Source organism: Delphinus delphis, chromosome 2 (assembly GCF_949987515.2).
Source record: "Delphinus delphis chromosome 2, mDelDel1.2, whole genome shotgun sequence".
Lineage (NCBI taxonomy): Eukaryota > Metazoa > Chordata > Mammalia > Artiodactyla > Delphinidae > Delphinus > Delphinus delphis.
In genome coordinates this window covers 26,947,553-28,100,985 of record NC_082684.1, presented here as the reverse complement: position 1 = coordinate 28,100,985, position 1,153,433 = coordinate 26,947,553, and the positions used below count along the sequence as shown (strand labels likewise).

Genomic DNA, 1,153,433 nt, shown 5'->3' with positions numbered 1-1,153,433 from the left:
ATATTTTGTTTTATATTCTTCTAGATTTGTTTTCTATGCACGCATATCTTACCTCTTATAAAAATGGCATCGTATTGTTTGTAGCACGCTATTCTTCATTTTATCATATTTTGGTAATGTCTTTTCATATTAGTAGTAAAAATTCTACAGCCTTGCTGCTTGAAGTGTGGTCCAGGCACCAGCAACATCAGCTTCCCCTGGGAGCTTGATGGAAATGCAGAATTTCAGCTATCACCCCAGACCTGTAGAATCAAAATATTCATTTTAACAAGATCCCAGGGATATTCTTGTGCACATTAAAGTTTGAGAGTGCTGTAATGTGGCGTCATTTTTAATGGTTGTACTCCCAGGGAAGACTTATCACTGCGTGATTAAATTTTTCTTTTCAAATCTACCTATAATTGGGCATTTAGGCAATGTCTAATGTTTTCTCCATTATTAACAGCGCTACAAGGAGCATGCTCGCATCCCTTAAATTCCTAGGATTTCTGCGTCAAAGCCTTCTGATGCTTATTGTCGAGTTCCAGTAAAGCTGTCCCGTTCCTCCCTGCAATGTCCAAGATGATGAGATCCCTACACCTTGGCAGTCCTCAGTATCATCATTCTTTTACACCTTTGCCATCAGATCTGGGAAGGTCATGTCTCAGGTTTGTTCTGGATACATTTCCTTGGTTACTGGGCAGTCGAGTGAGTTCTCCAAGTGAGTATTAGCTGTTTGCATTTGTTCTGGCTGAGTGTCTGCTGGGGTTTTTTATACGTCAAGCCCACCGAGATAGTGAGAGATGTTGCCAGTAAGGGCTTCAGGGACGGTGGCCCCAATCCAGTCCTGGTGTAAAGTCCTGTGCGGACACTCCTGTTGCTGCTGCTAGAGGGCACAGTGGGCTAGGGCCAAACTCAGACCCCGCCTGGCTCTCTTGTGGGCCCCAGCCTCATGCTGTGTCCAGACCCCAGAGCAAATGCCCAGCCAAGCCCCTGCCTCCTGGCCCGCTGCGGGCTGGGGACTGGCTGCCACCCAGGATGATGTTCTCAGGCCTGGCTGGGCACCCCACAGTTCCCCAGGCAGGCAGGCCTGCCAGGTGTGCTGGGGGGAGCCAGCGAACAAGACAATTCAGGGAAGTGACCCTGCCGCGTTGCTGAGCGCCTGCCCCAGCAAGCATTGTGAGCCGCCCTCTGGCCACCCTTGCTGAAGCTGCTGACGGGGGCAGCAGGAAATGGCGCTTACTCAGCCCCGGCTGCACGTTTGCTGCCTCCCTCCGCCCAGCCTTCCTCCCAGGCACAGCCTGCCCAGCCAGCAGCTGGGGGAAGCAGGGCGTGGGGAGGAAACTGGAGGGACCCCCCCCCCCCGTCCCCCACCACCCCCAGGCGGAGCACCTGCGCTCTGCCGGCCCTGCCACCTGTTGCCTGGCTGGGCATGAGGCCTGCCTGGGGGCCTCTGTGGCCAGTCAGGCTCGGGGCTGGGACATGGGGTGGGCCCTGGCCCCGGGGGCAGGCAAGCTTAGAGTGCCTTCAAGGACCCCGCCTTGACATCTACTCACTCACTCCCCACAGCCACTGGGATGCATGTATTATTATTTCCCTCTAACAAACAAGGAAATCAGGCTCAGAAAATGAGAGTAATAATAGCCTAACCTAGAGATCGCTTGTTCGGTGCCAGAAACTCTGAACACTTTGCAAATGTTAACTCATTCAATTCTCTCGAGAATCATGGCTACAACAGCAGACCCATTTTCACTGAGGAAACCGAGGCGTGGGGAGGTGAAGGCACTTGCTCTAGGTCACATAGCCTGTGAGTGCCGGATCCAAGCATCTCACTCCAAAGCGCACACCCTTCCCCACCCTAACCACCTGCCCACAAGGTGACCCACCGAGCTCCAGACCTGGCGGTCAGTAGCAGTGGGGAAGCTGGGAGGGGCCAGCCCTTAATTAGATTGTTTCAGCACTGGCCCCGCCCACACACAGGAGCACCCACCACGACCCTCATGTGGGCTGCTCAGTGGGAGTCACCTGACCCTGGGCCTCTGTCTCGCCATCCTCTTCTGTGTCTGCTTCTGTCACCAGATGTCCTCGGGGACCGTCTCAGTGGCTGTGTCCTCTGGCTGTCTCTATCCTGCTTCTTGACCCTGACTCTGCATCCATCTGGCTCCTCTCTCTGCAAAAGGGGCCGAGAGGGAATATGCATGGAATGTGGCAGACCAGTTGTGGCACCAGATGCCATGGGCATCAGAAAAGCGTCTCCTGGCTGGGAGCTGAATGGATGGAGGATAAAGCAGAGGGAAGGGAGCGAAGAGCCTGCTCAGGGGCTGGGGACCCACGGGGCAGGTGTCTGGAGGATGAGAGGTGCCGGCTCCCCAGAACTAAGGAGGGTGCAGCAGCCCTGCACCGCACATGCCCAAGCTCCTTTCACCTTCAGCAGGGGTGGTGGTGGCCCTAGGCTGTCCCGAGGGCTGCAGCAGCTGTTGCTGCTGATGCTGTCTGTTGGCTGAGGGTGGGGGTGGGAGATACGGGGGGCCCGGAGGAAGGAGGGAGTTGTTCTCAGAGTGAGGGTCTCTGCATAAGCCTGTTGACAAGCTTTCAAATCTGCAAGATGGGACTTTGGGTTCTCAACCAGATTCACTTCTGTCCCAAGTGGGGCTTAAAGCCAGACCTCCAGGCCTTTGGCAATCAGGGTGGGGTCCAACCACCCACTGTTATGGTAACCTGTATCACTTAGGACTTCACAGAAAGGCCTAAAGCCTGCAGCCCCCGGGGGCCAGCGGCTCAGAATTACATGGCAATGGGCAAGCCCATGGGTGTGCCAGGGAGAACCCTACGGGGTAGGGCCCAGAAAGGGTTTGGCCCTGCAGCTTCCTTCCAGCCCTTGCCTCTTCCCAGCAGTGTCTCCTGGATCTGGCCTAAGTTGGACTTCAGCCAAGCTGGCTGGCCTCCAGGTGGATTTGGGTCAGACAGCTGGGATGTGGTGTTTCCCGCTCTGAAGAGATGGAGGCTGGAAATGGGGCCATGGTGGCTTTGGAGCCTGGAATGCTGAGCCTCTCAGCCACAGATCTCAGCAGGATGGTGGGGTCACCAGTGGGTGGAGGTTGGTTAGAATGTCTTTAGTGAGGTTTCCAAGGGAGGGGATGTGTCAAAGGATCAGAGCCAGGTGCTCCCCATAACTCCATCCGTTCTTTATCCGGGTGACCCTGAGACATGAGTGGTCCCTTGGGAAGGCCAGCCAGCTGGCCCTGAAGGCTCCTCCTGTGTCCTCAACCCATGGCTCTCCCTCATTCAGGAGAATACTTCCTTTCCTCTCTGAGGTCGGGTCAACCTGCCCCAGGGTAGCATCAGGCACTGTTCACTGGCCTCATTTTGCATGTCCCGGTAGACTTGGTCATAGCTGCCTGGACTCCTGATTCCAGCATAGATGGGATAGCTCAGTTCCTCAAGACAATCTGTGCTTGGCTTTATGGGGTGCATGTGAATAAGAGCACAGCCCTTCCCCCGCCCCCAGCTGCCAGCTTGGAGGCCCATGTCAGACATGAGGCTGTCCTGCTCCTTCCCCTTGGTACCCGGCAGAATCGCTCATTTCCCCACTCTGGGCTCCCATAGCACAAAGCACTGACTGCATGAAGCTACCTAAGGAGCCCTTTCATCTTGACACTCTCCAGCTCAAACATTTGCCATGGCTCCCTGCTGCAAAAAGCCTTTTGCACTTTTTGGCTGCATCATCCCCTAGGATGAACCCTCCAGAGAACCCTTCCCTCCAATCAAGCCATCCCCAAGCCTTGCCCCAAACTTGGCCTGAAACTCCCCCTTCTCTACTCCCCTGCTCAGGCCAGACCCTCTTCCTGGAACACAGCTCCATGCCTATCTACTGAAATTCTACCCACTCTGCAAGGCCTGGGGTCTCCTGGTGCCCTGGGAGGCTGATGGCTCCCAAACGGACATGAGAGAAACTTCCCTTGGGGCCCCAGGTTTCCTCTTCCACCCCCTCCCGTGCTCTCCAGAGCCAATGGCTTTTGAACAACTTCCATCATATACTCCATAATGTAAATCAAGCAGCAGTTGAACCTTCCATTAATGTCCCATGTGAGTACACATGAAATGTGTCATTGTATGCAGATGAATATATGTACGTTCAGGGGAAGATATAAGGCAGCATATGTGCGTGGGGAGCTGTGTGGGTTTGGAAGTGTGTGGGAATGAATGTGCCTCTGCTTGTGTGAAAGTGGGTGTGTACAGGTGTGTGAATGTGTGTGCACATGAGCCTGTGCAGGAGACCCTGTGCTCGTGTGCCAAAGCATGTGCTTTGTGGGTGTGTGTGTGTACAAGGCATGTGCTCACATCTGCAGGAGAATCTGTCTGTGCATGCAGGTGTCCGTGTCCTGGTGTGCTTCCTTCTGCCCTGCCCACGGGTACTGGGGAAGGCCAAGGCCAGGCAGTGTGCCTTCCATGCGCCACCCACCCCCAACTTCCAGGGGCATGAGGAGGGGGCTGCACACTGCATCCTGACTTTTGACAGAGATAAATGAAGCATTCCTGTGCGGTTGCCCAGCCATAGCAATGAGCAGCTGTGAGAGGCAGGGGTCTGGCCCCATGGTGATCTGGCCCCTGGCCTCCAGCCCTCAGGACCCCTTGTCCCCCACATAGCCAGTAACCAGGACTAGGAGGGCTCAGGAAGGGTCCAGCAAGAGGTAATGGCTCTGTTCTTGTCCCAGGCAATGGGAACCCTCCCTGGGCCTGTGAGAAGTGGCATATATTGGATGCTGGAGGTGGGGACAGTGACAGGGCCAGAGTACCTGGAGAATGCCAGGGCTATGTTCCTCTTTCCTCTGGGGAGTGAACTTTAGAGGAACAACGCAACAGGTTAATAATGCTGAGGGAGCGTCCATCTGTGTGAACCCACTTTAGGTGGAACGAGAAGCTACAGGTTTAAAATGCAGCAAGGAAGCTTAGCCTAGACCCAAAGAAAGAGCATCCTTCATTGACCAAGGCCAAAAAAATCTACGTCCGCAAAGATCCCCCAAACAGGATCCAGATCCATCCATGGGGTGGTGGGGGGGATCGGAGGCAGGAGACTGGCTGGGTGTCCTCTGCAGCTCTGAGGGGGCCCAGAGGGGAGTTTGGGGAGAGGATAAGCCAGGCGCACTTCTGGACACTGCCCCTAAGATCTCTCCCCTCCTCTTCTCCCGCCAAAACCTTCTTATCCTCCACTTCCTGTTGCCCTCCTCTCACCTCCCAGTGGCTGCCCCAGCCTTGCCCCCAAAGTGGCTTCCTCACTCCCTCCCTGCTGCTCCAGAATTCGGGAAAGAAGCCACAGATTCTCCCAGCAGACCACCCCCAAAGGCCCAGCCCAGTCCCGCCTGCCTGGTCCCTGGAGTGTAGCCCTGGGCCTCCACCCACAGGAACAGTGTTTAGAGGCCCAAACTGGGAGGGGTGCCTCGGGAAGTCAGGGCGCTCTGGGAGGGCAGGGAGAGGGCAGGCCTCGGTGGGCACAGGCTCCCACCAGGGTGGTCCTGAGGGAGCCAAAGCCAACTGAACGTGAGGGCGTGCCCTGGGCCACCACCTCTGTGCTGGGTCCCCCTCCTCTGAGGGGCTTTGGGGCCCCTGCCTTGCCTTTCCTGGTGGCTTCCTCTTGCTCCTGAGGGAGTGGCTGTGGGAGAGGACACGCAGAGGTGCTGGGGAGGGTGTGGAAGGAGGGTGAGTGCCCGCTACACCCTGGGCTCCCCCCTCCTCCTTCTGGAGCCCCCATGCCTTCCCTGGGAGGTCTGACCCAGGCGAGCTCAGGGATGTGGGGAGGAGGTCATTCATCATCGTTATTTATTATTTCTTATGTAACGGGTGTTATGAAACATGGGACCTTGTACCAGGCACGACTGGGAATGTGTGAAAGATGGTCCCTACCAATAAGAGCTCCCCATGGGAATGAACAGGTGGGCCAGGAGCCATCAAGCCGGCTCCTACAGACCAGCCTGGAACGAGGGGCAGAGGCTGGGCTGGGCTCGGCAGGAGGTGGTCAGCCTGCCGTGATTGCCTGCTACCTCTGGGAGCCTCGAGGTAGGAAGGGAGCTGGGTGTGGGGCCCCCTGCGCCACAGCAGGCTCGGATCAGCTCTGGCTCCAGGGTGGCCTGGGTCACAGCTGGAGTTGTCACAATATTGACCCAGGAGGAGATAACATCCAAAGGGCTTGGAGTCCCAGTCGGATAAGGAGGGGGATGTCACCGGAAAAGATCCCTGGCCCCCAGGGGGATCAAACTAAATGGGGCTTTAATAGGTCTCTTCCAGCTCAGATTTCATGGGTAATTGGAAGCAGGTCTTGAGTTGAGCAGAGTGGGCTGGCCTAGTGGCCTGCCGGGCGGGTGCCGCCTCCATGTCACCCCACACATCCCACTGAGGCCTCATTAGGGGCTTCTGGACTCCGTTTACTCTGCTTTGGAAGTGCTGCTGTTTTAACCCCTTCAGGAAAAGAAGGTGGATAAGTGGGGAGTCTGAGTTGGCTTGGCGGGGGTGGGGGTAGGAGAAGCATGTCCTGAGCCAGACATGCACCGGGCCTTCATCCATCATTCATTCATTCAACAAACGTACATTAACATTTAAAGCTGGCAATAGCCCTTTAAGTTAGAACCCTTACATTTTTTAATTACAAAAGAGGTACATACGTGGGGACTTCCCTGGCAGTCCAGTGGTTAAGACTCCGCGCTTCCACTGCAGGGGCCACAGGTTCGATCCCTGGTTGGAGAACTAAGATCCCACATGCCATGCGGCATGGCCAAAAAAAAAAGAGGTACATACTTGTTAAAATAAAATTCAAGTAATATCAAGGTATATTAAGTAAAAATTGCACTCACTGCTCTGTCCCTCCCTTAACTCCCACACTCCTGGATAACCTCTGCCTACAATTTCTTGGATGTCCTTCCAGACCTTTTCAATGCATTCTGTGCTACATCCTGCTGTTTTCATTCAACAATGCATCGTCAATATCCCTCTAAGGCAGTAAATAGAGTGTGGATATTCCTCACTCCCATTTTAAAGATGAGAAAACTGAGGTTCAGAACAGTTTAATGGCTGTCCCAGGCTGCACAGCCAGGCCTTACTCTCATCTTGCCACAGCTTCCAGCCCCTTCACTGCAGAGAATGGATATGATGGAGCAGAGACTGGAAAACCCCTGAGGAAGGGCTGAGGTGGGAGAAAGGGGCTGGGGTGGGAGAAAGGGGCTGGAGAATGAGAAGGAAGCAGCAGGCTAGGGAGGGGTACGGGGTCAGTGCTGTGGTGCCTCTCCTCTAGTGTCCCCCAGGAGCCCATGCTGTACCCATGCTCAGGGTCTTGGGGTGCTGGAGGCCTGGGCTGGGCAGGGCTGGTCACCTGGCAGAGAAGGGGTTTTCAAACCAAACCTAGCAAGAGGGAAGGAAGGATTGTATTTCAGCCCCCAATGTGCCTGGGGCACATACATTCCTAGGCTTGAAGGGATACTTCTCACCTGACACCATTGGTGGGTGCTGGCCACTGCCCCTGCCCACCAGTGCTGACCTGATGGGCCTCCCTCTAGGGGTCCAGCTACCTGGCCTCCAACATATCCTCCTGTGGAGAGGGCGCTGCCCCTTATCCCAGCCAAGGCCCTGAGCAGCCAGGACCAGCTCCTACTCACAGATGGCTTGGGGCACCCCTCAGGGAGGGGACTGACGGGACAGGCAGGTGGGAGGCCAGCCTGGCCTGTGCCTCAGGCTGAAGTTGTAAATAAGACAGGCTCTGAAAAGGTCATGACCCAGAGGCCTCCACACCAGACACCTAGCTTTCCTCCTCCTTGCCTGGGACCTCCAAGGGAGGGAACACAGAGGATGTAGAGGAAAGAAAATATCAAGTGTTCCTCCAGGGCAGCACACATACTCTCCCCCAGCCGTATGCATGGACGCACACACACACTAATGCAAAAAGGAGAACTTGGCCAAAGTGTAGCACAACTGCCCATCAGAGATGGCTTAAGGAATGCTGCCTGTAGAAGCAGGGGCAGGGCCGCCGGCCCAAGAGCTCTCTATTCCTCAGACTGTCTGGAAAAATGCTCCCACAAGGACCACCCAGACCTTGAAGGGGATCACAGAGATTCTCCCACAAGGCACTCAGACCAACTGGGGAAGAGGACACCGATTCACTCACTTTGCCAATATCCTTGGCTAACTTACTCTGTGCCAGGCACTATGCTGGGCCTGGGAGTACAGAATGCACCTGCAAGGCTCGACCGGTACCAGGCACCAGTGGGCATATGGGGATGAGGGGCCCTTCCAGCAAGAGATGAGCAGGTCTCTCCACATGGGGTTGGCTGGGCAGTCACTGAGGGGCTGCAGAAGACTCTTTGGCCAAGCTGAGGCCACACCTAGGATGCGGACCCTCGCCCTGGACCCTGCCCCAGCTGGTGCCTGAATAAAAAGAGCTCCGGAAGACCCGAGTCTCCTCCCTGCCCACAACCCACCCACCCCCACAGTTCTGGCCCTGGCTGGGGCCCCAGAAAGAAAATCACCGAGGAGGATTGAATGTCAATTCACAAACTAATCCGATCAGTGCAAACAGCTATAGCACATGCTGTTCCCTGCGCCGTGGCCCCCTCCCCTGCTCCGCAGACCCTGGCGGCTGCTGGCTGACAGGCCCGGCCCCTGCCTGGCTGCGAGGCCAATTACAGCAGCCTTAATCACCATGGTGGCGGCGCGCTAACAACTGTCTGCCCGTCAGACTCCTTCCCAGGGTGTTGGGGGGGGGGGGGGTGACCCCTCACAGCTCTCCTCGAAGGAGCAGGAGTGTGAAACTGGATCCCAACAACAAGCCGGTGGCCGCCGTCCAGGGTAACGCCTGACTCCTCTCGCTGCTTGCTGGTCTCCTGTGTGTTTGCCTGGCTCCTCCTGGCCCCGGGGTGGAGGGCCCACCAGGACAGGCCTGGAGACTGTGCGTCCCCTGAGCACTAACGCCATCGCTCCCTCCCAGTCCCAGTGGTGCTGGGGAGGCAGGCGCTCCCGGCCAACCAGCGCAAATTAGGTGCCTGGACATTGAGGTCTGCTTGGCATTTCCTGTGTTGGCTTTGGCTGGTGAGGCCAGGCCAGTGGGCCGCCCTCTTGACCTGAGCCGAGTCAAATAGGCATGTCCAGAACTCTAGAGCCTACTGACTTCTGCTCTGCGCCCCACAGGGAATCCTGTTCCGGAAAAAAAGATCACCCCTCCCCGCCTGGGTTCCCACTGAGCTGCCTTCCCTTGCCTTGTAGGGTGCTGTGACCGCCCGAGGCCTGGCCGGCCCCCAACCGGCCTCATCTCACTCATGTTCCTCAGGCTGAGGGATGGAGCCCAGGGAATTGGTGGATCTCTGAGCCTTCCAGTGACTCCTGGATGTGGTGAGGCCCCTCTGCCTGCAGGCCAAGGTTGGGGTTCAGTGGGGGGCTCTGAGCACCTCAGATCCCTTGCTCCCATCTGGCTGTGGAATAATTAATTTTCTTAGCTCAAGGCTTGTCCTTTGACTGGACTACAAGGAGCCTTAGGCAAGGAGCCTGCTCTGGGTGTCAGCACCCAGGTTCCAGCTTGAGAACCCACAGGAGCTCCCTTGTCCAACCCCGGAAGGGCCAGCTTCACCTGCAGGCTTCAGCATTGCTGGCTCCGGTTCCTCAGCCCATGTTTTCTTTGGCTTTGGGTCTCTGGGACACCAGATTGTCCAAAACAAGATGACTTCGTGATACTCATTTTCCCAAACAAAAGAGGCTGCAACACAATCAGGTTCTTTGTGTGCAGTGCGGTCCCCAGCTGCTCCCTCTCCAGTTGCCCCCATCCCTGCCCCACCCAGGTTCCCTTGGGGCATAGAGCACTCCCCATTCCCAGTGGCCAGGGGTCTTTGGTCTAGGATTGGACCAGGCTGGGCAGAGAGGGCAGACCCAAATCCCACCCCCATAGACCATCACTGGTCCACAGCCCTTCCCCCTCTCTTCCTTTGGGTGCCAGCAGAGCCCCTGTGAGAAGAAGCAGGAAATGGGAATAGTCTAGAGCAGCGGTCCCCAACCTTTTTGGCACCAGGGACCAGTTTCATGGAAGGCAATTTTTCTATGGACTGGTGGCAGGTTGGTGGGGTTGGTTCAGGCGGTAATGTGAGCGGTGGGGAACAGCAGATGCAGTTTCCCTCGTTCACTGCTCACCTCCTGCTGTGCGGCCTGGTTCCTAACAGGCCGTGGACCGGTACCAGTCCATGGCCCGGGGGTTGGGGACCCCTGGTCTAGAGCACAGGGTCTAGAGTTAGACACCTGAGTACAAATCCCAGCTGTACTACACACTAGCTGTGTGCCCTGAACAAGGTACCAAATGACTGTGGAACTCACTTGCCTTGTCAGTAAAATGGAGACAATAGAGGTACCTATTGCCTAGGGTTTGTGAGAGGAGTCATTGGGCCTAGCCTATAGTAATCCCTCAAAAAACGGCTATCCTTTTGCGTGGGATTGGCTGAGCAGTCACTAAGGGGTCTGCCAAGTGGTCCTGGGCCAAACTTAGGCCACATCTAGGATGGAGACCCTGAACCCCTACCCCACAGATGCTTCCTTGTTCCCAGGCCAGCTCTGCCCTGCAGTCTCTCTGAGTAGGCTCCAGACCTAGGCTGGCTCTCTCCTGAGCCACTCTACTGCATGGCCATCAACGACTTGGCACCTCAACTGGACAGACGAGCCCGGGGGCACTCACAGATTGTTGGGTACATGAATCCCTGCTGGTGGAGGCCTCCGTCTTTCTCTAGGGAAAGAGAAGTCATGGACAAGCAGCCTTGGCTCCTCAGGGCCAGGCGCATGAGTGCTCAGAAATGCGCTGAACGTGTGGTGAAGGAAGGAAAAGGCTCTGGATTTCCTACACTGCTCATGGGACACAAAATAGAATGGTTGCCAGGGGCTGGGGGGAGTGGACAGTTGCTGTCTAATGGTGCAGAGCTTCAATGTGAGAAGATAAAACGTTCTGGAGATGGTGATGGTTGCACAAGAATATGAATATAGGGATTTCCTTGGTGGCGCAGTGGTTGAGAATCTGCTGCCAATGCAGGGGACATGGATTCAGGCCCTGGTCCAGGAAGATCCCACATGCTGCAGAGCAACTAAGCCCATGCGCCACAACTACTGAGCCCATGTGCCACAACTACTGAGCCTGTGTGCCACAACTACTGAAGCCCGCGTACCTAGAGCCTGTGCTCCACAACAAGAGAAGCCACCGCAATGAGAAACCCGCGCACTGCAATGAAGAGTAGCCCCCGCTCGCCGCAACTGGAGAAAGCCCACACGCAACAAATGCAGACAAAAATAAATAATGCAGCCAAAAATAAATAAATAAATAATTTTATAAATAATTTTTAAAAAGAATATGAATATACATTTAAAAACAAACTTTATTTTAAAAAATGGTTAAAATGGTGAATTTTATGTTATGTATATTTTACCACAATTTAAAAGAAAAAAGAGGTCATAGAAAATACATCAAAATGTTCTTAATGAATATTTTTGAGTGAAGGGATTACGGGTTGATCTTTATTCTTTTTAGTTTCCGACATTTTGCCCCTAGTAAATGAGATTTTTTGTTTGTTTGTTGTTTGTTTTAAGGAAGCTTGCTTCAGCATCTGCCAGATGTGTGCGGGGGTGGGGTGGGGGGGAGGCTCGGTCCAGCTGCAGTTGGAAAAAATGAGGGGAGAAGCACAGCCTGCTGGGCGAGGGCTGGCTCAGAGAAGGCCCAGGGTCTCCCCTAAGCTCTCGCTCCCCCCTGGCTGGCCTCTTTCTCTGCCTTCCCTTCACACTCTGCGCCTTGCCCAGGGGCCTCTCTGTAGGAACAGTACAGTTGCTAGCCTGAAGGGGCTGTCCCAGCCATAGTGGGAATGCGGGCTCGGGGCTTTCTCAGATGGTCGGTACCCGAGAAGCCTTCCCAGCTGCTGCTCCGCCCCAGCCCAGCTGCAAAAACAACAGCCCATACCCAAAGCCCTGTTATTGCAGCCCAGAGTGTTGCTTCAGTGTGCAGCAGCAGGAGTAGGGATGGGGCCAGTCAGCCCTAAAGAGACCTAGGGAGATGGGAGGTTCTCCTCCTGCTCCGCTGCAGGAAACCTGGCCCCAAGGTGTAGGGGGAAAGGGCTTTGGGAGGCCTGGGGGCTGAGAGCCAACTCTGCCAGTGGCTTCCCTGGCTCCCTGGGGGCTGTGGGGGGTGGTGGTGGAGGGGGGCAGGAAGTCAAGCCACTTGGGAACCCGCTGAGCCAAGCCGTGGGCAGGAGGCGGCACCACCGTGGCTCCCAGGCAGGCCAGGGCCAAGGCTTTCCCACGGGGTGCGCCTGGCCACTGGGCTCCAAGGATGCATCCACCCCAGGCTAGGCCTGTGAGCCCTGGGAGGTTTCCACTCAGGTTTCCCTTCAGGGGGTAGGGTTTGGCAGGGAGATTCCCTTACCCACCCCCCAGCGCCCTCAGTTGTGTGCAGGGCATCCTAGCAAGGCTAGGGCACAGCTCTCAGAGGACTGCCACTCAGCTTTCTCAGCATCAGCTCCAGTCTCATCCTTTGGCTCCTTATTCATGTGACAGGGTAGGGACACAGAGCTTTATATCCCCAAGATCCTGAAGACCTCAGGGACTGGTGGGAGTCTGGCCCATTTGACCCCTCAAGACCATTCCTCCCACTACAACATGAAGGATATAGACGTTGTGGAGTTAGGAGGCACTGTGGAAGTCACTGGAGAAGACCAACCTGGGTTAGAACCTAAGCTCTGTCTCACTGGCTATATGCCTGGGCATGGCATTTAACCTCTCTGAGCCTTGGTGCCCTCCAGTGTAAAATGAAGAAGTTAACATTTACCTTGGAGAGACTTGGACGGTTTCGATGTAATTAATACATAGCCTCTGGCACAACGCAGGTGCTTAGTAAGTGGAGGACACTGTGATTCTTATTACTCAAGCCCTAAGAAGTGAAATTAGCTGATATTAGAAAGAACTTTCTGGGACTTCCTTGGCGGTCCAGTGGTTAAGAATCCGCCTTCCAATGCAGGGGATGCGGGTTCGATCCCTGGTCAAGGAGCTAAGATCCCACATGCTGCGGGGCAACTAAGCCTGCGTGCCACAACTACTGAGCCCACGTGCCTCAACTAGAAAGCCCACGTGCCACAAACAACAGAGCCCGTGTGCCACAACTAGAGAGAAGTCAGCATGCCACATGAAGATCCCGCGTGCTGCAACTACAACCCAATGCAGCCAAAAATAAATAAATAAATATTTTTAAAACAATAATTAAAAAAAGAAGAAAGAACCTTCTGATCTCAGTACTCAGTTCAGTTCTCCCCATCTGCCGCATTCTGCACAATGTAGACAGCACGCTTGAGAAGCCTCCTTGCCTCTCCTTTTTCCACTCTGGTCAGGAACCAGTTAATCAACCTACCCTCTGCAGTTAGACAATCACTGTCTGTTGTTAAGGATGTTCCTGGCCACAGGCCTCAAACCAGGGATAGAAACTATTCCAGGGAAAGAAGGAGGGGAGCCAGATGGGAGACGGTGGGCCTTGGGTCCCTGCAAGCCACCAGCAGCCTCTGCCCGTAGGTTAGTTGCTAAGTGTCACTTATGCCCCAAAAGTGGTAGGAAGTGCTAGCACCCAGGACCCAGGCTTCCTGACTGGGCTGCCCCATCATGCAAGGTCTGTAGCTGTTCTGAAATACTCTCAGGTAGTTACACTAACTGATTCATTCTTGAAGAGAGGAGTTATAGAAATAAAAGCTAGCATTATTTTTGTCTGGACTATCTGGTCTTCAAAATTCTAAGTACACCAGAATCACCTTTTATTAGAGATTTAAAAAATTCTCTTGATTATGGGTATGGGTATCCAGACCTACTGCTTTAAAGATCAATAGTAGTACAATGTCTCTGAATCTTTAAGATCACTACCCTTTATCAAACGTCACTGTTATTATCATCTCCACTGACAGATAACATCACTCAGTTTCAGAGGGGCAGACCTAAGATTTCAACTGCGATTTACATGACTTCCAAGCCCAAGCATTTAAACATTTAACATTCCATTACACTGCTACCATAGCTAAGAGGATAACTGTGGGCCTTGGTCTCCACATTTTTTCCCCCAGAATCACAGACTATTTGATTCTGTCTACCTATGTGCTTGGTACAATTCTCACTTAGGATGGACCTGTCAATTGTGGAATAACTGATCTCTTGACCAGAGCCAGCCCACTTCATAGGGGTCTTTAGAGACCAAAAGAGATAAGGAATATGAATATCTTTAACTAAAAGGCAAGATCCTCTAACTGTAAGGGATGCTGCTGCTTATTGAGTCTCCCCTGCTACAGGGGCTATTTTCCAATATGCAATGTGGTGCTTATATTTATTTATACGCTTGATAAATATTTGTTGCCTATTGAATATGTTGTTCTATGAAGAGCATCTGTTAATACAGTCTTAATAACAATAGTGGTCGTAGTTTCTTCCAATCACACTCTCTGGGACTACCACTGTGTCTGTCAGTAGAATTTCCCTCCAAATTCCTAGCAACGAACCACATTTAAGTGCCAGGGAATCTCAAGAACAAAGCCAGTTTCCAAAAAATATAAATCCACATTTAGACCAAGACTAGCTTCTAGTCTAGCAGAATCAATCAAATAATAATAAACTCCTACCTTAGCTGAGAATAGGGTTGGGTCCCTTGGAGGACAAAAGAGAAACATAGTCAAGGCTCTAGCAACTCAACAATTTAAGCCAAAGGGGAATATGTTGAGAAGTCCAAGGGTGGCTCCACCTTCAGGCTCCATTTGCTCTTTCCCCTCTCGCTCTAGGACTTGGCTCTGCTTACTTCTGCTTCTCCTGGAGCAGTTGCCTGACTTTCTCCTTCAGACAAGCTTTTCTCCATGACGCAGGAAAGCTGGCCATTGATAGTCCAAGCCAACTTCCCTAGAGCAGATTTAGAGGAGAGAAACCTGCTGTCTTCCAGGTCTGTATAGCAAATCACAGGGAAGAACTGAATGGCTTTGCAAAACCAGCCATCATGGAAGTGGGTGACTGACTAGACCTGGGTGGTGTGCCATCCCTGCGGTGAGGGGCCATGCTGGGCACCAGGAGACCCTGGGATTGACAGTTTCACCTGAATGACATGGGATGAGGAGGGGCAGTTCCCAAAGGAAAGGGGGTGCAGGGCAGACAAAAACAACAGGTGTCCACTACAATAGCACTTGTTCTCAGGTTGCGTAGAGACATGACTTATCCACCAAAACAATCAGAGAAGGATAAAAACAGTAGTGCATTCACATGCCCAAGCCTTGAGTCAAAGCCCTTCAGGAAAAGGAAGTGATCTGATGGCCTAAAGGAGATTCTTTAGAACAGGAGAAAGACACAAATATTTTGGTCAGCTTCCCTCCCCCTACTTGAGAATTATCATCATAATCACCTTATTCTCCAAATTAAGTTTGGAAACTGCGATTTGATAATTATGCAGACAATTAGCCAGAATGTTTGAGATTGGGATCCTTTGGGAAAACCTGGAAGATTTGGTCAACATAATCTTACTCATTGAGAGAACGGGCCTGATGAAGGATTTTTTTCTTTGACTTACAAATAACTTTTCTTTCTGATTATAAATGGGTGTGTTTATTGCAGAAATTTTGGAAAATACAGAACAGTACACAAATGAAAATAAAAACCACTCTTGCATTTGTTAGGACTGGGTGTGACGGCAAGTGAGAGGAACCCCAAGATAACAATGGCTTAAACAGGAGTGAAGTTTATTTTGCTCAAAGCTACACGAAGTCCAAAAGTCCAGGCTGGCATGGGAGTTCTCACGGAGGCCTCAGGATGCCCAGGCTCCTTCCAGCTCACTACTCTGCCTTCCCTGCAGTGAGGCCTGCATCCTCATAATCTAAGCTAGCAGAGCAGAAAGGAAGCAAGAAGAGAAAAGGATAAAGAGGCCAAGGACCCATGACGGCTATCTCCTAGGGAAGGTTCTCATAAGTAGCAACACAACACGTCCATACCATCCCATTGGTAAGAATGTAGTCACATGGCCACATCTACCTGCTGGGAAGACTGGGAAATGTAGTCTTTTTTCTGGGTGGCTATTTGCCCAGGTAAAACCCTATTATCATAGAACAATGGCTTTTGAGGCAACTAGGGGTCTCTGATAAACCTGTAACCATTAACACCCAGAGATAACCACTGTTAACATCTTGGTATACGTCATTTATACACACATACACCTGCACATAGAAATACAGATATAGGTATATGTAGACATATAGATAATGATATTTGATGTATATGTGTGTGTGTGTGTATAGGTGTGTGTGTGTGTAAGTATATATGTGTGTGTATTTTTATAATTTATATGAATAACATATAAATATTTTAAATGAAATTGAGATACTACCAATTATACTATTTTCTCATCCTTTTTTGAAAAATTGCAGACCTTAAATAAATTCTCTTTTATTATCTATTTTAGCACTGAGTCATTTAATAATTACAGTTAGAGTAATGTAATACTTTATGATTTTCTTTTAAATACATGTTTTTCCTTTATAAATCCTGGTTCATGAAGTTTTATTTATTTTGAAATCACTATAGATGCACAGGAGGTTGAAAGCAAGGTACACCAAGGCCCATGCATTCTTCCCCTGCCTCCTCCAATGGTAACATCTTATACAGCAGTGGTACAGTATCAAAGCCAAGATATTGACACTGGTACAGTCCATAGAACTTAGATTTCACTAGTTATACATGGACTCATGTGTAGCCTTACATAACCATCACCACAATCAAGAAACTCAGTTCTACTATCCTTTGTGTCATGCCTTCAGAGCCACACCCATCCCATCCCCCCACTCATCCCTAACTCTTGGCAACCATGAATCCATTCTTTATCTCCATAATTATGTTTTATCATTAATGTTACACAAATGGAATTAGGTAGTATGTATACTTTTGAGATTGGTTTTCACTCAGTGTAATTGTCTAGAGGTTCATCTAAGTTGTTGCATACACCAATAGTTCCTTTTTACTGCTGAGCTGTATTCCACGGTATGCATGTACTGCAGTTTGTTTAAACATTAACCAATCGGAGAACATTTATTTGGGTAGTTTTCAGTTCGGGGCTATCATGAATAAAGCTGCTATGAACATTCATGTACAACTTCCTATTTGGACATAAGTGCTCATTTCTCTGGGATAAATGACCAACAGTGTAATTGCTGGGTTGCATTATAAGTCCATTTTCAGTTTTGAAAGGAACTGCCAAACTATTTTCCAGAGTGATTGAAACTTAACAGTATGTTGTCAACAATTCTCCTTATCATTAAGCACTTCCTATGTCATTAAATATTCTTCTAAAACATGATATTCCATTGCATGGCCATACTATAATTTCCAAACAATTTCCTAATTTTGAATTTTAGGAATATTCTTATTTTTGTGTTATAAATAATACAGTGAAAAATATTGTGGATAAATCTTTGTGCCTATTTCTGATTATTTTCTTAGGATATATTTTTAGACATAAATATGCTGGTTTAAAGGGTATGAAAAAAAATTTTTAAGTCTTTTGCTTTTTTTTTTTTTAATTGTCCTATTAAAGGTTTCAATTTACAATCCCACAGCAACATATGAGAATTGGGCAAAGTTTCTAAAAATACTAATATTTCAACATAAACTGCAGTCAAACAGTTGGTATCCTTAATATATAAATATATCTTATAAGTCAACTAGAAAAAATAAATACCCAAAATCAAGATGCTTTGGGCTGCAAATGACAGAAAATTCCAATTAAAATTATATAAGCAATAGAGAAATTTATCACTTCATATAATAAGAAGTCTAAAGGTAGGGCAACTTCTGAATTTGTCGATTTCACACAACTTTAAGAAAAAGGCACCACGATATATAGACTAATGAATGGTGCAGGCTCTGAAGCTAGATTGTTGGGTTTACATCCCAACCCTTCCATTTACTGAGTGTGTGACACTGAGCAAGTTACTTATCTTATTTATGCCTTAGGTTCCTCTTTTGAAAATGGTTATATTAATAGTATCTGTCTCAAAGGATTGTTTTAAGGATGAAGAGTTAATATATGTAAACTATCCATTAAGTATTGACATTATCAAGAGTCTAGGTTCTTTCTGTTTTTCTGTGCTGAAATCCTCAGAATGTTAACATTATCCTCAGTCTTAAGACCTCATGGTCACAAGATAGCTGCATTAACTCTAGGAATCTCATCCAAGAAGTCCAGAAATAGAAGAGATTACGTAGTCTGTTTCTCTCTTAAGAACAGGGAAATCTTTCCAGGAAGTCCCAAACAGATTTTCCTTACATCTCACTAACTAGAAAGTGTGTTATTCTACACCAATCTGTAAAAAAAAAAAAGTAGAATGGAATTACTATGATTGGCTTAGACCAATCAGGATTTATTCATAAGCTAAAACCACCTTCCCTGTGGGTAGAAACAAAACAAAATCAGTTATTTTTAACAAGGAAGAGAAAAATGGATATTGAATGAACAATCAGAATGTCTGCTATACATCATATTAGAAAAATGGGCAAACCACATGCACCAGTAATTCATAAGAGAAGCAATGCAAATGGTAAATAAACATGAAAAAGGCTCATCTTGATTAATGAGCAAAGGAATGAAAATTAAAAGGAGTTTCTGTATTTTCTCTACCAATTTGGCAATGATGAAAAAGAATGATAATCATCTACAGTAGTGACAAATATATAAGATGCCTAGGAATAAATTTTATACACAAGATGTGCAAGATCTAAATGGAGAAAATTTTAAAATTTTACTGGACAACATTAAAGAAGACCTAAATAAGAAGAGATATACACCACGTTCATGGATAGTAAGACTCAGTATCTTAAAGATGTCAATTGTCCTCAAATTGATATAGAGGTTTAAAGCAATGTCAGTCAAAATCTCAATACAGTGTTTTGGGGTTTTTTTTGAGAAATAGACAATTTATTTCTAAAATATATATGAAAGAGCAAAGGCCCAAAACTAGTCAGGACACTCTTAAAGAAAGGAATATGGTAAGGGAGTTTTTCTTACCAGAGAGCAAGACTTTAAAAAAAATAAGACAGTAATAATTAAGATAATGTAATACTGCCTCAGGGATAAGCAAATTTAGCAATGGAACAAAATACAGGGCCCCAAAACAGACTCACACAATATACAAACTTCACATAGTACAATGGTAGCACTGAAAATCACTGAAGAAAGAATGGAAAAAGAAAATAAAATTGGATCCCAGCTCTTACCCTACATAGAAAGTAATTCAAAATTATGTGTAAAGGCAATTTTTAAAATACAGGAGATTATCTTTATGCCTTCAGATTAGGGAAGGATTTTCTAAATAAAACACAAAAAGCATTAACTATAAAAGACAAGATTGATACATTTAATCACATTAAAATCAAGAACTCTGTTCAAAGACATCTCAAAGTGAGTAAAAAGACAAGCCATAAACTAAGAAAAAAATTAGTATTCAGAATATACAAGGAACGCCTACAAATCTATTAGAAAAAGATTTTTTTTTAACCAAAAGCAAGTAGGTAAAAGACACAAGTAGATATTTCACAAATCAGAAAAAACACACGGCCAATAAACATATGGAAAAAGAAAAAAAAGAACAACCTCATTAGTAATCAGGAAAACAAATTAAGATTCCAATGATATATCCTTTTATATCCACCTGATTCCATCCCCACCCCCCAAAATAGTTGATAATACCAAGTGTTGGTAAGCTAGAACTCTTTAAGCCCTACTGGAGGGAGCATAAATTGATTTAACCACTTTGGAATACTAGCACTATTTGTAAAGTTGAATGTTCACATAGCCTATGACCCAGCTGTTCCACTTGTAGGTATGCCAAGATATACAAAAGAATATTTATAGTTTATATTCTCTCACCCCCCAAAAAGATTGGAAACAACCCAAATATCTGTTGAAGGAAAATGAATACATAAATTGTGGTATAGTCACATGATGGAACATTACACAGCAGTGCAAACAAGAGAACTACAGATACATATAACAAGATGGATGAATTTTAGCAACGTCATGCTAAGTAAAAACAGCAACTTGTAGAAGATTACATTATAATACCATTTGTAAAAAAACTCCAAAACAAGCAAGATTAATCACTATGTTGTTTAGGAATTGTAAATATAAATTATTTTTTCATAAAGCAAAGGAATATCAATCAAAATTTAGTTTAGTGGTTATCCTTGGGTGTGGTAGAAGGCAGGGAAATGGGTTAGGAAAAGAGTACACACATTGATGTGATGGTACTGGCAGTATTCTAGGTGTTTTTTTAAAAATATCACAAATTATTTATGTTTTAAAATTGTGGTAAAATACACATAACATAAAATTTACCATTTTAACCCTTAAGTGTGCAGTTCAGTGGTATTAAATGCACTTACATTGTTGTACAATATAAATGCACATCCATCATCAACCATCCATTTCTAGAATTCCCTTCATCTTGTACAACTGAAACTCTGAACATTAAACAATAAACCCTCCCTTGAGCCTCTGACCACCACCATTCTACTTTCTGTGTCTATGAATTTGAGATTTTTAGTTTTCAAGTTGACAGATGGGCCCATGGGTGTTCATTTTGTTGTCAAGTTTCATAACTTGCATATACATACGCACATATTCTTTTGTATGTATAAAATAGTATGTACCTTATTTTTTAACGGCTTTATACCTGGAAAAATGATGACAATATCCAAAACTGGCCAGAACATAAGTGCCAGCAAGCATGTAAACTCATAGAATTTTTTGGACATTTTAAACTTAACACACAGTAAAATTGACAAATATTTTATGGCTTTTGGGAGCTACTATGTTTTCAATCTTGGTTTCTGATTATTCATCAGTAGTATACAGAAATATGATAAATTTTTGTGTGTTGACCTTGTATCCTTGCTAAATTCATGTATTAGTTCTAGGAGGCTTTTTCTTATTATTGTTGATTCTTTGGGAATTTCTATGTAGACAATGATGTTTTCTGTTAATAGCGACAGTTTTCTTTCTTTCCAGTCTGTATGTTTTTAAAATTTCTTTTTCTTGCCGTATTGCACTGGCTAGATCTTTGAGTATAATATTAAATAGGAGTAGTGAGAGTGGACATCCTTGCCTTGTTCCTGATCTTAGAGAGAAAGCAGTCTTTCACCATAAAGTATGACGTTAGGTATAGGATTTTGTAGATGTCCCTTGTCATGCTGAAGAATTTCCTTTCTATTGCTAGTTGTCTGAGAGGTTTTGTGGGTTTTTTTTTATATTCAATGGCTGTTGATTTTTGTCAAATGCTTCTTGCATCAATTGATATGATCCTGTGGTTTTACTTTTCAGAATATTAATATGGTTTCTCAAATTGATTTTTGAATATTAAAACAGATTTGCATTCCAGGTTTAAATTCTACTTGATAATTATGCATTAATCTTTTATGTATTGATGGATTTGGTTTGCTAATAATTTGTTGCAGATCTTTGTATCTGCATTCATGAGGGACACTAGTCTGCAATTTTCTTTTCTTGTACTATCTTTGTCTGATTTTCGTATTGATATATTTTTTTGGAGGGCAATTTGTCAACTGTAACAGCAGTCTTAGAAATGTGTGTGCCCAAGGACTTCACTTCTAAGAATTTATCTTAAGGAAATAATTAGAGATTCTCATTACACACAGACTTTGGGTTCAGACACACCTGGATTTAAATATAAACGCATCCCCTTACTAACTGCTTAAGTTCTGTGCTCTGTTTCCTGATCTGTAAAATGAGGATAAGAGGACCTACCTCACAGAGATGCATTAGATGAGACAATTCACACACAGTACCCAACACCTAGTAAGCTTTAGGTAAATGGTAGCTCTTGGTGTTATGTTATACTCTCTAGTCTCTGTAGTCCAGATGGAAGGATATCATCTTTGCTCCCATATTAACTCCCACTTTGAATCTCCTTATTGGTGGGTATTCGATCTCCTCATCCCCGATTCCTCTGTCTTATATTATGCGTGCTAGACGTTTAAAAGGAAAGGGCAAAGGCAAACAAACAAACAATATATATATTGTCCCTGCCGTCAGGGAGCTCAATCTATTAGAAAGACAGAGGCGCAAACGAACCAGTAACACGCAGTGTAACAGCATTATAATGGGGCGTCGGCCCATGGGGTAGCTGACCCTGGACGCACACTCTGAGCGTCTGTATCTGGAGGCTGGGCCGTCACCGGAGCTGAGGAACCGGGAAAGAGGGCGGCAACTTCTCCAGCGTAGCCTCCGGTAGTGGTGGGGGGCGTTCAGACTGGCTGTTTCCACAACTGGTCTAGCCACCCTCTTGAGGCCTCACTTGCAAGGTCTTCAGCGTTTGAGGAGGCAAGAAAGGTCACTTCCGGTCCTCCAACCTCGGAGGCGCGCGGACGCTCGGCCGTAACTGAACAACTCGAGCTCCAAGTCTCTGATTGGCTCTGGCAGGTGGGGGGGCGGGATGTGGCAGCGAGGGGCGTGGCCCTGCCGTCTCCCAAACTGGAGTCTTCCTCGCAGAGCGGAAGCCGACCTCTCCTGCCCCGGAAGTGCAAGTCTGGAGGTCGTGCAGGTGTGGATTCCGCCAGCGAGGCGGGTTTTTTCGAGATGCCGGGGTCTGAGGCCAAGGGCTCGGAGTTGTCCGAGAGGATCGAGAGTTTCGTAGAGGCACTGAAGCGGGGCGGCGGGCGGCACAGCTCCGAGGACATGGCCCGGGAGACCCTGGGGCTGCTGCGCCGGATCATCACGGACCACCGCTGGAGCAATGCAGGTGAGGCAGGCCTAGCTCCATCGCCTCCCTCGCCACTTTCCGTTTCCTATCCCCGGGCGGAAAGTCGCCCAGGCCCCACCGCGCCCTTGCCGCGCTTACCCTCTGTCTTTGGACGACAGGGGAGCTGATGGAATTGATCCGCAGAGAAGGCCGGAGAATGACGGCCGCTCAACCGTCAGAGACCACTGTGGGCAACATGGTGCGGAGAGTGCTCAGGATCATCCGGGAGGAGTATGGCAGGTCAGGCCCACGTCCTGGGCCGGGGGTTGGACCCAGTGACGCTTTTTACATGGAGCCTTTATTGGAGCTGAGCAGCTGTTGTTACCTTAATGACCACATCTCTTCCCCACCTCCCTCTTTGGGTCTTGTTGCCTCCATAGACTCCACGGACGCAGCGACGAGAGCGATCAGCAGGAGTCCCTGCACAAACTCTTGACATCCGGGGGCTCGAGCGAGGATTTCCGCTCCCATTATGCTCAACTCCAGTCCAACATCATTGAAGCAATTAATGAGCTGCTTGTGGAACTGGGTGAGTCCTGATCCCTAGGTGGACAGGACAGGTGGCAGGCAGATGAGGGAACAGAAGACCCTGGAAGTTGTCATCAGCAGAGATGGGAGATTACCAGTCCTCTGGTGCTCGGAAGTTTGCCCTCATCCTGATTAGGAAGGGTTGGAATAGGTGGCAGACTAAGATAACCCTCTTTACATTTCCTTACAGACTAACCCCTTATCGACTGCAGATCTGCTGTGGCGGAGACTATTTGGGAAGAGCTTTATTTTTATTTTAAAGAAGATGAACCCCCGAAAACCACAGTTGATAGACCCTCCTTCACTAAACTTCCTCTTGAATTTTTATACAGACACACATACACATATACATACACATACACATACACATAGGCCACCTTCACCCACTTGTCTGTGTGACTCAGGAGAACTGTAGATACTTATTGCAATCAGCGTTCCCAGGGGAGGAAGAAGCCGAGTCTGTCTGTGCACTGAGCTGCTGCTTCCAAATCCACCCCCCCCACCCCACCCCCAGTTTTTCTGCCGTGGCCTCCCTGTCAGTTGGAGGTGTTGTGGCCACCTTTTGGAGGAGGAGTTCTTTGGAGGGAAGCTCTGTTTACCCCACGCTCAGCACTTTAGAATTTCCCAAATTGGACCATTTCTTGCCTAAATTCATTGTCTTCAAAGTCAATTGTAAAGAGCTGGTGTTGGGACCCGGCAGGGGCACAGGGAGTAAGTTGATGAATAGGGGTGCTGCTGGGCAAGAGGGTAGGCTGAGAACTTGGGAGATGGAAGATCGTGGAGAAGCAGGGCTTTTAAGGAAAGGTGACATTCCACATTAAGTCCATTGACCACGTGTTACCAGGGTCTGCTAGGTGGGCAGTCTAGAGAAGGGTGCACATCCCTTTCTGTTTTCTGTACTGTCTGTCTGTGTTGTAGCATAGCAGTGTCATATTTTTCTTGAAAAACTGGCTTCTTGCAGAAGGGACAACGGAGAACATCGCAGCCCAGGCTCTGGAGCACATCCACTCCAATGAGGTGATCATGACCATTGGCTTCTCCCGAACAGTGGAGGCCTTCCTCAAAGAGGCTGCCCGAAAGAGGAAATTCCATGTCATCGTGGCAGAGTGTGCACCTTTCTGTCAGGTACGGGGACTGCTGGAGTTGCTAAGAAAAATTTAAAATAAGGAGAGAATAAAGGAGGGGTAGGTGGGCTCCATGCCATCTTTGAATTGATAAGCAAGGCACAGTGAGAAGACAAAGTAAAACACTAAGGGAATTTTCAAGTTCATCCTGTTAACATTCTTAAACATTGGTTTAGGAAAGTTGGGTGACATATTTTTCATACCATATAAAGAAAGAAACCTTTGTTTTTAACCTTCAAGACCCAGTTTAGATATCATCTCCTCTGGGAAACTGTTTTTCACGGCTGTTCTTCTCCCCCTTCTCCCCAACCCTTCCAATAGTAAATGAATCAATTCTAGCTCTATACTACTTCCTACTTCAGTACCTCTATTATTATATCTATTACTGCATGTTAGAGGTTTTTTTAATATATATATATATATTAAAAGTTTTATATATATATATGCCTCTCCTAAAAACTCCTTGAGAGAGTCAGTGGTATTCACTTCTGTAAAATAAAGGCTCAATAAATGTTTTCATAGAACTGGGTAAAAAAAGAAAAAAAAAATAAGAAAGTTGGGTGAGCTGCTAGGCCCAAGAAAAAAATAAATATTGGTTGTTTTAGGAATCAAAATAGGGTAAATTACCTTGAGGATGACTGATGCTTGGTCTAACCTCACTCAATCTTTAGGTAAATAATAGGTCTCCAAAAAAGGAAGTATGTAAGGATGCAAGGAGGTTGTAAAATAATGAGCTAGGATCTGTCTTGTCAGCTCTGCTGCATTATGCAAGCAAGTCATATTTCCAGTTTTGTGGCTGTCCTAGTGCTGCTGGGGAGTAATAAACATTTATTAGAGTCCCCTGGGCTTCCTCCTGCTTCCCAGAGAATACCTACCAGATGAGTTAGTTATCTGTTGGAAATTGCGCGTTGGATATACCCAGTATCACAGAATCCCCAGAGCTCTTTCATTCTCTCTCACTCTTCCTCCCAGCATCAGCCTTTCTCTCCTATTGCAGGGTCATGAGATGGCAGTCAATTTGTCCAAAACAGGTATTGAGACGACTGTCATGACGGATGCTGCCATTTTTGCTGTTATGTCAAGAGTCAACAAGGTGGGTGTTTTTGGGTTATAGTGTGTCGAATTCATGAAGATTATACTTCTAAAATGTTGGTTCTCCACCCCCACCCCACCCCCAATATCCATGAGAAGGGAGGAAAGTTTCTAGCACCTTTTAAAAATATATACATGGGCCTTTTTAATCTATTAACTGATTTTGTTTCCCCCTTTATCTGAATCATTATTCCTCACTTGGAGGAGCCTCATTTTGGTTAAAACATTGAAAAGAATTAAGTGGGACTAAGGTAAGTGTGTCAGCTGCTAGGGATCTGGTAAAGGGCTGCTCATTTCTGCTCAGAGAGCTTGGCGGTGGTAGATGGTGGAAGAAAGGCTCCCTGCTTCTCAGGAGGTATGAAAGATAGATTTCCAGGAAAGACAGGGCTAAGAACAGTGGATATTGCAGTTTCCTGTCCTGTACTATGTTCATTCTTCCCTTGCGAACCCACTTTTATGCTAGAACTTGTGGTCTGAGCCTAGACTCCCTTTCCCTTGGGTGTACCAGCATGTGACCCCCCAGTACACCAAGACTGAGGCTGAGCATTCCGGCTCTTGTGCCCAATGGCCTGTTTAGGGCTCTATTCCTAGGATGGCTAACATTTTCTTTCCTGTCCCAAAGGTGATCATTGGCACAAAGACCATCCTGGCCAACGGTGCCCTGAGAGCTGTGACAGGAACTCATACTCTAGCACTGGCAGCAAAACACCATTCCACCCCACTCATCGTCTGTGCACCTATGTTCAAGCTTTCCCCACAGGTATGTCTGTCTGTCTCCATCTGCTCTCTTGTCTGTCTCTAGCCAACAGAAGGAAGTCAAGGTGTAGGTCTGAACTGTGGGCCTTCAACCTTCTCACTCTGGGGCTTCTCTTTGTCTGCATTTACTCAATGGATTAGACCCAGTGGAGGCTGGAAAAAGCCACAGAAGTCTTGATCCAGGAAAAGCCATTGATAGTTACAACCTATCAGCTTCAGGAAGTCAAAATTGTAAGGTCAGGACAATACGCAGTTGGGGAAGGCCCTTTGTTTTCATTGCCACCACTCGCTGACACCATTTCTGAAAATGCCAAGTAAGTTGAAACTAGAAACATAGAATTGGCTTTATTTGTTCCAGGGACTGTCCTCTGTAGCCTGAATACAAGAAGTTACTAAGTGAAGAGCAGTTTCACCAGTGATAGAAACTACTTGCTTTGAACATATCAGCCTATCTATAGGTGTCTACTTTTTTAAAAATTGAGGTGAAATTCACATAACATACAATTAACCATTTAAAGTTGTATAGTTCAGTGGCACTTACCACATTCACAGCATTGTGCAACTACCACTCTCTAGTTTCAAAACTTTTTCATCATCCCAGAAAAACACTCTGTACCTATTGAGTAATCACTCCCTATTCCTCCTTCTCCCCATCTCCTAGTAATTGCTAATCTGCTTTCTGTCTCTATGGATTTGCTTATTTTTGATATTTCACATAAAAGGAGTCATACAACATGGACCCTTTTGTTTCTGATTTCTTTCACTTAGCATAATGTTTTGGGGCTTCATCCGAGTTGTAGCACAGTACTTTGTTCCTTTTTGTGGCCGAATAGTATTCCATTGCATGGATATACCACAATTTAATTATCCATTCATCTGTTGATAAGCATCTGAGTTATTTCTACCTTTTGGCTTTTGTGAATAATGCTGCTGTAAGCCTTTGTAATCAAATGTCTGTGGATGTATGTTTTTTATTTCTCTTGGGCGCATACCTAAAAGTGGAAGTGTCAGATGAGCTGACACTCTTTTTTTTCTTTTTCCCTAATTCTTTTCCAGTTCCCCAATGAAGAAGATTCATTTCACAAGTTTGTGGCTCCTGAAGAAGTCCTGCCTTTCACAGAAGGTACAGAAGTTGCTTGAATGTATGCGGCACACGCGCTTGTATGTTTTGGGTTTTTGTGTATGTGTGTTTTGGGTTTTTGTGTATGTGTGTTTCGGTCTTTGGTTTTGGTTTTGGTGGCCAATGGGATTGAATGCCGTCAGGTTGTGGTTTTTTTTATCATACTTCTTGTGGGGACTGTTCTCTTTAGCAGCTTAGAGTGCTTGGGGTCCTGATCTAGTCGATGTTCATTTTCTTCTAAAACTAATATATTTTAGCTGCGTTATTGGGGCCATGGCGGGTTGGATCACCCAGCACTGACTGGGTTTGGCCTTGAAAGTTCTTTGAGACACAGGCGACAACCCAATGAGAAAATGTTCTTGTTTTCGGCTGCTGCAGGGAGTCATTCTGGTAACGTGACTGCCAAAGAAAGCAGGCTCTGAAATGTTACTTCTGAAACTCGCCTGTAGCCTGGACACCTTTGTGTGTTGGGGTCCATTTCTCTCACATATTCTGAAGGCAGCTTTGCTCAGTGAGCCTGCTGCCTCGTCAACAGTTCGCGTGGGCTTTAACACCCTCCTGGAGCAAAGCATAGTACTCGGGGTGCTGATTCTTCTTGGAAATTGAATAACTTCACCATTTATCCAAACATTCATTCTTTCAAGAAATATTTATGACTATTGAGTACCCACTGTGTATCCAACACTATTTCAGGCACTAGGGATATAACAGTGAATAACATAGATAGGCCCTGCTCCCCCAGAGTTTACGTTATGTTGCAAAAGACAGACAAGAATATGTCAGGTCATGGGATGTTTTAGGAAGAAAACAAATACGAAGGATGAGATGGAAAGTGACGAGGGGACTACCTTAGTCCGGGGAAGGGACTTAATGAGATGGCATTTCAGCTGAGTCCTGAAGGAATACAGCCTGCTATGTGAAGATGAAGGAAAGAGTTTTCCAGGTGTTGGTGCAAAGGGCCTGGTTTAGGTACATGCTTAGCCAGTTGGAAGAACATGGCCATGTGGCTAGAGAGTAATGAGCAAGAGAGAGAGTAATATGAACTATAATTAGTGTAGTGTGGTGGCGAGGGGCCAGATCTTGAAGGTTGCAATCCCAAATTTGAATATTATTCTAAGGGTTATCTATGGAAAGGCATTAGACAGTTATAAGCATAGGCTGTATCATGATCTGAAGTCATCTCTTCTGGTTTGTATGTTGCTGCAGTTTCCCTTCCTTGGGGTGGCGAGTGTACTTGCATTACTGAGCCTAGAATCTATAAGATACTTAATTATTAGAACAGGAGCCTTGGTTTTATCTTTTGCTCATGTGATTACCTTTCAGGGGACATCTTGGAGAAAGTCAGTGTTCATTGCCCTGTGTTTGACTACGTTCCCCCAGAGCTCATTACCCTCTTTATCTCCAACATTGGTGGGAATGCACCTTCCTACATCTACCGCCTGATGAGTGAGCTCTACCATCCTGATGATCATGTCCTATGACCACCACTCGTCCTAAGCAGAAGCTGCTTAGGCAAACACAGAATGGAGTGGAGACTTCAGTGCCACGGCTGAAACACATCTTCCTTGTAATGGGGGAGTGATCTGGAGTCAAGCTGAGAAAACTTGATACTGATACTGTTCCCCACCGTTTCAGTCATCCTATAACCAGGATGCAATCCAGGATGATTTTTTGCCTTTCAGGTCTCAACAGAGCAGCAGGGCTTGACCTATTGATTTTGGAGCCTCTTAGTGACTTGGGGCGTCTGTTTCAGGAACTTAAACTTTCTGGTTCAGTGGTGTGTTAAACACAACACTGCAGACCTTGCTGGGCTACAGGTTTTTGCTCAGAAATGACTACCACGCCTTTTCTGAGGCTGTGCCAATAAAGGCTGCTCGAAGGTTCCTGAGGTGGTTTATTTACTGTCCTGCTCTGACTGAAGCGCCTGCAACAGCAGCAGCAGAGCCCTTTGGTGTTTTCATAGAGGGCAATGATCAGAGGTAACAGCCTAAAACAGAAATGCAGATGAAAGTGTTTATGATTCCTTTATAATTGACTGGAATTCATCCCAAACAACTTGTTAATAATCCAAGACAGTGGTTCCAAAATCACTGATCATCAGAATCATCTGGGAGTTTGAGAAAATATACAGTCCCAGACCTACTGCATCTGATCTCTGGGATGGCACATGGGAATCTGCTTAGAGTGCCCCAGAAAAGGACGCCCTCATGTACTGTTAATAGGACTGTAAATTGGTACAACCTTTTCCAGGGCAATTTTGAGTCTTCTAGAATTATTTTTACAAGCACACAAAGACACAGACAAGAATGTCCATTGTAGCAGCTGTAATGTCACAGCCTAAGTGTCCAGCAATATAGCATTTTGTATTCTGTTAGTTAAAAACAAGACAGGTTTTAAAATAAGTATGATGTACCGTGGAACATTATGTATACACTGCAACAGAGGTTTCTAAGGGTGGCTTGAGATCAGCGTCTGGATTAGACATTTTAGATGGTTCATCTAGTATTTAATTTGAATTATTTACCAGTATTTTAAAATCTGGAGGTTACACATTAAACAAATTCAGATTTCTTGCTACTCCTGAAGATTTGGCAACTCTGGGCCCACATTACCAAATGGCAGCATTTGGCTATAGTTGGGTAGCTTCTAATTCCATTAAATGGAGAACCCCCAGTTTTCTGCTGTTCCAAGCCATGTCCACTAAACTCATTTATGTTGTCTGCCGAACCCTCGTAGGCATCTGAGTGGTGACCCTTGTGTTAATGAATGGGATAGATTTGTAAGCAAGTCTGTTTTATATTCTGTATAAAACCAAAATCAAGCTGGGAAAACAAGCTGCAGAGCAATCTACATGATATGACCCTAACTAACTTCCTTAAAACAAAATATATGCATGCATAGGATAAAAGTCTGGAAGAATAACACCAAACGGTGGCAAGAAGGAGGACAGCTTCAAATTTTATTTAGTGTGTTTGTATATTGTTTCTATTTTTTATGTGTACTGCTTTAGTAATTATGATTTCAAAAAGTCTCCCCAGGTTATCCAGATGATCTGGATGCCATGTTTGGGAAGTTTGGTCCAAAACAGGGGTCCAAGGTCCACTGAGTGTGCAGGGGGAACCCCCTGGGATGCTTGTCACAAAGCCAGCCTCCTGCCTCTCGCAGCAGTGTCTATGAGGTACGGGAGGAAGTTCTAGGAATCTGCATGTTTAACAAGCAACCCAAGGGATTTTAACAGGGCATTTGATAACCTTGTTTTGATAAACACTGGCCAGAGGTAGACGATGAGGGAAAGGGCTCTACTCTCTGTTAGCTACTTGACATGAGCAGATCTTTTCCTTAGGATTCTTATCTTCCCTGAGACAGGGAAAAAGCAAGACTGAAGAGGGTCAGTCTAAAGGACTGACCTAAAAGCTCTCTGACACAGAAGAGCCTGGCTCACTTAGGTCTCTGTCAGTTATTTCTTAAAGCATCTAAGACCCCACGCTTTCTCAGTGAAGTGGCTTATAGCTACCAATTTCGAGCAATTGTCTCCTCTGAAGGCACCAGTTCTTGACGGCAGCTCACTTGGGTACGACCATGTGCTCTGGGGTAAGAGCAGCAGTGAGTCAAGGAACTTAAATCTGTTTCTGGCTCCAAAAGTGCTTTACGATACTTGTCCTTTGTGCATCTTGGTCCCTGGGTCTAAAATTAGCACCAACATCCTGCCCAGGCAGAACTGAGATGGACGAAGTTTACCAGGGTAGAGGCTGTCTCTTTGGTCAACACTTACAGTGCCTAGAACAGAACTGCACAAATGTGTACTCTTTAGAACCTCAGTCAAGTAAATCCCACAAAGCTGTTTATATGCCTGGTTTTTCTATTTCTCTCTCTCCCTTTTCCCAGTTGAGGAAGAGTAAATATTGGAAAGGGAGAACCTGATCTGAACAGGGAGAAGCTAAGGTGTTTGTGTCAGCTTCCTACCTTATCAGCCTTTGTTTGGGCTTGCCTCTCACCCCTGCTTTTGGAGCAGAATCCAGAAGCTCATTTAAAAACTGTTGTAGCTTGGAAAATTAATAGAGGATTACATGGACGTGGAAGTCTTCCTGAATAGGCTTAATAAACCAAGTTAGATCACTTACTCAATACAGTTGTAAAGACGCTTTTTCCCATGGTTTATGTCTTCCAATTTGGACGGAGGGCAGGAAAGGCACAATTCCTGGAACTCAAATAAGGAATAGAAATTCCCAACATAGCCTCTTAAGAGAAGTCTCTGAAAAATACTCTACCAAGAAAAACTGAAGTGTAAAGTGATACCTCAAAGAAAAAAATGCCGGTACTCGTAAGATCATAAGTTTCACAGATATGCTTCAAAGCCATTTCTCAAAGTAATCTGTTGCAGCAGTCTTTGGGTTTATGAAGGCTGCCAGGCTCACAGTTCCACCATTGAGCTCCATGACTCTGTAATACCACATATGTAGAACTCAGTACATCAGAATGCTTTGCCATAAAGATAGTACCAGATGGTGATGTAATTATTGTAAAGGCCTACACTATCCACCTGTCCTTGCAAAAACTCCCTCTGCAGATATGCATCTAGTTGACACAAAGGAGCTATTTTGAAATGTGGTTTGGAAATGTTTTTTAATCTCTGCTTTGGATTATCCTTTCATTCACCAAACAGTTGTTCCAGGATGTTGTGCAATGGCTAAGCGATTACAACCAATAAAGAGCTATAGTCTAAGCTTTCAGTCTTCACAACACACAGCAGAGGGCTGCCTTCAAGCCTAACCACACTTGAAACGACGATCGCCTAATGTTTAAATTAAATGTTGTGCTGACGAGAAGGGGCCTTTCAGTAGTGTTTTTGCAGGCATGTTAGTTACATTTATTTATTTTATAAATTTATTTATTTATTATTTATTTTTGGCTGTAGGTCTTCGTTGCTGTGTGCAGGCTTTCTCTAGTTGTGGTGAGCGGGGGCTACTCTTCGTTGTGGTGCACGGGCTTCTCATTGTCGTGACTTCTCTTGTTGTGGAGCACAGGATCTAGGCGCGCAGGCTCAGTAGTTGTGGCACACGGGCTTAGTTGCTCCGCGTCATGTGGGATCTTCCTGGACCAGGGCTCAAACCCATGTCCCCTGCATTGGCAGGCAGATTCTTAACCACTGCACCACCAGGGAAGTCCCTACTTACATTTAGAATTAAGACCTGCCTAGAGAAGAAGGAAGCTACTTAAAAACTTGACAAGATTCCAAAGATTCATAATTTATATGTAAAATTCTGCAGTTAACTACTATAAAAGAGAGGTCATGAAATACTTAAGTAATGATAAACTAATAGCAGTAGCTAACTCCAGACTACCATTTTTTTTCTTTTTTGATCGATTGGATGCTCCTTAGAGCAAGTTGTTTAGTCAGGCAAGTTGTACAGGGAAAGTCTGGCCAAATCCAGCTTCTTCACACCGCTACTTGAGTCATGCTAGCTTGCTGGTTCGATAGATGGAGACACTCAGATGTAAGACACTCAGATTCCCACAGGCTTTGATCAGGTTGCCTGAACTTTATCAGATGTTTCTGGATAAGATTGAGTACTCTGTGACAAATGGGCATGGGATGAAAGTGATTCAAGGTCTTGAAAAATCCTAAACCATAAGATAACTTCTTTTTTCTTTATCTCTTCCACAATTTCTGCCTCAATACATTTAGAAGGGACTCACTAAATGTTACTGAATGATAAATAAATGAATAAATGGAGAGAGAGAAGGAAGGAAGTGTTTATTTCGTGCAGATTATCCAGATTTTTGGTTTCCCAGACTTTCTTTTCCTCTCTTCTGAGCCCACCTTTTTGCCATCTCACTGTTGATGAGCAACTTCAGCTGAGAAGGGGTGAAAATTGGCACGATATACAGTGGCAAACATACCAGTCAGTTCTCATTGTTAGCCTGCTTTTGTGAAGGGTTTCGATGGAAGGAGGTGCACTTCAGTGGAAAACAGGTAGGGAGAGTCTAGTTCCTTGTGCCAGAAACTGCTCTTCCCTTCCTTCAGATACGCTGGTACCGGCCCCCACCTGAAGCTCGGGCTGAGCCTGGTTGTCAGTGCTGTCTAGGAACTGATGGGCTGCATCTGTTCTTACTTGGCATGGCTTCCTCAGCCCCCTGCACATTTCTAGAACTTGGCCTTGGGCCCCTTCCTGCTCTGACCTGTTATGGTTGCCTTGTTCTTTTTATGATCTGTTAGGCTCAGATCCCAGCTGTTCATTTGTGTCTGACCTTTTGCCTTGCTCTGACGTCTGATTGCTAGACCCTCTCCGTTCTCAACTACTCATGGAGTTCCAGATCCCCAGCTGGGTTCTGGACTTTGCCCTAGCCCCCTCCCCAGACTCTCCTTTTCCTTCTAGCCTACATTCTAAGCTTTGCCTTAAGCTTTTTTGATACTAGCTCCTATTGCCATCTATATAGCCTTAATTCTGACGGTAGAATTGTTAATTTCCATTTATTTCAATAATAAAGACATAGCTGTAACTCAGGGTGATCCCTACACTTAGAGGAAGTTACCTAGTCTATCATTAGTTTCCTTGTCTCTGTCTCTGACTGAAGCTAAGCTTCTTGAAGGTATGCACCTTTATTTCTCAATACAATTCTGATGAGCGTTACTGACAAAGGAACTCGTTAAGAATGGCTTCGTTACACATCTCATCTCTCAAGTTAACAAAGCCTCCGCTAACCAGAATCAAGTACAGTTAAACCACTAGGTTTACAAACTGATAAATCCCTAATAAATTAAAAAGATATAGGGCAGTGTGGGTAATGATGGGAATGTGTGCAGTGTGAAGTCCTACAGACCTGGGCTGGAATTCTCCCTCTCAGCAAACCGGTTAACATCTCTGAGGTTTAGTAGTCTCACGGCAAGAGAGAGATACTAGTTTCCTAAGAGGACCGTTGTAAGGATTAGAGATCATGTATACAAAGCATTTGGTACATAGTGAGCCCTCAGTAAATGGAAGCTAGTATCAGGACTTCCCTGGCGGTCCAGTGGTTAAGAATCCACCTTCCAATGCAGGGGACGCAGGTTCGATCCCTGGTCAGGAAACTAAGATCCCATATGCCGCGGGGCAACAGAGCCCGTGTGCTGTGACCACTGAGCCTGCACGTTCTGGAGCCCACATACCACAACTAGAGGAGCCCGTGACAAAGAGCCCGTGTGCCACAACCGGGACCCGACACAGCCAAATAAATAAATAAACATTAAAAATAAAATAAAATAACATCTTAAAAAAAAAAATGGTAGCTAGTATTCTTGTTCTTGGAGCCAGAAAACTTGGATACCACTCTCAGCTTTACTTATTAGCTATGTGATCTTAGAGAATATTTTTCAAACTTACTTTCCCACTTTGTAAAATGGGGAGAATAGTACCACCTTACCTCATGGGTTGCCAAGAAATTCAAATAAGTTATGCAAATATTATTTGTAAACCTTAAAACACCATATAGGTGTTAATGATTACCGTCATGTGTTTGAAGATTAAATGTATCTCTGCTCTTATGGCACCTGAGTTAAAAAACAAAACAGAATGAAACAGAACCCTGACAGGCAATAAAAGCAATGTTAGATATTTTTGGCTAATTGGTTGGTTTTATGCTGATACATGCTACTGAGTTCATAAATTATTAAGATAGGATAATTATCTCTTGCATTGCTAGAGTCAGGCTGGGCAGGATGATTGGTTACATGATTTTTGGAGAACTTTTTCTAGTCCTCTGCTCTTCCCAAGAACACAGGGGTTTGAGATTATTAGCAAGACCCTGTGAAATCACACCCCATCACCCTAAATATAAGAGGTATCGTAACGCTTTTTTTAAATCGTACAGATTGGTCTGACCTAAAAAGATTTTTGAAACTCCTGGGACAGCTGACCTCCATGTAGCTCTGGAGAGGGGAGACAGAGGTCCAGAGGCCACGGCACCCCACCGGGCCTGGAGGCTGAGCCCCTGAAAATACCCTCCTTTCTAAGGCTAGCCCTCCCAGTCTATGAAACCACTTATACGTATTTAGAAGAATAAAGGCCAGTGGTGCCTATTCTTCAGGGTTCCAATTACGTAATTCTACAAGGATCTACGAGGATCCCCTTGAAAACCAGTGAAGGCTTTCCCTAAACCTTCTGTGAATGCACTACTTCATCACTCCCGTAAGATTCACTGCAGGGCTGCCGGCAAACGAATTTTCTCCCGTAAGCACAAATTTGTTTCCTGTATTAAAAAACGAAGAAAATCATTCCATTTGCTACAAAGACCAGTGCGAGCAGGCTGGTCAGGAAATACAAAAGTAGATATTCTCATTGCAACATCTTTCTCATTGTATGGCATCCCAGATGCAAAAAACATTACCAGCTGTTTTTTTGCTTTTTTTTTTCTTTTATAGGACTTTAGTCTTTTGAGTCTTAGTAACCAGAAATCAAGTCATCTAAAAAGGTAGGGGGAGTACGGATTAAGAGTGGCATAACAAGCATCTGCAGAAAGATCAGTCCCGGTCCCAAATGAAGTTATGAGGCCATTAGTTAGGCATACTGTAATGCAACCAAGATACAATTGGAAAGGGACCAAAGTAACATTTATCTCCTGAAAAAGTGTAGAGAATACATCTGGCTAGGTTGAAAGAATAAATGCTGCATTTTTGATATGAAGATTGCTTTCACATAGATACTTAAGTACAAAAAAATGTTTTCTAAAACAAGTTCATAGTACTTTCACCATTTTACTGGTTTGGGATATGAACAATATCAGTCTCTGAAAGGAGGTTTATTTATTTTTTTGTCTTACATTCTTTTATTTTTTACATATATGCAAATATGTTTTATGTACAATAATTGGTTCTACCAAATCATTAGACCAAGACATTCTATTGGTAGTCTTCCCCAAAATAGATTCAGGTGAAATCAGATATTCGTGCACTTCGTGGACTACCAGAACTTGAGGCTTCATTATTGATTTCAGTTTTGAGATCATATACATAATTCAAAATATACATGAACTGGGTTAAGGTGATAAATGTGGGCTGAAAGAAACCACAGGATTCAGAACAATTAAACTGTGTATTTTGCTGGCATTTGAGCCACACTGTGAACAGCACATGTGTGTATCCCATAGCTCTTTTACTGTGGGAGAGGGGAAGCAAACAGCTGATACGACCTGGCAGAGGCTTCTTCACCAAGGGCTCCTTTCTTCTCCGCCTCTGCCCCCTTGGGTTCTTGTTTCCCTGTGTCATCCGCCAGGGCGGCCTGGGCTGCACCTTCGGCCAGCAGGGAACAGTGCAGCCACAGGAGGAAGGAGAGTTCCTTGGCTATGCCCGTGTTTTGTTTTTTTAAAAAATTAATTTATCTTATTTATTTTTGGCTGCGTTGGGTCTTCGCTGCTGCGCGCGGGCTTTCTCTAGTTGCGGCGAGCGGGGGCTACTCTTCGTTGCGGTGCCTGGGCTTCTCATTGCGGTGGCTTCTCTTGTTGCAGAGCACAGGCTCTAGGCGTACAGGCTTCAGTAGTTGTGGCTCGCTGGCTCTAGAGCGCAGACTCAGTAGTTGGGGCGCATGGGCTTAGTTGCTCCGCGGCATGTGGGATCTTCCTGGACCCGGGCTCGAACCCGTGTCCCCTGCATTGGCAGGTGGATTCTCAACCACTGCGCCACCAGGCAAGTACCTATGTCCGTGTTTTTTTTCCTTTTTAAAGGACTTTTGCCTTTTTTAAATTTATTTATTTATTTATATTTTTTTATTTATTTATGGCTGTGTTGGCTCTTCGTTTCTGTGCGAGGGCTTTCTCCAGTTGCGGCAAGTGGGGGCCACTCCTCATTCAGGTGCACGGGCCTCTCACTATCGCGGCCTCTCTTGCTGCGGAGCACAGGCTCCAGACGCGCAGGCTCAGTAATTATGGCTCACGGGGCTAGTTGCTCCGCGGTATGTGGGATCTTCCCAGACCAGGGCTCGAACCCGTGTCCCCTGCATTGGCAAGCAGACTCCTAACCACTGCGCCACCAGGGAAGCCCTATGTCCGTGTTTTGATGGTCAAGTCTTCCTCTGCCGGTTCCCTTTTACCCACGGGGTGGCTCACCGGCTGGAGGCAATCGGAGCCACAGCCAAATCTTAAACCTGGCGCTCGTCCCCTTTTCATCCACTTGAATCTGGAATTTCATTACGTCGCCATGTGTACAGCCCCCACAAATCCAGTCCCAACATGTTTAGATGTCTTGTCAAGGGACCCGTTTCTAGAATTTTCATATGATCAACAAGCTCGTGACAGAGCGGGGCTGGAGCTGACAGCTCCTCACGTGGGCAGGCGGAGGCTCCGGAGCTGCGTGCCACCTGGGGCGCCAGCTCCAGCCACCGCCCCTTGTGGGCTTGCACCTGCCTGAAGGGTTTTTTTGTTTTGTTTTGAACATCTTTATTGGAGTATAATTGCTTTACAATGGTGTGTTAGTTTCTGCTTTATAACAAAGTGAATCAGTTATACATATACATATGTTCTCAGATCTCTTCCCTCTTGTGTCTCCCTCCCTCCCACCCTCCCTATCCCACCCCTCTAGGTGGTCACAAACCACCTAGCTGATCTCCCTGTGCTATGCGGCTGCTTCCCACTATCTATCTATTTTACGTTTGGTAGTGGATGTATGTCCATGCCACTCTCTCACTTTGTCACAGCTTACCCTTCCCCCTCCCTGTGTCCTCAAGTCCATTCTCTAGTAGGTCTGTGTCTTTATTCCTGTCTTACCCCTAGGTTCTTCATGACCTTTTTTTTTTTTTTCTTAGATTCCATATATATGTGTTAGCATACGGTATTTGTTTTTCTCTGACTTACTTCACTCTGTATGACAGACTCTAGGTCCATCCACCTCACTACAAATAACTCAATTTCGTTTCTTTTTATGGCTGAGTAATATTCCATTGTATATATGTGCCACATCTTCTTTATCCATTCATCTGTTGATGGACACTTAGGTTGCTTCCATGTCCTGGCTATTGTAAATAGAGCTGCAGTGAACATTTTGGTACATGACTCTTTTTGAATTATGGTTTGCTCAGGGTATATGCCTAGTAGTGGGATTGCTGGGTCGTATGGTAGTTGTATTTGTAGTATTTTAAGGAACCTCCATACTGTTCTCCATAGTGGCTGAACCAATTCACATTCCCACCAACAGTGCAAGAGTGTTCCCTTTTCTCCACACCCTCTCCAGCATTTATTGTTTCTAGATTTTTTGATGATGGCCATTCTGACTGGTGTGAGATGATATCTCATTGTAGTTTTGATTTGCATTTCTCTAATGATTAATGATGTTGAGCATACTTTCATGTGTTTGTTGGCAATCTGTATATCTTCTTTGGAGAAATGTCTATTTAGGTCTTCTGCCCATTTTTGGATTGGGTTTTTTTTTGTTATTGAGCTGCATGAGCTGCTTGTAAATTTTGGAGATTAATCCTTTGTCAGTTGCTTCATTTGAAAATATTTTCTTCCACTCTGAGGGTTGTCTTTTGGTCTTGTTTATGGCTTCCTTTGCTGTGCAAAAGCTTTTAAGTTTCATTAGGTCCCATTTGTTTATTTTTGTTTTTATTTCCATTTCTCTAGGAGGTGGGTCAAATAGGATCTTGCTGTGATTTATGTCATAGAGTGTTCTGCCTATGTTTTCCTCTAAGAGTTTGATAGTTTCTGGCCTTACATTTAGGTCTTTAATCCATTTTGAGCTTATTTTTGTGTATGGTGTTACGGAGTGTTCTAATCTCATACTTTTACATGTACCTGCCCAGTTTTCCCAGCACCACTTATTGAAGAGGCTGTCTTTTCTCCACTGTATATTCTTGCCTCCTTTATCAAAGATAAGGTGACCATATGTGTGTGGGTTTATCTCTGGGCTTTCTATCCTGTTCCATTGATCTATATTTCTGTTTTTGTGCCAGTACCATACTGTCTTGATTACTGTAGCTTTGTAGTATAGTCTGAAGTCAGGGAGCCTGATTCCTCCAGCTCCATTTTTCGTTCTCAAGATTGCTTTGGCTATTCGGGGTCTTTTGTGTTTCCATACAAATTGTGAAATTTTTTGTTCTAGTTCTGTGAAAAATGCCAGTGGTAGTTTGACAGGGATTGCACTGAATCTGCAGATTGCTTTCCAAAGCTGAAGGGTTTTAAGGAGGCAATAAAACAAAGAACGAGGAGCAGTGCTTTATAGTTGCTCTATTCCGTCCTGGTCCTTGCTTCTCTTTGTCAGCCGTTATTCTCCTTAAAATAATCCAACTATAGGCCTGGTGGAAGACTACCCAGCACGTTTTTAATGAGCATGGAGAAACTCTTTAAGGCTGAGATACAGAATGTAAAGCAGCAGCAGAGGGAAGTGGAGGAGGCTGGGGGGGAAGGAGGGGCTGTGGGAGCAGGCTGTGGGAGGTCTAGGGAAGGCAGGCTTGACCCCTGGGAGTTCAGCATCAGGTAGATCACATCAGTGCAAACTATGAGGCTGGAAAAAAATTGCAAAACAAAACCAAAAAACCCCATCCCATCCCGCCAAAATCCCACAAACAACCAGACAATCAAACAATTAATCACTAGATTTTATCCCCAAATAAATTACAAAAAGTAGACATTATAGGGCAACCTCCAGTGTCCATGGATGCCAATGAATGAACTGTCTTTAGGCTTGAATTCCATCTGGCTACTTAACTGGAGGGATCATCTGCTCAGGGAAGGTGGAGATGCTGATTGGTTCCCTGGGCCCATTCAGTCAAGACCTTGCCAGTGCCTGCTGCTCACAGTCTCTGCCCAGAGGCCTACAGTCAGCATCTCTTTGGTTCCTTAGAGACAATAATTCTGTTCTCATGGCAGCTCACAAGGAGGCGCAGATGCCTGCAGGCTTTGCCCTGTATCACATCCTTCTGCTTTTCCAAAGAGATGCCAGGCCTGAGCCATTCTGCGAAGTTTAGCAAGATTGGGTTTAATCTATGGGAAGAAAGAGAATAACTCCAGTTAGCAGTATGAAAAGCCAAGGAACATATAAGTATTTCCTAATTATGGCTACTCAAATCAGTTTTGATTTCTAATTTCTGGATTGGGAAAGGATTATAGATTTCCTTAGGATAAATGGGACTTAAAACTCAGTCTAGAGGCACATCTGTTCGGGAATGGAGACAAAACTTTTTTCATTTTTTTCACTGTCATATGAAACAAAAAGTTCTTAATGGAGTAAAATGTACTAGATGAGTCAGAAAACATTATCACCTGAAAACTCCATGCAATAAAAGACTTCATAGCCCTTGACAGGAAAGGTAAGCAAAATAAAAGATTGTGGAAAGTGGCAACGTAGACATTCCTATGATGCTCTCACGTTCTGTTTCATTTAAGATTATAACAAGGACAGAAAATGCTCTTTAGTTTAAACCACTCGGTGCCTTTATTGCATTATCCACATCATTGTTCCTGGACTGCTGAGCAATCAGGGCCAAAGCATAATGTGAAATGTCCTAAGCTTGGTTTCCTGCCTGAAGGTCCTCAAATTGTTATTCTAGAGATCCCTGGAGATGGCTACCATTTCCAGTAAGTACTATCAAGCAACTGGCTGTTTCGGCTGCATTTGCCAGCAGTGAATTTGCTGTGTTTCTACCAACCTTCTGTGGCCCCAGAGAGAACTTCTGCATCTTATCAAACCTAGAGCCCGTAGGCAACAAATGTTCAGGATACATCAGTCTGTACATGTGGTAAACTTATAAAATACAAAGGCATCATATGTATAATGAGATAGTTCAGCCTAAACTCCATTTTGAATTTGAGCTAGAAGATGAAATGGTGAGACTTCCAAGAAAACTTCCAATGCATATTTTTCAAAACTCTCATAATTGGGAAAGGATTAAGACAGATTACATTTGGTTAATAGGAGCTAGTCTCCTGTTAGTCATTGCTCCACCTGTTTGTCCTGCTCCAAGTGGTCAATGTCAGCTAATGGCAGCATGGAGGGCCTGCCATGAGCACACTGGAAAGGCAGCTGGCACCAGGACAGAGCTTCAATAAGGCGACAGCTCTCCTCTAGGCTCAGGTCGTCATTAAACTTAATGGCCCCTAAACAAAAGACAGAAACAAGAGGGTATGGTGTGTACGGTGGGAAACCGGTGCTGGCCCTGGGGTCAGAGCCAAATATCTGGGAAGAGCAACGTGGTTCTGAGGCTCCTTTCATGTGACTTTAATACTGCTTGAAATTGGCTTCAGGACAGACCTGCGCTCAGCTTTTCCTTATGGAGTCACTGTCTGTCTAATCCCTGTAGCAGGCATCCCTTAACTTGTTAGGATTTTGCCTGCAGAGTTTTTTCAAAGAGGCAAGAGCAATATTTTTGCCTACGTCTTAGGTTTGTGAAATCAAGGTCATCTTTCATCCAGAGCCAATCTATCACCAAGATCTCTAATTGTTTCCCTACAGTGTCCATTTTATTTGCTGCTTTTTTCTATTCCTAGCATAATCTTCTTACTCTAAACTCTCATATTGTCAGAATCTGCCTTTATGCATACATTAATTCACTCAGTCAACAAATATTTATTAAGTATACACTCTGTGTTGGAGGTGTGCCAGGCAGTGAATGAGACGGATGCCCTGCACCCCCATGATGCTTACAATCTAATAGGTGAGACAAGCATTAAACAGTTACGCAATAGTTTAAATTATAAGTACTATAAAATATAGAATATCGAAGAATATATAACCGGAAGACCAAACCCAGTTTAGGAGGCTCAGGGAAGGCTTTCCTGACAAAATGATATTTAATCTGAGATCTTAGGTTAAGAAAAACATGGCTAATTGAAGAATGAGCAGAAGGGCATTTCAGACAGAGGAGAAAGGCAAGCGCAGAATTTAGCACACAAGACCAAGACCAAGGAAGCAGGCTGGAATGTGAAGGGCAAGGTGGAGAGGGATGTGAGAAGAAACTGGAGAGGCAGGCAGAGGCTGGACCATGAAGACCCCTGCAGGCCATGGTAAAGAATAAAATGTTCATCCTATGAGCAATGGGTAGTCATTGTCAGGCTTTTGGTAGAAGAATGACATGCTCAGAGGAATGTTTCAAAAAGATTCCTCTGGGTGTTGAGGGAAGGATGGCTTGAAGGGGAGCCAGAATAGATGTGAGGAGACTAAGTCAGAGGACTCAACAGTGGCAAGAACTAGAGAGGCGGCAGTAGAAACCGATCACATCGGAGACATTTAAGATACATTTTGAAGGCACAGATCATGAAATTGGGGATGGGGTAATATGAGGAGTAAAGATAGGATAAAGGGGGGGAAGGAGTTTGTGATATTCACAGGAGACAAACTAATGAGCGACTGAGGTTACAAAGCCAGAAAAGACAGGAAGTGAAGAGAGGAGAAGGTTGATGGGGAGAGATCAAATGGAGGGAGGGTGTCTGGAGTGGACACCCCACCATGGTCAAATGATAGTTGCAGGGGATTCTGTGGCTGTCATGATCCCTAAAGTAAGTTCCTCCAATACCGTTTTCTATATTTTATCATATTGCGCTACTCAAGAACCCTCAATGATTCTTGCCCTCTGTATAAAGTCTGAAGGTTTTGCTGTGACCTTCTAGGTTTCTGTGCTTCCTCACCAGCTTAATTTCCTGATATTCTTTGCTGCTCCTCATATAACTAATTTGTTTCTGCCTCTGGATCTCTGCACAGGCTATTTCCTCCCCTGTAGTAATCTCTCCCTTCCTCTGAATCCATGTCCCACAGCTCATTCAAAACTTGACTCAAAAATGCAGTTACTGCTCCACTCATATCAGTCAGTCTGCATTATGGTCCAATATATATGGTGGTATTTTGCTTTGTAAAAGTAATTTTTAGTGTACTGTTTCCTGATCCAAACTGAACCCTCCAAGAGGCAGGTGATAATCGTGTCTTCTACTTCTTTCATAACTGCTGAACCCTGCCAGCGCGCAGCACGCAAAGGCACTCAATAGCTAGTGTGTCGAGAGTCTTACCATGGCAGGCTTGGGATGCCAACACCTTCTGGACAGTCAGTGGCAAAGTCCCTTGGATGCCTCCTGTGGTCTGGAGTAGCTAATGCATAAACACATCCTTTATTAATGGAAAAGCAAATGGGACAATGGAGCTTTCTGTGTGTGAAACCCCAAAATAAGAGAAAAGCTTACCTCCAATTGTTCTTGAATAAATTCCTACGAGGAGAAAAAGGAAAACAGGCATTAATCGATTGCTATGTTATAATAGCCCTTTGATGATTTACAAAATATTCCAATTTTCTTCTTTAAAATATGCCTCTTGAAGAAAAGAATTCCAGCAATATAGCACCTAGATGCAAATAATTTACTTGTTGTAAGGCACTTTGAATACGAAATACCAAGACAACTGAAAGAACTCTTACTGAATGGAGAATGTATTTAGCTACTGAAGCTTTCTCCAGAGATAGCTCATCAACTCATGAGGTTATATAACTGGTAGCCTAATGACTCAACTGAATAGCAGGGAGGTTTCTCACTAAGAGGCTCTCTGTTTGCATTTATAATCTTAGCTAGAACATGTTTAATACTGCACATAAACAGAATAAATACACGACAATCATCAATACAACTATGCACTCAGTATAACACTTGTTTAAATATCATAAAAATAAGTAGTCACTTAGTTCCCACAGGCATTTTTTTGTGTGTGACAATTCCCTTCAGGTCAAAAAGCTTGCTCTCTGAGGCATTTTGTTGAGAAATTTCTCCTCCTTTGCATATCTCTGTCCCTGGGGTAGCCTTTTCAATAGCAACATCCCTGCAGATGTTAATATTTACAAAAGGACTAAAGAAATTTAAAGCAGACACTATTTCGTGCTACTAATTTGTTTACCCTCTGGAGGTTAAAAACTGTTTTGAGATATGGCATATTTAATAATTTCTTTATAAGAAAACACAGGATTTCTTTACTCCTAGAAATGGCTATGTATAAATTAGCTTCCTGGGAATACCCTCGTGGTCCAGTGGTTAGGACTCAGAGCTTTCACTGCTGGGACCTGGGTTCAATCCCTGGTTGGGGAACTAAGATCCCACAAGCCAAGCGGTGCGGCAAAAAAAAAAAAAAAAAATTAGCTTCCTAAGATTACAACATGATAGACTTCTTTTTAAACCAGACTCAGAAAGTTCTCTTCCCGAAAACTTAGGAAAAACACTCTTTGATATAAACCACAGCAAGATCTCTTTTGACCCACCTCCTAGAGTAATGAAAATAAAAACAAAAATAAACAAATGAGACCTAATTAAACTTAAAAGCTTTTGTACAGCAAAGGAAACCATAAACAAGACGAAAAGACAACCCTCAGAATGGGAGAAAATATTTGCAAATGAAGCAACACACAAAGGATTAATCTCCAAAATATACAGACAGCTCATGGAGCTCAATATCAAAAAAACAAACAACCCAATCCAAAAATGGGCAGAAGACCTAAATAGACATGTCACCACAGAAGACATACAGATGGCCAAGAGGCACATGAAAAGCTGCTCAACATCACTAATCATTAGAGAAATGTAAATCAAAACTACAATGAGGGACTTGCCCAGTGACGCAGTAGTTAAGAATCCACCTGCCAATGCAAGGGACACGGGTTGGAGCCCTGGTCCGGGAAGATCCCACATGCCATGGAGCAACTAAGCCCACAATGGAGCAATGTGCCACAACTACTGAGCCTGCACTCTAGAGCCCACAAGCCACAACTACTGAGGCCTGCATGCCTAGAGCCCGTGCTCCACAACTAGAGAAGCCGCTGCAATGAGAAGCCTGCGCACTGCAATGAAGAGTATCCCCTGCTCGCTGCAATTAGAGAAGGCCTGCACGCAGCAACAAAGACCCAACGCAGCCAAAAATTAATAAATAAAAGTAAATTTAAAAAACTACAATGAGGGCTTCCCTGGTGGCGCAGTGGTTAAGAGTCCGCCTGCCAATGAAGGGGACACAGGTTTGTGCCCCGGTCCAGGAAGATCCCATATGCCGCGGAGCGGCTGGGCCCGTGAGCCATGGCCGCTGAGCCTGCGCGTCCGGAGCCTGTGCTCCGCAACGGGAGAGGCCACAACAGTGAGAGGCCCGCGTACCACAAACAAACAAACAAACAAACAAACAAAAACTACAATGAGGTATCACTTCACACCAGTCAGAATGGCCATCATCAAAAAATCTACAAACAATAAATTCTGGAGAGGGTGTGGAGAAAAGGGAACCCTCTTGCACTGTTGGTGAGAATGTAAATTGATACAGCCACTATAGAGAACAGTATGGAGGTTCCTTAAAAAACTAAAAATAGAATCACCATATGACCCAGCAATCCCATTGCTGGGCATATACCCTGAGAAGCATAATTCAAAATGGGCAGGGTGGGATAGGGAGGGTGGGAGGGAGGCTCAAGAGGGAGGAGATATGGGGATATATGTATACATATAGCTGATTCACTTTGTTATTCAGCTGAAACTAACACAACATTGTAAAGCTATTATACTCCAATGAAGATGTTTAAAAAAAAAAAAGACACATGTACCCCGAAGTTCACTGCAGCACTATTTACCGTAGCCAGGACATGGAAACAACCGAAATGTCCAACAACAGATGAATGGATAAGGAAGATGTGGTATATATATACAATGGAATATTACTCAGCCATAGAAAGGAACGAAATTGGGTCATTTGTAGAGATGTGGATGGACCTAAAGTCTGTCATACAGAGTGAAGTAATCCAGAAAGAGAAAAACAAATATTGTATATTAACACATATATGTGGAATCTAGAAAAAAAAAATGGTACAGATGAATCTATCTGCAGGGCAGGAATCGAGACACAGATGTAGAGAACGGACATATGGACATGGGGGGGTGGGAAGGGGAGGGTGGGACAAATTGGGGGATTAGGATTGACATATATACACTGCCATGCGTAAAACAGATAGCTAGTGGGAACATGCTATAGAGCACAGGAAGCTCAGCTTGGTGCTCTGTGATGGCCTAGATGGCAGAGGGAGGTGGGAGGGAGGTCCAAGAGGGAGGGCATATAGGTATACATATAGCTGATTCATTTCATTGTACAGCAGAATACAACATTGTAAAGCAGTTATGCTCCAATTAAAAAAATAAAAATAAAAAGAATTTAAAAGTTTAAAACTTCAAAACAAAAAAGAAAATTCTCTTCCCTGCCTCATTTACAGACTAGTCCACCATACTTATAAATGAGCACAGTTACCAAGAGCTAGTTGGTAGATACTATGTATTTTTTAAAAGCCACATATTTTCCCAAACAAACCTAAATAGAAAGATGTCTCATAGTACCTGGCCCACTAACAAAGTTTAGTGTGGATACAGATCAAACCTAACTTCTTTGCTCTTCTCTCTTGTGCTTATGTATCTGGGACTTGTAAAACATCAGTCTGTAAGCGTGGAGAAGGGGAAACGGATCTTATTCTCTATTCATTTCACATTTCAAATGCTCGATTTCAAATTGAACACTAATGCTAGATAATTTAATATTTAAAAGGCTCATGCATTAGGCTAGAGGATAGAACTTTACAGAAAGATGTCTTAGTGATCTTTCAACTGCTAGATCCAAGTAACTACCGCTTTTTCAAGATACCAGAACTGTTCCAGCTTCTTTCAGAATCAACAAAATCTCTCCTGATCAGCCTGAATTAACATAATCAAGACTTGCTGAAACCATAAGCCTTGTTTCAGTTTGAGGTAAACTTCTTGCCAGTACTCTTTGAAGTCACTTTAGGAAAAGTTTTCATTATAATTTTCTCGTTAAATACTTAAGGATTGAATTACTATAAAAGATTCTAACAGATCCTATCTCTTGGATTTAAGACAATTTGGAGGAGGAGCCTTGGAGAAAGTAAGCTCTGTTGGGAGAAAAGAGCGCTGCTGAAAGCCAAGCAGAGGTGGTCTGATCAAAGGGCAATTCTGGGAAGGGTAAAGTCAAGATGATCCCAAAGCTGGCATGTTAGCTGCCTCTTCCTCTCAAATGTCTTCTCACACTTAGACTACAAACATGCTCAAGTCTCTCCCATCTGAAAAGAAACAAAAACCTTTCCTCCACCTGTGTCCTGCCCCACACTTCCTGACACCCTTAACCTTTAGCTGTCGCCCCCATCTCTTTGGTATGTAGCCGAAGTCCTGGAAAGAGAGGGCTCCTTAGCTCCCCTTTCTCCCTTCCCTCACTCCTGACCCCCTGCCCAACCCTAGGAACAGATTCCACAAGGCAGGCAGTGTCCCCTGACAGCCAAATCCAACTCCTCAGGCTTTACTCTCCGGCCACTGTTGACCATTCCCTTCTTGCTTAAAACTTCCCTTGGCTGTGGCAATATTACTTTTCCCTGGTTTTCCTCCTCCTTCTCTGACCAAATATTTTCAATCATCCTTTACAGTCTCTTCTTTTCAGCAGTAGCTTTCTGGACCTTTGCCAAAACATATACACCCTGAATGCTGGTGTTCCACAGCCTCCATGCTTGGCTCTCTTTTTTTCTTCATATTCTCCCTGAACAATTGCACGTCTGTTAGACCCTTCTCCAGATTCTGATATTATCAAAATATATACAATTGACCCTTGAACAACACAGGAGTTAGGGGCACCAACCCTCTGTGCGGCAGAAAATCCTTGTATAACCTTACAGTTGGCCCTCCGTAGACGCGGTTCCACATCTGGGAATTCAACCAACTGCAGATCCTGTAGTAGTGTAGTGTGTGTTTTTTGAAAAAAATTCGAGTATAAGTGGACCCGCACAGTTGAAACCCATGTTGTTCAAGGGCCAACTGTATACTGTTAACCCCCAAATAGATACTACAGCCCTGACTTCTTTCCCAAGTGCTAGATCTCAAAGTCTGTCCATCCACTGGACATCTCCATTTGAAGGCACATTCAGTGTGTCTAAACTAAGGCTCAGAATCTAACTCCCTAGCCAGGTGTACTTCTCCTCCTCTGTTTCCTTTTTCTGTCAACGGCACCATCCCTCTAGTCATCTGAGTGAGAACCCTCAGAATCATTACTTATCTTCTCTCCTTTATCTCCTTTATATTCTCTTGCTCATCAGGTCCTCTTGATTCTACCTTTCAAATATGTCCCTCCTCTCCATTCCCATTGCTACTGAATTAGTCAAATCTTCATACTGTCTTACTTGCACCAGTGCACTAGCCTCTCAACTGCTCTCTACCTCAAATCTTTCCTATATCCATGTATCCCACACTTTATCCACTAAATCTATCTTCTACTTTTTATTTTTAAGTATTACTAAAGTAATTCAGATTTCTGGAAAAAATGATAGACTGAGTTGATGTGGATTTTCCTGTGCTCCAAACAGAAAGAGCTAAAGAAGGAGTTAAGAAACCACAATGAATAAAAAAGGACACCATGAAAAACGAACAGATAGATCTGAGAAAGAGCCAAATAAAACTTCTGGAAAAAAATAACAGTCATTGAAATAAACAACCCAGTGGACAAGTTAAACACCTAATTAAACAGTAGATGAAGAGTGAACTTAGTTTACTGGAAGATAAATGAGGAAATTTCCCAGAATACATCACAGAGAGATAAAACCATGGGAAATATGAAAGAGAAGGCAAAAGACATGGAGAATAGAATGATAAGGTCCAATAGACATCTGATAGCATTTCTAGGAGGCAAGAGAGAGAAAGGGGGAAGAAGCAATGTTTGAAGTGATAATAACTATATTTTCCAAATTGAATATGTAAGATGAATCTCAAGAAGGAAATCAAAATAAATCCACACAAAGATATATCATAGGGAAATGGCAGAACACCAAAGAGAGAAATCTTAAAAGCAGCCAGAGACAAAATCAGGCTACCTACAAAGCAATGATAATAAAATTGACAGTGGACTTCAGTAGCAAAAATAGAATGTCAGAAGTAATAGAATATTTTTGAAATGTTTGAGGAATAAATAAGAAAATGGAATTCTACTTTTAGCTAGAGAAGCATGCAAATGTGAAGGTGGAATAAAGATGTTTTCAAAGATATTTTATTCTTGGACTCTTAACAAAAGAACTTTTAAGAGATTTACTTCAGTGAAAAGAAAAATGAACACAAAGAATAAATAGGATGCAAGAAGCAATAGTGAACAAAGAATGGAAAACATTTTGGTTAAGCTAAATAAACATTTACTATAAAATTAAGGTCTACCAGGGGAATTAAAGACAAGGTGGAATTAAAACAGGCAACAAAATGGAAGATGGGAGAAAAGTGGTACAAGAGAAAGGGTGGTAAGGTTTGTGTACGGTTTATGAAGAGAACAGAAGAACAAATTACCTTTAAACTGTGTCATATATGCAAGCTAAAATTCCCCTTCTAAGCCAGTAGAGGGGAAAAAAAGAGAAATAAAGAAAACTCTAATAGAAAACAGGAAAGGAGGAAAGAAAAGACAACAAATACAAAATAAATTGTTTTAAAAAAACGAAACACGTCAGTAAAGTATTTAAAATGCAGTGCTAAAGTGTAATTTGCTCTTCTTCATTGGCTGCCTACAGGATGAAATGCAAACTATTCATCTGAATATGGTAAATCCCTTTATGAGTTGGCCTTGACAACCTATCTAGCCTCATCTAGGCCCACCACTACCTTGTGTGTATCTTAATTCGAGCCATGTGTACTGGTAGTTCCCTAAGCACGGGATCTGCTTCAAGTCTCTGATATCTGTTATTCTGTCTAGAATGACCTTATCCCCTCTTCTGTACTTGGCAGGCTCCTACTGTTCTACAAGACTTTTCCTGAAACAAACAAACAAAAAAACAAATGCTTTTCTGTGATAGTTTCCTTGACCTCCACCCTCCTGGGCACAGTAAATATTCTGTATTTCCATAGCACTTTTGAACATACCTCTGCTGGCCAAATTTCATTATAGTATAATTGTTTAAATGTCCTTCTCCCTCACCTTGAGCTAATTCATCTTTGAATCTCTGGCACCTGGCACCCAGCAGGTTATTTCATAAATGCTTCTTGAATAAAAGATGAATATAGAGAATTTCTGAACAAAGTAGGAGGTTATTAGCACTCAGCAGTTTTCTCGGCTTTTGCAGCTGTGTCTTACCTCCACAATGCTCTTGGTCACAGTAGATCTCCCTCTTCGAAGTTCACTGGCTTCTCTTTCCACAAAACAGAGTGGTACTTTTCCTACAAGGACCAGAGAATCACTAGTGTCTGGAAATATAATTTCAAGGCCCAGATCTTCCAGATTTTTGTGGTAACACCTAAAGAGAGAACCTCAAATGTAAAAGAATTACTTCATTCACATTTCAGTATCAGTTCCAAATGCCTGATAGTTTCTCAAAAGCTGCCAAAAGCTTTAAAACGTACAATATTTTTCTCACACTCATGGTTGTTTATTTAGATTTTATTATCAAATTTCCTTTTTGAATTACAGTAACCTTCATTTTTTTTTCCTCTTTTCCGTTGAGAGAATCAATTTGTTTCTATGTCTTGTTCCTAAATGTTTTATTCTTCACTGAGGAATTGCTAACTTCTCCTTGCTGGCACTTAAAGAAGTTTGGCACAAATAAAAGGGTTAAGAATGTTTTGAATCAGCATTAAAAGCAGGGAGAAATTAACAGTGGGAGGAACTGAGAAGTCCTAATTAACGGAATGTAAATAAATGGATCTGCCTCTAATATAAATTATACCCCAGGGAAAAAGATTTATTGGCAGTGGCATATTCCCAAACTTTAAATAAATTTAGAGACAATTCTCTCTTTTTTATTTCCAATAATTTGTGCCACCCCGAAGTAGGAAAATGTCCTATCTTGTGACTCATTGTATGATTTGCCCCCTCCTTGTGGCCTGGTGTTTTACTTTCTTCCCAGTATGATTATGGTAACAAAAACTAAGAATCTAGAATGTACCAAGGCAAAGCAGAATGGAAGCAATTACTGCAGTAACTTCACTTTCAGAAACAGCACAGCATAAATATTGACCGTTCCAAGAAATGGTGAGAGTACTCTAAGCCAACTGCTGGAAAAAATTATCAGGGAAACTCTATCCTATACTCAATAGCTGTGATATAGTGGAAAGAACAGCATTTGGAGTCAGACGACCTGCATCTGAGCGCCTGCTCCACCACTTAAAACTTGTTATGACCTTGAACAAGTCATGTAACCTCTCTTGGTCTCAGTGCCTCAACTGAGATAAGCAACAATAGTTATGCTTATACCCTGGCCAGAGAATGTACATTAGCAACATCACAACCTCATGGTGGTACTAACGATAAGAGTCTCCTTTGTTCCTCTGTCACTGTTATCTCTAGTGGAGGACTTATAGTGGAAGACAGTAATTTTTTTCGACCAGAACCTTGTGGCTGTTGCTTCTCATAGGAACCTATTGAGAGAAAGATGAATGGGTTAAGAGCAGGAAGTGAAGTCTTCCAGATTCAGATAAAAATGAAGACACAGTCATGGAATTATTATAATGCTTAGCAGCATGTTCAGTGTTCAGTTTTAGGCTCTGAATTTCCATTATTAAAGTCAAACTAGTAAATATCTAGTTTGTTTATTCATTTTAGCAGTATTTTCTTAAATAAGAAATATAAGACTTAATCTTACATTCAAATGAACAATGCGATGTTCCTGTAGATAGTCAACAAATGTGGTTTCAGTAACAGAGGCTGACTAATATGGATTACTGGGGAGATAAAAGGGGTTTACTTCACAACCCGGTGGCTCAAGAAGGCTCCCTCATTCTTCCAGAGGATTTCCCAGGCTCTGAAGAGAATCAGTCAGTACTATTCTCAAATGGTCCAGGGCCTAGAGCAAGAAAGTTTTTCTAACACTTTTTATTGTATCTTTCCCAACTCTTAGGTCTTCATTTTATAAGGAAAAGTGAACATGGAAGTAACATCACTGCCATTCTAGTCCATGAAATACCTCCCTAGGTCCTCAACTAACTCTACAACATTTGGGTTTTTTATTACTTGACCACAGGAGTAAAGATTTTTCTGGTATTTTACACCTTGGGGAACAGACTGCCTCATATGAGAAAAATGGGTAGCAAAGATTAAAAAGCACATATTGACTTTGGAAGAATCCATAACAAATCAGTGATACAGGTTGCCTCTGGGGAGAGAAACTAGGTTGGATGAAGGGCAAGGGTAGAAAAGAGACCTTATTTTATTCCCTTTTGTACCTTTCAGACTTGAGCCTATTGGATTATACTACCTATTCAAAAACAAATTAAATTTTAAAATAAAAACAATATATTGGGCCTTCTGAGCTGCTTGGTAGTCTCTGCCTGATGAACTGTGAAGGTAAACCAAGATCACACGGGCATGTGGAGGGGCGTATCTTTGTGCTGAAAGTTTGTAATAAAGTAGCCTAATCTTTAGGGTTGATGATAAGGATGCAGCAAATATGCCTTTGACCATGTGTTAAGACCCACATGTTTGAATTAGTAACGTGAACTACTACCTTCTTTCAATTATAAAAGAAGCCATACCTGCAGGCTTCAGCTTCATTTTTTCTTTACAGTTTTTTTTTTTTCAGCTTCATTTTTTAAAACGTACAATTCATCTTTTTTCACAACAGTCACAGTTAGAAAAACTCTTTCAGGTACATTAACTCTGCTGGGGAGTCCCGAATCTTTCCTAGTCCTCAGCAGATCCTTACCAATGGTCAGCTGCTCCAGTCGGATGCGCTCATGGGCAGCATGCTGGTCCACCAAGACTAGCAGGTTTCCACCTAGAAGACCAGCAAGCACCACCGGCTTTCAAATTCTCAGGTCAAGATTAAAATAATCATGTTGCGTTGAGGGAGAAAAAGCTTAATTCAAACTATTTAACAACGTGAGCATAAGAGAAGCATACAAACTGAGCAATAACAACTGTATCTTTTATTTCCTACAAAGTTAAAGTTATGGGAAAAACGAAAACAAATGTATCCGTGATGAAAAACTCTTTAGTTCATTAGTATTCCATTTCTAAAACATGGTGAAAGCCCTACATTCTTAATGTTTAAATACTGATTTTGCTTTATTAATTCAAATTTGATACAATGAAGGATCATTAAACCACACATTTTATAGTCAGCTGACCTTGATTCGCAAGCTGCCCCAGAACCCATGAAGCATTCTACTACACTTCAGATCACAGGTCAGCAAGATTTTTCTGTGAAATGCCACACAGTAAATATTTTAGGCTTTTGGGACACATGGTTTCTGTCACAACTACTCAAATATTCATTCTGAACCAAAGCCGCCATAGACATGTGAATATTGTAGCTGTGTTCCAATAAACTTTTTACAGACACTGAAATATTAATTTCATATAATTTTAATGTGTCGAAAAATATAACTCTTCCTTTGCTCTTTTTTTACTATTTAAAAGTGTAATATACCTGAAACTAATGTAACACGGTAAATTAACTACACGTCAATTAAAAAAAAAAAAGTAAAAACCATTCTTATCTCCCTGGCTGTACAAAAACAGGTTATGGCTGGATCCGGCCCCCAGGCCACAGTTTGCCTAGCTCTAGACTCAGGCTTTGCAAACTTTGAACAGCAGACAAATCACCTGGGGATCTTATTAAGATGCAGATTCTGATTCAGTAGGTTAGGGGTGGGACACAAGATTGTGCAAGTCTAACAAACTCCCAGGTGATGTTATTTACAGACCTTGATTTTGAGTAGCAAGGCTTTACACTCTCAGGTGCAAGAGAGAAGCACAATGTCCTGACCCCAAAGCCAAACCTACAGGGAAATAAATCCCTTTCTCACTGACAGGAGGACTGATTCTCTATTACATTAGTACATCTTTTTAGCTTGTAATTTTATTACTTTTGGCCAAAGGGTTGAGGTTTATTGTTACTGATTATATTGAAATAAAAGTTCTCTTGAATTTGATCAAACTAGATAATGCCTGTTTTTCCTATTTCTACTAAAGATTAAAAAAATTGTTTGTATGACACCATCAAATTCATGGCGTAAGAGCTACTGACTTGAAAAATAAAAAGATTATGATTTTTCTGACAGCATGTTCAACCACAGAACAGGCCCCAAAATGTTGAATTTTAAACTCCTTTGAGGATAGGAGGAGTTGCAGCTGGTTGTGATGAATACTGAACATCCTGTATTGGGCAGAACAATGGAATAAATAATAAATTATGAGGGAGTAACCTCAAACTCAAAACCTGAGCCAATGTGAATCACCAAGAGTCAGGGACCCTACGAAATCAATCCTGCACCTGACTCTGGAGGAATGATTTATAGTCTACAAAATGTTCACGGTATTTTCCATTCATTGAATGAAGCAGAATATATGAAGGTAATTTACTCATGTCAGAGCTGTATTTTTGATATTCCAAAATAACAGAATAGAATCTTCATCAGGGCAAGAATTTTTGTCTGTTATATTCCTGGCATGTATAATAGCACTAGGCACATAACAGGCACTCAGTAAATATTTACAGAATAAATGAATGAATCCTTATTCTTTAGAGGATCATAACTGAACAACTGTATTTTATTATAGGTGGAAACATGCAATAAAAAATGCCATTATAGGGCATTAATTTCACAATAATGTAAAACAACAGTATATTTATCCATTAAAAATATATGCAAATATTAAAATAAAAGTAACTCAATTATAGGAATAGGTTGCTTTTGGTATTTGTGAGCAACAATAAAAATACTTACATTTTGATTTCAAAAAATTCTTTATATAAAAGTACTCCTTGATGGCAGCCAACCAATACCGTAACAATCCAGAATCTCAAGAGAAATTTAACTGTCTGGAGATTTTGTGGCTACACCGTCTCAGGTGCCATTAGTAGAGATTTTGGTGTTAAACAACAAAGAATTCCAGGTAATCAAAACTTTAGGGGCTTCCCTGGTGGCGCTAGTGGTTGAGAATCTGCCTGCCAATGTAGGGGACACGGGTTCGAGCCCGGGTCTGGGAAGAATTCCACATGCCGCGGAGCAACTGGGCCCGTGAGCCACAACTACTGAGCCTGCGCGTCTGGATCCTGTGCTCTGCCACAAAAGAGGCCATGACAGTGAGAGGCCCGCGCACCGCGATGAAGAGTGGCCCCCGCTCGCCGCAACTACAGAAAGCTCTCGCACAGTAAACGAAGACCCAACACAGCCAAAAATAAATAATTAATTTAAAAAAAAAAAACTTTAGAAAACAATCTACTCACTTTCTAGAAGTAGTAAGACTACTAGAATTTGACCTTCACTAATTCTATATTTATGATAATTATGACAAAACTTTTGGTTACTTTACCTTTGATCTGTGGTGACATTTACTAAATAAATTTATACTGTAAACAAGATAAAAAAGAATATTTTGAAGTACAAAGAGAATGAACTGCTTTCAAACTTTAGAAGCTCTCGCCTGCAGGTCTACCCATCGGGAGCCACCTCCTCCAGTGGTGCTCAGGACTCAGCCACTCAGGCCTTTTCCAGAGCCTGACAGGATCAAGCATTCCTTGTAAATGGCTCGAGAGTCTCCCAGTTAAGAAAAAAGCCTTGCACCCTCACTCTCCTTAGTCCCTCTTCCATGTCACAGATTTTGGAGTCTCTCCTGTCCTATGTCTTCTCTGAAACAGCTCTCATCTGAAGTCCCTGACCTCCACTGTCTGGAAACCTAACAGATAATTTTGGTCCTCATCTTAACCTCTCGGCAGCACTTAGTACAAAGTCTTGGCTTTGCAACACAACCTTTGCTTGTTTTCTTCCTATTTCTGTTGTTTCATAACCTCTCTTGCTGGTTCACCCTTTTCTACCCAGCTATTAAATGGCGGAATTACTCTAGATTCAGAATCTCTCTTCCCCTCCTCACTCTTCATTCTTCTTCTAGGTGATAAAATTTATACACATGACTTCAGTGACTGACTTTATGCTGACAGCTCAGATTTAGATCTCCATGTCAGAATGCTTCTCGCATCCTAGACCTGTAATATTCCTGACACATTCTTGAACATTTCAAAGGGATTTCAGACTGAACTCATGATTTTCACCCTTCTTGCCTGCTTCTTCTCCAACCTCGTCGTCCTGCAACATCATCCACTCAGTTACATAGGTCAGAAAACCAGGAGTCATCTTTGATATACCTTCCCCATATCCAATCCATCACCAAGTCCTGCTGACTTTATCTCCTAAATATCTTTCTCTCTAGGTCACCCTGATCCCAGCTAACCATCATTTCTTAGATATTGCAACAATGTCCTAACAGTCTCTCTGCAGTTACTGGGACTCCATCTCGACACGCGCTCCAGGCTCCACACTGCAGCCAGAGCAGTATTTTCAAAATGCAAATGTGATGTGACATGTGCCGCTGTAAAAACAAACAATAAAAAAGAAAACAAAAAGCCTTCAATTGTTTCCAATTGGTGTTGGGAGGAAGACGAAGCTTGTAACTGGTCTTTAAGATCTGGCTGCAACCTACTTGTCTAGCCTGTCTCCTGCTCTCACACAAGGAAGCGCTTGCCCTGCTTCCTATCACTGAAGGAGAGGAAAGCACAAATTGCATATTATTCCCTCTGCCCAGAATACTCCTCCCTCCTTTCCTTACCTAAACTTATACTTCAGATCTCACTTTACCCACAAAACCTTCCCTGACCTCCCTACTAAATCAAATCTCCCAATACAGATTCTTACAGCATCTTGTTTCTCTCCTCCATAACACTAGAGTTAAAATTTTAATTGTTTGTGTAACTATCTGTTTCTCTTGCATGAATATTTTCTCCCACCATTGTATCCCTAGCACAGTTCCTGGCATGCAATAGGCACTCAATCAATATTTGTTGAATGAGTTAATGTTATTATTTACAAATTCTTGTTGTTTTATTAAAGCAGGTCACCAAGAGATTATATGTAACTCTTGATAAATCTATCAGAGTTCATCATATAAACTTTCTATTATTATAAAGGGAACACATTAAAACATTATTAAAAAGTCGAAGACTATAAAATATTTTAAAGAGTAAAAGATGAAATTTCCCCTCTGCCCATTTCCATTCGCACTCCCAAGGTAACCACTCTTCATAGTTTAACATGTATATACATGTCTATGTATATAAAACTAAATGGACTTTAAAACTGTTGTTTCATAATATTAATTTAGGTTGGTTTTTCCTAATCTGTCCAAATCATTGAAACTGTGTCGTATATAAAAAAAGTAACCTTAAAAGGAGGCTGTCAGAAGACCAGCTGGGGCTTCCCTGGTGGTGCAGTGGTTAAGAATCTGCCTGCCAATGCAAGGAACACAGGTTCGAGCCTTGGCCTGGGAAGATCCCACATGCTGTGGAGCAACTAAGCCCGTGCACCACAACTACTGAGCCTGCGCTCAAGAGACCGCAAGCCACAACTACTGAAGCCTGCGCGCCTAGAGCCCCTGCTCCACAACAAGAGAAGCCACCGCAATGAGAAGCCCACGCACCACAACGAAGAGTAGCCCCTGCTCACCACAACTACAGAAAGCCTGCGCATAGCAACGAAGACCCAACGCAGCCAAAAATAAAAACAAACAAACAAATAAATTAATTAATTAAAAAAAAAAAAGAAGACCAGCTGGTTACTGAGGCTAAACCTCATTCTTACCTGCCTTGCCATTCTCTTCAGTCCTAGTGCTCATTACACAGGCAATAAACTTGTTATCCACTTGCTGGAGAACCTGCCATACATTCAAATAAGTGGTACAATACTAAATAAAGATTAACAAAGGCTTATCTGCATAGAGAGAGACAAAACTGTACTTAATTTAAAGTTGTTTGCATTATAACATTCATATCTAAGACTGAGGACAGGTGCTGATGAACCTGAGGGAGTCATTAGGAAGGAAAAAAGAATAGGCAAGTAGAGTGATCAGAAGACAAAAGGAGAGACTACAAGGAAACAGACTGAGGCATCTAAGAGGATTAATGCTAATAAAACTTTCAAGTAGATTTGAAATGTTCCCAACAGAATGACTCTTATTAACAGGTGATATGACTAGAGATTTATTAATACGACCAGAGATTGCTAACAAATAGGTCTGAAAAAAAATTGGAAAATGTATGCAAAAGCAAGGAAACCCATCTTGTAGGAGCTAGTCCATTAAAGCAGTAAGTTAAAAGCCACCGGTGGCTTCAGACCTTGGTGGCTCTGCTCTGCCTAGATCGGTCTAACCTCCTGATTTGTTTCCATACTGAAAATAAGGAGATGAAGACAGCCTGAGTGGCGTAGAGATAGGGCAAACTAGAAAAGCAGATGAGAAAAGGGGTCCCTTCTGTTAATGGAACTCCTCAATCTGGGGTCTCCTAAGCCATATCATTTGTAGCCTCATACAATAGAGGGTCATTTAAAAAGGGGTATTGTTGCACAGTTAAGGACAATTTCTCTACATTACTTGGTTGATTTACAAATACAAATTATTGTCAATATAGAAAGTCAATATATAATCCTTGAAACTGTGAGCCTGAATCCATAATTCATCCCTCCAAACCTGCTCACACTACAAAGGACACTTTTTTCTTTGTAATTATAATTAATCCTTCGCTTTTTCTTCTGATGATAAAAGTTTCAGTAAGATTAAAAAGAACACATGTGCCTTGACCAGGATGGTCTATATCATCCAATAAATCCAATTTCACAAGAGTTAGTCTAGCTTAGGTCTTATATATATATATACATATTTTAATGAGATTTTACAGTCAATCTTTTACCTGCATGGAGTGAATCATTTCTTTGGTGAAACGATAAGGATACAAGATGTTGTGAATTTTAACTGCTAGGCTCTCAGCCTGGCCGCTGCTAACGTCAACAGCAACCTAGAAAGACCCAGATCAAATGTCATTTACACTGTAATCTTTTATGTCTGCAGAACTGTTTTACCCAAGATCTCAAAGTGCCTTACAAACATTCATTTTCACAGAACCTATTAGAGGTGGGTTGAATTCAGGGAACTTATAAAAATTCAAAAGGCTTTATGAACTATTACTCTTAAATAATAATTTTTGTTTATACAGAAAATTACGGACAAACACCAATACTTTCAGAATAACAATTTGCCTGCGCTCATGAGCAAGTCCTTAAAGACATCTTAACTGATGAATCAGTAACAAATGCTCATATACTCTACACCTGTATCACAACACACAAAGCGCATTGTGTGATAACCCACTGAGGAGAGGATGCATACTCAGGTCCAGTGGTGAACTGTTCCTCTAGCAGAAGATCCACTGCTTTATCTAATGATAACAGTTTTTATTACCACCACCCTAAATACTTGGCCAAAGCTGAAAGTCAGGGTTTCTGAGAGTGGTAAACACACTCACTATTCACAAAGTGGTTACACGTGTATAATCCAAAATGTCCGAGCTTCCAAACTGCTATGAATTCTGATTCCTCCTCTCTACAGTAAATATTAATTTCCAAAAAAATTATTTGGAAACATGCTCACTTGCCATTCATAATTACAAATGAATATAGTCATTCGTGTCCATACCCAATTTAAATGAAATTCAAATTTTCAAATAACAAGCAAAGAAAAATTGCTGCAGACCTACCTCTGGATAACGGGCAAATACTGGGTTGTCCCATTCTGAGAACAAAGACTGAAGCGATTCGGGACCAACAGCACCGTCCCCAGTAGCTACAGCAAAAGGGGACAAGTAAAGTTGGCATCAAGAGCCTCAGGGAAGTGGGTGAATGGTGAATGGTGTCTCATGCTTGGTGTGGTGCAGCCTCAAGACCAAAGATCAGACACAATGTTCCCACATACTGCAAATGTGCAGCGTTTGCTGTATCTCTAAATTGTTTTGATCTGTTACTTTTTAAACTAAACTTGATGACTGTATCTTCTGGCACTATAGCTTTTTCTCCAAACTATTTGCACCAGATATTTCAGAATACAAGTCCAGAAGAAAAACCAGTTCAAATTAGTAGCCTCACTTCTTTTAGGTAAAAATATACCTTATCTATTTTTAGAAATGAAGAAAAGAAAAATGATAAATGTCTGTAGCGTTTTTTGCAGATAAGAATTTTGCTTATATAAAACTAATGCAATATGGACTCAGCTCCAATCTTTACAAATAAGAAACATTTTCTCAATCACAAGGCACCACAGACTGCATGATCACACAGTATTGACCTCGTCTGGAAAAGTAATTTCTGATCTAAATGCATGCACTGAATTACTTAGTTCTGCTGTTAAACAGGACCGTGGGGAATTCCTGGTTCCAGGAAGGCACAGCTGGCACTGATCAAGCTCAATAACACAACCCTGCTTTGTTTTCTTTAAGCTAGGTGGCACAGTATGTACTAGGTGTTCTGGCAATCTCTGTTAATGCCCCTACCTCTGTTATTCTGTCTCATCACAGTCCTCTCTTCCCGGGCTCTAGGAAGGAAAGGAAGAACAAGGTCGCTTCTAAAAGGATGACACCTGTACTGAGATCCTAAATATAAAAAAGAAAAACCTAGACATTTGAACTCAAAAAATAAACTATTAAAAAATTAAGTTACATAAAATCTCTTTCTGCACAAACTGAATTAAGACATAAGGCAGACTACTAAACAACAGATTGAGTCAGAAGTTCTTTAATGAAATTATTCTGCTAACTTAGGAATCTGCATTAATGCTTAGTCCTATTAGCCATCTATATCAGACAGAATGAGGAAGAATAGATCCCCAATTTTCATGCCTCTCATTCCCAATATATGTGTCTCTCTATATGTGTGTGTGCCCAGTATGTGTCTAACATTTATCTCATCATATTATAATTGTTTAGATGGCTGTCCTCCCTAATAGACTGTGGACTCTTGAAAGCAAAGCCAGTTAATCTGCAATGTGGCAGCTCCAAACACAGTGTGAATGACCAGCAAATGAGTGAATAAGTGAATAGATGAATGAATGAAAGGTTCACAACTTAAATTCCAAAGTCCAGTAAGATCTGGCCCAAATTCTACCCTCCTCTCTGAAGGATGATAAGATTTGAGTTTTAGGAACAATGCTGAATTTGACAGTTTTAAACAGGGGCAAAACATGATGAAACTATTATTTCAAAAAGATAAACGTGTTGGACAAAAACTGGAGAGAGATAAATTCAGAATGATAAAAGTAAAGTGTGAGGTGAAATAAGGTTGTGTCACTATTAACAGAAAGGACAGCGTTAAAGACATTTTAAAGAAAAAAACTACCAGGGCTTGGAGACTTGACACTATTCCTTAAAATTACCTTTATAGATCCTCTCTTCTGTCCAGTTAAATTTACCTCTTAACAGTTCATCTCATGTGATGTTTTATGGGTGGTTCAACAAGTCCTACTGTTCTGCTACGCACCAGCCATTTCCAGCCATTTCCTCCCTGTGAATGGAGCGTGCTCGGAAGCCATCTTTTCTTCAAACTAGTTTCTAGACCCTATAACTACTTAATTTCTCATTATGAATCTGACTTAACATGACTCTCAAAAGTTCACCACAAGACTTGCTAACGCAGGCGTTGAGCAGGTTGAAGTGTTTTACACATCTAGATTTGTTTAACAGGAGCAGATGTTTAGGTTGAGCATGGCAGCCAACATTGCCCCCCTTTGTTTTAGCAACAACCATGTCAGTTTAATGTGATCCAGTTATTTTTTGTCACCACATCAGAAGCAGTTGCATTTCAGGAAGATGAGGTGCCAGTGCCTTAGATTTACCTCCGATAAGCATTCACTATAAATCAGGACACAAAACTACATACGTTGAAAAACACGTGTGTCTTTACGAGCCGCCTGCTAGTCTCAGGAGCAGTACTGAAGAAAAGGGTTTTCTTCTATTTAATATTTTGAAAGTTACTACAGTGATTATTTTTTTCACAAGGAAAAAAACTGGAAACCATTGAAAAATAAAAGCCTTATTTAACCTTAAATAAATCAGAGCCTCCTGTCAGAGATATTTATCCTAGGGAGAAATTATAAGTTAATTTGCAATTACCTTCATACTATTTACATTCTTTTGCAACATTCAAGACTTTTAATACAGATGAACATTTAGTGTTTATCATCCTGATGCAAAACCAAGATTATTGCCAGATGGAAATCAGTTTTACCATCTCCCAGCATCTGGCTCTCAACACGCTGCCAAAACAATGTCACTTTTAATGCTGCCTGAGACCTGGGAACTCAGAGTCCTAGCCTAGGCTCCAATGTGGCCTTGTGGTCTGATCTAAAAGCCACATTATTGTCTTTCTGAATAACAGCCACTTATACAGATCAAGATTATTAGCATATGTATTATAATAAAGTACATTTGAAATGTATGATTATAAAAATACATACTTAAACTATATTCCCCAAAATTTATGGTCAAGTTTTTTTCTTTAAAAAAAAAAAAAGTTTATAAATATACTACTGTACTGAGCCATAGATTTTCCTGGGAAACCTAGGATGATTACAGGATCATTCTGGCCCTTTACCTGGGAGCTGCAGAGAGCAACTTCCAGAAAAATACCACGCTGGCATTGCAGGTGCCTTTAAAGACAAATTTCTTAGAGAGTTGTGTGTTTGGGAGAGAGGGGAAAGTGGGGTAGGGAAACACTGTAGATCTTCTCAACTATCAATAGCACCATTTTCATTAAAAACTGTCTCACCCTCTTGCACATACCTACACCCATAGACACGTATACATACACTTCCATTCTGTATCATTCTTTCACTGTATTTTTATGTTTACATAATAATAGACCTGGAGACTTTTCACATACATTTTATAATTAAGCTTCAAAATATTCTATCTGCTGAGATAATCTCTTTGAACATGATTATCTTACTCCTCAGCCATTATTCCCACCTTCCAAAGCATTCATGCCAGTGAACACCATATACTTACCATTCTCAAGTAGAACATCCACAGCCATAGTTGTCAGGTCTTTAGTACAAGCAGCCCGAACGTCCTCAGTGGGAGCGGTGAATGTGCTAAGTCCTGTTAGCTTGTTGACGTAAACCATTCTTCCCAGGGCTACGTCAAAATGCTGCTGCCAATCCAAAGGACATGTGTTGGACTCTTCATTTTCAGAACAAGTTCTTGCTATAGATTCCTCACTCTGACAACAAGTTCCATTTTGGCCAGCTGTGGAATCTTCTCCGTGACGCACTAACATTCTACTCGGAGAGTTAGGACTTCCAATCTGTTGTTCTGAAGCTATAAGAACATCTGAATCCTTACCGATAACTGTAGAATGATCATAGGGCAGTACTAAAGGAGTTTCTGACATCACAGCGTTCTCTGTTGTATTGCGGTTAGCATGTGTTTCACTGTCTTTATTGAAGGGATTACCCTGTGTGACAGAGTCCGACACTGGGATGTCGCCACTTTCTGTTTTTTTATGCTCATTTTTAAATAACTTACAAGAATCTAGGGTTAACCCACTGGACAAGTCACTGTCTTTCCTACTGGAATCTGATTGTGAAAGTTCATTAAAATGACTCGTCATCTCCATTGTTTGGGTCTCTCTTTCGGAGCCTTTCAATCTGGATAATTTAAAGGCTAGTGATTCAGGTGACTTCTCAACATCCAAAGGCTTTCTGTTAAAATGAGATAACTCCTGTAGAGGTATAGGGCTTTCTCTTAAGCAAGGCATCTGTTCTTCCAAACAACTGTCTTCCTTGGAGAATGGTAACTTTTCTGAATAAAACATGTGACTTACTGGTTGACAACTACTATTTGAATCATCATGTTTCATAGTAGTGATTTTACAAATACCGGAGTTGTCTAAGTGGTTTTGGTCTTTCCACAGAATGTCAGGTTCAACCTGAGGACTGAGATCGGTAGTGATTTCTGAAGTGATACTTTCCTCCACTTCTGTATTCGGAGGATTTTTAACCTTCCCATATTGCCTCTTAAACTTCTCTAAAGATCCTAGTTGTGAACTTAAGCTTAGCTTCTTATGAGCTATGGGTTTGGCAGAACAAATCAACTTACCTGTGTTCTTACTACCATTTGAACCATGTCTACCCCAAGTGAAAGAGGATGTGTCAGGTGGTAAGCAACCTGTGTACGATTTTTTACTACTTTCCTGAAAAATAGCAAAATTTTTATAAGTTTCTATAGGTTTGTTCTCTAGCCCATAACTTATATTTGTTCTGCACAATCTTTTGTTGGGCAGTTGAGCAAATTCTTTACTTAAAGTGGTGGTTAAATCTTTGGTGTTTGGAGTCTCAAATGAATGGCATGTTCTGTTTCCAAATGTTTCTTTGGCACTCACAAAACCAGGTTGAACATAATTGTTACATAAATGTTCTGTTTCAGTTGATTTAGTTTGCTCATTTTGTACCACATGAGTTATGAAGCCAGTGGAACATAATTTAACTTGCCCATAACTAAAAACATTTATTCTTCCACAATTACTAGGTTCTTCTTTTCTTTTCTCTTCTCTCTGAGCACCATGTGCTCCCGAGAATGTTGTCTCAACAGGCAGAGGTTGGCATCCCATTTCAGTAGCATCTTTAAATCTCTCTGGTTGATTCTGAATTCTATTATTTTTCAGGATGTTGGCAGCCATGCCATTAGCAGTAGTACTTACTTTCTGTATTTCTAGACCTTCTCCACTCCCCTCAAAGTGATAAAGTGTCTGAAAAGGGCTTGCAGACATTTCTGAACTGGCTCCACATGGATTTTCTGAAGAGTTAAGTTCCAAGCAAGACTTTTTATGTTTCTCATTTGCTCCTGATCCTGATGCTTCAGCTGTCTCTTGTTCTAAGATCCTTGACTCTGAGCAAGCGCTATCTTCGTTTTGTAAAGATGACTCCATTTTACTATGGGCTGGCCCATCGGATTTGTAAGTATACAAAAATGAATCATTTGTCTTTTTTCTGATAGCTTCCGAATCCCTAGAATTCTGTGTGCTTATGTTTTCTACAGGAGCTTTTCTTTTCACAGCTTTTGATTGCAAATTAAACATTTCACAGGAATCCAAAATATTATTACATGCTTCTTGGAAATTGACCTGGTCACACTTCTCATCAGAGGACACTTGCTTCTGAAGAGTGGCACTAAATAAACTAAACTCATTTTCTTCACTAAATTCCTTAAGGTCTTCACTTGATAATTCCACAAATAATTTTTCTTTCTTTAAAAACATTTTTACTCCTTCCTGAATACAAACCAAAACAGTATCCCAGTTCTGAAACTCAATCAGAGTTTTTGCTGGCTCCAGGCACACGTCATACTCACAGAAGTGGCACTGCATGTTGATTACATATATACCATGGAGTTCTGGGCTAGACCGAGGCCGAGGACTTGAATTCGTTTGCCTACTGGCAGAGCCGTTCTTTGGCTTGCATATAATGCTTTCTTTCCTTAATAAAAAGTCAATGAGTTTATGCAACTTTGTCCTTAAAACTAGCCTCTTGTTCACAAACAAAAACTGCATATTCTTATTATAATGTGCTTCAGAGCTGATATAGCCACTAAGCTCAAACTCCTTATATTTAAAATCTATTTCTCTTAACTTTTGGGACTTACCCAGTCCATAGATTTGACAAAATCGGGAACATATGTCTTTGGTTTTAGGGAGCTGAAGAACCATGGAACCAGAAACATCATTTCTCAAAGAGAAAGAAATGGAAGGGTGCATGAGTGAGAGAGCTTCTATCCTCTGCCTAACCTTCTCAAACTCCAGTCTAGGATCCATGCATTTCCTCCTTACAGGTAACTGATAAAATAGGTTATATACGGTGACTGTTGTCCCAGCACTTGGTCGAGTCAAGTCAGCTTCACAAGCTTTCAGGACTTTTCCATTCTGAAACAGCTTCACAAAAGTTTTCATTGACTTGTTTTTCTTGGATGAAATTTCCACAGCACTGGCCATGTCAGCTATACTGGCCAAGGCCTCCCCTCGGAAACCATAAAACCTCGGGTTCTCCAAGTCCTGTACAGAGTCGCATTTACTAGTGAAATAACGATTTCCCACCTTGTCTACATCATCACTCCCCATCCCAAATCCATTGTCTATCACCTGAACTTGGAAGGTTTCCATGTTTACCCTGACAGCCACACATTTTGCCTCAGCATCAATACTATTGAGGGCAAGCTCCTCAACACACTGGCCTAAGGAGCATATAGCCAAACCAGAACGCAACCTGGCTTGTACTTCAACTGACAAGCACTTGATCATGGCAGGTAGAAAGCTGGTGAGAAAGCCAGGCACTGGTTCCCTTTTCTGACTGGAAATAATTGCCTATGGGAGGAAAAACAAAACAAAACACACACACACACATTTAAAGCTTCGGAGTTACACGGCATCAACCATTTCTCTCAAGCTTTATAAAGAAATATTTGAGGTAAATGAAATCTCTTACTAAACCACATTGTAAAACAAAACAAAACAAATTATAGCTCTGATCTCTAGGCAGATCACACAGCTCTTGTTTGGTGCAGTGATTTTAACATCCAAGACAGCATTCATAATTTCATAATTTTTATTGCTCCTCTCTAAATCCCATATGCCCTAAAGTGAAATCATAATCACACTTGAAGTTGACCTGCAAAGACATGTTCAAAATGCTAATCACTTCACCAAAAACAGATGCCTAAATTACGCTAAGAAACATTAGCTAGAAATTATTCATGAAAAAAAAAGTCCAAGCTAGTTTCACAACATTTATACATTACACAATAACCATGACTTTTAGAAAAAACTTATAATGAAGTGTTAAGACACTGTAATAACTAGGGTGAAGGAACAAAAGGAAATAAAATCAAATTATGTCAAGAAGAGATTAAGATTAATAATAATTATTATTATTATTGGCTAAATGTAGTTATCTCAGGGGAAACAGACTAAGAATGGGAAAGGATAGGACAGGAAAATTCCTTGTCATTGTAAGCCGTTCTGTATTTGATTTTTAAATCTTGTTCATGTATTACTTTGATAAGTTTTCAGAAGGCCCTTACTATTATTTTGTATTTTGGTCTTTACAGATGGCTTCAAACTACCTTGGCAATAATCATGATGGCAAGGGGCTGTTTAAACTTGATTTTAAGTTTTCTGACAGGTAAAAAAAATAAGATTATAGTGCAATTAAAGGTCCCCTCCCTTCACAGCTGAGAGCAGCATGGGGGGGACCTCTCGCAAGTGGTAGGGCTAGTTTTTCAAACCCGGTAAAATCAGAGCGATAATTGCAGATCTGACGATTTCTAACATCATGAACTTTGCAGCTGGCAAAAAATGAGAGGTAAACGTTTAATACGTATTCCGACTGCTACCCAACTCAACGATTTCCTGATTATATCCCAGTCCTTTCAGGGCTCCTGGGACAAACGGGACGACTCCATCCGGGTTCCGAGCTAATAAGAAAGCTTCGGGGAGCAGGGCGGAGGCCGCCTACCCCGCCAGACCCAAGCTCCACCCCCATCCCCTCCCCCAGCTGGCAACCAGAAACCCCAGCCGGCAACCAGAAACCCCAGCCTGCCCAGGCTCGGGCGCCCCGCTGAAGGCAGACCAGGGGGCCTCCCGGAGCCCCTGCGCAGCTGGCCCGTAAAGTTGGCCCGCAGCGGTCGCCAGGGCCCTTCTAGTGGTAGAAGAGCTCCCGGAATCATCCTTTCGTCGCGTGCTTTTCCCCAAGTCACCTCGTATCGCGCCTCAACAACTCCCTGACACCAACCGCCTCGGACGCCGGACGCGCGCACGTTGGCTCGCAAGGCTCGTGCACGCGAGGCTCACGCACGCGCGATCCCGCGAGCATGCGCTTCTCAGCTGCCCCGCCGAGAATACCCTCTAGTCCCTGACACCCCAATGCGCATGCGCACCAGGTGTTCCCGGCTTCGGTACTCATGTGTCCCAAGGTCTCTTCTCCCTAGTACCCCGAATTCTCAATCCTTTTCCCGTTTTAGCATGGCGTGAAAAGCTGTTTCTAGCAATTTTTACTTGTTTTTTCTTCTTTCCCCTTCTCTCATCTCTCCTTTGCACGTACGACCATTTAATTCAATATATATTTTATTTGCTTATCGTCTATCTTCTCTCACTAGAATGTAAGCTATATGAAGGTATGGATTTTGTCTATTTTTGTTTGCTGCTGTATCCCCATGGCAAGAACAGTGCCTGGCTTATGTTAGGTACTCAGTTAATTAATAAATCCAAAGCCTTCCATCTAGAGATCTATAGTATTATTTCAGAGCTGGAAAAGACCAAGAAACTATATAGCTCTATTCTTAATTTACAGATGAAGACAACAAGACTCCCTTCATTGACTTTTTTGGTATCTTCCCAATACTACCGCAGCTTTCTTTTCTAATGGAATGAGAGTGGAACTCTAAGGGCATTGTGAGAATAGGTGTTATGGGACTCGTTAACCAACCTACAGTTTTTGCTTTGTCCTGTTTTCATTGAAACCTTGTATTTTAAAAAACTGCAATTTATGATAAACTTGTCAAACTCAATTAGCATTTGATATATACTTTTTTTTTTTTTTTTTTTTTTTGCTGTACGCGGGCCTCTCACTGCTGTGGCCTCTCCCGTTGCGGAGCACAGGCTCCGGACGCACAGGTTCAGCAGCCATGGCTCACGGGCCCAGCCGCCCCGCGGCACATGGGATCCTCCTGGACCGGGGCACGAACCCGTGTCCCCTGCATCGGCAGGTGGACTCTCAATCACTGCGCTACCAGGGTAGCCCTGATATACTTTTTTTAATGGCTGACTAAACCAAATCAGGAGATATCTAAGTCTGATGAAGCAAAATGCTTATTGCTTGTATTAGTTTGCTAAGGCTGCCATATCAAAGTACCAAACTGGGTGGCTTAAACAACAGAAATTTATTTTGTCACAGTTCTGGAGGCTAGAAATCTGAGATCAAAGTGTTGAAATGATGATTTCTTCTAGGACCTCTTTCCTTGGCTGGTAAAATTGCTGTCTTCTCCCTCTGTCTTCACATGTTCTTTCCTCTGTGCACACAGGGCTGTGTCCAAATTTCCTCTTCTTATAAGAACACTGGGGCATACTGGATTAGGGCCCACCCTAATGACCTCATTTAACCTTAATTACCTCTATAAAAGCCCGGCCTCCAAGTGTAGTGCCATACTGAGGTATCCAGAGTTAGGACTCAACATATGAATTTGGGGGGGGGATAATTTAGCCCATAATATCAATTTATGTGAATTCCTTACGCAGAGGACAGGGATGACAGCAGAAACTCCAGAAAATGAAAAACAATTGGTCCAAAATATCATTTGAACAGCTAACAAACTGAACTTGTGGTATTTGTTCTTATTAGGTACAATTTCCTGAAGAAAAGTTCATGGAAACTATTAAAAAGAAATGATTAAAAGTAACTGCTTTTTCTTTCAGACTTCTTTAAATTACCTCAAAATTCTCTTCCCAAAGATGTTTATTAAGTAAATACCTCTCATTTTGCCCAAAATGAAGTTTACCAAAAAGAAAATAAGTATCCTACACAGAAGGTTCTGTGTTTTTATTGATTAGAATTGTGTACAGTTGTAATCCTTCCATCATACACATAATATACAGTAACTATCAAATATCTGATACTAAAATAACTTACTTACAAATTCTAATATTGAACACAGAATAATTCTATCCCTATTAAAAATAAAAAAACAAAACCACTGAGTATCTTGGAAAATTTAAATTCAGACCGTTATTTCACAATTTGGAAATCTGAGTAATCCAACTTTAAGATGACTTTCTCATTGTTGAAGCTTGCTCTATCAATGTGCGATTTGGGACTTCCTCTTGTCTCAAGCCATTTCTGCATATGACGTACTTTGGAGGTGGGACCTTGCAATTGTCCTTGCACTGTGCCCTGGTCAGTGTTCTGGACCCAGCCTACTAATCCGAGCTTTTTACCCTCAGCCTAAGGGAAAGAAAAAGACAAGAGAGAGAAATCCAGTGAGATTGAACAAAACAAAATTAGACTACAATCTCTTGCCAGAATCTTGGCCTAGAATCAAGCCACTGAAACTAATTTGATATTGTCCAGAACAGTCAAAACAGAACTACAGCAAGGAGAATCTCATTGCTGATCTTAACATGCAGTGTTGACCACTTGACTCCATTTCCTTCTTCCACCCTATAAAACCAGGCACCAGGATTTTTCACTATGTCGTCAATTTGGTTAAGTACTAAAGATTTAAGACCAAATCAGATGTTTTCAAAATGATTCCCTAAGGATGACTGTTGTTAGGATACTGGAGTATATCTTGTTCATTTTCCGTCTCCTAATCAAGAATCTACTGGGTATATTAAATAGAAAAAGCATGAAGCTATTTGATCCTTCTTTTTTTCTTTAACCAAGACCACACCTAAACAAATCCAGATGATTAAGTGTCCAATATCTCTTTAAAGATCATTAGAGAGTATTTTACAATTTCCTGGGCAAGGCAATCCACTGTTCTCACTGTAAAGAAACTGTCTAACCCAAGGTCTTTATGTTGCACCCAAAGCCCACTTTCTCTCATCCTCCTAGAGAAGGAAAAAGCAGCTGGTGATCAGCCTCTAAACACCAAAGTTTCATGAGGCTACATTAACTATTGTTTTCACTTGACTTTCTTCTGTCTAAATAATCACAATGTCTTTAATGTTCATAAGCATAAGCTTATGAAAATCATCTAATCACTGTAGTTGCTCTTTTCTTAGACTTTCCAATGCTCTTTCCTTTAAATCACTAACTGTGGAATGACTGAAAATTGGGGAAAGGTAGCAATGTTTTAGAGGCAATTTTATTTTTGTAAAGTTTCCAATTAAGGATATTATAAAAGTTATTGACTGTTACATTCTATCTAAATAGAAGGGGTTAGATTACAAAAGAAAACGGGAGTTAACTTGATTGCATGTCCAAATGCCAGACGAGTGACCTAGTAAATATGGGAAATTGCTGGAGTTGGCCAAAGGAAATGTTATGCATAGCAAAACTATGTTTGATGAGGAACTGAAGTATTCATCAAATCAGTTACGTTCAAAGCAAAGACATGTTTGCATAATGAACAAGAGACTTTGGTCAAATAAATAACAGTTTAAAGGATACAGAGGAAATTAAGGAATGAAGAAAAATAAGAGATACCTACAGCATGATTGAGTGTTGTAGATTGTGGCATTAAAAAAGAATGCAGAGAATGGATCTGAATAAGACTCCACATCCAGCTGACTTTGTGTAACAACTGCACTCTTCTACTTCTTTTAACCTAGGGGAATGGGCTATCCCTAGTTCTTAGTTACCTTATATGGTAATTAGCTATAGGAATGATTGTGTTGAGTTTTGAGCAGGAGGTTATAACAGTACTGCTCAAAACTAATTTATTTAAGTTTTAAATTGCAATATGATTTATCTGAACTCTGAGAGTGAACAAAACACTCCCAACTTTGACTGGTGTTGAGAATGGGGATTTCCTATGGGTTTTATTTGTGCACTCGCTTCTGTTCTTATTTTATATATATACACACACACATTTATATGTATATTTTATATATATACACACACACACATTTATATGTATATTTTATATATATATACACACACATTTATATGTATATTTTATATATATACACACACATTTATATGTATATTTTATATATATATACACACATTTATATGTATATTTTATATATATATACACACATTTATATGTATATTTTATATATATATACACACATTTATATGTATATTTATTTATTTGGTTGCACCAGGTCTTGGTTGCGGCAGGTGGGCTCCTTAGTTGCAGCTCACCAGCTCCTTAGTTGTGGCATGCGAACTCTTAGTTGTAGCATTAATGTGGGATCTAGTTTCCCGACCAGGGATCGAACCCAGGACCCTTGTATTGGGAGCACGGAGTCTTATCCACTGTGCCATCAGGGAAGTCCCTGTTTTTATTTTTAAATGATAACATAATGTTGCTGAGTCATGTTCAGTTTTGAATATATATCTAAACAAGTAAGCAGTGTTTTCTCCTACGAAAATTCCAAAAAGCTAATTCTCCCTCATAATAATATTTCTGCTTGGATGGTCATCTGGAAATATTTTTTTGTTTTTTTTTTGCAGTACGCGGGCCTCTCACTGTTGGGGCCTCTCCCGCTGCGGAGCACAGGCTCTGGATGCGCAGGCCCAGCGGCCATGGCTCACGAGCCCAGCCGCTTCGCGGCATGTGGGATCTTCCCGGACCGGGGCACGAACCCGTGTCCCCTGCATCGGCAGGCGGACTCTCAACCACTGCGCCACCAGAGAAGCCCCTGGAAACATTTTAACGAATATAATCACCAACTCTAGTCTCAATCTAAAAAGAAAGTACCCTCAAACCAATAACCTAGACTTCCACCTTAGGAAACTAGAAAGAGAAGAGCAAACTGAATCCAAAACAAGCACAAAAAAGGAAATAATAAGGATTAGAGCAGGAGTTAATAGATACAGGAAAAAGAAAAAAAGAAAGGAAGGAAGGAAGGAAAGCAGGAAGAAAGAAAAAATAAATGAAACCAAAAGTTGATCCTTTAAAAAGACCAACAAAGTTGTCAAACCTTAAGCTAGCCCGATCAATAAAAAAAAAGAAAGAAGGCTCAAAGTACTAAAATCAGAAATGAAAGAGGGGACATTACCACCAACCTTACAAAAAAAAAAAAAGGATAATAAGGGAATAATATGAACAGTTGTATTCTAACAAATTAGATATGTTAGATTAAAAGAGCAGATGCCTAGAAAGACTCAAAAACTACAGAAACTGAATTAAGAAGAAATAGAAAATCTGAATAGACCTATAACAAGAGATTGAATTAGTAATTAAAAACTGCCCATGATATGTCAATGGACATTTAGGTTGGTTCCATGTCCTGGCTATTGTAAATAGTGCTGCAATGAACACTGTGGTGCACGTCTCTTATTGAATTATGGTTTTCTCAGGGTATATGCCCAGTAGTGGGATTGCTGGGTCATATGGTAGTTCTATTATTAGTTTTTTAAAGAACCTCCATACTGTTTTCCATAGATGTGGCACATATATACAATAGAATATTACTCAGTCATAAAAAGAAATGAAATTGAGTTATTTGTAGTGAGGTGGATGGACCTAGAGTCTGTCATACAGAGTGAAGTAAATCAGAATGAGAAAAACAAATACTGTATGCTAAAAAAAAAAATGGTACTGATGAACTTAGTTGCAGGGCAGGAATAAAGAGGTAGACATAGAGAATGAACTTGATGACATGGGGTGGGAGGGCAAAGCTGGGGTTAAGTGAGAGTAGCATCGACGTACATACACTACAGAATGTTAAATAGTTGGCTGGTGGGAAGCAGCAGCATAGCACAGGGAGATCAGCTCAGTGCTTTGCGATGACTTAGAGGGTTGGGATAGTGAGGATGGGAGGGAGACTCAAGAGGGAGGGGATGTGGGGACGTGTGTATGGGTGTGGCTGATTCACTTTGTTGTGCAAATGAAACTAACATGGTATTGTGAAGCAATTATACTCCAATAAAGATGTATTAAAGGGCTTCCCTAGTAGCGCAGTGGTTAAGAATCCGCCTGCCAATGCAGGGGACACGGGTTCGAGCCCTGGTCTGGGAAGATCCCACATGCTGCAGAGCCTGTGCGCCACAACTACTGAAGTCCACGTGCCACAACTACTGAGCCTGTGCTCTAGAGCCCGCGAGCCACAACTATTGAAGCCCGTGCACCTAGAGCCCATGCTCCGCAACAAGAAAAGCCACCGCAATGAGAAGCCCGCGCACCACAACAAAGAATAGCCCCTGCTCACCACAACTAGAGAAAGCCCACGTGCAGCAACTAAGACCCAAAGCAGCCAAAAATAAATAAATAAATTTATATTTTAAAAAAGTGGGCAAAGGATTTGGAGACATTTCTCCAAAGAAGAAATATCTTCTTCCATGTGCCAATAAGCACATGAAAAGATGTTCAACATCATTAATCATTAGAAGGCAAACAAAACCACAATGAGGGTATACACATACACCAGAATATTACACAGCCTTAATTAAAAAGGAAGGAAATTTGAACAGATGCTACAACATGGATGACACTTAAGGATGTTATGCTAGTGAAATAAGCAAGTCAGGAAAAAAACCAAATACTATATGATTCTACTTATATGAGTTACCTAGAGTAGTCAAATTCATACAGACAGAAAGTAGAACTGTAACTGCCAGGGGCTAGGGAAAGGGAATCAGGAGTTATTGTTTAATGAGTACAGAGTTTCAGCTTTGCAAGATGAAAAGAGTTCTGTGGATGGATGATGGTGATGGTACCATACCAATATGAATGTACTTAAGGTCACTGAACTGTATACTCAAAAGGGTTAAAATGGCAAATTTTACATTATGTGTATTTTACCACAATTAAAAAAAATGTGTTCTATAGTTTCCAAATATTTGGGAATTTTCCAGTTTTCTGTTATTGATGGCAGTTTAGTTTCATTATGGTCATAGGGGAACATGCTTTATATGACGTAAATCCTTTTAAATTCATTGATACCTCAAAACAAAACAACAAAAAACCACAATGAGATACCACTTCACACTCACCTGTATGGCTATAATAAAGAAGACGGACAATAACAACTGTTGACAATTGGGAGAAATTGGAATTCTCATGCATTGATAGTGGGACTGTAAAATGGTGCGGCTGCTTTGGAAAACTGCTTTGGCAGTTCCTCAAAAAGTTATACATGGAGTTATCATGTGACCCAGCAATCTACTCCTAGGTATATATACCCAAGGGAACTGAAAATAATGTTTACATAAAAACAGGTACATAAATGTTCACAGTATCATTATTTATAACAGATAAAAAGTAGAAACAACCTAAATGCCCATGAATTGATGATTGGATATATACAATGTGTTATATCCATACAGTGGAATATTTTTTTAAACAATTATTTTATTATTTATTTATTTGGCCACACTGCAAGGCTTGTGGGATCTTAGTTCCCCAACCAGGGATTGAACCCAGGCCTTGGCAGTGAATGTGCCGAGTCCTAACCACTGGACTGCCAGGGAATTCCCCATACAATGGAATATTACCCAGCCATAAAAAGAAATGAAGTACTGATATAAGCTACAACATGGATAAATCTTGAAAACATGTCAAGTGAAAGAAGCCAAACACAAAAGGCCACATATTATATGATTCCATTTACATTAAATGTCCAGAACAGGCAAATGCATAGAGATAGAAATGAGGTTAGTGGTTGCCAGGGGCTGGGGGATGAAGAGTGAGTGCTAATGGGTGTGGGGTTTCTTTTTGGGGTGATAAAATGTTCTGGAATTAGTGTACATCTTTATGAATACTAAAAAACCACTGTATTATACACTTTTAAAAAAATAAATTTATTATTTATTTAATTGTTATTCTTTTTTGGCCACGTTGGGTCTTCGGTGCTGCGTGTGGGCTTTCTCTAGTTGCAGCGAGCAGGGGCTACTCTTCGTTGCGGTGGGCAGGCTTCTCCTGTTGTGGAGCATGGGCTCTAGGCACGAGGGCTTTGGTAGTTGTGGCTCGCAGGCTTTAGAGCACAGCCTCAGTAGTTGCAGCGCACGGGCTTAGTTGCTCTGCGGCATGTGGGATCTTCCCGGACCAGGGCTCGAACCTGTGTCCCCTGCATTGGCAGGCGATTCTTAACCACTGCACCACCAGGGAAGACCTGTATTATACACTTTAAAAGGGTGATTTTTAAAAAATATTTATTTATTTATTTAATTTATTTATTTAGTTTTGGCTACGTTGGGTCTTAGTTGCCTTAAGCGGGATCTTCGTTGCAGTGCAGGGGCTCTTCGTTGCGGTGCGCGGGCTTCTCTCTAGTTGTGGCGTGAGGGCTCTAGAGCACGTGGGCTCTGTAGTTGTGGTGCATGGGCTCAGTAGTTGCGGTGAGTGGGCTTAGTTGCCCCGCGGCATGTGGGATCTTAGTTCCCCGACCAGGGATTGAACCCATTTCTCCTGCATTGGAAGGTGGATTCTTAACCACTGGACCACCAGGGAAGTCCCAAAAGGGTGAATTTTATTCTAACTTTAAAAAAAAATCCCTTCAAGTATTAGCACTCATTCTAGGAGTGATGGAGTTAAATTAAGAGGCTAGATGATATCAACACATAAAAAGACTGTAGCAAAACAAAATAATTGTTAAAATGAACATATATAATAAAATGATTATAAGTAGTCAAGAATAAACTACAAGTCTAATTAAGGGGAAAAAAGGATGACATTTTCCTTGCAGTTTTCCAAATCAATATTTGTTTTTCTGCATTCTTTTATTCTCTCTTTAAATTGAGGGGTGGGAGGCGCAGTAGAGAAAGATGGAGTATACTGCCATCTGGTCCTTTTCGCTCAACAACTTTAACTAATCTTTGAGGCTGCCACCTCCATTTACTAAATCACAGGAACTTACCATATGTAATTAGTAGCAAAGCTAATTGGAACATAGCTCTTGCTATGACTTTCAGTAATTCTTTTTTTCCAATAGGCACTTCATATATGAGCATGAAACAGGAGGAAATGATTTGCAAGTAATTGGAAAAAGAGGTAGTGATATTTAACATTCATATTTCAAAGATTCACGTTTGAATTTTAAGTACCACAGTCCCCGGAATGTGACACTTGGCAAGTTCTGCAGTCTTAACTCAGTATCTTTGGGGTTGGAGATACATTGGGAAGGCAATAGCCTGATACCCCTCTATAGAAGACAGAAGGCAAACTGAGATTGCATCTGTGTGTGCCCATTGAGGGAGGATTAGTGATATTAAGACAGAGGCTGTCAATAGTTTGTTCATCCCCTCAACTACTCCCTAATATCAAATTGGAATACCAGGCTCCATGTTCAAGGTTACCGTTACTTACCCTGGAATGGATAAAGTATTTTCATTAGAAAAGCTTCACCTGGAAAAGGTAATTGTTCTTTAAAAGCTAAAATGACCGGAAAGGAATTACATAGGGGAATGGGAGAGGTTGAAAAAGGAAAGAGGTCTGAAGAAAATGCAGCAGCTGCAGAGGAAGCAATTAAATGTCACAAGGTCACTTAAATGCCATCTCTTTGATCAATGTTAACTTTCCTACAAGAATTGTGACTTGGTTTGATGATGCCACAACAGGGAGAACTGGGGAAGCCCTCTATTCCCCTTTGGAAAAGAGAAGCTCACCCATATGTGTCTAGGTACTCAAGTACCACTGTTAGAAAAGACCAATAATAACAGTAGACAAATTTTCCATTTGCATTGTGTTTTACCCACCGCAAAGCATTTTCATACCCATTCTTTTACAAACCACCTCTTTGCCATCCAGCTACCAAACAGAAAGGTTCTCCAATGCATATTTTTCAGGAACATGTCTCTTGTTCCCATGCTCATACCCTAGGTATGTCCCCAAAGCCTGTAAGCCACATACCTGAGTGTACTTGCGGAAAAACACACCTTGCACTTTCCCAAAAACTTCATAATCCACTGATATCAGGGTGTCCCCTTCTGCCATACTCACGCTCAGACCTGTCAGAGACCATGAAAGCAGAAAAATAAAGGACTCATTATCCTAAACCCAGGCCCCCAATCCTGAGGCAGAAAGGGTCACACACACACCTCTCCATCGTTAACCACTGTGACCTCTCCCTGACCTTAAGGTGCCAGTACTTCGGAGTAAGTAAGCTGTCACGTGTAAGCGCGGGTGTGTGAAGTTAACAGGAAGACACCCGGGCAAGGGAGCCCACAGAGGCCTCTTTTGGGGCAATTACCTGCTTATCCAGTTACCTCCCTACACCCATCCCCGGTCCCGCTCCCTCTCCATCCTTCCCTCTTCCCACGCGAACCTGGCTTCCGCGCCCCCACCAGAATGTCCTATTAATATTTTAGGGCTAATCGAACTGATGAGCACGCCCCGGAGCCCTGCCCCAGGCTCACTCTCCTCGTCCTCCTCTCCGGCGGACTACCCGGGAGACCAGCAGGCCAACTGTTTCCCCGGTTGCGTAACCGCCGCGCCCGGTAGCTTAGAACGCGGCTCCTCCTTCGCTGTCTCCCAGGCCCATCACCTGCGCCGGCCAATCACGCACGGCGCGCTCGGCCCAGAGCCCGCCTAGAGGGTGGGATTTCGGGACGCCAGTGTCTAGTAGCCCCAGAGCCTCCGATTGGCGGGGGGGCGGGATCTGTCCAGGGTCTCGGCTAGGATTCTGCACACCGAGCCCTCACCCCAACTGTCACTAAGCGCACGCCTTTTTTCATTTTCTAGCGGGGACAAAGACGAAGAAACACTTGAGATAAATCCAATCATTCTGTAAATATTTACTGAGAGCCTCTGTGTGCCAGGCACATTTCTAGGTGGTTGACATACGTTAATGAACAAAAAGGATCCCTGGACCGGAGGAGATTAAATTCTGGAGGCAGATGATAAACACTAAACATCATAAACAAACAGACAAACAAATTAAATAGAAGACATACAACTTTTCTGCCCTTTTTCTCAGTTCTCCTCTAATTCTGAGTCATGCCTAAGTCTGGAATTGGTAGCAGCAGAGATAAGTGTATAGGAGGTCCCAGTGGAGGTTATTTCTCCCTCTGTGATTCTGGAAGCGGCTCACCAGAGTCTACCTTACTAAGAAAACTACAAACAATGCTTATCTAAAGCAATCAATCCATCAATCACAAGCACAAGCAAAATAACCCATAATCACAACTGAATCAGTCAATCTAAGCCAAGTGACCAAGTTGCATGAATTTCTTTTGGGAGAAGGGAATTGTCAAGGGGAGTTGTGGGTAATGATTGTTAAAAACAGGGTCACCTTGGGCTTCCCTGGTGGCGCAGTGGTTGAGGGTCCGCCTGCCGATGCAGGGGACACGGGTTCGTGCCCTGATCCGGGAAGATCCCACATGCCGCGGAGCGGCTGGGCCCGTGAGTCATGGCCGCTGATCCTGCGCGTCCGGAGCCTGTGCTCCGCAACGGGAGAGGCCACAACAGTGAGAGGCCCGCGTACCGCAACAACAACAACAACAACAAAAATAGGGTCACCTTATAGATAACTAATGAGAACATACTGTATAGCACAGGGAACTCTACTTAATGCACTGTGGTGACCTAAATGGGAAGGAAATCCAAAAAAGAGGGGACATATGTATATGTATAGCTGATTCATTTTTCTGTACAGTAGAAACTAACACAACACTGTAAAGCAACTATACTCCAATAAAAATTAATTAAAAAAAAAAGTAGGGTCACCTTGAAGGCATTTGAATACAGATACCCTTAAGATTAAGAATGTGTATGAAGGAAAACTGTGGTGTTTATTGTTGCTCTTTGGAGTGCTTGTGTACCTTACATCCCTTCATAACATAAGATTCCATTGGTGAATATGCCAGGTTGGCAGGCTTGGCAAGGTGAGATGGATTTGCAATGGGAGCCATGGAGATTCATTATTCCATTAGCTGCCCACGACAAAGTGAGGATCCAGATCCTGGAGAATCATACAACCTCAGTGCTGGCGTTGGGGTGGGAGTGGGGTGGGAAGCTGAACTGAATTGTTACGCTTGGTAATATTTGAAAATAATGCTGAACAGAGTAACTGGCTTATATTATTTAAAATTTATTTTTTAAAAACTAGTTTCTCTGTAGAATTAACCTATTGAGTATCTACTGTGTATATACACTGCAGGATATACAAAGATGGATGGTATATAATCTTTGCCCTCAAAGAGTTTTTTATTTAGTGTAAGGGACAAATACGCGTGCAAATGATGACAATACAATGCACAACATGCTAATTCAATTCCACAAGCATCCACTGAGAGCTCGTCATGAGACAGCCCTGTGCTAGAACAAGGACAGAAAATATTATGAGAACACAAAGGAGCAAAGAGAGTCATTCTGGCTGGGAAGAGTGGGAAAGCATTCTTGGAGGAACCAGCATATTACCCAAGGTTACACAACCACAAACAGTAAGTGATGGAGCTGGGATCTAGTTCCAAGCAGTCTGAGTACAGAACCTACTCCCATGAATGCTATGCTCCACCACCTCCCAGTACGTGGAGCTTGGAGTAAGGCCACTGAGGTAAGAAAGTGCAAGTAGTCAGGTGTGGCTGGACCAGGGTTTCTCAACCCTGGCTGCACATTAGGACCTTGGGGAAAGCTTTGTAAAATCCTGATACCCAGGCCTCACTCCCAGAAATTGCTTTCTAGGTAGTCCTAAAGCACAGCCAAGGTTCAGATGCCCTGGACTAGCCTCTGGGGAGGCAAGACTGGAAAGGTAGGCTGGACCTAATCTGGCAAGCTGAAGTTCCATGCTAAGTTTCATATTTCAACTTTATCCTATAGGTAAAGAAGCAGCCACTGGGTAGGAGAATTATGGGGTCAGAAGTATTCAGGATAATTATTCTGGCAGCAGCCAGAAGGATAGGTTTGGGGAGCAGATGAATAGCAGTTAGGAGAGTGGTGTCATCCCAGTGAGAAGTGAGGGAGGAACTCACCTAGGGTTGTAGAAACGTAAAGGAGGGGACATATATAAGAGACATCACAGGGTAACTTCAACAGAACCTGCTGACCAGTTAGAGAGAGGGGGTGACAAAGTGGGAGGAGTAGAAGATGACTGATGCTTTCAGCATGAGAGGAAACACTGGAGAAGTAGATTGGGGAATGCGGAGGTGATCACAACTTCGTTTTCTGTCATATTGAGTTTGTGGTTCCTGAGGAACATTCACGTGCAAGTGCTACATGGGAATTTGGAAATTTGAGTCCGTAATTAAGGAGAGAGAACTAAGCTAGATACCATTTAAACATAGGTGAGACCTGAAATTTCAGCATTTGGCTGAAATCATTAAGGAAGAGAATGTCTGAAACTACATTTATATGAGAAATACGAGGGCCTTGGAGAACACCTACATTTGAGGGGAAGGTGAGGAAAAGACATAAATGCAAGGACATGAAAGAAGAAACCAAGAAGGCACACAGGAGCAAGTGAGAAGAGTTCCAACGGAGAGAAAAATCAATGTCAAATGAGTAGGCTGAAGAAATAGCAGCTTTTGTCTTTAGGGTCATTGGAAGGTCACTGGTAGCCTAGCAGTTAAATAAAGCGGACAGAGGGGAACCAGACCACAATGGACTGGACAATGAGGGGGAGTTGAGGAAGTGGGGGCAGGAAATGTAGAGTTTTCTATTAAGAAGTGGAGAAGAGGAGAAAGGAATGGGACCCTAAGGGGAAAGATGTGGCCAAGGGAAATGAGGCTTTTTGTGCAGGGCAAAGTTAAGCATATTCTAAAACCACAGAAGCATGTGTGGATAGATACAACTTGAAGTTAACAAGATGCAGGGGTAAAGTGAGTCAATTCCTGGACGGTACTGAAAGGGACTAAGTCAAGAGAACTCAAGGAAAGACAAAGATTCTTCTTCCTCATAAACAAGAGGGAAAGAAGTCAAGATGGAGGGAGGCACCCTGGGAAATTCTGCCAGGCTGGAGGGGAGCTTCTGGAGTTGATGACAGGCAAGCCCCATGCTGAGATAACTGGGACCTTGAGAAGAGTGGGAAATGTCTGAAAATGCATACAGAGAAGGCAGTGGAGAGTCAACTAGGAAAGAAAACAAGGCATAAAAGGACTGCCTTGGAGCACCACCAAGGCATTTCTTTATAACATGTAAAAGCTGTATTATGACATGTTGAAGTATTAACACCGACCACTGCTGTCTATATTATTTTCCATGTGCATGAATCTTTTAAGTAGTTACAGGGAAAAAAGTAAGCTGCCTGTTCCAAACAGCTTACACAAATGAACTGAAGTATGAAGACAAATAAACTCTCTTCTGATGTTAGCAAGTTATGGAGTATCTTTAGTGTTGAAACCAGGTTATACTGAGCATTTTCGATCTGGTAGTTAACTTTATTATCATTACACTTGTCTGAGTCACTCCTGGGCCCTAAGAAGAGAGGGCCAGAGTTACCACGTGAGAGTAAAACATTATATCAAAATAATTAGATTGGCTACAAAAATTTCCCCCCTTCTGCGTAGCAAAACCTAGCCGACTTGCTAAAATTTGACGCAAGCTCCAAACTATTTGCGAGGAAAAGCATGGAGAGATAGTATACAGCCGTACCTGGGGCCCGTACAAGGCAGCCGAACGTGCTAAGAAAGGCTATCAGCAGGCCCACTCCCGCTAAGGGGGCAGACACCGGAATCCGGCGGCAGAATGACTTGAGGGCACATCTAGGCGCTCCGTCTTTTGCCAGAGAAGGGCACACCCCAGGATCTGAGACCATCGCTCTGAGAAAAATCCAAGCTCTTTGATGGAGCCCCAGAAAAGCCTCACCCACCCCATTCCCCCGTCCCCTAAGGGCAGAGCTGGAAGGAGCTGCAGAGTTGGCGGGACACCGGGTCAGGCGACACCCTGGTCGACCGCGCCCGCGTCCGGGGCGGCGCCCGGTGGTGTGCGGACTGCGCTTGCGCACGCCTCACCCACCCACCCACCGCGGAATTCGCGGCGAGGTGGGGCTGGGCGCCCACGCTCTCCCGTCTCCAGGCAACGGGAAAAACAGAGGCCAGCTGAGAGCGCCTGCGCGGCCGTCGGTGGAGGGAGGGTTCGTGGTCGGGAAAACTAAGTCCTGGGGTTTCCCCTGAGCAACAGCTGTCCCCGAGAGCCTCAGGTACGCGGAAGGGTGGGGAGACATGGGGTCAGCACCTTGACCTCCCAAGCGCCCGACAGATTGTAGAGCGAGGGCTTGTCCCCAAAGCGGAGTCTCCAGTAGAGGCTTCCTGGTTGAGCCCTCCAGGTCAGAATGCGACTTAGGCGTTACGGATCTAAAACCCGCGGCGGCCAGATCAGGTGGTCCCCGCCTCTCAGATTACAGACCTGCCGTCTGTGCCGCGGGAACTCCTTGGGTGAGGGTTTGCCAGTCAGGCACCTGCTGCAGGCCCTGAGCTGCAGCAGCTGTGCTCTTTGGGGTCAAGCATTGTTTCAGCAGGAGGGAAGCCCCGAGAGCTCTTTGTGCCAGTCACTTAGCAATTGGCCGCAGTTTTCTCACCTATAAAATGATGGGGCTAGACTTGGAGTCCTAAGGTCCCTAAATTCGAGTCCTGTAACTCTGAGAGAACCCCTCAGTTTACAGATGAAGAAACTGGAGCCAGCGAGGGGAAGCTGCTTGTCCTGTGTCACAGGCCTAAAAACTGACTTTCAATCCAATAGCTCTTTCCACCTGCTACAGAGTATGCTGTGTATGGCAGAGGCTGGTACTGATACAAAGGAAAGCCAGGTGACAGGAACACCTGTATCACATTCCTTTTTCTATCCTCAGGACCTAATAAGCACCCGCAAGACATAATAAGTGTTCACCAAATGCTTATTGAATGAAAGCTCTGGCAGACCCAGCACCACTGTCCCTAAGAAGTCTAAGGGAAAATGTGGGTAGGACAAATGTAGAAACAGTTTACTTTAGCAGCCGACATGAACCTCAGACAAACTCCTCACATACATCTGGTTTAAATCTCCCCTAGGCTTTCAGTCCACGCCCTGAATGGCTGGTCTCCAGTTGTCACTGCCTCTGCCTGTGGGCATTATGCTCCCACAGAATAAAACGGAAGCTCCAGAGCTCCACTCAGCTAAGCAAGACCCCTCTGAAAAAGGTGACTCTTCCCAGCGGTCCTCTATGGGGCACCCGAGGAACAATGTCCAGCAGAAGCTTTTGAGCAACCAAGAGCAGACGCTGGATAATCTCTACACTCACCCCAAATGGAACACCTGCACGAAAGCCCAGAGCTACTCTTATCCCTGCTGTGCTGGAATCAGCCAGCAAGACTCAAGAAGCAATCCCCAGGGCCAAGCAAAGTGTTTGTTTTACTCACCAGGCCCTCAATCCCAGTATCCCAAAGCAAATAACCAGGAATTCATCCCCTTTTCAAAGAAGCGAGTTGGGGTGGACCGGGCATACCCACTGAAACCTGTGTTTCACCGGAAGCCCCATAGTACAGGTGAGGCTGGCACTGATGGGGACCAGAATGTCTCTCCAAGACCCCCTGAGCCAAGAAAGTTTTCATACAATAGCTTTGGTTCAAGGAACTGGGTGAATTCATCTGTGGTTGGTACAGTTGCTGCCAGTCAGGAGGACAGGGTCATGGCAAACCCCAACAGGACGGAGTGGATGCAGATCCAAAGACTAGAGGCTGCAGGGGAGAGTTTAGAGGAGGAAATCCGCAGAAAAGAGGCTCTTCTGAGGGAAAAGCTGAAGAAGACAGAGGAGGAACTCAGAAGGATCCAGAAGGAAAAAGAACAGGCTGAGGAAAATGAAAAAAGAGAGCTGCAGAGAATGGTACTCCCCGGGAGGAGAGTTAAAGGCAATACCACATACAAACCTATCTTCTCCCCAGAATTCATGTCTGAGGAAGTCTTCAGTAGAGACACAGGAGAGGATGAAACTTGGGGACGGTCTCAAGAAAGATCTAGTCCATTCCAGTTCTCTGATTATGGAGTTCAGAAGCTCAAAAGGGAAAGACTGGTGGCAAGCAATAACAACATCCGAGACCGAGTCTCAGGGCGATCGAAGGAGACGTTTTCTCAAGCTTCAGAAGCGCCGCTCAGTGCTTTGCGGAGGTCCACCAGCAATTCTAGCTCGTCTAGGGCACCACACTCCTCGGGCTCCGGCTGTTCCACTGAAGAGCCAGAACGGGGTGAGTGCAGCCACTGTGGCCGAAAGTTCCTCTTGCTCAGGCTGGAGAGACACTCCAACGTCTGCCGCAGGATGCAGAGTTCCAAGAGGAAAGTGTTTGATTCCTCCAGGGCCCGTGCCAAGGGCACAGAACTAGAGCAGTACTTGAACTGGAAGGAACCAGCCCCAGTCAAGGTAACAAGGGCCTTATGGATTTGCCTTGAGTGGGGATCATTTTAAGGCCTGTTATATACTCATCCATTTTCTTTAAAAAAAATTTCATGTGTCATATGGGGAGAAAGTGAGAATTAACGTTTGATTTATTGATTACTACTGTGTGCCAGTCACAGTGATGGGAGCTTTTCATATGATCCTCACCACAACCCTGTGAAGATTTCATTATCTTTTATCAGTTCAAAAATCAAGTGTCAGAGAGGTTAACTTGCTTGAGATCACAAACAGTCTTAAATGACAGTCAGCATATAAATCTGGGTCAGAATGACTCCAAAAATCTAGACTTAAAAAATATATGTCCTTGGGCTTCCCTGGTGGTGCAGTGGTTGACAGTCCGCCTGCCGATGCAGGGGACACGGGTTCGTGCCCCGGTCCGGGAAGATCCCACATGCCGCGGAGCGGCTGAGCCCGTGGGCCATGGCCGCTGAGCCTGCGCGTTCGGGGCCTGTGCTTCGCGGCGGGAGAGGCCACAGCAGTGAGAGGCCCGCGCACCGCAAAAAAAAGAAAAAGAAAAAAAAATATGTGTGTGTGTGTGTGTGTGTGTGTCCTTTTGATTATAAAAGTAATGAACACTTACTTCAGAAAATTTAAGAGAATGAAAAATATAAAGAAAAATATTATGAAGCATTTCACTACCCTGAGAGAATTCTTCGCTCTCTGCAATATATTCTGCCCCCTCCCAAGATTAGGACTTGCTACCACTCCTATAAGCTGTATCTATTTTTTCAAGATTGGCTAATTTTGATATACCTTCTTAGTAAATACATGAAACACAATTGTTTGGAATTCTTTTTCTCCCCATTTAGAGAGTAAACACCTTAAGGTTAGAAGACTTTATTTTATTTTTTTAATAATTTTTATTGGGGTGTAGTTGATTGACAATGTTGTGTTAGTTTCAGGTGTACAGCAAAGTGAATCAGTTATATGTATATATATATATCTCCACTCTTTTTTAGATTCTTTTCCCATATAGGTCATCACAGAATATTGAGTAGAGTTCCCTGTGCTATACAGTAGGTCCTTGTTAGTTATCTATTTTATTTTTTAATTTTTATTTATTTATTTATTTATTTATTTTTTGCGGTACACGGGCCTCCCACTGCCGCGGCCCCTCCCGCCACGGAGCACAGGCTCCGGACGCACAAGCCCAGCGGCCACGACCCACGGGCCCAGCCGTTCCGCGGCACGCGGGACCCTCTTGGATCGGGGCACGAACCCGCACCCCCAGCATCGGCAGGCGGACCTCCAACCACTGCGCCACCAGGGAAGACCTATTTTTATTTTTTAAAACTTATTTTTGGCTGTGTTGGGTCCTCATTGCTGCGCACGGGCTTTCTCTAGTTGCGGCGAGCAGGGGCTACTCTTCTTGCGGTGTGCAGGCTTCTCATTGCAGTGGCTTCTCTTGTTGTGGAGCACAAGCTCTAGGCACGCGGGCTTCAGTAGTTGTGGCACGTGGGCTCAGTAGTTGTGGCTCGTGGGCTCTAGAGCACAGGCTCAGTAGTTGTGGTGCATGGGCTTAGCTGCTCCGTGGCATGTGGGATCTTCCTGGAGCAGGACCCAAACCCGTGTCCCCTGCATTGGCAGGAGGATTCTTAACCACTGCGCCACCAGGGAAGTCCAGTTATCTATTTTATATACAGTAGTGTATATATCTCAATCCCAATCTCCCGATTTATTCCCCCCCAGCACTCCCTCCTGGCAACCACAAGTCGGTTCCCTATGTCTGTGACTCTATTTCTGTTCTGGAAACAAGCTCATTTGTACCTTTTTTTTTTTTTGGTTTAACCATATACCATTCTAAGTGCTCTAGATTACATATACTATCTCACATAATTTCCCAACAATACTACTACTATCCCATTTTAGATATGAGGCAAGAAGTTAAGTAACATGCCCAAGATGACACACACACACATATATATATATATTTTTTTCTATGTCATAATATTGACATTCAGTCCAGTAATCTTCCACTGCAACAGCTCCTTTACTTTGCAGTGAAAATTGATTTGTATATTTTTTGCCTCTGAGTCCTTGTGGAATTTTTTTTTTAAATTCAAACAGAAAGTCACTAAAATTATAATCATCCTCATCAGTTCACTCTGTCCCATGTAATTAATTTTTTTATCCTGATCTTTTGTTAGCACTTTTATGAATTCATCAGTTTTCCATTAGAGTTCTGAAAATGCTTATCCATTCAGTTCAGCAGAATAGTCAGTTACCAGAAGCCTGTACTTGTCAGAGTCTTTTCCATGAATTCCTTGAAGATGAAACCCTTTTATAGGAACATTTTTGCAAAAGCATCAGAGTACACCCAGAACTCTCTGTAAATGACCAAAGACTTAAAAATGACCACGGTTAAAGATTTGATGAAAGTTCATAATAATGCAGTTGACAAGGAAATTTAGTTATTTCTGAGATATACATTTTAAAGTAATAACTAGAATTATGACTTATAACATTATACCAGAACATATAAGATTTTTAGAAATTTCATGTAATGTCTGAAACATTTATATTAACATATTTCCATACAAATAACCCAAAGAAAGTTTAGTATTAGTTGTTTTTTTGGTTTGTTTGGTTTTTTATACTGCAGGTTCTTATTAGTCATCAGTTTTATACACATCAGTGTATACATGTCAATCCCAATCGCCCAATTCAGCTTCCACATATAAGTGATATCATATGATATTTGTCTTTCTCCGTCTGACTTACTTCACTCAGTATGACAATCTCCAGGTCCATCCATGTTGCTGCAAATGGCATTATTTCATTCTTTTTTTTTATAGCTGAGTAATATTCCATTGTGTATATGTACCACATCTTCTTTATCCACTCCTCTGCTGATGTACATTTAGGTTGCTTCCATGTCTTGGCTACTGTAAATAGTGCTGCTATGGACATTGGGGTGCATGTATCTTTTTGAATTATGGTTTTCTCCAGATATATGCTCAGAAGTGGGATTGCTGGATTAGAGGACTTCGTCTTTGGTGAACATTCCTAGCTGCAGAAAAATGTTGTAAAAAGTGACTTTGAGACACTTCCATACATTTGGGGGAACTTCATAGGCACATTTGGATAGTCAGATCTGGAGAAGATTGTCTGGTGAAGCTTCTACCACCTTGTCAAGGTTATAACACTGGGGTTGTAAATGAGTGTTTCTCAAAGTGTGGCATGCTGACATGCATTTTTTATTTCAGTAATTGTAATGCGTATTAGAAAAGTAAAACATAGTAAGCCCTTGATTTCTAGGAATCATGAATTTAAAGAAAAATAGTAAGAGGGATTAAGTGAAAGTGGTATGCAAATGATCAAAATGTGCGAAAGCCTAGACCACATGATCTCAAAGCCCGTCCAGCTCTGAGTCTCGTAAACTGTGAGAGTGTTACTCTATTTTCATTTCCTTCCAACCCTCCCACTGCCACGCTAACACCTCTTGTCCGTTAGCACTTTACAGTTTATGTGTGTATTTGCGGGGCTTTTAAAAACTCACGTTTATGTGGTGGCTGTTAAGAGAAGTCTTTTGCAGTCTTAATTATTTCTTTCAATACGATATGGGAGATCACTACAAGAAAGTCCTTTCCATGTTTAGCGACGATCTCCCTGAAATCGGGTTTCCAACGAGAAGTCAACATTTTGCCCTTGCAGATAATGATATGATCATCAGTTCCTGTTCTATCCTGTTTTTTTTCTGGTCAACCCACTAATCCACTTGGGTATTCTCTGTCCCACTATAGTGGTTTATTTCTGGCCAGAACCTAAAAGAATCTTGTGTTTCTTAAATTCCCAAATACAGTAGCAATAAAGCAAAAAAAAAAAAAAAAAAAAAAAAAGGGTTTCTGAGATCAGATGCCCTAGCTTTGTGGAAACTAGTTTGAGGAAATATGTTGCATTGAGGACATCAAGGCAGAAAGGATCTGGATTGAGATGGACTCCTCTCCTTGGACCGTCCCAAGTTTTATTCCAAAGCTTTGTGCCTTTGTAAGCTGAGTGGTTTGTGTCTCTCTGTTATTCCTTCAGTGTACTTGCAAGAACAGGTGATTTTTCTTTTATCCTTTAATATTCACATAACTTCCAGCAGACTCATACTCTTGTCTCTCTACTAGACCTTATGTATTTGAGCATAGAGACTATATCTTTGTGCTTTGTGATTAATAAGTGTTAATTGAATAAACTTCAGTACAATGAAGAATCAAAGTATAAGTATCATATAGTTGAGGAACTTTCCCCTAATTCAATTCTAAAGGTTCCTAAATACCATCTCTAACACTCTGATTCTCTTGCCTTGTCTGTTTCAGTAAGATTTTCCTGATGGATCCTTCCTTTTCCTTTGATAACATCTCTTCCTATATTCATCACCAAGCAGCTACTTGCTTTTCTTTTTTCTTCTTTTTAAAATTAATATTCTTTTCATTTGAGTAGTATTTGAATACATTTGAAAAATCATGCAGTACTGAGTGACCTATAATGCAGATCAACAGTATTTTGCCTCATCCCTCTCTGGCCCCTCATCTGGCTCCCACAGGCAGTTCTGATAGATGGCTCTTCTGGTATGCATTTCCATATTTCTAAATAATATACTTATTTGCTTGATTTATCAATTTTGCACATTATCTGTTGACCTCTTATGGACACTCTGGGTTCTTATCCCCTCTCCTCCCACTTTTCTCCTTCCCTTATCCTTCCATTGTAGTGATATCACAGTTTGGGGTTAAACCAGTAGTCAGCTGTTTATGTGATAATAACCATATAAATTTTGTTCACTGCTGAGTGGACAGATTCTGCCCCTGCCCACATTCACCCAGAGTTAATAACTGACCCATGTTTTAATTTGCTTGGTTTCCTACATACCTAATTGTATTTTTTTTCCCCTGAATGATCTGCCCAGTATCAGACACCTGTTAATGTTTTTCTATCAGTTTGACTTTTTTTTCTTCTGGAACCTCCATCCCACCATTCTTTTTCTTCCTGCTCCAGTCCAGACTGGTTCTTCTCCAGGCCTGGTGCAGACCTGTTGTTTGGAACTTCTCTCTGCTTCTCTCCTGTTTCCAGCACCCTGTGTCTTCCTTTTTCTTGCTTTACTCCTTGCTTTGCTGAAGCTTTATTAAGAAAGGTGCACAGGAGGCATATTTTTTGTCTTGGGATGAATTAAAATATCGATATAATAGCTTTATTTTTGATTGATGAATCGGCCAGGTAGAGAATTCTAGCTGGAAAATTATTTTCTGTTAGAACTTTTATGGCATTTTCCCACTAGCTTTTAGCATCCAATGTTACTGTTGAGAAATCTGATACCATTTTGATTTCTGCTCCATTATATGAAACCTATAGATTTTTTTTTTTCTTAAAACTTATAGGGTTCTCTCTTTATTCTACAATGATTGTGTTGGATAGTGGGTAGGCCATTTCAATCTCAAGGGTAGTGATATTTATTTCTAAGAATGTTTATTGTCTTCTTTAATAATTTCCTCCTTGTGCTTTCTGTTTTTGGAACTCCTATTAGTCAGTGTTGGACTTTCTAGATTGACTTCCTAATTTTCTGATCTTTTCTACTTTCCATCTTGATCCTTTTTCCCATTCTGCGTAACTTTTCTGACATTATTTTACAACAGTTCTATTTTTAGCTATTGCAGTATTAATTTATAATAGTTCTTTCTGGTTCTCTCATTCCTTTTTCATAGTATATATATTCTTGTTTCGTAGATAAAATCTCTTCTAACACTACTTTGATATTATGATTTTTTGTAAAAAAATTTCTTCTGCTACCTGCTTTGTTGCTACTTCCTGAGCGTGTATGCATGTGTGTTCCTGTACTTGTTTGGTCTCTTCCTTGTTAGAGCTTTACTGACTGTCCGTTCATATTTAAGCTTAAGTGGGGCTTGTTGACTGAGGGCTTTCATATTAGGGTTGTCAAACAGTGAGCCTTTTAATTGGGGTCCCTCAGAATCAGCATCTCAACTTTTCTCTCAACTGCTTGGTGCATCCAGAGAACTCCTGCCTCCTATGAGGGTGCCTGTGTCTGGTACTCTGGGAGCTGAGTGGGGGAAGGAAGCTGACAGTTAATTCCACAATACATTGCGTACACTTGCCCTTAATCTCCATTTTCAGCCCCTAGATTAACCCTGCTCTCCACTGTGCCTGGATGTCCTGAGTCTGAAACCTGTCTGGTTCAATTTCTCCAGAGAGGGTGCTGGAAGTGTTGGACACTTGGATGTGCAAGGTGGAGAGGAGCCCTGGGAGCCAACCTGTTCACCTCCCCCTTCCCACTACCTGTATTTCCAAGCACTGAGCCTCCCAGGGGTTCTGCTGGGAAATAGGCTTGCCTCTCAGTACTATCGGCCTTTGCAGGCCCTTAGTTTAAGTCAGCGGTCCCAGACTTTTTGGCACCAGGGGCCGGTTTTGTGGAAGGCAGTTTTTCCATGGGTGGGGTGGGGAGGGGGATAGTTCAGGCGGTGATGCGAGCAATGGGGGAGCAGCAGATGCAGCTTCGCTCGCTGCTTGCCCGCCGCTCACCTCCTGCTGTGCGGCCTGGTTCCTAACAGTCGGTGGACCAGAACCAGTCCGCAGCCCCGGGGGCGCTGGGGGCCCCTGGTTTAAGTGCCTCCACTCTGGCAAGTCAGTTATCATTGTCGCTTCTTTCCTGTTCTCTTTGACCTTAATTTCCTTACTGTTATTCTAACGGAGACTCAGGAAGGGGATGAGATAGACACCAAGTTAAATGATCAGTCTTCCTTCAACTTACAGGCTGAACCTCCTTGGAAGAGCAACTGGAAACAGAAGCACGAATCTTTCATCCGTACCCTCCGTCAGGCTCGAGAGGTCCAGCAGATAATTGCCAAAGGTGGAAACCCCTCTGACCTGCCTCCCATCCTGCCTGCAGAAAATCCAGACTATATTCAGTGTCCTCACTGTAGCCGCCACTTTGCTCCCAAGGTGGCAGAGTGGCACATTCCTAAGTGTAAGACCATCAAGAACCGCCCTCCACCTCCAAGGAAGCACTGCAGTTGAGCAGACAACAGTGGAAACTTCCTTGATAGTCCAGAAGGCTCCGCTTCTCTTCAGCAGTAAATGGGAGTAGAATAATTTGATGCAGAGCAGAAAGAACTAAAACTTTTACATCTCCCAGGTCTGCCTGCAGAGCTGAAATCGGTGAAGAGAGAGAGACCCATTGCTGAGCAGCAGGAGGCAACAGGAAGCCTCAGCTTCCCACTAAATCACCGCCTGCGGCTGGTGCGCCTCATGTTATTGCCCTAAGAACTGATGGGTGAGGGCACGTAAGAGTAGCGAGGAGGCTACATTAAAGCTCTCTTCTTGCAAGCCTGATTGTGGTTTGTGCTAGTTAAGTGCCTGCATTTGCTGTGCCTTCTTGCCACTGCCTCTGCATGTATGTCTATGGCTTCTGTTAACTCCTCTTGTTCTTGCAAGAAGTTGGCTCGTTGGTATCAGAGGATCATGGTATCTTATAAAAAATACAGTTTTGCCGTAAGACAAATGACCTCCCTGACACGTGGTCCTGGCCAAAAGTCAATACAAGCATGGAAGGTTCAGGCGCCAGTATGTCCTAAAGCCTCCCCACGTTGTACTGTGTAATAAAGGGAACCTCATCTTTATGTACAATACTTTACAGGGTAGGGATGGGGAAAAGCACACTATGTCTCTGCAGTTGTTCCTTCCTAATGGATTTCATATGTCAGAAAAAAAAAAAAGGAAGGAAGGAACTTTAGTTTCAGCTATTGCTAGCACTCTGCTTTCAAATCAGGTTGGTTTAATGACTTTTAAAATGAAGCAGCAAAATATACCATCAAAGCAACCTGGGACATTCTGGTGTCACATGTCCCTGCTGATCACATCACAGTAAACTTCTATTCTAGAAAGTAAACTTTGAAGGAAAAGATAGCAGATCTAAAATCTTCTCTGGGCAGAATCATGCCTACTGCAAGTAACCTTCATAATTAGGCCTTCAATAAATGGGTTTGAGGAATTTAAAATTAAACAAATAATAAAATGAGTGAGTCTTAGACTTGTCAAATGGGAGAAGTGATAAGGTAATGTCTGGTGGGGGAGAAGCTATCAGTTCAGGTAGGATGAAGCTAACACAACAGATCTGAAATACTAGTAAGATTACTGTCCTGAGAGTATCACTCAAATTGTTAGTTTAAAACACTGGATAAGCTGTGACAAAGTGAGAGAGTGGCATGGACATATATACACTACCAAACGTAAAATAGATAGCTAGTGGGAAGCAGCCGCATGGCACAGGGAGATCAGCTCGGTGGTTTGTGACCACCTAGAGGGGTGGGATAGGGAGGGTGGGAGGGAGGGAGACGCAAGAAGGAGGAGATCTAGGGACATATGTATAACTGATTCACTTTGTTATAAAGCAGAAACTAACACACCATTGTTAAGCAATTATACTCCAATTAAGATGTTAAAACAGAAAAAACAAACAAACAAAAAAAACACTGGAGAAAAATCAACTCACCTGACCTGGGCAAAGGGGACTGCGCAGACCACAAAACCACATTTACTAAACTACAGACGGCCACTCACTCTTGTTCCATTTCCTCTGCAGCTTCTGCTGAGTGGCTGGGCTAACAGATCAGACCAATTTGATATGCAAGTTTAAGGCTTTAGCTGTGAAGCTGCTAGACGCTAGGCTAAAAAAATGATGTTTTAAAAAACTGCATGTATTGCTTTATGCTCTTCATAACTGTTACAAAGAAAGAGAGGTATCACATAATAGGGCTTTTTGGCTGGTCAGGCAAAGAAAACTCACAGAGAGACACTGGATATTTAACCCAATATATACATTCTCCAGTCAAGTTTAATGAGGTACCCACTTTAAGTTTCACACTTGATGGTAAAAGCAGTAGGTGACTAGAATAAGTGGTGGCCAAGGTCACACAGTGGTAGCCTGTGGACTGCTTTGCCCCACAGGTATGTTTTATTTGACTGACATAGTATTAAAAATATAATCTGACATTAAAAAATTGGGATATGGAGCATCTTTTGAGAAACTGGAAGTTCTGGAAACCCTGGGCCTGCACCCTGTATAGCACCAACTGAGTGGGATTTAGAATCAGTTGCTCCTTCCAGACGGGGTGGAGCACGATCACCACAGCCCCGCCTGGCGTGCTTCACTTATTTGCCTTGTCTGCCTGGCCTGGAACCCCTGGATGACATTATAAAGGTCACAGACCAGGGGCCTCCAGGGAGAACAAATGTTGTGTGTGTGGGGAGTGCTTTCTTATGCTGCTAGAGGAACAAAGAATAGTCAATGCCATAGTGTTCCCTTCGATCTCAACATGTTTAGGCCTTTGATTATATCAGGAATATCTATTAGCCTTTTAAATTTAGCTTGATCGGATCTTTGGGAAGAAGAACCTTTTTCTATCTACATCTCTTCCTAGATAGCAGAGGATGACAGAGGATAAAGAAATGCTGCTTGTTAATGTCCGTGTTTTATACTACTTTATCCAAGAAACTTTAGTGCAAGTAGATGTTATAAATTTTAAAGCTCAAAAGGTTAAGCAATGAGAAAAAATCTTACCGTGAAACTCACTTCGTTAAAAAGTATATGCAGTGTATTGAATGCAGCACAGCACCTTTGGCCAACGTTTGCTTTAGGTCATCAGTTTGTCACTTTTCACAACTACACAGGAGGCAGCAGAGATGTGATATAGTGTTTTTCTCCCTAATGTTCGTAATTCTGTGAGGTTTAGTGCTCAGCATGTTTATTTCCATAGTTAATCACTGAAGCAATAAATGATTTTTTTGCTTTGTGGCAGGAAGGAACTTGTTTCGTAGTCCTGACTACAGCCCACTCTGCCCTGACACTATCATGAATAATATTTCTTTGGGGGCCCAAGGATGCTCATTTGAAATAATTCATTTACAATACATCCTTGCACCAGAGTTGTTCTATCATGAATGTTTCCAAATCTACGGCAAAATCAAATGAAATGTGAGTTAAGGCTGCTCTTCTCTAAACTTTAGCGAACTGTTCAGCCAAGAGAAGTCACAACGTGGCTGTGCCAGGGAGACCAAATACACTTCAGCCTTTGTGCGGGAAAACAGTTTTACAAACATAAACTGGCAGTACCTTGAAAAAGCCCACTGTGGAGATAAGTACAAGACATGACCCTTCCTCTTTTAATGGCTCATCTTTTTCTCCTTCTGCATTTTAAGCACTGTATTTTAGAAGTTTTGGGGGAAAAAAAGTTGTAGCAGCAAAAATGATTCTATTACTAAGAAAAAGAAACTGGCAAGAAGCAAAGATTATTTCTGTGCAAAAGTCCCTTGCATTGTTTCTGTTACAAGACCATTTATTTCTTTATTTATATAAAGACTCACTGAATCAAAAATTCACGAAGGCCTAGAGTCTGTGTGTTTTATCCCCAGTGACTAAGGTCGATGCGTAGGCTCACTGAGGCATAGCACTGATTAAGAGTTTAAATGTTTATTTAAAACAGAAATGTCAAACCACTCCACCCTCAACCTTTCAAACATCTGGCTAACAATAAGCTAATTCTTCAGCAACAATGTCAGCGCAGAGGAGTAACTCAGGTTATACTATAACTCAAAAGCAATACTACTGGAAAACTTAAAACACCTAGCACTACATAAAGAAGAAAAGTAGGTTGCAATTTAAGAGAATCAGCTACAGAAAACCATTCAAAGGCATTTCTGCTGCCTCACCTTTTACTTTTTATCTGATGCATGGCTACCACCTTTGAACTGGTTTCTGTTTGCGTAGCTTTTTGGTGGGAAAAATCATATGGCTATCCCAGGCACAATTTGGCAAAGTGCAAATTGTCTCGAAGGCACAGAACTTAGATTCTCAGCCAGATTAACAGCAAACCCAGACTTCCCAAGGGAACGTGCTAGAGAAAACGACCCCAGCGTTCCACTGCTAGAGTGACTTCCCCTCCGGACCAAGAGCCCAGCTCTCACCCTCCTTTCAGTGCTCACTTTCATCCCATAGTCTCAGCAACATGCCCATGTTCCTCGGTTCCATGGCAGAAGCAATACTCATGATTAACACCCAAAATGACCCTGCCTCTCAGGCCTGCTGAGGTGGTGAGCATGAGGGATACAGGAACGTGAAAGGCCAGTCAGTCCTTAAAAAAAAAAAAATCAAAGTTGCATTTACATGATGAATCAAAACCCATTGTTAGGGTTTGTTGCAAACCCCAAGTCCCCAGAACTTGTAACTTTAACCCAGGGTTGGCCCCTTCCCTTATTTTAAGAAAAGGCTTCAGTGATTACATTAGTACCATTGTACTAGGCTTCCCAGAATTGAGAAAACAATGGGAATATTAAACCAAAGAAGATCCCATTGAATAGAGTTGCCCATCCCCAGCTGAGGGGTTTTCCCAGAGCAGCAGCCTTTACACCACCAGTTTTAGGGAAATGGCATAATTTCCATTGCACAGGTCCTTCCAAAATATTAAACAGATATCAAACATTCATTTTTTGGTTGGGGAAAAATGAAACAAAAATTAATTTAGCTCTTTCTAGGGAGGTAGGATATGAGACTCATCAAGGCAGCTCCTGTGACTCAAAATACTAAAGGCTAGGTGGAAACACAACGCTCACATCCTTAAGTAAAACCATCAAACGTTTCTAGGACACTTTCTCTCTCCGGGAAAGCTAGCTTGCTCCTGTCTACAAGGACATGAAGACACGGGGATCAGAAGGGAGCTGTCAGCCAAATTCCTCTCACTTGGCAGGCTCCTCCTGTTCTGCTAGGCTGCAGGGACTACCTGGTCTGGGGGCTGGCTTTGGGCCACTCAAGTAGGAAAGATGATACAGATTCACTGACATGGCTTCATAAAACACCAAAAGGGGAAACACACTGACTAGACATACAGAAAGGGAGCGGTTGGAGCTGCTGATGTCAAGATCAGAACCCTAAGAGCCATGAAGGCAGAGGCACAAGAAGTCTTCTCAGGGGCAGAAGACTCAGTCACTCTAGGCCCTCTCGAAGACACCGAGTAGAGGCAGCTGAAGGAGGGCCTCCCCTCACAGTTTCCTCTGAAGTCCATTCTTACTGCCCCACAGACTCAATTCTCTACGAGATGCCTCATCTCTCAGAGGAATCTTCCAAAGCTAGGAAATCCCACCCTGCGTTGGCCACAGCCTCACACTCCTGCTGTGTGACGAGGAGGGACCTACCCTTCTTTCTCTACTCCTCACTGAAGAAGTCTCACTCAACCCTCAGAGGAAAAGCAACCTAAGCCCACTGCTCCTCCTCAAGCATTTAGCTGCACAAAATAATTGAACTTTCTGAAAACAAGCTGGAGATTGACTCCACCAGACATACTTTCCTGGACTAAGGCTCCTGAGAGGGCTTAGAACACTTCACCACTCTCCAGATGACCCTGGATGGGCCACACCTGGTTCCAGCCCACTCCAGCTTTACACTTTAACCTCCTCCACCCAGAGGTGCAATGCCTGGTGTTGAATTCCCAAGGCAGCTTCCAATTAATGGTGAAAATGGTAAGTGGGATGTAAGCTGCTACCAGCAAAATTAAGGTGAGCATTGTGTCTCCTCTTCAAAGGTGGGATCACCAGATGAGGTACAGAGCTGCTGTTGCTATGGCAGTCACTGAGGACAAAGCCAGGGCCATGGGGCCCTTCCATTCTCCAACACAAAACCACTCCTAGATCCTATCTAATAGGCAATGCTACTCTCCAAGTGTACATGGAAAGTGCTTCAGAGCCTCCGCCTCGCGCTCCTTGTCTGCAAGTGAACGAAGCCAGGAAAGCGCTCTCTGCGTTCAGTAAGTGTGCTGTGAAGGTCTTTGGATTCCAGTTTCCTGGAGGCTATACAGGCTCAGGAGACTAGAGGCTGGGTCTACAGGAGTCTGTTCCCAGGAGGCACCAGGAATCTGAATCTAAATCAGGCTTTGGATCCATTTCCATCTCTTCCTTTGCTGTCTGAGTTCCTTTGGAATGCATCCCCACCTGTCCAGATAAAACACAGTTCCAGGTTAACAACATTGCCACCTAGTTACAGCATTTCAGGACTAGATTTTCAATGCCCACCTCTAAGAATGTGTAGCCATGGTTTTGTGAGAAGCTCATACTACTACCTTAATAATAGGACCTTAGATAAAGTCCACACCTGTACATTTGTTGCAGGTAGGGTGACCAAGTGTCGTGGTTTGCCCAGGACCGCAGGATTTTCTGGGATGCAGAACTCTTCAGTTTTAAAACTCAAACAGCCCTAGGCAAAACAATCCTCCTCCCTCCTACAGCTGCCTATCACTCCATGCTTACTTCAAGTGTGTATATTACTTTCCAAATTACGTTCCAAAGTACATAGACATTATTTCATCTAATTCTCAAAACAACCATACAACAACTATTTTCTTCTTTCAGGTGAGAACCAGGGCTCAGAGAAACAAAGTAATTTGTCCAAACACATAAACCTGGTAAATGGCAAAGCCAAGGTTGACAGTATTTCCCTAACCTAGTTCACTCTATATAGAGCAATACTATGGCCCTTTAAGAACGACTCAGGGGCTTCCCTGGTGGCGCAGTGGTTGAGAGTCTGCCTGCCGATGCAGGGGACACGGGTTCGTGCCCCAGTCTGGGAAGATCCCACATGCCGCGGAGTGGCTAGGCCCGTGAGCCATGGCCGCTGAGCCTGCGCGTCCGGAGCCTGTGCTCCACAAAAGGAGAGGCCACAACAGTGAGAGGCCTGCGAACCCCCAAAAAAAAACAACAAAAAAACGACGCAAGCAGCATCACCGGTGAAGTATTTTTACCCAAAATGTTTTAACTTGAACCTAATCAAGCCTTAAGTCTAAATTCCAGTTTACAGAAATGACAGGGTGACAAAAGAATAAGATAAGCAATGTCTCAGGAAAATAAGGCAAATCCAGAATGTAGGACATTCTGTTAAACAACTGACCCTGTTTCTTCAACAAACCAATGCCATGGAAATTTTTTTTAAAAACGGGAGTAGATGACAACAAAAATAATCGCACAAGACTTCTAAGAAATGATAAAACTTTATGTAAGAACATAAAGGAAGACTTGAATAAATAACTATTCAAGGCTGGGAAGACTCAGCATTACAGACAAGTCAACTCTACTCAAATAAAGATATAATTCAAAGCAAATCTAATAAATTCCAATATAAATACCAAAGGGAGTTTTGAGAAACTTCACTTTTGAGGAATTCTAAGATTCATACAGAAGAAGCAATGTGCAAAAATAGCCAATGTAACCCCAGAAAAGAACAAAAAGGAGCACAGGACTTTCCTTACTGGGAATCAAGGCATTCAAAACTCTAGTATTTTAAATAGGACTAATTAAATAGCTCAAGGCAACAGAAAAGAGATCCTAAAAATGAACCCGTGTGTATGTGGATATTTACAATATATTAAATGTGATCTTTCAAATCAGTGAGGGAAGTATGGATCACTGAACAAAACAATTTAAAAATGTTAAAAAAAAAAGGGGGGTAGAAGTGGTGATGGAATTGTTCTAGATTAAAAGAAATGAGAAACATAATAGTGTAAAAGGGGGTTCTTGACTGGTTTCTGGTCTAATAAAAACAGTTATAAAGGACATTTTTATGGGAAAACTGGGAAAATTTGAGTATCAACTGGGTACTAGATGAGAATTGAGAATACTAGTGTTATTTTTGTTAAGTGTGATAATAGTACTGTGGTTCTCCAGAAGAATGACGTCTTTATTTTTAGATATGTGTAATAAAGTATTTAGGAAGGCTATGTCATGACTTTCATAATTTACTTGAAAATGGTTTAGCAAAAAAAGAAAAAGGAAAAAATATACATGCACATACACACACTCATACTTCAAATACACAGATAAATACCTACACATATTTTAAACATACACAGACACAAACACATTTGAAATAATTACAGCAACATGTTAACAACGGTTGAACCTAGATGGTGGATGTATGGGTGTCCACTGAACCGTAATGTTTAAAGTTTTTCATAATAAGTAGAAGAAAAAGCAAAGGTAACAAATATACAATGGAAGTTAGGTGATGAAATGATTTAATCCAGGTGCCTGAAGAAGGACCAAGCATCTGGGATTAATTACAAACATTACATCATCAAAAGGTAAGTACTTGCAAAGAAGTAAGCCTATTTCAGGCACTGGTGTTTTGTTTCTGTGATTCTTCAAAACAGAATTAAAAATTCAATTATCCTTTTAATGCTCTCACCTGCTGCCCTCCTTCTAATTTCTTGTTCAGCTTCTGTAGCTGCGTAAAAATCTGAAGGTTTTCTTGCTGTAACTTCTGTTGTTCAGCTAGACACTTCAACACCAGACCCTGCAATCTCTCAACCTCCACCTGCAGAGTGCTGCAGGCACAGGTAGGAGTCAAGGGTGTTCCCTTCCCAGCGCATGTTCCTGCGGGATTCAGCCGAGGTGGCTAGAGAGACAGGAGAAAAGGGTCATAGGAGGTTCTGCCCGGATGCTACAGCTCCCCAATCCAAATGTCCTCTAAGTGCTACCAGATTTTACTTTTAAAGTAACAATATAAAACACATATACACAAAGTAAATGGAAGAGAAACTGAAAACTGCTGGGATTACAATAGAACCTGGCTCTAACATAACAGAGCAAGAGAACTCTCAGTGCCTCAGTCTGCATTATGGTAAGGTAAAAGAATAATCATCTATTTTGGAGAACTTTGTGAAAAAATTTAAAGTCATTGATATCTTCCTATTTAAAATGCTGAAGTGAGAGAATGCACAATTTGGTTTGGAACAAGTTTTTTTCTTTTTTTTTTTTTTTTTGCACGCCAGCTTTCTCTAGTTGTGGCAAGCAGGGGCTACCCTTCGTTGTGGTGCGCGGGCTTCTCATTGCGGTGGCTTCTCTTGTTGCGGAGCATGGGCTCTAGACGTGCGGGCTTCAGTAGTTGTGGCACACAGGCTCAGCAGTTGTGGCTTGTGGGCTCTAGAGCGCAGGCTCAGTAGTTGTGGCGCACTCTACTCTATGTGCTCCACGGCATGTGGGATCTTCCCAGATGGAACAAGTCTTTCTGATCACAGTGAGGGTACCATGATTCAAAGGGTCAATATTCATGAAATGTAGTGGATTACACTTTAGAAGAGATTTAAGAGGTGTTCAGTAAATAGGATCGCCAAAACAATTCAAGACAGCTAACTGACAGAGGAATTAAAATGTTTACCTTGAAGTTTCAAAGGCTTTATTTCCTCTTCTGGGAAGCTTTTCAATTATCCTAGCCTGGATTTTCCTCCCTTCTTCTACTGTACTTTGTTTATAGGAAGGGTCAACAAATGATAGCCCATGGGCCAAATCCAGCCTACTGCTTGTTTTTATAAATAAAGTTTTATTGGAACATAAGCATGCCCATTCATTATGCATTATTTTTGGCTGCTTCTGTGTTATGATATCAGTATTGAATGGTTGCAAGAGACTGTATGGTCCGCATAGCCTAAAATAATTACTATGTAGCCCTTTAGAAAAAGTTTGATGATCCCTGGTTTACAGTTTTATTGAGATATTTACCACAATTTGATTTCTACCAAAATTAGGTATACATGCATTGCTCCCCCAGTAGACTACAAGTATTATTTCTTACTTACATTTAGAACCTCCAACCTACCCTAGCAGTGTCATGAAAAGTTGGATTTGAATTTTGGAATTTCAGTTTTGGTACTTCTGAGGCAGAGAGAAAAGAAAGACAATCATCTGGTATAGAAAGATGGGGGCCTATCAGAAATGTGAAAGGGTAGATACTTTTCCACAGAAATCAGTTTCGCCTTGCATACAGGCTTTAAGCACTACTGAACAGACAGTATGAGTTGATGCTGGGCAGCTGGGAAACCAATGAAGCTACAGGGGAAGACAGTGAGGCCAGGAGAAGTGGGCAGAGCTTACAGCCACTGTTTACCTAGTTGTGATTTAAAGGCAAAAGCTCAGTTACCCAGGCTCCTTCTGGGGGCTTGTGTTCCAAAGGAGCTTCAGAGCCCACCTTGAGTCCTTGTAGCTCTTCGTAGGGCAGAGTATCTTTCTCAGATTCTGAAAAAGCTGCACTTAGGGGTGATGGGCTGTCAGGCATAGGGATGAATTCTGCATTTTCCAGCTCCTATGTATAAAAGAAAGAATCTCATCAGTTCTGTTTGAGCCATTTACTTTCGACCAAATTCCCTTCTTGCTATAGCTTTCACTCTGTCGTGACATCAGCACCCTCTAGTGGAGCAGGACAGTTGTGGTTACAACATAGCTCGCCCTACCTGTCAACATCCTGCCATTCCTTCCTCTGAGGAGTGAACAGTGAAGCAAATTCAAACTCAAATCCAAGAACATTTTGGAGTGTCTGACATGTTTCTCTAACACACTCAGTCTACACAGCCTATTCAGTAAGTTGGGAAGCTCTAAGGTAATGGCAGTGAGGCCAACTGCCAGGTTGCTACAGGCTGACCTAAAGCTTTAGATAGAACTGTGTGCTGCTTCCTCCATTCGTATTCCTATGTAGCTATCAAGTTTAATCTTATTATAGAGGGAGCTTTAAATCTACACGTTCTCTCTTTGGTTGGGGGCGGGTACAAAATTTAAAATTTCTCTAACTATAAATGTTGACTGTAGAAAATGTGAAAATACAGATGGGCAAAAGGAGATGATAAAAATCACCAGTAATTCCATCACTCATAGATAACCACTGTTAAGCATTTCTCTACCATAAGGCATTCCAATTGCCCCAATATTCTACTTCTACGAACCACAGTACAAAATCTAGAAGCTTAACCTTTGCATGCATGCATTACAAAAACTGCCTTCAAGGAAGGCTGCATTAATTTCCATTCATTTAAGTAATACAGGTATGAGCGCATCTTATACCTTTTCTTGTCAGGAAGAAAAAGGATTAGAGATTTGGTGATTTCAGTTCAGGTAGAAATCAGAAACCTAGATGCCTGCTGCAAAACGCTTGGATAGGACATGGGAAACAGATCCTTTCTAGTCCCTACAGAGGTACCTCTACCAAAGGAATTACCTTTCGAAGCCAGCCAGGACAGGAGCTGCTGGCCCCACTACTGATCCTCACGGCCTCCGTGGGACTGACTAAACCTTCCATTCCTCGGTCTGCTTCCATTGTTCCTCGGAAGCCTCCACTTGGATCAGGAGTTTCAGATTCCTGCTGACTGTCCTCCTCTTCTCCCCTACCGCCACCGCTGCCACCTCCTGGGCTAGAGCTCTGAACCACTGACAGATACACAGCACAGAAATAGAAAGCTTTGCTATGCAGCAAGATTTACCATCTGATAGCCCCACCGACCCCCGGAGAGGTTCCTAGAGTTGCGTGAAGCAGAACAGCAACAGTGTAAATCAGATACTTGGGACTAAATTTTTAGTTTTTATACAAGGTATTGTGTATCAGTATCTTTATAGCAATATTCACTTCTACTTTCCAAACTTGCTTATCCTTATGTCCACAGCAGATTATCAATGTTCTACCGCATTACTGAATACTCACCCCAACCACAGCATCCAGGCCTTAACAGATATACCCAGACTCCAGCATCCTTCATAGAGGTTCACCTTATATACAAAGCTTTTTCACATTTGAGCCAAACACCTCTTAAAGTTGCCAGATAAACTCACCATTAACTCCCTTTCTGGGGAAACCCCTGAATGGAGAAGTCCTCAACCATTAAGTTCATTAAATTCTTTAATGACTATTCGTAAGAATTTTAAAAATATGATGGCTGGTTCTTTAAATATCATGCAGCATATTCCAAGTTACATTTAATGAAGATGAGCTGATGTACAGTCAGGAAATGACACTGAGCTTTAATATGAGCCAAAGAAAAATATAACTAAGAAAGTAATTTGCCAAAGCTAAAAGAAAAAAAAATTGCATGGTATATTCTAAAGTTAAGTGTAAAAGCTTATTTACGATCACCAGCTAACCTGGCTTGAGGACTGACTATGCCACACTGTGATCCTACCAAAGCCGCAAGAACTGTAGATGCCAAAATAACCTCTTAAGCTTGCTTTTTTGTTTTAAATGGCTTTTAAAAATTATGTTACATTTGACATACACATTAAGACTATTTTTAACATATGTGTAAGTTTTGATGCCTAACAAAATAACCATACATGCATCTACTACATGAAAGTACAATTAGTTTCCAATCCGGTAGCCATTAGCCAAATATGGTTATTTAAATTTAAACAGAATGAAAAATTCAGTTCCTCAGTCGCAAGAGCCATTTTCAACTGCTCAACAGCCACATGTGGCTGGTGGCTATTACACTGGACAGCACAGACATAGAACATTTCCATTATCGCAGAAAGAGCTATGGGACAGGGCTGAACAAGAATAATACCTGTTTTGCTCCATCTGCCTTGTGAATTCCTTCCTTCTCTGGCCTCCTACCTATATATAACTACTCTGATTAATTTTGTATTTTTCATTTCTTCTTGCAAAAAAAAAAACTTTATCACATACTTAGGTATCCTTAAGCAATATATTATTTATTTTGCTTGTTTTTGAACTTTATAAAAAGGCATGTAGTCTGCTGCAACTTGCTTTTTACATTTCACATTATGGAAATATTTGTAGATGTTGTTCATTTTAACACATATAATATTCCATTGGATGGTTATAACATAGTCAACCAACAAATATTTACTGAGCATTTACCATTTGCCAGGCATTCTTCTAGGCAATGTGGATAAAATTATTGAATAAAAAAGACAAAAATCGTTGCCCTTACAGAGTTTCTATTTTCCAGACAATGGACATGTGCTTTTAATCTTAAGGTTTTCCTTTAAATACTGTTCTAGTAAAACAGAGCTCTAATATAACAGCTGTGCTTAGCAAAAAGGTATTTTATCATTTGTGACAGATATTAATATGCACAAACAGATGCTGAGCAATGGATTACTAAAGGAAACTAATAAAAGGTATGATGTGTGTTTGTGTAAACTAGAGCTCAATAAGTCTAGATCAGATTTTCAACTGTCTTTTTGGAGGATTAGTCTGCTTTCATTCTGGGTCTTCATCTGTTTTGATTGCACAAAACATCAGAATCCAGTTCTGAGACATCAAAGACTACAGGTACCCTAGCAAATGGAAAACCAGAAGGAACACAGATTCAATTTCCTAGCATGGCCCCAAATAAGAGAACCATGAAGAAAGCAGCCAAAGGAAAAGTATTAGAGAGGTTTGGGCTGATTTTCCCAACTACATTGAAAGTTCAGCCAACTTTTAATTCTAAGGGCTTATTCTGAAGGACTACTTCTGTAGACTGGAATACCCCTGGGAACACTATGGAAGTAAAGGGTAGATTGAACCCATAGCCCCTAGCATTGAAAGGAAAGGAACAGTACGTAAGTCACAATACAATGTTGGGCAAGCCACGTAATTACTCCCACATGTGTGGTGGCAAAGATGTACTCTCCCTCTGACCGCAATGTAGAAGTCATAACTTATTGTGAAATCTACCAAACTATGACCTTCCCTCTTGATCACTGTATTCCTCATTTTCCAGAGATATTTCCTATTTCCTTTTTTGGGAGACTGCACGGAATTCAACCCAAAGACTCACACCTCAGAAAACCACTGGTATCTGAGATACTGCTACTTACCAGTTCCGATGGATAAACCACTGCTATTCGAACGGATGGTCTTAGAATTCAATACTTTCTCTGAGGAAAAATATTCAGTAGGTAAGCATTGTTTACAGCCAGAGACAGGAAAAGTGACAGCCTAGGATAGGGAGTTAATCTAGGAGATAACTGCTATCTCTCATACCAGATAAAAATATTATAAGCCAAGCACCAATAGCTACTCTATATTCAACTATGTAGCAATTCTCCACCTTAACTATTCTTTGGAATCACCTGGGAAGCTTTAGAAAGTAGCAATGCCTAGGTCCCACCCCAGAGGTTCTGATTTAATTGGTCAGGACAATGGGATTTCTAAAAACTCCTCAAGGGATTCTAACGCACAGCCAAGGTTGTGAACCACTGACCTAAAGAATGAACTTGTAAACCTTCACACAGACCTTTATAATTTGTTCATAACAAAGGAATCTTTATGCAGGAGGCAGTTATGATTTAGTTTCTTTTTAAAGGTGTACTGTATGTTTCTCACAAAAGCATGAGCACAGATAAACTAATTAGTGGACTACTAGAAGTAAATTCTACCGCGAGGGGGTCAGAGCCCTTATGTTATCATAAGACAGCACACAATGTTCTATTCCTACCACTAGATATGGTATCACTGACAATTATTAAGACTTACACGAGTAGCTTCTTTTCTTCAGGACACTTCTGTTTGCCAGAATGTGACCATTAGTAACTTAGGTGTGGGTCTATCCTCTGTCAAAGCCATCCTAACCAACACATATGGAACCCTTACCAACAATGAGAATGGTGTGCCAGCCTCGGCAAGATAAGTCTGGGACGTGATGCAGAGATCCAAAGATAGGCCGAGGCCATGAAGTGCAGATATCAGAGCCATGCGGTCTCTCTGTGGGGGTCATTGCCAGGCGACCATTACCACCATTGCCCCAGGCAAAAATGTGATTATCTAGACAAAAAAAATTAAACAGCAGACAATTGAACAGAACACTGGCTTCCCAACTCTTTTGGGTTTCCCATCTTTATGCCCTAGAGCTAAAAAGATTTTCCACCATGTACAAAACAAGGGAAAGCTATTTATTCCCCTATATAAAGCCTAAACAACTCCTGATGCCACCCATGTAAAAATGACCACCGCTCCTACATACTGCCATCCATTCATTCACTCATTCAACATTTTTGGTCATTCATTCGAATAATTATTGGGCATCTACTTCATGACAGGCACTGCTTGAGGTGCTAGGAAGAGAGCAGAGAACAAAACAAAGTTGCTGCCCTTGTGGAACTGACATTCTAGTGGGAAGAGACTGATAAATAAATTACTTCAGGTAGCATTAAGTGCTAAGAAGGAAGATAAACAATAAAGAAAACTGGAAATAAACAGTAATAGTAGGGTATCATTACTTTAGACAGGGTAGTCAGAGAAGTACTTGTTGATACTTGAGCAGAGACCTGATTGAAGTGGGAGAGAACCAGGTGGATATCTAGGGGAAGAGCTTTCCAGGCAGAGGGAATAGCAAAGTGCAAAGTATGTATCACAAACACAACACAGAAGTCCTCTGCAGCTGGAGCAAAGTAAAGGAGGGGACGGTGGCCACAGAAGAGGTCAGGAGGTGACTGGAGTCTGGGTCATGCAGGCCATTCCAATGACTTTGGTTTTTACTGTTTGAGATAGGAAACTAGTAGAGATTCTGAACAGTAGGTATTTAAAAGGATCCCTTAGGCTACCATGAGGAGAACTGACTGCAGGGGCCCAAGGATGGAAGCAGGGAGATCAGTTGTAATAGTGAAGATGGTAAAAAGTGGTTGGATGTATTCTGAGGATAATCTATAGAATTTGTGAATGGATGGGACGTGGGGTGTAGGATAGAGCTGCCATTTTCTGAAACAGGAAGGCTGCAGGAGGAACAGGTTTGAAAAGAAGATCGGAAATTTGATTTTGAATACAGTAAGTTTGTTTGAGATGCCCATTACCTCTTATCCAAATCAGGGCATTTTTTAATGAAAAGGGGGTGCTATTAATGATTAAGCCCGGACAGTAGGCATGAATCAGGACCAACCTGGGAAGACCGGGCTATAAAGCCACTTTATCTTTAGACATCCAAATCAAGGGACTGTTGAATCAGTGAGTCTAGAAGTCAGGTACAGTAATTAAAGCTATCAGTGCACAGGGAAGATTTAAGGTAATAAGCTCAATTAGATAATAAAGGGAGAGGGACTTCCCTGGTGGCACAGTGGATAAGACTCTGCGCTCCGAATGCAGGGGGCCCGGGTTTTATCGCTGGTCAGGGAACTAGATCCCACATGCATGCCACAACTAAGAGTTCACATGCTGCAACCAAGGAGCCCGGGAACTGCAACTAAGGAGCCCACCTGCCACAACTAAGACCTGGTGCAACCAAATAAATGAATAAATAAATATTAAAAAAAAAAAAAAAAGGGAGAGGATTGTGCCCTGGACACTCCAGGCTTTAGACCTGGATACTACAATCATGGCACTGAACCTACCTGACTGCACTAATCTGTCTATATGTATGTCTCCCCTACCCTACTAGACTGTGAGTTCCCTGAGGACAGGGGCTTTCTGAAACTTTTTTTTTTTTTGCCGTACGCGGGCCTCTCACTGCTGTGGCCTCTCCTGTTGCGGAGCACAGGCTCCGGACGCGCAGGCTCAGCAGCCATGGCTCACGGGCCTAGCCGCTCCGCGGCATGTGGGATCCTCCCAGACTGGGGCACGAACCCGTGTCCCCTGCATCGGCAGGCGGACTCTCAACCACTGCGCCACCAGGGAAGCCCCGTCACTTTTTTTTTTAATTGAAGTATAGTTGATTTATAATATTATATTAGTTTAGGTATACAACATAGTGATTCAATATTTTTATAGATTATATTCCATTTCAAGTTATTATAAAATAATGGCTATATTTTCCTGTGCTGTTCAATATATTCTTGGTGCTTATTTATGGTATACATAGTAGTTTGTATCTTTTAACCCCATATCCCTATCTTGCCCCTCCCCACTTCTCCTTCCCCACTGGTAACTACTAGTTTGTTCTCACTCTCTCTGTAAGTCTGTTTTTGTTTTGTCATTCTCATCCATTTGTTTTATTTTTTAGATTCCACATATAAGTGATAACATAGAGTATTTGCCATCCTCTGACTTATTTCACTAAACATAATACCCTCTAGGTCCATACACATTGTTGCAAATGGCAGAATTTCATTCTTTTTAATGGCTGGGTAATATCCCATTTACTGTATATATGTACCACATCTTCTTTATCCAGTCATCTGTTGATGGACACTTAGGTTGCTTCCATGTCTTGGCTATTGTAAATAGTGCTGCTATGAATACTGGGGTGCATGTATCTTTTCGAATTACTGTTTTCCTTTTCTTCGAATATATGCCCAGGAGTAGAATTGCTGGATCATACAATGGTTCTATTTTTACTGAGACTCACTTCTATAGTCCCAGAGCCTAAAGGAGGACCTAGAGCATAGTAGACACTCAGTTTATGTCTGCTATGTGAATGAGGTGATCAAGTACAGTTCAAAGGAGTAGAGGAACATTTATCAACAGGTAATATGCCCAGACACAGAGTCTAATTCTATACTCGTCATTCTGAAGTTTAACTTGAGAAGTACACAGATACTGAAGAAACATTACCTCTCTGAGGACCTGTCAGAAAGTGCTACTGAACTTGCTATACTATTTTTAATCCTCAGTGACATCCTGATTCTGTCTTTCTAGGTACCATTTCCATTTATCTAGCCTGAACTAACCAGTCTGTTCCCTAAAACCACTTGTTTTGGGACAAGCAGGGAAGGTTAATGTGCTACTCTGAAGGCTGGTTCACTTAATTAAATATGGTAAGAGATCACTTATCTGACACTATTGCTGGACCTCTCTTGTGTAAGTAACAGACACAGACTGAAAGAAAACAAAGGCGTCCCAGAGCATGAGCAATAACAAAAAAAGCCAAAATGAGTCAAAAGGTAAGAAGATGAAATATGTTTTTTTGTTGTTCACAAAGTCACAAGAAAGAAGTGGCTACAAAAATCAAGAGAGTTTAGAAGGTGATACAGGAAGACAGAAAAAAGAAAAAAAGAAAGCATAAGAAAGAGGAAAGGGAGTGAAGGCTAGCAGAAGCTGCGATAAAGAAGAGAAGTGATAGGAGCAGGATGCTGAGGAGAAGAAATAGCTGAGAGGAAAGAGAGAAGAAAATTCCATTAGACCAATTCAGAAAGTTGAGAAACACTGGTATATAGCCCTTCAAGCCTTAGCAGTCCCTAAAGACATCACTGCAGTGCAGCTGACCCCAACCAAGGAACAAGGTTAAATTATGTTGTTCTCCTCTCTAGCCACCCAACATTTATTGGAACCAACATGGTACTGGGCAAGGTATATATATAAGTATTTAATAATTCTTAAAACATTGTACCAAAAAAGTTAAAGTAAAAAAAGTAGGGATTTAAGAGTACTAACTTGCCATTTTCTAGAAATCTGACCTTTTTACAGCAATCACTATGTTGGACACATGAAAAGTTAATGAAGCTCCATAGGCATAAAAACTGGCCACCAATTTAACACAGATAAAAAAGTAAACATATGATCCAGCTACACAAATAACCAGTCCACCTCTTTTGCAAGCAAAAATTAAAATATAGCCATCTATCCAGAAAGCCTGAAATAACATGTACAGACTCACCATCAGTGGCAGCAATGGTAAACTCATCACCGCAGGAGACTCTGATCACTTGCTTTCCACCTAGGGGGCCCCCCAACAGGTTGATTCCTAGACGCTTCTTATAATTTCCAACACCCAGCTGTCCACACTTGTTGCAGCCAAAGGTCAGCAGCCGGCCTCGCTCTGAGACAGAAGCAAAAATAAATAACCAGGTACAAATGGGTCATGAAACAGAGGGAAAATGCAGACAATGCAGAGTCCCATAGACTAGCTTCTGGTTGTTAGAGTATACAAATATAAAGCTAGCTACACAATCCTGGACCTAGGGCAGCTAGGGCATCTAGAACTATGACCAATTAGACCCAGGAAGTGATTCAATATTATATATTTTATTTTAAATGTGGAAAATGGGTACTATTTAACTTAGAAAACTTATAGATGGTGCTAAATACAAATAGCAGTTGCCAGAAATTATAGGTGTGGTATTCTCATTAAGGAACGTATTGATTATATACTTATAATGATTACCAACAAAACATTTATTTGACTGCCCAATTGGTTAATGAGATAATACTGGATGATGGGGGAAATCAGGAGAATGTGTACATATAGTTAAGAAGCACTACTACTTGATAGAATAAAAGAGCCTGAAATACTAAGGCCTGTGTACACAGTCGTACATCAACTCACCATCAATAGCAGCAGTGTGAGTCTTGCCTGGGGCAATTGTACGGATCTTATAAAAGGACAACTGTTTGGCCAAGGTAAAGGAGGTTGTGTAGGGGACTTCGTGGTATGCCTGAAACAAGGTAGAACACAAAGCAAAGACTCATGAAGTAAAAAATGGAGGGGAAACAGGCTGAAAATGTTGTCGTGGTGATCAAAAGGCCTTTCAAGCGAATCATGTTATTAAGAAGGTGCCAGGTAGCTTTTCATCTCCAATAGAATAAAAGAAGAAATAAGCTCAATATGTAATCAGAGAATTTAGTATGAGACAGGACTTTCTGACCACAAAAGTTTTAAGATTCCTAAATTAGGGTATGCACAACATGAACTCTCCATCCCAGAAGGCATCTATATAAGGATAGAATCATTGACTTTTGTCTTGGTTATACACTCTACATACCTAACAAAAGCAGGGGAAGGAATTAAAATCCTGAAGACTCTGTCCAGCCCGTCAGTTTACTGTGATCTAATTTTACCTACAATATTCTCAACTTGTTAAAAACCACGTTCCTTTTTTTTTTGTTTTTTTTTGCGGTACGCGGGCCTCTCACTGTTGTGGCCTCTCCCATTGCGGAGCAAAGGCTCCGGACGCACAGGCTCAATGGCCATGGCTCACAGACCCAGCCGCTCCGCGGCATGTGGGATTTTCCCGGACCAGGGCACGAACCCGTGTCCCCTGCATTGGCAGGCGGACTCTCAACCACTGCGCCACCAGGGAAGCCCTTGTTTTGTTTTGTTTTGTTTTTTCCCCTTTAGATTAGCATAAAAATAAATCTTCCCATGTAAGCTTAAAATTTCACAACAAACACAATGTTGTAACAAAACCCAAATCAAGTAATGGTAATTCTGAATATGCCTTTTCAAAGCACATGGACATCCTCCCCAGACCTGCTCCAAATTTGCACTCTCCCATTTCACAATCACTACTTTAGAGATTGCTTAAAAATTAATTCTTTTTTTTTTTTGGCGGGGGGGGGGGGGGGTTGGTTCGCGGGCCTCTCACTGTTGTGGCCTCTCCCGTTGCAGAGCACAGCCTCCGGACGCGCAGGCTCAGCGGCCATGGCTCACAGGCCCAGCTGCTCCGCGGCATGTGGGATCTTCCCGGACTGGGGCATGAACCCGTGTCCCCTGCATCGGCAGGCGGATTCTCAACCACTGCGCCACCAGGGAAGCCCTTAAAAATTAATTCTTACCTTTTCCATTGAGACAGCAAACTTGTCTCAATATGACTCTTTAGAAAATGACAAAAACTCATCATACTAACACAAAGAGGGGACTAGTACTTAATATCAGTGGCGAATTTATGACATTCTTGAAGGAGGGGAATGGTAATTACATTTAATAAGCCTGTATAGGATCAGTGATTTGAGAGTAATCATAAAAACTCCCTAGAGAGGTGATACATGGAAAAATGTTTCTTTTCATAATGTTAATTTTCTTGTATCTACTTCAGTGATAAGGTAGAATTTGAATTCCGTCACTGATTGTTTGTAATCAATTTATTTATTGAGGTATAACATACTATACAATATTGTACAGCTTGATACATTTTTCTAAAGGTATATAAATGTAAAACTACCATCCAGATCAAGATATGGACCATTTCCATCACCCTAGGATCCCTCCTACTCTTTCTGTTAACACCTATGCCCCTCTTCCCAGAAGCAACCACTGTTTTGACTTTTGCCATCATAAGTTAATTTTGCCTGTTCTTAAACTTCACATAATGGGCATCATATAGTATGTACACTTTTGTGGCTGGCTACTTTACTGGACATAATGTCTGTGAGATCGTCACTTTATTCTTAAGTCAAATTCCACAGTCACAAGCCAATAATAGCATTTCCAAAGAAATTCCAACCTAGAGAAGTTCTGATGATGTACTTAGGATACCAAACGGGGTACTCACTTCATGATTGATGATTCCGGACATGCACTGATTCAGACCCAGTTTGTTGAACTCATTGAGTCCACAGGCCAGCACTTTGCCTGACTGGGTCAGCAGAAATGTCCCATCACAGCCACATTGAACTGCAACAATAATCAAGGCCTTGGGAACATCCACCTGCAAGAAAAAAAAAAATCAGAAAATCTCCCAAACATAACTTGTATTAGGGAAAAACCCTCAAATTCTTTCAAAAATGATGCTCTGCATTTAGCAGAATGACTACAGGGAAATAAAGGTTGCTCTGTTTTCTTCAGATTTGCCCAGAAGCTTAGAGGCTACTGTTTTCAACAAGGAGCTCAAGTTTTATAATAAAGTAAAAGAAGGCAATTCCAGGTCAGCTAAAAGTTTTAGCAATAGGTCCTACTTAGGAAGACTTCTCAGAAAACACTGGGAAAAGAGAAGCTTCGATCTATTACTGATTTAGTCCTCTGAGATGCAGCGATCCCATGATAGTTATAGAAGAAACTCAGTAGCCCTGTGGGGTGCCAGTCTGGTCATATAATAAGTGAGGTGACCAAGGATTGAGGCAGCAGCCAAGACTTCTGAAGGCTCACATCCCTCTGCAGCTAACTAGACAGGGCTGAAGAATGGTGGGGGGACATGATGGATGTCTGTGAAACCTGAAAACTCAAACCTCAAACCTTCTCCTATAGTCTTTTCAGAAGAAGAGGAATAACTGTGAATCCTATTGATTGAGAATGGTCCCACAGATATATGTTAATTTTTAAAATGTAAATAAACATTGTTAATAGTGAACAGTGGGTGAGCCTGTGTCCTAGGGTGCATGTGACCGTGCTCTCTCTGCTTGTTTCAGCTCCCATGCCAGCTCTCACAGTGCCAGCTCTTGCAGTACTGAGAGGAATTAGATATTACATTTCATACAATATGACCCCTAAATACAAACAACTACTTCATTTGGTATCCAACTGTGGAAAGGGGAAGGGAAATGGCTGTGCTGGGTTAAGGGATACTCTATTGCTTTCCAATATTTCCCATCCAGGGTGTGTTTAGCTTGATGTGACTTTTCCGCTATACATTCTGATTTTAGTGCTCATCCCCAAGCAAGATGTGACTCCAGAGTGTCCACAGTGGCTGCATCTTCTTTCACAACTTTTTATGATTTAGTCAGATGACAAGACCACATAGTGCTAAATTAGGAATCCCGGATTGTCAGTCTCCCAGATAGGAAATATTTCAGGGATAAACACCTTGATATGAGGAGTCAGGTAAAGAGGACATATTACTGGAGTCTGTGTGACCTAGATAGGCTCTAGGAAGAAGTTGCCTCTGATTTTACCTTTTGTGGTGTATAATAATCCTCTTCTGAATCCAAACCCAGCCTTCCTGAGACACACATAAGAAAGAAAATCATTAAAATGAGGGCTTCCAGGGACTTCCCTGGTGGTGCAGTGGATAAGACTCCGTGCTCCCAGGGGGCCCGGGTTGGATCCCTGGTCAGGGAACTAGATCCTATGTGCATGCTGCAACTTAGAGTTCACATGCTACAACTATGGAGCTGGCGAGCTGCAACTAAGGAGCCCGCGAGCCGCAACTAAGGAGCCCACGTGCTGCAGCTAAGGAGCCGGCAAGTGGCAACTAAGGAGCCCACCCGCTGCAACTAAGACCCGGTGCAACCAAATAAATAAATAAATAAAAAAGAAAGAAATCAAATCAAATCAAATCTACTGTACCCCTCAACTTAAAAAAATAAAATAAAATAAAATGAGTGCTTCCTTCCCAACGAAAATAGTCTATAAGATTCTCTTTTACTGGACTTCCCTGGTGGCACAGTGGTTAAGAATCTGCCTGCCAATGCAAGGGACATGGGTTCGAGCCCTGGTCTGGGAAGATCCCACATGCCATGGAGCAACTAAGCCCGTGCGCCACAACTACTGAGCCTGCACTCTAGAGCCCGCGAGCCACAACTACTGAGCCCGCGTGCCACAACTACTGAAGCCCACACACCTAGAGCCCATGTTCCGCAATAAGAGAAGCCACTGTAATCAGAAGCTCACGCACCGCAACAAAGAGTAGCCCCCGCTCGCCACAACTAGAAAAAGCCCGCGCGCAGCAACAAAGACCCAACGCAGCCAAAAAAAAAAAGATTCTCTTTTACTGAATTAACACTTCTCAAATAGAGGCTGCATGATGTGTTTAGAGGCACACAAGCAAGAGGTCAGGCTGTCTGCCTGGGAATAAGTGGACAGAGTCAAGGCTACACCTACCGTATTCACCACAGCCCCAAGAGTAGACTTCTTTGCTTCGTGTCAAAACCACCACATGATTATCTCCACAGGAGACCTGCTCCACTGGATTGTTCAGGAAGAAGTCCAGCTGCATGGGTTCTAATAGTTCAGGGCCTGCAATCTTGTCCATGCCCATGCAGCCATAATAGTCAGATCCAAACGCATAGAGCTGACCTTCATCTGTGAAAGGAAGGAAAGCAGAACCCATCAAAGGAATGACTTATTTTGTCTCATCAGAAAGCTGGCCAGGGCTGGAATGAGGATGACCTCAGCCAATGAGCTCACATGGGATGATTATATCAGAGAAATCTGACAGACTGTCTATCAAGCCTAGAGTTGTTGGTATTTAGGGGGTCATGTGTACTGTTACAGTAACAGTTAAAAAAAGAATGGTGGGATGATATATTAAAGAGGCTTAAAATTTTACCGGGGCCATCTCTATTTTACACATCATAAAGTGAGTAATGGCAAGACCCAAACTAAATTTGAGCTCCTAATTCCTGACTCAGCGTTATCTACACCTGACTAGGTAGTGAGGTTATTTCTGCTCCCCCCACAACTGGGACATACGATATATTTCTCCTAATCCTACCTCTTCTCTGTTATCCACCTGCCTTCTCCTTGCTCATCACTACTCTAATGCTATAGCAAGTTGGGCATGTTGTTATTAATGTGTATAATATTTGCTCACTGTCTTTGGTTCTTTGGATACTGTCTTTCGTTGTAAAATCCCAACTAAAACTGCATAGAATTAACTAAAATACCCCACATTAAATGCACCTGGGTGCTTTCTGCTGCTGGCTTACCTGTTACACAGACAGTGAAATCATCGCCACATGACACCTGACGGATAGCTTTGCCTTGCAACTTTTCCACGTGCTTTGGCTGTCGGTAGGAGGCTTTGTCTCCATGGCCCAGCTGACCATGGAGTTTAGTACCCCCTTGCATGTTCTGTGAAATAAATAGGTCTTGTGAAGTTTTAAACTTTTCACGCCAAATCTTTAATCTAATCTGTAGTATCACTTATTAAGAAAAACAGTAGGAAAAAAATCAGTTGGAAATATAGAAACGGGAAAAAAAAAAGGTAAGAGGATTAAACCTTTTAATGGTAGATAGTAAAAAACTCCTGCCAACAGATAAAGATTTTTAAAGTATCCAGACTGATATCCATCAGGCCTTAAAAGGACCCATTCTCAATTTTGTCTTTCTTCTTCAAGTCGAAGGTGAACTGTCTATTTAATTATGGGTGATGATGAAAAAATTCTTTACGTAGTCTAATTTGATTGTTTTTTTTACAGGAGTACAGCCTCTTGGAAATCCTTATAAAAGTTTTACAAATTTTGGTCACAGTTTCCCTGAAATACGTAACAGTCATAAGGAATCTGGTAACGTCAAAGACGCTGCTATAAAGCACTGAGAATAGTCCTACATGACTTTTCAACAGTTCTAAAGATATAAGTAATTCTTCCCATCCAATAACTCAACTGTAAGTCCTTACACAAATGTTTTTTAAGGCACTAATTTCAATCCACCTCTGGCAGCCCCCCAGAAGCTAGTTCTTTAAGTGAGAGGATTTTAGGAAATAACAGCAAGTTAAAACTCTATAACAGAGGCCAAATCACTCATTCTTTCTCTCTATCAATCAATAGTTGAGTGTCTACTCTGTTACACACTGGGGATAAAGCCTGTCCTCATGGAGAAGTTATCTGAAACTACTGGAAAAAATGAGCTTCCTCAGGAAGGAGGAAGAGTGGGAAGAACCGAGAACCTAAGATAAGACAAGGTCAGGTAAAGAAAAAGCGGCCTGAAGTGAGCCTGAGAAGGCACAGCAGAAGAGACAGGAGCAAAGTCAAGAGAACAGGCTCTTGCGGAAGCCAAGGGAAGACCAGGCTTCAAGGAGGGAGTGACCAACTATGTCAAATACTACAGGAGATCAAGCAAGGACTCAAGTGTACCTATCTGTTTTATTTTCACAATTTATAGGTCATTTTGTCAAGAGTAGTTTCAATTGAGTGGAGGGATGGAAGCTGCACTGCAGGTGAATGAGGAATGAGTGGGAGATAAGAAAAGAGACAGCAAATATTGGCAGTTTGTTCGAGGTGAGAGAGAGGATAGAATCTAGAGGGGAACAAAGGAAAATTCTACTCAAGATATTCCATCTTCAATCACTGATGGAAGTCTTAGAATTTTCCTGACATGGTACACTGCTTCATTTGTTTACAAAGCTATTTCACAGGTATGAGTTGCTCTGAAATGCATGGTAATAGAACAGAGTAATTAAGTGACCTTCTGAAATCACCCAGTGGTAAATGAGAATGCAATCTCCTGAGTCCAAGCCTTTTAATTCTTTCTCTCTTTCTTTCTCTCTCTTTTATTCATTCATTCAAAAAACATTTATAAGCGACCTAACATGTACCAGGCATTGGGGATACATCAGTGAACTAAGCAGACAAAATCCCTACTCTCAAAAGAGCTTACATTCCATCATCCCATGCTGCCACTTCTGCAGCACATGTTCAACCAACAAAATTCTTAGACAGCCTGGGCCCAGTAAACAATGAGGCGCACGTCACTGTTCTAAAGTACGTAGCTTTCACTTACCACCCAGGTGTATAGTTCCTTCTCCACTGTGACCACAGCAAAGTGGGTATTCCCTGCACACACCTGCCGGGCACTACAGCCACTCTTGATGACATCCAGTTTCTGGGGAGTGGATTTCCCACCACCCCAAACATAGACTTCACTGGTTCGAGATGTTACCACAGCAATGGGTGCTTCAGTCACAGTGCTTGACCTGATGACAACCCCCAGAACAAAGGAACATTTAACATAAAAATTATATCAAAGAAAAATGCTTCCAGTCTTTTCCCTGAGAACTGCCAAGTATGGTATGAGAAAGTATGTTCTTTCTCGACGACTTATTTCAACCCTGTAACATAGCAGGCTTTGCAATTCCTGCCTTAAGGCTTCATCACAGCTCAGCCAGATCAGATAGCAGTCTGATCCATAACACCTACACTTTTCAACTTTTCAACATTCATCATGATAATGATGTCCACTTTAGCATGACGGTAAAATTATAGCTTTCCTTTTCTCTGAAATGACTATTTGACATTTAAGCAGATGTTGGCTTCTGAAAGGATGCCAAAGGCTTCTTACTGGGATCAAACAATGTCCAGACCCAAGAAAGAAAGACCCCCTGGTGGTAATTTAAGATATATTACTTTTCAAGAGTCTCTTGAGCATTACCTTGGTCTCTTTGTAGGTGCATTAAGCAGTGTGACTTTTTCCTCCATCTCTCTACCAAAAGAAAAGCAAAGATACATGAGAGAAATAATAGGTTCCTATATTGCACTAGTGTCTCTTTAAAACCTTTCACAGACTTAATCTTCTATAAACCATATGCCTCCCACAATGTTACAATACTTTTAAGAAAGTACTTCGATACAACTGAAACAGTTCTATAGGCCTAGCATTAGACAATTCATTAAATACAAGGGGGACAGCAGTCTGGGGCCATTTGCCTTCTGTCTCTGAGGAATGCTCCAGGCTGGACCAGAGAACCTTGAGAACCTCTGATGCTCGTTTTTGGAACCTGCTGACATCTTCCTTTAGTCTGCCCACTGACTCCCTAAACTCAACATCTCTAAAGCTCAGCTCATTGTCTTTCTCCAATACAGCTTTTCTTTCTGACTCTCCTAATTCTATAACTGGCATCCTCTATTCTCCCAGTGAACTAGGTTTAAAACTTCAGTGATTTTGGACTCAGATGTCGTCCTTTCTTCAATATTCAAGTTTTATAGATTCTACTTATACAATGCCCTTTCACTCACGTCTCCTTCCCAGTCTCACCACCTTGGTTCTGGGCAGCTTTACTTCCCAACTGGGCTGTGGTAGCACCTAATTGGTCTCACCACAGTTTCAATCCACTTTAATCAGTCCTATACTGATTTAACACTGATATTATTACTGCTAAATAACTCTTCCTAAGGCGCATCTCTCACCACATGAACTGCCCTCTCATAAATAACCAACACTTCCGTACTATTCCTTGAATAAAGCACAGATTCCTTCATCTGGCATTTAACATTCTCTGCCTACCTTTCCAGCCTTCCTTCCCTGTATCCACTCCCATGTGCTAACTCAGGGTTCTCATTCTGCCTAAATCAATTATAGCTGAAGACCTGGGGTGGTGCTTAAGAACAAGCATTTTCTTTAAAGTTCCTGAGGTGTTGCTATTGAGAACGCCAGGTCTAGAACCTCTAGCCAAACAGGACTTAGTGCTTCCTGAATAATTCCACAATTCCCTGTGTCTGTACTTTATCTCGAAAGCTCTTTGTCTTCTGTTTTTCCATCAAAGAACAAAGTTCTAACAAAGTACTACATGTAAATCTCCAACTCTCTCAATAAAAATTGCATTATCAATGGAAATATTTAAATAAGAGATTTAAACAGTGAATATATTGTTGGAAAATAAGCCAGATAAAGAATTAGAATATGCTTAACCAGCCCTAAAGGGTGATATTGCCTGAATACGAAAAGAACATAAATGGAAGGTTACAGTGCTGCATCTGGAGTATTATACATAATTCTATGCACTAAAACACTGGCTGGAGATCAACTGGAGAACCAGAAAAAGATTAATTTAATACAACAGAATAAAGGTTACTGACCAAACAGCAGAGATTATGGAATTAGGTATCACTTAATGCATCTAAGGGCAACACTTGAAAAAGAGCACAGTACATGTTTGAATATTGGGAAGATTCAAAAACAAACTGGTAGAGGAGGAAGAAGGGTTGTTAGGCAAAAATAGTATAACAGAAAAAAAAATAGTATAACAGGATGAAATAGAGACTAGAGCATTTAACAAGGATGAAGAACACCTCTTCCTCTGAGTTAGGGTTTGAAGCCTCCTACAAAAAATGAGGGATAAAGGACCTTCTTCCTACCTCTAGAGATCTTTAACACTAAATAAACCTCAGGAAATAACCTGTCAGGAATCAATCAACCTCGACTACAGGAAATGGGCAAAAGGTATCTGAAGAGGACCCCTCCAATTGCAATCTACCATCTAAACAAATGCACTAAAAAGCAAAGACCTGGTCCAAACCCATACTACTATCCAACAATTGTTGAGCACCTTGTGCCAGGCCCTGAGCTTTATATGTTGAGCACTTTATATGCATTACCTCCTTTAATCCTCACCCTACCTCACTTTATAGAGAAAACGAAGGGACAGAGATGTTAAATAACTTGACAAAGATAATGACACAACTCAGATACAAACATAAGGATGTCTGAGTCCGGAGCCCTCCTCTCTTAATTACTACACTCTAGTGCCCAAACTCTAGATTAGAACTCACAGAAGATGGGGAGGAGTGAAGGGCTCCAGGGTCTCATCAGTATTAACTTAGAACAAAGTAGCACAGGTTAAGGAGCTGAAAGTCAGGAACTACATCAAGCAATGAAAGCAGAGCTGTTGGAAGAAAATAGCAGCAGAGTGGCAAAGTCAGGAAACACCACCCTCTCTTTGTAGTACTCTAGTCAGGCTTCTAATAGTCAGCCATCTACAGAAAGAAAATGAAGCAACTTCTTTGCTCTTTACCTTCTGCGTTTCCTGAGAAGGGGGCGATCCAGAAGTTCATCTGCAGTGGGTCTCTGCTCAGGATCCTAAAAAGTATCAATGGGTTAGTTTTAACTTAAAGGGAATGCGCAAGGGACTTCCTGGTGGTCCAGTGTGTAAGACTCCATGCTCCCAATACAGGGGACTGGGTTTGATCCCTGGTTGGGGAACTAGATCCTGCATGCATACTGCAACTAAGAAGTGTGCATGCCACAACTAAGAATACATGTGCCCCAACTAAGAAGCCCATATGCCGCAATGAAGATCCTGTACGTCACAACGAAGACCTGGTGCAGCCAAAATAAATATTTAAATAAGTAAATGGAATGGGCAAAATGGGATTTAAAGACGCATTTTACTTCCTCTCAGAAGCCTGGAGGTTTGTTATTCAAAGATCACTATATACCATCCTTCTGTTTCAAAAAACCTATTTCTTATGTCACATTCTATGCTTCATGCTCACTATCATCAACACTTATATGTGAATGAGAATGTACCTTCCTCACTTGTTTTAACTGTCAGGGCAGTGGTTCTCAAATTTCAGTATATATAGTACATAAGAATCTCCTGGAGTGCCTGTTACAAATAAAGATTTCTGGGCTTTATCCACAGAGATTCTGATCCAGTCAGTCTGGGGTGGGGCCCAGGAATCTTCATTTTCTTCTTGTAAAACTCCCCCATCCCCTGGCGATTTTAACGCCTGTGGTTCCTGGACCACCTTTGAATAATACTGACCTAGAGCTGCACTGCAAGGCAACTGTGACATTTAGAACTGTAAACATTCTGCACATTAGGAATTCTAAATTACCTCTATTATTTTATGAAATCAATTTAAAAAAATTAATCTTGATCATAAAAAATGGAGCACAATTTAGATGGTAAATTCATTTCGCAAATTAGTAAAGGAAGAATTTGTTGGCTGAAGCACACAACTATCATGAATTGCCAATGCCTATTCTCCCGGATACAGCCCCAAATACATCCTACCCTGGGGAAGTGGATGTGGTTTTGTGCAGGTTCATCTATGCCATACTCCAAACACTGAGGCTGGAAGGGAAAGCACTGAACTGAAATCAATATGTTAAGTCACACTTACCTGGTCAAGGCATGCATGGACCATTTGGATCAGTTCCAAAGAGTACTGGTTAGAATCAACTTCCATGGCCCGGATTCCTTGTACAATCTTCACACACAAGTTGAGTGGGTTCTATGAGAAAATGATTATTGTATTGTCCTTGGTTATATAAAGATGACATTATAATCTACTAGCAGGGGCTTTGAGATGCCTGTGACTATCATATAAAGAAATGGCAATAGTTCTGAATTAGGTCTGACTTCTTTTTACAACCGTTGGTATATATCAGCAAGAAATGGTTAGGGGGGCTTCCCTGGTGGCGCAGTGGTTGAGAGTCTGCCTGCTGATGCAGGGGACACGGATTCGTGCCCCGGTCCGGGAAGATCCCACATGCCGTGGAGCGGCTAGGCCTGTGAGCCACGGCCGCTGAGCCTATGTGTCCGGAGCCTGTGCTCCACAATGGGAGAGGCCACAACAGTGAGAGGCCCGTGTACCACAAAAAAAAAAAAAAAAAAAAAAAAGAAATGGTTAGGGATGCATTACTGCTGTCAGAGAATGAAGCCAACTGGCCAACATGGAGCCAATAGAATAATATGCGACCAACAGAATAATACTCAGAGTATATTATAATCTGACCCTTCAACTGAATCCTAAGAAAAAGGAAAGCAAGGTTAGCTATGCTCCTTGGCTTTAAGTATGTCCTTTGCCAACTAATTTGCCTCCTAATTTATATATCCGAATAATGGTTATACAGGTGATACTCCGCTGTAACAGACAAGGCAATGAATAATAAGTTCATAATGATAAGAAATTATTATAACAGTGCCACCACCACCTTTACTGAGACCAATAGAAACATAAGTTGCACATATAATGTTTTTTAACCCTTGCAAACACCATGCAAGGTTATCATTACCAATTCAGAGACGTAAAGTAACTTGCCCAAGACTACACGGATAGTAAAAATGGAGCCATAATTTCAACCAAAGTCTATCTGACTCCAAAACTCATTTTCTTTCCACTATGTTATTTAAGAAAACTAGACGATAGATCAGAATAAACTTCAGCACTTAGAAAAATAAACAGGTCTCATAAAAGGCCAAAGAATTCTGCATTATCTTATATTTGCATTTTCATATACATTAGCAGAGCATCTCTATGAGAGGAATATGTATTTTTTCCCTTGTTATAGCTAATGAAATAGAAGATTAAAGACATGAAGTGATTTGCCTAAGTTCTCACATCTGGTTTGTAGAGGATATTGGATGTGAATCCACTTCTGCTACTCAAATTGTGACCCATGGACTAGTAGCATCGGCATCATCTGGGAGTTTGTCAGAAATGCAGAATATCAGGCCTAGCTCCAGACACACTAAAATAGAGTCTGCATTTTAACAAGATGCCCAGGTGATTTCCTATGTATATTAAAGTTTGGCAAGCACTGCTTTATACTGGGCTTTACTTAAGAGGAAAAGAAAAGAGACTTAAAGGGATTTGTTGTTTATAAAACAGTAGCAATCTTTAGTAAGAGTCAGGGTGTAATTTTTCATAAAAAAGATCAAAACACTTTAATGAGTATTATATAACTTGCCTTAGCTTTTATAAAATGATGTAGCTGAAGCATAAGAGATGAAATAGCTTATCTAAATTGCTGCATTACACAGTCGATCCTAGAGCCAGTTTTAAAATTATAGTCAATGGATTCAAGGACCGTGCTCAAACTACTTGATTATGATTATTTCAGTGGGGAATTCAAGTTGGAAATAAATCTTGTCTATAGAATTTTAGTAATACACTACTAAGCCAGTGCCTGAATACTGGTTATTTTTCCTACAGCTGATTTCTGTTCAAGAAATCAGAAGCTCAGGGATAAAGCTGATTCTCTCAACCAAGCTGTACCATTTGCAAGGACAATGCAGGGATAATACATCAACTTACTGTAGCATCAAACGTTCTCTTTAGCGTAAGCAGTTCAAAAATGACACAGCCCACTGCCCAGATATCAGACTTGAAATTGTATTTAACTCCTTGGCAGAGCTCTGGAGACATGTAATATGGAGTTCCCACAAGCTGAACAACAAAGAAAGCAATCAAAGAATAACTTCTTTTCTGAGGTAACTATATTAATATTTCAACAACTAAATTAAATTTCCTAGAACTAGTGATAACAATTACAAAACATTCATCAGCATATCCCAAAATGGTTTTTATGAGATGATGCCACTATGAAGAGAAATCTTATTCATATCTGATCTCTTGGGCCAATTATAAAGGGACAATCTCTGTGGTAAAGACCTATGGTAATTTGGGAGACAGAAAAGCTCTGTGATTCCTGGATCACAGAGGATTTAGGCATTCAAGACCCACTTAAGACTTCACAGACTTTATAAAAAGCATACTTGGTAAAAGTTCACTAATGGAAAAAAAAAAACTGGTAGTGAAGAGATGGTAATTGAATAAACAGGTTAAAAGTTCTAACTGAAACGCATAGTAGTGAAACTTTGTAAATGACTCAATTTAACATTTGTAATACTAACACAGCTAGTGAATTTCTTCCAAATTTAAAAAGACCTTCTGAGTTCAAGAATGTGTTGGAAGGAAAAAAAATGCCCTGAATGGAGGTCATGCCTCTCCCAAGATGAGAGACAATGAGTACCCTGGAAATTCTAATAAAACTGACAGCCATCTTTCATCAGCAAGGCAAAGCAGTTTTTCAGATGGCTTACATATCGTTTCTTCTTTGCATTTAACTGGGTTAAAAAAGTTAAATCTTGGTTTTATCGGATTACTCTTGATGAGAAAAACCCATGCAACAACATGACTACTTCCTCAGAAACTCAATACGGCACCGTCATACAAGCAAACTGAGTGCCTGAAGCCGACTCCCAACCTTGGCTATCAGTATCCTTGGATATTTCTAGATTGCTTGTAGGCACATCTCAACATTATCAAAAATAATCATCAGGACAAAATTAATTTTATTAGTTTACATTTTCAAGTTCTTTTAAAGACAAAGCATTGTGAAACTAGAAGAGTAAAAATTGGGTTTTATAAGTCCTAAAAGGATCAGATTACTGTCTTTAAAGATCAGCTTATGTCTACTCTTTACAAATGGTCTTTCATAGGATCAGGTGAGAAGGGAGCTCTGCGGTTCAGACTGTGTATCATATTAAAGATGAGATTGGGGCTTCCCTGGTGGCGCAGTGGTTGAGAGTCCGCCTGCCAATGCAGGGTACATGGGTTCGTGCCCCGGTCCGGGAGGATCCCACGTGCCGCGGAGCGGCTGTGCCCGTGGGCCATGGCCACTGAGCCTGCGCGTCCGGAGCCTGTGCTCCGCAACAGGAGAGGCCACAACAGTGAGAGGCCCGCATACCGCAAAAAGAAGAGTGACAAGTACTAGTAGCAGCACCAGCAATGGCAGCATCGCTCAAGGCAACAATAATAAAATTCTAGGTTTGCAAATATTTAAAAAAAAAAAAAAAAAAAAGATGCGATTGTTCTTTGGGCATCAGCCTTTATTTGTAATATAGGGTTTCTGAACCAGAAAAAACTCAAAGGAAACACAGAGATGTCTAACACCCTAAGAACAAACATTAAATGAGAGATAAAGTGAAATCTACTAAAGATCCTAGGCTGGAAAAAATGGTAAAGTATTTTATTGCTTTTAGAAAAGTCTCTAGTCAGTGTTGGAAAGGCCAATGATGTCAGAGCTGTTATGTGGACAATGGCTCTTGAAAAAACACCTGAGCATGTAAATGACTGTTAGTGGGTCCAGGAAAAAGACTCCTGAAGACTTGCTTTAGAAGTATGGAGAACTTGTAAAAATATTGAGAAAAGTGTGCAAAATTTAGGGGTACAGTTATATCTCACAGTGCAGGAAAGGAAAAGAAAAAAACTACGTTGGGAGGAATTCCCTGGTGGTCCAGTGGTTAGGACTTTGCTTAAGATCCCACATGCTGCATAGCGCCACCAAAAAACAAAACAAAACCAACCAAGTCAAGGATAACACATACTTACCGTCTCAGCCATGGAATACTCAGAATTAAGTTTCTTTGCTAGGCCATAATCTCCAAGTTTTATCAGGTTTGCTTTGGTCAGAAAAATATTTAATGTCTTTATATCTCTGAAAAAAAAAGATGCTGTATATTAAACCCATATACTCAACTATTTTATCTCATCCCCCTTCCCGCCCCAAATTATTACAAAATAAAAAGAGTGTGTTACCACTGCTCAGGTTGTTACGGGATCCCAAAGAGTGGTCATCACTTTCTCATACATTTTAACACTGAGAAGGGGACTTGGGGGAGTGGAGGCAGAGAATTAACTTCATCCTCCGTGGTTTTGCAGCACAGGCATGTCCCCCAGAACACTGAAGTCGTTAGGAAAAGTTGAGAGGGTCAGACCAAAAAAAAAAAAAAATGGTGCCCTAGGTAATCATAATTCCTATAAGGTGTACTGCCTCTTCAATTAACCCTTGTGCCTTGAAATAAGTGATTATCAAGGCAATTTTAACACTTGGTTGGTGCCAAAGTTTCAAATTTGTTAAGGCAAGAGAACAGAAGAGACAGCACATTCCAGCAGCAAAATGATTAGGCTATGCAGATCACCTAAATAAAATCACTATCTTTCTAAAGATGAATTGACCATAAGTAACACAAATAAACTGTGTCTAGTTCATACTCTGGCTTCCTTTACTGAAAGATGTGAAAAAAACAGAACAATATTCTTTGTAATTGTCGAAAAGAAAGTAACAATACACAACTGTAGCCACTCGACAGCTATCAAGAAATATATGGTAACTGAATGGACAAATCAATAAAAAGGGAAATGCTAGTGTATTAACATTAATCTCTAACAATGGTCCATGACTCACTTAAGGAGGGTATAATGACGTGGAAATGCTCTTATAATGGTTTTCTCCTATAGCTAAAAGTGAATAGAAAGCTGTTTCCCCTGGCCAAAGCTATGGTAAAACTGCATAATTAATTGTACAAAGTGAATAAGCTTTTTACTTAAATCATTTATTTATTTATTTATTTATTTATTTTTGGCTGTGTTGTGTCTTTGTTGCTGCACGCGAGCTTTCTCTAGTTGTGGTGAGCGGGGGCTACTCTTCGTTGTGGTATGCGGGCTTCTCACTGCGGTGGCTTCTCTTGTTGCGAAGCACGGGCTCTAGGCGCGTGGGTTTCAGTAGCTGTGGCACGTGGGCTCAGCAGTTGTGGCTCACGGGCTCTAGAGCGCAGGCTCAGTAGTTGTGGCACACGGGCTTAGTTGCTCCGTGGCATGTGGGATCTTCCCAGACCATGGTTTGAACCCGTGTCCCCAGCATTGGCAGGCGGATTCTTAACTGCTGAGCCACCAGGGAAGCCCTTTTTACTTAAATTAAAAGACTTAATTATAAAATTAAAAACAATTGCCCATTTTATTGCTCAGAGAAAACATTTACTATGAGTTCCAACCAATCTAATACCACTTTTATTGTGGCTTTCTAGGCTTTACTGATGAATTAATGAACTCACCTCTAAAATACTTCTTAAAGAGATGACTGAGCAGTACTTAGCTACTGAGGAGATTCTTCCTAGATCACAGTTTAACTTTAGGAAGTGAAGATAACGCCCCTCATTACTCACTGTTTCCTTCCTAAATTATATCAACGGAAAAGCCTTGACTGCTTAATCAAGAAAATAATAGTGCTGATGGGAGGTACCCAAGGTGAGGGTTGTACTGGTGGAAAGGAATACATCCCACATTCTTTCACTCATTACCTATGAAGGATTCCAGCTTTATGGATACAGCTCACTGCTGAAACAATCTGAAATAGGTACCATACCACCATCTGCAGAGAAAAAATAAATTATACTTGGACTGGAAACAAACCAAAAAAAACCATATAAATAAACACACACACTCGAACACACAAAACAAAGGAAGCTGCAACCAGAGGTTATGATTCAACATGACTTGACATTTCTTGCTTGTAGGTTGAGTAGGCAAAGAAAAGTGGTAGGGGTTTAAAAAAAAAAAAAAAAAGCAGATCATTATAAAATAGTTCCAATATTGTTATATAGTATGATGAAGCAGACTTGTGGAAAGAAATCCAGGAAGAATGCAAAGGTATAGAAAACTGGGCATACCAGTATGCAGTAACAGAACCAGGAAAGAAAGCTCATAGAGAATCATGATGTGGAGGTAAACCATTTAGGAAGCAGCTATAGTCAGCTTCCTTGTTAGAGGTTTCCTTTCTCATGAATATCAATCAGAGCCTGGAAGGAGTCTGAATAAAAGGAAAAAAAAACACTCTTCATTGTTGTAAGAGTAAATACAGAACTAGAATGCAAGAATCACAACATTACAATTCTAGCTTCCTTCCACAGAAATATGAATTACCTCTTCCTCAAACAACTTGTCCTTCTGACGAAGGATTTTGTCATACAGGTTCCCTCCTGCAATAAAACAAGAAACAGGTTTGAATTGCTTAATAGAGATCAACGCTCCTAGGGTTTTAACAGGTGGCACAGTAAGTGAAGGATTCCGCTTCCTCTTAAAAGATACCCCTTCTTCCTTCTCAGCTCTTGGGTACATGGCTACAAAACTCTTCCTATCTGTCAAGGACTATATCTGAAATATTCTTCAGAGATTCCCCTCCCTAACAGAAGAGACTCAATATGAAAATGGGAAGTACAGCATTTTTAGAAAAGATGAGAGTAAAGACACTTTCTATAGTGCCCTAATTTATAAAATTACTTTGAAAGTCTTCAAAATCAGATGATTTTCTTTTCCGAAACTGCTTTTAAAGGAATCTGCAATATTTTGGTAACAACTCTCTCAGTGTGACTATTAGAACATTTGGGTTACAGCTGTGATGTGATGTTTTGTATATACAGGTGTATATCATCAACTTCTTTTTCTTTCCACTTCACGCTGAAAAAGTTTCCCAAAATTTAGGGGAGACTCTAGATTGTTTCCAATCATTACTCCCTTTACTAACTCCTTCCTGCAGAGTAAGTCTGAATTTGCTTCTCCCTTTCATTATCAAGTAATACAGACTGCAAATGATGATGGTTCATTTTATTTCCTACCTGCAGCTGTAACTTACACTGTAGTCCTGGTTAAGTTTCACAACTTTTTTCCCCTTGCAATTTAAACTCAGAGTTTCAATAAATACACCATTCATTCTAGTTCCTCCTAACCACAAAGGAAGTTAGCTACTTGAGGCTTCTGCTACTTCAAAAATTTCTAATATAATCTCATACATTTAGGGTTGAACACAGGAACAATCATGGTACACAAGAATCTAGTAAGAAAGTTAGAAGTCTAGGAGCTTTCTCTTAAGAGATTTAAGTGAAGAACATGCTGGGACCTCTTTAGCATGCAGCTCAAGAAAGGGCTTTGGGGGTTCTCTTACGTAATAAGGATAATAGCTTGTACAGTATTTATCAAAAATTTGCTACATATCAAGTACTATGCTAGGAGCTTTACATATTCATTTCATACAACAACCCTAGGAGGTAACTATTGCTTATCATCAAGCTCACTTAAGATAAGGAGGCTGGGGCACAGAGAGGTTAAGTTGCTAATGCAAGATACAGAGCTAAAAAGTAGTGAAGCTTAGGATATGGGCTCAGGGTCTATTTTCTTAACAAACAGGCTATACTGCTATTTTACAAGCAAAAGTGTTCAAAGAAATCATTTTCATTTTCAGTCAGCTATGATCTTTGGACCACTTTTCAATAGGATGGCTTTAGTTGAAGTCAATATAAATAAATATTACCTATAAGATTTCATTATATATCAAGCCATTTCATTATATATTATATCAAGTGTCAAACCATGCTATGTCTCTAATGCTTGACTAATGTCATTTCATAAGGAAAAAACCTTGAAAAATGAATGTAAAATTCAACTGAACAAGTAATTTGAAGATGGAATTATCATCACAAAGGAGAATCTGAGTATGCAGGGTAAAAATCCCTCCCCTCATTTTGTAGATCATTTCAAAACTCTCCAGGGCCTGAACTATTTCTCTTAAACTCTAGAAATCCATTTAAAGTTCTTACTCTTTGTATGTGTATCTTCTTTTTCTCTCCCCCTTAAGGTAAGTATAAGCACAGGAATGTCTCACTGGAGGAAGTCCCACTGAATTCTACCTTACCATTACAATATTCCAGCTCAATCAGCAGGGTGGTGTTGTCCATGAAGTGATTGTAGTAGGCAATAATGTTGTCATGCTGCAGCAGCGCCAGAATAACAATCTCATTCAAGGCATCACGACGTTCCTTCTCAGACAGTCGGGTCAAATCAACTTCCTTCCACACGACCAATGAGTCATCCTGTAACACAGTAATACAGCTATCATGCTTTCCTCGCGCCTGGCAGAGAATGAATCCACACCCGGATCTGTACGCCTAGAAAGAAAACTTCCTAGACTGACTCCTTTTTTTCCTTTAAACATGAACAGACTTTAAAGGTTCTGCATATAACCAAGCATCATAATTTACTGCAGGCCTGGGAAAGCATTAAGATGCTGTTACAGGGCTTCCCTGGTGGCGCAGTGGTTGAGAGTCCGCCTGCTGACGCAGGGGACACGGGTTCGTGCCCTGGTCCGGGAAGATCCCACATGCCGCGGAGCGGCTGTGCCCGTGGGCCATGGCCGCTGAGCCTGTGCGTCCAGAGCCTGTGCTCCGCAGCAAGGGAGGCCACAACAGTGAGAGGCCCGCGTACCGCAAAAAAAAAAAAAAAAAAAAAAAAAAAGATTCTGTTACATTGTTTCTACACTTAATTTACATGATGTCAATTCCAGGTAAAAAATATGGGATGGGTAGGTCTCAAAGATTCTATTGAGGGACATTATGAAAGACTGCTAGTCATGATGAGGATTGTATTGGAGAAGTAGAGAACTGGAAAATGGTTACCTATGGCTGACCACAGTTTCTTGTAAAATAGAAATGTTAAAATTGCCTCTAATTTTATAAATTTAGATTTCTCTCTAGTGATTTTCATTTATCCTTTCTGGATAAGAATAAGCCAGGTCTAAGGGCTCTGAGTTCACTTTCCTCACCCTGTCCCATTCTGCAGCTCTCTTTCTACTGTCACTTTTATGTTATCATGTTTTCCTCTTTTCATGAAGACTTACCTGTGGCTCCCAATATTCACTCCGTTTTATAACATCTCTAATTCCTTACAGATACTGCTCCCCAGCCCAGGAGCATCCCCACCTAAATAACCCTCCCTATCCTTTAGAATGGCTTCGTTAGGCCTTTGAAACTTTGAGGGAAGATCAATGAACCTCCCACTGTGCATTTCCTTAACTTTCAGAGCTCATACACTAAAATATTTGTCCATTCTTTTCCCCTTATGTACACATACAACTTAAACGCTATTTGTTACTTACAAGACTAACATGTCTTCCCAATGAAATATACGCTTCTTGAGAGAAAGGGCTGCTTCTAAATAAACCCTTGTAAATTCACAGATGTAATAAACATTTGGTGTTATGGATAATACTGTGCAATTTTAGGGAAAGTGCAATCAAACTTAAAACAACCTTGGTAATCAAGTTCAACATGATAATAATGGAAAGGCATGGACAAGGAGATGTGAAACTCCATTCTAGCCCAGGATTTGCTTCTAATTTAAGTGGGCAAGTCCTTAAAATATACTATCTTAGTTTCTTTAACTATAAAATAGGAATGCCAAAGCTCATCTCCTCATTCTCATATTTTGAGTACAAATAAGAAAACAGAATACCAACAGTAACTCTAACCTTATACATTAATCTTGCAACCACCTCTCTCCTCCTCCATCTTTTAGCCTTAAAAGTACCTTGGAACACACACCAGAACTGCAGACAGATAGATCACTGATAGATCAATCGCCTTCAGCAACCCCAGCAAGTTCTCATGGATGCTTACCTATTCTAAAACTAGAGTTTTAAGACTTTAGTGATCAAACCCTGTTTATGATTAGTTTTTGCAAGTAGACTCCTCAGTATAGGGTTTTAATCAGTATACATTCTGAACTTGAGGGTCAGTAATCCACAAATCTCTTCAAAGGATTTGTATGTGTGCAGTAGTGGACTGGGGGGAGGGTATGTTTACATTAGATTCTCAAAGGAGTCCTGTCCCTCCCAAGGTTAAGAACTAATGGCTTAGAATATACCAAAAATAAAAAAGTATTTCCCACGCATAAACGCTGCTGGATAATCACTGAAGAAACTAACACGCTACAATCTTCCCCATGATCTTCAAGAAAAATCTCCAACTGCGTGTTCATATCTGAACATAAAGATACGGCAAAGGCAGAGGAGCTGCCACGGATGTAGGAATTTTGAAGCTATCCCCTCCTCTCCACCTCGACCTTGGAGAGCTGTACAGCACAATAGGAAGGAAGTTTTGACAATACCTCACATTCATAAACTACTTTAATTTACAGTTTGCAAAGTACCTTTGTTCGATTCACAAAATAACCTTAAAAAGTAAATACTACGTTTAAGGTACGTAGCTATCACTAACTCCAATTTACAGATGGGGAAACTAAGGCTCAGAGAAGGTTCAATGACTTGTTCAGTTGCCTGATTTAAACAAAAACGACCAGTCAGTAAAACCAGTGCTCTAACCAACTCCTAGTGCAGGAGAGTTGAAGGAGTGATGAAGACCCCGAGACAGATACCCTGCGGGGCCCTAACACTAAGCGAGGACGACGAGCAGGGAGAGCAGGGCCGCGCAGGCGGGGCGGGGGCGGCCGGAGCCGGGGGCCGCTACCTCGGTGCGGCGGTACAGCGTGGCCTCCCCGAAGGCGCCGCGGCCCAGGATGCGGATGGGGATGTAGTGCAGCTCCTCCTGCTCCGCCGCGCCGCCGCCGGCTCGGGGCCCCGGACCAGCGCTGGGCCCTGGGCCCGAGTCCCCGCCACCCCCGGACTCGCTCCCAAAGTCCGAGTTGAGGGAATCGCAGTGTCGCTCGTATTCGCCCAGCACCGACATGGCGGCGGCCGCGGGACCCGCCTGCGTGTCCCGGGCGGCGCTGCGCCTCTCCCGCTTCAGACGCCAGCCCGCGGCCCCGTCAGCCCAGCCACCCCGCCACCCAACGAAGCTCCATGGCGGGTCCTTCCCCCTTGACCCGGAAGCAGTTCTGGGTGCTTCCGGCCCGGCGGGGTTTCCTCCGCTTTCTCTGGTCGCTCGTTTAGCCTAGCGGCGAGGCTGCATTTCCTCCAGGCGGTCCGGGAAGTCGAGGCCTCGGGCGGCGCCTGGTGGAGACCGCGTGGAGTCCAGTGGCTCTGGCGGGGGCAAGGGCGTCATCGACGGGTCTGCAGACCCCTCCCCTGATTGCTGGCCAGGTCCCCAGACAGTTTTTTTTAAAAATAGATCTTTATTGGAGTGTAACTGCTTCACAATACTGCGCTAGCCTCTGTCGCACAACAAAGTGAATCAGCCACATACATCCCCATGTCCCCTCTTGATCCTCCCTCCCACTCTCTCTATCCCACCCCTCTAGATCGTCGCAAAGCACCCAGCTGATCTCCCTGTGCTATGCAGCTGCTTACCACTAGCTAGCTATTTTACATTTGGTTGCGTATATATGTCCATGCTACTTACCCTCCTCCTACGTCCTCAAGTCCATTCTCTATGTCTACGTCTTTATTCCTGCCCTGCCACTAGTTTCATCAGTACCATTTTTTTTTTTTTTTAGATTCCATATATATGCATTAGCATACGGTATTTGTTTTTCTCTTTCTGACTTCACTCTGTATGACAGACTCTAGGCTCAGACAGTCTCGATGTCCAGAGGTCATCCAGTCTCACATGGGCGCCAGGCCTATCTCAAGGGCAGTGACTGGGGAAACAGTCCCTTCCAACATCGCACAGCGCTCTTTGTTTAGTAAGCAATTTATACCTTTCCCCCTCAATTTATACCTTTTTCCCCCCCAGCGGAAATACTTACCTCCTGTCATCTCAGTCAGTGTGCCCAGTTGTTTCTTCCAGACCTACCCAGGACTACGCTGGGTCCCTCCATCTTCCACATAACTTCAAGAATATTTTAAGTCAAATTTCCTGACACTCTCTTTCCAGATTTCACATTCTCCTTCTACGTGTCTTTCCAAATCTTTGACCAACTGACCTCGTGCAACATTCTTTGCGCACTGCCAGATACTGTATCTGGAGGTGGGGAATCTGCAAAGGGTGCTCCCCGCCCTAAAGTCACTAAAAAAATTGCAGTGCAGTGAAAAAACATGTTCCATCAGTTATGTGACCTTGGGCAACTTTACATCTCCAAGGTTCCTTTTTTTTTTTTTTTTTTTTTACAGTACGCGGGCCTCTCACTGTTGCGGCCTCTCCGGAAGCGCAGGCTCAGCGGCCATGGTTCACGGGCCCAGCCGCTCCGCTGCATGTGGGATCCTCGCGGACCGGGGCACGAACCCTAGTCCCCTGCATCGTCAGGCGGACTCTCAACCACTGCGCCACCAGGGAGGCCCCAAGGTTACTTTTTAATCGTAAAATTGTGGGAATATGTCTTACAGAGATAACAACTAACATTTATTGTTATATTCCTGGCACTATGCTAAAGGTTTTCTTGGGACTTCCCTGGTGGTCCAGTGGGTAAGACACCCCACTCGCAATGTAGGGGGCTTGGGTTCAACCCCTGGTGGGGGAACTAGATGCCACATGCAGGCTGCAACTGAGAAGCCCACGTGCTGCCACTAAAAAAGATCCGGCATGCCACAACTAAAACACGCTGCAACAAAGATCCCACGTGCTGCAACTAAGACCCGGACCCAGCCTAAATAAATAAATATTTTTAAAAAATTAAAGGTTTTCTTTCTATGTATAATCCCGTTTAATCCTCATAGTATTCCCATTCTACAAAAGGAACTGAGAGAGAAGGTTTAAGTAACCTGCTCTGTGTTACATAGGTAGTGAGGGGAGCTGGGAGTCAAAGCCAGCAACATGGCTCCAGATGTCTTTCAGAGAGCAGGATGTTTGAGGGCTAAGAGAAGGCAATGTGGCTGGAGGCCATGGCATATGTGGGGTAGAAGCAGAAGACAAGGCCTCAAATGTTTATTTAGAGAATTTGGCTTTTCCTGTGGGCAATGGAAAATATTGGAGATTTTTAAGCAGGGGAGTATATGATTTGTGTGACTATATGTCCTGATTTGCTGGGGGATGTGATGTCCCTATTTATACCTCCCCCCCCCCCGCATAATTAGTAAGTCTTCTTTTGCTCATGTGCCCAGCACAGACAAAAACCAATATGATCACCTTACATAGACCAAAGCTATACTTTACAAAGAACTCTGATGACAATATGGAAGACAAAGACTGGAGGCTGGGAGACAAGCGCTGAGGTACTATCACTGTGAGTGGAAAAGGGACCCAGATTTAAGAAATCCATCTGAGGAACATTTAGAACTTTGTGCTCAGTTAGGATATGGTTGGTGAGGCAAATCTGAGTCCAGGAGACTCACATCTAGGTTTGTTTTTAGGTAGTGACAGCAAATACAGGAGGAAGAGAATTGGTAGAATGGGGTGAAGGGTATGAGAGCTAATGAGCTCACATTCCTCTGACCTTTCTAGAATTCATCAATGTTCCTTTTTTTTTTTTTTTTTTTGGTACGCGGGCCTCTCACTGTTGTGGCCTCTCCTGTTGCGGAGCACAGGCTCCGGACGCGCAGGCTCAGTGGCCATGGCTCACGGGCCCAGCCACTCCACGGCATGTGGGATCTTCCCGGACCAGGGCACGAACCCGTGTCCCCTGCATCTGCAGGCAGACTCTCAACCACTGCGCCACCAGGGAAGCCCCATCAATGTTCCTTTTAAAGTATGATATGCTACACTCTGCATAACCTTCCACACTGGGTCTGAATAGGAGGGTACAAGGGACTTCTGTCTTCCTTGATCTGGATCCATTTTTTCTATTATTGTACCAGACTTCATGATGATCTACTTACGCTGTGCTTGTATTTAACCAAACCTCTCTTTTTCACAGCCAATGTGATGCAAAGTAACACAGCTCTCCCACCAGATCACATCACCCCTTATTTTCTTCACAATGTTTATCTATAAAATTGATGTCTTGCTTGTTTACTTTATTGATTATCACCATTCATTGGAATATAAGCTCCATGAGAGCCTGGATTTTGCCCTCTTGTTCACAACTATGTATCATCAGTGCCTAGAAAAGTGCTTGATATTATAGGCCTAAAAATTATTTGTTGAAAGAATATCAGGTCGTTATTATTTCATACATATGTAACAGTTTTTAAACCAAAATGCAAGACTGACTGACTGATAACCCCTGTTAAATTTTTTGTTGGTTTCATTCCGGGGTTCTTAGATTGTACAGATAGTTTTAAACTTTCAATTCATTCATCCAACAAACACTGAGTACCAACTTGTGTCAGGTGCTGGGTTACAAGAGAACAAAATAAACATGGTTCCTACTCTTCCTGGAGCTTACAATCCATATAACAGACAAATAAACAGGCAATTACAACCGTATATAAGTGCTATTAAAAGGAAAGTACAATCTTCTAGAAAGGTATTTAGGAGGGGCACCCTTCCAAGCCAAACTAGCTGGGTTAGTGAAGGCTTCCTGGAGGAATATCCAAAATGTTAAGTCAGTGGTGGCTAAAGAAAGTACGGAGATCATGCTGGAGAGAGGACATTCCATCTACCTCCTCCTATTAATTAGAAGGCACTTTGAGTGAGGATAGGTATTGCTTCTTATTTATCTGGGTCTACTCCAGAGTTTAGTTCAGTACATTAAATAGAATAGATGATCAATAAGTGATTTTTGAGTTGAATGGAAAAAACAATTACTTATAGCTAGATGTGCTGACTTTCATTCAGAGGAGCTGAGTAGCTTTCAGCCAAAGCTTAAAAATTCACTTTTCTGGCATCTTTGCAATATGGAACTAGACAGTTTTCTATAACTTAGTTAGCCTGATATTATGTTCTAGTTAATAACGCATAGATAAAAAGCTTAGCAATTATCCTGTTCCATCTTAGAGAATACAAAACAGAAACTCAAGTTCAGCACTTCATTGTACTAGATAAAAATGAAACTAAATATCTGACTTTGGAATATTCTTAAGTCCAGAAATACCCACCATTTTAAAGGTATAACTGATTTCAAAGTGCTTCTGGTAAAAAACAGTATTTCCATTTTATATTTTAACAAGTGAATAGTTAGGATGCTATACAGCAGAAGTTCTCACTTGTGAATGGATGATTCCCAGGGGCCATAGAGTTACTGGTAATATTAAAGAAACTACCAAAGTACTTAGCAAAGTCTATAGTTTCACTGTCCAATGTGGTAGCCACTAGCTACACGAAACTACTGAGCGCTTGAATTGTGGCTAGTCTGAAGTAAGACGTGTTGTAGCCGTAAAATGCACACCAGACTTTATATGGAACAAAGAATGTTAGATATCTCAGTCATTTTTACATTTTTATATTGAATTTTATGTTGACATTCTATTTTGGATATATTAGACTTAATGTATTGTTAAAATTAATTTCACAATATTTACAATAACCAGGACATGGAAGCAACCTAAATGTCCATTAACAGATAAATGGATGAAGATGTGGTACATATATACAATGGAATATTACTCAGCCATCAAAAAGAACGAAATAATGCCATTTGCAGTGACATGGATGTACCTAGAGATTGTCGTACTTTTAAAAATATTTATTTATTTATGCATGCATGCATGCGTGCCAGGTCTTAGTTGCGGCATGCAGGCTTCTTAGTTGCAGCATGTGGACTCTTAGTTGCAGCATGTATGTGGGATCTAGTTCCCTGCCAGGGATTGAACCCAGGCCCCCTGCATTGGGAGCACAGAGTCTTACCCACTGGACCACCAGGGAAGTCCTGAAATTGTCATACTGAGTGAAGTAAGTCAGAGAAAGATAAATATCATATGATATTGCTTATATGTGGAATCTAAAAAAAAAAAAAAGGTACAAATGAACTTATTTACACAACGCAAACAGAGTCACAGATGTAGAAAACAAACTTATGGTTACCAAGGGGGAAAGGGATAAATTGGGAGATTGGGATTGACATGCATGCACTACTATATATAAAATATCAATATATAACTAATGAGAACCTACTGTGTAGCACAGGGAACTCTACTCAATACTCTGTAATGACCTATATGGGAATAGAAGCTAAAAAAGAATGGATATATGTATGGGTATAACTGATTCACTTTGTTGTACAGCAGAAAAATACAACATTGTAAATCAACTATACTCCAATAAAAATTATTTAAAAAATAAAATAAATTTCAACTTTTTTTTTTACTTTTTAAATGTGGTACTAGAAAAATTCATATTATTCGTGGGGCTCATGCTATATGAGATATCATTGTAGCAGACTGAATAGCTAATAATTTGTAGAACATGTACAGCTATTCAACATATATACTGTTGAGACAATTAAATTTAAATTCACTTACACATTTTGCTGAATTCATTATTTATGTTCTATAAAATATCAGTAAGAAGACATTTTTGATTTTAAAGTATTTACACTTAAACATTGGGAACCACTACTTTATAAACTACACATTCACTGACATAATTTATTAACTGTTTTTTGGGAGAATGGAGGTAGAGGGTAAATAAGAGGCCAGCTAGTCAATGTGTAAAGCACTTCAGGTTGACTCTTAAAAAGAATCTTTATGGGGCTTCCCTGGTGGCGCAGTGGTTAAGAACCTGCCTGCCAATGCAGGGCACACGGGTTCGAGCCCTGGTCCGGGAAGATCCCACATGCCACGGAGCAACTAAGCCTGTGTGCCACAACTACTGAGCCTGCGCTCTAGAGCCCGCAAGCCACAACTACTGAGCCTGTGTGCCACAACTACTGAAGCCCACGTGCCTAGAGCCTGTGCTCCGCAACAAGAGAAGCCACCACAATGAGAAGCCCGCGCAAAGCAACCAAGAGTAGCTCCCTCTCGCCACAACTAGAGAAAGCCCGCGCGCAGCAACGAAGACCCAACGCAGCCAAAAATAAAAATTAAATTAAAAATTTAAAAAAAGGGCTTCCCTGGTGGCGCAGTGGTTGAGAGTCTGCTTGCCGATGCAGGGACATGGGTTCGTGTCCCGGTCCGGGAGGATCCCACATGCCGTGGAGCAGCTGGGCCCGTGAGCCATGGCTGTTGAGCCTGCGTGTCCGGAGCCTGTGCTCCGCAACAGGAGAGGCCACAACAGTGAGAGGCCCGCGTATCGCAAAAAAGACAAAAAAACAAAACAAAACAAAAAAACCCAAAAAAACCAAAACTACAACAACAAAAAAAATTTTTTTAAAAAAGAAGCTTTATGGAAAAGATTCAACTGCAAGTAAAAGGAACGGAGAAAATGGCCTTTACCTGCTGGAGTGGGGTTTTGCATAGATGTGATGGGTCAAAAAAGCAAGTCCTGGGGGGGTTCTAAATTGGGAGGGGTATTCTAAAGAATGGAGGGAAAGGGAGAAGACCCTCTGTAGGAATAATTCCAGTAGCAGTTTCTAAAACAGAGAAGCTACAGAGAATTCCTGGCTTACAGAACCCTATTTGGTCTTTCTGAACATGTATAATTATTATTACTTTAATATACATATTATATACAGTTTATACATTTATATATAAAGTATAATAAACTTTTACTAGCTCACATAAACTTTAACCATCTGGAGTAAATTATAAACATTTTTTCTCTAATTCGTCACATATAATTTGCCATACTTTAATACTGAGGAATATGGAGGAATTATTGCCAATCCAGACAAAGAGATACTCGAGTAACAGAAAAATACACCTAAAATAGTTTCTGCTAGCCTTTATTTGAGAAAATTTACACAAAAATCCCCAATCCAACACTTACAAGTGAATCTGTATAAATCCATGAATCCCACATGCCTCTTTCCATTAAACAAACATAAAAACAGCTTATGACAGGGGTTTATGACAATGGTATAACAAAGCTTACTTAAAACTATCACTTTCATCAATAATTTACAGGCTTTGTTGAATAACAGGTTCAAAAATGGAGGAAAGCAGATAACATCTTCGTTTTTAAAGCTGATTTGCTCTTGCACTAGTCTTTTATCAAAGGCAAATAATTTTACTTTTTAGATAAAATCAAACTGTGATATCAATGAACTTTAAACCAAAAGCACAAATTCTAAGTTTGTAGTCTTGGCATGAGTAAAAGGAAAGGACAGGAAAGAATTTCAGTTTCACAAAGTCACATGTGGGAACAAAACATCAGCCAAATAAAGTATTTTCCTCTCCTATCTTCTTCTTTGACATTTTGTCAGAACAGAAGACTACAACCAACTGAGTAGCTTTCATTGTTTCTAAAAAGGGAAAAGGCACCAGTCAGAAATATGAAAGTTTCTTGTTAGGCTAATGGTACAGAACAGTATTTCACCTTTAAATGTCTAAGGATGGATCTTAACTCACAAATTTGGTTATTCTCTTCCCTGCTTGGATGTATCCTCTGTTGTTTAGTATATGTAATACCACAGATAGACTTTCTCAACATCTGCTGCCCTTATGGTGAGATTTGGCTGCCAGGTTCTCAGAAACAGTATCTATCAATTCTTAACAGCAGATGGCAATGTTGCACAAATTAATGACAGAACTACTTTTATGCCACACCAGAGGAATGCACAGAGGGAGTCAAAAGAGGGGGGAAAAAAGGCTTTTGGGTTCACAATAGCTGGAACATTTACAGAACAGCCTGGGAGTTTAACAACATAACTCACTCCCTCTTTCCCCTTTGTACTTTATCCAGGTCATGACAGCACTGTTCTCTGTTAATTCCAACATGCTGCTTCTTAACTGCAAGCTGCAGAGCCCTAAGTCCTGTAATGCTTGTCATTGCGATGGGACAAGCCCTGTAACAGTCAGCAGGGTTAAAAAAAAGAGATTACAGAAAGGACAAACTCCCACCCACTTTATTGGGAGAAGTGGGGAAAATATCAAGTGATGTTATTTTTTCACTGTTGTTTATGAACATGATCATTCGTGTCCACTCTTTCTCTTATTTACCTTAGTATTGGCCTTTGGGCACCTCATATTCCCAAAGTGATTATTGGATTTGCTTTTATAACATATATTTTCAGGTATTTACTCGATTCATGATCCTTCCAGATGTGTTACCTTTTAATACTTCATATATCTTAATTGTCTAGATGGAATACATAAGAACAGAAATTAAATCAGTGACTTGCCATGTAAGAAGACTTCGTAAATTTTACTTATATTTTCCTTTGTATAAGTTATGTTAAAAATTTAAGCAACCACATAACTGACAAAGGACTTGATCTAGGATATATAAGGACTCCTCAAACTCAATAGTATAAGTCAACTATACTTCAATTAAAAAAAAACCTCAGTAGTAAAAAGAACACACAATCTAATCATAAAATGGGCAAAGGAACAGATATTTCACCAGGAAGAAATACAGATGGCAAATAAACACATGAAAGGATGTTCAACACCATTTACTAATAGGAAAATGCAAATTAAAACCACAATGAATATCATTACACACACGTCTCAGAATGACTAAAAAAATTTAAAAAAAATAGCAAATACTGGTGAGGATGTGGAGAAACTGGATTGGTCATACATTGCTAATGGGAACGTAAAATGACACAGTCATTCTGAAAAAAGCAGGACAGTTTCTTACAAAAATAAACATGTGTTTACCAGATAACCCAGCAATTGCTCTTTTGGGCACTTATCCCAGAGAAATGAAAATTTATGTTCACATAAAAACATGTACATGAATGTTCACAGCAGCTTTATTAGTAATGGCCCAAAACTGAAAACAACAGTGATGTCCTTCAGATGCTGGTTAAACTGTGGTACATCCACACCATGAAATGCTAATGAGCAATAAAGAGGAACAAACTAGTGATATATGCAACAACCTGGATGGATTTCAAGGGCACTATGTTGAGTGAAAAAAGTCAATCTCAAAAGGTTATATACTATGTGATTCCATTTATATAACATTCTTAAAATTACAAAATTAGAGAGATGGAGAACAGATTAGTGGTGCCAGAGGTTGGGGCTTGGGGTTAAGGAAGGAGGTGACTGTGGCTATAAAAGGGTACCCCAAGGGATCCATGTGATGAAACGGTTGTGCATCTTGTGGTGGTGGTCACACATCCATACATGTGATAAAACTGCATAGAACCGAACACACATAAATACACAAAAACAAAGAAGTTCAAGCGGCTGAGCACAAATATTTTAATTCTCTAAAATGAAATTTTCTTTAAGAGTAATCTACAGTTCAAAGCTCATTTCTATGAGGTGTCACATCCATTACACTTTTAAGAGACATAAAATTGTGAAAGGGTATCACCAGAAGCTATCTAAACATTTCAGCTAAGGGTCAAGAGAAAGTTAATGGTATTGTCACACAGAAATCCAAAGAGGACAATCAGAATGAAACAAGTTCAACATGGTCATACAAATGTTGGTAAAAGAACTAGAGTGGAAGCCCAAGCTGGTGAGCAAGTGGGAGAAGGAAAGAAAACATGGTTCAAACAGATCATACGAGGAAACCCAGTACAAATGCTGGCTTTGGCATTATCTAGGTAACCCCTATTTTTTGTCATAGGTGACTCTAATAATAGTCTTATTGTTGCAAAACCAGTCCAAGTCCTACCAAGTTAAAAAGAAGTCCCTCTTTGACTTATTGGGTGTAGGTGGTAACCCACGTCCTCCCACACCAAAAGACATCAGTTCTAGCAAGAAAGCTCCAACGTGCCTTGATGGTGTTGCTGGTAGGATGTCTTAGGCCACGCACATCCCAGCGATGTTCTGCTGGCTAAGATACAAGGTGGGAGGAGACTGGGCTTTATTACTCAATCAACTTCTTGGCCTTGAAGAAGCGACGCAGGTAGAAGACCTGCCAGGTGGCTAGACCAATGAGGCAGAACATTGAAAAGATGCTGAAGTACAGGACCCGAGTGTTTGTGGACTCTAAAAAAAAAAAGCAAAAGCAGTGTAAATGTAATGAAGTGAGGCTCAGCAGGCTAAATGGCCAGGGGGAAAAGGCAATTAATTAGCTTCACTCTGCCCCTAGGCCTTACAGGAGGATCTCAGATAAGTTTTTTTCTTAAATTTTCATTATCCTATACATAAATGTTAAAAATTACAAAGATTAGTACTATTAGTTTGATACACTATGAGCTGACTGAGAATATGGTCAACTGCTTATCACAGAAAAAACTGCTATTCCCTTGAAAATCTAACAAGGCTCATTTACCTGTAGAGCAACAACACGGAAGTAAGCAATTATCCTTCCACACAACCCCCTTTGGCAAATCTGAGAAAAAGGCACACCAGAATTTAAAGTTTGGGGATCTATCTCCTTTACGGTGCACGTACTGAGAAACAAGAGCTTCCCTCCCCTCACCATTGGTATCACGCATCTCTTCCTCTCGCTTCTTCATATAGGCAAAATCATTAACAATAGATTCTGAAAGGTCTTCTAGGCGTCGTAGCTCTACCTCCAAAGGTTTGAGCTTCTCAACTTTTGCAATCTGGAAAAGAAAGGAATTATGAACACACTCCCTGAAAAAACTGCTACAGTCAAGAACACAACATAACAGAGGAGTCTTTTTAAAAGTTTCGCCAAACTTAAAATTTCTTCTGTCATTATTCTAACACATTTTAAAATTTGGGCTTCTTCCCTTCCCTACTGTCTATATGTTTCCATCTCAAACTGTTTTCATACTTTAATTTTGATTAAAACCTCCTTAGTAGTACTATAATATGGTAGCCTATAAAATAAGATATATTATTTTTCCAAGATTTCTGACTTTAATAATGCATTTTACTTTGCCTTTCCACTTTTGTCTAAGAAATAAGCAATATTATTAGCATAAGTGTGAGCGTCATAGTATTAGTCAAATGTGGTTTTGAGAAGAAAACACACCAAATTCCCAATAGGGAATGCACAGGAATGAGAGAGTACATATAACTATAACATTAAGATAATAACTCAAACTGCAAAATTAGAGAATTCTGGTTTGCTCATTTAAATCCCACAATACTTTAAGGTTTGTAACAGAGCTCTAGAACCCAGATGAATCCTAGCTCTGCTTAAAAAAAAAAAAAAAAAATCCACTGAGTGTTTTTTTGTTTTTGTTTTTTAACATCTTTATTGGAGTATAATTGCTTTACAGTGTTGTGTTAGTTTCTGCTGTATAACAAAGTGAATCAGCTATATGTATACATATGTCCCCATGTGTTTTGTTTTTAATTACACAGCCAGTTATCAAAATAAATCTCCAAGGACATCACTGTGTGCTAAGGAATGAAGGGTATGAGAAATAAACTGTCTTCCTTTTTCACCCCAGACCACTGTGAAACCTCCAAGAGTATCTAGTAACTAAAGGCATATATGATCAGAGAAAGGATTTCATATTCTATTTGTTTTTTCTTTATCAATCTTAGATTATGATTTGTATTAAAATGGGGATATAACACCAGAGCATTTCAGATCTTAAAATTCATATACCAGTTGCTCTTACATTTTTTCCACAGAGAACTCTTCAAAAAATATTTCTACATCTGCTTCTTTACTCCCTATACATTCTCTATACAACTCCCCACTTTTTCTTCTCTTCTGTTCAATTCACCTTCCTTGTTATTTTCCTCTGTTAAATGTTAATAGCAGTTAATGTGGGATGAATGGGAATAGTTTGAGGGTGTTCTTGTGTTCTCTTCACTAAACTATATTCTTCATTGAACCTGTGAAGAACAAGACACAGTTATTTAAAATAAAAGAAAACTAAAAACTGCTGTTAAGATAGGGATATAAAAATTGAGTTTATATTTAAGGTACCTAATTTATTAATTTTAAAAAATTTATCTATTTTTGGCTGCACTGGGTCTTCATTGCTGTGCACAGGCTTTCTCTAGTTGCGGCGAGCAGGGGCTACCCTTCATTGCGGTGTGCGTGCTTCTCATTACGGTCGATTCTCTTGTTGCAGAGCACGGGCTCTAGGCACGTGGGCTTCAGTAGTTGTGGCACGAAGGCTCAGTAGCTGTGGCTCGTGGGCTCTAGAGCTCAGGCTCAGTAGCTGTGGCGCACAGGCTTAGTTGCTCCGTGGCATGTGGGATCTTCCCAGGCCAGGGCACGAACCTGTGTCCCCTGCATTGGCAGGAGGATTCTTAATCACTGCGCCACCAAGGAAGTCCTAAGGTACCTAAAATATAGTGATGGATTTGTAATGATCCACCTAAGTTTTCTTTCACTGGATGCACATTTTCTTACAATTGTAAAATGTTGGATACAGTTAATAGCTTGACTGACAGCTAGCTACAGAACAGAATAAAGCTAACTGGGTATAAGATTTACAATGGTTAGTTAATACACTGAGCTAACACTCTTAGCTGAATACCCAAACACCAGGTTTTGCCATTAACCTACCATATATATCTGTTAATTGATTTCATATAGAGGTGCAGAGCAAAGAAATCCCCCCAGGAAAAAGATACAAGACATATATAATAAGCTGAACCTTTGGCTGTTTAACATTTTCCCTCCTGGTATATGCTTTCCCCTCCAAAGCTTCTTGAATGAGATAGTATGAAGGCAACAGCATGATACCTCTTTAGAGATAAGTGCTTTAAGGCTCCTTAAATAGAAACTTATAAAAGGAACTGCAAGTGAAACTATGGCTGTACCTCTCTCTGCCAGCTGAAAATAATATTCTTAAAAATTACTTTGAAGACTACTTCTAACTCCCCACCCTTTTTTTGGTTAAATGACAATAGCCCAAAGGCCTAAAACCCCAAAAAGGAGGATGGAATGAAAATAAATTTGGTACTGAGAATAGCCTTTGTAGAATATAGTCCCCCAAACCTGTCCCAATCCTTTTCCTTTCTGGTGTTTCATTTATTTTTTAGCTATACAAGAAACATATAAATATGTCCCCTTACTAAAGAATTTAAATTATTCAGAAGCAAAGGAAACAAAAACAAAAGGCCCATCTTCACAGCTCCTCGATCCCCACATCCACACATTCCTTCCCAGAGGTGGTTATGAACTTGGTGTATATCTTTCTAGACCTTGTCAGAAGATAACACACTATTTACGCCTTTGTATATATATAAATGTACGTAAGAAAATATAATTAAAAACATACTTATAAATGCGATCATAATGTATATGTTGTTCTAAGGCTTCCTTCTTTTCATTTAATAAAATCTTTCCAAAAACTTCAGTGCTGGGCTTCCCTGGTGGTGCAGTGGTTGAGAGTCTGCCTGCCAATGCAGGGGACCCAGGTTTGTGCCCCGGTCCGGGAAGATCCCACATGCCGCGGAGCGGCTGGGCCCGTGAGCCATGGCCGCTGAGCCTGCGCGTCCGGAGCCTGTGCTCCGCAACACGAGAGGCCACAACAGTGAGAGGCCCGCTTACCGCAAAAACTTCAGTGCTTGTAGATTCACCTCATACTTACTTCTTAACTGCTACATAGTACTCCATATGGCATATGGGCCACTGTTTACTTAATCATTCAATTTCCTAACCCCTTTTCTAGTATAGGACCTACTGTAGACTCTATACTTCTATTCATAACATATCATCCAAGTCAATTTCATTTTCTCAATGAAATCCCTACTCAATCCTGCCCTTAATTCAGTAAATTATTTGCAGACTTCCTGAGTGGGATGAAGGTCTCTTTCTCTAAAAAACATCTCTGCCTGATAACTACCTTTATTCTTGATATTAGTTTAAAATCCAGCGAACGTAAAGAATTGCCAAAAGACTAAAACAATATTGAAAACCAACTTGCTATTTCAACCATCTAACATATCATGGATACTCAGTGGAAATAACAAAAATAATGAATATATTTCTACATTTAATCTAAACCTAGAAATCAAAACAAATGTAAAAAGGTTTTTCTGTTTTGTTTTTTAACATGTTAATACCCTAACAGTGTTTTTTTGAGGGCTTATTATGTGCAAGGCACCAAGATAAATTATGATCTCTGCTCCTAAGAAGCTCACAGTCTCGTGGAGAGGCTCACCTAAAAAGCTACAACCATAATATAAAGCACTATGTATTAACTTCTACAACAAAGGTACACATTGAAAGTGGAATGCAAAGAAAGTAGCACGAACTTAATTACAATTGGAAGAATAAAGGAAAGCTTAACAGGAAGTGGGGGAGTTGGGTCATACAAGGTGTACAGGATTTTAAGAGATGGGAGAGACAGATATTTAAGGCTGAGGGGAATCTGCAAACCAAAACATGTAGGGAAGAAAGTGCAGGCCCTGCTTAGGAGGCCATGAGCAGCCATAAAGTAGGTAGATGTGCGTGTGTGTGCGCGCATGCGAGCTTGTGGGTGGGTGATGGGTAACAGCAAATATAAGCCTCGAAAGTTAGGCTGGGGCTTCCCTGGTGGCGCAGTGGTTGGGGGGTCTGCCTGCCGATGCAGGGGACGCGGGATCGTGCCCCGGTCTGGGAGGATCCCACATGCCGCGGAGCGGCTGGGTCCATGAGCCATGGCTGCTGAGCCTGCGTGTCCGGAGCCTGTGCTCCGCAGCGGGAGAGGCCACAGCAGTTAGAGGCCCGCGTACCACAAAAAAAAAAAAGTTAGGCTGGAGCTAAATTGAGGATGAGGATGAAGAAGGTAATATAATGAATTAGACCTATTACTATATACCCAGAATGTGATCCGTATTTTATATCTTATACTCTCACTTAATCCTAATAACATAATCCTATATATGGTGAATATTATTATTCCTAAATTTCTCAGATGAGGAAATTAAGGCTCAGAGTGTTAAATAACTTGCCCAAGGTCTCAGAGCTTGGTTGAGCTAGAATTGCAATCCAAGTCTGAGTTTATATTTTATTCTGTAGGAACAAAAAATTTGGTGAAGAAAACCAGATGACTAGACTAAGTTTTATCTGGATCAAAAGTGAAGTGAATGTGCTATAGTAGGCCACAAGGATCTGGGTAAGTTGTCCAGTTTATCAGTCAAGCTTCATAGGTTTCATACTGCATTACTCTAATTTTTATAACTAATAGAATAAAATTTTAAAACAAATTATCCTAAGTATTTTAAAGTAGACCCTCTTCGCTTGCCCAGGACTAAGCATTCAAAGAGTATCATCAAGGGACTTCTCTGGTGGTCCAGTGGTTAAGAATGCGCCTTCCAATGCAGGGGACGCGGGTTCGATCCCTGGTCAGGGAGCTAAGATCCCATACACTGCGGGGCAACTAAGCCCGTGCACCACAACTACTGAGCCTGTGTGCCACAACTAGAGAGCCCACGCGCTGCAACTACCGAGCCCACGCACTCTGGAGCCTGCACACAACTAGAGAGAAGCCTGAGCGTCACAACGAAGATCCCACATGCTGCGACTAAGACCCAATGCAGCCAAATAAATAATAATAATAAGAGTATCATCAAGACTTTATATCAGTCAGTACAAAAAGCTAATAAGAAAACCTCTATCAATATCCCCACTGACTGTTGTTCTGCTATTCAAAACATCTGATTCAATGTTCAAAGTGTCTGTAAGAATGTGAAATTACACATCTCACGAAGGCAGGCCATTATTCTGGTCTGCTTTTCTCTTCCAAGGCTGGAAGGATGATGTGTGTTTTGCCAACAGTCTGATAAAAGCAAACCCTATTTGACAATGTGTACCATAGGTTCTCCACTAGGAGGTAGCATTCCCCTTGTAGGCTGCATTTAACCATTAAATAATCAAAAATATCAGAGCTACCAGAGACATCATTTTACAAATGAGGAAACTCATGATTCCATAAAGTTATTCAGTCCTTTGAGGGGAAGACCAAGACTAGCAGTACCATGGTCTCTTGACTCCCTACCCACGGTCACCAAAGCATTTAGCATCAAAACTGAAAGCTCTGCTGTAAAATGTAAGCAGAAATGAATCCCTGACTTCCAAAAGCGTACACACTCAGTGTGTCCAAATCGTACCTATCTTTCCAGCCTTAACCATGAAGCCTCCTTTAACCACTACTGTTAACACTGATTCCCTCTTTCCTAATGCCCTACAACACTCAGACTTTGTGTCACACAATTAACACTCAATCATATACTGTCATATTCACATTGTTTTTGCTTTTTATCCTTTTCCCCCACACTAGTTTGGATCTTGAACTCAACAGAATCAGAATGATATATACCTTGTGTAGTCCCACATGCCTGATACATGGTACACACTTATAGCTAACCCATTAGGTCCATTCTAAGCCTTCTTTAAGGAGCCAACATTCTCATAGCAGCTATGTGCTGCTGGTCCCCTGAAGCACACACTCCCTGTATGTTAAGAGCACTCTGCATTTACTTTCACTCAGCATTCATCTTCACCAGGCACACTGCCTAGGAAAAAGTTCTCTCTACCACAATATCTATCACTCTTCATCTGTAATGGTAGGTATTGCTTGGAAAAGCTTTCCCTGTGTATCTATGACACCTCCAAAATAACCGTAAAATTACTCTTCTTAAACCATATCTAAATCTTCCATTCCTCTAATGATGATCTGAATCTAAAGAGTTCAGAGTTCTATGTAATTGTACCAAGGAAAGGTATTAAATCTGAAAGACTGCTTCTTAAAACACACATGTGAAACCAGCCTCTAGAGAATCACTAGATTCTTTCCCTTGGTGGAACACTGAGAAACTCAAGAGAGAAGCTTCTTGAGGAGAGCCAGATTCAGACAAATGACTGTTATCTCCACATCCCACTCCACAGCCCCTGCAAATTTTAGAAGCATAGCAATAAAAGTGGAGACCATCCAGTCTAACACAATCAAGATAATGAAGACAGTTGTACACCCAAAGGCAAGTCTACTTATACATGGGGGCATGTGAATCACAGGCTTCTTCAACAAAGGTCAAAAGGTCAACAATGTGCAAAATAAGTCCCGCTAATACTGCCAACCTTAGGGTTAAATGAATGAAATTTAGAAAGATCCTATTTACTCGGTCATAGCCATTTGGCAGTTTCTAGAAGGGGTAGGAGAAGGGAACTAAAATCTACTGAACTGATCACCTATGTGTCAGGTGCCTTACCCATGTTATTTCATTTAACTTATGTCAAGAAACGGATTTTGGATCAAGTATATAAAACCAGAGTTCCTCCTTCATGAGGGCATGCAGAGAAACAGAACCTTTGGAAAGCCTTCAGCTGTTGCTCCAACAAGTGCAACTGTGTTTTTGGTGTATTTGTTGGTAGCAAATGGCATACTAATAGACCCCTAGGCAAAACATGACTTTAGTTGAGTTGAAAATGTGGACATCCAAGCAAGAGGGGACATACACAGCCCAAGAGTTAAGAGGATATGTCAGACAGCTCGTTCTTGGTGGGATAATTGCCTTCATTCCCACAACTGTAAGATTAGACAGTAAGTCCCTCCAAACCGCTGTTCTAGTTCACAGACCACAAACTAAAAAGAAATGGCTCAATTCACATACTGATTCTACAAAAATGCCACCCTCTGAGGGGCAAATGCCACCCTCTGATAGGGGTGAGAGGTCCTTAAAATACAATGGAGGGAATCAAAAGTGCTTTATTTCTGAGGAAATACACACTTCTTTCTCTTTAAAGAATTCAAACTACAAGCCTATGCTTCTTTACAAAATGGCAACCATTCTGCCTTCAAATAATGTCACCTTACATTTGTATCGTGTTTACATAGCAATTCACATGCATTAACTAATCCTCCATAACAATTTAGTAGGTAGTGTGGTACTCTGTCCAGCTATTTAGACAGCGATTACTACTGAATCTTACAGGACCACATGGGATTTCAGAATTATGAAGTCCCCAAATGTGAGGGAGAGCTGTGATGTGAAAACAACATTAAAAGAAATGTGCCACCTTCCTGAATCTAAATACTGATGCTGAAGGGCCGCAATCCTCTGGAGATAAAGTCTCTCCCTTGTCTCAAGGGCCTGAAATTAAATGCCTCAAAACCTCTACATAGGCTCAGTGCTCTCTGGTAATTAACCACTCAACAAGTGCTTCTATTATCCATGTTCTTGTCACAGGCATTAGCCCAGAGACAACTAATAGCTATTTCTGAGCAAGGTTTAAGGCAGTCTAGCCACAGACTGAGAAAAGGGCTAGTCTTTGGCCTGTGTAATAACCACTTGTCCTCCTCTGTCTCAGTCTGATCTGCTTTTTGTGGGGTGGGGGAGTGGGGAGGTAGACCACCGAAGAAAGCAGTGGGAGGAGTTTCTTGGTTAAGAAAGAGAATTTAGAGTTGTGTTGTAACCATGTGCGTAAAGAAAGGCTTAGGACGTGCCAGACTTCCGAAGCAGGAAGCAGGCAAAGGAAGCACTGTGGTTTCCTTTCTGCTAGGGATTCCCCTCTTGGGTTAAGTAAAAGGTCAGGAAAGATAAAGGCCCTTTCCCAGTGTCAACAAAGTCCAAGGATGATGGAAATTCCAGGAGGTATGGGGATTCTAAAATGCCACGTGGGGGGGGGGGTGGAGTCAAGACGGCAGTGTGGGAAGACGTGGAGTCTGCGTCTCCCCAAAATTAGGGTGCCTGCAAGATGCTGGTGGGGGACCTCCACGCCCAAGGTGATGGGAGGAAACCACAAGCGAACTGGTAGGATGTGGGGGGACTGAGAGGGGAGGAGAAGTGGAGGCCAGATAGGACCAGTGCTCCTGAGGGGTGGCTGAGGGGGGAGGGTTTCCCACGCCTGGAGGGACCTTTGGGGGCTCGGATCAGTGGGGAGCATGCTATCCCCTGACCAATAGGCAGAAGTCTGCCTGGCTCTCGGGCTGGGTCCTACCCCCTCAGAGGCCCCCTCGGGGCTGCGAGGGTCCTGGGGGTATAGGAGGGAAGCCAGGGAGATCAGGAGAGGCAGGTGGGAGGGGGCCCTCTGGGATGGCCCTGCCCACTTGAGCCCGGAGACCTGCTGAGCTCCCAGGTGGGGTCCCCCACCCTCTGAGCCCCTTCTGTTCCTTGAGCCTAAGTGCCCCACCCCCCACCCCAGGGCCTTTTCCAGCCCTAAGCATAAGTCCTAAGCATAGGTCCCACCCACCACCCAAACCCCATCCCTGCTTAGGTCCCACCCTCCACAGCCAAGGCCTTTTCCACCTTTCTTTTTTTTTTCCTCTCCTCCTTTCTTACTACTGTGGTTCTGTTTTACCTTCTGGTTGTTTCAAATATATTTTAATTTTTATATTCTTTCTAACATATCTGCTAGTTTCCTAGTCTAATTTTATTTTTTTCTTTGTCATCGTTCTCCCCCCCTCCCCTTTTTTTTGCCACTCCGCGTGGCTTGCAGGATCTTGGTTCACGAGCCAGGGGTCAGGCCAAAGCTCGTGTGGTGGGAACTCTGAGTCCAAACCACCAGACTAACAGAGAACCTCAGACCCCAGGGAATATTCATCGGAGTGAGGTCTCCCAGAGGTCCTCATCTCAGCACCAAGACCCAACTTTACCCAACAGTGTACAAAGTCCAGTGCTGAAAGCCTCAAAAAAAAAAAAAAAAAAAGAAGGAAACAGCAAAAAAATGTCACAGATGAATGATCAAGGTAGAAGCCTAAAAGATCAAATAAATGAAGAGGAAACAGGCAATCTACCTGAAAAAAACTTCAGAGTTAATTATAGTAAAGATGATCCAGAATCTTGGAAATAGGATGGAAGCACGGATTGAGAAAATACAAGAAATGTTTAACAAAGACCTAGAAGAACTAAAGAACAAACAGAGAAGAACAACACAATAACTGAAATGAAAAATACAGTAGAAGGAATCAATAACTGAGACAGAAGAACGAATAAGTGAGCTGGAAAACATAATCGTGGAAATAACTGCCGAGGGGCAGAATAAAGAAAAAAGAATGAAAAGAACTGAAGACAATCTCACAGACCTCTGGGACAACACTAAACGCACCAACATTTGAATTATAGGGGTCCCAGAAGAAGAGAAAAAGAATGGGTCTGAGAAAATATCTGAAGAGATTATAGTGGAAAACTTCCCTAACATGGGAAAGGAAACAGCCACCAAGTCCAAGAAGCACAGAGAGTCCCATCCAGGATAAACCCCAGGAGAAACAGACAAAGACACATATTAATCAAGCTAACAAAAATTAAATTCAAAGAAAAAATATTAAAAGCAGTGAGGGAAAAACAAAAAATAACATACAAAGGACACCCCATAAGGTTATCAGCTGACTTTTCAGCAGAAACTCTGCAGGCCAGAAGGGAGTGGCAGGATATACTTAAAGTGATGAAAGAGAAAAACCTACAACCAAGGTTACTCTATCCAGCAAGGATCTCATTCAGATTCTACAGAGAAATCAAAAGCTTTTCAGACAAGCAAAAGCTAAGAGAATTCAGCATCACCAAACCAGCTTTACAACAAATGCTAAAGAAACTTCTCTAGGTGGGAAACACAGAGAAGAAAAAGACCCACAAAAACAAACCAAACAAACCCAAAACAATTAGGAAAATGGTAATAGAAATATACATATCAATAATAACCTTGAATGTAAAATGGATTAAATGCCTCAACCAAAAGACACAGACTGACCAAATAGATACAAAAACAAGACCCATATATATGCTGTCTACAAGAGACTCACTTCAGACCTACGGACACATACAGACTGAAAATGAAGGGGTGGAAAAAGCTATTCCATGGAAATCTAAAGAAAGCTGGAGTAGCAATACTCTATCAGATAAAATAGACTTTAAAATAAAGACTGTTACAAGAGATAACGAAGGACACTACATAATGACCAAGGGATCAATCCAAGAAGAAGATATAACAATTATAAATGTTTATGCACCCAACATAGGAGCACCTCAATATATAAGGCAAATGCTAACAACCATGAAAGGGGAAACTGACAGTAACACAATGATAGCAGGGGACTTTAACACCCCTCTTATACCAATGGACAGATCATCCAAACAGAAAATAAATAAGGAAACACAAGCTTTAAATGACACAACAGACCAGATACATTTAATTGATATTCATAGAACATTCCACCCAAAAGTGGCAGAATACACTTTCTTCTCAAGTGCACACAGAATATTCTCCAGGACAGATCACATCTTGGGTCACAAATCAAGCCTCGGAAAATTTAAGAAAACTGAAATCGTATCAAGCATCTTTTCTGACCACAATGCCATGAGACTGGAAATCAATTACAGGAAAAAAACTGTAAAAAACACAAATACAGGGACTTCCTGGTGGCGCAGTGGTTAAGAATCCACCCGCCAATGCAGGGGACATGGGTTCAAGCCCTGGTCCAGGAAGATCCCACATGCCGTGGAGCAATTAAGCCCGTGTGCCACAACTACTGAGCCTGTGCTCTAGAGTCCGCGAGCCACAACTACTGAGCCCTCATGCCGCAACTACTGAAGCCTGCCTGTGCTCTGCAACAAGAGAAGCCACCACAATGAGAAGCCCGCACACCGCAACGAAGAGTAGCCCCTGCTCGCTGCAACGAGAGAAAGCCTGCACGCAGCAACAAAGACCCAATGCAGCCAAAAAAAACCCCAAAAAACCCACAAATACATGGAGGCTAAACAGTGCACTACTAAATAACCAAGATATCACAGAAGAAATCAAAAAATACATAGAAACAAATGACAATGAAAACACGACAACCCAAAACCTATGGGATGCAGCAAAAGCAGTTCTAAGAGGGAAGTTTATAGCAATTCAATCTCACCTCAAGAAACAAGAGAAATTGCAAATAAACAATCTAACCCTACACCTAAAGCAACTAGAGAAAGAAGAACAAAGAAAACCCGAAGTCAGTAGAAGGAAAGAAATCATAAAAATCAGAGCAGAAATAAATGAAATAGAAATAAAGAAAACAATAGCAAAGTTCAATAAAACTAAAAGCTGGTTCTTTGAGAAGATAAGCAAAGTTGATAAACCGTTAGCCAGACTCATCAAGAAAAAAAGGGAGAGGACGCAAATCAATAAAATTAGAAATGAAAAAGGAGAAATCACAACCAACACCGCAGAAATACAAAGGATTATAAGAGACTACTACAAACAACAATATGCCAATAAAATGGACAACCACGAAGAAATGGACAAATTCTTGGAAAGGTGCAATTTTCCAAGACTGAACCAGAAAGAATTAGAAAATATAAATAGACCTATCACAAGCAATGAAATTGAAACTGTAATTTTTTTTGTTGTTGTTTATTTATTTATTTTTTCTTATTAGTCATCCATTTTATACACATCAGTGTATACATGTCAATCCCAATCTCCCAATTGAAACTGTAATTTAAAATCTTCCAACAAACAAAATTCCAGGACCAGATAGCTTCACAGGCAAATCCTACCAAACATTTAGAGAAAAGCTAACACCGATCCTTCTCAAACTCTTCCAAAAAATTGCAGAGGGAGGAACACTCCCAAATCCATTCTATGAAGCCACCATCACCCTGATACCAAAACCAGAAAAAGATACCACAAAAAAAGAAAATTGGAGACCAATATCACTGATGAACAGAGATGCAAAGTTCCTGAACAAAATACGAGCAAACAGAATCCAACAACATATCAAAAGGATCATACACCATGATCAAGTGGGATTTATCCCAGGGATGCAAAGATTCTTCAATATACACAAATCAGTGTGATACACCACATTAACAAACTGAGGAATAAAAACTATATGATCATCTCAATAGATGCAGAAAAAGCTTTTGACAAAATTAAACACCCATTTATGATAAAAACTCTCCAGAAAATGGGCATAGAGGGAACCTACCCCAACACAATAAAGGCCTTATATGACAAACCCACAGCAAACATCATACTCAATGGTGAAAAACTGAAAGCATTTCCACTAAGATCAGGAACAAGACAAGGGTGTCCACTCTAGCCACTCTTATTCAACATAGTTTTGGAAATCCTAGCCACAGCAATCATAGAAGAAAAAGAAATAAAAGGAATACAGATTGGAAAAGAAGAAGTAAAACTGTCACTATTTGCAGATGACATGGTACTATACGTAGAACATCCTAAAGATACCACCAGAAAACTACTAGAACTAATCAATGAATTTGGTAAGGTTGCAGGATACAAAACTAATGCACAGAAATCTCTTGCATTCCTATACACTAACAACAAAAAATCAGAAAGGGAAATTAAGGAAACAATCCCATTTACCATCACAACAAAAAGAGTAAAATACCTAGGAATAAACCTATCTAAGGAGGTGAAAGACGTGTACTCAGAAAACTATAAAACACTGATGAAAGCAATCAAAGATGACATAAACAGATGGAGAGATATACAATGTTCCTGGATTGGAAGACTCAGTATTGTGGAAATGACTATACTACTCAAAGCAACCTACAGATTCAATACAATCCTTATCAAATTACCAATGGCATTCTTCACAGAATTAGAAAAAAAATTTTACAATTCATATGGAAACACACAAGACCCCAAACAGCTAAAGCAATCTTGAGAAAGAAAAACAGAGCTGGAGGAATCAGGCTCCCCAACTTCAAACTATACTACAAAGCTACAGTATTCAGGACAGTATGAACCGGTTTTCAGGGCAGAAATAGAGACACAGATATAGAGAACAAACGTATGGACAACAAGTGGGGAAAGTGGCGGGGGTGGTGGTGTGATGAATTGGGAGATTGGGATTGACATATATACACTAATATGTATAAAATGGATAACAAATAAGAACCTGCTGTATAAAAAAATAAATTAAAAAAAAAAAGACAGTATGGTACTGGCACGAAAACAGAAATATAGATCAATGGTACAAGATACAAAGCCCAGAGATAAACCCACGAACATATGGCCACCTAATTTACAACAAAGGAGGCAAGAACATACAAAAGAGAAAAGACAGCCTCTTCGATAACTGGTGCTGGGAAAACTGGACAGCTACATGTAAAAGAATGAATTTAGAACACTACCTAACACCATACACAAAAATAATCTCAAAATGGATTAAAGACCTAAAAGTAAGACCAGACACTATAAAACTCTTAAGAGGAAAACATAGGAAGAACACTCTTTGACATAAACCATAGCAAGGTCTTTTTTTGACCCACCTCCTAGAGTAATGCAAATAAAAACAAAAATAAACAAATGGGACCTAATGAAACTCAAAAGCTTTTGCACAGCAAAGGAAACATAAACAAAACGAAAAGACAACCCTCAGAATGGCAGAAAATATGTGCAAATGAAACAACGGACAAAGGATTAATCTCCAAAATATACAAACAGCTCATGGAGCTCAATATCAAAAAAACAAACAATCCAATTAAAAAATGGGTGGAAGGGGGCTTCCCTGGTGGCGCAGTGGTTGAGAATCTGCCTGCCAATGCAGGGGACACGGGTTCGAGCCCTGGTCTGGGAAGATCCCACATGCCGCGGAGCAACTAGGCCCGTGAGCCACAATTACTGAGCCTGCGCATCTGGAGCCTGTGCTCCGCAACAAGAGAGGCCGCGACAGTGAGAGGCCCGCACACCGTGATGAGGAGTGGTCCCCACTCGCCGCAACTAGAGAAAGCCCACACATCAAAACGAAGACCCAACACGGCCAAAAGTAACTAAATAAAATAACTAAATAAATTTTAAAAAAATGGGTGGAAGGGGCTTCCCTGGTGGTGCAGTGGTTGAGAATCTGCCTGCCAATGCAGGGGACACAGGTTCAAGCCCTGGTCTGGGAAGATTCCGCATGCCGCAGAGCAACTGGGCCCATGAGCCACAATTACTGAGCCTGCGTGTCTGGAGCCTGTGCTCCGCAACAAGAAAGGCCGTGATAGTGAGAGGCCCGCACACCGCGATGAAGAGTGGCCCCCGCTTGCCATAACTAGAGAAAGCCCTCACACAGAAACGAAGACCCAACACAGCCATAAATAAATAAATAAATAAATTTAAATCATATGGGCTTCTAAGACCTCTGCTTAAAAAAAAAAAAAAAAAAAGAAAGAAAAATAAATGGGTGGAAGACCTAAATAGACATTTCACCAAAGAAGACATACAGATGGCCAAGAGGCATATGAAAAGATGCTCAACATCACTATTAGAGAAATGCAAATCAAAACTACAATGGGGTATCACCTCACAACAGTCAGAATGGCCAGCACCAAAAAATCTACAAACAATAAATGCTGGAAAGGGTGTGGTAAAAAGGGAACCCTCCTGCACTGTTGGTGGGAATGTAAATTGATACAACCACTATGGCGAACAGTATGGAGGTTTTTTAAAAAACTAAAAATAGAACTACCATATGACCCAGCAATCCCACTACTGGGCATATACTAAGAAAAACATAATTCAAAAAAAGACATGTACCACAATGTTCGTTGCAGCTCTATTTACAATAGCCAGGACACGGAAGCAATCTAAATGTCCATCAACAGATGAATGGGTAAAGAAGATGTGACACATATACAATGGAATATTACTCAGCCATAAAAAGGAACGAAATTGAGTTATTTGTAGTGAGGTGGATGGACCTAGAGTCTGTCATACAGAGTGAAGTAAGTCAGAAAGAGAAAAACAAATACCGTATGCTAACGCATATAGATGGAATCCAAAAAAAAAGTGGTACTAATGAACCTAGTGGCAGGGCAGGAATAAAGACGTAGACATAGAGAATGGACTTGAGGACACGGGGTGGAGGGGGAAGCTGGGGCGAAGTGAGAGTAGCATCAACATATATACACCACCGAATGTAAAATAGCTAGTGGGAAGCAGTTGCATAGCACAGGAGATCAGCTCGGTGCTTTGTGATGACCTAGAGGGGTGGGATAGGGAGGGTGGGAGGGAGGCTCAAGAGGGTGGGGACGTGGGGATGTATGCATGCACGTGGCTGATTCACTTTGTTGTGTGACAGAGGCTAGCGCAGTATTGTGGAGCAGCTATACTCCAATAAAGATATATTAAAAAAATAATAAAAAAGTAAAATGCCATACGATAGTGACGTCCACATCATTCTATATGTGAACTCACAATACCATCTGTTTTAGAGAAAAACAATCTATGTCTAATATGCAATCTGAGGTTGAGAATATAGCAGCAGTACTCAAAAACTGAAAATCATTTTACCTATTCTTCTACCTCAAGATAATACAACATTTTTCTTAGTGTTTTATACCGTACAGTGCTTTAACTTACATGATCTTATTTAGATATAATTAGGATTCTCGGATTTTTCAGTTTACTCTTAAGTTCATCAAACAAAGAAGCTCTTGCTTTATTTCTTTTACCTAAACTAGCCTGGAGACAGAAACAAGCAAATCAAAGTCTCCACTAGGAATTGTCTTCCATTCACAACTGCATCACTTGCTCCTGTTTATTCCCTACCAATAACTCAGTCTAGTTTTGTTCAGTTGAACACACACATGAACTAGGAAAAAAAGGGGAAAGACCTGGAGAGCTGCAATCATTGTAGTACTACTTCCTGTCGTAGAACCAGCCAGTCGCTTCCAATCTTCCATTTTAGGATATTTCCCTTCCAAGTTCTGACCAAAGATAGAATAACTTCTCCTGTTCCAACATTCCTAGAAAATTCTCTTAAATCACTTAAAACAACTTTCCTTTGTTTATTCAGTTTACATTCTTCAAAAGCCATTTACATTTCCTGTACCCCGCCTCTTCTTCATGCCTTCAGGTACTGCTGTAAAAAGACTGATCTCGGTACAAACACTCTTATCTTTCTGTAAAGATCAATCCTCCAGTCTTAAATAGTTCTTGTGGTTTTTCAAAGGTGCTCTTCATTTGAAGAACCATTTTGTGCTGCCCCCAGAGTCTCTCACAATAATTGAGATTAAAAGGGCTTGGTCTCCCTTCCCCTAATTCTATGCACACTTCCACCTCCCTACCACCCAAATAAATGCCTATTTTTATTCTCTACAATACTTCCTGTCAGCAAAACTGCTAGTCTCTTGCAGTTTTTTCTTCCATCTTGCTCTCTCTTTGAAATTATTTTAACTAAAAGCTACTTTTGATTATTGTGTTTCTCAAAGACAGCACAACTGTTCAAGTCTAAAACAGCACTGAATCTATGCCCTAGCTATATACATAGCTGTCAGTCGGGGAATAAAAGCCATAGGAATTTTTCTAAAAATCACTTTTCTTAACCTTGAACATTAACATAAATGAATTCCAGCTTTTAAAAATTATAAATATATATCTGGTTTCAGACGTCTCAAGAGCACTAATGGCATATGCTTGGGTCTTACCACACCAACATTTCTATGGGACAGTTGGTCCAGTCATTTGGCTGACAGCACAGCCAGAATTATTATTCAAGGCTGTTAACATAACTTTTTATATCAAGCTGGTTATCACATGACTGCTGAGAAAACCACAGCCTCCCGGGCAAAGCACAGCCTGTTGGCCTGACTAGGTCACAGAAACCTCACAGAACAGCAAGCTACTGCCTCTACTGGCTGTTACAGCAGGACATACCTCTTCGTAATTTTTCGCCTCCACTCCATGCTTCATGTCTAGGATCACGAGTTGGTCAGGTATCCGCCCTGTTCCTGAGAAAGAAATCAAAGGATTCATTGTGCGGAATGTTTAAAATTCCGGGAAATCACCCACCCACCCTCCCTCTCCCTAAGCCCTACCCTCTCAATAGAGGGAAACAGCGGCAACTCCTCCCCCTACTCAGCTGCAGAAAATTCCTGGCTCTGGCTAAAAATCACAAGCATTCCAGACAAAGCCTCTATCTGTGTGGGGTGCCAGAAAGTGACAAGAACATGCTGCTGGCAAACATCTCTGAGGGAGCAGGACACAAGATACTGCAGCTGGTACTACAGAGGAACAGAACAGGGGAAGAGAAAACACACAGGCTCACTGGATTAGGAAATGAAAGTCACAACAGCAGACAATTGAGTGGCATATAGACCAATAGGTAGAGGGCACCAACTTAGGCTGAAAAGGAACATTTCCACATCTGAAAAGGCTGACCTGTGAAATTCTGAGAGAAGGATTACTCGGTATACGCTAAGCTTGAATTTACTTAATACAAATATGAGTACTGAAAAGTACACAGGATTTGTCTACTATTCCACTTATTTCAAACATTTTGGTCAATGTAAGGCCATTTCAATAGGTAAATAAAGTGTTATGGGACTATTCCCACAAAGCCTTTAGAAGAGCCCAAGAAGAAACTTAACAGTAAGAGTAAAATTCTCAGGGATACTTCTTACAAACAGAAAAGTCTATTTGGGATAGTAGGACCAACAGAGCAATGTTCATATTAGAAAATATAATCTGATTCAGCTTGATCAAAAGGAATTCTACTCAGGCTTCCCTGGTGGCGCAGTGGTTGAGAGTCCACTGCCCCGGTATGGGAAGATCCCACATGCCGAGGAGCGGCTGGGCCTGTGAGCCATGGCCGCTAAGCCTGCGCATCCGGAGACCGTGCTCCGCAATGGGAGAGGCCACAACAGTGAGAGGCCTGCGTACCGCAAAAAAAAAAAAAAAAAAAAAAAAGGAATTAATTCTATTCTTACATCATCAAGTAGGAGAAAGGGAAAGATTCAAAAGAGGCCCAGAAAACTGCTCAGTCTCAATCTCCTGGAATTCACCTGATTACTTGTATAATTAAAAACTGCCTGCATGAAATTAGGAGTTTTGGGAAATATTGCCAGTTAAGCATCGTGGTTCCTGAGACCATAAGCCATAGAGAATGGTACTGTACCCTGAGAAACACTGGAGATTTTCTGAAACGTCAATTCAAAAACTACTCATTGAGAACTCACAAGGCGCTAGAACAGAGATTGCAATCTCTGCCTTCAAATAATTCTATGGGCATCTAAGACATAAATATGCATACCAGCTACAGTAAAAATGCAAAGCATATAAAACTTTAAAGAAAAAACAAAAATGGTTCAGACAATCCCAGCTATGGAGCAAAGGTTAGAAGAGGGAAGAGATTAGTTGTGGACAGACTTCACTTGAGAGGTAGCACCTGACGGCAGACAAAGTATCTGGACATAAGGGAACACATGAACAAAGACAGCTATTGAAAGGATTGTGGCATGTTTAAAAGACAGTAAAGAAGTTCTTTTGGATAGACTAGAAAGATCAATTTGAAAGCTTATAAGACTGAATAGGTAGGATCAAGAAACTAAGCCAAGGACTTCCCTGGTGGCGCAGTGGTTAAGAATCCGCCTGCCAATGCAGGGGACACCGGTTCGAGCCCTGGTCCGGGAAGTTCCCACATGCCGCAGAGCAACTAAGCCCGTGCGCCCCGACTACTGAAGCCCGCGTACCTAGAGCCCGTGCTCTGCAGCAAAGAGAAGCCCCCGCAATGAGAAGTCTGCACATGCAATAAAGGGTAGCCCCCGCCTGCTGCAACTAGAGAAAGCCCGCATGCAGCAATGGAAACCCAACGCAGCCAAAAATAAATAAATACATTTATTTAAAAAAGAAAAAAAAGAAAAAGAAAGAAACTAAGCCAAGTCACAGATACCTTCTGAGCATTAAACCAATTAGGTTTCCAAAAAAGAAAGCAAAACAAAAAGTGACACCCAGTAAGGTATCTTCTCCCAAATCTAATGTGCAATCCTGATCACAGCACTGCCCGTAAGAGATTCAATGCAAATATTTGCTTCTCCTTCCTCACTTAAAAAGTTGTGAAATCCAAGCAGCTCACAGCTCCGCCTGGTTGGAATGATCAAGATATTCTCTTCCTAACAGACTCTTCTCGCTATCTCTGTTTGCCACAGCACAGCTTTAGCATTATTCAAACACGAATGAAACCACAAAACCACAGACCATCTGAGTCCAGACCATACAATTTCTTGCACAGAACAGCCAGCCCATCCCCTTAATTGACATCATGGCCATAAAGGGTCTCCTTCGTAAAAACACCCTTTGAAATTTCTCTCTGCCTGACAAATAGACAGTCTTTTAAAGGTGCTCCAAAGACTATAAGGTATCAGGTCTCCACATCAGAATAAACAGCTGAATAAACACAAATGAAACTAGAAATTGAGCGCTGGCTATAACGTGTGTGTGTACACATACATTTATACATATATACACACACATTTTTGTACTAGTTCCTAGGCATTTACATGCACGGCATCAGCATATCAGAAATTCAGAACAAAGGATAATCTCTGCCTTCAAAGAGTTCAAAATTGGGAATGTAAGATATATACACGAGACACTTAAACAACACAAGGCTGTGTGTGTGAGATATATATATATTCAAATACTTAAATAAACAATCCAATCAGTAAGTGATGCACTATTCAGAGGAAGCCACACTGACCTCCTTGCTGTTTCTGAGACATGCTCAACATCTTAAGGTGTTTGCTTTCTCTCCAAAGCCCTCTACCATCTGACTTCTTTTTTTTTTTATAAATAAATAAATGTATGGCTGCATTGGGCCTTCGTTGCTGCACGCGGGCTTTTCTCTAGTTGCGGCAAGTGGGGGCTACTCTTTGTTGTGGTGCGCAAGGCTTCTCTTATTGCGGAGCATGGGCTCTAGGCGCACAGGCTTCAGAAGTTGTGGCTCGCGGGCTCTAGAGCACAGGTTCAGTAGTTGTGGCGCGCAGGCTTAGTTGCTCCGCGGCATGTGGGAGCTTCTTGGACCAGGGCTCGAACCTGTGTCTCCCGCATTGGCAGATGGATTCTCAACCACTGCGCCACCAGGGAAGCCCCCATTTGACTTATATTTGTCTATTGTCTGCTTGCTCCAATGAAAATGTAAGCTCCACTGAGAACAGAGACTTCCGTTTTATTCACTGCTATATCCCCAACACCTAGAACAGTGATGGATGAATCAATCAATTGACTGGGATATCAAGCAGACTAGAACGGCTGAGGGATGCATTCTAAAAGAACTAAAGGTAGGGACTTCCCTTTGGTCCAGTGGGTAAGACTCCACACTCCCAATGCAGGGGGCCCGGGTTCGATCCCTGGTAGGGGAACTAGGTCCCACATGCATGCCGCACCTAAGAGTCCACATGCTGCAACTAAGAAGTCTGCATGCCACAACTAAACACGCCCCAACAAAGATCCCACGTGGGGCAACTAAGACTTGGCACAGCCGAAACAAACAAATAAATAAATATTAAAAAAGAGAAACAAAAAACCCCCAAAACTAAAGGTAAACCTATGTTCATATGGGAAGAGAGCATTCCAACAAATGAATAAATGTGACATGTTTAGAAGGCAGAGCAAACCAGAATGACTGGGGCCTGATGGGCAGAGGAAGATAAGGTTGGATGGAGCAAGAGTATAAAGACTATTAAAAGCCATGATGCCTAAAATCCCTTCTAGCTTGAAAATTTCATGATTCTGTGTTTCATTCTATAGAACAGGAATATTACTACCACTACAAAGAAGGGAAAGCTTTTGAAAAAGGACTGACATAATGAAAGATGTGTTTTAGGAGATAAATCTGGTGGCAGTATTTGGATATATTAAAAGCAGGGATATCAGTTAGAAGGCTAATGACAAGATCCATGATTTGAAAGATTAGAGTTCAGATCTGTGTGGTGGCAGATACAGGAGGTATTTTGAAAGAAGTATCAGCATAACTTGATGACAGACTGGAAAAGACAAAAGTATGTAATTTCAAATATGTGCGCCCAAGTAACTGGAAGGATGGTGTTAATACTGATGAGTGAGGGGAACTAATTTGAAAGAGTAGGTCATGAATACAGTCTTAGATGTCTGAGTTTTGAGGTAAGAATAGCACAACCATGTGGAAATGTCTAGAATACTGTTGAGACATCCTGGAACTGGCAGGGGTGGGAGCAGGGAGAAGGGTATCAGTCATGAAATCACTATTACAGTCTTTTAATTTTCTATTCTTAATCTATTATTCCATTTACTTCAGGCAAACTCCCTTAGCTTTTAGGCTAAACTGACCCACTTTAGATCAGGGGTCAATTTCTGGTTAACTGTTAAAAGCAGCTGGTTCTTTTGCTATTCCTGGGAATATGTTGGAGGTGTTGGCAAAGGTGCTTGCTTTTCTTCTAGGATCGTATGTTCTGAACATTCTATAAATGTAAAATTGCCAGGAGTCCTTTTGCTACCATACGGAGAAAGCCTGAGAATAAAGTCAAATGGAAGCAAAAAGAGGAAGCACTAAAAACAATGTAAGGTTCCAATGATACCGTTAAAACCCCAAGATACAGCCCTGCCTGAAGTCAGTACCACACTGTAGACCTCCCTGTTCAGAGAGTCACATAGTCTTTCTCTTCTTCCTCTTTAAGCCAGTTTGAGTTATGTTTTTGTGTCCTGCAGCCCCAAAGGGTCCCAAGTAATATAACAGGTATAAATGCATACAGCTTTTAGAGTCTGGTGTCCTTGAAGCTGAAGAATAGGGAGTGAAAAAGTCCCCAACCACTGAGCACAGAAGCCATCAGGTAATCAATCAGCCTAAAAGTTACTAAGGACTCTTGGCCTTGAGATGCACAGAAGAAGCCACAGCAAGTTATCAGGACTAGGAAATAGCAAGTGCCCTGGAGATCGAAACTGCTTCTGACGATACATTATTTGTCAGACAGACCCTACTTCTAATCCCAAAGAAAACATGTCACTAGCATATAAATGCACTATTTTCTAGCATCTATACCAAATTCAACTCTATCATTCAAGACAAGTATATCACAGGATTCAAGAAATGCCTTCTCCTGCACATGAAGAACTCTACCAATTCGCCAACTTTCACTTATATGTGTGTGCACTCCAGCAAATGTAGTTTTCATTTCCTCTTCTTGCCCAGACCAAGAGAGAAAGTTCATGCTCTAACTTGCTTAGAAGATGATGCTTAATTCAGGGAAAATACTCTGATTTACTTACCCTTGCTCTCAAAACACACTTCGAACATGTCATAATCTTCAGTGGTAAAGGCAAATTTCCCCTTGGATGCATCCTCCTTGGAGTACAGAATATGGCCAGCAGAATCTGTAATCTAAAAGTAAAAAGTACGTAAGAACAGGCAGCAAATAATACTTGGGAAGAGAACTTATAGAAATTGGAGAAATGGAAAGAAACACTGTCTATAAAAGACAGTCTAGGGCTTCCCTGGTGGCGCAATGGTTAAGAATCCGCCTGGCAATGCAGGGGACACAGGTTCGAGCCCTGGTCTGGGAAGATCCCACATGCCGCAGAGCAACTAAGCTCGTGCGCCACAACTACTGAGCCTGCGCTCTAGAGCCCGCGAGCCACACTACTGAAGTCCGCGCGCCTAGAGCTCGTGCTCTGCAACAAGAGAAACCACGACAATGAGAAGCCCACGCATCACAAAGAAGAGTAGCCCCCGCTTGCCGCAACTAGAGAAAGCCCGTGCACAGCAAAGAAGACCCAATGCAGCCAAATAAATAACATAAATAAATTTATCAAAAAAAAAAGACAGTCTGTTATGATCACTATGGTCCAACCATTCCCAAAGACAGGAATTGGATTTAGAAGGTGAAACCCAAATACAGCAAATTTCACACAGTTGATAATAGTTGATATAAAGTGGGTTTATTAGCAAAAGTTCACTTTATAGAATGCAGATCAGTATCGTTTCCTAGAAACGGAAAATGGAAGTGGATAATTACTGAAAGAATATACAAAAAGGAGAAAGATACATAAGAACACATTTCCTGTTTAAAACAAATCTTGACACACGGTTGGGGGGAGGGGTGGAGAGTGGAAATGGAGCACCTGACACAAGGAGTGAAGGAAAAGAAGGCATGCCCGGAGGAAAAATCTGGCAGAGCTATTCCTGCAGATTTTATGTGGATTATGTTAATGGCTACAAGGGGTGGGGGAAGGCAGGGGGATAAACAAGAAGTTACTCCTAAAAAAGACATCTTTGGCTTCCACAAATGATAATTCCTGTCTTCCAGGTTGTTGCCTCTAGTTTTCCAAACTTAAACCGCTCCATTCCTACAGAATGAATGGCCTGTAAGCACAGACGAAGCGGCATATATTGGTAAGTGAACGGTCGCATATAAAGCAAGGGCTTGACACAGTAATATGACAGACCGGGTCTCAGGCTTCTTTTCTAGAGCACATGGTTGTCTTGGCAGAAGGCACATTTCATGACCTAAGACAGGAAGCTACTTGAAATGTAGAACACAAAAATAGTGGATTAATTATATTAAACTGGACGTTCTAATGCTGTTTGTAAAACAAGATTCAATTATAGATGAGATTTTAAATATAAAAATTGAATAGTATACATATAAACCTATATATTTAAAGTACTTTAATAACACTAGTTATTTCTGAGCAGTGAGATTTCTTTATAATTTTTTTTTCTACAAAGGCATGTATCACTTATGGTCAGAAATAAAGTTATTTCAGTTTTGTGAAGAAAAACATAACGAAAGAATAGTTACCACTGATAGACAAACTTGAAATGATGGGTTAATAAAAAAGGTTTTATGGCACATCTAAATTCCCTAAGAGTAACAGCAGTAATATTAACCAAGTATCTTCTGCCATGAATGATGCTGATCATTCATTAATTTGTCAAACATTTAAGATGCCTGGATCTGCACTGGTCACTGGAGAAATAGGATGTGGAAGATGGTTCCCATCTTCGAAGGGCTTAAGAGTATAAATAGGAGAAGAATAAGAAATGAGACAACTTCGCTGCAGTGTGGAGAGTGCGTCTGTGCCATGGGATTATGGAGGGTCACAGAGTGTATCGTGGAGGAGGTGACACAGGAGCTGAGTCATGAAGGATGAGTTGCAATCAAGGGAAGAATAGGAGTAAAGACATTCAGGGTAAAAGAGACAGCAAGTATGAAGGCTTAGGTCCAGAAAAACAAAACAGAACAAAAACATGGTATCATCGTAACACTAATAGCTAATATTTATTAAACACTTACTAAATGCTGAGCACTGTGCCAAGGCCTTTATATGCATTTTTTACTTGATCTTCACTATAACCCTACAGGTAAGAAGTATTTTTTCTCCCATGTTCCACAGGAGGAAACTGAGGCACAGAGAGGTTAAGTGGCTGGAGAGATACTAGCCAGATCATGTAGAACTACAACATCATGCTAAGGAGTTTATTGCGCACAAAGTGGAAAAGGCAATGAAGAATTTGAAACCAGAGTGATGCGATTCAACTTGCAGTTTAGAAAGATAAATCTGATAACACTGTGAAGACAGACTCAAGAGGGACAATACTAGAGATAAGAAGATGTGTTAGGACACTAACCCAGTACTCCAGGTTAGAGATGATGAAGGCTTTGTGCATGGAGAGAAGGGGCCACATCTGAGGAATTTTAAAAATGGAGAAAAAAAATAAATTAAAATAAATAAATAAATAAATAAAATAAAAACGGAGAGCCCAGGGACTTCCCTGGTGGTCCAGTGGGTAAGACTCTGCGCCCCTAATGCAGGGGGCCCGGGTTTGATCCCTGGTCAGGGAACTAGATCCCGTATGCATACCGCAACGAAGATCCCGCATGCCTCAACTAAGACCTGGCGCAAGCTAAATAACTAAATAAATACTTAAAAACAAACAAACAAAAAAACCGGAGAGCCCACAGGACAAGACCAAAAAGTGAATGCCCACAAAGACCAAGCAAGCAGCATACACTGAGTCTAACGGGCCAGCACAAGTCCACGGGGTGTGGTGAACAATGTGGCAGACAGGAGACAGGCCGGTCTCAAGGGAGAAACCAATTACTACCATGGCATCCAGCTTTTCAGACAATCTAATTCTCCAAAAGAACCTAAACATTTTAACTGTTATTTGAAATCTCCTAGTTTTTAAATCCTCACAACCAATCCCAACATTTGAAAAACTATCTCAAGGCCAAACAAAAAATGTCTATAGGGGCTTCCCTGGTGGCGCAGTGGTTGAGAGTCCGCCTGCTAATGCAGGGGACACGGGTTCGTGCCCCAGTCTGGGAGGATCCCACATGCTGCAGAGCGGCTGGGCCCGTGAGCCATGGCCGCTGAGCCTGAGCGTCCGGAGCCTGTGCTCTGCAACGGGAGAGGCCACAGCAGTGAGAGGCCTGCGTACTGCAAAAAAAAAATGTCTATAGAAACAACTTCTGGGCCACCGATATCTGACCTCTGCATAGGACGGGAAGAAAGCTGGCTAAAATCACACAAAAGAACTGTTGGGCACCACTGAGGTGAGAGCTGAGATCAGGGACCATGGATTTCTAGTGGCCGCACCTAGCAGCCAGGATGCAGGAGCAAAGAAAAGTATTATATGATTTAGGTCTGGGGTCTACAACTGAGTGGTTTGGAAGGATACGGGGATTAAGGAATTATGTTATAAACTTTACCTACATAGTCTTTAATCCTCACAACAATCCCAGAGAGGCCAGTCTTATTATTCCCATTTTACTGAGGCAGAAACTTAGTAACTTGTTCATTATCACAGAGCTAATAAATTGTGTAGGTAGATTTGAAGACAGGGTCTAAAACCTATGCTCTTTCCACATTCCATGTTATAGCCCCACAGCAGGAATGGCTGAAGGAAGTGGAATGCACAGAAGCCAAGAAAGACTAACAGAATCTGATGGATTCTTTGGGTTGGTGCAAGTCAGAGAGTCTGAGAGTCCCCTTGAGTGGGACTTGGCACTGTTCAGTCTGCATTCTCCACCTTAGAGGGATTAGCAGGCAGCCACAAGGTAGAGGCCTTGAAGTCAGCAATAAATAAACAATCTGCATGGGAATATTTAGCCCTGAAAATTCCTAAAGGCCTCTTGTTCATGTGATACTTTTCCTGAATTATCAACTAAAAGAAAAAGCCAAACAAAGGACAATTCAACTTAATCAGACTTACAAGACTTGGCATAAATTTGCCCAACCAGGTTATTTCCTAGAAGAATAGCTTATGATCTCTTTGCATTCTCCTAAGATTTTTTTTTTAATACCTGTGCCCTAGAATACTTTTATTTATTTATTTATTTTAAATTTATTTATTTATTTTTATATTTTTTTATTTTTTGGCTGTGTTGGGTCTTCGTTTCTGTGTGAGGGCTTTCTCTAGTTGTGGCAAGCGGGGGCCACTCTTCATCACGGTGCGCGGGCCTCTCACTATGGTGGCCTCTCTTGTTGCGGAGCACAGGCTCCAGACGCGCAGGCTCAGTGGTTGTGGCTCATGGGCCTAGTTGCTCCGCGGCATGTGGGATCTTCCCAGACCAGGGCTCGAACCTGTGTCCCCTGCATTGGCAGGCAGATTCTCAACCACTGAGCCACCAGGGAAGCCCCTCTCCTAAGATTTTAAAAGGGTTCTTCAAAAAAATTATTTAAGGACAGGAGCCTCTTTAGATGACAAAGGATCCTAGGTACAGGTGAGAAAACTCTTACTAAGCAGTGGCAAAAATCCTTCATTGAGTACTTTGCAAAATGAATTAAGAAGTCTGCCATGTTTTTCTGAAAGACTCGAATACAATCCACACTTCCAACTGGTTCTCGGAAGGAGTAAAAATTGTTTAAATTGTCTTCTTCTACACTGTACTGAGGAACTATAGTCATGGTAGAACCACTTGCATTGCTGGTTCTTTCTATGACATCTGAAAATGTATTAAAGACGCAAATATTTTACAAGAGGCTGAAGGCAAAACACCCATCACCGCCTATACCATTTATCAGCATGAAATTTACCTCCTGGAAATAGTGTGTGATAATGATCACATTTCCATCAGTGTCTCCACATTTCTATACTCCCTATGACCTTCAGATGACACAACTATATAAGGGTATCTATCCAGATATCTGGAAATCCAGACAGGCAACTTGACAATTTAACCTTCATGTTAGGCTCTTATAGACAGTTGGGGATTCTAACAGATCCCAGAATTTTTCTGAAAATCAGTAGGTTTCCCACGTAGTTCATAACTTTGCAGTTATTAAGCAGCCAAGCCACTGACCTTAAAAAAGAAAGAAAAGGGCTTCCCTGGTGGCGCAGTGGTTGAGAGTCCGCCTGCCGATGCAGGGGACACGGGTTCTTGCTTCGCAACAGGAGAGGCCACAACAGTGAGAGGCCCGCGTACCGCAAAAAAAAAAAAAAAAAACTGGGCAAATCTCAGTGACTAGCCAGAGCCGGCAAAGTCTAATAGGCCAAAATAATGGTTTTAAATTTCTTTAATTAAAATGTTCTGATTACAGATCACTTTAAAAGATCATCTGGTTTCTCAAAAATTAAAGAGATTTTATTTTTTCTTCTTAAATTCTACTAGAGAACCACCTTGGTAATATGATAACTGCCACTTTCACCTACTATAACAGCAAACCCTTAAAGGATTCCCCCTTAACAATAAAAACATAAAACTTACTGTAAAGTTCTTAACAAAAGGTAATATCAAGGCATAAAATTTGCCCATATGACATCAAGGAATGGGAAGTAATAAAGATTTCTTTCTAGATAACACCTTCTGAAGAAAAGCAAACCAAAGTTCACAACTTACAAAGTAGGGAAGAAAGGGTTAATTGTATGTATATGCACAGTAGCTGATGTCAAGAATATGTGAATACTCACATCAAAACCATCAAATAAGTGAGAATACAGGTCCACTGGGAAAACAAGACTTATTTAGAATTGGATTTTCTTGGACGATTCTAGGCAGTGGCCAGAGAAAACAGGTTCTTGAGCAGTTCTTCTGCTCCTGAAGCCTGCCCCCCTTCCTTGACCACACATTCAAGGTAATACCCTGCCTACTTCAAAAGGATCTTTAAGTAGCTTAGGCCCAAACACTAGGCAAATAAAGCAATTAGGAATTAAGGAATACAGTTCACCTGGAGGAAGAAACTAATAGGCACTATCAAGAACCTGAACTAAGCAAATGGTATGTGCATAATAAATTTGGCTCTCAGTTTTCTGGAAGCCGAGACTAAGAGAGAAACAAGTTGGGTTACACATCATTTGTTTCCTGATGAAAGCTCACAAATTTATCTTCAGAGATAATTTTCCTGGAACTAAACAAGAACAGTTTATCAGGAAGGTTCTTGTGAAAGGACTGTGACCAATATTAGACTCTCCACTTTCAACCACAGCCTTGCTAAAGATAGAAATACAATTCACATGGATGCTTTTAGTGACCCTCCATAACAATCTGCCTGACCTAATAACGCAGAGGTGGGACCTGAAGGAACTGGATGAACACTCGCGAACCGCGGGCCTCTGCTCTTTAGCACCACTTCTCTCCCCATCCTAGCTCCTCTTGCTGCTCAGGGAATTCTCAGCCTTACTCTAAAGTTGCAAGAAGGCTGGGACTACTTTTGGCCACTTGCTGCTACCACAAGTGTGTTTGAAAAAAAAAAAAAAGTGTCAGGAAAAGATACCTTAAAAATAATACTACCCATCCAGATATTGGTTTCTAATACCATTCTCCAATAAAAGGGAACCAGGGCTCCTTGGAGAAATGGCTGACCCCAGGACTGGGACAAGAAATACACAAGATGAGCCTGGGGCATCTTGTAGTGCCAGAAAGTAAAGAAGCGCTGGAAAACAAAACAAGACAAAAAACAACAGGGGTTTGTCAAAGGGACACAGGAGCCAAATGAAAGAGCTCCCAACAGCCAAAGCTGTAACAATTTGAGCAACAAAATAAAGCAGTATTGGATTGTAATTCAATATATAAATACCCAGGAATCCATAATGATATAAATGATTAAACAAGCAAACAAACAAACAAGCTGGGAGAGAAGAAGAAAATCTCCCATGCAGAATACTCACAGATAACTTATGAAATTTTAGAAAAAGCACCCTCAAGGAGGTCAAGCATACTCCCCACTCAAGTGTGGGCTGCACATAGTGACTTCCTTCCAAAGAGCACAGCATAGAAAGGGGGGGGAGGGTAACTTTACAGTGGACAAACCTGACAAACACTACCTCTGCCAGATGATCAAGGTCAATATAACAGTGATAATTCATGCTGACAATATGCTCCCTTGGCATGATATGATGAAAATGACCCTTTACCTTTGTGGTCTTCCTCCCCAAAACCCTTAATTCCAGTTTCATCATGAGGAAAACATCAGACGAATCCCAATACAGGGGTATCCTACAAAATACTTGACCAGTACTCCTCAAAACTCAAACGGCTGTCAAAAACAAGGAATATCTGAGAAACTGTCATAATCTAGAGGAGCCCAAAGAAATACGACTAAATGTAATATATCCAGGATGGGATCCTGGGACAGGAAAAAAGGACATTAGGTAAAAACTAAGGGAATCTGAATAAAGTATAGACTTTAGTTAATAATAATGTATAAATACTTGTTCATTGTGACAGACAAAATGTATCACACTAACATAAGATATTAACAATAGGGGAAACTGGCTGTGGGGTATATGGGAACTGTATTATCTTCACTGTTCTTCTGTAAATCTAAAACTGTTCTAAGATAAAAAGCTTATGTAAAAAAATACTATTCAGAAAGATAAAGTCAAACACATACATATACATACACACACACACACACGCACACGCACACACACACATATACACATACACCTCCAGATTCTCAAGAAATTTATAATCAAAGCCAAGCAAGTAAATAAACATTTTCATATACTTTTTATGTTGTAAATACAAATAGTTAATTTGGACAAGTCTATACCTACCCTTATAAAATGACATATGATCTACGGGGGAGGTGGCAAGTCTGTGTATTTCTAATGTCACAGGTCACACATTGCTTTCATTTGCTGAATCAGCTCCATATCCCACCAGTCCAAGAATATGTTAAAAACCAAAAGCGAAATCCACGTCTTTCTGGGTGTGCTACCATAGCAGCAGAGGTCAATCAGCTTGCAGCTTTAGTGAAACTCTGAAGATGTAATTTCCTTCACACAGGCTCCTACACTCTGTCTTCCTCAGGTTTATGACCAATCTGGGGTATAATACTGAGTATACAATGTGCACATATTATTTTAAGGCTAACCATAAACCTTGTAACTCCTGAATGACTAACTCAGGAATTCAGAAACAGCCAAGTCCCTTGGAGAAGCCCTATACATTGAACAAAAATGAACCAAAACAGAAACACCTACCCTTTTCTCCTTTTGAGAGATAGTACAGCATAGTAGTCAGGCTGAAGGTTCTAGAGTCAGGCCTCAGGTTGGTGTTCAAATCACAGCTGGGCCACTTACTAGCTGTAAGGCCTTGGATATGTTCCTTAACCTCTCTGTGCCTCATATGTAAAATAAGAACAAGAGTATGTACTTTACAAGGTTATTGTGAAAATTAAATTTAATAAAGGTAAAGTGCCTAGAACAGTGTTTGGCAGCTGGCAAGCACTCAATAAGTGTAATTATTAGCATTGTTGTTGTTACTGTGAGCATTTTTGCTATTATGGTAACTGCTTGTCAGTGATAACTCAGAACTCCACAAACAATTAGGTCACTAACCATACTTTCAATCTAAAAGTGCTAATAGATGGCAAACTAGATAAAGTAGTCTGCATCGACTAAACCCAGGGGTGACTAGGGCCTAAATGGTTGGAGACAGGAAAAGACAGACAGGTAAACCTTAAGGAAGCAGCAGTAAGATTTAGAAACTGAAGAAATGCAAAATGCCTAACAAAGCAGGTATTCAATGAATCATTTTAGCTGCTAACAGGGGATAGAAAGAAATACCAGATGACTTCAGCAATTCCTGCAAGTGTTTTACCCAATAAGTAATAAACTACATGAAGGACCCAATAACATTAAGTGTGGGGAGAGGAGAAGAGAGGACTGTGGGTGCATATATAATGATCAGGGGTTGTGGGTCTATATGCTTCATTTGGTAATAGTTCACGGTGAATCTTAAACTGTGGGGTCCAATCAGAAAGAACACCAAATCACTGAAGATGCTGTAGTTTTACACTAGAAAAATAGCATCAGAAATACTTGCAAGAGACTACCACAAGTACTACACACTAAGAACATGGACGACTCTGTCAGCCCAGAAGCTATATTTAATGGGCAGAAAACAAATTTACTCTGATCTTTCAAACAAGAGCAAGCACCAAGTCTACCAACAGCACCCCTGAAATCAAAGGATCACATCTAGATTTTACCCAGAACAAAGTCAAACTTAGAAAGGCCATAAGCAGCATTTAGCAACACTAAATTCTTTCAAATTTCCAACACAATTCAGCAATGGCAGAGCACAGCACAGAAGTAGTTTAAGAAGGCTTACAGAAGTACTGAAAACTAGACATGGAAGATTTCCAGGTACTGGTATGATAAAGGATAGATGCTCTCCTCCTGCTTCTATTAGCATTTACGACATTAACTCAACATAGGCAATACGTCATACTTGACTGGGGGGTGGGAACTGGGGGGTTGCGGGGGTGGGCGGGGGGAGAGAGCTGGAGAAAGAGAGGGAGGAAGGGAGGGGAATGAGAAGGAAAGACCAGTTGCTGCCCTAACAATACTGTTGCGGGGGTGAAGCCAGATCAAATGTTTTTTTTCATACTGTTCCAAAGTTATTTACGGTAAAACCTCCAGCGTGACCCTTTCAGGCACAAACAAAGCCTTGTTCTTTCTTAACAACTAGTCCCTTGATTTCCCACACGTTGTGTTGAACAATGAGGTTGGGGGCACAGAATAAAGCAGATGACATCAATCTCCCTCAAGTCGGAGGCTTGTTTCAGAGCCCGAATTCTGGTCTGTGGCCAGCTGGCTGATTTCACAGAGGGCTCTACTGTCCAGGATGCCAGGCTGCATATGCATTTGGGGGCCATGGCTCAGGATCAACCACCAGTTAGCAATTCACACAAGAAACAACACAGAAGTCACTGCACCTCACTAGATTACCTTTATAAATCTGTTCCCTTTTCCTAGAAACTAGGCTCAGTCTTCAGAAGTCATCATAAAGATATGTATAGCAATTTCAAATTCTAAGCAGCCCCCTTCTCTAGACCAGTTGAAAAGAGAGAAGGCTGGGGACAACTGTTGAACAAGAGAAATTTAAATGAAGTAACAGAGGCAGGTTCAGTCATTTGCCAGTTTGCCAGTGGCCAGGGGCGTGGGCTGCGCCATGGGCTCCAGTTCCCTCCCCTTTTCCCTCTAAGGATCCATAAGGAGACTGTCTATGCATGGCCCTACGGCCAGCAGATAGCTCAGTCTGGCCTCAGAAAGTCCTCCGGAAGGAGCCTGTAACCCCATCTGCACTTGTCCTCATGAGCCGCTCCAACGCCCAGCCCACAGGTGCCCCTGTCCAGAAGGTGGTGGAGAACAGCAGCGGGACCCCACGCTTCTCAATGCGTTCCTTCCCAATTGACGACTTTGAGACTGGGAGTCCTCTGGGCAAAGGCAAGTTTGGAAATGTGTACTGGGCTTGGGAGAAGAAAAGCCATTTCATCGTGGCGCTCCAAGTCCTCTTCAAGTCTCAGGTACAGAAGGAGGGTGTGGAGCACCAGCTACGCAGGGAGACTGAAATCCAGGCCCAACTGCAGCACCCCAACATCTTGCGTCTCTACAGCTACTTCTATGACTGGCAAGGATCTCCTTGATTCTGGAGTATGCCCTCCCGGTGGGAGCTCTACAAGAACATGCAGAAGAGCTGCACTTTTTTTTTTTTCTTTTGCGGTATGCGGGCCTCTCACTGTTGTGGCCTCTCCCGTTGCGGAGCATAGGCTCCGGACGCGCAGGCTCAGCGGCCATGGCTCACGAGCCCAGCCGCTCCGCGGCATGTGGGATCCTCCCGGACCGGGGCACGAACCCGCGTCTCCTGCATTGGCAGGACTCCCAACCACTGCACCACCAGGGAAGCCCCCAGAGCTGCACTTTTGAGCAGTGTACAGCCACGACCATGGAGGAGCTGGCAGATGCTCTGATATACTGCCACAGGGAGAAGGTGATTCACAGAGACATAAAGCCACAGAGTCTGCTCTTGGGGCTCCATGGAGAGCCGAAGGTTGCCGACTTCGGCTGGTCTGTGCACGCCCCCTCCCTAAGGAGGAAGACAATGTGTGGCACTCTGGACTACATGCCCCCAGAGATGACTGAGGGGCGCATGCACAATGAAAAGGTGGATCTGTGGTGCATCAGAGTGTTCTGCTATGAGCTGCTGGTGGGAAACCCCCCCTTCGAGAGTGCTTCCCACAACGAGATGCATCGGTGCATCGTCAAGGTGGACCTGAGGTTCCCCCCTTCCATGCCTGCAGGAGCCCAGGAGCTCATCTACAAGCTGCTCAAGCATAAACCCTCAGAACGCCGACCGCTGGCCCAGGCCTCAGCCCACCTTTGGGTCCGGGCCCACTCTCGGAGGGTGCTGTTTCCCTCTGCCCTTCAGTCTGTCCCGTGAATTGTCCCTGTCATTTTCTCAGTTGTGTCTGTATGTCTGCATATGTGTAGTTAGGAGGAGGGGATCCTGGCCTGTTCCCACATCTATCTTCTACCTCCTCTTTATTTAATAAACGCTGAAGCTTTTTGTACTAAATAAATAAATAAAGTAACATATTGTTTAACTTTTATGGAGAAGGAAACACAGTCAGGTTTTAATTTAAAGCTAGAAATCTGTATATAATACAAAAATAAACTAGATTTTAATATTATTAAATTTTAATGTACCAATTAGCCTTCTGTACTAAACCATCTATTTATTGACCTGTTTCTAACCCACTGGACAACAGTCACATCAAATGTAAATTTGAAAAAGACATATTTTTCCTAACAGAAAAAGATCAGCCCTCAGTACAGACAACAGTAATCATGAGCTGAAGTGTAACTGTTCCAAATAAAATCAATTAAAGCTATAGCATAGGGACTTCCCTGGTGGTGCAGTGGTTAAGAATCCACCTGCCAATACAGGGGACATGGGTTCAATCCCTGGTCCGGGAATATCCCACATGCCACAGAACAACAAAGCCTGTGCACCACAACTACTGAACCTGCGCTCTAGAGCCCACAGGCCATAACTACTGAGCCCGTGTGCCACAACTACTGAAGCCCACGTGCCTAGAGGCCGTGCTCCACAACAAGAGAAGCTACCACAATGAGAAGCCCGCTCGCCGCAACTAAAGAAAGCCCGCGTGCAGCAACAAAGACCCAGTGCAGCCAAAAATAAGTAAATAAATTTATATTTAATAAAAAGCTATAGCATACACACACACAAACACTCTTTTCATACAGCTTTTAGTGTGAAAAAATGTTATAAGCCAATGGTTTCCCAACTGCCAAGATCCTTCTTGATAATTTTTATGCTTAAATTGTGATAAGTGTACGACTCAAGGCTGAACTCTCCAAATGATCTTGTTTGGCTTTCTCATCTGTAAGCTAGCTGGGAAACACAGGGACCATAACTGAGTGTAATATCCAAATAAAAGATAATCTCATTTAGCAAAATGAATTACTAATAGCAACAGCACTCTTGAAGAATGACAATGAAAATAAACCTTAGACCAATAAGATTATTTGGAAGAGGTTAAAAAAAGTATAAGTGATCTAAATTACCAGTAGGCTTTTCTTTCCTTTCCAGTGATGATTATGACATCTCCTCACAATTGCTTTCTCTCTTTCTGTATTTCCAAAACATAAATCACCCTTAGGCAATAACTAACTCATCTCATCCCCTAAAATTAATTCATCCTCCAATTTTCACCATTAACAAGCATTCTAAATAATAAATGGTACTGGAATCTATTAAATTATTATGGTATCATCTAGTCTTTATGAAAATGTGGTTTTCAATTCACAGATTCTGAGTCCCTACAACGGGCTTTTATTATGGACCTGAAGTAATGAGGAAACTACATTCACTATGAATGATGAGTTGGTACTTCCTGCTTCAATTCTGTGCAGCAGTCTTTAAATCTGAAACTATTTAGCCTGGTTTAGCCTCATTTTATGAAATGAGTAGGGAAGGGATAACCTCAATTGGAAATCTTAACACAAAACACATCCCAACATGGGCCTGAAGGAGAAATCTTTGCGGAAAGAGTCCCACCCATCATTTCAATCCATTTCTCTCTCTATTCAGAAAGGCCTTCGCTGGCCACTCAAATACTTTACCCCATTAATCACGCCTTACCACCTACTGCTTGATTTTTCATTATAGTACTTATCACTACCTGACATTGTGTGTATTTTTTTTAACTTGTATTTTGTCTTTGTTCTCCACTAGAGCTCAAGGACCTTGTCTGCAATTCATTGCTATAACCCCAGCTATGTATGGCATATACTAAGTATTAAATAAATATTTATTGAATGAATGCGAGAATCACAAAAACTCAGAATTCCTCTCATTAAAATATTCTTTATCTGGTCACTGCAATGACATAGGGTGGGGGAGTCAGATAAGCAATTCAATTTTCATTCACTAGACAGGAAAGAAGAGTACCAACATCTATGGCCCACCACAATGGGCCCTGAACAATTAAAGAAACCACCTCCATTAGCCCTTCTAACAATTCTATGAAGTCTATCATCCCCATCTTACATATAAGAGACCCAAAGAGAAAGGTTAAGTAATTCCCCTAAGACCATACACCCTTTAAATGGTGGAGCTGATGGGATCTGAACCCAAATCTGTCTGACTCCAGATGCAGGCTCAATAAGACTAAGATATTTAACTCAGTTGTACAACAATGCCTACGTAGTATATTAAACCGAAGACACAAAGATGAATAAGACAGCAAGGAGTTCACAAAGTAAGCTGTGACAAACAGGATGTAATAGAAGCACACAAGAGGGGTGTACAGGCAAAGACTGGTCCAGGTTAAGAGAACACTGTGTTCAAAGAACTGCAAGGTATTCAGAACAGCTAGAGGCAGGAGGAGAGAGGTGAAGAGGAAGGAAGAGGTAAAGATCAGAGATGAGGCTAGGACAGTGTCAATTCATTTGTTCATTCATTCCTTAAGTTGAAGTCCTACTATGTACCAGGCACTGTATTAGACACAGGCATTTCAGTGATGACTGAGACACAGCCTCTGCTCAAGGAGCTTAAAGTCTACCTGAGGAGATGGGTAAATACAAAACTACAACACAGTGTGATACATGATAACACTGATGTATTCACTGGACATTAAGGTGCTCCTTGATAGGAAGATGATGAACGAGACAGGTCTATCAAGGCACTACACTCACAAAGATCCTTCTAAGAGAGACTGCCTCAATTAGAGCAATAACTAAATGCCAAGCCCAGTTGGCCAAGTTTTGCACTTCAGAAAGTGTCCAGTTCTCCAAACCTCAACCCAAACCACAGCTGCTTAAACCAGGGGTGGATATATGACCAAAGAGAAGATAAGCAACAGGCTGTTCAGAGACTTAGGTATAAAAAAGGAGCTGAACCAATGAGATCCTTGCACTCTGGAGTCACAACTCAGAAGCTGAAATGATGCATAGAGAGAATCCTTGAGGCAGAGTCTGGGCCACGAGTGGTCAAAATTTAAGACAAAGCAGAACTAAGTGGACAGAGGCTATGAAAAAGTTGCAAACTATGCTAAGGAGTGGGATCAAACCACAGATAGGTCTGTGGCCTGCACAATATATTAAACTGTTAAAAATGACACCCAACTTAACGGTCTCTAAAATACCATTTCTCACAAAAAGGGACCACAATTTCTTGGAGGAATAGCTGCATCCAGGTCAGGGGTTTGACATACAAAAGATGAGCCTTCGGCACCTAGTTGTTCCACACAACAGGGCAGCTATCAAAGTCTAATAGGATTGTGTTAAAAGGATACAGGAGCCGAAGAGACAAGTGAGCATAGAGAACGAATGCAAATGACTAAAACAATGACTCCAAAAATTGAAATAAACAACAATAAAAAATGATCTCAGTATAATACTTAAAACAACCTTCTTCAGACTACACTGGAAATGACACGGGCAACTTCCTTACTCTGAAAACTGTCAATAAGAAGGAATAAACTCTGCACTTACCCCGACTTTCCTTCCTGAATTATAAATTTTAGGGTAACCAAATGGCCTCAAGTGATGAATTCTTTAATAATTCCAGCTAATAAATATGAAAGGAACAACAATTAGAAAATCATCATTTCACAACCTTAATGAAACAAGTAATTTACATAAGTCATCAATGGCTTCCTAAGTGAAAGATTAATTGGAAGTTTTACATTGGAGGCTTCGGGCTGTTACCATCTTGGTAGGCAGGATAATGTCCCCACCCCCCAAGCGATGTCCATAGCCTAATTTCCAGACCTGTGAATATGTTACCCTACGTGGCAAAAGGGGTTTTGCAGATGTGGATTAAATTAAGGGTCATTATAAGGGAAAGAGGGAAGCAGCAGAGTCAGAGTAGATGAGATGATGGAAGCTGAGGAGGGAGACAGGTTTGGGTGGGAGAAAGGAAGAGAAAGTTTTGGAGATACTATGCTGCTGGCTTTCAAGACGGAGGAAGGGGTCACCAGCCAAAGAATGCAGGTGGTCTCTAGAAGTTGGAAAAGGCAAGTAAATGGATTCTCCCCTAGAACCTTCAGAAGGAACACAGTCCTGCTGACACCTTGATTTTAGGACTTCTGACCTCTAGAACTGTAAGATAAATGTGTGTTGTGAGCCACTAAGTTCATGGTAATTTGTTATAGCAGCAGTTGGACACTAATACACCCAACTGAACCCACTGATCTATCTTCGCAGCACTAAGGGGCACAAAAAGTACTGTGTGCTCTGCCGTGATGCCACATGAGGTACACAATACCACCCTTAAAGTAACCTCACCAAAAGATAAACCTGAATCTAGTTACATCTTTACAGCTGATTCCTTTTACAAGAAATATGGGGGAAAGAACTCGTTAAATGACACCTCAAGGAAGCAGAGACAAATCCAAAATGTAGGACGTGATTTAAGGACCTCTGACTCCAACAATTTCAAGCATATAAAAAAGGCGGGGGCGGGGAGGGAGAGTGGACTGCTATAGATTAAAGAGACTTGAGTGATACAACAAATTAATTTTAAATAGATACTTTTGAGACAAGTGGAGAAATTTGAATATGAATTGGGTATTATTAGATGGTATTATGGAATTATTGTTACCTTTGCGAGGTATATTATAGTCACATAACATTGTGATTAAGTTCATAATTTTTAAGAGATTCATCCTGAAGTATGAAGGACTGAAATACCAGATATCTAGGATTTACTTTAAAACAGTTCAGCATAAAATGAGAAGGGAGAAATAGTTAAGATGAAACAAGTGTGACAAAAACCTGATAACTGTTGAATCTGGGTAATGTGTACACACTGGACTGACTGCACTCTTCTCTATAAAACTGAAAATAAACAAATGCCAAAATTGATTTGAATTAGTTGGTGACATTTTAAAATCAGGAGCTTTCACATAAAAATCTGGATTTCTGACTTCATTTGAAAAATCAGATGTGGCAACAGGCCCTCATCAAGAGATGAGTACTGGCTACTTCAAACTGACACTTTCCACTACTCCCAATTATCTCCCATTTAACATCACCACTGTTTTTCTTATAGCTGGCCCAATTCATTCATTTACATCACCTACTTGGCGTTTAGGTTAAGGACCCCAGGAGTAGTCCGATTAAGCTGGCTAGTGGCAAGAGAACAGAGCAGACATGGGGAGAGCAACTGTGTGATGGTAAAATGCTAGTGCGTAGATGCAGAGTCCTGCTGTCAAGGTCCCTTCAGCAGCCTTGGATACAGATGTAATTCCCATAAGACTATGCTACACTATATGGTTTCTGTATTCAGTGCTTACTAGAAGCAAGTATGCCTGACATTCTGAAAAATACAAACATGAAAATAATTCCTGCCCTCAGGATACTAACAGTCTAATGAGGAAGACAAGATATAAATATGAGGAAGACAAGATATAAATATAAGTAATTACAATATAAGATGAAAATAAGTGAGTTTAGGGTACCGTTCAGGGAGGTTCATATGTAAAATGCAAAGTGAGGAGTGACAAAGCATACAAAGCTTCAGGAACAGGTCATGAAGAACGCTACAGAGTACGCTGGGAAATTTACATTTTACCAGATGAAGAATAGTCAGCCACGGGAGGGTTTTAAAACATAAGTACAAATCAGAGGGGGCAACACTAAAGATGAGAGTAAACTCTCATTGCTCAAATTCTCTGATTCTATGCACTACACATCCTTTGAAGAGCCAGAAGCACGACCCCCAAAATGTTGTATCTAAGCATATAAAATTATGCCATCATCTCTTTCTTGGCCAAAGGTGTTTGGTATCTGAAGAGAATAGCAAAAGGCTGGCTCATGGTGCAACAGCACTGAAAATAGTTTATATCTCTCAAATAAAGTTTATATAAACTGCATCTGTTACCACTACTGGGTTCCAATACCTTAAAAATAAACTATGGTCTTATTATACCTGAAGCTCTATTAAAATGTAAAAATGTTTCTTCCTGTTTAGTTCAAGACCCATTCTGTTAAAAACAAAAACCACGTGCTTATAGTGAATGAATAAAATTACCTAAAATACAATCGAATCTTGACACATATCAAATTATATTAACGTTTCAAAGATCAGGCCCGGTCATCCTAAATGTAATATGGGACCAAACGGCACTATAGTAGTAGTTGTCACCATCCAAGAGTATCACTGAAATTTACTGAAAACTTGGCCAAGTCCAGACTCTGGGGTACCAAAAAGGAAAGGACTAGAGACTGAAACCGTTTTGTGACCAGTAATCGACTTTAATCAATCACAGGAATTACAAATAAAAAACAAAAAGAGAATAAGATTGCAGCACTTTTCTGTCACCTTACTTAACTCCCAAACTAAGAATCAATTCCAGCTCTGACACCAATATGTTCTATTACCTCTATGAGCCTCAGTCTCCTCGTGTGTAAAATGAGGCTAACAGTATCTACTTCGTAGGGTAGTGTATGAACTAAATGGTAATATGTGTACAGTCGCACAGGACCTGACACACAGCTGATGCTCAAGAAATAACAGCTTTTTGTTATTCACAGTAAGCTTCAGTGCTTCCGTCGTTTTCCTGCAGGCATCCATGTGTCTTAAGATGCCGGTCCCTACACATAATCAGCATCCAAAGACTTCTTTGGAGACCCTAGTTACAGTTCAAGGTACCTAAGACCAAAACAGGTATAGGACCGTGACAAGGACCCAAAGTCAAGGCCGTCGCCGCTCAGCTGTCACCACATCCGCCAAGGCCGGGCGGCCCTTCAATGGGCTCCCAGCTTTGGCGCCCAGCCCCGCCCCGCGACAGCCAACAAGCGGGGTGAGGGGGCGGTCTCGACAGCTCGCCCTTTAGCGCTCCGGGAGGCCAGACCGCGCTCCGGGAGGCCAGACCGCCCTCCAGGCCTCCGCCCGCCGGACTCTCGGGTCCTCAGCTACCTCGCTGACGCTTTCAGTCTTCTCTCCCCGCCCCACCCAGTACCTCACCTTAAGATGGGTGCGTAGGCCGCCGGCGCCCCCAGACTGGTCGGTGATCTCGTACGCGCCCGTCACCAGCAGGTCCTTGTGGATCTCTTCGCGGAGGCACTTGCGGGAGTTAACAGGCAGATGGAAGGAGATGGCGAGGACCGAGGTGGGGCCAAGCAGGAGTAAAAGCAGCAACGCTAACGGGCAAGGGCCACGCTGGGCCTGTGGGCCAGAGAAACCAGACATCGTGCCGGAGACTGTTCACCACCCTGGGCCTCTATCGCGCCGGAACCGGGAGGGATCACGTAGCTCACCTCTGACCTTCTAACGCCGTCGGCGCCATTTTGGAGGCTGGCAAATAGATGAAAAATGTATAGTGAATCTTTTTAAAGGGAAGAAGGCGTATGATACCACGTAATGCCTTCAAATTAAACTGGTTAAATGAGGTTTTCTAGAAGCTTCCGGAAAAAGTTTCATTTTTTTAAGCTCTGTGACCGCCCAGTCGACCATAGCAAGTACGGGCAGCCCAGGAAGCAATTCTCCTCGAACATCCGGAAGTAGCGCCCGCGAGTTTTAAGGTCGGTGATACCATAGCAACCAAGCCCCAATAGGAAACAGCCACAAAGCCCATCGCTGGGCCCGCCCACCAACCTCCCAGGCGCACCGGACGTGGGGCAGAGGGTGCGTTGTCCCAGCGCTTTGGTGACATCTGGGACATTGAGCACTTGAGAGGAAGACTTCGAGAGGCTGAGAAAAGATTCTAATTTGGCTATTAGGCGAGCGGGGGCCAGAACCTCAGAGAAGGGGTAGAGGTCACCTGGTGAATGTGAGCTGGAGGTGTCCAGTTCATGCTCCTGAGCCGGGTGTTTGGGCTGGAATAACTGATTTCTTTTCTTTTTTTTAAAATAAATTTATTTATTTATTTTTGGCTGTGTTGGGTCGTCGTTTCTGTGCGAGGGCTTTCTCTAGTTGCGGCGAGCGGGGGCCACTCTTCATCGCGGTGCGCGGGCCTTTCACTGTCGCGGCCTCTCTTGTTGCGGAGCACAGGCTCCAGACGCGCAGGCTCAGTAGTTGTGGCTCACGGGCCCAGTTGCTCCGCGGCATGTGGGATCTTCCCAGACCAGGGCTCGAACCAGACCAGGGTTCCCTGCATTGGCAGGCAGGTTCTCAACCACTGCGCCACCAGGGAAGCCCCCCTGGAATAACAGATTTCTGAATATGCATCTTAGTTAGCAAACATTGAGCACCTACTCTGCTAGGTACTATTCAAGCTAAATTTGGATTCTGTATTTAAATTGAATAAAACCTTGTTTTAGCCCACTGTGGGAGATGAACCTAATGCAGTTTACCAGATAAACGTTATGCAGGGAAAGCAAGTATTGGTGTGTTTTAAATGTTTAAATTACTTTAGGGATCAAATTGGCTAGTCTATAGTAAGAAAATTTACATGGTAATCATTCATGCTTTCATTTAACACATATTTACTGACTACCTACTGTGTGCCAGACACTATAGCATGCATGCATACTGACATGTTTATTGATTTAACAAACCATTATGGGGATGCTGTCAAATATTCAGGGCTGAAGAAAATAGGAAGATAAAAAAGGAGTACTCCACAGCCTATGTTTAGAATTATCTACTTCGATTCATGTTTATTGAGCATCTACAGAAATACCCAGAAGATGGACTGTCTGTTCTTAGTAAATGAAATAATTGTTCTGTATTTATAACTTCTTTCAGTCTTTTCCTGGAACTGAAGTCCCACAAACAAAACAAGAACAAACATAAAGGAGCTGTAAAGCATTTTAAAATTTGACAAATGTCATATAATAATTACCTTATGAGGTGTCTACTTAGGAACATTTAGTTTGATTATTTTATCCCTGATCTAAGATATGATTGTTCATCTACTCACTACATCCTGATAAGCTGCACTGGCCTTTTCCCTGCCAGTGCAGGGAATCAGAACCAAGCCGTTATCTAATTCATTGTTTACTCTCAGTCCTGAGGCTCTGCTGACCATCAGCAAGAGATCTGCAACCCATAAAATACCTGTGTGTGTGTTTTCTTTAAATTTCTTACATTTAAATAATAGCTTATATGTTTTAAAATATTTTCACAAATACTAATGATCTCATTTGGCATTTTCAAAACCCATGGGACATAGGCTGGGGAAATCTGTTGATTTTACAGATGAGGAAACTGAGGTTCTGAGAGGCCAGAGAACTTTTGTACCCAAAGTCCCATAGTTTAAAAGTGACAGAGTCAGTCTGAGGGCCTGAACCATCTTCAGAAAGGTGCTATTACATATTATTTTACAGGTGAAGAAACTGAGACTTAGGGAAATTGAGTTACTTTCCGCAGTCACAGCTCTTAAGTCCTTTCCTGTTCTATATTCTCGCTTATCCTGGCCCCCAGCTCTTTCCTGTCCCCCATTCCCTCCTTTATATTTTTCTCCTTCATACTCATCACTATCTAGTTTCTGCATACATTTTACTTATTTATCACACTTATTGATCTGTCTCCCTAACTAGGATATCTGTTTTGTCAGGGGCAGGAATTTTTGTCTATTCTATTCATTGCTTTATTTCCTGAATCTAAAATAGTGCCTGGCACTTAGAAGGCACAATAAATAATGGTTCAATGAATGTAAGATTAATTCCTTAGCTCCTAGCAGAAGGTCTAACAGCAAATTTCTTCCATTATTCCTTAGCTGTTTTCAAACAAATTTATTTAATCCATAATGTATCCAAAATGTAGGTACTAATTCAGTTTCACAAACAATGAGCATATTTTTTTAAATAAATTTTTTTACTTTTATTTTCTTACTTTTGGCTGCGTAGAGTCTTCATTGCTGCGTGCGGGCTTTCTCGAGTTGCGGCGAGTGGAGGCTACTCTTCGTTGCCATGCACGGGCTTCTTGTTGCGGTGGCTTCTCTTTGTTATGGAGCAAGGGCTGTAGGCACACACGCTTCAGTAGTTGCAGCATGTGGGCTCAGTAGTTGTGGCTCGTGGGCTCTAGAGTGCAGGCTCAGTAGTTGTGGCACACGGGCTTAGTTGTGGGATCTTCCCGGACTAGGGCTAGAACCCGTGTCCCCTGCATTGGCAGGCAGATTCTTAACCACTGCGCCACCAGGAAAGTCCTCATATCTTTTTTTTTAATTGAAAAAAATGTGATCTTGTTTCCATATAAGGACAGAGGAAAAAAAATCTACCCTCTGTGCTGTGTAACTAGAGGGCAGAGTAGATATTCCTAGGAAACTAGAATTTTTGAACTCTGCAACAGCGTTAAACAAGGTACCATTTTACATCTGTTTGGGGAAAAGGCCTCATTCTGAATTGGAGAGCAAATGGAAAGTGTCCCTCAACTAGAGAAACTGTTTTTTCCTGGCCTAACAGTCCTCTGCCATCCCATCATCCTGAAACTTCCCCAGCCAGTCTCACCTAAGATTCCTGAACCGCCACCCCCCCACCCCCCAGACTGTGGAGGTGAAGAGATGTCACTAGGACACACCCTCCACCCAGTCTATCCTTAAGCCACAAGTTTCGCAAACTTTTGTTTGTATGAGAGGGAGTTTGTTTAAAACACACCTCACTCCAGACAGTGAATCAGAAGCGCTTATTAAAAATCTGCATTTGTAATAACCTTGCTGGGCAATTCTGTGGTTGGAAGTCCCTGGAAGAGCTGTGGCCCTTTGATGCCTCCTTTAACCAGCCTAATCCTCTGGTGTGGCTTGAGGATCCCCAGCTCCAACGCAAAAGCTGTCAAGGATTCCTAACTCCAGTGCCCCCGTCCATTCGTTGGTACAGTCCCACTCACAGGGTGTATTTAAATAGCTAAAACAAGATGCATTCTGTGAAGAGGCAAAAGACCCTTTTGGAAAACAATTTGTCATGTGTCATACTCTTTGACCCAGAGAGTGATTCCAAGGACCTTTTCTATGGGTCCTCTAAGTTCTAGAGTCCCCCAGGAGCTGGTTCTGGAACCTCTGCACTGCACTCTGTGTGATCTCTTCCAGTCCATGACTTTAAATGCATCCATAGACCGATAACTCCCAAATGTGAATATCCAGCCCTGACCTCTCCCCTAAACTCCAGAGTCTATATCAGGCTCCCTACTTGACATCTCCACTTGAATGACTAATAGGCAACTCATACTTAACTCTTGATATCCCCTCTCCCCCTATTCCCAAATCTGCTGCTTCCCCATCTTAGTAAATGACACCACTTTCTACTTCTTCACTGAGGCCATCCTTGTTTCCTCTTTCTCTTAACCCTACCCCACACAGAGCAGTTCATCAGCAAGTCCTACCAGTTCTGTGTCCTAAATATATGCTGATCAGTTTCTACTTCTCTCTAAGCTAGGGGTCGGCATACTACTGCCCAGCTGGTCAGGCCTAATCCAGCAGGCAACCTCCTGTTTTTGTATCACCCAAGAGCCAAGAATGGTTTCTACATTTGCAGAGGGTTGTTAAAAAAGAAGGAGGAGGGGCTTCCCTGGTGGCGCAGTGGTTGAGGGTCCACCTGCTGATGCAGGGGACACAGGTTCGTGTCCCGGTCCGGGAAGATCCCGCATGCCGCGGAGCGGCTGGGCCCGTGAGTCATGGCCACTGAGCCTGCGCGTCTGGAGCTTGTGCTCCGCAACGGGAGAGGCCACAACAGTGAGAGGCCCGCGTACCGCAAAAAAAAAAAAAAAGGAGGAGGATCAGGAGAGTGAGGAAGAGAAACAGAATGTGTGCAAGAGAGCTTAACATATGTACCATCTGACCCTTTACAGAAACGTTTCTTCTCTCACCTAGATAAGACAACAGCCTCCCTACTTACTGTTGTCTCTGTTTCCATTCTTGCACCACTATAATCATGTTCCTTAATACACCTCAAGTGATTTTCTTTAAAAAATATAAATCAGGCCAATCAGAATAAAGCTCAAATACCTTTCCACAGCCCCAAAGCCACTGCAGTCGTGCTCCTGCCTACCTCTCTAATCTCATCTTACCCAGTGATCACTTCTTCCTACCACCCACCCATTCACTCTCCTACAGTCACCTGGCCTTCCAAACAATGTAAGCTCCTACCTGCATTGGGCCTTTGCACTTAATGCCTACCTGGAACTCTCTTCTCCACATCTTGTCCCATGGATTCTGGGCTCTGCAAACTGCTTCTGCTGTTCAGGTCCCAATTCCAATGTCACCTCCCACCTTACATAAGTAACCCTGTCCCCAGGTTACTTTCTATCACATGATCTGGTGTTATTATCTATATAGCACTTGTGACTATTTGAGAGTATCTTGTCCTTCCTTTCTTTTTCTCTCTTTCTCTCTCTCTTTCTTTCTTTCTTTCTTTCTTTCTCTCTCTCTCTTTCTTTTCTTTCTTTCTTTCTTTCCTCCTTTCTTCCTTTCTTTCTTTCTTTCTTTTTCGTTTATTATCACCCAACCCGAATGGAACTTAAGCTCTAAGAGAGCAAGGTCTTTGCTTTGTTCCCTGAGGCCAGGCACAATGTCCTGTACACACTGGGTGATCAACAAATATTTGCTGAAGGAAATACTGCAACATAATATAAAGCACTTAGCACATTGACATAGAGCAGTTGCTCCATAAATGCTAGTTCCTCTATCTAGTACTTTAATTGTCATTTTTTCATCTGGAGAAGCTGAGGTCCAAAGCTGTTTAGTGACTTGCTTCAAGCCATATGATGAGTCAGTGTTAGAGCTGAGAATAGAAATGAGAGCTCCTAACTGCAGACCGGTTTTCAGACATAATTACATTTGATAAAACATGATCTTTGTTATTTAGTTCCCACTCTACTAAGAAGTTTTAGATTCTTCTGGGTTCTCTTTTTCTACCCTCACTTATATTCAAAATACAACTTTTGTGGGGTTTAAGTAAACTTAAGTCTTTCAGAAAATCCATAAAGATGTTAATAGTTAATGCAAAACTTGTAGCATCAATTAGCGTCTCCCCTCAATTCACTTTGCTTGAAAAAACAAGATTTATCTTCCTCTCCAGATTCTCATGATGCTGAATTTTTATCTTCCTAGTAGGAAGCATGACCTCCTCACCAGCCCTCCATCACAATTAATGCCCTTCATCAGTGTTGTCTCTAGAACATTGTCGAGTTAAACTATCAGGACCCAGCCTTTAAGTTACAGCCTGTAAATCCTTATTGCCAGGATCAAAGTTCTTCTAGTGATATATATGAGCTGAGAACATTAAGTCTGGATTTAACAAAAAATTACGAGGAAGAATTTTAGAAATGATGTAAGCAAAAGATAAAAAATATGTCCCCAAAGAAGAAGTTCCAGAAAACATAAGAACCATGACATGAACTGTCACCACTACCCACATGTCTTGAGAGCAAACCAAAGCTGAAAAGAGCAGGAATAGAAGGTAGGTGTCACCTCTGCGCCATCAGCACTGTTTGCTTATGGAGAACACCAGCCCCAGAGCCCAGGGCAGAGAGATGAAGTCCTGGAGGCCGGGAAGGCAGAATCCCAAGACAGGAATGAGATGAAAAGAAATCCACTGGACCAGTTGGAGTGGAAGAACCTAGGGACAAAAAAAGAAGAGCTGTGAAGATGAGACTCTAGTGGGGGAAGGAGGTAGGTTCAGGGAGATAAGATGGGAACTGCAGGGACCCCATGTTTACCTTATGTCTGTAGCCACTTATGCTTCTGAGAAGAAATAAAAGTATTGAGAAGGAAAGAAAGAAATGGGGAAATTGCTCAGTGCTTTGTGGAAGTAGCCTCAGAGTTGAGGCTCTCCAAAGGAGGATTAATAGAGAGCCAAATGGCATCTACCCCCAAACCCCTGGAAACAGCCATGCCTGAAGCCTGTACACATGCAGATCCTAAGAGCACTTGGGATTACTTCAAAACTGTTTTGAGACCTTAAAGCCTGGTAACCTAGAGCAGAGGATTACACCATTTTTGGCCTTCACTCCTGGTTCTAAGGAAATTTTGTTTTCTCTCCAGTGCATTTTCCTTGATAGGCTACTAAGTGGTCAGCATCTGGTGTCTACCATCACCAGCTGTCTCTGAAATCCACCAAAACTCTTTCTCCCTCCACAAAATCTCCATCTTGTGAGCGATTACAGACCATATAGATGGGGAAAGACCACCAGCTGTGGGCATCTTGATAATGCCCACATGCCTTTCCCTCTATTATTTACTTGAATCACCTTTGCACACTGAAATCACCTGGCAGCTTTTTAAAGACTGCCAGTGCCTAGGACCCACCTAGGACCCAATGCAGACCACTGAAAACAGAATATCTGGGTCTTGTCCAGGGCAATAGCGTATTTCAGTGGTTCCCTAACTTTGCTGCATACTGGACCCATCTGGGGATCTTTAATAAACACTGATGTCTGGCTACTTCCACTACACCCCCCCAGACATTCTGATGTAAATGGTATGGGTGCAACCTGGGCATTTGGATTTTTTTAAACTTCTCTGTGATCCAACATGCATCCGGAGTTGAAAACTTATGCTCCACCTAACCCGTGGCCATTCCTATTTCAATACCTAACCTTTCCACGCCTTCCAAGCAGCGTGCGCTCAATAAATGTTTCTCAGTCTGACTTACATCCCTGTTTCTCCTGCTCAAGCACTGCTGCCCTTTCTCCTGGAACACGACACGAAATTAGACCTCTGGTAAGGAGAGTATCTGGAACACCAGCTTGGGGACAAGGTTCATTCCTGGGCCAGCCACGTTCTGCCAGCTCAAGTGTTAGCAAAGAGGGAGGAATGGGAAGCCAGGGCTTCAGATGAGGAGGAAGCTCTCTCCGCAGGCACATGAGGGAGGCTCTTATTTTTTCTTTCTTGCACAAAATCATTGCGGCATGTGGGCAAAGGAAGTATTAATAACCTTTCTAAAGAGGTACTTCTCCAAGATTTGGTGTTTCACAGACCACAGCCAGTGCTGTCAGTTCTACAGATGGCCAACTTCTGCAATTTCAGATAGCGGCTTCTGAAGATAGCTCAGCTTGCATCCCTAAAGCAGAAGACCCGGCAGTGTGGAAGGGAACCATCAGAGTCTCTAAGCCAGAGGTCAAAAGCCACTACCTACATGTTGGTCAGGGGCAAAGAGACTGACCACCAAGCAAAATCATTAGAGAGAATCGACTCTTTTGGAGTGAAATTAAAGAAACAACATTCCAGCATTACGATAACCAGGGCTTCCTGGCAAGCCCACACTGAGAGCCATGAACTGGGCTTCCCACGGGAGGTGTGTGCTCTAGATAGGGGTCCTGGCTCTGCCCTGCCACCCACTCACTGGGCGACCTGGGGCTAGAAATTACACCGTCTAGGTGTTGACTTCATCCTTTGTAAAATGTGAAGCCAGAGACTGAGAACAGAGCCTTTCTTTGACTTCTTACAAGCATGCGTCCAAAACGTAGTGGAGAACTCGCAGGCTCGCAAAGGTGAAGCCACCACGTCACTCGCTGCACTGTCTATGCGCTCCCCTCCCGCCTCTAGACCACCTGCATCAGAATCACCTACGGAGTCTCCCTTGCCCCAGCCCTACCACTCTCACTGCTGCCAGAGTCAGGTTTTCTGGGCATGGCGCCCCGGTGTGCACAATTTAGATCACCTCCCTGGGAGATTCTGACGCAGTAGAGGTTTGAGAAGCCCCATGCCTTGCTGTGTACTCCATGACCAGTTGTCTGCTGTATCTCTAGAAGTCTTACATTTATTTAAGCAGATGAGAGGCAGGATGTAAGTGTGTGGTCCTGGAATCAGAATTCCCGAGTTGTTACCCATTAACTGTGTGACTTCAGTCTAATTACCCAAACTCTCTGTGCTTCTGCTTCCTCATGTAAATGAGGAAAATTATAGTGTCTATCTCCTAAGCCTGTGATGAGGATTAAATGAAATAAAATATTTACAGCATTGAGAATAGTTTCTGGCACATAGTATGCACTCAGTAAATTTAAGTTGTCCTGAAACAGAATAGGCTGGCAGTGGCTTACTTTTTCACTGTACTCCTAGATCCCTCCCTCCCAGGAACATACCTCACCATCACCGACTACTGCTAACATTTATTGAATCTTTTTCTTTTCTGGGCACAGTGCTAAACTCAGTACATATCTCATTTTACCCCCTCAACAATGGTATAAGGCAGATGGTACTATTATCTCCCATTTTATGGATAAGGAAACTGAGGGTCAGGCGGGTTACGTAACTTGCCCAAACTCCCACAGTCAGTGAACGGTGAGGCCAGGATGTGCAGCATCCGCCCGGGTCCCCACTCCCTCTGCTCCCCTGCACCTCTACTTTTGTGGTCCCCCCGAAGGCACACCCTGTGCCCTCATCAGGCCCAGCTATCTCTCGGAACCAGCTCCCCATATCAAGCTCCACCTTCTTTGATCCCTCCAAACCATGGTTTTCCATGCTTTGCCTCCTTGGTCTGGGGTCCTCCAAGAAAATATCTTCTCCTCAGAGGTGTTGGATCAAACCATATTTCTCCTGCATCTTCCTGGGGAGTACCTTCAAAGCATTATATCTGCCCCCAGCAGCTCCCAAACCCAAATCCCTTGCCTCACACACAGCCACTCCCTCAACCCCCAGGTGGCCCTGGTGTCCACTGAGAGCATGCCTCCCTCTTCCCTCCCTGTCTCTGTAGCCCCTTTAGGTGGTGGAAACCTGTAGGCCTGGATGCCAGGGAAGCAAAGCCAGTCAACCTTTGGGATGCTGCTCCCGTCCTCCACTAAATCCTAGGTCTCTGGCCTCCCCCCCAGTACTCCCTTCAGCCGCTGTCAGGGAGGCGCCTCTCGCCAGGCTCCACTCTGCTGCCCACCCGCCCACTTCTTGTCCCTGGCCCAGGGCCTGGGGCTACCATCAGGCACACAGGCCTTATCACTACGCAAACACTTCCTCTTTCCCCCAATGCTGTTTCTCACACAATAGGTAATCAGGGTAAACTTCCTCTGACAATTTACTGAGCAAACACTCACTACGCCCCTGCTCTATGCTAAGGCTTGTGGGGAACCCCAACCTGGTCTCCACCTTGAAGAGCTGTGAATCTGGTCAAGATGAAGCACACACAGGAGCATCAGGTGCCCTGATGCTTTGTGGCCCGGCACACCTGGATTCTGATCCCTTTTCTGCTCTTTACTAGCTGTCCTTACGTACCTTGGAGTGAGCTACTTACCCTTTGTGATCCTGAGTTTTCTTAGCTGTGAAATGGGAATAATGCTGCCTAGGCTGGCTGTGGGAATTAACTAAGATAAAAAGGCCTGGCAGAGCCCCTGAGATAATGACGTTAGCTCCTGAGTTCTTGCGGGAGGTGACAAGGCTCTGCCAGGAGCTGGAGGAGGCTTCCTTCAGGTGGGAGAGGATCGTGGTTATAGGAATGGCTTCCTCCAGGGACTGAGTTCTGCGGTGAAAGCAAAACAGCATAAAGAATGGCTTCTTTCTCTAGTCCCTGCTCTTTTGAGGTCTAGGAATAGGTGTGGTGCTACCTTTCAGGTTTCATTTGAGTGGTCCTGGTATACAGATCAGCCAATCAGTTAGTCAACAAGAACTCAATAGTAACTCAGATGTTGGGGAACACAGATGGAGTATAGAACATCCTCCCTCAGTTTAACATGAGTTGATGGCAGTGGTTGGTCATAACATGTCCATATGCAACGACAAGAGAACATTACAGGGGTTTCCCTGGTGGCGCAGTGGTTAAAATCTGCCTGCCAATGCAGGGAACACGGGTTCGAGCCCTTGTCCTGGAAGATCCCACAGGCTGTGGAGCGACTAAGCCTGTGTGCCGCAACTACTGAGCCTGCAAGCCACAACTACTGAGCCTGTGCTCTAGAGCCCGAGAGCCACAACTACTGAGACCGCATGCCACAACTACTGAGGCCCACGCGCCTAGAGCCCGTGCTCCACAACAAGAGAAGCCACCGTAATGAGAAGACCGCGCGCGACAACAAAGAGTAGCCTCTGCTCGCCGCAACTAGAGAAAGCCAGCACGCAGCAACGAAGACCCAACGCAGCCAAAAATAAATAAATTCAATAAATAAATTAGGAAAAAAAAAGAAAGAGAACATTACAGGATAAGCTGATTTCCTAGGTAAGTGCTAATACTGTGGGCAGAACCTTTAAAGGAGAGATCATTGGAGGCCTGGAGCAGCTGGGAAATTTCCCACGGCTGAGGAGTCAGCATGCAAAATCATAGCAATGCTGGTAAAGCGATGGGCTACATGTCAAAACAGGAGTGAAAGCAGTTCCCTCCCTAAGCCCTTGCATCAAAACACGCAAGCAAAATGGACAAATTGTCAACCTCCATGTTTGGGTTTTTTCTGAATACTTTAGGGCTTCTTCGTGCTCTGGAAATATGGTCGAGGAAGAGGAAAGAGGGGCCTGAAGAGGCTGGGCACTGGTAGAGGGCACCCAGGGGGCAGAGGCCCCAGAGTGATGGGCAATAGGTAGCAGGAATTGGAGAGCTGGCTCCTGGCCTCAAATGGGGTGACCTGGGGAAAAGGTGATGCTGATTATCCGTCTACCGAAGGAAGATTCTAGAGAAGGACACCAAGAGGGAGCATGGTACAGTGGCAGATGAAGGCTGAGCCCTGGGCACTGATCTGCCGTGTGACCTTGGCCAAGTTACTTTACCTCTTTGAACCTCAGTTGCCTAATTTCTCAATGAGAAGAACAGCATCTGTTCCATGGAGCTTTTGTGAGGACTGTAAATTATAGAACACAAAGCCTGCCAGAATGCAGTTGATCAAGTTCCCTTCCCCCTTCTCCAGCTTTTAGGAATGCCCCAGAAATAAAAAACTAACTATATTTAGTGTCTGCTCCCTCCCCCACCCACCCGTAGTTAAGTTAGAATTAAGCTACTTATGCTAAAGCCCTTTCCAGTTCTCAGATTCTCTGGTAGGACGTGTGGACTGGGTGGGAGAGGACAGTCATCAGTTCACCTCCCGGTCACGTGTTCGCCACTGCTGCCACAAAGCTGGGCTCTGAGCAGCCTACACAGTATCCCTGGGTGCAAGAGCCTGTTAGATGGGGCCCCTGAAGGGGTGGGAAGGGAGGGTGCCCAGAAGCCTGACAACTCCTTCTTTCCTATCCAAGGTTTCCGTACTTCCTTCACTCCCCTATGCCAAAATTTGCCTTGGGTGTTGGTGGGTGTGGCGTGCAACAATGGGGGTGAAGGTGGGGGTTGGGTAGAAGAAAGAGAGTTGCTGACTGGCCCCCCAAGAGTGGGTGTACAGGGAAGCTACCCAGGGGCTGATTTTTAGCCCGCTCTGAAAAAGAACATCATAGTAATGGGATGTCCAACACTGGAAAGGTGTCTCAGGGAGCAGAGAGAGCTTGGGCCCTGGAGAGTTCACCCAGCCACAATGATTCTCAACTCTGAATATATCCCGGGGAGTTTTGTTAAAAAAAAATATATATATATATTCCATTAACCTGGCCCCATCTTTGAGATTCTGATTCTCTTGGCCTGTAGTGGTGGCTGTGGATCCTTGAAATTTTGTTAGTAATGCCCCCAGCTGATTGTGCAGGTGGGGATGAGGACCTGTGTTCCCCAGGCTGGTGAGCCCCCCAGTCATTCCTGCATATGCATCTCTGGGCCAGAGCTCCTCTGCCCTCCTTTCTAACTCTGGGAGTCCACGTGTCCGGGGTGATGTGTTGTAGTCACGTGGACTTGCTTCCATCCTGGCCTCTTGTAATCCACTGAGACACAGCAGCCAGAGTGATACTTTTTAAACATAAAATCGGATCCTATTCCTTTCCCACTTCAACATCTCTGCCCTCTGCCTGGGGTGCTCTTCCCTGGTCTGGTTGCAGGTTGGCTCCTCCTTGCCCTCTGGATCTCACAGGCCCCCTCTTCAGAGAAGTCTTCCCTCACCTGCCCAGTCCACGTGGCACTCCTCCGCCACACCTACGCCTCCCTGTCACATCACTCCCCTCCTAGAAAGTAGGACCCATGAGAAAAGGGAACTTGTCTAACTGGTTTAATCACAGTGCCTGGCGCAAATGGATTCTCAATAACTATTTGTTGAACAAATGAATGAATATGTAGATAGAATATGTTTATATATTAAAATCACTTGTTTTTATGTACATATACCAGTATATAATGTGATTAGAGGTCCAGAGTGGAAATTAACAGATGTTACTAGGGAAGAGGGCGTTGGAGGAGAAGGGAAAGGAACACTTATGGAGCACAGACTCAGAACCAGGCACTAGGCTTGGCTTTTCATACGTTTGATCCTCATAGCAAAATTCCAATAATCCACAGGCACCACAGACCAAAGGAATCAGAATCTTGGAGATGGGGGACAGTGTTATTGTCCCCATTCCACAGATAAAGAAACTGAGACTTAGGGAGGGAAAATAACTTGGTTGAAGTTAAACTACTAACAAGTGCCAGAGTAGGATATAAACCCCAGTTTACTGGACTCCAAGGTTGTCTTGTTCATTGCATCATTCTTGAAGGAGAAATTACCTTAATCATTACCTCTCTCCACTATCAGGGAATATAAAATCTCTGGTGAATGTGGCCCCAGATAGCAATGGCTAGTTGGTGACTGGAGCTAATAATGTTAGCAGAGGGACCAGGACAGGTAAGGAAGGGAAAGAGAATTTGCTGACAGTCTTGCCACCAGTTAAGTTATTTTTTGTTAAGATCAGTTAAGAATTTTTTGTTTAAAAAAAAATTATAGACATCTTGATTTAAGTTCCCAGAACTGAGCACTTATGAGTAAGATTTCGTGGGTCATCAGGATGTCTTGATGGTACAAATAACCTTTCTGAATACCCAAAGGCATAACTCAGAGGATTATAATATATAAATCCAGGAGCATTTGGCCTCATTGAGCATCAGTTGGGCCCTCTATCTTAAACTTCCAAAGCTAATTCCTAGCCAAAGGAATAGGATATGTCCTTTAGTATATACTTTAAAAAATATCCCCAGAACTTGATTGATACCCAGATTCTCTGTAATCTTAGTGTCTGGGAAGTATTTCTGCTCTGAGCCACAGGATGCCTTTTCTTACTTTTAAATGTCAGAGCTAGTTCTCAATTAAATCTGATCGAAATACGTCAAGCCATCTGGCATAGGACACAAATGAGTTAGACCTCGTTCTTGCCCATAAAATGCCAACAGTCACATAGCTAGCTCCCAGGGGATTGTTACACAGGGGCTTAAGCTTAGTTAGGGAAGGGCCATTACGTGAGATATAAACACAATGTGGAGAATCTGTAACACAGGATGAGAAGTTAATCTGCTTCATTCTGTAGATGATGGGGAGCTGTATCATTTAGGGCTCTTTAGCTTCAGAAGACTCTGTGTTAGCTGAAATGAAAAAGAGGACAATCTGTTGGAAGGACATGGGCGAGTTTACAGAATTGAAGGAAGAGCTGACCAAGCGAGAGGGGATCTCCAGAGGATGAATCTATGACTCAACTTCAAACCTCTCATCCCTGAATCCCCACTCAAAGTTTAAATTCCCAGGACAGAGTCTGATTGGCTTAGCTTGGGTCATGTGCTTACCGCAGAGGCTTTGGGACTGACTGTCCTACAGAATCCTGCAGAACAGGGAAAGGGAGAGATGGAAGAGATGCCAAAGGAAGAGATGCCAGCTTGACAGACCAGACAAGACATGTAGGCTCCAGTAGCCATTGAGTGCTTCTGAGCACAGAAATAATGTGATTAGCTTAGATTGCATGTCACTAGGTGTTTGAATCAATAGTTTTGTTTGATCCTTATAACAAACCAGTAACGTGGGCACATTTATTAACCCCTGTTTTTAAGGATGAGGAAAAGTGCAGTTTTGAGAGGTTACATGATGACTTTTCCCAAGAAGGAAAGCTCTTTTTGGACACTAAATCCTATTTCTCTTTACTGTATGATTTTGCTGTCCTTTGGAGTCATTGGTTTGGCTCTAAAGTGTTTTAAGATAAGAGAGGGGCAGGGAATGTGTTAGCGAGCTTTCAGTGTCAACCAACATGGAAGAAATGAACCAGGTTGGGCCCATGGGGAATGGAAGGAAGCAACGAGACACGAGTCACAAGGTCTCAAAAAGTAGTTTGAAAAGTTGACTGAACATCAGAACTGTCAGGGCAGCTTGTTAAAAACACCAATCCCGAGAGTCCATCTCTGACCTGAACCAGAATGCTCTCTGGGTGGTGACTGGGAATCTACAATCTTAAAGCACCCACCTATCCTATGGTGGTTATCATTTTGCCATATATAAGTATATAAATGAACATGTTGCACACCTTCAACGTACACAATGTTATATGTCAATTATATCTCAATAAAGCTGGAAAAAATATTTGAAACACTCATCCATCCCCCATTTAGGTGATCATTCTGTAGCCAGCTGCACACTGGTCTATAGACCAGCATTTAGAAATCACTGACCTATTAGACCCTTTTTTCTAAATGTCCTCTAATCCAGTTTCTTGTCTTATCTCTCTGCTGGTGCAGTTAAGCTTTATCAAGGTATAGCTTTTGAGTAGTTGCAATTTGTACTCATTACATTTAGCGTCATACATATCTGCAGTATCTGAGGTTTGAGGGATGAAAACAAGGACAGAGAAGTAGGGTGGCTCCTGGATGTCCCCTTATTTTGTTAGTGTGTCTGGGGTTTGTGGCTTTTGACAGGGGCTCTCGGGAGATGACTTTGCCAGCTTTCCCTTTGAGAATAATCCTGGGTTCTTACCCTCTCTCTCACTGTAGTAAGTCTCCATAACAAACACACCCAAGTCTGGTATTTCTGAACTTATGGCTCTGTGCTGAATACACGCTGTTCCTGGAGCCAGGCTCATTCTGCAATCTCTCCTCCCCACCCCACCCTTTGGTTCCACTGATGGGCTGATCCAGCCTTGACGTGTGATAACCCTAAGGTTCTGGGTGTTCTCTCTGTGACGTTCCAGAGGAATATAGACTTTCCATCATATCTGGAGTGAAAGAGAATGGTGATCTTTGGGATGGGGCCTGGTATAGGTTGGAGCACAGGATTTATGGTCTCAAGTTACTTACCCTCATTCATACGGTGAGGGGACTCAAGAATGAGCTACTAGGAAAGGGTTTTCCAAACCTCAGTCGCTTGAATACCATCTCCGTGGTTTTTGCCAAATCTGTGTGCCATCTATCTATTTTTCCTTCCTGTTTTTCATTAAATTAATTAATATATTTTGCTGGAGTGCTCACAATCCACTCTCACCTTCCGATAAGCAAGATATTCATGAAGTCAGTGATTCATGAAATCAGATTTGATATGCTACCTGTCCATTTTCTTCTAGAACATTTAAAAATAAATATGCATCCATTAAAACTGTGTAAAGTTCACTCATGTACTATCTAAAATCCTCCCATAGAGGGAGGTCTACGTATCATCAGAGGTATATGCATCACACCTTGGGAACGTTATCCTAGAAAAGCCCATATGCTAAGAGACATGTCGTTCCAGACCCCTCAATTCAACACAGTTTGGACGTCAACCCTAAGAATATTTTTTGAGTCTATTTAGTGAAAAACTATGCTTTTATATCCTCTTGCTGCAGAAGTTAAGGTTCAGAGCAAGAAACAGAAGCCACTCAAGGAATTTTAAACCAGAAGAAAATTAATAATTTTATAATTTTCTGAAGGGTTGGAGGACTGAGCTCCCTCTTGGAATGAAAACCAGAGCACTGCAGAACTGACCTGCTGGGGGAACCATGACTCCTCCGTAACCAGAAGGCTACTAATGAGACTGCTCGATTTAAGATACCATCATGGCTGTAATCCAGGGATCAGGTACCATCTCTGCCACCTCTGCCCCAAGTTCCACTTGACACTCATGGATCTGGAAATTGAACACTGGACTGATGCTGCTGTAGATGTCTACATGGCTTTGACATTGCTCTTCAGCAGACATAGCCAAAGCATCAGAAAGGTGCCCCCTTCCTCTCTTCTGCCATTTACATCTCTCATGAGTGCATCTAATGGATGGAGCCTAATGTGCATCAACCAGAACCCTAGCCACGAGGGATTCGGAGAAACAAAGTTTATAGCTCTCTCACTTTTAAGAAGACTCAGTAAAAAGTGAAACTGGATGCTGAAAGCCAATTAATCTCACCTAATACATTACCTGTCAGTGGCAGCTCTGCTGCTGATTCCCAGTGAACTAAGGAATCACTAAGCCCAAGGAAAAAAACCAAGATCAATGCAGGTTGTTAACAAACAGTTGCTCTTTTGTGAATTGGAGGGGTGTGTGTGTGTGTGTGTGTGTGTGTGTGTGTGTGTGTGTGTGTAAAGGCGGGGTTTGTGTAATCTGAAAGTATACATTTGCAAACGTACTGGCTAAGTCAATAAAAAGTGACCTTGGTAGCACAAACTGACATGCCATGCCGAAAACCTCAATGGCTACTCACCGCCTGTGGAAGGGAAGTCCCGTAATTGCCTCCTGTTCTATGCCTTTTATCAGTTGGCCTTGACACCCAGCATGTTCTGTGACAGGACACTACTCTAGTCGAAAAGGTCTGGTAATTGACAACAAGCCCCAAACCGTCCTCCTCCCTGCCTTTCCTGTCGATAGGGCTCTGCTTGGAAAGCAGTTTCTTCTTCTTCTCTACTTACCTGAATCTTAATCTTCCTTCAAGGTCCAGTTCTGTGCTTCCTCGCTTTCTAAAACAGGCTTTGCTCTCTCACTCTCTGCTCCTTCTTTAGTAAAAACGATTCCCCTCAGTTGGGACCTGATTTCCACCCTCCTAGGCTCCCTTTCCAGTCTTCCGCTCCCTGTAACCCACTAGGGGAAGTGCTGCAACCCTGTGCTCTCCCTATACTTGGCAAATCCACCCACAGCATGTGAAATCACCTCCCCCTTCACTGCCCTGCAAAGAGAAAGACTTGGGAGGAGGGTGGTCTTGACTTAAGGACTGAATCTGGTAGATCCTTACAAGTGGTGACATCAAAGCTTTAGCCAAATCATCAGCTGTGCAAAAGAAAACCTGGAGCTGTTGAAAATGGAATTGTTCTGCATATGATAAAGGGAGACATGGGGTTGGCTTCTGAGAGGCAGGAAGAGGTAAAGTAGTGCAGGATGGGAAGCTGGAGAGAGGAGAGAGAGCCAGTCATCATGAAGGGCCTCTAAGGAAAGAAATGCTTAGTGCTCTTGGGGGGATGATAGGGTGCATGTCTCAAACCTTGGTAAGGTCTGCTGCTCCCACCAAGGCCACAGTGAGTGTCTTTTTGGGCCAAGACTGAAGTAGGACTGAGCTCCAGATCTGGGCTGTCATGGAACAGAACAGAGACCCTTCACAGGGATGGCAAGAAGATTCACAGACTGACTTAGTTCAGGGGAAGGGGGAGCTTGGCCCCAGAAGTAACCATGACAACCAGAATCCTTCAAGAGATCAGATAAACCATGGGGTTTATGTGTGTGCAACCGCTGACTGTGTGCAATCAGAATGGTGCAAGGGCACACCTCCCGGGAGCTCATCAGAAGGCAGACTCCACTTCCACCCTCACCATAGGCCTCATGTGGAACCTAGACCTGCCAGTTAGGATTCCAAAACTCCATCTGATTCCTAGCTCCTAACTGGATGCATTCCATCTGATTCCTAGCTCCTGCAGTAGTCAGAATTTCTAAAATGGCCCCTGACCCCACCTCCACCCCACACAGACAGCCTAATCTCTGCCTATGATGAGACATGACTCCTGTGATTATGGCATGTTATATGGCACAGTTGACCTTAAGACAGGGAGATTCTCCAGGTGGGCCTGATCTAATCACATGGTCTCTTAGGAGCAGAGAGTTTTCTTGGCTGGCAGCAGAAGAGGATGTTGGAAATTCAGGGCATGAGGGAGATTTGATACACTGTTGATGGCGTTGAAGATATAAGAGGCCACTTGGGTGGTGTCTAGGAGCAGAGAGTGGTCGACCCTGGCTGGCAGCCAGCAGGGAAACTGGAACCTCAGTTCCACAGCCACAAGGAACTGGATTTTGCCAATACCTGGATGAATTTGGAAGTGGGTTCCTCCCCAGGGCCTCCAGATAAGAGCCCAGCTTGGTTGATACCTTAACCTCAGCCTTGCGAGGACTTAAGCAGAGAGCCCAACCAAGCCTGCTGGGCTTCTGACCTACAGAACTGTCAGCTAATACACGGGTTTCATTTGGAGCCACTAAGTTTGTGGTGATTTGTTATGCAGCGGCAAAAAATGAACACACTTCCTGTCCCTTGCCTAATGTTGACCTCGGCGTCACCTTCTGGCCCTATGGGACTCAGGCATCCTTTTATTACAGGATGATTTAGTTGGGACCCCTTTTCTTACCCACTCCATATTTGTCACACTCTACTGACCCTATGTGAACGCAGGTCTAGCCTCCCTTGGACTGTTCCATCTGGGGGATCCTTGAGCTGTACCTGCAAGGCCTCTGGTGTACTGTGCACCTTTTCCCTCCAGTTGTTTAAGTAATTGCAACATTTAACTGACTTGGACTAGAGTCCCATATCTAATGAGACCATGATATTTATTACCTATATGCCCAACACCTAGCACAGTGCCTAGCACATAGCTGGTGCTCAATAATATTGTTGATGATGCTGGTGGATACAGAGAGAAGGAAATCTCTGGATCTTCCCCATCATACATTCCCAGTGTTGGCATTTGGTGCTCCAGCCATGTTGCGCTATGTGCAGTTCCCAGGAAACACCATGGTCTCCCTTGCCCCTGAGTTCCTCCACCCCTAACCTGATTTTCCTCTGCCCTAACCCCCTGTACCTTCCTCCCTCTTTCAACTGGCTAAATCTTCTTATTATTCAGCTCTCAGCTTAAATATGACATTGTAATTGTCATTTGGCTTGTCTTAAATCCCTGCTAGCTGGTTGTATGTTCTATGACGGTGAGATATGCTTCCCTTTTTCTTTTGTGACTCCAGCACATTTATAGGATAGGTTCTCAATAAACATTTGCAGAATAGCCATGCTTCTTCATCACCTGGGAATCCTGTTACAGTGCAGATTCTGATTCTTATATCTGGGTGGGGCCTGAGATGCTGTATTTCTAACAAACTCCAAGTGACGCTGATGCTGCTGGTCCGTGAACCACACTTTGAGTAGCAAGGTAATAGATAGGGTAGAGACTCCCACCATTACCCCATTGCGGCAAAAAGTTTGCATTTGAGAGAAGCTGAACAAGGTTTAGGGTGCAAATAATGGCCACAGGACAAAATTTTCCCTGTCACTGCTAAGCCGGCTGACTCATTGACAGAGATGGAGCCAATAACCTTGGCCTTATTAACAACTGAGCTAACTGCCACAGACCAATAAATAACAACATTTGGCTGATTTGCATTTCAAAATTGTTTCCTTCCCTTATTCACACTCTGCAGCAGGTGCTAATGAACCATGAAATGTCTGAAGCATTGGCAGCAAGGAAGAAAAGAGGAAGAGTTGACCCATGCCTAACAAATAATGATCCTTAAAAAACAAGAGCTACAAAATGCAATGTGGTATTCTGGATTGGATCCTGGAACAGAAGCGAGATATTAGCAGAAAAACTGGTGAAATCAGAATAAAGTAGGGAGTTTAGTTAATAGTAATGTACCAATGTTAGTTTCTTAGTTCTGACAAATGTACTGTTAGGAGAAACTGGGCAAGGGATATATAGAAACTCTCTGTATTATCTATGCAACTTTCCTGTAAATCAAAAATTAGTCAAAAATAACGTCTCGCGCGGGGCAGGTGTTGACAGACGGTCTCTGGCTGGATTTTGGCGGCCGGGACTGCGGAAGAGGCTCCTGAGGGCAGCCGTGATGCCCAGCCCACAGTGGATGCCTTTGGTGCTTCATGAAGAATGTTTCTAGATATATCACAGACATTAAGCCTTTGCCACCCAACATAAAAGATAGACTGTTCAAAATAATGAGCGTGCAGGGGCAGATGACAGATTCAAATATCAGTGAGATTTTACATCCTGAGTCCAAACTCTAGATCTACAAAGCTGTGATATTTCAGATACTGCTCTCCTGCACCTATGTAACTGCAGAAAACTGAAGAAATTAAATTTAAATTCCTCAAAAGAAAACAGAATTTCCATAACTTCAAAAGGAATAAAAGCTGTGGCTTCACCTTGTTCTTACCTGCACGAAGCTTCTTTGAAAAGATGCTTCAGTCTCACTGATGAAGGAGTCCTTGCTCTTGCACTCAATTGCCGGCTGCTAAAGTTAGGGACTTCCCCTCGTGGCGCAGCGGTTAAGAATCTGCCTGCCAATACAGGGGACACGGGTTCGAGCCCTGGTCCGGGGAGATCCCACATGGTGCAGAGCAACCAAGCCCGTGCGCAGCAACTACTGAGCCCGCGTGCTGCAACTACTGAAGCCTGCATGTCTGAACCCATGCTCCGCAACAAGAGACGCCACTGCAATGAGAAGCCCGCGCACCGCAATGAAGAGTAGCCCCCGCTCTCAGCAACTAGAGAAAGCCTGCACAGAGCAACGAAGACCCAACGCAGCCAAAAATAAGTAAACGAAATTAAAAAAAAAAAAAGATCATTGACTTAGGTGGCTGCTTAGATATTATTGATGTGTACTTGCAGACATTAGGAGAAAGCTGCCCATTTTTGCAGAGTTGATTTTTCAGCTACTCAGGTATCTCACAGTGGTGTGGTTGTGCTTGTTAGTGGACCTTGTGCCAAGAAACTAGAGGAAACTCATATGGGGTATTGTGTGAATGTGACTGATAAGGCTGTAGAAGCTGTCCTTACCTGCTGTCCTCAGATATGTATATTACTCTTCCATGGATGCCCCCTGATAACAGACCATTCAGGAGAAGTCTTGGAGCAATTAGTAGGTCCAAACAAACTAAAGCAAGTGATGTGGACTGTATATTGATGCTTATTGAAGCTTATCAAAACTATGATCTTCATACTACTTTCCCAGGAAACAATGATGTAGAGATTGGCTTTCCAATAATATGATTTATGCTTTGAAGTTAACCAGACTCTTAAACATTTTCATAGTGCTATTATTTCTAAGTTTGTTTGAGGAGTGGTTGTTCTTGAAATGGCAATCCTAGCATGCCCTCTGATGTATCTGGGGAAGATAATGTGTTTGTTTCTTAAATAACAAAGTTTTAAATTCCCTGTTTTCCCTGGAAATGTCCTTCTCCTACCTAGATATTTGAACTGCTGTAAGAGAAATTTACCAATATGGATAAACATTAGGAGAATTCTAAGTAAATGTATTTCTAAAAGAAAAAAAAAGAAAAAAAAATTAGTCAAAAATAAAAAGTTTATTAAAAGAATCAAGAGCTAGACTGTATTGGTTTTCTTTACTTTGCATAATGGTATTATAAGTTTCTGAAAATGTAAAACAATTGTCATTGACTTAACAATAAAAAATTGGAAATGTGTGTTCATGGGAAAAAATCTCCAACTAAAACTCAGTGGCAATCAAAGAAAGAGTTAGAGGATGGCTGGTCCCAACGGCACACCTGCAAGGTAGCATACCAGTGATACCTGCACTCCAAATTGCTTTGCCGTATGTCATGACTCCAAGATATTCTGACTGCTATTTGCTCCTGATTCCTACCTTCATTTATTCAGCATATCAGGAGTTTCTTCCATTCCTGAGAAGCTCTTGATTCTCAGGATTCAGGGTATCTTTGTTTGTTTGTGTAACACTATTACCTTAAAGACTTGATCATGGTATCACATTTTGCCTCAACTGTGTTTGCTTATATACCAGAGATTCTAAGCCTGGTGAGGCCATAGACTTGAACTGATCCATCATTGCATGTCCAGCACATGACTCTTAACTGGGCAAATAATGATTTATTGGATGGATGAATAAAGGAGATGCTTCAGCACTTGAAGTGAATTCTTGCCTGAAAAACACAAGTTTTCCAATGATATTTCATTATGTAAATATATCCCTTTGATGGAACTTGATGAAACTTGCAAGGCCTTCAGGTCTTGTAAAGAAACATCATCAGGCCTTTTTCCAACTCTGGCGAATTCATGGAAAGTCAAGAAGATCCTATTAACTCTTATGGAAACTATGGCTTTAACTAGAACAGTGTAGAACGAGTGTGCTCTGGTCTCAAGGGGCTGCTCCCTGGGATCTGCACTGAGGCCCAGGGCCTGAGCTGGCCACAGAGGTATGGTCAGATGCTGTGCTGTCAAAGGTTTATGTATGCATTGCTTTGTCTGTCCTGCAGTACCTGCTTCCCTAACTAAGCTGCTCAGCTCCCACTCCAATGTGCTAGGAAAGGAACTCACAACTTGTCTGTCTCCCTGGTAGGCCTGTGGCCCCTGCCAGTCCAATCAGAGACTTCACTGTGGTTTTTACAGCTTGAAGCTGGAGAAGTGGCCTTTGCCTTTTAGAGCATGGAATTGGGAGGAGGTGATGCAAGGGCAGGTGTCAGCTTCCTTCCCTGTCACATGGAGAAAATCTACAGAAGGATAGAGGGGCCTCAGTCAAGATACAGAAATGCAAAGAGAAAAAGAAACCTAATATCCATGGTTAAGGGTCTGGTTCCAACTGCGCTTTAGGCCACCTCATTCCCTTAACTTCCCAGTTATGAGAGCCAACAAATGCCCTTTCTCCTTAGGCTGATTTGGGTTTTTGTCAGTTGCCATGGAGAGTTCTATAATCCTGGAGAAAAATGTGCAATTTCCTTCCCACACTTAATGGGGACTAGTACCAGCTCAGCCAGGGAGACAGCTCTGTGGGCCTCTGCTTGGACAGAGTGCCGTGGCAGAGGAGGCCAGTTGCCCTCCTCAAACTCAGGCTCTCCCTTCCCTTGCAGACACTGTCACTGGGGGATTGGCACCTCACACCCAGACTATACTTCCCATCTCCTCCTACGTTTAGGTGGGAACGCATGGTAAGCTCTCACCAAGGGAATGTGAGTGGAAGTGACATGTGTCAATTCCAGGCTGGAAGGCAGTGAAGAAGCAGGGGTTCCTCACCATTCTCTCCTTTTTGTTGCTCATTAGCTGGATAAAGAGGGTTCTGAGACCTTCAAGGATAGCAGAGCCACAGTTGGAATGAGGCTTGGTCCTGCCTTAAGGCCAGGAAAATTCCCCTTTGACTGTTATGTGAGTGAGAAATAAACTTTTATGGTGTAAACCACTGAAACGTTGGGGATTTGTTTGATGCAGCAGCTAGCACCACTCTAATACATTTCCAAGAGCTGGCACTGGGTTTAGTTGAAGATTTTGTAAGTACAAAGAGTCACAAGCAAAGCGTAAGAGTGAGAGGCCCAGAGCTGAAACAAGAGCTGAATTCTATGGTCAAGTCCAAGGGATGATTTCAAGGATGGAAACAGAAGACAAAGTCGGATGGTCAGCCACCAGGTTGGCCCTGAAAGAAGTAGTGAGTGGGGAATTGGAGCAGGGACAGATACGAGGTGAGAGCCAACCAAGCGGGATGCCTCTGGCTTGGTTTTTGTGGCTGCCAGCAGCGTGGAACATGGGTGGGTCTTCCTGGTGTAGAGGGCCAGGGGCAGGGTGGACAGGAAGCACAGGTAGCCTGAGGGAATGGTGCCAGGTGTCAAACCAGAGGGATGAGTAGAATCCACAAACAGGAAGTCAGTCATCACATCAGAACCTTCAAGTCCTGGGAACATGTCGGGATGTAGAACAGGAAGCAGCTCAAGGTAAATGGTTTAGAACTAATGACAGAGCTATTTTGGAAGCCTCATTCTCTGTGGAGTCTTGGGATGGGCCTGGTAGGTAAAGGAAGGGGAGGTAGCAGGCCAGGTGGGGATGGGGCCAAAGGATGAGCACACACCCTGTCCAAAGGGGGCAGCTGTTGCTCAGCTCCTGCACATCATTGCAATGTGGACGTACAACCCAGTGTCTTCAGATCCTCCAATTTTTCAAGAAAAGCAGGAAATCCGGATTTTTTTTTTCTTTTTGGTGGGGCAGGGGGGAGTGAAATCTCCTGATTTTTAAATGCCGGCAACTAATTCAAAAATTTGAAAAACAGCCCGTAGGCCAAAGAAAACACATTCACAGTCTGAACTGGCTCACAGGCTGCCAGCTTTGGGCCTCCGGCTTAAAGGAAATGGGCAGAAACAAAAACATGTAAAAAACAAAACCAGAAAACATGAAAATCATTCATAGTTTCCCCTGATTTCCAAACACCACAAGATACTACTAGAAGAAGAGCTTTGAGACAGCCACTCACAAAACCACAATATGTTTGGTCTTCAGAAAAGCTATGGGCTTCTGGAAAGCTATGGGCTTCTGCCAGAGAAGTACCTTGTAGTTCCCCAAATCTGTTGCAGTTTTCTCAAAATTCGACCTATAGATTTGATGGAGTGAGCTAATTTTCTTTCATCTTTCTCTCAGGCACACCAGGTTTTCTTTTGTTGTTTGTTTGTTTGTTTTGGTATATCAGTTTTTAAGTTTGCTTTCTTTTCTGAAAGGCCATCTACTCTATCTGGACAGCTGTGTTTCCAGTAAGAGCAATTACCTGAGTGAAGGCAATTTAGAGAAACAGTACGGGAGCCAAATAAGTGTTTGGCTAACGAAATTTTATGATAGGAAATGCTTCCAGGCCAAAAACCTCAAAAAGTGATCAAAGGTTTTCAAAGACTGGATCCAACTAGTTCAGTTTATTAACCTTGGCCTGTGTCCAAGCCAGGGTTTTTAGAGGATGCTCAGAGGATGTGGCAAATACAGAATCTGATTTTTTTAAGATATGGTCTCTTAGGGGGTATGTGTCTACATGACTGACTGCTGAACTCTTCATTTTTGATGCCCCAACTTAGTATCTAGCTTAAAGCTTTGCACATCCCAACTGTCATATTTGCCCAGGACTGAGATGTTTCCTGGGATGTAGAACTTTCAGTACTAAAACTGGGACAGATTTGGGCGAACTAGGACAGCTGGTCACCCTACACCCCAAGGTCCTTTTCTCAGGGTTCATGCTGTGAAGTCTTGACAACTTTTGACTGTCCCTTAAAAAAATAATAAAAAACAAAAAACCAACTACAACAGTGCTGCACTCTCCTGGTTTTCTTCCTATTTCTCTAATTGCTCTTACTCAACTTCTTTGCTGCCTTCACTTCCTCCCCTTCCCCCTCAACTATGAATTGCACCTCAAGGTCTAGCCCTTAGGCTTCTGTTCTATTTTCTGCCCATGAGTCTCAGTGGACTCATCTTTACGTGGAAGATTTCCACATATAGATCTTGAGCTCATAGTCCTACTTGAGATCCAACCCTCCAGCTCCAACAATTTCACGAACAGTTTCCATTGGGACGTCCTTGATCATCTTCCAGCCCCATCCAGCTTGCACTCACTCACCTAGTATCCTCTTCTATTAGAAGCAACAGCGTCCTTGTCCTTTGCTGGGTGATGGGTACATTGTTATTTTCATGTGCTGTATATGTCTGAAACTGTCCACAATAAATTGTTTTTAACAATTAAAAAAAAAAAAAGAAGAAGCAGCAGCAACAGGAGAGTGCAGCACTGATGTAGTTGGTTTTTTGTTTTTTATTGTTTTTTTAAGGGACAGTCAAAAGGTGTCAAAACTTCTTTTCAAGCCTTCAGTCTCAAATCCTAAAGATGATAATCCCAAATTAGCATGCATGCACTGTATTATGTATCCACAGCAGATACTATACGGCCAGGCACGTTGGAGGGACTCAGTAAATGCTTGGTAAACCAAATCAGATCTTGGGAAAGGAGTCCAAGGAGGAGGACATGTCATAGCATCCTACCAGAGGCTCAAGATATCTAAGGAAGTACCCAAGATTTCCAGGGAGAAGCCAAGCAAAGATCTGGCAGATGTGGTCCCTGCAGACGTAGTAAAGTCAAATCTTCGCTGAGGCAACTTCAACGACAGACATTTGACCACCTATTAATTGAGCTAACTCAAGTGTTATTAAATTTCTAGTTCACTTTGTATTATGTTGATATATTTTTCAGGGGCATTCAAAGATATTTCCAAGGTTCCAGACAATGATAAATGTTAACATGACACATATAGATTCTATTCCTTTGCTTTACTTGCTGGGTTCCTGACAAAGAAGTCTGCCTTTAATTACCAAATGCTCAGAACCAGAGGAAGCTAGTGGCCAGAATCTAGGTCTTTCTCCTTCGTCCTCTGCTCTTTCCCACATTCTTTTTTCTTCTTAAAAAAAAAAAAAGTATTTATAAGGTAATAATTTATTTTTTGTTATAATTTCATGTTTTCTGATAATCTTTTTTTTTTTGGTGGTACGTGGGCCTCTCACTGCTGTGGCCTCTCCCGTTGTGGAGCACAGGCTCCAGACGCGCAGGCTCAGCAGCCATGGCTCACGGGCCCAGCCGCTCCGTAGCATGTGGGATCTTCCCGGACCGGGGCACGAACCCGTGTCCCCTGCATCGGCAGGCGGACTCTCAACCACTGCGCCACCAGGGAAGCCCTGATAATCTTTTTTATTGAAATATAGTTGATTTACAATAATGTGTTAATTTCTGCTGTACAGTAAAGTGATTCTGTTATACATACATATGCATATATATATATATATATATATTCTTTTTTTAATATTCTTTTCCATTCTGGTTTATCACAGGGTATTGAATATAGTTCCCTGTGTTATATAGTAGGACCTTGTTGTTTATCCATTCTGTATACAATAGTTTGCATCTACTAACCCCAAGCTCCCAGTTTATCCCTCCCCCACCTCTTCTCCCCTTGGCAACCGCAAGTCTGTTCTTTATGTCTGTGAGTCTGTTTCTGTTTTGTAGATAAGCTCATTTGTGTTATATTTTTAGGTTTCACATATAAGTGATATCATATGGTATTTGTCTTTCTCCTCCTGACTTACTTCACTGAGTATGATAATCTCTAGGTTCATCCATGTTGCTGCAAATGGCATTATTTCATTCTTTTTTATGGCTGAGTAGTATGCTGTTCTATATATGTACAACATCTTCTTTATCCATTCAAGACAATCATTTATTTAAAACATACTTTTGAAATAGAGCTATACCATATTTTGAAGGGGGCCAACAGCTTGGAAACATTGCTCTTATCTTTAGGAAAATCCTTCTCCCAGTGGGTCTGTGTTTGCCCCAAGTCCGGGGATTCCCCAGAGTCCTTTTTCTTTGCATCTATAACTCAGATAACAACCCTCAGACTCAAATTTCCCAAGGTTGGCACTATTGACATTTGGGGCTGGATAATTCTCTGATGGGGGAGAGTGCTATTCTATACATTCTGAGATTCTCAGCAACATCCCAGGCCTCTACCCTCCACATGTCAGCAACACACACACACACACACACACACACACACACACACACACACACACACGCACCTTCCAGTTGTGACAACCAAAATTGTCACCAGACATTGCCAATATCTCCTGGGGGCAAGCTGCTCATGGTTGAGGATCCCTTTCCTTGATTCTTTTACTCAGAAATGAAAGCAGGGCCTGTTAGCCTGCAGCCCTGCAACTCTCTTTCCCTTCTGGCCAGGTCCCAGCCAGCTGTGTTCCCAGAGCTGGGAGGAGTGGATTTTCTGCAGGCAAGGTTCAAGGCTAGACTTGACAGGCCTATCAATCTAGGAGGCTCTAATTGGACTCATTATCTGAGCAAATTCTCCTTTGTAAGATCACCACACTCCAAGTGCCTCTAGAATAATTTGCCTTTCCTTAGGGGGATGGGATGGAGTGGGGTGCTGGAGAAGGGCTGGGCTCTGAGATGCCATCAGAATGGGTGGCCTGAGTCAGTGGAGCTGCTCTGGGCCTCGGGGATTTCCAGGGGGAACTGTGTGGACAGAATTCCCCTTGGATGATGGTCTAGACAGGGCTCACGCGTCCCTCTGCTCACCAGGAGCTTCTGCTTCCCCTTTAGGAAGAGGAAACACACTGGCTGTTTATTTTGGGACTAAGGATCTGTTGTGAATAAGTCCCAGGATGGGCAGCAGGACAAGTCTCCCCTCACGTGGGGCATCTCAGGAAATAGCCTTGTCACAGCGCTCCAGGGGGACCATTGATCAACTAGGAAAATAAAGGAAGGACAATGCCTGAAATTAAATCCAGTAAATAAGAAAAAGTAATTTAAAAACCGATTAGAATTCTTGCTAATTTTCCCCATCCTAAAACCAATCTATTTTTATTAAAAAAAAAAAAAAATCCCACAGCCATTGACAGCCATTATTGAAGTAACTTCCATGAGCAAATTTTTTTTAAATAAATTTATTTATCTATTTTTGGCTGCTTTGAGTCTTTGTTGCTGCGTGGGCTTTCTCTAGTTGCAGCGAGCGGGGGCTACTCTGGGTTGTGGTGCGTGGGCTTCAGTAGTTGTGGCTCGCGGGCTCTAGAGCGCAGGCTCAGTAGTTGTGGTGCACGGCCTTAGTTGCTCCGTGGCATGTGGGATCTTCCTGGACCAGGGCTCGAACCTGTGTCCCCTGCATTGGCAGGCGGATTCTCAACGTCACCAGGGAAGCCCCTTCCATGAGCAAATTAACATAAAGGGCTGGGCTCATATTATACATACTATTACCTAATTTTTTCCCACTGAAAAATATGTCTTCTAAACACTATTTCATGTTAATAATTATGTATGTTCTTTTTCATTTTTTAAAGACTAAAAAATTCATTTCTATGGTACAAATATGCCATAACTATTTTAAGTAAAATCTATACCTAAACATTTTAGTTGTTCACGTTTTTGCCATTATAAAGTATGCCTGAAACAAAAGTATTTGTCCATTCTTATGCTTTTCCCAACTGCCTTGTGTAAAACTTTTTTTTTTTTTAAATTTTTTGGCCGTGCCACGTGGCATGTGGGATCTTAATTCCCCGACTAGGGATCGAATAAGCACCGAGCCTTACCCGCTGGACCGCCAGGGAAGTCCCTGCCTTTTGTAAAACTTTTAATTCATTTTCTTTCTTCTTTTTTCCACCTTCCTTCTCTCTTTCCTGCACCCTCCTCCACCCACATGAATGTTGACAGCATGGTATATATATTCTACACCTTTCTCTATCCCCAAGCAATGATGTACAGTCTACATACACAGAGAAGGATGATTCATTTGGCCACTTGTTTATGAGTAATCGAATGCTGCTCCGTATTCTTAGTGACTTGGTTTCTCTCTCTCTTTTTTTTTTTTTGCGGTACGCAGGCCTCTCACTGCTGTGGCCTCTCCCGTTGCGGAGCACAGGCTCCGGATGCGCATGCCCAGCGGCCATGGCCCACGGGCCCAGCCGCTCTGCGGCACGTGGGATCTTCCCGGACTGGAGCACGAACCCGTGTCCCCTGCATCGGCAGGCGGACTCCCAACCACTGCGCCACCAGGGAAGCCCAGTGACTTGGTTTCTCTCTTGATGAGAAACCCTCTATCTCTACCCACAGGTTGTTTCCCAGATGCGAGCACCCAGGGTTTCAGGAGATCTGAAAAATGTCTCTTTCCGTGTCTTCCACTGCTACTTGGAGGCCTTGGATAGAAGCCATTATCTCCTCAGACTTATAGTTTCCCTGCCTATGAGATGGGAGCTGCTACTGCCCCATTTACTTCACAGGATTACTCTGAGCAAAACTTTTGAGTGTATAAAATAAGCCTTTACTTGTTAGCCGTTGGTGGTCAAGACACACTGTGTGCTTCATTTGCTAATTTTGAAACATTCCTTATCCTTTGCTGCCTCTGTGCCTTTGCTTATGCCATTCACCTTGCCTGGAATATCCTACCACCTGCTCCCCTTATCCCAGTCTGACCCACCCCTTAAGGCCCAGTTCAAACCCCATTTCTTGCATTGCCTCTGATGGGAGGCAAGTCATCTCATCCTCCTCAGGACCCTTTATTTTCCTCATTACTCACTCATTTCCTTGGAGTATTCTGCTTTAAGGGTTTTTTTTTTTTAACATCTTTATTGGAGTATAATTGCTTTACAATGGTGTGTTAGTTTCTGCTTTATAACAAAGTGAATCAGCTATACATATGCATATATCCCCATATGCCCTCTTTCTTGCGTTTCCCTCTCACCTTCCCTATCCCACCCCTCTAGGTGGTCACAAAGTGCTTTAAGTTTTTAAAATCTGACTTTAAAAGCTCCTGAGGACAGGAATTGTATCTTATATGTCTGCTATTATCATAGGGTCCAGCAATCATACCCATTATGCACTCAAATATTTGTCAAACAAAAGAATGAATGCATCGAATGAGTGAGTGAATGAATGTTCTCTGTCACTCCTGCACAAACAGTCCCCTTGGCCATGGTTTCAGGAACAGACTAGAATCGTGAAAGATATTTTAGAGATTCTTTATAATATTTTGCCCTTGTTGGAAAACGCTGCATGGTGGAAAATACAAAAATGCACAAAGATAAAAATCACTCATAGTTTAGCCACCCAGAGAAAATTCATCTTTAATATTTTAATGTATATCTTTTTAGTCTTTCTATGCATATACATACTTATAAAATATGACATATATGCATTTATGTATATATACTCCCACACACACATATATATATAACTTAAAAAAAAATTAGCATTTGTGTTCTGTGGGGGAGGAGGAGATGGGAGGAGCGGCTCTTGGACGCCCTGGGCACTACTCAAAGGTTCTGGTTATGGGAGGTCCAGAAGTATTTCCAGTAAAGACAAGTTGAGGCAAGTTCCTGGGGCCCTTTGTGCTCACTGAGTCATTGATGGGTGGGGAGGGACCCTGAGCAAAGAACTGTGAGTGCCTGGGGTCCTGCGACGCTGGGTCCAACGTAGGACAGAGGAACAGAGCCCACAGTCGCCCCCTCTTACTCCTCTCTCTCATTCTTACCCCTCTAGGGGGAAGCCCAGGTCCCCCAGGACTTCTGGGTCTCACTCATCCGGAGAAAACCTTAGCCCTGGGGTGACAATTTCCCTGCTATCTGCCCCAGCCCTTCCTACCGGAAGCACAAAAAGTACAGGAATTACCCAAGAAATGAGTGGGTGAATGGGTTCTCCCTGGGAATTGGGACACTCCCAGGGGAGGGAGGGATGTACACCCACTCCCCAGGAGGGAGCCTCAGACAGACTGGCTGGTGGGTTGGATGTGTCATTGGTGAGGCAGTAGATAGAACTCTCATTCACTGTGCCTTGACTCTGTGCCAGACACTGCTGGCCCTTCACACACTTTCTCATTTACCCTTCAAAACAAACCCTCAGGATTGTACCATCATGCCCGTAGGACAGAAGAGGAAACTGAGGCTGATGCTGCAGGCTCTAAAGCAAAACTGTGTGAGCAAAGCTGACTCCACCTGTTGTCACGTATGAGCGCACTGCTATTCACCCCCTGGAACTCCCTGACCACCTCTCCCCTGCCACGGCCTCCCTCATTCAGTAAGAGCGACCTTTCTTCTCCCAGGAGTGTCCCTGACGCCCTCAACTCCACCTCCAGGCTTTCAGCAAGGCCTGTGGACTCTGGCTCCAAAGCATCTCCCGTGTCTTCCACATCCTTCCGTCTTCACTGCTCCCCAAACACCCCCATGCTCTCCTAAACGATTGCAGTAACCCTGCTGCCTGCAGGTTTATTCTCCACACCACGGCCCAAACTATCTTTTAACCAGATCATATCACCCTGCTTAAAAGCCTCTAATAGACTCCCAACAAGCCTTCAACAAAGTCCAAACTCCTTGCCTTGGCTTATAAAGCCCGACAGGATGTAGCCTGCTTGCTCCTGCCACGCTGCCCATCTCCCTGTTCCTCCAGCAACCTAGCCGGCTCCCTTTTCAGGGACACTACGGTTGTTTCTGTTCACATCTGGACCTCTGGACTCTTTCTCCCCTCAGCTGCCCATGTGACTGGTTCCTCCCTGTCACGCAAGACTCAGCTTAAAGGTCACTTCCTCTGGAGAGGTTCTCCCCAACCACCTGTTCTAAGTAGCCATTTAATCATTTGCTGTCACATCATTCTGTGTTAATGATGTGCATAGTACTTACCGCTCTGGGGTCCTTTAAAAATTTCATTCATTCATTCATTCCCTGTGTCCTCCCAATTAGAATCTATCCCCAGTGCCAACAGTGCCTGACATATAGTGGTTGCTCAATTAGTCTTTGTTCAATAAATTTGTGAACGAATGAATGACATTTTCCTCTAATTAATTAATGAAATGAACATTTATCATCTGTTAGGGGTCAGATGTTTAGCTAAGGGCGATGTGAAAAGTAAAGATGAACAAAGGACTTCCCCGGTGGCGTGGCGCAGTGCTTAAGAATCCACCTGCCAATGCAGGGGACATGGGTTCGAGCCCTGGTCTGGGAAGATCCCACATGCCGCGGAGCAACGAAGCCCGTGCGCCACAACTACTGATCCTGCACTCTAGAGCCCGCGAGCCACAACTACTGAGCCCATGCGCCGCAACTACTGAAGCCTGCGCACCTGGAGCCCGTGCTCTGCAACAAGGCAAGCCTCCGCAATGAGAAGTCCGCGCACTGCCACAAAGAGTAGTGCCCCGCACATAGCAACAAAGACCCAACACAGCCAAAAAAAAAAAAAAAAAAAATTACAATAAAAGTAAAGATGAACAAGACACATCAACCCTCAAGAAGTGTTTGATTTATGATGCTTGTCTGAGATGTACCTTCAAATAATCTAGGGTGGGGAAAAGAGGGAGAACAAATGAAACAAAGCTGGCCTAATGTTGTTGACTGCTGAGGCAGCATGATGGGAAAAGGGTGGTTATTATATTATCCTCTTGACTTTTGTTTATCTTTGAAGATGTCCAAAATAAGAAGGGTTTGGTTTGGTTTGGTTTTTTCAAGAAACTATGATCAAGATGGGAGAAGTGTACACAAATAACTACTTTGCTGAGAATTGGATACATGAGGGAGTTTGTCAGTGGATGAACACTTATTACATTGACCAAGCATCTGGTGTGTGCCAGGCCCCGTGCTAAGTGCCAGGGATATAATGATAAATGAGGCACGTGGGGCCTGCTTTCATGCAGCACACAGTCTAGCCTACAGACATGGGGACAGGAGCTGCATAAAAGGACAAACACAGTATGCGGGGAGAGTGTGTAACGGGGAACACTCACTTGGGGTTCAGGAAATTGAGGGCAGGGACAGCCTCTCAGGCAGAGGGAACAGTTTACACGATGGCTCAGCAGTGTGAGAGAGCGTGGCTCATCCCAGGAACCAGGGAAGGCCAGCATTCTAGAGCAGACAGAACACAGAGGCAAGTGGAAAGAAAGAAGGCTGGACCAGTGAGCAGGGACAGACCCACAGGGATATGAGGGTCCTATTGAACATTTGGGACTTTCTCCTCTACCACTGAAGGAGCATGCGGGAAGGTTTCTTGAAGTAGGCGACTTATGAACTAGGCTTTGAAGCCTGCGAACAATTGCGACAGGCAAAGGTAGACCCAAAAGGCATTCCTGGTGAAGGTAACAGAGTGAACTCTGATCCAGAGGGAAAGAGTTCAAGGTCCTGAGGAAATAGTGGGTAGCCTGGCATGGGAGGGGCACGGTGCATGCAGGGGTGTAGAGGGCAATAAGCCTAGGCAGGAAGGTCAGAGACAAGTGCCAGACATGGTAGGCAAAGGAGTTTGGACTTTATTCCTTAGACAATGGGGAGCTGCGGAAGAGTTTTTTGATTATCAGATGGATATGATCAGAGCTGCCCTTGGGAAGGATGGATTTGACAGGGAAAGCAGGCGAGAGATTATGGATGTGATAGGCAATGTGGGTCCAGCTTTAACACTCAACAATTTATTGAGCACGTACTACGTGCCAGTCATCAAACTGAAAGCTGGAGATGCAAAAAGGACAAAAGGATTGCCTCTGTCCTGCCCCACCGAGTTCATAGATGGGTAAAGGGACAATGATAATACATAGTGACACAGTGACCTGACCAGTCTGTAAAGGAACCCTTAAGAAAGGGGGGCACTGAACTCTGCCTGAAGTGGGGGCAGAACCACATGAAGCCTCTCTGAGTCTTTCTAGAGGGATGAGTTACTGGAAAAGTGTGGAAAGCAGCGTTTCAGGCAGGAGGGGCAGCACAGCGTGAGCTTTAAGAGCAGAATGCCTGCAGACTTGGGCTGAGGACGGGGAGGCTGGTGCTGGGTCTAGAGAGAAGACCAGGGAGACGAGAGGGAGACAGGGTGAGGGCTTTGCATATCAAACTAGTTTGTTTCTTATCATTACGATAATGGAAATTGATTATCCCATATTCTTCCCTTTGTTCCCACAGCCCTGGGGGTGGGCGGTAACTCCTCCCTAGAGTTGCTGCCTCAGTGATACCTTGACCTTCTCTCTGTCTTTTCAGTTGACAACTTTAGACTTAGTGAACAATTGATCTGAAATTAATCTTAAATCTTAAATGGGCTCTGTTAGATCAGTTCCCTGGCTGGACCCTGACTGATAGAGAGGGCTTGAGGGATTTTTAAGAAGAGATTTACATTTTAGAAAGATCTCTCTAGGGGCAATTACGGAGAATGAAGACTGAAGGCAGGGGGCCCTATCAGGCAACTGCTGCAGTACTGCAGGGGAGGTAGGCTGCTGAATGCAGACGGACTGGATGAGATCACGCAAGGAGCATGTGGAGGAGGATGAGAGAAGAACGCTGAGGGGGGAACCCCTGGAATCCCAGCACTTAAGAGATGAACTGAGGAAGAGGAACCCACAGAAAATCCTGAAGAGAAGGCTGGGAACCACAAAGATAGTGGAGGGAGGACCAGGCGGGGCATTCGTAAGGAGGACGGAGCCTCGGCACCCTAAGGAAGTAGGCTTGGCAAGGGGGGTGTGTTATAGGCACACAGATACATATGCATTTTTAAAGTAATTGCTTCCCATACATTTGGAATATTAAGCAGAAAGTTTTTCACATCAACCCTGAGGCCACTGGTAACCTGGGTAACCTGGCCCAACCCTTCACCATTGTCCATGTGCACAGAGCTTTCAACATTGTACCTGTTTCTCAATGTACCTGCCTTTGTCGTTTTAACTGTTATTTGTTTTTTGCTGCTTTTATGTTTGTCATTTTTTATTTCAATTTCACTTATTGCTAATCAGCCTACAAAATATACATATAAATATGATTATTTACTCTGATTCTTATTTCCACTTATTAAATGGACTTTGAGAGAATAAATATATCTTCACCCACCCACAGAGACAAACATCTGCCAATAGTTAATCAAAACTTGCTATCGTCCATAAACATCAATTGCATTTCTATATACTAACAACAAACATATGGAAACTGAAATTAAAGACATAAGACCATTTACAATCACTCTAAAGAAATGAAATGATTAGGTATAAGCTTAACAAAACATATACAGAATCTGTATGCTGAAAAATACAAAATGCTGATGAAAGAAATCAAAGAAGACCTAAATAAATGTAGAGACTGTTGTGTTTTGGATTGTAAGACTCAATAAAGACGTCAATTCTCCCCAAACTCATCTATGGGTTTACTGTAATTCCTATCAAAATCCCAGCAATGCTTTTTTGTAGACAGAAACAAACTTATTCTAAAATTTATGTAAAGGCAAGAGTTCTAGAATGGCTAAAACAACCTTTTTTAAGGAAATGTGTTAAGTGGGAGGAATCACCCCTACCTGATACTAAGGCTTAATATATAGATGTAGTAATCAAGACAGTGTGGTATTGATGAAGGGATAGAGGCATAAATCAATAGGATAGAAGAGAGATTCCCTAAAATAGAGCCACCCTTTTATTATGCAAAAGTTTCCTTTATTCTTGTGTCAAAATATAGCATTTTTGTCCTTGTCACTTTTTTAAGTCTACCCTACCCCCTTTTAGATGTTATAAATATGCTGTTCTATTTTCTTCTAGATTTTGTTGATATTTTTATTTTCATATTTAATTCTAACCCACCCAGAATTTTTTTGTAGGGTCTGGTGTGAGATACAAATCCAAGTTAATTCTAATAGTTTTCCCTATTCCTATTTTCACAGTGTTTCAAATCACTTTCTAGAATTTTTCCTATTCAGTTGCGTCAGGAGAAGCCACCTGGCAGGAAGGAGCCAGGTGGAGCTGACAGTCTTATAGTCAATAACCGGTGATAAGGCCGAATGTGTGGCAATATCAAATAATCAAGAACCAGCGTCATCCCAGCTAGCAGGTAGGGGTCAGCTGTCTTCAGCCAGGAAACAAGGAAGGGGTGGAGGGGTGTCGCAGATGCCTGGGAGGGGAAGTGGGAGGGAGCGCACATTTATGGATGGGGCAGGCTCTGTGCTAGGCTCTTTGTATGTTATCTCAATTAACCCTTCCAGAGCCCTACCCCTTTCAAAGATAAGGAAGCTGAGGCTCAGAGAGGTTGAATAATGTGCCCAGGGTCACATAATAACTGGGTGATCTAAGATTTGAACCCAGAAGGCCAAAGCCTGTGCTGTTTCAAATGAGCCTTTGATCTCCAACTAAATCTATTCCTCTGGTGACCCGAAGGGCCACGTTCTTTCCTATTGGGGCCACTGATACAAACCTTCCCGTTGCAGCTTGAGCTGAATGATGGCTCAGCGCCCGATCAGTGGCCTGAGGTCGGTGTTCTACATGAGTGGTTCACTGCTGGTGCTTGCTTCCAAACCAGACTTCCTGTTTCATCATTCACACCTATTGTCTCACTCCTGGGTTTCTTGCCAAATGCCTTCCTTGCCGCTCCCAGTTTGAGGGTGAGGTGACTGGGGAACAGGCTGTCGTGAGGAGCCTGTCAGACCTACTTACCTTCCAGAGACCTGCTGAGCAACCAGTGGCTCTGGGGGCAGGCCTTCCACCCAACTTTTTAGACCCTGAAAGATGCCCTTTGAGCTTGATTACCAATCAAATCATGATAATAGCTAAAGGGCACTGGGTGGCTTTCTATGTGCCGAGATGTGAGCTGTGTGCCTTACATGCATTGTTTCATATAATCCTTAAAACAACCCCATGAGGTAAATATGATTATTACATCCTTTTGCACACAAGGGAGCAGGCTCAGAGAAAGGTGTGTACACCCAGTAAGCATCAGGAATGTCTGAATAAAAGGCACAGAGAGGTGCCTGACCCGTCACCCTCACTTCCTCTTCTGTCCCTGCCCCCAAGGCCTCTGGCTTAGATTCCCTCATCCGTGAGAAATCTCTCTTCCTTTTTTTCTAAGGCCAAGGAATGCTGACCAGCGGTGCACAATGGCGGCAAAGGAAATGTGTGCCTTGGGTGTACCCAGAGTCCCATTCAGGAGCTCTTACTCCATAAATCTTTTTACACAGAGAGAAATAAAAAGCTCTGTGCCCTGCTACAGGTATTTTATGTACCGGTGGAGCCAATAAAGAGGGGGTACGTGTGCATGCAGGTCTAGGTCTGTGCATGCACACACACATGTATATGAGGGTGGGGTAGCATTTAGGCAAACCAACCTCATAGAACTGTCCCATGTTTCTTTGGTCATATGTGGCTTCAGTGACTGCATTTTCTAAACCAAAAGTCAGAACGTATGGACCGGCTGGTATAATCGTCTCTGAGGGGAAAACACGCAACAATGAAACTGGTACCATCCGCATGATATATATAGGCTGTTGGCTAACAGTTCAGCAGAGATGCTCTGGTGTGTCTGGGGGATGTCCTAGAGGCCTCTGGGAGAGACAAGGTTTGAATAAGGGTTGAGACCTGGATATATGTAAGTAGAGGCTCTCTAGCAGCTCACAGTGCCCTAAGGGTCAGCATTATTATATGTGATTTTAAAGACGTTGTTATGGAGCATCTGATATTCCCAGAACATTCAAGAGAAACATTATAGTCTAAAGCTGGAGGGGAGATCTAAAACAATATCTTGTTTTAGGGGTATTATGGGATGCATTCCATTAATAATTGCATCTATTTATATACATACAAAATGTCATGGAGAATTGAGCCAGCCCTGCCCACAATGAGGTAAAAAAGATTACCTCTACTTAAAATGGCCAGTGAGTGGAGATAAAAGTGATCTTCGTTTTTGCATGACATGAATTCAACAAACGTATTACTTCCTACTATCACTACCTATTGGCTTCCAGATACTGGGTGTCAGGCAGGTATTTTATACCAAAGAAACATGGGACAGTTCTATGAGGTTGGTTTGCCTAAATGCTACCCCACCCTCATATACAGGTGTGTGTGCATGCACAGGTACTGGGACTAGGATTGCAATGACAATGGGATGGCAGATGTGCAGGGGATTGTTATGATATGGTATGAGGAGGGTTATGATACTGGCGAGTATAATATGCTGTGGAGTCTGGAGGGCGATTAATTAGTTCATGGGTGGGGGCTGATATTAGTTTTCTATCGTCACATAACAAATTATCACCAACTTAGTGGCTTAAAACAACAAATATTTATTACCTCACAGTTTCTGTGCACCTGTAGTCCTGGCATGGCTTAGCTGGGTTCTCTGCTCAGGCTCTCATCAGGCTGTAATCAAGGTGTCTTTTGGGCTGCATTCCTTCCTGGAGCTTGCATCCTCTTCTATGCACACTTGCTTGTTGGTAGAATTTAGTTCCTGTGCCTGTGTGATTGAAGTCCCTGTTTTCTTTGTAGCTGTCATTGAGGACCATTCTCAGCAACAAGAGGCTGCCCTTAAGTCCTTGTCAAATGGCTCCTTCCACAGGTTTTCTCACAACGTGGCAGCTTACTTCTTCAAGGTCAGCAGGAGAATCTCTCTGATTTCAGGGAGGGTCCCAATCCCTCTTTTGAAGGACTCACCTGATTAGGTCACCTACCCAGGATATTCTCTATTTTGATTAACTCAGAATCAACTGATTAGGGACCTTAATGACATCTGCAAAATCCCTTTGGTTGTAATCAAGGAGGTGATATTACATCATCTTTATAGATCCTACCCACACTGAAGGGTATACCAAGGTATACAAGGCATGTACGCCACAGGGTGGGAATCTTGGGGGTTATCTCAGAATTCTGCCTACCAAAGGTGGGGGAGGGGGAAGGAAGAGGGAAGTGCCAGGATAGGTAACCTTAGAGCTGAGTGTTGAAGAATGAATCTGAGTGCTCTAGGCTGCCAGGGTAGGGAGGGAAGCAGGAAGGGTGGAAAGGGCATTATGGAAAGACAGAAGACCACAGCCTTGAAGAAACCTGTTCAGTGGCAATGGAATTGTTCAGTGGGGCCATAGATTGGGGGGTGTGTGTTGGGGATTGAGAAAAGGTAGACAGAATATTAAGTCATGAAGACCCTGTTCTTTCAATGAGTTCTTGGCCTCAATTCCTGGTGACTGTACAGGGTAGGCAAGAGACAAAACCGTCAAACAACGAAAATTTCACTTTGAAGCTCCCTCCACTTGCATTTCTCCATCTCCACCATCCCATCTCCTTTAGCAAAGTCCTTTCCCCAGAGGTCTCTCTCCAGGGATTCCTGATCTCTTCCATCAGTGCACCACAGTTCTGTTTGTCTAAAAAGATGGATATGCACACTCTTCCAGACCCTTATGTCCAGGCTTCCAAGCGGGAACAGCTTCTTGCTTACTGAGTCAGCTTCTGTATGCTCCTTTTCTGTGGGTGGAGAGGCCAAACAGTGGGCAGACTGGGGAGGTCTAGAAGAAGTCAGAGATGCTAGTCAATCTACACCAAAATAAAGAGTTAAGAGAGAAGAAGCTGGGAGAGGGTGAGAAATATTCATGAGGGCTTGGTGTCTGGAAGTTTTAGGGGGTTCAGAGCAGCCATAACATTTAAGAAGGAGAAGAAAGTTTCAGAAGGGTGGCTATGTTTACTGATCAGATCCTTCTTCTTCTTTTTTTTTTTTGTCTTCTCAGTATTTAAATAAAATGGGAATTAATTTTAAAAATAGTTTTTAATTAGTTTAGATTATTTCTCCTGTGTATGTAGGTGTGGTTTTGTTTTGTTTTGGAAGATGATACTGTGCAGAGCCTGGGCCACATGGGAGCTCAGGATTTATTTGGGTTACCTTAAAAGGAAAGGGATCTGGGAATTCCATGCTTCCACTGCAGGGGGCACTGGTTTAATCCCTGGCAGGGGAGCTAAGATCCCACAAGCCGTACTGTGCAGCCAAAAAACAGGAAAGGAAAGGGATTTGATAAATCATTGATACCTCCTTGTGAAATAGTTTAATATGTTACCACTCTGTGAAGTATTTACTTGAAAGAGAACTCCAAGGACAGAAAACTATCCCACCACCACCCCTAGGAAATGAATGTGTACTAGTAGAATTTCAGAGGTAATGGTATAGGATGATGACTCTTTCTTCAAAAAAATACACCCAGTTTCATGTTGTCTCATCTGTACTATCCATGTAATTTCTCTGGTCTCTGGTTCTTGGGGTCAGCTGTGTTTCCTCCCTTGGAGTTTATGTCTGGTACTCAGTGATCAAGACAACAAACTTATAACTATGTGCTGGTGTTGTTGTTGTTGAAATGAATCTTTTGCCCTGCCTTCCCTCAAGCAAAAAAGAAAACGAAATGACCCAGTCTTAGCTGGGCAGCATTTCTGCCCACTACAACTGTGAGCAGGGATCATGGCTTCCATACGAGGTCAAGGCCCCGAGGTCTACAGAATGGTCAACTGGATCTACCCAGCCTTGTCCCTCCTTTGATTTCTTGGTACAACCTTTTAATATCCAGGTGTGTGTGTTTGATTGGGCTTAAATAAACACAGTGGGATTTGGTTTTGGTTTTTGTTTGTTTTGAAGAGTGGGGTTCTAAGCGGGGGTGGGGGGTGGGGGGAGCATTCCAGTCAACCTTGACCCCATATAGGCCAGAGAGAAGTGGTATGGAAGGAAGTGAAGAGGAACTGGGAGGTAAAATGGGGTCTAGTGTGGGAACTGACTTCCTCCGGAAAAGCCTGGAACATCCTTCTCAAAGCCCAGTACAGCCAAGCTCCTTGCACTAGCTCTCGGCCACTCCTTTGAAATGCTCTCCTTAGAGCAGGGCTCCACGCGGTGCACACCTACAACCCATGCACAGGAACACACACACACACACACACACACACCTTTGTCTGGTGATAGACTGGGCCCAAAGAATCTGGCAGTCTGCGTGGCCGATGGCAGAGTGTTGAGCCTGTTCCCACTGTCTCCCTGGAGTCCCAGCGCAGACGCAGGTGCGCGTCAGTGCCTGCTCTAATTTTATCCCTGGTTGATGGAGGAGACTAACTGAGCAGCAGGGAGGCTGCTATTTTGGGTCTCTCCGTGGCTCTGGGTTATATAAAGCCCATTGCTGTGACCTGCATTGCTTTGTGGCTGTGCCTCACTCTGTGCGTTCTGTCACAATATGTCATCAGTTCAGACATTCACACACACCCCCCAGAGCTCTTGGGGAATGAGAAGGGAGGTGTGTGCTGGGGGAGTGTGTGTGTGTGTGTGTGTGTGTGTGCACGCTCCTGCCAGCTCACTGGGGGAGGAGGCCTGCTTATACGCCCGGGAGGGGGGATTGTACATGAAGGAGGGTTGTTTTCGAAGGAAACGGAAAGATCTCTCTGATGGAGGAACGTGAGTGTGCTGTGCTTTGGGCTTTAGGACGGAACGTGTTTGTGAGATGATGTTGTGGGTCTGCTGTTGGCATGGGGATAAGAATAACTTCTATTTCAGTAACTCTTTTCATTTTGAAGGAACCCGAGAGTTTCATAAATTATACACAAACGGTTTTGCCTCTGAATGGCAGGGATTTTTTCCCCTCTGGAATTAGGAGCAAGCAGCTCGATGAACAAACGTGAGAGCCCGAGTTTAGGGATGGGTTGATGGCAGAGGATGGCATTTCCTGCATCACTGGGTACAAATCTTACTGGGAAAATTTTCCTTGTAGATCAAAAAACCCTTATAGTGCCAGTCCCGGGACTACTGTGTAAATTAGGTGCTGGCTAATTGAGTCATGTATGATATCTAATTTATCTTTGTCTCCCTCGGTATTGAATCTTAATAAATATTTTTAAATATGTAAATTTTGATGGATGAACATACTACAGCTCATTAGTCTATGGATATGAAAGAACCAGTTTTCCCAAAATAAAATTATCCACCCAGAACAAGCCTAACAGAGCCTGATGAGCTTGTCACACAGGTATTTGTCCTGTCCCTCAATAAAGCAGGGGAAAGGAGATGTATTTTACTTGGTGAACTGCGTGTCTCCCATATATAATCTCAGGGTATATTCTGGTTGACATGATGGAGCCCAAAAGGCATCCAATTCCCGGGGGAGTGAAGATTTGACATGGATACAGCTTGGCTCTTGGAGCCCAACAGAATGTGAGGTCTCAGGCTGGCGCTCGTGTTTCTGATTTGGGTTCTTCCATCACCGGCAGCTACCACAGCAGATGGGGCTCCCATTACTAGTAATTTGATTGCGACACTGTTTCTTAGCTGCTCTTTGAAAGGCATTGAAGACCCTTCTCTTCCACCGGTCAAGGCCCTTCTAAGGGATTTTAGAGAGAAGAACTCGGGAGCTCTCCTTGAAGAAAACCAGAAGAATCTAGAAGCCTGCTAACATGGGCTGAAGAGAACCGGCACCTCAGAGCCTTCCAGAGAAGGGAAGCAGGAAAGGGAACCCAACCAGAATCAAAGACTGGGCTTGTAGGGGCCGGATAGGGAAATGAAGCTAGGAATGGGGAAGGTATAAATGAATCACTGTGTGTTTAGTTTATTCATAATTGACTTAAGCAGAATCTCGACACTCATGCCCCTCCTCCCACCCCTGGCTGTGAGTACGAGCTCACTGCTCTGGCTCCTTGGTGGTCTCCTCGATGACCTCCAACTCCCCCTACCCGCCCCCCACGCCCCCCGCAACTGGTGTCAAAGTGACCTTTCTAAAACACAAATCTGGTCACCCAACTGCATAAACTTCTTCAAAGACTCTTTATTTCTCTCTCCAGAGAAAACCCAAATGCATGAGCACACCAACCTGGGGCCTGGTTATCTCTCTGGCTTAGGTCACATAGCAAGGCTCTCAACCCTCCCCAAAGTGGTCCTCCTCCCACCCGCCTCATTCCACTCCCTGACCCCTAAACCTTACCGAAACACTTCTAATCCCCTGAATGTGCTAAACCCTCTTGCCTTCTATGTGTTAGCGTGGACTGTTCCATCTACCTGGAATGCCCTTCCAGTCATTTTTTTCCCCCTGAGCTTCCCTCAGGCCTCAACTCAAGCATCAACTTCTCCAGGAAGTTGTGTTAACCCCTCCATCCCTGGATCAGTTTCCTCTCCTCTGGCATTTTGCTCACCTCTACCCTGGCACTTACATGCTCTGCAGTCTGTCTTGCCTAGACTGTGGGTTTCTAGAGCACAAAGACTCTGCAGCTCCTGACCTGGCCTGCTGCTTGGTCTTCAACAGTGTTTGTTGAATGAACTACTGAATTTGAGCAGAAGCCACACTTCAGAATTAAAAGTTCCTCAAACATCATGAGAGACAAAGTTGGTGGGAAATGCCGATGAAGTTGAAGAGGAAAGGCCAGGTCCTGGGAAATCTGACCATGAACAATACCAGTGAGCCCGCGATTGTCTCTGAAGCCTAAGACAGAGGACTGCCCTGCCCCACTGCTGTGTCAGGCAGGTGGGACTGTTGCTAGGGGTAGAACAGTTAGTGTGATGCCGGTACCCCCATGATGATCGGCCATCACTGATCAGCATCTCTCCCACGGTCTACACAGGCTCTGCTTTTTCTGCCATGCATCTGTGGGGTGGGGGGAGGGGACTTGCATATGGACCTCGGTGACTCTCATGGAGGAACCCAGGCCTCCAGCCACACCCTCCCCGTGGACACACCAAGAACCATCGAGGCAGCTGTGATTCCACCACAACCACCGGAACCTCACGGCTCCATCCCACTGGACTGGGTGCTCCTTTTGCTATGTCACACCCTGGAGAGGCTGGTCTGGGGCATAGGAGAGAAGCCAGCATGCTGAGCACCTCGCACTTGACCAAATTAGATTATGAGAAAGTGGAGACAAGTTTGGAGGTGGCCGCATACTATAGATCAGATCTCAAATGCACTGAGACAGGCTCTTTGATTAAATCCCTGATTCAGCCTTCACGTAGGAAGTACTTTTTTAGAAGATGGTTAGGGCTTCCCTGGTGGCGCAGTGGTTGAGAGTCCGCCTGCCGATGCAGGGGACACGGGTTTGTGCCCCGGTCCGGGAAGATCTCACATGCCGCACAGCGGCTGGGCCCGTGAGCCATGGCCGCTGAGCCTGCGTGTCCGGAGCCCGTGCTCTGCAACGGTAATCACCACTTAGTTCATCTGTTTCAATATTCCCATTTTCATTTATTGGGCTTTATTAGAGTCTACATTTTCTACACTCTCAAGGCATCACTACCCCAAATATTTCCGTTTAACACTGAATTGGAAGCTGCCTACTGATCTTCCAAAGACAATTCTGTATGTGTGTGCACACGCGTTCTCCTGAGTCCTTTGTCCCTGTTCTCAGAATTGCCTCATGATAATAGAATAATAATGATGTGGACCCAGGAAGAAACTGGCGATGGGGAAGGTAGGAACATAACCTGCATTTTCTCGGAAACTTTCAGAATTTTAAACAGTGCCTTTTTTTAGGCTGATGAATCCTGCCAGACAGTCACCCTGCTGTGACAGAGAAGGAGTGGAGAGAGCCTGGGTGAATGGGAGCCGGGGGAGTAGAGAGGAAAGGAGGGTGGCTGTGAGCATGCTCACAAGTTTAGAACAGCTGTGGAGGTTAGAGTAGCTCCCCCTGAATGAGATGACGCTGGGCCACTAAGGAGAAAGGAAAAGAAAGAAGATTCTGCTGCTGATGACGGTGACAAGGAGAAGAGGTACTTGGTTTACACAGTGGGTGGGTATTAAAGGATTATGTATATTAAGCACTATTCCCATCACCCAGAAAGGCCTGTACTTTAACTGCCAAGAAACCAGTAATGAATGGAACACCTTCCAGGGATGAGAACAAATTAAAACAATGTATTCTGTGCTCAATATGTAAGATATTTAGAAATCGGTAGCACATTTGGCCTCATGGGGCATTTTCAGGGAGAAATTGTAGAGAATCTCATGTTTGTCATTTCTCTCTCTCTTTCTTTCTTTCTTTCTTTACCACACAGCTTGCAGGATCTTAGTTCCCTGACCAGGGATTGAACCTGAGCCCTCAGCAGTGAGAGTGCTGAGTCCTAACCACTGGACCTCCAGGGAATTCCCTCTCATTTATTTTAGTTTCTATTTAAAAGTCACATAACAAGACTCTCCTTAGTGAAGATATTAGTTAATGTTTATTGAGTGCCAGCTGCATGCTTGTTGCTCTGCGTCCATCAACTCAGGTAATCTTCACAACTTTATGAGCTGGGTACTCTTTTTTAAAAAATTTATTTATTTTTTATACAGCAGGTTATTATTAGTTATCTATTTTACACATATTAGTGTACGTATGTAAATCCCAATCTCTGGTTCATCCCACCACCACCACCACTCCGCTTTCCTCCCTTGGTGTCCATACGTTTGTTCTCTACATCTGTGTGTCTCTATTTCTGCCCTGCAAACAGGTCATCTGTACCATTTTTCTAGATTCCACATATATGCGTTAATATACGAGATTTGTTTTTCTCTTTCTGACTTACTTCACTCTGTATGACAGTCTCTAGGTCCATCCACGTCTCTACAAATGACCCAATTTTGTTCCTTTTATGGCTGAGTAATATTCCATTGTATATATGTACCACATCTTCTTTATCCATTTGTCTGTCGATGGGCATTTAGGTTGCTTCCATGACCTGGCTATTGTAAACAGTGCTGCAATGAACATGGGGTGCATGTGTCTTTTTGAATTATGGTTTTCTCTGGGTATATGCCCAGTAGTGGGATAGCTGGATCATATGGTAATTCTATTTTTAGTTTTTTAAACTAAAATGTAAGTTTAAACTCCATACTGTTCTCCATAGTGGCTGTATCAATTTACATTCCCACCAACAGTGCAAGAGGGTTCCCTTTTCTCTGCACCCTCTCCAGCATTTGTTGTCTGTAGATTTTCTGATGATGCCCATTCTAACTGGTGTGAGGTGATACCTCATTGTAGTTTTGATTTGCATTTCTCTAATAATTAGTGATGTTGAGCAGCTTTTCATGTGCCTCTTGGCCATCTGTATGTCTTCTTTGGAGAAATGTCTATTTAGGTCTTCTGCCCATTTTTTAATTGGGTTGTTTGTTTTTTTAATATTGAGCTACATGAGCTGTTTATATATTTTGGAGATTAATCCTTTGTCCATTGATTCGTTCGCAAATACTTTCTCCCATTCTGAGGGTTGTCTTTTCGTCTTGTTTATAGTTTCCTTTGCTGTGCAAAAGCTTTTAAGTTTCATTAGGTCCCATTTGTTTATTTTTGGTTTTTATTTTCATTACTCTAGGAGGTGGGTCAAAAAAGATCTTGCAGTGATTTATGTCAAAGAGTGTTCTTCCTATGTTTTCCTCGAAGAGTTTTATAGTGTCCGGTCTTACATTTAGGTCTTTAATCCATTTTGAGTTTATTTTTGTGTATGGTGTTAGGGAGTGTTCTAATTTCATTCTTTTACATGTAGCTGTCCAGTTTTCCCGGCACCACTTATTGGAGACACTGTCCTTTCTCCATTGTATATCCTTGCATCATTTGTCATAGATTAGTCGACCATAGGTGTGTGGGTTTATCTCTGGGCTTTCTATCCTGTTCCATTGATCTATAGCTCTGTTTTTGTGCCAGTACCATATTGTCTTGAGTACTGTACCTTTGTAGTATAGTCTGAAGTCAGGGAGTCTGATTCATCCAGAGCTGGGTATTCTTAATATTCCCATTCTACAGATGGGGAAATAAAGCCACAGAGATTAAGTAACATGCCCAAGACCACAAAGCTAGTCAATAGAAGAGCTAAGATGTGGACTTAGGCAGTCTGACTCCAGATCCCAAACTTATAACTGCTTTTTTTTTTTGAATTTAATTTATTTTTTTATACAGCAGGTTCTTATTAGTCATCCATTTTATACACATCAGTGTATACATGTCAATACCAATCTCCCAATTCATCACACCACCACCCCCGCCCCCCACTGCTTTCCCCCCTTGGTGTCCATACGTTTGTTCTCTACACCTGTGTCTCAATTTCTGCCCTGCAATATAACTGCTCTTCTATACCATATTTGTAATAGCTCATGTGCCCTTTTAAAGCTGTTGATGGTATGCAAGGTGTGTGTTTTACCTCCGTGCAAAAGAATGTGGGAAACGGTGTGGAAATCTTGTATAGACGACAGCATGACATCATTATTAATAAATGCTTATGGAACTAGGTCAGTCACGTCACCTTCAGGGCTTAGCAGCAACTCCACAGAGGACTCAAAGTGAGTCTTATTTCTAGATGCCCTGCCCCAAAACATTCAACAAGTGATCCCTTTATCTATTCACTTAATAAAATTTTATTTAGCACACTGTACTAGGCTCTGGAAATAAAACTGGGACTAAGACACAGTCCTTGCCCTCAAGGAGCATGTAACACGTGGACATCTCTCAACCAATGGCCAATAGGTTAGAAGTGCAACAATATCCTAAGGGCTGATCCTGTTGTCCATTTGTTACTTGCCTCAGATGTGTGGATAATCCTTGTTTGCTGGAGGCCTTAGGGTCAGCTCAACCACCAGCCAAGTGGGCTGTCATCCCTGGAAGTCACTTGTGTCCAGAAATGTTTCCCTAGCCTTCTGCCAAGAACTTGAAGTTCCCATTAGGGAACTGACATGGAATGATGTCAAAGATGGTAGTCAACTATTTGTAATGAGGTGGATAGACCTAGAGTCGGTCATACAGAGTGAAGTAAGTCAGAAAGAAAAAGACAAATACCGTATGCTAACACATATATATGGAATTTAAGAAGAAAAAAAAAAGTCACGAAGAACCTAGGGGTAAGACAGGAATAAAGACACAGACTTACTGGAGAACGGACTTGAGGATATGGGGAGGGGGAAGGGTGAGCTGTGACAGGACGAGAGAGAGTCATGGACATATACACACTAACAAACGTAAGGTAGATAGCTAGTGGGAAGCAGCCGCATGGCACAGGGATATCGGCTCGGTGCTTTATGACCGCCTGGAGGGGTGGGATAGGGAGGGTGGGAGGGAGGGAGATGCAAGAGGGAAGAGATATGGGAACATATGTATAACTGATTCACTTTGTTATAAAGCAGAAAATAACACACCCTTGTAAAGCAATTATACCCCAATATAGTGTTAAAAAATGTTAAAAAAAAAAAGATGGTAGTCAAGACAGATGACTGCGAAGCAGAATGTGTGACATTGTGAATGCATTGTTTAAATAAAATATATAGAATAAATATATAGAAAGGTTTAGGACTAGTTTCTAGGGAGCAGCTCATGGAACTGAAAAGTCCAGAGGAGTCTGTGTCAGGCAAGGCTTCATCTAGGAGCTCTAGGACTCATCTGTGGAGTGAGAGGTAGAGACAACTCCATTTAAAGCACAGGGATTGCGAGCAGGGAGGTGTGATTCCCTGGAGGAAAATGAGAGTTCAGCTGCCAGGAGAAGCAGGAATGAGTGTTGGGAGGCAAAACAAGAGGTCCACCACATGAACCTAGGAAGATGTATAGTTCAGAGGAAGATCTGATGGGGCCATATCACCTCAACTGATTTGTTGCCTTGAGAGTTTCCTTGTCAGTACCTCTCACATCCAGACCTACCTTGGAGTGGAGCAAAGAAATGACACACTTGTCTTCTGCTCAGGCAGATGATGAACAACTGTCTAGATCTGGGGTAGCCAGCACTAGTGACCTGGAAATTAGGAGCCTCGGGCAGGGAGGAATAGGTAGAAGTGAAGGCTTGAATATATGGAAGGCCAAACTCAAGGTGTCAGGAGCCTATGAGACCTTCTCCTCAGAGCGCCAGCTTTTCGACTGCCTTTCAGATACACAGGATGCAAGCCTGGAATCTCAAATGCCCCCGGGGCAGGCAGGTAAAACAAACCAGTGTGGTGGGCTACTGCACGGAACCAACGACACGTGCACCCCGAAGGGGGCAGCTGTCACCACTATCACCATTTTTCCCCCGAGGGAAGCTGTAAACCCAGACTGGACATGCATGTGCAACACGTGAGAACTATTTCTAAACACTGGCAAGGAATCACATTTAAAAATACATTATGTGGGCTGGAACAGAAAAACATGTCCATAGGTCAGAATCTGCCTGTGGACCCCCAATTTGTGACATCTGATAGAGCCATAGTGTCATGAGCGAATGAAAATCCCTTCTCTGTTTGTGCAATATTGAATCTGTGTGTCAACCTATGTCCAAGTCAACAAATGCCCAGTGACAGCCCACTGCCCACAGTTCAGCCCTTTCATCTGCACTATCTCACTAAAATCTGAAAAACACGGTGTCAGCCACGAAAGGAGAGGGAACATCACTGTGAGAACTGTACTTTCATTTCCTGGCGGGGGTGTGGTTACATTCACAACTTCAACGTGATACTAACGGTCGGAGGGTTTTACATTCGATTTCCTGTTTCCTTTTCTTAATAAAGGAAAAGCGGCCCCCGCAGCAACGGTAGGCTGAGTTCCATAGGAAGACACCATGGGGGTTCCGACTTGGCCACAAGCAAAAACAAAACGTAACCCCCGAAACCCGGTAAATAACAATATGCAGGAGAGCTGTGGGTCGTACGGTTGCGTAGGATTGTTTTGATCACCTGCAGCAACTTTGCGTCTCACGCTCATAAGACCAGTGACCAAAGTCCTCTATGTTCGAGTTATGGAAACATTTCAAAAGGTTTAGAAAATAATTAATGGTGATAATGATAATGATAGTAGCTATGGTGTGCCAACGACTGTGAGAGTTTCCTTGCATGTCTCTAATGTCATATAAACTCTCCAAGAATTATCCCCATTTTACAGACAAGAAAAGTTGGAGGAGGCTTGGAGGAGTTAAGATAATTTGCCCAAGTCACTCATAAGTGATGCAGCTGGAGTTTCATTCTTTCTTTCATTCCTTGAATATTTATTGGTCACCTATTTAGTGAGCCAGGCACTGCAAAAATATTTATGGCTGAAAGCATCTAAGCTCAAAATGATTCTCACCTGCAGAAAAGGACCTCTGTGTAGAGGCCACATTTGGAATATTGATCTTGATCTTTCTTTCATTTGTTCAGACACTTTGTGAGTATCTACTGTGTCCAGAGTTCTAGGCTGAGTGCTGGGGGAATACACTGACCTTGACTTTTGGAAGCTTGTAGTTTAGTTGGGGAGACAGAGCCTAGGCAAGAAAACCTTTGAATAATAATATAATGCATAATGAAGTGCCAAAGGAGATGGTCCAGATGAAAAAACTCAGAGGGATGAAAGACTCCTTCGGGCTGGGATGGTTGGGGCAGTGGAACAGAGGAGACGGTCTTTGAGGGATGGATAGAGTGGAGACGGACGCAGTACACACAGGCGTGCGGTAGAAAAGGGCAAGGCACAGCATAAGCAAAGGAGGAAAGATATGGTGAGGCTGCACCCTTTGGTGTGTAAGTGCTCAGTTTGGGCAGTCACGTGATGTGGTCTTGGGTGTGAAATCCGGAATTGACACCTTTCTACTTGTGTGATCCTGGATCAATTCCTTTACTTGTATTGAGCTTCAGTTTCCTAACCTGTGAAGTGGGCATCGTGAATGAAGGAGGCAGGTTAAGCAGTGCCTAGCACCTGGCGAGCCCTCAGGGGCAGCTACTACTATGAATATGGTCTCTTGGTGGGGGTACCTTGCGGCCGTTCCATCTGAAGAGTGGAGAGAGATGTGTGGCCAACCCGAAACCATAACGTAAGAGCCGAAAAGAGGACTGGAAAGTCTACAGCCATGAACTGAAAGCAGCATGCCTCAGCCCTAGAATCGGATAACACAACTAAACCGCAAATGTGCTGCTCCGGGCTTTGAACTTCTACAGCAGGGCGAGACCCACTGTAACTTACTCTGTGATGGAGTCAAACCACATTTTTTTTTTTTTCTTTTTCTCATCAGATTTCACAGGAAATACACTCCTTTATTCAGATTTGAGATAAGGTACCCCTCCACCGTAACTCTCCTTTGGGGTATTAACTCACCCATTAAGTGGCTCACTTTCTATCCTGGGCCCATATCATCATCAGCTTATATTTAATAGGCACGTGGGTTTGTATTGCCCTTATGTTAGAAGTTAAATCTATTAAGACATGGTTTGTAGTCAGACTGAGATAATAATCTAAGAAAAGGAAGGTGAGAGTCTCCTGGGGACACAGCCAAGGGGGGAGGGTTAGATTTAAAAAAAAGTTATTCTTCCATCAGTAATCGCCCACATTGCTGTTGCTCAACAATTATTTTAGGCTTCATGACTTTCAGCCTCACCCCTGTGCCCAACAGGGAGAATCTCTACCGAGGTGTTGGCAACAATTTCTCAGCAGCTGTTACAAATTAATAGCTTTGGCTGACTTCCCAAGTTGACCCATTAAAATTCTCAAGAAAATTGGCTTTAAGGAATTTCCCAAAGACCCCTGACCTAGTCTAAAGGGCCTTTTTCCTCATTCTAAGAGTACTCATTCCTGGATCTCTTCAGGAAGGGTAGGAGGGGTATAAACAATAGCTTAGTGAGTGTTAGTTTAGTCAGTTTTCAACAAATACGTATCCAGAGAAAGAAGGATGCAAAGAAATAATAAACTATCACAACAGTAATAATGCCTAACATTTAGTGAGCATTTGCCACACACTTTTATTATCTCAGTGTCCTCCCAACCACACTATAAGGAAGGTACTATTGTTATGCCCATTTTACAGATAAGGAAACTGAGGCACAGAAAAATTAAGTATTTTGGAAGATAAATACTTTGCAAATGAGTGGCAGAACTAGGATTAGAACCCAGGGAATCTGGCTCCAGGGCTGGTGTTTTTAAACGTTTCCAAGGTGTGTGTGTTTTATTGGGAAGAGGTGGAGGAAGAGGAAGCGCTATAAAAATGTCGGGAATAGAAGGGTGCCTTAGGGGTTTGGGCTTTGGCTTTGGCCTGGTATGATGCTGTCCCACTCACTGAACAGATGGACAAGGGCATATTCAGACAAATACCCAGAAATATGACATAGTTTTGTACCTAGTCTCTTCCCCTATCCTTTTCTGCTCTTGTAGGGTCAGCCAGTTTCCAGCCCAGTTTTAGACTTTTAGCATGGGACCTAGTTAGCCTAAGGGAATTACTGGAGCCATCCCTGGCTCATGGAGCTCCAGAGAGGTTAGTGAGAGCCTAGGGGCTGGAATCAGATGACCCTTCTTGAGGTGTGGACCTAGTAGTCCCGAGGATCCCCAGGTAAACCGGACTTTGGGGCTTTGAACCCCCCAGTCCAATATGGAAATGTCTCAGAACTTCACCCTGGTCCCATGTCTCCACTGGCTCTGAAGGAAGGACCTCCATTTTGCTTTGGGTAATTAAGAGTACAGTCTCAGAAGTCAGCCAGCCCGGGTTTGAATTTCACTCACCACCTCTGCAGACTTGGGGAAGTTAACTTCTCTGTGCCTACATTCTTTCATCTGTCAAGTGGGGATAATAATAGAACCTACTTCATAGGGTTGTTACAAGGATTAAATAAATGAATCCGTACCAGCCACATAAGGCATGCTAAGCACTCCATAAATGTGGGCAGTGGTAATAAGCTACACCTTGTCTCCATTTAAGAAGTAATTCTAACTGTCTCAAGCTCACAGTGTACATTATCACACCCTGCAGGGAGCGGCCTGGTGAACAAAGCCTGTGGCCTTGCCAGGCCCTGCAGCCATGTGCTTGGGGCTCTCTTGAAGAGGAAATGGTTTCATCACCCGCTGTCTAGGCCAGGGCCACTTTCTTCAGGGAAGGGCTCTGTGGCCTTGTCTGCTGGACAAGGTTGGTGCTTGGTTACGCCCAGCACCCTAGCCTGGCTCTGCCACGCCCCCCAGCCTGCGGAGAGGCACGCACCACCTGCCCAGTAGAATGCTCCTTCATGCCAGGCTCTCTGGGGCAGGTGAGCCTCCTATGGAAGCTAGCGCGCTTCTGGAGGTCCTTCTATGGACCTGGCTGGATGACCATGACTGTCACCTTCACTTAGGAAATGCCTGCATTCAACAAAAGGCTATCCAAGGGTCCAGGGCAAGGGCAGTTTCTAGACTTGGTAGAAAGGCCCTTTTCAAGTTGACTTGGGAACCTCGAAAGTAAAGTGTGGAGATGACAGGGTGGGAACTGGGAACTATGTCTGTGCCTGTTCCCCATGGCATCTCTAGCCACTGCCATGGTGTTGGTTCTCTAGGAATGGCACTACCACACAGTGGTTAAGCACATCGGTTCTGGAGCCAGACTACCTGTGGTGGAATCCTGGCACTGTCTTATTAGCTGGGTGACCTCTGGCAATTTCCTTAACCTCTCTGTGCTTCTGTTTCTCATATGTAGAAAAGGATACTAATACTCACCTCCTCACCTCTTTAGGTTGTTTTGAAGCTTACATGAGTTTTCATAAAAATGCTTAGAACGGTGCCTGGCATGTAGTAGCATAAGTGTTAGCTGTTATTTCCCACATGCTGAAGATTTTAGTTCTAGATAGAGGCTCAGATAAGTAACAGGGCAAATCCAGAGTTCTAGACTAAGTCTATTTGTCTTGAAGTCCACTCTCTTTGAATGCTACCCCCGTGTAAGAGAAGAATCCCTACTTTGGATGCTCTAAGAAAGTCCAGATTTCAACTTCAGGAACATGAGTACCCCAAAGTAGAACACAATTGTCAGACCTTGGATTTTTGTTTTATATCCAGAAGTTAAAGTGCCTATGGGTTGTAGGGACTTCGGGTAATCCAGCCCAAAGGACCATGATCAACCATCCCCTGGTCCCGGATCCCGGGGCGATGGAAGTCTGGTAAGTCTGCCCTTTGACCTGAATCTGGGTGATGTTAGTAATACAGGAATAGGTGAAATGCCAGCCACACTTGGCTGGCCCATAAAAAGGAAATACTTCCCACACCTTGCTTTTGCACACCGAAGGCCTCCAGGTAAAGGCATCCCCACTACAAGCCTCTGGCTTTAATGTCTGGGTGTGGCTGCAGGAACCACCCAGTACAAACTAGAGTGAACCTGCTGCCTTTTCCCTTCCCAGCTGCCAAGTCAAACAGAACACAGAGAACACAAATAGCATCGTCACAATAAACCAGTTGTTGGAGGGAGACACAGAAGAACCCACTCCTGGCACTGCCACCCCCTTCGGGGGCCCAGACACGAGGTGCTCCAAGAGCTGAAGAAGGTGTGGCCCATGGGCATTCCTGTCCAGCAAGAAACCCTCTGGCTTATGTGATCCCTCCGGGAGCTGCTTGCCAAGATGGGAGGGAGGAGGGTCTCCCCCAAGCCCTAGACCAGGAAATGACCTTCCCACCCACTCGACCTGACAAATGCCAAGGAGGGAGCTCTACAGACACTTTGAAATCCTAAAGGCATCTGAGGTTTGGAGGAATTCGTGCTGGACATGCTTCTTTGAAGGGTCAGGAATGGGGGAGGAGAGAGGGGAAGAAGGAGGGGCCAGGCCTAAGTGACAGCTTCAGATAAATCTGGGCAGAGCTCTCCAGGTGCTGGTGAACTCAGGTGGTGCCCTCCCTAACCTGGGGCTGGTCAGAGTCTCCCAGAACTTGCCCAAATCTTTCTGCTGTGTGTGCTCTGGGGCATGTCTCTCTTTGCCTCTTGGATTTTGAGCCAATGAGGAAACATAGGTAAAAAATATTGCAAAATATTTTACAGAAATAAATTTTGTGGGAATTCCCTGGTGGCGCAGTGGTTAAGAATCTGCCTGTCAATGCAAGGGACACGAGTTCAAGCCCTGATCCGGGAAGTTTCCACATGCCGTGGAGCAACTAAGCCTGTGCGCCACAACTACTGAGCCTATGCTCTAGAGCCTGTGAGCCACAACTACTGAGGCCCGCGCACCTAGAGTCCATGCTCTGCAACAAGAGAAGCCACCACAATGAGAAGCCCACGCACCGCAACGAAGAGTAGCCCCCGCTCACTGCAACTAGAGAAGGCCCGCGTGCAGCAATGAAGACCCAACACAGCCAAAAATAAATAAAATAAAATATTTATTTAAAATAAATAAATAAATAAATACATTTTGTGAAAAGGGGCTAGAGCCTCCCCGTGGAAAGGTAAACTTGTGAAGTGACCCAGGTGGAGGTTTTCTGTGCATTTCACCTCATCTCATTGGGATGTAGGAAGAGCAGATACTCTGAAAAAGGACACCTGAGTTGGAAACCTGGTTCTGTACCACGTCCTTTGGCAAGTTGCTTAACTGCTTGAGCCTCAGTTCCTTGGGTTGTCAAAATGGGCACAAGAAGACCTAGTTCAGAGATGTTGGGAGGATAAAATGAGATCACATATATGAAAGCAGAGAACATTCTATATAGTTTGGCACATCAAAGGACTAGATCAATCTTGCCTTCAGTTATTTTCTTCCTTCACTTCACACTCTCTGTCAGTGGCTTGCTAGGCTCTTATTTATTTATTTATTTAAAAAATATTTATTTATTTGGCTGCATTGGATCTTAGTTGCAGCACACAGGATCTTCCTTGAGGCATGTGGGATTCTTCGCTGCGGCGAGCAGGCTTCTCTCTAGTTGTGGTGCGCAGGCTCCATAGCGTGCAGGCTCAGTAGTTGTGGCGCACGTCCCAGGGCATGTGGGATCTTAGTTCCCTGACTGGGGACCAAATCTGCATCCCCTGCATTGGAAGGCGGATTCTTAACCACTGGACTACCAGGGAAGTCCCACTTGCTGGGTTCTCGATTGGCCTGCAGAACTGGAAAAGAGATCTAGAGATAGAATCTTACAGTAAACAAAACTGTCTTATTCTAACTTAACTCTGAGTTTAAAGTAAGGAAGATAAGAAGGACTGCTACTCCACTTTCTTTCTAGAGGGTAAGGTAGGTTATTTATACGTCTGGGTGTAAATCATATCAATGCTTTACTTTCCCATCTGAAACAAAACACAAACCACTTCACTCCCACTCCCAAACTGATTCAATCTAATCTACTCTCAAGTCGGGCCTTCCCATTAACCTAACTTGAGGTTTCTCCCTTTACCATATGCTTTATGCTCTAGGTGGAGTATTGCAGGGAGGTAGAGGGGAGTATAACTGATACTCGCAAAGGGGTCTAGTTTGGCCATCGGTTGACAGAAAAAAGTAGAAACTATCATTACTTCCCTGAAAATGTCAGAATTAGTAAATTGCCGCCTTGCCCACAGTCCTGTGACAAGTGGAATCTGCATAATGCTTGAATATGTGTCATGGATCTCAACTATTATCTGGGGATTTTTTTTTAAAGTGCAGGTGATAGCTTTGTTCAGTTCACTATGCCCTTTCTCCTGTGTTTAGCCTACATCTGCAAAAGGCTGCAGTCTTTTTTTTTAAATTTTCTCTCATTTTATTTATTTATTTATTTTTAACATCTTTATTGGGGTATAATTGCTTTACAATGGTGTGTTAGTGTCTGCTTTATAACATGCAGTCTTTCATTAAGTAAGGACCAGACAGGAAAAACATTATGGTGGAGATGGGTGGGTGGGACAAGGGTTTGGGGAGTGCTGGTCAACTGGGTACACAGCTGGGGAGAGGCAACAGACCGCTAAGGGAGTTGAGGGAGAACTGTTTAGAGAAGGGTGTCAGGGAAGTGAGTAATAGGTAGGTCAGAGGATGGAGCAAAGGAATGTTGAAAGGGAACAGATATGCTCTGTGGGAAGGTAGTAAGTATCTGAATGGGAGCACAGGGAGGGCTAGCATGGAGTAACAGGGAGGGAATCCTGAGGTGCTGATTTGTCAGAGATGGAAAACGGGGTTGGATGTGTGTTGGTGGAGGAATGGAGGAATCCCAGAACAACTCCAGACACCATTCATTTTAATGAAATCCTTCTTCTTTCTGCTTCTGCCATCAGAAATAGATGCTATGTGCTCACCACCATGGCTTATTTTTAATTCCAGCAACTCATATCCTTTTTGCTTTCCTTCAAAAATAAAAGACATAGTTTAAATTCAGCTAAGCTTGAAGATTATGATATTTGGAGAAAATTCAAAGTCTTGGACCCTTCAGCTGTGCCATATCATTCAAAGTTTACTTTCTGTTCCGGGTGGTTGCCTTCACATGGTCATCTCAACCCTTCACTCCTCTGTTAGTTGATCTGGTTTTGCTTACCATTTGTTGCTGCAACATTCCTGTAACTGTTTCCAGAATTGTGTGAAGAATAAGGAGGCTGGCAGGCTATTTCTCACACTCAGCTATCTTGTCAGCTATAGTCAAGACAAAATTAAGCAATGTAGAAATCAAAGCTTCACTTCCTATTGACCTAGGTTTTTCAGGCCTTCCCATTTTTCAGTATCACAGTCCTCAGGGGCTTCTAAATTTTCTGTCCCTTTGAGAAGAACTCTTCTTGAACAGGTCCCCCTCCCTCAAGTTCTTCAACGAAGCTCTAAGGAATGAAGGTCTAAAGTACTGCTGCTTTTAAACTATAAGAGATAAATCCAAACTTCTTTATGATTCCGCTTGATTCGGGGGCTTACTCCAAGAGTGGGGAAGTTTTCTACACTGGGTTTTGTTCCTGTCTCCTGGGCAAGGCAGTTTGGTCAGTGGTTGTTCTGTGGGCTGCCGTCTGGAGGAGACGGCGGTTTCGGAGGTCACCCTGACAATTATGGCCAACTAAGGGTGGAGGGAGTGGTCTGGGTTTGGCCCTCAGTCTGGAGTCCCAGGCGGCACAGAGAGATCTTGGCTCAGGACCTGGGGCTGAGGCGTGTTGGGACAGCCTAGGGGGTATCCTGGCTTTCCAGGGTCTGGGGAACCCTCTCTGGCCCGGGGGCGGGAGACGCTGTTCCAGAATCGGTTCTGGCTCCACTGCCGCCTCAGCGCTTTCTAATTCCAGCTCCAAACAACAACAGCCGCGGCTGCAGCCACAGCAACAGGCCCCGCCCACCAGGCCTGGCTCCCGGCATGGAGCACGTGACGGCGACGCCGGCGTCGCTCCCTCTGCCCCTGGCGCTGCGGGAGGGCGGGGAGACTTGGGCGGGGGGTGGATGACGTTTACTCAGTCGTCTCCATGGATATAATGCATAGACGTCAACGTCGCCCAGTGTTTAGTGTGTAATGTTCCTCCGTCTCCATGGGAACGTCAGGCGGCCAAACACCGGCCCCAGCAACAGGCTTCCGATTGGCCAGGAACTTCTAAAGGCGGAGCTTCATCTCCCGCTTCAGTTCTGCTGTGTTGCTGTTTTGGTTGTTGTCTCCCACTTGTTTATTTCTCTAACAGATCCTGGAGTCTGAGGTCTGGATCTGTCGCCGAGTATGGGATCCAGGAGAAAACGTGCTCAACGTGCAGCTTGCGCCTACCGATTACAACCCAACAGATGACATAGTTCCCTTATGACCAAGTCCCTTCTGGGAGTCCCGGCCCTCAGGCCCAGCATCAGTCACAGCACAATACTTGGCGTTTCACCCTCTGATCCCCCCGCCCCCCCCCCCCTCCAACCAGCATCACATCTGAGGCTATTTACCCTTTCAGCCTCATGCCAGAGTCTGTGTTGCCTTCACACTTACATTTGTTTATGCTCGCAAATCCAGACGGGGGGCGGCTTTCATAAATAATACCAGGATTCAGTGCTACTCCCTGCAGGATTTGGCTACATTTTCCCGTCTGGTCTTAATTCTGTTGAATGACATCATTTATCCGTATTCCCACCCATATACGCCCAGATTTCCTGCAGCCTGAGCAGTTTGTGGGCTAGTTGAATATTATGCTTTTCTCTCTGCCCATTTTAATTCAAAACAGGGGGCCATTTGACTTCTCCAAAAGAGATAGAAGTAAATCGAGGACAGAGATGGGGGAGTGGGTGGGGGAGAATTCTGGTCTTAAAACCCCCGATTTCTTGATGTATATTACCAGTATACTGATGAAGTTAAACATTCTGAGGCGCAAATGTCTCCAGAAACAGTTTTAACCTACCCTGGGCTCCCATCAGCGAAACCAAGTTAACATCTGACAAGAGATAGTGATCTAGCCTCAGGGTTTTCAGTCAAGCTGTGCCTAAAAGAATTCCTTAAAATCTTAAGTTATGGTGTCAAATATAATAAATCTTTACCAGCTCATGCGCATACAAGTCTGAGATGTTTCATAAAAGGTTTAGATGACCCGATAATATGTTTTCAAAACCCAGAAAGAGAGAGAGAGATGCTGGTGCAAACCTCAAGTTAAAAACAAGAAAGTAAAATTATTTTTGTAGATTGGAATCGATAAGGAGTAAGGAGGGTATCTATTCTCTTTTCTAATCTTAACCTACTACCTCCTTTTCCCCTTTATCTACTCTGGTGAATAGCCTTGCTAACTGTCCTCCCCCTACCCCTAGGCCAGCCTCATAGCCTATAATTTCCTTCAGAGATGAGAGTGAAATTAAGTGAAATCGGGAGCATGCTTAATGCAAATAGGACCAAAGGGCACAGCCCTTTATCATAATGAACTTCATTCTGATTAAGTCACAGGGACTGCAAGTGCTTACTATTTACCCAGTAAATATATTAAATTGCCAGGCAAGTCTCCTTCATGTCCTGACACTCCCAGGGAATATTTGAAAATCTGATATAAGATCATTTTTAAACGATCAAACAACCCTTTCTAATTCTATCATCTCTCTTCACGTTTCCAGGAATACAGAGTGTCTTGGTCTCTGAGAGCCAATATATCTGGGTATATTCCTACGAAAAGAGGAATAATGAGGCACTCTTTGCATTGTACATTGAAAATGACCTGAAAAGCTGGAAGAGTTGGCTGAGGACATTTTCTCAGTGTGGATGAGGAAGAGGGGAGGAAGACGGAAGATGACAGTCTCCAAGTGCCTAACTTTGACTCTAACACAGAAACTGGATTTTATGATTCTGTCCAAGGGTATCGGTTATAACCTTAGAGCTTCCATGTCTTTTTCCATCTCCCAGACTTGGCTCTTTTTTTCTTAGTTCTTTTTTTTTTTGTTCTTTGGACCATGACCCAAACATGGTCGTGGGCCATGGTGTGCGGCCCACGGAGTGTTTAACCCAGGAAATACCAAATAGATTATAGTTTTGATGGTGCTGAAAGCAGCAGTTTGTTTCATATGTGCTTACGTGCACACACACATGCACAGACCCTTTCTGCCCAGTGGTTTGGCTGAGCTGCTCCATTTAGCTGACCAAGTTCAACTTAAGGACTGTGATGTCCTACTATGCTACTGATTTCTTCAAACCACAAGACAATTAATCTCCCCAGCCTACTTCCTCGTCTATAAAATGCGGTCTGGAGAACTCATTGACCCCACATGCTTGCTTTGACCTAAGAGCATTGCAATGATATAGTGATTATTAGTTGGTACTGTGGAAATACCAAATGGTATATAAATACTTGATTACTATTAATGGGTACGATTTCCCCCAATACCTCCTGCTTTAGTGCTGAGTGGAGCCTCCGCCCACCAGGTTTCCACAGCAAAGAGGCCTTGGCCCAGGCCAGGAGGTATAGGAGCAATGACCTGCATTGTCTTCCAAGGCCCAAGTGCACACTGGGCCTCTTGCACACCCCAGCCATGACTGAACTCCAGCCACGACAGAATTCAGCTCTGCAGTTCATATTCCTCAAGTCTGGCTTTCCTCAGTTGTAAAAATTAAGACATTTCTATCTGCCCTGCTTACCTCTTAGGACTGTTATGAGGCTCACTCTAGGTAATTCTATTTTTTTTTTTTTTTTTCGGTACGCGGGCCTCTCACTGTTGTGGCCTCTCCCGTTGCGGAGCACAGGCTCCGGATGCGCAGGCTCAACGGCCATGGCTCACGGGCCCAGCCGCTCAGCGGCACGAACCCGTGTCCCCTGCATCGGCAGGCGGACTCTCAACCACTGCGCCACCAGGGAAGCCCTCTAGGTAATTCTTGTAAAAGGGCTTTGAAAACTGTAAAGCAGAAGGCATTTTCAAGTTTAAAAATGTCTTGTAAGATGAGTGACCTGTAAATGGATCAGTGTCAAGGTGGGCTTGAGGGGTGTAATTCACAGACAGGCCAGATGAATCCCCACCTGTGTGATTAGATACATCCTATATCAAGGCATACTCCCTTACTGTCCCTAAAACTATCCATTTCCAGCGATTTATGCTTTTGGAGTAAGCATTTGCCTCTCTCTTCAGGTCTTAGTTTTGGAATACAGATTCTTTTATGAGTAGTAAGCTCCTAAAGTTGAACATAAGTGAAGTTATCAGATGGTACCACACAGGAGCACTGCGCTCTTGGGTGAGTCTGAGAAACAGGATGCTGGGAGCCTAGAGAAGACTATTCATCCTGTTCAAAGCCAGCTGTCACAGTTGTGCCGGTTGCTGATAGAGGATCCTCAGAGCCCACCCAGCGGACCTATAGCTCTACTCACACAGGCGTGGGAGATTTTTCTCCCCATCCTCACCCGAAACCTCGGAGGACACTACTGTACAGTAACCCAGGGCTTCCCACACTGTTGGATGTCAAGGGCCAGCAAAGTTTTTAAAAAGTTGGTGAACTGACATATGTTGCCAACTTTTTTTTTTTTTTTTTTGCAGTAAGCAGGCCTCTCACTGTTGCGGCCTCTCCCGTTGCGGAGCACAGGCTCCGGACGCACAGGCCCAGCGGCCATGGCTCACGGGCCCAGCCGCTCCGCGGCATGTGGGATCTTCCCGGACCGGGACGTGAACCCATGTCCCCTGCATCGGCAGGCGGACTCTCAACCACTGCGCCACCAGGGAAGCCCGGTTGCCAACTTTTAATTTTACCAAATGATAACAATTACCACGTATTATCACCATCGTTTCATAAATGAGAGGGCATTTTAATACTCAAAAAGTCGAAAGGACATAGACTGAAGGACTGAATATATGTAGCTTTATGAAAACTCCTTGCTTTGTCTTTATTTCTCCTATCTTCCTTTCACAGTTCTATTCATTCTTCATTCTCCATAGGGTGGTATTGATAGTGGTGAAGAGCAGACAGAGAAACCAAGGAGAGGTAAAAATCTGATTCAAGAACCATTTGAGTTTCCCAATCAAACTGACTACTTCTTCTTTTTCTTTTTTATCATTTAGTTATCTATTTATTTGGTTGCACCGGGTCTTAGTTGTGGCAGGTGGGCTCCTTAGTTGTGGCAAGGGAACTCTTAGTTGCAGTATGCATGTGGGATCTAGTTCCCTGACCAGGGGTCGAACCCATGCCCCCAGCATTGGGAGTGTGGAGTCTTATCCACTGTGCCTCCAGGGAAGTCCCTAACTGACTACTTCTTGCATTATGCACCTTTGGGTCACCAGTTTCTTTGGTAAAGGAGAGTAAAATAATCTCACCAGATGGGTTCCTGGTAGTGGGAATATAACATATTGAGTAATTCCCTTGGAATTACTTCCACTCTGGGACAGGTCAGTTTGTTTCTAGTTGGTCTGTTCCTTGCTTGGACCATGCCCCACCCACCCAAATACTTCTGGTTTTACTCGGGGAGGTGAGATTAGTGACTGTCTTATACCTGATTCAGCCAGATCAGATGGAGCCGAATGGTGGAGACTGGCAAAGTTCCCAGAGGAGTGAACAAGCCTGCCTTCCAACTGGTGTCACAAGCAGGTGCAGGAAACACTGGCAGAGCCAGTTTAACCAGCATCTTGGGCAAGATTTGGCCAGTACTTTTTTCCTGTTTCTAATTTCCTCTGGCAGAAGTGGGAACTCTCTGTGTTCTGTGGTTGCATGTTAATCTAATACAACCAACACACTATCTTTTTTTTTTTTTGGCTGCGTTGGGTCTTCGTTGCTGCTCACGGGCTTTTCTCTAGTTGCAGCGAGCAGAGGCTACTCTTTGTTGCAGTGCGTACACTTCTCATTGCGGTGGCTTCTCTTGTTGTGGAGCACGGGCTGTAGGCGTGCCGGCTTCAGTAGTTGTGGTTCACGGGCTCTAGAGCACAGGCTCAGTAGTTGTGGCTCACGGGCTTAGTTGCTCCATGGCATGCGGGATCTTCCTGGACCCGGGCCCGAACCTGCGTCCCCTGAATTGGCAGGCGGATTCTTAACCACTGCACCACCAGGGAAGTCCCCCAACACTATCTATGTATCTATGTATCTATGTATCTATCTATGTATCTATGTATCTATCTATCTATGAATGATGTATAATATATATATTTCCCTCAAAAGCCCAATGTGAATAGAAGCTGAGACTATAATTTAATTCTAAGCAATTTAAGCATAATTAAGGCACCTGAGACTGAGTTTCTCTCTCATCAGCCACCAGAGAGTAGACACCTAGGGAAATAAATGCACTTATTCAGGTCCCAAGACACTACTTACTACACTGGGGAGAAAATTTAGTCCAATTATTATCTATTGCAGATTAGAAAATTATAAGATCATTTTTTAAACAATTATTGAACCTAGTCAACCAAAATGGCATAATATACCTATATTATTGAATTTTGGTGACTATTAAATAACATAATATCTCTAAAGCACTGAACATAATTCTTGAGCAAGCACTCGGTAAGTATTAGCTATTGTTATCTCCATGCATTCAAGAAGTACTTTTTGAGCAGCCTTTATTCTGTCAGATGCTGTGTTAGGGGTTAGAGAGTCAATGATGAGTAAACAGGCAAGATTTCTGTCTTCCTCGAATGGGGAGCTAGACACCAAACAGTCAATCAACAGTTAACAGCTACCAGGACTTTGCTAGATGCTTGAGGGTCCATCAGTGAAGAAAACAAAAATCCTTATCCTTGTGGAACTTAACTGTTTTTTTTTTAAATTAATTTTTTGGCTGCACCACACAGTATGCGGGATCTTAGTTCCCTGACCAGAGATCGAACCTGTGCCCCCTGCAGTGGAAGCATGGAGTCTTAACCACTGGACCGCCAGGGAAGTTCCGGAACTTATTTTTTAGATATTAGCCCAATTGCTTTCTTTTTATTTTATTTTATTTTATTTATTTATTATTTTTGGCTGCGTTGGGTCTTCGTTGGTGCGGGCAGGCTTTCTCTAGTTGTGGTGAGCGGGGGCTACTCTTTGTTGCGGTACATGGTCTTCTCATTGCGATGGTTTCTCCTGTTGTGGAGCACGGGCTCTAGGCGCACGGGCTTCAGTAGTTGTGGCGCACGGGCTTAGTTGCTCTGCGGCATGTGGGATCTTCCCAGACCAGGGCTCGAACCCATGTCCCCTGCATCGGCAGGCGGATTTTTAACTACTGCGCCACCAGGCAAGTCCCCCAATTGCTTTCTAAATAAGTATATATTATTACAAATGGTGTTTAGTGCTATACATGCAAAGCCTAGGGTGGAATGAGGGCTTCTGAAGGGTTCCTAGTTCAGTCTGGATGCTCAAAGAAATTCTCTATGAGGTTATGACATTTTAAATTTGAGATCTGGATAAGAGTAGATCCAGTTGAGGAGCAGAGTGGGAGATGGGGGCAGAGAACATATGTATAATACTAGTAACTCATATTTAATTCATGCTTTCCATGTTATGATGCCTTTTCCCAAATGTTCTAGAGGCTGAGACTGCCAAAATCGGGAGACAGTCCCTGCATCAGAAGTTTGCTTCCAGATTGAATTTAGCTCTCAATTTCAGAATGCACAGCAGCAGCTGCCTATAGTTTGCTCCTTCCCGGGAATCACTGACAGTTGACAGTCACTGCCTCAGCCTCCCTTGGTCTCATTGCCTGGAACAATTAGTACCAACTACAACAGGAATGACCTCTGAGAACTGAACTCCGCTTCTTTGACTTGCTGTAATGATAGTCACCCTAGTGCCCCCAGGAATGTGTCAGCATACGTTTGCTGCTGGATTTAAATAATCAAGCTTGGGCTGAATAATCAATCTCTGAGGGTTGAGCTACTCTCTTCCCCTGACACACGCGTAATCCTTTAGCTCACTTTTCTCTTTGCTACTGAATTTTCTCCCATTTAAGTTTTAACGCTCTTCTTCTGTCATTCCCATTAGCAGGTTTTCACAGTCTGGTTCGTATTCCAGCTCTGAAATAGTTCACATAGTTCTGTGCAGACATAATATTTATGGGAACTGAAGATGGGTGGATTCTGATAATGGCTTGTGGGACAGTCTCCAGTGCAGTGAAAATAACAAAGAATTCAAGAAACTAATACTATGAGAGTTTAGTCCCCTATAAACTTCCCAAATGTATTTGCTTAAACCCTGTGTAAGTATTAGCAGAATACAAGGAAATGTCACCCTGCGTGAGAAAGCTTGGTTTGTTCAGTGTTCTGTTTTACAGCACAAATTCTAAGCTGGACTCTGTTTATTGTCAATAGCTCTCTAACAAAGAGCAAAATGGAATGCGCCCGTTTTTAAATTCCTGTAAAAAAGGGCCCTGGAAGACCTCAAAGCCTGACTGAGGGTAATTTACATCACTATTTTTCAGTGCTTTCATTGAAGACTCTCTAAGTTATTGAAAGACAGCTTACCAACCATTGATTTTCGTGTGTAGCCATCTATAGGAAGGATCCATATGGGTTGTTATTGTGTGAGAATGGAATAGAACCATCCATGTCCTGTTTGAAGGATAGCGACAGCTAGGGAGGAAACTAAACTGGGAATAGCTGGGACATTTCCAAATTTGGTAGCACTGATCCCAAAGTTGGTGTTTATGGTCTGGGGGAGGGAGAGATGGTTTTTGGTAACTAGGGCTTGAAATGCACCTTACAAAGACAGAGGGTTGCTGGGCTCAGTGATATTTCTCAATACTTTACCTTGGGAAGCATTTCCTCTACTCAGAATGCTCTGCTCCCTGTCCTTCTGTGGCTGGTTCCTTCTTGCCATTCACTTCTCATGACAAATGTCACCTTCTTCCACCTAATCCAAAGGAGCAACACAGTCACTCACAACATATCCCTCCATTTTAATTACCTGCCCAGCACTTTACTTTTATCTGACATTTGTTTATTTGTTATTTGTTTTTTACATTACTAGACTGTGAGCTTCATGTCAGTAGGAAGCTTGTCTGTTTACTATGGATTCCACTGACTGGCACATAGTAGGTGTTCAATAAAGGTACTGAAATGAAGAATAAGGAATAGGATAATTGCCTCTGTACAATCTGAGTGATGAAAGGATTAACTTTGTAGAGGCCATACCCTAGTATCTGCAGGTAACTGTTTTTTCTTATGCAAGATAATAATAATTTGAGGTCTGTGAAACCCCTTTCTTTCCTGGACTGAATTCTGAAACCAATGGAAAAATGAAAAGCAGGATAGAGATATCTGATAAGAATATTAGTAAGTTAATCTCAAACCAGATGTGTGAAATTAACACCTCAGGGCTGCTGTTACGTAAAAATACAATCTAGGGAAGATCCCACATGCCGCGGAGCAACTAGGCCTGTGAGCCACAACTACTGAGCCTGAGCGTCTGGAGCCTGTGCTCTGCAACAAGAGAGGCCGCGATAGTGAGAGGCCCGCGCGTGGCCATGAAGAGTGGCCCCCACTTGCCGCAACTAGAGAAAGCCCTCACACAGAAATGAAGACCCAACACAGCCAAAAATGAATAAATAATAAATATTTAAAAAAATATAAAATCACTTAATTTGAAACTCTTCCTTTTTCTCTATTATTATCATTATTGTTATTATTACTATTATCATATATCTTTTTATGTGTGTCTCTGGTGCTTTTAGCATATGGGCCAGAAATGGATAAGAGATGCGGAAATATTAACTGTTCGTGGCTTGGAGCTATAGTTCTGTGGGCTTGTGGATTGGGGGGGCCAATGAATGGAGTGCTATTTGCATCAGGCTTTCTTCATTTCCCCAGCCTATTCACAACCCCTTGCTTCTCTCTTTTCCAGGTTCCAAAGCTCAGGCAGACACCAGCTGGATGAAGCCCTGGGTTCAAATAAACTTGACTTGGATGATGAAGTATTAATAGCAAATGAAGTCCCAAATCCTCACCTACTATGAAGTTTCCCATTCCTGGCAAACAGACTAGTGGAAAGCAAAGATTTCTCACCCACAGACACACCTCTGGGCAGGAGACCCTTGATTTATTCCAAACCACTTGATTAATCTGGAGAAAGAAAGAGACTGGTTCTGTCAAAGATTCAAATTAAGAATCCCATCCCTTGGTGCAAAGCATTCTGCACAGATCAGGAGCACATGGTGCTCTGTTTATAACTGCAGAGATCAGCTCCAGCCCAGACAGGGCTGATGCAGGTGCTGCATCCAGGCCTCAGGTGATCCTGTGTTATGTGATACTCTAGTCCTGTCCAGTGTATGCCAAACAATCAGCGAATACTGACCTGGTGGCAGCCACATTCTCAGCCACGGCCGGATTGCCCAAGAAGCCAAGGAAGCCTGTGCTGGGGTGGGGGCAGGGGTGGGGGGTGGAGAAAGATTCAAAGAAGAATTAGGAAAACTGTATTCATCGTTCTATGTATTGCGTGCTTGCTATTGTGCCAGGCACTGTTCCAGGCACTGGGGAGCCGGCAATTTTTCCATCCCTCATGTTGCGGCATGTGAAATCTTTAGCTGCAGCATGCGGGATCTCTTAGTTGCGGCATGCAAACTCTTAGTTGAGCCATGAGAACTCTTAGTTGCGCCATGTGGGATCTAGTTCCCTGACCAGGGATCGAACCCTGGCCCCTTGCATTGGGAGCGCGGAGTCTTAGACACTGGACCACCAGGGAAGTCCCAATATTGTTTTTATTTTGAATTACTTGGCAGGTTATCATAATCATTTTAGTATTGGTGCCATGAAAGTTTTATTATGGCCCTATTCCCAGTGCTTTTTTTTTTTTTTGGCTGCGTTGGGTCTTTGCCGCCGTGCGCGGGCTTTTCTCTAGTTGCAGCAAGCGGGGGCCACTCTTCGCTGCAGCGTGCAGGATTCTCATTGGGTGGCCTCTCTTGTTGCAGAGCACAGGCTCTAGGTGCGCGGCCTTCAGTAGTTGTGGCACTCGGGTTCAGTTGCTCCGCGGCATGTGGGATCTTCCTGGATCAGGGCTCGAAACCGTGTCCCCTGCATTGGCAGGCGGACCCCCAACCACTGTGCCACCAGGGAAGCCCCTCCCGGTGCTTTTAAACTAAAAAATTGGTTATGTTTTTTTACCTCTATGCCCAAATATTTTCTAAAAAGTTGCTTGTGGTATTAGGCTGAGTTTGTGGAAAAGAAAGGATTTAGGGGGATAACCCATCCCAGATGAAATTTCTTTTTGTGCTGATCACTGTTTCTGGGCGGGATGGTTGTGGATTTAAAAATATAGCACCCATACCCTCTTGAATGGCAGCTAGTGGAAGCATTAATACGCAGATATGATGGGTCCATACAGTTCTAAGGATGGGTATACCCCTTGGGTTTATAAGCATCTAAATTATTATGCCTGGTAAAGAAGGTGCTGATCAGGATTTTGGTTCCCCTCACCTGAGAAAGATACAGGTAAGAAGTCACCCATCAAGCCCCTTTATCCAAAAAGAGAATCCATGCTGCCTTCTCAGCCACATGAACAATAGATGATGAGTTTCTGTTTAATGTTCCTGCATTCCACAAACATTTATCGAGTACCTACCAGTGTCAACAAGCTAGGTCCTGAGGATAGATACCTATTGAATAAGACAGATAAGGTCCCTGCTTTGGTGGAGCTTGTGGCTTAGGAGAGGAAGACAGACAATGAAAAAGTACATAAATAAAAAAACAAGGTAACCTAGTGATAAGTCCTTGATAGAAAATAAAACCAAGTAATGTGACAGAAAGTGACTGAGGTACAAGGAGGAGGGATGCAACATTGGATGGGGGACAGGCTTCCTGGAGAATGTGAAACTGGAGCAGATATTGATCATGAGGATAAGTCAACGTGTCCAGATCAGGGGGAAAGAGGGAACAGTGAATACAGAGGCTCAGCTCCTGAACCAGACTGGCATATTTGAGGAATAGAAAGAAGGTCAATGTGGCTGGAGAGGAGTGAAGGAGGGAAAGTTGTTCAAGATGAGGTTGGAGGGTGAGGCCAGGGCTGGGTCACACAGATGTGGTAGACCTCTGTAAGGAGTATAGATTTTTTCCTAAGTGTAATTCTGTATATTGACCACTAAACAGGTTTGGAGAGATTTATGATTTAGTGTTTAGTGTTAAGATTTAATTCAGAGCCCCACTAAGTGGGAGAGGAGATTTTCAGTGTATGATCTGTCCTTATCTGAATTGATTACCTCACAAACTCGGGTGGGTCAGTCTAAAGGTGGAATTCTTCAGTTGAGTCAATTTGGGGATTTTCACAAGGGATCTGTAACTCATTGACACTCCAGTGGAGAAACATCAGAACTCAGTGGAGAAAATCAGAACTCAGCTGGGAGCTGCAACCAGAATTTTCTCACAGAATACAAATCAGATACTAAACTGAGACACAGAGTGTCCACATCTGAGGATGAAACTATGATCTGTAGATCAGAAGGCAGCATAATCTGAATTCCTACATACTGGTCAGCTGATCAGGATTCTCCTGGTTTGGGAAAGGGGATTTATTTTTTTGCATTACAATTATTAACTCTCTTTTAAAGAGCTTTCTTGCTGTTCTTGTTGAGTAAGGTGGTGGATAAAATGGTGTAAACAATGCTTGAGATGTCTTAACATCCTGAAGCTCATCACGTGCCAGCCCATTTGAGCCATCCCCAGCCTTGCCGTGAGATTTCCCCATTGGATGGGAGCTCTGTAGTTGAGGTTTATTAGTCAGGGTGTGTTGTTGTCCTATAGGTTTAGTGACGTAGATGGGATTCCTTTGGAATTCTAGCAGCTAAATCCACCAGAGCCAAAGAAGGTCAGCTCAGGACATCTGGGGAGCTGACAGCCTGGACAAGACTTGCTTGTCTGAGGATAGGGAACACTTGTTTCTGCAGCGAGGTTTGGCATTACTGACCGAATTGGGGGGGGGGGGGTCCGAAGCTGCTGGTGTGGTGAAAGATGCCATGAGCTTGGGCTGAAATACATCCTTCTTAGGCACCATAGCTGTTCCCCAGTTTCCTCAGCTCCAGAGGGAATGTGTCCCAGGGACCACACAGACCACCCATTTGTTTAAATGCTTATATTAGCAGAAGGATGGGGATCCCATTGAATCATTACCTCCTGTCAAAAAGCCAAGAGTTATTCAGAATGAAAACAATTTTTCCCAAAGAGGCGAAATCTCTCTTACTAATTAGTGGTGGTGATGGCGGTGTGTGTGTGTGTGTGTGTGTGTGTGTGTGTCTGGTGATGGTGGTGGTAGTTCTGTGCCTCCCACTGTTTTAAAATAGGGACAGTCTTTGCTCACTGTCTGAGCCGTGGGGTGAGTAACCTTGACCCCTAAGCCCCTTCACTGGATTCATGCGAGTGTGTGAGTCCTGAGGGAAGTGTGGAATACTTCTCTCCCTTGGGTCTAGACATTTAGAATGAATAAATTAGAGGGTGGTGGCAACACGGTCATTGTCATTACAGACAACGTGGCATTTATGTATGGGCACCAGCTGTCTTTCTCATGGGGCTCAATTACAAGAGTAAGTTCGATCTTTCATCATGAACCACTGGAGTGTTCTTTACTGACAGAGGCTGCACCAGCTGAAAATAGCCCAAACATCTTGTTATTTTCTCTTTCCCAATCTTTGCATATTCACGCCCAAGAATAAAAGACTCAGCCTGTTCAGCCTTTTCAAAGAGTTAAAGAACATTCTCTATTTGACTTCTTAGTACCCAGAAAGGACAATAATATATACTTGCCTTGCTTGGCTGAGGGCATTCATTCATTCATTCATCTGTTCAATACATGTTTATTAAACACCTACTGGGCCAGGCATTGGGCTACGTGCTAAGTGAATATTTGCATAGGAAAAAGATAAAGGCCAAAATTATGTAGATGTTAAAACAAGTCTTAGAAGCGACTTCCCCAAGTCCCTGAAGGAGTTGAATCTGCTATGCGCATCTTTCTGACTTTTGGTCCCGTGCTCTGACCACAACCCTTCGCCACTAGACCACACTTCTCCAAATAAACAACTACTTCTGCATGCTGGGGACGGGTTGTGTACGGCAGCATTTACGTAGGCAGCGTAGACAGTAGCCTTTCACTTAATGTTGCAATAACACCAGGCTAAACAATGTGCACTGACCTCCAGAGTTACTGAACAAAAGCTTGCTGTGGGTCAGGTCTCTTAACTCAAATGCCAGAGAAGTGCAAAATATGAAAAGTCTTCATCTGATAAGAAACAACTGCTGGGAAAGAATGAATCTGTGTTTAATCTGGGTTAAAATCGGATGTGGGAGTCTACCCTCCTGTTCACTTTTGGATCCTCAGATAGGGGGAACTCAGCACATAGATAATCACAAACTATGTAAGTTTTGGTTTTCCACGCTCAGGCTTGTCCAGAACGTGGAATCCCTGCCCTGTTGGAAGGCAGCACTGTGCTCACAGAGGCACACACACATTTGTCTTAAAGTTACCCTGACCTTGGCAGATGGCAAAGATAATTTCACAGGTTGGGTCAGATTTCCTTTTTTTTTTTATTATTATATTTTAAAATTTTATTTATATATTTATTTATTTATTTTGGGCTGTGTTGGGTCTTTGTTGCCGCACGCGAGCTTTCTCTAGTTGTCGCGAACGGGGGTTACTCTTCATTGCGGTGCGCGGGCTTCTCATTGCAGTGGCTTCTCTTGTTGCGGAGCACAGGCTCTAGGCGTGCGGGCTTTAGTAGTTGTGGCACGAGGGCTCAGCAGTTGTGGCGCATGGGCTTTGTTGCTCCGTGGCATGTGGGATCTTCCGGGAGCAGAGCTTGAACCCGTGTCCCCTGCATTGGCAGGCAGATTCTTAACCACTGTGCCACCAGGGAAGTCCAGATTTCCCTTTATTTTAAGGCTACATCACTTGAGCTCCATATTAAAAATGTGATTTGGCAGTCCTGAAATGGATACCATGAGTATATTGAGATATGAGAGTATGTTGGAATGATTGCAGGTTCAGATATTAGCGGGGCAGGAGAGGAATTCTGAGATTATATCATCTGATACTACTGCTTCGGGTTGAGCACTTGCTTCCTAGATGATGCTCTGGCCCCTTTTGATCTTTATCATGTCATTTCCCAGAGGACTGTGGATCCAGATCCTGTCTCTGTATTGCAGTCATTTCCTCTGATACCTGTCCCCAAATCCTCTTCTGTGCTCAATAGCACCCTGTTATTAGCCCCGTCAAACCACTTACTGCTGTCCTGCAATTCTCTGATGACTTGTCAGTCCAGGAGGCTGGAATCTGTCTGACAGTAGGGACAGGTCCACCCTGTTCATTACAGTGAGTGCCAGCCCCCAGCAAGTACCAGGCCATAGGAGGCTCTCAATAAGTAAATTCTTCGTTAAATAAATAAAAGAACGTGTGATTCTGTCCTTTTCAGAGGATGGATTTATTAAGTCTCCAACTCTCTAGTCATAATGTTGCCAGGAAGGAAAGAGTTAAGCTATGTGGAGGAGACAGGTTTATCCAAAGACCTTTTTCCTTTTTCATTGGCAAGGGCAGGATAAATGATATATGAGATAAATCCTGGATATAAAATCTTGACACATCCTTTGTCTGTTGGCCTGAGCTGCTTCAAGACTCTGAAGGGGAAGTAAATGAAATCATTCTAGGTTTTCTCTTAAGTGGCCTGAGATCCAGTTATGAATGGAAGGCAAGGCCAGACCCAGGAATTCAAAGCTTGACCTACTTTGCCCAAAGCTAATAAGAAGAAGAGAGATGGATTTGCCTTCTTAACTTTTTTTTTTTTTTTTTTAAAGAATCAAGTACAGTGAAGTAGCCTGACAGACAACAGAACTAGGTGAATGGAAGGCAGCAGAATTGCTTTAGGATTCAGAGCAGCTCCCAGAAGTCTGTGTTTACGTATTATGTGTTTTTCCTTTTTTCTCCCCTTTTTCAAGTGAGAAAAAGAAAAAAAAAAAACCGCCTAAATTCCCACCAACATAAACCAGTGACATACAATGATGAAACTCTGTTTTCACCTCTGCTTGTGACAGGGAATGCAAAAATAGCAAGTGGCCCAGTTCCACGAATCCCCGCCTCCCTGCCCTCCCAGCTCTCGCCGGGTTCGCATCTCTAAGAATGGAGGTTAGCGCCCAGCCGCGCGCAAGCCGCACTCAGCCCCCGGACTGGGCAGATGAGGTCAGGCGGCGGGAGTGGCTGCTGCCGGGCCGCGGAGGCCGAGGCCCCCGTGGAGCGAGGAGGGAGGGCGGCCTCGCCAGGCCGACGGCGCGCCCGGCCGCTCGGCGTCGCCTGGAGACTGCCCTGGCGGCGCAGTGTTGCTGTAAACAGCTGCTTCCCTGTTTCTATCTATAGCAGGATCGCCTGGCTCTCGGGTGCGGCGGCGGGAGGCAGGTCGGCGGTCCCGCTCCCCGCGCGTCCCGAAGGATCCGCCCGCAGCCCTAATCCCGCCTCGCCCCTCTCCAGGTGACCACCGTGACCCCCGGGCCCGAAGAGTGGGGGAAGGGACACAGGGACCTGTGTCTCTACGGGGACTTGTGGCTTCGCGTCCCGGAGGTGGCCGGCGCGCTGGGACCGACCCGGGGCAGTTTGACCTCGGCTGTCCTTTGCATCCGAGCAGGAGGCTGGGGGCTTCTGGGGGGCGCAGCGCACTATAGAGCACCTTGCTGCCCCAAAGCCCTGTTTTCCAGGCCACCGAGCGGTGCCTGAGGCCCCAGACGCCGAGGATTCCGGCCTGGGCGCTGCTGGGCACGGTCCTTCCAAGCGCCCCCGGTCCTCCCCCCTCCAAGTCCGTGCTGGAAAATCACTGGCTGCGGGCTCCCAATCACCAGCTTCCTGGGGCACCGAACCACCCCCACCTCCCCAGCACGGACTTGCGCTCCCCCAAGAGCTCACTCCATCCGGTACCCAGAACTGATGACCTTGTCCACATAACACCCCCAGGCCCCGGGCCCAAGCTCAGAACCAGGCAAACGAACCCTCCAGACACCCTTGCATGGAGGTTCTGCAGAATGTTTATTGGCTAGTTTCTCAGGGGTTTGACAGTAACACTAACATGTCATATATGGCCAAGAAAAAAAAATGCGCCTTTTTCCTTAAAAACAAAAAAATTAGACTGAAAATTCCCAGCATCGTAGGTAAAGTAGGTTATCGTATTCTCTTATTTTGGATCCCCCGACTTTCTGCTTCCAAACGCAGTTAACAATCCTAGTAGTGCTGGAGTCCGGGGGCTTGAAGCGAGGGGCTGAGGGTCTGCTCCCACAGTTTGCCCTAAATTAGGGCTAGAATGGGGAATGGGGGTGGAGGCGCATTCCTTCGGGGGCCGAGGCTTAAGCCCTCGGGGCTGTGTACCTGTTTCGCCTATACCAGAGCCTCAGAATGTGCCCCGCTTTCCGTAGAGGGGTAGAAGGGCGCCCCCACCCCGGGAACAAGGGTCCGCATTGAACCAGGTGCGAATGTTCCCTCGCCTTCTCCTCCTTTCCCTCCTCCCCTCCCCCTGGCCGCGGCCCCCGCCTCCCCCCGCGCTGCACCCTCGGTGTTGGCTGCAGCCCGCGAGCAGTTCCCGTCAATCCCTCCCTCCCCTTCACACAGGATGTCCATATTAGGACATCTGCGTCAGCAGGTTTCCACGGCCGTTCCCTGCAGTCGTGGGGGGAGCCATCCCCGAAGTCCCTCATCTCTGGGACTCCAAGCCACCCCAAGACCCAGATTGCGAAACGCTCACAAGATAAAGAAACACGACAAGACGGGAGGCAGGGATCTGCGAGGGCGGCGGAGACGGCAAGGAGACCGAAGATGTGGCCAGGCCCGCGCGACACCCCTCGAGAGCCACAATGGTTGCGCCCCGTGACGTGTAGGGCTCATTCACAAAAGGGTTATAAAAGCGGTGGCTGCGGCGCCTACTACTCCCAACCGCATCGGCAGCGAGCAGCTAAGAAGCTGAGACTGAGCTGGCGGCGGCGCAGCGAGCGAGCAGCAACAGCGCTCCTACCTAGCTCTGCCGCACAGCTCCTACCTACCTGCCTCCTTCCCTCAGCCCCTCGCCCGGCTTTGACTACCCGCGATCATGATGTTCTCTGGCTTCAACGCCGACTACGAGGCGTCATCCTCCCGCTGCAGCAGCGCCTCCCCGGCCGGGGACAGCCTCTCCTACTACCACTCACCGGCCGACTCCTTCTCCAGTATGGGCTCTCCCGTCAATGCGCAGGTGAGGCTGGCTTCGCGCTGCCGCGGGGCCCGGGACTCAGGGCTCGGGGCTCGGGGTCACCGGGGAGGAGAAACCGGGGAGGGACGGCTCAGGAAGACGAATCGAGGAGCCCTTTCGCCGGCGGGGAGGGAGGCTTGCCCCGGCCAGAGCAGCCCTACCTCCGGATTCCCGAACTTGTTCGGAGCGCACGGAAGCTTGTCATAATAAGAATTGGTTCTCCTTTCCCGCGGCAGGCTCATTCTGAGCTGCCCCCGGCCCGCCCTCCCTGACTGATCTCTGACATTAGCTGGGACAAAAGTGTCCCAAGCAAAGACTCGCCAACTAGAGTCCGGCGCCTCTGGGGAGGCGGCAAAAAGCGGCAATCTCCCCTCCCCTCGCAGCCTGGAGCAAGGAGGAGGGGTGGGGTGAAGCAGGCGGGTGTGTAAGGCAGTTTCATTGATAAAAAGCGAGTTCATTCAGGAGACTCCGGAGCGGCGCCTGCGTCAGCGCAGACGTCAGAGATATTTATAACAAACCCCCTTTCAAGAGAGTGATGCTGAAGGGATAACGGGAACGCAGCAGCAGGATGGAGGAAAAAGGCACTGCGCTGCGGAATTCTTGGGAAGAAAGGGGGAAACCTTTCATCCAGGATGAGGGGCATGTAAAAAGACCTGAGCAGTCCATGGCAGAACGGTTTCTCCTCCCTCTCTCCCTGCTGCATGCGGCACTGGGAACTCTGCTCACCCCACCTGCGTCCAGAATCTGCTCACTCACGTCAGCTTTCTCCTTCTGTTTCATTCTAGGACTTCTGCACCGATCTGGCCGTCTCCAGTGCCAACTTCATCCCAACAGTGACCGCCATCTCGACCAGCCCGGACCTGCAGTGGCTAGTGCAGCCCACCCTGGTCTCCTCCGTGGCCCCATCCCAGACCAGAGCCCCCCACCCCTATGGAGTCCCCACCCCCTCGGCTGGGGCTTACTCCAGGGCTGGAGTCATGAAGACCATGACCGGAGGCAGAGCTCAGAGCATTGGCAGGAGGGGCAAGGTGGAACAGGTGAGTTCTCAGCACCTTCCCTGGGGTGGGCGTAGCATGGCTTCAGCACTGGTGGAGGTGGGGAGCCCAGCGGACAGGTGAAGCCACTGATGGAAATGACTAGATATCCCGAACAGGGAGCCCTGGCTCCAAGCCCTTTCCATCCCAAGTTAGGCTCTGATAGTCCCACTCTAAGAAATACCCTAATGTGTAGTTTCTTCCCTAATAGGTTCCTGTCTCATGTTTTCAGTCTGGGCTCTTCTTTGGCTCTTGCTGAGGTTCTTATTTTAATGCAAGTCACACCCAGCTTGCAACTGCAGGTTAGAAATGGCTTCATAGAAGAGGTGTTAGGAGCTGGGAAGCTGCAGGAGCCAGTGTCACTGGGGTGGGTGAATGGAGCTGATGGCAGACACTGATACTGAATGCTGTTCTTCCCCCCCCCCCCCCCCCACCACCCAGTTGTCCCCAGAAGAAGAGGAGAAAAGGAGAATCCGAAGGGAAAGGAATAAGATGGCTGCAGCCAAATGCCGGAACCGGAGGAGGGAGCTGACTGACACACTCCAAGCGGTAGGTAGATCCCATGGCTCATTTCTTTTTAAAACTTAAGGGGAAAGTTGGAGATTGGACATAAGGGAGCAGCGTCCTTGAGTAAGATCGTGTCTTATGCTTTGCTTTGTCCTCTCTATCCAGGAAACAGACCAACTAGAAGATGAGAAGTCTGCTTTGCAGACTGAGATTGCCAACCTGCTAAAGGAGAAGGAAAAACTAGAGTTCATCCTGGCAGCTCACCGACCTGCCTGCAAGATCCCTGATGACATGGGCTTCCCAGAAGAAATGTCTGTGGCTTCCCTTGATCTGAGCGGGGGCCTGCCTGAAGCCGCCAACCCCGAATCTGAGGAGGCCTTCACCCTACCCCTCCTTAATGACCCTGAGCCCAAGCCCTCAGTGGAGCCCGTCAAGAGCATCAGCAGCATGGAGCTGAAGGCTGAGCCCTTTGATGACTTCCTGTTCCCAGCATCGTCCAGGCCCAGCGGCTCTGAGACCGCCCGCTCTGTGCCAGACATGGACCTGTCTGGTTCCTTCTATGCAGCAGACTGGGAGCCCCTGCACGGTGGCTCCCTGGGGATGGGGCCCATGGCCACAGAGCTGGAACCCCTGTGCACCCCGGTGGTCACCTGTACACCCAGCTGCACTACTTACACGTCTTCCTTTGTCTTCACCTACCCTGAGGCTGACTCCTTCCCCAGCTGTGCGGCTGCCCACCGCAAGGGCAGCAGCAGCAACGAGCCCTCCTCTGACTCGCTCAGCTCACCCACGCTGCTGGCCCTGTGAGCAGGCAGAGAGGGGAGGCAGCAGGCACGCACGTGCCACTGCCCGAGTCGGTGCATTACAGAGAGGAGGAACACGTCTTCCCTCGAGGGTTCCCATAGACCTAGGGAGGACCTTATCTGTGCGTGAAACACACCAGGCTGTGGGCCTCAAGGACTTGACAGCATCCATGTGTGGACTCAAGTCCTTACCTCTTCCGGAGATGTAGCAAAACGCATGGAGTGTGTATTGTTCCCAGTGACACATCTGAGAGCTGGTAGTTAGTAGCATGTTGAGCCAGGCCTGGGTCTGTGTCTCTTTTCTCTTTCTCTTTAGTCTTCTCATAGCATTAACTAATCTATTGGGGTTTGTTTTGGAATTAACCTGGTGCTGGATATTTTCAAATTGTATCTAGTGCAGCTGATTTTAACAATAACTACTGTGTTCCTGGCAATTGTGTGTTCTGATTAGCAATGACCAATATTAAACTAAGAAAAGATATGACTTTATTTTCTGGTAGATAGAAATAAATAGCTATATCCATGTACTGTAGTTTTTCTTCAACATCAATGTTCATTGTAACGTTACTGATCATGCATTGTTGAGGTGGTCTGAATGTTCTGACATTAACAGTTTTCCATGAAAACGTTTTATTGTGTTTTTAATTTATTTATTAAGATGGATTCTCAGATATTTATATTTTTATTTTATTTTTTTCTACCTTGAAGTCTTTTGACATGTGGAAAGTGAATCTGAATGAAAAATTTAAGCATTGTTTGCTTATTGTTCAAAGACATTGTCAATAAAAGCATTTAAGTTGAATGCGACCAACCTCGTGCTCTTTTCATTCTGGAAGTTTTGTAAGATTCCGGAAGGTATCATTGGAGACCAGTTTGTCAAGAAGGGTAGCTCCTGGAGGGGACACACCCCTCTGTTTGATCCCTTATCAAAAAGAGAGAAACTCTGGAGCTGATGTTGGAAAATTGTACAAACGCGTGTCTTCACCTTGCAGTGCTGAGTCTCCCCTTAGAGATTCTCGGAATGGGAAACTGCTTTGTAACAGCTTTTGTGAGAACACGTCTTCCTTTTTCTGTTTTAAAAGTCAAAGAGGGGCATGTTTAAGTCTAGTTGTGCTAATACTAAATGTCTTGGTCTTCTAGGAATCCTTTTAGCAAACAATTAAGTTTTGCACAAACCACTTTAACTTTTTGCCACAAAATCATGTGAAGGTTACTCCCTCCTTAAAGGAGAGCAAATTGAACGGTTAGAATGATGACTTTCTCAATATTCCACTATTGGGACTGGAATCTTAACTTCATTCATTACCCTATCCATCAGGCTGAACTGCCTCTTAACACTTGGTTTAAAAGAAAAAAAAGTTTTCAGACTTCCCTGGCAGTCCAGTGGTTAAGACTCTGCCCTTCCAATGCAGGGGACGGGGGTTTGATCCCTGGTCCGGAAACTAAGATCCCACATGCCTCGTGGTGTGGCCAAAAAAAGAAAATGAAAAAGTTTTCACCTGGTTAGGAAAAAAAATAAACACACAACTTTTCAGTCCTTAACTCTTCAGTCCTTAACTCAAACAGACATACATTTAGTTGTATTCTTTTTATTCTCAGAAAGAAAGGAGGGGGGTTCTCATCCCTATCCATTTGTAATACATGCATTGTAATTTCTGAAGTTTCTTTAACATATGCCTGACATTCACTGGGGAAGAAAAAGCTGGCTCTGAGAATTCGAGGGATCTCAAACAGTACAAACAATGGTCGATCATTCGGTAAATAAAAATAACATGATAGCTCGAGAAGGAGAAGTCAACATGACTGAATACGCTTTAACTTAGAAACTTTATCACCTTAATGAAGAACATGACCTTTGTCTGGGACACCTCTGGTGATGGGGTGCTTCCATGCACAGGTACCAACCACAGAGAGAGGAGGTGGCGTCCTTCCTCTACTGCTCTCTGCTATCATGTGGGCACCAAGCTCGGAAGCTAGAGCCCAGGTTTGCACCCGTGCCAGGTGGAAGAGGAGCTTCAGGGCCAGCCTTCTAATGCTTTGGTGATAGTAAAAATCACTGGGTGGTTATGGGATGTCATACTCAGCCAAGTTGAAAGTTTTAATTTAAAATGACAGTTCCACTGAGGGTGGTGTTCACACCTATGATCTCCCAGCTCCTCACATAATACCTGACATTTGAAAGCAACTTGCTTTAGGCTCTTAAGAGCACTGACCTCTCACACATCACTTGCATATTATTTTTGCCTGTCGGGCAATCATGAAAATGGCCTTAGACTCCCTGTTTGCTGTCCAGAGGGTAAATTTTCTGTAGTCTTTAGATAGGACCTAAACTGGATACAGAATTACTGTAACTAACACCTAGATCTGAAGTAACAAGAAGATATCTGAAGGAAACCAGCTGGATCCCCTACATGTACAGTAATAACAACACGTGGAAGCAGATTTCTCAGATGGGGAAGGGAAGCTAAACCTCTAGCCCTGGACACTGAACTCCTGGAGACCTGACTAATGGCTTCCGTCAGCCCCGTGCTGATTAGAGAGAGAGGCTTGCTTTTCACTTGACAGCCCTGACCTCTGCCTGCACGCAGACCCTTCTTCTAGCTCACCATAGCCCAGCTGAGACCAGGCTGCTCCATCAGCAAGCCTGCATTAAAGGCCCAGGAGAGGGCCTCGCACACAGAGAATCTCTTTAACAGGCTTCTCAGAGGACCTATAGGGTCCGCCATTGGGTTGACATCCCACCAAGCTCTCTGCCCACCATTCTCATGGGATCAAGAGAAGAAAGGAATTCCCTCTCTTTCTAGCTAAAGGGGCTCCTTCCAAATCCTCTTTTCCTGGCTCAGGATTCAACAATTCCCATGCATGATGAACATTGGGAATGTCAACTTTTTTTTGGGAAAGACTATCACTACCCACATGATATGGCCTTACACTGGTCTCAACAAAATGACTATCTCAGGGCACCATCGTTCACTGATACAAAAGATACTCATATAATAGCAAGAGATGGAAATAAGGATGCAAGGGGGTCATTTCTTTATGGGGAGAATGTCTAATTTGTTCATTAATGGATCCCCAGACCTGGCTTAGTGCCTGGCACATAGTACAGGGTTAACAAATATTTGCTGGGTGGATAAATGAATAAATTCTGCACTATTTCCACAAGCAGAAATATATTCCACACATACTCTCTCAATTCTCCTATTCCTGCCCCTGTTATGATATTAAGCAATGGGGATTTCATATCTTTTATGTCTGGCTTCAAACATAAACCCCAGTTCCATCTTTGGCTCCTCGAATTCCTCCGCTGCCTCCCTGGATTACTTCTGCCAATTCAACTTCAAAGTGAATGCACTGCCTTTGTGCTTCCAGCTCCAAATTAATTTTAGATGGAAAAAGGGTAGAAGAAAAGAGAATTATCTTTATATAATAGTGGATTGTAGACTCTGCATCATCTTTGCACATCCCTGCATCTTGTGTAATTCTCAAAATTAAAGGGTAGCATTTAACAATTTGTTCTAATAACAGTAATTTTGTATCAACAGCAACTTCCCATGCATGAAAGAAAGTAAATCAATTATGCTCTCTTTAATTAATGGACAAAGTAGAGACAGAGGCAAAGTAAAAGTTTTCAGATTACTCTAAGGAAATCAGCTGAAGTTTTTATGTTTTTCAAGTAAAAAAAAAATCAAAAACAAAAATTCAGTCTTTCAGCTGTGTGTAAGACTTCCTCCAAACACAGAATAATCATATTCCTCACAAAATAAATGAGATATGAGCATCACTTGAATGCTGAATCTCAGAGCATTGTAAGCTGTGCTGTTTTGCTATAAATATTAAAGAGCTCACTCTTGACTCCTCTCCACCACCATCTCCTGTCCTTCCGTGGACACCACTCTGCTCACTGACCTTCCTTCCGTGCCTGACACATAGCATGCCTGTCCCTGCTGCAGGACCTTTGCACTTGCTGTCCCTCTGCCTGGGCTTCTTTTCCCAGGCTGGCTCCTTCCTGTTGGTCAGGACTCAGCTCAAAGAACATCCCCTCCAAGAAGCCTTCCCAGGTCATTCTATCACTCTCTGCAACACCTTATTTATGTTTCCTTTACCTTTTTAACAAATTTCTACCCTTCACCACTGCCTGTAAGTTCCATGTGAGCAGGGACCTTTTCTGTCTTGATCATCTCTCTAGCCCCAAGGACTACTAGGGACCCAAATGCTTGTTAAATGAATGGAGATGGGTGAATGAATGAAGGTGGATTAAACTGACAAAAACATCTAATGGGAGATAACTAGAACTTAACAGTGAAGATGAGCTGTGTTCTTCATAGATTTCTTCCTGAGTGAAAGAGCAAGGCTTCTTGTTTTTTAAAAAAGTTCTTGTCAAGATTTCTACAATATTAAGGCGACGAACTAGCTGGCTTGGGAAGGAATTTTGAGGGGTACCCCAAAATACAAGTATGCTGCAGGTCAGTGACACTTCTAGACTAATTACAAATTGAGAAATTTATTTCAATACCAAATGAAGAGTAGGTGCATATGTAAATTTAAGTATCATCATCTTCCAGGAAACAAACAAAACAATGTTTTTCAATCTCATTGATATAAAATAAAATTTTCAGACTATCCCACAAATGCATTTGCGTTTTGGATCCTTGCACTTGGTGTGCTAAATTATAAAACTTACAATTTATTCTGCATGAGAAGAGAAGAATAGGGTTAGCGGCTATCACGATCATTACCAATATCAATATCATTATCACAATCATCATTTACAAGAATATGCCCAGACCTGGGCAAAAGCAGATGGGAATAAAGTGTACTGCCTCCAGATGAACGAGTTCAAAGTCCCTGAAGGGTGCTGGCGTAATAGAGGTCCACTTTGCACTCAGGTGAATGCAACAGAAGCACAAACTGGCTTAGCTGTAACGCAATTCATTTCAATGGCTCCACACACCGATCCACGGGCTGATCTAAGCTGCCTTTCCTTTGCTCTTCTCGAGCACTGTTCAACTGCCCAAGAGAACGAAGATCAGAAAGGGCTCTGGCTGTTGTCCCAAGGAGGCTGCCTGTCCTGATGCATCGGATCTTCTTAACTAATAAACTGTTTTAACTTTCAGCTCAAACTGACATGGTGCTGAGGTTTGGTTCATTCAGTTGATGAGAATAAGAACCCGGAGGGGTTTGAGCATCAGCTACGTTAGAAGCAGCTACATGTAGGAAGGGGACGCTGCTGAAGCAAGTGGAGCAAAATGTAGCACCTCCAACATGAGGGTAAATGGCGCAGGCCCCAGTTGCTCCCATGTTCACTTCGGGGAGCAATTTGTGGTCAGAGCTACAGAAACAGTGATTCATTTTCAGGCTTTTTAGTCAATCATGAGACTGTCATTGCAGCTAAATTTATCAAAGAAAAATGATAAATTAATCTGGATTCGAGGAATTGGATCCAATAGAGCAGAGTGGTTCAGAGCATGGACTCAGCTTTGAATTCTGGCTCCTTGACCTTGGGCAGTTTACCTCTCCTCTCTGCACCTTAGTTTCCTCACCTGTGAAAGGGAGATAATAATTGTATCCACCTCTGGGGTTGTTGTGAGCATTAAATAAGTTAGTCTCTATGGAGCTCATTACAGTGCCTGGGCACACAGGAGTATTATAGAAGGGTGAGCTATTATTTATTGCTTTATAATTTAGGGAGATGGGGGTCAAGGGAGAAAATATATATCCTCTGGAGCAAGCATGGACTTCATCTCATTCAATAAAAAGTTTCCAGGGGGCTTCCCTGATGGACCAGTGGTTAAGAATCTGCCTGCCAAAGCAGGGGACACGGGTTCGAGCCCTGGTCCGGGAAGATTCCACATGCCGTGGAGCAACTAAGCCCGTGCACCACAACTACTGAGCCTACGCTCTAGATCCCGCGTGCCACAACTACTCAGCCTGCATACTGCAACTACTGAAGCCCATGCGCCTAGAGCCTGTGCTCCGCAACAAGAGAAGCCACCACAATGAGAAGCCTGCACACCACAATGTAGAGTAGCCCTCCCGTTCGCCGCAACTAGAGAAAGCCCACGCGCAGCAATGAGGACCCAGCACAGCCAAAAAAAAAAAAACAAAAACAACTTTCCAGGGAATTCCCTGGTGGTCCAGTGGTAAGACTCCATGCTCCCAGTTCAGGGGGCCTGGGCTCGATCCCTGATCTGGGAACTAGATCTCACATGCGTGCCGCAACCAAGAAGTCTGAATGCCTCAACAAAGGTCCCGCGTGCTGCAACTAAGACTCGTCACAGCCACAATAAACAATAAACAAATAAATGTTAACCAAAAAAAGTTTCTGTATCAGGTGCTGGATTCAGATGCAAAGAAGGCACAGGCTGGAGTTCCTGGCCTGGAAAGGGAGAAAGACACATAAACGTATTACACACACTGTAGCAATGAAAATTGACAAGAGATGTGCAGGGGTTATGAGAAGGAGGGAGTGATGAACTCTACCTGAGGGAGTCTCTGGGAAGGTGACCGCTGAGCTGGGCTTCAAAGATGGATGGAATTTGCTAGATGAGCAAGCGGCAGAGGGAGGATTCCAGGAGGCAGAGGGATATACGCTGTAAAGGCACAGACCCAGAAGACAACACAGTTAGTTTTGCCGGACTATAAAATGCAGGGCTGGGGGAAGAGTGGGTGGGAGATGTAAACTATAGAGCATCGTATAAGTACAGTTGATTTCATTTACATCAATATTGCCACATCAAAGTGGAGCGGGCTGGAGACAGGCCAACAAGAGGTAACTGTGGCCAGGCCACGAAAAGCCTGGTATTTACTTAGTTCAGTTGTGTGTAGGTTGAACCCAGACAGTGGTGGTGGGAACAGGGAGGGAACAAGAGGTAATTAGCAGGTAGGACTGTTGGGACTTGGTGACTGAGTGGATGTGGGAGGTGAGGGAGAGGGAGGAATCCAAGCTCACTTCCAGCTGTACCAGGCTTGACCCACAAGGAGGCTTGTGGGTCCCCCAGTGACTTTGTGACTCTAGGAAGAAGAGCAGGTTTGGGGGATAAGAAGGTAAGTCCTGTGTTGGACACATTGAGCTCAAGATACCTGTGGAAAAATGGGGTGGGGAGGGGATGTAGGTGGTTGGAATTACATGGTAGATGTTCTATAATGTCAATTATAGAGCTTGTCTGGAGGCATGTGGTTGGGATAGAACCTAGGATATAGTATTGATAATGGTCAGCATTTCACATGTGCTTGCTACGTTCCAGGCTGTGCCATGTACTTTACAGGCAACACTAAGTCGGAGACCAGATTTGCTTTGCTAATCATTTTGCCTCTAGCAACTAGCACATAATGGGCACACAGTAATTGTTTTGTTGAACGGATACTCTCATTTAGTCCTCACCACAAACCTATGAGGCAGATACAATTAGGATCCTCATTTTACCAATAGGAAGATGATCTAGGAAAAGTTGAGTTAACCGAGGTCACACAACTGCTAAGTAGCAGATCTGAGATTTGAAATCAGCTCTTTGTGACTCTAAAGTCCAAAGTGCTTAACTGCTTTGCTAGAATGTTAAATCTGCCCCTAAATATGTACTTCTTATGACCTAGGGTGACACTCTAACCCCTCTGAGACTGTTTCCGCTTCCAAATCAGGAGTGGGTTTCAAAAATCTCAAACCACCCCTACAGCTTCCAAACATTGATGACATCAGATGACGACTGTGGCAATGCATTGAAGAGGCCCACACCACATCATTTAGGGTAGAAGGTCTGAGCAGCATATGCAGTGCTACAGTGGGACACCAAGCAAGTGCTAGGTACAGGCAAAGAGGGTGGATTAGTGTTCTGCTTCTGTATAACAAATCACAACAAATCAAGCAGCTTAAAACAACACGTATTCATTATCTCACAGTCTCTGTGGGTCAGGAGTCCAGGCACAGCCTAGTTCAGTCCTCTGTTCAAGGTCTCACAAGGTTGCAATCAAGGTGTCAGACAAGCTCACTCTCAGCTGGATGCTTGAATGGGAAACAATCTGCTTCTGAGCTCATCCGGGTTGTTGGCCGGAGGCCACCCTCAGGTCCTAGAGGCTGCTCATAGCTCCTTGTCCTGAGAGCTTCCTCAACATGGCTGCTCACTTCCTCAAGCCCAGCAGGAAAACCTACTAGTGTGTGCTAGCAAGATGGAGATATATATATATATATATATATATATATATATATATATGTACATACCACGACATAATCTAGGGGTGACATCCCATTACCTTTTCCACATATTCTGTTGCTTAGAAGCAAGCCTCAGGTTCTACCTCAAGGGGAGGGAATCACACAAATTCCCAACATGGACACCAGCAGGCAGGAATTACTGGGGATCACACTAGGGTCTGTCAACCACAAAACACACACAATGTGTGTCATCCACATTACCTGCTGAGAATTTAAAAGTAATAATAAAACCAGTTCAACTTGGTCTGCTTTTTAATTAACACCATGAACTGGCAATTCTAGACATCATCAGTGACAAAATACTCTTTCCTGAAAAAATCTTTTGTTGTTTTAAGTTCTAAACAGTTGCTGGGATTACTGTTTTCTTTTTTAAATACATTTATTTATTTTTGGCTGCGTTGGGTAGGCTTTCTCTAGTTGCGGAGGGTGGGAACTACTCTTCGTTGCAGTGCACGGGCTTCTCAGTGCGGTGGGTTCTCTTGTGGAGCACGGGCTCTAGGCACGCGGGCTTCAGTAGTTGTCACACATGGGCTCAGTAGCTGTGGCTCACAGGCTCTAGAGTGCAGGCTCAGTAGTTGTGGTGCACAGGCTTAGTTGCTCCATGGCATGTGGGAATCTTCCTGGAGCAGGACTCAAACCCGTGTCCCCTGCATTGGCAGGCAGATTCTTAACCACTGCGCCACCAGGGAAGTCTGGAAAATTATTTTAAAATTATTTATTTTAAAACTAAAAAACGAATAAAGAAAAAACCCATTACATCATCAGTAGTATAATTTAGTAGTTGACTAAACTACTAACCCACTGTTGTGTTGCTTAGGAATAAAAATTAACAGCTGGGCTTCCCTGGTGGTGCAGTGGTTGAGAGTCCGCCTGCCAATGCAGGGGACGCGGGTTCGTGCCCCGATCTGGGAGGATCCCACGTGCCGCGGAGCGGCTGGGCCCGTGAGCCATGGCTGCTGGGCCTGTGCGTCCGGAGCCTGTGCTCCGCAACGGGAGAGGCCACAACAGTGAGAGGCCCGCGTACCGCAAAAAAAAAAAAAAAAAAAAAATTAACAGCTAGCACTAATTGAGGTTCACAATGCGCTAGACACTGTTCCAAACACACACACACACACACACACACACACACACATTTATATTAACTCATGAATCCAGGTAAGTCCTGCTATTACCCTTATTTTATAGATAATATAGTCCGGGGGCACAGAAGATTGTGATCTGCTCAAGATCAGCCAACTAGAGTGGCGGAGCTGGAATTTGAGTCCGGGTAGTGCGGTCCCAATGTGTGAATTCTTAGACACTAGTAAGGAAAAACAAAGAAACACCAATATCCCCAACAATCTTGCAGGCCGTGGAAGCCCTTCAAAAAGGACAGGAAGGCTTCTTTCCATCCAGGAGGGCTTCTTTCTGTTCCTGACCTGCCCCTGCTGGATCCTGGGCTGAGGGAGAGCCGGCTTCCCAAGGACCTGTCAGAGGGGGTGCTCTCTCGGCGTCCCTTCTCTGCCCTCGGAGCACCCTCGCCGCGCCCCTGCCTTCCTCTGCCAAGCCCAGGTCTCTCCCGGCCCTTCCCAGCTTCCGGCCCTTTGCTTCAGGCCAGGTCGCTGGGTCGGGCCGCGCCAGGAGCTCGCAATTCCTCTATTTACTGTTTGGTTTCTATGGTGAGACGCAGGTGCCGTCAGCGCCTCCCGTCATCGGCCCCGCAGCTCGGCCCCCACCCGGCGCCGTGACGTCTGCCCGCTGCTTCCGCTCTGCCCATATTTGGCTCAGCCACGGCGCCGCCCGTCTGGACTAGGCTGGGAGCCGGACTCCCACCTTCCCCCGCCCTCTGTCCCCGGCCACGCCCCCGTGGGGCTGCTGCGGGCCGCTCGGTTCCACGCGACCCCAGACCCATCCCCGACACCCGAGCGGAGGCGAGGGGCAGGGGCGATAGGGACCCCGAGGGAAGGCGTGGATGACTGATGGATGAACTCTGGGGTCCCAAACATTTGTCTCGTTGAGGCTGTAGCCAAGATTTGGGCTGTTTCGTTTGTTTGGGGTGGGAGAGCTGGGATCACGATTTTCTCACTCTGTGCCCGAAATCATGGAAACAGCCATCCTTCGCCTCACTATTTTACATTTTATAGGCTTGAACTTAAAATTCTCGTCCATGGCGCAGTGAAAAGCTTTGAAGGCCGAGGTTCTGGGATCAGCGTTGCCCCTTGGGGGATAAGTGACCTTGGGAAGGTCACTTCCCTTTACCTAGCCTCGTAAAATGAACTTCGGGGGTGGGGCTCTGTGTCGTCAGGCTTGTGAGGGGAGATCGTCCATCACCTTTTAGTTACAGGCGTTGGCGGGGGGGAGCGGCGCATTACATAATTGGAATATCAGTGAAGTTCTTTGAGGACCCCTACAATTCTGACCTCCATAGTAACTGGATTTGTGCGTCTCTTTGCGCCTTGCTCGTATTAGGCGCTTAATTAACTGTTGCTAACTGATTATTGAGTGAATCCCAGGCAAATTACTTTCGGATTTCACCTTCATAAATCCAGACCCCCGCAATTCCTCTTACAGGCGGAACCAGGAATATTGCGGCGATGGTTAATAATCGCGCAGTAGGGTTGCTGATGTAAAGCGATTTGCAGATGTAAAGGGCAATAAACATTCCTGGGAGGAATCCAGCGAGATTCCAGAAGTCTCGGAGGGAGCCGTGGGTGTGCGCCGCCCGGCCATGAGGGCGGGGGTGGGGCGGGCAGTGCCGCAGTGGCTACTGCCGGGGAGCCGACTGCAGGGGTGGGGTCGACTCTTGAGGCTGCTTGGTCGCGGCTACCGCCCTCCACCCTCAACCCGCACCCATTCCCCAGTTCCTCTGGCCAAAGGAGTGTGTGTTTTTCAGAATTTCAGAGCTAGAACGCACATCAGGTACGATTGCTCTAATTCAGCCTTTCAATTTTACAAATGGGGGAAGGAAGGCTCAGGTTCACTCCGGCAAGTTGCACAGCTAGTCAGAGACAGATAAAAGCCAACATGTCTGGCTTCAAACTGGTGTCCCTTCCACCTCCCCTCTAGCCTCCTCAGCTCTTGTGGCTTCAGGTTGCCTGGCTCAGATGGTGGAATGTACAGTAAAGCTAAATATTGACTTCAGGGCTCCTCTAAAGGGTGCCAGTGGCATGCCTACTGCCCCATACAGCCCACAGCATGACACCAGGGCCTGGGGTGATGGCCAGGAGGGTCGTACTCCCCAAACCACAAGAGTTCCTCATTCCAGTGGCTGGAATGGCTACCCTTGTCCAGAGAGCCCGAATTGGCTGTCTTGAAACCAGTCTTAAACTAGCAGTTGATTATTTTTCATAGTTACCCAAGCCTCCCATTAACTTTTCTCAGTCAAGACAACAGCAGAAGGCATGGGTAGCCTGAACCCATGGAGACCCCTTTTCTGCTCATTGGAAGGTCTTTTCATGGTACAAAGAGGTTAGATCCTGTGAGGGAATGCTTCTTTAATGTCTCTCTCTCTCTTCCCTTTCTGTTTACCCAACTTCCTCTTACATTCTATATTCTATTTCCTCCCTGACTGTAGGCAGCTAAGACTGAGAAGACTGGTGCCCACCGCTGGCCGAGGGCCGTTCCAACCTGCTGATTTGAGGAGGAGTCTGGGATCCTTCACCTTTCTCGCTGGATCGATTGTACTTGGAGCTCTAGCGACAGAAGTAGCAGCTCTGCCGCCTGGTGGACATATGAGGCAGAGCACCCTTCTTCAATTCCAGAAGCAGCATCACGGCTAGGGGAAGAGATTTTCTTTGTTCACTGATGGAAATAGCAAAACTTGGCAGAAAAAATAATCCCAGTTTTTTCTCTCTTTAGTTTATTTCTGAGGATCTGAGTGATTTGGATGCAGAAAACACTTCTGTTGTTTCTCTCGCCCGGACTGCTTTTTTTCCTTCTGCCAAGTTTTGTTATCTCCATCAGAGTGAACAAGGTTTCCTTGCCCCTTCTCTCAAACCCTATTTCAAATTCCATCTCCTTCATAACAACTTTTCTGACTCCTCTCCTGTATATCTTATGAAATACAGCTGTGCACAGACCCAGCACACAGAGCACAGCTTACATGCTGTCTTTTTTTTAAAAAATTTATTTATTTTTGGCTGTGTCGGGTCTTTGTTGCTGTGCGCGGGCTTTCTCTAATTGCGGCGAGCGTGGGCTGCTCTTCATTGTGGAGCACGGGCTTCTCATTGCGGTGGCTTCTCTTGTTGCAGCACGGGCTCTAGGCACATGGGCTTCAGTAGTTGTGGCACGTGGGCTCAGTAGTTGTGGCTCACGGGCTCTAGTGCGCAGGCTCAGTAGTTGTGGTGCACGGGCTTAGTTGCTCCGCGGCATGTGGTATCTTCCCGGACCAGGGCTCGAACCCGTGTCCCCTGCATTGGCAGGCAGATTCTTAACCACTGCACCACCAGGGAAGTCCTACATGCTGTCTTTACTGTTGTTTTCTTGAGAGTTGAGGCCAGGTCCTGGGTGTCTTTTGTGTTCATAGATGCCCAGCACAGGGCTGGGGACAAAACCTGCTCTCAAGCCCTTGCTGATTAATTGATTAATTAATTGATTAATTTCTCCAAAAGCAACTCCAAGCCTTTGCTTTGATAAACCTTCCTCTCAGTTCTTTGGAAATCTAGATAATGATCTAATCAAAGACAGCCTTGCACAAGAAATAGTTTCACAAAGCAGTTTCACAAGAGAACATCACCACCACCCAGAGAGGGATGAGGAAGTGTGGACTCTCCCTGAAGATGAGGAGGGTGGTGACATAGGAAAGTCGGAGGACAAAGAACTAGGAGAGGGGAGGCCTCTGCTCCTGGGATCGGAGAGGCAGCACACCGTCTAGAGCTGGGTTTCTGTCCAGACCCCACCACTTGCTGTGTGGCCTTAGGCAAGTTTACTCTGTTCTCTGTGCCTCAGTTTTCTCATCTGTAAAAAGAACTACTCACCTCCTAGTGATATGAGGAGGATAAATTGAGCTGATATATGCAAAGTGCAAGAACAGTGCCTGGCACATAGTAAGTGAAATATAGCCGTTTGTTGATCTGTTTTCCAACGTAGCTGTTTTATAAATGGAATGGGGGAAGGTTATAAAATCTCTTTGCTCCCTTCTGCACCGACCTTCCTGGGCAGTGCATGAGCTATGTGGTCATGCAGGTCTGGGTGGATTCCTGTCTCTGTTACTAGTTGTGTGACCTTGGGCAGATCACTCTACTTCTTGGAGCCTCAGTTTTCTCATCTGTGAAGTGAAGATAATTGTGTCTCCTTCCAAAGACTGCGGGTACATTACATGATTATAAAAAGCCTGGCATATCAGGAGTTTAATAAACAGAAACTATAATAATATTGTTATAATATAATAATAATAATATGTATTATATAATATAGTTATTATTATCTATGAGAGGAGCCACATCTAAAGGAGAAGAGAGTCTCCGAAATCTTTGAGGTTTCAAGAAAGATTGAACGTTCTGAGTAGCAATGAGACCAGCTCAACTCCTGCAGCTTGGGGTTGGGAGGGTAGGCCCTGGGTCTGGGCCATGACTGGATATCACAACATCTGAAGAAACCAGGAATGGTTTGGCTTGTGTATCAGCTCTAGGGACATTTCCTGCCTGAGGACTGCGCTGAGGGTGTGGACCTAGTCGGGTCAGGTGCCAGCAGCGGGGGACCCATCCTTCCCACGAGGTGGGACTTTAGTAAAAGAGGGCGTGGGCAGGGTGGGCCTTGGAAACCTGTTGTTGAGTGAGTGTGTGTGTGTGTGAGAGAGAGAGAGAGAGAGAGAGAGAGAGAGAGAGAGAGGAATGGCCCAGAGACATCCTTCCCTGGAACTGGCCTCCCAGGCCTGGCACAGCCGCCCTCATGGCAGAACTTGCCTGCACAGCTCCTCAAAGCTGCCATTCCCATTTCTAGCCCTGACCCAGGACATCCCAGAGTGATTGCCCCTAATTATCCAAGGGATGTGGGGAAGGAGGGTTGTCATAGTCTTACAGCCAATGTAACCTTAATTCCCTTCAGCTGCATGGATGGAAAAGTACTAAACGGCACATACAAATCGTGCAGTCCTTTGGGTTCTTTTAGAAGGGCAAAGGAGGGTTGCAAAATCCAACAATGATAGAGTGTCGCAACCCCAAATATGTTGGGAATCACTCTTATGGCTCTCACCCTTGAAGGCTCTCGTCCCCTGTGACCCACAAGGAGTTGTGCGCCCTGACAGGCTGGGGTCTACACTAAGTAAGTTGTCGTTCTGGGATCCCAGACGGTCTTAGGAGCTCTTTGGGGATCACAGAGGAATCTGTGAGCCTCATTCCAAACTCATGTTTCCAGTCGTGGCAACGGGGGGCGAGGAGCACCCAACGACTAGTACCTGGAGCAGAGCTGAAACGTGGCGTGTGAAGAGTCACGAAGGTGCTAATGTTGGTTGTCTCTGGGGAGAAAGGAATGTGTTTTTTGTTTTCTTCTCTTTGCTTGTTTGTACTCTCTGATTTTTCGTTTTTGGCGAGCACACAGATTGCTTTTGTAATAAAAATGTTTTTTAAATGTTCCCAGCAGAACAGTATGTTTGTTTTTTTAATAGGTAACGATAATAAATGGAAAGGCTCAGAACTCAGACACCTCCTGATTTTTTTCTTCCACCCCTCCTTTCCAAAAGAAATAGATGCTCCTGGTGAAACCTTTGAAAATTCAGATAATCAAAATAAAGAAAATAAAAATCACCTGTAATCCCATTACAGAGGTAATCACTGCCAAAGGCGGGCCTCTCACTGTTGTGGCCTCTCCCGTTGCGGAGCACAGGCTCCCGACGCGCAGGCTCAGCGGCCATGGCTCATGGGCTCAGCCGCTCCGCGGCATGTGGGATCTTCCCGGACCGGGGCATGAACCCGTGTCCCCTGCATCGGCAGGCGGACTCTCAACCACTGCGCCACCAGGGAAGCCCTGCCAAAAGTTTTGATTCTCCCTTTCCAATACACACTTTAGTTTTATACTTTTTAATTTATACATTGTAGTTTTCATGAACATAACACCAGGCCAGAATACTGTTTTATAATCTTGTTTTTCTATACCATAGATCATGAACACAGACAATTTTTTTTTCTACGTGATCACTTTAATAGCTAGTCACATAGAATTCTAAACATCCAACAATTTAACCAATCCTGTATTCTTGGACCTTTGTTTCTAAATTTTTTGCTATTATAGACAAGGATGTAAATATCTTTGTGGTTAAATTTTTGTGCACATCTGAGATTTGTTCGTTCGAGTTGGGCCCAGGGGGTACTCCTTTTTAAGGCTTTTGAAACATAGCTGTGCAGTCAGTACACTGTTACATAGGACAAGTGGGAAGGGAGTATTGGCTCAACCAGTTTCTAGCTGTGCAATCTTGAGGAAATGACTTACCCTCTCTGCACTTCAATTTCCTCAAATGTAAAACTGGAATGGTGGTAGCTATGGAATGAGATTGTTGTGAGGATTGAATGAAAAAAAGAGTGTCACGTGGTGCCTGGCACAGCACAGGATGAGCCCTCAATAAATGGTGATTTTTTCTGATTTATGGATTGTTTTTTCTTCAGGGGAAGAAGTTGTCTTGAGGTTGAGGTCTGGTTGCCTGGGAAAGTGGCGGGGAGAACTCGAGCAGGTGTACATGGTGAAGGGGGAAGATGCTGGGGAGTGGAAGGCAGAAGAGGACAAGTGATAGAGAAGAAGCTGATGGGGGTAGGCTGAGGAAAGTTTAGCAGAGAGGAGTGTGGGTGTGGGGGACAATGGGAACCCAACGGACACGGGTGAGATGTCCACATGGGCCATTTGGAGCAGGGACCCTCGGAAACAGAGCCAGGTGCCAGTCCCTGTGTGGCCACCTCTATAAGATCTGAGATGGAGCCTGTGTCCTTTGGTCCTGGCCCCACGAGGCTGCTTTCTGCCTTCCTCTCAGTCCCATGTTGCATTACTCCAGGGCAGTCTTCTTTCAGTGCCTTGAGTGTGCCATGTTCCTCCTTGTTGGGTGAACTTTGTGCGTTCTGTTTCCCCTGCCAGGAATGCCCACTCTTGCTGGCTAATTCTTAGCACCCTTCAGATCTCAAGCTTAAAGCTCACTTCCTCACAGAGGCTTTCCCTGGCCATTTGGTATGAACCAGCCCCCTTGCTCCCGTTATTCTCTCATGGCCCTCTGTGCCCTCATAGCAATGCCAAAGTTTGGTGTCTTCACTGGGCTGAAAGCTCCATGAGGGCACGAAGAGGGTCTGTTTTTTGCTCACTCTTGTACCCCTGATGCCCAGCACATAGTAGACACTCAACAAACAGTTATTGAAAGGGAAGAAGAATAAGACAGTTCATCTGTGACCTGTAAAATGCTTTTACATCCCCTCCTGTGGCTTCAATCCCATCCTAATTGATGCTGGCTGGTTGGCTGAAGGAACAGGAGACTTGAGGGCTGCGAGGAATGCCTTAGCCAGCTGCTCTCCCATCCTTCTCTCCCTTGAGGAAGCAGGCTTCCCTTTCTAAGACTAGAAACTTTAAACCAGTGCTTCTCAAACTTAAAGGTGTATATAAATTACCTGGGGATCTTCTCAACATGCAAATTCTGATTCTGGGTGTCTAGGGTCCACCTCAGGGTCAGGTCCAAGACTCTGCATCTCTAACAAGCTCCCGGGTCAAACCCATGTTGGTCCCAGGACCTCTGAGCAGCAAGGCTTTCAGTCTACAGCCTCTTTCTGTTTAACACACCACCGATTCCCACGCCTAAGTTTGAGTCGCTGCGCCCTCTGCCGGCCACTGAGGGGCATGGCAATCATTGACCAAGTATTAGATAAAGACTGCACGCATGAATTTTAAAACTCATGCAAAATTCTTGGGGAACAAGATCTTCTCCTAAAAGCAGATGGGCACACAGATTCCAATAGCATTAGGAAAATGTACTCTTTTTTTTAAACATCTTTATTGGAGTATAATTGCTTTACAGTGTTGTGTTAGTTTCTGCCATATAACAAAATGAATCAGCTACACGTATACATATATCCCCATATCCCCTCCCTCTTGCGTCTCCCTCCCACCCTCACTATCCCACCCCTCTAGGTGGTCACAAAGCACCGAGCTGATCTCCCTGTGCTATGTGGCTGCTTCCCACTAGCTATCTATTTTACATTTGGTAGTGTATATATGTCCATGCCACTCTCACTTTGTCCCAGTTTACCCTTCCCCCTCCCCGTGTCCTCAAGTCCATTCTCTACGTCTGTGTCTTTAAGGAAAATGTACTCATAAGAATACACTCTGGGGCTTCCCTGGTGGCGCAGTGGTTGAGAGTCCGCCTGCTGATGCAGGGGACACGGGTTCGTGCTCGGGTCCGGGAAGATCCCACATGCCGCGGAGTGGCTGGGCCCGTGAGCCATGGCCGCTGAGCCTGCGCGTCCGGAGCCTGTGCTCCGCGACGGGAGAGGCCACAACAGTGAGAGGCCCGTGTACCGCAAAAAAAAAAAAAAAAAAAAAGAATACACTCTGTAGGGACTTCCCTGGCGATCTAGTGGTTAAGACTCTGTGCTTCCACTTCAGGGGGCCTGGGTTCGATGCATGTCGCAGGGCCAAAAAAAGAATACACTCTGTAAAGGATCCCAGCCATGCTGAGGCAAAGAAACTCCCGGAACTGAAGGATGTTAAGACTGGGGGAGCCCACCTCTGCAGCGATTTTCTTCTTTTGCCACTGTTGGCTTTTCCCACTCTTGTTTTTTTTTCTTCATCAGGGCTGCATTATGACTTTCGTGGGCCCTGGGCACTTTGAAGTCCCCTTTCTCTATAAAAATTAATTAAAATTTTCATTTTATGACTGCATTGTTATAAAGATGAATAGTCGGAGGAAGATGAATATATAATATATTGTCCTTTTGGAAATAAAAGTTAATTTTTTTCTTCTGATTTTTAGACGAAATTAAAACATTTTCGTGGGTTTCTAAAAATAGCATGGGTCCCTAGCCCAGTCCTCTTGTATCCGCCCTGTTCTCCACGAGGTGGCAGAGAGCGCATTCTTAATGCTATCTGAATCTGTGTACCCACCTGCTTTTAGTGGAAGATCTCGTTCCCCAAGAATTTTGTGTGTTTTAAAATTCTTGTATGCTGTCTCTCTACATACGCCCAAGACTGTACTAGATGCTTTGAGGGCCACTGTGCTGTTCAAGTAGGTGACCAGATTGAACATGTTAAATGACTTAGACATATAATATGTGGAGTGTTTACAATGTGCTAAGCGCCTTAAACATATCTCTCAAGTTTCAGAACAGCTACTATCCACGTTGTACCCAGGAGAGCACCAGAGTTGAGAAGGTGACATCATTTTCTCACATTCCAGGTGAGTAGTTGGCAGATCTGGGATTTGAACCCCAGGTCTGTCTGACCCTCTCCACAGGCTGTGACAGGATATCCAGTGAGGTGCCTGCTTGGATGTATATTCCCAAATGTATGTTATACTATCAGGGCCACCAGGGGACAAGATGTCAGGGAGGGCTGGAGAGTCTTAGGGAGGAGGGAGACTGAAGGTCGGCTTTGGAGCAACAGTCATTGCAGAGATGAAATGTCAGCGAAAGGCATGTGAGGTCACAGAGGTGTGGAGGTGGGCCCCTGGTTCAGGGGGGGCCATGAGGAGACTTCCCAAGTGGGAGGGAACTCGAGGTTAGGAAGCAGAGGGCGATGAGGCAGGGTGTGGCTATAGGGGGTGAGGAATTTGGGCCCAGTCTAACGTTCAGTGGGAGGCTCTTTGTTCCCTTGAGTCCTAAAATTTAGTCCTGAATTATCAATAACCTAGCAAAGTTTTATCCATCCTCCCTGTCTCAGTTCCTCATCTGTCAAATGGGAGTTATGAAGCTTGCCCTACCCTCTGAGATGTCAGGAAGTTCAAATGACTGTCAGCCCCACAAGGATGGGGAGCCTGTGTCTGATTCAGGCTGTATCCCCCGGAGCCTGGGTGCTCAGCACACATCTGGTGAAGGAATGGGCATGATATCCCACAAATCCCTTGAAAAGCAGTGACAGGAGACAGCGTGGCTGGAGAAAGCGCCCGGAGCCAGAACAGGGCGTGCTTCTGTGAAACAAAGTTTGATATAAGAAACCACCAGAATCTTTCTGCAGGATTGTGGATTGAGAATTTGCAACCCTAGCCTTTGCTTTTAGCTTTAGGATGTAGGAGGTCAAGTCATTCCATTCTAAATTCTTTTTTTTTTTTTTTTTTTTTTTTTTGCGGTACGCGGGCCTCTCACTGTTGTGGCCTCTCCCATGGCGGAGTACAGGCTCCGGACGCGCAGGCTCAGCGGCCATGGCTCACAGGCCCAGCCGCTCCGCGGCATGTGGGATCTTCCCGGACCGGGGCACGAACCCGTGTCCCCTGCATCGTCAGGCGGACTCTCAACCACTGCGCCACTGGGGAAGCCCCATTCTAAATTCTTACATCTAAACCTACCTTAACTCTAGTATCCTAACTAGGAAAAAAGGCTAAAATGTAGTTTGTCTTCTCTATTTCATGTTCTCCTAACACTTTAGGCACTTAGTACAGATGTAATTTCTTTTTTGTGGGGGGGAGCTTAAAACAGCAACCAATCTATTATATCTCATTATTTCCTGGGTCAGGAATTAAGACAGGAATTGGCTGGGAAATTCTTCTGCTCAATATGGCAAAGACTGATGTCCTCCGTGGTATTCAGCTGGGGGAGGGGCTGGTCTGGAGGGTCTGAGATGGCTTCACTCACATGACCAGATGCCATTTAACATTTTGTGTGATTATTTGATTAATAACTGTCTCCCTCACTAGTCCAGAAGCTACCAAAGGACCGGAACTGTGTTTGTTTTTGTCTATCATTTTATCCCTGGTGGCTAGCACAGGACCTGGCCCACTGAGGCTTAGTAAATAGTATTTGTTAAATGAATCAATGATGCAATTCTTTTTTTTTTTTGGCGTGCTGCACGGCTTGCGGTCCCCGACCAGGGATCCAACCTGGGGCCCTGGCAGTGAGAGCGCCAAATCCTAACCACTGGACTGTCAGGGAATTCCCAATGATGTAATTCTTATAACAAGTGTCAGGATCCTCAGAAAAAAGGCATAGGTAGGAGTTAATGATGATGATGATAGTAGGTCAGTAAGTGCCAGGACTGAGCTAAATACTGTGCAACCTGGCGGGATGGCATTATTTATTTACCCCCATTTTACAGATGAGGAGCTGAGGCAGCCCTGATATGGCTTCAAAGGGCAATGCAAGAGGAGCCCCTTTTATGTCCCAAATCAGAGGATCTGGGGTAAACTCAGGAGGCCTGGAGGCCAAGCAAGTTATTTAAATGAGTCATTTGAGAGATAAAGACCTGATGAAATGACAAAAGGCTGGAAGGTATGTTTTCAAATTAGTCACAAACAATGTTCCAGAGTCCCGCTTCTCCATTATCCAAATAAACCATCCCCAACGATGAGGTGGAGATTCACAGATTCACTCTGTCACCACATTCACTTATCCTGTTCCTCAAAATCCACATAATTGTTTCTTCTTCATCCTGGGTTTATTTATTTTTGACGCTTCTGCACAGCTGGACTGTTCTGCCAACGTGTTGTAATGCTTCCTTCGTTTCATCAAACAACAGGCTGGCCTGTCGTCATGAGAGTAGCATCCCAAAGCCAACGTGGGTTAGTAATAGTGCCCTTGATGGAAGTTGCCTGCGGGGTCAGAGTATTAGCAGATTATCTGATACCCAGGCTTCTTGTGGGCTCTGCCTTGCATGAAGGGCTCTTCTAGATCGTGTTACTGTGATAGGGGAATACCCAGGGTACCAGGAAATTCCTGCCTGGGCAGGGAGCTGACTTCCCGGCACCCCAGGGATTCCAAGCCCAGCCGCCTGCAGCCAATCAACAACGGAGCTGCCTCACACTGACAAGCAAAACGAAGCCCAACAAAAGCAGCTGGAACCCAAACAAACAGACTTGGGTGAGGTTGGGAGGGGGCTCAGGCCTGGCGTCATCCAGGCTCTGGGCCAGGCCGTTGTCTTGGCGACGGCCAGCCGGTTTACCAGTGGGCAGCGGAGCCAGTTCTCTGAGAGGGAAGCCCGAAGAGGGGGCTGCGGTGCCTGGGCGGGGTGCGGTTGGGGGGTGGGGAGCTTCTCCAAGTAATAGAAACTCACAGAGAAGGCACTGGGCATTTCCAGAGAGTGGTTTCTTCTCTCAGGAGCCAGGCAGGCTGCCTGGGGGTCAGTGGGCTCAGAGAGGCTGGCCAGCCTGAGAGGGAGGGAAGTGGTCACTGAACTAGCAAAGACGCCTCTGGAAAGGCTGGAAGGTGGATTTACAGCTGTCTTAGCTTTCTGGGCAAAGCATGAATTGAAGTGGATCACAGAGTTCTATAAAACAAAACCCAGAAACAATACATACACACAGCAGCCAGTGGAGGAGAGGCCTTTGGGAACCTCAGAGGTGGCACATGAAAATGTTTTATGTCCTTCTCCAGGAGCTTTTTTTCTTTCCATTTTCTTTTTCTTTTCTTTCTTTCTTTTTTTTTTTTTTTCTGATGACCACAATTCAAGGCATTATCTGGAGGAATGAACAGCATTCAATGAAAACAAAACGTTAGAAAACCTCTGTTTTGCAGGGTAGGGCCTAAAAGGTGTTCATGTCCGTGACAGCAGGTTACTTTAGGGTAAATAAGAGACTCCCTTTCTGGCTAAAGTGAGACATTAGTCAAAATAAATGCAATGGAGGAAAGAATCTTGGTACCTTCCTCCAGAAATCTTGCTGCAAAAGTACTTGTCAATACTGTATGCTTCCTTCCACATGAGGTTTCTAGGCCAGTCATTTCATAGAGACAGAGAGTAGAATGGTGGTAGCCAGGGGCTGGGGGAGGGGAGGACGGGGAGTTACTGTTTAATGAGGATGGAGTTGCAGTTTGCGAAGATGAAAAGAGCTCTGGAGATGGGTGGTGGCTGGCGTTTGCCCAATGATGTGCATATACTTAATGCCATGGAACTGTGCACTTAAAAATGGTTAAAACGGTAAATTCTGTTATGCACATTTGCCTATATACATATACATATATATATATTAAAGTGTCTGTCACTTAAAGACTGTCTTCTAGTTGTACCAGGAGACAGTGGTGTTTGCTTGGAGGCTGACCCCCAAGGCGTGTTGGCTCAGCTGTCTGAGCCTCTGCTGTGTCATCCATTAAGGAAGGATGCCGGTAAGGAAGAATGGACATGAGGGCATTTAGTGAACAGAAATACACCACAAGAACGTGAAATGTGATTAAGATATTATTTCAAAATTCATTTTTAATGTATCTAAATGCCAGGGGGCAAGTTGAAAGGGGAAGGGGGGAGCTTTGAGGAAACCAAGGAAAAGATTATATTTGGCAGTTGTAGGAATTGGAAAAAGCCCAAATATTTTATGAGAGTAGAAGAGAATTTTGGGCTCATTCTCAGAGGCCAGAAGGTATGACCAACTTGGGCTGTCACAGCGATTTAAAATACTTCTCTCTTTTGCTCTGCCTAAATTGAGAAACCATTTAAGCCCACCCATCAGGAGGAAATGAAATGAAATGAAACAATGTCAAAACATCACCTCTCAAATTTCATGAAGGGAAATGGTACAGTTACAACACAATGCTGGGTCAAAGTTTATGGGATCTCGAACACAAATGCATAGTGGAACTCAGGTTACCATCAGAGAGTCCCATTAACTGTCAACAATCTATTCAAATCAATTTTTTTCTCCCCATTTTAAAGATATACACCATTCAGGGACTTCCTGATGGCGTAGTGGTTAAGACTCCATGCTCCCAGTGCAGGGGACCCAGGTTCGATCCCTGGTCAGGGAACTAGATCCCACATGCATGCCGCAACTAAGAGTTTGCATGCCTCAACTAAGGAGCCGGTGATGCGCAACTAAGGAACATGCCTGCTGCAACTAAGGCCCAGTGCAACCAAATAAATAAATATTTTATAGAAAAAGATATACTCCATTCACCACCACCACCACTTATGCAACATATGTTCCATTAGCATAAGTTAGCACGTGCCAAAGCACTAACCTAAATGTGGTGCATTTCTTATCTTTTCACTCCTTAGAAGAACCACGCAAGGCGAATCGTTTTTATAGATAACAAACTGAAGCTTGTGTTTGAAACTTGTTCTTTCAAGTTTCAAGAGGTGGAGCTGGGATTTGAACCCAGGGAGATTGGCTTCAAATTCTATGATCTTTTATTCTTTTCTTAATTGGTGCCCCCAGATCACCATGTGAGAATTGATAGAATTAGTCTCCTCATTCTGTGGAGAGTCTGTGGACAATGTGAACACATGTGGCTGAGACAATCAGTGCTCCTTAATTAAACGTTAGCTGAGGTAAGCCGCCATTGCTGGCCTTGTGGTGTATGTGCGATTTCTATCAATTTAATAATAATTATTAAGAATTGAAAAGATTGCTGAAAAAATCTTATGTTTCACGTTTGTGAAATGTGAATGGGCAAAATGGTTTCATTGATATTTTTTCCTCTAAAACTGTGGACTGCCTACAGATGACCAGTATCTATGGATCAGATGTTCTCCAGGGCATGAGGAGGGTCTGATTTCTTTGAGGTAGTATAGCATTTCCCCTCTTTTCTTTCTCCAACTGCCTTCCTGGGGTCTGTTGCTTTGAAGTTGAGGAGAGCAGAAGGAGGTCTTTGGTAATGCCACTCAAGGTGGAGGAGGACTCTGAGCCTGTTACTATAGCAACACAAAGGAGAGAGTTATCCATCCACCCCTCTAACAAATGTTTATTGAGCACCTGTTATGTGGCAGGCACTGTTTTAGGCATCAAAAACTCAATGATGAGTGAGATAAAATAGTTCCTCTTGTGGAGCATCTATTCCAGTGGAGAAAACAGACATCAAACAAATAAACATAAAAACAATACAAGTCCAGATAGAGATAAGGCTATGAAGAAAATAAAGCAGGAAAAGAGGAAAGAGAGTGACTGGAGTGGAAGTGGAGGCATCTTTTAGACAGTGTGGCCATAGAGAGGGTCATCTGAGGCTCTGCAAAGAGGTTAATCTAATTGCACAAAGAATCTGATTCTCTTATACATACTCCATCCCAAGCCCAGACCCCACTCTCAGTAGGACCACTTTCTTCTTGTTCACCTTCTCCCACAGAATCTGAGGGGGACCCATTTTCCTAAACCCTCAGCAGCAGAATGGAGGTGGATCATGGACATTTTAGGAAGGGGATAAGGAGAAGGTGAAGCCAGACCGTGGGGAGGGAAGGAAAAGGTTCAAGGGCTTGGAGACCCAAGGGATGAAAAGTGTAGTGAGTGTTCATTGATTACCTACTCAATATCCATTCCTCTTCTCCCCACTTCCAAACAGCACCCAGACTCTCCTCCTGGGTTTGGATGAGATGTCAAGGGGGAGTCCTGACTGTTTGAAGCCAATCAGGAGAATATCAATCCGTTTTCCTCCGTGATTGGCTCAGATGGAAGTGTGATGCTTGAGTCTTCTGATGCATATGGAAGTGAAATTCTCTCCTCTCTTGGGGTAGACACGGATACAGGTGTAGGTCCATCTTGTGACCTTGATGGAAGCCATCCTGAGGACAAAGCCACCACATGGAAGAGGGCAGAGAGCAGAGAAGTGGAGCCAGACTCCCAGTTGCTTTTGAAATCCCTAGCACTGGATTTTTCCCTTTGTGAACCAATTCATTCATTCAAAACATCCTATATGCTTGTTACTTGCTAGACACTTTTCCACATGCTTGAGAAAAATTCCTGTCCAGTTTTCTTTGGCTTTCCTTTTACTAGCATGGGAGGAGTGATGGGCAGATGATCATCAGAGTCAGACTGCTTGGGTTTAAATCCTGGCTCCACCACTCCCTGGCTGTGTGACGTCAGGCAAGTTATTTAACCTCTCTGTGCGTCAGTTAACACATGCAAAAGGAGATAATTCTAGTGTCTGCCTCGTAAGATTGTTGTGAGGATTAAATGAGATAAGGTAAAGGGTGTAGGACAGTACCTAGTCTGTGACATGCCGCCCCAATCACACCTTGGGAATAGTGGACTTATTTCTCCAGCTACTGGGGATGCTCAGCTGCAGGCCTTTACAACGATTGCCGCAGTTGAAGGTGATCACGTTACTCAAGGCCATGGCCTCTTCAGGAGAACAGTTTACATCCAGTGATTGGTCTATGGGGAGCTATAAAGGCCTGGACCCCCTGCCTCCTCTCAGGACCACTCTGAAAGGCCACCCCAGTTCTAGAGCTCTCAAGGGTTGACGGAGGCTCTTGTTGGGCTTCCATCTCAGCTCTCTTTCTCCCTCTGCCCAGTCCTGCTTCTTTTCCCTCCCTTTCTGCAGGTGTGGATCCAAACAGCACATCCTGCATGCTGGTCTCAGAGTCTGCTTCCCGGTACCCCACCTATGACTCAGTAAATTTTAGCTGCCATCGTCATCATCCAAAAGCATCCTGGGTGAGAGAGAAAATAAGAGAAAGGGTGCAAAGGGGAGGGGTTTCCCTACTAACTGGGAGAGGTCACGTATATGGTTTTAAAGTTTCTTGGGGGCAGGATTTTGTTTTCTCGAATCTGGAGAGGTATCAGGACCCTGGTGTTCACAGTCTGAATCTGGGAAATAAAACCCGGGATTTAGCTCTAAATCCTTGTCCGAGCTTTGCTAGAGGAGGAAGCCTGCTTCTGTCCTCTGGCTTTTTAAGTTAAGTGATGGTGATGCAGGAAAGCAGGCTGGCTGTGCTCTTTTTTTTTTTTTTTTTAACATCTTTATTGGGGTATAATTACTTTACAATGGTGTGTTAGTTTCTGCTTTATAACAAAGTGAATCAGTTATACATATACATATGTTCCCATATCTCTTCCCTCTTGCATCTCCCTCCCTCCCACCCTCCCTGTGCTCTTTTTTTTTCTTTTTGAAATTAATTTTTATTTAAAAAAATTACACAACACATTGTTATGGAAAATACAGATATTTTCTAAAGATGGTCTAAGTGTATTCCAACATTTTTTTTTTAACATCTTTATTGGGGTATAATTGCTTTACAATGGTGTGTTAGTTTCTGCTTTATAACAAAGTGAATCAGTTATACATATACATATGTTCCCATATCTCTTCCCTCTTGCGTCTCCCTCCCTCCCACCCTCCCTGTGCTCTTTTTTAAATGTCAATAGATTCAGTTGAACCCCACAAGCATCATTGGAGGGCCTGCCATGGGCAAGCACTGTGTTTGTGCTTGTGCATGTGCATGTGAGGACGGGGCTGGGGAGAGGGAGAGAGAGAGAGAGAGAGAGAGAGCGTGAAATACAGAGATAAGAAAGATAGACTCCCTACCATTTGCAGGGGAGATAAGCCATGTTCCCAAATAACATATTGCATAGCACGATGGTGTGTGCATCAAATTTAGAACCAGACGGACCAGTGCTCAAATCCTGAGTTGAATCCTAGTTCTGTTACTGAAGAATGTAGTTTTATATCAGGGGTGGCACAAAGAGTGACGGGGACCAATGCATAGGAGACAGTAATTCCGGAAAAGGGCACTGTCTTGTGTTCACTGTGTAATTTAAGAATATTCAACTCTGCTATAGAAAACAAGAGAAGTTATGTACAGAAGGAAGTCGCTTATCAGCTATTTTAGACACAGATAGATTAAACAGAATGTGTGTGTGCTGAAAATAGATAAAATGATGAAAGAAATGAGAATGTAACTTACCGGCAGAGGACTACAAAGACCAAGTAAACCTCAAGTATTTACGAGGCTTGGATCGTGTCTTCTCCAGGTGGAAGCAATGTCACTCCCGAGATGGCCGCCCAATGGCGACACTCATTATGTCCAAGAAACATAGATGAAATCCATAACTGCTCGGCAGATTAACTGGGGTGCTGCAGTATGACCTGGGTACCTGCCCCTGAATCTTCCTGACAGGGACAGTTTGTGCCTTGGCCCCAGGCGCCACCTTCCAGCTGACCCCCTTAGCTTGGCTTCACCTCTGAGCCCTGTTGCCACACCGTTAGGAGGGAAGGCTGCTGTGGCAGAGGGAGAATGAGATATGTGAATGTGTGTAAACCAGGATTCAGGTAGGTGACCCTTCTACCTGCTTGCACTTCCCTTAAGTGCGTTTGCCTGTTTCTTGCTTCTCACCGTGTTTTAAATTGATTAAATAAATTGTGTGATTCAAGTATTGTAATTTGGCCTGCCAGCCTTTCTGCTCTGTGACCTCTGGGATAGCCTGCCTGGAGGTATAATTGGATGATACCGTTGCTTCAACGTAGCTTCCCAGATGACAGGGGAACGTTAGGTGAGGCTTCCTGGAAGCCAAGCCCGAGCAAGGGATTCTTGTGGGACTGATTTTCGAGGGAGTTCTCTCCAGAGAAAAAGTGTGTGACAAAGTGAGGAAAACAGGATAGGAGCTGGGAAGAGGCCACACAAATATGAGGTTCTGCTGAAGTGTAACCTCAGCCCGGCCCCGTGCAGAGCTCTGGAGTGTAGATGGTGCTGCAGACTTGGCCTCCCTGAAGGCAAGAGGGCCAGTCTTTCGTACCTTGTACTTGGGGATGATGTACCAGCTTAGAAAAGGGGGTCTGGGGGGGGGTACCAGCAGCATCTGCTACAAGTGATCAGCCCAGGTAAGTCGTAGGGTCAAGGGAGGGAAGACAGAACTTAGTAGGTTGGGAAAGTAGTGGGAACAGGGATTAGAAAGACAAGGTACAGTATGACTTGGTGGGGTCTGGAAGCCAGAGAGAGAAGTTAAGACCTGATTCCACAGGTAGGGAGCTATAGGGAGCCACGTGTGTGCTCTTGGGCACGTGTGTGTTTTGGAGAAGAGCTTCGGAGGAGCCATGTGGCGGTGGCATGTGTTAGGCAAAGAGAGCAGCTGGGCCTGGCTGGGCAGTAGTACAGGTAGCTTAGAGCATCTTCCTCCTCTGTGGCCTTTGGGTAGCTCTATACACTCAGAAGGTTACTTCCCAGGGTCTAGTACGCAGTCATCTCCCTGGCCTCCATCTTACAGAGTCTCTGTTCTCTTAAGAATCAGCCTTGTCTGGAAGGAAAAGGGACTGGTGCAATATGCCCAAGAGGTAAGCCTCCCTAAGCCAGGTGTGGGGGGGGCAAGGATGGGGAGAGCTACATTGCTGAAGGCTGTCCCTCAGAGAAGGACACCTCAGAAAAAACTCAGCAGCACATCCAGGCTGGCTGCAGAGCGCTGACTAATGCCGGAGTTGTTATGCGAGTTGCCAGCTCGCTCCAAGTGGGGTTACCTGATCTCTAAGTAATATAGAGTTGTTAAGCCTTTGGCTTTTATCCGAATCACTGTGGCCACCTGGTCAGTGGCAGACTGAAGATTCTTGGCCTGAGACCAAGCCACCCTCCATGAAATGATCCTTCCTCTGTGCAGAGGTTTTGACTGTCTATCAAAGCCTTAAGAACAGTGGTTCTTAAACTCCAGCATGAGAAACACTCCCTGGAGTGCTTTCTAAAAGCTCAGATGTCCGGGCCCCACTTGCAGAGATTTGGACTCTGTATGTCTGGGATGGGGGTGAGGGATTTGCATTTTAAATAATTACCCTGGTGACCGGGAACAGATGGTCCAAGCAACATAATTGGGGATAGGGAAGAAGACCCAGCATTTATTTACTTAGGAAAGCCAACAGCCCTGTGAAGTAGGTAATATTATTTTCATTATTCTCAATTTACAGATGGATAAACTTAGGTTCAAAGGGTTTCACTAAACTGCTCAAGGACTCAAATAGTAAATGACAAATCTAGGATTCTGACCCACTGAACTGTGCTGCTATGTGAGATCAAGAAAAAGACCAGTAGATCTAGCTGACTGCACACATAGGTAGGCTTGTGTCCTGACACTCTCCAATATAAGCCCACTATAGTCAGGCCAATGGTATCAGCCAGGAACAAGCTGGGTTATGCCGCAATAACAAGTGAGCCACCAAGTTCATTTCTTGCTCACATTACATGGCCATTCAGACCAGCAGGGGGGTCTGTTCATTAAGGTAACTCAGGGATCCAGGCTGGTGGAAGCTCTGGCTTGACATGTGCTTCTGCTAATACAGAGGTAAGGAGAGGGGACACTGGTTCTTGAGCCATGCATTTCTGTCTGGAAATGACGTGGGTGTCACATCTACTCAAATTTCGATGGCCAAGTAAGTCCCTGAGCCATGCCTGAGTTCATCAGGGTGTAAAAATGTAAACAAGAGGGTAGTTCACCAGGCCAACTGCTCATCAGATCCTGATATGCCTCCTTTCTCATGTCTATGCTGTTGCTTCTGTCTGAACCGGCCTGGCCCTGAATGTCGGCCAGCCTAACTGGACCCGGGTATCTAATTCTAGACTCACCTGCCACCAGCTCTGGGCAGCCTTTCCCAACCTACCCAGGCTGGTTTGTGTTCTCCGGTGTCCAGGCCCTCAGAGGGCCCTGGGCTGATCCCCATTAGGGCACATGTCATGTTGCATTGCAGCTGTTACTCATTTGTCCCCCATCCCGCTGGGTTGAGGGCTCCAGGGAGATGCGGGTGTGTAGCAGTGACAGGCCTTGCCGCTCTAGCCCCTGGAAGGCAGGAGGTCAGAGTGATGAAGAGCTGGGTTCTGGCCTTGTGGGAGCTATCCTCCTTTCCCCACAGGAACAGGATTTCAAGGAGCCTTAGAAAATGGGGAAGAGGAAGGCAAGAAATCTATGACTTCAGGATGAAACAGCTGCAGATGAGGAAGAAGACCCCCTGCAGAGGGAGTGGGCTTTTTCCAAGGCTTCACTGCCCATCATGGAAAGACTCGTCTCAAACCCAGGTTAGTCACTGCCTGGAGCTGGCTGTGTCACCACAGGGTGAACTTCAAGTCTAAGCGGAGGGCATGCTGCAGCTGGGGGAAAATCCTTGCTGTCCTAGCTCTGGGGTCCCTGATGCCCATTAAAGGCCATTGTTAGCAAAGGGCCAGGTGTTAGTGGTTTCCTCGGAGAGAGCTGCCTGAGTCCTGTCACGTCACAGCCTCTGGGGCCTGGGGAAGGCTATTTGGGGTCAAGAACAGGAATCAATGCCCGTCTAGCAGGGGCATTGACATGACTCTGATGCGGGACTCTGCAAGGTCTGGGTCACCTCTTGGGCGCTCACACCTGGAGTAAACACAGAAGAGAGGCAAAGACCGGGACTGTGCATGGGAGTAAAGCACGTGGCCTTGAGCTATACAAGGCAGGGTCCATCGCTGCCATCCTGACCTCAGAGACCCTCTTCCTCCCACTTCCCACCTCACACTTTGGGCTCTGGGGGATGAACCATTTTTCAGTTCTCAGGGTACCTCACGCTCTCTCACTTCTGGGCCTATGTGTGCTTTAACCCCGACACAAATCTCAGCCTCTTCACTTATTTTTCCATAAGAAGTTAAACTTTCAAGTGTTTTGTCTCTTTGTGGTGTGACTTTCCCTGAAGTTTGAGGGAGGGGACTCTTCTAGGGCGGGTCCCGTTGCACAGTGTCCAGCTAACCCCTTCCTTCCCACCAGGGAAGTCCCTATATATATTCTTTTCAAGATTCTTTGCCATTATAGGTTATTACAAAGTATTGAGTATGATTCCCTGTGCTATACAGTAGGACCTTGTTGTTTATCTGTTTTTATTTATAGTAGTGTGCACATGTTCATCTCAAATTCCTTGGACTTCCCTGGTGACGCAGTGGTTAGGAATCCACCTGCCAATGCAGGGGACACAGGTTTGAGCCCTGGTCCGGGAAGATCCCACATGCCGCGGAGCAACTAAGCCCGTGTGCCACAACTACTGAGCCTGGGCTCTAGAGCCAGCGAGCCACAACTACTGAGCCCGCACACGTAGAGCCCATGCTCCGCAACAAATAGAAGCCACGGCAATGAGAAGCCCGAGCTCGGCAATGAAGAGTAGCCCCCACTTGCTGCAACTAGAGAAAGCCCATGAACAGCAATGAAGACCCAATGCAGACAAAAATAAATAAAATTAATTAATTAATTTAAAAGTAAATTAATTAATTAATTAAAAACCCCTCAAATTCCTAATTTATTCCCCACCCCTGCTATCCCCCTTGGTAACCAAAAGTTTGTTTTCTATGTCTGTGAATCTATTTCTGTTTTGTAAATAAGTTCATTTGTATCCTTTTTTTAGACTCCACGTATAAGTGATATCATATGATATTTGTCCTTGTCTGACTTACTTCACTTAATATGATAATCTTTAGGTCCATCCATGTTGCTGCAAATGGCATGATTTCATTCTTTTTTATGGCTGAGTAATATTCCATCACATATATGTATATCACATCATCTTTATCCATTTATATGTCTTGGCTTTTGTAAATAGTGTTGCTATGAACATTGGGGTGCATGTATCTTTTAAAATTAGAGTTTTCTCCAGATATATGCCCAGGAGTGAGATGGCAGGATCATATGGTATGTATATCTTTTCTTATTCATGGGATTAGCTCCCCAGCCAAATGGGAAGTGTCACCTCTTCTCCAGAGGAGTAGGAAACTCCGTAACCATTGCCAGGCCACATACACAAGTGTACCACTGGGCAAGTGGCAATGGGGAAGCTCTGATCCAGGCTGCCTCCAAGGCCAAGGGCACAGGTTCGTCAGTCACACTCAGCCTGCAGGGCTTCTGTCTGGCCTGCAGATGCCTTTCTTTTATTTAAAAAATACAGCCAACATTCAGAAACTGACACATTTCACAAAACAGCTCAGCAGATCTGGCCACAGTGGGACTGTGTTCCAGCACAGCACAGTCCCCGAGCTGAGAAGCTGCCCTGTGTTAGCTCAGCTCTCCGATTTGCCATGGTCCTCACCATTCCTGCAATATTTGCTTTGGTGTCATCCAAAATAGAGCACACACATGGTAGCTTTTCTCCTTACTGTAGCTGTGGGATTAGAGCAAAGCTCTCAACTTCCCTGAGACCCCTGTATCTGCAAGATGGAGTTCCCCATTGCTCCCCTGAGTCTGGGGTGAGGATTGGATGAGAAAGTCCTTGGGAAGCAGAAGGTACTCTGCTCCCTCCCCCATGTGCTGCTCTTCTACTTCCTCTCCCCTTCCCCCGGCTTCCCAGACCCCACTGTCAGCTTCCCAGACCCCACTGCTTCCCTCTATGGAAGCTCCTCTCTGCTCTCGAAAGGGCTCAGGTGGCTCCTTGCTTGGCAGCTGGATCTGCCTTCCTAGGATGGGAGGGCTGGAGGAAACTACTCGCTGCTGCTGTACCTGCATCAGTATGAGGTCTCTAGCCAGGAAGGATGCGTATGTCACGGGGAAGGGGTGACTGGGGTGGAGGGGGGCTCTGATAGCTGGGCTTGGCCTCAGAACAACTAAAAATAAGGTTTGAAAAGTAGCCAACCACCTCCCTCAGGTGACCACCAGATGGGTGATTACCACTGAAAAGTCTTTCCCTTATAATCCTGAGGTCCTTGTTCGAGAACGAAGTGTGACAGCCACTGCAGAAGTCAGCAGGGTTTGCTCAGCGCTGCTGAGAAATAGCTACTTCTTCCCTCCTGACGCTATTAAGCTAGCGGACCTTTTGTGTTTTTTGTTTTTTGCGGTACGAGGGCCTCTCCCGCTGCGGAGCACAGGCTCCGGACGCGCAGGCTCAGCGGCCATGGCTCATGGGCCCAGCCGCTCTGCGGCATGTGGGATCCTCCTGGACCGGGGCACGAACCCGTGTCCCCTCCATCAGCAGGCGGACTCTCAACCACTGCGCCACCAGGGAAGCCTCATCTAGAGGACCTTTTAAAAGGTTTTAAACTTTTATTATTTCTTGAAATAAAGTATCCTCCCATTCCAAAATGAATTGGGCTTCAAATGCATTTCCCCAAATTTTCTTTGTTTTGATTACAAAAGTAATCCGTTCATGTTCATTTACAGAAAAATTTGGGAAATGTATAAAGACACAGAAGGAAATTAAAACCTCTCATCATCACTTGTTAATATTTTGGGTTATGTCATTCCACATTTTTTTCTTTGTACTCCCAATCGTATATATGTATACCCATATATGTATTTTCCACATGTACATGTTGGGTCTCATTTTACATACTATTTTATAATGCACAGCATAAGTCCTGGCAAAGATTAGGCAATAAATATCACCAAGGCTAATAAATATCACTTATGGAGTGCTTACAATATGCCAGGCATGATGTTAGGTGTTTTATATGCATTATCTCACTTAGTCCTAATAACGATGCTATGATACAGGAACTTACTCATGTCTTACAGATGGGAAACTCAGAGAGGCTCAGAGAGGCCCAGAGAGGTTACGTCACTTGCTACAAATGTAGTCAATGAGATGGACAAATACCGTTTCTGGTATTTTGGTATGAACAAAATACACACTTGCTGGTTTAAAACTTTTTAAAAAATGATTTAAGCAGTGCCTTACCACCTACTCAGGTGAGAATTTTTACTGAGAAAGATGTGAAAACGTGTTCTGGTCTTGGAGGCAGGAAGTCTGGCTCTGCAACTGACTAGTTGTATGATCTGGAGTAAGTAACTTAACCTCCCCGTCCCTCAGTTTCCTGGTCTACAAAATGGGATTTGTGTGGGGAGAAGGGTTAGTACTGTGTCTGGCATAACAGAGTGTTTGATATGATTGACAAATGTTGATGACAGTTGGAAAAACATCAAGAAATCAAAGGTACATAACATGAAGCTTGCTGTAAAAGGCTCACCCATGACATTTCGGGGCGATGTCAGCCAGTGAGGGGCTGATGAGGACTGTGATCTTGGCTGGTGGTGAGTGTGTCCCCACTCCCTGCCCCGAGGCCATGTTCACCTTCTAGGAAGGACTTCTGAGCTGCAGCAGTAAAACTACTTATCAATTTGTCTTTCAGAAACAGGTAATATCTCAATATGCCCAATTCCTAAAATAGCACACTTGCATCTCTAAACTTTTTGTGGTTTAAATAAAAGTCAATGGCTGGGGAAAATGAAAAAGCACAGGATACCTGAATTTGAATAAATTTGAATTGTATTGCAATTAAGGGTCTCCCAATTTCCCTCCTTCTTTGTGGCTGTTTAACTTCTCTGAGCCTCAGTTTTTCCAAGTGTCAGTACTACCTCCCTCTTCAAGATAGTGTGGGGCAGGGCTTCCCTGGTGGCGCAGTGGTTGAGGGTCTGCCTGCTAGTGCAAGGGACACGGGTTCGTGCCCTGGTCCGGGAGGATCCCACATGCCGTGGAGCGGCTGGGCCCATGAGCCATGGCTGCTGAGCCTGCGCGTCCGGAGCCTATGCTCCACAACGGGAGAGGCCACAACAATGAGAGGCCCGCGTACCGCAAAAAAAAAAAAAAAAAAAAAAAAAAAAAGATAGTGTGGGGCAAAAAGCAATGTGTATGAAGGTTTTAGCTCAGGGTCTTTGTCATAATAAATAATACCCTTTATGAGGCTGTATGTATGAGGTGGTCTAGAACACAGGCTTTGAGGTTAGATCTGGGTTAGAACCCTAGTTCTGCCTTTCACAAGCTCTGTCACCTTGGACAAGTTATTTTGCCTCTCTGAGCCTACCTCACGGGGTTTGTATGGCCTGAGCACTTATGTATGTAATACCTGACCCGGAGTAGGCATCCAACACCAGCTACTATGATGAGGTCCTCCTTGCTGTCTCCTGGTCACTCTTTGCCTTTTTGATTCTTGTAAAGCCTGAACTGCATGACATAGCCCTTGATTATACACTGCCTGGTATTGTCCTCTTGTTTTTTTTTCATGCGCTTTAACCCTGGCCCTTTTCACGAGGCTCAGACCCTTGAAGGTGCCATTTGGAACCTAGACTTCTTTAGTATTCCTTCCAGGGACTCACATATGTGCGGGCTCAATAAATCTTTGCTGCCTTGAGTTGCATCTGATGGATGGCTCTTTCCCTGTTGATTTCTCAAGGTTTCTCCCACACTGAGCTAAAACCCTTGGGGAAAATTGCAGCAGCCTGCTGGAGTCCCCAGTGCCCTGAGCTCTTGGCTCTGCTGAAAATGACAAATGGAGAAGCTGCAGGGCCTGAGTGCCACTGCAGGCATCTGACAGCGAAGGAGAGGGGCCGCTTAGCCTCCCTCCCTGACCCTCCCGGCCACCTGACTCAGCAGCAGTGCCTGTGGCTTAGTGGCACAACTGTGGCCTTAAATGGCACTAGGGCTTAAGATGCTTCCCTTATTTACATAGCTGCTGTTTTAATGACTAGAGTAGGTCCTTCTGTGGTCCCAGCAGGTAATGGGAAGGAAAAGTTAAACAGACATGAAAAAAGTGAGGGAGGAGTAGAATGAGGACCCGGCTGTAGATTTTCAACATTTGTATTTCGTTTCCCCAACTGAGTATAAGTCATTAAAGAGGGGAACATCCCACCCTCACAATTCCTCAATTATTTCTAATAGTTTTACCACTAGAAGAGGGACCAAAGACTCACTAAAGTAAAATAATTGACATTTGGTGTCAGGGCAGAGCTGAGGGGTGAGTATGCTAATTTGCATATCTACAACTCTTTGTGAGTGTAGTTTCATCATTCAAGTCTGTTTATGAGTATTGGGCTACTTTGTAGAACAAATAACTTGTCTGATTTTAGGGATTGTAAGGTCATTCGTTCATTCATTTAACAAATATTTATTGAGCTAGGGGCTAGGTTCTGTGAATGCAGAGATTATTCATTGGGCAAATATTTGCTAAATCCCCTGCACCCGTCTGGGGATGGAGCCGTGAAGGAGATAGGCATGGGCCCTAGCTTTGCAGACCCAGTGGGGAATAAGTGGCAAATGAGTGGCCAGTATAATATACAGTGCAAAGCGCTAAGAGGGATTTCACAGGGTGCTGAGGAAGTTCTCAGTAAGAATCCCAGACCTAGACTTGGGGGTTCAGGAGAAAGTGACAGCTAAGCTAAGCCTGATAGAAAACAGGAGTCGGCCAGGTGTGGAGGTGGGCGTAGAGAGGCAGGAGGGAAAATCGTTACAGGCAGAGGAGAGGCCAAGTGCAAAGGAACTGGAGGAGATAGGCTAGGTTATGCTGCAGTTAAAAAAAAACAAAAGCCTCAGCCTCTAAGTAGCTTAACACAAGGAAAGTTTCTTTCTCACTCAAGAGAAGCCTGATGTGAGATCGGGGCAACTGTCTTCCATGGGGTGACTCAGTGATCCAGGATGCTTCCGTCTCAAGACTCCACCATTTCAACATATGGCTGAGGAAGAAGAGAGAGAGAGAGAGAGAGATGAGCTGGATATTCAATGCTTTAGTCTGGGAGTAACCACATGACTTCTGCTCACAACCCATTGGCCAGAACTGGTCACATGGCTCCATCTAATTGCTGCAGGATAAGAAATGTAGGTGAGCATATTTAACATTTGGTGAATGACACTGTCTGTGCCGTACAGAGAGTGTAAGTCGCACACTGGGAAACAGCTAGTCATTCCGAATGGCTGGAGCTTATCGTGTTTGTGTGTATTGGGGGTTGGTGGGCAGGGCTGGGGAGAGAAATTGTAAATAGTGAGATAAGCTGAGGCCAGTCACAAAGGGCCTTACAATCCATTTTAATGTTGAGGAATTTGGACTTTATGGAGACACGGTAGAATTTTATTAGGATAATACTGGCATTCCAGAAAGTTCATCTTAGAAAGATCAGGCTTTCTTATAGAGACTGAGAGGGAGGCGGCAAGATTGGGGAACAGTTAAGAAGTTTTTGCCGTTGATCGGGTGAGAGATGATGGTGCTTGAACAGGAAGGATGAGATGTGAGGATGAGAGAGGTTGGTGCATTCTCAAGGGAGAATCTGGCTGGTGGTGTTAACTGGGGAGTCATGAAGGTATAGAGGGTATTTGAAATCAAGACTATGGAAAGTTGAATTAAAACAAAATCCCTGCTCTTGAGTAGCTAAAAGTCTAGTGTGGGGTGGGAGCCAGGCATAAAAACAAATATTAGAATTCAAGGTGAATGGTAGAACACTGAGGAATGTACAAGGCTTAGTGATGGCACAAAGCCTGCAGGATCAGAGAAAGCTTGACAGCAGAGGGCAAGACTGAGCGAGAGTTAGGTAGGTGGGTCAGGGAAGGGCAGTCCCTGTGGAAGGAACAGCATGTGCAAAGGCCTGGAGATGTAAACGCAGCCTCGCCCAGCCAAGGCAAGTCTTGGTTCTGGAGCATTTCAAGTGTGCTCATCTAAGAGGAGAGGCCGCAGCTGCACTGGAGGCCTTGAGGAAACACCTGTCTATCAACATCTCAGCAGCGCAGCCTAAGTAGGAGAGCAGGTTTACATGATTGAAGAATTCAGGAAAAGGTGGCATCTTTAAAAAATTTTTAAACATTTAATTTTATCATGAAAGTCTTCAAACATAAAAAAGTAGAGAAAATAATACAGTGAACCCACATGTATTCATCACCCAGTTTCAGTAATTCTTAACATTCTGCCAGTCTTTGTTCATTTACTTATTTCCCTCTCTCTTGATTACTAGAGTATTACTTTCAGCTTTCTACTATGAAGAAAGATAGTGGAGAAGAGTATAATGAACCCTCATGTACCCATTACCTAACCCCAGGAAACATCAACCCAAGGCCATGCCCCCATCTGATTACTCCCCTAGCATCATGTCATTTCACCTGTAAATACTTAAAAGAATATATCTCTAATAAGGACTTAAAAATATAACTGCAGTATCATCATCACTCCTAACAAACTGAAAACTACTTCATAAGGTAGCATTTAAAAAACTTTGGGGAGGTGTTTGGTAAAGCCAGAAAATCCTGTGACTGTGCGTAAATGTGGGTGCTCAGGTTGGTATAAATCTGATTCCTTCAACCAGGTCACACCGGCCAAGCCAGGATCAGATTGGGGGTGGGTGTGGGGGAGAAGGAGTTGGAGTGAATTTAGGGAAAGGTAGGGTTGTGGGTAGGAGGCTAGTTCAGAGGTCAGCAGCCTATGGGGCAGGAGAAGCTCTGAGCACACCCAGGGAGCCCCCTCAACCCTACTGGGTGGCCTTGGCAGGCAGGAGGCTTCCATCCAAGGGAGAGAAATTCGGAGAAGAAGGGATGGAGCAGGAAACAGAGAGAAGGGGGTGGGAAGAGAGAGAGGGGCTGATACAGAGAAAGAAAAAGAGGAAGGGGAGAGCAAAACTAAATAATGACGGAACGCCCACAGCATGCCAGGGGTCGGGGTCCTACCTCTGCCCCCCTCCCGGCTTCCAGGAGAGAGGCTCCCCCAAACCTGCCTGGTCTCTTGCTCATCCCTTTAGTGAGTTACTGTATCTGTGGTGGGAGGTTCGGAGCAGGTATGTACGTATCTATTAGCAAAGAGTGTTCTGTGTCTTTGGCAGAAGAGGGGAAGGGCTCCACCAGCACCAGCGGGGCAACCTGCATCAGGGCCTTGGCAGAGCCGAGGAGGTGCTGTCCGCAGGATGGCATCCGCCAGAGCAGGGAGAAGGAAGGCAGCAAAAACGAAGGGGTTGAGCCTCCCATCAGAGAGAGACCTCGAGGGTGCTGTTGAAATCCTTCCCCTGGGCTCCGCTGAGTGTGGAGAGCAGCACACTTGGTTTTGACCTTGAGCGCTCCTTCTAGGCAAAAGCAGCGCAGGGTGTGGGGAGGGTGACCTGGGTAAATAGGAGGGTCTTGGGTTTGGGTAAATCCGCTGGGAGAGTCTCTGGACCTTCTCCCTCAACGCCCACCCGTGGTCCGGGCGTGGGTCAGGGGGTGGCCCCGGCTGCCGCTGTGGCTTGTGCGGTCTGGTCTGCTGTCTCCCAGATGGAATCGCTGAGGGTGATGCCACTGGGAGAGAGACGAACTTCGAGGCCAGAGTGTGCCCTCCTTGAGAACTTTGGGGGAAAGGGCGATGGGGGCTGTGCCAGCCGGTACCCTGGCTGCCCCAGGACTCCAAGCACCCCACTGCCCCCAGTTCCTGATGAAGTCCTGGGCCCGCGCCTCCCGGAGCTTTCTAGTTCCATCTCAGTCAGGTGCTCATTTTCCAAACCTGGCGGAAGTGCCCCCAGGAGCGCAGAGACAGCGGTTCCTTAATGGCCAGTCGGCCGGTTGGCGCCACCCTGAGCGTACTTTTGCAGAGCGCTTCCTTCTGGGACGTCTGGGATGGATTGCCAGAGGCCCCTGGTCCGGTGAGGAGCCTGACCCAGGGAAATCTCTTTCTGTCCTTTCATTCTAGGCAAGTTACAGGCTGGAGGTGAATTGCGTTGATTAGAAACGGCACAATGGGCTGGTGGCCACATGAGGCCCAGGGGATGAAATCACCAGTGGTGTAACTAAACTTCCCAGATAGCAATGTTGGTGAACACATAGCAAAAGGAAGTAGACTAAATCAATCCGATCTGGGGACTTGTCTTCATCTGTAAATAGTAATAATTAGCACATTGAATTCTTATTATGTGCTGGGCACTGTTCTGCTAAGCATTGTTCTAATGCATCTCGTGCCTGTTTTAAACACGCATTATCTAATTGCATAACATTATTCCTGATTTTACAGATAAAGAATCTGAGCCACTAAGAGATGACATCACTTGGCCAAGGTCACACAACTTCTGGGGTCAGTGCTCTGTTTCGCCTTTGTGAAGAAGTGGGAACATGCATTGCACTTTTCTGAAGGAAAAACAAGCTGATGTCAGGAATTCTTTCAAGAAAGCAAATTTCAGGGCCGTTGCTGAGATCACCACCCATTCAGCAAATGTCCCAAACGCTGAATGGTCTTCTGTGTCAAAGCACTTGGCATAACTGCTGTTCACCATGATGACCTGCAACCACCCAAGAAAGGTTAATTTGTGGTCTCCAGATCTGTTTAATAAGGTGGGGGAGCAAGTAACAAGCTTTGAAAAGGTCTCCATCAAAACCAAATTAACAAAGTTAAACACCTATAGGAATTAACCCCCCTCTTTGAAAATCTTGGCTACTCTGGTAACTCATTCTAGAGGATGCTTAGTTTTAAACATTGTCCCCTCTGGAGGAGCTCTGCTCTGATGTCACCAGTGTTGCTGTTGCATCTGCGTAACAGGAACAAACAGTGTCTCTCCACTATTTCCCTGACAAGGACTTCCGGAAGATGGCGGGACCACGTGGTGAAGTTCTTTTTCTTCCACCCATCTCAGTCTGAAATTCCCCCACAGCTCGGAGCCCTCTGATGCAGCCGGCTGTTTCCCCAGCAGTTGCTCTGGCATCTTGCCCCCTTTACACAAAGCAATCACTGTTGCAGAAAATGAGGGTCCTGTGACCATTTGGCACCATCCACTGCCTGGCATTTGTGTGGGAGAAGGAACTTTTTCTCCCTGACAATAGATTCTGATCACAAACCAGGCCCGTTTCAGAGAAACAGCTTCCACAGAATGACTTTGCCTAGAGGTAAAGAACTGAGTGGTAGAACAGAAATGATTCCTGCGGGAGCCTGTTCACGTCACTGAGACATGAGTGAGGGCTGGGAAGGCCCCATGCAGCTTTCCACCTCCCACCCTGACGGCTGTCAACTCTCGCTCAAGGTGTTCTCCCTTAACTCTGGTCCTCTCCTAGAATTTGTTTCAGACAATGGCATATCTGGTCCCTGGCCACTGTGATGGGCATCCTGTAGTTAGTGGTCTAGGATTCCAGCCTTACCTCTGAACGCAGGTGTAACGATCCTTTCTTACAGGTAGCATTTCCCCGGGTTACTTTACTAAGAAATTAACATTAGTATAATACCATTAACTAAACTACAGATTTTCTTTGGATTTCCCCAGTTTTCCCACTAATGTCTTTTTTCTGTTCCAGGATACCAGATTTCATTTAGTTGTCAAGTCTCTTCTGATCTGTGAAAGTTTCTCAGTTGTTCCTTATTTTTCATGACCTTGACGCTTTCAGGTGTTTTACTGAATGTCCCTCAATTTGGATTTATCTGAGTTTTTCTCAGGATTAGACCAGGGTTATGGATTTTCTGGAAGAATACCACAGAGGTGAACTGCCCTTGCTTTTCACACCATATCAGATGGTACATGACACCAACATGACTAATCAGTGGTGAGGTTAACCTTGATCACATGGGGAAGGTGGCTTTGTCAGTTTTCTCCACTGTAAAGTTACTGTTTATCCCTTTCTAGACTCTACTTATTGGAAGTGAATCACCATGTCCAGCCCACTTGCAAAGGGAGGGATATGAAGCTCCACTCCTTTGAGGAGGAAGAATCCACATATAAAGAAGATTTGTCTCTTCTCCATGACTTGGTTATTCAATTATTTATTTACATCAGCACGGACTCATGGAATTTACTTTATTCTTGGAGTTATAACCAATACTTTCTCAAATTGTTGCAGCTTTGGTCATTGGGAATTTTCAGGTTGGCTCCTGTGTCCTTTTGATGTATCCCGCATTCTTTTCCCTTTCTTTACTTTCTGGTACTATAAGATGCTCCAGCCTCACCATGTATTTTCCCTGCTCCAGCCCTACAATCAGTTCTTTCTCTGAGGAGTCCTTTACTGGAGAATGGATTTAGAAACCAAGTTCTGAGCTCCTGGTGTGCTTTTTGCTACTGGGGTGTCACTGCTTCTACACCCTCTCTGTGGACAGAGTTAGGAAATATATATATGTATACTTACCCATGTATATGCACATATCTGTATTTATTTCAGTATCTATCTGCATATATATGTAAATAAAAATGACTTCATACTGATATCTCCAACTCTGATCCAGCACTGCAGGATTCCTTCTAGCATTCCCTCTCTCTTCATTGTCACTTCTTTCTCTGACAGTAAGAAACCTGGCTCCCATTGTCTGTATATTATACAGTTATTTGTTCAACCCTATTGTACATGTAGTTTCAGAATTGCTAACCCATATCTCTATGAAAAACAAAATTTTGACTAGAATACTGTGTTTTTGTAGAGTTCTTTTTGTCTTTAGCTCAGTCAAAACATCATTTTCCAAAGTTACTGAGGTCAGTTCTTTTTTTCCTTTCTTGATCCCATCTTAATATTCTCAAAGCATTTCCACATCTGGCTTCACCTTTGATCGTATCATTACTGTTGTGTGAGAGAGGACAAAACCATGACACGTGGAGGTTGGATTGGTTGCCTATGGTCACGTGATCAGTTGGGTCCATGATTAGAACTTGGTACTTTGGGCTATGCTGGACCACACTACTTTCCCTGGAGCTGCTGTTTGCAGGGTGGGCCTGGGCCACAAAGACAGCTGTTACATGGGATGTCTGGTCAAATGAGAAGGTCAAGTATAGCTGAGCCACTTGTCCTTTTGTTGATCAGGCAGAGTTGTCAGGTGTCAGGGGAAAGGAAGCTTAGAGATCTCATGACTCCAACTACTTCCCTGACAGATGGGGAAACTGAGACCTAGAGGGGTGATGTGACTTGTCCGAGATGAACCTGCTGGTGAGAGACATAAGCGGGAACAGGAGCCAAGACTCTGCATTGCCATATCTGTGCTTTTCTCATCACTCTGTGAGAAGAGGTTTTCAGAAAAAAGCCCTTTGAAATTGTTTAAACAGCATTGGGAGAATTCACCACTGTTTCCTGAATAGAGAGGTAGATCCAGGAAGATTCCTTCATACCTTGTACCTCCAGAAATAGGGGGAGGGTTGCTTAAAAAATGACTGGAGGATCTGGAAATTTGATCCTTACATGTCACACAGTAGTGACTACATCTAAAAGTGGCAATTTGAGGGATCTTGTAAATTCCAGAGCTACCATTTTTTATTAGAGTCATATCCTCTCTTAATTGTCATCTGCCTAGTATCTAAAATGCTGAGGAGAGTAGTGTCTGTCCTGCCCATGTCATGAGTTATTTTAAGGTTCCCTACCTAACTGGAAGGAAGGAATCAACCCTTTTTCTTTTCTTTACTGACTGCTGATTTCTTAGTCTCCAGCACAGTACATGGAACACAGTAGGAATTCAATAAATATTTATTAAATGAGTGAATGATCATACGCAATGCTTCAGGTAAAATACCTTGTTATCTCTAAAGCACTATACATACGTGAGGGAATGTTAATGGCATTAACTAACGCTCTGACCTTGGGGAAGTTGCTCAACCTCTCTGGACATCAGGGTCCCCATTTGCAATACAAGATGCTCCAGGCTCATCTTGTATTTTGAATTAAACTAGATGATCTCTAAGGTCCCTTTCAGATCTGTAATTCTGTAATTTCTGTGTTCACTGTTATTATGAAGAGTATCGTGAGATCTCCAGATTGCTTTGGGATACCAAAGTATCACATACTGTCACGGGCTACAGCAAGGATGACAAGTTGATTTCTTTTCTTGTGTGAATCCCATTCGATTGGTAGTGGCTGCCTGGAATGCAATGTTGAGAAAGGCTCTGAAGGTCCGTGATATAGCATTATAATGATTGATTAGTGATGTCTGTCATGGGCACAGAATATAAAGCAGTAGCAAGCATGTCAAATATCTGCCATCTCCAATCTGATGTTCAAAACAACTGCCCTGGAGTTTCTGGGAGAAATGTTATTTTTCTTTGATTTTGCATGATAACGGAGAGACCACTTGGGTGAAGCCAGGGTTTCCTAGAGGTAAACCCAGAGCTCTACAGACTTATAGTAAATCACCCTTCTGCCTTTCATTGCTTTTCCTTTTTATTTATTAGGCAAATAAAGAAAATTGTCATGGTTGACTAATTCATTGTTGAGAAGTGAAATACAGACTCAAGAGTCTCTACCACCCTGAGACTCAGACAGCTGTATGGTCTCTGTTCTTAAGGAAAATGAGAACGTAGAATGACATAAAAATTCTACACATAAACATAAACCCATTCACCCAGTATGTATGCGTTGAACACCTACAATGTGCCAGACAGGCCCAGGTAATGCATTGTGCTGAAAACACAGATGATTTCTCCAGGGATAAGGCATTTCCCCCTTCTCTTATTTCCTTAAGAGTGGTGGCCAAACCATTGACTGGTCACTATGTGTGGGTCCATGAGTTTTCTGAATGTAACTCTTATTTCCCCCAGTCTACCCTAGTGATGAGGAAATAAGTTTTGGGTCTGACTCCCAGAATTCCTGAAGGAAATATACAAATAAGGCCCCTTAACTCTCCCATTGCACACGGGGGACCCTAGCCAGCCAAGGAGGGACCTTCACAGCCCTCAGGTACCATTCTGTTGCTCAATGTGCTTTTGAAATGCAAGGATGCTGTGAACTTGAGGATGTTCCCGCTCTTCCCTGCCTACATGGAAGTGTGGAGAGGCCTCTGCATCTTGGCTTGGGGGTCATGTGTATTGATCTCCACCTGTCATCATTTCATGGCTGTGCAAACATGCGTCACATGGAGGAGCGACATGGCAATCCCTTGCCTATCTTCTCCCTCCAGGGTGGTCCGGGTTTGCTGTGGCAACATCGGCTTCTAGTTACCCTCCCTCAAGTTTCATCTTTCTCTACTGTCTGAGCGGTTCCTGAAAAGGCTGCATTAACTGAGTGAGTGATTACTTCAAGACTTGAAATAGCTTTTTTCCTGTCCCAGATATGACACAGTCACTTCCTCAGTAGAGCCATCACTCCAAGAGGAACAGGATGTCCTTGTAACGGAGCCAAGAGGGTCACATGATCAGACAGTCGGGGGCCTCCTGGGACCTTGTTTCCCCTTAAGCTGCTGGTCAGGACTTGTCCACAAAAGCCTCTCTGCGACAGACCCTGGCAAGCCATCCTGAACCTATCCTCTTATAGGGTTTCAGTCCAGAGCATTTCTCTAGGGAATAAGTGTTTGATGAACGAACACTAGAAGGGTGATAGGGAAGAATTCCTGTGGGGTGTCTTTGGTGGCCACGTGGAAATAAAGCCAGAATGCATGCGTTTCTTCACTAGAAGAATTGGGGAATCCCAATTGCCTGGTATCCTCGTCCCCCATGGCACCCTTCAAGGAGACCATAAAGTTTGGACAGGCAGCCGAACTTGCTGATTGGGGAATTCTTGTCTTAGTCTGGAGCCGGCTGGAGTAGAGAGTGGGAAGCAGAGGGAGGAAAGGGTTACATTAGAATTCAGGATCAGGCAGAAGAGAAAAAGCATTTATGAAGGTTGACCCCCAACCCTAAACCCAGATCCAGACTCCAGACCTTGCAGACACATGGTCAAGTTTTATTGGGAAGTCACCAGCCACTCCAGGGGAAAATATGATTTAGGCAGCTGTGCAGGAGCAGGGGTGGGGGAGCTGAGAAAGGTCTTCAAGCGGCCCAAAAAGGGGAAAATTAGCTGAGTCAGAAGCCAACAAGAGGAACCTGAACTAGAGGAACTTGGTCTGTAGGGTCAGAGGCAGCCTCACGCTGGGAGAGAGACTTGGGATTTTGCTTTTATTTTTTTTAAATCTTGAATTTCTGGTGCCATAAAAATCTTTATGAGACACAAAGTGATTTCATATTTATTTAGTGAAACCTTCTAATCAACTAAAAGTCACCTTTGGGGTGAATGGGAAAGTCCCCAGTCAGACCAGGAAGAAGTTCCAGAATGCCAGGAACCTGAGCAGATTTTCCAGGGCCACCTGGTCTTGCTGCTAAACCCCACCTCTTCCCTCCAAGAGTGAAATAGTAGATAAATCCAAAAGCTCCAGCGCTTTGGACCTCTAGAAGAACTGAGGCTGGCCATCAGCCAGGAGAGGTCACATAACTTTGACTATTGCCTGGGACATGGGGAAAGCCACTGGGTCACACAACAGACATCAGTATTGCACTGGTCAGAGCACACAGTTGCAGACAACAGAGTTCACTCTAGCTGGTTTAAGCAGGAAGGAGTTTATCAGGGGACATTGGGAAGCTCGTAGAATTGTCAGAAGGGCTGGAGGAGCAGGTTTTAAGCCGAACCTCTAGGAACAGTGCCTGGAACCACCCTGCAGGATTGGGTTGATAGAGAGCGGCTGCCACTGCCAACCACGGACCCATGCTTGCCTCTGCTGCAGGCAGGGCGCAGCCACTGCAGCTCCACTCCCAGAAACCTCCCAGAAGGATGCCCACACCCCTCCTGTTTCCTCAGCTGACTTCCAAATCAAAGTCTCTTGTGGGTGCATCTAAGTGACAAAATCTAAGCCACATGTCTGTACCCAGGAAGGTGAGAAATGTCTATACACACACACACACTCAACGTAAATATCTTTAAAATGTGGAGAGATTACGCAAAGACTCGAGAAGTTGGGAAGGGCAGATATCTGCTACCAGGGGTCTGTGAGCTGCAGCCTGGGATGCTCAGGAAAAGGTCGTGCTCCGTGTGTGGGTGAAGTGATAGATTCCTTGGTCGGTCTCCCTCAGCAGCATTCCGCTCAGTTGGTCTTAGGCAAAACAGAGAAGCTGTGCTTGCCTTCTAAGCTCTTCACATGACCAACCCAAACTGTCATCCATTTATTTAGCTTTAAGACACTTTCAAAAAGAGATTTGAGTCAACCTGGGTGTTGTTTTGCATAAGCAATGTAGTCCATTATAGGCATTGTGCAAGACACAGTTACACACGACTTCTAGTCTTGATGGGGAGTCAGGAAAACATACTCGCACCAACAGTACAGAAATAACCACGTTATGAGAAGCATCGCGTGAAGGGTGCAGAGCTGTGGGCTGGTCAGTATGGCTTTTTGGAGGAGACAGGATTGGAGCTGCTCCTTGAACAATGGGTAGGATTTAGATAGGCAGTCCTGGAGGATGGGAATGAGGTGAGTGATGCTTGGAGTGGGTGGGGCGTGTGTATACAAAGGAGATCCAGTGAGTTACAAGTCTGGAAGCAGTGCAGGGTAGGAGTAGAACTGTAAAAGATAACAATAGATACTTGAATTGGGACCGTGTTTTGGAGAATCTTGATTGCCCTGTGTATTAGTCAGAACTATTTTAGTTTTAATCGATAGAAATACAACTCAAGTTACAACTTAAGAAAAAAGGGAATTTATTGTTCCATCTAATTAAAAAGTCCAAGGGCATGAGTTTGAGACCCGGCTAGATCCAGGTATTCAGATGATCTCATCAGGACTCAGCATCTCTCAGCTCTGGGTTAGTCTGTGTCAGTTTCATTTTCCAGCAGGCTTTCTCCTTGTGGTGGTCCCTGGCAACCCCAGGCTTACATCATCTCAGTTTAGAAATCTCTTGCTCAGTATTTCTAGCAGAATTCTCAGGTCTGAGGTTTATTGATTGGCTCAGCCTGGGTCATGAGCAATCACTCCCTATCCCTACCAGAACTATAACCTTGACCAAGGGAATGAGGGGTCTCTCACTGACCAGATCTGGGACATGGCCCAAGAGGGCAAGTTCACCTTCACCCCAACCACATGGAGGGATGGTCACTTTAGCAGATGCTATAGGTTCCTCATCCTTTTTCCCTTGGTCCTTTCCCATTTCAGTGAATGCTGGCTCAATTTCCAATTGTTAACATCTGCCTCTCTTTACCTGAGGCCTTTCTCGGACCACCAGAGACCACTTGCACACATTCAAGACAGGCCAGAGAGCCAGGGAATTAACATCTCCTAGGAGCAGTCCTCAACGAATGGCTGATGGGATTGGTGTATAAATGCCACATTAGTATTTAAATTATATTTAATAGTAAAATAATAATTCAGGGACTTCCTTGGTGATGCAGTGGTTAAGAACCTGCCTGCCAATGTGGGAGACACGTTTCGAGCCCTGGTCCAGGAAGATCCCACATGGCGCGGAACAACTAAGCCTGTGCGCCACAACTACTGAGCCTGCGCTCTAGAATCCGTGAGCCACAACTACTGAGCCAGTGCACTACAACTACTGAAGCCTGCGTGCCTAGAGCCCATGCTCCGCAACAAAAGAAGCCACGGCAATGAGAAGCCCGCACACCGCAACGAAGAGTAGCCCCTGCTCGCCATGACTAGAGAAAGCCCACGTGCAACAATGAAGACCCAACGCGGCCAAAAATAAATAAATTTAAAAATAATAAATAAAATAAAATAATAATTCACACTAATAGAGGCATGCTAATTTTAAGGAGGAAGAAACCTGTAGGGCCTCTAATTCACATTTTCTGAGACCCAATTCAGTGGGAAAGCACATCTCTCCACCCCACACAAGTCCAGGCCTGATGTGCATTGGTTTCTATGGGGCCCCATCTGTCTTTAGACCAATTGCTGTGGTGCGGAGAATGGAGTGTGCCGACTGGGTGGGAAGCCAGGTCCCATCCTCCATCTGAGGCTCTGGCGCTGAGAGTGGGGGAGCAGGTTCTCCAGGGGAAATCAGGGAACCATTCCTGAAACTAGCACGAATAGAAGCTAGGTGGCAAAAACAGTAGATTCCTGAGACTCAGTGCTCTTCCAGAAGTACGAGTATCTCCGTCAGGTTCTCCAATATGTTTTCCTGTTCCTCTAGTACAAGAACGTACTATCAGTGGCCTTCGGTTCTCAGCTCCTTGGGTAGGGGTACAGCCACCTCGGCACCAGAGAGGTGAAGACGTCAAGAGTCTGGTACACAGTGAGATAAAGGACGCAGCCTGGGGTCTGTGAGAAACATTTTTGAGACAATTACGTGTGCCAGGCTCTGTGCTAAGTGCTTTCCCGGCTTATCACATTTTATCATCCTCACGGCCAACCCAAGGTAGGTGCCATTACTAATCTCTCCATGGCAGAAGAGGAAACAGAGGCTCACGGAGGTGATGTAACTTTCCCACACAAGGACACATGGCAGAAAGTGCCAGACCAAGAGCTCGATCTGAATGGTTTGGTGTTTAGACTTCCCGAAGCTGATCATCCCGGGGAAACTGAAGCAGCACCTGGGCGACCCTGGCTGTTGGCGGCAGGAGCCACCCCTCCCCGCCAACCCATCGGGGATGGTGATGCTGTTTTTTAAATTAATTAATTAATTTATGGCTGCGTTGGGTTTTCGTTGCTGGCTGTGGGCCTTCTCTAGTTGCGGCGAGCGGGGCTACTCTTTGTTGCGGTGCGTGGGCTTCTCACTGCGGTGGCTTCTCTTGTTGCCGAGCACCGGCTCTAGGAGCACGGACTCAGTAGTTGTGGCTCACGGGCTCTAGAGAGCAGGCTCGGTAGTTGTGGCGCACGGGCTTAGTTGTTCCGCAGCGTGCGGGATCTCCCCGGACCAGGGCTCGAACCCGTGTCCCCTGCATCGGCAGGTGGATTCTTAATCACTGAGCCACCAGGGAAGTCTCGGTGATGCTGGTTTGAAGTGCTGGAGACAATGTTTAATAGGCAGCTCTTCTGGACAATGGCTCCTTTGCAACAGCTGAGGGAAGGGCTTCTGGAAAGATCATTCAAACTATACCAAGCTCTCTTTAAGGAGGAAGGATGGATAATGACAGCCCACCTCCTCTTCCCCTCCCCATCACACCCCACTTTGCGTTAAGGCACAGCCACACGTCGTAGTGAACGTCCTCCTCTAGACTCAGCTCCCTCACCTCTGGGAGTGCTGGTGGCTCTTGTTCTGTGGTCTCCTTCAGGGAGGCCGTACCTGACACTCCAGTCTGGATGGAGGCCTCCCACCCCCTCACCCTACTTTATTTTTTTCATGATACATTGTTCAAGTATTGTCTGCCTCCCTCAGTGGAATGGAAGCTCCGGAGGAAGAGGATTTTATTTTGTTCAGAGTTGTCTCCCTAGTGCCTAGAACAGTACTTGGCACAGAGTAACTGTTAATAAATATTTGTTGAATGCATGCCTGTTTCCCCGGCACCGTGCTAAGTGCCGCCCATGCATTATCTCACTGAATCCTCAAAGGCCCATGAAGTTGCCCGTGCTGGGCTCGAGAACCAATTTCAGCAGATAGAGAAGTAGATATGTCCCCCCACGCCCCTGCCTGCATTCTCCTGCCAGGACCTGGTGTCAGGAGCCCTCAGGATAGACCAATCAGACTTAACCAGCGTCTGGGGGGTTTCCACCCTGGCTGCTATTAATAGCACCATCTGATCCCAGCACCTTCACACCTCCCTTGGTGTGAAAGTCTTTGGGGGTATAGGACAATCTCAGGTCCCAGAACCTTCTTTCCAGAAATTAGCAACAAACCAAAGAGGAGAGAGCTGTCCATGGAAGAGCTGGAGGGATTTGCTGCCTGTGGACCCTGGGGAGGAAAGATCTCAAGGCAGTGGGGGTGGGGAGTGGGCTTGGAGTGGGAATAGAAGAGGCTTCCTTGGCCTCCTCTCTCCTCCACTCTTGCTGCTACCCCACCACCACCTCAGGAGCAGCGGGAACGAGGGCTTTGGCCTGGTCAGAGTTGCCCCACAGAGGGCCCAGCCCTCAGCTAACCAGGGGCTCCTTTCCAAGGCTGGGCCTTTTGAGACAAACAACAACTTTCACCATGTCACACCCCAAGAGCTAATAGCCTCCCCGTGTATGTAATGTATTTAAAGCTGGGGAGGCAAACAGCAGCCTAGGGTGGCTCACAAGCTTCCCGGGGTGCATGCTTGTGGTTCTGGAAAGGCTACAACATTGACCTGACCTGCAAAGTGGCCCCTTTCCACATCCTCCATCTTGACTGTAGTCGTCTTTTCTCTGGCCAGACCCTCCATTCACTATTTATTTATTTATTTATTTATTTATTTATTTATTTTTTGCGGCAACGCGGGCCTCTCACTGTTGTGGCCTCTCCCGTTGCGGAGCACAGGCTCCAGACGCGCAGGCTCAGCAGCCATGGCTCACAGGCCCAGCCGCTCCGCGTCATGTGGGATCTTCCCGGACCGGGGCACGAACCCGCGTCCCCTGCATCGGCAGGCGGACTCTCAACCACTGCGCCACCAGGGAAGCCCCATTCACTATTAAAAAAAATAATAAACTTCCTCTCACTCAAAGGCTACCTGCTTTTCGGTTAATTGACAAGTATACAACAAATATTTATGGAAGGCTTCCTGGATGCCAAGCCACACCCACAACAGTGAGCAAGACAGACAAAACCCTGGCCTGCTTGGGCCTTCCAATCCAGTGGCAGAATAATGAATTCAGTCCACAATGCAGGCCTAGTTCTGGGTTCTTAGCGTGCCCTGGTTTAGCCTCCAGATGCGTGCGGCAGAAGCACATCCCTAACTGGTTAGAACTATTAAAGTGTGAGGAGCCCTGCCACACACAGCATTTCACCCGCTCTCCTCTCTTCCCCTTTAGTCTTGGAGGTTGCATTTCTGTGCTAGGAATATCAGCACTTAGGAGGGGCTTTTTCTGAGTGTTGTGTGGCCAAGACTGCAGCCGGTGAACATTCTCAGGGGCCGCCCAGCGCTGGAGGCTCCAGGGGATTGGAAGCCAGAGGAAGAATCCAATCTTATCCTCGATCCAGGCTTGCTGCCTGGGCCTCCAGGGGTCTGAGCTGGCAGGTGAGAAAAGGGAAAATCATCAGCCTCGGGAAACAGCCCCACTCCTCCTGCAGTGGGCGAGCAGCACGCTGTGATTTGCTGTGTGGTTTGGACCCGCTCGCCAAGTTTTCTGTCTTTTGTTACAATACTATCAGCTGTTCCCTCACGGTTTCAGGGTATGAACATCGCTCTGTTTATACTCGGCAGCACAAAGGTCTGTGAGTTTTTGTACACAGGAGGCCACCAAATGTCTGGAGAAGGAGGAGGGAGGCGAGAGTGTACAGACATTTGCCAAAGTGACAATGAGATTCAGTTCTTACCTAGGGGGTTGGTCAGAGGTTCCCAGCTTTGGCACTGGTGCCAAAGGGCCTGTGTGGACACGACAGCAGCCTGAAGTGGCTTGGGGCTGGTCAAAGGGAAAAGTCCTGGACATTCAGCTTGGAAGTTCTCTTTGATGTGACTCTGGCCTAACCCTGCTCTTTCACAGCATAGCAGACCGAGATTCAGACACATGAGATGACTTACCCAGGGTCACACAGTCAGTAGAAGAGTTGGTTTGGAGTTGAGGATGCCTGTCTTTTAATCCACCGCTCTTTCACCCCCATTTTATACTAAACCCATCAATAGTAATTTAATTTCATACAGACACATGTCTATGTTTTCATGAGCAAAAGTATGAGCAATATATTTTTTTGGTAAGAGGTTTAAATATTCTTAATAGCCTGCAAGGAAAAGAATACAGCTCTTCCCAATGTCTGTATCACTTTCTCGGAGAGACAATGCAAGCCCATGCTCCCAAGTACAAGTCTTAATATAATAAACCTGAACCTGTGGTAATTGTCAGTGCTTTAATGCCTGATCCAACCCTCACACCTCAGAAATCTTTGTGCGGTATGTGTGGATACCTGCGTGGGTGCGTTGTGTGGACATGTGTACACACTATCAAAGGATTTTTGTTGTAATTGCTTTTGTCGCACTGATATCTCAAATGAATTTCTGGAAGAATTCATTGCTTCCAGAAGTGACCGCTTCTGGAAGAGTCTGTCCTTCTTTAGATATTCAGGCATGATTCATCGCTAGTGCTGGCCAGAGTTCCTAATTTGTGCTTTTCGTGTGTGTAGGTGACATTGGATAGGAAGTACCCAACTTGCTATACCAGAAGTTCAATTATAAAGTGGTGATGGGAACAGGGAATACATTTCCCCAAAAAACCCATGTCATGTATGGCTATGTGGTTTAGTTAATCCTTGAAACTTATTTAACTACATATATATTTGAAATATTGCCTGTTTTGAATTAGTACAAGTATGAAACACTGCTTTTTCACCAACTGTGCTTAAATAGAAGAGCTATAAAACCAAATAAGAATTCATTTTTAATTATCATGAATGTTGGTGGTGAGGGTGAGCAGTTTTATTAGAAGTGCAGGTAGATGAAGGCTTTGTGAGAACTGTGGATGGGACCTTTAGATATTCTAAGGGGTTGGGGTGTTGATGGTTCTGGTATTTGAGTATGGTTAATTTGACTTTTACACTTGTGGCTTTCTCTTTCTTCTGTAAGGCATTCTTCTTCTTTTTTTTTTTTTTTTTTTTTTTGCGGTACGCGGGCCTCTCACTGTTGTGGCCTCTCCTGCTGTGGAGCACAGGCTCTGGACGCGCAGGCTCAGCGGCCACGCCTCACAGGTCCAGCCGCTCCGCGGCATGAGGGATCTTCCCGGACCGGGGCACGAACCCGCGTCCCCTGCATCGGCAGGCGGACTCCCAACCACTGCGCCACCAGGGAAGCCCCTGTAAGGCATTATTATTAGCCACACTGTTTAAGTTGATCAGATGTGATTAGGGCTTGGGCTTTTGTTGACAAATGGAATAAAGTGGAGAAAGAGGGAAACATTGTGCCTCCTGAGATCACTAGGTAGGAGTTGGAAGAAAGTGGACAAATAAACTTCCTGTGTACGTCAGCAGCAACGCCCGCTGTGTGTGGGTCCCCTGGCACTGAATTGCTTTTTGGTGGGGGGAAGGGGAAGGAGCAGAAGAGAACTGGTGCACAGCGCACCTACACGGCTCAACCCTCATGGTCAGTGGTGATTCCTGATAGCCCAGAGCCCTGTACTCTCCCTGTGTCTGATGTGAGTGAGTCACTCCAAATCAGAATGTCAGCACCATTCCAGAAGCCCAGACCCATGCAATCCCATGAAAGGAATATCTTGTTAGCCAGCAGGAGTTATCTGCTTTCACTGATGTCCTCCTGAAACCTGGACCCAACCAGGACAACTCCATAGACATGAATTCTGGAATCCCTCAGGATATCTGGTCAACCCCATATGTTTGGGGAGTGGGAAGAAGATAGGGTGGGCAGAGGGACTGGAGAGCACCCCAAAGAGAAGGTATGGGGTCTGGGGCAAAAGAGGGGGGCATGAGCTCTACTTGTCTAAAAGCAGTAATGCATGAGAAAGCTATCCTGAGATGGGCCCAATTAGACCTTGAATGGTTAGTAAAGGGGGCAAAAGAGAGAACGTGACATTGTAACTTTTCCCTGTAAGAGGAGAAAGGGTTGGTGGGGATGAGGTGTGGTCACTTCCCTGCACTATCCAGCAGGGACATTGACCCTACCCCTGACTTGGCTCAAGTTAAAGCAAATAGAGTGATGTTTAACTAGCATCACAAGTGCTGGTTAGGGGCAAAACATCCATAAACTCGTGCATACAATGCTTACAAATGCTTGGTTTAGAGAAATAAAATTTGATGAGGATGGTCTGAAGGTTATACAGTTTATGTATTCTTTCAGTTCTTAAAATCTCTCTTTGAGGGCTTCCCTGGTGGCGCAGTGGTTGAGAGTCCGCCTGCCAATGCAGAGGACACGGGTTCGTGCCCCGGTCCGGGAAGATCCCACATGCCGCGGAGTGGCTGGGCCCGTGAGCCATGGCCGCTGAGCCTGTGCGTCCGGAGCCTGTGCTCCGCAACGGGAGAGGCCACAACGGTGAGAGGCCCGTGTATCGCAAAAAAAAAAAAAAAAAAAAAAAAAAATCTCTCTTTGAATCACACCAGCTGTGGATCTGAACCATGTGCTTTCGGTCTCCAGTGGAAATGCTTTTTAACAAACTCAGATTTCTGAAGAAGTCATCAGCCTACATCGAGAGGTTGTAAGAGAAGGACTTATGGAACTCCTTGTCATATCTGTGGTAAGAATGTTTTCTTTATGAGGAGCCATGGAAGAAATTTCTCTTAGTTTTTCATTCCAGGAATAGTTGTTTTTCCCCTAAACACCTGGCTTTTATTTTATGGACACTATAGATCATATAACTGACCATGTCTCCCCCTTTTTCTGCTTATATTCAATTTTTTTTTTTTTTTGGCTGCCTTGAATCATCCTTGCTGCACATGGGCTTTCTTTAGCTGTGGCAAGCGGTGGCTTCTCTTGTCGCGGAGCAGGGGCTCTGGGCATGCGGGCTTCAGTAGTTGCAGCATGTGGGCTTCAGTAGTTGCAGCATGAGGGCTCAGTAGTTGCAGCTCACGGGCTTAGTTGCTTCGCGGCATGTGGGATCTTCCTGGAACAGGGATTGAACCCATGTCCCCTGCATTGGCAGGCGGATTCTTAACCACTGCGCCACTGGAGAAGTCCCTGCTTATATTCAAATTTGAAGCAATCTTGAGCCAGCGTACAGATCCTCATAACCTGCAGAACTGAATTTCACCCTTAGCATGTTCATCTTCTGTTTTTTTTCTTGTTTTCCCCTTTAAAATCTTTCTTGTATATCTATTGTTTTGCTTTATTATATTGCATGTAATTTTAAAAAGTCATCTTAAATTATTCTGAGAGCAAGTTGCTTAAATAAATACAAAGGTGGTGAAGGGGTGCTAGCTCACGCGAGTCCATTTGCTGACTGTGGTTGGGTGGCTTGAACAACAGGCTATTCATAAGTACAGGAAATTTGCAAGACTGATGTTAGAAACTGGAAGTACCTGCACTATTTATAGTTGCATTTTTAAACAAATTCTTGAATCTGAGCAGTGAATATGTGCTATTCTAACTGAAAAGGTAATTATCAAATTTCTTAGTAGTCACTTGGCCATGGGGTAGAAGTAACTCGACTCTCCGCCCAGGGGAGATTTCTGGTAATTTCTTTCATCTAAGCAGCACTATTTTCTTTTTAAGGTTAATTCCATTCAAAGATCAAAGTCCAAATACTTAATCAAAACCACTGATTTTGCAAATGCACAGCCCATCTTGGACTAGATTTGCAACCACCAAATACTGAAGAAAGCAAAGCAAAATGGAAGCAGGCCCTTACAAAATACATAGTGTGTTGAACTTTTTTTTTTTTTTTGCTAGGTATCACTAAACACTGAACCCTGCTGCTCTTCAAACTCTCTCTTTTCCTTTTTTTTAGGAATAAAAAAAGACCTTGATACCCCATCCTTTGAGTTACAGCTATTAGGACAATGGAGAGACGGACGAGAGTAGGAGCGGGATGTAGTATTAGGAGGCGTTTGATGGCGGCAAGTCTAGTCCACTTAGGTTTTGTACTGGATGGGCCCATTGCCAGTTTCATTGAGAAGACATGTGCAGATGAGGGCTTCTGTCACTGAAAAGGGGTCGCAGTTGGCAGAGGAGTGATGGTATTCCCAGTAACCCTTCTTCTGGCCGACAGTCCTGGGAATGTGGATGCTAGCTCCAGGGTTGGCCACGCCGGCAGAAAAGTCATTGAAGTTGGAGGTTTCGTGGAGTCGAGTTAGGTGCCGGGCATTGTCCAGGTCCCCCTTGGGATCGTAGGCTCAGATGCAGGTACTGCTTGCTCAGTTTCTCAATGGCCTCCTCAAGGTGTTTCAGACCATTGTCCTCTCTCATGGCCTTGGTGATGAAGTTAGTGTGGCAGCCTGCACCATTCCATGTGCCAGGAATGGGCTTAGGATCAAAGGTTGCTGTCATTCCAAAGTCTTCAAATACATGCCACAAGATGAAACGGGCCACCCAGAAATGATGTCTCATATCCATTCCTTCACAGGGTCCTATCTGGAATTCCCACCAGGCAGGAATGACCTCGGCATTCCGTCCCTGAAATCTTAACACAAGTGTACGAGCAGGCCTGGTGGTAAACCTGCACAATATCCCTGCCACAGGCTTTGTCTTCTCCCACACCACAGTCATATGGACATTGGGGCCCAGGGAAGTGGCTGGAAGGCCAACCAAAGGGGTGTTCGTCTGTGCTCATGAGAATATATTCCTGCTCCATTCCAGACCGGGGGTGCTGGTTGCTCACCATGTCTGTGACCCATTTACAGGTGTGCCTTCAATTGGTCTCTGTGGGCTTTCGGTTGTATTTGAAGACTTCACAGAACACCAGCTTGGGGTCCTTGCAGAAAAGGTCCTGAAACATGGCAGCAAGGGTGAGATACTTGTCACTGTTGGAGCTTCAGACTGAAAAGTACTAGAACCATCAAAATGCCACTCAGGCAACTCATCTAACACCGTCAATCCAGGTACGCATAGCTTGGGCTTCCTCACCCTGAGACAGGGACATGCCCACCTGCTGGATGCCTTCTTTCAAGTGGGAACTCGCGGAAGTGGCCGTGGTAGGAGGTATCCTGGGTGGCAGGGTAGGCAGGCGGTGAGAATGAGGTGCAGGAGGAGAGGCAAGGAGGCCGGGGATGCTGTGCAGACGCTCTGCTCTTCTCCCATCCTCAGCTCTGCCAAAATGATCGCTTCCTTCTCATCTAGAAATGGTTTGAATGGGGCAATGGGAGGGTGTCTATTTCCTAAATCCCCTCTCAGTCTAAGTGTTCCTTCTGTTTCTCTCTGGGTCACCTAGTCTCAAGAGGAAATGGTGATGAGCTTACCTGTTTCCAGATGGCACAAGCATTGGGTACCATCTGGACCCAATTGTACATGGTATCCTTTGTACCACAGTGATGATGGCTCAGCGTCAGGGGGAGGGGGAGACAGAGCAGAGGCATGATTTATGGATGTGATTCAGTCTTCTTGGGCCTGCTTCCCTACAGGACTAACCAGAGGCCAAATTGGGAAGAAGGAAAAGATTCATCCCGGTTCCTTTGGCCCCTTTTCCATTGGGAGTGATTCTGACTCTCACCTGCTTAGAACTGAGGATGCCAAGGAGCTTTCTGGTACAAATATTAACAGTGTGGAAAACTGGCCCTGAGTACAAACAGGAGTTTGAAAAGGAAAGAATCAAGCCCACTGTATTCTTAAAGAAAAGACTTTGAAAAAAAATCATAACTTGTAGATTTCAAAAGACTATCTTCTTTCCAGTTTTCCGTTTAGAAAATATGGATATAATAAATACACATTTGTACACACTTGCCTTGAGGAAAGCGCCTCAGAAACGCATAGTGGTTATCCTGAATGGTAAGATTCCAGGAGATTGTTTTTATCTTGTTTGGATCTATGGTCTGATTTCCCCACAGTGAATGTGAATGGCAATGTTGTTGGATGCTAAGTGAAGGTCAGGTTCTAAAGTCATATGTAAAGAAGAAAATCATGTCCCCTAAAATTACCCCTTGAAGACTACTTCCCTACTAGAATGGGATATATGTGGCTTTGTGTATCACAAAGTAGTTGCCTTGAATTTAGGGGCCAAGATATATGAAAAGATACACATGTTCATACATCAGAATCCACTCAAGGTGCTGAAAAGGTGCTAAGCTTTGTGGGAACTGAAACCAGCTGCTGAGGGAGTATCTGTCATCTTGCTCTGCATTCCCTGGAGCCTCTACTCACTGAGTGGAATGGCCTGAGGAAGATCTTTACTCTGCAGATTGCTTTCTCTCTGTTTCTCTCACTGTTTCTTTCTCTCTCCTCCCCAGATGTGGTGAGGGGGCTTGTCTTAGAGCTGGGTTTGCAAGGCAAGCCATTATATTCACTTAGATTGCATATTCTAGATCAATAAAATTAGCATTTTATTCTAAGGTGGATTCATTAATTAATTGAATTGAATTTATTGAATTCTAAGGTGAATTTATTCCCACTTCACGTAAAGTTAAGAAAGCTTTGTGTACGGTATGGGGTGGTTGGAATGGAGGAGGTCTAGGTATAAAAGCAGGAACTTTGAGGAGACCAGGAAGGGCCTGCCCACTTTTGCTTGGAAATCCAGCCTGGAAGCTCTTAGCTGCCGCAGCAAGTTGTTGGTGAAGGTGGCTCTTAACTCTGGGTCACTTTCCTATTTGGGGTGGTGGGCAGGAGGAGAGATAGGTTGGAGGGATGGAATAGAATCTTTTTTTTTTTTTTTTTTTTTTGCGGTACCCGGGCCTCTCACTGTTGTGGCCTCTCCCGTTGCGGAGCACAGGCTCCGGACGCGCAGGCTCAGCGGCCATGGCTCACGGGCCCAGCCGTTCCGCGGCATGTGGGATCTTCCCGGACCAGGGCATGAACCCGTGTCCCCTGCATCAGCAGGCGGACTCTCAACCACTGCGCCACCAGGGAAGCCCTAGAATCATTTTTATATGTCCTTCTCCCTCACTTTCTCATTCACAGATAGAAACAGGTCCCCACAAGACTGGTATGCCCCTGGGAGATGTCTGGGGTCCCTGGCAAGGGAACATTCGCCCAACACTTACTTATTGAGCACCTATTATATGTGAAGCACTGGGATAAGTATTGAGTCTTCTTGGGGGCAGCCTGTATACCCTCCTTCCTCCCTGCCATGGGGGCAGGAAGAAAGTGAAAGAGAAGACACAACTATGGCTGCTCCATGTCCTCTCATTCGGTGATTTGTCCAGCCCTGTGGATCCAGTGGAGCAGGACAGTGGGGTTAAGACCTGGGTTTTAGAATCAGACAGGCCTGGGTTCAAATCCCACTTCTGGCACTTGTGAGCTACATGACCTTGGACAAGTTATTTGGCTTTTCTAAGTCTCAAGCAAGTTATTAAGTCATTCTGTAAATGGAAAAGATACTTACTGAGCACCTACTATGTGCAAGGTACTGGGGATAAGTACTAAGCAACGTTCTCTGCCCAAGAGCCTTACAACCTGTGGGAAAGACTGACGTTCATATTTGTAAGTACGAACTGTGGTAAGTTCTCCCAAGGGAAAAGGAAGAACCTTTTGAGACTGGATAGCTGAAGCCCTCATTTGGGTCGTTTCAGGGGAGGGCTTTAAGAGAAAGGCTCTCTGAAGAGCTGCTTTAAGTCGAGAACTGTGGGATGAGAAGGTGCCAGAGTACGAGTGTGAGAGAGAGAATTCCAGCAGAGAGCAAAGCATTTGTTCCACCTTCAGCCAGTGAGATCCACCCGCCAATCCCCTTAGAGCAGAGGAAGCCCTTCTTAGCTAAAAATAAACTTGCTGAGTCTCAGAAAATCCTGTCACTGCCCAGATCCCCCCAGAGAGACGATTCTGTGGCTCTAACCCCCCCCAGCCGCACCCCGCAGGATGTGTGGGGCTGGTGGTCTTCGAACTGCAGCCCACAACTTTCCCGGCTAATTGTGCCTCGCTGAGAGTGTGTCTCCAGCAAGGCTGGGCTCCCGAGCTGGGCGCCCGCCAGTCAGTCTGGCCAGGGAAGGAACTATTTTGGGAATTTTTATGATGGAGCAATATTTTTTTGGTAAACAAATGGAAAGCTGTTACACAGGGACGGTCACCCTGTAGCTTGAGGTTCACCTTTCTCCATGTGGAGCTGTCACAGAGGCAGCACTGTCCAGTGCGGAGAATGTCCCCAGGGCTACCCACCTTCATTGCACACCTCATCATTTCTCTTAGATTAAACAGCTTCGGAAATTGAGGAGGCTGCTCCCTCCCCCTGCCCTATCTTGGATTCTTTGAGAACAAAGGCTCTGGTGTGGTCTCAGGTAGTGGGGCCTGGCCAGCCTGATTAACCCCTTAGGGCTTGGAGATGGCCTGTTAGCTTTGGAAGGGACCTGCCATCCCCCTCAAGTGGTGAAGGAACCAAGGCCCAGAGAAGGGAAACTGCTTTCCCAAGGTCACAGAGCTCATCCACTGCAAATGAGGTTGGAGTCCCAGTGCTCTTCTCTTCCTTTAGGAGCAATAAGCCAGACCCGAGGTCAATAAAAGGAAAGGGTAGATCCCAAGTTTGGTGTTTTGCAGAGAGCCTACAAAACTATACACACATCGCAAGTCATGAATGTACTAAGTTCCTAAGCACTGACCCCACCCTCAGTGTCTCCCGGGAGAGGATTCTCCTTATATCTGAGGACCAGTCCTTCATCCCAGTTCTGACCTCATCTGGCCTGGCCTCTTCAGGCACTTGCCTCTGATTGGCTGCTTGGTGGCTGGGACTTCTTTACCCAAGGTCCCTCCCCTTGTTGCTGGGAGACTATCCTTGCCCAAACGTCATTTCTCCAGCGGCTCCATCAACTCTTGTTCTGCCCCAGTGGCTCCCGAGCATCCAAGCTGCCTGGGCCCCATTTTCTCAGACTGAGCTATGGCCATTTTTTAATGTCAGGGCCCCCCAGTGAAAACAGGATCAATGCATTGCCTTCCCCCTACTGACGGAGCTAGGAGGCCACTATATTGTTATGGTGATAATAGCTGCCTCTTACTGAGCCTCCGCCAGGCCCTATTAGATATCTTTTCATTTCATACTCACAACAGCCATGCATGGTATGGGTTATTCGTCCCACTTTACAGAGGAAAATGCTGAGGGCCACAGAAGCCCAAGATCACACGACTGATGAGTAAGTAACGGAGCCGAGATTCACTCCAGGGCTGTCTGGCTCTAATCCCTCAGCTCTCCCCACCAGGCAGCCTCCAGGTATGAGACAAAGAGGGTCTGGCCAGGATGGTGGCAGAACTATGTAGCGGAAAGGACTCTGTTTACAAGCTCCAATAGATCAAAGGCTGGAGTTGAAAGCAATGGACAAATAGAACATATCACCTAAGTTTTGAGTCTTGAATTGGTCAGGAGCCTTCCATTTTTAGTTGATAGAAACCCAACTCAATCAGCTTATATACAAGACGGCTTACCTACATTTGAGTGCCTGGGAAATCCGGGATTACATCTGGCTTTATGAACAGCTTGATCCATGAAAGTCTTTCTCTGCTTGGCTTATTCTTCAGACAAGCTTTCTCCACACGATGGTATCAGGCGTTGCTGGAACCCCAGCATCAGATCCTCTCAGCAGAAAGGGACCGTTTCTTTCACAGCTTTGGTGGGAAAATCCCAGAAGGACTCCTACTGACTGGCTTGGGTCATATGCCCATTCTCTGAGCCAATCACTGTAGCCAGGGGGATGGAGGAAGCATGTGCTCCTCAGGGAAACCAGCTGAGCTTCGGTGTCTGATGAAGGGGAGAATATGTTTGGGGAGACAGAAACAACAGATAAGCTTAGGCCACGGGACTGGGAGAATGTTGGCACCCCTGACAATCAGAGGGAAAAATCAGGAGGAAGGGTTACTTGGGAATAATAATACTAATTACAACAACAGTAATAAGTAACATTTATTACAGCTTACAAAGCCCTTTCACATACCTTATTTAGTCCTCATCTAACCCAGAAAGGAAGGCAGAACAGGTGTTGTTACTGACCTCATTTTACAGATGAGGGGACAGGTTTGGAGAGGATAAGGGATGTGCCCTTGGCTGGCAGGCGGCAGGTCTGGAACTCTGATGGTGGACTCTCACTCAGGTTCTCTGAATCCCAGTTCAGGAGGGGAGACAGGCTGAGTGTGGAGTGCCTGGTGTCCTGAAGGCCTCTGCTGCTCTCAAGGTGACAAGCACACCTGACCATGTCACTTTGGGGTCATTTACTTAGTGTGAGCCCTTGCTAGGTGTTACATGCCCTGTGGGCAGGGATCATATCTGTCTAGTTCACTGCTCCACCTTAGTGCCGAGCTCTGTGCTTGGCCCCCAAGAGGCACTGAATATAAAGTGATCCAGTAGAGCTCTGTTGATGACCTGAGTCTCCCTGGGAATGGAGGATGGGACCAGCGACCCAGGCTAAGGACTGAGCCTTGGGGAGTGAGCATGGGGAAAGAAAAGTAATGGGAGCCTGAAGTGCAGCGTGGTTGGTCCCAGCCCCAGACAACCTTCACCAAATGCACCACAAGCCTCGCATCTGCTGGGCAGACCAAACTGGACATATGGGAGCTACAGACTCTGAAAATCCCATTGGTACAACAGGACTGGGTTGGCAACCATGTGAGTTGTGTCTTCTGGGACCTGTCTTTGCTGTGCCTGATTGCACTTCTCTTTAAGTTCAAGTTAAGTCAATCAAACTCCATTTATTGAGCACCAACTATAAGCCAGGCATTGTGCCTATATTGGGCACCAGGTGTATGGTGATAAATATGACACAATTTTAAGGGTCATTTGAAGGGCCACTCATTTGTTTAACCCTCACTATTTCCCAGATACTGTGTTAAGCACTGGGTGTACAAGATTTGGTGAAAGTCTTATTCTAGACAGGGTGGAGTGACACATTTATGCCCAACTGATTACAGTACAAGCAATGTGATAAGTGATGTGATCTGCATATAAAAAAGTGCTTTGGGATTATAGAGATAAAAGTGACTCATTTTTGTTTGAGAGATTCAGGAACTCTTGCTGAGGAGATGCTTTCTGAGCTAGACTAGCAGAGCAAAGGAAAAAGGTAAGTGCAGGGTGTACTTAGAGGAGGAATGGTGAGCTGCTTAGAGTGGGGAGACTCAGTGCTCAGGGGAGGTGGCGGGAAATGGAAGGTGGGAAGAAGGCGAAGCTTGAGGACTGGTTCAGGGATTTCCACTTTATCCTTAGATGCCCTGGCCCCTTGGCAGGGAAACCCTTGCCTGGTATCTGTCTATGTTTTGCCATTCAGTCATCTATTGGTTTCATACTTTGTTCTCTGGTCAGCATGTCCTATTTATGTTTGTTGCCTCTTAAAATGTGAGCTACTAGTGGGCAAAGCCAGTTTCCATGCATTTTTTAAAAAAATTTATTTATTTAATTTATTTATTTTGGTTGCATTGGATCTTCTTTGCTGTGCGCGAGCTTTCTCTAGTTGTGGCAAGCAGGGGCTACTCTTCGTTGCGGTGAGCAGGCTTCTCATTGCGGTGGCTCTCTTGCTGCGGAGCACGGGCTCTAGGCGCGCAGGCTTCAGTAGTTGTGGTGTGTGGGCTCAGTAGTTGTGGCTCGCGGGCTCTAGAGCACAGGCTCAGTAGTTGTGGTGCACGGGCCTAGTTGCTCTGTGGCATGTGGGATCTTCCCGGACCAGGGCTCGAACCCGTGTCCCCTGCATTGGCAGGCGGATTCTTAACCACTGCGCCACCAGGGAAGCCCCATGCATATTTTTGCGTGTGTGCTGAGCCCAGTATAGTATGGATCATAACCAGATCCTCTGGCCAAGAGAGGCTGGCCATGAGCTCTACTGAGTGACTAGGGAGCAAACTCAGAGCTGCTGAGACTGAGCTCCCCCCGAGCTTCCCTCATCTACCACCTTTGGGGTCACCCATAATGTACATGCTGGAGTGCACTGATTGTCCACTGATATCCGATCCCTTTTGTTTGATAATAGAACTGAGTTTGAACCAGACACACGCCACCCAGCCTCCCTGGCTACTTGGTATGTCCATACACCTGTGTTGCAGCCACTGGGGTGTGAGTAGGAGTGAGTTGGCCATAAAAGGAATGCATGATCCTAAAAGGAATTCATTAGCACAGTGAGATCGGCTCTGTGCTTTGTGACCACCCAGAGGGGTGGGATAGGGAGGGTGGGAGGGAGATGCAAGAGGGAAGAGATATGGGGATATATGTATACATACAGCTGATTCACTTTGTTATACAGCAGAAACTAACACAACATTGTAAAGCAATTATACTCCAATAAAGATGCTTAAAAAAATGTTTAACATTTTCAAATGTCACAAGAGAACCTGGAACTGTAATAGCAAGCATTGCACATTTGGGATTTAATTTTGTAGTTCTTTGTAACATTAACCTTGTTAATCTTTGGTATTAATCTCCTTTTTATTCGTTTGATTTGCTTTGGGTAAAACTTTAAAAAATCCTTTATTTTACATAAAATCTATAGTTTATATTTGAAACACAGAATTTCAACTTTGGTTTCCCAGTTGTATATGTATATCAGATCACTGCAGTTTTCAAGCCTGTATTGTACATAGAATAAATTTATCTAAAATAAACTTATTGGATAAAGCCAAAAGATATATATATATATATATATATACACAATAGAAAACTAGAATTTACTAATTGGAATTTATTTTGCTGTGAATGACTAATGAACATATAATAAAATTAACTGTAAACTAATAAGCTTACACTATTTATTTATTTTTAATAAATTTATTTATTTTATTATTTATTTATAGTTTTTTGGCTGTGTTAGGTCTTTGTTGCGGTCCGTGGGCTTTCTCTAGTTGAGGCGATCACGGGCTACTCTTCTTTATGGTGCGCGGGCTTCTCACTGCGATGGCTTCTCTTGTTGCAGAGCACAGGCTCTAGGCGCGTGGGCTTCAGTAGTTGTAGCATGCGGGCTCAGTAGTTGTGGCTTGTGGGCTCTAGAGCACAGGCTCAGTAGTTGTGACACACGGGCTTAGTTACTCCACGGCATGTGGGATCTTCCCGGACCAGGGCTCGAACCTGTGTCCCTTGCATTGGCAGGCGGATTCTTAACCACTGCGCCACCAGGGAAGCCCCAAGATTACACTATTTAAGAACATGTTCCTTATATTAAAAAATCAGAAATAAGGAATAAATTAATTAATACAAACTTTAAACATTTATCTCTAAAAATAAGAGCAATCATTTCATCGACTAAAAGTAAAAAGTAGGATCACCACATTACGTTACTGGAAACAAAGTTGGCTATCAGACATCATTATTCTTTAATTACATGATTCTTTAAAAAATTATTAGGGCTTCCTGGTGGCGCAGTGTTTGAGAGTCCACCTGCCGATGCAGGGGACATGGGTTCGTGCCCCGGTCCGGGAAGATCCCACATGCCACGGAGCAGCTGGGCCCGTAAGCCATGGCCGCTGAGCCTGCACATCCGGAGCCTATGCTCCACAATGGGAGAGGCCACAAAAGTGAGAGGCCTGCATACCGCAAAAAAAAAAAAAAAAAAAAATTGAGTTATTTGAATTCTTTCAGATTGTATGCATAAAGTACGACTTTATTAATATCTAATATAATACTATTTAAAAGTTACAGAACTGAAAAATCCCATTTCTTCAGCAAATAATTTGCAAGGAAAAATAGAGAATAGAGAAACTATACATTTTAAAAAACTGAAGAAACATCAACTAAATGCTAGGCTTTATTGGATTCATATTCAAACAAAACAACTGTTAAAACATTTTTGTGAGACAATCAGAAAAAATGAACAGTGACTATATTAAGCTATTATTTACCTAATTTTAGGTGTGGTAATGGCATTGCTGTTATATTTCTAAAAAGTTGTTACATTTTAGATTTTCATAATAAAATATTTATCAATGAAATTTAAAAAAATAAAATGAATGCATGACCACTCCCCTGCCCTTTCCCCCTTCCTACATCAGGCGGTGAGGATACCTGGAGAAGCCATCTTGGACTCAGCAATGGGAGCTGTGTGTTGAGGAGGGCAGCGTCACCTAATGGCCTGGACCACCTGTCTGTGTACTGGGCATTTTTAAGTGTCTTTGTTATGGCAGCTTAGTCTATACCTAGATATGCTTAGTAGAGGGAACCTTGGACAACCAGTTCTTCATTTCGTGGTCTTACACAGGTCACCTTATCTTTCTAGGGCTCAGTTGCCACATCTGTCAGATGGGAATATTAAGAACTCTTTCCTTGCTCCATGGCAAGCATCTAAGAGCTGCAGATGTGGCTATGATTTGAAAACCGCAGGAGCAAGGCTAGGGTGCGTGGGGAGCAATGTCGGGGTGAGTGAGTGATGGTCTCTGATCATGGTTTATCACTCAGTCATTTCCTCTTAAGGAGTTTTGGAGAGACTCAGTTAAACCATTGGTCTAGCTAAGCAGAGCCGAGGAGGACCCTGTGGGAGCTCACCATCTGCCCAGAATAATTCTCCCCCAAATTTAAAGTGCTCAGAAAACACAAAGTTTGTCTTGGCCATAGTGGGCCAGACCTAAGGAAGTGATCTGGGGCGAAAAGCTTTCACACAATTGTAAGTAATGGGACGTGTTGAACCCAGTTGAACCTCATTAAAATGCCAGGGCGGGTTGAGTGTTTATGTTTCATGCTCATGATGTTTGAATGTTTAAATTCACATGAAAACCGTAAGCACTGAGATGAAATAACTGGCAGGGCCTGGGCCACTATTTCAGGACGAAGGGTACTTGATGGCGACAGCGGTGTTGACAGAACACACTGCCTCTGAAGTACATGGAGGGCCCCAGCTCAGATGGGCCCAGGGCTCCCCACTCTGCTAACCTACCCATTAACATGATTTGCTTTTCCTCGTGTAACCCACTGCCAGGCACTGGTGCTTGTTCCCCACACCCAGGTTGACTTATGATAAATGAAGGACAGAGTCTGTGTGATTTGGGAGAGGCCAGCAGAGAGCAGAGTGTAAGGGTTTGTTGGGGAAATTGATTGAAAAAAGAAGGCTGTCTAGGAGAGAGACATAAGACAATGTGTTTGAAGAACTGGAAACAAATTCCTTAAATACCTCACAGTAAGAGGATAGTAAGACAGATTATGGCCTAATCATGCATTCTGTTCATTAAAAAAATGTATGAATTGTCTACTCTGCACCAGGGACCTGTGTTATTAGATTCTGGGACAAAAATCCCTGGCCTCATTTTACGCAGCTATTTAAACTGATAGTTATGAAGCTTAGGTAACACCATGAAAAATGCTTATGATATAAATTTAGCAAAAGATGCAAGTGTCCAAATTTATGCACAGTGTGATGACCACTAGATTAAAAAAAAATAAAGATGGATGTAGAGGAGAATGAAGTGAGAGAAAATATGGCAAGGAAGTAATGACTGAGTTGGGGGGCACGTGGAGTTATGGCCAACCTGCCTTTATTTTCCTAACTTCCTGTACAGTAGTTGTAGTCCATTAGTAAATTTAAAAAAAAAGTTTTTTAAAAAATAAGGGACATCATCTGACCAAGCGATCCTCCCACATTAACCACTGGTCCAGCCATCCTTCAAGGAGTACTTCACACTGGACCAGCCGGTCTTCCCGTGCCAACCGACTGCTGACCTTCTCCAGGTGTCAGGCTCTGCTCCTCGGATTCTGAATCATAGATGTGAAGGTTTGGGAGGGGCCCGGATATGCAAAAGTGCACTCCTCTTCTCAGTGATGGCAAATTCAGCAGTTCTCCAGTAGAAATGGAGAGGACCCCAATCCAGCACAATGCGGGGGCTGGTATTTCCCCCACTCTCATGGCCCGGGCACCAGTCCACTTAGGCCATGAGATGAAGGACTTGGCCAGCTTCCCACCTTGGGAATGGATGGGCCAGGTACCGCCTGCCAAGCCACAGCCAGACACTCACAGCTGTGCCTGTGCCTCCGGAGAAAGCGAAGGTTCTGTGTGCTCACTCAGAATAGGCCTGCCTGGGGCATGACTCTGGGATGTAGTGTGGAATCAGACAACCCAAAATTTTATTTTAAATTTGCAAGTATTTAATCGAAGAACTACATGCACATGGTTAGGAAAATAAAATAGTACAGAAGGCTTATATTTAAAGCAGACCTCCGTTGCACTGCTCCTTGGAATCAGTCTTGTCTCCCAGAGGCAACAGCTTCTAACTGTTGCCGTTCTTGGTTCTGCCAGTTTCTTTCTGAGTAATATAATATACTAATCCTGCTGTGTCCTGGTGGTTCCTTAGGGAACTTTATCTATTGTCTCCCTGCTTGAAGAAAGCAGGATTTAGTTCATCTGTACGTTTGGGTAGACGCAGAAAAGAGCCATCCAGGCGCTCCCTTCAAAAACCAACGTGCAGACCAGCCGTGTGAATAGTGGTCAGCAGACAGCCACCAGCTGCCAGCCCCTTTAGGGTCAGCCTCAGAGGTAACACAGCGCCCTTGCCCAGGCCATGCCCTTTCTGGGGCAGCCTGCATCCAGTGCATCACATGAGGGAATAAGGTCAGGCCATTCCGCTCAATGCAGGACTCAAATGGTGAACGCTCGCTTCGGTGTTCCTGGCCGGTGGCAGGAGGCTTTGTAGAGTCTGCATCGTAGTTTGACTTGTCCCTCTGTCCAAACTGCTTCCTTCCCATTTGGTTAGCAGACATTCTGTCCACACCAAAATGTCTTTCATATTTGATCCTGTCTAAAACATCCACGGAGACATTTGGTCCATGCCATAAAGTCCTTGAAATTTGGTCCTGTCAAAAGCCCTGTGACATGGACCATTCATGGATTATTCATGGATTATTTTGGCTAGGACCAAATTTCAAGGACCTTTTGTCATGGACCAAATGTCTGTAGACCAAATATCCAATGGACGTTTTGGAGAAGACCAAAGTCCTGCAAGGTCCCACTCTTCACAGGTGCCAATCCTAATAAACATCGTGTGCCCCTAACTAGCTCAATGTCTGCTTCCAGGGACCCAATCCTGTAACAATTGTCCTTGTCCCTCTCCCAGTTTTTCAGAGGATATCAATTTGTATATACATTGGCAATTTAGCAGGAACTATATTTCCCAAAATTCCCTCCCCATCATGGTTCCAAGTTAGGGTTAGCCATGAAGGACGTTTGTGCAAAATTTGGAAGATGAAAGTGAGGCCACAGCCTTTTTTACTCTCTAAAGGTCGGCACAGGGCCAGGTGCCATTGCAGCTCACATCTGTCACTGACAAGTGGCTCACCTTGTTGGCCTGCTGCCTGAGGTTCCTCCACTCCTTCCAACTTTCCTTCAGCTCTTCTGTGTCCTGGGCTGGACACATGTGCAGCTCCATGGTGAAAGTCACTCACATCATGGTGATTGGAGGTGGAGACAGATACAGGTTTCAGGTTGTCCGTGTGGGTTCCAGGTTGTCCTTCCTCTTCCTTGCTCGCATCTTTTCTTCTCCACTGCTGGTCCCGCTGACCACAGGTCCAACACCAGACACAGAGGCAGTAGGCTTACATAGATGATTTAATCAGGTCCCATGACTGTGTACTCCCCATAACAGTTCCTTTTTTCTTGAATTCTAACTGATACAGTCACTATATCTAGTTCCTCTATTGGTAACTTTGTTTCATTAGCTCTCAATTGTATTTGACACCTTACCCTGTAAGGTAGGATATTAGCATCACCATCCTAGTCTTCCCCTCTCACCTCTTCTATCAGCTATTTTAAAATTTCTACATTGTTAAGTGTGGTAACATTATATCCTGTCCTAAAATCATAGTGACCTTTTCCCTTTTTTGTTCACGGTCCGTTCTAAAAGTGGAAGACCAATAAACAGCAACTGGAATAGTGTATTTTGTGTGGGTAAATGGGCGCAGGGCCTGGTGACGGTCAATGATCACATTTCTTTTCCTGTATATCCGAAGGCATACACCAGTGCCACTCCAAGGACAATATTCTTAGCCCCAGGATCCAATAGATTTTCTTACTTTATGTGCCACCATTTGCTCAAATGCATCTTACCTCTTATGTTGTCTCATTTTTGGACCATAACTTTCTTGTTCAGTGGTTTGTTTTTCCCTGAGTTTTTGATTGCTTCCTTTTTTCTCTTTGGGCAGAGAAAGCTAGGTCTTTGCCATCATGTCTCAATTTTATCATCTAGGTTTTTCCTTATTTTATGTGTGTCTTGGATGCATTATGTTCTTCTAGAAGTCTTTCTCCTTGGGACTCACTGACATTTTATTGGACACCATTTTCTTTTGAGGCTTGCTAAACAGCTGACTTCTGGGTTAATCCCATCATTTCTTGTATTCTCACATTACCCTTTTATTGCCCTGATGTTCACTCCACTTTTCCTGGAGTACATTCTCATTTAGTTTATTCATAAAGCATATACAAGAAGGAAATATCAAGGATAGTTGACCCTTGAACAACGTGGGGAATAGGGGCACCAACTTTCCCTGTGGTTATAAAGCTTCCGTTATAGTCAGCCCCCCCACATCCAGATTCAACCAACAATTGGGTAGTACTGTAGTATGTATTCAGTGAAAGAAATCTGCACGTAAGTGGACCTGCACAGTTAGAATCTGTGTTGCTCAAGGGTCAACTGTACCTATGTGAGGATTTAGCTGTGTGACTTGGACAAGTTTCTAACGTCTTTGTACTTCAATTTCCTCAACTACAACATGAGGATTATGTCATGTACCTCATGAGATCACTGTGGGCTTATATGTGATAACATTTGTAGAATGCCTGATCCTTGGTGCTGAGCAACTTTTGGTTTATTTCCTTAATTAAGCCACTTTTTGGCTAAGATCTTAAAATGCTCCCACTGCCTATGGAATATAGTCCAAATTTTTTAGCATGGCCCAAGGCCCTCCTTCCATAATTGGATCCTAATTGACCTTTTCAAACTTATTTCTTATTACTCCCTTCATGTACCTTGTGCCCTGCCGAACTCTTCTCCCAGCACCTGTGTCTTCCAGCCATCAAACCTTGACCCTCTGTGTTCCCTCTGCCTGAAAAGCCTTTCCTATAATGTCTGTTTGTCCAAACCCATTTCCCTTCTCAAGTGCCCTCTCCACCATACATCCTCCCCTGATCTCCAGCTATAAGCAATCCAGCAGTCTCTGGCTTTTATCCCTTTCTACTGGATATTAGAGTTGTTTTGGCCACACACTTGGCTGGCTGCCTGTGGACAGACCAAACCCTTTTAATACTTCTATGCAGCTGGGGCAACCACAGCAGTGAATGACCCTCTTTTTGCAGGCTGGGCAGGATCCAGGCTGCCTTAGGCAACATTTTCAGAGAGCCAAGAAACTACTGCTTCTTTCCTCTCTCCTGCCAGTGCAGCTTTCCTCCCCCATGAACAGCCCCTCCCCACCTATACCCCATGGAAGGGCCAACTTTAGTTTTGGGAAACCACCTATTTGGTGAGGTCTTATGGCCCCTGGGAAAGTAGTCTGCCACCAAATATCTCTTCCATTGGGATTTAACTCCACCAAATAAGTGGTTTCCCTAAAAGTAAAGGGCTTGGGTCAAAGAGGATCCACAGAGTAGTGGGGTACCAGAGATGGATTTTTCTCAATTTCACAGGTTAGGTCTTAGGTATGATGGAGCCCAACTGGTCACCAGGTGAGGCAGGAGGTTGGGGAGAGGGTAGAAGGGAAGGTGATGCAACCTACGAATACAGGGTTTTCCCCATCCCATTCATGCGCCATACTCTCTCCTGACCTAGGTGAGACCCTGGACAGCTCCTTGTAATATTACCTTTGAGGGAACCACAGAGAAAGGGAAATCCCTTAACTCACCCAGCCATTTCTTCTGGGTGCGATCCCCAGCCATTTTTGTTCATTTTCAGGATAGACATGGGAAAAGAAGCGTGGCCCAAGCTGGTCCTCATCTCAGGCCCTTCTCTTCAGAGCCAGGCCCGACCCACTCCCTATGACTTCGATCAATGTAGAGGGCATCCAGCACTGGAGGTGCAGAAGCTTGGAGTTGTGTGTTTCTGAGCAGACTTTGCAGCCTATTAAGTTTTGAATTCCATCTGGTGGTCACATCCTGGATTGGCTGCCCCATGGCAGACAAAGCTCCTTTTGTAACCAGTGGGACCAAGGGAAGGGGGAAGCTGAGTTCTTAACGTGGCCAACCAACTTCCAGTTTATACCAATAAATTTCTCCTTGGACCTTTCCAGTACAAAGCCTTGCTAATATGGAGCTGTGGGGCTGCGGGAACTGGCTGAGGCCTGGCAGTGTCCACAGACCCAGTTCTCCTTGCCCTTGGCCAGATCCAGCTCTGTGGCAATCTAGGGCTCAGGCAACAGAGTCTTGGGATCCCAGGCATCTAATTAGGTTTTTGTGTTATGTGCCCTATCCAGGAGGAAGGCTGTCCAGGGAGGCCACCCACACCTGAATCAAAGAACACAGTTTCTTGTTGCTGGAAGGGTCCTCAGAGAAAGCAAGTCTAACCCTGCTTCTTTTTCACAGGGAATGGGGTGTGTGGATATTGGACCTCTGTTATCTACAGAGACAGTGACTAGGCTGGGGCTAGACTGCGGGTCTCCCTACTCCACATCAAGAGATCCTTTTGCGTACACCATGCATGACTTTTCTTCTGGAAATGTGTATGCTTCAACAAAAAGACAAAGGGAACAGGCCAATGAGGTCTAAAGAACCAACTGATGATGATCGGGGTTAAAGCAAAGTGATTGGCCTATAGGCCAGGGCTGCCCTGGTTCTCCCCTACATCACGCTATAGACCACAATCTGCTGTAAGACCCAAGGGAGCTGTAATTCCAGTAGGAGTCCAAAGGCCTGAGAACCAGGGCAGCCGATGTTGTAAATCCCAGTCCAAGGGCAGGAGGAGACCATATCAAGAGGTGTGTACCAGCTCAAACAGGCAGGTGGGAAGGGAAAGGGACAAATTGATCTTTCTTCCACCTTCTGTTCTATGCAAGCCTTCAGTGGATTGGGTGAGGTCTACCCACACCAGGGACAGCAATCTACTTTAGGGAGTTCACTGATTCAAATGTTAATCTCATGTGGAAATGCCTTCACAGACACACCCAGAAATAATGGTTAACCAGCTCTCTGGCTAGTCAAGTTGACACATAAAATCAACTATCACAATGTTCTTGCTTTTCGCCAGTGTCATAAGTTTGCTTTTGTTTTTTGTTTATAAAACCTGGCTCTCAAATTTGAAAAGGAGTCAACTACAGCTCCTTATTTCCTTTGTACCTTCCATACATACCTAGGGCTTCCCAGTGATGCAAAGACTACTTGGGTGGGAGCCAAACCTTGGAGCTCATTTATGATACAATTACAGACAATTACCCACTGGAAAGTTAAACCCCAGCTAGTTGTTCTGTTACTATGACAGCAAACGGGGGCTAAATTGATAAATAATTTCAGGGACTTATGCATATTGGGGGAGGCAATAGAGTCAAGTCATTTAGAAGATAGTCTGTGGAGCCAGATATAGACCTGGGTTCAAATCTCAGCTCTGCCATGATTTACTGACTTTGTGACCTGTGGACAGTTACTTAACCAACTTTTGCACCAGTTTCCCCATACGTCAAATGGGGATAATACTAGGGTTGTTTAGAAGGATTATGTGAATTCATCCATGTGAAGTACTTAGAACAATGTCTGTTACATAGTAAGTGCCCAATATATGTTAGCTGTTATTATTATTGGAGGAGTGAGTGAAAATAATAAACATTTGTTGAGTGTTTGGGTGAGGTATCGTGGATGCCAGGAGCTTTGGGAGATAGGAGGGTTAATAAGAAGAATAAGAGGTGGGCCCAGCTCTTGAGGTGCTTTCAGTCAACAAGAAAGTGAAGATACTAACATGTCAAACAGAAGGAATGCCATGCAAGTGAGACCAATAGTAACAACTGATTTTTGAGAAAGGCGATTGGATTTCAGAAGGGAAAGAACAGAAATCAGGCCAGAACCTGACCATTCTGAGATCTCAGAGATGGGAAAATTACCTTGAGTAATTTGGGGGCGGTTGGAAAGTGAAAGTTTTTTCCAGTTAGAGGCCTGGGGTATGTGTGTCTGTGTGTGTGTGTATACCCCTTTACAAAAAGAAAGGCCATTTTTTTTTTTTAAAGAAAAGAGAGAAAGGAACATTTCCAACACCCCCCTGTAACCTCATTCCACTAGGCCACTTCAAGAATTCATTAGCACATTGGCTATGGCACTTTTGTTTCAGCTACCCCAGCTCCCAGGATACCTGGGGGAATTCTGAGAGGCTAGTTTTGCCTCTCAGAGAGAGAAGGAACCAAGCAGAGATTTCCAGGTCAGAGCAGATTTGGACACCTATCCCTAAGGGAATGGACTGGGCACCCAACCTCCTGATACCAGAAGGAATACGGTCCAGGGGCCATTCACATGGAGCCTGATTTATGTATAAATTTCTATACTATGGTTGTTTTCTTAAGTAATAACTAAGGAAAGGAAGGGAGGACTTCAACCTGATTTAGAATCTCTTTATTCAGTTACTTTTTAGCCTTTGTAACCTCAGCTATTTTGAACCCCAGAGGGATAAGTTGTTCTAAAGGGTTAAAACTTGGGTGCCCAAACTTAAGTCATTTTGATGGGCTTTAAAAATGTATGCATGCTTCTTTGCTTTGTTTAGTAGAGTATTTGGAACATGATTTAGCCTTTTCTACCAGAGTACTCTGTCACCCTTATGATCTTGTGTATTGGATAACTTGACCCACACGAAGTAGGCCCAGATTACTATGTATTTTGAACTTTATATAATTTTATTGAAAAAAAAAGCTCCAATAGACTTCTGGAATTAGCATGTAAAAAGCTTACAAGTTGTCATTCCTGTCTTTACAAGAAAAAGTGATTCAAACTGAAAATCAATGACTTTTCTTGAATTCTTCACAGAATTAGGGTTGCAGGGCAAATCATCACCCTGAAATCTGTAGAGACATGTGAATACGGAGGAACACAGCTGTGATCAGCTTACCTGGAGCAGATGTTGCTAGAGCCATAAACTGGTGAGAACACTTAAGTGATAATTTGACAAATTGCTAGAGATTGAATGTGGACTATCATGAGAGTGAGAAATTCTTGGGGGCCACAGACTTAGGGACCCCCACACTCTTGTGGGTTTTACCTCCAGGAACTGCCAGATTCTCACAGTGAAGAGCCCCTTGTGACTCTGACAGGGAGAGAGGAAAAGTAATCATTCAGAGCATTCTCTATAACAAAGGACTACTCTCCTGGGGAAAATACTTTGCCAGAGCCTTAGCCTACCTGGAGGAAGTGTGTTTACCCAGCTCCAGCCCCCTTTAGCCTTCCTGTCTCACCTAAAGGGAAGGAGAAAGCTAAGAAACATTTGTGAAGGTCACAGCCCAGAGGCACAGATCCACTAAAAGACTGAGTTTAAATCATAGGATTATATAACACTTCCTCTCCTCACACTTTGCCAACACATCAACAGGGCTCCTGTGTGATGTTAGTGAATTACAGCCGAATGAACTGTAAGGTGACGACTCCGTTTAAGGAGGCGTTCTTAGGGAAGCCCAAAGACAATGGAAGAGACAAAAACAAGGACACTAGAGAAATCTGAAGCCTCTGGCACCTACAGTTACAGCCCAACATTAAACACAGCCCAACTCTTAGCCAGATTAACATAAAGATTTTTCACTCAGTTCCTATTACTGTGTATATCATGCGTAGCTTTCAACAAAAAATTACAAGGCATGCTAAAAGACGGTAAAAAACAGACGTAAAAAAACAAAGAAGGCTTCCCTGGTGGCGCAGTGGTTGAGAGTCCGCCTGCCGATGCAGGGGACGTGGGTTCATGCCCTGGTCTGGGAGGATCCCACATGCCGCGGAGCGTCTGGGCCCGTGAGCCATGGCCGCTGAGCCTGTGCGTCCGGAGCCTGTGCTCCGCAACGGGAGAGACCACAGCAGTGAGAGGCCTGCGTACCACAAAAAAACAAAAAACAAAAAACAAAAAAACAAAGAAAGCATCAGAGCTAGACTTAGATATGACACAGATTCTGAAATTATCAGACAGGGAATTTAAGATAACTAACATGTTAGGGGCTCTAATGGAAAAATTAGACAACATGCAATAACTGATGGATAATATAAGCAGAGATTTGGGAACTCTTAGAAAGAATCAAAAGGAAATTCTAGAAATTAAAAAAAAAAACAACATTGCAAAAGAATGAAGAATGCTTCTGATGGACTCATCAGCAGACTGATGATGACTGATCGAGGAAAGTATCAGTGAGCTTGAAGATACGTCAGTAGAAATTTCCCAGACTGAAATAGTCAAATACTTAGAGTCAAGAGTGGAATGGTGGTTGCTACTGCCTGGGAGGAGGGAGAAATGAGGAGTTACTGATCAGAGAGCAAAAAGTTTCAGTCAAGCAAGATGAACTAGCTCTGGAGATCTGCTGCACAACATTGTACTTTTAGTCAACGGTAATATTTTGTACACTTAAAGCAAAACAAAATAAAGAAATTTCCCAAACTGAAATGCAAAGAGAGAGAAAAAAGGAAAAAAACAAACAGAACATCCATGAATTAGTGGAACAATTTCAAAAGGTATAACATACATATAATTGGCATGCCAGAAGGAAAAGAAAGAGAGAACAGGGCAGAAGAAATATTTTAAGTAATAGTGGCCAAGACTTTTCCAAAATTAATGACAGTCTTCAAACTGCAGATCAAAGGAGCTCAGAGAACACCAAGCAGGATAAACACTAAACATATCTACACTTAGGCAAATCGGTATTCAAACTGGGGAAAATCAAAGACACAGAGAAAATCTTGAAAGAAGCTGGAGGTGATACACACTTTACCTACAGAGGAACAAGGATAATAATTATAGAATAGTTCTTGTCAGAAACAATGCAAGCAAGAAAAGAGTGGAAAGAAATATTTAGAGTATCAGAAACCACCCCCCACCACCACCAATTTAGAATTCTATATCCAGTGAAATTATCCTTCAAAAATGAAAAAGAAAGCCTTTTTTTTGACAAACAAAAACTGAGGGAAAATACTTCCAGTGGATCAATCCTGCAAGAAATCTTAAAAGTTTTTCAGGGGAGAAGGGAAATGTTGTATGATCAGATGTACATAAAGAAAGGAAGAGCACCAGAGAAGGAATCAATGGATGTAAAATAAAATTTTATTTTTCTTATTATTCATTGATATAAAATATAACTGGATGGCTCTGGCACATGGATAAGTGAAATGAATGACAACAATGTTATAAGGGATGGAAGGAGATATTGGAAATATTTGTTGTAAGGATCCTGTACTATATGTGAAGTACTATAGTGTTATTTAAAGGTGGAGTTAAATTAGTTGTAATTGTATGTTGTAAACTCTAGGGCAACCACTAAAAAATTTTAAAAGAAGTGTGATTGATATACTAAGAGAAGACATAAAATGGAATCATATAAAATGTTCGGCTAAACATTCAGTGAAGGCAGAAAAAAAGGGGAAAGAAAAAGAAAGATCAAGTGTAACAAGTAGAAAACAGTTACAAGCATGGTAGATTTAATCCAACTATATCAATAATCACTTTAAATGTAAATGCTATAAATATATAAATTAAAAGATAGAGGTTGTCAGAGTGGATAAAAAAACACAAAAATAAAACAAGACCCACTATCTGTTGTTTATAAACAACTGATCTTAAGCATCATGACTCAGATAAGTTAAAAGTAAAGGGATGGGGCTTCCTTGGTGGCACAGTGGTTGAGAGTCCACCTGCCAATGCAGGGGACACGGGTTCGAGCCCTGGTCTGGGATGATCCCGCATGCCGCGGAGCGGCTAAGTCCGTGAGCCACAATTACTGAGCCTGCGCGTCTGGAGCCTGTGCTCCGCAACAAGAGAGGCCTCGATAGTGAGAGGCCCATGCACTGCGATGAAGAGTGGCCCCCGCTTGCTGCAACTAGAGAAAGCTCTCGCGCAGAAACGAAGACCCAACACAGCCATAAATAAAAATGAATAAATAAATAAAATTTTAAAAAAAGTAAAGGGATGGAGAAAGATATACCATGTTAACATGAATCAAAGAAAGCTGGAATAGCTACATTAATTTCAGTCAAAGCTGATCAGAACAAAAAAAAATCAGGAATAAAGAGATGAACTGATTAAGGAGTCAATTGTCTGAGAAGACATAACAATCCTTTGTGTGCACCTAAAAACAGAGCATCAAAATACATATTGCAAAACTGATAGACCTTCAAGGAGAAACAGATGAATCCACTATTATAGTTGGAGACTTTAGCACTTTTCTTTCAGTAACTGATAGATCAAGCAGGGAGAATACCAGTAAGGATATAGCTTACCTGAATAGCACTACCAACCAACTTGATTTAGTCAACATTTATGAAATACTCAATCCTCAACAACAGAATACACGTTCTTCTCAAGATGACATGGAACATTCTCCAAGACAGACCACATTCTGACCTATAAAACACACCTAATACATTTAACAGAATAAAAATCATACAAAATATGTTCTCAGATCACAGTGGAATTAAAGTAGAAATCAACAGAATGATAGCTGGAAAATCCACATTTGGAGATTACACAACACACTTCTAAATAGCACATAGGCCAAAGAAGTCTCAAGAGAAACTCGAAAGTATTTGAAAATGGAAATACTACTTATTAAAATGTGTGTGGTCAGTGAAAGTAGTGCTTAGAGGGTAATTTATAGCATTAAATGCATATATTAGACAAGAAGACATATCTAAAATCATTGATCTAAGTTTTCATTTTAGGAAACTAGAGTAAGAAGAGCAAATTAAGCGTAAAGCAAGTAGCAGAAAAAATAATAGAAGAAATCAAGGAAATTGAAAAACAGGAAAACAATAGAGAAAAATCAATGAAACCAAAAACTAGTTCCTTGATATTATAAAATTGATAAAACTCTAGCCAGGTTAAACAAGAAAAAAATAGAGAAAACACAAATGATTTAGAAACAAAAGAGGTGTCATCTCTACTGAGCCCATGGACATTAAAGGGATGATAATGAACACTATGAACAACTCTATGCTCACAAATCTGATAACTTTGATAAAATGGATCAATTCCTTGAAAGACACAAACTATCAAAACCCACACAAGGAAAAATAGTTTGAATAGGTATATCTATTAAAGAAGGAAGCACTAGGTTCAGATGATTTCACTGGTGAACTCTACCAAACATTCAAGGAAGAAATGATACTGCTCTCTACAACCTCTTCCAGAAAATGCAGGCAGAGAGAACATTTCCTAACTCATTCTATGAGGCCAGCATTACCCTAATGCCAAAATGAGAAAAGACATTACAAGAAAGGACAATGCAAGACTATTATCTTTCATGTACATAAATGTAAATATAAAAATCCTCAACAAAATATTAGTAAATCAAATCCAACAATGTATAAAAATAATTATACAGCATGAGCAAGTAAGACTTATTCCAGGTTTGTAAGGCTGATTCAACATTCCAAAGTCAATCCATTTAATCCATCACATCCATAGGCTAAAGAAGAAAAATGATACCATTATATCTACTGATACAGAAAAAGCATTTGACAAAATCCAACATCCATACATGATAAAAACTCTCAGCAAACTAGGAATAGAGGGAAACTTCCTCAACTTAATAAAGAACGTCTACAAAAAGCCTACAACTAACATACTTAATGGCGAGAAATTGGATGCTTTTCTCTTAAAAGCAGGAACAAGGCAAGGATACCCCCTATCACCACTCTTATTAATATTGTACTGGGAGTCCTAGCTAGCACAGTAAGATAAGAAAAGAAAAGAAAATTTATACAGACTAGGAAGGAAAAAATAAAAGTTTATTCACAGATGACAAGATTGCCTATGTAGAAAAACTAAAAAAATTGACAAAAAAATCCCACAAGAACTCCTGGAACTACTTAGCAAGTACAGCAAGATTGTGGGCTACAAGGTTGATATACAAAAGTCAATTGCTTTCCTACATACCAGCAAAGAACAATGGAAATTTTAAAAATGTATCATTTACAATAGCATGGAAAAAATGAAATACTTAGGTATAAATCTAACAAAATATGTTCAGGATCTATATGTGGAAACTACAAAACTTTGATGAAAGAAATCAAAGATCTAAATAAATGGAGAAATATTCTATGTTCATGAATTGGAAGACTCAGTATTGTTAAGATGTCAATTATTCCTAACTTGATCTATAGATTTGATATAATCCCAATCAAAATCCCAGAATGATTTTGTAGATATCAATAAGTTCTAAAGTTTATATGTAAAGACAAAAGACCTAGAATGGTCAACACAAAAACTGAAGAAGAACAAAATTGGAGAGCTCACACCACCTATTTCAAGACTTCCAGTAATCAAGACTGTGTCATATTGGTCAAAGAACAGACACATAGCTCAATGGAACAAAATAGAGATCCCAGAAATAGAATCAGATAAATATAGTTACATTATCTTTGGCAAAGGAGCAAAGGCAGTTCAGTGGAGAAAAGGTAGTCTTTCAACAAATGGTGCTGGAGCAATTGGATGTCTACATGCAAAAAGAGAATCTAGACACAGACTGTACACCTTTCACAAAAATTAGTTCAAAATGGATCATAGACCTAAATACGAAATGTAAAACCATAAAACCTCTAGAAGAAAACAGGAGAAAATCTAGGTGACATTGAATTTGATGATAAGAAAACAACCAACAACCAGATTCTCAGGATTTTGGAGACAGAGAGACGGCCAATTGGTTTTACTTGGTCCCTTGAATGGAGGAGATAGGAAGGGATGTGTGTGTGTGTGTGTGTGTGTGTGTGTGTGTGTGTGTGTGTGTCTTTCTGTCTGTCTATTGGGGCTGGGAGGGCAGAGAAACAAAGTAGGTTGGTTTGCAGAGAGAGGAGATGAAACAAAAGCTCAGAGAGAAGTGCAGGTGAAATATGCAAGGAAAGACACTGCCTGTGGTTCCTGGTGACTTTCTAGTCCTTTGGTTTCTATCCACTGAGAAGACTTCCTATGGCTTCCATGGATACTCCAGGATTCTTCTAGGAAGATTTCTTATCACCTATGCAAGTTCAAGGTGTTTTCTATTGACTAAGACTCCTGTTAATAGGGTAATAGGGCCCTACATGAAAATCTTCACGTAGACTTGTACCTCAACCTCCTCTGTCTCCCTCAAATCAATAGACACTTAGATATATACATTGTATTTCCCCTCAGGTCCAAATACAAAATCCCTTTCTGAAGCTTTCCAAGAAGGCTTAGCATGGCTGAAATTTCATTCTCTGCCGCTGATAAAAGTGGTCCATATATGTGTGACTGGCCTGATACCACAGCCTGGATTCCAGAGCTGTACCTTTTAAACTTCCTGATCACCTCCCGTTTTCTCTTCTCATTTTTTCTAAGTTTAGCTCTGCTCTGTGCCAAGCTTTGCAGCTATTCTTGCTACAGATAAAGTAGTTTAGTAAATAGGGTGAGGGGTTTCAGTGAGCAAAAGACAGACAGAAAGAGCCAGAGGCAAAGTTAGAGTTTGGGCCTTGGTGAGTAAGCCTGGGCCCACTTTCTGATCCTCTCTCAGCTTTACATGGTTCAGTAGTTTGATATTATCAGTTCAGACAAAGATGACAAGGCCCAGTGAAGCACTGTCCAGTAGAAATACGATATGAGCCATAATGTAATTAAAAATTTCTAGTGGTAATCTTTTATTTATTTAAATTTTATTGTAGTATAGTTGATTTACAATGTTGTGTTAATTTCTGCTGTACAGCAAAGTGATTCAGTTATACCTATATATATATATATATATATGTTCTTTTTCATATTCTTTTCCATTATATCACAGGATATTGAATATAGTTCCCTGTGCTATACAGTAGGACCTTATTGTTTATCCATCCTATGTATAATAGTTTGCATCTGCTAATCCCAAACTCCCAATCCTTCCCTCCCCCATCCCACCACCCCTTGGCAACCACTAGTGGTAATATTTTAAAAAGCAAAAAGAATAATAGGTTAACCCAATATATCTAAAATGTTATCATTTCAATATGTACTCAATATAAAAATCATTCATGAGATACTTTACATTCATCTTTTGGAGTACAAAATCAAAATTCGGTATGGATTTCTCAGTTTGTACCAGTCACATTTCAAGTGCCCAGTAGTCACATGTATGGAACAGTACAGTTGTTAGGCTAGAATTAGGTTTGCCTGCTAGTGTCAAAAGTGGCTTAAACGAGAAAGAAGTACATTTTCTCTTATGTAAATGTTCAGGTAGGCATTGAGGGCTATCTTAGATGGCACTGTGGTAATATTCAACCCAGGCTCCTTCTATCTTGTTGCTTCTGTCCTCTACATTGTTGCTCCACCCTGCATTGACTTCCTTTCCAAATTCCTCAACAGTCCAATATGACTGCTTCAGCTCCAGCCAGTGCATCCACATTCCAGCCAGCAGAAAGGGGAAAAGGAAGGAGAAGGAAACATTACCCTCTTGTACTGGTACTTCCAAGAAGTTACACATTACTTTGACTTACATGCCATTGTCCAGAATTTAGTCACATGGCCCTACCTAGCTGCAAGGGAAGCTGAGAAATGTAGTCTATGTTTTAGGTGACCATGTGACTATCTAAAATTTGGGGAGTTCTGTGACTGAGGAAGAGAAAGAGAAGAGATATCGGGAATCAACTGGTAGTGTTGGTCTCAAACCAATCCACACTAAAGCAATGTAGATCAGAATGATAAACCAGAAAGCCAGTTTATGAGAATATTATGAGATTGTAATTGCCAACAGGGTGGGTGTGCATGGGTCTGCTCTTGCAGTCTCTTCCCAGTAGGATAATCTAAATGGTTGGAAGATTAATGGATCAGACTATGATGGCCTGAGAGACCCCTTTCCATTTAAGGGTATACTGACCTGCCAAGTGAACTAAATCATTCCTGCCAACCTGTGAGGAAGCTCCCTCTCTGGGATGATGCTAGAGACACTTGGACAAACTCCTGCCCTTCATTGTTCCTTTATCTGAACTTCCTGGGGGCTTCATCCTTCCCTCATCCTAGTTTTGCACGTTACAAACTCTGCTTACATTAGTTACATTTTAGACTTTGGGAGGAGATTTTGAATAAACACTGGCTCCTTGCTATAGGCTCTGGAAATACTGTTGTCTCATCAGCAACATTCATTCACTGGACAAGCATGTATTGAGCACTTACTGTGTGCCAGGTATTGCATTATGCTGAGAGTGAATAAGAACCTACTTTCTGTCCTTGTGGTGATCACAATATCTAAAGAATAGGGAAGGTGGGGCTGGCTTCCCTGGTGGCACACTGGTTGAGAGTCCGCCTGCTGACGCAGGGGACATGCGTTCATGCCCCGGTCCGGGAAGATCCCACATGCCGCGGAGCGGCTGGGCCCGTGAGCCATGGCCGCTGAGCCTGCGTGTCCGGAGCCTGTGCTCCGCAACAGGAGAGGCCACAACAGTGAGAGGCCCACGTACCGCAAAAAAAAAAAAAAGAATAGGTGTACACTGAGTACCAGGAGTGAAAAGGCATCTGTGCTACTGTGATTTATAATATGCAAAATCTATATTTGATCTTTGTCCATTTCTGGCACAGAGCTCCTAAAACCCTTGTAATTTCCTAAGTGATGAGAACAACAAAGTTGTTTTTGTTATGTTAATGGGGTGACTTTTGGACAAACCTAAGGATGGGGGCTGGTTGCCAGGAGAATCAACCTTGTGACTGGAGGGTTAGAACTTTCCATCCCACTCCCTGAGCTCCAGGGAAAGGAGAGGGGCTAGAGGTTGAATCAATCACCAATGGCCAATGATTTAATCAACTATGCCTATAAAATGCAGCTTCCGTAAACACCCAAAAGGACGGGGTTTGGAGAGCTTCCAGGTGGGTGAACACATAGAGATATGTGGAGAATGGTGCCCCTGGGGAGGGCATGGAAGTTCTGTGCTCCTTCCCACATACCTTGCCCTATGCATTTCTTCCATCTGGCTGTTCCTTAGTTACATCCTTCTATAAAAAATCAGTAATCTAGCGAGTAAGTGGTTTCCTGAGTTCTGTGAGCCACTCTGGCAAATTAATGAAACTTGAGGAGCGGGTCATGGGAACCTCCAATCTATAGGCAGTCAATCCGAAGCACATGCAACTATCTGGTCTTGGGATTGGCCTCTGGAGCAGAGGGCAGTCTTGTGGGATTGAGTTCTTAGCCTGTGGAATCTCATGCTATCTCCAGGTAGATAGTGTCAGAATTGAGCTGAATTGTAGGACACCCAACTGGTTATTGTTTGTGTGGGAGCCCACCCCTGTCCCAGCATGCCGCCCTCCCAGACACACACATTGGAATTGGTTGCAGAAAATGCAGCATCCCGGGTGGAAGGGATGGACAGCAGGTGCAAAGGTTTAGAGACATCAAAGCACATGACAGGTTTGGGAATAGGAAGTAGCTGGGTGGGGCTTGAGGGGAGGAGGTGCTGGTAGGGGGCTGCAGTGGACACTGTGGTGGCCTCCTTAACATCCATTCCCTTTTGGTAACTACCCCATTTTCCTTTGGGTATCCACCCTCCCTCCACTTCCCATGTACTCTGGAGGAAGTTGACTCCACCCCAGCCCTAGGGGTGGGGGCAAATAGCCCCAGTATAGACTCATCAGCAAAATCCCTTCTTGCCTGAGAATGAACAAGTGACCCAGTTCTGACCAAAAAGATTGGAGAAGACTTTGCTGGCAGCTTCAGGAAAAGACACTCTCTGTCTTTCTCTTTCTACATGGCATGGAGTGTGGGTGTGAGGCCAGGAATTACTGCAGCCATTTTGTCACAAGAAGAAGAAGGCTGCCCGAGGTTAAATACAGCACCATGGATGGCAGGGAGGACATCCAGAAAGAAGCAGGGGTGTTGACGGCATATTGAGAAGTTAAGTCAAACCTACCCTGAAGCCCACTCTACCCTTAGGTCTTAGGCAGGTTTGGGCCACAGTGTGAGGGACCTTGGTGTTGAGCCTTTATTCTGGGGGCAGAGGGAAACAGTGGAAGGTTTTCAAGCAGGGGAGTGAGCTGATTGGACCTGAGCTGCAGGAAGCTGCCTCAGGGAGCTGAGTGCAATGAGAACCTGAGCCAAGACAGGAGAAGGGGACAGTGTGAGGGGCACTCAGGTGACTGAAGCAGACTGACTGGATAAGAGGGTGTGAGGACAAGGGTGTGTTTGGGGAAGATTCTAAAACTCTTAGCCTGAATACACGAATGGAGAAGCTCTCTTTCTTCCTCCTTCTACCTCCATCACTGTACCCCCATGAAATCATTTCCACTGCCAGACTCTTTATTCTCCTTTTTTGTGTATTCATCCGTCTGATTACAGTTCCTCATGGGCATGCCTGGTCCTCTAGAGCAGGGACCGTGCTTCCTCATCTTCACATCCCCAGGGACCAGCCTGACACATGGTTGGCACTTGATCAACCCTGAATTGGACTGAGTTGATAGCGTACCGGTTCTTGCTGCGCTAGGCGTTAGCTGCACCCTCCTCCCGCCCCCAGGGCTTAGTCATCTCTTTCGTAAGTAGCCTCCAAAAGCTGCAGCCACGATACCCAGCTTCCTTGTTGCTGGCGGGTGTCGGCAGCCTGAGTGCCAGAATGCTGGGAAGCCAGCCGCTGGGAAGAGCTAGGGTGGTGAGAGGGAGAGAGTAATCAGGACTTACACACATTCATGCCAGGCGTGTGTGCTCCCCAGGAGATCTGTAACAACACCTCCTCTCCAGGAAGTAGAAACCAGCCCTCCTTCCTTTCTTTTTTCTCACCTGTCATGTCCTGTGGCCAGAAATACATTCATTGGCTTTCCATGCTTCTAAAATAAATCAGTTTCGGAACCACACCCTTCCAAGCTACCCCAGGTTTGCTCTCTGAGAGAGTTAACCTTCCCATCCCTCCAAGCATAATATGCTGGGGTTCCACTTCATAAAAATATTAACCCTTTAGCTCCTTTCAGAAGAGGGATCTTGGTTTTCCTGAATGTCTGCTCCCCGCTATTTCCCCCTCAGCTAATAGTTCATCCCATAGGATATTGACTGTATTTTGGGACAGTCACAGGCTGTGGGGCATTGAGGAGAATTACATTAACCTTTTGCCAACTTTGCAGGGCACCCTTCCTTATTCCTTTTATGTCAACCTCCGATGGGTTTTTGAGACACCCCTTGTTCTTCCAACCCCAATGTTTTCCTCATCACCTCTCCAAGATTTCAAGCTTTCCCCCTGGTCTGTGTCGCCATGGAAATTCCCAGCCCCCTGCTAGGCTGTGCTTCTCAAGGGCTCTGAGATTCAGCTCTCATCTGCCCCAGTGTTATGTTGTTTTCCCTGTCATGATGGCAGGGATTAATATGTGCCAGGGAAGGAGGGCGGAGGGAAGAAAGTGAGCAGGGAAAAGCAGGACGACGATGGGAGAGAGCCGGATGGGAGGGTGTCTGAGGAGGAAACAGAGAAATAGGCTGAGTGCATCAAGGACGGAAAAGGGATTTCTGTTTTGTTTTGTTCTATTTTGGGTTTGGTTTTTTAGTTTGGGTTTGTTTCTGGAGGTGAGGAGACATATATTTACTGCTGAATCCTGCCCCCAATACAGTCACAGCAAAAGAAATCCTCTCCCGTAGTCAATAATCCAGAGACAAGTTCCAGACCCCAGATCTAGTAGGAAAAACTCTCAAAAGAGCTTCCAGTTATTCTCAATGCACTGAGACAGGCCTGCTGGGTCAGTGTGACAATGTGACCCAGTGCCACCCCGAGACTTAGGTAATCAGGCCCTGACCTTTGGAGATCCCTGCCCTGGCATCCCTGCATGCCTGGGGTGAGAAGTCCTCAGGACCAAGGGAGAAGCCCAATCAGAGCCTACACCCATGCCCACGCTTACCCTTGTCTAGACCTTGTTCCTAGTATCCAGGACCCCAGATTCTCTGCCCAAATGGTCCAAGCCTGCTTCCAGGGCCCATGAAGGCCTGTTTTCCTGGTCCAGGGTGCCCAGTGCAGCCAGTGGCCAAAGGGTAGCTGCTTGCAGCACAGGCAGTGGACAGAATGTGGAGGTACATGCTGGCATTAGGGACATGCAGGTGGGCAAGATCCCCCGCTCAGGGTCAGAACAAAAGGGGGACAGGCCCTGATCTGGGACTGCCTGGCCCTGTGCTTCCACACTGTGGTCCGAGGAGCCTGAGAATTCTAAATTCAAGCTTGGCCTTCCACGAATGTTAGGAAGGTATGTTTGTGAAGGTAGGAGGAGAAGACATATTTTATTTAACAAGTTGTTAGCTTGACTAATAGTTTTTAAATATTTAGATACATGGTATGTGGGTCTTTATTTGAATTTTGCCCTGGTCCCCCAAACCTACAAAACAACAAAGATTTGCCTGTTGTGGATGCCTCTATTTTCAGCTGTACCTCTGAATCTCTTCTTCTCCATGTCCCGGGTCTCCTCTGGTAAATGCCTTTGTTCAAAAGCTCCGTACTATGAGGATCAGTTAATAAAGCTTGCCTTAGTTATAGTGAGGGCAGCAGTAATGGAATAGTGGCTATCTTGTTTTCTCTGTTGACTCTTTTTTGTTTATTCTTTTTTTTTAAACATAATGTACTCTTTTTTTTTTAAATTAATTTTCTTTTTTTAATTTTTGCCTGTGTTGGGTCTTCGTTGCTGGGCTTTCTCTAGTTGCGGCGAGCGGGGGCTACTGTTCATTGCGGTGCGCGAGCTTCTCATTGCAGTGGCTTCTCTTGTTGTGGAGCACAGGCTTTAGGTGCATGGGCTTCAGTAGTCGTGGCACGCAAGCTCAGTAGTTGTGGCTAGTGGGCTCTAGAGCACAGGCTCAGTAGTTGTGGCGTGTGGGCTTAGTTGCTCTGTGGCATGTGGGATCTTCCCAGACCAGGGATCGAACCCGTGTCCCCTGCATTGGCAGGCGGATTCTCAACCACTGCACCACCAGGGAAGCCCTCTCTGTTTTTCCTTTTTGGTTACCTAGATTCAGAACCCCCTTTCTGAATTTGGGAAGTACCCCATCCTGTACACACACACTTTTATGAGCCTTGGTAGCGAAGAGCGCTCACATTCCTGTATGGAAGACAAAAATGCTAGGAACTTGCTATGGCAGACACACCAGTCATCTCTCCTGATATCTATTCTCTCCATCTTTAGTAAGAGAACCCCCGATTTTTAGCTGGGCACATGGCTACCTGCATCGAAGACTACATTTCCTAGACCCTTTTATGTCTGATTTGGCCAAATGATCAAGTTTCAACCATTGAGCTATGAGTAATGTTTATGAGTTTTGGGAAGTGGTAGTAAAGGAAGAGGTCATCCTTTTTTGCCCCTTTCTCTTTCCTGATGGCTGGGATGTGGACTTGATGGCAGCCACTCAAGCAGCCATATTGGTCCATAAGGCAGCACACAAAGGCAGAGTTGAAGGAGCTTCAGAGCACCTTGCATGCACTCTTTGCCTTAAACTTTTTTTACCCAGGGAGAAATAAATTTCTATTTTGTTTGTGGTTTATTTAAAACTACAAGTATTTTGAGTTTTCTGTTAATGTGGTGTGGAACCCAAGCCTGAATAATTCATTTGTCTTCCCAACCTCTCTTGCAGCTAGGGTGCAGCACGTGACCAGACTCTACCAAGGCAGGCTCTTTGGTCAAGGCAGCCTCAGCAGTGAGCTTGAATTCGTGCAGTAGTGGTTGCACCTAGTGTACAGTGCTGGGGATGGGGGCAAAGCAGGATGAAATGCCCAGTGCTTGGTGGTGGTAGCAGGTCCTCACCTCACTAGGCCAGTTTTGTCTCATGATTTTGGGTACAATTTTTGGCTGCATGGTCTCAAACTTAGTCTGCCAGCCCACCTGACGATTCTGTAAGTTATTCAATAACCTGTCAATAAATCCTCTCTCTGCTCACATCTGCCAGTGTTGGTCAATAACCCACAGTAAAAATACTTTTTAACAATAAGAGTTCACCAAGATGGTTGGTTTTTGCCTTCAAATGAGTTTAACTCAGACTCATTATGAGGCACGAATCCCATCTAATAAAAGTCAGAACTTTCCAATACCCTTGTTTCTAAAGATGCTTCTGGGGGGGCGGGTTGAATGAGGCTCTTTGGAATATTTGGTGTCTCTTGTTACAGGGATACATACCATCTGCTAGTCGAAGCTATGGTATTTTGGGAGGATTCCAGCAACCAAAATTAAATAGGAATTTAATTACATTTAATACAAAATTAAATTATACTCAAAGAGCAGCAGTACTTCACTTATTCAGAGGTGATTTACAAAGCAACCTCAGTTATTTGGAACACTGTCAGAAACCAGAGAAGAAGCAAAACTAAACAAAACCCCAAAATGGGTAAGGAAACAACCAACCACCCTCAAAACAAAATAAAACAAAAAAGACCATTCACAGCCAGAATGAATGTCATAGGATTCACGCTCTGCAGTTTATGTATTTGCTCATAGGCAAGGCATTCAGACCCTTCTCCGGGGTCCATTTACTCTTTGTGCAGATACAATTCAAGGGAAAATTTGGGTAAAGAATTTCCCATTCCACAGCAGATCTGAAAAAGCACCTTAAAAATGGAGGGGTGAAGGCTAGTGGAGACTTGACACTCTGATAGGAATGACAAGGTGGTCGTTAGTTTGTGTTAAAGGCAGAGACAAACCTAAAATCAAAAGTAGGCAGGAGAGCACAGTATGGCCTCTGAGACCATTTAGAGTAATAGGAACAGCACCATGTTACAGTCCAGCCCAAGAATGGAGTGTGGGAGCATAGTGGGTGCTATGGTCTGAATGTTGGTGTCCCCTCAAAATTCATATGCTAAACATTAACCCCCAAGGTGATGGCATTAGGAGGCGGGGGCTTTGGGAGGTGATTAGGTCATGAGAGCAGAGCCCTCAAGAATGAGATTAGTACCCTTACGAGAGAGGCTCCAGAGAGATCCCTGACCCTTTCACCATGTGAGGCTATGATGAGGAATCTGCAACCCGGAAGAGGCCCCTCACCTGACCATGTTGGTACCCTGATCTTAGACTTCCGGCCTCCAGAACTGAGAGGTAACTTTCTGTTGTTTATAAACCATTCAGTCTGCGGCATTTTGTTACGGCAGCCTGAATGGACTAACACAGCGCAATTCATGAAAACTCTGGGCATCGTGGAGAGTCAGGGAAAATTACAAAGTGGGCCAGTATCCAGTTTTGGTGAACATGTGGAACAACAGGGATTCCCCCACTGCTGGTCAGAGAATGACCGCTTAGGAAACTGGTTTGGTAGCACCTTGCAAAGCCAAGCACATACAGAATCCTTGACTCAGCAGTTCCCCTCCTGAGTAGGTCTAGAGAGAACCCTGGCACATGGTCGTGGCAGACTCATGCCAAAAAGTTCATGGCAGCACCGTTTGTAATAGTATTCAAAATACCTCAGATGCCCATCAAACAGCAGAGTGAGTAAATGCATTGTGACATCATCTGAGATGGAATCTTATACAGCAGAGAAAATGAACAAACTGCAGATGGCAATATGGATGAATCTAAAAAACACAATGTTCAACAAGAGAACTAGTCACAACATAATACATAAGTAGAATTCAATTAATATGAAATTCAAGAACAGACAAAACTAATTATATTGTTTGGGGTTACATCCATATGTGGTAAAACAATAAAGAAAAGCAAGGACATGATTAACACATACCTTGGTGTAGTGGTTACCTCTGATGGGGAAAGAGGGAGCTCCTAAGGTACTGTAGTGTACATTAAGTCCCCTACATACAAACAAGTTCCGTTCCGCGCGTGTTCATAAGTCCCGTTTGTTCATAAGTCCAATAATATTAGCCTAGGTACCCAACTAACACAATCTGCTGTATAGTACCATACTATAATAGGTTTATAATACTTTTTATAATACTTTTCACACAGATAATATATGAAAAAACAAACTCAAAAAATAAAGAAAACATTTTTAGTCTTATAGTACAGTACCTTGAAAAGTACAGTAGTACAGTACAACGGCTGGCATACAGGGGGCTGGCATCGAGTCAACAGGCAAAAAAAGTTACTGACTGGAGGAGGGAGACGAGGTGGGAGATGGTAGAGCTGAAGGATCGTCAGCAATAGGAGACAGAGGACAAGCTGCAATTTCACTCAGGCCTGACTCTGACGGCAGAGGTTCTGGTTCCTTGCTGGATTCAATTCTATCTACCCTCTTGAAAAAATGACCTAGTGATGGCTGGGTAGTAGCTCTTTTTTTCTCATCATAGATGACTTGGTAGAACTGGATTGCATTCTGCATGGCTGCTGCAACCTTCGTGCACCATTCTAAGTTTGGGTCCTGTGCCTCAAAAACTGCCTCCTCAAATAAAGAAAATCCCCTTGCCATTTCCTGTGTCGTGAATCTCTTCAGTTCTTCAGTTACTTCTTCTTCCTCTTGTTCTTCTTCGTCCTTTCTCTGGGCCTCCAACTCCAACAGGTCTTCATTAGTAAGCTCCATGTTCGCATCTTTGAAAGTTCGCAACTTGAAGATTCTGATAAAAGGAATATTTATAAATGGACTATTTCCTGCCATATCAATAAACAAAGGACTTCACAGTCATCCATGATTGCAACCCTCCAACGTGAGCCGGTGAGCCCTGAGGAAACTCAGGGCTGAAAAGAATACCTGCTGTCTAGCAGCCATCAGACTGCAGCCACTCCCTGCAAAGAGCCCTGAGGAAACAGGATGTGAAAACACAGGATACTGGCCCCACATAGCTGAGGTGCATATCAAAGGAATGATTTCAGAGAGCCCAGACTCTTGCATCTTCCCATGCATAGAAAAGTGCTAAATTCCTTAACTTGAGATATCTGGTTTTCTTTAATTAACAATAATCTTTTGATGTCCCCCCCCACTACCTTCCCTTGGTTGCAAAACTCTTCTATATCCTGACTCTTCCACCCCCTCCATCCCCCACCCCCACCCCCGCCTCCCCTCCTTGGAGCAGTTTCTGAGAGTTATCTGAAACACTGTCTCCCAGGCTGCAGTCCTCATTTTGTCCCAAATAAAACTTAACTCCCAACTCTCATGTTGTACATTTTTAAAAGTCAGCGTTTCGCATGTAGGGGACTTACTGTATTCTTTTTCTTATCGTGGTGGGTCTATCGGTATTCACTTGATTTATATTCTTTAAACTGTACATGTGTGCTTTATACATGTGTGATATATTTCACCAACTTTTTAAAAAAAGAAGTTAAAAAAAACCCCAAGAGTCAGGTTCTGTCCGATTTACTCTGTTGAAGAAGGCAAGATAGCATTTAAGAACATTAGAAACATTTCCACCAAGAACTATTAAAAGAAAAACAGTTTGGGGCCCTTGGAAGGCTACGTTTCAGTGATCTGGAAAGTTCATTTATGCGTGAAGCTCATCAGCTTCTTTTCCATACAATGAGATACTTCAGTAATGACCTGGAGTCCCATCTCTTTTCAAATGACTTTCTGATTTCGTATTGGCTGAGAAAGAAAAGAGAGCGCAGCCTTAGTGGGAGCTCTTTAGTGGCACAGAAGCCCTTCACCAACCTGCTCTAAGGCTGCATTTTGGCCTCCTTCCCTCTGGCTGCTTCCCCATGGCATCACCTGGGAGCCTGTTACAAATGCAGAATCTCAGGCCCCACCCCAGACCTACAGAATCAGAATCTGCATGTGAACAAGATCCTCAGGGGCTCCAAATGCACACTGAAGTATGAGAAGCACTGCTCAGGTCAAGACCATGACCAGGGACCAGATACTCAGCTCTTTATAATTTTAGGAAAAACTGCTCTTTGAACAGTCTCAACATGGACACTTCTTGTACTGAATTCCATGCTGCAGTAAATAGTGTTCAGAAAAATTCAAATTCATTCATTCATTCCATTAATATTAGGATGAATTGTATGAAATTGTCATTCAAAAATGGTTGACTATTGTCAGTTTGATACAGTCTAGCTCTTAATATTTACTGAGCTACTATTATGTGCCAGGCACAATGTTAGGTATTGGGGAAATAGCTTCTGGCAAAACTAGCTTTGGTCACTGCCCTCACAGGGCTTACAGTCCACTGGGAGAGGTGGTCTTTAATGAAAAAAAAAAATCCACACGAATAGATGCAAAATCACAATCACCTTGTAATAGTTACACGGTGGAGGCCCCTCACACACGCACTGTCATGAGTTGATGTATTTCAGGGAGGGGGTCAGTCAGAAGAGGCCTCCCTGAGGAAATGTGGTCAGAAGTGAAATCTGAAGCAGGTGAGTGAGGAGCGCGCAGACTCAGGGAAGAGAATTCCGGGCAGAAGTCACAGCAGGTGCGAAGGCCTTCTGTAAACGATTCAGTGGAAGGCAGAGAGCCCACCCTGATGGCAGGACCCAGCCAGCCAGGTCTGGGGTCTCTGTAAATAAATGATCTTGCCAGCAAGGTAGACACATTTGTCCACAGCAGCTCCCCAGGCTTTCTGCTTCTCCTGCAGCCTCTGTGTTTAAAGAAGCTTCCAGGGCTTTCTCTCCCCGGGGGTGGGGGGTGGGGGTGGGACTGGTAGACCACGCTTTAATGGTCTTGCTAGTCAAATTTACTCACTCACATTTGTGTGGCCTGCTTTTGATCCTTCTTGTTTGAATAAACTTTGGTGGCTTCGGGGAACTTCTTTTAGTTCCCTGAAGGCCAGTGATGCTCTGTCTTGCTGCTAGGACTTTGCACATGCTGTTCCCTCTGCCTGGAACACTGCATGGGCAGCCGGCCTGCCTCCCTCCACTCCAAATACCGGCTTCACTCCCACTCACTGTCAGTACCCATCCCGGAAGTCTTTTTTACCCCCTCCCCCCACAAACCTGATGCTGCTCCCACAACCCCCTGCACCTAGACGTGTCAAGGGCTGATTGCCCACAGCACCAAGTCTGATATGACTCACCAGTGCTCTCCAGCACCCAGCTCAGGGCATAGTAGGTGCTCAGTATTCACTTGTTGAATGAATAAATGGAAACATCGTATTTAACCTGATGTACAGCTGTGGCCCACACTGTGGGTTGGCTTCCTCAACTGCCATTTCTCCATTTCTTTCTTTCTTCCTTGCCTGCCTCTACTCTCTATAGAGGCTGGTTTGCTTTCCCAGCCTCCTAGTACATAGAAGTGACCATGGGACACAGTCATGCCAATAAGATATCTGCTGGGGATTTCTGGGAAATTTTTTCCTTGTTTATAAAAGGAACACACAGCTGGTGCTGTCTCCTTCTTCCTGCCTGGAGCTGAGCTGTGATGCTTGGAGCTGCAGTAGCCATGTTTTAACCATGAAGGAAAGGCCAATAGAACCAAAGACACAATAGTCTGGAAGTTGCTGAGCCACAGAACCAGAACAGTGGCTACTTGTCTCTGGATGTCTCCTTATATGAGGAAAATGAATGCCCGTTTAGACCATTGTTAGATGGATTTTCTGTTATTTGCAGCTTATAGCATGCCTGATAAAATGTGTCTTGATGACTGCCACCAGGGATGTAGGGAGAAGGAGAAAACAGTAGGGAGAGTGTACTCTTTAGCTTGTCAAAGAAGGAAGTTAGGGCTTCCCTGGTGGCTCAGTGGTTGAGAGTCTGCCTGCTGATGCAGGGGACACGGGTTCGTGCCCCGGTCCGGGAAGATCCCACATGCCACGGAGCGGCTGGGCCCGTAAGCCATGGCCGCTGAGCCTGCGCGTCCGGAGCCTGTGCTCCGCAACGGGAGAGGCCACAACAGTGAGAGGCTCGCGTACCATGAAAAAAAAAAAAAAAAAGAAGGAAGTTAACATTTGTTGAGTGCCGATCTGTCCCTGGTTATTACACTAGTTGCTTCATATATATGACATTTAACCTCACAGTTCATCCAAGTAGAAGTATCCTGTCATTACACAGATGAGGCAACAAAGGCCCAAGACCTACATGAATCCCCTCGGTTGGCAGTGGTAGAGCTGGGGTAGCGCCAGGGTCTCTCTGCTCCATCCCACTGCTGCCCTGAAGGGGAGAGTGGTAGCCTTAGCAAAGTCAGCCAAGTGTTATGGGAGTGAGAGCACCTGGGGGCTTGTCTCAAATCCAGACCTCCCCCCAGTCGACTAGGATTCTTCTAGCTCAACATCCTTTGTGTCTAGTAGCTACACTAGCTTTATAAATGCCAATCCATTTATCATAGAGATAGTCACACATCACTAATTTTAAAACGGCCACTGCCATTGCCAGAAACTTCCTGCAGAGAAACAAGTCCTTTGACTTCAGCTCAAGCATGTTACTCAGCAGGGCTTGTGTCTTGGAGGTCCCCAGTGCCTGGGCAGGTGGTCCTTACTGCTTCCCTTTCTCTGTCCCCCGAAGCACCTCCTCTCTCTCTTCCCTACTCGAAGGGCCTCGTAATTTCATGCTATGTCAGTCTCTACTCCTGAGAAAAACAAACGAACTTACAAACATATTGTATCGAAGTGTTGGCTATTTAACTTGCTCCTTCTTTCAGGCCCCTCTTCCCCTCCATTGTCTAGCCTTGGTAGCTGGACATAGTGCTACTAATAAACACCCCAGCCCAGGCCCACACTGTCAGAACCGATCCTGGTCTTTGGCTGGGTTGCACAACAGTCTCCTTGTCTGGCCCTACTTCGGAACTTGAGACATTGTGCCAGGCTCTGTGCTAACAGCCATATGACTTAAGCATTATGACCCCACTTTACAGACATGGGAACTGAGGCTCCTACCCAAGGTCATACAGGGAGGACTCAAATCCAAACCTGTTGGACAATAAAACCTAACTGTAAGACTTCCCTCGTGGCGCAGTGGTTTAGAATCCACCTGCCAATGCAGGGGACACGGGTTCGAGCCCTGGTCTGGGAAGATCCCATATGCCACGTAGCAACTAAGCCAGTGCACCACAGCTACTGAGCCAGCGCGCTGGAGCCCGTGAGCCACAACTACTGAGCCCGCGGTGAGACAACTACTGAAGCTCGGGCACCTAGAGCCCGTGCTCCGCAACAAGGGGAGCCACCGCTATGAGAAGCCCGCGCACCGCAACGAAGAGTAGCCCCTGCTCGCCGCAACTAGAGAAAGCCCGTGCACAGCAACGAAGACCCAGCGCAGCCAAAAATAAATAAATGAATTAAAACAAAAACAAAAAACAACTGACTGTAGTCTTCTTGGTAAGGGTGTTTCTCACCTGGTCCCTCAGCCATCTCCTTCCTGCTTCCTACTCCCCGCTACCATTCCCAGGGAGCCTGAAGATTCCTCATTAATAGATTTATTCCTTGATGCTGAAAGCATCTTGATTTTCAAGAGTCTCCATTAAAATGCAGAAGCCCCTGGGAAGTAAAGTACCCTAAACCTTTATTTTACAGCACTGGAGTAGGGAGAATTTCACGTACAGGTCCTGTGGGAGGACAACTAAGGGAGGGCCTGGGGACGGGAAGGAGAATGAACGTGTCTAATTGGCTCAGAGCCCCTTTCCCCTGGGGCCTTGATGAACCTAAGGTTAGCTTCCTACCCGAGTCCCAGGGGCCCCAAGGCTGATCATTTCCAGTGAGCTACTTAGGGAGGCCAATTATGCTGAATGCCTTCACCTCCTTCTCATATTCTACTGTGGCTTCTAGAAGCCCTGAGCTCGGAGTGCTGCGTTGAGAGGTGGAGCTGAAGGGCCCCACACTCTCTCCTAACTACGGGACCCAACGTCTGTGGCTCAGAGAGCCGGGGTCCCTGCAAGGTGGGTATGAGCATGTGGTGTGTGCACATGCATGTGGGGAGGGCTTCAAATGCTACTAGCCCCCCTGGCCCCTGGGTTGTCGTGGCAACCTTTCCTTGAACCAATCTCACGTTGGTCTGGGTGTTTCTGAAGGCAAGCCTTCCTGGCTGACAGTGCTGATTCAGGCTGGGCTGAGCGCCCCTCCAGATGAAGGGACCATTGCATTTCTGCTTTGACACCTCAGGCTTCCAGGACTGAACCTCGAGAATCAATATTTTTATTTCTGGCTCAGCGCGGAAAGTCTCTTTGCTGACCTACAGGAATAAACCTACCCCTCGGCATTCTGTGTCAGGGCCTGAAGACAGATGACAAATGTCCCCTGAACTCAGAACGTCCCCTGGACTCCCCTTCACTGTCTCCCTCCCCTCGCTGCTTTGGTACTGGATCCACTGCTTTCTTTTCCTGCATATTTTCAGAAAATAAGAGGCAGGTTATCCTAGTGAGGACTGAGGAAGAGTTCATCAACATGCCAGACATGGCGGTCATACTTGACACGCCTCATTTACCCTCACTCCGGTCACAGAAGGTGCAGACGAGGACTCGTTTTACGCGTGAGGGCACTGATGTTCAAGGAGAGTTAGCAGCTTGCCTGGGGTCATGGAGCCAGGCTGTAATAGAGCCTGGATGGGAGCCCAGTTTGTCTGATTGTGAAGCCGGTGCTAGAACCGCTAGCACACTGCCTCTCAGTCTCAGTCCTGAGAGCACTGTCTTTGGTGAGTTGCATAAAATTAGCTGCAAGGCATATAAATGCGGCCCAGGATAGAGGTTTCTCCCTGTCACTGCCACTGGAAACCAACGTGTCTAAGTGTAAAAGGACCCTTCCCGGGATTTAATGATCTGGAAGAAGTATCAACGTGTCTCCTAAATAAAAAGTTCGCATTTTGTTTAAAATAGCAACACAGTGATTTCCAAGCTTTTTAGACTTGCAGCGCTCTGTTGCTTTTGGTTGTTTGTTTTATTATTTTAAAATTTTTTAAATTTTATTTTTATCTTCCTGCAAAAAGCCCTCCTAGAATATCAAATCTGGGAGCTCTGCGGGTTTTTTCTTCATTGGCATCACTCACAAGATGCAAAAAGAATGGAAAAACTACCCACATTTTCCTTCTGGTAGAGGGAAGGGAAAAGACATGAGAAGTTCATGCAACGTGCATGCAGCTAGAGGAAGAGGAAAACCCAAATGAGCCTTGCATCTTACCGGGGGTTACATCTACTGCCTCAGTGCAGAGTGCCTACCCCAGAGTGAGGCCGGCGCCCCCCGTTCCCCCCCCCCCCCGCCACCAGAGCCCCAGGACGACGCCACTGTCCCCACAGCCACTGCTGCCGCCCGTTTTATTATTGTAAATATCACTTATGTAAAAGGGCATTTATCTGTGATATGAGATTCAACTTTAAAATGTTTGCTTTGAAGTCTTCATTGAACCCCCTTAAGACAACTGGAGAGGCCTAAAGATGTTACCTAAAGTAAGTGGAGCAGGTTACCCGACATGTCCACTTCGTGAACATTCATCGAGCTGTACACTTGAGATCTGTGTGCTTTTTTGTTTGTATGCTATAGTTCAATAAAAAAAAATTCCCTTAAGTATCAGAATAATAAAAGAGTGAGGGCTCTGTCTGAATGGTGTGCAAATGAGAACAAGTGTGTGGGCGCCCGTGATCTCTGCTTTTTGGTGGAGCTGACGGGCTCTGATTTGGGGCCTCGCATATAGCTCTCAGGGCCTCTACATGGGCTGCCTCACCGTCACACCCTTGTGAAGAGCTTTCTCTTAGCAGCCTCCTGGAGATCCCGTGTCCCTGCCTTTCAGCTTCCAGGGGTTCAAAACATAGGGTTTGCACAGGGTCGACTATAAAGAGCCCAGTGCCTGTGTGCATGCACCCACACGTGCAGGACACAGGTTGGCCAACAGCTCTGACAGCAATTAGGTGGTTTTTATTTGCATGGTGGCTCCAGCACATACTAGCTGTGTGACCCTGGGTGAGTTTCCTAACCTTTCTGAACCATAGTTTCTTCAGTTGCAGATGGAAGAGGATAATACTGCCCACATCATAGGATTGCATAAGGAAGGATTAACTAGGATGCTGCATGTGAAGGGCTTAGCCCAGGACCTGGTATACAGTAAACACTACAACCACGTACGGAATGTCTGGGGATGAAGCTCAGGCATCCAGTTTTTAACACGCCCCGTAGGTGATGCTGATGTACAGCCAAGGTTAAGAATTATACTCTGACCTGGCTTCTGCCCCCATCCTGCTGCACCATGGAATATCTAAAACGTTAATTATCTTCACTCCCTGTTTCACAGATTAGAGCAGAGGGCAGAGGGGCCTGCCCTTTGGAAAGGGTGCATAGACGCCAGAGGAAAATCATTTCTTCCTCTCTCCCACAGACATTCACTGAATGTGTGCCAGTTGAGGTGTGAGGGAAAGACAGACAGATGGCCAGGTGTGACTCCTGTCCTTAGGGAGCCACCTGCTCACAGAGGAAATTGCCTGATGACACGCACTGTGATGAAGAGGCACTGAACTCTTGGGCTCTGGTTCCGGTTTTGCCCCATCTGAGTGTCTCTGGGCCTTATTTTTCACATCTGTAAAGTGAGGGGGATGGACAGGGTGATTGCTGAGGTCTTTCCATCCCTGACATTCTATGAATCCATAATTTTATCCTTAAAAATGCTGTACTGTAAAACTCAACAATAAGAAAACAAACAACCTAATTGAAAGATGGGCAAAAGCTCTGAACAGACACTTCACTAAAGAAGGTATACAACAATTAAAATAACGAGATACCACTACACACCTCTTAGAATGGGCGAAATCCAAAACGCTGACGACACCAAATGCTGGTGAGGATGTGGAGCAGCAGAAATGCTCATTCATTGCCGGTGGGAACCAAAATGGGACAGTTACTTTGGAAGAGACTTTGTATATGGTTAAGAGCATGTACTTTTGAGCCAGACTGTCGGCGTGTGAGTCCTAGCTCTGGCCCCTAACTAGCTGTGATCTACAGCAAATGAGCTAAACATTCTGCGCCTTCATTTCCTCATCTGTAAAATGGGTATAATAATATGCCTGCTTCATGGTCTTCTGTGAGGATTAAAGGAATTAATAATCTAAAGCATTTAGCACAGTGGTTGGCATATAGTAAGTACTCAGTCAGTACTAGCTGCTATTAAAAATGTGAACCTCTGTAAGAGCTGATTCCATTCCATCAGCTGTTGCCACCATTTGGCCATAGCAATCCCTTGCACTCAGGAGACACAATCAAATGCCTGGCAGAATGGAACTTCTCTCCACTGTACGTTGGGGTAGAAGATCTTTTTCAGAGCTAGAGCTTTCAAGCCCACGCATGCTCTGAGGCCCAGAGAAGATGCCTCTTAATGGGACCATGTCAATGGATCAGGCAGGGAAAACAGCCATGTACCAACATTTCATTTGCCTGAGTGACCTGGCAGATTCCCCCCATCCCCATTCTTTCCTTCACCAACCAAACACTCTTCTGTTTCTGATGTCACTCTGGGGAAGAAACCTCAACGATTAACAAAGATTTGTGTTTAAGTTTGAGGTGATCTTATCTTTGAGCACAGCAAACACCCTTGAGCATCATGATATCTGAGAGATTAGTTGAGAACCATTGACAAACTCGGACATTTTGTCGCATACTTATAATGCATTTAATGTTTATTGGACATTCTCCCCAATAGTTCTAATGGCATAATTGTATTTGGAATTTACACATATGCATTTCAACACAATTAGTTTGCGCTGCCATTTAGGATTTTTTTTTTTTTTTTTTTTTTTTTTTTTTGCGGTACGCGGGCCTCTCACTGTTGTGGCCTCTCCCGTTGCGGAGCACAGGCTCCGGACGCGCAGGCTCAGCGGCCATGGCTCACGGGCCCAGCCGCTCCGCGGCATGTGGGATCTTCCCGGACCGGGGCACGAACCCGTGTCCCCTGCATCAGCAGGCGGACTCTCAACCACTGAGTCACCAGTGAAGCCCAGGATTTCTTTTTTTTTTTTTTAAAGGGTCTAAGAACCTTAAATGATATATATTGCTTTCAGATAAAGAATGAGCCAGGTATTAATGTACTTAAGAACAGGTACTATAGTTGACCTTGGCCAAAAAGGGTCACTTGGCCACGGCCTGTACAGACCAAGAAGTGACTGCCCCTAACAGGCAACTCCAGACACTTTCCCTTCCATAGAAAATACGTTTGCATCACCACTTCACTGATAATGATAACTGCGATAGAGGACACTCTACCTCAGGGGATGTTAAAGTCTGCCAAGGGCTTGCATGAACGTTAAATTACCTTGTTTAACCCTCACAACAGTCTTGGTAGAGGAATCTGAGGCTCTCAGAAACCAAGGTGGGAACCCAAGGTTTTTCAGTTGGTAAGAGGCACAATTTGGACCCAGCTCTTTGGCTTCAAAGCCACGCTCGATCCCTTAAGTTTTAACACTTCCCCCCTTCGCTGGCTGTAACTGGTGGCTGGACTTGTGCATCTAACAGCCCACCTCTGCCTTCCCGGCTGGCAAAGCTTCAATTTATTTAGTTCCCTTATCCACACCGCCTCCAAGTGATGAGGCCAGTCACCATCAACCCAGCACCCTGGCCAGGGATTGGTCTAGTGTTGAGCATGTGACTAAATCTGGCCAATGAGTTGCGAGGGGATGTCTAAGGAAGGGGTTTTTCTGACCTTAAGAATTGAGCGCGGAAGAAACTATCTTCTTCCGCTGATGGGCAGAGCTCTGTCTTTCCACGGTTTTATTTTGATTCCTGTTTTACTGATCATGATCTCTTTTAAAGAGCACCTGGCTAACTTCCTTGGACTTGGCCTGTGGGCCTTGGCTCATCTCTGATGACAGCGAGACTGGGTCTGCGGTTTGATGGTGCTGTGCTGCAGTTCCGCACTGGCCCAAGGCAGGGAGCCTACCCCAGGGAGAGGGTGCAGCTGTCCCCTGTCGGATGAGCCTGAGTGGCTGGCCCAGTGGGAGCATTTGTGGACTCAGGCCCCCCAGTTGCTCTCAGAGGAGGCTGGCAGCCAAGCCCCCGACCACACATGCGCTTTACTCCAGTGCTTCGGGAACAGCGCGGGGGAGGGGTGACGGGCAATGATGACTCCTTAAACGAGTTTTCTCTGTGAGACCATGATTCCTAAGCACTGTGGCTTGGACAAGCCCTTTCTTCTTTGAGAGACCAAGTCCCAAGTGAGAAACCAAGAACCAGAAACGAAGTTTTTACACATGGACATTAACTCCTTAGTTTCTAGTGCCTTGGCCAGCTGCCCGAATGGGTTTAGTAAATCTTAATTGGATGGGGAACATTAACAGCACAGAATGAGTACATGGCATTTCTATTTTCGGAGTGCGTCTTCTGTTGCTTCCTTTATTCTTCTGTCAACCCAGTGGACAAGGGAAGGAAGGAATTACCAAGCAGTCACATGACACTGGGAAATGCCCTTATGTGTACCTACCCAACTATACCCAAGCTCTGGGTGAGGTGCCTCACGCGTGGTCTTGCTTAGTTCTCACGGGGACCCTATTCAGCAGGAAGTCCTACCTTCACTTTACCTCAGAGAATAACGAACCTCAGAGAAGAGCATAAATCCTGGGGCTGGGATTTGAATCTAGCTCCTGCCACCCATGTCACATGATATTTCTGGGTGCCCATTTCCTTAGATAGGAGATAAAAGTGTTGTAATACGGACTCTCTAAGGTCAGGTTTAGTTCAAACTCTATGATTCTATGAATATTATCCTCTGCCTTTGAAAAATGGAAACAAAGCATAGAAATTATCTTTTTCGGGGCCACATAAGAAGCTGGAGGTAGGTGAGCCTGCGCAAAACAAGGTCTCTGGGCTCCCTTCTCGTTGCTCGAGGAACAGACAGTGGGAGTGGCTCCCCATCTTAGGGAGCTGAGATCAACCTACCCCACATCCATCTGGCTTCACTGCCCTTGTCTGTCTAGCTTCCAGGCAGTCTTCATTGCTGTCAGTATCTCATCTCTTTAAAAAAGGTCCAGCCTCTCCTCCCAGGCAAGCAGCGGCCTGAGCCTCTGACCTGGGCTGGGGTCAGACCAAACGTGGACACCTTTGTCCGGGAAGATTCAAACTATAGCATCCAAGAGCTCCCTTGCTGAGCCCTTACTTGTGCTAAGCACTGTTCCAAGTGCTTTATAGGCAGTACCTCTTTGTATATTTATATATTTAAATCTTTATTATATCCCTATGGGTTGGGTATTACACACACACCCCCCCACACACACACCCCGTTTTAATGATGATGAAATTGAGCACAGATCCATTCATTAACTTGCCCAAGGCCACACAGTTAGTATGTATCAGAGATGGGGACAGTCTGGTTCCAGAGTCCATGCTCTTTGCCACTATGGTCTACTGCCCTGCACGATGCATTAACCTCAGACCAGGTAACTAGATGAAAACCTTGTATATGGATGGCCATGGGTGACAACCTGAGACCCCAAGATCATGAAGAAGTCTGGGAGAGTTAGGGCTAGGCAATGGAGCCTCAGGAGACCCCCTGGAGCACTGAAATTTTGACGTATGGGAGGAGGGAACAAGTTTCTATAGGACACCTGCTCCTGTGCTTGAGAGGAACAGGCCTGGAGCACCAAGCTGATTTGGATAAGAGTCCCTGACAAGTAGAGAAAGTTGATTCTGATGGTTTTTCTACCTATCTCGTAACACTCCCTAATTCTCCTTTGCACAGTTGTAATTATTTAGTTAATTAGCTAATTATTCTCTCACCAAAGAATTGGGCCAGCCTCTTTCAGGATTGTATTGCCGCAGCTCTGCACATATAATCAAATATTTGTTGAGTAAATGAATGAATGAAGAAATGAATGAAAATCCGGCCCTGTGATCTAAAGTATACTTTTAGTCAGAGCTCTTGGGAAGGTTCTTGAAGGGGAGGGCCCAAAAATAACAAGTTGGCATTTGAGGAAGTATTTGAAAGGAAAGGCAGGCTTTAAATGGGAGGAAGGAGAGGATTAGGGAGGTGTATTTAAGAGATAGGGAAACACTGGCAGGAGACAAGGGTAGGGAAATGTGGGCGTAAGACCTGAAAGGGAGTCTGTGAGCTTGGCCAGGGCTACCAAAGACGCCTTGTCCATAGGCCTCCCTCTGCAGGACGCGCAGCCTCCCTCACAGCCTCGTCCTGAGGCCAGCCTCCAGATGTCTCCCTGTAACAGCAGTGAGTTCTAATTGTAAACGTTTTATCTTCATTGCCCCAGGACAGCAGATCCCCCCAGGTTCCAAGTGTGGGGAACTTTTATGCTTCTTGGGCTGAGTTTCTGTTAGCCTGGCCTGGGGACAGGTACAAAGCTGGGAGCTCTTTGGAAGGCACCCTTGGGCCAACTTAGGGCGCTGTGCTTAGGAAAGCAGGTGTCCAAACCTGGCCTGGATTGCCTGGAGCTGGAAGAGCTTTTCTAGAAGTGAAAATACCACCCCTGCCCCCGACACTGGGGCTCACACAACAGCCCAGTCATAGGACCCCCTTAGCTCCTTCCCACACCTCTCTCTACCACACCACCAAAATTATTGAGTGTAAGAGGAAATGCCACCTCCCGCAGAAAACCTAGGGGACTTTTTTTTTCCCTTCAATAAACATTTGCTGAAATAACTTTTTATTGGTGGTTGTTTTAAAACACAGAGCATAAAAAGAGTCCTGAGAATTATTCCCATCATAACTTTTGTTCAGCTAGATCTGTGTCATCAATGTGGGCCTCAATTTCCTCATCTATAAAATATGGCGTCCCTTCCTCACTTCAATATCCTGCAAGTGTGTGCTGTACAAGGAGTGACTGATCATTGCATTCTGCTCAGCATCTGTTTGATGAATATTCTTTAAGTGTCAGGAGCGCAGACTGCTTTTGACATTATTGGGGATACCAAAGAAATGATTTTCTGGCCCTTGCCCATCATTTATTTAAGTATCCATTAAATGTCAACTATAAAGTCAATATACGGTAGGTGCTATAGGAGTTTTAAAAATGTAAGATGTTGTCTCTACATCTAAGGTAAACTCAAGCACATTGGAATGACACTACATGTATGAAATAAAGAGAAGATTTTAAAATAGCATATGATTACTGTTAGATGGGCAGGGATGTGCTACTTAAGGTTGGAAGAGGGAGAAATCACTCTGGGTTTGACAGATCTGAGAAGGCTACCTAGCAGTAGGGCTTGGGTTGGCTAAAACTTAATGTTGATGGTGATGATTGTGGTGATGATGGTGATGAGGAATACAGCCAAATTTACTGAACTCTTAGCATGTGGCAGGTATTGATAGGGTGCTTTATAAGTATCACATTTAATCCTCATATCAACACGCTAATGTAGGCACCATTATTGTCCCCATTTAGCAGTTGGGGAAACCGAGGTCCAAACATTTTATCTGGGAATCCGACCAATACCATCGTAACACCTTCTAGGTTTGGGGGGACAGGGATTAAGAAGAAAGGAAAGAGTGGAGAAGGGTCCTCAATCCCTCTAGAAGCAGCATTCTGTGGGTGCTAAGTGGAAACATCTTCATAGCATAATGTCTACATTTTCGGATTAAACTCCCTCTTTTAAGAATCACTTGAGGGGCTTCCCTGGTGGCACAGTGGTTGAGAGTCCGCCTGCCGATGAAGGGGACACGGGTTCGTGCCCCGGTCCGGGAAGATCCCACGTGCCGCAGAGCGGCTGGGCCCGTGAGCCATGGCCGCTGAGCCTGCGCGTCCGGAGCCTGTGCTCCACAACAGGAGAGACCACAGCAGTGAGAGGCCCGCGTACAGCAAAAAAAAAAAAAAAGAATGACTTGAGACCTCTTGAATATACATCCCTATGTTTATAATGTACTTTCTAGATCTGAACGAATACAGTGGACTCATCTCAGATTTTCTCTGTGTTACATTTGACCATACAACAACCCATTTTGGCTTCCATGGCAGTGGGGAAGCCCACTCATGTGTTAAGGGGGAGGGAAGCTGAGGGACGCTGAGGTTCTGTGCTTCTGTCTGTGCCTTCCTTTCTGCTATCTTCTGGGATACTCTTTGTCTGCTAAATTCTTTGCCTCCTCTTATATCCCCAGTTTGTTAATTATCAGCGTCTCCTAAGACTGAGTCCTAGGCCAGCTTCTGTTTACTCATTCATTAACTCAAAATTTGTTCATCACCTATTATTTGAAATTTAATATATCTAAAGATCATCTTTAATCTAAAGGAGTTTGGTGATTCTACCTACAATCCTGGTGTCAACTTCAGGGAGCACCTATATATATGGATGACTTACGCAATGACATCCCCACATGGACCTTTCATCTTCTCCCAGGTGTTTTCAAGACATGTTTTGAAACATAATATTCTGGGAGCAGAATGAATCAGCATCTCCCTAGATCACTCAAGTCCTCATTTCCCCATGTTAATGAATATCATCTGTCTTCCTGGCCCTCTACTCTATCATCTTTATGGGCACAGATGATATCTTCTTTTTGCTTTGCCCCCTCAAATAAGGTGGCATATAGCAAACATTCAAACAAGGTTGTCTGACTAAATTATTTAAATGACTAACCAAACCCTGAACTGTAAGAGAGCAGCTCAGTGTAGTTCTGTATTCAGTCTCAGGTGGTTGAGTGGCATTTGATGGGTGGGGCAAGAATACTAAGCAGATAAAATTCTACAGTGTCATTTCAGCAACCTTTTATAAGCTTGACTTTGGGCCATTTTATTCATGATTTTTTCAACCTTCTTTGGTGGTTAAGAGGCAGAAAACCCTCAAACTACCTTAGTAAGAAAGAGAAAGTGGATGTATTGACTCCATCACCATGAAGTCCAAAGACCAATTCAGCATGTTCTCATGGCATGTTAGGTTCAGGAACTCAAATGATGATCTCATGGTTTTTCTGTCTTTATGTGTCTTGGCTCTCTTTTCCTCTGTGTGTTGATCCCATTCTCAGTCAGGCTTTTGTCACATGATAAGAAAAATGGCCACCAATGGCCACAAACTACATCCTTACACTGATGTTTAAAGGAAAGAAGCTCCCCTCTTCCTTAACATTCACATATCAAGTCTCAGGGAAGACTATGATTGGCTCTGTTTGGGTCATGTGCCCATCCCTGAACCAATCACTGTAGCTTTGGAAATGGTCTGTTTTAATTGGCCAGCTGAGGCCACACACCCGCACTTGGGTGGGGATGATGAGGTGCCAGGATTGACATCCTTCCAGGGCCTCAGGGAGAGAAGTGGTTTTCCAAAGAAAGGAATGCTGAGGAGAGCAACATACCTCCACTACACCCCTCCTCTCCTAACCCCACCTGGCCCAGAATTTTAACTAGTGAATTGTGTTAGGAGATTAAGGAGAAGATGCTGGGCTTTCCCCAGAGATGGCTGTATTTCCATGGGTGCTGATTTATTATTAAAACTTTAGACATGTTGCCCGTTGTTTTATAAAAGTCTCATTGGTGGTTATTGGAAGAGAAGCAGTTCTGTTCCCCACTCAAATTTTCTTCTCAAATACTTCAGTCATGAATATATATATATACATATATATGGGAAATTTTAAAAACTTTAAAACAGACCTCCCACAAAATTACTACCATGTATCTTCTCCTCCTACCCTAAGGGAGAGAGTGGAAGTCTCATCTCTCCTGGTCTCTTCTGGTAGGTATTTGATTGAGTGAGGGAAGAGTAGGAGGAAGAAACGATCATACACAGGTCTCCATAATTTGCAGACTATATAACAGCTAGTCTCAACTTCTTGTTTGATTTTGTGGTACCATCCTGCCCTTCACCTAAGAATTCTCTGTGGCATTTTTTTTTTTTAATTAGCAAATTTTAAAAACCCTGTTTTTGAAAAATTTGTGATAACCCCATGGATCACCGGGGACACTGAAAGACTGATATTGAGATTGGCTTTGTTTATAACAGAAGCTGCAAAATCAAATGCCCCCAGAGGCTAGGCAGGCCATGTAAATGCCCTGGCAGGCTGGGTGGAAACTGTGTCAGACTGGGGTGTTTAAGTCCCATGCAAGGCGGCAGCTTCAAGTGGGCTACAGCCCATTGTTGCCATTAGGGAGTGCATGATGTGGCAAATATTAACTGTTCACTAATATGTAGTTCCCTTCTCCTCCTGGTACATAGGAGGACTGAACGTCCCTGCCTCTTTGAAATTAAGGGAAATGGCCATGTGACTTGTTTTGGCCAATGAGATGTAAGCTAAAGTGTTAAATGTTACTCCAGGAGGAAATATTTAACTGCTGGTGCCTGGCCCTCTCTACCTCTCTCTCTTTCCATGCCATCCTGACCAGGGATACACTTGCTGCTATGGAGGTACCATACTGAGCCAACACCTGCAGGACAGCTGCCTTGAACAGTCACCTCAACCCACAGTTGTCTTGTGAGGGTGAGAAATAAACCCTTATCGTGTTAAGCCACTGAGTTTTGGAGGATGTCTGCTACTGCAGCATAACCTGTCCTAAACTGACTTTTTTTTTCTTTTTTTCTTCTGGAGGAAGAATCTAGTCCTTTCGATTTTGTTTTTTCAGGAAATAACTTTTTAATTTTATATTGGAGTATAGTTGATTAACAATGTTGTGTTCATTTCAGGTGTACAGCAAAGTGATTCAGTTATACATATACATGTATCTATTCTTTTTCAAATTCTTTTCCCATTTCGGTTGTTATATAATATTGAGCAGAATTCCCTGTGCTATACAGTAGGCTCTTGTTGGTTATCCATTGTAAATATAGCAGTGTGTGCATGTCAATCCCTAACTCCCTAACTGTCCCTTCCCCCCCACACCCATAGCCATAAATTCATTCTGTAAGTCTGTGGGTCTGTTTCTTAAACTGACTATTATATGTTACCTGACTGATTTTTTTCAAGAGAATAGAAATCTAGATTTTTGTGTGTAATCTTCAAGTTAAAAAAAAAAAAAAGAATTTGGCCATCAAAGCCAAGTTCAGCCTGGCAGCTGCTAGCTTGCAATTTTGGGTCTACACAGTTTGAGTAGAGAATGGAACAATTAACAAATGATTTTTCTATTGTGCAACAATTCTGTCTGAACTCCTACAGTGCTTATAGTTGGTGTCACTTAGTAGCTTTTAGTTACTCTTGGTCTAGCTGTTTATTAGTGTTCAAGTTATTCTTCCTAACTAGATGGGAAATGGGGACAGGTGAGGAATCATGTCTTAAAGTTTGTGTATCTCACAGGCACAAAATATAGTTTCCATAAATCCTAGCATAAAGACTAGTCAATTGGTTGTTTACTCAGAAATACCACTTCCTCCATTGATACTGGAGAAACAGGTGTGGGGAAATAATTATTTTACCTTGCTGGTTCACTTTTTCCTGTTTGCAAAGAGGTTGGGATTCATCAATGTCCATTAAGCTTTAAAAGGCAATATCTAAATAAGTCAGAGACACAAAACCCAGTGTATTAATCAGGCCTTTTCTAGTTGCAAGTAATAGGAAACCTAAATTCAAACTGCCTTAGGTAAGATATAATTTCTGTAATATAGAAATTATATTATATTATATAAATTATAATATAGTTTCCTATAACTAAAAACTCCAGAGGTAGGGATGATGTCAGGCATGTCTGGATTCAGGAACGCAGACAACGACATCTGAACTTGATCTGTCTTCCCCTCTGTTGCTGGGCTATACTCTTCTCTACTCTTCTTTGCATTAGCTTCACTCTCAGTAGACCCTTTCCGCGTGGTAGCTTCAGGCATTTTCAGGTCCAGCTTCTGTCCGCTTCTCTTCCTAGCAGATCCACAAAACTCCTGGTGTCATCAGACTCACTTGGACATATGGCAATCTCTGAGGCAGCCCATTGGCCAGGGCTGGATGTATTAATTGGGACTTCTTTAGTTGCAAGCAATAGGAAACCTAAATTTAAACTGCCTTAGGCTGGGTCACTCATCCATCTCTAAGAGCCAGTGGTAGATCAGCTCCAACCAGCAAGGCAGGGAGAAGCAGACCAATGTCAACATAAATGGGCCAATTTATGGTCTCTCTCTCCAGCCACTTCCAGGGGCAATAACTACGTAGAGAGGCCTAGTAGGGGGCAATGTGGCTGTAGGTCTTGAAGCTGTGTTTACATAGCATTTTATATAAAGTTAAAAAGCATCCGTATCAAATAATGGAGGAGACCTAACGGATATTATAGGGAGATTGAAGGGGCTAAAGACCTCCAGGTTACCCCTCGGTGCACCCCCTGTAGTATATTTAATTTGTGAGTGAAGCAAAGGCCCAGTCAGCCTGCCGGTGGCCTAACCACGTCCAAAGGCAGCCCTGGAAAGGATTGCTCTAACCACGCACACTAATTATCCGTCCCTACACATAGACCAGTGTAGTTTTTCCAAAGTTCCAGACGAAGACGCAAAGTAACATTGCCCCCATTCAGTGTTTTCTTCCATATAAACGTCCAAACCTCAGGCTCATGGGGGAAACACTGTAAGGCGGTTTCACAGTACCCAGGTTTGATGTTTCTGCCGTAGTAGAGGTGTAGTTGGCCTTTCTGGGGCTGAGAGTCATGTTCTTCCACAAGACTGTCAAATTACTACTCATTTCCTACTGTACCTTCTCTTAGGACCTCACTCTCTTTTTATTTGCTAACTTCAATGCTTCACGGGAGAGAGCTGACAGTGAAGGTGAAAATGGTCAGTCGATGTCATTGGGACCTGCTCTGTCTTTCCCTCCATAAGACCAGTCCTCTGATGCAGAAAGATTTCCCTGCACTGGGAATAAGAAAAGGAGCTCACTGTCCTCAAATTGAAGAGACCTGCTCACTGGGCTCTGCTCACTTGCTTCCATCGGTCTCAAGGCTGGTTGTTTCTTTCTCTCTGAGCATCTGCACTCCAAGAAGGCATGAACTTTTTCTTTCACTTCCTTTCTTCTATGGGTGATGATCTGACATCACTCTGAGAAGGAGGCTGAAGGTCACTGAATATAAACACTGTCACTCCTCGCTGGCTGAGGCAGAAAGGCAGGGGGTTGGCTGAGCAACCAGGGGGTCTGGAGGAAGGAGATGCAAACCAGAATGCCAAGGTCTCAGGTGCCACACGTGTGCTTGAGGGCTCGGTGTCTCTGTGCCTTTACATACTGAAGGCACCGTGGAGGACGCATTTCCTCTGGAGTCACCCTTAACCATCTGCCACTCTTAGGAGGATGAAAGGTAGGAGTTCAGTTGGCAATGGAAGTTGTAAAGGGAAAGAAGGCCATTCGGGGTGGGCTGAGGGCGGCGGGTGCTCACACGGGTGTCCGCCCGCGCGTCCGTGAGCGGAAAGGAGAAGCCTGCTGGAGTGTGATAAAAAGCCCAGGGGTCAAACTGTGCAAGCCATGGGGAAAGGGAAAGGGGTGGGGGGCTCAGGCTGCAGTCCAAGGAGGGCAGGTCTCTTGCAGTGAACCACCCCAGGGCTGAAGGGCGGCTGTGGTGGCCAGGTGGGCTAGTAGGCGAGGGTAGAGGCACCCAAACGCCTTGATCCTCTGCCCATCCTTCTGCCCAGAAAAACGAAACAGGCTTGCGAGATCACTTCCTCACTCAGTGCTTAAGTGTCCAAGGATGAAAATGTGTTCAAATCCTCTCTCTCTCTCTCTCTCTCTCTCTCTCGGTTTGGGAAAAAAGAGCTAAGGACTGAGGAAGATGGTTCAACACAGGCTACGTCTGCTTCCAGGGCCTTTTGACTTGTCCGGCCGCCACCTTCTCATTGCTTTCGGCCCGAGCTGTGTCTCGGGGTGGAAGCCGGGCGGCTGTGCGCTGGGGATGCTCTTACATAACCGCCCGCCGCGTCCTGCTTCCTCGCGCGCTCCTGCACCGCCGGCTGGGAGAGCCGGGGGCCGCGATGGAGTCAGGGCCGCTGCTGCGGGGCCGGGGCCGTCCCCGCGGGGAGCGGACCGCGAGGAGCCGCGGGAGGAGGGCGCGAAATGCGGCGGGGGAGGTGAAGGTCAGTGGGTGTAAAACGCCGGATCCACACCCCCCTCCTCCCCTGTCCCCTCCTTCCCTTCCTCTCCGTCCCCCTCTGACGTCTGGAGCTGGCAGCTCGGCCGGTTCCGCATTCCCGACCCCTCCCCGCCGCCCAGGGGCCGCTATATAGCCGGGGCTGATGCAACCCGTCCCGCCGCCCGCCACAGCCTGCGGGAGGGACGCTCGGCGGCCGCGACGGGGGGGCGCTGGCGGCGGCGGACGCTGCAGCGGCGGCGGGGCTGGCGCCGCGGCGGCTCCCGGGCCGGGACGGGCCTGGGCACCGGGCGGAGCTCCGCGGCCGGGCGGCAGCGGCGCTGAGCGGGCACGGCGCCTGCAGCCGGGTCCCGGTCCCGGGGGCGCAGCCTCCGCCCTCGGCTTCTGCTCGGTGGGTGCGAGGGCACGCGCTGGGGGCGCCGGGCCGGGCTGGGTGGGGCGCGCTGGCCGCGGGCACCTGGGACTGCCGCCCCCGCGCGGGCGGAGAGCGCCGGGCCCCGAAACCCGAGCCCCGCGGGGAGGCTCCCGCAGCTCCGGGACTCCGCGCTGCCCCGGAGGGGGACGCTGCAGTCCGGCCCCTCCCGCCAAGGGTCCGCGAGCCGGTGGCTTCCCTTTGGTTCCCACCCTGGGACGGGAGGCTCCGTCCGCTCCCGGGGCAGCCGAGGCTCGCTCTCCGTCTCCCTCCCGTGCTCTCCTCCCCCGTCCGTTTGCAGGGAGGTGCTCTCCTTGCGCCGCGGGGAAGGCGGGTGAGTGGGGGAGAAAACTGCCCGGGGAGATGAGCCGCGGGGTGGAGATGGAGGGTGAAAGGCCAGGGAAGTGCAGGGTGCTGGTGGTGGAGGGATGACAGGGACCTGCTGGCAAGTCTTGCCCGCCCCAACCCCGTCGCAGGGAGGAAGCACGGCCCCCTGAGGACCTGGAGGAAGGCACTGAGAAGGGCTGGGGCTCTCCATACAATAAAGAGGGCTTCTCTCAGGGCCATTGCTCCGGGATTCCCCTTCTGGGAGGGGGTCTCGGGGTGGCTGGGTCCCCTTTGGTCTCCCCCAGCTCTCAAGCCAGGTTACATAAGGAGGCCAGCCGGCTCCTCTAGGTAACGAGCCCAGACGGCTGTCTTCTGCCGCCCCCCAACCAAAAGGAGCCTGAGCGTCTGTGGACCCCTGACCCTGCGGTTGCAGACCCGGTTTTGCCTGGGTCAGTGGTGGGGTAGGGGGGACAGGGAGGCCTCCGCACCTCTGCAGGGATGGATGGGCCATCCCTGCGGTTGGAGATGGAGAGGCTGGTAAAAGAGGAGCTCAACTGACCCCTCGGGTCAGCTCCCGTAGCAAAATTGCCTGACCCTTGCATTGGGCCTCTCCCCCCCCACCTCCCCCCGATCCAGGGCATTGGGCTGTGGCCTGACCACATGTGCTCAGGGCAGCTGGGCTCAGGTCTGCCTCTCTAAAAAGGGCTTGCAGACTGTGTGGGTGTGTGTTCCCAGGTTCAAATCTTCGTGGACTCCTCAGGGTCTTAGTTTGAGGAACTGTGAGAAACTGAAGCTTTGAACCATGCTTGGGTGCCTGCTTGTCCTTTAAGGCCTTGCAGTGAACTGTGTTCACATGTTATCTCCCTTCCCCCCAACCTCCCTTCCCTGAGGGTTTTTTAAAACACCTCCCACTGTTTTCATCTTTCCAGCCAATCTGGCTGCAGTTTGGATGGACGCCTTATCTTCCGTTGCAGGTTTCTAGGGGAGAGTTTAACTAGGTATCAGGTGTGAGCAGGGCTCTGATTTTATATAAACCTGACGACCAGGGAAGAGAAGCAAGATCTATTCTCGTGCCTCTGGCTGGTTAAGGTTTTGCCTTGTTTAAAACAGGGAGGACGGATTTCTCAAAGACTCTACTGTTTCCCTTCTACTTTGGCTTTGGTTCAGAGTTGCAGGCAGCTCCAGAATTTTCCTGAAGAGCTGGGCGCTGTGAGATCTGAAGGGCAGCTGGAAGGCATGGATGTGGAGGCTTCTGACTTTTCTCCTGGGTGGGCTGCAGCCACCTCCAAGGAGATGTGTTGATAACTGGTAACAGTGTCCCCTAAGGAGGAATCTGGACAAGGATCTCTCCACTCACTCGCCACCTGGCTTTTGCAGCTACCACCTGTTTGCAGGATGTGTGGGCATCTTTTCCAACCTGCAGAAAACTCGGCAGAAGGCTGAGAAGGGCTAGGCTCTCCAGGCCTTGTTTGTCATGGGGCTGCTGGTGTTGCGACTGTCCCTCGCACAAGTGTCTCTGTTTCCAGCTCTGTTCTGGAAGAAAGGGGCCAGTGCAGACTCTAGGTTGGCCTGCTCTGTATTCATTCAACCCCAGCTCAACTTGAGCGATCAGAGCCAGGGCTGAGGGCAAGCTACATTCTTTTCTGCTTTTCTGCTGCAGGATGCAGTTTGCTTTTTTTCCATGTGAATGAATTATGTTGGAAACCGAAATGGGAGGAAGGGAAAAATAGAGTGAGTGTATATGGGTATGTGTGTGTGCATACCCTATATAGGCAGGGGGAGAGCAGCGGGCACATTATTTTTCCATTTTCCTTTAATTAAGGCTCTGTGGAGGTGTGTTTGAAAACAGAGGGTCTCCTATGCCTTTGAGGAGGGTGAGAACACTGTTTTGGCTGCGTCCTGGGCCATATGCAGTGTATGGTGGCCAATGAAACTGGGCCTGGCTCAATCTGTTGCTTGTCTTGGCAGTCGGTTCTGTGGCTTGTGTTACCAGCTCTGGAACTTACAGGCTGCCAAGCTCCGTGTGCCTGTGTGTGTGTGCACATACGTGTGTGTGCACGCTTGCTCTTGTGCGTGGGTGTATGGTTTGGCCTCCCAAAGCTTAGCGGAGACAAACGCGTTAGCGACCCCCGGTTGGAATTTTCAGCCTGTGTTTCTTTACACTAATCGCTGCGGGGGGCCCGGCCAGAGCCCACCATTCTGGGTTTTTTTCAGTCTGTTTTCTTGCTGCAGCCTTTGGGATTCCATTTGTGGAGCTCCATTTCCAAAGCTTTAACTGGCCAATGGCGTATTTTTTAAAAAGGGCCAAAGGATCGGTCACATTCTGTGTGTGTGTCTGTATTATGTATGATGCTATGAACTCCTGGCACCAAGGAACAGAGATGGGGTGAGGTGGGAAGAGAGTCTAGAAGTCTGGCCTGCCGGCAGTTCTTTCCCAGCGTATTCTCGCTGCTCAGGATAAGGATCCTGGCAGAAATGACTTACTGTGTTTTTATTGAGCACCTACATTAGGCAGGGGAGAACGCTGTGTTTACAGGCAGGGCTTGTCAAAAGCATTTCCCTGGTCTCCAGGAAAGAACATTTCTTGGGGAGAGGTTCCAGTTTCTTCTATGGCTGGGATGGCTATGCAGGGATCAGGTTGTGTCATGGCTTCTCCTGACACCCACCACATCGCATTCTCTTATGAAGATCTGAGGAGTGACTCCTTCTAAGCAGTGCAGGGTTACAGTGGATTGAAGGACACAGGAGATGCTGGCGCTCTGCTTCTGGAGGCGGGCGTGGAAACCCAGCCAGCTGGGAGTGCCCTGTTGCCAGTGATCTGTGCAGTTGTCTTCTGGCCTGTGAGATGGAGGAGGACTTAGGAGAAACTGAGGCAGAGGGCAGGTGCTGGGTCTCATTTCTGCACCTTTGTACCCAGCCCTGATCTGCCACTTGTTGTTTCTCTTCTGCAATAACTGCGTGGATGCAGGATGGTCCTGCCTCCTTGAGATTTAGAGTTGGAAAGTGGGAGAGCAGAGAATTCTCTGGGCTGGATCTCCAGAGAATCCTCCGGGGATCCTCCTCATGGCCATAGGAACGGGAGACCGGTGTTAGATGGGAACTGGGAACTGTGCAGAAGGGACCTGGAGGGGTCATCAAGCACTAGTGTTGCTCCAGGAAGGAAGGCCCTTGAAGCTACGCTGACTTCACACTCACCAAGTGCAGGTGCTGCTCCAGGTGCTTTCCAAGTATTAACGAATTTAATCTTCTTTTTAGCCTTACAGGGCAAATAATGTTATTAGTCCCATTTTGCAGCTGAGGAAAGTGAGGCACAGAGAGTCTCGGGAACTTGCCCAAGGTCACACAGCTAGTAAGGGCAGAGCTAGGATTCATACCCAGATGATCTGGCTCTGGAGTTTCCACTTTAACCTGCCTCACTCTCCTGCCTGCAGAGCTGAGCCAGCCATCGGAGATGGTCTTTCGCTGCTTGCCCTTTTCTCCATCTCGGAGCTTTCACCATCCTTTTGCTCCCTGCCTCCTGGATCTCCTTGTCTTTTGGAAGCTGGGTGACCTGCATCATTTCAGATTCCAGGAGAGAGGTCATCCCAGGTGATTCCTTCGCTCCAAGAACAGATTTGGTGTTTGATTCTCCAAGATTCATGATAGTTAGTACTATGCTCTGTGATGACTGGTCTGGCACCTTTCTGCCCTCTCTGCCCCCCGGCCCCTGCCATGGACTGCTGCCCTTCACATCTTTCTCCTGGGAATCTTCCCAGGTTCCAGCTCCCAAGACCTCCCACCCGTTGATTTCAGTTGCCAGTTACTTGCTCTTGACTTCCAACCCCACTAGTGCTCCTGGGGCCTGACCCTGTGAACTCCCTTGCTCCTTGACCTGCCCTCACTCACCTCCACTTTCTTGTAGCACCAAGCCTTGCAGCCTTAGGCTATCTGCACTCATTTGCACACCCATTCCTGCCTCCTGATGCCAGCCCAGGCCAGCTGTTTGCCTGGAGGGGAGCAAAACCTTCTCAAAGAGACCCAGGGATTTTAGAGCCTTCCTTAAACTTTTTTTCCTATGGACGGACAGAAAGTTCATGATGCAGATCCTAACTTTCTCTTGATCTGTCTTTAAAAAAGAAAACCTATCTTTGCCATTCTAGATGAAGATGCCAATTACTGGGCACTTTCTAATATGAGTAGCCTTTTACGATTTTGACACATCAAAGCAAGACTATTGTTTATTTATAGATACTCCCATTGAAGAATATGATAATATCTTAGATTTACATACAGTAAACAAGAGAAGAAAATAAGATGGAAAAACTTAAGTTTTTAAGTTATCTCTTCATTCTTTTGGCTGAAATGACTTCATCTTAATATCTCCCAACAGGGCCCATTTTCTGGACTTGAAGTGTTTTGTGACTTTTTTTTCTACTTGTACAAGGCAGCATCCCAAATCGTGTGCCTACAAGTCCCTGAGGAAGTCCGGATAGAGAGATACAGATATCAGATTTTTTCTTTAGGTTCTTTTCCCTCGGATCCACCTGGTCCCTGTTTCTTTCAAGCTGCCTCTCAGGAAGCTGCATCAAACCACCCCGAATCTTAGTCTCAGCAGCAGCTTAGGGTCCACTTGTGACCTCCAGAATGCTTTCTGTCTTATTCATGCCTTGCTTGTCAGTCTCATCTTTGATCTGTGCATTACCCAGTTTTTCTTCATCGGCTGTTTTCCAAGTTGTTCCTGGTCAGTGTCCTGAATTGCCAGTCTTTTTTTGAATTTATTATTTATATTTATTTATTTATTTTTTGAGGTACACGGGCTTCTCACTGTTGTGGCCTCTCCCGTTGCGGAGCACAGGCTCCGGACGTGCAGGCTCAGTGGCCATGGCTCACGGGCCCAGCCGCTCCGCGGCATATGGGATCTTCCTGGACCGGGACACGAACCCGCGTCCCCTGCATCGGCAGGTGGACTCTCAACCACTGCGCCACCAGGGAAGCCCTAAATTAATTTTTATACGGCAGGTTCTTATTAGTTACCTATTTTATACATATTAGTGTATATATGTCAATCCCAATCTCCCAAATCATCCCACCACCACCCCCCTCCCCGCTTTCCCCCCTTGGTGTCCATTCGTTTGTTCTCTACATCTGTGTCTCTATTTCTGCCTTGCAAACCGGTTCACCTGTACCATTTTTCTAGATACCACATATATGCGTTAATATACGAAATTTTTCTCTTTCTGACTTTCTTCACTCTGTGTGACAGTCTCTAGGTCCATCCACGTCTCTACAAATGATCCAGTTTCATTCCTTTTTATGGCTGAGTAATATTCCATTGTATATATGTACCACATCTGCTTTATCCATTCGTCTGTTGTGGGCATTTAGGTTGCTTGCATGACCTGGCTATGGTAATAGTGCTGCAGTGAACATTGGGGTGCCAAAGTCTTTTTGGATTCTAGGCCTGTCTTTTGAAGCACAGGCACTATTTGCCGATATGGGTCTTCTGCCAGTGTATAGTGTTTGCTCTTTATTTGTGCATCCCAGTTACTAATGGAGACGTGGAGGGTGTTTATCTTCCTTATGTTGTGTGTACTTCTCTTTCTCCCACTAAATTACTTCTGTATGGAACAACCAGTGTGGGAGATGATTTCACATCTTGTCATCTTTCCTCTGTCTTCCTTGAAGTGGGTAAATTCCTCCTGGCTGTTATTGGTTCCCTGCCACCCGCCCCCCCCCCCCCCCCGCCTTTTATAGATTCCTAAATCACATCAAATTGTTTTATTTTTCGAAGCACCCAAGTTGCCTTTCAGCCTTGGCTCATCAGTCAGCTCCTTCCAGTTAATGGGGATCCAGTTATGAAGGGCAGCTGCTTTAGCTCCTCCATCTTCGGCCCCCCACCCCCGGAGCCCTTTAGGATGACTTCTCGCTGGTGAATGTCAGCTGTTGTGGTTGTCTCCTAGGAATGGCATGTGTTAAGGACTTTGTGGTTTGTATCTGAGCAGTTAGGGGCACCCTTGAGAGGAAAGGCAGGAGAGGGGGATCTTTTGCCTCTGCAGAGGAAAACCTGGTGCCTAATTCCCTGGGTGAGGCTCGTCAGTGGGACAGGTTCACAGGGGAGCAGGAATGGTAAGAATTCATGGGGCTGCAGCTCCCAGTGGGTTCTCGCTCTGGCAGAGGGGTTCTCACAGTAGCAGAGAATTCATTATATTTTGGGATCATTTGTTAGTGTCTCATTTATACCTTCTGTTTGAAAATAAACAGAAGCTGCAAGCCGAGCCTATCATTCCCGGAACAGAGTGGGGTCTGGCTTCCATCTCCTGAGATGGCTCTGGCGGGGAAACATACAGAAGCCTCTGGAGGATTTTTCTTGGGGTCTACCGTGGGAACGAATAATCTGGAGGTGGATAACAAGCATATAAACTTCCAGAGACACATCCTTACCCTACTCACTGAATTTTGCTCCGCCATGAATTTATCATTCGTTTCTTCGTTCATTCATTCGTCAAGTGTTTGTTGATTATCCTTTCTGCGCCAGAAATGTGCATGCCTCACCCCTTGAAATCACCCCTCCACTCGCTAAGTGGCCACATGGCACATTTTGCCACACATGAATGGGTCCTTACAGTATCGGGAGGTTCTGGGGCTTCTGACCAAGGAGGGGATTTTGCACTGTATTTTTGCTTTGCTCCATACCTGAGGTGTGATGCCTCTCTCCCCTGGTAGGGCTTTGTGTCCAGATGAAACACCAGGCATAGGACATTTCAAGCTTCCCATCTCCTGTCCATTTTGACTAGCTCAGTTAAACATCCTTCCTGGGGTTGCTGACTCCTTGTAGCATCAGTTCAGGTCTAGAAGGGGGAGTTTTGTAGGTTTTTTTCCCCTCTTCTGAGGAAAAGGTATGAGTTTCCTTTGTCAGTTTGGCTCAGGTAGCCTGAAATCGCCCCCCTCCGCTCCCCACCCCCACCCCCCACCGCCTGCCAAATATCCACGTGGCCGGGTCCAGGCATCATTTCGCCACAGAGGAGTGAGTCCTTACACTGGCCCCTTTCTTATTCTCCCTGGAGGAGTTCCGGGGAGACAAGTAGCTCATCCACCATGCCCCAGAGCAGCCTCCTGGCGTGGCAGCCTGCAGCCCTCTCTGCATTACAGGCGTGGCTCCAGAGGGTGGAGGGAGTGACTTTCTCACTGAAAGTGGTCTGACGGACATCACATCTTCTCTGTCTTGCCAAATGCACCCCTTTCTATGGGAAGAGAGAGTGAAGATAGAAAGATAGGTCAAAGCTTCTCCCCCAGGATTTCCAAGACAGATGAAGTTTTAGTTTTATAGCCCTGTGCAGCGAGGCAGGAAGGGGGAGAAATGATTTTTTTTTTTTTTTAAATTTTTGACTGCGTTGGTCTTCGTTGCCACACGCGGGCTTTCTCTAGTTGCGGCGAGCGGGGGCTACTCTTCATTGCTGTGCGCGTGCTTCTCACTGTGGTGGCTTCTCTTGTTGTGGAGCACAGGCTCTAGGCTCACGGGCTTCAGTAGTTGCAGCACGTGAACTCAATAGTTGTGGCACACGGGCTTAGTAGTTGTGGGTCACGGGCTCTAGAGCACAAGCTCAGTAGCTGTGGCGCACGGGCTTAGCTGCTCCGCGGCATGTGGGATCTTCCCGGACCAGGGCTCGAACTCGTGTCTCCTGCATTGGCAGGTGGATTCTTAACCACTGCGCCACCAGGGAAGCCCGAGAAATGATTTTTTTTTTCCTTAGGGTTAGAATCCAGAGGCAGTTTTGTACTGAAATGCTACTTACAAGGCTGTTTAGAAGCCAGCACTGTGCACAACTGACCTCTAGTGTTCTCAGTGCCGCTTGGCTCCTAGTAGGTGGTTGACAATTGGATGGACGGATGGATGGATGGATAGGTAGGAGCCCTGTAAGTGGCCAGAAAGTCTGGCTTTATTAGCAGACAAGCTTTCTTCCCTGCCATCTGTGCCTTGAAGGGATAGTTTCTTACCCATGAGCTTCCCCCAGTGAAAAGAAGGAAGAAGAATTCCCTTAGTGTTGACCTGTCTACTTTATGTCTTTCTTTCATGCCTGAATCTGCCTTCCTTCGCAAACCTTCTGGGTCTGGTGGAGCTAGAATATGTGTTTGCTTTGAAAGTGAAGAGCCCGTGGAGGACTTTTCTCGTACTGGGCTCCACTGGGGAAGCACACGCTAATTAATTCCATCTCCCGTGCCGCAGTCTCTTCCTCATAGATGCCAGATGCACACACACACACACACATTCACTGTTAACTGAGATCTGCTTCATCTCGTATTCAGGGTGTCTTAACAAGTATGCGGAATGGGATGTGTGATTTGAGGGGAAGCACCATGACAGCCCCAAAATAGCTCCCTCTTAAACAGGTGCAAAGGTGCTCGAGATGCCTCCATTCTGATCCATTCTCTTCGGAGGCAGCGTGTTGCAGTCTAAATCCAGCTCCTCCAGTTTTAACTGTGTACAGTCTGGAGCGAGTTCTTTTGTCTAAGCCTTGGCTTCTTCCTCCGTGTCATGGTCTCTGACCCAGTCTTATGGGACTGATGGAAGGATTACCGCAGTGCCCAGCCCATGGCAAATGCTGAATCAGTGTGGCCTGTGATTGGGTTAAGCATTGCCTAAGTGCCAACAATAACCTTGGTGTGAATTAACTGATCAAGTTTCCCTCAATAACAGAATGGGCTTAAGGGCAGGAAGAGCACCTTAAGGTGGGGAAGGGGTTTAGGGGGACATTGGTGAAAGAAGGGTGGGGTCCTGGTGAGACACAGGGACTTAAACCCCTCATGGAACCTCTCACCCGGCTGACAGTGCCTGTCCTGCTCTTCTCCTGTCCACTCCAGGCTGGACTGCCGCTCCTCCTGCTATGATGCCTGGGCAGATCCCAGACCCTTCCATGACTGCGGGCTCTCTGCCAGGGCTCGGCCCCCTAACCGGACTCCCCAGCTCGGCTCTGACTGCAGAGGAGCTGAAATACGCCGACATCCGCAACATTGGGGCCATGATTGCCCCTTTGCACTTCCTGGAGGTGAAACTGGGCAAGAGGCCCCAACCCGTGAAGAGTGAGGTGAGCGAGCCTTGTTCCCCCAGGGCAGGATCCTGGGGGGAGGGTAGGACGCCTGGATTAGTGTCCTAGGTCTAGCCCTAAACTCACCCTGTGACCTAAGCCTTGCTGTTTAACATGGGGTCTGAGGACCAGTAGCACCCATGTCAGTAACATCTTGAGGTTGTTAGACGTGCAGGATCTCAGGCCCCACCCCAGACTGTCGGAATCCGAATCTGCGGTTTAACAAGCTCCCCTGGGGTACTCAGGGCCACGTTAGCGTTTGAGAGGCACTGGGCTAGGGCAGGATGCCCAACCTGTCTCTGGTTCTTTGAGGGGCAAGGGAAGAGTGATTACTAATAAAAGTATTGAGTAATAACATTTGGCCATCTCTCTGGGGTGCTGGGGGTGGGGTCAGGGGAGATAATGGGAATGTGCACATGCTTTGAAAAGTATATAAGGCAACGCCAATATTGGGTTAGCTTCAACAGTTATTATCATTAGTCACATCATTGTCTCTATTGCTCTTGGCCTCAGGCTGGAGCTGAAAGCAGGAACTTGGAGGAGGGGTGGTGTGGGCTCCCTTCCCAAGTGGCTGCCAGAGCTGGACTTGGCCTCAGTTGCCCGGCACCATCTGCCTTAGCTGGTGTTTGCAGAGGACCCACACGTGGAGCACGCCCTCCTCGGGTCCCTTGGAGCTGCAGTGCTCGTGAGCCGTACTTGTAGAAGAGTAGCTTTTCCCTGGGGACCGGGGAGAAGCAGAAGTCCCCAGCGTGGGTGAGCATCAGTGCTGGGAACGCCCCCGGTCACTTCCCCAGGGCTGGTGATTTGTCCAAAGGCCTGCCCCAGTGAGGTCCCCAGCAGGGCCGTTTCTTCAGAGGCCAGACAGAGTAGCTGCCCGCCCAGAAGGGAGAAGGAGCCGGTGGTGGGAGCTGGAGAGCTGGAGAGGCGGCTGGGCCAGAGGCCTGGGGGGAGGCAGCTGAACGCAGGTGCTGGGCCGCCCTGCGGGGAGGGAGCATTCACAGACAGAGGTGCGCCCGGCTGGGGGCTCATCCTGTAGGATGGAGCTCACAGGGCTGGACGTCCCAGAAAGGGGGACTCTTAGTGGAGAAAGGTGTCTGGGTACCGGCAGGGGGGAGTTGGGTATTTTAATGCCATTCCTGCTCTGCCCTCCCTTTCCCCATAAGTACCATAAAAATTGCACAGAAGGCTGCTGGGGAGCTCGGCCGGGGGTGGCACACTGGCTGTTGGCGGGCCGGATGTGGCTCTCAGGTGTGTTTTGTTTGGCCTGCGCAGTGTTTTAAAAGAAGCTGGAACCAACATTTCACTTGAAAATTTGGATTTTAATCTTTGATTACAAAGCGGGAAGATGTGGCCACACCGTGCCCTGTTCTGGCACGGCCAGGAGCGGGGGACCCGCTTCACTCCTTTGCTCTCTCCAGCCTCCCACAGGCCCGGCGCCTCCCTGTTCCTCTCGATTTTGCTTACGCCGTCAGTTTTGCTTTTGTTGCCGCCGGCTGCCTTCGTTTACCTTGGGCCGCGTGGCCCCTACTGTAGACATTTATGCTGGAGACACCTGGATTAGGTGCCCTGTAGATGCCCACTAAAGACGGTTGATAACAAGATGAGAGTTGACGGGTAATTATATTCTTCTGAATTGATTTTGTCAATGAGCGTGCTGTGGATAGCACTTCCTGGCTTAGTTAGTGCTCTGTGTTCTTTGCGGAGAGCCCTTATCTTTGGTCTTGTGCTATTTTGCCTTCCCAGCCCCAGAACTTGAAAGCATTCATTTCTGGGTCATTCCATAGTATTTAAAACCAGTAGCTGAGCAGGGGCACTGAGGCTGTGGGGTTGATGAGGGGCCGGTGCTTTGGTCTCTGAGATCTGCCTGGAGGCAGGGGCTGAGTTACCACCTCCCCGCTCTGCAAAAGGCACCGGAGGAGCTTTCTTTCTTTCTTTCTTCCTTCCTTCCTTCCTTTCTTTCTTTTTTTTTGAAAAGGCCTTTATTTGGATTGGGTATTTTTACATTTCACAGCCTCCCCCAAATTGGTGACATATGCCCTGTACCTGACAGTGACGTGCCGTCCTCCCAAACACACACCATCCAGGCTGTGAAAATAACAAGCCATTTTTAGGGCATATTTGCATGTCCCCTCCCTCGCTGTCAGACTGCAGCGTAGTGGGTCGCTGTCAGACTGCAGCGTAGTGGGTGCTGGCGTGGAGTAAGGTCAGCCCTGCACTGGGAACCGACCTCCGGTGTTCTGGGTCAGACCCAAGATGGGTGGGGATTCATTCTGAGAGCAACTGAAAGATAAAGGGGGTTGGGAGAGAAACTTGCAGCTGGAGAACCTTATGTCCCGAAGATTTATTTGCATACGGCACACTGCCTTTGGTGGATTTTCACACTGGCATTTTGGACTAGTAAAACTTTCTTGAATAATAATAAGATACGAGCTCACATTTATTAAACGTTTAATATGTAGCAGGCCCTGTGCTAAGGGCTCAACATGTAGAGTCTTGTGTATTCCTTACCTGATCCTGGTGATCTGGTTCTCCCCATTTTAAGGAAGAGGAATTTGGGAATTCCCTGGTGGTCCAGTGGTTAGGACTCAGCTCTTTCACTGCTGTGGCCCGGGTTCAATCCCTGGTCAGGGAACTGAGATCCCGCAAGCCACGCGGCACGGCCAAAAATAATAATAATAAAATTAAAAAATTGAAAAATAAATAAAAAAATAAAGAAGAGGAATTTGAGGTCCAGGGAGGAGGAGGTCAAGTCACTCGCGGTCGCACGGCTGGAAGGTGGCAGAGCTGGGCCCCGCGTGGGCAAGACAGTGCTGCTGGGATAGCGGTGTGCACCAGGCACAGTGCTGGGTGCTCTCTGCAGCATCTTGTTGAACTCGCATGAGAACCCTTTTGAGGTCATTATTATTGCTGTTGTTATTGTTATGTCCACATTGTGGATGCAGTCAACAAGTCTTGGGGACATCCAAGGTCACACAGCTGCGAAACGAGGCCAGGCAGTCTGACTTTTCAGCCAAAGCTTAAACCTTATGCTATGCTGCCTCCTGTGCTCCCTGCCAGACTTCCAGGCCTCTAATCAGTACTCTATTGGGCTGGGGAAGCCGGATGAACCTGGCCCCAGAATCCTCCATCATTTTGATGACACGCCCAGATTAACGCTGAGCCCGTCAGTTCTGCAGCCGTGTCATCTCCCAGGCCCCCGGAGAGAGGACGGGCCGAGCCGCTGTGCAGGCAGCTCTGTCCCAGCTGGCTCTTGGGCTGTCCGCCTTATGGAGGCCAGCAGCCTCTTGGGCCATGTCCAAATACATGAAGCAGTTGGGTAAAAGAAAATCAGAGGAATTAAGTTAAAGGACGCGTTTTGTAAATGATGAAATGCTTTGTGCTGATGTTTTTATTGGCTTGGCCAAAAAGTTCGTTCGGGTTTTTCCGTAGGATGTTACAAAAACCTGAACGAACTTTTTGGCCAACCCAATATTATAGGGTTGTCACATCACGTGAAACTATTTTTGTGGAGGTGCTTCCCCGCAGTCCATTTGTCCAACAGATACATGCTAAGCACCTACCATGTGCCAAGCACCGGGCCAGACACTGGGAACTGAACCATAAGCAAAGTCGACAAAGTCCACCTTCTCTTGGACTATGTAGTGGAGTGGGGATATCCAAAAATAAGCAAATTCATATACAATATAAAAGGCCAGGTAGTGGTCAGTGTCGTGAAGAAAAGCTAAGAAAACCAAGTGGATGGGAAGTGGCCAGACTGCTCGTTGTGAGGGTTGGCTAGGGAATCTGGGCATGTTATATTGGGATTTTTAGAGCCGATGCTTCTCTCTCTCTCTTTGTACTTCTTTCCTTTTCAATACTCCTTTTCAAGACAGCTTTGCTCTCTGGCTTTCTCCAGAGCTTTCCTTCCTTCCTCCACTTTTTGTTCTGCAGCCCCTTAAGCTGGAGTCCTCCACCAAGCACTCTCTGTTGTCCTGGAGATCTCGGCCCTTCCTGGGCGGGTCATCTCTGAGTGGGCTGCAGTGGCCATGCCCTGCCTCTGGGCCTGGAATGCATTTCCAGTAGTGGCGGAGGGAGGCCAGAAGCCCCGCCCTTGCGTGTGTGCACGTGCGCGCGCAAGCACGCATACACACACGCAGAGCAAGCAATGACCTAACAACCTGCTGGATGGGGCCCCTCACCCTCTGTGTCACTCTGCAGTGCTCTAGAGGGGACTCAAGTTCAAGAGAGTCTGGATGACCTTTTAAGAAAGAGATTGCAAACTGTCATTCCACGGGCAGGAGTCAGCCTACAGATGAATCTTGTTTGGCCCTCACAGTGTGGGTTTTTTTTTTTCTTCTTCTTTTTTTTTATTGAATGAGTTGCTATATTTAAAAGCCAGGAAATGTGGACTTTTTGGCTTCTTTAAAAAACCCAGAATATCTGGGCACTCTAGACCCACACCCTTACATGCAACGAGAAGCTGGAGCTGAGCTCACTGTATTGGCATGTGGTCCTCATTTCTCCGCAGTCCCCACCACCTCCTGTTGCCTTTCCCAGCCTGTTTCACAATGCCTATTGTCACCAGCCGGCTTTTGAGTTTGTGTCCTGTGCTTAGGTCCCAAGGATGGGGACTACATCTTCCATTCCTTTTTACTTCCACCAGTCGGTGGACAGTGCCTGGCCTGTAGACTGTTTAACACATGCTTGTTGGTTTGAACATTAATTAGCTGTGTCAACTTGGCAAGTCACTTACACTTTCCATCCCTTGGTTTCTATATCTCCCAATTCTCACCTCCAAGCATTTGTCCCTTTCTTTTTCTGTTTCTGAACATAAGCGACTTCAGACCAAAGACAAGAGGACACAATGAAAATCAAACCAACCATTCCCAAACTTGGTTGATCATCAAAACCACTTGGCAAACTTCTTATGAATCCGCATTTCCAGACCCAGCCTTGGGCCCATGAACTCAGAATCTCAGAGGGCAGAGTCCAGGGAATCTGTGTTTTTAGTAGGCCCAGAGAGTACTTGGCTACATTTGGGAACCTGACTTTATCTGTTTGTACTTCTTGTTCTCTTCTGATCCCTATCAGGGAGGCTTCTGAGGATGTCCCCTTGAGGAATCAGTGTGTGCATTCCATCGTGGATTCTGTCTCTCCAGCACATCCTGCATGTAGCGACAAGATCCTTCTCCTCTCCTCTTGAGAACAGGAGAGGAGACTTAGCTGTTCGTGGATTTCACATTGGCCATCTCCCAACTTCTCCAGGGGCCCTAGAGAACATTTAGAAGGCTTTCGCCTTTGGAAGAAGTGGGACTTCGAATCCATGAACTACAGTGTGGTCTTGGAAGGTGTGCTCACCCTAGGAGTTTGCTCACCAAAAAGACCAAAATGTTCATCCATGTTTAGCCTGAGCATAAAGTTTCCCCAAACCAGCTGATGTGCTGGGTAAATGTTGGCATAAGCATGCTTATGTTTTTAGTGATTTAAAACATAAAGGCAGCCCACTGACATTTTTTTAGCAAGCCTTGCATAATTGGTTTTTAATTTGTGGCTCTTTGGAATAGCATTGGCCTTCTTCCCTCTGACTCAGACGCTTTTTCTGTCTCATACTTGCTTGGCAGAGAGATCCAATCTGTCCCTTCTTGGAATAGAGTCTCCCAACTCATCTTTGAAATCCTAAATTTCCACTTTAGTTCCGTCACTTTGTTAGCACATTTTCCAAAGCTGTTAGCTTTTTTTTTTTTATCTTTAATCATGTAATTTGAGGGCAAACGAGTGATAGCTAAAGGCAACCATGCGTGTGTTTAACTCTGGTCCCTGTGGTATTGAGTCTTATTTGATACCATACCCTGAGCATTCACGAGGGTTCCAAATCTCTTATTTAACATCACAGGTTGGTCACACCCGCTGTTGTCCTAGCACTGGGTTCCTTGGAGAGGTGGTCGTAGGGACATGGCTGGATCTGTATGTTCTTAGCAGAAACCAGACACTTCTGAAAAGTTCAAGGAGTCCCATGCTGCCTTCTTACATCTCTGTTTTAAGATGGGGATAATGATAGCACCTACCTTCTAGTGCTGCTGTGATAATTAAGTGAACTAATGCAGGTAAAGAAGGGCTTTACGTATGCCTGGCACTTAATAAGATACACAACAAATGTAAGACATGATTGTGATTACTTTTCATATGTGTGGATCAGGCAAGTTAGTGGTTTTTTTTTTTTGCGGTACGCGGGCCTCTCACTGTTGCGGCCTCTCCCGTTGCGGAGCACAGGCTCCGGACGCGCAGGCTCAGCGGCCATGGCTCACGGGCCCAGCTGCTCCGTGGCACGTGGGATCTTCCCGGACCGGGGCAGGAACCCATGTCCCCTGCATCGGCAGGCGGACTCCCAACCACTGCGCCACCATGGAAGCCCAGGCAAGTTAGTTTTTATAATTGATTCAAAAACTGTTCCTTGGGCTTTCATTTGCTTGAGGTATTTTGCCCTTGGATGTGGTGGGTGGCCTGAGTGTTTGGAGGTGTCCAGGTGTCGTGGGAGTGGGGCACCGTCCTGGCTTTCTAACCAGACGGGCTGCTTCTTGGGCCTGGGAAGAGCTCTAGGCTTGGATTCAAGCTTCTGGGTTCAAAATCCAGCTCCATCTCCCACTCTCTGTATGGCCTTGGACAAGTCAGCTGGTCTTTTTTGAGCACAGTTTCCTCATTTGCAAAAGGGGGAAACTGATGCTCATAGAATTTCATTGTGAAGTTTACTGTGTGTGAAGATAACCTCGACTACAGTGCATTACACCTGTAGATCACCTCTACTAGGGACTGAGTCCACTTGCAGTGAATCACGCTACAAATTCTGACAGCACTTGTCTTTCCAATGTCTTGTGCCCGTGACCTGGGTTTCAGGGAGGCAGGCGGACCTTCCTGTTTCTGTTTATGTACTGATAGTTTACATGCAGCCACAGTTGTAGTTACCATCACCAACTGTGAATGAAAAGGCCCTTCAGCCCTGTGATTTCCACTAAGCTGCCCTGTGTGACCCCTTATCTTGTTTCCTGTGGTGTTAAGAATTCTCATGAATCCTTAGTTTTTTTAGCAGCCCTATGAAGTGGCCTCTTCTATCAATGCTGGTCATCTTACGTTGGTGTCCCCAGACCCACTGGTAACATGGACTCAGAGTTGGGAAACTGAGTCCGCTCCCGGGTCCTTCTCTGGCCGAACAACTCTGGAGCCAGCCAAATCTCTTTCCCTTCAACTGTGCCCAAAAGACATAAGACAACTTCACTTGAGCTTGGAGCTCGGAGACCTAGAAGGACACTGGGGCAGATTCGGGTAGGCTGCAGAGATCCCTGGAGTGAGGTCGATGGGTCACCTCTGGGTTTAGCGACCCCGTGAGCCCGCACATGTCCTGCCCTCTGTGGGGCTCGTTGACTGTGCTCTGCTTTTTGGCCGCAGGGTCCCCCTTTACTGAGTACACTGCCTGTGCCTGTCTTGGGTGACAAGCTCCTCCACGGCTTGCTTCCGTGGCCCTCCTCCCTGCCTCTACCACGAGCCACCACCAGTACAGAACCGGGGCTCTTTGGAAGCCATGTAGCCAGGCAGGACTGCTGATCGGAACAGTCTGGCTCTGGAGGTTACTAGACATTTGAGCTTCAGCTTCCTCCCTAACTCCAAACATATACAAAAATTAGCTCAAGTTGGATCAAAGACCTACTGTAAGAGCTAAAACCACAAAATTCTTGGAAGAAAAAGCCACAAATATTTGTGACCTTGGATCAGATATGACACCAAAAGCACAAGCAACAAAAAATAAATTGGGCATCCTCAAAATTAAAAACTGTTGTGCTTCAAAGGACAAAAAGTGAAAAGACAATCCCCAGAATGAGAATTTTCTCAAATTATAGATCTGATAAAGGACTTGTATCTAGAATATATAAAGAACTATTACAACTCTAATAAAAAGACAAATAGCCCAATTAAAAAGTGGGCAGAGTATCTCAATGCACGTTTCTCCAAAGAAGTATAAGCACATAAAAAGATGCTCAACGTCATTAGCTATAAAAGAAATGCAAATCAAAACCACGGTGAGATACCACTTCACATCCACTAGGATGGCTATAACAAAAAGGACAGATAATAACAAGTATCAGTAAAGGATGTAAAGAAGTTGTAATCCTCATAGACTGCTGTTGGGAATGTAAAATGGTGCAGACACTATGGAAAACAATCGGGCAGTTCCTCAGAAGGCTAAACATAGCGTTACCATATGACCCAGCAATTCCACTCCTAGGTATATATGACCAAGAGAAATTAAAACATATGTCCACACAGAAAGTTGTTCAGGAATGTTCATAATATCTCAAAAGTGGAAACAACCCAAATGTCCCTCAGTTGATGAATGGATAAATAAAACGTGCTATATCCATACAATGGAATATCATTTGGCCATAAAAGGGAATAAAGTACGTGCTACAACATGGTGAACCTTGAAAACATGAAGTCAAAGAAGCCAGTCATGGGACTTCCCTGGTGGCGCAGTGGTTAAGAATCCACCTGCCAATTCAGGGGACATGGGTTCAAGCCCTGGTCCGGGAAGACCCCACATGCCACGGAGCAGCCAAGCCCCTGCGCCACAACTGCTGAGCCTGTGCTCTAGAGCCCACGACCCACAGCTGCTGAGCTCACACGCCACAACTGCTGAAGCCCGCACGCCTAGAGCCCGTGCTCCGCAACAAGAGAAGCCACCGCGATGAGAAGCCTGCGCACCGCAACGAAGAGTAGCCCCTGCTCGCCACAACTAGAGAAAGCCTGCATGCAGCAACGAAGACCCAACGCAGCCAAAAAAAAAGAAAGAAGCCAGTCACAAAAGACCACATATTGTATGATTCCATTGATATGAAATGTCCAGAATAGGCAAATCTATAGAGACAAGAAGGAGAACCAGTTTCCTGGTGCCCAGGGCTGGGGGAGATGGGAGGAGTCAGGGGTGATGGCTAAAGGGTATGGAGTTTCTTTGGGGGGGGTGATGAAAATGCTCTAGAATTGATCGTGGTGATGGTCGCACAACTTTGTGAATATACTTAAAGCTGTTGAATTTGTATAGTTTTAGTGGGTGAATTGTACAGTATGTGTGAATTTTATCTCAATAAAGCTATTGTAAAAATGGGCAAGAATCATATCTAGCTCACCCAGGTACAGGGAGGATTAAAAGTGATAACGTATGTAAATCACCCAGCATGTATCGGTGCTCCAGAATTAGTAGCTGTGGTGATTAAAGCCCCCCTTTTAGGCCAACAGCAGTGAAAAAGTCAGGGTCTGGTTAGGGACATTTTTTCTCTCTTTCTCTTTTGTTGCTAGTGGCCGTCCAGAAGCAATGGGAGCAGCCTGGCAGGGTTTTGTGTGGAGCTCGGGAGGAAATATGGAATAATCTTGGTTACTCATTAGCATCCCCTGGAGAGTGTTTAAAAAATACTGACATTCAGCCCAGAGATTCTGGTTCAGTTGGTCTGGGTGGGGCGGGCTGGTGGTTCTAATCTGTAGCCATTGGCTGAGACCCGTGGTACCTTATAAACCAGCCCAGGTCTTTGAAGGAGTGAGGACGTTTGCCTTCAGGACGGAAGGATCACATGAGCAGTGCACTTTATGGTTTGACAACTGCTTTTGTAGAGATTATCTCCTTTGATCTGTTCAAAAGCCTTGTGAGGTAGGTGCTTTCAGTACCATTAGTTGTTAGGGAACCAGGGCTCAGAGAGATTAAGTAACTTGCCATGGTCTCATTTTTTAAATTTATTTTATTTTATTTATTTTATTTTTGGCTGCGTTTGGTCTTTGTTGCTGCGTGCGGACTTTCTCTAGTTGCGGCGAGTGGGGGCTACTCTTCGTTGTGGTGCGCAGGCTTCTCATTGCGATGGCGTCTCTTGTTGTGGAGCACGGGCTGTAGGCGCGTGGGCTTCAGTAGTTGTGGCACATGGGCTCAGTAGTTGGGGCTCACAGGCTCTAGAGAGCAGGCTCAGTAGTTGTGACGCACAGGCTTAGTTGTTCCGCGGCATGTGGGATCCTTCCCGGACTAGGGCTCAAACCCATGTCCCCTGCACTGGCAGGTGGATTCTTAACCACTGCACCACCAGGGAAGCCTCCAGGGTCTCATTTTTAAGGCATAATTTTATCTAATCTGTTTTTTAGAAAAAGCAAGATCCACACCCATGCTCATACCTATTAGTTATCAAATCTAACACTTTGGAGAGCACTGCCAAGGTGACGTCTGGTGCCAGGTTAATCTGTTTTGCATAGATTTCAGAACAGAGCTCTTTCTGCTACTTCTCTTTACTGATGAGCATCCTGAAAGTGCAAGGCAAACTGAAAAAAAATTATTTACATATGTGTGTGTGTGTGTATATATGTATACACATATATACACAAAAACACCGTTTGTAACTACTGATCTGTGTGTGCAGGGAAAACATAAGACAGGAATAATCTGGATCTTGAAGCTGTCAGAAACCTGCAACTGTCCCTCATAACCTCTGAGTTAAAGATTCGGCATCAACCACATCCTAATGTTCTCACTGAATGACTCTAATAAGCATATGATACAATTTGAGCCCCTTAATAAAATGCCACCTTTATCTATTTAGTATATTACAGTATCCTTTGGAGAAGAGACTTCTGCTGAAACCGATCTGAAGTCCACTGGTTTACATCAGCCCTATTCAAAGTCGGGTGCACAGACCAGCTGGCATCTGGGAACATGTGAGGAGCACAGACTCTTGAGTCTCACCCTAAACCTACTAAAGCAGACTCTCTAGAGGGTAGAGCCCCCCAAATGTGTGATGTCATAAGCCCTCCAGTGGGTTCTGATGCTCTCAGAACTCAGCGTCCCTTCCAGCTCTGACTGGCAATGATTCTCTCTGAGAATGGCTACTAGGGTCTAAAGCCACATTTTTCTCCAAACCTATCTCAAGCTTCCTGGAGCAACCCGCATGCCATCATGTGGTACCTGAATCTGTGTTAGGCAGGGTTGCTCTCTGAGTCTGCAAACACCTTAGCATTTCCAAACCAGTTATTTCCAGGTCTTGAGATGCTCCTGCTGCCAGCATTCACACCCAAAGGGACTTTCCAATTAATTAAGCAGCCGAGCTAGTCGATAGGCCAGCTCCTTTATTGTTTTAGAAGAGGGAGAATCGGATAAACTGTTCGGATGCCAAAGGAACCTTCGTTTGCTGAATCTGGCCCAGAGTCTCAGCAGCTCTGGTCTGAAAACTGGGGCAGGGGGCTGCTCTCTGCCCCCCTCATCTGTCTGGGTGCTGTGAAACCCCTCCTTCCCCCCTCTATGAACTTTAGCTGCATCCATTTCATTGCATAAGTCACGCATGGTGAAAATCACCCCTCCATCCTCCAGGCCAGGCACCTCTGGTCGTGCGTTCCTTTGACCATTGTCATCTGAGTGGGATTCTTATCAGCTGGCGTTCTGTTCCCTTGAAGTAGAGTTCGCCATTCTGCTTAGCGATTTGTTGTCTGTGCCTCGTGCCTGAAGGAAATTGGCCGAAATCTGTATTTCAGCTGCACACTCTGCGTACAGATTAAACAGAACCGCGTTGGTGGAGAATAATTAAGCCAAGGACCTTGTTTTTCACCTTCATGATGAAAGACAAATGACTTCCAAGGCTTTAATAGGATGATGACACTTGAAATGTTCTTCTGCTTTGGCCGGCTTGGGACTTTCAGAACAGCCCTCTTCATAAACATTCTTTGCAACAACTGCATTTTCATTTAATTGTAGACAGTCATTTTGCAGGAGCTCTTGTCTCTACTTTTTGTGGTTGTTATTGGTGTTTTGTTTTTTTTTTGTTTTTGCCCTGGTGTAATCAAGGCATGCTACACTGCTTCTTGTTGTTGCTGTCGTTAAAGACCCAGTTTCAACTGTATGGTTAACTCTTTTTGAGAAGAAAATGGATTTTTCCCTGCCAGATATAATTCTGCTTCTTACCAGTCTTTTGGGGGTGGGGAGAATCTTGTGGGGGCCACTATTTCTCTCCTTTTCTCATCTTTTTGAAGTGAGTGTCAATTGGGCAAGAAAATTGATTGATTGCCTAGTGGGAAACCAAACCTCCCTAAACCATAAATATGAAACGGGCCTGTAATAGACGTATTTCAACAAAAAAGAGCCATCATTCTTCAGATAGCTCTTGTCCACAGAAGGATATCCTGGCAGCCATTGTCCCTTTTCTCTTCAATGTTACGTTTCTGCCGGAGCCAAGGTGATTTTTCCTGTCTCCTCGCCTCCCCCTCACTTTTGCAGTAACAGTGTTTGCTCTCCGCTTAGCAGGGCGGTCCACAGATGGCTGCCACCCTGCCCAGCCGGCTTTTTCAGGCTTTGTTCCAAACACAATGCTGCCTTTTCTTAGCAGTGGAAATGGGCTGTTCTCCACTGCTTTCTGAGAGAATGGCCCTTTCCTACTCTGTGCATATAAACCAGGCCCAAACCTTGGGCAGCCTATTGTTTTATGGGTTCTCTTAATCCAGGAGGAGGATTTTCTGAGGACCACGGGCGTAAGGGTGGGGGTTGGGAAGGCCAAGGTCCAGAGTTGCTTCCTCTTGCTGAGATGTGAGCACTCAGGTCAGTTTGGATGGATCCCCCATGGCTCTAATGCAACCAGAGTGGGGGCAGGCTTTCAGTTTGTAAAGGAGGTGTTCCCTGCTTCTTTCCAGAAAGCAGTGGTGTTCTGGTTGGTCTCACTGCTGTCTGATCCAGAGACCTGGGCAGACTCACTCTCCTTCCCTGAACTAGAGTTCCCAGGCCTGTGGATGCAGCAGGAATCAAGGATCTCTAGGTCTTCTTAGTTCCAGAACCTCAGGATGGAGTTACTTTTCAGCCCTGCTGCTCCCCACGCTTTCCTGCAGAGGCCCAGCGCACCGAGCCATCGCTTCTCCACCTGCTCGTGCCCCCAGCTGGGAGAGCCGAGTGCATCGTCTCGGCAGGTGGAGCCATTGCCTCTGCCAGCTCTTGTTCAGAGCCTTCACCTGGTGGTTGGCTGGGCTGGAGCTTTGAGTGAACGGGGCGTCCAGATGTGTGGGTTTGTTCATAGGTGAAAGTGTTGGATTACAGCCTGGCATTGGGAGCAGTTGAAAAGGGCACTGGACTGGGAGTCAGGAGTCCTGGCTTCTTGTCCAGGTCACCAGCTCTGTGGATCGGGCCTCCCTTAAGCAAACATTTATTGAGTGCTACTGATGGCCATAAACTCTACAAGATGCTGGGCACACAGAAAGTCAACAAGACATGGACTTTGCCCTCATGGAACTCCCAGTTCAGTGGGGGCAGAAACTGAGGCTAGTATATAGCACAGTAGAGGCCAGGATAAACTCAAGGTTCTATGAGAGCCCAGAGCAGAGGGACACCTCCCCAACTTGGAGGTGATGAGAATCAGGGAGGACTTCCTGTAGGAGGTGATGCTTGAGCTGAAGGTACAGCGTGAGAGTAAGCCAAGGGGACAACAGAGGCAAAGGCATGAGGCCAGGGCAGTGTGAGGTATAACAGAGGCTCCAGGTTGCAGGAACATGGCGTGTAGGGTAGGAATAGATAGGAGGTGAGACCACGGCAGGTGGGGCCCAGTCACGGGGAGCCTTGCTGGGTACATTAGGAGCTTGGGCTTTATCCTGAGGGTATTGAGGAGGCCCCTGAAGGCCAATAACTGGATCATATTTGCATTTTAGAAAGTTCCCTCCAATGGCTGGGATAGAGGATCGTTGTGCAGGGTCAGGAGGCCTCCTAGGAGGTGTTGCAGGAGAGAGAGACAGAAGTGGAGAGACAGAGACAGAGACAGCGAGAAGAGAGAGAGCCTGGAAAGTGGCAGGGGAGATAGAGAGTGGGGAGCAAATCTGAGGAAGGTTTAGGATGTAGAATTGGATGGCCTGTCTGGTCAAAACTGGAGATAAGGAGAGGGACAGGTGAGGGGCGAGGCCTGAGTTTCTGCCTCCTTGAATGACTCGGCAGTGGTGCCAGGTGGGGTGGAGAATAGAGGTGAAGCCACCAATTGAGGATAAAGACTTTGAGGGGCTGAGGGACATCCGGATTGAATGTCCAGCTGGCAGTGGAGCTTTTGGTCTGAAAATAAAGATTTGTTTGGCATTTGAGAAGAGGTGGTGGCTGAAACCACACGAGTAGATGGAAATGGTGATCCGGAGGCAGCATGTATAGAGGGTCCCGGGCAAGAGACAGGAAAGGAGAGTCAGAGAAGCAGGAGACCACACAAGGTCAGTGTTGAGCGTCCAGGGCGGAGAGAATTCCAGAAAGAGGGTGTGATGCACAGTCGGTGGAGCCAGGAGGCCCAGGGACTGACCCTCAGTGTCCCTTGGACTTTGTGAGGACCCAGGCCCTGCCCTCCAGCGTGAGCCTTGGAGCGAGCTCTCCCTCCCCTGGGCCTTGGTTTCATCATCTTGGCCTCAGTGTTGCCAAGAGTCCCCTTCCCACACGGCCCTCCCTCTCCCCTCAGTAAAGCCAGTGCTGCACTCGTGACCCCTGAGGGTCACACGAATGAAACCCCAGGGAGTCAGAGCTGGCTGGGGTTTGGGGAGCTCTTGGTCCGGCCCAGTGTTGGAAGGCAGTGTGTTGTATGGGAACCGAATCCCTGTTTTTCCCCAGCTTGGTGGCCTTGGGCAGACACTTTGCCTTGGTTCCTCACCTGTAAAATGAGGCCCCTAGCACCCACCCCGTAGAAGTGTTTGAAGGTTAGGGGAAGTGGGAGCCTTTGTGTTTATTAAAGATGCGCCACGGGACGGGAGGTGGGCTGATTGACCCAAGGTCAGAGAGAGGGGGCAGCGCGGTGACTGGAACCGGGTGTCTGGTGACCAACCCCGCCGGGGTCTGTCTCTGGCCAGGGATCATACATTAGTAGCCCACGGCCGGGGCAGCCCACAGATGTGTTTTGCTTGGCTCCTGCAGCGTTCTTTTCAAAATGGAATTCGTTGCCAACCTTAAAAATGGGGAGATTTTACCCACAAGCTCACATTTTCAGCTAGACTTGAAAACTTGGAGGATTTGGCCACACTGAGCCCTCTCTGCCCTGGGGCGAGTGGGGGGTGTCCCCTCTGGGGGCCAGACCCTCATCCAGCCGTCCTCCCTCAGTAACCTTGACCTGCTTGGCTCCTGGGGGTGGCTTGAGTTTGCAACGCCAGCCCTTTGACTGACCGTTTGTCCTGAATTTTCTTGCAGCCTGGCCCACTGTTTACTAAAACTGTCCGGTATTTCATAGCTGAGGTCCATACCTTGGCCGTTCGGAGTGAGAGGGCCTGGCTGGAGAAGATGGGACAGAGAGGAGGGTGGAGTCTCTGACGGCTCAGCCCCAGGAGAGATACTGGGGAGAGGGCCTGTGCCATGCGGGCTGCAGGGGGTCAGCAAGGGTGCTGGACAAGGGCCCCTGGCATTTCCTCATTCCTCCCTGCAGGGGTGGCGGGAGGCAGAGGGGACTGTGGGCCCAGCCTGGCCGGCCTGGCCGAGGTCTTGCCCCTGGACTGGCCCGCTTTGTTGATGTCTGAAGGGTAGGGTGGTGGAGGCAGGGGGTGGGGAGGTTCTGCAGCCCCTGGCTCCCGGCAGCCGTGCTTATGTGGGAGAATGTCTGGTATGTTTGGTATCTGGGTGTTTACTTCCCAGGGTGCTCCTGGGTCCCTGGTGTTGAAATGTGGCTCCTCCATGCAGGGGGGAGGGCCCTCAGTGGGCGTGGCCAGGGCTAGATTTGGAGGCAGCAGGGCAGTCACTCCAGGCCTGCCCACTGACAGCTCGCGTGCCCTGAAGCACCTCCACTCTGCACCCGCCCCCCCACCCCCAGGTCTCCTTTTATGCCGGATTCTGCCTGTGCGGGAGGCTGGGTGGGCCCCGGGCAGCCCTGGCCTCACCTGGGAAGCCAGGCAGGGAAGCTGGCGTTTTCAGAGCCCTTCCTGGGTCCCCGGCTCTGGGCTGGAACTGAGTCCCCATGACGACCCTGTGCAAGTGCCTTCCTTGTACAAGTGAGGGACGGAGGCTCAGAGAGGCGGAGTGACTTGCCCAGGAGCACACAGCAGAGCTGCTGAGGGCGACCCAGGCCTCTTAGACCCCAAAGTTCATGCTGAGGACCCTGCTGCCCTGAGTCTCAGATAAGCCTACTTCTCTCTGCCCGTGAGACAGTTCTTGGTCTGAATGAGCCTCTCAGACCTTCACTGCTCTGCTTAGTGCCGGGGGTTTGGTTTGGTTTTCTCCCCGCTCTCTATTTCTGCTTGTCACCTGCTCTATTGCTCTGTTCTCTATTGCTTTGTCCATGTGAGAGTTTCTGTATTTGCAGCGCCTGGGGTTAAAAAGTGTCATTGCTCTTTCTCATCCTGTCTTTTTGTGGGTCTCGCAAGATACATATTTGGAAATGCTTATGAAATGTCAGAATTCAGAATCACATCTGGGTGACTGTTGCCACCGTGTGAGAGCCACGTGGCTGGCAGACGGGGCCTGAGAAACATGACCGGGGTGAGGGGAGGCCCCCCTCCTGCTTTCAGCGTTACACATTTAATGTTAACTGTGCAAAAACTATTTTTTGTTTAAACATACCCAGGTAGGAAAAAACAAAATGGTCATCGTGCTCAGAGTCAGACGCTTCTGCTGCTGCTTTAGGGTCCCATCATCAGGGTGGAGCTGAAAGGGTGGGGGCTTGTTACCTAGGCCACCTGCCCTTCCAAGAGCAGAAGACGCTCAGGCCCTGGGGCCAAAAGGCCTGGATTCAAAGCTGTCACTGACCTTCTGGACAGCCTTGATATCTTTAGTTTCCTCATCTGTGAAAGTGAGGAAGATAATAGGCCTGTCCTGATTGGTTTACTGAGGCCATTTAACCCCCTGGGAGCCCTGATACCCGAGATTTTCTACCTGCTGAGGTGACCCGCCTCTGTTTGTTCAAGGGCTCTTCTGCATCCAGGTTCTGCCACCTTCCCAGCTGTTCTAGAAGCATTGCTCCTGGGTAGGCCTTCTCCCCTGGATTACTGGGGACCACCTTCTGCATCACCTGACTTCACAAGGGTGGGACCCTGGTGTCCCAGGCATCTTTCAGTGGCAAGAGGCAGAAGCCTTCTCCAGCTCCCTTCAGGCCAAAGGAGGCATTTCCAGGGTAGGTTCAGGTGTACCCATCACAGACCCCACAGAGATGAAGCATAGTCAGGCCTCTCCGGGGTGGAATCAGAAGGACCAAGAGAGCTTCTGTCTATCCCTCTGTGTGTACCATCGGCCTGTGGCCATATCCCTGTGTTTCTCTCTCTGTGTCTGCCTTGTTCCCTCTGTCTCTCTCCACCCACCTTTGTCTCTCTGTGTTCCTCTGTCTCTCCTCTCTGTCTCTGTCTTTACCTTTCTCTCTCTGGAGCTCCCTCCATCTCTCGGGGTCTAGACAGGGTGAGGCAAGCCAGATGCCCAGGGCATGGCATTTAAGGAGGCACCCACCCTCAGGTGCTGACCCTGCCCTGGCACAAGCCCCAGAGTGAGTGCCTCCTGAAATGGGTGCCCTGGCTACCTCGCTCACCACGCCCTATCCAGGCCCTGCTTCTCTCTCTGTCACCTGTTCCCTCTCTTTGTCCGACTCCCTCCTATAGCTGAGCGTTGGTTTCTCTCTTACCGCCTGGTCTCTGCTCACCTCCACACATCAGCAGCCTGATCTTTCTGCTTCTCCGGGTTGAAATTGGTTGTCTAGCCTGTATGCCTCCCAGTCCAGCAGTTCAGTTTCAAATTTCTAGTTGGTGAATACAGCCCAGCTCGGGTCACCCGCTCACACCTCATCCAGTCACCTGGATGCCAGGGGCTTGGGAACAGGCTGTCTGAGGAGGGACTGCTCAACAGGAGGGCACCCTTGGCCGCGGATCCCCAGGTCTGTCCCTCCCATGTGAAGGGTGGTGCAGGGGCCCCCCTCACTGCCAGAACACAGACAGCTTTGTCCTTGGGCCTTCCTGGGAATTGGGGATAAACAGAGCCAGGATCCAGTTTGAGAAGAGGGAATGATATGCTTACTCCACCCCTGCCCCCATCTCATGGTTTTTAAATGTCTTGAGCCCCAAGCTGCCTCTTCCTCAGACATGCTGGATCTTCCCTCTGTATCTGCAGAAAAAGTCATATCTCCCATTTGGGGTTCCGGTTTTAGATGTCTGAGCTGTGGGTGGTGAAAACACTCTGCTGTCTCTCACCCACGCGGGACCAAATGCTTCAGAGAATCCGGGGAGCAGCAAGGAGAAGGCAGCAGCCTCAACTCCAGGGATGAGCAAAGGCCTGGGGGAGGGCTGCGCCGGTCCAGGCAGCTCCAGTCAGAGGACGCAGACCATGCAGGCCCAGCGAAAGGAGCCAGAGTGAGCCCGTGGGGATGGAGAAGGCCAAGGGCACTGCCCAACATCTGTCTTATTTCCAGCAGGACCTCAGCATCCGTTTTCTGTGTGCCCTGCGGGAGGCTCTTAAATAGCAGAAGGAGGATTTGGGGGAGAGGCAGCACAGTTTCAAAGGGGAAAGTGTGACGATGGGGTTTTGGGGCCATTTCTTGCTTTATTGGGAGATATTAGCCAAGGCATGGGTACAGGAAAGGCCCAGGGATGGACGTGGAAGCCAGTGGTGCTGTGGTGCTGGGGGCTTTAGGCTTAAGTGCACAGCCTGGATCCTTCCAGGGCCTGCTTGGGATTTGTGCACCCCACGCACCACAGCCATCGGTGGCCTGCACCCTGAATTTTTTTTTTTTTTCTTATTTGGCTGCGTTGGGTCTTCGTTGCTGCGCTCAGGCTTTCTCTAGTTGTGGCGAGCGGGGGCTACTCTTCCTTGCGGTGCGCGGGCTTCTCATCACAGTGGCTTCTCTTTGTTGCGGAGCACAGGCTCTAGGTGCGCGGGCTTCAGTAGTTGTGGCACACGGGCTCCGTAGTTGTGGCTCGTGGGCCCTAGAGCGCAGGCTCAGCAGTTGTGGTGCACGGGCTTAGTTGCTCCGCGGCATGTGGGATCTTCCCGGACCAGGGCTGGAACCCGTGTCCCCTGCATTGGCAGGTGGGTTCTTAAACACTGTGCCACCAGGGAAGTCCCTGCACCCTGAATCTTGACACCCATCTTTGACCAATGTGCTTCTGGGGATGGCAGCACCCAATCCCCAAGATTTGCTGGCCTCCTGCAGACGGAGAGAAGAGGCCATCCCTAGCAGAGACAGCTCCTTATAAGCACTGGAGAAAAGGTTATGCAGATGCAAATGTAGGCAATAAATCACTTTTATAATTATAGAATCCAAGCCTGTGGCGTGTTTCTCTTGAATTTTTTATTCCATTCATTCATTTGACTAACATTTGCTGTGCCCCTACTCAGTGCCATGTTCTATGCCAGGTGCTGGGGATACCCAGGTCCCCCATTCTCCAGATTAGCAGGGAAGGCCGCTACTACATAAGCAGAGAATTACCAAGGGGTATGACAGAGACTCTTACAGCGGGGGAACTCAAAGTGCTGTAGCAGCATAGAAAAAGCAGTTAATTCTATCTGGGGAGTCAAAGGAGCCTTCCTGGAGGAGGTGGCATTTGCTCTTGAGGGTTGTAAGAGTTTACAAATAGGAAAGGAAGGTCATCTCAGGAGGGCCTGGCTGGCTTGGAGAAGGGTGAGACGTTTGGAGTCGAGAGGAATGGCAGGAGGAATTGATGTGGCTGCGGAGGCAGGGTGGAGCAGCCCCCCATCTAGGTGTCATCCTGGCCCAGTTGTTCTCTTAAACTTCCAGCGTTGAGCCTCTTCGCGTCTGCTGCTAGCGCAGCTTCCGTTGGCTTCCAGCTTTATGTAGGATGAGGCCCTGCGCAGGGGTGGGGTGGGGAGGTGGAGGACAGAGGTTGTGTCTCCTAGGAAACGGCAGCTCTGCCAGAACCCCAGAACCCTGTGAGCCTGGCAGGGCCCAGGTTGCACACATCACCTTGGCAGTTTGTGGGCAAACCCTCTCGGCCGAGGGGAGATTGCACTGCCAGCCACTTCCTCCAGTTCCTTCCCTCTGCCTGTCGTCACGGTTACCTCGGCCTTGTTGGGGGTGAGGTAGAGGTTGGGTGGAATCAACTTTGTCCGGGTTTCTATTTCCCCAGATGCGGGTCAGCCAGAGGAGCTGTCACTTCTGGTTCTGTTTCAAAGGAGGCCAAGGGGCTGGGAGGTGCTTGGGTGCGGCCGTGTTGACAAGGCGCCTCTCCAGCCGGCCTCCCAGGCAGGGCGGGAGAGGGTCAGGGAGAAGCTCCAAGGTGGTGGAGAAGGAGAAGGGGCTGCCCTGCCAGGGCCTGTGCTGAGGGCCGTGGGTGCTGTCTCCAGCCCAGGCCCTCGGTCTTGAGCTCCTAGAGCATGCCGGGAGTGTAGGCAGAGAGGCTGTTTATTTTCCTGGCCTGAAGCCCTTTCGGCTGAGACCTTATTCCAGGCCTCAGGCTGCCAGAAGCACCCGCAACTGGCTCCAGAAGTGAGAGAGTTGGCAACCCAACCCTTCTCCAGCGGCCTCGGACTCTAGGCCGTTCCCAGACCGGCTGGTCCTGTGTATCCTCCAGATTCTCCTGGTGGGTAATGGACAGTGAGAGACATCACGTCAAAGTGATCCTAATGGGCTGGGGCTGTGGTCAAGAGCAGGAAGGCTGAAGTCAGAGAAATCTTGAGTTGGAAGCCTGACTCTACCGTTTCCTCACTGTAGCGCTGGTGAGCCTCAGTCTCACCATCTGTGAGATGGGGCAGTCACAGTCCCTTCCTCATCAGACTGTAAGGTTTACATGACCTGTGTTTAAAGCCCTTAGCAAAGTAGGCAACAAATGGCAGCTCTTGTTATTATTATTAATGAAACAACAATAACTGCAGCTTTGAAAGTCTGTGTTGGTGGGCAGCGAGCCTTCTCCTTCCCATTCTACGGGCCCTGTTTCATGCGTGGTAAATTTCCTAGTGTGTCTCTGGGAGAAGCAAGCCTGGAGACTCCAAAGGCCCCTCTGTCTGTGTCCCAAGCAGGGCACTTTAAGGAGCCCATGGGATCCTGGGATGCAAGTGGATGTCCTGGGGGAAGAACATGCAGAGGCAGAGAGAAGGATGAACCCAGGTGAGGGGGCTGGGGAGAGTTTTCCATCACCAGGAGATAGATCTGAGGGTTTGGAAGGACCGAGAGAGAGGACAGAATACCTCCCTCAGGGAGGTGACAGTGGGGGCAGAAGGTGAAATCAACACTCGTGCCCAAGGTGTTTTGCAAGTGCCAGGGAGCCACTGACCTGGCAAATAATGCCCAGAGGGCTTGGGCCAGGCAAGAGAACAGACTGCCACCGCCCATGGGGTGTCACCTCTGTGTGAGGAGAGCGCCAGGCTCTGGGCCTCCTGAACGCTGGCAGAACCCAGGTGGCCCTGCCCTCCTGGGGCACTGACTGCTCCCAGGGATGCCCACCTACTCCGAGAGCATCCTCGGGCCGGCTGGGAAACGCTGCCGTCCCACCCGCCAAGAGGCCAGCGGGCCGGCAGTGCGGCTCACTCACGGCGAGGTGTGGGTTCGGTTGTCCATCTGCCGGTCTGAGCGTAAGGAGGGAAGCTGTACGCCAGGCTTGCCTCAATGTCTCATCCGTGGCTCTTTGCCCTCACAGCTAGACGAGGAAGAAGAGCGAAGGAAAAGGCGTCGGGAGAAGAACAAAGTCGCGGCCGCCCGATGCCGGAACAAGAAGAAGGAACGGACGGAATTTCTGCAGCGGGTGAGCAGGGCAGTGGCCAGGGGGGACCCCGGCCTTGTCCTTTAGTGGCTAGTGTGCTTATAGACCAGGAGATGCCATCGAATGCCTGCAGAATCAATGTGTACTCTCTGGCATCTGCCCAACTGGCCTCGACCCCTCTGCCTTCCCTGCCTTCTCTCCGATGCCCCCTCCCTGAGCCAAGACGCCCAGGGGCAGCCAGCAGCCGTTCTGCCCACCCAGATCCCTGGACCGCCATAGAAGGTGGGAGGAGCCAAGTTCCCCGCCTCTAACTGAGGTCAGACCCGCGATGCTAATGGACCCAGAGGGCCCAGGACTGGCACTACCCATGCCGGTGCGCTGAGGGCTGCCAGAGTTGTCTGGCGCGGGTGCAGATGAAGTCAGTGAGAGCTCCCTGCACGTGGGCAGTGGGCGTAGCGATGGGGCAGAGAAAAGTTCCTCCCTCACGTGCAGGAGGCTCTTCTGGCTCTGCCTCCCATCTGCCTGGCCTCAGCCCCACCGAAGCTGACCCCCGAGCTCTCGGCTGTTGCCTCTGGGACCAGAGGTCAGCTCTGCGTGCCAAGGCCAGTGGAGGGCCGCCTTGCCTCATGGCCCTCGGAGCACATCCCTGCCCTTTCATTTGGAATGTGCCAAATGGGCCTTCCCTGCTCCTGAAAAACGGTAGATGGCTGTGAAGGGACATGACCAGAAAGCTAATTAGTCCAAGCCGGTGGTCTCCAGCCTCCCCACCCCCAATCCCTTGTTGATTTCTAAATAACAATAGTAACACCATAGAATAATAACATCACAGGTCAGGCTCCCTTCTACAGCGTGCAACCGCTAACACTAGTTGCTAACGTGTAAAGTGGGGCCCTGTGCAAAGCGCAGTGTACATATGAGCTCATTTTATTGGCATAATAACTGTATGAGGTAGGGGGCTGCATTATTTTCTGTCTGCACACGGGGACACTAAGGAAGGCACGGGGAGTTAAGTAACTTGCCCGGGTCCCTCAGCAACTAAGCAGTAGAACTGAGATTCGACCTGAGGCTAACTTCAGAGCGTCCATCCTCAGCACTCTGCCCTGCTGGCTCTCATTCATTCATTCGTGGGTTTGTTCATTCCTTTGTTCATTCATTCTTTTGCTCGTTCGTTGATTTGTGGACAAGTAGTTTTAAGCATGTACTGAGTGCCCAGCCCTGTGCTAGGTGCGCTGGGGACACACAGGAAGGACCAGTCGTGGTCCCTCCTGTGGGATCTGGAGAGACAAGGCCGGGCTGGACTGGGTTTTCTCTGATACGGGGGATCTGTGAGTCTCTTCTCATGCTTGCAACAAGCAGAGAGCAAATCTGAGATCATGGGTGTCAACACCGTGGGGCAGTGTGTACACCTCCGGCTGTGAGCATCTAGGGCAGGGGAAAGGTCAGTGGAGGCGGAGTTAGACTCCTGGAGCTGGGAGCCCCTTGGAAGAGATGGTGGACCAACACCAGGCGGGAAGTTTTCAAGAAAATTCTAAGGCATGGGTCTCACATAGGCCTTTAACATAGATGGAGTGTCACACCCCTCATTTCTAGCCCTGAGTGCCTGTGGAGTTGGGCGAGGCATAGCAGGGAACAGAGAATCTCACATCCCATCCCCGCCTTCAAGGGCCTGTCAGCCAGCCAGCAGGCAAGAAGGGCCAAGTGAACGCACACCAGTAACACACTAGTGCAGCGAATGGTCAGCGCCAAGTGAGCGGGACGAGCTGCTCCGCACATTCCAGTAACACCGGCTGAGCACCTACTGTGTGCCAGGCATTTCCCGTATCTCGTTTAATCTTACAACATTCCACTGAGCTAGACATTGATGATCCCCATTTTAGACACGGACCCGTAGCGCAGAGGGTCAGGTTACTTGCCTGCGGTCACACTGCTAGTGTGCGGTGGAGCCGGGACTCACCCAGCTGTTCGCTGACCCATCTGTCCATCCTTAGCACTTGAGTGAGTGCCCGCCACACAGTGGGCCCTCAGGCCATGGCTGCAGTGGGGTGGCAGGCAGGCGACAGGGATGGGATATGTGCTGAGCGTTAGGTTGGGCAAGCGCGGCGGGCTGTGAGCACAGACGGAGGGGCCCTGTCTGAGTCTAGGCTGCGGAAAGACTGCTGATTGAGACATAAGACAGGAGCGGGAGGCAACGCGTGGAAGGACAGGGCTGGAGGGGTCAGTCACCACCAAAGCCAAAGCAAAGGCCAGAGGCAAGAGGTGTTGTTTAAGGATGTGGTGAAGGGAGTGAAAAAAATACCAGTGTAGCTGGAGTGTACAGCCCATGGAGAGAATAGGGCCCCAGAGCCTTCACCTGTCGGGCAATCCCTGTGCTGGGCTGTCTGGGGCGGTCCCGGTTGGTGCCTGCCGGCCGGGCCTGATTATTAATGGTACATTCTTTCACTCTCTCACGTGTCCCTGTTAGGACGATGAAGTGTGTTGGTCATGGAGAGCCATGGGAGCGTTTCAGGAGGAGAGAGATACACCCTGTCGCTGTGGCTGCAGCGTGGGGCACGGAATGGGGAGCTGAGAGTAGAGTGGGAAGACCGGTTATGTGGCGATGGTGCTATCCTGGCGAGAGGAGCAGGCAGCGGCGGACCAAGAGAAGTGCAGGCCTCGAGGATGGAGGTTTCGGGAAGTCTGTCGGGGCTCAAGTCCAGCCCCCCTCATCCCCACGCCCACCTCCTCCTCCCCTCTGGCCTTGGAAGCAGAGGCCGGGTGTGAGGTTTAGGGCGTGAAGGCAGATGGCTGTGTGCACAGTCAGTACCCAAAGACATGGGGGATTCTCTTGTAATTAAGTAATTAGTTTGTTTATTTATTTAACATCTTTATTGGAGTATAACTGCCTTCCAATGTTGTATTAGTTTCTGCTGTACAACAAAGTGAATCAGCTATACGTATACATATATCCCCATATCCCCTCCCCCTTGCCTCTCCCTCCCACCCTCCCTATCCCACCCCTCTAGGTGGACACAAAGCATGGAGCTGATCTCCCTGTGCTATGCGGCTGCTTCCCACTAGCTATCTATTTTACGTTTGGTAGTGTATATATGTCCATGCCACTCTCTCACTTCGTCACAGCTTACCCTTCCCCCTCCCCATATCCTCAAGTCCATTCTCTAGTAGGTCTGTGTCTTTATTCCCATCTCACCCCTAGGTTCTTCATGACCTTTTTTTTTTTTCTTAGATTCCATATACATGTGTTAGCATACGGTATTTGTTTTTCTCTTTCTGACTTACTTCACTCTGTATGACCGACTCTAGGTCCATCTACCTCACTACAAATAACTCAGTTTCGTTTCTTTTTATGGCTGAGTAATATTCCATTGTATATATGTGCCACATCTTCTTTATCCATTCATCTGTTGATGGACACTTAGGTTGCTTCCATGTCCTGGCTATTGTAAATAGAGCTGCAATGAACATAGTGGTACATGACTCTTTTTGAATTACGGTTTTCTCAGGGTATATGCCCAATAGTGGGATTGCTGGGTCGTATGGTAGTTCTATTTTTAGTTTTTTAAGGAACCTCCGTACCGTTCTCCATAGTGGCTGTATCAATTTACATTCCCACCAACAGTGCAAGAGGGTTCCCTTTTCTCCACACCCTCTCCAGCATTTATTGTTTGTAGCTTTTTTGTGTGTGTGTGGTACGCGGGCCTTTCACTGTTGCAGAGCACAGGCTCCAGACACATAGGCTCAGCGGCCATGGCTCACGGGCCCAGCCGCTCCGCGGCATGTGGGATCTTCCCGGACCGGGGCACGAATCCGTGTCCCCTGCATCGGCAGGCGGACTCTCAACCACTGTGCCACCAGGGAAGCCCTGTTTGTAGCTTTTTTGATGATGGCCGTTCTGACTGGTGTGAGGTGATACCTCGCTGTAGATTTGATTTGCGTTTCTGTGATTTATTTTTAACACGTCACATATTTACAAGGCTCGGAGGTACAAAGGTATATGTATGTGTATGTGCGCACGCGCACACACACACACACACACACACACACACACACACACATACATACGCATACACACATAGACGTATAATGTAAAAAGTTACCCTCCCATCCTTGGCCCCTGGACACTCAGAGCCACCCTGGGAGATTCCTGTAGCCTCTCAGAGTTCACCTGCCAGGACCAGCCACATCCCTGAAGGAGGCAGGCCTTTGTGGGGGTCAGATCCACGCCCTGCAGGCCCCAGGCCACCTCCGCTGCCTGCATTCGGGAGCAGCAGCCCCTTGGCTCCCCACAGCTGTACAGCCGGCCTCTGTAACCCCGCTGTGCCCGACACAGCTCCCTGGGTGTGGGCATCAGTGACACAGTCTCACACCCTCACAGCGTTCCTTGCTCTTCATAGCCACTCTCTCCCTGATGGTCACGGTGACTCTGGAGGAGGCAAGGCAGCCCCATTCCACTGAGTGGCATCTGAGGTTCGGAGGGATGAGAGTTGCTCAGCGTCACACAGTGGCCGAGTCAGGACCGGAGCCCAGAGCTTCCTCTGTGGCCCAGCACTCTATTCAGGTGCCCAGGCTCCAGGACTTAGGAATCTTGTTCACAGCAGTGTAGCTGGCCAGTGGCAGAGTCAAGATTTTAACTCAGACAGGGCTTTTGGGCTCAGAAGTCTGCACCAGGCTTTTTTTTTTTTTTTTTTTTTAACAGAAAGAGTTGGGAAGTGGAGCCCATTTTAAGTGCATTAGGGTAACTTTTTAAAATAATAGAGTCAGAGAATCTTAATGCTTAAAGTTCCCTGGGCCAATTATTATATTTTAAGGGGGAAAATGAGGTCCGGAGAAGGGAAGTGACTAGTCCAAGGGCACACAGAAGGATGCCCAGCCCCTCACCCTGTGGGGTTTTTTTTTTAATTAATTAATTTTCATTTTCGGCTGCTTTGGGTCCTCGTTGCTGCACGCAGACTTTCTCTAGTTGCGGCGAGTGGTGGCTACTCTTCGTTGCTGTGCACGGGCTTCTCATTGCGGTGGCTTCTCTTGTTGTGGAGCACGGGCTCTAGGCGCGCGGGCTTCAGTAGTTTTGGCACGTGGGCTCAGTAGTCGTGGCTCACAGGCTCTAGAGCACAGACTCAGCAGTTGTGGCGCACGGGCTTAGTTGCTCCGTGGCATGTGGGATCTTCCCAGACCAGGGATCAAACCCGTGTCCCCTGCATTGGCAGGTGGATTCTTAACCACTGCGTCACCAGGGAAGCCCCGTCACCCTGTGTTTTTTCTGCTCCTTTCACTGACCACTGTGGAGGAGACATTAACCTCCTTCACTTGCATTAATTCCATTCTGAAACGACAAATGGTTTCATTTTCTCTAGGGCAGTAAATATCTACCAGAGGCAAAACGATAAACAAAAATGCAAGAAGGGTTATTCATTTCATACTTAAGGTGCGAAGATCCTAGCCCACGTTCCTGAGTTTATTAGGAAAACAGATCAGGCAATTGCTGTTCTAAGACCACAAACCACTTCTACAATCATGGTTAAAAAAAAATTCCTCTGAGCTCAACGTATACTTACACATTAAATAAATACATAGCACCAACTAATAAAACAGAAGAAAATAAAATGAAAAAGCAGTTAGTTACAGTCTGATAGCCAGACTGTCAGGGGTCAGGATAGTCTATGAGGTACCCATACATTTTCAAACCAGCAAAACATCATGCCATTCCTATGATACACGCACAGGGAAGCAAGTCGCCACATACCCACTGGGTCTTTTTGTGCGATACAGGTGTTCACGTGTAAGGTGGGTTTGACGTGCAGTCTTTTCAAGGACAAGGATGTATATGCAGGGCTGCTGGACCCTGCCCCTTGCATGTCCATTGTAACTTCCGTCCACTGTGCAACCCAACTCGTTCCTTGCCCTCCCCACTGCTCTCCAGAGCAACTCCCACCTCCCTGCTTCCTTGGATACCCCCCAGCCCAGGCTCAAGGGCAGCTCTCCTCCGAGCTGCCCATTCTGCAAATGCAGGCAGTCTCCAAGACCTGCCAAGTTTTCTTGGAAACGGCCTCCTCCTCTGCTTCTCCTCCTTCTTGTCTTCATATTCCCTTGCTCATGGCTTAAAGTAAAAATTCCTTAAGCCTCCCTAACCCTTCAGTTTACAAAATGCTTTTCCCATGTGCAGTCATTTAATCCCCAGGATCATCATCATTTTACCGACGAGATAACTGAGGCTCAGGGAAGTTAGGAAACTTACTCTTGACTCTGATTCCAAACCCCACCAGCTTTTCTGGTTCTGGCTATAAATCCACCTTCCCAGCTTTGTACCCTACTATATCCTAAAGTGACCTATGGTCACAATGGAGGATTTTTATCTCCTAAACACATCTTAAGCTTTCCCCTGTCTGCGTCCTTGTTCACTCAGGGCTTGCTTCTTGAAATGCCCCCCACTCCTACCGACTTTCTCTGTTCAACCAGCGTCAACCTATTTTTCAAACCCAAGGTCAGACCCAGCCATTTAGCCCACTCTCTCATGGTCTTCTAGACCCTGGATGGCTGATGGGCACATGATAAGCTCTGCCCTGCTCTAGAAATCCTTCTTCCCCTTAGAGGGGAAGCTGCACAAGATCTGTGTAGGGGCTCATGGGCCTCTGGACCCCCTAGAGCATTCACTGTACACAGCAGGTTCTCGGCACACGCTTGTGGGTGGGTGGATTGAACCGAAACTCCTGGAGGCAAGAGGCTCAGAGGCTTAGAAGTTGGAGCTAAAACCTTGACTGGGGGGAACCGCACCGTCAGAGACATTCCCAAGGTCACCAGGTTGTAGACCCAGTGGGCAGGCAGCTAAGATGGGCACCTACCTGCCCCAGACTTATGGTTTCACGTGGGGTCTCTCCTGGCCCTCAGCGATGCTCTTCTCTCGGAATTTGGAGAACCATGGACCAGGCCGGCCTCCCTGTCGCGCTTTATCCGGCTGAATCCAAAAACACCCTAGCTGGCTTTTAATATTTTCCCCTGAGCACTTTTTCCTTCTTTGAGGCTGTTCTCCCGCAGCGTCTGGTCATGAGGACTGTATATATCTCAGCAGTTCTGAGTCCCCAGCACTGGGCTGCCTCTGCAGACATGAGCAAAAGGAACAACTCAGTCAGCCTGGCTGGTGTGGGGAAGACAGCAGCCCCGGGGCCCTGGAGAGCCCCGAGGGAGGCTGCCCGGCTGGGCCCCCAGGCGGGGCCGTTCAGCCCATCACAACCACAGCCCACACTCGGTCTGATGCAGGTTGCCCGGCCTTGGCACTGTGGACGTTTTGGATTGATAGTTCTTGTTGTGGGGTCCTGTGCATTGAAGGGTATCTAGGATCATCCCTGATCCCTACCCACTGGATTCCAAGGGCACCCACCCTCCCCAGTTGTGACAACCAAAAATGTCTCCAGATATTGTCACATGTCTCCTGGGAGGCAAAAATTGCTTCTAGTTGAGAATCACTGGTCAACCTTTGCTGGCCCTTGAGTAAATTCCAACCTCCAAACTGGTCATAAGTTTTTAGACAAAGTCCAAGAAATACCATTCCGGTGCCTCTGTGTTTTCCTGGGTTGACCCCCAGAGCCTTGAATTGGTACGCCCATCACCTGTCATCATGAACAGGTAAACCCCCCTAAATCAAATCAACGTTGCTTCCTTGCCCTGGAGCCTCTCCAGCTGAGCTGGAAGTTCTCTGGAAATCTCACTTGAGGTCTATTTAAAGCCACATTTTGGATCCAGAAGGATGACTATTGATTGCCTCCCAGTGGGCAGAGGTTCTAGATATCAGGGGATAAGGAAGAGGCTGTTTAAATCATTATAGACTAATAACCAGGAAGCACATGTTTTAGGAGGAATTACGTGACCACACTGGGCCTGTGGACCCTACAGGCCAATATATCCCCAGCATACATTTATCATATATAAAGCACCTTGCCATTGCACTGCCATCGTGGGCCACCTTTAACCCCTCCGTGGACCCTCCATGCATCTGTTCTGGATACGCTTGGCCTCCATTCCTGTCCCACCCTTTGTTTCTTGTGCAAAGGCCCTGAGGCAGGAGAGTATTTGGCGTATTTGAGCAACAGCAAGGAAGCCACTGTGGCTGGAGTGGATTGAGTGGGGAAGAGAGGTGGGACATGAGCCAGGCTGGCCCCAGGATATAACCTGGGTTCATCCCACTAGCAGCACAGGCCAGTGTCACAGGTGTGACAGGCACGGCCTAAAGAAAGTCAGTTACCCCGGGGGACTCGATAGCAGATTCTGTGCTTCCTCTAGTGGGAACCTGGCAGACAGAAAACAGGCAAACGCCAGCCTGCTGTGCCCTGTGCCTACCCAGAGGGAGAGTCTCTTCCCGGAGCTGGTTCCCAGTGAGAGCCTAAAGCCACGTGTCTGTTTTGCATGCAGGAATCCGAGCGGCTGGAACTCATGAACGCAGAGCTAAAGACCCAGATTGAGGAGCTAAAGCAGGAGCGACAGCAGCTCATTCTGATGCTGAACCGGCATCGCCCCACCTGTATCGTTCGGACGGACAGCGTCAAGACGCCCGAGTCGGAAGGCAACCCGCTGCTTGAGCAGCTAGAGAAGAAGTGACCGTGGGCTTGGGAGGAGGAGGAAGAGGAGGAAGAGGAGGAAGAGGAGGAGGAGGCCACCAGAGGGCCCTTCCTTGGTGCATGAAAAACTTTACAGCAAGGCTCAGCACAACCAGTAATTAGTGGGGCTTTTTTGTGAAACTCAGATCAGCCGCATAAGGGGAAGAGCAGGCTGACGAAACCCAGAAGGACCAAGCGCTGAGACCAAAGTAGACTTGAGGGTGGGGCTGTCCTGCTGGGGCCCAGCGCAAACGAGGCAGGACAGAGGCACCCAGGCCGGAGAGACGCCCAGCCAGGCAGCCTTGGGCACTTCTCCGGCCTCTCCGCCAGGCCACCTACCCCAGGGACCTCCGAGCAGCCAGGAAAAGCCATGAGTTACAACCAAACACGGCTGAGGATGGAGCTGAGTAACACTGCCATCTGCCTGCCCCAGCCCTGACCCCTGACCCTGATGCGAGGCCGGAGAGGGCCGTGATGCGGGGCCCGGTGCGGCCTTGCTGGGGAGTAGCAGCCGGGTGCACCCTCGCCGGCCCTGCTGGAGTTTGCTGCGGGCACGAGGCGCGGGCGCCCTTCCAAAGCACATACTCACTGAATGTTTACAGACTGGCTGTCCTGGCAGGGCTTTCAACTGCACATGTTTTTTATCTTTCTTTTTTTTTTTTTTTAATATTTTTTACAAAAAAAAGATTTTATACAAGCAATATATATATGGATTTCTATAATCACTCGATGTGATACAGTATAAATATGTTATGGTTTGTCTGTTACGAACAGATATCCAGCAGTTATGGCCGTTGTGTGTAACTCCTAAGTACTGTAGTCTCTGGGTGTTGCGGGGTGTCCGGGGAGGGGGTGGGGTGCGTTTCCATCCTGGTAAACCCTTCATAGTACTCAGTCCTGTATTGCTCAGTAAACGTTACTCTTACTTACCCAGCCGCCTCTTGTGGTGTCTGCCTGTGGAATGGGGTGCAAGGCACACCTCGTGACTTCCCGGTGTGCGGTGTCGGAGAATGTTTGGAGCATCTGCTGTGGGCCCTTGGTTTTCACAACAGCCCTCCCAGGTAAGTATTTACATGCCCATTTTATAGATGAGGAAGTCGAGGCTCAGAGAAGTTAAATCTGCAGTACTTCCTTTGCTCATTCACTCAACAAATGTTTCCTGAGTGCCAGCTGGGTGTGTGCCAGGTACGCTACAAGGGGCTGGGTAGTCCCTGGGGAATAAAACAAACCTAGGCCCTGCGCTTATGGAGCTGACGGTCATGAGCTAAATCCTGTGTGTGCTCCACACGCTGTCTCTGTTCATCTTCACAATGGCCTTATCAGGGAGCAGCCGTTGTCCCCATTTGTAGATGAGGAATTCTAGGCCCAGGGAGTTTAAATTTGCCTTGTTGAGGACTTACTGGGTGACCAGCATATATAGTCTCATTCACTTCTCTCAACAGCACAAAATAGGCATCATTACCTCCATTTTAAAAATAACTGAGGCTCAGAGAGGGTAAGTGGCTCATCCAAGATCACCCAGCTCGTGAGGAGCAGAGCTGACGTTTGAACTCTGCTTCCAAAGGCCCATGACTTTCTCCACCTGTGGCCAGCTGACTGTGTGATTGTCCCCGTGGTGGAATGTCTCACCTGATTAGAACAGGAGGCCTATGAGGCCATGGTTACAGATCTAGTTTCTGGGAGGGCTGGGTAGAGTTCCAGGCTGTGCCACGGTCATGGAGTGAACCAGTGATGTGAGCAAATGGTGTGAATGGATACTACCTGCCCCCCCACCACCAAGAACAAGAACAGCTCAGTGCCATAGGCAAGAGCTGCCAGTTACGTGGCATGTGATGGTTCACAGGGCACTTCCATGCAATTACTCATCTGATGTTCCAGCTCTATGAGGCAGGTGGGATAGGTGTTTTAGTCCCATTGTACTGCTGTGCAAACTGAGGCTTACGAAGATTAACGCTCACCCAGCTGTAAACAGGCAGACCCAGGAACTGAGCCCTACTGTCCTACCTTAGACTTGTGTGTTCTCTCTTCTCCATTACTGGGGCTGGATAACTAGTTGCTGATGGTGAGGCTTCACGTCAAGGACAGCAGTGAGCTTGGGTTGCTTCTCAGATCTTGAACGATTCCTTCTGGGATGGACAGGAACCAAGAACAGGTCATTAATACACCTTTGGTTCCTTACTGCCTTATCTCAGGTCCCCTCTACCCAACACGCTCGGTGCGCCACGCCCAGCCCTCACCCTCCGAGCCCTGCCTTGGAAGCAGTGCCTGGTCAGCTCACTGGCAGCTGTGGTGGCACACGGCGAACCCTCAGGCTGTAATCCTTTGACATTTACCAAGCCTTGAGAAAAGTGAAGATGGGGACTTACAGGCCCTCATGTGATCTGGTGGACGTTCCTGCAGGACCACCGCCTGCCCTTGGCTGTGGTTCCTCTGGTCCTGTGCTGGGTGCCGCGAGCCTGTACCTCCAGGACAGAGCCCTCCTTCGCCTCCGAGGACGGGCTGTCTCCCAGAATCAGTGGCATGTGCTATGCTGTGGCCCACCTTTCCTCATCAGGACCACAGCTCCCTGCTGTGGGAAGCCAGAAGTCCGTCAGTCACAATCTGCCTCCTAAGGGCTAATGTTCACATGTTTTCTGTGTGCCTGACAGGTTAGATGCGCTACTGCAGCCAGTCCGTACTACGACCTTGCTGGGAGGTAGATGCCATCATTCCCATGTTACAGATGAGAAAACCGAGGCACAGAGACCAAGTAACTTGCCCAGATCACAGTCCTTTGAGTGACGGAGTCAGGATGTTCTTACAGTCTGACTCCAGGTGTAAAAAGCTGGCCTGGGCCTCACCCTGGGGGAAATGCTGTGTTTGTGGTGCGACCTCAGTTACTGGGAAAACTTGCGTGCAGAGGGCCAGGAGAGATGGCACAGGTTGAGCATTCCCAACTCTCAGACACCCATCTCCAAGTGTACGTACAGAAGACATAACTTTAAAGGCAAGTAGGTTCAAGATCCAGTCTTCTACTGACCAGCCATGAGCCTCACTTATCTGTACAGTAGGAACAGTAATCCAACCCCTTATCTGTACAGTAGGAACAGTAATCCAACAACGCCCTTATGGGGTTGTTGTCAAGGTCAAACATGGAATGCATGTGAAAGTGTCTGGTGAAATACGAAGCTCCACACAGTGGTGATTATCTGTTAGCGGGGATGGTTGTTATTTACCACATAGTACTGATTACTTGAATATCTTTTATTCTCTAAAAGTCGCTGCAGAGTTACTGTTCTGGCCATGTATCTGGTTCCTGTGGCAGTGGGTGCCCGGGATCCAAGACTCCTGCGTTCTTTCGGCTCCTGAACGGCCACAGCCAGCTGTGTCGGGCTCATCATCCTCTCCCTGGGCTTCCTTGTGCCCTCCTGCCAGGTGGTCCTATATGAGACTTGTGCCACATCTGCCCAGGGTTGCTGTGAGAATCAACTGGGCAACCCGAGAAGGACGAGACCCATTAGCTATCAGGGAGGCAGCAACTGGTATGTATTGGTCAGGATTCAGGTTAAAGGGAACTTACCTACACGGCCGGTGGGAAATTGGTGTGACTACTGTGTAAAGCGGTTTGGCGATAACCGGTGACACTCAAGCTACACACACCTTTGACCTAGCAATTTCCCTCCTAAAGATACACCTTTAGGAGGGACCCTGGCACAGGGGCACAAGGAAAAGTACAAGCACGTTTACTGAATGTTCGTCTGTAATAAAGATAAGTGGCAAACAGCCTAAATACCTATGAACAGAAGAGCAGGTAAACAAATTGTGTTTTCATAAAATCGAGTATTACTCAACAGTTATAAAGAATGAATTAGAGCTACAGGTATCAATGTGGGTGAACCTCAGAAACTGTTGAGGATGGGGAGCCAGCTGCAGAAGCATGTATGCGGTGCACCGTTTATACAGTGTTTCCAAACGTGGAAATTGATACTTTATTGTTTATGGGTACACACAGATCTGGGTAATAGAGGTACAAAAGCATGCACAGGAATGCTGTCAACATCAAAATAAGGAATAGGGAGGCTTCCCTGGTGGCGCAGTGGTTGAGAGTCCACCTGCCGATGCAGGGGACACGGGTTCGTGCCCCGGTCCGGGAAGATCCCACGTGCCGCGGAGCGGCTGGGCCCGTGAGTCATGGCCGCTGAGCCTGCGCGTCCGGAGCCTGTGCTCCGCCACGGGAGAGGCCACAACAGTGACAGGCCCGCGTACCGCAAAAAAAAAAGAAAAGAAAAGAAAAGAAATTACTCCTGGGGGGTGGGGAGGAAGGGGTTTGGGGATGGTATCTGGAAGGCTAAAGAGGACACTGGGTTTCAACTGTACGTGTAACATTTCATTTATTTTTAAAAATTTGAATCAAATGTCGAATAATCTTAGAATTTGTCAGGGGTGAGGGATACGCACACAGACGCGGGTTATCTTCTTCATGCTTCTCTGTATGCTTGGTATATTTCCTAATAAAAAGAACAAGCCACAAACACCACAAATAGAAGGTTTTGTTTTTCCATTCTTTCCTTGGCAAACTCAGAAAATAAAACAAAATCTGAAATTACAATAGAGTTGCAGCATACGTTCTTTGAATTTATGCAAATTTAATTGCATGCCTTGAGGGAGAGAAAGATGATTCAAAACATGTGGTTTGTCTAGCTGGCCCTTCCAGTTAATAAGCCGAGTGCCCGGTGGTGAGGGGACCCCGGGGTGAGGGCACCTTGGGGAGTGTTTATCTGTACCACTTCAGCGGGTCCTGGTCCCTGCCCTCTACATAATGAGCCATGCAAGTTATGTTCAAGGTTAATTCCGACTCTACCTTTTCTTGTTACGTCCTGAATATTCAACCCAATCCCTGTGTAAAATGCAACTCCACCACACCTTTAAGTGCAGCTTTAAAGCAAAGGGGGAACCTTTTAAAGACCCAGGTGTCACAGGTGTATCGGATTCCTGTTGCCACTATAACAAAGTACCACAGATTGAATGGCTTAAAACAACACAAATTTTAATATCTTAGCGTTCTGGAGGTCAGAAGTCCAAAATGGGTCTCACTGGGTTAAAATCAAGGTGCCAGCAGGTTGCGTTCCTTTTTGCAGGCTCTGGGGGAGAATCTGTTTTCTGGCCTTTTCCAGTTTATGGAGGCTGCCCACATTCCTTGGGCTCATGGCCCCTTCCAACTTCAAAGCCAGCACTGGCTGCTTGTGTCTTTCTCCTGTTGATCACTCTGACACTAACTCTTCTGCCCTACATCCTTTAAGGACCCTTGTGTTATATTGGCCCCACCTGAATAATGCTGGATAATCTTATTTTAAGGTCAACTGATTAGCAACTTTAATTCCACCTGCAACCTTAATTCCCCCTTGCCACGTGACATAACATAGTCACAGTTTCCATCTTTGGAAGGCCATTATTCTGCCTACCACAGTAGGAATTTACGAGTTGGAGAATCTTTTCTTTTCTTTTTTTTTTTTTTAATTTATTTAGGCTGCGCCAGGTCTTAGTCGCGACATGCGGAATCCTCGTTGCGGCATGCGGGATCTTTTTAGTTGCAGCGTGTGGACTCCCAGTTGTGGCATGCGTGTGGGATCTAGTTCCCACACCAGGGATTAAACCCGGGCTCCCTGCATTGGGAGCATGGAGTCTTACCTATTGGACCACCAGGGAAGTCCCAAGAGTTGGAGATTCTTAACGGCAGCCCTCCTCACTCCCTGGCAAGATAGACTGTTTTCCAAGTAAGTGCCTTAAGGATGGAGTCTCTATACAGACATGCCCAGTGCTTGGCACTTAGTGGATGGTCAACACGCACAACACACGATGAACACAGACGCCACACACAAATCCACAGATATACTCAGACATGTGACACAGTATAGGCAGAGGCAAACACAGTTACATACACAACACACAGGTATATAGACACACATTTATTCATATAAGGTGTGACTAAGTATAAAGCCATGAGGTTGATGCCAATCTTATTCCTTTATATTACATTTCTGTAACCTTGAAATGAGCTTGTTCTCCATACTGGCAAATTGTCTTTCTTTGGTAAGAGCTAAATTATGGTTAATGATCAGGTTAATTAATCCAGGCATACTGTTTTGGCTTAAAAACTAAATACAGTAAGAGACTGAGTTACTCATTTAGGTCCTAAACTGGCTCTGTGGGTTATTCCTAAAGAAACGACTCCCAGCGCTTTGGAACGACTTCAGTGAAGTTATACTTAAGCATCAGCTTCTGCTGTTCGGAAGGACAGTACTCACCTGGGTGGACTGTACCGGGCACCCGTCGTGCCCCATGTTAAGTCCTCTGACCCCAGCTCTATCACGTGACCAGTTCTGAGCAGGTGTGAGCAACTTCACACAGGTGCAATCTGTGTGCAGACTGTGCCTCCCACCTCTGTCCCGGGGACATCCATGACTACCCCCTTGGCACCTACACATATGCAACTTGGAAATTCGGGGGAATCAATGCCCATAGGGTCCCCTTTGACTAACTGGGGGGAAGAATCAACGGATAGATGCTTTCCCCTTTCATCCTCCAGGTGGAGGGTTCTGAGGCATGTTTCCTAGGTTCCTCAAAAGGTCTTGCAGGATTAAGCAAGACCTGCAGAAGTGACCGATAGAGGTACCCAATTCAATAACACACCTTGTATTGGTTTCCTCTCTTTCTCTGTTTCACTCCTCTCACTCCCACATAAACTACCTGAGCACAAGCATTTGTCTCAGGTTCTGCTTCGGGGGGGCACCCAAGTGAAAAGAGGTGGTATCAGAAGTAACCCTAGAAATCAGACCCTCAGGGATATTTAGGATGGGGTATTTAGAGCTGAGTCTATTTGCCAGTCAGGTGGCAGTGACAGTGAGTGGGGTGGGGAGAATCCCTGACCTGCTGTATTTACTCAGACTCTCCTTTGTGGATTGAGATGTGATACAGGTGGAAAGGGAGGTGACTGCTGTGGCATCTGAATGGTATGGGGATAAGTTATAAAGCTTGAGTTAGTTGCCTTTTGTTAGCCATTTTGGAAGCCTCAGAAAAAGAAAATGCAAAACAGTTCAGACAACTATAATCTCAAGATGTGCTGTGAAAACCAGACTGCATCTCTGGCAGTATTTAAGGAGACACTTGTCTCTCCCAGTCCCAGGGCACACTGTGCTGAGAATCAGGCCCAGAATCTAATCGTAAGGGTGGCAGACCCCTTAAGGAGAACCAATGTCCATCCTTGACAAATTTTCAATATCAAAGTCAGGATGCTAAAAGGGAAAAATGTAGGACCTTGAGACCCAAAATGGGGCATCTGTGTAAATGAGACTTGAACCTCTAGGATCCCTTGAGCCCTCTGGACTGGCAAAAGCGGCCCCCTGCCCCTTAAAAGCAGCCTTCCCTTGCTTGGAGACCGTGGAAAGATTGCACTCGAAGCAGGTACCCTGCAGCGTGATGTTTACCCTCAAGATCCACTGCTGCCACACTCATTACTGCCAGGCAGGTAAATAGGGTCACATCTCAGTTCAGCCCAAGTAAGGGAAATACAGTCCCTGCTCCGGAGGGAAATCACTTATCTGTTGAAGGAACTACAGGATGTGGCAGATCCATCTTAGCAAGCAGCAGCAGAGACATACAAGAATGACTGGGTCTTGAGGGGCCCAGAATACAACCGGGAAGGAGATACGTTTTTTACATGGAAAAACTCACTTGTGACTCAAGGTTCAATGCCATGGCATTGACACCTGGAATGTATCTTAGTACACAGCCGGTATCGCTCCTTGAGGCTTACCCATGATATGAACTTATACAGTGAATGAGGTGGAGATGCTGCACTGCCTTGGCTGAGAATTAAGGAAGAGTCAGATGGTCCGGGGAGGAGGCCCTAGTTAGATGGATTTGTTATGTGAGACTGGGGGCCCCATCACCTGACCACGCTCCTCAGGAGAACCAGAGTGTCACTAAGGCAGTGATGAGGTACTGGAGAGGGGCCACTAGATCCTTGGAGAGGCCCTGAACCGGTCACCTCTGCAGGCCAGGCTGGACAGCAGGAGTTGCTGCCGTAGAACTGGGGTTCCCTAGTGTCAATGGGATTATGCAATTCTAGAATAGTAGAGGCCAGGTGAAGGCAATTAACTGGTATCATGGACAGCAGGGCCTCGTGTACTTTCTTAGATCTAAGTTCACAGACCCAGAGCCCATTGATTGAAGGATAGCTGGCTCCCCTTGAGGAAACCCCCTGTGTTACCATCACATGTATTCAGTACATTATTTAATAAACAAATAAATACATTTATTGAGTAAACACTTCCCTGATCCTTCCCTAAAGGTAACTATATATAGTGGGGAAGGGAATTCTCACATCTTTTGAGGAGCATTGAATCCCAACATCCCCATTAAAATTAAGGGTATGAGATGACACTGATACCAGGGCACCTGCTATTATGCTCTTCCAGAGTAGCTGGAGATGGGTTTGTGGAGGCCAGGAGATAAAAGATGCTCTGGCCCAAGTCTGCCTCTAGTGGGTTTAATAGGCCCACAGACCCTCCCTGTGGCTCTTTCCCCAGCTCCTACTGATAAGAGGGTTTTGGTAGGAAAAGCTGAATAGAAGTGCTTGAAACTATACCATCCCCAGCCAAGATGGCAAATCAGAAATGACTCTACATCCTAGGTGCAACTGCAGAGAACAGCACCACCAGCAAAGACTTAAAGGATGCAAGAGGGTGCTGGCTGTCCATATCATCTCCCTGTAGAATTCACTCATTTGATGTCTGTGAAATCAGATGGGTAGTGGTGAGTGATGGTGGACTACTGTAAACCTAACCAAGTGGTATTCCCTCTCACTACTGCCATGCTTGGGGTGTTATCATGATTAGAACAGGTTATACAGTACCTGGCCTTTGGTAAGCAGCTATTAATTGATAAATGCGTTCTACTCAATTCCCATCCATAAAGAAAATCAAAACCAGCTCACTTTTACATGAGAAAGGCAGAAGTGCCCATTTACTGTCTAGCCCAAGGGCTATATTAACTCTCTTGCCCCCCGTCAGAATATAATCCACAGGAGCTTTGATCCCCTTGACATTCCAAAGAATCCAGCTGCTCCCATTATATTGATAACATGGTGCTGATAAGACCTGCGGAGCAGAAGTGGCTAACACCCTAGGAAGGCACATGAGCATGAGAGAGGATTGGAAAGAAACCCCATGAGGATTCAGGGGCCTGCCGCATGGATGGTATTTTTAGTGGTCCTGCGGTCTAGGGCATTTGGAAGCATCCCTTTCAAGACAAAGGATAAGTAACTGCACCTGGCACTCTGCTACTGAGAAAGAGGCACAGGACCTAGTGGGCCGCTTCGGAATTTTGGAAGCAGCATATATACCTCACTTAGGAACACTGCTCTGACCCACTTCTCAGTGGCTTAGAAAGCTGCTAGTTTTGAGTGGGACCTAGAGCAAGAAAGGCTGCGCATCAGGGCCAGGCTGCAGCACCGACTGCTCTGCCGCTGGTACCGTATCACCATATACGCTGCCACCATATCACCTGGCAGACCCAGTGAGGCTAAGAGGTACCATGGACCATAAGGTGCTGGCTGTTTTGAATGCACAACTCAAGCTAAATTCACAACGTAATATGTTATCTCCCACGGTCTCCTTGAAATGTATCCAACGAGGATCATCTTTCCTTGCCCCAGGTGAAAATTCCAGCAGGTCAGGAACTTTTCTGCTGACTCTCAGGTGAGAGACAGTCCTGTGCCATTCTAAGTCTTCAACTCGTTCATTAGAAGGTCCAGTCTAGGACTTCCCTGGTGGCGCACTGGTGAAGAATCCGCCTGCCAATGCAGGGGGACACGGGTTTGAGCCCTGGTCTGGGAAGATCCCACATGTCACGGAGCAACTGAGCCCGTGTGCCACAGCTACTGAAGCCCGTGCTCTAGAGCCCGCGAGCCACAACTACTGAGCCCACACACCACAACTACTGAAGCCTGCGCGCCTAGAACCCGTGCTCCGCCACAAGAGAAGCCACCGCAATGAGAAGCTCGCGCACCGCAACAAAGACCCGCCGCAGCCAAAAATAAATAAATAAAAAACCCAAAAAACGAAGGTCCAGTCAAAGAAAAAAATGGAAATGCCAAACTTGATCTGCTCAAGTACTCTCCCCTCACCAGCACAGGCCTGCGTCAGGCTGACAGCCTGTAGCCGGCAGAGACAACTGGGTGTCTCTTCTCCATTTCTCCCGTCACCTGTCTCTCTTTTCCCTTCCTTCACCCCAGGCTGACTGGCCAGTTTCTGGCCCCTCCCAGGGATGGAGCAGGAGCTTGGAGCACTGGCGAAGGGGTAGGAATGGCCTACTGTCCTTGAGCTGTCAGGGTCCTAAGCTGGCTTTGGGTGCGCTGGGCCTGGCCAATGTTTAAAGCTGATTCTTTCTTCATAGGTTCTGTCTCCAGGGACCTCTCCTGCATGTCCCTCCACCTGGGCAGATACATCTGCAGCGAGTACTTTCCTGAGGCCCAGAAGACTGTCTCTCACCTCCAGCTTCCTGCTGGCACATCCAGGATCTTCTAGGGCCTTATTAGACAGTCTCCAGCTGGCCCACACCAGCCCACACCGGCCTTAGGAAGCTCTCAGTCATCTCCTGCCCAGAAATACTAGGGCATGTAGACCCAGCCTGGTACAACCGTTCTTCAAAAGGCCCCATGGCAGCCCCCTTCTCACTTGGCTTTAGGAAAAGGAGGCAGCAGCCTCTCCCTCCGGCCTGGTGGAAACAAGGACTCCGCACCACAACAGTGTTCTGTTTTCAAAGAAATGGCATTCTACAAATGCTTTCCCCATCTCTCCATGCCTGGAGCCCCTTTTATATTCACAAATTGGATAAAGGTCCAGTCATCTTGAAACCAGTTCTTTAAAATTTGTGAAGTCTGGGCTTCCCTGGTGGTGCAGTAGTTAAGAATCTGCCTGCCAGTGCAGGGGACACGAGTTCGATCTCTGGTCCGGGAAGATCCCACATGCTGCGGAGCAGCCAAGCCCGTGCGCCACAACTACTGAGCCTGCGCTCTAGAGCCCGCGAGCCACAACTACTGAAGCCGGCGCGCCTAGAGCCTGTGCTCTGCAACAAGAGAAGCCTGCGACTGCAACGAAGAGTAGCCCCCGCTCGCCACAACTAGAGAAAGCTCGTGCGCAGCAATGAAGACCCAATGCAGCCAAAAATAAATAAATAAAATAAATTTATTCAAAAAAAATTTTTTTGTGTGAAGTCTGCACTTGGTGATGTGACCTCACATATGTTGTGCTTTGGTGTCTCAGTCAAAACTTTAATATCTTGATACATTGTTTTCTGAGTTAAAGGGTAGATATTGATTATAAAGTTTCACAGACTCATGATTCCATAGCTGTAAAAAAGAAATTACTGCACGACTGCAGCAGATAGTATGACTTCACAATGAACTAAAGGACAGATACTAATTTTTACTGAGTATGTACCATGTGCTAAGTTCTTATAATTTTATGTCCCATTTTAATGACGAGGAAACTGAGGCAGGTAGCACTACTGGATTCAGTCCAAGAACATTTTATTGAACCAGGTTGGAAGACAAATAGGGACCTGACAGAATCCCTGCCTTTAAGGAGGTCACAGTCCTTTGGGAAGGTGGCAGGGGCAGGTCTAGGGCAAAAGGTAGGGAGATTCTACCCTGGGTCAGGTGACCCTCGGGCCTGTGCTCTTTCCTTCTGAGGGAAAATAATACCCCATTTTGGTTGAGCATACACTTGGTGTGGGACCATCTTAGTTTGCTTCCCCAAATGTAGTTTTCATGTCAGTGTTTTAATCATTTTTTTTTTTTTTTTTTTGCCATACGTGGGCCTCTCACTCTTGTGGCCTCTCCCGTTGCGGAGCACAGGCTCCGGACGCGCAGGCTCAGCAGCCATGGCTCACGGGCCCAGCCGCTCCGCGGCATGTGGGATCTTCCCAGACCGGGGCACGAACCCGCGTCCCCTGCATCGGCAGGCGGACTCTCAACCACTGCACCACCAGGGAAGCCCCAGTGTTTTAATCTTTGACAGCAGTCCTGGCCCCTCTGATCCCTGACGGTCAGCCAACAGGGCAGGAACCCTTTCTTCAACCCCTGGTAGTGGTGGCCATGTCCTCAGGGAGGATGTTCTAATTGGTTCCCATTCCAGTCACTCAATCCCAGCTTCTCCTGTCCTTCCTGTGAGAAGTACCGCTGACACACCAGCTGTAGGCCTCACAGCTGTCAAGCTCCCCAAAGGCCCCAAATCCTTCCCTTTCAGTCCTATTTACTGTGGTATTTATAGTCCAAAGGTGAAGGGTATTCATTCTCCTTCCCTTCCTTTCCTTGCTTAAAATAAGAATCAGTCCACCCTTCTATTAAGCCAGATTTGCATAACACTGCCTGAGAAGATACCTCCTCAGGGCCCAGGGACCAGAGCCTCTGAACTCTCCGTCTTTATACAGGGCTTCTGAAAAAGTTCTGTTCCTCTTTGAAAGCACAGGGGGAATCAGGAGAGACTTCCCTCAAATGCTTTCCCTTCAAGTAGCTGAACCTTTGCATTTCTAAGCAGCTTCCAGCCCAATCTCTACGGAGTCCCTTTCCTGAGGAGAGGGGGAGTCCAAGGTCACCACTGTGCGTCTCATGAAATAAGGTCAAGTGAAACATTCAGCTTCTTAGGGAACTGATTTGGGGGGCCTGGTCAGGTACCCACACACACACTCTGTATCAAGTAGGTGGAGGGACAGGTAGCCCCTCACTCACCCTCCATCCCTGACTGGGCTCCCCACCAAGGAGAAGTTGACCCACAAAGGTGACCTGGGGTCCACAGTTTCTACCCCTCCCCCATACCGGACAGCAGTTCTTTAATTAGGCCTTGCTAAAAAAAGTGGGGGGAGGGTTCTTTCATCATAAACTATAGATAAACAATGAATGGGATTTAGTAAATTAGTTATAGAAATACGAGAACTGTTTAAAAGTATAACACATAGGCGTGGATTCCTCCTCACTAGGAATTAGTTCTAGTCATGTAACCAGGCAAGAGAGGCTAAACTAAGTCATTCCTGTTCACCGTCATCTTCTTTATTTAAACATTTACTTGAAAAATACAAAAGTGAAAAATGGCTTATAATTAAGAGAATGAAAGCCACAGACTGGGAGAAAATATTTGCAAGACACGTATCTGAGAAAGGACGTGAATCCAGAATCTACAAAGGATTCTTAAAACTCAACAATAAGTAAACAAACAATTAAAAATGGGCAAAAGGTCTGAACCGGCACCTCATCAAAGAAGGTATACAGACGGCAAATAAGCATATGAAAAGATGCTCCACGTCACATGTTATTAGAGAATCACAAATTAAAACAATGAGATATAAGTACGCACCTATTAGAATGGCCAAACTCCAAAACAATGGCCACGCCAAATCCTGGGGAAAATGTGGAGCAACAGGAACTCTCATTTAGTGCTGGGGGAATGCAAATTGTATAGCTTCTCGGAAGACAGTCTGGTGATTTCTTACAAAGCTAAACATACTCTCACCGTACAATCCAGCAATTGCCCTCCTTGGTATTTACCCAAAAGAGTCGAAAACATAGGTCCACCCAAAAGTTTATGGCAGCTTTATTCACCATTGCCAAAAACTGACAGCAATCCAGATGTCCTTCAGTGGGCGAATGGATAAACAAACTGCGGTACAGCCTGACAGTGGAATATTATTTAGCAATAAAAAGAAATGAGCTCTCAACCCATGAAAAGACATTGAGGAGCCTGAGGTGCATATTACTAACTGAGAGAAGCCAGTGTGAAAAGGCTACATATATATAGTTTCAGTTATAGGGCATTCTGAAGAAGGCAAAAGAGACAGTAAAAAGATCAGTGGTTGCCAGGGGTTCAGATGGGAGGTGGGGAGAGATGAATAGGTGAGCCCAGGGTATGATTAGGGTGGTAAAACTATTCTGTATGATATTGTAATGGTGCACACGTGACATTATACATTTGTCAAAACTCAAAGTAGTGGCATTTCCCTGGCGGTCCAGTGGTTAAGACTCTGTGTTCCCAATACAGAGGGCACAGGTTCGATCCCTGGCTGCAGAGCTAAGATCCCGAATGCCGCACCGCAAGGCCAAAAAACGAACAAAGAATAAAAAAACAGAAAACCCCCCAAAACTCTAAGTACCATACAACACAAAGAGTGAACCCTAATGTGAAACTAAGGGCTTTAATAATAATATATCAGTATTGGTTCATCAATTGTAATAAATATACCACACCAGTACAAGATATTAATAATGGAGGGGCTTCCCTGGTGGCGCAGTGGTTGAGAGTCCACCTGCCGACGCAGGGGACACGAGTTCGTGCCCCGGTCCACGAAGATCCCACATGCCGCGGAGTGGCTGGGCCCGTGAGCCATGGCCGCTGAGCCTGCGCGTCCGGAGCCTGTGCTCCGCAACAGGAGAGGCCACAGCAGTGAGAGGCCCGCGTACCACAAAAAAAACAAAAAACAAAACAAACAAACAAACAAAAAAATAATGGAGGAAAGTGTCTGGAAGGGACTCTGGGGGAAAGGAAAGGGAATATATGGAACTCTCTATACTCTGCTCAATTTTTCTATAAACGTAAAACTGCTCTAAAAAATAGTCTATTCATTTAAAAAAAGATCTATAATTCCACTTTTTTTAATCACATAAAGTTAGAAGTAGATATTCCAGCCTATTTCATTCCCCGCTCTACGCAGTCCCAGTAAGGTAACCATTGTTTATAACTTGATGTATATGCTTCCTGATTCTTTCCCTAAGTTTCTACAAATATATTGATATTTATACCTATCTAGCATCACACATCAAAAAAAAAAGATGAAATCATGTTTTACATATCAGTCTGCAGCTTGCTTATTGCACTTACATTAAGGACCTCTTTCCAGGACGTGCATGTAGATCTCACTCTTTCTTGGCAACCACAGCTGTTACCATCTCATGGACACTCACCGTGGTCATTAGGCAGAGTTTGCCTGTTAAAGAAGATTCACAGAATCCAATTGACAGTGCTTGCATATCTACAGTTTATTGCAGGAAAAGTATTAAAAACATTGAAGTAAGACAGCAAGGGATCCAGAGGCCAGGTATAAATTCCTACTGTCCTCCCTCTGTAAGAGCCGTACCAGACACTTTCTCTTTTGGGTCACAGGTGTGCCACAAAACACCTCAGACCTAGGAAGCCCCAGATGGAGTTTCCACCAGGGCTTCTTACACCCTGCTGGTCACACAGGCATATTTCTTGCTGGTTTACCATCCCCAGCAGCAGAGACCTTCAGGGGTCTTGCCAAAACCAGGTACAAATCATCAATTTCACTATTGTCAACAAACAATGATGAACAAAGTAAAAGTAAAAACAAAAAATAAACCCTGCTGACCAGTTGGTACCAATTCCTCAGACCCGTGGTTACAAAGCAACACTATTAATCAGTACATTTAATGACTTGGCCAGCGGTCTGTGCTATGCACAAACGTCTCTTATTTCAGTAAATCAACTTGCGCTAATTTCAGTCCTGCTTGAATTAACCCTCACAATACACCGTGGTATGTATGAACAAACTCCATTCAACCATTCCCACGTTGATGAGTGTTTAGTCTACTCCTCCCCCCCATTCCACGTCCCACCCCAACCGCTATCATAAACCTGGCCGCAGTGAACATTCTCATACATATATGCCTACACGTATCGTATGTTCATTTCTGTAGCATACAGCTCTCAAATGAGTCACTTTCCTTTGCCCTTCTTGATCTGTCTTTCCCGTCTTCTTTCCCTGTGTTTTAGGAGGATGGGGACTCACTGTGTGGCACTGCTGGGCTCAGATGCTCACATTCCTGTTAGGGTTTTGCTGTGCTCACTACAGATTCCCTAAAGTGTCAGCTTCAACTTCAGCTCTCTGCACCTGCACTGGGACCCCCACTGTCCTCTGGCTTTCTGCCTCTCAATTCTCCTACACTTTTCCTCCAAAGAATGTGATTACTTCTCTCATAGGTCAGGGCTCTCAATCTCTCTGCACAGTAAAAGGGATCGTTTCTCTAAGGCACTTCTATTATTTTGAAAGTAGACTTTTCCTGATAGAACCTACACCCACAAGCCTGAGTCTAAGGAAAACAAAACAAAACAAATCTACTTTATGTGCTAATTAGCTGCTGTAACAGAGAAACTCCAAATCTCAATGGCTTAACATCAGGAGAGTTCAATTCCTCTCTTCTCAGCCCACATGGCTGCAGAGTGGGGAGCTCTTTACACCCTGCTCAGGGATCCAAGTTCCTTCCATTTTGTGCCCTTCTCCTCCTCTAGAACTTTAGAGTCCTCTCCACTCAGCCAGCAGATGGAGAAAGAGAGAGGAGGGCCACACAAGCCTGAATGTGCAGCAGATTGTGGTGGTTTAAAAATACATCCACAGGGACTTCCGTGGTGGGCCAGTGGTTAAGACTCTGCACTCCCAATACAGAGGGCACAGGTTCAATCCCTGGCTGGGGAACTAAGATCCCACATGCCTCACGGTGTGGCCAAAAAAAAAAAAAAAATCCACAAATTCTTTGATATACCTTCCTTCAGGAGGTGGAGTTTAATTCTCTTCCCCTTGAGCGCAGGCTGGACTTAATGAGTGACCTACTTCTAACAAATAGAGTTCAGAAGTGAAGGTCAATTTCAAGATTAGGTTATAAAGAGACTGCAGCTTCCGTCCCAGGTGCTGTCACTCTTTCTCTACCATCACTCACCCTGGAGGAAGCCCCGTCTTGAGCAGTTCTGTGGGAGCCCATGCAGCGAGGAATGGAAGAACCCCCAGTCTCGATCAAATCTTCAGAGGCTGCAGCCCCAGCCAATAGATGGATGAGAGACCCTCAGCCAGAACCATCCAGGTAAGGCACTCCTGGGTTCCTGACTCTCAGAAACTGTGTGAGGTAGTAATTATTTGTTGTGTTAAACTGTTAACTTTGGGGATAATTTTTTATAGAGCAAATAAATAACTTGCTTTAGATTGCTGAGTTTGGGGATACTTTGTTACACAGCAATAGATAACTAATATACATATCCACCTGCATTTCATTGGCTAGAACTCAGTCACATGGTCATATAACTGCAAGAGAGGCTGGGAAATACAGTCTAGGTGTGTCCCCAGGAAGAAAAGGAAATAGATGTGGTGAACAGCTAACTTGTGTCTATTACTTCATAGAACTTCCAGGATTCCTCTCCCACTTGGCAGAAAAAAAAGTCAAGTCCATCAACTCCTGGGTGATGATAAGAGCCAAAGGTCTCACTTTTGACTACTCATTGCTTGTTTTAGGTGCATTACAACAGCCTTGGATATCTAGAAGGAAGTAAGGAATGCTAAACCCAAATTTACATTTTATTTTATATATTTAAATTTTAGACCAATAATTCTAATTGTATTATTGATTGTTTTTCTTAAAGCTTCTGAAAAATTGTCTACACAAACAATTGTATTATTTATGATCTCAATGTTGCAAGAATAAATATGTATTCATATGCCATGAAAAGGGATTGGAAAGAAACATACAAAATATTAAACATGTTATTCCTGCGTGGTGAGATGATCACTGACTTTCACTTATTTTGTGTGCATGTGTATTTGTATTTTCCAATTTTTCTAAGATGAAGATATGTGTGTTATTTTATAATCAGAAAAGATAATTATAAAAGCAAAGAAAATTATAAAAGTAAAGATGATAAAATAAAAACAATATAAATAATGATTATAAAAAACAAAAAACCAATTCTTCTGTGTGAGAGCCGCACAAAGTGAGCAGGCAGGGGTGGGGTTCCAGCTGAGAAGCACCTATTCTGTTCAGGTTGAGCCTGGACCACACTTGAACTCTGGGGAGCCCCGTCCCGGCTTGTCAGTTCCCCTACCTCGGGGAGACCTGAGCTGACCGGCTCCCCAGGGTGACTGAACCTTTGATTCACTGCAGCCACAATCACTATCATGCTTGATGTGGTCAGATTATTCTCTCTACCTAAACTTTCCCCCCTTCATGAATGGAAAGCATTTGTCTATGGGGAAGACTTCTCCCTAATGATTTCCTGTCTCCTCTATTTCACAGCCACCTACTCACTAAAATGAACAAATCTTCATTTCAGTTTATCAGAATCGCATTGAGGGGTGGTTTCCTCTGCTCCGTGCATCCTCAGGTACCTGCTTCTTTCCCTGTCTTGTCTGCCAGGCTCTGAGCTCCATATCACAGCTAGAGGCTGTGGTTAAGAGCACAGGTTCTGGGGTTCAAACACACACACACACTCACACACACACACACACACACACACACACACACACACTGCCACTTCTTACTGTGTGATTTTGAACAAGTCACTTAACCATTTAGTTTCTTCACCTGTAAAATGGGGCTAAAGCCCTTCATAACTGATGTCACACATTTAAAAGCTTCAGAACAATGCACAGCACATAGAGCGCTGTAAAGGTTGTGGGTGGGAAGCATGAAATTAGACGGGATACCCGCCTCTGCGGAGCTTACAGCTTAGTGGGGAAAGACAGACATGGAATACATAATTAGAAATGTGACGTGACAGAAAAGGAGGGGAAGTAGGATTCAGTGACCTAGGAGGTTGGATTTATCAGATGAGCCTTTCTTCAGATGAGAAAACTGGGGCTCAGGAAAATTAAGTATCTTTCTCTAGATCTCTCTCTTAGCTACGTGGTGGAGCTGGGGTTCAAACCTGCTCTGTCTCACTCCAAGCCCTTGCATTCAGGACCACATTGTGACATTCCTGAGTGGAATACACTCTGCCTCTGTGGGCCCCTTCCTTCATTAAAAAATATATATTAAAAATCATATGTTTACAACCTCATTGATATAAAAACAAATATAACCAAGATTGGGTTATATTCATTTTTATCCTTTTGATCGTAAAAGAAATTAAAACATTTTCAGGGGCTCCTAAAAGTATTGTGGGCCACAGGCCCTGTCCACACAGCTTATCACACAAGCTGAGTATGATACGATATGATTCTGGACCGCCAAGGAGCTTCCAGTTCAATGGAAGCTATAAGAACAAAATGACTAATATTAACAATAATTCTAGCTCAGATGTATTGAGTGCTTGCTTATCTCATTTAAGTCTCCCAATAACCTAAGAATTAGTAAATAATATAATATTAGCAAATTATTAATAATAAAGTTTATTAGTAAATAAAAAATACAAAATTTATTAGTAAATAAATAACATTATTTTTCCCTTGGCAGGCAAGGAAATGGAGTCCCAGAGGGTTGCCATCACTTGCCCACAGTGATGAACACGTCAGGGACAGGGGCAGGATTCAGACCCAGGTCTGCGACCACATGCCTGGATACTTCCCTGTCTGGAGCCCTGCTTCCCATCTACAGCAGGGAAGGCAAGATGAAGGACCCACTGCAGTAGAGGCGGCAGCAAAATGCTGCAACTTAATGATGGGTACTGACAGAGCATGGGGAGAGGCCTGGGTGCACTTAGATCTGGGGGAAACTGCCCCTGACCATCATCTCTCTGTTCAGTGCCCAGATGTCCCCAAATGCCAGGCAGGAAGCCTCTTTCCTTTCCTCCCTCTGGCTTACCTCCCCACTCTGCCACACCAACTTGACTAGGCTTAAGCAGGACTGAAAAAGGTTAAGAAACACCCTCTGAGCTGTGAACCGTGACCGCAGTGGATCTGAGAGGGCAGGAAACACATACACTGGAAGTGTTTCATGGGCGTGACTAGGATGGAGAGTCAGGGTGGGGACCCTCCGGGCTGCACCTGGGAGCCAATAATGGTCACTCAAATAAGAGAACAATGCCAGTGACAAGTATATTTCTAGTTTACAAAGCTCTTCCTCCAATGCATTTTGTTGGTTTTTACCAAGACCCTTGTGAGATTGGTAAAACAGTAATATTAAATGTATATTTATATAGAAATATTAATAAATGAATATTGATTTATTAAATATATAAAAATATATTTTCTTATTTTTATTTTTTGGCCATGCTGTATGGCTTGTGGAATCTTAGTTCCCCAACCAGGGATTGAACCCCAGCCCTCTGCAGTGGAAGCATGGAGTTCTAACCACTAGGCCGTCAGGGAATTCCCTAAATATATATATTTTTAAATGGAATGAAAGATTCTTTAAATTCTCCAGTGCTTTACAATTGGTCATATATATATTATTGCATGATTTAGCCTTTACTTAAAATCCAGCCATAGCTCCTGGTGGCCCTGCCTGGTGTGGCAACCAAGGCCATCCTCCTGGCTCCCTCCTGCTCTGTCTCCTCTCATCCTGGACTCCAGCCAGACTGAAGAGCAGATGCTTCCCCCAAAACTATTCCGACATTCTTACCTTGGTCCTTCCCTAGAATGCCCAGGGTTATATGATGACATGCCCAAGAACACACAATCAGGAAGTGATGGAGTTGATTCAAAACCAGATTGGTCTCACTCCGAAGCACTTGCCAAAGAGAATTCTCTTGGGGGCTCAGTGGTGTACCATCTATTCCTGTGAATGAAGCAAGTGTTAGAAATCCAGGCGGTGTGATACTCCCTCCCTTCACCTGGTGAACACTTGTGTCTCATTTAAGACTCAATTCAAGCACCGCTGTACTTTCAGTGGGTTTTTTTAGATTTGACATTCACCTCATAGTGATCAAGGGGGTCGCAGAGTAAGGATGCTGATGTATTTCTCTAGGAAGAGATGGTCATACCCAAAGACAAAGAAATGGTGTGGAGGCTCTGCACTGGGGGAGAACAGGCACGCCTGTGGCTGCTGCCTAGATTCCCACCATCATGGCGCCTGTGTCGGGGTAAAAGGATGATGTGCTGCTGTGGATCCAGGAAGTGGTAACTCCTTAAACCTTGTCACTGCTTCGCATCTTCAGTGTGACTCATTTTGATGAAATTCAGCGAACTCTGAGCACCTGCTTACCGAGTGGAGTCTTTTTTAGCTAGAAATCTCCACGATTCCCCTCCCCCAAGACTCAGGAAGCTTAGACCCAGACTGTGAAGAGACAAAGCAGAGTGACCAGTGAAGCTCAGAGGACACTGCTCCTGTTCCAGCCATCTCTCATCCCCGTGCTGGGTGCAGTGGGGACTGGGTTTCAAAGGAGCTCACAGGTGAGCAAATGAGAGACACTTGGACAAAAGAACGACACATATATACATATACATACACACCTTTTTTTTCTTGTTGGGTTTAAAAGTCAATCACCAAAGTATGTATAGTACTCACTTTATTGCAGTGGTCTGGAACTGAACCCTCAATATCTCCAAGGTATGCCAGTATGCTGACTGATAGTTTCATGAAGCCAAAATATGTGTAAATGTATACCTTTATATGTATATATATGTAACGCTACATCTATCCAGAATTCATTGAAATACTAACTGATGGCAGTTTTCTCTAGATGGTGGGATTATAATGGTTTGATTGACATGTCTCTGTATTTTCCAATTTTTCTGCTATTATCATGCATTAGTTACATGATCTGAAGAACAAGTTCAAAGCCCATTCTCTTTTAAAAGGCTGGGATTCCAAGTCTAGGGGATGCTTTCTGCGTGAAAGAAGAGGCCTTTTCTCTTCTTGTCCACCTCCCATCCTTTGAGGACGGTTCTAGACAGAACCTCAAACAGAAGTTCCCTGCCTCTGACCAATGTCTTTGCTGCCCTCTGGTGGTCATTTGAGACCTCAGCAAGTCCAATAACCAAGTTTGCCTTCCTAAGTCCCATTTCTTTTTTTTTTTTAATTTCTTTTTATTTTTGGTTGCGTTGGGTCTTCGTTGCTGCGCGCAGGCTCTTCTCTGGTTGCGGCGAGCGGGGGCTACTTTTCGTTGCGATGCGCAGGCTTCTCATTGTTGCGGAGCATGGGCTCTAGGCGCACGGGCTTCAGTAGCTGCGGCACACAGGCTCAGTAGTTGTGGCACATGGGCTTAGGTGCTCCACGGCATGTGGGATCTTCCCGGACCAGGGCTTGAACCCGCGTCCCCTGCGTTGGCAGGCGGATTCTTAACCACTGTGCCACCAGGGAAGCCCAAGTCCCATTTCTTATAACTGTTTTTTACCCCCTGAGGTTGAGCATCCTTATTAAACTGAATGAGATTTGCTCCAGTGCAAGCTTCTTTAAAGCTCTTGTGAAAATGTCATTCTTGTCAAGACCAAAGCCCCCTCAGCCTTGACTGCACAGCCAGAGGGCTTGAGTTACATCATGTGAAGGGCCCTGGTGCGCACTCACCTGCTGCTTTCTAACAGTCGATCAAAGCAGTATTTGGTTTTGGTCAGTATCATTACTGTAAAGCCACCGGCACACCTGCTGAAACGCAAAAGGATGGTGCTTCTCACGGTCTGAGAACGCCCTGTACTCCCACGGAATCACAGTAAGCAATGGCTGGTTCCAGGGCCCCAACCTGGGACTCGTTGAGATTGTGTGGCTTTAAGCAAATTGTGTCACTTCTCTGTTCCTTCATCTGTAACAAGGGAATTGTGACCACGCCTGTCTGGATTTAAACCCCTGCTCTACCACTTATCACTTGAATGCCTTACTTAACATAATGTGCCTCTGATTCCTTACCTATAAAACTGGGGGAAAACAGTGTCTAATTCACAGGGCTGGGAGGATGGAATTAATTAATACATGTGAGTGATTAGATCAATGCCTGGAACATAATTAGTTCTCAATAAATTGTTATTATTATTATTACAGTTACCAGTTACCAAAGCATATTATTAGTTAAATGTCATTCTAAGAATGCATATAGTTAGTAGTAAGGGATTTATTATTTGATAAGTCTTTTATGTCTTAGAAACCATTCTAGGTAGTTTATTTAATACTCACTGCAACCCTTCAAGGAAGGTGTTATCTTCATTTTACAAATGAGGAAACTAAGATTCAAAGAATCTGTTCTTTCCCGTCTGGCTGATTGACTGCTGCCTCCTAAGGTAGCTTGTTTTTACTAATATGTTTTTCTGAAATACTTGGTTATAAGTTAAGGTGATGCCAGTTGCTGTAACAGATAAAGCCCAAATCTCTGTGGTTTGCGAATAGAACTGTGTTTCTCATGAATGCAATAACTCATAAGAGCAGTCCCATTTGGTGGCAGGCCTTCCACATGGTGATTCAGGGATCCTGGCTCCTTTCTATCTCGTGGTTCTGCTCTCCTCAAGGGCTTTGGAGTCCTCTGCATTTAACTGGTGAGTGAGCAAAGAACATGGACCAGGCCTGGAAGTGACATTTCTCAACTCTGTCCATATTCCATAACTTAAAGCTCAGTCCCATAGTCACACTTAACTGCAAGGGAAGCTGGGAAATGTAGTCTAGCTCTGTGTCAGGAGGCAGAGGAAACACAACCTGTCAGCCAGTCTCTGCCATACCTAGCTTATGTCTTTTGCTTAATTCTTTTTTTTTTGGCCACGCCACACAGCTTGCAGGATCTTCGTGCCCTGACCAGGGATTGAACCCAGGCCCCAGCAGTGAAAGCACCGCCAGGGAATTCCCCCTGGCTTATGTCTTAAATAGCCTTGAGGTCTCGGTTTAAATTTCAATTCCTCCAGTAAAAAAGCCTGGCCCCTCGAGTCTGGATTGGGTGTCTCTCCTGTGTACTGCCTTTCTTGTGTCATTCGGTGCGTGTAATTGTAATTCTTTAATCATCTGTCTCCCCATTATTCTGTGGGCTGCATTCGAGCAGGGGCTATGCTGATTTCCATCACTGCTGAATTCCCAGCTCTTACACAGAGCTGGCACATAGTAGGTGCTCAATAATTGCTGAATGGATGACATCTGTTGCAAATGGTTGCAGGGGCAGAAGAAGTGGTTGGGAGTGGTCTCTTGGGCTCCCCTCCTACCCTGGAGGCACTGAGTTTCAGAATCATGGACGGCTCATCCGGGAACAGGGCTGGAAAGCCCTCTGAGGTTGAGGTCGGTGCGTCTGTGCTTTAAGAGTGGATCTGAGACAGCAAGTGTGGTCACAGGTTGTCTGTGCCTCTGCACCTGCCCTCAAGGAGGACTCCATGCAGACCTCTCCTCCTGCACATGTACCCAACAGGGCCTGGCTTCAAGTTTAGGAAACAAACCACTGCCACAAAGGTAAAACGATGTAGCTCATTTATCTATCTGTTGACGATTTATATACTCTCCACTTCCCCAAAAACTTTGCAGTAGCTTATAAAATGAGCATGGTAAGAGAGAGCAACTTGAATGGCAGGGAAAAACCAGTCCTGTCCTGGTGGTATTAGATCATTGAAAATCTGGTAGCTCCAGACATAACAAGATAAGTGTTTTTTCCTTACAATCCAAATCTCTATTTCGGGACAATATTTAGAATGTTTTACTCTTGGGCTCTTTTTGTTCTTCTCTCCCCCTCACTGTCCCTGGGTGTCTGCTAATGATAAGCCTTGGCCTGTAGCTGAGGCTGGGATTGGGGCGGGGACTGTGAACAGCTCATAGCCTCTCTTTTCAGGATTCCAAGCCGCTCTTCAGCTCCAACCCCTTGAGCTCATCCCCACTCCTCTTCCCTTGCTACAAACCCCCTTCCACAGACTGGCGCTAAGATGAAGGTAGTAGCAATGAGCAAAAAGACAGTCCTGCTATGCTGTCAACTATCCTCAGATGAGATGAAAAAGCCAATTTAACAAGACAGAAGGGGGTGGTTGGCAGGGGGATGGGCAAGAATCCCAGCCCGGAGCCTGCTGGCAAGTCACTTCGTGCTTCTGAGCTGCCATCATCTCATCTATGAAGTGGGATAACTGAATCCAGCTACCCTGGGTCAGTATGAGAGTTGGGCTAACCAAAATGGCCTCAGAGGGGCAACACACTTTGCAAGGAACCCCTTAACAAGGGCAAATGTCTCAGGTTACTGCTCTCAGTACCAGCTATGGGAGGGGGGCAAATGAGGGGGAGATGGGATCGTGGGGTCACTTAGCTCTGGGCTCTTCCTGGGGAGGAGTCCAGGGTCGTCTCATGACACCCCAGGGGAAGCTGAGTTATGGGGAGGAAGACCACCGTTCCCCGCTGACGTCTCCCTTCATTAAGGCGTGTGGATTACAGGGACACTCTAGGTTGCCTCTGGGGTTTGGGGACTGAGCTTTGTCTCTGAGCCCAGCCTCCTGGGCACAGGGAGGGCAGGAGGCAGCCTGAAGCCTGGGCTGAAGCAAGCCTGGACCAGTGAATCTGAGAGAGTCTGTAGGCTGAGGAGCACTAAGACCTCAGCAAGATTTGTATTCCAGAACCTTCTCTGGCCCACATAGGCCAGTTCTGTGTTGATTCATAAAAGGGAAAGAGAAAAAAACCCTGGGTTCCAAAGGAGCAAATTTCCAGTCAGTTTTAAAAAGAACCAAAGCCCATCTGAGCTGGAGAAGGGGTTTCCCCCAAACTCTCCCTCCACACACGACAGCAATTGACAAAGACGCTGAGAAAGTGCCGGGAAGTGGGCCGGGAGAGAAGGTGGGGAAGGGGAGGGGCAGCTGGAATGGGGGGCACTTATCACCAGGCTGACAGCCCATGACCCTTCCCCCATAGGCTTCCTGGTTCCATCACCCCTGGGGTGTTTGAAATCAACTTATCCATCCTGTAGTATAGTGTACCGCTGCATGAAAACAACAGAAATATTTACCAAGGAGAAAAAAGGCCCTATAATCTTATCACCCCACCATATCAACCGTTTTCATTTTTTGGGCTTCCTTCCATCCCAATCTTCAGAGTTTAATCATAGATCTACTGCACTTATAATATTAGCTTCTTTCTTTCTTTCTTTCTTTCTTAACATGGTGTGATACTGGGCAAGTTTCAGTTTCTTCATCTGCAAAATGTGACCCTCTCAGCATCCACCTCACAGAGTGGTGTGAGCCTTGAATGAGATCATGGCTGTAAAGTGCATGGCACGTAGTAGTTGCTCAGTAAATGGTAGTCACGATGATTATTTCTAGAAGCATCTCTCTGGTTTTCATTATAAATTCTTCTGTACTGCTAGAAATTCTGAACTCTTTATATGTATTCATGTGATAAAAGAAATTGGAACTACGTACTTATTTTAAAAGAAGTCTGGTCACAGTGAAATGTATTATAATTAGTCTTTAAAGATTCGCATCAGTAGGTGCCTTTTCCGGTACCTCTGAGGTCTTTTCTGGCCTGAGTGGATGGTAGCAGGCCACGCTGATGTAGCTCTTTTTTCAAATACGGATTCCACCACCCACTCTCTCCATTCCTGTGATGATCTGGGAATAAGAAGCACAAGGCCCCTGGGAATCTCCACTCTGGTGTCCATTCACTATGTGTTCCTGGAGAAGTGACCTTTAGTCCTTGGTGCAGGGAACGCAAAGTGCTGGGCTCTTTCTCTATCAGGCTGCAGAGAAGGGGTGGTGTTGGGAAATTGTTCATTGGTGCATCTCTGCAGAGATGAGAGCCTGAGCTGGGACACGGGCTGCTGGGGGCACTTTGATTTTAAGCGTGGCTTTGGTGAGCCCAAGGCTCCCAGGATTGATGTCCATTGCAGGTGTTTGTGCTGCCGTTTCCAGCCCACCTAAGGGTGCATTGGATTACAGGTATACCTGGGAGGATAATGGGAAAAAATTGATATAGATAGATAGATAGATGATGGATAGATAGATAGATAGATATGGAATTTAAGACTCAAGATAGTCAACCCAAAGTCCCTCTCCTTTTGGGGACTCAGTTCTTTCAATAGTGAAATTCAATCTGCAAAAATGACCAGCCGTGGAGTTAAATTATTCTTAGCTCTGGGAGGGAACTGGGAAGTCACTGGACGTTTGTTCTCAAGACTTGTCCCATGATGCAACACCTCTTCAAACTCTTTAAGTTGGGGGACTTCAGAGGGGCCAGGGCAGTTTGGTCCAGGGCTTCATCAATTCAATTCGTTGAATGAATGCTGTGTGCCTAGACCACGCCGGACACTGCTGTGAATACCAGGGACAACCGTGATCGGCCCGGCTGTTAGTGGGCACACGGTCAGTTTGGGAGAAGAAACAGGATATTGCCTATGGCTGTATCAGCAATAGCAGCGGCTGCCATTCACCTAGGGCACCAAATGTAAAAATCTCATGGAATCCTCCAAAAGGCTCCATGATGTATATACTGGTAACATCCTCATTTTTCTGGTGAGGAAACTAAGGTGCTGAACTATGAAATAATTTGCCGGAAGTCACATGGCTAGCTAGTGGTGGAGCCGTGATTCAATTCAGTCTATCTGACTCTAGATCACCACCACCCCTCCCGGTTATAGTTGTTAACTGAAATAAAAATGCTCACTGTAAAAGTTGTGGGTTAAGTTTTATTCGAGGACTTTCTGAGGACTAAAGCTCAGGAGACAGCTTCTCAGATAGCTCTGAGGACCTGCTCTGAAGAGGTAAGGGAGAAGCTAGGGTATATATGAATTTTTTGCTGGGAAAAACATGTAGTCAAACATCAAAAGATTACTGCTAATCACAAAGAACAGACATCTCAAGCTAATGATTTTAGAGCTTTTCTATGTGTGGGAAGATGCAATTTCTTTTGACATAATTTCACATTAAGCGTGTGCACAGATGGACATAAGAGATAGCTCAAATCTCAATGTAAAAGGGTTTCCTTTCATATTATTCCTCTCGGTAGAGTTTCAAGGCCCCTCTCTTTTGCTGACATTTGATATTTGACACCTTGAGATTTTATCTACAGGCACAGAAAGTAGCAACATCATCAGTACATAACGACCCAGCTGGGGACTTCCCTGGCTGTCCAGTGGTTAGGACTCCGCGTTGTCACTGCCGAGGTCTGGGTTTGATCCCCGGTTGGGGAACTAGGATCCCATGAGCCGCATAGTGTGGCCAAAAAAAAAAGAAAAAGAAAGAAAAAAGACCCAACTGCATGAGGTTGCAGTAGTCACTGCCCAGTCCTGAGGACTTAATTACTGCTTTGTTACTTTGTCTCAGATTTCAGCGCCATTTTCTTCTTCTATACCTCCTCCCCTCTCCCTTTCCCCCTCCTTCTTCTCCTGCCCCTTCCTCTTCCTCCTCTTCTTCTGTAAAGTATCAAGATATTTGAAAATACTTAGGACTTCTGTTCTCATTTCTCTTCATGCATTAAAGTAATGGAAGTTGGCAGATTTCCAGTTCCACGACCGCCCAAACATTCACATGATCTCATTGAATGGGATTTCTTTAACATTATAATTCCAAGTTTGGCAACCATCCTGGTCCAGCATTAGAGGCTGCAGGCTTCAATTTTCCAGAGTAGACCTTCTGCCGTAATGCCAGTCAAGATCCCAGATGCAGCTGGGGAAACACAGGTGTTACTTGGATCATCCAGAGATGATATGCTACCAGGTGTGCGAAATCCCTGGAAGTGGGCTAAAGCCAGTGACACCTCAGGAAGCAGCCAGATAGTCCATTCTCGATCATTCTGCAATAAGAAGAGACCATAGAGCACAGACAAGTCTCATCCTCATGACCCACACATTTTTTTCACCTTGAAATAGTTCACAATACAACAATTAGAAAAGGAATTGTAAACGGTACTGATGAACCTAGTGACAAGGCAGGAATAAAGATGCAGGTGTAGAGAATGGACTTGAGGACACAATGGAGGAAGGGGAAGCTGGGTCGAAGTGAGAGAGTAGCATTGACATATATACACTACCAAATGTAAAATAAATAGCTAGTGGGAAGCTGCTGCATAGCACAGGGAGATCAGCTCAGAGCTTTGTGACCACCTAGAGGGGTGGGATAGGGAGGGTGGGAGGGAGGTGCAAGAGGGAGGGGATATGGGGATATGTTTATACGTATAGCTGATTCACTTTGTTGTACAGCAGAAACTAACACAACATTGTAAAGCGATTATAATCCAATAAAGATATTTAAAAAATCAAAAAAAAAAAGAAAAAGGAAAAGGAATTGTGTCGCATACACTTCACAATCTAAAGAAATTCCAAGGAGTTGAAGATGAAAAATTTCATAGACTCTAAGAGTTTTGAGGCTCCTCGAAGGCTTCGCCTCAGTAGATCAGCGTCCTCAGCCCATGGATAAGGCAACTGATGCTGGACCAACGATGCCCTCAAGGTTATACAGCTAGTTGGTGGCAGAGGCAGGACCAGGTCCCTGGTGACTGATACTCAGTTCTTGGTTCTCTCTGTGCCACCACACTACATCCCTCTCTACACCGAAGTAGGTGTGGTGAGGGAAGGCTTCACAGAGAAGGAGGAACATGACCTGGGCTTTGAAGGATGCATGGGGCATGGGTGGGCTTGGAAGAGGGGCCAGGCTTCCTAATGCCAGTTTAGGCTCCTCTGTGGCTTTGCTAACTGAACCGTTAGCTCCCAGAAGGTAGGCATTTGTCTCCTCCACTTTCTCCCCATTTCTGAGTTCCTGGCGTGGGGCTGGCACAAAGGGACTGTTGGGGAGATGAATGAGGCCAACTTCTCCATATCCACTCAAGATCTGACTCCACGTTTTAAGAGAATTGCTAAAGCACTTGGCACTGAATAGATACGCAGCTTATAGTTCCTTCCACTTCCTTCCTTCCTTCTTACGGATGACACTTTTGAGAGTGTGTGCTTACTTACAGTCTCTGAGAGCCATCCAGCCCCCCGGCCCCCTTAGGAATGGGCCCTGGCAGCCATGTTTGTAAGACCAATCCCTGACCCTGTGAGTTGTGAGTGGCTGAGTGACACAGGGGTGGACCCCTGACGCAAACTGCACCCATGAGACCCTCTATCCCAATTTGGAATTGCAACTTTGAGGGGCTCCTCAGGCTTCTCTAATGGTTTGCACTGAGGTGATGGTAGCTTAGGAACTGGGAGACAGCCATCTTCAGACATGGAGAAGTCCCGTGCGGGAAGGCGGGAGATGAAGCAGATGCTGAGGGGCAGCACTGCCAAGAAACCCCAAGACCCAACCGCCCTGAGCCGGTGGAGGCCCCCGCCCCGAGGAGGCCTTCACCTTTTTGTGAACGCCCTCCTCCAGTCACACGAGAAGGACAGTCTGTTGCCTGGAACCCTCACCGTGCTCTGATGTTATCAAGTTTCTGCAGAAGGGACTCACTCAGCCAGTCTCTGACAGGGGAAGTCCTTGGCTGTGTTTTGTGTTAGAGGAACCATACTCTGGAAGGGGGGAGTGTGGGTGAAGGGGAACTTTCTTCTCTTTCTCAAAGGGAGACCCTTGGCCTGGTGGTCTCAATTTGACCCAAGCTCCAGAAGGAATGGGACTCTGGAAAAGACATTAATTTTTTTTTTTCTTTTTTGCAAAGTTTTTTAGTCAGTGGTGTGAATGGGAGAAAAAAGACCCCAGTGGTCGCTTCAACCATTGTGCTAGGTACTGGCGACCAGAGACAAGATAGGACCTTCCTGCCTCATGGTTAGTGAGTGAGGCAGATATGTGGTTAGAATTTCACAGCAATGAGATGAGACGTAAACGTCATGATAAAGAAATGCACAGGCAGGGATGGTCCTCTAAGAACATCCAACGTGGGGGGTCAAAGAGGGTTTCCTGGCAGGGATGACAACCAAGCAGGAGCCTAGGGGTGTGTAGGAGTTGGCCAGGCCAGCGGGGTAAGGGACAACCCAGAGGAAACAGCAAAAATAGAAGAGCAGAGTCGAGAAAGACAATGGTGGCTGCCGAGAAGTACAAGTGGCTAAATCACAGCTGGAGGGTGTGACTTTTCAAGGGAGCTGGGGCTTCTGCAGAGTCGTGATCTCTGAACCTTTTCAACTGTGTGCTGCATCTGTTAAATTTTTTTGAGCGTGCAAAAAGTTTTAATTAGCACGTTTAATTGTTTGCAAAGCAACATTGTATATTTATCTACAAAATAGATACTTGCTCTTGTACTAATATGTCAAAGATTGTAGCTTAATTTCCTTCTGACCTTTTCTGGGGGGTTAAAAATAAATACACATAGAAATTCTAAACTATTCTCCACACCTGGTAACGCATATGGAGAATTGCTCTGCAGATGTGATCAGGAGCCCCTGCAGAATGTGGGGCACCATCTCCCTCCTCCTCTGGCTGTACACCAGCCAGATGTGTAACTGCAGCCTGAGCTGTCCCAGCCGCAGCTGACAGCCTCTGTGCTGGGTGATTCAGATCAGGAAACCTCAGCTAGGTCCGGGCTGTGGGTTGCCTCAGCCTAGACTTCTAGAAATCCTTGTGTCTGGTTTTCCCAGTCTGAATTTCTGGATGTGCATACCACCGTGACAGCCCTTTTTTCTTTTTCTTTTTTTTAAAGTTAACTGAAAGCTGGACTTTATGGCTTGCAGGCTGACAGCAGAGAAGTGTAGAGCTCACCTGGACTGCTGTCTTCCTGTCTACGATTCACTTTCTTTGTCTCTGAGAGTAAAGACTTTTGAGGCACTGGGGCCTCATCTTGTCCTAGGGGCTGAGCTCCTCTAGATGAGATGCCTAATGAGGGCTTGCAGAATGGCATCTCCCTGAGCTCTTTCTGAGGACTTCAGGAACAGCTGTGACAACTAAACAATAGCACAATGACACCAACACCACCGACACTGAGCGTGGTGACCACATGCACCATACTAATGCCTCTTTATATAGTTATCGTCTAGTCTAACTCTCTCAACTAACCCGTGAGCGGCTATGCTGACAAGCCCCACTCTACACACAAGGAAATGGGCCTGGGAGGGATTGACTCCTTGAGTCCCGGTCCATGGGGATCTGGGATAGTCAGGATCCCCGACTCCCAGGCTCCTTCCCACGGTAGGAGGGCTGGGCTTTGGAACCTCATCTTCTATCCTCATGCCTTTGCAAGTTGCTATCATTTGAGGTTCTGCTAATCAAGCTGGGACTAAACCAGGTCAGATGAAAAGAGAACTCATAAAAGGATGGCCTGATGATATTTACTCAGAACTGTAGGGCAACGAATAGTTAAGTAAAAAAACCCAGCAAATAAAAAGGTAAAAACTTTTGGAAAATGTATAGCTTTATTGTGGTATAACTGATACACACAAAAAAACTCACATATTTAATGTAAACACTTGGATGACTTTAGATATATGCAAACACCCGTAATACCATCACCACAATCAAGGTAATAAACATATCCGTCACCTTCAAAAGACTATTTGTGTCCCCCGGCTTTATGTATCTGTGTGCATGTTAAGAACAATTAACATGAGAGGCCCTCTTAACAAGCTTTGAAGTGCCCAGGACCCAGCGTATTTTTCACTATAGGTTCTGGGTGGTATAGCAGGTCTCCAGGACTTACTCATCTCATCTAACTGCGACTTTATATCCATTGAACAACAATTCCCCATCCCACCACCCCCCTGCCCCTGGCAACCACCACCATTCTATTTTCAGCTTAAGGACATAAACACAAAGTTAAAAATAAAATAAGAAAAAAATTTTAAACTCTAGGGCATCTTGTAAAGCCTGGTCATTGTATGCTTCCCTGGCAGGAATGAGGTGGGAGAGGCCATAGGATCAGTTCACCTGTAAGAAGGAGGGAAAAGGAAAAACTTTTTCCTTGCGGTTCCTAAGATGGAGTATTTGCATTGTCGCTACTGTTTTTAACTACCATAAAAATGGCTTATATCCCGGGTCATAACATTTCAAACAATTACAAAAAGGGTAAAGAAAATGTGAAAGTTCTCCGCATCTCCAGGCCTACCCCTAGGCCCACTCTCCACAGGCAAACATTTGAAATCACATCTGGGTTTTGTGCTTCTAGTGGTTACATTCAGAATTCAAAAATATGTTTATACTTCTGTTTCTCAGCTTATCCACTTTAAATATTATTTAAAGACCCCCTCACTTTAAATAATGTGGCCATTGAATATTGAGGAATTTAATTCCATGATATGTCACCTCATTTTTCCCCTCCCAATGTTTCCTTATATTTTTGCTTTTAGTCTATTGGTAAATCTTTATCACTTGAAACAATTTGCTTAAATCTATATTTCTTGGTCCATCACGTTTTACAGTGTCTTTTTTACGGTATCTCCCGCTCTCATTATGTAAGTCACTTGAAAGTCATTTCAATGGGATTTTCCTGTCAAGCACCTGGGCTCAGTCCATCTTAGACCAAAGGTATAAGGGCGTTTTGAAAGTAATCTTTAGATAATAACAGACTTGGAAAGTCCACTGGTACATCTATTTTCTCAGCCCCTAACCGTAATCCTACCACGTGACTACATGAATTCAAGGAAGCTACACTGGCCAGTAGAATGAGAGAGAAATAATACTTTTGTATCCTCTTAGATATATCCTTGAGGGTGATAGTGAGCACAGAGGGACTGTTATATACTCTATCCCATCTATGTCCAGGTGGTAATACAGATAAAATGCTCCCTAAATGAATTCCACAGCTAATTCAGTACCACAGGATTCTATTTACAAATACATTCATGAGAGATTTCTCATTTACGCGAATGCTTCTGTGTTTCAAAGAATAGCTCACAAGGAAAAATAGTCCTTCCACTCCTGTGTAGCATTTAGTGAGGCTACATGGGCCCGACCACGAGTCTGGTCATCTAGATTCCCGAGGACAGGATGATTACCTCTATCACGGGGCAGATAAGATTGAGGAATTGCACAGGGAACACAGGGAGTATGGGAACATGTATGTATGTCTGTCCAAACACAGAGACATTCTGTTTGCTGAGACACCAGAGTGATGAAAGAGTTCCTAGGGACATGAATTGGGAAACTTGACAGAGGGACGCCTGAGGCTGATGGACAGGAGGGTTGGGAAACTTGACAGAGGGACACCTGAGGCTGATGGACAGGAGGGTGACCAGTCTTGCATAAATTCATCGGTTTTGTCGAGCTATACAAACCACCAATCCATCCATACCACCATCTCCCTCAAACTGCCACAGACTTAGAAATGTATGGAGGTACTCTGGGACTTCCCTGATGGCGCAGTGGATAGGACTCCATGCTCCCAATGCAGGGGGCCCGGGTTCGATCCCTGGTCAGGGAACTAGATCCCACATGCATGCCACAACTAAGAGTTTGCATGCTGCCACTTAAGACCCAGTGCAACCAAATAAATAAATAAGAAAAATAAAAGAGGGCTCATGTCCTTTGCTATTTTTATTTAAAAAAAAAGAAATGTATGGAGATATTCTAAAATACCAGTCTCTTGTATGTACGTAATAGTTTAAATTCATTTTTCTTATTATTACAGTGTACATGTTTACTAGAGAAAATAGTTGTTACCATTCTGGTGTAGAGTCTCCCAATTATACACATACCGTTCATCCCACAGTTCAGTCTCAGCAGCCTTGCCTCTTTGATTAGTCTTTTTGTGCACCTCTTTAGTATTTTATTGCATGTTGCCCATGATGGTTAATTCTGTGTGTGGAGTGGGGGAGAGTCTGATATTTGGTCAAACATTATTCTGGCTGTTTTTGTGAGAGTGTATTTACATGGGTTTAACATTTAAACCCATAGACTGAATAAAGCAGATTGCCCTCAGCTGAGAGTTTAGCTAAGTTTCTCCATAGCATTGCTGCCTCAACATCCATTTTTGGCCAAGTGGCCTGAGGGGGCCTTGAACTAACACTAGCCCTGCATGGAAAGGCACACCCTAGGTAACAGCCCACCAGGTCACAAGTAAATGTGAGTTCCTGATATGACTCAGCAGCCCTGTGATTAACAGCCCACCCCACTACCCTTGCCCTGCCTGCCCAGCACCTTCCCCTTGTGTTCCACCTTAGATAAGACCCCCATGGAGCTTCCCAAAACCCTGCTCCTTTTGGTTTAAATTGACCAACCCAGCTTTAGCCTGGGGACCCCAAAGCACAAATAGAGGCATGTGCCCCAGGTCCTGCCACTCTTCCTGCTTTTGCCCTGCCTTGACCTCCCCTCCAGGTGTGCCCTGTGCTTCCTCCAGGACCTGTGAGTAATAAACTTCTCCATTTCGATTTCTCTTGTGGTCTTTTGTGGAACCAGGGCTCACCATCCTGTACCCAGTGCATCATTTAACAAATGTTAATTTAAGAAAGTTGTAACACCTCCCTAATCTGGTGGGCCTCACCAGATCAGCTGAAAGCCTGAACAGAACTAAAAGCTTCATCCACACATGGGTATGAGGCGTTTCTCCTGCTTGACTGCTTTCAAGCTGTCTTTTTTTTTTTTTTTTGCAGTATGCAGGGCTCTCACAGTTGTGGCCTCTCCCGTTGCGGAGCACAAGCTCTGGACGCGCAGGCTCAGCGGCCATGGCTCACAGGCCCAGCCGCTCTGCGACATGTGGGATCTTCCCAGACCGGGGCACAAACCCATGTCCCCTGCATCGGCAGTCAGACTCTCAACCACTGCGCCACCAGGGAAGCCCCTAAGTCTTTTTTTTTTTTTCCTGCCTTCAGACTCAAACTGAAATATCAGTTTTTCCTGGGTCTAGAGCCTGCTGGCCTTTGGACTGGAACCACACCATTGGCTCTTCTGGTCTCCAGCTTGCCAGCTGTAGATTTTGGAATTTGCCCTCTATAATTGTGTGAGTTGGTTTCTTACAATAATTCTCTCTCTCTCATATATGTGTGTGTGTGTGTGTGTGTGTGTGTGTGTGTGTGTGTGTGTGTCTATATATATATATATATATATATATATATATATATATATAGGTTCTGTTCTGTTTCTTTAACTAAAACATTGCCTCTTTCCTTAAAAAAAAAAAAGACTGGAAAAGTGAAAGTGCTGTACTAATCACAAGAAATGTAAATCTTCTAACTTTATAGCAACTGAGATAAAAAGTGGAAATCACTGAGCATGTTGAGTGCAGCAAAACTTTACCCAGTTGATATAAATCAGTCCAATGGATATTCAGTTATAAAGGGGGAAATATAAGTAATTAAATAATAAGGTTGAAATGCTAGAAATATAACATCAAAGATGTGCCTAACAATCCAAAATTCCATCAACAATCAAATGGATAAATAAATTAATTATATTCATTCATTGGAATATCAACATCAGAAGGAACAAACTACAACTACCCTCAATAGACAAATAAACAGAGAAAATGTACAAAGAAAAGAGAAAATCAATAAAGTTAAAAGTTTATTCTTTTAAAAGATCGAGTAAACCAACAAATAGGGAAACCTATAGAGAAAGTAGATTAGTGGTTGCCTAGGGCTTGAGGTGATAGAGACAGATGAGAGATTTGGGAAGTGATGGCTAAGGGGTACAGGGTTTCTTTTTTGGAGTAATGAAAATATTCTAAAATTTATTATGGCGATGAATGCACAACTCTCTGAGTATGGTAAATGCAATTTATTGTACACTTTAAATGGGTGGATTGTATAGTATGTAAATTACATCTCAATAAAGCTGTTAAAATATAATGGCAAAATTAAGATATTCACAGATAAACAAAAGCTGACAATTTATCACTGGTAGACCTATCCTACAAGAAATACTAAAGGGAGACCTTTAGGCTGAAATGAAAGGATGCAAGACAGTGCCTTGAATCCACATGATGAAAATAAAGAGGACTGGTAATGGTAACCACATAGGTTAAAAGAAAAAGAAAATTAAAATTAAAAGGGGGGACTTCCTTGGCGGTCTAGTGGTTAAGACTTCACCTTCCAGTGCAGGGGGTATGGGTTTGATCCCTGGTTGCGGAGATAAGATCCCACATGCCTCACAGCCAAAAAACCAAAACATAAAACAGAAGCAATATTGTAACAAATTCAATAAAGACTTAAAAAATAAAGGTCCACATCAAAAAAATCTTTAAAAAAATTAAATTAAAAGGAAATTAAGGACTTCCCTGGTGGCTCTGTGGTTAAGAATCCGCCTGCCAATGCAGCAGACACAGGTTTGAGCCCTGGTCCAGGAAGATCCCACATGCTGCAGAAGCAGCTAAGTCAGTGTGCCACAACTATTGAGCCACCGCGGAGTAACTAAACCTGTGTGCCACAACTATTGAGCCGGTGCTCTAGAGCCCGCGAGCCACAACTACTGAGTCCCCATGCCACAACTACTGAAGCCCGTGTGCCTAGAGCCCATGCTCCACAACAAGAGAAGCCACCACAATGAGAAGCCCATGCACTGCAATGAAGAGTAGCCCCCACTCACCACAACTAGAGAAAACCCGTGTGCAACAAAAAAGATACAAAGCAGCCAAAAATAAAAATAAATAAAATTTTTAAAAATATTGTAACAAGGGCTTCCCTGGTGGCGCAGTGGTTGAGAGTCCGCCTGCCGATGCAGGGGACGCAGGTTCGTGCCCCGGTCCGGGAGGATCCCCCATGCTGCGGAGCGGCTGGGCCCGTGAGCCATGGCCGCTGAGCCTGCGCGTCTGGAGCCTGTGCTACGCAACGGGAGAGGCCACAACAGTGAGAGGCCCACGTACCGCAAAAAAAAAAAAAAAAAAAATATTGTAACAAATTCAATAAAGACTTTTTAAAAAACAAAAACAAAACAACAACAACAAAAAATGGTACATTAGAAAATATTTAACCCCAAAGCAGGAAGTAATAGAGGAATAGAGGCACAAAAAAGACATAAGAACATAAGACATGTAGAAAACAAGTAGCAAAATGGCAGACATAAACTCTACTTTATTGACAATTACATTAAATGCAAATGGATTAAACACTCCAATCAAAAGGCAGCAATTGGCAGAATGGATTTTAAAAAATGTGATCCAACTACATGCAGTCAATAAGAAGTGCACTTTATTTTTTTTCTTGCTATTTGCCACAATATATTTTTTCATTTTTTTAAATTGGGGTGTAGTTGTTTTACAATGTTGTGTTAGTTTCTACTGTACAGTGACGTGAAGTAGAGTTCCCTGTGCTATATAGCAGGTTCTTATTAGTTATCTATTTTATACATATTAGTGTATATATGTCAATCCCAATCTCCCAAATCATCCCACCCTCCACCCCCACTTTCCCCCCATGGTGGCCATACATTTGTTCTCTACATCTGTGAAGAAATGCACTTTAGATTCAAAGATATAAATAGATTGAATGTAAAAGGATGGGCAAACATATGCCATGTAAACAATAGTCAGAAGAAAGCTGGAGTAGTTATGATAATATCAGAAAAAAAAATAAACCTTAAGAAAAGTATTAGCAGGGTGGCAAAGAAGGATATTTTACAATAATAACAGGATCATTCTCTCAAGAAGACATACCGATTATAAACATAGATGCATGTAACAACATACTCCTTAAAATACATGAAGCAAAAACTGACAGAATTGAAGGGAGAAATAGAAAATTCAACAATAATAGTTGAAAATTCTAACACCCCACTTTCATTAATAGATAGAACAACTGGACATAAGATTAACAAGGAAATAGAAAACTTGAACAACATTCTAAACCAACTAAACCAGACATTGATAGAAAATTCCATTCAAAAGCAGACACATGTTCTCTCAATTGCACCATGGAACGTTCTCCAGAATAGGCCATTTATTAGTCCATAAAACAAGTCTCAATAAAGTTATAAGGATTGAAATCATACAAAGTATATTTTCCAACTGCAATGGAATGAAATTAGAAATAAGCAACAGGAAAAAAATAATGGAAAATTCACATACATGTTGATACTAGATAACACACTCCTAAATAACCAATGGATCAAAAAAGAAATCACAAGGGAAATGAAAAAATAATTTGAGATGAACGAAAACAAAAACATAACACATCAAAACTTACGGGATGCAGCTAAATCATTACTTAGAGGGAATTTTCTAGCTGTATATGTCTATATCAGAATAGAAGAGATATCTTAAATAAATAACCTAAACCTCTACTTTAGGAAACTAGAAAAAGAAGGACAAACTAACTGGAAGGAAGCAGGAGGAAGGAAATAATAAAAAAAATAGAGCAGAAGTAAATTATATAGAGAAGAGAAAAACAGTAGAAAAATTCAAGAAAGCCAGAAGTTGGTCCTTTGAAAAGACCAACATAGATGAAAAACCTTTAACTAGTCTCACCAAGAAAAAAGAGAGAAAAGACTCAAATTAATAAAATCAGAAATGAAACGGGGCATTACTATTGATCTTACAGAAATAAAAATGATTATAAGAGAATAATAAAACAATTTTATGCACACAAATTGGATAACCTAGATAAAATGTAACTTCCTAGAAAGATAAAAACTACTGCAACTTAATCAAGAAGAAATTTTAAAATCTGAATAGAATGAAAACAAATAAAGAGACTGAATTAGTAGTCAAGAACTTGCCACCAAGAAAAGTCTAGGACCTAGGTTTCACTGGTGAATACTACACAACAAAATGTTTAAAAAGAATTAACATCAATCCTTCTCAAAATCTTCCAAAAATTAGAACAACACATGAAAAGGATTATACACCACAACCAAGTGGAATTTAGTCCAAGAATGCAAGATTGGTGCAACATACAAAAATTAATCAATATAATCATATTATTAGAATAAAGAACAAAACCCACATGATCATCTCAATAGATGCAGAAAAAGCATTTGACAAAATCCAACAGCTTTTCATGATAAACTCAACAAACTAGAAGTGGAAGAGAACTTTCCCAACATGATAAAGGACATCTATGAAAAACCCATAACTAACATGATGCTCAATAGTGAAAGACTGAAAAGGATATCGACTCTAACCATTACTATTCGGCATTATACTGGAATTTCTAGCAGTGAAATTAGGCTAGAAAAAGAAATAAAAGACCTACATATTGGAAAGAAAAAAAGTAAAACTATATCTACAGATGACATGATCTTGTATATAGAAAATCCTAAGGAATTCACACACAGATACAAATTTGTTAGAGCTGATAAACAAGTTCAGCAAGGTTGCAGGAAACAAAATCAATTTACAAAAATCAATTATATCTCTATACACCAGCAACAAATGATCCAAAAATGAAATTAAGAAAACAATTCTATTTATATTAGCATCAAAAAGGACTAAATTTAACCAAAAAACCCCTGCAAACTTTACACACCAAAACTACAAAACATCATTGAAAGAAATTAAAGAAGACCTGGATAAATGGGAAGACATCCCATGTTTATGGGTTGGAAAACTTAATATTGTTAAGAGGGCAATACTTCCTAAATTGTTCCTACAGATTTGATGCAATCCACATAATTTTCCAACTACCGTTTTTTGCAGAAACTGATAAGCTGATCCTAAAATTCATATGGTATTATAAGGGTTTCAGAATAGCTTAAACAATCTTAAAAAGAATAAAATTGAAGGACTCACATTTCCCAATTTCAAAACTACTACAAGAAAACAAAACAAAACATACTACAACACAGGGTACTACTGGCATAAGGATAGACATATAAATCAATGAAGGAGATTTTAGAGTCCAGCAATAGACCCACACATTTATAGATAATTGATTTCTGATAAAGTTTCCAAGATCATTCAATGGGGAAAGAATGGTCTTTTCAACAAATAGTGCTGGGACAATTGGATATCTACATGCAAAAACATTAATTTGAACCCATACTTCACACCCTACAAAAATTAACTCAGAATGGATCAAAGACTTAAATGTAAGATCTACAACTATTAAAACTCTTAGAAGAAAATGTAGCTGTAAATCTTTGTGACCTTGGGTTAGGCAATAGTTTCTTAGATATGACACCAAAAACACAAGCAACCAAAAGAAAAAAAAAATACGTAATTTGGACTTCATTAAAATTAAAACTTTTCTGCTTAAAAGGGCCCTATCAAGAAAGTAAAAGACATTATTTCAATAGAAAAAGCAAGTCATCAATCCAGGTTCAGCTTTAATTTCAGCAATCCCATTCCAAGCGACTTGAAAATATATCTCCACAAAAAACTTGTACACAGATGTTTCTAGCTTCATTATTTATAAAAGCCAAAATGTAGAAACAACCCACATGTCCATCAAATGATGAATGGACAAACAAAATGTAGCTTATCTACACAATGGGATATTATTGGGTCATAGAAAGGAATGAAATACTATACATGCTACAACATGGATAAACCATGAAAAGATTATGCTAAATGAGAGAAACCAGTCACAAAGCCTGTGTGACTCTATTTACATGAAATGTCCAAAATAGGTAAACCCACAAAGACAGAAAGTATGTTAGTGATTGTCAGGAAGGGAGGGGAGGAGGGAATGGAGAGTGACTGCTAACAGGTACAGAATTTCTTTCTGAGGTGATGAAAATGTTCTGAAATTAGATAGTGGTGACAGTTGTACAACTCTATGAACACACTGAATTTTTTACTTTAAAAGGGGAAATTTCATGGTGTGTGAATTATATCTCAATTTTAAAATCTGCTAAGAAGTATGAGCAAATAAAGTAATCCCAGGAATGCAAGGTTGGTTTAACATTCAAAAATCAATTAATGTAATTATCATAAAATGGAATAAAGGGGAGAGATCATGGAATTATATCAATAGATTAAGAAAAAGCATTTGACAAAATTCAACAAACATACATTCAAGATGAAGGCTCTCAACAGACTAGAAATAGAAGGGAATTTCCTCAACCTGATGAAGGAAAATCTATAAAGTATAAAACTGTATAGGTTACTTTCTACTTAATGGTAAAGACTGAATGCTTATCTCTTCAGATCAGAAATAAGACAAGGATGTCAACTCTCAATACTTTTATTCAACACTGAACTATACACAAAGTCTATGCAACAAAGCAAGAAAAAAAGGCAAATGGGTTGGAAAGGAAAAAGTAAAACTGTCTTTATTCACAGAAAACATAATCATCTAAGAAAATCCTAAGGAATCTACATAAAAGATACTAGAACTAATACATGACTATAGCAAGGTTGCAGGTATTCCTAACTAGGTAGTCACCCAAGAAAAATGAAAGCATATATCCCCCAAAAGACTTTTACATTTAATATGCGTAGCCACTTTACTCATAATAGTCAAAACTTGAAGACAACTCAAATGTCCAACAACAGGCGAATAAATAACAAACTGCCCTTGGAGGAGACATCTTTGTTCAGGGGCCAGTTGCTACTGAAAGTTTGCCCTATGGAGCCAGGAGTGGGTGGAGAGGAAGGCAATGGGACAGTAAGGTAAGTGATACTAATCTGGCCTGGCCAGCCTAGGAATAAAGAACACTTGGTTGGGAGGTAGAGAGGAGAGTTGCTTAGCAAGAGAGGAGTGAAGGTCTCAGACAGGACTGTGAGATTTGGGAAGTAGTAACAAAGATCCCAGAACAGAAAGGGTAGCCTGGTACACAATAGCTTTGAGGAGGGTGACTCTGGGGAGAAACTGTGTAAAGAGGACTTCGGAAAGTTGGTATGTGATGTGATTCCCTCTTCTTTTTTTTTTTTTTTTTTGCGATATGTGGGTCTCTCACTGTTGTGGCCTCTCCCGTTGCGGAGCACAGGCTCCAGATGCGCAGGCTCAGCGGCCATGGCTCACGGGCCCAGCCACTCCGCGGCATGTGGGATCTTCGTGGACCGGGGCACGAACCCATGTCCCCTGCATCGGCAGGTGGACTCTCAACCACTGCGCCACCAGGGAAGCCCGTGATTCCCTCTTCTTAATGCTTCTTTTGGATGAGACACTGTACTGGGATAAGCCCACATCTATTTGGGCTATATAAAATAAATACAACAGCAGTAATAGCTATAGGCACCAAATGCTTACTAGGCACCAATCATTGTGCTAAGCAATTTAAATACGTTCAATGTTATGAGGTGGGTACTGTAATTCCCATTACATAGATGAGGAAACTGAGGCACGGAGTTTTATGTGCTCTGCCTGAGATCACATGGTTACTAAGTGGCAGAGACAGAACATTTGATTGCATATTCAAACCCAAAGCTAAGAAGCTGTTTCCCTTTTCTCACCTTCTTCCATAGAGCTTTCTCCACACCCTTTCAGGGTTGGGTGGGTGAGGGAGGGGTGCTGAAATGTGATTTGGTAGGCCTCATATTCCCAAAGCACCTTATGTCCAAACGAGGTCATATATCCAGCCAGAAAGACTCAGCCAGGCCTGAGAGAACGTTCGGGGATCCATCCAGCATTGAAGCTACTTCCCACTGCCAGTCAGTACCACCTCCAGCGAGCCATGAACTAATAATTGTATAAATACCATAATTATCTGGTTCTAGTGCAAATATGTTGCTTTCAAAATACACCTTTTTATTACCTTGTCTTGATATACCTTCATTTTTTAATCCAGTCGGCAACTGAAAAACGGAATGGCCTCTCTCATCCTTTGAGAGCCCCTGTTCCCTTCCCTCTGGTCTGCAAGGGGCAGGTAAGAGGGGAGCCTGCCAGAAGCAGCTCTGATGCTCACCCTAGGAGCTGCCCATGGCTCCGTGGTCAGCATGGCTACACCCACAGGCTGAAGTAGGTCCAAAACCTGGGGACTCAGAAGCTGCATGGAACAAAGCATATCTGTCCAGAGGTTTCCTGAGCTTTGAGGGGGTTTGTGAGGAGTTTACCAGGTCCAGGTTGATAGGGGGCATCGCTGCTTTAGGACGCATGGTCTTTAATCCATTGGTTCTCACCTGGCAATTTTGATCCCACCCTCCCCCCACCAAAAGGACATCTAGCAAGGTCTGGAGACTTCTTTTAAAATTTATTTTATTGAAGTATAGTTGATTTACAATTTATGATGTTTTGTTAATTTCTGCTGTACAGCTAAGTGACTCAGTTATACATATATACATATATATATTCCTTTTCATATTTTTTTCATTATGGTTTATCACAGGATATTGAATATAGTTCCCTGTGCTGTACAGTAGGATCTTGTTGCTTATCCATTCTATATATAATAGTTTGCATCTGCTAATCAAGGTCTGGAAATATTTTTGATTTTCATAACTGGGGAGTTTTACTGGCATCTAGTGGGTAGAGATCAGAGACGCCGATAAACAGCCTACAATGCACAGCATAGCCCCCCACAACAAAGATTTATCCACTCCAAATGTCAAAATGCTGAAGTTGAGAAACCCTATTTAACCCTTTGGGAACAGCACATTCATGGCGGCCACTCCCTCCTAAGAAGCTTCCGACAGACCTTTATCTGGGTTTAAAGCCTAGATTAAATGGTTGGACTACAGGCCCTGCCCATGCCCTCAGGGGGAATTTCCCTATCATCACCTGGCCACCCACTCTGGCCCCTTTGCTGGTGGGCTCTGCCCTCAGGTAAATATTTTCCCTACTTGTTTGGGAAACTTTGAGAAAAATCCCCTTTTGCCATCTTGTAAGCCTTGAAGATGTACCATACTCTGCTTTGTGCTTTACCACCAAAAAAAAAAAAAAAATTTTTTTTTTAATAAGGCAGCTAGGGGATTTTTATTATTTTTGCTCAAATAACTAAAGAGTTGCAGTCAGTTCTTAAGATTTCAAAGGTGGCACATCCAACACGGTGCTCAGATAGAGCTCAGAAAAAAGAGTGGGTTTGGTGTCAATGCATTAATGGTCTAGATGGGAGGGGTGATAACCTAGAAATTCTGACCTGGGCGGGTGCAGCCTGGAAAGATGAGTGGCCGCTGATGGGAAGGCCTCCCACCTCCCCCCAGCCTCCAGCCAACAGTGAGGGGCCCTTGGGGACCCCGGGGACATTTGCCTGCACTCTCAGGAGACTCTTCTTTCCTCTTCCTGGGTTTCATCTTTACTAACTAGACAGTGAGCTATCAGGGAATGTGAGGCAAAATGCTCTAGGAATGTGAAACTGCCTCTCAGAGGAAAAGGCACAGGGGCCTGAAAATGCAGCCCGTGGAGCCAGGTGCCCGCTGAGGGCACCTGAGCATCTTCGAGGGGAGGGGAGCACACCTAACCCTTCCTGAGCCTCAGCCCCCTCCGCGGCCAGCCCCCCTTTCCTGGCTTGCTTCGGTGGACTGAACCCTAGGGTTCACGCACCCAGGTCCTGTATCAGCTCAAAGCGGGTGAGGAAAGTAGATTTGGAGCCTGTTAACCCCAGGGTGTGAGGGTCTGTGTGTCCCAGAGTGGGTGAGAGAGAATGAACAGAGATGAAAGAGCTGGGCCTGGAAGCTTAACTGGACTCTGAGGCCACAAAGTGCCCCCTCCTGGAGACATGTGCTCCACGATTTCCCCTCCATGCAATGGCTTCATGTTAGAACCATCAGGGGAGCTTTTAAAAAATACCTGAGCTCAAACCAATTAAATCAAAATATCTGAGGGGTGTCCCAAGCAAGTACTTCCTTCCTTCTTTTTGACATTGGGAGATTTCCCACCTCCTTCCAGGGAAGGAAGCCTGACTCCTGAAATCACTGTCCTGAAGGAAAAGTACCTAGTTCTGTAGTCAGCCACCCCCCAACCCCCCCACGCCGGGGGACATGCCACAGACACTCAGGAAGTTTCTCCTTTGCTAGGTTTCTTAGTTTCAATCCATTTTCTTAACAATTTGGTCAGAGCATCTCTGCTTTCGTAAAACCCGGGTCTTGGAAATGAGCTGATTCAGTAGGGGTTGGACTGAAGTCTATATTCGTGCTGCCACTGGCAAGAGCAAAGGACCAGGAGAACTAGACTGGTGTGAACATAGCAAGTTTGTGGCACTTAAAAAATATCTATTTTCAATTACCTTAAGAAGCCCATTTGTCTACAACGTATCCTGATAATTTTAAACAAGGCTGATCTAATAGGCACTTGTATTATGATACTAGTTATTTAGACACTGAAATACATACTGGCAAATGGCTGCTGTCTTAAGTTCCCAGAGTTCCCTTCCCCCCACTTACCCCCTCCCCTCCCTCAGGACCACCCCGTCTCCCACCTCTGTGATCCCACCACTCAAAAGTTATTTGCTGTCAAAGAATTACACTGCCTTACAGTGTGCCTCTCTCTCATGTAATTGGAGAAACTGTCTGTCAGCCTATCACAGGTAAAACAATGTAAAAATGTTTCCCATACTTATTATAAATATGACTGTAATACTGTATGCCTTAAAAATTTTATACCAATTTGTTCATTAGCATATAGGCTAGGCTACCATAAAGCAATCATACTGCTGCTTCTTTGTTACCCATGAATGAATCATTATACCTGTGAATAAATAGGAATTTCTTCTTTTTCACATTGTCTTTTTTAAAAAATATTTTTATTTATTTACTTGGCTGTGTCGGTGTTAGTTGTGGCACGCAGGATCTTTTGTTGTGGAGAGGGGGCTCTTCATTGTGGCTTGTGGGCTTCTCTCTAGTTGTGGCATGTGGGCTCCAGAGCGTGCGGGCTCAGTAGTTGTGGCATATGGGCTTAGCTGCCCCATGGCACATGGGATCTTAGTTCCCCGACCAGGGATCGAGCCCACATCCCCTGCATTGGAAGGAGGATTTTTGTTTTTAATTAATTAATTTTTATTTTTGGCTATTTTGGGGGTCTTTGTTGCTGCGCTCAGGCGGCGAGCAGGGGCTACTCTTCGTTGTGGTGCACGGGCTTCTCATTGCGGTGGCTTCTCTTGTTGCAGAGCACGGGCTCTAGGCGCACAGGCTTCAGTAGTTGTGGCAAGTGGGCTCAGTAGTTGTGGCTCGTGGGCTCTAGAACGCAGGTTCAGTAGTTGTGGCGCATGGGCTTAGCTGCTCCACGGCATGTGGGATCTTCCCAGACCAGGGCTCGAACCCTTGTCCCCTGCACTGGCAGGAGGATTCTTAACCACTGCGCCACCAGGGAAGGGAAGTCCAGAAGGAGGATTCTTACCCAGTGAACCACCCAGGGAAGTCCCCTCACATTGCCTTTTCATTTTTGATATCTAGTGTTAGTAATATGTATAACATCTACAGTCTTTTGTATCATATAAGACAATATTGATGTAGGTATTGACAGACAATTCATCTTATAAACAGATGATGTAAACTTACAGTATCAATAAATGAAATATAGTACTATAAACATATTTTCTCTTCCTTTTGATTTTCTTAATAACATCTTCTTTCTTCTAGCTTACATTATTATAAGAATACAGTATATAATACACATTACATACAAAATAGGCGTTACTCGACTGTTTATGTTATTGGTAAGGTTTCCAGTCAACAGTAAGCTATTAGTAGTTAAAGGTTTGGAGGAGTCAAAAGTTATATGTAGATTTTTGACAATGCGGGGGTCAGCACCCCTAACCCCTGAGTTGTTCAAAGGTCAACTGTACTTACCTCCTGTGACGGTTGTGAGAATTAAATGAGTCATTTTATGTGCCTGACATACAGTAAGTGATACACAGCAAGGGTGCTGGGTACAGTTGTACAAATTGTTCACTGCTCAAGAGCCCTGACCTTAGAAGTCAAATAGGGGCTCACCAGTGGCCTGCGATTGCCTACCAAGAGGTGGCACTGTTTTCTAATTTGTACCAGGGCCATGCATGAGCCAACAATTGTCGTGATAGGTGTTGTTAGCATAAGGGATTTAAGTTTCTAGCAAATGCTGCCTTAGCATTACCCTTAGGCTCTGGGCTGATGCTAACTGAGCTGATGCTGGCTGTTTTACAACAGGTACTTGGAGGCTTTGTGGTGTTCTCAGAACACCTCAGTGAGAATGCCTGTATTCCAAGCCTTGCGGTGACCATTCAGATACTGTGTAATAAAAAATAGAAATTCAATGTAAAAATATTGGCAATGTAAAAAGTTAAAAATCATGCACAGCAGCACTATGTATTGCTTAGGTATACATACAGATATGGTTCAAGTATAGAGAAATGCATAAGAATGATAAGAACCACATTCTGGTTAACGGTTACCTGGGTGGAGAGGGAATGGGATTAGGGAGGGATATACAGGGGCCTTCTGTTCTATTCATAACTTAATTAAGCTTAATGGTGGCTATGCAAGAGTTTATTATTCTTTAATCTTAAATATTTAAAAATAATTTATAATCAGTACTATTGAAGAGACCATCTTTCTACGTAAGAGCTAATTTTTCATTTCTCTTCTCATTAGTCTCTGTTAAATAGTAAAGCAGTGTGTTGATTTGGAACCACTGAATCAAGCAATCATTCATTCAACGAGTATTTCCTGTTGAATGGTAGAAAGTTCAGAGTTAAGACCTTCACCTGAACATTATATAACACTTCTGATAGCCTTTTTGGTTATTTGACTTCTTTCTATGAGGGCAGGGTCTCTGTCTTATCAGACTTACAATTTCTGCTACATAATAAGGATTAATAAATGTTAAATTAAATCGAATGAAACACAAACATGAAGGTTTTTATCTTTACAAAACTTTCAGTACACTAAGGGTGAGACAAGTTATAGGACAAGGTAGATAAGAGTCCTAAGTTATGAGCAAAGTTCTCTGGGAATTCATTCAGATATTGATTCCATTGACAACTATTTATTAGGTATCTACCAGGCACTGGGTGTATAGCTGTAAACAAGAGAGTCACGGTCATCAGTTATTATATGGCCCACTTCTCACCACCTTCATCATTACCTCACTGGTCACTGCCACCAGTATTTTTAACTTGGATTCTTAAGATAATCCAGCGCTGTAATCCTAACTGGTCTCCCTACTTCCATTTGCTCCTCTACAGTAAATCTCAACTGTGTCCAGAGAGATCCTGTTAAAACCTGAGTTAGAGCTCATCACTCTTCTGCTCTAAAACCTCCAATGGCTTCTCGTCTGTGGGAGACCACAGACATGGCCACAGTTCTTTAAATTCGTCCCATCAAGAGGTGAAGGCTCTTTCTCAACCCAGGGTGCCTGGGCTGGCCTCGTGACTGTCTTTGTCCAGTAGAATGTGGCAGAAGGACCGTGGTGGGAAAGCTGAACCTCGGGGGGCTTTGAATGCTTCCACTATTCCTCTTGGAATCCTGAAGGGCTATGTTAATGAGCCCCGGTAAGCACGTTGGGGACGGAGAAACCACGTGGAACAGAACTCTCCTGGGGAAGGCCATCCTAGACCAGCCAATGATCAGCCAGTTTACCAGCTGTCTGCGGACACAGGATGCAGCCCTGCTGGAGATCAGCCTAGCACAGCTGCTACCAGAGGAATCTTCCAGATGACCTGCCAACTCACAAGCTAACTAAATGGCTGTTGTTTTAAGCCACTGAGATTTTTTTTTTCTTCTTTTGTGGTTTGTCAGGCAGCAAAACTAACTGATTCATCATCATCTCATTCAGAGAAACAGTCAAAATACTAACTGTATCCTCCTTAGTTAGAACCTCCTACAAGGTAGGTGCTCAATAAACATTTGTTGAGTGAAATTCACAAATGGAGCTAACATTCTAATGAGGGAAGCCAGGGGAAACAAAGTAAGTAGTTACCAAGTTTTATAAGTGCCGGGAAGGGAACAGACAGTGACTGAGGTAGAGAATCACAGCGTGGAAATGGGAGGGCAGGTCCTCTAGGGAGCTCCCCACTTCTTTCAGAACGAAAGCCGAACTCCTTACAGTGGCCTCCAAGATCCGAAGTGAACTCCTGGTACCTCTCTGACTTCACCTCCCGCCACGCACTGCTTCTCACTCCAGCTACACTGGCCTCCCTGCTGCTCTTCTACCAACCAAACACACTCCCACCTCAGGTCCTTGCTGGAATGTCCTTCCCCTAGATACCCATACCATTCACTCCCTCCTTTCCTTCGGGGCTCTGCTCATATATCCCCCTTTCACGAAGGCCTTCCTGACCACCCTGTAGAAGTAGCAACCCACTGACCCACAGAATTCCCTACCCCTTACCTGCTTTATTTTCCTCCACAGCACTTGTCGCCATCTGCTGTATTAGATATTAACTTCTTTGTTTACTGTCTGCTTCCGTCACTCGGATATAATTTCCACGGGGTAAGGAATTTTGCTTTGTTCAACTTACCTCTAGGACAGTATTGTCTTAGGGCAGAAATTCAGCCAGTGGACACAACATCCTTCAGGGGCCAGACTTCCTGCCAATTAGGACTAAGCAAGGCAAGTATTTAGCTTTGAGCCATGCTGGGAATAAGGCAAGACAGTTTTTAAAAGCCAGAATGCCCAGGTGTGTGTGGGATTGCTTACTGAGACCTAGTCCAACGTGCTCACGGCCAGACAAGTAACAGCTGACTTCATGACATATTTTATAGTCTGCTGGGAGCCTTCTAATCCACTAATCCTCTTATTTGCTTCTTGAAACAGCCCTGAGGGGTAGGCAGGGCAGGTTCTATCATTCTCCATTTACAGATAAAGATAATGAGGGGTATAGAGTTCAAGTGAGCTACCCAAGGCCACAGACAAACTAAGTGGTAGAGGCAGAATTCCTGGTTGTTTTGACTCCAAGTACAGTGATCATTTCACTCTGTGTGTGTGTGTGTGTGTGTGTGTGTGTGTGTGTGTTTAACTGTTTCTCCATTCTGGGATCTGACCTTGTGACCTTCTTGAATCATTAAGATTCCAGGTCAGTCCTGACCCCCTGAAAGACCTTCAACAGAGGAGGCATCTTTTCTCTAAAGACAGCACCTGCCAAGAGGCATAGGTGATGAGTAAGCGTTTAGAGCATCAATTCCAGACCGGCCCCTGTGGCTTTCAGACCTACCACAGTCTCTTCTGTCTGATAGTCAGGAAAGGACCGTGCCCTTGGGCCCCTTCGCCCCTAGCCCACCCCAAGGCAGGCCGGGCTACAAGGGGAAAGGGGAAGGCCTCCCGCAAGACAGGACCGGCAGCTGTTTTCAGGTGAAAACCAGAAAGAAATCCCAGCCCCGCTGCTTTATTTTGGTTTAAAAATCAAGTCGGGTGACAATGGAAACTTTCCTTGCTGTCCTCTCCTTTCTGCCCATGTTGACAGAAGACAGACCTGCTAATTCTGGCTGGGGTTTTTCCCTCCCTCCGCTGTTTTTCTCTTTTATCTCCATCAATTGAAGAGAGCTGTTCTTTCAGACTGCCAAAAGGTATCTGGGGTTTTGTGTATTTTTTTTTTCTTTCTTTCACATAATTCTGTGGGTCTTTTCCCAGATATGTATTTTCTCTCAAGTTAACTTCTAACTTGTTTAAGTTTCCGCCCATGTGACTTCCAGCGCGAGTTACCAGAAACCACAAGAGAGAGAGAGAGAGGGCGCAAGCCCCAAAGCAAGCGACATGTCCCTGTGGGGAGCAGAGCCTCTGCACCCCAGAGTGAGGAGGCCGCTGGGGTCAGAGGTGGCTGCAAGGCGGGCTAGAGGAGGGCCCTGCGGAGGGGGGGTGGGCTGGTGGCCCGGGAGCAGTCAGGAAGGGAGGCCGGCTGGGGACAGGAGAACCCAGAGGCGCGAGGGGCTGCGTGGAGAGCCCGGAAGACTGCAGCCATGCCTCACAGCTCCGACAGCAGTGACTCCAGCTTCAGCCGCTCTCCGCCCCCCAGCAAACAGGTAGGGTCCTGCCTTCTCCTCCTCCTGCCTTCTGATTCTCCGGGGAAGGGCGGGGAGAGGGCCGGGCTGCCTGGGCCTGCCCCGGGAGCTGAGAGGCCAGGAGATGGCTGGTGGCAGGAGTTAGACTAAAGACACAGGATCTGCAGTGAGGCTGTACATCTTGGCGGAGACCCTCGTCCTTCCACCCATCCTGCCAAATTATGTCCTCCTCATCCCCCGATGGTGCGCATCGCCTCCACCTCACCTGGGGTCCCACCCCATGAAGCTTTCGAGGAAGCCAAGAGGAGAATTAGCACCAAAGAACTCTGGTCTCTCAGAGGAAAGAGTCTACCTCTCTCCAAGGCAGCAAAATGAGAGGAGGAGTCTTAACGCGGGCTACGGGCACGCACACCCTGAATGCTAGATGGTTGCCCAGGAGACAGCCCGCAGGACAAGAGAGGAAAGGGATGGGGGTAAAGTAAAAGGCGGCAGAAGAGCAAGTTGAAAGGAGCAGGACCCCGTGCCAGCTCAGAGGATCTATCTTACCTCCTGGGCATGGCTACTGTTCCTAGCACGGGTGGCGGAGAGAGGGCTGGGGGAGGAAGGAAATGAATCAGGAGATGGTTCTGGGGACTCGGAGACATTCCTTAGTAGCTCAGCTCAGCTCTGGGGAAACCAGAGAGATGAAGGTGGAGATTCTGGGAGCATTGGGAGTCTAGGTTGTGACTTCCACCTCAAAAGCTTTCAGCTTGAGGGTTGCCAAAAACAAGAAAACAAAAACGGGGCACCCTGGCTGCCTTTGCAGCTCCTGGGGCTTTCTCCTCACTACATCCCTCGACAGCCCTCTCGATAGGAAGCCCTCTTCCTTCTCATCTAATACATCAGTGGAGGACAATTCCTTATCCAACTTTGTGGTTTAAAAACTGCATTCTTTCATTAGCCTGGATATCCAAGAGGGCTTTCAAAATGCTGCAGACCAAATAACAGTATGTAAACATATACTAAAGCTTCTGTCATCAACATCTAACGGGAGAGCAGCAGGTAGGAAGGAGTCCTAGTGGAGACCTCTAGAGGACGAACAATCCAGTCCTCTGCTCAAGATGGTATCAGAGGGGTTCAGACTACCTGGAAGTTTGTACTCTTCTTAGGAAGGAAATTACTCATGGCTTTCCTGGTAACCTCGTTCCCCATCCCCCTTAGAGAAAGAGCACTTCCTTCCTATCTAACCAATTGCCCTCCGACTGCAATGGCCTGGAAGTATTGGGCACATTGGTGAGACATATGCTTGGTGGGCAGAGTCTTGCCCGAGGAACTGTGTCCCTCTAGCCTGTGGGGTCGTGAGAGGGGACAGGGCCGAAGGTACAGAAGGGTTTCACTCAGATTCCCCCACCTACCCTGCAGCATCTGGGGGAAAGCCGGAGCTAACCTCTCTGCGCACGTAGAGCACATGCCCATCTGTGGGGTGCACTTAGAGAACACCCAAGGTTCCCTGTGTCCTCCTAAGCACCCATCCACTATCTGCCGCGGCCAGGAAATCTCCACCATTAAAACTGTTCTTGGTCTCCAGTCTGTACTAGGCATTGTGCTCAGGGCCATGGGGGATATCAAGGTCACTGAGCATAATGAAGGGAATGCAGGGGAAGAAGAGGCAGATCTGGGAGAGGGACCTCGGTCCACGGGCACAGCAGAAGACACAAGGGGTACAAACAAGGAGGGTAGTGGTGGCAGGGGCGGGGGTGGCTTGGACAGGCATCAGACTTAGCATTGGAAGATGTAACTCTCAGATTACTGTGAGCTCTTGGGCAAGCTCTTTGAGCCTCAGTTTCCCCCACGTATAAGATGGAAATAATCGTATCAACTTCACAGAATTGGGGAATTCAACAGGAGCACCTCTGAGAAAAGGCACTTGCACAGAAGCTAGCACATAGTAGGTACTTAACAGAGTTTTGGGGAAAAAAATAGCAAGAAGGTTCTAGGCCAAAAGTTAGAGGGTGAGGGTGGAGCAGACCTGAAGAGGAGAGGTGATAAAACACACTTCATCGCCTTAACCATCTTTTTCCAAATACGGCCCTATTGAGTTCTCAAGCTCTTTTGCCCTCTTCCTGTATCTTTTGGCCAAAGTTATAGAGACCTAAGAGAGTGTAACAGAGTGTGGAGAAAAGTTCCCTTTTGGGTTCAGCCTTTTGGTAAATAGGGGAGTGGACGGGCAAGTAAAGATGAAGAAATGGAAGGGTGGACAGCAGGATATCAAACACCATGAGAGCCTGCCTCCACTCAGAAGAGAGTGTTAGACTCCCCTAATTCTCATCATCTCTGCTTCCCAGGACTCATCTGATGATGTGAGAAAAGTTCAGAGAAGGGAGAAAAATCGCATTGCTGCCCAGAAGAGCAGGCAGAGGCAGACACAGAAAGCTGACACCCTCCATCTGGTGAGTGTTCAGACCTTTCTTCACCCTCTTGAGCCGTAGGCGTTGCTCCCCACCGCCTGTGGACTCCTGGACCATAGCTTTGAGTCTGCCTGCGTGGGGATGTGTATGTGGGGGAGTTGGTGGAGGGATGCAGGTGAGGCGGGGAGGGGAGGCTCTCCTGTGAGTGCATTGAGAAGATTCCGAAACAGGGGATGGGCCAGGAGGCTGAAAGGGAAATGAGTGCCAAGAGGGCACGAGGAGTAAAGGAGCTGAGTGTTGGCAGCCCAGAGACTGGTGGAAGGCAGATCTACATGCTAAGAGATGGGGTAGCCTGAGACAGCTCCATCCCTCATGAACCCAGAGAGCAGAAGGCAGGACTGCCTTTGGGAGGAAGGTAGAAGGTGTAGAGGAGCCCATTGTCCCACAGTGCTGGGAACACATATAGTCCCATCCCCCGGGAGGCCAGTTGGGCAGCCACCCTGAGGTTTGCATTTGGGACAAGGAGGTCCACAGGGTGCTGCACCCCATACCTCTTTTCTGAACATTATTAAGGTTTGATTTTGAAATTTCTATTTTGATGATATCCCAAGGGGTCTGTGAAAGATACAGTTTCAGGTGCACGTATCTGGGATGGTCACCATCCTGGTTGAGTTGCCTCCAGTCTCACACTTTCTAGGGAAGCCCTGATCCCTGGCTTGAGCAGGCGCCTTGGGTGATCTGAACTGCATTTCTCCCAGCAGTCCAAGATCCTGGTCAGTGTTTCTAAATTCTGGCTGTGTGCTTCATAAAGCAAAGCTTCCTCCTCATCTCCCACACCTTACCACCTCTTTTCTCTTCGCTTTGCCCCTCAATTTGCTCCCTGTTCGACCAGCTTTTATTTCACTGGCTCCTTCCTCTTCCGTCCCTTCAGCCCTTCCTCTGACACCTCTGCCTTCTCGTCCCTCCTCCTGAGCCCTTCCCAAACCTCTGGCATCCCAGTAATTCGTTCCAATGGTAAAAAGGGCAATTGACACCAAAAATGAATATGCTTATGGTTATTTGAAAGATTAGCCTGGTAATTGGCCAGTTAAAGAACAGTTGTTTTATTCCTGTCAAGAAAAAGTAAGATGTAGTTTTAGGTAAAAAGATGCTGCTTTTAGCCTTGTAAGGAAGCAGAGAGCAGGCTGCACCAAGATCTCTGATTGGATGCTCGTGTTTCATTTGAAATGTATTCAACATGTCTTCCATTGCATACGAATGTAGTTTTATGTTCATGAATATTTGTTGAATTGAAAGAAAGAATGAATGAACACCAAGTCTGTTCTTCTCTTTGATGACTGTGATCAGTGGTCTAAATGTTAAGTTGGTGGTGGCCCTGCTTCTTATATGTTCTCCATGATTTCATTATGGCTTAGGGGCTCACAACACTCCAGTTTATTATTTTAAGCTTGAAAATCTAGGATCACTCACTTGTCTCCATCGCAGTCTGATTCTAATGCAATATTCTTTGGAGCAAGCAAATGAACAAATAAATAGAAATTAGTAAGGATAAAACCTACCTTTTTGTAGAAGTAGACAATGTCCCAAGACTGGAAATATGCTATAAGCTTTATAAGTTTGTAATATTAAAAAATAAAAAACCCTGGAAACTAAGTATAGCTCAGCAGTGCCACAGTCATAAGGACATGGTTTGAACCCCAGCTCTGCCATTTGTTATCCGTATGACCCACCTTAGACCTTAGAGATGTTCTTAACCTCCCTTAGACTCAGTTTTCTTATTAGGAAAATGGGACAGTAACTACCTACCTCATAGAGATAGTGCATATAAAGAGGTCAAGCGTCAGTCACTGACATATCATAAATATTCAAAAGTTTTGAGGATAATAAGAGTAATATTAATAATAGTTATTATTAGAAGAAACGATAATCACAACTAAGATTTTATGTATATGAATTTATACTTATATATAAATCACAGGATCTCAGGGCTGAAAGATTTCTTAAAGGCTGGAAAGTTCAGACACACGTTTGATGCTTGACACTCTCTACAACACCCTCCGGAAATGGTTCCCAGTGTATTGGTCACTTCTAATGATAGAGAGCTCCCTGCCTCCTAACAGGAGCAGAGGAGTCTTCCTTATCTCGAGCTGTGCCACTGTCTCCCTGGAAATTCAACCCCCTGGTCTTCCTTCAACCCCTTGGGGACGTATCAGTGAGGGTGACATGTATGTTTCTTTGATGTGGCAAGGTTTTCAACACTAACTAATCTGTCTCTCTTTGCAAGACAAGAGTTAGAACCAGAAGATTTAGCCCATCTGATTATACTAGTCATGGCTCTATTGGGATAATCTCTGGGGGTTGGGGGTCCCTGGAGCCCCCAGTCATGTAGTCACCGCATCCACACTCAAACCCCCAGCCTCAGTCTCAAGAATGTTCGCATCTTTCCCACACCTGGACACAAACTCCTCCCCACTCCTTTCTTTTGAGCACCCCGGCACTCATCTTCACTTTTTGCCCAGTGAGTAGGACACCTCAGAGTTTACACAGCAAGCCTGAGGGTTGCAACCAATGCGGCTTATGTTTCTTGACTTTGGGTGGAAGCTTTTGGCAGCAACAGGTAAATCTGCCACCATCAAACAGAGGGTTTGGCTGTGATCTGAAATGTTCATTTCCTCTCAGACAATCATCACCCATCTTCTACATCCATTATCCTCTTAATTACGTTTGTGATTCAGGTAGAAAACCTTCTACTTTACCACCAGCATTCTTAAGGTTGGGTGCTTGGTTTGCTCTTCACTCCTTTCTGTGCTTGTCTCCACATGCTGAGGCTCTGGAACCATTCTCTGGCCCTCAGACATAGCCATAGGACTCATCTACAAGACGTTAAAGACCAGGGTTTAGAAATTACTGAGCGTACAGTACCAAGTTTGTATCAGTGTGCTAGCCTCATATATGCTGGGATAAACATTGATTTCTCGGTTTCAACTTTGTCACTGTTCTCTCTCTTAAAATACCAAAAGAATTATCCTGTTTCTCTAGTGAGAGTGTGGGATACCTATTATTTAACATTTTCAGTATCTATCCTATAAGTGGTTTACACCAAAACACTGTATATTGATTGCTTTTGAAATAGCAGAGTGGGGAAGTTGCTGCTTTCAGCAATGTGTTTAACCTCATGCCAATGATATAACATCTCTGGCCTTGACTATCCCTCACATAAACTGAATCAGGTGCTTCTTTTCATACTTGTGATTATCAACAAAGTCCACATTCCGTGGGGTTTTTTTGCTTTGTTTTTGTCTTTTTTGTCTGCACCTCATGGTGTGCGGGATCTTAGTTCCTGGACCAGGGATCGAACCCATGATCCCTGCAGTGGAAATGAGGGGGTCCTAACCATTGGACTACCAGGAATTCTCCCACATTCTGTTTTAATTCTCTTTTGGTTGGTGTCTCAAACAGCACTCATCACACTCAGTTCCTTTTCTCCCGCAGTCAACTATAGAGTCCATTAGGCATAGTAAAGGCATTGATTAAAAGGAGGTCATATCTTGACCCGTTCACTTTCAAAAGATATTAGTAGCTAATAAGTGTATCCAAGATAATCAGCTGAAAAACTAAGAAAAATAATAGGAATCCAGTCAGCTTTCAAAGTTAACACAAAAAGTAATAACTTTTCCTAGGCAAATTAGATTACAAAATTTAATAGGAAAAAAGATTCTGTTTATAATACCAAGAACAGCAAATGGAAGGAAGGAGTAAATTTAACAAAAAATATGCAGGGTTTAATTTTTTAAACTTCAAAATTATTCTAAGTGATTAAAAAAACACTCAAATAAATGGAAAGATATACCTTATGTAAAGATAGCAATTTTCCTTAAGTTAATTTAGAAATTGAATTAATTTAATATGATCTTAATAAACTAGGATTTTCTGGGTATTGGAGGAAAATGAAATTAGCTATTCTAAGTACCTGGAGAAAAATAACCATGTGAGAGTTTCCAGGAAAATTCTAAAGAAGGAGGGTAATTAGAGACGATTAGCTGAATAAGATATTAAAGTGAATTACAAATATAGATTTCAAAGCAGTGTGGAAAAGACAAAACATTGGACAGAATAGAACACAGAAATAGACCCCCAAACAAGCTCAAATTTAAGACCCCAATACATATGTCAGCTCCTAAGACACAAGTACAGATGCAAAATGTCTAGGATGGCATTTCAAACCAGAGAGAGAAAGATGAATTATTCAATAAATAGTGTAGGGACTAAATAAGTAGGGACAACTGGCTAGTCATTTGAAGAAAAAAAAAAAAAGGTAGAGTTTTCATTTCTTATACAACACACACATAGATTAAATGTGGGAAAAGATTAAAGAAATTTGAAAAAATTAGCATTAAAATATTTATCTTGGAATGAAGTCTTTTCCGGATAAAATGCAAAACCCTGAAGCCATAAAGGGAAAGATTGATATACATTACCTTTATACATGAAAAGTGAAAGTGTCTATACAGCTCAAAGTACCTAATATGCAAAATCAAAGGCAAGTGAAGACTGGGAAAAATACCTGCAACACAAATGACCAAAAAAGGGCATATTTGCTTAATGTATGAGAGCTCTTATGAATAAGAAAGCGCTCAACAACCCAAAAGAAAAAATGAGCGATAATTAGGAATAGGCAATTTACAGAAAGAGAAATAAATGGCAAATAAATATGGAAAAGGTGCTAGACCTTACTTAGTTAGGGAAATGACAAAGCAACAGTTAGATCCCCTGCCAGATTGGCAAAGACAAAAAATGTTGCTAATACACCATGTTGCCAAGGTGATGGATAAGCAGGTACCACCATACACTACTAGAAGTCTAAGTGGGTACAGTTCCGTTAGAGGGCAATTTGACCATGGCCATCCAAATTACAAGTGCACATACACTGTAACTCGGCAATTTTACATCTAGGTGTCTGTTTAGAAACATACCCACAGATTGCACAATTATGTACATGTAAAGATAACCATTGCTGCATGGTTTTTCATAGCAAAGACTGGAAACTAGCTAAATATTCATCAGTAAGGGACTCAAATAAACTATCGTTTGTTCATTCAGTGGATACCACGAAGGTGTTAAAATAACGAGTTATATACAGATGTGCTAATCTGAAAAGATTATCTATACTCTTAAGTGAAAAAGTATGAGTATGGTATATAGTTGTCTCCCATGCATATTTTTAATAAAAACATATGTGCATATGTGTATAAACTTTAAAATTTTCAAATAGGTTTCCCCCCAAAATTGCTAACGATATATATTTCTGAAAAGTAGGACAAAAGGTCTAAAGCAGGAGAGAGATACTTTGCATTTTTTTTACCTTTTTATATAGTTTGGATGTCTTTATCATGTGCTTTTATTTTTATAATGTAAATATTTAAATTCCCAATATCGATCATTATTACATATGCATTAGGATGATTTCTTTTCTAATTTGATTTCAAACATTGAATAGTCTTCCACTGTGACATTTTATCCCTTGAACATCCTACATAAATATCTCAGTCCTTTGGGACAACCAACTGTCAGCTGGGATTTGTAATGAGTAATCCTAAGGTCTCCAGCGCTAGTAAGAGATGACAGACCAGTTTCATTTGTGTGGTTATCCTGGTAATTGTAGGATATCTCTGGTGCCTTGGAGCAGGAAGGATTTTGAGTCTGTATCCCAGGTTAGCAGGAGAGTTGAGATCAGTTGAGAAGCTTTGTTCATGAAAAGGCTAAAAGTAGAGGGGGTGGTGGGCAGACAGCAATATTAGCCGAGAGCTGTGATGTTGACAAGTCAGACCTGGCCTTGAGGGTGGAACTGGAATGAAAGTACAGTAACAGGGCCAAATCTGGAGCTGGAACTTCCGGTACTTAGATGGGGGTAGGACAGGTGCTTGCCTGGGGCTGGCTCCTGAAGGAGTCTCACATTCGTTTAAAATAAGAAAAAGATTTACAGGTTCCAGGGTAGATCTTTAATGCCATATGTAACAAACATCATGAGTGTAAATTATGCCTGAAATTAAGTTGTTGCTATGAGAAATAAGGTATTTACAATTGGAGGAAAACTGAGTAATGGAGGAAACGAAGCTCAGCAAAGATATTAACTTCCTGGGCCTTCTTAGAAAGAGACACTGTTGTTCTTGGTTTTCTGGGAAGGCCTGGGAGAGAAGCCTGTTCATGGTCCTTTTTCATTCCGTCAGTTTTTTTCTCTCTCTGGGAGACCATGCCATAAGATTTATTGGCATAGAGAAATCACAGGTAAAATAAAATAAAATAAAACAAAACAAAAAGCTAGAAAGTATGTTTTAGCTAGTTCCACCCTAAAGAAGTTCAGTGTAAAATCAGTGAACTTTCTGTGGAAAAGAGCCATTTCTCTTGGGCCTCTATTGCTATGAACTTCTTTTTATTAAAAACATATTAATTGTATTAGGTTAAGTAACTTGTCTGAGGTCATACATCTTGTAACTAGGTCTGTCTGACCGAAGAGCCCATCTTCCTAACCACTAGGCAACACAGCCTCTTCCTTTGGACTCGCATGAAGATGTATTCATCTTCCCTAACTGATCCTCCTTGAATCTCTTCCTGAATTTTTTTCTCTTGTTCTTTTAGAAACATCCTCCAAAGTTGACACTTTTCCTCCTCCATCATTAGGCCTAGTCGAGAAATTAACGACGTCTCTAAGCAATAGATTGATATAGCCATTGAGACCATTTTTAAATAAAGCTGTGTAGCGATAACTATTAACATCTTGCTCTTTGGTGCAGCAATTCCACTTACAGGAATTTGATGCACAAAGATGCTCAATTCATCATTATTTGTGAACAGTAAACACTTTATCAATACTATAAAACTGGACATATACCCAACTACTGGAGATTAAGTATATTACAACACATTCATATGCTAGAATTTTATGCTGGCAATAAAAATGACTAAGTGGATCTGTATTTATCAACACAGAAAGATGTCAATTACATAGCACTGAGAGAAAAAGCAAGTGACAAAGAGTATGCAGAGTATAACTCCGTTGATGTAAAATTTGTGGTTTGGAGGGCATGTTTGCATGCATAAAGAGATGTCTGGAAGAATATTCTCCAAAATGATAATAATGGTTATTTCTGAGTGGTTGAATTTTGAATAGCTCACCTTATTCCTGGTACTGTTCTGTAATTCTTTTTATTATGATGAATGTATACCATTTAAAAAATCAGAATAAAAAATTAGACTATTCTCATTTGGGAAGGAAAAACACACTAAGGAATTCACCAGCCCTAACTGCTTGTCCTACTGACAATGGGTCAGTATGGTTATGGACGGGAGGCATGTTTGAAAGGAGGCCAGCTTCTCACCAGTCTTGGCATTATAAGGAATTTCTGTCTAATGGGATTACATGTCCCAGGTCAGAAATTGACGACACCCATTCAGGTGAAGTCTTCATGAAGCTGTTCTCAGCAGCTACCAGACTACTTTCTCTTGGAAAGGATGAGGGAGTCTCTCTAAACCCCAAGCTGCTCTGGGGTTTTCCTTAGTCTCCTCTGTAGGACTAGGTTGGCCCTCTGAGTCCTAAGGGGTTCCATAGATTGATTCCACAGGACAAAGTCCCCTTCAGATTGTGGGGTATCTGTAGAGGATCCTGCCATGGGTTCACATGGTAGCTTGTGGAGGGAATAACAAAAACTATAGTCATACAGCATTCTTGATGGAATCACAGAATTAAAAGGAAACTCAGAGATACTCTAGGTCACCCTGCTGTGTTACCAGTGAGGACACTGATGTCTTCCTTAAGGACACCCAAGAACCCAAACCTCTTGCCTTCCCACCTCTTGCTTTTGTTTTTGTGCCACTTTGCTGAACAGGACTTTGCTCGGCAGATGGTGTTGCCCTCATATGTCCTTTTGCAAAGGGTGAGCCAAGAAGTAGGCCATTAACTAGGACACGTAAACGGCCTAGGCACTCTTCAGCAACAAAACCCAAGCACACAGCAAGAGACGAAAAAGGCAGAGAGTCCCAGGCTGAGAGGGGCTAAGTTTAAATGTTCCTTTATTTAAAAAAGGTCTTAAAGTTGTAATCCAAAATCAAAAGGACAATGACATATTGGGGGAAATATTTGTGTCAAATTAAATAATTTCAGATTTAATATTTTCTTTTTTAAAGAATTTTTTTCGATGTGGACCATTTATAAAGTCTTTATTGAATTTGTTACAGTATTGCTTCTGTTTTATGTTTTGGTTTTTTGGCCGTGAGGCATGTGGGATCTTAGCTCCCCGACCAGGGATTGAACCTGCTCCCCCTTGCACTGGAAGTCGAAGTCTTAACCACTGGACCTCCAGGGAAGTCCCCTTGATTTAATATTTATACTATAGAAAGAACATTCTTTTTAAGAAAAACATCAAGACTCCAATAGATAAGTGGGCAAAGGCTATGAACCGAAAGCTTACGTAACATTTTTTCCTACCAAAATGAAAATAACCCAATTTTCTATTCTGATTGTGCAAACAATATACACTATGGATTTCTCAACCTCAGCAATATTGACACTCTGAGTTGGACAACTCTTTGTTGTGTATGTGGGAGGGGGTTGGCCCCCTGCACTGTAAAATGTAAAATCTACCCACTAGATGCCAGTAGCACGACCTCACCCCTCTAGTTGTGAAAATCAAAAATATTTCTAAATCTTCCCAAATGTTCCCTTGGGGGGCAAAATTGTCCTTGGTTGAGAATGCTGTGCTAGCGAATAGACCTGCAGAAATCTTATTCTTGGTAATTGATAACTTGTAACATTAAAATGAAATTAAGAAACCTTCAAAAAGTTAGTTGGCAAAATAAATTATTTAAAATTATAACACCTAAATCCCAATGAAGTTGTAGTAAAATTAATGTATACATTCACTGCCGATGACATTGTATATATTACATAACCCTTTTACAGCAATACTTACATGAACTGGAAGATGTTCACTGCAGCATTATTTATAATAGCAACCAAAATGTCCAACATTAGAAAGCCATGTTAAGTAAACTGTGGATCATCTATTTGTTGATGTCACCATTAAAAGAATAATTATGGTGATTTTTTAAGTATGACAAAATTATGACAAAAAGGAAAATACAAATTGTATATGTACTCTGAGATTTTATAAAAATAAGTATCCATGTTCGTTAAAAAGGACAAGATGGCAACATATACAAATGAAAAGAGTCACGTTTAGAGGACTGTGATCATGGGTGGGTATACTTTTTAAAAAATGTCTTTAGTTATACTGTATACTTTTTATTTAAAGACATAAAAAAAGATCAAATAGAGCGCTGAGTGAATTCGGGTAGAAATCGAGGATGAGAACAGAGAGGGTATCATTGAGTTAGAATTTGGGGGGCAGGCTTTGGTAGGAGATCTTATCATTTATCATCCAAATAGGAACACTTTTGAGTGAAAAGAGGCACTAGTAAAAATTACACTAGGAGGGTAGCTATGAACTGGGACTGTCCCTGTAGACATCTGGTCACGCTGGACTTAGGGGAACCAAGGAAGGTGACCTAAAGCTCTTAGGAAAATTCAAGAGTAGTAATAAATTTCAGAGCCAAGCAGAGGGGGCTAGATTCCTGGTACCAAAATGCAATTTCCTGCACTAGATAACTCTGTAACTAACATATTTTCCAGGTATTCAGCTGGCACAAGACTATGCCTTATTGCTAAGGGTTTGGGGAGGTCCAGAAAATGACAAAAGCAAAGGCCATACTCCTAGTACTAGAGCTCACGTCAGCAGAAATAATTCATTCTGCTGTACAAGTATATGTGAAATGCCTCCTACGGGCATTTTTTCTAGGTGCTGAGAATTCAGCTGGGACAAGACAGACTAAGTCCCTGATTTCAGGGACCTTACGTTCAACCAGAAGTCAGACTGGAAAATCAACTGACCAATCGTTATTTATTGTTTCACTAATCACACAAAGGGAAGAGGGCTTTGAAGAAAACCAAATAGTGCAATATTGACAGTGACTTAGGGACAGGGATGGGGACAGTGATCAAGGAAGGTCTTTCTGAGGCCCTGACATTTGAGATCAAATACGAGTCAAGAGAAGGAGCCTGGGAAGATCTGGGGAAAGGATGTTCTCTTGCAGAGACTTCAGGTCAAACCGTGAGGGGCCTGTCAGGGTCAGAAAGATGCCTTGTGGGGCCTGGGACTGTGGAACATGAGGAGGAACTCAGGAACAAAGGCCACTGTGCTGCAGGGAGCAGGAACCAGATTGGGGGTGGGGGTGGGGGGAGGGTCAACAGAATGAATTCAGATTCAGTGGGGACAGAGTGGGGGCAGATATATCTGAAGCTAAATTCTGATCTACAAAATGGGAAGCAATTACACCTCACTGGGCTGTTTGAGAGTTTGTTCTCTGAAGAAATGTAAAAACAAAGCAATAGTGCATTTTTTGTCTGTTTTGCATTGGAGAGAAGACTTTATTTGCTTAATGCAGAGAGGCTGGCATTTTCCTATAAATCAATCAGGTAAAGATATCAGATGTATTATCATATATGAAAACATATGCCCTACTTTCCAGTTGTTTATATGAACTTTAAGAACACAAAGGGACTTCCCTGGCTGTCCAGTGGTTAGCGCTCCGTGCTTCCACCGCAGGGGACACAGGTTCAATCCCCGGTCGGGGAACTAAGATCCTACATGCCAAAAAAAAAAAAGAACGCTAACGGTTTCACTGGCTGGGCTTTTCACCACCACTGGTCAAGTCTCCTTTGCTTGGTATGGTTCAGACAGGTCAAGTTCAAGCCAGGGAAACTGTATGCAGGGTTCTCACAGTGGTGTGATTCTGCTGTCCCCACTCCATAGCTTCAGTTTGGGGAACAAAAGCAGGGGTTTGACTGGGCCTTTTTTAAGAAAATGAATATCTTACACTCACTTGTAACTATCCTAGAGTTAAAAGTAGAAGCTATAAAAGTACTTAAATGCTTGGTTAAGCACTCCCTGGGGAATTTCATGGACATCACAAACAGCAGACCCTTCAAATGCAGGTCTCAGATTTTAGTAAATTATTATGGACTCCAAGTAGGCAATCAAGCAACATGATTTTACTGAACACTTACTATGTGCCAGGCACAGTCCCAGTCACTGAGGACAAAACAGTGAAGACAAGGATAGCTCCCGTCCTCATGGAGCTCAACAATCTAAAGGACAACTAATTTGATAAAGTTATCATTAATGAGATTCCAATAAGTGCCTTACCTCTCACCTTTCTGTAAGAATGAACTATCCTGGGCTACTTGAAATTTTCACCAAATATGATTCTTTGCCTTGAACAGTCATTAATTTTTTTTTTTTTTTTTTTTTTTTTTTGCGGTACGCGGGCCTCTCACTGCTGTGGCCTCTCCCGTTGCGGAGCACAGGCTCCGGACGCGCAGGCTCAGCGGCCACGGCTCACGGGCCCAGCCGCTCCGTGGCACGTGGGATCTTCCCACACCGGGGCACGAACCCGTGTCCCCTGCATCGGCAGGTGGACTCTCAACCACTGTGCCACCAGGGAAACCCAGTCATTTACTTTTAGAAAAAATTTTTGACTTAGAAATGTCCTCCTCCTTCTTTAAAGTTCTTTATATTATAGTTATATTATTCATACTATGTTATACAATAAAATAAAAATATATAAATATATAACATATGATATAATAAATTTAACAAAATCAAACATTGTATATATTTATATTGTTATATTATTTTAAAGAGGAATCCACTATGGACATAATTGTCAAGCTAGTTCCTCATTAAGCTCACCTGGGAAGTGTTTTTTTAATCTTGATGCTTGAGACCCAGTCTGGAACAATTAAATTGGAACCTGTCAGGGGTGAAATCGAGGAATTAAGATTTTTTTTTTTTTTTTTTTTTTTTTTTTTTGCGTTACGCGGGCCTCTCACTGTTGTGACCTCTCCCGTTGCGGAGCACAGGCTCCGGACGCGCAGGCTCAGCGGCCACGGCTCACAGGCCCAGCTGCTCCGCGGCACGTGGGATCTTCCCGGACCGGGGCACGAACCCGTATCCCCTGCATCGGCAGACGGACTCTCAACCACTGCGCCACCAGGGAAGCTCCAGGAATTAAGATTTTTTTATAGCTCTTCAGGCAACTGCAGTGTACAGCCAGGGTTGAGAATCAGGGAGCAGTGACATTTGAAGCCTGTCAGGTGCGTGTGGTGGAATGTGTGCAGTGAATTTGGGGCAATTTTGTGGGTATATACCCAGACAGTCTGTCTCAGAGGCCCGGCAGCTTAAAACAAAACAAACAATTCAAACCTTGATGTTGATGGCAATGATTAGTTGTTTGTTTTTCAAAATTGGACTTGCTAGTGATAACCTTTCTAACTTGAGGTATCAGTCAGGATTGCATTCTGCTATGAGTTATAGAAAAACTATCAAACAGAGGCATCAACAAGTCACCATTTGTATTTTATATTTTTCTCATATACTAAGAAGTTCAGAAGTAGACAGTCCAGGGATAGTGCAAGGATGTTGTCAAAGAACCAAGCTCCTTCTTTCTCTCTGCACAGCCATCCTCAGTATGTGGATGAGTTTTCATCCTCAGGGCTGCAAAATGGCTGCTGAACCTCCAGGCATCAATCCGTGTCCAGGGAGGGTAGCCTTTGTCTGGTGAAGCTCTGCCTTTTTCCCTGAGGAGAGAAGCTCGTCCCCTCCCTTCCTACCCCCTACCCCCCCCCCCATTTCTGCTTATGTCTTATTGGTCAGACTCTGTCGCATGGTCATACTTACCTGCAGGGGAAGCTGGGTAATTGAGGAATTCTTTTCCCAGCCTCTCTAGAGGAAAGCAGGGGGAAGGAGTTTGGAACAGATATTGAGTGAGCCAACCTATAGTGTTTCTCACACACGAGGTCAATGAAATCATAGCCCTGAAAGCCAAAGAACAGGAGAGAGGAACCCAGGCAGGGGCCTGAGGGGCATGGCTGACGTGGCTAAACATCAGTGGATGATGAGGTGCTGGCGGCCCTGGAGCTTCAGCTTTAAGGTATGAAAGTGAAGATTTCTCCAGAATTGTTCAGTGCAAAGACCTGTGGTTTAGTGATTCCTCTTCTCTTCTCATCCGGTGAGGAACAGGAGTTGGAGTTAATTTCCCCAGGATTCAGGGGAAAGGTAGGCATAGATCCCACTATGGCTTGGGATGTGTCCTACCTCTCAGTTCACAGACTCCTCCAGGAAACCTGGGCTCCACCCTATGTCTGCATGGGGGACAGGGGTCCGAAACTGCTGGAGACTGAACAAGTAACTGGGTATGAGGGACATGAGCTTGACACACTACTCTCGCATTGAAGTGTGGGTGGGAGCTGAAAGGTCACCTTGCCAATAAATGACTGCATGTTCTGTTGAGGAGGAAACACACAGGGACTATTTTCACCCTTCTGGAAAGTGTGATTAGAAAATTCAAGGAGAAGGTCAAGGCACAAACCAGAACTGGCAGGAAGGAGGACCAAGCCCTGCTCAGAAGGCCTGGAGAGGCCCTGCCAGAGCCTTGGGTCAGGGCCTGTCCTCAGCCTTGGTCCCAACTGGCTTCCCTGTGGGTAAGGGACCCACCTGGGGATTCCCCATCATTCAAGCGCTCTACAGTGACCCGTTACTTGGCCCCTCCACTAGGGAATTTCCCAGAATGTTCCCACACCCCCAGAAGCCTCCTCCTTAGCCACCCCCAAGCTGCTTGTGGTTCCTGGTAGGGGTGGCATCAAGTAACCTCACAGGTGAGTGTGAACTGTGAACATTAGCAACTCAATTTGCACGAGGCGGGAAAAGAGGGAAGATGAAATCGGAAAGTCAACCAGGCTGAGGCCTCACAGGAGATAATTACCAGGTATCATAAGATTTAAACAGACTTCAAAGGCAAGAGAGCATGGTGGGCACAGACTCTGAAGCCAGACTGTCTCAGTTCAAGCACTGGTGCTGCAACTGACAAGCTGTGTGATCTTGAACAAGTTACTCAACTTCTCTGTACCTTAGGTTTTCCTCTTCTGTAAAATGTGGCTAATAATATTATCTACCACGTAGGATTGTTGCAAAGATTAAATACAATGATAATTGTAATTATGTAATCGGGCACATGGTAGCACCCAATAAATGTTAGTTATTATTAAATCAAACTGGATTATTCTTTTAAAATTTTGGTTTCTACTAATCTTTCTCATATAAATTGAGTCTATGTACCTCTGCTCCCAACACACCTACTCCTTCCCAACAGTTAGAGAAGCTCTGGTTGGCTAATATACACAGGTAGTCAATTTAAAATCTGAAATATTTGAGCTGCAGAGGGCTTGGAGATCTTCTGATCCTGTGGTTTTCAACATTCACTGCACATTAGAATCCCCTGGGGAGCCCTTAACAGCCCAATGCCCAGGTGCACCCAGACGGATTAAATCAGAATCAGGCATCAATACTGTTAAAACTTTCCAGGGATCCCACTGACCCCAGCGTGTGACCAAGGCTGAGAATCATTGTGTTCGTCCAGTCTTCCTGTTTTAAAGTGAGGCAACTGGGGCTCAGAGTGGGAAAGGGAGTCACCGAGCCAGGACCCAGGACCAGGACCCCTGTCCACAGTTAACTGATGGAGCCCACCATTGTCACATATTTCGGACCTCACTGTGCATCTGGGGAAGGTCTGGCCCCGAGTTAACCCTCTCACAGAGTAGCTGGACAGGAGATTCCCTCCCAACTCAGGTCAGGAGGCGATGATCAGCTCTGTGATTGGAAGAGTGTAACCAACTCAGGGTTCTTGTACTGTGTTTAAGGATCACCCAAAGCAAGACCCAGTTTTCTCTTGGAAGGCTACTGATCTTAGTGACCTTCAGAGACCGCAAGTCACGAAGTCTCTCAGGAGAAGCCATGGGTGTGTTAAGAGGAGCATAGGGCTGAGGATGGGGAAGCCCTGAGCCCAGCCCTGCTCTGCACCTACATGGTTATGGGGCTTTGGATGAATCACTCAAAGTTTCTGGCCCTCTGAGAAAGTAGGTGTCTTGAGGTGAATCTCTAGCCCTTTGCCCTAGCAGCTGCTGCCACCAGCCTGTAATAATTTTGGGGGGTGTGCGCAATAGGTTTGTCCCAGGGTCTCAGTTGGCCTCATCTGTAAAGTAGGGATAATAGCAGCTGGCCTTGCATAGCCACCTCAGAGGGTTACTGTGAGGAGCCTGAAGTGCCTAAATGAATTCCAAAAAGTAAAAAGCAGGTTACTTGGAAGCCCAAGGGCAGGCTCACCCCTCCCCCATCACAGGAGAAGACATGCATGTTAGAAGCCAAAATTTACTTTCTAAACATTACTTTCCTTTTCCCCTTGAGTTCTTGGTTTCCAGCCCCCACTGGGAATTCAGGGGGAAATTAGAGGGGTGTGATCATGGTACCTCTGGGTCAAGACCTGCTCCCATGGCCACCTTTGCCATCTGTCCCCGTGTGAGAGCCCCTTCCACAGCATGACGGCCCCAGGGAGGGTCAGAGTGGACCAAGCAGTGGCAGGTGGGGATGTGGAGGGATGAAAACCCCAGATCAGCCACTTCCTTCTGCGAGCGAAGTCAAACTCTTCCTCTGCTAAGTGTCTGGCTGGCGGCAGGTCCCCTGGGCTGGCAGTACTGCTTTCTCTGGGGCCCTGGCGGGAAGCAGTCTTGCTTCCCAAGGTAAAGACGAGTTTCTTGTCACAGTTGGTTATTTTCTACTTAGAGGCGGTGGCGGTTATGAATGCTCTCCTCGCGCTCTGGGATCTCCCAGGAGGGCGGGGAGAGGGAGAGGAGAAAGCCAGAGCTCAGCAGGGCTCGCTGAGGGAGGAAGAGCCCGCTGTCACTTCCCGAAAGCTGGGCCGGCCTCTAGGCGGAGAGAAGGTCAGAGCGATTGGTCCCTGCGGCCCGCCTACCCCACCCCTCCCTTCTGCCTCGGGGTTTGCCCAGGCTCTTTGGAGCACAGAACTTACAGTAAACGTTGTCACCAGTGGAAACTCTCAGAGGGGGTGAGGAAAAGGGCTAGAGGAAGGGGCCAGGACTCCCGGCCCCCAGTTCCCGTCTTACCAACACCCCCCGGTCTCATGTGTTGCTTTATCTTACCTTTTGGTAAAGAGGGGATGCCCTCTCTCTGGGATGTGCCCGGAAACAACCAAATGGTAAGATGAATGAGCCGGTCACACCCCGCAGAAGCGGCAGCCCACGCCCCTGACTCTATCATCATGGCTGTTGGTATCCCAACTCCCCCACCCCATTTTAGAGATGGGGGTTTTCTCTGTACCGACCTAGGCACATTTTCTAGCTCAGTGCCACATACAGGAAATGCCAGGGTGAGGCTGAGCACGCTCACACTTGTTCTGTACAAACGGATGGAATCTGGCTTGATGGATAAGGCCACATTCTCCTCTACCACTTAAAAAGAACCCCCAGGTGCATGGGTTAGGGCAATTGGCAGTGTAACTAGCTCTCATTAACCGGTAGCTTATGCTCCTGATGGATTATCTAAGGCAAATTTTAAATGTCAAGTTATCTCACATCTGCTCACTCCCCACTGTAATTCTGAGTCAACTTCTGGTCCAGCTGTTGATGTCATCAGGCAGCCAATCAACAAACACTTGAGTTCATACTCTAGGCCAGGCACTTAATAAGTGCTTGAATAATTAAAATAAATTTATTACCATATTTAACATTAATATCTATTGTTTTCAAACTTGCCTGATCATCAGAATAATCTGGGGCACTTGTTAAAACTTCAGATTCCCAGAATTCACAGAAAATCCCAAACCCACTGAGTTCAAATCTTTAGATTTGAGGAAGGGCCTGGAACTATATTTTTATCAGGCCCTCAGATTAATTCTAATGATACAGCAAGTTTGGAAAATACTAACCTAAGTGAAACAGAACTAGAAAAATAAGATCTGGACTCCAAATATTAGGTCGCTTTTTGAACTGAAATGTAATTTATTTGCATCTCCAGTGCTATTTTTCCTTCCTCTGTGGGTACCAATGATTAGCCCAGAAGGTCTATTTGAGTCAAGGAATGTGAACCTTAAAATCACATTGGAAATGAAATTCCCCTGGGTTTTCTGAAGGTGGGATTGTCTTCCAGTAAATGCTAATTACCAGGGTGTCATTGTTGATTAATTAATGATGTGATCAGTAATTAGCACTCTTTACCCTGAGTTTTTCTGATTAGCATGTTATCTGATGGTTCCCTTAAGCAACAGGGGAAAGGTGTTTCTGGAAAAAAGGAAGCACAGGTGCTTGGGACACACCCAGAGTACTACAGAACAAGCTGCTGGAAGAGCAGAATGGCGTGGAATCGAACGCTGTGCTGGAGTTTGACTATTTACTATTTAGAAATACCCTAAACATTCTAGAATCTGGGTGAAGTAGACAATTAACCGTGGACTCCATTTTTAAGACTAAATGCAAATGGTAACGTTAGGAGAAGACACCGTATAACATAGAGAGGAAAAGACTGAAATTAGTTTAAGACGGTCTCACAAACTCTTTTTGATTTTTGCTGGGCTCTAGCCTCCCAGCCGGTTTCCCTCGACATATACTTGCCGCTCTCAACCCTCGTACACACTCACAGAGATCTATGCATGTACACCTGCGCACAAAGGAGCACACATGCAAATTCACGCATGCCTTCACACACACGTCTCTCTTAGTTGGGACCATATGAAACCGCCATTCTTATAGGTCAAAACAGACAAGTAGCAATTTCATATGGTTCAAGCTAAAAGCTATGCACATACATGCACAAATATACGTGTGCTCTAGATGCACCCATCCACACACAGGACACATACAAATATATATGCACACGTGCACACTCGCATGTGCAGAAAAAATCACCGATGCCCGTCTCCATGGCTGTGCTAGTGAAAATCTAACGCAGACTCCCGCTTCACAACGCCCCCCCCCCCCCCCGCCCCGCCCCCGCAATCTTGCAGAGCGCTGACATTAACCTGCAACGCCCATCCTTTCCGCTCGCAGGAGAGTGAAGACCTGGAGAAACAGAATGCAGCGCTGCGGAAGGAGATCAAACAGCTCACGGAGGAGGTGAAGTACTTCACGTCGGTGCTGAGCAGCCACGAGCCCCTGTGCTCCGTGCTGGCCCCCGGCGCGCCCTCGCCCCCCGAGGTGGTGTACAGCGCCCACGCCTTCCACCAGCCTCACGTCAGCTCCCCGCGCTTCCAGCCCTGAGCTCCCCGAGGGCGGGAGAGAGCGGAGCCCCCAGCCCCGGCTGCTCCCAGGCCTCGGGAGGGGCACGCAGACTGTGGCCAGCGGCCCTCGTCCCTCAGCGCCCTCTCTCGACCCGGAGACCCGGAGGTGGAGGCCTGGACCGGGATGGAACACAGGACGCAGCTGCTGGACGTGTGAACGGCCTCCCGAAGCGTGGCCAACCGCCCGGCAGCGTGGGCTGGACCTTCACGTGGGTGGGAGGCCGGATCCAGAGCTATGTCAAGCATAACGCCCAAGTCCCATGGCACAGAGGGGGGAGGGGTAGGGAAGGGTTATTTTTCTAAATAAATGTCTTAAAAGAAACCAGTCTGGCCAGGGCTTGAAACCTTAAGTTCTGTGGGGTTGGGGTCGTTATTGGTTCTTGGCCTCAGGAGCCCTTAAAGCTCCGGAGATTCAGCTAATATTGCTTCTTTTCCATGGCTTGTTAATCTACTTGGGAAGCTGGGTTTTCTCAAAGAATCTTCAATTCTCCTTCTAGGCATCTTCTTGATTTTCCTCCCCAAATCATCTCACTGTGACCTCTCACTTTCCATTCCTCATTGCATCATGCTTTCTAGATTGTCTAGACGTTTCTAGGGTCCTTCTTTAGACAAGAGAAGGACCAGCGCCAGATGCTGTGGAGTGGGATGGTCATTCGAGTTGGTACTCTCATCTCCCACGACTACACTGACTCAGCCCCAGCCAGACGGCCAGCGCTGGAGGATGCTGCGTGCCAGGCCCCACGCAAGGAACTCCAGCAGCACAAGGAGCACCTCACGTGAAGGCGAGGCTTTCCTCATGCTCTCGTGGGGCAACATGTGGTTCAGAGACACAGGCGCTGCGTGTCCTGCTGAGGACTCCACCTCCCCTGGGAAGCTGGGATAAAGCACACACGACTTCGCCGTCTCCACAGTCTGCCATTCTGAGCACGGTCTGAGGGCAGCAGTGGCTCAGATAACACAGGGCTATCTTCAGGGCTTCAAATCCACAAGTGCTGGCAGAGCTGAAACCAGTGTGCTCTGCTTCCCCTGCTCTGATGTCCAACTGCTCCTCAGAAATCCCCAGGCTAAGTGCCCGCTGGCCTTACCCACACCACTCCCCATGAGCCGTGGCAGGGCCTTCCCACACACGTGGCCCCTGCCCAGCCAGCTGGGGCCCAAAGCGACAGGGATCGCCACGGAAGGTGTCGGATGCAGCCCCTTCAGCAGCCTTCAGTGGGACTACCACTGCCTGCGGACCCCCTGCTGGTGGCCGTCTTGGTGAGCACAGGAGAAAGAGAGGAACAGGCCGGCTCCGCTGTGCCGGCACCTCCTCAGCCTGCCCACCAACAGCTCTGGTTGGCTTGAGGCAAGGTTTCAGCTCTAGACCTCCCCTGCCCAAGTGTCTCCTAACCCCTGGGATTATGCCGATGTTGTGCTAGTGTGATTACTAAACTCTGCAGAGGCCTGGAAAAGCTGTGTCCTAGCACGTGGGCATCTGACTTCCTTGCAGCCTAACTATGGGAGGAGTCCAGCCCACGAGCCTCTGAAGGCACACTGCCATCGTTGGGCTGCCCACCCCTGAAGCCAGTGCCTGTGGATGCCCAGAGTACGGGAAGTGGGCTCAGAGCCCTGTGGGAGACAGGCCAGAAGACCTTCCCCAAGGATCAGCATCGCTTCCAGTGCAGAATCCTGCATTTTAACCTTTCGTCTCCCAACAAAACTTGGTAAATGAGGCTCCCCTTCCAGTGCACGGACTCGGTGCAGACTTGGGTGTGTGATGAGGGGCTACAGCAAGGAGGTTCTCTCTCATCAGTTTCCTTAGGGCTTGGTTCCTGGTAGCTGATGCCCAGGGTAGCTCCTTCCCACCCCTGTTGTGACAGGCAAAGCAAAGAAGCCTATGGTCACTTCAGATGTGGCCTGCGTTGAATAGAATTCATTTTCCTTTCTTAGTTTTAGGAAGCGGAACTTTCCAGCTAGTTCTACCTGCACCAGGCCTCTCATGGGCCTCCTTCCAATCAGAGATGTTTCTCCCCCCACCCTGCTCTAGTGCTGTGATTTCCCCCCAGAAACCCCCGCAGAAGGCACATGACCAGTACTGAGCATCTTCAGATGACATTCAGAGCCAGAACCAGAAATGCAGAGCTCACATGTGCGGCTCGCATCTCTCGGAAGGACTTCTCTTCCCCTTTCATTCTCTACTTTCTAATGACCTGGGGCAGTTCCACTTCTCCTTTCTGATCAGTCTGACAGAGGCTATAGAAGTCTAGGGTGAGCGCCAAAGCTGACTTCGTTGCCACACAGGGAAATTGGAGGGGCAGCTGCAGATAGGTGTGAACTTCCAGAACCTTGACCACGGATGTCGCACCATCCAGGTTCTGTCCCAGCCTCCTACCCATGACAGGGATAGTTCCCTCAGGCTGGTGGACCAGTGACACACAAATGCCTCCAGGGCCCAGGCAGGGACTATAAATACATGAAACTCACCGGGAGCAGGACAGTTGGGAGTGGCAGGGAGTGTGGCAAACTGAGGAGTGAGTGCTTACCTGCCTAAAGCAGACAGCCGCCCCTCGGTTCTATCCCCTGCTGCCGTGGGCAGCACAGGAAGCACAGGGAGAAACAGCCCCCAGACTGCAGCCTATTCTCTTCTCGTCTCTCCCCCGGCTTCTCCTCAGCGGCCTCACGTGCATGTTGGTGGACATACCAGCTTACAAAACTGGTCCATCCACACTCCTCCCCCACAGCACCATCCCTGGGCCACCCCGTCAGGCCCAGGGGTGCCCCTACCAGTGTCTGATCTACTCTGGCAAAGAGTTATCCAGGGAAGAGGACTACAGCTGCTGGAAGCCAGCTCAGGGGCACGGACAGGGGATTCCGATCTGCTGGGTATATGGAGCTTGGTCTAAAGAGAACAGAGGGCTCTGGGTAGGCATGTCCCCTTGGTCCTCAGGACTACTGGCCCCATGAGAAGGGTGTCGCAGGGGGAGGGGAGTCCCTGTAATGTGGGGAGTCCAGAGCAGGGGTCTCTTTTGCTCGGGTCTGAGGGTGGCCCTGCAGAGGTCTGCCAGTTTGTCACTCTGATCTAGGTTAACGATGTCTCCGTGGAAAGCCCAGGTGAGGGGAAGGCTCTGTGCAGCAAGAAATGGGCACATCGCTATCTATCAGTTTGACGTGGGGGTTCCTGGGGAATGTTTGTTTCCCCACCTGCCGTCTCACTGTTTATCTCCTACTCGCAGTGTTCTTCCCCAAGTTAGTGTCAAAACAAATGACAGGAAAGCCAGAATTTTTGTCTGCAGGTTGAGAAGTATGGGTGGGGAGAGAAAGGGAGGCAAATTCAACTCGAAGGTCATGGGGTTGCCATCTGCTGGACCCAGACTTCCCAGCAGTGTTTATTCACACCGCCAGCCAATGTCCCAGCTGCAGCTGTGGCTTCACAGTGAAGGAGCAGAGCCAGCTGGGGACCCCACTTCTCTTCAGGACAGACAGGCCGGCTCAATGTGCTGCCCTGGCCTCCTTCTCCCTCACAGGATTCAGTGCCCCCAAGCTGCTCAGGAATTCCAAGGGGGGCAAAGGATAGTCAGGTGAACTAAGACCAACACTAAGGTGAGAAAGACTGAATCATCTTTGTCTCTGGCAGAGGGGATTGGCATTTTATGAGGTACCCAGGGAGAGTCATGCCTGGCCCAAAGGAACGATGCCTAATGGGGCATTTTAGTCTTAGCAGCCAGTGTGTATGTAATGGAATTCTTGCCATGTGGATGACAGGCTACCGCACTGGCCTTGTGTGGGTACCAGGCGACTGGGGGCTGGGGGCTGGAGAGGAATATAGACGTATCCCTCCTGAAAATCTTGTTTCTCAACTGCTTGATGTGTGATTTGACTTAATCTACTTCCAGGAAGATGGAATAAAAACTTGATCCTGGTTTAAACAATCTACCAGCAGGCAGAGATAAAGAGCCCCCTCTTAGAGGAGAAATTTACAGAGGCAAATTTCATTGCTGCTTAGGAAGTTTGTCTGCCTCCTTCTGGAAGATTCCTGGTGAGAGGTCAAGGTTAGGAGCAGTGGCAGAGACCGACAGTTGACCTCTCAATGCCATTCTCCCCTTTTCCCTTACTGCAGAACCCTCATTTTGTCTAGGAAGGCAGTGTGCCCAGCTAACAAGATTACATTTCCCAGACTCTCTTGCAACTAGGGATGGCCATGTGATGCAGGCCAATGAGATATAAGCAGAAATTGTTGGGTAGGGCTTATGGGAAAGCTCTTTAAAAGGTGGGGCCATCTCGGGACTTCCCTGGTGGTCCAGTGGCTAAAACTCCATGCAGGGGGCCCAGGTTTGATCCCTGATCAGGGAACTAGATCCCACATGCATGCTGCAGCTAAGAGTTCCCAAGCTGCAACAAAGATCCTGCATGTCGCAACTAAGACCTGGCACAGCCTAAATAAATAAATAAATATTAAATAAAAGAAAAAGGTGGGGCCATCTCGGGACTTCCCTGGTGGTCCAGTGGCTAAAACTCCATGCTCCCAATGCAGGGGATCCAGGTTTGATCCCTGATCAGGGAACTAGATCCCACATGCATGCCGCAGCTAAGAGTTCCCAAACTGCAACAAAGATCCTGCATGTCGCAACTAAGACCTGGCACAGCCTAAATAAATAAATAAATATTAAGTAAAAAAAGAAGGTGGGGCCATCTCAATTGGCACATGCCTTTCTCCTTTCTGGAAGGCGGGTGCAATGTAGGAGGTGGAGCAACCATTTTAGGACCATGAGACAAGCATGTATACAAAGGAGGAAAAGAGATTCCAGATCCCTGGTAATACTGAAGAAATGTGATGATACAAACTCTGGAAGGCCTGTCTCTGGGTTTCTTTTAATTGAAAGTGGATAAGAGTTTATTTGGTTAAGCCACTATGCATAGCAGTATTAAATGCCGCTTACCTTAGTCTGTCTAATGCAGGAGCCAAGAGAAGCAAACAACCAAACAAGGAATTTAAACCATTACCCCAAGTCAGTGGTGCTCAACTCAGGGTGATTTTGTCCCTCGAGGGATATTGGGCAATGTCTGGAGACAGTTTTTGTTGTTACATCTTGGGAGACAAGTGTTACTGGCATCTAGTAGGTAGAGGACAGGGATACTGCTAAACATTCTACAATGCACAGGACAGATGCCACAACAAAGACTTATCCAGTCCCAAGTGTCAGTAGAGCCAAGGTTGAGAAACCCCACAGCTAGGGAATTCCCCGGCGGTCTAGTGCTTTGGACTCGGCACTTTCACTGCCGAGAGCACGGGTTCAATCCCTGGTCGGGGAACTAAGATCCCACAAGCCTCACAGCGTGGCCAAAAAAAAAAAAAAAAAAAAGAGAGAAACCCTGCAGCTAGCACTGTGCTTCCAGAGCACTAGACCTTAGCCTACTAACCTGCCCTGGCACCCTTGTCCATCCCTCTTCTCTTGGAAGCAAACCCTGTATACTGGCCAGGCTGAAAAATTCATGTCCCTGACCGTATCTTGCATTTTCCTTTCGCTAAGCCTTTGCTCATGTGCTGTTTCCTTTGCCTAGAATCCCTCTATCATCTCTTCAGTCAGTCTTTAAGTGAGTCTTCATTTTTAACAAGATTCCCTGTTGTTTCCCATATAAGTAGCATGAGGTGAATCTGATCGAAATGGCATGAGATGCATGACTTTACTGTGCCACCTTAGTTTTTTGAAATTCTACCTGTTTTTCAAAGTTCAACTCGATCACCACAGGGCCTGCCGGGAATGCAAGATGATTTTAAATGATACTCGGATAAAACTTATTTACTTTAGTCAGTATATATATTTTTTCCAATAAGGTTAGAGGTTTTCCATTTCTTATAATGATATACATCTTCCTTTACAAATAAATTTACTTTCATAATAAAGTGAAATGATTTAAAGAAACATGCTAAAAACTACAGTCGATTAGGAAACATCACTTGTTAATGTACACAGAATGTAAATATTTGCTCTGTTTTCTATGTTGTTGCTTCTTAATGTGCATTGAAGACAAGGACGAAAGGGGTAAAAGAGAGATGAATAAAACTTCCATGTTGACCAAAACCAACTCTCGCTCTCTTTCTCTCTAGATATCCATATCTATATATGGATATATATAGATTAGATAGATAGATTTAGATTTTTAAAGCCGGGAAATATAAGGTATAAATACTGAAGTTTGGAAGCCCAGCAGCATCTCTGAAATTTTCCCTTTCTGTTTTCTCTAGAGAAACATACAAGTCTGAAAAGTGAAAAACAACATATCTCATTTCCCCATCTGGAGGCATTTCCAGATGATCTTGCTACGGTGCAGTCATAGATCAGCTGTGGAGATTGGCTCTTCATAGCTGTGCATTGGAGCAGTGAAATTAGGTTAAGAGTCTCATCCGTATCAAGTCCCGCCCCATCCCTATTAGTGCATCTTCTCTGAGTGAAGTCAGCATTATTCATATCAAATGCTTATCAACTGCCCATTGGCACAGGGCATGTTTGGGGTGTAATAGTTACTCCAGGTGACTATTAAGGTGAAGACCCAAATCCTTGATGGGACCCTGGACATCTTACATCCTCTACCCTCCAGCTCATCTCACACCACCCTCATCTCCTCTGTACTGGCCTCTGTCCCTTTCCCCAGTTCTCTGTCCTCCCTCCAACTTCAGAGTCTTACTCATGCTGTTCAGTGTCAACTGACCGCTCTTCATCCTGTACTCCCCCTTCATCTAGTTACCTCCTACCTTTTCTTCAAATATCGGTTTAGGGAAGTTTTGCCTGATTCCTCAGCTAGATCTGATTCCAGCTATCACATGGTTTCATAGCACCACACACACTTCCTTCATAGCCATTAACAGATTGAAATTTCACACATATCTGTGTGGTTATTTGGCTAACATTTGTCTCCATTCCTAGACCATGAGGTTCTATGAGGGCAGAACCTTGCAAAAGTTTTGCTCACCTTTGTATTCTCAGCCCCATGCACAGTAGCAAAGAGCCTGCCACACAGTAGCAACTCAATAAATATTTGTTGGCTGAATGAGTGAGAGAATGGATGGATGGATGGATGGATGGATGGGTGGATGGATGAAGCACAGTGCCTGCCTTTTAGGAATGTATAATCCAAGACAATTCTTATTCTGACAGTGGAATACAAGCAACAAAATTACCATTCGACCAACAACATATGGAGAGTAAGCAACATTCAGATCTTTTAAGAGCAGGAATCAAGGGAAGGGACTCATTCCTGCAGAGATGGTAGAAACTGGGGACAGGAGCCCTAGATGGGGCCACAGGAGACATAGGTGAGCTGTGTCTCTTGAGTCACACTGTCGTCTAGCTTTTAGTCTTGTTTCTAGATGTCACCAATCAGAGGTAAGGATCAAGATCAAAGTAAAAGCAAGTCAGAGTCCTAAACAGGACCCTAAAAGGACGTTTGTGTCTGTCTACCCTCATCAGTCTCTGTTCTATTCCTCAAAGTCCTGTTTCCATGATAATGTACAATGGAAGTTCACCTGCCTCCCTGTCCAGCTGGCTCTCCATGCCCTCACCCCCTATACACGCGTGTGTGTGTGCGCGCGCGTGTATACTTCACACACACACTTCCTCTCTATAAACCAGTCCTCTGACCCAGAAAGAAAGAAGACACATTCTTAAGCAACCTCTTCAATTGGAGCCTCAAATATGACTGCAAATACGTTGGTTTCTCCTGAGAGATAATGATAAAGACAAGACATCCACCCATATCATGGACAAAGCCACCAGTGGCGACTAATGGTGGACAGTCAAATGGCTGTCTAAATAGGCCATTCATAACCCATGAGCAAAGGCAGAGACTGTCTCTGTCTTGGTTACTTCTATATCCCTAGTGCCCAGCAAAGGAGACACAATATTTGTTTGTTCGATAAATGAAGGAAGGGAAGAAAGAAGGACTTCTTATAGTCTTTTTTTAAAAAAATTAGTTAATTAATTTATTTATTTATGGCTGCGTTGGGTCTTCTTTGCTGTGCACGGGCTTTCTCTAGTTGCAGTGAGCAAGCGCTACTCTTCGTTGTGATGCGCAGGTTTCTCACTGTGGTGGCTTCTCTTCTTGCAGAGCATGGGCTCTAGGCACGTGGGCTCAGTAGTTGTGGCTCGCAGGCTCTAGAGTGCAGGCTCAGTAGTTGTGTGCATGATGGAATCTTCCCGGACCAGGGCTTGAACTCGTGTCCCCTGCATTGACAGGAGGATTCTTAACCACTGCGCCACCAGGGAAGTCCACATCTTACAGTCTTAAGGCTTGTCTACTTCAGGTTAAAGTTACGTATAGCCCCCTCAGATGCTGTCCCATTGTTTATCCCCAGGGGTAAGAAGAACAAAGCTGTAGGAACCGGAAACCCTGAGGATCCAGGCTGACTGGGCTGATCCGGTGGCCTCCAGGAAGTTTATTAGGATGGGGATCTAGTTCTGTCTGGGTCTAACACCTGGGGGCTGAAGACAAGGTGTCATTTGAGCTGTGACCTAGAACTGAGATGCAGGTGCTTAGAAGGGTCATTTTTCACCACCCAGAATCCATGCCTCCTTCTTTTGGTAAAGCACCCTAATTTCCTTTTCAAGAGCTGCCTCTTTCCCATGTGTAGAGCTGTCAGTCAGGTGCCTTGCCTCATCTGTCCAAGGTGTAATCATGTGACCCAGGCTGGTCCAATCAGACTCTGTCTTTGGAATGACTCTTGAGCAGAGCAAAGGCAAGACCCAAAAGAGGGAGGGAGCCTTCCACTCCCATTGTGAACCCTGACTAGAGAATTCTATGGTAGAGAACTATCCTGAGCCCTGCCTTATTTTGAGCCTTTTCTTCAGCATTCCTTTGGATTCTGTGAGCCACACCATCTCCTTCCAACAAATTCACTTCCTCCTTAAATCAGCCAGAGTCACTTTCTATTAAGAAACCCCAAACTCAGGAATGATGACTCATACCTGGGTTTCCCAGGAAGGCAGGGGGCATTGGATCCTAATTCTCAGGGGCCAACAGGAGTAGACTGTATTCTGAGAGGATTCTGGGATGCCCTGTGCCCCAAGAGACGTGGGCGTTCAGCCATCCCTGCACCATCCCTCCATCCCTGGAGTGCCTGACCTGAATAAGACCCATCAATGCCTCTGGCAAGAACCAAAGGCTCTAATTTGAAAACCATCCCTGAGATGGACTTTGCAACTCAGCCTCCAGGCTGCACTCTCCATCCCCCTTAGTTGATTCTGTGTGGAGTCCAGCCAACATGCTCAGGGGCAATATTCAAAATTCAGGCCAAGCACTGGCCAATCAGATTGGATGTTGATGCTAGAGCAGAGTGGCGCGTGCTCTGCACTGCAGCAGGGAGCAGCACGAGGGCAGGGGTTATTAACCAGTGAGAATGTAAATATGTTAACGCTTTAACAACCGGTTCAGCTGCACTGGGCGCACACCACCTGGGTATCAGCTCGGCGCCTACAGGACCGGGAACACCTCTGAGGGAGGACTCTCTCCAGTGTGTATAATTCTGCTCTCCCCTGGGAGTCCCCTGGTGGTCCAATGGTTAGGACCGGGTGCTTCCACTGCAGGGAGCCCGGGTTCGATCCCTCATCAGGGAACTTAGATCCCACAAGCCCCGTGTCAGGGCCAGAAAAAAAGAAAAAATTCTGCTCTTCACTCCGTTTGCACACCCCACCTCTGACCTGTCCCTACCTAGTCCAGGGCTTTGCATTTGCCAGAGCAGGGGGTTAGCATACATTTGTAAATAAAAAATAAAAATCCCAGGGTAGAAGAAAGAAAATGACAAGAAAGAAAAGGGGTAGAAGGAGGGAAGGAAGGGGAAAAGTTGAGTCTGTTCTAGGAAAATCACACTGGACCTTCCCCCTGCCTCCCACTCCCTCAACCCAAAATGTTTATCTATGTGCTTATTTGAAATAAGCATCAGGGGTGCTCTTGAAAAAGGAAAAGAGGCACAAAATAAGAGTGATAAAAGAGTAAGGGGACTATGCTGTTTAATTTTCTTACTGGGGGCAGGGATGATAGTTGCTGCCACTTAGCAAACATTTACCTTATTATCTGTTCACTATTATTTTAGGAACTATTATTATCCCCATTTTACAGATAAAGAAACAGACTCAAAAGAGGTTAAGTGGTTTGCCCAAGGTTACACAGCTATGTGTACATATGGGACTCAAACTTGCCCCTGTTGCCTCCAAAGCTGGAGCTATATACCAAGCTTGAGCGCACGTGAGGGAATTTCTCAAGTCCCAGGTTACAGGCAGGGTTATGGGGAGAGCAGCCTTGAGTTGGTGCTGCCACCTAGTGAAAAGGCAGAGAACTGTGGAGACAAACCCCCTCCTTCCTTCTCTTTCCTGGATCCATCCTCACTTTCCAGCTTGAGAGAGACCTGGAGAGTTTGCATTCTACCTCTAGCAGCCAGCCATTTCTGTGTTTCTGGGATACAGAGAAGTGACCTCTAGATGCAAGCGGGTGCCTCATCAGGCTTCAGCATAGCGCCGTAGAAACGTCTTTTGAATAAATGAATGGCCAGGGATGCAAATCTCTACAGGTCTGGGGATCAACCTGGTCTCCATAGAAAACATCTGAAGACACTTTACTGTGAAGATCTGGGTTGATCACATCCTGGTCTAGGGGCAAGACTTCTGCCTCATTGTGAGTCCTGCACGATCCGTCTCTTCGAGCACCTTCTACTCCTCGGGCCCGTGTTCATGCAGCATGTTTTGCGTTATCTACTTTCATCCGACACTCAAAGAGATCAACGTGGCAGGCCCAAGTTCACAGGGCAGGGACTGGAACCCAGATCCTGGGACTCCAAGTGCAGTGTTTTTCCTGCTCCACCACTCTGCCCTGCCACCCAGCTTCCCACCAATCCGACTCACCCCCCGAAACCTTGTTTTTGTCAGCCTAGTCATCCAGACGTGATGACTCAAGAGTTGTGGGGCACACCGCCAGGGCGAGGAGGCCTGTGTCAGCACAGCGGCTTTCCTGACCTTTAAGGTAGCAGGGAGTTACCTCAACCTGAAACGTGGGGCTGACAAGCGATTTCGGTCTCGACCGTCATAGGACATCATAGCTGGGCAGATAAGCAGAAGCAATTCCCACTCCCTGTGCTTCCCACGGCTCTTTCTGGGTCTTCACCCAAACCCAAAGTCACCTGAAACATGAAAGCCAGATGCTAAGTTTTCCTTTGAGACCCGGTTCTTGGAATCTTGTTGGAAATGGAGAGAGAATAAAGGGTCACCTTCTAGAAGGCAGGAATGGTTTCACGAAACGTGCTTCACTCTGCCCAAAATTAATCCAGTCACTTCTCTGTTTAGTCCTCAAAGGTTGCCTCCAAAGTGCATCATTTGTGTCAGCAAATCCACTTAACATTTGGGCTATATAAACTGGTTGCCCGTAGTGATGAAATAAATGTAACGGAAGAGTCAGCACCTAACGCTGTGTATCTAGTGAGGGCAGATATTAGGTGGAATACTCCAAAGTAGACTTTTTTTTTACCTGAAATATCTGATTACCCATCAAAACCAGTGATTTTGATCTCAGAGAGACAGCAGTGAGCGGTCCTGAAGAGAGATCTCAGTTCCCTGCCCAGGAATTGAACGTGGGTAGCCTGGATGAAAACCAGGAATCCTAGCCACTAGACCACCAGGCACTAGAGGCTAGAAGCAAAATTCCCCTGGCTCTTACCCCCACTGAAAGCAAGAATGTTTCAAGGAAGCAGAAACTCTACAAACAGGTACAAAGTTTATTATTAAAGACACAGAATAACATGTGGGAGAGCACACAAAGAAGCAGTTTATTTAAGACAGAAGCAAAGCAGAAATACACACCTGGAGAGAAAGGGTATGGGCGTCCTCTCTAATGAGGAGTAGCACAGTAAAGAGGTGTTTTAGGGCTTCCCTGGTGGCACAGTGGTTGAGAGTCTGCCTGCTGATGCAGGGGACATGGGTTCGTGTCCCGGTCCGGGAAGATCCCACATGCTGAGGAGAGGCTGGGCCCGTGAGCCATGGCCGCTGAGCCTGTGCTCTACAACCGGAGAGGCCACAACGGTGAGAGGCCCGCGTACCGCAAAAAAAAAAAAAAAAAAAAAAAAAAGTGGTGATTTAAATCACTTACATAGGACGGTTCTTCTGGGCCTTTGTTTACCTTTGGCGAATCATCTTGCTGCTTTTCTCACACCTGACCTGCCCTAGGACCCTCCCCAACGTGCATGTGCAACTTTTTGTTAGATGGATCCCACTGCACAGGCCCGTGGGTGCATGTCCACACCTACTATGGGGTGGCGCCCCTCCCTTTCTGACCCCCAAGGAGCCTTCTTGTGCCTGTGCAGACAGGGGCGTTTTCCTTGACCTCAGGAGTGGTCATCTTATCTCTTTACTCCAACAGAGCTCAGCTTCTGCCACTAGCTTTGTCCTTGGAGTGTCTGGGGGAGAACAGAGCTTCAATTTTACTCCACTTGACAAACACCAGCTGTCCAGCCCAGGGGCCCATCTATCTCCTACCTCAATGTCTTACATTTGGGGGCCATCGGACTGCTTTGAAGAGCTGATGAAAACTAGGCATTCCCCCTTCCCTTTACCAAATATATAGGTACTCACCAAATCTGTATTATACGATTTCAGGGGTTGATAGACTCTTGAAATCTATTTGTAGACCCACCGGCCAAGATAAAAACAATTCATCAGTTGACATAGCAAGCACCTAAGATTCAAGAAACTCAGCTGCTGGTAGACAGTGTGGTCCAGGGCAGGGAGTGTTCAATTGGCAATCAAAAGTTCTCATCTGTTGTCACTCTTTAGTGAGCCAGGACAGCCTCATACTTGCGAGAAGTAAACTTACTTGACATGAAGCAGAATGTTTGACTCAAGGGCCATTTGGATCTGGCAACTCTAATACAATGTGTCATAAATGGTGAGAAGGAAGGAGTTGGGGTGAGGATGGAATGAGGTTCAGGGATGGAAGGAAGACGTATGTTAAGTATTTTGCTTGATAATTTTATAATGATTGGAAACTTAATAGTTTTTAAAATAGTATATAAACGTGTCCCTTTGACACGATGCTCTCGTGCGAAAACAGCCATGTCAAGTGCCTTCCAAGTACAGTGGATGAAAGATTAGGACAGCCTTTGAGAGACAGGTGGCGTTCATAGAGTCCAATTACAAGGGCAGAAGAACCCCAGACTTTGCTCCTGTGGCTTAAGGTATTTATTACATCCAAAGTACAAATTCTCCCAGTAAGAGTAATACTTTGGGGCTTCCCTGGTGGCACAGTGGTTGAGAGTCTGCCTGCTAATGCAGGGGACGAAGGTTCGAGCCCTGGTCTGGGAGGATCCCACATGCCGCGGAGCGGCTGAGCCCATGAGCCACAACTGCTGAGCCTGCACGTCTGGAGCCTGTGCTCCGCAACAGGAGAGGCCACGATGGTGAGAGGCCTGCGCACCGCGATGAAGAGCGGCCCCCGCTTGCCACAACTAGAGAAAGCCCTCGCACAGAAACAAAGACCCAACACAGCAAAAATAAATTAATGAATGAATAAACTCCTTCCCCCAACGTCTTCTAAAAAAAAAAAAAAAGAGTAATACTTTGTCTTATCAGCCATTTACACTGTAGACAGGATTTTTGCCTCTTCCTTCACTGAAGGTCTTTTGTTTTTTGAATTACAGGAGGTTAGAGAGGGCATGAGAATGCTAGAGATTGGAGGCAGTGGTATAGGAGGGCGCTAAAGGCATTGAAACCGAATTGAACATGTCATGATTTCTATCAGGATTGATCCTGATTTCAATTGAGACTCATTTGACTGAGTTGATTGAATCGCTTGCCTCAAGGACAAATTCTGGCCATCTAAATATTAGTCCCAGTTCTTACTCCAACTTCAGTAAGTGTCCTGATTCGAGATTTTATGTAATCAACATATCTTTATGCTTCACAGCGAGAGACACTGCTGTTACTGCTCTGTGTGTATATGTGTGTGTGTGTGTGTGTGCGCGCGTGTGGCTTGAGACACCCAAATAACTGGAGACGTGGCTCAATCTCTTCGGTGCTGAGTTACATTTCCACAGAGGGATCCCCCATTTTTGACAGTTGGTGACATGACCCACCCAGCCCACCTGTCGATGCCTCTTACCCCAGAGCAGACACTTCTGCCCCCTCCTTCCTCCCTTGCCAGGGTCCCCCCGCTGCCCCTCTGCTTCTACCTTTGCTCCCCTGTCTACTCCCCATATGGCAGCCAGAGTGATCCTTTTTCAGTGCAAGTTGACCACCTCAGTCATCTACTTAAAACCCTCTCCTAGCTTCTTACCTCAGCCAAAGCCCAAGTCCTCCCCAGAGCCCACAAAACCCCATGCAAAGTGGCCCCCACTTACCTAACTGACCATCTGTCCTCCACTCTCGCTTTCAGTCTCTCTGCTCCAGCCACACCCAAGGGGAGACTGAGTCCGGGCTCCTGTGCCAGGGAGGCTGCAGGGGATGGAAACAGGGTTTGTGAGTAGTTTCATGTTGTGGTTACCTGATTCACAGAAAGAGGGGCTGTGCCAACAGTGAAATGACGTGACACAGCTATTGTCACTGTATGAGTCTGGTGGCTGTTTTCCATCTGAGTTTATACCCATTCCTCTAACTCGGTATTTCCCACACTGTAGTCACCCACACACCAGCACCACCATTTCTGCAGCATCCATGAACTCTCTTCACTGTGACTTCATTTTTTTTAAAATTGAAGTATAGTTGATTTACCATGTTGCGTTAATTTCTGCTGTACAGCAAAGTGATTCAGTTATACATATATATACATTCTTTTTTTAATATTCTTTTCCATTATGGTTTATCATAGGATATTAAATACAGTTCTCTGTGCTATACAGTAGGACCTTGTTGTTTATCCATTCTATATATAATAGCTTACATCTGCTGACCCCAACCTCCCACTCCATCCCTCCCCCAACCCCCTTCCCCTTGGCAACCACAAGTCTGTTCTATGTCCCTGAGTCTCTTTCTGTTTTGTAGATTGGTTCATTTGTATCATATTTTAGGTTTCACATATAAGTGATATCATATGGTATTTGTCTTTCTCCTCCTGACTTACTTCACTTAGTATAATATCTAGTGCATCCATGTTGCTGCAACTGGCATTATTTCTTTCTTTTTTGTGGCTGAGTAGTATTCTATTACATAATATATATGTACCATGTCTTCTTTATCCATTCATCTGTTGCTTCCATGTCTTGGTTATTGTAAATAGTGCTGCTATGAACATAGGGGTGCATGTATCTTTTTGAATTAGAGTTTTGTCTGGATATATGCCCAGGATGGGATTGCAGGATCATACAGTAACTCTATTTTTAGTTTTCTGAGGAACCTCCACACTGTTTTCCACAGTGGCTGCACCAATTTACATTCCCACCAACAGTGTAAGAGGGTTCCCTCTTCTCCACATCCTCTCCAGCATTTGTTATTTGCAGACTTTTTAACGATGGCCATTCTGGTGTGAAGTGGTACCTCATCGTAGTTTTGATTTGCATTTCTCTAATAATTAGTGATATTGAGCATCTTTTCATGTGCCTATTGGCCATTTGTATTTCTTCTTTGGAGAAATGTCTATTTAGGTCTTCTGCCCATTTTTTGATTGGGTTGTTTGTTTTTTTGTTGTTGAGTTGTATGAGCTGTTGGTATGTTTGGGAAATTAAGCTCTTGCTGGTCGGGTCGTTTGCAAATATTTTCTCCCATTCTGTAGGTTGTCTTTTCATTCTGTTTATGGTTTCCTTTACTGTGCAAAAGCTTGTAAGTTTATTTAGATCCCATTTGTTTATTTTTGTTTTTATTGGGAGACTGACCTAAGAAAACATTGGTACGATTTATGTCAGAATGTTTCGCCTATGATCTCTTTTAGGAGATTTATGGTGTCGTGTCTTATGTTTAAGTCTTTAAGCCATTTTGAGTTTATTTTTGTGTATGGTGAGAGGGTGTGTTCTAATTTCACTGATTTACATGTGGCTGTCCAGCTTTCCCAACACTATTTCCTGAAGAGACTGTGTGACTTCATTTTTTAAATCACCTTACTTTCATTACTTGAATATGGATTTGAAAAGGGAGCTAGCAGATAAGGGAGAACAACAAGAAATGTGACAGCAGCCTGAAGAAGGAGGAGCTGCCTGCGGTGCAGGCGGAGAGGGGCTGGGAGGGGGAGGCAGGTCCCAGGGGCTGAGCAGAGGGGAGGAGGAAGGGGCAGGGGAGAGGCCACAGGACCCTGGGAGGAGGGCAGGAGGAGGGTGCAGCGTGGGACTGAGAGCTGGGCTTGGGAGGCTGTGGAGGAGAAGCTGAGGGACCCTGAGGTGGGGACGGATTTTGGGGTACTGCTGTGGGGGATCGGGGAGCTGCACTGGGGGTGAGACAGGGCGGAGGCCACGGGGGGCCTGAGGAGGGCGTGGAGGAGAGGAGGGGGCTGCAGGGGGAGCTGGCAGGGGAGGGGGTGAGACAAAAGCAGGCTGAGGAAGGGTCTGCTGGAAGTGGGGCACAACGAAGGTGGCCCTGAAGAGTTAAGGGAGGAAGGCTGGGGGACGCGGAGGAGAAAGCGGAGGTTGAGGGATCACACTGGGGTGAGCCAGAAACGGGCTTGGAAGAAGGGCAGTGATGGGGAGAGACGGCGCTGGGTGTCCCCCTTCCCGGATGGGCCTGGCAGTCCTCCTGGGACTGGACAGTGAGTGTGTTGGGCTCGGCTGGGCGGCAGCCGTTTTGTTGCTCACGTCTGAAATGGGCTCACAAACCCCTGGTATGGGGACCCCTACTCTAAAGGGGTCCATCAGGGAGCTTGTGGGCCAGAAACCCATTTGTGCTCTCCTGCTGGGCAGATAAAGGAGGTCTTGGGAGCACCGGGGACTAAAGCATGTTAAGGAATGAGAAAGAAGTGGGGGAGGACCAGAAAGATAACGTTGTCACAGGGAAGTGAAATTCCAACAGCAAAGACACGAAGCTGTGTTTGGATTCTAGAGTCATCATTATTGTGCATGAGAAATTGACACAGGCAGCCTCAGGTGTGGCTGTGATCTTGAGTCGTTACTCTGGAGAGTGTGATGGTGTTTATTAGGAGATGCTTCCAAGCACCAAGAAGAGGGGAACTAGCTACCTCACCTCTAAAGGCCCCTGATTCTCAATTCATATGAGTTAACGGCCATGGAAGGCACTGCTGGTTTTATCTCCTGGTTTCATCCCCTCTCTTTATGGGAACTGTCCTCCTCGACTCCATTGTGGCCCCCGTGGAGCTGGCTCCCTTGCCCGCATGGTTATGGTTGATGGGTCTTGGGATGGGCATCTGGGAGTTCGTGTTTAGGACAGAAAATCAGGACAGCCTTTCTCAGGCAGCTGAAGATGTCAAGAGGTGGAACTCCAGCTAGAAAAACCTAGTCTTCAGGAAGAGAGACAAAGAAAGCTGACATGCAGGATGCTATGAACTGTTTGTGTCCCCAAAATTTATATACTGAAACCTAACCCCCCAAATGTGATGGTGTTAGGTGGTGTGGCCTTCCGAGGTGACTGGATCATGAGGGTGTGCCCCCACGAATGGGATCAGTGCCCTTATAAAAAAAAGTCCCCGGAGAGCTCCCTCACCCCTTCTCCAGGCAGGAACATGGTAAGAGAAGCCTCCTAGGAAAAGGAAGGGGGCCTCACCAGACATGGAATCTGCCGGCACCTAGAACCTGGGACGTCCCAGCCTGTACAACTGTGAGAAATAAATTTCTGTCATGTAGAAGGTATTTTGCTTACAGCAGCTCAGGGGGACTGAGACACAGGGAGACTCAGAGAAGGAAAGAGTCCTGAGCGCCGTCCAGCCCTTGGTTGGGGAGTTCCCAGAGCGTCAGCCGTGCTCTGCCCCTTCTGCCACTTGACTGGTCACATCCTCCTTGAAGTCTGTGAGCTCCCCCAGCGCCCTCGAAACACACTCTCTTTGCACCTAAGCTGGTTCAAGTTGGGCATCTGTCCTTTGCAGTCAATGCAACGATAAAAGGAAAGGGTGACTGAAAAAAGTGGGGTGCAGTCAGCATTCTTGGTCTCCCCATTTGAGACACCAGGAAGTACTTTCAAGGCTGCTCAGAGCTCAGGGCAGCTGACGGCATCAACCGCAGGGACCTCACCCAGCTATTGACTTGGGAGAACTTAAGGGAATCCATAAATCCTTGGGTTTCATTTTGGACTTGCTTGTTTCTTTCTCATTAATCTATTTATTCACAGAATTAAGGTGAACCTGAGCCAAGTGTCCCGCCCTGAAGTCTCAAGGGGGTGTGAAGCCAAAAAGTGAAAGATGAAAGGATTTACTTTCCGTACGATTTGATTATTGGATTTTCATGGGAATCACGCTCTGAATTTAGAGCAACTTCTGTGGCTTCTGGACCTTGCAGTGGCTGCAGCAGCTGCAGGAAGGGGTGGAAGGCACAATAAGGAAGCAGGAGAGAGAAACAACTCAGGGCAGGGTGGCGGTGGGCAGGGGGTGATAATACAGGGCACTTTTCGTTTATAACTTGTCTCTCTGCGAGATTTCCAGGAGGAGGCTGTTCCTCTCCCTCCAAGGGCATCATCCTGAGTCCTCCCTCTGCCTCTCCTTCCCCATCCAATCCCATCCAGCCCTCGCTCTCAATGCCCACTGCTCCTCATCCTCTCGTCATTACCCGTGTTCAGTTCACAAACTCCATTCTTACCTGGGTGACCACAGCAGCCTCCTGAGAGGTCCCTCTGTCCCCTCACTCACCCCCACCCCTGACCCCAACTGGGTTCTCCAGGAAGTCACCAGAGCAACCTCTCCCAGTCTGACGATGTCCCTCATCTGCTCGAAATCTCTCAGTGGCTCCCCTTTGCTCTCAGGATAAAGTGAAAAGCCCTTGATGGTTCCTGCCCCACTAGCTGCTGCCTCTCTCTCCAACCTTGTCCTCACCCTCACTCTGCTCCACACATGTGAACTTTGTTTAACTCCTTGAAGGGCTGTGCTCCCTCCTGCCTCAGGGTCTTTGCATGTACTGTTCCCTCTGTCTGGAATGCCTTTCCCCGTCTTTCACTTACTACGTTCTCACTCTTTCTTAAGATCTGCTTTAAGATCTAGCTCACCTGTTCTTTATAAATTCTTGCAAATAACCCTCATGGCACTTATCCCAATTTTACTTATAGGCGTGACTGTTGGATTGATGGCTGTCCTCCCAGCTAGACTGCAAGCCCTGTGCAGGGAGGGAGGGAACATATCTGTTTTGCTCACCACCGGACCCTAACTCTGCCACAGGCCCTGGCCGAGTCTTACCTGCCCCTCAAGATTCTGTTGGAACATCTCTCTGAGGAGCCCCTGTGGCTCCTGCTCTGTCAACCGTGAACCAGCATGGATCTCTACCACGTGTTCATGGCACCGTCCTGCAATGATGTGCTCACACATCTGTCTCACCTCTAATCTGCGGGTTTCCTGAGTGCAAGAACCGTGGTCTTTGTTGTGTTGGTTTCCCTGACACCCAGCACTGCACTGGGCGTGTGGGAGATGACTGTGAGAATGAAGGAATGATTGTGAAGACAGCTCCCCAAGCCTGAGAATATCACTATACAGCGAGAGGCCGGACCAGAAGTTTCTGTCTCTTCTATACACTGCGGTTCCAACACCACATAACTCTGCCTGGTCAGCACCCCTCTGCTTTATCACCCTGTGTGCTTTTAACTGTTGCCCAGGCAATCAACAAATCTCGCTGCTAATGCGGGTCCTCTATATCATTATGCAAAGAAAGCTTCGCACCTCTGGGCTTTCTATAGATTATGCAAAAAAAGTCATTTTAATATTTCCTTCTTCTTTGACTCAGGTTTTTTAGTTAGGGCTTCCTCGTGTTTGTGAGCAACTTTTTTGGTTTTCTAATTATTAAGAAGTACTCAAAACGTATAAAAAGGTATGAAGAACAACTTAGTGGACACCCAAGAACATACACAAGGAAATAAAATGGGACCCAGGTACATGGCCTTCAGGGTTGATACCATTTGCGGCCTCTTTAGATGCAGCCATGTATTTCCAAGGAACTCAAACCGTGCGCCCAGGGCAGAGCCTGGCATCTCCACGTCCAGGAAGGAGACTCTCATCCTGTCCTCTCTTCTAAGGAGAAGGGGTCTCCCTCCTGCCTTAGGCCTCAGCAGGCCTTGCCCTACATCCCCTTCAAGATGGAGACTCTCTGAACTGAGAGGACCCGAGAGAGGAAGAAATCCAGAGTGCCCCCAATCATCCTGACCACGGGCTCCATGAGATGGGGGGGCGCAACTCCCATGGGGGAGGCGCCTCAGGAAACAAAAGGGCAAAAAAAATAGAGGAGACGTGAGCATTCAGGACAGCTGGACCTGCTTTCGTTCATGTTGAGGCCTCTGGAGAGGGGACTCATTAGGAATTGCATCTCAAAAGTCACTTCAATCACATCTTCATGTCCCCTCTGGGGGCCAGACAGCCAGCTAGAGGTTGGGGATTGAATATGAATGGAAATGATTCATAACTCGAGGGAATCACAGTAAATGGATGACTTACTCAAGAAAATCAACATTCATGCTACACTGAGACAGAGGGTACCATAAAGGTGGACAGGCAGGGTGTGAGGGAAGCCTCTGAGTCACACTTAGGACACTGGGGAAGGCTTCCTGGAGGAGGTGATGCTTGTCCTGAAGTGAAGCATGGCACATGCTAGGTCTGATGTGTTCATAATGCTGGCAGGGAGCTGCAGGTGTGTCCACCCTCCTGGAGAGGAAGGTGGGAGTGGGCAGTGGTGGGAGAGGTGGCCAGAGCGACATCACAAAGACCTGTGTGCTAAGTCGAGGAGTGAGAACCTTCTGCAAGCTAGGGGCGGCCCCTGGAGGACACAAGGCAGGGGAGAGGCCCAGAGAGAAGCGGAGAGCCCTGTGGAACTGCATCATGGGGAACAGGAGGAGTAAGAACAATGAGGAGGGGGCTTCCCTGGTGGCGCAGTGGTTGAGAGTCCGTCTGCTGATGCAGGGGACGCGGGTTCATGCCCCGGTCCGGGAAGATCCCGCATGCCGCGGAGCGGCTGGGCCCGTGAGCCATGGCCGCTGAGCCTGCGCGTCCGGAGCCTGTGCTCTGCAACGGGAGAGGCCACAGCAGTGAGAGGCCCGCGTACTGCAAAAAAAAAAAAAAAAAAAGAACAATGAGGAGGGCGTCGCAGAATCAAGGTGAGATGCCATGAGGATCTGAACTAAAATGGTGAGGAGGTCAGCACCCAGTGGACAGAGTGATGGGTGGTTCTCAAGGTTTGGGTTTGGCTTGACTGGGAGCTGACACAAAGGATTCCAGGGGAGAAGCAGACCTGGGCATGGCCTTTGGGTGCTGGGGCAGAAGTTGAGTCATAAATAGAAGGAATTAGACCCCCACAGAGTTTGCAAGCCTGAAAGTCACTAGAAGCTGACAGAAGGTCAGAGAAGGGTCAAGACTTGGGTGTGGGTAACAGGGCCTCTGACCACACACCCACTTTTCTAAGGTGACACCCCAGCACAACGTTGGAGGACACAGCTCGACTGAAAAGGCATCCCTGAGGCTCCAGAGTTGGAGTCTTGGGTGTTCATTTCAGCACCAACATTATAAAGTCCAGGATGGAATTGACCTCACCCCTGGACGTCACCTGTGGGCCTCAGTGAAGCAGCTCAGTCTCCATTCAATTTGATTCCATCTTTAAATTTTAGAATTTTTTTTAATGAAAGTTATATATAGTTTAAAAAATCAAATAGTCATGTAACAAAAAGATCATTGCTTACCCTGCTTTCCTGGTTCTCTGAGGCAACTACTTTCAGCCATGAGTAGATGATGTTTTGGTATTTACCTCCATAGCTCTGAGTAACATGGGCATATTGATGCTGTCTGATTTTGTCCATGTTAGGCATCATCCACTGACTTTCCAGTACGGCAGATGAGGATTAGCTCTGCTCACCCCACCCTCATCTCCACCATGTACATATGCCCACTTCCCATTCCCCCATCCTCCAAATATAGTTATGTCGTATTTGATTATATCAATTTTCAGTCTTTACATTATTATGGTTGTGTTCATGCTGTTCACAACTGAGTCACTTAAAGTAACCATGACTTTGTTCCCCTTTCCTCCATAGCTTTTTATATTTCACTAGAGTTCAAAACTGCCTCCTCCTCCCTATTTATTTAGTTATATTTGTGGTACTTATCACTAGTCCAACCCTAATTCTCTCCCAACTCTGTAAACCCCTCTCAATATTTTCAAACACAATCCACTCAGTGTCATCTTTTTGATAAATCTCTCCTGTAGTCTTTGATCAGCTTCAATCTGAACAGGCTGCTTCTGTGCCTGGCTGTCCACTTGGGATGCTCCTTTACTGCCATCTTGGTGATTCCCATCACCTGCCCTCATGTCCCAGTTTCCTGGATCTTACATCTTACTCTCTCTAGGTTTCCTCCCTTGTTTTGGTAGAGCACATCCTTTAGCAGCTTCCTGAGAGAGGATATGCCACTACCTTTTTTTTTTTAAATAAATTTATTTATTTTTGGCTGTATTGGGTCTTCGTTGCTGCACGCGGGCTTCTCATTGCGGTGGCTCCTCTTCTTGCGGAGCACGGGCTCTAGGCGCATGGGCTTCAGTAGTTGTGGCACACGGGCTCAGTAGTTGTGGCTCATAGGCTCTAGAACGCAGGCTCAGTAGTCATGGAGCATGGGCTTGGTTGCTCCGCGGCATGTGGGATCTTCCCGGACCAGGGCTCAAACCCATGTCCCCTGCATTGGCAGGCGGATTCTTAACTACTGCACCACCAGGGAAGTCCACCACTACCTTTTAAAAAAACTATTCATGTGTGAAAATGTTTGATTCTTTTCCAATAATTTTTTTTGGTAGTTTGGGTGTAGGATTCTAGGCAGGAAATGATTCTCCCTCAGAAGGTATTGTTCGACTGACCTCCAGGTTCCTGGCTTGATGATGACATTCTGTACCTGTTTTCTTGAAAATGTTTTATGAAACCCGTTCTTATATCTCTGAAAACTCATTGGATCTCTTCTTTGTCCCAGTTTTCTGAAATTCGTGGTGATGTGGAATTCAGCTTAACTCTGTGGATAGGTATTGAGACAGGCATGTGTCGTGGAGCTTCCCTCACTCAGGGTTCCAGGCTGTACAGAGACGTGCACAAGAGCTTAGAGCTGGAATATACGGGAAGTGCGGGAGGTGAGGCAGACAGGGTGTGGGTGAGTGTGCAGTATTACACATGTAAATTACACATACAAGATGTGTAAGGGCAGCATTTTTTTTTTTTTTTTCGGTACGTGGGCCTCTCACTGCTGTGGCCTCTCCCATTGCGGAGCACAGGCTCTGGACGCGCAGGCTCAGCGGCCATGGCTCACGGGCCCAGCCACTCCGCGGCATGTGGGATCTTCCAGGACCGGGGTACGAACCCATGTCCCCTGCATCAGCAGGCGGACTCTCAACCACTGTGCCACCAGGGAAGCCCAGGGAAACATTTTTACAAATTCCAAGTGTCAGTATTTTTTAACGGGGCCTCATCCAGGGTCTCAACCTGATTCATTAGCCATTTAGCCTTCCCATGCCCTCCCCATGCTCCATGTTCCCACATCTACAGCTCCTGTGGAGGTGCTGGTAAGCTGTCAAAAACGGTGCCACAGTTTGACTTCAATCCAGGAGTAGTTGGCCTCTAGGGAGCAGACTTTGCTACCTTTCTGTAGACAGCCAGGAATGCTTGAGTTCAAGGCCAGCTCCCTGGGGAGTAGGTTGAAATAGAACCAGGAATGAGGGCCTCTTTTTAGGAAGCAATCCCTGAAATGTGCTTCTCCTTCTCCCTGCAGGTGTGCCCATCAATACCGATAGATAGACATACTGAAAAATAGATGTAACATATAGTAAGCTGCTCAATAAATGTTTCTTCAATGGATGAATACAGAATATTTCTCTCAATGTAAAATCAACCTGACATTTGTATACCTGTCCTGCCCCTGGTGGGAATCAGGCAAGAGACAGCACCACCCAGGTAGGTAGCTGCCAGAGTATCATTACCGAAGCAATGGGCACACGTTATATTAATTCATTCTCACAACAACCCTATGAGGCAAGTAGTTTTTAATCCTCAATTTACAGATTCAGAAACTGAAAGCCAGAGAGCTAAAGTAACTTGTCCAAGATCCCAAAGCTCATAAGGGAAGAACAGAGCTTCAAATCCTGAGTAGACCGAATCCAGAGCTCACAAGAGATCAAACTCGCTCCACCCCAAAGGCAACCCCAAATATCACTTGAATCTCAGGTTAGACCCCTTGGGAATTGTCACCAAACTGAAGCATTGCCCCCGAGGAGCACATGGGAGAGATGTGTGGAAGGGAACACAGGAAACCTGTCTCACTGTTGCTTGTTCTGACGCTAATTAGCTGTGGGACTCTGATAACGCACTCTGACTCTGGACCTCAGTTTCCAGATCTGTAAAATGGAGTTAAGAATGTATGTGCAGAGTTTTAGGACCGTGATAACCGAGGGAAAGAAACAGTGAGAGGTCTCAGAAGGCTTTCCGAGAGAATGGAGGTTCTGTGTTCCCTGGAGAAAAAGGGAAACACTGTTGGAATTACAGAATAGGAGATGTGAAATTAATGTAGAAATTTTTAGATGGGTATGAGTTCCCTCTTCAAACATCTCATTATAATCCAAGGCCCCATAATTTCTACCAAAAACTGGGTGCCTCCAAGCAATGTTCCCTCTCCTGGGAACCAGCGATTCTAACACCACAGGGGTGCTCACTCTTGGCTGCAAATTAAGATCACCTGGGCAGCCTTAAACATGCAGATGATGGGGTCCACCCTCAGATATCCTGATCTCGCATGTGGCAGAGGCATTGGGAATGTGAAGAGTTCCCCGTGTGATTTTAATGTGAAACCCAAGTTGAGAATCACAGCCCCAGAGCTTTAAATTCTTCATTTTGGGTGTGAAGATTTAAAAAGAAAACAAGAAAACACACGCACCCAGTGGCTCTTTAATGTTCAAACAAATCACCTAGAGGTCTTTTAAAATGCAGCATCGAATTCAGTAGGTCCAGGGTGAGCCTGGGCTTCTGCCTTCGTGACAAGCTCCCAGGGGATGCCCACACTGCTGTCCCCAGACTGCGCCTGAGTAGCTAGGCTGTAGCTTGAATGATTATGAGAGTGAGAATTATGGCTCTTCAGGTCAGCGGAGACTTTAAGAAGTAACTGCGCTTCCATGAGTGTCAGTTTTCTGATCTATAAAATGCAGACAACAGTAACTCTTACACCACAGAATTCTTGTGATGCTTAAATGAGGTAATAAAGTAAACACAATATAAATGTTCAATTTTTAATTGTTAGGATATCTGACACTCCTGAAATGCTTACTATCTGCCAGGAATTTTCCAAGTGCTTTCAAGCCTGAACTCATTCAAGCCTCAAAACAGCATTGTGAGGTGTGTACTATTATTTCATCATCAGATTTTCCAAGAAACTGAGGCACAGACAGGTGGTGTATCTCAATTTACATAACACACCAAGAGCAGCTTAGCCAGTGTTTGAACCCAGGGAAGATATGGGCTCTTATCCCTCCCCGGGGCTGATCAATCAGTGAAGGCCTGACCTTCTAGAGGCCCTGACTTGGGGTCTTACCTTCTGGAATGGGCTGTGGACCAGCAGGTGGCAGCCTAGGGCTACGTGGGTGCGGAGACCATTTACAGCCTAAGCCCAGAGCCAGCGCTCTGCTGGGCATTTCACCACAAAACAGGGTCTTCAGCGTCTCCGAACTCGTCTCTTCCCTCCACCCTCAGTTCCTCGCCTGGAGGTCGCCCGGGGATCCATCAGGAAAGAAGAGTCCTAACGAACAGGTTCAGATCTGAGTTCCCCAACCAGGTTCGCAGGGAAATCGAGGAGCGAAGCGAGTTTTCCGCAGCTCGCCTTTACTCCCGGCCCCAGCCAGCCCGGGAAATCTACAAATGTCTTTTTATACCGAAAGTCCAGCAAGGGTTGGGGAGCCCAGCCAAGTGCAAAAAGTCGGGAATCCCTCTTGGATACCACAGAGCAGTTTGGGGGCGCCTGGCATCCGTGTGGGCGCTCAGGGCATGCGGACCGGCAAGGAGGAGACTCTATTTAGAGGATCACCTCGGAAGGACAGAGGGTCTTTTCTTGCGGAGTCCCCTGGGAGGGGACAAATGAATTTGAGGGGCAGTGCCCGGGTGCGGGTTAACCCGGCGGTTTCCATGGTGCCCGGGGCGTGGGGGAGGAATGCACCCGCAAGCGGTGGCGAAACCACTGTATGGCCGGGCCAGCGGCCGGCGAAGGCGGGAGGGGCAGGGGGCGGGGGCGGGCGGGTGGGTCGTGGGTGGGGAAGCCGCGCGGGGCGGGGGCGGGGCGGTCACGTGCGCTGGAGGGGGCGAGGCCGCTAGTCCGACCGGGAGCGACCGGAGTCCCGCGGAGTGGCTGCGCCCGGAGAGAACTGTTTCCAGGACGGAGGAGTGAACGTCGACAGGCGCTTCGGGAGGACTCAAGGTACCGAGAGCCAGGACCAGGCTGAGGCGTCTGAAGCTGGGGGACAGCAGTCAGGGACAGAGGACGCCAAGGAAAAGTGAGAGCAGAAGCTTGGGGGTGAGCAAAAGAGCCCCACTCGCGGCTTTTACGCAGGCTGGGGACTCCATTTATTCCTTCCGGGCGGGCCGGGTAAGTGTTACGTCAGCTTTAGGTGACCAGACGACGCCACTAGAGTCCTCAGCACCTGTCTAGGGCTCCAGGAGAGGCTGTGGTCATGGTGAATGAAGAGCCTAACCAGCAAGAGCGCGATGGTACCCCTTCGCAGACTTCCGCCCTCGGGGAGAACCCCAGCCTCTTGGCCCATCCCAGCGTCTCAGCCCATCCCAGCGTCTCCATCCACCCCAGTGTCTCTGCGCACCCCAGTAGTTCGGTCCAGCCCAGTAGCTTGGATCTACCCAGTGGTTTGGCCCACCCCAGTAGCTCGGGCCCTGAGGACCTTAGCGTGATCAAGGTGAGCAAGCGCCGATGGGCTGTGGTCCTGGTGTTTAGCTGCTACTCCATGTGCAACGCCTTCCAGTGGATCCAGTACGGCTCCATCAATAACATCTTCATGAACTTCTATGGGGTCAGTGCCTTTGCCATCGACTGGCTGTCCATGTGCTACATGCTGACCTACATTCCTCTGCTCCTGCCGGTGGCCTGGCTCCTGGAGAAGTTCGGCCTGCGCACCATTGCCCTCACTGGCTCTGCTCTCAACTGCCTGGGGGCCTGGGTGAAGCTGGGCAGCCTGAAGCCACATCTCTTCCCAGTCACTGTGCTGGGCCAGGTCATCTGCTCCGTGGCCCAGGTCTTCATCCTGGGCATGCCCTCCCGCATTGCTTCTGTCTGGTTCGGGGCTAATGAGGTGTCAACAGCCTGCTCCGTAGCTGTCTTTGGCAATCAGGTGGGTAGAGAGTGGGTAGTGTTCCCTGTGGGACTGAGTGTGTTGATTGTACCGCACGCCTCCCTGTGTGGAGACCGTAGTTTTCTGACTTCAGTGTGTTTGTGACTCTGGGTGACTGTGGCTGGGTGTGACTGATAGGGTGAGTGAGTGATTGTGACTGGGTGACTGTGTAAGAGAAGTGGGGAAACAAAAGGAGGGACCTTTGCTGTCACTCACAGTTTCTCCTCCACCAGCAGAAAGGGTGCTTCTGGAACACATGCTGTTTTTATGATCTCATTCCTGAACTTACTTCACCAGCTTGGACAGGAAAGCTGTTCTTTCCCGGGGAGCAGCCCCTGGGCGTCAGACTATTCTGTGTCATCAGAGGTTGGCAGGTGCTTTTTTCCTGTCCAGCCAGCTTTTCCTAGAGCACAGTATCTCCTGCACCACATGGAAAGGCAGAGCGGGGCCCTGGTGGCATTGGCGCTGCTCTCACCTTCTTTATACACAGCTGAAGCCAGGACAGTGGGAACAATGCTTTGTGCCAACCTCCTTCCCTGGGGTTTAGAGCCAAGGGCAGCAGGATGGAGTCGAATTCTTGCTCTGAATTTTCAAGGCCTAGAAACCTTGGAAAGACCTGGAAAGCTCATATCTTACTCCTTTGTCTTTCCTTCTTTTGGGAAGGAGAATTTCAAATTCTTTGCATCTCAATGTGGATATGACCCAGAAAGGTGCGCATGTCGTGAGTCTGATTGCTGTCTCTGAAAGGTTGAAGCAACTACTTTCGGGGCCCTTCTTTATCTGGACCACTGCCTGGCGTGTCACTTCTTCCCAAGCACATGCATTTGTGGCTATGCATTTAACAAATGACCAGTAACCCTTAGTTCTTGTAGGCTTGTTTTCTCTCACCTGTTCATTGCATTTAGAATATTTAAGCTTTCATCTAGGAAGTTCTTATTTGAGTCAGAAATTTCCAAACTTCCCTAAAGGTAAATTTCCATTCTGTTCATCTTTGCCACCAAAAAGGTAACTTGAGCTAAATTTTTTCAGGCCAGTAAGGCCTGCCACTTGGGTAATAGTTTAAGCAATCAATGAAATCAACAGACAGGGCTTCTTCAGCACAAACAAGCAACATAAAATCCTTTACCCAGTTTTCTTTAAGCTGTGGGTTTGAATGTTCAGAAGATTGAATGGATTTGAAGTCTGGGGATGAAACAGGTTGGATCTTTTTGTTCAAGGCAATTAAAAAAATAGGTATTAAGGGTGACATGTACCAACCCCCTCCTGAAGGTGATGTGACTGTGAATTTGAACATCTCCTTGCAGCTTTGCTGGCAGGTTTGACATTATTGGATGTTTTCTTCATAGGAGGGTAAAGCTGGGGAGCGATGCGCAGGACTTCTCAAGCTTCCAGAGGGTTAAGTCTCACTATTCGCAGCCCCAACGGGATTCAGACAGGGTCACTGCAATCCCAAACCCATTGTTTGGGGAGGGCAGAAGAGTTAACTGGGCCCTCAGGTGGCCTGGTGAGATAAGAGAACCCAACACTTTTTTTTGTTCACCATGGAGCAAAACCGAATTGGTTTTCAGACCCCTCTGCACACAGCTGTAAAGGAACTTAAAACCAAATATATCTTTAAAATTGAGTAAGAATAGTTACTCATTGCCCACGCCTACTCCCCACTTAGGTCAGAAAATGCTAAGAATTTTACATTTAAAAACACCCTGACAGCATATATTTGTATCACAGAGCCATCAGTTTAGTGTGTTCTTTTAGGCTTAACCCACTTTGCTAAGTTAAAAAAAAAAAAAAGAAATATGAAAAGCTGACTTGTTTATGCTTCCTCACGTAGAGGTGACTGCGTTTGGTTCTTGGCATATGTTTTAACCTTTCTCTCTGAGGAGAGCATGGCCGAATGGAGAAGAGATATTAACAGAACACCTTGCGCTTTGAAGTTTAAAAAAAAAAAAAAAGGCTCCACAAAGCTGTCTAAACAGATTGGAAGCATCTTTCCAGAGAATAACTCTTTGTGGCCGCAGACATCACACTGATCAGCCAAACCCCTGTTTCATGGTAATTCTGACCCCTCTCTTCTAGGGCTTCGCTAATAGGCTCCACGAGGCGCCAGTCCCTGCTGGCCTAAATCCAACACTCATTCCTTCTCTCAACTAGCACCTGCCTTGCCAGACGCTGTGCTAGGGCTGCAAAGAGAATCCCTGCTTCGCACAGTTCTCCTGCCACCCTCTTAAATTGTATCAGGCACCAACATTCAGATTTAAAAAAGCACACATACAGGAAGCAACCAGATGAGAGTATAGAGGATTTGTTTTCAGTTCGCCATGAGGTTTTTAAGTATCTTCTTCGTGGCATTGCTATGGGAAGATTGAAGGGGAAGGAAGCTAATATCTATCAGACACCTATTATGTGCAAGGCACTTCTTCATGCATTATTTAATTTTTTTAACCTTTGAGGTGGGTGGGGTTGTCCCTGTTGGTATAGGCGAGGAACTTGAGACCAGATAAACGGAGCAACCTTATCCAGGGTCCTACTGGTGCTGTGTGATAGAAAGGAGGTTTGAAGCTAGCTCCACCCCCAGAGCCCCTGTCAGTGGGCCATTATTGAGTCTTCAGGTGGACAAAGCGTATATTAAACAACAACCAAAAAAGGCAGGATTCTGAGTTTCAAGTTTTGGCCCTGTGTCTCTAGGGTTGTGGGTTGTCGGTGGTGATAAAGTGTCCAGCAGTTTCTCTAGAATTTGAGAGCTAGCACCTGCCTTCTGTTTTGAAGTTCCAGGCATTCGCAGTGCCTCCCCACGTGCTGGTCGCTGAGGGGCTGGTTCTCCCTCTCTCAGCCTCAGGAAGGTGGGGCTCCAGGCTCTGGGGAGAAGAAACCAGTGGATCCTGAGCTGGCGTGAGGGAGGACAGGGAGTCTTGGACTGCAGCTGGGGCACTTCCCTGTGACCATCACACAGGTGGTAAGCAGCCCGGCAGTGTTAACAACACTGGTTCCATTGTTTCCAGGGAAAACCATCTGGGGTTTTGAGTGATGTGGACACATGGTTATTGAGCAAGGCTGGGAAGAGAGCCTCATGTGAGAGTCTGGGGACGGCTTGGTGGCACAGGGCGAGGGAGATGTGGGAGTGAGAAGAGCTCTTCAAGGCAGCCCCAGCCCCGATGAAGAGCTTCCAGCCCTGAGACCAGAAGGGAGTTCCTCCGGGACCCTTGGGCAGGTCATAGCACAGCGCCACCCAGAAAAAGTCTAGAGAGAATCAGTTTGCTTTTCGAGGAAAAGAAAATACAGTCACCTGGGAATTCCCTGGTGGTCCAGTGGTTGGGACTCTGAGCTTTCACTGCCGTGGCCTGGGTTCAGTCCCTGGCTGGGGAACTAAGATCCCTCAAGCTGCACAGCATGGCCAAAAAAAAATTACGGTGACCTTACAAAATCAGTTCTGTAGTAGCCACGGTCTATCTGTCTGATAGACATATAATGAAAGCCACAAATGCAAACCACATATATGACTAAATTTTCTAGTAGCCGCATGAAAAGCAGGTAAAATGAAAAAAAAAAAACCAGGTAAAATGTAAATTTTTTACCAAAGTAAAACAAACAAGTGAAATTAGTTTTAGGACTATATTCGGTTTAACTCAAGATATCCAGAATAGTATTTCAACAGGTAATCAATATAATAAAATTACTAACAAGCTGGTTCACATTCTTTTCCTATGGCGAGTCTTCGGAAGTTGGCATGTATTTTACACTTACAGACTAGCAACATTTCCCACCATGTCTGGAAAAATGATGCTAATTGTAGGGGAGGAAGAGGTTTTCCTTGACTGTCTTAGAGTCCCCAGCTAAAAATTAAATTGATGAAGTCAGATTAATACGAGAAAATCATCCATAATTATTTCATATAAGTATTAGGTGACACGGGAGTCTTTGTAAGGAAATGAAGGAAAAGTTAGACTTGTGCACTTCTGTGCCAGATTTGCTGGAGAGCAGACAGTGGTGGAGAAATGTGGCAGGTTAAGGAGTCTGAGGTCTGTAGAACCGGGGGGCCACTGAGCAAGGCCTGTTTGTCAGGATTCTTGGAGGAAGTGCCTCTTTATCTCCAGAGACAAGGGTCTTGAGAGACAAGGATGCTCCCTTCGTCTGTGACCAGGAGGGCACCTCCCACAGGAGGGTTTTATTTATTTATTTATTTATTTTTTTGCGGTACGCGGGCCTCTCACCATTGTGGCCTCTCCCGCTGCAGAGCACAGGCTCCGGACGCGCAGGCTCAGCGGCCATGGCTCACGGGCCCAGCCGCTCCGCGGCATATGGGATCTTCCCAGACCGGAGCACGAACCTGTGTCCCCTGCATCAGCAGGCGGACTCTCAACCACTGCACCACCAGGGAAGCTCCACAGGAGGGTTTTAAAGCTTGTTTCGGGGGAGGGGGTCAGAGTGACCTTCCTGCTTTTCAATTCTCTCAAATTGCTTCAGCTTAAAATATTCACTATGCCAAGGTACCAAATTTGGGGGTATTGTGTCCTGAACCCCATCGTATTTCAAGCATTTGGAAATCAGGTTCTAGCAGACAAAGATGGACTCTAGGAAAGTGAGTCCAGTCTGGAGGAGGTTGTGTTTACTGGACTGGCTGATCACCTGTCACCCAGCGAGGCTGGGTGGTCCAGAGGCTGACTCAGGAGTCCAGGTCATGAGGTGAATGGTCAGCCTCATCTTGTTCCAGACTCCTGGGCACTTGGGTGTGTTAAAGTCCAGGCTTATCAATCTGGCTGTTGCAATGTCAGAGAAACCTTCAAGCTCTGAGTGACATCTGGGGAGGTGAAGGCAAGCTCTTCTGTGCTTTCATTTGTTGTCATTGTCAAGGCACATGAAGCACCTGCCCATGTGGCTGACCACTTGCTGGTCTCCCCTTCGGACTGGAAGAGAGGACCAGGCAGGGGCTGGGAGAGCAGAGCAAGGCTAGTGGAGACTGAAATGAGAAGGGGTGGAACCAGGACCAACCCTCAAATGCTCATAGGGGCATCCAGGTCGTAGAAAGTGTGACAAAGGAAAAGTGACATTGGAGTGTGGAGGGGTCACAGCACCGTAAGAGCACGTGTCCCAGCTGAAGGTGGCAGCTGCTTGAGCCTCTGCCAGCTGTTCCCATACACAGCGTGACCAGTGCTGTCAGATCGTCTCATTTGTTTTTTCTTTACAGAGAAACCAGAAATCCAGATTTTTATGTGAAATGTTTTTTTAACTGCGGTAAAATAGACATATTTATAATTTTGACCATTCATAAGTGTACAATTCAATGGCATTAAATAGTTTCACAATGTTGTGTAAGAATTAGCAGTGTCTATACCCAAAATACTTTTATCACCCCCAACAACTCTGTGCCCCATTACACAGTAAGTCCTCCTCTGTAACCTCTATTCTACTTTCTATGTCTATTAATTTGCCTATTCTAGGTACCGCATATAACCAAAATCATGCAATATTTGTCTTCGTGTCTGGCTGATGAAATCTGTTTTTTAAAATGCTGATAAAACTCAAATTTTTCTTTTTTTCTTTTTCTTTTTTTTTTTTTTTTGCTGTACGCGGGCCTCTCACTGCTGTGGCCTCTCCTGCTGCGGAGCACAGGCTCCGGACGTGCAGGCTCAGCGGCCATGGCTCACGGGCCCAGCCGCTCCGCGGCATGTGGGATCCTCCCTGACCGGGGCACGAACCCGCGTCCCCTGCATTGGCAGGCGGACTCTCAACCACTGCGCCACCAGGGAAGCCCCAAAATTTTATTTTATTATTATTATTTTCCATGTTTCAAAATTGTGGGTCAGATAAAACTTCTAGTTTGAAACTTCTGGGGAAGGTAAAGTGGAACCGAATTCCAGTTCTGGTTTCTCCTTCATCACAGAGCCCTCACCAAAGATGCCGGCCTGCAGGTGGATGAGCTTACAGTCTGGCGACTCTGGGAAGGAAGCTAGACCAGTGCTCTCCCAGATGGTGACCATTTGCCTCACCTCTGGGGCCAGGACCAAATACAGATGCCTGGGTCTTCACCTGGACTTCCTAATCAGCCTCTCCAGGGGAGGGCCCCAGGCTCCTGTGTTTTTACCTGGCTTCCCAGGTGAGGCTCACTATTAGACTTGTGATCTCTAGGAGAGAGGAGCAGCGTGCTGTGGGAAGGCGCCCTCCTGCTTGGAGCCAGGCTCTTGTCAGGGCTGGTGTGTTTTGTGCTGCTGTGTGATGGGTCCAGTTCCCAGGCAGATGCAGCTGGGAGCTCAGCCACTCACTCTCCAGACTGAGGGGAGAGGATGGGCTTGGGGTGGGGCTCGTAATTCTGATTCACTTAAGGTTCTGAAATTAGAACCTTAAGAAAATAGAACCTTAAGGGCAGCCCTGAAGGCCTGTGAGGTGGAACCACAGCAGAAGCTCCTAATCCTTCTGTTTCTTTGACCTTCAGCTCAGTGCGCTACATGAGAAGAGGCTGTGGCTGGCCTGGCCTGACTTCTGTCTTGGCCGTGTTGCATTGGCAGACATTCTTCAGGGCCTGACAGTTCCGTGGAATCGAGTCTGAGTGTTCAGTTTAGCATCCAGGACCCTTCCTCCCTCGTCCTTCACATCCAGCCTGTCTCTTGTTCCCTCCCAGCCTTGTCTCTGCTCTGACCAGTCTGGCTTCTTGATTCTCTCCTTGAAGATACACTGCTTGGAGGTTAAGCCTAAAGCCTCGGAGAGTGACATCAGTAGATGGTGGACCAGGAAGCTCCAGACCCTTGTTCCCCCACAGAAACATTAAATAAACTAGAAACTTGCTAAAATATCTTCCCTATGGGAGTTTTGGAAATCAGTCAAAGATCTACAGCAACCAAGTAAACGCCCAACCAAGAAAAAACCACGTTCAGAATGGTAGAAAGTTTCATGGCCATTTTGCTCACCCTTGCCCTGACCCCACCCAACTGCTGTGCCTCCCAGTACCCAGTTCCTTTCTGCAAACCTGAGAACGCAAGGCAGACCAAATTTGCAACGTTTTAACCAACTGTGTTTTTTTTTTTTTTACATCTTTATTGGAGTATAATTGCTAAACCAACTGTGTTTTTATACACTAACAATGAAAAATCCACAAAGGAAATTAAGGAAACAATTCCATTTACAGTAGCATCCAAAAAAATACCTAGGAATCAGTTTAACCAAGGAGGTGAAAGACTTGTATGCTGAAAACTATAAAATGTTACTGAAAGAAATTAAAGAAGTCACAGACAAATGGTAAAACATCTGTGTTCGGATTGGAAGACCTAATATTGCTAAGATGTCAATACTAGGCAAAGCAGTCTATAAATTCAGTGCAATCACTATCAAAATCCTGATGATGTTTTTCACAGATGAAGAAAAATGCATCCTAAAATTCATGTGGAAGTTTAAGGGATGCTGAATAGCCAAAACAATTTTGGAAAAGAATCACAAAGTTGGAGGTCTGACACTTCTTGATATCAAAACTAATAACAAAGCTACAGTAATCACGATAGTGTGGTATCAGCATAAAGACAAACAGAGAGACCAAAGGAATAGAGAGTCCAGAAATAAACCCTCACATATATATGGTCAAATGGTTTTTAACGAGGGTGTCAAGACCATTCCAAGAGGAAAAGGACAGCCTTTTTAAAAAAATACACTTTACTTTTTAGAGCAGTTTTAGGTTCACAGCAAAATTAAGAGGAAGGTAAAGAGATTTCTTACATACTCCCTACACCCCCTTCTGGTGTAGTCTCCCCCATTTTCAACACCCCCACCAGAGTGGTGCGTTGGTTACAATTGATGAACCTACATGGACACATAATTATCACCAGTCTCTTCAACAGATGGTATTGGGAAAAACTACAAAACTCTTGGAAGAAAACATAAGGAAAAAGCTTCATGATAATAGATTTGGCAGTGATGGCAGTGATTTCTTGGATGTGATACTAAAAGTGTCAGCAACAACAGCAAATAATTGGACTACATCTAAATTAAAAGCTTTTGTGCATCAGAGGACACTATCGATAGCGTGAAAAGGCTGTCCATGGAATGGGAGAAAATATTTGCAAATTGTATATCTGATACGGGGTTAATAGCCAGACTATATAATGAATTCCTGCAGCTGAACAACAACAGAAACACAACCCAATTGAAACATGAGCCAAGGACTTGAATAGGTATTTCTCCCCCCAAAAAAGATACATAGACGGTCAATAGGCACATGAAAAGAAGCTCAACATTAGGGAAATGCAAATCAAAACTACGATGAGGTGCTACTTCATACCTCTTAAGACAGTTATCAGTAAGAAAAAAGAAAAAGAAAAAAGTAAGAAGTGTCGGCAAGAATGTGGAGAAATTGGAACCCTGGTGCATTGCCGATGGGAACGTAAAATGGTGCAGTCACATGGAAGACAGTATGGCATTTCCTCAAAAAATTAAAAATAGAATTACCATATATTTAGCATTTCTACTTCTGGGTAGTTACCCAAGAGAATCGAAAGCAGGAACTTGAACAGATACTTGTACACCCATGTTTATAGCATCGTTCTTCACAATAGCTGAAAGGTGGGAGGATCCCAAGTGTTCATCTATGGGTGATTGCTAAAATATGGAATATACATATGATAGAATATTATTCATTCTTGAAAGGGAATTCTGACACGTGCTACACGTGGCTGGACCTTGAAGACGTCATGCTGAGTCACATAAGGTAGTCACAAAAAACAGATACTCTGTGATTCTACCTGCCTTTGGGCTGTCTTTTTTTCTGACACCAGTCAATTCTTCACTTTTCTAACAGCAGCTGGCTGTCCTACAATTCAATTCAGTTCAACTCTGACACTAATGACTTAGTGCAGACCCCACAAGTTAAGAGCTCAGTCCCGTAAGACTGTCTCCATCTGCAAGTCCTGGGGGCCACCCAGACTTCTGACTGACTAGCTGTAAGTTGGGGGTTCCCACGAGCCCTACTCAGATTCTGTAATTTGCTAGAATGGCTCAGGGAACTCAAGTAAGCACTGTTTTTCTTGGTTTATTATAAAGTCTACAAGTCAGGAACAGCCAAATGGAGGAGATAGATGCCAGAGCCTCTGTGGGCCACCCTCCCAGCACTTTGATATGATGGGTTCACCAGCCTGTAAGCTCACCGAATTTCCTTGTTCAAGAGTTTTTCTAGAGCTCAATTTCCAGTTCCCTTTTGCTTCTCAGGGGTGGGGGGAGGGTGGGGCTGAAAGTTCCCAAACTTTATCACTTGGTCTTCTGGAAACCACCTCCATCCTGAGGCTCTAGAGGGGTCCCACTCTAAGTCACCTCATAGCCTAACCTCAGGTGTGACGGAAACAGGATCCTTATGAATAACAAAGGACAGTCCTTGGAAACAGGATCCTTATGTGTAACAAAGGACAGTCCTATCACTCAGGATATGCCCAGGGTTTAGAGCTCTGTGCCAGGAACCAGAAATGAAGACCAAATATATTTTTATTATACCACAGGTAATCTCGAGTAATCAAATTCATAGAGACAAGATGTCTAATGGTGGTTGGGGGGCTGGGGGAGGAGGGAATGAGGAGTTAGTGTTTACTGGGTACAGAGTTTCAGTTTGGGAAGATGCATGGAGGTGGTGGTTGCACGATGATGTGATGTACTTAATGCCACTGAAGTGTACAGCTAGAAATGATTAAAGCAGTAAATGTCATGCTATGTGTATATTTTACCACTGGCACCAAAAACAGAAAGATACACTGCTTGGGAGGTGTTCCCTCTGACTGGGTACCTGGATAACTGCTCACCCCTGCCGTCATCTCCTCAGTCTGTGCGCTGGAGGAAAGCAGTCCTTGCCCTTCTGTGTGCTTCCTGAGTTTCTGTGGATACTGGCCTTTTTTTTTTCTAGGGTTTGTGTCTCCCCCTCTTCCTCCACCTCCTCTTCCTACTAAATGGGAAACTTGTCAAAGGACTGGAACCTTGACTAATACATCTCTCCCATATGTCAAGGCTCTGGGCATAACAGGTGCTTAAAAATGGATGGACAAATTAATAAACAGGTATTCCTTTCCTGAAAGGAATTAAGGTGACCACTCAGTTAGCTGAGAGCTCAGGTGGTTGCAGGAAGGGACTCTCATGCCTGGATTGTCTTTCTGACGTGACTCGATCTTACTCCTTCAGTGGAAAAAGCTATTCATTCCTTACGGGGTGCCTTGAACTCTGCTGGACCCAGGGTGGTTGAGAACACATCTTTAGCTCTGCTGTGTACCCTTGGACAAGACCCTTAACTTTTCTAACTTTCGGCTTCTTCTTTTGTAAGATGGAGATAATATTGGCTCCTGCAGTAGTGGAGGAGAGGAGTAAATGAGACAGTAAGTGGAGGGCACTTAGCCAGCAGAGTTTGTCTGCTAAATGAAGAACAGATGCTGTCCCTACTATATCATCAATAAAGGTAATTGGCCACTGATCTAGAAGGAGAGGCCAACACTTAACTGCTCCCAGTACCACCGTGTGGCAGGCTTAAGGGTACATGTGCACAGGACATTCAGGGGTCACAGCGTGTGGGAGGGAGGACACACCCCAGAGTGAGTGTAGCGGGGAGCCAGCGGGACTGCTTCCCTGAGGAGGTGATGGTTATGAGCCGATTCTCAACAAGCGAAGTGACCAGGAGTTGGGTGAATAGGGGAAGCTGGGCCTTTCTGGAAGTTTCCAGGCAGTATCTTGATGGAGACTTGTTCCTCTTGAGAGCTGCTCAAACTAAGAGCTGTGCTGGTGCCGGAAGACGGTGTTATCTTCCCAGTATGTGGTTGATGAGACCGGTTGTCTGTGGTGAAGATTTTGGGGTCTTAGGGATGACATAGGTACTGGGCCAGTTCCCGTCCCTGCACATCAGACCTTAGTCTTACAAACCTAAGACTCTACTGAAGGAAGTGGGGTGCCCAGGCTTATCAGGTGGACACAGCTGTTTTCCACTGCCTGATTCTTGATCTTTATCCAACAACGCTGTTAACAGGATGTCCTTCCCTTGCCTTCACCTCCCCCAACCCCCAACATCAAACAGCCCCATGCGAATTGGTTAGCTCCCCATCGGGGATGACGAAGAACTATAGGGCTAAGGCGAAAGCGGGTGTTTCCTCTTCTTTCTTCTCTGTCTCCTGACTTCCATCTAGCACCATCCCAAACTTAACCCAAGGGAGCATCTCCTTTCTCTCTGTTCTTCAGGACGGAGGCCTTTGTCTTTGCTGAGTCATTCAGAGGTCGGAGGTCTCCTGCAGGTTCTGGAAGCCCATCCTGGCTCTTCTGCCTCCCCACCTTATTCCAGGCATCTCTCCTTTAGTAGGCTTTGCAAAAACTGTAGCTTGGCCTCTGAGCCCCACACAGTTCAAGATGAGGTCTTGCCCCAGCGGAAGGGCAGAGAGCACCAGCACCATGTGTGTTTGCGGGACGGGGATGGGAGGTAGGGCTGGCCCTCACTTGCTTACCAACTTCTCGGGATTAGACAGTGTGCCTCGCAACCACAAGTGGAGCGGTGTTTGCTTTGGCTCCCATCCGATTCTTTCTCTAGAGAGGAGATGAACACAAGCTCTTTACAGTTCCAGGAGATCCCTTTTGACTAGACAACCCTGCCGGCTCCAGAAGGGAGGGGGCACGGAAGCTGGAGCAAGGTTGCAGGTTATTTTTCTTCCTTTTTGTTTTTTTTTCCTTTTCCTCTCCCCTGGAAGTTCCTGATTTCTGCTCCATGTTGCGGTGTTGGCATGGCCGGGACTCCCATGCTGGCCCTGGAAGCTGCTGTCTGCGCTCAGGGCCATTTGCTGTGCCCATCAACTCAGAAATATAGGAAGTGAGCCTCCATGAGTCATGGCGTTAAAGCAGGGTCCGTCGCAATGGGCTGTTTGTTTGGGGTGGTGGCTGCCCTTTGAGCAATCCTCGCCTCCTCAGACCTTTGTCCCGAGCTTCCTGTTTGGGGCTGGACATGTTTGTGGAGCCACTCGATGAACTCAGGGGCCGGTTGCTTCTCTACCGAGGAGCTAGGCAGGAGCACACACTGGTCCCACCATCTGTCCCTGCCTGGGATGCCGAGGGAAGCCAGCAGCTGAGAATTAGCTCTTGATTTCTGTCCTTGGGGCAGTGGAGGTCAGTTGTCTCTAAGTGTGCTCCATGAACTACCAGCACCACCTGGGGTGTTTGTTAGAAATGCAGATGCCTGGGCACCGGGGCAGATTCAAGGAATTAGCCTCTCCAGGGTGGAGCTCAGGAATCTGTGGTTTTGATTATCTGCCAGGGATTGTAATGCGCCCTGAAGTTGGAGAACTCCTGGTGTGGGAGCCATGAGACCCTGACCCGGCTCTGTTGACCCCCGTATTTGGGGCCTCTGGCTAGACACCTGCTCTCTTTGGGCATCAGCTTACCTATTCTGTAATAAGGAAGCCGGCCTCACAGGATGGACACTAAAGTCAAAGGGGTTGCGAAAGTTCCTGAACCAGATGAGTCTCCGCAGACATTCCCTGAAGGCACATCCGTCTTCTCCCTCCCCGCCAGACTCCAGAATCTCTGGATTCTGGGCCTTTCTTTCATCCCAGCTGCTGTCCTGGGAATATTTGCTGACAGATCCTCTTCCCTGACACCATAGGTCAGGAACTTAAGCAGACTTGCCTGTCCAGTCTCTGCTGATGAGTTAGGTTGGGGCTGACATCACCACCCTTCTAGAAATAGGTCACCCCCCTAAAGACCTTGCTCATAGAACACAGGCCGGAAGAGGCCACATGCCTGGCACGTGGTGGGGACTGAGAACATGTGAATGGAAAGATGGACGACTGGTGTCCTGGTTTTATGCTTTGGGGAATGGTCTTCTCATTGCTGACGGAAGATTCCAGAGCATGTTCTGTGATTGTCATCAAGTAACATGTCAGCTGTGGCCTCGGGAGGATGGTGGTGGTGGGTGGGGGAAGAGTGCAGCTTGACCCAACCCTCTTACTAATCTTTTTCACCTTTTATGTGTAAGTGGGCCTCCTGAGAAAATCCCCTCCACCTGCTTCCTCAACTCTATGGCCTTGGAAGCAGGTCCTCAGGAGGAGCTGCAGGTGGTAGAGCTCCTCCCTCTTTCGGGCTGGCTGACTTGAGGGGGTAAGGCCTGGGAAGACCGGGCCACCAAGAGACATTCTCGGCCTCTGGCCTTGGGACAGGCATCTTGACAATGGTTTGCTTTATTTGTGGAGCAAGGAGAGTCCTCCTTGGGAATGTTTGGTTCTCTCAAGGCTACTGTGGGGGGTAGGAAGTTGTGTCTGCAGGGCCCAGCTCACCAGTGTAAGTTTGTTGAGAGACTCCCAGGGACATTGATGTTCTCTCCACTCATTGCACTGCCTCTGACTCACTGTCCAGAAAGAACTCTGGTAAGAGGTACAGAGTAACTGTTAGCCATTTTATGATGACCCAGATGCATCTCTCAGTTACATAACAAACCCCATTGCAAAGGACCCCATCAGACCCTGGTTCATCTTGGGTCTCAGACCACGTCTTCTTGGGCTGCGTGGCTGCTTGGTGGCTCGTCGTGGCTCAGCAAAGCTCTGTGGGAAGAGAGCAGGGCTGCGAATGGGACCATCAGAAGTCCCGATGTTACCTCGCTGCTGATCTACTCTGTAACTTCAGCAAGTTGAGCCAACTCAGTTACAAGATGGAGAAAAGGCCGGTCCCCTCCCAGGCTCTGTGCGTCTCCTGTGCTGTGGGCATCCGGCTCGTCATCACTGGATGGTTTTGAGACTCAGTTTATATGCTGGGCGTGCAGGTGCCTTGAAAACTGAAATTTTGTGCAAATGTGGGCTTTTACGTGCCCGTAAAAAAAAAGAAAAAAGGACTCTGGACTTGCCTCGTGACACTCAGAGAGTGCGAGGGCTTCCTGTACATAAATCAGGTCCTGTCCATCTGGTAAAGAGCCACCTTGGATTCGGGGGCCATGCCCTCGGTTTACAGGGTTCAGCATTCTTGGCTTTAGAGTCAGCTCTTCATTTCAGAAAATGTTCTGGTCGTTCTGGCTGTAGGAACCTCTCCCAGAGCTCCTGGTTTCTGGAGCATCCCTGCTGATGTGGTCCTTTTGACTTGAGCCGTGATGCAGCTCCTAAGGTCCTGGGGACCATTCTAATTCCTTTTGATGCCAAGAAGGGCCTTTTGCCAGAGATAGGCACAAAGCAGCTTTTTAATCTCTGTGTGCCTTGGATGGCTCCTCTCTTCACTGTGGGAAGTGGCAGTGGTGGCAGAGCACAGAACTGACTTAGCCCCTACCGTCAGGAGATGGGTCCCGGGAGCAAGAAGTCTTCTCTTAAGGGCCTGGTGTCCTGATGTTACCACATTTTCTCCCAGGCCCCTTACATTTAGCAAGTGGCACCGACCCATGGTAACAAGTGGGGACTGGTGGGGCTCAGACAGCCCTTGTGACTGTGATAATTGACTTTCCTCTCTCTGGAATTCTTCTCTCTCTCCTTAGGGAAGAGGGGATCCCATTATTTGCCCAAGAACGCTGGCCCTGTATTCTCATGCTACTCCACAAAAATCCAAGTCCTTTACGAGGGTGCCCCCACTGTGGGCCAGATCTCTGTCGCTTGCGAGTAAACCACACAGGCCCCTGGCCATCCAGTCTCTGTTTCTCTTTGAATGCTGCTTGTCCTGGATTGCATCCACTCTGGCCAGCCTCCAGGTGTCTCCCCAGTTGACAGCAGGTAATGGGACAAATGAGAGTCAGTGAATGAAGGCTCTCATCCCCTTGGCTGTCTATCTCATGAGGTACAACCTCAGATTAAGGGCTATACTCTCCATTTACAGGGCCAAGCACTCTGACCTTTATGTCAATTCTTGGGAGCTGTGGTTTCTTTGAGACAGTGCACCACAGCCTTTATTTATTGTTTGAAAAATTTTTATTGAATATCTACTCTGTGCCAACCCACGTTCTGAGCTCTGAGGTTACAGTAGTGAATAGAAAAGTTCCTGAGTTCACACTTAAGAGGAGAGGGATTAGACCGTAAGGCATTACTTATGGAGTGACTAGTGGTGGAAATGTCAGGCCAAGTAGGAGGGGCGATGACCTCATGTATGTAGGTCCTGATTAACTCCCTAAATCCCAGGGCGAGAGCTGATGGCGTTGCGTTCTTGGGGTGGTGGTAGGTATGGGTGATTAATAGTTTTCCTGGTGCAAGGTTTAGATTTCTTTTTCTCTGCAGATCTCTCTGGGATAATGAGGCAGGGGTAGTTGCCTTATGAAGTTGGCTCTTTGGAAAAATCTACTTAGAGCCCAGCCTGTTTCTGGATGTGCACCCTGAAGTGGGTCTGGCTTGTGGTAGCACTTTAAGAAATCACTCTTCCAGGGCCTGCCTGTGAGTAAACCCCCTGGTCTCAGTTTCACCTCTGAAAGTTGGAAGGGGAGAGCTGTCACCAAGAAAGCCCAACCAGACTCAGAAGAAAACTTGGGAGAATTAGAAACATGTTTTGTCACATGAATTACTTTTAGGAATGACAGCTCGTGACATATCAGACAAAGGAAACAGTTCTTCTGGTTTCACCACCTGTCACCAGGCAGGGAGTGGTAAGGTTGAGCGCAGCAACACCACACAAGACATTTGGGTTCATCTGTTGGCTGCTGCGAGCTGGCATCTGGTTGGGAGTTGGTGGAAGTGCCAAAGCATCTGCCTGGAGCTCTTCACTTTCTCCAAAAGTTGGAGAAAGTATGGTCTGCATCTGCCTCTCTGCTGGCCTGGTGATTGGAAAGATGCCCCTCATCTTTCCTCTTCCCCGGCTGAGTCACTGGGGAAGTTCTAGGAGCCTATGGTCGTTGACTGTCAGCTCTGTCGTGAGAGGGACCTTTGGGTGGAGAAGCCGGCAGTGAGGTGGGCGCTTGGGGAAAGGGGAGCAGAGGAGCCTTGGCATATGGTCTCACCTAGACCAGGACTGAGCCTTTGCAGATGTTGTCACAAGGACAATTTCAGGAGGAACACCTACCCTTAAAAGGAGGCATGTGTGCACCAGGAGCCTCTTGAGTTGATGACTGAAAGCAGCAAATTGCTAGTGTGCCCAACTTCTTTGCTGTAGAAGAAACTGGAAATTCTTGAGTTACTTTTGAGCTGCACAGTTCTAAAAGGCTTCTCTTTATTCAGAAGATACTTCCTGATCCCCATCTCTGTTCTTAGCATTGTACTGGGCGCGGGGGGAGGGGGTCACACAAGGAAATGTTAGTCAATGTCTCTGTCCTCACGGTGCTAAAATCTAGCTGGGGAGACAACAAACACCCTACGTGGAAAACAACCAAAAGTCAGCATCGCATGAGAACAAGGAACCCCATAGGGTGTAACTAAGTGGTCAACAAAACAGACTATAGCCGGACACACCTCTCATGGTCACTTCCTCCAATAGCTAGACAAACGGGGGACACTTGAATGATAGAATCGAGTGTGTAAGACTGGAGATGTTGTCAGGTCCCTGAGGCATTTACTTCCGTGAAATTCACCTGTTTCGTCAAGGGGTTTGGAGTCAGATTGCCATGGGCTTGAATCTCAGTTCTGCTATTAGAAGCTGGGTGAACTTGGGCAAGTTACAGTTTTCTCATCTGTAAAAACCAAACCAGAGATAATCCTGACAACTTTAGGGAGTTGTTGGAAGGGATTAAATGAAATAACGTGAAAAATCATTTAGCAACTGCCTAGCACAGTAGGTGCTCATTATGTGTTAGTTTCCTTCCTTCTAGTTTGAATAACAGCCAAGACCTGAACATTCAGCCAAATGGTGAATGGGTCAAACTCTAGTACCCGTGGCCTGAACTTGAAGCCCAGCATAGAACACTTGCTGTTCTATGACCCTGGGCAAGCTACCTAAAGGCTAGTTTTCTCCATTTAAAAATAGGGATTAAAAGAGTGTGTGTATGTGTGTAGCACTTAATAGTGCCTAGGCCAGTAACTGTGGCGTGGCGAGCACAATGGGTCAGCCGTGGTCACTATTCTTACCTTCCCTGGGAAGCAGTGATTACAGGCTGTCCTGATTTCACTAGTGCTCTTCTTGCCTTTCCCTAACCTCTTTACCCCAAAGGACTGAGGAAATCCAAGCTGAGGTTATATAAGCCACGAGCACAATCACAGGTTTGAAGACAAACCCTGTGATTGGGGAGGGACTCTAAGAAAGTCTATATTCAACCAGCTGTGACCCTGCTTCCCAAGTTCTTAGGGACCTAAGCCTAGCCTTTGAAATCCATAAAGCTCTTTCATGGGCGATTTGCCCCCAGGTCAGTGGGATTGTTTTTGTTCCTGAAGGTCTGCTGCCTCCTTAATCCTCAGTTGGCCTTTTTAGAAGAAGCCAAGGGGTTGGATTTGGGAATTTCAAAAATACGATCATGTGAGCAGGCTTTGCGTGCACGTGATTGCCGACTGCGGTGTGTTCCTAGACGCTGCCTGGTGGTCCTGGGTGGCTGGGAGCTTGTCCTCATGATTAAGCTGTAGTTCAAGTTCAGTGTTTCCGTGCCCAGCAGCCACCTCGCTCTCCTTGCTTCTTTCTGGGGCATCCAAGCCTCAGTCCCAGGACTGCCCTCTGAGCCTCCTCCACATCCAAAGTTGGCTTTCCTGCCATGTACCTTCACTCTAACGGAGACCCACATTGGGGATCCTGGAACCTTTGTTTGTGCATCATTTTACCCAAATTAGTTATTCTTCAGTCACTGAGGTGTAGTGTTTTCACTGAGGTGTAAACACACGTCTAAGTTTACCTGGCGCTGGCCAATAGGAGCAGAACTATGTAGCGAGTGTGCACCACTTGCCTAGCAGCACCACTTCGTGGTGTTTAAATGCGCACAGCAGGGTGTAGGGATGGGCCGTGAGTGTTGAAGTCACTTCCGAGCGCTGTGTATAATTCCCACGTGGACGTGGGCCTGGGAGACAGGTTGTAGTGGTGGCCTCCCTGCTGGTGGCCCCGATGGCCACGCCTGAGGTACCAGTGTCCAGACACGCAGCCCCAGGAGAGGGTGGGCGCGTTTTGTATGGGATGGAAATTAGACATACTATAATTGTAGCACATTTTAGTGCCCATAAATTCTGCATGGACTTAAGTGACCCTTTATATAGTCACATTTTCATACATTTGCCTATGTAGCTAAGTTTTCCTCAACTGTTGTAGTCTGTGACACTTAGCGTCTGATTAATCTTTAGATCATTAAGATCCTTGCTAGTGTACATAGACATGTATAGATACACACCTGTATGTGGTCACCCATCACATAGAAACACCCTTGTGAGGGTGGCATCCTGCCGTGTGCTTAACGTTGCTCATAGGGGTTGGTCAGCTTTGAGCAAACATGGTGTGTGGAAATCTAGGTTGAACCCAAATTTATCTTTCATGTGGTGCTGATTTTAAAACAACCCCCAATGATGTTTTTTTAAATAGCATACTTTCTCTGAGAGTCTTGTCTAGATTTAAATTTCCAACGACATCTTTCCCCAGATCTGGGCTCATGGCTAATCTGGAAGGGTAGTGACGTTTTCCTGACATGCCAGTTAACTGCAGCCCATTCATTCGGTACCCATTTATCGAGTAAACTCCTTTTGTGTTTACCAGGCACCAGACTAGTGTCACAAATAAGGTTGAAAACCAAAGGATTAGAGGAGTTAGGGCAAGGAGATCAAGCCTCACTAGCATGACCAAGGAAAACTCAGTGAAGGAACTGAGGGTGAGATGGGCTCTAAAAGACTCAAGGAGAGAGACCTTTGCAAGCAATGAGTCTGCTGGGATAAAGGTTGAGACCAGTCGATGAAAGGTTGGACTTGTGAATCATCCAGTCCGGGGACATCCAGGGAAGCAGATGGAGGTGGGACGGGATGTGAAGAAAGCTAAGAACAGCAGGCTGAGGGGTGTGGATGTGGTCCTCCCTGGGAGAGGGCTGGCTCCTTGAGGGTCCTTGAGCAGGACCGCGTGGTCAGAGCAGCGCCGAGGAAGGTGCCCCTGAACACGCTATGCAGGCTGGTGGGAGAGAGGTCACATCATCTGAAAGGGGGCGGGGAGCTGATGCAATGTGGACGTCCAAGGACGGCGGGGGAGGGTCGGACAGCGTGGTTGTGAGAGGGCAGAGGCCAGGGGGCTGAGAGATGAGAAAGGGCAGAGAGAATGAGCAGAGAAGGATGAGGAGAGCCAGGGCAGGTGTCTGTGGGGCTGCCATCGGTCAACCAAGCACATCTTGTTTGTCCCAGTGGCCTCTCCTCCCCTGCCTGTCGCCATTGCTGGGGGAGAGCGTGCGGGGTGGGAGAGGCAGGCTTGCAGAAGAGGAGTGAGCCCTCCTGGTGTAAAGCGTTCTGCAGAGTAGTCCACTACTAGTCCTACTCAGTAGTCCTAGTGAGTAGGGCTCACTAGGCGTCAGAGCACCCCCCTGAGCTAGAGGGTGTGAAGTAGGCAGTACCTTCCTTTGTGAATTAGGAAATAGGCACAAAGAGGGGAATTAACGTGCCCATGCCAGACATCTCCTAACTGGCAGAGCTGGTGTGTGAACGCACACCTTTCTGAACTTGGAGCCCTAGGCCTTAACCACTGTGTAGACTGACGACATGTCTGAGGGATGTTGGGGTGGAAAGGAGGAAGGGGGAGGGGTTCACTTCAAAATGAACAATGTTCACTGTTAAAATGAACCACATGGGTGTGAGCTCCTTGAGGAGCATGGTGACCCTCCGATTAGGTCATAAGGAGACCAACTTTGAAGCAAGCCTTCAAGCCCAGGAGCTTTGCTGCAGGGAAAGCTGCTGGCCCAGTAAGGGGACATTTTTGACCCTTGACGCCAGAAAGCCAGCTGTTGGGAGTCCTGAAATGCAAGAGACATGCCACCCTGATCGGGTGACTGTGCCCAGGGGGAAGGAATGAGGCAATGGGGACCCAGCCATGGGGCTGAGAGTGGGCGCATCTTTCTCTGATCAGCAGGCATGCCTGGGGCAGGAATGGACCGAGGAGGAATGAGGTTGGGCGGGTGAGAACCTGCTTGCTGATGTGGTTGCCTCCTACCAAGATGAGCAGGATCCTGCTGGCCAATACCTGGGTCTGGAGGATGAGGTGCCTGGGACCCTGGAAGAGGGTTCAGATGGGGACCAGTGGTCTGTCCTTGTTCCAGTGGACTAAGCGCTCACCATGGTGTTGACGCAGAGCTCCCTGCCTTTTGTGAAAGCCCCAGGGTCTTCCTTTGATGGTCTGGGCATGTTCATGACCAGGCAGCACTGGGAGGGCAGCTTTTTGCATGGATTCAGTTGTGACTTGGGGCTTTGCAGGGGTGCGCCACATGGATGGTGTTGGGGACAGTAGTTCTGTGGATCTCAGAGCCAACATAACACGTGTTGTGTTGTGTTGTTGGTCAAGTGTGGGCATCTTACCCCAGATGCAGCCTAGTGGTTTCTGGGTTTATTTTGGCTCTGCCGAGTGCGTGAGCTGGAGTGACAAGTGATGCATGACACAGAGTACGGCTTCTTCCTGTCACCCGAAGCCCTCAGGCTGCACAGGCATGTTTTTAACTGTGACATTTGCTCTGGAAGTGCTCGTGACCGCTGCTATTGCAACAGTGTTTAAATATCACCCTTGAGTTTGCAGAAAGGGCAAAAATCAAATCGAAAACAAAAATTGAGTATCCCAGTCTGCCTCTCCATCCTTTATTCACCCCATTTTGGTAAAACATCTTCTTTTGGGGTGAAGTGAACCATTGTGATTAGGCTCATAGGCTCTGAAGAGCGGAGACTGTCTGTGTATTGTGTATTTTGCTCCTGACTGTATTTTGTTGAGGAGGATAAAACTACAGAACAAATGCTGGGGCATAAGGCAAGTCAAAACCAGTTAATGGTGATTTTCAATCCCTTACATTCATAGTCTGGGTCTTTGTTTTTTTGTGAGTGTGAGAAAGGTACGGATCCCACCCTTGGGAGCAGCATTCCATCAACTCTTTAAATGATTCTTGTCCAGACTTGGGCTGTGGGTCTCTGGTTTTTACCCTGGTGGTGTTTTATCAAATGCGAGACAGAACTCAAAGGAGTGAAAATACAGGCTTCCGTGTTGACTAGTGTCACACCAGTAGCATTTCCTGGTAGGCAGGAGGTGAGCTGGAGCCTGGAGTCAGACAGAACTTGTTTAGGAGACCAGCTCTTCTGCTACCCGCCTGTGTGCACATAGGCTGGCTGGGTGCCCACCCCCAGTTTTTCTCATTTTTGTCTTTGTTGCAAAAGTTCATGGGCTGAATGAAAAAGATAAACTCTATTAGATACCCAGTGCCTAGTAGATGCACAAAAACCAGTCAGCCATTCTGCCCTCTTCCCAGTCCCCCATGTACCCATTTTCTGCCCTTACCAATGAGAGGACAATGTGGTTTGTAGAAAGAATGTGGTCCTTAGTGGGCAGACCCGTGTATTTCTGCCAGCTTTGCGTAGACAAGACCTTCCACCAACGTCCATCTGTCTGTCTGTCCAGCCAGCCAACATCACTGAGTTCCTGCTAAGGGACAGACTCAGGAACTAGGAGCTGGGTATAGAGCTGTGCACGATCACTGAACACAGCTCTCAAGAAGTAGGAAAAAATATGCTCTGAAAAAAACAGAAGAGGCAGCAGCTTACAGTCCAATCCCTATGTTTTGGTTTCCACACTGGGCATGAAAGTACTGCCAAAGCCGATTTCCTCCTGGAGAAAAGTCACCGTGGGATGGCGTCGATATATTTGAAGTGATGAGAGGGAAGAACCTACAACCAAGAGTACTCTACCCAGCAAGGATCTCATTCAGATTTGATGGAGAAATCAAAAGCTTTATAGACAAGCAAAAGCTAAGAGAATTCACCACCAAACCAGCTCTACAACAAATGGTAAAGGAACTTCTCTAACTGGGAAACACAAGAGAAGAAAAGGACCTACAAAAACAAACCCAAAACAATTAAGAAAAAGGTAACAGGAACAAACATATCGATAATTACGTTAAATGTGAATGGATTAAATGCTCCAGCCAAAAGACACAGATTCATTGAATGGATACAAAAACAAGATCCATAAATATGCTGTCTACAAGAGACCCACTTCCGACCTAGGGACACATACAGACTGAAAGTGAGGGGATGCAAAAAGATATTCCATGCAAATGGAAATCAAAAGAAAGCTGGAGTAGCAATACTCATATCAGTTAAAATAGACTTTAAGTTAAAGAATGTTACAAGAGACAAGGAAGGACACTACACAGGATCAATCCAAGGAGAAGATATAACAATTATAAATATATATGCACCCAACATAGGAGCACCTCAATACATAAGGCAAATGCTAACAGCTATAAGAGAGGAAATCGACAGTAACACAATAATAGTGGGGGACTTTAACACCTCACTTACACCAATGGACAGATAATCCAGACAGAAAATTAATAAGGAAACACAAGCTTTAAATGACACAATAGACCAGATAGATTTAATTGATATTTATAGGGGATTCCATCCCAAAACAGCAGATTACACTTTCTTCTCAAGTGCACATGGAACATTCTCCAGGATAGATCACATCTTGGGTCACAAATCAAGCCTCGGTAAATTTAAGAAAATTGAAATCATATCAAGCATCTTTTCTGAGCAATATGCTATGAGATTAGAAAACAGTTGCAGGGAAAAAAGCGTAAAAAACACAAACACATGGAGGCTAAATAATATGTTACTAAATAACCAAGAGATCACTGAAGAAATCAAGGAGGAAATCAAAAATACCTAGAGACAAATTACAATGAAAACACGACAATTCAAAACCTATGGGATGCAGCAAAAGCAGTTCTAAGAGTGAAGTTTATAGCAATACAAGCCTACCTCAAGAAACAAGAAAAAAGCTTCCCTGGTCGTGCAGTGGTTAAGAACCTGCCTGCCAATGCAGGGGACACAGGTTGAAGCCTTGGGCCAGAAAGATCCCACATGCCATGGAGCAAATAAGCCCGTGCGCCACAACTACTGAGCTTGTGCTCTAGAGTCCGTGAGCCACAACTACTGAGCTTGTGTGCCACAACTACTGAAGCCTGCTCACCTAGAGCCCGTGCTCCACAACAAGAGAAGCCACCACAATGAGAAGCCCTTGCACTGCAAGGAAGAGTAGCCCTCGCTTGCTGCAACTAGAGAAAGCCTGTGCACAGCAGCAGACCCAATGCAACCAAAAATAAATAATTAAAAAAAAAAAACAAGAAAAATCTCAAACAATCTAACCTTATATCTAAAGGAACTAGAGAAAGGAGAAAAACAAAACCCAAAGTTAGTAGAAGGAAAGAAATCATAAAGATCAGAGCAGAAATAAATGAAATAGAAACAAGGAAAACAATTTAAAAGAAAAAAAGATCTTGCTGTGATTCATGTCAAAGAGTGTTCTTCCTGTGTTTTCCCCTAAAAGGTTTTTTTTTTTTTTGTGATACGCGGGCCTCTCACTCTTGTGGCCTCTCCCGTTGCAGAGCACAGGCTCTGGATGTGCAGGCTCAGCAGCCATGGCTCACGGGCCTAGCCGCTCCGTGGCATGTGGAATCTTCCCGGACTGGGGCACGAACCCGTGTCCCCTGCATCGGCAGGCGGACTCTCAACTACTACGCCACCAGGGAAGCCCCTCCTAAGAGTTTTATAGTGTCTGGTGTTACATTTAGTTCTTTAATCCATTTTGAGTTTATTTTTGTGTATGGTGTTAGGGAGTGTTCCGTGTAGCTGTCCAGTTTTTGCAGCACCAATTATTGAAGAGACTGTCTTTTCTCCATTGTATATCCTTGCCTCCTTTGTCATAAATTAGTTGACCATAGGTGTATGGGTTTATCTCTGGGCTTTCTATCCTGTTCCGTGGATCTATATTTCTGTTTTTGTGCCAGTAGCATATTGTCTTGATTACTGTAGCTTTGTAGTATAGTCTGAAGTCAGGGAGTCTGATTCCTCCAGATCCTTTTTTTTTCCCCTCAAGATTACTTTGTCTATGTGGGGTCTTTTGTGTCTTCATATAAATTTTAAGATTTTTTGTTCTAGTTCTGTAAAAAATGCCATTGGTAATTTGATAGGGATTGCATTGAATCTGTAGATTGCTTTGGGTAGTAGAGTCATTTTCACAATATTGATTCTTCCAATCCAAGAACATGGTATATCTCTCCATCTGTTTGTACCATATTTAATTTCTTTCATCAGTGTCTTATAGTTTTCTGCATACAGGTATTTTGTCTCCTTAGGAAGGTTTAATCCTAAGTATTTTATTCTTTTTGTTGCAGTGGTAAATGGGAGTGTTTCCTTAATTTCTCTTCCAGATTTTTCATCATTAGTGTATAGGAATACAAGAGATTTCTGAGCATTAATTTTGTATCCTGCTACTTTACCAAATTCATTAATTAGCTCTAGTTTTCTGGTGGCATCTTTAGGATTCTCTATGTATAATATCATGTCATCTGCAAACAGTGACAGCTTTACTTCTTCTCCAACTTGGATTCCTTTAATTTCTTTTTCTTCTCTGATTGCTATGGCTAAAACTTCCAAAACTATGTTGAATAATAGTGGTGAGAGTGGACAACCTTGTCTTGTTCCTGATCTTAGAGGAAATGGTTTCAGTTTTTCACCATTGAGAATGATTTTGGCTGTGGGTTTGTCATATATGGCCTTTATTATGTTGAGGTAAGTTCCCTCTGTCCCTGCTTTCTGGAGGGTTTTTATCATAAATGGGTGTTGAATTTTGTCAAAAGCTTTCTTGCATCTATTGAGAAAATTACATGGTTTTTCTCCTTCAATTTGTTAATATGGTTTATCACATTGATTGATTTGCGTATATTGAAGAATCCTTGCATTCCTGGAATAAACCCCACTTGATCATGGTGTATGATCCTTTTAATGTGCTGTTGGATTCTGTTTGCTAGTATTTTGTTGAGGATTTTTGCATCTGTGTTCATTAGTGATATTGGCCTGTAGTTTTCTTTGTGACATCTTTGTCTGGTTTTGGTGTCAGGGTGATGGTGGCCTCATCCAATGAGTTTGGGAGTGTTCCTCCCTCTGCTATATTTTGGAAAAGTTTGAGACGGATAGGTGTTAGCTCTTCCCTAAATGTTTGATAGAATTCGCCTCTGAAGCCATCTGGTCCTGGGCTTTTTTTGTTGGAAGATTTTTATTCACAGTTTCAATTTCAGTGCTTGTGACTGGTCTGTTCATATTTTCTATTTCTTCCTGGTTCAGTCTCAGAAGGTTGTGCATTTCTAGGAATTTGTTCATTTCTTCCAGGTTGTCCATTTTATTGCCATAGAGTTGCTTGTAGTAGTCTCTTAGGATGCTTTGTATTTCTGCGGTGTCTGTTGTAACTTCTCCTTTTTCATTTCTAATTTTATTGATTTGAGTCCTCTCTCTCATTTTCTTGATGAGTCTGGCTGAAGGTTTATCAATTTTGTTTATCTTCTCAAAGAACCAGCTTTTAGTTTTATTGATCTTTGCTATTGTTTTCTTTGTCTCTATTCCATTTATCTCTGCTCTGATCTTCATGATTTCTTTCCTTCTACTAACTTTGGGTTTTGTTTGTTCTTCTTTCTCTAGTTCCTTTAGGTGTAGGTTAGATTGTTTATTTGAGATATTTTCTTATTTCTTGAGGTAGGCTTATATTGTTATAAACTTCCCTCTTAGAACTGCTGTTTGCTGCATCCCATAGGTTTTGAATTGTCGTGTTTTCATTGTAATTTGTCTCTAGGTATTTTTGATTTCCTCTTTGATTTCTTCAGTGATCTCTTGGTTATTTAGTAACATATTATTTAGCCTCCATGTGTTTGTGTTTTTTACGCTTTTTTCCCTGCAATTGTTTTCTAATCTCATAGCGTTTTGTTCAGAAAAGATGCTTGATATGATTTCAATTTTCTTAAATTTACCGAGGCTTGATTTGTGACCCAAGATGTGATCTATCCTGGAGAATGTTCCATGTGCACTTGAGAAGAAAGTGTAATCTGCTGTTTTGGGATGGAATCCCCTATAAATATCAGTTAAATCTATCTGGTCTATTGTGTTTAAAGCTTGTGTTTCCTTATTAATTTTCTGTCTGGATTATCTGTCCATTGGTGTAAGTGAGGTGTTAAAGTCCCCCACTATTATTGTGTTACTGTCGATTTCCTCTTTTATAGCTGTTAGCATTTGCCTTATGTATTGAGGTGCTCCTATGTTGGGTGCATATATATTTATAATTGTTATATCTTCTTCTTGGATTGATCCCTTGATCATTGTGTAGTGTCCTTCCTTGTCTCTTGTAACATTCTTTAACTTAAAGTCTATTTTAACTGATATGAGTATTGCTACTCCAGCTTTCTTTTGATTTCCATTTGCATGGAATATCTTTTTGCATCCCCTCACTTTCAGTCTGTATGTGTCCCTAGGTTGGAAGTGGGTCTCTTGTAGACAGTGTGTGTATGGGTCTTGTTTTGTATCCATTCAGTGAATCTGTGTCTTTTGGCTGGAGCATTTAATCCATTCACATTTAACGTAATTATCGATGTGTTTGTTCCTGTTACCTTTTTCTTAATAGTTTTGGGTTTGTTTTTGTAGGTCCGCTTTCTTCTCGTGTGTTTTCTAGTTAGAGAAGTTCCTTTAGCATTTGTTGTAGAGCTGATTTGGTGGTGCTGAATTCTCTTAGCTTTTGCTTGTCTATAAAGCTTTTGATTTCTCCTTGGAATCTGAATGAGATCCTTGCTGGTAGAGTAATCTTGTTTGTAGGTCTTCCATTTCATTGCTTTAAATATATGGTGCCACTCCCTTCTGGCTTGTAGAGTTTCTGGTGAGAAATCCGCTGTTAACCCTATGGGAGTTCCCTTGTATGTTGTCATTTTTCCCTTGTTGCTTTTAATAATTTTTCTTTGTCTTTAATTTTTGTCAATTTGATTACTATGTGTTTCGGCATGTTTCTCCTTGAGTTTATCTGGCCTGGGACTCTCTGCGCTTCCTGGACTTGGGTGACTATTTCCTTTCCCACGTTAGGGAAGTTTTTGACTATAATCTCTTCAAATATTTTCTCGGTTCCTTTCTCTCTCTCTTCTCTTTCTGGTATCTCTCTAATGCGAATGTTGGTGTGTTTAATGTTGTCCCAGAGGTCTCTTAGGCTGTCTTCATTTCTTTTTTTCTTTTTTTTTTTTAACATCTTTATTGGGGTATAATTACTTTACAATGGTGTGTTAGTTTCTGCTTTATAACAAAGTGAATCAGTTATACATATACATATGTTCCCATATCTCTTCCCTCTTGCGTCTGTCTTCATTTCTTTTCACTCTTTTTTTAAAATTCTGTTCTGTGGCAGTGAATTCCACCATTCTGTCTTCCAGGTCACTTATCTGTTCTTCTGCCTCAATTATTCTGCTATGGATTCCTTCTAGTGTATTCTTCATTTCAGTTATAGTATTATCATCTCTGTTTGTTTGTTTTTTAATTCCTCTAGGTGTTTGTGAAACATTTCTTGCATCTTCTTGATCTTTGCCTCCATTCTTTTTCTGAGGTCCTGGATCATCTTCACTATCATTATTTTGAATTCTTTTTTCTGGAAGGTTGCCTGTCTCCACTTCATTTAGTTGTTTTTCTGGGGTTTTATCTTGTTCCTTCATCTGGTACATAGTCCTCTCTGCCTTTTTATTTTGTGTATCTTTCTGTGAATGTGGTTTTTGTTCTACAGGCTGCAGGATTGTAGTTTTTCTTGCTTCTGCTGTCTGCCCTCTGGTGGATTAGGCTATCTAAGAGGCTTGTACATGCTTCCTGATGGGAGGGACTGGTGGTGCTTAGAGCTGGGTGTTGCTCTGGTGGGCAGGGCTCAGTAATAGTTTAATCTGCTTGTCTGCTGATGAGTGGGGCTGAGTTCCCTCCCTGTTGGTTGTTTGGCCTGAGGCGACCCAGCCCTGGAGCCTCCAGGCTCTTTGGTGGGGTGAATGAGGGACTCCGGGATGGCTCATGCCAAGGGGTACTTCCCAGAATTTCTGTTGCCAGTGTCCTTGTCCCTGTGGTGAGCCACAGCTGCCCCCCCGCCTCTGCAGGAGACCCTCCAACACTAGCAGATAGGTCTGTTTCAGTCTCCTGTGGGGTCACTGCTCCTTTCCCCTGGGTCCTTATGCGCACACGACTTAGTGTGTACCCTCCAGGAGTGGAGTCTCTGTTTCCGCCAGTCCTGTCGAAGTCCTGCAATCAAATCCCACTAGCCTTTAAAGTCTGATTCCGGAAATCCTCCTCCCATTGCCAGACCACCATGTTGGGAAGCCTGACGTGGGGCTCAGAACCTTCACTCCAGTGGGTGGACTTCTGTGGTATGAGTGTTCTCCAGTTTTTGAGTTGCCCACCCAGCGGTTATGGGATTTAATTTTATTGTGATTGTGCCCCTCCTACCGTTTCACTGTAACTTCTCCTTTGTCTTTGGATGTGGGGTATCTTTTCTCGTGAGTTCCATTGTCTTCCTGTTGATGATTGTTCAGCAGTTAGTTGTGATTTCTGTGCTCTCGCAAGAGGGAGTGAGCACACGTCCTTCTACTCGGCCATCTTGAACCAATCTCCTCAAATAGTAGATGCTTTAAAGATCAGTTTGATTTGTTGATTGTATACAGTGTACATTGGAACAACCCTGCACCGAGCCTATTGATGATGACTTTTGAGAGTATTTCAGAGCTGAGAATCGCTGGTGACCACTCTGAGTGGCTATAATTGACAGGCTGGAAAACCAATAACGATGATCAGCACATTGGCAGCTGGTGAATGGTGTTGGCCTGAAAGCAAATTGCTTCTCTACCTGCGGTTGCTTTCAGGTTCAATAAAGGAAACATGGGACCTTAACACAAAAGACTTACTCAGTTTCTCTCACTCTTACAATTTGGACCTGGGTATTTCGTGTGTTCTCACACTATTTTCAAATTTCCACCTTGGTATTTTGTGTGGCAGAAGGGTTTGGGGAGTTCTATCACAGCTAGTCACTCCTGAATCAAGGCATTTCTGCCCTCAGAAACACCCAAGGCATGTTATCTCAGGTCACTGGAGTTTGAACTGCAACGCAGATATAAGATGTTTCAGTTTGTTGGGTTGTGTTTGTATATGTATTTATAGCCACTTTGCATGTGCCCATGTCCTGTGTGTATAAATTTATGCAGTTGTGTGACTTCACACCACAGATGCTTTATAAATTACAAAGTTAACTTACACAATGAACTTAAGCTTCTGTGTTCGTAAATGTGGTAGCGACGTTAGGCTTCTGTCTCTCACTGAATGCAAGTTCTTGGGGTTGTAGGGTGTAGAATTTTTCCCTCAGCTGGTCTCTCAGCTCCAGGTGAACAGATACAGTGAAATCAAGAATTTAAATGGCACAAAAAGCAAAACCAGCATTGTTTTACTCTACCATAGAGATGGGAGTATAGGGACCATTCTTCATTAGTTTGTAGCTAGAGAAAAGCCTGTCAGCGTTGAGAACCCCAGCTATAATCGTTTTCACAGACTGTGGTAGTGAGGGTGGTCAAGGGTGTGTGAGTTGAGCTGTCAATCAAAAGAAAGATCTCTGATGTCTTGAGGGGGGAAGCAATCCCTGTTTGAGGTTTAAGAAGGGCTGGAAGTTGGGGATTATGTTTCTAATTAGGAGGATCTTAAATGTGTGCTGTCACCTCTGGGCCATTGATACAACGATTGATTGTCTCTGTCTTCTATAGCTTGGAATTGCCATTGGGTTCTTGGTCCCTCCTGTCTTGGTACCCAACATCAAAGACCAGGACAAGCTTGCCTACCACATCAGCATCATGTTCTACATAATAGCAGGTGTGGCCACTCTGCTTTTCATCCTTGTCATCATCGGTAAGGTCATTAATAGGCTCATGGGGGTCGGGGAGGCAGGGAGGTCCTGCTGACTTGGGTGAGGACCTTGTGACTGTGGCCCTAGAGCAGCATTCTAGGTCCCATGTAATCTATAAAACATATCTATAGAAACTGGAAGCCAGGCTTCCAATGGTCTTCAAACGTTTTAGCCTGAGTAGTTGCTGCCGATTCAGTGCTAGCTGGTCCTGTGTACTTTGTTAGCTGTTCAGTAAAGGTTAGTTGTAATTAACCAGTTCCCCAGTATGACCTCATTAGAATGAATGGGCAGCCTGCTGATCCCCTTGATGAAGCCCTGGTGAGCACTTACGATGTCACAGGCCCTGTGCTGAGTGTGCCTGATCTCACTGACTCCTCAATGGCCCTATAGGGGAGGTACCAGCCCTATAGGGGAGGTACCAGCATCAGTCTCACTTAACCAAGAGGAAACAGTGACTTACGAGGAGATAAGGGAATTATTCAAGATTAGACAGTGAGTGGCAGAGGCTGGATTCCAGCCTAAGGTTGTCTAACTCCATACCCTAAATTTCTGGAACACAAGAAAACAAAATAGGACTGACCCACAAACACTAATGCTCTCATACATTCACCTGGGAATGCCTGGGGCCCACATTTTAAAATGCTTTTTTAAAATGTGTATAAGGTACGCTCATTATGGAAAAAATCTAGAGAATACAAAAAAGCATAAAGAAAAGAATGACCATTAACTTAGCCTTGTACCTGTCAATCCCAGCCACCAGCCCCAGAGAATTAATGATTATTAATATTATTAATATTCTATGTATGTATATGTATGTATATTTAATCATTGAGGTATTTGGTTCATTTATATCCTTTTTTCTCTTCTGAGTGCTATCACATGGGCTGTGATAAATTCAGTAGAGGTTTTCATTTTCAGTGAGTCATTTGTCTTTAAAAGTTAACCAGCTGTCTTCCTAATATCCGAAAGTTCCACCTCACGCGTTAAAGGTGTCATTCCTTCCTGCTGGCCTCAACTCCAGAGTCAAACAGTTTTATAATCATGTATGTCATCCAGCTATTCTCACTGTGTCATTTCCTCCCCGGGGTCCAAGCTGAGGAAGGGCTGCCTGATGGCTTTTCAAAGCTCACAGGATCTCTTGGACGGAGAACTTGGTGTTCCTGGGAAGGTGAGAAGCCTTGAAGCTGTGGTTGAGAACACGAAAGAACCATCTCGACCAGACTTGAAGTTTCAAATTGTAATGTGCTCAGCTCCAAATTCTTGTGTTTGTAGCAGATGAGGGCCTGGTTCTTTGCAGAGATCCTGGAGGTAGGCCATTTCTACACTTTGCGTTTTACTAGTAAGCACAGACGGTTGCTCATTGAATAAAGAACTGAAAAATCTTATCCAAACTGTGATTTGTGGTTGCCAAATCCTTGAGCAAACAGCTGCTGTTGCCGAGATTAAAAAAAACCTCTTGCCTTGATTTCTTTCCCCTGATAGAAGGGGAGGTGAACAGGCAGGACAATGGTTGAGAAGTACCCAGTGGTGGGAAGTTACCCAGGACTGTTTCCGGAGAAGGAAGGAGCAGGGCTGTGAAGTCAGGGCTGGAGGGTTATCTGGATGGAGGGGGGAGACCTTTGATCTTCAAGAGACTAAACCTCATTTCCAGAGCTTCCTCCAGCTGGAGGCAGTTTCCTGACCTTTCAGAGGTGTTCTCATGGGGGCTGGGGACACACCAAGGTGCTTCTTTACTTGGACCCAATTGGGGGACCAATTTAGCCAAACAGCTGGTTAAACTGATTTGGCCCCCAGAGAACTGAACCGCCATCAATGCAGTCAAATGGATTGTACCAGTTGTACTGAAAATAGAACATAAAGCAAATGGTTTTCCCACTGTCCCTCCCCAGTCCTTCCTATCAGAGTGGTCACACCTACAGGAGCATGTGTTAATCCTCTGGTTTCTCGTGGGGCAGATGTCTGATTCAGACTTCGAGAAGCTAGGGATGGACTCCGGGTCTTTCCAATAGAAGAAGATCCTTTCCCTTATTCGGGGAATGTTTATTGGCAGCATGTGCCAGGCTCTGTGCTCAGCATGGGCATCACAGTCCCTTCCCCCCTGGGGGGAGCTCTGGTGCTGAGTCCTTAACTGGACTCACTAATCCCAGAGCCTCAGCTCTCACTTCCCTCCTATCTCCGTGTTACTACTGAATTTCTTCAGTGCTCTGCCGTATGTTATTCCCCGGTTGTTACTCGGCTCCTTGATCCTTGAATACTGCCTGGGAAGCCCAGTGATTGCAGCCGTCCAAAGGCCATTAAGAAAAAATAATCGAAGGCACAGTCACGGAGCCACAGACAGTGAGATGCAGCTTCAAGAGAGGAGACTATAAAGGATTTAATTGAAGAATTAATATTTCCTTTTGGAGTCTTCGTTCCTTCTCAGATGAGGGAGTCAGCTGTCGTCCATGTATCAGCTCTGCAGGGTGGGACCATAGGGATTTGCAGTGATCTCTCTGTTTCTTTCCTTTCAGTATTCAAGGAGAAGCCTAAACATCCCCCCAGCAGGGCCCAATCCCTAAGCTATGCCTTGGCGTCCCCTGATGCTTCATACTTAAGTTCCATCGTCCGACTCTTCAAAAACCTCAACTTTGTGCTGCTTATCATCACCTATGGTAAGATATAGATGTGTCCAGGAGTGTAATGGAACTGGGAGTGTGAGACAAGAGGCCTGATGTGTCTGTGCATCTTACTGTTTCCAAATCCCAAATGTATATGTGAAGTCGTCGTTTAGGGTCAACCAGAAGAGACAGCTCTGTCTCAGGGCCTTCGATGTTGGGTTACCTAGACAACCATTCCTTCCCATATCAAGTTGTCTGGCAAAACGCCTGCCGATCCTCCGAGTCTCATCTCAGTATGACTGCTGTAAAGCAGTATTAGGCGACCTTTCCTCTTTTATTGTGCTGTTCCTGGTACATCTTAACACTTAGCATTAAAAAAAAAAAAAAAGATCATTTCCAGGTCTGTTTTCCCACTAAACTGGGAACTCCCTGGGAGTAGGAATTTATGTCTTTTTATCTTTATAACTCCTCAGCAGTGGCCAACCTGGAGTATACTCCAAGAGTTATTAAATGAGTGATTGAGTGAGCGGGTGGGTGGATATTTATATGAGTCTTGTGACATGATCACTCCCCAGCCAATCCTTCATCTTGGAACATTGCTCCTTCTTTACCTGAATGCAAGACAACATCCCTCTTTCATTTCGCTTTCTTGGCTTTGGTAAGATAAATTTCAACATTTATGCTGGTGTATTGGCTTGCCTTTCCAGCAAGGTGTTTGCTGCATCTTCATTCTAACGTTTAATGAGAATGTTGTCCTAGACAGGGGCAAGGACGGAACCTCAGGGCATCCCATTAAAGGTGTCTTTACAGATCCACCCAGCTCTGCTGCTATCCAGCTTACCCCTGACCATTTAACCCTCCAGTTTGTTTGATTAAAATCAAGCGTGTATATCACGCTCAGTAACCAGAAGAAGAAAAGAAGTGAGATTGGTTGACGTGACTTATTCTCAGTGAAACCCCAGTTGGCTATAACCTCAGGTTTTCTCTAGGCTCACAAACTGTATCTTACAACAATACTAGCATTTACTACGTGCCAAGGCTTTTTATATATTATTTTATTTAACTCTCACCACACCGGTGAGAGGTAAATAGTATAATTTTCCCCATTTAACAGATGAGGAAACAAACTCAGAGAGATTAGGTAATAGCTCAAGAACACACAGTTTTCAAAGGGCAGAGCCAGGATTCAAGTACAGATTTGTCAGACTCCAAAGCCTACACTCCCGATCCGTGACTGCCTATGCTCCTTCCTTGACTTGTACCAGGGCTTCACTTTAGGCTTATCAATGCCCTTCACCTGAATTAAAGTGTTTATCTGCGGAGGCATTAGATAAGAGGTGGTATCATCCACAGTAGAGAGGCACACCTGGTTTTCAGGCATAGGCACAGATTAGGTGACCTCTCATCTGGAATAGCCCCAGGTACCCACGTTAGTCTCCAAGGCCTCTGGTCTCCATTCCTCCCTCTCTCAGAACAGCTTCTCAGTTCTGAGTATGTCTCTGCACTCATTCACAAAACAAAGAAAGTTTCCAATACTTAGGATGGCCAGCTAAAGATACTATGGGTTGCTCATCACTGAGAGGTATTCAAGTGTAGGTGGAGCCAACCACTTAGTGGGGATATTGTAGGGAATATCAGGCTATAGCTGGATAGTGAAACCTGATGATCTTTGGGTTCCCTTCCAGACTCAGCATTCCATGCCTCTAAGAACTTTCACTTTTCCCTAGAGTTAAACATCTCGAGTACATCAACCTTTGACCACCATAAACCTTATGGCACCTGACAACAGGGCATTTGAGGCTTACCTTGGAATTCTAGGGCAGATGAGTGCTTAATAAACATCTTCTGTGAACGAGAGTGGTGATGGTGGCAATAACGGGGCAATGGCCTTATTCCAGAGGTCGCGGTCTTCGGTTCTGGACGCTGTTTATGGCAGGGTCAGGTCACTGACCCATGATAGCAAGAAATAAGAACAAAATGTACCAGGAACAGTGTTGCTCCTGGTCGCTGTGGCTCAGCTCCGGGCCATGCTTTAGGGGCAAAGCAACTCCTTTTCCTTCCATCTTGTACGGCTGGTTGCTTATATGGTCTTCAGTCTGGCAGGGTGGTGTTAATCCTTTGGTTCTGGACACTCTTCCTTAATCTATTTGGTTAAGTGATAACACAGGGAATAAATGGGTTAGCACTTCTGGAATGGTGGAGTGAGGACCTTGCATCATCTGTTCCTCCATGAAAACAAGAACACCACCGGCAGACGTTATCAAAATCAGTTGTTTCAGGGTTCTTAACCAAAGGCTTGAAACAATCCAGTGAGCATCTATTCAAGACAAATATCTGAATAACAGTAAAGTCGCAAGCTTTGTGTTTTAACTTGTCCTATTCCGATCCCCTCTTCCAGGCTCTGTGGTAGCCTTGAAAACCAGCAGCCTCACAGCCACTGGAGGGGGCCAAACAAGTTTGGAGCTCCCCCAGAAGTCCCATCCCTAGGTCACTATTTGACTTCTGTGGCAGTTCCCTGAAAAGGCCCCATTCAGAGGATTTGCCTATATTTGACCTGACTCAGAGCTTTCTCAGTGGGAAAGCGCTATTTCCAGGGCATTTGTTGAAAGCGATCACTGTTTAACATCACAGCTGCCTGAGGTGGCAGTACCGGTTGGGGTAAGCAAGAGGCTGACCAAAGGTCTTGAAAGGAAAATCTGGAGAATGAGATGTCCAGGGGGCTTTGGAAAGCTCTGACATATTCTTAGGAATCTAGAAATCCACATGCACATGCAGAGCTGTGCACATGCCCAGGAAAGACCTGAGAAAGCCCTGAAGTCTCACCTCTGGCTGAACTGGAGGCTCTGTGTAAGCAGAAGGTGAAGGCTAAGGCAGAGTTGTCACCACCCTGCTGGAGCATCACAGGCGAGTCCCAACGCACACATAGAGGTCCTCAGCAAAGGTGGGACACTTGTGGGCTTAAAGTATTTAAGGAAATCTGTCTAATCCTTAGTTCAAAACTAAGCTAGTGGAGCAGAAACCTCAGTGGCTGCACATGACAAAGAGCACAGACTTTACAAAATGAGTCCAGGAAAGTCAGTGAACAAGCAGCAGCCACAGTAACAAATCCTGGGGAAGGAGGAGAATCTCATTTCTAGAGTTGACGTTATATTTAAAATGTCCAGTTTCAACAACAAAAAAAATGAGACATGCAAAGAAACAGGAAAGCAGGGCCCATACACAGTTAGAAAACTGTTCCTGAGGAAGCCCAGAGGTTGGATGTAACAGAAAAAGAAAGTAGCTCAGCTGTTATAAATATATTCAAGAACTAAAGGAAACCAGTGTGTAAAGAATGAAAGAAAAGTAGAGAATGATGTCTCACCAAATAGAGAATATCAAGAAAGACAAATCAAAAAGAACCAAATATAAATTCTAGAGTTGAAAATACAATAACTGAAATGAAAAACTCACTAGAAGGCTCAACACTAGATTTGAGCTGGCAGAAAAAAGAATCAGTTAACTTGAAGATAGGTCAAATGCAATTATCCTGTCTGGGGAACAGAAAGAAAAAAGAAAGAAGAAAAATGAGCAGATCCTCGTAGACCTGTGGGCAACCAGCAAGCACACCAACACATGCCTAACAGGAGTCCCAGAAGCAGAGGAGAGAGAAACAGGTGGAAGTAAATTGCCCTCAGAAAAACAGTCCACTTCTGCGCCTCTGGAAGCATTTGACTATGTTGTGTGTAGATAGAATTTATTAACATTCTTCTCAAAGGCCTGAGGTGATCCCAGTGAGGAGTTAAACTAATCTGGTTGTTTGTACACACTTCATTATAGTCAGAGAACCACAAGCCTTATTTTTGTGGTAGGGAGTTGGACTTGGTGACAGGGATCTTTGCCTACAAGGAAATGATTCTTAGGCTGAATCACAGATTTGGGAAAACGTGTTATTGAGCCTTTACTGTGTGTCAGGCACCATGTGAAGTGCATGCATTATCTCATTTAATCTTCAAAAGAAACCCATGAATTAGGTGTTCAACTGCTCCATTTTATACCTAAAAAAACTGAGGCTCTGATTGAGCTCCTCGTCTGTAATTAGACAGCTAGCAAGCAATAGAGCTTAGATATAAACTTCTGTCTGTCTGAGATCAAAGCCTGTCTTCCTAACCACCACACCATTTTGCCTTCCTGTGCAGAAAGGAGCCTCTTGGAGACAGAGCCAGGGGTCTGTTTTCAACCTCACTCAACTGAGTAGCCTCTGGGTCTGTCTAGCAGGGGTGGAAGTGGTGTATGTCCTTCCTCAGATTCAGTCCTCAGACCAATGGCCTTTCTTCTGAGATGAGGGTCTGTAGTTCTGGGGTTTAGAAGCAGGACCTACCTACACTGACCGGCCATCTTTGGGACTTGGGGATGGTGAGGTTTCATCCGTAGTGCATCTCTCTGAGGGTTACAGGTCATGTAAAGGCACTCAGTCCACCTGAGAATCCCTGCTTTCTTCTCCCACTATCTTTGCTCCAGATTAAAAATGCACACACAATCAAAAAAACCCTCTATAAATTCAACTAAGTCCTTTGAGACCTCCCAGAATGCCTCCCACCTTCCATGCAGTTTCAGGTTGAGCTTTGAAGAGGGAAATGGTTCACAGTTTATATATACACACATATAACCATATAGTGCATATGTACATTACATAGTACATATGATGTTCCTATTTTCCTCTGAATTATAAACACTTAAGAGCATGTAGTTGGGAATCAAGCAGTTGATAGTGTTTCATGGATGTATTTTCTGGATTTGGGTGGACATGTTTTGGAGTAAGAGCCTTGGCTGGGGGACCAGTGAGTTCAGAGTTGGTATGTAAGGAATATAAGGTCTAAGTTTTAGTGTCAGCTCTGCTAATTACTGAGTGTACCACCTTCACCCATCCTGTGCTCATCGTGTGTCTCTCTAAGAACCACCCCTCAGAAAAGAGTAATAACATTTGCTTCCCACTGGAGTTCCCTGGATGGAAATGAAAGCTTTTAAAGTAATTGTGAATCAAAACACTGCGTGCAGCCATAATGCTGTTGTGTTGGGAAACTTGACCATTTCCTACAGTCTTTTTGTTTTTTGAATGAGGTAGATTTCGACACGTAGGGAGTAGCTCTCGTGCAGCCGGTGGGTTGTCCAGTATTGTACTGGTAGTGACTTTCCAAGTGCTTCTCCAAGCTGCTGAGTCAGTTGCCCCGAGCTAAGGTGCGGTGGTACAGTAAAGGCTTTGGAGGAATTCCAGTGCGGCTGCCTTTTCCCCACGGGCTTCTGGCCACACTCTTAGAGGTAGGTTTCAGACAAAAATTAAGGGCCATCCGGCTAAGTTGGAATTTCAGATCCACAACAAATTCTTTTTTAGTATAAACATGTCCCACAACTATTTGAAGCATTCTTACGCTGAAATTCAAATTTAATTGGGTGTGCTGTTTTTGCTTTTTACTAAATCTAGCAGCCCAGTTTAGAGAGAAGGAGGTGCAGAGGCTGGGTTTGTGCTTGATGTTGCTGAAATATCACAGGAATGAGAAACTACCACCTCCTCTAGCAAAATACCCTCCCTGTCACCGCAGGAAGACACAGGGCTGGAAGCAGATTCCCCATGGGTCCACCAGAGCCTGGGGCTGGGCAGGTCTTGTGGTGAGCGTCAGCCGTGGGCGTGGGGTGGGGTGAAGTAAGAACCTTTCTTTGGCTCCCCCTCGGATCTCCAGGCCTTGCTTTCACATGGCTTCCCTAACGTCTTTGCATTGATGGCTCACGACTGCCCTGGCAAACAGACTGGTGAAAGGCTCCTCTTCTGGACAGTGTCCTCCAAGGGATTGCTCTTCCCTGTCATCCCCCAGCCTTGCCTCCAGCTCTGCTTCTGAAGAATCTGTGCAGTGTTGGGCGTCTGAATTCAGAGCCTCAACATGTGTCCTGAGGACACCTTTCCTTGGGGCTCTCAAGGGCTTTACACCGCCCGACCTGGGCCTGGGCAGGGGCTTTGTTCCCCTTCAAGATGCTGGCTTCAGGGTGGGTGTAAGGTCCTTCTGGGATTCCCTGGAGCTTTTGCCGAGGTCAGGCTGGCCCTTTAAAAAGAGGGTTTTCTACAAGTTCAGGAAGGACAAAAGGGAAATGAACACAGAGTAACCAGAACCCAGAGATGGGATCTGGGATCAGCGTTTCCCACGCTGGCCTGATGATAGAGTCCCCTGGGGTGCTGGGTGGTGTGTGCCTCGATTCCTGCCTCTCTTCTGGAAAGTCAAATTCAGATAGTCTGGTCCGGGCCTGGGAATCTGCTTTTCACAAGCATTCCTGGAGATTCTGGTTCGCAGCAGGGTTGAGAACCTCTAGAGTAGGTGTGCTATGGGTGATTCTCCTGAAGCCCCTTCCCATCCCAGCTGCCTCCATGTTAACCCCAGCCTCTGAGGGCCTGGGCCTGGTCTGTGATCTTCCTATGCCCAAGGCCATTTATCCCCAAGTTTAAGAAATGCCAAGGGCTTTTGTTGTGTTGTTGTTAGAATGCGGATTCCTAGCCCCAATCCAGGGGAATCAGATTGAGTTGGTCCAGGGTGCGGCCCAGGAATCTGCATTTTTAGACTCTGAGGCTTTCTAATGCCAGTGGTTTCTAAATACCACCACCCTTTGAAAAAACTTAGTCTTGACACAGGAGAGAAACTCAGAGTGATGACAAGTCAGTCCCTTGTGCCTTCCTAAAGCTCACCCCCTCAGTGACCTGCACTTCTCCCAGGTGGCTGATATCAGGGGTGACCAGGCCTTTCAGGGGCCATCACATTTCCTCACCTGGCAGGCTTCCCTTGTTGGGGATAATCACACCCGAATATAACACAGTCACCTGCATTCCTGTAAGAGGTACTTATGCACAGGGCAGAGCACACATGTCATTCCTGCCCTTCAGTGTGGACACTGGACCCTTTGGTTTGGGCAGTGGAGTGGACTTGTGCCATTTAACTGTGTCTGGCAACCTTTGGCAATATGGGAGGGACATCTAGATTCAAGAGAGAGAGTCAGAATTTCTAATTCCTTTAAGGTTGGACTGTAGAAAGAATTGGAAAGAATGGTAGCCTTCCAGGATGAACCCCTGCCCCCTCCACATCCTCCCTACCTTAGCCCTGATTCTGTCTCCTGTCTGGCTGGGAGCAGGGGATGGTGATTGGTAAACCAAACTAGTCTAGCAGAGCCAGTAGGTCTCAAACTTTGAGCCTTATCAGAATTACCTGGAGGGCTTGTTCAAACACATTGCCTGAGGAGCCCCACTCCCAGTGTCTACAGCAGGAGGTCTGGGTGGGGTCAGGATTTGCATTTCTAACAAGCTGCCAGGGAGGCTGATCTGGAAGTGATTTCTCTAAACCTTTAAGCCTCAGAGCTGCTCAGCCTCAATAGCCTGGGTTAGCCTGATCAGGACTGTTTCTCTCCACATTTTTCAGGGTCAGGAAAGTGCTGGTGTTTGACGTGGGGTGTTTTTTCGCCCAGTCCTCCTGGATAATTTCGCAGTTTCCTGAGGATTCTGCCCTCCTTGTTCATTCCAGGTGGGCACAAGCTGAGCTTGGCCTCGTGTATGCCCTGGCCCCTGGCCCTGTTGGGCTGAGGGGCAGGAAGGGGGCTGAGTTCATCCTCCTCCCTGCACGCTTCTTCCCCACACCCGCCCGCAGTTCAGGAATGTGACTCCTTGTGGGCTCTCTTGACCCAGGAATGGAATTTCCAAGTGGCTGGATGTGTGGTATGAAGGTGCGGCCGGTATGCTTGTTGGGTGAGAAGTTGCCGAGAGTCTCAGAGTCCTCCTGACCATGAGTGTGGCAGTTGCAGTCACATCTGGTCACACTTCTGGGTTTGCCGACTGACTGTTGGCCCTGTGCCCCTCAGCAGGTGGCATTGAGCTCAACCTTGTTGCATCCCTGAGGTGACCTGCTGGGAGAGGCTGGGGCACGAAATTGCCAGTAACCTGAGCTGGGGAAATCACTGAGGATCAAATCTGTAAGGATATGAAATCAACGGTTTAAGATGGAGGACCTGGAGTCCATAGTCTGGGTTTGAATCGAACCCTGCCTCTTACTACCCGTGTGATGGTGGGAAGGGCAAACCAAACTCCCTTCCCCATTTTGCAGGAGAATTTGACCTTCACTTAACTTTGTATCTCATTCCGCTGGGAGCCTGACAAAGGGAGTAAGTCAACTGCATTTAGGCAACATTGCTTCTGATAAGAAAGACCTATTGTGATATAAATGACTGCAGGTGGACTGGGTGATCTTCTTACCCCTGTTGGGAAACCATTCTTTGTGCTTCTCTGAGCACAGTGACCCTTTCCACTGGCCTGTCCTTTATGGAGATCCTGGTAGCTATGCCTGTGGATGAGTCAGCAATAGTGGCTCCTGGGAGGGGTTAAGCCAGGGTTGGGTGCCATGCCCACCTTTCTCTGCACTGAACTGTCACCTCGGGGGCAAAAGAGAATAGCTTCTGAATGGCTCTATGGACTGGGGTTCTGTGGACTGGCTCCAGTGAAGAGGAGCTCCTGCGGCTGCCCTGTCTATGAACTGTGTCCTCTCTTACATGCTGCTAAGTGGACCTAATGCCAGGTGTGCCAGTGGTAGTTGTGTGAGCCTCAAAATTAGTTAAAATTAAAAAGACTCCTGGTGGGCCTTCCAGAGTGACCTCTGTATTTGTTTTTAAAATCTGTGTGCATTTTTCTTGGGGCTTCCCTGGTGGCGCAGTAGTTGAGAGTCCGCCTGCCGAGGCAGGGGACACGGGTTCGTGCCCTGGTCCGGGAAGATCCCACATGCCGCGGAGCGGCTGAGCCCGTGAGCCATGGCCGCTGAGCCTGTGCGTCCGGAGCCTGTACTCCGCAACGGGAGAGGCCACAACAGTGAGAGGCCCGCGTACCGGGGGGGGGGAAAAAAAAAAAAAAAAAAAAAAATCTGTGTGCATTTTTCTTACCTGCAAAATGGGAATGAGAATATTAGGTACTTCCTAGGATTGTTATGAGGATCGTAAGGTGTTTAGATTGTAAGGTGCCTAGTGCATGAGTGTATGCTACTGCCGTCACCACCACCACCACCACTACCAGCATCACTACCATCATCACCACCATCACCACTACCACCATCACCATCATCACCACTACCACCATCACTACCATCATCACCACCATCACCACTACCACCATCACCATCATCACCACTACCAGCATCACTACCATCATCACCACCATCACCACTACCACCATCACCATCATCACCACTACCACCATCACTACCATCATCACCACCATCACCACTACCACCATCACCATCATCACCACTACCACCATCACTACCATCATCACCACCATCACCACTACCACCAGCACCATCACCACCACCATCACCACTACCACCATCACTACCACCATCACCACTACCACCATCACTACCATCATCACCACCATCACCACTACCACCATCACCATCATCACCACTACCACCATCACTACCATCATCACCACCATCACCACTACCACCATCACCATCATCACCACCATCACCACTACCACCAGCACCATCACCACCACCATCACCACTACCACCATCACTACCACCATCACCACTACCACCATCACCACCATCACCATCATCACCACCATCACCACTACCACCAGCACCATCACCACCACCAGCACCACTACCACCATCACTACCATCATCACCACCATCACCACTACCACCAGCACCATCACCACCACCACCACCACCACCACCATCACTACCATCATCACCACCATCACCACTACCACCATCACCATCATCACCACTACCACCATCACTACCATCATCACCACCATCACCACTACCACCATCACCATCATCACCACCATCACCACTACCACCAGCACCATCACCACCACCATCACCACTACCACCAGCACCATCACCACCACCAGCACCACTACCACCATCACTACCATCATCACCACCATCACCACTACCATCACCACTACCACCAGCACCATCACCACCACCACCATCACTACCATCATCACCACCATCACCACTACCACCATCACCATCACCACCACCACCACCATCACTACCATCATCACCACCATCACCACTACCACCATCACCATCATCACCACTACCACCATCACTACCATCATCACCACCATCACCACTACCACCATCACCATCATCACCACCATCACCACTACCACCAGCACCATCATCACCACCATCACCACTACCACCAGCACCATCACCACCACCAGCACCACTACCACCATCACTACCATCATCACCACCATCACCACTACCACCAGCACCATCACCACCACCACCACCACCACCACCATCACTACCATCATCACCACCATCACCACTACCACCATCACCATCATCACCACTACCACCATCACTACCATCATCACCACCATCACCACTACCACCATCACCATCATCACCACCATCACCACTACCACCAGCACCATCACCACCACCATCACCACTACCACCATCACCATCATCACCACTACCACCATCACTACCATCATCACCACCATCACCACTACCACCATCACCATCATCACCACTACCACCATCACTACCATCATCACCACCATCACCACTACCACCATCACCATCATCACCACCATCACCACTACCACCAGCACCATCACCACCACCATCACCACTACCACCATCACTACCACCATCACCACTACCACCATCACTACCATCATCACCACCATCACCATCATCACCACCATCACCACTACCACCATCACCATCATCACCACCATCACCACTACCACCAGCACCATCATCACCACCAGCACCACTACCACCAGCACCATCACCACCACCACCAGCACCACTACCACCAGCACCATCACCACCAACATCGCCACCATCACCACCATCATTATGAAGGGAAGGCAGAAGGCCCTTCTCCTCTGGATCAGTTTCAGTCTCATCTTAGTCACTAAGTCACTGTACGGCTTTTGACAAACAACCTCATCTTCTAAGGACACAGATTCTTACAGTATATGCTAGGTGCTCCATTTGTTTCTTGGATGAATCGATAAATTAGGAGAGTCAACTAAATGCTCTTTAGGGTCTTTTATGGTTTTGAATATAAGATTTTGTGTGATGTTGAATCTGAGAAAAAAGTTGGAGGGATGTGGAAAGAGGTGAGAATCTACCTGCAGAGGGAGTGTTGTCAGGGGTCAGAGGTCTGGAGCATGCTGGTGAGGGGGGACAGGTCATCAGGAGGAGGTGGAAGGGGTCCAGTACTTCTGCTGGCCCCTTAGGTCAGGTCAGCGCTTAAGAGGAATGTAGATGGCTCTGACCTGGGAGTAATACTTTCTGGAGCCTGTGTTTCCAGGACAGGGATAAAGGGATGAGAGGGCAGTGGTGTGTGGCTAAGAAGAGGTTCAAATGGTTAGCTTTGGTTGTTTTGGAGTATTTCTTCTTTGAAACATTACCTCCAGTGGCAACAAGGATGAGGATTTCTGACCTCCCTCACCACTGTGGGGAGAAGCCAGCAATGACCCCAACAGGAGAATGACCCTAATGCTGTGTTTCTCCCTCCCTCCTTCAGGTCTGAATGCTGGTGCTTTTTATGCCTTGTCCACTCTGCTGAATCGCATGGTGATCTTGCACTACCCGGTAAGGGTGTTCCCTCAGCTTGCTGGGCCCTGAGAGAAGGAGGTTTCTAGTCTGTCTGGGCAGGAGCTGGGGTGGCAGCGTGGTACGGTGTGTGCTCCTGAGATTTGGAGGGAGGCAGCCCTGGGTCTCAGCCCCAGCTCCGGTGGCCCTCAGCTGTGTAATAAGCTGGTTAGTGTCTTTGAGCTCTCATTCTCTTTTCTGTAAAGGAAGCCTAATTACTTACTGAAAGATTGATTTTAGGGTTAGAAAGTAAATAATAAGGTTTATATATGTAAAACGCATAGCATGGTGCCTGGCAACACAGTAGGTAAACATATATACAGTAGAATCACATATGAAATAAATTAAGTTGTGAAATGTGGGCAAGGTTTAATTTTAACGTTTTATTTACCCAGCAGAAAGCATGTTTTAAATGTTTCCAGAACCAGCGAGGGCTGGATACTGGGAATGGAACATTGAGTAACCAGGAGTCGGGATCCCGGGTCCAGCCCTCTTTTGAAAGGTTAAGGCTCTCACGCTTGTGGGAGGGGTGAGCCACTGTGGCTGAGCGTTCCAGTGTTGGAGGTTGACAGGTCTGAGTTCAAATCCTGCCTCTGCTCTTAATAAAGGCCTCATGACCTTGGGCTAGTAGGTTATTTTCACTGTGCCTCAGTGTCTTCATCTGTAAAATGGAGAATATTGATTAACCTTCTGGTGGGGAATTAGGAGAATTAAATGAGATGATGATATAAAATCATCAGCATGGTGTCTGGCTTTGAATAAACGCTCAAAAATATATAATTATTATCTTCCTATCTCTTCAACAGTGATAACTGAAAAAACCTAAGTATGGAATGTTTCGATATACATAATTCAGTTTTTCCATCTATGAAATGGGAATAATGGTAAAGGTTTGCTATAAGGATTACATTTTTAAAAATCCATCTAAAAGTGGTTTCTAAGGACAGAATTTGGTTCACCCCAGCATCCAGTATCATGCACACACATCCAGGGTTATATTATGTTGGGAGGAGCAATTATTCTAGGATTCTCTCTCCACTGGCAGCTTCTTACAGGCCATTTTGTCCTGATACTTTCTGAGAATTGGGTCTAATGAAGCCGGAGTTACTTGCCTTTGCCCCTTTGCCTTCTGCTGACTGCGCCCTGTCAGATATCTTGTCCCATCACTGAGCAGTCACTGGGGCTGTGGTTTCCCCAGGGCGAAGAACTGAATGCTGGAAGAATCGGCCTGACCATCGTCATTGCAGGAATGCTTGGGGCTATGATCTCAGGCCTCTGGCTGGATAGGACCAAAACCTACAAGTAAGTGACTCTTCCTCTTGGACTGAATCGGGGACCCCTGTCTTGAAATGACATATTCATTAGCAACATGGCTCCAAAGATGTGGGTGTGGCAGCTGGGGGTCTGAGTGGTCAAGCGGGGAGTTCAAATATATCTTCTCTGAGCCTCAGTTTCCCCATTTATAAAATGAGGGAAGCAATGCCTGCCCTGTGGGGATCATAGGAAGATTAGAGATAGGGGACATGAGGCCTGTCAGAGTTCCATCCCCCAAGTAGCTTGCGGAAGAAGCAGAGGAAGGAGAAAATAAATGTGGAAAAGCATCAACAGTCGGACAGTTTGTGGAAACTCCACGGAGTGGGGACGAGGAGGTGGTTCCTCTGCCCTGTTCCCATAGCTCCCTCGTGGACCGCATGGGGTTAACCAAGGTGCTCTGTGCTTCCAACAATTTACAGTGTGTCATCTTGCAATTGCTTCCACTTCATTGGTAAGTATTACGACATGCTTTAGTCCTGATTGCCCAGTGCATTCCTAAGAGCCACGAAGATTTTAGTGGATGTCAGGCTAATCCAGGACGCTTACTAAAATACAGATTCCTGGGCCCTACCCTCATGGATGCCAATTCAGTAGGGGAATCTGCGTTTATAAAAAAAACTAAAAATAGAACTACCATACGACCCAGCAATCCCACTACTGGGCATACACCCTGAGAAAACCATAATTCAAAAACAGTCATGTACCAAAATGTTCATTGCAGCTCTATTTACAATAGCCAGGACATGGAAGCAACCTAAGTGTCCATCGACAGATGAATGGATAAAGAAGATATGGCACATATATACAATGGAATATTACTCAGCCATAAAAAGAGACGAAATTTAGATATTTGTAGTGAGGTGGATGGACCTAGAGTCAGTCATACAGAGTGAAGTAAGTCAGAAAGAGAAAAACAAGTACCGTATGCTAACACATATATATGGAATCTAAGGAAAAAAAAAAAGGTCATGAAGAACCTAGGGGTAAGACGGGAATAAAGACACAGACCTACTAGAGAATGGACCTGAGGATATGGGGAGGGGGAAGGGTAAGCTGTGACAAAGTGAGAGAGTGGCATGGACATATATACACTACCAAACGTAAAATAGATAGCTAGTGGGAAGCAGCCGCATAGCACAGGGAGATCAGCTCGGTGGTTTGTGACCACCTAGAGGGGTGGGATAGGGAGGTTGGGAGGGAGAGAGATGCAAGAGGGAAGAGATATGGGAACATATGTATATGTATAACTGATTCACTTTGTTATAAAGCAGAAACTAGCACACGATTGTAAAGCGATTATACGCCAATAAAGATGTTAAAAAAAAAAAAAAATCAACCCGGATGCCTCAATTCAGTAGCCAGCCTTGGGGAAAATGCTCTGGAAACAGAGGCCCAACTTGTGTCTTTCCTGTGCTCCGCATGCACTGGGCACTCAATTAGTGCTGGCCAGTAGGGCAGCTGCCAGGCCAGGGTTGTCCTGCTCTGGGGCAGATCAACATTCTGGGCTGCTTTGTCAAAGCCTCCAAAGTTCCCAGTGTCTGGAGGCAACAGACAGTGGCAGGCCTGTTCTCTGCCACACAGATCCGCTTCTGTGAGGCTCTGGTCAGACCAGGGCTCTCTCTGTCTGCCTTTGTCAAAGGCCAACCCTGGGGATGTGGCTGCCTGGCTGGACACGACGAGGAGCCCAGTTGGGCTTAATTACTGCTGGTGAAGCTGGGCTGCTGCCTTGTCTTTGCCATATGTCAGTTGTTTGCTTTGGGTAGTGAGGACGCCACTCCCGAACCAGGATACAGCAGCGTCCCCTTTTCTGGGCTTGCTGTGTGGCAGGAGAAGGGAGAGATTGGAATGTTGCCTGGGCGGGGATGTGGGCAGCCAGATGATTCAGGTGAACTAGAAAATATGGTGAAAATACAGTGAAAGGGCTGGGGAGGACACTGCAGAATCCTGCTGCCACCAGTTCCTAGTGTCACACGATGTCTGCATCCTGCAGTCAGCATGGGACAGTCTTCTCCCTGCTCTACTACGTAGGCAGAGAAAGGGCAAGAGAGCTCTGTCATCTGGTCACTTTGGTGCCAGTTCCCTTTTCCCTGAGCCTCCCAGATTTGTCCTGTTTGGTTTGGAGGCTGGAAATTGGATGGTCAGGTCCCTTTATCTCTGGCTGAGACTACAGTTTTGTAGACAGGCTAGTGGTTTAAGAAGAAGCTATATGTAAACGAATATGGGAAAGATGAGCTTGTGGGGTCAGTGAGGGAGATGGGTGTCCATGGAGTTGGGTTCTGCAGAGGGGGAGGGACTGGATGTGGGGAGCAGGGGGAGGAGGGATGAAGCTCCTCTGCCCTTAGCAGCTGCTTTGAGGACCCAGGAGGGAAGGGCGTCCTTCAGAGGCTGTTGGTCTTTCCCACAGATGCAGCCCCATCCTGTGTTAGTATTCCTGTGTGTGGGAGTAGAGGGAGCACAGGTTTCAAATCCCACCTCTGGATTCGAATCTTAGCTGTGCACTTCCTGGGCAGGTGACTTTGGACAAGTAACTTGACTGGTCTGAGCTCAGTTTCCTCATGTGTCATATTAGGGAGAGTCATACATCTCTTTTTTTCCTACCAGTTTTGTTGAGATATAATTGACATACAGCATTGTATAAGTTTGAGGTATACAGCATAATGATTTGATTCACATACAGCATGAAATGATTGTCGCGATAAGTTTAGTGAACATCCATCATCATATATAGATACGAAATTAAAGAAATAGAAAAAATTTTCATAATGAGGACCCTTAGGATTTAATCTCAGCAACTTGCGTGTATAACATACAGCAGTGTTCATTATATTTATCGTATTGTACATTACATCCCTAGTACTTACTTATCTTATAACTGGAAGTCTGTACATTTTGACTGCTTTCGTCCAATTCTCCCTCCCCCTACCCTATCCCCACCTCTGGTAACCACAAATCTGGTCTCTTTTTCTATGAGTTTGCATGCTTGTTTGTGTTTGAAGTATTATTGACCTACTACACTATGTTAGTTCCTATACACAACATAGAGATTTGATGTTTCTATACATTTCAAAACGATCCCCAAGATAAATCTGACTTGCATCTGTCACCATACAAGGAGGTTACATAGTTATTGACTGTATTCCCCACACCATACATTTCATTCCTTTGACTCATTTATTTTCTAACTGAAAGTTTGTACCTCTTGATCTCTCTCACCTGTTTCTTTCCTCTCCCCCATTCCCTCCCCTCTGGCAACCATCTGTTTGTTCTCTGTAACTCTGTTTCTGTTTTGTTTGTTCATTTGTTTTGCTTTTTAGATTCCACATATAAATGATATTATATAGTATTTGTCTTTCTCTGTCTAAGTTATTTCACTTAGCACAATATCATCTAGGTCCATACATGTCGTTGCAAATGGCAAGATTTCATTCTTTTTTATGGCTGAAATATATGTATATGTACCCACATCTTCTTTATCCATTTGTCTGTTGATGGGCACTTAGGTTGCTCCCATATCTTGGCTATTGTACATAATTCTACAGTGAATATAGGGGTAGTACATATATCTTTTTGAATTAGTGTTTTCATTTTCTTGGGATAAATGCTCAGGAGTGAAACTGCTGGATCATCTGGGTGTTCTATTTTAAAATTTTTCTGAGGAATCGTCGTACTGTTTACCATAGTGGCTGCACCAATTTATATTCCCACCAGCAGTTCACGAGGGTTCCCTTTTTCATGTACTTGTTGGCCATCTGTATGTCTTCTTTGGGAAAATGTCTATCCAGATCCTCTGCCCCCTTTTTAATTGGGTTGTTTGTTTTTTGATGTTGAGTTGTATTAGTTCTTTGTATATCTTGGATATTAACCCCTTATCAGATATGTCTTCTCCCATTCAGTAGCTGGCCTTTTAATTTTGTTGATAGTTTCCTTTGCTGTGCAAAAGCTTTTTAGTTTGATGTAGTCCCATTTGTTTGTTTTTTGCTTCTGTTTCCCTTGCCTGAGGAGATATATCAAAAAAAAATTACTAAGACTGATGTCAAACAGTATACTGCCTATATTTTCTTCTAGAATTTTTGTGGTTTCAGGTCTTAAATTAAATTTAAGTCTAATCCATTTTGACTTTATTTTTCTGCATGGTGTGAGAGAGTAGTTGAGTTTGATTCTTTTGTGTATAGCCATCCAGTTTTCCCAACACCATTTATTGAAGAGTCTGTCTTTTCTCCATTGTATGTTCTTGCCTCCTTTGTCGTAGGTTAATTGCTCACATAAATGTGGGTTCATTTTTGAATCGCTATTCAGTTCCATTGATCTGTGTGTCTGTTTTGTGCCAGTACCATACTGTTTTGATTACTATAGCTTTATAGTATAGTTTGAAATCTGGGCAAACTGATACCTCTAGTTTTGTTCTACTTCCTCAAGATTGTTTTGGCTATTTGGGGTCTTTTTTATTTCCATACAAATTTTAGAATTATTTGTTCTAATTCTGTGAAAAATTTCATTAGTGTTTTGATAGGAATTGCATTGAATCTGCTGATTGCCTTGGATTACGTTGTTTATTTGAGATTTTTTTTTGTTTGTTTCCTGAGACAGGCTTGTGTCACTATAAACTTGCTTCTTAGAACTGCTTTTCCTGTGTCCCATATATTTAATTAATTAATTAATTAATTATTTTGACTTGAAATATTCTTTATTTTGTAAACATCTGTGTTTAAAATAGATGAACCCTGCTCACAATTCATATCCTGGACCCAAGACACAGCACACAAAGTTCACAGGGAGATGGTGGGGCTCAGGAGCAGGTGGAGTGCCTGGGGCTGTGCCGAGTCTCAAGACAACAGGTGCAAAGGTGGTGAGGAGTCAACAGGCAGGTGCACCTGCTCAACAGTCTAAGGCCAGGTCCCAGGCTACCTCCGGGACTGGAGAAGTTTAGGGATGAGAGGCTGACTCTGGTACCTCATGAGCATAGCTGCACCCTAAAATCCCACCCCCTCTTCTGCCCCATACTTCTCCCCAGCTGTGGCCGTTATGGATGGGGCTTCTCAGGCCATAGAATCCTAACCCCAAGTGTTCCCTTCCAGAACCCGTAGGGTACAGTAAAAATATAGTCCCTCTTCCCCGAGGGGGCTAGGAGAGAAAGGCAATGGTGCTCGGCCAGATCTTCAGGGAAAGCACTGACACTGACCACAGGTTGGAGCCAATGGCCAGTATAACTTCCACTCCCTCGAGTCCCTGGCTGAGGGCACACTGAGGGTTGGCACTGCTGACCTCCCTACCCCAGAGTGATGCTGCATGTTTTAACACCTGAGGAGTTAGTCCTCAAGGAAACATCCTCAGCTCTGGTCGTGACTTCGTCCTAAAGAGTCAGCTCTTTACATTTCTCATTAGCTGACGATTTATAACTATTCCTGCCTTCCTTTTCCTTCAACTATGATAACTCATCCCCCAGTCCTTCATCCTGAGCTACCCTCTCCTGCTCTCTCCTGATTTGATAAGAGTCAGAAGAAAAGGTTTGGTGATTTCATCCCCCACGCTTTTTTTCAGAGGAGTAAGGAAGTGGGGCTCTTAATCCTTCACATGTGTGTGTCCTGGATTTTAGTCTTTAATTAGTGAATGTTCGATGCCCAGTTTTGTTTTCGCTCCAGCGCCAGCCATGCAACGCAGCTTAAGACTGATCCTCCTCCCTAGGCTTCTCCCATCTTGGGAAGGTGGGGAGGAACCCTACTAGGGCTGGTAACTGACTTGTTCCCTCCTTAAAGGGCCTCCTGCAAACGACTCTTGGACCATATGGGGTTAAAGAAACTTCTTCCTGAAACAAAGGGCCCTGGAGGAGGGAGTCCGCTTCCCTCCACCTGTAGCCACAGTGCAGTTGGCAAACCCTCAGGCCTCTGACTCAGGAGCTGAGGAACAAGCTGAGCGCTTGGTCTTGAAGGCTGAAGGGAACAGCACAAGCGTTCCTACCCAGGGCTCGCCTGCTTTCTGCCCGTGAGTCCCCTGCCCTTCTCCCACAAACTCTGGGTCTCGGGAAAGCCTTGAGAGCGGAAGGCTGGGCTTGGTGAAAGACCACCAGCATGGTTCTGTCACCTCTCACCTGCCGGGGCGGTGGGGAAGTGCCCTTCTTACATAAGAAATGGAAGATTGCTTTGGCTATTCGGGGTCTTTTGTGTTTCCATACAAATTGTGAAATTTTTTGTTCTAGTTCTGTGAAAAATGCCAGTGGTAGTTTGGTAGGGATTGCGTTGAATCTGTAGATGGCTTTGGGTAGTATAGTCATTTTCACAATGTGGATTCTTCCAATCCAAGAACATGGTATATCTCTCCGTCTGTTTGTATCATCTTTAATTTCTTTCATCAGTGTCGTACAGTTTTCTGCATACAGGTCTTTTGTCTCCCTAGGTAGGTTTATTCCTAGGTATTTTATTCTTTTTGGTGCTGTGGTAAGTGGGAGTGTTTCCTTAATTTCTCTTTCAGATTTTTCATCATTAGTGTATAGGTCTGCAAGAGACTTATGTGCATTAATTTTGTATCCTGCTACTTTACCAAATTCATTGATTAGCTGTACTAGAACTACCATCCAACCCAGCAATCCCACTACTGGGCATATACCCTGAGAAAACCATAATTCAAAAAGACTCATGTACCACTATGTCCATTGTAGCTCTATTTACAATAGCCAGGACATGAAAGCAACCTAAGTGTCCACCGACAGATGAATGGATAAAGAAGATGTGGCACATATATACAATGGAATATTACTCAGCCATAAAAAGAAACAAAATTGAGTTGTTTGTAGTGAGGTGGATGGACCTAGAGTCTGTCATACAGAGTGAAGTAAGTCAGAAAGAAAAAAACAAATACTGTATGCTAACACATATATATGGAATCTAAAAAAAAAAAAAAAGATGGTCATGAAGAACCTAGGGGCAGGATGGGAATAAAGACGCAGACCTACTAGAGAATGGACTTGAGGACATGGGGAAGGGGAAGGGGAAGCTGGGACAAAGTGAGAGAGTGGCATGGACACATATACACTACCAAACGTAAGGTAGATAGCTAGTGGGAAGCAGCCGCATAGCACAGGGAGATCAGCTCAGTGCTTTGTGACAACCTAGAGGGGTGGGAGGGAGGAGACGCAAGAGGGAAGAGATAATGGGGATATATGTATATGTATAGCTGATTCACTTTGTTATAAAGCAGAAACTAACACACCATGGTAAAGCAATTATACTCCAATAAAGATGTTAAAAAAAAAAAAAGAAAAGGACGATGGGGCCCAGGAATCCCTGCTGCTGCTGAATTCCCCCCTGGTTTGCAAACTGCTGTCCCGGCTCTTAACCTGGTATATAGGAGCTGGCCCTTCATTTCCAAACACTCCCCTTCCTGGAGTGTGTGGTTGGCCCCAGGGCTCTCCTTGCCCCTGCAGTGCCCTCAGGCCTTGGTCCACATCTTTACATTCGGGAGCCGGGGGCAGGGAGAAATAGAGTACGTGCTGCAGGGCAGGTAGAGAATGGAGGTTACTTCTTATCCCTGCCACCCCTCATCATTTTTTTTCTTCTCTGAAGCTCAGTTCCCCCAAGAGGCAGGAGGGCAGGCAGCCAAGTGCAGCGGAAGCTGGGGACGGGGTGTGGGGGGGTGGTAGGACAGCCCCAGGCATGGGGACCACCAGTTTGGGCTTTCCTTCTGTGCCCGCAGCCCTCCTGCGGGGAGAGGGGACTGTGCGGGGTGGGGGCGCTCCACGCAAGATGCTCAGCACCAGCAGGTTTTCGAAGAGTTCTCCGGGCCCTCGGGTTTGCCCTCATCCTCCTCCAGCTCTGCCAAGGCCAACTCATCGTTGGCGGCTGTCCGCAGACCTTCCAGCTCTTTCCTGTGGGCCTGCAGCACCAGCTCCGTCAGGCGCGTGAAGGACTCTTTAATGTGGAGGCTGGTGCAGCGCTTGCTTCATAGAAGTCCATGCCGTACTCTTCGGCCAGCCGCTGCCCTTGCTCGCTTCCCACCTGCCGTTTCTGCTCATCAGCCTTATTCCCTCTAAGGGTCTTCTGGACACCTTCTGGTTCATACTCATCCACATCACTGACCCACTTCATGATGTGCTGGCAAGAGTGCTCACTGCTAATGTCGCAGACTAAAAATATTCCCTGGGCCCGTCGATAGTACTGCTTTGTGATGGTCTGCTATCTCTCCTGCCCTGCTGTGTCCCAAATCTGTATCCGCACTTTGATGCCATCTACCTCTATGGTCTTTATCTTAAAGTCGGCACCGATGGTGCAGATGTGCGAGGAGTGGAACTCTTTGTCGGTGAAGCCGCGCAGCAGGCAGGTCTTGCCTACCCCAGAGCCCCCGACCATTAGCAGCTGGAACAGCACATCGTACTGCTTCGCCATGGCTGGGCCGGAGGGGCTGTGGGCTGTGGGCAGGCGGGCGGCGGGCTCATCCCCGCTCGGCCGGGGCCATCGCGGAGCGCGCGCGCCCGCCCGAGAACGGCGGCGGCGAGAAGGAAGCGGGGTCGGCTCACGCCGCCTCGCCGCCGCTCGCTCGGTGCCCGGAAGCGTGTCCCATATATTTTATATTGTTGTGTTTTTTGTTAATTTGTCTCCAGGTGTTTTAAAAATTTCTTCTTTGATTTCTTCGGTGACCTGATGGTTGTTTAGTAGATAACTTTAGCCTCCGCGTGTTTGTGTTTTTGACAGTTTTTGTAGTTGATTTCTGATCTCATAGTTTTGTGATTAGAAAAGATGCTTGCAGTTTTCTTAAATTAGTCATACTTTTCTTGCATGGCTTTTGTAAGGGTTGAATGAAATAATAAACGCGTGTAAAGCACTTAGCAGACTCCCTGGCATCCAGTAAATGCAGTGTTAGTTTCACATAACCACAGTACACACCTGCTGGCAACCCCTCTGTGTTTCTGGCTTCAGCAGAGATGAGTGAGGGCTTTGAGCTTTCATAGTCTGAGTTCCCACGTTCGTGGCCAGAGCGCAGAAGGATGTGCAGAGTCCCTGCCCTCAGTCAGTAGGACAGAGAGGGATGCAGGTCCCAGTGCAGGAGTCAGGGCCGCAGCAGAGTCCTGAGTGGGCAACATGGGGGGAGAGGTGTGGGGAGGGGCACAAGGAGGGTGAGCCAGAAACAGAAACCAGCATGTTGCTGAGGGTCCTTCTGAGGGACCAACAAGGGGAAATGCAACTGGGCGTGGGCGGAGCTTTCTCACCTCGGCTTTGGAGTCAAGGACTTAGTTCAGGGCTGGAGAATGTTCTGTCTTAGTTGCCACGGTCAGGAGCAGAGTAGTTCAGATTTAGCAGGAAAAACGGTGCTGGACGTGTGCAGGTGGCAACAGGAAGAATTCAACGATGACAGAGACTCTCACAGCCACGGCTCTGCCGAGCATTGTCCTGGGGTCTGGGGCCAAAGCAGACAAGCAGAACGGGCTTCTGGGGTCATCTGCATGCCACTGTCGCCTGACCACAGTTGTTGTGTGTCCCGTTTGTTTTTTCAGTGGGGGAGGAGGAGAGGCAAGGGTTATGCCTTGTTGCTTGTGGGTAGGACGTGACAAGTCCAGGTGCAGCGCCATCTTGTTGAGAGGGTTTTGCAGGAGAACACACGTACCGCAAGATGACTTCATACTGTCCTGGTCTTACCCTTTGTAGCTCTGACCACAGTGTGATCATTGGTCCGATGTCCATCAACCTCATGGACAGAAAATTCTATGAGAGCAAATAGCTCACAGAAGTGGGCTTGGCACGCAGCACGTGCCCAATAGATAGAAGGTGGGACGGAAGGAGAGAGAGAGGAAGGAAGGAGGGAGGGAAGGAAGGAAGGAATGCAAGGAAGGGAGGGAGAGAGGGAGGGAAAGATCCTGTTAAAGTCCGCAGGATATGACTCAACTTCGTTGCCTCTGCTTGTAGGGAGACGACTTTGGTGGTCTATATCATGACTCTGGTGGGCATGGTGGTTTACACGTTGACCTTGAACCTGGGACACCTGTGGGTAGTGTTCATCACGGCTGGTGCAATGGGGTAAGTTTCACCTCTAACCTGCTTAACTGGAACGCTCCACCCATGGTTCCTGAGCTGCCAACATCCTAGGAAGCAATAGGTATCCCTCTGCTGCCTTCTCACTGACCTCCTGAAATGTGGAAATGGTGGCCAGAGGTCATGTTCACTTGTAACACTTTGAAAGCCCACCTGGGACTTCCAGGTCCATCCATGCTGTTGGGATGGACTGTGTCCTTCACAGATCTCCGGGAGGCTAGGAAATATATGGAGTCTTTATTAGCCCTGCTTGGGACAACATGGGCTCAGAGAAAGTACACAGGGCTGGGAATCAGAAAGTGTGGGTCCTGATCTCAGTTTTGCTGTTGACTATCTATTAGACCACAGGCACCTCCCTTAATCACTCTGAGACTCAGTTTCTTCATCTGTAATTTAAGATGAGTGGCCTGCCTTGTGGAGTTGTTGGAAAGAATGAGAGAGATAGCGGATGTGAAAGCAGCAGGAAGTGTGGTGCAGGTGTAAGAGATCAGAGCTGGAATTTTCTAGACTTGATGTATGAGAAAGTGTAGGAAAGGGTACCTCTTCCACAGGGGTCTCTACTCAGCTTCACCTCCCACTTATTTTTCTGTGGGCAGTACGTGTGTGTGTGTGTGTGTGTGTAATGGCTGCGTAGGGGATGGCCTGATTTTCAAGGCATGTCTTGATGGGGAGAAAGAGACTAGGAAAAGGAGTTGTAGGGCAGGAGGTAGGCTCCCTTTTCTCCTCGTTCCGGAAGTTCTCCATCACCTTGTTTCTGTGATCTGGGCTTCAGCTTCTTTATGACTGGCTACCTCCCGCTGGGATTTGAGTTTGCTGTGGAGCTGACATACCCAGAATCAGAAGGCATGTCGTCTGGCCTCCTCAACGTGTCTGCCCAGGTAGGCCTCTCATTTCGTGGTGGCCCCAGAGCCCTGGCTCTTTGTTCCCTGCTGGGCTTGTCCGGTGCAGACACTACGTTATGGCGGCTCAGCTCCCCCGTGGGCTGGTTGGCTGGCCCCTTGTTTCCAGTCTTCTCTGTGCCTTTGCAGGTATTCGGGATCATCTTCACCATCTCCCAGGGCCAGATCATCGACAACTATGGAACCAGGCCTGGGAACATCTTCCTGTGTGCGTTCCTCACCCTTGGAGCAGTCCTCACTGGTGAGTCAGGGCCTCAGGACAACATGATGCTCTGACTGCTCATGGGTTTAGGCTGTTGGCAGTTTGGCACCCGGTGCCTCGATTGATCATACAGTTGGGCATTCCTGTGCAGCGGGGCAGATGAGAGGGCTTGTTAGGACGTCTTTGGGGAGGCATTAGCATATTTTGTTGGAGTGAGCTTGGGTTTTGGCCCCGAAAGACCCTTTTTCGAATCCTAGACTGTGACACCGACCTCCATAGCTGTTTGACCTTGGGCAAGTGGACCCGCTTCTGGGAGCCCCACTTTCCTAATCCGTAGAATGGGGATTGTTGTGAGGATTGGAGCAATGTGTGCAAACTCCCTGCAAATATCAGGGGTCTATAAGTGAAGGGCACTGTCATCACTGGCTTCTGCCTGTCAGGGACAGCAGTGGTCCCCAGGCTTAGCAAGGCTGACTGAACCTCAGATCCCTGGAATATCTGAAGGAGGTGGGATACCTGTGGCCCTTAGGAGAGTGAGGGCTCCCTCTCGTGGATGAACGTGACCATTGCTCTGCTTGGTAACTGCCTCTTTTGCCCTTCCTTCTGCAATCCTGGACCTCAGCATTCATTCGGGCAGATCTCCGGAGGCAGAAGGCAAACAAGGAAACTCCTGAGAATGTGAGTATGTGGGGAGCTGCTGGGCTGAGATCCGGGTCTCGGCTTTGCTGAGGCTGCAGTAGCAGGGGTGGGGGGTGCTCCCAGAGTGACGGGTGGCTGTGAGAGCAACTCAGCATCACGCACGTAGAGACAAAGAGTTTCCTTGGGAGCTGCCTCAGCCCTGCTTTTCTGCTGCCCTGTCTGGGCTCTTCTCCTGCTTCCTTCCCTTCTCCTGGCCTCCCTGCTCTGGTCCCCGGAGCTCCTCACTGTGTCACACAGTCTTCTGAGCAGCAGCCCCCCCACCCCGCCCACCGGATCCTGATACACGTCCTCAGGCCCTGGGTCATCTCCTTTCAGCCTGGGGTTGGTGACTGGAGAGGAAGGGTAACCACCTGGGGCCCCCCCATTCGGTCATGGTGGTGGTGGCCTCGAGACAGTGGCCCTCTAGGCATGTTGACAGCCCCCCAGGCAGTGCCATGGGGATAGTGGGACCGGGGCCAATGGGTTGCCATCAGGGCTCTAAGAGGACAAGTCAGGAAGCAGGAGTTGATGGTCATGGAAGGAGAGAGGACCAGCAGTTTGATCTAGAACAGAAAAGTGTTTCCCATAGCTCTAATTGGCTGGGAAGTATTTTAACCAAAGTGTTAAGTGTCAAATCTGAGCCAGGATGAAAGGAATTTCAGCTCAAAGAGCGTAGTAGGGTTTTCTTCAAAAACAGAACAAAACACCCAAAACTTATTACAGAGGTAATACATATTCTGTAAAAAAATACAGAAAGGTGTACAAAATTTAAAAGTCATCCTGTAATAGCGTCAGCTAGAGATGAGATGCTGTTTTTCTACATTTTCTTATGCATGTCTGTGTCCACGTATGATCTATACATATAGATATATGTTCGTATTTTTTAAACAAAAGTGGAATCTTGTTCTATGTGCCTTTTTACTTGTTGCGAGTGCTTTATCAGGTCATTAGTCTCTTACAACATACTTTTAATGACTGCACAGTGTTCTAATGACCGCACATGGATAAACATGATTTGTTTAACAGTTTTCCTGTCCGGGAACACTAAGGTTGTTTCTGATTGTTGTTATAAATGATACTGTGATTAATGTCCTGGAGCTGAAACTTTGGACACGTTCTTAAGCACAGTATTTCCCCAAGAAATGGATCAGTGGTCATGCCCATTTTTAAGCTTTGATGGGTATTGCCAGACTGTCCTCTAGAAAGGTACTGTCAATGCTACCAATGCTCACTGCTCTCGCAGTGTATGAGGCCAACACTGAGTATTTATCATTTTTAAAAACCTTTGCCAATTTTCTAAGGTTTCTAAAAACCTTTGCAAAAATGTCATCTGAAAGAGGTACATTTAGCGCTTTAAGAATACGTGTTGGCAGATGGATGCTAATCTTTAGTTCCTTACTGTTTGTCCTCTGATCTCACACTCTGGGGTTGGCAGGTAGCAGCAGGGAGCAGGTGGAGGGAGGCGGCTGGGACTGGACATTCAGTGGGGACACAGGGAAAGCCTGAGACAGGAGTGTTATTCTCAGGAGCCTGTGAGAACTGTGGCATCACCACTGTGGAGATGGGTTTGCCCCTGTGCCGTGGATGAGGAAACATGTGATTCGGGACACTTTGGCGAATATATCCTGAGCCTGGGAAAAGGTGCCCGTGATAACAGGATAGGTTTCTCGTGAAAAGGTTTCAATTTGGAATGTGACGCCTTGTGTCAAGTGATATGTGATTTTGCTATGTTTACTTTATAATCTGTATTTCCCTGGGCAGATAAAGGCAAACAGAAGAAAGTAAAGGTCACCTATAGTCCTAGCGCCAAGAGATACCCTAGTAACATTGCGTCATTTCCCAGTGTACTTTCTATGAATATGCTTGTGCACATTGGGTTTTCTACCCTGATTGTTTCCTTACTAGAGCCTGGCAACCTTTCTACACCATTGCACCCCCAAACCCCACATCTACGTATATACATTTCCATTTCCTCTCGTTTGCTATTTAGGTTGTTCCCATATTTCACTATTTTGCAGCCAGATCCTTGTCCACTAGGACCAGGTTTGTTAATCCAGGATGGAGGTGTTGGCTCATCTGAATGGACTGTGGGAAATAGCACCGAGTAGGACCAGGAGGCCAGTCCGGTGCTGGTGCTCAGCTTTCGGTGTCCTGGATACTCACTGTGTGTCTCCGCACCTCCCTTGCATCTGGGGGAGCCTGGTGGGATGGGGGGGTGTCCAGAGTCATGCTGGGCTAATGCCCAGGGAAGCAGGGCTGTCAGAGGGCATCCCTGTAACGGCTGTCATTTGACACCCCGAGGTGGTGGGTGTAAGTGGGACCTGCGAACTGTCACAGGGATTCACTCTCAGCTCCAGGTGAACGCAGGGCAGGCAGCGCGTCTGGCCAGATCCGCTCTTTCTTTTTTTTGTTTTTGCATCTTTATTGGAGTGTAATTGCTTTACAATGGTGTGCTAGTTTCTGCTTTATAACAAAGTGAATCAGTTATACATATACATATATTCCCATATCTCCTCCCTCTTGCGTCTCCCTCCCACCCTCCCTATCCCACCCCTCTAGGTGGTCACAAAGCACCGAGCTGATCTCCCTGTGCTATGCAGCTGCTTCCCACTAGCTATCTGTTTTACATTTGGTAGTGTATATATGTCCATGCCACTCTCTTTGTCCCAGCTTACCCTTCCCCTCCCCGTGTTCTCAAGTCCATTCTCTACGTCTGTGTCTTTATTCCTGTCCTGCCCCTAGGTTTTTTTTTAGGTTCCACATATATGTGTTAGCATATGGTATTTGTTTTTCTCTTTCAGAGCTGCTCTTTCTAATCAGTGAAGTGTGTCATTTTGGTAGAAAGAGCCAGAACTTCTGGCTGGGGGGTCATGACTGACCTTCATAGCAACAGTCTGCATTTGGGTTTCCATTCTTCTTCCAGTTATTAGTTCTTGGCCACAGAGGCACTAAGCCCTGTTTGATTGTGATTTCAAGGTGATGGCTCTGGAAGAGGCGGGAGTGTGTGCATGAGTGTTTCAGAGAGAGGAGACAGCCTGTGTGGCTGAAGCTGGCTGCTGGCTGCCTGAGTGAGGGCTTCTCAGGGCTGAGGCCGAGCTGGTGCCAAAACCTTAGCAGGATGGAGAACAGGAAGCTGGATCTACTGCTGTTATCTCTGCCACAGGTTGCCCTGAGAGTGTCCTTGGAGAGGGAGCGCCATTTGTCCAGCTGACGTGTCCTGGATGTGCTCCTCCAGCCTCGATGGTGGGGGCTGTGTGGGGTGGGGCCTGTGCGCGAGGCCTTGTTGGGAACTGGATGAGCCCCTGATGGAAGAAGCAAAGTGTTCCTAAAACGGCAGACAAATGCCCAAGTTGGCCGCTGGCACCTAGGGGCCTCACAGAATAATCTCCATATATAAATCCCACCCAGTTAACAAGTGTGACCCAGAAGGTCTTCTAATCCTGTGCCATCCGCCCCCAAGAAAACTGAAGACAAACTGACCCAAAGTCTCTTTTTCTATGCGGAAATTATATATACATTATTTTCAGCTGATATATGCCATTAAGCGTCCTGCCTTTATAACAGTTCTCTGCTGCAGCTGTTCCACCCACATGGTCACAGTATTCCTCATCCTGGGGCTGCCCCCGACCGGGGGTGGTCAGCAGTCCTGAGGGAGGTGCAGACCTGGCCCTTTGCACAGCCGCCTGGGGGTCCGTCCAGGTGGGCTGAGGCTGTCAGAAGCGGGAGAAGGGTGAGCAGAACTCAGTGGCACTCGCAGTGAGGTGGCCCGTGGTGGCTGCGGTGTCACAGAAAGCTGCCTTCTTGTGCTTCCTTTGATTCTGTCGTGATGGTGTGTGTGTCTGAGGAGCACACTTGTGGCCGGGCCGGAGCTTCTGTTCCTGTTCCCTTTGTTCGCTGTCAGGGGTGCTGAGTGCCTGAGACTCTGGTTTTCCCTGCGGATTACAGACTCCCTGGCAGGCAGATGCTCCGGTCTGGATGGAGTCCCTGCCTCTTCACCTCAAGGGCTGCCCACTTGTTTGCCTTGTAGAAACCCCCGGAGGAGGACGAGAGCAAAACCAGCAAAGCCCCCACTGGTGTATTGGAGGAGCACTTCTGAGAGAGAACGGTGGTGAGACTCAGGGAACACGGACCACGCCCACCTCTTCAGCCAGCACAGCTCTCCCTCCCAGCACCGCGGGCTTCACCGGAGCAGCTTTTGGAGGGAACCAGGGGGCATCGCTGTGGCTTGGACGGCAGTGCCTCCGCCTGGAACCCACCGCAGAGCTGGTGTCGTCTGCGTGGGGGAGACTGCACTTTTCACCACGTGCCGATCGGCTCCCCGCCCCTCCCCCACCCCTCCCCCGCCCCTCCCCCACCCCTCCCCCACCCCTCCCCCACGTAGGTCTGGGAGCTGGTGGGCAGGGGCAGAGGGAATCCTGGAGTCAGTCCTGGCCGGCTGCCTTGCCTTCCCTCCACCCCATCCCTCGGGAGAGAGCCTGCAAATTATCACGGAAAGAAAGCTTATTCCAGAGGTTAACTTTTCCTAGTGTCTTCAGACCCTCAGGAGCCCAGTTCTAAGGAGCAGCAGCTGCTCTGGACGAGGGTCATTCTTGGGCCACCAGACTGACCGCTAACGTTCTGTGGGAGAGAAAACACCATCAGGACAAACCCCTCAGGACTCTGGGACCAGGTTCTCCCGGCTCACGTTGGCGTCTGTCTCCAAACCCTCTTTCCCAAGAGCTGATCAAACCAAACATCAGTAAACTTGACAGAAACTTTGCTGTGGCTGTGAAGGAGAAGCCGGTTTCAGAGAGCTGACCTTCTCGGGATGTGAGGGTGCTTACGAATTTGGGGACTCTGGTCCCTAAACGATTTGGGAATGGAAAGGTTCTTTTCTACAAAAGATGTCCTGGCCTAGGGCCTTGTGTGTGTGTCACTGTCACCTCTGCTGCTGTCATCTGGACGCTGCCCACGTGTTCTCCAGAGGGAGGGCAAGCCCAGCCAACTGCCTGTACCTGTTAGTGAAAACCAACCTGGATACCTTCCCCCCTGCGAACTCCAAAACGCTTCTGAGAGATGAAAGGGGCAGAAGGTGGCCACTGAACGGGACTCAGGTCTGCTGGGTTAGATAAGTGCATTCCATCTCTGATGGGGACAGTATTTGCATCCCCACCTCTCCCCTCACCCCCTTCTTTAATAGCAATAATTTTTTCTCAGATGTTCTGAATTTAAAGATTCCTCTTCAACCAGCCCTAGCTGACCTCTCCTGCTTTGCCTGCTGTCTGGCTCTACTCGCGGGCTTGGGTAGTATTTCCAAAAATAAGACGTCTTGGTCATTTCTCCTGTGCGTTGAGTTCCGTGATCATGACCCCTATGCTGCCCTGGCCTCAGCACACTGGAGCAGCATGTGTGGCAGCGGTGCTGGGGTGCTTGAGCCACTGCCCGAGGGGAGCCAGGTGTGTGTGTGTGTGTGTGTGTGTGTGTGTGTGTGTGTGTGTGTGTATACAGATATTCTGTACATAATAAAAGAAGTTCACACTTCTGGTGGGAGGACTGAGGTAGGGGTGGAGGGGAGGTGGAGAGTGATAGCGCCTTACTTTTTGATAAGGAGAAAGTGTTTACTCTTCAGCCCCTTAAAATGTATCAACAAAATGTTTACTGAAACCATTGATTTATTTAAAAAACATAATTAGTATTTTCTACTTGTTAATGTCAGATGTTTTAAGGCAATAAAAGATTCTCCATGTGGTCTGCCTTGTCATGTACTGGGGCAGAGATGGCTTTGGTGGTGGGAGCGGTCTGGAGGGGTGGGGGCTCGGGGTAGAGGAGGTGCTCCCGTGGCCTCCGTACCCTGGAAGGTGGTCTTCTGCTGACACAGATACTGCCATCCTAGTGGGTGACTTTTAAAAGATGAGGCTGCAGGGGTGACAGCTGGCCTTTGTGGGGGACTGCAACTCAACGTCTGACATGTGACGGGGACTGCTTTCCCTACAGCATCCAAAGGAAGACAGTTCACCTGAGTGTGCCTGCTGCCCAGAGAGCCCACTGTGGGTTCTGGCTCTGCCTCAAAGGGTGGCTGGAATGTCTGCTCTATAATCAGAGCAGTCACTCACCAGGTCGCGCTGGCCGGGATCCAGTTTTGTCATTTGCAGTTCTTCTGAATCGTCCCCCTTCCTGCCACTCTTCCCTTTGTGATTGCATTTACCTTATGTGTGTTACGTGAGTGGGCTGCAGCGATCAGTTCCCTGCACATTTCTTCTTTAGAGAGTTGCACTGTGTCTGTGGCATTCTGGCTGCGTATCTGCTAGCAGTTCTTAGGTGGAGAGACAACACTGTGATTCCACTTTAAACCACCTGGGAAGGGAGCCAAGCCTGGGCTGTTAGAGAAATCTTATACTCACAGCGTCTGCCAATACTCTGTATCATGTCTTTAGATCCTTCGGGATCTTGTCTTTATTTATCTGGAATCATGTTTCTGTGGTGCATGCCTGGAGGATCCACATACTCTTATGCTTTCATTCACTCCTTTCTTAGGTGGGCTCCCTGTGGACCTCCACTCATGTTAACGTTCTGTCAGATCATTCCTTTTCTTACTGCCTCCTACAATAGCTGGTAAGGGAAAGATGGTTCGTACACTGAGCTGTTTTTCCAGGTGGGGACATGAGGCCTGGAATCGTAACAACCACTTTTGGCACCATAATCATCATAAAGGAAGCCAGCCTGTGGATGAAGCCAATGTAGGAGGGTAGAGCCAAAAGAATCCCAGAGAAATAGAGCTCAGTCCTGATCAAGCCATTCCTGAAGCCTGGAATCCTTTCAGTTTTGTGAGCCAATGTTACCTTTATTAGTTCAGCTAGGTTAGGGAAGATTTTCACCTAAAGAGCCTTAACTGACTGAGAATTCCCAACTGAAGTATCAACTTCAAGCTTCCTGTCAGGTGCTCACAAGCCCCCTGCCTCCCTTCCATCTCCTATCTTCCACTCCCTAACCTCACCATGCTGTAGTTACAGTGATTGTAGTCCTTCAACAAGACTAGCTGCTGCTCCCTCTGCCCTAAATGCCCACCTCACATCTTAAGACATATGATCCCTGCGATTTAAGTCTCAACTCAGATCCCAACTCCTCAGGGAGGCTTTTCCCGATGATCTAAGTTGTGCACCTCCCTCCCCTTCCTGATCACAGTACCTTGTTTTCTAGAGTTCTTATCACTGTCTGGAGTTGTTCTTTCAGGTATGGGCTTGTTGATAGTCTGTCTCTGTCTCCTTGACTACAGGGACATTGCCTGGGTCGTTCATCTGTCTTTCCCACGTGTCCGGCATGCAGGAAGTGTTCAATAAACACTTGGTTGTGTTTGGATGGCAGCAGTCTTCTCCAGTGCCTTGTCCTTGGGCCCCAGTGTTCTTCTTTTCATGATCATACGGCTGTTTCTTCTATGCTGCCTGGTTCTGCTTTCTCAAGAATCTGTTTCTTCCTTGGGAAGAAAACAAGAGAGGGTCCTGGCTGTTCAGCTGTGAACTCAGAATCTTTAAGGTGGGGGTGGAGAGGAGGAAGATTTGACTTCCCAAGAAATGAGCAAGGGACAAAAGGCAGCCAGGTTTGCCTGAGTCTTGAGTTGTCCTACCCATGGTATATTTGACCAGCAGAAAGCTGTGATTCTCCTCTGCTAGGCCTCAGACGAGGGGCAGGAGTGCTCTGGGCTTAGGGGAGGCCAAAGTACGAGGACTGATCAGAGCAGACGGTTTTTCTATTTATTACAAATCTCATTACACAAATACAGCTGACCGGAAGGTCTAAAAACAGCCCAGACTCTTCCAACCCTGATCCGCCTGTAGGCACAAGGGTAAGGAGCCATGCTCACTTGCAGGGGAGCCCTTCTTCTTAGAAGAGCCGCCTGTCCCTTGGATGGCTCAGAGTCCTGGGTCCAGCAGCAGAGAGGAGCCCCACGTGGGTCGACACCCCCTCGAAGCAGCCCTTGGTGGCAGCTGCTGTGGGTGTGCCAGCAGCTTTAAGTTTCGCAGTTCACGTGTTCCCACCATACAAGTCAAATCGTCGGGTGAAAATAAAAGGAAGACAGCAGAAGGCCGGAAGAGGGGCCCTGGAAGAGGCTGCGGGCGGGGGAAGGGCACACAGCGGGCTTCCGATGTGCCGGCGATTCCTTGATTTGGATGGAGGGACAGAGTATTCACTTTCAAATGATTCTTTAAATGGTACATACATTTAAATGGCACCGACTTGCCGTAGGCATATTTAAATATCTTAAAACGTTTTAAATTAAAGAAAAAAAAAGGAAAGGCCTAGAAGTGGAAGATGGAGCAGAAAAGAAATTTAAGAGCAAAGAGGGTGAAGGAAGAGGCTGGCAAAGGTGGAAGATGAAGTCTCGGACGTGGTGATGTTGGCCTCAGTTTCTCTTCTTCTGTCTGGATCCTGGTTCTGCTTCTAGGTACCGGAGCCCCACTAGCATTCCCAGGATTGAGAAACCTTAATACAGAGACAAGATTAGTGGCTGACATAAGCACGGCATTTTCTTACACTGCTTGTATGAGGCTCGTCCCTAGGGCTGGGACAGCTCCTGCAGGAGTTCTAGGGTCACTGGATGCTTACTTGCCACCATGAGGGGTGCCAGGACGCCAATGGTGGGAGCTGCGGTCCCATATACAAACAACTCGGAGAGGAAGTGCCCCAGGGCGAGGAGGAAGGTCCAGAGCGTGATGTGGTAGAGCCTACAGCGGAGCAGACAGAAACGGGACTGAAGGTACAGCTTGTTCAGTGCAGAGGAAAAGCAGTGATCAGACTTGAAACACACAAATCAAAACCCAGGAAATGACTATGGCTAAAGAAAAAGGAGACTTGGTCCTGGGAAAGACCTGGCTGCTTGATCACATCAATTTATTCACATCTAGGGCAAAATTGAAGATTTCAACTGCCAAACTGAGAGGGGAATGGTCCAGGCAACCAGAGGGCCTCTGCAAGTCTTACTTAGCAAGGTGGTGAAGCCAGCAATAGCAGAGCAGAGTCTGCAGTATGGCAATCCTAGGCACTGTAGACAATTCTGGACCAATCATGCTTACGTATTCTACTTACTCAAATTGGCTTGACTCTAGTCCAAGCCCGCGTGGCAGATGTTTGGCCAGGGGCTGGTCAGCGCTCACATGATGGATGCCATAGAACGAAGGGCATGTGTGGGGAAAGGGTAGCAAGGACCTTTCTGGGGCCTTTAGATGCTCTTGCAACGTGGGGTGGATATTTTGCATCTTAACCTAGCAAGATGGTCAGATGGAGGACACAGTGACACCCTCATGGGAAGAGGACTTGTTCCTCGGCTTTGACAAGGAGGTGGAGAAGAGAGGATGACCGACCACTTAGATTGCTGGTACCTTTTTTTTAACTAAGAAATTTAAAAAATTATGAAATACTTCAAATATACAAAAAAATCTGAATATTTTGACATTTTTGCTTCAGATACTTTTTTTCTAAGAAATAAAATATTCATATTTCAGTTAAAGCCTCCTGTGTATCCTTTTCCCACCCTGATCCCATTCTTCTGCCTCCTTTTCCCCAGAAGGAATATGTTAAGTTTGATTTTTATCATTCCTGTGCATGTTTTTAGACACTTAGTAAATACGTATGTATGGGAGTTGTCTTTTTTTTTTAAGTGAAAGCAGGTTTATTTAGAGATATACACATTAAATAGGCAGAATTTCTGAGAACAGACTGTCTCAGAAAGTGAGAGCAGCTGGGAGTTGCTTTTGAGTTTCCAGTTAGGTTGGGAATAGAATCAGAGTGCATATCAGAAGGTCTTGGACCAAAGTCCCGGGCTTTCAAAAAATGCTGGAAACAGAAGTCAGCATTTGCAGCTGTCCTGTGTTGAGTGAAGGGGTAATGAAAGGGTAAAGAGGTAAAGGTAAGTCTCAGCTGTCTCTCCTCATCCCCAAAGCACAGCGAGCAAAAGACATACCCCTTATACTTGACAGCAGTTCTTCATCATGGTAAAGGCCTTTAAAATGATTATTCAGCCCTTACTTCCCCCCAATCACCCTGAGAGGCAGAACAGATATACCAGTCTCATTTTATACATGACGTGACCAAGATGCAGAGAAGATCTATAATGCACTTGCTGCTACAAAGCTAGTTATCAATAGAACTGAAACCGGAGCCTATTTTCTTGTTTTCATTCTCGGGCCCCAGGCTGTTTCCATTACACTGCACTGCTTCCAAAAATACGTGTCAATCTAGAACAAGTACACCAGTTTCAGGTTCAAAAATATGAAAAAATAAAGCTGGAGAGATCGCAGTGCTAATAGCCCTGCTTCAAATCCTACTTGAGTCAGTCTTCCTCAATTTAAATTAGTTGGGTCTCTTATATGTAGATCTACAGAATCAGCAATGAAAATCACTGCTTCCCAGGGCTACTAAGAGGAGACTTCATCAAGGCCATGTGGATGGAAGCATCTGGCATAATAAGAGGGGCTCAATAAATATCATTATCTCCTCTCTTGCCCAGATGCTGAGAGTCTCGGTAAGACAATAGTATGAAGCTGGTGTTTTGGTGGCCTCACCTGGGGACCTGAGCAAACTTTCCACCTTGACTGTGGTGATGACTGCTGTTGGGAAGAAAGCTCGAGCCCCCTCCAGTGGCCGGCACGGGTTACAACATTATCTAGACCAGAGGCTGTGATTGCTTGCAACTGTTCCACATTAGTCCATGTGAGTCCCCTGAAGAGGCAGAATACAGAGGAGTCCTGGGTTCTCTGTCACCCCCACCTCCTGACTCTGCATAAAGCATACAACCATTTAACTTGTGGGCTCATTTTTTTCATGGATTGTGATTTCTGTTCATTCCTGCTTCTCAAGGAGGAATGTAAGAATAAGGTATGTCATGGCCTCTCTAAAAAGAGCACACTACCTGTGTAAAAGAAAGTAAAAGAAAGGCTGACTCTTTAGTAAAGAAGTAGAGGGGTATGACGCAGGCTACTGGATCATGACATAACCAGTTTGCTATGTCAGTTTCAAAGAATTTTCAAACTTTAAAGACCTTCAGGCCTATTATGTTTTTTAGGCCTGGAAGGAATGGAACCTATTAACCTTTTATTATCCACATCCAAGGCTAATGTATCAAAATTAACGGGTCTCCAAGAGAGGACCACAGTGTGTATGCTTAGCACCTGATTTCCAACAGAAGGCAGCTAACGCTCTTCCCTTTCTTACGTACATCTTGTTGTGAATGTCGATGGCGCAGAGGCAGCGAATCACTGATGAGAGTAGTGTCCAGATTCCAAAGGTCCGAGCTTGGAGGCCATTCACTGTGCAGCAGAAAAAAGCAAGAGTGTTGAGAAGGGAGGGTCAGGGTTCCCTCCAAACTCTTCCTACTTCACTGAAGGGGGCAGGGAGCTAGGCCTGAACTCCCCTTGGCTGGGCACAGAGGAGGCTCTGGTGCTGCACATGGGAACTAGAAGGAATGGAAAGAGTTCCAGAATGAGAACTGGCTCAGCTCCTCTTCAAACGCCTACAGCTGGGTGGGCGAGTTCCAAGAGTAGGAGCCCAACAGACAGCCCACTTAGGCAGTAACTCCTGGTTGCAGTAGTTTACGGCTCTGCCCTGGAAGCCGCTCTGGTGTTGGCAAAGCCCAGTGAACCTGGATCCGGACAGGTTTGGGGAAACGTGGTGGAGAGTGGTTCTGTCAATACAAGATGCCTAGGAGGTCAGCAGACTTTCAAGGCTGATACAGGAGATAACTCAGCAATACTGGGCTCCATCTAGATGCCCACACTTGGTCTTTAAGAGACCCAAGTCCCTGGGTCTGCTGAATCTTATGTGAACGAAGCCCTAACCAGGCTGGTTTCCTGTGCATGTGGGAAGGGAACAAAGCACTGTTTCTTTGGCGTTTGCTGGGGCCACGCTGCTTTTGCTAGCTTCATCCTGGCACTGCTGTATTGTCCCGAGTATGCATCACAGTCCATCATAACAGTGCTTCTTGACCCTGGACGTTTATTAGCATCAATTGAAGACATTTTATAAAACTACCACGACCTGGGTACCAGAACAGTTAAATCATACACTCTGGAGGTGGGCCCAGGGCCCACCTGGTATTTTCTAAAACCTCCCTGGCCTTGGTGGTATTACTGTACCGGCATTGATCTAAGGCATCCAGTAGTGGGGAGGGGGAATACCAACACGGTGAAAGCAAAGATACATTCTTTGCTGGTCTACTGAGCAAGAGAAATTTTCAGGGACAACATTGACAACTGAAAGGTCTTTCAGGATTTTGCTTTAAGGATTTTTCAGCCTTTGGGAAACCAGACGGCAATACCAAATTCACAACCTTGAAGACCTTTAGATAGTAGTAAGGTGAGAAAAAATTCCATATACCAAACAAATATCTAACGGTTAGCCCTGGAGGGCAACATTCTTTATAAAGCATTTTGATAGCTCTTCTGATTAAAAGGCAGGAAATTCCTCTAGTGAGTGAGATACAGAAGTGGAATATCTCACCAACCCTAACTAAATTAGGCATCAGGTGAACGGGATGCTCCGGGGTCCTGCTATGATCAGAAAAGTACCAGGACAGTCCCCAGGTCATGAGGGAGGAGGCATTTTCTACCCCTGGGCTTCTCTGTGTCAACTTTAAATTCAAAGGGCTAGACCAGACATCCTTTAAACCCTGTGAACCTATACAGGGTTCCTGGAGCATCTGAGAACTGCACTGGAGGGTGAAAAGTGGAACTGTCCTGCCCACTTTTCCAGGTTCTTTACACCCATTGTATTTGAGATTTGTTCAAAGTGAGCCTTAGCCTACTTAGTTTCATTTTATACTCAGATATTACAGAAAAATGAGTTAGGTCAGAGCCTGAATCTGGGTTAGCTATAAATGTGACACAGAATTATCAGCTACTGTGAAATGGTGCTGCAGCTCAAGCCTCCCCACACATTAGTGCAACAAAGTGCAAGCTGAAGTGTGCAGAAACGCTCAGCAGAGAGGCTCAGGACACTGGGAGAGGCCGCCATGCGCCCGCGCAAGTTCAATTTGGGAGACCAACTTGGAGGGATTTGGGATGTCTTCTCAGGTCTATGTCAAGGTTTGAGAAGACCTTGGATTAGTAATTCTCCATCTGCAACGTAGGGTATAAACCATGTGCGCCACGATCTGATTTCTGAAAGGGGGCTGAGCTAATATGAAAAGCTTCTTTATGGTTTTCTAGTCGGGCACCACAGAATCACCAAGGAACTGTTTCCTCACTTGCCCTTGTAATGCTTTTTGTACAGACTAGCTACCTAGGGCAGTGTAAAATGAATGAAAAGGTATTCAGAGAAGCTTGGGGGAAGAAAGGACCAAGTGCTATCCACCACATCTCTTACTCTATTGGCTGCCTAAGGCTAGATTAGGCAGCATCAGATTCACCTGGGAAGTTTTTAAAAAAGACTCCTGGGCCCCACCCAGGGGGTGAAAGGTTCAGTAAGTAGGTCTGGAGAGGGAAATGGCCACCTGTGCTTTGTTTGATTTTAGTTTTTCTAGGTTATTCTAATGTATAGCCAGACGTGGGAACCACAATTTAAGCCACTCCCACAAAGGATGAAGGTCTTTGCTTTCTTACCGAGGTCTGGCTTGCCAGTGTAGAGCTTTTCATAGAGAAAGGTGTGGTCTCGGAAGCTCTGTAGCGTGTTCCCCATGGCGATGATGGACACCATAACCAGCCAGCTTCGTAACACATTCAGGAACCGGCTCATGGCTCCCCTCAAATCTGAGAGGGCTTTTTGCTTTGGAAACAAAGGCAAAGGGCACGAGACAACAGATGGTTAGTGTACTTCAACCATAAGCTCACTCTCCTCTGTAGTTAACCTGTGTCCCACCCATGAGGGCTGTACTAAGCTTACTTGATCAATCATTTCATAAACTCCTCTCCAAGTACCTGAGGCTCATCCAATCCCAGTTACCCTTCACAGCGTTCGCACACTGCCTTTGAATATCTACCTTAAATCAAAGTGTGCTGACCTTTACCCAGAGTGAAAAACGCTAAATAATGCAGTGGGTAAAAATGACAAAACCAGTGGAAAAAATGGAGAGAAGAAAGGGAACAGGAGAAAGGGAGGTGTACAAATATCACTATAAAGAAGTAAAATGGACTTCGGTGTAAGACTTACAGAAATTGGTCTCAATATTTAGTCATACTAATAGTGGTGAGTCAACAGTATACTTTGCAATAAGGAGCACAGTGCTTATTTTTGTCTAAGGAATTTCTCCAAAAATATTAGCTTAAATCAGAACTCTCTTTCTTGGCTGGAATCAGTCCCCTGAGACCTTTACTTCTAGCCTGGCGTTTCATGTCATTCCTTTGTAATGCAAGTGGCTCAAAGGTGACTATAAATCTACTAACAGATACCTGCCTGGCTACTGGTGACAGATCCTTCCAAGCACAGAAAAGCCTTGTACATTTGAGTGGAATCTATGGTGTGAGGGCAATATTTACATCCTTAAGTTTTCTCTACTGTGGTTCTCAGGTACACCATCGTCCGTGAACTAGGAGAACAATCTAAAAATAAATAAATTGCAGTGACTTGAGAACTAGTAAGAAAATCATATGGAGAAGGAAACAGCAATGTTGGTGTTGGGTTAGCTATTACAATAGCTAACAGTTATTGACCACCTGTATATGCCATGCACTGTGCCAAGTACCTATCATATATTATCTCATTTAATCCTTAAACAAGGTGGATACACTTAATATTTCCATTTTACAGATGAGGGTTGGCACAGAGAGGTAAGTGACTGGCTTGAGGTTACACAGTAATAGATGGCAGAGCTGAGATACGAAGCATGGTCTGTTGGTCTATGTGTTGCAAGACTGTCTAACTGTTTGAGAATATTTTGATGAAGTTTCCATTTTTGAGGAAGACACAGCCACTTCTGTCTTCAACTTGTCTTCAACTTGTATAGAAAATACCATCAGGTCATGTACTTTTTGTTTAAAAAACAAAACCTAGATCAACCCTTGCTGAGCACTCAGCTTGGTTTAAGTAAAAACCATGTAGATAAAAAAAATCTTATCATGGAATTGCTTCTTGCCACCTTCGTTATGTTTTCTTGGCCCATGGTTTATCTGTTGTCAGGTTAATTTCTTGGGCCTGAAGTGGCGATAAATTATCAGGCTTCCTTTGTCACTTCGGCAGTAGATGTTTCGTTATGTTCCTACACTACCCAGCTGAAACAGATATTAAAGTCAGCAATGGCTCAAGACAGTGTGAAGCACCAAAAAACAAAGAGCCCTAGAGGAGGAAGGGTCAATGGGTGAATTGCTCAGTGAAAATGGGTCACAAAAGTGGACTCTGTCCAAGTCCAGAGAGAATGGGGTTCTACTGGAATCACAGGCAGTTACAGCATGGGCCAAGATGTGCACACTCCCCTCCCCTGCCATCCTCCTTGTTTTCTCACCCTCCTTCGGCAGGAGACTCAGGCTCTCTCAGGGTCAGAAAAGCCGCATGGATGGCCTCCCTCTTTGACAGAACTTATGCCTGTTTCACAGAAGCTCTCAGAAACCCCAGCAGATAGCTGATGAACAGAGCCTGAGCACTCTTCCGAACTGCTCTGCCAATCCTTCAGCACTATTTCCCTAAAGCTTTGGAGGGCCCCTAGAGCATCCAACACCCTGGCCCAGGCCAGCAAAGGTGTGGTGTTTAGTAGAGTTGGCAGTGAGAGGTTCCTTTCTTGGCCCTACCATTTAGTAACTGTGTGACCGTGGGCAAGTAATTTACACTTTACAGCCTAGGTTTCCTTACCTGCAAAATGGAGATTAAAAATACCTATCTCAAGGGTTATTATAAGAATTACATGAGAAAGTAAAGGTTCCTTGCACCGTGCTAGGCTCAGAGTGGCCGCTCATTCGTTCATCCATTCACTAGTTCCGAACCTATCAAGCCTTCTTCATCTTCCCAGCTCCCTCTTCTCTTGGTCTCCGGAACCTCTTTTCCCCCACAAGGTGGCCTCCCTGGTATCTTCCTTCTATCCCACATCCATTTTTCCAGACTGTCCGGATCCTCTCAATCAGATGCCACACAGACACCTACCTCTTCTCCTCCACATTCACCTTACCTAGCGATTGGACTCCCAAGAACAGCAGCAGCAGCAGCAAGAGCAAGAAGCTTCCCCAGCACAGTTCCAGCCCTGAATCCACCTGAACCACTTGTCCCCGCCTCCACTCTCAGCCCGTCTCCAGGATTGGGTCGTTTCCATCAGTCCTCGCTCTGATTGGCTGTTCTCGTTCTGCTCGAGCAGGAGATGGGGCGTGAACCCCTTCACTGCCAATCAGCGGTTGCCGCTGCCCAAGCCACACCCCCGGTACGCCACTCTTGCAGTGACCCCTCGTGTTGAGCGTGGCGGAAGAACTCCAGGTTCGAAGCCAATCTTTTTGCGGCGGAGGTAAAAAGAGCGGAAAAAAGAAGTCAAGACTTCTGCGGAAAGCAGGGCCCTGCGCCTGCGCCGCGCGGCGGTGACGACAATTGTCCGCGCCCGAAGCCGAGCGTTGTCCGCGCCGGGTGGCGGGCGCCTGCGCAGTGGCTCCGAGCGGGCGGTTGCTTTTTGGTTGTTGTAGTAACGGGGGAAGCAGTGGTCGGCGGCCGCCTTGAGCCGGGCTGGGGAAGGAGGAGGGAGGTAGGCGCCGAGCGCTGTCCCCGCCTGCCCGCCCCGAGCCATGGGCAGATGAAACAGGTAAACGCCTGCGCCAGCGCATTCCTCTACCCGAGGGAGATGCGCTCCCAAGTCTGGGCGGGCGCCATCCGCTGCACTTCTCTCTCAGAGTCCGGGAGCAGCTGCTGGCTTCCGGGCGCGCTGGGCTGAATCTCTGCGGCGGAGTCTCCCGCGTCCTTACTGTAGGGAGCATCTGAGGACCTACCTGGATTGGAGTGAGCCGGGGGTGGGACTGAGGGCCCGATCCCTTTAGGGCGAGGACGCTCCTTGGGCGAGTGCCCTTAATCTTCTTCCGATCGCCCTGTCTCTCCCTGCTCTGCTGGCAGCCTAGGACTGGTTGGCATCCCTTCCTCGCTTGGAGGTTTTGTTTGTTTTGTATTAATTTAAGGGACTTGCAACATTTGGGGAAATACTGAGAGGTCCCGTTGGGGATACTCGGAAGAACGCCTTTGAGATTGTTAGATATTGCCCATTTCGCTGAATATGTGTAAGGATCGTTATCGGAATTGGCATTTTTTGCCCTATTTACGTTCTTATCACATATATTAATGCATTGAAAAATGAGGTTTGGAAAGATGGACATTAAGTGGTTATCTCTGAGTAATGGGAATATGGTCATTAAAACATTTTCATTTTCTTTACCTGTAATTTCTATTCCATCCAAAAAGACACGCAATGAACATGTACCTTTTCTCTATTAAAAATATTTTAAGTTAGAAATATGCTAATTTTAATGTCTATTTGATATTTGGATCATAGTTTGTGATTTTTAGTAAGGGCGAATAATTTTTGAGAGTGTGAAAGGACAGTTTTTTTTTTCCCCAGCTATTTATGACCTTGATTCAGCAGAATATATTCATTTTTTGGTTTAGTGGTTGAATTTGTTTTAGCGGAAACATGAGAGTATTTTACCTGTGATTGGCATAGAATCTAAAGAAATGTTTGCAAGGATCTTAATACTTGCGTTTTTATTTTTAACTCACGTCAGGATTTTCTAGCAAGGAGTCTATGTTTTAGGCAATCAGCCACCTACCTCAGACTTTCTTAAGTAAGTGTATCCTTTTGTTGCACGTTAGATTTAGTATGTAAAAGAAAAACGAGAAACTGAAACTTCACAGCAGCTCTTCAAATACAGAGGGCAGACAGTATGTTTGAAAAAAAAATCTTGATTTTTGTGGCATTTGTGAAGCACTGTGAGAGAAGGTAAGCCTCTAGAGGTTTGACACTATTTAGGTAAATAATTCATTTTCATTACTTGGAAGATCATCAGCAGTAATGAACAAAAAGACAACTGCATTGTGTTTCAGGTCTTTTGGCTTTCTTGCAGGAATCTGTGCCACCCAAATTGTATGATCCAGTGAATCTGCAAGGAAAGGTCTCTGAGGCCCCCGTCTGCTGACTGCATGACAAACTCTAAAGGAAATGCCAGTCGTGATGGCCCGGGACCTGGAGGAAACAGCATCATCCTCAGAGGATGAGGAGGCGGTAAGCCAAGAGTAAGTAATAGCAAGCCTGCTTTTGACCCTTTGCGTTCAGAATGGAAAATAGTTCTCTTTTACTCAAATCCTCTTTTACCCAATATCCTTCCTTTGGTGTTGTCTGACTCTGGTTTTAGTTTTCATACATGGTCTAATTCAAGATCTTATTATTGAGTGACCATCAGCTCTCTGAAATGAGATAAGGCTCTGTTTCTGGGTTCATGAGTGAACATCAGCTCTAGACGTTGCAGGTAGTAGCTCTTAGTCAACTCTTGATAAGAGCTCCTAACAGGAGATTTTGAAATTTTTAGATATTGAAGAAAAGTAGGTCTCTCAATTCTGTGACATTGGGTGTTTTCTCAAAAGCCTTTAGGATGATAGAATGGTGATAATAAGAAGTTATTTGAGGGCTTCCCTAGTGGTGTAGTGATTAAGAATCTACCTGCCAAGGCAGGGGACATGGGTTCGAGCCCTGGTCCGGGAAGATCCCACATGCTGCGGAGTGGCTAAGTCCATGCGCCACAACTACTGAGCCTGCGCTCTGGAGCCCGCGAGCCACAACTACTGAGCCCACGTGCTGCAACTACTGAAGCCCACGCGCCTAGAGCCCGTGCTCCACAACAAGAGAAGCCACCGCATAAGAAGCCCACGCACCGCAACAAAGAGTAGCCCCCACTCGCCGTGGAAGCCTGCACGCAGCAATGAAGATCCAACACAGGCAAAAATAAATAAATAAATAAATTTAAAAAAAAAAGAAGTTATTTGAGTAAGTGTGGAGCAGGACATTAGAATTCTGTAGCCTGTGCTGAGTCTGTTGAGACATGGCTTTCCTGAGTTCTTTTAGATAAGAGTCAAGTTTCTTCATTGCTGGATTCTCATAATAATATAAATGAATGATAGTGATAAGTGTAGCTGTTATAGGTGACGGTAAGAGCTTTAACTGCTGTATCTCATTTAATCTAAAGATGTTATTATTCCCACTTTATTAAGTTCAGCCCCACAAATATCAAAGAACTTCCTCAGGGATGCACAGAGAGTGATAAATTGAGATTCAGACCTAGCTTTCCTGGATTTTGAAGCACTTAGATGTTTTGCCTCCTTTAACATTAATTATTACTTGCACAGAGAATAAAGAGAGAATCTGGCTTAAAGGTAACATTAATTTTTAAGATTCTCTATATAAGTCCACTAGGATCCATGTGCTATGTAACCTGAAAAGTGGGGATGATATCTCCCAGGCTGTTTTTTTTTCTTTCTTTTTACAATTTATTTATTTAATTTATTTATTTTTGGCTGTGTTGGGTCTTCATTGCTGCACGTGGGCTTTCTCTAGTTGCGGCGAGCTGGGGGCTACCCTTCATTGCAATGCGCGGCTTCTTACTGTAGTGGCTTCTCTTGTTGTGGAGCATGGGCTCTAGGCGCACAGGCTTCAGTATTTGTAGCACGCAGGCTCAGTAGTTGTGTCTTGCGGGCTCTAGAGCACAACCTCAGTAGTTGTGGCGCACGGGCTTAGTTGCTCCACGGCATGTGGAATCTTCCTGGAACAGGGATCGAGCCCATGTTCCCCGCATTGGCAGGAGGATTCTTAACCACTGCGCCGCCAGGGAAGCCCCTCGCAGGCTGTTTTTGGGGGTATAGTTAGGATCAAATAGAATAATGTGTATGAAATGACTTTTACATGATAACGTGCCATACAAATGTTGAGGCATTATTTTTATTGGATTTTATATTGAATTTAAAGTGCATTTCTTATTATAAAGTAGAAGATTACATTATTTAATGTAATTTGAAAAAAAATTATTGAAGCATTAGTAAAGCTTTGGGGAAAGGCTTCTCATCACTATTAGATCATAGAAAATAATAGAGATTTGATATATTTGGGTCATTCTCATTCAGGATAATTAAATGGATAATTCTCTCTTGTCACTTTGCCTTCTTGTGACTTTTTGTTTTCTGTGTGCTGCCTCTTACCCACTTCACAAAAATTTTAACTTCTGCTTCAAACATCAGTCTTTCTGATTCAAGATCTTTTACTTCATGACTGTCTCTTTTATTAGTGGTCTTATAGGTTGGGCCCAACAAGTATTAGGTTGAACTGTATGAAATTGCTATTTTGGTAGGTCAAAAACAGTCAAATATTGAGAATTGTAGGTGGTTCAACCTAATATTTTAGTAAGCACTCAATAAATGCTTGCTGACTGAGTGACTAACTTATTGAGTAAATAAATGGAGGCTTCCTGCTTTAGATCACCTTAGGTCTTTTAAGTGCTTAAAATACATTTCATTACAAAGAATACCAATTGCATTGAGGTGCAGTTATCAGGATTTTTTAAAAAACCAAACTTGTGGTATAATAATATGTACGTTTTTATTAATACATTAAATAACAAGATCATTCATTTAAAACATGAGAAAGTTAGATTTTATTTTCTAAAGACAGGAACATGAAGACTGTTTTTGCTTAGTTTGCATAAGACCATCATACTTGGGTGGTCTTTGATTAACAATTAAAAGTGGGAAATACCAAGAAACATCATAGATGTCTGGATCACCACTGTGGAATGTCACCATTTGGTAGCTGAATGATTGCTTGAGAGTGGAGAGTTGCCAAATTGTTGTCCATCCTCATCACACCAGATGAGACGACTGTAATCACAGGTGATCTAGTGGCAGTTTTAATAACTACCATAACTTATAAGCAGTGATAAATGTCAGTGATATTTTGAGATGTCTGCAACAACTGTAATTTGGTATAATAAAATCTGTAATTTCAGATAGAGTCAAAAACACAGGTAATACTATTATTATTGTGTTTGGTGCCTGTATTCGTAATTGAGAAACATTAAATTTCTAGTAGAAGTTAGTGAAAATATAGGTGTCATTCCACCTTCCCCCCGCCCTCCCCATCCAAATTCACAGACCTTATGGCTCCTCTTCCTTTTAAACTCCTACTGTTGAGTTTTGATTGTTAATGTTCCATCAGCTCATGTCTATCAGATACTTGTTTTATACATTAGGAATCTTAAGTCAATCTTGTTCACACCTGGAACAACATGCTTACATTTTTAAAGTTTTGGAAGTTACAGGGTCTTAAATCATCTAAGGATGTTGACTTGATCCAAAGATATATATCCATGGATATCTGCTAGATCTGCTCAGAATCCTAGGCTGTATTAAAGTATTGATGCCGTGCAGTCCTGGACATTAGAGCTAGAAACTGTCCAGGCATCCTTGTTTTGCATGGCATTATTTCAAATAGTAAATGTAAAGGGCCTCTTTTTCTGTATTTTGTTTGGGGTTCCCAAATATAAATTTATATAGAGATGTGGAAACGTTAATTTGATGTAAGGTTTCTTTAGGAATTAAAAAAAATTTAATTCTGATTGTAAAAGCTGGCTTTAGATCAGTTACAAAGATCATCAACAAATGATTATGTAGTGAGTGCTACAGTTCAGTGAAAAAATACATCACTGTGGGCTGGAGGAGCTAAGGAAGGCTCCAAGGAGGTGGTGAGGTGAGCTGGGCTTTAGAGAGTGGGATTAAATGAACAGAGAGAAGTGGGGAAGGCATTTCCAGCAGGGACATTGGTATGAATGAGGCACCGAGGCTTTGAGTTATGTAGGCTGGATCCCAGGAGTGAATAATATCTATTCCACATGAAATTGCTTCTTAAAAACCAAAACGTTCTTAGGCTTTCAGTAAAGTAAACCATAAAACTGGTCTACTTTGGTTATTAGTCATCCAAGTTTTTTGTTCTTTTATGTCTGTAAAAGCATAATTTCTTAAAATGTACCAGTTTCTGGTGTAAATGAAAATTTAAAGTCCCAATTTTCAGCTTCCTAATCATTTTGAATCTTTTTCCTTTAGCACCACCTGGTGGGAGCATGCTTTTAATGACAATGCAACGTCTGCCTTAAGTGTGTTTGGGTCGACCTTACTGAACTAATGATTTGTCTGCTACCTCTTTTCTCTTTTCAGAGGTTGTAAGTGAAAAGATTCTGTGTCAGGGATTTGGCTTTCTGTAGACATTACGGTTAAGGGCTTGGCTCTTCTCAGCTGTGTATGTTTATTGTGTTCCTGACTCTTGTCAGGCATTTTTACCTTTTATCCGTAATCCATTGTTTGTAAGTGCTAAGGCACAGTGGTGCCAGTTTGCAGCTAGAGATGGATTGACAAGGAGCTTTCGATAGTTTCCAGGGTTTCTGTCTAAGACTTGATAGTTTAGGCTGCCTAATTTTTCCTCTGTCCTCCGACTTAGAAATATAGTGAAAAAAATTCAAGTTGGAAGAGAGCATAGGAGTCATCTGGCCCTATACCCACATTTTACAGGCGTTTAAGATTAAAAAGCAAGCAAACCACACACAAAAAATCCCTTCTTGCACCCTATAAACACCAATTTCTCACAAAAGGGCGCTGTCACCCAAGTCAAATTGCAAGAAAAATAAGCATCCACATTCCACTTCTAGAAACCAGGAAGTGAACTAGGTATGGTTTCTCTGCTTTCCTCAACAAAGCTCTTGGCAGCTCACCCCGAGTCTAAAGGCTGCCTCACCTCTAAGATTGGTAGCCTGGCAGCCTGTGCATTCAAAGCATGGATCTGTTTAAACCTGTATTGGGAGAGTCTAACTTGGCCCTGAGGTTTGTGGTATGGCCTTTGTTAAGGAGTGTGGTCATGTGAGTTTTTGAGAGCAGCCTGAATCTTGGCTAAATGGATCTTATTCCATAAAAGGAATTGATTAATTTCAGTTCCCAAAGGGTTGAGTTTAAGGTGTTTATACAAAAAAATCACTGAAATGGGTGATTAGGGAGATGGAAGGGTGGAAAGAGCACAGACACTTGGGTTCTAATACCTGTTCCTTTGCTTAACCAGTTGTATGACCTTAAGCAAACTGCTCAACCTCTCTGAACACTTTTTCTTCAGTTCATAGTGCAGGCAAGAGGATTAAGTGAGATAACATGTGAAAGCTTTTAGTGTAATTCCTGACACATAGTAGGGACTCAGGTCATTTCTTTCCTACCTTCATGCACTAAGGCAGTTGGAGATTTTTCTCATCTGTGAATAAATACACATCTGTCTGAGATTGATTAAACAGAGATTTCTGGAAGATAGGAAGAGAATAAAGTCAGAGGTCCTTTTCTGGAGGAAAACATTGTTCCGTTTGGTATAGGCTTCCTTTAAAATATGTGGTTTTAATGGGGGTACGTGTATTAATTTAGGATTCCTAGCTCAGAATCTTAGGATGGATCATCAAATTGGCTTAAAAAGGGACTATAGGGTGTAAAAGTGGTCTGTCAATTATTGTGACTATTTTAGTTAGGATTCTTATTTGTGCCAGGGACTAAGACATAAATTGTCCTAAATAATAAAGGGAATTTATGAACTCATATTTAGGAAAGACTTGATTCTGCAACTGCACGTTTACCACTCAGGATCTCATTTCTCTTGTTCTTTCAGTCAGGCTCCTGCAGACTTTCTCCTTTACCAACAGCTCCAGGCTCTCCTTCCAAGGTCACAAAATGACACTTGCACTTCCAGACCTCATTCTCTTTTTTTGTGTGTGTGGTACACGGGCCTCTCACTGTTGTGGCCTCTCCCGTTGCGGAGCACAGGCTCCGGACGCGCAGGCTCAGCGGCCATGGCGCACGGGCCCAGCCGCTCCGCGGCATGTGGGATCTTCCCGGACTGGGGCACGAACCTGGGTCCCCCGCGTCAGCAGGCGGACTCTCAACCACTGCGCCACCAGGGAAGCCCGACCTCATTCTCTTACACCATCAAGGGGAGGAGGCCATTTCTCCTGCAACTGCTACAGAAGAGAAAGCATCGCTTTCTTAGAGGGTCACATGACATATCTCCTGACACACTGGCTCCAGCTGGTTTATGTCCTCATCCCTGAGCCAGTAACTATAACTGGGGGATGGAAAACCCTGATTGGCTAAAGCCAGTCAAGACCCATCCCTACAGCAGGAACGGAGTTAATCTTAAACAGACCATCTGACTAAGAATGGGAGATGAATGGTTTCCCATAGGACATTTGGGATGCTTGTTCCAGAAGAAGGGGAAAGGTGCTAAGCACCAAACCACACTGATCTGCTTCAGTTGTTAATTCAGATTTTGAGCTGTAAATTAATAAAGTCTTTTATTACGGTTGTAGAGATCATCCATGTATCATGTGGACTGGAGGCTGCAGGAAAATTCCAGTTTTGGTATTCCATGCTGAGGCTATTCTGACAAAGGACAACAATGTTCGAGTAATTGGAGGTAGGTGTGACCTTCCCCACTGAGGGAAGGGCTGGGCATGGCCCTGATAACCTCATCTTACAGAAAGTGATAACCATATTTAGTTAGGGAAAGGGCTTTGGTCATGAGAATATTCTGTTGATTTTTTTATACTTGAACGGATTATTTGTGATTTCTTAAATTGTTTTCTGCTTATTAAATTATTTTTCCTCTTTTTTTTTTGAATTACGTGTACATGTGTTTATATTTTGTTTTTTTCTTCCAGTTTTATAGAGAGATCATTGACATACACCACTGTACAAGGTTAAGGTGTACAGCATAGTAATTTAACTTACATATATCATGAAATGATTATCACAATAAGTTTACTGATACTGTTTTTTATAGTTATGGTAAAATACACATAACAAAATTTACTGTTTTTACCATTTTAAAGTATACAACTCAGTGGCATTTAGTACATTCACAGTATTGTGCAACCATCGCCACTGTCTAGTTTCAGGACATTTTCATGTAAAAGTAAACCCTGTACCCATTAAGCAGTCGCTCCCCAACCCCCTTATCCCAGCTCCTGGCAACCACTAAGCTTTCTGTCTCTATGGCTTTACCTAATCTGGATATTTCATGTAAATGGACTCATACAATACATAGCCTTTTGTGTCTGGCTTCTTACACTTAGCATAATGTTTTCAAGGTCCATCCATGTTCTAGCATATGTCAGTACTTCGTTCCTTTTTGCGGCTGAATAACATCCCATTGTATGGATATACCACATTTTGTTTATCCATTCATCGGTTGATGGGTAAGTGTTTCCAGTTTTTGGCTCTTGTAAATAGTGCTTCTATGAACATTCATGGACAAGTTTTTGTTTGAACACCTGTTCTTAGTTCTTTTGGGTATATACCTAGGAATGGAATTGCTAAGTTGTATGGTAATTCTATGTTTAACTTATTAAGGAACTGCCAAAGGATTTTCCACAGTGACTGCACAATGTTATGTTCCCACCAACAATATATGAGAGTTGAAATTTCTCCATATCCTCAGTAACATTCGTTGTTTTCTGTTTTTTAGAATATAGCTATACTAATGGGTGTGAATTGGTATCTTACTGTGGTTATGATTTGCATTTCCCTAATGATTAATGACATTGAGCAGCTTTTCATGTTCCTTTTGGCCATTTATATTATCTCCTTTGGAGAAATGTCTGTCAAGGTTTTTGCCTATTTTTTAATCGGGTTGCTTATCTTTTTGTTGTTGAGTTGTAAGGGTTCTTTATATATTCTGGATACTAGACCCTTATCAGAAAAATGATTTCCAAATATTTTTTCCTCTGTGGTTTGTCTTTTCATGCTCTTGATAGTGTTCTTTCATGGGGAAAAGTTTTTCATTTTGATGATGTTCCATTTATCTACTTTTTCTCTTGTTGCTTATGCTTTTGGTGTCATATCTAAGAAACCATTGCCTAACCCAAAGTCATGATCCCTATGCTTTCTTCTAAGAGCTTTATAGTTTAAGCTCTTAAATTTAGAGCTAAATGGTCTTTGTTCCATTTTGAGTTAATTTTTTTATATAGTGTGAGATAAGGGTCCACCTTCATTCTTTTACATGTGGATATCCAGTTGCCCCAGCATGATTAGTTGAAGAGACTATTCTTTCCTTACTGAATAATCTTGGCACTATCGTTGAAAATCAGTAGACCATTAGATGTATGGGTTTATTTTTGGACTCTTAATAATTCTGTCAGTCTGTTTGTTTATCCTTATACCAGTGCCATATTATTTTTCTTACAGTATCTTTGTACTAAGTTTTGAAATTGGGAAGTGTGAGTCCTCTAACTTTGTTCTTCATTTTCAAAATTTTTTTGCAAAAAAAAAAAAAAAAAAAATTTTTTTGCTATTCAGGGTCCTTTGCAATTCCATATGAATTTTGGGATTAGCTTTTTCATTTCTGCAAAAATGGCTGTTGTGATTTTGGTAGGGAGTACATAGAATCTGTAAATTGCTTTTGGAAGTATTGCCGTCTTAGTGTTAAGTCTTCCAGTCCGTGAACATGGGATGTCTTTCCATTTATTTACGTCTTCTTTAATTTCTGTAGCAATGTTTTATGGTTTGCTGTGTGCAAGTCTTGTAGCTCCTTGGTTAACTTTATTCTTCAATATTTTATTCTTTTTGATGCTATTATAAATGGAATTGCTTTCTCAATTTCATTTTTGGATTGTTCATTGTCATTGTATAGACATACTATTGATTTTTTAAAAATAAATTTATTTTATTATTTTATTTTATCTATTGTTTCTGGCTGCGTTGGGTCTTTGTTGCTGTGCGAGGGCTTTTCTCTGGTTGCGGGGGCTACCCTTCGTTCTGGTTCGCAGGCTTCTCATTTTGGTGGCTTCTCTTGTTGTGGAGCACGGGCTCTAGGCGCACCGGCTTCAGTAGTTGTGGCACGTGGGCTCAGTAGTTGTGGCTCATGGGCTCTAGAGCACAGGATCAGTAGTTGTGGCTCACGGGCTTAGCTGCTCTGTGGCATGCGGGATCGTCCCAGACCAGGGCTCAAACCCATGTCCCCTGCACTGGCAGGCAGATGCTCAACCACTGTGCCACCAGGGAAGCCTTACTATTGATTTTTTGTATACTGATCCTGTATCCTGAAACCTTGCTGAACTCATTTATTAGCTCTACTAGTGAGAGAGAGTGTGTGTGTGGTGTGTATGTGTGTGTGTGTGTGTTCTTTAGGATTATCTCTATACAAGATCATGTCATCAGTAAATAGAGATTTTACTTCTTCCTCTGTAACCTAAATACCTCCCTACCTCCCTCTCTTTCTTTTTCTTCTGCTTTTTCCTAATTGCTCTGGCTAGAACTTCCAGTACAGTGTTGAATAGAAGTGAAAATGGGCATCTTTGTCTTCTTCCTGATCTTTGGGGGAAAGCTTTCTGTCTTTCACCATTCGGTATGATGTTAGCTATGGGTTTTCATAAATGCCCTTTATCATGTTGAGGAAGTTCTCTTCTATTCCTTTGTTGAGTGTTTTTATCATACAGCGGTGTTGCATTTTGTCAAATGCTTTTTCTACATCAATCGAGATGATTTTATGTTTTTTTTCCTTCATTTTATTAATGTGGTGTATTACATTGATTGACTTTTGTATATTGAACCACCCTTGCATTCCTGAGATAAATCTCACTTGAGCATGGTATATAGTCCTTTTAATATGCTGCTGGATTTGGTTTGCTAGTATTTTGTTTAGGATGTTTGCATCTGTATTCATAAGGGATATCGTTCTGTAATTTTCTTTTCTTTTGATGTCTTTGTCTGGCTTTGGTATCAGGGTAATGCTGCCCTCATAGAATGAATTCCTTCCTCCTCTTTGGAAGAGTTTGAGAAGGATTCGTGTTAATTCTTTAAATGTTCGATAGAATTCACCAGTGAAGCATCTAGTCCTTAGCTTTTCTTTGTTGGAAGGTTTTTGATTACTAGTTCAACCTCTACTTATCTGTTCTATTTTCTATTTCTTATTGAGTCTGTTTTGGTAGTTTGTGTGTTTCTCTAGGTTATTTTCCATTTTATTTAGTTTATCTAATTTTGTTGGCATACAGTTGTTCATAGTATTCTTTTATAATCCTTTTTATTTCTGTAATACAGTAGTAATGTCCCCACCTTCATTTCTGATTTTAGTAATTTGAATTTTTTCTCTTTGTTTTTAGTTAGTCTAACTAAAAGTTTGTCAATTTGGGAATCATTTTAAAGCGCAAACTTTTTATTTTGCTTACTTTCTCTATTGTTTTTCTATTCTTAATTTCATTTATGTCCACTCCTCTTTGACTTTAAGCAGTGCTCTGAATCCTGGTGTTAGCCTGTAGCTGTCTTCAAAGGTTACATACTGTGGATCCAAACTTTTGTGCGATATGGTGGAAAGGGTCTATACATGGGTTCTCAGTCAATATTTCAGATCCCAGCTTTGGCATTTACTAGCTGTGAGTCTTGTGCAATCACTTAAACTCTCTTAATCTATTTCATTATTATAAAATGGAGATAATAGCTACCTTGCAGGCATTGTAAGAATGAGATCACTAATGTTCAGCACACAGCACGCATTCAGAACTTGTGCTGCTTACTCTATTTGTTGAACAGGATCTGCTCTACCTTGACATGACTTTAAGGTCTGTCCTTGCCCCATAATAAGCCAGAGTTCAAAGGACGGTGAGCACCTGCTTCTGGGATTTGAATTCTCCTCCTTCCCCAAGGGTCTCGGTGTTCTAATCCCCTCAGCAAGTTGCTAGGTTACCACTTAAAGGGACATGGTTCATTCATGTTCTCTGAAGCTGGAGTCTCTGAAGATTTACTAACATTTGCTGAGAGTCTCCCACTAAATATGATTAGAGTCAGAACATCAAAGGTGCATAAAAACAACAGAAGTAAATAATCCTCTCCCCCCCCGACATACTTCTTTTGGTTTCTTTGGATTCATAAAAGAATCCATGTATTCTGTGGCAATAGACCCTTCCTTTGTAGAATACCCAACATTTATTGGAAATTAGCATCCATCAATGTAATCATGCCATTATTCAAGCAATCACTATTTTCTAGAACCTCTAAGTCTTTGGATTATTTTCCTGTACATCTTCCTGTGTTTAAGGAAGAAGCCACTAAACTTTTTTCTCAAACTCTGTTTTTTTTAAATTTTCTGTATATTCCCAATTCCTTGAGGTTTAATAATTTTCTTCACCTTCCTTTATGAAAAGAACAATTTGAATGAGTTTTGTTAGTTGCTACCTCAGATTTCTGAATTGTTAAACACTCTTGGTCTATTTTTTTTTTCTCTCTCTCTCTTAAATAGCTGACATAGATCTGCTCAGATCATAACACTGAGTTAAATCCCCTTGAGAAGTGTATCTGGGGCATTAGTTATCTTCTGTTGATCTTAGAGTGTTAGATTCCAACCTTGTTTTTTCTGTTATCTGTTAAATGTTTCATTGAATTCACTGTTAATATTTTGGATACAATGAGATTTCATATGCTTTATTTGTGAAATATTCCAGGAGTATGTTTTTTTCCTCACCATATCGATGTTTTTTTTTCAAAATTGTGTATACTTTGAACATATAAATGGGATTGCATTTTATTTATTTATTTTAAAGTATTTATTTATTTATTTGGTTGTGCTGGGTCTTAGTTGCAGTAGGCAGGCTCCTTAGTTGTGGCACGTGGGCTCCTTAGTTGTGGCATGCGAACTCTTAGTTGCAGCATGTGGGATCTGGTTTCCTGACCAGGGATTGAACCCGGGCCCCCTGCACTGGGAGCACAGAGACTTAACCAGTGCGCCACCAGGGAAGTCCTGGGATTGCATTTTAAGGGCAACAGATATTTTCAATTTAATCTTTTCCTAGAATGAAGTATTTTGTATTTTGCCTCTGAATGTGTCAGTGTCATAAATTTGGATTTGTATAGACGAGCACTGTCCAACAGAAATACAATGTAAGCTGTATATGTAATTTTTCAGTAGCCTTATCAAAAAAATAAGCAGAAATAGGTGAAATTAATTTTAATAATATATTTTATTTAATCCAAATTATCTTTCCACTTTTACTCAGTATAAAAAAATCGTGAAGATATTTTACATCCAGTGTGTATTGTACACTTTTAGTACATCTCCATATGGTGCAAAATTTTCATTGGAAGCATTTGGTCTGTATTTAGATTTCATAAATGTTATAGTTGAAATTGTAGTCAATTCCTATGTTCAAGTTGTTCCAAACAAGTTTTCCAGTAACTGAATTGAGTATCAGTTTTAAAATTGAAAATAGAATTTATTAAAGTTAAATAAAATGGGAAATTCAGTTCCTTTGTCACACTAGTCACATTTCAAGTGCTCAAGTTACATGTGGCTAGTGACAACCGTATTCGACTGTGCACGTAAGGACCCGGTTTTCTGACAGTAAGGCAAGGATACACTGTGTTGCCATCGAAGGGGTTATTCTTGTATTCTAAAGTCAAAAGAATGTTAGTTTTATCTTCATTCTAGTTTCCCATGCTAGTTTGGACCAAACCCCTTAGGGTGCTTCTGTGCTGACAGTTAGATTATTGGTTCCTTGATTGTCTTTACTCTGCTACAGTCAGTCCTGGAACTTGCCAGGGGTCCTAGTTCTTCAGATTGTCCCCTGCGATGCATGTGAGTTGTTGAAGAGGAAATTCTGCAGTCTCATAGTGGAATTGATGAGATGCTTGTGTGTTCGGAGGCTTAGATGTTGGGTGTTTTGCAGTTTGCTAGCAGGACCGTGCCCTGCCTCTTGTTTTTTTATGGAAGAAAACATGGCGAAGGTGGTTCTGTCATGAACAGTTGAACAGGTTCAGTTTGTAGTTGCAGTTCTCCATTTGACTCTCGCTAGGGAGAGGGAGCCCAGGCTTACCAGCTATTTCAGGAGAAGCCTAGAAATCTAGATTTTTATGTGACTTCTTCCAATTTTAAAAGGTTAGCAAATAATTCAACTTTATACTGAAAACACCACAAGGGGTGGACAAACTGTCTATAGGCTGGATTTGGCTCCTGGGTTACCATTTTATAATCTCTGGTCTAATATGCGCTGGTAATCAGCATTATTGGTTGTAGGGCCATTGGACACAGAGCATGAATGTGGGTTAAAATCCCTAAAGCAGTCACAGTTGCTTTCCATCATTCCACCCTGCCTCTCTTACACTCCCCTTTTAGAACATGTTCAATGTATCTGAGTTGGGTTATAGTTAGTTGGTTTGGATTAGAAGTAAGTGGCCAGGGACTTCCCTGGTGGCGCAGTGGTTAAGAATCCGCTGCCAATGCAGGGGACACGGGTTCGAGCCCTATTCCGGGAAGATCCCACGTGCCGCGGAGCAACTAAGCCCATGCGCCACAGCTACTGAGCCTGCACTCTAGAGCCCCCAACCCACAATTACTGAGCCTGCAAGCCACAGCTACTGAGCCTGCATGCCACAGCTACTGAAGCCCATGCGCCTAGAGCCCGTGCTCCTCAACAAGAGAAGCCACCGCAATGAGAAGCCCACGCACCGCAACGAAGAGTAGCCCCTACTCGCCTCAACTAGAGAAAGCCTGCACGCAGCAAGGAAGACCCATCACAGCCAAAAATAAATAAATCAATAAATTTATTTTTAAAAAAAAAGAAGTAGGTGGTCACTGCTTACATACCATGAGAATCAGGTCTGCCATTGAGCACAGTGATGAATGCATTTTACTTCTATATTAGGAGAAGTAGGAGAAAGAGTATTAATAGCATTTTTATTTTTTAACTTGCTATATAAAATGTATAATTTACTGTGTATTATACTATGTATTTATATGTGTATTAGTAGCTATTTTGCTATGTGTTTACTGTTTTACTGTATGAAATTATTTTTCTATGTATCAGCAAGCTTTCTTTTTTCGGGGGTCTGCACCGTGCAGCTTGCAGGATCTTAGTTTCCCAACCAGGGATTGAACACAGGCCACAGCAGTGAAAGCGCCGAGTCCTAACCACCGGACAGCCAGGGAATTCCCATATCAGCAAGCTTTCCTATTCTAAAAGCTCTACATGTATTAACTGATTTAGTGCTTTTAACTACCCTGTGAGATAAGTACCTTTGTTATCAACCCCGTTTTATAGGTGAGGAAATTGAGCATAGTGAAATTAAATAACTTATTTAAGACAGCAGGCAGGAAGTAGTAGAGCCAGGGTTTGAACCCCGGCAGTTCAACTCCAGAGACATACTCTTTCTTTTATTATTCCCCTTCTCCCCCAGTCCCCACATAATCATTCTCTGTTTTTCCACACACCTGACCAATCATCTCCGTGGCCTGGGGCAAGCACTGCAGAACAGTCAGAGAATCGGGCACAGTCCTGGTCCCCAGCAGTTGATGAGGCTTTGGCTTTTTATGTGATCAGTTATCACAATGAAAAAGACCTGGTTTTCTTTTAGTTTTCTGAACATTTTATTTACAGAAATAAAAAAACCGTCTGGCAAGTTATAAGTATAGTACAATGAATTCATGTATACTATTTCCTTGCTTTCACCCGTTATTAACATTTTGCCGTGTTTGCTTTACCTTCTTTCTCTCTCTGAACCATTTGAAAATTAGTTCACATACTTCAGACCTAAATACTTTATTCAACATGTTTATCCTAAGAACAAGGGCATCCTCTCTATAACCACAGTACACTGATGACACTCAGGAAATCTGTCATTGCTAAAACACTCTTATCTAATATACAGTCCCTGCCCAGATTTCCTCAATTTTTCCAATTTTGTCCTTTATCTTTTTTTTCTTTCAAATCCAGAATCCAATCAGAGATTGCATTTAGTTGTCATATTTCTTTAGTCTCCTTTATATCTACAACCATTTACTGGATTTTTTTTTTTTTGGTCTTTCATAACATTGGCATTTTTAAAGATTCCAGACTAGTTGCTTTGCAGCTGTCCTTAAGTTTGGGCTTGTCAGATTGATTCCACATGTTTAGATTAAAAAGGTTGAAAAAGGTTAAAAAGAATAAAAAAGTTGAAAAACATTTGTAGGAATATCATTTAATGAAGTCATGTCCTCAGTGTATCACATTAGAAAGCATGTGATGTCATTATATTGCATTACTGGTGATGACAAGTTTGATCATTTGGTTAAGATAGTGTTTACCAGATTGATTCATTGTACAGGTACCCGTCTCCTTTGTTAAAAGCATTCTCTGGGGTGATATTTTGAGATGTGTGAATATCTTGTTCTCCAGTAGTCTCTGACTGTTGGAATTCATTGATTCTTGTCTGAATCACTTACTCTTGCAGTTTTTGTAAAATGGTGATTTTCTATTTCAGTTTTTCCTTCTACATTTATTAGCTGGCTTTTCTGTAAAGAAGAGCTTTCCCTTCTAAGCAAAAGTAATAGTCTCCCAAAGATGTCTACCTCCTAATCCCCAGAACCTGTGAAAATGTTACCTGACTTAGCAAAGCGGAATTGAGGTCATAGATGGAATTAAGGTTGCTAATCAGCTAACCCTTAAGATAAGGAGATTCTTCAAGTGGGCCCAGTGTAATTACAGGAGTCCTTTAAAATAGAAGGAGACAGAGGAAGAGTCAGACTGTTGTAGTGTGAGAAGGACTAGACCTGTCATTGCTGGCTTTGAAGATAGAAGAAGAATAGGGGCAGCCTCTAGAAGATGGAAAAGGAAAGGAAGTGGACCCTACCCAGAGCCTATAGAAAGGAACGCAGTCCTGCCAATGCCTTGATGACACTTGTATCGTACTTCTGACCTAGAAAACCAGTAGTATACCTTCTCACTTTCTTAGCAGTGTGGATTCATGGGTTGTTTTCTTTCTTATAAGTGAGTTAAAATCTTTTTCTGTCAGTATTCATTTTTACATTCAGATTGCCTCAAATTTGGCCTTGGGGAGCCCCTTCAAGATCCTTGTGCCAAAAAAAAAAAAAAAAGGTCTTCCCTGGTGGCGCAGTGGTTGAGAGTCTGCCTGCCGATGCAGGGGACGCGGGTTCGTGCCCCAGTCCGGGAAGATCCCACGTGCCACGGAGCGGCTGGGCCCGTGAGCCATGGCCGCTGAGCCTGCGTGTCTGGAGCCTGTGCTCCGCAAAGGGAGAGGCCGCAGCAGTGAAAAAAAAGAAAAGATCCTTGTGACATGTTCTCAATCCTTGTGACTGTCCTCTTTTTTGGCATAGCAAGCTATTCCACACCTATCTTGTACTTTCCTTCCCCAACTTGGAATCAGAACACAAACTCCTTTTTTTATATCTTATTAGATTTATTATGTTCATATATCTCCAAAGATGGAATGTGTCCTGGATTGAGCTATCTTACAGTCTTAATGAATATACAGTTGAGCAAAAGAATAAGAATAAATTAAAATTTTTATAAATAATAAACATAAAAGTAAAAAAATCCATTTCTTCATAATATGAATTGAGCGTTTACAAAACTAATTGGTTCATTTATCCATGGTTGAATATTGCTTATTGCTAGAATGAAACAGAGTTCAGCTGATTTCTCTTTCTATTGATTGTTTTTATAGAGGTAAGCTTTAGGAAACCTTAGAACACAAACTCTTGAGCAGTGCACTGTGCTGCTGCTTACATTAAACTCTGCACTGTTTTTCTTATAAAAATATTGCAAAGACAACATAATAGTGATTGACCATTGGGAAAACCTTGTAACTGGGCTTTAAAGTTTGCCGCAAGAATGAGAAGTATGGAGTGTCTGGCCTTATCATTCCAATCCTCCTGTGTCTGCTTGGCATGGTGCTCCTGCCAGGGCTGGGCAAGTAGCAGCAGGGATTTATGAATATTTTCACATAGAGTTATAAAAAGAAATGCTTATCTTTGTAGAGGCTGAATTTTGTTCCAGAGCCTGTCCATAAGTTTCTGTATTATACTCACTCAGAAATGGTTCAGTATGCAGTCCTTTAAAAAAATTGTTCTGTAGAATTCTTAGCTAACAGTTTATAGTGATGCATAGAAAGAGATTGAATGTAATGCGCCAGAGGAAACTTTAGTCTTTGGGGATATATAGAAACCTCACATGATTACAGACATTCCTCTTAGACAGGGGTCACAAGCACAGAACGCTCTCAGGGGCCTGGCAGGAGATAAGAATGAGTGAAGCAGGTCAGGTGGGGACGGTGCTGAACTGGACAGCGCAGGCCTGTCCTGCAGGGAGCACTTGCACTTCTCTGGTTGACTCTTGCCTTGCCAGAGAGAGAGCCCAGGGTTGCCAGGGTTTTCAAGAGGAGTCCAGAAATCTAGATTTTTTTTTTTTTTTTTTTTTTTTTTTGCGGTACGAGGGCCTCTCACTGCTGCGGCCTCTCCCGTTGCGGAGCACAGGCTCCGGACGTGCAGGCTCAGCGGCCATGGCTCACGGGCCCAGCCGCTCCGCGGCACGTGGGATCTTCCCGGACTGGGGCACGAACCCGTCCGTGTCCCCTGCATCGGCAGGCGGACTCCCAACCACTGCGCCACCAGGGAAGCCCCCAGAAATCTAGATTTTTATATGAATTCCTCCAATTTCAAAAGGTTAGCAATTAATTCAATTTTATTTTTAAAGCACAAGGAGGAACGAACAAACCATGTCTGCAGATTGGTTTTGGCCCTCGTGTCATCAGTTTATAACCTCTGGTCTAAGATATGCTGGTAACCAACATTGTTGCACATGAGGGCTATTTAGAACGGCATTCTTAGCCTTTTTGGTGCAGTGGGTGGGGTTGGCAGTATGGGGAAACTTATGGGTCTCTTCTCAGAATAATGTTTTCTAAGTGTATTTTAAAAATACGTAAGACTACAAAGAAAATAAATTGTATTAAAATATAGTTCTCAAAATATTTTTAAAAACCAAATTTGTGATATGTATGCCTTTTATTAGTGCATTAAATAATATGATCTAGTGGTAGGTCTGTTCACTGACATAATTTTTAAATACTGTGGGAGTAAGTGATTGTTTTTGGCCGTGCTGTGCGGCTTTCATTATCTCAGTTCCCGACCAAGAATTGAACCTGCACCACGCAGTGAAAGCCCGGAGTCCTAACCACTAGGCCACCAGAGAATAAGTGATTTTTTTTTTGAGAATAAGTGATTTTTTGAGATAACTGTAACAACTGTAAAAGAATGTTAGAATACCTGATATCTGTTGGTGGCAGGGTCACAGGCATTGCTCATACTATTCTCCTTTGTTGCCTACATTCCTAATTGAAGGTAATGTTAAACTGGAACTAGAATTTGGTGAAAACAGGGATGTCATTCCCCCCGCCCCACCCCCATCCATGTTTAGTGACAGTCAGTGAATCTCAGGTTTAGGACCCTTAGTCCAAAATAATCCTCAACCTACTTATAGTAGCCTAAGAATAACAGTATTGTGTTATTGAGTGTAATTAGTCCAGCCACCATCTTACAGTTTCTTTCTTTCTCTATAGTTAACTTTCTGGTTACTGAACTTGATTCTATGTTTTTCTTTAGAACGTTATCACTTGTCTTACAAGATCGTACGAACAGACAGTCGCCTGGTTCGCAGCATCCTGACAGCCCATGGATTTCATGAAGTAAGCTCATTTTTACTACCTTACCTTATCTGCTCAAAAGCTGAAAATCCTAGCCACCTAACTGACTGTCAGCTAACAGGGCCAGCTCTAGAAAGTACACGGGACCACTCCTTAGTGATGATGCAGAACTTGCATTGACTTTCTGACTTTCTGAGTCACTTTACCAGTTTTTCCTTGAAATACATGGAAAACATTTCCACAAGATTTTGTGGGGCTTTTTTTTAGGGGAGAAAATTTTTTTTTCCTTGCTGTATTTTTAGGCATGGGCTAGAGGCAGAGTTTCGCATAAGGAATTGTCTAATACCCAATTAAACCTCTTTGATTGCAAGCAACAGAAACAGACTCTGCCCAACATAAACCAAAAGGGATTTATAGTTAAGATGTACATAGAATGGCTAGCAGAACCAGAGGAAAAGCTGAAAAAGCAGACCTTCGGAAGAAGAGAGAATGCAGTAGCTCCAGGGATCTGGCAACAGAAGTCTTCAAGACCACCTTTACTGCTGTGGAATGAATCGACTGCATTCATTGTCCTTGTGCCTTTCTCTGCTAAAGAAGCATATTCTGGAGATAGAATGATTAGCCTAGCTTGGGTCAAGGGTCCACTCCTTGGGGGAAGGGAGGGCCAGGTGATTGCCAGGTCCTTTAAAACCAAGGAGTATGTTATTCCCAAAGAAAATTGGGAAAATGGGGATTTGACATCAAAAGGCAAAGGCAAAAATGCTGGATGGATTTCCACTGTGGATATTTTGAGACAGTTGATAAAAGTCTGGTTGCTCGCTTCTTATCCTAGGTTGAGGTATGAAGTAGACATTTTGAGGAAGTTCTGATACCAGTTTATATACTGTCTTTGTTGCTGTTTTATTTCCAGGGCTTAACATGGTACCTGTCACATCAGAGGCAGAGAGTACATAATTGTTGAATGAATTGACAAATGAATTCTAATGAATGAATGAATGAATTCTAAGTTGGTTTGCTACTATAAGGTTTTAGATCTGATCATCACTTTATACCCAGCATCTGCAAGGATATAAGGACAGTCTGAGAAGGGAGTTTTGGGGTTGGGTCCTCATCTCTCACTTTGATATGCAAGAATATTTAGAGATATCATGGACTTCTATAAAAGGATTAATTCTACTTTTTGCATGTGAGACTTGTCCAACTCTCTCATTCTTTAAACTTGCTTATCCCTCTGTTCTGTACACTCAGCTTTTGTCTTACTAAGCTCACATCCTAACTGACCCGCCCCTGTGAGTGCTCTGTGGATGAAAAATCTCTATGACTTTTTACTTCCATCATTCTTCCAGGGGCTGTCTCTGGTGTTTCTTTCTTTTTTTTAAAAAATAAATTTATTTATTTATTTTTGGCTGCGTTGGGTCTTCATTGCTGCGTGCGGGCTTTGTCTAGTTGCGGCGAGTGGTGGCTACTCTTTGTTGCGGTGCACGGTCTTCTCATTGCGGTGGCTTCTCTTGTTGTGGAGCACAGGCTCTAGGTGCACGGGCTTCAGTAGTTGTGGCACGCGGGCTCAGTAGTTGTGGCTCATGAACTCTAGAGCGCAGTGTCAGTAGTTGTGGCGCATGGGCTTAGTTGCACCGCGGCATGTGGGATCTTCCCGGACCAGGGCTCAAAACCGTCCCCCCTGCATTGGCAGGTGGATTCTTAACCACTGTGCCACCAGGGAAGTCCCTCTGGTGTTTCTTATCTTTTCTTTTTATCTGCCCTTAGGTTCACCCAAGCAGCACTGACTATAACCTAATGTGGACAGGATCCCACCTGAAGCCCTTTTTACTTCGCACCCTCTCTGAAGCACAAAAGGTTAATCACTTTCCCAGGTAATGCTCTTGTAGCTACTTTGCTCCATTTAAAGGTACCTGACATTGAGGCATGTAGCCAGCAGAGATAATTAACATCCTTTAAAAACAAAAGAAGTCTGTGATATAGGGCAGCAGTCTGCAAATCAGACTGAGGTGTTCACATCCCTGGACATACCTGAAGACTTTGCAAGGACTCTGTAGGATGGATGGTTTTAAAATACACTACTTCTGGATTGCAAATCCCATAGGTTCTCTTTCCTAAAATTGAGCTGCTTGTGAGCCCCTCATGTGGATAGGTTCTCCCTTCTCACCTTCTTTTTCATAATTACTGTTTTTTCCCTTTATAAAAGAACGGCCCACCTAGAATCTTAATATGGTGCATTGTCCTGGGGTGTAAAAATTTCAAGGGTTCCAAAGAAAGGAACAAAAATATTGGTGTTTAATTCAGGTAATAGCATAACGAATCTTTTTGCATGGTAATGATTTCCATTTCTTTGCTTTAACAGAATTGAAGAAGGACATAATCAAGTAGTCAGCTGATAGATCATTAAATATAAGATTTAAAGATAGGTCATCTTGTGACTTTTGACATATAATTAGAAAAGAGTTCAAAGAATTGAATGGTATTGCTATATTAAACTTCAGCCAGTCTCATTGGTTAACATCAGCCTAGAGAGGCAATATTGCCTAGTGGCTAGAAGCACGGGCTCTGCAGCCAGCTAACCTGGGCCCAGATCACAGTTCTGCTGACTGATCTTGGGCAAGTGAGCTTTCTGAGCGTCAGCTTCCTCATTGGTAAAGAGAAGTACTAATGACACACACTTTGTAGGACTATCGTGAGGATTTAATAAGTGCTTAGAACATCACATGCCTGCCACATAGTAAACATTATATAAGTGTTAGCTATTATATTTGTGAACAAGGTTTATCAGTGTTTACATCTATGAAAGAGAAAATAGGAATAGAATTGATGCTGAAACGCTGCCTTATTCTAGCAGTGAGTAATTTTCAACTATGGAGAGATACATGACCTACTGGAGAAGAGGGCAGCTAATCTCATCTGTCTAATGAAGAGATGCATATCTAATAGGAATTTTGTTATTTGCTCAGTGGTTGAGTTATATTTTATTTCCAGGACTTATGCCCCAGGTACTCACTCATGCTAACAAGTTTTGCTTTTGGTCACTTCATATACTTGTCTCCTCATTTTTTAGAAACGAAGGCTCTTTCTTGATTATTCAATTCTACTGTCTTATACTCAGTCAATGGGTATAAATACCCAGCCTATGCTGTCTCTAATGTCAAATAGTTTCTTCATAATCTTAGATAAATGTATATTTTGAATCTTTATAACAAGTTCCAGTTTTATTTTATGTCTGAGCTTCATGGGCAGAAAATAATTTAAACTTTATTTTCTTCCTTACTGCCTGGAAGATGTGGATTTGGTTTTCTAAATGTGTGACTGGGTGCTTGAAGTGAATTAGATGCAACTATTTTAAATAGGTATTTAAACAGTCCTAAAATAGCTCACAGTAGAGACTGCATTCCTAATTCCTGTTAGTAGTATATTATTTATTTCGATAGTTTTTGAACTATTCTTGTAGGTGTATAGGAGTTCCACCTCAATTTGGACTCAGTATTAATAAATTCTAACCTATATTTTCTTCACTTCTCTTTGAATGTGTTGTACATGTATGTTTGGGAATATTAATAATCCATTACCTAAATGCAGTATACTTTGTGGCTTCTGGTGCTCTGTATTTTCTAAGAAAATACAGAGCACCAGGAGTTAGAAGTCTTTTTCAATCCAGAGACTTCTAACTCACATGCAAGAGGAATGCAAACACTTGAAATGTTTCCAATATTATTGTGTACTCTTTTTATGTAATTTTTAAAAAAAAATAATTTTAGACTTTTAGAAAAGTTGCAAAAATAATATAGAGTTTCTATGTGCCCTTTACCCAGTTTTCCTAATGTTAAATCAGTTATAACCATAGTATAGTTATCAAAACGGAGAAATTGATGTTAGTATAATGTACATTTTAATAAAAATTTAAAATATTTACGGTGTTTTGATGAATTGCGTACTGTGTTCTTACAATGATAGGTCAATATATGTATAACAAGTACGGCCTTATGATCACAGGAAACTTAAAAATATTAAATGTAATTGGTATACATATTTTCGTTGTAGAGAAGGTATAATATAATGTACAAGACTTACAAGCATTAAATATGTTCTGTTAGGCTAAGCTGTTCTTTGGGGGAAATGGAATGGAAGAAGTAAAAACAAAAGTGAACTGGGGGATGTCTGGGCAGAGTAGGGGAGGCTTCTGGGGTGCTGGGAATGTTCTATGCTCAGTGGTGTTCACACAGGTGACCAGAATTCATCATGCTCTGCAGTTGTGATTTGTGTACTTTCCTGTTCATATGTTACTTTCAGTTAAAAGTATAGTATTGTAAAAAGTGAAAAATTTACTGACAAAAAGAGCCTTTTCTTTTATAGTACTTTTAAAATGTACAGTGGCTGGTGAATCCTGATGTTATTTAGTTTCCCTTGAATATACTTAAAAGGATACTGTTATAGTTTTATTTTAAAATTATATTTGCCATTCATTGGATCCTTTGGAACATTTTAAATTTATGATGAAAAACCTTAGATGCCACCGACAAAAAGGATACAGTTTCCCAAAATTTGTATCGGGAGCACCAAGCAAAAATGTTTGGAGACCACTAATACTGGGTAACTGTAGAAGAATTTGTCGTTTTTCTTATCCTCTGGTTCAGTGTTTGCTTTTTTTTTTTTTTGATTTTGACATACTGTTGCATTCAAGAGTTTATTTTATTTATTTATTTATTTAAAAAAATTTTTTACGATCTTTCTTTTCTTTTTTTCTTTTTTTTTGAACTTTTGAATTTTATTTTATTTATCTTTTTATACAGCAGGTTCTTATTAGTCATCCATTTTATACACATCAGTGTATACATGTCAATACCAATCTCCCAATTCATCACACCACCACCCCTGCCCCCGCCGCTTTCCCCCCTTGGTGTCCATACGTTTGTTCTCTACCCTGTGTCTCAGTTTCTGTCCTGCAACCAGTTCATCTGTACCATTTTCTAGGTTCCACGTGTATGCGTTAATATACGATACTTGTTTTTCTCTTTCTGACTTACTTCACTCTATGACAGTCTCATTAGATTCATCCATGTCTCTACAAATGACCGAATTTCATTCCTTTTTATGACTGAGTAATATTCCATTGTATATATGTGCCACATCTTCCTTATCCATTCGTCTGTCAATGGGCATTTAGGTTGCTTCGATTTCCTGGCTATTGTAAATAGTGCTGCAGTGAACAGTGGGGTGCATATGTCCTTTTGAATTATCGTTTTCTCTGGGTGTATGCCCAGTAGTGGGATTGCTGGGTCATATGGTAATTCTACTTTTAGTTTTTTAAGGAAACTCCATACTGTTCTCCATAGTGGCTGTATCAATTTACATTCCCACTAACAGTGCAAGAGGGTTCCCTTTTCTCCACACCCTCTCCAGCATTTGTTGTTTGTAGATTTTCTGATGATGCCCATTCTAACTGTTATGAGGTGATACCTCATTGTAGTTTTGACTTGCATTTCTCTAATAATTAGTGATGTTGAGCAGCTTTTCATGTGCCTCTTGGCCATCTGTATGTCTTCTTTGGAGACATGTCTGTTTAGGTCTTCTGCCCATTTTTTGATTGGGTTGTTTGTTTTTTTTGTTGTTGTTGTTGTTGTTGTTTTGCGGTACACGGGCCTCTCACTGTTGTGGCTCCTCCCGTTGTGGAGCACACGCTCTGGATGTGCAGGCCCAGCGGCCATGGCTCATGGGCCCAGCCGCTCCGCGGCATGTGGGATCCTCCCGGACCAGGGCACGAACCCGTGTCCCCTGCAGCGGCAGGCGGACTCTCAACCACTGCGCCACCAGGGAAGCCCTGTTTTTTTAATATTGAGCTGCATGACCTGTTTATATATTTTAGAGATGAATCCTTTGTCCGTTGATATGTTTGCAAATATTTTCTCCGATTCTGAGGGTTGTCTTTTCATCTTGTATATGGTTTCCTTTGCTGTGTAAAACCATTTAAGTTTCATTAGGTCCCATTTGTTTGTTTCTGTTTTTATTTCCATTACTCTAGGAGGTGGATCAAAAAATATCTTGCTGTGATTTATGTCAAAGAGTGTTCTTCCTGTGTTTTCCTGTAAGAGTTTTCTTGTGTTTTTTTTCTTAGATATCTTTTTTTTTTAACATCTTTATTGGAGTATAATTGCTTTACAATGGTGTGTTAGTTTCTGCTTTATAACAAAGTGAATCAGCTATACATATACATATATCCCCATATCTCTTCCCTCTTGTGTCTCCCTCCCTCCCACCCGTCTAGGTTGGCACAGAGCAGTGAGCTGATCTCCCTGTGCTATGCAGCTGCTTCCCACTAGCTATCTGTTTTACATTTGGTAGTGTATATATGTCCATGCCACTCTCTCACTTTGTCACACCTTCCCCTTCCCCATATCCTCAAGTCCATTCTCTAGTAGGTCTGTGTCTTTATTCCCGTCTTGCCCCTAGGTTCTTCATGACCTTTTTTTTTTTTCCTTAGATTCCATATATATGTGTTAGCATACGGTATTTGTTTTTTTCCTTCTGACTTACTTCACTCTGTATGACAGACTCTAGGTCCATCCACCTCACTACAAATAACTCAATTTTGTTTCTTTTTATGGCTGAGTAATATTCCATTGTATATATGTGCCATATCTTCTTTATCCATTCATCTGTCGATGGACACTTAGGTTGCTTCCATGTCCTAACTATTGTAAATAGAGCTGCAATGAACATAGTGGTACATGAGTCTCTTTGAATTATGGTTTTCTCAGGGTATATGCCCAGTAGTGGGATTGCTGTGTCGTATGGTAGTTCTATTTTTAGTTTTTTAAGGAACCTCCATACTCTTCTCCATAGTGGCTGTATCAGTTTACATTCCCACCAACAGTGCAAGAGGGTTCCCTTTTCTCCACATCCTTTCCAGCATTTATTGTTTGTAGATTTTTTGATAATGGCCATTCTGACCAGTGTGAGATGATATCTCATTGTAGTTTTGATTTGCATTTCTCTAATGATTAATAATGTTGAGCATTCTTTCATGTGTTTGTTGGCAATCTGTATATCTTCTTTGGAGAAATGTCTGTTTAGGTCTTCTGTCCATTTTTGGATTGCGTTGTTTGTTTTTTTGATATTGAGCTGTATGAGCTGCTTGTAAATTTTGGAGATTAATCCTTTGTCAGTTGCTTCATTTGCAAATATTTTCTCCCATTCTGAGGGTTGTCTTTTGGTCTTGTTTATGGTTTCCTTTGCTGTGCAAAGGGTTTTAAATTTCATTAGGTCCCATTTGTTTGTTTTTGTTTTTATTTCCATTTCTCTAGGAGGTGGGTCAAAAAGGATCTTGCTGTGATTTTTATCAAAGAGTGTTCTGCCTATGTTTTCCTCTAAGAGTTTTATAGCGTCCAGTCTTACATTTTCGTCTCTAATCCTTTTTTTTTTTCGGTACGTGGGCCTCTCACTGTTGTGGCCTCTCCTATTGCAGAGCACAGGCTCCGGACGCGCAGGCTCAGTGGCCATGGCTCATGGGCCTAGCCGTTCCGCGGCATGTGGGATCTTCCCGGACCGGGGCACGAACCCGTGTCCCCTGCATTGGCAGGCGGACTCTCAACCACTGCGCCACCAGGGAAGCCCTCTCTAATCCATTTTGAGTTTATTTTTGTGTACGGTGTTAGGACGTGTTCTAATTTCATTGTTTTACATGTAGCTGTCCAGTTTTCCCAGCACCTCTTATTGAAGAGACTGTCTTTTCTCTATTGTATATTCTTGCCTCCTTTGTCATAGATTAGTTGACCATAGGTGCATGGGTTTATCTCTGGGCTTTCTATCTTGTTCCATTGATCTATGTTTCTGTTTTTGTGCCAGTACCATATTGTCTTGATTACTGTAGCTTTGTAGTATAGTCTGAAGTCAGGGAGTCTGATTCCTCCATCTCCACCTTTTTCCGTCAAGAGTGTTTTGACTATTCAGGGACTTTTGTGTCTCTAGACAAATTTTAAGAGTTTTTGTTCTAGTTCTGTAAAAAATGCCATTGGTAATTTGATAGGGATTGCACTGAATCTGTAGATTGCTTTGGGTAGTATAGTCATTTTCACAATACTGATTCTTCCAATCCAAGAACATAGTATATCTCTCCATCTGTTTGTATCATCTTTAATTTCTTTCATCAGTGTGTTATAGTTTTCTGCATACAGATCTTTTGTCTCCTTACTAGGTTTATTCCTAGGTATTTTATTCTTCTTGTTGCAACGGTAAATGGGAGTGTTCCCTTAATTTCTCTTTTAGATTTTTCATCATTAGTGTATAGGAATGCAAGAGATTTCTGTGCATTAATTTTGTATGCTGCTACTTTACCAAATTCATTGATTAGCTCTAGTAGTTTTCTGGTAGCATCTTTAGGATTCTCTATGTATAGTATCATGTCATCTGCAAACAGTGACAGTTTTACTTCTTCTTTTCCGATTTGGATTCCTTTAATTTCTTTTTCTTCTCTGATTGCTCTGGCTTAAACTTCATGAACTGTGTTGATTAATAGTGGTGAGAGTGGGCAACCTTGTCTTGTTCCTGATCTTAGTGGAAATGGTTTCAGTTTTTCACCACTGATAACAATATTGGCTGTGGGTTTGTCATATATGGCCTTTATTATGTTGACGTAAGTTCCATCTGTGCCTACTTTCTGGAGGGTTTTTATCATAAATGTGTGTTGAATTTTGTCGAAAGCTTTTTCTGCATCTGTTGAAATGATCATATAGTTTTCCTCCTTCAATTTGTTAATATGGTTTATCACATTGACTGATTTGCCTATATTGAAGAATCCTTGCATTCCTGGGATAAACCCCACTTGATCGTGGTGTATAATCCTTTTAATGTGCTGTTGGATTCTGTTTGCTAGTATTTGTTGAGGATTTTTGCATCGATGTTCATCAGTGATATTGGCCTGTAGTTTTCTTTTTTAGTGACATCTTTGTCTGGTTTTGGTTTCAGAGTGATGGTGGCTTCATAGAATGCGTTTGGGAGTGTTCCTCCCTCTGCTATATTTTGGAAGGTTTGAGAAGGATAGGTGTTAGCTCTTCTCTAAATGTTTGATAGAATTTGCCTTTGAAGCCATCTGGTCCTGAGCTTTTGTTTGTTGGAAGATTTTTAATAACAGTTTCAATTTCAGTGCTTGTGATTGACTTGTTTATATTTTCTATTTCTTCCTGGTTCAGTCTCGGAAGGTTGTGCTTTTCTAAGAATTTGTGCATTTCTTCCAGGTTGTTCATTTTATTGGCATATAGTTGCTTGTAGTAATCTCTCATGATCCTTTGTATTTCTACAGTGTCAGTTGTTACTTCTCTGTTTTCATTTCTAATTCTGTTGATCTGAGTCTTCTCCCTTTTTTTCTTGATGAGTCTGGGTAATGGCCTATCAATTTTGTTTATCTTCTCAAAGAACCAGCTTTTAGTTTTATTGATTTTTGCTTTTGTCTCCTTCATTTCTTTTTCATTTACTTCTGATCTGATCTTTATGATTTCTTTCCTTCTGCTAACTTTGGGTGTTTTTTGTTCTTCTTTCTCTAATTGCTTTAGGTGTAAGGTTAGTTGTTTATTTGAGATTTTTCTTGGTTCTTGAGGTAGGATTGTATTGCTATAAACTTCCCTCTTAGAACTGCTGTTTGCTGTATCCCATAGGTTTTGGGTCGTCATGTTTTCATTGTCATTTGTTTCTAGGTATTTTTTATTTCCTCTTTGATTTGTTCAGTGATCTTTTGGTTATTTAGTAGGTATTGTTTAGCCTCCATGTGTTTCTATTTTTTACAGATTTTTTCCTGTAATTGATATCTAGTCTCATAGCATTGTGGTTGGATAAGGTACTTGATACGATTTGAATTTTCCTAAATTTACCAAGGCTTGATTTGTGACCCAAGATATGATCTGTCCTGGAGAATGTTCCATGAGCACTTGAGAAGATAGTGTATTCCATTGTTTTGGGATGGGATGTCCTGTAAATATCAATTAAGTCCATCTTGTTTAATGTATCATTTAAAGCTTCCTTATTTTTTTTCATTTTGGATGATCTGCCCATTGGTGTAAGTGGGGTGTTTCAGTGTGCTACTGTTATTGTGTTACTGTCTATTTCCCCTTTTATGGCTGTTAGCATTTACCTTATGTATTAAGGTATGTTGGGTGCATAAATATTTACAGTTGTTATATCTTCTTCTTGGATTGATTCCTTGATCATTATGTAGTGTGCTTTGTCTCTTGTAATAGTCTTTGTTTTAAAGTCTATTTTGTCTGATATGAGAATTGCTGCTCAGCTTTCTTTTGATTTCTATTTGCATGGAATATCTTTTTCCATCCCCTCACTTTCAGTCTGTATGTGTCCCTAGGTCTGAAGTGGGTCTCTTGTAGACAGCACATATACAGGTCGTGTTTTTGTATCCGTTCAGCGAGCCTGTGTCTTTTGATTGGAGCATTTAATCCATTTACATTTAAGGAAATTGTTGATATGTATGTTCCTATTACCATTTTCTTAATTGCTTTGAGTTTGTTTTGTAGGTCTTTTCCTTCTCTTGTGTTTCCTGCCTAGAGAAGTTCCTTTAGCATTTGTTGTAAAGCTGGTTTGGTGGTGCCGAATTTTCTTAGCTTTTGCTTGTCTGTAAAGGTTTTAATTTCTCCGTCAAATCTGAATGAGATACTTGCAGGGTAGAATAATCTTGGTTGTAGGTTTTTCCCTTTCATCACTTTATATATGTCCTGCCACACCTTTCTGGCTTGCAGAGCTTCTGCTGAAAGATCAGCTGTTAACATAATGGGGATTCCCTTGTATGTTATTTGTTGCTTTTCCCTTGCTGCTTTTAATATTATTTCTTTTCTGTTTGATTTTTGATAGTTTGATTAATATGTGTCTTCGTGTGTTTCTCCTTGGATTTATCCTGTATGGGACTCTCTGTGCTTCCTGGACTTGATTGACTATTTCCTTTTGCCATACTACGGATGTTTTCAACTATAATCTCTTCAAATATTTTCTCAGTCCCTTTCTTTTTCTCTTCTTCTTCTGGACCCCTGTAACTTGAATGTTGGTGCGTTTAATATTTTCCCAGAGGTCTATGAGACTGTCCTCAGTTCTTTCCATTCTTTTTTCTTTTTCTGCTCCACGGCAGTTATTCCCACTATTTTATCTTGCAGGTCACTTATTCGTTCTTCTGCCTCAGTTATTCTATTGATTCCTTCCAGAGCATTTTTTTTTTGGCTGCGTTGGGTCTTTGTTGCTGCATGTGGGCTTTCTTTAGTTTCAGTGAGCAGGGGCTACTCTTTATTGTGGTGTGGGTTTCTCATTGTGGTGGCTTCTCGTTGTGAAGCACAGGCTCTAGTTGTGGGGGCTTCAGTAGTTGTGGCACGCAGGCTCAGTAGTTGTGGCTCGCAGGCTCAGTAGTTGTGGTGTATGGGCTTAGTTGCTCCACGGCTTGTGGGATCTTCCTGGAGCAGGGCTCGATGCTGTGTCCCCTGCATTGGCAGGTGGATTTTTAACCACTGCGCCACCAGGGAAGCCCCTTCCAGAGAATTTTTAATTTTATTTATTGTGTTGTTCGTCACTGTTTGTTTGCTCTTTAGTTCTTCTAGGTCCTTGTTAAATGTTTCTTGTATTTTCTCCTTTCTGTTTCCAAGATTTTGGATCATCTTTACTATCATTACTCTGAATTCTTTTTCAGGTAGACTGCCTATTTCCTCTTCATTTATTTGGTCTGGTGGGTTTTTACCTTGCTCCTTCATCTGCTGTGTATTTCTCTGTCTTCTCGTTTTGCTAAACTTACTGTGTTTGTGGTCTCCTTTTCGCAGGCTGCAGGTTTGTAGTTCCCATTGTTTTTGGTGTCTGCCCCCAGTGGGTAACGTTGGATCCGTGGGATGTGTAGGCTTCCTGGTGGAGGGGACTAGTGCCTGTGTTCTGGTGGATGAGGCTGGATCTTGTCTTTCTGGTGAGCAGGACTGCGTCCAGTGGTGTGTTTTGGGGTGTCTGTGAACTTATTATGATTTTAGGCAGCCTCTCCGCTAATGGGTGGGGTTGTGTTCCTGTCTTGCTAGTTGTTTGGTGTGGCGTGTCCAGCACTGTAGCTTGCTGGTCGTTGAGTGGAGCTGGGTCTTAGCGTTGAGATGGAGATCTCTGGGAGAGCTCTTGTTGATTGATATTATGTGGGGCCAGGAGGTCTCTGGTGGATCAATGTTCTGAACTCGGCTCTCCTACCTCAGAGGCTCAGGCCTGACACCCAGCTGGAGCACCAAGACCCTGTCAGCCACACGGCTTTTGGGAAGTCTGAGGTCTTCTGCCAGCGTTCATTAGGTGTTCTGTAGGAGTTGTTCCACATGTAGATGTATTTTTGATGTATTTGTGGGGAGGAAGGTGATCTCCACGTCTTACTCCTCCACCATCCTGAAGGTCCCCTCAGCCTGGTTCATTGTTTCTAATTCCTTAATGATAAGCGTCACTAGGGGTACTTTACATTCATAGGTCTTACTGCAGATTCAAGGAATCACCATCTCCAGGGATGGTGTATATTTAAAAAGCACCTTCTAGGTGCTTAATCTTTCTAGGCAAATATAGACCTAGAAAGTTATATATTTTAAAAGCAATGAGGTAATATGTATCTCAGTCAAGTTTGGAAATTACTGATCTAGACTAAATCACTGTTACATTGTGGTCTCCGGACCATCTGTACCAAAACACCTGGGGTCCATGCTTAAAATGCAGAGCCCTAGACTTCATCGCAGAATTTTGAGAGATGTGACCCTGGAACATTCGTTTTTGAAGAAACTCTATAGGTGATTCTTACGTACACTAAAATTTGAGGACCTCTGCTCTAGATCTGAAGAGGACAGTGGGTAAGAAAGAAGTATTGGTGATACCTACATTTGGCAAAGCAACCTTTGATTTTAAGAAATCAAAGTGAAAATTTTGAACTGAGGAACAGCTAGAATGCAGTTTTAATGGTTACAGCAAAGATTCTTAGATGGTTTTTAAATAGTGCAACAAACCATAGACTCTTGAATCCAGTCGAGGCCAGCTGAAGTGCCTTTTTGTAGTTTGCCAGATTACACTCCCTGATAGGCAGCATTTATCGCCCTAGTTTTAAGGTGATCATTTCCTTGACAAAGTGATAGATTTGGGATATAATACTATCCTCAGTAACTGCTCATGAACTGTGAACTCTTTAGTATGTGATGACACAGGATAACCTCTGAGTCATAGCGTACTGAAATGGAAATGCTTTTATGAAATTTAGGTCGTATGAACTAACCCGGAAGGACCGACTGTACAAAAACATCATTCGAATGCAGCATACGCACGGATTCAAGGCTTTTCACATCCTCCCTCAGACCTTCCTGCTGCCAGCTGAGTATGCGGAATTCTGTAGTAAGTGCTTGACTCCTGATGCTCCATTCTCACCCCTGTCCCCTGTCCCCCATCCCCAGCAGCTGAACTTGGGGCAGATTTACTCCAAGGGCTGCCTTAAGTCAGGAACTAATCAGGGCTTTTCAGATCCTTAAAAAATTGTTTCTTTAGTAAAACAATTGCAGAGATAACTTTAAAACTGTTTTATTCTGAGCGTGTATGTGTGTATTTATTCTTAGTAAGGACATTTATGTAAGGACACATTGGTATTGTATAAATGTGCTCCTGTTTATTACAAAAAGTCTCTTTTTCATTGACAAGAGTTAGTGCCCATGTAAGGATGGATATACTTCTGCATATGAACTACATATGCATCCTTTTCGGCATCTCTCTTCCTCTTGTCATTTAAGGAATATCCCTATCCCCTCGATTTTTGGACTTGTGTGACTTATGTTCTTTGGGGTACACATATCACGCATCTTTTGGTGTTAGGGTTTAGAGGTACCAGTTAGTCACACTCTCTCTCCTTGGAGTACAGACTAATTGAAAAATATTCATGGGAGCGAAATAGGCACATGAACGTCTGCTGTATTGGTGGTAAAGCTAGCTGGGAATGCATGGCCTGCATCCAAGTCTCATTGCTTCTTTTGTCTTGAAGTGAACTTACCTCCCCAGGTCCAAGCAGAGGAGATGGGCTATTTTGGACTCTCCCCCCATGGTGGGCAATGCCTGCCTCAGTAGGCTTAGAGCACAGAAGAGGCACGAATACAGAGAAGGTGTGAGGCAGGTCTTTTGTGAGAGTCTAAATAGGAAAAATAATAATAGCTAACAGTTAATGAACATTTCCCTTCTGTTAGGCCCTCTTCCAAGTGGAGCCTCTATTCTGAGGTAGGTACTGTTATTGTTCCCAGCTTTATAGGTGAGGAGACTAAGGTACAGAGAGGTTAAGTAACTTTCTGTAAGTTATGTGGCTGCAAATGGTGGGATTAGGATCCAGACCCTGCAGTTTGGCTTCAGAAGCCAGGCTCCTCACCACTGTGCTTTGTGGCCAAGACAGTGGGTGTATGCACACAATGACCATTTCCCAGGACCACCCGTGGGAGAAGTCACTTCTGTGAGGAGGATCAGTTATGACACACAGAGAGGACAGCAAGACAGTTTTCTTCTCAATAAGTCCAAGAAAAAGACTTTTCCTGTCTTATAGGTAGAGGAAGCATGGAGAGAGGAAGAGAAATTTTTCTCTAGACTTCCTGACATTTGATTCTTTTAACCTGTTGGACCTAGTGGTCTGGTCTGGTCACGCAGTGCGGTGTTCATCCTCTGGGACTTGCATCAGGAATGGTCACAGGGTCTCTTGCTCCCAGCTTGGGGAAGCCATTCTTCTGAGAGCACTTGTTTACCCTGCTGGGACCAGTGGTTGGCAGTTCAGTGTTTGCCCACAGAAGGCTCTGAAATGGGTCAGAGTAGAGTATTCACTAGATGAATTAAGTTAACTTCAAAGCTACAGTGCACTTGAAGCTGAACATTTATAGTTAGGAATTTTTATTATGGGATTTTTAGCCATGTTATTGAAACCTCCTGTGCCTTAGCTTCCTCCTCTGTAAAATGGGACTGTTACTAGTACTGACATTGTAGTGTTGTTGGGATGTTTAAATAGGTTAACACATGGAAAGCACTTGGAGTGGTGCCTGATGGGTACTTAATAAATGTGCAATAACATTTCCTATTTCAAGTTATGTAGAGATGTATTGTTATATAATAAAAGTAAAAAATTGTGTAATAAGCCAACATGATAGCATAAAAATGCTTCAGCTAACATGTTAGCAACGTAAAAGCATTCCTGATATGAACTCCCTGCTGTTGAATTCCTATTGAGAAATCAGAGTCCAGAATAATTTCCTAGTGAACACTAAAGGGATATTAAGTTGAAAATTCCCTTTCTCCTCTCTGCTGTCTCTTATTCTGTGGTTCTTCCCCACCCTTTGGAGGCAGTTTGAGGGCTGGATGCTCATTCAGAAGATTGGATAGAGTTAGAATTCCTCCATGCGTTCAAGCCTGACCTGTGTTTCAGTAGAATTGTTTCTCCAGCATATTTTTTTTTAAATAAATTTATTTATTTTATTTTTGGCTGCTTTGGGTCTTTGTTGCTGCGTGCAGGCTTTCTCTAGTTGCAGCAAGCAGGGGCTACTCTTCGTTGCGGTGCACGGGCTTCTCTTGTTGCGGAGCAGGGGCTCTAGGCACGTGGGCTCAGTAGTTGTGGCACGTGGGCTCAGTAGTTGTGGCGCATGGGCTTAGTTGCTCCGCAGCATGTGGGATCTTCCCAGACCAGGGATCGAACCCCTGTCCCCTTCATTGGCAGGTGTATTCTTAACAACTGCACCACCAGGGAAGCCTCGTTTCTTCAGCATATTATTCAAACTCTTACAGTTTCTACATTCTAACAAAAATGAATTCAAAAGGTCAGTAGCACACATAGAATGAATATAGCTGCAACCCAAAGCCACCACATTGAGCCCCAGGGCAGTTATTACAGGCAAATGATGTTCTTCAGTCTCAAAACAAATCCCTCATTGCTGTTGCCTCCCAAAGACCACAGCAGGGACTTATTGTGTGGTAGAAGAGGGACCAGGGAAGATGTGATGGTAAAGAGGAAGCTTCTTGGTTTCAGTCCTGCCAGGATGCCAGTCATTCTTTGCCAGTAGTCCAGAGTCCATGACCTCTACACTTAAATCCACTGGGGAGAAATCCAGCATTAGTAGGTCAGTTGTGTTGCTAAGTTTACATATTAGGGGAGAAACTTGCCTCCTCCTACCACTTCCTCTTTCAAAGAGACATTCCTCTTCCTCCTAAAGTCTGTTTTAAGTTCTCTTCATTTCCTCTGCTGTCCACCTAGCATATTATAACTCAGAAATTCCCTTTTCTCCATGACACTTGTGTTCCTGACCTTCCAGTGCTTGCTTGAGCGCAGACAATAGGATATTTTTGAGAAGGCAAGTGACATGAACAGGTTGGCCTTTAGGAAAATAACTGCATGAAATTAATTGGAGGGAGCAGGGGGAGGAAACACAGTGGTCGCTTTGGAAGTCATAATCCAGGTAAGAAGTGTAGATAGACTGAGCTAGGTAGCTGGAACGGAATGGAGGCAGTGGAAAGAATGGTAGAATAAACACAGTTTACTAAGTGGCTGTGAGTAGTGAGGCAGAGGTCAAAGGTGTGAGTCTGAGAAGCTGGGAGGAGCATTAAGTCTTTAACCAGGGAGTGTAACGAGGAATGTAGAGCAGGGGTCCCCAACCCCCGGGGTTCCTGTTAGGAACCGGGCCGCACAGCAGGAGGTGAGCAGCGGTCGAGCAAGTGAAGCTTTACCTGCCGCTCCCCATCGTCCCCACCGCTCGCATTACCGCCTGAAGCACCACCCCTGCCCCCCACTCCCCAACCCCTCGGCCGTGGAACCACGAAACCAGTCCCTGGTGCCAAAAAGGTTGGGGACCGCTGACGTAGAGGAAAAGTGTTGAAGGGCAAGAGGAGTGTCACATTTTGGACCTGGTGTGGATTTGAGGTGCCTACAGGCCTCCGTGTGGTGATGTTTTGCAGACAGTTGTAAAGGCAGTTTTGAGTTCTGGCCAGTTATAGGCTCTGGAAGTTGCAGATATGGAGGTGGATGTTACTACCAAGGAAGGGAAAAAGGAAGAGAAGAAGAACTACCGAGAAATCAGAGGGGAGAGAGACCTTGAAGATGTGAGCAAGGGAATGAGGTCCCAGAGGAGGCAGGAGAGGGTTTAGTCAAGAGCCCAAGTAGAAGGGTGAGCTTCAGGAAGCAGGGCGTGTCTCTCCCTTAAAAGGAGAGAAAGAAGAAGGCTAAGTGGTCATCCAGGTAACATTTGAGATGGAGAGGAAAGCAGGTGAGCGGGTTTATGTTACAGATTCCCAGCCTTCTTGGTGAGAGGGTGATGAGGGCACATACCAGGAATGAGGGGCCTAGGGATGGGTTTGGGTGTTTGAGAGGAGCAGAAAGGCATGTGACTAGCCTGTGAAAGAGCCTTTGAAAGGGAACTGATAAGGAACAGATATGAGGATTGCCTGAAGACTCTAGAGAGACCAGCCAAGGCGGATCTCATGAATTTGTATAGCTTTTTGTTCTAATAAGAGAAAACCTGAAATCTATCTCTGTAGAGACCTAGCCCAGAGACCAAACACTGCCTCAAGAGATATGAAAGCCTGGATACTGCCAAACTGTTCCCAGTAATTAAAATGTGGGGCTTGCAATATACAGACCAGATCTTGCTAGATTCCTGGTGCCACTGTTGCTAGTGTAACAGTATATAGTACAGTCGGAGGTCTGTGACCCCGAAGAACCTAACTAAGAATCTTGCCAACTGCAGCCACTCCCCAGCTGTGGACAGCTTTCTAAGCAGGGAGAAGGAAACAACAAGGAAGGCAGGGTGGCGCCAATATCAGAAAAGCAGAACTTTCCCCCAACGCCCTGGCAGATTTCTGTTTACTTCTCACTGCCCAGAATTGCATTCTCTGGTCATCTTTAGTTGCAAGAGAGACAGAAATAATTCTAAGGAATGAGCAAAACTTTAATGTCAGCCAGTTAATTTCAGATGACTGGATTTCAAAGTAATCAGTAAAATTTATAGAATCATAATAGTAGGATTATGAGAGATCTCATAATTCAAATGACTAAACCTCTCATTTTAAAGATGAGACTGGATAATTTAAGCAAATTGCCCGGAATTAGAAAAGTCAGAATTAGAACTCAGATCTTCCTACGCCTGGTTCAGTGCTCTTTCCATTAGATTGAGCATGCTGCCACCATAGGACCTGGAAGGCACCAGAAAGAGTTGCAGGCCCTGTCTAGTATATCTTCCTCCTGACAGGCTGCCAAGCTCTTTGCCTTGCTTTGCTTCTGACCCACATTTTTGGAACCTGTGAAAGAAATCAATCCTTGTTCTGAAATACAGCAAATCAAGGAGAAAGGCTTAGCATGAAGACACTGTTTTTGATATTTAGAATTTCAAGAACATGATAAAAGTGAAGCACCAGAAACTTCTGATAAGCCTAGTCCACAAAGTAAGATTTATTAAACGCGTTAGATGGCAGAAGTTGCATTTAGCTAGATTTTCCCTGTTCTGAAAACGAGCATTTTCTGCGTCCGTTTGTCACCACAGGGGGTACCATCTTCAGACAGGTCTGGTCATTTTCTTCGGCATTGCTGTATGTAGCTCCCTCACTTCCTCTTTGTGAGCTCGGTGTGTCTAATTACTTGCTTAGGGCCTGCCTTTCTGCTGTCTTTTCACTTCTGCATGCCCCATACTAGCAAACTGCGTAACACGGGTTGGGTACTTAGAAGTATTGAATGAATGAATGAAGTTTAAAAATTTTTGTAATTTTTTTGTTTTATTTTACTATTAATTGTTCCTTTTGTTCTCAAACTATTGTATTCTCAGAATTTGGGGAAAATGGCAAAATGGAAAAAACATATAAAGTGTATATATATATACATCTATTCAGTGACTTCAGTTTATAGAGATTTAAATTGTCTTATATAAATATGCCATCTATTGCAGGAATTTAAAATTATGTAAATGATGTAGGTAATATAGTCACGGTACCCCCCAAAACATACAAAACAATAATCAGTGAAAAGCCTTTTTTCTCCTCTTTTCCTCAGTCATCCAGTTCTCCCCAGAGGTGATCAGTGTTATTAGTATTTTTACATATCCTTCTAGAGGTATTCTCTGCACTCACTGGCACATGGCTTGAGTGTGTATGTGAACAGATGGGAGCATACAATACCCAGTGCCCTGCACTTTACTTCGTAACACTCAACAGTCTCTTTGAGCTCATTCCCTCTCTGTTCCTTAATAACATTCTCATTTTGTGTGTCTGCTTAATATTTCATTATGTAGAGCAGGTGTCTGCAAACTACAGCCCTTGTGTCACATCTGGTCCTATGCCTTTTTGTATGTATCCCAAGAGCTAAAAATGATTTTTACATTTTTAAATGCTTGAAAAAAATCAAAAGAAGAATAAAATTTTGTGGCATGTGGAAATCATAGGAAATTCAGTGTCCATAAATAAAGGTTTTTGGGGGCCAGCCATGCTCCTTTGTTTACGTATTGTTTATGGTAACTTTTGAGCTACAATGACAGAGTTGAATAGTTGCATGGCCTGCAAAGCCTAAGCTATTTATTATCTGGCTTTTTACCAAAAAATAGCTTTTGCCAGCCCCTCATATAGATGCAATATAGTGTATTTAATTAGTTGATGGATGTCTTTTGCTATTAAAATGCAACACTGAATAATCTTCTACAAAGAATGTTCCAGTATGTGTGAGTAGGACCAGAGAATACATTCCCAGAAGTGGAGTTGCTCACGGAGTTTTACATTCTGTGTGGCACGTGACATTTTTTTCTAATTCTGTGAGGTCACATCAAGGGAAAAAGCAGGGGAGGGTGGCGGAGAGAAGACAAGGAGGTCTTCTTTCTCTCCTGGTGAAATGGTTTGTGGCACCGACACAAATCAAGTTCCTGTTGGGAGGCCTTGAAAAGACAGTTTGGCTCCTATCAGAGGGAGAGTCCTTTGTCTCTGCTTCTCTCTCGTGTCCACTGACCTTCCCTAAGTGGAGGCCGGAGCCATCTGCAGGCCTCTGGGACTCCTCATATTGGTTGTGTGTTTTCTTTTCCTATGACCCAAAGGTATTTAAAGCGTAAACCTGAACCTGCGAAAGGAACAAAAGTAAAGGGCACCTTTTAACCACTCGTCAATTATTGTCCTACCTTTCCACTCACCTTGTTTTATTTAAGGCGATTTTTTCTTACAAGCTCAGAGAAACTGCTTGAGGAAAGTAACCATATTAGGGGATCTGGCCTTTGACTCGCGTTGTCACCGTCTGCAGTGTGAGCCTCTGGAGGTCCTTTAGTTAAAGGAGGCGAGGATATCAAAGATTCGTGAAGGTTGTTTGTGACAGTAATAGACGAACATCCCGATATTTGCCTTATTTTGTCTTCATCCTCTCATTCAAGAGGGGAAATGGTGGAAGAAATATATTATGTAATATTGCTGTCTCTTCCTCTCTTTCCTTTCTCTCTCTTTCTCTGTTTTCATTTTTAAGGCTAGTCCAAAAATACAGGTTATTTTAGTTGCTGTCCTCCACTTAGAAATTTGGAAAATTCTTTGGGTACCTGAGTAGATAACTAGTGTTAAAATTTAAGATAATAAACTCATGTCCCTTCTTTCTCTTTGTTTCTTTCTTCCCTGTTTTGTCTCCCAATATTTTGAGCAGATTCATATTCAAAGGACCGGGGACCTTGGATAGTAAAACCAGTGGCCTCTTCCAGGGGGCGGGGTGTCTACCTGATCAACAATGTAAGTATGCAGCGGGTGGCATACTTCGCTCCGTGTTTGTTCTTCCCTGCTTCACCCTTTGTCTTAGCTACTAAATCTGCATTCAGAAGTGTGATTTGAGGAGGGGTATGAGTCTACTGTTCACCTTACTGGCAGTAACCTCCTCCCATGCCAACAGTTACTCTATGGCTAATAAGTCACTTGATTGAATTTGGGGGGAGGACAGCCTTTGGTGTCAGCAGAAAAGAGGTACTTTTTCTGCTTTCAGCATTCTGCCTTGCTAATTCCTTGGCACTAAGCATTAATTGGTAGCACATACATTTAGTTCCTGTTGTGAGGAGAACTGTGGGTTCCTACCCTCAAGGTCATCAAGCAAATTAACCTTAGTCTGGCATGGCATCCTTGCTGCTCCTGGCCCCCTCCGTCCCCCCTCTTCTTCTTCCTCCTCATCCTCTTCTTTTTTCAAAAGTCATTAATATCTTGATTCTTTGCAAAATCCTCATTAAAAGTTGTTTTTCAGTTGAATACATATACAAAGTAAATGAAATAAAATCCCAACCCCACTCTCACTGGCTAGACTAACAACAGTAGTAACCTAATACAGTTGATTTATGTTTCTTCTTTTCTCAACTTTACATTTTGTTTCTAATTCTCAGTTTGATATTCACTGCACTCATATCACCCCCTACCCTTCCTTCCACATTACATCTCTAGCTTTGATTACTTTTTATTATTTTTATATTTTAAAGGTTTATGATATTTACATTCTCTTCAGTAACTATGATTCAGTTTCTTTGCTTTATCTATAAGTTGAGTAAAAAATTTTAACTCAATAGAAACTTTACAGATGGGAATTCTGAAATTTAACCAATATTTCAGTCTGGGTCTTTGTTCATTCTTCCTCCTGGACCTTTGGTCAGCCCTTTCAATCTGGAAGCTAGTATTTTTCTTTAGTTCAGGAAAAATCATTCATTTTTTGTCTATGCTTCTGCTTCTGGAACTTCTTTTTGAGGCATTCTGGGTGTTTCCTTCGTGTCAGCTTTTCTCTCATTTTAAATTCTCTGTCTTTTCCCATCTTTACCTTCTGGATCACCAGTGGGAGCTCTGTCCATTTTATCGTTCATTCCATCTACTGTATTTCTATATTGGCGATCATAAGGTACAAACACTCTTATTTTCTCATTTGCCTTTTTTTTTTCTTTTGTGATAACAGCCTGTTGTTGCTTAGTAGATGCAGTTTGCTGGCGGGTCTTTCTGAGGATACGAATTGAAAGTGTTTTAAAGTTCTCTTTTGTTTCACCAATTTTCATGGGATCGTGGTTTTTTTTCCTGCTGTGGGGTTTTCTCAATTTCAGTGACCTTAGATGTTGAGTCACACTGATGAACAAGACTAGACTGATTCAAATTTTGACAGCTGGCCTGGGTTTCCCCTACTGTTGTGTAGGACTGATTCCCTAATAACATCTGACTGGACAGGAGGCTGACTGTGCTTTGTGTGAGGGCAAAGTGTGTTGAATGTCAGGCCGCACCTTAGGTGGATATGGGTGAGGAAGCGTGCTTCTTCCTTCCCCCTTGCCAAAACAGGGCCTGCCTGATTATGGATATAAAGGAAGAGTTGGGTGATTTCCTTCTGGGGCGGTGCTACCTTTCCTCTCTCTTCACCTTTGTGTCTGCTGTAGGGATGCAGTGGCCTCAAGTTCCACTGCTCTGTGGGATGCCTGTGCCCACCCGCAGAAGATGTCCTCCCAAGACAGTTGTTAGGTTTCATCCTGAGGGCAAAGCTTTGGTTGCTGGAGAAGAAGGCCTGTTGGCCGCACTGTTTTAAATGCTGTTTGTTATTTAATTAATTATCTGATTCTTGTCCATTGGCTCCCTCTTGCTCTTCGTGTTAGTTCACTGCCAGCATGGAACTTCTCAGAAGTCTCCTTGGGAAGATCACTCTCACCTCTGATATTTGGGGCTGGGCTTCTTCTGCTCTGTTTCCTCAACCTGTTCCTATCTTCTTTCTGTCTTTCAGGATTTCCTTAAACCTTTGGTCTTTTGTTGGCTCCTTTAACTGTTTTCTAGCTTTGTTATCATTTCAGACGTTTAAAAATGTCTACTCTGGGGCTTCCCTGGTGGCGCAGTGGTTGGGAGTCCGCCTGCCGATGCAGGGGACGCAGGTTCGTGCCCCGGTCTGGGAGGATCCCACATGCCGCGGAGCGGCTGGGCCCGTGGGCCATGGCCGCTGGGCCTGTGTGTCCGGAGCCTATGCTCTGCAGCGGGAGAGGCCACGGCAGTGAGAGGCCTGCGTATCACATTAAAAAATAAATAAATAAAATGTCTACTCTGTCCTTACGGTGGAACCCTGGAAGGGAAGAGGGGGAGGCGGATATGTCATGTGCGTGGTCGGTACACCATCCCAAATTCCCCAGTTCTCTTTCTTTTCACATGGTCTGAGCTATTTCCTATATGTGCAGAAACTAACTTTCTAAGGGGTCTTTCATATGGGAAAATCCTTAAATTCAGTCTGGACTAAAAACTCTACAGTAAATACTGATGGCCAGACCTTTCATGCTGAAGAAATATAGGATCTGGTTCTGAGGCAGTAGCTATACAGCCCCAAGCCCAGGCTACAAGTTCTGCTACCTGACCCTGGGTCACTCTGGAGGGCCTTTTGCCCTGGGTCTCTTGTGACAGAAGGCACTGCTCATAAGCCTTGGATCTCTCTTTTCTTGTCTCTCTTCTGACCTTGGTGTGAAGGCTCCTGTCCAACAGCTTTTCCTTCAGCTTTGTGCCAGGAGCTCCAGTGTTGTTTGAATCTCATAGACGGCACTAGTTTGGGTTTGGGTTTTAGCTGCCAAATGGAATTGCTATTGAAAGTCAACTGTGGTACAAGTTTGCTTTTTATTTTCTTAGACATGAGTCAAAAAGAATAGGATCTATTCCCAGCTCATCTGGGACTTTTTTCTCTTGGAATGCTCTTTTGCCCTGGTGATTTGTTATTTTAAAACCAACATCATAAAGAATAGAAAAGTTAAACTTTCTTTGGTGGGGCTGAGAACTCCATGCCCTGACTCTTCCCTGGATGCCGCGCGCGTCTCATACAGGGGGTGACAAGTCTTTAGAGAATGCACTTGGCAGGCTCTCCTTCTCCCTCCCACATCTCCCTGGGCTGACTCCCTAGAGACCCCCTGCAGAGATCAAAGTACTTGGCAGGACCCTTTGCCTGCCACCTCCCGCTCAGTGAAGCTTTGGAATGAGTCTGATTCTTTGAGGTCTTTGGTGGAAGTGCCAGACAGAAGCCTGGGAAGATGCCAGCAAGCACCAGGGGAGCTGGCAGCATGTGGACATAATGGCAAAATATTCCCACTTTTCTCCAAATCTGGAATTTTATCACCTTTTACCCAGACCTACAAACCATGCAATTAATACCCTCCTTACACACAAGGCCTAACCATCTCCTCTTTTCCATACCTGGATCCTTTCCCATGGAATATGTGACCCATTAGCCAACTGGATGAAGTAACTCTTTCCAAGGCTGCTGCCTGCTTTCCTTTTAGATTCAAGGGGGAGGGAGAGGGAGTGCTCCAGTGGAGGGTCTGCAAGCAGAGCTAGTGTGAGTGGGTGAGGGATGGGGGAGGGAGGGCAGAGTTAGGTGTGAGGGCCAAATAAAAACATCTTTCCCTGTCTTCCCACTGGAGTGAGGAATGAGAGGGCCTCGTATTAAAAATTCCCCCTAATAGTCATAACCTTTGGAAAATATCTGCAAATAGCAACTTTTACCACTATGAGAATAGGATAAAGGATAGAAGAAGGATTACTTTTACGTAATACTGAAGAGAGAGGAGTGTGAGCTCCTACAGATGGAAGCATCTTGGCTGATTGGAGAACGTGGTCTCTTAATGATGTGCTTTTTAGCTCTGAAAATACAGCATAAAGGAACAGAGTTGTGTTTGCTCCAGCTCCTGCAGTAACCGTGACTAAATGCCATATTTTCCCAATTTAGTATATTCATATAGAGGAGGGAAAAGATCTGGTGTTTTCTGATTAAGGTATGAATTTGATTTATGGAAGTCAAATTTAGTCATCCTTGTCTCACACATTATTCATGGTAAATAAAATATTAGTGTTTTCTCTGAGATTTTGAAGTATCAGGAGAGTATTTTGGTCACTCTTTTCACTCCTCTATTTGTGAATATAATTCCGTACAGCTCTCTTGTTTCTATTTGTTTATGTTTTCTTAGGTGCTCTCCATTTTTCTCATTGTTCAACAAATATTTAGGGAGTCCCTGTTGTGTGCCAGGTGCTGCCACTCCTTAAAGGCTTTTCAGGAATAGGGATCATCTCCTATTCTTATGTATCTTCATTATAAATCAGTGCACTGCTCTGAGCAGAATGGTGTGTGGCACGTCGTGAGGAATGCTGTTGAGTTGTGGAACTCAGTAAATGGAACCACATAGATACTATTGAGTTTGCAATAATAATACTAACTGATACTTCTTGAGCATCTACTATGTGCCTACCACTCTACCTTCCAAATATAATCTCACTTAGACTTTATGAGAACCCTAAGAGGTAGTTACTATTCCTTCCATAGTAAGTGAAGATTTTAACTCGTCTTGCTGATTCCAGAGCGTGCCCTCTTAACCACTGTACCAATCTACCTTATAATAACTTAACAGATACCATGAGCTTTAATCTTAAAGTTGAATTAGAAAAATGGATGGGTTTCCAACTTTCCCAACAATTCAGATTCTTGCTTTAGCATACTTGGGAGGGCAATTTGAGCTTAGAATTGACATCATTTAAAATGAGTTAATTGGGGATGGATGAAAAGGAGACAGGCTTGAAGATGTCAAAAATTTCGTTAGTTGCTTATCAGTATATTACACTATACAAAAAAACTGTACTCAAACAATTCTTTTCTTCCGTGAGCTTACAATTTAATTACTAGTGCAGATAGAAATGAGAGGTATAGACCATTGAACAAATACTAAAGTTACCGAAATAATGTAAGAGATTATGTTCTGCATAATTCAAAGGACAAATGTATATGATGAGGAAGAGAAGAGAGGAAATGGGCATGGATGTTAGATGTGTCATAGAGTGAAGACCATTACCATTGTAGTCTCTGGTTCCAAGTAGCGTTGGGTGGTTACATATCTGTTGTAGCCTGTAGGTGTTACTTAGTAGAAAAAGAGCTGCAATTGTTTAATTTTAGGTTTGGAAACCTGCAGCTTGCTTCTTTGTACTGTGATTGCATCAGTTCTTACATACTAAGCTGACTCAAAATAGAGATAGTACGTGTGAGAAACTGATCAGGAAATGGTGTGGGTCACCAAGTCCAGAGTATGAATCAGTAGTGATGTTGTAGTGTCCGTATGATGCATAGAGATGGCTTGTGAAGTTGTGTTCTGAGTCTGAGATGGCAGCAGTGGGAAATGAGAGAGGAATCTCATTATCTTGACCCCGGAGTTGCTTCTTGTGGTTGTGTATGATGTTATGGGTCACACAATTATCCTTATTTTATAACTGTAGTACTTGGGATAGCACATGCATTATTATAAAGGCAAACTTTTGGGTCTGGACAGTTATTTTAGGTCAGAACTTGTGAGAAAAGGTGCAAATAGTGCTTAAGAATTAGGCTTCTGAGGCAGACTGCCTGGGTTCAAATGGTGCTCTATCACTTACTAGCTGTGGGACTTGGAGCAGGTTCCTAACCCTCTCTGACTCTTCCCTCATCTGTAATATTTGGATGGTGTTATACCTACCATGGGTTGGATGAAGATTAAATGAAATAATACTTGTGAGGGATTAGAACAGTGTTGGCACATAACAAATCTTCAGTACATTTATTAAAATTTTTTTCCTGCAAATGTTAATAGTGTTTCTGTTGTTGCCACTATAGCTATTATCATCACAGTTATCATTATAGCCACTTCCCTTTTGGAGTTCTTTTGTCCTGTATGGATTGTGGTGACTGACAACTGATTTTTCTGTTTTAGTCTCATTTGGAATTGTTCTTCCAGATCTCTTTCCACTCTGCAGCCTCACATCTTGCACTTGTAGGTGTGCTGCCTTGTGTTCTTTTAAATTCTATATATTTGCTGTCCCTCTACTCAAACATCAAACTCTTTGCGAGTAGGGATTGGGCTCTGTGAGGGCAGGGATTGCGTTTGTTTTATTCATCACTGTATCCCCAGTGCCTTATACAATACCCATCATACTCATCATTATTTATTGTATAGACAGCTCTTCTTCATTGAAAAAAGTATTTAAAAGATCTAGTTCATTCTTTACCTGCAGTGGCATAGCAGGCACTATGGAGTGAGTCAGTGAAATATCCATCCCATTTCACAGGGAAAATGCCAGGATCCATTGTGCAAAGATCTGTAAGTTCTCTGAGCAACTTGATGAAAGCCTTCCTGTAAGAATAATGGTAGTATTCTAAAATATCCAACATGCTTTACATTTGGGAGAAAGCAAGTTTTAATTTATTTTTTAAGTAGCTTTTATTTTCTTGGCATGTAAATATTTAATATCATGTATATAAATCTTTAAAGCTGTTTAGGCTCTATCATGAGAGGTGCTGTGTAAATTTTGTTTTCTCCCATTATAATTGGATTCTCACAGTGTTTATGGAAGTGGTGTGTTATATGTCCAATTAATATATGGGTAGCTTAGAGGAAACCTTTTCTTAGAGTTTTAGTTTTCCATATTATCATTTCTAAATGGTTAAGAACTTTGCTTCTTTATTGTAAGTCAGGATTCCTTTGCATTTCTACCTTTCATTTTTCTCTTTACTCAACAGCCAAACCAGATTTCCCTGGAAGAGAACATCTTGGTCTCCCGTTACATTAACAACCCCCTGCTCATAGATGGTGAGTTGTGATTAGGTCTTTGACTGGATTGGGCTAGATCGTACTAAATTTTTCTTTTTAACGTTTTTATAGTCTTCTCTATTAAGTCTTTATTAAGCTAGTGTGGAATTCTTGGCAACTGTGGCTCCAGAGATGAAGCTGGTTCCTTACCTACCTCACGGTATTATTTTGAAGTTGATTTTGACATAATAAAAAAGAAAGTGCTTTATATGTTATAGCAGAAACAAATATATATGAAAACTGTACAATGCATGTATATATATATTTACAATGTATGGTATAATTATTATTTATCCTCAAAAGGGAAGGTGTGTGGGCAGTGTATGTTTCATGGGGAGAGGAGGACTGTCTTTCATATTTCTTTGTTACATTGTACTATTCATTCTGTAACAGAAGACAAATGAGCTTAGCTTTTCCTGTGTACCCCAATTTTTTTTCCAGATTTCAAGTTTGACGTGCGCCTCTATGTGCTTGTGACTTCCTATGATCCTCTTGTCATCTATCTCTATGAAGAAGGACTGGCTAGGTAAGAGACCTTGAGCGGAGGGTGTTTATTCGAGTTGACCCATTAAAGAGTGTATTAAGATCAGGTTGTTTTTTCTGTTGTATTCAACTCAGGAAAATAAGAGTGTCCCCAGATGGGCTTCAGATTACAGAAATCAGTCTTATCACTTCACAGTCTCTCTTGCATATCCACGCATATGAACAAGCATTTGTATGTAAACACACACCTTTCCCAGCAGGGATCCAGGGTCACATTGTATTTTCATGCAATGGCAATTGGTATGAAGATCCTAGGGCCACTGTTGTTCACAAATGGTCTAAAAAGGAAAAAAAAAAGAAATCTTTCATGTGTATACCTGTTATATACCAAGCATTTATTTTAACGCTCACAACAACCTTAAAGTCATGCATTTTTGCAGTTGCGGAAACTGAGGCTTTGCGTAAGGGAACTTGAAATCACTCCCCTGAGGTCTCCAGCAGGTGGATAGTGGAGTGGGAATTTGAACCCCTGGATCTGACTCCAGAGCTGAAGGCTTGAGCTGTTTCATGCCCTCTTGTATCTAGGGTGGACATTAGCTGCTTTTTTTTTTTCACCTACAAGTCTGTAATATATTTTACAGTGATTTTATATATATATATATAATATATATATATTTCTGTTTTTCTTGAGGTACTTCTTAAGTTTTAAGGTAGTGTGACTTACAAAATAAAGTTCAACTTATAATAATTTGAATTTTCATTTCCCATATCCATAGGATTTTACAGGTGACAGTGTTTTTTTTAGACCCTTTGAATTGTTTAAAATAAATATATAACTCTGGTGTGCTTGTGTTCTTTTCTCTCACAAAGCTAATATATATATATATATATATATATATATATATATATATATATATATATATGTATTTCCCCCACAAAACTTATATATCTATTTTACCAAAGAACTCTGAAGTTCTTTTTATGCATAGTTTTTGTATAGAGCATAGCAGTTGAGGAGGTGGTTTGCATCTGTAAAAAGCATGGCCTATATATGTTTCTGTATTTTAGGAAATGTACATCAAAGATGGGAAATACCGTGGATAAAAGAAGGCTACGTATTTAGGTGTAGGTGCTTTGAGACATATCATTGTACTCTGACAGCTGTTCTTTTAGAATCGGATTTCAATTATTTTAATTATTTTTTAGACTAAAATTTTTTGATGCATCGTGTGACTAGAGTCAGAGGGTGAGAACAGTTAACCAGATTCTACCTGGTTGAGCTATGTCTTGCCTTCACCTCTAGGTGGCAGTGACAGCATCTATAACCCTGGTCACATTCTTAACTAAGATTTGAGTTTGAACCCTGGGAACACTGAAGGCCACGGAAGCTCCCTAGTTCAGGCCTCTGGTTCCTTGAAAACTGAGGAGGGAGAAAACTAAAATATTTCTCAGTTTTTAGTTAAAGGGCTGAACCAGGTATCTGGGCACAAACTACTAATCTAATCAGATTTTCATCGGAAAGAAGTTTTCTGTAGTGTTTTTAGACACATGTGCTCTCATATTTTGAAGTATAGAGATAAAAGCTGAGTCTCCATATTATCTAGAGCAAAAAGAAGATGAAATAAGGCCTCTTACTTCTGCTCAGATGTATAAGATGCTGAGGATTTTCCATTTTGTAATATGAGATGTATCATGAGTATGAATATGAGTATCATGAGCTCCTTCACCCTTCTCCCTCCGCTCATCCTCAACCAGCTTGTCTCCTGTACCCTTCTCGGAAACCGATTATGTCCTGCCATGAACTGGACTTCTTTTTTTTTTTTTTTTGCGGTACGCGGGCCCCTCACCGCTGTGGCCTCTCCCGCCGCGGAGCACAGGCTCCGGACGCGCAGGCCCAGCGGCCATGGCTCACGGGCCTAGCCGCTCCACGGCATGTGGGATCCTCCCGGACCGGGGCACAAACCCGTGTCCCCCGCATCGACAGGCGGACTCTCAACCACTGTGCCACCAGGGAAGCCCTGAACTGGACTTCTTGAATAGGGAAAAGACCTCAAGTTTATGCTTACTGTGTCTCAAGGATATCATAGCAATATGTTCTGCAAATTATTCCAAAGGTATTTCACTCACAGTATTAATAGCCCTTGCTATTGGTAAAACTCGGCATTGTTTTAAAGCCTCAATGGCTCAGATGCAAAATGAGAACAATACTAATATTTATTATAGAACTTACTGCAGATGTGCTAGTGCTTTGGCTATTGGCTGTGTGTTGGAAGTCAGAACCCACTGAATTGAGTAACTCTTCTCTTGCCTTCAGCAGGAACTGAGTATATATATTTATATATTTTTAAAATGGATGCTCTTTCTTAGAATAATTTGGAAAACAAATTTTTAGAAATTTGGATTAAACTGTGAAACAAAAGAAAAAGAATTTTCAGGGTTTTGGCTACTTTACCTAAAAGTATAGGCGAATATAAAAGCTTTACAGTAGTACATTATGACAGGCTATTAGCCAGTCCTGCAGGGGTGCATTGCTCTGCACAATAACTTCCATGTGCCTAAGTCCCTGTGTCTTAACCACTGTGTGTCTTGGCACTCATCTCCTGCTTTTTAATCCTCAGAAGCCATTCGACTGTGTCATTACTTTCAACAATAGTCTACAGCATCTCCAGATCTGCAGCCTCTAGTAATCTTGGGTCACGTTTGTTTTAAATAGACATTACTGAAGGTAATCAGTTTGGGATGAGATCACTAGACCATTTTACTTTGAGGCTCAAAAAGGAAAACCATAATCTTTCCTAAAGAGACAGAACTGGTGGCAGTGCAATTGGTTTCCTTCTTCAGAAAAGAAGGGTCTTATCCCATATCACTTCTGTTTGGGGCCTCAGAATGCATGTTTAATGACAGAAAGATTAAGTTGATTTCATAAGACGGTTCTGTGAAGTAAGAATTTTGTGTAAATTCTTTACCTTCTTAAATTTACTAAAGAAAAAGACCCTAAATAGTTTCTTTCTAGATTAATCATTTCAGTTGTCCTTGCTTTATTAACATAGGAGGTAGAAAGACTCTCGTTATTTTCTTATACGTGGGCACAATATTGAGACGTTTTAAAAAATTGTCTTAGTGGTGTTTGAGTCCAGTGTTTGCCCCTTCCTACTTTTTGAGTTTCACGTGTATGTTACTGTTTTACACCAGCAGGGGGCGCTCAAGTTTCCAGAGAGGGGTGCTTTTCTCTACCAAAATGGTGTAGGGTTTTTTTCCTGACAGAGGTGGAATCCAAAAAGACTTTGTTCTGGATTTTACAGTTTTAGGTGGATCCAGTGTGTGGTCTAAATGATTTGACGAGGCCCTTTTTTGAGACAAAGCTAATAGCCAAATTTTCACTGAAACAGGAAAAATTAAAAGTTGAAAAAAATTAAAACAAAATTGAGTTGAAAATCAAATGTGCTATTAGAGACCCAAAGATAGGTAGCACTGTCAGCTGCAGGGAAATGAAAGTGCCCGTCCAGAGAACTGGGAGAGATCCATCCGCACGGTGGGTTGGGAAGATGGGACACTGAGAAGGCCCGGGTCAGGGACCGCCTCTCTTCTACTCAGCCATATTATTCAGTGGAAATTCAGAAGAGATCCCAAAGCATTTGTAATGCCTCTGCCTTCCTCCCCACCCCCAGTTACTTCTTCAGTAGCCTTCCTTGCTAATTAACACTGGCTCCGCAGGGATATTTACCTTTTCTCTGCTGGATTCCTGTGGTTTTGAAAGAATTCAGGTACTTGCCGGTTGCCAAGGAATTCAGATTACCTCACAGGCTGCACACTGTCCAGAATCTGCCATAGCAGCAAGAGGGGGAAGAGACACCAACAAGGGGAAGAAACCCCTCTCCAGTGCTCATTGTCACCCTCCCTGGCAGGCCCTTGCTGTTTGTGAAGTTTGAGTCATTTCTGGCTCTGAAGACCAGGGGATCAGGCTGGTAATCCCCTCCCAGACGGCTCCGCAGGGCGCTGCCTAGTCACTGCAGCGCTTTGGCAGTCTCCCGGCCGCAGCTGGCTGACAGCAGATCAGAGGGCTCTTGGGCCTCTTGTTCTCTTCCATGAGATTTTTCTGGGTCAGGCCAGGATGAAACCCAGTGGCTCCTGGCAAGGCTGCCTAAGGTGCTGTCTCTTCATCCTCCAGGCCTTTCTGGCGCCGAATGGTTACACCTGCTGAAAGATAACACATGTGCCACAGCCAGGGTCTCCTGAGAGTTGGCCTCCCTTACTTTGTACATTTGTAGTGAATGTTTGTTAGAACATGTAGCTATCAAAGCGGGGTTGGGGGGTTCGGTTTAACTGTCCTACATCTAGACTCTCCATAACTCTGACTATGGTGTCGTATTCGTAGAAGAACAAAGTCGTTTTTGAACGGGGGAAGAGAGTTCCAAAGACCCCACTAACTCTGCTTCCCTTCTTGTTTGAGTTCCATGTTGGTAAAGTTCCTGAACAAGCAACTCAGCTGTAGTTTCGGTTAGTGCTTATCAGGTGCCTACCGTATGTCTAACATTGAAACCCTCCCTTCACATACACATTCAAGAGTTTGAGACAATTATCATCATTGTATTGATTCTCACTAAGAAACATTAGAAAGCAAAAAGGAAATGTAGTTTTTGATTTAAGAATTTGATTTAAGAAAAGGTAATCTATATATATCTTAATGTGGCAAAAAAAGAGAGAAAAAGGGCATATAGTTCTCTGTTCATCATAGGTGGTGAAATAGAGCTCAGGGTTTCAGATTTACAAAGAAAGTAGGAACCCCCCCCATTCCTTTGTTCTTTTTGTTTGTTTGTTTGTTTAAAGGTCAAGGCTATGAAATTCTGTCATGAGAGCTTTTCCTAAATCTTGATTTCATTAAGAGGGAGGTTCAAGACTTAATTCATCGTGTACATTTCAGTATGTGTTAGGAGCAGTGTTTGCAAACTTGGTTGTGGGCTACCTAGTAGAGAATTACCTCTTTTAGGTGTTTCTAATAAAGAAATTGTGTTGAAGCTTTCAGACCTAAATAGGGTGAAATTTGATATGTGAAGATCTAAATCACAAGTCACAAACTTAAATGCTTACAAGGACATTCACTGAAAAGTTTGGCCCAGTGGAGACTGGAGAACCAGAGATCACATGTCCCACCTAAAGGGTATTTACTATTCATTGGCAGCAAGTCATTGATATGTGGTAGTGCTGTGGTCTGAATGCTACCTCCCGAGTTCATATGTGGAAATCCTAACCCCCAAGGTGATGGTATTAGGAAATGGGGACTTTGGGAGGTGATTAGGTCATGAGGGTGGAGCCCTCATGAATATGATTAGTGCCCTTTAATATAAGAGGCCCTGGAGGGATTCTTTACCCCTTCCACCCTGTGAGGACACAGCAGGAAGGTGCTGTCTGTCTGCCTGCATCTTGACCTTGGACTTCCAGCCAACAGAAATAAATTTCTGTTATTTGTAAGCTACACAGTTTATGCAGTTTATAGTATTTTGTTACGGCAGCCTGAATGGACCAAGACAGGTGGTATTGCCAGATCTTCTGGTTTTTTAAGGGAGGCTGAAAAATCTAGATTTTTATTGAGAAACTTTTGTTTGTAAACTTTCAATTTTGAAACCATTTCAAAGTTATGGGAAAGCTGTAAAAATAGTATGAAGAACTGCCTTTTAACTTTCCTCTAGAGACCACAGTCAAATTTGGCCATCTGTCCTGATAATGTTCTTTATAACAGAAAGCTCCAAATCCAGGATCACATGTTATATTTAGTTGTCAAGTCTCTTCAGTCTCCTTATATCTGGAACATTTACTCTGTCTTTTCTTGACTTTCATGACTTTAGCATTTTTTAAGATTTAGGCTGGTCATTTTGTAGAATGGTCCTCAATTTGTGTTTGTCTGATATTTTTTCATAATTAGACTGAGGTTATGTATTTTTGGCCAGAATGTCACAGAAGTGATGCCATGTTCTCACTGCATTAGATCCGATGGTACATGATAACTATTTAGTGGTGTTTGAGCACTTAAGACAATGTCTGGCAGATTTCTCCACTGTAAATTTACTTTGTTTCCCCCTCTGTAATTAATAAATATCTTATGAAGAGATACTTTGAGACCATGTAGAATCTCATTCTTCATCTCACTTTCACCCAACAATTTTAATATTCATTGATGTTTCTTGCCTGAATGAATTATTACTGTGATGGTGGTGGAATAATGATTTTCTAATTCCATCATTTCTTTTACTTTTATTATTTGGCATTTTACTCCCAGGAAGAGTTTTCTCTCCATCCTGTTCATTTATTCATTTGTTTATATACACCAATGTGGACTTAAGGATTCCTGTGTTATTTAATGGGTTGTAATCCTTTACTATCGTGATTTATTTTGATGCTCAAATTGTCCCAGATTTGGCCAATGGGAGCCCGTTTAAGCTGACTTTTGTGTCCTTCTCACATGTCCCCTCATTCTTTGAGCACAAGATATTTCAGGCTCATCTTCTTTCTCTGTCCCAGCCTGGAATCAACTATTTTCTCCAAGGAGCAGTGGTTGCTTTTAATGGAGGATAGTATTTAGACATACAGATCCAGGTGCTGGATATGCTCATTGTTCTGGGGTGTCTCTGCTATCAGGTCCTTGCAATGGACATACCTAGGAAATACGTGTATAGATATACGTACCTGTACACATACATACACATTTACATCTATATTTATTTCTGTATCTCTATATTGAAAATCAGGAGTTCATACAAATACCTCCAATTCTAGCTCAAAACTACAGCATTCATTCTAGCTTTTTCCCTTTCCATATTTTTTATCTTTTTTCCAACAGTGAGAAATCTGACTTCTATTATCTTCAACATATTTATTTACTCAGTTCCCTTGTATGTAGCCAGTCTCCCAACCTCCCTGTCACTACCCCATTCAGATGCCCTCCTTGTGTGGACTTTGACCCTTGTGGGGCACCACCCTGCTTAGATAACCTCCTTGTACTGCCTCTGGGCTGCCTTCCCATCCTGTCCACCATCTTCCTCACATGGGCCCTGGCTGCCACTGGGCTTCAGGAAGGAAGGTCTGAATTTTAAATGCTGGCCAAGTTAAAAAACAAAAAACAACCTTTGTAGGTTAATCAGAACTTGATTAGTAGGCCAGATCTAAGACTAATGGGACCTCTGATCTAGAAAATAAGAAGAAAATGTTGGAAAATGGTGATCAGAGCTGAATGTGGTTTGTTTAATCCAGATTTTAGTGAGAACCGTAAGCTCTTCCTGCGTTAGGAGGAAAGATGAGCATATACACCTGCCTTTCCTCTACATGGTCTTCTGCATTCCTTGTTCAGCTGACTGAAATAAAGAGTGTAGCACTTTTGCCCTTTTGGGTAACTTTTCCACTGAGCTTAGTTTTTTGTTTCTGTTTTCTCTAATTCTTACTTCTTCTTATACTTAGAAGAAATGTAACATTAATGATCTTGTCCTTCCTGAGTTTCAGAATATAAATGTCCCAGCTAAAAGGAAGACTAGGAAGAAGAAAATTTATTTTTTTTAGAGATGCAGTCCTATTGAAAAAAGGAGGATAAGAATGACAGATGTGTTGGGTACCAGTTTACAGTTAACTGCCAGGCCTTTGCCAGTCTTTTCATGTTGACCAAATTAGATCAGGTACTTGTATTTAAAAGAGAAGAAAAACCTCTTTCTCTGAAGCAGAACCTTTTCCCTCCCTCTAAATCATTATTTTGGGGGAGAGATGGCAGGTGGTATGTCACTGTGAGGTAATGTCTGGTTGAGGCAGGCAGCCTCTGTGAGGCCTGCCTGGGCCCCCTTCGCATTTCACAAGAATTCAGAGAATGACTATTTCCTGCTTGATTGGAGAATCTCTGACGAAGGAAGATTGGGATGTATAGGTAAGGTTTACCCACCACGGAGTGACATGGGTGAAGTTAAGTGATAACTGCCGGAAGTTTCTGGAAAATCTGAGGTCCTTCTCATGCATAGACGTCATGCTCATCAGACTCTTGCCCCTTAGCCATACATGCCTGGTCAACATTTTCTCTTTGTCCACATCCTTCTTCCTGGCCTCATGTTTGTTTATTTTAGTTTTGGGGTTTCTTTTTTGGTTTGTTTTTTTTATTTTTCCTTTTTCCACTCTTCTTTCTTTGGCTCTTGTAGATTTCTAGTACAGGGAATTAGGGAGCAGAGATAGTGGGTGAATGAGAAGAAATAGAGGAGAAGAAAAATTTTAAATGCTGCCCTTCAATGTGGTAAAAATTCACGTTGACTTCATAGTCTGAGTAAGCACATGTAAATAATTTGTAAATCATGTGAAAATAAACTTGTGGCCTTCCAGGATTTTTTTTCACACACTTGGTTGTGCCTGTGGGGAAAACCACTTTAGTGAAGGGTGATACGGTTAGCGTGGTATGTAAACAGGGGGTGATATTTACCATAACCGTTCGCCTCGAGTGTACTTTTGTTGATGCTGAGCATCACTGGAAAGTTTTCTCTTTCCTCGGCTACTTCCTTCAGAGGCACATATATTTTGTACTTCGGTCTTCTTTTGACAACAGTCCAGGATATCAAATTGCTGCTCTGTTTTCAGTGGGCTCCGTGTTTAATCCCCCTTTCTGCCGTCATTCCAAATTCAGGAATTAATCCACTCTACACTCGTATTTATGCTGTTCTGCAGACTTAGGCTTTGTATGCTGTTAATGCTGCCATTATTGTTCTCCTAATTTTATAGGTCAGTTCTGTTTTTTCCTGTGGATGTGAGTTCTAAGTCTTTATATTATTATGCTGTCCTTTTTTTCTTTTCGCATAATATTTTCCATAGAATGCTTTAGTACCAGGCACTGTGTAGGCACTCAGGTGTTTCCTGACAGGCTAATGTCCCATCGTCCATAGCATCCTATACACGGTTTCCTTGACTGTGAATAACTTTGTTTTCACTTTTCATCTTTCCTATCCGTCTAAGGTTCTGTATCAAAAAAGCAGCATCTCGTGGTTAAGAACGTGGGTTTTGGAGTCAGTGTGATTTGGGGCAAGTCACTTAATCTTCCAGATCATATTTTAATGTTCATATCTGTTTTAAAAATTAGACATAATGGTACCTCCTTCAGAGAATTGCTTTAATGATTGAATTAAATGTGATATTGTACATGAAACACTTAGCGTGGGGGTTGGCACTTAATAAGCACTCAGCATTTGAGGAGGATGCCACCTCCCTGCATTAACATCTCATTGATCCTGTATTTTATCGAAGCCCTGTTCCTGACATTTAACCTGTGCCTTTTCTTTCAGGTTTGCCACCGTACGATATGACCAAGGAACCAAGAATATTCGGAACCAGTTCATGCACCTGACCAATTACAGTGTGAATAAGAAGAGTGGAGACTATGTCAGGTACTGGCTGCGCCTGAGCCAGGAGCCAGGGAAGTCGGTCTCCGAGGCAGACATTGGAGAAGTGCAAAGTTAACTTGTTGCACTGGAGGAAAACTTTACGCTCATATCCATGTAACTTAGAGCTATTGGAGTCATTTCATGTAGTTCTGAGGCTTACCTGCTACAGCTTCTCTATTGCTTGCCCACCTACAATGTCCCTTTTCTCCACCAAAATATGCCTTCCTTCCCGAGTTTCGTCTGCCTCATTGTCAAGTTCCCTCACTTGACTTAGAGGTAGGAATTTTATAGGCATATGGAACTTTTTCGAAGTCAAGAAATTAGGTCATTTCGGCACTTGGCAAAATGTATCAAAAGCTTCAAAAATGCTTGTGCCCTTTGACCCAGTAATTCTGTTTCTAGGAGCTTAACCTTAAGAAATAAAGGACTTATACACAAGATTAGAAACAAGAATGTGCATCACTGTACATTGTCAGGTGGAAAAAGCAAGTTACCACACAGTACATGCAATTTAATTTCTTTTTTGAATATGTAAGATAACTAAAGCTGTTTTTTCCCCCCCGAGGGGGTGTGGGAGAGAAGAAAACTAGAAGGATATATCTTAAAATGTTAACAGTCTTTAACTATAATGGATGGGATTTTGGGTGGGGGATGTCTGTCTTCTTCTCTGTACTTTTATGTTATTTCCTAAGTTTTTCTAAAAGAAACACTTTTATGATCGGGGGGAAAAACGTTAGGAATAAATTAAATAAAAAAAGAAATGAGGCCATCTCAGAAAAAGATTCAGTGGAACGGAGTACCAGCCCAGCTGTGTGGAAATATTCTTTCTGCTGTGTTTTCTTTCATCCTGATAATTTTGCCAGAAACTGGAAAAATAAAAAAGAAACCCAAACAGTTACTTTCTACTCAGACTAAAAATAGGTGCCTAGAAGGTCCAAGGAAAAAAAGAAAGGAATCTGGAAGTGATGGCATAGTTGCTGAAGCTATATAGATTTCATTGCGTGTCCTGTGACCGGTGTTAGGAATTGGTTGAAGATGCAATATCTTGCACTTTGGAAGATGAGCAAAGATGCAGCTGGTGGGTTGCGGGGTGGTGATAGAGAATAAGGGGGCAGCTGTAAAATACAGGTTTCAGATTGCAAGACCCTTCCAACAATCTGGGAATGTGCCCTGTTTGCCACTTTGTTGCTGTAGTGGTGGTGTACTTCATTACTTCTGTTGTTGCTCTAGTGCATTCTCCCTTGGGTGATACCTCAAAAGGTATCCAAAAAAGCCGTGTCTATCACTAGATAGAAGGGAGCTCGCTTCAGAGGCCAGCGCAGTTCTGTCCAGGGTTAACTCATTAAAATGCTGCGCTACATTAGCTTACTAGCCCATCTAGACTCAGTTCTGGTCTGAAAATGGCATTAGAGGCCGGTTTGTGGGCTCATGTGACATTTACCTCAAAGACAAGGTTAGTATCCCCAAGCATTTCAATGTGTTAATGTTTTGTAGCCATTCTTAAATTTGTTTACATTCTCTCACAAATTTCTTCTACTGGTTCATGATGCATAATTGTTTGGTTAAGGAGGAATTTGCCTTCCTTTCCCCTACCCACCTCATTAAGGCAAGTTATATGCATTTTCATTTCAATGGAAGAAACTAGTACAAAAGCGTATATGACAAAAAGGACCAAGAAAAAGTGGGTGAGTGGAAGTCAGCAAAGGGAATATTTTTCTAAAGACCGATAAGGAAAGAAGGCTATTTGTAAAAAATCTTGTTTCTAGAGCCAGGCCTAGTTGCATATGTGACATTGATTCATGAATTTGTTTTAGTTGTGATGATCCGGAAGTGGAGGATTATGGGAACAAATGGAGCATGAGTGCTATGCTTAGGTATCTGAAACAGGAAGGCAAAGATACAACTGGTGAGTACCAGGGCTTTTTCCTTTTTGACTTCTCTTCTTCGTATAACTGTACTATTATCTCTAACCAGGAGTCATTCTCTCGAATTCTAATAGTGTTGCTGAGATGTCTGATGGGATCATTGTTCTTGGTGTTAATTTTTCCTGCCCTTTACAAGATGGAGAACAACAGGCTTACTTACCATGGCTCCCCAAATCCCTTCTCTTGTTTCTAGTTTGGAAGACAACTTTTTCCTTTAGTTTTTAGGGAATTTATCCTTCTTGAATGTCGAACTGCTCACTAAAATATGGTCAGCTTTTTACATAACAAATTGTCTATCTCCATATTGGCCCTGAGTTCACATTTTCCTAAGGCAATCTCTTTCATTCCTGCTTGATGAATTGGAGAATGGACAGTGTCAAGTTTGAGTACAAAGGCTTGGAATCAAAATGGACACTGTCGCTGAGCCTTGAGCAGAATGGGAAGCAGTGTGCCGAAAGGCCTATCTCAGTCCACAAAGGGAAGGGTGAGAGGAGGAGAGTGAGAAGCGGGGAAGGCTCCTTTTCCAGTCTGTGTCTATCTCTTGTCATAGGAGACCACTTGAGTACATCCCCCAGCACCTCCATTCTTGCCTGTGTCCCTCTGTTCACAGACATGCCTTCTCCTGGAGCACCCATTTGTAAGACTGCCACATGGAGACTTCTTTGAATGAGCACATGTGCTGTTATAATTATATTGTGTTCTGGAATCCAGTCCTAATCCATGCATTATAGTGGTTTTTTTTCTTTTGTAGCATTGATGGCCCATGTAGAAGACCTGATCATTAAGACTATAATCTCTGCTGAACTAGCTATTGCCACAGCCTGTAAAACTTTTGTTCCTCATCGCAGCAGTTGTTTTGGTAAGGAGACTCAAGAAGCTTAACATATTTTGTGAAAAGGGGCTTGGGAAATTGGGATGGGATACTGGGGTAGAGAGGCTTAGTGATTCTACAAGAGTAAAAGGTATGTGGTGGACTTTTATTTCTTTCTAAACTCGCGTAGCGTATGAAGAGGCCGGTGGTGAACTTAGTTGGAGGTCCCCTGAGGACTAACTAGCTTTCGGTGTGGGAAGCAGGGATTGTAACTAAAGTGTGGGTCTCTTTGTCAGAGCGCAATCAGAAAAAGTCTGCAACGGACTGTACAGGAATCCAGCTCTAACAAATATATTCCAGAGCTCTCTGGCAGCCAGACTGGGAACTGTTCCAAGAAGCTCTGGCTGGTACCAGTATGTGCTTTCTCCCATTTTCCAATGGCTCCTCCTTTTTGTTTTAGTCTTCTTTCTGGTGGGTTCCCCGCCCCCACCCCTTCTTTCTTCCCTTCCTCTTCCTCCTCCCCTTCTCTTCTCTCCCACCCCTAATTCCCTATTTGCACAGAGAAGGAGTAAGAAGCAGATCACAACTACTGGACCAGGAAGCCTGTTGCTCACTGACCGGCTAGTTGTGACTGTAGCACCGAGGGTGCCTGCCCCCGTTTGCTGTCTGTGTGGATGTGAGTCCTTAGTGATTGCTGGTATGCATGTCTGTGCAGTCACACAGGCTTTCAGCAGGTGGCAGGCTGTGTTAGTAAAACACAGTAGGGTCATTGATGGGGGGATAATTAAAGGAATACAGTAGGAGACAGCGTAACAGAGAAGTAAAGAACATGGGCTGTAGAGCCTGACAGACTTAGTTTGAGACCCATTTGTACCCCTTATTAGTTTTCTGATTTTCAGCAAGTTACTCTAATCCTGTTTCCTCAACTATAAAATGGCAGTAATGATGGTTCCTACCTTCTAAGTGTACCTTGAAGGGCAAATGAGATGACGTACGCAAAGCACTATTTGTACTCCATAAAAAGTTTTTTTTTATTATTTTTATAATTAGACATTATAATTCTTGATCTCTTTAATCGATTATCATAACAGCTTGTACTTGAGGGGCACTAAACAAAGGGAAGTGTTGAGACTCTGAATAGAAGATGGTAGATAAACCAGGACCTAAAATTATACAGGCAAAGAAGAGGTTATGATATGTGTATATCTTCTTAAAATGCAAATATGTTCATGTCTTCTAAAACCCTTAAATGGCTCCCTAGACTTAACTTGTAAATAGATACTTGATAGGACTTCAGAGCTTCCAAGGATCTGACCCCAGCTGACTTTTCTAGAATTCCATTTCCCCTCCTACACCTTAGAATCCAGTGGTGCCACTGAGGACTCCATGCCTTTGTGCCTCTCTGTAGGTCCTGCAGTCCAGCTAGACTCTGCCCCTGTCTGCCCTACACACTCCTCTTTATATTCTGAGACTCAGCTTGACGTCTCCTCCAGGAACGCTTGCCTAACAAAGTGCCCTGTTGCGTCTCCTCTCTCCTGCTGTTCTGTACTTGTTCCATTATGTTCTCTTCCTACCGGTAGTCACTGAGCTTATCGTCTTGAATTCTTAGTAGTCATTGTGTCTCCCCTTCCACTCTCACCCTGTTTCTGCCGAACCAAACCTTTTATCATCTCTTTTCCTAACCCTTTGCCTTTGCACCTGCTTTATCCTGTGCCTGAAATATCTTTCTCATGTTACTTTACCTAAAAGATAACTGACATCTTTTCAAGATAAAGTCAAGTATCACTTCTTCGGTGACGTTTTCCCTAAGTCTTCCCATCAGAGTTAGCCACCTCGACCCCAGCACTCTGTTCAGTCTCCAGCGACGCCTGCATGTCCTTTAGTTCCTGTTTACGTGTCTGTCTCCCCCACTGGACTGGAAGCTCCTTGAAGACAGCAACAGCGTCTCCCTTGTTTTTGCGCCTTCTGTGCATAGCAGCGTTTTTTGCTATTGAAGGATGTCCGGGAAATGTTTGTTGAATGAATGATTGGTCTTGATTTAATTGCCTTTTGGTGGCCTGACAGTAGGCTTCCCAATGGATCTGGTGTGGTAAGGGCCAGGGGCTCTTAGAATTATTGCAGACTTTTTGAGGAGGGAGTGTGGGAAATACGACTCCAACTGCAAAAACCTTATTAGATTAAAAAAAAATTAAACATTTCTTTTCTACATCTACTTGGCTCTTCTGTGAGAGTAAACTTCTAGTAGCTCTTAATGTAAAAATCTCTGTTCTGGAAATCATCACAAGCTCTTCTGAATGTTTCCTTTTCTATTTCATTTCATTACCAGATTGCCTTTTGGAAGCTTAAGAATTTCTTGACCTTAATGGCATTAGAAGTTCTGATGTGAGAGAAGCAGTGACTTTCTCTGACTCAGTGAAATGCCGCCTAAGACTATTTCATCAGCCATGGGTCTCCAGCCCCCTCCCTGCTTGTGTTCAGTTTTAATAAACTGAGTGCATCTGGAGTTTTTTAAACTGTTGACTATCTTCTTGGCTTTTGTGGTTCTAATTCCACTTCCTGTCAGCCCTGGGATTTTGTGTGCTTCGTTAACTTCCCCCCATCAGAAATGATTTTGTATACGTGTGTCTATTTGTGTGAATCTCTTTGCCTCCCACTGGTTCCCAGCCTCCCCCGGGGTTTAAGTTACAAGGAATAATCTGGGTTTTTTCTTTTGTTTTTCACTTGTTTTAGAGTAAACAGGAATTGAGAGCTTCCCAGAAGAATTTGGCTTGAACAGAGCATTGGTGTTTTAGAGGAAGCTAATAGTCTGGTGATGGGGTTCACTATATTCTTTTGGTTGTTGTTTCTGCCTTTCCACATTACATGGATCTTTGCCAGAAGCATTCCATCGTATCTAAGTGTTTCTGGCCTATGATTTCTTTCCCACCCTCCCACCTGTAGTGTCCAGCTTTGTATCCAGGTACGGTCAACATTCCCATTCCTTTGTTTATTTATGTAGTTAACTTTTCTCAGTGCCTGCTGTGTTCAGGGTGTAGATCATGAGTTTGTTCCTCTCAAACCAAATTTTACATGGGATGATATATACAGATACCTGCATTGTATTAATAGCATTTAAATGTAGGCTTAGGAACCCTCACAAACTACCAGAAACTTAGCCATTTGATGCTTTTTAATCGATTTGTACATCCGGAAAGGACCTCAGAGAATAATTAATCCATATAAAGAAATTGAGGCCCTGAGAAATTAAGACCCTTGCCTCAGGTTCTAGAGCTACTGAGTGGGAGAACTCAGATGAAAGAGACTCAGCTTGGAGAAAGGGGGTCAGAAGATGGGTTTTGGCAATCAAGTCATCTTGGTCATAAGACTCTTGATCAGTAGAACTTTTGATGCCTCTCCCAATAAAACAGACTTTTGACAGTCTAATTTTTACTGCCTTCAGAATTCTGAAAATGTGGTACCATGTGAAGTGTATGCTTAAACAGCAGCCCTATAAATAGGGTTGCTTAGGAAATTGGCGCTGTGAGATTACTGGCTATGAGAGCAGCTTTTTGTTTTGTTTTTTTTGAACAGTTGGAGAAAAACAGCCCCAAACAGGATGTTAGCTATCCTTTAAAGATGCTGCTGCTGACAGTGGTTTCATCTATGTGTGTGAGGATGGCTGAAGTGACAGGCTATGACCATGGTCCTCTCTAGCCTGAGAGCGTATGAACCAGCTGTCCTGCCACTTGTAGACTTGATCAGACTGGCCTTGTTTAGGTAAGACCAGTGACATCTTTGTTCAGGACAAACCGTGCTCAGTATACCGTGTTATGTTGGATGGTTGCTGGTTTGGTCTTTTACTGGTATTGTTTAAGACCATTTCACAGGGTAAGCTGACATCCTTAAAGTGGGAGTGTCCGTAAATATTTGTTGGAGGGATGGAAGTAGGCAGCATACATTTTGTAATGGAAACTACTTGACCAACAAGAAAAATAATGAAAGTCATCAAACAGTTCACTTTTTGAGATAGTTTTCTTTTCTGGCTTATCTCGTGCTCCTGTTTAGATGGGCAATTCACTGTAGAAGGGACTTAGAAGAAAGCACCTACTGTTTGTCAGGCACACTGCATTGGTTATTTCCTTTAGTCCTCTTAAGAGTTTTGTTGGTGTTTAGTACTCATGTTTTATAGACAAGGAAAACAGATTCAGAGAGGTTAAATCATTTGTCCCAGGTCATGCTGTTAATAAATGGCAAAGCCAAGTGTGAGAGCCAGGTCTCTCTGGCTCATTTTCCACCCACATAAAGACAAGTTCTGATGTGTCCAGCCATTTTTGGCATGCTCCATATCCTGGATTCTCCTTCTGCTCTCCGGTAACTAGATCTCAGGAAAAATGATGTCATCCTTTTTAGCAGATCAGGCCTAAAAAAGGGTACTCTTTCTGCTCTAATCAGCAGTACCTAGTTCTAGATATTCCTCTCAAATCTACCTTTGCATATGGTAGCCAGATACCATATTGATTTATTGGACTAGTTAACAAATTGGCTCTGGACTTTTTCTTTTATTTAGTTCATTTTCCTGTGGGATTTTGGTCTGGTTTTTTTTCCAGATTTTCCTTCTGGACCCCAGATAAAGACTTCCTCCCTAGGTTTTCAACTCCAATCCACAGCCAAGGTGAAAAGAATTTCCTTCATACAATAGCATTTGACTGACAGCAAGAACTGGCTAATGTCAGCACTTTCCAATTTCAGGGATTACAGCTTCAGCTGGGACTTTATTTCTGGGGCGGGTTAGTGGGTTGATTCCAAAACTAGTGGTGTGACATGTTTAGTAATCTCTTAGGACCTGGATGCATTGTTATTTCCCTATCAAATCTTTTCTTCCTCCCTCTCTAGACCATCTTTTATTAAGTTTTTCCTTAATATGTCTTAATATGTAAAAATCTTAATGAGAATTTCTCTTATTTTCTTGATGATTGGTGGCTTTATTATGAGTATTAAGTTTATTATGAGTCTTGCAGTTAAGGTCATTTTTGGGAAGTAGCTGCAAATCATTTTGTCTTTCTCAAAAATTGTAGTGTTTTACATTAAAAATTTTTTTAATTAAAAAATTTTTTTTCTTCTCTTTTTTTTTTTTCTATCAGTATTTTCTTGATTGCTCCCTATGTGCTTTGTGTAGTGCAGACTGTTTGCTATAGAGCAGTGCACGAGACATGGCCCCTGCCCTCGGGTAGTGGGGAGAACCAGACATGAAATGACACAGGACAGCACAAGCAGCAGAGTGACTCGGGTGCTCTCGGAATACACCAGGAGTTACCAGCTATGCCTAGAGGAGCCAGGGAAAGCCATTCCTAGCAGAGGGAATATGACATGCAAAATACAGTGTCATGACACGATGTGGCATGTTCTGAAATGGAAAGTTCAGTGTGACTAGACGTAGCCTGAGTTGGATGAGGTGACGAGTGATAAGGTTATGGAAGTAGTTTGGGGACCGATTGTAGAGGACTGGCACATTTAAATTTATCTGCAGACAATAAACAGCCATCAGAGTTGTTTGAGCAGTGGAACAACAGGATTATTATTTTTCCTTTAACTTTTATCATGACTTGACCCAAAGCTTGGTGTGACAGAATTATAACACAGGGAATACTGTACGACATTATTAGAAGTGCCTAATTTAAAATCCTCCAGGAACCAACTTGACATCAGCGTCTGTTGCTGGGCCAATTCACTGCCTGTCTTTCTGACTGTTAGGTGTGTGTCTTAAAAAGGTAATTCTGGGCTTCCCTGGTGGTGCAGTGGTTGAGAGTCCGCCTGCCGATGCAGGGGACACGGGATCGTGCCCCGGTCTGGGAAGATCCCACATGCCGCGGAGCGGCTGGGCCCGTGAGCCATGGCCGCTGAGCCTGCGCGTCCACAGCCTGTGCTCCATAACGGAAGAGGCCACAGCAGTGAGAGGCCTGCGTACCGCCAAAAAAAAAAAAAAAAAAAAAAAAGAAAGGTAATTCTGATGGCCACATGGAGAATGGACTACAGTGGGGAGAGACTAGTGCTAGGGAAATGATTTGGTGGTAGGAGGTACCCAGTGATAATATACACTCAGTCATGTGACCCAGCACTCCCACTCATAGGTATTGACCCAAGAAAAATGAAACCATACGTTCACACAAATACCTTTACACGAACGTTTATAGCAGTTTTATTCATAATCGCCTAACATTGGAAGCAGCCCAAATGTCTATCAGCTGTTGAACAGATAAGCAAATTGTGGTCCATAAAATGGAATACTACTGAGCAGTAAAAGGAATGAATTACACTACTGATATGTGTGACGACATAGATAAATCTCAAACGCACAACGCTAAGTGAAAGAAGCCCCTCTCAGAAGGCTACATACTGTGTGACCCCATTGATTTGACTTTCTGGAAAGGGCAAAAGTCAGATCAGTGATTGCTGGTGAATGGGGAGTGAGGACTGACTGCAGAGTGGCAAAGGGAATACTTGTGATAGAATTGTTCTGCATATCGACTGTGATGGCACTTAAATAACTATACATTTGTCAAAACTCATCAAACTTTATAATTTAGAAGGGTAAACTTTATGTAAATTATACCTCAGTAAACCTATCTTAAAACAAAAAATAAAGATAGGTGGATGAACCTCAAAAACATGCTAAATGAGAGAAGCCAGACTCAAAAGAGTGTATGCTTCCATTTATATGAAACTCTAGAATAGGCAAAAATGATCTACGGGATAAGAAATAAGAATAATAGTTGTCTGGGGGTGAGGCGGCAGGGAGCAGGGTATTTGCCAGGGAGGGCACGAGGGATCTTTCCGGGGTGATGGAAATGTTCTGTGTGTGTTGGTATGAGTGTGGGTTACAGGGATGTATCAAGACTCACCAAATAGTACACTGAAGGTCTGTCCATTTCATTAAATATATAAATTTTACCTCAAAAGGGAATATAGAAGAAAGGCTGGATTAAAGAGAAACAAAGAGAGAAAGAGATCTGGTAACGTGATGGATTGGGGAGGTGGTAAAGAGAGTGTTTCTAGCTTTGGAGACGAGCGCTTGGGGTTTTCGAAGATGAAGAATAATGGGAAGCCAGACAGGTTTTGGGAGAAGATAACGAGCTGTGTTTTGTTGAGTGTTAAGCACCTGTGGGATATCCTAGTGAAGATGTCTGCAAGGCATTTGGAATTACGGATTTGGTGTCCAGGAGACACTTGACTAAAGATACAGATTTGAATGTCATCATCATAATGTTAATTGCAGCCATGAGAATACACGAGATCACCCGAGAAGAGAAGTAGAACTGAGAAGGAAAGAGACCCGAGGATGCTACCCTGAGCAAGCCTACCAGTGACTAGCTGGGCAGGAGAGAAGGAATGAAAGAAGGAGAGAAAGGAGGAGGACAGTCAGAAGAGAGCAGTGTCCTGGAACCAAGGGAGAGGGAAGTCCCAATAAGTAAGGGTTGTCAACAGTTTCAGATACTTGGGCTTAAAGCAGCAAGGTGGTCTTTGGGGATCACAGTGAGAATAGTCAATTATTAAAGAGTGGCAGCAGAAGCAAATTGTTATGGGCCAGGGAGTCAGTAGGCGTTAAGAAAGTGAGATTGCTTTTTCAAGAGGCTGCTTGAGGGCTTCCCTGGTGGCGCAGTGGTTGAGAATCCGCCTACCAGTGCAGGGGACATAGGTTCGAGCCCTGGTCCGGGAGGATCCCACGTGCCGCGGAGCAACTAAGTCTGTGCGCCACAGCAACTGAGCCTGCGCTCTAGAGCCCGCGAGCCACAACTACTGAAGTCTGTGCACCTAGAGCCCATGTTCCACAACGGGAGAGGCCACCACAATGAGAAGCCTGCGCACCACAGCGAAGAGTAGCCCCTGCTCAACGCAACTAGAGAAAGCCCGCACGCAGCAACGAAGACCCAACGCAGCCAAAAATAAAATAAATTAAAAAAAAAAAAAAACGCTGCTTGAAAGAAATAGGGGGGTAAGGGCGCTAATGTAAAATACGAGGTGGAGTCAGGCTTCTTACCATTCACTAGTCACATTTTCAAGTTTGTTTTGATTTGGCTGGGGGCTGAAGGAAATATATCTCACCAAGGAAAATTTTCTTGAGGAAACATTGTTGAATAAGGTGGTAGCAACAGTCCTTTAAAAACACTTGCTTTTCTGTCACGATGAAGACAATGCAGAGGAACAAAGAAAGTAGCTCTCAGAACTGGAAAAGCCTAGCTTGCCTACACCTTTAAACGACAGGAACACTGGTGTAGCTCACCCTGGATACTGAATTTTTGAAATTGTAGGCACTGCTGCTAAAACACACAACATTAAAAGGTGAGGAAATTTAATATCCTCAGTACAACCTATTGATACTTTTTACCGTTTAAAATCTTTAATGTCCTCAGAAAAGACCAATCGTCAGTTAAAAGGGTCATTATAAGGACTCTAGTAGCCTGCCAAGGACCCAAATGCTTTTGATTAAGCCGAGTTGATTGTTGTAAGAGATAAACCTGATACAAATGCTCTCTTTTTCACCCCAGTCCTCTCCCCCAGTTCCGCCTCTCAGGTGAGCTGGGCTTTGCGCTGTGTTGCAGTGCTATCACATACCCGACCCTCAAGTGATGGTAGATCCAGATGTTAGTTAGATTCAAAGCTGATTTTGAGATCGTTTAGCCCTGGTGGGATTTATTCACCTGAGTGAAAATTAAGTTGCACTGTAAAGGGTGTTTTCTTTCTTTGGGTTGTTTTTTTGTTTTTGTGTTTTCCTTTCCCCTTACTTTCCACATTATTGGTTCTCAGCCTTTCAGCTTAGATTCTTAGAATCTGCCTCTTAACTGGGGAGACAGTAAAGTAAATGTGTCGGTTGCTTATTGTGAGGTGTTTAAATAATGGGTCTTATTGATCGTTTTTCTGATTTCAGTTTGTGTTCATTTGTGGCTGATTCTGCAAATCTGATCAATATGTGCACCAGTCATTATTCTCACTCCATTCCTTACGCTATTATTATTATTATTAATATTACCACTTTATGAGATAATTGAATCCTGTGCTTTAGGTTTTAAAAACTGAAGAGAATGTTATTTTTCTTGAATCAGACTCATTATACTTCCTCTACTTGTGTAATTCTAACATGGATTTGTAGTTTTTGTAATTAGGTTTTTCCTTTTAAATGCCTTTACTAGTGCTGTATCATAGAAAGGGGGGAGTATACCATGGGATGACTGAAGATCAGGTTACGAGAATGTACCAGCTATAAAAGCTATGAATGTGCTACCGAAAATAAGATAGGTAAAGGAGCTTTCTTTTCTTTACACCTTTAAAGTATAGATAGTATATGATTTTTGTGTGGTTTACATGAGGGTGAATCCTATCTCAGACTCTCATAGTTTGTGATTATTTTTGCAAATTAAATGGAATCCTAAATAAGTACTATGGAAACCAACTCCTTCATGCAAACTTTACCTGAGAGAGAATTTGAATATGAATATCTACCTGAATCTATATTGCCTAAATAGGAATTCTGGATATAGGTTAGCTGAGCATATGGAGATCGACAAATGGTGATTAATAAAGAGAATAGGGGAAGCCAGAGGGAGCTAATAAGGTATCAGAGAGAGAGATGATTCCCCCACGCTCCACAGTGAATAAAAGGTGGTGTGGTAAGGAGGATCCAGGTCTCTAGATTCCCATTACACCAGACTTCATGTTCTAGAAGAGAATCTTTGGCACCAGCTTTTTAGAAGCCTACATTTGTTCTATGTTTTTGAGAGGATTGAGAAATGGGAAATCCTTCTTGAAGTAAAGAGATGTGTTTCAAAGTGAATTTCTGGAAAATACCTGGTTGTGTTCCATGGCTGTGAGCTGTGTGGCTTATGACCTCTGGTCGAACTGTAAGGAAGCTAGTCTTTTCTCTTGGGAAGAAGGTGTGTGTAAACAGTTTATCTGAGGGACACAGAGTGGGATGTTTGGGAACGAGTGGGGCTTCTGAAAGTCTGATGTATTTGATGTATGTATACTAAGGAGGGCTGTGGAGAGGGCCTCATTTTTGTTTTCTTCTTTAATATTTATTTATTTGGCTGTTGTGGGATCTTATTGCGGCCTGCAGGATCTTTCGTTGCGGTACGCGGGCTTCTCTCTAGTTGTGGCACGCGGGCTCCAGAGCACGCAGGCTCAGCAGTTGCAACATGCAGGCTTAGTTGCCCTGCAGCATGTGGGATCTTAGTTCCCCAACCAGGGATCGAACCTGTGTCCTCTGCTTTGGAAGGTGGATTCTTAACCACTGGACCATCAGGGAAGTCCCCAAGAGGGCCTCATTAATAATAACAATGAGGGATTTCACTGGTGGCTCAGTGGTTAAGAATCTGCCTGCCAATGCAGGGGACACGGGTTTGATCCCTGGTCCGGGAAGATCCCACATGCCATGGAGCAACTAAGCCCGTGCGCCACCAAGCCTGCGCTTTAGAGCCTGCTAGCTACAACTACTGAGCCTGCGCTCCACAACTACTGAAGCCCACGCTCTCTAGAGCCCGTGCACTGCAGCTAATGAGCCCATGCGCTGCACCTACTGAAGCCCACGTGCTCTAGGGCACGCGTGCTGCAACTACAGAGCCCACCTACTGCAATTACTGAAACCCACGTGCCTAGAGCCCGTGCTGCGCAGCAAGAGAAGCCACCACAGTGAGAAGCCCATGCACCACAAGGAAGAGTAGACCCTGCTCACTGCAACTAGAGAAAGCCCACGCACAGCAACGAAGACCCAGTGCAGCCAAAAAAAGTATAATAATGATAATAATGAGAGTAAAGTTTGCCAGCTGAGGTTCCAAAGTTAGCCTCTCATCCCTGCATTCTGGGAGAAGAGCCTGCTAATGGTTCTGGCTTTGGTCTTTGTAACAGTTGGGGACTTAGGGGACAAGAATCAATAAAGAATCCAGAAGCCATGGAAATTTGATCTCTGGCTCCCTCCTTTATGGCTCGTCACAGTCTTGCTTGGCTGCCACTGGCTCTCTCCTTTCTCTTCTGTCTTTCTGTTTTGGGCCAGTGTATTTTATTTTCTACCTTCAAAGAGGAATTGAAACCATAGAGGGGAAAGAATATGTTTTCTGCTTGGATGTTTTCTTGACCTAGGTTGCAGAAGTAAGGTCTTGGTTTAAGAAAGTGTGATGGGAAGATCCTAGAGAGGTGCCTTCTGTAGATTTTCCTGTTTTCAGAGTGTGGTGGGGGAAGTAGTGGGGGAGAACAATCTAGAACAAGCCCAAAGCAGCATTGATATTGGATGTACTTGTTGCATTCCTTTTCCTAACATTTTTTTTTTTTTTTTACCCTTCCAGACAGCAGCAGAATCATGCTGGTTAACTTCTAGAGTCAGGTCACTTTCTGTGTAGAGCTCAGGAATGTCAATAGAGTGGATGGTAGAAACTGGAGTTTTATAGCATTATTCTCTTATTATCTCTAGAACTTGATTTCTCTTAGACTTGAAAGTTCTCTACTTCTATTGCCTCTTGATACTTAGCAAATTTCTAGGCCTTGATGGGAGTTGGTTGGATTGAACCTTCCAGATCTTTGTTCGCTTGTGACATGGAAAATGATCTTGTGTATTGTGTTATGTTGTACTTCTAGAACTCTATGGCTTTGACGTGCTCATAGATTCTACGCTGAAGCCATGGTTGTTGGAAGTGAATCTCTCTCCCTCTTTGGCCTGGTAAGTAGTCTGTTCCATCAACTAGAAAAGGACGAACCTTCAATAAGCAGCTCTAAAACACTTTTTTTTTTTTTTGGTCATTTCTCTTGGCGCTGGGAGATTTTTTTCCCCATGGTTATTAGATTGAGATGACTAGAATTTCTAAATTTGGGGGATTTGTGGTATATTGTCAGAGTCCATATTGCAACTATGGACCCCTATCTTACTAGTCAATTTGCAATCTCTGTTTACTGTCTTATTGGGCTTCTAAGGGATGCTTCTTTCATTTTTATCCCCAGTGCGCTTCCTCTCGCGCTCTCTTTTTTTAAGCTTTGTAGGTGTTCTGCTAAGGGTAAAGAAATACATGAGATATTGAATTTCCTTCGCCACCAAAAGTTTATACGTACTCTAATCCACATATACCGTAAAGGTATAGAGCTGGGCCTAGGGTAGTGTAGATAATATCTGGTCCTTTTATCCTGTCCACGTCCTGGTGTTATCCATCCAAGATTAAAGCCTAAAGACTTCAAACAATCTTTAAAAAAATTTTTTTTAACCTATCTATTGTTTAGAAGAAGGAAAGAAACTTATTTTTCAATACCAGAGAAGATTCTGCTTCTATCTGTGGCTACAGCCAGAGTTTCTGTTAGCTCTGTGCTTCTCTAAACAGCTAGAAAACCCAAGAGATTTATGACAGAGACCACCCAGCAGCTGCATTTTTAACAATGAGAAATTTTGGGAAAATGCCAAGTAATCAAATAAAGACAGACTGACTACTTTGTAGGGTGGGAGTTTGGCTTAACCCCAGTAGTAAGGTGTAGCGCTGGATAATACAGATGCTTCAGATGTTGTGCTACACTTTGGTTAAGTCAGCGTTTTGCAGATTTCCCAGCAATGTACATTATACAATGTTAGAGAGCCCCAGGATAAGGCATTGGGTCAGCAGCCAGAGGACTCTGGTTTCTGCAGGAACACCTCAACTCCAAAGCCAGTATGGCATCACTGCCATAGGGATGCCCCCTGCTTTCGGACCATGTTGTTTCTGTTTCCATGTGGGTTCCTGCTGCATCATCTGGTGATATTTTGGTATAACTTGTATTTTTTTTTTTTTTGCCTTCATTTGCAAGCCTGCAAGCTTAAGAAGATGGATTTAGAATGGAAAATGAAGCCTTAAAAAATGTACAGAGATAGCCCAAGTTTCTTCTCTTGCATGTGAATGTGATTTGACTATCACAGCAGTAAAAAAAAAAAATTGAACGATGGGCACACTCATCAAAGAGCATATTAAAAATCTGAACCTCTCAAATCCACAGTGATAGTGAAGCAGTGTTATGACCTGTGCAAAGTTTGAATTGCACAATACCTTCTGGAATAAAAAGATTGCATGTCAGGGGATAAGCGCCTTAGATCTGGGCCTGCCTTGCAGAGGATGAGTTTGATGCCAGGCTTTTATTTCTAGAATTTTTGCCCAGATGTTTTTTTTTTCCCCCATGGATTTGATGTGCTTTATGTGTATCTCCTCATTGACATTTGGTAGCTTTGCTGTATTAAGGCCTATTAGGGGCAGCTATTCTGTTAACCTATAAAATTATTGATTGCTCTTTTCTTTCTTTGTTCTGTTAGTGATGCACCTCTGGACCTAAAGATTAAAGCCAGTATGATTTCAGATATGTTCACTGTTGTAGGTGAGTAGTAGTGTTTTCTGAAAACTCATATAAAAGTTAAGCAGTGCATCCATTTTGTCAGGTTCTGTAGGTGTTGCCAACTGGCAGTTTCTCAGCCATGCTAAATGTTTTGTACTAAAAAATGATATTTTCAGGGAAGTGTTTATATGTTTCTGTTCCCCCTGGCTCCATCCTGCCCTGAGGCTGAACCACAGCTAGGGCTGAGACCTAATTCCTGGGGCACAGGAATTAGGAGCTGAGGAAGAGAATTAAGCAAAGATCTGGAGAAAATATATTTTTCTCTGAGCTGAGATAGTGAAACCCACTGAAGAGGCTTTGTTACGAAGGAGACTGGCTGTGTTTCTGCTAGGCAGTCTCTACTGGTGTCGGCGCTCTTCTGTAGTGGTTGTAACTGAAGCAGCCAAGGAAGCAATCCCTTTCTGAGTAGATAAGCCAGAACTTTGAGATGGAGATGGGCAGCCAGGTGGGTATGTTTTGGGTTTGGAGTTGTTGTTGTCTTAAGTACTCTAAAAAGACATGATAAAATACACTTGAAATGAACTGACACTTGGTGTACCAGCAAATGCTGTAAAACTTTGCTACCGTGTTCTCCTTAGATGAGAATTTGCTTCCTTTTAGGAAATAAGTGAAATTGGCCGAAGCTTAATTTCTTAAGCAATGGGTAATCTACAAAGCCCATTTTGGAAGCTGCCAATAGACCACCTTTAGCAGTTCCAGAAGTGGATCCTATAACAGGACAAGACCCCTCACTTGCTTCTGGGTTCTCCTGGTAAACAACATTATTTTCCAGTCACCACCCAGGAAGCCACTTTGAAATAACTTGTCTTTATTAACCACTGTGTGTTTTTAAGTGGTGGTTTGCACTTTTACTCTGAAGTTCATCAGAAGTCTACATCTCTTCTTCCATCAGTATCACATTTCAGCCCCCCAGCTCCCCGAGGAAGGCTGGTTTATCTGCATATATTCCTTACTTGTTTGCTGCAGTTGTGGTGGTTCGAAGTTCAAGTGGAGTATGTGTATGGGAGAGTCATGCCTAAACCTCCTGAGGATGGATCTCTGTAACGTTTATGACAGTGAAACTGAGTTTGTCCATCTAAAGGAAAGGTGCAGCTAAATCTGCTAATTTCTTAGAAAATGGCAGGCTTTAATATTTCCCATTCCCCATTCAGGGTTTGTATGTCAAGATCCTGCCCAGCGGGCCTCAACCCGGCCAATTTATCCCACCTTTGAGTCTTCCAGGCGAAACCCTTTCCAGAAACCTCAGGTAAGCAAATTCAGCAACAGGAAGCCCCAAGGAAGCTTACTGCAAAGTGGCAGCTGTTGTCAAGGAGTGAGCAGAAGCGCTATGATTATAAGGTCACTTACAGCCGGAGAACTGGGGGACCATTCTAGACAGGAGGCAGTTATATTCAGCCACAGCTAATAGCTTATGCTTTTAATGCTGTCAAACCAACTTACTCTCTGCTTTTTTCTTTCTTTTCTTTTGGCTTCTTTTTTCATTGTCTTTTCCTTTTTTCTTTTTCTCTCTTTTTAAAAATCACTTTCTGTTTTCTCAAATTGATATGCTCATAAACGAGGCACAGAGAGGGAATCTACAAATTCCTCATCTTTACTCTGTTGTATTCTTTTTTTTTTTTTTAATTAATTTATTTATTTTTCGCTGCTTGGGTCTTTGTTGCTGTGTGTGGGCTTTCTCTAGTTGCAGTGAGTGGGGGCTACTCTTCGTGGTGGTGTGCAGGCTTCTCATTGTGGTGGCTTCTCTTGTTGCATAGTACGGGCTCTAGGCACGTAGGCTTCAGTAGTTGTGGCTCGCAGACTTCAGTAGTTACGGCTCGTGGGCTCTAGAGTGCAGGCTCAGTAGCTGTGGCTCACGGGCTTAGTTGCTCTGAGGCATGTGGGATCTTCCCGGGCCAGGGCTCGAACCCGTGTCCCCCGCCTTGGCAGGCGGATTCTTAACCACTGCTCCACCAGGGAAGCCCTGCTGCATTCTTTTTGATCTTCAGACTAGCTTCGCAGAGAAGATGCTCAGTTGAAATAGTATCTTCTCTACATGTGAGTCTCTTCACAGGGACCCTCAATGATCATGAGGTGTAGATTGAAGTTAAATGAGATAAGTGCCTGCAGAAAACTGTGCATGGGTGTCTGAAACATCATCTGACCCAGTGTGGCGCCAGTCTGCGTACTCTGCATTTTTGTTCCAGTTAAACCAATCAGCTCATCATTCTGCCTACCTATTCCATCATCTGATCAGTCCCTGCCCATCTAGACCTGGCTAGTTTCCACTTGTGTTTCTTTGCCTCTAGCGTTTCTTCCTATCCAAAAGGTCCACTTTCCTCCTGTCTTCCCATCTGGATTGATTACCTCACCTGCTCAGAAGTTTGGAGATCGTTTCTTATTAAGTCCATTCCACTCTGTCATGACCTTTTCTTTTCATTGCATCATTATTTACTGGTTCTTTATTGCATTGTTTTGCATTCATTGACTTGTTGCCTTTAAATTGTCCAGTACTCCTCTGCTAGATTGTAAGCTCTTTGAGGGCAGAAACAGCTGCTGCTTCTCCCTGTCCCTCCCCTTTCCCTTACTTCGCCCCTCCTATGTTCCCCCTACCGCCACTTTAGCCCTCCACCTCTCCCTTTTTTCCTCCCACTTCTCTTCCTTTTGCTCGCTGGTCCCGTGTAGATTACTGCTACTTCTGTTTGCTAAGCTTATGTACCATTATTTATTCACATAACTTTTCATTAGAACAGGGTTTACAAACTCAGATGCCTCTAGGGGCTTCAGAGAGACAATGTGAAAGGGTAACTAGGGCCAGGTATGAGACATCTAAGAGTGCTGTGACTGCAGTAAACTGGGCAGTGCATGCTTCCTAGCAGAAGGGCAGCTCTTTTACTTACGTGCTCTGGCTGATCATTGCCATGCGTGAGTGTGGGCCAAGTGTTGTTAGATCTTCCTACTGTCAAGAGAAATCAGAAATCTTATTTTAAAATACTGGCAACAAGAGTTCAGTTTAAAAACTAATACTTTGCAGATGAAACATAGCATGTCCTTGAGCTGGATTCAGTTTATTGGTTGCCTGTGACCTCTTGCCTTAGAATTATTCCCTATTAGCATTAGTGCTGTGGTGTGGAACAGGGTGAACTATATTTTAAGGGATATTATCTTAGATTAGAAGTGAAACCAGGCAACAGGGTTGTACTTGATCAGTACATCACAGATCAAAGGGTTTTCTTTAATTTTTTTTTTTAAATTGCTTTACAAAGGTGTCTTAGTTTCTGCTTTATAACAGTGAATCAGCTATACATATACATGTATCCCCATATCTCCTCCCTCTTGCGTCTCTCTCCCACCCTCCCTATCCCACCCCTCTAAGTGGTCACAAAGCACCAAGCTGGTAGAGGGTTAACCTAGGCGTACTAGGAAAACTGAATTTAGGCAATCGCGTTCCTTTGCAAATTGTTTTCTGCAGTATCTGTGGCAAGAGCCACAGGACTGTGTATAAAGGATTACGAATGTTTCTGTGCATCATTGACAGTTTCTGCAAGTTCCACTCTAGGAGTAGCTGTATGTCAATCTTGGATGAATTGATCCCTTTTCTTAGCTCGCCTGTCAGCTTTTACTGGTGACTCTTTGCACGTAGTGGAGACTCTAGTCACTGTTTGTTCTGCATACTGGTGGGTGATGGCATGACTTCATCCATGAGCAGTCCACAGGACACTTACTTAAAGGCTAAAGAAGCTATAGATTACATGTACTGTGTGAGACCATTTTATCAGGTAGAATAGTTAACTTCAGGATCTTCAGTACGTGACAGTAGGATTGAGTTCTCAGTGGTGAGAAGGTGAAACTGGAACGGTTATACCGCAGGAGAATGCAGTGTGAACGATAATAAATGCTCTAATCTTTTAAGAGCAAAATATAGGGCTTTGGCTTTTGCTGTCTGCTTGAAGATTATTTTTGTCACCATAGATGTAGGAGTTGGAAAATACAGGCATGTTAGGAAAAGATAAGGCTTTATTCCATTTTTCTGTCTTTTATAGCGTCCAGTATCTGCACAGTTTCAGTCCTCAAGCACCAAACAGGTAAGTTCTGGATCGTTTGGAGATTTCATTCAAAGTTTTATCTCCATTCCCCAAATGAAAAGCCATTTAGCTTCACTGTTTCACAGTACATATTTCATGCACCTGCTTTTTGAACAGTTTAATAATGTAAAATAGAATAAGTGAAAGTGAATGCACAGAGATCTTTTTGGATGTAGTATATAAGAGTAGAGGTTGCAGGAATTTGTGAATCCTCTTTTTCTGATGGTGATTATGCTGTGACAGAGGCAGTTGAATTTAAATGATGAACAGAGTTTAGAGGCATATCTATTGTTCTGACCAAAATATTCCAGGAAAGAAATATCATAGTGCACAAGTCACCTTTCATTTGTGCAGACATCTTATGAAACATACCCTTGTCGGTAGCTTAATATTGGAAATGTTTTCACATTGGGTATTGGGCTGTGTTTGAGTTTTTTAACAGATGACTTTTCTTACATGTAGTAATTTGCAGTTTTATGAATCTTAGAAACTCTGCCATATTTGGTGTCTCAGATGCTACGTTTAAAATAAAGACAAAATATGTTATCTCAGTCTCTTAATGATCAGCATTTGTCCTCTTTCTATTCTTGTTAGCAGTATGTGAAATGAACTGTCACTTTCTTCTGTGCAGATTTTTTTTAACATCTTTTGAAGTGATAGGATTTGATGCTTTGATATGAGTGATGTAGATGTTCTCATTTATAAGTGTGTCACTTGCAACTATTAGTTCTTTAGTAAAAAGCCCCAGTATATTTATTTTGGCATTTGTAGATAGTGTTTCTGGTAAGCTGGAAGCTGGAATTATAACTTTCTTAGCTACTGTTTTTGATAAAGTGATTTACATGGTTTATATGAATCAAAGAAATGAAAAAAAGACTCACTGGCTGTGTTGTCTAGTATTTGGTAACTGATTAGTGTGGTTTTGTAACACAAGTTTTGTTGTTTAGTTGGTAGAATTCAAAACTCTGTAATAGTGTTTTGTATTCAGCAGGTACCTAAGTGTGCAAGCTGCTCTCTGTGGCAAACAAAAACCAAGGCTGTTGACTTCAAAGAGCTTGCACTCTAAATATCTCTTGACCTAACCTATTTAAGGAGAACATTAAAGTACTGTTTCGTAGCCTTCTGAATTTGACTCCAAAGAAGTGTCTTTGACGTGGAAATCTAATCTTAATGTCCCATTACTCATTTTAATTCTATTCCACCTAGCTCCATTGCTTGAATTGCCATAAGTTGCGAATAACCTGTGGACGAGCAAGGCCTCTCTTTAGTGGTTATTTATTTCAACACTGCTCACATGACACAAAGGCTTTCTGCCTTTATTCAGCCAACCTTAAACATATTGAATTCTTCGACTCTTACTGTCCTTTGCAATGTTCTACCTTGTCCCTATCTTTCTATTAATGAAGCACTCTCAAATCCACAGTAGTTTCATCAGAGCTAAGTGAGAAAAGAGAAGAAACTTTCTGCTCAGGCCATTTAGACCGTGTAAGCTTTTCTTTTTCTGGTGGTGTCAGATTGTGAAGTCACAGTTTTTTGCTTGTTGTCTGATGATTCTCTTTCTACATTTCTCCCTTCCCTTGAATACCTATGGTTCAACATTTTTCACGCCCCAGAAATTACATTTCAGTGTTCAAGCAGGTGATATGGTTTTGTGGGAAGAATGAGGACTTTGAAGTCAGATAGACCTGGGTTCAAATTTGAACTCTGCCAGTAACTGTTAGACCTTGGGCATGTTCCCTTACGTCTCAGGCTCACTTCCCGCATCTGTCAAATGAGGATAGTAATACGTACATGGAGTTATGCTGAGAAAGGAATGATCAAAAGTAGGTAAAATATTGGGGATACTTTTGGACACATAGTTTACCCTCAGAAGATTTAGTCTCCTTCATACTTTTGAGTACTGTTTTTTGTTTTTTGTTTTGTTTTGTTTTGTTTTGTTTGCGGTGCGTGGGCCCCTCACTGTTGTGGCCTCTCCCGTTGCGGAGCACAGGCTCTGGATGCGCAGGCTTAGCGGCCATGGCTCATGGGCCCAGCAGCTCCGCGGCATGTGGGATCCTCCCTGACCGGGGCACGAACCCGTGTCCCCTGCAGCGGCAGGCGGACTCTCAACCACTGTGCCACCAGAGAAGCCCTTGAGTACTGTTTTGATTTCCCTTTTTGCATTGTCAGTATCTGGTGTTATTTTGATATTCATTTATCTATAGTCATGTCTTTTCACATTTACTGTCATCAACAAATGCAAATCAACCCAATTAAATAAATAATTAATTAATTATTCATCCTCCCAGACATCAATACAGATTCTAAATAATGCTTAATCAGTACCTGATCACTTCCCAACTTGATTCACTGCTTCTTATCTTATCCTACAGTTGCATCTTTTAACTGTGTTCAGCTTTTGTTGGTATATTTTATTTATTATATCATGATGCTAAGTCCTGATTGGAAATATAATTTAAAATAAAAACTATATGAAGTTTTCACAAATGCTTCTCTAAAATCCAAAGACATTAAATATATTTGCTCTATTCCCCCTTTTTGTTATTTTGTCCTAAACATCAAAATTATAAAGCATATTTTAAAATAAATAAGCAGTCTCTGTACTACTATTCTTTATGAGCCCATTAAACTCTAAATGTTTATGGATTTTTTTCTTTTAATATTTGTTCCATTATTTTACTAGGGATTCAAGTTAGACTCACCAGGCGGTAATCGCCAGAAGCATACTTCTTAAATTTTTGAAGATTGGTGTCTCATTTTTTTTTTTTTTCCTAATCCTCTGGTACCTCCTTAGTTCTTCATGATTTTTCAAACATAATTGTAAGTGGTTTTGGTAAATTTTTTTGTTTTTAAAGCCAGTTCTGTTAATAGCAAGATGCATGTCTCTCAGACCTGCTGACTTACATTTAGTACAGATTTTCAGATGCTGCATATCTTTTTTTTACTGTAACACAAACCTACTTACTTGCTTTTTTTTTTTCCCCTAATTTCAAAGTCGTATACTTCCGGTTATCATTATATGTAAGCCTTCTCTATTAGCCAATTTTGGTCTGTTTCCACCCAGATTTATTCATATGTGGTTTTTTTGTTCATTTTCTTTTCTTTGATAGAACTGATTCATTTTGCTTTTTAAACTTGACTTTTTATTTTCTGAGTGGCAAGATGCATCACATATAAATTGAGCTATTGCTAGTCCATGTATTTTTAACACAGAATTCTAAACTTTGTAAAGTTGCATTGGGAGGCTTTTTATTCTTTGTATGTGTTCTCTGTCAAGCAGATTTTTTTTTTGCCCCTCAATTTTGATATCTTTGAGGATACCTCACCGTTTTTTTTCATATTCTACCTCTTGTCCAGTTCTCCTTACTGGTACTTGCCAGCTTTCTTTAGGGTGAGAACCATTTTTCTGATTCAACACCTGTTTCTTACTGCTGTGAGTGGGGGCAGGTGATTCCCTGTCTCAATAATTTCACATTCTCAGCCAGTTCTTCCCTAGCAATGAAGGTTAGATGCATATTGGTTTCTTCTCTGGGTATATTTCTGAGTCCTACGTTGTACTAATTATAATTTAACAACTTTGATGCATGTTGCATGGTAGAATTTTTACTGAGACAGTTTAAAGTCTATCTGAGAACCCAGTAGTTTAAATCTTGTGTAACTAGCCAGGGGCAATGGTTCCCTTTAAGTTTAGAGGAGCTTTATTTCCTTAGTGTATTTAGTCAATCCATTGGAGTATGTGGATGTATTCTATCCACTACCCAGAGAACATAGCTGAGCTGATGTGCCCAAAGTCAAAACCACAGAATGGCTTGTATTTGAACTGCTTTGCTCTTGACAGTCCTGATGGCCTTTCAAATCATTCTGATTCCTTTTTTTCTTTTGCTTTGCTTTTAATTTCCAAGTATCTCCTTGGCACTCATAAGCATTTCTGGTTTTTTTCTTTTTTTTTTTTAATTATTATACCATCTTCTCCCCTTTTCCCTCTGCTTTTTCTCTCATCTGTGTCTATAATTCATTTGTTAAGAGTTCATTTCATTAATAAATATTGGTAGGTTTCAACCAGTGGTCTAGGATAGTAATGCTTTGTTGTTCCTGTATAAATACATTCCTGTATAAACCAGTACAGCAGATATTATGTAGATTTAAAAAATTCTCTCATCTCAAATTTATTGAAAAGCTGAGATTGGCAAAATATTTTTGACTTTCTAGTCTGATTATTTTCCACTGGCTTCCCCAAAGACACAGGAAACCTGGGTGGATTTTAGAGAGGCATTTGAGATACCTAGACTTCGAGAGCTACAACTTTTCCTATTTTTCTCCCTCTCAACCTTCTTAATAGTTGACATTGAAGTAAATAGGTGAAGAGATTAAAGGAGTTTCTAGCCACATTTTTTTTTCTCTTTTGGAGTAGCATTGACCTTTTCTTTGCGCTCTGGTGGTATTTGTGGCAATAAAAGAATAAAACAGTCGGTTTATGGGAGTTAACAGCTGAAGCATTCATCTAACAAGCACCATTACCCCTTCCTTTTCTAACCTCCCAAAAGCCCCAGCCAGCAGCACCTGCTTAAACTCCTACCCACCCCACCCAAATAGCCCTCATGTAGGCACACAGTGGCTAGAGTTAGGACTGTGGACTGTGAGTAACAAAAGAGTGGTTGTGAATGTATGTAGGAGACAACTCTTTAAAAATGACTGGGAGAGTTTTGGAGAGCTAATTCATTGTTTGGGGGAGCAGGTTTAGATGAATAGAGGAAGATTGCAACATCATTATAATAGTCTCAATCTCTGGAAGCCAGGAATATCATGAAGCAGTTCCACAAAGATGAAAATTAGGTCCTAGAAAAGCAAAAAAAAAAAAAAAAAAAAAAGTTAAAAAGATAAGAACGAAAAGTAAACAATAAATAAGCAAACAGAAAAAAACCCTAACAATGAAAAAACAGATAAGAGACTGAACCAACAAAAACAAAACAAAAGGACAAAAAAAAGGAAAATAATTTTTTAAAAATTGGATGTGCTCATTAGATGTTATTCAGTAGTGACTTGATCCATGTTCTTATAAATATGACCATTCCTTAAAACTACTCCTATAGGTAATAACTATTTCTTAAAATATTTTTTCTTATTAACCTGGTAATACAGTTAATCAGCATCTTAAAATAACATTCTTTCTATTCTAAGATGCTTAATCTTTATTTTTATTACATCATTAAAATGAATGCTTACTTCATATTGTCTTCTTTCACAATTTCAGAAGACTTCAAGATATTCTTAAATAGTGTGAAGTGATAAGGCAGCTTGACTTTGGAGGATTTACTGCCAGTGGCTTTCTGATCAAAGCCATGCTGTCACATGTGAGGTAGATAAGTCTTTTTAGCAAACAATAGGTAGTGTGTGAAGATGACAGAAGTCCTCAAAACATCCATTTAATATTTTGGCTTTTCCAAGTTATATGCTAAATAAGAAGTCACACTTTAAAAAATTTTTTAAATGATTCTATTACTTATATTGATTCCCTTCTTAAATCTTAAACATTCTTCTTGATTTCCAACATGTGCTGTATAATGTATTTCCAGAGATCAGAAGGGAGTTAAATTTTTTCCCAAAATCCTCTGCAAAGTTTAATTCTAACCATGGTTGATCTATGTGTCAGCACATTATTCATTTACTTATTTGTTCAAAAAACATTTATTGATCTCCTACTCCATCCCAAGTACTGTTCTAGATGCTGAAGATACCACAGGAAAAGTTAAAGAGATAAAAGTTCCTACCTTCACTTGGTGCTTGTATCTGCTCATTTCGTGGTTTTTCTTCCATGGAGTTTCCTATCAGAAAATCTGTGTTTTATAACTCCATGCTAACTTTGAAGATTAGTATATATTGGTCTCCCTTGTGTCCAAAGGTAAAGCCATTCATGGTTGTTTATGTACAGGTGTGCATTAGTCTGCGTGGGCAGCCATAGCAAAATACCATAGACTGGGTGACTTAAACCACAGAAACTTATTTCTCACAGCTCTGGAGGCTGGGAAATCCAAGATCAAGGTGCTGGCAAGGTAGGTTTTGTTCTGAGGCCTCTTCTTTTGGCTTGTAGGTGGTCACCATCTTGCTGTGTGCTCACATGACCTCCTTGTGCTTGCTCAGGCAGAGAGAAAGAGAGAGAGAACAAGCTCTCTGGTGGCTCTTCTTTTTTTTTTTTTTAAATTAATTTATTTATTTTTGGCTGCGTTTGGTCTTCGTTGCTGCACGCAGTCTTTCTCTAGTTGTGGCGAGCGGGGGCTACTCTGTTGCAGTGCACAGTCTTCTCAGTGCAGTGGCTTCTCTTGTTGTGGAGCATGGGCTCTAGGCCAGTGGGCTTCAGTAGTTGCGGCATGTGGGCTCAGTAGTTGTGGCTCGCGGGTTCTAGGGCACAGGCTCAGTAATTGTGGCGCATGGGCTTAGTTGCTCCGCAGCATGTGGGATCTTCCCAGACCAGGGCTCGAACCTGCATCCCCTGCCTTGGCAGGCGGATTCTTAACCACTGCACCACCAGGGAAACCTGGTGGCTCTTCTTTAAAGGCTATTAATCCCGTCAGACCAGGGCCTCACCCTCATGTCCTCATCTGACTCTTATTACTTCCCAAAAGCCCCATCTCCACATACTGTCACATTGTGGGGGTTAGGGCTTCAACGTAGGAATTTTGGGGCAACACAAACATTTAGTCCATAACAATGAGTACTGCTGAAAATGTCAAAAGTTAGTTGTCAAAAAGCCTTTCCATAGACTGTGTATACAAAAAGAAAAATAAACAATGGTTCCTGATGGTAGGACTTCTTCTGTCTGGTCAGAGTTACTTCCAGGACTCTAGAGAGACAAATTATACCCCCATTTCTTGGATTATTCCTTATTCTTTGTAGTTGGCAGATTTATTTGCCTTATTTTTTCAGTCATCTTTTTCAATAATAGTGTGTCTTCATGCTTCATACTATTTGATTTCCTTTGTTACCTTTGTATTTCTCTGCTCTCATAACATCAAAATCTCTTAAAAGTTTTGTTCTCCAACAGCCTTCCTGATCATCATTCAGAAGCTGAAGTAGCCAGATCATCTTTGGGGATCCATAAGGAACATGACCCACTTGGCTGCCTCCTTGGAGTACCCAAGGCAGTCATCCTAGATCCAGTGTCTTGTAGTCTAGCAACTACAGTGTTTCTCAAGTTGTAGCCTTTTGCTCACAGCTCTCTTCTGTGTCACTGATAACTTTCATCCTAATATTTCCCCCTCAAGTTCTAAAACATCCCACTGTCCAACTTTTTCATCTGTGACATAATAGATTGCTCCTGTTTCTCGGTCTTTTTTTTTTTAATTTTATTTATTTATTTATTTTTATTTTTTGGCTGCGTCGGGTCTTCATTGTGTGTTTTTCTGTTTTATGTCTTACTTTTCCTAACTTTACTTCCCCAGTGCTGAAAAGAATATAGTTACTTACTGAAATAAATACATATTTAATCTTATGTTGAGGTTATTTTCAGATTTTTTTCCCATATCTTTCAAACTATTAAATGTATTCTAAAACCAAGATTAGGAATAAGTTACTAGCTTACAAAGCCACGTGGACATCTTTCTTTCTTTTTTTAATTTGTATCTCTCTTAACCCATAGTGTTTTCCTACTATTCTATTTTCTCTTCTTTTCTTTGAGTTTACTGGCTTTCATCTATTTCCCAGGGTTTCAGGCTAAGAGATCAATTACAGAAAATGGGCTTTGGATTTGAGCTTATACATGTTATGAAACATAATGGTGTTGAGGGACTGACTAGAGGGAAATGAAGAAAGGTGATGAAAAGATATTTTTGTTTTTCTTTTTTCTTCTCCTTAGCGTTGCCGTCCACTCTCTGCCAGTGACGCGGAAATGAAAAACCTTGTGGGCTCAGCGCGGGAGAAGGTGCCGGCGAAGTTAGGTGGTTCTGTGCTTGGTCTGTCAATGGAGGAGGTAAAGATAACTCTATTTCAGGCCTTTGCGGGTTAACATAGGCTTCAGTGAAAATTAGTGAGTGATTCGTAATATTCATGACCAACTCATATCTTATACTGAACATGGGAGAAATAGCTTCTCAAAAAAACAGCATCTTAAATGGAATTAATTTCTTCCTTCATGCTTCTTTTGTATTCTCGGTTCATAACTCTCTTCCTCTGTCCTATTACCACATGGATTACAGTTTTTAAAATAGGTACTCATTTTATTTTATTTTCTCTTCCTCCGTGTAGATCAAAGTTTTACGGAGGGTGAAGGAAGAGAATGATCGGAGAGGTGGATTTATTCGCATATTCCCTACATCAGAGACATGGGAAATATATGGGTGAGGTGACTACCTTTTTTTTAAATCTGTACTTCAGGTCAAGAGAATTGGATTAATTGTGACACAGTATCATCACTGCTCTCCACATGGTGCCTTTCTTACATTTTTTTGTTTATTTATTTATGACAGTATGAATATTACCCAACCCTGCATTATTCCTCCCTTTTTTCTAGTTCCCTTCCTTCTTCCTAACTGCCCCCTAACCCAGGGTTAGACACTGTCCTAAATTTTGTGATTATCATTACCTTGATTTGAAAAAAAAAAAATTGGTTTATCATCTATATGTGTGCTTAAACAATAAATTACTTATTTTTCATCATCTTTGAGATCAAGTTTACATGCAGCAGCATCCATTTTAAGTTTGATGATGAATTTTGACAAATACAGACATCAGTTTAATCACCACAATTAAGATATAGAACATTCCATTACCTCCAGATGTCCTCTCATGCCCCTTCACTGTGAGTCCCCCCATTACTGTGAGCCTCAAACATCTACTGACTTGCTTTATATCACTATAGTTTTTCTAGAATTTTATATAATAGAATCATACATTATATATTTTTTGATGTCTGGATTCTTTTGTTTGGCATAATGTTTTTGAGAATTATCCGTGTTGTTGTGTGAAACAGTAGTAGTTCATTCCTGACTATTGTTATGTACTATTTCATTGTATGAATATAGCACCATTTGTTTATCCATTCACCTGTGTGGAATATTTGGATTGTGTCCAGTTTTGGGCTGTTCTGAAGAAAGCTGCTATTATGAACATTTATGTACAAGTCTCTGTGTGGATATATGATTTTATTTTTCTTGGATAAATACCTAGGGGTGGAATAGGTGGGTCGTATGAAAAGGGATAAGAGATAGAACCATTTTACATTTTGCCAATGATGAATGAGAGTTCCATTTGCCTTTCCATCCTTGCCAACACTTGGTGTTGTCAGGCTTTTTAATTTTAGGCATTCTAGTGTGTGTGTAGTGTTTCTCTGTAGTTTTAATTTACTGTTCTCTGATTAATAATGATATTGAGCATTCATGTGCTATGGGCCATTTATGTATCTTCTTTTTTCCATTTTAAATTTTAAGATTTTTATCTTTTTATTATTGTGTTATAAAAGGCTCTTGATACAAGTCCTTTCCCAGATATTTACATTATAAATATTTTCTCAAAGTCTGTGGCTAGCTTTTTCTTTTTTATAACAGTGGCTTTCAAAGAACAGAAGTTTTAAATTTCAATGAAGTCCAATTGGCCAATATTTTTTTAAGGTTTATGCATTTTGTGTTTTCTAAGAAAACTTAGAAAAGAAATCTTTACCAATGCCAACTTCACAAAGCTTTTTCTCTTTTGTTTTCTTCTAGAATTTTGTAATTTTGGCTTTTATATTTAGGTCTATGATATGTATTGATTTAATTTTTATGTATGGTGTGAGGTAAGGGTTGACTTCCATTTCCTTCCATATGGATGTCCATTTGCTCCAGCACCACTTTTTGAAATTATGTTATTGAATTTAACTTGGCGTCTTTATTGAAAGTTAACTGAAATATATATGTATGTATATTTCTAGACTTTATTCAGTTTCACTGATCTACATGTTTGTCTTAATATCTGTAGCTTTATACTAAGTCTTGAAATTAGGTAGTGTTGTAAGTCTTCCAACTTTGTTCTTTTTCAGAAGTATTTTGACTATTTTGTGTCCTTTGTATTTCCAAAGAAATTTTAAAATTTCTTTGTCAATTTCTACACAAAAGTCTGCTGACTTTGGATGGGCATTGCATTGAACATATAGATTAATTTTGGGTGAGTGGATATTTCAGTAACGTTGAATTTTCCAATCCATGAGCATGATATATCTCTCCATTTATTTAGGTCTTCTTTGATTTCTCTTAGCAATATTTTATAGTAGTTTCCAGTGTAAAGATCTTGAACACGTTAAACTTATCACTTAGTATTTCATGCTTTTGGATGATATTGTAAATGTTATTTTTAACAGCTTTATTGAGTGATAATTGACATACAATAAGTTGCATGCATTCAAATTGTACAATTTGATAAATTTTCACATATGTATATATCTATGAAACTACCACCACAATCAACACAATGAACATATGCATCACTACCAAAAGTTTCTTTGTTCTCCTCTGTAATTCCTCTCTCCTGCCCCTCCTTTTCCCTTCCCTGCCTATTCCTGTCCCCAGGCAGCTACTGATCTGCTTTCTGTCAATAAAGAGGAATTTGCATTTCCTAGAATTTCATAAATAGAATTCTGTTGGTTGTTCTCTGATTTGCTTTTCTTTTTTACCTGGCAAGATTATTTTTTGATTCGTACATGTTACAGTATGTATCAATGGTTTAATTTCTTTTTATTGTCAAGTAGTATTCTGTTATAGGCATATATCAGAATTTGTCTATCCTTTCATCTGTCGATCAATATTTAGGTTGTTCCCAGTTTTTTGTTATTGTAAACAAAGACTCTATGAACATCTATATAGAAATTTTTGTCAGAACATGTGCTTTCATTTCTCTTGGGAAAATACTTACTTGTGGAATGACTGGATCATATCATTGTATATGTGTAACTTTTTAAGAAACTGCCATATGGTTTACCATTTTACATTCCTGTCATAAATGTATGAGAGTTCCAGTTCCTCCATATCCTCACGAACAGTTGGTATGGTCAGTTTAATTTTAGCTCCTCTAGGAGATGTGTAGTGATATCTCATTATGGTTTAATTTGCATTTTCCTAATGATTAATGATGTTGAGCATGTCTTCATGTGCTTGTTTGCTGTTCGGTGAGCAAATATTTTGCCCATTTTTTAAATGAGATTATTTGTTTTCTTATAATTAGTTTGTGAGAGTTCTTTATATTTTCTGGATATAATTCTTTTATCAGATGTGGGCTTTGCAAAGATTTTGTCCCCCAGTATGTTACTTGTCTTTTCATCCTTTAAACAGTGTCTTTTGAAGAGGAGAAATTTTTAATTTTGATTAAGTCCAATTTGTCCTTTTTTTCTTTTAATTACTGTGCTTTAGTATCTAAGAAATCTTTGCCTGTCCCAAGTTTTCTTCTATTTTTTTAATAGAAATGTTGTAGTTTTAAGTTTTACATTTAAGTCTGATCCATTTTCAATTAATTTTTGTATATGGTATAAGATATGGATCACAGTTCTTTTTTTTTCCAGATGGATATCCAGTAGTTTTAGCATCATTTTTTGAAAAGACTACCCTCTCTCCATTGAGTTGTCTTTCACTTTTGTGGAAAACTGTGTGGGTCTATTTCTTTATTTTTTATTCTTTCCCATTGATCTTTTTGTTTTTGTGCCAATACAGTGCCACACTGTCTTGATTACTGTAGCTTTATAAAAAATCTTGTTCTAACTTTGTTCTTTTTCCAGGTTGTTTTGGCTATTCTAGGTCATTTGCCTTTCCATTTGGATTTTAGAATTAGTTTGTCAGTTTCTACAAAAAAGCCTGCTTGGGATTTTCATTGGAATTGTATTGACTCTCTAGATCAGTTTGAAGAGAATTGACATCTTAACAATAATGAGTCTTCCAACTCATGAACAAGGTATATCTGTCCATTTATTCAGGTCATCTTTAATTTCTCTCAGCAGTGTTTTGTAGTGTTCAATGTACAGGTCTTTTACATTTTTTTGTCAGATTTCTTCCTAAGTATTTAATATGTTTTGATGCTATTGTAAATGATTTTTTAAAATATTTATTTATTTATTTGGTTGCACCAGGTCTTAGTTGTGGCACGCATGTGGGATCTAGTTCCCCAGCTAGGGATCGAACCCAGGCCCCCTGCATTGGGAGTATGGAGTCTTAACCACTGTGCCACCAGGGAAGTCCCTGTAAATGATTTTGTTTTGTTAATTTCAGTTTCTGATTGTTTGCTGCTAGTACATAGAAGTACAAATGATTTTTCCATACTGATCATGTTCCTATAATCTTGCTAAACTCACTTATCAGTTATTGAAAGTTTTTGGAGATTCCATTGCATCTTCTACCTAGTTGAAAACGTCTGTGAATAAAGACAGTTTTCCTTCTTCATCTCCAATCTGGATGTGTTTTATTTCTTTACTCTTGTGTGATTACACTGGCAAGAACCTCCGGCACAGTGTTGAATAGGACCAGTGAGAGCAGACATCCCAGTCTGGCTCCTGCCTAGGGTAAGCAATTAGTCTTTTGTCATTAAGTATGATGTTAGTTTTAGGTTTTTCATAGATGCCCTTTATCAGATTGAGGGAGTTCCCTTTTATTTCTCTTTTGCTAAGAGTTTTGATCAGAAATTGTTGTTGGATTTTGTCAGTTGCTTTTCTGCATCACTCGACATAATCATATAGTTTTTCTTTTTTGGTTTGTTAATATAGTGAATTACATTGATTTTTGAGCGTTAAACCCAACATTTCATTCCTGAAATAAACTCTACTTGGTCATGATACGGTATCTTTTTTATATATTGTTGAATTTGATTTACTGAAATTGTATTTGGATTTTTACATCTATGTTCATAAGAGATACTGATCTGTAGTTTTCTTATAACGTCTGTGGTTTTAGTATGAGGATAAGATATATAAGATATTTCAGTCTTTGGTTTCTGGCCTCACAGAATGAGTTGGAAAGTGTTCTCACATCTTCAATTTTCTGGAAGAATTTATGGAGAATTGGTATTATTTATTTCTTGAATGTTTGATAAAATTCACTAGTGGAGCTGTCTGGACCAGGAGTTCAGTTTCAATTTTTTTAACAGACATAGGACTGTTCAGGTTATCTATTTCTACTTGAATGAGCTTTGGTAGTTGGTGTCTTTTAAGGCATCTGTCCATTTCATATATGTTGTATTTATAAGCATAAAATTGTTCATAATATTCACTTATCCTTTTAATATCTATAGAATCTGCAGTGATGTTACTTTTCTCATTTCTGATATTGGTAATTTGGTTCTTCTTTTTATCCTATTCAGTCTGGCTAGAGGTTTATCAATTTTATTGATCTTCTAAGACACCCAGTTTTTAGTTTCATTGTTTTCTATTTCTGGTACATTGACTTCCCCTCTAATATTTATTATTTCCTTTTTTTAACTTACTGTGGGCTTCATTTGCTCTATATTTTTCCCCTAGTTTCTTTAGGTAGAAGCTGATGTCATTGATTTGAGACCTTTCTTCTTTTCTATATGTGTTTTAAGAGCTATAAATTTCCTACTAAGTACTGTTTTTGCAGCTTCCCATACATTTTGATTGTTGTATTTTCGTTTTTATTCTGTCTTTGGCCTGTGGGTTATTTATAAGTGTGTCATTTAGTTTTAAAATATTTGGGAGTTTTTCTAGAGGTTTTTCTTTCAGTGATTTCCAATTTACTTCTGTTGTACTGAGAACATACTTCGTGTAAGTTGAATATTTTAAAATTTACTGAGACTTGTTTTATGGTTCAGAATTTGATTGATCCTGGTACAATGTAACATGTACATTGAAATATATATATCCTGCTATTGTTGGCTGATGTGTTCTATAAATGTCCATTAGGTCAAGGGATTCGACAGTTTTGTTCAGATATTCTCTATTTTTAGTAATTTTATAATTATCAAGAGTCTGGTGTTGAAATCGCCCATTGTAGTTGTGACCTTGTCAGTTTCTCCTTTTGGTTCTGTCAGTTTTGCTTTTTATGGATTTTGGAACTCTGTTATTAGGTACATCTGCATTAGATTTGTTATGTCTTCTTCATAAATTGACTTCTTTATTGCTATGAAATGTCCCTGTTTATCCTGGATAATGTTCTTTGTCCAGAAGTCTATTTATCTGCTATAATATACCCACTCTAGCTTCCTTTGGTTTTTTTTTTTTTTAAGTTTAAGGTGTATAGTATAATGATTTGACTTACATCATGAAATGATTATCACAATAACTTTAGTGAACATCCATCAGTTCATAGAGATACAAAGTTAAATAAATAGAAAAAAGCTAAAAGAAAAACTAAAGAACTCTTAACTTTCATATATAACATATAGAAATGTTGCTTCTGTTTATCATGTTGTACATTACATCCCTGGTACTTATTTATAACTGGAAGCTTGTATCTTTTGACTGACTTCATCCAGTTCCTTCTCCCCTCACCTCTATCCACTCCAGCTTTCTTATGGCTAGTGTTTGCATGCTGTATCTTTTTTCATTGTTTTACTTTTAATCTATCTTGTGTCTTTATAGTTAAAGTAGATTTCTGTCAAAGAAGGAGGTCCTGCCATCTGTGGCAACATGGATGAACCTGCAGGGATAATGCTAAGTGCAATAAACCAGACAGAGAAAAACAAATATTGTATGATTTCACTCATATGTGGAATCTTTTTTTAAAAAAGAAAGTAGGGCTTCCCTGGTGGCGCAGTGGTTGAGAGTCCGCCTGCCGGTGCAGGGGACGCGGGTTCGTGCCCCGGTCCGGGAAGATCCCACATGCCATGGAGCGGCTGGGCCCGTGAGCCATGGCTGCTGAGCCTGCGTGTCCGGAGCCTGTGCTCCGCAACGGGAGAAGCCACAAGAGTGCGAGGCCCGCATACCGCAAAAAAAATAAAGAAAGAAAGAAAGTGGAACTCATAGAAACAAAGAGTAGAATGGTGGTTGCCATGGGCTGGGGCAGGGGAAATGGGAGCTATGGGTCACAGGGTACAAACTTTCAGTTTTAAGATGAATAAATTATGGGGATTTAATGTACAGCATGGTGATATGGTTGAGTTTAGATATGCCAAATTACTATTTGTTTTCCATTTGTCTAATGTGTTCTTTGTTCCCTTTTTATTTTCCCCTGCCGGCTTTGGATTAACTCATTTCTCTTGCCTCTTTGGTTTGCTTTTTTTAAAGTGTGGTTGCTCTAGGGTGACAATATGCATCTTTTACTTACCACAGTGCACCTTAAAATAATGTTATACTATTTCAGGTATAATTTAGAAATTTTACAACCAGTATGATTCGATTTCCCCCTCCTGTCCTTTGGGCTATTATTGTCCTGCATTTTATTTCTATATGTTATAAATCCCATAGTACATTGGTTATTTTTGTGTTGAACAGCTTAGGGAAATTTAAGTATGAGGAAAAGTCTCATAATTACACATTTACTACAATTTCCTCTGTTCTTCCTTCTTTTATGTTGATCAGTTTTTTATCTGGCCTCATTTTCTTCCATCTGGAAAACTTCTTTTAGGATTTATTGTAGTACAATCAATTCTCTCAACTGTTGCTTGTCTGAAAAAGTCTTTCTTATATCAATACTTTCAATTTTTGAAAGATTTTTTTCAGTGGTTGTAGAGTTCTGGGTTGGCACTTTTCTCCCGACACTTTAAAAGTGTTTTGTTATATTTTGACTTGCATTTTTCTCATGAGAAGTGTGCAGTAATTCTGTGTTCTTCTGTGCATAATGTGTCTCTTTTTCTCTGCCTGCTTTTTAAAATTTTTTTAACATCTTTATTAGAGTACAGTTGCTTTACATTGTTATGTTAGTTTCTGCTGTATAACAAAGTGAATCAGCTATACATATATCCCCACATCTCCTCCCTCTTGTGTCTCCCTCCCACCCTCCCTATCCCACCCCTCTAGGTGGTCACAAAGCACTGATCTGATCTCCCTGTGCTATGCAGCTGCTTCCCACTAGCTATCTGTTTTACATTTGGTAGTATATATATGTCCGTGCCACTCTCTCAGTTCTTTCCAGCTTATCCTTCCTTCTCCCTGTGTCCTCAAGTGAATTCTCTACATCTGCATCTTTATTCCTGTCCTGCCCCTAGGTTCTTCAGAACGACTTTTTTTTTTTTTTTAGATTCCATATATACAGTATTATACCGTATATACAGTTAGTATACAGTATTTGTTTTTCTCTTTCTGACTTACTTCACTCTGTATGACAGACTCTAGGTCCATCCACCTCACTACAAATAACTCAATTTTGTTTCTTTTTATGTATCAGCCTGCTTTTAAGATTATTTCTTTATGACTGATTTTCAATAGTGTGATTATGAGGTATGCCTTGGTATCACTTTCTTCTTGTTTCTTCTACTTGGGATTTGTTGAGCTTCTTGGTCTGCGGGCTTATAGTTTTCATCAAATTTGGAAAACTTTTGACCATTATTTCTTCAAATTTTTTTTCCATTTCCCTCCTCTCCTTTTGGTACTCTGGTTACATGTTAAATTGGTTGATGTTGTACTATAAGTCTGGCTCTGTTCATTTTTTTATACTTTTTCTTTCTTCGTTTTGGATGGGTTTCTGTTTCTCTGTGTTTGTCAGTTTAGTCATCTTTTTGTCTGCAGTGTTAAATCTATTAATTCTATCCAATTAAATGTTCATGTCAGATATTTTACTTTTCATCTTTACAACTCCCATCTATTTCTCTTTATATCCTCTTTTTCTCTTTTTTTACAATTATTTTCAGGATTTCCTTTAGATTCTTGTGCATATATTGTGTTTATAGTAGCTGTTTTAAAATCTGGTTCTATTATCTCTATTGTTTCTAAGTCTGTTTCTATTGACTGATTTTCCTCTTGTTAATGAGTTATATTTTTCCTGTTTCTTCACATGTACAGTGATTTTTTTTAATTAGATGTTTTAATTGGACATTGTAAATGTTGTATTGTTGTGTTCGGATTTTATTGCTTCTGTAAAGCCCATCGAAAGTTTTTTTTGTGGCCATACACTTAAGTTACTTGTAGATCAGCTCAATCTTTTTCAGCCTCATTTAAAAGCATTTGTATGGTTTGTTTAGAATAGCTTTTTGTTTAGGTGTAGGATAGTTCCACTACTGAAGACTCTTTTGGGGTGTCTATTAAATGACCCCCATATTCAATGAGATCTCTCCATTCTGGCTGGTGGGAACTCAATCAATTGGCAGCCCTGTGTGAACTCTGGAAAGTATTCAGCTTACACTTTCTCCTTAATGTTCTTTATCCTGACAGTTGCTCCTTGCACAGCCTTGTGGACTTTCACCCTATGCCTGAGAGTAGATCTGTATTCACCCAAAGACTCAAAGGGTCCCTTGTGATGACTTTTTTGATTTCCTCTTATGCGTAGCTTCTTCCTCTCCAGGACATAGCTTTGAAAATTTTAGCACTTCCTAGAACTTTGATCTCTGTCTTCTCAACACAGAGACTCTTGGGTTCTACTTGAATTCCTTCTTTTTCTGCACTGTCTGGAATTGCATCTAGGTGGGAAGGTGGAGCAATCAGAGGGCTCCCTTTATTTATTTCCCCCTTTCAGTTATCACAGTCCTGCACTGCCAGTTGTTTCATGTCTGGAAACAGTTGTTTCATGTATTTTGTGCACTTTTCTAGCTGTTTATGGTGAAAGGGCAGGTCCTATAGCAGTTATCATATCATATGTAGAAACAGAATTCTGTTGATAAGTTTGTATTGCTTTTGAACTTCTTCTAAAAAACAGTATGTATTCTTCCTTTTTCATTCAGTATTATATTACTAAGGTTCATTTTGTTACATGTAGCTAGAATTCATTCTTTTTCAGTTTATTTTATTCTTCTGTGTGTTTATACTGCTGTTAAATTTCCCATTCTCTTGTTGATGGTATTCGACTTCTTTCTGGTCTTCTGCTGTTAAAGACTGCTGTGCTCTGAATATGCTTATATGTGTCTCCTAGGTATATATCTAGGGCTGGAATATATCTAGGGCCCTAAGATATGTGAATGTTCAACTTTAAAATATAATGCTAAAAAAAAAAGTAATGCTAAATTGTTTTCCAAAGTGACTATATAAATTTATACTCCTGTTAGCAGTGCCTAGGATATCCCGTTGATCAATATCTTCTCTAACACGTGGTACTGTCAACTTCTTAATTTTTGTCAAAATACTGAGTGTAATATGATATCTTATTTTGGTCTTGATTTGCATTTCTCTGATTACTAGTAAGATTGTACTTCATTATGGGGAACACATTTTTCTTCCTCTGGTGACTGGCTTCTGGTTGGGACATTAGTGGTTCTAAGTAGAGCCAAAACTTAGAGGAATAAAAGAAAGAACTAGTTCTTGTCTGTTTTGTTTTGAAAACCCAGCTGTTCATAGAGAAATCTTTTTATCTTGCAAAATATTTTATCCATGTAGTTTAGTTACACCTTATAAAGACCCAGGAATTCAACAAAAAGATATTGCTTGGCTTTTCAAAATTAGACTTTTATCTTTTGATACGTTTTTGAAGAGGTTGAATATTTGCAATTACTAGACAACATATCTTTTAATTAATGAAAGTGGAATCCTCTTAAGTTTTCAAGAGGCAGGACCCTAATTTGAGTACCTTTTTCTAAGGAACCAATCACAGATAATGTTGGGGTTTCTTAGGGAGTCCAGTAATGATGCCTTCCTTTCCTGGTTTGGTTTTGAACCAGTTGAGATGACAAAGACTAAGATAGATGCAGGCCAAAATATCACTTTCCATACTCCACATTGATAAAGTCTAGGTTGGGAGACTTGATTATATCTATCTGCAAGTTAATGCACTTTCTGTTGACCCTCAGAATTGGACAGATTTACATACCCATTTTTAGGCAAGGTTGGTCTGAGCTGTGCATCAGGAATACCTGACCCCGTAGGAGCACCAGAGGATATGTGCTTCCTAAGGAGAGATTATCTCCCCAGAGAAAGAAGGGAGAAGCTTGTTGAATTTTTCCTAAATTACCAACCTGGTAAATCACTCCACCTCTCCCGGGACCTTTGAGAAAAGTGGAAGAGAACACCAAGACTTTTAAACTAACTGAGTTATTTTCATGTAGTGTGGGAAAGATGTATTTATCTGCTAACAAATATGTCTTTTTAATTAATATATATTTATTGAGTATCAACAAGTAACTAGCACTATGCTTGGTGCTTTGGAGTGACAAATATTAGATGGGGTCCCGGTCCTTTGAGAGTTAACAGTACTGATGATGGAGAAATTACTTATACATGTAATAAAAATAGCTCATATTTGTGTAGCTCTTTGTAATTATGATGTACTTTATACACATCGTTGTTATTCCTATTGTAATGATAAGGAAAATAAGCCTCAGTAAAGTAATGTGATTTATCCATGATCACACAGTGGGACTTGATTCAGGTATTTTAACTCCAGATCCTGCTTTTCCCCGCTGCATCATGCTGCTTTCCAAGAAGAGAAATTTTACTCTATGAGGCAGCGTTTGACAAGTCCCTTAGGCATACAGTGAAGGCAGAGGTAGGAGGCCGGGACAAGGGCACCTCTGTAGACTTGGAGCAGTCATATCAGGGAAGGCTTCATGCAGCACAGTGGACTTGAGCTGCTTCTTGAAGGGTAGATTATGGATAAGTAGAGAGGGTGTGAGGAGAAGGTGTCCAGACAGAGGCAAAAGGACCAGTGGGAGGTGTGGTGTGAGAGGGTTATAAGGAGACTTGTCTGACTGTACTTTAGGACCCACGTTGGGTCTCTGTGTGGAGAAAGGGTGAATGAATTGATGGTATAGATGACCCAACTTTTGAAACCTTGTAAGAGAAAGTATATGCCTCCTGCAGTTGGCATCAAGGAGCCATTGAAAGCTTTTGAGAAATAAGATGATTGAAACAATCTGTCAACATTTTCATGCCCTTTATGCACCTCCCATTCCCAGCTTCATTTGACCTCTTTTCTAGCTATACGTGATTTTTGGTGGTGGTTTTATTTTTGTCTTTCAGTTGTATTCTCTGAATTTAGTATATCAGCTTTTATTAGTCCAAGAATTCCTGACTTTTCTTTCTTTTTATTTTCTAATTTAAGTCCTCTTTGTTCTTTTCATTTTATTGTATTTTCTGCTATTCTAGTATTTTATAATATGATTTGAGCAACTATCTCCTCCTTTGTCACTTTAGAGACTATATATTTTTAGAAACAGTATATAAATAACCTGTCACTCTTGTGCTTGATTCATGTTTTTATTTCTGTATTTTCCCCTTCAGCTAAGCTTTAAGAAATAACCAGTTCCTCTCTTTGTCTTTCAGGTCCTACCTTGAACACAAGACCTCCATGAACTACATGCTGGCGACACGTCTCTTCCAGGACAGGTGGAGATTTGCTAATCTTATAAATTTAGTAGGACTAGGTCACAAAATTAAGAGAAAGCACGTGCAAAAGAAGAAAAGAGGCCTTATAAAAGTCTTCAGTAATATCTGATAGAAAGAGCCTTACGGAAAACACAATATAAAACCTCATTTTTTCAGAATTCGTTAACTCTCAGCACTTTGTAATATTTCCAGATGCTACAAAATTAAACCGTAAAGATCTTTAAACAATCTTAACACATACCCTAAAACTTGTCCTTCTTAAAGGACGGACTTTACTCAGTGCCTTTTTACTTTCAGACGCAATTTTAACAGACATGATTATCTGTTTTTCTAGACTAGACGAGATTAGAAGGATCAGATTAGAAAAGGTGGAGGGGTGGTAATTCACAAAATAAATACAGTGAGAGTTGTAAGAAATGACAACTGATAACCTCAATACAAGGGAAAATAGGGGAGAAATGATGGAAAGCAGACATTGGAATTCAACTAGCACAGCAGTCAGGGACTGCTTAGTCCCACATACTTTTGTTGCCCCTGAGACATAACTGCATTACAGTACAGTTCAGTAATTGACTAACAAGGAACCTTAGTTATTTAAAGAAATCTGCATTATTTTCAAGGTATGTGTGCTTTTTTTGTGAGATTCTTAAAAATAGATACCCAGATTCCAGCCATTTCTTGTAACTTCATTATCCACTCTCAGGATCTATATGGGATTTCCAGTTTCTCTCTGTAAATTTGTGGTTATTACCATTGAGTAATTACACTGTGTAGCTTCTAATGAAAGAGATCTTGAGATTTACTTGGAAGACATAGAAGCTCAATTCTTTATATATAACCCGGTCCCAGTGCCCCACCCCCTACCTCCTCCCTGGAAGATTTTACAAGGCTTCTTTATCTTTACTTTTCAGACATTATACCGAGGTGTGTTCTGGCGTGTTGCTTTTCATTATTTTGCTTTTTCGGTGGATGAATCCTTTCAGTCTGGAGATTTAAGTCTATTAACTGTGGGAAATATTCCCCTTATCCTGTCTTTCCTCTCCTTGTGGAACTTCTGTTAGATGAAATTTGGATCTTTTGCTCTGTCCTCTGTATTTCTTTACCTTTTTCTCATACTTTTGATCTCATTGTCTCTTAGCTTTAAATTCTTGGAGATTTCTTGAATTTTGTCTTCTAAAATTCTCAATTGATCTTCAGCCTTACCTATTTTGTTACTCAGTACCAGCACAGAAGAGGGTTGTTTGATCTACTTTTTTTATTTTGGCAAGTATGATTTTAACATCCAAGAACTATTTTTGCTTTCTGACTAGTTTTCATAGTTTATGGATATAATATTAAATTTGTTCTGGTACCAATTCCAATGTGGAGGAGGTAGGGTGTTTCCCCTACAGCACCAAGCAGTTGCACCCTTCTGTTGTCCGAGAATTCAGTTCAATTCTGATACTGTCTACCTGGAGATTAGCATCAGATTCCACAGTTTAAGGGTTCAGTCCTACAAGATTCCACCCCCATAACTTCAGATGCTCGTCACAGGCCCAGGTTGTTACCTTTACTTCTACCTACTGGCTGTCTATCAGAGCTTCCCACGACCTCTTCCTTGGGTGCTATTAATTTGCTAGAGCAGCTCACAGAACTCAGAAAAACATTTAACTCATTAGATCACCAGTTTATTATAAAAGGATATAACTCATGAACAACCGGATGGAAAAGACGCACAGGGCAAGGTATAGGGAAAGGGTACGGAGCTTCATGCCCTCTCCAGGTACACCATTCTCCCCACATCACCAACCCGGAAGCTCTCTGAACCCCATACTCCTGGGTTTTTATGGAGGCCCCCTTATATAAGCACGATTGATTAAATCATCAACCATTGGTAATTGAACTCTATCTCTAGCCCCTCTCCCCTCCCAGGAGCTCAGGGGGATGGGACTGAAAGTTTCAACCCTCTCATCACAGGGTTGGTTCCTCTGGTGACCAGCCCTCATCCTTAGCTGATCCAAGGGCTTTCTAAAAGTCACCTCATTAGCATGACAAAAAACTCCTCTACCACTCATCACTTAAACATTTCGAGGGTTTTAGGAGCTCTGTGCCAGAAACAGGGATGAAGACCAAATATATGTTTCTCACTATAAATCACAGTATTACAAATATCTTTTTACATCTCTCTATCATAATTACTTTATTTAAAGTTCCTTTCTATTTTTTGCACTATGTTTAATTCTTCTGGATTACTTCTATTTGTTCATCTCATTCTTTCTAGTTTATGCTATTATATTTCCTGAAATATCTGGTGATTTTTGATTGTCCAGTCATATTTATAAGTAATGGACTGTTTGCTTAGGATTGGTAGTTCGCATGAGTTTCCTCAAAGGTTGTGTCAGTCTGTTTCTGAACTGACATGGACTCTGTGCTTGAGGCTAGATCTTTCTGCAGTTGATCTTCCCATGAGGTAGAAGGAAGGTGGAACAGGCAATCTGGGAACCACCACCAAAATTAGGAAGCATTCTTTTAGGGGGGAGCATAGCAATTAAAAAGATTTGAGATGTAATGACATATGTGCTTGTCTATTAACACATTCAATGATGTGTTAATAGCAGTGGGTCTAATAACTACCGTAATTTAAAAAGTGTGATAAGTGTTGGCAATATTTTGTGACCCTGGAACAGCTCTAAAGTAATATGAAAAAACGTGTTATTTCTTTTGGTAGCAAAACCCCACTTATATAAAGACACAGACGTAGAGAATGGACTTGAGGACCTGGGGAGGGGGAAGGGTAAGCTGGGACAAAGTGAGAGAGTGGCATGGACATATATACACTACCAAACGTAAAATAGATAGCTAGTGGGAAGCAGCCGCATAGCACAGGGAGATCAGCTCAGTGCTTTGTGACCACCTAGAGGGGTGGGATAGGGAGGGTGGGAGGGAGGGAGACGCAAGAGGGAAGAGATAAGGGGACATATGTATATGTATAACTGATTCACTTTGTAATAAAGCAGAAACTAACACACCATTGTAAAGCAATTATACGCCAATAAAGATGTTAAAAAAAATCGCACTTATACTACTGTGGACGGTCCCCTACATGTATATGATGCTAAATTTCAGATAGAGGATTAATCTTTTTTCCCATCCAAATTGGTGCCCTCCCTGACTTCTCTCTTAAGGCTGCAGTAACAACTCCTGCTTATAAAGCATTCTAAAAACTTTGATTCAAAAAACATGAATTTCCCTGTTTAGCAAAGAAAGGCCCTCCTGATTTGCTCTTGCCTATCTTTTTAGCCTAATCTCCGCTTTTCAATACCAACCCATGGCCAATCAGACCGTATCTACTGCTCTTTCATGCCTCTTTATCCTCACATTCCCTTGGAATTCCCATACATTCCCTTGGAGTGGCCTTCAGTTTATCCTGAATTCTTATTCTAGCCATGGCCTTCATCTTCTTAGCTAGACTAGAAGGAAGTTCTCCCCGCCCTTCTTATCCCTCCTTCTGATTTAGATTCCCATATTGTACATATTGTATTATAATTGTCTGTTTACTAACTACTCTGTCTAGTTTCAAGTTGGCTTTTAAGAGTAGGTACTTTGTTATGTTCATCTTTGTCAGTATCAAGAACCTACCGTGTGGTAGGCACACACACAAAAACATGCCTTAAAAAAATGAAATTGTGTTTGTTGCAAGCCCTAACATCCTCCATTAAATCTGTTCTCTTCAACCTGAACGGATGTGTTCTCTCTTGCAAATCCTGTTGCGTTACCGTCAGAACTACTTCAAGCTAATTCTCTAATCACTTCATTTCATAATTGGTTCATTTTGTCTGCCTTCTCTGCCCTCCCCGACTCATCCCCCACTTACCCACCCTGCCCTGGCAAACAGTGTCATACCTACTGTCTCACAGCATGACAGTAATTTTAACCCTGGCTGCATGTTAGTAACACCATATTTGTGCCCTAGCCCTTCCCAGACTGAAGTCTTGTACTTACTAAAAGCTGCTCAGGTGATTATAATGTGAAGCCATGATTGCAAATTACTGGTGCAAACCATTATCTGATAAAAAAGTTAAAATAATAAAAGTTAAAATAATTTCTGATAATAAGTTGACAGTATTAAGACACTGGCACAGATAGAAGACACGGGAAGGAAAAGATAAAACGTTTCAGTGGAGACAAATTTTTCACTTGATTTTTCTATAGATAGAAGATCTTGGTATTGATTGCATCCATCTCCTTTTTAATAAACCAATATCATAGGTTACATGTTGTATGATTCCATTTATATAACAATTTTGAAAGGATAAAATTTTAGAATGGAGAACAGATTAAAGGAAGCCAGAGGTTAGGTTATAAAAGGGCAACATAGGGGGTCCTTATGGTGATAGGATTGTTCAGTATCTTGTCTGTGGATACATGAACCTACACAGTGATAAAATTGTACAGAACTAAATATACACACTCACAAATGAGTACAAATAAAACTGGGGAAATGTTTTTTAAAAAAGAGAGGGTCAAGTGAAAGGAATTTGAATGAAAAACAAAAGCCAGTTTAAACCTGAATGGTACTTACTTCCTGTGGTTAGACCCCAACTCTAGTTAGAGACAATGAAGAACATCTCTTTTTTAAAGAGATTTTTTTAATTATGGAAAATCTATTTCTCATGAGCATCTTTTTTGAACCCCATGAGAATTGAGATTGGCTTCTTTCCCTAATACAGTTCAGTGCAAGTAGAAAGAACATTGGAGTCTGAGATCAAAGTTAATAGGTTCAACATTAAACCCTTTAAAGCTCTGACATTGGGCATGTCACAAAATGGTCTTATCCTGCTCCTTTTTATAAACGGGGCTCAACAGTTGTTGTGAAGAATAAGTGTGATTAGATTTGTGGCGAGATACACAAATGCAAGTAATTGTTAGAAGTTTCCTCTAGAATTCATTTGTCCTCTCCCTTTTGTTTTTTATTGATCCTCCCTAAAGGTTATGGTACTCTGTTCTTGTCTGAGCATGTTCTCAGTTCATCTGTCTGCTTCTGCCCCAAGATGCCTTCCCTGGCATAATTCTATGTTGAATTTCTGTAGTACAAATCTCAGAAGTGTGTGTGTGTGTGTGTGAACTCAGGAGAGAATGAGTATCTGTGTAGTGCTCTAACCCACTTGTCCTTTCTAATTCTGTAGGGGAAACCCAAGAAGAAGCTTATTGACAGGAAGAACACGGTAACTGATTTTTGAAAGTTGAGAAGTTCTTTCTATGTGCATAATATGTGACCATACACAGGCTAAGCATGATACTTTATATAACCATTTCAGTTTGACTCAGTTTAAATAGTAACATAAAAATGTTTTCTATTGAAGCACTATTCCGTGGCAACTTTTTACAAACTAAGTTTGGGATTTATAATTTTATAACTACAATATGTCATTTCAGTGATAATAATAGTATTCTTGTTTGGCTATGTGAGAGAGCCCAAAGTATTAATGAGATTTCAAGACCTGTCTCATGCTAAATTCAAAGAAAAGGTTATGTTTTGGCCTTGACATACCTGGGGCATACAGCTTTGCACCTTATGGGACTGACCAGAGTTGCTTCCACTTTGCCTTGGAACTAAAAGTGTGAAAAATACCTGTGGCTCTTAATTTTGGCAGAGGAGAGAAAGGTCTTAGAAGAACCGCTGGGATGGCCTTGCGCAACTGAAGACTGCAACTAGAACAAAAACTCTTAGCCCTAATTACACATCTTCTGGTTTGAGAGATTATGTAAATCCCCTTTGTGCTATTTCTCTGTACAAAGCAAAATGACAATAAGAAAGAAACCTCCTATAGCTAGCTTTTTGTTTTACATTTAAAAATTAAGATAAGGGGGGGCTTCCCTCGTGGCGCAGTGGTTGAGAGTCCACCTGCCGATGCAGGGGACACGAGTTCGTGCCCCGGTCCGGAAAGATCCCACGTGCTGCAGAGCGGCTAGGTCCGTGAGCCATGGCTGCTGAGCCTGCACGTCCGGAGCCTGTGCTCCGCAACGGGAGAGGCCACAAGAGTGAGAGGCCCGCGTACCGCAAAAAATAAATAAATAAATAAATAAAATAAAAATTAAGATAAGGACTTCCCTGGTGGTGCAGTTGTTGAGGGTCCACCTGCCAATGCAGGGGGCATGGGTTCGTGCCCCAGTCCGGGAAGATCCCACATGCAGCAGAGCGGCTAGGCCCGTGAGCCATGGCCGCTGAGCCTGCACGTCCGGAGCCTGTGCTCCGCAACGGGAGAGACCACAACAGTGAGAGGCCCGCGTACCGCAAAAAAAAAAAAAAAAGATAAACTTGGTTTTCTCTTCCAAATCTTTTGAAGCATAAATCTAATCCTTATTTAAAGAAGGAAAATATGATTGCCATTTAATATAGGGAAAACTGAGAGAAATCAAGTTTTGTAGCTTGTTTCCAAATGAAAGTCATGCTTAGTTTATAGATTTTCTCCAGTTACTAGTCAAGGAATATACTTCTAGAGTATACTACTATCAATTTGGAAATTAGAAAAAGATACTTAAACAACCAGAATATTTAAAGATCAGTGGGTTTTGTCCTTTCTTTAGGACAATTTATGTTGCCATCATTATGGGTTTTCTGGTGGTATAGAGGTATAAGCAAATAAAAGGTGGCATATAACAAACCTTATGCTGGAGCATGAGACAAGTCTTAATACGTTTGAAAGGATTAAAATCATACAGAGTGTGTCCTTTGACTACAGTGATATTAGAAATCAATAACAAATATTTGGGAATTAAACAACACGCTTCTAAATAATACATGGGTCAAGGAAGAAATCACAAGGAAAATTCAAAACATTTTGAACTGAACAATAATAAAAATATAACATTAAAATGTGTGGGATGCAGCTAAAGTACTGTTTGGTGGTGGTGTGCGATGGGTGTGACTTATAGCTTTATTTTTATTTATTTATTTTTTAAACATCTTTATTGGAGTATAATTGCTTTACAATGGTGTGTTAGTTTCTGCTTTATAACAAAGTGAATCAGTTATACATATACATATGTTCCCATATCTCTTCCCTCTTGTGTCTCCCTCCCTCCCACCCTCCCTATCTCACCTCTCTAGGTGGTCACAAACCACCTAGCTGATCTCTCTGTGCTATGCGGCTGCTTCCCACTAGCTATCTATTTTACGTTTGGTAGTGTATATATGTCCATGCCACTCTCTCACTTTGTCCCAGCTTACCCTTCCCCCTCCCCATATCCTCAAGTCCATTCTCTAGTAGGTCTGTGTCTTTATTCCCGTCTTACCCCTACGTTCTTCATGACATTTTTTTTTCTTAGATTCCATATATATGTGTTAGCATACGGTATTTGTTTTTCTCTTTCTGACTTACTTCACTCTGTATGACAGACTCTAGGTCCATCCACCTCACTACAAATATCTCAATTTCGTTTCTTTTTATGGCTGAGTAATATTCCATTGTATATATGTGCCACATCTTCTTTATCCATTCATCCGATGATGGACACTTGGGTTGCTTCCATGTCCTGGCTATTGTAAATAGAGCTGCAATACTTAATCAGAATATTGAATTTGTAATCAAAAACTTTCCTACAAAGCAAACTCCAGGTAGTTTCACTGGTGAATTGTTTCAACATTTGAGGAAGAATATACACCAGTCTTACGCAAACTCTTTCAAAACCATAGGCAAGGATACTTCCCAATTCATTTTATGATGCCAGAAAAGTATGACATGAAAACCTGACAAAGACATTTTAAAAAATTATAGGCTAATATCTACATGAACATAGATACAGAATTTCTTAAAACAATATTAGCAAATAGAATCCATCAGTATATGAAAAGGATAATACAGATGACTAAAGTGAGATTTTCCCCAGTAATGCAAGGTTGATTTAACATTTGAAAATTAGTCAATATAATTCACCATGTTAAATAAAGGGGAAAAAACCAGATCATCATTTTATTGCTGGAAAAAAAAAAGAAAAACCCATGTGTGTTAAATTGATGAAATTCACCACATGTTTATGAGAAAAACTCTTACACATCAGGCATAGAAGAGAAATTCTTCAGTCTGATAAAGGCCTTCTATGAAAAACCTACTTCTAACGTCATACTGACATAATGAGGGTTACCCTATGATTAGTGATAAGGCAAGATGTCTGCTTTCACCACTTGTATTCCCTTTATACTAGAGGTCCTAAGCAGTACAATAAAGCAAGGGGAAGAAAAAGAAGTAAAAGGCATACAGATTAGAAAGGAAGAGGTTAAATATCTTTACTCTTAGATGACATGATCAGGTTAGTAGAAAGTTATAAGGCATACACAGAATAACTACAAGAACATTCAAGTGCACTTAGCAAGGTCTTGGGATACAAGGTCAATATACTAATATCTGTTGTTTTTTTAGTATACTAGCAGTAAATGGAAAATGAAATTTAAAATTCCATTTATAATAGCTTTTGAAAATATGAAATTCTTAGGGGTAAATTTAACAAAATATGCTCAATACCTATATATTAAAAGCTCCTAAATATTACTTAAAGAGGACTTCCCTGGTGGCAGAGTGGTTTAGAATCCGCCTGCCAATGCAGGGGACACAGGTTCGAGCCCTGGTCCGGGAAGATCCCACATGCCGCGGAGCAGCTAAGTCCGTGCGCCACAGTTACTGAGTCCGCACTCTGGAGCCCACACGCCACAACTACTGAAGCCCGTGCACCTAGAGCCCGTGCTCTGCAACAAGAGAAGCCACCGCGATGAGAAGCCTGTGCACCGCAGCAAAGAGTAGCCCCCACTCGCTGCAACTAGAGAAAGCCTGCACACAGCAATGAAGACCCAATGCAATTTAATAAATAAATTAAGAGATTAAAGAAGATCTAAATAAGTGCAGAGATATGTCATTTTCATGGATTAGAAGACTTAATATTGTAAGTATTCATTCTCCCCAAATTGATCTAAAGAATATTCTAGTAGATTTTTTTGTAGAAATTGACCTTTTTTTTTCAATGTATATGAAAATGCAAAGAGCTTAGAATATCCAAAGTAATCTTGAAGAAGACCTAGAGTACCTAGAAGAAGAAATATTATAACACTATAGTAATCAAAACTGTTGCAAATTGATCAATGGAACAGAATAAAGAGCCCAGAAATAGGCCTGCATGACTTTAAACAAAAGGCCTAAAGTAATCCAATGGGGAAAGGAAACTTTTTAATAAATGGGGCTGGAACTGAATATTATATTTTAAAAAGTGAACTTCAACCTCTGTCTCCCACAAAAATTAGAGGTGATTCATAGACATAAACGTAAAAGCTATTAGTCTAAAACTTTGTAAGGAAAATATCTTTGTGACTTTGGGCTTGGCAAAAGTTTTTAGACATGACACAGTAAGTAATCAGCAAAAATGAAAAAATGATAAGTTTGATTTCCTCAAAATTAAATATTTTTGTTATAAAGACACTATTAAGAAAATTACTAGACAAGCCATAGACTGAGTGAAGATATTCATCAAACATATCTGTCAAAGGACTTGTATATAGAAAATATAACAAACTCCTACAACTAAATAATTATAAGACAATCAGCCCAGTTACAAATGGGTAAAATGCTTGGACATTTTAAAAGGAAGATATATGAATAACCAATATACTAATGAAAATGTGCTTTACAGCCTTTGTTATAAGAGAATTGCAAATTAAAATCATGAGATACCACTAAACATCCAGCAGAATGGCTAAAATTGTATCAAATCATTACATTGTACACTTTAAATACCGTATAATTTTATTTGTCAATTATACCTCAATAAAACTGGAAAAAAATGGCTGACAACATCAAATAGTGAGGATGTGGAGCTCATGGAGCTGTGATAAATTGTCGCTGGCAGCATAAACTGGTACAGGCACTTTAATACTTTTTTTTTTTTTGCGGTACGCGGGCCTCTCACTGTTGTGGCCTCTCCCGTTGCGGAGCACAGGCTCCGGACGCGCAGGCTCAGCGGCCATGGCTCACGGGCCCAGCCTTTCCGCGGCAAGTGGGATCTTCCCGGACCGGGGCCCGAACCCACGTCCCCTGCATCGGCAGGCGGACTCTCAACCACTGCGCCACCAGGGAAGCCCGGTACAGGCACTTTAGAGTCTGGCAGTTTGTTAGCCTAGAAAATTCCACTCTGAGATCTTTACTCAGAAGAAATGAAAAGCATAACCACAAAATGACTTGTACAAAAATGGTCATAGCAGCTTCATTCATAATATTCCAAAACTAGAAGCAGCTTGGGTGTCCAACAATAGGGGAATAGGTGAACTGTGGATTATTCATACACTGGACTAATCCTCATCAAAAAAAAGGATCCACACTGATACTCACAACATGGATCAATCTCAAAAACATGCTGAATGAAAGACAACACAAAAGGGTTCATACTATACTATTCCATCTTTATGAAGTTCTAGGACCGGCAAACCTAACATGTGATGCAAAAATTCAGAACGGTTTCCTTTGGGAGTATGAGGGAGAGATTTACTGGGAAGGGGCATGAGAACTTTCTGAGGGGATAGCAATGTTAGAGTTTGGGTCATATAGCTCTAGGTCTCATCAGATGGACGTATGGACATTTAATATTTGGATGTTTCACTGTGTGTCATTTTTAGCTCCCCCCGCCCCCCCCCCCCCCAAAAAAAAAGAAAAGAGAAAAAACTTTCAAAGCCCTATAAAATATTGAACTCTAGATCCTAATGATTTGAGTGTTAAAGTGTTCAGGAGTGAAGTGCACTGATGTCTTTGTGCAACTTTGAAATGCTTTAAAAATGAAGTGGACTGATGGATGGATAGAAGAAGAGAAGATTGGATATATATGTGATGAAACAAATATAGTAAGATATTCACTGTAGAAGCTGGCCAGTGGGTGTATGGATGTTCACTGTATAATTCTTTAAACCTTTCTATTTAAATATTTCATAGTAAAAGTGTAGAAAATGAAATAAAGTAGACATAGATAAAAGGTATTACAACTTATGGGGAATTCAATTGTTTATTAATTCAAAAGTATTTATGGTATGTCAGGTGCGTGCTGAGCACTCTCATAAGCATCACTGACCCAATGAGAAATAAGACAAGCGCGGGCCTTGCCTCTATAGAACTATAATTCTGTTTCTTTCCCCAGCATTCCCTACCTCCATTCCTTGTAATAGTTGTGATTTATATGTCTGTTCAGGGTTTCTTAGAAGCTTATAGTTGTTATTTTAAAATATCAGATTTGTTTTATTTTCTTTATTATTTAATTGGCCAAAAATCTATTTTCATAACTGTGTGTGTGTGTGAGGGGGTAATGTTCAGTTGTTGAGACTATGATAAACTGGGGTTGAACTATTTTTAAAGTTTATTAATTTGCTTCCCTTTTCTGCACCCCGTATCAGGACCCTCCCAGTTCTTGGTTCAATTTCCCGCTTTAGAGGGGAGGCCTTCAAAGTACTTACTATCCAGTCCATCCACCCAGAAATCTCTAAAAGTCCTAACTGGACCAAAAGACACAGCCTTTCCATCATACTCAGGGACTGAAAACTCCCAGAGGAATGAGGATGAATTTCCACCTCAAAGGGAATACGCTTTGAGTTGTGAAGAGTTCACAAGAGAGAGAGTTCAGAGCCAACCAGTTAGATCTTGAGTTCTGGGTATACAGAGTTGGCTGCCTGCTTTCCGACACTAACATGGATACGTCTTTTCTGACTTAGTGACCGAGAACCCTGTCTCTCTTTTGTGACCTGGTTATCTCTGCCTGTGCTGTACTTTGCCCGGTCCTTGTGTGGGTTGGGTCTGATTCCTGTCACTTAACCTAATGTATGATTTATTTTATCTAATGCCTAATGTACCTGTAGCCATTCCCTCTCCTCATCCCATTTCCCATCCGTGATCTGATGGAATTTGGTGTTGTCCTGCATCTGCTGCCTTCCCTTGTCTGTGCCTCTGACCCTAACTCCTGACCTGTACTCAATACCTGGAGAGTCCCTGCCGCCTCTCCCCAGCTCCTCCTGTAACCAAGTACGCTCTAAGGGACGTTCCTCCTGTAGGAGCACTTGAGGCTTGGTGCGTCCCAAGGTCTTGGTGACTTTTCACGAAGATGCTTTCCCTGTGAGTCTCATTCAGCTCTGTGCTGCCGTATTCACAGATTATCAGCCATTCCTCTCATCTCAACCTGTGCTAAATTTGTATTTATTAAATACTATATATGTCAAAGGAATATTTGTGTAATTCTGAGTTATAATGAATAAATAAAATAATAAGTACACCTCTAGCCATCACCAGCTTAGTGAGAATTAAAGTGTTAACCAGTATCTCTAGTCATTCTTAAGGCATAGTTGGGTAGCACTTTATGATCTCTGTACTGAATAGTCAGCCAGTATTACTGAATACTTAAAAATACTTAAACATTGTCTTCAGATATATTTTCGTTCAGAACATTTAACAAATGCAGATAGCCCATTAGTGAAATTCTAATGTAGATTCCAGTATTCCCATTTCAAACATTTTAGAATTCACTAGAGTAACCATGCCTGGCCTGACATCATTACAGAGTCCTGTCAAACTTAGCCTTGGAATAAAGGAGAGAACTTTCTGAAGGCTCTAGCTACCATGTTTTTTCCCATAGAATTGTGGTTGATGGAGCACCGGAATTGAAGGTAGAGAGTATGAATTCAAGGGCCAAGCTGCACGCTGCTCTTTATGAGAGGAAGCTCCTGTCTCTGGAGGTGCGAAAACGTCGACGAAGGAGTGGCAGATTGAGGGCAATGCGGCCAAAATACCCAGGTACCGGCTGGTGAGCTTCCACCAAGCTCTATGATCTGTGTCCTGTCAGACCGATTTAATCAGCTTCTTAATTAACACTTAATGAATCAGAACTTTCTGACCACATGCGCTTACTTTTTTTGATATAGTCTTTTTCCTCGGAAACTTGTTTCAAAAGGATAATAAGTTTTTAAACCTTCCATTCTGTGATATTTGTATTGAAGAATATCCGAAGTGCACACATTTTGGCCTTTGCTCTTACTCTTACAGCATCATTTAACTACCTGATACTTAGCTTAAGTTTAATGGAACCCAATGAGCATCATTGTTTGGGTTTTTCATGATTAGGTATGAAGTCCAGTTCATCCTTTGACATTGCTGAATTGTGTAAGTATTTTAAACATGAACAGAAAAAGGGGAATTTCTTTCTCTCCTAGAATCTCCCTTGTTACAGATCTGTTTGTCACTGACGAATTGACTTCCTTTTTCTCCCTCCTTCTCTTGTTTTTGTATCAAGCACATTAGTCACTGGGGTTTCATTGGTGAATAAAAAAGCTATGGTCCTTGTCCTCATAGACCTTCCAAGGCAGTGAAGGAGAAGGATAATGGATAAACATATGATAGAAAGATATTCCCCTGCTTATTGTACCCCCGTGAAAGATGCCCTTCTGAAAACCTCTAACACGCTATAGAGATTACTCTACTAAAAGGGTTTTTGCCTTAAGTTATGAGAGAACCATTGGTATTACCATGAGAAACATCAACTCTAATGAAGATCGTTAATAGGCTTTTAGAATATATAAGAGGGACGTGTGTATGTTGTTAATTTTGTGCATTATTTGTGGTCTGATTTAGAAGTGGGTTTTTACTGAAAAGATAAAAGGAAGGTATTGGGAGAGAGGAAAATTTAATCCTTTTTTCAGCAACATTAGTGATTCTTCGCATTTAGTGATTACCCAACCAGCTGAAATGAATGTTAAAACTGAGACAGAGAGTGAAGAGGAGGAAGAAGTTGCCTTAGACAGTGAAGGTGAAGAACAGGAAGCTTCCCAGGAGGAGTCTGCAGGGTCCCTCGGAGAAAATCAAGCCAAACACACACCCTCACTGACTGTTATGGTAGAAAATTCACCCAAAGAAAATGCCATGAAAGTTCCTGAATGGAATGACAAAGGTGAACAGTGCTGCAAAACCGAGACTCAGGAACCAGAGCCTAAATTTAACCTGATGCAGATTCTGCGAGATAATGGCAACCTTAGGTATGTACCTTTCCTAATTATAATAGCAAAACTGAAAACAGCTAATTTGTACTGTGTACCAGGGTATTGTGCTTGTGGCCTTATAGCCATTTTTCGTTTCTTATGCACAGGAATCCTGTGAATTAATGACTGTGATTTGATATTATTACTATCAAGGAAACTGAGCCTTAGAGAAGTTGCTTGTCCAAGGTCTAGAACTGTGATACAAACCCAGGTCTCATTGGCTCAACAAATATTTGTTGGGTTTCAGCATTAGTGACTTAAGAGGACAAGGTGACTGAGGCAGGGAGCTCAAGCAGTTCATGGCTTAGAGTGGGGACACTTAAAGAGCGGGGGCTATGACCCCAGTATGGACAAAGGGCTCTTAGGGCACAGGAAAAGGAGTGATTGGTCTTGCTCGGGAGGGCTAGAGAGACATTAGGGAAGAGGCAATATTTGAACCAGGCCTTCCCCGATAGGTAGGCTTTCCGGATTTGGGAGGTGACAGCTAAGTATGGGAGTGCTAGTAGAGGGAATAAAGGCACAGAGGGGTGGTAGTACAGTCATTCATTCAGTCCCTCGACAAATATTTATTGAGCACTTGATCTATACCAGGAATTGTGCTGGGCTGTATAGTGTTACGGTGGAGACCAAACAGTCGTGGAGCCCACAGTCTAGTGGGGAAGACTGACAGTAAACAAAGAAACAAGGTAATTTCAGGCAGTAAGAAGTGCTGTGTAGACAATAAAATAGGGTGTAGTATTAGAGTGTAATTGGACAGAAAGTTTCTGTAGCTTCTGGTGCTTTGGGCATGGAGAGGTAAGCTTTAAGGTGAGTCCTAAATGATGAGAAGGAGTAAGTCATGTGAATATCAGGGAACAGAATATTCCAGGCAGACTGGCAAGTATAAGGAACCTGAAATTGGAATGAGCTTGGCAAGTTTGAGAAATACAGATTAGTGGTGTGACGTTACATGGAGAAAAGGGTGCGATAAGAAGTGAGACTAAAAAATTGGATGTCATTTGATCATAAAGTGCCATAGAGGAGCCTGGACTTTATTTCCTAGATGGATAATTTTTAAGCAGATGTGTGATATGGTCAGATATGGGAACATATGTATATGTATAACTGATTCACTTTGTTATAAAGCAGAAACTAGCACACCATTGTAAAGCCATTATACTCCAATAAAGATGTAAAAAAAAAAAAGAAAACAGAGTAAATTCTGGTTGCATTGTGGGAAAGTGATTGATAAGAGGAGAACTAAGGGTAGAGAGCTGAGTTAGGGACTGTTAAAGTAGTCCAGAGCCAGGAAGATGAAGGTCCTGATCAGAGCAATGGCTATAGGAATGAAGAGAATGGGTTGGAGTTAATGAAATTTGCAAGTTAAAATTGGTAGGGCTTGGTCCCTGTAGACGCAAGAATTCCAAAGAGACTGAATTTTCCAAGTTTGGTAACTTGGTGCTGCCATCAGTCAATATAAAGAGCACAGGAGTTGGTTTCATGATAGAAAGGATGTGTTTTATTTGGGACACGGTGAGGTGGAAGTGCTCTGGGATGAAGATGATCAGTAGATAGGTGAAAGTACAGCTTTGAAAGTCAGAGTTGAACAGGACTGTACAACTTCAGAGTAGATGAGCTTGTCCATTTCAGTTTAGTTCAGCAGGCATAGACAGGAGAAAAGGAAGAGAACTGAGGCCTGGGGAAAACCAGTGTTTAATAGTAAAGAGACCAAGAAGTAGCAGTTAGAGTGGTAGCTATAAAACTGGGAGGAGACAGTATAGAAAAGCTACAAGATGAGAGTTTCAAGCTATAGAGTGCCTCTGGCAGCCCAAGTTAGGATGAGACCTGAAAAGAGTCTCCTGCATTTATGACCTGGGGGTGGACTTTGTGGGTAGAAGAGAACTTGTGAGCTGAGCAAATAGGAAAGCAAGTGTGAACTAACTCTTTCAGCGAGTTTGACAATGAATGAAAGACAGGTGAGAACTCATCAGAGAGAGGGAGCAAGCTAAGAGAAAAACGATTCTGGGATTCTGGAGCTTATTTAGAGATTAGGGGAAGGCTTTGATGGTAAAAGAATTAGAGATACAGAAATGGATATATTGTCCTAAAGGAAGGTAGGAAGAGGCCAATGGAGGGGTGTCTCTTCCTGTAATGAATGCAGTAGTTAGAGGTTAAAGAGGCAGGAAGTGTAGTTATATAAGCATGACGGCCTTTAGTTTCTAAGCTAGAGGTCAGTTCTTATACTGCAAGGATGGAGGGTGATATTGGCATTTAGGGGGTTGGAGGGTAGAGTTATAGTTTGGAATGGTGCGTGGAGAATGAGAGTAGTTGCGTTAGTGGAGAGCGGAGAGGGCTCTGTCAGAAGACTTGACCCTGGCTTTTCAGTGCTTGCCAACTGGCAGTGTGACCACAGGCAAGTTAGAGAGCTTCTCTAGGCCTCAGTTTTCTTTTCGTTAGGCCAGGGTATGGGGTTAGACATAGACAGGTTTTTCAAACTGTGCTCTCTAGAGAGGAAGGAGGAGTCCACTGAATTGAAATAGAACATTTGAAAACCACTGGACTATATTCTAATGTCCTTTCCAGCAATAAAATTCTACTTAGATGTTGTAGAAATAAATTAGTTATTCATAAATCTTACGGATCTTACTTTTAAAGAGTAAATTCTTGTAATTGCAGGGTGTGTTAATGTAATAAATCAGTGGTTTTCAAACTGTGTTCCCTGGAGCTGCCCATAATTCTGTGGAGCATCTCAGTGGCTACTGAGGGATCTGGGGGTGTTCCATGGCAAGGATTCAAGGCTCCAGGCCCCAGCCCACTAGTTGTATATTTTTGTATACTGAGGATCTCCATAGGCTTTTATTTTTTTTAAATAGATTTCTTTGGTGTAAATTATTCTATTATTTTGGTTTGTCAGTTACAGATTACTAGCTGACCAATGTGTTCAATACCTTAGGGACAACCTCAGGATTAACATCCCACAGATCTCTAGTAAGATTTTTAGAGATGGAAAACTCAGTTCTTGTTCGTTTGATTTACAACAGTGATTTGCAACAAAAGGTTGATTGAAATCTCAACTTCCAAGCAGTAATTCCCTTATCCAAAAGACCTTCATATTTTAATATTAGGGAAATAGTCAATAAAATTGGGTATTTTGCTACATTTGGAGGTGTCTGAAACGTGCCATTTTTAGCTCACTTTATTGCAAGTGAATTTGTTGACCAAAATGGAGAGTCTTTTTTCATTTTTTTTGACCTGAAAATAATTAGCTTATGGGAATGGTTGAGGGGAAAGTGTATATGGTCTCCAGAACAAGGATTTTAAGTGTTCTTCTTGATGAAAAACATTTGAAAATATAAATTTCAAAATTGTGTTGTGCTCCCATAAACTATTCCTAGTAATAACAAAGATGTAGCCTTATATTTCATACTCTGAAGAGCTTGAAAAGCAAATCTACTCCCCAACCTGACTCCTCTCCCTTCCAGCCCACACATAGAAGATAGATGTAGACCCTCCTAGGATTTCCAGTTTACTCTGGACAAGTCCTTCGTCCTAACCTTGGGGGAACAGTGAGTAGAAAGCATTCAGTGATTGCATGTGTGAGGATTGTAAACAAAGTTTGTGTTGGGCCCTAATCTTCGCTGATGTAATTTTGGCTAGCATGTCAGAAGGCCAAGCAGCTGAAGTAACTACAGTCTCTCCTGAAAGAAAACAGATCGGCTGCAGTTAGCAGCCGAAGTGAAAGTCATCAGTGTTTCTCTGGTACTCCTGTCTTCTAAATGATAGCTTGATCAGATTTCCTTGTTTCCAACCTAGACCACCAAGCAGAAATCAGCTGGCTTCTTCAGTGATGTTGCTGAGGTGCTTTTTACTATATGTGTGGACTTCTTTTTCCCCCTGAGCATCTGGGCTCATCCTAGCCGGTCAGTGCATCTATGCCAAACTCCGTTGGACCTCACTCATTTGTTCTGGGCTCCAGCCACTCCCGTCTTGTAGTTGAGAAAAGCCTGACCTTAAATTTGGTCCCAAAGTTCCTTTGTAGGATTTATCTGTTTCCTGCTTTGGAGGCTTTTGCACACCAGAAATTAGTTGCTATAGCAAAAGCCATACTTTTGTACTAACTGATAAGTATGTTTTTAAGGGCTTCCAAGGCAGAAAAACCTTTCTGTATCGATACAAAGGTTCTTGTGAAAATTCGGTACTTTTCCTGTCCATTTCCACGAGAAAGTTGTTTAAAAGTTCCAAAAGATAAGGTATAAGAGTAGGAAACATGATTCTCTATTCTTGCTTGATTTCCCCCCTGCCCCCCACGCCATGGTAATAATGAGTAAATAAGTAGGATTTTCCATCTCTGATTCTTTAAATAGAAAAAAAGAAATCTCATGTACTGGGTAGAAGGAATCTTTACTCAGTGACTGTATGACGGGCTTCATTTTTCTTAGCCATCCTAATAGAAGGATCCTCAAAGGCCACTTTGAGAGAGGCAAGCACACATTTGGTAGGTGCACCATTCTGTCTCATAACGGTATGTTGTTTTGGATTTCTGTAGCAAAGTGCAGGCCCGAATAGCATTCTCTGCCTATCTCCAGCATGTTCAAATCCGACTGATGAAAGACAGTGGAGGTCAAACGTTCAGTGCCAGTTGGGCTGCCAAAGAAGATGAACAGATGGTGAGGCTCTTCTTGTTGGAACCTTTTTCCTTTCTCTTACTCTCCCTCCCTCCCTCCCTCCCTCCCTTCCTTCCTTCCTTACTTCCTTACTTCCTTCTTTTCTTTTTTTTCCTATACTAAGATAAAGAACAGTATACTTGTGGTGAAAGAATTATTCCACAGTACAGCTCGCAGATTTCTCTTACTTTTCTGTGAAGTGAATCTTGGATCTGGAGCCATGTTCATCACAGTATGTGTTGAGGGCATTAATTTACTTCATTCAGAAAATGGAAATTGATTGCTTATTAGATGTCAGGCCTGTGCAAAGCCCTAGAAAGGAATAACGATTTGCAGAGTCCTTTCTCAAGCAGCTTCACATTTTATTAATTCTTTGATATAGGCACTGTCATCTCCATTTGCAGATGAGGAAACAAAGACCTAGAGGAAGGGGGTAACTTGCCTGTTGTCCTGTAGCTCATACGTGCTGAAACTGGAACTTAAACTCAGATGTTGCAATTGCACATTATTTGCTCTTGCACTATTTCCATGGGTCATAAGGCATTTATTTTCTGTCCTGGGGGGTCAAGTTAGCTCTTTGAAAATCAACACTTTATCATGGGCCCTCTGAGAATGTACCATCCTCCATTTTAACGTTTTTTTCTTTACTAGTTGTCACTTTATAAAAGTCTTAGATTACTGGAAACAAACTTGTGTAATAATTTTTACTGTATATTGGTCATTCGAACCTGCCTAAAATTTAATATACTAGCAATGTTTTTCTTTTTGGATCAGAATGACAGGGAGCTTCAAGCTCTTTGGTAAGGTCAACGCATATAGAAGAAGCCACAGCCCTTCCTTAGGCTTTTTAACCACAGGGATCTGTCACTGAAAAGAGAAGGACCATTAAGTCTGAGAAAGCTGCATTCTTTGTCCAGCTCAGTGGTGATCCTACTGTAATTTTCAGTTCTCCACATATAAGAGGCGTACAATATGCTGGGCTTATTATAAAAGCATGATGGATATCCCAGAAAACAACTTGTGAATTTAAAGTAGCCAATACAACCCAGAGATAAAACCTTGTGTGTTGTGAGTAATTTTTCAACCATCAATGGAAAATGTTAGCTCTGCTCTTTCCAAGTGGAAAATTGAAACTGCCTTTTTGAGAGTCAGTTTGTCTGCTTCACTGTGAAAAAATCATATTTTAATATAACAGCTTAAACCAGCCTATAGTAAAGACAGCAGGGTAGACCTATGAAATCCAACCCTCTGGTTATGAGACTGTTTCTTTATGTTGGAGTAAATTGTCACCAAAGGACAGTGAACCAAAATCAAATTCAAGAAGAAAAAAATAGCTCAGAAGAGAATAACTATTGCAACTGCTGACTTGGGATTCACACAGGATTTCTATGGGGCTTTTTATAAGAATATTTAGGATCATCACTGCAGAACTTAGTATCAGTTGTGTGCATTCCTGTTTGAAAATCTATCTAAACAACAAACCCTAAGGCATTACCTGATGATTGTGGCAGTGATCTTGTTTATGAGGAAGGTGAGTGTAGAATTGCCTTCTCTGATCCAAGTTAGGTTTAGAGCTTCTTCATCACGTAATTCACAGAAGGCACATCGACAGAAGTTCCCCAAATCCATCATCTTCAGGCAATTTTACTGTGTTTGGGGGTTGGGTGCGGGGAACTACTATCTTTAAGGCCCTTGGCCCTGCAAGAATCTCTCTTTGAAGCATTTGTGATGTTATGAATGATCTGATTGGTATCTGTTCAGATTTCAAAATCCTTAGCCCCATCTCAAGTGAGATGTATCCCTGCTACCCCTTAATGACCTTTCACTATGCCCTCTTTGCCAACCCCCAACTCTAAAAGCATCCTTATTCTTGGGGAAGAAAAAATAAATAAAAAGCTATCGCCTTGCAAGCCTGGTAACAGTTCTTTCTTTCCTTTAGTCACTAAACTTTTTAAATCAGTAGTTTCTGCTCTTCACCTGTATTCTTCAGTATCCATTCGTTTCTTAACCTCTACTTTCTGTTGCCTTTACTCTGCTGAAAGTGGTTGTGGTCCTTTCCTGCTCCAGCCTCTTGGAAACTGTGACATGGGAGCCTTCCTCCCTTGGCTTGCATGACACTGTTTTCTCCCGTGTTTCTTTCTACATTTCTGATGTTTCTGTCATGGTTTGTTGTGGTGGTTGTTTGTTTTTTTCTGATTCTTCCTCCTCTTTCCGACCTCTGAGTGTCAGTGTTTCTGTATTCTTTCTCTCCCTTCTCACCTTTGATGACTTGATCCATGGTTTTAGTTTCCTCTACCTATTACTTTCCCTAAGTATCTCTCTCTGACCACCCTATTGGAAGTGATAGCTGCACTTTGAATTATTATAGTACTATGTATATATGAATTGTACTTTTACAGCTACTACTTTATTACATAGTTATTTGCACACATACTTGATTTTGATTTTCCCACTGCCAGCTTGTTAAAGGAAGAGGATATGTTTGTTTCATTTTGTTCTTGTCTTACTGTGTCCTTGCTATACCTAGTATGTTTGCTCTGGGTCTTATTTGTTGAAGTGTATAGTATACCTCTTCTTATCTCTCTATTGTGTAATCCCCTTGTAGCTTGTCTTCTGTTGCTTAAGCACAATGCCTTCTTTTTTTCCCCCAATGACTCTTTAATTTATAGGAGCTAGTGGTTCGTTTCCTCAAGCGAGCATCAAGTAACCTCCAGCACTCACTGAGGATGGTATTACCCAGTCGGAGACTGGCACTTCTGGAGCGCAGAAGAATCCTGGCCCACCACCTGGGTGAATTTATCATTGTGTACAACAAGGTAGGTGGTTCATCTGTTAGTCTTGTGCTTTGGATCGCCATGCACTGTCAGAAACAGGCTAGAAGCCTCTGTCCAGCTGAGCGGAGAGGTTCTTCTTCCCTTTTAGCATTATCACGTGCTTTGTGGGACGTTATGGGGAGCAGGACGTCACTCCCTAACCAGCTGGTCTGAAAAGCTACTTTTGACTACTTGTGAAGGCCCAGGGGCCGTAGTTCAGTCTCATCCAAAGGCACATTCCTTTTGAGTGCTGTTGCACCTGAGATGAATCCTGGGCTGTGTGAATTTGCATTGTCGTTATTGTGCCTGGAGACAGTGGTGAATTGACTATTTGAGAGCAAATTTGAACTGTGGATTTAATACAGCGACACAGTCTTCCTTCCTGAGTGAGTTACACTCTGTTCTCTAGAACATTTTAGATAGTGACTTCATTTTACAACCAAGCCCAGAAAATAGACTATTTAGTGAGAATAGTCTGCAAAGCACCTTTTATCCAAGGGTCTTAGAATGCTTTAGAAATGTCATTTTGGGGTGGGGGGAGCGGGGAGCATGGTCATTTTTCAGAAAGGAAAGCTGAGGTCTGGAAATTTAAATAGCTTTTGTGAAATGTGTGGAATGGTCGGTACAGTATCAACACACCAAATCCATAGCTACATAGCTACTCCAGCTCTGTTGAGAATTTTGGGACAACTTACATAAGTGAAGAATTTACTCAATTTGGATGCTACTATAGGAGTATCTTCCAAGACCTATCTTTCCTCTCCCTAACTGTAACAAAATACAGTGTCTCTGTTGTCATTCTATTAAAGCTTCAAGTGTGACCACAGACATTACCAAGCTCTTTTTTCACTGGGCTACCTGAGTAAAAAGTAAAAACATGATAAAAATTTATATTTATTATGCAACTCTTACTTGGAAACTCTAAAATGTTTCATGAAATAATGACAGAAAATAATATATCAGATTTATAGGTGGCAAAAGTACATGGAGGAATTAAATGTCTTTACTATAAAGACAAATTAACCCAAGGGTAATGAAACCAGACGATGAAGTATGCATTTATCAGGAGTCAGTTTTATCTTGTTTTTCTGTGGGGTTGGGGACTGGATAGGAAACAGAACAAATGGCTGGAAAGAAATCGAAGAAGAAACTTGAGGAAGAAGAGGAAGATGGGGTGAATACGGAAAACTTTCAGGAGTTCATCAGACAAGCAAGGTAGAAGACATTCTTAATAAAAAGTATCTTATTCTGCCTTCCACACTGCCCCATTGATTCCCAGTAGCCCCTTGTTTCTAACATATGGATGTGAGTAAAATCACTCTTAGAAGGAGAAGAAGGGTTTCATAGGCTTGATCTCTCTATATCTCAGCCAATTATTGGCTGTTGTCATGGTTTTAGTTATCAAAACACTGCTGCTGGGCATCTGGGCTGTATTTCTAGACAGCTTCAAAGTATACACCACTCTAAGGGCTGAGGGAGCACTTCGGAAAGCTGAAGTTAGAGGTGTCTAGTGTTTACTGGATCTGAATTTAGCCCTGACCTACTGATGCAGTGGAGATGACTACATTTTGCCTACGTTGAGTGGCTTGAGGAATGGGCAGTTTCTCAGCACTGTAAGCATTACGCCTAATGTATATAAAAGAAAACAAGTCCTTCATGCTTAAGGTTAGCTTTTAGGGGTTGAAAAATCTCAGCATTCAGCTCTCTATCTTGATCCAATTAGCCAGGCCATTCTTTGCTACTTTGGAGACCTTGGGGTTTACTGTGAGATCCATGGGAGCAGTTTCCAAGGTTGTCGTTACAGTGTATTCTGAAGATAGGCTACAGGTTCTTTGTAATATTGCAGGAATATTTTGCTTATTTGAAGGCCACTTATCTGGAACATAGCCAGGCTCCAGAAAAAAATGCAAAAGGCCGTTGAGGAGCTGCTACAGATTTTACAAAATCCATCATAGTATGTTTACTGGAAGAATTCTATGGGCCCTCATCTGTTTCCTTACACTTTCCATTTTGTGGGTGTTCGTAAAAAGTGCATATCATTTCAATATTTGAAGTGACCTAGAGACCATCTGGTTCAGTTTCCACTGTATAGATGGTTAGGGAAATCTTCCTTGGTTACGCTGGTGAGTTTCCGTATTTATGACAAAGTGGCTTCTTTAGTGAATATACTCCAATTATCTGGAAGTGGGGTGGACAAACTGCCAAGGACCAGATAATAAATGTTTCAGACTTTGTGAGCTACATGTGGTCTTTATAGCATACTCTTCTTTAAAAATATGAAAACCGTTCTTAGCTGGGAGCCATACAAAAACAGCCTGCTGGTCAGGGTTGGCCCACTGTCTGTAGTTGGTTGACCCCTGATTTAGAACATGGCTGTCCAATAGAACTTTCTGTGTTGTAGCTACTGAGTACTTGAAATGTGGCTAGTGTAACCAAGGAAATGAATCTTTAATTTCAATTCATTTAAATCTAAATAGTCACATATGACTAGTGGCTACTATATTGGACAGTGCAGATGTAGAATATTCACTGTGGAATGAATAAAACCTTGTCATGCTTTAAATTTTTCAGACTGCTTCATTTATATTTCTTTTTTACCATCTATTAATAGGGAGTTTCCAGCTTGTGCTTTTCATTTTCCCCTTCTTCAGCTTACTCCATTTTCATAATAAAATCTGGTAGAAAGATTTTCCAGAACACCTTCCCCTTCTAACCATACTTTCTCTCCCCATTGCAGTGAGGCTGAACTGGAGGAGGTGTTGACTTTTTATACGCAAAAAAACAAGTCTGCAAGTGTCTTCCTGGGGACTCACTCAAAAAGTTCTAAAAACAGCAACAGTTTTTCTGATAGCGGGGCAAAGGGTGGTGAGTATATTGGTTAATTAATGAAAAATAAGAAGAACAAGTGAAAAAATGAGATGTGCAAAGGGGAACCAAAAATAATATGTTGCCTAAGCACTAATAGACTCCAGGGTGGTAAAGTTTTGCAGTGTGTGGGTAGGGGATGAGGAGGCCTTATATTTTTGTCCTAAAAGCGCAAGAGGGACGTGGTCTAATTTTTTTTTTCATGAAAATTAACATCAGAGAGCTGTTTTCAAGACAAGCTAATAATACCTAACAGTTAGTGAGCGCTCATATTACTGTCTACTGGACATGATCTTATTTTTTTACTTCCAAAAACCAGATGGAGTAGGTGCTATTATAAAACTTCTCTACAGATGAGGGAACAGAGCTGAAAGAGACAGAGTAACTTGCCCAAGGGTGCTCTGCAGCATACAGTGGAACAGGAATCTGAACTTTAGTCTACCTGACTCAAAGCTTGTGCTCTTAGTCTCTGTTCTTCTGCCTCTCCTAATGATTATTTCTCACTCCTGTTAAATTTTTTGGTTCCTCCAGCTCATCACCATTTGCATTTGGGGTAGGAGAATTCTTTGTTGTGTGGGACTATTCCATACCTGGTGGAATGTCTAATATCCATAGTCCCAAGCCCTAAATGTCACCATCTTCCTTCAGTCATTGTGATAACCCAATGTTCCCACGCATTTCAAAAATTTGTCACTGCTGGGGAACTCCATGATTGGGGATTTGGAATTGATGTGGACCAAACTATCTAGTTCATGTCATATGAGCAAAAAATAGCAGCAATACTCAGTTATAAACAAAGTTTGTGCTTCAAGTGTAAGATTCATTTAAAATCTAGATGGAAGCATAAGACATAGATAATATACTAATTTTGTAGTATGCTAACCCCTAGATTCAAAGATGTAGATTTCTTTGCTACTCTTAAGGCTATCATAGTCTAATGTGGAAAGAGCTGGGGATATCGGTCATTTAAAATGTAGAGTGAGTTTTCCCAAGGAAACGGTGTTACTGTTTTAATAACTGATTAGCTTCAGAGGTTAGTCTACAAAAACCTATTTAGCTCACTGTACACTTAAAGTATTGTATTAGTAGAAATACTTCTGAGTCCAGCCCTCTTCTTTGAGCTTTCCTAACATATCTAAGTTCTAAAGCTAGTTTGTTTATCCGTTCATTCATTCCTTCTACATATTTTTAATGAACACCTATCATGTGTCAGACATGGTGATAGTTGCTAGAGATACAGGGACCAGGACTGTCACAATTCTTGACTTTATAATATTTATTGTCTGCTGGATGAACTTGGGTGAGTAAATACAGGAAGAAGGTTGGTAGGATCTCTGAAAAGACCCTCTAACAGTGTTGGGAAAGGAAGGCTGAGGAGTTTTTGTAATGAGGTTGGGGTAGGGAGAAGTGTGCTAGGCAGGTGAAGTCCTAGCTTGGCATTCAGGTAGTATCTTCTCCCCTGGTAGTAATGGAGAAGCCCTAACAGCACCTGTTTGTACAGATGCGTCCTCGGAAATTCTGGGCTTCATGTGTTAAGGGCTACCTTTACATAATAATGTCTGTACCTAGCAATACCAATCAAGAATAACTAGAGGGGCAGTAGGAAGGCCTCAATCAAGGGAACAACAGTATGACATTTGGTAGTATCTGGACTTGTTAAAAACATGAGCAAACAAATGTGTGACAGTATTACCTGTGCTGGTGGTGATGGACAGAAGAGAATTCATATGTCCTTATTCTTTCATTCTGAAAGATGATCTGTAAAATGGCCTGTCTTAAGTTTTTGTATGAACCTGGCCCTTGAGAAAGATTTTTGGAATATTTCTCTAAGTATATGATTAGCTCTGGCTGTTCTGTTTCAAAATTCTGTAGTAGAAAAACAACCTAATTTATTACGGTGGAAATTTATTTTATTAGAGTGATTTTGTTATTGAATATACTGATCAGTCAGTCTAATAAGCAAACTCACTCAGCTTATTCAAGTAAAACCAAGGAGATTAAGATACAGAGCTGTTGTGGTAAACAGGTATCTTGCCAACAAATACTGGGGCTGTTCTTTCTAGCTCTTGGCGGTTGCCTGGTCCATATATATTACGACTTCTTCGCTCCACTGTGTACCACCGACCAGTTTGGTCTCTTAGCTCCCCAAGTCTGAATTCTTGACAGAGGCATCTTACTGCCCTTACTCATTTTCTTTCCCAGGCATGTTCTAGCTTGTTGGCAGTCCATCGATGGCTGCCCTGGGTTTCGGTATCTTTTCCTGATTCAGTCAGCTGGAGCTGGGGTTAGGACTAGTTGGGAATCATTTGGTTGGTGTCCCACTCAACAGGGCTGTGAGCGTGGCCATCCTTGGAAAAGTGTGGTGAGAAATGCAATGGTTCCTAGCATTGATTACTAGTTGTGTTATATTTTGGAAACAAAATTATGTGTAGAACAATGCTGTAGCATTTGATTAGTAACAGAGCCTAAGCTCAGTATTTATTTCTTATTTCAGATCACCCTGAAACGATGGAAGAAGTGAAAATAAAGCAGCCCAAGCAGCAACAAGCAACAGAAATTCATTCTGATAAATTATCTCGTGAGTGACTTCAAACCTACATAGATTTGCTGCTCTCTGATAAATCTCTAAATGAAAAAATGTCATCAGATATTAAATGATTTTCGGGCGTGTGACATTACTCCAAAAAGCTCCTTTTCTTTGTTTTTCCTTTTCCCTTAGAATTTCCTTTTGTCTACTCATAGCCTATTATCCTTCCAAGGAATTTCTCACTTTCTTAATGTTTAAAATTCTGAGCACTTTTTTTTCTAGAACGGTGAAAATCAGAGGGAGAGGAGTTAGCTGTCATTACCAGAAACTTTGTCCTGAGGCCCTAACGTTTGTAAAGCACCTGCTCTGGTTGATGGAGGTAGTCCCAACACCAGCTTTCAGAAGGGACTAAAAATAAACTGTTTCCATTGCCACATTATCTCAGTGGGCAGTATTCATTAGGTTCATGATGAATCTCCCTAAAGTTTGTATTTTTCATTATGTCTGTTTCATGCTAAGATTATTTTGATGTTTAAAAATGTTTGCTTCATGTTTACGTACAGAATTTACATTAATTTTTCCTAAAATGATCTGTTTTTGTTTGGTTTTGTTTTAACAGGTTTTACCACTTCAGCAGAAAAAGAGGCTAAATTAGTCTATACCAGTTCTTCCTCTACTTCTTTCTCTGGTCCTGCTGCTACTCCTCTGCAGAAAATTTCCAACACCCATTTGTCATCTGTTATTACCACCTCTGACCTCTCACCAGGGCCAGGCCACCATTCTTCTTTATCTCAGATTCCTCCAGCTATCCCCAGCATGGCTCACCAGCCAGCAATTCTACTGAGCACAGTCCCTGGCAGTGCTTCTCCCTCCATCCATCCTGGGACACAGAACATACTGAGCCCCGCCGGCCTGCCGCACTGTCGATCAGGCAGTTACACCATTGGCCCCTTTTCCTCTTTCCAAAGTGCTGCGCACATCTATAGCCAGAAACTGTCTCGTCCCTCTTCAGCAAAGGCAGGTGAGTGAGAGAATGAAAGGCACTCCACAATGTCAGCTTCTCCCCAGCCCCAGTTAAAAAAGAATGCCATCTCTTCCCGTTGGCTTTTCTTTTGAAAGGTAAAGGGACACAGGGTGCATAGTTCTGATGTGACTAAGGAAGAGTCTTGCATTTGGTCCAGTAGCACTCATTCACTGGTAAGAAAATGAAACAACTTCTTTTAGGTGCTGGGGGTAAAGAAATGAGTAAGACAAGGCTTCTATTTACTGGGAGCTTACAGCATAGTCAAGAGATAATTGTGATATTTGTCTTTTTACTGTTGAGTTGTAAGTGTTCTTTATATATTCTGGGTACAAGTCCCTTGCCAGATGCATGATTTAGAAGTATTTTCTCTCATTCTGTTGAGTATGTTTTTCCTAAGAATTTTATAGTTTAGGTCTTTTATCCATTTTGATATAATTTTTGTATATGGTGTGGCATAAAGGTCTTAACATCTCTTTTTTTCCATGTAGTTATTCAGTTGTCCCAGCACCTTTTGTTGAAAGACTGTTATTTTCCTGTTGAATTGTCTTGGCACTCTTGTCAAAAATCATTTAATCTTAAGTGTAAGGGTTTACTTCTGGAGTCTCAATTCTATTCCACTGATCTGTATATCTGCCCTTATGCGAGTACCACATTGTCTTCATTACTATAGCATTGTAGTAAGCTTTGAAATCACCAAGGGTGATTCTTCCATCTTTGTTCTTCTTTTTCATATTGTTTAGGCTATTCTGGATCCCTTGCATTTTCGTATGAACCTTAGGATCAGCTTGTCAATTTTTGCAAAAATAGGCAGATGGGATTTTGATAGGGATTGTGTTGAATTTGTAGATTAGCGAGTATCTTAACATTGGCCAGATTTTTAAACACCTGAGTAATATCCATGGTAAGGTGAGTTACAGTTAAGCTATGTTTTATAAGTAGCCAATCTATATGTCTTAATCATTGTCTGATTTCAAATGAAATGGATATAGTAATATGGAGCTTGAATCAGAGATATGAAAGGGTCTACTTTAATAAGTCATCATATGAATATGTACGTATATATGTATTAGTGCTAATTCTGAGTGATTATTCTTATGATTTAATCTTCTAAAATCAATAATAATTATGCTCTGGTTTAAATTTTTTCTCCCATGTGAGAGAAATTCAGTAAGGTCAGTGTCTCCAGTACCTTGTGGCTGTCATCAGAACTTCTTTTTTAAACCTTCCTTTTTTTCATACCTATCGCAGAGGAGGATAAGGAACGGAAGAAGCTAGTCAGTTCAAAAATATTTCCTAATTTCCGTTGTGATTTCTTTCTTGACCCATGGATTGTTTATAAGTATATTGTTTAATCTTCACATAGTTGGCATTCTCTATTTTTTGTGATTGCTTTTTAACTTATTTCCACTGTGGTCAAAGAACATATTCTGAATGGCTTAAACAGTAGTAGACAACAATATATAGTTGGCAACAATATACTTGACAACAATAATATCCTATAAGTGGAGTCAAATTTTTCTGTGGTCATTGAATAGTTTGGGGATGAGATTAAGATGTCATTTATTTATTTATTTATTTATTTTTTCGGTACGCGGGCCTCTCACTGTTGTGGCCTCTCCCCCTGCGGAGCACAGGCTCCGGACGCGCAGGCCCAGCGGCCATGGCTCACGGGCGCAGCCGCTCTGTGGCATGTGGGATCCTCCCAGACCGGGACACGAACCCGTGTCCCCTGCATCGGCAGGCGGACTCCCAACCACTGCGCCACCAGGGAAGCCCAAGATGTTATTTTGAATTTAGACTTTTTCAAGATAAATATACAGTATCAAGTTTCAAAGGTCACCACTGAAAAAATTAAAATATGGAAATTTAAACATGTGGGAAGAAGAAAAATGGATCGGGTCGGGGGAAACACCCACAAACATAGAAGCACACAAGTGCAAAGCTTAGAAAATGCAAGAAATGGAAGCTTGAAAGATGGTAAACCAAGTCCTAATATATCACGAATCAAATAAATATAAATGGGCTGAACTTGTTAGAAGAGTGTCAGATTGAATTTTTTAAAAATCTAACTGTATGTTGTTTACCAACGAAAGACATATATAAAGATAAGGACGTAGAATGGTTGAAAGTAAAAGGATGAAGAAAGAAATACCATGTAAATACCAACCAGAATAAAGGTGGTGCTAATATATGCTAACTTAATTTAGTGTATATTAGCTTATATTAGGCTTTAAGAGAGAAAATTTTCCTAACAGATACAGAGAGTAATTACATAAAACAGAAAGTTTAGTTCAGCAGAAAGATAAAACAGTTCTAAGTGCAGCTAACAAAATAACCTCCAAATAAATAAAACAAAAATTGATACAACTAATGAGGAATCTACAAATCTACTGTCTTAGTGGGAGATTTCCACATATTTCTGTCCAATACTAGTAGATACACAGATTTTGTAAATCAGCAAAGATAAAGACAATTTGAACAAGATGATAACTTTATCTATTGCTCATTCATAATACTCTGTACCCAATAATTAGAGAAAACACCTTCTCAAGCACACATGATAGGTTTATAATAAACAGTCATGTCCTACATCATAAGACAACAGATTTCAGAGTTGGTATCATATACAGCCACATTCTCTGTCCATACTGCAATTAAATTGAATGTCAACAGCAACGATACATAACAAATCCTTATATATTTAAAAATTTAAAAGAGTTCAGAGAAGAGATCATAATGGAAATAAATGTAAAACTATTAGAATTGAAAGACAGTGAAAAAACTTCATGTTCAGATGTGTGGAGAGCAATGAAAAACAGTATTTGGAGGGAAATTTACTGCCTTAAATACTTATATTTGAAAAGAAGAAAGGCTAAAAATTAATGTGCTAAATATCTATTTCAGATGTTATAAAGACAGCAATATTACAAATCTAAATAAAGGAGAAAGAGAGATAAGAGTAAAGATAAAAATCAAAGACAAGAGTAAAAATTACAGAATTCAAAAATAAGGTACCGTAGAGAAAATATCGGAGCCAAAATTTCTTTGAAGAGCCTAAGAAGGTGGACAAACCTCTGGTGAGACCGATCAGGAAAAGAGAGAAGATATGGATAAATAATGTAAGGAATGAAAAGCAGACAGAAAATACAAATTTAGCATAGGTGACAAAAATATTAGAATACTGTTAACCACTTTATTCCAATAAAATTGAAAACCTATGCAAAGTGGATAATGCCTACAAAAGTAAGTAAAATTGGTTCAAGAAGATGAAGAGGGACTTCCCTGGTGGTCCAGTGGTTAAGACTCTGCGTTCCCAATGCAGGGGGTCCGGGTTCGATCCCTGGTCAGGGAACTAGATCCCTCATGCATGCCGCAACTAAGATCCTGCATGCTGCAACTAAAAAGATCCTGCACACAGCAACGAAGATCCCGCATGCCCCGACTAAGACCTGGCTCAGCCAAATAAATAATAAATAAATAAAATTTTTTTTAAGAAAAGAAAAAATTTATTAAAAAAAAAAAGATGAAGAAAGCCTGAATGGTCCTATAACTATTAAAATAAGTTATACAGTAGTTAAAAAAATCTCACAAAGAAAACTTGAGGCCCAGATGGTTTTATAGATAAGTTTTGACAATCTTTCAAGGGAAGGATAATTCCAATCTTAAACTCTTCTAGAGCATGGAAAAGGAGACAACAGTAATAACTCTGTGTGGCTAGTTTAATCTTGATAACAAAACCAATTAAGGACAGTATTAGAGAGGGAAATTATAGATCAGCTTCATTTATGAACACCAATGCAAAAATTCTAATCAAAATATGAGCCAGCCACATCTAGCAATATATGAGAGAGATTAGATCCCATGAACAAGTTTATCCAAGGAATACAGAAGGGGGTTAACAGAAAATCTATAAATGTCGTTTGTCACATCAGCAGATTGAAGGAGAAAAACTGTATTTATCCTCTTAGTAGATGCAGAAAAAGAATTTGGTAAAATTCTGTACTCGTTCATGATAATAACTCTCAGCATACTAGGAAGAGAAGGAAACCCTCTTTATTGAAAATGGGTGTCTGCCAAAATCTCACAAGAGATATCAGTGTAAATGGGGAAATGTCGAAAGCATTCCTTCTAAGGTTAAGAGCAAGAAGAGGATGCCCACTGACATTTCTTCTACTCAGTGTTTTACTGGAGGTCAAGAGCCAGTATAATAAAACAAGAAAAAGAAATTAAAAGCATAAGGATCAAAAGGGAGGAAATAAAATTTATCTATTTGCAGATAATACATTATCTACATAGAAAACTGAAAATAAGCTACAGATACACTTGTGGCATTAAGTGCATTCACATTGTTGTACAACCACATCACCAAGAGAACAACATGCATAAAAATGATAAGCTATCTAGGGATAAATTTAGGAAAGACTTTTATAAGGAAATTTTATAAGACTTCGTTTAGAGACAGAGAAAACCTAAATAAATGAATAAATAGGATGTGCATGGATAGGAAGACTTAATATCATAAATGTTTCAGTTCTCATCAAATTGATCTCTGGATTCAATACAGGTTCCAACCAAAATCTCAAGTTTTGTTGTTGTACTTGACAAGCCAATTCTAAAATGATAATGGATAGGCAAAAGACCAAGGATAGTGAGAACTCACTGAAGAAGAGAAAAGGGTGGAGGAGTATCTTATTAAGAGTATAAAGATATGATCATTAAGAAAATATAGTATCTGAAAAGGTACAAAGTGACCAGTGGAGCAGAATAGAAAGTTGGAAGCAATCATACAGATAGATGAAAGTTTGATATATGACAGATGGCATTGCAGATAGTGGGAAAGGATGCATTTCTCAATAAATGGTGCTGGGATAATTGGTTATCCATACAGGAAGAAAAGTGAAATTAGATCTCAGCCTCATACTATCCATGTAATCAATTTCAGGTGCAAAACTTTAAACTTCTAGAATAGAATAAGGGAGACCATCTTTAACACCTTATTGTAGGAAACAAAAGTAAAAACATAAGCAAGATTCCTTCAGTAAGAAAAAGACAACCCAATAGTGGTATCAGAAAAGAGGTAACATGTGCTCAACATCATTATTAATCAGATGAATATAAATGAAGAATGCAGTGAGATTTTACACCCACTTAAAAGAGGGAAGAATTAGGATACTTGACAGTACTAAGTGTTGGAGGGGACGTGGGTCAGCAGGAGTGCTTACATTTTGTGGCAATGTATCACATACATTTGAAAATTCACATACATTTGAAAATTGTTGTTATCACATACATTTGAAAATTCACATAAATTTGAAAATTCACATACATTTGAAAATTCACATAAATTTGAAAACTGTTTTTATCACATAAATTTGAAAATTCACATAAATTTGAAAATTGTTTTTATCACATAAATTTGAAAGTTCACATAAATTTGAAAATTGTTGTTATCACATGCATTTGAAAATTCACATACTCTGTGACTCAACTCCTAGCTGTATACACAAGAGAAGTTCTTCCACATGTGCACCAGGACATGTATGCAAGAGTGTTCACAACTGTACTGTTTATAATAGCGATAAGCTTGAAATAGCCAAAATAGCCATTAATGAGGGAATAGAAAAATAAGTTGTAATGTATTTCCAAAATGGAATACCAAGCAGCAGATAAAGTTAATCAATTTCAGCTATACTTAGAAAGGATAAATCTCAGAAGTATGGTATTGAGTAACAAAAGCAAGTCCCAGGAAATTACTACAATAGATACCATTTTTATAGAGCTCAAAAACAAACGAAATTAACTGTATTTTGTTTAAGTATGCAAACACACACAGAAACAAAGAATAAAACTATATTTAAAAAAAAAGAAGGGGGTGAATGATAAGGGAAGATTAAGGATGAGGAGGAACACATGGGTTGATAATGTGACTCTTGAGTTGGGTAGTCAGTTCATTATAATATGTTTTATAACTTCTACATCAATTGTAAATAGTATTTGGTATGTGTCAAATAACATAATAAACATGAAAAAATATAGATTTTTTAAAAAGTAGTGTCACCAAATTGTATATACAGAATGATCGTGGTTATATAAGCATTAATAAGACAGAAAGGAAACACATTAAAGTGTTTCCAGTTTTCTGGGTTTTTCATATTTTTTCAATGGGTTGTGTGACTTTTATCATAGAAAAAATATTAACCTTGATTTTATATTAAGTAATTTCATTGTGCCAGAATTTCAGTGCTCGGAAATAATGGAATTCTGTGATATTATAGTTGAAAGAAGAAAATTGAAGTCTGAAAGGAAAATCAATTGAAATTTTATAATATAGGATTATTGCTGTTTCTCCAAATATACTGTTTTGCTTTTGTCCTTCTTTCCTTTTTGAGCTCTGTAAGGAGGACTGTGCATGACTTGACAGTGTGTGCCGTAAACTACTGACAAGTACAGTCACACAACAAGGAAAACAAGACCTATAATGAGTTTCAAGGCTACACATTTTTTATTCATTGATTCTAGGATCAGTTATTCCCCACTACATATGATGAAAATTCTTTTGTGAAGGATTCATAGTATGCAAAAACACAGTAATAAATGCAGGTAACAATTTGGTGGTAGGAAGAGTTTCTAGAGTATGGTAAGGATTTAGTTTTACTTTTGTGAGCATCTGAGGATAGTTTACTGCTCCTTATGTTGTCAGAGATCCCTAGGAGTCAGTAAAGTATCTGTTGGCTGAGATTTTGCTGTCATCATCCTAAGTTTTTCAGGGCTTTTTTCCTAAGTGGATGAAAACTTTTCTTTTTTAGCAGGTTCATGCCATCCAAACAAGCAGCATTCAGGAGTAGCCAAAACACAGAAGGAGGGAGAAGATGGTTCCTCATACAGCAGACGGTACAACCCAAGTACGGTTACGGCTGAACTTCAGCGGCTAGCTGAGAAGCAGGCAGCAAGGCAGTATTCTCCATCCGCTCACGTCAGTGTCCTCACCCAGCAGGTATGGATAGTTCGGGGTGCCAGAGAGTTCTTTGGATCACTGGATAGGGTTAACTACAGGGTACTCTGTCCTTCCCTGTCTTTACTAATGCCCATATGCTGTTGCTTGTTGAATGAATATTAGTTGGTTTCAAGCTAAAGAATAAAAGCATTCCTTCAGCTTTAAAGAAAGGGTTTCTGTCACAGGTATTGCAAACTTAAGTGTGCTGCTAGCTGTGATGTACTTACTTCATGGATAAATAGACTTGAATGTTCAGCTGTAAATGTACTTTTAAAGGATCTTTAAAAATAACTTATTTCTCTGGTAAAATTTTCCAGTGAGTTCTAGTCTTATAAATCTTTTTACCAGAATGCCATAACATTACCTTTTACTTTTTTTTACTTTTTTTTTTTTTTTTTTTTTTTTTACTGCCTTTCATCTCATGATGTCAGGATCTTTTCTGGGCACTGATTAATGAATTTCAATACACCCTCATCCAACACATATCGTCCTCACATTTTACAGATGGGGGAAACTGGGGCTGAAATGAGTGATGTAGTCAAGGTCACCCGGCAAGCTTGATGGATACCAGGATTTTGACTTTGTTGTATATATACTGACAAGCTTACAACACAGTGAAGTTAGATGAACCTTTTAAGAACTTTGGGATTCTTTTTGCCCTTCTTGATGATTATCCCCATGGTATTTAACTGGAAGTAGAAGCCATGTTTTTTTCCCTTTCCTTAATGCAAACGGCATCAAAGTCCTCCAAAGGAATTATTCTGATTTAACTCCACAGTTATATTTTGCTATATCTTTGTGGTGTCATGTCCCTTAACTGGTGGCAACTCTCTAGTGATAATTGAGTCTAGGAAAAAGTGAAGCTGTAGATTACTTCAAGTGCATGTTGAAAGTAGGCAACATACTGCTCCCTGGTGGTGCCCTACTTTTCTGTGTAAAATTCTGGACCACAATTCAAAGTAAGCCTTAGCTTTACTTCAGCCTCATCCCAGAGTGTGAGGTTGTAATTAATTTTCTTTTTCAAATCCCTGATAGTTTGAAGGGAGTAGATAAGGAAGTCTAATGTGAATTAGGAAGTGAAGAATCTTATACGGTAGTGTTGAGACTTGAAGGGAGTTAATAGTTAGATTTTAGTGACAGAATGATGGGAAAAGGAAACGGAATATCATGGCCATGGTAGAATGGGAAGGAAGTGTGAAATGTGAAGTGGCTATGAGGAAGGGAGAGGGCCAATGATCTGCTACACTTTTCTCAGTGGGTCACTGACTAGAGTATATGTTCCAATTTTTAACGAGCAGCTAGAAGCACCAAGACATTAAGAAATTTTCTCTGCAATTATAGTAAAAAACATAGCCAGTGTTAGTGTTTACCTATTTTCACCTCCTATCATTTGGTAGACAGCAAAGCTTGCCAAAATGAGGGGATCCTGATCCTTTGGGAATCCAAGGTGATTGTATCCTTACTGGAAAGTCATTCCCCTTCAGTCTGTCTCATCTAAGAAGAATTTCAGTGCCAGTGAATTAAAATTCCATCAGACTTCTCTTCATAGAGATCTGAACTCGCCATTAGATGTCAGTCTTAACTTTTAGAGCCTTGGTAATAAATAGGGTGGTTAATCCTTGGTGCAATACTGAGGGAGGGACTGTAGTATGTAATAAGCAGGGTGCAGTAGTGGGAAAAGGGCTGGATTAGCCATATAAAGACCTGCTTTCTTCTACCACTTACTAGCTGTGTGATCGTGGGCAATTCACTCAACTTCCATTAACCTCAGGGTCTCTATTTGTTGATGAGGAAAATACAACAGGGTCATGAGGATAGTATGCAGAAACCTTTCTGTAAAGTCTGAATGCCATATACTGATACTTAGAAAAGATTGCTATTTCAACCGTAAAAGGCTTTTAATAATAAATGGTTTCTAATTTGATTTGAAATCAGTTTTTGGATAAAATACTGTGTTACCGAAATGAATGTTGTTATTGAAAAGCTCAAGTATGTGTTATTTGTGTTATTTCCCCTTGGAGAAAGTAGTTCCTTAATTTGGAATTTGGGAAATTCTTCTATTGTTCTTTTTCTGGTAAATAATAACATGTTATAATGGCTTAATAAGGGCCCTGGGACATCTGTTTACTGGCCATTTCCTTTTACTCCTAGCTGTGTTTGAAAGAAAGTGCCTTGGTTCCTTACTCACTGAGGCAAGTGGTAAGGTGTCTGTAGTCCTGGTGAGAGGCAGGCATCCAGACAGAACGTGCTGAAAGCTCTGCTCTCCTCTCTGGGCTTGGAGTGTGAAACCTTCAACTCAGCTCCACCAGAAATAACTCTGTGTCCGGTAGTCACTTTAAATGTTTTTTATTTCCTCTTACCTGTGATTATTTCCTTATTTTCAATTCCTATTTTGCATTTTCTTTTTTTCCACATATCCAATAGGGTTAATGAAGATGTTCTTTCCCCCTTCCCTTTTTTTGATAGGATATATTTATTCATTCTGTTGTTTTATTGTTTGTTAATTGGTTATCTTCTTGTTTTATCTTTGCTAACTTCCTTTCTTCTGTTTTCTCTAGCTTTATTTTGTTATTTCCTCCCAGTTTCTTGAGTTGGGTACTTCATTTATTTTCACTCATGTCTTGTTTTTTATTGTATTTAAAGCTATGGATTTTCTTCTGAGTATTGCTTTCATTATATGCCATAAACCCTGATATATCTTTACATTGCTTTTCTGGGCAAGGTGTTAAGAGACCTTCCACTAAATAAGGTATGCTGATTTTAAATTATTTGTGCTATTTTGGAAGATGAGTATAAAAACCCTGAAATTTGGGACTTCCCTGGTGACCCAGCAGTTGGGACTCTGTGCTTCCACCACAGGGGGTGTGGGTTTGATCCCTGGTCGCGGGGAACTAAGATCCCGCATGCCGCACAGTGTGGCCAAAAAAAATGAAATTTGAGGGAATTTCTGAAAAATCACTTTATTTTGTCTATGATTTCAACTACTTGCTCATGAAAGCTTTTAGTGGCATTCTCCATAGAACTTTTTATTCAAATGTATCCTTTCAATTTGTTCATTCAAAAACATTTTATTACGCTCTTGAGAGTGTTCCAGGCCTTGGTACTAAGCCACAGGGATGATATAAGACATAGACCTCTGGGGCTTCCCTGGTGGCACAGTGGTTGAGAGTCTGCCTGCCAATGCAGGGGACACGGGTTCGAGCCCTGGTCTGGGAAGATCCCACATGCCGCGGAGCAACTGGGCCCGTGAGCCACAGTTACTGAGCCTGCGCGTCTGGAGCCTGTGCTCCGCAACAAGAGAGGCTGCGACAGTGAGAGGCCCGCGTACCGCGGTGAAGAGTGGCCCCCGCTTGCCACAGCTAGAAAAAGCCGTCACACAGAAACGAAGACCCAACACAACCATAAATAAAGAAATTAATTAAAAAAAAAAAAGACATAGACCTCAGCGTGAAATAACTCACAATCTGGTAAGGGTGACAGCCACATAAACATATGATAGTACTAGCATGGCATCTGCAGAGGTGTTTCTAGGGAATAACAAAACCACCAAAGGGCATCTAACCCAGCCTGTGGGTGGGAGTGGGAAGGCCAAAGCAGCCTTCTTGAAAGAGATTACACCTGCACTGAATCTTAAGGGTAGGCTGGTGGGTGGCAGAAGAAGGGTAGGGCAGGCTCCAAAATAAGCTAGCATGTGTGTATGTGGGGAAACAGAAAGCTGGTGGTTAGTGGTGATGGAGGATAGGGAGCAGCTGGGATGGAAGCTGGAGGAGAAGACAAGGGCTGATTCAAGGAGAGCTTTGAATGCCCTGTGAAGGAACTCGCTCTTTATCTAATAGATGACCAGGAGCCACAGAGGCAAATGGGCCTTGCCTTTTAGCTGCATCACTTAGGTAGCTGGGAGGAGGATGGATTGCAGGGTGAAGCAATGCCATCCCCTTTTCCTCCCTGCTCTCTGTTGAAGATGCTGAGGAGCAGTGAATTAGCCAGAAGAAAAGAAGCAAAGTACTCTGACAACCCCAAAATTTGATAATAAAGCTTGAAGTTCCCTGAATTTCCATTAGAGGCTAGATTCTTATGAATTTGTATAGCTAAAAACAGAACCTCATTTATCTTGCAATTACTTTTACTCTTTCTGCTACGATTTAACTTTATTTATAGGCTAGAACATATGAGAATATTGAAATTTCCCTGCCACACGAAGTGGCCACCGTGGCCACTTTGGAAGTGTTTGCATATGCTGGAAATAGAGAGACACGTGTTCTTAACATATGATTATTCAACAAATACCTAACAAATCTGAGCAGAGAGCAGGTCAAATTTAGTTCTTTCCCTTGGCACGTGAGAAGCTGGTTATCTCTGGGGACTGGAATCCTTTGGAAATCATACATCCCTGAAAGCAGGGTTTTCTAGAAGCGTCTTTCTCTTGTGGGGGAGAGTGCTATGGTAGCTGAGGTGGGCTGGCGTAGAGCTTGAGTGTGAGGTCTCACTATCTCTGCCTCATCCAGTGCCGGGAGAGGTGTGCTTTAAAACTGTAGCCCTCTGCACGCACAGAAGTAGCCCTTTGTGGTCACTGCTGTCAGCGAACAGGAGAATGTGGCGAAGTAACCCAGCTCTGCGGTGAGGAGAGGGAGAGGAGAGGGAGCCCTGGCCTGTCTGTGCGGGCCAGTGTGAGATTGCAGGACCCAGCTATCATTAGGAGCAGCGCCAGCTCTTCCAGCCTGGGAGTTTAATCAAAGGAATAACAGCAGACCACCCAGGCGAGGGCTCCGATGCTTGCGCATGTGCTGTGTCAGGCTCTGTTCCCAGGCCAGCCGGTGCCCGGGATGTGGCCAGGCCTCCTGGAAATGTGCTGACAGATACATAGGAGGGAGGAGATGCTTTTTGCTTCTCACATTTTTCATTTAGAGGGCGAGTGGGAAAGAAAACCGTTCAATTTCTTTCCCCTTTTGCTCCTTACCCTGATACTTTTCTGCCTAGTCCTAGAGGAGGGCATATGTTGAGGTAGAGAATGTTTGCTTACACTGCTTACTCATTCACTCGCACTCATTCCTATACAAAGGAATTCTTGTATCATTTCTTCTGCTTCAGCGGTTACCATTGTGATCATGCTCATTTCGTCAGGGTCCACAGTGGACCTGAGTCAATCTCAGTTTCAGAAACATCAATTTGAAGTTGAAACTGGCAGAGAGGAAGCTCAGTTTTTTGAAATGGTTACAGTTCTCTAGGATTGGAGCCAGTGGCCCCCAGTTTATCACAGGCTTGGGCATTTGGCACTGGAGACTGTCTTCCTGCCTCCTCAGTGTATCTGGACACATTTGAACTACTGTACATTTGTGTTCTGATTTTGTAGTTTTTTTCCCCAAGTCTAGCTTCTTTGGTTCTGTATTTTTCTGGGTAGAAAAATTGTACTTCTTTGTATTATATACATTACTTTTTCCCATGTCTAGAAACAGAAAAGGGTAAATAGAAAAAGCAGAAGCTCTTGAGTCATCGAGACCTTGGACAAGTTATTTAACTTCCCTGTGCCTTGATTTTCTTCTCTGTCAAGTGGGGTAACTTTAGCATCAAGATGAATTCTCCTGCATCTCTGTGCCTCCCTGCTCTAGGTTCTAGCTCCAGTTGATCCTATCTAATTCCCTAGCTCTTCTATGTCTTTTGAGGCTTTAAACCCCCGGTTTTCCTTAGGTCCTTGGCCTACTGATGGTCTCTTATTCTAAAATAACCTTTCTTTTCTCTTACTGTATCGACCAACTCTCTCTCAAAGTCACTGATGACCTTGGAATTGCCAACTTCAGTCACCTATTTTTAATCCTTACTCTCTTTTTTAGCACATGACACTATTATTGACTGCCTCCTACGTGAAAACTTCCCTTAGCTTCTCCAGCCTTCAGTAAGTCCTCTGAGAGCTCATCCTCTACTTACCCCCTGAAAAACTAGATACCAGTTTCAACATCTTTAAAAAGCCACTGGTATAAAGACCTGAAATATAGAAACTGACACCAGCAGAGTCTCTCTGATTAAAGAAGGGGGTTGATGCCTGGGCATCTGCTTCTCGCTGCTCTTCATAGGTATCTTCCAACATGCCTCTGAATTCCAGAGCTCAACCGAACTTCTTTCCTCTCTGTAGTCTCCCCTTGGGTAAACTTTCTCTTCCCATAGCTTCATCTAGTGCTGTTCTGCAGATTTCTCCCAAATATGCATCTTTAGTTTGAACCTGTTTGCTGAGTGTCATGTCCAAATTTCCAACTGCCTGCTAGACATTTCCACCTGACTGTATTACAAGGATCCAAAATATTCAACATATTTTAAACATGCTTTGAAAACATTCAAAAAATATTCAACATATCTAAAACCTATTTGTTCTTCTTCCCTTTTCCCCTTTGTATTAGTGACACTGCAGTTCTCCTAGGGAGTTAGGTGTGGAGCCTTGGATTTCTCATCATCTCTCTTTGCTTCTTCATTCTCCCTACGTCCAGGCAGTTGCCAGTTCTTATTGATTCTGACTGTATAATGTCTCTGATATATATCTTCTCTGTTTCACTTTCACATCTACTGTCCTGCTTAAGGACTTAATTATCTCTTGACTGGACATCTACAATTACCTCCTAAGTGGTCTCCTGGCCATTCTCCTCTGTTCACCCTAGTCTTTGCCCTAAAGGAATCTTTCTAAATCACAAGTCTGATAATGATACTCCTCTGCTCAGGAATCTCAAAGGGGCTTCCTGTTATCTTCAAGGTGAAGCCCCAGCTATTGAATATTATTCAAAGCCTTTGTGTGGAATCTGGCTCCAGCCTATTTCTCCAGCCTCTCTCCTTCCCATCACATATGTTTTTGTGCAGCTCAATCAGAATTTCTCTCAGTCTCCATGCTTAGTTTGAGCTATCTTCTCATGGGAAACGTTCCCCAGTCACCATATCTAACTGTTTGCATTTGTCCAGGCTCAACAAAGGTGCCACTTCACTTGTACACATGACGTTTTACTTGCCATACAGCTATCTCCTTTAGTGGACAGTGAGCTCTTTGGAGGCAATGTCCTTTGCTGCCTCAGAACCTGACTCACAGGTAGTACTCAGTAAATGTGCTGATTCTACGGGACTGTAAGGTACTTGATTAAAGATGGGGAGGTGAGGGGCTTCCCTGGTGGCGCAGTGGTTGAGAGTCCGCCTGCCGATGCAGGGGACATGGGTTCATGCCCCGGTCTGGGAAGATCCCACATGCCGCGGAGCAGCTGCGCCCGTGAGTCATGGCCGCTGAGCCTGCGCGTCCGGAGCCTGTGCTCCGCAATGGGAGAGGCCACAACCGTGAGAGGCCCGCGTACCGCTAAAAAAAAGATGGGGAGGTGACCATGTCCATTTTTTCACCAGTTCTTTCCAGCGTGGTATATAGTGTGTATTCAACACACATTTTTTAAAATAAATAAGTGAAAGAAGAACCCCCTGCTGCCCTAGCCAGAAGTCATCTTTCCATTGTCTGTGTCCCTTTGGCCCTTCATTAGTCACTCTCTATAATAAATCTGTTATTGTTATTTTATGTCTCTTCTTTCCTGTTGAGTTATAAACTATGTGATGGCTGTTCTTTCTAACCCATCACCCAGCACAGCAACCTTGCCCTTGGTAGGCACTTATCACATGCTTGCTGAATTGAAAAGAATTTCTCTTCTGTGTTATGTTGGTTTTTATGTTCTTTTTAAAAACTATTCCTCTTCCATTTTTTTTGCTGACAATGCTGCACCTGCCCTTCATAATAAAGCAGTTGACATTAGTTGAATGTCTGCTTTGTACTGGGCACTGTGCTAAATACTTTATATGCATTATCTCTTTAACCTTATGAAGTAGATACTTAATTTTTTTTACAGGTGAAGAAAATAGCTGAAAGGATAAGTGACTCTGCTAAGGTCACATAAATGGCAAGTAACTGCACCAGGACTCAAACCCAAGTCTCTTTGACTTCACACTCTTTCCATCAGTGTTTTTCTGTCTCTTCCTGTTTGAAACAGGACTCTCACCTCTCATCAGACTACAGTGATGGAGCTTAACACTGCTGTAGAGTCGTAGCCAAGCCAGCAGATTATTTTGTAGTGAAGTCAACTTCAACACTGTGCAGCCTTCTTAATCCCCAGGGTTGCAGTGGGAATGGATCTATTTATCGTGGTGGTGGCAGCCCCTATCGACTCAAAAACTGAATGTATAAATTGGAAGCGCTCGAAAGGGATGTGGCCATCTTGTAAGGTTTTCCAAGAATATCTTTGGCAATTCTTGATCTGGCGCTCTTTGTAGGTTTTGGAACACCAAGTGTCTATATGTGTATGTATATTATGTAAATGACAACGTTCAAGAGAGCGGGAAGGTATGACAAGAGAACTTACTGCTAATGTAGCAGAACTACAGACATTCCTTGCTTTTCCTAACCCCTTTAAAAATGTGATTAATGTTATAACTCTTATCTCCCGGTGATTGGAGTGTAAATTTCTTGAGGTTCACTTTATCAGTATCCAAGAATTTATAAAGGAGTTGAAGCTGCCTTAAAACATGTTGGTTGTTGTGACTGTTGATTTAATACCTGCTCAGGAAGTGCCCTTGGAAGAATGGTTAAAAAGTAGCTGTTTAAGGATGATTCTTTTCATGTTCTTGATTGAATATATTCTCTAATATTTATCCAGTGATGAAAATCGTGTAATAAGTACAGATCTGGCACTTTGGGTTTTCATTTTCTTTTTTCTTGAGTGAAACAGGTCTTGGTCCACTGGTGTTTTTTATTCAAGGATTGCCTCTTGTTCCAGCAACACATGGTAAAAACAAGTCAGGCAGGACTAGCCACTGCATTTCCCTATTCCAAATCAGTCAGGGCCCTGTGGTCACAGGAATGAAAGTTCCACGACAGGCTCAGCTGATCCCATCATATTCTGATGAGCCTTCATATATGAATGACACAGAGAACGTTGTTCTCAAGATGATATTGGTGTAGTTCTGAGTACAGTATGAATACAGATTTAGAAAAATTTATCTCCACATCAGTGATATGAAGTTATTTTTAACCTTTTTTGGAGTCAGAGATTCCCTTCGAGAATTGAATGGAGGCTATAATTTTTCTCCTGAAAAAAATATGCACCCACACTTAGAGATGTGCATTAATTTCAGAGGGTTCATAGACACTCCCTCCCCCTCCAACTTGACTCCCTCTTGATGCCCTATGGGCCCATGGTCTCCAAGTTAAAAACTTCTGAAAACTTTTAGGTAGCATGTGGTCATTAATATCAGTAATTTCACCAAAAATGATCACTCCAAATTTGTGATTATGTTTGCTTAACACCTTCTTTGTATATTTCAGTGACACCCCCTTCTAGGCCATAATCTCCATGAAGGCAAGGATTTTTGTAATTTAAAAAAATTGTTCTCAATTCTCAAAAGAATGCCACAGAGCGTCTGATAAATATTTGTTGGATTAATGAAATAATCTTGTGAAACCCCATCTCTAGACCTCATCAGACAAGATTTATTTAAGATTTTATGGACCATGCTATAATGAGGAGAGTGAGCTACGCCAAGATTGTTAGCTGCACTGGGAATGCCATGCCACTGATTTGCTCACGTGTTAAGCAGTTACCAAGTCTTTAATGTTGAATTTCCATCTCCATTTTGATAAATAAGATACATGAAATTTGCAAACTGCCTTAGTGAACCTGAGGTTCCCTAAGCGAATCTCAAAAAGGGTGTTAGCCCTTTGCAGTTTCAGTGCCAAGAAGAAACAGATGTAGTATATTCATTGTGTAGACAAGGAACAAAATCTGTACGTCTAAGCTATTATTTCACTCATTTGAGAACTTTGCCCCAAACTTCAAGACCAGGCAGAAATCATCTCTCAAATTATGCAGGGCGATATAGCAAGAACAACACTTATCCCTCAGTCTAGTCACTGATTATTTCATTTCCCCTTATTCCAAAGCAGTCCTTCCCTTGTGGTATTTGTAAAAAGAGGTAATTTGGAACCTTTAATTTCCTTGCTAACCTTCCAGTGACATGAATCACTTCTCTACTCACTGGTGAAACTAGCTACTAGCTGGAGATTGAGGGGTGTGTGTGTGTGTGTGTGTGTGTGTGTGTGTGTGTGTGTGTGTGTGTGTGTGTGTCTTTGGGACTAGATGAGACCCACTTCATTTATATAAATGCTTTTGTGCCTACTGGGTAAACTCTAGGGGTACAATGGAATAAGATACAGTCCCTGTCCTAAAGGAGCATGTTATTTGTGGGGCAAGGTAGGCGAATAAACCTGTATTATAATACAGTGCAAAACATGGCATGAAGCTTTTCAACTCTACCATTATGTTCTTTTTTTTTTCTTTCTTTCTTTTTTGTGGTTCGCGGGCCTCTCACTGTTGTGGCCTCTCCCGTTGCGGAGCACAGGCTCCAGACGCGCAGGCTCAGCGGCCATGGCTCACGGGCACAGCCGCTCCGCGGCATGTGGAATCTTCCCGGACCGGGGCACGAACCCGTGTCCCCTGCATCAGCAGGCGGACTCTCAACCACTGTGCCGCCAGGGAAGCCCTACCATTATGTTCTTGAAGCAGTGTAATGGCAAGGATCCTTTACAGCTGAGGGAGCTCTTTTGTGAAAAATAAATCTAACATTAGGAAGTGAAGCACAAGATGGTAGCAACAAGATTTCAGGATACCGCTGTGCTGAAGTGGTGTGAAAGACCTTCCTAGGGCTAATGATGAAACACCAATTAAGCCTCTCATTTTTCAATTTCCAGGTTGGGAATAATTCCTGCCCCTCCTGGCATAGCTGTAACTATATGTGCTGCTTGTGTTTTCCCAAGCAGCAATGATACACCTTGGTACTGTGTTAAGAAAGGTAAAAGTCATGTGAAGATCCATAAGCCCCAGTCAGAGAAGGGTTTTTGCCACTACATTTGTAGACATACCGTAGAAATGCAGAATCCTGGGTTCTGCTGTGAGTGGAGAGTATCTTGTCCTTGAGGGACTGATAGCACACGCATACACAGAGGTAGATGCTGGTTAATGTTGCTCTGGCGGAGGACTCGGTATCACAGTGGATACCGGCATCTTATTTTTTTCATTAACCCGTGTTGTCTTTTCAGATATATACTAAAACCTCACCATCCTTAAATGTCAGTTTGTTTGGTTTTGTTGTTCCATGGTGGATCTAGAAGTTACTGCACGTGTGGTCGTTAAACACTGATTGAGAGAGAACGGTGGCCGGAATCCAGATTCTATAGCCGCTAACTTGAGGGTCAGGAGAAGATGCCCAAAGAGGATCCTCCAGGACCAAGCTTCTCTTAATTACTATAAGATTTTTGGCCTCAAACTCCTGAGTGGAATTCCTAGCTTTGTTGACGTGGGCTAGATGATCCAATGTCTTCTTCTGCTGCCAGGCCTCCAGCCTAGACTGAAGCCATCAAGTCAGCCTCATGGGCACTTCCCCCCGACCCCAGGCCCACCCACCAGTCTTGATCCTCAAACCATTTTACTGTTGAAGAGAGGCATGGAAAGATAAACCTAAGGAAAGGTGTATTTTCCCATGAGGCCCTAGAATAAAGCTGTCCTAAGATGCCCACTCTTTGGCCTTCCGTTCTTAAATGGCAGGCAGTGCCACCTTGCCTTGCCAGCCGCTTGGGAAGATGTAATACAAAAGAGGGCTGATCCAGAAAGAAAACATGAAGAATGAATACATGAACTTGAGAGCTTTTATCATCATACTCCGAACGCAGTTCTCCAGTTCGAAGGCCCAACACTCTTCTTCAGCCTCGGGGGAAATGAGGAGAGACCATCAAGAGTGTGTCCTGCGTCCCAGCCTTATTATCTCTCACCTGACTGTGGTGACTCTCAGCTAGATGTCTCTGCTTCCACCACAATGCTGACATAGCACTACATAGCTTACTGCCGTCTACTAGATGGAGAGCAGAATGAGTGGCAAGGTCTGTTCCTGTCTTCCATTACTCTGAATGTTAGCCAAATTAGAGTGCTTTCTGTTTCTCAGACATTCTTCCTGCTTATCTGGCTCTGCATTTTTACTCCACCTTTTCTTTTCCCCTAGGAACCACTACCATTCCACCAGCCCCATACCAGGTCTACTACCTATCCTTTTAGGCCCGGTTCAATTGCCTTCTTTGAATTTCCTTAACACTTTTTTCTCTTTTTTTCTTTTTTTTTTTGTGGTACGCGGGCCCCTCACTGCTGTGGCCTCTCCCGCTGTGGAGCACAGGCTCCGGACGCGCAGGCTCAGCGGCCATGGCTCACGGGCCCAGCCGCTCCGCGGCATGTGGGATCTTCCCGAACCAGGGCACAAACCTGTGTCCCCTGCATCGGCAGGCGGACTCTCAACCACTGCACCACCAGGGAAGCCCTCCTTAACACTTTTATTATGGCAATTATCATATTCTGGAGGCCTTTAATATTGCTATTTGTCTAGGTGTCTGTCTCACTAGATTACCAATTCCTTCATGGCTTAGGGGCAAAGGCCACATTTTAGTACCCATTCTCTTAGGACTTTACCCAAGGCTTTGCCCATGATCAGCAGTACAGTAAATATTTATTGAATTATCTTTGAGTTCTGGACGTCATCCGAGCATTCAGGACCGTAGCATTTCTAGAGCGTGCGCCAGTAGAGCAATAGTGATTTAGTTAGGCCTGACCCTGGATCCTCTTTGGACACCAAAAGGTTATGTATCTGGGTGGGTGGTGGGTATATTCTGGGAAGCCATCAGGGCAATACTATCATATTTTAATTATAGCACTGGCAGCAGCGCTACTTTTAGCAAACAGCAGTAACAAGCAGTAACACTTGGGCGGGCCAGCAACCGGAAATTGGCCTCCCCCTCTGTGTTTCTTCTACCCCCTCTTTCAATCCATCACCTGTATTTATTCCTGCTGTAATTTAAACACCTGTCTAGATGGAATGCGCGCAATGTGTCCCTACCCCACACATTCAGATATTTGCTCACCTGCCTTATTCGGAAGGTTGGCTCTAAAATAAACAGTTTTGGTACTAAAAGAAAAAAATGCACTGAGGTCACCGTGGCAGTGGACATGAGGAAGGGAATGGGAGTGGTACCTCTGGAGAAGCCGCTCCAGGAGAGAGGGAGCAGAAGAGAAAGAGGAGGAGGAGAGCAAGGGGTGAAACATCTCCCAGCAGCCCCTAAGGCTTAGGCCATGATACAAGCTGGTGGCTAGATTTTCCCACAGACCCTCATTCATTTAGCTAAACAACTAGAGAAAGGCAGGGGTGGAAGAATATTTAACAAGCTGGTTGTTAGGAGGCTTAAATGTCTTGGTTTATTATTTTTTTTAATAGATCTTTATTGGACTATACTTCACAATACTGTTAGTTTCTGTTGCACAACAAAGCGAATCAGCCATATGCATACACATGTCCCCATGTCCCCTCTCTGTTGAGCCTCCCTCCCACCATCCCTATCCCACCCCTCTAGGTGGTCACAAAGCACCGAGCCGATCTCTCTGTGCTATGCTGCTGCTTCCCACCAGCCAGCTATTTTACATTAGGTAGTGTATGTATGTCCATGCTACTCTCCCTTCGCCCCAGCTTCGCCTTCCCACCCCGTGTCCTCAAGTCCATTTTTTATGTCTGTCTCTTTATTCCTGCCTTGCAACTAGGTTCTTCAGTACCATTTTTTTTTATTCCATATATACGTGTTAGCAATGGCCATTATCAAAAAATCTACAAACAATAAATGCTGGAAAGGGTGTGGTGAAAAGGGAACCCTCCTGCACTGTTGGTGGGAATGTAAATTGATACGACCACTATGGAAAACAGTATGGATGTTCCTTAAAAAACTAAAAATAGAAATACCATATGACCCAGCAATTCCACTACTGGGCACATAGCCTGAGAAAACCATAATTCAAAAAGAGACCTGTACCACAATGTTCATTGCAGCACTATTTACAGTAGCCAGGACGTGGAAGCAACCTAAATGCCCACTGACAAATGAATGGACAAAGATGTGGCACAGATATACAATGGAATATTACTCAGCCATAAAAGGAAACGAAATTGAGTTATTTGTAGTGAGGTGGATGGACCTAGAGTCTGTCATACAGAGAGTGAAGTAAGTCAGAAAGAGAATGTCTTGATTTATTTTTAATGACCACTATTTCTCATGGCAGCATAGTGAGTGGACTTGAAATTTTAGAAGCTTGTTCTAAACTGTTTTATCCACTTTTGCATCCTTGGCATATTTAACAATTATTAATGTTTGAACATCCAAATAGCAATGAGAAATAGTAAAACCTCAAAGTTCTTGATAGAATTATTATCTCTACTCCTTCCCGTTGGTTGTTTTAATATCTTGTTCCTCACTCTGTTTGGGCAGTTCTGCTAGTTTTTGGAAGATCCCCTGAGCTTTATGGAGGAGAAGCATTGAAAGGTTTTTCTTTCCTGTTCTTTCCTTTCCTTTCCTACCATCCCCTGTAGCAAGTGCTTCTCGTACTTTAAGATGCATAAGAATTACCTGTGGCTCTTGTCAAATGCAGATTTCTGTTCACTGGGGCTGAGGCTGGATTGAGTCTGCATTTTTAACAAGCTCACAGGTAAGTGCAGGTGCTGCTGGTCCCCAGACAGAATAGTAAGTTCAGGTTCAAAGGTATGAGGCAGTGGGAGTAACACAGTGGTTAAAACTACAAGATTGGGAGGTTTTGTATCAGGCTGGCCAGGAATTGAAACTAGGGGCTGACACAATTATTTGTTCTTGAGCAAGGTTTTTACCTCTTAAACTCAGTTTCCCCATCTATAAATGAGGGCAGTAATTGTACCTAACAGATCTGTCTTGAAGATTGAGTTAATTGCTTAGAACAATGCCTGGCAAAAACAAAGTGTTCATTAAATTTAGCCATCATTAGTGCTAATATGACTTTGTTGTTATTATTACTGTTACTGTAGTGGAACCTAAGAGATTTCATATTTGCTAAAAAATTAATTATGGCAGAACATTTTAGAGGTCCAAACATAGACTTATAAAATTCTTACAGGCAACGTAAAGATGTTGATATCCATTATCAGTAAGGCATGTTCTTCAACTCAATAATTAAAATGAGTTTTAGTTAAGTATCCCATCTTCCAGACCCCTTTGTGACCAAGGCATAAATTCATGAGTTGCCCAGCCTAGATTTAGTAGCATAGTCTGATTATTAGCCCAGAGAAGCCAACTGGCCCAGTGGCGACACCCTCTACCTTAATAGCCTAATACTCCTAACTAAAACGATGAGCCTCTGTTTTGGACCTGGCGCTGTGTCTTTATGTGCTGTGAGCCTGTCTTTTTAAAAAAATTCTCCAGCGGTGAAATGTTAACCATTGTTGCAAATCAGGTATACATAAATGCCATTTTCCATTTTCTCTTCATCTGTTCAAAGCTGGTTTTATTATGTTATCTGGAGAAATGTAGGTGGACAGAGAAGCAGAGGCAGCCTGGTGACAGGAATAGTCATCATCCTTCTGTCCTGTTAAGGAAGAAACCTCCAGGTGTGAACTCTAACTGGCTTGTAGAGTGTCTTAAGATCTGTCCAATGCTGGGAGATTAGCCCTGCCCTTTGGTCTTTCCTAGTAAAGACAAGGTGCTGCTAGGGCCAAAATTGATGCTCTGGTCCATTTTAGTTCAGTGGCTTCTTCTGCCTATTCTAGAAAAAACTGAGAAGCTGAAAGGAAGGACCAGAGGCATTCTTAATTCATTTAATCTAGAGATAATTTGCTTAGACTGAACTTTAGCCAGGCATAAATCTGTACCCATAAGATTCAGTCAGATCTGGTTGAGGCTCTAGAGCTGTGCTGTCTTTTAAGGTGGCCACTACCTTCATGTGGCTTTTTAAATTTAAGTTAAAGTCTAAAACCCAGTTCCTCAGTCACAGTCACATTGCAAGTGCATAATAGTCACCTGTGGCTAGTGGCTACTGTATTGGGCAGTGCAGATTATAGAACATTTCCATCACAATTGTTAATGGATGATGGATTCCATCCATTTCTATTGGATAGTGCTGCTCTAGAACAAGGATTGAAAGTACTTGTCTCCCCTGTCAGTTCTGATTGTTTAGTGACAGCTGCCCGGAGGACTGTGTAAAAAAGACTCTGAGGCCATATCTAAGTGAGCCCCAAATTGTTTGATTATTCATTAGCAATGTATGTCCTAGGAAGACAGAGCTGGGTGGAATGGAGGTAGTTCTGGGCTAGGCACTGAGTGTCTTCTAGACAAAACCACAGAAGTAAGAGTAGAATATTTTAGAGGGTCTGGTTGTTATTATTTAATAGAGATAGGTTACTTTTCTTTTTAATTTAATTTTTATTTTTGGCCGCGCTGGGTCTTTGTTGCTGCGTTCGGGCTTTTCTCTCCTTGCAAGGCATGGGCTCTAGGTGCACTGGCTTAAGTAGTTGCGGGACGCGGGCCCTAGAGAGCAGGCTCAGTAGTTGTGGTTCACAGGTTTAGTTGCTCCACAGCATGTGGGAGCTTCCTGGACCAGGCATAGAACCCACGTCCCCTGCATTGGCAGGCTAATTCTTAACCACTGTGCCACCAGGGAAGTCCCGGTTACTTTTTTCTTTTTTTAAAGTTAAAACATTTTATTTTGCTCCTACTCTATGGGAGGCACTATGGTTTTTATATAATAAATGTTCACAATGTACATAAGAGTACTGTTGATTTCAGCAAGTGAGTGCATATGTGAATCTCTGGATTCGTTATCTGCTGCTCAAAAAGTGCACTATGAAAGGTAGAAGATCTGTGTAAACATGCCTGGCATCTGGCAGCTGAACTTGGTAACATAAAGTCTAGCAAAACTTTATTATTCAAATGTATAATGTATTACTGAAAAGAACTACTTTTCATAATCCACTGAGATGCATTATCCAAGAGGATGCTAAAGGTGATAGTAAGCTGCCATTTCCCAGGCATATGTCATGTGAGGGGCACTTAGTGCTGTGGCCAATAATACATATGATCCCTGTATTTCCAGAGAGACTTAATTTATCCCCCCACACCCGCTCTCCCGCTTCGTGTCCATATGATTCTTCTCTACATCTGTGTCTCTATTTCTGCCTTGCAAACTGGTTCATCTGTACCATTTTTCTAGATTCCACATATCTGCGTTAATATTCGATATTTGTTTTTCTCTTTCTGACTTACTTCACTCTGTATGACAGTCTCTAGGTCCATCCACTTATCTACAAATGACCCAGTTTTGTTCCTTTTTATGGCTGGGTAATATTCCATTGTATATATGTATCACATCTTCTTTATCCATTCGTCTGCTGATGGACATTTAGGTTGCTTCCATGACCTGGCTTTTGTAAATAATGCTGCAATGAACATTGAGATGCATGTGTCTTTCTGAAGTATGGTTTTCTCTGGGTATATGCCCAGTCGTGGGATTGCTGGGTCATACGGTAATTCTATTTTTAGTTTTTTAAGAAACCTCCATACTGTTCTCCATAGTGGCTGTATCAATTTACATTCCCACCAACAGTGCAGGAGGGTTCCCTTTTCTCTACACCCTCTCCAGCATTTCTTTTTTGTAGATTTTCTGATGATGCCCATTCTAACTGGTGTGAGGTGATACCTCATTGTAGTTTTGATTTGCATTTCTCTAATAATTAGTTACATTGAGCAGCTTTTCATGTGCTTCTTGGCCATCTGTATGTCTTCCTTGGAGAAATGTCTGTTAAGGTCTTCTGCCCATTTTTGATTGGGGTGTTTGTTTTTTTAATATTGAGATTTAGTAGCATAGTCTCTGATTATTAGCCCAGAGAAGCCAACTGGCCCGGTGGCGACACCCTCTACCTTAATAGCCTAATACTCCTAACTAAAACGATGAGCCTCTGTTTTGGCACTGGCGCTGTGTCTTTATGTGCTGTGAGCCTGTCTTTTTAAAAAAATTCTCCAGCAGTGAAATGTTAACCATTGTTGCAAATCAGGTATAAATAAATGCCATTTTCCATTTTCTCTTCATCTGTTCAAAGCTGGTTTTGTTATGTTTTATTATGTTATCTGGAGAAATGTAGGTGGACAGAGAAGCAGAGGCAGCCTGGTGACAGGAATATTTTCTCCCTTTCTGAGGGTTTTCTTTTCATCTTGTTTATAGTTTCCTTTGCTGTGCAAAAGCTTTTAAGTTTCATTAGGTCCCATTTCTTTATTTTTGTTTTTATTTTCATTACTCTAGGATGTGGGTCAAAAAAGATCTTGCTGTGATTTATGTCAAAGAGTGTTCTTCCTGTGTTTTCCCCTAAGAGTTTCATAGTGTCCGGTCTTACATTTAGATCTTTAATCCATGTTGAGTTTATTTTTGTGTTTGGTGTTAGGGAGTGTCCTAATTTCATACTTTTACATGTAGCTGTCCAGTTTTCCCAGCACCACTTATTGAAGAGACTGTCTTTTCTCCATTGTATATCCTTGCCTCCTTTGTCATAGCTTAGTTGACCATAGGTGCGTGGGTTTATCTCTGGGCTTTCTATCTTGTCTCATTGATCTATATTTCTGTTTTTGTGCCAGTAGCATATTGTCTTGATTACTGTAGCTTTGTCGTATAGTCTGAAGTCAGGGAGTCTGATTCCTCCATCTCCGTTTTTTTCCCTCAAGATTGCTTTGGCTCTTCAGGGTCTTTTCTGTCTCTGTACAAAATTTAAGATTTTTTGTTCTAGTTCTGTAAAAAAAATGCCATTGGTAATTTGATAGGGATTGCACTGAATCTGTAGATTGCTTTGGGTAGTAGAGTCATTTTCACAATATTGCTTCTTCCAATCCAAGAACATGGTAGATCTCTCCATCTGTTTGTGTCATCTTTGATTTATTTCATCAGTGTCTTATAGTTTTCTGAGTACAGGTCTTTTACTTCATTAAGTAGGGTTATGCCTAGGTATTTTATTCTTTTTGTTGCAATGGTGAATGGGATCATTTCCATAATTTCTCTTTCTGATCTTTTTGTTGTTAGTGTATAGGAATGCAAGAGATTTCTGTGCATTAATTTTGTATCGTACAACTTTACCAAATTCATTGATTAGCTCTAGTAGTTTTCTGGTGACATCTTAGGTTTCTCTATGTATAGTATCATGTCATCTGCAAACAGTGACAGTTTTACTTCTTCTTTTCCAATTTGTATTCCTTTTATTTCTTTTTCTTCTCTGACTCCCATGGCTAGGGCTTCCAAAACTATGTCGAATAAGAGTGGCGAGAGTGGCCATCCTTGTCTTGTTGCTGATCTTAGAGGAAATGCTTTCAGTTTTTCACCATTGAGAATGATGTCTGCTGTGGGTTTGTCGTATATGGCCTTTATTATGTTGAGGTAGGTTCCCTCTTTGCCCACTTTCTGGAGAGTTTTTATCATAAATGGGTGTTGAATTTTGTCAAAAGCTTTTTCTGCATCTATTGAGATGATCATATGGTTTTTATTCTTCAGTTTGTTAATATGGTGTATCACGTTGATTGATTTGCCTATATTGAAGAATCCTTGCATCCCTGGGATAAATCCCTCTTGATCTGGTGTGTGATCCTTTTAATGTGTTGTTGGATTCTGTTTGCTGGTATTTTGTTGAGGATTTTTGCATCTATATTCGTCAATGATATTAGTCTGCAATTTTCTTTTTTTGTAGTGCCTTTGTCTGGTTTTGGTATCTGGGTAATGGTAGCTTCGTAGAATGAGTTTGGGAGTGAGTTTCCTCTGCCATTCTTTGGAAGAGTTTGCGAAGGATGGGTGTTATCGCTTCTCTAAATGTTTGATTGAATTCACCTGTGAAGCCATCTGGTTCTGGACTTTGGTTTGTTGGAAGATTTTTAATCACAGTTTCAATTTCATTACTTGTGATTGGCCTGTTCATATTTTCTGTTTCTTCCTGGTTCAGTTTTGGAAGGTTATACCTTTCTAAGAATTTGTCCATTTCTTCCAGGTTGTCCATTTTATTAGCACAGAGTTGCTTGTAGTAGTCTCTTATGATGCTTTGTGTTTCTGCGGTGTCTGTTGTAACTTCTCCTTTTTCATTTCTAATTTTATTGATTTGAGTCCTCGCCCTCTTTTTCTTTTCTTTTTTTTTTTTAACATCTTTATTGGAGTATAATTTCCCTCTTTTCCTTGCTGAGTCTGGCTAAAGGTTTATCCATCTTGTTTATCATCTCAAAGAACCAGCTTTTAGTTTTATTGGTCTTTGCTATTGTTTTCTTTGTTTCTATTTCATTTACTTCTGCTCTGATCTTTATGATTTCTTTCCTTCTACTACCTTTGGGTTTTGTTTGTTCTTTTTTTAGTTCCTTTAGGTGTAACGTTAGATTGAGATTTTTCTTGTTCCTTAAGGTAGAATTGTATTGCTATAAACTTCCCTCTTAGAACTGCTTTTGCTGCATCCCATAGGTTTTGGATGGTCGTGTTTTTGTTGTCATTTGTCTCTAGGTATTTTTTGATTTCCTTTTTGATTTCTTCAGTGATCTCTTGGTTATTTAGCAATGTATTGTTTAGCCTCCCTTTGTTTGTGTTTTTTATGTTTTTTTCCCTGGAATTTGTTTCTAATCTCATAGTGTTGTGGTTGGACAAGATGCTTGATATGATTTCAATTTTCTTAAATTTAATGAGGCTTGATTTGTGACCCAAGATGTGATCTCTCCTGGAGAATGTCCGTGTGCACTTGAGGGGAAAGTGTAATCTGCTGTTTTTGGATGGAATGTCCCGTAAATATCAGTTAAATCTATCTGGTCTATTGTGTCATTTAAAGCTTGTGTTTCCTTATTAATTTTCTGTCTGGATGATCTGTCCATTGGTGTAAGTGAGGTGTTAATGTCCCCCACTATTATTGTGTTGCTGTCGATTTCCTCTTTTATAGCTGTTAGCAGTTGCCTTATGTATTGAGGTGCTCCTATGTTGGGTGCATATATATTTATAATTGTTACATCTTCTTCTTGGATTGATCCCTTGATCATTGCGTAGTGTCTGTCCTTGTCTCTTGTAACATTCTTTATTTTCACGTCTATTTTATCTGATATGAGTATTGCTTCTCCAGCTTTCTTTTGATTTCCATTTGCATGGAATATCTTTTTCCATCCTCTCATTTGCAGTATGTTATGTGTCCCTAGGTCTGCAATGGGTCTCTTGTAGACAGCATATATATGGGTCTTGTTTTTGTATCCATTCAGTGAATCTGTGTCTTTTGGCTGGAGCATTTAATCCATTCACATTTAAGGTAATTATCAATATGTGTGTTCCTATTACCATTTTCTTAATTGTTTTGGGTTTGTTTTTGTAGGTCCTTTTCTTCTCTTTTGTTTCCCACTTTAGAGAAGTTCCTTTAGCATTTGTTGTAGAGCTGGTTTGGTGGTGCTGAATTCTCTTAGCTTTTGCTTGTCTGTAAAGCTTTTGATTTCTCCATCGAATCTGAATGAGATCCTTGCTGGGTAGAGTAATCTTGGTTGTAGGTTCTTCTCTTTCATCACTTTAAATATATCGTGCCACTCCCTTCTATTTGTAGAGTTTCTGCTGAGAAATCAGCTGTTAACCTTGTGGGAGTTCCCTTGTATGTTATTAGTCATTTTTCCCATGTTGCTTTTAGTAATTTTTCTGTGTTTAACTTTTGTCAGTTTGATTACTGTGTGTCTCCCGTATTTCTCCTTGGGTTTATCCTGCCTGGGACTCTCTGTGCTTGCTTCCTGGACTTGGGTGGCTATTTCCTTTCCCATGTTAGGAAAGTTTTCTTTTTAAAAAAAAATTTTTTTATTTACTTATTTATTTTGGGGCTGCTTTGGGTCTTCACTGCTGAGTGCAGGCTTTCTCTAGTTGTGGTGAATGGGGGCTACTCTTCGTTGTGGTGTGCAGGCTTCTTATTGCAGGGCTTCTCTTGTTGCGGAGTACAGGCTCTAGGCACATGGGCTTCGGTAGTTGTGGCACTTGGGCTCAGTAGTTGTGGCTCGTGGGCTCTAGAGCACAGGCTCAGTAGTTGTGTTGCATGGGCTCAGTTGCTCCGCAGCATGTGGGATCTTCCTGGACCAGGGCCGAACCCGAGTCCTCTTCGTTGGCAGTCAGATTCTTAACCACTGTGCCACCAGGGAAGCCTTAGGGAAGTTTTTGACTGTAATCTTCTCAAATATTATCTCGGGTCCTTTCTCTCTCTCTTCTCCTTCTGGGACCCCTATAATGCGAATGTTGGTGCATTTAATGTTGTCCCAGAGGTCCTTAGGCTGTCTTCATCTCTTTTCATTCTTTCTTTTTTAATTCTGTTCCATGGCAGTGAATTCCACCATTCTGTCTTCCAGGTCACTTATCCATTCCTCTGCCTCAGTTATTCTGCTATTGATTTCTTCTTGTGTATTTTTCATTTCAGTTATTGTATTGTTCATCTCTGTTTGTTTGTTCTTTAATTCTTCTAGGTCCTTGTGAAACATTTCTTGCATCTTCTCGATTTTTGCCTCCATTCTTTTTCCGAGGTCCTGGATCATCTTCACTATCATTATTCTAAATTCTTTTTCTGGAAGCTTGCCTGTCTCCACTTCATTTAGTTGTTTTGTTGAGGTTTTATCTTGTTCCTTCATCTGGTACATAGTCCTCTGCTTTTGCATTTTGTCTATCTTTCTATGAATGTGGTTTTTATTCCACAGGCTGCATTATTGTAATCCTTCTTGCTTCTGTTGTCTGCCCTCTGGTGGATAAGGCTATCTACCAGTTACTTTTCTTTTTTTTTTTAAAAGCAGGAATGCTTTGGAAGGAAAGATGAAAAGCTTTAAAAGTTTTCTTATTCCTGGGCTTCCCTGGTGGCGCAGTGGTTGAGAGTCCGCCTGCTGATGCAGGGGACATGGGTTCGTGCCCCGGTCCGGGAAGATCCCACATGCTGCGGAGCGGCTGGGCCCGTGAGCCATGGCCGCTGAGCCTGCACGTCCAGAGCCTGTGCTCCACAACTGGAGAGGCCACAATAGTGAGAGGCCCACGTACCGCAAAAAAAAAAAAAAAAAGTTTTCTTATTCCTTACATAGTCTCATATTTAAGCAGTGGTCATTTTTGCTATTTTTCTCAAAATAAATTAAGGATGCTTTGCTTTTATGTAGAAGGAAATCATAATGACTACCAATTTTTGGTTTATCCATGAAATGCATAATGGATGTTACATGAAAAAACAAACTCACCAAGAGTCCAAAATTAGTTTTATGTTCATGCCATCTTTTACTATATCTGCTAAGAAACGAAACTGATTGAGGATGTTGTTTTTTTTAATAAATTTATTTATTTTATTTATTTTTTTATTTTTATTTTTTTTTTTCTTACACACTCCCCACACCCACTCCTCCTCTAGCAGCCACCAATCTGTTTTCTGTCTCTATAGATTTGCCTCTTCTAGACATTTTGTGTTTTTTTTTTTGTTTTTTTTTTTAATTTGGTTGCCCCAGGTCTTAGTTGTGGCACATGAGATCTTTAGTTGCAGCATGTGAACTCTTAGTTGCGGCATGTGGGATCTAGTTCCCTGACCAGGGATAGAACCCAGGCCCCCTGCATTGGGAGCACGGAGTCTTAGCCACTGAACCACCAGGGAAGTCCCTATTTATTTTATTTATTTATATTTGGCTGTGTTGAGTCTTCGTTGCTGTGTGTGGGCTTTCTCTAGTTGCGGCGAGCGGGGGCTACTCTTTGCTGCAGTGTGCGCTCTTCTCATTGCGGTGGCTTCTCTTGTTGCGGAGCACAGGCTCTAGGCACACAGGCTTCAGTAGTTGTGGCGTGCGGGCTTAGTAGTTGTGGCTCATGGGCTCTAGAACGCAGGCTCAGTAGTTGTGGCACACGGACTCAGTTGCTCCGTGGCATGTGGTATCTTCCCAGACCAGGGCTCGAACCCGTGTCCCCTGCATTGGCAGATGGATTCTTAACCACTGCGCCACCATGGAAGCCCCTAAGGATGGTTTTGTTTTGGTTTTTTTGTTGCTCTACTTATTAAATATCCTCTGGTGAAGGGTAATAAGTGGGAAATAAAATTTAAGGAAAGGTAGAAAATGCTGGAATAGTTAGGTATAATCAATCCCTGTATAATCACTGTTTTCCAAATTTGAGGTCTGCATCTGATTATATTTTCAAAAATCTCTAATAATCAAGGGTAACTAGGACAGTTTCCCTACTAGTTTCAAAACTAGAAAATGGATTTTAAAACAAGAGTACCAGTTCTGCAGCTGTTATGTGACCGTGAACAAATTGCTTACCGTAACTTCTCTGACCCTTTGTTTCTCCATATCTGGAAAGGGAGTACTGGGGGAATTCCCTGGCAGTCCAGTGGTTAGGACTCCATCCTCTCATTGCTGACAGCCCAGTGTTGATCCCTGGTTGGGGAACTAAAATCCCACAAGGGAGTATCACAGTATCTACTTCCATGAGTAATAGATAAGGAGGGAGATATATTGATAAAACCTCACTTATAAGTGCCTGACGCTTCCACTGTAAGGACTCAGATGTTAAGCCATATTATTTGGAAAAAGTATTCCACGTGCATTTGGAGGAGAACATTCTCTGTTCTAATCTTGGTCCTGCCACCTACTAGGTGTGTTACTTTTGTCTAATTGTTTACCCTCTCTAGACTTTAGTTGCCTCTTCTGTTAAATGGGGGTAACAATAGAACCTCCTTCAAAGGCTTGCTCAGGGTTAAGTGAGATAATACACGTCAAGATAATGCAAAGACATCTAAGCCCATGGCACATAGTGAGCATTCAGTAAGTGTTCGTGATTATGGTGAAAATGATGATGTTTCAATTAAGGGCAGCCTGGACAAAAGAGAGAAGATGTACCAAATCTGATATCTCTTCTCCTTCCCATTCACTAATCTCCAGCTATACTGTTTATACTAGACATGGTAAAGTATGTACCTTTTGTTTATTTTCCTGCTGTTCCACTATAAATTATTAATAGACCTCTTTTATGAGGTTTTTGTCGCAACTGACTGAGGCAGTAATTGGAGAATCTGTTAGTTATCATAAAGACCTTTCCACTTTGTAGTATCTTTATAAGCTCCAAGCTCATGTCTAATTTGAAAAGCCTAATATTTAGTGCCAGGGGTCAGGGCAAGAAGGAGGAGGGCTCAGTATGGGACGGGGGTGAGTTCAGTCCTACAGGGAATCTGTTTGATCGTCCGAGAACCTGGCCTTTGTTGCCACTAGGTAGGGTGCCGGAAGAAGGACAAGGCTCTTCAGAGGCCCTGGGGGCCAGAGAACACTGCCCTAATCTGCCACTCTGTCTTCCCCACCCTTTCATCAGCATGATCTTTCTCCTCCCCTGGTAGTGGCAGAAGGGGGTCAGAACTGACAAGCCAAGGTTGGCTCCTGAGACTTCCTCTGAATCTGGGGCCGCACTGGAGTGTGCAGTCTGAGTGTTCCGGCCCCCAGCCTCCACAGACACCAGAGATCACTCCTGACTTAGAGAAAGTGGACTTCGTCACAAGAAAAATATTTGGGTCCTTTGATGTGAAGACACAGTCCTGGGCTGTTGTCACTGAATTCTGTAACTAGGAATGAAGCACTATACCGTTACTAAAAATGACTTATTTTCTTTCAGAATTATCAAATTTTTTAAAAATCCAGAATTCTTCTATTTGTAAATGTCAAAATTGTTAGCTTCCTGGGACACTTCATAGGAGGACACTTTTCTTGGAATTCATATCTCCTCACTTCACTATTCCTTAGTGTCTCCTACTCAGCACCCTGCATTCAGCTTTGAGTACACCCCCTCTTTTCAGCATCCCCTGTACATCTCATTGGAAATGCTTCTTGAACCATCCTTTCTTTTCTGATTCCACTCTTTCCAGCCAGGTTTTAAGGTTATCACCTCGCACCTGTATTTTTCATAATAACTTACATTTTTTTCTTTTAGATTATAAAAGTAATACATGCCCTTTAGAGTTTGTGTCTGTGTATGTGTTCATTTAAGGAAATTGCTTCTGCCCTCTGTATAGTTTCATATTGTGATTTGTTTTTTAACTTGAGATATCAGCATGTTACTATATCGCTAAGTATTCTCCAAAAAAATTCTAATGGCTGCATAATATTCCCTTATATGTTTAGAGCAAAATTTTTTTAACATATTTATTTAACATAATTTATTTAAATACTCTCAGCCATTTAGATCTTTCCTTTTTCAGTATTAAAATCAATGCTTGTTTTCAATTTCTATTCACAGCGTAGTGTAGTGAGTAAGAACATGCGATTTGGAGTTTCAAAGACTATGGTTCAGATCCTGGTTCTGCCATTTATTCCTAGGCCTCAGTTTCCTTCTTTGTAAAGTGGGGATTATAATAGTACTTGCCAATAGCATTATGACAGTTTGAATGAGATGCATGTAATATACTCGTTTATACAGAGCTTGGCACATTGTAAGTGCTGCTACATAGTAACTGCTATTATAATACTCACCTCATTAATGATCTGCAGTTGTGTTTTTAGCGTAGTTCCTATAAGTTAGAGTGTAACATCAAAGTGTACAAATATTTTGATACTTTTAATAATATATTGACAAATTTATTTGTAGAAAGATTGTACCAATTAATAGTATCATAAATAGTGTAAGTACATATCTAATATCACCTTTGCCATGGTTAGGGTACTATATTTTTGGTTATTATTTATGTCAGTGTAACATATGAAAGTGTTATCTTATAATTTACATTTCTTTGATTGACAGTGGAAATGACTAGTTTTAATTGTTTAATTGGCTAATTATATTCCATTTTTGTAAATTGTTTATTGAAGTCGGTGCCCATTTTTCTATTGCCTGTGCATCTTTTTTCTAAATCAGTGAGTTCTTTATACAGTAATTATTTATTATTAATAAATAAATAATAAATATTATAAATTATTATTTATTAATAATAGTTATTATTTACACTAAAATTTATCGAGCGTTTAGAACTTTCATATGACACAAGGGTCAGAAAGGACTAAGTAGTTTGCCTAATTCTTAGAACCTTGTGTGACACAGAGTAAATACTCAGTAAGTACTTGCTGTTTTTGTTATTAATCTTTGTATTTCACAGCACCTCGCATAGTATGGTGCTTTGCACATAGTAGGGGCAGAATAAATACTCATTAATTTATATTGACACTAGCCACCCTCACCTGTGCTCTTGGATGTTCACAGAAGCCAGCCTTTAATGAGTGCCTTTGTGGCAACCACTGTTTAAGCTCAGGTGGGTCAGCATCTCCTGGGCTCTACATGATTTTCCCCATTATGATTTTAATGATACTTTTCTAAAACTCTGTAAAATCAGGTTATTTCCCTCACTTCATTTCTAGGTAACAAACCTGAATTTGGCAAGTGGCGTCATAAACGGAAGCAGTGCTTCAACTCCCCACACACTTCGGCCTGTCATCAGTCCTAGTGGCCCAACATGGTCAATACAGTCAGACCCCCAAGCTCCTGAGAGCCACTCCGCCCCTCCTGGAAGCAGGTATGTCAAGGGCCATGGAGCCGGCATTTGGGTCACACAGGGGCAGCCTGGATCCTAAGCAAGTCATTCTCACTTTGAGTTCCCTGCACAGGCACCAGCAAGACAAGTGCCTTTCCCCTCATGTCCTAATCCTCTGGTGCTTGAATATAGGGCCTCATTTCACTTGTAAGACAGTTTGTGGGCAAATCAAATGAAAAGGAAATTTCTGATACAGTTCAGCAAGTTCACTTCTGGGTGAAAGAGCAAGAATTTATACTATGCTTAATCCTCGCTCACAGTCAACATTTTTGTGTATTGACTTTTGACATTTTCTCCTTGTCTCCTAATTCTTTTTTTATACCTTGTATTACATTGTGTTTCAGTAACTTTGGACTCTTTTCTTTTGAAGCACATATTTTATATGTTTTTATGTAGGTTATCTAATTAAACTCAAACAGCCTCCCTGGACAATGTTCATTTGGAAAGTGGGAAGGAAATTCCCTTTATGTAGTTGAGCAAAGTGGCAGAGGATAGATCCAAATAGATTCTGGCCATAACGTCAGCAACTTCTGATTTAAAAAAGAAACCAGTGTATTGGATTCTAGTCTCGATCTGTATTTCAAGTTCCCCTGTATAAAAAACGTAAGAAGAAACAGATTCCCAGTACATCTTGCTTTAGTGGCTATTAAATATGGGTTTAATTGCATCTGTCCCTGAGTCAGATGAGCTAGAATGGAATGTGACTGTTACAATGAAGTATTCCAACCAGCTGAGATATTGTTCCCTCCAAATAAAGACACTGTGCCACAGGTGTCCCACCAGCTCCCTACCCCAGGCCAGCACATCAGCCTCTGCCAACCAGCCACCTCTTTGGATGCTGCCCTGCCCTGAGGTTGGAGGGGTGACCGAAGGCTTGGGCATGGAGGAAATACCTAACTGTTGTTCAAGTATCTGTTGGTGTTAGAATGATTACTTAAGGAACTAATTTGGGAAGCAGAGACTCTGCCCAGGAAGCAAGATAAACATAAGCGCATTACATCATGCTCTGGTACGGTGTCTTTCATACCAGTGATCATTGTGGTCAAGGGTGAAAAGAATCATCTCAATTTAGAATTATGAAGAGTTGAAGACCAAGAGGCAGGACTTTTGAAGACAGGACATCCTCCCACACTATTCTCTTCATAGGAGAAGTCTGTCCTTTGGTGATTTATGATTCCAGAGTAACCGCATTCCTAAAACATAAGTCGTAAAAAAGAAATTCTGTTTATACCACAGAGCTTTATTTTCCATATAAAATATTTCCAAATATTCCATTTTCATTTTACAATCAGAGGCTTGTTTCTATGGAAAACACTTTCTCTGCAATCTTGGATATATTGTCTATATGACAAGGCTGCAACCGTTTTCCATACGGTAAGCAAAATGTCAAGACTGTACATTTTGGAAAAATAGTTTTAGCTTTTTTTTTTTTTTGGCTGCACCACAGGGCATGCGGGATGATGAGATCCCCAACCAGGGATCAAACCCGTGCCCCCTGCAGTGGAAGCTCGGATTCTTAACCACTGGACTGCCAGGGAAGTCCTGAGTTTTAGCATTTTTCATACTTGTGTTTGGAATAAAAATTATGGCTGGGTTTTGAGCCTTCTCTTGGTGACACCTGTTAATGCCGAGCCACAGAAAGATGAAGGGGTCCATCAAGGTCAGAGGCAGGACCTAGGGTGCAGTGCTGTGAGTGACCTTCTCCCAGCCAGACTGTGCTCATGGGCTGTGGTAGAATGCCACATGATACGATCGACTTCAGAACCACTGGCACCAAGAAGTAGCCCCTGCAAAGCCCCCTGGTCTTTCCCTTTGGGGGTTAGTTGTACCCATAACAGCCGTCTCTTCACCTACTCTTCAAGCTCGAGGGTCAGTTCTCAGGCCCCATTCTAGTCCAGGGTAGCCCTGGAAAATCTCCCTTCCCCCCAACCCCCAACAACGCGCAACCTCTGGTTGCCATGACAGCCTGCAAGCTCAGCTTGGGAGTTCCAGTTCCATGTGGAATTCCCAGAGATACCCACCCTAAAGAGCCTTAAATGAATTCTCAGAGGTCCTTTCAGAACTGGCTATGACATGGGCCCCAGCCAGACCTCCCTCAGGCATTCGCTCTGTCCCATGCCCCAGTTTCTTTATTTACCTGGTAAGTCACTGTTTTGAGGATATTTATTTAGTCTCTTGTTGTTCCTTCCTTAGTAGTAAGGGTGACTAAGTTTAATGAATAAGGGATTAGTAGCTTAGAGATGTGAGTTTTATTACTGATTTTTACACTAAGTGACCCTAAACTATTCATTTAATCTTTTTATTGGATAAGCATACTTATGTATAAACTGGCCTGTTTTGGGAGCTTTTAGGTTGTTCTTAAAGCACTTTGATCTCCCTGGAAGTGGGTGCTAAGTAAATAACATGTCCTCTTACTTGTACATCTACAAAAGCATCAGTGGATTCCAGTGCTGATAAACTCTCATAATTCACTCAACCAGGGGCTGCCCTGTAAACAGTAAAAAGATGTAAAGAGAATCCAATGCTGGCTGTACTTTTCATCTGCATCTTGGAGGATTCAGTGACTTGGTAGCCACAGGAATGAAAACTGGTGACTCACAAGAACTCAGCAAATAGTGTTATTTTTCATTTCCCTGTGGCGTTGCTATTGTTCTCAATTTTATGGATCACACAAGTTTTCACCAGACAACCTTGTTCTTCCCCCGCTGCTTTGAAACCACCCCAAATGTAGCCCAGGGCTGTCGTCTCCCATTGGGTCAGTGTGAGCTCAGCCCAGCTCCTCAAATCCCTCGGTTCCTTTGGTCTGTCTGGAGTCCCTGTTGGAGCTTTGTTGTGGGAGAGGAAGGCAGAGAGCCCACGCCTTGCCCAGACAGTCTGAGGCCTGGCCGTGGAGCTTGCAGTTCCCTAGACACTCGGAGTTGGACTTGGCCAGCCATTCCTCTGTTGTTACTTTTCAGAGGTAATAAGTGAGATTAATTGCAGGCCATTCTCCAGAAGAGAATGTAGTCAGGGCCAAATACAGTCACATGTTTAGAAGCCTGAGGTGTGCCTTCGAGCAAGGCCAATTGAGAATTATACAATCTGGCCTCCAGGATGCAGGTACCGAATGTCCGCGACCTCTTTTTTCTTAAAGGGATTGTATTTGATTTCTAGATGCTGATACCTGGGTACTAAGCTTTTCTTTAGCCAATGAAATGGGTCGGGTTTTTCAAGCTGCCTTTTAATTCTCTATTTTTCTGGGTACCTGGGGAATTGTTAGGAGCTGAGATTGATGTGCAGAGGCATCTCCTCATTACCACCAGCCTTGCACAGAACTGGACCATGTCAGGGAGGAGCATTTTCTAGGTGAGGAGAGCATCTTTCTTTGGGAGACCTGGAAGGGTTACTGTAAAGTTCTGGCTGCTGCTTGGAATGATTTGGGAAGGACAGGGCCTCAGACGGCTTGGCAGGAACCTGAGGCTCTGTTTTTTTCCAGTCCAGCCCTTCCTCGTGGATCGAGCTGTCAGGGAATCCCACGAATGTCTGGCTTCTGCCCCTTTGTATGTTTTTCCAGCATTTGTCATTGAATTATTTTTATCCATCTCTGGTTTTTTCACACATGCAACCTGGGGATTTATCTGTTCCTCGATGTTAAAGGTGAGGGAGGTTGAAGGCACAGTCATGAGTTTGTTCCTTCTTTTTGTGACGGGGCAAGACATCGTGGGCCTAGGCTGTGTGGCCTGGTAGCCTCTACTCTGGAAAACAGCTGTATGTCAGAACTTTAAATTCTGTACTGGGGAATGGGATACAATGAAGCCCCAAATCTTGGAAAATTGGGTGATATTTCATGTCACCTTGTTCCTCTGCCCTCTTACTCTTTAGTAATAAATTATAGTCTGGTACCTTTCTTTACATAATTTTTTGAAACAGATTTTCAGAGATTCTGATACCAGTTTAACTAATACTTTTCTCCCTTGTTTTAGATTATTTCTTTTTTTAAAAAAATACTTATTTTTTTATTTATTTATTTTTGGCTGCATTGGGTCTTCGTTGCCGAGCGCAGGCTTTCTCTAGTTGCGGCGAGCGGGGGCTACCCTTCATTGCGGTGCATGGGCTTCGCATTGCAGTGGCTTCTCTTGTTGCAGAGCACGGGCTCTAGGCGTGCAGGCTTCAGTAGTTGTGGCTCGCGGGCTCTAGAGCGCAGGCTCAGTAGTTGTGACACACGGGCTTAGTCGCTCCACGGCATGTGGGATCTTCCCGGACCAGGGCTCGAACCTGTGTCCCCTGCATTGGCAGGCGGATTCTTAACCACTGCGCCACCGGGAAAGTCCTAGATTATTTCTCACGAATGTTGCTGGAGATTCAGGACCCTGACTTCCCATCTTTTCATTTTCAGTTCTCAGAAATATTGAGTTTATTGTCTTTAATAAAACATGTTCTGTTCATTTTCTATGTGTCAGGCATTGTGTTAGCTGCTGGGAGTAGCGACAAATAAGACAGAATCGTCCCCAGTCTCCCAGAGTTTACTGTCCAGGATGTATCTTCTATGCTGTCGGCGTAGTGCTGAGCGCTGGGTAGAGTCTAAAAGACTTTGAAGACCTGGTGTTGGATCACTAAGAGGTTACCGTCTAACAGCGAGGAGGAGCCACATACACATGGAACAGTTAGGAAACAGTGTTGGGCAGCATATAACAAAAAGATTTAAATTGTGTGACCCAGGCAATTAGAAGAAAGAGAATCAAGAAGAGGGTGTAAGGATTTAACCCTGTCACCGGCTACAACATGGCTGAACCTTGAGGACATAATGCTTAGTGAAAGGAGCCAGTCACAAAAGGACCAATACTGTATGATTCCACTCCTATGAAGTGTCTAAAGTCGTCTAAATTGTAGAAACAGAAAGCAGAAAGGTGGTTGCCAAGGGCTGGGGGAATAGAGGAGGGGGAATTAGCGTTGAACGGCTATAGAGTTTCAAACTTGCAAGATGAAAAAGTTCTAGAGAACTGTTGCACAACAGTGTGACTGTACTTAACACTACGGAACTGTAGTCATAAAAATGGTTAAGATGGTAAATTTAAAGTTATACTTTTTTTTTTAACCACAATAAAGAGAATAGGAGGAGGAGTGTGTGAGGTTTTAAAAGAGAGCCCCATAGTTCTGCAAAAATTATTCAGCAACCAAAATGCTAAGGCTTTGTTTCCATTTTCTTCCTCTGTTTAGGGGAATTATTCTGAAACTAGTCCTTTAAATGTTTCTATTTCTTTAAAAGTATGTTTACTTTATTTATTTATTTATTTATTTTTTGCGGTACGCGGGCCTCTCACTGTTGTGGCCTCTCCTGTTGTGGAGCACAGGCTCTGGACGCGCAGGCTCAGCGGCCATGGCTCACGGGCCCAGCCGTTGCGCGGCATGTGGGATCTTCACGGACCGGGGCATGAACCCATGTCCCCTGCATCGGCAGGTGGACTCTCAATCACTGCACCACCAGGGAAGCCCAGTATGTTTACTTTATAGGAAAGGAGGCCATCAACCCCTGTTAGGAAGACGGCAGGGTATAGTGAAAAGAGAAGGGACTTCAGGGTTTGCCTTACTGAGTGTATGACCTTGTGCAAGTTGCCTAGCTTCTCTGAGCCACAATTTCCCCATCTGCTTAAAAGTGCAGCTAATAATACCTACCTCATTAAGTTGTTATAAGATTTAGTAGAGTTGTGCATGTGAAAGTAACCAGTATAGTGCCTGGTTTTGGTGTAGGTTCTTGATACCACTTAGTTCCCTTTCCAGGAAAAAAAAAAAAAAAGGAGAAACTTAAAATTGGACTTGCTTGGGATGTGGGATTGCTACACTCCATGTTTTAGTATCTGGTTTAGAGGAAACTGGCCATCAGCCATATGCAGTGCACTCCTGGAGCTGGATCGCAGAGATGTAGCCTTTCCAGCTGAGGAAGGGCCATCAGAGCGGGGCCCACAGGAGACTCTTCCTTTTCTTTGACCCCTTTGTTGAAGGGTGACTTCTTTCTACTTAACAGGCCCTTCCTCTCTGCTATCTTCTTCTGAATGTTGAAATTTCCATTGCGGCTCAATGTTCCAGCCAGTAAACACTCATATTTTCCATCCATCCTGGGGGTCGAGCTTTGGGAGAGCTTTCCTCTGGAGGAGTTTGGAGCTTATAATTTTGTACTTTATCCTGTTATATAAACAACACTCTCTAGCCAAAGAGCACAATCACAAAAAGAAACCACTTTTGGGGGGCCTAAAAACAAAAAGAAACTCTTTCTTGTTCAGAGTTATGTAGAAGGGCTATTTCTCTCATCCTCCTTCCTTCCCATAAAACAAAGTTTACCTGACCTCCTTCCTCCTGAGTCTTAGCTCTTAACCACTCCTTCCCCTTGAGAAAAACGCTTCTCTGGCACACGGGTGATAAAGGCCTGAACTTCTATCTGAAATTCCTCTGCTTCTTTTCTCACTCAGCCAGACACATAACCTCTCAAGGGTTATGCTCTGTGTCAGTTCAAGCTCTGTGACAGATTCTACAGTTCCTCCTTCACCAAGAGAGCTGAGTGCTGTAGGTGTTTGTCCCAAGGCCAGAATCACTGGACTTCTGCCTATTGAAGGAATGTTGGTAAACTTTGGAAATGTGTCAGAGATCGCTGGCTGGACATCATACCAAGGCCTAGGCAAAGTAAGTTAGGGAATGTTTGGGCCTAGTATCAGGAGTGGAAGACGGGGATCTTTTCTTATCTGCAAGCCAGAATAAAATGCAGCTTGCTTTGTGGTTTGCCAGTGTAGCATTTTTCCAGTTTCGTTTGCCTTCTCCCCTCCCTCTCAAAGCATTAAAGATAAACTACCTTATATACATTTCCTCAGGATTAACACACACACATGCACACTCGGACACATACACACAGAGTCATTGTTAGAGGCAAGACTCTGTCTTATTTAGCTGTTCACTTTGTAATTTGATATCCATCCACAATTGATGATTATTTTGGTTCTAAGAGGACTGAATGACAAAAATCCATGTACAAGCTGAGTGAGACTCCTTTTCTAGAATTAGGAAATTTTATCACAGTTACTTAATTCATAATTCAGTTTAATTCTCACATGGTTTTTCTGTCATCTTCTATCTTTCCAACATAGCTGTTTACCAGCCCTAAAAGAGGTTGGAAAGAACCACAGTGGTGAAGAAACACTATATCTTTCTTTCTGACTCTTGTAGAGGAACACTGATGATCCATTTTTAAAGCTTACTTAATGTTGACTCAACAAATTTAGGACAACCAGCTGGCTTCACTGAACCTTTAGCTAAAGACCTCATCCTACCCTCCTGCCCATCTTTCTGCTGAAAGACTCTCAGCATATATTACTGACCGAGTACAGCTAAAATATCAATGCTTTTTTTTTTTTTTAAGTCCTAGGATTTAAGAGGCTAAAAGGAAAAAAATCTTCCTGTATCTATATTTTAATAAAAGAAAACAATAGACTCATACGGTCTGAAAAGGAGTACAGGTTCTCTCGTCCCTGCAGCCCTTTTGAGGAGCAAAATTTTGGTGTAAGTTCTGGTTTTGGTGTAGTTTCCTGATAACTCTTAGTTCCCTTTTCAGAAAAGAGAAAAACATAAAAAATTAGACTTGCTTAGGATACGGTATTGCTACACCACTGAGTTCAGATACAACTGGCCATCACTTACGTGCACTGTCATATCGTATCACGGTGACAAAAGCAGTTATACCTAATCACAATGCTCAGGTGTACATTATTTGTTTTTATAGTGAAGTAAGGATCTATATATTAAAATTTTGATTATAAACTATTAAAATGCTCCTAAGGAAAAATAAGAGAAGCTAAACTTAAAAGGTAACATTTTAACATGGAGCCAAGCGTTCTTTGGGAAATGCGAGTAGGGCTAGAGTGAGAGAGGCAATATATGAGAGCTTAGGAATTCAAAATGTCACATCATGTGGCAGGCCCACGTGTTAGTAACAAGCAACAGTAGAACTCTTGTCCTAATTGGACCATTCTTATGCTTCAGAGGCAATAAAGGGGTGTTTTTTGGCTTTCATGAATTATCAGGCTAAGACTTGTATTAATTTGGCTTCAAAGTCAATAATCAATGCCACGTTTTGCCTGGTTTTTTAAAAGAAGTTTTACTATCTTTCTGTAATGAAAATGAAATATGGGTGCATCTCAGTAATGTGACTATAATCTAGAAGGCTTTAGATGAGAAAATTAGGCTCTCTGGCACCACAGGTAAGGAAACCATAAGGGGGGTGGGTAATAAATAGGTTGTACCTAAAGGCTACAGGAAATCAAATTATGTTCTTGTGAAACTGGGTTGCACCAAGCAAAACTGAGCAGATGAAAAAATCTGTCTATATTCTTTGTATTCTCAAATATCTTGCTAGCTGCTTGAACCCAACACTGACATTTGAAATACAAGACCCTAAGAGTTTTTTTACCTTCTTCACCAAATATTTAGTATATTGAAATACTTGAAAAAGAAGAAAGGTGAAACTGGTAATAAGTAATGTTCCAGCTGGAAAATGGCTTCATCTGGTAGTTGTTAAAACAATGTTATCCTAAAAAAGTTAGCATGTTACTGAATATCTCCTAAATGCAAGGCTTGGGGCTCACTCTGAAGGAGGTAATAGACAGGGTCTCACTCTGTCTGGAGGAAAGTTGATAGTCACTTAAGTTACTAATGCAAGTATTGTAAGGCAATATGTACTTAATTGTTGACGAAGAGGATTATGCTGGTAAGTGGTACAAGTTCAGAGGAGAAATTGATCACTCTGACTGGAGAAAGTGGCAAAACCTTCACGGAAAAGAAAGGTGTGTGAGCTGACTCTGGAAGGGCAGCTGGGGCTTGGGTAGGCAGAGAGGCTAAAATTAATCAATCAAGAGGTAACTGCACACTTACTTTGTGCTCCGTGCTTTGAGAGGATCTAGGAGAGGATCAAGAAATGTGCTCCACAGTCCTGTAAGTTAGAGCTGACACTCAGCAGGGCGGTCTAGAGAATACTGCCCTGGAAGTTTGCTTATTTTTGGCGTGTGAAATATAGAGCGAGTGATTAAAGGGGGGGCATTGGACTCAGTGGAGCTCGCAGATCAGAAAAGGTACTAAAGAAGGGTGGAGATCTAAGGCTCTGCAGAGGAAGGGTTTAAGGTAGAGTTTAAATACATCCTAGATTGTATATAGGCTGCAGACTCCTGCAGAAAAGGAGAGGAAGAAAAAGAGAGCTAATGTACAAGGTGTTTAAGGCATTTTCAAGGGAGAGTGAATGGGAACCAGTCCAGCTGATAAAATGTATTAGTCAAAACACTTTGAGTTTTGGGGGGTTTCTTTGTAAATTTATTTATTTATATTTTATTTTTGGCTGCGTTGGGTCTCCGTTGCTGTGTGCGGGCTTTTCTCTAGCTGTGGCGAGCGGGGGCTCCTCTTCGTTGCAATTCACGGGCTTCTCGTTGCAGTGGCTTCTCTTGTTGCAGAGCACGGGCTCTAGGCGCGCGGGCTTCAGTAGTTGTGGCGCACGAGCTTAGTTGCTCCGCGGCATGTGGGATCTTCCCCGACCAGGGCTTGAACCCGTGTCCCCTGCATTGGCAGGCGGATTCTTAGCCACTGTGCCACCAGGGAAGTCCCAAAAACTTTTGAGTTTTAAGTGATAGAAGCTGAAATCATGCTGGATCCTAACTGTAAAGGCGATTTTTCAGTTCATACAACTAAAAGGTCTAGAAATTGATGTTGGAGGCTTATGAAGCATCATTAATCATACTTTCTACTTGTCTCCAGGTCTTGCCTCCACAACTAAATGAGAAATTATAGAAAAATATCAAAGATAGCAAAATACCAACTTTATTGCTGATAAAGATAAATTGGAGAATACATCTTGGGAATATGGTACAATTCTACCTTTCATGGCTAAGTCTTTCTCATTTGTCTTATTTATTCTAAAGATTTTCTTTGTTGATATTTTGTTAATTTTGATAATTAAAACAAAATTTTTAAGGAAGAAATAAAAAGACCTTCTATAAAGGTCTTTTATAGAAAGACAATATAAATAAAATTTATAAAATAAATTTTATTTATTTATATAAAAATAAATAGACAAAAACAAAAAGACAAAAACAAAATAAAAAGACAAAAACAAAAAATAACTTGGCCTGATTTTCAAGGTGAATATCTGTATTTGGCCCCAATCTACCTTTCCAGTTTTATTCTTCACACATTTAGTTCCAGCCAAACTCTATGGATCAAAAATAGTATATTTTCCCATCACTACATCCTTATACCATTCTGTAGCACTTATCCTATTAATTTACTATAATTACTTCACGAAAGTGTAAGTTGTCTTATTCACTGTTGTATCCCAGTGCCTTGGTAAACAGCAGACACTTAAACATAAAGAACAAATATTAAGTAAAAGAATGAGGGAATGAACAGACCCCCTGCTCCTCACCTGTATGTTTACATGTTCAAACCCTTTTCTCCTACAGGGCTTAGCTCAGCTCAGCCTTTCTGCAACCTTCCCTGATGACATCCCAAGCAGATGTCATTAGGCTTTCTCTTCCTTCTGTTCTTCATCCCCTGGACTCATGTTCCTAAAAGATGTAATTCAGAGGAAGCTCTGGCTAAATGCACAGTTTTAATTCCTAGAGAATGAATTTTTGTGGCTCTTCCTATCCTAGTGATCTGAAAACTAGAGAAAAAAGCCCTGTTTCTTCTCCACTGAAGTTTTTTTTTTTCTTTTTTCTTTTTATTATTTTTATTTTTTAACATCTTGATTGGAGTATAATTGCTTTACAATGGTGTGTTAGTTTCTGCTGTATCACACAGTGAATCAGCTATACATATACATATATCCCCATATCTCCTCCCTCTTGCGTCTCCCTCCCACCCTCCCTATCCCACCCCTCTAGGTGGAGCTCACACAGCTGCCTTCCCAAGTCATCAGGTCCTTACTGCTTCTCCTTTGAACCCTATTCAGTTCTTTCTAGTTATCCAAGATTGAAAGTGCCCTACAAGCAAAAGACCCTTTGCATTTTGGGGGGCGGGGGCGTGCTGTTGGAAGAGGCAGGGTGTGGAAGAAGAGGAAAAGGCAGAGACCGTTCTTTTTACCCTCCTTCTCCCCACCCCACCTAACCCTCAGGAGTCTTGAGAGCCACACCTAGAAGGTGCTTAAACAGCCCAGTCAGTATAGGATGACTATCTCTTTACTCCAGCCTTTTAACATTGGGTGACCACTAAGTCATGGTGTGTACTGAATATGTGTGATATTTCAGATTTTTGGTGTTCTCTACAGTAGTTCCTCTCTCCTCACTGTCCTTTATTTGATAGACTTATAGTCGGCCCTCGGTATCCACAGGTCTGCATCCACGGATCAAAATATTTAGAAAAAAAAATTTCAGAAAGTTCCAAAAAGCAAAACTTGAATTTGCTATAGTCCAGCAACTGTTTACATAGCATTTACATTATATTAGGTATTAGAAGTAATCTAGAGATGATTTAAAGTATATGGGAGGATGTGTGTAGGTTATATGCAGATACTGTGCCATTTTATATAAGGGACTTGAGCATCCTTGGATTTTGGTATCCACGGGGGTCCTGGAACCAATCCCTTGCACATACCAAGGGACGACTGTACTGGCATCCCCTACCTGGGTGGCTAGTATGGGGAATGCGTAATGTCAGGCCACCATCTCCCTGCTCCAAGTTCTAATATCTGTTTACCTCTGCTATAACACATACCACTCCTCTTTGTATTATTGTTGTTTGTATACTTGTCTTACCTCCTGTATTAGATTGTAAGCTTTTGAGGGTCAGAGACTGAGTCTTACACATCATTATGTCCTTACACTTTCTTCTACAAAGTGCTCAGTAAATGTTTGGTGAATAAGTGGCTAGATCAGTGCCGTCCAACATGGTAGCCACAAGCCACGTGTGGATTTTAAATTTTTAAATCAATTAAAATTAAATAAAATGAAAAGTTCAATTCCTCAGTCATACTAGCCACATTTCGAATACTCAAAAGCCACATGTGGCTCGTGGCTCCCATATTGGACAGTACAGGACAAAAAGGTTGTCCCAGAAGATTCAAAGATGTGTAGAGACCCAAACTTGGTCAGTGGAAAAAAAAAAAAAAAAGTACAAAGTAAGGCATATTCTTGATTATCCTCTTAGGCTCTTTTGTAGCTGTCAAGCCTCTTTTGTTTAGAGCTAGAGATTTACCACAGATGCTGTTCTTAAACTAATTTGTGGTACTGGGAGGGGCATATTTTAATGCCTTGGGAATCTCAACAGCTCAGAGCTTCTGAATTACTAGTGTCTAACCAATCAGAGCTGGGCTGGCTGAGAGGAAGGGACTTTTAAAGCAGATCCTAGCGTTACCATTTTATTTTCTGAGATATGCTCATGACTAGATACTGGGGAGAGGTCTTGCTTCCCTACACTTACCTAGCCGCCAGCCCCCCACCTGCTTGGCTGGCAGTTCTGACTTGGCTTATAGAGCTGCTATAGCCCTGGGGAACAGAGCCAAACATGCGGAAGTGGTTACATGTACCAGCTCCCAGGGAAGCTGTGGGCTAGCAGGGGGAGTGGGTGGGGTCCTGCCTGATGGCTTTTCAAAGAAGCCAAATCTTTGAAGTTTTGTTTTAGCAGCTGCCAGGTATGCTGTTTCAGCACTTCACAGACTCTCTCACTGTGTTCCCATATCACATTTTTTCTTTACTGTATGTGCATAGTATATACAATGGAGCTTGGTTGTTGGGAGGGTAAATATAAAATTGTGGAGTAAGGTGCTAAACACAACCCGCTTTTTCTTTTTTTCTTTGACTCTGCTGTGAAATAGCCACTTTTAATGCTCCCTTTTCCCTTCTCAGCTCTGATCTTTTCTGATCACCTGCCAAAGGAGAGGCAAACAGAGTCCTCTTCTATTTGAGAAAATACTAAGTTTTGAAAAACTGGAGCTCCTACATTTCTCTGATGAATTAGAGCATCACTCTGAGAATAGAACATCACCCTTTTCCAAAAGAACAGTTGACATCCCCCAACAAGCAACCCTGATACTTTCAGACTTGGAGTAAATTTCTTGAATGTAGATCTTGTGCACCACTGGATCCTCAGCATTTAGGGCAATGTCAACCATAAGTATTTGTTAAATGATTGCACTTGCAGCTGCTAAGCTGGTGGGGGGAAGGACTGGGTAGGTAAAGCACCCCTCTAAAGCCCACACTCCGAGCGTTCTCTGCTTCCTTGCTTCTTTGCTTAAATAGTCCCTTTCTCCTATCCAGTCTACAGTTATCTCAGACCTTTTCCAGCGGCCCCCAAATTTGCTCCTTCCTCTGAACTCCACTCTTTTTTGAGTATAGTATATACTCCCCTGAGTAATCATCTTCTATGCCTTTGTTCTTGATCTCCTGAACTGTAAGTCTGTTAAAGGCACAGGCTATGTTTTATTCCTACCCAAAGAACCCTGGAGCGGGAACAGGAAGACCTAGGTGCCAATCCCAGGTCCACCTGGAACTTCCTGACTGGAGGTAAATCATTTGACTGAACTTAAGCCTAATTTTGCCAGGTGGGAAGCAAGCGTGCTCGGATTGTCATGGGAGTTCAATGAGATCATCTACATGAACATGCTTTGTAAACTACAAAGTACTACACACGACTAGGTCTTTTCAGTATTAATAATACTTATTATCACTATAAAATAGTAATGTTTGTTTATGCTGCTGATGATACAGAGACTAATCTCTCCCAGAGTTCAGGCAAATCACAAGCTCAATCCCCCATTACTCAGCTTGGCACAGGTTTAAAGCATTAAATGGTCCATTCCAGGCACTCTCTGTCATCACCTCTCTTTCAGTCTGCAGGTTCTTCTTTTCAGACCTGTGGGGTCATTGTTTTTCTTACTAGTCTCCCCCTTTTCCTCCTCTCAGGTTCAGGCTGAGCTCTCTCTTTTAACCCCCTCAGTTCTTAAAGAACCAAACGCATCCCATCCCATTTCCCAGTTTTGGCTGGAATTGCCTTACTGGTGGATCCTTCTCTCCTCAGTGTGGCCATCCGCTTCCCATCGCTCTGCCCATCAACAGCACTGGGCCCTGTCATCATCCTCCCCCTGTCCAGCCCCCCATCTTCATCCTCAGCTTGGCTCAGCACCCCTTCCTGTTTTCCTCTCCCTTCCCTTGCTTTTCTGCCAGGCTATATCCCTTTAATCCTCCCTTTCCATTTATCTCATCCTGCATTTTCTTTCTTTCTCTAGGCTCAGACCTTTGATCCAGAAAGGATGTTCCCCCTTTTAAGACTCTGTTTGGTGCATTTCCATGTACCTCTCACCCTGTCCCTATCACCTTAAGGCATCTCCTTCTCAGAGAAAAGTAGATAAAAAAAGCACTGCCATTTTTTTGTTGTTGTTGTTCTATCATATGGCTTCAGGAGGTCCAAATTCTTTTACTTTAAAATATCTACACTCTCACATTTAAATGTTGTGACCTAGTGTTTGAGAGCAGGTATTCTATACAGGCAGACCAATTTGGATCCCTCCCCTTTTTAGCCACTTACTAGCTATGTTGCTTAGGGCAAGTTCTTTGAACCTACTGTACTTATGCCTAAATGAGGATAAAATGCCTAATTCGGGGCTTCCCTGGTGGCGCAGTGGTTGAGAGTCCGCCTGCCGATGCAGGGGACACGGGTTCGTGCCCGGGTCCGGGAAGATCCCACATGCCGCGGAACGGCTGGGCCCGTGAGCCATGGCTGCTGAGCCTGCGCGTCCGGGAGCCTGTGCTCCGCAACGGGAGAGGCCACAACAGTGAGAGGCCCGCGTACCGCAAAAAAAAAAAAAAAAAAAAAAAAAGCCTAATCCCTAGGGATGTCCTAAGGAGCAAATGAAAATTAAATGACATAGGAAAGCATTTTTACAGGGCCTGCCTCTGTAAGAGAATTACTGTAAACCTGTCCACATCATCTATCCATACCCTGTTTTACAGGTATGAAAAATTGAGACCTAGAGAAGTAAGTGGATTGTGCAAATTCTCATGCCTACCTGGTGGTAAAGCAAGGTTGAGAACCTACTTCTAATTCTCAGCCTGATGAATTTTCCATTTGATTCCTCTAACTTCTCAAAGGGTTATTTGTTCTAGTTTCCCTTCTTCAGGTGGAACATAGGACTACTCCAGAGAGAGGAGTGGTCATTTCTTCATGCATTTGTTCATTCAGCAAACACTGCATGACTGTGACATTGCCAGGCTTTGAGTGGACAAAGACCAGAATGATGACCAGCCTTAAATGGTTGGTCCAGTGAGTAAGAAATAGTCGTTGTGAAGAATAGTCACAGTACCAAAAACATGCCAGTGAAGGCATCTTGAGACCTCGAGAAATAAGCTCTATCGGAGGAAGACCGGAGTAGACTTTGCAGAGGATGGATTATTGTTTTTTAACTAAGTGAGCATCACAGAGCCTTGTGTGAAGGCAGGGAGGCATGGAAGAGCATGCCTGAGTGCACCGTGTGGGAGCGTGGCGTGCGCGTAGGGGAGGGTTGAGGATGAGATGGAAAAGTTCAAGTGCCTGATATGCCATGTTAAGGGGATTTTATCCCATTATCTGCCCTTTTAATTAATGTCAACCAAAGAATTCAGCAGAGTTTTTTGAGTTTTGGGTTTGTTTTTTTTTTTTTTTAACATTTCTGGGTTTTCATATGTACTACTTCCATTGTCTTTCCCTTCCCCATTCATATCTGGCAAATTCTTTGTGTCATTCTGGATCAAGCCCAGTTCCGACCCTTACTCTGTGCACCTTCTACTGCCATCCCACATGGAGTCTGCCTACTTGCCTGTAGCTCTGTCATTTCCATTGTATTACAGATTTTCATGTCTTTCCCTTACCACCTCCTTAGAAGTCCGAACTGATACATCTTTATATTCCTATCTCTTAATGTGGCATCTGACACACAGTATCCACTAATTTAATGTATGCCAAATGCATTTAAATATCTAGATTCATAATCACAGAGCAGACTTCCACCTAGGCAGCTCTTTTACTAATACCTGTCTTGGGTACCACAAACATTTAGGTGGATTAGGTTAAGACTTTCCTCTTTAACCAGCTTGCCATCTTTAGGATTTGAGCTTTGGCTGCCTCTAGACAAGAACCCTAACACTGAGCTGGTTAAAAACCTGCTGTGGGAGCAGTTGTCACCTGTTTTACACTTGAAACACACTTCCACATACTAGGATTTTCCTCAACACACTTTAAGGAGTTAAAAGACTCAAAACAGTACTCAACCAGGTGAATTCCACGTGGTGGAATCAGTTTTAAAGTAGAGTAATGTCTCACAGTGTCCATTAAGCTGAAATTTTACTCCTCACCTGGTCATCCTTCAGGACTGTGTGGCTGTGTGAGTGCTTTTATTTATTTGCTGCCCTGATTAGACTCTAATATACTCATGAGGAAAAGTTTCTCCGTAGTCTAACAAACACATAGTATCCGTACTTGGCACCAGCTCGAGGTTAACTTCTCCTCTTACATATTGCAGGTATACTGTGCTGTACACCCTGCTGCCAGCTCAGCGTTCGTCTGCCAAACAGAGCCAGAACACTGTACTAAGATACGTAGTTAAATATACTTTATATACTACTCATCACACTTTACATTCTTGTGAAGTTTTCTCAGTACAGCATAGTTGAGGATCTCTCTCTTAAGGCTTTAGTGAAGAGATGCATTGTAACCTAGCAGCACGCCATCATAGTAACGTACCCTGATGCGTGCTTTGGTAGACTAGCAGGCCACTCTGATAGGATAATGCGTTAAAGCTAATTTCTCTTTTCCTTTTCAAATTTATCTAAATAGTTGCACAAGTCATCTATTGCTGCCTAATAACTTATCTCAAACTTTAGCAGCCAAACAATAAACATTTATTATTTCAGTTTCTGTGGGTCAGGAATCGAGGAGCAGCTTAACTGTGTGGTTCTGCCTCAGGCTCTTTCATGAGGTGATGGTTAAGATGTCAGCCAGAAGGGCTGCAGTCATCTGAAGGCTTGCCGGAGGCCAAAGGATCCACTTCCATGGTGCTCACCCTCACGTGGATGATGAGTTCATGCTGGCTATTGGCAGGAGGCCTCAGTTCTTCAACAGATGGACTTCTCCTCGGGGCTGCCTGTGTGTCCTCATGACATGGCAGCTGGCTTCCCCCAGAATGAGTGACTTAAGAGAAAGACAAAAGGCACGTGTCTTTTATGACCTAGCTCAGAAGTCATACACAGTCTTTTTTTTTTAATTTTTTAATTGTGAAAAAGTATACATAACATAAAACTTACCATTTTAAGTGTACAGTTCAGTAGCATTACGTGCGTTACATTACTGTGCGTCACCACTGTCCACTTCAAGAACTCTTTTCATCTTGCAAAACCGAAACTCTGTAACAATTAAAAAATAACTCCCCATTCTCTCTCTGTCAGCCCCTGGCAACCATCCTTCCACTTCCTGTCTCTATAAATTTGACCACTCTAGGTACCTCCTATGAGTGGAATTATACAATGTGTGTCCTTTTCTGCCTGGCTTATTTCGTTTAGCACAATGTCCTCAAGGTTCATCCATGTTGTAACATGTCAGAATTTCCTTTCTCTTAAGGCTGAATACTGTTCCATTGTATGTCTATACCACATTTTGTTTATCCACTCATCTGTCGATGGACACTTGGCTGGCTTCTGCCTTTTGGCTCTTGTGAGTAATGCTGCTATTAACGGGTGTACAAATAGTTGTTCATGGCCCTACTTTCAGTTCTTCTGGATATATACCCAGAGTGGAATTGCTGAATCATACGATAATTCTGTTTTTTTCCAAGCTTAATTAATTCACTTTACCTTTCCTGTATAAGTCCTCTACGTGGTGACCATAGCTGGAGCTTGGGTCTTCTTTGCAGAGACTCTGGTATGGCTCTTTACTAAATGGTCAGTGAATTCCTGATGGGGAGACTTGGTGAACATGGTCTCTTTCTAGAGGTCAAGGTGAGTAGCTGTAAGTCTTGGAGATGGCATCAAAGGTGGCCGTGGTAAAGTTGCACAGGCTGGCAGTGCAGCCTGCAGACAAGGTGTACTAGTCCTTGATACTGGCCACCAGCTTCTTGGGCACAAGAGCCCAGAGCATGCCGGTGCCCTTGGGGTGGGGATGAGATACACCAGCACAGAGCCACAGTGGCTGGTCACCTTGCAAAGGACAGCGTGGGGCTTGCTGATCTTGCTTCCTCAGTAGCCTCACTGCCTGGCAACAGGGGAGAGTTTGGCCAGGGTAATGGCCCCATAGACGGCCGTGGCTGCCTCCTTGGATCGCTTACCAAAATTGACATGGCCCTTGTAGTCCCTAGAGGCAACAGATGCCTTGAACCTGGTCTGCTGGCCAGTGTGGGTCTGCTTTTGCACAGGTGTAGTCTTCAAGCTCGCCCTTTAGGGTCAGCCTCAGGAAAAAGTCCGTGATATCAGACTACGTGACGGACGAGGAGAAGAGATGTATTTCCTCCAGGGACTTGGTATCCATGTCCATGACCAAGCAGCCTGGCTCGGGGACCGGGAGCCACTTCTTGTCCTCAGCCTCCCCTCAACGAGCTCTATGGCCTTGGCTCCAGCCTGAGCGTAGCTGCAGCGCTGGCCCCGGAAGCTGCCCCCCATACCTCTGTGGAGCTGCTGCGGCCACCTTCTGGTCTCCTGGAACACCAGCGTCATCCACCATTTGGTGTTTTCTTGGAGCAGAAAGGCAATTCTATTTTTAATTTTTTGAGGAATCTCCATACTGTTTTCCAGAGTAGCTGTACCATTTAACGTTTCCACCAGCAGTGCACAGGGGTTTCGGTTTCTCCACATCTTCGCCGACACTTTTTTTTTTTATAGTAGCCATCCTGATGGGTGTGAGGTGGTATCTCATTGTGGATTTTCATTTGTGTTTCCCTCATGATTAGTGATGGTGAGCATCTTTGCATATGCTTCTTGGCCATTTGTGTATCTTTTTTAGAAAAATGCCTATTCGGGTCCTTTGCCTATTTTTAAATCAAGTTTGGCTTTTTGTTGTGGAGTTTTAGGAGTTCTGTATGTATTTAGAATATATTTGGATTATCAGATGTATGATTTGAAAATATCTTCTCCCATTCTGTAGGTTGCATTTTTACTCTGTTGATAGTATTCTTTGATGCACAAAAGTTTTTAATTTTGATGAAGAACAATTTTTTAATTTTTTCTTTTGTTGCCTGTGGCTTTGGCATGTATCCAAGAAATCATTGCCAAATCCAATGTTGTGAAGCTTTTTTGCCATTTGTTTTCATTGAAGAGTTTTATAGTTTTAACTCTTACGTTTAGGTCTTTCAAACACACTAACATTTTTGCGATATCCTATTGTTTACACAGGCCAGCTCCATTCAGTGTGGGAGGGGATTACCCAGGATATGAATACCAGGAGGTGGGGATCATTGGGGGCCATCCTGGAAGTTGGTTCCTACAGTCATTCAGGTATATAGTTTTTGTTTTTGTTTTTATTTTGCGGTACGCGGGCCTCTCCCGTTGCGGAGCACAGGCTCCGGACGCGCAGGCTCAGCGGCCATGGCTCGCGGGCCCAGCCGCTCCACGGCATGTGGGATCTTCCCGGACCGGGGCACGACCCCATGTCCCCTGCATTGGCAGGCGGACCCTCAACCACTGCGCCACCAGGGAAGCCCCAGGTATATAGTTTTAAAAGTTAAGTAATTCTATAAAGTTTATAATGAAAATGGGAATCCCCTGCCCCTTCTTCTCCCACTGCTACCAAACCTTAATTTCCACACTCCAGAGATAACTGCTTTCAGCTTTTTTTATTCAGCTGTTTCTTCTGTTACTTGCCTTCATATTTCTAAATCATATGTTTATCTGCCATTTGGGGGCTTTTTATTTTATATATTATTTATTTATTAAATTCCTATCAGAAGGTGGAAGTTGAGAATTCTTGTGCTGCCTCCTCCTGCCCCCCCCAACCACACACACACACACACACACACACGCACACAGACACACACGCACACACGCACACACACACACACACACACACACACACACACACACTCTCCCCTTCCTCCCATCCCTGCAGTGAACACATAGTACAATTTGATCAGTGTTTACTGTTTTCGTTATCATGACTGGGCCCTTGGAAACTTTTGGGCCTCTCAGAATCATCATTTCTTCTTTCCTTTTGATCCATTTCTCTGTCATTTTGTCTGACTTGGTACATGTTGTACAGTTAAGAAATTTTCCAAGTTTCAAATTTCTTGCAGGTTAAGACAGTTTACACAGGGCTATATGGGAGGGGAGGATATGTATATGTATATATATTAATATATATATACACACATACATGTGTATATTATGTATGTTCCTATTTTCTATTGACTGAAATATTTATGTTCATACTTTATAAAAGCTAAGTGTACAAGTAATACACACATGTAGCCACGTCATAAAATAATCTAACAGAAACATATACAGATTATGAGGAGATTAAGCCCCCTCCTCAGAGGTAGCCACAGTTAAAAGGTTGATCTGTATATTTTTCTGTGACTTTTTTTCCTCCCTAATGTCTCCATGTTTCTCTGGTTTGTTTATATAAGCTTTTCTTTTTTCTCTTTGGCCGGGCCACGCAGCGGGATCTTAGTTCCCTGTCCAGGGATCAAACCTATGCCCCCTGCAGTGGAAGCACAGCGTCTTAACCACTGGACCGCCAGGGAAGTCCCTATGTAAGCTTATCTGAATATTCTTAACCACTATGTAGTTTTCCAAAGGATGAATGTACCATAATTTATTTTGCCATTCTCCTATTAAAGAGCACTAAGTTGTATCCAATTTAGGCATCTGCAGTGAATGCCTTGTACATATATCTTTGTACACATGTGCAAGTATTTCTATGGGATACATTCCAAGAAGTGGAATTCGTTGGATCAAATGATATATACACTTTGAATTTGTATAGATACTGTCAAATTGGCCTCAACAGGGCTGTAAAAGGGCTGTACCACTACCCCCTCCAATCTGGAGCGTGCTCTTTCTTCACACACTTGCCAGCATCTATTCTACTAGACTATCACTTATTCCTTTCCTGCAGATTCTCTCCTTTTTTACTGATGATAAAATTAGGCATAGACCTATCTTCAGATATATTATTTTAGAGATGCTTTGTTTTCAGGCAAGAATATAACTGAGATGAGGCCAAGAAGCAGGAAGGTAAAAGTATTCTCAGTGGGCTCTTTCTTTTCTTACTATCAATTAAGACCAGGAAGAATCCCTACGTGTTAGCTTCTTTCCCCTACACTGCGCTGCTGAAGTGCTTTTCTCCCCTGCTTTTGTTTTTGATTGATTTCATCCAAGAGGCTTACCCTTTCCCCTCCCCCAGTAATGAATAACCAGAAAAGTCACAGAACCAGGCAAATTGAGTGAAGGAAGCTTAAGGAAAATATTAAAAAGGAAGAAAAGTGTTTGATGTACTTTTAATATAAAATGTGGAAAAAGTAGAAGAAGGGCGGGGGTTGGGGAAAGAGGGCGGAGAGAGATTATTCACGGTAATGGGAACCAAATGTTGGCCGGGAAAGCTGCAGCATTCTCACACTCTTCCTGTAACGCCATGGCTTTTCAAAGTGATAATAATGGAGCACCAACAGTACAGGACATGCCTTAACCCTTCCATACCTGAACAGCCCCACCTCAGCTTTTCCGAGGCGGTGTCAGCTTTGAAGTCCTGGCACATGGACGATGTCTGTGTCCCGCTTGCCATCAGGGCAAAAAGAAGGAAGGTGGAAGCAAGTAGTAGAACAGTAAGGGAGCACTCGCTTGCTGGAACTCCTCACAGTACGCTGCATTTCTCTTTCTGTGTGTTAGGCTTTTCTACTGGACAAGCAGCAGCCTGCTTGACTGTAGCTTGCCAGGTTTGGATGATGATATCTTCTCCCCTTGCTGCCCAGAGCTGATGAGAAAACCCCCATGGGATAGGCAGGCAGCCTCCCTCCATCAGTAATGATCCCACAACATGAAAAGGCCTCCATGGAGACCGAAGTCCCCCCCCCCCCCCCCCCCCCGCCCCGGGTGCCCGTGTGCAAGTACAGGCGCTCCTGTGGAGGCCCCGGCCTTTATTTTCTTGGAAGTCCACACCTGCCGCTGTGGAATTGAGATGTAAAGACTGTTTGCAGCCGTAGGGCACTCCCTGACCATATGACCTCCAGGTGGTCAAGGACAGGCACTTGCCCCTTGGCCTAGCCAGTTATCTATGGAGGGCGAATGAAAAGGGGTGAAGGAATGAATGAAGTTCCTGCTCCAGCTGGCTTTTACTGCCATCTTGATTCCAATTTTGTTCAGGTGCCTTTAAAAGTCCATTGTGCCTGAGAAATAAACCTTATTTTTTAGGTCAAATATTCACCATTTCAGAGGGGAGGCACTGGTAGCAGTAGGGCAGGCGGCACCAGGGCAGGCAGGTGCTTGGCTCTGCAGGTAGCTGGGCGGCTCCGGAACTCTTCGGCAGCAGTTGTCTCAGCTGTAACAGGAGACAACTGTTAGTCTCTGCCTCCTTGGCATGTTAAAGGTTTCAGGGAGTTAAGGCACGGAGAATATTTAGCACCCCACCTGCCACCTCCTCTTCTCTTCTCTGTCTGTTGGTACCCTCATATTACCTACAGCTAAAACTGAAACATCTTTTTTTCAAATGTTTTCCAGAATCATCCTTGGGACGATTTTATAGTTTTACGTTTTACATTTAAGTAAACGTTTTGAATGATCCATTTTGAATTAATTTTTATATGAAGTCTGAGGCTTAGGTTGAGGTTCATTTCTTTTGCCTGTGGATGTACAATTGCTCCAGCACCATTTGTTAACAAACAAATGGCTTTAAACAGGTTATCCTTCCTCCATCGTATTGACTCTTCCAGCTTTGTCAAGTCAGTTGAGCATTTTCATGTGGGTCTTGGATGATTTTGGTATTCCGAAAACAAAGGTCTATAGCAATAATAATTTGTTAGAGACTCTTTAGCAAGGAGTGTTTTAGGTTCTAGTTGTCTTCCTTGTACCTTTGGAATCGTACAGATTTAGGTTCAAAAGTGGCTCGTTCACTTACTGTGAGTGAAGTTAAACCTAAGTCATTTAACCTAAGCCTCAGTTTTCTCATCTCTAAAATGGAATGGTAATAATACCTTTCTCAATGGGTTTCTCTGAGGACTAACCAAGGTAGGGCATATAAAGGGCTTAGCTTGAAATTAGGCATTTGGAAAGCCTTCAAGCTAATGTTGGTGATGGTAGTGAGACTTAGCTATCTCTGTGCTTGGCCATACTAAGACACACTTACTCATGCCCCTTGCCTTCCCCAAACCTTAACTTTACACTTTTCGTTATAGTTCATCATGAGCACATGAGTGATTCCAGTTAAAGCTGCTGTGCTGGGCCTTACTTAGATGGCGGTTTTGATCACTAACATTGGTGTTTCTGAATATACGAGAGATCTGTCTTACAGCTGTAATTGCAGACTACCCCCATTGGGTTTCCTGATGCTTCCCGCTCTTTCATATGCTCTTCCTTCTACCTGCAGTGTCCTTCCAGTTGTCAAAGTGCTGGTCATCTTTTGCGACCACTTCTACTTTGACGTCTTCCTTGATTTCCCCCACAGGAAGTTGCTCCCCTCTCTTGTCTTCTAAAGCCAGTGTCCTGTTCCCAGCACAGTGGCATACAGAGTATGGGGAGTGGCAGGAGTTCTTTTCTTCATTAAAAAAAATACACGTTTTAAAAGTGCATAAATACATAAAGTATATCCAAATATGCTGACATGAACATTAAATGATAAAAGCAGGATAGTATAATCACAATTTACTATATATTTTCATAGTAAGCATGCATTAATTTTTAAATTGATTTTTATTTGCTTAAAGTGCCCTACAATTTGCTATTAAGTCAGAAATATTTCTCCCTTATTTTGAAATGATACGATTCTATTCTGCCATTTGTTAAAGAGAGGAACAAAAGGAAGGGAAGGAGAAAGGGCCTAACATTCACCGAGTGCCCAGCTCATGCCAGAGCCTGTGCTTTGTATGATTTACCCTGTTTACTCCTGAAAACATGGCTGTAACGTGGGTATTGTTACCCTCAAGTTCAGATAATGAAATAGCCTTAGAAATGTTAACATTTGAGTTCAGCTTTTTCTGATGTGAAAGTTCATGCTCTTTTCACGGCTTGAACTTCCCTACTTGTGGGAAGAGGAAAATCAGTACCAGTCTTTTCACAGTGGCATCCCAGGCTAGTCTAGACCCATTTATTAGTGATGATAACGTGCAAAGGAGAGGTGGAAATATTTCTGAAGATAAACTCTCACTGTTGGAATGTAAGAACCAGTATTTCTGTGAACAAAAGTGAAGAAAAATGTCCCATCATCTATGAACATGTACATTATTTTACTTTTATGAGACACTCATGTCATGCTTCGTGTGTGGGCAGAAAACATCAATAAGACTGAAGCAGCTAACTCTAAATATATGGCTTACATTTACAATTTGGATTAAATTTCTTCTTGCTTTGTATGCTGCCTCTTCTGGATATAACTTAATTTCTGTCACAGATTAGAACCAGCAGGTCAGGCGGATTAGGATGGCTGTTTTGAAGGTGGGTAATTCCATACAAGGGCAATATCGTGACTCTCGGGGGTAGAAGTTGTAGATTTTTTTGGTCCTCTTGGTTTCTTACAATGGCCTGATCATACAGGTGCTGGTCAACACGTCTTATAAATGTGATTTGTCATTTTAGCTGTGGTTTAACATATGTTCAACAGCTTTGGTATTTTAGAAGAGAACCATTGTTTCTTGGACTTTTGGCTACGATCAAATGAACAAGGGAAGGAACCAGAGTATCATGAAAAGGATGTAAAGCAGAAGAAGTAATAATGGAAGATGTCCCTTTTAGCCTCCAGGCTATTTATGGACTCAGTGTGTGGGGAATCTGGCCATAGACAGACACAGAAATGAATCATACATTTCTTCATCAGTGTAATCATATATTACACTTCATCAGCAAGTGTAATGTCTGGAATTTGAGCCCTAGAGGTAAAGAGTTTTGTTTGATTCATCCCTAAAATACAAATTCTGTATTCCTATTTTTATTATATTCATACTACAAGTGATTAGCTTCTCCATACCAAGAGGACACAGTTTACCATGCAGGAATATGGCCTGCCTGTTGATTTGTGAGAAATCCAGGTTACATCCCACTGAATCTCAAAAATAAGATGATACATAAGAAACAATAGGGGGCTTCCCTGGTGGCGCAGTTGTTAAGAATCCGCCTGCCAATGCAGGGGACACGGGTTCGAACTCCGGTCCGGGAAGATCCCACATGCTGCGGAGCAGCTAAGCCCGTGTGCCACAGCTACTAAGCCGTGTGCCACAACTGCTCAAGCCCGTGCGCCTAGAGCCCGTGCTCCGCAACAAGAGAAGCCACCGCAATGAGAAGCCTGCGCACCACAATGAAGAGTAGCCCCTGCTCGCCTCAACTACAGAAAGCCCGCACACAGCAACGGAGACCCAACACAGCCAAAAATAAATTAATTAAATAAATAAAGTATTTTTAAAATGCTAAAAAAAAAAGAGAAAAAATAGTAACATGCTAATAGTAACATTCAGTGCTTATGATATGCCAGGCCCTAAATGCTTTTTGTACCTTAACTCATTTAATAGCTAACTTTTACCTTGTGCCAGCAACTGATTTAGTGCTCCCAGATCCTCTGTGAGATAAGTACTGTTATCATCCCCATTTTACAGATGAAGAGACTAAGCACAGAGCAATGAAGTGACTTTCCCAAAATGACACATTGGTGAATGGCAGTCAGGATTCAAACTCAAACAAGTGGTAGCAGAATCCATGCTCTTAACCACTCTGCCGGTGATTCAGTGAGATGCATCAGAATCCCTTGAATGGCTTGTTAAAATAAAGATTGCTGGGCCCAACCTCAGAGCTTCTGATTTCAGTAGGTCTGGGGTGAGGTTCAGTTATTTTCACTTTTAACAAGTTCCCAGGTGATGCTGTGCTGTTGGTCCAGGTACCACACTTTGAGAACCACAGTCCTATGCTGTGCTGCCTCTTCTAGGGCTGGAAAGGAATTAATATTCAGTGCAAGCAGCTGAGGACCAGGATAATGAGTTTCAATGGTCTGATCTTATCAGAGGTGGGTGCCTGCATTTGGTGGCAGCTGTGACCTAGAACTGAACCCCTCTAGTAAATTTTTTTATTATTATTACAGGTAAAGCAGATAACTTTTAATGAAATGGGTGAAATCCAAAATGGAAATTATAAGACTTCAAAAGTTTTTTTTTTTTGCCATCTGCCACCACCCCCCACCCCCCCACCACTCTCCCCACTTGGTGTCCATACGTTTTGTTTTGTTTTTTTTAATTTAATTTTATTTATTTTTTTATACAGCAGTTCTTATTAGTCATCACTTTTGTACACATCAGTGTATACATGTCAATCCCAATCGCCCAATTAATCACACCACCACCACCACCCCCTACCGCTTTTGCCCCTTGGTGTCCATACATTTGTTCGCTACATCTGTGTCTCACTTTCTGCCCTGCAAACTGTTTCATCTGTACCATTTTTCTAGATTCCACATATATGCGTTAATATACGGTATTTGTCTTTCTCTTTCTGACTTACTTCACTTTGTGTGACAGTCTCTAGATCCATCCACGTCTCTACAAATGACCCAGTTTCATTCCTTTTTATGGCTGAGTAATAGTCCATTGTATATATGTACCACATCTTCTTTATCCATTTGTCTGTCGGTGGGCAGTTAGGTTGCTTCCGTGACCTGGCTATTGTAAATAGTCCTGCAATGAACATTGGGGTGCATGTGTCTTTTTCAATTATGGTTTTCTCTGGGTATATGCCCAGTAGTGGATTGCTGGGTCATATGGTAATTCTATTTTTAGTTTTTTAAGAAACCTCCGTACTGTTCTCCATAGTGGCTGTATCAGTTTACATTCCCACCAACAGTGCAGGAGGGTTCCCTTTTCTTCACACCTTCTCCAGCATTTCTCGTTGGTAGGTTTTCTGATGCTGCCCATTCTAACCAGTGTGAGGTGATACGTTATTGTAGTTTTGATTTCCATTTGTCTAATAATTAGTGATGTTGAGCAGCTTTTCATGTGCCTCATGGCCATCTGTATGTCTTCTTTAGAGAAATGTCTGTTAAGGTCTTCTGCCTATTTTTTGACTGGGTTGTTTATTTATTTATTTATTTTTTTGCGATACGTGGGCCTCTCACTGTTGTGGCCTCTCCCGTTGCAGAGCACAGGCTCCGGACGCACAGGCTCAGCAGCCATGGCTCACGGGCCCAGCCACTCCGCGGCATGTGGGATCTTCCCGGACTGGGGCACGAACCCATGTCCCCTGCATCAGCAGGCAGACTCTCAACCACTGCGCCACCAGGGAAGCCCCTATTTTTTTAATATTGAGCTGCATGAGCTGTTTATACTTTTTGGAGATTAATCCTTTGTCCATTGATCTGTTTGCAAATATTTTCTCCCATTCTGAGGGTTGTCGTTTCTTCTTATTTATGGTTTCCTTTGCTGTGCAAAAGCTTTGAAGTTTCATTAGGTCCCATTTGTGTATATTTCTTTTTATTTCCATTACTCTAGGAGGTGGGTCAAAAAGGATCTTGCTGTGATTTATGTCAAAGAGTGTTCTTCCTAGTTTTCCTCTAAGAGTTCCATAGTGTCCAGTCTTACATTTCGTCTTTAATCCATTTTGAGTTTATTTTTGTGTCTGGTGTTAGGGAGTGTCCTAATTTCATACTTTTACATGTAGCTGTCCAGTTTTCCCAGCACCACTTATTGAAGAGACTGTCTTAACTCCATTGTATATCCTTGCCTCCTTTGTCATAGATTAGTTGATCATAGGTGCGTGGGTTTATATCTGGGCTTTCTATCCTGTTCCACTGATCTATATTTCTGTTTTTGTTCCAGTAGCATATTGTCTTGATTACTGTAGCTTTGTAGTATAGTCTGAAGTCAGGGAGTCTGATTCCTCTATCTCCGTTTTTTTCCCTCAAGATTGCTTTGGCTATTCGGGGTCTTTTGTGTCTGTGTACACAATTTTAGATTTTTTTGTTCTAGTTCTGTAAAAAGTGCCATTGGTAATTTGATAGGGATTGCATTGAATCTGTAGATTGCTTTGGGTAGTAGAGTCATTTTCACCATATTGATTTTTCCAATCCAAGAACATGGTATATCTTTCCATCTGTTTGTGTCATCTTTGATTTCTTTCATCAGTGTCTTACAGTTCTCTGAGTACAGGTCTTTTACCTCCTTAGGTAGGTTTATGCCTAGGTATTTTATTCTTTTTGTTGCAATGGTGAATGGGATCATTTCCATAATTTCTCTTTCTGATCTTTTTGTTGTTAGTGTATAGGAATGCAAGAGATTTCTGTGCATTAATTTTGTATCATGCAACTTTACCAAATTTTTTGATTAGCTCTAGTAGTTTTCTGGCTGCATCTTTAGGATTCTCTACGTATAGTTTCATGTCATCTGCAAACAGTGACAGACACTTTTACTTCTTCTTTTCCGATTTATATTCCTTTTATTTCTTTTTCTTCTCTGATTGCCATGGCTAGGACTTCCAAAACTATGTCGAATAAGAGTGGCAAGAGTGGGCATCCTTGTCGTGTTCCTGATCTTAGAGGAAATGCTTTCAGTTTTTCACCATTGAAAATGATGTTTGCTGTGGGTTTGTTGTATATGGCCTTTATTATGTTGAGGTAGGTTCCCTCTATGCCCACTTTCTGCAGAGTTTTGATCATAAATGGGTGTTGAATTTTGTCAAAAGCTTTTTTTGCATCTATTGAGATGATCATATGGTATTTATTCTTCAGTTTGTTAATATGGTGTATCCCAGTAATTGATTTGCATATATTGAAGAATCCTTGCATCCCTGGGATAAATCCCTCTTGATCATGGTGTATGATCCTTTTAATGTGTTGTTGGATTCTGTTTGATGGTATTATGTTGAGGATTTTTGCATCTATATTCATCAGTAATATTGGTCTGCAGTTTTCTTTTTTTGTAGCATCTTTGTCTGGTTTTGGTATCAGGGTGATGGTGGCCTCGTAGAATGAGTTTGGGAATGTTCCTTCCTCTGCGGTTTTTTGGAAGAGTTTGAGAAGGATGGGTGTTAGCTCTTCTCTAAATGTTTGATAGAATTCACATGTGAAACCATCTGGTCCTGGACTTTTTGTTTGTTGGAAGATTTTTAATAACAGTTTCAATTTCATTACTTGTGATTGTTCTGTTAATATTTTTTATTTCTTCCTGATTCAGTCTTGGAAGGTTATACCTTTCTAAGAATTTGTCCATTTTTTCCAGGTTGTCCATTTTATTGGCATAGAGTTGCTTGTAATAGTCCTTTAGGATGCTTTGTATTTCTGCGGTGTCCGTTGTAACTTCTTTTCGTTTCTAATTTTATTGATTTGAGTCCTCTCCCTTTTATTCTTTTTTCTTTTTAACATCGTTATTGGAGTATAATTTCCCTCTTTTTCTTGATGAGTCTAGCTAAAGGTTTATCCATCTTACTTATCGTCTCAGAACCAACTTTTAGTTTTATTGGTCTTTGCTTCTCTTTCATTTATTTCTGCTCTGATCTTTATGATTTCTTTCCTTCTACTGCCTTTGGGTTTTGTTTGTTCTTCTTTCTCTAGTTCCTTTAGGTGTAAAGTTAGATTGTTTATTTGATATTTTTCTTGTTTCCTGAGGTAGAATTGTATTGCTATAAACTTCCCTCTTAGAACTGCTTTTGCTGCATCCCATAGGTTTTGGATGGTCATGTTTTCGTTGTCATTTGTCTCTAGGTGTTTTTTGATTTCCTCTTTGATTTCCTCAGTGATCTTTTGGTTTTTTAGCAATATATTGTTTAGCCTCCCTTTGTGTTTTTTACATGTTTTTCCCTGTAATTGATTTCTATTCTCATACCGTTGTGGTCAGAAAAGTTGCTTGATATGATTTCAGTTTTCTTAAATTTACCAAGGCTTGATTTGTGACCCAAGATGTGATCTCTCCTGGATAATGTTCATGTGCACTGGAGAAGAAAGTGTAATCTGCTGTTTTGGTATGGAATGTCCTATAAATATCAGTTAAATCTAACTTGTCTATTGTGTCATTTAAAGCTTGTGTTTCCGGGCTTCCCTGGTGGCACAGTGGTTGAGAGTCTGCCTGCCAATGCAGGGGACACGGGTTCGTGCCCTGGTCCAGGATACCCCACATGCCATGGAGCGGCTGGGCCCATGAGCCATGGCCGCTGAGCCTGCGCGTCCGGAGCCTTTGCTCCGCAACGGGAGAGGCTACAACAGTGAGAGGCCTGCGTACCGCAAAAAAAAAAAAAAAAAAAAAAAAAAGCTTGTGTTTCCTTATTAATTTTCTGTCTGGATGAATCTGCCCATTGGTGTCGGTGAGGTGTTAAAGTCCCCCAATGTTATTGTGTTACTGTTGATTTCCTCCTTTATAGCTGTTAGCAGTTGCCTTATATGTTGAGGTGCTCCTATGTTGGGTGCATTTATATTTATAATTGTTATATCTTCTTCTTGGATTGATCCCTTGATCATTATGTAGTGTCCTTCCTTGTCTCTTGTAACATTCTTTATTTTAAAGTCTATTTTATCTGATACGAGTATTGCTACTCCAGTTTTCTTTTGATTTCTATTTGCCTGGAATATCTTTATCCATCCCCTCACTTTCAGTCTGTATGTGTCCCTAGGTCTGAAGTGGGTCTCTTGTAGACAGCGTGTGTATGGGTCTTGTTTTGTATCCATTCAGTGAATCTGTGTCTTTTGTTTGGAGCATTTAATCCATTCACATTTAAGGTAATTATCGATATATTTGTTCCTGTTACCTTTTTCTCAATTGTTTTGGGATTGGTTTTGTAGGTCCTTTTCTTCCCTTGAGTTTCCCACTTAGAGAAGTTCCTTTAGCATTTGTAGTAGAGCTGGTTTGGTGGTGCTGAATTCTCTTAGCTTTTGCTTGTCTGTAAAGCTTTTGATTTCTCCATCGAATCTGAATGAGATGATCCTTGCTGGGTAGAGTAATCTTGGTTGTAGGTTCTTCTGTTTCATCACTTTAAATATATCGTGCCACTCCCTTCTGGCTTGTAGAGTTTCTGCTGAGAAATCAGCTGTTAACCTGATGGGAGTTCCCTTGTATGTTACTTGTTGTTTTTCCCTTGTTGCTTTTAATCATTTTTCTGTGTCTTTGAGAAAACAATTTGCTTACCGTTTGTCCCACGTGTTGCTTCTTGGGTTTATCCTGCCTGGGACTCTCTGTGCTTCCTGGACTTGGGTGGCTATTTCCTTTCCCATGTTAGGGAAGTTTTTGACTATAATCTCTTCAAATATTTTCTCAGGTCCTTTCTCTCTCCCTTCCTCCTCTGGGACCCCTATAATGCTAATGTTGTTGCGTTTAATGTTATCCCAGTGGTCTCTTAGGCTGTCGTCATTTCTTTTCATTCTTTTTTCTTTATTCTGTTCCACGGCAGTGAATTCCACCATTCTGTCTTCCAGGTCACTTATCCATTCCTCTGCCTCAGTAATCCTGCTATTGATTCCCTCTAATGTATTTTTCATTTCAGTTTTTGTATTGTTCATCTCTGTTTGTTTGTTCTTTAATTCCTCTAGGTCTTTGTTAAACATTTCTTTCATCTTCTCGATTTTTGCCTCCATTGTTTTTCCGAGGTCCTGGATCATCTTCACTATAATTATTCTGAATTCTTTTTTTGGAACATTGCCTATCTCCCCTTCATGTAGTTGTTTTTCTGGGGTTTTATCTTGTTCCTTCATCTGGTACACAGTCCTCTGCCTTTGCATTTTGTCTATCTATCTGTGAATGTGGTTTTCGTTCCACAGACTGCAGAATTGTAGTTCTTCTTGTTTCTACTCTCTGCCCTCTCCAAAAGATTATTCTGATGGCCCTTTAATTAGGATGGAAGTTCTATGAGAAACTCTTTGTGATGGGCTGTGTCATGCCGGCCAGAAGAACTTTGAAAGATTTTTATGAGGCTTCTGTTCTATTCATGAAGTTAGAAAGTTTTCCCAAGCCAATGAAACATGGAGTACCCTTCTAGTGTTGGAGAGTCTCCTGCAGAGACAGGAGGTGGCTGTGGCTCACCACAGGGACAAGGACACTGACAGCAGAAGTTCTGGGAAGTACTCCTTTCCGTGAGCCCTCCGGGAGTCCGCCATTAACCCCACCAAAGAGCACCCTCTAGTAAATCTTGAGGGCAGCAAATTTCAGTAGACTTGTCTTGACACAACAGAAGCAGGTGCCAGTGTAGCCTTGTTGTGGACTTGATGAATAAGAGACCAGTTCCTAGTACAATGAAGGGTTGTTTCTATAGATTGTAGTTGAAGGTACCTTGAGAATGGGCTCTTAGATGCAGTGCACACACACACACACACACACACACACACACACACACGTATACACACATGGAGTGGTAAGAAAAAGGCTTGACTATTATACACATTTTATTTTCCCCTCTTTAGCCCTATAGCTTTAAAAAGAAAATCTCCTTTCTTGTGATTTCCCCAGTATCTTCCCTATTTTATAAAAACATCATTATTTATAAAGCAAAGAAAAAGGACAGGTAGAGAAGGTTACAAAATAAAAAAGAAGAAGAAGAAAGGAAGAAAGGTGGAATTCTGGCATTGTCTCCCATTTCCCTTGGCCAATTGAGAATGGGGGCAGAGACAGGTTAGTGAAACCAGAAAAGCTATAGACTTGACTTCCATATCGCCAGCTGTTTTGCTTCCCGGGGAAAATAGGAGAAACGAAAGGAGCCTAACTGATGTGATGAGGCAGGAATTCTAAATTTGTGACACTTTGCAAGCTGTTTGTGTGTACTAGGTTTGAACCCAGCTACAATTCACTGTAGAAATTCTTAGAAACTGGCATGTCAGCTGCCCTAGACAATCTGCACATTAACTTTCACTTTGAAAACTTTTCCTGGCTTGTCTCTGCAGGCTGTGAAAGCTAGGTGATGGTGGTCCAGTTTTACAAGGCCCAGCTGTGCTCGTGTGTACCTGTGTTGTTGTCACAAAGGCAGCAGACTTTTCCCTTTATTTTATAAAAATCCTGCTGAGCTGGATTCAGTCTTCATTGTTGAATGAACTGGTGTCAGGGAGTTCTCTTTTGGCTTTCTTAAAGGTCACCCTTTGCTCACTTCTTTTTAAGTTCACAGCTCCATTTTTCAGGCTTCATGTGGTATGCTGGTTATGCCAAAGTAAAGAGCTGGATCAAAGACATTTCTTGTTAATAAGGCTAAGGATCCATCTGTCTTTGCAGATCCAGACTGTTAATAGATACAGGACCAAGGAACCTCCATCTACAAACCTGGCTGACTCCCAGAATCCTAAATTGTCTTCTAGAACAGTGCTGTGAACTTAACCTTTTGAAAGGTTTGGTTTTATATCCAGCCTTGTGTTCCGTAAAGCTTGCCCCCAGATTCTCTGCCAGATGTACTGAGAAATCCAACTTTGTCCTAATTTCCTCCTCCTGGGGATCATTCCATCAATCATGGAGTGGTACGAGTATGGAGACAGCAGAAGTCTGGTTCACATTCTGAATCCATTGTCAAGTCCAGCTGGCTGGGATCTCACTGTACTTTTAAAGGGCAGGCATATCAGCTCTTAGCTTTTTGACTGGATACTTCAGTGTGTTCTTTCCAGATGTATGTCCTGGTCACACAGTATTAATAAAACCAAAGTTAAAGTTAGCCAGAATAATCCCCCTAGACATTTTTCAGTCATCACTACCGCTTCCTTTTCCTTTTCTGTGTATCTGCTTATTGAATGAATGATCAGAAACCTCCTCTCTCAATTGCTTATAATTCTGTATTTCAAAGTATGTATCTTACTTGGACCCTGCTCATGTTCTTAGTCTCTTTTGAGTCTTGCTTGTTTTTTTCTTCTTTTCTTCTGATTGATTTTGAGCCACCTTATTTTAATGTATTGTCCTGCTTCCCCTTTCGGCATGTGTAGTAAACAATAGATGATAGATTTATTTTGGGGGTGCCAATTGATATTATACTGATACTAAGAACCCTTATCTAGATTCTTAGTTTTCAGGGCACATCTTTGTCCTATCCAAACCCTCCCTTTATTCCTCAAGGAAAATGAAGCTCACAAGGGTCAGGCTATTGAATCAATCTTATTTTCTCTACTTAATAATTGAATTACTGTGTCCAAAGAGAAGCAGTCCTTATGATTACTAATTCGTGATTTACGGTTCTAGTCCTGTGATTGTGATTCAGTGTATGATTTCATGTGCAACAAAGGAGCTCATACACTGGGAACAGAAAAGAAGAGATAGAGATAAATTAGATGCTGAATATATTAACTGATAACTGAGATGTCAACTTCAAGCCAAAATCTAACAGGTTAGCAAACCAATGATTTGGCAGCCCTTAGAGAAGGAAAAGGGAATCACTTAAGCCCAGCATTGATTCACGAAAAAAATAAGTCATGCTAGACTAACCTCATTTCCCTTCATGGTAGAATCACCTTAGTAAGAGAAGATCAGGGGGACAAAAAAAGAATTACCATAACTGCGTTTCGACAAGTCATGATGATATCTTGTGAGCACGAAAGAGAAATGTGAACAAGATAACACTGTCATTAAGAATCTTTGATAACTAGACAACTGTACCCAATGAATCAGTGTAAGATTGAGAATTAAGTCATTGAGGCTCTGTGATTTGCTCAGTAGGTCACCATTTTTTAATCAATGAATTAATTTATCCATTCATATTTATTTAGGTGCCTACTATATACTAGGCACCTACATATCTAGAAGGCATACTAAACCTATTTTCAGATGACATGAAGTAGGGTGGGATACTGAATACCTTGGATGAAAATCAGAATTCACAATGATTTAAACAGGGTAGAATGATGAGTCTAATTCATGGAATTTAATAAAAAAAATATAAAAGCTCTTCACATGGTTTCAGAAATTCAAGTGAAGAAGGCTTAAGGGTTTAAATTGACTTTAAGCGTAATAGAAGTTAACAGTTGAATAAGACTGTCAAAACCAGTACTATCATGTGGGAAATTTTTTACAACATATTGCCAGATTGTAAAAGCAGATTGTAAAGCAGATAGTGCAGAATCACTCTGTTTGTGTGAGGGAAATACACACAGAGGAAGTATGTACCTCAAAATGTTGACAAAATGTTCATAGTAGCCATCTTTGGTTGTTGGAGTGCAGATGGATGACTTTTGTTTTTTACCTTTCTATCTTTTTGTGTTTTCCAGGTTATGACATTTTGCTCCTAAAAAAAAAATTGCTTTTGTTTCATTTTGAAGAGGTGAAAGGCAGTGTAGCCAGTGCTGACAATTCAGGCTTTTACTAGCAGGAGTGGGGGTGGGGAAGAAGGATGGTGATAATCTCCATCATTCATCAGTGCCTGGAAGCTGCCCCTCCCTGGTAATCAGCATTATTAGTAAACACCCACTTCCCCACAGGGGCAGCACCCTGCCTATGGTTAGAGCATTCTCTGGCTGGCTTGGTTTGGAGCAGCAGGTCTCCATCATGAGGACGCGACCTCAGGTGAGGACTGCCGTGCAGCGGCTGTCTCTAGCTGGGGAGACCTGGCTCCCTGGCTCACACACACTGAGTGACTCCTGAGTCCTTTTTTCAGATCCACTAGATTGGCTCCCCCGTTTATCACCCAGGTTACCCCACGTGAACATAGTACTTGGTAAGGGGAATATAAATACTTCTTTGCTTCTCTTCTTTCTGAGAAGTGATAGAGTTGCTCACACCTGTTCCTTAGCATCCTTATTGTTCGTTTTCACAAAGGTTTGGATTCACTTTCCACAGGAACGATGTTAATAATAGCAGCTCACATGTATTGAGCATTTATTATGTGCGCCAGACATTGTGCTATGCTTTAGATAGATTATTACGTTTAATTCTTGAACCAGCCCTGTGAGATGTGGGATTGAGTTTTATTCCCATTTCACAGCTGAGGAAACCAAGGCACAGAGAGGTTAAGTATGCTGCTTTAAGTGGTAGAGCTAGGATTTGAACCTAGAAGTCTTGTTCAAGAGCCCAGCTCTTCATCATTAAGCTGTGCTGCTCCTGTTCTGAGAGTTGTCCAGTTCAGAACCTGCAGTGCAGATCCAGGGGCACAGGGTCTCTGCTCTCCCTCCAGAATTCTCTCACTTACCCAGCTCTTGCACTGGTTTTGATTCCTTTCCAGCATCTAAAACCTTTTATTTCTTCTTGCCTTCTTTCTTGGATTATTTCTTTAATCCTTTCCCAAGAGCCTGTCATCCGCTCAAATAAACAAAATATTTAAAGGTTTTTAAGCTTTTCATCCTGTTCTCAAGCAGGAAGATCAGACCTCATTTATAATTTCATATAGTTCTGTGCTTTTGACCTAGCATACAGGTTGTCAAAAGTTCACATAGTTTTTCCAGATAATTTCTGAACTTTTCTGTACCTCTGATACTACCTCTGTTGTAGTTCAACTCTTCCTGCAAAGGAACCATCTCAGTATAACTCCATAGATTCAAAATAGAAAAGATAAAAGTATAGTCTTATCTCAAGGAACAAACTCAAAGGTAAAAAAAATAAATTTTTGCCTTTAACACTTGCATTTTTTTTTGCAGCACTTGCATTTTTAGAGATTGTTTTAAAATAATTTTCCAGCACAAAATTTCTCTAAGCAAGGCACCTGTCACCATGAGCATAAAATCTCTTGGTCTGTCTAATTCATTCCACTTAAATAATTTTAGGCACACATTTCATTTGGCCAGCTGTCACTGTTCCCAGTCAGCAGTTACTAACAGCAAGCCTTAAGACTTACTAGTAGACATTTTCAGTATTATTTATTAAATTTATTAAATTGATATCTATTGGCACATGCAATTCGACTTTTATTCTTTCACTAATGAAAGTAGTTCTCATTCAATGGAAGCCTTTCATAAGCATACTTTTTTTTCTTGGAGACTACAGTATGCAATTTTAATGCTAAACTTAATTATCACTGACCTTTTGACTCTCTTCTAACTACATATAACTTTTATTTATTTATTTTTTAAATAAATTTATTTATTTTTTGCTGTGTTGGGTCTTCGTTGCTGCATGCAGGCTTTCTGTCGTTGCGGTGGGTGGGGACTTCACTTTGTTGTGGTACGTGGGATTCTCACTGCGGTGGCCTCTCTTGTTGCGGAGCACGGGCTCTAGGCGCGCAGGCTTTGGTAATTATGGCACGCGGGCTCAGTACTTGTGGCTTGCGGGCTCTAGAGTGCAGGCTCAGTTGTTGTGGCGCATGTGCTTAGTTGCTCTGCAGCATGTGGGATCTTCCTGGACCAGGGATTGAACGCGTGTCCCCTGCATTGGCATGTGGATTCTTAACCACTGTGCCACCAGGGAAACCCATAACTACATATAACTTTTAATTTCATAATAAATCTTCAGGCTCAGGTTCCCAGAGCCAACAATTCTTTCTGCCTTTCAACCAGAGTGCTCATTTACCATCATTACTGTCACTCTGCTTACATATCTCTCACTTCTTCAGACCTTCTGGCCAGCTTATTTGATCCTTCAGGGGCTAATGCACTTTTCCTCACTGTTAGTATCATGTCTGCTAGCTCCCCTTGAGTCTCTGTCCAATGCTGTTCCTCCGAGGCTTTGAATCTGTCTTGAAAGTGTCACCTATTCCAGAGTCCAGCCATTCCTGACTTTCCTCCACCTCCTAATCTTCCCTGGGGATTCACCTAAACGAGTACGCTTCCTCCAGATTATGAGCAATTTGAGAGCGGGAGCTTGTGTTTTTCTTCTTGGTAGTCCCTGCGCATCTAGGAACAGTGTCCAATAAATGCATGTTGAATTTCGCTGAAATGAAATAACTACATAAGCATGTATTTTTACATACGATTCCAGTATTGCAAAATTTATGAAGAGAACAAATAATTTTATAACTAAAATCAAGTAAGTTGAGAAAAGAGATATAACATACACACGAACAGGAAATACTGATAATTAGGTTTTTAATGAAAGATAAGGGAAAATGCATAACTTTTTATTTGCATATTTGTCTTTTTTTAAAAAAGTACTACCTCCATTTCTTGAACCCCAGGACTGTCTGTGGTTTCTCTAATGTTTATTGTCACTTTAAAAATGTAGACTTCCAATTCAGTACTCATAAGTGCAAACTCTAAGCACTCTTTCTCTTTGTATGCTTATCTTATAAGAAATAGAGAACTGAGGTTCATGAACTCACCATTCTCTCTTATCCTTCAGGTCTACCCCAACCACCACCCAAATTCATGATCCCATGATCATATAATTAATATATACTAAAAAAATTATATGAAGCTTACCTTCCACATTATTTTTTTCATGAAGTATAATTGACATATAACATTAGTTTCAGGTGTACAACATAAAGATTCAATAATTGCATATATTGTGAAATGATCTTTTTAAATTGAGGTAAAATTTACGTAAGATAAAACGCACATACCTTAAACGTTCAAATTGATGTTCTGACAGGTTTATATATCCACCGTACCACCACTCAACATATGATATAGAACATTCCCATCACACGCCAAAATTTCCTTGTGTGTCTTCCCAGTCAATTCTACCTCTTCCCCCATAATCATTCTTTTGACTTCTCTCATCATAGATTAATTTTCCTTATTCTTTTTTCTTTATTGTGGTAAAATACACACAATATGAAATTTACCATCTTAATCATTTTTTAAGTATACAGTTCAGTGGTATTAAATACATTCATAGTCATGCAGGCATCACCACCATCGATCCCCATAGTTCACACCACATTGAGCAGTTAGAACTTACATAAAAATCCAACATAAAAATCCAAAGTCTGTCTTGACAACCTGGAGGATGGAGTTCAGGACAAGCACACTTGCTAGGGAGTAAGAGGACAACTTTGGAAATGAGGCAACCAGAAACGGGGAACCTAACTTCTATGTATAAATTTCACCCAAATCTTGGGCTGACCTCTGGACAATGTATATGCAAGTTATACTCCAAACTATACAGCTGAAGCTAGAAGAACTGAACATAGATCTGAGCCACAGCCCACCGAGGGGAAGAAAGAACTGCAGTTTGAGTTCAACCAGGTTAACTGCCTATACACACACACATACATACTCACTCTTTGGAGCAACATAATATAGTCCAGTATCTACAACATTTCACAATATCCAGGATACAATATGAAATTATTCAACATATGAAAAAAGTGGGAAAATAGGACCCATTTTTAGAATAAAAGATAATCAATGGAGACCAATCCTAAGGAGGCTCAGATGGTAGAATTAACAGACAAGGATTTTAAAGTGGCCATTATAACTATGAACAAGGGTATAAAGGGAAATAGGCTTTAATGAATAAAAGGTAGGAAATTTCAAGACGAATTTCCAGATGAAAATTTTGGAACTGAGGAAACCAATATCTGTAATCCAGAATAAACATATTAACAATATTGAATCTTCCAATCACTCAAGATATGGTATACCTCTGTACTTATTTAGGTTTTGTTTGATATTTATCATTAATGTTCTATAAATTCAATGTAGAGACCTTACACATTTTCCAGTATATTTGTTCTTAGATATTTGGTGTATTTTTATGATATCATAAATTGCATTGCTTTTTAAAATTTCACTTTCAATTAATTTATTACATTGAAATTTCAGTTGTGTATTACTGGCATATAAAAATATAATTTTATTCTGTTTATGGACTTTGATTCCTGCAACTTTGCTTTTTTTTTTTTCTTATGACACTGACTAGGTCTTATATTACTAATTTTGTATAGAAGTGGTGAGAGCATACATCCGTCCTTTATTCCTGATCTTAGAGGAAAAGAATTCAGTGTTTCACCAATAAGTATCATGTTAGGTATAGATTTTTCATAGATATCCTTTATTAGGTTCAGTAACTTTCTTTCTTTTCCTAGTTTACTGAGAGTTTCTGTCATGAATGGAGATGAATAAATTTTGTCCAGTGCATTTTGATATCTAATAATATTCTTATATGATTTTTCTTCTTTATTCTCTTAATGTGGTGAATTACATTATTGATTTTTTTTTAACCTTAAATCACCGTAAATACCACTTGGTCATGATATATATCCCATACGTGAGACAGATAAATTGATTATATTTGCTAATATTTTATTGAAACTTTTAGTGTGTATCTTCACTAGGCGTATTGGTCTGTAATTTTCTTGTAATGGTTTTGTCAAGTTTTTTTTTATATCAGAGATGTGTTAACATCATAAAATGAGTTGAGAAGTTTTCCCTTCTCTTCTCTGAAAGATTTTGTGAAAGATTGAAATTATTTCTTCTTTAAATGTTTGATAGAATTCATTGAAGCCATCTGGGCTTAAAGTTTTCTTTGTTAAGAAGGTTTTTGATTACAAGTTAAATTTATATATTTAGATTTTCTCTCATCGTGTCATTTTCAAAAAGTTGTATTTTCAAGGATTTTTTCAATTCATCTAAGTTGTTAAATATTTGACATAGAGTTGTTCATGATATCTCCTTATACTTTTAATATCTATATTCTCTGTATGATGTTCCCCCTTCTTCATTTCTGATATTAATAATTCATGTATTTTTTTTCCTTGTGATCAGCTTGCTTGGAATTTATCAACTTTTAAATTCTTTTCTTATAGCCAGCTTTTGATTTTATTGATGTTTCCTGTTTGCCCAGTTTCTGTTTCATTGTGTTAAGATGTCAACTGAAGTACATTAAATTTTCAAAGAGTTCATTTGAGCACACATTGATTTTAATTGGGCAGTGCCAAATTGAAAATGGGTAAGAGCACTCCACTGGCAGAGACTAAGGGAAAGGCTTTTTTTTTTTTTTTTTAATAGAGCAGACTCTTAAGCAAAGTAAGCAAATTATTTGGCTATAGCTTAAGTGGTTGCCTTACTTGGGAAAGCCTAGTTGGCTGTTTGTAATTGGTTGTTCTTAAATTTCACTTTTCAGATGTAAGTGCAATGACTCCGGCATGGGTTTTGGTTTGCTTACACAGACTGCCAAGACATTAGAGCGACCTCAGTCTGATGGCTTCCTTGTTTAATTACTTTATTGGTTTCTGCTCTTATTATTTTATTTTTTATTCTTCTACTTTGTTTAACTTGCTTTTATTTTTCTAGTTTCTTAAAGTGGAAGCTTAGAACATTGATTTTACATATTTCTTCTTTTCTAATATAGACATTTAATACTATACATTTCTAAGGGCTCTTTTCACTGCATCTCAAATTTTGTTTGGTTGTGATTTCATTACCATTCAGTTTGATACATTTTCTAATTTCTCTTGTGATTTCTTCTTTGATCCATAGGTTATTTAAAGTGTGTTGTTTAATTTCCAAATATTTGGGAATTCTCTAGATATCTTATTGTTTTAAAGATATAAAATTAATTGATTTTTAATTTAATACCATTCTGGTTAGAGTGTACTCTGTGTGATTTTGATCTTTCAGTTTTTATCGAGATTGGTTTTATGACCCAGCATTTAGACTGTCTTGGTGTATGTTCCACATGCACTTGAAAAGAATATGTATTCTGAAGTTGTTGGGTATAGTTTTCCATAATTATCAAATAGATTGAGTTGGTTGACAGTATTGTATAAATGTTTAAGTCTAGGTTGGCAGTTCTTTTTGTTTTCCTTTCAACACTTTAAAGATAGCTCACCAGTGTTTTCTGGCCATCATTTTTTAACGATAAGTCAGCTAATCATTTGCATTGCTGTTCCTTTGTATGTAATATTACCACTACCACCGAGCACCCCGCCACCCTGGCTGCTTTTAAGATTTTTTTTCTTTATTTTTAGTTTCAGCAGTTTGACTGTGATCTGCCTGCGTGTGGATTTCTTTGTACGTATTCTGCTTGGGATTTGCAGAGCAGCTCAGGTCTTTAGGTTAATGTCTACAATCAACTTTGGAAATTCCCAGCCCTAATCTCTTTAAATATTTCTTCTGCCCCATTCTCTCTTCTCAACTGCTGGGATTCCAATTTTATACCTGTTAGATACTCTCCTCTACTGTGTCCAGTCTGCTGTTAATCATTTTGAATGCACTCCTCATTTCTGATTTTATATTTTTTTCATTTCTAGGATCCTTGTTTGGTTGTTTTTTGAAAGATTTCATCTCTCTCTTGAAATCCTCCATCTGTTTATATGTGTTTCCCAGCTTTTACATTAGACTCTTTTACATATTTATCATTGTTATTTTGAAGTTCATGTCTGCTAAGTCCAACATCTGTAACACCTCTCAGTGTCCTTCTATTGACCATTTTCTGACATGGGTCATATTTTCTTGCTTCTGCATGTCTTTTATAATTACTAATCGTATGCTGGACATTTTAGGTAAAACCACAGACTTAAGTAAATAATGTTCACACACACACACCCTCGCCCCCCCCCAAAAAAAAAAAAGCCATGCTCATCCTTTTCTCAGGCTGCTAATGTGTGGGAAAGGGGCAAAGGGAGAAGGGGTTGAGCCAATCTGATAATTAAGCTGGGTCTGGACTTTGTTGTAGCTTTAATTAGATTAAATTCACCTCTGGCTGCAGATGTCTTGGGGCCAGGATGGGACCACCAGTAAGATTCTAAAGATCCTTCTGTGCAAAGAATTTTGAAAAACTTATATTCACCCCTATGAATTTGACACCTTCCTTCTGGTGAGATTGGAGTGATACTAACAAATATGGTTTTTTAATATTGTATAATGAAATATGTCAACATTTGGAAGGTCTGCATCACTCAGTGAACCAGTATTCCTAAAGACTAATGCTTGATGTTACAAAAATCTCGTATGGATACAAGATCCATTCAACATGCAGGATAGACCAACAGAGTATGAAAAGCTCATTGATTTGGTTTCAGATTCTACAATACTAACTTTTAGACTATACTACATGTTGAGTTTTGGTGAAGGTCAAAGAACAATATCCACAGTTTCTCTGAAAGGGACTGTAATCAGTCCCTCCCCATCCCCCAGCCTTCAGTGTCCCCATGCAATTGATGAAAGAGTTGATGGATGGCTACAGATTCGTTCTATGCTGGGGCTTCTAAAATATCATACCAGCCCACATGCAGGTGTTAAAAGCTCGTCAGAAGTTTAGCTGGTAGTGCCTTAACCCCCGTCTATGACACATTCCTCCTCCTCCCAGGGGCCATCCTGGCTAAAAGTGAAGAGCTTGTCACTTCCTGGGATTATATTCATTTAGGTTTACTGTATGTCCTCGGCATTTTGTTAGGTTTGAAATAAGTATGATTTAGCAGCTTATTCAGCTTATTATTATTTTTCTTTCTTTTTTTTTTTTTTTTTGCGGTACGCGGGCCTCTCACTGTTGTGGCCTCTCCCGTTGCGGAGCACAGGCTCCGGACGCGCAGGCTCAGCAGCCATGGCTCACGGGCCCAGCCGCTCCGCGGCATGTGGGATCCTCCCGGACCGGGGCACGAACCCGCGTACCCTGCATCGGCAGGCGGACTCTCAACCACCGTGCCACCGGGGAAGCCCAGCTTATTATTTTTTTAAGGTAAAAGTGACAGTCTCTTGAAACTTTCTACTTGCTCAGAAGCATAAGTCCAACAGAAACTTTTGAATGTTTTCTGTTTTTTGCCTTTGATTTAACTACAAGATGGTGAATGCCGGAGCTATAATAAAATAGAGAGGGTTCTATTTCCTTATTTCTGAAAGTGGAGGGTAGGACTCCCCTTTGGGATCATGAGTTTTAGGAGTTCCAGGGGCCTGTCCAGTTCACTCTCACTCTCCCTTGAGCACCGTCTAGAACAAAAAAAAGGAAGCCACTATATTTATATGGATGGAAACCACGCTGAAAGACTGGGGAGAATGTTAGGACAGAAACAGGCAGTGTAAACAGAAAGTCCTTTCTCTGAGGTGGCCAGTGAAGAGTAGAAGAAGGTAGACTGATGGCTGCTTGTAGATCACACCTTCAATCTCTGAGATGATCGGCTCTAATGGAGGATCAGGAAGGAGGATTGAGCAGAAAACTGGCTGCTTACAAGGGTAGATTATATAGGTGCCCCCTTCACTTGTGGATTGGAGAGGAGGAAAATCCATCCCTTTCCAGACAACCTGTTTTAGTCCTCAGCATAGAGCATTGCAATACGATTATAATAACCATTTGTATACACTATACATCAGGGCTTTTCTTTTTAGTAACTTGGAGCACTTTTGACCTCACAACAAATACTGTACTCATGACTAGATTGTGTTAACTTTGCAACACAGAATCCTCTGGTGGAAAATGGCCACATTTATGTTTTCTATATACTAACTTAAAGAACTGTAGGGCAGCAGTGAAATGGAATTGTTTGGGAGGGGAATGAATAGTAATAATAGTAGTAATGGCGGTGGTGGTAGTATATTTTTGGATCCCTTCCTATGTGCCTGTACTTTCACTTGTGTTCGCTCTTTAATCCCCACAGTAACCCTATGAAATAGATACTATTATCATATCCCCATTTTACAGAAGAGGAAAGTTTAAGAATAATAAAGATAGAGAAGTTGGATGTAATAAAGGCTGCAGTAGCGTCTGTCTAGTCTCTCCTCATCCATTTGGTCTTTGTAGATGTGATCCCACCCCAGCTGCCCTGGGAAGGATTAGGAATGGGACACACAACACTCCATGAAGAATCACTCTGATTTTGTCCTTGGAAATACCCCCCAAAGCTAAGGGGGTTCCCCACCACATTTTATAATGACTCTCTGATCACATAGCTTCCTTATTCTGGCCAGCACTGCTTTGTACAGCTCGTGGGAGTTCTTCTGTCATTTGTAGGATTTGGGGCATTTACAGCACCTTTCCAGCACTTACTGTGTGTCCCAACTACTTTGTTTGAGATTGAAAATTTATAGGCAAAGAAAATGTAGCCTCTGCCATCCTTGAATATCTATACATTCCATAACGTGTAGTGGAATAAGTGCCATGGAGGTGGGTAGATATTCTTTCTTACCAAGAAATAGTAAGATTGTCCCCAGAAAGCACCTCCTTCATGGCCTTACAGTGTTTCTCATTAGAAGCACCATTGGCATTTTGAGAAGCACATATTTTCCTAGCACAGGGCTGGCTTTGCCTTATATTTTTTGACATTTGGCACACTTGACCTCTACCTATTAAATGTAAGTAATCCCCCACCCCCATTATTAGGACAATTGAAAGCACACCCACACACTTGCCAACACCCTGAAGAGGGCAAGGACGTCCTCGTACGTGGTCGCTCAGGTTTTGCTCAGACTGGGTGGAGGAAGCTGGGGAAATGGACGTGGAATCGTACTCTTTGTACAGCTGTCACATTCCTCCATCTCATCCCTACCGTACCATCTTGAGACATCACATCATTCTTGGGAAATCTTTTTTTTTTTTTTTTTTTTGGCTGTGCCACGCAGCTTGCAGGATCTTAGTTCCCCCACCAGGAATCAACCACTGCCGTGCCCCCTGCAGTGGAAGCACGGAGTCCTAACCACTGGACCACCAGGGAATTCCCCATTCTTGGGAAATCTTGACACTGAAAGCATATCTTTATGAAGAGGGCAACAGCCTGCTCAGGAGTTTTTGCTTTGCTAAAGACCCGTGCATTTTACAAATTTCCTTCGAGTTCCTTACAACCAACATCCATTTGATGGAACAGATATTAAACCAGAGAGAAAGACACAGCCCTTTAGTGTGTTTTGGCTAGAAGTTGGAGGGGGTAGGGCATGCTGCAGGAAGGGCAGTGACGGTGAGAAACATTTAGCCCTGCAGTGCCACGGTGTAATACAGAAAGTAAGACAACGTTCTAATAAGAGGATGCGTGGTTTAGAAAAATTCGCCGTATTGTTGGCAATTAGCTGCATATGTAGTCAGGACAAGACACAGCATAGTTCACTTTGAATCTTTGAATTTGAATCAGTTGTTAAACATCCAGGGCATTCCCACAGCTAACTCTTTTGAGTCTGTCTGTCCTACTCTAGAAATAATAAAGAAGTGTAAGAAGTTATTTATAGGGAACGTATACAATATTATATGTTAGTGTTGAGCAAAGAATAACATAACAACTAAATTTTATAGGGAATACTTGAATCTCAAAAGTTTGGTGGGAGTAGAAAATGTATTACTAGTAAACTAGAATGAACTGAGGTTCAAGAAGATGGAACGGAATTTTGGATGGAAATGGAAACTCATAGCTGCCATAGAAAGGACTATGTCAATATGTAATCTCAGGCAAAACCCAAGTAACAGTGCACCTGGTGTCCTCCGTGTCAGTCATTACAACACTTGCATATTGTAAACCCCCAAAGCCTGTGCTTTAACTGTGAGATACCGTGCCCTGAGTAACACCCACTGGAATTCAAAGCAAGCAGGTTTCTCATGGCACTGACCACACTGCCTTAGACAGCTGAGCACTCCTGCACCCATCCAGTGTTGCACTGTAAAAATTCCTTCCTCTTTGCTAATAACCTCCACTTGCTTAAGCAACTTCTTTCTGTGACTTGGAGACTGCACTTATGTTACTGATGAGATTAAAAACAGCTTTCACTACAAAAGCTTATGTTGTTGCAGTCTGTTCAGTGTGTGTGCAGTTGGACGAATAAACCTCCTCTATCCAGAGTCCCTTGTTTGATCTTCTCTTGCCCACTGTCCTGCCCCTTACACATCCACAGACCCCTGCTGAGGCTCTGTCCCTGGTCACCTCCAAACAAGGGGGCCTAGTTACAGACTCTGATTTCTGATTACAGCAGGAAGGCATTAAAGTAAATGCCTGCTAGGAATATTGGTTATGAAAGCAGTTTTTAGAAAGTAAAACCAACCTAGCTAGCCCGTGAGGCGAATTCTGATATAAGCTACATAGTTATATAAATCCTTAAATATCAAATCCCTAAGTCTGGATTGCCTCTTGTGGCTACAAACTTCTGTAACCAGCGAGCCAGGAATGGAAGCAGAATCACAACTGATGAATTTTCTAACCTTGGGCCCGGTTATCATAAATAATAGTTTCATTCTAGATTCAAATTCCTGCCTTAATTGGTATGGAAATCTCAGAGTTATTCATCCAGGCAGTTCCTGCTGTATTATCTGTCTCTTCCGTGTGTTCACGTGTTCATTGGATCAGCTCACTCCTGCCTTGAGCCTGCTTTTCATTTACACCTGAATACCTTGCTCCATTGCCTCGCCTTCCACTCAGAGCTCACTTGGTTCCCTTTGCTATTTGCTGTATCTTCAGTAAGCTTTTCTCTTCCCTCACTAATGAGAACAGAGATCATGGTTTCCTCTGGCCCCTCCCTTCTTAACCCCAGAAGTCCTATTTGACTCCCACTCAGCACTTCACTTTGTGAATAATATTAACATTTTATTCACATAGTCGGGTATTTATTTACATGTGTTCCTTGGTCTCCACATTTCCTCACATCTCTAGAAGCCCCTTGGGAAAAATCATGTCTAATAACACGCACACTGAGACAATTCAAGAGGGATCACGGAAGATCAAATGTCATACTAAAAAAAAGTTAATAAGCAAGCTCTGAGCTTTTTGGTACTGTCCTCCAGGAAGATTAGCTGAATGTGTGTAATTGTGCAACTGAACTGTGGGAGCCAAACTGTGGGAGGAGGTGAGCAAGGGATGTGACATATCAGAGGTGAGATTATGTGAGTAGAAAACCTTTCATCCGTGGACTTCAGAATATATTACACAGACTTTCCCTTAACTCTGTGTCTGGAAATCTCTTTGAGAGAGGTAGAGAAACCAAAGCAGAGACCCAAAATGACCAAGCTATGAGAGAGAGGTCCCCCCAGGCAAGAGAGGAGCGTAGGCTTCTGGCCTCAGAAGACATCCCACTTTGCTCCCTCCCACAGGGCTCTGTTGAGGTCACAAGGACCCAGGCTGTTAATAACCAGGCAGCCGTAGGTCAGGACTCAGGAAGGTTCTGTGTAAACTCACCCCATGTGTTGTTGCATCTCTGCCACTGAAATGACCATTAACACCAAAGGATATTTACAAAGGGAAGAATAACACGGTGATTTAAATCACTATGAATATGTCTCTTGAATTAGGCACTGTTTCATTTCTCTAAGCACCATTCACCAAGGTTTTGGGATAAGGTTGTTCACTATGACACTCTTTGTGTTTCTTCTGTGTACAATTTTCTGGTCACTGTAACTCTAAAAGGAAAAAACCAAAAATACTAGGTAGTTAAAGAAGGTTCAGAGATGAATAGCCAAAATGTTAAGGAGATGGAAGGATTTCCAAATAAGACTGTTCTAAAAATAAATGGGGACCTTTTCAAAAAAACTGTGGTAAAATAATACATAATATAAAATTTACCATTTTTAAGTGTACAATTCAGAGGCATTTCATACGTTTACAGTGTTGTGCAACCGTCGCCACCATCCGTCTCCAAAACTTCTGTCATCATCCCAAGGTAAAACTCGACACCCATTAAACAATAACTCCCCATTCCCCTGTCTCCCCAGCCCCGGACAACCACCATTCTACTTTCTGTCTCCATGAATTTGACTATTCTAGGACAAATCATACAATATTTGCCCTTGTCTGGCTGACTTATTTCACTTAGCGTAATGTCTTCAATGTGTGTAGGCTAAATGTCAACCTGGCTGGGGACCCTGATGAGATGAATTCAGAATAAGGAAAAATGTATCTTCTCACACCAGTTATGTTATCCCATGATATGGGGACATAAGCTCAAATACAAACACTTATTTTAAAAATTTAGGTACTTCACTAATGGGTGGCTAAGAAAAACCAAGACTCTTGCACAATTCACCCCTATAATTTTGAAGTTGATGTTTAGATAAGATGATTGTTCCTCTGTTCTTACCTTGAAATAACCTACCATCCTTCATTTGAAGCTCTCTGGGCTCCTCTTCGAGGTCCTTTTGACAATCACAGGGGAGTGAAATTGCTATTTTAATTATTTAACATTCAACAGATATTTTTGTGTGCTGAGCACATGCCAAGCCTTATGGCAAAGCGCTAGGAATAGAATGGAGAGCAGAGCAGCCCGCCTTTGTCTTCATGGAGCTGCGATTTCATAGGCAAGTCAGATAATTTATCCCACAAACAGATTTGTAACTCCAAACTGCTTTCAGTTCTATAAAGGAAAAATAACTGAAATATTTCTCTCCTTCATTGTTCTGCTCCTTCATTGTGAACAACCTTCATTGTTCACACAACCATTCTAAGAAATCTGCTTTCTTTTCTCTTCAGGAGCCTCCAAACAGGTGGCTTTGCCTGGGAGGGAGAGGTAAAGAACAACGCGTATAGCAAGGCTACAGGGGTGGTCCCGCAGCACAGGTGCCACTCCACAGTAGGCAGCTACCAACTCCATTTTGCCCTGCAACAACTTGAACAGCAAAAACTTCAGTCCCGGCAGCTTCTGGACCAGAGTCGAGCCCGGCACCAGGTAATTCAAGATAAGGCTTTTCCATGTGCTAGTATCTTCCTTCTGTGGATTAAAAAAAAAAAAAAAAAAAAAAAAACTTTTTTTTTTTCCATGAGAAATGTGGGGATAGTTTCTCAAAAGTTTACCAATGCCACCATGGCTTGAATGGTTCATGGGGAATCTACCCACGGGGAAGAAATGTTCTGAATCTACACTGGCTTTGTGGGAAAGTGATCTCGAACCAATTTTGACATTCTTTCTTTCATTTGAATGAATGTTCCTCCACAAAAATCTCTTTTGTAGTATTTACCCTTTCTGTTGCCTGATCTTAGTTCAGTAATTTCCCAAAGGGTCTAATTCCCAGATACCTAAAAGCTAGCATTTTAAAAATTTTTTTCTAAATGTACTACTTCCTTGCCTTCATTAACTTGATCTATTTAAGCACACATTAATCCTTTATGGCCTATCAAGATTTTCAAGGAATAAATAACTTTCAGGTTCTTATAGGAAATGGTCTTAATCTAGGTCGTTGGTCTTCTGGTTTAACAGTTTGTACATAGAACAACGTATACAAAAATGTAACAATAGACACAAAGATTCTTGTTGTAGTGGAACTTACACTCTACTGAAATATTAATTCCCTACTCACTGTCTATAAAATGACAAACTCCTGAGTATATGTGTAAGGGAATTATATAAGTATATTGCACTAGCGAATCAGTATGGCCCCAATTACAGAGAAAGGATGACTTCACAAAACAGTCAGGCCGTGAAGACTTAACTTTTTCCTGATAACTCAGGATCATCATTAGAATCAGTTACCGTGTTCTACATGTTCTGCTGGGCTGAATCCGTACTGATTCTGTGAGCTTCCCTGATACTTGGTTGTGTGAAGAAATAGCTTATATCAGCTTGATCTCTTGTCATTTGCTCTTATAAAAATGTAGTGTGCATTAGTGTGTGCAAAATTAATATTCACTCAAAGGCTAAGGTAATGTTCCCAAGTTTTTTTTTTCTTCTATATAAAACAGTTATCATCATGCTCTCTCTCTTTGTTTTTTCAAATGCCGTCCAGGTCCAGAGAAATTTTTATTTTTTTCAGTGTCATTCACCACTTGATCATCTTATCTGTGATAGTATAATCTGTATATTATATTAATTCATTGGAATTGAGAAGTCGTTAAGGGCAGGCATTTGTTTAAGGGTTTGTTTGTTTTTTTAAATATTTATTTATTTATTTATTTGGCTGCGCCAGGTCTTAGTTGTGGCATGCTGGCTCTTCGTTGCAGCATGTGGGATCTTGTTCCAGGGACTGAACCCGGGCCACCTGTATTGGGAGCGCGGAGTCCTAATCACTGCACCACCAGAGAAGTCCCCAGGCATTTGTGAAGTAGCTTTTTAGGTCATTTTTACTGGAGAAAAATCCAGACTTCTTATCTGTAAAGCATGGAATATAGCATCATCACACTGCCCTCTGCCATGTAGAAATTTCCTTATTTAAATAGTCTTTGGGATAGCGGAGGCATTTAGGCCAGTTTGCAAACAAAAAAAAAAATTTTTTTTTTTTTTGGCCGTGCTGCACGGCTTGTGGGGATCTTAGTTCCCTGACGAGGGATCGGCAGTGAAAGCATGGAGTCTCAACCACTGGACCGCCAGGGAGTCCCCAAGAGCTTTATTTGGGGTCTTAAGGATTCCAATTCAAGAGACAGATTTGGGTAATACCAAAAGATTATTCCAAGGAAGAGAAAAAAGTCAGGGGCTTACAAAGGCAAAAGCCACAAGGTTGTTCAAGCGTTATGATTGATCCTGATGCACGAAAGGAAATATTTATCCTTAAAGGACAGGCAGTTATGAGTTATTTTAGGTAAGGATCCAATAAATAAATAGGCTATCACAAGTTGGTTTAGAGTGTAAGGGTCCACTAAGTATCTTGAGTTTCTGGAACATTGGGCAGATGTTCTGGATTCCCATGTTAAGACAAGAAGTGGCCGAAGTTCAAATTCCATCCCTGCTGAGATGTGCAAAAGTCACACTTCCTCAATGGCCTCCTGGCTCCATTTTAGAGCCCTCTTAGCAATAACAACTCCATTTAAATTTTTCTTCCGCAGTATATCTTAGTTTTTTTTCAATCTGTGTAAATTTCTTAAAACTTTTTAAACTTCTGAACCCCCTGCCATTCAGATTACTTAAGAATGCCAACTTAATCAGACGCTGGATAGTGGAAATATATATAGCCTTATCCCCTTGTTTGAGTATAATCTGTGGCTCTAATGCATCTAGGCAGTTGGTCCCTTTTAATGCTTCCATACCTTGAAATGGTGGATGATTAAAGAAAAAAAAAAAGGAGGTGATTTGCAGAGCACTGAGGTTTTGAGGAAAGAGAGACAGTTTTGCTGATTTTCACTTTTAGAAACTGCTTCATTTATAAGTCCTTCTCATTCTTTTGATTAGCTTCCAGCAAGTCACATTCCTTTGAAAATTCAGAGTACTGCTATTCTTGTGTGGATTTTTTTTTTTTTTACTGAGGATCATACTGATTGAGTTTCACTGAACTATGAAGTATATGGAAAATATGTTTTTTAGAATCTGTCAGAATGCCTGTTTTAGGGAGGAGTCAGCACTCCCAAGAAGGGAGTTATCTCGTGTCTTCTGGAGAGGGAACAGAAAATCTTTTATCATAATTTTATATATGTTTATAACATCATTTTATTTTTTCCCCCATTCTTCTAATCCACAGTTGACTTAGGTCAAAATGAGTAAGCGTGAAGCTTGGGACTGTGGGGGAGAGAGAAGGAAACTAAATTCTATTAGCTTGAAGAGTTTATAACTAATAAAATAGCAAATAAGATAGTAAGTGTTCTAACATGAAGAATAGTACCTTAGAGCGCTTTATTTCAGAGGACATTAAGAAACACTCCACAGAAGGAGCAAAGCCCTAATTAGATTTTGAAGCCTGTGTTTTTAGCTCACCTTGTGACTGTGCTAGACCTGACCCTTATAATTACAAGCAAATGATCGCTTGAAACATGGTTTGCCTTCTCAGGATGTCCTATATGTCTGTCCTTGGGTTAACCCCTTTAGATAGAGGTGGTTTCTCTGATGAACTTCTTATGCTTTGGATTCAATTTTCTAAAGTGTAGGTAGGCATTGATATAACTAACAATTTGGTTAATTGCCTGTTTGAGAGCAGTGAGTAGAATTGAAATCTGATTTACCTAGTATCCATTCACAAGAGAGATGTGTTTATGGACCAGGACATTAAAAGGGGCCTTGTATTGTATTGTATTGTATTATATTATATTATATTATATCATATCATATCATACATGGACAGACAGTGCCTTTCATAGTGATCTCCTAAAAATATTGTTGGAAAAATAATCATGCAGCCTTTCTTGCATTACATGCAGAGGAAGTTCTCCATCCTTTCTGCACTTAGCCAGCTTTTTTTTTTAACTAATTAATTAATTTATTTTTTAGATAACTTTTTGTAGGTATTAATTTCAGGAGGAAAACTCTGATTCAGGATATGAGTTTTGAAATGGGCATCTCTAACCATTCATGCAGTGTAAGCTTTGATCCTCATTTCTGTCTAGCATTTCACTCATAAATCTAGGAATTTTCATGTACCGAATCACCCCTACAAAAGACTGGTCCTGTAGCATGGACCTGGGAGAGGAAAGTCACCTGGAGCCATTGGCGGAGGCTTCCAGGGCCAGAGGTACAAGGAAATAGGTGTGATCCAGTCCGTTTGATAGAGAGCATGATAAACAAAATAAGACAAAATTGAAACTATGAGCTTTTACACACTGATGGGTAAAACTAGCAATTTAAAAAAAAAATCATTCTAAATCAGAGCAAGGGTCAGCAAGCTTTTTCTGTGAATGGTCATATAGTAAATATTTTAGGCCTTGCAGGCTGTACGTAGGGTCTGTGGTAACTACTCAGTTTTACCATGGTAGAATGAAAACAACCATAGACAACATGTAAATGAATGAGTGTGGCTGTTTTCCAATAAAACTTTATTTACAAAAAAGATGGCAGGCTGGATTTGGCCTGCAAGCCATAGTTTGCAGATCCTTGGCTTTGAGCAGCAGAACCCCTTGGAGGGTCTCTTAAAACACCGATTGCTTCCCTGACTCCATTTCTGATTCAGTAGGTTTAGGATGGGCCTCAATTATTTCCAAGTTCCCAGATGATGCTAAGCCTTTTCTTCTGGGGCCCGCACTTGGAGAACCATTAAGCTAGAGAGAAAGAGATTAGAAATGTCTCCCTTTTATTTGTCTTCTGTCTTTTGAAAGGGAGGCTGGATTTGTTAAAATTTAGTGTTGCCCTTATAAAATTTCAGGCAATCTTTTTTTTTTATAGGAACTTTGTTTCCATCTTTTTCACTTCATCTACTACAGTTTCCTTATCAATAAGTTTCCAAACTTGAAAACTTCCTGTTCATTCTTCTTATCGGGGTACATTCTGCTCAGCAACCGCTACTCCCAGGATGCAAGTTTTATGATGGATGAGAGATAAATAATGGGACAGATTCCTCCCTCTTTGTTTTAGTAAGAATAGCTAACTCTTAATAAGCACTTACTGTGGTCCAAGCACTATTCCAGGTGCCTTACATGTATTAATTCATTTAAAATGAGTTCCAGGATAGTTGAGGAAATTGCAGGATCTTGGTATTCTAGGGATGGTACAGTGACTCTGTGTGTTGATACATCTGAATGTGTCTTCTCTCCGGTTTCCCTCATTGCTTTCCACTTCCTTCTCAGACTGGCTTCCTGCCCCTGAAGGAGAAGGATAAAAAACTTTTCTGTCAGCTGAATGGGGGGACTTTCTTGGGCAGCAGTGACTGCTGGTGACATCAGCATGAGTAGCTCTCCCTGCTGGGGTCTGTGAGGAGGGCTACACCGGCTCTGAGGCCTGACTGACCTGATTCTAATTGCCAACGCTGAGCTGATGTTATTCTTGGCCCAGGGCAGAGCGATTACTCAGTAGTTTCTGTTAAAGTGATCCTTTGTTAAACCTCTGCTCTCAACCCCCATCTCCTGCCCTCCCACTCTCTTCTCTACCTACTCCAGACTGAAAAAAGCCCCAAAAGCAGAAAAATTAAGGATATTTTGATGGCCAAGGAAGAACTGCTGAAATTTCTTTTAACAACAAAGGGGGAGAGAGGGGATTTTAAGTACATCTTAATTTTTCACTGGTTTCCAAAGCCCTTCAATTTTTAGTAGACTTAATTTTCAACATCATAAGGTAACTCAAGGTAGGAAAAAACCGTGCATCCTCAGCTCCTCTAATCCTTCCACTCTGTGCTTTACTTCCCCCATCCCAAGATGGCCAATTTCACCAGACTAACCCAGATTCGGTGAGGGGCAACAGAGACTAATGTCCCCAGACAAGCAGGGCAGCGGGGGCAGCTCAGTGTTCGCCTGAAGGGTCCTTTCCGTACAATAGCAGCATCTTGAGGGCCAAGTGTAATGAGCTTTTTGCTAACGGCCTGTGTGTGTGTGTGTGTGTGTGTGTGTGTGTGTGTGTGTGAGAGAGAGAGAGAGAGAGCATAGTCTCGCAGGTGTGGAAAGGATTCCCGTATAAACCCAGCCAAGTCTTGTTATTCTGCTCCTAAAAGTTCATTGCATGTGTCTAGAAAAATTCTGCCCCACCTGCAGCAGTGAATACTGTTTCTCCAGGCCTTCAGCTGCTGTGTGTTTGTGTTGTAGGGGAGGGGAAAGAAAGAGAAATTCAGCAGGCGCCGGGCTTTTCCAGGCAGCCAGCAATAACACGCTAGCCCCTCAGCGCGGCACAGGGAGAGCAGGCAAGCAGACTGGCTCTGCAGGGGGAGTCTTTTTACGTCTTTCCAAGGAGAGTACCTGGGAAGAAGGTTGGCTGGGGTGGGGGTGGGGGCGGGGTGGGCAAGACCTCAGGCGTAGCTCCTGGAGCAGGTTGACTTGAACGTTCTAACATACTGCTGCTCTGTTTTTTTGTTTTCATTTGGTTTTGGGGTCTTTTGTTCAATTTTATATTTGCTTCTGACCTGTATCAGAAATTCATATAACACTTAGTTTATAGCTTGTTTATGATTATGATTTTCTTAGAACCATTTGATTTAGCAGATTTTGCCAAGCCAAACTCTTTTCTTCTTACCTAATGAAAAGACATTGAAAATACGTGAAATAATACATGTAAAACTACATTCAGCTGTTTAGAAATAGGCACTGTGGACAGGCTTTGCAGTCAGATAATCCTGTTTAAACCTGAGCCCATAACCTGCGGCAGGTTATCTGAACTTCCCTGAACCTCGGTTTCTTTATCTCTAGTATGGTGATGATAATGTATATCTGTGGGTTTTCATGAGGATTATATTCCTCAGGGTGTTACCATGTGCCAAGCACTGAACCTGGAGTGTCATTTGTGTTATCACAGTGAATCTTCACAGCTGCCCTCTTATTAGCCCCATTTTCCAGATATAAAAACAGAGCATCACTTATGTGACTTGCCCAGGCTCACAAAAGTAATAAATGGAAGAGCTGGTGTTTTGGAATCCAGGGGTGTCAGCCTCCGGCATCCTAGCTCTTGGCTATCATGCGCTATACTACCTCTCTGACAATATTCAGGCGTTCAATAACTAATAGTTATATGTATTGTTACATACATTTTATTTTTATTTATTATTTTTTTTTTTAATTTATGTATTTATTTTATTTATTTAGTTTTGGCTGCGTTGGGTCTTCCTTGCTGCGTGCGTGCTTTCTCTAGTTGTGGTGAGCGGGGGCTACTCTTCGTTGCGGTTCGCAGGTTTCTCATTGCGGTGGCTTTTCTTGTTGCGGAGCATGGGCTCTAGGCACGCGGGCTTCAGTAGCTGTGGCTTGCGGGCTCTAGAGCACAGGCTCAGTAATTGTGGCGCATGGGCTTTGTTGCTCCGCAGCATGTGGGAACTTCCCGGACCAGGGCTTGAACCCTTGTCCTCTGCATTGGCAGGCGGATTCTTAACCACTGCGCCACCAGGGAAGCCCTACATACATTTTAAATTGCAATTCATGCGTTCGACAAGTACATATTGACACCTATAAAACTGTATTTGAAAAGTTAATCTCAGATATCTTAACTAGTCTCCTACTAGTCAGATACACTGTTGCAAAAGAAAAGGTTTACTAAACTTTTATCCCAGTTACCTCAAATTCTTAAAGAGATGTCTTAATAAGGTCTTCCAGGACTTAAAACTCTTAGAAATGCCCATACTCTATGCTCCCTTGTGCTTTTATTATTTAGGAGCAGTGTCAGGAACCACTGAGTCTTGCAGAATCCCGAAATATGTTCTAGAAGTTTGGAGATTCAGGGCATGTGTGTGGGTTGTTATTGATAACATAGGAATTATCTCTTCAATAATCACTTCTTCCTTTCAACCCTGTTGTTGTCATTGGTCATACTGTTTAATTTTGTTTCTATGATGGTGTTTTTGAGAATACTGTCAGGAAACACAGCAGGTGTCTACCAATGTGAATAACACAGATTGACACTTTTGCATGATTAATATTATGCTTGCTTTTTCAATACCATAGAAATCTGATTTTTTTTTTTAAATTTATTTTTGGCTGCATCGGGTCTTAGTTGCAGAGTGCGGGCTTCTCTCTAGTTGTGGTGCGCAGGCCCTAGAGCGCGTGGTCTCAGTAGTTGCGGTATGCGGGCCTAGTTGCACCACAGCATGTGGGATCTTAGTTCCCCAACCAGGGATCGAACCCTGCATTGGAAGGCAGATTCTTAACCACTGGACCACCAGGGAAGTCCCCAGAAATCTGATTCTTAATGCATTATTTCAATATAAACATCAGTTCATTATGCTGATTCCTTACTACTAGTAATAGAAGTCCCCTGGTTACCACCAGGGTGTTTTCTAAGCTGTTGCTAGAGTAGGGTCACTCTGGAATCTTGGAGGGAGGAAGGTGAAGGCAGTGAAATGGGTGTACAGTGAGTGCCTCTTGTATGCTAGATATAGTATTATATCCATTCCACTGATGAGGAAACTGTTGCTCAGAAAGTTTAAGTAACTTACACAAGGTTGCCCAGCTGGCTTATTGCAGTTGTGATAGCTAAGCCAGGTCAGAGGCTTCCAAAGCCCTATTCCACTCTACCTCCCTCCCCCTTGAGTAAGTGACTCTTCATTTTCTTCTTGTTTTATACATTTATCATCAGTCAGATAAGACATTCCAATTTTATTGTTGCTGCTGCTATACACCCATACACACAAGTGTAAAAGGAAAGGTCAACACAATGAATCAAAATTCAGAACTCCACTTGGTTGTAGGTTTGTTAAGAGGCAGCTCTTCACCTACCAGCTGCTTGGGATCGACCTTGTTTGTTGTATATCCTTAAAATGTGGTTTCGCTACAGCTGCCTGGTGGCCAGTTTCATTCCCTCCCCTCACTCTGTGACCTGTGGCTTTTTTCTGTTTGTCTGTGGGCATATGAGGGACTCACAGCAGTAACTTTGCATGAGATGATGAAAGACCTCATCTTTAAATGTAAAGAACCCCACCCATCTGCAGTGGATGCAGCCACAGGAAAAAACTTATCAGGTATATATGACAGCAAAGTCTGTGTAAGATGAACAACAGGTCAATATGTGATATTCTGAGCCAAGTAAAACAAACTAAACATTTGAAGACAAAGACAAGTTAGATATTTATAAACTCTGAATTTAAAGTTGTAAAGAACTCAGACATTGCCTTGTCTAATTATTTCATTTTACTTATCAGACGATGTAAGACACAAACATTATTAGGAGAACAAGGGCCTTACTAAAACTACTAGTAAGTAAAAGATAAAAGAGACAATTGAAAATGAGGCTATGAGTTATTTTTTTTTTAACCAATTGAACTCTCAATCTGGGGTCATTGCTGATCTTTTGAAGTTACCTTTATTTATATATTATACACGCACAGACTCACATACGCATACACTTACATATTTTAACTTTCAAAAGAAGTAACAAAGATTTGCTTACACACAAATTTTTTTCAACCTTTTCTTCCTGGAGTAAAGTCAGGGAAATCTCTGTCTTTTAAATGCGTCTGGTGAAAATTGGACACATTGCTAAGTTTGCTTTAGATTTGCTTTGGAAGGGAGATTTGATTTCAGTGGATTTGCTTTAAAAAGGGAGTCAGCATAGCATAAATGAGGAAGGCAATGTAGTACAGTAGGGCTGTGAAATCAGACTCCGACGACGACTTGGATCTCACTTACTACTTGGTAGCTTTGCCATCATGGACAAATTACGGAACCTTTTTGTGCTCTGGTTGCTTCTTCTGTGTATGGAGGTGATGATGGGACCCACCTCAAATGATTGGGAACATGCTATAACATGTAAAGCACTTAGAGCAATGCTAACCATGATAAAAGCTCAATAAAAATTCATTTCTCTTATTATTATTACTTTTTTTCCATTGTGGTAAAAAACACATAACATAAATTTACCCTCTTAACAATTTTTGTGAGTTCTACAGTATTGTTAACTATATGCACATTGTTGTACAACAGATTACTAAAACTTTTACATCTTGCATGACTGAGTCTCTGTATGCATTGAACAGCTCCGTTTCCCCCTCCCCTCAGCCCCTGGCATCCACCATTCTGCTTTGTGTTTCTATGAGTTTGATTGCTTTAGATACCTCATATCAGTGGAATCATGTTGTATTTGTTTTTTAGTGGCTGGTTTATTTCACTTAGCATAATGTCCTGAAGTTTCATCCATTGTAACTTATGCAGGATTTCTTTCTTTTTTAAGGCTGAATGATGCTCTATCACATGTATATACATTTTCTTTATCCATTCATCAGTTGATGGGCATTTAGATTGCTTCCACATCTTAGCTATTGCATTATAATTTCAATTTGGGTTTTAGTTAAACCCCCTGTGCCAGAAGCAGAAATTGGTTTAAATGATATTCAATAAGGTGGTTTAGGAGAAGTTCAAGGCTCGTAAAATATTAATTAGCTACACCTTTTTAAACTAATATTTACTTGTTTGGACAGCTGAAAATTATAGCAAATTAATTTCACAATTGCTAGAGAGGGATGTGAGGAGAAAGAATGATTAATAGTACCATGGTAAAACGATTGAAAGAATATGTTTGTCCAAAGGCATAAATGTCTTATAAACGTTGAAAAAAAAAAGGAGAAACAGCATTAGCATCAAATTATGAGCCAGCTTTCCATGGGACACGTAGTATTTCCTTATAATAATCAAGGAAAGGTAAGGGAATTATTCTCCCAAACATACTGACAGAAATGTATTTGGTACAGCCTTTACAGAGGGCAATTTGAGAATATGTATAAAAAAGACAAAGAAGAAGCAGCCTTCTGATCTAGCCCTTCTACTTCAAGGAAATTACTTTAAGGAAATGATCTGGTATATGTCAAAAGATATAAAAAATAACATGATGTTTATCACAACAGTATTCTTAAATAGCAAAATAAACTGGTGACAGCCTTACTATGTGTGTGGTTTCACAATGGAAGTATAAGATTTTAGGGGGCGTACTTTTTCCCACTTAAAAATGTTTTAGGAACTTATTTCCTTAACTGCAAATATAGATCTACTGTGTCAGTTTATAGCATTCTACTATTGGTGATTGGTTCAGTAAATTATGATAAACCATGATAGAAAATACACAGCCATTAAAAACAATCATCTAGATCTACCCTTATATATATGAAAAAATGCTCAAGATAGATATTTGAATGAAAAAAAGTCTCCAAAACATCAGATATCATATACCATTTTTGTAAGCCCATGGAAATGCATGTATATACAAAGAAAATAAGTGACTATACACAGAAAAAAGTCTAAATGTTACCAGAGGTTATCTCTGAGAGTAGAATTCGAAATGACTTTTTTTTTTTTTTTTTTTTTTTTTGCGGTACGCGGGTCCCTCACTGTCGTGGCCTCTCCCATTGCAGAGCACAGGCTTCGGATGCGCAGGCTCAGCGGTCATGGCTCATGGGCCCAGCTGCTCCGCAGCATGTGGGATCTTCCCGGACCGGGGTGCGAACCCGTGTCCCCTGCATCAGCAGGTGGACTCTCAACCACTGCGCCACTAGGGAAGCCCCGAAATGACTTTTAAAACTTTTCCTTTTTCTAATGAACGTGTTTCAAAAAAACAAAAAACCTTTGGTCTGCCAAATATTGCTGGGCATTGTGGGAGAGAGAAATAGAAAGCAAAGCAGAGTCTACAGTCATAGGAGTCTAAATTTGCCATCAGACTATGAGCCTCTACCGATGTATGACTATCAGTCAGTTCTGTTGTCAGAATGGGGGGTGGGCCTGTAGTGAGGAAATGTCATCCGTGTGATGTCTTAGGGCTAGTTTCACTGGGTTTTCTGATCATGGGCTGCAGCCCTGGCCTTAGCCAGCTGCCTCATAGTTGGACTTCTTTGGTTGTAACACACACCTAGCCCAAGATCTGTTCCAGTGTCTCAATGCTATTGAAAACCCAACTCAGAGACACTGCTGGTATCTTTGGTTTGCGTACATGCAGGAGTCTGAGGCATGTAAGTATATTTGAGTATCTGTTTTTAATGGCCTGCATTGTTTCTCAGATGTTAGAAGGTACAGTTGATTTAGGGGCTGCCTGAAGCACAGTGTTTTCAGTTGGTTGGTGAATAATAGTTTCTTCTAAATTGTTCTGTCCACGTAAGCACCTGTATTCACATCCTTTAGAATAGGTGATTTGCACTAGTAAGAGCCTTCTTTCCTAGTTGCTATAGGAGAAGTAGCTTCTTCATTTGTTTTAGAAGTGGGAGGGAATGCCAGAGGACTTCCAATCTCTTTGGCGTCTCAAAGTCCTGTCTCAGGTGCTTGTGTCTTCAGTGTCTCTGTGTATGAACGGGAGCATCTTCAGGGTTTCTGCCCCATCCCTGTCGAGGTCCTAGCATTGCCCAGTGCCTTGTTGCAGTACCGGAAGTTGTATTCTTTCTCTTGCTCGGCTTTCAGTCTTGTTCCAGCTGACAAACATTGTGAATGGAAGACAGCCAAGAACTGCATGCAGGGTGGGACAAAGGCCTTTTGGAAGCTTGCTTTTGCCAAAATAGAAACAGCTACCCTCACCCTCACCCTGGCCCTGAGCTTTTCACAGCATCATATGGTTGCACAAAAGACGAAATGTGTTCTTTGCATTGAACAGCTCTCGGCCTGGTTGTAGCAGGATGAGTGCTTAGCATCTTACCTGCTCAGGAAGATATACCATCCCAGTACTTGAGCTGCCAGAACTAGAAGTGGCTTTGTATGCTACGTAATGGGAACTTTATCCAAGTTACAATAAAAATCTCATATGGGGAGAATAATGCCCCAAATGTTTGCTCTTCTGATATCAGAGTAAAAGGGGTACAAAGAGACATTAACCCCGCTCAATAGAGGTTAACATTTACCTGCTTCATCCCCCTTAATTTTCAAAAAAATGAATTAGAGAGTTATTGATATTTCACTGCAGGGAGGCCTCCAGCTCTACTCCATCACCAAGAAGCCTGAGTAAAGGCTAAAAGGGGTGTTTCTCTGGAAGGAATTAAAACACACACACACACACACACACACACACACACACACACACACACACTCCCAGAATTTAATCTCTGAACAGTGTTATCTTTCTAGTAAGAGAGCTCAGATCTTGCTTCCCTGTGACCTTCCAAGTTTCAGTCTGTGTTCTGTCTATCAGAAATTCCTCCTTCCCACCCACGAGTACCCTTCTGTTGTGGGAGAAGGAGGGCCTTTCCAGTCTTTTGTCTGTGGCCAAGCCAACGCTCAAACTGTGGTTTTCTCTGAGTCTCCTTGCTGAGGCATTGCTGTTTCCCACACCCAATAAAGAAGCAAAGGGCTTGTGCTTGTTGACCAGGTCTTATACAGCTGGTGCTTATACAGTTCTTACATGCCCAGGACATTGACTGATGACGGTGCAGCCCCCATCCCTGGGTTAACCCACAAGTGCAGAGTGCTAATACTGTATATCCAAACCTCACATTTTTTAGAAATTATATGGAGAGAACTTTATATAATTCTTCTGCTTGTTTTTGAATGAATATCAGGACAAAACAGTTCATACAATCTGTCATTGGTAGAGTTGTAGGATTAGGGCCAATACAGGCTATGGGGTATACCTGGGGAGGCTGATTTCTGCCAGTAGTCTAAAAACATCTATTTATATGTCTGCCTTTAACATTACCTGAGTACTTTCCTGGTTTGCTTCTTAATCAGATTTGATTACTTTAATCTCATTCCACTTAGTCTTGGCTTTGGTGAAACACCTGGGGACTTGTCCACATTACTGACTTTTGGGAGTTTTGGATGGCATAGAGTTGTAATAATTTCATTACCTATTCAGTATATGAGCATATGATCACCAAACAACAAATGAGAACCTGGAAGCTTTTTACTGTATTCGGAAAAAGTATCTGCTTTTTTGAGATGCAGCACATGTTACCTTGAGGCTGAAACAAGCTTGACTCTTTGGTAGATTGAGAATTATATCTCAGCTCAGTTAGGGTTCCACTTGGCTGCATGTAATAGGGCACCCCCCCCACACACACCCATGGCTTAAACAAGTTAGAGGTTTATTTTCTTTCCCCAGTACAGTCAGAAATCTAGAGCTAGGTGCTCCTAAAGTCCGTGGTGCTATCAGGAACCCGTGCTCCTCCTGTCTTTCTCCTCTGCGGTCCGTTAACAAGTAACTTCCACCCTATGGAAGTTACCTATGCCTGTCCACCTCTAGGTAGATATCCATGTTCTGGGTGGGGAGAAGAAGAGCAGTAAAGGGCAAAAGTTGTGCACCAACCAACCCAGTCTGCCCCCTTTAAAGAGCTTTCCCAGAACCTGTACCTGGAAACTTCTGTTTACAACTCAGAACTAGGTCACATGGTTATCTCAAGGTACAGGAGAGATTGGGAAATGTAATTTTTTAGCTGGGCACACATTATTACCCAAACAAAATCAGGGCAGTTTTATTGGGAAGAAAGGAAGAATTATTAGTACCCAAGCAAGTGAGTCCCCTAAGCAATAAATTCTTCTGATTTATTTTATTTTGTGTTTTGAGATAAAGACTGATCTTATTACTTATGGAACATTGGTGTCTAAGGTCCTGCCACAAAATTTGCATCTAGGAAGGTGAATTTATTTTTGTTTGGGGTCTATAGAAGGGCTTACTTACATTTTGTGGCTGAGTATAAGTTGAACACATACCACACTAGGCACTATTCAAACTCCAGAGAATGGTCCTATTACAAGATTACATCTCTACGTAAACACAAACTTGCCTATTTTCTTTTATGGGAATTTAACTGATGCTTAAAAAAAAAATCAATAGTTGGTATACTGTGAGTTGTTTTTTTTTTTTCATTCATGTTGTAAATGCTTATTAAGCACCTTTTATGCACAAGGCATTCTACTAGGCAGTTAGTGAAACAAAAATTAATCAGATATAAATCCAGGCATTTCCAGTATGAATTGTCCAGAAGCAGAAAAAAGTACATATATAAGTGCCTGTAATACAAGGTAGAATGTGCTAAATGTGATAAGACACATACAAATACATTTTTATAAGCATTTGGAAGAGGGAAAGATCATTTCTGCCAAAGAGAATTGAGTAAATATGATCTGGGGAACCTACACATATGTTTTCACTTTAAGAGTTTGTTTTTGCAGCTAGTGAGCATCATTGTAAGACTAGAAAACTATGTTGAAAAACGTAGAACCAACTACCATTCACAAGTCATTACAGATAAGCAGACTTACATATCAGCCCGTCCTTTGGTTCCTCAGTAAAAGGCAGTAGTTTGGGAAGGAAGGGAGCATTTCAGTTTCTACTGTGTGCCTGGCACTTTGATTTATTTCAAGAAACCTTTACTGAGTGCCTGGGCTACATTTACTTATGTGATCTTCATTTAATCCCCAACAATCCAGCCAAGTGATTATAATTGTTTTATGAGGAAGCTAAAGCTCAGAGAGGTTAAGTAACTTGAAAAGGCCACCCAGTGTATAAGTGACAGAGCCTGCATTTGAGCCCAAGCACATTTGACTGCAGAGCCATGCTCCTTTCCACTTACCTGAGTGTCTCCTTTTCGCTGATGACCTAATCTGGTTTTGTAGCCATAGTAAGTGTTGAACAGTCACTTCCTTCTTCAACCCAGTCTAGTGGCAGGTCCTAGAACCAGCTGCCTGAAACTTGGTTTTCATTTGGATACTTTGATTTGTACTCAGAAAGTTAATCTGTTACCTGCTCAAATCTTGTTAGAACTTGACTTCCTTTTGACTTTTCAATAATTGATTTTTGTAATAAATAACTACATATAGATGGTACAAAATTCAAAAAGGTACAAATGATATCTAGTAAAAAATTAGTTTCCCTCTCCCCCTGACCCCTAGCTGACAGTTCTTTTCCATGGAGGATGCCAGTTATTTTTAAGAGCCTTTCAAAATTGTTCTGTGCAGATACCAACATTGTATATATGTTTATGTGTGCGTATTGGCATATAACTGTATGTTTGTATGTATCCTTTTTTCTTTTTTACTCAAGTAGAAGCTTACTATACTCACTGTTCTGATCTTGCTCTTTTTATTCATCTTTTTATTTGTATTTAGATGTCCCAGGAAGATTTTTTAATAAAAGGAAAACTCAGTGAATTTGAAATACGGTTGTCACCAGGGCAACATGTATTAAATAGATGTTCTTACTGATGGCAGTTCCGTCACAGTGTGAAAAATCTAACTCAGTAAAGAATGTTTTTATTTCCAAGAGCATTTCACTAACAGTGGTTTTCCTCCTCTACTACTCATCCAGTGAACGTGTTTATGGATGGTCGACATAGGACTCTTCAGCCCCCATTCTGAGTTCTGATCTTCTCCCCACCCTGAATGAGGCATCTTTCAAGCACTCTTCAGTCGAAGCTCACTTATTGGGAGGCAGTGGTGAAAATAGAAGCCTAGGTTAGCCCTCTCCTGCCTCCCTCCTTCCTCCCAGTTGAATCTCTCCCACAGATTCTGAGGCCCTCAGATATGGAAACAGTGCTTGAAAGGAGTGGGTTTGTTTTTGAGCCAGTCCCCACAAGCTGGCCTCTGCTGCACCCCTTGGTTTCTGCAGATCACCCAACCCCTTGCCTCCCCCACTCCCACGTACACCCCCATGTACACACTCTGCAGCCCCAGGCTCCTGGCTTTGCCCCTGGGCTCACGTCTTCCTCAGCTCCCCTCTGTGGTCAGAGATAGAGGCAAGCGAACAGCTCTTCAGTTCCCTTTCGGGTGGTTTCCAGAGACGGGGAACATCTCAGTCCAGTTGGTCTGTGTGAAAAAGCCCCAATCCTCCACCTCTGAAATCACTGTGCTCTTTGTCAAGCCTCTCAGCCAAACACATTCCCTCCACACGAGACCCCCTCCCTGATCCCCCACTCATACCTGCCCAGCCTGGAGCCCTTGGACACAGTTTCCTGAAATGGGACCTTCCAAGGCATGAGTATAGGAGGGTTGGTTAACATTTATTTACTAAAGCTACCCAGTTTGTCTCTTATATCTTAAAAAATAAGTTTACCTGGTGAAGTTCACCTAAAAGGTGAATGTAAGAGCATCTGAACTTATTCCTTTAGGCCTTGCCATGAGGAAATGACATTTCTTCCATGCCTCTTAAAATGTCGTGCCTACAAATAGATATCAGTTGCCAGAAATCCTTTTAATAAAAAGTCCTACGTATTTTGTCAATTATATTATTTTCCTCCTAATATTATTTTACATTTAAAGCTTTTATGAAGCAATGCATATTGAAAGCAGTGTTAACACAATTGAAGAATCAGGAACAAAATTTGGGACACAAAAAAACTATTTCTAATGGGGTGAATTAAGCTGTAAGAGTTTTTTTAAGCCTCTCCCTGAGGAAGCGTACAATTAAATACATCCTTACTGCAGGTACATGTTGGTGTTTGTGACATCTAGATGGTTTTTAGGTCATTATTTAGTAGTTGTAGGCTTACCCTCTGAGCGAAAATACCCTTGTTTTGCTCTGGTATTTGTATATAGTAACTACTATTGATGTAGTAATTTTACTTTGAAAGTGTTTTCAAGTGTAGTTTTATGTTAATCTTTAGGTCATCAAGGTGTTACTACGCCACACTGGCTCCTTCCCTTTCCTCCAAGGTACGAACCTTCTAGAGGAGTTCAGAGTTCTGGGAGTGGGCTGGAATTGAGTCAGGCTTCAAGTCACTTTTGTTCTGTGCTGTATTTCTAGTACTCGATACCCAGCAAGAGGCATTCATTAAATACTTGTTGACTTTAACAATGAAGGGATACTAAGACTGAGAGAGACCAAATGCTCCTCTAATTCACGCATATGGACAATACATAGTACCCAGCCGCCCTGAGTCCTACTCCAGTGTACTTTCAGCAAGATAATCTCAACTCTCTGCTAAAAGAGATTTTCCTTCCCTGAACCTAAACCTGCATTGGCTTTATTGGAGGAGAAGTTTTTCCTTAAAAATTACTTAATTTTAACGGTTTCCCATTTCCTTTTGTCCCACCTCAGGATTGCAAACCAGTTACTGACTTACAGCAAACTAATTCGCGAAGGGCATCTCCATCTTTCATTTTTTTCTTTTTCTCGTAGGTGATCTTTGGCAGCCAGACACTACCTAACTCCAATTTATGGACAATAAATAACGGTGCAGCTTGCAGAATTTCAAGCGCCACAGCTAGTGGCCAGAAGCCAACCACTCTGCCACAAACAGTGGTGCCGGCTCCAAGCTCTTCCTCTTCCCTGGTCCCCAAACCCCCGTCCAATCACAAACAAGTCCTCAGAAAGGCAGCATCCCAGAGGGCTTCCAAGTAAGTTTTCAGTAATCTTCTGTTCAGTTTCTTCTGAGTTGTGTCAATTCTATGCAAACAGTACTCTCTATTTCTGGAGGCTCGAGACAGTTTGTGCTGAAATGTTGAAAAGAACACCTGATGGGGAATAAAGGCTAACTGGTTCTCAGCGCCCGGCTACAAATTAGAATCACCTGGGGAGCTATTGCAACATGGCCAATGTCCAGGCTGTGTCCTGTGGGAGGGGCAGGCACTGCTCTTTTATGTTCCCCAGTGGTTGTGATGAGTGCTGCCACTGGCAGGGTTCAGGGTCATTGCTAACTAACTCTTCTGGCCTCTAGCAGGAACCTCAGTCAGACAGTGCACTGGGTAACAGTGCTGAACTGTGGGCTTGGAGGGAGGAAATGAAAACTTCCTCCTGGATGTGTTTTTCTTTTGGTCATTCTACAGAGTTAGATCTTTTCATATATATTTCAGATAAAATGCAATACTCTTCCCTCACCCCCACCCTTGTTTCTTCATTTTTAGGCATTTGAAAGGGAAGACATAGGATTGGGATTTCATTAGAGGGATTAACTTCATTGACCTTAGTCATCAGGCTCTGTGTAGCAACAATATTTCTAATACCTTTTGTCATCTACCTGTTTTACCTCAAAAAAGACATTTCCGTACCTGAATCACGTTTTTTAGGTCACGTCCTTCACTGTACCTCCAGCCATCTTCCCTAGTAAACCAGAAGTGGACTGGTAAAAGGAGTGCTGGTTCTAACAGCCCCTCTCCATTTAAAATTGGGGAACTTATCAAAGATGTCTGGAAGAGGCAGGCATTCCCTGATGGATAAAGGCCTAGAGGAGGTTTGTGTATTTCTCTTGTTCTCGTTGAGGCTCCCCATTCATCTGTCCTTCACAAAATCAATTTTAGTTGTAAGAAGGAATCCTAGGGCATAGAAGAAGCAGTTAGTGTTTTTCCCCCCTTGGTTAATGAATCAAATTCTGGATTTGGATCGAAAACAATCCCTCGTGGTTGTTTTAATAGTATTGCTGCCATTATTCATTTATCCAACAAACGTTTATTCAGTGCCTACCAAGTGCCAAGCACTGTTCTAAGAATAACAGGCATCGTAATGACTTTATAGAACTATCTGGAGCAGTAGGAGAGGGCAGTGGGAAGGCTGCAGTTCGTGGTTGAGAGCCAATAGCATGATCAGAAGGATGTATGGTCCCTCACCCTAGAAAGAATAGCCTTGAATCCTTAAGAGTGCAGCCTCTGGAGCCAGCCTGCCTGTGTCCCATCCCACCCACCCCCCCCTACACACACACACACACACACACACACACTTTATTAACGTGAGATCTTCCACAAGTTACAAATTACTTAAACTCTTGACTTCAGTTTCCTTATTTGTGAAGTGGGGATAACAAAGTGTATTTGCTTCATAGGACAGTTGATAAATATTAGCAGACTTAATATCTGTAAAGTACATAGCACAAGACCTAGCACACTTAAGAACTCAGTAAGCCTTAGTAACCATTATAAGCATTCCAAAACCACACTTTCATTCCCAGGTTTGAGAAGCCCACAGTTAGGTGGGAATATCAGTGAGTTGGATATGAATGTTGAATTTGCCAGTGTGCTCCTGGTTTGTGGCTGTTCCAATCATTGCTGAGATGGCCCGTGGTGCCCCTGTGGCTAGTCTGCTGGTGGAGAGGGGGGCTCCGTCAGCAGGCAGCAGGGCTGGACATTCGAGGACCCCACTCACTGCCCTGAACTCATGCTGGCAGGAGAGCACTTCAGGCTTCTGAGATGGAATTGCAGCTCTATGGACAAACTTTGCTTTGCTGCATTTTTGTGGTTTCTTCTCTCTGACGGGCAGGAGTGTGGGAAAACCGGAAGCAGCTCAGCACCAAAAAAGCACAGAAGAGGGGGGGAAAGCAAGATTTCTTCAGAATTTAAGAAATATAATCCAAGTATCAAAAGGCATGCTATGAGGCGTTGTTCCAGGAAATAGTTTCCAATTTGCCTTTAAAACTCTAGCACAAGTCTCTGAAGCTAAACAAGTTAGCACTAATGGAGACCTGAACATCCTTTCCCTTATATGTAAACTGTAGTGCCGTGAGGCCCCTGCTGTTTTCAATATGCTTCCGACTCTTAGGAAAAAGAACAGCATTGTTTTTCTCTGAACTGACTCAATGAAAAGTTCCCCCTAGGAAGTATCTAGGTAAAGTTTTTAAAAATAATCTTTTTATTTAAGAATTATTTTAGATTTACAGAAAAGCTGTCAAGATAGTACACGTAAAGATAAATAAACCCAGTTTTCCCCACGGTTAACATCCTATACTGCCATGGTACATTTGAAGACTGCCATACTAAGAAACTGTCATCGGTACATTACTATGAACTAAACTCCATACTGTATTTGGATTGATGAAGTTATTTTTAATCTAGAGAAACCTTTCATGGCTCCCGAAATCAGGATCCTGAGTATCAGTCGATACACTACTCTTATTGTTCTGAAGTAATTCTTGTTCCTAGCAAGCGTAGTAAGTTACTTAACATCTGTGGGACTCAGTTTCCTATTTAAAATAGGGATAATAATAGTACCTGCCTCATGGGGTTTCTAAGAGAAATAAATGAATTAATGAATGTCAAGCACAAATACAGTGCCTGGTACATAATAAATGCTAAATAAATGTTAGGTATTATGGTTAATACTAAGTTGGCACTTCAAGAAATTTTCATGTAATTTTTTACTTTCTTCCTGCAAGATGTGTTGCTTCATTTGCTTGGAGCTTATTGCGGCCTTTATTCGGGCTCAGTTCAGATGAATCCGGAACCCTCAGTTATGACTGGAGGGAGATACAGAGTCACACTCAGGAATGCCATAGTTGTCCCAAGAGACACAGCCAATGAGAAGTCGTGATGAGCTTTTGACCGTGCCAAGCCCTGTGTTTTTGGTTGAACTTCAGGCTTCTCCTAGCACAGCAGTTGGCACTGGACAAATATAGAAGCAATTTCCAAGAGCATCAAAGTTTCCACATCCTAGAGGGTTGAGTCTAGAGAACAATGGAACATAAAAGATGGAATGTCGTTTGGATTTTGGTGCAAAGGGAATTGAGAATCAGAACAGTGGGGTCCTGTTTCTTTATGATAGTAGTCAGGTCACTTTTCCTCTAAAGGTTTCAGCTTCCCATCTGTAAAACAAAACCCACTGTCCCCACTGAATAATTAACCAAAATAACCTGTTTTCAGTCTATTCTGTTGAAAGATTTTTAATGAACACGTTTGTTTTTTAATATTGATGCTTTACAGCCATTTTCCTCATCCTTTCTTGGCCCAACAGTTCTTTGTTACAGTTCTCAAATTCATATATTTATATTTCCTTTAGCTAAATCTCACTTGTCAATTCTGTGAAGAGAGTGGTTTAGAATTTTTTTTTACCTTTTCCATGGTGCCAATACCCTTTTTTGATTTTCCTCTTTAATGTTTGTAACACTTCATAATTTAGTACCAACTTCAGATCCTCCTTTCAAAACTATTTGTGGTATTTCTTCCAAGCAGTCAGCTGAACTAGGAAGGATGACAGACTGTGAACAACTGCATGCATATGAACTGTTCCTTCCTTGTAAAAGACCTCTTTTTTTTTCAGAGCCAGAATCACACTCTCCAGGAAATATGGAGAAAGAAACCTGAGATGATTAAAGTTTGCCAGGGAGGTGGGCAAAACTCATAGACTAGAGATGAATTTGGAAGGGCAGGGTCAAAGCTGTTTACCTTGGGACTTCTCTGAAGAAAGAAAACTGTATGAGAAACACCAGACTTAACACATTTTTGACCGGAGACGTATTACGGCCACAGGCATTCGTTTCTGCAAAAATCCCCCAGTCAATAATGTGTTAACTAAAGGACTTTTCTTTAAATAGCTGGGGTTACCTTTCCTTGCCAGGTTTTAGGATATCCTGCCTCAGGGTGACCTCAGTAGAAATTGAAGTCAACTGCCGTTCAGTGTCAGCACCCAGGACAGTGGTGTTTGCTAAAGGCTGCCAGGGAGTAGGAAGGAGGAAAGCAATCGAGAGCCCGGGAGCATGTTAAACCAAATACCAATTAATGTGACTGGAACATTTGGTGATGTCAGCAATGTGATGGAGGTGTCAGAAAAATATAAAAATAAGGATCAGGAAAAAAATATGCTCTATCTTTTTAACATATGAGTCATTAACAGGAGGCAAAGTGATCAGGAGTTACAATGGTCCAAAAGTAGGGTCTTGATGTGAGCACTGAAGATGTCATATTATAGGTTAACCATCTTCTCTCAGCCTTTCAGCCTTTTATTATGTGTAGTTTCAAGAAATATAATTGAATCTGTAGCATATCCATCCTTAAATATAAGATTTCTAAATTATGCATTTCCCAAATATATAATCATAGACTTTCAGTGCTGGAAGATAAAGGCCTGGATGAAGGCACAATGTCGGGCTTTGGGTGTAGCAAGGTATACAGATGGTCAGTGGCAGAACCAAAGCCAGAATTCATATCCCCCACTGTGCTAACCCCATACTCTTCTCAGTAGACCACTGATTTCAGACCCCTCCCCCACCCCCCCACCAGTCCATTCACATCCATTCTGTACAGCAAGTGGCAGATTAATCATCCTAAAATACTGCCTTTGGGAAAAATGCAGTGTCAGCACTTAGGAACTCACTTCCGTTCCTTTCCACGCCAGTTTTACCACTTAAGTGGCCAATGAAATACTCAAGAGGAGGAAGAATTAGTGTCACCCTCATACTGCGGTGTTGGGGAAATGTCTGTTAGATGTAGCACAAGAAGCATTGCATAGAACAACAACATCGAGGGCTTTATATACTGCCTGTCTATGGGAGTGCAGTGTAGGAAAATACTGGGAGCCCTGGAATACACCAGACAATGCCCTCTCACTCTAAGGGGTAGGCCTGGGGCTAGAAAGAGCTAAGGGCCAGTTGAGGAGTCACCACTTAGACTCCCTTTCCTCTACCAGGCCTCAGCGTTTGGACCTCAGTGGTGGCATTAGGAGATCTTAGGAATTGGTTTGGGCATGACGACGATGACATCAGTCAGAGAACTAGGTACTAGTAATCACTTCTAACCAAAAGTTGCCATTGGGATATGTACGGTCCAGTGGGGAGAGAAATACGTGAGAGTCATAGAATGATGGATCTTCCTTTGGTGATTCATACTTAGGTAATTTAAATTAAAATCTTACTTCTCATTCCTGCTTGCTGGGATGTTAAAATGGTAATATAAATGTTGGGTATTTCCCATCTCTCACTTCCCTTCTTTCTTATCTGATTATGAAAATCCCTTTTTTAAAGGTTTGGACAGAAACTTAAAATAGCCTTTGATAGAATTCCTATCAGTTCCTCTGTAATCCCGTGTCCTTATTAGCAAACTTAGACTTTCTTCTCCAAGGATGAGCAAATATTTTAAAATCTTGGGGCCTGGGAGTAGATAGTATAGCTTAAAAGAAAGCTCCGTGGAGAAGATTCAGAGGAGCTGCCAACCTCCAAAATAAGTTTAATCAAGAAAGAAAACAACATTTTAGAAAATCCCTAATGTGCATTGGTGTGTAGAGCTAGAAAAATCTATCTAAGAGAGAGCAAGCAGTCTGGGGTCAGGAACGATTAAATGGAAATGAGAACACCTGAGTGAAAAATTGGGTTGAACACAGTGAATCGAGATTGGGCACTGCAGAAAATTGAATTAATGAAATTCAGGACAGATTTTTAAAATTCTGCCAAAATTCTGAGGAAAAGGTATACAAAGGTAAAAATGATGAGAGAAAAGATAGGTTCAACCTAAAATAGTGAATTCCAGAATGAGAATAGAATAGTCATTATTATAGGCAAAATAGACCTAACATAAGGACATAAAGGGTTTTGAACAATATAACTAATAAGATTAAATTAACAGACATGCAATTTTATGCCCTGCAGAGCTCCCAGGGAGTATTTTTCAAAACGAAACTATCTCAGTGTAAATCCTAAAAAATCGGAAATTATACAGTCTTCATTCTCTGACCACTTTACAATAAAATGAGATATTAAACATATAGACAAATGTCCAAATAATTTTAGAATGTTAAAACATTCTTTTAAGTAACGTGGATCAAAATTATTTTGGAAACTACCTTGAAAATAAGAATTGTACATATCAGAACAAGACAAGAAAGCCCACTCTAGCCACCTTTATTCAGCAGTTAGGCAAGAAAAAGAAATAAAAGGCATCAGTGTGGAAAGTAAGAAGTAAAACTATCTATTTGCAGAATGCCACTATTTGCAGATGACATGATATTGCATACAGGTTGCATACAACCCTAAAGACCCCACCAAAAGACTGTTAGAAGTCATACATGAATTCAGTGAAATTTCAGGATACAAAATTAATATACAGAAATCTGTTGAATTTCTCTACACTAACAATAAACTATAAGAAAGAGAAATTAAGAAAAGAGTGCCTTTTACAATTACATCAGAAAGAATAAAATACCTAGGAATAAATATAACCAAGGAGGTGAGAAGATCTGTTCGCTGAACGCTATAAGGCACTGATGAAAGAAATTGAAGACAAACATAAATGGAAAGATATTCCATGCTTATGGATTGGAAGAATTAATATTGTTAAAATGTCCAGACTTCCCAAAGCAATCTACAGATTCAGTGCAATCCCTATCACAATTCCAATGGCATTTCTCACAGAAATAGAACCAAAATCCTAAAATTTGTATGGAACCACAGAAGACCCAAATAGCCCAAGCAATCTTGAGAAAGGAAAACAAAGCTGGAGGCATCATGCTCCCTGATTTGAAACGATATTACAAAGCTACAGTGATCAAAACAGCATTGGCATAAAAACAGACACATAGATCAATGGAACAGAATAGAGATCCCAGAAATAAATCCAGACATATATGGTCAATTAATTTACGACAAAGGAGCCAAGAATATACAAAGGGGAAAGGACAGTCTCTTTAATAAATGGTGTTGGAAAAATTGAATAGCCACATGCAAAAGAATGAAACTGGACTACTATCTTAAAACATACACAAAAATTAACTCAAAATGAATTAAAGACTTGAATGTAAGAATGGAAACCATAAAACTCCTAAAAGAAAACGTAGGCAGTAATCTCCTTGACTTGGTCGTGGCGATGAGTTTTTGGATTTGACAACAAAAGCAAAAATAAACAAGTGGAGGGCTTCCCTGGTGGCGCAGTGGTTGAGAGTCTGCCTCCCAATGCAGGGGACACAGGTTCGTGCCCCGGTCCGGGAAGATCCCACATGCCGTGGAGCGGCTGAGCCCGTGAGCCATGGCCGCTGAGCCTGTGCATCCGGAGCCTGTGCTCCGCAACGGGAGAGGCCACAACAGTGAGAGGCCCGCATACTGCAAAAAAAAAAAAAAAAAGAAATTTGCTAAGAGAGTAGAACTTAAATGTTCTCACCAAGGAGAAGGAGAAGAAAGAAAAAGGTAAGTATGTGAGGTAAATAACTAGATAGGGGAATCCTTCCACAATGCATATGTATGTCAAATCACCACGATGTACTTTGAATATCTTGTGATTTTATATGTCAAGTCAATAAAGCTGAAATAATTTTTAAAAACAAGAAAAAGAATTATATGTATCAAAACTTATATTTGAAATTTAGGCAAAGATGCACTCAAAGGTAAATTCATAATTATTTTCAGTGTTAAATATGTAAAGATTGTAGAGAAATTAACCAAGATACAAATGGCAAATTAGGTTCAACCAATATAGTGGTTTCAGCTGATTACAGCAGAGCGTCAGGTTAAAAAGAATTATGAGGACTTCTGTGAGCTCAGCAAGACAGAGTGCTGTGATAGATTAGTAATGTCTGATGTTGAGCGTAGTGAATATGCACGCCACATATTTGTCATACCTGAACTAAGCTTCCATCTCTAGAAGTTAAAAAAGGGTCAATAAAACAAAGCTAAGAAAAACAGATCAAAGGAAATCAAGAAGAAAGCAATATAAACTGAAAAGCAAGCAGCAAAATTAGTTAAATCCAAAGCCTTGTTTAGTTCGGGGTAGGGGGACAGGGAAGGAGAAAATAAACACAGTTCTGCCAGAAAAATAAGAGAATTAAAAATAGAAGTTTTTAAAAGTAGATATAGGGGAGATTGAAAAATTATGAGGACACTGCACACAATCGTATGCTACTAAATTTTTTAAACTGGATGAAAGATAATATTTTGAAAAATATGAACTATCAAAATTGGTTCTTGAATAAAAAAAAAACCCAAGTAGAACACGGTAGAAGTTTTTAAACTATCCAAATGGGTTCTTAAAGAAATAGGGTACACACGTAGGCCTAGGAAGCAATTTTAAAATATTGTCTTTAAAGTAGTTCTTTGAACCTTTTTCCTGAAATATTTGGAGGCTTCCAGCTGCCTGCAAAGTAAAGTTGAGAGTCCTTACTCTGGACATTGAAGCCCTCTGCAGTTTGTCCTCCGTCCTGTCTCCAGTCTGCTTCACACATGGCTCCATTCATTGTTCCTACCTGCTCATGTCATGCCCCCTGCACAGAATGCCCTTAACTATCTTGAATCTAAGTCCTGCCTTTTATTCAAGATCAGGTTCTAATTTATCATCTTGACACAGCTTGACCAGATGCCCCATTCTCAGCTCCTCAGCTGACTCTTCCATCTGCCTCCTTGTCTTATTTTTCCTTTTCATATGTGTTCTGCTTTTCGTTAAGTCTATTAGGGACAGATATCTTGTCTTCATCCTTTTATCATATATATACTGAATGTGCACTGCTGTGCATTGCTGTAAATACTGGTGATGACACCAGTGGACGAGACAGACATGAGCCCTCTTTTCATGAAGGTTGTTTTTGAGAGACAGGAGAGAAGTTCAGCCCCTGATATGGCTTATATTCATGATAAGTTCTCAGGAAATGGTAGTGAAGGAGGTGGTGGTGAAGATAGAGATGGTGGCACCATAGTATTTTGCATCAAGGTTCACTAAATAACAATTATCTCTTCGTTAGTTATTTAGACCATGTAGAGGAGTGTATGGGAGGCAGTAGAGTACAACTGCTAATATCCCAAGATTTCGAATTAGACTTGAATCCTGGCTCCTTTACTTAATTGACTGTTATTTAGGGATACCTCTAAGCTTCTGTTTTGTTATCTGCAAAATATTACCTACGTCGTGGAGCTGTTCTTAGGATTAAAGGAGATCGTGTGTTTCCCTGACATATATTAAGTGTCCATTGCATGCCGGTTGGTGTAGTTTGTAATCCCTGCTGCCGTTATTGTTCCCTGTTAAAAGAAATCTCACTTTTGTTGTTAGTAAACTGATATTCATAAGTATGATTTGGCTCTAGCTAGCAAGGCTATGGAAATTCACACACATTCTGATTTCCTGAACACTAATAACTCTAATGACTACTGAAGGCAAAGGCTTAGTTTCAAACAAAACAAAAGATTAGATTTGGACTTACTGACTTCCAGTCAAGTTGGCTCCGTAAGTTCTCACTTAGTATTCCGCCTCTGCTTCAAATAGCAGTGATAGATAAAAAGCTTAAAGAAGAAAAAAGAAACAAGGGAAGCATCTCCTTGGCCCCAAAGTGTACAGAAATGAATAGCAATCAGTGAATGAGGCTGAAGCAACAAGTTTTCTGAGCCCTGCTGTGGAAGCAGGCAGTGGCAGCCTGGAGCTCAGCTCCCGTGGCATATTGGGGCCTGAGAGTACCCTACCCGAGAGGAGAGACTCATTAGTAGAAAATAAAACAGTGATTTTTTTCAACTGGAGATGATGTTGCCCCCCAGAGGACATTTGACAATGTCTGGAGTCATTGGTTGTCATAATTGAGCGGGGGGAGGGGGGGAGGGGGAGGGGTGTTGCTACTGGCATCTAATGAATAGAGTCTAGGGATGCTACTAAACGTCCTGCAAAGCACAGGACAGTTCCCCACAGTGAAGAATTACCCAGTCCAAAATGTCAGTAGTACCAAGGTTGAAAAATCCTGAGCTAAAGAATGCACTGGGCTCTTCTACAGGGAGACTGACAAAGCTGACATGGACCCACTGGCTGAGGCTCCATCTTTATATAAGGCTATGGGCCTACAGAGTTAGAAAGGTAATGAAATACCCTTGCAACTGTTCATGTCTCAGAACTCACCTGGATTTCTATTTATGTCTGAGGCAGGGGCACCAGAATACCACTGTAAAGTCTGGTTCTGGACTGGGGTCAGGGGGACTGGATAGAGGCAACTGTAAAATCTTCAGACTGGGAGGGGTGAGCAAGTAGGGAGACAAAGGGGGGAAGTGATTTCTATTCAAAATGAGCCTGCAAACCCAAATTCTAAAACGCATGAATAAATCTAATATTAAGAAGGATTGCCAGCAGAATCAGCAACTGGGCCATGAATTCCTTGCAGATGAAATTAATATTTTTGAATGGTCAGACATATTAGATCATGTATCTAACAGTATCTTGTGGAACATGACATGTGACTCTGATAGGAATATCAGAAGAGAGAGCTGAAGGATAGATGAACAAGCAATACTTTAAAAAATAACATCATTAATCATTAGAGAAATGCAAATCAAAACTACAATGAGGTATCATCTCACACCGGTCAGAATGGCCATCATCAAAAAATCTAGAAAGAATAATGCTGGATAGGGTGTGGAGAAAAGGGAACACTCTTGCACTGCTGGTGGGAATGTGAATTGGTACAGCCACTATGGAGAACAGTATGGAGGTTCCTTAAAAAACTACAAATAGAACTACCATATGACCCAGCAATCCCACTACTGGGCATATACCCTGAGAAAACCATAATTCAAAAAGAGTCACGTACCACAATGTTCATTGCGGCTCTATTTACAATAACCAGGACATGGAAGTGACCAAAGTGTCCATCGACAGATGAATGGATAAAGAAGATGTGGCACAGATATACAATGGAATATTACTCAGCCATAAAAAGAAACAAAATTGAGTTATTTGTAGTGAGGTGGATGGACCTAGAGTCTGTCATACAGAGTGAAGTAAGTCAGAAAGAGAAAGACAAATACCGTATGCTAACACATATATATGGAATTTAAGAAAAAAAAATTTCATGAAGAACCTAGGGGTAAGAGAGGACTAAGGACACAGACCTACTAGAGAATGGACTTGAGGATATGGGGGGGCGGGAAGGGTGAGCTGTGACAAAGCAAGAGAGTGGCATGGACATATATACACTACCAAACGTAAAATGGATAGCTAGTGGGAAGCAGCCACATAGCACAGGGAGATCAGCTTGGTGCTCTGTGACCACCTAGAGGGGTGGGATAGGGAGGGTGGGAGGGAGGGAGATGCAAGAGGGAAGAGATATGGGAACATATGTATATGTATAGCTGATTCACTTTGTTATAAAGCAGAAACTAACACACCATTGTAAAGCAATTATACTCCAATAAAGATGTAAAAAAAAAATTTTAAATAGCTGAGAATTTTCTGGAACTGGAGAAAGATACGAGTCCTCAGCTAAAAAAAAAAATCATTTCTTGTACCAAAATAAATGCACCTCTAGACACATCATAGTGACAGTGCAGACCATCAAGCATAAATGGGGAGTCTCACGTATTATCTGAAAGAAAATTCACTTTAACTACAAAGGAAAACAGAATACCAGCATTCTTCTCTTCAGAAGTAATAAGTGGCAGAAGACGAGAGCTAATAGCTTTACAATGTTGAGATAAAGTAACTTTGAGTCTAGAATTTTATATATAGCTAAATTGTCATTCAAGAAAGAAGGCAAAAAATAATAATAATTTGAGGGCTTCCCTGGTGGCGCAGTGGTTGAGAGTCCGCCTGCCGATGCAGGGGACACGGGTTCGTGCCCCGGCCCGGGAGGATCCCACATGCCACGGAGCAGCTGGGCCCGTGAGCCATGGCCACTGAGCCTGTGTGTCAGGAGCCTGTGCTCCACAACGGGAGAGGCCACAGCAGTGAGAGGCCCGTGTACCACAAAATAAATAAATAAATAAATAATTTGAGATATTCAAGGTCTAAGAGTATACCACCCATGGCCTTCACTGAAAGAAATAGCAAAGATAAAAGTGAACACAGAATAACATGAAACAGTGAAGTGCAAAAATTTTATAAAATGTCTATAAATGTTAGTGACTATAAAAATAATTGTTGGTCTTCTTTAAGAAGATAAAACACATTTAAGACAACAACAGGATTCAGGGACAAGAGTAGTCAGTGGATAGTAAATGTATAACAGAGCTGTGTCAAGTTTAAGCACAGGACAGAATACTGAATGGCTTTACACTTTCTTAGAAAATAATAGCTAAATAATTAACATACAGTCTATTGCTTTCAAACCAACAGAGGGGAAGAGAAAGGAATGTAGAAACTCTATGAATCCAGTGGGAGGCAGGAAATGAAGGGAAAAAAAAGCAAAGGAAAAAGATGGTAAATGGAAAATTTAAACTAAGATAAAGTAAAACACATGTGTAATCACAATAAATGTTAACAGATTATACTCTTCTATTAAAAGATAGATTACCAAATTCCATTTTTTAAAATGCTCAGTTATAAGCTGCTTAAAAGAGACATACCTAAAGTAAAATCTTGCAGAAAAGTCAAAGATTGGAAAAAGGTAAACCATGCAATACTAATTAAAAGGAAAACTAGTATATCCATAGATAAAATTAAGCAAACATCATTGATAGGGATAAAGAAAAGCACTTGTATGCACTTAACATAACTTCAAAATATATAAATCAAAAGCTAACAAATTATTTAAGAGAAATTCACAAATTATCATGGTGAGTAATTTATTTAAATATACTTCTATCATTAACTGACAGGTAACTCAAACAAAAATTTCTGAAGATTTTGAATATTTGAAATGGAGAATTAACAGTTTGCTTTAGTAAGTGGCTTTTAATCTTTTTTGACCACCACTCATAATTTAAAAATACATTTTGTATGCAACCCAGTAAAAATATCTCTATGTATATGAAATAAAAGTTTCACGAAATACTACTTCCTATCCTTTTAATTTATTAATTATTATTTTGTTTTCACAGACATTATGCACTGAAGCATAATTACACATGAAAACACTTGAGAGAGTGTACCTAGTCCATAAAGTTGGTGATGATCCTATTTCTCTCACTGGGATTTTAAACTCTCCCTAGGATATGACACTTTGGAACTATAAACTTCATAGAACAGGTGAAGCCATGGAGGCCAGAACAGTTCACACCAACTGACCCATGGTCATAACACCCAAGGGAGAAGAGCCGTAGTAATTGTTCATGTTCATTCAGGCTTACCCAAATCTTCCCGACTGGATCTCAAGTGAGATAGTATTAAGTGCTGGCTCCTTCTTTATTGTAGAGTTTGATATTTCAGTCTCAAGGTGTTATTTCTAAGACTTGAGAAGCTAGATCTTGCGAACAGCCTCGCGAAAGAAACGGTACTGGGTTTAAAGAAAGACTGTGATGTCTGCTCTAATCTAAAGACTTGTGTTTTAGAAATGACTTTTTTTTTTTAACATCTTTATTGGAGTATAATTGCTTTACAATGGTGTGTTAGTTTCTGCTTTATAGCAAAGTGAATCAGCTATACATATACATATGTTCCCATATCTCTTTCTTCCCTCTTGCATCTCCCTCCCTCCCACCCTCCCTATCCCACCCCTCTAGGTGGTCACAAACCACCTAGCTGATCTCCCTGTGCTATGCGGCTGCTTCCCACTAGCTCTCTTACATTTGGTAGTGTATATATGTCCATGCCACTCTCTCACTTCGTCACAGCTTACCCTTCCCCCTCCCCATATCCTCAAGTCCATTCTCTAGTAGGTCTGTGTCTTTATTCCCATCTTACCCCTAGGTTCTTCATGACCTTTTTTTTTTTCTTAGGTTCCATATATATGTGTTAGCATATGGTATTTGTTTTACTCTTTCTGACCTACTTCACTCTGTATGACAGACTCTAGGTCCATCCACCTCACTACAAATAACTCAATTTCGTTTCTTTTTATGGCTGAGTAATATTCCATTGTATATATGTGCCACATCTTCTTTATCCATTCATTCTTTTTTCTTTATTCTGCTCTGCAGTAGTTATTTCCACTATTTTATCTTCCAGGTCACTTATCTGTTCTTCTGCCTCCGTTATTCTGCTATTGATCCCTTCTAGAGAACTTTTAATTTCATTTATTATGTTGTTCATCATTGTTTGCTCTTTACTTCTTCTAGGTCCTTGTTAAACGTTTCTTGTATTTTCTCCATTCTATTTCCAAGATTTTGGATCATCTTTACTATCATTATTCTGAATTCTTTTTCAGGTAGACTGCCTATTTCCTCTTCATTTATTAGGTCTGGTGGGTTTTTACCTTGCTCCTTCATCTGCTGTGTGTTTTTCTGTCTTCTCATTTTGCTTATCTTACTGTGTTTGGGGTCTCCTTTTCACAGGCTGCAGGTTCGTAGTTCCCATTGTTTTTGGTGTCTGTCCCCAGTGGCTAAGGTCGGTTCAGTGGGCTGTGTAGGCTTTCTGGTGGAGTTGACTAGTTCCTGTGTTCTGGTGGATGAGGCTGGATCTTGTCTTTCTGGTAGGCAGGTCCTCGTCTGGTGGTGTGTTTTGGGGTGTCTGTGGCCTTATTACGACTTTAGGCAGCCTCTCTGGTAATGGATGGGGTTGTGTTCCTGTCTTGATAGTTGTTTGGCATAGGGTGTCCAGCACTGTAGCTTGCTGGTCATTGAGGGAAGCTGGGTCTTGGCGTTGAGATGGAGATCTCTGGGAGACTTTCGCCATTTGATATTACGTGGAGCTGGGTGGTCTCTTGTGGACCAGTGTCCTGAAGTTGGCTCTCCCACCTCAGAGGCACAGCACTGACTCCTGGCTGGAGCACCAAGAACCTTTCATCCACATGCCTCAGAATAAAAGGGAGAAAAAATAGAAATAAAGAAAGAAAGAGGATAAAATAAAGTAACGTAAAATAAAATAAAGTTATTAAAATCTTAAATAATTATTAAGAAAAAAATTTTTAAGTAAAAAAAGAAAAAAACAAACGGACGGACAGAACCCTAGGACAAATGGTGGAAGCAAAGCCATACAGACAAAATCTCACACAGAAGCATACACATACACACTCACAAAAAGAGGAAAAGGGGAAAAAATAATATATCTTGCTCTCAAAGTCCACCTCCTCAATTTTGGGATGATTCGTTGTCTATTCAGGTATTCCACAGATGTAGGGTACATCAAGTTGATTGTGGAGCTTTAATCCGCTGCTCCTGAGGCTGCTGGGAGAGATTTCCCTTTCTGTCCTTTGTTCTCACAACTCCCCGGGTTCAGCTTTGGATTTGGCCCCACCTCTGCGTGTAGGTCGCCTGAGGGCATCTGTTCTTCGCTCAGACAGGACGGGGTTAAAAGAGCAGCTGATTAGGGGGCTCTGGCTCACTCAGGCCGGAGGGAAGGAGGGCTACGGATACAGGCTCCTATCCTTTTTAAAATGCTGATTGTGTCTCCTAAATTGATTTTACAACCCCGTTATGAGTCACAACTCACAGGAAAACATTAATAGCCATGCACAGACTCCTGGGCCCAAAAGGGATAATATACATTCTTTTAAAGTATACGTGGAATATTTATAAAACTTCAGCACATACTGTGTCACAAATGAAGGCTCCACCCATTTCAAAACATCAATATCACACTCTATCTTATTATTTCTAAATTAAGTATATTTATTATAGTTATAGTTTTTTTTAAGGCCTATGTGTTTGAAATTTTTTTTAAATAGGGTAATACTCAGTTGTTAAAGAGGTAGTCATAAGGAAAATCGTAAAACATTTCGAACTGAATGGCTATGAAAGTATGACATATCAAATTTGTGGGATAGCCAAAACTACTCGAAAGTAAATTTGTAATCTTAGATACATTTATTACAAAGACAGGAAGGATTGAAAATCAGTGAGTTAATCATTTAACTTGAAACGCTATAAAAGAAACAACAGAGTAAATTAATAAAAATAAAATAATAAAAATATAGAAATCACTTAGAAGAGCCTGGCACACGGGAGAACATGAGAGAACAGTGCCTCAGTCAGTGTCTGGCACGTTAGGTGTTCATTAAATACTTGGTGCAGGAATGAATGAAATTGACAGCAAACAATAGCGAGGCTTACCTCTGCAATGACTAATAAATAAGAAAAAGAGAAAGTCCCACATAACTAATATTAGGGATGAAAAGGAATGTACCAAGAAATATGATGGATTAGATCATGTGTAGTATGTTTATAAAATGAGTCCTGTGCACCACTACTACACACAAGTTGACCTCACTAAGTGTTTCTTTTTTTTTTTTTTTTTTTGCCGTACGCAGGCCTCTCGCGCAGCCTCAGCGGCCATGGCTCACAGGCCTAGCCGCTCCACGGCATGTGGGATCTTCCCGGACCGGGGCACGAACCCGTGTCCCCTGCATCAGCAGGCAGACTCTCAACCACTGCGCTACCAGGGAAGCCCACTAAATGTTTCTTGAATTGGTTTTGGAACCAGACCCACATTAACAATGTTCTAATTGTTATTTGCTAAGGAGTAACATGTTAGCTTCTGTTTGTGAAATGCATATGTAATCCCTGGACAGGATTACACAAACACTTGTGTGCACGTAGGTATGTTGTAAGGAAAATTATAAGACATTTAATCTGTGAGTAAATGTTCACTAAGAAAAGTCAAAGTCTTTTTTTTGGAATTCAGTTCTTTAACCTAACTTGCATCTTAGGATTTCCTCTGTCCTTTGAGAATTGAAAAGTGGTTGATTGTCACCGGTATTTTACAAAAATGATCAAGTTTGAGGGTTTTTCTTTTCAGGACCTTCACAGATGCCACCGTGGCCACTTGCCACACCCTGACAAGATCAGCATTTCTCGCTCTACTCTTTCTGTAGAATCTTGAGCATTTTCCTTTTGTATGTCCTTCCTTCTACAGACGGGTCGTCCCTGATGTGGTGACATGAATCCAAGATAGACTTCACTAAACCAGTGAAATAGAAAACTAGTACCTCTGTGTTAGAGATGTGGAAAGCCTTGAAATATAGCACCAAACCAGTCAACCTTGTGAAGTAATGAACAAAACAGATCTTAAAGAAAGAATATCACTTTCAGGAAAGCTTCCACTGATTAAAATAATGGCCTGGGGTGGGGTGTGGGGAGGAAACCACAAATAAAGGAAATACAGACCCATGAAAAGACATATCACCCTTACCAGCAAAATGGATAATGGGGATTTTACTCATTATAACCCTCCTTGGTGATGGCATGTTATATAGGCCTGCTGTATGGTGTGGTCTTGATGCCAGTGGAACTGCTAGCCAGCCATTTGATCAGCTTGTATTCCCTAAGTAGAGACTTGCACTACAAGAAGTCTTTCAAAATAATAAATGCAGTATTTATTAAAGACAATATTTCCACTTACAGAGATATGATTTGTTTGTAACGTATCATTGAACAACATCTTTGAAAGGCCCAGAAGAGTTGTTTCCCCTCAATGCCCATATCAGGATCTTTCTTGGGCTGCAGGAACATGGAAGAGGCAAGAGGAGTAGAGAGAAATGGAGCAAGTGAATTGAATTCTGGGTTAGGAAGTACATATTTAATTTTTAAGGAAACTCTTTAGGTACTAGCTATGAACACGTCCCAAGGAAAGTTCCTGCCTTCATGGAGATGTCACTGGTAATGGAGGTCTTCTAATTCTTCATTGCCACTGTATATGGCCACATATCTTATTTCAGTTTTTAAGTGGCTCCGTCAATCAGGAATCCTGTCCTTCAGCAGCTTTTGATGATTAGAGACAGTTCACCTGCAGAGAAGGGTCTGAACTAAGCCCATGACCACAGCTGAGATTGTAGTAAGCCTCTAACACTCAACCTTTGACTACATCTCCTTTCCGTCTCCTAGAACTTGCACCATTTCCGAGAATAACAATTAAGGAAAACTACAGGATCAGATAGCATACCTAGCACTCTTCTTGGTTTGAACTCTAACTTTTGTGTGATATAACGTTAACGGCACCTTTCTCATCCCACCTTTTCAGTATTTCTCACCGCAAAACTCTTGAACTTTTTTTTTTTTTTTAATTTATTTTGGCTGCTCCAGGTCCTAGCTGTGGCTTGCAGGCTCTTAGTTGTGACATGGGGACTCTTAGTTGTGGCATGCGTGCGGGATCTAGTTCCCTGACCAGGGATCGAACCCAGGCCCCATGCATTGGGAGCGGGGAGTCTTACCCACTGGATCACCAGGGAAGTCCCTGCATACTTTTATAACTCATCTTTCTGAATTCATCTTTAGCCACCTCTTTGTATTCCATTTGTACTGTGATCAGAACACCACAATGTAGCTGCATCCAACACACATTTAACTTTGCACATTCAGCTATTCAGAGAGAAAGAGAAAGTACAATTTCGATAGTGGCTGATTCTACTTGATATTCCCCTCAAGACAAGATGGGAGATGCGTGCTTCTCTTATAGAAAGAGCATCCCACTGTACTATGTGTAATTCTCATGCTTAAAGACGCATATTCTATATGACAAGCCAGCTACTTCATTTGGTGCACAGTTGAAGAAACAGTGGTTAATTCTGATACTGGCAGGGGAAAAAGATGTGCATTAGCTTTATTAAGAGGCAGGTTGTCAACCTCAAATGAGACCTCTCTTCCAAAGGGAGTTTAAGAGTAATTTTGACTGATTTTGATTTCTGACTGGTAGGTTGCCAATAATTACCTTTTGGCTTCAATAGCAAATCACTGTTAAGTTGCAAGTTCTGAATATCTGTGGTCATTCTTCTACAGTTTAGCACCAATAATCCATACTGAATTAGAATCAATGAGTCATCCAACTTAATATTTTTTATGTAGATAGGCTTATAGTGAATGCAAAGATTGTCAATATTCCTAAGTAAAAATAAAAATACTAGTAATAGTTAATGTTTATTTAGCCCTTAATGTAAAACCCAACACTGTACTAGGATGTGCTTTACATCCACCATCTTATTTAATCCTCAACAACCCTATGACGTAGGTCCTGTTACCTTAATGTCAAAGCCCAGTAACAGACTTAGAAACAACCAAGGCGGGTACTTCCCTGGTGGTGCAGTGGTTAAGAATCCGCCTGCCAATGCAGGGGACATGGGATCAATCCCTGGTCCTGGAAGATCCCACATGCAGCGGAGCAACTAAGGCCGTGCACCACAACTACTGAGCCCGCGTGCCACAACTACTGAAGCCCGTGTGCCTAGAGCCCGTGCTCCGCAACAAGAGAAGCCACCGCAATGAGAAGCCCAAACACCACAAGGAAGAGTGGCCCCCACTCGCCACAACTAGAGAAAGCCAGCACACAGCAACAGACCCAACATAGCCAAAAATAAATAAATAAATTTATTTTTTTTTTAAAAAAAGAAAAGAAGCAACCAAGGGAACATATACATACCTTTCTATGTAAATACTTCCTAAAACACAAGTACTTTCAGGAAAGCAGCAAAGAATCATTGCAGAAGCAGATCAGCAAGTGCAAATTAACATACAGCCTCTAGACAAGCGATGTTTTAAAAGTTCTCATTTCGGAGTGGTTTGTCCAGAAGTTGGAACATATTTTCCCAAGGAAATGATGTTATCACAGCAAAAGCATATTTACCCATGATGTGCCTAAAGTTGTAATAACATAAACCCAAACCATTTTGTGTACCAGTGTCTCTATGGAAAAATTTACTCTGAGTTTCCCCTTGGACATCTGTGGACACATTTCTCCTCCACTGGGGAGAAGGGGACCTCGTGCGAGAAACAGTAGGACCGTTCAGAATGTTCAAAGTCGGAATCAGCAATGGCTCCTGAGGCCTGTGGTGGGAGTTGCTGGAGGGAGGAGAATGGAAGAGTGAGTAGAACTGGGTACAAAGGGGACACAGGGGCAGGAGATCTTGGGTAAGGAAGAGGAGGAAGCCTATAAAGGTGAAGGGTGGGAGAGGAATTCCAGAGAGGAGAGGAGAAAGAAGTCACTAGCTCTAAACCCCCAGGGACTCTTCACATGCCTCCGGAAGCTTTCTGTTCCCTGCCCGTATTCTCCTGCCTCCAAAATGTCGCCTGCCTGCTTCCCTTTTTACTGCTAACACTAGGGCTTCCTCCAGGACACTGAGATCAGCCCTGTAAGTTTTCTTGACTTAGCTTCTCCTAACACAAGTGAATGGGCCTTTGGGTTTTTTAACTTTTATAAAGGAAAGAGCCCATGCTAGGCCCTCCAGAACTTTGCCTTTTTCACTTGGACCTGGAAGCACAAATATCGGCCTACAGATGCTTTGGATGTTTTTTTGGGTCCATAAGGGGCTTAAATAAATTGCATACGCATTCCAGATGTAGCTCTCCGAGGCTGAGGCTTGGGAAAAGGGAAAAAGCCCTCTGCTCCTTTCTCTTCTTTTTGTGGTTCCCCTGTCCTCAAAGCGAAAGTGGAAAGGAGTGGGCAGCACCCAGATCGAGGCTCGCTAGAGGGGAAGGGCTGTGAGACAGTGTGATCCTTGCATCGCTGCTGGGGTGTGTTCTCAAGTGGCACATCTCCATCAGGGGTGTAGGGGCCACCTGGGCACCTAAGCCTCTCCCAGCGCTTCCCATCCCACCTTCCTCTACTCACCAGTCAGTGTTTCCCTGACTTCTCTGGTGATATGAATCACCTGGGCACCTGGGGCACTAAAAAAAGCCTGAGTTCTCAAGGCCTATCCCAGACCACTGAATCAGAATCTCCAAGTGAAGGGCCTGGAAAGCTATGTGACTGACAGGCGAGCCCAGGTGATTCCCGTCAGGGATGTTTGGCAAACACTGCCTGACTAACCACCACCCACGCGCACACTCTGATGGTCTTTAAAGTCTCCCAGGACATTCTAAGCCCCTTTCTGCCTCAGAATCATTAGATGGACATTTCTTCTCCGTGAAAGGCTCTTTCCTGTTCCCTGCTCTTGGCTAATGCCTGCTTCTCCTGACTTCAGGACGTGCCTGAAGCACGGTTTCCTCAGAAAGGCCATCCTTGACCACTCTCCTCACCATGTACACAACTAATGGTTTTTATTTAGTTAGTTAAAATTTCATTTATTTATTTATTTTAAATTTTTCATTCATTCATTTATTTATTTTTGGCTGTGCGCGGGCTTTCTCTAGTTGTGGCGAGCGGGGGCTACTCTTCGTTGCGGTGCGCGGGCTTCTCATTGCGGTGGCTTCTCTTGTTGCGGAGCACGGGCTCTAGGCACGCGGGCTTCAGTAGTTGTGGCACACGGGCTCAGTAGTTGTGGCATGGGAGCTCTAGAGTGCAGGCTCAGTAGTTGTGGCACACAGGCTTAGTTGCTCTGCGGCATGTGGGATCTTCCTGGACCAGGGCTCGAACCCGCCCTTGCGTTGGCAGATGGATTCTTAACCACTGCACCACCAGGGAAGCCCTATTTATTTTTTTTTTGAAGAGGTTTTTTCTTTTGGCCGCGCAGCGTGACTTGGGGGATCTCTGTTCCCTGACCAGGGAGAGGTTGATCCTGGGCCATGGCAGTAAAAGCCTGAATCCTAACCACTAGGCCACCAGGGAAATCCCTTTCTCCTCACCATCTAAATCAGGTTCCCTGTTTCATTCTCTCATAACACCTTGTGCTTTTTCTCCGTAGCATTTATCACACAGTTTGTATCTTATGGATTTGCCAAATGCCTACCTCCTCACTAGCACCAAGCGCAGGAATGCTTAATGAGTATTTTTTGCTTGAGTGAGTAAATGGAAAAGTAGTGTTGGGTGAAGGTACTACAGGTTGGGTTGGATGCTGCTCAACAAATAAAGAACCGAGTATGAGAACTTGAATCTCCCAGGTAAAATTGTTACATGTCAGCTAAAGTCAAGGGAGATGGGCCCAACAAATAAGTGTATTAATGGGGCAGTGGGTGAGATTACTTCAAAAAATATTTATTAAGTACCTAGTGTGTGCAAAATGCAATATTAGGAGCTATGGATACAACACTGAATGAGACTGAACGCACATTCTAGCAAGGATGACAGCTGTTAAGCGACCAGTTACACGGTTCTATAATTTTGGTAAATGCAATGAAAGAATGACAAAGCTGTAAGAGCCTATAACAGGGAGACCTGGCATGGTCTGTAGGGCGTCAGGCCAGTCATAGAACTTCTAAGACAAGTGGCTGGGGAAACCGTGCCCAAAGAATCTAATAGACTCTGTCCTATCTCTTGTCAACGGTGGCACGAGGGGAGGTGCCTCTGTATATGGCTTCTCAACCTCGGCACAGCTGACATCTTGGACCAGAATATTCTTTGTTTTGGGGCACTTTCTAGTGCACCGTAGGAAAGGCTTAGCACCATTCCTGGCCTCTACCCACTGGATGCCGTAGGCCCCGCAGTTGTGACAACCACAGATATCTCAACATCACCAAGTGTCCCCTGTGAGAATGTGGGGGGAGGAAGCAAAATCTGCCCCCCTCCCTCCCCCAGTTGAGAATCACTGCTCTACGTGAAACTTTTTTTTTTAATGTCTTTACTTATGATTTATCCAAGTCAATACCAGGAACTTAATTTATTCATTCAGTAAGTATTTGTTGAATGCTTAGGCACTGGGGACACAGTAGTGATCAAAGCCCGTGCTTTCTTGAAGCTGTGTTCCGATGGGGAGAGATGGACAATAAATTTTAAAATATGTAACATTTCAGAAGTAGGGGATAGGTTGGTCTTAGAAGTTCTTTCTGATAAGACGACATTTGACTTGAAAGAAGAAAGGGAATGAGTGGCAACACCAAAAGCAAGAGGCAGAGCCATTGCAGGGCTGTAGTTGACCTCACCTTTCTGTCTTCAGGTCTAACCAAGCTGCTTGTGTTTCAGAGCGTCCTCCACAGAAGGGCAGCTGGACGGACTCCAGAGCAGCCTTAACTCTGCAGCCTTTGTGCCCATCACCAGCTCCACAGGTCAGTTCCAGGTGGGACAGCGGGCAGGGTCTGGGCCAGCAAGTTCTCTCCTGCCTCTGAAGAGAGCTCCAGCTCAGAGAACGAAGCATCCAGGCCTCTGGAGCACTGGCAAGTGGGCATTTTGTTACTCTCTTCTTCCAAATGACAGTGACATTTTAGGATGAAATGGTTTTCCAGAACTAGTTTGGGGTAGGCAAAATTTCCCCGTCTGGTAGAATGTTATCAGATTTGCTGCATTTAGTAAAAAGCCTGTATTTGACTGGTGTTCTACTGTTTCTATGGTATTTCCACATGTAGTATCTCACACTAAATCCTCACCACAACCCTGTGAGGTATAGCTTTGTCACCTCCACATGAGAAAACAGAAGCTCAGGAAGTCAAGGGGCCTGTGGGAGACGATCCAGGCATGCAGAGCTGGAGCTGTGGTCTAATCTGCGTCCTGTCATGCTAATGTCAGGTTGCCAGGTAGTTGCTGAGGACCTCAAGCCTCTCAACATAGAAGTCAGGCATCATTGGTCCAGGGATAGTTTTCTGTGAGGAATAATTCATAAAAATATACTAATAGGTAATCAGAAGACTGAAAGCAAATCCACTTGGATTCAACTCCACAAGTGTTTTTTTTTTTGAGCACCTCCTGTGGAGAAAGTAACATGCTGGGCACTGGGGTGCGTAAAGGGTGAACTAGACAGTCCCTGCTGTCAGGGAGCCTAGAGGCCGGGAGAGAGGGAGGTCGGCGGGAGCCTGCTGTGTGGGGTGGGGAGGGATGTCTGGCACTGGGGACGCAGAGAATGACAACAGACAGCCTTGGCGCATCGCTGTGTGCCAGGCACACTTCTGAACGCTTAACGTTTGTTCACAAAGCATGCATGTAACGTAGCAGCTGTAGTCCTCGTTTTACGGCTGAAGAAATAAAGACACAGACAGATTATGAAACGTTATCTCAAATCTCACGGCTAGTGAATGGTGGAGCAGTGTTTGAACCCAAGGGCCAACCTGACCCCGGCTCTTTAGGGGTTGGGGAGGACTTCCTAGAGGAAGAAGCATCTAAGCTGGGGTTTGACTGTAGACAGTCAGCCGGGAGAGGGGAGGTGCGGGGTGGAAGGAGTTCCAGGAAGAGGGAACAATGTGGGCAAAGGCCAGTTGAGGGAAGGGGGCGGGTGGTGAAAAGGTGCTGTGTTCAGTGAGCCCTCGTCCTGAGGACTGGGATCTGAGCCGGGAGCGGCAAGAGAATAGGCTGTAGAGGTAGCAGGGCCAGCCTAGGAGCCGCGGAGGGAACTTGTTCTTGAGAGCAGTAGGGGGCCATCGAGGAGCTTAAGGGCAGGGTGCAAAGGGGTGTGTGTGTGTGTGTGTGTGTGTGTGTGTGTGTGTGTGTGTGACGTAATACACCTTCAAATGATTACAAGATCGCTAAGGAGCCTGGTTAGTTTGACTGTATTATGGGGATAATTCCATATACCTCATAGGCTTACTGTGAGGTTTAAAGGAAGCAGTATACAGAGAAAGACTCTATAACTGCACCCAAGTCAGGTAATAATGTGAAAAGAGTATAAAGATCTTGTTTTCCACTTAAACTCTTTGAACCTGAATTCCAGAAATATTTGATGGGAATATAAACCCCCCTTTCCCCAAAAAAAGAATTACTAGAAGATGGTAGTTATTTTTAAGGAAGTGAAATCTCCGCCTTGGAACTCTTATGGCCTGAGAACTGAGTGGCTAAGAGAACCGTGGACTAGTTGCAGGGTTTCCATGAGAGACGGCTTTTAGAGCCTCTGTAGCTCTTCAGATTTGCTGAGGCTGGAGACGCTTCCAAAGCTGAGGAGATCCAGGAAACCTGCGTATTTCATTTGTGTGTCTAATTGATACATTAAGTATGGACTTGAACTCTTTGCATGCACTCTGGGTGAGCAAGTTGAAATTTGAGGGACAGGTGGGTCATACTTTCAGCATCTTGATCATGAATTGGTGTTTACCGACTGTTGACGGTACTTAGAAGTTTTTGTAACAGCTGTACTGAACTTGCTATCAGTATAGAACCACAGAGCAAGGAGGAGCTGTACTTCTCCCTGGCTTCTAGTATCTATCTTTTCTCCCTGCTTCTACCTTAAGGTAAGTGCAGTATTCTTCTCACCTTGTTTAGGTAGCCTGCTGTTTACTGCTGTTGTCTCCAAATGACTCTGGGCCTCTAAAGTCCTTTGAATTTGTTCCTCTTCTATGACTTTCCTGGTGTTCCTGATACTTAAAGAAATGCTGATGAACATGATGTAGCAAGGTTCAGGCACTTTCCATACTTCCCAATAAATGTTTTACCTTAGCAACATAATGATAACTAACCCTGTTAGAGTCATTTATAGAGCTAGTAAATAACTACCTGGCACTTAAGTGTTTCACCTACAAATTATGTTTTTCTTTATTACACATAGATTTAAAGGTGTTATTCTAGGGGTTTAGAAGCATGTCCTTTAACAGGGAGAAGGTTAGGTTGCTATTAAAAACATTTTTCTTTAAACCCACAAGAAGGAAGAACAACCCCTAATAAGTCAAAACGTTTACACATCTCTCTGAGAGCTGGGAAGTTTTGCGTGTATAGGAATCACTAGACTGACTATGAAAGGTATTTAGCCCCTGTCTGGTCTGGTTAACTCAGTTATTGAGTCCGTGAATATAGCAAAAGTCTGCTTCCTGACCCCTTGACCCTTCTTTAAGTCTAGCCCAACCAGGCCTTCAAGCTGTGCGACCTTGTTCATCAGATAGTCTGAATGAGATAGATAGTGGTTCATCCCAGGGCGCTGTTGAAAAGCAAGTCAGTCCTTTCCCGCTGATGGTGGCCTAGTGGCATTCTTGTTACTATGAACATTAAATGAGGTAGTGAATGGGAAAGCTCTTAGCAGAGTGCCTGGAATGCTCCATGAGTGTTAACTTTCCTTGACTTCCCTACCTCAGGCTATATATTCTGTGTTTGCTATAGAAGGGGAAGGTGTAGAGTCAGCAAATTTGGAAATCTGAGAAGGAAGCCGGAGTGAGGGCCTTTGGCTCAAAGCCAAAGCCATTGGCCTTCCTTCTTTATAACCATGGTGTTCTTCTTGAGGTCTGAAGTGGTGATGGTGAACTAAAATAGCAGAGAGCAAGAGATTAGATAACTGGCATTTCTCTCATGCTGATTTGATGGTGTAAACTACCATTGTTGTAGGGCCTGAAGCCATACCAGCTGCCCTCATCCCAGCCGCTTAGCTTATGCCTAAGCTTTTCCTGTCCTGGAGCCCAGCCTCTATATGCACTCCGCCCAACTTTTTTTTTTTTTTTTTAAGCTCTTGTAGATCTATAGTTGGAGGAAGGGACCATACCACCTTTTGAACACCAATGCTGGATTACATTTACAAGGAGTGAGAAACAGTGTCCCGCGTTAAGCGTTTATCATTTCGGACCCTGGTAAAATTCAGGGTAGCTTTATGCTCTTTGCGTGGGGACAAGGCAGCAGCACGTCAGTGTGCCTCTGCCTGCCCACTTCGTTGTCTCTAAGTGAGACAACAAGAGAAAGGAACTTATTTTAATATAAAGTAAACCCAGTGGAGCCCAAACCCTAAGGATCTAGAAATCACTTTGACTTTCAAATGAAATTATTTGCCTGGCAGCTCTCAGCAGACTGACCTATTTTCACTATCAGATTCTTGTTCGTTTCACATGCGTTGTATAGTTGTTGGAGATCCCGGGTGGATTTGGAGTATAATAAATTAATAATAAAAATAAACTCTTGAGATGCTTGCCCTAGTGTCTTATACCCTTTATTGCTCCCAAAACGTTCTTCTCTCCCCAGAGTCAAAGGGACAAGAATTTGGGTCTACTACCCACTTTTAATGCTGTTAGAAAGCAAGAGAGAGAGAGGATGGATATGATGTTTGGCTGGCAATGGCGCGCCAGCATCGGGGAGAATGATGATCCCCTAAAGTCTAATTTTAGATTTGACCTCTTGTCCTTTCAGCCAAGATTAAATAAAGTGTTAAGTGGGGATTTTTTTTACATTTTTCAGGATCTTTGGACGCTCCCCAAGTTATTTTTGCCAGATCCAAACCCTTGCCCACACAATCTGGAGCCCTTGCTACAGTTATAGGACAGAGAAAATCAAAGTCGGTGAAGTCAGGGCCAATTTAAGGTAACAGTAAGAAATAAGAGCATTTTTTAAATTATAACTTGCTGACTTTACGCCACAGCAAGAGACTTAATAGCTGTCAAGAGAAGTGATATTTTCTCAAAATGACAAGGAAATTGGCATTTTATAAAACCAAAGCTCAGAAGGACTCTCCAAATCTGTGGGTCCAACTACTGCTAGCTTGCTTCTATGTTGACCTACCAGTAGGTGGCACTGTGGCAGTAAGAAATTTCCTTCCTATTATGGAGGCATTTGATGAAAAGTATGGGGACATTCAGGCCAATCAGAGAAAGAAACTAAAGCCAAAATTGAGTTATTCACAGGTAAAATGTAACAGACTATACTGAAAAGCATGACATTTGAAGATCAAATTACAATTGCATCTAAAGAGAATATTTTTTATTAAAGATATTTATTATTAAAGAAGGCTTTTAGACTACCGTTGGATAGTTTGTGAACTGGATTTTCAGCTAATGGGAGACAGGCAGGGAACACATTTTTTTAAATTGTTTTGTGAGATTGATTAAGCTTCTTTCTGAGTTACTTAATATAAGCATATACTATAATGGGCAGCAAAACGAACTATAAACCCCATCCTACCACTCATCCAAAAAAAGCTCCTACATTAAAGAAATGGCCTGACTTTGATCATGTGAGGCTGTACCCACACTTCATCAGTGCTACCCCCAGTATTTTGTTCCCAGCTATCGCCTTCAAAACTTTCCAGAAAATTCAATGAAACTGCAAAGTTTTGATGATTTCTTTCCTCTTTGCTCTACCCTACACACTAAAGCATTAATGGCACACCTGCTATGAGCTTAATACTCTTCTTACCTCTAGGGGAATATTTATAAACTTATTTGAGAAGCATTATTCATCAAACTACCCCAGGAGAGCAAAGGAGGGAGGAAAATTATTTACCCACCACAGGATTCATTTACATTGGACCAGAAAGCTTCAAATATCTTTCCCCAGCCCATCTAAACTCTTTCCAAAAAGGAATGAGAAGAGAGAAGGGAACACCAAATCCATGGCTTGGTCATCTACCTACCAAAATGTACCAGAGAAACTGAAAACAACCAGAGTTGCATTGGTAATACTTAACCAATGGTCCTTTAATCCTGATACTAAGCAGCCTATCCGGTGATGTGTTCATCACTAATAACATATATTATAGAAAGCTAAAGCAAGAAGGTCAATATTTCCTTCAGGAGACTGGCAGCCAGAAGAATGAATATGACATCAAGCTCCAAACCAAACCAGCAGCCTGCCAAGAAGCACTAATGTCCGTCCGTTTCCAGGACTGTGAGACTTGGACCTGCCTCAGTTGTAATATCACTTTCCTTGAACCTATTTCACTAGTATCCCTTACAATCCACCCAGAACATTACATGGCAAAATAGGATCATCAGCAAAAAAGCCTTGGGAAAGAGCCCATCTCTCAACACTTAAATCTGCGTTGCAAACACAGCCCCACTGAGCCTGAGCTGTACATAAAGATGGGGGATGCTGTATTGAGGTGGTGAGACCACATGCCAGATGTGTGTGAACCCAGAGACAGTAGGTGCAGCATACTGCTGGGAGACTCCAGGGGCAGGCCTGGCAGATGGCAGATGGCAGTGGGCTGCCTCTCCTTGATCAGGGGAGTTAGGTAGTTTACAAAGTGAAGAGGCAGAACCCCAGAGTCCACAGCCCATCACCCAGATGCATGCTTTATTTTTGTTTAAATGCAGTGTAGACAGAATCACTGCTTGGGCAGAGACCCCTTCATCCCATCCACAGTCATGAATGAATGTCACCACCAGCTGTGACAGTCCTAGAACCTCTTCATATATGGGTTTAGAGAGGCAGTCGGGTTAAATTCAAGGATTTGACATGTGTTTGCCTAGCATGTTATATATAAGACTGACAAAGCATCAGTTGTTCTTATCAAAGAATGAGAGGTGCTGAAGGATATTGGGGACTCAAGACTATTTAAGACCCCCAATATGCTGCCCCAGGCAAGTGTCGTATTTAAATATATGCATTATTCTGTGTCTTCTTGGATTCTTTATTGTCAATTTGACATCCATTCGTCACAGAGTCAAGTATCTTAACTATATTTTCTGTATTCTTGTTGCTTTGGCATTTGGGGACCTTACAGACTGCCCCTGCCAGGCGAGCTAATTCCTAAAGATAATAACAACTTGCCCACAAGCATGCCTTTCACACACAAACCAGCCAATCCTACATTTATATCCCCGACCACCTCCTTATCTAACTCTCACATGGCAAGTCAAAATTTCCCTTGCCCTAAATCATTCCAGCGCCAGGAGCCAAGCAACTAGAGACCACCCCTATAGCCCAAAGCCCGCCCGAATTATTTAAACTAGCCAGTCTTAAGCTGTTTACCCTGCCCTGCCTAGCCTTTCCCAAGGAAACCCCAAATAAGGCTCTGGCCTAGACTTTCCCCTCACTCTCGTCTTCTGTCTCCTGAGCACGCTGATGTTTGCCCCTGTGACCCTGTGTGGCGTGCAGTGACCCCCTCTCTGGGACCTGCAAGTAAAATCAGCTTCTTCCTGCCAGGCCTTGTTCTTACATCCTCCTTGGCCGTGCGGACCGTTGCACGCCATACCCGACATGTACGTTCTTAAAACAGACATCAGCAGGAAGAATAACTTTGATTTGTAGTACAAGGAACCAGGAAAAAATCAGAATCAATTAGGTTTGTATCACCCAGTTCTAAGCAACTGGTCACAGTACTTACTTCATTATAGGCTGTATTGCACAAGTGATGTTTTAACAGTATGTGTTTTGCTAGTCTCAGTCTGGCTGCAGCCACACAAGAAGGATGTGGATCCCTCTACATGGCAAGATCGCCTGGCTGCTAGCCATTGAAATTTCATGCTTTCCTGTCCTGAGGCCTCTTTCATTTCATTTAGTAACTCTTTCTACATTCAGCAACAAAACTCAAACATAGCTGAACAACCTGGTTGGAAATGGGGGAGGAAACAGCCTGGATTTCAGTTTGTGGGGGAAAAAGGGGGTACTTCTAAGAACCCACCCAAAGGAAGTTCATTTGCCTTAAAGAAAACCAGGGAACTCTATTTCTGACACAGATTAAGAAATGGACTACTGAGATAACATCTGAAAACTGATATTGTCTCTTGCTGAGCTGGCAAAGCCCCAAAAGAGGAGTGATGATTCTTCAATTGTTAACAATTACTACTTTGTTACTAAGAGACAAGGGAAGTGCATTGGCTCCTTTCTCAACTTACATTTACGTTACAGAAGCACACATGCCTCCTGGAAAAAATGCCTGGCACCCTGCATTGTTAGAGCTGTACCTACCACTGCATCCTGTAGCAGATTGGTGCTGTCCTGTGTAATATCCATTCACTTTGAGTGGAAAAAGATCCTGTTTGTTCTTGTAGTTCTGAATTGGGCAAGTAACCAGTATAACGTTGCCTTACTCTGGGAGTCTTTATACTTATCACTACGAGTTATCAATCTATGCTCTGTGGTTATTCATCCCACGAACCCACACATCGTGCTTCTAGCTTCAATGAGATGCTTGTTATAGGGACATACCTTTGCTTTACCATCCTTTTATCCGTAGGACATCATTGCCCCTAAAAGTTCTAAAGAAAGGAAACAGCAAGCTAAGCCATGCCTGTCTTTGGAAAAAACAAGTTTTGCCCATGGAAATATTTACAGCTCTGCTTGCCTGATCTGTAGAATTTGAACTGGGTCGCAAAGAGTGTAGGTAGGTAATGCAGGGCGTGGAGAAAGGTGACTTGCAGTATATTGCCCTGTTGGCATGGTTGGCATTGGTATTTATTCTGTATCCTTTCAAGTTATGATTGTAAGGCAAAAGACTCAGATTCTCTTAAGTCCCCAGAATGAAGAGCATCACTAGTAAAACAACAGTCTCCTGTAGTTCTTTGTTCTTGCCTTTTGCACATGCAAGTATGTCCATTTAGGGCTTCTGTAAGTATCAAGGAGCCCTCTTCTCTTGAAACTTAAACCCAGGATAACTAGTTATGTGATACCAGAGAGGAGCAGCTTGAATGTGTGGAATGTCCCTTTAGCTACATCAATAAAACATAGCACGTATCCCCAGTATAAAATGGGGATATACCTGGGAAAGCCGACCTCGTTGTAAGAGGGTGTGAAGAGAAAAGTCAGCTGGTTAGAAGTTGCTGTTTTAGTGTTACTTGTTTGTTGGTTGGTTTTTGTTATTGGGTAGACAAATCACTCTTTTTTTTATATCAGCTGGACTGAAAAATGACTTTGAGGTTTCCCCCCCCCCCCCGCCATTCACTTCTAATTTGCTTCCCAGGGAAATTAAGACATGTGACAAGTCCAAAATGAAGATATTTTGGAATTTGACAAGCTATTTTTTAATTTCTTCATGGCTGAGCTGCAAATTTTATTAGATAATGATTTGTTTATAGTTACTTATCAGCCATTGTAATGTGCAATGTTTAGAAATGTGACTTCTCTCAGGCGTTCTATTTTATATTTACTCCTCCCTTCTACTGTCCTCCAGTGTAAGTCACCATCATGCATGGTACATATTCTTACCCTCCTCTTTTTATGCAGAGGATTTGGGTCGTCTACAATATAGCCTTTTGATTGTTGAGACGAGAGATACCCTCAGTTTACCTCTGTTACCGAAAGTTACATAAGCACAGGGAAGAAACGGTCTCAAGAACCAGACCTCGTGAAAATCTGCAACATTACTTGGGACAGTTAGCAGCTATAGTGGCTAAACAGCGAGTCTGTTAGTCCATCCTATGACCAGTTGCTCGGCAACTGGCTTCCGTTGTTCCCAGGTTAGCAGCTCTGCCATACTCATGGCTCGACCTCTCTGTGAGATTCTTTCTCTCCCCACTTTCTGCATTCAGCTTTAAAAGACAGAATCAAAATATTTTCCATTCATTCATCCAGCAAAGTGTCACTGGTGTGCAGAACAAAAGGTAGGCGGCTGCTGCCTTCCAGATGCCAGGCTGCTTCTGCTGTTAGCACGATCATGTGATGAGAAGCTGCCAACGTATGCATTTCTGGCAGTTTTCTTCAGGTGAGACTGTAGCTAGGCAGGTACAGCATAGACTTTTCATCTCTAGCAGAGTCTTAAAATATAAAACCATGTGCAATAGAATAATAAAATATAAAGGGAAAATCAAGGCCGAAAAAAGATATTTCAAAATTTCCAAATATGAGACCAAAGAAAATTACTATAATTGAGGTTACATTTGGTTCTGAATCTCCTAACAACCAGGACAAAAAGGGAAGTGTGATAAATAAAAGTATATAGTTCTCATTATTAAGAAGGGAAAAATACTCTGGGGGAAAATTAAGCTTTTTCCTAGCTCTTACTCCAAAAGAAGTATTTTCCTACTTTAGGTAGAGGACACTGAATGAAGTAATAGTGCCCTCAGCAACCTAACATAACAGAAGTAGGTCGTCTTTCTTGGCATGACCAACATGAAGGCAAAATATTTCAGTGCAAATCAATGAAGACGGTTTTGTGAAGGACAAAACTAACGTAACCTTAGTTTCTTTGTGGTCCAGCATAATCCAAGGGTAAGATAATTGGTTATTTAGAGGACTGGATGGATTGCATGTGCCTTAGACACCCCGAAAATACAACTTCTCTCAATTGATTGCTTAGTAAGAGCTCGCTGTGCTCTTAGGCAAAAGCCCGGACACCTAGTCTTCTACTTTACTGGCTGAAGATGCATCTATATGCTTTGGAAAGCAGGTGACACAGGTGACATCTTGTGAAAACCGTGGAAGCTAAGCGGTAGTCTCACCCCAATCGTACGGCATATTTCTTCTCTGTGCCTTTATTTGTATGTAGAGTTTCCTGTGCCTGCACACCATTGCCTCCTCTTGCCCATTCGCATGCCCAGTCTGATAGAGACACTTTCTGACTATGCTCCAATGAAACTCTGATTACCTCTACTGTGACCCTTACAACACTCTAGTATCCTTAGGGATTACTTGACTGTTTCCTCCATTAGACTGTAATTCCCTGGAAGGCAAGGGTCAGCTGTGATTTGACTCTGAAACCCCAAGGCTTAGCATAGTGCCCAGTCCATAGTAGGGACTTAAGAAATTCAGATCGAATAGATGAATGAGTGGATTTTCATATTTCCTTCTTTGTGTATTCTTCGGCCATATCTGGAATACCTATCCACATATGCAAATGCTTCTTACCCTTTAAGGATCCAGTTAAGTTTTGTCCCCTCCAGTAATCCTTACTCACATAATTCCATGTATCTTGCCATGTTTTAAATCCCTAGAGCACTTACATTTTATATCACAACGTTCAACACTTCACTGTATTTTGTCATCTTTTATCACTACTTACTTCTAGGGTGAACTGTCTCTTCAGTGTGACCAGAAACTCCTTGAAGGCAGGATTACGTTCTGTAAATTTCTTAAATTCCTAGCAACATCTAAAATACTTCATTACTTTGTAATACCCGCCCTTAAGAAAAGAATACATAACACACATAAAATTTTTCTGGAAAATAGTTTATTCCCTCTATTCTTCTGGCTTCAGGTAAAATGCTTAACCTCAGAAGATGAAATCTTTCAATGAAAATTTCACAAATAATGCATTTTATTATTAAATAAACTTCAAAATTAGAATCACACCTACCTTATATATTACCTAGTATTTCTAACCTATTTCTGGCAATATTTTAAAACTACTTCCTATAAAATAAAGAATGACTGGTCATTACCCTTCAGATAACAACCTCATACACGTTCATAACCTTGCTGTATTCTGTTACAGTGAAGAATTCAGGATAAAGATGTTCTATTTTAGACCACATCCAAGGATCTCATTATAAGGGAACAAAGTTAAAATGAGGTTTAGTTTTTGAAAAACATTATCCTTCAGCTTTTTTTTTTTCTCTATACCAATGAATTGGGGCACTTTAACTTTATCACACAGATTAGGTTTTGCTTTTCAAAACTGAACTGTCTTTTTTATTCTCTCCCGAGCTCTCCATGAATTCTTCAGGCTCCTCTTAAATTGTACAGTACCTGAAACTGGACACTGCACCCTAATATTAGAGCTCTGCCTAGTATTGATTATAGTTTAAAATTTATCATTATGGTTCTGGAGTCATATGTTACACTTTTTATTTGTTTGTACTATGTTCTTGAAAACAAAACTAAAGTTCTCTCAACCCTTATTACCTTTCACCTTCCTTCCTTCCTCTTCCTTCAAGTTCAGTGCCGTATGGTAGTATCACTGTCATCATCAGTTACAATACCTAACTTCTGTAAGAATTCCAGTGTAAACTAGGAAGAGCATAACTCTGAAGTTAGCGTGACCTGTCTGGGCTCCACCACTTCCCAGTTGGCAACCATGGGCTAATCACATAACCTCTTTGAGTGTCAGTTTTCTCATCTGTACAATAAGCATAAAAACATCAATCTTGCAGGACTGATGTAAAGATTATAGATTGCCTCAACAACAAAAACCAATCAACCTGATTTAAAAATGAGCAGGGGGCTTCCCTGGTGGCGCAGTGGTTGAGAATCTGCCTGCTAATGCAGGGGACACGGGTTCGAGCCCTGGTCTGGGAAGATCCCACATGCCGTGGAGCAACTGGGCCCGTGAGCCACAACTACTGAGCCTGCGCGTCTGGAGCCTGTGCTCCGCAACAAGAGAGGCCGCGGTAGTGAGAGGCCCGCACACCGCGATGAAGAGTGGCCCCCGCTTGAGGCCCGCACACCACGATGAAGACTGGCCCCCGCTTGCCGCAACCAGAGAAAGCCCTTGCACAGAAACGAAGACCCAACACAGCAAAGATAAATAAATAAATTAATTAATTCCTACCCCCAACATCAAAAAAAAAAAAGAAGATAAAAATGGGCAAAGGACTGGAATAGACATTTCTCCAAAGATACACAAATGGTCAATAAGCACGTGGAAAGATGCTCAACATCACTAACCATAAAAGAAGTACAAATCAAAATCATAATGAGATAACACCTTATACTCATTAGGGTGGCTACTATTTTTAAAAAAAAAACAGAGGGCTTCCCGGGTGGCGCAGTGGTTGAGAATCTGCCTGCCAATGCAGGGGACACAGGTTCGAGCCCTGATCTGGGAAGATCCCACATGCTGCGGAGCAACTGGGCCCATGAGCCACAACTACTGAGCCTGCGCATCTGGAGCCTGTGCTCCGCAACAGGAGAGGCCGCAACAGTGAGAGGTCCGCGCACCGCGATGAAGAGTGGCCCCTGCTCGCCGCAACCAGAGAAAGCCCTCACACAGAAATGAAGACCCAACACAGCCAAATAAATAAATAAAACAAATTTATTTTTAAAAAAAAGATTTAAAGAAAAAAGCAGAAAATAACTAGTTTTGGCAAGGATATGGAGAAATGGAACTCTTGTGTGTACCATTGGTGAGAGGGTAAAATGGTACAGCCTCTTCTGGTGGTTCCTAAAAAAAATTTAAAACAGAATTACCATCAATTCAGCAATTTTACTTCTGTGTATGTGCTCAAAAGAACTGAAAGCAAGGTCTTGAACAGATATTTGTACGCCCATACTCATAGCAGCAGCATTCACAATAGCTGAAAGGTAGAAACAACCCAAGTATCCATCAATAGATGAATGGATAAACAAAATGTGGTTATACACATACAATGGAATATGATTCAACCTTAAGAAAGAAAGAATTTCTAACACATGCTGCAACATGGATGAACCTTGAGGACATTATGCTGAGTTAAATAAGCCAGTTGCAAAATGACAAATACTGTATCATTTCCACTTATGTGTGGGACCTAGAGTAGTCAAATACATAGAGACAGAAAGTAGAATGATGGTTGCCAGCAGCTGGAGGGAGGATAGAATGGAAGTTATTTTTTAATGGGTACCGAGTTTCAGGGTTTTTTTATATTATTTATTTATTTATTTATTTAGGCTGCACTGGATCTTTGTTGCTGCGCGCAGGCTTTCTCTAGTTGCAGTGAGCGGGGGCTGCTCTTCGTTGCGGTGTGCATGCTTCTCATTGTGGTGGCTTCTCTTGTTGCAGAGCACGGGCTCTAGGCGTGCAGGCTTCAGCAGTTGTGGTGCACGGGCTCTAGAGCGCAGGCTCAGTAGTTGTGACGCACGAGCTTAGTTGCTCTGTGACATATGGGAACTTCCCGGACCAGGGCTTGAACCCATGTCCCCTGCATTGGCAGGTGGATTCTTAACCACTGCACCACCAGGGAAGTCCAGAGTTTCAGTTTTTTAAGATGAAAAGAGTTCTGGAGGTAGATGGTGATGATGATTGCACAAACATGTGACTGTACTTAATGCCACCAAACTGTTCCCTTAAAAATGTTTCAGATGATAAATTTTCCCCCTCCCCTCACTTCTGACAACCACCAATCCGTTCTCTGTATCTGTGAACTTGGTTTTTTCTTTCTGTTGTTTTTTTTTTTTTTTTCAGATTTCACGTATAAGTGAGATCATACAAGTATTTGTTTTTCTCTGTCTGATTTATTTCACTTAGCTTAATGCCTTCAAGGTCCATCCATGTTGTCACAAATGGCAAGATTTCGTTCTTTTTTATGGCTGAGTAATATTTTGTTGTGTATACCTACCACATTTTCTTTATCCATTTCACCCACCAATAGACATTTTGGTTGTTTTCATATGTTAGCTATTGTAAACAATGTTGCAGTGAACATGGGTTGACTATATCTTGTCCAGTTACTGTTTTCGTCTTCTTCAGATAAATACCCAGAAGTGGAATTGCTGGATTATATGGTAGTTCTATTTTTGATTTTTTTGAGGAACCTCCATACTGTTTTCCACAGTAGCTGTGCCAATTTACATTCCCATCAGCAGTGTACAAGAGTTCCCTTTTCTCCGCACCCTCGCCAACACTTGTTATTCTTGTCATTTTGTTATTAGCCATTCTCACAGGTATTAGGTGATATCTCATTGTGGTTTGATTTTCATTTCCCAGGTGATTAGTGATGTTGAGCACCTTTTCATATACCTGTTGTCCGTTTGTATGTCTCCTTTGGAAAAGTGTCTGTTCAGAGTCTCTGCCCGTTTTTAAATTGGATTGTTTGGTTTTATTGTTATTGAGTAGTATGAGGTTTTTTATGTTTTGGATATTAATCCCTTATCAGATATATTATTTGTAAATATTTTCTCCCATTCCATAGGTTGCCTTCATTTTGTTGATAGTTTCCTTTGCTGTGCAGAAGCTTTTTAGTTTGATGTAGTCTCGTTTATTTTTCCTTTTGTTGCCTTTACTTTTGGTGTCTACTCCAAAAAATCATCACCAAGACTGATGTCAAGGAGCTTATTACTTCCTGTGTTTTCTTCTAGGAGTTTTACAGTTTCAAGTCTAATGTTCAAGTCTGTAGTCCATTTTGAATTAATTCTTGTGTATGGTTAAGATAGTTGGTCCAGCGTCATTCTTTTGCATGTGGCTGTCCAGTTTTCTTAACACCATTTATTGAAGAGATTATCCTTTCCTCATTGTATATTCTTGGCTCCTTTGTCCTAAATTAATTGGTCATATATGCATAGGTTCATTTCTGGGCTTTCTGTTCTGTTCCATTGATCTATGTGTCTGTTTTTATGCCAGAACCATACTGTTTTGATTACTGTAGCTGTGTAGTATAGTTTCAAATCAGATAGCATGATGCCTCCAGCTTAGTTCTTTCTCAGGATTGCTCTGGCTCTTCAGGGTCTTCTGCAGCTCCATACAAATTTTAGGATTGTTTGTTCTATTTCTGTGAAAAATGCCATTGGAATTGTGATAGGGATTGCATTGAATCTGTAGGTTGCTTTGGGTAGTATGGACATTTTAACAATATTAATTCTTCTAATCCAGAATTCTTCTAATCAGATATTCTGAGCACAGAATATCTCTCCATTTATTTATGTCTTCTTCAATTTCTTTCATCAACATGTTATAGTTTTCATTGTACAGGTCTTTCACCTTTTTGGTTAAATTTATTCCTAGATATTTCATTCTTTTTGATGCAGTTGTAAATGGAATTGTTTTCTTAACTTCTCTTTCTGATAGTTCATTGTTAGTGTATAGAAATTCAACGATTTTTGTATGTTGATTTTGTATCCTTAAACTTTACTGGATTCATTTATTAGTTCTAATAGTTTTTGGTGGAGTCTTTAGGGCTCTCTGTATACAATATGCCATCTGCAAATTGTGATGGTTTTATTCTTGCTTTTTGATTTGGATGTCTTTTGTTTCTTTTTCTTGTCTGACTGCTCTGGCTAGACCAGTACTGTGTCAAATAAAAGTGGGCATCCTTGTCTTGTTCCTGATCTTAGAGGAAAAGCTATCAACTTTTCACGGTTGAGCATGATGTTAACTGTGGACTTGTCATATATAGCCTTTATTATGTTGAGGTATGTTCCCACTATACCCACTTTGTTGAGAGTTTGTATCATAAATGAATGCCAGTTTTGCCAAATGCTTTTTCTGCATCAATTGCAATGATATAATTTTTATTCTTCATTTTTTTAAGGTGGTGTATCATGTTGATCTGTGGATGTGAAACCATCCTTGCACTCCTGCAGTAAATTCCACTTGATCATGGTGTATGATCCTTTTTATATATTGTTGGATTCAGTTTGCTAATATTTTGTTGAGGAAGATTTTTGCATCTCTGTTCATCGGGCCTGCAGTTTTTGTTTTCTATGGCATCCTTGTCTGGTTTTGGTATCAGGGTAATGCTGGCCTCATAAAATGAGTTTGGAAGTGTTCCTTCCTCTTCTATTTTTTGGAAGAGTTTGAGAAGGATTGGTATTAATTCTTCTTTAAGTGTTCGGTAGAATTCACCAGTGTAGCCACCTGGTCCTGGACTTTTGTTTATCGAGAGGTTTTTGATTATTGATTCAATCTCATTTTATGTTACGTGTATTTTACCACACACTAAAGAACTGTAGATTCTGTATGTAATGCACCTAGTACAGTGTTTGGCACATGATAGGTACTCAATAAATGGTAGTTCTACTGTGGTGTCACCATTCAATGCCCATGGCTTCATTAGCTCCCATTATGATCCTTGAGGTCATATTGTTGTTAAATATTATTTAAAAAGTTAGGTGCCCTAGAAAACAAACTCTAAGATGTAGATTAGCTTGCAGGAAGTTTATTAAGGAGTCCTCTTGGGATCAGCACCTTTAGAAGGAAAGGGAATGGAAGGAAACGGGATTGCACAATGGGAGAAGTTGCCCTGTGATGCAGTGACAAAGAACACCGAATTTGGCCCCACAGGACACTATAAAACTGAAATGGCCTTTCAGGTTTGTGATTTGTGGTGAGGGGACTGGGATACAGCTTTTATACTTAATCTGTGTTTATCTGTCCTTGAATATGGGCTGCCTGGGAAGAAGGACATGCCCTTGGGTAATGGGGCAGTTTCCAGAGAGAGCTGAGAGCAGCAGTGGAGATGGGGAATGTCTTTCATTACTGAAGGGAGGAGAGAAGGGAATGTGCATTACTACAACAAAAATTTAGAACTAAAACTCAGGTTTCAGTGCCTCCTAGTCCATTCAGGCTCATTTCCAGTCCTCTGTATTCATGAGTAAAATTTCCATGTTATCATTCACATCATTAAAGAAATAATTGGGGAACTTTCAACTGACTACAGCAATGCTTTTCAAACCATTGGTGGTTAAGAACTAGTTATTTTCCTTTCCAGTCCTTCATGGACTGATACTTTTATAAAATACACAAAAAATAAGTTACTGGATCAATTAAATAAGAAGACATCTTACAGACAAGCTCAAATTTATTATTATTAGATTCAACAGACATAAAATTACTGTGACAATTTGCTATAAAGGTTTTAACTGCCTACTTTCAATCTCTAAACTTGTATCATGTAGTCTAATAACAAAGAGTTCTCAAAACTGGTACCAATCTGGGACTCCACTCTAAATAATCCTGAGTTACAGGATTCTTACAAAACATTGTTGGTGTTCTAAATTGACATTGGCGATATATTGGATTAAATGAATGTTATTCTTCAATCTAGAGATCTGATCTTTGCTGTTCTTGGGCAATCCATAGTTCTCTTAAAGCCTGGCCTGAATCTAGGACTACTTATACCATCAGCATCCAGGTATAAGTAGTCCTAAGGCCATTACTTACTCAAGGATCTAATGGATGAAAGGAACAAAGACCATTTTCTTGTTTGACAAGATAAGAGTCATCAGTCCTATTACCAGGACTAGGAAAAGTGACTCATCTCTTGTAATGCTCTTGGGACATATGATGTAGGGGTAGGGAGAAATGAGAACAGGGAAAGGAGAGCTGACAGAGTATATCCTTCAGTAAAGAAGTACTGGTAAAACAAAGGGGTCATGATACATTCAAAGAGTTTATAAAGCCTTCTTATCTAATTTGGGGAGTATGACCTAAGAGCTGTGGCCCATGGTTGTAGCTTCATTGATCTATGAATCCCCTGAAATTGTATACAGAACATCAGGTGTGCTGCATCTGTGTCTTTTTGGAGAGGATTCACAGAGTGACCCAAAAACTCATAATCATTGACTTACCTTCCTAGTTTGAAACGTGGGTTATATTTCCCTACTTGCAAGGATTCAAGCTCAAGTTACCAAACACTCTCACTTGGATCTACTGTACTGGTTTCTTAATGCATCAACCCTTACCATCTCTCTTCTACCTCCGTTCCATTCTCACATCACTGTGGAATGAGCATTTCAAAATGCAAACTGTTTCTGACAAATATATACACACACCACCTGAAGCCCTTCAGAAAAGCTTACCATTGTTTTTAGGATCAAGATAAAACTAGATAAAAGGTCTTACATGGCCTGCCTACCTTCCATTCTTACCCCACACCACCCTTCCTCCATGCTCTCTCCACACGAACCATCCTGGCCGTCTCTGAACTCCCTACAGTTCCTCAGTCCACAGAGCCTTTGCAGATGGCTGCTCTACCTGGAATGTTGTTCCCCTACTCTCAAGTGCATTTCCTTTCTCTGGCCTCTCTGATTAGGGCATGTCCCCCTTTTACAGAGACCCGTGTAGCTCTCCTTTGTAGCGTTTGTTACAGTTCCTTGTGATTTTCTGCCAACAATTTGGACAACCTAGAAGAAGTGGACAAGTTTCTAGAAAAAAAGAACCTGTCAAGACTGAATCAAGAAGAAATAGACAATTTGAACAGACCAGTTACTAGTACTGATATTGACTTTGTAATTAAAACAAAAAAAAAAACTCCCAGGGGTTCCCTGGTGGCGCAGTGGTTGAGAGTCCACCTGCCGATGCAGGGGACACAAGTTTGTGCCCCGGTCCGGGAAGATCCCACATGCCGCGGAGTGGCTGGGCCCGTGAGCCATGGCTGCTGAGCCTGCGTGTCCGGAGCCTGTGCTCTGCAATGGGAGAGGCCACAACCATGAGAGGCCTGCGTACCACAAAAAAAAAAACCAAAACTCCCAGCAAACAAAAGTCCAAAACTGGACAGCTTCACAGGAGAATGCTACAAAACACATAAAGAGCTAATACCCATTCTTCTCAAACTATTCCAAAAAATTGAAAAGGATGGAACACTCCCAGATTCATCCTACTAGGCCACCATTACCTTGATACCAAAACTAGGCAAAGACATTACCAAAAGAAGAAAATTATAAGTTGATATCTTTGATTAATATAGATGCAAAAATCCTCAGCAAAATATTAACAAATCAAATCCAACAATATATAAAAATGATCATACAACATGATCAAGTTGGTTTGTTTCAGGGACATAAGGATGGTTCAACATTTGCAAATCAGTCAATGTGATACAACTCTTTCCAATCCTGTTCAACACGGTATCAGAAGTCCTGGTGAGAGGGCAGAGAGCAGAAGCGAAAAGAACTACAATCCTGCAGTCTGTGGAACAAAAACCACATTCACAGAAAGATAGAAAAGATGAAAAGGCAGAGGGCTATGTACCAGATGAAGGAAGCAGATAAAACCCCAGAAAAACAACTACATGAAGGGGAGATAGGCAATCTTCCAGAAAAAGAATTCAGAATAATGATAGTGAAGATGATCCAGGACCTTGGAAAAAGAATGGAGGCAACGATGGAGAAGTTGCAAGAAATGTTTAACAAAGATCTAGAAGAATTAAAGAACAAACAGAGATGAACAATACCATAACTGAAGTGAAAACTACACTAGAAGGAATCAATAGCAGAATAACTGAGGCAGAAGAACAGATAAGTGACCTGGAAGACAGAATGGTGGAATTCACTGCTGTGGAACGGAATAAAGAGAAAAGAATGAAAAGAAATGAAGACAGCCTAAGAGACCTCTGGGACAACATTAAACACAATAACATTCACATTATAGGGGTCCCAGAAGGAGAAGAGAGAGAGAAAGGAGCTGAGAAAATATTTAAAGAGATTATAGTAGAAAACTTCCCTAACATGGGAAAGGAAATAGACACCCAAGTCCAGGAAGCACAGAGAGTCCCATACAGGATAAACCCAAGGAGAAACACGCCGAGACACATAGTAATCAAATGGGTAAAAATTAAAGACACAGAAAAATTATTGAAAGCAGCAAGGGAAAAACGACAAATAACATACAAGGGAGCTCCCATAAGGTTAACAGCTGATTTCTCAGCAGAAACTCTACAAGCCAGAAGGGAGTGGCATGATATACTTAAAGTGATGAAAGAGAAGAACCTTTCACAACCAACAACCAAGATTACTCTACCCAGCAAGGATCTCATTCAGATTCGACGGAGGAATCAAAAGCTTTACAGACAAGCAAAACCTAAGAGAATTCAGCACCACCAAACCAGCTCTACACCAAATGCTAAAGGAACTTCTCTAAGTGGGAAACACAAGAGAAGAAAAGGACCTACAAAAACAAACCCAAAACAGTTAAGAAAATGGTAATAAGAACATACATATCAATAATTACCTTAAACGTGGATGGATTAAATGCTCCAACCAAAGACACAGGCTTGCTGAATGGATACAAAAACAAGACCCATATATATACTGTCTACAAGAGACCCACTTCCAACCTAGGGACACATACAGACTGAAAGTGAGGGAATGCAAAAAGATATTGCATGCAAATGGAAATCAAAAGAAAGCTGGAGTAGCAATACTCATATCAGATAAAATAGACTTTAAAATAAAGAATGTTCCAAGAGACAAGGAAGGATACTACATAATGATCAAGGGATCAATCCAAGAAGAAGATATAACAATTATAAATATATATACACCCAACATAGGAGAACCTCAATACATAAGGCAACTGCTAACAGCTCTAAAAGAAGAAATCGACAGTAACACAGTAATAGTGGGGGACTTTAACACCTCACAGACACCAATGGCCAGATCATCCAAACAGAAAATTAATAAGGAAACACAAGCTTTAAGTGACACAATAGACCAGATAGACTTAATTGATATTTATAGGACATTCCATCCAAAAACAGCAGATTACACTTTCTTCTCAAGTTCACACGGAACATTCTCCAGGATAGATCATATCTTGGGTCACAAATCAAGCCTCAGTAAATTTAAGAAATTGAAATCATATCAAGCAGCTTTTCTGACCACAACGCTGTGAGATTAGAAATCAATTACAGGGAAAAAAATGTAAAAAACACAAAAACACATGGAGGCTAACCAGTACGTTACTAAATAACCAAGAGATCACTGAAGAAATCAAAGAGGAAATCAAAAAATACCTAGAGACAAATGACAATGAAAACACAGTGATCCAAAACCTATGGGATGCAGCAAAAGCAGTTCTAAGAGGGACGTTTATAGCTATACAAGCCTACCTCAAGAAACAAGAAAAATCTCAAATAAACAATCTAACGTTACACCTAAAGGAACTAGAGAAAGAAGAGCAAACAAAACCCAAAGTTAGCAGAAGGAAAGAAATCATAAAAATCGGAGCAGAAATAAATGAAATAGAAACAATAGCAAAGATCAATAAAAGTAAAAGCTGGTTCTTTGAGAAAATGAACAAAACTGATAAACCATTAGCCAGACTCATCAAGAAAAACAGGGAGAGGACTCAAATCAATAAAATGAAAAAGGAGAAATTACAACAGACACTGCAGAAATACAAAGCGTCCTAAGAGGCTACTACAAGCAACTCTATGCCAAAAAAATGGACAACCTGGAAGAAATGGACAAATTCTTAGAAAGGTATAACCTTCCAAGACTGAACCAGGAAGAACTAGAAAATATGAACAGACCAATCACAGGTAATGAAATTGAAACTGTGATTAAAAATCTTCCAACAAACAAAAGTCCAGGACCGGATGGCTTCACAGGTGAATTCTATCAAACGTTTAGAGAAGGGCTAACACCCATCCTTATCAAACTCTTCCAGAAAATTGCAGAGGAAGGAAAACTCCCAAACTCATTCTATGAGGCCACCATCACCCTGATACCAAAACCAGATATACTACAAAAAAAATTGCAGACCAATATCACTGATGAGTATAGATGCAAAAATCCTCGACAACATACTAGCAAACAGAATCCAACAACACATTAAAAGGCTCATACACCATGATCAAGTGGGATTTATCCCAGGGATGCAAGAATTCTTCAATATATGCAAATCAATCAATGTGATACACCATATTAACAAATTGAAGAATAAAAACCATATGATCATCTCAGTAGATGCAGAAAAGCTTTTGACAAAATTCAACACCCATTTATCATAAAAACTCTCCAGAAAGTGGGCATAGAAGGAAACTACCTCAACATAATAAGGGCCATATATGACAAACCCACAGCAAACATAATTCTCAATGGTGAAAAACTGAAGGCATTTCCTCTAAGATCAGGAACAAGACAAGGATGTCCACTCTCACCACTTTTATTCAACATAGTTTTGGAAGTCCTAGCCACAGCTATCAGGGAAGAAAAAGAAATAAAGGGAATACAAATTGGAAAAGAAGAAGTAGAACCGTCACTGTTTGCAGATGACATGATACTATACATAGAGAATCCTAAAGATGCCACCAGAAAACTACTAGAGCTAACCAATGAATTTGGTAAAGTTGCATGATACAAAATTAATGCCCAGAAATCTCTTGCATTCCTATACACACTGAAGGAGAAGTTAAGGAAACACTCGCATTTACCATTGCAACAGAGAATAAAATACCTAGGAATAAATCTACGTGGGGAGACAAAAGACCTGTATGCAGAAAACTATAAGACCCTGATGAAAGAAATTAAAGATGATACCAACAGATGCCAAGATATACCATGTTCTTGGATTGGAAGAATCAATATTGTGAAAATGACTCTACTACCCAAAGCAATCTACAGATTCAATGCAATCTCTTTCAAATTACCAATGGCATTTTTTACAGAACTAGAACAAAAAAATCTTAAAATTTGTATGGAGACACAAAAGACCCCGAATAGCCAAAGCAGTCTTGAGGGGAAAAAACGGAGCTGGAGGAATCAGACTCCCTGACTTCAGACTATACAACAGAGCTACAGTAATCAAGACAATATGCCACTGGCACAAAAACAGAAATATAGATCAATGGAACAGGATAGAAAGCCCAGAGATAAACCCACGCACCTATGGTCAACTAATCTGTGACAAATGAGGCAAGGATATACAATGGAGAAAAGACAGTCTCTTCAATAAGTGGTGCTGGGAAAACTGGACAGCTACATGTAAAAGAATGAAATTAGAACACTCCCTAACACCATACACAAACATAAACTCAAAATGGATTAGAGACCTAAATGTAAGACCGTGCACTATACAACTCTTAGAGGAAAACTAGGAAGAACACTCTTTGACATAAATCACAGCAAGATCTTTTTTGATACACCTCCTAGAGTAATGGGAATAAAAACAAAAATAAACAAATGGGACCTAATGAAACTTAAAAGCTTTTGCACAGCAAAGGAAACCATAAGGAAGACGAAAAGACAACCTTCAGAATGGGAGAAAATGTTTGCAAATGAATCATCGGACAAAGGATTAATCTCCAAAATATATAAACAGCTCATGCAGCTCAATATTAAGAAAACAAACAACCCAGTCCAAAAATGGGCAGAAGACCTAAATAGACATTTAACCAAAGAAGACATACAGATGGCCAAGAGGCACGTGAAAAGCTGCTCAACATCACTAATTATTAGAGAAATCCAAGTCAAAACTACAATGAGGTATCACCTCACACCAGTTAGAATGGGCATCATCAGAAAATCTACAACCAACAAATGCTGGAGAGGGTGTGGAGAAAAGGGAACCCTCTTGCACTGTTGGTGGGAATGTAAATTGATACAGCCACTATGGAGAACAGTATGGAGGTTCCTTAAAAAACTAAAAATAGAATTACCATATGACCCAGCAATCCCACTACTGGGCATATACCCAGAGAAAACCATAATTAAGAAAGACACTTGCACCCCAATGTTCGCTGAAGCACTATTTACAATATCCAGGTCATGGAAGCAACCTAAATGCCCATTGACAGACGAATGGATAAAGAAGATGTGGTACATATACACAATGGAATATTACTCAACCGTAAAAAGGAACAAAATTGGGTCATTTGTAGAGACGTGGATGCATCTAGAGACTATCATACAGAGTGAAGTAAGTCAGAAAGAGAAAAACAAATATCGTATATTAACACATATATGTGGAACCTAGAAAATGGTACAGGTGAACCAGTTTGCAGAGCAGAAATAGAGACATAGACGTAGAGAACAAACATATGGACACCAAGCAGGGAAAGCGGCGGGGGGTTGAGGTGGTGGTGTGATGAATCGGGTGATTGCAATTGACATGTATACACTGATGTGTATAAAATGGATGACTAATAGGGAAAAAAAAAAGTCCTGACCACAGCAGTCAGACAAGAAAAATAAATAAAAGGCATCCAAATTTAGAAGGGAATGGGCCTTCACTGGTGGCACAGTGGTTAAGAATCCTCCTGCCATTGCAGGGGACACAGGTTCAATCCCTGGTTCGGGAAGATCCCACATGCCACGGAGCAGCTAAGCCCGTGCACCACAACTACTGAGCCTGTGCTCTAGAACCTGTGAGCCACAACTACTGAGCACATGTGCCAGAACTACTGAAGCCCACGCACCTAGAACCCATGCTCTGCAACAAGAGAAACCACCACAATGAGAAGCCTGCACACCACAATGAAGAGTAGCCCCCGCTCACCACAACTAGAGAAATCCCACAGGGAGCAACAAAGACCCAACGTAGCCATAAATAAATTAAATAAATAAATAAGTAAATGAGGAAATTGTTCATGTTCAGAGCAATTAAAAATAAATAAATAAAATAAAATAAAATTGCATCAAACAGAATAGGAATAAACTTAACCAAGGACGTGAAAGACCTATACTCTGAACACTATAAAACACTGTTGAAGGAAATTGAAGATGATACAAAGAGATGGAAAGATATCCGGTGCTCTTGGATTGGAAGAATTAATATTGTTAAAATGGCCATACTACCCAGAGCAATCTACAGATTTAATGCAATCACTATCAAAATACCCATGACATTTTTCACAGAACTAATGAATTAAATAATCCTAAAATTTATATTGAACCATAAAAGACCCTGAATTGCTGAAGCAATCTTGAGAAAAAAGAACAAAGTTGGAGGTATCACGCTCCCGGACTTCAGACTGTACTATAAAGCTACAATAATCAAAACAACATGGTACTGGCACTAAAACAGACACACAGATCGATGGAACAGAATAGAGAGCCCAGAAATAAACCCACACACCATGGCAATTAATCTACAACAATGGAGGCAAGAATATACAGTGGAGAAAACAGAGTCTGTTCAATAAGTGGCGCTGGGAAAACTGGACAGCTACATGTAAAACAATGAGATTACATTTCCTCACACCATATACAAAAATAAACTCAAAATTAAAGACCTAAATGTAAGACTAGAAACCGTAAAACTCCTATAAGAGAACATAGGCAGAGTACTCTTTGACGTAAATCATAGTAATATTTTTTGGATCAGTCCCTAAGGTTAAAGAAATAAATGCAAAAATAAACAAGTGGGACCTAATTAAACTTAAAAACTTTTTGCACAGCAAAAGAATCATTGACCAAACAGAAAGACAACCTACTGAATAGGAGAAAATATTTGCAAATCTTATGACCAACAAGGGGTTAATATCCAAAATATATAATCAGTTCATACAACTCAACATGAAAAAAAAAAACCCCAGTGGAAAAATGGGCAGAAGACCTAAATAGACATTTTTTCAAAGAAGACATATAGATGGTCAACAGGCACATGAAAAGATACTAAACACCACTAATTATTAGAGAAATACAAATCAAAATAACAAAGAGATATCACCTCACACCTGTCAAAATGGCTATCATCAAAAAGTAACGGGGCTTCCCTGGTGGCGCAGTGGTTGAGAGTCCACCTGCCGACGCAGGGGACGCGGGTTCGTGACCCCGTCCAGGAAGACCCCACATGCTGCGGAGCGGCTGGGCCCGTGAGCCATGGCCGCTGAGCCTGCGCGTCTGGAGCCTGTGCTCTGCGACGGGAGAGGCCACAACAGTGAGAGGCCCGCGTACAGCAAAAAAAAAAAAAAAAAAAAGTAACGAATGTTGGCAAGGATGTGGAGAAAAGGGAACCCTCATATACTGTTCTTGGGAATGTAAATTGGTGCAACCACTGTGTAAAACAGTATGGAGGCTCCTCAGAAATCTAAAAATAGAAATACTGTATGATCCAGCAATTCCACTCCTGGGTATATATCCATAAAAAACAAAAACACTAATGTGAAAAGATACAGGCAACCCAGCATTCATAGCAGCACTATTTACAATAGTCAAGATATGGAAACAACCAAAGGTTTCATCAACAGATGAAAGGATAAAGAAGTTGTGGTGTGTGTATTTATTCACATATATAAATATATTTGTATACATATATAGTTATTTATAAATATATATATTTCAATATATATATTGTTCAGCACAGGGAATTATAGCCATTATTTTGTAATAACTTTTAATAGAGTATAATATATAAAAATACTGAATCACTGTGCTATACACCTGAAACAAATATAATATTATAAATCAACTATACTTCAATTTTAAAGAAAGAATTGAATGAAGCCCTATACAAAGTGAAAAAAAAAACTATGTGCTTCAAAAGTCACCATCAAGAAAGTGAAAAGAGCCCACAGAATGGCAGTAGATATTTGCAAATCATGTATCTGGCAGAGGACCTATATTCAGAATATGTATGGATCTCTTCCAGCTCAACAATAGAAAGACAGATAACCCAGTTTTTAAAATGAACAACGAATTTGAAGACATATTTCTCCAAAGAAGACATACAAATGGCCAATAAGCGCATGAAAAGATGCATCATTAGTCATTAGAGAAATGCAAATCAAAACCGTGATAAGATACCACTTCACACCCAATCAAAAGACAGGTAATAACAAGTGTTGGTAATAACAAGTGTTAGTGAGGATGCAGAGAATTTTGAGAAATTTGGCAATTTCTCAAACAGGTAAACAGAGTTACCAAATGACCCAGCAGTCCTCCTAAGTATAAATCCAGGAGAAATAAGAACATGTCTATAGAAAAGCTGTACGTGAATGTTCATAGCAGCATTACTCAGTAGCCAAAATGTAGAAACAACCTAAATGTCTATCAGATCACGAATGGATAAGCAGGGGCTTCCCTGGTGGCACAGTGGTTAAGAATCTGCCTGCCAGTGCAGGGACACGGTTTCAAGCCCTGGTCCGGGAAGATCCCACATGCTGCAGAGCAGCTAAGCCCATGTGCCACAACTACTGAGCCTGCGCTCTAGAGCCCGCGAGCCACAACTACTGAGCCCACGTGCCTAGTGCTTGTGCTCCTCAACAAGAGAAGCCACCGCAATGAGAAGCCCGCACACCTCAACGAAGTGTAGCCCCTGCTCGCCACAAGTAGAGAAAGCCAGCGCACAGCAATGAAGACGCAACACAGCCAAAAATAAATAAATAAATATATTAAAAAAAAAAGAATGGTAAGCAGAATGTGATGTGTGCATACAATAGAATATTATTCAGCCATAAAAATGAAGGAAGTACTGGTACCTGCTTACAACATGGATGAACCTTGAAAATGTCATGCTAAGTGAGTAAAGGACTATATATTGTAGATTCTGTTTATGTGCAATGTCCAGAATAGACAAGTCCATAGAGACAGGAAGGAGATCAGTGGGTCCCCCGGACTAGAGCTGGGGGGCGGAGGAAGGAGGAGTGACTGCCAGTAGTCATAGGGTTTCTTTTTGGAGTAAAGAAAATGTTCTAGAAGTAGGTTGTGGTGATGGTTACACTAAAGACCACTGACATATACACTTTAAATGGGTGAATTTTATTAGTGTGTGAAATATATCTCAAACCTTAAAAAGTTGATAGTTGATATCTGAAAAGTTAGAAAAAAAAAACAGAACAAAAAGCCTTCAGTGTGTAAGCAGTCAAATTGTATTTACTTCTTAGGTAGCCAAATTCTTTAATAAATACTTATAAATACAGTAAATAGTTACTTATTCCTATTCATTAATTCAACAAATAATTGACTGCCTTTTTTGTGCTAGGTGTGCTGTCAGGTGCTAGGTAGAAAGATGCCTCACCTCAGCTTTGCCTCTACTTCTTCAGGCTTCCAAGTAAGGTGGTACGCCTGGGGGACAGCAGCTGTCTCTGTGCCTGGCCTCACTTGCATTTTCCCCCGTTTGGAAAGGTGTCGGGTATTTCTGATGCCTTAGTCAGCACAGAGCAAGGAGGACCTTGACTATAGTTTCAGAGCCTTAAGCTTCACCTCATGCTCCAAATCCAAGACAGAGCAGCTGAGAATGGAGCTAGCTGTGCCACCAATTGCTTCTCTCCCATTGTTAATCCCTTTAATTCTGCCGTCCGCAGGCACCCCTCCCTTCACACTGTCCTGTTGCCCACTTGTGATATGACTGAACAAGTGGTTTTGGCTTTGAAAGGTGATTCTTAGAGACACCTCAAGTGACCCAGTCCCTGGCTTGTGGGGATGCTCTTGATGCTCATTACCATGGGGCACCAGAGATCTCCTGTGGGCTAATAACACTTTCAAGGTAGCTGCTGCTGACTCCCCTGAGATCCCGGCCTCGCTGCCAGGGTCATTAGAGGGGGCAGCATTTCAGTGCTAAGGGCAAACAGTGAGAAGCCGCCAGTCTCTTTTGGTTCTTACAGAAGGGTTTATGCTCTGGCACTTGAGTTATCAAATCGCTTTAAAGCATGGGACAACTAGCTTAGTGATGATTTTATACGTGTGTGTGTGTGTGTGTGTGTGTGTGTGTGTGTGTGTGTGTGTGTGTGTGTGTGTGTTATACGCTGTATTTCTGCTTTGCTGTGTCATTCCCTGGTCAAGGCGTTATAGTTTATTTTAAAATTTGTCTATCTCTTTCACAAACCTTGAGTTTTATGGCCAAAAGGAAAAAAAAAAAGTGAGCCACTTTTCAGTCTATGTGTACTTTTTTCACGGAGCCCTAGACTTAAACTAATTCTAATTTCTCTCTCCCCCCAAATTGATGAATTTATCAGTATCCTAAAACGCTCATTACATTTACAAAAGAATGCTTCCTGGTGGCATGTGGATGGAGAAATCCAGCTGGGTTTGGGGGGTAAAAGCTCGTGTTGGCCCTTAGCCTGCCATAGCTGTCCTGCCTGCCTCTCTAACCACCACCCTCAAGCTCCTGGTGCCTGCAGAGCATAAGAAAAGCTTCTTCTCCCCTGCTGGGCTCTCCCCTCATTGCTATAGGAGGGGAGTAGCAGGAAATGGAATCTGCCCTGGTCATGGGATTTTTTTGAAAGAAACAAAGCATGATCTGATGAAGAGCAGGTTAATCCTGCTATTTCATTTCCCTTTCAGAAAGGGTGGGGGCAGGATTGTGATATGAAGTATTTGGTTTCACATCTGTTCGAGGAATTATCCTCGGCATAAATCTACTTTTCTTTCAAGCATCCTGAAGCATCCCAGGGAGCTCCTCCTCCCGGGGCATGCTCCCTGCCCCCACAGTTTATTTCATGGCCACAGAGCAGCTGACAGACTCCCTGAGAAATCATCCTGTCATTGCTATAGGAGGAGTCTTGGAAGTTAGAATTTCTGTGTGTCAGTGATATCAATTTTGTGCTCTGCTCTCCATGAAGGGTTTAGGGTAAAACCTAAACCCAGCAGTGTGGTATAATGGAAAGAGGACCCAATTTAAAAATCAAAGGAACTGGCTCTCATCTCCCCTTGGCTACTATTTGTGTGATCTCGGGCAAGTCACCAAACCTCTTCAGGCTCAAAGCCCTCATCTGTGAAATTAACATCTTGGCACTTTGAGAAATGAAGTTCAACTCGAAAATGATACAAATCTGTAATCTGTTACATGTTATGTTTATCAACCTCAGTTTAAAGTAACTTTTCAACCTTCAAATCTTATTCATGGGAAAATGAAAAATAATTTCATATGTGGCAAGGTGACTTCTAGTTTTAAAACCTGAACTTAGGGGCCAACCAAAGCAATTATTCAAACAAACACAGGCTTGTAACTAGAGTTTTTTAAAAGTTTTCTGGAACTTCTGTTTTCTGTTTCCATCTTTGAGATGTTTAGCATTCTCATGTGGCCTTTGAGTGTATGGTAGGAATTTTCTGTGAATAATTATGTTCCACACACTATTAGGTGCACATAAGGAATAACAAACTAAGTGAAACACAAGATCCCCAACCTTAATTCAGAGAATAAACATATATACAAGGAAAAACAGAATTTCACAGTGAAGCAAAAGACAAATTCATATTTTGACAAATGTTAGTATATGCAGATGGTCCCCAGCTTACAATGGTTCAGCTTATAGTTTTTTGCCTTTATGATGGTGTGAAAGCAATATGCATTCAGTAGAAACCATACTCTGAATTTTGAATTGTGCTCCTTTCCTGGCCTAGTGATTTGCATTACAATCCTCTCTCATGATGCTGGGCAGGGAACACAGCCCCCAGTCAGCCACGTGATCACAGGGGTCAACAAGCAATACACTTCCAACCATTCTCTACCCAGACAACCAGTCTGTTTTTCACTGTCAGTAAAGTAGTCAACAAATTACATGAGATATTCAACACTTTATTATAAAACAGGCTTTGTATTCGTTGATTTTGCCCAACTGCAGGCTAGTGTAAGTGTTCTGAGCATGTTTAAGGTCGGCTGGGCTAAGCTATGATGTTTGGTAGATTAGGTGTATTACGGCAGCAATGTAAATAAAACACACAGTTCAAGGAACAACTGGACCAAGGGTCAGACGGGAGATATATGGGGGGAAAAAATGAGAAAATAAGATCCGGCAAAGGCAGTACTTTTAGTAACATGAAAAAGTAGTGACTTCACCTGGTATAAAATTATTCACCTGAGGCTGAAATTAAGTTCTGACTAAGATCAACCATAGCTGGACAATACTAACATCATTAAAAAGTATGGCTAATAATAAACCTTGTAAGGAATGAATAAGGATGGTTTACTTAATCACTCAATTTGGAGAAAAATCCACATCTTTAAAGTGTTAACCTTTAATAATATTGAGTTTTTGGTAAGGTTACCTTTCCTCTTTCTCACCTCTCTGAAAAATCCTTCTTAGTCACTCTTTTAAAGCTCTTCATCCTTTGCTTACTTGTGAATTTTCCTTCTCTAGAATCCTGCCTTTGAGAAAGGTTTATTGCAGGGCCAAGCAAGGAGAATGGGTGGCTCATGCTCAAAACTCCTAACAGTTTTTGGGGAAAAGTTTTTATAGGCAAAATTTGGGGTGAGAACTGCAGGGTGTGTGACTTTCTTCTGATTGGTTGGTAGTGAGGTAGGAGGGCGGTGCTCCAGGAATCTTGTGCTCAGCCTGAAGTTACCATCCCCCACCTGGGTGGGGGCCCTAGTTCTTTCCAGTAGTTTCAACTGACCTCCATATTTGACAGTTCCAAACCTGTACCTCCAGCCAGGGTTGTCATGTATGGCTTCACAGATTGGTTGTGCACTGCACAATTCTGGAAATAACATATACATAAAACAGGTACATAGCAGCCCTTCTCTACCCAAACTTCTCCCTGGAGCCACCTCTAGACATCTCTCCTGAATCTCTCACAGTCATGTCAAACCCAGCACGTCCAAAACTGTGCTTGTCATCCTCTCAGACACACTCCCCTTATGGTCCCTCCCTGTTCACCTTCAATAAAGTAAAGCCAGAAACCTAAGAATCATTCTAGCTACTCCCCTCACCCCACATATCCCATTGGTTATCAATTATTATATTTTTCCCTTTAAACACTTCTCAGATCTTATGTCTAATCTCATTCATTTCCTCTGACTTAATTCAGACACATACCACTTTTTGTTTGAATTACTATAGTGTTTTCCATACAGATCTTTTTGCCCTCGGCCTCATTCTGATTTTATCCTCCACACTGCTAGTAGTGGTCTTTTAGAAACAGTTATAATTATGATACTTCCCCACTAAAAAGTTTTCAAAAGCTTTCCTTAAAGTACAAATTCTTCAGTGGGTAACCAGAGCCCTTCATGGCCTACTCCCTTCTCTACCCACATTTTCCACTACTCCCCCAACACGTACCTTTAAATTCCAGTCATTCTAAACTACTTGCTACGCTACCTCACACTTCCGTGCCGTTGCACAAGATGTTTCCTCTTTGTAGAAGTCCCACCTCCCCTTGGCTAACTCCGGCCATGCTTCCATTTCCAGATCTTGTCATCTCTTCCAAAGTCCTTCACCGACCACAGTACCCACTTCCCTCTCTTACCATTAACTCCTGTAATACCCTTTGCCTTCCTCTGTAACAGAATTTTCTAAAATACGTTATTATATTTCAGTTGTTGACCTCTACCACCAGGTTATAAACTCCCAGAAGGATTAGGAATTATGTCATTCACCTCTATATCACCAGTGCTTTTCACAGTGCTGGGCATTTAATAGGTATTCAGTAAGTGAATGGGGGATAAAAGATCAGTTTCTATTGCTGTTATAAGATTTAATATTCACTAAATAAGTCTCTGGACAATGTTAGATTAACTGTGCAGTGTTCACATCCTGTAAATTTGGGGTATTTTAATAACTATGTCTATGCTTCTTTCTCTTCCTTGGACTTCTGAGAGGAAGAGAAGAAACTTCATGAAACTTCATGCCATTTTTGTAATCAGCTTTTTCCTGGTGTTCAAGGGCTGTGTTCTTTGATTCACCCAGAAACCCATGTGGGGAAAAGAAGAGGCATATAATAGAGTACCTATCTTTAATAAGCTTAAGATGTTAAATCCACTACTTGTTGACTTTAAAAAGATAAGAAGATGTAAATACAAATCTTCCAGAATTGACTCAGTAGCAAACTACTAGGGTGTATGTGCCCATACCTTATGAATTGATCATTTTCAGAATGTAGCTATTTGCTTATAATTACTTTTCATTCACCTATCACAGCCCCTAAAGGGGGAAAAAATGTAAAATAAAGTATCAGTTAACTGTAATTTTTATTATTTTTTAAAAAATGTTTTTACCCATAACTTCAAGGAAGAAAGATGCAAATAGCAAACATATCAGGTGACATGGTACAATAGGAAAAAATCCTGGACTTGGATTCTATTACCATACTTGCCACTTAGGAACTGTGTAACCTTGAACAAGTTAGTTAACTTCTGCAGGCTCAGTATAGTCATCTGTAAAATGGAAACACATTCATTTAGAAGGTTTTTTTAATGCCTACTATGTGTCAGGTGCTTTGCTTGGCACCTGAATTAAAATACTGTAGCTGCTATGTCTTCTTCATGGAGTTGCTGTGAAAACTAGATGAGATATTGCATGTGAAAATGGTGGTGGTGGTGGTGGTGGTGGTGGTTTTTCTATCAAGCAACACCTAGAACAGTTTCAATCTTCAGTCATCAAAGACATAATTTGGGGCAGAAAAGTACACTGATTCATTTGCAGCAAGGTATGAAGCAAAGAAAAATTGGGCCTTAACCCCAATTAACAAAGAAGTTCAAGTAGCCTCAATATTCTTTGCCCAAGCATTCCAGCTAAGACAGGTTTTTCTTTGTTGGTACATGAGGTTATTGGTAATATTCGTTATCTATTACTGCATAACAAATTTTACCCAAAAATTATGCCTTCAAACAACAAACATTTATTATCTCACAATTTCTATGAGTCAGACATTCTAGCTTAGCTGGAGATCTCTGGCTTAAGGTCTCACATGAGGGTGTATCAGGCTGTCAGCTGGGAGCTGTGATCTCATCTGAAGGCCCAACTGGGGGATCTGCTTCCAAGCTCACTCATATGGTTATTGTCAGGCCTCTTTCCACTCAGTCCTCTCCAAAGGGCCTCTGTATGAACTGAGATATGCCCCCTACCACAGGTTCATATGTGAAATTTTAACCCCCCAGTACTTCAGAATGTGACTATATTTGGAGATAGAACCTTTGAAGGGGTGATTAAGTTAAAAGGAGGCTGTTATGGTGAGCCCTAATCCAGTCTGACTGGTGTCCTTAGAAGAAGAGGAAATTTGGACACACAGAGAGGCATCAGGGATTCACTCAGAGGAAAGACCCTGTGAGGACACAAGAAGAAGATGGGCATCTGCAAGCCAAGGGGAGGGGCCTCAGAAGAAACCAAACCTGCCTACACTTTGATCTTGGACTTCCAGCCTCCTGAACTGTGAGAAAATAAATTTCTGTTGTTTAAGCCAACCATTCTGTGGTATTTTCTTATGCAGCCTGGGCAGACTAATACAGCTGACTCACAACATGGCAGCTGCCTCCCCTGAACAAGCAATACATGAGAGGACGGGAGAGCACCCAAGGCAGAAGCCACAGTCGTTGTACAAGTTAACCTTGGAAGTGACATCCCATAACTTTGGCTGTATTCTCTGTAAGAAGAGAGTCAGTAAGTCTGGTCTATACTCAGGGTGGGGAGATTACATAAGGGCATGAGTATCAGGAGGCAGGAATCACAGACCATCTTAAAGGCTGCCTACCACACTAGTTTTTTTTTCAATAAAGTAAAAATAAAAAATTAAGAGATGGACACATTGGCAGTTTTTACATGGTAAAGTAGGTTCATCTTCATCAAATACATGAGCACTCTGACTGATATAATCTGTAGGCCATACTACTATTCTGTGAAGCTAAGGTTCTCATCTGGCAGATAGAAATTTTTGACATTTAGGACAAGTTTTTCTGGGAGTGAAAAACGGCATTTTATGGACTAGATTGAAGAGAAATGGTACAATGGAGCCTTAAGTCTATGTCTAATACAGTGATTCTCAACCAGCGGTGCATACCAAGAGGGAAAAGAGGAGGGGAGTTGCCATAAGTTTAAAAAAAAGCATAGTCAAACTGTAATATAATTATGTATGGAGAGTGATAAGAAATTTACAGCTTTCATAAAACAAACTGCAGAAAGTAAAATGGAACAAAATCTCCATCTGGCTGATGGAGCGTAGTCATAAAAGGTCGAGAAACTACTCTCATCATTCTTTTATTGTTAATAGACAAAAAGAGGGATACAAGACAGTAGCTTAGACATGGGCATGCAATGAACCATAATACCCAGAGAGATGATACACTTTAGAAAATCCAGTGAAAAGTAATAAAAATGATTAGTGGGCCGTATGGATTAGTTTAGAAGATAAATGTAAAGTAACAGACATATTCAGGAGCCTTTCGAGAACTAATAGGAAGATCTTTACAAGAGAAGGTTAGATGATAGTTAAACTCAAGCTTTATTTCAAAGGATCCAGAGGACATGTGCTTTGTGGTGATAGTGATTGACATCTGATTCCTCAGAAAGTACACTGAGCTGCCAATAGCTTTAGCCTCTAAATTTAGTAGCGCTGTCAGCTTGATTGTCTCGTGTTTGTCTAACCATCAGAGTCTATGTGGCAAAGCTGTCATTATTCCCGCCTAAGGTCAAACTTCTTTTCACCTACAGCCCTCTTTTTGGTCTCTAAAATGATGCTAACGTGAGGTTAAACTCTCCCTTTCAGAGCACTCTAAGAGCTATCACTTGTAATAACATCTCCACATATTAAGCTCCAATAATTTGGCTCCTGCTTTGCTGGAACTCCCCCTTGGGTGGCCCTTTGTTTTAAGAGAGGAAGAAGCTGTTTCCTGTTATCTCCTGGTTGCACGATAACAAGATGACAGACAGGTTCTAGGGTCCATTTCAGTTTTCCTTACAAAAAGGTGTGGAATTAGAGGGTGAGACACGGGAGGATCTCACAAGATGACCCACGCTAAAAAGGTGTCTTGGAATTTGAATAATATTTTTATGGATTACCTAAAGAGTTCTCCTGAAGTAAATGTTTATGTTGGTATGGAACAATTTTTGAAATATATTGTCAAGTGAAAGATTTTGTTTTTAATTCCACTGTAGATTATGCTCCCATCCGTGTAAAAAGGGGAGAAGGAATATATGTTTATCGTATGTTTGCTTGTATGTGCAAAGACTATTCTGAGACGGATACAGATACACACAGCAGTAACATAGCAAAGAGTCTAGGGTAGAAGAGACACTTTTAACTCTACACCCGTCTGTGTTGTTTGATTTTCTTTTTTTTTAATTTGTGCAGAGATTACTTTTTTTTTTGGTTGCGCCAGGTCTTAGTTGTGGCAGGCGGGCTCCTTAGTTGCGGCTTGCCGGCTACTTAGCTGTGGCATGCGAACTCTTAGTTGTGGCATGCCTGTGGGATATAGTTCCCTGGCCAGGGATGGAACCCGGGCCCACTGCATTGGGAGCCTAGAGTCTTAACCACTGTGCCACCAGGGAAGTCCCCCAGATTACTTTTTAAAAATACAAATAGGAACAGTTTTTTAAGTGTGGTCAGATCTTTCTTTCTCTCCGTCCCTCTCTGCCTCTTCTTTCTCTCCATCTTTTTTCATCTCTCTTCATGTCTCTTCACAGCTTCATTAAACTCCCTCTTTCTTCTTTAAATGGTTTCTTCCACGTAGCAAGGTTAGATGGAGGGTAATTTGAGCAGCAGCTACAGCCTTATTCTTTGCAGTTTAATGACCACAGGGTGAAAAGGACTCTTCTATGTTAGTATATATACATCCTAAGGAAGGGCTGTGACTGGCTTGGCTTGGATGACATGACCACCTCTTAAAGCAATTGCTGCGGGTAAGGGGATGGGACTCTGGCCAGTTCTGGGTCATCTGCCAGCTTTTGTGATGGAAAGGGTATAGGAGGAACATTTGTAGTCTGGCCGTAATCACCTGATTGGAATAGAGGAGGTAGGGTTATAGTTTTCCCAGAGGAAGTGAAAGGAGCTAAAACCATAAGCAGATGGGAAGGGACGCTAGGCAGACAAAAGCAATAGATTTCCCCCTGCTTTCCACCCTTCCTAGCATCTATACAGATATAGGGTTACATAAGACAATGTATGCAGTAAATATCAATACTTCATATAGTACCTGAAACAGAATAAGAGATAGATCAATATATATTATTATTCAATATCTCCTTTTTAATTGTGAAGAAATACACATAACACAAAATTTAGCATTTTAACCATTTTTAAGTGTACAGTTCAGTGGATTAAGGACATTCACATCATTGTACAACCATCGCCACCATCCGTCTTTAGAACTTCTTTATACCTTGCACAATTGAAACTCTGTACCCATTGAACGCTAACTCCCTGTTTCCCCTCCCCCACTCCCTGGCAACCACCATTCTGCTTTCTGTCTCTATGAATTTGTCTACTCTAGAGACTGCATGTAAGTGGAATCATACAGTATTTGTCATTTTGTGACTGGCTTGTTTAACTCAGCATAATGTCCTCAAGGATCTTTTGTGTTGCAGCATGTGTCAGAATTCCTTCCTTTCTAAAGGCTGAATAATATTCCATTGTATGTGTGTACCACATTTTGTTTATCCAGTCATCCGTCGATGGGTACTTGGGTTACTTTCACCTTTCGGCTATGTGAATAATGCTCCTGTGAACATGGATGTACAAATATCTGCTCAAGACCCTGCTTTCAGCTCTTTTGGGTATATACCAAGATGTAGAATTGCTGAATTACTTACATCAGGAAATGGTTATCATAATATGTGTAGGGAATATTTATCATCTCATATAGATACAAAATTAAAGAAATATTTTTTAAAAATTCTTTGTGATGAGAACTCTTAGGATTTACTCTCCTAACGTCTTTCATATGTAACACACAGCAGTGTTCATTGTATTATCAAGTTGTACATTACATCCTTAGTACTTATGTGTCTTGTAACTGGAAGTGTGTACCTTTTGACCACCTTCATCTAATTCCCCCTCCCTGCCTCTGGTAACCACAAATCTGATCTCTTTTTCTATGAGTTTGTTTGTTCCTGTTACACAAAATAGTGATTTGGTATTTCTTTACATTCCAAAATGACCACCATGATAAGTGTAGTTATGTCACCGTACAAAGGTATTACATGGTTATTTACTTTATTCCCCACACTGTACGTAGCCATATATATATATATATGAACGATTAATTTGCTGGTCTCTTAAGTTCAAACACATTTTAACAACTCTGCATTTTTACTGCCCCTCCCCTCACATTTACTGTTTTTTACATCATATCATACATCTTTTCGTTTTGTGTATCCCTTAACAACTTATTGTGGCTATAGATGATTTTACTATATACGTTTGTCTTTTATCCTTCCTACTAGCTCTATACATGGCTGATTTACTACCTTTACTGTATATTTGTCTTTACCAATGAGATTTTTCCTTTCATAATTTTCATGTTCCTAGTAGTGGCCTTTTCTTTTTCCCTTAGAGAAGTCCCTTTAACATTTCTTATAAAGCTGTCTTGGTGGTGCTGAACTCTTTGGTGGTGCTTGCTTGTAAAACTTTTGATCTCTCTATCGTATCTAAACGAAAGCCTTGCCAGGTAGAGTATTCCTGGCTGTAGGTATATCATGCCACTCCCTTCTGGCCTGCAAAGTTTCTGCTGAAAAGTCAGCTGATAGTGTTATGGGAGTTCCTTTGTATGTAACTCGTTGCTTTTCCCTTGCAGCTTTTAACATTCTCTATCTTTAATTTTTGCCATTTTAATTACAGTGTGTCTTGGTGTGATCTCCTTTGGGTTGATCCTGTTTGGGAGTCTCTGTGCTTCCTAGATAGTATTTTAGAAGTCGAATTTGAGATGATGGCTGAACATTAAATTCAGAAAAGTCTTCTCAAAAGCCAGGGAGAAGTCAGAGCTGCATGTAGAGTTTAGCAATCGTCCTTGTATAGCTACCTGTTAAAACTGTCAGTGGATAAATTCTCTGAAGGAAAGGATGTAAGAAAGAGCAACAAAGTGCAAAAGAGAAAAGGAGGCAGTGGAGGAGTCCAAGGAACCAGCGTTGAGAGGAGACACCTGGGTGTTTCAGAATCTCAGAGGACCACATAGGAGAGATCAAAAGGGTGGGAATGATTGATGAACTCAGATGCTAAGATAGATGATATTTAGTTGCCTGTGAGTAAGATTTGTTAAATGTAGTCATTTTCATGCGAATACTGCCCTGTAGATTCCTTTACGATTTTCAGAATGTTTTCATGTGAATTATCTTCCAACAATCCAGTGGAGTACGCAAGTTATTATTCCTATACAAGAAAGAAAAGGAAGCTCAGAGAGACTGTGATTTTCCTAAGGTTTCTCCTGGCATCTCTCACTTTCCCCAGATGATCAGTCTTTGGGAAGCTGAAGGCCCTAGTTCAGAGATGCCTGAGTCTGAGGAGGCGCGAGGGGCTGGTTGTTCCCCTCTGGTGCCCAGGCAGCTTGTCATCCCAGCGCATGTGCTCTCATTCAGTGCCTCCTGGGAACAGTATCTACTGGTCTCTCTCAGCTTCCTGTGAACTGCTAAGGAATTTGATTGTCTAGACTCTAGAGCAGTGGTTTTTAAACTGTGGGTCATGACCTACGAGTGGGTCATCAAATCAATTTGGTGGGTCACAACCAGGCTCACGAGAGACCGTGGTGCATGCCTCTTCTCAACCCTGCCTTCAATAACTTCACATTGCTTACTTGAACTCGGCTGTAGTGGAAATCAGCCAACAAGACAAAGTCAGGGCTTTTGTTTGCTTATTTTACCACAGAGGGCCAGTTGTTAAACAATTACTAGCATACCACTGGTCATAACCATCAATTCTTCCTCCCTCCCCCCACAATGGAACAGAATGGAATAGAAAGGAAAATACCAGGTCCATCTATCATAAAAGTAAGAATTGTTCTGTGAGACTTTAAGTCATAAAGCTATTTATTTGAGTGTTCATATGAGATGTATTTTTTACACCTATGCATTGCAGTAAAAAAAAAAAACAGCAAGTTTGAAAGTCACCGGTTTAGGGTCCCTTCATTTACTTTCCTCAGGTAGTTGAACGTCTACTGTTCTCCTGATCCTTAGGCAAAGAACTGGTATCCAGCGCCCTTTTTGAATTAATGACGCATCTACTATAGGAGGAATGAGACTGAATTTTTATCAGGCTAAAAATAATTGTTCTAGAATAGGAAAGGTCCCTCTGTACATCAGTTCTTTTGAACTCAAAGCTATATAAAAATTTGTTCTTAAACCTCACCAAAGCTTTTCTACAGTGAGCATGAATTTATCCTATAGTCAGAAAACAGTAATCATCATTAAATTCCAAAGATTAGAAGGCTGGTGAATAGAAGAAATCAGGTTAAAGTTCATAGTATTGTGTTACTCTATCCCTCTTCATTTCTAGAACTCTCTATAAAGAAATAAAATCTTTTTTAAATTTTATATTGTTACTGTATTTTTATTAATTTTACTGAAGTATAGTGATGTACAATGTTAATTTCTGCTGTACAACAAAGTGATTCAGTTATATATATTCCTTTTCATATTCTTTTCTGTTATGGTTTATCACAGGATATTGAATATAGTTCCCTGTGCTCTACAGTAGAACCTTGTTGTTTGTCCATCTTATATATACTAGTTGGCATCTACTAATCCCAAAATCCCAATCCTTTCCCCCACACTCCCCCCTCCTCCTTGGCAACCACAAGTCTGTTCTCTTATGTCTGTGAGTCTATTTCTATTTTGTAGATGTGTTCATTTGTGTCATATTTTAGATTCCACATATAAGTGATATCATATGGTATTTGTCTTTCTCTTTCTGATTTACTTCGCTTAGTGTGATAATCTCTAGGTCCATCCATGTTGTTGCAGATGGCATTATTTCATTCTTTTTATGGCTGAGTAGTATTCCATTATATATATATATATATATATATATATATATATATATATATATATGTATATATATCACATCTTCTTTATAAATAGTGCTGCTATGAACATAGGGGTGCATGTATCTTTTCGAATTATAGTTTTGTCTCCGTATGTGCCCAGGAGTGGGATTGTTGGATCATATGGCAATTCTATTTTTAGTTTTCTGAGGAACCTCCATACTGTTCTCCATAGTGGCTGCACCAATTTACATTCCTGCCAACAGTGCAAGAGAGTTCCCTTTTCTCCACACCCTCTCCAGCATTTATTATTTGTAGGTTTTTTAAATGATAGCCATTCTGAGCAACATTAGATGGTACCTCGTTGTAGTTTTGATTTGCATAAGAAATTAATTCTTTTTAAGAAAGTAAAGAAACTTTTGGTGAAATAAATCATTTCCCTTTTAATGACTTAGTGATTTATCTTATAAATCCAGATTATTTACAGGTATATTACATATAAACATTTTATATATAGACATTATATATAAACATATAAAAATATGTAAACATATATATAAATATATATCTCAGATATGCTTAAGTGGATTACGCTTCAAAACTAAATAGATGTAGATAGATCATAGAATTAGATCCCAAGGACTTTGATTTAGATCAGCCTTGCAATTCTTAAATTTTCAAAAAAGGGAAGTTATTAAATACTCTTATGCCAAAAAAAGCTCTATGTAAATGTGTTAAATGGTCTGCCCTTAAGATACGTTATCTGAATGTAGGTAAAAAAAAGAAACACTTTTCACTGAGTGATGTCTGAAAGTCATCCAAATAGATGTGTATCTTTCTATTCCGTGCTGTAACTTTATCATGCTCATCTTAGGGTTTGCTGTAATAAGAAAGTGAACCAGAATAAGGGTAATATGGTTTTTACAGATTTGTAAGAATTAAATATACTTTCAGAAATCAGTTGCGTATAATTTTCTTAGAAGAATTAGGCTTATTGTCTACATGACTTTAGTTCTTTATAGTAGAATTCCTTAAAACGGCATTTTATTAAAACTATTCAATACTCATTTGCAAGTAGGAAGTAAATCTCCCCCATGGATGGACACTTGAGCCCATGTTGGTTTTGGCATCAAAGAGTTACACCAGGTGCTTGTATTCTTCATGAGAATTCAGAAGCATTTCTGGGAGGGCATGAGCGCTTGACAGTGCTGCTGTGGTCAGCAGCTCCCTCTCCCACGTGACTGCATTTCAGCGTCACTCAGGGGCTGCCTTTGCTCTACACAAACCCCTTGCAGCTGTGCGCAGTGCCTTTGTGTCACCCAGGCAGGGTTTCATGAAATGGATCTGATGCTCTTGTGCCTGTGTTGTTCATTCCTGCATACTAGAGCTGTGCCCAGGAAGGTGAAGGGCCAGCAGGTTGGCCCTCACTCCCCAGCTGTCCCTTTCTCCTAATGTCACTCAGGATATAAATAAAGTGATTCATTCACTGTCTTTCTTACCAAACCAGAATGCTGCCAGAGTGTACTACCAGAGCCACTCAGATCCATTGGAAAGGCCTTAGGGACAAATCTAAGGCACAATTTAAAAAGTCTTTGCATTTAAGTAATTTTAAAAATGAATTTAATTTTATTTCTCCTAATCATTTCAGACCTTGGAAGGAGAAAAATAACTCCAGTTTTATGTTCACGTTGTTTGAGGTCTGGGCCTTTTTTATTAGAATGGAAGTCATGATGAATTTCTGTCTTTTCTAGACTAGAAAAGCCATGATCAGATGACCTCATGGGAAACTTGCCTCCCTTTCCTCCAGACAGCTGATGGGTGGTAGAGCACTGGTCTGGGGTGTGGATTGCGGATCACACGGGGCCTTCTGCTGTTTGCAGAAGCATAGTTTGTATTGTTAGTTGGAAGTCTTTTACTTCCCATCAGGAACGCTGCTGTGCTTCTGCTCATTTCCACAGCAGTCAATGGAATATTTACCAAGCAGTCCCCCTGTAAATATTTACATGGCAAAATGCTATGAGCTTGGGCCTTGTAAAGGTTTGTAAGACACGGTCTCTGCCCTGAAAAGAGGGGAGCAGGGGAAATGAGGGACACGTGCAAGACAAAGTCCCCTTCCCCCCACCCCACCCCCAAAAGTTTAAGAAACAATGTTTTAGGTAATTTAGGAAAGTCTGTCCACCATTCTGCTCGGGGAACGTATACCTTAAAGTGAGCATGGAGTGTGAACCTGCTGTGCCTTCTCCACTCCTAGGTGCCTCTCATGTATTTCACCTTGGCAGAATGTCAATCCATGTTTAAAAATATTTTTATTCACTGTGTAACACAAGGCAGTTACTTTACTCTGGTGCTAGGCTGGGAGAAAAATTGGGTTTGTTGGACTCTGGTAGTTGCCAAACCAGTATAATGTATTTTATAGGTGCTTTAAGGTTGTCAAAAGTAATTCTGATTTTATGTTTATGTTGCTTATTGACTTTAGAACTAACCTAATAAGATGTAACTGTTTATTTGATAAATGCCAAGTGAGTGTGTAAATAGGCAGTATGATGTATAGACATTTGACGAAAAAGCAAGAAAAGTTCCACACTAGGACATCAAAGCAAAAAAGAAGATGGGATAACTTCAATGGCTGTTTTTTTAAAGTCCCACAAAAAAGAGCTGGCTTCTGATCATGGCCACAGAGGCAGTGAGGGGGGAAATGCAATAACATTATTATTCCATATATCCTTCCTGCCCTAATTACCCCAGCACTGGATCACCAGGCAGGAGCAGGGATTAAAGCAGCTCTAGACTAGAATTATGGCAGATGTAAGGGACAACTGGCAAATCTCAAGGTGAGAGTCTAACTGGAGACCTTTCACATAAAGATGGGACCCCAAAGGGCTGTATTCTCCATGTGAAGGTTAAACAGAAATAAACCTCCCCTCCCACCTGTGCTCCACCCGCTTAGGCACTGAAAGAAATTGCCTGTCTTGAACCTTGGTGGTGAGTGAGATGGAGTAGAGGACTCTCCCTTTTCCACTTATAACCACAAACTGGCTCTCATGTAAGCTTGGGCATGAATCGTATTCCCTAGGTGCTCCAAAAAACTTCAAACTGAGAATCTTGTTTAAGGTGGTCCTAAGCTAGTGGTGGCCCCAGGCATCCAGTAGCATTAAATGCATAGTTTTTCTGGAGAGATCCTCCTTCAACTCAAATCTCAAATAATTCCCACAGGTAACATTCTGAGAACTGTGGTATCACAGTTTAAAATTACAAAACAGAAAAGGAAACACAGCACCATAAGCAAAAGTCAGCAAAAATAACAGATAACAATATCAGACCTGCAAAGACTAAGATATTGAAATCACCAGACATACAATGTAAAACAAAAAATTCTCATATGTTTAGAGAAATTAAAGGAGGGAATAAAAGTATGAGTAAAACCAAGAGGTTGAACTTATGACCAAGCAGATTTGAAAAAGAACTAAGTAGCACTTTCAGAATTGAAAAAATATAGTAAAGTTTAAAATTCAACGCATAGGGCTTAGCTGCAGATTAGATCCAGCTGATGGGAGATTTAATGAGCTGAAGATGTATTTAAAGCAATTATCTGGAATGTAGCACAGAAAGAAAAAGTGGTGGAAAACCCAAGTGAGAAGCCCTAATAGACATCTAACTGGAGTTCTGGAAGAAAAATGGGGCAGGGACAATATTTGAAGAGCTCACAGCTAGAAATTTTCCAAAGCTAATGAAAGATACACAAATTGCAGTGAATCACAAGAAATCCACACCTAGACACACCATACTAAAACTTTAGAATACCAAAGACAAAGAAAAGATGTTAAAAGCAGCTGGAGAGAAAAGAAGCCTTACCAAAGGAATGCCAATTTGGTTGAGAGCATACTGCTCAACAGCAAGAGTGGAACCCAAAACGCAGTTTAATCTTGCCATTGATGACAAGAAAGAATTACCACACCAGAAATGTACTTAAAGCAAAAATACCTTTCAAGGATAAAGATGAAATAAAGACACTTTTCAACGCATAAAGCCCCAAAGAATTTGTCCCTAGCAAACCTCCACAAAAGGAAAGAATCTAAAGAATGTATTTCAAATAGAGAAAGATGATACCAGAAAAAGGTCTGAGATGCAAGGAGGAATTATAAGCAAAGAATGTGTAAAAATATGGGCAAATGTAAACATAATAACCAGTGAAGTGATAATTATGTTCTTGTGTGGTTAAAAGAGAGAGAGGGAATGAAAATATCCAACATCAATATCATACAAATCAAGAGAGAGGGTATGATCAGAGTTAAAGTAGTCTAACCTGACATTGTACAATAAAAAGGTGAAGATATTGATTAACTTCAGCTTTACATAGTTTATACAAATGCAAAAATGAATAGAGTAACTACTAAAAGATTCGAAATGTGAAACTTCCAAAATAGTCAAGAGGAAATGAAATGAGAAAAATAATAAATCCATAAGGATGAAAAGAAAACACAGAAAAGGTAGAACAAATAGAAAACACACTTAAGATTGTAGAAATAAATAAAAATAATAGTAATTACAATAATTTGAGTGGACTAAACGTTCCAGTGAAAGTCAAAGACTGATTCATTGGACAGATATTTACTGAGCATCTACTATGTGCTACACACTACTGTCAGCACTAGGCACACAGCACAGAGCAGTGAACAAAACAACCAAAAATCCCTAATGGGAGAGATAGACAACAAACCAAATATAACACAAATAGTACATTAGGTAGTGGTGAGTGTTCTTAGAGAAAAAGAAAAGCCATGAAAGGAGATAGAGAATAGGAGAGGCACTATTCTAAACAGAGTAGTCAAGAAGAGTGTCACTTGAGTGAAGCCCTGAAGGAGGTGAGGGAATGAGCTGGTGGTCATGAAGGGAAGGGAATTCCAGGCAGAGGGAACAGCATGAGCACATGCCTTGAAGGAGATCATGGCTGCTGTGTTTGGGAAAGACAAGCACACCAGTGGGGCTGCAGTGTGGGGAGCAAAGAAGAGAGTGGGCACAGATGGGCCTCAAGAGATGACGAGGGGCCAGACTATGAAGGACCCCACGAACCAAAGCTGGTTAAAAGAGACACATCTCAAATATAAGTATATAAAAAGGATGAAAGGAAAAGGCTGGAAAACGATATACCAGGGGAATGTAGCTATAGTCATCAGACAAATAGATTTTTTTAATATAATATTTTTTGAACATCTTTATTGGAGTATAATTGCTTTACAATGGTGTGTTAGTTTCTGCTTTATAACAAAGTGAATCAGCTATACACATACATATATCCACATATCTCCTCCCTCTTGCATCTCCATCCCACCCTCCCTATCCCACCCCTCTAGGTGGTCACAGAGCACCAAGCTGATCTCCCTGTGCTATGCGGCTGCTTCCCACGAGCTATCTGTTTTACATTTGGTAGTGTATATATGTCCATGCCACTCTCACACTTCGTCCCAGCTTACCCTTCCCTCTCCCTGTGTCCTCAAGTCCATTCTCTACATCTGCATCTTTATTCCTGTCCTGCCCCTAGGTTTTTCAGAACCATCAAAAAAAAAACAAACAAACAACCCAATCCAAAAGTGGGCAGAAGACCTAAATAGACATTTCTCCAAAGAAGATATACAGATAGCCAACAAACACATGAAAGGGTGCTCAACTAATCACTAATCATCAGAGAAATGCAAATCAAAACTACGATGAGGTATCACCTCACACCAGTCAGAATGGCCATCATCAAAAACTAAACAAATCGATTTTAAGGCAAAAAGCATGTCAAGAAATAAAGAGGGGGCTTCCCTGGTGGCGTAGTGGTTGAGAGTCCGCCTGCCGATGCAGGGGACATGGGTTTGTGCCCCGGTCCGGGAAGATCCCACATGCCGCGCAGCGGCTGGTCCCGTGAGCCATGACCGCTGAGCCTGTGCGTCCGGAGCCTGTGCTCCGCAACGGGAGAGGCCACAACAGTGAGAGGCCCGAGTGCTGCAAAAAAAAAAAAAGAAAGAAAGAAAGAGGATCACTACATTATGGCTAAAAGTTCTGAAGATTCACCAGGAAAGTATTTAACTTTTTCTTGTTGAATTATTTTAACTAGTATATTTACTGACTTTTCAAATTAAATACAATGCATACTTATGAAAAATATATTGGGCAAAAATGAACAGAACTGCAAAGAGAGATAGACAGATCCATCTTCATAATGGAATGTTTTAATGTAACTCAGTAATTGGTAGATCAAGCAGTCTTAAAATCTTGAAAACATTTTAGGAAATTTGAACCACACAGTTAACAGGCTTGATATAATAGATATGTATAGAACATCACACTAAGTAAGTGCGTAATACACATTCTTTGCAAGTGTCTGTGGAGTATTTGTGGAAACTATGTAGTAGGCCTTAAATCACATTTCAAAGACCATATTCCCTGATCACAATGCCATAACAAAAAGGTAACTGGAAAATCCTCATGTGTTTAGAAATTAAGAAAGAGTTAACTCATCAGAAAAATCACAATTAGAAAATACTATTTATCAAAACCTGAGGGATATTAAAAAGTAATATTAAAGGAAAATTTATACAGCATTAGGGAAAGAGGAGAGGCTGAAAGTTAATGTGCTAAGTATCTGACTTAAGAAGTTAAAAAAAAGAACAACAACATAAATTCAAAGATAATAAAGATAAAAGAGGAAATTAATAAAATAGAAAATGAACTCACGGTTGTGAGGAACAAATAGGGACATTATTATACATCCTTCAGAGATTAAACAGATGGTAGGAAGATACTATGGATAACCTTACTTTGATACATTTTTTAAACTTTGGTGAGATGGATACAATTTTAGTATTTAGCTTATAAAAATTTACTCAAGAAGAAATATAAAGCCCAAATATTCTTTTAATTATTAGGAAATTGAATCAAGAACAGGTCTTACCGCAAATTCAACACTAGGCTTTTATGGTTTTACTGGCCATCCAAGGATCAGATATACCAATCTTCCACAAACTGTTCCAGAGTAGCGGAAAAGAGGGAACACTTCCTAACTCTTATTATCATCTTAATATCAAACCCTAACAAAGACAGTTCCCCACCCCCCCAAAGTTCTAAAATTATAAGATCTTAATTGTGAGTATAAATGTGAAAAAGTCTGAATAGAACATTAGCAAACTGAGTCCAGCAATTTTAAAAAAGACATCATGATCAAGTTAGGTCCATCCCAGAGATTCAAGATTGTGTAATATTTAAAAATCGACTAATGTAATTGTCTGCAGTAACAGATTAAAGGGGGAAAAAATCATATGCTCCTCTCAATGGATACAGAATGAGCATTTGATAAATTCAATACCCTCATGACTTTAAAAAAATTCCTACCTAAGTAAGAATAGAAGGGAGCCTAATGATAGAGTATCTCTACAAAAAAGCAGCAGTAACTATCATGCTATTGTTTGGGAAACCTTGAAAATATTCCCTTTAAGATGCAGAGCAAGACGAGGGAACCCATCACTTCTATCGAGTGTTGTACTGAAAGTCCTAGTCAGTAAAGTAGAACAAGGAAAATAAATGACCTAAGAATCATAAAGGAAGAAGCAAATCTGCCATTATTCTTACATAACGTATTTGTCTGATTGGAAACCCAAAACGAATGTTCAAGTAAATTATCAGCTCTGTAGCTGATTCACTTTGTTATAAAGCAGAAACTAACACACCATTGTAAAGCAATTATACTCCAATAAAGATGTTAAAAAAATTATTAGCTCTATAGGAGTTTTCCAAAATCAATTACATTTATGTACATCAGCAACAAACAGGTAGAGCGTGTGATTATACAAAAGATACCCTTTGTATCAAAGTTATAATCATCAAAGCATATAATGTACCTAGGGAAAAATCTAACAAAAGATATGTAAGACCTAGTATTTAAAAAATTACAAAACCCTATGGAGAGTCACTTAAAAAAAAATTAATGGAGAGAGAAACATGTACATAGATTAAAAGTCAGTCTGGTAAGATGTCGGTTCAGTATATGCAAATCAGTCAATGTGATACACCATATTAACAAATTAAGGAATAAAACCATATGATCATCTCAATAGATGCAGAAAAAGCTTTTGACAAAATTCAACACCCATTTATGATAAAAACTCTCCAGAAAATGGGCATAGAGGGAACCTACCTCAGTATAATAAAGGCCATATATGACAAAACCACAGCAAATATCATTCTCAATGGTGAGAAACTGAAAGCATTCACACTAAGAACAGGAAGAGGACAAGGATGTCCACTCTCATCACTCTTCTTCAATAGTTTTGGAAGCCCTAGCCACGGCAGTCAGAAAAGAAAAATAAATAAAAGGAATACAAATTGGAAAAGAAGAAGTCAAACTGTCACTGTTTGTAGATGGCATGATACTATACATAGAAAATCCTAAAGATGCCACCAGAAAACTACTAGAACTAATCAATGAATTTGGTAAGGTTGCAGGATACAAAATTGATGCACAGGGCTTCCTTGGTGGCACAGTGGTTAAGAATCCACCTGCCAATGCAGGGGACACAGGTTCGAGCCCTGGTCTGGGAAGATCCCACATGCTGGGAGCAACTAAGCCCATGTACCACAACTACTAAGCCTGCACTCTAGAGCTACGAGCCACAACTACTGAGCCCGTGTGCCACAACTACTGAAGCCCATGTGCCTAGAGCCTGTGCTCCACAACAGGAGAAGCCACCACAATGAGAAGCCCATGCACCGCAATGAAGAATAGCCCCCACTCGCTACAACTAGAGAAAGCCTGCATGCAGCAACAAAGACCCAACACAGCCAAAAATAAAATAAATAAATTTTTTAAAAATTGATGCACAGAAATCTTTTGCATTCCTATACACTAACAACAAAATATCAGAAAGAGAAATTAAGGAAATAACCCCACTTACCACTGCAACAAAAAGAATAAAATACCTAGGAATAAACCTCCCTAAGGAGGCAAAAGACTGGTACTCAGAAAACTATAAAACACTGATGAAAGAAATCAAAGATGACATAAACAGATGGAGAAATATACCATGTTCTTGGATTGGAAGAATCAATATTGTGAAAATGACTATACTACCCAAAGCAATCTACAGATTCAGTGCAATCCCTATCAAACTACCAATGGCATTCTTCACAGATTTAGAACAAAAAATTTTACAATTTGTGTGGAAACACAAAAGACCCTGAATAGCGAAAGCAATCTTGAGAAAGAAAAACAGACCAGGAGGAATCAGGCTCCCCAACTTCAAACTATACTACAAAGGTACAGTAATCAAGACAGTGTGGTACTGGCACAAAAACAGACATATACATCAATGGAACAGGATAGAAAGCCCAGAGATAAACCCACGTACCTATGGTCACCTAATTTATGACAAATGAGGCAAGAATATACAATGGAGAAAAGACAGCCTCTTCAATAAGTGCTGCTGGGAAAACTGGGTAGCTACATGTAAAAGAATGAAATTAGAACACTCCCTAACACCATACACAAACATAAACTCAAAATGGATTAAAGACCTAAATGTAAGACCGGACAGTATAAAACTCTTAAAGGAAAACATAGGAAAAACACTCTGACATAAACCACAGCAAGATCTTTTTTGACCCACCTCCTAGAGTAATGAAAATAAAAACAAAAATAAACGAATGGGACTTAATGAAACTTAAAAGCTTTTGCACAGCAAAGGAAACCATAAACAAGACAGCCCTCAGAATGGGAGAAAATATTTGCAAACGAAGCAACTGACAAAGGAGTAATCTCCAAACTATACAAACAGCTAATGCATCTCAATATCAGAAAAACAAACAACCCAATTAAAAAATGGGAAGAAGACCTAAATAGACATTTCACCAAAGAAGACATACAGATGGCCAAGAGGCACATGAAAAGATGCTCAACATGACTAATTATTGGAGAAATGCAAATCAAAACTGCAATGAGGTTATCACCTCACACCAGTCAGAATAGTAGTCATCAAAAAATCTACAAACAATAAATGCTGGAGAGGGTGTGAAGAAAAGGGAACCCTCTTGCACTGTTGGTGGGAACGTAAATTGATACAGCCACTATGGAGAACAGTATGGAGGTTCCTTAAAAAACTAAAAGTAGAACTACCATATGACCCAGCAATCCCACTACCGGGCATATACCCTGAGAAAACCATAATTCAAAAGGACGCATGGACCCCAATGTTCATTGCAGCACTGTTTACAATAGCCAGGACATGGAAACAACCTAAATGTCCAGCGACAGATGAATGGCTAAGGAAGATGTGGTACATATATAAAATGGAATATTAGCCATAAAAAGGAACGAAATTTGGTCACTTGTAGAGACGTGGATGGACCTAGAGTCTGTCATACAGAGTGAAGTAAGCCAGAAAGAGGAAAACAAATATCGTATATTAACACATACATGTGGAATCTAGAAAAATGGTACAGATAAATCTATTTGCAGGGCAGGAATAGAGACGTACATGTAGAGAACGGACATGTGGACCTGGGGCAGACGGGGAGGGTGGGGGAAGAATTGGGAGATTAGGATTGACATATATACACTACCATGCGTTAAATAGCTAGTGGGAACATGCTATAAAGCACAGGAAGCTCAGCTTGGTGCTCTGTGACCACCTAGATGGGTGGGATGGGGGGGGTGGGGGTGGGAGGGCGGTCTAAGAGGGAGGGGATATGTGTATACATATAGCTGATTCACTTCATTGTACAGCAGAAACTAACACAACATTGTAAAGCAATTATATTCCAATTTTAAAAAATTATAAAACCCTATGGAGAGTCACTTAAAAAAAATTAATGGAGAGAGAAACATGTTCATAGATTAAAAGTCAGTTTGGTAAGATGTCAGTTCACCCCAAAATTTATCTATAGATTGGCCAGGATATTAGTTGTTCTTTTTTTTTTTTTTAACTTAAGTTGGTTCTGAAATTTACATGAAAGAGAAAAGGGTCAAGCCTAACCCTTAAACTCTTAAATAATGGGAATGAGAGATAGGGAGCCATGTGTGACTTGTCTTACTAGATACCAAAAATTATTATCAAGATTATTATCAAGGGAGACTTCCTTGTGTGGGAAAAAAATGAAAGTAGATCTGTTCTTCATACCCTACACAATTTTAGTTTGAATTAAAAGCTTAAATACAAAAGGCAAAAGTGTCAGTATTTTTGTAAGACGTTATAGGACAATACATTATGACCATAATGTAAGGGAAAGATTTCTTAAATTAGACCCAGAAAGTGCAGACTAGAAAGGTGAAAACTGATCAATTTGACTTTGTTCAAATTAGGAACTTCTGTTCTAAGACACCATAAAGATGTTGTGGGGTTTTTGTTTTGTTTTCCTTTTATCCTTAAGTTCTTCTCTATTAGAAATACATGCTAAAGTATTTATGAGTGAAATGATGCGTTATCTTGGGTTTTCTTTGAAGTATTCCAGGAGAAAAAACATGGGGAGAGAGATGGAACAAAAATGGTAGGACGTTGATAACTATCAAAGCTAGAGGATGAGAACAGGAAGGTGTCATACTATTCTAGTTTGTGTGTATGTTTGAAATTTTTTATTTTAAAAAGTTTTTTAAAGAAACCATCCATTTTTATGGTGACTGCCCTGGATTTTCTGGAAGTTTTAACATTTAAAACAAAATCGTTTTCAGAAAAGGTCACTTGTTAAGTGTATATCTAAATGCAATCTAATTTTTATCTCTGAACAGGACTTCTCTTATAAATTAATAAATCATGAAACAACCTCTTTAAAAAAAAAAGATACCCTAAAGAGATTGAAGAAACAAGTCACAAACTTGGTGAGGGTGTTTGCCACACACCCTCAAAAAATTAGTATCCAGGTATTAAGCAAAGAACTTTAAAAATCAATAAATAGTTTCTTAGCTATGACATCAAAAGCATAAGCAACAAAAGAAAAAATAGACAAACTGGACATCATCAAAATTTTTAAATTTTGTGCTTCAGAGGACACCGTCGAAATGACAACCCACAGAATGGGAGAAAATATTTGCAAATTATGTATGTAATAAGGGACTTGTATCTAGAATATGTAGAGAAGTCTTAAAACTCAATGATTAAAAAGACAACTCAATTTTTTAAAAGGGCAACGGATCTCAACAAGGCATTTCTGCACAGAAGATATACAGTGTCAATTAGCATATGAAAACATTCTCATTGGCATTAGCTACTAGGGAAATGCAAATCAAAAGCATAGCAGAATACCACTTCATACCCACCAGGATGGCAGTATTCAAAAAAAGACAATAACAAGTGTTGAGGATGTGGAGAAATTGGAAGCTTCATACTCTGCTTGTGGAAATGCAAAATGGTGCAAATGCTTTGGGAAACAGTTTGGCAGGTCCCCAAACCATTAAACATAGAGTTACCATTATAACCCAGCAATATGTATATAACCCAACAGAAATGAAGACATATGTCCAAACAAAAACTTGCACTTGAATGTTTTCAGCAGCATTATTAATAATATCCAAGGTGTAGAAACAGCCCAAATACCCATCAACTTATGAGTGAATAAATAAATATAGTATATATACACAATAGAGTATTATTCAGCCATTAAAAGGAATAGCATGCTGATGCATGCTACAATGTGGGTGACCCTTGAAAACATTATGGTAAGTGAAAGAAGCCAGACACAAAGGACCACATATTATATGATTCCACTTAATATGCAATGTCCAGAATAGGCAAATCTATAGAGACAGAAAGTAGATGAATGGTTGCCTAGGTCTGGGGGGATGAGATGTATGGGGGTGATGGCTGAGAGGTGGGTTTCCATTTCCTTTCGATGAATATGTTCTAGACTTGATAGTGGTGATGGATGCACCCTGAATATACTAAAAGTCACTGAATTTTACACATTGAATGGGTAAATTGAATGGTATGGAATTATATCTCAACCGAGCTGTTCAAAAACATCAAGAAGCAACAACTCAATAGGAAAATAAGCAAAAGGCATATCTAGGCATTTTGCAGAAGACAAAACGTGTGTGTAATAGTAGGTACTTGAGAAGATGCTCAGCCTCATTCCTAATCAGTCAGATGCTAATTAAAACCACAGTAGGATACCATCATATCCTCACTTGATTCGCAAAAATTTTAAATTCAGGCAATACCGCTTCTCCACATGTAGAGGAGGTTGAGGTTGGGGGGGAAGCTCATCCACTGGCAGAGGGGGTATGAATTGGTACAATTGCTTTGGAAAATAAGCTGGCATTATTTTTAGAGGGTTGAAGATGCAAGTATTTATGACCCAACAATTCCACTCCTAAGTATCTATCTAAAGAAATTCTTCCAGTTGTGTACTGAGATCACATACAAGAATAGCCACATAATAAAATAGCACTATAAAATTCAAAACCACAGAAAACTAAAATAAAATGTGTAGGGATATAAGTATATGTAGTAAATAGACCTGTTTTTTAAAAGCAAACAAGGGGAAGATAAACCCAAAATTCAAGATAGTGGAAATGAGAAAGAATTGGGAGGGTCTCACAGGGGATTTAGGGTAATAGTAATGTTCCTTTTCTTAAACTAGATGGAGAAATGTAGATGTGTATTTTGGGGGTGGAGGCAGGGGGTACAAGGCAGACTGTTATCTGATAACCCAGCACGGAGGGAAGATTTAGACAAACTCTAGAGCGTGCATAGAGCAATTTTTCCATGTGGTTCAATATTGAATGCTAATAATGCTGATTCTGAGTTTCTAGAAGAGGCTAACTTACTTAGCATCTTTTATTTAAGAAGCAGAAGGGATAAAATGTTCTTATGGGGGGCCGGGAGAAACTAAGAAAACGACACAACAAAGAAGCAGCAGCAGGATGGGAGTGTTTTAGAACCGTTTCCAACAAAAGTAGTTAAAATTAATAGTTTTTTACTTCAAAGTGATCTTCATTTATTTGGGCCACAGCTACCTTATTCTTCAGTAATGCTAACTAATCCAAACATTCCTGTAAATTAGTAAAACCCTACGTGCTCATTTCAGACACTCAGTGGTTGGTTGACTTCCTCTTTTTCAGATCACGCTCACACTAAAAGATGAAGCACAGACACGCGGAGGAGGAACCTGTCCACTACTCCACTACTCCTGGGTGCGTGACTCCAGTGAAGCATCCACCAGTGCTGCAAGGGGTCCAGAGTATTGTTTTTTTTGCTGTTTCAGTCCCCAGTGCCTACCAGCAGAAGTGGCAGTAGATTGTTGCCTGTCAGCCAATCCAGACTTTTCCTGAGACGACAGGAAAACATGTCAGCTCGGTTTCACTGGAACTTGGCAGTGGGGACATTCAGCGGAAGCGATGTATACCCCATCAGAGCACACGTGTATCTTTTACCCCTTTCACCCCCTCTCCCACCTGCTTAGGTCTTCTCTGTCCCTCTCCTGCTACCACACAGAGATGATATAAAAGAGGCTCTTTGGCTATTTGCATTTTGCTTCCTCTTCTTTTCCAGATTGCAGTATTAAGCTTTACCTCCTAAAAGCCTAAAATCCCAACAACATTATGTACCAAAGTTGTTCTTCCCTTGCAAGAGGGTTTGGGGGAAAGGGGGAGTTTATATCACAAGTTTCCCGGAGAGTGAAAAAAAGTCCGTGTGCTGCTGACCACATGAGCCATGGTAAAGGCACCCTTTGGAATTACTGATTTCTAAAATTAATAAAGTAAGTCTATTTTTATTTTCTTTTTTTTCCATTTACTAAGTTCCAAACAATCAGTATTTACAAACGAGACTGAAATAGGCCCAACTTCTCATTTTATTTCATTGCTGGGCAATTTTTTAAACTTCAGGTAAGAAATGTGAGCTATAAAGAGATATTTTATTCTTATATTTGGTTTCAACAGATGGTGGGCCCAGGCTCTTCCCCAGGGGCAGCTCCAGCACCTGGGAGGCTGGGGCATGCAAATGTCTCCATTTTCAGACCGCAGCAGACGGGTCCTCCAGTGGCACGTGAATCTGTATCCAGTTGCACGGTGTTTACCTAAACAGCTCATCAGAACGATGCAGCTCAGCCCCCTGGTTGCTTTCTGCTTTACCTCTGCTTTACCTCTGCTTTCTTGCTTCCTCATCTGTCCTAGGTCCTCTCTCTGGCCTCCACTGGAGAAAAGGTTGAAAGGTGACTGCAGAGCCCATTGAAGGTTGACTTAGCTGCCACAGGAGTTATTGGGGGAGAATCCAGCATCTGGGGTTTCCACAACAAAGTCCTATAGATTCAGCATTGAAATCCTAAAAGAAAAAGTACCCCCAAAAAGGCAAAGAGAAGAAGGGCTCTATTGCCTTCCTGGTGAATGAAAACAGGTTTGAGCCCATTGAAGCATTCTGTTTGCTTGTAAGGGATGAAGTCTGTCAGTTGCGGGAGAAAAGAGAGCATTCCAGGTGTTCCTGTGACTTCTGGTTAGTAGTTTGAGGACCATCTTAACTGTTTTGCTAATTTGGTTATGAATTGGTTAGTAGACAAATTAGAATTCCTTCATAGTCCCCTGCTGATGTGTAGAATTGGGAAATAAGGTGTTTGGGGAGACTCACCATACGGTTCTTGTAAAAAAGCATAAGAGGGTATGAGTCCAGTAAAAGAATTTTAGACCAACTAGAGTGTTTGGAATTGCCCTAGGTAACCATCAGAATTGAATCCTCAGGCTGAATTTCTTACTGCTTTCACCATGTGCTGATCAGGTGTAAGACCAGACTCCACATCTCTTCCTTCATTTACCCAAGTACTTTAGTGTCATTATTATTGGTATTGGACTGCTCTTGGTAACAAACCAAGCAAATCATATGATCCTCCCTCCAACAGTAGTGTCCCTCCTTACCCTTCCCCAAAACAGGCACGTATTTTTACAGATGGACAGACAAATGGTTTAAGTTTCTGTAGTGCCTGTAAGTGACATGTCGAATGGGGAGGCTGGGAATGCTAATAATGCTGACTCTGAGTTTCTAGAAAAGGCTGAAGACCCCTGCCCATATCTGTATCAGCTAAGATAAGAATAGAGTCTAACATAAAAGGAAGATCTGGGATCACAGTGGGTCTGTTTCCTCTGGGATCCTTCAGGAAACACTGCTCATTGCCTTGGTTCATTAGGATGAACCCTCAGGCCAACGTTCTAATGATGTCTGATGGGGTTGGATAAAAAGGAGGGTTTGGGACTTACCTGGCGGTGCAGTGGTTCAGACGCTGCACTTCCACTGCCGGGGGCTCAGGTTTGATCCTTGGTCGGAGAACTAAGATCCCACGTGCCGCAGTGCGGCCAAAAAGAAAAAAAAATGTTTATTCTAGGTCCTGTAAGATTATTTCCCTCTTCCTCATTTAAGCCTCAAGGACCAACGACGTCAGGTATAAGGCACTGCTTCTCAAAATACAGTTCTTAGGTAGGCTGGACCTACCCCAGTCCTAAAGTCATCTCTAAAGCTGCAGCCTGAAATCGTACATTTTAAATAAGCACCTGAGTGATTCTTCTGCCCACTGAAATTTGAGAAGGACTGCCATCAATGGAGAGACTGAAATTTGGGCTGGCTATGGCCATGGCTGAAGAGCTAGGCATACTGCATCCCCTCTTCAGACCCACTGGCTCCCTTGGGTAAGATAGAGCACAGTGCCACCAGATATGATTTTACAGCAGGGACATAGTTCCTGAAATAGAGTGGAAGTAAATGGGTGCCACATAGGCTGAAGTCCGAGAGAGGAGCCCTGAGAACTGCCTGAGCATAGGGGAAGCAGGAAAAGAGTCTCAGGGACCAAATCCAGGAGTTTAATTTGGGACGACTCCAGACACGGACATATTGTACACATCCTTCCACCTTCAAAATGTTAGCTTCAGATAGACTTCTTTTTTACCAGTGGTAAAGTAATTTCTAGAGGAACATGTTTTTCAGGAGCTGCTCGATGGTTCCTCACTTACTGCAGATGGTTGCTTCAGGTGGACATGAAGCCGCAATAGAATTCTGCATTGCTCTGGCATCCATGACCTCATAAGAGAACTATGGGATTGCGCTTTTCTTGCCCTCTCCCGTTCCCAAATCCCTGACAAGAGGCCCATCCTCTGAAAAGGAGTCCCTGGTGAGCTCTTTTAGGCTCAACCTGGTAACAGAATTAGCCTCATATTCTTAGGCCATCTGCCACAGACAGTTTCTCTAATTCTCAACTGAATTTATAGTGAATGTACAAACCAACACATTTCCATACGTGAAATCACCCCAAGTGACTTTGCCCACAACTAAATGGAGGTCAAATTCATATGCTATCTGCACATCTGAGCCACTGCCTCTGTGTGTCTGAGGATAATGTATCCAAGACGGAAGGGAACACAAACAGTAGTGCAGCCCTCTCAGATGGCAGAAGGCAGTGCAGTGTGTCACTGTCAGGGGAATTCACGGTCAGCAATGTTTCGATGTTTGAGATTTTCAGCCCCCGATTCCAGTTACCTCTGATCATTAGATGTGAACATGGAATTAAGAAGAGGGTAATTAAGGACACATTGAGTCAGACTTACACCTTAGAATAAGGCTTTTATTGTTTAGAAACAATCTTCCAGAAAATGAAATGATCCAAGATTCCCCAAAAATATTTATTTATACAAAGATTTTGAGAGTAATATTTGTATTTGTCTTTATACCTCAGTCTATGCGTCTGGGGCCAAGTCATTGTGTGGCACTTGTGCAACTTCCCCGCACGCCTCACACGTTGTAGCACCTGCTTCCAGGAACACCAGATGAGCACAAGGTCTCGGGGGGTCAGGAGGGGAAACCCATAATGCCCAAAGGCTGCAGAGACCCAAAATCCAGATACGTGCACCCTGACCTGGAAGGTGTCTAGCCAAATGTCCAAGGAGAAATACGATCTAGGAAGAAGGCGAGAGGAGGAACCCAGGGGGCAGACCAGAGAGGGTTAATTCCCACCCTCTGCTTCTGAGTTGAGCATATCCATAGGGCCCAGGAACTGCATTACCTGGATTCCACCCTCCCCGCCAACCCCGTAGTGACCCTTGATGCTGATTGACCTCCAGGGGACAATTTGCAAAACTAACAGATTTGTCCATAATCCCAGGTAAGTCTGAGATACAATTCTGGGACTTTGTCTTGGGAACCTGCCTGAAGAAAAACACTTGCCTTGTATGACGTAATCCAGGTCCCCTCGAGCAGACGTGGGGCAGCGATGGATGACCAATCTGACCTCAGCTCCAAGTGTCTTCCAGTCTGGCCCCCCGGCCATTCTCTGCCCTTCCTCCTCCCTAGGGTATCCCAAATCCCATGGCCCTGCGACGTGTCGACTTGCCATCCCTCTTCCTCTGTCCCCACCACCTCTGTCTGTGACACAGAAAATCCATGTGTTCCGTAGAGTTCAACCTTCCCCTAATCAAATCCACACTTTCTTTACTACAGTGATTCTCAGAACCAGCAAGAAAGAGAAATGTTCCAAAAGGGAACCCCCATCTCAGCCATCTGCCTGGAGCTGAAGGTTGTGGGCCAGGCCTCAAGGTGAGGTCCATCGCTCTTGTGTTTCCCAAGGAGCAGGCAGGCAGGCAGTGGCAATCCCTCCTCTCTCTCTGTAGCAGGCGGGCCTCAGCTGCACTTGCAGGACTTCACCACCATGTTAGAGAGCTGCTCCACCTTGGCGGTCCTCCCGACATAGTACAGGATGGTCAGGGGCTCCAAGTCCTGGGGTACGCAGCAAGGGGAGGCCGAGGCTTCAGGGTTCAGGGTGTTGTACAGTCCCAGCACCTGGGGAGGGAGGCATCATTGAGAGGTTGGAAAGCTGAACCTCAGGCCAGGGGCCCAGGGACTCTACAAGGTCTAGGGGCTGCTCCAGAGACTGAGCACATGGTAAATGGGCCACTGGTGCTCCTTCAGAGGAACTGGCGGAACCCAGTTCGGGTGAGTGGCGGGTTACTGTTCATCCACGCGGGATGCAGCACGTGGTGTCTGAGCGTTATCGGTTTAAGCATAACCCCCATAACTGGGGGACTTGGAATTGAGCATGAAAGTCTCTTGGCTGTGAAGAAGCCCCCCTGTATTGGTTCATCCTAGCCGTAACTGGTCACTTCGTTGAGAACCATTCTCACTAAACATTGCCTTGAGCCATTTACTCAGTGCCAGAGTATAGGGCCCCAGACAGGATGCAGAAACAAGGAGCTATGAGGGAATACGCTTCGCAAGTTACTGCCCTATCTTGGATTCCTCTTGAGGGAAAGACAAGCTAGGTCCGGTCTTCCCTCTCTTTCCCTTTGTTTCGTATAGTCTTCTTCTGTGTGCTTTACATTGTCTTTTAAAATAACTTTTCTACGTTCAAGAGGCCAGAATTATTAGAGTTCTTTATCCAACAGTAGAGGCCTTTCGGCCCCAATATTCCTTGCCAGCCATGTGCATCTCTGACATAGGGGGTGGCATGTGACAGTAATTAATTTCCATATTACAAAAGCAAATAGACAAAGCAACTTAAAAGTCTGGGTGAAACTAGGGAAGGAATTTTAAAGGGTAGAATGTGGCCCACTAGAGTTGGGCCAGGTGCCAAGATCGGAACCGTCACCAAAGGGATTTTACACCCCAGGTCCTCCTCCGCTCGTTCAACATGCAGCCCTTCATGCATCCTTTTTAACAAGTGGCGTACTTGGCTTAGCCCCACCCCCCACGCGGCATGACCCTGTTCCATACTGAGCTGTGGGTAGTGTCTGCGCTGCGGAGGTATGGGCACGGGCCTGAGCAGAAGTTGGCGTAGTAGCCCTTAGGTTCATGGACCCATTTCCAGCCCAGATCCTGTCGGAAGTCAATGTAGAGAGGGCGCACACAGCAGTTCTCCTCCAGATTGCTACAATGACAACGAAAATGATTTAAAAATCAACCTAAAAGGAAATCACCAACATAAAAAACTTCACAAATAGCCCTCATATTTGCACTTGGAATCCTTCCTGGTCATCATAAGAGGTGGCTCTAATCAGTGGACTCCCAGGTTCGAGTGCATTGAGCTGTACTAACTATAAAAGCATTTTCCTCTGTTGAAGACCAGAATCCCAAGGACATAGTAGGCGTGGATATATACATACATAGATAATGTATGAAGAAGAGAAAAAAGGCAGAAGTGGCCATGCCCCTTTCACAGCATGAATCAAAACAAAGACTTGAAGTGTTCCACATAAAACCAAGCACTGAATGTTACTAGCAAACTCAACTTTGTTGAGGTCGGTTTTATTGTTACCTGCCTAATGTGCACCCAACCAGAAATAAACTCTAAGCTTAGGCACTTATGTACTATAGTAAATGACTGCTTAGTCTAAGTCTAGAGGCTATTGAATCCAAACAAGACATATCCTTCTATTAGATTCATGATTCCTAGATTACCCCAAATGTGATTATCAGGCCACTTCAATTCCGTTGCCTGCAGAAATCCGTTTGGCAATACCCCTTGCCAAGTGGGCGTCTGGCCTGTCCTTCAGTACCTGCTGAGACCTAGAACTTGCTACTTCCAAAGGCAACTATTGGCCAAAATCTGGCTTCTTGTGGATTCCGAGGGTAAACTGTGGCAGACATTCTCATTTTTCTACTCAAGAGCCATTCTTACCCTGCCTTCTCTCTTGCCACCGCCCATTACAGTCTGGAACACCAGATACTTGTTCTCCTGGCCTCCCTTGCAGGTAGGAATGGTCATGTAACCCAGCAATGACCGATCAGACATAAGCAGAAGTATGCAGTGGGCGAGGGCAAATTCTGGCAAAGGTATTTGATTCTTCATAAGTCACAGATGGAAGAGGAAGGCTGCTGGTTACCTCCTTCCCTCCTCTTGTCTTGAGCATGGACAGGATACCTGGAGCTCTAGCAGTCTTGCTATGTGACCAGAAGCAAGGGGATGAAAAGCCAACATACTGAGCGTGGCAGACTGGAGAGAGAGAAAGCCTGTGTCCTCAATGGCATAAGTAAGCATCCAGACCAACCTTGGGCCTGCTGCTACACGCTTCTTATGAACAGGAAATCCCCTGTGGTTTAAGCCACTGTCACTTGCAGCCAAGAACATCCATTCCTAACTGACTGAGAGCCACACAGAACAAATCTACATGCCAGCCCTCAGTTGGAGGCAACCACGCTGCCTTTCCTATACCTTCTGTTCCGCAAGCTCAACATCCCCGGTTCATTCCATCGTTCCTCAGAAGACATGGCTTTAGATCTAAAGATTTCCCACTTCATCCTCCCCAGCTCCTTCGGGCATCCTCCTCTCCGGCCAAGCTGACCCATTCGTGCGCCTTCCTCTACCCAAAGTGCTTCCTCCTCCCATATCCCTATGTGCTCAAGCCTCACAAAGCCCTGAAGACTCGGCTCAAATTCCACACCCTTCAGAAGCCTTTCCTGCGTCCATAGATGAGCTCCTTGTTCCAAATTCCTTCAAGTACTTTATCTTTCAGACCTTCTCATGGATGCGGCCATCTTCTACCTTTCAGTAATTGCTCTGTGTGCTCTCTTAATCCCCCTCCCTTATAAATGAGAGACTGAAGTATTCCTAAATAAGATGCTATTTTTGAATCTCTTTACAATGGCTACCCAACTATTTCCAAATGAGTTCATAATTTCCCTAGCTCCCATTCCCCACTGCAAATGGAGACTGTCCTGTTTTCCCTCATCCGGTAGCATCCTTGGACCCTTCACAGGGAACTGAGCCCTTCTTTAATGGAAATCTCTGCATTAATCTCCCTGCCACACAAACATACCCTACAAGTATTTTAAAGCATGAAAACCATGGAGAGGCCAAGCCTCTAATCCAAACCGTTTGAGCAACTCTCTCCTCCTCCTTTACTTTGTCCAGGCCCTTACAGGGCTGGGCTGTGAGAAAACAGTGGGGCTCCCAGAAAAAGATTTATAAGAGGTTCTAAATCTCCATTCCTGGGAGATGTTTGTGAAGAGCATCAGGGACCCTCAGTTGGGGGTGGCTTAGGCCTGGGGCCTGACACATAGAAGGCGTGCAATCAATGTGGTCTCAGGAGTCTGTGGGTCTTGCGTGAGCCCAGGCTTACCGGAAGCAGTAATTGGTGTCCAGAGCCCGCTTCTTCCTCTGACCTCCCTGGCCTGGGTTGTCCAGCCGGTCTGGGGGAATCATCATGAGGATTAAATGAGGGCTGTGTTCCTTTTTCTTCTTCAGTCGCCCCAGATCTCCTCTGCCTGGATCATCCTCACTGTCCACACCTGTGGAAGGGAAGGAAGATGATGGTCTCCTGTCTAGGGAAGGCAGGGTGGCTGCTGCTTTCTCATCCCATCCCCGCACTGTTCAGGGGGAGGGACAGTGGGGTCTACAAGGAAGGGGTGGGTGAGATGCAGCTTCATGCTAACGTCCAGCTGCAGGAAGGGGAAGACTGGGTGGAGGAACCGGTATCTAGGGACGCGCAAGATGCCCCCGGTCAGACCCCCTCGTGACTCCTGTGCATACAGAGGGCAGAGAGCCCTTCCCGAGATGCTTCCTAGGGAATCCACAGGGATTCATGAAGCATCCTTGTCACTAGGCAGCTCTAACACATTTTTTTGAACTGTCAGTTTAGATTCTGAGACTTAGAGCTTGGGATATGAGTTTCCTCTTATAATCTGAATTGGTCAAAAATAGCACGGAAGTCCTACCTATGATTTCAGGTGTCACAATTTAAGACAGTTTGAATGGGAGCCAGAAGAACAAGAATGAATAATTGTTAACATTCGCATTGCACTTATAGTTTCGAAAGTGTTTTCTCTATAAAACTCAGATAAGATCATGAAGTGTACGGTAAACAGCTTAGCAGACAAACTGGAAAGGAAACCTGCCATTTCATCTGCAAAGACTGAAACCTGAATTAGAAAGAGTCTCAAGTAAAAGAAGATCTATTTTGTGACGGCCAGCTGCTGGCTGTGGTCCATCTCCACCAGGGACAGGAACGTGAGGAGATGAATTTTCATGGTGACGGGAGGGACTTGGACCTCACGCAGGGGCACTGGGACTGGAAGATAAATGGGAAGATGGACCTCAAACTTCTTTTTCTGAAAATCTTTATGAACAAGATAACGATTAGTGAAGTGGGAGGATTTCAACCCAACCCGGGCTGCAGGTAGGGACTCCAAGGTCTTTTGAGCTCTGAGTTTCCGTGATTAGGATGTCAAATGATGTGCTTTTAAAAAAATCAGGCTCTGAAATAAGGCCCATGAAGGGTCAAAGGACTGCTCAGGGCTGGGAGTCAAGAGAGACCTGTACCTTTTTCCAGACACGCCTCTGACCTCAGGCTTTGAATTGGTTGGTTTGACCTTGACAAACCTCCTGGCCTCAGGTGTGCCTCAGTCACCCACAACAGAGCTTAGAAAGGAAAACAGTACTTCCCTGGAATCCAGAGACTGTCTAGGCTGAGTGCCTTGGAAACATACTGGAAAACCAGAAATGACTCTCAACTATTTTGCCCTCAATGCAAATACCCTGAGGCCCAAAGCAGTCGTTCAAACCCGGATGTCGGATCGCGTGGGCTCTGCGACATCTGCAAAGCCCAATAGTCAGAGTGCTCATATTCACAGCCACCAAAGTTCATTTCTTTTAGGGAAAGCAAAGACAACTATCACTTGCTGAGCATCCATGCACTCTATTTTACATTCGTTATCGCATTGGATTTCATGACAACCTGGTGAAAGAGGTACTGTCATCCCCAGTTTGCTGTCTGAGCTCAGAGAAGTGGACCAGCTTGCCTACATGATTTCACGGCTCTTACTAGCATAACACTGTCTTCCAGATGCTAATGTATTTCTCTATAGAATAGAGAGTTCTTGCTTTTGGGACAAAGCAGAATCCCTCAAGTGCAAAACAGTTGGCCATCTCCGTGAGGGAGCTCACTTGGTTCCCTTCCTTGGGGCCTGGTAGGGGTTTCCTGTTCCGTCCTGCTTCATGAACTCCCCCACCCATTCTACCATATACACATCCATTTTGTTACCTTTGAACTTGATTTCCATCACCTCTTGAATGTTTTCCAGGATATCCCCATTGGGCTGAAAGGTGTGACATGGACAATGAATGCTGATTTCCAGACCTAAGTTGGATTCTGCAAAATAAGACACAGCAATGGTGAGAAAAGCAGTTTGTGTGATGAAGAAGGGTACCCACCAGTCACACACAGAAGAGCCAGGGCCTCTGCCGCCATAGGCAGTCATAGGAACTGAGTTAGACTGAGGCTCACAGGTGACAGAAAGTGCTACCAGGGCGATAGCAGACCTTCGCGCTCACGCTGCCACATTCCACAAATTTCTGTCGTGTTACAGACAAGCAAATGGAGGCATAAACTAGTGGGCACCGTGAAGGAGAACTTTAATAGTCATCTATTTTCAAAGAATGGTTTAGGGGAAAAAAAATGGCACCAGCCTACTAGGGGGCAAAAGGATGAGGGTACAGGAAAGGAGAAAACCAGTCACACCCCATACATGTCGGTTGAGAGAGGAGATATTCTAGCTGTGAAACGATGGAGGAGAGAGGCAGAGTGCCTGGAAGAGACCAGGGAAAGGGGAAAACTAAAGAACTGTGGGGTAGAGAGGCTGTGATTCAAAAGGCCACAAGATGGGAGGAAGGGGCACAGGCTGAGCTCTAGGATTAAAATTCAGAAAGCAAGGCTAGAGCAAGGTCTCCAGCAAGCAAGCAGCAGAATCAGTAAGGTGGAAGAGGCCACCATTTCTACCAGGGCTACAACTGTAGACAGACAGAGAGAGGTAGATTCCAGAGGAGATAAGATGCAAATCTCAGTTATGCTTGGCTATATTTTCCTTAAGGAACAAGGACATGAGGAGGTCCAGATTACTTAGAGTTTCTTCTTTGGCAATCCTTGTCCACCTTAACGGGGGAGTTGTAAATGTATCCAGCGGGGCTGTGGATGGCTCATTGAGGACAGCCACTGGCTCAGGAAGATGGTTGTGAAATTAGAGAACAGGCCGGAAGAGAAGGCAGAGGGCCATGGCCGAGGGCCCAGATGGCATGAGCTCGGAGAAGACAAGTGTGAGGAAGCCTGGAGGCACCAGGGTTTGGTGGCTGATGTTGTGGGGCAAAAAGGCCAGCTCTGGCCCTTTCTCCTATTGGCTGTGGGATTGGGTATTTTGGTAACTAAAATTGGGAAAGCAAGGAAACTAGTAAAAGGGGTTGCATAAAGTGGAAGGAAAAAAAAGGAGGAATAAGGAATGAAAAATTTGAACTGAATCCAGTAGTTTTGTGCAGGGAAACCAGGTAGTCAGGTATCATGTCAGTCCTGGTGGGTAAGACTCAATCGGGGAAGCTCTCTTGATCCGGGGCAGCAGCCAGCTATGGTCAGGTATGGGAGAGGTCGTGGGGGGATGACCTCTGAAGTCAGGGTCAGCGCCTCAGGGATCTGATTGATGCCCTGCTCTTGGAGGTCACCCTAGTTCTGTGTGAGCATCCAGCCTTGGGGCCAACCTGGGGTCTTCCAGAAATCTGATGTCAGCAGGGAAAACCCCAGAGTCCAGGCCACCTCAGCACCCTTCTCATGCGCAGAATGGCCCAAGCCCAGAGATTCCAGTCAGCAAAAGGCAGGCCTGGATGTCCCAGTTCTACTAGTTAAAAACCAGCCCAATCCCTTCTCCCATAAACTCTAGATCCCGCTTCGTTTGTTCTCCCCCAGTCAGGGCAGCCTCTGGGACACACTGACACCTGCTCAGCTTGAAGATTTCTGTCCCAGGTTGGCTTTGGTGGGCTGGGGAGGGGCCAATATAACAAGGAAGCTGAGCCCCAGATGGAGAACAAGAAGTGGATAGAGAGGGATGTATAAGGAGTGTCCTCCTTCTGGTTTAAGGTGGCTGAAAGAAGGAGCTAGAGTAGCTGAAACAGGCTACATAAAACATAGTACACTTCCTATTACCCAGAAAGGTTTAAGTAGTCCGGGAGAGACCTAGAGTGGACAAGTCCTATGAGTCTGTGAGTTAGAAAGTCAAGACGCAGACAGATGTGTTGGGGAGAGTTAGGGTTAGGGTGCAGGCAGTGCGTGTGTGATGGTGCCTGGCTTGGCTAGCAGGCTCTGTCCAGGTAGAGGGCTCAGAGAATGATGACGATAATCACCAACGTTTGTTGAGTGTTGCTACATGTCACGCACCGCTCTAAGACTATGTGTGCATTAAGTCATTTACGTAATCCCCATACTAATCCTACAAAGCAGGAGCTGTTATTACCCCCTCCCCGCATTATACAGATGAGGACACTGAGACTTAGGGAAGTTAAATGGCTTGACCGAGGTATCCAACCAGTAAGTGGTAGAACCAAGATTCAAACACAGGCAGCCTGATATCAGAGCCACGTTCCTAACTGTTAGAGACAAAGAGGGACCAAAGAGAGCCCAGCCGGGACCATCAAGGTAGACGCCCACACAGTCACTGAGATACAAAACGCCTGTGTATTCCCAGTGTGCCCCCTGTCCTGAGCCATGGTGCTGGGCGTGTTCCCTGCCCGGCCTGCTTGGGGAGGCCAGGCTCTGCACACAGGGGAGCCAACAGATTGTGTGGAACAATAGCACAGGGGTGTGAAGACCTGGGCCCACAGCCCTGGAGAGGGCTCCAGCCGGCTCTGGGCGCAGAAAGCAGCCTGGGAACCGGTACACAGTAGGCTCTTAGATGTTTGCTGAACTAATACAAGACCGTATATGTGACTCAGTTTCCTCACAGTCCACACCGCCAACTGCTCCATTTGGAGTCCATTTACTGCCTTGTTTGGGGCCAAGAACCCTCAAGAGACTCAGGAGCTCTGCAGAAGTAAAGGTCTGTGTATGACTCCCCCGTGCGAGGGGTGGGCAGCAGCGGCCAGAGCGGGAACTGAAGGTTCCAGTGAAGAACTAACCTCAGAATTGGCAGCGGTGGGGACGGTGGGTGGGGAACCCATAGGTTTTATTACGAAATTATCTTTTTGATGTCTCAAGGAGGATGGAAATCATTCTCAGTGCAAACTTCTCATTGAGTTCTGCAGCTGTGAAAATAAGAACTCCTTCAAGTGCCCAGGGCTTCAAAGAAATCCAGGTGGAGCTGATCAAACTCAGACAGGGAAGCTGAGAGATTCATTTCCCCAGCAGCTCCTCTCTGTAGCCATGTCGGGCTCTAGGCAGAGTTGAGTCAGAATTCCCACAGTGCTGCTGTCAGCTGGTGCACATGGGTTCTCCCAGGTTTTTGCCTTCATGCTCAGTCAGGGAGATAGGAGGGAAATTCCAGTACCCTTGGAGCTGAGGCAGGACCTCCAGCCCCCTATCTGCCAACTCAGCCACCAGGTTATGCCCCTCAGATGGGGACCTGCACACTCGGATGCCTACAGAGCCCAGCAGGTTATGTAAGTGAGCAAAGCGAGCCAGCGTATCATGCTGAATTGGACTGCCAGCCGCACTCTTGGGAAACACTGGGGAATGGCAGGGCCTGTGGTGACATGAAGAATGCATGCCCTGCCTCAAGAGGTGGCCCTACTCACCTCTGATGGATTGTTACCAGGAAATCTTCCCATGTGTCAAGACAAGCCACAAGTCTAGGTTTTATGTGAAATCTCCTGACTTTAAAACAAAAACTGTTGACCACTAGGTAAATTAAAACAATATTGGTAGGCCAACCAGTTTGTGATCTCTGCCTTAGAGCTTCAACCCCTAATTTCCTAAAACACTGAGGACAAGGAAGGACCCACCTGCCCAAGGGACTCTGGGTATCAGTACGTGGATGGATGGACTGTGGCTCCCCAGCAGCTGATGAGAATGGAAAATTCTTCACAAGAGGGATACAAGGAACAGACAGGACCACCTTAGATACCCTCAACCCACTGAGCACCAGACCAGGCAGTACCACCAAGCAAAGAAGGGAAGAAATAGCAGAGAGTGATGCCATGAGGCACGATGACTGTCCATCAGGAGACTCAAGTTCTAATCCAGGCTGGATGACTCTGGTCAAGCCACTTAACTTCTCTGGGCCTCCATTTCCTCGTCTGACCTAATAAAAGCTTACTCTCCCATAACAGGCCGAAAACTTGGAAGTTCTCTTAACTACAATGGATCCTTAAAATAGCTCTGTGAGGCATGAAGGGAAGACTCCATTACCTGTTTTCCAGGTGAGGAAGCAGAGCGAGTGGGTGAGAGATTTGGGACGTGTGAAGTTGGATATGCCTATTGGACAGCTCTACCAGGATGACTGCCAGGCCTTTCAAACTTAATCGGCCAAAATGGAACCTGCCCCCAAACCTGCTCTTCTCCCAGCCTCCCTATTTCAATGTGTTACCACATGGGTGTTCAGCCCCAAATCTTCAGTCATCTAGACGCCTCTTGTGTCCTCTCACCCCATATCTAATCACCAGTCAGTCCTATTGGCTCCACCTCCAAAATACAGAACAAATCCATATCATCTCCATACACACGGCTACCGCCCCGGACGAAGCCCATGTTGCTCTCACGTGAGCTGCTACAACGGCCCCTAACTTCTTCCCTTGACCTCATGACAACCAGAGAGTCTTTGAAAGATGTAAACCAAATCACCTCACCCCCACATCCCCAGCCCTGCTGTAACCTGCCCAGGACGTCTCATCACACTTGGAATAAGTCCTGACACCTGACCGTGGCCTTACAGTCCTACATCGTATGGCTCCAGCTCCTCTCTGACCCCCAGCTCACCCTGCTGCAGCCACACCAGTCAGGCTCCTGCTGCTTCTCACTGGTTTTGCTTAGCACATCCTTTATCCTGACCTTCACAGACTGGGTCTTTCTTGTCCCTCATATCTCAGTGCACAAATTCCTTCTTCATAGAGACTCCTTGAACATCTGATGTTGGACCCCACCCAGTCATTATCGCTTTGCCCTCTTTCTGTTTTTCCTGGTACTTATCACTATAATATATATAAAAGTCTTATTCATCAATATGTTTACTTGTTTACTACGTGTCTCTCCCACTGAAAGCCCCATGAGATCTGGGACCTCACCTGCCTGGTTCACTGCTGAATCCCCAGGGCCTGGCTCAGAGTGAGCATTTAGTCAATATCAGTTGAGTGAACGAATAAAGGACACACAACAGGTCAATGGCAAAGCTAGGCTTTGAACCCAGATCTGTGTCTCCCCTAGTTCTGGCCTCTTCCCTCTGTGTCATGAAGGACCAAGAGACCTGAGGTTCCTTCCAAAATGCTCATCCTGAGTCCACCTACCTCTTCGTAAGAGCCATTCACGCACAGTGTCTGTGACGTCGAAAGACAGCCACTCAGCAGTGCCCCGCGTGGGCAGATTCTTGCCATCAAGATAGCGCTGCTTGGCTATGTGCTCATCCGGCTGGAGGATCTACAGGGCAGAGGAAGGAATAAGTCCCGAGGCCAGGACGGGGCACCCACGTGTCATGATGTAGGAGGATGGAGAGGGGCAGCAACAGCAAACTAAGACTTCTTAAATGTTCCTTTGAGTTCCTCGGTTAAGTCTTAATCCTCTTAACGACAGACACAGATACAGAAACTAAGGCTCAGAGAAGGTAGGATTCACACCCAGGTCTGCTGAACTCTGAGCAGCGTGGAGGCCCAATCTGGCCAAGGAACCAGCTTTCCCACCTGAGTGGTGTCTGTCCTGGGAGGGGGCTCACCTGGAAGAGCTCAATCCTCTGCTCACTGCGCTTGGAGCTGGGGTTGGGCATCCGCAAGACCCGGAATTCCGCTCGGAACAGGTTGGTTTCATTTTTCTCCACTGAGGACACGTTGAAGCGGAAAATCTTGGATGTGATTCCTTTGGGACAGACGGCCAGGTCATCTAGGAGGCAGAGCAGTGGGGAGAGGCACAGCATGAGCGAGACCCACAGGGACAGTGTGCTGCCAGCAGACACTCACCAAGGGGCCAGGGTTCCACCTGTGACCTCTCTAGAAGCTTGAGTCCTCAGATCTAAAGGTGGCAAAACCCAAGGAAGATCCGGGGTGGCCCTGGAGCCACACATAGGCCTCATGGTGAAGCAGGACATGGTGCCCCAGGACATGGCACTAACAACTGGCCCCTCCAACCCCTCACCTCGCCATCCCCACTCTGGCAGGCTCTCCAACCTGCTTTCCTACTCTTTTAGAAAATACAGATTCTCCAGTGATATCAGCAATTTCCTCTAGCAGTTTAATCATTGTTAGCTAGTTGATTCATTCATGCGTTTGTTCATTCATTCATTCATCAGACATGCAGTGAACAAATGCTATGTGCCGAGCACAGGCTAACACTGGGAAGCAAAAAGGAAGAGGCAGGGCCCCTGCCTTCAGGGAGATTAATATCCAGGGGAGGCTGTTAGTACATGGACCAAACAACAGGACCAGAGGGAAAGTGCTAAGGGCCTTTGGAGAAGCCTAGGAGTTGCTGCAAACAGGTCAGAGGAGGGAGAGGGTTGAGAGCACTTCGTGGAAGTGGTGATTATTTAATCTGGGTGATTATTTGATCTGGGTCCTGCAGGAGGAAAGGGTCTAAGGATGCAGAGGAAAGAATTTTACATGAAAGGACTGCTGGAAGCACAGGCAGGGAGGGGAGCAAACGCACGTGAGTAAGAGGGACCTGAAGCAGCCAGGCTGGAGCCCGTGAGACAAGGTCAAGACAGTAGATTGGGGTCCACCTGTGGGGAGGCTGAAACGTCAGACCGAGGGGCTGGATTTTATATTATTAACAGTAGGCAGTCATAGCAAGTGACACTCTGGATCTAATGAGACAGCACTGGTGTGACAAGGAGCCCACACATCTGGAGCCTGGCAGACCCCCCAGATGTTTCTTTAGACTAAGCCGGTCTATCACCATTGGCTCCTGTCTCTCTAAGGGTTACTTTCCCTGACAGCACACGCTATGCCAGCCTCTGTCACCCTGCTGGCCTCTGAACCTCCATCCACAAGACAGAAGGCCGCACATGCTCTTTCCCACCCCCTCAGAGCCAGATAAAGGAGACAGGAAGATCCTGTCATTTCTTTACAACCTCAAGGTCTGAGCAGCATTAACACCCAGAGAAAAACTTTCTACACAAATGGTAACAATAGCCAGAACTTGAAACTCAAGCCCAGAGACCCAGATTCCACACATAATGAACATGGCTGGAACAAGCCCATAATCACCCCAGGGGGGGTTTAGGAAGTCATGGACAGGGCGGGAGATCAGAGGCCTGGACACAGGCACATGCGCTACTGAGCTGTAGGAAAGGATGAGTGAGTGTTTCTGGAAGTTGCCATCTGGTGGGTCTGACACTGGTTCTTAGAAAATTAATGGAACAGATGTTGGGAAAACAAATGTGTGAATGCTAGCTAATGAAGCCCTGATTAATAACTGGCTTTGAAAGAACGAATACTGCCAACTATTCCTTAAACCATTTCGGATAAAACCAGAAAGAGGGATCATGATGGCCGTTTAATTTTTGAGTTTGCAAGTCTGTAACCCTCTGGACATGGGTAAGCTCCTTGGAAGGGAAACCTTCTCAAGTACTGACACACTTGGGTCTCAGAGGAGCTGTCATCAATATGGCTTCAGTTAGACTAGTACCTCCAGTAACTGTTGAAAGAGGGAATAAAAGATACGTCAGCACAGTGTGTGCGTTGCTATAAAAAGGAAAAGGGGAACAGAAAATGGCCCGTGCCAGTGAGGAGAGTCAGACTGGGGGGCAAGACAGTGGGGAGCCAGGGGACGGGGGATGATGAGCCAAGAGGGTCTTCAGGACACCCTCGTCACCCTTCCTCCTTGTTTCTTCCAGCCCATCAATCAGGTGTCTGTTCCCCAAGCTAGACTCCTCTTGGTGGGAATTTCAAGGAGATTTCAAGGGGATGGGAAAGGTCATATTTTATCCCTGGGATCTACAGATTTCTAACAGACTCAGAAGGGACATTAGGGGTCATCTAGTGCAACCCACTTCAGATAAATTCGTGCCCAGAGGGGTCTTGGCCAGGGTCACACATGAATTAGTTGACACAAGCAAACTGACACTAGCAAGCAAAGCTCAGACACAATCATTAGTGATTTTAAAAGAACTGTATAGGAGAGGAAATAAAATGTAAACATAATCTTCCTGACAATTAAATCCACGCTTTAAATAATTTGTGGAATGAGCCAGAGTATAAATAAATAAACAAAATGTAATAACACTATCTTACATTTCACAGAACTTCTATTAACTCATCTGACCCTCTAACAATCCTTGAGGAGAATGAGAATAAGTAAAATTTATCATTTTACAAATGAGAAAAGTAAGTATCAGGAAAGTTAAATCACTCTTCCGAGATCACTCACATAGTAGGTGGCAGAGGTGGGATTTGAACCCAGGTCTTCTGACCTCATTTACTGAAGCAAAGACTCTGGAAGTTGGAGGGGACCTCAGAGATCATTTAGTGGAGGGGTGATTTCACCAACAAACTGTAGCAGGATTCCATGAAATGGGGCTAGAGTGCCAACTTACGCCTCAGACAAAAACCACTTCCCAGTTTTGTGATTAAGCCATGCTTCTGCAGAACACTAGTATTACTGAGAGCTGGCCTAGGAGGTCCACCTTTACAAATTAAATTATGACCAACTTTTTCTACTGCACACAAAGTATATATATTAATGGGTGCTATTTTCTCCTTTTTACTATAGGGAGAGAAAACTAAGCAAAGAATATTCATGCAGGGTATTCATGGAAAAATCTGGTAACAGCTGACCATGTTTAGACCGGGCATTTTTTAATGCTTTCAGACACCTGGGCTCCTAGATGTACTTCTGCTTGTGCTCATCATTTCTGCTAGTAAAATCACTTCTGGTTCCAATGATGGGACTACATATATCAGTGTGGCAGTGCTCCTCTACCCTAGCTGTTCCTTAGAATCACCTGGAGAGCTTTAAAAACAGATGATGCCTGGACCTAATCCCCAGAGATTCTGATTACCTCACTGGAGTATGGGTGGGTCCAGAGCTTTTTTTTTTTTTTTTTTTTGTAAGATCTCCAGATGATTCTAATGTGTAGCCAGGATTGAGAACCACAGTTTATAGTGCTCTGCAAAGGGTACCATGGCATCCAGATGTTCTGATAAACCACAGCTTTAAGGATTCAACCTTTAAATAGGTTAACCTTTAAATGTTAACCCGTTAAAATATTGTTTGGGCAATGCATTGTTTTGTAAAATTTTGAATTAGAAGCCCATAAACATTTTAAGCCCAGGTTAAAAGTTGGGAAATTTCACAGAAAGATTTTCTGCTCTTCTGGGAAGCAGTTAAGATCTAGTCACGGTGGACCCACATTCCCCAATGCAAAAATTGGCAGGAGCTGAGTGGTGGGTGCCCTCTTTTAATGGGATATGGGCAGTTCCAAGTCCCCCCGCCACCAGTCTCCCCATACACCCTATTCTCTCCATGACCCCGAAGCCAAGTGTCCTGTGCAGTTTGTCATGGTCCCTGTGCTGCAGCCTTTCCTCTAGATCATTTGCATCAGCGGCCTGGGTTCTGTGGGCTCTTGTGTTTGCAGGCCTTCTAAGGAAAGGTTTTGCCCTCGTTCACTGAGTCTTAAGCGTCAGTGAACTTAAAAATCAATACGGAGCTTGTTAAAAATACAGATACTTCAAGACGACACCCCCAGAGATTCTGATTCTGTAAGGGTAGGCTAGGGCCTGGGAATTCATGTTTTTCACATTGACCTAGTCTCTAGTCCACACTTGGAGAAACACTGACCTAGCGGGCAGAGAGCATTGGCACTTAGATCAAATGAGTTCTTTCAATAAGAAACCTCTTTTAATTTTCAGAATGAACAAGATCTAAAAGTAGCATCCAGAAAAGAAACGCTAAAATATCGTTTTCTCTTTGCTCATGAACTCTGGGTTCGCTGGTTGTCTTAGCGTCAGACCTCGGATGAAAACAAGAGTCTCCTGCCAGACACAGATAATTACAAGCCAGAAGTTAAAACAGCACCTACACTGGTGATATCTTGATAACAAGGATGACAAAAGAACTGAAAAAGCTGTGTGCTTCCCCACCACGTGGGTCAGAGAAAGCCTCTACCCACTTCCCATAGCAAAATCCTGGAGAATTATATAGGAATAAGATATACATGAGTCTTGCCTTCACTCCCCAACAGAGACCTGTTGAATCATCCCAGATGTATACAAAGAATTGTCTCAGCTGGAAGGGAGCTTAGAGATTATCTCTGACTTTACAGATGAAGAAACTGAGGGTCAGAGGTGTGACTAGCTCAATTCCACATGGTGTAGTTGCTTAACCTGCTTGAGAGTCTTAAGCAGATAATGAAAACACTTTTGTTGAATTTGGGAGAACATTTGTGGCAGTATGAATCTCCAGGCCATAAAAATAGGCAGAGCTAAGAAAGAGCACACCCAGGGATCCCTAAGCAATCTGCCACCAGGGTTACTAACATACAGTAATAGCTCCTATGCCCACCTGCTTGGTCCAGCATGTGATTCCTTCATATCATAAACCAAAGTTCTCTTGGAGCCCAAAGGTTAAAGGTGGGACTTACGATGCATATTTTATGTTTTGCATTATTGTTTAACAGCATGCATTCTCTAGGGAGAATGTCTAGGTTACAGCCCTGGTTCTTTTGGGGCAAATCACTTAATTGATGCATGTTGCAGTCTCCTTATCTGGAAAGTAGGGAAATCAGGGTACCCATCTGACAGGGCAGAGCCAGAGAACGGTCTTATCCTCTTTGCTCTCACCTTGATGCCCTTTCCCCTACGCCACTGGAAGTTAGTCCTTCTTGCACTTCACACTCCAGGCACCCTTGTCTCCTTGCCCCAGCTCCTGCTGTCACTTCCCTCTGAGAGCCTGTCCACTGGGTACCAGAAGGGGCTGGGAGTGATGAAATGTGGAAGGGAATGTGATCTCATCACCTCGGCAGCAGGAGCTCTGGCACTCAGATCCTACCAGTGCCCCACCCATAGACCCCGGCCCACCCTCAGGAGTTCTAGACACTAGGCTTCCCTCGCCCCGACCTTGGAGGGTGGCTCTCTGCTCGCTCTCAGCATCTGTTAGACGTTTGCATCTGCCCACTGCCTCTCTATAATTAGTGTGCCTCGTGCATCTGTCTCTCTGGGACTGGCTCAACACCTGACCAGCCCGAGGGCAGGCCAGGCCTGCGTCTGCTCAGCCTCTGTGTCACCTCCAACAGCTGCAGAGTCTGGGCCTGCTTCCTGTTTGCACCTGCAAGGCTCACTGGCATCACCCGTGTCCCACAGGGCCCCGGACCCTTCATGATATCTCAAGTCGCATCCTGCCCACCGTGCCAGGTTTCTTCCTGGCCTGATCATGGCTCTGTGGCCCCAGGGCCACCCTCACCTACTGCAGTTTCAAGGAAGGTCCTGGTGCTGCAGCCCGGGGCTGCCCAGCATCTGTGCAGCCCTGTCCTGGCTGTCCCCAGGGCTGTCCACTAATTGTACTCTGAGTCTCTGCACACATGTCCACTGGCACCTGGGTGCCCTTACATGTCTCTGGCTCATTTGTTCTCAGCTTGGGATTCCAGGCGGCGTGGGCCCCGGTGACGTAGATCCCTCTTCCTGGGACTCCTCCTCCTGGCCCGGATCCTTAAGGCCCGGAGTCTGTTCCTCTTGCCCTGGACTCTCCTCACACCTCTCCCGCAGGCGTCAGCTTTCCACCCTTCTCCGATGTTTGGCCACTATGTCCTGCCTTTGTGGGTGCCCAGGGGGTTGGGGGTTCAGCCATTCAGCTGCTGGTGCCTCTGGGAACCACAGGCCCCTGAGGACCCTGAGTCAGCCTCACCTAGAGAACCCTGGCCAGGGAACACTAGCTGTGCTTCACTCTCCGGCCACCACCCCACACGGGAGCCACCTCCTAACGCAGCCACAGGAAGCCGGAGCGGGAGCCCCTCGCCAGCAACCGCAGGCTCCTGGGCCTGGCACGGGCCAGCTCCCGGTGAGGCCTCTGGCACCTTCTGCCAGAGCCGGTCCATCCATCGGCTGCCCACTCCTCCTTCTCTCTAGCCAAGTTCCTTTCAGCCCCTGCAGCACCCCCGCTGACCACCCTCACCTTGCCTGTTCCATCCCATTCTCCCACCCCCCACTCTGGGCACTGCCCACCTCTCAGGTGAGCCAAGGTTGAGGTAGCCTGGGCGTCGAGGACACCTGCTGGTAGGAAAAGCAAACAGAGCTATTCCCAGAGTCCCTGGCCTGTGAGTGGCTCACATTCCTCCTTCCTGGGCTGTCAGTTTCCCCGCATCTGCCAAGTCTCTCTCTGTTGTATTGAGGTTTTTTAAATCCCCGTTCAGTAAATACACATGACTTCCACACGTGTACAAACACACACAGACGTCTCACCCAGAAGCCTCCCAGCTTCTCGGCACAGACGGGAGCTTCCTGGGAAGACACACTCCCAGACACACGTCCCCTCTGTATCCACAGCCACACCTCCCACCCACTCTTCCCCTGACACGCAGACACAAAAGGGCTGCCGGCCGTCATCTACACATCCAGAGCCACATCCCCGCTTTCCCCGTGTCCACGGGCCCGGAAGACGCCCATTTTGCACCCATGAATCTTTGTACCGTACGAAACCAGACTACACATCGCTTTAAAGCACACAGCCACGTGAACACAGGCGCATCCCCTTCCCTCACGCACACAGCTCACATGGGTCACAGGCATGGTGTGGACTGAAGGGCCTAGGCAGCGAGAAGCTGTCCCTTGCCTGGGCCTCAAAAAGCTGGACAGACAATAACTTGGGGCAGGTATACTCTTCTTCCCCAGAACTGGAAAAACAGAACGTGAGACGTGTCACAATGAGGTGTGAAAAGCAGGGAGAAGACCGAGGTCTCCAGCTCATGGAACCGCACGGCCTCGCTCATGAGAGAGCCAGCCCTGCCCCTTTATGGCACCTACACGCACCCATCTGACCACACGTGCCACAGCACGCGTGCTAACGGGACAGCGCAATGTCACTCCAAATTCATGTGATGTGAGTTCAGCAAGCTGCTCAGCTCCGGGGCCCCCGGCCTCCCGGCAGCACTCGACTCTCACCAGAGTGCCTCTGTCTCCCTCCCCACCCACCTCCCCAGCCCCAGCTGCGCATCGCACCTCCCCAGCCGGTGCGGGTGAGCCCGGGGCACCCTGCTGTGTGGCTACCGCTAGGCCCCCCTCTGTGGAGCTCCCCACTCCAGGTCAGACCCTCCAGAGCAGACACCCCAGCGGGAATTTGGACTTACTGTGCTCCTCCAGCCCGTGGATCATGTCGAATTTATAGATTTCTTTGGCATAGTACTCCGACTCGGTGTTTTCCTGAGTGCAGTCGTCTCCCCTCTCCCCGTGCACCTCTTCCAGCAGCTCTCGGGTGCTGTTGTAAAGGTCCAGGACCTGGGTGGGGATGTTGGCCAACACCGATGGATCGGGGGGACTGGTGAGCCTGAGTTTGCTCAAGATCTGTCCCCTAATGGCTTCCACCCGCTTCCTCTTGATGTGGTCGAAGTCCAAGGTGGTGCAAGTGGACATGGAGAGACTGACCGTGGCAAAGTTCAGCAGGGCCAGGACCACCAGAGCCCTTTGCAAGTGCATCTTCATGCGTGAGCAGGGGAGAGAGGCCCGGGGGCTGCGAGGCCTGGTGAGGAGGAGACCCCAGCAGACGTGCAGAAGGAGGGAGGAAAACCAGGCGGCCTCCCTAGATCCCGAAGACTGAGGCTTGGCAAGAAGGTGCATGAACTCACTGCACTGCGAGAGCTTCAGGACTTCCAGGAAGCGCTGGCAACCCTGAGCACGAAGACGCCGACTGTGTGCCTTGAAGCTCTGGGTTTCTTCTCCATTTGTCTAAACAGGTTCTGCTGGGCTCTGACTCCCAGCAGGCCAGGTGGAGGGCAAGCAGAGGGCTGGGAGGGGTGGCAAGGCAGCTGGGAGTGGGAAGGGAGCTGGAGTTTTTCCTTAGGTAAAAATAAATAGAGCAGATATCTGATATTGCCAAACGGCCGCTTGGCGATGGGGAGAAAGTGGGTATTTTAAAGAAGGAGCAGAAGGACCATGGCTGGGTCCCAAAATCAAAATCCTTGCCTTGCCCTGAAGGAGAATAAGAAAAGAGGATGGAAAAGAAAAGAAAAAAAAATTAAAAAAAAAAAAAAAAGATCACCAGTGAGTTGGTGGGGAGAGGCAGGGCTAGGCCGCTGCTGGCCCAGCTAAAGATGGGGACAGCACAGGACACACTTGTCTCTCGGGCACACCATTCATGCTTTCTCTTTTGTTTACACTTCCCCGGGGGCTTTCTAAATGACTCTGTTCACGCTGCCTCTCATCTTCATTGGCTGGGATGTGGGCTTATGTGCAATTGGAAGGCAGGGGGGACAGCCCCTGGAGAGCAGCCCCAGTAATCCACTTGGTCGCCCAGGTCACCAGCACCTCGGCTTGTCTTCTGCCTCGGCCATTGCTTCTGTTCCCTGCTTCTCTTTAAAAGATACAAAAGAAAAGAAAAAGAAAATAGAAGCCAGTTCACTGCACGCCTCCTCCGGAAAGCTGTTATTCCTTCTTTCTCATGCTTCTTCCCCTATCTCTCGCCTCTCTTGCTCATTCCCTTGGACTTGGCTTTCTGGTTCCCTCCCTTTCTCTCCCTCCAGCTTCCCTCTCTCTCCCTCTCCCTCTCCCTCAAGCTCCTCTCCCTCTCTCTCACACACTCACATGCACACACACTGCTTTCTCTATTTCTCTCCGCTGAAATTTTATACCTCCCTCCCATGACGTTTCTGGCCCGGGGCGGGGTGGGGGGGAAGGGGGCGAGGGGAGGTGGGGGTGAGGTGGGGGGAGGGGTGGGGGGAGGGACCAGCGCACGCAGCCTCTTTTGCGGCACGATTTTAATGTTTTAAACAGGCACAGGAAAAGCCGAGCCCATTTGAAAAATACTTCGCGAGTCCTCTCGATCGACGTGGTAACTGAACTTTTTTTACCCTCTTGGAGTCACTCCTGCTACACGTTGACTGTTTTTCTGGAAAGTTACTCCGATGAATCCCCTCCCTCCTTCTACCCCAACTCCTTCGCCCTCTCGCCAGCTGTCAGTCCGTCCTCTCCTCGGCGCGTCTCTGCTCCCTCCCAGGCCCCCCGTCCAGGCCGCCCCCCGGGCCTGGCGGGACACTGGGCAGGGGCCGGCGAGCGCGCGGGGCCTGGGCAGGGGCGGCCGTGCCCACCCTCGGTGGGGCTGACGCCCGGCCTGGGCGCGGGGTTGGAACTGGGTTCGGCCCCGCGGCGATCCTGGCCCCGATTCTTCATTGACAAGATTGGAGTCGGGTGGCTCGCGGAAGCTTGGAGATGCTCCAGGGGCATTGAAAAATGGTGGCGTTTTCCGGCAGATCAAGGGTGCCCTCTGGCGAGGCGACGCCGCCAGTGAAGGAGGTTCCGCGGGTCGGAGCCGGGAAGGCCGGGAGGGCCGGGGGTGGGGGTGGGGGTGAGGCTGGGGGCCTGGGGAGAAGGGGCCGCGAAAGAGGACGAGGAAAACAAGACCGAGTGCCCTGGGGAACAGCTTCCCTCTCGGCCCGACGTGCGTACAAGTGCACTTCTCCCTTCCCGGTCCCGCTCTGCAGCCCCTCTCACAGAAATGTCCTCCAGATGTTCGCGGCCTTCCTCCCCGCCGAGAGTTCCGCGGGGAGCTGCGCCAGCCAGCGCAGAGTCAGCAGTTGGCCCGAGCCCATTTCCCAGATGGGTGAGGGGAGGTTTTCTCTCCGCTTTCGTTCCTTTTCTCAGCCTAAGCTTCTAGGTCTTTTCCCATCAAAAGCTTAGGGAGGGCAAGCCACCATGCCCGAGCCCGTCCCCAGGATTGTCTCTGAATTGATCACTTTCCAGGGACTCAGCGCTGCTCCCTGCCACCCCAGCCCACCTCGCCCTAGCCTTCCAGACCCTTCCTGCGAGGTCTGGTTCCTGCCCCTGGCTCATAGGCAGATTCTCTGCATCCCCAGGGCCCTGGTTGATCAGTTTAAGTTGAGGACAGTGAGGCATAGACCCATTTAAGAGGCTACACTGCTTGTGAGTGGTGGAGGTGATATTTAACAAGGGCTGTCTGGTTTGGAAGACATTATATTTATTTGCATAAAACATGAGGAATCCTAAGTGTAGAAAGCTTAAGGTAACTTGCTTTTGAATTACTTTTAGGTCATAGAGTCAGTGGGTGTCAACACTGAGATTTGGACCCAGGAAGTCTATTGCCAGAGTCTATGCATTTAACTACTGTGCTCTACTGACTCTGGAATTCAGCTATCATTTGAGAAATATTTTTGACGTCTACTTATATGCCAGGCACTGTTCTAGGCTCTGTAGATGCAACAGTGAACAAAGCAAACAAAACCATTCTCTTATGGACTTCACATCTAGAAGTGGCAGTAGGGCCGTGGGAAATGCCATAAATGAGCTAAATATGTAAATAATGTAGTATGATCAAAGGTGAGTGCCACGGTGGAGAATGAAGCAGGGAAAGAGGAGACAGAGTGCCTAGGCTGGGGGGACGCTGCAATTTAAAATCAGAGAAGGCCCTACTGAGACCTTCAAGTAAATACTTGTAAAATGAGAGGGAAAATTATTAAAGTGATGTCCTTCTGCACCCCACCTGTACCAAATCAGAGTCTACAGGGACGGGGCACTGACACATGTATTTTTAACAAACTTCATGTTACTGGGTGCCAGTAACATGCACCAGAGAAAGATACTTCAGTAAGATCTGGCGATTCAGGTGCCCAGCAAGGTTTGGAAAGCCCTACTCCAGGGCTTCTGTCTGCCCAGAACGTGCACCCTTTGCTTTCAGGAATTTGGGGAAGAAGTGGGAGCGGAGTCTTGGAAATTAGCTCTAAAGTGGTGGTGGTGTGGCTATGAGCAGTGGAAGGAAAATAGAAATGGAGTCGGTATTGCTAAGAGCTCTCTAAAATGGAACCAGAGGCCTTTGAGGAAGTGTGAAGTATGTGAGTCTCAGCCTGGATAAAATCTGACCTTTTGACCACTTACTGTCCTAATGAAGGCATTCAGAAGATGTGCCAGAAACTCAAGATAGTTATCAGACCCCTACCTTATAATACCTCGTGACAGCCTATCTACTGATCAGACGCTTACTCTAAAATAACTCATGATTCCTTAATGACAAATATTTCCTTTCTCGTGTCAGAGTACAGCCTTGTGGCTTTTGCCTTTGTAAGCCCCTGACCCTTTCTCTTCCCTGGAACACTCTTTTGACTTTACCAGAATCTGTGTCTCCTGAATTGCAATTCTTAAGACCCCCCCCCCAATAAAGCTCTTTATTCTTTGCTGCCTCGATATTGATTATTGTTCAACAGAGATCACAAGAAATGGAATAATCCAAAGATTAATCCCTTCTTCCTCATCTGGTGCCAAGGAAGAAGGGAACAAGGGCTTCACTGGAGCCTATATTTCATCCATCCTGGGTTTTTGGCAGTGAATGTTTCTTCAGGTTAAAATCTAACAGGGTATTTTTCTCACTGAGAATCAGAGTTCGTGAGTGAAAGATTTTAGGGGTAATCTCTAAGAGCCACTACAAGGGAGGAAGCTGAGGTCCAGAGAGGGCTCTGCCTGGCTACACAGGTAGTTAGCAGCAGAGCTAGGATGAGGCTTCAACTCTTCTGACATCCAGGCAGTACTGTTGTTGTCACGGGCATGCTAACGCATAGCCCTACCCAGTAAACATGTATTGATAAATGGTTGAACTGAATAATTTACTAGGCATTTAAGAAATCCTGCATTCCTGTTTTAGAGTCATTAATCCCACTTCCAAGTCCTCGCTTTTAAGAGGTAGCCATCTAAGCCTTACCCCAGGCATGGTGTTGGGGACATTGTTCACTTTCAGGGTCATGAGCCCATCTTCTGGGGTCCCGGCTGCGGGTCCTCAGTACTAGGGACTGGTCAGTGGCATTGACGTGGGGATCTTACATGGAGAGTCAATGAAGACTCAACTCGCTTGTCCCATTAGACTGGGAATTTGGGGGCCGTCTTCCTCTGCTGGCCCAGGAGACTGGCTGGCACCCAGTAACATGCACCAGAGAAAAATTCTTCAGTAAGATCTGGTGTGAGAAAGCACCTGGCTCTGCTGCTTAACACTCAGGTGATTTTCCTCAAGGCATTGCTCTGCACCTGAGTGTCTTCAGTTGTTGAATAGAGATACTGCTCCTGCTCACTTCATGGGGTCTTGGAGGGATTACTTGTACTTTTGAAAGTTATTAGTACACAGGTTTTTGATGTGTTGCTTCAGCGGCTCTGTATTCTTGAAGGCAGAGTTTATGTATATCGCACTTTTCATTACAAATCATCTATTGGCACCTGACCCTCTGTGTGCCTGTTCTTTCATCTGTCCATTGGAGACAATACAACTTGTCTTGCTTCCCACACAAGGTTGTTATGCCCTTCCCATGAGCTAATAACTGTGAAGGTCCTCTGTACATTGCAAAGAGCTTTACAAATGGAAGGCATCAGAAAAATTACTACTATTACTAGCAGTGCTTTGCACTTGACAACTTATGTGTTTGAACAGAGCTACAGATGTAGGCAGTTTCTAAAGACTAAAACTGTTCACTGTCCCACAGGAGCACCCTTATCAGGATTTAATATCTGGAGATTTTTTCCAGATGTCAAAAAAGGCAGGTTTAGGATAGGTTTGGTTTAAATTGGAGGTTGGCACGTAGACTCCAGGAACGATGCGGCGGACCCTTTAAGTATTGGGATGGAAGGGCGGAGCCGTCGTCAGGGACGCGACTGGGCCGCTGGGTTTCCAGGAAGTGACGTCAGGCGGCCGCAGAGATGGAGGACGTGCTGGACCTAGGCGAGGAGCGGCGTCGCGGCTCGGCCACCTCCGTGAGGACCGACTCGGGGGGCTTGGGGCCAGGAATTAGCGGGTGGGGAGGAGCGACCCCGCCGGCCCCGGCTTCCCTGAGTCCCCTCGGCCCGGCCTGTCCGTGGCGGCCTGAGCGGGCCGGCTCTGAGCCTTGCGGGGGTGAGGTCGGGGAGGAGGCGGCCTCCCTTGCCCCGCCCCTGAGGCAGCGGTGAGCTCCTCGGCTGCTGGCCTAGGGTTTGCTTTCTTTAAAATCCTCAAAGAGTGGAAAACAGATCCTGCCCCCGCCGGCCTCTGGGACCGGTGGGAAATTTCCCAGCTTCTCTCCGCTTTCTGGAGCTCCAAGTGCCAACTCCCCTAGAATGGACAGATCTGAGGGTGACTGGAGGGGCCCTGGCCAGAGTCACGCTTGCACTCATCCTAGTGCTTTTCCCTTGGGACATCTCATAGCAGAAGTTGATGTAAAAACCGTACTGTTTTATGCATGGAAGGAAGGAAGGCGTTAGACAGGGAGGTCTTTTCTTGCCACTAATCCTCATGGGGAGGTGGGCGTTACCTCAGTTTTATAGTTAAGGAAATAAAGATTTATAACGCAGGGGAGTGGCTAGGTGCTCGGGGGACCCAGAGGTCAGAGGGCGTATAAAGCTGTTGCATGGGTTAAAAAAAGTCAACCTCCAGGAACCTCGATTTCCTTATGTCTAGAATGGAGATGTTAATGTCTACTTAAAGGGGTTGCAGTGAAGATGAAATGAGGCGTGCGTGGAGAGCATTTAACACAGTGGCTGGCATGTGCTAAGTTATTAGAAGAGGTTAGCGACTGTTGCTTCTGAGGCTGTGATTTACCCAAGCTTATATATAAATAAGCTGAGCTAGATTCAAGACCCAAGTTCAGTGTGTGTGTGTGTGTGTGTGTGTGTGTGTTTTAACTCCAACACAGCCTCATCAAGCCTTTTTACCTTTAAAATTATCAAAGATGACAGTCACTAAAAGATTGGCCCACAGGGCAGGTCTTTAGTTTCTGCTGTGGAATCTCTACATGTTTTGAAGTGCCCTAGTAACATCGGAGATCCTCTAAGTAATTGGAGAGGAGATATGAGCATTGGGAGCAAATTGTTCTACGAAGAAGCAGGTTGCTTGACTGACCAAGGAGAATATTATGTCACCAAGCCTTTCTGATATGTGAGCTTTTTTAGTACCAGGGGCTGTGAATGTAGTTATAAATTCATTCTTTCAGCAAATATTTATTGAGCCCCTTCTGTCTGTCAGGCATTGGTTGTCCTAGTTGCTCGGGATATACCAGTGAAAAAAACTAAGTCCCTGCCCCTCATGGGGCTTACATTTCAGTGGCAGAAGATGAACAATAAACAGACTATAGATTTAAAACATATAAAACCAGGTAGTAAAGTAGGTTTTCTGCCAGTCATTCCTGTGGATTTATACAGGGTCTTCAAAAAGTTTAAAACCTTAAAATACTTGACAATTATTAGAGAAACCGTCTACAAACAGCATTTAAAGACAAGATCCTTGAATTTTTGTTTGAGCACAACTCACTGCATGTAGTATGCCGTATTCAGAAACCCAACGTTATGATAAATGGAAAAGGGCAGCCATAGGTGAAGGAGTGCAGTTGTCTGTCTTGGGAAGAAAATGAGCTGCTTATTGTCAGAAAGATTGTTTCTGTCATCCCTGAAACCTAAATGATTGATTAGAATTTGACATGTAAATACTACGTAAGGGTTTTTATGTAGGTATCATGTAACCGCTCTCAGTTTATTGATGCAGTCAGGTCTTAGAACATCTTAAAAGAAATTCCAGCAGGGCATAGTGGAAGGAACTCAGGATTTGAAGGTAGAAGAAGATTTAGCTCTTAGATTTATCTGCCACTTAATTGCTTTCCTGGGTCTCAGTTTCCTTATTTGTAAAATGGCCTGAATCCCAGTCACTGTTACTGTGAAATCAAATGAAGCTACATCAAATGAGATCGAAAAGTGCTTACATTAATGCTGGCTTTTTTTTTGTTTTTTGAGAAAAATGTAAACATTTCACCACCCACTAGTCTGCCTAAAGAATGTTTTGTGTACGTGCTGGGAGGTATTTGAGACACAGAGCCTCCACCCCAGCAGGGCTTTGGGAAACACGTGCAGATGGTTCATTTGATGACTCAGAATTTGAAGTGGTCTGATGTCCAAAGCTAATGTCTCAAGATTCTTGTAACATCTTTCCTTTAATGACTGTAAGTGCAAATCCAAGTAGTGTACACGTCAAAGCAAATGCTATCTGTATTTCTCTGGTTTCAGTTACCATGGAATTTCTTTCCCCCCCAAATGCCTTTTGGATAACTATTTTCGTGCCAAGCTACAGCTTTGAAATTAGGCCTTCATAAAATCCCGCATAGGAACATGGGAGCCTTGACCACACTCTTCCTGGGCTATGGCATGAGGTCCCTGCCCCCTCTAGAGGAATTTCTAGCTGCATTTCTTTGGGTAGAAAAGGTCTATGGCCATTAAAAGAAAACACTGTGATCAGTACATGAATTTCCTGCTCTACTGTATAGAACTGACCATGGGCACTTTGTTTTAAGGGTTTGGAGCCTTTTCTAAGTATATACTCAAGTTGCTCAAATCCCATCCTCCACCATGTCATCATAAATCCAGTCCTTGCTTACCTTGGCAGGATTGTCTTCCTCATAGTGGCTCAAAGACGTTTGGGTCAGCAATGCCCCTCATCTCTCCTTACAGGGAGCCAAGATGGGGCGCCGAGCTCAACAGGAGTCAGCTCAAGCCGAGAATCATCTCACTGGCAAGAATTCCTCTTCGACTCTGACTGCAGAGGTGAGTGTTAAAAAATTCTGAAGAAATGCACTCTAAGAGTTAGCGATTACTCAGTGAGCAAGGATTTGGTATTTCATATTTTTTTCTCCTTCTTCTCTTTAATGTCAGCCTTCCTCCTATCTTGATTTGGGAATTCCCTTCCTCGGCATTTGTCCTGTTAGCAAGAAGTGAAAGAGGAACTTTTTTCTTTTGATGCCAGAGTAGTTTCTGTGCATTGCTTTATATTCCCAGTGAAGAAGTTTTGTACGTTAACTGAAGCAAGGGACTGGGAGGTTTCAAAATCCAGCCAAAATCCGGGTTTTTATTCCTGCCAGATAAACGCCAGGGAGGCATGCTGGTGACGTAAAGTTGGATTACACAACTGGACATTTGCTCTTGGTGGTGACCTGCGCTTTCTACAGTTTTCAGGCAGGAAGGGGATCCGTACTGGCCTTACTTTCCTGGAAACTTTTCCAAGTGGCCTGGAATCGTGGGAATTTATCCAGCCTCTTTGCAGAGGGTGGGTAATCTTGATGAGCATTGCTTTTAATGCCAGGGCACTATTTTCAGCGGTTTACTCAGAACTTCTTTTCACCCTCCTCTGCCCATTTGAAAAAACTCTGCCCTTTTCAAGAGCTGGCTTCAGGGTAATCCTCGCTGTCAGCTCTTCCTAACTTCTCCAGGCCGACTTAGGGCTGCTACTTCTCAGTTCCCATAGTACCTGTTATAGAACATCTCACATTATGCACTAATTTTCTTTCTATGTGCCTGGCCCACTAGACAGTGAGTTTCTGGGCAACAGGCAACCTGGCTTCTCAGTTGCCCAGCTCATTGGCCTACAGTAGATTTATAACAGATGAGGGCATCTCTGCTGGGAGGCCTTATGGGCCATGCAGGTGCCCGAGTACAGCATGCTGGGGACAAGATACAGACACATTTGACTTACATATCACATAGGTAGGAATATCCTTCACTTTCATCAGAAATAAGATATCTACCATGTCTTTAAGTGTTCCACATGGACCTTTAGTTTATCTTTCATTTTCTCACTGATTTTAGAAATATGGGTACAGAGAATCATTCCTCCTCTCAGATAACAGCCATGCCAACACAGAAAAGCTGGTGACTGAACCTTGGCCTCATTGCCTGAAGATGGCAGGGAGAGACTGGGGGGGGATTGTGGAAAAACCAGAGGCCACATGTACCCTCCAAAGGGTAACCACTATCTAGCCACAGCCAGCTGATGCTGTGGGGAATATAGGTCCAGTACTGTCAGCTCTTCTGATTTTTCCAAGAGATGGCAGTCTAAAATTTTATGTGAAAGCAGCACGGTTTTAGAGGTTAGCGACTAATTATAAAGGTTAAATCACCATATGGGCTAGATTAGGGCTGAGGGTTGTCAGTTTGTGACTTTGACCATAGCACCTCCATTGTAGAGCTTATTACATTGTATTCTAATTATTTATGTGCCTGGCTCCCTCAGAAGATGTGAGCTTTTGGAAGGCGACGGTTGTGTTTCACCTTTGTCCGCCTTTGTTTATCGCAGTGCCTGGCACAGAGCAGGCATGCCATTGACACTGCAAAGGGTGAGGGGGTGAAGTACATAGTGTGTGATGAGGGGCTCTTAGAAGCTAAATAAGAGCGTCACAGGGTCAGGGGTGGCAGACTGTGGCACACTGGAGACACAGTTAAGGGGGTATAATGGAGTGAGATAGTGAAAGACGATATACTAGACCCAACCCTGGATCTCAAGGAGCTTGAACTGCATGGATGGGCAAGCCAATGACTGGATCAGTGGAAGTCTACTCTTGGCCTTTGGAGGATCCGTCCGAACACCAGATCATTAGTTCATTTATTTAACAAGTATTTACCGAAGCTTACTGTGTGTCAGGCACCATTTTAGGGGGTTGGCATATTTCAGTGAACAAGAGCCAAATCCCCTGCCGTAATGGAACTTATTTTCTCGTGATCACTGGCAGTCACAGAGGCTAATTACAAGCCTACCCAATTGTGAAGGAGGTTATAGCCACCTTAGTGGTGAGGTGAGTGAGTCTGAGATGGGCCGGGATGTCCTGATGGCCTTGAAGCCTCTGTGGCACCCACACCAAATCAGCTACCAAGCTGGGGTCAGTAGGCCTGGTTCACCTACCTGTCCCATTCCCCTCGGCTCAAGGGAGAGTCAGTACTGTGAGCACCTAACTCCAAAGTCGCAGACTGTGATGAACCTGTCAGGGTTTCAGCCTTTCTAGAATACCTACTTATTTCTGCAGAGGCATGTACCTTTTTTTTTTTTGGCCCCATCTGGTCCTTAGTATTTTTTCTGGAAGATGATGAAAAGTCATTCTGGGGACTACCCTGGTGGCACAGTGGTTAAGAATCCACCTGCCAGTGCAGGGGACACAGGTTCGAGCCCTCCGGGAAGATCCCACATGCCACGGAGCAACTAAGCCCGTGCGCCATAACTACTGAGCCTGCGCTCTAGAGCCCGCGAGCCACAACTACTGAGCCCACGTGCCTAGAGTCCGTGCTCTGCAACAAGAGAAGCCACCGCAGTGAGAAGCCCACGTACCGCAGCAAAGAATAGCCCCCGCTCTCGCAACTAGAGAAAGCCCGCATGCAGCAGCGAAGACTCAATGCAGCCAAAAATAAATAAATTTATTTTTTCAAAAAAAGAAAGAAAAAAGAAAAGTCATTCTGTTCTTCACCCAGCTGGTGCCTCTGACAGCAAAATGCCAGTCAGAATTCCAGGATTCCTTCTCTCCCTGAATTGAGGTTTAAAGCAGCGTGGGCAGCCTCCCCTGGGGCCAGATGCACATTGTGCTGTGTGGGCCTTTTTGGCTGTTTCTTTCTAAGATTAGATTCTAAGACTTATGTGTGTGTGCCCATTTACATTCCAGTTCTGAATGTATTACTTGATATATTTATTTTTGTCCTTTCACTGACTATATTCTAGGATGAAGCTATTCATGAAAACGTAAATATGGTACCTGGGGGCTGTCAGACATATTGGAGTTACTTTAGAGTTATATAGGAATTAGTTCAAGCAAATGATGATTTTAAAGCGAGCTGGCGGGATGGGGAGCTCCGTGGAGGAAGCGGAGCAACTTCCAGGTGTGCTGGAATAGCGGGAAGGCGGGCTTGGCATCTGAAAACCTGGGCTTGAGCGTGGGCTCTGCTAATTGCCTGGGTCTTGAACAACTCCACTAATCTCTCTAATCCTCCATTTCATTATCTGTCAAACAGTGGTAACAATACTACCAAGCTGATGTGAAGATTAAGTGAGATACTATTTAAAAGCACTTTAGTAAACGGAAAGGCGCTACATGTACAATGTACAAATGTTCATTCATTCAGTAAGTAGTGAACAAGAGAATATTTGGATGGAGCTTTGCTCTTGTTATTAAAGGGCCGCACAGAAGGAGGATGTGAGCCTGAGTCTCTTTTAGAAGCGATTTGGAAGTCTCTCCAAGGGTTGCTACTCATTTCTCCACAGGCTGACTAGTAGTGATCTGAAGCAGGTTTTGTGCTTCCAGATGCAGCGGGCATTCCTCCTGAAGGGTGGATAAGGGCACAGGCCTTGCGGTTAGACAGCCCTGGGCTGAAATCCTGGCCCTGCCACATGTTAGCTCTATGGCTCAGCAAGTTACTTAACCTCTTCAAGCCTCAGTTTCCTCATTGATAAAACAGGGTTAGTATTACGTACTTGATAGGGTGGCCAGAAAGAAAAAACAAGGTAACAGGTATAAAGAAAGCCCTTAACCCAGTCTGACCCATAAGTGCTCAGTATATAACTGCTCACCATTATTGTCTCTCCAGAGCTCGGGTGTTCTGTTATTGTGCCTTAACCCTGCTACGGTTAAAAACTGGTGGCCTTCATGCTGAATTTTGCTACAACTGTGTCTTCTTTGACCTGTACAAAATTAAACATTTTTTAAAACTTGGTTGTTATTATTTCTAAATTAGGAAAATTTACGTGAAAGTCCAGATTTGGGGCCCCTCTTTGAAACCAGAAGTTCTGGCACAGCAGGAATGCTGGGCTGGCATCCCACATGGCAGCAGTTGGCTGCAGCTGAGAACGGTGCTTGCGTACGCTTGGCCTGCCCTGTCCAGCTCACCATTTCTTACTTGAATACACCTGGTCAGATTTACTCACATCTGATCTACCTGGCCCCTGTTTCCATTCAAGTTAAAACTCCTGCTCTTTTAGGATGGATTGATTTTCAGGTATCCTTATTGGCATTGAATTTGGCTATATGCATCAGAAACTCAGCCCCAGGGTTTGGAGCAGGCAGGAGTGATTTTTCTCACAGCAAGAAGTCCAGTGGAGGGCAGGGTGGGTGCGGTCACTGGAGAAGGTCCTGCGTTACCCTCACCCCGTCTAGACACTTGCTCTGCCATCTGGAACTTGTAACTTGTTCTCATGGTTGCTGACATGATGGCTGGCTGTTCCCCAGGGATCCAATCTGTATTTTAGGTGAGGAGATGGGGAAGAGTGGAAGACTTCAGGGTTCATGCCAACGAAGTGTGTCCCTTCTTATCAGGAAAATGATAGCCAGAGACCTCACCAAGTAGACTTCTAGTTACATGTCATTGGTCAGAACTGGGTCTTAAAGCCACCTAAATTTCAAGGGCTTTCTCAGCTGGGCACGTTGCCACACCCATCACATTGGGGTTTTGGGGTTAAGGAGAAGAGGAATGACTGTTGAGTAGGCAGTTTGCGACTGACATATCAATTTAAAAAAAAATAGAATTTATACAGAGTTTGTTTTTTGTTGTTTTTTTTCTTATAGGCTTGGGTATAAAAGGAAAGAATTATTTTTAGTAGCAAAAAAAATAAAAATAAAAAATCCACATTCCTCTCCCGTTTTCTAATTTGGGGTTGTGTAGAGTTCAGTGAAAATTTATATGCCCTCAAGTTCCAAGACATCTGATGCAGTTGCCTGTGTCAAATCTTGCCTCGATCTTTTCCTTCTTCCTGTTTTCTCAGTAACCCCTCGGGGCTTTCTGCCTGGAGGATACCTGTGGCTCAGCCCAGGTAATTAGACTCTTCCTCCCTCTCTGAAAGAAGAGGAAAGGTCTCTTTATTGCTTGGTCAATCTGTAAATTTTCAAATAATTTCAAAGAATTTACCTGCCTAATCATACTGATTAACCAGAAAGATGAACTCTTCCTGTAGTTTCACTAGCTCAGAGTTGATTAGCGTCATGCCTGCTTCTTTCAGGTTGTTGTGAAGGTCAAATTAGGTAATGCACCTAAAGGTGCCAGCACACAGGCACCTCTCAAGAAACGGTAACTACTAAGAAAGTTTATGACTGCATCCCTCTGCTTTTTTGTGTTTGTTTGTTTTTTACCACCTTGTTACAAATCAGGCTTGGATCCCTAGATGCATAGTTCAGTTAGCAGTTCAGGTTGGCATTACAATTATGGAGACTTTGGTACCATGATGAGCATCTTCACATCTGCAGTGAATAACTTTTTCTGGGCAGAGCAGCTCTGAGAATTAAACTGGATTTCTATGCCTGAGCTTTCACCTTCTGTAATTCAAATGATGCTTCTCCTACACAACCTCAAGAAAAGACCTGGACGCTTTCTACCATCAAGTTACACTACCATACGCTGAAGTTGGGAAAAAGGAATCTCAGGGCAAAACCTCTCAGGACTGGCCTGTTTTTTGTTTTTATTTTTGGGGCTGCCGCACGTGGCTTGTGGGATTTTAGTTCCCTGACCAGGGATTGAACCCAGGTCCTCGGCAGTGAGAGAGCAGAGTCCTAACCACTGGACCACCAGGGAATTCCCTGGCCTGTCTTTTGGATGAGCATTTCTCACTTGGGTCTAAAGCAGTTTGTAGCTTAACTTCCATTTTGCAGATTGTCCTTTTAATAATAATAATTATAGCTGACATTGGGACAGTTCCTACCTCTCTGTCAATTACACACACTAGCCTATTTAAGCCCCGTGGTAACTCTTAAAGTAGTTACTGTACTTATTGTCTCATTTTAGCTGTGACGACACTGAGACTTCAGGGAGTCGAGTGACTTGTCCACAGTCATTCAGCTGACGTCTGGCTGTACTCCCTGAGACTCCAGACAGACTCTTAAACACCACCTAACTTTTCCTACCTGCTGGGTAGTTAGATGCACAGACCTCCCCGTAGAGAAAGGCTTTTGGCGGGAGCTGAGAGACTTTTGGGTTTTCCTCTTGGAATCCTTTTGGTGAGGGAGTAAGTTCTCACTTGATTATCCTTATTCGTCCACTTGTCTGGAAAAGTGTTTGAGACACAGCTGTTCTCTTTCTCTTCCTCCTCCGCCCCCCATCTCTTTGGTGCTCCTCCTAGGACGCAGAACTGACACTCAGCCAGATTCTCTTGCAGGAATCTGAGAAATGCTGCTGGGCTCATGTTCCCAAATTAGGCCAGTTTCCTCATCCCCCAGCAGCTCTACTCAGCTGGAGCTTCCCTGGCACGTTGCATTACGTCTCTTGCCCTCTGCCTGTTCCTGACTGGTCTGCCAACGGGCAGTTATTTTCAGCCCAGCTAGGGTTATCTGCTGACCCTTTTTGGTGACATTTTTCTTCTTTCTCACAAAAATAACTTTCCTAGATTAGTCACATTTTTCAGCCTTTTTCGTAGTCCCTCTCCAATGGGCTGGATTGAATGATGCTTCTGATAACGTCGTAGGAGAGGGATGCGGGGAATCCGACGTGGAACCCGTTGACGAGGAATGCGTTTTCCACACTTCATCTTTAGGTCATGCTCCGTATGCCTCACTTTTGAACTCTCCCTCGGGGTGGGCAGATGTGCATTCCCGACCCATCCCTGGGGCTGGCCACTATGTGGGCGGGAACGTCATCCCCGGGGTAGATCATGCGATTGGAAATAGCGTCTCAAGATTCTCTTCCAGCGCTTACTCGGTCTCTTTCAGCGCTCCATCCAGTACGATGCCTCGTGCCTCCTTCTACTGTGTATTACGTGTAAAGCTGGCTTCCTACCAGAAATATGGTGCTTGAAGATCACTTAAAATTCTCTCCCTCACCTGTGGGGAGGGTTAAGTCAGAACTACACGGAAGAGTTTATTTAGCTCAGTGCTCCCTTAAGTTAACCACTGTTATTATCTACACAACCTAAGAAGTAGAAACGATGATCATTTTGTCTTTAATCCCAGCTCTGCCAATTCCTCGGTGTATATTCTAGGCAAGTTACTTAACCACTCTGAGCCTGTTGCTCATCTGCTGAATGGAATAATAGTAGTAGCTATCTCCTAGTGTTGCTGGAGGATTAAATAAGAGAATGTACAAAGCTTTTAGGACAGTGCCCGCCGCATGCTATTATCGTCATTAACTGTGTCACATGAGAATTAGAAGGTATTTTCAGTTTATCTTCAATTGCCGTTCTGTTCAAGATACAGAGATATTCTTATTTCATTGAACTAACTGGCTCTTAGGGCAAAGAAACATTTGGATGAAAAATCCTTTTGGTGAGAATTCTTTGTGCTGCTTAGGACCCATTTTGTATGTCTCCTTGACTAGTTGTTTGCTAATACCTTTTCATCTTCGTTTCAAAATCTAACCCTCTGTCTAGAGATTGGCTGTCTTTCCAAAGAGTGATCCTTAATTGCTGACTTAACATCATTTTGTTGTTCTGGGGCATATGGGTAGAAAAATGAGGAGGGCAAGGAGTGACCTTGGTGACCTCAGTGACCTTGGAGTAGAAGGTAACATCCATTCATTTCTTCATTCATTTGCTTATGAAACTTGATTGAGAGCTTTCTGTGTGCCAGGCATTGTGCTTGGCACTGGCAGTACAGTGACAAACCAGACATGCTCCCTGTCCTCTCTGAACCTCGATCTGAGGGCTGCAGAGAATTAAGTGCCAGGTGGGGGTGAACACAGAAAGATATGCGAATGCCTTCATCGAGCCCTTTTACTTTTGGGGAAATCTGGAAAGGTTTTCTAGGAAAAAATCATGTTTGAGTTGAGACTTGAAGGATGACTAGAAGTTAGCCAAGGGAAGGGGCCAGGATGGGCCAAGGAGGGGAGAATATTCCAAGTAGAGGGATGAGCATATGCCAAGTTTTGGAGGCCAAGGAGAGAGCATGGCACGTGGGAGTTGTTAGTGGAGCAGTTGACCATACAGGCGATGGAATAGTGATCCTCAGTGACTTTTGCAAGCAGTGTGATGTTTTTCAAATATTCAAAAACCAGCCCCCTTGCCTTTTTTGACAAATGAACCATGTGAGACCAACATTTCTTATATGACACTGAAATAATTGGTAATATTATGAAGTTTAGACTGTGACCTTTCAATATTTTTCTAGCATTGTCTTTCATTGATGCATCTTCAGTGCAACCATTACACTTCTCTCTCTATGCGTTTATGTTTTCTGGTCAGGAAACCTCTGAGAAGTGCTTGAGTGTAGTATTGATGGCTTGGAACTCTTCTGGCTCATCCTTTTTAAGGAGGGGCTTAGTAGATCAGTAGTTTGCAGTGTTCACACTTAATTTATGTCCTAAAAATTCCTCGGTTCCTCTAAGGATAGATTGTGTGTGTGTGTGTGTGTGTGTGTGTGTGTGTGTGTGTATTAGATCCTGGTAACTCTAGGAGAGAAATCATGGAAGTAATTTTGAATTAGTCGTGATCTGAAAGGATTTAGAAAATGTCTTTTGATTTCACAAAATAAGAGATTGTCACCCAGATTCTAGTAATTACAAGTGTATGCTAGATGCTTAATATAAGTATGTGTAAATGGATCAATGATACAAGCCCAGTTAGTAGTTATTACTAGTGCGTTGCCTCAAGTAAGATGAGAATACCTGTTGTAGTCTTCTCAGTGTTCCTAATTTGCATACACATGATTAACAGCCATAGGTCATACCTGACCCATTTGGTATGGGTCAGATATGGAATCATAGTATTGGAATTCGGTTTGACTTCTTTGGGGGTAAGTAGACTACTGGCTTATATTTAGAAATTTTTTTTTTGGCATGTGAAAATTTTCATGGTAATGATACTTTTGTTGCAATGAAAATTGACTTATATTCAGGCAAGGTTCCCAGAGCAAAGACTTCTCAGAATCTTTGGCTGTAAATAGTATTCTGTTAGGAAAAAAATAAATTGAGAATTAGAAAAATGGCTTAAACCACTATAAACTCTCCTGGACTGAGTCAGTTGCCTCATAACTGGTCTCTCCTTTTGTATTATTGCCCTCCTGCAGTCAGCTCTAGTGGTTTTATAAAATACGCATCATTCATTTCACACTCAAAACCCTTTAAAGGACACCCATTGCCCTTAAAACAAAAAATCCCAAATGCTTACTTTGCCCCTTTGTGATTTGGGTCTTCCTATGTATGTCTTCAGCCTCATTCACAGCGGCTACCTTGTGGCAGTCACAGGGAGTCGTTACTTTGCTTGTACAGTTCCCTATTCTGGTTCCTTAGAGTACTGTAATTCCACAGAATAGAATAGAATAGAATAGAATAGAACAGAATAGAATATTCCCTGGAATACTTACCCATGCTCTTTGCTGGGCTGACTCCAACTTCTTCTTTGGGTTCAGCTTGAATATCCCTTCTTCTATTTAATGAGAATATTACCTTCTCATTTAACTTAGCTCCCCGCATTGTACTCTGGTAGTGTTTTTTTGTTGGTGGTGGTGTTTTCTTTTTCTTTTTTACTTTTTTTCCTGTCACCCCAACCGCGGCTTGTAACTGTATGTCTGTGTAATTATTTGGGTCCCTCTCCCTCACTAATTGCACACTCCAGAAGCTCCTGTTCGCTCCCCTGAGCCTGGCACTTTGTAGGTCCTCAGTGAATGAGAACCAGGCGTGGAGCATGCTGTGTTCAGCGCAGGGGCAGATAGCTTGAGGGGCCTGTGGGACCACCATCTGGAGATGTCCGGGAGGCTTTGATGTGTGGGACTCATGCTTTGGACTGGGCTCTGAGCTGGAGCTAAGGGTTTGGGAGCCATTCGTATCGAGGTGGTAAATGAGAGCCCAGCCCTGGAAGGGAGAGTTTGTAGAGAGAGAAGAGGAGAGGCTCTCAGCCAGAATCCGAGGAACCCCTATGTTTAAGGGACACACGGCCAAGGAAGGAGGAGGAGTGGCCAGAGGGGAGAGGGCGTCACCAGGCCCCTGTGCTGTCCAGAGCGCAGGTAAGGGACAGTGTCAGGGACTCAGGGGTCAGGAGGGTCCAGGAAGGCGACACCTTCCCTCTGGAGCAGGGTCTGTCTGATTGAGCAACTAGGGGTCCCTGTATTCACAGGGGAGCAGTCAGAGAAGGGGCCATGTGCACCTGGCACAGGACCACACAGCAGGCAGGCTGTCAGTAAATATTTGCTGAAGGAATTCAGTGGATAGGTTACGATGCTCGTGTACTCACCACCAAATGTAAAGGGCCTCCCTGTCTCCTTCCCAGGTCTCTTTCTTCCTTTTCCTCTGTTATTGAGCCTTCCTCTGTTTCTCCTTTTTTCCCTCCTCTTTCTCTTTTTCCCGTATCTCTTCCTGTTTTTTATTCACCAGCGATAACAGAGGACTCCATCCCCCATACTCCTTTTTGCCCATCCATTCCTATATATTTTTATTGATGTATTTAAAAGTAGAACTTTATTCCTTCATTTATTTATTCACTTATTTATCCTACATTTAATATAATATACACTTTCCAATGCAAAAATGAATAAGATAACTTCGTATTCTAGTTATATCGACCCACACACTTAGAGCAAAAAATTATGATATTTAAGTGGCATCAGAGAGTGGGAGCACAGAAGGAGCAACCAACCCTGCCTGGGACTTAGGGATGGCATCCCAAAGGAGGTGACCCTTGAGGTGGGTTGCAGTGAACGAGGAGGGATTTGCCAGTAAGAGGGAAGGGCAGCGGGAAAAGCCTGTTCTAAGGCATGCGTCGTTAAGGGGCTTGGTGTTTCCAGGGCACAGTGAACAACTTAGTGTCTTAGGAATGAAGGCCTTGCATTCCAAGTGGAGGAGTTTGGATTTATTTTATATGTTGTAGGGATTCCACAAAGATTTTAAAGCAGGGAAAATGTTATTGACTTTGTTTTCTAGGAAAGTGAAGCTGGCAGCTATGTGGAGGATAGTCTAGAGGGCGAGAACTTGTTGGCAGGGAGACCAGTGGGAGGCGGTTGGAGCATCTCCTCCTGAGATGATGAGCCATGAACCAGGCAGTGTTCCCAAACTTCAGGCATTCCCAGACCGTTTTTACAGTTTCGGGTATCCACATACCACTCGCATTAGTGTTAACAATTTTCTTTAAATCACCTCCCTTTTTATACTTAAATGCGTTTATTTTTGAAAAGAAACTACAGTTTTTGATAGTTATGTTTTTCCCAGGACACATTAAAATACACATATGGCTATTTTTAAGAGGCACATCCATGTGCCACCTCCAGTCACCTTGCTTACACCAGTGGCGTGCGTACCTTACTTTGGGAAACGATAACTAAAGCCTGGCAGAGAGGTGAAGAGGAGAGGGCAGTGCCCAGAGACATTTTTCAGGGAAGATGGTTAAGAGGTAGTAACAGATGGACCGTTGGAAGTAGGAGAGAAGGAATGTCTGGAGTTGACTCCATTTGTAGCCGAAAAGGCTGAATGGATAATGATATTTCTGAGACTGAGAACTTAAAGAGTCTCAGCAGTGCGGGGACCAAGAAGAGATGGTTGTTTCAGTTTTGGGCATGTTGAAGAGTTGCCTTCAGGATTTTCAAAGAGATCCGTTGAGTAAACAGTTGAAAATTTGGTCTGGAGCTTAAGAGAGAAAGTTGGAAACGAGTGTTAACAGATGTGGGAGTTACCAGCATATATCATATAATCTGGGGTCTCTAAGAGGAACATACAGGAAGAACTTCTGATTCCTTTGTGTGGCACATAGACCCTTCATTATTTCCAGGTGCAAATGTATGAGGATTTTAAGCAGAGAAGAGAGACAGATTTGCATTTTAGAAAGAGCACGTTGACAGTAATTGGTCAGGGATGGATCCAGGTTTCGTGGGTCCTGAAATTTATACAATTTAGAGACCTTCTTTAAGAAAAAAAATTCAAAATGGATATGAAAGTAAATAGTTGTAATGAGAAAAGAAATCACAGCCAAGTTACTAGGCCTTGGACATTCAGGTTTCTTTCTTGGAGTTCTTGTTAGAAATGCTTGCATAGACACGCCTCCTGATTGAGAGCTAGCTTCTCCTCCCTATCTAGAACTCTGTAACTCCTGTCTAGAACTCTCTGTAACTCCTAGGGTCCCGTGCAGGCAGGGGTGGAGTATAGACTGGAGGAAGGTGAGACTGGAAGCAGGGAGCCCAGGTAGGACCCAGCTGAGAGAAGGCAAAACATGAGCTTGTGAAGCCTTAATTTGCATGGTTGTGCAGTTTTCTCCAACACCCCTCAGCAGGCTAGGTATTGACGCAGTGAAGGCATAGGATTGGCTTGATCCAGGTTGGGGGGAGCTCTAGGGGAAATGTAGGACATGAATGCCATCAGGACCATGGAAGTGAGCTGGGTTGATAGGGAAGGAAGAGAAACCAAGAAGGAAGTTCTTAGATCAGGAGGGGAGGAAGGGACTAGGTATTTCAGATTGGAGCAGCTCCAGCGTATGAGTTCGAAAAAGTAGCAAGGTCATTGGCATTTAAAGGATCAGGGAACTATGAGGCTAAGCATTAGATGAACTGTTCATGTGAACCTTGACTTGACTTAGAATGATGGCACTAGTGTTGGGGGAGGAATGCCCACGTTTTTGCTCAATGTGTGCTCAGGAAATTATTTGTGACAGGGATGAAGAAGGTAAGAGATGCAATGTAGCTGAACAATATGAGTTTCAGAAAAATGTTCCATAATAATTTGAAAGAGTAATGGTCTAGAGGAACTTTGGGGAGCGAGACAGGAGGGTTACCTTGGGACCCTTGTTCGTGGGGTTTCAAAGAATGAACAGGCTCTACTTGAAAGAGCTGCAGGAGAAATGAAGTCCATGGGGGAAAGCCAGGATTTAAGAGAGGCAAGGAGATGGAAAGAGTGGGCTGTGAATAGAGAATGTCTAATCTGCTTGGGAACCATAGGGTGGTGGGCAGAAAGCCTCATTGACCTCATTAGCTAGGCTAGATTTCTTCTCATTATGTGGCATGTCAGTAATTACTGAGAAGGAGCAGAATGATAGTAAAATATTCTCTTAATAATGATACTTTACAGGAAAAGGGTTCAGACTAATGTTGAGTGTGATTGGTGATAGACTGAAACATTTCTGGTCACATGCCTTTACCCAGCATGATAGAGGATTATGTCACCGTGTTTGGCCGATTGCTTTTATATTCCATTTTAATCCCTCTGTTGGCTTTTTAGGTATAGCTTTTTATACTATTTTTTTAGTGGTTGCTCTAGGGATTAGAATATGCATCCTTAACTTACCACTGGCTAGCTAGTGTTAGTATTATATCACTTCACATAAAATGTGAGACCCTTGTGACAGTATAAATCCATTTGTCCCCTTTATCGTTCGTGCTAGTAATGTCATGTACTTTAAAACTACATACTTTATAAAACCCACAATACAATTGTCATTTCACTTTAAACAGTTGTCACTTGGAGAAATTAAGAAAAAAGATAGCCTTTTTTTGGGAATGTTATTTATTTATTTTTTATACATCAGGTTCTTATTAGTTATCTATTTTATACATATTAGTGTATATATGTCAACCCCAGTCTCCCAATTCATCCCACCACCACCGCTTTCCCCCCTTGGTGTCCATACGTCTGTTCTCTACATCTGTGTCTATTTCTGCCTTGCACACCGGTTCATCTGTACCATTTTTCTAGATTCCATCCACATATATGCGTTAATATACAATATTTGCCCTTTCTCTTTCTGACTTACTTCACTCTGTATGACAGACTTTATGTCCATCCACGTCTCTACAAATGACCCAGTTTCGTCCCTTTTTATGGCTGAGTAATATTCCATTGTATATATGTACCACATCTTCTTTATCCATTCGTCTGTCAATGGGCATTTAGGTTGCTTCCATGACCTGGATATTGTAAATAGTGCTTCAGTGAACATTGGGGTGCATGTGTCTTTTTGAATTATGGTTTTCTCTGGGTGTGTGCCCAGTAGTGGGATTGCTGGGTCATATGGTAATTCTATTTTTAGTTTTTTAAGGAACCTCCATACTGTTCTCCATAGTGGCTGTATCAATTTACATTCCCACCAACAGTGCAAGAGGGTTTCCTTTTCTCCGCACCCTCTCCAGCATTTGCTGTTTGTAGATTTTCTGATGATGCCCATTCTAACCAGTGTGAGGTGACACCTCATTGTAGTTTTGATTTGCATTTCTCTGATAATTAGTGATGTTGAGTAGCTTATCATGTGCCTCTTGGCCATCTCTGTGTCTTCTTTGGAGAAATGCCTATTTAGGTCTTCCACCCCTTTTTTAATTGGGTTGTTTTTTTTTAAATATTGAGCTGCATCAGCTGTTTATATTTTGGAGATTAATCCTTTGTCCGTTGACTCATTTGCAAATATTTTCTCCCATTCTGAGGGTTGCCTTTTTGTCTTGTTTATAGTTTCCATTGCTGAGCAAAAGCTTTTAATTTTCATTAGGTCCTATTTGTTTATTTTTGTTTTTATTTCCATTACTTTAGGAGGTGGGTCCAAAAAGATCTTGCTGTGATTTATGTCAAAGAGTGTTCTTCCTGTGTTTTCCTCTAAGAGTTTTATAGTGTCCCGTCTTACATTTAGGTCTTTAATCCATTTTGAGTTTATTTTTGTGTATGGTGTTAGGGAATGTTCTAATTTCATTTGTCTACATGTAGCTGTCCAGTTTTCCCAGCATCACTTATTGAAGAGACTGTCTTTTCTCCATTGTATATTGTTGCCTCCTTTGCCATAGCTTAGTTGACCATAGGTGCTTGGGTTTATCTCTGGGCTTTCTATCCTGTTCCATTGATCTATATTTCTGTTTTTGTGCCAGTAGCATATTGTCTTGATTACTGTAGCTTTGTAGTATAGTCTGAAGTCAGGGAGTCTGATTCCTCCAGCTCCGTTTTTTTCTCTCACGATTGCTTTGGCAAAGATAGTCTTTTATCACCCATATGCTTACCATTATAATTGTTCTTCATCTCCTTCTGTAGATCCAAATTTCCATCTAGTGTCATTTCTCCTTATCCCGAAGAACTTCCCTTAGCATTTCTTGCAGTACAGATTTGCCAAGAACAACTTCTCTATTTGCTCTATCTAAAAATATTTTTATCTCACCCTCATTTTTTTTTTTTTTTTTTTTTTTTGCGGTACGCGGGCCTCTCACTGCTGTGGCCTCTCCGTTGCGGAGCACAGGCTCCGGATGCGCGGGCGCAGCAGCCATGGCCCACGGGCCCAGCCACTCCGCGGCACGTGGGATCCCCCCGGACCAGGGCACGAACCCATGTCCCCTGCTTCGGCAGGCGGACTCCCAACCACTGCACCACCAGGGAAGCCCTCACCCTCATTTTTGAAGGATCTTTTTTATTTATATAGAATTCTGAACTGAACATTTTTTTCTTTCAGCACTTTAAAGATTGTCATTCCTTTGTCTTCTGGCCTTCATTGTTTCTGACGATTGTTCTCCGTTATGTAAGTCTTTTCTCCTTCCTCTGATTGCTTTAAAGCTTCCTTTTTATCTTTGGATTTCAGCAGTTTGACTGTGATGTGCCTAGCTGATTTGCTTTGTATTTGTTCTGCTTGGGATTTGCCGAGATTCTAGGTCAGTAAGTCAATATGTCTCACGAAATGGGAGAATTTTAGGCCATTATTACTTCTAATATGTTTTCTGCTCTGTTTTGTCTCTCCTTGTTCCTGGGACTCCAATTACCTGTATGTTAAACTGCTTGATATTGTCCCTTCGGTTTGTCCTGTGTGTTTTTTTTTTTTTTGTCCCTGAAGCATTGTTAATTTTCCCCTTTCCTTTATCTTTTTGTTCTTCAGATTGGATATTTTCTGTTGATCTGTCTTCAGGTTCACTGATCATTTCCTCTGCTGTCTTCAAACTGAACTTTTCATTTCAGATACTGAACATTTAAATTCTAAAGTTCCATTTCTTTTTTTTACATAGCTTCTATTTCTCTATTAGATTCCCCATTTGTTCATTCATTATGACCATCTTTGAAATCCTTGAACATATATTTATAATACCTGCTTTAAAACCCTTGTCTGTTAATTCCAATATCTGGGTCATGTTGGTGTCAGTTTTTATTGTTTTTACTTTTGACTATAGGTCATGTTTTCATGTTTCTTCACATGTCTGGTAATTTTTGTTGATATGCCGGACATTTTGGATAATACATTGTAGAAACTCTGGATTATGTTACCTTTCTTTGAAAAGTGTTGATTTTTGTTTTAGCAGGCAGTTGAATTATTTTCAGATCACCTTGAATTTGTGAAGACTTGGTTTTAGGTTTTGCTAGGTCAGGTCTGTTTTGGTTTTGCCTTTAGTCCCAGAGCAAATCCCATAGACCCAGGACGTGGTCTTTACTCCTAAGGTGTGGTTTTTCTGGGATTTCAGTGGAAAATCCAAGGTGTGTATCAAGTACCTTTAACTTGGAACTCATATTCCAATCTGTGTCTTGCCTGCAATGGGCAGCAGCTGAAATTTTACCTCCACTCTTTTTTATTTTTAGCCCTTCAGCAATTGCTTTTCACTGAGTTTCTTGGAGTCTCCTCCATGACCAAAGGATTTTAGGGGAGTTTATATGCAGATTTGGGGCTCACTCCTTCCCAGGATTTCTCCCTGTCTATCTTTAGTGACTCTGGCAGCCCCAAATTTGTCCTCAAACCAATAAAACTGCAGCTTCCTGCTTGAATTCTAGCTGCTCAGTTGCTGCCCAGACTGGAGAGTGCACTCAAAGGGAAAATCCATTTAAACATGGATTTTTACCCAGTGCAGTTCTTGTCTTTCAAGGATCAGATCCCCTCCAGTGTCCCTACTGCTTTTGTTTGCCCACTAGTGCCTTCAGATAGTTGTTTTCTATATTTTGTCCAGAGTTTATACTTGGTATCTGTGTGAAGGTGAGTTGAATACAAACTGCTCCCCCATTACTGGATCCAGAAGCTGTCAGTTGCTTTTGGATTGTTTCAGACTACACTGTGGTTTTTTTTCAAGTGGTACTGTTGGCAAGAAACGAATGAGAGTGGTTGGGGCAGAAACAACAAACACTTTCTCTTGGAATAACTGACGGGCATTCAGGTGCCTTAGCTATTGAGACAGGAAGTGTTCTAACATCCCTGGTGATTTGGGAGTAATGATCAGAAACATGGGTATGAAAGAGGCCCAGAGACATGGGATTCAGTCCCCATGATGTAAGAGCTAATCCTTGCAGGTGCTGTGCTGAACACTCTGTAAAGGTAGTCGAGAAAGAACTCTGAAGTTATAGATACAGAGAACAAACAGGTGTTTGCCTGAGGGGAGGGGGCGGGGGAGGAAATAAATAGGTGAGGGAGATTAAAAGGTACCAACTTCCAGCTGCAGAATAAATGAGTCACGGGGATGAAATGTACAGTGTGGAGGGATATAGTCAGTAACTATGTAATATCTTTGTATGGTGACAAGACTCATCGTGGTGATCATTTGGAAAAGTATAGAAATATCAAATCACTGTGTTGTGTAACAGGAACTAACATAGGTCAGTTATACTTCAAAAACAAGCAGACTCATGGAAAAAGAGATGAGGTTTGTGATTACCAGAGGTGGGAGTGGGCGTGGGAGTGGGGGGAAGGGGGAGTTGGACAAAGGCAGTCAGAAGATATAAACTTGCAGTTATAAGATAAATAAGTTCTAGGGGTTTAATGTACAACATGATAAATACTATGAACCCTGCTGTATGATATATATGAAAGTTGTTAAGAAAGTAAATCCTAAGAGGTCTCATCACAAGAAAAAATTTTTTTTCTATCTCTTTAATTCTGCATCTATATGAGATGATAGATATTCATTAAACGTACTGTAATAATAACTTCATGATGTGTGTACATCAGATCATTATGCTGTACCCCTTCAACTTATACAGTGCTGTACATCAGCTGAGTAGGAAGATTTACGGGTTACGTGTACCCAGGCCATGCCTTTTGCACCAGGCCATTGTCACCTGGGAGCAGTTGAGCGGATGGCCTTACGCCTTTCTTGTTTGAGAAAGGGTGGGAAGAGAGCCTGAGAAATCAACCTTGGGCTTGGACTGAAAAGCTGAAGAAGAAAGAGAGCATAGCACGTCTTAACACTGGTCTAGGAGAATGTTTTTTTCCAAAATGAGAGAACCAAGAACACTGTAGCACGTTTTTCATAAACTAAATTTATTCACCATCAAGGACCATTCTTTATTCTGGTTTGTGTCCTTCCTAATTTGGGGAGCTTGAACAGATCCCTTCTTTAATGAAATAGTGGTGAGAGGAAATAGTGTTGTTTTTTTTTAAAGATTCTTAACAAAATTAAAAGCTGTGAACTCGATACTGCCAACCACATCCCACCCCCACCCCCACAAACAAAGTTTGTTTTTCGAAATATTGGCTGTCCATGAAATCTGGAAGTCTAGGAAACGCAGTTCTAGAAGGTTAAAACAGTTTTTGAGGGTTGCTGGGCTCCCTTGAAATCTTGTGAGGGGAGGTAGTGAGGTGTGTGCTAATTTGCCAGCCATGACTTGGTCTCGCCCAGAGCACCTTCCCTCGCCTCCAGGGCCACCGCAGGGTAAAGAACTGCAGTGCGAGGCCTGTGTTGTCCGTGGTCTCACAGCGGTGAACAGAGTAGGGATTTGGACGGGCATTCCTCTCTGCATCCCACAGGATGGGGAATATTCCCAAATGTTCCCACGTACCCTATCATAAAGAGACCCAAATCCCATATTTCAATACACAGTCCTCAAACTGCCCACTTCAAATGACGCAAGGGTTAATATTCTTCCACGCTCCCTCCACTTCTTTTCCATCAATGCCCTTGAGGGATTGTGAGAGATCAGGTTTCCTAAAGCAGCGAGGTTACAGCTTGCTCCTGTGCTCTCCTTCTGTTCCAGGTTATCCCAATCTGGATTGGGTTGAGGTAGCAAGTCTAGGCTCTGCTTATCCGAAGTCACAGGTGCCGGGAGGGCTCGCTTCCTGGAGTGCTGGGAACTCACATCCTCCACGCTGTGCGTCCTTCCGGTTACACACATGCACATGAGTTTTAACAAACTGAAAGGAGTTACGAGAATGACAAAAACTATAGGTTTTGATTTATGATGCAAGTTGAAAGGAATGTTTATTTTGGCTGAACCGAAGAAAGTCTGGGGGAACAGGGTATTTCTTTATAAGTGTGTGGAAGGTATAGACCCAAGAAAGCTGATTTCGGATGACCCAGAGGGATGTAATTGAGATTAAGAGGATGCCACCCAAGGTAAGAACATCCAGGATGAATTTTAAGAATAATTTTTGGGGCTGAAATCTGTTCTCTTTGGATCAGCCTCTTTAACAAATGGCTGGCAGCCCTATCCCATGAGTCATTTGAAGTGGGCAGTTTGATGACTGTATTGAGATATGGGATTTGGGTCTTTTTATGATAGGGTACGTGGGAATATTGGGAGAAGTGTGACACCACGAGAGTAATCGCCAGATACTGTGGTTGCCTGAACATCACATTTATTTCTCAGTGAGCAGAGGGACTGTGACTTCCTCCTCTTGGTTCAGGCAACTTGAAAGAATTTCTCTCTGTTCAGGGAAGCTGGACTAGGTAAGAGCTGGACCCCTGGAATGAAACTTGTGCAAGGCAGTCCCAAATAATATGTTTACCTCCCCCAATCTTCCCGTTGTCTCAACCCTGGGCATTAAGGATTTTTTTCCTCCAAAGGCTGCATTTCATTACTTTTATCATTTCTTATAAATAATATAGTAGCCACTGTCACCAGCACTTATTAAGTGTTTGCTCTGTGCCCAAGATTGTCTCCCGTGTTTACAGTAGGTCTGTAAGAGACTCGTGATCACTCTTATTTTGTGCAGGAGGAAAAGAGGCTTAGTGAAAGTGTGACTAGCCCAAGGCTACCTAGCTTAGAAAGTGAGGATTCTAGAATCTGAGCCCAGGACCATCCCTCCTTTCCCTCCTGTCCCTCTCCTCCCTCCCCTCCCCCTTAAACTATAACTTGAAAACTATAACTTTCCCTCTTTACTTCTTTCTGGCAAACTCCCTCCCCCCTGCCCCCCAGTCACTCATTCTTCAAAGCTACTGCGCTGTTGGTATGTGGAGAGTATCTGTGACATGCAGTAAAGCGACAGCTACTTTCTAAGTACAGAGATTTATATTAAATTCAGCCTAACACAGTTTGGCATAGTGATCAAGCTGTTAAGGTTTATTTTTGGCATCACTTTTTAATCCTGACTTTACCCTTAACCCTTCCCTCATCTTGCCTCACGAAAGAGGTAAGGGTTAGACCAAGCCTCTTGCTGTTCCTCCTGTCTTACTGAACATATTTATATTATCAGTACATATAGATTTGGTTCCAGGACACCTCCTCTGACTCCCCGCCATGGATATCAAAATCGGTGGATGTCAAGTCCCACAGTCCACCCTCCGTATCCATGGTTCCTCATGGATTCCACCAACCACGGATCGTGTTGTACTGTATTTCCTGAAAAAAATCTGCGTATCAGTGGACCCGCATAGTTCAAACCTGTGTAGTTCAACGGTCAACTGTACTTTGTACCCAGAAGATACATGAAGGAGGTGGTCCTTTTGGTTTGGTCTTCCCAGGTCTTAACCTTGTCATTGATCTAGTCTCTCTTGTTCTTGGGCACTTTGTTCCAGTCCAGACAGATTCTTTTCTGTAGCCGCTGTGTCCTTTCACTCCTGTTCTAGCTGGCATGAACCTAGCATCTGGGAAATCATGTATCATCTGGTTCAGTGCCAAGCTTTGGTGTCAGAAACCAAATTGGATTTGAATCCTTGCTTCATTTCTTACTGCTAGGATGATTTTAAATTAATCTCTCAGCTTCAGTTTCCTCGTGGGTAAACTTGTTGCACAGTAGTGGACAGTTCACAGGGTCTCGGGGATTCTGCAAAGTAATCCTTCTAAAGCTTTGGCATAGAGTAAACCCTCAGTAGATGTTGGCTGGTATTATAATTATGAGCTATCAATTAGTTAATGTATTCTTTCTCATTGGCTAGGTTGGCTTATTCACCACTGATCAAATCTGTGTGCTTACGTATTCTCATTTCTCCCTGTAACCTTTTCTTCTCTGTTTTTTGTCCCCACCCGCTCATACAAGTTCAGATTGAATACAAACATTTCATGTCATCGTTTACATCTTTTTGCCTAGATACCCTCTCCCTGAATTGAAAAATACAATTCGTAGACTCAGAGAATCACAGAATTGTAGAATTGGGAGGAATCACTTCTACTATGAGTTAAAATCTAGGATCATGAAACTAGTTAGTGGCAGAGTCAGGACTAGAGCCCAGACTAGAAGCAGTCTGGTCTAGTGTTCTTTCTACCACATTTTTTTCCTTACCCAAATTTCACATATGCATATATGCACAATTAAAACACAATCCACAGCAAATTGGGGGTGGGGTGAGAGGTGCGGGGAGGCACTTTTATTTAGAAACTCATTCTCCCGTCATGTCTAGTCCTGGCAGGGATCTGACCTTACCTTTTGGGTGTAGAGTTGTTTTCTGGCCCTCAGGGTACTGGTGTTCGGAGTTCCCAGCCACAGAGTGGAGAAGGTCTCTGTTCCTGTTCAGCACAGGTCTTCATTGAGCAGATACACCTACGAACAACCCTCGTACTGGTGCTCTCCTCTTCCCCACCCCTGTCTTTTTTCTCTTTTGTTAATCTGAACTTCATGCATCTAGTTTTTCTTTTTTACCTTTAGCTTTTCATTAAAATTTGAAACATCCAGAAAAGTAGAAACAATAGTACAATGAACAACATACACCCACCACCTAGGTTCAATTGTTTTCAACATTTTGCTGTATTTGCTTGAATGATAATTTTTTAAATATTTTAAAATATGTATTTACATGTTTTACATATAACTTTTTGCTGAGTTATTTCAAAGCAAACATCATGAAATGTCACTTAAATTCTTCAGCATATATCTCTGAGAAATAGGGACATTTTCCTAGAAATCCACAACTCCACACCTAACAGTATTAGCAATTCCCTAATACCATCTATTACCCAGGCCATATTCATTTCCCTCAGTTGTCTCCAGAATATCTTTTATAGCTAACTGTTTTCAAACCAGGATCCAATCAAGAACCACTCTACTAAGTTTCTCTCTCTTAAGTCTCTTTTAAAAAATTTGGAATAGTCTCCACCCCAGCCCCCTTTTTAATGGTATTAACCTTTTGAAGAGTTTGGGCCAGTTATTCTCAGAGTTTCCCTTGTGCTGGCTTTTCTGATTCTTTTTTCCTAGTGTCACTGAACTTCCTCCTCTTTCACCTGATCTGCAGTAAGCCGGAAGTCAGATTGGAAGGCTTGCTTACATTCCAGCTGAATGCTTGGGGCAGTATCTTTTCCTGGGTGGCACTGTATGCCTCAGGTGGTAGCACATCACGTCCCCATTGTTGACGTGCTAAGTGTGATCACTGAGTTAGGGTGCTGACAGATATCTCTGTTGTCAAGGAACATTTTCTCCCTCGCACCTGGCACATAATGTGTGGGGCGATTCTTTGGCATCAAGAGAATGTCCAGTTCCCTGTCAATCAGTCTTTCACCTAATGGCTTTAGCATCTATTGACGATCAGGTTTCTGTCTTATACTAAAATAGAGTTCGCATCTTGCTATGTCCATTTCAGCTTGAAAGAGCTACATTTATTCATAAGGGTTCAGTTATAAGCTTGCATGCTCCATTACCTGCCATGACCTTAAACCCGTGAGGGGAAGACTCAGGTCTGTGACGAATTAGTTGTCAGACCCAGGTTGAGGCTGGAGGAAGAAATTGGCAGAGATGGAACTGTGCCTGGTGGACAGATTTGAGGAATAAATGCAGCCCCTGCAGTGTGCGCACCTATTAATAAATGTTAGTCTTCTCTCTCCTCAAGCACATAAGAGCAGCTTTCCTGGGTCTTCCGTCAGGTTGCTGGAGGAAGGAAAGGAAGTTTGTTTTTAGCCAGAAATCAAGGGTTGGACATGGGAGGTGGGAGGTGGGAGGTGTGCAGTGGCTCTTGCTTAACTGAATGCCTTTTCTTTGGGGAATTCATGCGTGTGTTTGGACTGGCTTTTTGAAACAGGCTGCCGTTTGGATTTTGGACTGATTCACATTGTGGGGTTTCTCCAGGACTTCTGAGAGTGTGTGAGAAGTTTCTAAACTCAAAAGGCTCCTTTTTTGGCACTGCAGTATCTTTTCTATTTCGGCATCTTAAGAATCTGGGGGAACCATATAAAGATCAGAAACAAGTCTAGCCCTAAAGGCTCCCTGTGACTTGGTAATTCCAGTTAGTTGAATCCTGGCCCATTCGGATGAGACCATATAAAGTGGCCGTTTCCTGAATTTCCTGCTCTCTGCCTCTCATCGGCTCCTTTTTGTAGAAAGCTGGTATTTCAGGACCGCAACCACCAGTCACGTGCTTCCACCCCTTTACTCGCAGTCATTTCTGCCCCTGTTTATTTTTGGAGAGAGCACATTTTTGCTTCTCTCCAGGAGCTATGCGGGGTCCTGCCCCCTCCGTCCATCAGGCGGCAGCCCCGGCAGGCTGTGCTGCTTTCCCACACTCGGAGACGTGACTCCAGCTTTTAAGAGAGAACACGAGGGATGCACTACTTAAGGGCTACCGTCACCCGCTCCTATTTCTGTCCCTCCTGGGGTTGCACATTTTAAGACTCTTTCTTTTTTAAAAACAAGTTTGGGTAATGTTACCTGGCGGTAAATCTACCAAAATTGGAAATCGTTTTCCCAGCAGATGTCTTGGGGCCATGCCTTATTTAAAGGATAAGCCAGGACTTTTGAATTCTAGGTCTAGGTCCTCTCTTCTTTCTGGCTTTTAAGATCATTCGAGCTCTACTCTCTCTCACCCATCTGGGTTTGTTTGTTTGTTTGTTTGTTTTTCCCTCCTTCCTAACACAGGGATAGGAAACAGATTTCTTCCAGAGTCATACCTCATACAGATGGGTGATGTCTTCCCAGGTGCTTGGTCAAGGAGGATTGTGGAGTTGGTGGGCTCGGTGGAAAAAAAAGCCACAGCTGTCTTAGACTAAGTTTCTAGTTTCAAGGATGGAGCAAGAGTAAATTCCTTTTTCTTTAAATGCCCAGGTCATTACACAGAGAACCCAGACGCACAAGATTTGAGAAATAATAACTCACACATTCATGTCTCCTCTTGTCCTACCCACACCTGGTGGGCAGGAGAGGGAAGGACCCCTGGCCCAAATGGTGGGGTCCGTAATGAAGGGTGACAACTTCTCAGCACTTTCTGTGAGGACTGGGCTCTGACAGTGAGCTGGGGAGGGCATTCATGCTCCCAGAGCTGCCCAGCATCTGATCTGTCACCACAGGCAGGGAGAGCACAGCAATTCTGGCAGCTGATTCTAAAAGGAGCAACAGCAGGGTCTTGGTCTAGAGTGTGTCCTGTGTTTCACGTCGTCGTGGGGGGAGGGCCGCGGCGCTCTTTCTGAAACTGTGCTAACAGGTGTCTCGATGACGTCGTCATAGCTCTTAGGGAGAGCAGCCAGATATTCAGGGGCTGGACCGTCCATGCAAAAGAACCCACCAGACCTTTGAAATTGTATTGTGAAAAACCAGTCACCCGCTTACGTTTCAAAGATCATTTGCACCTAATTTTAAACTACTCCATTGTGATCAAGTTGCATCAGCTTTCGCTTCCAGCCTGCGTTGTACAGTGATAGGTGCTGAGGACCTTGGACCCTGACCAGTACAGTGATCAGTGAACAGCATTTGCTACAGCCTGAGTGTTATGTGCTATCCTGGTGTCACTGCACCTTGCATCTGGTTGCTTCTGGAATGCTTTTCCTTTACATTTCTGCTTATCTTTCCAATCCAGGGCCAGCCCCACTTATTCCATAAAGCTTCCGTCAACCTCCTCGTCCTCAGCACTTCCCACGCTGGTACGATTCTGTGTAGCCTTCAGTCAGGCCTTGCAAACGTAGGCACGCTTGTCAGAGCGCTGTCTGAATGATGCCCCAGGAGAGTGTGGCCCAATAAGAACCACCAAAGGTGACGAGAAAACTGCAGAGTTTAGTGGAACTGCCCCAGGGCTGAGGGATTCCTCCTCAGCTTCACCTTTGGACCCTGATGCAGCCTCTCGCTGGAAGGACTGTCAGTTCCTCCATCCCTGATACCTACCTCCCCACTCCAGTGTGGCTTTGGCGTTTTCAGATTAAGCCCAATGTCCATCACATAGATTTCATACAGACCTGATACACCCTGAATTCTGCCTCTTTCCAGCCTCATTGGACCCGGGGTATCATTTGAGGACAGGGATGACGTCTTCTGCTTTTTCTAACTCACCTGATGCATGTAGGACAGTGCTCAGCTCCCCACATAGGAACCAAGTTGAATTCTGGGGACAAGCCTTTGTCACTTGGTAATAATGGTTAATTACATCTGTCTCATGGAGACAGGGTATTTGTGTTTTTTGTTTTGGTTTTTTTTTGCGGTACGTGGGCCTCTCACCGCTGTGGCCTCTCCCGTTGCGGAGCACAGGCTCCAGACGTGCAGGCTCAGCAGCCACGGCTCACGGTCCCAGCCGCTCCACGGCATGTGGGATCTTCCCAGACCAGGGCACGAACCCGTGGCCCCTGCATCGGCAGGCAGACTCTCAACCACTGCGCCACCAGGGAAGCCCGGAGACAGGGTATTTGTGTGTGCCCGTAACAAGACTCATAGTGGGGAGTATTTATTAAAAAAAGAAAAACGAAGAATTTCTTATCCTAGGACTCAGAGTATTAAATCATGACCATAAGGATTCCCCATCAGGAGAGACATCTCCCGCCAAACACCCAAGCCCTACCTTGCAGAGAGCTGAGTTCTGCCCGCCCCCCATCTCCCGGCCACCTCAGTGCTCTCTCAGAGGTTGGCCAGGACTCCCAGTGGGGAGCAGGGAAGGCCACTATAACCCTGCCCCATTTGGTGCAGAGAAGTACTTTGTAACTCTTCCTCTCCCAGGTGATCTCAAGGAAAAGCAGCCTATACGGTTTTTACAACATTATGTCAACTCCGGAAGTCTTCAGTTATTAGTGCAAAAGCCCCTTTGATTTGGGGACTACTTGTTAAATTCTTCGGCTGCGGAGGAGTGACTCTTGTGTGGTGGTCTTTCTGTTTCGAAGCTGCTGTCCTAATTTAGCAGCTGGCACTGTTTCGGAGTGGAAAGAAGATGAGAAAAGAAGTGTCTTTGTGTTACGTCTAGGCCGAAGGGATTCTCACTCATCCTTCCAATAGCTGTGACTTTCTGGGGTTTGTGGTTAAAGAAGAGAAAGCAGATCATTTGGGGGTTTGGAATCTTAGGGAACTTTATTAACCATATGATGCATCAGTAGTCAAAATGACAGCTCAGGCCAGGCTCAGAGGAGTCTTTATTCCCCCTCTTTTCCAAATGGTACAGTATATGTTATTACACGTGGCCTAACCTTTCAAATATTGACATTAGTGATGCTGCTGCTGCTGCTAACAGTAAAAATATAGTACTTGTTATGTGCCAGGCACTGCTCTAAGCATTTACCATATAGTCACTAATTTAATCCCTCAACAGCTCAGTGGTTACTCAAAGGAGTGAGTTTTGACCTAAATTTATGTCACTTATGCTCCTTTTCCACTATGCCTAATCTTTCACAATCCCTCCCCAGTTCAATCCCTGCTCCTCTTGTCCACCACCACCTTTTTTTTTTTTTTTTTTGCTGCGTTGGGTCTTTGTTGCTGTGTGCGGGCTTTCTCTGGTTGCGGCAAGCAGGAGCTACTCTTCGATATGGTTCGCGGGCTTCTCATTGCAGTGGTTTCTCTTGTTGCGGAGCACGGGCTCTAGGCGCACGGGCTTCAGTAGTTGTGGCTCGTGGGCTCTAGAGCGCAGGCTCAGTAGTTGTGGTGCACGGGCTTAGTTGCTCTACATCACGTGGGATCTTCCTGGACCAAGAATTGAACCCAAGTCCCCTGCATTGGCAGGCGGATTCTTAACCACCGCGCCACCAGGGAAGTCCCCTCCTGTCCCCCTTGTCACCTACACCCCATGGCAGAAAGCAGAGGTGGGGTCAGGACACACAGGTTGAGGAACCTTGCCAAGGCCACCAGACCCCTTCCCTTCTTCTTGTAGACTATCAGTGGAAAAGTGCCAAATAGGCCTGGGCCTCCTGACACCATGGCAACACGGATTTCACGTGGGTTTATTCTGTCCAACACCCAGAGCAAAGAGCAGACAACAGGGGATCCCAGCTCTGAGAAGCTAGTTCCAGGGCCACACACTCAGATGCCACAGGGGCTAGGCAGGGCACCTGGGTGAGTGAAGTGGGACTGGGGGTTAGACACAGGCATACCTGCAGTGTGCACACTGACGTGGTAAGAAAAGATCTCACTTCCACCCAAGAAATATGCTTGTTCCCATTTTTGTCAAAACATCTGACATAGCTTTCATTTTCCCACTTCCAGTAGGCCTAGGAAGCGAGAGAGAATTCTGTACTGGAAGAGAAACAACAGCACAACCGCCATCGTAATAGATGTCAACTGGCACCTGACTTCAGCAGGAAGGAGAGAGACAGAGCGGGTGGGGGCTGTGGCGAGCTAGAATGCACGTGTCCAGTCACCAGAGGGCGGCTGCTTCTCAGCCCCAGCATTGCTAGAGTTTCCAGTTTTCCGAGAGAAGCCGGAGAGTCCTGTTTTGTGTGGAAATCTTACAATTTTTAGAATGGTAGTTTAAATTTAAAAACAGACAAAAACCACTGTATGGCCAAACGAAATATGCAGTTCCTAGTTGTGACCTCCAAATTCAGGAATGCACATTGTCACAAGATGGTCCTACCCTTGGGTAAAGGAAAGTGGGATGTTATCTGCAAAAGCATAGGGAAGAAAGCTGTGGGCCAGATTCGTTTAAAACCTCCTGTAGGGGCCCGATATGGTTCAGTTCCAATCTCTTTAACATTTGCAATGCCTTCCACATGGTAAGAGCTGAACAAGACAACGTTCTTGGTCTCTGCTTATACACAACTTTGGCTTGTGGTAGTTTGGGCTTATTCTGATTCCAGCTGGTCCTTATAGTTCCAACACTCAGTGCTGTCTGAGCAGCCTAACCTCTGAGCTTCAGTTCCAGATTCCTGGGACAGAGAACTTGATTGGTTGTGACTGGCTCTGACTGGTGCAGCCCTGGTTCAGTCACCTGTGTCTAAGGGAAGAGGGGTCCTGGGATGGAAGGCTTCTCCGTCCAGCCTGGGGACCGGTGATTGTGTGTGGCAGGGATACTAAAAAAGGATGCATGGACTGGGAATTAATGGTGGGGATCTCTTCGTTCATCTTCTTTGGGTTCCCCCCGAGAGAGACAAGCAATAGTGCGTTTTCTACTTCTACATTTTTGTTGTTTCTGAGAGTACAGAACCTCATTACTCAAGTTTGTTTTCTCTAAAGTACTACTTAGGTTTCCCAGGAGCTAAGTTGGATGCAGGCTTTCCAGGACTTGCCTTCTCCTCCATCAGGCCTTTCCAACAGTTTCTGCTTCATCCCGCAGAAAGACTCCGTCTCTAGATGGAACATGTCCTTGGCAGGCTGGGGTGCTACCAGAGAAGCAGGAAAGGAAACACATCTTGGTGTAAAATAGAAATATCAAAAGTTAAAAGGTATTTCACCATATTGAGGGAATGTTTTCTTAAAAAGCTGCAAGCTAGGTTTTAAGCAACAGATTGAAAGGGCATTACAGTGATTTCAGCGCAGGAGTCTGCAGAATACTTCCCGCCAAATTTGGCCCACTGCTTGTCTCTGTAAAGTTTTATTGGAACACATTACACCCAGGTGTTTACTTCTTGTCTGTGGTTTGATTGCCCTGCAGCTTCAGAGTTGAGTAGCTGCAACAGAGACTGTGCGGCCCACAAAATCAAAAATAGTTACAAGAATTCCTGCACTTGGGTTTGTGGATGTATCTATCGCAGGTGAATGCTTCCTGCCCAAATAACTTGAGTAGCTTTTTAACCCACCACTTGAGTTTGTGTCTTTGAAGCAAGCCTCTCTCTTATATTTTTATTTTATTACTTTTCTTTTTATAAAAGTGATATAAATTGACGGTAAAAAGGAATTGGAAAATGCACAACAGCATAAAGAAGGAAAAAGGAATCGCCATAATTCTTTCACTGGATCCTCTCATTCATGCACTGATAGCTGATTAACGCTACATGTTCTGTGTTAGTGATCTTTTCACAAAATTAGAAGCATATAGCTACTATTTTGAACATGTTTTAAAAAGTTAGCACATGTTGAACTTTCTCATATCATTAATTCCTTTTTAATACAGTTTTTTATTATTGCATAGTATTTTCACATGTGTATTCCGTGATTTACTTAAATTCCTTATTGACATCCAGTTATTCATTATATTCAAAAATGACATTGTGTTTCTCTCTGATTATTTCCTTGGGATAAATTCCTGGGGTTAGAATTGCTGGCTCAAAAAGTGTGAGCATTTCTAAGGCTTTCAGTAGACGTTGCCAGATTGTCCTCCAGAAGGGTACGAAAGCACCCAGGTTTCATAGTATTGTATTTGCATTTGAAGGTTTCAGAAGGTTGGTTTAGGTTACCTTAACCTCAGCCCTGTGTGCTTGAACGCTGGTCTTGGGTGACTGTTTTGTTGACGTCTCTTCCCTTGCAGGCTCCCCCTCCCAAGCCACCACGCAGGCAAGGAGGCTGGGCAGATGACTCCATGAAGGCTTCCAAGTGAGTGCTGGCAGGTCACGGGGTGGGGGGCGGGGACGGGGGGCGGGCAGGGGACACTGTGCTCCTGTGTTGTTCTTTTATTTTTTATAACCGCTTTACTGAGATGTAATTCATATACCTTACAATTCACCCCTTTGAAAGGTACAATTCAGCTGTTCTTAGTATATTTTCAGAGCTGTAGTGTCATCACCACAATCACTTTTAGAACATTTTTATTACCCCCTAAAGAAACGCCATACCCATTAGTAGTCACTGCCTGTGTCCCCCTGCAACCTCCCCAGCCCCAGGCAACCACCAACCTGTTTTCTGTCTCTCTGATTTGCCTATTCTGGACATTTCATGTAAATGGAATCATATGTTACGTGGTCCTTTATGACTGGCTTCTTTCACTTGGCATGTTTTCAAAGTTCCTCCGTATTCTAACATTCTGTGTTTCTCTTAAAGTTACTTTCTTTTTTTTTTTTTTTTTTTTTTTTTTCCGGTACGCGGGCTTCTCACTGTTGTGGCCTCTCCCGTTGCGGAGCACAGGCTCCGGACGTGCAGGCTCAGCGGCCATGGCTCACGGGCCCAGCCGCTCCGCGGCATGTGGGATCTTCCCGGACCGGGGCACGAACCTGTGTCCCCTGCATCAGCAGGCGGACTCTCAACCACTGTGCCACCAGGGAAGCTCTTAAAGTTACTTTCTAAACAGAATGGACTTGCCTGTTAGTTACTGCTGGATTACAAATCATTTTGGTCTTTAATCCCTTGTAGTAAGTCTCAGACGAAAGGTAAACCAATATACATGTATGTATGTATATACGTTTACTACACCAGTGTGATGGCCAACGATAAACTCAGGGAAGGAATTTCTTTTTCTCAAAGAAGAGTCATTACTTTTGTTCAGAATTTCCTTCAGCAGTTGTTACCTTCAAAATAGCACTAACGAAAATATTTTTTTCCAGTTTTCCCCCCTTCCTCCTCCCTTCCACTCCCCAGCTCTAAACACACACACACACACACACACACACACACACACACACACATACGTGCATATACCCTTTTTTTCTCCCCTGAATCATCTGAAAATAAGCTGCAGTCATCATGATATTTCACCTCTTAATATTCCAACATGCATCTCTGAAGATTAAGGACATTCTCTAAATAATCACATATAATGATCACATCTAAGAAATTTCATAAAGATTTAATAATATTTAAAATATAGTCTATATTTAAATTTCCCCAGTTGTCCCCAAAATCTCTTCTGTGGTTCCAGGATCCAATCAGAATTCACACATTATGTTGGTAGTTCTGTCTCTTTTTAGGCTCTTTTAGTCTCTAAAATAATTCCAGCTCCCCTTCACCCTACTACACCTCCACCCAGTATATTGACTTTTTTGAGGAATCCAGGTCAGTTGTCTTGTAGAGCGTCTCACATTCTAGATTTCTCTGATTGATTCCTCATGATCAGATTCAAGTTAAATGTTTTTGGCAAGAACAGGTGATATTGTGTACTTTTTATTGTATCAGAATGGTACAGAAAGATATACTCAGAGATATCTCACTCCCATCCTTATTCTTTCTACCTCATTCCCATCCATCTCCCATGGGTAACTTCTTTATTAGTTTGTTTTATCCTTCCTGTACTTCTTTTTGCAAAAAATAAGCATGTATATATAAATTTAAAATGGATCCCTATTTGTTTCTATATGTTAAGATTCAGCAAACTGTGGCCCACGGGCCAGCCACCTGCTTTTATACAATTTTTAAAGGTTACTTTCCATTTATAGTTATTACAGAATATTGGCTATATTCCCCTTCTTGTTGTACAGTACATCCTTGAGCCTGTCTTACACCCAGCAGTTTTACCTCGCACTCCCCCACCCTATATTGCCCCTCCCCACCCTCATTCCCCACTGGTAACCACTAGTTTGTTCTCTGTGAGTCTGCTTCTTTTTTGTTATATTTACTAGTTTCTTGTATTTTTTAGATTCCACATAGAAGTGATATCATACAGTATTTGTCTTTCTCTGTCTGACTTATTTCACTTAGCCTAATGCCCTCCAAGTCTATCTATGTTGCTACAAACAGCAAAGTTTTCTTCATTTTTTTAATGGCTGAGTACTATTCCCTTGTATCTCTATACACCACTTCTTAATCCATTCACCTGTTGATGGACATTTAGGTTGCTTCCATATCTTAGCAATTGTAAATAATGCTGCTAAAAAAATTGGGGTACTTGTATCTTTTCAAATTAGTGTTTTTGTTTTGTTTTGTTTGTTTTGGATATATACCCAGGAGTGTCATTGCTGGGTCATATGGTAGTTCTATTTTTAGTTTTTTGAGAAACCTCCGTACTGTTTTCCACAGTGGCTGCATCAATTTATATTCCCACCAACACTGTATAAGGGGTCCCTTTCTCCACATCCTTGCTAACAGTTGTTATTTGTATTCTTTTTGATGATAGCCATTCTGACAGGTGTAAGGTGATATCTCCTTGTGGTTTTGATTTGCATTTCCCTGATGGTTAGCGATGCTGAGCATCTTTTCATGTGCCTGGTGGCTCTCTGCGTTTCCTCTTTGGAAAAATGTCTATTCAGTTCTTCCGCCCATTTTTTAATCAAGTTGTTTGGTTTTTTTTGATGTTGAGTTGTGTGAGCTGTTTATATATGTTGGATATTAACCCCTTATTGGTCATATCATTTGCAAATATTTTCTCCCATTCAGAAGGTTGTCTTTTCATTTTGTCAATGGTTTCCTTTGCTGTGAAAAAGCTTTTAAATTTAATTAGGTCCCATTTATTTATTTTTGCTTTTATTTCCTTTACTTTAGGAGAGGATCAAAAAAAAATATTGCTGCAATTTATGTCAAAGAGTGTTCTGCCTATGTTTTCCTCAAGTTGTTTTATAGTATCTGGTCTCACATTTAGGTCTTTAATCCATTTTGAGTTTATTTTTGTGTATGGTATTAGAGAATGTTGTAATTTCATTCTTTTACATGTAGCTGTCCAGCTCTCCCAGCACCACTTGTTGAAGAGATTGTCTTTTCTCCATTGTATACTCTTGCCTCCTTTGTCATTGATCAGGTGACTGTAAGTGCACAACCACCTGTTTTTATATATCATGTTTTATTGGAACACGACCACACGCTAAGTCTACATTTTATTTATTTATTTTTGTTGTTGTTTTTGAAGTAGAGTTGATTTACAATGTTGTGTTAATTACTTCTGTACAGCAAAGTGACTCAGTTATACATACATGCATTCTTTTTCAAATTCTTTTCCATTATGGTTTTATCACAGGATATTGAATACAGTTCCCTGTGCTATGCAGTAGGACCTTGTTGTTTATCCATCCTATATATACCAGCTGGCATCTGCTAATCCCACACTCACAGTCCTCCCCTCCCCAACCCCCTCCCCATTGGCAACCACCAGTCTGTTCTCTATGGCTCTGATTCTGTTTCTGTTTCCTAGATAGCTTCATTTGTGTCGTATTTTAGATTCCACATATAAGTGATATCATATGGTGTTTGTCCTTCTCCTTCTGGCTTTGCTTAGTATGATAATCTCTAGTTACATCCATGTTGCTGCAAATGGCATTTATCCATTATCTTTATCCATTCATCTGTTGATGGACATTTAGATTGTTTCCATGTCATGGCTGTTGTGCATAGTGCTGCTAGGAACATAGGGGTGCCTGTATCTTTTTGATTTAGAGTTTTGTCTGGATATATACCCAGGAGTGGGATTGCTGGATCATATGGTAGTTCTATTTTTAGTTTTCTGAGGAACCTCCACACTGTTTTACACAGTAGCTGCACCAACTTACATTCGCACCAGCAGTGTAGGAGGGTTCCCTTTTCTCCACACCCTCTCCAGCATTTGTGATTTGTAGACTTTTTAATGATGGTCATTCTGACCAGTGTGAGGTGATACCTCATGGTAGTTCTGATTTGCACTTCTCTAATAATTAGCAATGTTGAGCATCTTTCATGTACCTATTGGCCATCTGTATTTCTTCTTTGGAGAAATGTCTCTTTAGGTCTTCTGCCCATTTTTCGATGGGTTGTTTGTTTTTTTTGTTGTCAAGTTGTATGAGCTGTTTGTATGTTTTGGAAATTAAGCCCTGTTGGTTGCGTCGTTTGCAAATATTTTCTCCCATTCTATAGGTTGTCTTTTCGTTTAGTTTATGGTTTCCTCTGCTGTGCAAAAGCTTGTAAGTTTGATTAGGTCCCATTTGTTTATTTTCGTTTTTAATTCTATTGCCTTGGGAGAAAGACCTAAGGAAACATTGGTACATAAATGTACATTTTAAAATTTAGATCTCTGATCCATGTGGAATTAATTCCAGTGTACAGTATGAGGTGCAGATCTAGTTTTATCTTTTTTCTAAATGACTGTTGTCCCAGCACCATTTATTTGAAAATCCATCTTTCTCCAGTGAATTTAGAAGCCACCTTTTCCATAGTCTGTATCTTTGTATGTACTTGGGTCTGCTTTTGGACTCGTTGTTCTGTTCTGGTGGTCTTTCTATTTATATGCCATATATGCCATATGCTGTTTAAGCGCCACACTGTTCCTTTGGTGAACATAACACTGCTTTTTCGTGTTAACTAAGAAGAAGGTGACTTTGAAGTATGCTAGTGAGAGGCTAATTGAGGAGCCCTACTTTTCTAAGTTATTAGGGGATTCTAGTGTTTATATTATCTGGAATTTATTTTGAAATATGGAAATGAGTCAAATCCTATATCTGCTTCTTAGAGAAAAAGAAAGAGAATCTCAAGTGTTAATTCCTCGATGAATATATTAAAGATTTTTCCAGATCAGATCCATTTTCCCTGGGAGGGAGTGCTCTTCCATTTCCGGTGTTACTTTTCAAGGGATCCCCTTGCTTGGCTCCTCGGTCTGCCGCCTGGTCCTGACCCCTCAGTGTCTGTCGGCATGCCCAGGGCTCGTCCTCCAGCCACCTCTCCTCTGTCGACGCTCGCTCTCGGCATGCTCTCCATCCCTTCTCGGGCGTTTTCCTATCACCTGTATACTGATAACCCCAGAGTTTGTATCTCCAGCCCAGTCCCTCCCCTGAGCATCTAGCTGTCCACATGACCTTTCCACCTGGAAACTCAATCCTAACACGTCCAAATCGGTCCTCTTCATTTCCACCCCTTCCACCCCGTCTCCCAATCTGCACCTCCCCAAGGCCCCTCAGGTCTCCATAAATGGGCTCCACCTTCCCTGTCACTCAGACGCTGAACTTTGGGGTCGTCCTGGACTCCTCCATGTCCACTCAGGTTCAGTCTGTCAGCAAACCTGTTCAGTCACAGTTGAAACACACCTGTCGTCTGCGCGGCCAGTGCTACAGCCAGCGTCGTTCCTGGTGCTGACTCAGGCCAGGCTCTCCTGACTGGCCTCCCCCTTCACCCTCGCCTCCCTTAGTCTTATCTGCAAGAGCCAGAGTGACCTCTTTATAACATAGGTGAGGTCATTTCACGTTTGTCTGCTCAGAACCCTCCAGGGGCATCCCCCACCCCCACCCCAAAGTAAACCCCCCAGTCTTTACCATGGCTTCCCAGGCTCCACCTGACCTCACTTTATACAGAATAGCACCCCTCATCAGTCCGTGTTCCCCATCTCCTGCTGTAGGTTTCACCACCTTACATATATCCATACACACACACGTGCACATACACGCATTGTCTTTTTCTCTCTACTCTCCTGTAAGCTCCGTGAGAGGAGACACACCCTTGTTCACATACCCCCAGTGCCTCAAACAGTGCCAGTCCATGATGAGCACTCAGTGACTATTTATTGAACACATGAATGATGAGGTCAGTAGTTTGGTTGGTCACTTACTGTGTCGGTGTGGCACATGGCGCTCTAGACGGCTGGGAGACCTGTTGGGGAGATGATGCTCTGTGTGAAGGGTGATAAGAGCCTGAACTGGGGCAATGTGTGTGAGCATGGACAGGAGAGATGTGGAGACATCTTGGGGGTAGACTTAAGAGAAGTGCCATTAGTTGGATGCAGGGCAGAGGGTGGAGTTGACGGTCCACTGCAAGGTGCCTGGCTTCGGTGACTGGTTGGGTAGTGGTGCCATCACATGGAGAAGGCAGGAGGAGAGACCTGACTTGGGGGCGGTGGCGGTCCATGCAGATCATCTCCATGGTGTGGGAGTCCAGAAGAAAGGTCAAAAAGCAGTTACAGTTTGAGCCATACGTACAAATAGAAGACAAGGACAGAACCTTGGATTTGGCTGTTTGGAGGTTACTAGGGGCCTTTGAGGAAGTGATCACAGTGATTTGTGTTGGGACAAAAGCCAATTACAGTGGGTTGAAGAGGAAGGTGGAAGTGAGGAAATGGAGACAGTGGTACAGGCTCCTACTCTGAGAGGGAAAGGAAAGAGGTGGGGCGGTATTTGGAAGGGGGAGTCTGTGTTGAGATTCATGTGTGTGATAAACCTGGGGAAAGAGTGATTACAGATGAAATAGGGGGGTGTGAAGGAGTAGGATCCTGGAGACATAGGATAAGACCTTCCGAGAGAGACTAATTAACCTTGGACAGGAAGAGGCAGGGACATTTTTCCTCCAGGACAGGAGGGAGCTTGGAAAGGCTGGTAAGTTATCAAAAAAGGCTGAGGGGAGTAGGGAATTGGGGGAAGAGGCCATTTTGAATTGGCCTGCGTTTTTTTTTTTCTTCTTCTTTTTTCAAAGTGGGAAGGCAAACAGTGTTGAGCTTATTGGAGCAAAGGAGAGCTGGCATCTGGAGGCAAGTAGAACACATTTGAAACAAAGAGGAAAGGGGGCCAACTAGCGGTCAGAGAGGTGATTGTTGGGCTGGATTGAGGGTCTGCCCCGTGAAGGCTGGAGAACGTGAGCTCCTGCTATTTGCAGGTGCCCCAGGGGAGCTCTGTGCTTCCTGCCCTGCAAGAGCTTTGATTCCAATTAGGGAGATGAGGCATTCTCATTCACAAAAGTCAGGATCGGCAGAAGGAGCACATCATAAGTGAGAAACTAACGGAGTGGCCAACCCTGGTATTGTGACGTCAGAGGAGAGTATTCGCAGTGGTCAGGGAGCCCCTTGCGGAGGAGATGGGGGTCAAGCTGGAGGAATTCTGATGGGCAAAGAGCACTGTGAGGAGAGCGTTTTGGTTCAAGGATTGGTGTAGGCATAAGTGTTGGGGGGTGGGGAGCAGTAACCACACTGTCAGTCTGGTTAGAGCAGAGAATTCACACTAAAAATATTGTTCTCACCTTAAATTCTTTTGGAATGATAATAGTGGTACTGTACTAGATACCTGTCTCAGCCAGTTCAGGCTGTTATAACAATATCATAGAAAAGATGGTTTAAACAACAAGCATTTATTTCTCGCAGTTCTGGAGGCTAGAAATCTAGAGGCTGGGTTCATGTGGCCTTCCTTCTGTGCACACACAGGGAGAGCTTCTGTCTCTTCCTCATTTTATGAGCGCACTAATCCCATCATGGGGGTTCCACCCGCATGACCTCATCTAACCATAATTTGTTCCCAAAGTCCCCACCTTCAAACACCATCGCATTGGAGGTTAAGGTTTCAGCATAGGAATTTGGGGAGCCACACACAGTCAGTCCATAGCTACACCTTATATGTGCAATACACCAACCCTATTGGGTAGGTTTTAGTTTCTAAGGTAGGTACCCCTCTACAAGGGAGGGAGGAGGAAAGTGAGGCTCACCGAGGTCTACATTGTCACCAGTGGGAAGTAGGCGGGCTGTTTACAGATCTGCCTGAGGAGCCCTCAACCAGGGATGTGAGTTTCTGGGATGCCTTTGTTTTGTTTGCATAACACTGCCCAAGATAGAGAGCAGGACATGTGTCACCCACCTCACTGGCTAGAGCCGTTGACTGCTGGAACCCAAATACTCACCCCGAGCCACAGGAAACGGCTGTATTCAGGAATGGCCTGGGACCTGGGATCCTGTCCCCTCTCTTGGCACCACAGTCATAGCTATGCCAAAGATTCCATCTTGGAGCCAGGCTGGCCTTGGCTCCAAAGTTGTCTGAGGTGGGGCACTTGTAGTCGGTGGGGAATAGAGCTGAACGAGAGTCAACCAGACTTGGGAAAGGGAGGAAGGAAAGGTAGTCTGATTAAGTTTTGTCTCAAAGTGTCTGTTTTGGGGTTTGTCCCTGCCTTGATCTGCAAGGGAATGAGGTAAGTAATGGCCCCTCGGGGACTTTCAGGACTTTGCTCTCAATGTCAGCCGTCATTTTCAATCACCCTCTCCCTCCCAGCCATTAATTTTGGCCCAGGATCATGGGGACTTGTCCATCTATCACTCCTAATTGACACTAAATGATCTGTCAGCTTATTGATGAACGGCAGGAGTGGAATTGTCACAATATATTTTACTTTCTAACAACTCCTCCTGACAATTTTACCTTGTCCATCTCACTCTCCTCACATAAATCTCCGTAGGCCGCTCATTCCTTCTCATGGGCTGTTCTGGTGCCAGCCACTTCCACACCATCTGCACGTGTCAAGGGCATCAAGATGGCGGTAGAACAGCCGTGTGCTGGTCCTGAGGTTGCCCCCTTCCCTCCTCCTTCTCTCTTTCCCTCTTGCTTTTTTTTTTTTTTTTTAATGGCATAGATGTTCCAAGAATACTAAAGGGCTTCTGCCCTCTCCCTCTGTGTCATTGTCATACCAGAGTCTCTTTACCTTCTTGTTAGCCACGAGTAGTTAATTCTTATTAGGCTACAAAAGTGTAAAAGGCAAAAATTCAGAGCTGCCAGGCTCCTAGATCTGTAAGCACAGTTGCAGACACGTTTTGTCCTCTTTAAAGCAGCTCTGTTATAGGCTGTCCATCTCCTTAGAAGTCAGTTTCTTAGAAAGATGTCACAGAGGGTAGGTTAACCAGAGCTTGCCCACTGATGTGCTGTGTGCTGCACTGTGAGTGCAGGTGTACCAGGATGTGGGTGCTCTGTCCTTGGACCTTTTGGGCCAGGCTTAGAGCTGCCAAGGCCTCCAGGCTGTCACCAGTAGCCACCAGCAGTCTCATCCGTGCACCCCAGTTTTCCATACAGCTGTTATTTTTAAGTGCCCCAAGTCTTGAAAAAGATGGGGAAGTGCTGGGTTAGATATATATAAGGGTATATAGTTATTTCATCTTAAGAAGGTGTACCTATGGGTGTGTGAAATCCTTTATCCTTTATGAGGCCAAGGATGAGTAGAGGAGCTTGACAACGTATTAAAATGTCATTGACCTCCTCCCTCCTTCCTTTCCTGCTGAAGATAATTTTTGTTAACTGATAGGGACTGTTTTTGTTTATTAACCATCATTCCATTATCATGCCTATCAAAATTAATAATGATTCCTTAATGTCATCTGATGGCCAGATCATATTCAAGTACTTCCATTGTCTCAAAGATGTCTTTTTATAGTTGATTATAAAAAGAGCAAATCAAGGTCTGCACCTGTATTTAGTCATCTTTGGTCTCTTTCATTCTGCAGCCTTCCCTACCCCACACCCACCTCTTTTTTCTCCCATGTCATTGGTTTTTTTGAGAAACTTGTCCTGTAGAGTGTCCCACATTCTGGATTTGGCCTGTTGCTTCCTAGTTAAGGTTTCTAACTTGTTCCTTTGGCGCTCATGTTCCCTGTGAAGCTGGGGGTTACATCTAGATCAGCTGGGGGTTAGACGCAGACTCGCAATCTTGGCAGGAGTACTTTGGAGGCAGTGCTGTGTACATCCCACTGTAGCGCGTCCATAGGCACAGGTGTCCGGGGTTCCACTTTAAGTGAGGCTGTGATTGATCCTGGGGGTCAGGGGTGTGGCCTCCATGTTAGTTCCCCACCAGACTCCTGCCTGCTGGTTGAAGCATCCATTGATGATTGTTGCCTAGAGCCATGATTTCATTAAAGGGTGTCAAGTGGTGATTTTCTTTTTTTAAAAAAAAAAGATTTTTTTTAAAAACTAATTTATTTAATTTATTTATTTTGGGGCCGTGCAGGATCTTCGTTGCTGCGCAAAGGCTTTCTCTAGTTGCCGCAAGTGGGGGCTACTCTTCGTTGCGGTGCGCGTGCTTCTCATTGCGGTGGATTCTCTTGGTGTGGAGCAGGGGCTCTCGGCACGCTGGCTTCAGTAGTTGTGGCACGCGGGCTCAGTAGTTGTGGCTCGTGGGTTCTAAAGCACAGGCTCAGTAGTTGTGGCGCACGGGCTTAGTTGCTCTGAGGCATGTGGGATCTTCCCGGACCAGGGCTCGAACCCGTGTCCTCTGCATCCGCAGGCGGATTCTCAACCACTGCGCCACCAGGGAAGCCCAAGTGGTGATTTTCTAATTCTCACTTATTAACAGAAATTCTTTCATAAGGAACTTTCTCTCATCAACTATTTGGTTGCCTGAAATACAACTTATTATACCTATAATCCTGCCTTTTGCCCGCTCCAGTCTTTTTATTTTGAAAATTTTCAAACCTATGGAAAAGTTTGAGAATAATACAACAAAACATCCTTCTGACAATGTTTCACTGCATGTGGCTTATTCTCTATTTTTTTGTTTTTACTTTTTACTGAACTGTTTGAGAGCTGTAGCTACCTTTGCATTTCCATTACTTAACAGCAAATAGTTACTTTGCAAGAGATTTTTGTCTATACCGTTTGCTTCTCGGTCTGTAGTACTTGACACATATAGGTGTTCAGTACATATCTGATGATTGAGTGACTTTTGGACATTTCTTACAGAGCTCCAGTAATTAAAAAGGGACCAGGTGTCCCTGAGTCCTTGACCTTCAGATTTTCATCAGTATGTATGATTTTGTTGAAGTATTGAGAATTTATTTTCCACATGCTGCCCTGAGCCACAAAGATCCCAGAATTGGTATGACATGGCAGGGGTCCTGGGCATCATGGGTGAGCAGTTATTTAGTTCTCAGCGAGGTTGGTCAGGTATCAGAGATGAGTGTCCAGTATTGGATGAAATCAGATGAGGCGGTTGCATGTGAGATGGTTGAGCAGGGAAGGTCTTAGGTAGTTTATTGTGCATCCATTTCCAACAAATGTGCCCAGGGCTTGGGCACCATGTCCCTGTTTCTGTGGCTTTTGGAGATGCCCATGAGAGCCCCCTGCTTGAATCTCTGTCTCAACTTTATCATCATTGCTCCTGCTTGCATATGTGCTTTTCCTCCACGTGGCTTCCAAGACCAAACAGATTCAGAAAAGGTGGCTTCAGGGCCAAGCAACAACATATCTTTTTTATTGGAGTATAATTGCTTTACAATGTTGTGTTAGTCTCTGCTGTACAACAAAATGAAACAGCTATATGTATACATATATCCCCATATATCCCCTCCTTCTTGAGCCTCCCTCCCACCCTCCCTATCCCACCCCTCTAGGTGGTCACAAAGGACCAAGCTGATTTCCCTGTGCTATGCAGCAGCTTCCCACTAGCTAGCTGTTTTACATTTGGTAGTGTACATATGTCAGTGCTACTCTCTCACTTCGTCCCAGCTTCCCCTTCCCCCGCCCGTGTCCTCAAGTCTGTTCTCTACGTCTGCGTCTTTATTTTTGCCCTGCCACCAGGTTCATCAGTACCATTTTTTTAGATTCTATATATGTGCATCAGCATGTGGTATTTGTTTTTCTCTTTCTGACTTACTTCACTGTGTATGACAGACTCTAGGTCCATCCACCTCACTACAAATAACTCAATTTCGGGGTTTTTTGGCTGAGTAATATTCCATTGTATATATATGTACCACATCTGCTTTATCCATTCATCTGTCGATGGACATTTAGGTTGCTTCCATGTCCTGGCTATTGTAAATAGTGCTTCAATGAACATTGTGGTACATGCATCTTTTTGAATTATGGTTTTTTCAGGGTATATGCCCAGTAGTGGGATTGCTGGGTCATATGGTAGTTCTATTTTTAGTTTTTTAGGGAACCTCCATACTGTTCTCTATAGTGGTTGTATCAATTTACATCCCCACCAACAGTGCAGGAGGGTTCCCTTTTCTCCACACCCTCTCCAGCATTTATCATTTCTAGATTTTTTGGTGATGGCCATTCTGACCGTTGTGAGGTGATACCTCATTGTAGTTTTGATTTGCATTTCTCTAATGATTAGCGACGTTGAACATCTTTTCATGTGTTTGTTGGCAATCTGTATGTCTTCTTTGGAGAAATATCTGTTTAGGTCTTCTGCCCATTTTTGGATTGGGTTGTTTGTTTTTTGATATTGAACTGCATGAGCTGCTTGTATGTTTTGGAGATTAATCCTTTGTCAGTTGCTTCATTTGCAAATATCTTCTCCCATTCTGAGGGTTGTCTTTTGGTCTTGTTTATGGGTTCCTTTGCTGTGCAAAGGCTAAGTTTCATTAGGTCCCATTTGTTTATTTTTGTTTTTATTTCCATTACTCTAGGAGGTGGGTCAAGAAGGATCTTGCTGTGATTTATGTCATAGTGTTCTGCCTATGTTTTCCTCCAAGAGTTTTATAGTGTCTGGCCCTACATTTAGGTCGTTAATCCATTTTGAGTTTACTTTTGTGTATGGTGTTAGGAATTGTTCTGATTTCATTCTTTTACATGTAGCTGTCCAGTTTTCCCAGCACCATTTATTGAAGAGGCTGTCTTTTCTCCACTGTATATTCTTGCCTCCTCTGTCAAAGATAAGGTGACCATATGTGTGTGGGTTTATCTCTGGGCTTTCTATCCTGTCCCATTGATCTGTGTTTCTCTTTTTGTGCCAGTACCGTACTGCCTTGATTACTCTAGCTTTGTAGTATAGTCTGAAGTCAGGGAGCCTGATTCCTCCAGCTCCATTTTTCTTTCTCAAGATTGCTTTGGCTATTTGAGATCTTTCGTGTTTCCATACAAATTTTGAAATTTCTTGTTCTAATTCTGTGAAAAATGCCATTGGTAATTTGATAAGGATTGCATTGAATCTGTAGATTGCTTTGGGTAGTATAGTCATTTTCACAGTGTTGATTCTTCCAATCCAAGAACATGGTGTATCTCTCAGTCTGTTTGTATCATCTTTAATTTCTTTCATCAGTGTCTTATAGTTTTCTGCATACAGGTCTTTTGTCTCCTTAGGTGGGTTTATTCCTAGGCATTTTATTCTTTTTGTTGCAGTGGTAAATGGGAATGTTTCCTTAATTTCTCTTTCTGATTTTTCGTTGTTAGTGTATAGGAATGCAAGAGATTTCTGTGCATTAATTTTGTATCCTGCTACTTTACCAAATTCATTGATTAGCTCTAGTAGTTTTCTGGTGGTATCTTTAGGATTTTCTATGTATAGTATCATGTCATCTAACAGCATATCTTTTTAATGTACATCTTACATTTGTTTGTTCTGTGTTGGCTCCCCAGAGAGGAATTTCTTGCTTTGCTCTCAAGTTATGTTCAGAGCCTGGATGGAAAGATGGTAGAGAAAGAGCTAGAGAAGTTTTTACTTTAGTGAACTTAGAGAATTCACAGGGTTGTTTTTGGTTTGTTTGTTTGGGTTTTCTTTTTTAGAAAATTGGAATTTAATTGTGTTGTTTATCACTGTAAGTCATTTACATTCAGTAGGATCTGAGGACAAAATAAATAATACCAAAACTGTGTACAATTGAAATAACTAGTGAAAAATAATTGACCCCACGGAACAGGGAAAGCGTGTGATTTGTCGAGCTCATTTGATCCTTACACCCTTCCTGTCTTCAGACACTTGTGTTGGTAGCTATTAGGTAGGGAGGAATGAGAATAAGGGTCAGATGATGGCAGGACTCAGCTGAGCTGTCCTTTCCTACTCAGCCCCAAAGTGTCCTCAGCCGTAAGGTATTTACTGCAAGTCACCCTGCATGGGCAGAGGTGAAGGTGAGCATTTGTTGATTCTGCGGACATGTGGACAGAGCACTGCCCCTTGACTAGCACGTGCCCCCAGGTCTATCTTTGGCAGACAGAAGCCCTTTTTGGAATGACGGTATTCTGCCTTTTTATGGAGTAAGGTCTATTTGACCTTAAAGCTCAAACGTAACTAAGTTTGAGAAAGGTGAATCATTTCCTGAAGAGGATTGTGAGAAAGAGGAGGATACGGAGACAATACAAATCCTTACATTTTAGACATTGTATGACTTCATGTCATCTTTTGAGACATTAAAACTCTTAGTGAATTTTTACTTTTATTTATTTTAAACAAATTTTTAAAAATCATAGTATAGAATTCAAAACACAAAAAAGGCTGGGATATAAAATGGAAGTTTCTCTCTCCCTTTCTTCTTCCTCCCAGGCACCCAGATTCTTGGAGGCAACCACTGTTCACCAGTTTTTTTGAGTTCCTCCCAAAGATACTCTATGCCTTTACAAAAAATATAAGTTAATGTATTCTTTTACTACCCACCCCAGCATAAATGGTAGCATATCTATTCTGCATTTTTCTTTTATCATATTACAGTATTTCTTGGTGATCTTTCAGAATCTCAATACAGAGTAGAACTGCCTCATTTCTTTATTTATTTTTGAATTTTATTTTATTTATTTTTTATACAGCAGATTCTTATTAGTTATCTATTTTATACATATTAATGTATATATGTCAATCCCAATCTCCCAATTCATCCCACCACCACCACTTTCCCCCCTTGGTGTCCATACGTTTGTTCTCTACATCTGTGTCTCTATTTCTGCCTTGCAAACTGGTTCATCTGTACCATTTTTCTAGATTCCACATATATGCATTAATATATGATATTTGTTTTTCTCTTTGTGACTGACTTCATTCTGTATGACAGTCTCTAGGTCCATCCACGTCTCTACAAATGACCCAATTTCGTTCCTTTTTATGGCTGAGTAATATTCCATTGTATATATGTACCACATCTTCTTTATCCATTCATCTGTCGATGGGCATTTAAGTTGCTTCCATGACCTGGCTATTGTAAATAGTGCTGCAGTGAACATTGGGGTGCATGTGTCTTTTTGAATTATGGTTCTCTCTGCCCAGTAGTGGGATTGCTGGGTCATATGGTAAGAACTGCCTCATTTTTAAGGGCTGCATAGTACTCCAGAATTTCCTATCTCAATGAAAGTAATTATGAGCAGATGAAAGGTATGATATTGATATTTTCCCAGGCTGTAAAAGGAGACTTGCAGTATTTATTCATGTAATAACCATAACATGACTCTTTGGAAAGTATCATAAAGGCTCCAGATATGGTACATATGGATTCCATAGGCTAGGGAAGAGATAGGAAGCATGCATCAACCTTTTTCCCACTGAGGATTGGGGGAGGGGCATTTTCATGCATTTACATCTGGATTGATCAAAGTGATGTTCTACATTATATTCATTGCAGTTTAGGGCCCTGGATGGCTAGTCTAGTGTCACAGAACCAATTTACTTATGCAAATGACTAAATATGAAATAATTGGAATCTTACAATTCTGTCAAGTGCCTCCCAATTGAAGGCGATAGCAGTCTTTTCCCGTAAGCCCCATGTGGGGTAGCATTTGGATACTTCCCTTCCCACTCTGAAAAGTGGAGCAGTCTTCCTGACAAGTGGCCCTGGTCAGTCCCTCCCTGGAGCAGGGGTGAGCACCAGATGCCCAGGGAGATGGGGAGGGGCACATGCAGTGACTTGAGATGAACTTGTTGCCTATGCTTGTGCACCAGGGAGAGGACAGCTGAGGCCCAAGGCTACACAGCACACAGGAGCTGTGTTTTTAGGACCGAAGTCAGCAGTACTGCTCCCAAGTTGCCTGAGGGGAGACCTGTCACAAGGGCTGCCAAAGACTGCAAAGTACGGGCTCCGATCCCCACCTCATCCAGAGCCTGCTTCCAGCTCCCCTGCAGGCCTTCAGCTTTCCTTGACTAGCTTGAGTTTTATTTTTGTGATTGAAAACCAGGAGTGGTTCTAGAATGGGTTCTTAGTGTGTCCTGTGAAGGCTTTGACTTTTAGCCCTTTCCAGTTTCTAGTTTGGCAGAGGTGCAAATTTTCCTATGCCTGGAGCTGGTTCTTTCTGGCAACCAGGGGTAGGATTGTAAAGGAGGAGGGTCAGGAAGGAACTGACAGGCCCACAGAAGTATCCTTTAAATGTCACCAGCCAAAAAACACAGCATCCTATGGAATATTCCTTTGTCTCTCTGGATTATCACTTAGTGCAGAGGTCTTGAAACTAGAAGTTTCTGTCTAATCTCCTGTCAAATTCTGGTGTCTCTACAAGTGCTGGTCTGGGGTCTGCCTGAACCCCCTCTATTGCTGGGGAATTCAATGGAAACATTTATATTTTTTATAAAGTCTGTTTTAGTTGTACAAGCAAACCAAAGACACTTTAATGATATAAAAATTCAAACAAGATATGAGGCTAGATTTGTCTGAAACTACCATCTCCTCCAATCCTAGTCATCTCTCTAGAAGTAACTACTCATAACAGTTCATTAGTACTTTTTTTTAATAAATTTATTTACTTATTATTTTTGGCTGCTTTGGGTCTTTGTTGCTGCACACGGGCTTTCTCTAGTTGCGGTGAGCGGGGGCTACTCTTCGTTGTGGTGCACAGGCTTCTTATTGTGGTGGCTTCTCTTGTTGCGGAGCATGGGCTCTAGGTGCATAGGCTTCAGTGGTTGTGGCACGTGGGCTCAGTAGTTGTGGCTCGCTGGTTGTAGAGTGCAGGCTCAGTAGTTGTGGCGCACGGACTTAGTTGCTCCACGGCATGTGGGATCTTCCCAGACCAGGGATCGAACCCGTGTCCCCTGCATTGGCAGGCGGATTCTTAACCACTGCGCCACCAGGGAAGTCCCTCATTGGTATCTTTTACCAACAGTAGATATATAACATATTTTTACACGATAGATATACTTACAGAAATATATATATGTAGTTGTCCCTCAGTATCCAAGGGGGATTGGTTCCAGGACACCCCTGGATACAAAAATCGTCAATGCTCAAAATGGTGTGGTATTTGCATATAACCTACACACATCCTCCCGTATACTTTAAATCATCTCTGGATTACTTATGATACTTAATACAACTTAAATGTGAATAGTTGTAAATACATTGTAAGTGCTATATAAAGAGTTGCCGGAGTGTAGCAAATTAAAGGTTAGCTTTTTGAGATTTTTTTTTTCAAATATTTTCAATCTGTGGTTGGTTGAATCTACAGATACAGAACCCATGGATATGGAGGGAGGATTATATGTGTGTGTATTTATATGTGTGTACCCATATATACATATATACATACACACAACCTCCCCGCTCTGCGATGTTTCCTAAACAGTTCATCTTTAGGAAATTTGCAGCTCCATCCTCTGATCCAGATTCCATCTTCTGGGGCCACACTGCAGAACCACGTATGGACAGCCCACATGTCTTGCCCAGCCCTCTTGTTGTATGGATGGGAAAACACACACACACACACACACACACACACACACACACCCCACACCATTTAATGTGGCTTTTGTGCTGGGTGCTGTGCTAAGCACAGTTGTCTTACTTTATCCTCAGAACACCCCCATGAGGTAGGTGGTGGTATTATTCTCGCTAGCAGATGAGGAGGCAAGTTCAGAAAGGCTAACTCACCTGCTCATGCTTACACAGCTAGTAAGTAGCCAGCAGAATTTGAACCCAGGTGAGTCTGACCGCGGGGTCACGTTCCTGTACTTTGTGCCTCGCCACCTTCTGTTTTGTGCCCTGGAGCCCTGGCAGAGGGCCTTTGCACTGGGTGGAGCCTCGGCGGGTGTTCCCGAGGGCCGTCTTGTTCCCTTGTGGGCAGCGCAGCAGGGGGTTAATGCCTGACCTCAGCCTCTCAGCCTCCCCAGCCAGCTGCCTGCAGAGCTGGCTCCGGGCAGCCAGCCTCCTGGCCAGAGGGGAAGGTGAGCGTAAAGGACGCAGCCTGCCTGTCGGGACGCAAGCCAAAGCCATGCCAGTCCTGCCGTTAAAAGGCCTAATTAGGCTCATCATTAAGTTCAATTAGGCATTGGAAATGACTGTTGCTTCTAAGCCTGCCGTGCCCTCCAAGAACTGGACCCATTCCCAGGCAGCCAGCTCGGGGGCCAGTTCTCGTTACGGGTTTAGGCCATGATTCCTTCCAAGGCCGAGGGCAGAGTTGTCCGGGAGGCTCTTGGCCCAGAGCCGGGAGCTCCAAGTGCGCGTGGAATGCGGGCGGGCATCTGCCCTGGAGGCCATTCCTGAACCCGTCTCCACTCACCCTCCTTCTTTAGGGCCCCCCCTTCCCCATGCACGTGTTAGGAGTTGGGATATCTGCCTGTGTGCTAGTCCCCCTGCCACCCACCCGCCCTATGACCTTGGCACAGGTCATGTGAACTCTTTGGGTTGAGGTTCCCGAGGGGTTTGAACTAGATGATCTCAAAATTCCCCTTTCAGCCGTAGGATGTCACGATTCTGGTAAATCCCAGATGTTCAAGCCCTGTGTACCCAGGATTTCTTTCCACTGAGCGCTGACTGGGAGAGAGAGGAGGGGAGGTCCAGTGTCACCTGGGGCCGCCAGCTCAGCAGCCTTGGGCTCTATCTCTTCAGCGTTAGAACTGAGTGGTCTCAAAGGCCCCGCACAACTCAGAAAGAGTGTTTGCCCTTCTGAACTGGGCTTTCTAGATGGCCGCTTGAAATGATTCATTTTGGTCCATGAATCGTGGCCTTGAAATGAAACAGTTGACAAACCCTGAGGCGAGGCAGACCTCCCAGGCACAGGGGCCAGTGGAGGAGGCATGGATGTGCCCTGGTGTGTTTGGAGTGCGCAGAGCGGGGGACTGAGTCCTGGGGTTCGCCTGGAGACGTAAAGGAAGTAGATGGACAAGGTAGAGAAGGGCCCGCATGCAGGGCCTTGAATTCCAGGCGTGTGCTTTACAGTGTTGGGAACGAGGACCCACTGACATGTTGACAGGTGTGTGACCAGTGGTGCAAGGGACACATGATCACACCTCTTCTGCACGCCTTTTTGATGTGGCACGATCTTGGGGTATTTGCAGATACAAAACGACATCCATTTCTCTCAGTGTAGAGGCCTCCTCTTAAGTGTTGTCTCAGCTCCACTCTGTACAGTGAGTGAGCTCTTGTCTTTCTAGGCTGGATGGAGTTGTAGAGGGGCCTGCTCAGCTTTTCCCCTGAGTTTGACACCTTTTCTTCTGGCAGATTTTGGTGATGTCACTCACCCGTTGTTGCCTGGGAATTGTTCTCCTCTTGTATCCATTTCAAACCATTGCTTTCTCTTATGAGACTGTATGTGGGCCTTTGTCATGACGCTCATGTCTCGTGGTTGTATGATGGCTGCTGTACCTCCAGGCCTCACTTCTGTTTTCCAGGCAGGAAGAATGGAAGATGACATGGAGGTGGAGGTGAAGGGCTCTTTCTTAGCAAGAATTTGTCTTTTGGAGGCGAGGGGCCAGGATATGCTTTCCAGGGACTGCTGCATCTTTCTCACTGATCAGAAATATGGTGTATGCTCACCCCTCAGTGCGCAAGAGGCTAGGGAATGGAATATTTTTAGCTGGGCTCATTGCCGTCCCAAGCAAAATCAGGGTTTGAATCGAGAGGAAGGGGACATGACTTCTGGGTAGGTACCACGTTGCTTTTTCTGTGGTCGACCCCATCAGGATGAGCTGCAGAAATCACTGGACAAGACTGTCCTGCTGAGACCGTCGTGTGATGTAGAGGGTCAGGTGTGCTAAGGAACATAAAAAACAGTCTCACCTAATTCTGGAAGCTTCTCAGATGTGAGGAATCCTTTGGAAAGGACTTGAAAGCCAGAAAAAGTTGCTTTTTAGACAGGGATAAACAAAAGTGGCTGAAGTGAACGAAGGGAACCAGGAGGCAGAAAAAGGAAAAGCAGGAGATGGATAGCACAAGAGGGGTGCACAATGAGAGAGCTGGGAGGTAAGCCTGGAGGCTAAGTTAATGTTGTCGTGGAAGGCTGTGGACAGCTGCCGCAGAGGCTCTGTGAGCCGGCCCAAATAGTTCTTATTTGGGGAAGGGGTGTGTAGATGGGCGGCCAGGTTGGGAGGATACGTCTCCAGGGTAGGCTGCCGGGCATGTTGGCTGAGGGGTCCAGACAGGTTCAGCCAGAGGCAGCAAGTATGTGGGAAGCAGGGGAACGTCAGGGGTCTAGAGGCAAAAAGTAGGAAGCACTGGCTGGGCACACCTGGCCAGCACCCACCTCTGGGCAGGGGTTCAGTTACAGGACTGAGGAGGAGAAAGACAGCATCTTGAGCAAGGATTAGCGGCACAGGGAGTAGAGACTGGAGAGAGAATAATAATGATGATGGCAGCAGCAGTGACTGTTCACACGTCCTGTGTGCCAAGTGCTGTGCTTGTGTGAAATAACTTATTTGATTCTAACAACCCTGTGAAGCAAAATGTGGTGTCATCGCCAGTTTTGCGGAGTTTAAGTGACTTGCCCCAGGGCACAGAGCCAGTCAACGGTGACCCTCTGATCTGAGCCCTCTGACTCCAGAGCCCGTAGTCAGAGCCAGCTGAGCCCGGACCTTAAGTCCTCCTGGACCTGGAGAAGAGAGGGCTGAGTTCTCGGGTGCCCTCTTGGGAGGTTTGCAGGCTCAGCAGGTCTGAACAGATACCCTCTTTGCAACTGCTTAGAGGGAAAGGAAGTAGAAAGGAGTCATAGTAAGGAGGAAGGAAGCAGCTGGGGAGGTTATGAGTGGGTGAACTGTCTAGGAGAGGAGAGTGAAGGGGAGGTAGAGGTTCTCCATGAAGCTGGGAGAGTGGTGGCCCGTTTTGACAGCACCTAAGAAAAGAGAAGAGAGGACCGAGGAGGAAAATGTCTTAAATTCTTTAGTAGGAAGAGAGTTTGCGTTAACTTTGTTGTCTCTAGAAATGACTGAATAGGGAAAAGGGTTTTTGCCCCCTTCCTTTCCCTCCTCCTTCCTTCCTCCCCTTTCCTCTTTGGTGTGTCTCCCCCGCCGTGCTGACTTTGGGATCTCCATACCAGCACATTACAGGGATTGAAATGTTAGGGCTGGATAAACCAGCTGTGGGAAAAGGGGTGGCTGGGAAGTATCAGAATAGGAAATGGTATTAATAGGAACAGATGAGGATGGGGGCCAGGATCGGGAGAGGCAGGGTCAGTGTCATTCCCAGAGCCGGGGAGGGACCTGAGAGGTCATGGAGCGTGGCCCCTTCGGTTTAGAGGTGGAGAAGATGAGGGGTGGGCCTTTGAGCGGCTCAGGTATAGAATCGTAAGAGTTAGAAAAGCCCTCAGATGTCACCTTGCCCCCCCCACCCAAGGTCACACAGCTAATTAGTGTAATAGAATGTGCCTCTCTTTCTGCAGCCATGCCATCCTGAAACCTTGAGAGCTGCATGCATTTATCTGAAGTTCATGAAAAGGCCGTGCACTGCACTATTTGTGCAACAGCGAGTCTGTGAGAATAAAACTCTCTTTACTGCAATCCTCTGGGACTCTCGCAGAAATGAGATGTTGATCATATGAAGCAATCTCAGTGAACAAAAAAACTTTCAGGGAAAGTTGTGTCCCCTGAGCTAGCCAGTCTGCTGAGGGGGACACGCGGCTTCGCAGAGTGAGCGGCTAAAAGCCAGCAGGGAGTGACTAGGGACGCCAGCCAGCCATTGGTGAAAATTCTCCCGACATAAACGATCTCCTTGTTCTTCCTTTGATGGATTCAGTCTCTCAAAAATAAAATGCATCTGTGAACATCATACCTGCCTCTTCCCTTTTCTTTTTAGCCCTTTACTGAGAAGTAACTGAAAGCAGTTTTAATTGTAGAGGCCGCAGCCCAGGCGGACATGGGTATAAATATGCGCAGGAGATAGAGCCCCACTCATAAAATCGAGGTTTTTTCTGGTCTCGTGGGGCTGCCGGTGACTTTACTTTTTGTCCCATCTACCATCCCCACGGCTGGTTACCGGGGGCTGTGCAGGTTTCTCCTGGTTTCACAGTGGTCACTGCATAAGAGGCCGTGTTTAGCAGTGCCAGGGTGTCCTTGGTTCATCCATACCGGGGAGTCCCCAGGAGGCAGCCCCACATGATGCCCTGCCCGGCCCTGGGGGCCTCGCTCTCCGGCAGCTGGAGGGGGGCCCCTCTAACGGCAGGCACCACCTGCCCTTCGAGCAGCTTATTACTTGGGTCAGTCTCAGTGTAATCGTGGGCTTTTGGGGGACCACAGGCTGTAAAAGGGCAGAGAAAACAATGGGTTAGTGACTGGAGAGAAATCTTTACAGGTTCCTTTATTACAGTGAAGAAAATTCTCTCCAGGAGAAGTAAAAGACCCAACCCATTCAGTGTAAATCCACTATACTTCAGTCTTTTTAAAATGGACTGAAATAAAGGTTTTCAGAAACGCTGATAAAAATTTGCCCCCTGACTTTTGGAGCCATGATTTCGCTTGTTTTGGTCACCACATCCTACGTCATTTCACTCTCCATCCTTATGGCCACATTTCCCAGAGACCGGCCGTGAGTCACAAAGTTACTGTCTCTCCCATCAGCTTTCAGCCCCTCGGATCATGTCAACGGGAAAGTCTCAGTTTGCACCTAGTCTTTCCTTAACACCTTTGTAACCTTGCTAATCTACCTTTTTAACCAAGAGAGAATATGCTCAGACTTCTGGCAAATAGCAATATGTGGCTATAATAAAATAAAATTTGTGTTTTATTTAAATTCTATTGTTTTTTATAATTACCTTCTATATGGCTGGTGATGCTAAATTTCCACTGAGAATATAAAGTTTTCTTTTAAATAAATTTATTACAGTAAAAGTAAGGAATCACCTTAAAGAAATATAATCAACTTAAAGAAAATATAAAGTAGATGCAGAAAGTACACAGCTACAGCAAAATTCATGCAGGTAGAGTTTGAAAATCGCAGACGTTTGGGAAACACTGTCTGATAGCACTTCTTCCCAGAGGCTTTTCCTCCCCATCCTTCCCCAGCAGGAGGGATAACAGAACTCCTTCCACTTAACCCTCCGTGCTGGCTTTTATATCACAGGATATGCGGTGAGTTACCTATCGTTCATTGCGTCCTCTCTAAATTGCCGTAGTAACTTGAAGGGAAAAAAAGGAACCCAGTGAAAATTTCTAGCCCCGTAGTTCCCTCCTGGTCCCAGACCAATGTCAGCGTCTGTGTTTTTGGAGTTGATACCAATGTGTAAGAGCATCTTGTTCCAGTCTGGCTGCGCACCCAGCCAGCTCCGATTCCCTTCTCATTTTCAGCCACCACCTCATCTGTATTTCAGCCACACACAGCACACTTGGGCCTTTCTTGCCTCCCATCTTTATTCAGGTTGTTTTCTCTAGCTGGACATCCTTCCTGTAGCTTTTCTGCCAGTTGCAAGCCTGCTCAGTTTTTCAGTTGGCACGTCTTCTAGGAGGTCTCCCCAGATTCCCCCAACCGGAAGGGTCCGTTCTCTCTCTCTTTTTTTTTTTGTAATTTTTTAAAATTAATTAATTAATTTATTTATTTATTTTTGGCTGTGTTGGGTCTTCGTTTCTGTGCGAGGGCTTTCTCTAGTTGCGGCGAGCGGGGGCCAGTCTTCATCGTGGTGTGCGGGCCTCAAGCGGGGGCCACTCTTCATTGTGGTGCACGGGCCTCTCACTGTCGCGGCCACTCTTGTTGCGGAGCCCAGGCTCCAGACGCACAGGCTCAGTAGTTGTGGCTCACGGGCCTAATTGCTCTGCGGCATGTGGGATCTTCCCAGACCAGAACTCGAACCCATGTCCCCTGCCTTGGCAGGCAGATCCTCAACCACTGCGCCACCAGGGAAGTCCGGGTCAGTTCTCTCTTTAGTGCTACCATGATATTTTGCTATAACCTCTCTTGTCTTGTTAAGAGTAGGGCATAATAGAACCAGCAATAGATGAGGGATTGTTGGTTTCTAGTTCCAGCTCTGTGTCCAGCTAGCTTTGGGGCTGTAGCGAGGTCGCTTCGGCACCTCTTCGTCTCTGTTTCCTCACCTGGAAGATGAACAGGGGGGATGGTGGCAGTAGTCTTTCAGTCACTGCAGTATGTGAGTCTTCTTGAGGCATTACTGTTATCTCTACAGTGTTCCTTTCTCCAGCCAGATTGTAAAATCCTGAGCAAAAGGTCCCAAATCCCAACACCTCCCGTTTGTGCCTAATAGGTAATTAGTTACCCAATAAGGTTTCTGAATAAAATAATGTTCATTTGAGATACCTAACATCTAGAGATCTAAACTTTACCACTTTTTAGTTTATTCATAGCAGAAATATACATACATTATTATATATTCCCATAATTATTTTTAGCCACTAAAACTGTTTCTATACGTTTCGACCCTTTTTCCTCCTGATAAATGCTTCTTTAGAGTTTGAATTGGAATAGAGATGTTATTTTGAATCTGACCAGCAGGGGGCAAACTTCACCCAGGAATTGCCATGTAAATCACTATCGCTTCAGTTTGATAGGGCTTGGGAGTCTACAGATAGGATTTGGAAGTTGGTTTTCATCTTTCTACTAGACACCTTGTTGTTGATAATGCCAGCAGGAGCTAACTGTGCTCTAATATGACCTAAAACCCAAAAGTGCCAAAATTGGGGTGCTGGGGAGTTCTTGTTTGTCTTTAAAAGAAGGGAGAAGGTACAATACCTGCAAATACATCTGGACACTAAACATGAATGGCAAGAATTAGGAACTGAGGGGGAAAAGAGTGGGGACTTCAGCTCTCAGGAGAGATTTCAATGAGGAGAAATCTATTGGCCAAAGAAAACGTCAGTTTATGAAAAATATCTGGTTTTTAATCAGTATTATAGTTGGGGAACATCTTAGAGCAGGGGGTCCCCAGTTAAGCAGTCCACTGCCTGATGCTGAATGAACCTTGTAGCCATGATGACAACGGCAGACTTCTCCTCTGCTCAGATTTGGGTTTCCGCTGTGAAGGTCACACAATTTATAAAGGTGAAGGTCACAATTGTGACCCACACAATTTGGTGGGTCACACAATTTATAAAGTAGAGCCTTGGTGTTCGATGCAGTGCTAGTGATGTGTTATATGATCTAGGACAGATGACCTCCCCTCTCCCAGGCCTTTGTAAAACTGACCTCAATGAGGTTTGGATGCACTTGTGAGATTTTTATTGGACATTTAAGAATTATGAGGGTAGAAAACGTCTCAAGAAAATGGTATTTTGACTGCTTTTCTTCCAGAGGAGTGATATGTTTTGAAAATATAAGGTAGCTTTGGCTTCACTTTAGCTGGTCTCTCATTTCTGCACTTCCCCTTGCTAAGTGTTTATGAATTTGGCCCCTGGCTGCAGAGTTTCTTCTTTCTGTCATGGGAGCCCTGTAAGCTCCTTACTGTGGCTTTAGCTCTTCCCTCATGGGCAACAAGTTGCGCTAGTAACCATTGGTCCGAACCCTTCACATCACTCTCTGGTTAGAGGCCGTGGCCCAGGCAGGATGGTCCAGCAGGGGGCCTTCCACTAGGACATCAGGGCTCTGGATGCCCGGCACTTTGCTCTATTTTAAGCCTGTGCTGTCTTGCAGCAGGGAGGTGAGTCTAGGGCCCAATATGTGCTGTGGATATTAAGAGACTTCAAGGACACTTCCCCCCATTTATCCCAGTTATGTCCCCTGCTAAAATAGGTTAACGGTATCTAATTAACCACTGAACATTGCCATGCTGCATAAAGATAGCATCCTGGCTGTTCTTTGAGCCATGGTACTTTATCTCCATTTAGATCTCTGCAGTATTCCATTAAACTCGAGAGCAACATTTTAACCAAGATGATGTCTACATTAGGGCCGCCTTTCACCCTTCAGCACGTGACCCGTGTAGGCAGCAGCTGAGGCCTTCTGTCTGATGCAGCAGGGCGGGCAGAGGAGACTGGCTCTGCAGGCGGGGAGGGTCCTTACATTACGGTCCTTCTCTGCCACTGAGCCCCAGAGTAAAACCGAGGATCCGGGATTGGGCAGTGGTTCTGCGTGGCTGCAGGCGCGGGATGTGCCAGCGCCGTCAAGCTTGTCCTTCACTGACCAAATCATGCCCAGTGCACGTCAGCGTGGTCTGTAAATGTCAAAGGAAGGGAAGTGCATCTGAGCAAAAGAAGTTAGAAAAAGCGAGTGCCTGGAGGAAACGGTGACCTGGCTAGGTGGGTTCTCCTTTCTCCCATGACGCGAGCTGTCGTGTTGTAAATTAACCAACGTTAACTACCACGTGGTCAGGCTGACAAAGCTACAGTGCTGCTGTAAGTTGAAAGTATGTCATCTCATCATGGAAAATGTTAATTGAATTTGAAGCAGAGTCTGTAGAATGAGCCTTTCCCCTGGTGTAGAACTGCCTGCATGCCTGTATCATGTAGGGTTTAAGAAGTGGGCCTTGTATACTGGCCCGACCCCTTTCTAGGTGGGTGACCTTGGGCAAGTTACTTTACTTCTCTGAGCCCCAGTCACCTCATCTGTAGAAGGGAGCACGTTTAAACAAGATAATGTGATCATTAAATAAGGTAACATATAATACTATATATAATAGTGTTATATAATAGTAACATATAAACAAGATAATATAATAACAATGCTTGGCACCCAACAAACTCAGTAAGTGTTAACTGTTATCATCAGTCATCAGTCCTCCTGTGACAAGCCATGGGGGCGGGGGCCTGGGAATGGACTCTCCCCTGAGAATCGAGGGTGGATGTGTGGAGCCCAGGCCGAGTCACCTAGTGTGGATTGTAGAGAAGCGGGGTGAACACCAGGAGGGGACTGGTTGAGTGCAGAACTGAAGGACTGGGCTTTAAAGGAAGGTGAGGATAGTGAGACAATGCCCTTACCCTTGAAGTCTCCACCTGTTTAAAGAACAGACGGCTTCACGTGAGGCTGAGAGATCTTAGAAACTTGGAAAGCACCACACAGAGAGGGCCGTGGTTCCCCTCTTGTCAAGTCACTGACCAGGTCCGGCACATCCCTTGCTGCAAAGCAGGAGGCCAGGATGCCCTTACTCCTGACACCCCGTGTCCACAAGGTGGGAGGTGAGGGCGGACGCTTACTCTCAGTGTCCGAAGTTAAAGCTTTGTTCTTCAAAATGGCCAAAGTAATCAGCAAGTGATGGAGTAGCTCTTGAAAAGAAACCTGGCATTTAATTAACTTTTCAAAGTGCTGGTTCAGCAACCTCTATGTTTTACATTTTGAATATTGAACAAGCATCTCTAATCAGATCTGAATTGCTTCTGGGCCTCCCCCGGTGGACGGCACCTGCTGAGCTTTTACGAGCAACACAGGATCCTGAGTTTCAGGAGGGCCAACTCAGAGTCACTCGGAATGGAGCCTTCAGTCTGTGAGGCCGTTTCCTTCTTCCCCTCAGCCTGTAGGTCAAGTCAGAGTTCGTGAACGCTTCTGCAGGAAGAAAGTAGGCAACTCGGAAGGACAAGGCAGCAAGGCTTACATTCTGCTGCTTAGCGACAGAGAGTTCAGTCTACTCTCTGAGATGAGGTTTCGGGCAGTGGTTCTCACATACGTGACTGGGCTTCATTTCTAGAAATTACTACCTCAGGGGGCCTGTGATGCAGCCTAGCACACGGGTGCTGCAGAAGCTTCCCAGGTGTGATTCTCTTGTGCACCACTGGTTAAGAACTCCTGGTGTAAAGGATTCTCTCCAGCTTTCAATTAGCTATCTGTTGCCTCCTGTAAGTATGGAAGACCTGTGAGCACAGTAAATCCAACCAGATGGCGGGGTGCCCGGAGGACATCTAAAAATCAGCGGGTATCTGCTTTTGAAAGGGCTTGGGGCAGTGGGTTTGGGAGATAAGGATTCTCGTTTCAGCATCGTCACTAACCAGCTCTGTGGACAAAGCACACAGAGCTTTGGTGGGTTGGTGCCCACTGTCCCAATCTATCGGTGCATATAAAACGGTGCTCCTGAAGCCTGCTTTGCCTCTCTTCCAGAGCTAATGTTGATAGACATGAAAGTCTCTCCAGGCTCCCCAAAAGTGCTCTATCTCTGTACATTGGTCTCGCCAGTATTAGAATTGTCAGGTTCCCAAACCCTCTAACGGCCACTTCTGGGGAAACAGTCACGTGGGCCACGGCGGGCAGTAAGAGACCAGAAGCCCAGGGTGGAGCTGGCAGTCCTCCTGCCATAGGTCTGGGCCAGCTCACACCGTTTCCCCGGAAGTGTGTGATGACCCAGAACCTGCAGTCCTCTCCCTCAGCCTCCACCGACCTACACAGTCTGTGGGAGGCGGGGCTTTAGCCCACATCCTTCTTGGGTTACCTACCCTGCTGGGCAATGATAGACCACCAGGTTTTCATTATTTTTTAACCTGTCACCAGCAATTTAAAAATGCGCTCTGCATCGTGACTGGGTATTTCTGTATATAAAACTGAAAAAAATTTTATGTAACATTTATCCTTACTATTTGCAGTACACTCTCTTCACTGTTCTTTGCTATTGGAAAAAAAAAAGACAAAAAATAAAGGCTGGTGGTGATCCTCTAAATTGATTTCATGGCTCACTAATTGTTCATGACCTGTGGTTTGAAAATCCTTATGCTAGGTTCCATGTCACTGCATGGTCTGAGGTGCGTTTGGGGACTAGACAGGTAAAGTATAAATCTGTGGAGTGGGGGATTATTTCAAATAGCACGTTAAATTATATCACTGAGATACATAGACAAGTTATTTGCATATTCACACTTCTATAAAGAAATGTACACTCTGCCTCTTCTCCTAAAGCATGCTTCCCACTTCCTTTTGCTTTCTCACTTTTGGTAGCGGCAGAGCTACAGGAAATACTTCACTAGGCTCTTAACTTCTGTAAGAAAAGCAGCAGTGCAGGTTCAGCGGTAAAGAACTAGTAGGGACCCCCAGGTGCCAGGGAGGGTGGGAGCTCAGGCTTGGAGGGGGTGGGGCACAGCCCAGCTTCCCTGAGTTTTTCCTCGTGGGAATGCAGGCCCAGTGTGGCCAGGGTTTGTATCTGAAGAATTCAGAAATCCGGACTTTTTTGTACAAAATCTCCCAATCTGGACAACACATTAATGTTAAAACAGAAAAAAAATTAAACCAAACCAAAATAAGCAGCGGTGTGGTGCCGCCCAAACTTATCTGCAAGCTAGGGACAGCCCAGAAGTGGCCAACTGCTTCAAAGGCAGTGTTTCCTGCTGTTTCTCCAGGGCCCCGCCCAAGTTCCCACTAGGCTTTCCATCTGCCGAGCAGAAGGCTCTCCCAGAACCTGCTCTTTCTAGCAGAGAGATTGAGAGACAGACGGACAGGCAGACAGACAGACAGAACGCCCCGTGGGGCATCCGTGCCCTCCATCCTTGAGGGCTGTCTCTTGTTCTTGCTCCTTCCCTGCTGCGGGAGGACCCTGGGCCCCCCCAGGGTGACAGGGAGCAGGCTGTGGGCTCAGCGGCAATTATGCTGAAGATGGACCTCAGCCCCTGTTCGGATGATGAGTAGATAAATGGCAATTCATCAGCCTTCCCCCGGAAGAGTAGTGTTGTCATTATTGTTTCCTTCAGACAGAATCACCGCTCCTTTTGCCCCGGCACGTGGCTTAGGAAGGAAGGATTCTGTCCTACCTGCCGAGGGTGGTCAGAGAGGGAGCTGCCCCTTCTGCGCAACAGGAAGGCGCCGGCCTAGGCTGCCCAGCCTCTTGAATCCCGTTATTCTTCTGTGACCCCCGTTTCCATCCAAGCTCTTCTGCTGCTAGTGACATAGGACTGGCTCATTCGGACAGTGGGTTCGGAGTTCAGCCTCACCAGGACAGTTAGAGGCAGTGGTCCCTGGGAACTCAAGCCAGGAGCAGAGCCTCCCCTCCACACAGACAGAAGGCAGCCGTGCTGGCGGCGGGGGCCAGGGCGGGGGCTGTGTTCAGGATTCCTTTGACTTTGACTTAGAACAGGTCATAAACCTGGGTCATCTGCCATCACCACGGTGGGGATGCCCTGGGTACCCGATGCAGTTTACCTTTGTGCCCCACCTGCTGCCCTGAAGGTCCCACTCGCCCCCCTACCCCTAGTTGCTCCGTCTCTTCAGTTGGCCCTTTAAGAGTTGAAAACTGCAGCCTAGGAGGTCCCCTCAGAGTTGTTCCATACTGTTCTTCCAACTTTACCTACCTGCTCACTTCCCCCTCCCTGACTTCAGCCAAAATTAATCCTTTCTACCCTCCTTCCTTCCTGCCTGCCTTCCCTCCTTCCCACCTTCCTTCCCTCCTTCTAGCCTTCCTTCCCACCTTCCTTCCCTCCTTCCCACCTTCCTACCCTCCTTCCCTCCCTCCTTCCTTCCTTCCCTCCCTCCTTCCTTCCTTCCCTCCCTCCTTCCTTCCTTCCCTCCTTCCTTCCTTCCCTCCCTCCCTCCTTCCCTTCTTTTACTCTGTCTCTCTCTTTCTTAACAGCGCAGTTATAGTCTATTTCATGGGAAGTAGTCTATTTAGACTTAGGTTTATGATTCTACTCTTTGGGGATTATTTGCCTTTTGAGGAAGGTGCTGGTTGGCCCCCATGCAGCTCTTACTGGGAGGCCTTCTCGGCCTCCTGCTGGCCATTATGACGCTGCCACCACCCTTTGCCCTCGATCGTCATGGTGATTGATTTCTGACTTAAAAGAATTCATAGAAAACGAATACTCTGTTATCACAGAAATTTTCACACATACGGGAAAGTTATGTCCGTGTAACCCACACCCAACTTTAAAAATCTTCAGCGTTTAGCAGATCTCATTTAGAAGACTTAAGATCAGTGTTTCTCAGAGTATCAGTAGTGACCCTCTTGGATTAGAATTACTGGGAATTTGTTTAAGATGCATATTCCTGGGCTCCCCCCCGCCCAAGACCAACTGATCCAGAAATCTCTCGTTGCTGGGTCCAGCAATCTCCACGTCTGACAAGCTTCCCAGATGGTTCTTAACACACGTTCAGCTTGGGGAACCAGGACCTCACATAGCGACTGTGCAAACAGACTTCCTGCTCGTGGAATGTCTTACTTGCCCACCATCACTCACAGGGCCTTCCAGTCCTTCAGGTGGAGGAGACAGAAAGTCAGGCCTGAACTGAGCGGCTAGTTCGTCCCCTTTTGCTCACGGGAAGATACACATGTTAGCACAGCAGCTTCAGATAAGACCCAAGGCCTCAGTCCTGAGGAAGTGCTCTGTAAATTGGTCAGTTAACTGTTGAAAGGAAGGCACCATGTCATCTATACCCTTTTGCGTTTTGAGCTTCTCACTCAACTTGCACTTAAGCTCAACAACTTAATTTGGAGTCATGCTGAAATAAGGCCATAGGAAGGCATTACTGTAATTTTCTTACGCTGGTTGTGGGCCTTGGTCTATAAAGAGGAATCTAGACAAATAAAGTACTTGGGTTATGCTAATTTGCTCCCACTTTTGAAACCCCCTCCAGCAGGCCATGTCAGCGCAGGAGACTAGAGGGTTCTCATAAACCTTGTCTCTCTTTTTTTCAGGTCAGGAAGGAGGGCTTCTGAAGAGATAGAAGAGTATGTTTCCAGTATTCTTACAACATCCTGTGGTGACCATAGTCAACAGTGCAGTCTGGGTGGTCCTCATCTGTTCAGCCTTTATTGAACACAGCATTCAAAGACAGACAGCAGGAAGTTGGCCACGGGCTGGGGCTGGAGTTAGGAACACTAGTCAAGGGTTCGGTTAATGCGGCTTCCTCAGCTGAAGGGCTGGACTCTGGCATTGATGCTCATGTCGTATCTCCCGCTGCGTGGTTTTTAGAATTGTATGTTCAGGTATCAAGAGTACTGACCCATGGGTTCTGCTTTACTGATGCAGATGGGCAGAAACAACTCCAGCCTTCTAAACCTAGCCCCTTCTCCTAAGACTTATATCAAAAAGAAAGAAGGAAGGTTTCTGGGTAAAGACGGAATGGGAAGGTAGGGCCATGGATCTCATAGCTGCGGGGTGGATGGAGCATCCCGTCCTGGTCGGGGTGACGCTGCCTGTGGGACGTAGCACCCCATGGCTCGTGTGGCCGTACGTGGCAGACCAGCTGCCAAATCAAGTCTGACCAAGTTGGTGGAGGGAGTGGGTCCAGAAGCATTTTCATCTGGGAGAAAGAATGGAAGCAATGACAATATAGGGTTTTCACTTTCTGCTTTCCTTTCCTTCTTTTTGGGGGCAGTCACCGCCTCAGACAGCAGAGCCTGGATGGATCAGATGATGGAGGAGGTAAGATGTCCTTGGGGAAGTCAGAAGGGCTTCCAGAGACGTCCCAGAGCATTTCCTGAGCTGCAGTTAAGGCGCCATTTGCTGCAGGCTTACTGGAAACATCCCCTGTGGCCTCATGCTAGCCTTTTGTTTTGCATCTCTGCGCCTTGCTAAGTGCTACTGCCCCTGCCTAGAATACCCCACCTTCTTCTTTATCCACTAATCCTCTTTGTCCTTCAAAACTCAGCTGGAAGCATCACCTCCTCTGAAATGTCTTCCCTTCCATCCCAGCCTTTCTCTGAGTCTGATGTTCTTTCTCTGTACCGGCAACCTCCTGGGCAAACTTCCATCGTAACACACCACCATGGCAACAATAGCTAATACTTATCAGGTGTTTATTATATCTCAGGCACTGTCCCACCACTTTATAGATGTTAAAGCGTTTCATTTCACAACAACCCTATGAGGCAGTACTATTATTATCCCCATTTTATAGTTAAGGAGACTAAAGTACAGAGAAGTTAAGTTGCCCATGGTCACAGAGCTAAGTGATTATCACACTTCAATTCTTTATTGGCTTGATTGTTCTTCCAACCAGGCTCTAAGCTCCTTGATAGTGGACACTGTGTCTTAGTTATCTTTGCATCTCCCATGCACGACACACAGTAGCCAGTTAAAGGCTGACATTGTAAATGAGGGAGAAACAGCACTTACATGTCCAGCAGCCATGTCACAGCTGAAACCTGTGTTCAGAAACTCAAGAGAAAAGGTAAAGTTTGTGTGTACTTTTACAAGAAACCTACTAGAGTGGAGGTTATCTTCAAGACCTAAATGATCAAAGCCTCTTTTTGAACCCACATATTTACCATTTCCACACTATTCCTTTGTGCAGAATTCAGTTTCCATCTTGTATCATTTCCCTTGTGCCTGAAGCGCTTCATTTAACATCTTTTTTGTAGAGCAGGTCCTCTGGCAACAAATTGTCTCAGCCTTGTTTGTCGGAAAATGTCTTTACTTTTCACCAGATACAGAAGTCTGGGCTGGCAACTCTGTTTTTCCTTTGAGCATTTTAAATACTTAGTTCATTGTCCGCTAGCTTGCACTGTGTCTGAGGAGAGCTCAGTGGTCCTCCTTATGTTTGTTCCCCTGTATGCAGTATATCTTTTTCTCCTGCTTTTAAGGCTTATTTCTCCTTATTTGTATTCTCAGCAGTTTGGTTGTGATGGGCCTTGTTGTGCTTTACTCTGTGTTTATCCTACTTGAACTTCTTGAGTCTGTGCATTTATGGTTTTCATCAGATACAGATAATTGTAGCCATTGTTTCTTTTCTTTTTTTTAAATTGAAATATAGTTGATGTACAACATTATGCTGGATCAGGTGTACTATGTACTGATTTGACATTTGCATACATTAATGAAATGATCTTCATGATAAATCTATCTGTCCCCATACAAGTTATTACAGTTTTATTGACCATATTCCTTATGCTGTCTGTATATTACTTCCCTGTGGCTTATTTATTTTATAACTGGAAGTTTGTACCTCTTAATCCTCTTTCCCTGTTTCACCTCACCCACCCCTGCTCTGGCAATCACCTGTTTATTCTCTGTATCTGTGAGTCAGTTTTTGTTTTGTGTTTGTTTTGGTGTTTAGATTCTGCACATAAGTGAGATCATGTGGTATTTGTCTTCCTCTGTCTGACTTATTTCACTTAGCATAATACCCTCCGGGTCCATCCATGTTTGCACAAACGGCAAGATTTCCTTTTTTTCATGGCTGAGTAATATTCCACTGTGTATACATATATATATATATATATATATATATATATATATACCGTATCTTTCTTATCCATTCATCTACTGATGAACACCTAGGTGGCTTCTCAAATTCCAGCTGCCTTAGCCCCCTAAACTTTGACCTCTGTCTCCTCAGCTCAGCCAGACCTCCCTCCCCATGCTCCACTTGGGGTTCCCCACCTCTGTGCCAGTGTCCAGGAAGCATCTCAGGCAGAAGCCAGGGTGACTGCAGGGCCCACTTCATTTGTTTCCTTTCCCTTGGGGATCACAGTTCTGTGCTACCTCTTGTCCACTGTGTGAAAACAGTTGTATCTTGTATTTTTTCCAGTTTTCTAATTGTTTATAGCCGGAAGGCAAGTCTGGTAATAGTTATTCTCTCATGGCGAGAAGTGGAGTCCCAAAGCCTTCTATTAAATAACCTTTGCTTGCAACTACAGAGTGGAGGAGAGAATTAAATCTGTGGAACGTGGATGGTTCTCTTGCCTTAGCTGCCTCACAGGATTAGGGCGAGGGTCATACAGGACAATCGTGAAATACTCTGGGATGGTGGTTAAAATACAGATTCCCAGGCCACCCACAAAACAGAAGCTGGAGTTTGGGGCCCAGGGATCTGCATTAATTTAAGTAAGCTCCCTGGATAAATATTTCGCACATTGAAGTTTGACAACCCTGCTGTAGTGCCTCCAAAGCCAGGATTGAAGACTGGAGGGGGAGTTGTGTGCAAGAGTACTTCTGCCTCATCTCCTTCCAAAGGGGTTTGAAGGTAGAAAGGGAGTCTCTGGAGGTCAGGAATTCAGCCTGCACTCTAGGAGTTAGTAAGAGCTCCTGGGCCCGCTGCTCCCATCGTTCTTCAGCACTTCGCTTTTCCATTATCTCTTATTGACAAGCTCATTTCTTTTTGCCAGATATTCCTCCTTAGCTCTGCTCACTAAATTCCTCTCAGCTGCCAAACTTCTCCACCCACTAATAATTCCCAGCGGCCCTGTTCAACAAGGTATCCTGCACTTCTTTTACCAGAGTCTGCTTTCCCAGATGTGTTCCTAGGATGTCCTCTGTCAGTGCTACACTGGCAGCTGTGATGATCAGTGATTGGTGGCTACTGCCACCCTTTGGGTTGGCCTGTCCTCACAAACGCTCTGTTGCTTCAGCCATTGGTTGCATAGGGCAGCAGGGCAACCACCCAGGAGGATGTTCCCTGGACTCAAGGAGGCAGGTCCCTGCCAGACATGAACAGAGCTGTTTGGTGCTTAAGGCGCAGTGTGCTTGGAAATTGTGATGCTGATGAATCTGAGGTGCTCGTTCAATTCATGGTCTACAGAAGGTCTGTTCAACTGGGACTTTTCTCCACACCTCTCCCCACCCCACCTTGGACCTCTTTCCAGCTCCCCTCCAAGGACCTCTGAAATCCCACCTTCTCCATTTTTTTTCAGTGTGTGAACATGCTCCATTTCAAGGAGTACCTGTTAAATATTACAGCAAAACCCTCTGAATACTGAAGTTTACACACATCACAAATGCATTATTAGAAGGTTGTGCTGGCCGCCATTGTGACATCATCACGTTAGAATCAAATTGTTGCAGGGGTTTTTTTTGTAAATTTATTTATTTATTTGTTTATTTTTGGCTGTGTTGCGTCTTCATTGCTACGCACGGACTTTCTCTAGTTGTGGCGAGCAGCGACTGCTCTTCGTTGCGGTGCTTGGGCTTCTCATCGCTGTGGCTTCTCTTGTTGCGGAGCACAGGCTCTAGGTGCGCGGACTTCAGTAGTTGCAGCACGTGTGCTCAGTAGCTGTGGCCTGCGGGCTCTAGAGCGCAGGCTCCGTAGTTGTGGCGCACGGGCTTAGTTGCTCTGCGGCATGTGGGATCTTCCCAGACCAGGGATCAAACCCGTGTCCCTTGCATTGGCAGGAGGATTCTTAACCACTGCGCCACCAGGGAAGTCCCAAATTGATGCAGTTTTAAGCAACTCTATAGGCCACCTTGTCCAAACCTGCCATTTGACGTGTTAAGAGATTGAGCTTTACAGATTATTATACAGAATCTCAGGACTCAAAGGGAAGCTCTGATCTTCTGACTCTCAAGGGAACAAACACTCCGCTGTCATACTGTGGTGTCCACCAGCATCACTGCCATCACCAGTATTACCAAACGTTTACCGCGTTGTGTAGTACTTCTTTTTTCTCATTTAATTCACAAAACAAATCTATGGGAAAGTTCCTTTAAATCAGTTTTATTGAGTTCTAATTTGCATACAGTAGACTGCATCCATTCAAAGTACACAGTGTGAATTTTTATACATGTATATACCCAGTTAAATCTCCACCACCATCAATATACAAAACATTTCCATCACCCCCAGAAGTTTCTCATGCCACTTGCCAGTCCACCCTTCCTCTGCCCCTCCAGGCAGCTATGATCTGTTTTTTTGTCAAGATAGAGTGGTTTGTAGTTTCTAGAATTTTATACACATTGGATCATATGTATGTACGCCTCTGTGTTTGGCTTTTCCCGCTCACTGGAATGGTTTTGAGATGCATCCAGCTGGTTGCATGTATCATTACCCTGTTCATTTTTGTTGCTAATATATGGACATAGCACATTTTGGTTATCTAGTCACCTGTTAAAGGACATTTCAGTTGTCCGTTATCCCCATTTTAAAGATGAGCAGACTAAGGCAAAGAAAGGTAACCTTGCCAAAAGTCACACAGCTAGTAAATGACAGCATCAGGATTTGGAAGGCAGCTGTGCTCACCACTCTATTACTAACGCAGCATAGCTCAGCACCGGGCTTTGAATGCAGGTCTTGGCTCCAGCGTCCTTGCTCTTGGCCTCTGAGCTGTAACAATGGTGCGACCCTCCGCTGTGCTGGCATCTCCTTGCACAGGTTGGTTGTGTCCATGTCAGTTCCCAGGTGTGTAAGATAGAGTGCTGGCATTACTGACGGGAGGCTTAATACAATTTCATTAAGGAAGGGGAGAAGAAAGATACTGTTTTCAGAGAATACCCCTACTATTCTTTTCCCCTTCACAAACTTGGAATGTGAAATTTGTGAATTGGCCTTAATTTTGGCTCCAGAGGTTTGACGCATAAAACCCTTTCTTGTCAGAGTGCACTTGATGTTACCTTCTAGGAGGTATGCCTCTTCCCTGGCATAAATCTGTTTTCCATGCAGTTATGCCTGAGTCCTGTAGTGGAAAATCAGTTCATATGTTCCACTTCACACTCGACTTAGTCCATTTCACTGTATGTGAATGTTTAGAATCCATTATGCAATAGGAATCATATGTTACATATAACTAGTTTCTAGAATTATCTTTGCTCAGGGAATTACTTGGTTGGCTAGTTAAGGCTGCTCCTTTGAACTTAGAATAACCAGTGGGTGGGGAGACTCCACGAAATGATTGCCCTGAACCATCCATGGACGCTCATTCAGCAGTGACATTAAACAGATCTCTGGGCACCTGTGAGGGAACCTGCTGGTTCCCTTAATAAAATCACATCCAGGTTCCTTGAGGTCATCAGTGAGGAGTATTCTCACCTGGGAAGGGACTGCTCATCTTCTGGTACTTGGTGGGGGTGGGCAGTTGACGAGTCGTCTCAAAGGAGAAGATGAATCTCCAGGAACAGAGATGAGAAGCCACGGTCCAGGGCCTCCTCCCAGCGCCTTGGAGGTGAGTTCCACTGAGGAGAGCCAAGGGGTCTTCATGCAGCGCCTCCTGTGGCTCGTGCTGCTCCCATGCCGACGGTGATGAGTGAGACAGCCCGTGCCCTCCAGGATTCTCTGACCTAGTGAGAAATGCCCGCTCTTCTTTCCTCCTCTTCTGTTTTCGTTTTGTTTTGTTTGCGGTACGTGGGCCTCTCACTGTTGTGGCCTCTCCCGTTGCAGAGCACAGGCTCCGGACGCGCAGGCTCAGCGGCCATGGCTCACGGGCCCAGCCGCTCCGCGGCACGTGGAATCTTCCCAGACCGGGACACAAACCCGCGTCCCCTGCATTGGCAGGCAGACTCTCAACCACTGCGCCACCAGGGAAGCCTATCTTTCCTCCTCTTCTTTTATAGAAGACTTTGAGAAGCCATGTCTCTCGAGATATATTTCTCAGCATTCAGCCTCCCTGGATCACTCTTGATACATGGTGCTTCTTCTTCCCTGGGGAAGAAGCCGAGGGAGAGAAGAGAAGCACTTCCTCCCATCCATTGACCCCTCAGGCTTCCGAGGGAAGAGAACAGAAAAACAGAAGAAGGAAGGAGCTGTTGAGATCGGGTGTGTTTTTTGAACGAGAAGCAAAGAGTGAGTGCCGTGTAGGGGTGGTTTGGGGGATCTGTTGGTTAACCGGAATGTATTGGCAGCGGGACTGTTTGCAAGACCACGGCATGCTGAGCTCAAATGTTTTTAGGGGCCAGGCAGGTAATATAAACACTTGAAACAGCAGAAGTGTTCAACTGTAAAGAATGGTGGGGCCTGTGGTGAGCTTGGAGGGGAGATGGCATGACCTGAAAGTTTTCAAATTCAGATTTCAAAAAATGACAGAATTTTAAAATATTACTTTATGAACAGGACAAAATGCATCTGCAAGTTGGATTAGGGCTTTGGGAAGGGATTTGCAAATCCTTCCTAAGACATTGGAGGGCTCTCCTCTAGGGGAACACAGGACTTTGTTGGGGAGACAAAACACGAAAGATGGAAAGCATTACAAGGGTTAAATAGCTTAGACAGCAGTGTACTGAGTGACAAAGGTAGCAAGTAGTTGTTGCTATATTGGTGATTTATGTTATTAAGGGCTCTCGTGAGGTCAGAAGAGGAAGTGATCCCTGTAGGCTGAGGGCCCTTCAGGAAGAAGGAAGAACTTGCCTGGGTCCTAAAGGCTGGATAGGATTAGGTTAGGCAGAGAAACACGTGCACAGCCTTCCAAGATAAGTTGCCTGGCATGAGGAGCGACTCCACATTGAGGATGAATAAGGGGTTCATTCACCATAACCAGGAGGGAAGCTGCTTCTGCAGAGTTAAGCCCTGATTCTGGTCCATTCTCAACTACAGATAGTCAACATCCCCACATAAACTGCCTTTCATGAAGGTTAAAGATTGCCAGTCATCTAATTTGCTGATTCTAGGTAGATTTGCTCACAGCTAGAGCTGACACCGTGCTTCGGGGAAGTTGGGATTCGTGGTTCTGGAGAACAGCTAAGAATAATGGACAGCCAGAGCCCCCGAATGACCTCAGGGTCCCAAAATTGTAGGATGGCAAAACAGATCTTTCCTTTAGTGGCTTAATTATCCATTCCTATTCTTGGAATCAAGTTTCTAGTTTGCCCTAGGCCTTCAGACTTCTTCTGTCATGGAAGGTTGTATGTTAGAGAAAGAACATTGGATCTGGAATAGGAGTGAACCCAGTCTCTACAGGCGACAGTGGGCAAGTCATTCATTCACTCATTCCTTTAACCACCATTTGTTGAATACCTGCTATGTGTGATGCTTGGAGCTGGGCACTGGGAACATGATGGTGTACAAACCATTCTTAGTCCTTGCCCTCATACAGCTTACAGTCTAGTCGGGGATATGGGGACTAATCAAATAGTCACACACTAAATAAGTAAGGACAAATTGCAGTTGAGTCCACTGAGGGAAGAGTCTGGAGTGCCATGAGGGAGAATGACGTGGAGACCTGTTTGGGGTTGGGAACTGAGGGAGGGCCACTCTGAAGAAGTGACTTTCAAACTTCGACTTGAAGGAAGAGTAGAAGTTGCCAGCAGGGACTTCCCTGGCGGTCCAGTGGTTAAGACTTCGTGCTCCCAATCCAGGGGGCAACAGGTTTGATCCCTGGTCGGGGAACTAAGATCCCGCGTGCCACGTGGCATGGCCAAAAATAAATAAAAAATTGCTTGCCAGCGAAAGGAGTGTGGAGGCTGGGGGTTGGGAAGACCCTGGTAGAGGAGACAGGAGGCACAAAGTCCTGTCATCTCTCTGACGCCAGAAGTGTTTCCAGGCCTGTTTGGTCTCTTCCGGCTCTAAAATCCAGCTCTCAGAAAGTGAACCCTGGATGGAAAGTGAAACTTCAAAAGGGGCACTGAGAGGCACACAAATGGGAGAAAAGAAATTCTTTGTCTTTAAAAAAGGTAAACAGTATTCAGATTGAGATCATCTCTTAAAACACAATTAGATGTGGACTCAACTTTCAAAAAGTTTATCTCTGAGGTAAAGTCAAGTTAAGAAAGAACTTGTGAGCCCCCCAAATAATGGCTTTAAAAAAGTGGAAAGCCTCTGAAAACAGGAGCTTAAAAAAAAAGGATTAGCTCTTTCTTGCCTATAACCATCGCATCTTGGTGTAACCCAGGACTGCGGGTGGAATTATAACTCCCTCTTCCTGGCATCTCCCAGTGCCTCTGGGGCATGCCACTTCCCCACTGGAGAGGGCTGTGCTCTTTGCATCCTGGGGTCCAGGTGTGACAGAATCGAATACCTTAAAACCTTAGGAGTGATAAATCCTATGGCCAACCCAAAAGTGTGAAATTCCTAAAGGACAGGCTGAGTTGAGCCACTTCTAGCCAGGGGCAATTGGGAACTTAATTCTGCAAGTATAGCAATCTGGATGATCTGAGAGCTCCAAATTTAAGGGTAATTGCTCAATTTTCTATCTATGTCAACAGGGAAAATAGGTAAAAGTGGCTGAACACAGCCAAGCAATGAGGCTGGATGAGATGTGAGATGCTAGACTGTCAGTGGAATTAGAAAAATGCTATGTGTAGTGGGATATCGCTTTGTCGCCCCTCTCCCCGTTCATCTCTGTCTCCGGGCTTTCTAACTCTCTTTTGGGCTCTTTCTCATTGCCTGCTTAATCCTTCCACCCTATCCTTCATCCGTTCTCCTGCAAGCAGCAGTCACTATTGGCCCAAGCAGTTTTAATGTGGAGAAAGAGAAAGTGGAAAGAATTCTTTAAGTGCAGATAAATTGGAACCCTGATATCTCAATTCTTTTCTCTTGCTTAGTATGAATGTTCCGTTATGTTGGCATTCCCTTCCTTAAGCTTACTGCAGCACACTGGACTTATTAGGTAGTACCCAAACCTAGTTCCTTTGCCTCCCTCTCTGTGCCTTGTTAAGCTTCATTCTATTTATAGGATACTGGGTATGAAATTTGAAAAAGAAGTCCTTCTTATAGGAAATGGTATTGATAATCAATGTTTGTAAGTGTTTACCAAGAGCCAGGCCCTGTGCTGCTTTACCTGCAATATTTCAGTTAATCCTCACAACATTTCTATGAAGAGACACTGTGATCATCGCCCTTTTACAGAAGAAGAAATTGAAGTTTTGTGATGTTTAGTAACTCACAGAGGTCACATGGCTAGTAAGCAATGATGTGCTGGGAAATATTTAACAACCAGCTCTCTGGGGGAGAAAAAGTCCTCATTGGTAGAGTTTGCCGATTTCTGTGGTGTAAATGCTCCCATGAGGGCTGTTTTCAAGCTCCCAGCATGACATCAGTGACCACAGAACTGGGAAGAGATGGACAGTAGCACACCAGTATGTTTCCATCATACAGGTACATTGGATGTAAATAATTTCAAGAGCATAGGCAAAGTAAAATGTAGTAAAATTTAGGAAGTGGTGAGTTTTGAGTATTACCTTTGTTTTTAATATAATTTATTTAATTATAAGGATGTATAATTTAATCTTTAATAATGTTTATGTTTAACAACCTGCATGCGAAATTCCTAAAATTTTTAGCCAGCATGAGCTGCTCCAGGACATCACTGCTAGTAAGTGACGGAGCTGGAGTTGGGACATGGCCTTTGTGACTCATGATCACCTGTTCTCACCACCTTCGTCTTTGCTCTCAAAGTGTTAGGTTCGTTTCTCAAGCCTGCTTATCCCGGAAGCTTGCCTCCACTCATATTCCCACTGCCCTGCTGAAGATTTGTCATCCTTTCCTGATTCTCAGATTAACCCGCTGGCCCCTGTCCTCAGCTCTGCTGATCCTTTCCCCGTGAAGTCTTGGCAGCAACATCCAGGCTGAGCAGAGAAAAGCCAGAGAGACTAGGTCTTTAGGGCTCTGCAACACGAAGCAGAATCTTCAGGTTGGACCACGCCTCTCCTTCATGTTATGTTTTCTTTTCTATCAAATCCATTGGGATTGCTTTTAGAAAATGAATTCTCTTCTGGGTCCTATGGAGAGGAGAGCCTATTTTAAGGGGAGAGGAAGGAGTGTCACTGGGCTTGTGCAGGTGTCAGGGTGAGTAGTGGGGAGTATGGGAAGTTTGGAAGAACAGAGACCCCGCAGGGCACTCCCTGGGCTGTGGCGGGCTATGGCTGGAGCTCTCCCACCAGCGCAGTGCTCTGAGACACAGCTGAGGGAACAAACTGACATCACAGAGACTTGGGACACTCAAAAGACTGCATGGAATGTCAAAGAGCCCCAGCCAGGGGTGTTGGATCATGGTGCCAATACTGAGCTGAGATCATCATGGGCCACAGGTGGACTCAGTGCAGGTTCATTTTAGTATAGAAAATAAACTTTCTGTAAAGTGATTCTCTAAACAAAAGACTTGGTGCGCTTTACCTGTAGGCCATGTCTGTGGCTGGGACATTTGGAAAGACTTCCATAGGCAAATATGACAGTCAGGTGTTTTTGGGTTTTTTTTATCACTAGGTATATGGGAATGGACAGCCTAGAAATAAGGATGTTGTAGAGATAGAAGGCACCTCATTTTGGTGATGAGGAAACTTGGGACAAAAGTTGACAAGTAACTGCACATGGTCAGCAAATCAGGGGCAGATCTGGGACCCAGGTTTCCTGCTCCTAATCAGGTGGACCCTCTAGTACAGCTCTGTGGACCAGGAATCTGGGTTCAGTTCTTCCTTGATAGACAGTTAAGGCCACATTCCTGGCAGCAAAAGAAAAATGAACTCTAGTAGATGTAGACTCTTGGGGCCCCAAGGGCAACTTCTTTACTCCCCAGTGTGGGTTTGGCCCCAGAGTGAGTGAGATGCCAGAGGAGTTACAGGGGACTTGCCAGAAGTTTCTTTAATGAAGCAAGAAAAGTTGTTTTGACTTGCTGCTGTTTTCTGCAGGAGGTAATTCAGGGTCCCATTCCCCTGCCGTGGGACAAGCATACACCATCGTGGAGTAGGTATCTAAGAGCTGATGGGATGGAATGGCTTAGCTCAGCACACATAGTAGAGACTGGTTTGGCTGCGCTCTTCTTGCCTCTTGCAGAGGCAGAGAGTCGGGGGAGCTTCTGCAAATGGAGTTAAGCTTGGAGCACATTTTGGTGGTTCTGCTTTGTCACCTCAGTTGTTCCGTACCTCGCCCTGGTCCAGCTGCAAAGCACAGCCCAGAGCGTTGACCAGACCTCCTGCTCTGCTGGCAGAGCTGGAACAGAGTGCTCTAGGCCCCTAGTGGTCCCCTACCATCTCTGGGTCACACCAGCCTTCCAAGCGTTCCGTCACAAACAGCTCTGCCCGAAACGTGGTTGACAGCGACCTCTCTGGGATTCCATTTTCTTTGTTCACGTGAGCAGCTTACTGGGATGTCCCCGTCTGAAGAGGGAGAGTGGGGAGCGTGACACAGACGTCCTGCACCACGCATGCACGCGCATCGTAAAGGAAGCAGGTTGTATTAACCTTCCTCCAGGAACACAGAGAAAGCTCTGTCAGCATTCCATCGTGCTGTAGTCGGTTTGGAGGAATGTGGTTAATAGTAAATCATCCAACATTAAGCACTGACAAAAGTAAAGAGAGTTAAATCTCCCTGAAATAGTTGTAGAGATCTGGGTATTTATTCCGTAACTCCTTGGATTCTGTCCCTGTTGAATATGGAAGACGGGATCAGGGTAGGACAAAGCCAATCCCGTTTAGTTTCGTGAGATGGTCCTAGATGTGATGGTGAGCCGTGGTCCAGCTTTGGGGAGAGGCACGGGTACTTCTCCGCACAGCTGTGAAAGGAGTGGTGGATGAGGGCAGAGAGGAGATGAGGCCATATTGATGAGAACCATTGCCCAGGGACATCTTAGACTCAGATTTTTATGTGACTAGAAGGAGAGGCTCAGTGCTTTAGGATATCTGTTTCAAGTGACGGGGACTGTATAGAGAAGAGGCATAGCGTTCTCTGCCACACACAAGAAAAAGACAGGTGGATTTGTAGGTTGCTCCAAATAGTCTTTGTAACCCAAACCACAGCAAGCTGTGGCCTGGGGACTGTGCTCTCCAAGCAAACGGCCGTGATGCCTCGCTCATCTTGAAGTCTAACGGTCAGATAGTGCTTAGGTGAGACAGGAAGGGACAGGCGTGATTGTTCATCTGAAGTTGGACTCAGTGCATCACTTAGACCTCAGTTGAAGTCTTTCCTTCCAACACATGGGGATTAGTTTCTAAAGAAGAACCCGAGATAACAAAGCCTAGGTATAGCAGAAATCCAGGGGAGCGGTGATAGGGACCCTCTTACCCTAGCGAGAGACGAACTTGATATGGCCAACTGGTAGGTCTTCCTTTCCAGCTTCAGGTCCTCCCAGCTGTCTAAAAATGCCCAGATGTTTGGTGTGTGCATGTGTGTACTCACCTATATATACACACACACGCGTGGGGACACATACTGGGAATGTGATTCCTGAGTGCATAAGTGTGGTTGACGGACTGGGTTTACCTAAAAGACCCTTTAAGAGGAAGCTCTTGAAAGATGATTACAGAATTGAGACACCATCATTTAAAAGTGCCCGAGGCAAATGCCTTTGAAAATTGCTGCAGCGGAGGGACGGAGAAAGAACCCGGCAGCCCTTGATTGTTGCCCCGTTCCCTCAGGACCCGTCCCCCCCTCCCCCTCTGTTTCTCATCTGATGAGAGAGAGAGCAGCAGTAAGACTCCTCATCTATCTTATGAAAATCCGATTGGGAATGGCTGTGATCAAAACCAGCTGGCTGTCACCGGCAGTGGCCTTGCGAGGAGGGAACCGCTCAGAAGCATTCTGTATGTGGCGGAGTCACGGCTGGCACTGATCAAAGGAGCATTTTTGTAATAAATATATATAAGGAAAAAATACAAAACCTAAGGATTTAGAATAAAAGCAGGGTAGTTTGTCTTGTTTTTTTCAGCGTAACACGGAGAGGATGAAATAGAATCAGATATGCCTGGTTTCTAACACAGAAGCCAGGCATATCTGGCGGCTCTGAGAAGGTGCTCTCTGTCACATTAATACCATATCACTGATCTTGGGCCTTACTGAAGAGAGTGGAGAGTTCCTCACTTTCCATTCCTTCCAGCCACTTCATTCCTCGTCACCTTTGAAGTCGCTTACCACCCCTCGCCCTTAACACATCTCTACGGATCAAAGCTGGAACTGCCACGAAGCTCCCAGAGAGCTCTTGGGGTGGCAGGGAGCATCCCTGTTCATTGTTCTTCTTTTCCTTCAGCTGTTGGTAACCACTGTGCGGTTGTTCCCTAGAGACCACTCCAGTGCGTGACACCAGGGTCCTCCCAGTGTCAGGCTCCTGGGCTGAACAGGATCCTTCCCTATGGAGAACCCCTGTTGGGCCGTGCTTGCCTCCCATGAGCACTGCCTTTGAATTGCTCCAAAGGGTCAGTCCTGGCTGACGACCCTTTGTGCGGTCAATACTGACTCTTCCACAACCCCTGGTGGACTGCGTGGGGTGATGGGGCAAATCGCATTCTAGGGGATTGCATTCATGCTCCTTCCGGAGAGTGCCACCACCCCTCTGTGGGTAATATGCTGAGGCCCGGCCTGCACACCCACAGTAGACCGCGAGCTAAGTCACCACTCAGCACAGCCTCCTGTCTGCCCACCACCCAGCCGGCACCACACCCCCTGAGGCCCGGCTCATCTCAGAAATGGCCTCAGTCCAAGCCCTCCCGTCCAGCCCGTCGTCAGCCAGGAGAGTGGCCACGGCGTGGGTGGCTGGGAGGAACAACCGGCTCTTTCGATTTTCTTCCTGAGGTCGGGGATCTCTTTCCCCAGCAGCAGGAGGAAGGGGTGGGTTTGGCAGGAGCATGGAGACATCTCAACGTACGGGACATAGATAAACCACCCCCCACCCAAGCCAGCGCCTCAGGACGGACATCTTCCTGCCCCTGTCATTCGCTTCCTCAGGGACCTGCATGGGCACCTTTTGCTCGTGATCAGTCCTGTTTCTCGGTCCCTGCAGTGGACCTTCTGGCCAGCAGCATCACAGTTTTCAGACTCTTCTCCCGTGGCTGCCTCACTCCTCCCCTCCCAGTGACCTGGCCGGATCAGGTGAAATCACCGGGGATCGGTCCTCCTAAAGCAGACCCGCCAGGGACCTGCAGATGCATTTTTGCCCCGGAACCCCAGTGCGTCCGGGGAGTGCAGGGGCCCAGGAGCTCCTCTGAGACCGTCCCTTTCCCTTGTTCCTTCGGGTGTTGGAAGCCTGTTGCCTACCACTTTCCCCTTTTCTTCTCCCTTTAAAAAAATTCTCCATTTTTTCACTTAGAAAAAAAAATTATTTATACGATTGAGATCCACTAATTAAAGCCATTTTCTGGTATTTGGTTACTGGAGTGTTTGATGTCTCTCTGACAAGACCATGAAATGCATGGAGTGTCCACAGGGACAGAATTTGCTGAACACGGCTCTTTGTAAATGAGGGGACACAGTGTCGCAGCAGCTCATGAATATGAAACGCCCATGATGCCACCTCAGTGGACTTGGGAACACAGATGAATCCTGTCATGTGCTAAATGAGACCAATTTCTTTCATTTAACTTCATCTTCAATCAGACCTTCTTCCATTTGCCTGTTTAAAATTCCCCATACGTGATGCAGAAGGTAACAGCATTCAGTAAAACAAAGTTTTGCAGCTGCAGAGAAAAATTATAATGATCTCAGGTGTAAAGTTGCAATCTCCTGGAAACGTGGACATTCTTTCCTTTCGCTCACGAGCTCTGCTGAGAGTCTGTTGACTTTGAGTGCAACATTGGGGGTTGTCTGGACTGCTCTTCTTGGGGTGTCCCTCCACAGCGTGTCCAGGCCCCTTTCGGGTGGGTTACTGAATGTGGCTGTGAATTATGCAGGGTGGACGTGAGCCCTCAGCAGCCCACGAGTGCTCTGCTGTGGCCAGGGCACTGGGCGGGGGAGCAGCTCTGGGAAGAGATGGTGTGGGACCGCATGGGGCCTCTGCCGTGGGGGGCACAGTTAGTGGGTGAAGCGAGACGGGCAGATGTCATCATTCAGCACCCGGAGGAACCTGACAAGGTAGGCCAGCCCCTGGTATCGTTTACTAAGGCGTCAAGGTCAGAAAGTGCTGGAGTTAGAAGAGACTTTATGTAGCTCTCTAGAAACCCTTCTGGCCACGACCAGAAAATTCCATTCAGAAACCCCCAACCAAGAAAATCAGCAAAGAGTAGAACCTAAAAGGGACACAGAGAGGAGGGGTTCCCTGCCTGAGCCATCTTTGCCTGGGTGGGACCGAGGGCCGGATCAGGGTGCCTCCTTCGTTCTCTCCTTCCTCTGTGCCAGGGAAAGAGCCTGAGTAATGCTCAGGGTGTACTCATTACAAGCGGAGCCTGATCTAAGAAATCACTTTCTGTTCTTGTACGAAAACAAGCCAACAACAGCTAGATGTGAAGGCAGGCTATCATGAAATACGTTGCAGAGATCTGGGGCCAGGGTCTCTGCAGGAGGCAGGCAGGCTTCTTGCTGTCGAGCCACAGGGGCAGAAAAGGATCCCTCTGGGACTTCCCTGGGTACTTAGCATTTTAGTGTGCGGGTGTGATGGTATTACGGGCAACGTGTGCATTTCAGGGCAAGTGGCAGCTTCTCGCATCTTTGAAACCAGTTGTAATTGATCCTACTGGTGTTCCCACATGTTTCTATTATTTATTTCTATTACTTATTTAAGCACCCCTCATTTATTTCTGTGGTTTCATCTGGTAGTTGGTTTGTTGGTAGATCTGGCAGGCTAGTATGCTGGTATCTTGATGAGTTTTCCATTTGGCAACCTCTCTCTTTGGAATTAGCTCTTACTGCTGTTGCTGTTCATTAACAAGCCTTTACTGGAGGTGGCATGTGGAGTGGGGCACGCTAGAGATCAAGAGGAAGCCCAGGGTGAAGAGCAGTGTGACCCAGCCTCAGGATGGAAGCCCAGCAGTCCATATGGACCCAATTTGGATGACTCTTCCTCTGTAACTTTGTCCCCACTCCTCCATTGTTTCTTGTATATGCACAGGCCCTTCCCAGGAGGCCTTGCAGCTCTCAAGTGAGGCAAAGCCTCTGTTGTGATGTCGTCAAATCCAGGTTGTATCTAAGGATTGCTCTTGGTTGTTCTTGCGAAATGAATCCTGCCTAGGCAACTTTGGGACTCAGTAACACTTATACTGTAATTAGAATGATATAGAGAAGATGGACATGGCCCATCCATGTGTGTGACTTGCAGATTTGAGGGGCATTTATTGATCCAGTTCCGTTCAGTTGTCCTTTAGTTTGCCCGTCTTTGGGAATGCAGAAGTGACTGGGACGTGGTCTTCACCCTCCACTAGTTCAGCATCTAGGAGGCAGGCCGAGGGCAAATTTCACTTGCTCTACCTACAGCAAAGTAATCAGGTCCATCCTGTGTCCTTGAATATACAGCATTGTGGAAAGGTAGAGTAGGAAGCTCTGAATTCTGCCTGTTGGGTTCCAAGATGATTCACAAAGGAAGGGATGTGCATTTTCCTTATTCTGCTCATTTATCATCATTTTTTTAACGTATAGACCCTCCCTTTGCAACTTTTCCATGCTGGGTCCATCTTGGTTTGCCCCTAATATGCCTCCAAAGAGGTCTTGCCTATAGTAGGCACCCAGGCGTCTCCTGGCCGGTTGATGCAGGTCCTTCCTCACCTGGTACCTGACGCCCTCTCTCCTGCTTCGCCCCGAGCTGCTCTCTCCTGGGCCCTGCACGCCAGCCACGCCACCCTTTTAGCGAGTTCCTCCTCACCTCCTAGCGCCTTTATGCACGTTGTCCCCTGCCTGGCTTAGTCCTGCTTATCCTTCAGTGGCCCTGTCCTAGTTCAGAGACCTTCCCTAACTCGACACTCCACCCCCCCAAAATCCTGAGTTAGATCCTCTCTGGACTGAATTAAGGGCATTATGCAGCATCCATTTGATAGAAAACTAGATGGTCATTTAAAAGAATAAGATGCACATGTACATTGAAAAGGACAGATAAAAGTAAGTCGCAGGACTTCCCTGGAGGTCCAGTGGTTAAGACTCCATGCTTCCGCTGCAGGGGGCATGGGTTCAATCCCTGGTTGGGGAACTAAAATCCCGCATGCCGCATGGCACAGCCAAAAAATAATTTAAAAAAAAAGAAAAGTTGGGGCTTCCCTGGTGGCACAGTGGTTGAGAGTCCGCCTGCCAATGCAGGGGACACGGGTTCGTGACCCGGTTCAGGAGGATCCCACATGCCGCGGAGCGGCTGGGCCCGTGAGCCATGGCCGCTGAGCCTGCGCGTCTGGAGCCTGTGCTCCGCAACGGGAGAGGCCACAACAGTGAGAGACCCACGTACCGCAAAAAAAAAAAAAAAAAAAGTTGTAAAACAATGGATACGTAACATGATGCCATTTGCAAACATTTTAAAAGGACATATGTGCTGTGTATGCAGAAATTCTTTTCAGTAAACATATATGAGAAATGGTTAATAGCGATCGCCTCTAGGGAGATGGCTGGGATTCATATAAGGAAAGGACATTTTTCATCTTAAACTTGTCTACAGCATTTGAATTTATTACCACATATGATATTACTTTTGCCATTAAAAATAAAACATTAGGTCTCCCTGTTATTTTGGTCTCAGAGTCCAGTTAGCTCCCTTCACAGTGTGTGTTTTCATTTGCAGGCAGCACATTTATTTGTGTTTATTGCTATCTCCCACTACACTGGTGCTGCAGGAAGACAGGGCCCATGTCGGGTTTATCTGCTGTTGTTACTGGCACCTCCTAGCACGGTGCCTTTCACAGAGGGGCTGCTCCATTCATCCCTTCAAGGATGAATGGATAAACGAATGAGCAAGTGAACAAATGCAGTTTCCCCACAGTGTGGCTAATTGGGCAACACGTGGGATACAGGCAGGTGAAAGGCAAGTGAGATGGCTGACATGAGAGGCTGGGAGCAAATGCAAAGAGCAGGGAAGGCCCGTTTTGTTAAGGAGTCTGAGCTGGGAGAGAGCAGCGGGTAACTGGTCAGCAGGGGGCGCTGTCTGGGGGAGCTGAAACGAAGGATGAGGGCACCCGCTGCTGCGGCACTGACGTCTCAGCCCTTTTGCCTCGCTGGCCCTTTTCCTGGGGCCGTTCGAGGTGTCCGTTCCCCTCCTTCTCCACGCAGCCACCGGGTCTCCAGTGTCGGTCCATTTTTCTCTCTGCACCATTTGGCCTTGTTGTAGGGAAGTAGCCAGTCGGCCATACGGTGAGGGAGAGACTTCCCTTAGTTACGGTTATTGGGAGACAGAGAAACACCGAGAACAGAGGACACTCGGTCGCAGGCAAAACGAAAGCTGTCCCAACTATAGGCAGTTGTCTCATGTCTCCACTAGTAGAGGCGTCTTTGAAGTCACTGGACCTTTGCAAAGAAAGCCTCTGGGCAGGGGTGGGGACAGCCTTTTTGGGAGGGGTGCAGTTGAACTGGAGCTGGAAGCCTGCTCTGTCCATTCTTAATGACTCACTTCACGCAAGCTACTTCATCTTGCTGAGCCTCAGTGTTCTCATCTGGAAGATGGTGACAACTCGGCAGGATTAAATGAGAAAATGAGGGTAGAGCCATATAGTTTCTCTCCATGCTCAATGTTTTATCTGTTAAACGAATAAGAATAATATAGAATATTTATTACTTATTAAGCATAGTGCTTGATATTTTAGATGATCGCATGTAATACAGCAACCCTGTGAGGTGGGTGTAGTTATGTTCCCCGTTTTACAGCTGAAGAAACTGAGGCACAGAGAGGATGAAGCCTCACAGCTAGTACACGGGGGAGCCAGGCTTCGAATGCTTCCAGTGCCTGCAGTCTCAGCCACTGGACAGGAGTCTTACCCATATGTTTAAGTAACCCATTGTTTCTGTTAATGTTCTTATTATCAGCAGCATCGAAGAAAATGAAACTAAAGTTAACATAATTATTGAATTTTTTTAAATAGTGGCTGCTTTTCAATAGTCCTAGAGCATACTTCTTTGTTCCTCTTACTGTCTCTATTAAAATTGTTGCTTTTGAATGTTAAGCTTGACACCCTGAATCAGACACTAGGTCACTGGTTCAGGCTTGCAGGTCAAGTAGCCGTCACTGATTACAGGCAGGGCCGGATCATTCCACGCAGGTAATTTTGTGAAGAAGCGGATTGATTTCTCAAGCCCGTTTTCTTTTTCTAGGTTGGGTCATCCTGCATGTGTGTGTATGAGAGAGAGGGGTGGGCGGAAGGGAAGAGAGAAAGAGGACAGAAACTCCTGGGAACATGTTATATATATCCATAAGCAAGCACTTGTCTGTGATTGTAAATCAGAAACTGTAAAATTAGGAAGTTCTTTGAAGTTTGCCCGAAACCTGCTCCACGGCCACCTGTTCCACTGGGGCCGGCAGTTGGATGGCCAGGCTCTGCGGCGATGGCTCAAGCTGTCACTGCACCGGAACGCTCCAGCCTGCCTTGGCCTGGCTGTCATCGCTGGCTTGGTCCCGCTCAGGCAGTTCGCCGGTTTCTGTTGGACACCAGGCTTCCAATTAGAGAGAAGTCCCACTGTGTGGCCAGCCCCGCCAGTGCCGCTCTGAGCGGCCCCTTTGCCAAGGCCCGAGCTGACCTCCGCTCTGTCACAGATGGGCCAGCCCCACGCTCCTTCGTGCACATTTGGAGGAGGGGGGTGGGGACAAACAGGGAAGCCACGGGGACTCAGAGTGGATAGTGGGCAGAAGTGCAGCTCCTCAGAGCTGGGAGAAGCTGGGCAGAGTTGACAGGACCCAAATGCTGACATTGCAGAGCAAGAGGGGACTTGGGGAAGACCCCGTCCTGAGCCCTGAGCACAGCAGGGAGCATTTTCTTACCAACTTCTGAATATTCATCTCAGGCTGGGCCTCACACCGAGGAGAGCCAGGAGCAGCTAACTGCCTCACGCCGGACCTGTCACACTGCTGATGGCGCATGGCACGGCCAGCTTCCGCCCTGCCCCACTGCAGGGCCCGTGCAGTCCTGCCAGCCTAGGAGCCCTCTCGGCCTGGACTCAGGGACGGTGCCATCGGCAGCCCTCACATGGACTGTATTCTTCACTCGGAGTGAACAGGGACGAGCAAGCTGAATTCCTGTTAGCATAAGAAATAGAAAATTAGAGAACTCCATCTCTAATTCTCATCTAAGCTCTGCACTGCGTCTTTCTAGATAGAGGACTTGCTGAATGTGATTCATTATTTCGGGACTGGTGTATGTGTCTTCTTTATTTCCCTATCAGCATTTTCTTTTTATTTTCATCCCTTTAATCACTCTCTTTCTCTGCCTGTCTCTTTCTCTCTGTCTTATTTTCTCTGTCTCCATCTCTCCCTTGCATGCTTTCTGTCTCTCTTTCCAGGTACGGCATCTGTAACCCCTCCATTGGAAGCAATAATAAAGACGCCGGCTGGGAACTGACATTTATATACTCGGGCTTAGCTTGACTGGAACCATCGCAAAGTCTAAATAATGAATAGCCTGAAAGTGGCAAGGGTCTTCCCAGCTGTTCTTGGAATGATTCTGCGTCTCTTAAAAAAAAAAAAATTTTTTTTTTTTTAAATTTAGTCCGTGGAAGCAAAAACGAAGGGTGGAGGCTTCCCTGGTGGTGCAGTGGCTGAGAGTCCGCCTGCCGATGCAGGGGACACGGGTTCATGCCTCGGTCCGGGAAGATCCCACATGCCGCGGAGCGGCTGGGCCCGTGAGCCGTGGCCGCTGAGCCTACGCGTCCGGAGCCTGTGCTCCGCAACCGGAGAGGCCACAACAGTGAGAGGCCCGCGTACTGCAAAAAAAACAAAACAAACAAACAAAAAAAAACGAAGGGTGTCTTCACTGCTCTCTCCTCTCTGGAATTTTTCCTCCTTTTAATATTTGCAGTTGGTTTGGGAATTCCAGGACTGTCTCTCCCTGCTTGGCCTTTTTTTCTGCCCCATCTCTTTTTTTCTCTATGCAGACTGGTTAAAACAAAGAAAGCCCCTCTACCAGTCAGTGATACTCACTGAGAGAAGGCAGTACTTCTTTAAGGTGTTAGGTTGTCCCCAGGAGAAGATGGACGATTTTTCTGCTATAATAAGCAAGTTTCCACAATTAAGTGATGTGCTGTCTCTCTGTTTCTCCACTTGCATGACTTTGTTAGATTGACAAAGGGAATGGCCTCATGTCTCTTCCTATGTTTGTATGTCTGTCTCATGTGGAGAGTTCAGAGGAGGAGAATCTCCAAGAGACAGCAAGGGAAGTGTCATCTTTAGAGTCAGTGTTGTTTATTATATTAGACCCGGTAAGTGGAGACTCTGATCCTGGACACACTGCTGGGAAGCCAGGTCACATCATTAGGCGTAAAGTGACCTTCAGATACAGGCTCAGGCCTTGCAAAGACTAGGACGAGCTGATGCAGGTGTGAACCTTGGTCATGAGGAGGTGCACTCATGGTGACATCCACCTCGTGACACTACGCTTTCCCACTTCCTCTGTCTCTGACCACGCCAGGTTCATTCAGCTCCTCTTTTCTTTTCTCTCCTCTAATAAAACACTTCCCCAAGTGCTGTCTGGGACTTTCTTCTCATTTCTTTACATTTCTCCTTAGAGAGCTACGCCAGTGGCTTCTAACCTGGAGCAAATGTCAGGATCACCCAAGAAATCTTAGGAAAAAATACAGACGCCTGAGCCCCACCCCACTAGGAGATTCTAGTCCAGCAGGTTCTGGGGTAAAGCCTGAGATTTGGGAATTGTTGAAGTTCTACCTTTGATTCCCATGCACACCTCTACTTCAGTTCCACAGCCCTAGACTGGGGTCCTAGAGGCCAGAGACCATTGTGTCCATTCTACCCAAAGCCTGTAGCCCTAACTGTGGCCGGCACGTTGAAGGTGGTAAGTAGCCAGTGGAGAAGCAGGCAAGCTCCCCCATTCGTGCTGCTGACATTTTTGGCTTCTCCTCTCATTGCAGATATTCCTGTTATTCCGGACCTGGAAGAAGTACAGGAGGAAGACTTTGTTTTGCAGGTGGCGGCCCCTCCCAGGTATGTTAAATTAATATGAAGTTGGCAGGAGGCAGGGACCATGCCACACACCATCTCCAGTGGTGCTGCCCCCCAGGGGAGATCCAGATGTCTCTGGATGGGTTCCATCCCAGGGTTCCCATTTTATTAGACGTTTTCTCCCCATTTTGGTCCTTCCCAGCTGCCTACGAGGCTCTGGGTTGGTGGCCCGGCAGCACTCCTGGCACTGGTTCTGCCTGTGGTTCCTCCTCACATTCCGTCTTTCCTGCAGCATCCAGGTCAACCGGGTGATGACCTACCGTGACCTGGATAATGACCTCATGAAGTACGCAGCCTTTCAGACCTTGGTGAGTGAGGCAGCTTCTGTGCAGAGGAGCAGGCTCCAGGCAGCATCCGTAGGGAGTTCTCAGTTTCTCCAAAGCCTTACAGCCTCTCCTCCGTGGGTCTCTGAGGCTGCCGGGCAACAGTCCCTTTGCCAGAGACATCATCCTCGGGTATTACAGCATCCCTGGACCCAACATATTCCAGCCTTCCCAGGGCCAGTCTCCTTCCTGCTTCCCTGGCTGCCCCCGGGGCATCAGTAGATATGCTGCTGTCATGCCTGCCATCCTGGTATTGACCTTCCCCCAAGGAGTGCCCAACCTGTAGGACATCATGGTGTTCCCTCAGTTCTCAGTGGCATTGGGGTCCCCCCACAGTTTTGCTCTTTCACAAGGCATTTGCAATTTCGCAAGGCATTCTGGATTTGGGAAGTTCCACCACACTCAACCTGGTCCCCCTCTCTTTGCCAGAGGTCGTTGTCCGAAGGCCTCCGAGGTGCACAGCCTGCCTTTTCTTTCTTTTTTTTCCCCTGCCCATTCACAGGATGGAGAGATCGACCTGAAGCTCCTCACCAAAGTCCTGGCACCGGAGCATGAGGTTCGAGAGGTACGTAGCGGCGGCAGTGCCCGCCCCTCATTCCCGGGAACAGCTGGCTCCGAGGCTGGCCTCGGCAGGAGGCTGGCTGTGGCCGAGGGGACGGCGTCCCCCAGCTCACCCCGCGATGCCTGTCTCGGCAGGATGATGTCAGCTGGGACTGGGACCGTCTGTACACTGAGGTGTCCTCAGAGCTCCTCAGCGAGTGGGACGTGCTGCAGACGGACAAGGAGGACCCCGTGGGACAGCAGCCCTCGCACACCTGAGCCCGGGGGTCGCTCTCCCTGCACGCGGTCACCTCTGCTTTGGACTCGAGACACAGGCCATAAACCTAAAACTAAAGAAGCTTGCAAGCAGCTCAGAATTTTTATGTGGACTATTTTGTAATAAAAATATCTATTTTCAGTAGACCGCATTGGATCGTTCGACTGTAAGAAATTGCTTTTTTCTGTAGCCCTCTCTTCCGTTTCTTTCCAGCACTCCCTTGGAAAGATTCGTCAAGAGTGAAGGAGGGCATCTCTCCCCATCGTTGAAGCTTGGGAGGGAAAGCTAGATTCAGGGGGAGAAGCGGTGGTGCTCCTGGAAGCCGTTCGGTTCACAGAAGCCACAGCAGCTCCCCGGAGCATTTACCTGTGAGCACCTGGACGCAGGGATACGGGAGGTGGCATGCGGCTGCCTGCTGGGGTCCTGGGGAGGGCCTGGCCACATGCCTTTCTCACTTTGGACGGTCAGTTATGTTGGTGAAGTTGCGCTGTCTCCTTCGAGCTTTCGGTGGGCGCGATCAGATGACCCACTGCCCACGTCAGTGGGTGGCTCTTCTAACAGCACGCCCCTTTCCCCCCTCTTCCTGCAACCCATGCCTGGGGCTTCCAAAGCACATGTTTCCTTTCTGCCACAGGTTCCCAGGGCCTTGTTTCTGGTTCTTATTAGCAGGGGCCAGCTCAGCAGCCCTGAGACGTCCACAGAAACACTCTCTCTCCCTGAGAGAGCCTGGGTCTCCGCTGACCTTTCAGAGGTGTAGCTGTTTGTCTCCGTTGCTCCCCCCAAGCATCATCACTGCCAGTTTCCAAAATGTGCCAAGATCTGGAGCAGAGCCCAGTCCTTTTTCTAAACAGAGACATCTTTTGTTTTTGTTTTTCTCTTAACTCCCCAAGACATCTCATCTGAGGACAGGACGTCTCCCCGCCCACCTCTCCTAGATGCCACTCTGGGTCAGGCCCGCGCAGTCTGGCGGCAACTAACCAAGCCCCACTCCTGGCCGTGGGGAGTGCTGAGTGCTGAATGCTGCTCTCACCCTGCCTGGAAAGCCCTTCATTAAAATTCAGAAAAACAAAGAGGCTCAACACTTCAGAAACACACTGGGGGTTATTTTTTTCTGACTACAGTGCCCTTCCCTGGTGAGCCACCGGCTCGGCTCCGGGGCAGGCAAAGAGAATACTTGTCTGTTAATTATAAACTCAGGGATTTAGTGGCTTTGGGGTCTCGTTTCCTCCTTTTCCAGAGTCACACTTTTAGCCCAGACAGCCCCTCTTTGGAATAATTCCCATGGTCACTGAGAAGTTTCCGTCCAGGCTGGTTTTTCTTGAGCCTGCAAGACTCTGAAACCCAAAGGAGGAATTGCTGTATTTCGAGTACCTTAATCACCGGCAAGTTCAACCCTGATAACCTTGAGGGTCTTCAGCCAGCTCGAGCGGGGCCTGGGGGTTGACTTCCTTCCTCCCTTTACTTCTCAGACACCTTTATGTTCCAACCAGTGTTGTCGCCCACCCGAGACTTCAGAGGGCCTCCCAAGAAGATGACCCAAGAGGGATGGTAGAATGGTTGAGCTTCGACAGGTACCTCAACGTGGTTTTCCACAGACACCGGCGGGGGGGGGGGGGGGGGGCGGCGGGGAGGAGGTATGGAGTGGGCCTCCTGCATGTGGCGGATTGACTGGGTCCTTACCAGTTTCTCCCAGACTGGCTCGTGTCTGAGAAGCCCCAGCTGGTCTCTGGCAAAATCTCCAGTGGTGTCTTTGGCATGGGGTGGTAGCTGCAGAGCTGCTGTTCATAGGCCGGGCCCTGGTGGGAAAGTCGGTTCCTTCATGAGATTCTGACTACCACGTAGGACGCACCAGGCGCTGTTCCAAACACTCCAAGCAAAACTCCCTTCTCTCAAAGCGCTTCCGTTCTGGTGGGGGACATGGAGCAGTAAGTAAGATAGGGCGTCAGATGGTAATCGGTGCTATGGAGAAAAATCCAGCAGGACGGGGAAGGGAGTGCTGGGCTCGGGATGCAGTGTTAGGTGGGCGGTTAGGGAAGGTCTCACTGAGAAGGTGACATTTGAGCAAAGACCTGAAGAAGGTGAAGGAAGGAGCGGGACTGGTCCCTGGGGAAGAGCATTCCAAGGAGAGAGAAGAGTATTTGCAAAAGCCAAGAGGGGGGCATAGGCCCGGCTTCTTTGAGTAGCGGCAGGAGGCGGTTGACTGGCGGGAGGGGACCAGGGGAGAGGAGACGCTGTGTCTTGCTGGGCCCAGCCCTGGGCCCACCACAGAAGAGGCCTCTGTGCATGTAGGGTCCGCTCTCCCCAGTGACACGCGCACCCTCAGGCTCCGTGGGCTCGTCAGGCCGCCTTGGGAAAACTTTCCTCAGAGGCCTGCACGGCCCCTCCATGCCTCGGCCTGGGAAGAAGGGTTGATGCCTCATCGAGGGAGAGGGGAACCGTGAGTTCTTCTGCCACAGAACTGAGGCCAGGCGGCTGCTGCCAGCTCCCGCAGGCAGGGGCGTGCCGTGTGTGGGGCAGATGGCAGTACCGTGAGGCCCCTGAGTGCCACGCTCCCTGGAAACTTGTAGTTCTGATGAGAAGCTCAAGGAAGAAATTCTTGTGGGCAGGCCGGCCTGTGGCTGAACCTGAGGCCATCTCCACCCATGATGGTTGGCTCGTCTTTGCTAAACCCCAGGACACCCCCAGACAGGCTTCTGGAGCTACATGCTCCAGACGGAAGTGGACTCCAGTGCTGGCCCAGTGTTGCTGGACCCCAGAGTACTGCTCACAGAGACCAAGGCCTTTCTTGCTTAGTGGTGAGGGCGGCTCCTGGGAGCATTGGTGCTGGAATGAAAGGTAGGATTTGTCACAGCAAGATAAGAAAGTTTAGCATCCTTGCTCTGCTTGCCCAAGCAGTGCTATGCTTTTCTCCCAGAGGCCAAAGAGTCAGTGGGGAAGGGCGTGAGTGGAGGGGGTAAGGAGCAGTGTCAAAGAACACAGATTCTGGAATCAGGCGGGCCTGGGGTCCAGTCGCATCTCTTCGCTTAGTCGCTGTGGGTCCTTGAGCAAGCTGCTTTCCCCTTCTTTTCTTTTTTTTAATATATAAATTTATTTATTTATTTGTTTGTTTGTTTATTTATGGCTGAATTGGGTCTTTGTTGCTGCGCGGGGGCTTTCTCTAGTTGTGGTGAGTGGGGGCTACTCTTCGTTGCGGTGCGCGGGCTTCTCATTGCGGTGGTTTCTCCTGTTGTGGAGCACGGGCTCTAGGCGTGCAGGCTTCAGTAGTTGTGGCTCGCGGGCTCTAGAGCGCAGGCTCAGTAGTTGTGGCGCATGGGCTTAGGTGCTCCGCGGCATGTGGGATCTTCCCGGACCAGGGCTCGAACCCATGTCCCCTGCATTGGCAGGCGGATTCTTAACCACTGTGCCACCAGGGAAGCCCCTGCTTTCCCCTTCTGATCCTGTTTTTTCTCATCTATAAAATGGGGATAATCTTAGGATTGTAATGCCTGGTAAAATCTGACGGCTATTCGATTTTGGAACTGATGGGGTGGAAAAGTGAACCTAGGGAAAGTCACATTGGGTATTTTATTGCAACAACAAACATTTGCATCTCTCAAGGAGCTCCCACCTCCGTTTCCCCTCCTGCATCATCTTTCAGCCATGGATAGAGAATGGTTTGGTACCAGGGTTTTTTGTTTTGTTTTTATAACAACTTTATTGACGTTTAATTTGCATACCTTAAAATTTACCCCCTGAAAGTATACAATTCAGTGATTCTAGTAAATTTATGGAGCTGTGCAACCAGAACCATAATTCTGTTTCCGGAACATTTTCATCATCCTATAAGGCTCCCTTGTGTCTGTTGACAGTTAATCCCCACTCCCACTGCCAGCCCCGGGCAACCACTGATCTGCCTACCGACTCTTGATTGGTTGTTTCTGGAAATTTCATATAAATGCACTCATATAACATGTGGTCTTTTGAGTCTGGCTGCGTGCACTTAGTGTATTTTCAAGGTCCATCCATGTCGTAGCATGTGCCAGTGGTTCATCCTTTGGAATGCTGAATGTTACTCTGTTGTATGGACACGTACCACATTTTGTTTATCCCTCAGTTAATGGACATTTGGGTTGTTTCTAGTTTGGGCTTAAGAATAAAGCCCCTGTGGACCTTCATGGCCATGTCTTTGTGTGGACAGATGTCTTCATTTCTCTAAGGTAGATTCCTAAGAGTGAAATTGCTGGGTCGGATGGTGTATTTATGTTTAACTTTTAAGAAACTGCCAAAACTGTTTTCCAGGGCATTGGTTTTGTTTGTTTGTTTGTTTTTCAGTGTTTTAGAGTATCAGGATTAATTCAGTAAAAATTAAGATTCTTTTTCTTGTCTCCTTTCCGTACGTGTTTCAAAGGTCACTGCTAAGTTTATAGGAGGCACCACCTCCTGATTCCTCCCTCCCTGACTTCTTTCTGTCATTGAGCTTATCTCTGTTGAGAGCACAGAGCTCATCGGTCTGCTCTCCCCACCAGCCTGTAAGCTTCTTCAGGGTAAGACCGCGTGTTCTTTGAGTTTCTGTCAAGGCCTTTGCATATTCCAGGAGTTCAAAGTCACATAAGACATGGTCCTGACCCCAAGGAGCTTACAAGCTAGTAGAGAAATAGACAAGATTCCTCTGTGTTCTCAAAGCATTGGTTTTGAAAAACAGAGGCTTTCCGGATGAGTGGAGGAACCCAAATGATCCACTGCAAAGTGCAGGTGAAGAGAGAGAAAGGGAGCTTGGTTTTTCCACTAAGAAATACAGAGGTGGGTTGGTTTGCTTAAAGCAGGGGTCAGCGTACTACAGCCTGTGGACCAAATCCAGCCCGCCACCTGTTCTTGTTAACTTTCACTGGAACACGGCCATGCTCCTTAATTTACATACTGTCTATGGCTGCTTTGGGGCTGCAGTAGCAGAACTGAGTTGTGACAGAGACCATGTGGCCGGCAAAGCCTGAATTATTTACTCTCTGGCCCTTTACAGAAAAAGTTTGCCAATTCCTCCTTAGACGGAAGAATGAAGGTGAGAAATAACAGCCGCAGGCTCCCAAAGTTCAGCTGCTTGTTGCTGTTCAGAAATGCAATCGCAGGAGGAGTGATTGGAGTTAGATGTAAGGAAAGACTGGAAGGGTGGGAAGATTCTGGCTCCTAAAAGAGAGACACAAATTTCCCTTAAGAAAAGGAAAAAACAAACAAACACCACTTATCAGTTGCAGCAAAGTTGGGACAGAATCCATCTGGAGACAAAAAGCTGGAAAGGGTGACTGGGTTCCTTGGCCTTTGATCCTGTTTGAGATGTGGGGTGAGGGGGGTCTCTCGGAATCAAATACCTTTGGCGGCAGGCTCAGAACAATGATGAGGAAGCCCAGTGGAAGGGGGTTAGGAGCAAGGGAGGGAGAAAAGCCCGATTTCTCCTTTGGTGAAGTAGAAATCAGAAAGTAAGGGTGTCGGGAGCTGCGAGAGAAAGAGGCTGCCCCTCTTGTGGCCAAGGCGGAGTGAATTAATTCCCGGCATATGTTCCCAGCATCTGTCGTGGTGACCTGGACCGGAGGGGTCAGCGAGAGAGGGGACCGTGCCAGCGCCGAGCATTAGCCCAGAATTCCCGGGCCACAGAGGCTTTTGGCTTCCACAGAATGATGGCTGTCCAGCTCTCCTAGCAGCATCTGCCGCAGCTGCAGCAAACAGTGCTGCGGGGGGGGGAGGGAGTGCTCCCCACAAGAGAACACCTGCTGTGAAGGGGCTGGACGAAGACCAGAAAGAGTCCTGCAAAAGGCCGTCTCTTCCAGGTCTCGGGCTACAGTGGATTCGACCCGCCAGACGCGCGTCCTGCCAGCAGACTGGAGGTGATGCACAGGACGGCACTGAGAGGGGCAGGGGCAGGGGAGCCACAGCCCTGGATGGAAGGAACGCGCAGGGTTGGAACGCCCTCCTAAGTGCCAGTCTCAGAAACCCCCCGGATACTATTTGGGCTGCTCGGTGCTAAAGTGTCCCTCAGGAATCAGAGGTCAACCCGGAGGGGGCAAGGTAAGAGGGCACGGAGGCTAAGAATGCAGACAATGCCAAGTTCAAGTCCCTGTGCTTCCAGGTCACAGCTGCATACTTCCTCGTGCGTCCGTTTTCTCATCTATAGAGTGAGGTAGAAAACAATTCCTGTCTTTGTTGTAGAATTATGATGATTAAACCACATACTATACGTCAAGTGTCCGGCACGAAGGAAGCACTCGATGGTGATTAGTTCTGACCACACTGGGTGGAGAGGCAACATTCCCCCTGATGGCAAGTCACGGGCATTAGGCGCTGACAGCACCTATGTGGGCATCTAACCCAAGGTCGTGGGCTGGAGGCCCACGGACTGACTTCGACCCACAGGACATGATTGATTTGGCCAACACATAAGTTTGTTTTTTTTAATTGAAGTATAGTTGATTTACAGTGTTGTGCCAATCTCTACTGTACAGCAAAGTGACTCAGTTTTATACATATATACATTCTTTTTTTTTTTTGCGGTACGCAGGCCTCTCACTGTTGTGGCCTCTCCCGTTGCGGAGCACAGGCTCCAGACGCGCAGGCTCAGCGGCCATGGCTCATGGGCCCAGCCGCTCCGCGGCATGTGGGATCTTCCCGGACTGGGGCACGAACCCGCATCCCCCTCATCGGCAGACGGACCCCCAACCACTGCGCCACCAGGGAAGCCCCATATACATTCTTTTTTAATATTCTTTTCCATTATGGTTTATCACAGGGTATTGAATATAGTTCTCTGTGCAATAAAGTAGGACCTTGCTGTTGATCCATTCTAAATGTAATAGTCTACATGTACCAACCCCAAAGTCCCAGTCCATTCCTCTCCTTCCCACCCTGCTCCCCATCCTTGGCAACCACAAGTCTGTTCTGTGTCTATGAGTCTGTTTCTGTTTTGTAGATACGTTCATTTGTGTCATAGTTTAGATTCCACATATAAGTGACATCATATGGTATTTGTCTTTTCTCTTTCTGACTTACTTCACTTAGTATGATAATCTCTAGTTGCATCCCAACACACGACTTTTTAATTATTTGGTTAATTACCAACATTTAAAATGGAAAGGTTTCACATTAAACCCAGATTTCCAGCCTCTCTTAGGAAATTGGGAGATCTGTCCACCTTGGGGCCACAGTCACTAGGGCAGTGACTGACATGAGCGGAGAGGCCAGAGCTCCCCTGGGTAAGGGCAGGTCAGCACGCCCCACCCCACTCTCACCCTCACCCTCACCCTCACTTACATTTCTGCCTGGACACTGCAGGCACTGACTTTGAGACACCTGCCCCACCTCCTCATTTTGCCTGTAAGGGTCCTGTTCGCCAGGGGCACTCACCCAAGGTCATGGATACTGGAACTCGAGTCCTGACTTGCAGGCTGGCCAGTGTCCTTTGTCAGTAACCAGGACCCCCTGCCTGATGGATAAGCTAAAACCACACGAGCTCTGGAGAAGATCCAGTTTCCCTACCCTGGAGTCATCCCCCTCTGATCAGGAAGCTTAACCCTGTTTCCATCATGGGTCTGACAAGAGTTTGAGCAGAGTCCTGGGATATTTCCAGGGCCAATAACTGGACCCTCCGCCATTTGCCCTCCACTGAATTGTTTAAACTCTGCCCTGGAGCTGACGGCATTTGCTCGGGATGAGGGTCCAGCTCAGCAGTCAACGTTAGCAGGTTTGCCTTCTTTCCGTGGCTGCCACCAGTGCGTCAGTCGTGCGACTGAGGTGTGACGGAGAAGGGAGCAGCTGAGGCTGCAGGGAATGTGTCTGGCTTTCAGGCTTCAGGGACAGGAGAGCACACCCCATCCGCCGGCCAGCAGGGTCCCCATGCCGAGCTCAGGAGGAGGGACAGCCCTGGCTGCGCCACTCAGCTCGCCCTTCAGGAGAACTTGCACAAGGAGTGATGTGCCTTCAGGGTCAGCCTGCAGACCGAGGCCATGAGCTTCCCTGGCAGCAGCCAGCCAGTTGCTGAACGTGGCGGCGGTGCAGGGCTCACCGATCCTGGCCAGCACAGGACTCCTCTGCGACAGTCTTTGCACCAGAGCTCCCCTGGGTCTGACCAGGGCTTTCTCAGAGCTGCACAGCGGTCTGAGACCCTTGCTATCCAATCCTCCTTCCTCCCCTCTCTCTTCACAGCTGTCAGACCTTCATCACCACCTGAAGCCTCTCCCTGTTACCTCCTGCTTCCTCTCCCCTTTATCTTTCTGTCCTGGTGTCCTTCTCACAGGACCCAAACAGTGGGCCTGGGGTGGTCCAGCTAGACTTGGTGAGGAAAGATTCCCAGGCAGGGCTGAGAGGAGACAGCTGGTTAGGGGTGTGGGTAGCGGCTTCTCCCCCAAATCCATATGCCTCCCAAACCCCAGTGGCATGGCTGGGGTGTGGGCTGGGTTTGGAGAGGGATAGACGGGGGTTGACCAGAGCTCGATCCCTCTCTCACTCGTGGAAGTGCCGCCTTAGAACCCAGTCCAGCTGAGGAGGCCTGAGAAGGAGAAGCTGCAATCCCACAGTGGACATGTGGCAAAAGAATCTGGTGTCCTCTCAGCAGGAGAAGAAGATAGCTCCCTTTCTTTGCTGGGGTCGGGCACGAAGAGCCTCTGTTGGTGGCTTTATGGGCAGAGAACAGGGGGGGTCACGGTTACCAGGCCTACCAGGAGACAGGGTGTGCCCTCCAGAGGGCCACATGTTACCCATCATGGTCTGGAGGCGTCACTGCTGAAGGTGGGAGAAGAGGTGGTGTTTAGGCGACTGTGCCGAGATCTCTCCAGGAGCAGGGACCTGGTAGCCGAGCCCCCCATGCCACACAGCGGTCGGGGCGGCATGCTGTCCGCCGGCAGAGGGGAGGCTGCCTCGGGCTTTGTGAAGGGCCAGGCTCATTCTGACTGAAGCCCAGTGGGCAGCACCACACTGTACCTAAGGCACAGCGCCCTCCAAGGTGCTCGTGCAGTTTTAAGGACAAAGACACTGCAACCAAGACTGAACAAGGAAGCCACCTCCCAGGGTGTAGCTGGAGGAGATAGCACTTGGTAGGGGAAGCTAAGCAAAGAGCAGAAGTCAGTTTAGCTCTTTAACTAGAGAACAGAAAAAACAAGAATAAAACCGAAACCTGGATAAGGCAGGGCAGGGCAGAGCGGGGCGGGGATGCTACATAGGGGCAGGAGGGAACATTTTAGGGTAATGGAAGTGTTCCATAATTTGATTGTGGAGATGTTTACATGTCTGTTTATAAAACTCATCAAACTATCCACTTAAAAAAGGGTGTTTTTTTATTGTATGTAACTTGTACCTCAATAAGCATGACTTTAAAAAGATTCTCCCCATCACTCCCTCATCACCTCAGGTAGCCGAGCTGGCCGAGTTTCTGTTTGTCCCACAGCATCGTACCAATTTTTGCAACATCCCCTGTGCCATGGTGCCCGGCAGCTTGGCCATCCCTGAGAACTGGGTCGGGAAGCAGAGAGGCCCTGCAGTGCCACCTCCGCCCCTGCCCCTCAGACTAGGGGTCTGCTGAGACTCCGGAGCTAGCTTTAAAATTTTATCTGCAGTTTAATTTTGATTTTCTATGAAAGAGAAATACAGCAAGTTTGACTAGGTAGGCAATTTGTAGTCCAATTTGAAGTAAAATACAGGCATTTGGGAATCATTTTTGACTTTCTAATGGGAACGCAGGTCCGTTGAACACAGAGCAAGGAAGGACACAAGGAACCTTAAAGACCCAAGACCTTTTAAACTAGATGTGACCCTAGAGAGAGCAGGCTGTGCCATGTAATGCATTGCGAGACATCTTTCGACCTGGGGGATGAGCAGAGACGTAGGAACATCTGATGCCCGATCTTTAAAAAAAAAAGTTTCTCTCTTTAAAAGCTTACAAATCCCATTAAAAAAATATGATCTTTACTAACATATTCACCAAATTATGCATCTACATATATACATAATCACTGAACTAAACACTGTATATCTAAATATAGTGAATATCCCTATTACCCTGCCCTGCCCCGTCTCATTTCACCACCCTCCCCAGAGGTGACCATGATGTCCTTCCAGAGGTTTCTGTGCACCTGCATACACATGGACGTACAAATAGAGACCCAGAGCTTGGTTTTATTTATGTAGTAGTGACCATTCTGCAGGCATGGCCCACGTTTTGCTTCATCCACTTCACAACACATCCTGTGGAACCTTCCTCTTGGTACCACTCTTCCGCATTCTTTTCAATGGTGGACATTATTCCGTAGGTTTCGCTACCCCACAGTTCCATCCCCTCATCAGCCTTTCCATGCGATGGTCATGCAGACTGAGCCCACTTCCTTCCACCCTGACTGCTCTGAAGGACCCTGCTGCTCCCCAGCGCTGGCTCACCTCTCAATTCCTTCTGCCAGCCTCCCATCAAGCCCCTGGAAAGACAGACAGCTCTTCTACTCGTTCCAACCACCCATTGGGTAAAAAATGGCAGAGGGAACACCAGTCCCCTGGGGTGGCTAGTCCAGGGCAAAGGGGACTGAGGAGAGCGGGTGTGAGGCCACAGGGAGAAGACCCGGGTACCCATGGTGGAGACAGGGGAGGCCTGGCTTGAAAAGCTAGGCCAGTCTGTGTGGAGGGGGAAGGTGGGGCTGGGCGTGTTCTGTTTGGTCCCAGAGGGAAAATCAGAGTGGGAATCCGCTGCCGGCCTCTTGATCACGTGTCTGACACACTGGTGAGTTCTCTGTGGCCAGGCACGGTGTCAGGCGCTATTCCCTGAGATAGCCTGGTTAAGACTAAGAGCTAAGTCCCTGCTGTGTCCCTGTTAGCATGTGTCCTAGTTCTTGTTTATCTCCAGTAATAGTAATAGTCGCTGTCATTTATGAAGCCCTTACCAGGTTTCAGGCAACATATGCAATGCTTTCCGTACATTATCTTACTCAGTCTTCTCAACTCCACGAGGTGAGTACTGCAGTCGTGCGCATTTTAGAGGAAAGAGAAAGTAAGGCTTAAACCCAGGCCTTTCTCGTTTCATCCTCATGAAGCACTAGATGAGGTGGGCAGTGTTCATTCCTGTTTTGCGTATATTCAGTGTTCTGTTGGTTCCTCCTCTGGACTGGGGCCACAGCAAGGTTCTGAACCCACACCGGGGTCCCCTCAGTGAGGGGCAGTAGATGTGCCACAGCGATGCCAGACCCTTGAAGCTCTGCCATCCACCCAGCATGACAGGAGCACTGGGCATAGGGTGACAAGGACATCAGGTTTGCCCTGTGCCCTCCCTTCAGTGGGCTGTTTAAGGTATTATCCTAGAGTCTAGAGGCACAACGACAACACTTGCAAGCCAGGGTTTCTCAGAGGTGGTCACCTGACACGGACCACCTGCATCTGAGGGCCCTACAGAGCTTACCAAACACACAGGTTCCTGAGCCCCGACCCGCTGGATTAGAGTCCGGGCAGGAGACACCTGAGTACATGCATTTTAAACAAGCACCTTCCCAAACCCCCAACCCTATTCGAGAACCTTGCAAACTGCCGGCTCACAGGCTGAAGTCTGCACTCACAGTATACCGGCTAAAACAGTTTTCTTGACATTTTTACATTAACGGTCAATATTTAAAAATCTGGAGTATCACAGGAAAAACGAACAGACCTCTGCTTCTTGGAAAGATCCGGCAGTGCCAAGCCCGCTTTCCTTCACCACACTACCTGGAGGGGAAGGACAGGGCTTGGGGCCCCCAGGCCCTGCTTCTTTCCTCTGGCTTCCATGGACATTTTGAGTTTGTGACCCCTGGGCAAAGGAGATGGCAGTACTTGTGTCTGTCAGTGCCAACACCAGGTACCAGGGCTTAACAAGCAAGGCCAGTTCTGGCGCAGCGTCCTCCCTCTATGTAGGCCCACCTTCGCCCTGCTTTGCAGAGCTTATGTGGACGGCGTCGGTTCACCCCTCCTCAGCCCTCTGCTCTCTGTCCTTAGGCAGCTGCTGCCAGATGTGTTTTCGGAAATGATCCAAGCATGAAATGTGCCCCCTGCGCCAGGTTGAGTACTGCACCTGGTGTAGAAATCAGTGTTTCTAAAAGCGTAGTTCACAGACCACCTGTGTGGACCCTCCAGGGAAGGCTTACAAAATGCGGAGGCCTGGCCACCACCCTGGACCTGGGGAATCAGAATCTCTGGGGCGGGACCTGAGAATCTGCATTTTAAATGTGGTGCCCCAGGTGACTTGGGTGCCCCTTAAGGCTTTAAGACCTGTAGTCATCTAGAGGGAGGAGAGTGATGGTAGGTTTAACTGGGCCCTGGGTCAGATCGGCCTCTTGGGTCTTTGGCCTCCTTGAAGGAAGACAGTCCTGTCCTCAGCCCTGAGCCTCCAGCACAAACACAGCCTGCACCCCACCCCCAGGGCAGCAGGCCCCCAGGGCTCGGCCCTCTATCAGATTCCATCTCCTGTCACTTTCAGAACCAGTTCATTATTCCTTTATTATTCTTGTTCTCCTGCTTATCATTATTAATAATCATTCTAGACAGGCCGGGGTGCTGACAGCTCCCCCCTTGTCCATTCTTTCTGTCTGTTTTAATCCTGCCTGCTTATCTGGCATTAACCTGATCTTTTCCCCCATTTAATTAAGCCACATTGGCCAGCCCACTACTGCCCACGTGGAGACGGGCGTGAGCGGTTCTCCTGATAGGCAGAGGAGTGATGGGCTCTGTGGCCTGGACATTCCACCTCCCCAGAGGGGCCTGAGGGCAGGGACATGAGTCCCAGGCAGGGCCACATCGGGTCTGGAGGGCTGGGGAGGCAGGGCTGGTTGATGACCAGTACCCATCGAAAAGCAATGCTTCTCAAACCTTAGCCTCAGAATCACGGGGAGGGCCTGTTGAAACGCAGATCCCTGGGCCCCATCAGGGATTCTGATTCGGAGGCAGCCATGAATGTGGAATCCTAGTAAGCTCCCAGCTGGTGCTGATGCTGCTGGTGTGAGGACCACGCCTGGAGTAGCCCCACATCCACAGGCTGACCTCAGCTTAGTGACGCACACTGGCCAGGCCCAAGTGTGCCTCGATGGGAACGGATTGAAGAGGAAGAGACTTGAGCAGGGGGGAACTATTTCAATTCCCCGATGTTGGTGAGGGCCTGAGCCAAGGGAAGCTCGGGCTGAAAGGGAAGGGATGGATATGGATTCAGTGCGTGCTCTAGAGAGGCAAGCGGGTCTCAGTGACAGTAGGAGCAGTGAAGGAGAGAAAGTGAAGACACCTCCGTGGTTTTGAGTAACTGGCAGCACAGTGGTGCTTGACAGAAATAAGTACACAGGAAACGCATGGGGGCGGAGTACGGATACGCTGAGGTCAAGACAAGCTACCGAGCTTGCAGGGCGTAGTGAAAAATGAAAATGCAAGGCCCACTGTTCAAAAATGATTAAGAATCTCAAGATGGGGAGAACCGCGCATTAGCCCAAGCGTGGGGCCTTTCTAAAGTGCAGGGCTCTGTGCAACTACACGACCACATGCCACAAAGCCTGCCCTGGCCAGATTCCCATGGTAGCTCCATAGCCAGACAGAACGACCATCACCTTGGCGGCCTGCCGGTCACTCTACGGGTCTCTTAGGGGACTGGAACGTCCACTTCTGACGCCACTGAGACTAAATGAGAGGTCATAGGGCCTGAGTCACAATTAGAGTCTTATGAGGGAAAAGGCCCAACTAGGAAAACACAATGGGTTAATACCTCAGAGAAGTTGCCGGTAAGACACAGGGGAGGGTACCGTGGCCAGTATTTATACGAAGTCACCACGTTCAGGACAACCGGACAATGTCTGCGGATGGACCTTTAGTTTTTTAAGGCACCACTGATGGTGCATCTCCCCTTTCCAGGCATTGCACAAAGTCCTTTAATGTATTGCTTTAGTATCCTTGCAACTACCCCATAAAATGTATATTACTGTCCCTCTTTTACAGATGAGGAAACGGGTGGAGAGAGGCACAGTCACTTGCTAGTGAGGGAGAGAGCCAGCTCCTGAAGCCTGAGTGTGCGTCTGGGGCTGGGGGTTGCACAGTGCAGACAACCAGAGAACTGGGGGACTGATGTGGCGGGGGGGCGGGGCGCCAGGGGACAGAGCTGTGCACGTGCCTGGGTGTCACAGGGAAACGCATAGACACCCAAGTGCCCGCCAAAGATGGAAGAATTTAGAGCAATTAAAATGTTTTGCCTGGGAGCTGTTTGGAGCCTTTTTGGGTTTTTTTTGAAGCGAGAGTTTTCTGACTTCAAGGTGTTAACAGACTCTCTAAATGGTTTTGTTTTTTAATTGCAGAAAATGACTGTGGAGCCATTAGATTTTTGCCTCTCTGCAGTTGTTTCTGAGCCCTTTCAGTCCTCCTCCTTCTATTTATTCTGTTTAATTCAGTCAGGTAGCTCCGGGGCAATGGAGATCAATACTCCTCTTTGATAGGAAAGAGTCAGGTTTGAAACCTAGAGATAAAACTGACACATTTTGTATAAATTTAATTAAAAATGCACCTTTAGTGGCTTGTTGCAGGCACAAAGCCGAGAGTCTATCTCTCCATCTCCCTCTCTCTCCTCCCCCCACCTCTCTCTTCCTCTGCCTCTCTCTCCGTCTCTCTTTCCTTTCTTGTTCTTGACAGAGAGATCTCTAACTCTGCCTCGCCACAGCCTCGTTTCATGAGTTTGGACTTGAAACTTGTGCGCTGAGGGACACTGAGGGAAGGGGATGAAATTCTAAGCAGATCAGCCCGCCTCCTTTCCCCAGAGTGGGCTGGGGAGAGGGATGCTGCAAGGAGAGGACTTCGGAGCAGAAGCCCAGGCTGGGATGGGTTTGCTTTTCTTTTTAAAACCCTTTTTCTTTTGGTCCCGTGGCCTGCAGGCTCAGAGGATCCTCTGGTCCAGAGCCTGCAGCCCCTACTCCTGTCTCTGTGTCTCTGTCTCTCTCTGTCTCTTGATGGTTTTGACCTGCCTGCCATTGCAGCTGCTGGCGCCTCCTGAGGTCCTGGTGGGGTCGCGAGACAGCGGGGAAGGTACAGAAGGCCCCAGCCCCTCTCCAGTAACCCCAGGGCTCCGGCACACATTTGTCTTGTGTTTTACAATCCACCCCTTCACCTCCTTCCCGCCGGCTCTCCCCCTATCGCTCTCTCAGTCCCATTTGGCTTTCCTCATTTTTCACTTGAGTGGGTTTCCTATCCCCGACTCAACTCTGGCCTCACTCTGCTCAACACCAATAAAACACACTCAACACGGGTGGAACAAGGTGCCCGGGCCCCTGTGACAAATGGCTCGCCAGCCCTCTAAGCGCAGCTGTAAATCGCCCCTCCCGTGGCCGGGCGGGCCTGGTCCCGGCAGCCCGGCAGTGGGGATGGGGCAGCCAGGGGACCAGCATTTGGCCAGCACCCCCAGGCCTTCCTGGGATCATGGGCGTCCAGGAGGGAGCAGGGGTGGCGAGTGGGAGGGAAGGGGCCCCTGAAATGTTTACACCTGTGGCTTTGGCTGAAGCAGCTTGGCCTTCCGCCCGTATTGAGCCAGAACTCCAGCAGCTGGCACTCGCTGCATGCTTACGTGTGCCAGGCACCATGCTAAGGCTTGCCATCAAATTGTCTAAAATCCTCACAAAAACCCTACAAGGTGTAGTTACCAAGACCGTCCCTGTTTCACAGATGAAAACCCTGATGGAGGCCTAGCAAGGTCACGGAACTCGCCCAAGGTCATGTGGCTAGTAAATGGCAAGTCAGGATGAGGGCAGACTTCCCGGACTCTAGAATCAGGGCTTCTCACCACCACGTCCATCCCATGTGCATGGCATCGGGCTGGGCACGTTGGGGAGCAAGATGTAATCTCCATCCTCCAGGGACTTTATGGTTTCGTGCTGAGGGGACTGGGGGTCCTGGAGGAAGATCATGGATTCACAACGGGTTTCCTTCTCTGCTTCGTGAGGATCCTCCTGCCGGCTCCACAACCTGTGGGCAGGGGAGGTGTGTTGCTGCTTCTCCCCAGAACGAGTGACCAGAGCTGGGGAAGCCCGTGCTTCTGCTCTTGTCCGTCCTGGAGCAGTGAGGGTGCCGCCAGCATGGAGAAGCAGGAGGGGGCCTTAGCACTGGGGGAAGCTGAGGAGGGCTGCTCTAGCACGTTCTGCTGCCAGGGGAGCCTCTGGTGCCTGTGGATCTCTAACCTCGTCCGCTGGGCATAAGGTAGCGCGGTGATGCGACGTGTTCCAGCCGGCCTTGTCTTTTGCTTTGGGTGCCTTTAATCGCTGCAATTGCAAGTTCGGACAGGAGAGGCAGGCATCCCGAGTTTGAGCCACTGGGCCTTCCTCTCTGCATCCTTCCTTGCTGGCGATCACAAACACCGGCTTTGTGTCTAAAATGGCCGAGATAATTGAAACGGAATTTGGAATCAGGGCCCTGCAGGCAGCACTTGTTGAAAGAAGAAATAAAGATCGTTTGGGTCACATCTTTTGTAATTTGCGTTTAATAATTGTACCAGGAGCTGCTCAGGGAGGAGAGGCAGCACGTGAGGCAGCTCCCAGCCCACCAGCCGCCCTCCCTCTCCCTGGCCCTGCTCAGGGGGGAGGGGCGGGCAGGGAAGGGAGAGCTCGGGAAGGAAGCACACACACAAGTTGGAGAAAGTTCTCTCCGTGCGGCGGTGGCAGGAGAGAGGGCACGGCTTGGGGCGGGACTGAGAGGCTGAGATGAAGGCCGAGTCAACATGCTGGGTGCCCTCACCTCCTGCACACCCTCCACTCACCCCCCCCATCCCCCTTTGAGGGGAGGCTGACTATCAGTGAGGTCACCGGGGCCCAGGAGACTGCTGGAGTGATTTTGAATAGGCTGCAGTGGGACTCTGTTCGGCTCAAAATCTTGGGACTCTGCCACTACTCAGTTTTGCTAGCCACACGTGGAGCTGGGGCAGAAGGTGCTGCCCATTGGAGGGCAGATGCAGCCTCCAGGCTGTGGGGCTCTGGGCAGTCTAGAGTGTCCTCCAGGAGCCCTCCAACCCATTATTCCCTAGACTCACAGACAGTCATGTTTGGTCCTCAAGAAATGTGCCGCTGTTACACTGAAACAACCCCCCCTCTCCTACCAACCTCATGTGCTATCCATACATAGAGTCACCCCTCCACCTCCAAAAACATGTCCCCCCTTCCCTGTGAGGCTGCCCTTTCCTGTCTGCAAGAACCTGTGGGCTCAGGATCTCAAGGGCTCCCCCAGTGCCCACATCATCATGGGGTAGGGGAGGCTATGAGGAGCTCAGGCTTGGAGGTGGAGAGACGGTGCTATGAGCTGAACTGTGTCCTCCGAAAATTCACGTGTTGGAGTCCTAACCCCCAGTACCTCAGACTCTGACTGTCATTGGAGATAGGGCCTTTGAAGAGGTGTTAAGGTAAAAGGAGGTCATATGGGTGGACCCTAATCCAGTATGACTGGTGTCCTTATAAGAAATGGGAGAGACACCAGGGATGCTTGCACACAGAGGAAAGGCCATGTGAGGACACGAGAGTAGCCATCTGCAAGGCAGGGAGGGAGGCCTTAGGAGAAACCAGCCCTGCCCACACCTTGATCTTGGACTTCCAGCCTCCAAAACTGTGAGAAAGCAAATTTCTGTTACTTAAGCCAGCCAGTCAGTGGTACTTTGGTATGGCAGCCCTAGCAAACTAACACAGATGGTGAGTGGCAGGGGGACCTTGCCTGTGATGCTCCTTGCCCTGGGTCCCCTCCCTCCCTGGCCCAGACATGCATAATGTGTGCTTGAAAGTACCAAAGACAGGAACTCTAGCTGCTTCCCTTTCCCGATGGGGCCAGAATCTAGATGACATGTGGCTCAAGGAGGAGAATGTGCATGCCAGCCTTTGCCCAGGGTTCTTCCTCCGAGACTCAGTGCTGCCCACCACCAGGCCCTGGGGATGGGATGCTCATAGCTCTGTGAGGCCCAACTTCCTTCCATGCCTTCCTTCTGCTCTTAAGCCTCTTCCCTTTTTGCCATTGGCCACAAAAAGTATCCCATGTTGGTGACACAAGGGCCTTTGCAGAAGCCAGAGTCCTCATACATCTGGAACTACCCAGTCAGTCAGATTCCTGAACAAAGAGCTGTAAAAAAGGAGGCGTAAATGAAGAGCTTTCCAAGGTCTGAATGTCTGGCGTGAGCAGTGGTGAATTCCTCCCAAGGGCTCCGACACGCTGGACACACCCCTCTGAGGGAAGGCCTGTGGCCCTAGGGGCCCAGGGTGGCCGGAGGAGCACACTCTGATCCTGGGTTCTCCACAGTGCATGGCTTGGACCTTCAGACGAGCAGGCGCTGGGGAGCAGAGGTGACCCAGGGCTGGGAGATGGAGGAGATGTGGCAGCAAAGGATGGAAAGGGACAAACAGTGTCCAGGACTTTTCAGCTTGCAAGGGCTTTGTGGGGAAGAATCATGGCCCTGCTGACATTCCGGAGAACTGTACCTGCTGCCAAGACCTGACTATGTGCCCCTGAATCTTCCCATTTTAGTCCGTGCTGGTGGGGGCGGTGGGTAGATGGTGGTATCTCCATTGCACCTGGGAGATAACAGGTTCAGAGAGGTTAGGGACTTGCTTGTGATTGTGCAGCTAAAAATGGCAGACCTGTAATTCAAATCCAGGACTTCTGGTCTCCCGATCCAGGCTTTTCCTTCTAGAGCAGGAGTTGGCAAACTGCCACCTGCCACCCATTTTCACGTGGCCTGTGAGTTAAGAAAGGTTTTTACATTTATAAATGGTTGGGGAAAAAGATGAAAAGAAAAAACAATACTTAATGACAAGTGAAAATGATACGAAATTCAACTTTCAGTATCTAATATTCACAGATATCTATAGATATTCTAATATTTATAGTTTTATTGGAATACAGCCACACCCATCCATGTACATACCATCCGCTGCTTTCATGCTGTGCTGGCAAAGTTTGTTGGTTGTGACACAGACTGCATGGTCTTCAAAGCCTCAGATATTTACTTCCTGGGCCCTTACAGAAGTGCTTGCCAGCTTCTGCTTTAGAGTCATATAACTTGGGAGATGGAAGAGGTTCTAGAAACTGTAGTAAACAAAACCTTGCCTCTCTCTTAACCCATTTTCCACATAAGCAGCATGACGCCCATCTCATCTGAACAGCTGCTTTCCAAGGCTGCCCTTGGGTCCAGGTCCCCCTGCTCCCAGGAAGCTGGGCTCACGGCTGTCTACGCTGGGGCTGGAAAGTAGGACTCTTTGCTCCATGGTTGTGCCTGATGCTTTCCTGGGCCTCCTTTGGCACCAAGTTAGCTGCATCCCCAGGCTCGGGAGCTTGCAGCCTGGGGGAGGCAACAACTTCAGGGCCCAGAGGTGACCATCACCTGGCCAACAGGGAGAGAGGCACACGTGGTGAAACTTGGGGTACACTTGGGAGCAGTAATGCTGTGGTTCATGCAGGTTCAAGTCCTGGCTCTACAACTGTGACCTTGGGCGAATTACTTCAACATTCTATGCCTCAGTTTCCTCACTTGGAAAATGGGGGAAATAATAGCATTTACCCCATGGGGCTGTGTGAGAATTAACTGAGTCAGTGCATATCAAGTGCTTGGAATGGCACCTGGCACATTGTGTTGTGTTCAGTGATGATGATGGTGATGATGATGGTGATGGTGATGGTGATGGTGATGTGATGATGGTGATGATGGTGATGGTGATGGTGATGATGGTGATGGTGATGATGGTGGTGATGATGGTGATGATGGTGATGGTGGTGATGGTGATGGTGATGGTGATGGTGGTGATGATGGTGATGGTGATGATGGTGATGGTGATGGTGATGGTGGTGATGATGGTGATGGTGATGGTGATGATGGTGATGGTGATGGTGATGATGGTGATGGTGATGATGATGATGATGATGATGGTGATGGTGGTGATCATCAGCCCTGTTCTAGCCAGCTCATTATTCCAGCCCTACTAGGTTTAAGCAGAGATTTTTACTGGGTCTCCTCCTACAGGGACCTCCTTCCCCATGGCCTTCACAAGACCATCAGCTGCAAAGAGAAACAGGCCGCAGGTCTTAGCTTGAGATTTTCTGCCGAATTTCCCATGGAGTCTGTGTCTGGGCTCAGGGGGATGGGGAACCCAGAGGCTCAAGGCCATAGACTGAGCTCTCTGTCTGGGGACTGAGTTGCTATGAAATATATGGGCAAGATGGCAGGGAAGGCGGGTGAATTGTCAACATGCTTGAACCCCATAAATATAACATGGAGCCCAAAGAGCAAGTTGCAAAAGAAGATGAACCATGCAGGAACCATTTATATAGAGATTTAAAACATGCAAAACAAGTGTGCATTTTTGGTTAGGGATACATTCATATATGATACAAGTCTAAGGAAAGGTACAGGGATGATAAACACTGCATTCAGGATAGTGGTTCCCCTGCAGGGAGGAGAGGCCACGTGGAGAGTGGTGCTCGAGGGCATTCACTTAAATTTGAAAAAAAAAAAAAAAAAGTGGTATTTTAAGCTGGAGGGTGAGTGTATGAGAGTCCCTCATATTATTCTTGATACATTTTGGTAGGTCTTACGTATTTTATGATACATATATTTTTAATGTAGGCAAGGCTAATTTTGCAAAACCCAGTAGAATTTTGGAGGCCATAAAATTTACCAAGAAGCCCCATGGTTGGGTCAGTAGGGACGAACGCATCGGGTGGACAGTGTGCCCTCGTGGTGTGCGGGCATGGCCCTGACACTCTGTTCCCCTCGTCCATGCCCACCGGTCCCCTCGCCCACACACATCGCCGGCCCCTCTCCCAGCCTCTTCGCCTGTGCCTAGCAGCCCTTCCCCATCTGCTGGCTGTGTTGTTCCTTGCCCAGCCATGTGTCCTCTCCGGGCTGGAGAGCCGGCAGAGGCTCTGGCCCCCTCCCCGCTGAGGCAGAGGGGCTTTGGAACATGTGTTTCGGGGTGGCAGACACCAGCTGGCTGGGGAGACATTTGCATATTCAACTGAGCCCCCCAGAGCAAAGCCAGGATTGTGAGGAGGAGGCTATGGCAGGACAGAGGGAGAGGGAAGGCTCTGGTCAGCTAGGGGTCAGGCGGAACAGATTTTGGATCGGAGAGACAGATGGTTAAAGTAGAAAAAGAGGGAGGGAGCAAATCCCGACTCATACATGAAGAAAGGCATTCAAGAGCCCTGAAATATCTTATATCTTCACAGGGCTTTGTGGGTTTTGAAGCATTTTCATCTCTTTCATTTGATTCCTCATTGCAGTCCTGCAAAGTAGGTATTAATATCATCCCCATTTTACAGATGAGGAAACTGAGGCTCAGAAAAATTAGACCCCTGATTCAAGATCACAGGGCTAGTGCGTGGGAGAGTCTCTGGACTCCTGGTATAGTGCTCTTTTCACTATGTCTCAGAGCTAACTGAATTTGCCATCTCCACTTGCTCACCTCACATTCTTCTCTCAACCCTCTCCAGAGGGGTTTCTGACCCCTCCACTCCATTAAGACTGTTCTTCTCTAGGTCAACATTGACCCCTCTTGATGCCAACTCATGGTCACTTCTCTGTGTTCAGCTGTCTTGACCTTTCTGCAGCACTCGACAGAGGTACCACTGACTTCACCCTTCTTTCTGGGACAGCCTCCTCCTTGGTTGCCATGACAGTAGAAGCTCCCATTTCCCTCCCACCTCCTTGGCTGCTCTTTCTCTGTTCTTTTGCAAGCTCTGTTCCACCTTCAAATGTTGGCGTGCTCCTAGCTTGGACCTCGGCCCTCTTCTCTTTCTTTTCTCTCTCTATGCATGAAGCTGAGCCACCTAGTCTGGCCCTGGTACTTCATATATCATCTGTGTTTAAGATTTTCACATCTATTTCTGCAGCGTTGCCCTTGCCTCAGGCTGCCTTACATGGTGGTCAAGAGCACAGACTCTGAAGTCAGACCACCTGGATTTGGATCTCAACTTCGCCACTTATTAGCTATGAGACCTTGGGCAACCTTTCTATGTCTCAGTCTTGCCATCTGTGAAAGGGGAATGATAAAGCCCTTATCCCATAGGGCAGTTGAGAGAATTAAATGAAACGTAAATGGCTTAGAACATTGCCTGGCACATAGTAGGTGCTCAGTAAAGGCAAGATATTGTTACTTGCCATCTGTTCCTCCAATATGCCAAGCATCTTCCTACTCCAGGGCCTTTACACTAGCCCATCCCTCTATCAGAATGTTCTTCCCTTGATTCTCCTAAGGCTGACTCCTTTTAATTCAGATTCCCCAACCATCCAGGCTGAAGTAGTCCCCTAGTCAGTGACTGTCACCTAAACCATTTAAAATTTTTGTATGTGTTATACAAAATTTTTTGTATGTATTAGTTTCAGGTGTATAGCTTCAGATTCTTTTCCATTATAGGTTATTAAAAGATATTTAATATAGTTCCCTGTGCTATACAGTAGGTCCTTGTTTATTTTATATATAGTACTGTGTATCTGTTAATCCCAAACTCCTAATTTATCTCCCCTCTTTCCCCTTTGGTAACCATTAGTTTGTCTTCTATGTCTATGAGTCTATTTCTGTTTTGTAAATAAGTTCATTTGTATCATTTTTTTTTTAGATTCTACATATAAGTGATGTCATGTGATATTTGTCTTTCTCTCTCTTACTTCACTTAGTATGATGATCTCTATGTCCATCCAGGTTGCTGCAAATGGTATTATTTCTTTCCTTTTCTGGCTGAGTAATATTTCATTTTATATATATATATATAATATATATATACACACATCACATCTTCTTTATCCATTCATCTCTTGGTGGGCATTTAGTTTGTCTCCATGTCTTGGCTATTGTAAATACCGCTGCTATGAACATTGGCGTCCATGTATCTTTTCGAATTGGTATTCAAGTCTTTTCTGGATATATACTCAGGAGTGGGATTGCTGGATCATATGGTATCTCTATTTTTAGTTTTTTAAGGAACTTCCATACTGTTCTCCATAGTGGCTTGCACCAATTTACATTCCCACCAACAGTGTAGGAGGGTTCCCTTTTCTCCACACCCTCTCCAGCATTTATTATTTGTAGACTTTTTTATTCTGTATTTTTTAATTGAAGTATAGTTGATTTACAACGTTGTGCTAATTTGTGCTGTACAGCAAAGTGACTCAGCTATACACATATATACATTCTTTTCTTATATTCTTTTCCATTACGGTTTATCCCAGGAAAGTGAATATAGTTCTTTGTGCTATACAGTAGGACCTTGTTGTTTATCCATTCTCTAGTAATAGTTTATATCTACTAACCCCAAACTCCCAGTTCATCCTTCTCCCTCCCCCGCTCCTCCTTGGCAACCACAAGTATGGTCTCTATGTCAGTGAGTCTGTTTCTGTTTTATAGATAGATAAGTTCATTTGTGCCATATTTTAGATTCCACATATAAGTGATTCATATGGTATTTGTCCTTCTCTTTCTGACTTACTTAGTATAATAATCTCTAGTTGCATCCATGTTGCTGCAAATAGCATTATTTCATTCTTTTTTATGGCTGAGTATTCCACTGTATATATGTACCACATCTTCTTTATTCATCTGTCAATGGACACTTAGGTTGTTTCCATGTCTTGGCTATTATAAATAGTGCTGCTAGGAACATAGGGGTGCATGTAACTTTTTGAATTATAGTTTTGTCTGGGTATATGCCCAGGAGTGGGATTGCTGGATCATATAGCAACTCTAGTTTTAGTTTTTTGAGGAACCTCCGTACTGTTTTCCACAGTGGCTGCACCAACTTATATTCCCACCAAGAGTGTAGGAGGGTTCCCTTTTCTCCACACCCTCTCCAGCATTTGTTATTTGTAGACTTTTTGATGATGGCCATTCTGACCTGTGTGAGGTGATACCTCATTATAGTTTTGATTTGCATTTCTCTAATAATTAGCGATGTGGAGCATCTTTTTTTTTTTTTTTTTTTTTTTACATCTTTATTGGAGTTGGAACATCTTTTCATGTGTCTGTTGGCCATCTGTATGTCTTCTTTGAAGAAATGTCTATTTAGGTCTTCCCTGCAGAAGACCTTTTAATAGGTGTTTCCAAAGGTATCATAATAATGCCCATGGACTTTAGGAAGAAAGCTAGACTTGATAGTTCAAAGTTCAATGGAGGCAGATGACAGCTTAGCATAAAGAGGAACTTTCTGTGACTAATGGATGGATACTCCAAATTGGAATGGGATATGATGATGGAGGCATCGAGTCCCCACCGTTGGAGTCATCCCTCCTGAAGCTGGATGTTGTAGAGAAGACTCAGACATCGGGACGTTTGAGGGTCTATCTTTAAAGTTCTTAAGTTGAGCAGATGGAAATGAACATGAGGCCCCACCAGAGGGGAGCATCAGAGCCCATCCCACACCCCTCCTCCGATCCTGAGGTGAGGGTTTCTGCAAGTTCCTATGTAAGAATAAAAGGAGGAGGCTTGGTGGGCCTCGGAAGGCCCATGGCTTGTGCTGGACAAGCCAACTCCTGCACACGCGTGGACCCTGCACACGTATGGACCCTGCACATACGTGGGCCCTGCACACGTGTACTGAGCTGACCCTCCTCCCCATACCATGCAGCCCCAAATGGGTCCCCTGAGGGCTGACCCGACCATGCCCCAGAGCTCACCAGTTTCCTGAGAAGTGTGGGTCCCCTGGTGAGGTCCAGGCAGAGGAAGCGTGAGGCACACTTTCTAGCCCCGTATGTGCCTCCGTGTCTTCATTTCTAAAATGGAGAGACAAATACCTACCTTAGAGTCTTGATGTGAGACTCATGGAGATCTCGGAAAGCCTAGAACCGGAAACTGAGGCTGGGGGACTTTCAGCCCTCCAGGTCACCCAGCCCTGGACACTACTCAGGGCTCCTGAACCCAGCCGAGCTCCCCGGCCAGAGCACCAGGCTGTTTCCCACCCCTCAGAGAACAGCCCATGCTCCGGGCCCACAGGTTGCCGTGTTGCTCCTCGGTTCCCACGTGGCCTTGCCCCCGCTTTGCCCACTTGGGGTTCTGAAGCAGGGCCTGATGGCAGCCGGCTGGGCGGCCGAGCTCTCTTCCAGGCATCCATCACTAGAGGTCACTCTTCATCTGTGTGTATAGACTGGAGGGCAGAAATGAGGCTGCTGAGTGAGTGCTGGGACCCCAGGCATCTCCTGGGAGGGTTCATCCAGGCCTACCTGGCTAGGAGTGAGAGTACCAGCCCTTCCCAACGTCTGGGCCTGAGAGGGCGTGAGCTGTTCCCCTCCTGCGAGCCAGGCCAGCCGAGTGCCTGAGCTTAGGTGCGCTGGGAGGGCCTGTGTGATCCCAGGGCAGCCTAGCCGGCCTGAGGTTCTGCTTACCACTTCTGGTTCCCCCTGTGGCAGCTGCATGCGGGGGAACGAGTCTGAGGGGAGAAATCACACAGCAGGAAGCCCGGATTTCCACCTACTAGTCCCTAAGCCTTACTCATTGTGACCTGTATTGGAGCTCACTTTTCTCCCAGGGGCGGCCTCGCTGAGCACTTTCTCTTCTCCAGAAACATTGGCCGCCCCTGTGCCTGCTAAGCCCTTTCCTGCCACAGGGCCTTTGCACTTCCCTCATTCTGAATGCACTGCCCCAGATCTTCATATGCACTTTAGTCTGAGATCAAATGCCACCTCCTCAGAGAGAGATTCTCTGACCTCCTAGTCTAAATTAGCCGCCTCCCAGCTTCACCCCGTTACTCTTTATCTCACCATCCTGATTACCTGCTCCGTGGCACGTACTACAACTGTAATTACCTCCTTAGTGAGCTGGTTATTGTCTATCTCCCCCACATACCCCCGACCATTGCACCTGCTCCATAAATATTTGTCGGAGGAATGAACTGAAAGGTCTTAGAAAGCAGACTGTTATTATTGTCCTATTTTATAGATAAGGAAGTTAGTGAGAATAAGAGATTTATCACGACCACATAGATCGGAAATCATTGAGCCAGGAACTCCATCCCGGGTCTTTGAACTTGAAAACTCTCTCTCCCCGCCCCCAACCCCCATCAACCTCTGAAGTTTCAAGACCTGAGGCCAGATGCCTCATGAGTGTACCCTGGTGGAGGGTCAGCAGACCCAGGCTCACGCCTCTCCACCCCACCCTTGGCTATCTGGGCTAGGAGCGGGGTGAAAAGTAGAGACAGAAAAGGGAAAATGAGGTCTTGGGTTGAAGGTCATGGTGTGGCTCAGTGACAGCACACGCCTGTCTCAGGAGATCTGGGGACCCCTGAGCCCCCATGTTGTATTTTTTTTTCAGGAGAAGAAAAAACATGTACGAGGGGCACAAACCGCTTTTAAGATGAAAAGTGCAGAAGTGACCACATTTCAGTGCTTGTGTTTACACGAGTCGCTTCGCTGCACTGGCTGTGGTAACGTGCCCCAGCTAGTTCATCCTAAAGCAGCCCCACTCGCCCCACACCTGGAGCAGCTGTCCAGCTCAGCACAGCCTGAGGATGGGCTTCAGGGCCTTTGAGGGCCCCTGCAGTTGTGTAAGCACATTGTCCTGTTTTCACTGGCCCCTTCTAGCCACGGTTTCACAGCTAGGCAGTAAAAGGAAAAGTTCAACTTAGACTAATTTTTTCATCTCCTTAATTTCCCAAAGATTGGACATGTCTTCCCCACCCCCAGCCTCCTGCCCTAACATCCCACAGCAACCCTACTTAGTCTCATCAGATTCACCACTCATTTGCTTCACCTGTGTTCCCCACTACCCTTGAAATTGAATCCTGGCACGTGTTCTGCCTGCCAGGCTTGGAGAAGTGGGCCGAAATGCTAATGGAGGGACTGCTGGAGGTTGGGGGCTGATGGAGTGTCCCTTTTCCTGGTAGATGGAAGAGAGAGAAAGTTGGTTAGCTCTGGGGCTGCCAGTAGCATCATAGGGGTGGGAGAGCGGAGTTGGAACCATGTAGACCTAACGTGAGACTTCCAAGGGCACAGGACCCAGCCCACTGGGGGGAAGCCCAACCCAAACCAATAAACATGAAGTTCATGGAACCAACCTGTCCTGGCTCTGCCTTGGCCTGAGCCTGATTGGAAGGGCCCTGGACTAGGAACCCAAACACCTGGGCCCTAACTTCAGTCCTTCCCTTTAACTAACTGTAGCCTTGGGCTGTGCACTTAACTGCTCTGAAAGCTAAGCAAAATAATATAATAAAACATAACATAACAAATGATATGCATTTATAAATAATCCTGCTGCAGCAAGAATCATTAATGCAGTAACGCATGTGATTAAGCTCAGGAGATGATAAAGTGCTGTAGAAATGGATGGTGGGCCCAGGCCCTCACCTCGCATTATCCATCTTCTGCTGTGCCTACTGCAGCCAGGGGGTCAGGTGTCACCAGGCAGGGGCTCGGCTTTTGGCCTTAGTGCTTTCCAGGCATTCCAGCTGTTCACCCATATCCCACTCCTCTCTCTCTCCTGGCACATGGGACGATTCTCTTTCTCCACCCGCATGGGCAGGGTCCTATGATTAGTTCTGGCCAATGGGTTGTGGGCAGAAGTGCTACGTGTTGCTTTGAGACTGGAGTGTTTGTCTGCTAATGTGAGACCCTCCAGCTCTGCTCGTCACTGGCGTGGCAATCATAGAAATCTGGTCTAGATGGAGTTCTGTCAGCTGGGTCTCTGAGTAACGTCAATGAACAGAGCCTCCGGCCAATCCGCTTTGGGCACGTAGATGCAAGAAATGAATTATTGTTGTGAGGCTTTGGGGGTTGTTTGTTATGACAGTGCAGTGCAGCCTAACCTAACTGATATGAGGTTCCATCAGCAAAGTTTCTCAGCTTTGGGGTTCGGGTACCTACTGCCTCAGAATCACATGGAACACTCTGTTAAAAATGCAGTTTCTCGGGCTCCACCTTAGACACACTGAGTCAGGATGCCCAGGAGTGAGGCCCCAGGATCTGCAGTTCTAACCACAGTGACTTCACCTTCAGAGGCAGCAAGTGTATAACCCAGGCCTTGGGAGCAGTAGAGGAGGCCTCTGCTCCCTCCACCCCTCACCTGCTTCCTCTGGTTCTGAAGCAGGCCTGCTCCCTGGTGGGTGCCTGAGAGGTCCCTGCCCTCAGCTTCCTGCCTCCTCTCTCCTCCCACGTGGCAATGCAGCAAATCCCCTGGGCCAGGCGCTGGGGGAAGGGATCACAGAGTTGCCGCAAAGTGAGAGCGGTAGCAAGCCTTCGTGATGGATTGAAGGAGACGAGACCATTCCCGGCTGATGGCTGACGTGAGGAGGCAGTGACAGGCGGCAATGTTTGTGCTCTGAACCTGCAATCTCAGCTAATGGGAGAGATTGAGGAGTTTGGAATGAGACGCGTCATGGGACACAGCCCCATGGGCCAAGATGCTTCTTGACGAGGTAGCACGTCTTCGTGGCTTCCTGAGGAGGGAGTGGGGGCCGCATTCCTGCCCCAGCCCCTGCGCAGGTGAGAGAACGGCTCTAGCCCGGGGAGCTGGGCTAACCCGGCAGGTCCTAGGCTGCCCCTTTGGCTGCCCGTGGGAGTCAGGAGGGCCAAGCTGGAGCTACAGGAGGGGCAGGTAAGAGGGCTTCCTTGTTGCACCCTGAGCAGTGCCCCACCCCCCAGCGCCTCCCACAAGGGGCTGAGGGAGGAGGGGGCCAAGGCAGAGGCCAGAGCAGCCCTCCAGTAACTCCCCCAGGCCCAAGGGAGCTTCAGGTGTCCTTCTGGGCGGGCAGCCTGGTTAAAAAGTAAGAGTCAGGGCTTCCCTGGTGGCGCAGTGGTTGAGAGTCCGCCTGCCGATGCAGGGGACACGGGTTCGTGTCCCGGTCCGGGAAGATTCCACATGCCGCGGAGCGGCTGGGCCCGTGAGCCATGGCTGCTGAGCCTGCGCGTCCGGAGCCTGTGCTCCACAACGGGAGAGGCCACAACAGTGAGAGGCCCGTGCAACGCAAAAAAAAAAAAGTAAGAGTCAAAAGCTCAGAATCAGAATCAGCTCATAAACCTCCCAGCACTTCTTCTTGGGTTTAAAGCCACATTGCCCTAGGCTCAAATTCCAACCATTTTCTACCCGTGACCCTGAACAATGAAATTCACCTCCCTGGGCCTCAGTTTCCTCGTCTGTAAAATCTGAACGGGGGCAGAAAACAAAAACCACTTTGTGGGAATGTTGTACTAAGGACTGAATACAACAAGGTGTAAAGTAGTGGCTGCGAATCACCCGAGGATCTTATTAAAATGTAGATCCTGACTCAGCAAGGCTAGGATAGGGCCTGAGAGCCTTCATTTGCAATAAGCTCCCAGGTGATGCGGATGGATCGCAGTTTTACTCACAAGGATGTAGATGATCAGGGCAGGTGCCTGGTTCATAGTGAGCACTCCAACAATGGCAACTTTGGTTATTATTGTCATCACTGCCAAAGCAAAACAGTTGAGACTGTCCCTTTCCCTGCCACAGCCCTCGTCCTCCTTCACAACTTCCTGTTCCGTTTAAGATTTCCCTTGAGGACACCTGGACACAACTTTTGGAGGGGTCCAAAGTGGGGTTTATTACAAGCCTCACCTCCAGGGCCAACCGTGGGTGGCCCAGCGGCCAGCCTGTCCATTAGGCATCTTTAGAGAGAGCCACTGCCCCCTCACCCAGAGTTTGATGCGCCTAGTCATTGGCGCCCTCAACCGTGCAAGCTGGGACAGCAGTGGATGTTGCCCAGCCTTCCTCACTGCAGCCATCAGAGCTGCCTGAAGGTAGGACAGAAGTCACTAGCATCCCTATCGTGCATCCCCAAAAAAGACACTTGCTCTCCTCTTTCCTCATGGGAGGGAAACCTAGGGCTTCTGGGTTCCTCTAGGAGTAGTAGAAGCAGCATGACTCAGTGGTTAAAAGCTGGGGACCTTGGGCAACTTGTTTAATTACTCAGCCTCAGTTTCGCCACCTGTAAAATGGGCTCACACTACCACCATAGCTTTGGTGTGAGCATGAAATGAAACGATGGATGTAAAACCCTTTTCACATGGTGTGCACCAAAGGCATGTCATTTTATGATCATTAGTGTCTCCATAATTCTGGACCGTGCCTTCTCATCACCTACCACCAAAAGCTGGCCCTGGAACCGCCCAAGCTGTGACAGGAACCACGGTTTTGAACTGGCTCTCTCTAAATTGGTGGTTCCCATGCTTTGGAGCCAAGTTACATGCAGTGGAAACATGAGACCAGAGGAACCAGAGGAGGACACCAGCTGTTATAGCTGTGACTCAGGTGAGGAGGGCAAGCCATGGGCAGGGGAGGAAGAGAGAAAAGGGGAAGAGAAGGGGGAAGAGGCAGATGCAGGGCCACCCTCAGCTGAAGGCTGATCTGTTCATCATCTGGGGGAGTCTGGGGAGGCTCAGGATGTGTGGTGGATGAGGCTGTAGGGTGTGTGTTGGTGGCAGGAGGGCCAGAGACAGATGCTGAAAGCCTGACACCCAGATACACTACAACCCTCTCTGGGGACACTCGCTGCAGACCTAACTGTTCCAAACCCTTCATTCCATTTGTATCGATACTTGTAGGGGAATACACATCTTAACTATTTTAACCATTTTCTTTCCTTTTTGTTTATTGAGGTATAATTGACATACAGCATTATATTAGTTTAAGGTGCACAACATAATGATTTAATATTTGTATGTGTGTATTGTGAAATGATCACCACCGATCAAGTCTAGTTAACATCCATACTATTCATAGTATCAGAATTTTTTTCTTGTGGTGAGAACTGTTAAGATTTACTCTCTTTGCAACTTGCAAATATGTAATACAGTACTGTTACTATAGTCACTATGCTGTACATTACGTCCCCATGACTTATTTATTTTATAACTGGAAGTTTGTGCGTTTTGACTCCCTTCACCTATTTCGTGCTTCCCTCACCTCTGACAACCATCAATCTGTTCTCTGTATCTATGAGTTTGGGGTTTTTTTTTTGTCTTTTAGATTCCATATATAAGTGAGAGTATATGGTCTTTCTCTGTTTGACTCATTTTACTTAGCATAATGTCCTCAAGGTCCATCCTTGTTGTTGCAGATATTAAGATTTCATTTTTTATGGCTGAATAATATTCCACTGTGTGTGTATGTATGTGTGTGTGTATATATCTATCTATCTCACATCTTCTTTATCCATTCATCTGTTGACGGACACTTAGGTTGTTTTCATATCTTGGATATTGTAAATAATGATTTTTTTCCTTGATCATTAGCGATGTTGAACATTCTTCCATGTACATGTTGGCCATCAGTATGTCTTCTTTGGAAAAATGTCTATATAGATGCTCTGCCCATTTTTTAAATCAGATTTCTTTTTGTTTGTTTTTTGGGTTTTTTTTTTTGCCCTGTTGTATAAGTTGTTTATATATTTTGGATATGAATTCCTTATCAGATACATGATTTGCAAATATTTTCTCTAATTCAGTAGGTTGCCTTTTCGTTTTGTTGATGGCTTCCTTTGCTGTGCAGAAGATTTTTAGTTTGATGTAGTCCCGTTTGTTTATTTTTGCTTTTGTTATCTTTGCTCTTGGTGTCAAATCCAAAAAAATCATTGCCAAGACAAATGACAAGGAGATTACTGCCTGTTTTTTCTTTTAGGAGTTTTATGGTCTCTATACTTTCATTCAAGTTTTTAATCTATTTTGAGTTAATTTTTGTGTATGGTGTAAGATAGTGGTCACTTTCGTCCTTTTGCATGTGGCTGTCCAATTTTCTCAACACCATTTATTGAATAGCTTGTTCTTTCCCCATTGTATATTCTTGACTCCTTTGTCATAACTTAATTGAAATATATGTCTGGGTTTATTTCTGGGATCTCTGTCTGTTCCATTAATCTATATGTCTGTTTTTATGCCAATATCATACTGTTTTGATTACTAAAGCTTTCTAATATAGTTTCAAATCAGAGAGGCTGCTGCCTCCAGCTTTCTCAAGATAGCTTTGGCTATTCAGGATCTTTAGTGATTCCATACAAATTTTAGGATTATTTGCTCTATTTATGTGAAAATGCCATTGGAATTTTTATAGGGATTGCATTGAATCTGTAGATTGCTTTAGGTAGCATAGGCATCAGTATTAATTATTTTAATCCATGAGCACAAAAATATTTTTCCATTACTTGTGTCTTCTTCAATTTCTTTCATCAGTGTCTAATAGTTTTCAGTGTACAGGTCTTTCACTTCCTCAGTTATGTTTATTCCTAGGTATTTTATTCTTTTTGATGCAATAGTAAATGTGGTGGTTTCTTAATCTATTTTTCTGATAGTTCATTATTAATGTATACAAACACAACAGATTTCTGAATATTAATTTTGTGTCCTGCAACTTTTCTGAATTCATTTTTTTAGCTCTAATAGTTTTTTGGAAGGTTTTCTACATATAACATCATGTCATCTGCAAATATTGATGGTTTTACTTCCTCCTTTCCAATTTGGATGCTTTTTATTTATTTTTCTTGCATAATTGCTCTGTCTAGGAATTCCAATACTGTGTTGAGTAAAAGTGGCAAGAGTGGGCATCCTTGTCTTGTTCCTGATCGTAGAGGAAAAGCTTTCAGCTTTTCACCATTGAGTATGCTGTTATCTGTGGGCTTGTCATATATAACCTTTATAATGATGAGGTATGTTCCCTCTGTACCCACTTTGTTGAGAGTTTTTATCACAATTTGATGTTGAATATTGTCAAATGGTTTTCTGTATCTATTGAGATAATCATATGATTTTGTTAATGTGGTATATAACATCAACTGATTTGAGGATGCTGGACCATCCTTGTATTCCTGGAATAAATCCCATTTGGTCATGGTGTATGATCCTTTTACTATATTGTTGAATTTGGTTTGCTAATATTTTATTGAGAATTTTTCCATCTTTATTCATCAGGGATATTGGCCTGTAATTTTCTTTTCTTGTGGTGTCCTTTTCCGGTTTCAGTGTCAGGGTAATTCTGACCTCATGAAATGAGTTGGGAGGTATCCCCTCCTGTTCTCTTTTGGAAGAGTTTGACAAGGATTGGTATTAGTTCTTCTCTGAATGTTTTATGGAATTCACCATGAAACCGCCTGGCCCTGAAATTTGTTTTTTGGGAGGATTTTGGTTACTGAGTCAATCTCCTTACTAGTAGTTGGTTTATTCAGATTTCCTATTTCTTGATTCAGTCTTGGAAGGTTTTATGTTTCTAAGAATTTATCCATTTCTTCTAGGTTATCCAATTTTTTGGCATATAATTGTTTGTAGTAGTCTCATGATATATTTCTGTGGTGGCAGTTGTAATATCTCCTCTTTCATTTCTGATTTTATTTACTTGTGTCCTCTCTCTTTGTTTCTGGGTAAGTCTAGCTAAGGGTTTGTCAATTTTATTTAACTTTTCAAAGAAACAGCTCTTGGTTTCATTGATCTTTTATTTTGTCTCTTTAGTCTTTATTTATTTCTGCTCTGATCTTTGTTATTTCCTTCCCTCTACTAACTTTGGACTTCATTTGTTCTTCTTTTTCTAGTTCCTTGAGGTATAAAGTTAGGTTGTTTATTTGAGATTTTTCTTGTTTCTTGAGGTAAGCATTTATTTCTATGGACCTCCCTCTTAGAACTGCTTTTGCTGCATCCCATAAGTTTTGGTATATTGTATTTCCATTTGTTTCATTTGCCTCAAAACGTATTTTTTAATTTCTTTTTTGATTTCTTCATTGACCCATTAGATGTTCAAAACATGTTTAATCTCCACATATTGGTGAATTTTCTAGTTTTCTTCTTGTAATTGATTTCTAGTTTCATAACATTGTGGTCAGAAAAGATGCTTGATGTGATGTCAATCTTATTAAATTTGTTAAGACTTTTTGGTGGCCTAATATGAACTATCCTGGAGAATGTTCCATGTATACTTGAGAAGAATAGGTATTCTGTTGCTTTTGGGTAGAATATTCTGTATATATCTATTAAGTCCATCTGATTTAATATCATTGGGGCCGATGCTTCCTTATTGATTTTCCATCTGGATAATCTATCCATTGATGTAAGTGGGTATTACAGTCCCCTACTATTATTGTATTGCTGTCTATTTCTCCCTTTAGGTCTGCTAATATTTGCTTTATATATTTAGGTACTCCTAAATATAAATATATAAACATAATATAAAAATATATAACCATTTTAAGTGTATGATTTAGTAGTGTTAAGTACATTCACATTGTTCTATAACCAATCTCCAGAACCCTTTTTATCTCCCTGAACTGAAACTCTGAAAATCTGACTACTCTAGGTACATCCTATGAGTAAAATCATGCAGCATTTGTCTTTTTGTGACTGGTTTATTTCACTTAGCCTAATGTTCCCAAGGTTCATCCATGTTATATATTTTGTGTTTTTAAGTCCAGCTTTACTAGTTGTTCTCGGAAGCTGGGTTGGCCAGATACAAGCTAGTTGTCCAAAGCTAGAAGCAGTGCAGCCCCATGGCCGTGAGGCATGGGGCCAGCTCCCCCACTGCAGCCACCATCACCTGTAGGAGGCTAGTGTGAGAGACTCCCTCCCACTCAGTACCTCATTTGTGAGGAGTAGCTCCAAGAACACCAGGCTGGTGAACTCAGATGGTTGCAGTGTGGGCTCATGAGGTCAAGTCCATGCATTTGCTGTCTCCAAGGACAGTGTTGTACACTGATGGGGAACATGAGTTCTGGGGTCAGGCAACCTGGGTGTGAATCCTGGTACTGTTACTTACTATCTACTTGTTCATTTATAAATGGGAGATGATGACAGGGTTGATGTGGGGATTCGATGAGATGGCCTCTCTAAAGTGCATAGCCAGGCCTGGCACAGAGGAAAGGCTTGGCGGAAGCTTGAAATGACTGATTTGACCAGCAGTCCATGGGTTAAAACCTCATCTCCATGGCTTCTGATACTGTCCAGCTTGGACTGAGATAAGGAAAATATAGTTGATCCCAGGCTAGTTTCGTGATTTTCAATTTTTGTGTATTTGTAAAGAATAGAACACTTTGGGCAAATCCTTTTGTGTAGCCCCAATACTAGGATGGAAAAGGAGGGTTGCTCCAACTGGGGAGTAGAAATTTTGGCCCTCCCTGTGCCGGCACAGGCACAGCCACCTACACACCTGTGCACACACACACACACACACACACACACTCTCTGTCTCTCTGTCTCTCTCTTTCTCTCTCAGCTTCCCCACTGCCTCCTCCAATGGAACTCCTGTAAAGCCCTGGGAGGGATGGAGCTGGAAATCACTACTTTGTGGGAAGGCCCCTCTTTGTGGAGAGTCCTGGAGGGGTCTCTAGGTCCCTGTGAACAAGGAAATACTGGGCTCAGTGGGGGGCAGGACAGGACCTCTGCCTGATGGGGCCTCAACCTAGTCATGGGCTGCCACGGGCTCAACTGGGGCCACAAGGAAGCAATGCTGTGGGTCCCTGAGTCCCTTTGTCTCACCTTCTCTTGGGTCCTCACACACACCTTTCCCTCACTTCTCGAGGGGAAATGTAGCTTAAAGACAAGGTCTCTGATAGTAGGTCTCATCTGCATGAGCTGGCCGTGAGTTTGTTCCTGGCACTGCATGTCTCCAACACTGGCTGAGCCAGAGAAAGGGGTGTGTCAGTGTGAGTAGTGAATGTGTGTGTGTCTGTGCATGTGTGTGCATGCGTGACTGTGTGTGCCCGTGTGTGTCCATCCACATGTTTATGTGTCTCTGTGTGCATGTGTGTGCATGCGTGACTGTGTGCCCGTGTATGTGTGTCCATCTACATGTTTATGCGTCTGTGTGTGCGTATGCGTGTATATATCCGTGCCTGAGTGTGTGTTCACGTGTGTGTCTGGGCATGTGTGCATGAATTCTCAGAAAGGTCCTCAGGCTCATCATGTTCCCCTGGAGAACTTCTGATTACTTCACTAATTCACTCACTCATCCAGTCATGCATTCCTTTAACAAACTAAGTAACGAATCTTAAAATGGTGAATTATAATTCTGTTAAATACCGTGGTGCCATGAGAGCATATGCCCATGATTTTGTGCTGTCATAGGCCCTGAGGTCTCTGTAGGTCTCTCTGGTCCAAACACTGCCAAGTAGGTTACCACCTGGTTCCTGGCACCCCTTGCAGCTCTGTGGGTTCTCTCTGAGCTTTATTTATGTGTAGAACCCTATTTATCCTGCATACCTGTGGTTTTGGGCCATCCCTGAGAGCACGGCAGTTCCTCTTCCTGCTTTTTGCTACATTAGGTACATGGATCCCATCAGAGGGTTCCCGTTTCAACTCCAGCTTTACGCATGTGACCCTGGATAGGTGTGTATACCCCCTTGGATGTGGGAAGGGGTACTCTTGGGTGTGAGGTCTGGGGGAGACTGAGCTCCTTCTGTGTGGCGTATCCCTGAGTGTGTGAACGTAACTCTGAGCTGAGCCTGGGCCCGGACCCATTCCCAGCCTGCCCCCAGAAGCCCCCACTGCGTTGTCCTGCCAGTAATTACAGCAGATAAACTGCTCCAGTTGAGGGCTGCTGTCCCCGGCTAGCTGCCAGCCGTGCGGCCCCAGGCTGCGCTGTGGGAGTCCATTCATTTTAATAAGAGGTACACCCTGTGTTATTAAGAAGAGTGTTTATTACTGTCGCCATGCACTGACAGCAGCTTCCATCATCGTTAAAGAGCAGATGGGGGGAGGGTAGGGGGGCTGTGCACTGCAGCTCTTCCGAGGCACTGGCCCAGCTGGTGAGGCTAGGGAGGGAGGATCCCTCTCTCTCCTCTCTTGCCCCAGGACAGCATGGCAGCCCCTTTTCTAGAAAGAATGAAGCCATTCAGCTGAGTCTGACCCTGCTTGGGGTGTGGGTCGGGGCTGGCGGAGGGAGGATGGAGGGAATGCTGCTCACTCCAGGTGCTGCCCTAGAGAAGAAAGGGGAACCTGGGTTTGGGTTTCTCTCGAGGGCCAGGCAGGGCTACCCATTGGCCCACCTGCCAGACTCCTGGCTTTGCCGGGAACGCCCCGCCCAGAGCTTTTTTCAGTCATTGAGTAAATGAAGCCTCGCCGACTCCCTTACCCTTCCTGTCATCTGTCAGGATGTTTGGATGTGGACAAGTGTCGGGCACAATGATGAGAAGTGTGATGAAATAGAAGGAACAGAGCTTCCTAAACTTTCTCCGTTCATGGCACTCTTACTGTCTCAATATTTTTTCACAACACCCCTTGGTCAAAGGAAATACCTATAACTTCTGTTTCTTAAGTAGTTAGGTCTAAACAACTTAAGTATTTGTGTTTTCACAACTGATTAGCCATTTGAAAAAAAAACAGTACATGTAAATGTAAATTTAAAAGGTTTTATTTCATTGTTAACTGCAATTACATCCAATGGGACGTGTGTGCCTCTTGGACACTGCACGTCTTCTCAGACTTTGTAATAAGATGGACCACCCCCACCCCCCTCATTCGGTTCTGCTTTGATTTTTATCACAGCCACCACTGAAAATACAGCTTCTCAAAGATATGCTGCCATTGCAAAGAACGTAGAGTGATCTAATGTTGAAACGGTGAACTACTTCCGCCTGGTAATTCACACAGTGTCTGACAGATGTCAAGCATTTCCTCAACACTGGCAGATGTTGAGTGTTTGTTTGGAAAGTTGAAAACATACTACTGTGCCCCTGTGCATGTGCTTCAGTGCCCAGGAGCACCTTGGTCCACAGTTTGGAAACCAGGGTGGTAGAAGACCTGGGTTCAAGTCCCAATTTGTTTGCTTGTTTACATATCTATTTATTTAGCGAACAGTTTCATAGTACTGACTCTGTACCAGGCCCTGTTCTAAGGACTTTGTAAGCATTAAGTCATTTAATCATCCTAACAACCTTATGGGATAGATAGTATTCTGTGATGGTTCATTTTATGTATCAGCTTGGTGAGGCTGTAGTGCCCAGTTGTTTGGTTAAGCACCAGTGTAGATGTTGCTGTGAAGGTATTTTTTTAGATACGATCAACATTTAAATCAGGAGACCTTGAGTAAAGCAGATTACCCTCTATAATGTGGGTGGGCCCCCATCGAATCAGTTGAAGGCCTGAAGACTGAGGGTTCCTGAAGAAGAAATTTTCAGGACAGCAACATAGAAATCCTTCCTGAGTCTCCAACCTGCTGCCCTTAAGAGTTGGAATTCAAGACTGCAATATCAACTCTTACCTGAATTTCTATGCTGCTGGCCTGCCCTACAGATTTCAGACTTGCCAGCTGTCACAATTACATGACCCTTAAAATATCTCTCTCTCTCTCTCTGAGAGAGAGCCTAGCTTTCACTAAAACATATCATTATCCTCATGTATGGATAAAGACACTGTTCAGCTACTAACTAGTTACTAACTGGCAACGTGGCCTTGGGCAAATCCTTTTCTCTTTGGGCCTCTGTGTTATCATAGCCAAGTGAGGGAGTTGGACAAGATGAATTGAAGGTTAATTCTAGTGCTAACATCTGGGCTGGGGGCGTGAGTGGACAAATAGGACTACCATCTTGCCAAGGATGTCGTGGTAGACCTTGTTTGTTGGCTACCCAGCAGCCTTTCCTAACCCACTTATCCCTTCCCACCACTCACTGTACAATATAGATACTCTTGTTCCTAGCCTCACTTGTAGATAGGGGTAGCCATGTGACTAATGATGTACAAGGGAGAAGTGCACTGGGGACTTGTAGAAAATATATTTTGTTACCCCATAGGAAAAGGAAGAGAATTCACTGGTGCTGACCTTTCCACTTTCTTTGTGCCTCTTAGAAGGCCGTGACATCTAGAGCTGCAGCAGCAATCTTGTAACTATGAGGCACAAACCAACAGATAAGGATGGCAGAACAGAAACAAAAAGAAGCTGGGTTCTTAATACATGGTTAAGCTGCTAAACCAATGCCAAGACCTGCCACCTCCGGACGTCTTGGTATGCAGGCTATACCAATCCTTATGGTTAAGCCATGGTGACTGTGAGTTCTGTTACTTGCAGGTCATAGCATCTTTAACTGATACAAGTGCCTTCTTTATTGCTTAGCTTGGTTCAGAGAGTGATCAAGGGAAGGCTCCTGACTTTGGGAACTGTTGTTTTGGGCCTCAAGGAAACTGAATTTACTGTTTTTCATTGAGTATAACTTTGACTCCAGGAACAGAGACACTAATACCATGTTGTCCCAAATTTCCAATAGGCGGCCCCACATATTCTTGATCAGAAAGATTGATAGTCGCCAGTTTTAGAAGAGGGTGCTTAACGAGTAGATGGATTTGGAGCTCATTGAAAGGAATGTGGATCACAAGGGACCAGCATTGTTCATACCAGCCAAAGCTCACTTTCTGTGTTTTATAATATTGATGAGGGGAAAGCCAGAGATATCCATTCTTGTATGTCAAGGCATTTGATAAAACCTATCACAAGAGACTTGGGCCTGGTACAGAAAATGGGGGTTGAATGATAGCACAGTTCTAGTTCATCTCTCTTGATTAATAAAGTCCCAGCTGTCTGTTTAGCGAACACTTTCGGATTACTTACCACGTGCTAGGCCCTGTTCTAAGAGCTTTACAAATATTAGCTCATTTAATCATCATGACAATCTTATGAGATCGGTGCTATTATTATTCTCACTAAAGAGATCTGATCATTGAATTGATGTCAGACTGGATGGAGTCTCTAGTGGCAGGCCACAGGGCTCTTCTCTTAATCCTGTCCTGTTAAGCCTTTTTTGAAATCAAGGACTCGGATAGAAAACACATGGACACAGCTTAGGACTGCCGGAGCTAACGTATGTTAGATGATTCCAGTGGGCTGCAATGATGGGACTGGATGATTCCAGTGGGCTGCAATGATGGGACTGGATGATTCCAGTGGGCTGCAATGATGGGACTGGATGATTCCAGTGGGCTGCAATGATGGGACTGGATGATTCCAGTGGGCTGCAATGATGGGACTGGATGATTCCAGTGGGCTGCAATGATGGGACTGGATGATTCCAGTGGGCTGCAATGATGGGACTGGATGATTCCAGTGGGCTGCAATGATGGGACTGGATGATTCCAGTGGGCTGCAATGATGGGACTGGATGATTCCAGTGGGCTGCAATGATGGGACTGGATGACTCCAGTGGGCTGCAATGATGGGACTGGATGACTCCAGTGGGCTGCAATGATGGGAGTGGATGACTCCAGTGGGCTGCAATGATGGGAGTGGATGACTCCAGTGGGCTGCAATGATGGGACTAGATGACTCCAGTGGGCTGCAAGGATGGGACTGGAATTATTAAGCTTGGTTGAACAGGACTACACCTTTGTATTTTAAAAAAACCCATTGTACTAACACAGAGGTGGATATTGGTGGCTAAGTGGCAGTACATGTGACAGGAGACCGGGGCATGCTAGTTGCCTGCAGGCTCAGGGGACTAGAACTTCAGTGTGGACACATAATAGCAAATGGGACACTTCGTGTGTGATGAAAGTAGGGTGTCCAGGAGTTGGGTGGGGTGGACCTGGGACCTCCTTTTCACAGTTGACACCACATATGGGAGATTAGGTTCTACTCTCTGAACTATACCCTTCAAAGAAAAGAAACACACACAATGCAGACAGAGAGAGTGACCAGGATGGGATAGGCCTTGAAACCATGACTACTACAGTGAGCAGAGGTGGTTTGGCCCAATCTCCATCCTGCCTGTTCTGGAAAATGCTCCATGATTTTCCCTAGGGGACTCACCCCACCTCACTGGCCATGTCATATAGGTGAGGCCAACCCCTGGAGGTGGGTTTATGACTCAGGCTTGACCATTCAGAGATATGCATCTTTCTGGACACAGAGACTGGTTCCGGGGTGGACATGTGACCCAAGCTCAGACAAAGACAGTCCTACCCATGACATTTTCTGGAATTATTGGGAAAGAGGAAGTCTTATTCTGTCGCATTTGATGAGCTGGTGGGATTTAGGCTGAGTCTGTCAAGGGCTGCTGCATCAGGAGCTCCTGCCTGAGACCAATGTCAGTGCAGAGGAAGGCAGAGACAAGAAATGGGGACATGCTCCTCAAAACATTGTTTGAACCCTTGGGTCCCATAGTGGCTAACCCTGGATCTTGCCAGTTTCACATGTCAATAAATTCCCTTCGGGGTCAGATTTTGTCCCGTGTCATTCTGACTGACACAGCAACTGAGTCTGTTGAGCCTGACAGAGGTCTCCAAATTCTTCAAGGGGACGAGCTTCTTCTACATGGATCCTGACAGGAGCAGAAGAGCCAATAGTGGTGGTAAGAAGACCTCACAGGTTTGGGCTCCAGGAAGATGAGGAAGAATTTTCTAAGGGCAAGTGCTGCCTGCGGATGGAATAAACCATCCCCCTGAGGTGGTGAGTTCCTTGGCCACAGAAGGTGCCAGCAGGGGACCATCTATGTTGGGGTTATCATGAAGGCTCTTTTTGTGAACGCCAGAGGATTGGACCAAGTAGCTCTTGAACTCTGAGATATGATGATTCAACTATAAATGTATATGGTTGGGTGTGGTGGAGGCAACGATTCAGTAGAATTATGGTCTGGTGGAAAGAGACATCTGCAATCAGATGGGTCCTCCTTCCTCCCAGAGGAGGACGCTGGGTCCTCCTCTCTCTTTCACTGATCAGTTGAGTGGCCCAAAGCAAGCCAGTTACCCCTCTTACTCATGTTCTCTATCTGTCCAAATGGGTATGGTGCTATCTGCAGTCTGAGGCTCAGGTGAAGTAAAAGCTATAAAGGCTTTGAGGATGTTAATGCACTGTCCGGATAGATGTGGGAGGTGAGATGGAAAGGGGCCACAAGCAGGATGGAGGATCTGAGTGGGACCACCTGGATCCAGGCCTGGGCTGCAGGGGCTTCCTTGGGGGTCATGCTCCCTATGGGGAAGAGGCAGGTGACATAAATGACCGGAACTGGGATGGAGTGAGATGGCAGGTGCCTGTGGAGTGTGGACTGAAGTGAGACTGAAGACTGAAGACTGAAGTCTGAAGAATTGCAAATTCTAATTTGATAAAATAACTACAGACCAAATAAAAGACATCCATGGGCCGTGTTTGGCTTATGGGCCCCAGTTTGCAGCCCTGCAGCTAAATGAACAGGTAAAGAAGGACTTGGGAGGCAGCTAGTGTCTTATGAATGAGCGTGTTTCAGAATTATCAACTCATCCGCACTACAGGGTCCACCCATGGAAGGGGGACATTCCTGCCCGGCTCAGGGTTCCAGGCCATCAGATGCCCATTCCTTCTCAGATGCTTTAGTGGGGACAGATCCCCTCATGCTAATTAGTGAAGCTTGGAAAGGCCCTGATGATTCCTGCATGCAACCTGTGAAGTCATCCCCTCGATGTTCTCTGTTCAGGGGACTTCTCACCAGGTAGGGGGCACCACTCCAGGCTCTCTCTAGAAACTGGGGAGAGCTCTAGGCCTAGTGATGCTCCTGCCCTGTCCCCTGCCTGGAAGAAGCTCCTGACCAAGTTTCTCAAGGAGCCCCACCCAAGGAGGGGCTGGGCCAGGGGTTGCTCGGCTTGAGTCTGGTTCTCCTTCCTCCCCTCTGCTCAGGGATGCAATAAGCCAGCCTAGGAGCCAGCTGCCCTTGCCTGTCCTGCCTTCTCTGGGGACTTCGGGGTAGACGTGACATTGGGGCTCGTGTAGAGGCTGCTGGCTTTGGCAAGGTTGACTGGGACCCACACGTCAGCCTGGGCCACATTCTTATCACCGTAACTCTGTGCCGAATAACAAGACCACGGGAATCTGCTAGCGCACTCCATTACTCTCTTTTATTCAGCCGGGAGATTTATGTGGCCTATCTCCCTTCCCTTTGTCCACCTGCGAGGCCCTATAAGTCATGTCCCCGGGCTGACAGGTCACAGGGTCTGTGCTGCTGCTCTGTCAGAGTGAGTGATGCTGGGGGGTGATTAAAAAAGAGGAAGGGTGAAAGGTCAGCAGCAGACGGCATGATGGGAGTTGGGGATGTAATTATCACTCCCGTGACATACTGCTGGGTTGTTCTCCCCTTTCTTGTAGTAGACATACACACTTGGGTGCAGCTCAGAGAGGGAGAGGGTGTGATGCTAAGAGATGCCGGGAGGGCCTGCTGGAAGGGGCCGTGTGTAGCAGGCCTCACAGGTGCGCTTAGAGCACTGGGGAAGGAGGAGCATCAGTGGGTCCCCCAGACAGCAGCCCCCTCCCTGCAGTGAGGTAGTTCCCCAAGTCCGCAGCGCAAAGCCTGGGGCAGAAGAAGCAGTACTTGCCATTGTGATTGTGATTGCTGTTAGCTCTGAAGGACATGATTAAGGAAAGGCACCTGCAGAGCAAGCGAAGAAGGTAACTGAAAAGAAAACTCCCCCAGATGGCCTGGACTGAGGGGTCTCTAATTTTCTGGACAGCCTGGCAGTTCCCCCTGGCATATAGTCAGTCAGGGGCACAAAGGAACACGGATGACCAGGAGATGTCAAGCCCCCACCTGCTCAGGAACCTCTCCCCGACCCCCTTGCTGCAGCGTCTGGAAGTTTCACCAAGGGAGCTGCTCCGGAAGACCACTGCGGCCTGGGAGGTGGGAGGGCCAGGCCCAGGATTGGCCGGGGCTTATTCGCACGCTGCCTGCGGGGTGAACACAGGTCAGTAGGGCCAGTCAGTCCTGATGGTGAGTTTTAGTGGGAGTTGGAAAGGGTTATTCTGGAGGGTGGGTTTGGGAGGGTCCTGGGGAGACCAGGCCTTACCCATAGACTGGGTACTGGGCGGAGGCTATGGAAGGCTTCAGAGACAACCCTCAGCTGAACAGCGGCATCACCCAGGCTCGGCCACTCCCTAAATGCAGGACAGTCACGGCTTCCAGATGGTGCCTTGCTGGGTGGGGTGCTGTGCCTCTCTGATTCACACTCTGGTGTGCTTCCCTCTCCCACTGAACCTGAGCCGGCCCATGACTTGTGGCCAAAAGGAGGTTGTGCAAGTTCTAGGCCCAGGACCGAAGAGGCCTTATGGCTTCCACTTTCATCTGTTGGAGTTCTGAGCCACAGTGGAAAAAAGTCTGGGTCATCCTGTTAGAAAAATCACATGCAGGGAAAGGCCTAGAGGATGAAAGACCAGGAGGAGAAGAAGTTGCAGTGTTCCAGCCATACCCACTGAGGGGCCAGGCATGAGAGGGAGGCCGTTTTGTACATTTCAGCCCAAATTGCAGCCACGGACCAAGCCCAGGCTGGGATGCCCTGGGCAAGGCTGGGGTGTTCTCTGACATGGTGGCCTCTTCCTCAATTCCTCTGGGGTTTTCCCTCCACTTTTCACAGCTACTCCAAGAAGTGGAATCTGCCTCTTTTCCTTTTGCAACATTGACATATAGCGCAGTGGTTAAGTGGTGCTGGAAACCTGGGCTCAGATCCTAGCTCTGCCTGTAATAGCAGAACTATGTGACCTTGGACAAATTTCTCAACCTCTCTTTGCCCTTAAAACAGGATTAACAATCGCGTTGCCTCATTAAAACTGATGTGAGACCCAAATGAGTCAATATATATAAAGAACGTAGACTCTGGCATGTATTTTTAATTATCTAATGAACTCTAATAGAGCATTATGGGCAGGACATTAAGAACTTGATAAATATTAACTCATTTAATTCTTCCTACAACCTTGTAAGGTGGGTACCATTATTTTTCCTATTTAACAGATGGGAGACCCAAGACCCAGAAAGGCTAAGTGACTCACTCAGGATCACACAGCTAGCATGTGGCAGGGCCAGGATTCAAACCCAGGTATGTCTGCCTCCCAGATATGAATTTAACATCTACATAGGGGTGTGCTTAGTAAATGTCAGCTATTATAATTTTACTCAATTTCCCTGAATATACTCTGGGGGTTCCTCTATCTCTGTCTCTACTTTTCTTCCACAGAAATTATACTAGGGACCCCTTTGGTATAAGTAATCACATGAAGAGAGAAAGAAAAATTAAAGCAGGTACCATTTCCCACCCTTCAAATAGGTAAATATTTAAAAGTGTAGTAATATCAAGTATTATCAAGAATGTGGGGAAATGGGTATTTTCGTATACTGCTGGTGGGAGGGTAAATTGTAAAGCCTCTTTGAAAGGATTGTTTGGAAGAGACAATTAAAACCATGCATTCTGGGCTTCCCTGGTGGCGCAGTGGTTGGGGGTCCGCCTGCCGATGCAGGGGACACGGGTTCGTGCCCCGGTCTGGGAGGATCCCACATGCCGCGGAGCGGCTGGGCCCGTGGGCCATGGCCGCTGGGCCTGTGCGTCCGGAGCCTGTGCTCCACAACGGGAGAGGCCACAGCGGTGAGGGGCCCGCGTACCGCAGGGAAAAAAAACATGCATTCCTTACGATCCACAATGCCACTTCCTGGTGTCTATTTTAGAGAAACATGTGCACAAGGTGACATGGGCATGATGTCCAGTGCTGCACTATGGTAGTGACAAACCAGGAACAACCTAAGTGTCCATCAACAGGGGATCTCTACACAAAGAACAGAACCACATCCTGCCCACTATGGAGCACCAGGCGGTGGTGAAAATACTGTGGTAGTTCTGTAGGCCCTCACATGAAAGGCTTTCTAATACTCCATGTTTGTTCACTGATTCATCCAACTAACAAACATTTACTGAGCACCTACTATGTGCCGGGCACTCTTCTAGGTCCTGGGGGCACAGCTGTGAACAGGACAGAAAAAAATCCCTGAGCTTCAGCCATAAAAAGAAACGAAACTGAGTTATCTGTAGTGAGGTGGATGGACCTAGAGTCTGTCATACAGAGTGGAGTAAGTCAGAAAGAGAAAAACAAATACTGTATACTAACACATATATATGGAATCTAAAAAAAAAAAAGTTCTGAAGAACCTAGAGGCAGGACAGGAATAAAGACGCAGATGTAGAGAATGGACATGAGGACACAGGGAGGGGGAAGGGTAAGCTGGGATGAAGTGAGAGAGTGGCATGGACATATATACACTACCAAACGTAAAATAGATAGCTAGTGGGAAGCAGCCGCATAGCACAGGGAGATCAGCTCGGTGCTTTGTGACCACCTAGAGAGGTGGGATAGGGAGGGTGGGAGGGAGACGCAAGAGGGAGGAGATATGGGGATATATGTATACGTATAGCTGATTCACTTTGTTATAAAGCAGAAACTAACACACCATTGTAAAGCAATTATACTGCAGTAAAGATGTTAAAAAAATTTTTTTAAAAGCAAGTGGTAGAACAACACATAGAAAGCTATTTCTGTAAAAATAAAGCCACACCACAGAACAATGACACATCTTTTCCATGGGTGTTCATACATGTATGTAAGTACATAAAAAAAGTATTGAAAGTTTACATACCAAATTGCTAATGGCAATGACCTCTGGAAGATCAAGAAGAGACCAAGACTTAAATTTGGTCAAACATTATCAATAATATATTTTTTTAGAATGATAATTTATTTTTGTATTACTTGTATAATTAAATTTTAATACGGAAGTGGGAAAAAATCTATCAAGGAGTGTGGCTTCCTACGGTGTAGACCTCGAACTTAGACAAACCTGCTATCTTAGTTTGTTCAGGCTGCAATAACAAAATACCACAGACTGGGTGGCTTAAACAACAGACATTTATTTCTCATTGTTCTGGAAGCCGGGAAGTGCAAGATCAAGGTGCCAACTAATTCAGTTCCTGATGAGGACCTGATTCCTGGCTTGTACAGAGCTACCTTCTTGCTGTGTCCTCACAAGGAAGAGAGAGGGAGAGAGCTCTGTTTTATCTTCCTCTTCTTATAAGGACACTAATCGCATCATGGGGGTCCCACGTTCATGACCTCATCTAAACTAATTCTCCCCCAAGGGCCCCACCTCCAAATACATGGGGGGTTACAACTTCGACATATGAATTTTGGAGGGGCACAAACAATTCATTCTCTAACCCCTGAGTTAGAATCCCAGTCATTTACTGTGTGGCTTTGGCAAATTATTATTCTCTCAAGCTCTGTCTACTCAGCTGTAAAAATGGAGCTCACACCCTTCACTTCACTGGAGTGTGGTGAGCTTTGAAACACCCGTATGAGAAATGTAAGACCTATACATGTGAATCCCATTTTCCTGGTGACTTGAACCCTGTTCCCTGCTTCCCTTCTGGACCCAGCACACACATACTCCTGACAGCTTCCCTCACTCATGCACACCACTTCCTGCCGTTGAGCCTCTGCATCAAGGTTTGTGAATGGGGGAAAACACAATGCGTGTGCCAACGTCCCCAAGCCAAAGCCATCAGGAATGTAACTGTAGTTGAGCAAAGTTGGATCACTGACTTGCTGCAACGAGGCCGAATGCACACCGTGGGGCACCGTGGGCTGTCTGGATGAGGGGGTGTTAGAAATGAATTATTATAGGATTGGGACTCATGGCAGGTGATATGAGGGAGGGTTCAAGGAAGTGGGGCTTTGCTCTGGGTTGCATGCTGACAGGAAGTTGGGCTAATTCTATGACTGGGCATCTTCATGATCTTATCTAGAAGAAGACAAGACTAGATCTAGGCTAAAGCTGTAATTGACTGAGAAGCCGCAGTCATCCTATTGGCCAGCTGAGGGGGTGGTTGGTCATTTTGTGCTTTAGGTAATGTCCTTGCTTTTGTCTGTGTTCAGACGTGATCTCGAAGTGGTCTTGTTTTCACCCTGATTCATGATGGTCATGGAGTGGCTTTGTCTGATGTTGGTGTTCTGTGAAATTGTTTACAATCACCAGGAAAGCACCACGGTCTAGCTGTGAGAGCCAAGCCAGCTCTTTGATGTCGGAAGCTGCTTTTCTCCTTTCCTATGTGAACAACTTTGTGGTCAATCAAAGTATTTATAGGGTCCTGGATCAATGAAAAGAAAGGAACTTTCTTTTAATTCTGGCTTGGGTTGGAGGAAGAGGATAACATAGCCAAGCTTCCCTCTCTTTCTTGTTCCTCCACCTTCGCCCAGGAGAACTCTGAAGTACCGCCCACCCCACCCCCAGGCAGTCCCCAAGGTGATACCCAGAGATCAGGAATTTGTACTCTCAGCAACTGCCAAGGCAAACAGGCCTGAAGTTAGAATGGGAGTGGAGGGCGGTGGGGAGGCAAGGAACGTTCTCTGTTGAGAAGGTGGGACCCCTTCTCCCAGCCCAGTGTGGCGCTCAGTGAAGGTGGGAGAGAATGAAGAAGGTTCTGTGGGGACAGACAGTGGTCAGGGAATCAATGCATGCTAGTGCTACAGAGACTGGAGCCGAAAGGAAAGCACAGGCTAGTTTTAGCTTCTGAACTCTTTCTTCAAATGAAATCCTACACAGAAACCCAGTATATTACCCAGATAAGACTGAAGTTGAATCAGAGGAGTTGGGGTCTGGAGGCCCACCAACTCCTGTTCCTGGAGCCCCTTCATCAGTGTCCCTAAAGCATCTCTGGGGATCCCTTAGAACTCTGAGGATTGCAGGGTTAAAAACCCTCATCTCACTCAACATTCCACTTTCTAGACTCCTAGAAAGGGGCAGTGACTCATCCAAGGGATGCCCTCTCTATCAACAGTCTTGATGCTTCTGGGTCCTTCATGGCCTGAGGGACTTCGCTCAAATTTCATCCAGCTCTTCTTCCAACAAGATTTTTACTGTCCAGACTTTCCCTTTGGGGGATGTTGGTCAAAGGGTAAAAAGTTGCAGTTATGTAGGTTTATTCAGTCTAGAGATCTAAGGTATAGGCATGGTAACTATACTTAATAATACTTTGTTGAAAACTGGAAATATGGTAAAAGGATAGATTTCAGGTGCACTCGTCAATTAGCTTGACTGTAGTAATCATTTATATACATATATGTGTGTGTGTGTATAAAATCATGTTGTACACCTGAAATATATGCAATTTTTATTTTTAAATTTGTAAATTCTAAACTTATATATTACCCCTTGCTGGTGAGGGGACATGATGGACACTTCTGGGGCGCTGGAACTGTTCTATATCTTCATCTGAGTACATGAGTATATTGTACACTATACAGAGTGGTGCTGGATCCAACTCAAATTGGCTCACACAGCATCTCTTCCCAACCTTGCATTCAGTGATGTCATGTTAGGGACTTGACATTGGCCATGGTCTGAGTATTTACACTACAGTGATGGGCAAAGTTACAATCAGGGTTTTTTTTCCCTTGAAGAGCCAGTTAAACGTTTGCTAGCACAGTGCTGGTTGTATACATATATAAATACACAATGAGATGTACACCAAAATGTGTGCACTTCACTGCATGTGTGGTATACCTCAAAAAAATATCTGGGGTCTCCAGACTCCTAGTTCCATAGTTGCAACCTGAAGTGGTCTTACTGATTGTCTTCTACCGCTGCGTTCCATGAGGAATTTCTAGGGTGCTAATGCAGGTTGGGCTATTCCAAGGGTGTGCCTATCCACGACCTGCCTTGGTTAATACTGCTGAGGCCCCCATGGGAGTGCCCACCACTGGTGCCTCAGCAGCCTGGAACTGCAAGGTTGGCATAACTGCTTATCCCCACTACTCTGCCGTATTGGAATATTTGCCTTCTTCAGTCCTCTTCTACACCCTGTAGATAGAATTAACTGCTGTTTCCTCTCTGGCTCTTTGCCTGTCTCTCTACAGAGCACTTCACTTAGCCCTGTGATACAGAGATTGGGGGTCATGCCTGTTTCCCCTGCAAGGTTAGAGGTTAATAAAGACCGTGTCTCCCTCATCTCTGCATGGATAAGACTGTGGGGTTTACAACCACCAGGCCTTAACAGGGGCCTGTTGAATGAGTGAAATGGGCTTCAAGAGAAGAAGAGGGAGAAGGTTTGGAGGAAGAATAAACTTCCCCACTGACAAAGTCACACATTGCTGAAACAGCGGTGACCCTTCAGAAACTGGAAAGGCCGGAGTAGTTTGGGACGTGACCCTGCTCAGTGGTGGGGGTGCTGACCAAGTAGCCTTTTGAGATCTTTTCCACTCTTGGAGCTCCCACTATTCAAGGCTGAGGAGATGGCTGTGAGAATGGGCAGAAGGTCAGAGGTCCTCCGCCATGCTGGCTGCCCTGGGCTGTGTGCTTCCTGCAACCTGACACAGAGGCACTCCCCTCCCTCCCCACAAAAACCTTCTAGACCCCTCTGGGTCCTCCAGACCTGAGGAATTTCACTCACATCTAATCCTTTCAGCAAGAGTTTACATACTCAAACCTCTCCCTAACTGGGGGTGGGGGTGGGGTGTAGAGGGTGGGCAGGGGGCAGCAGGAGCATATGAGGAAGGGGGCTCAGGTGCTGGAAATGTTCTATAGCCTGGTCTGGCCGATGGCCACAGGGCTGGTTTTATATATATGTAAGTCACTGTGCCCTACACCTAAGAATTGTGTGTTGTGTGTGTGTTATGCCTCAAAGAAAAGTAAAAGAAACACAACCAAAACCCTCCCCCTGTTGAGGAAGTCACTAGCCCAGTGAGTACCCTTCCGTCCCTGCAGGGGACCCTGAGCCAGGTGCCAGCAGGGACTGAGGACACCCAGATGCTGGCGTAGCCAGGAAAGAGAGAAGGCGAGGAGGTGGCAGAGCCTCTCAAGCTTCCCAGGGGAGACAAGGGCACTTGGGCTGTTCGCGGTCAGGCCTGGGGAAGGCGCTGGGCTTGGAGGAAACCCTTGGGAAGGCGGCCGGCGGAAAGGGGTCGGGCGGGAGCCGCGGACCGCGCCAGCCCGCGGGGAGATGCGGGGGCGCGGCAGGAGCCAGTGTGCCAACCCCCGCGTCTCCCGGAGGAGGGCCGGGTGGGCTGGGGAGGAGGGGGCGGGGGGAAGACGGCATGACTGCGTCTGATCTACAGTGACGAGTACCAATGTTAACTGTCACCTCTCATCTCCAAACTAAATCACACCTGGAATTGGAGGCGCCGAGGAGCTGATAGAGTCAGCCTCACGGAGGCGACAAGTCAATCAGCGCGGAGATTCGCGGGGAGACACCGGCTCCTCGAGGCCGGGCGCCTTCATTCATTCTGGGATTTACACTTGTCAGGCTGCCGCCTGGGGGTGGGCAGGAGGAGGGGTGGGCAGCAGGCTGGGCTCACTTCAGCTCCACTTACTTAAAACGGGAGGACTGGCGGCTTCTCCCCCAAAGAGAAGGGGGTGGGTGGTGCTCTGCAGGCTGGGTCCACTTGCTCTTGCTGCCCCTCTACTTCATCTTGTGGGTCATTCCCGGGGGTCAGTGGACTTCAGGCTAAAGGAGTGGGAAGAAGCCCAACACTGGGAAGATGAGGACAGATGGGCCATCTCAGAGCCAGGGGTATTGCTGCCCAAGCGACTCTGTCATGCTGGGAGCACGTGAGGGCGAAAAGAATTCTGTCCTGGGCACCAGGCTGTGTGTTTGGGAGGGAGCCATGGGGCCTTGTGGGGGATGAAGGATAGATTTAAGCTGCCTACTTTGGGACAATTCTATTGTCGTCCAACGAAATGGAAAAGGTCTTTATTTCTCCTTTCACTCATTCCTTTACTCATTTAATAAATGGTACTCAGTCAGGCTCTGTGTGAAGTGCTGGGAATTCAACAACACAGAGCCCCCCATCCTGCGAGAAAGGGGAAAATTAAACTGCTAAGGACTTCTCGGGTTGCCATTTCCATCTTAGTGAATGAACCTATAGTCCCCCTCCATCACTGACCGCACCGTCATAATCCTCAGCGCAGTCATTTATAAAGTGCTTTTCACATATAAACATAACTATGCCAAGTGCTGTACCAAGGAGAATGCCTGGAGATATAAATTCCAGATGGAGAGAAAAACACTGGGTCTCCACTACTGTTTAAACATCTATTTTATTTCTGTCACTATGAAAATAATATAACTTCATTACAGAGCATGTGGAGAAATAGAGAGAGGAAAAAAATCACCTAAAGATAAAGCTAGCATTTTGATATGCTTCCTTCTAGTCTTTTAAAAAAAATTATTTTGTATCGGAGTATAGTTGATCTACAATGTTGTGTTAGTTTCAGGTGTACAGCAAAGCGATTCAGTTGTATATATACATGTATCTGTTCTTTTTCAGATTCTTTTCCACTAAAGGTTATTACAGAGTATTGCGTAGAGTTCCTTGTGCTCTACGGTAGGTCCTTGTTGATGATCTATTTTATATATCGTAGTGTGTGCTTCCTTCTAGTCTTTTTTCTTGTATCTCTTTAACTTTTTTTTTTTTCTCAAAAGCACCTACTCCAGGGCATGTCCTATGTCATGCGGAGTTAGGTGGAAGTTAGGTTGGAAGCTTTATTTTCTCCCCTGACTCCCATTCAGAGAGGTGCCTGAGGACAAGGCTTCATTCTGCTTGGTGCCCGGGCACAGAAATGGTGATACAGGCATTTGGCAGGCTGATCTCTTAATCCAGATTGGTGTAGTCATTTGAAACTGAAAGCAGCTCCTTTTTATGTCTCCTGCTTCTCAGCATTAACTTCTCTTTGATGTAATTTTTGCTTCCGCTGCTCTCTCCCTTCATGGGTTAGATTAGTGTGAAATTGGCCTGGCTCCTCCAGAGACTGCAGTGTTAAGCTTCAAATACTTGGTCCTTATTGGAAATCCTTAACCCACATCAGGGGGAGAAAAGTGGCAGCATTACTTGGGAGTGTGTGAGTGGGAGGATTGGGTGTTAGGGCAAGAGGGAGAGGCGTGCATGTTGGCAAGGGGAGGATGGGGAAGTTGAGACTCTTCTCCATTTATTGACTGCTGAAGATCTGCTCACCTTAATCTTGGGGCAAGGGAGGAGGAATAGATCTTAGGTAACTTGAAAATGCAGTGCTGGGGGCAGAAAGCCTGTTTAAGTAAGTCGAACCTCTGGTTGGAACTGTCCAAAGGCCTTGGTGCTGAAAAGAAGAGGGAAAGTTGATAGTGTCTGGGAAGATAACAGGGTAATGTTACATAACCCTTTCTAGACCCCTGGGGTTATGCCTGCTCCTATAGGTGTTTCTTCTGGCTCAGATGTGACCTTGAAGCACATACAAGATGCAGTTACCAACATTCTGTGAGGGCTGGCAGGACTGGGTCCCTTTACCAGTTCTGCCCTGCTTGCTTGCCTACTTCCCATGTGGCAGAGAAGAATGGCAACTTGTAATTGGGCCAGACTGCTAGAGGGAGGTACTCAACTGCAAGGGAGATTCACCGGAACACCTGACCCAAGGGAGGGTTTCCCCCCACTTTTAAGACAGAACTAGGGGGGAAGGAGGGTCCTGCTGTGACTTGGACCCATCCAGACTGAAGAGATACTCCAGGCTTTAGATCACACCCCCAACTTATCTCCCTTAACAACAACCTCAGACCCTCTGTCCCCAGATTCGGATTGCCGCCTGAGGCTATCACTGGAGGACAGAAGCTGCCAAAGGTGATTCTGACGGCCAAGCTGGCCCGCGCTGCCCATAGAGGAAGCAATCACCACACATCAGGGTGTTCTGGGAAAACTTCAGACTCGCCATTCAAAGGCAGTTTAGCTCCAGATAGTTCAAGTTTGTTATCAGCCAACATATACTTTTCCCCTGCAATCCCCATCCGGCTTTCTCTGCCAGATGACCTTGACCTTTACTTGTCCTCCAGCTTCTGTCTGTTTTCTTCCTACAATGCCTCATCCCCAAGCCTCAGCCCACTATGTCTGTGACCTTTCTTTTCCTTAGCCTGTTCTCTGTTCCTTCCCCTCACTCCTAGTGGGTCCTTCCAGCCACGTTTCCACCGGCCTGGGCCCCGGACTTTACCCCGGCCTTCCCCCAGTCTGGCGCACTTTCCCCACTCAGTGCCTCTACCCGGTCCCTGCGCAGCTGGAAGGGCCTTGGCCCTCGTTGGTTTAGCCTTGTGGCTCCTTGTGCATGGGCCCTCCTCTCCCCTTCTTGAGTCCGCAAATCACTCCTTCCAGTGTCAGCCGGCAAATTGGTTTATCCTCCCCCCAACCCGGCTTTCATTACCTTGCCGAAATGAAGCGATATCTCCTCTGCGGAGGCTTCCCGTCCGTGCCGCCGCTGGCATAATAAATGAAGACAAAGTGCCGGCGGCATAGACCATCTCTCCCACCGCACCACCAGCCGCTGCCAGCTTCATTATTCGCTTAAGTTGCCGGAGAGAATTACTTAACCCTGACCCGTGTATTAGGGGCCTGTATTAATGCTGCGACAGGCGCCTCTTACGGCAGAGAACAATTTATTAGTGCCGAAACAGGCTGCTTTTCTCTGTCATTTTTCCAATCTGAGCTTTGAACACACATCATTAAACTTGTCTGACTCTCTCCCCTTCTCCATCATTCCTTTTTCATTTTTTTTTTTTTAAACAGAAAGCACCGTAGAGAATGGAGATTGTTCTGAAAATCTCCAAGTGCCTCTCCCTCTCTCTGTTCTCCCTTTTCTTTTCTTCTTTCCAGTTCTTTCTTTGGCCTCTTTTTGGTCTTGGACTCTTTGCTGGTGGCTCTCCTACTTTTGGTCGGAATCTGATGGAAGGGAGCATTTGGTTCCTGGAAGAGAATTCAAATGTCCTTTGGACGTGTGGGGTTGGGGACAGAACCACCACAGCTGCTTATCCCTTGAGCCCACATCGGCTTTCTCTCCCTGGGATTCCTTTGCCAGAGGCAGCCTCTGCCTCTCTTTGTGCCTCAGCTGGGAGCATCTTACTTTGAAAACAGGCATTGGGATTGATTCTGGGAGCTAAAGGACCTGAATGTGAGGACGGACTGGGCAGGGTTCCTATTTGTCATGGGGACTTTATCATGTCCACACTTGGAAGAGATGGTTGGGAGGGGGTTGGAAGCACCTAGAGATGGCCATACAGTGTCTGAAGCACGCTGAGCCCCAGTGCAGTGGCTGGCCACCACCTGGGAAGTTGGCCATTGGGCTGTGCTGCCACAGGGCTGCATACAACGTTCTCCCTGACCAAGGCAGACAGAGTGTCAGTTTCTGGGTGTTCTCATCTCTGGCTCTCCATGTGGCTTTGTCTCAGTAACTGAGTACAACCTACAGCTTCCATGTCTTCCCTGGCTCCTGGTCCTGGCTCTTCTAGCCTCACACATGCCCTTATCTTTAACACCACTGCTGCCCGGAGCCACATGGAGCCGTCGCTGTTTGTGGTGCTTGCCACTTCTCCCTGGTGACCATCTCCTGCCGTGTATTGGGGACACAAAGTTTTCACTCACTGTTTAGCATTTTTCCCAACTCTAGCTGTTGGCTTTGGGAACTGTTTGGAAGTGAGTAGTGGGGAGAGGGGTGGAGGGGGCAGAAGAAGGAAGGCCCATGTAAAGGCCAGTGGCTTTCCCCCCAGCCCAGTCCTTCCCAAATTCCCTCGGCCTCCAGATCCCTGCAACCCTCCCTCACACTTAGCTCAATAGCTCTTGAAAGTTCTCTAATCACCTCTCTGCTTCCTGCATTAATGAGCCTCTCATCTCACTGATGGCAATCAGAATATTTGCTTATGAAAGAGACACGGTTAATAACACGATTGCTCCCCTCCACCTTCTTCCTTCCTCTCCTTCCCCCTCCCCTTCCCTCGCCCTCCACACAATTCTCTCAATTAACGATAGGCAGAAATTAATTTTTCCCCTCGATTGAAACAATTGCAGGGAAGCGGATTGCCAGCGTCGCTTCAGATAGGGACCGCTCCCAGCAGAGTGGAGAGAAAGGAGGGGAGATGGAGGAGATATGCACGGCCCTATCTGCAGGCACAGGACAGAGTAATACAAATGTTATCCTTAGAAATGTACTTAAAGAGGATATGTTTATAATTCGGAGGGGATTTTCAGGGGCTCTCCTGCCCTCCCTCCCTCTCTGGGGCACTCCACTCCACGCACTTCGGAATAGCAGAACCCAGAGTTTGTTGGGAATTTTACTCCTGCTGCCTCCGTGAGTGTAGTGGGCCTGGGGTGAGAAGGGAGATCAGGTTAGCTGGGGGCATGGTCGTGGTCCAGGGGCCCAGGGGTTAGGCCATTACCGATAGTGCTGGCTTAGTGGCCAAACGCCAAACACCAAGTGTTAAATCTGGCTGTTGTGTGGGCTTTCCAGGTGAAGGCCTTGCTCATTTGCCACCTTTACCATCCCTTCTGCGCCTGCCTGGACTTTTGGTTTGGGCCTCCCTCTCAGTCCATCCCTCCATCCAGGCAGAGGGGCAGGGGCCTCCGTGGAAGCCAAGATCATATCCTAGCAAGGTGGTTTTAAGAACACGGACTCTGGAGCCAGACAGCCTAGGTTTGAATCCCAGCTCTGCTGCTTAACAGCTCTGTGATCATAGGCAAGTTACTTAACCTCTCTGTGCCTTGGTTTCCTCATCTGTAAAATGCGGATCACATCTACCTCATAGGGTTGTATAGGGATTAAATGACTGAATGTCATTTAATAACATTTTAATTTAATGTAATTTACTTAGAATAGTACCTGGCAGGTAGCAGGTGCTATTTATATGTTTGGGAAAGAAGTAAAAAAACACACAAAAAGAAAAACAAACCTATATTCTAGTGGCAGTCAGGAATTTGTTGATCTATTCATTCAATAAACATTTACTGCGTACTGATCCTATGGAGCATATAGACATTTTAAAGATTGGTGGTTTCTGTACTCTGGTTGTGAACAACCATAACAGCATGGGCAGAATTCAGCACATAAAGGTGGTGTGCAGACTGCTATGGGATTTCAGAAGGAGAAGGGAGGGAAATTCGGGCAGGACAGGGCAATCAGGGTTGGCTTCACAGAGGAGGTGGCATCCAAGCTGACCTTTGAAGAGTAAAAGTTGAATTTCCTATAGGTTGGGAAAGGTTGCTGCTGGGCAGAGGGGGCCAGAAGAATGAGAGTATCAAGTTGTACGGCCAACTGGTCAGGCGGGAAAGTTGGGACATTGGGTGGGGGAGAGGGGATTAGAGCAGAGTATAGTCCCTTCTGTCATCTCCGCCCTTCCGTGTTCACTCAACCCAGCCCCACCTGTCCCAACTCTCCCGCTTCTCTCAACATCCAAGAAAGATTAACTTCTCTCAGTGCGAGAAAGTTATCATTAGCAGAGAATTAAAAGAGTGATTAATCATGCACCCCTCCCCCCACCCCACAGCCCTTATCTGGTGGCGGTGAGCAGGACAATGCGGCGGGTGGGGAGGGGAAGAGAAGGCGAGGGAGAAATGGAAAACAATAAATACCAAGTGCAAGAAAAAAGGGAGCGCAGCGCTGTTCCCACTTGTTAGATTGAAGGCGCCTCTCCAGAGGGGGGAAGGATCCAAATTGCTAATTAGCGCCTCTGAAAAGGCCTCGCTCCGATATGTGCGCCGCTGAAAGGCCGCCGTTAATGAAGCTGCGGCGAGCCCGCTTCCCTTTGACTGGCCTTCATCCCTCCTCCGAGCCCCGGGCCCCCTGAACAATGAGGCGGGGAGCAGCGGCTCCCCCAGGCCTCGCCGGGACGGCCCGGGCAGCGCGCGCGGGGAGCGGCGGGGCGCCAGCGAAATGTGGAGGGGGAGATAAGGCCGAGCGGAGGGAAGAGGCTCACTCCCAGGGGCCCAGGGAAAATTTGCAGTTATTATGAAGGAGATGAGACAGATTAAAAGCCCTTGTGTTCGCCGCTCTGCCCCTTTATTTAGTGGCTTCATCTAGGAGATGAAAGAAGTTGGAAATGACTTTCTCTGCTTTGCGCTACAAGAAGCTTCATGGCACATTTCTTGACTTTATTCCTTCTTTTGTTTCTCTCTTCCTTGCCTTTAATCCCTGAAAGACTTCACTGTGTGGCCATAGGCACTGGAGGCCAGGAAACAGGGACCGGTAGGGTCCAAACCCTATTGACCACTGGTAGCCAGACCTTGGAGAGCCCTGGCTTCTGGCTGATCTCTGGGGGCAGTGGCTGAGCTAGGGAGGGATGAGCTTGCCATCTGTCCCTGGAAGGCCCCAGGAGAAGGCTGGATGACCCATTATCCAAATGGGGAGAGGGGTAGAGGCTCCATAATGCCCTGGGCCTGTTCCCAGAGGGCAGTACACCATTGTGCACAGGGACTCCACAGCCAACTTACCTGGGTAGAAACACAAATTCCACCACACATGAGCTGAGACCTTGGGCAAATTATTGAACTTCTCTGTACCTGTTTGCTATCTGTTAAATGGGGACAACGATAATAATACTGATATCTACGTCATAGGGTAGGATAGACTGATTGCATTACTGGCCTGGTTTTTCACGCCTCCCTGTACGTATACCCTTTGTTAGTGCCTTTTCATGCTGACTCTGGGCTTCGCCACATTGCTAGCTTTAGCCAGTGGCTCGGTTAATTACAAGCTTGATTCGAGCAGAGTCATCGCTGCATTTTTCCATCTTAGAATGTGTACTTCTGTGTGTACCTCTCAGAACACTACCGCAGTCATGAGACTATACCAGGGCTAGACTCTGGTCATGATAACATGACTGCGCCAGCCTGCTGGAGGCATGTGGAAGATAGCCAACTTGTCCCAGAAAAAGATATACTAGAGCAGCTAGCTCCTTGCTGACTACAGGTACATGAGCAAGCCCAGAGATCTGCCAATCCTAGCCCAGATGGGCAATGCTATCCAGTCAGCCTATGGACTTGTGAGAAATAAATAAGTGGATGTTGTTTTAACAACTAAATGTTGGGGTGGCTTGTTATGCAGCATTATTCTGAAGTAGATAACTGATACACAGATTGGTGCTTAGACGTTTGATGCTGCCAAAAACAAAAAATAAATCAAAACCCAAGCCTAAGATACAAACGTTGGCTTTGGGATTGGAAAGCAAGTAGGAAGTAGAGGCTGGAAAAGATGATAAAGATATTGCTATAGCAGGTTGGAAAAAAGGTAGCCCATATTATGTATGCTTAAACAATCAGTAAAACTGTTGTCTGAGGTAATCTGGACAGTAGAAAAAGTACTTAATCAACTTATAGATTTGAGTAATTTTCAGGTAGAGTCCTGAAAGGATCAGCTGGCTCTTGCTAGCTGAATACTATAAGGTACTATGAGAAAGAGGTGGACTAAAAAAGGAAACTAGTTTGTCAACAGAATTTAGAGGGAATATAAAGGGGCCAGAACTTCCTGGACTGAAAAATAATCTCTAGTCTCCCAAGCCAGTAGAATATTCTCAATGTAATACAGGGCCTGGGACTTCTGCTTCTGGCATTAATGGAGTAATAGGGACTGTATTTACTCTCCCACCTTAAATAATTAAAGGAATACAAAGTTTTCCAGTATCCAACAAGGTAAAATTAGAAATATCTGAAAACAATAAAAAAATTTACCAGGCACAAAGAAGCAACCATAATGTAAAGAAAAACCAATCAATAAATACAGACTCAGAATTACACAGATGACAGAACTATTAGATGAGGGTATTAAACAGCTTCTATAACTACATTTCACGTTTAACAAGGTAGAGAAAAACATGAGCGTATTAAAGAAAGTCATGGAAATTTTTTAAAGCCCCAAATCTAACTTCTATAAGTATACAATGTCTGAGATAAAAAATATATTGGGTGGGATTCACAGTAGATTAGACAATACACAAGAAAAGATGATGACTCTTAAGACATAGTAATATAAACTATCCAAAATAAAACAGAAAAAAAAAAAAAAAACCAACCAGAAGACAGCAGCAACAAAAAAAGAAAGAACAAAAGGACAACTTAAGGCAATCTAAAATATATGTAATTGGAGTCCCAGAAGTAGAGAGGAAGTGAGAGGAGAAAAATAATATTTGAAAAAATAATAGCCAAAAACTTTCCAAATTGAATGAAAATTATAAACCCACAGAACCAAAAAGCTCAATGAATCCCAAGGACAAGAAACATGATAAAAATGACACTAAGACACATCATAGTCAAATTGCTTAAAACTAGTGATAAAGAGAAAGTCTTAACAGCAACAACAGTATAAAGGCATGGCCTATATAAAGAAAAAAATAAGAAGATAAGAGTGACAGGAGACTTTATCTCAGAAATAATGTGAGCAGAAGACAATGGAGCAAAATCTTTAAAAAGTACTAAAAGAAATGCACCGTCAACCTAAGATTCTATACCCAGCAAAATATCTTTCAAAAATGAAGATAATATAAAGAATTTTTTTCAGACAAACCTGAAGGAATCATCAACAACATACCAGAACTACAAGAAATGTTAAAGAAAATAATTTAGGCAGAAGCAAAATTATACCACATAAAAATCTGGATCTACACAAAGGAATGAAAAGCACCAAAAGTGGTATTTGTGAAATCATAATTTTTTTTTCTGATTAAAAAAAAAATCTCTTTAAATGATAATTGTCTGCTTAAGGCAAACAAAAAGAATGTATTGTGGGATTTCTGCCATATTTAGAAGTAAAATGTGGGACAACAATAGCACAAAGGCTAGGAGAGAGGAAATGGAGGGATATTGTTGTAAGCTTTTTTTTTTTTTTTTTTTTTTTTGTGGTACACGGGCCTCCCACTCCTGTGGCCTCTCCCGTTGCGAAGCACAGGCTCCGGAAGCGCAGGCTCAGTGGCCGTGGCTCACGGGCCCAGCTGCTCTGCAGCATGTGGGATCTTCCTGAACTGGGGCACGAACCCACGTCCCCTGCATCGGCAGGCGGACTCTCAACCACTGCGCCACCAGGGAAGCCCTGTTGTAAGCTTTTTATGCTAGGTATAAGTGTTACAGCATTACTTGAAGTCAGACTAAGATAAGTTAAAGATGTATACTATAAAGTCTAAAGCAAATACTAAAAATATGAAACAGAAATATAACTAATAAGCTAACTAAGGACATAAAATGAAATAAAAAACCCTCAATCAAAAGAAGGAAGAAAAAGTGGGAAAAAGAACAAAGAATAGATGGGACAAATAGAAAATATATAGCATGATGATAGATTTAAACCTAACTGTTATGGGCTGATTATGTACCCCCAAATTCATATGTTGATGTATTAACTCCCAGTACCTCAGAATGTGACCATATTTGGTAATAGGATCTTAAAAGAAGTGATTAAGTTAAAATGAGATTGTTAGTGTGAGCCCTAATCCAATATGACTGGTGTCCTTATAAGAAGTGGAATTTGGGACACAGACACACACATAGCGAAGATAGTGTGAAGATACAGAGGGAAGACAGCCAACTACAAGCCAAGGAGAGAGGGCACAGAAGAAACCAAACCTGCTGACACCTTGATCTTAGACTTCAAGTCTCCAGAATTGTGAGAAAATACATTTCTGCTGTTCAAGCCACCCAGTCTGTTATGACAGCCCTGGCAAACTAATACACTAACCATATCAATAATCATATTAAATATAAATATTCTAAATAACCCTTGTCTCCACCGTACCACCCCAGCCCAGCCAGACCATATTGTCCTTTTAATCAGTACATCTCTGGATGAAGAGGAGCCACATTTAAGGAGCTGCATTTGGTCCTAATGTAGATCACAACCTCTTAGACTCCTAGCCCAGTGCCGTGGTTGGATGAGACTTTTGGGTGTCCTGGGATGGGGTGTGAATATTTTGCATGTGGGAGGGACATGAATAATTGTGACCCTCAGGAGGACTGTGATAAGATGATGCCATTAATGACTCCAATTTTTCATGTGTCCTCCAAAAAGATACGTTCAAGTCCTAACCTCCAGCTAACTTATTTAAAAATAGAATCTTTGCAGATGTGATCAAGTTAAGATGAAGCCATACTGGATCTGGGTGGGCCCTAGTCCAATAGCTAGTGTCCTCACAAGAAGAGAAGAGACATAGTGACAGCCACCCACTGAGGGAAGACTGCCTTGTGAGGATGAGATTGGAGTGATGCATCTACAAGCCAAGGAATGCCAAGAACCACACGAGAAGGTAGGAGACAAGGAAGGACACTTCCCTAGAGTCTTTGGGAGGGACCCTACTCACACTTTGATTTTGGACGTCTAGCCTTCAGAACTGGAAGAGAATGAATTTCTGCTTCAAGCCACCCAGTTTTGGGTACTTTGTTATAGCAGCACTAGGAAACTAACATACCACCTCATGACCCCTGCCCTAACTGTTCCCTCTGCCTGGAATGTTCATCCCTGAGATGGTTGGATGGCATACTCCCTGCTTCCTTTGAGGTGTCTGCGCCGATGAGCCCTTGTCAGAGGCACCTATCACAGATAGCAGCAAGGCCCCAAGTCCAGCAATCCCTTTCCCCTCATCCTGCTTTGTTATTCTCATAACACCTCCACCACCTGACAGTTCATATATGGATCTGTCTATTGTTTGTCTTCCTCCCCCGAGAAGGGAAGAATACTGAAGGCAGGGACTTTGGTCTCTTTTGTTCACAGATGTACCTTCAGTATGTAGGGTTTGGTACGCACTCACTAAATATATCCTGACTGGCCGAATGAATGTCAGTGCAGGCAGCACCTGCCAAATGCCTCCCAAAAGGGGAGGAGAGAGTGTAGTGCAAAGAGTAGCCTTTGCAATCGGATGCCTCGTTCTGACCAGTTATTTCACACGCCAGCTGTGTGACTCCAGATAACTTCTCTAAGGTTCAGTTTCCTCTTCTGTGTAAGTTAGGACAAAGCGCTTTCATTAAATGGTTATTATGAGGATTAATTGAGTGATTTTATTAATATATAATAGAGGTACAAATCTCTGTATAGTCAACATAGGTCTAACAGTTAATGTATATCATGGTTGTGTGTACATATTGCTATGTGTCATGCAGTGTGCTAAGCACTGCTATTCAGTTTAGGGGCATATAATTCAGTGGTTAAGGACATGGCTCTGCCTGGTTACATGCTTACCAGTGTGTGGCCCTGGGCAAGCTACTTAACCTCTCTGTGACTTAGTTTTCTCATCTGTAAAATGGAAATAAGAATAGTACTGTAAGGATTATTAGGTTTATCCATGTTAATATTTAGAATGGTGTCTGGCACCTACTGAGGACTCAGTAGATATTAACTACTATTATATTATCATCTAACTTGATCTTCTATGCATTTCTGAGGCAGTTTCTGGCACACTGGTGCCCCATAAACACTAATTTCCCTTTCTGGCCCCTTCATAATTCAGTTCGAGCTGCCTTTACAGCACATTTCCCCATATGCTCTCCAACGAGCTGCAGCTTAAACAGTCTTGGCCCAGCCCTCTGAACACTCCGGTTTCTTGCTTATTGTTACTTCCAATGCCTTCCATGTCAAAGTAAGCTCATCTATGCTTGGTTACTTCAGCCCCTCATTACCTGTCCAGACAGGCCCTACATCTTGTGTGAGCCTCTTTCGAACAGAACTCCAAGGATTTGTATTGTCTAAGCTCTCAATGGCTGAACAACTTTCACGCATGTCAGGGCAGAAGGTGGGGTGCACATTGCACTGTCACTTCTGTGACGGGAATGCAGGAGGGGCATGAGTAGAGGAGCTGCACATTTTGCCAGCCTTAAGTGGTAGAGCAGCTTTTGGTCCCAATGGTGGGCAACAAGATGGTAGTGGATACAGAGCGTGGCCTGAATGGTGGGCAAGTAAAAAGCTAGGATGCTCTTGGCTGCAAGCAACCCAAAGTTGCTTAAAATACATGGACATTTGGTATGTCACATAACAGAACACATAAGTTCTGGAATAGATCCTTCAGGGTTGGTTGTTACCTGAGGTTCTTTTCCTCTCTCTGCCCTTTTATCCTCAGTTTTGGCTTCATCCTTGGGATGTTAGCAAGAAGGTTGTAACAATTCTAGATGTCATATCTAGACATAACAATTTCCAGAAAAGGAAGAGACATGATGTCTTCCTACGATTCTCTCTAGAGTAGAAACTTGTCTCAGTAGGCATCCCCAACAATTCTCCCTTCATGTCTCCTTGCTCGTAGTTGGGTGATAGGCCTGCTCCTGAAACAATCTGCATGGGGAATGGGATTCAACAACCCTTGAGATGGGGGTGTGGTCAGCATTTTCCGAGCACATGGATTAGTGGGGAGCTGTGGGCTAAATTATGTCTCCACGCAAGTTCATAAGTTGAAGCCCTGAGCCCAGGACCTCAGAATGTGACTGTATTTGGAGGTAGGGCCTTTAGAAGTGATTAAGTTAAAATAAGGCTGTTAGCGTAGGGTCCTAGTCCAATCTGACTGGTGTCCTTATAATAAGAAGAAATTGGGACATGCAGAGAGCCATTAGGGGTATGAAGAAGCAGCAAGAGCGTTGCCGCCTGCAAGCCAAGGAGAGAAGCCTCAGAAGAAACCAATACTGCTGGCACCTTGATCTTGGACTTCCAGCCTCCAGAACTGTGAGAAAATAAATGTCTGTGTTTAAGCCACTCAGTCTGAGGTATTTTGTTATGGCAGCCCTAGTAGACTAATATAAGGGGGAAGGCTCCATTAAAAAAAGGAAGGGGGTTGTCTGGTAGGCAGCCAGTAGCATTCACTGCAGTAGTAGTGAGAGGAAAGGAAGGGGTAGGAATAGGTGAACACAGCTCAGAGATAGTGTGTACAAGCTTTGGAGTCAGGCAGAGCTGGATTTTGGTCCTGACTCTGTCCTTTACTGGTTGTGTGAATTTAGGCAAGTTTATTAGCCTCTCAAAGCTTCAGTTTTGTCATCTATAAAATGAGGATCATATAACACTGTGATAGGCAGAATAATGGCCCTCTGGAATCTGTGAATATGTTATCTTACATAGCAAAAGGGACTCTGCAGGTATGATTGAAGTTAAGGACCTTGAGATGGGATGATTATCCTGGATTATCCATGTGGGTGCACATGGGTTCCTAAAAACAGAGAACCTTTCCCAGCTGTGGTCAGAGAATGATGTGATGGCAGAAGGAGGATAAGAGAGATTCGCCATTGCTGGCTTTGAAGATGGAGGAAGGGGCCACGAGCTGAGGAATGTGGGGGGCCTCTTGAAGCTAGAAAAAGGAAAGAAATGGACTCTCCCCTAGAGGCTTCAGAAAGGAACAAGCCATACTGGCACCTTGATTTTAGCCTAGTGAGATCCATGTGGAACGTCTGACCTACAGAACTGTAAGATAATAAATTTGTGTTGTTTTAAGTCACTAAATATGTGATAATTTGGTATCGAATCAACAGGAAACTAATATGTACACCAACGTCAAAAAGGTTCTGGAGAAGATGAGATGAAATAATGAATTTAAAGTCTTTAGCATGATACCTGGCCCATAGTAAGCCTTCAATAAATGTTACCTCAACGACCCCCCCCCCCCAGTTCTATAGAGTTGAGGAGGGTACGTGAGAGAGTACGAGAGCTGTGGCAGAGGTGGAGTTTGGCAAACTTCTGCCATCTGCCACCTGCAAAAGAAAAGGCATCAGGTGTCTGGGGCCAGGGAGGAGGGCAAGTTTCAGGGAGTCACTCATTTTTTCAGGTAAATGCAGACACTTCCTGCCCTCCTTGGTGGACACTGCTTCTATTAGGAACATCTCTTCAGTGACTATTGGAAAAATTTCTGGAAAGATTCCAGAATATCTTGGATCAGTTTAAAGAGAAGCTCTGAGCAAGGAAAAGAATTGTGGAGGGACACGAAGGCAAAAAGAAAGACAACGTCCCTGTTCTTATGATATTTATATTCTAGTGGGAGGTGACAGAATATAAATAAGTACACACCAAATAAACAAGGTAATGTTGGATTATGATATAGGCCATAAAGGAAATAAAGAAGATGATAAGATAGAAAATGGCTAGGGGAGTAGGATTTCTTCAGATGGTGTTAGAAAAGCCCTCTTTATGGAAGTGACATTTCAGCCAAGACTTCAAAGATGAGGAGATTCCTTGACCCTCACCTGCAAATCCCTATAGACAGGTATTCTTGGTTGCAGGAAAGCACATGCCAAGGCCCTGGGGTGGGAGTGGGGAGGCAGGGAGGGACAGCTTAGTGGGTTCGTACTAGGAGCATGGGGCAGGGACCAGATCCCAGGCTGTGCAGACCATGATGAGGACTTTCAGCTTATTATAACCGCAGGGAATCTAATGAATCAGCAGAGGTACTTTTTTTTGGTGGGAAGGACAAAGGAGGGAGAAGCTTACTGTGTGCAGATCCTTTTAAACTGGTGATTTGCTCATTCAACTTACAGTTCCACCCTGATGGTCAATTGAGGGAAACTTGTTGACTAGACTGTCTTCCTCTTCTTGGTAATTATTAATGTTTTTGGAGTGCTTACTTTGTGTCGGGCTCTATATGAAATGCTTTGCATTCATTATTTCATTTAACCTCCACCCAGGAGATGAGTACGTTCTGTTATTGTCTCATTTTACAGATGAGGAAGTTCAGCCGTCAGCGCTGGACACAGCTAGGAACGTATGGAGCTTCACCCTTGGCTTCTCTCCCGCCTCCATTATACCTGCTCCAAGTCTGCTCACAACTCGCATCATCCGCTATCCTCAGTGCCTACTTCAATCAGCAAGTGTGACGGCCTTTCCTGAGAACTATTCCTCCCCAATTTTCCTTTCGGTCCTCCTTTTCTTAAATGTCACCCTTCTCTGGCTTCTGTACACTGGTTCTCTTCCAATGCTCTCTGTCCTTTGAGCTGGCCACCTTGTTCTCCACAGGCTTCTTCTCTTGCACCCTGTTTCCTAGAATGGCCCTGCCCACAGATCCCACCATCACTAGCTTTCATTTACATTTTCTCTTAAGATTGAGACAAGCACTTCTAATTTCCTGTTCCAGCATAGTAAACAAATATTTGTTTTTTCAACTGACAATAGTTTCTGAGCACCTAGCACGTGCAAAGAACTGTGCTAGGAATTGGTGAGAATACAATGGCTAGGACGGGGTCTCTGGGGCAGTGGAGTGTAGGCTTCATTTTTGTTCACATAGCTATGTCTCCAGAGCTTAGTTAGTGTAGGGCCACACATGTCGTAGGTAGTCAGTAAATATTTGTTATATGAGTAGTTTAGCTGGGGAGGCAAACTTGCACATAAATGGCTCAGATTCAAGGCTGAATGAAGAAGATGATGTAATAAAGATACCAGCAAGTGCTGAGAGAGCCCAACAGAGTAGACAAGCAAGGGGAAGTCTTCATGGAGGTGACATTGGCATTGAGCCTTTATTTTTTAAATTAATTTATTTTTTAAACATCTTTATTGGAGTATAATTGCTTTACAACGGTGTGTTAGTTTCTGCTGTGTAACACAGTGAATCAGCTATACATATACATATATCCACATATCTCCTCCCAGCATTGAGCCTTTAAATCCCCTCAAGTCCCAGAGGTGTTCAAGAAAGAGCAAGTGGTCTGGTGTGCCAAGCATGATATACGAAGTAGTGGAAGACGGATGACGTGTGCCAAGCATGATATAGGAAGTAGTGGAAGACGGATGACGTGAAATGGTGTTTCAGGAATCTCACTCTGGTGCCAGTGTAGAGAATGACTTTTGGGGGAGAGACTGGAAGTGGCAAGACCAGTAAGGAGGCTGCTGTACCATCCAGAAGAGTGGTTGCCTACCCAGATGTGGCCAGTGGCAGACAGAAAGCGAAGGAGGGAGGGTGGATGCAAGAATACTATCGAAATAGAATCCTCAAAGCTTGGCATTTAATTAGATGAAGAGGTATGAAGGAAAAAGCAGGGACTAATGGCTAATTCACCTGGGTAACTGCATGATGGTGCTGACATTTCCCAAACTGGGAATAGTGGAGGAGGGGCAAATATGATAGAGACTATGGGAGAAACTAAGATTTCTTTTGACATCTTAAATTAGAGATGCTGGTCAAGAAAATAAGTGGAAATATATAGCATAAATCTGAAAACAAAAGCTGGATTTCAAGAAATTTGGGAGCTTTCAGTGCTGATGGAGGCAACTGACACCATGGGAGTGGATATGATTTGTGGGAGAGAACTTCACTTAAGCAGAAAAGAGGACTGATGGCTGTGGACACCTCTTGAACATTTCCATCTTTTTGTCCTGTGGGAGTCGCAAATTCAGCATGTCCAAAGTGAACCTTTTTCTCTCGTCGTCTCTCGCTGTGCAAATGGCACCAACCACTCTGTTAGTCACTCTGGCTCAAAACCTCAGTCTTTGCCTCCTCCCTTAATTCTTTACACAATGTTTCACCTACAGAAAATTCTGAAAATCCACAAAAGCAACAGGTAGCAGAGACAGTCCCTTATAATGGAACTATTTTGGATGATAGGTAGTGTATCATTCGGGTCATATTCCTGTGCAAGTATAGATTTAGTTTCCTTTATGTATGAATAGAGTCATAAGCTACATTTTTAGACTAACCTTTTTATTAAGGTACAACCATCATACAGAAATGTACACAAGAAATTGATGACTTTTCATGTCATTAAATATTCTTCCACGGTCAATTTCAAAAGGCTGCAAGGTATTCCATCCCATAGACGTAATTTGATAACTAACCCCTGTTGTAGGATGTCTGGCGTTTTTCTAGTCTTCTCACTCCTTCCTCCACGATGCTACAAAGATGAATTTACCTGTATTTAACATTTCTGTGCCCATTTCCAATTTTTTCTTTAGATAAAATTCGTAGAGGCAGAATTTCTGGGTCAAAAGGTATGTGCATATTTAAAAATAAACTTTTTATTTCAGAATAGTTTTAGGTTTCCAGAAAAATCCGAAAGTACTACAGATAGTCCCCACATACCCCATATTCAGTTTCTTCCGTTATTAACATCTCACATTAGTAGAGCACATTTGTCACAATTAATGAACCAGTGTACAGACATTATTATCAACATTAACTGAAGTACATAATTTATCCAGATTTCTTAATTTTTACCTAACGTCCTTTCTCTATTCCAGTATCTCATCAGGATACCATATTACATTTAGTTGTCATGTCTCCATAGGCTCCTCTTGGCTGTGACAGTTTCTCAGACTTTCCTTGTCTTTGAAAATCTTGACAATTTTGAGGAATACTGGTCAGACATTTTGTAGAATGCCCCTCACTTGGGGGTTGTCCACTTTTTCCCTTTTGATTAGACTGGGGTTATGAGTTTTAGAAGGAAAGTACCACAGAGATAAAATGCCATTCTCATCATATCATATCTAGTCCACATACTGTTAACATGATTTATCACCGTTGATGTTAACCTTGATCACCCGGCTGAGGTAGTGCTAGTTTCTCCACTGGAAATGTTACTCCACTGTAGTTGTTTCTCCACTCTAAAAGTTACTCACTTCCCCCCACTTTCCATATTGTACTCTTTGGAAGGAAGTCACTGCACAGTCCACATTTAGAATCAGGAGTTATGCCTCAGGGTGGAGTATCTATAAAAATTGTTTGTAATTCTGCACCAGAGACTTAGCTCTTCTTTCCCATTTATAAATTTATTTGTATCAGTAATTGATTTATACCAGTTTGACTATGGATATTACTTTTACACTTCAAGTTATAATCCAACACTACTTTGTTTTGTTACTCAAGCATGTGTATCTTTAATAGTCTGAGCAACTCACTCGTGCTACCCCCCCAAAGGTTGTACAATTCGCATGGTTAAGAATGAGGACCCATTTCCCCAATTTCACACACCGTGTATAAAGTAGGTCAGCGATCAAGGGCAAGGCCGACGCCCCTCCCTAGCGCCCAATTTCCTGACGCCTCCAAGGCAGATGAGGCCTGCATGGGTAGGCCCTTCACCAAGATGGGCACCTCAGCCCCACGGGAACCCCCGCTCCAGTCAGCCCCTAAACACCGCCCCTCCTTACCCCCTTGCTTTTCTTCCGGGTTCTCGCGGCCCCGCCCCCAGGGAGCGGAAGTGGGAGCGGCCGCGAGCAGGAAGCGCTGGGCCGGGGCGGGCCCTCTCGCGCAGCCTGTCCCTCCCATTCCACCACCGCCCCACCCCACCGCCTCAGACCGGAAATGAGGTCACAGAGGGAAGCCCCGGCGGGGAGACTCGGCCCCAAAAGCCGCGGCCGTCGGAGGTGACTGCGGCAGCGGGTGAGGGGGACGGGGAGTGAGGGGGTCGGGGCCCAGGGGGCCCGCGCTAGCGGGGATCGGCGCTCCGGGCCGCGGCGGAGCGGCCACGGGCGCCATGGGGCCCCGGAGGCTGGCGGGAGGGGAGAGGGTGGCGGGGCCTTGTTTTTCAGGGCCCATCTCCCCGATCCGGGGGATGAGGGTCGGGCCATTTCCCGGGCGACAGTCACCTTCTCTCTTCTCTAGTGTCTGGCTCTTTTGAGCTAGCGACAGCGTGAGGGCTTGGTGTCCCGAGTCGTGGTCGTCCTAGTCCTCGGGGGCGGGCCCGGGCGTGGGGGAGTCCTTCGAAACACGCTTTTTCTCACGGATGTGGCCACGTTGCGACCCTTGAGCACTGAGGGAGTTTAGTCGCCAGGACTTGCGTTTTGGCACTTTCTGCCCTGGAAGGGCTGACCCCCTGCCCCTGGTCACCCAAATTGAGAAGTTGCCTCCTGCCTCCCCCAGCCCCTCCCCCAACCCGGTCCCCCCACCCCACCCGACCGTGCGCCTGCCTGCCTCTCTTTTTACTTCTGCTAGTTTCTCGTTCCTTCCGTTGCGTGCTTCGGACAGCCTTTGTCTCCCCGAGTGCTTGCCTGGCCCCGGGACCCTCTCGGACTGTGCCTCCAGGGAGGGTGGGAGTTCCAGGGTTCTTCTGTCACTTCCTGTTCGAATTGCAGCCTTTGAGCCTGGCATTCGACTGCACAGCCAACTGCAAGTTGTTTGGTAACTTCGTTTCACGTTAAAGTTTGTACAGTTCTGCTTGAGCTTTTAAAGCAGTAGTTCTTTATTAGGGAAATAGATTTAGATAAGTGCGTCCCCACTTATCTATTTTGGTTTTAGAGACAGTTGTTTCCCAAACCCCAGCCATGGTGTTTTAAACTACTTATTGCTTAAATGAGTGTGGCTTTTGACACTTCGAGTTTTGTTTGGTTGGTAGTTTGGGACTAGGTGTCCCCGTTGCTCCTCCTGCCTTTAAATTGCTTGGCATAAGGATAGCATGAAAATAGATTTTAGAAAGTCCTTTGCAAAATGTAAACTGTGTGAAGGGAACTATGGTCTGAGAGTGGTGCCACAGAGTTTTAAGTTCTAATTATGGTCTTGAAATACGTTGGACTTAACAAGGGCTAGGGAAAAGGTGCTAATTTAAAATGGTTTTTTTTTTTTTTTGCCGTACGCGGGCCTCTCACTGTTGTGGCCTCTCCCGCTGTGGAGCACAGGCTCCGGACGCGCAGGCTCAGCGGCCATGGCTCATGGGCCCAGCCGCTCGGCGGCATGTGGGATCCTCCCAGACCGGGGCACGAACCCATGTGCCCTGCATCGGCAGGCGGACTCTCAACCACTGCGCCACCAGGGAAGCCCTGAAACGTATTTAATTAGATGTACGAAGTATATTAAACGTTTCACTTTAAAAAGGCCTTTTGAAAATCGCTCCTCCTGCGCTCAGCCTCTGGAAGGTTTGCCTATGAAGTGATCCCTGAAGTATGATGGTTTGACAAGAATGAGTTGAAAAACAGGAAATTTTGGAAAGCTGTTAGCTAGAAATCTTAGAGACTCCTCTTATCCTTGTCATTTCAACCTCAGTTATAATGTGTTTTTGTGTGAGTGTCTGGCACTAAAGCACAAAACTTGGATAACAATTTATTTTCTGAAGGATGGCAAGAAGACTTAAAAGTTGCTAATTATTCACAAATATATGACATACTCTTTAAGGCTCTCTACCTGGTAGCTTCTGGGTGGTAGTTGGGACCAGAATGGGTGCAAACTTGGTCTTTTTTTTCCATGCAGAGTACAAACCTGGGTCACTACAGATTCTTGGAACACTAAAACTGCAAGCAGCCTTCCGTAAAATGTGTCACTAAGTTGTCTTTCTCTTCCTGCCACACACATTCTTATTAGTGACCCCAGACCATAGAACGGTCTTTTCATCCATGGTTTTGAAGTTGAGTGTTTTTCTGCTCCTGTTTGGACAGATGAGACATTCTCTAATCTTTTTAGCTCTGATCATCAGGTAATTTAGTTTAGCAAGTTTAATTGGGGGAAAAGGGGAATGACTGATTTATTCCCCTGAGTTTGCTTGTTTTTACTAATAACCCAGTTGTCATCTGGTGAGTATTTTGAGTTTTTGTGCTTTAAGAACATGCTGACTTCAGGCATTTAACAAGGGCCACATACCTATTCTTAACGGCTTAAGGGAGTATGGATGGTAGGAATAGAGTCTAAGGGTAGCCAGGTGAAAGGTGACTTTATTTTCTGTAGACGGGGTGGACTCTGCAGTGCCATGATCTGTTTGAAAAATTATTCAAAAACAACAGATCCTATTCAGTCTTTCTTCTTCTTTTTTCTCTTTTTTGAACCTCCTTTTGGCAGATGTGGCCTCATGGATGAGCTGGTACATGACTTAGCCTCAGCCTTGGAGCAGACATCTGAGCAGAATAAGCTTGGTGAGCTGTGGGAGGAGATGGCGCTGAGCCCTCGGCAGCAGAGGCGGCAGCTTCGCAAACGGAGAGGCCGGAAGCGCCGTTCAGACTTCACTCACCTGGCAGAGCATACCTGCTGCTACAGTGAGGCCTCTGAGTCAAGTCTGGATGAGGCCATCAAGGACTGTCGAGAAATGGCCTCAGTCACCAATTTTAGTGACTCTGATGACACTATGGTAGCCAAACGGCACCCAGCTCTTAATGCCATTGTTAAGAGTAAGCAACATTCTTGGCACGAATCTGACTCCTTTACTGAAAATGCACCTTGTCGACCGCTGAGGCGCCGACGGAAGGTGAAGCGCGTAACATCAGAGGTGGCTGCCAGCCTTCAGCAGAAGCTCAAGGTGTCAGATTGGAGCTATGAGAGAGGCTGCAGGTTCAAGTCTGCTAAGAAGCAGCGTCTGTCCCGCTGGAAGGAGAATACTCCCTGGACCTCATCAGGTCACGGGTTGTGCGAAGCAGCAGAAAATAGGACTTTCCTAAGCAAAACGGGAAGGAAAGAAAGGATGGAGTGTGAAGCAGATGAACAAAAACAGGGCTCTGATGAGAATATGTCAGAATGGTGAGATCTCCCTTACTAAGTCATAGATTTTCCTGGTTAACTTTACCTAAAGCACAAATCCACAGTCTTGATGAGTTCAACTTTCTTTCAAACCAGCCTTTGTAATACTGACTTTGTAGCTCTGCTTTAACCAGTCAGGTTGTGTGTAGCTTCTTAAAGTACACTCATGATTCTGTTTCCCTACATCAAGAAGGCTATATTTTATAGAAACACATTTGTTTCTAAAAATCATCTAAAACGTGTACCTCTTATTTTAAAAAACATTTTGCTGCTCTTTGTGCCACGTAGTTCATACACAGATACTGTTCTTTAGAACCAGGGCCTCAGTAGAGGCTGGTGTGTATATGTATGTATGAGAAAGAGAAAACGCGGGTGCCAGGCATATGGAGTTTGTAAATGTTCTTGGTAAGCTGCCTTTACCCATTAAGAATCATGGCTTTAGATGTTTCTGGACTATAATTCTGTTCTCTGCTACTTACAGTTTGACTGTATTGAGTTTAACATTCAAGTTGTCTGAACACATGGTAGGCTTTGAAAATAACAGGGCTAAATCCCATCAGTCTTACACCAAATGTCATCAAGCCAGAAAAATCTGTCTTGAATGGGTGCATGTTTAAAACGTCAGTATAGTTTTTGGTGACTTTTAATTTTTTACATCTCAAATAGATAGTCCTAGGGACACTGATACTTCCCAGCTTGATACTTTAATATTATTATTAATATTAATGTGTGATATCTGTTTCTCAGTGTGGATGCTGTTGGTGTTTTGGATGGGGCAGTTCCTTGTGGTGAGGGACGTCCCATGCCTTGTAGGATAGTTGCCATCCCTACGTTGTTCCCATCACCCTTCACAGTATCAAAACAAATGCCTCCATGGGTGCTCCCTAAGTGGGTTGAGTAGTCCCAATTGAGAACCAGTGTATTCTATTATTGTTAATATTAGTTAGCATTTATTAAGCACTAACTGTGTGCCAGGCACTGTACTATTGTGTAGAACATATATTCTTTAATGTTCATAACTCCCCTGTCTGGTAGGTACCATTATTTGTATTTTATAGAAGAGGAAATAGAGGTTATGAGTGTGGAGATAATTTGCCCAAGGTCACCTAGTAGCAAAACTGGGACTCAAACCTGATTCCAAAGCTCATGGTTAACCACTATGTTTTGCTATGCTTTGAGCTTGCCTTTGCCATGGCACGTTTTCTGTCTCATCTGAACTTTTACAACTGCAGAACAGATGACCTTTCTTAGGACTTGGCTTCTTCTGACGTTTGTCTGAAAAACAAAGGCATAAATCTTACAGACTTGGAGGTGAGGTTTTGTCGGTAACAGGAAAAGCTGTTCAGGTTTGTATGCCTGTACTTATCATGGGTGGTTTTAATCAAGTTTTTAAAATTTTTCTTAACTAACTTTATATTTGCCAGGCTGTACAACTAGGTAGGCTTATAATTTGGCTTTCCTGATTTTCCTCTAATGTATATTCTAAGGCCTATTTACCCAATTTATATGGATTATAAAGCTTTTTTCCTTATCATGCTATTTTTAATCAAACAAGAAATGCCTAGTTAACTTGTATCCTTCACACTGTTGAAACCCTCAATTGAGGTGTTCAAGTTTGTTTCAATGTCAAGCTTACATACCAAATAGTAATCATCGTACTGTTAAGAATGTTTTGGGATGATATTTTTGGATGTATGTATTCCCCAGAATTTCTTGCTAAGCTATGACTTAATTGTGTGTGTGAGTGACTGTTAACTCTGTCTTCTCTAAGATCACAGCCCAAGTGTGGTTCCAAATGCAGAGCCTGTAACCTTGCAGTGAGGCACTTCAGTCTTTCTAGGTCCTTCTTACCCCAGATACATCTGTTGCACATTATAGTCAGGTTGTGATAATATACATCTAGAGCTTGGAGAAATTGACGTAGGCAGCAATTTACTCTTTCAAAAATCTGCTTGGATGTGCCAGTTTGTTTGCATACAGATCAAAGTGTAGAACTTTATATCAGAGGTATTGAGGGTTGTCAGAGTATATGATCCAACTTGTGAAATTGTTAAGATGAAGTTGATCATTAAGCTTTACTTAGCCTAGTCAATAGATAGAGTTCTTTTAAAAAGCATATGTTGGGCTTCCCTGCTGGCGCAGTGGTTGAGAGTCCGCCTGCCGATGCAGGGGACATGGGTTTGTGCCCTGGTCCGGGAAGATCCCACATGCCACGGAGCGGCTGGGCCCGTGAGCCATGGCCGCTGAGCCTGCGCGTCCAGAGCCTGTGCTCCGCAACGCGAGTGGCCACAACAGTGAGAGGCCCGCGTACCGGGGAAAAAGAAAAAAAAAAAAGCATATGTTAGGTGTTTTAGGTTTGAAAATCTGTGTCTCAATCAGAGAGCTTTATTTCTACTTTCCTTAAATTTATTCTGCTAACTAAACATAGAGTAATTTTAAGCTTAACCGATAATTCTTTTTGCTTTTCTGTTTCTGTTCTTCCTTCCATTCTATACCAATCAATCCCTCAGGCGTTCTGAGGAACTGAAAGTGGTTATGATGTAATAGTTTTTTAAAGCCTTCAAAAAGCTCAGTTATTATTTTAATATTTTTCTTTGCATGTGTGTTCCATTCTAAAATGGATCAACTCTTTTGTAAGATTACTTTCTACTGATCTTTATTCAAATTGTCTATATAGCAGCTATTAATTAGGTGAGTTATAGCCTAATTTTGCTTTATTCTTCACTAATACATCATTCATTTGTTCCCCTTGAATATAATTTAGCTTCTTTTCTTTCATAAGTGAATTGGTTTGGTGATGGCCTGAAGTCACAGTCAGGAGCCTTCCTAAGGTGATGTATTAGAAGCCAATCTCACAGGAAAGAAAATATTCCCTTCTGTTGGAAGCCGAGTGACAGAGATAGAGTGCTAAACCTTCCCCCTCCTTCTCTAGCCCAAGCTGACCTTCTGCGCCCCTTGGTGCCTCTTGTTTTCTTATTTTTATAGAAAATCAATATCCTTTCTGACACAAACAATAGCTCAGAAGCAAGAATAAATGGTAGAAAGCTGAGATCTCTGTCCATCACCTCTCACTTTAACTCCCCCAAACTCTTTAATTATGAGGGTGCTTTGCTCCAGGTGTTTGCAACAGTAAAATTGCTAAATGAGGACCATTTTAACCAAAGATTGGGTGATCAATAACACTTTATAGCAGTAGCTTGTTGGATCAATAGCGTTCATTATTTCATGGTTAAGGTAAGTAGCCTCCTTTGCAAGTGGAGGTCATTAATCAGGGGTTACTGGAGCTGTGGAAAAGACTCTGTGTGGTAGGCTGAGGATGTTCTGTTTTCTATTCTGTAAATAGGGATGCTGACCAAGAGGATATTTACCATTGTTGATTGTACCATTGCATTTGAGAGTATTGAGTAGCTAGCATAGAGTGCTTCTGTAGATTTATTCAAAGCTCTGCTACTATATCCTTAGGAACAACTGAGGAAAAAAAAACAACTTGGGAGATAGATTTGATACTATTGTATTTGAAGATCTGTCTCTTGAAAGAAATGTTAGGATTATTCTGTGACTCCAGAGGAAGGAACTAGGACTCATAGGTAAAAAGTACAGCGTGTGAAGTGTTGCCTCAGTATAAAATATAACATTCTAAAAATTAGGACTCTATAAAAATGAACTGAGTTGTTTTACCAGGTGATGAGTTCTTTGTCACTGGAGGGATTCAAGCCTGGGCTTGGTGACCACTTACTGAGTTGTAGAGTTGGAGAGTTTGAACTGAATGACTTCTAAGGTCCCTTGCAACACTGAGATTATGTAATTCTTTTCAGTCACAACCTCCTTCCCATCATTGTAATTTCATATTTTAAAAAGCATCTGATAAGCAGCCTCAACTGCCCCTAAAATATTTATGAAGACATAAAACATTGCAAACTCACATCACCAGAGATCAGGACTTACAGCTGGCTTACTGCCAAGATTTTCTCAAAGTCCGAGGCTGATAGAACTGCGCTAGAGAGTGCAGTTGGAAGCCCACAGCAGTGCTGAACCTGCCCTGAAGGTTGGTAGTGAGGCCCTGCATTCTTTCTCTATAGTCTGCCCTTGGTTCAGAAGGCAGGGTCCGGTTCAGTCAGAAAATTGGGCAGCTACAGTTTGAGCCAGAGTGTTGTTCCACCCTTTACTTGCAATCAGTTATCTTTCAGTTTCTCTTGGGAGGCTGTAACTCCCAGAATATACTTGGATAGGGAATCGTAGTGTTTTCTGTGTGTGTATTTGTTTTGAGGGATAGGAGGCAGTCATAGCATATTGAGTTCTGGGAAATACAGTCTCCAAGAGTAGTTTACTGTTGGCATGGACAGAGAAGGAAAAAACACTCTTAGTAGTAGTGCATCCTGGAAACTGGAGTGTTTTATATAACTTCATTTATTGTAGACTCCTGGAATGGGCCCAGAATCAGGCAGTGAGGGTCAGAAGAAGATCCTTTCTCAGTCCCACATAGCTACATGAGACAAAAGCCTACCAGTGACACTGGGGATTAGGCTAGGGGCTCTGCACATCCTCTTGGCCAGTTGTAGATGTGACAAGAGCTTGTTACCTGTATCCAAGGAAGTAGAGGATGGAACCAGGGGTAATTTACATACCCTTTCTGTTGGCAAATACCAAATTTTAGGTAAACCGGTTCTCAGCAAGAGGCTTTTGGACAAGTTATGCAGAATGAGGGAAAGGGAACATCATCCTGAATGTTCAGTGGAAGAACACATCTTTGAAAATGACTGCCAGTGGAAACCAGAAGAACATTTTAGAAAATCTTCATTAGGATGCAAGGAGATATAATCACTTTGAAACAGGAGTAGTAAGTCATAAGGACAGAAAGATAGCTATTTGAAGCCCAGTAGTATGGGAGGAAAAAGTGTAGGGAAATTTGAAATGTAATTGTAATGTTAAAATGAAGGACAATTCTTTCTGCAGAAAATTGAGTTGATGATGTGGAAAACTTTGGAAGCCCTCCCAAAATGCACAGAGAGGAGATAAAAATGAGAGAGAAGGTGATAGATCTGGAGCACAGGGATAGAGGCCCAGTCTGCAAGGATGTAAATACTCCCAAGGAAGAAACCAAAGCATAGGGATAGAAGAGTGATTTTAAAAATATAACTGAAGGGAAAACATGTTCCTATGTTGAAAAACTTAAGTATACAGATTAAAAGGGAAAACTAATGAAAAGAGACCTCTACCTAGACATATCCTGGCAATATTTTTGCATTGTGCATTGGTGGTGGGAGGGGAGCAGTTATAAAGAAAAATCTTTAAAGGGATGAAAATAAGGTTGATGTTGATCCCTACAGTACTAAATGTGAGGGGCTGTCGACTTGCCTGTAGAATTTTGATGGCAAAAGTCTCCCACCTTCCCACCGTGAATTTATATATAGCTAAGATAGATTTCATATGGAAAGGCACTAGAAAGACATTTTCAGATATCAAGTCTCAAAATATATGCTCTTTAAAAATTTACTCTGAAAAGATATTTCATCTAACTGAGGATGAAACTGTTAGTTCTAAGAAAAGGTGAGTCTTAAAAGGATGGGTGGGGCTTCCCTGGTGGCGCAGTGGTTGAGAGTCCGCCTGCCGATGCAGGGGACACGGGTTCGTGCCCCGGTCCGGGAAGATCCCACATGTTGCGGAGCGGCTGGGCCCGTGAGCCATGGCCGCTGAGCCTGTGCTTCCGGAGCCTGTGCTCCGCGGCGGGAGGGGCCACAGCAGTGAGAGGCCTGCGTACCGCAAAGGGGAAAAAAAAAAAAAAGGATGGGTGGACTTCTCTAAGGCACAGCCCGCGGCTCAGTAGCAGAGTCCTGACAAAAATCATTATCTCTGCAAAGTATACCTGATTGCAGTGGCCACGCTAATGAACCTGTGAAACTAGAGAGGTTGCTGCCTTCTTTTGTGGTGCCATCTGAATGAAGCTGAAAAACAAACTCCTTCGTTATGCATTCTCATAACTTACTGTGAGAGTAATTTTGCGGTTGGTGTGAGATATTTCTCTGAAAAACCTGTCCCTCAGTCCTGTTTACTTTCAGAATCAGAAGTCTGATTACATATAGTTACAAGTGTACCACCTCAGTCCAGAAAAAAGAAGGAAAAAGAATTGAATAGAAATGTTTTGGGTGATAGGTCTAGGAGTGACCTTTCCGTTTTTTGTAAATTCTAAGACAACTAAAAATTTTTGTTAAGTGTATTACTATTTAATAAAAAAATTAAAATGAAAACCCCTTAGTTTTTAGCATGATAAAGTAAGACATTAACTCTATCCTGCTTGTTTCTTTTAAAATTAGATGTAAAAGACACCTCATATTTAATAATCTTAAATGGGTGAGAAACCCAGGTGGTAAGGTTAGTGATACCAACTTTTGAATATAGATGGTAAACTAATTCTATACCTCCTTACTGAAATTGTGACAAGTATAAACTACTTTGATTCAGCTCTAAGTTTACAGTCTTATGTGGTTAGGAATATGAAAGAATTAGCAAGCTCTCGGGTCAGAGGACAAGCTGTGTTTTCCCCTTCTCAGCTGTGGGAATTCAGAGATTTAACTTATAGAAGTTAGAAACTTCTTGTTAGGGCTAGAAAGGAGGGAATTATTTTCAAAAAAGCATTCATAAAGATGCTGTATTATCTGTTGCTGAAGAAAAAGTTGCCCTAAAACTTAGTAGCTTTATAAAACATTTATAGCCTTACAGTTCCTGAAGTCAGGAATCTGGGAACAGTTTAGCTATGTGATTCTGGTCCAGAGTCTCTCATACTTTTGCAATCAAACTGTTGGTCGGGGCTGCAGTTGTCTCAAGGCTTGGGTGGGGCTGAGGAGTCCACTTCCAAGCTCACTCACAGGGCTGTTGGCAGATCTCATTTTCTTATTGGCTGCAGGATCAAGAGAGTCTCAGTTCCTTTCCACGTGGGCCCCTCTACAGGGCTGTTAGCATTCTTAAGATATGGTAGTTAGCTTCCCCTAGAGCAAACTGTCTGAGGGAGGGAGAGAGCGAGCTCTCACTCAAGTACCCAAGGTAGAACCCTAGTGTTTTATAACCTAGTCTCAGAAGTGACATACCTTTAGTTACATCTGCCTGTGCTACTGGTTACACAGCCCAGCCAGGGTGTGAAATACCAGGAGGCTGGGATCACTGGGAGTCATCTGGGAGTCTGGTTACCACAGGTGACCACTGGTCTTCTGAAAATTTTTCCTAACTTAGTGTGGAGCTAAATTCAGGAATAGTATTCTCAAACTAATTATTTCCTCAGAACATACTGAGAGAGTGTTTTTACTGTGATTTCAAAGGAAGGACATTCAGGAACTATAAAGGCAAGCAAGGTATAGATCCCTGAGAATGTATTTTCAGTAAGTATACTGAAGATGAATGTTTACTTTTTAAATTTAAGATATGGCATTAAGGGAGAGAGCTTCTTTCTGAAGTGAGTTTGTAATCCACTTTCTTGATGTTCAGCACATATGATGCATTTTTAGCTGATGAGCTCCTGAAGGCTGGCCCTATCCAGCAGAAGTACACAGGCTCCTCTCCTCCTCTGAAGTGGTTTCCCTTAACCATGATGTCCCACCCCCTTCATCCCTCCACTTTGTTCATCACTCTAGATGAGGGTTCTCACCTTTTGGGCCAGATAATTCTCTGCTGTGAGGCCTATCCTGCGCATTGTAAGATGTTTAGCAGCAACCCTGTCCTCGACTCGCAAGATGCCAATAGAATACCAGTTTCCTCTTCCCCCCTCCAAGTCCTGACAAACAAAAACTTTTCCAGATATTGCCAAATGACCCCGAGGGCTGCGGTGGGGCAGGAAGGTAGGAGGAGGGGGACAAAATTGCCTCCAGTTGAGAACCACTGCTCTAGATGTTTCTGGTATTGAGATTGGGTTTTTACCTCATTGACTCTGCTTTTACCAACAAGTATGAGTTTCAAGTTAGAGAACTCAGTAAGACCAAAACATTGATCTCTTCTATAGAATAAAAATACTGTGATTTTAAAATGGAGAGTTTTGGGCTTCCCTGGTGGCACAGTGGTTGAGAGTCCGCCTGCCGATGAAGGGGACACAGGTTCGTGCCCCGGTCCGGGAAGATCCCACATGCCGCGGAGCAGCTGGGCCCGTGAGCCATGGCCGCTGAGCCTGCGCGTCCGGAGCCTGTGCTCTGCAAAGGGAGAGGCCACAACAGTGAGAGGCCCACGTACAGCAAAAAAAAAAAAAAAAAAAAATGTTGGGAGAGGAAAGCCGCTGGAACTGCTGGTTAGGTTGACTTTCTTCTTTACATTTACGTTATTTCAGTTGGATGTGGTTCAGTTGCTTCTAACAATGTTATAATAATTAGATAATACAATTAATTGGTAGTCCAAAATCTAGGCTTTAATTTTGTTTGTCTTATTTTAAATGATGGCTACGCTGCTGAATTGTGGAAACATTTTTTAATTGAAAACCATATAGAGAAGTGCGATGTGTTATTACTGTTTTTACTCACATATGAATATTTTTGAGACGTTTTCTGGCTTCTAAAATGGGGTGACTTTCTCAGTATTATAAGGTTAAATTCTAGGCTTGCCCCACCCCGTATTTGGAGAATTTTCTTCGTTGGAAAGCATTCTTCTTTCTATGTTTTCACACTCTTCTCCCATAGTCTAAGTTTTTTTATAAAATGCATGCAGTTAAATTGTGGTTGACATGCTTCTTTGTTAGTTTTAGTGCTGGTTATAGCAGGGACTGGAATATAGTAAAACTTAATAAATGCTTACTAAGTGAATGAGTGAAAATATAGGGGAAATAGTATGGGAAATCCTTCCTCCTCCTTCTCCTGTTAGAGACTTTTTATTGCCCCAAGGTAGAATTGAGTTTTTTCTTTTTTTTTTTTTTTTTTTTTTTGCGGTACGCGGGCCTCTCACTGTTGTGGCCTCTCCCGTTGCGGAACACAGGCTCCGGACGCGCAGGCTCAGCCGCCGTGGCTCACGGGCCCAGCCACTCCGTGGCATGTGGGATCTTCCCAGACCGGGGCACGAACCCGTGTCCCCTGCATCGGCAGGCGGACTCTCAACCACTGCGCCACCAGGGAAGCCCTATGAAGACTTTTATATGCAAACTATTTATAGATTAGAATCATGTGAGAACAGGGAGTATAGAATAGTTCCCAAGGCAAAGACGGGAGGCATTGATGCCTCTAGGAGTTGCTGTCATTTTACGAAAAGACAGGATTTCATTACCTACTATCTTTGTGGGCTTTGTCTTGTTACTTTTTCTGAAGATTAATAAAGGTTGAGTTTCTGTATTCCTGACTAAGTTTCAGAGGACTATAGTGGAATGGACAGTAAGGATAGGATCACATTTCTTTTTCCTTATAAAAATGAGTAACAGAGCTTTTTTTCCTTGCCTAATAAAAATGCTCATAGCAAAAAAGTTATAAACAAATTTGACGGTTTTGGCATAGGAAAAATGTGTAGTAGCCTGACATCTTTTAACTTTTTGACCTTGTGATCTACAGGGGTACTAAAAGAATCTTTTTTATTGAAAGAATCTTTTTTATTGAAAGATAGCTTATTTTTAACAGAGTATTAAACATTATGTTTAATTAGCTATATTAACATTTTATAGTTGACTAAATCACTATTAAAATCCTATGAATCTGATTTTTTTTAAAAAATCATAATCTCTGAGTCAGAAGTGAATGAAAGCTACAGGACTGGATAGCTTTGGCCTGTAAATTGTAAGGGGAAATATTTACTTCTGCTTCATAGCTAGCACTACATATTTGCATGCTGTATCATGGTGTTTATGTGCAAATATGCCATGAAGTTCCCATTTTTTTCCTCAGAAAATTATGCTAACAGTTTCTTACATATAATTAGATTTCCACAATGCAAGTTCTTCTGAGGGAATAAGATGCTATCAGATGAAATAGTCATTTCCAGATATTGATGGAATGATGATACTTTTACGTAATAAGTGTTCTTTAAGGCATAAATTATTTTCTCAGTGAAGAAAATATGTATCTCCCTTGAACACAGTCTTAAAATCCTGGTGATATTTCTGTGACATCATTGCCATTACTCTAATTAACTTTATAGAAAACTTACAAGTTTAGTCCAATCTCTTTAAAGAACAGTGAGTCTCTTTAAATACTGTTGACAGAAATAGAAAATGTACAGGGACAGGAAGGTTTTAGGTTACCAATACCTTTCTTGATCCAGCAGGTTTCTTTGCGCTTGCCCCCTTTATTTAGAGTAAATATGAGGAGAGAATGGAATCCATGCAAAAAAGGGTCAGAGAAGCACTGTATCTTGTAGTGCTTACAGGTGGCTGGAAATGAATGAGGAGAAGAATCCATAGACTTCGTAATAAAGCAATGGTTTTAATTTCTTACTTGGAAATATTCAAATAGAGGAGATATTCAAATAAATATTCAATAGACATTGCAGAGTAGACCTTGTAATACACTTAGAGCAGAGATCAGCAAATTTCCTCTGTAAAAAGCCAGATAGTAAATATTTTGGGGCTTTGTGGGTGAGTCGTTCTCTGTTGCAACTCCTCAACTCTGCAGTTGTAGTGTGAAAGAAGCCAGAATGGACAGGTCAATGAATGAGCCTGGCTGTGTTCCAGTAAATCTTTATTTATGGTTACTGAAATTTGAATTTCGTGTCATATCCATATGTCACAAAGTATTCCTCTTTTGATCACCACCACCCCCACCCCCTGTGATTTAAAACTATAAAAGCTATTCTTAGCTCACAGGCTATACAAAAATGGTTGACGGGCGGCTGTTTGCTGACCCCTACATCTCAGTTACTGATATGCTAACCAAGAAAGCATGTAACAATGGTGGAGTAGAATGTCTGTCTTATGGCCTGATGTGCTTTTTAAGCCCTCCTTAATATCAAGAGGAACTAAAAAATATAAAATATGCTTTACCTTCGAGGCAAGATGAGAGAAATAAAGTAGTTGATATGAGAGTATGTGTATTAAGACTCAATGGAGTTAGAGTTAGACCACTACTATTCTTAGGAATTTGCTAAAAACATAAAAACAACACCATAAAGTTCAGCAGGCACAGTTCCTTAGATTCAGAAGTAGGAAGAATACAGTACCCAGTGAGGATGTCTTCCGGATTTAACTGCAGAGCTCTTTGAAGATTCTAAATCCATCAGAATCCAGCGGTATAATTTTGTGAGACGTTTCTTATATGGACATCTGAGAATGTTCCCACTTACAAGTATAGAGGAAAATAAAATGAAAGAACCTTTAAAGAAACCAGGTATGTTTTATTGGCTCTTGCTGAGACAAATTTCTTGGATCTGTTACCCAGAGACAAGCTTAAGTGAGGAAACATTGCTACTTAATTTAACCAGCATTTTTAGGATTTAGTATTGGCAAGATATTTGGAAATGTTGCAAAATACAAAATATTTTCAGATATTTGATCCAGAAATGTAGACTGGGATTTTGCCAAGCCTGTTCTTTATGCAGCATGGTGAGAATGCTTCTTCCGTCTTCTAGAGCACGTGAACAAAATTGACTAGCTTAGAAGGAAACATCCCAATCAAGGAAATCGCTAATATTGTAAAGAACAGAGAAATTTTTCTTGAACCAGATAAATCAAATTTGATGATTAGGTGGGAGAAATGCAGCATCAGAAGAGGCAGAATCAATTGTTGGAAGTAGCTCAAAATGAAGCTGACTTGGACAGAATTCTATGGGGCAAAAGTTTTATTTCCGTTTATTTTTTTCCATGCATATAAACAAGATGGGTTGATGGATGGATAGATGGAGAGACGTGTGATAAAGGAAATAGAGCACTGTGCTAATTGCAGAATTTACGTGGGGGGTATATGATGGTTTACTCTACAATTTTTTTTTTTTTTTTTTTTGCGGTACGCGGGCCTCTCACTGTTGTGGCCTCTCCCGTTGCGGAGCACAGTCTCCGGACGCGCAGGCTCAGCAGCCATGGCCCACGGGCCCAGCCGCTGCGCGCCATGTGGGATCTTCCCGGAGCAGGGCACGAACCCGTGTCCCCTGCATCGGCAGACGGACTCTCAACCACTGCGCCACCTGGGAAGCCCTACTCTACAATTTTTTAAAAAATATTTATTTATTTATTTGGCTGTGCCGCATCTTAGTTGTGGCACGTGGGATCTTTGTTGCCGAGTGTGCGATCTTTAGTTGCGGCATGTGGAATCTAGTTCCCTGACCAGGGATCGAACCCGGGCCCCCTGCATTGGGAGCACAAGAGGCTTAACTACTGGATCACCAGGGAAGTCCCTAAAAGTTTTATTTCAGTGAGTTCAAATGGAGTTTGTTTTTTAATTTTAAACCTCCTTTTTTGAAGATGAATTTTGCTGTATCCATTTGCTATCAAGAGAGACATTAATTTTAGAAAATACAACTTTTGTCATACTGATTTTCTTTTTTTCCTGTTCATGGATTTTTGTTTGCTGCTTTATAAATGGGAAAACTTGAAAAATGCTGGATGTCTTAAAGTTGCATGGCTTCATTTGAAACCAATAGTAGACAATATTTTAAAATAAAATTGGTTGGTAAATTTGTGTTGTTTGATATACCAAAGCAGGTTGAGATTACTTCTGTGAGCCTTAATAAATAACTTTCTAATGCTAAACTAACAAAGTGACTTGAGATCTTTTAAAAGTACTTTAGGGGCTTCCCTGGTGGCGCAGTGGTTGAGAGTCCGCCTGCCGATGTAGGGGACACGGGTTCGTGCCCCAGTCCGGGAAGATCCCACATGCCGCGGAGCCTGCGCACCTGGAGCCTGTGCTCCGCAACGGGAGAGGCCACAACAGTGAGAGGGTTCGCGTACCGCAAAAAAAAAAAAAAAAAAAAAAGTACCTTAAAATATAAGTAAAAGTTTTACAGTTCTCCTCTTCTTACATTTCTTTCATTTTGGGGGAAAATAAACTTACCTCTGTGACTTAACTATGAAATTTACATTTCTGATTGGCTAATGAGCTAGAGTGAAATTAGGGAAACTTGGAATCTTTCAATTTGAAAACCAGAAGACATAATGGACAGTGCTTTGTTTTTGACTGGAGCTGATGCATTCTCTTGTGTTTTACTCTTTTTTCAGTGAAACCAGCAGTGTGTGTAGCAGCAGTGACACAGGGCTCTTTACCAACGATGAAGGACGGCAAGGTAATCTTGATTCCAGCTTTGGGACATTGGTTCAGTGTTTCTGGGAAGATTCTAGTGGTTCTAGGAGTGCCTCACAGAGAATATGATGGTTGTCTATGAAAGTGGTTTTCAAACTTTAGGGCATAAAAGCCACATGGGGGAACTGTTAAAACTGCAAGTTCCTGAGCTCCTGGAAATCAAACTGGTCTAGAGTTGGCCCCTGGAATCTGCATTTTCCACAAGCACCTGTGGTGATTTTTGTGCAGGTAGTTCAGACTTTGAGAATCATTGATCCAGGGGGTTATAGTGTCAAAGATGGAACTTTGGGAAGTTGCTTTTTATTAAAACCAAAAAATAACCTTATGTATTACTGGATGTTAAGACATTCTTATTTTCACATATGGAGGATTTATTTTTTTAACCTTATTTATAAGTGCCCATAGTGTTCTAGGTGAATATATTATAGAAATTCTTTCTGAAGTTTAGTAGAGAGCACTGTGAATAAGGCTGGTGTATGTTAATTATCAGTTTTTTATTTTTACTATTTAAACAGTAATTTGATCCTGTCCTGTACACTTGCTTAGTGCCACAGTAAGTGTGTACTAATAAGAATTTCTTAGAGCTTCTTTGGACTGTAGTTTTCTTAATCTAAATAAGGGGTTTGTAGATCTTCTGAAATCCAGTGATTTTTCTCGAAGGGTTAAGTGATTGAAGGACAGAGACATGGCTACATGTCTAGGTTGATCCAGATAGGCTCCTTAGTAACTGAAGGGATCCTGGGACAGTGAGACTTAGGTTCCAAGTCCTAATTTTGGAGAGAGACGGTGGGGAGGTGTCTCACCCATGCCTCAGAGTTGTGGACATAGATGGAGTTCTTGAGCTTCCTACTATAATGGAGGCTGTTGTGAGTACATTTCTGTTCCTTTCTGATTCCGAGGGAGCTAGATGTCATTAGAAGCTGTGTGTATATACTCCCCGGTGGGCTCTAGCTAGGGTCTTGATTCTCTTATCTCATACCAGGAAAGTCTGGTTGTCTTTCCATGGATGAACTGGAGCATACTTTCAGAATTACTTTTTCTTTGCTTTTACTACAGTATCCTAATGCATCTCTTAAAGTTTATGATGTGTATACAGGGGTGTAAGAAAGTGTGGACCTATTACAACCAATTAAGTTTTGGGCCTTTGGAAAGCCTTCCACTGATAAGGAATCCTTGGTATATTATGGAAGGTTGTAGAATGTTTTATAGCCCCAGCTTTCCTCTTTGTCTCTGCCTCAACTTCACACATTTTGGTGATATTTAGATACTTAGAGTTCTCAGCACAAAGCTATGTTACTTCCTGCTTCTATGTCTTTGTTTATGTTGGTCTCTGTGCCTGAAATCTCATCTTCACCTTTCCTTGAATGGCTGGTCATCCTCCAAGACAGTTCTCATTTTGCTCCTCTGGGGCATATTTATGGACTACATCTGTGAGTTTTCTTGCTCTCAGTTTCTTGTTGGGTTTGGCCAATAGGAGGCAACAGCAGAAGTGTGGAGGGAGGAAGGTGAAAGAGATTGGGTGTATTAGTCAAGTTTTTATTATGCTAATACTGCTTAACAACCCCCAAATTTCAGTGGTTTACTACATTTATTTCTTGCTATGGGGCTGGGGGTTGGCTGTGGGTCAGCTGATCTTGCCTGGGCTCAGCCTGTCTCCAGGCTTCAAGTTAGGTTTGTATCTACTCATTGTTTTCTTATTCTGGGACCTAGGCTAAAGGAGCAATGGCTCTGTGTGGCATGGACTTCTTATGGCAGAGGACATAAATGCCAAGTGACCAAACCAGACCATGCATGAATATTGAAAGCTTTTGCTTGAATCACATCTGCTAGTGCTTTACTACCTAAAGCAAATCAGATGACTGAGCTCCATGTCTGTGTCCATGGAATGAGGAAGTGTGCTCTGCCTCAAGGGGAAGGCTCTGTGGAATCCCAGGGCAAAGGAAAAGGGTGTGGATGTATCATTCTATTATAGTGAGGTAATAAAGAGTTGGAAACAGTAATGCAGTGTTGGATTAGAGCTGTCCCTGACTCCCTTTCTGTTGGACTGCTGGTTGGTAGGGGTTGTGTTCTCCTGCTGAAGGCTACCTCTCCTCTTTGGGCCCTTCTCCTATAACCACAGTTCTCTCTCTGTGCTCTGGTAACCATTCTATCCCCTTGCTTCTTCAGATCTAGGAATGGTAAAGACTCCCTGCTCTGCTGGCTCCGAATGCTTCAACATCCCTTTGGCTTCTCTTAGTACTGTCTATACCTTTGTAAATAATCACTAAAGTCTCAAATACCCCATTCAAATGTACATGTTTCCTAAAGGGATTCTGACTGGTACACTTAGTGTAGGCGTCATCTCCTAGAACCCTCGACTCTTCTTTCCCTGTACTTACTGCTTTCTTATCACTTACCATATTACACTGTTGTTTATAGATGCATGTCTTTTCCATTGAAGCTTTTCAAAGGCAGGAGTTTTTTTTAATTTTCTACCACAATAAGTAACACATTGCCTGGCATATAGTAAGCTCTTAATAAATAATTATTGGGGAACCCAGATAAGGGGAAAATTCTCCTTTTTCTCCCTCAAACAGAAGTGTACATAGAACCTCAAATTATAAAACAACTAAACTTATTTTGGTTAAAGCAAGATCCTAGAGGAGCAGGAGGTCTGGAGCCTGATCCACTCAGCCTCTTCCTTATTCTCTGGCAGCACTCTTTTGAGGAGCTCCTGCATTAGGCATCCTAGTGAACCCAGGTTGAAGACTACTGGTCTAGATGAGATCTCACGAGGTTCCTTCCAGTTCAGTGAGTCCCTTTCTGTATTCTCAAAAATCTTGAGTGAATGCTTGAGAACCAAAAAAAAGAAAATTCCTGTATAGTCTGACATTTGTCATCAGAAAATATGATCTAGCTAAATAATACTATTTTAATAAATGGCCTGAGGAATGCTTATGAATAGGAAGGAATTAATATATTGACTTGCAGTGAAACTAATCATGGTTAATTCTGATGTCTGTCTTTAATTCATCCTTGTACCTGGTTTGGTGAGATGCTTTTAGAGTAGTGGTTCTCAAAGTATGGTCTCCAGACCAGTTTAGCATCACTAGGGAACTTGTTAGAAATGAACATTTTTGGTCCTGTGTAGGCCAGAATCAGAAACTTTGTGGGTAGGGCCCAACAGTCTGTGTTCCAGCAACCCTTCCCAGTCCTTTTGACGCACACTAAAGGTTGAGAACCACTGTTTTAGAAAAACAGCCTGTTGATGTGTGTTTTTATAAGGGAACACTTGGAGCAACTTCTTTAGTGGCTTCTTTCCCCTTTTAGAGATCTCTGCAGTGATTTAAGACTTACCATTCTCCTGGGTGTTAGTGGTCCATGAAACTGATACTTCATGAGATTAGCATGGCCTGAGCAGCTTCCTTGAGATCCAGTACCCATTAGAAAATGAATGCAACATGAACTCTTTAGATGTTCTAGTAATAATTTCCTTCATCCTTGCTGTTTTGAAAGGGGTGTGGGGTAGCAGACATAAAGTTACCCATCTTACTCTTTGTGGGCAGGAATAAGCTCTTTGGGAAATTGAGATGCTATCATTGTAGCCAGTAGAAAGAAGTTTGAACCAAGAGTCTGGGCTATATGGGTCTAGTCTTGACTTTGTCAATAATCAAAAGTATGGCCTTGGGCAAATAGTATAACTTCTTGACAAGCCTTGGGGGCTTATATTGTCTTTGTGGTTAGTTTTTTCCTGGTAGCTTGGATTGCTACTGTCAAGATGATTTTGTGTCCCATTAATGAGACATCAAGGAAGAAACAAGGTATGGATACACATTCTTCATTCACCTATTATGAGAAATACAAATATCGCAAGAAATTCTTCAGGAATAGCTAGTTTTGAATTGAGAAACATTTGTGGGCTTTGAACCTCCAGGTTCATTTTTACCACTTAGAATGGTACATGGGAGGCAGTTTATTTTTGTGTTGAAGGCTTTGGAGTTAGTCAGGTTTGGGGTTGAAACCATGGCTTCATCATTTACTAACTTGACCTTGACTTCTCTGGGCTTTAGTTGCCTAATTGATAAGTTGGAGTTAGTGTAAGGTTTGGAAGAGATAACAAATTTACAGATTTTTAGCATAGATTCTGGTAGGTGGTAAGGACTTAGTAAATGGTAGCTTTATTAGTTTTTACTATCAAAAGCAGTCCAGTGTACCACAGTATGACATTTATGTGGAACTAGTTTGATGTCCCAGTTTTCATCAAAATATGGATCAAGAAGAAGTATGAAAACAAATTTTTTGTATTTTGGCTTTATTTAAAAAGTATAATCAAACCTATAGCACTGAGAAGTCATCTTCCTATTTGGTTTTTCATAGAGCATGTTAAAATTCCAGCTTATGATAGGATCTCTTTACTTTAGGGGATGACGAGCAGAGTGATTGGTTCTATGAAGGAGAATGTGTCCCAGGATTCACTGTCCCTAATCTTCTGCCCAAGTGGGCTCCTGACCATTGCTCTGAAGTAGAGAGAATGGATTCTGGACTGGATAAACTTTCAGATTCCACGTTCCTTTTACCTTCTCGGCCAGCTCAAAGAGGTGAGTTCTGAGGAGACCAAAATATACTTCACACTTACATGATTCTTTCTGGGGAGAGTCTCCCCATGGCAAGCATACTCATGCCTGTAAGCATGCATTACCTATCTGAATTTTAGAACTAGTCCAGGGATTTTTCTAGAAGATTCAAGGGTGAGTCTCAAAGCTTGAGGTTCTCTCCATTCTTACCTAAATCAATCCATGGAGACTCTTGGGATATATATTAGCAGGGCGTTCCTTCAGCTTGCTATTGCCATTTGTGCCAGATTTAAGAAACCTAGCAGGCTGTCACTGCTGCTTATCCTGCTGTGAAACTGACGGGCCACTGAGTGCTCAGTGGAAGCCTGAAGTAGTGGATCTTGGAAGAGAACAGATTTCAGTAACAACACTCAGGTACAAGGTATAATGACATTTTAAAAATGGATGATTTAAAAATATTTTTAAAAATATTTTAATAATTCTATTATTGTGGACTGTAACGCAAATACGTATCCTTTCCCTTTGCTTTCCATCAATTATGATGTAGCAAAGTGAAATGTAAAGAGCCTAGGACGGGGAAGGAAATGTGGTAATACTCTGTGGTAATACTGTCTGGTACTGTCTCCCTAGCTCTGTGACTGTGGCAGAGTCACTTCATTTCCTAGGGACATCACGGTCATCACTTAGGATATCGTGACATGGAACAAAACTGTTTCAGAGGTTTCCTTTAGCTCTATAAATTTATGATGTGAGGATTCCCAGTAATCAATAATCAACCAGTTAGTTACCAAGTATATGTTGAGCATCTATTGGTGATCAGAATTACAATAGAACTGTAAATTCCTATTCTGTAGCATTTCGTTGTGATAAATTTGGGTGATTGAAAGTCCTTCTGAAAGCAGTTGGTTCTTGGTAATGATGCTTGGCTGAGGCACGTTGTTTGCTACCTTAAAACTTTCATAAACATTTCAGTGACCATTTCTAAAAGTTCTTTATGGACCACTTAAAGTATATGCAAATAAGCAAGAATAGGAAGAAGAAACTTCTATAATCCCACACCCAGAGTCATTGATAACATCTTGGTGTGGATTCTTCCAGTTGTCTCTTCTATGTGTAGAACATATACAGCAATTAGAAAAATAGGATTATACTATACATGCTATTTTTAGAATTTTTTAAGATAATAGCTAACATTTAATTTGCAATTAGAAATTGTTGATAATACCTTATATTTGTGTAGTGTTTTCAGTTTATAAAGTACATTCCATGTGCTATTTCATTGAGTCTTCAAAACAGTCCTGTAAAAGAGGACTGAGCCAGTGATTATTCTTTTTTTATAGATGAGGATGCCTAGGTCAGAGGTAAATGACATGCCTAAGATCATACTACTGGTGACAAAGACATGGGAATAGTAAATCATTGGCAAATAGCCTAGTGATACTAGTTTAAGGGTCATTTTAGTAAGATCTTGGGGAGGAAGGCTTTTGGTGTACTAGAAGCACATCATTGCTAATGAATCTTCTGCATTCAGTTACTGAGGTCTTTCTTCTTTTTTATTTAGGGTACCATGCTCGCTTTAATCGTCTGCCTGGAGCTGCAGCTCGATGCCTCAGAAAGGGGCGAAGAAGGCTTGTTGGGAAGGTGATAGCTGTCATTGTTTTCTAGGTTCACTGGGAAGATAATATTCCCTATAAGATTTGTGTACATTGTTGATAATCAAAGGTGCTGCAGAACTCCCTGGGGTTAATTAAGCCAGGTGTATTTTGCAAGCTCACAAGAGTGAACATTATATAGGGCATGAATGGATGCACACATAAAAGATGAAGCTTGATTCATACAGAAGTTCTGACAAAGCGAACACTGTCATGACAGTGTCTGCTGTCTGTAAATCTACAGGCCTGATCTCTGGCTCTTCTACTGTTTTGATTAATCTTATATTATTATTATATAAGTTGAAATACTTTTGGCTTCTTTATGACTCCTTGAATTCATGAATGCTTCTTTTGTTCTAACTTTGGTCTTTTATTCTAGAATTCATTTAAGAAGAAAACTGGGGAAAAAAACCTGTTATCAAATTTCAAAAGCCCCTCCTTGGCCATGAGGGAGGGATATCTACCATTTACTCAGTTCTGCCTTTGCCAGGGACTGTGCTAGGCACTCAGTTCACTTAATCCTCCCAAAAATCTTGTAAAAAATGTGATATTCTCTTTAGAGGATGAGGAAAATGGGTTCAAAGATGTTAAAGAATGTCTGATGTTACCCAGATAGAAGTGGCAAAATATAGGAAATTGAACCCAGGTCTACTTTTTTATCTTTTTCAATTTCAATTTAATTAATTATTTTATTTATTTTTTACTCTGGCTTTGAGATTGAAAATAGGTTAAGGCTGGGGTTCATACCCAGTCAGAGAGGATTGTGGTGGACAAAGAATAAGGACAGGAGAGGCATTCTAGATCATTAATGTGTGTGTTCACTCAGTAAGCATCTAGAGTGCCTATGTGTGTCAGGCTCTATGCCCAGCCAGGTATACAGTGGTCAGACCCACAGTCTGCCTGCCGTCAGGAAGCTACTGTTTCATAGATTAATCCGGGAACTGTTTTCTGCAGAAGAAATGAGGCTGTTTATTTTCAGATGAATTCATATTCTTTTTATCTTTCAATTCAACTTCAACTCTCTAATTAGAAAGACATTTGCTTATTGGAAGAATGATACCTCTTCTTTTGGATTACTCATTTTATAGGCGATAAAATGCTGCATTTGCTATTCTGAGAGCTTATTCTTATGAGGACAGCTAGCAGGGTAGGAATACATGAGGGAGGCAGGAGATTCGGAGTGGGGAGCAGAGCGCTGGCTTGACTTTTTCTCTTTATTGGTTAGGCTTGACAGATGATGATCTCCCTACCACCTACCTTACTTTGTTTCAGCTCCTATAAAATAAGAGCCTTCCGCTTCTATGGAGGTAAATCATTTCATCCTGGAGGCTCCCTTTAGCTTGCATGGAAGGAGAGTAGGGCCTATTGGATGTGTCTTTAATGATTTCAGATGAATAGGATAATATTTACTTGTTTAATTCATCTTCATCACCTTAAAGGGATATTTGTCATTTCTACCAGAGGTCACTGTTCTGCCCCCCTTCTTCTCCCTCCCCCATCTCTCTTCTCTTTTTCTAAATTGTAATCATAAATAATGAGTTTCATTCACAGCTCCCTGCCAGCGAGCTGCTAATTACGCAAAGTACTGCTTGTAATTTACACAGTAATAAACTGTAAATTTAAACATTATGGCACTTTAAGTTAATAATTTTTCTGCTGTAACAAATAGCTCATTTTTCACCCATCTTTTCCTTTGGCCCCATTACCATGGCTTTGTCTGTGACCAGGAGGCATAGGTGTAAGGAGTGAAGAATATGAAGAATACAGTATGTGAAGCCTTTTCATTTAGCTCCAATCCCACCTGAAATCTGACCTCAAATTAATTTTTCTATAGCCAGTTCTGCTAAAATGTGTACCCTAATATTTAGGCTAATCCACACACATAGACAAATGCAGATAATAATATTTGCTCAGAAACAAATGTGTTTGAGTACCAGGCTTGACATTTTTGACATTCATGTCTATGACTTACGCTCTCTCATCTTAACACTTGCTCATATGCGTGTAACTCTTGCTCCTGTACTGTTGGTACGCATCCCAAGGTTCTGTGATAGATGTTCACTGTAAGTGTACTCACATTAAATGTAGGGTGAGTGCCTTCTGCCATTTTCCAGTTTTTTGGATATGATTAGTTTCTGAATTGCTTGTGGTGTTCTGGATATGATTTAATATTACAATCTTGAGAACCAGAAATTTAAGAAGCAATTTATACAGACTTCTATTTTTACTTTAGGACATGTTTAACAGGCAAAATACAGGGTGACGATTTTTGTAAGTTACAAAAGTCCTTTGACATGTATACATTTAGTTAGTAGATACTTAGGTGTTACCAGTGAGGACTCAGTAAATATACCATTATGAAGGCTCTTGAGGCTAAAACCATATGACTCTAGGGATATTGGTGTGCTGGCCTGTTAAAAATTGGCTGCTGGGCTTCCCTGGTGGCGCAGTGGTTGAGAGTCCACCTGCCGATGCAGGGGACACGAGTTCGTGCCCCAGTCCGGGAAGATCCCACATGCCACGGAGCGGCTAGGCCCGTGAGCCATGGCCGCTGAGCCTGCGCGTCCAGAGCCTGTGCTCCGCAACGAGAGAGGCCACAACAGTGGGAGGCCCGAGTACCGCGAAAAAAAAAAAAAATTGGCTGCTGTTGGATTTTTTTTAAAGTGTTTCTTTTTTTTTTTTAATTTTATTTATTTATTTATTTATGGCTGTGTTGGGTCTTCGTTTCTGTGCGAGGGCTTTCTTTAGTTGCGGCAAGCGGGGGCCACTCTTCATCGCAGTGCGCGGGCCTCTCTTGTTGTGGAGCACAGGCTCCAGACGCGCAGGCTTGGTAATTGTGGCTCACGGGGCTAGTTGCTCCACGGCATGTGGGATCTTCCCAGACCAGGGCTCGAACCCGTGTCCCCTGCATTGGCAGGCAGACTCTCAACCACTGCGCCACCAGGGAAGCCCCAAGTGTTTCTATTTTGATACACTTTAATAACTCTAAGAGGTATCACTCACTATATTAAAATACTGTATATAGTAAAAAAAAATGTTTATAATGACTTTTTTTTGATCACTAGAGAAAAATAAGTTTATAATAACATACAGTACTTTAACAGTAGAGTCCCACAAAAAGGCGCTGTTGGATTTTAAAATTGACAATCTGACTTGTGCTTTGGGGTTGCTGGTATAATTATGGGAAAACATGAGCTTGATGACAGATCATACTTACATATTTGTTTCTGTGGTTAGATGACACTGTTATCTTCTTTGCCTTTTCAGGAGTCCAGCATGAGTAATTTGGGTACTGAGAGGATAGGCCACCTCATTAGTGACCCTCGGCAGAAAGAGTAAGTATTATGTATTTACTGGCTATCTTAGCCTTTTCCTTGAAGGAGGCAGCAGGGGAACGTTTTATGAAAGAACCTAAAAATTCGATTGTAGAGCTGAAAAAGAAGGTTTTAAAGATGGGTACTTTATAACAGTTAAAATGGCTAACACCCTAAACTCACGAGAGTGATTTTTTTTCCTTTCTAGACTAGTTTTTATTTCTTTGCTATTTATGTCTATAGGTGCTGCATTATAAAAGTAGCCTCCAATAAGGATATTATATTTTAAATTCATTTTTCTGTCTCTTAAAAATTTTTTTGTTCAAAATGGCTGATTGCCTCTGTATTCTCCTATATGGTCTTCCCATTTTTAGACCTCTAGACAGAGAGATATCTTTTTGTTCTAACTACTGTGATAAGTGCCACTGGAAAGCCTATGTGTAGCTATAGGAAAATCATTCCACCCTTTCTTGTGACAGCCTTGTCCCCTAACATGATTGGCTCTTTGGTGTCTCCACTACATGTCATGGTCAGTATCCAGTTATACTCCTATACCCATCCAGCCTGGTTGAAGTTTTAATCTATAAAATAGGCAAGATGTGGTTTATGCCTTTGTTGAATTGGGGATCCTGTTCTTATTGCACAGCTGAGAGTGCATGGGTGTCACACCACCATCTTGAGATTTTTTAAAAGTGTCTAGTCTTCTACATTCCATTAAAAGGCTTTTTACTTTGAAGAGTTATTTTCTGCAAAAAAGTTCATACACATTTAACATCTCTCTCCTTTTCTCTTCCAACTCCATTTTTTTCCTCATTTCTTTGTCTTCATTAACCCAACATCTTTTTATCTTCTCTCTAATAATGTTCCTACCACTTCTTTTATTGTTTTCTTTGCTCTTATTCTCTCCCTCTCTTTAGTTTCTGGTTACCATCAGCTGGGAAAAGAGAACGAAATCAGGTGAGATTGCTTTTCTTTGTCATCTTTATTTTATCATTTGATTTCCTTTTCTTTAGAAAGAATAAAGCGTTGGCTTCTGATTTTCCTCACATTTCTGCTTGTGCACATGAGGTAAGGTTCTTGTTCCTTATGTTATTCTGATTTTCTTGGAGGACTGTTTTCCAAGAATATCTAGTATTCACTGATAAGAACTGTCACTAATTCCCCTTTTTAGTTTCAACTTGTGACCTTCAGTTTATTACTTACAACACATATTTCATAGGAATGCAGTTGTCATTCTGGTTTCGAACTTTGCAGTAAGAAATCAGAATGCATCAGCATCCTGTGCTGAGAAGTACAGTGTTGAATCCTAAACATATGAAGCAGAGGAAGGTAGAGCTACTTTGGGTAAAGTGGGATCGAGGCCTAGAGCCTCTTACTCTTTTACCCTAGCTACCCCTGAGGGGGCCCTTGGCATGTCTAATCCTTTATAGGGGTCATAATTTTAAAATTACTGACAGTGACTCTCAATATGTTCCTTTAACGTTTGAGGCTTTTGAGTTTTGCTGGGAGAGAGGTTGCTTTACCTTGATGATTAGTTGTAAAATAGATGAAGACTGATAGGTAAAAATTCTCAGGCTTTCTATCGCTCCATCGTTTTTTTGTTTTGTTTTGTTTTGTTTGACTGCTTATTAGCTTGTTAAGTTGATAAACATTTTAGACTTGGAACTTTCATCTTGAAGTTACTGTTTCAAAATGAACTAGAACAGTGGTACACCTAACTGGTGTGTATTTATTATATGATTTTAGATGGCTTATGGATACAGAATTTTTACTTTAAGTTCCAATAATTTACTTTAGAAACATGTGATCATTCTATCAAACTTGTTATTTCATAGAAATATAGTAAGGACAAGGGTGAGTAAAGATAATTGATATGAAGAAAAATATTAAATAAGAAGTAGAGCAGGTGGTGGGCAGATAAAGAGAAAGTCATTAAGGTGGGATGTGAGAGATTGCAGTTTGGGGAACACTAAGCTAGGGTATTAATTGTGTTTGCATCAGAGGATCTAAAGGCAAAGAGACCTGTGATGATCACCTAGTCCAGATCTGTTATTTACAAATGAGATGTGTTATTTACAAATGAAGTTTAAGCTATTTGCCCAAAGTCATACAACATTGAGACTGGAACCTCTATGACAGAACAGTTGCTTAGTTTGTATACTTTTTAAGTCCCTTTGAAATTACCATTTCAGTGTTCTTCTAGTGTTGATATATATTTACTTCTCAAATTTTGGGGAAGGAGTACTTATTGTGGAAAAAATCCAAAGAAAGGTAGCCAACATAAAGTGAGGTACTTTTATTACAGTGTCCTAGTTGATCCTTACAGCCCCCTTTTGAGGTGAATAGGTGTTTTACAGATGAGAAACTGAAATAACTTGTTAAACCGAAAGTAATATTTTATGTAGCCCTCACAATAATCCCATAAAATAGGTAAGACAGATAGTGATACGTCTATTTTACAGATGAGGATAGTAAAGGTCAAAGAGATTTTGTGGTTTTTTAATATATGGCAACTCAGTTGTAGGCTGGAACTAAACGTTGGGTATTCTAATTCTTAATCTAGTTCTGTTTCCACTACACTGCTGCTGGTATGTGCTAACCAGTTATTCACTGGAAACATCTGCCAGGATAAGGAAATGAAAAGGTAATTTCATGCTAGTATTCTTGGGAACAAGGGCTGATAATCAGTAGGCATGAGTTCCCTTTATGTTAGTTAGAAAGTACTATCTTTTGCCATTTAAGTAATTATTGTGTATCAGAAGTTTTTGAAAAATTGTTGCTTACCAAGGAGTAGTCTGGTTTTTGAGGCGTGCTAGATCAGTTATGCTACATTCTTGGGTACACTGTTGAATATGCACAGCTTTATTGAATGGTGTCTGTGTATGGCAAGAGAGTTGAACAGTGAAAGGGCAAAAGTAAGCAAGTAGCAGGTAGCCCTTTAGGATCAGGTCTGTTTCATATAAGCCATACTGAAATAATCTCATTTATTCCTGCAGTTTAATCCTCTTTCTCCCCTTTACTCCCTGGATGTTCTTGCTGATGCTTCTCACCGAAGATGTTCACCAGCACACTGCTCTGCCAGGTAATTGTCTTCGAGTGACTTCTTTTCTAGATGATACTATTTCCTTTGTATAACACTTTGCAAATTAGAGTATGTTAGTGTATACTATCCAATTTGATCTTTTCAACAACCTTTTGAGGTCAGTAGTTGTTTTATAGGTGCAGAAACTGAGGCAGAGTGTTGAAGTTCTCTCCTTTGGTCACATGGCTAGGATGTGATTTAAATCTCAACTTTGACCTAAGTTCTGGCTCCTATTCCGTATTCCTTCTCCTAGAAGCCCCTTCCTCAAAGAACATTATTAATAGTCCTTGCCATGACCTGCAAAACCCTGCATGATCTGACTCCTGCCTTCATGTCCAGCCTCCTTTCATAGACTTTGTCCTCCTCATGGGGAAGAGATCCAGCTGCGCCAGGGAGCTCCATTTTGTTCTTCAAAAATTGCAACCCTTTCCTGCCGCTGAACCTTCACACGTGTTCCCTTTGCCTGGACTGCCTTCTTAGAGCTCTTCCGATGATTGGCTCCTTCTCACCTCAGCTCAGGCCACCTCCTCAGGGAGGACCTCTCAGACCGCCCTGTCTAAAGGGGCCACCTGTGCCACTCACCATTCATTATCTCTTTCCTTTAGAGCTTTAGTCACAGTCTGAAATGACTTTGTTTATTGTTTTTTTTTTTTTCTTCCTACTTCCCCCCGGGTTTCTCATTAGAATATAAGCTTCTAGGTTCTGGGACCTTGTCTTGTTCCCTGATATGTCCCCAGTACCTAACACAGTGTCTGGCACTTACTGGGCATTCAGTATATATTTGTCAGAAAGAATCCTGCACCTGCATAGCAGAATGAAACCAGTGCCTCTGAATATAAATTCTCTTAAGTTGGGTGACATGCAGAGTAAATATGGTTTCAGTGATGGCATGCCCTAGCAGGTTTTTGTGCACAAGGAGCAACTAATAGGCTGAACCATAGAACTTTTATTACTTCTAGTGGCACAAAGAATTTTTTTCCAAGGTTCTGATGATTTTTTTTTTCTGTTTTTCTTCCTAACATATTCTTAAGTGGATATGTTCATAGATTTGGGGTGCAGGCTGCACAAAGAAATTATTCTTTCATGGATACAGTTAGAACTTCTGCTGTGGGCTGTAATAATAAACTCTGCACTATAACCTACTGCCTAGCCTTCTACTGGAAAAGTAGTATTTCAATAGGGAAGTCATTTGAAAAGAGAGACTATCACACATGGTGTTAACTAAGAACTTGGAGGATTAGGGGATCTTAATAAATTGCTGTAAGGCCTTTTCTTTAGTTGCATGCTGTTTAGTCATCATTCATTCATCATTTGCTGACTCCCTACTGTGTGCCAGGCACTTTGTTTAGGTACTGCCCCTGTCTATCCTCATGAGCTTCTATCCTCATGGGAAGGTCAGGTGTGGAAATGGAGAACTACAATTTGTAGTGACAAGTGCCTAAAGGTGTGCACCAGAGTGATAGCAGCACAGAGGAGCAGCTCCTCACTCAGGCTCAGGGAGCTTTTCTTAGAGGTGGTGGTGCTCAGGCTGTCTTGGAAGATGAGATTTCAATCCATACGAAAGCAGTCCTCCAGCTATTTGTCTTTTTTTTTTTAACATCTATATTGGAGTATAATTGCTTTACAATGTTGTGTTAGTTTCTGCTGTATAACACAGTGAATCAGCTATACGTATACATATATCCCCATATCTCCTCCCTCTTGCGTCTCCCTCCCACCCTCCCTATCCCACCCCTCCAGGTGGTCACAGAGCACCGAGCTGATCTCCCTGTGCTATGCGGCTGCTTCCCACTAGCTAGCTATTTTACATTTGGTAGTGTATATAAGTCCATGCCACTCTCTCACTTCATCCCAGCTTACCCCTTCCCCCTCCCTGTGTCCTCATGTCCATTCTCTACATCTTCATCTTTATTCCTGTCCTGCCCCTAGGTTCTTCAGAACCTTTTTTTTTCTTTTTTTTTAGATTCCATATATATGTGTTAGCATACGGTATTTGTTTTTCTCTTTCTGACTTAGAGTCTGCAGACTCTAGGTCCATCCACCTCACTACAAATAACTCAATTTCGTTTCTTTTTATGGCTGAGTAATATTCCACTGTATATATGTGCCACATCTTCTTTATCCATTCATCTGTCGATGGACACTTAGGTTGCTTCCATGTCCTGGCTATTGTAGATAGTGCTGCAGTGAACATTGTGTTACAAGCCCCTTTTTGTTTTTGTTTTGTTTGTTTTTTTAATAAATTTTTAAATTTTATTTTTACTTTTGGCTGCGTTGGCCCTTCATTGCTGCACGCAGGCTTTCTCTAGTTGGGCTCAGTAGTTGTGGCTTGCGGGCTTAGTTGCTCCACAGCACATGGGATCTTCCAGGACCAAGGCTCAAACCTGTGTCCTCTGCATTAGCAGGTGGATTTTTAACCACTGCGCCACCAGGGAAGCCCCATCTTTTTGAATTACGGTTTTCTCAGCGTATATGCCCAGTAGTGGGATTGCTGGGTCATACGGTAGTTCTGTTTTTAGTTCTTTAAGGAACCTCCATACTGTTCTCCATCGTGGCTGTATCAATTTACATTCCCACCAACACAGCTGTTTGTCTTAATACCAAATAAAATCATGGCTGTGTGTGGTCTTTGGAAGGACTGTATAAGTAACACCATGTCATGTCAGATGCTGAAAGTGTATTATTTGCCTTTCTCCCTTTACCTTTGCTGCCTAGAACTGTGCTGTGCTGAGATTGGTATCCATGCTTTTATCAGGTTTCCTGTTGCCTTTAAGGCCTTATCCTGGTTGGAGTGGGTGTGAGCTTCTTGTTTCTTTGTGTATCTCATTACCCACATCATTATCTTCGTTCTTTTACCAGCAGTGCTGGTGGCTGGACTTGGAAACATAAGGAAGCCTAGGCTGTGTTTCTGGTGCACTCAGCTCTAGGGAAATATTGCTTATTGCTTCAGACCATTGCTGAAAGCAAGATGAGAGAATGTGGGCAATTATAGCTCATCCTTGTCCTGCCTGACATCATTCCTGGGCCAGTGGATACAAAGTAGGTTGCAAACATGAAGGTTCTTTGGGGTAGAGGGAAGAAATTTAAAAAATTTTTAAATGTATTTTAAATAAATACAGTTACTTATTATCATCCTTAAAATTTTTTTTTTGCTTTCAGTTGTACATATATTAGTCTAGCAGCACATATTTTTGTTTTATGTGTGTGTATTACATATATAAGGAGGGTTTGTTCAGATTTTTTCCTGGTGAGGGTGCACAATCAATGGTTTGGCAACCCCTGATCTGTGGGAAATGGTCAGCACAAGTGACCTATGCAGGTTTTAGGAAATGTGGATGATGGTCTCACTTAGCCCTCGGGGCTCCCTGTTTTCCCTAATAGCAGGGTCCCTGCCCGCTAAGTAGTCAGTAGAGAAGGAGCAGTCTAGCTCCAGTGTGGCTGACTGATGAGATCAGATTCACAAGTGGATGGTGGGCTTTGTAAAGAGTGGACTGTTTAACAAAGCCTGGCACCTAGGAAGGAATGTTAAAGAGTGCTGGTGGTAGGGAAGAGGCAGGTGAATGACCGTATGAAAAACTGTTTCGAATGGAAATTTTATCTTTTTCTTATTCTATTTTATTTGTAGTAGGAAAAGATTTCTTTCAAAGCATCTGGGCAGCATTGGGAATTTCATACCCATTATTAGAACGATTTGTGTGTGTGTGTGTGTGTGTGTGTGTGTGTGGTGACTATGTTATCATTAGGGGTATAATTTTATTTTGCGAAGAGAGAAGTGTTTCCTGTTTTATCACAGCTTTCCCCGAGGAGGGCTGGTGTATTAATTTGCTGTATTGCCTCCTGGCTGTTCCCAGGCTGTTTTTCCTCTTCATCATGGAATTTTTAATGGCCCTACTGCCTCTTGGGAAGCATGTGAGGAAGAGTTCCTTGGGGAGTGCTTCCCTTTTTTCACGTGCCTATAATTACTCTCCTGTAAGAGCACAAAGAGTTTGATAATCATGCCTGAACGGTGAAGATTTCCTCCTTTCGGGTTACTGAGCTGAGGCTGCCTGCTGCCTGGACATGGCCAGTTCCACTCCCCCAAACCCTCAGCTGTGTGAGAGGGAGTGCTCCTCAACAACCCCCTTCCTCACCGCTGGAGCCTTAACACAGCTCTGGTCTCTGCGTGAGGCCTGGGGACCGCTGGGGGGCGATGAGTGACCTCAAGGTACTCTCCTGTTTAGAATTTCATTGCTATAAACAAAGAAATAACAGGACCTTGATTTTAAGACAACGTTTGATTGATGTGTCATTTTAATACAGCCCACATGGCAAGTGCAATGAGAGCGAGTCTTTGTACCACCTAATCGATTTGTGGGGCTAAGCGGTTTTCAGAAGTGCCACTCTAGAAATAAGTAAGTTTGGTGGTTTTCATCCCTGGCTGTACTCTTGAATCACCTGAGAAGCTTTAAAAAATATATCCATGCTGGGCCACCAGGTCCCAAGATTCTGATTTAATCGGCCTGGGATGAGGCCCAGGCATTAGCAGTATTTTGAAGCTCCCAGGTATCTCTAATATACAGCCAGCGTTGGGAACTATCACCCTAAATGCATGTGGTTTTATGACTGGTGCTTTGTAATTTGCTTAGCAGGAAATCCCATTTCATAATTGGTATGAGCTCTGTGCTTTGCTGTTCTGAGCACAGTTCTATATGGGAGGTAGAACCCTGGGCTTCACGTAGCTTTGGAGAACTGCTGCAGGTGAGGAAGAGAGTGCTAGGGTCTAGTGCAGTGCCCAGCACATAGTGATTAACAAATGGGCAGAGTTGGTGGGTGGGTGTGTGGGTAGTGGGCAGGGTACCCAGATGAAATTCGTAAACCAGCTGTTTTGGTTTGGTTGTTTTGGTTGCTGGTATTGGGCTGTTGCTATTAAAGTAGTAAGACTTGGTTCCGGTATTAAGGATTGCTGCTGCTCCAACAGCAGATGGTGTGATTGGTGTTCTGGTAGAGGCGGTGGTATTGCTGTCAAGGACACAGTCATGGAATGGTAATAAGGAACTAGTGCTGTAGGCAGCTTTTCCCAAAATGAGAGATTTATTGATTGTGAAGGATAGCTTTTTTTTTTCTTTTTTAACCATTATTGTCTTAGAAAACCATAACTGGAACTTATCAATTGCTACATCTCTTTGTGTGATACACAAGTCACCAGTTGTAGTTTTTGAGTATCTTGCGGCAGTTTTGAGTTTTCTCCAACTTTCCTGACCTTTCCTCTATTTGGGGTGGTGACTTGGTAATGTATCACCATTTCCATTTATTCCTTCTTAATCTCATATTAGTGTGAGGCAGACTCAGGTAAGAATCTTGGCTTTACCTGGGTGAAAGACTTAACCTCCCCATACCTCAATTTCCTCACCTTGAAAATGAAAATATTAATATTTTGGGGGCTAGTGGGGCTCAAAATGAAATAATATATTTGAATATTTAGCATACTGGTAGCTAAAATTATTATTTTTGTTATATAGTTACCACCCTACACTGTTCTTAGGATAATTGCAGTTTTACAAACCTTGAGTTGGCTTCCAGAGTTGTTTGCTAATGAGAAGTAGTACAGCTTCCTGAGGTGCTTAAAATGACCTCAGGTGGACTATAAGAGGAGTCATTTGGACAGTGCTGGGTGAAAAAGAGAGACCTTCCTGCCCGATAGAGAGTTGAAATGTGATAGGCTGCACTCATTGTAATTCATTTTATCTGTTCACAAACGTTATGATCTGCATATCAGAGTTGTGTGCCCAGCTGGCTGTGCCACTTGACAAGGAGTTTCAAAGAGCAAAAAGAAGACTCAATTCATACTGTTTATTTTGACCTTTGGAGCCATAGTAAACAGCCTCAGGTTTTACCTCAGGGCTTGGGGGAAAGAACCTTTTATTAGTCCTCTATCTGTTGGGATGCTGTGATGCACAGCAGCTCTTGCTCACCTCTTTAGTGCCTTGGTTTTGGTCATGTGTTAGAAAATGTTTCTGCTCTAATGTTGTCCATAAGGCTGCCCAATCCTACTGGAATTCCCATTATATAGTACACAGTTCTGGAATCTTTTGTCCGCTGTTGGACAGTCTTGTTTATAGCAGCTCTCAGCCAGCTGGCATCTTACTGCCAGAGTGGAATGATGAAAGCATTTTCTCTCTCTCTGTTTTGCTATTGTAATATACCCATCCTTCCAACTGATGTGAAACTATTCTGTTCCTGTGGGTGACATGAAACAGCTTCATGATATGCTGACCTTGGCCCAGCCAAGGGAAGTAGATTACGGAGAATTTTCAGGTGCTAGTGAGCAGTTTGTCGTAGACTGCTGAGGGTTAGTTAGGTTTGCGTGAAAACACTAGTGGGATTGCTAGGATCTCTTCCTATTAGATAAAGCTCCTTTGTGTCCTCTAATTGTGAGGTCGTTTTCTCTCTCTGGCTGCTTCTAGTGTCAGAAGGCCTGGATCCTCTCATACGTGCAAGTCTGTGAAAATACATTTCCCCTACTGGGTGTTTGATAAATGTCAGTTAAGCCTGAAGGTAAAAATCATATGCGAGGAAGGGATTTCTACGTCCTTAGATTTAATCCTCTTTTACCACAATTTACCTTCACACTTCCCTTGTTCCTTGATTACAGCTCAGTGTCTTGTATCTGTTAGTTCTTTATGCATCGGCCTCCCTCACTATGTTGTGAGCTCCTGGTGGACGGGCCCTTGGCTCAGTCATCTTGTATATAACCTCTCCACATCCAGCATAGTGTAGGCTTCCATAAATTTTTGTTAAAAATAATTGAGGTGGGGCTTCCCTGGTGGCGCAGTGGTTGGGAGTCCGCCTGCCGATGCAGGGGACACGGGTTCGTGCCCCGGTCCAGGAAGATGCCGCAGAGCGGCTGGGCCCGTGAGCCATGGCCGCTGAGCCTGCGCGTCCGGAGCCTATGCTCCGCAACGGGAGAGGCCACAACAGTGAGAGGCCCGCGTACCACAAAAAAAAAAAAAAATTGAGGTGAATAGATTAGTAATTAAGGAGAATAATTGGAATATATGATGTATATGACCTATGGTCCTTAGAAATATCAATAATTTTTTCCTGATGTTACTTATTTTTGTGTGCTTAAGGAAAAGTACAGCAAATAAATACCTTTTCCCAATAAATTTTATTTTTATTTCATACCAAAAACTGAACTTTTCAATGAGTTTTTAAAATGAGTGATTTTTGAAGGTGAACCATTCCTTAAATTCGCTTGCCATCGGCAGATAAAGATTGTTTTCTTTCCTTAGGAGTGACTCTAAACATCTTTGTTCTAAATCTAAAGCAGTCACTTCAGTTATTTTTTGCCAACATTGGTTCTATTAAACATGCATGTATTTCTCAAAGTAAGTTTTGTTTTTGTTTTTCCCTAAAAGTACATTCCTGCCCCAGGGACATAGTGATCTGCCTAGTTTCCTAAGTAACACTGCAGTTTTAACAACTCACCTGATCTTTTCAGTTACCTGCAGTAAAAAATGAAATAGATTTGTTTTGTTTATGTGTGGATATACAGAATACTCTTTCAATTAATTGTTAATCTTCAGCATTCACCTTCACATTTATGAAGTGAATTTACTGATTCTTCCTGAAGTAAGAATTTTTAAAGAGTGTATTTATTATTTTTAACGTTCATTCCACCTCCACCTCCCTAAGTTCTTTTCGGGAAATGCTGCTGAATGTGATGCTTTTAGGGGAAGTACTGACCTGGCATTCATGCTGTGAAAGAAGTAGTGCCCAAAGAGTACTGAGGCCCAGATCAGATGAAACAGAAAAAGAGTGAGCTTCGCTGTCTGTCTTTTCTCTGGGTTCATTGCTTGCATACTGGGGAACAATACTTTCATCTACATTTATATTCATTTAGTCATTCTGTTATTCTTTAAGTTAAATATTTAGATTTGTTTTATGGACTAGCTTGGCTTTGGGAATTTGGTCTGTTTTTTTTAGCTCAGTAATTTTCACAGTAGGTAGAAGCTTATGAGAATTACCTGAGGAAGAATTTCAAAATAAACATTACAGATTCTTCTCCTATCCCAGCATGGTGGGAGATGTGTATTTTGTGAAAGTTCCTTACATGATTCTGATAACCATATGCCACTTCAACTGAGAAGGAAGTTTTAACTTGGTAGAGATTTTAGCTTAACTAATACTTAGCCTTTTTTGCCCCTGCATAATTGAAAGGTCCTGTCCCTCCTCACACAGTACATGGTTCAACACAAAAGCAACTGTGTACTGCTCTTAAAAAGAGTTTTTAAAAATCTAGTTAAATCTTCTGCCGTTCAACCTATAAGGATGGGGGTTTGTGTGTTGGTGAGAAGGGGAAGCTCACACTCTTCTCCTGTCCTTTGTGATGCCTCGCCTGTGTGTTGTCCCTTTTCAGTTTCTGTCTTGTGAGACAGCGACACAGAGTAAAAGAACACAATTTTCTTTTTGTTCTTCAGAATACAAAAAAGTAGTTTAATAACGAAAATAATGTAGTAGTTTATAATAACCAAAATATAAAAGGTCTACAAAAAAGTAACATGATACATTCGTGCCCCGGTCCGGGAAAATCCCACACGCCTCGGAGTGGCTGGGCCCGTGAGCCATGGCGGCTGGGCCTGCGCTTCTGGAGCCTGTGCTCCGCAACGGGAGAGGCCACAACAGTGAGAGGCCCATGTATCGCAAAAAAACAAAACAAACAAACAAACAAAAAACCAGTTTATTTTGGGCTTCCCTGGTGGCGCAGTGGTTGAGAGTCTGCCTGCCGATGCAGGGGACCCAGGTTTGTGCCCCGGTCCGGGAGGATCCCACATGCCGCAGAGCAGCTGGGCCCGTGAGCCATGGCCGCTGAGCCTGTGTGTCCGGAGCCTGTGCTCCGCAACGGGAGAGGCCACAGGAGTGAGGCCCGTGTACAGTGAAAAAAAAAGTAACATGATACAAAAATAAAACAACACGAATTAAAGAAATAACACATTAAACAGAAAGGGAGCCAAGTGGTTAAATACTTCTAAGTGAAAATGGGGGTGGGGATAGTTCAGTCTATTTTTCTTTCCCTTCCTTAATGCTTTATGTCTACAATTTATAGATATGGAATTTTGGGGGATAAACAGAAAATTGGAACTGCCTCTTGAATAGGAAGCTGAGCTGCAGCAGTTGCCTGCCGCCACGCACAGGTCCTCAAAGAACACAAGGGGCCCTTCCAGCCCACACAGAGTGCTCTCCACTCCTGTGCAGGCCTCTCCTAACGTTCTTAATGTGCTGCACAGCACGGCAGGTTCATCTCCTGTCTCCTTTAACTCTCCTGCTCCGAGCACCCAGCTTCCTCTTGACTTTCCCCTGGCTCGTTCTGAGTTCCCGTCCTTCTTTGTCCTCTAAGGCAGCGGTTCCCAACCTTTTTGGCACCAGTTTCATGGAAGACAGTATTTCCACAGACAGGGTGGGGGGATGGGGGATGGTTCAGGCAGTAATGTGAGAGATGGGGAGCGGCAGATGAAGCTTGACTCGCTTGCCCGCCACTCACCTCCTGCTGTGCGGCCCGGTTCCTAACAGGCTGCGGACTGGTAGCTGTCCGTGGCCCAGGGGTTGGGGACCCCTGCTCTAAGGTTTTTCCCAAGTAGGGAAAATTAGATTTCCCCAAGCTGTAAACTCTACCATTACTAGGGTTCACTTGGACCTGTCCTACTGTAACAGTTCGGCTGTGTCTCATCCTCCCTCCCCATATCTTTACTAGGAAGGCACACAGAGAAGATATACCTTCTGTACTCAGCCCTAAGTTGTGAAGTTATTCTACTTCTTTTGAAATAGCTCTCCAACCTGGAAATGATCTTAAGAGAAATGTTTTAAGAGGGAAGGAGCACTAAGCTGAATTTTAGGAATGAACATGACTTCTCTTTATCTCTGCCTCAGTTTCTCTCTTATGCAGATTCTGTAAGTAGGAAAGCTGTGCAGCTGGAAATGGGACTAGGCTACAAGCCCATTAGGGAAGAGACTGGTGTTGTGTTCACCACCGAACCCACCCAGTGCTCAGTAAAAACTCAGTAAACAATGAAAGGAGCAAAAAAAAAAACCCTCCTGAGTAGAAAGGCAATAGTCCACACAGAAATATGTACTTTTACAACAAAATAAGGTTATTGACTTAATAAACTGTGTTACCTGGTTTCAGAAAGCCTTCAGTTCTTTCCTAAGTTATAACCAGAGGAATTTACAAAATTTGAAGGCATAACAATTAGGAGTGGGAATGGGGTGGCAGAAGTAGATCGTTTACTGCAGAGAAGTTACAGGCTGAAGGCTTAGCAGTCAGGGTGGGGGGTCGTTTAACGTAGGGACAATTAACCCTGAAGCCCTTAACATCACCGAGCAGGGACGAGTGGGGATCCAAGAAGCAAGGCCTAGAGGGGCTGGTAGTGCAAGGGCCACCTAAGCCTTTGAGTCCACAGCAGCCTTCTAAGGACATTGCACAATATAGTGCAGTGAGTAACTATGTGCAGAATAGTAGGTAAGTAATACTTATTTTCATTTTACTGAAATAGATAAGCATTTAAAAACTGCCATATTTCCATTTAAAGCGGTTAAAAATGTAAACATTTTGGTACATAAATGGCTTCATCTTTTTACTCCAAAATGTGTCATTCCTGGAAAATGTGAGATAAATGTTACTTACTAGATCCATAAAGGAGTGATAATATGTGCCTTCAACCATCTTACTGACATACATCAAACATGAAGAGCTGTGAAATGATGGATGGTGTGTAAATAAAAGGCAGTATTTATTTCATTTAGCTCAAGTTAATACTTTGAGAATTACTATCTTAAAACCCTTTTGAGTGCTTTTCTTCTGCTTGTTATTTTGCATCTGTCAAAACTTAGCATTTTATAAACACTGATTGACCTTGAAGAGCAATATTTTTTTATATATAAATTTATTTATTTTATTTTATTTATTTATTTTTGGCTGCGTTAGGTCTTCGTTGCTGCGCGGGCTTTTCTCTGGTTGCGGCGAGCCAGGGCTACTCTTTGTTGCAGTGCGCAGGCTTCTCATTGCGGTGGCTTCTCTTGTTGTGGAGCACAGGGTCTAGGCACGCGGGCTTCAGTAGTTGTGGCATGCGGGCTCAGTAGTTGTGGCTCACGGGCTCTAGAACACAGGCTTAGTAGTTGTGGTGCACAGGCTTAGCTGCTCCACAGCATGTGGGATCTTCCCAGACCAGGGCTCAAACCCGTGTCCCCTGCATTGGCAGGCAGACTCTCAACCACTGCACCACCAGGGAAGCCCAAAGAGCAATATTTTTTAATTAAACTTTTTATTGAAGGATAATACACATACAGAGAAGTGTACAAAGAAATATACACCTGATGAATTTTCATGAAGCCGTATCCAAGTAACCCAGCATCTAGATCCAGAAACAGAACATTAAGAAAGAATCCCAAAAGTTCCCTGTGCCTTTTCTAGTCACTGTCCCTCTTCCCCTACTACCCACAGCTCAAGGGTAACCACTGTCTTGTCTAATAACATAGTTTAGTTTGAAGAAATGGTGTTAACATTTAATCTGAAAAGTTTTGGAGAGTCCTTTAGTGAGCTTAAGGTAAAGAAGAGCATGGCTGTAAACTGTTACCCTTTGTTTGACTTGTTTCTCTTTCTGAAGGTCTTTAGGAGAAGCATGATTGAATTAGAGCAAAGAGCTTGGATAGTTAATACTCAAGTACCTTGTTTGTGGAAAAAATGGAAGTTCTATTCTGTACATTTTTCTGTTTTGAGGAGAAACAAAATTTGTAGTGTCACTTTCTTTTCTGCCTGTGTCTTTGGCTTCAAAGGAAATTATCACCTCTGCATTTAGACCTGTCTACCTTTGATGTTCTGTCCTCCATGTTTCTAATTATTAAATCAGCATGCTGATTTAGACTTATTCCCAGGACTCTGTAGGATATGAAAAATGGATTGTTTCCCTATTTTACATGTTTATACTTACATTTCACTTTGGGATTTCAGAATTAACTATTCATGGAGTACCTAACTTGCAGTTAACTCTTTTGCCGTATAGATGTAAATGATCAATATAAGGTGATTTGGTGGAATTTTCCAAACCACAGGCTTTATATTGTAAATATCTACCTGTTGTAGTGTTCTTTGCATTCTAAAAGTTTTCTTATGATTTCAGTCAAATTCTTTTATTTTCTTATTTATAAATTGAATTGACTCCTAAGCTTTTGCTCTTTAAAGAGTGTGTGTGTGTGTGTGTGTGTGTGTGTGTGTGTGTGTGAGAGAGAGAGAGAGAGAGAGAGAGAGAGAGAACCCATGTGCATACACAGGCCCATATGCTTTTTTAAAATTTATTTTTTTTATTTATTTATTTTTGGCTGCGTTGGGTCTTCGTTGCTGTGCTCAGGCTTTTGTCTGGTTGCGGCGAGTGGGGTCTACTCTTCGTTGTGGTGCATGGGCTTCTCATTGGTGGTGGCCTGTCTTGTTGTGGAGCATGGGCTCTAGGCGTGCAGGCTTCAGTAGCTGTGGGGCACATGGGCTTAGTTGCTCCGCGGCATGTGGGATCTTCCAGGACCAGGGCTCGAAGCTGTGTCGCCTGCATTGGCAGGCGGATTCCTAACCACTGCGCCACCAGGGAAGCCCTCCATATGCTTTTAAACTGTGGAAGTTGCCAGATTGGGGACCTCTGAATAGGAAAATTTGCCCATTCAACAGTAGTCTTGTTGCCTTGCTAACTAGGTTCTTTTAGATTTGACTGAGGTTTCAGTTTTAAGACTATTAAGCCATGAGATTGAATCCCCAACTAGGACTACGAATTAGGAGTTCATCTGATATAATTTTATTAGAGTCCTTTTTATATGTTTTGTACTCTGGCTATGTTTTAAAAATTGTGGTAAAATATCATAACATAAAATTTACCATTTTAGGGAATTCCCTGGCAGTCCAGTGGTTAGGACTTGACACTTTCATTGCTGTGGGCCCGGGTTCAATCCTGGTGGGCAACTAAGATCCTGTAAGCTGTGCGACATGGCCAAAAAAAATTTTTTTTTACCATTTTAACCACCTATAAGTGTACAGTTGAGTATTTTGTTTTTAGAACTTGTAGTCATTCGTATCAGTTCTTTTCAACAGATATTTAGTGGGGATCAGCTATATGCCTTGTGCGGAAGTTGGTAGGTCACTGGAAAATTATGAAAGAAATGTAAATATAGTCCCTGTTCTCAAGGAGATTAGCCTCATTAGGGAAAAAAGATATGTATACACCGGTTAAATAATGATTCATGGTAGATAAGGCCTAAGATGTTCAAGGAAAGCTTTGTATAAACGTGAGGCTCAGCTTGGTCCTTAGTCAGGGGTAGGATCTATCTAGGTTGAGAGGAAGGAGGAAGTAGGGAACTAAAATAGCATACCAGCGTCCTAGCTATGGCAATCAGAGAAGAAAAAGAAATGAAAGAAATCCAAATTGGAAAAGAAGAAGTAAAACCGTCACTGTTTGCAGATGACATGATACTATACATAGAAAATTCTAAAGATGCTACCAGAAAACTACTAGAGCTCATCAGTGAATTCTGTAAAGTTGCAGGATACAAAATTAATACACAGAAATTTCTTTGATTTCTGTACACTAACAACAAAAGATCAGAAAGAGAAATTAAGGAAACAATCCCTTTTACCATTGCATCAAAAAGAATATAATACCAGGAGTAAACCTACCTAAAGAGGCAGAAGACCTGTATTCCGAAAACTATAAGACACTGATGAAAGAAATCGAAGATGAGACAAACAGATGGAAAAATATATTCTTGGATTGGAAGAATCAGTATTGTCAAAATGACTGTACTACCCAAGGCAATCTGCAGATTCAGTGCAATCCCCATCAAATTACCAATGGCATTTTTCACAGAACTAGAACAAAAAATATTAAAATTTGTATGGAGACACAAAAGACCCGGAATAGCCAAAGCAATCTTGAGAAAGAAAAACAGAGATGGAGGAATCAGGCTCCCTGACTTCAGACTATGCTACAAAGCTACAGTCATCAAAACAGTATTGGTACTGGCACAAAAACAGAAATACAAATCAATGGAACAGGATAGAAAGTCCAGAGATAAATCCATGCATCTGTGGTCAATTAATCTACGACAAAAGGAGGCAAGAATATACAATGGAGAAAAGACAGTCTCTTCCATAAGTGGAGCTGGAAACACTGGACAGCTACTTGTAAAAGAATGAAATTAGAATATTCTCTTAACACCATACACAAAAATAAACTCAAAGTGGATTAAAGACCTAAATATAAGACCAGATACTATAAAATTCTTAGAGGAAAACATAGGTAGAACACTCTTTGACATAAATCACAGCAATATCTTTTTGGATCCACCTCCTAGAGTAATGAAAATAAAAACAAAAATAAACAAATGGGACCTGATTAAACTTAAAAGCTTTTGCACAGCAAAGGAAACCATAAACAAAACAAAAAGACAACCCACAGAATGGGAGAAAATATTTGCAAACGAATCAACTGACAAGGGATCAATCTCCAAAATATACAAACAGCTCATGCAGCTCAATGGCAAAAAAAATAAACAACCCAGTCAAAAAGTGGGCAGAAGATCTAAAAAGACATTTCTCCAAAGAAGACATACAGATGGCCACAATGCACATGAAAAGATGCTCAACATCACTAATCATTAGAGAAATGCAAATCAAAACTACAGAGACGTACCACCTCATGCCAGTCAGAATGGCCATCATTAAAAAGTCTACAAATAAGAAATGCTGGAGAGGGTGTGGAGAAAAGGAAACCCTCCTACATTGTTGGTGGGAATGTAAGTTAGTGCATCCACTGTAGAAAACAGTGTGGAGGTTCCTCAGAAAACTAAAAATAGAATTATCATATGATCCAGCAGTCCACTCCTGAGCATATATCCAGAGAAAATGAGTCTGTCATACAGAGTGAAGTAAGTCAGAAAGAGAAAAACAAATACCATATGCTAACACATATATATGGAATCTAGAAAAAAAAAAAAGGTTTCTGAAGAACCTAGGGGTAGGACAGGAATAAAGACGCAGACATAGAGAATGGACTTGAGGACACGGGGAGGGGGAAGGGTAAGCTGGGACAAAGTGAGAGAGTGGCATGGACATATATACACTACCAAGTGTAAAGTGGATAGCTGGTGGGAAGCATCCACGTAGCACAGGGAGATCAGCTCGGTGCTTTGTGACCACCTAGAGGGTGGGATAGGGAGGGTGGGAGGGAGACACAAGAGGGAGGAGATATGGGGATATATGTATATATATAGCTGATTCACTTTGTTATAAAGCAGAAACTAACACACCATTGTGGAGCAATTATACTCCAATAAAGATGTTAAAAAAAAAAGATACATGCACCCCAATGTTCATTGCAGCACTATTTACAATAGCCAAGGTATAGAAGCAACCTAAATGTCCATTGACAGAAGAATGGATAAAGAAGATGTGGTACGTATATACAGTGGAATATTACTCAGCCATAAAAAGGAATGAAATAATGCCGTTTACAGCAACATGGATGGACCTAGAGATTATCATACTAAGTGAAGTAAGTCAGACAAAGACAAATACCATACGACATCACTTTTGTGTGGAATCTAAAAAGCTATACAAATGAACTTACTTACAAAACAGAAACACGTAGAAAGCAAATTTATGGTTACTGAATGGGAAAGGTTGTGGGAGGGATAAATTAGGAGTTTGGGATTAACATATATACACTATTATATATAAAATAGATAATCAACAGGAACCTACTGTATATCACAGGGAACTCTACTCAGTGTTCTGTAATAACCTGTATAGGAAAAGAATCTGAAAAAGAATGGATATATGTATATGTTTAACTGAATCACTTTGCTGTACACCTGAAACTAACACAATATTGTAAATCAACTATACTCCAATATAAAAATAAAAATTAAAAAAAATAGTTTACCAGCTATTTCATTGTTAAGTCCATTGCCTTTCAGAGAATCTTTTGCTTTTCTAGCTTTGAAGCTCTCACTCTTTTTTTTTCTTCTGGCCGCGACGTGTGGCATGTGAGATCTTAGTTCCCTGACCAGGGATCAAACGCACACCCCCTGCAGTGGAAGCACAGAGTCTTAACCACTGGACCGCCAGGGAAGTCCCCCCTTTCTTTTTTTTTTAAATAAGCTGAATATTCAGTTGAGGGAACATATTTTTGCCACATGTTTTTAAAAATCACAGAAACTAAACTTACTTATTATGTAATATAGACACTATTAAAAATCCAGATTTATAGTGATAGAAGGGTTAAACTTCCTATTAAAATTCTGTGCAAATACCTGTGTTCATGTAATGTTAAACTTTTCAATATATTACCAGTTGGGAATAGATATTTCATTAGTGAGTTTAGAACAATTTCGCTTATAGTTTTTATGAAAAATAATTGTACAAAAAAGAGCATGTAATGAAATACATACTTATTGAAATTAATCATGAATTCAGATAAGAAGTTTACAGTGGGTATATATAGTATATAAAGAATAAGTTATGATTAATTCTGAATAAACTTGTACTGACACTTGATGGCAAAGGATGGTGCCCATTTTGTTAGTCTATGTCTATAATGGGTCAGGGGTTTCATCTGGGCTGAACATATTCTCTTACAATAAGAATTACGAAGTTAAAACAGTATTTTTTCTTTCTCATATCTGCAGACAGGCAAACATACACCTAGGACCGCCATGTTCACGTGACATCAAGAGGAAACGGAAACCTGTGGCTACAGCATCTCTGTCCAGCCCAAGTGCCAGTAATTATATATGTAGTTATCCTTTATTGACCACCTACTGTGTGTCAGGCACTGAATTATATGTTTTATATACCTTTTCATCTCTGACCCTGAAGTCTGTGCTTTTCCACTGTGTCTTACAGCTTTCTTGAGTTTGAATCCCTATATTCCACTATCAACAGTCTTTAGTCATCTGTACTTTTGCTTTAGCACAGACAGGAAATTAGGTGTGTGGTAATGAAAATCCTGGTAGGGTGGCAGTTTAGTCAATAGCGAAGGAGCCATATGGATTTATTTACTTTCATGTTTGGTATACAGCACAATACATTATCACTGTTTTAATGTCTAATAGAGTGCTAATATTCTACCATTCAAGAAATTTCTAATTAAGTTTTCAAGTTAAAACTTAAGGTTTTCTAGGCAAAACTGGTTCATAGAAACCAAAATAATGGTTATCTTCAGTGGGAGGTAGTGACCAGAGGAGGACATAAAAAAGTCTTCTGGGATGCTGGAAATACTTTATATCAAGAACTAGGTGGGGATTACATGAGTGTGTATACATGTAAAGATTCACTGAGCTGCACATTTACATACATACAGGTATGTTATCCTTAAATGAAAAAAGGGGAATAATTACGTATTTATATCAGTAAGAATACTGGATGTCTATAGATATTTTTCTTTGAAGTTAAGAGAAGATAATTAAATGTAATTATTAATCATAGGAAATAATACTTTGTGTATTTCAATACATTTTGGGGTGAATTGCTCTGGTTAAAAAGGGCATATCTGCTTGTAGGACCTATCAGAAATACCTATGGTTATTTTCTTGATGATGGTGAATTCACTCTGAGGGAATTGAGCATATCATAAATTATTTTATTTTCTTCAGAAAATACTATATATTATATAGATCAGAGTAATTGATGCCTGAGTAAAGAGTAGACCTCAGACAGATAGGAACTCTTATTTCTCTAACTTTACTTAGTAAGTTTCAACATACTCTGAAATTGACCTGTTTGAGCTTCTGTTTGGAATGGTTGCTTGGCAGTGGTTCATACTGAACATTCTTAACCATGGGTCTGATGATTGTAGTAAGTTTTTCTTAGGGATTTTCACATGGCTGTGCTCTGAGCTGAACATTTTACATGAATTATTTCACTTAACCTTTGCAACAACTTTATAAGGCAGATGCTGTTTTTATTCCCAGTTTACACATGGGAAAATTAAGGCTTAGAGAGGTTAAATCACTCACTGAGGTTATATGGTTAATAAATTGTAGAGCCAAGATCAGACCAATTTCCCTATGACTCTTGAGCTGCCCTCTTAAACACTGCAGGTGTTTGGTCTTGTATACGACAGAATTGGTTCCAAACCATGACTCCATGTCAAAACCCAGATCCTCATCCAGTCTGTGGAATTGGAAGCAATAAAACACAGTCTTTATCTTTTTGTTCTTTTTTTCCCCCTTAATATCTAGCTCTATTTTTAGCTTTTAGTTGTTTATAAGAGAAGAGCTGTTGAGAAGTTTATAATCCTTATTCCATATTCAAATCAGGAAATGTACTGGGAAGTATTAACCAAGACTTGAGCATTCAGCATTTCCCCTACTGAGCCCAACTCCTCTCACTTGTTGACTCAGGCCTGCTTCACTGAACATTTTTTTTGTTTTCTATCCACAACCTGAGTGCCCCATGGAGGTGAAGGACATAGCCCAAGCCCACGCCATCAGTCAGTAGAACAAATGGGCTTGCTCTGCCTAACGTCGGGCCATCTCGGATTCCACCTCTTTTATAGAAATGAGTGATGAAGAGAGGTGCGTTCCGCTTTGCCGCTGTATTAATACACATCAGGGGCCAGCTCCTGCCATTAAATCATGCTCCTGCATACATCTGTTATCGGACTCCTCACCAGTGTGATGAACAAGACTGCAGATAGAGGCTTCCTTGTGTCATTCTTTATAGGATTTTCCTAAAAGAATAAATAGCTCAGATCTCTGCCAACACTCTCTCCTGTCACTGTGATGAATTCAGCTTCTTTCTTAAACATGCAGCCACAAATCTTTTCCCTTTTCCCCTCCCCCACTAGTGGAAAGTTTTAAGTTGACTGCATTTAAAGATATTAATAAGGCTAGAAAGGTGAAGAGCAAAAGGGAATAACATGCCTTCCTGTCTTTTTCGTACTAATATTAACAAAGGCCAGGGAAAAGGACCTTTTCATAGGGTCATTAGGTAGATCCATCTTGAAAGTGTAGCACCTCTATTTTCTTCATTTTATCTCCACTCCCCTTCCCTCTATGGCTTTATAACATGCAGGTGCCTGGTGTACAGATCCACCCCTGGATCCTAGTGAGTAACTGTGTTAACCTGCTTTTCAGGTCGATACAGCAGAACAGGGAATGCCCACCAATGTCTCCCTCATGCTGAAGTGTACCAGCTGTCATATATTTTCTTAAAGATTGTAACTGGAAGAGAAAAAAGGGTTATTCTCTCTAAAATTTGAGAGACTTAAGTAGTTATAAGAAACATAAGGAACTCAGATGAAAATATGACTTCTTTTCCTTGAGATGATTTTCTTCATTAGAATGGCAAATCAGAGCTTTGGGTGGGCAAATCCCATTCCTTTATAAAGTAAACACATGGGGCTTCCCTGGTGGCGCAGTGGTTGAGAGTCTGCCTGCCGATGTGGAGAACGCGGGTTCGTGCCCCGGTCCGAGAGGATCCCACATGCCGCGGGGCGGCTGGGCCCGTGAGCCATGGCCGCTGAGCCTGCGCGTCCGGAGCTTGTGCTCTGCGGCGGGAGGGGCCGCAGCAGTGAGAGGCCCGCATACCGCAAAAAAATTTAAAAAATTAAAAAAAAAAAAAAAGTAAACACATGGCTGTAGGTGAAGGAGAATTGGGATAATAAGATATTCTGTTAAGAGCCCTGACTTTTGTTTTTTTTTTTTTTGGCGGGATCTTACTTCCCTGACCAGGGATTGAATCCGTGCCCTCTGCAGTGGAGGCGCGGAGTCCTAACCACTGGACCGGCAGGGAATTCCCACGAGCCCTGACTGTTTTGGCCATCCAAGAGCCATTTCTGACCTTCTTCACCCTGGGATAGGATATGTGTCCTTAGAAGGGTACCCAACAGTTAACCTGTTAATTAGTTACATAAGATTTCAAATACCAGGCCAGCAATGCTAGCGATGCATTCACAAGGGCAGGAATTTTTACCTGTCTTGCTCACTGCTGTACCCCACTGCATCTAAAAAATAATGCTCCACACATAGAGCAGTCTCTAGATATTTGTTGTATGAATAAATGAATAGAATATTAAAGATGAAACAGTTATTCTCAATATTATTCTAATCCTGTGATTGGATTCAGTAGTAGTTCCATTTCAGGTTGGCCCTTGTCTCAGGAGTCATAGGGCAGACTCTTATTGCCTACTGTGCCTTTTAATTAAGTTTAAATGTTTTCTAAAGTTAAAAATGTTTTTTAAAATAAATATTGAATGGCCACAAAAGAACATTTATAGAAAATGTATAAGATATAAAGAAAACCAATACAGCAACTATCCATATACCCACCATCCACTTTAAGAAAAGGAACATCACCTTTAAATTTTTCTTCCCACTCTCCTCAGAGGTAACCATTATCCTGATATATATTTTTGGTTAATCATTTGTCATTCTTTGTTTTTTTCAACTAGTTTTTACAGACATATGTATCTCTAAGCAGTATATTGTCTAGTTTTGCATGTTTTTGAACCTTGTGTAATGGAATGTTGTATTTTATAAGTTACAAGTTTCACCCATTTATGTTCTTGAGATTCGTTCAGGTCTTATCCTACCAGAATCCATTCATTTTCTTACTGCCATATGTATGGTATTCCATTTTATCAGTTGACAGATATAATACAATTAACTGTTCTTGATGAACATTTCAGTCATATTCTTATGCTGTTTTACGCTATTGTGAAAAGTACTGCACCATTCTTCAGGTGAACATATGCAAAAGTTTCTCTTGGCCATTTCACAGTTCTTAGGATAGCTATATCAAAAAAAAAGAAAAAAAGTTGTTGTTTGAAGGATGTGGAGAAATTGGAAACCTTGTGCATTGCTGGTGGGAATGTAAAATAATGCAGCCACTGTGGAAAAAGATACGGTAGTTCCTCAAAAATTTAAACATAAAACTACCATGTGATCCATGGTAGTTCTGCTTCTGGATGTATACCCAAAAGAATTGAAAGCAAAGATTCAAATAGATATTTGTACACCCATGTTCATAGCAGCATTATTGACAGTAGCCAAAAAGTAGAAACAACCCAAATGTTCATCACTGGATGAATGGATAAATAAAATGTGGTATATACATTCAGTAGGTTATTACTCAGTCTGAAAGCCTTCATTATAAGAATGAAATTATGAATGTTACAACATGGATGAAGGCAACATGTTAAGTGAAATAAGCCAAACACAAAAGGATGAATACTGTATGATTCCACTTATAAGAGGTACCTAAAACAATCCAATTTGTAGAAACAGAGACTAGAATGCTGGTTGCCGGGGGCTGCAGGAGGAAGAGAATGTGGAGTTATTGTTTAATGGGTAGACAGTTTCCATTTGGGATGATGAGAAAGTTCTGGACATGGATGGTGGTAATGGTTGTGCAACAATGTGAATATACTAAATGCTACTGAACAGTATGCTTAGAAATTATTAGAATGGTACATTTTATATATATTTTACCATAATAAAAAATATGTAGCAAAACAAAGTTTTTCTAGGACAGAGTTTTTTTGTTTTGGTTTGGTTTTTTTAACATCTTCATTGGAGTATAATTGCTTTACAGTGGTGTGTTAGTTTCTGCTGTATCACAAAGTGAATCAGCTAGCTATACGTATCCATATATCCATATATCCCCTCCCTCTTGCATCTCCTTCCTACCCTCCCTATCCCACCCCTCTAGGTGGTCACAAAGCACCAAGCTGATCTCCCTGTGCTATGCAGCTGCTTCCCACTAGCTATCTATTTTACTTTTGGTGGTGTATATGTGTCCGTGCCACTCTCTCACTTCGTCCCAGCTTCCCCTTCCCCTTCCCCATGTCTTCAAGTCCATTCTCTACGTCTGCGTCTTTATTCCTGTCCTGCCCCTAGGTTCTTAAAAACCTTTTTTTTTTTTAGCATACGGTATTTGTTTTTCTCTTTCTGACTTAGAGTCTGCAGACTCTAGGTCCATCCGCCTTCACTACAAATAACTCAATTTTGTTTCTTTTTATGGCTGAGTAATATTCCATTGTATATATGTGCCACATCTTCTTTATCCATTCATCTGTCAGTGGACACTTAGGTTGCTTCCATGTCCTGGCTATTGTAAATAGTGCTGCAATGAACATTGTGGTACATGACTCTTTTTTTTTTTTTGCGGTACGCAGGCCTCTCACTGTTGTGGCCTCTCCCATTGCGGAGCACAGGCTCCGGACGTGCAGGCTCAGCGACCATGGCTCACAGGCCCAGCCGCTCCATGGCATGCGGGATCCTCCCGGACCGGGGCACAAACCCGCGTCCCCTGCATCGGCAGGCGGACTCTCAACCACTGTGCCGCCAGGGAAGCCCCTGACTCCTTTTGAATTATGGTTTTCTCCGGGTATATGCCCAGTAGTGGGATTGCTGTGTCGTATGGTAGTTCTATTTTTAGTTTTTTAACCTCCATACTGTTCTCCATAGTGGCTGTATCAATTTACATTCCGACCAACAGTGAAAGAGGGTTCCCTTTTCTTGACACCCTCTCCAACATTTATTATTTGAAGACTTTTTGATGATGGCCATTGTGACTGGTGTGAGATGATACCTCATTGTAGTTTTGATTTACATTTCTCTAATGATTAGTGATCTTGAGCATCCTTTCATGTGTTTGTTGGCAATCTGTATATCTTCTTTGGAGAAATGTCTGTTTTGGTCTACTGCCCATTTTTGGATTGTTTGTGTTTTTTTTTGATATTGAGCTGCATGAGCTGCTTGTATATTTAGGAGATTAATCCTTTGTCAGTTGCTTCATTTGCAAATATCTTCTCCCATTCTGAGGGTTGTCTTTTTGTCTTCTTTATGGTTTCCTTGGCTGTGCAAAGATTTTTAAGTTGCATTAGGTCCCATTTGTTTATTTTTGATTTTATTTCCATTATTGTAGGAGGTGGGTCAAGAAGGATCTTGCTGTGATTTATGTCATAGTGTTCTGCCTATGTTTTCCTCTAAGAGTTTGATAGTTTCTGGCCTTACATTTAGGTCTTTAATCCATTTTTGTTTTACTTTTGTGTATGGTGTTAGGAAGTGTTCTAATTTCATTCTTTTACATGTAGCCGTCCAGTTTTCCCAACACCACTTATTGAAGAGGCTGTCTTTTCTCCCTTGTATATTCTTGCCTCCTTTGTCAAAGATAAGGTTACCCTATGTGTGTGGGTTTATCTCCGGGCTTTCTATCCTGTCCCATTGATCTATATTTCTGTTTTTGTGCCAGTACCATACTGTCTTGATTACTGTAGCTTTGTAATATAGTCTCCAGTCAGGGAGCCTGATTCCTCCAGCTCCGTTTTTCGTTCTCAAGATTGTTTTGGCTATTAGGGGTCTTTTGTCTTTCCATACAAACTGTAAAAACTCTTGTTCTAGTTCTGTGAAAAATGCCATTGGTAATTTGATAGGAATTGCATTGAATCTGTAGATTGCTTTGGGTCGTGTTGTCATTTTCACAGTGTTGATTCTTCCAATCCAAGAACATGGTATATCTCACCATCTGTTTGTATCATCTTTAATTTCTTTCATCAGTGTCTTACAGTTATCTGCATACAGGTCTTTTGCCTCCTTAGGTAGGTTTATTCCTAGGTATTTTATTCTTTTTGTTGCAGTGGTAAATGGGAGTGTTTCCTTAATTTCTTTTTCAGATTTTTCATAATTAGTGTATAGGAATGCGAGAGATTTCTGTGCATTAATTTTGTATCCTGCTACTTTACCAAATTCATTGATTGGCTCTAGTAGTTTTCTGGTAGCATCTTTAGGATTCTCTATGTGTAGTATCATGTCATCTGCAAGCAGTGACAGTTTTACTTTTTCTTTTCCGATTTGAATTCCTTTTATTTCTTTTTCTTCTCTGATTGCTAGGGCTAAAACTTCCAAAACTATGTTGAATAATAGTGGTGAGAGTGGGCAACCTTGTCTTGTTCCTGATCTTGTGGAAATGGTTTCAGTTTTTCACCATTAAAAACGATGTTGGCTGTGGGTTTGTCATATATGCCCTTCATTATGTTGAGGTAAGTTCCCTCTATGCCTACTTTCTGCAGGGTTTTTATCATAAATTGGTGTTGAATTTTGTCAAAAGCTTTTTCTGCATCTATTGAGATGATCATATAGTTTTTATCCTTCACCTTGTTAATATGGTTTATCACATTGATTGATTTGCGTATATTGAAGAATCCTTGCATTCCTGGGATAAACACCACTTGATCATGGTGTATGATCCTTTTAATGTGTTGTTGGATTCTGTTTGCCAGTATTTTGTTGAGGATTTTTACATCTATGTTCATCAGTGTTAGCGGCCTGTAGTTTTCTTTTTTTGTGACATCTTTGTCTGGTTTTGGTCTCAAGGTGATGGTGGCCTCGTAGAATGAGTTTGGGAGTGTTCCTCCCTCTGCTATATTTTGGAAGAGTTTGAGAAGGATAGGTGTTAGCTCTTCTCTAAATGTTTGATAGAATTCGCCTGTGAAGCCATCTGGTCCTGGGACTTTTTTTGTTGGAAGATTTTTAATCACAGTTTCAATTTCAGTGCTTGTGATTGGTCTGTTTATAGTTTCTATTTCTTCCTGGTTCAGCCTTGGAAATTGTGCTTTTCTAAGAATTTGTCCATTTCTTCCAGGTTGTCCATTTTTTTGTCATAGAGTTGCTTGCAGTAATCTCTCATGTATTTCTGCAGTGTCAGTTGTTACTTCTCCTTTTTCATTTCTAATTCTGTTGATTTGAGTCTTTTCCCTTTTTTTCTTCATGAATCTGGCTAATGGTTTATTAATTTTATCTTCTCAAAGAACCAGCTTTTAGTTTTATTGATCTTTGCTATCGTTTCCTTCATTTCTTTTTCATTTATTTCTGAACTGATCTTTATGATTTCTTTCCTTCTGCTAACTTTGGGGTTTTTTTGTTCTTCTTTCTCTATTTGCTTTAGGTGTAAGGTTAGGTTGTTTATTTGAGATGTTTCTTGTTTCTTGATGTAGGATTGTATTGCTATAAACTTCTCTCTTAGAACTGCTTTTGCTGCATCCCATAGGTTTTGGGTTGTCGTGTTTTCATTGTTATTTGTTTCTAAGTTTTTTTGATTTCCTCTTTGATTTCTTTAGTCATCTCTTGGTTATTTAGTAGCGTATTGTTTAGCCTCCTTGTGTTTGCATTTTTAAAGTTTTTTTCCTGTAATTGATATCTAGTCTCATAGCATTGTGGTCAGAAAAGATACTTGATACGATTTCAGTTTTCTTAAATTTACCAAGGCTTGATTTGTGACCCAAGATATGATCTATCCTGGAGAATGTTCCATGAGCACTTGAGAAGAAAGTGTATTCTGTTTTTGGATGGAACGTCCTATAAATATCAATTAAGTCCATCTTGTTTAATGTGTCATTTATAGCTTGTGTTTAATTATTTATTTTCATTTTGGATGATCTGCCCGTTCATGAAAGTGGGGTGTTAAAGTCCCCTACTGTGATTGTGTTACTGTTGCTTTCCCCTTTTATGGCTGTTAGCATTTGCCTTATGTATTGAGGTGCTCCTATGTTGGGTGCGTAAATATTTACAATTTTTATATCTTCTTCTTGGATTGATTCCTTGATCATTATGTAGTGTTCTTCTTTGTCTCTTGTAATAGTCTTTATTTTAAACTCTAGTTTGTCTGATATGAGAATTGCTACTCTAGCTTTCTTTTTTTTGTTTGTTTTTTTGGTTTTTGTTTTGTTTTGTTTTTTTTGCGGTACACAGGCCTCTCACTGTTGTGGCCTCTCCCGCTGTGGAGCACAGGCTCCGGACACATAGGCTCAGCGGCCATGGCTCACGGGCTCAGCCACTCCGCGGCATGTGGGATCTTCTCAGACCGGGGCACGAACCTGTGTCCCCTGCATCGACAGGCGGACTCTCAGCCCCTGCGCCACCAGGGAAGCCCCCTAGCTTTCTTTTGATTTCCATTTGCATGGAATATCTTTTTCCATCCTCTCATTTTCAGTCTGTATGTGTCCCTAGGTCTGAAGTGGGTTTCTTGTAGACAGCGTATATATGGGTCTTGTTTTTGTATCCATTCAGCAAGTCTTTGTCTTTTAGTTGGAACATTTAATCCATTTACATTTAAAGTAATTATCGATATGTATGTTCCTGTTACCATTTTCTGAATTGTTTTGGGTTTGTTTTTGTAAGTTTTTCCATTCTCTTGTGTTTCCTGCCTAGAGAAGTTCCTTTAGCATTTGTTGTAGAGCTGGTTTGGTGGTGCTGAATTCTCTTAGCTTCTGCATGTCTGTAAAGGTTTTAATTTCTCCATCGAATCTGAATGAGATCCTTTCTGGGTAGAGTAATCTTGGTTGTAGGTTTTTTCCCTTTCATCACTTTAAATATGTCCTACCACACCCTTCTGCCTTGCAGAGTTTCTGCTGAATGATCAGCTGTTAACCTTATGGGGATTCCCTTATATGTTATTTGTTGCTTTTCCCTTGCTGCTTTTAATATTTTTTCTTTGTATTTAATTTTTGATAGTTTGATTTATATGTGTCTTGGCATGTTTCTCCTTGGATTTATCCTGTATGGGACTCCTGCACTTCCTGGACTTGATTGACTATTTCCTTTCCCATATTAGAGAAGTTTTCAACTATAATCTTTTCAAGTATTTTCTCCCTTTCTTTTTCTCTTCTTCTGGGACCCCCTATAATTCAAATGTTGGTGCATTTAATGTTGTCCCAGAGGTCTCTGAGACTGTCCTCAATTCTTTTCATTCTTTTTTCTTTATTCTCCTCTGTGGTAGTTATTTCCACTATTTTATCTTCCAGGTCACTATCTGTTCTTTGGCCTCAGTTATTCTGCTATTGATTTCTTCTAGAGAATTTTTAATTTCATTTATTGTGTTGTTTATCATTGTTTGTTTGCTCTTTAGTTCTTCTAGGTTCTCGTTAAACATTTCTTTTATTTTCTCCATTCTGTTTCCAGGATTTTCTATCATCTTTACTGTCATTACTCTGAATTCTTTTTGAGGTAGACTGCCTATTTCCTCTTCATTTGTTTGGTCTGGTGGGTTTTACCTTGCTTCTTCATCTGCTGTGTATTTCTCTGTCTTCTCATTTTGCTTAACTTACTGAGTTTTTTGGGTCTTCTCTTCACAGTCTGCAGGTTTGTATTTTCCATTGTTTTTGGTGTCTGCCGCCAGTGGGTAATGTTGGCTCCGTGGGATGTGTAGGCTTCCTGCTGGAGGGGACTGGTGCCTGTGTTCTGATGGATGAGGCTGGATCTTGTCTTTCTGGTGGGCAGGACCATGTCTGGTCGTGTGTTTGTGACCTTATTATGATTTTAGGCAGCCTCACTGCTAATGGGTGGGGTTGTGTTCCTGTCTTGCTAGTTGTTTGGCATGGGGTATCCAGCACTGGAGCTTGCTGGTCGTTGAGTGGAGCTGGTTCTTAGAGTTGAGACGGAGATCTCTTGGAGAGCTCTCACCGATTGATATTACAAGTGGCCGGGAGGTCTCTGGTGGACCATTGTCCTGATCTCAGCTCTCCCACCTCAGAGGCTCAGGCCTGACACCCGGCTGGAGCACCAAGACCCAGTTCTTGGAGAAGGGGCCCTTGCAATTTCTAAGGAGCAGGGTTTCTCTGTAACTGCTGTGTCCGTGAGATCACAAAGAAAGTTCTCATTTTCTGAAGGAAATGTATCCAGAGAAGCAGATTGTACAGTTTCCATAGTCTAATTCCTCTTCTTTGGATAGGACTCCTCAAAAAGGTAACAAGCCAAGAATCTAGGACAGTTTTTTCACCATGGTTGGTGAGCATCTAGTAATGGTAGTTATAGTTTTATGAAATTTATTTTCACTTAAATAGGAGTGAATGAGCACATGTGTGTGAGAAATAGAGAGAGAGAGAGAGATTTGGGTGGTGATGTCAGATGTATTTCTTGCTGCTATGGTTGAGTTTCCAAAATGTTTGAAATCCACTACCCTCTAAAAACTCTTGTATATGTGCCATGGAGTTAATAGCTTTCAAGGTTTTTTTTTTTTTTTTCTTTCTGAAATTTATGTTTGAATGTTGGGTGTACCTGTAAATCTGAAATAAACCCTTGGGTGCACTATGATATAATCTAATCTTTTTCATTAAGAAAAAAAAAGTATTGGTCATGACCCACTACATTGATTTTGTGACACATAATTTGAAAATTACTTTTCTAGGTTGTATTCCTAGGAATGGAATTATTGTAACAGGATAAAAGCGAAACTTTTTAACATTTTGCTCTATTTTAGTGTCTATATTTGTTTTCAACAGTGGGGGTATGATGGTGGTTTGTACTGCTCTGCTCAGGGGGCATTTGGAGATGTGAGGACAGTGTTTCGTTGTCACAATGACTGGGGAATGCTTTTGGCATTCAGGGACAGGGTCCAGAATGGTAAGTGTCCTAAAAAAAATAGGACAGCCCTGCACAAGCAATGATTATCCTGTCCAGAATGTCTTAATGTGCTTGTTGAAAAACCATGGGCTTGGTGTGTGATTTTTCTACCATTTGCCTTATTATTCAGTATTTATTGGTGACACCGTCATATTGGAGGCATAGGATGTTGTAGAAAGAGCAGAGGGCTTGGAGTCCAGTATATGAGTTTGAGTCTTGCTACTTAACCAGCCCAGTTGTGTCCCTGAACAAATTATCCGCTTTCTCTATGCCTTAGTTTTCTGATCCAGGAAATGGAGATGATGATACCTACTTCTAAGAGTTTGCATTAAGAAATAAGATTATAAGTATACGTCGTTTACACAGTACAGTGCCTGGCACATAAATGCTTAATAAGTGATTATTACTACATTATGAATTTGTACTACTGAATTTATTCATTTGTTCAGTTAAACCCATTTTCTGAGGTGGAGAAATACAATACTTATCTTACCTAAATCTTGCCTTTATTTTTTGGTTTAAAAAAAAAAAGAAACTTTATGTGGCCACTTGGTTTAATAGGACATAAAGTATAAGAATTAAGAAAGTTTTGTGTTGACATCTCTCTCATTCTAATTTGTCTCCTTTTGACTTTTTTCCTCCTTACTTTTATTGTAACACCCTTACCAGTTCACACGGATGCAGTGGAGCCAACCATACCAGCATCACAGGCCCCCAAATCTCCGAACTCTGAGTGGTTGGTCAGGACCTCTGCTGCAGAGAAAACCACTGACTCAACTGCAGCTACATTTTTTAAAATGCCACAAGAAAAGAGCCCTGGATACGGCTAGACAGCAGAATTTCACCCACCAAGAGCCGACTAGATGTTGCTGAAACAAATATTAGACTTTGTATTATATTGTCTTGCATATCTTAATTGATGTTCCCAGTCCTTTCGCCACCGGGACTGACTCCTCTTCAAAGAAGTGGACTCTTTCTCTTAGAAAATCATATTGTGAAAATCTTTTTTTTTAATTGTAAAATATTAGGACAGCAATTTTTTTAAAAAAGGTCATCCTATGCTCTATTTGTTACATTGCTATTGCTGTCCCAGCAGTTACCTACAGCTCTGTTTACAGAGCTGTTGCTGTTTTGCAGGTATGTCTTTTTTCTTGAAGAACTAGTAACTGCTTTTGCATATTTTTTGTGTAGAGCTTTTAATACCATTTGAGGAAGTTCCAAATTTGCAGCCAGTTCCAGACAAAGTTAAACACAGATTTAAGATCTGTGTGTGGAATTGTTTGCAGGAGATAAGGCTTGCCTTTGAGCCTGGTCTTGATTCAGGCAGAGTGCCAATAAGATAAATCCACCAAGTACTCAATTTGGAGCCTCAGAAAAGACTACCAGCAGCATGGGCCTTGGAAGCTTACTCCATTTTTCTAGATGTCCTGTTGGAATCGCCAGCAGCTGCGTTGTACTTTGCCTCATCTCCAAAGTCTGTGTTCTACTGAAAGAGGACCTATATATATACACATACAGATCGGTGTCATGAAGAAGGTGCTTTAGGTGTACAGCAAACTTAAAACAGTGGATTGTGTCTTAATACTTCATGTTGCGGTGTAAGCCTTTATGTACTAAACAAGACTTTTATTGTTAGTATTATAGGTCAATAACCTGTAGCAGAAATTCATACTCTATTATAATAATGGCTTTTTGAGGCCATACTTTGGGGAGGAAAAATGTCTTTTTGACATACCTTTATACTTGGTATGTTTATGACGGCTCAGCTGCATGAAGAGTTATATATACAGCCATGCCTCAAGTTGGATGCTCCTTTGTCAAAATGAGGAATAAGTGACTGCGTAGAGCTTCTGAAGAAAAGCCACCCTTTCTAAAAAAGTATTATCAAGATTGTCTCTCGTTGAGGGACCTGGTTGGCAGAAGGGCCCTTTTTTGTACAAATTGAATGCTTTTACTCTGAGATACACAGAAGCCATTCTCAAGTGTCCGCCGCTCTTGTGACATTCTAGAGGAACTCCCACCCCTGCACCTGCTAGGACAGAGCCTCCTTTCTTTCCCTGAAGCGCAGTTGTCCTTTCTCACACACAATTTAATGGTGGGCCGCTCTGTCGTGTTCCTTTAAAAATTGTTGTCCTTATCAGTGGTAGCGCCAGAATGTCCTTGTCAGTGGTGTGGGTGTGAATCTGGTGGGAAAGGGGTACTGGAAGCTAAGTTTACATAGTACTTAATGTAAGACTGAGAACATGGCAGTTGTCCACAACAAGGAATATGGTGGAGGGAGGGGTGGGTGGAGATTACGGCATGAGGAGTAGTGCTAAAGCCAGCCCAGCATCCCTGGGAGCCACCCAGATTCTTGTGCAGTCGCGAGTGTACTTCCCTTCCTATGGCTGCACCCGTAGCAGAATAGAAAACATAATGTCTGTTGAATATAAAGTGGTTCTACTCAGTTGTTTTAGTGATGAAGGTATCTTTTTGTTGTAATATGTGCATTCTTACCTAGTCCCAATAGTGTCCCGAGGCACACATTTCTAACATAATTTGTTGGATTTAAGGGAGAAATTCATGAACATAATAATTTTATTTTCTTTGCACTAAGCTCCATGGCTCATTCAGAGATCAGTCCTGTGATCATCGCCTGTTAAGACCTCTGTAGTTCGGGTAGCATCTTTTTCTTCATGACATGTAGCCTAATAATTCTCCTTTCTACCTGTGATTAAAAATCACTTGTATGTACAACTTTATTTACCTTTTAAACATCTATGATGTAAAGGTAGGTGATTGCTACCATTTTATAGAGTCAAGAACAGTCTTAGTGACTTGCCCCAAATCTCATAATCAAGTCAAGACTAAAATCCCAGACTTACAGACTTTCTTGGCCCTGGGTTATAATCTTTGGGTTGTCATTGATAGACCTGAGTCACTCTGAGACTCATATTTTTGAAACAGTATGCCAGATAAACAGAATGTTTATCATCTTTCTTGTTCAAGCTTTCCTACATATTTTGAATACTTTCAATGGGGAGCAACCCAAAATGCCATATCTGTAATAACTAGGAGAGAAAATTAATTGCCTAAGAGAATAGCCATTAAGCACACAAATATTCTTCCAATACAGGGTTGTAAATTGTGCTCCTTATTTTAAGCTGCTGCATGAGCATGCTTACAGAATTATTCACCGACTTATTCTGCTTGTTTTTTATATGAGTCAATTCCAGAGGAATACTCTTAGTATCAAGTGTATTTTGAATCTTAAATTTTAAATTTCCTTTTTATATGGCAAAGTGTATAATGTCATAAATTAAGAGAAATCTGTTACCTTTCAACAAAAGGTATAATTTCAAAATCGGGTTTTGAAATCTGTTGAAAAAAAATTATAGCTTGGCTTCTTTTGAGGATAATCATTGAGCTCACTTGTGTTTGATCTGCTCAAAAGTAATAACCGAAGCAGAGTTCCACAGTTCTTCCTAATTTCAGGATTCTGATTTATCCCAGCTTGCTGTCCAGTCTGCTTGTCTAAATCCTAATCTTGGGTATTTTTCACAATGGGCGAAAACATTATGTACTTGCATGAGCATCATTCATAAAGGATAGTTTTGCTTACGGGTTTAAGGGAATTTGAGATTATTTTTCAGGTGCAGTATTTTAAAGGGAACAACTTCATTTGCATCAAAACTTGTGTTGCTTTTTGGTAAGAACTGTTCAGAAGAGTTAATTAATAGCTGTTTACATGGTGCCGAGTTTGGAGGGGCAGAGTATGATCTTTATTGAGTGGTGTGTTCTCGATAAATAGGCCTCATTTAGCCTTGAATTCTTTAGAAATCAAATGCAATTGGAAATTTCAGGTGACAAAGTTTTGCTGGGCTATAGAAACAGGCTGCAAATGAGGCCATTTTGGCAGCAAAATGACCAAAAGCTGAAATAAAGCTTCTTAATCTGTGATGCTTATGGCATCCTTTGCTAAGTAAAGCTCAATACCTAGGAGAGGTAATTTAAACTACTTGTGAATCCCAAATAGGTGAATCTGACATATCTCTACTTTGGAACCAGAAATGCAGTCTAGATCACAGCATAGCAAGTTCTGATGCTAAAAGTACAGGAGCAGAGTTATCATAGCAGTGAGTCATTTAGAGGTGAACGAGTCTCAGAGTGTCACGTGAGGAAGGAGCTAGGTGGCACTGTCATTGCTGGTGTGATGGGTTCTCCACTTCGGCTCTAGGAAAAGGCTCCTGGGGATGCCTGATTCATTTCAAGCCTTTGCTTTATTTTGGCTTCACTACCACGATTCTGAGCCACAAGCTTTTGTATTTCCTGGGGATTAAGCTGTGTAAAAATACAGCATTAGCCGTATTCAGCATTCTGTATATTTGGTGAACCTTATCTGAGCTGGGATGAGAACAGAGTGGCTTTCTCTAGCAGCAGTAGATACAGTCTAGTTGGGGGCATAGCTTATAGGCTGTATCATGGTTCATGGGATGGTGGGAGGGGTGGCAGAAGCGGTTTGCTCTTGCTGTCAGCTGCTTCCTTTGCTAATGTTTCAGCTGCCCATTTTACTTGTCAGTATTTCCTTATCTCCCTCTCCAGTTGTGACAGTTAGTGTAGTTACTGATAGTGACAGCAATCAGGTTGGGTTCCTACCCCTTGAGAAAACTGGCACAGAGGAAAAAAAGTGAGGAAATTGGTGGGTTCTGCTATTAGCACTAAACACAAGTGGCCCACACATGCTTTCATTAAGATCACGAAACAGATGAACATCAAGATCACGAAACAGATGAACATCAAATGCCTGGAAATAGCAACATGGAAAAGAAACAAAGGAAATTGAGTGATCTTGCCGAAGAGTGTGGATTAGAAGGTTTTTAACAAGCCCAGCAAAACAAACTTATGGCCAAAAGAAGAAGTTTTCCTGCCACTGCCCTGCACTGCACTTGGTAAAATTGTCAAATGTGGGGGAAAAAAATTTTCCAAGCACAGTATTGAAGAATGGGGCAGATCCTGAAGATGTTCACCAAGGAAAGGAATCTTGGCAAGGTTCAGACTGGGAAGGCAAGGGGAAGAGAAAGAGATGCTTAGAGCAGGGCTGCTAGGGCCCCGAGATCAACAGCATGCATACATTCTCCGCCCACCGCAGATCTGCTGAATCAGAAACTCTGAGGGTGAGGCCCAGGGGTCTTTTACCAGCCCTCCAGGGGACTTGATGTTTAAGAACGATGCACAATGATGTTTAAGAACCGCAGGCTTTGCCACAGTTAAAAAGAAGTGTTTTAATATACTGGTGTCCCCCCCCCAAGCTCTGAGGTGCTCTTATACTTTACTCCATAAGTATGGAGATGTTTTGTATATGGTTCTTTGCAGAAACTGTTAAATGTCTTTATTTCCCATACTTTTTCCCTCAAGTTCCTGAAAGATCTCCTGGAAATATTGAGAAAGGATGATGTGGAGAAAAATGCCATTGAGGCCATTTTTAGATGGATAGAAACAACCTTTTAAAAGTGGATTAAAGTATAACAATGGATTTTTAGTCTGTGAGTGATCATTGATTTTCATAACCGACAGTAAAACATTTGTGTAAGATACTGCCACCCGTGATTTTATGATATCTGTTCGTTACATCTTAGTTTCATGGGAAAATGTCATATATTTTCATAATGATGAAGTCTTTAAGTATGGCTCACAAAAATGAAGAAAATAATTGGAAGAAAAAAACACCCTGAGTACATAGCTATTGTGTAATAAATACCTGTTGAATTATTGGTAATCTTTTGCTGGGAATTAATCTCAGTACTTCAGAGCATGTAAAAATCAATTTTCAGTGATCCCACTTAATCACACCTTACTGTCTTTGTTTTACATTTTCAACTAGTGATTCCGCAGGGGTTGGGAACCAGTAGTAACAACATGTTGTATTTTTTCATCGTCTGACTTACGATTCAGTGTTTCAGAAGACAGTACTCTAATCTTAAAGCTTTGAAGTGGTGGTATGGTCATTTTTTCTTTAGATTTTATTTGTGTGAATTGGCCTAGGCCCTACTTTATTACTAAAGCCTATGAACCAAATTTCTCTTGGAATATGTGTGGCTACGGAGGAGTTCTCTAGTATCATTTCCTCAGATGCTCATGTTTCGTGCCTGGATTTTTATTTATAAAGGTGACTGATGACGCGGAAAGGTCAGTGCCATTGAAAGAAAAGTCTAATGTTACAGTTCCCCTAGAAACAGGAGGCACGGTTTGCCATGCAGGGCCACAGGACAAACACCAAGCTTGGGTCAGGAGGCAGAAGACGGGAACAAGTGATAGGTTTAGGCCAGAGCCATGATCAGGATTTTCTTGGCAAAGCAGGGCAGGGAGAACAGTTTAGGCATGGCTAGTGAATAATTCCAGGGCCTTAGGGCTACAGTGTGGGCTCCAGTTGCCTGGTGCCTGGCCCTGGGATGACTGTGTCCTGGGGTGTGCAGGCCAGGTGGAGGAGGTGTGGCTCCATCAGACGTGGTTAGTTTGCACATCAAAAGCATGCTGCAGGCTGAGTCCTTTGCCGGCTCTAAGAACCGGCCAGCCCTGAGACGGGTCATCTTTCCCCATCCAGAAAGTTTTTTTAAGATGTCAAAACATCATAATATATTGGAAATATAAAACATGATTAATACACATGTATAGACTGCTTAGCTCTCCTTTCAATTTTTGTAGTCTTTTAAAGCACCACATAATTTTTCTTTTCCGTCTTGAAAACCATTTGAAAGTACCTCTGGCCAAAAATGTTAGCGTTACTAGATATTATCAAGGTGTGGGAATATAAAAAATTTTAAGATGTAAATTATGAAAATAATGTTTTCTTTCGCTAGAAGTGAGTTCTGATCCTTGCAGATCCCTCATTCAAATGTTTAACTGAAAAAGGGAAGAAAATATCAGAGAACTTATAAGTAGCCTTGGTGACTGACTTAAATCAACCCGTTTCACTACATATAGACTCTACACCTTGCTCCTCCCAGTGGGCCATGTATTTCTCCATGAAAATCTGCTACCCCAAAATCATGGCGACAATTTGAATTGCTCTAAATATTTATCTTGCTCAACCTCCCACCTATTGTTAGCAGCTATTGCAAACTGGCCATTTTAAACCCTTTCAGTCCCCACCTTCTCTCAACCCCAGCAGCTAATCTCACCTCTCCCCTAACAGATAATAGAGCATTAGATGGGGAAACTCCGCTTACACACCTTCACATACACCCTTCCTCACCTCTTTGTCTTGGAAATTCCTGTCCTCCCCCTAACAAATCCCTTTTCTTACACTCAAGGTCCTCTCCCTTGATCAGATGCCTTGCTCAATACAGCTTCTCACTCCTGACACATATGGCTTTGCATTTAAACACATTCAAAGACTCCCCTTCAAACAAAAATGCCTTTCCTCAACCCTTTGAACCCCTTGACTAGCACTAAATACTGTTCTTCCCTGTACTTTGTCTATTAATTCTCAATTCACTGAAGCAGTAGTTTTTAACCCTGGCTGCACACCAGGATCATCTGGGGAGATTTTTAAAAACCCTAGTTCTCTTGACTGAACCACAAGCCAATCACAGGAGAATGGGGTAGTGGGACAATCTTTTTAAAGCAAAGACATTCAGCCAACATGCAGCCGAGGCTGAGAGCCGATACGCTAGAACCTGGCCGCTACGCTCGCCGCTATTAAGATTGTTCTTGCTCGGTTCACCAGTGACTTCTGGTTGCCAAAATTTAGTCCTTAGGTTGATTTTTATGTCTTGATACCATACAACTGCTTCCTTTCTGGAATTCTGACTCTTCTGACCCTGCTCTCCTGATCTTTCTCCTGCTTTCTCAGCCTCTCAGGCAGAGTGGTCAGTAGGTCAGTCCAATGCAGACTGAATGTCTGCCTCTGCCCTCCCCTCCATTACTTCATCAATACCCATGTGCTAGTGAGTTCCTTTGCCATGCCGCCTTGATGTGCTGGCTTAAAGCACAGATGGGAGTGAAGCACTTCCATTCATTGATAATTACCGTAAACTAGGAAAGCCAACTCAAGGTGTCTGCTCCTTTCCTCACTTCTCTTTGCTCCTCCTTCAAGCCCACTGAAGTAGGAAGAATTGCTAACCACACTAGTCAGTTTCTATGATGGATAGCCCCTATTTACTAGTGGGTGGAATTGTTCTTCATGAAGAGTCAGGCTGAAGTGTGGTCCCTTTTCTGCTTTCTCCTTTCCAGGGTGTTGGGCTGGTAAGGAGGCCTGGGCCCACTTCTACATATAAGAAGGCTACCCGCCATGTAGTACTTGCTTCAGGTTTTTACTTGCTGCTGTTGGTAGGATTTGAGTTTGAGTTTAGGGGAGAGACAGACCCATTTCCTCACCTCTTTTTGACCTTGGGTGCCATGTCGGAGCTTACTTTATCAGAAAACTTCATTGGAGTCTCAGGCATTCTCCCCACTAATAATAAAGTGGAACTTGATTTTCCACATCACTGCATGCTGCCTTTGGAACTCTATGTAGGGGCTCCACCCTCACCATAAGGGACGGTGTGTTTCTGGCTTCTTTACATCACTAGTTTCTGATTTAAAATCTGGGATAGGTGGATCTGATTGTCAGGTGCCTATATCCTAACTGCAGGAAGTGAGAATGAGGTTATCTGGAAAGTTTAGCTTCTACTGGGGAGAGATGAACTCCTTAAACACAGTATGTTTTAATGTCTGGGAGAGCTAGTTCCCTCATAATTTCTCTTTTTCAGTGTTTTTCTGGCTATTCTTACATGTTTGTTTTTCTATATAAACTTTAGTGTCAACTGGCGTAACTCCATTTTAAAAAAGTGTGTTGATATTTTTATTGAGATCGTATTACATTTATTAACTAACTTAGAGAAAAATGGCATCTTTACAGTGTTGAGTCATCCTATCCAAGAACAGGGGATGTATTTCTACTGTTCAAGTCTATTTTTGTGCCTTTTAAAGACTGTTTTAAAATTTTCTTTGTATAGGTTTGTGTTTCTTGTTAAGTTTATCCCTAAGTATTTAATCTTTGTTGCTAGTAAATGGGGTTTTCTCTGCCATTATGTCTTCTACTTTGTTATTGTTCTTATATGTGAAGGCTGTTGATTTTTATATGCTAATTTTTTATCCTGATAACTTACTGAATACTTTTACTTTTGGGTTTAGTTTTATCATTGATCATTGAGGGTCAAAAAACATCTTTCTAAATGCACAAAGCAGTGGAAAGAAATGAAAGAATCTGTAGAGGTCAAAAAGGGATGTGAAAGCTCGAAACTTGGGAGGCAAGTAAGATGAAAGCCAGCTTTCACCCTGAAGGTATCTGCTGAGAGCTGGTCTCCTTGAGTCTCTGTCACGATGACTGTGATGCTGCGTGCAGGAGGTAAAGCAGGGTCTGCTCAAGGCAGGGAGATCTGAGGTCTCCCACAGAGCGAGGACCCTCAAAGTGCTACACTTACAGTGTAAGGGTAGATACTAAATAAACCCACCAAGCAGAAATAACAGCAAGGGAACATGCCTTTCTTGACCTTGGCCCTGGATGGAGGAAAAGCTTTTATTTTAACCTAAAAATTTTTAACAAGTTGCCCCTTATAGAGGTTTATGGCCCAAATTTATACTACTCGTGTGGTCCAAAATACTGCAAGTGGGAATTTAATTTACAATGGACCCAGGTAGGTGGTAACCCCAGATGACTGGCAGAAGCAAACACATTCTCTCTGGAGGAACGAAACTTCAATCTAGGTATCAAAGAATTCCCACAGATAAAGTCACAAAGAATATGGGTAGCTCACAGTTAAAAACCACAAACCAAAGAAAGAAATGAGTACCATGAGTGCAAGTCATCGGAAACAACATACAGGAGAATCAGACTCACAAATAACTTAGATATTGTACTTATTAGCACAGAATATAAACATGTTACACATGTTTTAAATATATTTCAAGAAGTCAAAGAGAGGCCTCAAAACACCAGGCAACAAAAGCATATACTTTTGAAAGGGGTTGATGAGAGTTAACATGTCCTACTGCCCTTTAATTTTTCAAGAGGAGAGTAAAGAGTCTTATTTGTTAGGGACTTTAGGTAAGTAGATCTGTTAAAATATTTGGAGTAACTTTTAAAATAATAAATATAAAGAATATAGCATTTAAACTAATAATGGATAAAATGAATGATAAGAAAATAAATTAGAAAGTTAAGAAAAATAAAAAGTATACAATAAGATGGTAAAAGGATTCAAATATAGTAGTAAAGTGTAAATGAATTACTCCAGTTGAAAGATAAAGCCTATAATACTGGATTTTTAAAATCCAGCTATATGCTCTTTATAAGAGACATATCTAAAACTTTAAAGAAAGATTGAAAAGGAAAAGGATGGAAAAAATATACGAGGCACATATCAGAGGAAGTAAGGATAATCTCTACAAAATAATAAACATTGGTTCAATTACTGATAAATGGTTCAATTTGTCAGGGGGATATACTAATTCTCAACTAATCTTAATAATACAGCCTCAATATACATAAGCAGAACTAAGTTTAAAATATACTCTTTCAGTAATTGATATAACAAGTGGACAGAAATGGTTATGAATATAGCATATTTAAATAACAAATACGCTTAGTGTAATGGACATGAATGGAATCACACCCAAGAATATGAAGAATTACACATTATTTTCAAACACAGATTGAACATTTATAAAAATTGACTCTTAGGCCATAAAGCAAACCTTAGTAAATTCCAAAGATTAGAGTCACATAGATCACACTCTAATCACAACGAAAGTAAATTTAAAAGACAATAGCCAAAAGGGGGGGAGGTGTGATTTTCTAATGCATTTAGAAATTTAATAACATATCTAAACCAATGAATCAATGAAAAAATCCTAATGGATATTAGAAAATACTTATAACTGGGCTTCCCTGGTGGCGCAGTGGTTGAGAGTCTGCCTGCCGATGCAGGGGACACAGGTTCGTGCCCCGGTCCGGGAAGATCCCACATGCCGCGGAGCAGCTGGTCCTGTGAGCAATGGCCGCTGAGCCTGCGCGTCCGGAGCCTGCGCTCCGCAGCGGGAGAGGCCATAACAGTGAGAGGCCCGCGTACCGCAAAAAAAAAGAAAAAAGAAAAAAGAAAATACTTATAACTAATTGTATAAAAATCCTATGCATTAACACTCTTCAGATACAGCTAAAGGGATAGTTAGAGGAAAATTTATGGTCTGAAATGTTTTGAGTTAGAGAAGAAGAAAGGACTGAAAATTTATGGGGTAAGCATTCTACATTTACACTTACTAGAAGAACATTATTCTTCTAGAAAAGAATAATAGAGAAGTCAAAAGTAATAAAAGTTGTGAGATCATAACTTAATGCTATAGAAAATGAACATGTAATTGAGAGATCAACAAAGCCAGAAATTAAGACAAATAATATAAGCAAATCTCTAACATGATTAATTAAGAAAAACTAGGGAAGGCACAAAAATATTAGGAATCAAAGGGGTATATAATTATAGATTTAGAGATTTAAAAGTTAATAAGGTAGTGCTATGAACAACTTTAGCCAATAAATTTGAAAGCTTAGACAAAATGGACAGATATCTAGAAAGATATGATTTACCAAAACTCAGCTGGGAGAAGTAGAAAGCTTGGTTAGTCCTGTAACATTAGACAAATCTAGTCAATACTTTAAAAGCTGAGACTGTATGTTCTTTGTAGAAAGCTTTTGTGTGATCCACTGAAAATGCTGGAAATGTCTAGCTCTTTCTGGAGCTAGGTATGTTAATTATAAAGTTCATTTGGAAGAACAAGTATGCAAGACTAACCCAAGAAAACCCTTAAAAAAGAGCATTTGGGAAGGGAGGGTATTAAAACATAAAGTCTCAAAAACTGAAAATGAGGTATAGGCACATGCATAGACCAGTGGAACACAATAGAAAATTCAGAAATAGACCCAAATGCATATGAAAATTCAAGGTACAATAAAGGTGGTTAGTTCAAAAACAGATACATAAATCAGTGGAACAGAATAGACAACCCCAAAATAAACCCACATAACTAAGGTCGTTTAATCTACCACAAAGGAGGCAGGGATATACAATGGAGGAAAGACAGTTTCTTCAATAAGTGGCGCTGGGAAACTAGATAGCTACATGTAAAACAATAAGATTAGAACATTTCCTCACACCATACAAAAATAAACTCAAGGTAGATTAAAGACTGAAATGTAAGACCTGAAGCCATAAAACTCCTAGAAGAGAAAATGAGCAGAACACTCTTTGACATAAATCGTACCAATATTTTTTTGGATGTGTCCCCTAAGGCAAAATAAATAAAAGCAAAAATAAACAAGTGGGACATAATTAAATTTAGAAGCTTTTGCACAGCAAAGGAAACCCATCAGAAATATGAAAAGACAACCTACTGAGTGGGAGAAAATATTTGCAAATGAGATGACCGATAGAGTTAATATCCAAAATATGTAAAACACCTCTACAACTCACCATAAAAAAACACACAACCCAGGGCTTCCCTGGTGGCGCAGTGGTTGAGGGTCCGCCTGCCAATGCGGGGGATACGGGTTCATGCCCCGGTCCAGGAGGATCCCGCATGCCGCAGAGCGGCTAGGCCCGTGAGCCATGGCCGCTGAGCCTGCGCGTCCGGAGCCTGTGCTCCGCAACGGGAGGGGCCACAGCAGTGAGAGGCCCGCGTACCGCAAAAAAAAACCCCAAAAAACCACACAACCCAAGTTAAAAAATGGGCTGGGAACTTCCCTGGTGGTCCAGTTACTACGACTTCACACTCCCAATGCAGGGTTCGATCCCTGGTCAGGGAACTAGATCCCACATGCCGCAACTAGGAGTTCGCATGCTGCAACCCCACATGTCGCAACCAAAAAAAAAAAAAAAAGATGCCCCATATTGCAACTAAAATAAAAGAAGGGCCAAAGACATTTTCCAAAGAAGACATATAGCTGACCAACATGAAAAGATGCTCAACATCGTTAATCATCAGAGAAATGCAAATTAAAATCACAGTGAGATATCACCACACACCTGTCAGAATGGCTATCATCAAAAATAACAAATGTTGGTGAGGATGTGGAGAAAAGGGAACTCTCGTACACTGTTGGTGGGAATGTAAATTGGTGCAGCCACTGTGGAAAACAGTTTGGAGGTTTCTCAAAAATCTAAATATAGAACTAGCATATGACACAGCAATTCCACTTTAGGTATATATCCAAAAAAACTGAAAACACTAATTTGAAAAGATACATGCACCCCAAAGTTCATAGCAGCATTATTTACAATAGCCAAGATGTGGAAGCAACACAAGGATCCATCAATGGATGGACCCATTGTGTTGAATGGATGAAGATGAATCCATTTCATCCATTCAGATGAAATGGATTCAGATGAATGAATAAAGGAAATGTAGCATAAATCTATATCTATAGCTCTCTATATATACACAATGGAGTGTTACTCAGCCATGAAAAGGAATGAAATTCTGCCATTTGCAAAAATGTGGATGGACCTAGAGAGTATTATGCTTAGTGAAATAAGTTAGAGACAAATATTGTATGTTATCACTTAGATGTGGCATCTGAAAAAATTAATAAATGTATATAACAAAATAAACAGACTCACAGATATAGAAAACAAACTAGTGGATACCAGTGGGGAGAGGGAAGTGGGAAGGGGCACAATAGGGGTAGGGGATTAAGAGATACAAATTACTATGTATAAAATAGATAAGCAACAAGGATATATTGTACAGCACAGGGAAGTATAGCCCTTATTTTATAATAACTTTAAATGGAACATAATCTATAAAAATATTATCACTGTGCTGTACACCTGAAATATAATATTTTAAATCAACTATACTTCAATAAAAAATAAAATAAAAGGTGGTGCCTTAAGTCAGTGGGGGGAAAAGATGGACTATAAAAGTGAATAGTATTGGGGTAACTGGATAGCCTTATGGAAAATGAAAATTGATCTGTTCCTCACACTATGTGCCAGGATAATTTTCAAATTGATCAGAGATTTAACTGTACAATATTAAACCATACAACTACTAGAAAAAATAAGATGAATTCCTCAGTAGACTGGCTGGTCTAAATCTGTGAGTCTATTTTTGGGCTACTGAGAGCTAAGTAAGAATGTTTTTTTCAATTTTGAAGAGTTTAATAAACAAGGAGAAGGAGGAAAAAGACAGGATCATATCTGGTTATAAACCCTAAAATATTTTAAATAGTTTTTTAAAGGTTGTCAACCCCTGCTGTGTAACATGGGAGTGAGGAAACTTTCCTAACAGTATTGGTTAATTATTGCATAATAATGCCACATGTCTTTCAGTCTCCTTGGATCAGTAGGAAAATATTCACCCATTTGGTGGAAGGAATTGTAATTCACATGGTAAAGCATGGGGATACAGAGAACGGTGAAGAATTGGGGCCAATAATGTAATCCTCCAGACTAAGTATGACTTAAAAATCCAGATACAGCAGAGATACATTTGGCTATGCTAAAAACCCAAAAAACAAACAAAAAACATTCCTTTTGCATCTCAAACATACCAAAGTAAAGTAAAATACAAGTGATAACTGGGAAAACATTTTCAATTTATATCACAGATTAAGGGCTAATATCTCTAGTTTATAAAGAGCTTTTAAAAATAGAGTCAGTCTTATAGAAAAATAGAGAAATGATAGGAACAGTTCACAGAAAAAAATGCAAATGCCCCTTAAACATATGAAAAGATGCTCAACTTTCCACAGTTGTTTGATTTTTACAACAACCTGGTGAGGTGGATATTCTTATCATCCCTATTTTACAGACAAGAAAGCGGAGTCAAAAAGAGATAAAGTGTCCTGCCTGAACTCAACTAATAAGTAATGGTGCTAGGATTTGAATCCAGTCAGGTGGGCTCTGGCTAAGAGTAGTTCACCATGACTAAGTGATGCTTATTTCAGGAACACAGGATCATTTAATATTAAGACTAACTGGGTGTTTCCTTAATATGATAAAATATGTTTATCTCAGTCCAAATTCTGCTTAATTGAGAATTAGAGAAGCAATTTCCTTAAAATCAGAAACAAATCAAACAAACAGGAAAACACCTTCATTACCTTGAAGTAGGTAAATATTTCTTATGCAAAATAAAAAGTACTACCCAGAAAAATAAAGACTGATGCATTAGTTTATATTAAAATTAAAATTTTCTATTCAAAAGACCTCATTAAGAGTAAAAAAGTCAGCCACAGGGTAGGAGATTATACTTGCAATACAAACATCTGACAAGACTTGCATCCAGAATCTATTTTAGAAATTGCTACAAATCAATTAAAACAGATAATCTAATACCAGGCAAATGACTCGTACAAAACATCACAAAAGAAGATATCCAAATGGCCAATAAGTGTATGACAGAGGGTTAAACATCATTAGTCATTCATGAAATGTAAATTAAAACCACAAAGACATACACACGCAACAGACTGGCTAAAGTTAAAGAGACTAACAACACTGAGTACTGGTACGGATGTGGAGCAACAGACACTCCCCTAAACTGCTGGTAAGGGTGTATATACAGCCGCCTTGGATAGTTATTTGACAATATCCACTAAAGCTAAACATATGCAAACCTGGCCACCCGGAAGTACCATTCTTAGGTATATACAAAATAGAAATGTGTACATATGTGCACCAAAACACACGCACATAGCAGCCCTATACAGCGTAGCCAAAACTGAAAATGACACAAAAGTCCATCAACAGAATGAATCCATATATTGTGATATAGTCATACGGTGGAATACTACATAGAAACAAGGATTAACAAACTACACGCAGCAACATGAAGGAAGCTCGAAAACGTAATGTTGAACAAAGCAGCCAGGTACATGAGGACGTGTTGTATGATTCCATTTACATAAGGTTAAGAACAAGCAAAACCGAACTTTGCTGTTAGAAATCTTTCCTGTAGGTGTGAGTATAACTGAAGGAGACAGAAGGCCTCTGGAAGTTTCAGCAATGTTCTTGCCTTTGTTTAGAGGGTGTGATCTCTTTGTGAAGATTCACTGAGCCGTAGATTTACAGTTGTGCATTTTGCTGGAAGTATGCTGTAGTCAATAAAAACAACACAAAATAAAACAAAAAAAATGTTTGTGAGCAGGGGTATTTTTGAGTATAGGGTCATGTCTGAGAGCCATGACAGGGCATGTGTAGACCCCACTTTCCCTTGAAGCTCAGGACCTGGGCAGGAAGTACTACCCAGAGCCCTCCCTCCTAGACTGCCTTGAGGGGTCCTCCCACCCTGCCATTTGGGGATTCCTTGAGAGGCCCTGGCATTTCCTTTCAGAACAGGTCATGGGGCCATATATAATTCTCCATGTTTTGTTTTGTTTTGTTTTGTTTTGCAGTACGCGGGCCTCTCACTGTTGTGGCCTCTCCCGTTGCGGAGCACAGGCTCCAGACGCACAGGCTCAGCGGCCATGGCTCACGGGCCCAGCCACTCCACGGCATGTGGGATCTTCCCGGAGCGGGGCACGAACCCGTGTCCCCTGCATCGGCAGGTGGACTCTCAACCACTGCGCCACCAGGGAAGTCCCCTCCATGTTGTTTTAAAAAGATCTTCCACAGCGAAGGCCATGCTGGGACTCAGTCCCCAGTCTTCTGGCCATCATCTCTTCTGATTAGGATAGTCGCTGTCCCTGTAGGATATCCCTGGTGTGGGACTAAGCAGCTGCCCACAGATGTCTTTACCACCGTCCCCCTCCAGCTTCAAAGGGCCTGAGTACCTACCTGGTCAGTGTGGAGTAGAGGAAAGAGCCCAGGCAACAGGGAAGTGAGACTGATGGAGCCCCAGAGCCCAGGGGAGAAGGACTCAGGCAGAAGTGACGGTGACCAGCCAATGGGGGTAGAACCCAAGGCATGAAGCTGAACTCCTGTAGGGAGTGAATGCAGGGATGTGAGGAGACACTGCCTCAAGACCATTCTAGGAGGTGCGTGATCCACAGCCTCTCTGGTGTGGGTCGCTTGCAAGTCATTTGTGAATTGAGTGACATAAAATGAGTCATGTTCCTGCTAGGACACCTGCTTTTATTCTAAGAGACTTAAAAGTAGCTCATCTTTGTAACACAGATATAATCCTCTACATGTAGAAAGGCATTGGGAAAAGTACTGTATGTAACTAGTGGAATTGGTATCCACATTGTGTAGGTATGTAAAACATGAGTTCCTCAATTCTACCTACAAGCAGAAAACAGCCTCCTAGTCCTGGACGCTCCGATCATCACCGCAGGGACCCTACACAGAGTCTGAGAGTTGGAAAGCTCATTGGATGTCACCTGGTCCAGCCTCCCCCAGCCAGAGGGCTTGGTCCAAGATTCCTGGCCCTGGGAAATAAAGTAAGTGGAGTAAAAATGTCTATTCACATCTCCTGGGGCAATTCCTACATGAAAGGGAAAAATAGCAGTAGATAATCCTGGAGCTTTCCAGAAGCAACACTGCCTTATAGGTCTATGTGGCTGCAACACTGAGGAGGTTAAATGCTAATAGAAAGCCCTGTCTGGAACCAGAAGGCGAGTACAAGTGCTAGGTATCAGGATATTACTGGTTTGCATTCCCACTTAAAAAGATAATAAAGTAGTATTGCTTTCTCTTCCCCCTGGACCCCACAGGAACAAAAGTTCCCCTCTGTTAGATCCAAGATTCTCAAGCATTTTGTTTCAAATGTTGAGTTCCTTTTGGGGAGGCAGGAACATAAACACTTTTGGTGTTTGATTTGTGTGTGTGTGTGTGTGTGTGTGTACACAAAGAAAGGTTGCTTCTTCCCTCTCACCTCCCCACATTACAAGTCTCTGCCTCTTTCTCTGAACTTGTAAGTTTCAGCATTGTGCCGGGGGCATATGCAGTTTCTAAGTTGTCAGTTTTCCAAGGTCATCTTTTGAGATTAGCCGACTGCTGGATTCATCTGTAACAAGTCAGAGAAGGGTTTCTTCGACTTAGTTGGCTCTTCCCCTCTGATCTGAACCTGCTGAGGAAGTTTCCGTGTATCCTGTAGCCTGTTTAGTGAGTGTAAATTCCTAAAAGAAAGTGAAAGCAGAGTTTAAT

General features: G+C 43.8%; 16 protein-coding genes, 2 non-coding genes and 4 pseudogenes across 37 annotated transcripts; 12 read left to right on the top strand and 10 right to left on the bottom strand.

Moving 5' to 3' along the window:
- The first annotated feature begins 22,568 nt into the window (after positions 1–22,568).
- On the top strand, positions 22,569–29,287 carry EIF2B2 (eukaryotic translation initiation factor 2B subunit beta). Its single transcript, XM_060004177.1, has 8 exons — positions 22,569–22,784; positions 22,904–23,024; positions 23,165–23,313; positions 24,274–24,437; positions 25,434–25,529; positions 26,151–26,288; positions 27,341–27,407; positions 28,728–29,287. The coding sequence occupies exons 1-8, from the start codon at positions 22,622–22,624 to the stop codon at positions 28,883–28,885; spliced, it is 1,056 nt and encodes a 351-aa protein (XP_059860160.1). The 5' UTR covers positions 22,569–22,621; the 3' UTR covers positions 28,886–29,287.
- Positions 29,288–39,481: 10,194 nt separating this feature from the next.
- MLH3 (mutL homolog 3) lies at positions 39,482–67,977 on the bottom strand. Of its 3 annotated transcripts, XM_060004174.1 has the most exons (13): positions 67,937–67,977; positions 63,197–66,545; positions 60,689–60,787; positions 59,900–59,985; positions 59,057–59,161; positions 57,954–58,026; positions 53,021–53,092; positions 51,626–51,737; positions 50,458–50,617; positions 43,536–43,559; positions 43,365–43,443; positions 41,311–41,462; positions 39,482–40,349 (listed from the first exon to the last, which is right to left on the bottom strand). In XM_060004174.1, the coding sequence occupies exons 2-13, from the start codon at positions 66,480–66,482 to the stop codon at positions 40,227–40,229; spliced, it is 4,371 nt and encodes a 1,456-aa protein (XP_059860157.1). In that variant the 5' UTR covers positions 66,483–66,545; positions 67,937–67,977; the 3' UTR covers positions 39,482–40,226. The 3 variants fall into 3 exon arrangements, with proteins under 3 accessions (XP_059860157.1, XP_059860158.1, XP_059860159.1); XM_060004175.2 differs by lacking the exons at positions 60,689–60,787; positions 67,937–67,977 and having other exon boundaries at positions 63,197–67,641; XM_060004176.1 differs by lacking the exons at positions 60,689–60,787; positions 63,197–66,545 and having other exon boundaries at positions 39,496–40,349; positions 67,937–67,954.
- A 1,717-nt stretch (positions 67,978–69,694) lies between these two features.
- Positions 69,695–82,655, bottom strand: ACYP1 (acylphosphatase 1). Of its 3 annotated transcripts, none has more exons than XM_060004171.1 (3): positions 82,370–82,655; positions 77,693–77,790; positions 69,695–70,176 (listed from the first exon to the last, which is right to left on the bottom strand). In XM_060004171.1, exons 1-3 carry the CDS (start codon positions 82,530–82,532, stop codon positions 69,961–69,963), a joined length of 477 nt encoding a protein of 158 aa, XP_059860154.1. In that variant the 5' UTR covers positions 82,533–82,655; the 3' UTR covers positions 69,695–69,960. The 3 variants fall into 3 exon arrangements, with proteins under 3 accessions (XP_059860154.1, XP_059860156.1, XP_059860155.1); XM_060004173.1 differs by lacking the exon at positions 82,370–82,655 and adding an exon at positions 78,199–78,248 and having other exon boundaries at positions 69,702–70,176; XM_060004172.1 differs by lacking the exon at positions 82,370–82,655 and adding an exon at positions 78,108–78,258 and having other exon boundaries at positions 69,706–70,176.
- A 1,128-nt stretch (positions 82,656–83,783) lies between these two features.
- On the top strand, positions 83,784–92,457 carry ZC2HC1C (zinc finger C2HC-type containing 1C). The gene is made up of 2 exons (XM_060003380.1): positions 83,784–85,106; positions 91,893–92,457. The coding sequence occupies exons 1-2, from the start codon at positions 83,784–83,786 to the stop codon at positions 92,154–92,156; spliced, it is 1,587 nt and encodes a 528-aa protein (XP_059859363.1). The 3' UTR covers positions 92,157–92,457.
- Positions 92,458–95,587: 3,130 nt separating this feature from the next.
- On the bottom strand, positions 95,588–133,171 carry NEK9 (NIMA related kinase 9). Of its 3 annotated transcripts, none has more exons than XM_060004168.1 (22): positions 132,828–133,171; positions 130,220–130,397; positions 128,455–128,510; positions 127,833–127,903; positions 126,085–126,190; positions 124,006–124,137; positions 122,089–122,199; positions 120,975–121,039; positions 118,616–118,666; positions 117,968–118,160; positions 116,173–116,317; positions 115,346–115,546; positions 114,418–114,464; positions 113,082–113,237; positions 111,137–111,245; positions 110,468–110,629; positions 106,537–106,707; positions 105,762–105,821; positions 103,162–103,370; positions 102,094–102,255; positions 100,363–100,572; positions 95,588–98,117 (listed from the first exon to the last, which is right to left on the bottom strand). In XM_060004168.1, the coding sequence occupies exons 1-22, from the start codon at positions 133,044–133,046 to the stop codon at positions 97,995–97,997; spliced, it is 2,937 nt and encodes a 978-aa protein (XP_059860151.1). In that variant the 5' UTR covers positions 133,047–133,171; the 3' UTR covers positions 95,588–97,994. The 3 variants fall into 3 exon arrangements, with proteins under 3 accessions (XP_059860151.1, XP_059860153.1, XP_059860152.1); XM_060004170.1 differs by having other exon boundaries at positions 95,588–96,268; XM_060004169.1 differs by having other exon boundaries at positions 102,142–102,255.
- A 6,709-nt stretch (positions 133,172–139,880) lies between these two features.
- Positions 139,881–184,579, bottom strand: TMED10 (transmembrane p24 trafficking protein 10). The gene is made up of 5 exons (XM_060004167.1): positions 184,349–184,579; positions 165,885–165,996; positions 160,521–160,594; positions 143,496–143,622; positions 139,881–143,059 (listed from the first exon to the last, which is right to left on the bottom strand). The coding sequence occupies exons 1-5, from the start codon at positions 184,571–184,573 to the stop codon at positions 142,938–142,940; spliced, it is 660 nt and encodes a 219-aa protein (XP_059860150.1). The 5' UTR covers positions 184,574–184,579; the 3' UTR covers positions 139,881–142,937.
- LOC132420104 (aurora kinase B-like) lies at positions 176,128–177,502 on the top strand. Its single transcript, XM_060004166.2, is given in 2 exon segments — positions 176,128–176,557; positions 176,773–177,502. Coding segments are annotated over 2 exon segments (912 nt in total). The 5' UTR covers positions 176,128–176,165; the 3' UTR covers positions 177,293–177,502.
- A 20,521-nt stretch (positions 184,580–205,100) lies between the features above and the next one.
- Positions 205,101–206,152, top strand: LOC132419486 (protein AMN1 homolog; annotated as a pseudogene).
- Positions 206,153–260,040: 53,888 nt separating this feature from the next.
- On the top strand, positions 260,041–263,470 carry FOS (Fos proto-oncogene, AP-1 transcription factor subunit). The gene is made up of 4 exons (XM_060004165.1): positions 260,041–260,322; positions 261,105–261,356; positions 261,795–261,902; positions 262,026–263,470. The coding sequence occupies exons 1-4, from the start codon at positions 260,182–260,184 to the stop codon at positions 262,665–262,667; spliced, it is 1,143 nt and encodes a 380-aa protein (XP_059860148.1). The 5' UTR covers positions 260,041–260,181; the 3' UTR covers positions 262,668–263,470.
- A 55,067-nt stretch (positions 263,471–318,537) lies between these two features.
- LOC132417699 (glutamine synthetase pseudogene) lies at positions 318,538–331,846 on the bottom strand (annotated as a pseudogene).
- Positions 331,847–374,009: 42,163 nt separating this feature from the next.
- On the top strand, positions 374,010–414,864 carry JDP2 (Jun dimerization protein 2). Of its 2 annotated transcripts, none has more exons than XM_060004163.1 (4): positions 374,010–374,190; positions 383,782–384,005; positions 405,546–405,650; positions 414,006–414,864. In XM_060004163.1, the coding sequence occupies exons 1-4, from the start codon at positions 374,010–374,012 to the stop codon at positions 414,189–414,191; spliced, it is 696 nt and encodes a 231-aa protein (XP_059860146.1). In that variant the 3' UTR covers positions 414,192–414,864. The 2 variants fall into 2 exon arrangements, with proteins under 2 accessions (XP_059860146.1, XP_059860147.1); XM_060004164.1 differs by lacking the exon at positions 374,010–374,190 and adding an exon at positions 374,307–374,595.
- On the top strand, positions 386,566–386,637 carry TRNAE-UUC (transfer RNA glutamic acid (anticodon UUC)). Its single transcript has one exon. It is a non-coding gene; the product is annotated as a tRNA-Glu (tRNA).
- A 50,102-nt stretch (positions 414,865–464,966) lies between the features above and the next one.
- BATF (basic leucine zipper ATF-like transcription factor) lies at positions 464,967–486,305 on the top strand. Its single transcript, XM_060003379.1, has 3 exons — positions 464,967–465,386; positions 467,690–467,794; positions 485,760–486,305. The coding sequence occupies exons 1-3, from the start codon at positions 465,324–465,326 to the stop codon at positions 485,967–485,969; spliced, it is 378 nt and encodes a 125-aa protein (XP_059859362.1). The 5' UTR covers positions 464,967–465,323; the 3' UTR covers positions 485,970–486,305.
- A 26,085-nt stretch (positions 486,306–512,390) lies between these two features.
- Positions 512,391–576,221, top strand: FLVCR2 (FLVCR choline and putative heme transporter 2). Its single transcript, XM_060004162.1, has 10 exons — positions 512,391–513,401; positions 542,995–543,136; positions 545,645–545,785; positions 557,303–557,370; positions 558,569–558,672; positions 568,575–568,685; positions 569,473–569,578; positions 569,729–569,840; positions 570,424–570,479; positions 574,507–576,221. The coding sequence occupies exons 1-10, from the start codon at positions 512,733–512,735 to the stop codon at positions 574,573–574,575; spliced, it is 1,578 nt and encodes a 525-aa protein (XP_059860145.1). The 5' UTR covers positions 512,391–512,732; the 3' UTR covers positions 574,576–576,221.
- Positions 566,425–567,751, bottom strand: LOC132419484 (ras-related protein Rab-15 pseudogene; annotated as a pseudogene).
- A 1,090-nt stretch (positions 576,222–577,311) lies between the features above and the next one.
- On the bottom strand, positions 577,312–586,653 carry ERG28 (ergosterol biosynthesis 28 homolog). Of its 3 annotated transcripts, none has more exons than XM_060004159.1 (5): positions 586,540–586,645; positions 584,048–584,210; positions 581,668–581,758; positions 579,060–579,178; positions 577,312–578,936 (listed from the first exon to the last, which is right to left on the bottom strand). In XM_060004159.1, the coding sequence occupies exons 2-5, from the start codon at positions 584,178–584,180 to the stop codon at positions 578,857–578,859; spliced, it is 423 nt and encodes a 140-aa protein (XP_059860142.1). In that variant the 5' UTR covers positions 584,181–584,210; positions 586,540–586,645; the 3' UTR covers positions 577,312–578,856. The 3 variants fall into 3 exon arrangements, with proteins under 3 accessions (XP_059860142.1, XP_059860141.1, XP_059860143.1); XM_060004160.1 differs by lacking the exons at positions 577,312–578,936; positions 579,060–579,178 and adding exons at positions 580,122–580,317; positions 581,015–581,171 and having other exon boundaries at positions 586,540–586,652; XM_060004158.1 differs by lacking the exons at positions 577,312–578,936; positions 579,060–579,178 and adding an exon at positions 579,223–580,317 and having other exon boundaries at positions 586,540–586,653.
- A 155-nt stretch (positions 586,654–586,808) lies between these two features.
- On the top strand, positions 586,809–892,533 carry TTLL5 (tubulin tyrosine ligase like 5). 7 transcript variants are annotated; one of them, XM_060004152.1, is made up of 34 exons: positions 586,809–587,154; positions 588,461–588,629; positions 594,764–594,870; positions 606,814–606,896; positions 608,619–608,725; positions 620,095–620,225; positions 627,493–627,575; positions 634,348–634,417; positions 634,859–634,943; positions 644,197–644,298; positions 646,110–646,201; positions 646,972–647,079; positions 658,630–658,711; positions 660,314–660,375; positions 661,545–661,639; positions 664,413–664,454; positions 672,304–672,417; positions 672,693–672,784; positions 684,757–684,819; positions 689,985–690,023; positions 697,450–697,607; positions 698,536–698,842; positions 703,371–703,491; positions 706,158–706,304; positions 707,413–707,516; positions 709,039–709,166; positions 711,661–711,744; positions 712,313–712,714; positions 719,527–719,711; positions 746,956–747,110; positions 796,388–796,583; positions 814,191–814,408; positions 837,296–837,378; positions 871,096–871,282. In XM_060004152.1, exons 2-34 carry the CDS (start codon positions 588,556–588,558, stop codon positions 871,233–871,235), a joined length of 4,059 nt encoding a protein of 1,352 aa, XP_059860135.1. In that variant the 5' UTR covers positions 586,809–587,154; positions 588,461–588,555; the 3' UTR covers positions 871,236–871,282. The 7 variants fall into 7 exon arrangements, with proteins under 7 accessions (XP_059860135.1, XP_059860134.1, XP_059860137.1 ...); XM_060004151.1 differs by having other exon boundaries at positions 586,810–587,154; positions 719,524–719,711; XM_060004157.1 differs by lacking the exon at positions 871,096–871,282 and adding an exon at positions 891,880–892,533 and having other exon boundaries at positions 586,814–587,154; positions 719,524–719,711.
- Positions 764,969–765,683, bottom strand: LOC132419483 (small ribosomal subunit protein uS5 pseudogene; annotated as a pseudogene).
- Positions 892,534–895,382: 2,849 nt separating the features above from the next.
- Positions 895,383–916,256, bottom strand: TGFB3 (transforming growth factor beta 3). Its single transcript, XM_060003377.1, has 7 exons — positions 914,951–916,256; positions 907,397–907,560; positions 906,975–907,104; positions 901,765–901,872; positions 899,845–900,013; positions 897,500–897,653; positions 895,383–896,569 (listed from the first exon to the last, which is right to left on the bottom strand). The coding sequence occupies exons 1-7, from the start codon at positions 915,435–915,437 to the stop codon at positions 896,411–896,413; spliced, it is 1,371 nt and encodes a 456-aa protein (XP_059859360.1). The 5' UTR covers positions 915,438–916,256; the 3' UTR covers positions 895,383–896,410.
- Positions 916,257–920,499: 4,243 nt separating this feature from the next.
- IFT43 (intraflagellar transport 43) lies at positions 920,500–1,008,552 on the top strand. Of its 2 annotated transcripts, none has more exons than XM_060004149.1 (9): positions 920,500–920,558; positions 923,274–923,366; positions 953,123–953,187; positions 984,528–984,560; positions 985,211–985,257; positions 1,007,153–1,007,225; positions 1,007,476–1,007,551; positions 1,008,069–1,008,131; positions 1,008,263–1,008,552. In XM_060004149.1, exons 1-9 carry the CDS (start codon positions 920,505–920,507, stop codon positions 1,008,383–1,008,385), a joined length of 627 nt encoding a protein of 208 aa, XP_059860132.1. In that variant the 5' UTR covers positions 920,500–920,504; the 3' UTR covers positions 1,008,386–1,008,552. The 2 variants fall into 2 exon arrangements, with proteins under 2 accessions (XP_059860132.1, XP_059860133.1); XM_060004150.1 differs by having other exon boundaries at positions 920,518–920,599.
- On the bottom strand, positions 929,063–929,135 carry TRNAE-CUC (transfer RNA glutamic acid (anticodon CUC)). Its single transcript has one exon. It is a non-coding gene; the product is annotated as a tRNA-Glu (tRNA).
- Positions 1,008,553–1,078,014: 69,462 nt separating the features above from the next.
- GPATCH2L (G-patch domain containing 2 like) lies at positions 1,078,015–1,144,370 on the top strand. Of its 4 annotated transcripts, none has more exons than XM_060004147.1 (10): positions 1,078,015–1,078,083; positions 1,080,466–1,081,137; positions 1,094,234–1,094,298; positions 1,098,716–1,098,892; positions 1,100,430–1,100,509; positions 1,103,788–1,103,855; positions 1,104,848–1,104,902; positions 1,106,831–1,106,916; positions 1,123,615–1,123,709; positions 1,135,999–1,144,370. In XM_060004147.1, exons 2-10 carry the CDS (start codon positions 1,080,476–1,080,478, stop codon positions 1,136,157–1,136,159), a joined length of 1,449 nt encoding a protein of 482 aa, XP_059860130.1. In that variant the 5' UTR covers positions 1,078,015–1,078,083; positions 1,080,466–1,080,475; the 3' UTR covers positions 1,136,160–1,144,370. The 4 variants fall into 4 exon arrangements, with proteins under 4 accessions (XP_059860130.1, XP_059860128.1, XP_059860131.1 ...); XM_060004145.1 differs by having other exon boundaries at positions 1,123,615–1,123,721; XM_060004148.1 differs by lacking the exon at positions 1,104,848–1,104,902 and adding an exon at positions 1,104,752–1,104,791.
- The last annotated feature ends 9,063 nt before the right edge of the window (positions 1,144,371–1,153,433 follow it).

Bases quoted from the DNA above. Each gene is read 5' to 3' on its own strand.
- MLH3 (XM_060004174.1), bottom strand. From the start codon at position 66,482: ATGATCAAGTGCTTGTCAGTTGAAGTACAAGCCAGGTTGCGTTCTGGT. The intron at 59,162-59,899 runs GTAGGTCTGCAG...GGGTCTTTCTAG, and splicing joins TATTTGCCCGTTATCCAGAG to GTTGCTGTTGACGTTAGCAG. The intron at 43,560-50,457 runs GTAAGACACAGC...TTCTCCTCGTAG, and splicing joins TGACCAAGAGCATTGTGGAG to GAATTTATTCAAGAACAATT.
- ZC2HC1C (XM_060003380.1), top strand. From the start codon at position 83,784: ATGGCTGGTCTCCAGTTGTCACTGCCTCTGCCTGTGGGCATTATGCTC. The intron at 85,107-91,892 runs GTAACAAGGGCC...TTCAACTTACAG, and splicing joins AGGAACCAGCCCCAGTCAAG to GCTGAACCTCCTTGGAAGAG.
- BATF (XM_060003379.1), top strand. From the start codon at position 465,324: ATGCCTCACAGCTCCGACAGCAGTGACTCCAGCTTCAGCCGCTCTCCG. The intron at 465,387-467,689 runs GTAGGGTCCTGC...TCTGCTTCCCAG, and splicing joins CTCCGCCCCCCAGCAAACAG to GACTCATCTGATGATGTGAG. The intron at 467,795-485,759 runs GTGAGTGTTCAG...TTCCGCTCGCAG, and splicing joins AAGCTGACACCCTCCATCTG to GAGAGTGAAGACCTGGAGAA.
- ERG28 (XM_060004158.1), bottom strand. From the start codon at position 584,180: ATGAGCCGGTTCCTGAATGTGTTACGAAGCTGGCTGGTTATGGTGTCC. The intron at 581,759-584,047 runs GTAAGAAAGCAA...TCTGCTGCACAG, and splicing joins CACTGGCAAGCCAGACCTCG to TGAATGGCCTCCAAGCTCGG. The intron at 580,318-581,667 runs GTACGTAAGAAA...CACTCAACACAG, and splicing joins ATCGACATTCACAACAAGAT to GACAGCTGCAAATGCTGACT.
- TTLL5 (XM_060004151.1), top strand. From the start codon at position 588,556: ATGCCAGTCGTGATGGCCCGGGACCTGGAGGAAACAGCATCATCCTCA. The intron at 664,455-672,303 runs GTAAGTTCTGGA...TCTTCTCCTTAG, and splicing joins AGTCCTCAAGCACCAAACAG to CGTTGCCGTCCACTCTCTGC. The intron at 707,517-709,038 runs GTAGAAGACATT...TCCCCATTGCAG, and splicing joins GAGTTCATCAGACAAGCAAG to TGAGGCTGAACTGGAGGAGG.
- FOS (XM_060004165.1), top strand. From the start codon at position 260,182: ATGATGTTCTCTGGCTTCAACGCCGACTACGAGGCGTCATCCTCCCGC. The intron at 261,357-261,794 runs GTGAGTTCTCAG...CCCACCACCCAG, and splicing joins GGAGGGGCAAGGTGGAACAG to TTGTCCCCAGAAGAAGAGGA. The intron at 261,903-262,025 runs GTAGGTAGATCC...CTCTCTATCCAG, and splicing joins TGACTGACACACTCCAAGCG to GAAACAGACCAACTAGAAGA.
- JDP2 (XM_060004163.1), top strand. From the start codon at position 374,010: ATGCTCTTACATAACCGCCCGCCGCGTCCTGCTTCCTCGCGCGCTCCT. The intron at 374,191-383,781 runs GTCAGTGGGTGT...TGTCCACTCCAG, and splicing joins ATGCGGCGGGGGAGGTGAAG to GCTGGACTGCCGCTCCTCCT. The intron at 405,651-414,005 runs GTGAGCAGGGCA...TTTTGCATGCAG, and splicing joins GGACGGAATTTCTGCAGCGG to GAATCCGAGCGGCTGGAACT.
- GPATCH2L (XM_060004145.1), top strand. From the start codon at position 1,080,476: ATGGATGAGCTGGTACATGACTTAGCCTCAGCCTTGGAGCAGACATCT. The intron at 1,081,138-1,094,233 runs GTGAGATCTCCC...CTCTTTTTTCAG, and splicing joins GATGAGAATATGTCAGAATG to TGAAACCAGCAGTGTGTGTA. The intron at 1,106,917-1,123,614 runs GTAATTGTCTTC...TCATATCTGCAG, and splicing joins CCAGCACACTGCTCTGCCAG to ACAGGCAAACATACACCTAG.
- IFT43 (XM_060004149.1), top strand. From the start codon at position 920,505: ATGGAGGACGTGCTGGACCTAGGCGAGGAGCGGCGTCGCGGCTCGGCC. The intron at 920,559-923,273 runs GTGAGGACCGAC...CTCTCCTTACAG, and splicing joins GTCGCGGCTCGGCCACCTCC to GGAGCCAAGATGGGGCGCCG. The intron at 923,367-953,122 runs GTGAGTGTTAAA...CTTCCCTTGCAG, and splicing joins CTTCGACTCTGACTGCAGAG to GCTCCCCCTCCCAAGCCACC.
- TMED10 (XM_060004167.1), bottom strand. From the start codon at position 184,573: ATGTCTGGTTTCTCTGGCCCACAGGCCCAGCGTGGCCCTTGCCCGTTA. The intron at 160,595-165,884 runs GTAAGTAAATCA...TTTCTTTCTCAG, and splicing joins AGTGTGTTTTGAGAGCAAGG to GAACAGGGCGGATACCTGAC. The intron at 143,623-160,520 runs GTATGTCCTGCT...TTTCTTTTCCAG, and splicing joins AGGCGAAAAATTACGAAGAG to ATTGCAAAAGTTGAGAAGCT.
- FLVCR2 (XM_060004162.1), top strand. From the start codon at position 512,733: ATGGTGAATGAAGAGCCTAACCAGCAAGAGCGCGATGGTACCCCTTCG. The intron at 543,137-545,644 runs GTAAGGTCATTA...CTTTCCTTTCAG, and splicing joins TTTCATCCTTGTCATCATCG to TATTCAAGGAGAAGCCTAAA. The intron at 545,786-557,302 runs GTAAGATATAGA...TCCCTCCTTCAG, and splicing joins GCTGCTTATCATCACCTATG to GTCTGAATGCTGGTGCTTTT.
- TGFB3 (XM_060003377.1), bottom strand. From the start codon at position 915,437: ATGCACCTTCTTGCCAAGCCTCAGTCTTCGGGATCTAGGGAGGCCGCC. The intron at 907,105-907,396 runs GTGAGCCCCCTC...TCTGCCCTGTAG, and splicing joins AGAGGATTGAGCTCTTCCAG to ATCCTCCAGCCGGATGAGCA. The intron at 901,873-906,974 runs GTAGGTGGACTC...CTTATTTTGCAG, and splicing joins TGAATGGCTCTTACGAAGAG to AATCCAACTTAGGTCTGGAA.
- ACYP1 (XM_060004171.1), bottom strand. From the start codon at position 82,532: ATGGTCTCAGATCCTGGGGTGTGCCCTTCTCTGGCAAAAGACGGAGCG. The intron at 77,791-82,369 runs GTACGGCTGTAT...GGTCTCTGACAG, and splicing joins CTGCCTTGTACGGGCCCCAG to GTCTGAGCGTGAGTATGGCA. The intron at 70,177-77,692 runs GTATGTGGCTTA...TCTTTCCCTTAG, and splicing joins TTTTCCGCAAGTACACTCAG to GCTGAGGGTAAAAAGCTCGG.
- NEK9 (XM_060004168.1), bottom strand. From the start codon at position 133,046: ATGTCGGTGCTGGGCGAATACGAGCGACACTGCGATTCCCTCAACTCG. The intron at 127,904-128,454 runs GTAATTCATATT...TTTTCTCTGCAG, and splicing joins ACAAGTTGTTTGAGGAAGAG to ATGGTGGTATGGTACCTATT. The intron at 102,256-103,161 runs GTAATTCCTTTG...TTTTATACATAG, and splicing joins GTCCTGGCTGGCTTCGAAAG to GAGCTGGAAAATGCAGAATT.
- EIF2B2 (XM_060004177.1), top strand. From the start codon at position 22,622: ATGCCGGGGTCTGAGGCCAAGGGCTCGGAGTTGTCCGAGAGGATCGAG. The intron at 23,025-23,164 runs GTCAGGCCCACG...TTGCCTCCATAG, and splicing joins ATCCGGGAGGAGTATGGCAG to ACTCCACGGACGCAGCGACG. The intron at 24,438-25,433 runs GTACGGGGACTG...CTCCTATTGCAG, and splicing joins AGTGTGCACCTTTCTGTCAG to GGTCATGAGATGGCAGTCAA.